The 1,091,029-nt window shown below is 39.6% G+C and overlaps 4 protein-coding genes, 1 long non-coding RNA gene, 1 other non-coding gene and 4 pseudogenes across 9 annotated transcripts; 5 read left to right on the top strand and 5 right to left on the bottom strand.

Moving 5' to 3' along the window:
* Positions 1–37,289: 37,289 nt before the first annotated feature.
* LOC128597699 (Y-box-binding protein 1-like) lies at positions 37,290–38,245 on the top strand (annotated as a pseudogene).
* A 63,580-nt stretch (positions 38,246–101,825) lies between these two features.
* LOC128574753 (uncharacterized) lies at positions 101,826–102,170 on the bottom strand. The gene is made up of 2 exons (XR_008376845.1): positions 102,094–102,170; positions 101,826–101,984 (listed from the first exon to the last, which is right to left on the bottom strand). It is a non-coding gene; the product is annotated as an uncharacterized LOC128574753 (long non-coding RNA).
* Positions 102,171–102,634: 464 nt separating this feature from the next.
* RFK (riboflavin kinase) lies at positions 102,635–110,668 on the top strand. Its single transcript, XM_053575564.1, has 4 exons — positions 102,635–103,058; positions 104,446–104,597; positions 107,987–108,089; positions 109,602–110,668. Exons 1-4 carry the CDS (start codon positions 102,956–102,958, stop codon positions 109,730–109,732), a joined length of 489 nt encoding a protein of 162 aa, XP_053431539.1. The 5' UTR covers positions 102,635–102,955; the 3' UTR covers positions 109,733–110,668.
* An 8,659-nt stretch (positions 110,669–119,327) lies between these two features.
* On the top strand, positions 119,328–125,690 carry LOC128597693 (lanosterol 14-alpha demethylase-like; annotated as a pseudogene).
* On the top strand, positions 120,682–121,024 carry LOC128574747 (UPF0729 protein C18orf32 homolog; annotated as a pseudogene).
* Positions 125,691–134,142: 8,452 nt separating the features above from the next.
* Positions 134,143–136,147, bottom strand: LOC128574728 (shootin-1-like; annotated as a pseudogene).
* Positions 136,148–176,118: 39,971 nt separating this feature from the next.
* On the bottom strand, positions 176,119–642,667 carry PCSK5 (proprotein convertase subtilisin/kexin type 5). 4 transcript variants are annotated; one of them, XM_053575543.1, is made up of 38 exons: positions 641,961–642,667; positions 603,223–603,327; positions 551,985–552,098; positions 512,926–513,069; positions 510,480–510,556; positions 475,197–475,285; positions 471,086–471,258; positions 450,993–451,205; positions 438,272–438,372; positions 414,383–414,486; positions 384,692–384,809; positions 382,525–382,713; positions 370,947–371,083; positions 366,252–366,395; positions 355,586–355,688; positions 354,647–354,840; positions 350,906–350,990; positions 346,969–347,066; positions 346,395–346,524; positions 345,324–345,439; positions 297,125–297,227; positions 291,376–291,512; positions 286,835–287,041; positions 285,559–285,627; positions 244,113–244,155; positions 240,737–240,873; positions 238,802–239,002; positions 234,250–234,330; positions 229,487–229,570; positions 227,053–227,248; positions 209,236–209,453; positions 207,623–207,859; positions 203,030–203,260; positions 200,022–200,199; positions 194,611–194,828; positions 185,966–186,066; positions 182,237–182,423; positions 176,119–180,115 (listed from the first exon to the last, which is right to left on the bottom strand). In XM_053575543.1, exons 1-38 carry the CDS (start codon positions 642,150–642,152, stop codon positions 179,709–179,711), a joined length of 5,661 nt encoding a protein of 1,886 aa, XP_053431518.1. In that variant the 5' UTR covers positions 642,153–642,667; the 3' UTR covers positions 176,119–179,708. The 4 variants fall into 4 exon arrangements, with proteins under 4 accessions (XP_053431518.1, XP_053431523.1, XP_053431526.1 ...); XM_053575548.1 differs by lacking the exon at positions 234,250–234,330 and having other exon boundaries at positions 641,961–642,661; XM_053575551.1 differs by lacking the exon at positions 238,802–239,002 and having other exon boundaries at positions 641,961–642,661.
* Positions 221,475–222,412, bottom strand: LOC128574717 (ubiquitin-conjugating enzyme E2 E3-like). The gene has a single exon (XM_053575554.1). It carries the CDS (start codon positions 222,307–222,309, stop codon positions 221,686–221,688), a length of 624 nt encoding a protein of 207 aa, XP_053431529.1. The 5' UTR covers positions 222,310–222,412; the 3' UTR covers positions 221,475–221,685.
* Positions 642,668–820,052: 177,385 nt separating the features above from the next.
* On the bottom strand, positions 820,053–820,155 carry LOC128580372 (small nucleolar RNA U13). Its single transcript, XR_008378665.1, has one exon. It is a non-coding gene; the product is annotated as a small nucleolar RNA U13 (small nucleolar RNA).
* A 15,674-nt stretch (positions 820,156–835,829) lies between these two features.
* LOC128563513 (26S proteasome regulatory subunit 7-like) lies at positions 835,830–837,234 on the top strand. Its single transcript, XM_053558862.1, has one exon. The coding sequence runs from the start codon at positions 835,830–835,832 to the stop codon at positions 836,880–836,882; it is 1,053 nt and encodes a 350-aa protein (XP_053414837.1). The 3' UTR covers positions 836,883–837,234.
* The last annotated feature ends 253,795 nt before the right edge of the window (positions 837,235–1,091,029 follow it).

Raw genomic sequence — 1,091,029 nt, 5'->3', positions numbered from 1 at the left:
AGCAAGTGCTGCTGCCAGGGAGAGGAGGCATTGCTTGGTAATACTGACAGGAAGAGCCTGCAGCTGTGATGGGGCAAGTCCCTCTTTCCTCCCCAGGCTTCCTGTCCTCAAGCACTCCCTGTCCACAAAACTTTACAGGATATGTGGTTTGCTGAGTCCTAGCCCCAGCTCACAGAGCAGAGGATGAAAATGATGCCCTTTAAGATGTACCTCAATACCCTGCACAACGGGCAAATGAATAACAAACACCAACTATCCCAATATTATAGACGTGGGGATGTGTCTGATCAACACAGCTGTCAAGTAGTGATTAATATGATAGAAAAACATATTTAAAATGTCATAATAGGCCATGCTAGGTGGCTCACACCTATAATTCTAGCATTCTGAGAGGCTGAGGGCAGAGGATCGCTTGAGCTCAGGAGTTCAAGACCAGCCTGAGCAAGAGCAAGATGCCATTGCTACTAAAATAGAAAAATTAGTCTGGTGTTGTGGCAGGCACCCGCAATCCCAGCTACATGGAGGCTGAGGCAGGAGGATCACTTGAACCCAGGAGTTTAAAATTGCTGTGAGGTAGGTTGATGCTAAGGCTGAATAACAGAATGAGACTCTGTGTTGAAAAAAAAAGTTACAATAAAACTGTAGTTATAAGCACACTTGAATAAGGGGACAATATTGAACTTGACTCATACTTTCTGCTCCTGGAAAACAAAGAAGGTTAAAGAGTGCTCCCCTCCTCTACTTTCTGGAAAATTACTTACTGCACAGAACCATCATTCCCCCAGATGACGTAGGTAAGCCTGGTGGTTAACTTCCTTGTTTACCTAGGACCAGGTCAGACACTGATTCTCCAAACTCCCATTCTCACCTCATAAATGATTAATTAAATTATTTACCCTTACTGACCAATCTGGACAGAATGCCTTACATGACCAAACTTTTTTTTTTTTTTTTTTTGAGACAGAGTCTCACTATGTCACCCTCAGCTGTAGCATCACAGCTCACAGCAACCTCAAACTCTTGGGCTCAAGCCAGTGGTTCTCAACCTTCCAAATGCTGTGACACTTTAATACAGTTCCTCATGTTCTGGTGACTCCCAACCATAAAATCATTTTTGTTGCTACTTCTTAACTGTAATTTTGCTACTGTTATGAATCGTAATCTAAATATCTGATATGCAGTATGTATTTTCATTGTTACAAAGGGGTCATGACCCACAGGTTGACAACCGCTGGCTTAAGCGATTCTCTTGCCTCAGCCTCCCAAGTAGCTGGAACTACAGGAGCCTGCCACAACACCTGGCTATTTTTTGTTGTAGTTGTCATTGCTGTTTAGCAGGCCTGGGCTGGATTCGAACCCACCAGCCTTGGTGTATGTGGCTGGTGCCGAAACCTCTGTACTACGGGCGCCGAACCTACATGAGCAAACTTTAGTCAGACTTTCCTCCTTCCCCCAGGCCTTGGACCTTTAATCTACTCTCAGGCTAAAAGTGGGAATATACCCCTTAACAACCTGTGTCAAGTAGCTCCTTCCAGCTGACCACAAAGAAAACCTCAATTGCTTATCATGCCTTCTGCTCAGCACACTCCCTGATACAGGTTCTTTGTTTATTATTCCCTGTAAAAGAAAATCTTTTCTGCTTCACCTTCCAAAAGCTTGCACAGCTTACATTTGAAGCATTCTCTTAGCACACCCGCCCTCCCCTACTGCTACTCTTTTTTCCTATTGCAATAATCCTTTTGAATAAAGTCTCTCCTTACCTAAATCCTGATTTGGTTTTTATTTGACTGTTTACTGGTGCTGTAACTCTGCTCCAGATTGGACCTTGCCTACAGACCTCCACCAGCCCTCCCCAGGGAAAGGTGCCATGTTTGACGACTTCAGGATCCTTTGGTGAGTTCAAATCTTGAATCAGAGCTCTGGACATCTTGCCTGTTGAGGAACAGTGAGGAGTTACCTTGATTCTTTTGGGCAAAGAGATACTTTGGCCTTCCTGTGATGCCTCTTCTGCTTTTTTTTTTGGCTCCCTAACTCAGGGATTGGATTAGGGAATTAATCAAGTAGGAGTTTTTCCTGGCTCCTTTAAAGTTTTTGTCTTTGGGTTATTTGTTAACCCCACAGGTAATTCAACTCCCACTCCAGCGGGGGTCCTCCACCCTCTTCTCCCATGGACAATATGACATGATGGCACAAAATCAGTGTGAAATCTTCAAATAGGACAAAATTAACTAATGGCAATTTAGAACTTCTAAGGCCTTTTTGGAAAACTTGGAATCACCCTGAATTGATACCCAGGATAACCAGAAAAAGTGAGGTCTAACAGAATAGAGGTCTTCTCAAGGAGGTCCCAAGGACATGTCTGTAAGGTCCTCCCCATGGTGACTCAGCCCTTAGGAATTTATAGAAACGTAACTTCCTGGGACCTGGAAACTAACACTTGCTTCCACTTCTGTAAAAGGGCAGCTCCTGGGCGGCGCCTGTGGCTCAGTCGGTAAGGCGCCCGCCCCATATACCGAGGGTGGCGGGTTCAAACCTGGCCCCAGCCAAACTGCAACCAAAAAATAGCCGGGCGTTGTGGCGGGCGCCTGTAGTCCCAGCTGCTTGGGAGGCTGAGGCAAGAGTATCCCTTAAGCCCAGGAGTTGGAGGTTGCTGTGAGCTGTGTGAGGCCAGGGCACTCTACCGAGGGCCATAAAGTGAGACTCTGTCTCTACAAAAAAAAAAAAAAAAAGAAGGGCAGCTCCTGTGGCTCAAGGAGTAGGGTACTGGTCCCGTATACCGGAGGTGGTGGGTTCAAACCCAGCCCTGGCAAAAAAAAGCCCACAGTTCTGTAAAAACCTGAGCCCGCTCCTCCAGCTTGATTCAAACTGACCAATGAGAAAGGTACCCATGGGCCAGAAATTTTGACTGGGAATTAAAAGGACAAGACTAAGCCAGTCAGGGAGCCTGGCCATTTTAGACTCTAGGCTGCTGTCGCTCCACCAGCTGGACTAAAGGCCTTCCTCTTTTATAAACGGTGTTTGGATGTTGGTTCTCTCCATTGGGCCTTGTCTTCCTGCAGCCCTGTGATCTGTTCTCCGTCACCCCTACCTCCTCCCTGCCTCTCTCCATCCCAACAGATACTTTGCTACCCACTCCAACTCATAGTCACTCAGGATTTGGCCCCCCTCTGTTCTGATCACCTCCTCTTCACTCCGTTGGTGAAGGTGGGATCCCTTGCACTAAATAGTATGAGATGGACATTTGACACCCAGTACTGGATAGATGAGATTTGCTCCAGTGTTTTAGTTACACACTCACAGCCTGGGAATCAACTAAGGATACTACATGTTATTCAGGGCCTGTGGGCACTGCACTGGGAACAGAACGGAACAGGAGGGGACTGTGGGAAGAATCCATCATAGTAGTGGCACAAGAGTGGGGTGATCCTTTGTTCCATGGGTAAAGGTGGTTGGGTCATCTAAAAAATTCTGTGGGCTGGCAGGGAGGTAAAGCTCCTGAGATTGAGAATGGAGTGGTGTGTAGCTGGTCCAGCTGAAGTGGGGAACCTTTTCCACTACATGGGGAGTGTATCTGGCAAGAACAGAGAAACTCAATGGTTAGGCCTTCGTGATCCTGTGAAGATAAAAGATGTCAAAACAGCACATGGAATTTCAGGACTTACAATACACCCTTCTCCTATCAGCGGTCTTGAGGGGCTCAGAGACCCCAACCACTACCATCTGAGGTTGAAAAAGGCAAATAGAATACAATCTGGATATTTTATCCACTTAGATAGGCTTTGGAGATAAACGACCTTTCCTTGGTCTCTCACCCAAAATTTAGACCACCACCTCCATGATATCATACATCAGAGCAAAGAAAATCTTGAGGTCTTCTCTACAAATATTGTGGAAATATAAGTCTCATACTGAGTAATTAGCCATCTGTCAGAGACACAAACTTGATTAAAATGTAAAAATGGGGAAAAAATGAGAGCTGCCTCTCTTATGTATGTGACTTTCATTCCAATGAGTTGGAATTTAAAAATTGAAGCTATAGGCTAGTGTGCTTGGGGGCTCACACCTGTAATCCTAGCACTCTGGGAGGCCAAGGCGGGTGGATTGCTTGAGCTCATGAGCTGGAGATCAGCCTGAGCAAGAGACCACCCCATCTCTAAAAATATAGCTGGGCATTGTGGTGGGCGCCTGTAGTCCCAGCTACTCGGGAGGCTAAGGCAAGAGAATCACTTGAGCCCAAGAGTATGAGGTCGCTGTGAGCTATGATGTCACAGCTCTCTACGGGGGCAAGAAAGTGAGACTCTGTCTCAAAAAAAAAACAAACAAAACAAAAAAAACAAAAACTGAAGCTATAAACACTCACTTGTGTCTGTCCCTATGGTTGTGTATGTATGTTTACATATCTATATGTGTCAATGTATGTTTGTATGTAATATTTTTCTACTTCCAGATGGTTACCAATTAGATAATATTTTCAAAGTATTCTTAGGGAAACTATCTCAGATGTTTTAAAAATTCAAGGTCACATAACTTAGGTAAATATTTGGCAAATGAGACTAGTCTAATATGGTTGGTTTAATAAAAATAGGTATCCACTGAGTTATCAGTACTAAGTATAATATAGCATACAGTTTTATTCTATTTGGTATGTTCTTCCTAAACTTATTCAGGTTTACTGATCAATAAACTAGTGTTATGTCTCCTACATGTTTAAGATTATAAAAATCTAAATTTGTGTTTATGTAAATTTATGTTTAACCAAACTAAATTACTATTCTGGCAAAATTTATTTCAATGATAATTATGTCTTAGAACATGTCAACTTGAAGATAGTTTCCAAGATTTTTTAGGGATCTTAAAACCTTAGTTTATAATCCCAGCATTTGGGAGGCTGAGGCAAGTGGATTGCCTGAGCTCACAAATTCAAGACCAGCCTGAGCAAGAGTGAGACTCCATCTCTAAAAAATAGCTGGGCATTGTGGCAGGCTCCTGTAGTCCCACCTACTTGGGAGGCTGAGGCAAAACGATCTCTTAAACCCAAGAGTTTGAGGTTGCTGTGAACTATGATGTCATGACACTCTACCCAGGGTGACCAAATGAGACTCTGTCTCGAAAACAAAAACAAAAAAACCCCTAGTTTATGCTAAGTTAATCAATGGATATTCATGTGTACTTACAATTTCGAAGTAAGACAGAATAGTGGAAGCATAATTTTAAGCTTATGTAAATTTACAATTTTTTCCTCTTATTTTGATGGTAAAGAGGATGAATATATTTTGACTTGTTAATGATACGTTCATTTTTGCCACATTGAAAAGCTGTACTATTAGTGTATAATTATAATCACGTTATGAGATACATGTATATTCTTAAGCTTGACTAATCTGGTACAATATGCTGGTGTATGACAGACAGTTCATAATTATCTACTTAATAGTCTTCTTTGTGAATATAATAATATAGTTTGCTAGAGCTACCATAACAAAATTCCACGGACTGGTGGCTGGGTGAATGGGTGGCTAAAACAGCAGAAAGTTATTTTCTCACGATTCTAGAGGCTGGAAGTACAAGATGTTAGCAGGGTTGATTTCTTCTGAGGCTTCCCTCCTAGCTTGTACATGCCAAAATTAACATTTCCTAGGCCTTTTACATTAAACATATCATATTTATAGTTATCTTTTTATTATTTATTTTATTATTTATTATGTATTTGTCTGTCTCCATGAATAGAGTGCCAGGGCCTCATAGCTCACAGAAACCTCAAACTCTTGCAAATCTTCTTACCTCAGCCTCCCTAGTAGCTGCGACTACAGGTGCTTGCTACAATGACCTAATAGTTGTTTTTTTTTTTTTTTTTTTTTTTTTTTTAAGTTAGTAGAGACAGGGTCTCCTCTTGCTGAGGCTGGTCTCAAACTTCTACACTCAGGTAATCCACCCACCTCAGCCTCACAGAGTGTTAGGATTACAAGTGTGAGCCACTGCACGCAGCTATATTTCTCTTTTTAATTATAGGCATCTCTCCTTTGAGATATTTGACCCTTGAACAATTGGTTTTGCTACCAGCTCATGGCAGACAGTTCAGCTGACTGCAGGAACAATGCTAATAGGGCTCCTCAGGAGACTATTTCTCAGTCCTGGACTCACCCTTTGCAGGAGGTTTACGATTGCCTCTCAGTTGTTCTGTGATGAAAAATATTCCTTTATCACAAACAAAAGGGGAGATCAACAATGTTGGGCTCAGCCAGAGCCTCTTGTTGCAGAAGAACAGCAATGGCTAAAGATGCTCCTCCTCCTTTCACAATGGTTCCCTTCCCCTTCTTGCAACAATCCTTTTGAATTAAGTCTCTCCTTACCTAAATCCAGATCTGTTTGACAAAGGCTACAAAATTCGCTTTTTAATAATTTTAAAAATTTAACACAATTGTGTTAAATGGAACACAAGGAGGAATATGAAAAAGAATTCCATACTACTTTGAAAATATGAAGATGGAGACAGCAAATTTAACAGCAAATGTACTGTTACAGGAAAAAAGAAAAGTATGACTCCTGAACATACACATTCCAGGTAGAGGAAAGCCTGAAATACGTTTTTAAAATGCGTACATATAAGTCATAATTTTTTAAAAAGAAACAAAAAAAGAAGTTAATTTTTTTTTTTTTTTTTTTGCTTTTGAGACAGAGTCTCACTTTGTCACCCTCGGTAGAGTGCTGTGGCATCACAGCTCACAGCAACCTCAAACTCCTGGGCTAAGCAATTCTTTTGCCTCCACCTCCCAAGTAGCTGGGACTACAGGAGCCCACCACAATGCCTGGCTATTTTTTGTTGCAGTTGTCATCATTGTTTAGCTGGGCCAGGTTCGAACCTGCCAGCCTTGGTGTATGTGGCTGGTGCTGTAACCACTGTGCTATGGGTGCTGAGCCAGAAAGAAGTTAATTTTATTTGAGAGCAGGCAACCTTTCTCAGCATGACAACACAATTAAAGTCTCACACACACTCAAAGCCTAATATATTTAACTTATTAAATTAAAATGTTAAATGTGTGTACACCAAAATATATCACAAAGTTAAATGTCAAACAATGAACTAGAAAATACATGCAATTGGATACAAGCAAAATTTTTTTTTTTTTTTTGAGACAGAGCCTCAAGCTGTCGCCCTGGGTAGAGTGCTATGACATCACAGCTCACAGCAACCTCCAACTCCTGGGTTCAAGCGATTCTCCTGCCTCTGCCTCCCAAGTAGCTGGGACTACAGGTGCCCGCCACAACGCCCAGCTATTTTTTTTGGTTGCAGCCGTCATTGTTGTTTGGTGGGCCTGGGCTGGATTTGAACCCACAAGCTCAGGTGTATGTGGCTGGCGCTTAGCCGCTTGAGCCACAGGCACCAAGCCAAAAGTTAATTTTTTTTTTTTTTTTTTTTGTAGACACAGAGTCTCACTTTATGGCCCTCGGTAGAGTGCCATGGCATCACACAGCTCACAGCAACCTCCAACTCCTGGGCTGAAGCGATTCTCTTGCCTCAGCCTCCCGAGTAGAAAAGTTAATTTTTAATAGCTTTTTACAAATCAATTTTTATTTATTTGTTTGTTTATTTATTTATTTATTTATTTGTGAGACAGGGTTTCACTTATACCCTCGGTAGGGTGCTGTGACATCATAGCTCACAGCAACTTCCAACTCTTGTATTCAAACGATCCTCTTACCTCAGCCTTCCAAGTAACTGGAAGTACAAGCACCTGCCACAATGCCCAGCTATTTTTTTTTTTGGAGACGGGGGGTCTCACGCTTGCTCAAGCTAGTCTGGAACCTGTGAGCTCAGACAATACACCCTCCTCGGCCTCCCAGAGTGCTAGGATTACAGGCATGAGCCACCATGCACAGCCCTACAAATCAATTTTTAACATATTAATATCTACCAGGGGGAAAATAGGCAAAGAGCATGATCAGATACTTTAGAAAAGAAGAAATGGGCCTAGCATGGTGGCTCATGCCTGTAATCCTAGCACTCTGGGAGATTGAGGCCAGTCACCTGTGCTCAGGAGTCTGGAGACCAGCCTGAGCAAGAGTGAGATCCTGTCTCTACTAAAAATAAAAAAACAGGCTCGGTGCCTGTGGCTCAAGCGGATAAGGTGCCAGCCACATACACCTGAGCTGGCGAGTTCAAATCCAGCCCGTGCCCGCCAAACAACAATGATGGCTGCAACCAAAAATAGCCGGGCGTTGTGGCAGGCGCCTGTAGTCCCAGCTACTTGGGAGGCAGAGGCAGGAGACTAGCTTGAGCCCAGGAGTTAGAGGTTGCTGTGAGCTGTGATGTCATAGCACTCTACCCAGGGTGACAGCTTGAGGCTCTGTCTTAAATAAATAAATAAATAAATAACAATAAAAAAACAAAACAAAACTAGCTGGGTGTTGTGCAGGTGTCTGTAGTCCCAGCTACTTGGGAGGCAGAGGCAGGGGGATTACTTGAGCCCATGTATTTGAGGTTGCTGTGAGCTGGGAGACCATGACACTCTACTAGGGCACAGAGTGAGACTCTTGGTCTTAAAAAAATAAAATAAAAAGCAATGCGGGCGGCGCCTGTGGCTCAGTGAGTAGGGCGCCGGTCCCATATGCCGGAGGTGGCAGGTTCAAACCCAGCCCCGGCCAAAAACCACAAAAAAAAAAAAAAAAAAAAAAAAAGAAAAAAAGCAATGCATATGAAAAGATGCTCAACTTCAATAAAAATCCAAGAAATGCAAAATAAAACTAGAAATCATTTTGAACCTTTCAGATGGGCAAAGTTGAAAAAGATCGCTAAACTTAGTACAGGTGAAAGTATAGGTAGGAATAAAGACTCCTTCCTGTACTGCTCTTGTTGGTATAAATAACTACAAACTTTACAGAAGGCAGTTAGACAATATGAACACTAAAGCAATTATTTATCTAGGAATTTATCCTACATAAAAAATTTGACAAATACACAAAGATTTCTGAATCAAAGCATTGAAAACAATGTAACATTGCTAAAAAGTAATATTCAGAAAAAGGTAAAATCATGACTCAGATATAAAACGCACATGGGTAAAGGCATTCGTTTTACTTCTATGATATGAAGGAATCAGGCAGATGTTATAACCATTTCAAAGAAACAATCAAAATAGCACAGATTTATTTGGAATAAAGGAATGTTGAGATGAATTACAAATGGAAACAGAGTTGGTGTTTCCAGAGGGCCAGGGTGGGGGGGGCAATTACACGCTATCAGTTACCTATAATTTTAAAAAGCAGCAAATATCTCAAAGACAACGAATAGTGTTAGAGTTTATAACTCCGAAGGGCATGCTTGAGACAATGCATAGTTTTTTACTTAAATACAATTTTTTTTTTTTTTTTTTGTAGAGACAGAGTCTCACTGTACCGCCCTCGGGTAGAGTGCCGTGGCCTCACACGGCTCACAGCAACCTCCAACTCTTGGGCTTACGCGATTCTCTTGCCTCAGCCTCCCGAGCAGCTGGGACTACAGGCGCCCGCCACAATGCCCGGCTATTAAATACAATTTTTTAACTTAAAAAAATTTTTTTTGTCACCCTCGGTAGAGTGCCATGGCGTATTCCTTTCTATATTCCTGTTCCTTCTGTTTTCCTTTCGGTCTAATAAAATCCTATCTTACCACTGATCTGTGGTCTATGGGTTCATTTTTCACATCCCAGAGACCAAGGACCTACTGAAGAAAGAAATTCTGGTAACACTAGGACTACAGGCATGAGCCATCGCACCCAGCTAAATACAATTTTTTTTTTTTTTTGTGGTTTTTGGCCGGGGCTGGGTTTGAACCCACCACCTCCGGCATATGGGACCTGCGCCCTACTCCTTGAGCCACAGGCGCCGCCCTAAATACAATTTTTTAAAACAAGATTCATTGATAGAAAAAAGGTTCAATTACGTTGTGCTAATGTCAGGTGTAAAAAAGATGATATGGGATATCACACTATATCATAGCAAGTAACAGTAACCCATCATTAGGTGAAAGAAAGCAAGAGAAATCACTCAGAAAAATGGATATGCAGTCATATCCAGGGATTTTTTTACATTTTACTTCTTAAATGTTTGAATAAAGAAAAACATACATATATGCTTTTTTTTTTTTTTTGGCAATTGTGATTTGTAGGGGAAGGAAAAAACTTTCTTATAACTCTTTAGGCTCACTAGCTGGGGCCTATGAATTAAACTGACAAAAAGTAGATTAACAGAAGAAAAAGTTTACTTGGTTTGCATATGGAGGCTTTGCAGAACAGAAGTGAAAACCCGGAGAAAAAGAGTGAAGAAGAGACTAGATAAAGGCAATGGGGGAGGTGGCCTTCTGTGGTGGGGCAAGTTGTGGGAAAATGACTAGGAAAGGAAGGTTTAGGGGAGGCTTGTTCAGCAAGGTTTCTCATGCAGATCAGGGTTGTTTACCTCTTCCTCCTGTGTGGAACAGGAAATCACCTTTACAAATGGAAATTTACATTATCGTTCAAAGGGCAGTTTATGCTGTGGTTTTCCATAGATTGAGGGCAAAGAGTTTTTATTGGGCCTGTTGTTTCTTAGTTCTCTGTAGCTCAAAATAATCCTTATGCCAAAGGGGCACATTTTGGGATGGCATCGTCTTTCCCTCTTCACATTGCCTCAAAAGATATTTCCATTTTGAAAACAATAATATAAACGAAATAAATAATCAACAATAAATTTAGCATTTCTATCCAAAAGAATAAAATTTACGGTACTCGTATACCCATCAGGATGTTTACCAGCAAAAATAAGTAAAAAGAAGTACTTGTCTGAATGGCTAAATAAATTGGAGCATAGTCATACAATATTAAACACACACACACACACACACACACACACACACACACACACACACACACACGCGCGCGCGCCTGAAACTGGGTACAACTTAGGCCTAGATAAAGATGCCAGACACAAAAGAATACATATCATTTGATTCCTACTTAAGTGTTTGAAATTCTAGAACAAGCCAATCTAATCTATAATGATGGAAACAAGGACAGTCGTTGCTTGGGCTGAGTGGGAGAGGGAATCTACTGTAGGGGGGTAATAGTAATGTGTTTTACCTTGACTGTGGTAATAATTGCTTGGGTGCATACATTTGTTAAAGCTCATTGAACTATACGTTTAAATTAAATCAGTCATAGTTTCCCGTAAACTATACACGAATAAAAAAAAAAAAATTTTTTAAATGTCTGTTAGTAATGACTAGAAGGGGTGAACAGAAAGGAGAGAGCTTATGTTGAGTAGGACCCAGAGTTTGCAATGTTAATAAATTCCCAGAGAGCAGAGCAACTGGGGGCTTCTGGAAGTGTGCCTGGACTCCAGTGGTTCCTAATGGAAGCCAGCTGGACAGGGATGGCTGGTACAGCCAGCCTCACTCTTTTGAGGGTGAAAGTGCATAGGAGAGGTTGTGAGAAATTTTCACAATTACAGAGCTCTGGCACAGCAAAAGAAGGGAATAGGGCTGAGGGACGGAGGTAAAACAAATTAACACTGGGTACTGACTCCAGGGAGGGTGGGCCGAGCCCACTAAACTCAGGTGGGCTCAGAGATTTTTTAAGCCAAGAAATAGTATACCCATTCTAAATGAACAAGAATGTTCCAGATACAAAAATTGTTTAATAAGCTGCCTCCATACTGACTTGCAAATGTTGTATTAAGTGTGGTACTGGTGCCCTCTGGTGGTAGCATGCAAAACCAAACTATGATGAAAATCAGTTCTAGTGTTTATATATATTAGATGTTAGAAGGCTATTCTAAAGACGCAATTTATCAATCCTTACCTAGCATATCTGTTCTTTACCTCGCTTTTTCTCATTTAACACATTTTGGAAATCGCCTCGATTCTGTTTATATAAAGCTTTGTGGTTCTTTTCAGTGTCTGTACAGTAGAAGGGATATACCATAATATTCAAATATCTCCCTAATGGGTATTGGGGTTGTTTCCAGTTGCTATTACAACAATACTGCAGTGAATATCTTCACACATACGGGAAATATATGCACAGAATAAATTGCCAGAGGTGATATTGCTTGGCCAGAATGCATGTGCACTTAAAAAGTTCTTTAGGTATAGCCCTCTGTGTGGTTTCCTTCTAGAGTAAAGGTGATTGGTAAAAGATATCATCAACACAGGCAACAGAAACCACTTCCTTAAACCTGCGTAAAAGATAGGAGAATTTAAACGCTAAAAAGACAACCGAGCTGGACTCCCAGCAGCCATCTCTGCCGGAAGGGCAAACTTCCTTGGGTGCTGTTGGCTGGGTCCCATCCACTGCTTCAGAAACTTGCCTTCTTGTGCACACTTCTCATGCTCTGGATACCCCAGAGTGTGCCTGACTAGTGGAGGGAACTGATAGTCATCCCAGCTCATTCCGGAATAATCACTGCAAGGGTGACTTGAAGGCCAGTTTTCCAAGGTAAATTTCCCAGATAGATGATCCCCTTAGGACTCCCAGGCCTTAGGCTTCGTGATGACTCTTCCTGTCTCCCACAGAGAAACTGCACACTCCCACCCATGCCTGTTATCCTCACACCCTCACCCACAGAGCAAAGCATCAGTTTTTATCTCTGCCAGGTCTCATCAGTAAAAACTGAAATTTTACATTTCTTCTCATGTAAGGTGCCACCTCTTTTCACATAACAGTGATAAGAAACACACACACACATGTTGGTATCCCCGGCATGGCCAGCCCTCCCACAGGACACTCGATCCTACTCCCTCTGTTAGAATTAGAGCATCACCCCAGGAATTCTTTCTTCTGCAGCAGCAATTTTTGTTCTCTCCACTGAATCTTCCCTATCAATATTCAAAAATGTTATTTCTCCTTTTTAAAAAACCCCTTTCTTGAACTCTTTCATCCTTAGCTGTTGCCCTAATCTTTCTTTCTTATTTTACAACAGAGCTTTCCTTTTCTGGAGAGGGCCAGAAAGTAAGTATTTTAAGCATTGAGAGTTTCATGGTCTATTACAGTTACTGAACATTGTCCCTCTAGTGTGACAGCAGCCATAGCCAACATGTAAAGGATGGGGGTGGCTGTAGTCTGTTGCAATTTACTGACCCTGCTTCCCAGAAAACTGACCTCCGGTTCGCCCTTGCTGTGATGAGTGAGGAAGGAAGTGCAGTAACAACCTGGTCCCTGTGCCTAGCAGGCTTATAGCTGGGGTCTGCAGAACAGCACAGGGGCTCAAGAGGACGTAAACCTCCTTGTGAGTATAGCAAAGAGAGTTTCTGGAAGAACTAGATTGGTTTTATCAAAAGAATTGTCTGTGCCTGCTGTCTCCAATTTCTGTTAAGACCTTTCTGATCAGGTGCCTGGTCTCATGCCTCTAGGGAAACTCTTCCTGTGCGGATCAGCCCCACAATCCCAAATCCAGCAGGCATTTATCTGATCACATCTTACTTGTCATCTTAGCAGCATTTCAGACAAACCGTCTGTCTTTAACCTTGAAATAATTTCCTCACTTATGCTCTAAATCCTTGTGAGTTCTCTCCTGTCACTCATTATAAGCCTGCTGGTTCCTCATCATCATCCAGACCTCTTAACTCTGCAGAACTTCATGATTCAGCCCTCAGATCTCTTCTTTTTTCTCTCTATAGCCATTCCCTGTGACTACATCCAGCTCCATGCTGTTAAATACATTTAACCTTGACATCTCCCTATTTTCTATTTCTATTTCTGGACCTGTCCTTGGAATGTCAGACTCATATTTCTAACTGCTTAGGTGACAGCTCCCCTTGAAGTTTAAATCAATATTTCAAAACAAGCATATCGAGGGGGAGGAGACAAGATGGCTGACTGAAGCCAGCTTTCCACAGAGGCTCCCGTCCAGAAGGAGAGTTAAAGGACAAAAGTTCAGCAAGTAACCTGGTGGATTTGAGCTGCAGTAAGAGAGAAGGTTGAAGAACGCATGTCAACCCCACTGAGGTGAGCTGTGACCACAAAGATACAAACAAAAGGTACAAAATCCATCACCAAGCAGACGGGAGTCCCTCTCCCCCATGAGAACGGCTCGGAGTGCCCCACAATCGGGCAGAGTTCAAAGGTCCTCCTTTGAACACTCCATGGGAGAGACCCTCTAAAAACTGGACCTACCTCCCCTACTAGGGTGCCACGGCACCCTTCTACCAGGCATAAAACTGTATATAGTCTCTACCTGGAATTCTGAGCTCCCAGCGCTCCTCTCCACTCACACTGAGGTCTGGAGGCCAGTCCCCCAGGAGTTCAGAGTCTTGGGTGATTTCTCGAGGGGTGTGGATGGTGCCTGGACTGCAGCTGGTTGGCGCCAGCTCCGGGGCATGGGAGTGAGGAGAGGATGGTTGGTGGAGAGGGGACTGCACCGAAGCAGTGGTTCCCTGAGGCACAGTGCGACAGCCGTCTTTTGGTGACAATACGGCCAGGCATAAAACTGTGTAAAACTGTGTGTGTTCTCTGCCCATAACCCTGGGCTCCCAGCGCTCCCCTCCACTCTTGCTCCAAGGTCTATAGGCCTGTCCCCCTGGAGTCCAGACTCTTGGGCAATTGCTCGAGGGGTGTAGACAGTGCCGGGGCTGTAGCTGGTTGGTGAAGACTCTGGGGCGTGGGAGCGGAGAGAGGACGGTTGGCCGGAAGGGAGCTGCACTGGAGTAGCAGTTCCCTGAGGCATAAAACAGCAGCCCTCTTTTGCTAGCAATACAGCTCACTACCGAATATTCTGAAGTCACACCCCCTGTCTCCCTGGGCAACCAGAGACTGTAAGTATAGGATTTGCCTGAGGCAACACCAACTTGCAAACTGGGGAAACTCCCAGGGCAGGGCTGACCCAGAGGTCCGCTTTACCAAACCTAAGACACACCTGGCCCTCAGGGGATCGTCAGCCTATAGACAATGCAAGAGCAAAGACAAGCTGATTTGGAACTCAATTCAGCTTCTCTTCTGCAGGGGAACTGCAAAGTTGTTCTGTTCTGTTCTGTCAGTAACATTAATCAGGGGCGAGACTGGACCTGAGTGAAAACCCCCCAACCTTCACCAAGTGCCTGAGGTTGTCAGGCCTCACCTCCTACTGCTAGAGAGAGGCAGAGCACAGCAGCCTGGCAGACTTCCTTGTGATTCAGACAGGTGCAAACTACTGGAATACCGGTTCACTACAGGCAACTGGGTCAGCCAACTGCAGGGCTATCAATGACTGGGTGTGACAGAGGTACAAGGTGGGGAAGGAGGCATCAACCTTCCCAGACTGATCTACTAGCTGGGTGGCTCTTCCTGACTCCACGCAGAACTGGAGCAAGCCACACCAGAGTAGTCACCAGACCCCTGTGATCCAGTTCCCAGAGACCTCTTAAACTCTCTCACCCGAGACAGGTGCAGACTGAGACAATTGATTTGGACCTTTTGAACTGAGCCAATTGCCTGAGGACAAATCAGGTGGTGCCCTGGGTGCACGGTGGTAGGAAGGTTTGATTTTCCTTTTCCAATTGTTTGCCTGTGGGGCACGGGGTGACTTAATTGCTGATATTTCTCCACGGCTGAGACTTCAATTCAGAGTATCTGTTTCACTAGAGTGAAACAGAAACCAGCTAAAAACAAGACAGAACCACTTAGCCTCACCATACCAGACAGGGCCCCAGTTTCTCAGGCCACAACACTGTATAGGCCCTTGACAAAGCCCCAGGGGAAAAAATCAAAGGGAGTAAAACGACCATGGGGCGGAATCAGTGGAAAAGCTCTGGTAACATGAATAACCAGAATAGATCACCCCACCCACCCAAGGAAAGATATGGCAGATGTATTTGAAGACTCTATTCATAAACAACTGGCTGAGATGACAGAAATCAAATTCAGAATTTGGATTGCAGACAAGATTAATAAAGTAGAATTAGGAATTCGAGCAGAAATTCAAAACTTGTCTCAAGAATTTACCGAATTTAAAGACAAAACCATGAAAGACTTAGACACGCTGAAGCAAGAATTTGCAGCCCTCAAAGATATGAAAGATACAGTCGAGATGGAGCAAGATGGTGGCTGAGTAACAGCTTCCTTGCATCTGGGCACCGTGAGTCTGGGGAGATAGAACTCCAGGCATCTCTGGCTGGTGGGATCTGCCTATCATCACCCCTGTGAGGATACAAGGAGTCAGCAAGAACTTCTGGACCCCAAGAGGACGACTAAAACAGTGGAAAAATGGCAAGTGGTCGTGTGTGTTCAATCTGTCTAAACCTGCCTGCAACTGTAAGTTCAGTAGCAGCGAGACTGCAAACCAGAAAGGCCTTACCTGTGAACTGTTTTGGTGGCTCTGGACTTGGCACTCAGTTGAACTGCCTCGGGGAGAGCCTGAGTGTGAGTGCGGAGAACTTTGGCTGTTGTCTAGGGCCCAAGTCTGAGCCGCTGAGCCAGACGGAGCTAATAGTGTTTGGCTTTGGGTCACAGGGAGCCATTGTGAGCAATCTGCCCCGGCAAGCTCTGCCCTCAGGGTCACAGAGCTAGAATCGGGTGGGAGCTGGTAACCCAGCGACCAAATAGCCTAAGGGTGGGGTCTGAGCTGCCTTGCAGCCCTAACCCTCACGGGCAGAGTGAGACCGGTTTTGGCACACTGGGTAAGTGGATAGCAACTTCAGCAGTGATTCCAGCGACAAGTACTTTCCTGGGAAAGCTTCAGCTCAGCAAGTTTACAAACTCAAAGTGCCAATTAAGTGGGCTGAAGAGAGATTTAGGGTGTCTACCTGCTGGAGTTTGAGAAATCAGCAGCCTCCAGTCATATCAGAACTGTGATTAACATCTCATACCCCAGAAGACCACGTGTTGCCCAGACAAAATTCAATAAAATATACATACTGCTTTGATTTTGGTTGTGTGTTTTTTTTTTTTTGGTTTGGTTGTTTATTTTGTTTATTTTGATGTTGTTGATGATGTTTTGTTTTTTAATTTCAACCTTTTCCATACAGATCCTTTTTCTTTCTCAATTTTTTTAGTTTAATTATAATTTCCCATTGCTGCATTTTTCAATAATTAGAACTTCATTTTTGCTAGTGTTTCTACCGCTATTATTTGGTTTTTCACCCAATTTTATCCCGTAAAGTTTTCTGTTTGCTTGTTCTGCTTTGATTTATAGCATTTTTGTCTTTCCTCTCTACTTGGTGGAGGTGGGGTACTGTGTCTGATCAGGTTAGCAAAGAGCTGCTGACCTCAAGGGAACCACCCAATTGGGCACCCCCAGAAGGTGAGGTTTTTTTAAGGTTGTGTCAAAGTACCCTACTGTACACCTATATTGTTCTGTCTCCATCTCTCTGTGCCTCTCTTCTTTTTGTCAATATTCCTTTTACCCACCCTCTCTCCTTTCTCTATTTTTCTTTTTTTTTTTCTTATCACTCGGTCCTCCTTTCTTTCATCCCTTTTTTCCTCTTCAACCTTCTCACCCTTCTGGTCCTGTAACCCTTAGTCCACAGGCACGAGAACTTAAAGAGCAAGAGGAAGTGAAACGAAAATTAGGGCAAGGAAACACATAAAAGAAATCACTCATGAGGAAGAATCAGCAGAAAACTCCAGGCAACATGAAGAACCAGTCCAGAACAACCCCGCCAAGGGACCATGAGGTAGCTACTGCAGAGGATTCCACCTATAAAGAAATGTTAGGAATGACAGAAAGGGAATTTAGAATACACATGTTGAAAACAATGAAAGAAATGATGGAAACAATGAAGGAAACTGCTAATAAAGTGGAAAATAAAAGGAATTCCAAAAACAGAATCAAATAAGAGATGAACAATATGAAGAATATAAAAAGGATATAGCAGAGCTGAAGGAATTGAAACAGTCAATTAGGGAACTTAAAGATGCAATGGAAAGTATCAGCAACAGGTTAGACCATGCAGAAGAAAGAATTTCAGAGGTAGAAGACAAAGTTCTTGAGATAACTCAGTCAAAGAGGCAGAAAAGAGGAGAGAGAAAACAGAACGTTCACTGTCAGAATTATGAGACTTTATGAAGCATTCCAACATATGAGTTATAGGAATTCCAGAAGGGGAAGAAGAATGCCCCAGAGGAATGGAAGCCATACTAGAGAATATTATAAAAGAAAATTTCCCAAATATTAACAAAGATTCTGACACACTGCTTTCAGAGGGATATCGGACCCCAGGTTGCCTCAAATCTAACCAAGCTTCTCCAAGACACATTGTGATGAACCTGTCCAAAGTCAAGACAAAAGAAAAGATTCTGCAAGCTGCCAGGAGTAAGCGCCAGTTAACCTACACAGGCAAATCCATCAGAGTGACCGCAGACTTCTCTAATGAAACTTTCCAAGCAAGAAGACAATGGACATCTACCTTTAATCTACTTAAATAGAACAATTTCCAGCCCAGAATTCAGTACCCTGCTAAGCTAAGCTTCAAAATTGACGAAGAAATCAAATCATTTATGGATATACAAACATTGAGGAAATTCGCCACAACAAGACCAGCTCTACAGGAAATACTTCAACCTGTTCTGCACACTGACCACCACAATGGATCAGCAGCAAAGTAAGAACTCAGAAATTAAAGGACAGAACCTAACCTCCACACTGATGCAAAAGATAAAACTAAGCAATGGACTCTCACCAAATAAGACGAATAGAATACTACCACACTTATCAATTATCTCAATAAATGTTAATGGCTTGAATTCCCCACTGAAGAGACATAGATTGGCTGACTGGATTAAAAAACACAAGCCATCCATTTGCTGTCTGCAAGAAACACACCTGGCTTCAAAAGACAAATTAAAGCTCCGAGTCAAGGGTTGGAAGACAATTTTTCAGGCAAATGGAAAGAAGAAAAGAGGAGTTGCAATCTTATTTTCAGATACATGTGGATTTAAAGCAACTAAAGTCAAAAAAGACAAAGATGGTCACTTTTTATTGGTCAAGGGAAAACTACAACAAGAAGACATTTCAATTCTAAATATTTATGCACCCAATTTAAATGCTCCCAGATTGTTGAAACAGACCTTACTTGGTCTGAGCAGTATGATATCTGATAATACCATAATGACAGGGGACTTTAACACTCCTCTTACAGAGCTGGACAGATCCTCTAAACAGAAATTAAACAAAGATATAAGAGATTTAAATGAGACCCTAGAATAACTATGCTTGATAGACGCATATAGAACACTCCACCCCAAAGATAAAAAATATACATTCTTCTCATCACCCCATGGAACATTCTCAAAAATTGATCATATCCTGGGACACAAAACAAATATCAACAGAATCAAAAGAATTGAAATTTTACCTTGTATCCTCTCAGACCATAAGGCACTAAAGGTGGAACTCAACTCTAACAAAAATGCTCGACCCCACCCAAAGGCATGGAAATTAAACAATCTTCTGTTGAATAACACATGGGTACAGGAAGAAATAAAACAGGAAATTATTAACTTCCTTGAGCATAACAACAATGAAGACACAAGCTACCAAAACCTGTGAGATACTGCAAAAGCAGTTCTGAGAGGAAAATTCATCACTTTAGATGCCTACATTCGAAAAACAGAAAGACAGTGCATCAACAATCTCACAAGAGATCTTATGGAATTGGAAAAAGAAGAACAATCTAAGCCTAAACTCAGTAGAAGAAAAGAATTATCCAAAATCAAATCAGAGATCAATGAAATTGAAAACAAAAGAATCATTCAGAAAATTAATGAAACAAGGAGTTGGTTTTTTGAAAAAATAAATAAAATAGATAAACAATTGGCTAGACTAACGAGGAATAGAAAAGTAAAATCTCTAGTAACCTCAATCAGAAACGATAAAGGGGAAATAACAACTCATCCCACAGAGATACAAGAGATCATCTCTGAATACTACCAGAAACTCTATGCCCAGAAATTTGACAATGTGAAAGAAATGGATCAATATTTGGAATCACACCCTCTCCCTAGACTCAGCCAGGAAGAAATAGAGCTCCTGAACAGACCAATTTCAAGCACTGAGATCAAAGAAACAACAAAAAATCTTCCAACCAAAAAATGCCCTGGTCCAGATGGCTTCACTCCAGAATTCTATCAAACCTTTAAGGAAGAGCTTATTCCTGTACTGCAGAAATTATTCCAAAAAATTGAGGAAGAAGGAATCTTCCCCAACACATTCTATGAAGCAAACATCACCCTGATACCAAAACCAGGAAAAGACCCAAACAAAAAGGAGAATTTCAGACTAATCTCACTCATGAACATAGACGCGAAAATTCTCAACAAAATCCTAGCCAATAGATTACAGCTTATCATCAAGAAAGTCATTCATCATGATCAAGTAGGCTTCATCCCAGGGATGCAAGGCTGGTTTAACATACGCAAGTCCATAAACGTTATCCACCATATTAACAGAGGCAAAAATAAAGATCACATGATCCTCTCAATAGATGCAGAAAAAGCATTTGATAAAATCCAGCATCCTTTTCTAATTAGAACACTGAAGAGTATAGGCATAGGCGGCACATTTCTAAAACTGATTGAAGCTATCTATGACAAATCCACAGCCAATATTTTACTGAATGGAGTAAAACTGAAAGCTTTTCCTCTTAGAACCGGAACCAGACAAGGTTGTCCTGTGTCACCTTTACTGTTCAACGTAGTGCTGGAAGTTCTAGCCAATACAATTAGGCAAGACAAGGAAATAAAGGGAATCCAAATGGGAGCAGAGGAAGTCAAACTCTTCCTCTTTGCTGACGACATGATCTTATACTTAGAGAACCCCAAAGACTCAACCACAAGACTCCTAGAAGTCATCAAAAAATACAGTAATGTTTCAGGATATAAAATCAATGTCCACAAGTCAGTAGCCTTTGTGTACAGCAATAACAGTCAAGATGAGAAGCTAATTAAGGACACAACTCCCTTCACCATAGTTTCAAAGAAAATGAAATACCTAGGAGTATACCTAACAAAGGAGGTGAAGGACCTCTATAAAGAAAACTATGAACTCCTCAGAAAGGAAATAGCAGAGGATATTAACAAATGGAAGAACATACCATGCTCATGGATGGGAAGAATCAACATTGTTAAAATGTCTATACTTCCCAAAGCAATCTACCTATTCAATGCCATTCCTATCAAAATACCAACATCGTACTTTCAAGATTTGGAAAAAATGATTCTGCATTTTGTATGGAACCGGAAAAAACCCCGTATAGCTAAAGCAGTTCTCTGTAACAAAAATAAAGCTGGGGGCATCAGCATACCAGATTTTAGTCTGTACTACAAAGCCATAGTGCTCAAGACAGCATGGTACCTCCAAAAACAGAGACATAGACACTTGGAATCGAATTGAAAACCAAGAAATGAAACTAACATTTTACAACCACCTAATCTTTGATAAACCAAACAAGAACATACCTTGGGGGAAAGACTCTCTATTCAATAAATGGTGTTGGGAGAACTGGATGTCTACATGTAAAAGACTGAAAGTGGACCCACACCTTTCCCCACTCACAAAAATTGATTCAAGATGGATAAAGGACTTAAATTTAAGGCATGAAACAATAAAAATCTTCCAAGAAAGCATAGGAAAAACACTGGAAGATATTGGCCTGGGGGAAGACTTCATGAAGAAGACTGCCATGGCAATTGCAACAACAACAAAAATAAACAAATGGGACTTCATTAAACTGAAAAGCTTCTGTACAGCTAAGGACACAATAACCAAAGCAAAGAGACAACCTACACAATGGGAAAGGATATTTGCATATTTTCAATCAGACAAAAGCTTGATAACTAGGATCTATAGAGAACTCAAATTAATCCACATGAAAAAAGCCAACAATCCCTTATATCAATGGGCAAGAGACATGAATAGAACTTTCTCTAAAGACAACAGACAAATGGCTAACAAACACATGAAAAGATGTTCATCATCTCTATATATTAGAGAAATGCAAATCAAAACAACTCTGAGATATCATCTAACCCCAGTGAGAATGGCCCACATCACAAAATCTCAAAACTGCAGATGCTGGCGTGGTTGTGGAGAGAAGGGAACACTTTTACACTGCTGCTGGGACTGCAAACTAGTACAACCTTTTTGGAAGGAAGTATGGAGAAACCTGAAAGCACTCAAGCTAGACCTCCCATTTGATCCTGCAATCCCATTACTGGGCATCTACCCAGAAGGAAAAAAATTCCTTTTATCATAAGGACACTTGTACTAGACTGTTTATTGCAGCTCAATTTACAATCGCCAAAATGTGGAAACAGCCTAAATGCCCACCAACCCAGGAATGGATTAACAAGCTGTGGTATATGTATACCATGGAATACTATTCAGCCATTAAAGAAATGGAGACTTTACATCCTTCGTATTAACCTGGATGGAAGTGGAAGACATTATTCTTAGTAAAGCATCACAAGAATGGAGAAGCATGAATCCTATGTACTCAATTTTGATATGAGGACAATTAATGACAATTAAGGTTACGGAGGGGGGAAGCAGAAAGAAGGATGGAGGGAGGGGGGTGGAATCTTGGTGTGTGTCACACTTTATAGGGGCATGACATGATTGCAAGAGTGACTTTACTTAACAATTGCCATCAGTGTAACCTGGCTTATTGTACCCTCAATGAATCCCCAACAATAAAAAAAAATAAAATAAAATATAAAAAAAGAAAAATACAGTCAAATCCCTCAGCAACAGAAGGGAACAAGCAGAAGAAAGGATTTCTGACATTGAAGATAAAGCCTTTGAAAGCTCCCAAACTCTCAAAGAGGAAGAGAAATGGAGAGCAAAAATGGATCATTCTCTCAGAGAGCTCTGGGATAATTTGAAGAAGTCAATATCCCAATCATTGGAGTTCCTGAAACAGATGAAGTGGCCTCACTGGGCACAGAGGCCCTTCTGCATGAAATTATGAAAGAGAATTTTCCAGACTTGCTTAGAGATTCTGAAATTCAGATAGCAGACAGCTTCAGAACCCCAGCACAACTCTACCCCAATAAGACATCCCCCAGGCATATCACAATTAACTTCACTAACGTTATTATGAAGGAGAAAATTCTCAAAGCTGCCAGGAGAAAGAAAACCATTACCTTCAAAGGGAAGACTATTAGAATGACTGAAGATCTCTCTGCTGAGACTTTTCAAGCCAGAAGAGAGTGGTTACCGACTTTTAATCTCCTAAAGCAAAATAACTTTCAACCCTGGATCTTTTATCCAGCTATACTGAGTTTCATTTATGATGGAGAAATTAAATACTTTAATGACATTCATATGTGGAAGAAATCTGCCATAACCAAACCAGCTCTTCAGGATATTCTCAGACCTATCCTCCATAATGACCAACCCCATCCTATACCACAAAAGTAAACTCACTCAGAAACTTCGGATCAAACTCCAATTTCCACACTGGCGAAAGGATTAAAAATGTCCACTGGACTTTTGAAAAACGCAACACCCAAAATTTCACCAGACTTATCAATATTCTCTATTAATGTGAACGGCTTAAACTGTCCTCTAAAGAGGCACAGGTTAGCTGACTGGATACAAAAACTCAGGCCAGATATTTGTTGCATACAAGAGTCACATCTTAACTTAAAAGACAAATATAGACTCAGGGTGAAAGGATGGTCATCTATATTTCAGGGAAATGGTAATCAGAAAAAAGCAGGTGTTGCAATTTTATTTGCAGATACAATAGGCTTTAAACCAACAAAAGTAAGGAAGGACAAGAATGGTCACTTCATATTTGTTAAGGCTAATACTCAATATGATGAGATCTCAATTATTAATATCTATGCACCCAACCAGAATGCACCTCAATTTATAAGAGAAACTCTAACAGACATGAGCAACTTGATTTCCTCCAGCTCCATAATAGTCGGAGATTTCAACACTCCTTTGGCAGTGTTGGATCGATCCTCCAACAAGAAGCTGAGCAAAGAAATCTTAGATTTAAACCTAAACAACCAACATGTGGATTTAGCAGACATCTACAGAACATTTCATCCCAACAAAACTGAATACACATACTTCTCATCAGCCCATAAAACTTAGTCCAAAATCGATCACATCTTAGGTCACAAGCCTAACCTCAGTAACTTAAAGGAATAGAAATTATTCCATGCATCGTCTCGGACCACCATGGAATAAAACTTGAGCTGAGTAACAACAGGAATCTGCATACTCATACAAAAACATGGAAGTTAAATAACCTTATGCTGAATGATATCTGGGTCAGAGATGAGATTAAGAAAGAAATTGCCAATTTTTTGGAACAAAACAACAATGAAGACACGAACTATCAGAACCTCTGGGACACCGCAAAGGCAGTTCTAAGAGGGAAATTTATAGCACTGCAAGCCTTCCTCAAGAGAACGGAAAGAGAGGAAGTTAACAACTTAATGGGACATCTCAAGCAACTGGAAAAGGAAGAACATTCCAACCTCAAACCCAGTAGAAGAAAAGAAATAACCAAAATTAGAGCAGAATTAAATGAAATTGAAAACAAAAGAATAATACAACAGATCAATAAATCAAAAAGCTGGTTTTTCGAAAAGGTCAATAAAATAGATAAACCTTTGGCCAACCTAATCAGGAAAAAAAGAGTAAAATCTCTAATCTCATCAATCAGAAACAACAAAGACGAAATAACAACAGACTCCTCAGAAATCCAAAAATTCCATAATGAATATCACAAGAAACTGTATTCTCAGAAATATGAAAATCTGAAGGAAATTGACCAATACTTGGAAGTACGTCACCTTCCAAGACTTAGACAGAATCAAGTGGAAATGTTGAACAGGCCCATATCAAGTTCGGAAATAGCATCAACCATACAAAACCTCCCTAAAAAGAAAAGCCCGGGACCAGATGGTTTCACGTCAGAATTCTACCAAACTTTTAAAGAGGAACTACTACCTATATTATTCAACCTGTTCCAAAAGGTAGAAAAAGAAGGAAGACTACCCAACACGTTCTATGAAGCAAACATCACCCTCATCCCCAAACCAGGAAAAGACCCAACAAAAAAAGAAAATTATAGACCGATATCACTAATGAATATAGATGCAAAAATATTCAACAAGATCCTAACAAACAGAATCCAGCAACACATCAAACAAATTATACATCATGACCAAGTCAGTTTTATCCCAGGGTCTCAGGGCTGGTTCAATATACGTAAATCTATAAATGTAATCCAGCACATAAACAAATTAAAAAACAAAGACCATATGATTCTCTCAATCGATGCAGAAAAAGCTTTTGATAATATCCAGCAGCCCTTCATGATCAGAAGACTTAAGAAAATCAGTGTTCTTAGGGACATTTCTTAAACTGATAGAGACCATCTACAGCAAACCCACAGCCAGTATCATATTGAATGGAGTTAAATTGGAATCATTTTCACTCAGATCAGGAACCAGACAAGGCTGCTCATTGTCTCCATTGCTTTTTAACATTGTAATGGAAGTTTTAGCCACCACAATTAGGGAAGAAAAGGTGATCAAGGGTATTCATATAGGGTCAGAAGAGATCAAATTTTCACTCTTCGCAGATGATAGGATTGTATATCTGGAAAACACTAGGGACTCTACTACAAAACTCTTAGAAGTGATCAAGGAATATAGCAATGTCTCAGGTTACAAAATCAACATTCATAAATCGGTAGCCTCAACCAACAATAGTCAAGTTTAAAAAACAGTTAAGGACTCTATCCCATTCACAGTAGTGCCAAAGAAGATGAAATATTTGGGAGTATACCCAACAAAAGACGTGAAAGATCTCTATAAAGAGAACTATGAAACTATAAGAAAAGAAATAGCTGAAAATGTTAACAATTGGAAAAACATACCATGCACATGGCTAGGAAGTATCAACATTGCTAAAATGTCCATACTACCCAAAGAAATATATAATTTCAATGCAATCCCTGTTAAAGCTCCACTGTCATACTTTAAAGATCTTGAAAAAACAATACTTAGTTTTATATGGAATCAGAAAAAACCTCGAATAGCCAAGACATTACTCAGAAATAAAAACAAAGCAGGAGGAATTACGCTACCAGACCTCAGACTATACTACAAATCGATAGTGATCAAAACAGCATGGTATTGGCACAAAAACAGGGAAGTAGATGTCTGGAACAGAGTAGAGAACCAAGAGATGAATCCAGCTACTTACTGTTATTTAATCTTTGACAAGCCAATTAAAAACATTCAGTGGGGAAAAGATTCCCTATTTAACAAATGGTGAGGGTGAACTGGCTGGCAACCTGCAGAAGACTGAAACTGGACCCACACCTTTCACCATTAACTAAGATAGATTCTCACTGGATTAAAGATTTAAACTTAAGACATGAAACTATAAAAATAGTAGAGGAGAGTGCAGGGAAAACCCTTGAAGAAATCAGTCTGGGTGAGTATTTTATGAGGAGGACCCCTTGGGCAATTGAAGCAGCTTCAAAAATACACTACTGGGACTTGATCAAACTAAAAAGCTTCTGCACAGCCAAGAACACAGTAAGTAAAGCAAGCAAACAGCCCTCAGAATGGGAGAAGATATTTGCAGGTTATGTCTCCGACAAAGGTTTAATAACCAGAATCCACGGAGAACTCAAATGCATTAGCAAGAAAAGAACAAGGGATCCCATCGCAGGCTGGGCAGGGGATTTGAAGAGAAACTTCTCTGAAGAAGACAGGCGCACAGCCTTCAGACATATGAAAAAATGCTCATCATCTTTAATCATCAGAGAAATGCAAATCAAAACTACTTTGAGATATCATCTAACTCCAGTGAGACTAGCCTGTATCACAAAATCCCAAGACCAGAGATGTTGGCACGGATGTGGAGAAAAGGGAACACTTTTGCACTGCTGGTGGGAATGCAAATTAATACATTCCTTTTGGAAAGAGATATGGAGAACACTTAGAGATCTAAAATAGATCTGCCATTCAATCCTGTAATCCCTCTACTGGGCATATACCCAGAAGACCAAAAATCACATCATAACAAAGATATTTGTATCAGAATGTTTATTGCAGCCCTATTCATAATTGCTAAGTCATGGAAAAAGCCCAAATGCCCATCGATCCACGAATGGATTAATAAATTGTGGTATAAAGGGCAGTGCCTGTGGCTCAAAGGGGTAGGGCACCAGCCCCATATGCCAAAGGTGGTGGGTTCAAACCCAGCCCCGGCCAAAAACTTCAGAAAAAAAAAAATTAATCGTGGTATATGTACACCATGAAATATTATGCAGCCTTAAAGAAAGATGGAGACTTTACCTCTTTCATGTTTACATGGATGGAGCTGGAACATATTCTTTTTAGTAAAGTATCTCAAGAATGGAAGAAAAAGTACCCTAAAAACCCCAACTAATTTAGGGTTTTCACATGAAAGCTATAACCCAGTTACAACCTAAGAAAAGGGGGAAGGGGGAAAGGGAGGGGAGGGCGGGGGGAGGTGGGTAGAGGGAAAGGGATTGGTGGGATTACACCAGCGGTGCATCTTACAAGGGTATACGTGAAACTTGGTAAATGTGGAATGTAAGTGTCTTGGCACAGTAACAGAGAATGCCAGGAAGGCTACGTTAACCAGTGTGATGAAAGTGTGTCAAACGGTCTGTGAATGATGCCCCATGATCATATCAATGTACACAGCGATTTAATATGTACACTGTGATTTAATAAAAACAAAAACAAAAACAAGCATATCACAACTTTTTTTTTTTTAGAGACAGGATATCTCTGTTGCCCAGGTTGAAGTGCAGTGGCAAAATCATAGCTTGCTGCAGCCTTGAACTTTTGGGCTCATGTGATTCTCCTACCTCAGGCTCCCAAGTAGCTAGGACTATAGGCATCTACCACCCACCAGAACTGGCAGAACTTTTTATTTTATTCTTTTGTAGAGATGGGGTCTTGCTCTGTTGCCCAAGCCTTCTGGCCTTAAGCTGTCCTCCCATCTTGACTTTGCAAAGTGCTGAGATTACAGGCATAAGCCACACCTGGCCGTTATTCACAACTTTATCCACCTAATTGCTCAGGTCAAAAATGTTTGGAGTCATCCCTGTCTTACCTCTCTCTCACACAGCACATACCCAACTTATCAACAAATGATACTTTTGGCTCTATTTTCAAAATATATCCAGATTGTGATTCCTTCCCCTCACCTCCATTGCTACCACCCTGGACCAAGGCACTGCTTTCTCTCACCAGATGTCTCCTTTGTCCTCCTGTCACATATAACCTACTGTCTACACAGCAACAACCTGATCATTTTTTTTTTTTTGTAGAGTCAGAGTCTCACTTTATGGCCCTCAGTAGAGTGCCGTGGCGTCACACAGCTCACAGCAACTTCCAACTCCTGGGCTTAAGCGATTCTCTTGCTTCAGCTTCCCGAGTAGCTGGGACTACAGGCGCCCACCACAACGCCCGGCTATTTGTTGGTTGCAGTTTTGGCTGGGGCCGGGTTTGAACCCGCCACCCTCGGTATATGGGGCCGGCGCCTTACCGACTGAGCCACAGGCACCACCCGCAACCTGATCATTTTAAAATGTAAGTCAGAACACATCAGTTCACTGCTGTTTCCCACCTCAAGAGAAATGCCAAGGATTTACAATGGTCTCTAAAAATCCAGACTTTATCTGCTCAGCAATCCCATGCACCCTCAGCTTCTGATACACAGGCCTCCTTTCTCTTGCTAAATACACCAGGCACACTCACGTCTCTGGGGTTTAGCATCTGTTGCCCCTCTTCCTGGAAGACACCTCCCCCAGGTCCAGGCCAAGTTCAAGTATAACTCGGCAGTATTACCTGCACTGTTTAACATGGCACCCCCACTTTCCAGCCCTTCTATCCCCCTCACTGCTTTATTCTTCCACAATAGCATTTACACCATCTAAAGTACCTAACATAATAATAGAGGCCAGCCAGCAAGGTGGTAATCCCTGTACTTTGGGAGGCCAAGATAGGAAGATTGCTTGAGCCCAGGAGTTTGAGACCAACTTGACAAAAACAGCAAGACTGTCTCAAAAAATAAATAAATAAAATAAATAAAATATTAAATACACGATAATACTGGGTGTTTTACTTAATTTTTAAAAATAATCTGCTCCTCCCACCCCCAATAAATAGAAAGTCTTTTGTGAGAGGAGAATTTGGGGATTTTTTCAATCTGCTTTTGTTCTTGATATGGCCCCAATATCTATAAAAGTGCTTGGCTCAATAATATGTGATAAACAAATAAGGGGATATATGTATGAATGAATGAGTATTTATATATTTCATGACCCTGTGTGACTTAAGAACCATTTTCACATTTCCTTTACTACCTCCAGTAATCAGGTAGAGGCACTCCATTAGTCTCCTATGTGGCTATAACAAACTGCCATAAATGTAACGGCTTTAAACGGCACACATTTATCATCTTACTGTTCTGTAGGTCAGAAGTTTGCAATGGGTGTCACTAAAATCAAAGTGTCAGCACGACTGTGTCACTTTCGGGAGGCTCTGGGGAAAAAAAATCCATTTCCTTGCCGTTTCCAGCTCCTAGAGGTCACCTGCACTCCTTGGCTGTGACCTCCTCCCTCCATCGTCAAAACCAGCAATGGTCAGTCAAGTCCGTCCCACATCAAATCACAGTGACCTCGGCTTCTGTCTTCACATCTCTTCTGAGCCAGAGCTGGTGACTGTACGACTTGCTGTGAAACAAGGGGAAACTATTTTCATGTTGATTCTTAATCACAAATGAGTATTTTCCACAGCTGTAAGTCAGATTTTATTTTTAAAACCAAAAACACATTATTAACTTAAAAAAATCGTGATCACTTCTTCCAGTTTCTCAGATACGAGAAATTCTTAGGACAGAATTGAATACATGATGATGTCATCCAAATTGCCTGTATTATCTGTTAAAAGCCTCTAAAGTTTTCTTGTTGTTGTTGTTTGTTTTGTTTTTTGGTGCCAGGAAACCTCAGAGGGTAATACTGAATTTACCAACCACTTCACAGGCCCTAAGGGGAGTAGTGACTGCTGGAAGGTGACATCTGAGACTTATCCTCTCTTTAACCGTTCATTTGTGGCCTGTCTTATATGAGTCACATTTTCTTTGTGTCTTAGTTTTCCAATCTGTTAAACAGCTAGTATAGTGGTATAGTGGTGAGGAGAAATGTCTCCCTTTCCGCAAAAGTTTGCTGAAAGATCAACTCACAATTAAGGCAAATTAATAAATGGAAGAGGTTTACTTACTCTGCCCACAGGGAGAATCACAAAATGATCACCCAATATCCCAGAGAGATCCAGACATTTTTACACACTCCTTTTGGGAGGGGATAAAGATTATAGGTAATTCTGTTTAGGGGCGATAAATAGTTGCTAGGAAGGATGAATGGACTGGGGGGAAGACTGACTTGTAACTATTATCTTTGCAAATGAAATGAGCTTTGAGAGATAGGTATTATATTTAAAATAATTTGGACCAGGTCTGGTTGCATTCATTTTTTTTGGCCGGGGCTGGGTTTGAACCTGCCACCTCCAGCATATGGGGCCTGCACCCTACTGCCTTGAGCCACAGGTGCTGCTTCTGGTTGTATTCTTGATTTTCTTTCATGCAATATAGTGAGATAACAGGGAAGAGAAGTCCATTGTTCTTTTGTCTTTCTTTCTTTTTCTTTTTCTTTTTTTGAGACAGAGTCTCAGTGTGCCTTGAGTAGAGTGCCATGGCCTCCTAGCTCATAGCAACCTCAAACTCTTGAGTTCGGGCAATCCCCTTGCCCCAGCCCCCCAAGTAGCTGGGACTACAGGTGCTCACTACAAGACCCTGCTAGTTTGTCTATTTTTAGTAGAAAAACCTTGCTCAGGCTAGTTTCGAATTCCTGAGCTCAAGGGATCCACCAGACTCAGAGTGTTAGGATTACAGGGGTGAACCACCACACCTCCCGGCTATTTTTTTGTTGCAGTTGTCATTGTTGTTTAGCTGGTCCTGGCCGGGTTCGAACCTGCCAGCCTCTGTGTATGTGGCTAGTGCCGTAACCACTGTGCTATGGGCGCTGAGCCCTAAAAATTCTTGATGTCTAGGTTTCACACTAGGGATTGTGATTTAGTTTGTGTGGATTGAGACCTAGGAATCGGCATTTATTTTATTTTATTTTATTTTTTTTTTTGAGACAGAGTCTTACTCTGTTACCCAGGCTAGAATGCTCTAGCATCAGCTCAACTCACAGTAACCTCAAACCCTTAGGATCAAGTGATCTTCCTGCCTCAGCCTCCCGAGTAGCTGGGACTACAGACACCCACCACAACGCCTGGCTTATTTTTCTATAGCAAGTGACAGGGTCTCTCTCTTGCTCAGGCTGGTCTTGATCTCCTGAGCTTAAAGTATCCATCTGCTTTAGTCTCCCAGAGTGCTAGTATTACAGGTGTGAGCCACCCTGCCTCGCCAGGAATCGGCATTTTTAAAAGCTTCCCAGATGATTCTAACGGGCCAGAAATTCTGAGACCAGGGAGCACTCCTAAGTAGCTCTAAACATTCCTCTGGGGATGTACCACTTCCTGGCAGTACCCAAGGAGTACCCTATAAGCACAGCCTTCACTCTCCCCTCTGGGCTTTGCTTCCAGCCACCAACAGGAAGGGGGCAGAACAGCTGGACATGGGATTCAAGGCACACACAGGGTAGGGAGGCAGTCAAGTTGGAACATCAATACAAAAGGAGCCCTGGGATTTGACTTGAGCAAATTGGAAACATGATAACACCATTAACTGGGGTTTCCTCCTCACCTACGTAGCAAATTTAAATCCAGGAAGTGAAAAGTGATATCCCCACATTCAGCATAGTCTTGAGGAAGTCTGGGAGCTGGGGTATCTTTTTGTTCACAAGGCAAAGTCTTCTGCCTTTATATAATTCCTTCAATTTCCTTGAAGATAGTATTGACTAGTAGATGGGGGTAAAAGCTTTCAAAATTTCTGTGGGGTGTGAACTGCATTGCTCTTAGGAGAAAATGTCAGAGATAAGTTTTGGAGTCAGGAGTAGGAAGAGTGAGGCTGAGCCAAGAAGAGAGATTTGGGCGATGAGACATCTCTAGACTTTTGTTTTTAAGTGAAATCCCGATATCATACTATACAAGCCTTCTCCTTTGGCTCCTTTCTAAAATCTTGAGTAAATTTTATCTTTCTCACTAATGCCTTGATGCTTGTGCAGGGAGAGTATTGTTTTTGAAACATTCGAAGAAGAGAACAATGAGAGTATGAGTCATTGTACTCAAGACTTACACAGCTTTTACAAACAGTTGGTTTACCCCCAAGCCTGCTAAGAAAACACCAATACTTAAAGACTGTTTACTTGAAAAATTACGTAGGAACTCACATGTCTCGGTTCTGCATTGGGCAGAAAAAATAAAACAAGAGTGGGAAGTTCTAGAGTTATAAGAAGATTCCCAGCACTGGTTCTCAAATTTCGGCACACATCAAAGTCACCAGGAGAGCAGATTAAAACCCAGATTGCTGACCCCGTCTCAGTTTCTGATTGAGTAGGTAAGGCAGGTGACTCAGTAGTGTCAGGCCACCTTTTGAGAACTGCTGGTTCACAGTGCTCTCACAGAAATCATTTCCTAGTCTTGTGTTTATCAGAATCTGTTCTTTGAAATGTTAACAGGTTTTATGAGAAAAAAAAGAATGTTATGGTTAAATGGGTAAGGAGTAAAGAAAACAGTGTATTAAAAGAGGATTCTTTGGCTTGGCACCTGTGGCTCAAGAGGCTAAGGCGCCAACCAATACACCTGAGCTGGCGGGTTTGAATCCAGCCCGGGCCTCCAAACAATGACGGCTGCAACCAAAAAATAGTCAGGCATTGTGACGGGTGCCTGTAGTCCCAGCTACTTGGGAGGCAGAGGCAGGACAATGGCTTGAGCCCAGGAGTTGGAGGTTGCTGTGAGCTGTGATGCCAAAGTACTCTACCCAGAGCAATAGCTTGAAGCTCTGTCTCAAAGAAAAAGAAAAAAAAATGAAGAGGATTCTTTTAGCATGAATCCTATGTACTCAATTTTGATATGAGGACAATCAATGACAATTAAGGACACAGTGGGGGTGGGGGAAGTAGAGAGCAGAGAGAGAAAGAAGGAGGGAGGGGTGGGGAAAGGAAGAGCAGAGAGGGAAGGAGGGAGGTGGGTGGGGCCTTGGTGTGTGCCACACCTTTTGGGGCAAGACACTATTGCAAGAGGGACTTTGCCTAACAAATACAATCATTGTAACTTGGTTTCTTATACCCTCAATTAATCCCCAACAAAAAAAAAAAAAAAAAACTTTTGAGAAATCAAAATTTATTGTTACCTCCCAACCAGATTCATCTACCCAGAGTTTATTCCCCGGGCAGCACCTGTGGCTTAGTGAGTAGGGCGCTGGCCCCTGCAAAACAAAAAAATAGCTGGATGTTGTGGCCGGCACCAGTAGTCCCAGCTACTTGGGAGGCTGAGGCAAGAGAATTGCCTAAGCCCAAGAACTGGAGGTTGCTATGAACTGTGACGTCACAGCACTCTACCAAGAGCAACATAGTGAGACTCTGTCTCTAAAAAAAAAAAAGAGTTTATTCCCAATAGCACTAAGTGGGGATATAGAAGGTATTTCTCAAATCCGCCTCCCAGAGAATTGGGGAGACAGTTTGATGGGCATAAGATTAGGCAATCAGGGCCTGCTAATTGGCTGCTTGCAGGGTGGAGCCATCAGTCCTTTGGTGGGCTGCTGTCTGGGTGGGCCAGCTGATCCACTGGAATGCAGTTCCTTGAGTGTGGGGGTCCAAGACCAGTTGAGTCAGTTTCGTGGTCTGGGTAGGTCCATGGCTGTACTGTAGGACTTGGAAGATACCTCAAAAACTACTCGTAGGTTCCAAACAGGTGATGTTCTATAAAGTTATGAATCTTTATAACTAACAACCATGCATGACCCTAGGGTAAAGAAGCAGAGGGAACAGTCATTATTATCAAGGAAATGAGCGGACAGTGGCTGTTTATGATCATTATTTTAGCTAAGTTCGCAGAGTTTTAGGGTGTTTAGCTCTTGCCTTGCCCCCTTTATCAATCTGTAAGAGCGATTTCATTACTGTCTACGCAGGCACTGCTTATTTACCTGGCTTTCCTATTCCAGGCCATGGTTTCCCAGAAAGAATGGAATGGCAAACAATTTTATTGCTTATTCCAGGGAATTCTTAAAAATCTAAAAGTCCAAATACTAGACTACTCAGTTTACCCAGATTAAAGTAAATATCACTTTTCTGGGAAAACAGACTACATAGATCATTTACACTTCTAGACTTCTTTGGAAACCCTGACCTCACTCTACTTCCACCAGTCCTAAACCATTATGTTACATATTTGTCCCATCCTAATCAAGCTCTGATTTAAAATTGCTGCCTTGGGTGGTGCCTGTGGCTCAGTGGGTAGGGTGCTGGCCCCATATACTAAGGGTGGAGGGTTCAAACCCGGCCCTGGCCAAATTGCAAAGAAATTGCAAGGCTGAGGCAAGAGAATTGCTTAAGCCCAGGAGTTGGAGGTTCATGCGTAAAGTGAGATTCTGTCTCTACAAAAAAGAAGATAAAATTGCTGCCTTAATCCAGATCCCCAAAATATCCTCATAAATATTGTGCCTTTGCTCTCACCCTTCTGAGAAGCCACTGAGATTGTTTTTTTTTTTTTTCTTTTCATCGAGATTGTTTATTTTATTGAGAGAGTCTTACTTTGTCCCCCTTGGTAACGTGCCGTGGTGTCATAGCTCACAGCAACTTCAAACTTCTGGGCTGAAGCGATACTCTTGCCTCAGTTTCTCAAGTAGCTGGGACTACAGGCACCTGCCACAATGCCTGGCTTTTTTTTTTTTTTTTTGGTTTAGCAGGCCTGGGCCAGGTTCAAACCCACCTGGGCCTGGAACATGTGGCCAGTGCCATAACCACTGAGCAACAGCCTGAGACTGTTATATTAACGATCTCCCTTACCTTAACTAGCACTAAACTAAGCCTGCATTATTCCAGGGTTATTTTGGCAGCATTTGAAAGGAGCCAGCATTTAACTACCCATTGCCTGATTTCCTACACTAGGTTAGGTTACTCTTCTAATTCCTGTCTTTAAGCCAAGGCCTTAAAAATAGCGGACATGTCTGAATTAAAATATAATACTAAGTCCCTGCCAACTGACCAAACACCTCTTGGCCAAAGGGACCTCGGAAAAACCTTAAACTAAGTTCCTAACCAGGAAGGGAAGGGAATCATTATATTCTTTCCCTTTTGGAGTTTAGACTCAACAATTGACCAATATTAATGGTAAAATAGAAATTATAAGACTGAGAAAATAGAGCCAGGCAAGGTGGCCCATGCCTATAATCCTAGCACTCTGGGAGGCTGAGGTGGGTAGATTGCTTGAGCTCAGGAGTTCGAGACCAGCCTGAGCCAGATGAGTGAGACACCATCTCTAAAAATAGCCAGGTATTGTGAAAATAGCCAGGTGTTGTGGGAGCCTATAATCCCAGCTACTTGGGAAGCTGAGACAAGAGGATCTCTGGAGCTTAAGAGTTTGAGGATACTGTGAGCCATGGCACTCTACCAAGGGTGATAAAATGAGACTTTGAATTAAAACAAAAAAAAAACTGAGAAAACAGATTCTTTGTGATAGTAAGATACTAAATTATTAATAAGACCAAAGGCAGGCTCGGCGCCTGTGTCTCAAGAGGCAAAGGTGCCAGCCACATACACCTGAGCTGGAGGGTTGGAATCCAGCCCGGCCCGCCAAACAATGACGGCTGCAACCAAAAAACAGCCGGACATTGTGGTGGGGCCTGTAGTCCCGACTACTTGGGAAGCGAAGGCAAGAGACTCTCTTGAGCCCAGGAGTTGGAGGTTGCTGTGAGCTGTGATGCCACAGCACTCTACCTAGGGCGACAGCTTGAGGCTCTGTCTCAAAAAAAAAAAAGAAAAAAAAAAGGAAAAGAAAAGAAAGCAAAGACCAAAGGCAATGCAGAGCATAGAATAAAGCACCTGAGAGTCATCAATTTGCTTGACAGATAATTTCAATTTGTATACTGCAGATTGTCTTTGATTAACAGACTTCCTTACTTATCTTGACTTAAAATATTCCAAGTCTTTAGACAAAGCTTCTCCCTCCCTCCCTCCATCCACCCATCCACACCCCCCATCCTTTCCTTTCTTTTTTCCTTTCCTTTTCCCTTCCCTTTCCCTCTCCTCCCTCCCCTTCCTGCCCTTCCTTTCCTTTCCTTGTCTCATTCTGTCACTCTGGGTAGACTGCGCCGGCATAATAACTCACAGCAACCTCAAAGTCTTTTTTTTTCTTTAAGAGACAGAGTCTCACTCTGTTGACCTCGGTAGAGTGCCGTAACATCACAGCTCACAGCAACCTTCAGCTCTTGGGCTTAGGGGATTCTCTTGCCTCAGCCTCCCGCCGGGACCACAGGTGCCCACCACAACACCTGGCTAAACCTCAGACTCTTGAGCTTGAGCAATTCTCTTGCCTCTGCCTGCCAAGTAGCTGGGACTACAGGCGCCCGCCACAACGCCCGGCTATTTTTCTGTTGCGTTTGGCCGGGGCGGGGTCCGAACCCACCACCCTCGGCATATGGGGCCAGCGCCCTACTCACTGAGCCACAGGCGCCGCCCTACTTATATGTATTTTTGAGACAGAGTCTTACTACGTTGCCCTCAGTTAGAGTGCCATGGCCTCACAGCTCACAGGAACCTCAAACTCTTGGGCTTAAGCGATTCTCTTGCCTCAGCCTCCTAAGTAGCTGGGATTACAGATGCTCACCACAATACCCGGCTATTTTTTTGTTGTAGTTGTCATTGTTGTTTAGTAGGTCCAGGCTGAGTTCGAACCGGCCAGTCCCAGTGTATGTGGCCGCCTCCCCAACCACTGAGCTACGGGGGCCAATCCTTTTTCTATTTTTTAGTAGAAATGCGGTCTCACTCTTGCTCAGGCTGGTATCTAACACCTGAGCTCAAGCAATCCACCCACCTCAGCCTCCCAGGATGCTAGGATTGCAGGCATGAGCCACTGTGCCTGGCAGGACAAAGCTTTATTTCTCTAGCTAATTACAAATCAAAAAATCTTTGAACCCACCTGTAACCTGTAAGTCCCTGCTTTGAGATGATCCACCTTTGCAGGCCGAACCAATGCGTGCCCTCCACAGACTGATTTATGATTTTACTTGCAATTCTTGTCTTCCTAAAATGTATAAAACCAAACTGGAGAGTTGGATGAGTAGTGGGAGGGGAGAGCAGACCCCAGAGAGCCCTGAGCAGCCCCACAGCCACTGCCAGCCTAGTTACTATGACACGTCCGGAGAAGCCGCAGCTGCGGGAGCTGCCCCCAGTCACTCTCGCCGCAACCCTGAGCAGCGAGGCCGAGACCCCGCAGCCGCCGCCATCGCCCCACCCGCACCCTCAGGGCGCAGACACCAAGCCCAGCACCACCCGCAGCGCTCCGGGAGCCGCGCCCGGTGGCCTCACGTGGGTGGCGCCTGCCAGCCGGGACAAGAAGGTCATTGCTAGGAGGATTTGGGGAACAGTAAAATGGTTCAATGTAAGAAATGGGTATGGTTTCATCAACAGGAATGACACCAGGAAGATGTATTTGCACACCAGACTGCCATTAAAGAAGGATGACCCCGGGAAGTCCCTCCGCAGTGTAGGAGATGGAGGGACTGTGGAGTCGGATGTTGAAGGAGAAAATGGAGTGGAGGCAGCAGATGTTACAGGCTCTGGTGGAATTCCAGTTCAAATATACAGCAGACTGTAACCATTATAGGCGCTAGGAACGTGGCAGGGGGCCGCCACACAATTACCGGCAGAATTATCAGAATAGTGAGAGCAGGGAAAAGAACGAGGGGTCAGAGAGTGCTCCTGAAGGCCCAACAAGGCTGGCCCTGTGGGCCTCGACCACCGTGTTCCAACCTCCTGTGCAGGGGGAAGTGACGGAGGTGCTGACAACCAGGGTGCAGGAGAACAAGGTAGACCAGTAAGACAGAACAGGTATGGGCTTATAGACCCCGATTCTGCAGGGGCCTTCCTCGCAGGACAGCCCAGAGAGAACGGTAGTGAAAGGAGAATAATCAAGATGAGAACCAAGGTCAGCAGCCGCCTCAAGGTCTACACCATGGCAACTTCAATTACTGACGCAGACGCCCAGAAAATCCTAAACCACAAGATGGCAGAGAGACAAAAGCGGCCGATCCACCAGCTGAGAATTCGCCTGCTCCTCAGGCTGAGCAGGGCAGGGCTGAATAAGTGCTGCTCCCCACCTCTGCCATCACACCTTAGTCACCCAACAGGAAGAAACGAACATGACATTCCAGCAATAAGAAACCAGCCAAAGAGCGGAGCTGAAGACCTTAAGTGCTTGCTTTCTGCCGGTTGGTCAGATAACTAGAACTATCTGCATTGCCTATGCAGCACCGGGTTTTTATTATTTTACCTAAAGATGTCTTTTTTGGTGATAACAAACGTGTTTTTTGGTGATAACAAATGTGTTTTTTTCTCAATACGTCTTTAAAGGTTTTTAAATTGTTTCGTATCTGGTCAAGTTGAGATTTTTTAAGAACTTCATTTTTAATTTGTAATAAAAGCTTACAACTTGATTTTTAAACAAAAAAAGCAAAACAAAACAAAAACAGCTGGAACCTGACTGCCTTGGGACTACTTGCCATGATCACTCAGATTGGCTCAAAATAAATCTCTTTAAATCACATTACAGAGTTTGGTGTTCTTTGTTTCTTTTGTTCGTTTGTTTTTCTGTTAACACATCCAACAAATATTATTTGAGTAAGTGAATAAAATTTTTAGTCTTTAATATAATATTGTGCATTGAAACTTTCCATGCAGGGGAAAGTTTGTGACTGCCCCAGTCTTTCCATCACTTGCAGAAAGAGTGTCCTCAGAAAACCTTTTACAGAACCCTGTCCTACTTTGTTTTTACATGTCTTGTTTAACAGGTATGGGACTTACTGGTTAGTACTCTACCATTGTTCTCACTAAAGAAGGTGATCCAGGGGCTGAATTTACGAATAAATATAAGACCCTCTGCTGTGTAAAAGTCTTTGTTATCGGCTACCCATGTCTCTCCCTAAATTCATATGTTGAAGCCCTAACCCCCAATGTGGATATATTTGGAGACAGAGCCTTTAAAATGGTAATTAAAGTTAAATGAGATCATAATGTTGGTGTCTTAATCCAATAGAATTAATGTCCTCATAAGAAAAGGAAAAAGGAGGTTGGGTGCCTATAGCTCAGGTGTTAGGGCAACAGCCACATATTCCAGAACTGGCAGGTTTGAATCCAGCCCAGGCCTGCCAAACAACAATGACAACTACAACCAAAAAATAGCCGGGTATTGTGGGGGTCGCCTCTAGTCCCAGTTACTTGGGAGGCTGAGGCAAGAGAATCACTTAAGTCCAAGAGTTTAAGGTTGCTGTGACTCCACAGCAGTCTACTTAGGGCAACATTCAAAAAAGAAGAAAAAAAAAAGGAAAAGGAAAGGAAAAAGGGACCAGAACATTCACTCCCCTTGAGAAAAGCCATGGGAGGACACAAGGAGATGGTGGCCATCTACAAACCAGAAAGAGAAGATTCACCAGAAATCGAGCCTGCTGACACGTTGCTCTCAGACGTCCAAAACAGAACTGTGAAGAAAAAGTTTCTGTTGTTTAAGCCACCCAATCCTTTGAAGGAGCTATGTAAATTTAACCCCAAAATATGACTCCTTGGTATAAAGAATATTTTTAATTAAAAGCCATTCATGATCAGGAAGCATTGAAGGAGACCTTTCCTCTATCTACATAAACCTGAGTAACCTGATTGAGAATCAAAAGGGGCTGCAGACTTGCTTATGTTACATGCTGATAGACTTGGCCCCAAGGTCCTTTGAAGCACAATCCTGTCTCTCAGGTTAATCTACAAATGAATCTGTTTCTACTCATCTTCACACCTCCTGAGCAACCACTTACTGTACCTATACTTTCCACATTCTCCCCACCTCACTTCCAAAATGCACCTATAAAGGTCTCTGACCATCACTGAGACTTGGGGTAATCATTTTTGTGGTTCATCCATGCACATGGTATTTGGAAATAAACCTTTCTCTTACTAATTTACCATAATTGTGAGTTGATCTTTCAGCAAACTAACCAAGGGAAAAGGGCAGGTTTAGCCGTGATCCCTACAGTTTCAAATAGTTGGCAGGATCTGCTCTGCTCAAAAGCTTCAGCAGGAAGATTGGAACCCTGACACCAGCCAGCACATGTTGAGATACTTTACTTAGGCTCCGCACCTGTGGCTCAAGCAGCTAAGGCACCAGCCACATCACACCTGAGCTGGTGGGTTCGAATCTAGCCTGGGCCCACCAAATAACAATGATGGCTGCAACCAAAAAATAGCCAGGCGTTGTGGCGGGCACCTGTAGTCCTAGCTACTTGGGAGGTGGAGGCAAGAGAATTGCTTGAGCCCAGGAGCTGGAGGTTGCTGTGAGCTGTGATGTCACAGCACTCTACTCTTGAGACTCTGTCTCTACAAAAACAAAACAAAACAAAAAAAAAACTTTACTTAGCAGTCAGACTCCCAGTTTTACTCTCTCTGGGGGCTCTGGTTGAGCAGACGGCAAAAAGATAATTGTCCTTTCCATATTTAAGATTGATGAGAGAAATGTTTTTGTTGGTGATTAGTCTTGTGAGCAACTCTAGCATTGGTATAATTTTTGGTACTTTGCAGTGTATGAATATTCATATTGTTTTATTCCATCTTCTCTCAGAAATAGATTCTAACTGCTGTCATTATTATTGCTTGTTTTTGTTTTGTCAGTTTTCTCTCTATGTCTTTTTGTCTAAAGAGGATTACCCTAGGGCAGAACTTGGGCCTAGCTCCCCATCAGCCCGGCCCTGCATACTATCCAGTTACACAGTTCTGGCTACTCCAGTGTCTTTTAAGACAAACTTTGCTGTGGGTCCCTGAAACAAGAACTGTCTGAGGTTTCCCTCACATCCTGTTTTATGTTTCTGAGCTTGACTTTGTGACTGAGTGGGAATTCTCTCCTCAGTCTCCATCATGTGGAGGGTGTGTTTGGTTGGGAGCATGTCAAGTGGCCAGTCTGGAAAGACCAGGAGTCTGGAACACGTAGGATTCTAAGCAGCAATGTTTGTACCAAATGTGTCTAGCTCCAAGGAGGGTGAGTTTTTGTCATTGTCTATTCTATCATAAGAATATTTCTGAGAGTGAATTTTTGGGGATCTTGAAAATGGCCTTTTTCTATGAAGAGGCATTGGGCCTTCTTTGTGCCCTCTCCTGGTTAACCCTGGAAAATTATCACCTGGACTTTATAAAGAGGCATTAGATTGCATCACTTTTGAAACAAATATACCATTGTGTTTAATGGCCAAAGATGGATCCTTTAAGTTAAAAGACTTCTAAATTTTCTTAAAACTTTTAGAGATCTCTTATTTGAAATAATTACATTATATTAATACAGATATTAAATTAAAGGAAAAACACATAATGTTATGGCTAACCCTAAAGATTCTCTCAACAAAATTAAAAAGCAAATAACTGATTTAAAACAAAGAAATCTTTTGAATACTGCCCTGTAAGAATAATGACAGGGCAGTTTATTTCATAGTCTAATGATTGAAATTCTATATTTTCATCCCAGCAACCCTCAGTTCAATTCTAGAGCAGAACCTGTTCTAGTTTGACATTTATAACTTATACTGTTCATCAGTTTTCTCCCTTCTGTGCACAATCTTTACTTTCCTATATTCTTTTTTTTTTTTTTTGTAGAGACAGAGTCTCACTGTACTGCCCTCGGGTAGAGTGCCGTGGCGTCACACGGCTCACAGCAACCTCTTAACTCTTGGGCTTACGCGATTCTCTTGCCTCAGCCTCCCGAGCAGCTGGGACTACAGGCACCCGCCACAACGCCTGGCTATATTTTGGTTGCAGTTTGGCTGGGGCTGGGTTTGAACCCGCCACCCTCGCCACCTACTCACTGAGCCACAGGCGCCGCCTAATTTCCTATATTCTATAGAGCTATATAAGACTTTAAAATATTTATGTATAAATGATCAACCGAAAATCTGAGACCTACAAAATTTGAACAAAATTTTAAGTTACATCTTGTTCATGACTAGTGATACCTTTCTTTTGTAGATCTTGTAGAAACTATTCTCCACCTCGTAAGATACTTCTTACATCTTTAATTACACAACAATCTTGATTAAAGCGTATGGGTTTTACTTACAAGATAAAAAGCTGAGCTATTTGTCCTCAGTAAAATTTGCTCTATTTGTCTTCACTCCTTTCTACTCTTTCTCCTTTATAGATCATGTAATTTTGGCCAATCAAAGATGGTCATCTTGCCAGGCGAGGTGGCTCATGGCTGTAATCCCAGCGTTTGGGAGGTGGAGGCAGGTGAATTGCCTGAGCTCATACGTTCAAGACCAGCCTGAGCAAGAGTAAGGCCTCGTCTCTACAAAAAGCCAGGGGTTGTGGCACGCACTTGTAGTCCCAGCTACTTGGGAGGCTGAAGCAAGAAAATCGCTTCAGCCCAGGAGTTTGAGGTTGCTGTGAGCTATGACACCACAACACTCTACCAAGGGTGACAAAGCGAGACTCTGTTTAAAAAAAAAGATGGTCAACTGTTCAAACTATATTTAAATAAGGCAAATACTGAGCTGTAACAAATCCAACTGTTTTTATATTTCACTTTTCTCTTTTCTGTCCATGCACCTTCTCAATATTAGAGTCTCTCTAAACCATTTCTAATTCAACTGACCAGTTTGTAGAATACTCTTTGCTCAATGAAACTCTGTTAAATTAATTTTTTTATCAAAATTAGATTCTGAACTAGAACAACCAAAGACTCCCAGAAACACAGAGAGCCCAAACACCAAGACTCCAAGTAAGGAAACCGACTGAATCTGTTCACTCTCTCACTGCAACTGAAGCCTTTGGGTAAGTTCTCTCTCAGTTTCCAAGATACCACGAATTTGTGATTTTTAACTCTGAGTTTTTTGAACAAAAAATTTAATCCTGTCTTAAATAGTAACAGAAACTAAAATAAAATAAAATTTAATAATTAAATTATCTTAAATTAGTTAAAAGCCTCAAATGTCTACATCAGGCAAAAACAAACAGTATTTAACTACACTTCAAAAGGTGCAAACTCCAGCTTTCAGGCATTTTAAAAAATTTCTATATTTCCTCCATTTGTTCCTTTTTATTATATGTTTAAGTAAAAAAAATTGTCTAAATTAATTAGGAAAATCTGAAAATTAAAGACAAAATTTATAATAAAAATAGAATTTTTAATTTCTAAAATAGTGAGTACTTTACTTTTTAACATATGTATTAGATTCCTAAAAACATATGTATTAGATTCCTAATAATAATCTAATACATATGTACAACAAATGCTTATAAAACAATGACATAAAAACATAAAAACAACAAATGCTTTTAACAATGACAAAATCTTATTAAAAGTTATTGCCAGCTAGTAATTACTTAAAACAACAAAATACGTAATTCAAAGATTAAGTCTGAATTTAAAAAAATAGTGATATTTAAAAGCCAGAGAATAAAAATTCTTTGTAAAAACTATTATATCTATATATCCATATCTATACATGTCATTTGTATATGATATTTTACTACCAAGTAATATTAAAAAGCTCTAATCAATTAACTTTAAATAATAATGCTCAAATCATATTTTATCAAGAAACTAAAAACTAACTCATCAATTTAATTCAAATAACTTTAAGAATATAATAATTAACTTCTACTCAACTTTCTTTTTAATTCTGTTACATTCTGATTCATAATTTCTCTTTATCAGATAAATTGCATATTAAGCTAAACAGACTCCCTGGTACCCTTTCCTTTTAACTTTTTGACTTGTATTTATTTCCCATCATATGGAGATATGTGCAAATGGGGGTGATTAAGAAAAAAGAAATATATATACATATATATATAGAGAGAGAGAGAGAGAGAGAGTTGGTATTGTCCTGGGATCTACACTATCTCTGACCAAATTATTTCCCAGTGCACTATTTGTAAATCTCATCAAATCTCTGGAGGAAATTGCCCCTCCAAAACACAAACGATCCATTTTTGACACTATGAATTGATTTTACCGATTTACGTTCAGATTTAAGCTTTTCTCATTGTCATTTGTTGTTAACAGATAGACTAAATGTTGTTTAACTAGATATACTATAAGAGTGGTTAAAAAATTAGTAACTAAGATTATCTCATGTTTTAATATTTCTTTATGGACTGAGTCAAATCAAGTATCCTATAAATCCTATAAATAGTATACTTATTTATACCCCATGTTATCCCCAATCTTCAGGGCAAGTAAAATATAAAAATCTAAAAATAAAAATGATTTTGAAACAGTCTGTCAAAATATTGGACTTAAATAGCCAGAAGCATTGCCTTTGGCCCTTATAAAATCTGGAATACTCCAATTAGAAGACATGGTATAACCCCTTTTGAAACCCCGTCTGTCATTCCATGACTACTGGCACCTATAAACCTATTTTGCTACTGAGTGAACACCATGGAGATTTAAATGAACAATTCTGTACAGTGACTAGCTACATAGAGATGATAACTATGTTTGAAGCATATTACAACCGACAGGGCTTGCCATCCTGTTTGACCAAGAGATCATATGTACATCAAGGTTCCTAGAAGAAGACATGTGCTGGCACCTTCCTGGAGACGTCTTCATAAAGTACTATTTACCAACCACCTATCCTGTCATGCAAATGAAAAAGACATCCTCCTGGATTCCTGTGAACCACGCCAAACTACACTGACAATTAGAGGATGACCCCTACAAGTTACCTGAAGGTAAGGATTTCCAGGGCTGGTTCCCAGGGCTCTGATGCAGATAACTTCATGAAATACGCAGCTTTTCCCAAGATCATGGATCAAGAAACCTCATTTAAATCTATATTCCTTGCTTTGGTAAAACCCTCAATAGTCGGTGGTGCCTGTGGCTCAGTGGGTAGGGCACTGGCACCATATTCGGAGGGTGGCAGGTTCAAACCCTGCTCCGGCCAAACTGTAACAAAAAAATAGCTGGGTGTTGTGGGGGGGCACCTGTAGTCCCAGCTACTTGGGAGGCTGAGGCAAGAGAATCGCTTAAGCCCAGAAGTTGGAGGTTGCTGTGAGCTGTGTGATGCCACGGCACTCTACTGAGGGCAATAAAATGAGACTCTATCTCTACAAAAATAAATAAATAAATAAAACCCTCAATAGTCACTTTTTCTTTTCTTTTGTAGAGACAGAGTCTTACTGTACCGCCCTCGGATAGAGTGCTGTGGCGTCACACTGCTCACAGCAACCTCTAACTCTTGGGCTTACGTGATTCTCTTGCCTCAGCCTCCCGAGCAGCTGGGACTACAGGCGCCCACCACAACGCCCGGCTATTTTTTTGTTGCAGTTCAGCCGGGGCTGGGTTTGAACCCGCCACCCTCGGCATATGGGGCCAGCACCCTACTCACTGAGCCACAGGCGCCGCCCCGCTACTTGGGAGGCTGAGGCAAGAGAATCGCCAAAGCCCAGGAGTTGGAGGTTGCTGTGAGCTCTGAGGCCACAGCACTCTACCAAGGGCAATAAAGTGAGACTCTGTCTTTTCTTTTTTTTTTTTTTTTAAAGAGAGACACTTTATTGCCCTCGGTAGAGTGCTGTGGCCTCAGAGCTCACAGCAACTTCCAACTCCTGGGCTTTGGCGATTCTTTTGCCTCAGCCTCCCAAGTAGCTGGGACTACAGGTGCCTGCCATAACACTTGGCTAATCAATAGTCACTTTTAAGCACTTCTTCCTTTAAGCACCTCCCCACTTTCAGAAATAACATATTGGAATCTGAGTGAAAATTGCCTCAATCTATCCCATTCTCCCTTTTATCTTCCACTATACCTCTTCTCTCAAACTATGCCTTCCTCTCACTAACCTTTACTGTTTTTCCAGCAGGTTAAGCGTACACCCGGCACCCCTTTGTACCAGTCTTTCAACCCCTGGCCACACTAACAAATCAGTCTGATTGCTGGTTATGCCAACACCTAAATCACTCAAAGGAACCTGAATTCATTTTTTTCTTTTTTTTTTTTTTTTTGAGACAGAGTCTCTCTTTGCTGCCCTTGATAGAGTACTGTGGTGTCATAGGTCACAGCAACCTCAAACTCTTAGGTTCAGCTTATTCTCTTGCCTCAGCCTTCCCAGTAGCTGGGACTACAATTGCCCACCACAATGCCCAGCTATTTTTAGAGATGGGGATCTCACTCTTGTTTGCTCAGGCTGGTCTCAAACCTGTGAGCTCAGGCAATCCACCCACCTCAGTCTCCCAGAGTGTTAGGATTACAGGTGTGAGCCACCGTGCCTGGCCCTGAATTCATTTTACTTCTGCCAATATGAGTGCCTGGTGAAACCAATCTGGAAAATGGACATCTGATAAAATGTGGCATCCACAGTCAGAGAAGAAGCAAGATACGGCTTAGACAACTGAACGTAGAAAAACTGTGGAAGCTCAAGAACTACCTTTTGCTCAGGGACACATGACAACTGGATATATGAAAGTGCCCGTGAGAAGACGAGAAGACACAGCAAACTCCAGGAGGAAAGGTCACAGGTTCTAATCTGATTCTGTCTATAAATAACACTGGTCTTTTTATCTTGTATGGTAATAAGGCGTACAAATAGTTCCCACCCAAAAGGTCAGGCTGCTATCTGACATCCTCTGTTACAAAGTACTCCACTTTAAATGCCAATCAAATTACAAACTTGGGCTCTTTTGTTCATAAGGCGGTACTTTATAAACATACAAAACATGACATTATAAGAAATCCCCTTGAATATTGTAATTCAAAGTTATTTTCAATGCTCAGATCCTTTCCCCAGTACTTAGAACTTACAAAATTGAAAGAGCAGTCATGAATCTCTCCATAGTAATAGAACAAGAGTTCAACATCACCATGCAGGCACTGGGAATGCTCCAAGCCGAGGTTAATAGCCTAACATCTGGGATGCTTTAACACTTCAAGGAGGAGCCTCTGCTGTTATTGGGGAAAAATAGTTTTTACATAAATCAATCAGAGCAAAAGGAGACCGACCTACATCTCTTAAAGGACAAGATAAATATTCTTCATCAAATTAATGAAGCAAAATCATTCTATTGGACTGACCTAGTCCCAGGAACGAGAGTTCAGCATCACCACCCAGGCATTGTTGAACTGGTTTAATGGAGTGTGGGGAAACATGATTAGATCTGTTCTTTTCTGCTTATTCATTCTTATCCTGATTTATGTTCTTATATCTCTTTTCAAGCATCTTACTAGATTACTAACCCACCTCAAACTTGAGTTCAATCAATCCACTTGCATCTGCCTCCTACCTGGGACTCCTGGCATATGCCACCTCATCTGGCTAGCTTTTCTTTCTTTTTTTTTTTTTCTTTCATTTTTGAGACAGAGTCTCACTATGTCACCCTTGGTAGAGTGCCATAGTGTCACAGCTCACAGCAACCTCGAACTCTTGGGCTTAAGCGATTCTCTTGCCTCAGCCTCCCAAGTAGCTGGGACTACAGGCGCCCGCCACAATGCCTGGCTATTTTTTTGTTGCATTTGTCATTGTTGTTTAGCAGGCCCTGGCCGGGTTCAAACGTGCCAACGCCAGGTGTATGTGGCTGGCGTCTTAACCACTGAGCTACGGGTGTTGAGCCCTTTTGGTGATTCTTTCATGTGAACCAACACCTCGGTTCCAGATCTTTTTTTATTGAATATTTTCAAAAAGTCCATTTCACTGTTGGTTTTAATTATGAGTTGGATGATTTCATTTTTACTGTTTTATAAGGTGGGGTAAATGAATCATTTTTGCCCTAAAACCAATATGAAACTTCTGACCTTTTCAGTTGGAATAGGGCATAAAAAGAGATTTAACTATCTATCATCCAGCTTTATATTACTCAGAGAACTCTGTGGACTAGAAAGACTATTTTATAGGTCCTGTCTAAGTTTGTTTTTTTTTTTTTTTTAGATAAAAAAGAGTTGGAGGGCGGCGCCTGTGGCTTAAAGTAGTAGGGTGCCAGCCCCTTATGCCGGAGGTGTCAGGTTCAAACCCAGCCCCAGCCAAAAACTGAAAAAAAAAAAAAAGAGTTTGACTACCCCAAGATCCAGCAACTGGGGCACAGAAGCCCATACCCTCAAATGGTGTTTATGCATACCAAACTAAAAATAGAGTCTCCCTGACTTCTCCCCACCCTCTCCCTCTCCTCTGCATAGATTCACTGAAGTTCCTTTATCTGCTTAAAGTTTTGAGGTAACAAAGCAAAAAATAATAACCTCTGGTTCCGTCCCTGAGTTTTCATTACTTGAATCCATATTGCAGTAAGGAAGACAAAAGTCTGTCAACAAACCTGGACAGACTTTTGTAACAAATTATTGTCTGTTCTGGAGAGGCCTCACAGATCTTGCTCCAGATCACTGCATTTTTTTTTTGAGATAGAGTCTCACTTTGTGGCTCTCAGTAGAGTGCTGTAGCGTCATACCTCACAGCAACCTTAAGCTCTCAGCCTCAAGCAATTCTTTTATTTATTTATTTTTTTTGTGGAGACAGAGTCTCATTTTACCGCCCTCGGGTAAAGTGCAGTGGCGTCACACAGCTCACAGCAACCTCCAGCTCTTGGGTTTCCGCGATTCTCCTGCCGAGCAGCTGGGACTACAGACGCCTGCCACAACGCCTGGTTATTTTTTGGTTGTAGTTCAGCCGGGGCTGGGTTTGAAACCACCACCCTGGGTATATGGGGCCGGTGCCCTACTCACTGAGCCACAGGAGCCACCCTCTTTTATTTATTTATTTATTTTTATTGTTAAATCATAGCTGTGTACATTAGTGCAATCAAGGGGTACAATGTGCTGGTTTCATATACAATCCGAAATATTCTCATCAAACTGTTCAACGTAGCCTTCATGGCATTTTCTTAGTTATTGTATGTAGGCATTTGTATTCTGCATTTAGCAGGTTGCACCTGTACCCATTCTAAGATGCACCCAAAATGTATACACTTGGCATTGTATTCTGGCATTTGCATTCAGATACAAATGTGGCCCCACCTATTCCCCTCCCTCCACCCTAACCTCCCCCCTCCCCTCCCCTCCCTTGGCCCTTTCCCCATATTCTTGTGCTATAGTTGGGTTATAGCCTTCATGTGAAAGCTTTTACCTCAGCCTCTCTAGTAGTTGGGACTAAAGGCGTTTGCCATAATGCCTGGGTATTTTATTTTGTTTTTAGCAAGCCTTGCCTGGGTTCCAACGCACCAAGCCCCAGGGCATGTGGCCAGCAGTTTAACCACTGAGCTACTGGTGCCGAACCATCCACTGTATATTCTTCAAGCTAATTAAGTAATCATTTATGATCCTTTAGCAAAATTCCTCTTCTCTCCATTTCTATAATCTGTTTTGTCAGGAACTAAGCCCCCGTTCTTTCTTCTTCTTTTTTTTTTTTTTGTAGAGACAGAGTCTCACTTTATGGCTCTCAGAGTGCTGTGGCCTCACACAGCTCACAGCAACCTCCAACTCCTGGGCTTAAGCGATTCTCTTGCCTCAGCCTCCCGAGTAGCTGGGACTACAGGCGCCCGCCACAACTCCCGGCTATTTTTTGGTTGCAGTTTGGCCAGGGCCGAGTTTGAACCCATCACCCTCGGTATATGGGGCTGATGCCTTACTGACTGAGCCACAGGCGCCGCCACCCCCCCCCCCCGTTCTTTCTATAACCTCAAGATGGTATATACAGCTTTTTCCTTTCTTAAAAAGTGTATACATTTTGGGTAGCACCTGTGGCTCAGTGGGTAGCGTTCCGGCCCCATATACCGAGAGTGGTGGGTTCAAACTCGGCCCCAGCCAAACTGCAACAAAAAAAAACAGCTGGGTGTTGTGGTGGGCACCTGTAGTCCCAGCTCCTTGGGAGGCTGAGGCAAGAGAATCGCCTAAGCCCAGGAGTTGGAGGTTGCTGTGAGCTGTGTGACACCACGGCATGAGGGTAATAAGTGATACTCTGTCTCTACAAAAAAAAAAAAAAAAACGTGTACACATTTTTGGCACCTTATGTATATAAAGAGCTCCAACAAATCAATAGGGAAAAAAGTCAAATAATCCAATTAAAGAATGGACAAAGGATCTGAATAGACATTTCTTAAAGAAGACATACAAATAGCCAATAGGCATATGAAAAAATGTTCAACATTATTAGTCATCAGAGAAATGTGAATCAAAACTACAACTAGCTATTATCTCACCCCAGTTAAAATGGCTTTTATCACAAAGGCAATAAGACACGAATGCTAGAGACGATCTGGAGAAAGGGAACCCTTTTGGTGTAAATTAGTGCAGCCACTATGGAGAACAGTATGGAGCTTACTCAAAAAACTAAAATTAGGGGTTGGCGCCCATACACAGTGGTCACCTCACCAGCCACATACACCCAGGCTAGAGGGTTCGAACCCAGCCTGTGCCAGCTAAAACAGCAATGACAACTGCAACAAAAAATAGCTGGGCGTTGTGGTGGGCGCTTATAGTCCCAGCTACTTGGGAAGCTGAGGCAAGAGAATCGCTTAAGCCCAAGAGTTTGAGGTTGCTGTGAGCTGTGATCCCATAGCACTCTATCAAGGGTGACATACTGAGACTCTGTCTCAAAAAAAAAAAAATAAAAGGGAGGCTCTTTGTGATCAAATTATAACACTGTTTTAACTAATTTGTGTGGTACATTTTCAGTGTAATATTGAGACATTTTGAATGTTTTTCCAATTGTATATTAAGGTAATAGAATCCAGTGGATTTTATTACTTTATTTTTTAAACAAAACAAAATTTGTTCTAAAAACTGCTGTGAATTCAGCTATCTATTGCATCAAGAAGGCCAATAGAACCTTTTATTTTTTTCCCATTGAAATTCTAAATCCCTCCTTTTTCTCTTAGGTTGGTATATAAACCCTTACCTCTGGCTATTTAACAGGCTACTCATTACTGAGTAGTAAATATATGTGTCAAGAAAACTTGTTGGGTGGCCCTGTGGCTCAAAGGAGTAAGGTGCCAGCCCCATATGCCAAAGGTGGTGGGGTCAAACCCAGCCCCGGTCAAAAACTGCAAAAAAAAAAAAAAAAAGGAAAAGAAAAAAAGAAAACTTGCCCTTTCTCTTGTTAATCTATTGTCAGCTAATCCTTAGACCCCCTAACCTATTGAAACTTAGTGGATAAAGAAAAAGTTTTCTTTCAACATTACACTAAGATAAATACTAAGGTGGATATGAAAAGACAAGGACACATTTTGTTGAATATTTGTTGCATTTCTTTATCTGCTGCAGAGATAGTGGTTTTCTTTCATATGCCTCATTTGCTATCACCAGTACAATTCTTGAATGATCATTTTGAAGAAGGAGCAGAAGTGGGATTACATTCTTTCGTTCATAGTTCTTTTTTTTTTTTTTTTTTTTTGTAGAGACACAGTCTCACTTTATGGCCCTTAGTAGAGTGCCGTGGCCTCACACAGCTCACAGCAACCTCCAACTCCTGGGCTTAAGCGATTCTCTTGCCTCAGCCTCCCAAGTAGGTGGGCACAACAGGCACCTGCCACAACGTCCTGGCTATTTTTTGTTGCAGTTGTCATTGTTGTTTTAACCGTCCTGGGCCAGGTTTGAATCCACCAGCCCCGTGCTTGTGGCTGGCACCCTACCCACTGAGCTAGGGGCCCAGCCCTCAACTCATTGTTTAGATGTAAGGCAGGTAAGTGACAAATTTGTGACTATGTGTGGTTCATCCCTTCTTAATTTCTAAGTATCACAAAAGACACTTTCTCATTCTCCTCGAAACTTAAAAGACAATAAAAAGAAAAGTTTACATTACAGTGCAAATAAATAGAGAGCAAGACCTGTAATAGTTAAAAACACAGAAGCTATTGCCTCAGCCCCTATGATTTATCTGGAAGCAAGAGATCAATCTGTCAGTGAAACTCAAAAAACACTAACTAACAATGGTTTGAGGGCAGAGCATACAAAATCACAATGGAATGTAAAACAGGAAATGTCAGGGAGTTTTTGTGTGTGTGACTGGGTGGAAGGAAGTGATACAGGATTCCCCCATTTAGGGCTGGACAAGGGAGCCCAGTTTCCCAGGCCTGGGCACTTTTACATAAGCTGGGCCAGGCCTCTTCTGAAGTAGAGGCCTGCCTTTCTGCCCCAGCTGGAGGGACTGCATTTCTTTATTTGTTAATATACTCATTAACATAGAAAAGGTGTCCCCCATCTACCAAGTCCTCACCAAATGTAATTCTCAAGACCTTATTCCTCTAGACAATGGATCCATGCAGGGATTTCCCACTTGGGTCTCCCCTCTGCCAGAGGTTCTGGTGCCTTTTCTTCTATTCCATTCCATCCAATAAATCCTATTTTATCACTGATCTCTGTGGTCCTGGGTTCATTCTTTGAATCTCTGAGACCAAGGACCTACTACAGAAAGAAATCCTGGCAACAGAAGGGATCCAAGAATTGTGTACCTGATTGTCAAAAATTTCTTTTATGAATTCTCCATGGGAAAGGTTTGTTTTACATGTGCTTTGACAGTGAATAGTGATTTTATTGATGTTTCATTAAAACAGAGACAGAGTCTCATGTTATATATAGTTAAATTGAAAACTGTACAAACTATCCTGCATCTTGTTTTTGTAGAAAAAGGAAAAATAGCTTCCCTCTACCTCTGTGTTCTTTGGCTGGCCTACTTTAATCAGTTCTATGAACAAACACAAAACAACATCCCTTATCTATGTTCTTCCTATAGTTTACTTAGGCTTTGGATTCTGAAGGAGCTAAGAAAATTTTGTTCCAAAATTTGACTTCTAGGTATAAAGAATATTTCCTTCCTTCCTTCCTTCCTTCCTTCCTTCCTTCCTTCCTTCCTTCCTTCCTTCCTTCCTTCCTTCCTTCCTTCCTTTTTATTGTTAAATCATGGCTGTGTACATTAGTGCAATCAAGGGGTACAATGTGCTGGTTTCATATACAGTATGATATATTCTCATCAAACTGTTCAACGTAGCCTTCATGGCATTTTCTTAGTTATTGTATGTAGACATTTGTATTCTGCATTTAGTAAGTTTTGCCTGTACTGATTCTAAGATGCACGATAGGTGTGGCCCCACCCATTCCCCTCCCTCCACTCTACCCTCCCCACTCCCTTCCCCTTCCTTGGCTCTTTCCTCATATTCTTGTGCTACAGTTGGGTTATAGCCTTCATGTGAAAGCTATAAATTACATGTGAAAGCTATAAATTTGCTTCATAGTAAGGCTGAGTACATTGGATACTTTTTCCCCATTCCTGAGATACTTTGCTAAGAAGAATATGTTCCACCTCCATCCATGTAAACATGAAAGAGGTAAAGTCTCCATCTTTCTTTAAGGCGGCATAATATTCCATGGTATACATGTACTACAATTTGCTAGTCCATTCGTGGGTCGATGGGCACTTGGGCTTCTTCCATGACTTAGCAATTATGAATTGGGGTGCAATAAACATTCTGGTACAGATGTCTTTGTTATATTGTGAATTTTGGTCTTCTGGGTATAAACCTAGTAGAGGAATTATATGGTTGAATGGCAGGTCTATTTTTAGGTCTCTAAGTATTCTCCAAACATCCTTCCGGAAGGAACGTATTAGTGTGCATTCCCATCAGCAGTGAGAAGTGTGCCCTTTCCTCCACATCCATGCCAACATCTCTGGTTTTGGGATTTTGTTATGTGGGCTACTCTTACTGGGGTCAGGTGATATCTCAAAGTAGTTTTGATTTGCATTTCTCTGATGATTAAGGACGATGAGCTTTTTCCCACGTGTTTGTAGATCGTGCGTCTGTTTTCTTTAGAGAAGTTTCTCTTCAAGTCCCTTGCCCACCCTGAGGTGGGATCACGTGTTTTTTTCTTGCTAATACGTTTGAGTTGTCTGTGGATTCTGGTTATTAAACCTTTATCAGAGGTATACCCTGCAAATATTTTCTCCCATTCTGAGGGCTGTCTGCTTGCTTTACTTACTATGTTCTTGGCTGTGCAGAAGCTTTTTAGTTTGATCAGGTCCCAGTAATGTATTTTTGATACTGCTTCAATTGCCTGGGGAGTCCTCCTCACAAAATATTCACCGAGGCCTATTACTTCAAGAGTTTTCCCTGCACTTTCTTTAAGTATTTTTATAGTTTCATGTCTTAAGTTTAAATCTTTAATCCAGTGAGAGTCTATCTTAGTTAATGGTGAAAAGTGTGGGTCCAGTTTCTGTCTTTTACAGATCGCCAGCCAGTTCACCCAGCACCATTTGTTAAATAGGGAATCTTTTCCCCACGGAATGTTTTTAATTGGCTTGTCAAAGATCAAATAATGGTAAGTAGCTGGATTCATCTCTTGGTTCTCTATTCTGTTCCAGACATCTACTTCTCTGTTTTTGTGCCAGTACCATGCTGTTTTGATCACTATAGATTTATAGTACAGTCTCAGGTGTGGTAGCATGATTCCTCCTGTTGTGTTTTTATTGCTGACTAATGTTTTGGCTATTCAAGGTTTTTTCTGATTCCATATAGAACAGATTATTATTTTTTCAAGATCTTTAAAATATGACAATGGAGCTTTAATAGGAATTACATTAAAATTATATATTGCTTTGGGTAGTATGGACATTTTAACAATGTTAATTCTTCCCAGCCATGAGCATGGTATGTTTTTCCATTTGTTAACATCTTCAGCTATTTCTTTTCTTAAGTTTCATAGTTCTGTTCGTAGAGATCTTTCACATCCTTTGTTAGGTATACTCCCAAATATTTCATATTCTTTGGCACTAGTGTGAAAGGAATAGAGTCCTTGACTGTTTTTTTTTGGCTTGGTTATTGTTGGTATATATAAAGGTTACAGATTTATGGGTGTTGATTTTGTAGTCTGAGACATTGCTGTATTTCTTGATCACTTCTAAAAGTTTTGTAGTAGAATCCCTAGTGTTTTGCAGATATGCAATCATATCATCTGCGAAGAGTGAAAGTTTGATATCTTCTGACCCTATGTGGATACCCTTGATCGCCTCTTCTTCCCTAATTACAATGGCTAAAACTTCCATTACAATGTTAAAGAGCAATGGAGACAATGGGCAACCTTGCCTGGTTCCTGATCTAAGTGGAAATGATTTCAATTTAACTCCATTCATTATGATATTGGCTGTGGGTTTGCTGTAGATGGCCTCTATTAGTTTAAGAAATGTCCCTTCTATACCAATTTTCATCTGTGTTCTGATCATGAAGGGATGCTGGATATTATCAAAAGTCGTGCTGGAGTTCTGAAACTGTCTGCTATCTGAATTTCAGAATCTCTTGGCATGTCTGGAAAGTTCTCATTCATAATCTTATGGAGAAGAGACTCTGTGCCTTGTGAAGCCACTTTGTCGCTTTTGAGGATCCCTATAAGAGGAATATTGGTTTTCTTCGAATTATCCCAGAGCTCTCTGAGAGAGTGATCTGTTTTTGCCCTCCATTTCTCTTCCTCTGTGAGAGTTTGGGAGCGTTGGAAAGCTTTGTCTTCGATGTCAGAAATCCTTTCTTCTGCTTGCTCCTTTCTGTTACTGAGGGATTCTACTGTGTTTTTCAGATCTTTGAGGGATGCAACTTCTTGTCTCAATGTGTCAAAATCTTGGGTCATTTGGTCTTTGAATTTGTTGAATTCTTGAGATATCTTTTGGGTTACTGCTTGGAATTCTAATTCAATCTTATTTGCTATTTAGATTCTGAATTTGATTTCTGACATCTCAGCTATTTGTTTGTGAATGGGATCTTGTGCTGTGTCTGCCCCATTGATCCTTGGGGAAGTTGATCTACTCTGATTATTCATATTGCCAGAGTTTTCTGTTGATTTTGCCTCATGATTGTTTTTCACCATTGCCTCTGTCCGTTCTCAGAGTTGGGGAGGTGTCTCTCTAAGATTAGACCCCAGCGGGATCACTCTATTATTGCTGGATCTTTGTAGGGAGTGACCGTGTGTAGTTCCTCTGGGATTGCTCCAGCTAGGGAGTTCTGGTTGTGGAAGCAGCTCTGGAGTGTGACATACCTGGACCCAGCAACAGGGCGGGGGTGGTGGTGCACACGGTTCTGGGAGTGTTTGGCACCCAGTGACTTTGACACAGAGAGCCCAAGGCTCCAGCAGTCTTTGGCCAGTAGAAGGGCTTTGTGCAGAGACATGGAGGGCTCCAGAGGGCACGCAGCTACCAGAGTCCCTGGCCAGACAAGTGGACCAGTGTTGAAGCATGGAGGAAGGATGCAGGGTTGCGCGGCTCCTGGAGTTCCTGGTCAGGGTGTGTGGAGGCCTGGCCGGCGCGAGTTGCTGGTCACGGGTCGGGGTTGCAGTGCAGCTCTTACCGAGGTCTGGATGGGTGCCGATAGCATTCGTGGCACAGTTCTTATGGAAGTCGGGGTGGGAGCCAATCACATTTGTGGCGCAGCTCTTATGGAGGTCCAGGCAGCATCAGGTCAATGTTTCCTTCATGTTTGTCAGCTCTCCAGAAGGCACATGCTATCTCGCAGTAGCCACAGGTCGTCACCACCACCTATATCCCCGCTGCCTCCACTGACAGAGAACGGGTATAAAGAATATTTTCAATTGAATCCCAACACTTTGGTAGGCCAAGGTGGGCAGATCAGCCTGAGTTGCAGTCTCACTGCAAAAAAAAAATAGCTGGGCCTTGTGGCGGGTGCCTATAGTCCCAGGTTCTCAGGAGGCTGAGGCAAGAGAATAGCTTGAGCCCTAGTGTTAGAGGTTGCTCTGAGTTATAATGTGAGGGCATTCTACGAGAGGTGACAAAGTGAGACTCTGTCTCAAAAAAAAAAAGAATATTTTGAATTAAAGGTCATTCTAAATCAGAAACCACTGGAAGGGGGTTTCCCTCTATCACCATAAAGGGACTGAAAAGATAAAAAGATCAAATGGGTAAGTGACTTCCTGTTATCTCAACATATTGGAGGTAAAAGATTGAGAATGCTAACAGACCTAGCCCAAATCATTTAAAATACAATACCTGTCTTTCAGGTTGATCTACAAGTCTATCTATTTCCCTCATCTATTCATCCACATTTTTCCCCCTGCTTTTTAAAATATCTGAATTTTGGCTTGGTGCCCATAGCTCAGTGGCTAAGATACCAGCCACATACACTGGGGCTGGCAGGTTTGAACCCAGACTGGGCCTGCTAAGCAACAATGACAACTACAAAAAAAAAAAAAAAAAAGCCGGGTGTTGAGGCAGGCACCTATAGTCCGAGCTACTTGGGAAGCTGAGGCAAGAGAATCACTTAAGCCAAAGAGTTGGAGGTTGCTGTGAACTGTGATGCCACAGTACTCTACCGAGGGCAACATAGTGAGACTGTTTCAAAAAAAAATAATAAAATATCTGAGTTTCATTGAAATATCAGGTAATCTTTCTTGTGATTACCCCCATATGCATGGTATTTAGAAATAAATTTCTCTTACTAAGCTATCTTGATTTTGAGTTGATCTTTCATGAAATTTTTTTGGGAAAAGGGCATGTTGTCCCTCATCCCTACAATTGCCAGTAAGGTTAAATGACTAGAACATCATATTGTTTCTGTTTAGCTTACCTTTTTTTTTTTTTTGGCTGGGGCTGGGTTTGAACCCGCCACCTCTAGTATATGGGGCCAGAGACAATCACTTGAGCCCAAGAGTCTGAGGTTGCTATGAGCTATGATGCCAAAGCCTGGCACTCTACTGAGGGTGACAAAGTGAGACTCTGTCTCAAAAAACAAACAAACAACAAAAAACTAGACACTTCTAAATAACACATATAACAAATAAGAAATGTGGTGCCTGTGGCTCAGTGAGTAGGGTGCCGGCCCCATATACCGAGGGTGATGGGTTCAAGCCCAGCCCCGGCCAAACTGCGACGGGCGTTGTGGCGGGCGCCTGTAGTCCCAGCTGCTCGGGAGGCTGAGGCGAGAGAATAGCGGAAGCCCAAGAGCTGGAGGTTGCTGTGAGCCGTGTGACGCCACGGCACTGTACCCTCGGGCGGTACAGTGAGACTCTGTCTCTACAAAAAAAAAAAAAAAAAAAAAAAATATATATATATATATATTTCAAAATAAATGAAAACACAGGCTCAGTGCCTGTAGCACAGTGGTTATGGCCCTGGCCACAGGCAACCGAGGCTGATGGGTTCAAACCCAAACTGGGCCAGCTAAACAACAATTACAACTGCAACAACAACAGCAAAAAATAGCCGGGCATTTTGGTGGGTGCCTGTAGTCCCAACTACTTGGGAGGCTGTGGCAAGAGATTTGCCTAGGCTGGATTTGAACCCGCCACCTCCAGTATATGGGGCCAGAGCCCTACTCCTTGAGCCACAGGTGCTGCCCTAGCTTACCTTTTTACCTTTTGAGTTTTCTCCCCAAAACAGCAGACTCTTCATAGGACAACAATACTGGGGCAAAGGAATTCTCATATATACCTGAGAGGAGTGCAACCATTTTAGAAAATCCAGTCAGAAACAAGCAATCCCCTCCCCAGATTCTTGAAGTGCCTCAAAGCCAGCAGAGTTCCTGGAAAAACCCAACCTATAATCCTGACCCTAAGAATATGCCCATAATCCTGACCCACACTAGAGAATGTTATGGAGTGAGCAATGACCACCAGACAGATAATTTCAAAACCCAGTGGGAGTCTTTATTGACAGGCGGGCTGGCTGACTCCCTGAACAAGGAGAGCAGAAGCTATTGTGTTTTTTTTGTTTGTTTGTTTTTATAGGGCTGGTCGATGCAAGCAAGCAAGCAGTTGGTTATCATAACCAACCTTCACAGCAGACTTTGCATTTGCGGTTAACAGATAAGCAAACAATTTTTCGCAATACAAGCTCAGTAAGTTCTTATCCCGTCTCCCCATTCTTTCCTCAGTCTCTCACCCCCGGTCTAAGGGGGTGGCCATCTCAAGAAGAGCCCTAGGCAGTGCTCTTGTTGCAGGAAGACAAGGCCCAGTGGAGAGAAAGAGCACCCACACACCATATTTAAATGAGGACGGGCTTTATTTCAGCCAGCAGAGTGAAGGCACAGAAGAATTAAAAATGGCCACACTCGGGGCGGTGCCTGTGGCTCAAGGAGTAGGGCACCAGTCCCATATGCCGGGGGTGGTGGGTTCAAACCCAGCCCTGGCCAAAAACCACAAAACAAAACAAACAAACAAAAAAGGCCACACTCCCTGACTGGCTCAGTCTTCTCCTTTTTATCCCCAGTCAAAAACTTCTGGTCAACAGATACCCTTCTCATTGGTCAGTTTGAATCAAGCTGGAGAAGCAGGCTCTGGCTTTTACAAAACCATAGGCTTTTACAGAAGTGGAAGCATCAGCCTCCAGATCCCAGGAAGTGAAGTTTTTACAAATTCCTAAGAGCTGAGTCACCATGGGGAGGACCTTGCTGGTGTATTCTTGGGGTCTCCTTGAGAAGACCTCTGCTTTCTTAGACCTTACTGTTTTTGAGTATCCTCTTTCAACTCTGGGCTCACTGCTGCATTTCAGCTATACTGACTGATAAGGCTAATTGTTAGGCCTAGGCTAAAGGGGAAAAATACCAGTTAAGTCCTGGCAAATTTCTAGGCCACAAGCCCTCAACAAATTATAGTAAGTCTGGTTCACTCCCATGACAAAGAAGAAACTACTCACTGACTTCTTGCTTGACTAACTCCCCTGAGAAAGGAACTGGGAAGTACCAACTGTCCCTGGACTTTTGAGAAATACCTAGTGGGAAAAGTACTGAAACAAAGATATATGACTAACTGCAAAATTCTGCTTCTGTACAAGGCTTGCTAACCTATCTGAATTCACCTCAGCAGCCTGCATGCCAACCAGGATGGAATTTTCCTCCTTAAAAAGTAGCTGGAAAATTCCAAAACACTTGGAGATTAAACAGCACACTTCAGGCTGGGCACGGTGGCTCATGCCTGTAATCCTAGCACTCTGGGAGGCCAATGTGGTGGATTGCTTGAGTTCACTGGTTTGAGACCAGCCTGAGCCAGAGTGAGCCCTCATCTCTAAAAATAGCCAGGTGTTGTGGCAGGCGGCTGTAGTCCCAGCTACTTGGGAGGCTAAGGCAAGACAATCACTTGAGCCCAAGAGTCTGAGGTTGCTATGAGCTACGATGCCAAAGCCTGGCACTCTACTGAGGGCGACAAAGTGAGACTCTGTCTCAAAAAACAAACAAACAAACAAACAACAAAAAACTAGACACTTCTAAATAACACATATAACAAATAAGAAATATCAAGAAATTTTTAAAAATATTTCAAAATAAACGAAAACACAGGCTCAGTGCCTGTAGCACAGTGGTTATGGCCCTGGCCACAGGCAACCGAGGCTGACGGGTTCAAACCCAAACGGGGCCAGCTAAACAACAATTACAACTGCAACAACAACAGCAAAAAATAGCCGGGCATTTTGGTGGGTGCCTGTAGTCCCAACTACTTGGGAGGCAGAGGCAAGAGAATTGCTTAAGCCCAAGAGTTTGAGGTTGCTGTCAGCTATGATGCTATAGCACTCTACTGAGAGTAACATAGTGACACTCTGTCTCAAAAAAATAAATAAATAAATGAAAATACAGCTCATCAAAATTTGTGAGATGTAGAAAACAGTGCCTAGAGAGAAATTTATAACATTCAGTGTAGATACTGAGCATATGATAGAAAAGACAAAAGACTAAAAACAATCATCTAAGCTTCTACCTTAGAAAACTAGAAGAGGAAGACAAAATTAAATCCAAAATAAGAAGAAAAGAAACAAAACTAGAGCAGAAATTAATGAAATTGAAAACAATCAATAGAGAAAATCAACAAAACCAGGAACTGATTCATTGATAAGATTAGTAAAATCAATTAATGTCCAGTCAGTCTAACTAAGAAAAAAGAGAGACACAAATTATTAATATTAGAAATGAAAGAAGGACCATCACTACAGAACCCATGGACATTAATGGATAAAAAAAGGAATATTACGGGCAGCTCCTGGGGCTCAGTGGGTGGGGTGCCAGCCCCATATACCAAGGGTGGCAGGTTCAAACCCAGCCCTGGCCAAACTGCAACAAAAAAATAGCCGGGCATTGTGGCAGGTGCCTGTGGTCCCAGCTACTTGGGAGGCTGTGGCAAGAGATTTGCCTAGGCCCAGTAGTTGGAGGTTGCTGTGAGGTGTGTGATGCCATGGCACTCTACCAAGGGCAATAAAGTAAGACTCTGTCTCTACCAAAAAAAAAAAAAAAAGGAATATTACAAAGATTTCTATGTCCATATATTCAATAATCTTGGCAAAATGAGCTAATTCCTTAAAAGTCATAATCTGCCAAAATTCAAAGAAGAAAATAATAGACAATCTGAATTAGCCTATATTTATAAAAGAAAGTGCATCAGTGATTGATAAACCTTCCAAACCAGAAAGCACCAAGGCCCAGATGGGTTCACTGGTGAATTCTACCAAACACTTAATACTGAAACCAAAGACATTAGAAGAAAAGAAAACTACAGAATAATATCTCTCATGAGCATAGATGTAAAAAATCCCCCAAATTTAGCAAACCAAATCCAACAATATAGAAAAAGAATCATTCCTGACAACTAAATGGGATTTTTTCCAGGTATATGTGTGAGTCTGGTTCAACATTTGAAAAGCAATTAATGTAATTCATTACTTCAACAGGGTAAAGAAGAAAATTCACATGATTATATCAATAGATGCAGAATAACCATTTGACAAAACCAAGAGCCATTCATGATCAAAAACTCTCAGCAAATCAGGAACAAAGAGGAGCTTCCTGGATTGGATAAAGAATATCCACAGTAACACACAGCTAGTAGAGAGAAAGATTTCCCATTAAGATTAGGAAACGAATCAAGGATGTTTCCTCTCACCACTTCTTTTCAACATTATACTGGAAGTCCTAGCTGATGTACCTTAGACAAGGAAAGGAAATAAAAGGTATACTTATTGAGAAGAAAGAAATAAAGCTGTCTTTGCAGATGACAAGTCGGTCTATGTATTATAGAAATCAAAAGAATCAACAAAAAAACCTTCTGGAAATAATAAACAAGTATGGAAAGGTTTCAGAATGTAAGATTAATATACAAAAGTCAATCACTTTTCTGTGCCAGCAATGAACAAATGGAATTAAAAATTAAAAAAACAAAATTATTAGTGGTTATGGCGCCAGCCACATACACTGAGGATGGTGGGTTCGAACCCGGCCACGACCAGTTAAACAATAAGGACAACTGCAACAAAAAAATAGCTCAGTGTTGTAGCAGGTGCCTATAGTCCCAGCTACTTGGGAGGCTGAGGCAAGAGAATCACTTGAGCTCAAGAGTTTGAGGTTGCTGTGAGCTGTGACGCCATAGCATTCTACCGAAGGTGACATAGTTAGACTGTGTTTCAAAAAAATAATTTATATTAACACCCCCAATATGAAATGTTTAGATATAAATCTAACAAAATATGTATAATATCTATATTTTAAAAACTATAAAACTCTGATGAAATAAATTTAAAAAACTAAATTAATGGAGAGATATTCCATGGTCATAGAGAGGAAGACTTGCTAAGATGTCAGTTCCTCCCAATGTGATCTATAGATTCAACATGGTGCCAATCAAATTCCCAGTGATTTATCTTGTATTACCAACAAACTGATTCTAAAGTTTATATGAAACCACAAAGGACTCAGAATAGTAATGAATGTCAGTCAGAGGCTGTACACTACCCGACTTCAGGACTTAGTACAAAGCCAGAGTCATATTGGTGAAATAACAGACAAATAGAACAATAAAACAGAATAGAGATCCAAGAAATAGACCCGTGTAAATATAATCAAATGATCTTTGACAAAGGAGCAAAGAAGAAAATTGAGGAGTCTTTTCAAGAAATGCCGCTGATCACGTCAGAATTCTACCAAACCTTTAAAGAGGAATTAGTACCTATATTACTCAACCTGTTCCAAAATGTAGAAAAAGAAGGAAGACTACCCAACACGTTCTATGAAGCAAATATCACCCTGATCCCCAAACCAGGAAAAGACCCAACAAGAAAAGAAAATTATAGACCAATATCACTAATGAATATAGATGCAAAAATATTCAACAAGATCCTAACAAACAGAATCCAGCAACACATCAAACAAATTATACATCATGACCAAGTTGGTTTTATCCCAGGGTCTCAAGGCTGGTTCAATATACGTAAATCTATAAATGTAATTCAGCACATAAACAAATTAAAAAACAAAGACCATATGATTCTCTCAATTGATGCAGAAAAAGCTTTTGATAATATCCAGCATCCCTTCATGATCAGAACACTCAAGAAAATTGGTCTAGAAGGGACTTTTCTTAAACTGATAGAGGCTATCTACAGCAAACCCACAGCCAATATCATATTGAATGGAGTTAAATTGGAATCATTTCCACTCAGATCAGGAACCAGACAAGGCTGCCCATTGTCTCCATTGCTTTTCAACATTGTAATGGAAGTTTTAGCCACCGCAATTAGGGAAGAAAAGGCGATCAAGGGTATCCATATAGGGTCAGAAGAGATCAAACTCTCGCTCTTCGCAGATGATATGATTGTGTATCTGGAAAACACTAGGGACTCTACTACAAAACTCCTAGAAGTGATCAAGGAATACAGCAGCGTCTCAGGTTACAAAATCAACATTCATAAATCGGTAGCCTTTATATACACCAACAACAGTCAAACTGAAAAAGCAGTTAAGGACTCTATCCCATTCACAGTAGTGCCAAAGAAGATGAAATATTTGGGAATTTACCTAACAAAAGACGTGAAAGATCTCTATAAAGAGAACTATGAAACTCTAAGAAAAGAAATAGCTGAAAATGTTAACAAATGGAAAAACATACCATGCTCATGGCTAGGAAGAATCAACATTATCAAAATGTCCATACTAGCCAAAGCAATATATAATTTCAACGCACTCCCTATTAAAGCTCCACTGTCATATTTTAAAGATCTTGAAAAAACATTACTTCGTTTTATATGGAATCAGAAAAAACCTCGAATAGCCAAGACATTACTCAGAAATAAAAACAAAACAGGAGGAATCACACTACCAGACCTCAGACTTTACTACAAATCGATAGTGATCAAAACAGCATGGTATTGGCACAAAAACAGAGAAGTAGATATCTGGAATAGAATAGAGAACCAAGAGATGAATCCAGCTACTTACCGCTATTTGATTTTTGACAAGCCAATTAAAAACATTCAGTGGGGAAAAGATTCCCTATTTAACAAATGGTGCTGGGTGAACTGGCTGGCAACCTGCAGAAGACTGAAATTGGACCCACACCTTTCACCATTAACTAAGATAGACTCTCATTGGATTAAAGATTTAAACTTAAGACATGAAACTATAAAAATACTAGAGGAGAATGCAGGGAAAACCCTTGAAGAAATTGGTCTGGGTGAGTATTTCATGAGGAGAACCCCCCGGGCAATTGAAGCAGCTTCAAAAATACACTACTGGGACTTGATCAAACTAAAAAGCTTCTGCACAGCTAAGAACACAGTAAGCAGAGCAAGCAGACAGCCCTCAGAATGGGAGAAGATATTTGCAGGGTATAACTCTGACAAAGGTTTAATAACCAGAATCCACAGAGAACTCAAACGCATCAGCAAGAAAAAAACAAGGGATCCCATCGCAGGCTGGGCAAGGGATTTGAAGAGAAACTTCTCTGAAGAAGACAGGCGCACGGCCTTCAGACATATGAAAAAATGCTCATCGTCTTTAATCATCAGAGAAATGCAAATGAAAACTACTTTGAGATATCATCTAACTCCAATGAGACTAGCCTATATCACAAAATCTCTAGACCAGAGATGTTGGCGTGGATGCGGAGAAAAGGGAACACTTCTGCACTGCTGGTGGGAATGCAAATTAATACATTCCTTTTGGAAAGATATATGGAGAACACTCAGAGATCTAAAAATAGATCTGCCATTCAATCCTGTAATTCCTCTGCTGGGCATATACCCAGAAGACCAAAAATCACAACATAACAAAGATATTTGTACCAGAATGTTTATTGCAGCCCAATTCATAATTGCTAAGTCATGGAAAAAGCCGAAGTGCCCATCGATCCACGAATGGATTAATAAATTGTGGTATATGTATACCATGGAATACTATGCAGCCTTAAAGAAAGATGGAGACTTTACCTCTTTCATGTTTACATGGATGGAGCTGGAACATATTCTTCTTAGTAAAGTATCCCAAGAATGGAAGAAAAAATACCCAATGTACACAGCCCTACTATGAAACTAATTTGGGACTCTCACATGAAAGCTATAACCCAGCTACAACTTAACAACAGGGGGAAGTGGGAAAGGGGGGGGTGGGTAGAGGGAGGGGAATCGGTGGGATCACACCTGTGGTGCATATTACAGGGGTATTTGCGAAACTTGGTAAATGTAGAATATAAATGTTTTGGCACAGTAACTGAGACAACGCCGGAAAGGCTATGTTAACCACTGTGATAAAAATGTGTCAAATGGTTTATGAAGTGAGTGTATGATGCCCCATAATCATATCATTGTATACAGTTATGATTTAATAAAAAAATTAAAAAAAAAAAAAAAAAAAGAAATGCCGCTGAAAAAATAAAAATAAAAAAAAGAATTTAGACACAGACCTTCCACTCTTTCTAAAAATCATCTCCAAATGAATAATAATAGATAACATTATTATAACATGTAAATACCATCTTAAAAATCTGAACTGCAAATGCAGTGCAGCATGGCATTATTGCTCTTTATATAACAGGACTCAGATGCTATAAAAAATTAACTCAGGCCTGGCACTGTGGCTTACAGTGTGAATTACTTGAGCTCAGGAGTTTGAGACCAACCTGAGCAGAGAGAGAGACCCTGTCTCTACTAAAAAATGGAAAGATTAGCTGGGTGTAGTGACATGTGCCTGTAGCACTAGCTACTTGGGAGGCTGAGGCGAGAGGGTCATTTGACCCCAAGAATATGAGGTTGCTGTGAGCTAGGATGCCAGGGCATTCTAGCCTGGGAGACAGAGAGAGACCCTGTCTCAATACTAAATAAATAAATAAATAAATAAACAAAATTTGGCTTAAATATGGTATATTTCTATTTTATGAATCTTACAGAGACATTAATAGACTTACATTTTAAGAATATTCACTAATTAAAAAAAAGAATATTCACCAATATGCAGTCACATGGGCAAACCAATATAGCTGCAATCCACTCAACATAATATAATTAACACATCTTTCAACCTATTGTAATATAGTCCTTTTAAGACACCAGCCTGGTTTGTATACCATGCCTTTGTTACCTTAACAATAGTGTACAGTAGCATCATGGATGCATACCAGCCAGATGGGCAACATTTAAGTAGCTCAGCCTCTTTTTAAAGTTTGCGTATTCCCACGGGCTCAGCCTCTTGACAAATTTAGTATTGTCATCTCTCCACAGGGAATAGCAAACTCACTCCTTCCACTTCTTTTTTTTTTTTTTTAATTTTTTTATTAAATCATAACTGTATACAATGATATGATTATGGGGCATCATACACTCACTTCATAAACCATTTGACACATTTTTATCACAGTGGTTAACATAGCCTTTCCGGCGTTATCTCAGTTACTGTGCCAAAACATTTACATTCCACTATCATTGGTCTGAGTCATAATTTTTGTCCCCATCAGCTGCATTAGAATCTGGCGTCTTTTACTTTTAGAAAGGAACCATTTTGTACTCTTGACTTTTACTCAGTATCTCCTGCCTTGACAAAGATGCCAGACTGAATTATGTTATATGTTCTACAACAGTGACTCTCAGTGCAAATTTAATGCTGACTTTACATTCTGCTCAATCATCTATAACAGACACCCCTTCCAGTGTACCCAAGTTCCCACTACTCCAGCATCAATTTTTTTTAAATTTACTCCAGCATCAATTAAATCTAAAGACATTGAAATAGAATGTTAGGCCTTGGTTTTGAAAAGACCAAAGCAGGAGCTTTTCAAATGATAAATTGGTGAAATCTGTCCCTTCAGCTCTACTGTATTTATTCTGTTGGGTAGATACAAGGTGAATTTGAACAGCCAGGTTCTATCCTCCTGAAAAGTTCGCCCTCTTCATGATGAAACCTACCTGAATGTTATTTTCAGTCTGTTCACTGATTGAAGGGTCAGCTTACTTTCCAGGCCAAACTTCTTGCCCCACTTATCACAAATCTACATGTGCCTGTGAGTAAAGGTTCATGTGCTTCCTCAGGTACCAGGGAGGGTTAAATACCCTTGGCACTTCTCTCAGGTCAGTCTTTTTCTCTTTACACACTTAGCTTTCTGGACTGGTGCTTTGGGCTCCTCTGTGACCAGGTTCTCATGCTTAGATGGCTCTACACCCTCCCTACCACCTCTTCTAGTTCTGGGAGTAGGAAGTGGTAGCTGCGGCAACAGGCAGCTGTCCTCCTTCTCCTTTGCATAACTCTGACTTTTTTCTTCTGCTTTTTATTCTATCCATAGTCACTGCTGTCATCTGTGTCCTCTTCCTCACTTTCTTCTCTTCTTCCTCACTGCTCGTCCAAAGAACAGAAGTCTCTTTGAACTGTGAAGAGACACCCTTTTCCCCTTTAGATACATTTAATGTTTGGTTATCAAGCTCACCTCTACTGTGATCTGCTCCCTTTTGTAAGGACTTCCTCCTCTTCTTCCTACTCTTCCGTGTCATCAGAATTCTCCCAGTCTTCTTTTTTTTTTTTGAGACAGACCCTCAAGCTGTCACCCTGGGTAGAGTGCTGTGGCATCACAGCTCACAGCAACCTCCAGTTCCCGGGCTCAAGTGATTCTCCTGCCTCCGACTCCCAAGTAGCTGGGACTACAGGCGCCCACCACAATGCCCTGCTATTTTTTGGTTGCAGCCGTCATTGTTGTTTGGCGTGCCTGGGCTGGATTCGATTCCAGCCTAGCTGGCGCCTTAGCTGCTTGAGCCACAGGCGCTGAGCCCTCCTAGTCTTCTTTAACAGCATGCACATTAGACAATGCTTTTGTCTCCCTGAAATACGGCTGTTCCTCTGTTTTATGGAGATTCAGTTTACTCATTGTGGTGTTCACTAACACAGAACAAGGATTTCCTGGTTCCTTTTTGTACCAGGAAAAGGTAGACAGGTCAAGTTCTTGGTTAGCACCATGATAAAATGTAGATTGCACCTGTGGCTGACTGTCTTCTTGTGCCATATCTGTACATGCTTAGCAATTTCCAACCAGCTCCCAAAAAGAGTTATCTGTGTGACTCATTGGTAAGTGGCCCGATTTATTACAAAGTTCAGACTGTTGGGTGCAGTGGCTCAAGCCTGTAATCCTAGCATTCTGGGAGGCCAAGGGTGGGTGGATTGCCTGAGCTAGGAGTTCAAGACCAGCCTGAGCAAGAGCAAGACCCATCTCTAAAACATAGCCGGGCATTGTGGCAGGCACCTATAGTCCCAGCTACTGGGGAGGCTAAGGCAAAAGAATTGCTTGAACCCGGAAGTTTGAGGTTGCTGTGAGCTGTGACACCATAGCACTCTACCTAGGGCGACAAAGTAAAATTCTGTCTCAAAAAAAAAAAAAAAAGAGTTCAGATTACAGAGAAATAGCTTTAAAACAAGGTAATTATTGTGACTCAAATCTTCTTTCATCTATAAAAAATTACTCAAATAAAAAAGTAAAATGACTTTTTAGATAAAATAATAAAGGCATAATCTATGAAATAATTGATAAACTGGCCTAATTAAAATTTAAAGCTTCTGATCTATAAAAACACTATCAAGAGAATAAGATAAGCCACATACTGGGGGAAAAATTTGTAATGTGCCATCAAGCCATGAAAACATAAAGGAAACTTAAATGTATTTTTCTAAGTAAAAGAAGGCAGTCTGAAAACTCTGTATCCATATGACATTCTGAGAAAAGCAAAACTATGGAGATAGTAAAAAGATCAGTGGCTTTCAAGAATTAGGGGAAAGAAGGATGAATAAACAAAGTGGAGGGACTTTGAGGATGGTGAAGGTACTTACTCTGTATAATGGTGAATGTATGTCAGTATAACTTTGCTAAAATCCACAGAATGGGCTGGGCAAGGTGGCTCATGCCTGTAATCCTAACACTTTGGGAGAACAAGGTAGGAGGATCCCTTGAGGTCAGGAGTCCATGGTTAACCTGGGCAACATGGTGAGACCCTGCCTCTCAAAATAAAGAAAAGTTAGCCAGGTATGTACCTGTAGTCCTGGCTGCTCTGGAGGCTAAAGCAGGAAGATCATTTGAGCCCAGGAGTTTGAGGTTGCAGTGAGCTATGACAATACCACTGCATTCCAGTTTCCCAACAGAGCAAGACTCTATTTTCAAAAAACAGGGAAAAAGAAAAGAAAGTTATAGAATGGGGCCAGGTCCTTGCCCTGTGGGCTGTCGTTTTCCAACCACTGAGACGAAGCTCCTGAGGGAGGGAGTGTGATTCAGTCACTCGGCCAGTATCCTAACATAGGAATCCAAGATGGCGACCAAGTAACAGCCTCCCTGCAACCGAGTGACAGCCTCCCTGCAACAGGGCACAGTGAGTCTGGGGAGATAAGACTCCAGGCATCTCTGGCTGGTGGGATCTGCCTATAATCATCCCTTTGAGGATACAGACAGTCAGCAAGGGACTTCTGGACCCCAAGAGGAGGACAAAAATAGTGGAAAACTGGCAAGTGGTTGCATGTGTCCGATCGACCTAATCCTGCCGGCAGCCGTAAATATAAGCAGCACTGAGACTACAAACTGGAAAGGCCTTACCTGTGAACTGTTTCAGTGTTTTTGGACTTGGTACTCAGTTGAACTGCCTTTGGGGAGAGCTTGAGCAGGAGTGCAGAAAACTTTGGCCATTGTCTAGGGCCCCAGACTGAGCCGCTGAGCCACATGGAGCTAATAGTGTTTGGCTATGGGCCGCAGGGAGCCACTGTGAGAGAACTGCCCCAGCAAACTCCACCCTCAGGGTGCCAGAGCAAGGATCAGGTGGGAGCTAGTAACCTGGTGACTGAGCAGCCTAAAGGTGGGGACTGAGCTGCCTTACAGCTTTAACCCTCAGGGGCAGACTGAGACCTGTTTTAACATACTGGAGCCGCAGGCTGTTGCCCTGGGTAGAGTGCCGTGGCATCACAGCTCACAGCAACCACAAACTCCTGGGCTTGGTGCTCCCTGGACCTCCATAAGAGCTGCACCACGACCCCTGACCCGTGACCCACACCCGCCAGGCCTCTGGCATGCCCTGACCAGGAACTCTGGGAGCTGCGCAACCCTGCATCCTCCCTCCTGTACCCTCCCTGCCTCCACACCAGCCCGCTCATCTGGCCAAGTACTCTGGTAGCTGCGTGCCCTCTGGAGCCCTCCCTGCCTCTGAGCAGAGCCCTTCTCCTGGCCAAAGACTGCTGTGCCAAAGTCACTGGGTGCCAGGCACTCCCAGAACCATGCGCACCACCACTCACCCTGTTGCTGGAACGGGGTGTGTCACACTCTGGAGCTGCTTCCACAACTAGAACTCCCTGGCTGGGGTAGCCCCAGAGGAGCTACATAGGGCCACTCCCTACAAAGATCAAGCAACAATAAAGTGATCCTGCTGGGGTCTACTTTTGGAGAGACACCTCCCCAACTCTGAGGATGGGCAGAGGCAACAGTGAAAAACAATCATGAGCCGAAATCAACAGAAAAACTCTGGCAATATGAATAGTCAGAGTAGAACAACTCTCCCAAGGATCAATGGGACAGACACAGCACAAGATCCCATGCACAAACAAATAGCTGAGATGTCAGAAATCGAATTCAGAATCTGGATAGCAAATAAGATCGAATTAGAATTCCAAGCAATAACCCAAAAGATATCTTAAGAATTCAACGAATTCAAAGACCAAAATTACCAAAGATTTTGACACATCGAGACAAGAAGTTGCAGCTCTCAAAGATCTGAGAAACACAATAGAATCCCTCAGTAACAGAATGGAGCAAGCAGAAGAAAGGATATCTGACATTGAAGACAAAGCTTTTGAACGCTCCCAAACTCTCACAGAGGAAGAGAAATGGAGGGCAAAAACAGATCACTCTCTCACAGAGCTCTGGAATAATTCGAAGAAAACCAATATTCGTCTTATAGGGATCCCCAAAGTGATGAAGTGGCTTCACAAGGCACAGAGTCTCTTCTCCATGAATTATGAATGAGAACTTTCAAGACATGCCAAGAGATTCTGAAATTCAGATAGCAGACAGTTTCAGAACTCCAGAACGACTCAACCCAAATAATACATCTCCCAAACACATCATAATCAACTTCACTAAAGTTAATATGAAGGAGAAAATTCTGAAAGCAGCCAGATGAAAGAAAACCATCACCTATAAGGGCAAAAATATTAGAATAACTGCATATCTCAATGGTGAAACCTTTCAAGATAGAAGAGGATGGTCATCGACTTTTAATCTCCTAAAACAAAATAACTTTCAACCCAGGATCCTGTACCCAGCTAAACTGAGTTTCATTTATGACAGAGAAATGAAATACTTCAATGACATTGACATGTCGAAGAAATTTGCCATAACTAAACCAGCTCTCCAGGATATTCTCAGTCCCATCCTCCATAAAGACCAGTGTAATCTTCCACCACAAAAGTAAACCCACCCAGAAAATTTTGATCAAATTCCAACTTCCACAGTCGCAAAAGGATTAAAAATGTCCATTGAACTCGTGAAAGGCTTATCAATATTCTCAATTAATGTGAATGGTTTAAATTGTCTTCTAAAGTGGCACAGGTTGGCTGAATGGATACAAAAACTCAAGCCAGATATCTGCTGCATATCTGTAAGATAATGTAAGATATCTGTAAGATAATGCATCTTACATTAAAAGACAAATATAGACTAAAGGTGAAGGAATGGTCATCTATACTCCAGGTACACGAAAAGCAGAAAAAAGCAAACGTTGCAATCCTATTCGCAGATGCAAAAGGCTTTAAACCAATCAAAATAAGGAAGGATAAGGATGGACACTTCATATTTGTTAAAGGTAATACTCAATATGATGAAATTTCTATTATTAATATTTATGCACCCAACCAGAATGCACCTCAATTTATAAGAGAAACTCTAACAGACATCAGCAACTTGATTTCCTCCAGTTCCATAATAGTTGGAGATTTTAACACACCTTTAGCAGTGCTGGATAGATCCTCCAAAAAGAAGCTAAGCAAAGAAATCATAGATTTAAATTTAACCAACCTATATCTGGACTTAACAGACATCTACAGAACATTTCATTGCAACAAAACTGAATACACATTCTTCTCATAAGCCCATGGAACATACTCCAAAATTGACCACATCCTAGGCAACAAAGCTAACCTCAGCAAATTAAAAAAAAATAGAAATTATTCCTTGCATCTTCTCAGACCATTATGGAATAAAAGTTGAACTCAATAACAACAAGAACCTGCATACCCATACAAAAACATGGAAGCTAAATAAACTTATGCTGAAGGATAGATGGGTTATAGATGAGATTAAGAAGGAAATCACCAAATTTTTGGAACAAAACAACAATGAAGACACGAATTACCAGAACCTCTGGGATACTGCAAAGGCAGTCCTAAGAGGGAAATTTATAGCACTGCAAGCCTTCCTCAAGAAAACGGAAAGAGAGGAAGTTAATAACTTAATGTGACATCTCAAGCAACTGGAGAAGGAAGAAAACTCCAACCCCAAATCCAGCAGAAGAAAAGAAATAACCAAAATCAGAGCAGAATTAAATGAAATTGAAAACAAAAGAATTATACAACAGATCAATAAATCCAAAAGTTGGTTTTTTGAAAAGATCAACAAAATAGATAAACCTTTTGCCAACCTAACCAGGAAAAAAAGAGTAAAATCTCTAATTTCATCAATCAGAAATGGTAACAATGAAATAACAACAGACCACTCAGAAATTCAAAAAATCCTTAACAAATACTACAAGAAACTCCACTTTTAGAAATGTGAAAATCTGAAAGAAATCGACCAATACCTGGAAGTATGCCACCTACCAAGACTTAGCCAGAATGAAGTGGAAATTTTGAACAGGCCTATATCAAGTTCTGAAATAGTATCAACTATACAAAATCTCCCTAAAAAGAAAAGCCCAGGACCAGATGGCTTTACGTCAGAATTCTACCAAACCTGTAAAGAAGAACTAGTACCTATATTACCTATATTACTAAACTTCTTTCAAAATATAGAAAAAGAAGGAATATTACCCAACACATTCAACGAAGCAAACATCACCTTGATCCCCAAACGAGGGAAAGACCCAACAAGAAAAGAAAATTATTCATTCAATATCACTAATGAATATAGATGCTAAAATACTCAATAAGATCCTAACAAATGGAATCCAACAACACATCAAAAACATTATACACCATGACCAAGTGGGATTTATCCCAGGGTCTCAAGACTGGTTCAATATATGTAAATCTATAAATGTAATTCAGCACATAAACAAACTAAAAAATAAAGACCATATGATTCTTTCAATTGATGCAGAAAAAGCTTTTAATAATATCCAGCATCCCTTCATGATCAGAACACTGAAGAAAATTGGTATAGAAGGGACATTTCTTAAACTGATAGAGACCATCTACGCAAACCCACAGCCAATATCCTATTGAATGGAGTTAAATTGAAATCATTTCCACTTAGATCAGGAACAAGGCAAGGTTGCCCATTGTCTCCATTGCTCTTTAACATTGTAAGGGAAGTTTTAGCCATTGCAGTTAGGGAAGAAAAGCCATTTAAGGGTATCCAGATAGGGTCAGAAGAGATCAAACTTTCCCTCTTCACAGATGATATGATCATATATCTGGAAAACACTAGGGATTCTACTACAAAACTTTTAGAAGTGATCAAGGAATACAGCAATGTCTCAGGCTACAAAATCAACACCCATAAATCTGTAGCCTTTATATATACCAACAATAACCAAGCCGAAAAAACAGTCAAGGACTCTATTCCTTTCACTGTAGTGCCAAAGAAGATAAAATAGAGTATATCTAACAACGGATGTGAAAGATCTCTACAAAGAGAACTATGAAACTTTAAGAAAAGAAATAGCTAAAGATGTTAACAAATGGAAAAACATACCATGTTCATGGCGGGGAATAATCAACATTGTTAAAATGTCTATACTACCCAAAGCAATATATAATTTTAATGCAATTCCTATTAAAGCTCCATTGTCATATTTTAAAGATCTTGAAAAAATAATAATTCATTCTATATGGAATCAGTAAAAAGCTTGAATAGCCAAAACATTACTCAGCAATAAAAACAGAGCAGGAGGAATCACGCTACCAGACTTGAGACTGTACTATAAATTGATAGTGATCAAAACAGCATGGTATTGGCACAAAAACAGAGAAGTAGATGTCTGGAACAGAATAGAGAACCAAGAGATGAATCTAGCTACTTAGTATTATTTGATATTTGACAAGCCAATTAAAAACATTCAGTGGGGAAAAGATTCCCTATTTAACAAATGGTGCTGGGTGAACTGGCTGGCAACCTATAGAAGATTGAAAGTGGACCCACACCTTTCACCATTAACTAAGATAGACTCTCACTGGGTAAAAGATTTAAACTTAAGACATGAAACTATAAAAATACTTGAAGAAAGTGCAGGGAAAACTCTTGAAGGAATCGGCCTGGGTGAATATTTATTGAAGAGGACTCCCCAGGCAATTGAAGCAGTATCAAAAATACACTACTGTGACCTGATCAAACTAAAATCTTCTGCACAGCCAAGAACATAGTAAGTAAAGCAAGCAGACAGCCCTCAGAATGGGAGAAAATATTTGCAGGTTATACCTCTGATAAAGTTCTAATAACCAGAATCCACAGAGAACTCAAATGTATTAGCAAGAAAAGAACACATGATCTTGGGGACCTCAGGGTGGGCAAGGGACTTGAAGAGAAACTTCTCTAAAGAAGACAGACGCACGATCTACAAACACATGAAAAAAAGCTCATCATCCTTAATCATCAGAGAAATGCAAATCAAAACTACTTTGAGATATCACCTAACTGCAGTAAGAGTAGCCCACATAACAAAATCCCAAAACCAGAGATGTTGGCATTGATGTGTTGAAAAGGGCACACTTCTCACTGCTGGTGGGAATGCACACTAATACATTCCTTCTGGAAGGATGTTTGGAGAATACTTAGAGACCTAAAAATAGACCTGCCATTCGGCCATATAATTCCTCCACTAGGTTTATACCCAGAAGACCAAAATTCACAATATAACAAAGACATCTGTACCAGAATGTTTATTGCACCCCAATTCATAATTGCTAAGTCATGGAAGAAGCCCAAGTGCCCATCGACCCACGAATGGACTAGCAAATTGTGGTACATGTATACCATGGAATATTATGCAGCCTTAAAGAAAGATGGAGACTTTACCTCTTTCATGTTTACGTGGATGGAGCTGGAACATATTCTTCTTAGCAAAGTATCTCAGGAATGAAAAAAAAGTATCCAATGTACTCAGCCCTACTATGAAGCTAAATTATAGCTTTCACATGAAGGCTATAACCCAACTATGGCACAAGACTATGAGGAAAGGGCCAAGGAAGAAGAAATGAGGGGGGAGGTTCAGGTGAAGGGAGGGTACTGTGTGGGGCCACACCTACGGTGCATCTTAGAATGGGTACAGTCGAAGCTTACTAAAGGCAGAATACAAATGCCTACATACAGTAACTAAGAAAATTCCATGAAGGCTACGTTGAACAGTTTGATGAGAATATTTCAGATTGTGTATGAAACCAGGACATTGTACCCCTTGATTGCCTAATGTACACAGCTATGATTTAACAATGAAAAAAAATTAAAAAATGAAGAAAAATGAAAGTTATAGAATGTACATAACCAAGAGTGAACATTTGTGTAGATGTAGACTTTCTGTGATTATATATGAATGCGGGCGTATCAATTGTAACATACTCTAGTGCTGAATGTAGAGAAGGCTTGGGTGGGGAAGGGAGTATATGGGAAGTCTCTTGTCAATTTTTCCATGAACCCAAAACTGCTAAGAAAAAAAAAAAAAAAAGAAGAAGAAGCGGGCGGCCCCTGTGGCTCAGTGGGTAGGGCGCCAGCCCCATATACAGAGGGTGGTGGGTTCAAACTCGGCCCTGGCCAAACTGCAACAAAAAATAGCCGGGTGTTGTGGTAGGCACCTGTGGTCCCAGCTACTAGGGAGGCTGAGGCAAGAGAATCACCTAAGCACAGGAGTTGGAGGTTGCCGTGAGCTGTGACACAACAGCACTCTACTGAGGGCAATAAAGTGAGACTCTGTCTCTATAAAAAAAATAAAAATCTGTTTAAGTCTATTTAAAGGGAAAAATATATCAGCCAAACAGAGCTCACTAGCTGGTTTGGTTATCTATTTTTTGCAGAACAAACTAGCCTAAAATTTAATGACTTAAAGTGTGTATTATTTCTAATAATTCTGTGGGTTACCTGGGGCATAGCTGAGATGTCCAGCTAGGTCCTCCCTCCATGTGTCTCTCTCTGGCAGGGGAGCTGGACTCATTGTGCCTAGCTTCTAAGAGCATTCCACGCATACCAAGTGGAAGCTGCAGATCTCTATAAGCTGACCTCTGAAGTTTCACAATATCACTTCTGCCAAATTCTTTGTCAAATTTCACGGCCACGCCAGTTTTATGGGGAGGAGAATGGAGAGGGAAAGAATTTGGGGGCATTTTTAATCTGCTACACTAACTTATATTCAACTGGTCATAACTTTCCCATCTTAGCCACTTCACGTACACTTTTATTTTTTTCTTTTCAAACTATAGATATAGTGGCCGGGGGCAGTGGCTCATGCCTGTAATCCTAGCACTCTGGGATGCCGAGGCAGGTGAATTGCTTGAGGTCACGGGTTTGAGACCAGTCTAATCAAAAAGTGAGACCCTGTCTCTACTAAAAATAGAAAAAAACCCCAAAGAACCAAACCAAAAAACTGAGTCTAGAGGCTCACTTAAGTCCAAGAGTTGGAGGTTACTGTGAGTTATGACACCATGGCACTCTACCTGGGGCGACAGCTTGAGAGTCTGTCTCAAGAAAAAAAAAAAAAAGGAAAAGAAAAGAGAAGAATATCAAACTATAGATATAATCTGTGCTGAAAACAACTCAGCAGATTAGAAAAGTTATTGGTGCAGCTGTATCATTTTATACATTGGACAGAAAAAATGGCAAGCCCTAACATTTCATATCTTCATTGTGAAAAAGGAGAAAGAAAACGCCAGCAATTTTGAAAATAAACTGAAATAATTAGGTAAATAGATGTTACAATAACATCTCTATTTTTGCCATGGAAAAGGTATCACAAATATGAGAAAACACATGACAGAAGGCTTTCACTGATGTTAAAAAATGGCTAATTTCCCAAATAGCAAATCTGCAAAAGATGAAGATTTTTCAATAGAGGTGAAAGTTCATCTCCAAAAATTGAGAAGTATTTAATATTTACTTATTATTGGGTGGTGCCTGTAGCTCAGAGGGTAGGGCACTGACCACAGACACCGAGGCTGGCGGGTTCAAACCTGGCCTGGGCCAGCTAAAACAACAAAGACAACTGCAAGAAAAAAATAGCCGGGTGTTGTGGCAGGCACCTGTAGTCCCAGCATCTTGGGAGGCTGAGGCGGGAGAATCTCTTGAGCCCAAGAATTTGAGGTTGCTGTGAGCTGTAACGCCACGGCACCCTTCCCAGGGCTTAAGACTCTGTCTCAAATGAATAAATAGATAAATAAATAAAATTTACTTATCATTGTGAAAAGATTCCAGTATCCTAAAAAAATGTATTTTATTTCTCTTCCCAGATTTTTTTTTTTTTATTTTTGAGGCAGAGTCTCACCCTGTTGCCTAGAATAGAGGACTGTGGTGTCAGCCTAGCTTACAGCAACTTCAAACTCCTGGGTTCAAGCGATCCTTCGGTCTCAGCCTCCCCAGTAGCTGAGACTGCAGGCACTCACCATGATGGCCGGCTGATTTTTCTATTTTCAGTAGAGATGGGGTCTTCCTCTTGCTCAGGCTGGTCCTCCTGCCTCAGCCTCCCAGAGTGCTAGGATTATAGATATGAGCCACTACGCCTGGCCTTTTCCCAGGAATTTTTAGCATATCTTTTTCTCTTATACCATCATTTTACCAAATATATAATTTAAAACTTTTTTTTTTGAGAGAGAAGAATTTCAAGCTGTTGCCCTGGGTAAAGTGCCATGGCTCTCTCATAGCTCACAGCAACCTCTAACTCTTAGGCTCAAGCAATCCTCTTGCCTCAGTTTTTCTATTTTAGTAGAGATGCTTTTGCTCAGGCTAGTCTGGAACTCTCGAGCTTAAGCCATCCACCTGCCTTGGCCTCTCAGTGTGCTAGGACTACAGGCGTGAGCACCTGGCCTTAAAACATTTTTTTAAATGAGAAAGACGTCTGAATTCTTCTGTATAATTCCTGTTCTCTTCTCCATCTTATTCTTCTTAATGAAACAAGTATTTAAAGGAAGTACCAAAAAACCATTAACTTTCCAAATCACAACAGTTTTTTTTTTTATCAAATACTTTTGTGACTGAGGAAGGAAGTAGAATACAATGGTCAGAACTCACCAAAGAACTGAATCCAAGCCCATGAAGCAGTAAGCAAACCAAATTTTTCTGCGTACAGAATTCTCCAGTGCCTGGCATAGTGGGCAACCTTATTTCCTGCTTTTGATTTTCCCTTTGCAGTTTTAATTTCAAATGTCAGTGAAGTGAAAAACAATGTGGTAATATGCCATCTTGTGGATGCATGAGGAATGAAATCTTGTAGTGAGTTTTTTGGGGGGATTTTTGTTTGTTTTTTGTGGTGAGAATTTAACATTGTATTTTTACAGGTTTTTTTCCCCTCTTAGACGAGCAATAATTGCTTAGTGCAAAAACAAAACAAAAAACTATACAGGAAATACCCAAAGAGCAGTGGTTACTTCAATACTTGTGTAATAGAAATAAAAACATTATAATCATCCAAAATTTGGAGTATACCCTATTGGTACAGCACCATGAAAGAGTGAATGAATAGGGTGGCGCCTGTGGCTCAAGGAGTAGGGCGCCGGTCCCATACGCCAGAGGTGGTGGGTTCAAACCTAGCCCCAGCCAAAATAAAAAAAAAAAAAAAGAAAGAGTGAATGAATAAATTTTCTTAAAAAATCTGATGTTTATGTAGCTGTGGGCTTCCAGGCCTGACCTGACATTAGGATCTAATCTTCTGGAGATATTATTAACATTTCACGTGAGTAAAAGATGATAAAATTTGGTTTGTATTCCACAGAGGTATAAAAATCATTTATTAGTATTACTGACAACCCTCCATTTCCATGAAGGAGGTGTTATTTGTTAAATAATCAGTTAAGCGAACATTTCACTATGATCTATTTCTTTTTTTTAGGCAGAATCACACTCTGTAGGGAAGAGTGCTGTGGGGTCATAGCTTACAGCAAATTCAGACTCCTGGGTCAAGCGATCTTCCTGCCTCAGTCTCTCCAGTAGCTAGGACTACAGGTGCCTGTCACAACATTTGACTACTTTTAGTAGACTGGGTCTCACTCTTGCTTAGGCTGGTCTCAAACTCCCAAGCACAAACAATCCACCCGCCTCAGCCTCCCAGAGTGCTGGGATTATAGCCATGAGCCACTGTGTCTGGCTTCACTATGTTCTACCTTGATGCTGCCTCCAGCAGTTGACCCAACTAGGACAAAAAGACAATTGTGGGCCCCATCTTGGTGCTGCCCTACCTTAATCTAAGCAACTAACTGCCTGGTGGGCTTAACAGCACAGGCATAATTGGATACATATATATATATATATATATATATATATTTAATTTTGCTTTCAATTGTCTTAGTTTGAAGTATTTTTTTATCATTTTCTTTTATTCTTTTATTTATTTAATTATTTTATTGAGACAGAGTCTCACTTTTTTTTTTTTATTTTTTATTTTTTTTTTTTTTTGTAGAGACAGAGTCTCACTTTATGGCCCTCGGTAGAGTGCCGTGGCCTCACACAGCTCACAGCAACCTCCAACTCCTGGGCTTAAGCGATTCTCTTGCCTCAGCCTCCCGAGTAGCTGGGACTACAGGCGCCCGCCACAACGCCCGGCTATTTTTTGGTTGCAGTTCGGCCGAGGCCGGGTTTGAACCCGCCACCCTCGGTATATGGGGCCGGCGCCTCACCGACTGAGCCACAGGCGCCGCCCCAGAGTCTCACTTTGTGGCCCTCAATAGAGTGTTGTGGCATCATAGCTCACAGCAACCTCCAAATCTTGGGCTTAAGTGATTCTCTTGCCTCAGCCTCCCAAGTAGCTGGGACTACAGGCGCCCACCACAACACCTGACATTTTGTTGTAGAGACAGGGGTCTCACTCTGTCTCAGTCTGGTCTCGAACCTCTGACTTCAGGGCAATCCACCCACCTCAGCCTCCCAGGGTGCTAGGATTACAGGCATGAGCCACCAGGCCCTGCTGGCATAATTGGATTTTGAAAGTGACTTAGAGCTAAAGTTAGGTTTTGTCTAATGGATCAGAAGTCAGTGAAAAAGAATGCTAAGTTAAGATAAGGGTCTGTTAATCAGAGACACACTACAGGTTGTATGCCCAGACTCAAGTGGTTTGTTGTGTATATTGAGGACCTGCAGGTTTGTCTTGAATAGGCTTAGGCCTGGTAATGAGTCATAAAGTACATCTCTAAGAAGGCAAGGGAACATGATGACACATGTCTGATCTCCTTTTTCATGGCTAGGTATCCCCCTTGGCCAAGAAGGGGTCCAGTCAGTCAGCAGCTTGAGGGAGCCTTAAGATTTTGTTTTAGTTCACATTAAGGAGGATGAGTGGATGAGAAAAACGGATTGACTTGTAAATGATTCTCTTTGCAAATTAAATTCATTCACCTGAGAGGTATTATACAGCAGAACCTCTGTAAGTTGACCACCCTGGGGACTGTAACAAATTGGTCAACATGTGAAGGTGGCCAACATAAGGAACTAGGCCTACCGTACTGATACATACACGTGGTGCACGTCCAGTCTACGAACATAAGCTCAACTTCAGGAGGCGGTCCAGCGTAGGGAGGTGGTCAACTATGGAGGTTCTACTGTGTTTAAAATGATTTGGGCTAGGTCTGGTTGCATTTTTTATCTTTCCTGCAATGTATTGAGATAACAGGGAAGTCAATTAGTCAATTGTTCTTTTTTTTTTTTTTTTTTTTTAGCTACTGATATTTTTAATACAGGAAAATAAATACACAATGGTTAAAATGGAAAACTCTTCACCCACATATCATCTAGATGCCTTGTGTTCCCCCATGGACCACACACAACCTAGGAAAGCTCTTCTGAGGCTTCCAGGCTCAGCTGGAGACTAATCCTGAGCAGAATACTTGATTTGAAGAGATGAAGAGCCTTCCATATTGGCAATCTCATCATTTTCTCATATATATATATATATATTTTTTTTTTTAGAGACAGAATCTCACTTTATCGCCTTTGGTAGAGTGCTGTGGCGTCACACAGCTCACAACAACCTCCAGCTCCTGGGCTTAGGTGATTCTCTTGCCTCAGCATCCTGAGTAGCTGGGACTACAGGCACCTGCCACAATGCCTAGCTATTTTTTTTTATTATTGTTAAATCATAGCTGTGTACATTAGTGCAATCGCCTGTACCCATTCTAAGATGCACCACAGATGTGGCCCCACCCATTAACCTCCCTCCTCCCTTCCCCTTCCTTGGCCCTTTCCCCATAGTCTTGTGCTATAGTTGGGTTATAGTCTTCATGTGAAAGCTATAATTTAGCTTCATAGTATGGCTGAGTACATTGGATACTTTTTCTTCCATTCCTGAGATACTTTGCTAAGAAGACTATGTTCCAGCTCCATCCATGTAAACATGAAAGAGGTAAAGTCTCCGTCTTTCTTTAAGGCTGCATAGTATTCCATGGTATACATGTACCACAATTTGCTAGTCCATTCGTGGGTCGATGGGCACTTGGGCTTCTTCCATGACTTAGCAATTATGAATTGGGGTGCAATAAACATTCTGGTACAGATGTCTTTGTTATATTGTGAATTTTGGTTTTCTGGGTATAAACCTAGTAAAGGAATTATAGGATCGAATGGCAGGTCTATTTTTAGGTCTCTAAGTATTCTCCAAACATCCTTCCAGAAGGAACATATTAGTGGGTATTCCCACCAGCAGTGTAGAAGTGTGCCCTTTCCTCCACATCCACGCCAACATTTCTGGTTTTGGGATTTTGTTATGTGGGCTACTCTTACTGGGGTTAGGTGATATCTCAGAGTAGTTTTGATTTGTATTTCTCTGATGATTAAGGATGATGAGCTTTTTTTCATGTGTTTGTAGATCTTGCGTCGGTATTCTTTAGAGTGCCTAGCTATTTTTTTGTTGCAGTTTGGCTGGGGCTGGGTTTGAACTCATCACCCTCGGTATACAGGGCTGGTGCCCTACCCACTGAGCCACAGACGCCACCCTTCTCATACTTGTTAGCAAGACAACATGAGGCAGAGATAGAGGAACCCTAGTGTTGGCACTGATTTGGAATATGGCTGAGACAGGGCTGGGGACAGTATCTTAAAGAGGTGGCTCCCTTGGCCAGGCACAGTGGCTCACATCTGTAATCCTAGCACTCTGGGAGGCTGAGGCAGGAGGATCACTTGCGCTCAGGAGTTCAAGACAAGTCTGAGCAAGACTCCTTCTCAACAAAAAATAGAAAGAAAAGAAATAAAACTGGGTGTGGTGGTGGGTGCCTGTAGTCCTAGCTACTTGCTAGGCTGAAGCAGGAGGATCATTTCCCAACCTCAGGAATTTGAGGTTTCTGTGAGCTAGGTGACACCATGGTACTTTAGCCTGGGCAACAGAGTGAGACCCTATCTCAAAAAAGAAAGAAAGAAAGAAAAGGTGACCCCCACCAAACCACATTGATTGAGGTGTGGGGAAAAACAGGGAGAAATTAGAGATCGTCAGGATAAAGGGAGGCACTGTCTACTTTACTATGTCTGCCCTCAGAGGCCTTCTCCAATGCTTGGAGGTTTCCCAGATGATCCTGGTCTCCCCAGAAGACCTTGGCCAGGGGTTATACCCTCTCCATGGCCTCATGGGAAACCCTGATGAAAGAACCTCATTTCCAAGGTGTCTTTGGATTCTGGGTAGCCCCACCTTGTTGGGAGATAGGTAGTCCTGAATGAGCCCTGGGAGTTACCCGGGGACTCTGGATGGTCAGCCCTGAGGTAGAAAGCCTGGTACTATGGTGTTCTAAGGTACATTTCTGTGGCAGGTACTAGAGGCTAAATGACCACTGCTGAGGACATTCAGGTAGATGAGGGAATGGAAATGTCCCTGCCTCAGAGGGCATGGACAGTCTAACCCATTCCTAGACTACTTCCTGGAATCTTGTGCCAGACTGGGCTCTGCCTGCAAGGGACCAGTGGGTAAATGGCTCACAGTGGCGTCTCCCTGGAGCAGGATGAGTGGCTAGCCCAGAGGGTTTCTGGCGATGTCCAGAAGAGGACATGGAGTTTAACAGCATCCCCCTTGGCCATCCACAGGACCTCCCAGATGGCACAATCCTCAGGTCAGGTGCCAAACAGCAACTCATCAGAGTTAGATGGAGCATGGCTGATCAGTCTGTATTTTTTCTTTTTCCTTGGTGTGAGGGTAGGGGTGCTGCCCCTGAAGAGGGAGGTCTCAGAGTTCCCCTTGGCCCCCAAAGCCTGTGACCCCACTGGCCACTCTTCTGGCTCTGTCAGGCTTCTCCAACCAAGGTGGGTTAAATTCTGGTGGGCCAGCCTGGATTCCTACATCTAGGTATGACACCCTGGCTTTGGCAGCCACCCTAGCAGCAGTGGAAAAGGTAGATGGTCTGGATTCCACTGAAGGCCAGCTCCATGGGGGTCTTCATGTTGCTTGTGGTCCTGGGTGACAGCATGTATCCTCGTGTAGAAAGCTTTACCATAATTGTCTCATTTAATCCTCTCAACAGCACAATGAAGTAGTTTTGTTTTAATCATTTTATGGATCATGAAATTGAAGCTTCAAAGACTGAAGTCACATGTGTAGGTCACATCTATAAATCTGCACATCTTGGCTTATGGGTGTGAAATACGACCTTAGGTACCACCTCCCTGTGCCTCTCTTCCCTCAGGTCTGCTTGGGGATGTGTTAGAGGTCCCTGTTAACCTGCAGTCTGGAATCCTGGTGGCCCAGGACCCACATTAGCCCAGGCCAAGGCACAACTGGGATTACCATGAGAGCCATGCCCTAGCTATGTGTCCAGTTGTGCTTTTTACAGCTTTATGCGGGCAGAAGGAAAGCCCCTTTCAATGTTTTTTTTTTGTTGTTGTTAAATCTTGAAGGACCTATAATTTAAAACACTCCTGGTGACTCATGCCTGTAATCCTAGCACTCTGGGAGGCCGAAGTGGGTGGACTGCGTGAGCTCACAGGTTCAAGACCAGCCTGAGCCAGGGCAAGACCTCATCTTTAAAAATAGCTGGGCATTGTGGCAGGTGCTTCTAGTCCCAGCTACTTGGGAGGCTGAGGCAAAAGAATTGCTTGAGCCCAAGAGCTTGAGGTTGCTGTGAGCTATGATGCCACAGCACTCTACCAAGGGTGACAAATGAGACTCTGTCTAAAAATAAATAAATAAAATAAAATACTCTTCATACCAATGAGTCATATTTGCGTTTGAAATCTTCTGAGCTCCTTCAACACACATTCCAAGGCTCCAGCTCAAGTCCCACCACTTGGGAAGGTGTTGTCTAGCACACCTGACTCACAGGACTCCCTTGTTCTCTTGCCCACTATAACATTGTCTCATGCTACGAGACCTGTTTATTCAAAGGCCCAGGAGTGAGTTAAAAGAACTGGAAAATTGGGTGGCGCCTGTGGCTCAAGGAGTAGGGCACTGGCCCCACATGCTGGAGGTGGTGGGTTCCAACCCAGCCTCAGCCAAAAATTGAAAAAAAAAAACCACAAACAAACAAACAAAACTGGAAAATTTTCTAGGATGCCCAGGTAGAGGGTGTGGAGGCAAGAGCCAGTGTGTGATAGGGAAGAATCTATAAACAATATTTTAGTTTATTTTTTGATTTATCTAAGAGACAGGGTCGAGTACTCCAGGTTGGAGTACAGTGGCACAGTCATAGTTCACTGCAGCCTTGAACTCCTGGTCTCCAGTTATCCTTCCACTTCAGCCTCCCAAACAGCTGTGTTTACAGATGTGAGCCTCTGTGTCGGGTCTGTTTAGATTGATCCTAGGATTGTGAGAAACATGGAAGGGTTTTGGTGTGCTTTGATCAAATTGGCCTTTTGAAACAGTGAAAAAATGATTGGGATTGACAAGGGTCAAATCTAAGGCTGGGAGAATATAAAGTCATCTACATCTATGCGGGTTAGTGGTAATGACTTAGGTTCACTTGGAGTATGGGAGAAACGTGGATTGAGAGAGACTTGGTCACAGTTTAATGTGGAATGGTGAACATAGATGTTACAATTTTTATATTCATTTTTAAAAAATGAATAGACTTTACTTTTTCAGGGCAGTTTTAGGTAGCAACTACTGTACAGTTCTATAGATTTTAATCATGCATCCATCATTACAGTGTACAGAATAGTTTCACTGCCCTAAAAATCTTTGGTGCTCTGTCTATTCATCCCTCCCCTCCACCATCCATCTCCCCAAACTCTGGCAAGCATCAAACTTTTTATCATCTCCATAGTTTTACCTTGTCCAGAATGTCATATCACTGCAATCATGTAGTATGCAGCTTTTTGTACTGGCTTCTTTCACCTATGAACATGCATGTAAGTTTCCTTCGTATTTTTTCATGTCTGGAGAACTTATTTCTTTTTAGCACTTCATACTGTTGTATTGTACGGATATATCACTGTTTATCCATTCACCTATTGAAGGACATTTTAGTTGCTTTATTCAGCTTTGGCAATTCTGAATAAAGCTTCTATAAACATTTGTGCACAGGTTTTTGTGTGAACATGTTTTTAACTTACTTGAGTAAATGCCAAGGAACCCAATTACTGGATCATAAAGTAAAAGTATTTAGTTTTACAAGCAATTGCCAAACTGCTTTCCAAAGGGGATGCACCATTTTACATGCCAACAAACAAAGAAGGAAGAGCCTGAAGGAGCTCTACATCCTCCTTGTTAGTATTTGATAGTTTTCAATAGTCTGGATTTTTTTTTTTTTAGACTGGATCTCACTCAGTTGCCCTGGGTAAAGTGTCATGGCATCATAGCTCATAGCAACCTCAAACTCTTGGGCTCAAGCAATCCCTTGAGGGGATTGCTCAGCCTCCAGAGGAGCTAGGACTGTTCCTGCCAGCACACCTGGCTAGTTTTCTATTTTTAGAGATGGGGTTTCACTCTTGCTCAGGCTGGTCTTGAACCTGTGAGCTCAGGACAGCCAATCCACCTTGGCCTCCCAGAGTGCTAGTATTACAGGGAGTCGGTCATTTTTCCTTCACATGTTCTCAGTTTTACTTTCTCTTTGTCTTTTTTTGAGACACAGTTTCATTCTGTTGCCTAGGCTAGAGTCATGGAGCATCAGTCTAGTTCCCAGCAACCTCAAGCTTCTGGGTTCAAGTGATCCTGCTGCCTCAGCCTTCTGGGTAACTGAGACTACAGGTGCCTGCCACTATACTCAGCTGATTTTTCTGTTTTTAGTAGAGATGGGGGCTTGCTCTTGCTCAGGCTGGTCTCAAACTCCTGAGCTCAATGGATCCTCCTGAATTCAGCCTCCCAGAGTGCTAGAATTACAGGTGTGAGCCACTGAAGCCTAGCCTTACTTTCTCTTCATTCTTAGTTGTAATCTTTCTTCCTACAAAGACAACTCCAGCTAGAAAACACACTTTTCCACACAGGCAGAGGAAGGGATGCCGCAAGTGCAATTCAGAGGGGGAAATAAAAGACATATTTTGAGATATGTCCTTGATTAAATGCATTAAGCTTAGAAAAGACACATCCCCTCTCACTTTCTCCCAACTCTGGATTTATATATGAAATGGTAACTGAGGATGCTAGGTAGTGGCACAGGGTTTCTCCCATTTCAGGATGGACAAGGACCCCAGTCAGTTTTCTAGGCCCAGCAAATAAGACTTTTTCTCTCCAAAATGCACTCTCTGAATTCAAGTAAGACAAGAGAAAAGCAATTTTTCCAGGATTTCATATAAGCAAGGACCCTTCTGGAGTCGATCTCCTGCTGCTTTTTCTGCTTCTGCAGAGCTGAAAGAACTGCATTCATTTGTTAATACCCTCATTCAAGTTGTTAATCAACATTGAAGTCAAGTCCTGGCCAAGTATAATTCCCAAAAGAGTGTAAAGGCCCTAGATGAAGACCCCACTTCTCCCCCTCACCAGAGGCTCTAGTGTGTTCCTTCCTTTCCTATTTTCTTTTTTCTTTCTTCTTCTTCTTTTTTTTTTAAGAGACAGAGTCTTACTTTGTCACCCTCCATAGAGTGCTGTGGCGTCACGGCTCACAGCAACCTCCAGCTCTTGGGCTTAGGCAATTCTCTTGCCTCAGCCTCCCAAGTAGCTGGGACTACAGGCACCCGCCACAACACCTGGCTATTTTTGTTATTGTTGTTGTTGCAGTTTGGACAGGGCCAGGTTCGAACCCACCACCTTCAGTATATGCGGCTGGCGCCCTACTCACTGAGCCACAGGCACCGCCCCCCTATTATTTTCTATATAATAAATTCTACCTTATTACTGAGCTCTACAGTCTGTGGGTTCATTCTTCAAATCTTTTGAGATGAAGGATATACTGCAAAAAGAAATTCCAGCAACAGTAGGATATTTTTGGAGTCAAATTGATACAGCACTCCACCACTCAGGGCTAGACAGGTGGCCCCCCATTCTCTTGGCCTAGGTGAGCTCAGAAGTCAGATCCCCATTTCCAGGCACAAGCAGATTGCCTTTTTCAGGACACACCCTCTGCGCTCTGAAAAGATCATCAACAAAGCAGCCTGTGATGGTTTTTTGAGTGGTTCTGAGAAAAGATGCCTGAAATGGTTGAGATCTAGGAGAACAGGTCTTCTCAAGGAGACCACAAGGATACATCTGCAGGGTCCTCTCGATGGTGACTCAGCTCTTGGGAATTTATAAACTTAACTTCCTGGAACTTGGAAATTTCCAAGTTCTGTGAAATACTGTAGTTCTGTAGGGGCTAGGAATAGCATCTCCCACTTGATTCAAACTGGCCAATGAGAAGGGTACCTATGGGGTGGAACTTTTTGACTGTCAATAAAAAGGAAAAGACCATGCTCGGGGAGCATGGCCATTTGGAATTCTTCTATGCCGTAAGCTCCTGGATGGTGAATAAAGCCCTTCCTCTTATAAATGTGGTGTTTGGGTGCTCTTTCTCTCCCTTGGGCCTTGTCTTCCTGCAACATTTTTTGGTTCTTTGACTGGGAAGTGAGATCAGCCTTGGAGAGAACATGCACCTGGTAGTTGCTGCCAATCCTCTGGACACCCACATGGGGCCCCCTGATCGGCCTGGGTGACAAGAACCACTGAGTGCACCAGGGAGGCAGTTTGGCCTCTCTGTGTGGATGCCTCGACTGGGCTGAGAAAGGACCTCATCGGTGGGTCTTCAAGGAGTCAAACATCAGGAAGAACTGGCATGCAGGAACAGGTACCTACACGGGGAGACATTTAAGGCAAGATATGATCGATCTGGGGATCCCACTACAGTTTTAGTGGAAGAAGAAGCCTAATCAACTCCTTGGGCATTAGATTGCCAGCAGGTCTGTTGAGAGGTGTGTGAGAGTGTGTGGATGTGGTGTGACTGAGAGAACTCTGAGGGTGGAGTTGGACCTCCCTTCACAGGGCCTAGGGGACTGTCAGTTTGCCTCCTATGGCTAAGTGGCAGCTCCAATCGGAAATTGAGGCTTCCCAGGTTAAGAAATGGGTTGGAATTATGTGCATGTGAGTGCTTGGAGAATGACTGAGATGGGTAATAAAAAGTGGGGTTTCACCCCCCCCCCCATTCATGGGGTGAAACGAATGTGTGAGTGTGTCCTTCTTCCCCACTCCAACTTTACCCCCTGGCTATTCTGAGAGAAACTGGAAGTTCCAGGTTTTCTGCTTTCTGTCTTTGGCATGGCCATATAGCCATGTGGATCTTGGGGGAAAATGAAAAAACATTAGAAAAGGATGTTGTTGTAGTTTTGTTACTGGAATTTCTTCAGTGAGTCTTTGGTCTCAGGAATTTGAGAATTGAGCCTGCAGGCCACAGATCAGTGATAAAATTGCATTTTGTTGGACTGAGGGGCATGCAGAGGGAGTGGAGAGTGCCAGAGCTATTGACAGAGGGGTCGTGCCTTGAAAAGTGTTGTGGTTCAGGCAGTCCAGTGAGCTCTGGATGGTCCTTGAAAATCTGGGGAAGAGAGTGTAAATCTTGTGCTGGATGAGGCTGTATCCATATAAGCAACAGGTCTCCAAGGCGAACAGCCTCTGGAAGGGGAGATGAGGCCCAGGTTGGAGGTTTCCTGCATAAGTCCTTTTTCTAGGGGTAATTGGCCCTAAGAGATATTTTGGCCAGGACTTTGTAGATGGAAAAATACCCTTACAAACTGAAGGAGTGTTCTAGCAAATGAATGAATGCAGCCCCCCACCTTGGACAAGATTATTAGGTCTTGGCTGCAGTTTTTGTCTGGGGAGAGGATTAGGGTATGTGCTCCTTACTCAGGGTGTAGCCATCCAAAAGGTTTCAGGGTCCTTTGTTCATGACCTTGCCGGGGCTCAGCGGGTTTGTACCTGGAGATGGGAGTCTGATATCTGAGCTCACCTAAGCCTGAAAAATGGGGGTTCCCTGTCCAGCCCTGAGTGGGAAAATCCTGTATCAATGTTATATCTCATAAGATGTCTCTCATTTGTAAAATGTTATAATTTGGTGGGGAAACTGAGTATTTGTCAAAGGATAAGATTCTTGCCTTTTAAACCTTCTAATTATCAGTTTAGCCAAGTGAATGGGTGACTTCATGGTAAACTCGGATCCTGTTTTGTGGAAAGTGAGTTTTTAAGGGTAAGAGAAATTAGACAAAAAGAAGAATGGCATTGTGTAAAGAAAGAATCTTGTGTGATAAATTTTGTCCTGAAACAGAATGGTTGTATAAGAAAGTGAAAGGCAGGGCAAAAGTTAAAGAAAGTTAAAAAAGTTTGTAGATTGTCTGTGCAGGTTAAATGAAGCTCATAAAAGAGAATTTGTGAAAGAATTTACATGTAATCCAGTTGACTATGTATTTCCTTTAAAATATTTTGGCATGTAATCTTATTTGAACCAATGTTTTAGGCCTTTGATATTTGACAAAACCTTCCAAAATCAAAACTCTAAATTTGGGGCTGGGTGCCTGTAGTGCAGTGATTATAGCGCCAGCCACATGCACCAAGGCTGGAGGGTTCGATCTTGGCCCAGGCCAACTAAACAACAAAAAACACAACTCTAAATTTGGTCTTAAAATATTAAGACTACTGAAAGTCATAGGAAAACAAATTAAACTTATTTGATTTATTAAAAATGTATAAGAAACATTGTCAAATATGAAATGATAATTAATTTTGTATGGGATATATATATATATATATATATATATATATATATATATATATGTATGTTCCAATATTATAAAGCATTGGTCTGTCCTAACATATATTATTGGTAATAATTTTAATTCATCTAAAAAAAAAGCATATTTTTATGTAACTGGCTGAGTCCAAAGTTTCTCCTAAAAAGAAAAAAAGAAAAGTATTAAAAAAGGCTGACAAATTCTCTCAAATTCAAATTCCTGATATCTTTGGAAATTAAATACCTTTGGAATAAAAGCAGATTTTTAAAATTTTCATTGGAAAGTTAACATGGCTATAAGTATTGCTAATCTAACTTCAAACAGAACAGAAATCAGTTACGTGGAACTGGGCTAGTTTATAATGGCTTTTTGTTTAAAATATTGTTGATTCTGTCTATACTCTGTTTTCCAGAAGTAAAGAAAACCATTTTCTGTCTTTTGAGCTATTTATAGCTTTTCAAGCAATGTACATACTTATGAGCAGAGTTTGAAACATGTATTTTTTTCTCTCTCTTTGATTTCTCTGGAATTTGAAAGCCATTTGTAAGTATTCTTAATTTCTGACAATACAGTTATTTGCATAAGTTCAATAAGAATCTGTTTTGTTCTATAGGACAAGATGAAGGCACTGATTGTTTTACCAAGGCTTTGGCTGGAATAGCATTTTCAGAGGTGTCCAGACTGCGTTAAGGAATACAGGTTGACTTTATAAAGCCAATAAAAAAAGCTCTTTGGAAAACTGGCCAGATACCCATCAGTAACATTTCCTGATCTGTGGTAAGTAACGAAGGTCAGTTGCTGATGGGTCTGGGAATCAAAATATGCTTGGGGACCTCAAGAGAAGAGGAATTTACCCAATGCATAGAGGTATCTAATGGCACAGATGCAACCTAGGTTCTGAAAGGCCTTCAAGAAAGTCCAGAGTGGCACCTGTGGCCCCATATACTGAGGGTGATGGGTTCAAACCCAGCCCCAGCCAGCTAAAACAGCAGTGGCAACCACAACAAAAATTGTCGGGCATTGTGGTGGGCACCTGTAGTCCCAGGTATGTGGGAAGCTGAGGCAAGAGCATCGCCCTAGCCCAAGAGCTAGAGGTTGCTGTGAGCTGTGATGCCACAGCACTCTACTGAGGGCAACAAGGTGACACTCTGTCCCCCCTCCAAAAAAAAAGTCCAGCCTGAGATTCCTTATAAAAGGTTTCAGCAAAGTCAATTTTAAAGAAAAGAGGAGCCTAGATGACTAATAATTAATTATTCTTACTGCACTTTATGCAAATCATCAGACCCAGTATACTGAACGTAAAGTTTATTTTGGGAACTAAGTTAATTCTGCTATAATTTGCCTTTAGTAAAAAAGAGAAATTGGAGAGAGAAAAATAATTCAAAGAAAAAAGAGGCTGTGGCCCACCTGTATTAAATACCAGCCTTGTCCGTACTGTCAACTCATAAAATGAGACACAATTGTTTTACTAAATTGATCTATTAAATGAGACTAAGAAACTGGTTAAGAAGTACAGAATTATATACAGTAGTTATGTTTACTCTAAAGCTTTAAGACTCAACAAAAGTCGCCTGTTAACTACACTGGAAAAATTTGTGCAGTATTAAATGTTATCTACTGTATCTATATAGATACTTCAGGAAAAATTAAAACCTAAAATGAGAATTTCCCAGTAAATAGTGTAACTGTAACACTTCGTCCTACTGTGCCTAATCTGTATACTCTGCTGAGTCTGCTGCCAACGGAAGCCAAGTGGCCCACTTGCCTGGACTTAAAAGATACCTTTTTCAGTATAAGGCTGGCTCCGGGAAGCCAGAGGCTGTTTGCTTTCCAGTGGGAGAGACCAGACATGGGAACTGTGATCAAGTACACATGGATCGGGTTGCCACAGGGGTTCAAAACACCACGATTTTTTGAGAAGTGCTGGCTTGTGACCTTCAGAAATTCCCAGCTAAGGAATTAGAATTTGTGCTGCTCCAATAAGGCGATGACCTCTTTTCAGGACACTCTACCCAGAAGGGCTGAGCCCGAGACACAGACTATCTTTTATGACATCTAGAGGTATGTGGCTATAAAGTGTCCAAATGGAAGGCCCAGATTTGCCAGTGGCAAGTACAGTGTCTAGGATTTACTATCCAGCAGGGGTAGAGGTATCTAGGTGCGAAATGGAGGCAGGTCATTAATTGCCTCCCCAACCCATGAGCTGAAAGCAGGTTTGGGAATTCTTAGGCCCAGTCGGCTTGTCGCCTTTGGATTTTCAACTTTCCATCTTGTTTGTCTTGGCTAAGCCCTTGTATGAGGCAACTAAAGGAGAGGAAGGAAAGCCCTTAGAATGGTGAGGAGAACAGGAACATGCCTTCTCCCAGCTAAAGATGAGGCTGATAAATGCACCTACACTGAGGCTACCAGACTTGGCCAAGCCCTTCACTCTATATCTCAGAGAGAGGAAAGATGTCTATAGGTATTTTAACCCAGCTGGTTGGGTCCTGGCCAAGGCCTGTAGCTTACCGCTCTAAGCAGTTGGATGGAGTGGCAAAAGGATGGCCACTATGCTTACGGGCTCTAGCTGCTACTGCTCTCCTTGTGCAAGAAGCTGATAAGCTGACTCTAGGGCAGGATCTCAGAGTGAAAGTACCCCACTCTATGGTCACTTAAATGGGCACTAAGGGACATGTTTGGCTCTCTAATGCAAGAACACTCTGAACCCAGCCACACTCCTTCCAGTCAGTGGAACAGAGACTGAGAATGACTGTACAGAAGTTATAGATAACATGTATTCTAGCAGACCTGATTTGTGTGACAAGCCTTGGACAGTTGCAAACTAGGACTTGCATGTAGACTGAAGCAGTTATATGATGGTGCAAGGTGAGTGGCAGGCTGGGTATACAGTGATTACCTTAACAGAGACTGTAAGAGGCTAAGCCCCTACCCCAAGGAACATTGCTTCAAACGGCTGAGTTAATTGCCTTGACTCGAGCATTGGAACTAAGTCAAGGGAAAAATGTAAATGTTTTTCTGATTCTCCAAGTACACAAGGCATTGTACAAGGAGAAGAGACTATTAAATTCTGGGAAAAAGAACAACACAAGTAGAAGATACTTCAGTTACTAGAGGCAGTATGGAAACCCCAGAAGGTGACAGTGATGCACTGTCGTGGACATCAAAGAAATGCTTCCACCATCACTAAAGGGAACATTAGGGTTGGTACTGAGGCAAAAAGGGCTGGATCTAAACCGGATCAGGTGTCACGAGTAGCTCCCCTCATCCTGTGGGAAGCCACCGTGGTGACAAGAATATTTTATTTATTTATTTATTTATTTTGTAGGGACAGAGTATCACTTTATCACCCTCAGTAGAGTGCCGTGGCGTCACACAGCTCACAGCAACCTCTAACTCTTAGGCTTAGGTGATTCTCTTGCCTCAGCCTCCCAAGTAGCTGGCACTACAGGCGCCCACCACAATGCCTAGCTATTTTTTGGTTGCAGTTTGGCCTGGGCCAGGTTTGAACCTACCACCTTTGGTATATGGGGCTGGCGCCCTACCTACTGAGTCACGGGCACCGCCCGTGACAAGAATATTTGATGAAGTTGCTGGGCCAGTACCTCTATATCTCCCACCTGGCAGCCCTGGCCCAAACTGTCAGTCTATAGTGTGTCACCTGCAGCCAGTTCAAAGCACACCAAGGACTGATGGTACCTCTAGGAATCCAGTCGTATGGAGCAATGCCCTTTGAGGACTTCCAGGTAGACTTTACTGAAATGCCCTGGTTTAGAGGGAACAAGTACTTGCTGGTGATGGTCTTTCAGACTTAATAGGTAAAAACCTTCCCCACCAGGAAAAAAGGACTCCTGAAGTAGTAAAGTATTGCCCAGAGAAATCATCCCATGGTTTAGACTGCCACTCTGGTTTAAATTTGGCAATGAGCCAGCCTTCATAACAGAACTAGTGCAAATAATAAGCTACAGCTTTGAATGACTTATAAGCCTCAAAGCGTAGACAGGGTAAAGTGCATGAACAAGACCATAAGAACAGAAATTGGTAAACTCTGCCAGGAAGCAAAGCTTAATTGGATACAGGCCTTGCCACTAATGTTGTTCAAAGAGGCCTCTGTCAATCCTCTGCAATTTAGCAGGAACTCCTAAAGGAACTGGGAAAGAAATTGAACTGAAAAGACAAAAACCCTAAAAAGAATAGCAAGAAAAATCTCCACTGGGGTAATTAACTGTATTCTGTGTAGTCTTTTGTGTCTGTACATCCTTTCTCTCTGGAGAATCAAGGGGACCAAGTCTAGTTTCAGAATCAGAACCCGGTCCCCCTAAAACCAAAGTAGAAAGGACTTCACACCATCATCCTGACCACATGCACAACAGCAAAGGTGAAAGAAATCCTCACCTGGAGTCATCACAGCTGACTGAATAAGGCTTCCCTGCCCCTTGGGAAATAAAGGTAACTTTTAAGACAGTCAACATGCCCTGCTCCAGCCATATACCGGGAGCTGGCTGGTCAACATATGGCTAAAGCCTGAGGAAACTCAAAAGACTTGTCTTAATTGGACTTTGGACTTTGAGAAAAGGAGGGGAAAAAAGTCACAGGGAAAAATAAAAACTCGTATGTATATTAGCCCACCACCACAGTACTCTTAAAGCTTGAGTAAAGAATCCAAGAAGAGTCACAGTCCCTAAAACCTCAGTGCTAAAAAGTAATTAATATCAGCACCTGCAGAAACAAGCTAATATTGAGAACACAATTTAAAATATATTGGAGTCTCAAAAGGGGGGAATGAGAAAGGATATCTGAAAAGGTTGAGATCTAGGAGAACAGGTCTTCTCAAGGAGACCACAAGGATACACCTGTGGGGTCCTCTCCATGGTGACTTAACTCTTGGGAATTTATAAACTTAACTTCCTGGAACTTGGAGATTTCCAAGTTCTGGGAAATCCCATAGTTCTGTAGGGGCTAGGAATAGCATCTCCCACCTGATTCAAACTGGCCATTGAGAAGGGTACCTATGGGGTGGAACTTTTTGACTGTCAATAAAAAGGAAAAGACCAAGCCAGTCAGAAAGCGTGACCATTTGGAATTCTATGCTGTAAGCTCCCAGCTAATGAATAAAGCCCTTCCTCTTATACACGTGATGTTTGGGTGCTCTTTCTCTCGGTTGGGTCTTCCTGCAACAGTTCCACCTTGGGTAGGAGCATACACCCTAATCCCTTCTCAGGGACAAAGACTATAAAATCCTCTAGACTTAAGACCCCTACATAAAAAGAGCCCACATGGAGACTACCAATTGAGTTATTCAGTTCTTTCCTGCTTCCAGAAACTCTGCTTTTTACTTTGGCATTCCTTTCTAACTTCTAATAAAAGTCCTATCTTACCACTGATCTGTGTCTGTGGGTTCATTCTTCGAATCCCTGAGACCAAGGACCTACTGAAGAGTGAAATTCCAGTATCAAAATGATTGGGAAAAATAATAAATCCTATAGCATACAGAATAACTACCTGAATTGTTCTAATGATCTAATGGTCATTCCAGAAAAAGACTTCCAAAATTTCTTTTTTTGAGACAGAGCCTCAAGCTGTCACCCTCGGTAGAGTGCTGTGGCATCACAGCTAACAGCAACCTCCAACTCCTGGGCTCAAGGGATTCTCCTGCCTCTGCCTCCCAAGTAGCTGGGACTACAGGTGCCTGCCACAATGCCTGGCTATTTTTTCGTTGCAGCCATCACTGTTGTCTGGCGGCCCTTGGCTGGATTAGAACCCACCAGCTCAGGTGTATGTGGCTGGTGCCTTAGCTGCCACAGGTGGCGAGCTGGCAAAATTTCTTTCAAGGCTCAACTAGGCACTGGTGTTGGTGCATAGCTTCCCAAGAGTTCTTCAAAGGTGACGGTAATGATATTCAGCAATGAGGTATTTACCAATTTTTCTAGGGCAAGTTTGTGAACACAATTGTCAGAACTCATATAAATAAATGACTTTAACTCTTTCTTTGGGTCTTTATTTATTTTTGCTTGTTTGGATCTTTTGTTTTGAAACAGGGTCTCACTCTGCCACCCAGGCTAGAGTGGCCTCATTATAGCTAACTTCTCAAACTACTGGGCTCAAGAGATTTTCCTGCCTCAGCCTCCTGAGCAGCTGGGAATACAGCCATGCACTATCATGCCTGGCTATTTTTCTTTCTTTTTCTTTGCAGAGACAGGATATTTCTACCCTGTTTCCCCGAAAAATAAGTGTCTTATTTTAAGGTGTGCTCCCAAAGATACGCTAGGTCTTATTTTCAGGGGACGCCTTAGCTTTCCTGTAAGTAGGTCTTATTTTCGGGGAAACAAGGTATGTTTCCCAGGCTGTTCTTCAACTCAAGCAATCCTACTGCCTCAACCTTCTTAAAGTGGTAGGATTACACAGCACCCGACTGGATCTTCATTTCTTTACGAGGGGTCCTGTGCCATGTACAACTTGTATTAAGTATATTTGCATGCTTTTCTGTTACTGATCTGTGTCATGTCAATTTAATTCTCAGGTCCCACCCAAAAGTTACTATTAGCCAATTTGTTGTTTTTATACATTATCTCATTTAATTCCCATGATACTATTAATCCCTTTATTATTTTATTATGTTATTATATTTTTCAGATAGTCTTACTCTGTTGCCCATGCTAGAGTGCCATGGCATTGATACAGAATTCCACCACTCAGGGCTAGACAGGGAGTCCCTCATTCTCTAGACCCAGGTGAGCTCAGAAGTCAGACCCCCTATTTCCAGGCACAAGCAGACTGCCTTTTTTGGGACACACCTTCTGGGCTCTGATAAGATCATGAACAAAGCAGCCTGTGATGCTTTTTTTTGGGTAGTTCCACCTTGGGTAGGAGCACACACCCTAATCCCTTCTCAGAGACAAAGACTGTAAAGGACCTGATAACCTCCCCCTAATGAAGGAGAAACTACATTCATTCGTTACCAACTGCCAGCCATGTGAATCCTCTAGACTTACAACCCCCTAGATAAGAGTCCATGTGGAGAGTTCTTCCCCCTTTCCAGAAGCTCTGGTGCTTTTCTGTATTCCTTTCTCACTTCATTTTTTTAAATTTATTTATTTTATTGTTAAATCATAGCTGTGTACATTAGTGCAATCGCCTGTACCCATTCTAAGATGCACCATAGATGTGGCCCCACCCATTACCCTCCCTCCACCAAAACCTCCCCCCTCCCTTCCCCTTCCTTGGCCCTTTCCCCATAGTCTTGTGCTATAGTTGGGTTATAGCCTTCATGTGAAAGCTATAATTTAGCTTCATAGTAGGGCTGAGTACATTGGATACTTTTTCTTCCATTCCTGAGATACTTTGCTAAGAAGACTATGTTCCAGCTCCATCCATGTAAACATGAAAGAGGTAAAGTCTCCATATTTCTTTAAGGCTGCATAATATTCCATGGTATACATGTACCACAATTTGCTAGTCCATTCGTGGGTCAATGGGCACTTGGGCTTCTTCCATGACTTAGCAGTTATGAATTGGGGCGCAATAAACATTCTGGTACAGATGTCTTTGTTACATTGTGACTTTTGGTCTTCTGGGTATAAACCTAGTAAAGGAATTATAGGATTGAATGGCAGGTCTATTTTTAGGTTTCTAAGTATTCTCCAAACATCCTTCCAGAAGGAACATATTAGTGTGCATTCCCACCAGCAATGTAGAAGTGTGCCCTTTCCTCCACATCCACGCCAACATTTCTGGTTTTGGGATTTTGTTATGTGGGCTACTCTTACTGGGGTTAGGTGATATCTTAGAGTAGTTTTGATTTGTATTTCTCTGATGATTAAGGATGATGAGCTTTTTTTCATGTGTTTGTAGATTTTGCGTCAGTCTTCTTTAGAGAAGTTTCTCTTCAAGTCCCTTGCCCACCCTGAGATGCGGTCATGTGTTCTTTTCTTGTTAATACGTTTGAGTTCTCTGTGGATTCTGGTTATTAAACCTTTATTGGAGGTATAACCTGCAAATATTTTCTCCCATTCTGAGGGCTGTCTGCTTGCTTTACTCACTATGTTCTTGGCTGTGCAGAAGCTTTTTAGTTTGATCAGGTCCCAGTAGTGTATTTTTGATACTGCTTCAATTGCCTGGGGAGTCCTCCTCATAAAATATTCACCCAGCCCAATTCCTTCAAGAATTTTCCCTGCACTTTCTTCAAGTATTTTTATAGTTTCGTATCTTAAGTTTAAATCTTTTATCCAGTGAGAGTCTATCTTAGTTAATGGTGAAAGGTGTGGGTCCAGTCTCACTTCTAATAAAAGTCCTATCTTACCACTCATCTGTAGTCTGTGGGTTCATTTTTTGAATCACTTAGACCAAGGACCTACTGAAGAGCGAAATTCCCGTATCAGCATCAGCCTAACACAGTAACCTCAAACTCTTGGAGTCAAGAGATCTTCCTGCCTGAGCCTCCCAAATAGCTGGGACTACAGGCACTGCCACAACATCTGGCTAATATCTCCATATTATTATTATTATTATTTTTCTTTTTGTAGAGACAGAGTCTCACTTTATCGCCTTTGTAGAGTGCTGTGGCATCGTGTAGCTCACAGCTACCTCCAACTCCTGGGCTTAGGCGATTCTCTTGCCTCAGCTTCCAGAGTAGCTGGGACTACAGGCTCCTGCCACAACGCCTATTTTTTTGTTGCAGTTTGGCGAGCGCGGGGTTTGAACCCACCACACTCGGTATATGGGGCCAGTATGCTACCACTGAGCCACAGGTGCCACCCAATATCTCCATATTATTGATAAGGAGATTGAGATTCAGGCCAAGTACTTTACCCAAGGTCACCCAGCTATCAAATGGCACAAGGCCTGTATTTAAACTTTGGTTTACCTAGCTCTAGTGATTGTCCTGTTAACTACTAAACTATATAAAAATGCCTTTTCTATGGAATCTAATCAATCTCCAGCCTTCAAAGCACTTTGTAAGGACTTCTATTGGAGTATTTAAAGTATGCCTTGTTATTAGGCTTACTAGACCAGTCTCCCTCTCTACAATGGGCATTTTGTCTTAGGTACCTATATTCCCCCAGAGCCTTGCACTGTGCTTGCCACATATTGAGCTTTAAATTTGTTCTTTCTTCTTATATTCATAGAGCATTTGCTATGGACTAGGCACAACACCAGTTTTAGGGAAATGCCCATAGCTCAGTGGTTAGGGCGCCAGCCACTCTACAATGGGCATTTTGTCTTAGGTACCTATATTCCCCCAGAGCCTTGCACTGTGCTTGCCACATATTGAGCTTCTAAATTTGTTCTTTCTTCTTATATTCATAGAGCATTTGCTATGGACTAGGCACAACACCAGTTTTAGGGAAATGCCCATAGCTCAGTGGTTAGGGCGCCAGCCACATGCACCAGGCCTGGTGGGTTCAAACCTGGCCAGGGCCGCTAAAACAACAATGACAACAATAAGGGCTGGGCATGGTGGCTCACACCTGTAATCCTAGCACTTGGGAGGCCAAGATGGGTGGATTTCCTGAGCTTACAGGTTAGAGACAACGACAACAACAACAATAAAATATAGCTGAGCGTTGTGGCAGGCGCCTGTCGTCCCCAGTACTTGGGAGGCTGAGGCAAGAGAATTGCTAAGCCCATGAGTTGGAGGTTGCTCTGAGCTGTGATGCCATAGCACTCTACTGAGGGCAACATAGTGACTCTGTCTCAAAAAATAAATAAATAAATAAACAATCAAAACAGTTTTGCCAACAAAGCCCCCTTCATACCAATACAGAAAGAACCTAATTTTAACATCAGCAGGCATTATCAGAGTTAAATACATGTCAAGGAAAGGCAAAGACTGCAAAGTCTGCACGAAATTTTGTACAAATTTATGAAGAAAAATAGATGAGGCCAGATGTGGTGGCTCAAACCTATAATACTAGTACTCTGGGAGGCTGAGGTCGGTGGACTGCTTGAGCTCAGGAGTTGGAGACCAGCCTGAACAGGAGCAAGACCTGGTTTCTAAAAATAGCTGGCCTGGCAGGCGCCTGTAATCCAGCTACTTGGGAAGCTGAGGCAAGAGAATCACTTGAGCCAAAGAGTTTGAGGTTGCTGTGCAGTACGATGCCGTAGCACTCTACCCCGGAAAACAAAGTGAGATTGTCTCAAAAATAAGATAAAATGAAATAAAAAGAAAAATAGAAGAGACAGTGTAAAGCAGAGGTTCTCAACCTGTGGGTTGTGACCCCTTTGGGGGTCAAACGATCGTTTCACAGGGGTGGCCTAAGACCATCCTGCATATCAGGTATTTACGTTACAATTCATAACAGTAGCAAAATTACAGTTATGAAGTACCAACGAAAATAATTTTATGGTTGGGGATCACCAGAACATGAGGAACTGTATTAAAGGGTTGCCGCATTAGGAAGGTTGAGAACCACTTGTGTAAAGTTATTTTTCTTTGAGAGGTAGCAGGATGCACCTTGTTATAACCTTGCATCATGCAAATCTTGCTAACAACCCTCAACCTCAAAATATTTCCTGAAGTTAAGTGTTTACCATTCTAACAATCAGAGGCCTCCATTTGCATTGCAGTAGAGGTAAAGCCTTTCATTAGATTTCTTACATTTCCAAGAAGACAACTGGGGAGGCAGGCAGACATCCACTTTCCACCTCAAAGAAAAGTTTGTCTTTGCAGATGGGGACCTGCTGCCCAGGAGCTTATCACATTCTAATATAACTTCAGTGGTTTGGGAGGAGGAGGGCCGCTTCCTGCCGGGAGGTTAGGAGTCTCTATAAGGACTTGATGTTTGGGCGGCATCTGTGGCTCAGTGGGTAGGGCGCCGGCCCCATATACCAAGCATGGTGGGTTCAAACCTCGCCCTGGCCAAACTACAACAAAAAAATAGCAGGCGTTGTGGCAGGCGCCTGTAGTCCCAGCTACTCAGGAGGCTGAGGCAAGAGAATCGCCTAAGCTCAAAAGCTGGAGGTTGCTGTGAGCTGTGATTACACAGCACTCTACCGAGGGTAGACAAAAAAAAAAAAAAAAGACATTACCTTTCAGCTGGAATTTTACAGCTTTAATAAATGCGTAAAGGCCAGAGGTGGTGGCTCACATCTGTATTTCCACTATTCTGAGTAGGAAATATAGGAAATGAGGCGGGAGATCACTTGAATGCAGGAGTTGGAGGTTTCTGGCTAGGCGGAGGCCACAGCACTCTAGCCTGGGGAACAGAGTGACACTTTGCCTCAAAAAAAAAAAAAAACAAAAACAAACAAACAAACAAAAAAAAGTGCCTCACCGAAGGGAATAATTGGCAATTGAAGATTTACCCAGAGGTTGCCAAGGAGCTACAGAACGTCTCGCTTCGGCATCATCAGAATCGATAGGAAAAGAATGGGGTGGCGCCTGCTCAGTGAGTAGGGCTCTGGCCCCATATACCGAGGGCGGCGGGTTCAAACTCAGCCCCGGCGAACTGCAACAAAAAAACAGCTGGGCGTTGTGGCGGGCGCCTGTAGTCCCACAGGGAGGCTGAGGCAAGAGAATCGCGGAGGCCCAAGAGCTGGAGGTTGCTGTGAGTCCTGTGACGTCATGGCATTCTACCGAGGGCGGTAAAGTGAGACTCTGTCTCTACAAAAAAAAAAAAAAAAGAGAAAAGGAGAATGGGAAAAAAGAAAACCTTGAGAACGACTCAGGAACGGTGCTTTCGCGGCTCTCAAGCTGAAAACCCTTTTTCACTACAATACTCACTACCTGGGGAGGAAAGGAAGACCGGACTTTAGGACAGCAGTCCGGACCGCAGCTGGGGGCGGAGCCACGGCAGGGCGGAGCTACGGAAGCCGAGCGGGCGCGGGCAGTTCGGCGGAGCAAGCGTGGGCGTAAGCCGCACACCCGGGGGCAGGTTTGGTTCCTCCGGCGCAATCGGGCGGTCCTCTGCGCATTCCCCGCCCACACCCACAAGTACTTCTGCTGTTGCCTCGGCTCGCCAGACGGAGACGCAACCTTTGAGTCCCTGTGTGGCTTCTGTTGGGTCAGCGGCGTGAAGGCCCCTCCGCGGCGTGTCATCGGCGCCTCCCGGGCCCTGGTGCGCCCGCCTGGCCGGCGGCGCTCACGCCGGAGTCTCCCGGCTGGTCAGGGGGTCCGGCCACCGCCTCAACGGCGGCTCCGCCGGACTCGCGGACCGGGCCGCAGCCCATGCCCCGGGCGGACGGCGTCATGAGGCACCTGCCGTATTTCTGCCGGGGCCAAGTGGTGCGGGGCTTCGGCCGGGGCTCCAAGCAGCTGGGCATCCCCACAGGTGAGAGCAGGGAGGCCGGTGTTCCCCTTGGTCGGGTCACGCGACGGGGGCTGAGTTGGTGGCCTCCGGTCTCGGGATCGGGTCTTGGAGTCTGTAAGCTGCCTCGCCGGGTGACGCCCGCTCCGCCGCCGCGACCCGCCTTCTTTGGGGCAGAGGACCTTAGGTCAGGTTGAGGGCACTCGAAGCTCAGGGAGGGCTGGAAATGAGGGATGGTGATGGCCAGAGGGCAGATGAGTCTCGACATCTTTCTTTGACGCTTCCCTGTCCAGCCGAGATACTGTCGGCCGAGCTCGGCTCGCCCATTAGAGAACGTAATGTGGGCCAGATTGGCTGAATTCTCTTCTCAAGCTCTTTTTTTCTTTTGAGAAAGAGTCTCACTTTGTTGCCCTGGGTAGAGTGCGTGGCGTCACAGCTCACAGCAACCTCCAGCTGCTGGGCTTAAGTGATTCTCTTGTCTCAGCCTTCCGAGTAGCTGGGACTACAGGAGCCCTCCACAACGCCCAGCTATTTTGTTGTTGTTGTTGCAGTTTGGCCGGGGCCGGGTTCGAACCCGCCACCCTCGGTATATGGGGCCGGCGCCCTCTCAAGATGACTCTTAAGGTGTTTTTTTTTTTTGTTTAATTTGTTATATGTAGTGTCCATATGACGACTCAAGTAGTTGAATGAGAGCCAGCTGCTTTTGTCTACATTAGTTTTAATGATCAAGACCTGTTTAATTAATCGTTACATGTCAGACTGACTCTTAGTCTTTCAGCTTGGGGCCCTAGGCTTGTGTATTTTAAAAGTCACAATCTTTTCATGTGATTTGGAACCTTCTTAGGAAAGAGCAGGTCTTAAAACGTTTATCTGTTCTTGTACCTGTTTTTCTTTCCCCTCCTACCCCAGAAGTGTTTTTCTGGAGAGCTTTATGCACTTGTACTTTATTCCTAACTTAGCCACACAAAGGGGAGAAAGAAATCTAAGCCAGAAAATGGAAGGCTAATTTTTTTTTTTTTTAGACAGAGCCTCACGTTATCACCCTGGGTAGTGCAGGGGTGTCACAGCTCACGGCAACCTCCAACTCCTGGGCTTAAGCGATTCTCTTCCCTCAGCCTCCCAAGTAGCTGAGACTACAGGCGCCCACCACAACTCAAGGCTATTTTTTGGTTGTAGTTGTCATTGTTGTTTGGCAGGCCTGGGCCGGATTCCAACCCACTAGCTCTGGCGTATGTGACTGGCACTTTAGCCGCTTGAGCTATAGGCGCCCAGCAGAAGGATAAAATTGATAATTATATGCAAGGCCCTAGGATTCTTGTGAATGTAATGGTTAGATTAACCTTACATATGATTATTACAAATATTTAATATGAAATTCCTAACACTCAAAATATTTACTTCTGTTATTTAGCAAACTTTCCTGAACAAGTAGTAGATAATCTCCCTGCTGATGTATCCACTGGCATTTACTATGGTTGGGCCAGTGTTGGAAGTGGAGATGTCCATAAGATGGTGGTGAGCATAGGCTGGAACCCATACTACAAGAATACAAAAAAGTCCATGGTAAGCATTGTGGTTTGCTCTGTAACTGACAATGGGATGAATGGTTTAGACTAATACATAGTATTAGATGTACATAGAATTCAAGAATGGTAATCACAACGTAATTTAAATATTAGGATTTTTGGCAGCATACTTGAAAGATTTAAAAATTATTATTTACTGTTTAAATAGAATATCTTTTTACTTTTGACCTACTTGTGTCTTTGGATCCAAAGTTAGGCTCTTATAGACAATGTGTAATTGGATTTTATGTGTAAAAATATATATATTTTTTGAGACAGACTCTCACTTTGTCCCCCTGGGTACAGTGCCCTGGTGTCATAGCTCACAGCAACCTCAAACTCTTGCACTCAAGTGATGTCTTGCCTCAGCCTCCCGAGTAGCTGAGACTACAGCCACCACACTTGGCTATTTTTATGAGATCTTGCTCTTGCTCAGGCTGGTCTCAAACTTCTGAGCTCAGGCAATCCACCCACTTTGACCTCCCAGAGTGCTAGGATTATAGGTGTAAGCCACCTTTACCTTGCCTGGCCTGTATTTTCTTTCTTTTCTTTTCTTTATATATATTTTTTGAGACAGAGCCTCACTATGTCGCCCTGGGTAGAGTGCCATGGCATCAGCTCATAGCAACTTCAAACTCTTGGGCTTAAGCAGGTCTCTTACCTCAGCCTCTCAAGTAGCTGGGACTACAGGCACCTGCCACCACGCCCAGCTATTTTTTTTTGTTGCAGTTGTCATTGTCGTTATAGCTGGCCTGGGCTGGGTTCGAACCTGCCACCCTTGGTGCATGTGGCTGGCGCTGTAACCACTGCTGCCGGTATCAAGCCTGAATTATCTTTTTAAATCCATTCTGCCAGTCTCTGCCTTTTGATGGGACCATTTAATCAATTTGCATTTAAAGGAGGATAAAGAGGCACTTCTGCTAGTTTGCTATTTGTTTTCTATGTGCCTTATAACTTCCTTGTCTCTCATTACCTTCATTACTGCCTTTTGTATTTAGTTGGTATTTTTGTAGTGTTAATTCCCTTCTCATTTCCTTTTGTGTCTCTTCTTTTCTTTTTCTTTTTGGATAAGTCTTACTGTGACGCCCTGGGTAGAGTGCAGTGGTGGTATGATAGCTCACAGCAACCTTGAACTCTTGGCTCAAGTGATCCTCTTAACTTAGCTTCTCCAGTAGCTAGGATTATAGGCATAATGCTCCAGCTAGTTTTATTTCTTTTTTTACCTATATTTAATAGAGATGGGGTCTTGCTTTTGGTCAGACTGGTCTTAAACTCTTTCTTTCTTTCTTTCTTTCTTTTTTTGAGACAGAATCTAACTTTGTTGCCCCCAGTAGAGTGCTGTGGTGTCATAGCTCACAGCAACCTCAAACTCTTGGGCTCAAGTGATTCTCCTGCCTCAGCCTCTTAAGTAGCTGAGACTATAGGCACCTACCACAATGCCTGGCTATTTTTAGAGACAGGATCTCACTCTAGCTCAAGCTGGTCTCGAACTCGTGTGCTTAGGTGATCCATCCACCTCAGCCTCCCAGAGTTGCTGGGATTACAGGCATGAGCCACTGTAATGTTCCGGCCTTGGTCTTGAACTCTTTTTTTTTTTTGGCTGGGGCTGGGTTTGAACCCGCCACCTCCGGCATATGGGGCCAGCGCCCTACTCCTTTGAGCCACAGGCGCCGCCTGCTCTTGACCTCTTTTCTTTTTTTCTTTTGTCTTTGAAACAGAGTCTCAAGCTATCACCCTGGGTAGAGTGCTGTGGCATCACAGCTCACAGCAACCTCAAACTCTTGGGCTTAAACGATTCTGTTGCCTCAGCCTCCCAAGTAGTTGGGACTAAAGGTGCCTACCACAACACCCAGGTATATTGTTTTTTGGATGTAGTTGTCATTGTTGTTTGGCAGGCCCAAGCTGGATTCGAACCTGCCAGCTCTGGTGTATGTGGCTAGTGCCCTAGCCACTGAACTACAGGCGCTGACCCTGGTCTTGAACTCTTGAGCTCAAGTAAGTAATCCAACCACCTTGGTCTCAGAGTGCTATCTTTATATATAGCATGAGCTACAGTGCCCGGCCCCTTTTGTGTATTTTCTACAGATATTTTCTTTGTGGCTACTGTGGGCAATAAAATCCTGAAATTTGAAGTCTGTTGAAGTTTATACCAACTTTACTAGCATATAGAACTCACAAATTCCTTTCTTTTTTTTAATTTTTTTGAGACAGTGTCTCACTTCATTGTCCTCAGTAGAGTGCTCTGGCATCATAGCTCACAGCAACCTCCAATTCTTGGGCTCAAGCTACCCTCTTGCCTCAGTCTCCCAAGTAGCTGGGACTATAGGCGCCTGCCACAACACCCAGCTATTTTTAGAGATGGGGTCTGGCTTTTGTTTAGGCTGGTCTTGAACTCATGAGCTCAGGCAGTTCACCTGCCTCGGCCTCCCAGAGTGCTGGGATTATAGACGTGAGCCACCATGTCCAGCCTCAGATTCCTTTTTTTAAAATTAATTACAAGGGCAGCAACTGTGGCTCAGTGGGTAGGACGCTGGCCCCATATACCCAGGGTGGCGGGTTTGAACCTGGCCCCTGCCAACCTGCAACAAAAACATAGCCGGGTGTTGTGGTGGGCACCTGTAGTCCCAGCTACTTGGGAGGCTGAGGTAAGAGAATCGCTTAAGCCCAGGAGTTGGAGGTTGCTGTGAGCTGTGACGCCAAGGCATTCCACCCAGGGTGATAGTGAGACTGTCTCAAAAAATAAATAAATAATAAAATAAATTACAACTATTTTTCTGTTGAATGAGGAAAGAAAAGAAGGGGAGGGAAGACTGTCTTATGACTAACTTATTTTTATTAGTTAATCAGGTAATAAAAGTATTACTGGGGCATCTTCTCCCTCCTGCTTTATTTTGCCATTCCATTTTTGCTTTACATGCCTTGTTCCCTTTTGTCACATCACTCACTCACTATTTGAAAGCTGCATGGCCTTCCTGCTCCCATAGCAGTTAGTCTTCAGCTCTGCCTAACTCTAAGAGGTTCCCATACTCAGTGTGTGTCAGAGATAGACAACCTGGATCCCGACCCACCTTAGAACTAATTGTTTAGGTAGTGAAATCTTTTATTTAATACTTGCTCACTCTTTGTCTTTACCCAATTTTTTTCCCCCTTGGTAAGACTCTTACTTCCTTTAATACATGTCAGGGTTTTTTTTTAATTAACAGCAAATCATTCCAGATTTGTGGTATAATATCTACTACCTCACTCAGTTATGTTTACATGTAAGGGTGTGTAGAAATACAAGCGTTGGGAGAATTAAGTTAGCCCAGCATAAACATGAAGATAATATTTCAAATTTCAGGTACTCTGTAATCTGATGGTAATCTTTTTAATGTTTCTTGGCTGTAGGAAACTCATATCATGCATACCTTTAAAGAGGACTTCTATGGGGAAATCCTCAATGTGGCTATTGTTGGCTACCTCAGACCAGAAAAGAACTTTGATTCTTTAGGTAAGTTCTCATTTTGGTTATCTTAAATATTACTGCTGCTAATCACAGCTCCTTACTTTTACTGCTACCACTGATGATAATGATGGCAGGAAAGATGATATTAGAGCATTAGGCACTGTTTTAATCATCTTACATGAATTTAATTCCTTTTATGCCCTATAATGACCATGTGAGGGATTATTTTGTATATTTTGCAGGTAAAGTTTCTTTTATTAAAGAATAGGGTGGTGCCTGTAGCTCAGTGGGCAGGGCGTTGGCCACATACGACTTCAACAACAACAAAAAATAGCTGGCACCCGTGGCTCAGTGGGTAGGGTGCGGCCCCGTATTTTGTGAGACTCTTGTCTTAACAACAACAACAACAACAAAAAGATAGCTGGGCATTGTGTGGGCACCTGTAGTCCAAGCTATTTGGGAGGCTGAGGTAAGAGAATCGCTTAAGCCCAAGAGTCTGAGGTTGCTGTGAGCTGTGACGCCATAGCACTCTACATAGGGCAACAGCTTGAGATTCTGTCTCAAAAAAAAAAAAAATACTGAATATTTGTTTCTTCCATTCGATAATTTACAATGTACACTTTTTTGCATGTAACTTTTTTTTTTTTTGTAGAGACAGTCTCACTTTATTGCCCTCGGTAGAGTGCCGTGGCCTCACACAGCTCACAGCAACCTCCAACTCCTGGGCTTCAGCGATTCTCTTGCCTCAGCCTCCCGAGTAGCTGGGACTACAGGCGCCCGCCACAACGCCCGGCTATTTTTTTGTTGCAGTTCAGCCGGGGCCGGGTTTGAACCCACCGCCCTCAGTATATGGGGCTGGCGCCTTACCAACTGAGCCACAGTTGAGACAGAGTCTCACTCTGTAGCCCTTGGTAGAATGGCGTGGTGTCATAGCTCCAACTCTTGGGCTTAAGCAATTCTCTTGCCTTGGCCTCCCTTGGGCTTAAGCAGTTCTGTTGTCTCAGCCTCCCAAGTAGCTGGGACTACATGTGCCCGCCACAATGCCTGGCTACTTTTGTTGCAGTTGCCACTGCTGTTTTATTTATTTATTTATTTTTTATTTTTACTTTTTGTAGAGACAGAGTCTCACTTTATCTCCCTTGGTAGAGTGTCATGGTGTCACACAGCTCACAACAACCTCCAACTCCGGGACTTAGAGGATTCTCTTGCCTCAGCCTCCTGAGTAGCTGGGACTACAGGCACCTGCCACAATGCCTGGCTATTTTTTTGTTGCAGTTTGAACCCTCTGTATGTGGGGCTGGCGCCCTACCCACTGACCCACAGGTGCCACCCTGCATGTAACTTTCTATAAAATGTTACAATATTAGGGACATCTTTTGTGTACCATTGACTTTTACTTAAGCTTGGGAGAATGGATGAAACAAACAATACTTGGACATCTACCCTATACCAGAAATACTGCCAGCCAGTGAGTTTTTAGGAGAGGTCGAACAAAGGAGTGGTAAGAAGTATGTTAGCAGTTTTTTATCACCTTTACCTGGTTTATTCTCTCTGCAGAGTCACTTATTTCAGCCATTCAAGGTGATATTGAAGAAGCTAAGAAACGACTAGATCTACCAGAACATTTGAAACTCAAAGAAGACAGTTTTTTCCGGGTTCCTAAAGGCAAAATTATGAATGGCCACTGATGAAATATCATCTTATTTATTCATTCACTGATTTCTAGTATTTCACTGTTTATAACTGTCATGTCTCATCTTAGTTATATTTTAAAAATCATTTTCCTTCCACTGTCATTAGTTTAAACAGTACAATTTAGTTACCATATTGTGCTTCACTTATTAAATTAAACCAATCGTGTCATAGCACTACAAAGATTCATTTAAAAATCAAGATTTTTTAATGTATTATGTTGATTAAAATGTACCACAAGAAAGGTATCAGGTGTCTTACGATGGAAATGTAGATGATACAAGTATGGATAAAAAGGCAAGTGACTAGTTTGAGATTAGAACTATAATTCGCATAGTAAAACGCCAGCATGTGTGTACTTGTATAGCATATGCAGCTAAGCAGAGAAAGATTATAAAAGTAAATACAATACATTAAACTTGCTGGACACAGTGGCTCATGCCTGTAATCCTGGCCCTGCGGAAGGCTGAGACAGGAGGATCATTTAGGCTCAGAAATTCAGAACCAACAGCCTGAGCAAAAAGAAGACCTTGTCTTTACTAAAAATAGAATAATTAGCCAGATACAATATCACGAACTTATAGTCCTAGCTACTAGGGAGGCTGAAGCAAGAGGATCACTTGAGCCTAGGATTTTGAGGTTGCTGTGAGCTATGATGATGCTATTGCACTTTGCCTGGGGTGAAAAGCAAGCCTCTGTCTTAAAAAATAAAATGTAAATAGATTAAACAAAAGTTTGATAGTTTATTGTAAACTTAAGGGAAAAATTCACATTTTTGGTATTTTATGCATTAATCTATTATTACAAATGTGAAATATCATTTTGGTTATTTCCTGTGAAGTTATCATTGTACCATGTTAATTGTTCTACAGAGCTGCCTCAATTCTAAGTGGTCCAGATTTCCTCTGCTTTTTTTTTTTTTTTTTGGTATATCAAGACAGTAAAATAGTGTTTTTGTTTTTTGTTTGTTTGTTTTTGTTTTTATCTATAGGTCTCATTTTTGTTGGATAACACTTTTTTTTTTTGGAGACAGATTTCATTATGTCGCCCTTGGTAGAGTGCCATGGCGTCACAATTGAGCCACAACACAGCAACCTCAAACTCTTGGGTTTAGGCGATTCTCTCGCCTCAGCCTCCCAAATAGCTGGGACTACAGGCGTCCACCACAATGCCTGGCTATTTTTTTTTGTTGTTGTTGGTGTTGCAGTTGTCATTGTTTTTTTAGCTGGCCCTGGCCAGGTTCGAACATGTGACTGGTGCTGTAACCACTGTGCTATGGGCACCAAGGCATGGATAACACTTTTTAAGAGTAGATATTTGTATGCCTCAGCATTTTTCTTGACTTTTGCTGATTTTTTCCTTTGAACAATTGTCAGCATCAATTTATTCCTTTTAGAATATCCTACTGTGCTGGAAACTAAGTGCATACCTGTAGTCCCAGTTGCTTGGAGGTTGGGGCAGGAGGATCTCTTGAGCCCAGGAATTTGAGGCCAGCTTGGGCAAAACTGACTCCCTCTTTAAAAAAGAATTAGTTTAAAATTTTTTTTTTTTTTTTTTTTTTTGTAGAGACAGTCTCATTTTGTCACCCTCGGTAGAGTGCCATGGCGTCACAGCTCATAGCAACCTCCAGCTCTGGGGGCTTAGGCGATTCTCTTGCCTCAGCCTCCTGAATAGCTGGGACTACAGGCACCCACCACAACATCTGGCTATTTTTGTTGTTGTTGCAGTTGAGCTGGGGCTGGGGCTGAGTTTGAACCCGCCGCCCTCCATATATGGGCCCGGTGCCCTACTCACTGAGCCACAGGGGTGCCCTAGTTTTTAAAATTAAAAGCCAGAATATCCTATTTAAAAGAGACTGCATCTGCCTATTCTATCCTGTACCTTCACTATGTCAATAGTGGTTATGTGAATGTATGTATTGCATCCTTAGACAAAAAAACAAGTCAGGCAAATCACTCATGCCTGTAATCCCAACTATTCAGGAGGTTGTGGCCTAAGGATCACTTGAGGACAGGAGTTTGAGATCAGCAATGTAGCAAGACCCATCTCTAAAAAAATTTTCAAAACCAACTAACTTCATCCTTAGGTTTCCTCAAGGTTTTTTGTGAACATTTAGCTGTTAGTTTATATGTACCAGTTTCTTAACACAAAATTCTCTTCCCCCTAGCAAAACTAACAGCTGATAAAACTGTAAAAATAGAAACTTATTTTAGATTCCAGGGCAAATCTCAACTGTCATAGTTGTGTATGCACGATGTAATTTAATGCTAGTCTGAAGGGTGCTTGTAGCTTGAGAGAAAGGTATGTATAGAGTTTTAGTTAAATAATATGGATTTTTATTCCTATTATGATTTTTGTCCACTTTAGTCTTTTTGTCTATATTGATAGTTAAAACCTTGGATATTTAGGAATTTTAAGATTACATATCACTTTGGCCCCCTCAGATAGCACATTGTATCATTGGTCACTTTAGCAATAGATAGTGGTGATGAGGGGGTTAAGGGTAGAAAGAAGTACATAGAAGGTAATTTTAAAGATACTTCATTATAAATAATTTTCCCTTCATCTACATAAATGAGTTAGATCCAATTTTATTTTATTTTTTGGGACAGTCTTTGTCACCCTTGTTAGAGTGCCAGGGCATTATAGCTCACAGCAACCTCCAACTCTTGGATTCAAGTGAGCCTCTTGCCTCAGCCTCCCATGTAGCTGGGACTACAGGTGCCCACCACAACACCCAGTTATTTTTAGAGATGGGGGGGTCTCAAATTCCTGAGCTCAAGCAATCCACTGGCCTTGGCCTCTCAGAGTGCTAGGATTATAGATGTGAGTCAGCACCGGGCCTTAGGTCTAATTTTAATTAAAATATAAAGGATAGAGAGAAACTTCTAAAGCTGTTGAAGAAGAGGAAAGCATATAAATTCAGTTTAGTTGTATTTTATTTTTTAGTGTATGAATTATGGTAAACGATAGTCTGTGGCTTTCATTTCTTTATAAAAATGCTTGAAACATAATTTTTACTATTAGAAATCCTATACTTGAAGGAAGCCTCAATTATCAATGGCTTTATGAAGCAACATTAAAAAAATGGAAAATGTAAAAATATTTGTTTTGTCTGATTAGTTTGCTGCTAATTATGTTCTCTTTCAGTGTATGAAAAAATTTTGCTATTTTATTATCCACCTTACATTTTCTGAAATAGCACTTGCTTTTGAGAATTGGATAGTGCGTTATTTAGGTGTTAATTAAGTGTGTCTACATTTTTCAAAGTTTTATGTTATTATAAGTTACAGTGGTACCATTCTGAATGTTTTCAGGCCTTTAAATAAATCCTAAATATTTTTTTCTTCCCTGTGTCAGCTTGAATCTTTTATGTTTCTAATTTGTTGGCTGATTGTTACTCTAAAATGAGTTAAGGGCCAACCACTGTGGCTGATGCCTGTAATCTTAGTACTTTGGGAGGAGGAGGTAGGAGGATGGCTTGAGGCCAGGAGTTCAAGATAAGCCTGAGCAATACAGTGAAATTTGGTGTCTTTACAAAAAAAAAAAGTTAGTCTGGGTGAGGTGGCCCACACCTGTAAACTTAGCACTCTGGGAGGCCAGTGCGGTTGGATTGCTTGAGCTCAGGAATTCAAGACCAGCCTGAGCAACAGCCAGGCCCCCGTCTCTACTAAAAATAGAAGAATTAACCAGGTTTTGTGGTAGGCACCTGTAGTCCAGCTACTTGGGAGGCTGAGGCAAGAGGATCACTTGAGCCCAAGAGTTTAAGGTTGCTGTGAGTTAAGTGCCTTGCCCTCAAGAACCCATTTTCTGTGCCTGCAGACAGGTTTATTTGGAGAGGATTCACAGGGCATCCGTACTCAAAAGTCTCGCGTTCTGAGAGTGAGGGTTCCATTGTATTTATTAGTTATAAGCAACAGAGCAGTATAAGTAAGGTCTGGGTTCTCCAAAACAAGAGTTCTATAACCTTCATGCCTTTTGCCACCAACCTCATAAGCCGTTACTTAGAACTCATGTACCTTTCTCTGTTGCATGCCAGTACTCTTCCCACGGCTCATGTCCAGAGCTCTCATCTTCCTTAACTATGGAGGCTTGCAAGCTTGCAGTTAGGGCTGACCATGTTGTGCAATTGTGATTTGGGAGACAGATGTAAGCTGACATTTGCCCTGAATTCGTGAGGGCAGTTTTGCTTTCCTGATAAAAGTGCTAGCCTTTTTCTGTTCTCTTACCTGGAAAATAATGTGAAGCTAACACAGTCAATCTAACTTTCAGAAATTTGGCTGAGAAGCAAATATATCTTGACTTGCAAGAGAGATGCCATCATAATCAGGTCTGTAGTCCCAGATGCTCAGGCGGATGAGATGGAAAGATTACTTGAGCCCAGGAGTTCCAGGGGAGCTTGGGCAACATAGTGAGGCACTGTTTCATCCTTTTTTTTTTTTTTTTTTCAAGAGACAGAGTCTCACTTTATCGCCCTCCGTAGAGTGCCGTGGTGTTACACAGCTTACAGCAACCTCCAACTCCTGGGCTTAGCCGATTCTCTTGCCTCAGCCTCCTGAGTAGCTGGGACTATAGGCACCTGCCACAATGCCTGGCTATTTTTTTGTTGCTGTTTGGCTGGGGCCGGGTTTGAACCCACCACCCTCGGTATATGGGCCCGGCGCCCTACTCATGAGCCACACGCGGTGCCCAGAGACACTGTCTCATCATTAACAAAAGATAGTGAAACAAACTGTAGAAAAAGCTCTATAAATATGACACAAAGGGATTATCAGACACAGAATTTAAAATGACTTTAATATGTGCAAAGAAATAGACTAAGGGAGGTGGCACACGCCTGTAATCCTAGAGTTCTGGGAGGCCAAGCCTGGTGGATCACTTGGGCTCAGGAGTTCTAGACCATCCTGAGCAAGAAACCGCATTTCTACTAAAAATAGAAAAACTAGCCAAGCATAGGGGAGGGTGCCTATAGGCCCAACTATTCTGCAGGCGGAGGCAAGAGAATCACTTGAGCCCAAGAGTTTGAGGTTGCTGTGAGCTATGATGCCACGGCACTCTGCCCAGGGCAACAGAGTGAGACTATCTCAAAAAAAATAAACTAAGACTGGGCGAGCTGGCAGGTTTGAATCCAGCCTGGGCCCCCCAAACAACAATGACGGCTGCAACCAAAAAATAGTCGGGCGTTGTGGCAGGCACCTGTGGTCCCAGCTATTTGGGAGGTGGAGGCAAGAGAATCGCTTGAGCCCAGGAGTTGGAGGTTGCTGTAAGCTGTGATGCCACAGCACTCTACCCTGGTTGACAGCTTGAGGCTCTGTCTCAAAAAATAAATAAACAAACAAATAAATAAATAAATAAGGCTGGCTGTGGTGGCTCACACCTGTAATTCTAGCAGTCTGGGAGACCCAAGGCGGGTGGACTGCTAAAATAGAGAAACTATGGCAAGAAGCTTGCTTGAGCCCAAGAGCTTGAGGTTGCTGTGAGCAACAACAACAACAAAAAGTATCAAAATGGTAAAATAACAGAGTTGTGTAAAAATTGGGCAGTTTTGAGAATTGTTCAAAATAGAATAGTGGCTTAAATAATGAAATGAAAAAAATGAATGGGTTATATACAGATTAGAGAGTCAGTGATCTGTGAGACTTAAGTCTGTGACTGTGTTGTCATTTATCTATTGTCTCCAAATTCACCATCTAATCTCTGTGATATAGCTGTGACTCTACATTTCTTTGATGGTTGCCTTACTTTAGTCAGGTCATAAAGGAAGTAAGCCCCGGCTTGTTTCACAGACAGTTCAGTAAGTCCTTGGACCTTCCCAGTGCTTCCTTTCCTGTGCCTTACTATACATACATACATACATATATATTTTTTTATTTTATTTTATTTTATTATTATTATTATTTTTTGAGACAGAGCCTCAAGCTGTTGCCCTGGGTAGAGTGCTGTGGCATCACAGCTCACAGCAACCTCCAACTCCTGGGCTCAAGCGATTCTCCTCCCTCAGCCTCCCAAGTAGCTGGGACTACAGGCACCCACCACAATGCCCGGCTATGGTTGCAGCTGGCATTGTTTGGTGGGCCTGGACTGGATTCGAATCCACCAGCTCAGGTGTATCTGGCTGGCGCCTTAGCCGCTTGAGCCATAGGAGCTGAGCCCTTTACTATATATTTGGAGTAAACATACCTGTTTTCAGAATTCCTACTTTGGTTCCATGACCATTACAAGGACCAAGTGAAGTCAGGATGGTAAACTACAGCAGTACTGCCTCTCTAAGGAAACTAGAAGTCACCATCAGAAACCCTGAAAGATTAACTAGTGTGATGATGCTACACAGGAGGCCGAGGGGGAGGACCACTTAAGTTTCAGCAAATTTCTAAGGATTGGCATAAAGAATGTATTGAACACAATACAAAAAGTAATCAGTAGATTGTATTTTGTATTTATTTTATTATTTTTTTGAGACAGAGTTTCACTTTGTCACCCTGGGTAGAGTGCTGTAGTGTCATAGCTCACAGCAACCTCAAACTCTTGGGCTTAAACGATCCTCTTGCCTCAGCCTTCTGAGTAGCTGGGACTACAGGCACCTGCCAGAACACCCAGCTATTTTTTGAGATGGGGTCTCACTCTTGCTCAGGCTGGTCTGGTCTCAAACCCGTGAACTCAAAGCAATCCACCCACCTCGGACACTCAAGTGCTGGGAGGCATGAGCCGCTGCACTTGGCTGAAATCTGTAAGGTTTAAAAATGCAAAAATGCCACAATGTTAAGCTGTTTTGAAATGAATGATAATGAGTATGTAATATATAAAAACTTGTGGGGTGCAGCTAACATGTAGAAGATTTATAGCTTTATGTGCACAAAACAGACAAGTAGATCAGTGAATCCTTCATCTCAAGAAGCTAGGAAAAGAACAGCAAAAGAAACCAGATTAAAATTAAAAAAAAATATTGATGGGTAAAACAAGGACTAGATCAAAACACACGAGACCAAATATAATAAACATGACAGGAAGTTAATTTTTTTCTATTTATTTATTTTTTGAGACAGAGCCTCAAGCTGTCACTCTGGGTAGAGTGCTGTGGCATCACAGCTCACAGCAACCTCCAACTCCTGGGCTCAAGTGATTCTCCTGCCTCAGCCTCCCAAGTAGCTGGGACTACAGGCGCCCGCCACAACGCCCACCTTTTTTTGGTTGCAGCTGTCATTTTTGTTTGGTGGGCCCGGGCTGGATTCGAACCTGCCAGCTCAGGTGTATGTGGCTGGCGCCTTAGCCACGTGAGCCACAGGCGCTGCGCCAGGAAGTTTATTTTATGCTTGAATACAAGCAGGCTGTAAAGAGATATCAACAGCGTCTGAAAAGGAGGGAGGCATTTCTATATATGGCAGGCTGAAGAGCAGCTGGCTTTACAGACAAGTCTTTCTTTTTTTTTTTCTGAAACAGAGTCTCACTATGTCACCTCAGGTAGAGTGCTGTGGCATCACAGCTCACAGCAACCTGGGACTACAGGCGCCCGCCACAACACCTGGCTATTTTTTGGTTGTGTTGTTGTTGGCAGGCCCGGGCTGGATTTGAACTCGCTAGCTGTGGCTGGTGCCCCATCCACTGAGCTACAGAGGCAGAGCCTATATACATGTACATGTATATATATATATATATACACACATACATGTATATATACACACATACATGTGTATATATATACACACACACACATTTAAAAGTACATTTTTTCTTTCTTTCTTTTTTTATTTTTGAGGCAGAATCTCACTCTGTCACCCTGGATAGAGTACCATAACATCGTAGCTCACACCAACTTCAAACTGCTGCCTCAGCCTCCAACGTAGCCATACTTTCCTGGCAATTTTTAGTAGAGATGGGGTCTTGCCCTTGCTCAGGTTGGTCTTGAACTCTTGAGCTCAAATGATCTACCCACCTGAGCCTCCCAGAGTGCTAGCATTACAGGCGAGAACCACTGCCTGGCCTATTTATTTATTTATTTTTTGAGATAGAGTCTCACTCTGCCCGAGGGCTAGAGTGAGAGGTGACAGCAACCTCATATTCATGGATTCAAGTGATCCTCCTGCCTCAGTATTCCAAGTATCTGGGGCTATAGGCACCTGCCGTAGTGCCTGGCTAATTTTTCTATTTTTGGTAGGATGGGGGGGGTCTCTCTCTTGCTTAGCCTGTTCTAAAACTCCTGATCTCAAGTGAGCCTCCCACCTCACCCTTTCAGAGTGCTAGAATTATAGGCCTGAGCCACTGCTCCTGGCAGGATGAACTTTTTTTTTTCTTTTTTTAGAGACAGAATCTCACTTTGTCACCCTCAGTAGAGTGCTGTGGTGTCACAACTCATAGCAACCTCCAGCTCTTGGGCTTAGGTGATTCTCTTTCCTCAGCCTCCCAAGTAGCTGGGACTACAGGTGCCCGCCAAGACGCCCGGTTATTTTTTGGCTGTAGTTGTCGTTGTTTGGCGGGCCTGGGCTGGATTTGAACCCGCCAGCTCTGGTGTATTCGGCTGGTGCCTTAGCTGCTTGAGCTACAGGCGCCAAGCCTATATTTGCAAATTTTATGCTCAGGATGTTTCTGTTTAATTTTCAGACATCTTATCAGGTAAATTTATCTTATCTCTAAATTTAATAAGCCCAACTATTAATATGAAAACATACACACACAGACACACACAGCATACACCCAAAGAAAATATACCATACCTAAACTATGAAGCATTTGCTCACTATCAATAATTACTTTAAATCCCATGTGTGGCTAGGTGCATCTGTATTGGATAATGCTATTGTAGAGGTGGATCTGTAATGTCTCAAAATGGGAAAGAGTAAGCTGTCCTTTTTTTTTGTTTGAGACAGAGTCTCACTTTGTCATCCTGGATAGAGTGCCATGGCATCATAGTTCATAGCAACCTCGAACTCCTGGGCTTAAGTGATCTCTTGCTTCAGCCTCCCAAGTAGCTGGAACTACAGATGCCCACCATGACACCCAGCTATTTTTAGAGGCCTGGCCTCGCTCTGGCTCAAGCTGGTCTGGAACCTGGGAGCTCAGGCCTTGGCCTCCCAAGTGCTGGGATTACAGGCATGAGCCACCACACCATCCCACCTACTATTTTTTATATTAACAGTTGGGCCAATTGCTTTAATTTGAGGTATTTTATTTGAAAATGTATTAAGCATATTACCTGAATATATAACTAGCCTACTGACAAAATCTTTATTCTTCTTTTATCTAAAGAAGAAAAGAGGCTGGGTGCTCACACCTGTAATCCTAGCAGTCTGGGAGGCTGAGACAGATGGATTGCTTGAGCTCCAGAGTTCAAGACCGGCCTGAGCAAGAGCCAGACCCAGTCTCTACTAGCCGGGCATTGTGGTGGTCACCTATAGTCCCAGCTACCCAAGATGCTGAGGCAAGAGGATTACTCAAGCCCAAGAGTTTGAGGTCGCTGTGAGCTATGATGACACCACAGTACTCTTAGCCTGGGCAACACAATGAGACTCTATTAAAAGAAGGAAGGAAAGAAGGGAGGGAGGGAGGGAGAGAAGGAGGAAGGAAGGGAGGGAGGAAGGAAGGAAAGAAAAATGCAATATGGGGGGAACTGGAGTGGGGTAAGGGTGGGGACTTGGTTTAGTAGGAGACCCTGGGGGCCTGGTTACCTCCAGACATCCATCTGCCCACTTCTCTTGCTCCATCGATTCCAAGGAACTGTGGCGACCTCAACCTACAATTGAGTGAAGTGGCAGTGGAGGCCAGAGGGTTTGCCTGGCTTACTGCAGGTTAGTGCTGGGACAAGCCACGCAGAAGGTGACTGGTGACACCTTTGTCCATGTTGCTGCTCACCTGCGTCTTCACCCTTAGCCCAGTCTACCTGCTCCAGCTCACCTCAGCTACTTAGTCCAGCTGCCAGCTGGGGCTAAAAGTCCACCATATATTTTCTGTCCAATTCCATTCCTTGCATGCCATAGCAGTTGGGAAAAGTTCAATTGAATTTCTAGAAAATGCATGTGACAAGTATGGACCTGTATTTAGTTTTACCATGGTAAGTGGGCAAGACATTTACTTACCTTTTGAGGAGTGATGCTGCTGACTGATTTTTTTTGTTTGTTTTGTTCTGTTTTTTATTTTTTTTGGTTGCAGTTTTTGGCCAGGGTTGGGTTTGAACCCACCACCTTTGGCACATGGGGCCAGCTCCCTACTCGTTGAGCCACAGGTGTCACCCATTGCTGACTGATTTTTAATAGTAAAACTCAAGACCTGAATGTAGATGCCTACCATTGTCTCACAATACCTATGTTTGGGAAGGAAGTTGCATATAATAGGCTTAATCCAGTTTTTGTAGAACAGAAGAAAACGTTAAAAAGTGACCTCGGCTAGGCGAGGTGGCATACACCTATAATCCTAGATTCTTGCACTCTGGGAGCTCAAGATAGGAGGATCCCTTGAGCTTTGGAGTCTGAGACCAGCCTTAGCAAGAGAGTCCCTTTCTCTACTAAAAAAAAAATACAAAAATCAGCTGGGCAATTTGGCAGGCACCCACTCGGGAGGCTGAGGCGGGAGGATCCTTTAGCCCAGGAGTTTGAGGTTGCTGTGAACTAGGCTGATGCTCTGGCACTCTAGCCTGGGATAGCAGAGTGACACCCAGTCTTTTTTTTTTTTTAAGTGGATTTTGGGCTCCGTGATCACCGTTGTTGTCTGACTCAACCTGTCCCTGCTCTTTCTGTCACTATGGATTTGATAGATGTGATATGCTGAACTGGGTTACCTAAAGAGTGGTGACTTTCCCCACAATACTTGCCCTATTTCGGATAGAGCCTTAGCCTTTCCCTTATTCCATTGTTGTCTTGGACTAAGTTGAGTAAAAGAAGATTCTTCAGCATCAGTTTTTATCCGTTTTGCTCTCACTTGTTGGCTTGGACAAGTTTAGGGGCTCAAGCCTGCTACAATGGGGTATATTCCTTCTATTGTTATTCCAGTTCTGCTCTGGGCCTACAAAAAATTCCTGGAGCCATGCATATACCCTCATTTCCCCTTTCGTTAGTCATATATGGCCTAGAAAAGCTATAGAAGAATCCAGTGATGGGTGGCACCTGTGGCTCAAAGGAGTAGGGCGCCAGTCCCATATGCCGGAGGCGGCAGGTTCAAACCCAGCCCCGGCCAAAAATCACACACACACAAAAAAAAAATTCAATGATAAAAATAAAGGCAAAGTACACTGTAAGGGTGGAGACATAAATGGATTACCAACAAGAGGACCAGCAGAAACCTCTGATAAAAAGAAAGACTAAAGTAATTTTCTCCAAAGGATTTCATCATTTTTAAAATGGACCTGATGATACAAAGCACTTTTTTTTTTTGCAGTTTTGGCCTGGGCCGGGTTTGAACCCACCACCTCCGGCATATGGGGCCAGTGCCTTATTCGTTTGAACCACAGGCACCGTCCCTAAAGCAACTTCTTTGTTATTGTCTCTGACCCTTTTCACTGAGACCAGAATTCTGGATAGACAGAATTAGGTATTTACCTGATACGAATCAGGGAAATACATGGTATTGATATTTGAAATGTAGTTAGTTATATTTAATGACCTCATTCCTGAGTTCCTTTTTCATTAATGTAGCATTCATTTATTTCTACTACTGCTGTTTTAATAATATGAATAAATACAAGATCTGTGCCAGTACATACTCAGTTACTAGCTAAGTACTTAAAAAGCTATGGTTTTGGGCGGCGCCTGTGGCTCAGTGAGTAGGGCGCCTGCCCCATATGCTGAGGGTGGCGGGTTCAAACCCAGCCCGGGCCAAACTGCAACAAAGAGTTGCAGCTGGGCATTGTGGCGGGCGCCTGTAGTCCCAGCTGCTCGGGAGGCTGAGGCAAGAGAATCGCGTAAGACCAAGAGTTAGAGGTTGCTGTGAGCCGTGTGACGCCCCGGCACTCTACCCGAGGGCAGTACAGTGAGACTCTGTCTCTACAAAAAAAAAAAAAAAGCTTTGTTTTTTCATTCACATGAATTTGACTGCTGTTTGCTCTCATTTCCCAGGGCTCTTCAAATTTGAGTGGAATACAGTGTACTGTGAAAGAGTTTAGTGAGGCTGTGCCATGAAATGAAGGGTAGGGTTTTTGAAGACGATGATGATATGCTCATAAAGATGTAATTACTGGCTCGGTGTCTGTGGCTCAAGAGGCTAAGGTGCCAGCCACATACACCTGAGCTGGCGGGTTCGAATCCAGCCCAGGCCGCCAAACAACAATGACAGTTGCAACCAAAAAAAAAGCTGGGCATTGTGGTGGGCGCCTGTAATCTCAGCTACTTGAAAAGCAGAGGCAGGAGAATCATTTGAGCCCAGGAGGTGGAGGTTGCTGTTAGCTGGAATGCCATGGCACTCTACCCAGGGTGACAGCTTGAGGCTTTGTCTCAAAAAAAAAAAAAATGTAATTACTGGTCAAGATGTTGGAGCAGCTTGTCTGTGAAACTAGTTATTATTGTTATTTTTTTAATTTAAATTTATTTATTTTTATTGTTAAATCATAGCTGTGAACATTAGTGCAATCAAGGGGTACAATGTGCTGGTTTCATATACAATCTGAAATATTCTCATCAAACTGTACAACGTAGCCTTCATGGCATTTTCTTAGTTACTGTATGTAGACATTTGTATTCTGCATTTAGTAAGTTTTGCCTGTACCCATTCTAGATGCACCGTAGGTGTGGCCCCACCCATTACCCTCCCTCTTCCCTAACATCCCCCCTCCCTTTCCCTTCCTTGACCCTTTCCCCATATTCTTTTGCTATAGTTGGGTTATAGCCTTTATGTGAAAGCTATAATTTAGCTTCATAGTAGAGCTGAGCACATTGGATACTTTTTCTTCCATTCCTGAGATACTTTGCTAAGAAGAATATGTTCCAGCTCCATCCACGTAAACATGAAAGAGGTAAAGTCTCCATCTTTCTTTAAGGCTGCATAATATTCCATGGTATACATGTACCACAATTTGCTAGTCCATTCGTGGGTCGATGGGCACTTGGGCTTCTTCCATGACTTAGCAATTATGAATTGGGGTGCAATAAACATTCTGGTACAGATGTCTTTGTTATATTGTGAATTTTGGTCTTCTGGGTATAAACCTAGTAAAGGAATTATAGGATTGAATGGCAGGTCTATTTTTAGGTCTCTAAGTATTCTCCAAACATCCTTCCAGAAGGAACATATTAGTGTGCATTCCCACCAGCAGTGTAGAAGTGTGCCCTTTTCTCCACATCCACGCCAACATCTCTGGTTTTGGGATTTTGTTATGTGGGCTACTCTTACTGGGGTCAGGTGATATCTCAAAGTAGTTTTGATTTGCATTTCTCTGATGATTAAGGATGAAGAGCTTTTTTCATGTGTTTGTAGATCATGCGTGTCTTCTTTAGAGAAGTTTCTCTTCAAGTCCCTTACCCACCCTGAGATGGGATCACGTGTTCTTTTCTTGCTAACACGTTTGAGTTCTCTGTGGATTCTGGTTATTAGACCTTTATCAGAGGTATAACCTGCAAGTATTTTCTCCCATTGTGCAGCTCCCGCAGTTTTTGGTCAGGGCATGCAGAAGCCCGGCGCGCACAGGTCGCAGGTCGGGGGTCGCGGTGCTGCTCTTATGCAGGTCTGGTGGAGCTAAGCCCAGTAGTTTGAGGTTGCTATGAGCTGTGACGCCATGGCACTCTACCCAGGGCAATAGCCCGAGGCTCCAGTGTGCCAAAACCAGTCTCACTCTGCCCCTGAGGGTTAAGGCTGTAAGGCAGCTCAGTCCCTGCCTTTAGGCTGCTCAGTCATTAGGTTACTAGGTCCCGCTGATCCTTGCTCTGGCACCCTGATGGTGGATCTTGCTGGGGCAGTTCTTTTACAATGACACCCTGTGGCCCGGCTCAGCAGCTCAGTCTGGGGCCCTAGACGATGCCCAAAGTTCTCCGCATTCCTGCTCAAGCTCTCCCCAAGGCAGTTCAACTGAGTGCCATGTCCAAAAACACGGAAACAGTTCACAGATAAGGCCTTTCCAGTTTGCAGTCTTACTGCAGCTTGTAGTTACCGTTGCCAGCGGGATTAGGTCAATCGAACACACGCAACCACTTCCAGTTTTCCACTGTTTTTGTTCTTCTCTTGGGGTCCAGAAGTCCCTTGCTGACTCCCTGTATCCTCAAAGGGATGATTATAGGCAGATCCCACCCGCCAGAGATGCCTGGAGTCTTATCTCCCCAGACTCACTGTGCCCAGTTGCAGGGAAGCTGTTACTCGGCCGCCATCTTGCTCCACCCTCGGTAGTTGTTATTATTTAATACTTTGAGAAGAGAAAACAGATAGGAAAATAGGGGAAACCTCTTTGAAAAATGAAACTTCTCTTACATAAATGTCTAAAATATCTTATAAAATCTACTCCTATTGCATTCTCTCTCTTCTTACAGATTGTTTAAACATAAAAGTTTTTTTAAAAAGTGGCCTTAACGGGCGGCGCCTGTGGCTCACTCGGTAAGGCGCCGGCCCCATATACAGAGGGTGGCGGGTTCAAACCCGGCCCCTGGCTGAACTGCAACCAAAAAAAAAAAAAGCTGGGCATTGTGGCAGGCGCCTGTAGTCCCAGCTACTTGGGAGGCTGAGGCAAGAGAATCGCTTAAGCCCAGGAGTTGGAGGTTGCTGTGAGCTGTGTGAGGCCACGGCACTCTACGGAGGGCTGTGAAGTGAGACTCTGTCTCTACAAAAAAAAAGAAAAGTGGCCTTAACATAGCCCATTTTAAATAGTATGTTTCTATAATTGAAAAAGCAACAGGAATAATTTCAAAGTTGAGGAGAAGGTGGGGAAAAATTTGTTCTAAGCTCATAATTTTAACAGCTAGCCATTGGGGGGTTTTTCTTTTAGATTTTATTTATTGAGACAGAGTCTCATTTTGTTGCCCTTGGTAGAGTGCCAAGGTGTCTTAGTTCACAGCAACCTCTAACTCTTGGGCTTAAGCAGTTCTCTTGCCTCCGCCTCCCGAGTAGCTGAGGTACAGACACCCGCCACAATGTCCGGCTATTTTTAGAAACAGGGTTTCACTTTGGCTCAGGCTGGTCTCAAACCTGTGAGCTCAGGCAGTGCACCCACTTTAGCCTCCCAGAGTGCTAGGATTATAGATGTGAGCCACTAGGCTCAAGAATATTTCTTTCTTTTTTTTTTTTTTTTTCTTCTTGGGGATTCATTGAGGGTACAATAAGCCAGTTACACTGACTCAAGAATATTTCTATAAGACAATCCGGAAATGGAAACAGCAGAAAAAGCTGTTGACATTCTGCAAACTTTACTAGATTCTACATCTTTTGTCAGATGATGAAGTAGTAGGGATACTCATTGGACTGCTGTTGGCAGGGCAGCATACGTCCTCAACTACTAATGCCTAGATGGGCTTGGGGTGGGGGCAGAGACAAAACACTGCAAGAAAAGTGTTATTTAGAACAGAAAATAATCTGTACAGAGAATCTGTCTCCCTTAGCTTACAGCCCGCTGAAGGGTATAAATTTACTTGATCTTTTTATAAAAGCAACATTGAAACTTAGACCTTCTATAATGACCATCATGATGAGAACAGCCAAAATTCCTCAGACTGTGGCGTTTTATAAAATTCCTCCAGGATATCAGGTGTATGTTTCTCTTCCCGTCAATCAAAGACTTAACTCATCATGGATAGAATGTCTAGACTTTAATCTCTATTGCTACTTAAGGCTAACTAAGCATCAGAAGAGAAGTTTGCCTATGTGCTATTTGGAGCTGGGCATCATCATTATATCGGGGAAATTTTTGCCTCTGTTCAAATTAAGATAATTTGGTCCACTGTGCTTCATTTATATGAATTTCATCTCCTCGATGGATATTTTCCTGCTGTGAATTATACAACTATGATCTACATCCCTAAAAACCCAGTTATCCATTACAAATCAAGATCACTGTGAAAAAGACTGCAAGGAATTAATATGTGATACATCATTGTAAGCAGCAAAAGCACTCAAAGAGAATGGAGTTTATAAAATAATTATGATACAGTGTACTGGGTTTTTGAGGGTATAATTCTAAAAGCCAGTTTAACTTAATGGTTTTAATATTTTATTAAGCGAATGGTTCTATTAAATGTAATAGCATTTGAAACATTTTCTAATGTCTACTTTCTAGTAGTTTTGATACTTACTACATACATAAGCTTTAAGGAATTTCATTAGTAAAAAATTTGTCTAGGGGCGTCCCAATAATTGGCACATCCTAAATAATAAAGTTTCTAGGTAGTAATTTTAAGAGTATAGACAGCTCTTAGCAAATAAGTTCAAAGTGTTCAAATTTTGGACTAGCTCTGCAAAATCTTAAAAAATTAAATAAGGCACTTGGAAGCCACACATTATTTACTAAGCTGGGCAACTGTGTGTTGCAGAACCAGAAACATATTTATCAGATAGGTAAATATGTAATATTAAGTAATTAAATCAAGAGTCATGAGCAGTCTTTAGTCTTAATAATTACATTATTTTCAGGAAATATTATCAAGGATGGTCCTAGATCTCTCAATTTCCTATAGACAGTGTTTTCAGTCAAAATGTCAAAAGATGGGCGGTGCCTGTGGCTCAGTGAGTAGGGCGCCAGCCCCATATGCCGAGGGTGGCAGGTGTGTGTGTGTGTGTGTGTGTGTATGGGAGGGTATAGTATAAATTTACATCTAAAGCTTTGAATAAAAGTTAATACTAATTGTTTTGGTATGGTGACAGTTAGCAGTGTAGCTATGTTTTGAAGAATATGTATCTTTTGACTTTTCTTTTTTTAGGGGGTACAAGTGTAACAATATTTTTTATTCCTTTAATAATATTTATTAATACAAATGTTTTTTATTATATTTATTTGATATAATTCTGAAGTCAGGGGTTTTAATGTCTTCCCCCCCCCCAAATAATGTATGTTGTACCAGATAGGTAGATTTTTATCCCTTATTCACCTTCCTCCCTCACCCTTTAGTTTTTGATGTCCATTACACCATTTTATCACTAATACGTGGTCATAAATTTTTAGCTCCCACTGTAAGTGAGAACATGTGGTGTTTGTTTTTCTTTCTTTTTTTTTTTTTTTAATTGTTGGGGATTCATTGAGGGTACAATAAATCAGATTACACTGATTGCATTTGTTAGGCAAGGTCTCTCTTACAATCGTGTCTTGCCCCCCAAAGGTGTGGCACACACCAAGGCCCCACCCCCAACCCTCCTTCCCTCTCTCTGATCTTTTGACATTTTTTTTTTTTTTTTTTTGTAGAGACAGAGTCTCACTGTACCGCCCTCGGGTAGAGTGCCGTGGCGTCACACGGCTCACAGCAACCTCTTAACTCCTGGGCTTACGCGATTCTCTTGCCTCAGCCTCCCAAGCAGCTGGGACTACAGGCACCCGCCACAACGCCCGGCTATTTTTTGGTTGCAGTTTGAACCCGCCACCCTCGGCATATGGGGCTGGCGCCCTACTCACTGAGCCACAGGCACCGCCCATCTTTTGACATTTTAACTGAAAACACTGTCTATAGGAAATTGAGAGATCTAGGACCATCCTTGATAATATTTCCTGAAAATAATGTAATTATTAAGACTAAAGACTGCTCATGACTCTTGATTTAATTACTTAATATTACATATTTACCTATCTGATAAATATGTTTCTGGTTCTGCAAGGTCACCTACAAAAATCCTTAGGGGATAATTTTATTTTTTCCTCTTTGGATCCAGGTTGTTCCCTGCTTCCTTTTCAGAATCTAATTAGGGATGTTTCTCTTATTAATTCTCTTGATTAAAATGATTAACAAACTTCTTTTTCTTGTTTGTTTTGTTTTTTGAGACAGAGTTTCACTATGTCACCCTCAGTAGGGTACTGTGGCGTCACAGTTCACAGCAACCTCAAACTCTTGGGCTTGAGCGATTCTCTTGCCTCAGCTTCCTGAGTAGCTGGGACTATAGGCACCCGCCACAACGGCTGGCTATTTTTTGGTTGCAGTTGTCATTGTTGTTTAGCAGGCCCAGGCCAGGCTCAAACCCGCCAGCTTTGGTGTATGTGACCGGTGTCCCACTCACTGAGCTATAGGCGCTAAGCTGAACAAACTTCTTTTTCTTTTTTTTTCAGACAGAGTCTCACTATGTTGCCCTCGGTAGAGTGCTATGGGGTCACAGTTCACAGCAACCTCCAGCTCTTGGGCTCAAGCGATCCTCTTGCCTCAACCTCCCAAGTAGCTGGGACTACAAGTGCCTGCCACAACGCCCAGCTATTTTTCTCTTGCAGTTGTCATTATTGCTTAGCTGGGCTAGGCTGGGTTTGAACCCACCAGCCTTGGTGTATGTGGTCGACGCTGTAACCACTGGGCTACGGGTACAGAGCCTAACAAAGTTCTTTTAAAACATAAAATGTGAGAGCAGGGGCTCAGTGCCTGAAGCACAGTGGTTACGGTACCGGCCACATACACCCAGGGTGGTGGGTTCAAACTTGGCCAGGGCCAGCTAAAAAACAACGACAACTGCAACAACAACAACAACAAAATAGCCGGGTGTTGTGGCCAGCACCTGTAGTCCCAGATACTTGGGAGGCTGAGGCAAGAGAATCGCTTAAGCCTAAGAGTTTGAGGTTGCTGTGACACCACAGCACTCTACCAAGGGTAACATAGTGAGACTCTGTCTCAAAAAAAAAAAAAAAGTGGGAGCAGGGAATTCTGGCTTTAAGGCGTATGAACAAAGGTCCCTGGGAACAGTATAACCGGTCACATTCTAAAGCCTGTGTTCAGGAATCAACCTACTTCAAATTATACGTGAAGGTCCAACTATATGACATATCTGTAATTTGACCACATAGTTTGTTTTTACTAGATGATGCCAAAATGTTCCCTTATTTATATTACAGTAGTCTTATTTATTTATTTATTTTTGTAGAGACAGAGTTTCACTTTATGGCCCTCGGTAGAGTGCCGTGGCCTCACACAGCTCACAGCAACCTCCAACTCCTCGACTTAAGCGATTCTCTTGCCTCAGCCTCCCGAGTAGCTGGGACTACAGGCGCCCGCCACAACGCCGGGCCATTTTTTGGTTGTAGTTCAGCCGGGGCCAGGTTTGAACCTGCCACCCTCGGTATATGGGGCTGGCGCCCTACCGAAAAGGCATGGTGTCACAGCTCACAGCAACCTCAAACTCTTGGGCTCAAGTGATTCTTTTGTCTCAGCCTCCCAAGTAGCTGGGACTGCAGGTACCCTTCACAATGCCTGGCTAGTTTTAGAAACGGGTTCTCTCTCTAGTTCAGACTGGTCTTGAACTCCTGAGCTCAGGCAGTCTACCTGCCTCAACTTCCCAGAGCTAGGATTACACGTCTGAGCCAAGATCCCTGGCCTTTTGCATTCTAATTGTAATGGAAAAATCTCTGCTGTTAGATAATTATTTTACATTAAAATTTTCTTTGAGAAAAAATGCAATCTATAGTATTTGTCTTGTTATTTTGATTTGCAGGAAGCTCTGGGCTAATATTGAGTCACAGTAGCTGTAATCTCCTAGAATTATGATTTTTCACAATCTTCTCCAAAGATCTCTGGGGTTCTGTGGTGGTTCCTTGTTGATAGGCAAGCATGATCACCTCTGCCCGCTTCCTCTCCTTAAGCAGCACCCTTTTTGTTGTTGTTGTTATTGCAATTTGGCTGGGGCTGCGTTTGAATCCGCCGCCCTTGGTATGTGGGGCCGGCACCCTACTCACTGAGCTACAGGTGCTACCCCAAGCAGCACCCTTTTAACTGTTTTGTAAATATCTATCTATCTATCTATCGGTTCCACAGAAGACTTTGTGGGATAAGAAAGGTTTCTATGCTAAGAAAAACTTGTTTGATTAGTTTATTTGCTTCCTCCTCCACAGTTTGCAGTCTCTGATTTTATATTCTCTATTTTCACAGCAACAGTTTCATTTTATACATTTAAAAGGTGGCACTCAAGCACTTCTGGAAGCAAGTTGATATCAATCCTAGAGGTGTCACTGCCTCCAGGGAATTGGGAGGATTCCCAGGGGATTCCTGCTCAGATCCAAGTAAACAAACTCCTGCTGCTGCTGACTACCAGTTGCCCGTGGAAATTTCAGGTTCATTTGAGTCCCTGCAGGTCTTTCCCAGCATTCAAAATATTCTCTAGGGTTACCTAGGGAGTTGTTTGGCTTATAGATTTGAGGTTACTTCAAATTAATTAATTAATTTATTTATTCATTTATAATTTCAAAAAGTTTATTTTGATTATGAATGGTACTGCATTTCTAGAGATAATGGTGATTGTGAAACACACCAACAGACATGACCAATAGGTAAACATGTAATGATCCTGGCCAAAGTGTATCTTGCTGGTTAAGTAGAAATATTTCTTTTTACAAATGTTTTGAGGACAATACTTAAAACTACACAAGAATTGAAAATATAATTTTAATGAAATTTACATGAAAACGGGGAATACCAATATTCTTCCTTTACCAAAGCTGGTAAAAAGTCTTTAAGCTTTCTTACAAATGGTGTCCTTATAATTTCCAACTATGAGAGAATGAAACATTTTTTTCTAGGATATATAAAATGATTGCAAATTGTGTTTCCTATATTACTTTATGTATCCGAGTCACTTGCAGATCCTGGTCTGCTGTCATCTGGCCCAGGACTTTCCTTGTCCCAGGCTTTCATAGATGCTTCCATCATGAAATCATCATGTAGAATAGTCCAGCCTGGACCCTCTTCTGATTTTTCTTTAGTCTGTTTGGCTTTTGAGCTCTTTCTAGTTGAACTCATCTCATTTGTAATTCCATCCACTCCTCTCAAACCACTGATGAAATTTTTCTTGGAAATAGCTGATTGTCAATTTAGCACTCTTTCTAATGGAGCTTCCAGCTTCTTTAATCTTTTTTTTTTTGGAGACGGAGTCTCATCATGTCGCCCTCAGTAGAGTGCCATGGGATCACAGCTCACAGCAAGCTCTAACTCTTAGGGTTAAGCGATACTCTTGCCTCAGCCTCCTGAGTAACTGGTACTACAGGTGTCCGTCACAGTGCCTGGCTATTTTTTGGTTGGAGTTGTCATTGTTGTTTAGCAGGCCCAGGCTGGAGTCGAACCCACCAGTCTCAGTGTATGAGGCTGGCGCCCTACTCGCTGAGCTATGGGCAATGAGCCACTATCCTCCAGGTTTTGATAATTGGTGTCTTCATTATCATTTTGTTCCAAAAATTTGATGATTTTCTTCTTTTTCATTTATTTATTTATTTTTGAGACAGAGTCTCACTATGCTGCCCTTGGTAGAGTGCTGTAGCATCACAGCTCACAGCAACCTCAAACTCTTGGGCTTTAGTGATTCTCTTGCCTCAGCCTCCCAAGTAGCTGGGACTACAGCTGTCTGCCACAATGCCCAGCTATTTTTTGTTGCAGTTGTCATGGTTGCTTAGCTGGGCCAGGCCGAGCTTGAACCTGCCACCTTCGGGGTATGTGGCTAGTGCCATAACCACTGTGCAACAGGCACCGCGACAGTAATTTCCTTCTTAATCTCATCTTTGACCCAGATATCATTCAGCCTAAGATTATTTAGTTTCCATTACTTTGTTTGAGTATGAAGATTCCTGTTGCTGTTGAGTTCAACTTTTATTCCATGGTGGTTTGAGAAGATACAAGGAATAGTTTCTATTCTTTTAAATTTGCTGAGGTTAGACTTGTATCCTAAGATATGATCAATTTTGGAGGATGATCAGTGGGCTGATGAGAAGAATGTATATTCAGTTTTATTAGTATGAAATGTTCTGTAGAGGTCTGTAAAGTCCATTTGTTCTAGGGTCAGGTTTTAGTCTAATATTTCTTTTTTTTTTTTTATTGTTGGGGATTCATTGAAGGTACAAGAACCCAGGTTACACTGTTTGTATTTGTTAGGTAAAGTCCCTCTTACAATCGTGTCTTGCCCCCCCAAGGTGTGGCGCACACCAAGACCCCTCCCCTCCCTCCTTCCCTCTCTCTGCTCTTCCTTTCCCCACCTCTCCCTCCTTCTTCCTCTCTCTGCTCTCCCCTTCTAAGTCTAATGTTTCTTTGTTTAGTTTCCTCTTGGAGGAGCTATCCAAAATGTCAAAGGGGTGTTCAAATCTCTAACTATTATAGTGTAGGAAGATATAAAGTTGTTCATATCCATTAGGGTTTGCCTTATAAATTGAGGAGCATTCTGGTAGGGTGCATAAATGTTAATTATCAAAATATCTTCCCTTTGGGTGTTTTTCTTGAAAAATATGTAGTGACCATGCTTATCTTTCTTTATCTTTGTTGGTTTAAGGCCAATTATATCTGCAACTAAAATTGAAACCCCTGCTTTTTTCTTATTTCCATTTGCCTGTATTATACTTGTCCACCCCGTCACACTGAGTCTATTTTTATCCTTTAAGGTAAGATGAGGTTCTTGTATACAGCAGATTTCTGGTCTGAGTTTGTATATCCAGTCAGTCAGCCTGTGCCTCTTTAGAGGACAATTTAAGCCACTCACATTAATTGAGGGAATTGATAAACCTGGCAGTGTTTTTTGGGTGTCATGTTTTTCGAATGTCCAGTGGACATTTTTTTTTTTAATGGGAAACTATAGGTGCTTTTTTAATAAGTGTGGTAAGGAGAGTTCAAATCACAGCATTACAGAACTGGTGTGAGTGAATCGATGTGGTCTGTAGCTAGTATATCATACAGCAGTATTATCCAGTTAAGAAAAAATACAGTTGAAAAACATACATTTTAATTCCCTATGAATCAACTGTAAAATCAACACTGGGAGAACATGGAAACAGTTAAGCCTAACAAATCTACAGAAAGATAATTACCTCCAAATTTAGGAAGTACTTTTACCTGCCTACAAACCTCTTCAAGCCTATGCTTAGCACACCTGCAAAAATACAATACAACTACTGCAATTATTACTATCATTTTCTTTTGCCCTTAGGTGAGAAACACTTGACAGCTACATGCTGAGCCATGCTAACAAAACTAAACCTTTCATTTTCTTTAATAGTAAAATTACCACTACTGAATCATTGTCATAAAAAGTGCATTGAAGTACATTACCACTTATTTTAAATAAACACCAATTTTGAAACAATCAACTTTGAAAAGCTGTATAAGTTTTTTTTTTTTTTTTTAATCTCTGATTACATTTCTATTTATTCACTGTGGTGGCCTGAAATATTGTATTTTTAGAGACTAACCACCACTTAATTTCTTTAAAAACACACACACACACACACACACACACACAAACCCGTGTAATATAGAACAGCAGTGAAGCAAGAAAAATGTGTGCTTGTCACTTATCTTCACTGTACATAAGAAGTGTGATAAAGGGCGGCGCCTGTGGCTCAGTCGGTAAGGCACCGGCCCCATATATGGAGGGTGGGCGGGTTCAAACCCGGCCCCGGCCAAACTGCAACCAAAAAATAGCCGGGCGTAGTGGCGGGCGCCTGTAGTCCCAGCTACTCGGGAGGCTGAGGCAGGAGGATCACTTAAGCCCAGGAGTTGGAGGTTGCTGTGAGCTGTTTGATGCCAAGGCACTCTACCGAGGGCCATAAAGTAGTGAGACTCTGTCTCTACAAAAAAAAAAAAAAAAGATGTGTGATAAAATATGGTACTTGTGCCTCATTAGTAAATAGGAAAACACAATTAACTCATGGCAGAGAGCACCTGGTTGACTAAGATATTACTGTTAAGTTCAAGGTTTGTACTTTCACCTCATTTCTGAATTCAGGCCACCAGAGCATCCCCGCTGAGGCCCTTGGGAGCTTTTGGACACAATCAATATCATGTACTTTTCATCCAATAGTTAACAATATGTGTAATTAATACCGACTATGGGACTGCTAGCGTGATGCCAACTCCTGAGTTTGAAGCTTATCTCAGTCTGCCCTAGAAAATAACTTATATGCCACAGTACTCAACAATTTCCTGCTACTGCAGTTTCACCATCAAAGAGGATCAGACTCAAAACAGAAGCTTTTTTAGGGCTTTTAAAATCATGTTGGGTTGGTCAGTTTTGTTTATCCAATTATTCACAAGCACCTCAAACTTTCAGCATTCCATTTAATGAGTGGTATGCACATTTCCTAAGAAGACAATTGATATCTGAATTTTTTATAACCTTCTAAAAGAAGCCATACTTAACATAGTAACTAGGAAAAAAATTTATCCCTATAAAGATCAAAAGCCCAGAACTACTCAGAATGTGTATTTTCCTAAACAGCTTATTTATGTTAATACTTATAAAAGTGACACCAGAAAAGAATCTGTATTCTGAATGCAGTGACCAGAACAGAATGTCTATAGCTGATACACCAAAACTTAATCACTTGCTATTGAAAAGGACTTCCAAACCAGAGGCTGACAGATCAGCAGCTGGAGCTGTCTGTCTCTTTAATTTTCTCAACACTGTCTTGTGTTCTGGTTCAACTTCACCTTTCTCCTCCTTGCATTGAGTTGGATCCTTTTCAGTGACCTGGTCTTTGGTTTGGGGTTCATGTGTGGAAACAGGATCTAAAACTACAACTGGTTGTTCAGCTCGTTTTTCACTGCCAACAGATTTTCTCCCGCATCCAATGCTATTGGGAGGCCGAAATGTAATCTTGGAACTTGTGCCTCCTTCCAATTTACAGGACCCTTCACCTGGCTCAGGTGTTGGGGGGGGGAGGAGATGGGCTGTTGAATTCTGTCTCCAGAGTTTTCTTGTTCAAGGCTGTTTTTGTTACACTGGATACAGAACCCAACACTGGCATGGATTTGGACTCTGGGGTGGCTAATATCCCGGTTGGACTACTGCTATCTGCTTCTGCTGTCAACTTTCTGCACCGCAAAATCCTTTCTAACTCAGTTTCACTGTTTTCAGGGTCAAGAGATTTTAAGCTTCTTGAACTAGTGGATTTGTTACGTGTCCCCAGTATTCCTTTTAGTTCATTCACTGTACTTTCACAGCCTTTTGAAAATTCTGGCGTTGGTCAGGCTGTCTGATTAACTGGTCTAAGATGAACTCCCTTTTTAATTCTATCCATCGTCTCTTCAACTGCTTGCCTCTTGAGATCCGTGACTTCCTCAGTTGTTTCTGGTTGAGCTGCTTTTTCTTTCTTAGCACCACTGCCACTGGGGTGGGATCGTTTCCAGATCATGGACATGAGGGATCGGATAGGACTGGGAGGTGGAGGGGGCAGCGGTGGCGGCGGAGGGGGAGGAGGCAGTGGAGGTACTGAATTCTCGGATTGGTTCACTCGTTTCTGGAGCTCATCGACTGAGTGCTTTAAATTTCTGGACTTCTCTTCAGAATTCTGGTATTTCAATTCCAATTCCTTTTTGTCTGCTTCTAGAAGTTCCAGCTGCTGTTTGAGGTTGTGTATCTCTTTATGGAGTGTTTCATTTTCTAGTTGCTCATTCAATTCTTTGACCTTTTGCTGATGCTGAATTCTCTCTTCTTCAAGGAGCTGGGTAAGTTTTGCATTTTCATTTAAAGCTTTCAAAAGCTGCTGGTCAGGGACAGAGCTCAGAAGGTGACTTTGTCTCTTTAGCTTGTTTTGTTCACTGAACATCTCTTGTGCAAACGACTCTGCTTTCTTTCGGAGGTCCTTCTCCAGCTGCAGGTTTTCTTGCGTCTCCTCCCACTCTTCTACAGCTAATATGAACACTCGATTGCATTTTTCTAAGACTTTTCTCTGTTCAAGAACTTCTGAATTTAAAACAGCATTTTCTTGTTTAACTTTATTTACTTCTTCAATTACTTCTACAAGTTTGCTCTTGAGATTTTCCAGTTCAATAGCTAATGTCTTCTTTTCCTCCTGAATGGATGCAATTTGATCTCGAAGTTCTTTGATTCGATTCTGACACTGTACGGAGACACAAGACTCGGTGGCACCTTCTGTGTCTGTAGTTGAATCGTCCTCATCAATGTTTATCTCCTCAGTTATTACATCTGGTCCCAACTTGGCCATCTATAACATGCTGATTCTTTTCAGTGTTTTATTTTCTTTATTTAGCTTTGTTGCCAAAGCTTCAGCACTTTCTCGACAAGTCTTCTCTATTTCAAGATGGTTCTGAATGCAATTAACTTCCTCTATAACCAAGTGAGAAATTTTCTGAAATTCCTCCAGTTTTTTAATAGCTTCATCTCATTCCTGCCTAATTTTGTCACACTTCTCCTTTGTTTTCTGGTTCTCTGCTCTAAGGTCTTCATATTCGCCAATTGCTTGCTCCTTCAAACTGGTGATGAGCAGCAGCTGCTTCTCCTCGTCCGAGCTGTTCATTTTGGCGGGTGGGGCCGGTAATAAAAGGAAAGGAGGGCGCGGTGAGGGGTACACGCGGGGAGGAGGAAGAAAAAAGCAAGATGCTGGTGGCGTGCTGCTCCACTACCCGGAAGTTTCAACATTTTTAATCCTTTTGCCACTGTGGAAGTTGGGTTTTGTTCAAATTTCTGAGTGAGTTTACTTTGGTGGTAGAGCATTGTGCTGGTCATTGTGGAGGATGCATCTGAGAATATCCTGGAGAGCTGGTTTAGTTATGGCAAATTTCTTCAACATGTGCATGGCATTAAAGTATTTGATTTCTCCATCACAAATGAAATTCTGTTTAACAGGATACAGGATCCTGGGCTGAAAATTGTTTTGTTTTAGGAGACTGAAGGTCAATGACCATCCTCTTTTGGCTTGAAACATTTCGGTGAGAGATCTGCAGTCATTCTGATATTTCTCCTTTTGTAGGTGAATGATCAATTTTTGCTCTCCATTTGTCTGCCTCTTTGAGCGTTTGGGAATGTTCAAAAGCTTTATCTTCAATTTCAGAGATCCTTTCTTTTGCCCGGTCAACTCTATTACTGAGCGATTCTACTGTATTTCGGAGGTCCTCGAATAACTTTTTCATTGCCTTGAGCTCTGCTATTTGTTTTCTGATCATGTTCATATCTTTGGTGACTTTGTCTTTGAATTCATTAATTTCTTTCTTTTTTTTTCTGACAGAGTGTCACTAATTCACCCTCAGTAGAGTGTTGTGGCGTCACAGCTCACAGCAACCTCAAACTCTTAGGCTTAAGCAATTCTCTTGCCTCAGCCTCGCAAGTAACTGGGACTACAGGCTCCTACCACAATGCCCAGCTATTTTTGGTTGCAGTTGTTATTGTTGGTTAGCAGGCCCAGGCCAAGCTCTAATCTGCCAGCCTTGGTGTATGTGGCTGGCACCATGCTCACTGAGTTACGGGCGCTGAGCCTGAATTCATTAATTTCTTGAGACAACTTTAGAACTACTCTTTGGATTTCAATTTCTAACTTTTCTTCTGTTCTATTGATCTTATTTGTCATCCATATTCTGAATTTGATTTCTGACATTTCAGCCATTTGTCGGCATCTTCAGGTGTATCTCCTTTGTCATTCCTTGGGGGGGTTAATCTACCCTGGTTATTCATGTTACCGGAATTCTTCTGTTGGTTCCGTACCATGTTTATTTTCCATTGTTTGGTTATTAGAACTGGTAGGGTGAAACTGAATTATGGTTCCCAGGTAGTAGAGATAATCAGCCCCTTACCAAAGTTCTAGGCTTTGTAATTATGGCTTATCCCTTACAACCTTATAAAGGCCCCTTTCTGAGTTTTGGTTGGAGACTCTGAGGATCTACTTGGTAAGATAGCCCAAGGTAGCTTCATTTTGATATCAGCCAACTTCTACCCTATCCTAAGAAGCCACGGTATTAGGTTAAATCTCAGCTGTGGAGAGATATAGACAGCTGCGGTGCCCTGCCCCCATGCTTTAGTTCTTTTCAACTACAGCACTTTGAAGGTCAACCTCAGAGTGTCCCAGGGTGGATAGCCCCAGGCACTAGTTCTAGTCAAATTGTCTCAGGAGTTACAAACCCTGTTCAACAGAGAGGAACCCAAGCATCTCCCACAGCACAATTGGAGCCTGGGGTCCATGCCCCTGCCCACCAGACTCAGTCCACACTGGTATCCATTTTTCTGCTTGCTGGCCCAGTTGGAGCTGGGGACAACACTCCCACCTGTCAGTCTCAGTCCACACCCAGCAAGCCTCTGCTGGCCAGTGCAGCTAAAGTCAGGGAACCATGCCCCCTGCCCGCAGGTCTCAGTTCACACCTGGAGGCTTTTCAGCTTTGCTGGAGTCAGGGGACCACGCTCTTGCCCTCGGGTCTTGGTCCACACCTGGCAAGCCTCTGCTTGCTGGCCCAGCTCAGCTGGGAAACTTGGCTGCCACAAGGCTAGGCTAATTTTGTTTGTTTAGCCAACAAACTCAGTCCACACCAGGCAACCACTCTCATGCTTGTGGGCACCCTCAGAGTCGAAGGTTCTGCACCCCTCCCTACAGAGGCAGCCAAGCCGAGAGTCAAGACCACCACTGGCCAGGCAATGTCATAACCAGGGGACTGCTCCTCCTCCCACAGAGTGTCCCTTTCTTCCCACCTCTCTTTCTTCCCCAGTAGTTATTGATTCTTTCCTAATGTTCAGCTGCCCACACTATGCCCAGATCTCTCAGGAAAAGAACAAACACTGTGCACTCTGCAGGGGGCAGAACTTCAGTCCACTATGCAAGGGGCGAAGAGTGGACTGGGAGTTTGGAATTATGGGGAAAAATATTTGTTCAATTTTATGCCTGGCGGGGTGGTGTCTAGATTCATAAGTGGGACCTCCCTGGAGAAAGAGATCCAGTGTTTAGTGGCTCTCTCAAGTGAGGTAAAATGAGAGGTCTTTTGTTCTCTGCTCACTTACAGAGAGCCAGCAGCGGGCCTCCCATTTGGGGGATGGGTCTCCTGTCCTCTAGTTGATAGGCTTTGTGCTTGTAATTTCTTTTTTCTTTTTTTTTTTTTTTTTTTTGAGACAGTTTCACTATGTTGCCCTTGGTAGAGTACCATGGCATCACAGCTCACAGCAACCTCAAACTCTTGGGCTTAAGTGATTTGCCTCAACCTCCTGAGTAGCTGGGACTACAGGTGCCCATCACAATGCCCAGTTATTTTTTTGTTGTGGTTGTCATTGTTATGGCTGGCCCCATGGGTTTGAACAGTGCCTGGCACTGTAACCACTGTACTACCAGCACGGAGCCTGTAATTCATTTTCTTGAATGCTCTTCCTTGGAGTCACTTCCTTGCTGAACTTCCTTCTTGGCTTAGCTCCCCACCTTTGGCTTCATAGAGTCTGATTCTGTTCAGTTTTTCTCCCTCTCGTCAGGAGCCTCTGCTGAGTGTTGCTACTAGTTGGCCATCTTCTGCGGCTATTTTTTTTGTTGTAGTTGTCATTGTTTAGTGGGCCTGGGCCGGGTGTGAACCCGCCAGCCCCGGTGTATGTGGCCAGCACTGTAACTACTGAACTATGGTCTCCAAGCCTACTTCAAATTTATTAAAGCTTCCTCATCTAGTACAGCATTTTTGTCAAATAAAGTTTTTAATTTATTTTCAAGTTTATCTACTGAAACCAACAAAAGCTAATACTTGGACTCTAAGATTCCCAGCATACTTCGATACCAGACATTTCCCCTGACTGGTGGTCTGACCAGCTGATTTGTTTCCATCCTATTTCCTATGGATTTTGTTTGAGTACATTTTTGAAATTTTAGAAGATGTAGAGCAATGTTAGCTTAGATTCTGTGTCATTTTTTTTTTTTTTTTTTGTAGAGACAGAGTCTCACTTTATCACCCTCAGTAGAGTGCCGTGGCCTCACACAGCTCATAGCAACCTCCAACTCCTGGGCCCAAGCAATTCTTCTACCTCAGCCTCCCGAGTAGCTGGGACCACAGGCGTCCGCCACAACGCCCGGCTATTTTTTGGTTGCAGTTTGGCCGGGGCCGGGTTTGAACCCGTCACCCTCAGCATACGGGGCCTGTGCCCTACCGACTGAGCCACAGGCGCCGCCCCATTTTTGAAAGTTTATATTCTTCCTTTTTGAACAATCATGCAAAGGGAAGGACAGTATGAAATATCTTTTTTACTGTGACAACTTTACATTGAGAATTATGTTCTTTGTAACATTTTAAAAATTAAACACAGATAACTAGATGCACATTAAACATTCAAGAGAAGAATGAGGTACCCATGTTTCACTGTAGAAGATTTAAGATCTTAGTGATTACATTCTCTACATTTCATCCACTGACCAGTGGTAAATTTCAGCCATTGTAGCAGCAAAAACTTCAATGTGCTTTTATTAATATAACTTCATTGCTCCTCACAATGTCTGAGACATCTAGAAAGATGTTAATGTTATGTGTCAAAAGAAGAGACTGCCAGGCATGGTGGCTCATGCCTGTAATCCTAACACTATTCAGAGGCTGAGGTGGGAGGATCACTTGAGCTCTGGAGTTGAAGACCAGGCCGAGCAAGAGCAAGACCCCATCTCTACTAAAAATAAAAAAATTAGGCTGGTGCAGTGGCTCATGCCTGTAATCCCAGCACTCAAGAGGCCAAGGTGGGTGGATTGCCTGAGCTCATAGGTTCGAGCCAGCCTGAGCAAGACAAGACTCCATCTGTAAAAAGTAGCTGTGCAGTGTGGTGGGTGCCTATAGTCCCTGCTACTTGGAAGACCGAGGCAAGTAGATTGCTTGAGCCCAGGAGTTTGAGGTTGCTGTGAGCTGTGACACCAGGGCACTCTACCAAGGGTGACCAAGTGAAATTCTTTCTGAAACAACAACAAATAAACAAACAAAATTAGCCTAGCCTTGTGACAGGTGTCTGTAGTCCTAGGTACTTGGGAGGCTGAGGCAAGAGGATCTTTCAGCCTTGGAGTTTGGGATTGTGAGCTGAGCTGATGCCCTGGCACTCTAGCCTAGGACAACAGAGTGAGACTCTGTCTCAAAATAAATAAATAAATAATTAAATAAATAAAAGAAGAAGAAACTGAAAATAAAAATTCAGACCAACTTAGACTGCATTGCTAGTAAATTTCTGAGCTCAGCAGCTCAGCATGGAACCCAAATCTTCAGCCTACTGCTGGAGGGAAATCTTGGCAGAATCAGGCTTAGCCGCCATGTTCATGTTCTGGAGTTGCGTACATCTGGTCTTGTCAAGAGATTGTGAAACCTGTTCTGCCCCTTACCACCTTCAATTTAGCAAGGTGTAGTGTTGAAGTAGGGAGGGAAGGAGAATTCCTTTGGAGATATCGTGTGCTCTGACTGTGTACCCGACAGGTATATCAACCAGAGAACTTGATTTGTGTCCTCCAAGTTGGGAGTTGAAACAAAAGAATTGTATGGAAATCTGTGGTTAGATCAACCTTAGACAACAGAGCAGAAAAAGAGAGAAGGGCATCTTCACTCTTAGTGTAGGGGGTTGAGCATGGGCAAAGGTGCAAACTTCCCACAGACTAGATTTGAAAGGACTCCATTCACAATAGCAGCCTCATAGGGATGAAGTGACTCAGAGAAGGTCAGGTCAAGGATTTCCAGAAGCCCAGTCTGCTATAGGATATATTAGGCACACTACAGACATTTGCAATTGAATTGCCCCAGGAAGGAAAATTCAGAAAGAGAATCCATGGCAAGCTCAGGATCAGCCAGGTAGGCTTTTTCAAGCTATGTCATGTGAAATTGAATTAGTGAACTGTGATAAGCTTAAAATAATAATAAATTAGTATATGATGGAAAACATATAGTCTGGATAAGTATTATCTCCTGAAATTTTTGCTTCTGTTTTATAAATAGGCACTGGTGTAAATTTTGTTTTTTATTGTGAATGCAGTTTTGAAAAATTTGAAAGTTTCTGTTTTAATGTGCTCTCCTTGTGCTTGGTTCTGGAGAGGTTAGGTAGCTGCACTATGGGATATTAGGAAAAAGGCCTCTGGTGCTAATTTGATTCTATTCAAGGGCAGGCAGGTTATTTTACTTCTTTGTGGCTTAGTGTCTTATCCATAAAACACAGATAGCAATTGTGCCTCCCTGTTCAGTCCTTAGGAAGATTAAAACAATTAAACAATTTGATCCATACAAAGTACTTATAATGGTACCTGAAAAACAGTACGTGCTAAGCAAATGCTAATTGTTATTTTTGTGGTGGCTGTTTCTTCTCATGGCCAAAGATAACATTGCAACTTTAAAGCCACAGCAAATTCTTCTCTAGATTATGTACAGAGTCCACTTTTGTTCAGTTCAAGACAATGATTTTTGTGAGCAAATATGATTTCTCCACCAATGTTTATGGAACAGCTACTGTGTGTGGGCACTCTGCAATGCATTTAGAGATACAGAGGGGAATAAGATAAAACCACTGACCTTGAGGAACGTACAGTATCCCAGAGAAATTTCAATGTATTTGATTTTATCTCCCATCACCCCCACGTGGTGCCTGGCACATTTTAGGTCTCTAGGAAATATGTATTGAGTGTATTTTGTTGGAAGGAATGAAGAACTCTCTTTACCGCAACTAGAACCAATAAATCAGGGAGCTTCTAATCCTTTCATCTGTTTTAGTACCTCTGAGAAATGGCGGAAAGAACAGCAGCATACGAGACTTTTCTATACACGTCAAAGGTTTCCAAAAGTCTACATTTGAGGAAAGATGAATTTGCTCTTGTGGATATCCTCTGGTGTCTTTTTCATGTTGTTTATTGAAAAAGGTTTCCAGAGAAAGAATGAGAAAGGAAACAGATGGCTCCAAATGACAGAAAAGAACCTTACAGATTTTTTGTTCTTTCTTTGCTGCTTGGAACAGCTGACAAGAAAGGAAAACAACCACAATGAAACAAAAAAAGCAGCCATGTGGTATGTTCTCCTGAATCACCCCTGTGGTCTCCGTCCTCCATCCCACATTCCCAACCCCTCATGTAAATGGAGCTGTGACGTCACAACCCAGTAAGGCGAGGCAGGGTGAGGGTGCTCAACCCCTCCTCCGCCCCTTGCTCTTCCATGGCAAAGAATTCCAAGCAGGTTATGGGTAAAATTGCTCAGTTGACAGGGAGGTTTTGTTTTTGTTTTATCTTAAATATACTTTCCTAGAATTGTTTTTGTTTTTTAGCACAGAGGGAGTGAAGACCAGAGGGAGTGCAAAGAAGAAAAAAGACTGACTTGGGACAATGTAAAGCCCTCACCACCCACTGCCTTGGAAGGAGTGTGGAGCTGCAGGTAGTGAGGCCCAGGGGTAGAATGCGTCTGTGTGTCTTCAAGAAAGTGAAGAACTGCCTGTAGCAAGGGCAATAGTACAAGTTTATGCTTCCATTATCGTGCATATTTATGAGTTTATATCACACAGCACAGCCCAGGTACTTTATCTCAAATGACTTGGCCAGCACCACAAAGAGCAAAAATGAAAACGAAGGTATCCTGGACTTGAAGACTAGCTCTCTCTCTCTCTTTTTTTTTTTTTTTTGTTTGTTTGTTTGGTTTTTGAGACAGGTCTCACTCTGTGACCCAGGCTAGAGTGTAGTGGTGACATTATAGCTCACTGTGACCTTGAACTCCTGAGCTCAGGCAATTCTCCTCAGCCTCTCTAGTAACTGGGACTATAGGTGCCCACCACCATGCCTGGATAATTTGTTCTATTTTCAGTAGAGATGAAGTCTCACTTTTGCTCAGGCTGGTCTCAAACTTCTGAGCTCAAGTAATCCTTTTGCCTGGGCCTCCCAGAATGCCAGGATTATGGGCCTAAGCAATTGTGCCTGGCAGTCAGCTCTCTTTTAATTAAGAATATGTAAGTAGCCGGGCGTTGTGGCGGGCGCCTGTAGTCCCAGCTATTTGGGAGGCTGAGGCAAGATAATCGCCTAAGCCCCTAAACTGGAGGTTGCTGTGAGCCGTGTGATGCCACGGCACTCTACCCGAGGGCGGTACAGTGAGACTCTGTCTCTACAAAAAAAAAAAAAAAAAAAAAAGAATATGTAAGAATATATTCGAAAAGAAATTCTTCCTTGATTATATCAAGCCATTTTCTCCAGCATTTTCTTTATATGCACATTTTATACATTTTTTTTCGAGACAGTCTCAGTCTTTCATCCTGGGTAGAATGCTGTGGCGTCATAGCTCACAGCAACCTCCAATTCTTAGGGTTCAAACAATCCTCTTGCCTCAGTTTTTCTATTTTTAGTAGAGATGGGGGTCTTGCTTTTGCTCAGGCAGGTACTGAACTCCTGAGCTTAAGTAATCCACTGACCTCAGCCTCCCAGAGTGCTAGGATTACAGGCATGAGCCACTCCACCCAGCTTCACATTTTATATATCTTAAAGAGTTCTCTTTCTTTCAAAACTACTACATTTGGTATCTAAATTTTTTGACCTACTTGGAAGTGATAGTAGCCACATTAGCTGATGAATTTTGCAAGCCTCTCAGTGGTCTGAACATACTGACAACAGGGTCAGTACTGTGGGTGTGCCATCTGGGCAAGAGACTGCACAAGTCCTCAGGCTTGGAAGGGCCCCATTCACTGCCTCTGCCATCTTGAAAATTCTTTTTTTTTTTCTTGTTTCGTAGTTTAAATTTTTCAAGCCAACCACTTGATGCTTGGAAATCTGCCCTTCCGAATTCCTGTGCGAATTTCTTTGCCACTTTTCGAATCATTGGCCCAGAGATCCAGGCATTAACTGCCCTCATTTGTTTGAACCAGCTTAATGTGACTTGATTAACTTCATCCAGGGAAGATTTTCTCTTTTTCCGCTGTGACCTATGAATTTACTGTCTTTACTGAATTTCTCTAAGTACTCATGTTTACATTTTTGGATGTTGCTAACTGTGGTCTTGCTAACACCAAAATGTTCTGCTGTCTTTCTCTGGCTGCTGCTTTCTAGAAAATGTAAAAGATCTACCTTTTCCTTCAATGTCAGCTCTTTGAGTTCTTTCCTTTGGGCCATTATGTCTCAATTAAATATAAAAATTTTCAGTCATTGAAGGATGTACCAGGCCTTCACATTGAAAAATCTTTCCCAACACATGATAAACAGTAGGACATTAGGCCTGATTTAACATACTGTAGTAATAGCACATGAAAAAAGAACTTATACTAAAGAAAAAATAATACAACTAATGAGCAAAGTTCACAGTTTCTACCTCTTGGTGTAGAGTGAACTGAACTGGTCAAGTTATAGAGGGTAAATTAATATTGTATGTTACACAGTCCAAGTACTCAAGATACTACTTACAGAGGTGGGCTTCCATTGAGTTCATGTGATACATGTCCAGTCTACGAACATTACATCAACTGAAGGAGATGGTCAATGTAGGGAGGTGGTCAACTACTGTATTTTCATATATGCAGCAGACTTATGGAAGAAAAGGAATGATCCACAGCAGCCCAACCATGTCCTACACGTTGAGCACCAAAAACTGGTTAGTCCCCATCCTCCTCCAGACGGCTGCCGCCTGATCTTCCAGCCTCTCCGTCTCTGCGGGGCCCGAGGCCACTGTCGCCCCCGCCAGCGCTCGGCGGCCCTGAGCCAAGCACTAAGCGCACAGCCCGGCCCGCGGCGGCCGGGGCGGAAGCATCGGGCAGCAGGGCAGCTCCCGGGCGCCGCCGACCGGGCTGGACCCGCGGTGGCCAGCTCCGGCTCAGGCGCCTCCTCTCGGCGGCGGGACGCCATTTGAAATTCTTTTTTTTTTTTGTGGTTTTGGCCGGGGCTAGGTTTGAACCTGCCACCTCTGGCATATGGGACTGGCGCCCTACTCCTTGAGCCACAGGAGCCGCCCCTGAAATTCTTAATAATTTTTACACTAGGTCCCACGAATTATGTAGCCTCTCTCAGCTGACCTGGTTAGTTTTTCTGAGGAACCCAATTCCAGATGTTTGGCCTGAGAATAGTATTTACTTTCTCTCAATTTCCATATAAGTGACATGATTGCCTAGGATGGGCAACAGGTGAACAAGGAGATAGTAACATTGGTATAATCACTTACAGTTAACAACAGACTTTCACATGCATTAGCTCCTTTCATCCTCATAAGCAAATGTCAGAAGGAAATCACCATTGGGGATGAAATTAATTTGACAGGCAAACAGCACATAGCTTCTTTAAAGTGAAAACCAACAGAGAAACAGGACAGGGAAGTTATCCAGATGTTACACAGCTGTGCTGCAAAGGAAGTTACAAAGACAATAAAGGACTCATATGGGGTTTGGCCAAAGGGATCATGGGGGATAAAAATTCCAATTCCAGGCCAAGGGTGAGAGACATTGTCCTTGGAGCATCCTGGAGCATCCTAGAGCATCAGTCACAGCTCATTCATGATCCCTCACAGCCCAGGGGTGCACATACACAAAGTCACGCTGAGAACTCCTTTGTCAAGGATTTTCGTCTTTGCCTAGTCTTGATTAGTAATTTGATTTGGGTTTTGTGTCCCTTTGTTTTAGCAATTGATCGATACCGTAAACACTGTTTAAGCCACCTTTACAAGCTTGTTGGCCTGAAACCTAGACTCTAGAATCCAGACCAAATACAACTCTTGACAACCTCAACACTCAGACTCTGGGCTTTACTTGTTTCCATCTTGTTGTCCAACCTTCTGATCTGATCACCTCCCATTTGCACAACTGCAATTCCAATCTGAAGCCTGCAGTCTAGGCCACTGCTGTTTCCAGCAAGGTGTTGGCTGGCTGGATTCCCCTGGAGAGGCACTGTGAATTGAAACTTTATGCACGACTCACAGACATTTGGGGGCAGAAAGAGGTGAAGAAGGATGCCTTTATGAGTTACAGATAGACTTGCTTTTCCAACTCTATTCTCAGTGCACTTTGCATATCCTCAGGCTTTTGCTACATATATTCAAAGTAGAAGTGACCTAGAGAAAGACTGGATCATTATTCACCTCCCTTTTCTAATGTTCTCAGTACACTCCTAAGATCACCTGTGGCATTATAGCCAAACTCTAACATTAGAGTTTTTCATGACTTGGGGAAATAGGAGAGGTTTGTTGTAGAAGCATAGTTACTCCTGGATGATCAAGATATGAATAGAATTTCTATTAAGAAAATATTTGGCTGGGGCCAGATCCATTGGCTCATACCTGTAATCCTAGGACTTTGGGAAATTGAGTCAGGAGAATTACTCGAGGCCAAGAGTTTGAGGCCAGACCAAGCAAGAAACATAGCAAAAAATTATAAAAATAAACTGGGCTTGGTGGGACACATTGTAGTTCTAATTATTTGGGACACTGAGGCAGAAAGATTACTTGAACCCGGCATTCAAGGTTGCAGTGAATGATGACCAGGACACTGCACTTACTCTAACCTTGGTAACAGAGTGAGACCTGTCTCAAAAATGAAGGAAGGAAAATAGGAAGGGAGGGAGGGAGAGAGAGAAGGAAAGGGAAAAAAGAAAGGAAAAAAAAAGAAAGAAACTAATTCTGCTGGGATAGAGCTATGGTTGCTTTTTATAGAGCGGAAAGCTATGGAGGAAATAAATAGATTTCAGTAAAGGTCAATCTCTTGGCCAATGTTTTTATTGAACTTATGGCCCCTTTTTTTTTTTTTTTTTTTGAGACAGAGCCTCAAGCTGTTGCCCTGGGTAGAGTGCCGTGGATCATAGCTCCATAGCTCACAGCAACCTCAAATTCCTGGGCTCAAGCGAGTCTCCTGTCTCCGCCTCCCAAGTAGCTGGGACTATAGACACCTGCCACAACGCCCAGCTATTTTTTGGTTGCAGCCGTCATTGTTGTTTGGCGGCCCGGGCTGGATTTGAACCCGCCAGCTCAGGTGCATGTGGCTGGTGCCTTAGCCGCTTGAGCCACAGGCGCCGAGCCGAACTTATGGCCCTTTAAACAAAACTTTTTTAGTTAGTAAAGAGTGAATTTTATTTTCTCTTGGACTGGGAGAAAATCACTGTGAAAGAGCAGTCTCTTGTTTTTCTGCTGAGAAATGAAGAAAATCCAGTTAATGATCTGGTGTTACTTAAAACCACTCATTAGAGTACATTTGCTTTTCAGAGGAAAAGGGAAGGTCTTATTAAAAAGAGATGAGTGGGTGTGTCTTTGGTTCCAGATTAAGTTTACAGAGAAAGTCAAATCTGCTTTTCTCTTCCTCTTATGATCTTGCTTTACAAATCCTGTCAAAATAATAGATTCATGGGAGAAAGACTATTAACAAGCTAACACTGCTGTTAAAAAGATAAGGGATGGGTGAAGGGAAGTTAACAATAATTGAACTGCTTCTGTATACCAGGCGTGTTGCATATATAATCTTATTTGTTCCTCAGGCAACCTGAGGAGGTCAGAAGGTCAAGTTTTCCACATCCAGCAGAAAGTTAGAGAAGTGTGATCTAATCAGCCAAAACAGATGTTCCTTTATCAGCTAAGATGGACTAAGGTTAAGGAAATAGAAGTTTCCTACAGGTCCAGGATTCAGGATCTGGCTAGCATGGCAAATTTCTAAATTCCTATGGCTGCAAGACAAAGCACACTCTTGTTAAACTCTAATAATAGGCGCTGTCAGGCTGAGAGAGACTACCTTGAAGAAAAAATAAGGTGTAAAAAAACAAAAGTCTTCTCACAGGAGCCCAAGGACACTTCTGGAAAGTTGTCCCCATGGTGACTCAGTTCTTAGGAATTGGTAGAAACTTACCTTACTGAGACCTTGAATCCTTGCTTCCACTTCTGTAAAAGCCTGAGCCTGCCTTCTTAAGCTCGATTCAAAATGGCCAATGAGAAGGGTACCCATGAACAGGGAACTCTTGGCTGGAGATAAAATGGAAAAGACAGAGCCAGTTGGGGGGCATGGCCACACTCTAGTGTGCTGTGGCTCCACCGGCTGAAATAAAGCCCTTTCTCTTTTAAGCACAGGTGTTCAGGTGTTTTTTTACTCCATTGGGCCTGGTCTTCCTGCAATAAGGCAAATTATCAGACCCCTGTGAACTCTGATTTACAACCCAGACTACTAAATTCTGCTTGCACAGAGGACAAGCTTTACAAACATTCTTTTCTGAAAAGCAGCTACAACCTCAACCCAGTTTCAGCCAGTTTATAGAGGCTGGTCATAACTATCCTTGTATCCTGTAGTCCGCCTTTTGAGTAAGGAGCCAAATTTTACCTCATTTTAATGCTAAAATCTCACCTGGCACAGATTGGGATTAAGATGATGAATCAGAGACACCAGCTGCCAGATTGTCTCAGAAAGAAGGAAAAGCTTTAGATGAAAAAGAAACAAAAACAAAAACAAAAACAAATGTAGATCGAGTGTAATTCTATGAGAAAAGTGCCAGAACCTACCAGAGATTCCACTGGAAGACGTTGCAGAGCAGAACACAAAAAAGCAGGACATGGGCAGAGGTCGATCTGCCCCCAACCCACCTCCCCCCCCAGGTTTGGGGTCCAGCGAGAAGGATAGGTGGAGTGGTTTACTTTTCTCTCCCCCACGGCTCTGGCAGTCATTGGGGTCCTGAACTGCTGGAGCTTCTACCCTCACAAGCCTCAAAGCTGGTGCTGCCAGTTAACCAGCGGCTTCTTGAGGACAAATCACCCGGCTGCCAGCAACCTCAGGCTCACTCCCCAACCCTGCAGACCCGAGCTGAGACAGCAGGCACCTTAATGCTTCTCCACCACCATACATGTTGAAGGAAAGTACTACCAAATCCAAAAAGGGGGGGGGCAGCCATGTAGCAGCACCTCTCGCCCCCTACCATAAGAATGTGACCTTTGTAACTGTTCCAGGAAATAGCCCCAAGCTGAAGCAGATAATCGGTAACCGGTTCTGAGAAAAGAGCTAAGCAAATGTTTAACTGCTGATCTTGTCTTAAGACAGATGAGTAATGAACCAGAGTTCTTCTTATCTGGAAAGCCCCTGCTATGTCTGCTACCCCTCCCTACTTTGTGGTTTTTGCCTCTATAAGCTTGTAAAACCTGCTGTTCGGGGCTTGACTCCTCTGCTCCTGAGAGAGTTATGAGTTAAGCCCCAGCATACTGGAATAAAATCCTCTTGCTGATTGCATCAAGTGCCGTCTCTTGCGGTTGATTGGGGTCGTCGTGGCTCAGGACAGAGTGGGGAGTCCTGCCCCAAGTCTTTCATTTGGGGGCTCTTCCAGGAGTTGACGACCACCCCTCACCTGCAGAGTCGACCTTGGAGGTAAGAAAGGGGTACCCCGAAAACTGTCTGGTCTGTGTTTTCAGTCCTTTGTTCTGGTCTGTGTTTTCAGTCCTTTGTTTGACTTTGAGTGCGCGCTTTCGATTTCACAGCCGTTCGGCACCTCGTGAGAGTGGCCGGACAGTGGTCGGTAGACGTGCCCAGAGGACCACAGGCTGAAATCCTGGGGGTGCCCCAGGAATAGAGGAGAACCAGGGACGCCTGGTTGTCTCCTGCTGTAAGGGCGCTGATCGAGTCCGGTTGTTCGATCAAAAATTACGGGAAACGCGCCCGTCTGATTCTGTTGTAGGCTTGTGAGGGACCAAGTGTGGTAGGTAGGTCCTTGTATCTGTAATATTTCTGTTATTCCTGTTATTTGTGTTTCTGACATATCTACTGACGATGGGACAGACTGTGATAACCCCTCTGAGTTTGACTCTAGATCATTGGACTGAAGTGAAGAGAAGAGGTCGTGACCTGTCAGTTGAGGTTAAAAAAGGCCCATGGCAGACTTTCTGCTCCTCGGAGTGGCCCACTTTTAACGTCGGCTGGCCCTCAGGAGAAACCTTTGACTTATCTCTTATTTTTGCTGTCAAAGAGATTGTTTTTCAGAGAGGACCGGGAGCCCATCCGGATCAACAACCTTACATTATAGTCTGGCAGGACCTGGTGCAGAATCTGCCCCCCTGGGTTCGGCCGTGGACTGCCACATCCAGGCCCCCATCTAATCCTCGGGTGTTCGCTGTCCAATCTTCCGGTTCCAGAAAAGGGGACGACAGCTCGGACCCCCCTAAGAAGATCTACCTGGAAATTCAGGCTGATCATCTTCTCCTCGACCCTCCACTGCCTCCTCCCCCATACCCTCCCGCCTTGGCTCCTGTCGGGGGGCAGGGAGGACCAGCATCGCCGGATCCGGCGATTGCCCCCTCTGCACCCCCGGGGGAACCTTCACTGGGGCCCGCACAAGGTACCAGGAGTCACCGGCGGGGAGGAATGTCTCCCGACACTACTGTTGCCCTGCCCCTGAGGGCATACGGCCCCCCGCCGGTGGCAACAGATGAGGGACCACCTCCTCTCCAGCCCCTCCAGTACTGGCCATTTTCTTCCGCAGACCTGTATAACTGGAAAACTAATCACCCCCCTTTTTTGGAAGACCCCCAACGCCTGACTGGGCTGGTAGAGTCCCTGATGTTCTCTCATCAGCCCACATGGGATGACTGCCAGCAGCTCATACAGACTCTCTTCACTACTGAAGAGAGGGAGAGGATTTTACTAGAAGCTAGGAAGAATGTACTCGGGGCGGACGGGCATCCTACCCAGCTCCCCAACATCATCGAGGCTGCCTTTCCCCTCTCCAGACCTGACTGGGACTTCAACAAGGCAGAAGGTAGGGAGCGACTGACAGTCTATTGCCAGGCTCTAGTGGCTGGCCTCCATGGGGCGGCAAGACGCCCCACTAATTTGGCTAAGGTAAGAGAAGTAATACAGGGGGCCACGGAACCCCCCTCAGTGTTTCTTGAGCATCTAATGGAAGTTTTTAGGCGCTACACCCCATTTGACCCTGCCTCTGAAGGACAGAGGGCTTCCGTGGCTATGACTTTCATAGGGCAGTCAGCTGTAGACATTAAAAGAAAGCTGCAGAGGATTGAAGGATTGCAGGACTATACCTTGCAGGATTTAGTTAAGGAAGCTGAGAAAGTATACCATAAAAGAGAAACTGAGGAAGAAAAAGAGCAGAGAAAGGAGAAAGAGAGAGAGGAAAGGGAAAATAAGAGAGACCGAAGACAGGAGAAAAACTTAACACGGATTTTGGCCGCAGTAGTAGGGGAGAAGAGCCAAGAACAGACCCAAGGTAGAACTAAGAAGTCAGGTAGCCTGGGCAACCGTGTCCCGTTAGATAAGGATCAATGTGCCTACTGTAAGGAGAAGGGGCACTGGGCCAGGGAATGTCCTAAAAAAAGGAAGAAAGAACTCTCCAAGAAAGTACTGGCCTTAGAGAAAGAAGAAGATTAGCGGGGATGGGGCTCGGAACCCCTCCCCGAGCCTAGGGTAATACTTAAGGTGGAGGGGAAGCCATTTGAGTTCCTAGTAGACACCAGAGCTCAACACTCAGTCCTACTCGAACCATCAGGACCCGTCTCCAAGAAAAAATCCTGAGTTGTAGGGGTCACAGGGTATCAGCAGTACTCATGGACTACCTAAAGATCAGTAGATCTGGGAGTGGGACGGGTAACCCACTCATTCTTAATTATCCCTGAGTGCCCAGCGCCCCTCCTCGGGAGAGATTTACTCACCAAAATGGGAGCCCAGATCACTTTCACTCCTGATGGCCCAGAGGTAACCCAGAATAAGAGAGTAACAGCCCTGACCATGCGTTTGGAGGATGAACATAGACTCTTTGAAAAGCAATGGGAGAAAGGGACTAGTCTCATACATGACTGGCTAGAAAAATATCCCGGGGCATGGGCTAAAACTGCTGGAATGGGACTGGCCGCAGAAAGGCCGCCTATAGTCATAGAACTCAAAGCTACTTCCACTCCTGTGGCAGTGCGCCAGTATCCTATGACTAGGGAAGCTCGGGAAGGTATTAGGCCTCACATTCAGCGTCTCCTACAGCTGGGCATACTAGTAAAGTGCCAGTCACCATGGAACACCCCCTTATTACCCATCAAGAAACCCAGCACAGGAGACTATCGCCCTGTGCAGGACTTGAGAGAAGTAAACAAGCAGACGCAAGACGTCCACCCCACCGTGCCTAACCCTTATAATCTGTTAAGCTCTCTCCCTCCGGACCATATCTGGTACACTGTCCTGGATTTGAAGGATGCCTTCTTCTGCCTCCGACTACACTCCTCTAGCCAGAACATCTTCGCATTTGAATGGAGAGACCCGGACTCTGGAACGACAGGGCAATTGACATGGACCCGACTTCCACAAGGGTTCAAGAACTCCCCAACCATCTTTGATGAAGCCCTCCAACAAGTCCTAGCTCACTTTCGCGCCAGCCACCCTCAGGTAACGCTCCTACAATATGTAGATGACTTACTACTAGCTGGAACGACAAAGGATGAGTGCCATCGGGGCACAGAACTGTTGCTGGAAGAACTAGCCCGCTTAGGATATCGAGCCTCCGCCAAGAAGGCCCAAATCTGCCAGAAAGAGGTAACGTACCTGGGTTACACCCTAAGAGGAGGGCAGAGATGGTTAACAGAAGCCAGGAAGCATACTGTGACTCAGATTCCAGTTCCCCGCTCGCCCCGCCCGTGCGAGAATTCTTAGGAACTGCGGGGTTCTGCCGCTTATGGATACCGGGGTTTGCTACTCTGGCAGCCCCCCTCTACCATTTGACCAAGGAAAGCACTCCCTTCGAGTGGAGTGCCAGCCAACAGCTGGCCTTTGACAACATTAAAAAGGCATTATTATCAGCCCCGGCCCTGGCTCTACCAGATGTAACAAAGCCCTTTGTCCTATACGTAGATGAGAAGAGAGGAGTGGCCCGAGGGGTGCTGACGCAGCCTTTAGGGCCATGGAAAAGACCGGTAGCATACCGCTCCAAGAAATTAGACCCCGTCGCTGGTGGTTGGCCAGCCTGTCTGAGGTCTGTGGCGGCAGTGGCGGTACTGGTAAAAGATGCAGACAAATTGACTATGGGGCAGAAGTTGACAGTCATTGCCCCCCATGCCTTAGAAAGCATCATCAGACAGCCCCCTGATCGGTGGCTGTCTAATGCCCGCATGACACATTACCAGAGTCTCCTATTAAATGGAAACAGAGTCCAGTTTGGCCCGCCTGTCATCCTCAACCCAGCTACCCTACTACCTGATACCTCTGTCCAGGAGGATGTATTACACACATGCCAAGAAGTACTAGCTGAGGAGACTGGAAGTCAGAGAGACCTCTGTGATCAGCCCCTGCCGGATGCCCAACTGACCTGGTTCACTGATGGGAGCAGCTCCATAATAAAAGGTAAAAGGGTGGCCAGGGTGGTGGTAGTGGATGATAAGCAGACCATCTGGGCAAGTAGTCTGCCTGAAGGGACGTCGGCCCAGAAGGCCGAGCTGGTCGCCTTGACCCAGGCCTTACGTTTGGCAGAAGGGAAAAGGTTAACATATACACCGATAGCAGGTATGCTTTTGCTACAGCCCATGTCCATGGGGCCATTTACAGACAGCGAGGACTGTTAACTTCAGCAGGAAAAGAAATTAAACACAAGGAAGAAATCCTAAGTCTACTGGAGGCTGTTCACCTCCCTAAGAGAGTGGCCATAATCCACTGCCCTGGACATCAGAAAGAGGGGTCCAGAGTTGCCGAGGGAAACCAAAGAGCCGACTGAGAAGCTAAGAGAGCGGCTCAAGGGCTCAACATCCTACCGCTATATGAAAACACTTTAAGGCCTAGCCTTAAAGAAATAGTACCCCCCCTTATCAAAAACTTTAAATATTCGGAACAGGATCTCGAGAGGATGATCCCCAGAGAGGATCCGAGAAACCCCGGAAGGGAAAAACATCCTCCCTGAGGAGCAGGCAATCACCTTTTTCAGACAACTTCATAAATTAACCCATTTGGGCCCCAAGCATCTAAGAACTATTGTTCAGTCAGGCCAACAGATGCAGGGGGATAGAAAATTTCTATTGTAAGCAATGGGGATGTGAAACGACTGGGCAGGCCTCCTGGCACCCCATCTCCTCTTGGGACTTAATAACCATAAAGAGAAGCAGTACCGGGACAGGGTCAAACCCCCTAAATATTTCCTTCATGGAGAGAAGGAAACAAGCCCGAGATTGGATAAAAGGAAGAACATGGGGATTCCGTTTCTATATGTCAGGGTGGGATAAAGGATTTACCTTCTTTATCAAATTAAAAATAGAAACCCCTGTCGCTGTCCAGATAGGACCCAACATCGTACTCTCAGGACAGCAGCCGCCATCCAGGCCGCCTATTTCCCCCCATATGCCCCAGACCCCAGGGAGCACCCCAGGGAGCACCCAATTAAATGGGGCCAGCACAGCCCCATCACCTGCGGAACTGTCTCCCCAGGTAACATCCCCGGAGACTCCAAGCACCTGGCAGAGACTCCTTAACTTAATACAGGGGGCTTTCAATGTCCTCAATACTTCCAACCCTAATCTTACTGAATCTTGCTGGTTGTGCCTAGCCTCAGGCCCGCCCTATTATGAAGGGATCGCCTTCTCAGGTATCTTCCAAAATACCACTTCCCATAATTCCTGTGACTGGGGATCCAAGATCACCCTTACAGCAGTCTCTGGACGAGGCACTTGCGTAGGCACGATCCCCGAAAATCGCCAGCATCTGTGTAATCAGACCATAAAAAGCCCGTCAACCACTACCAATTATTATCTAGTGCCCCCTAAAGGAGGATGGTGGGCTTGCAGCACCGGGCTAACCCCGTGCATTTCCTCATCAGTGTTTAACTCCACTACAGACTACTGTATCCTCGTACAGTTAATACCTAGAGTTATCTACCACGAGGAGAGTTCTTTCAAGGCAGAATTCGATCTCAGACCCCGTGGACAGAAGAGGGAACCAGTCTCTATTACTCTAGCTGTCCTGATGGGTATAGGGGTGGCAGCCAGAGTAGGAACAGGAACGGCTGCACTTGTCCAGACCCCACAGTATCTCGAAGAACTGCGAGCAGCCGTAGATGAGGACCTAAAAGCCGTAGAACAATCAATCACAAAACTAGAAGAGTCACTGTCCCCCTTATCTGAAGTAGTATTGCAGAATAGACGGACTCGATCTCCTGTTCCTAAAAGATGGAGGGTTATGCGCTGCACTGAGAGAAGAATGCTGTTTCTATATAGATCACTCTGGCATGGTAAAGGACTCCATGTCTAAACTCAGGGAGAGGCTGGAAAAAAGGCAACGAGACCAGGAGGCCCATCAAGGGTGGTTTGAAATTTGGTACAACCAGTCCCCTTGGTTCACCACTCTCGTTTCCAGTTTAATAGGTCCCCTTATTATATTGCTTCTAATTCTTACCTTTGGGCCCTGCATTTTCAACTGTATAGTCACCTTCGTCCAGGAGAGAGTGAGTACAAGTATTAATGATCAGGCAGCATTACCAGTCTCTCCGCCGGGACAATAGCCATGAGAATGAATACATAGAGCCAGAAGTTCCATGATTAGAACTTCCCAAAAAACAAATGGGGGAATGAAGGAAAGTACTACTAAATCCAAAAAGGGAGGGGGCAGCCATGTAGCAGCACCTCTCGCCCCCTACCATAAGAATGTGACCTTTGTAACTGTTCCAGGAAATAGCCCCAAGCTGAAGCAGATAATCGGTAACCGGTTCTGAGAAAAGAGCTAAGCAAATGTTTAACTGCTGATCTTGTCTTAAGACAGATGAGTAATGAACCAGAGTTCTTCTTATCTGGAAAGCCCCTGCTATGTCTGCTACCCCTCCCTACTTTGTGGTTTTTGCCTCTATAAGCTTGTAAAACCTGCTGTTCGGGGCTTGACTTCTCTGCTTATGAGTTAAGCCCCAGCATGCTGGAATAAAATCCTCTTGCTGATTGCATCAAGTGCCGTCTCTTGCGGTTGATTGGGGTCGTCGTCGCTCAGGACAGAGTGGGGGGTCCTGCCCCAAGTCTTTCAAAGTTTGTCCTCCCTTTGGGCTTCAGCCCTTTGGTATTCACTTCACTCATTCCCACACAAACATTTCCCAACTCTGGCTCAGACTATGGAAGCCACAAGGGGTTGGTGTGTCTCAGGGGATCTGTGTGACCCCAGAACCTAGACACTCTGGCTGGGCTGCCTTCTGGATAGAGGACAGAGATGACCAAAGTGCTAGCTTCCTCCCATTCAGACTTTTTCTCTCCTTCCTCTGCCCTACTGGTGGCTGTGAACAGACTGTTGGGCCAGGGATCCCAGAGCTGCTTTTTCTCTCTGTTGGTGTATCCTCCACAATGTGGCTTTCACGGAGAGTGGGACACATGAATTTTCTCTGGGGTTGCTGTAGCAAACTGATGGGTGCTCAGACTGAGCTCCCCGCCTGCAGGCCTTCCCTGGTGCCACTTGCCCAATGACTCCATCAGGGTGGGACATGCCCCCCCAGGAGGTAGAGGGACATCAAACCTGCTTAGGCACCCCATGGACAAGTCAGGATGAGTGCACTTCTCCCTGACAAGGTCAGGGATTAATTTTCGAGGACTAAGGGATGGGCCCAAGGCCAGGTCCTATACCCTTGAGCCTCAGTCACAAAGGGCTGAGATTTGTGATTAGGTGAGGACACTGGGTCCCCTCCCTGGTGGCTTTGTCTAGAAGTGGGGAGAAGACCTTTGACCTTGCCTCCTTTGCTGGAGCCTGAGGGCAGGTTCTGGCAACCCAGCCCCTCCCAGCTTCACTTCCTCACCTGCCTTTGCTGTGGCAGAGAACACGGAAGTTCCAGGGCTCTACTCATCACATGGGGTCATCAAGTACTTCTTCTGAGGAATTAGAGTTGGTCACATAACCCAAAACAAACGTTGCAGCTGTTTCTCCCAGCAAGCGCCACCCACTGACAGGAAGGTCAATTTACATGCCCTTTATATCAATCACCTACTGACTCAATCCTACAGGGTATAGTTGAGTCTCACCTAAAAGTACCTCATCCTGTCTCAGAGATTGAACTGGATATTTGAATTTTTCAAAAGAAAATTAAAAAATAAGAAACAAAAGCTCTCCAGATGAGAATAAATCAGTGAAAGATCTCCAGATACATGAAAAATTAGAGGGGAAGGACACCCCCAAAGAAAACAATAACTCTGTACCAATGTAAACCAATTGAAATAAGAATATTGAAATGACTGATGAAGAATTTTAAAAACAGAGCTTCATTGCAAGGATGCTCAATGAAATAAAAGAGAAAATAGAAACCCAACACAAAAAACTCATAACAACAAGGATGATATGAATAAAGAAATTGAATTTTTAGCCAGGCGCAGTAGATATATAATCCTAGCATTTTGTGAGGCCAAAGAGACCCTGTCTCTACTGAAAATAGAAAACTAGCAAGGCATTGTGGTAGATGCCTATAGTCCCAGCTTCTTGGGAGGCTAAGGCAAGAGAATTGCTCAAGTCCCAAGAGCTGGGTTTGCTGTGAGCTACCATGACATCATGGCACTCTACCCAAGGCACAATGTAATACTGTCGTCAAAAAAAAATAATAATAAATTTAATTAAATAAGAAATTAATTATTTTTTTCTTTTGAGACAGAGTCTCACTTTGTCGCCCTCAGTGGAGTGCTGTGGCGTCACAGCTCACAGCAACCTCCAACTCCTAGGCTCAAGCGATTCTCCTGCCTCTGCTTCCCAAGTAGCTGGGACTACAGGCGCCTGCCACAATACCTGGCTATTTTTTCGTTGCAGCCATCTTTGTTGTTTGGCAAGCCTGGGCTGGATTTGAACTTGCCAGCTCAGGTGTATGTGGCTGGTGCCTTAGCCGCTTGAGCCACAGGCGCCAAGCCAACATAAAAAAATTTATTCACGGAAATACAAAACATGGTGTTTAAGTCCAAAACAATGGTTTAAAAATGTTCTCTAGTACAAGTGGGCTCGACAGATATTTACCCCCAAACTACTAAATGTACATTCTTCTCATCAGCTCATGGAACATTCTCTAAGATTGATTACACAATCTTAGGGCACAAAGCATGTCTCAAAAACCTTTAAAAAATAAAAGTTATACCCTGTATCTTCTCAGACCACAGTGGAATAAAAATAGAAATCAATTGGGTGGTGCCTGTGGCTCAGTGAGTAGGGCGGCAGCCCCATATACAGAGGGTGGAGGGTTCAAACCTGGCCCCGGCCAAACTGCAACAAAAAAATAGTTGGGCATTGTGGCAGGCACCTGTAGTCCCAGCTACTCAGGAGGCTGAGGCAAGAGAATCGCTTAAGCCCAAGAGTTGGGCATTGCTGTGAGCTGTGATGCCCCGGCACTCTACTGACAGCAACAAAGTGAGACTCAGTTTCAAAAAAGAAAGAAAGAAAGAGAAATCAATTCAAACAGAAGCATTCCTCCCCACACAAAGTCATGGAAACTTTACAACCTGTTGCTGAATGACAGTTGGCCAAGGAGGAGGTAAAAATAGACATCAAAAAGTTTTTGAAGTAAATGATAATGGGGACACAAGTTATCAAAATCTGTGGGCTACTGTAAAAGCTATTCTGAGAGAAAAACTCAGCAGGAAAAGCCCACATCCAAAAGACAGATCACTATCAACAATCTAATGAATCATCTCAAAGAACCAGAAAAGGAAGAGCAAACCAATTCCAAACCCAGCAGAAGAAAACACAAAACCAAGGTCAGTGCAGAGGTAAATGGAATCAAGGACAAAAGAATTATACAGAAGATGAATGAATCAAAAAGTTGGTTCTTTGAAAAGATAATCCAAATTGGCAATCTCTTGCTAAATTAACCAGAAAAAGAAAAGAAAGGACTAAAATAAGTTTAATCAAATATGAAGAAAGAGTAATCAGAACTGGTATTATAAAAATACAAAACATCCTCTCTGAATACTATAAAAATCTCTATGCTCACAAACTTGAAAATATGGAGGAAAGAGAGAAATTCTTAGAAACACACAATCTCAGGCAGCGCCTGTGGCTCCGTGAGCAGGGCACCGGTCCCATGTACTGAGGGTGGTGGGTTCGAACAAAGCCCCAGCCAAACTGAGGCAAAAAAATAGCCAGTATTGTGGTGGGTGCCTGTAGATCCAGCTACTCAGGAGACTGAGGCAAGAGAATCGCCTAAGCCCAAGAGCTAGAGGTTGCTGTGAGCTGCGACATCACAGCACTCTACTGAGGACGACAAAGTGAGACTCTGTCTCTAAAAAAAAAAAAGAAAGAAAAAGAAACACACAATCTCCCTAGGCTCCTTAACAGATCAATATAAAGCACCAAAATTAAAGCAGTGATAAATAATCTTCCAACAAAAAACTCCTGGACTATATGGTTTGTTTCACAGCCAAAGTTTACCAAACCTATAAGGAAGAACTTGTAGCTATACCCCAGAATTTATTTCATAACATTGAGAAGAAATGAATCCTCCCTAACTTGTTCTATGAAGCCAATATCACCTTGATATTCAAATCCAGAAAAGGACACCTTAAGAAAAGAAAATTGCAAACCAATATCCCTTATGACTATAGAAGAAAAAAATTCTCAAGAAATTCTTAGCAAACTGAATTTAGCTGCACATTCTGTTTTTTTTTTGGCAGGGGCTGGGTTTGAACCTGCCACTTCAGGCATATGGGGCCAGCGCCCTACTCTTTGAGCCACAGGTGCTGCCCAAATTTAGCTGCACATTAAAAAAATAAGTCATCATGACCAAATGGGCTTCATTCCCAAGATGCATGATGGTTCCACATATGCAAATTTATAAATGTAATTCATCACATTAATAGAAGCAGAAACAAAGACCATATGATCCTCTTAACAGATGCAGAGAAAGTATTTGACAAAATTCAGCACGCTTTATGATAAGAACACTTAACAAAATAAGCATAAGTGGGACATATGTCAAAATTATAAAACCCATATATGATAAACCCACAGCTGACATACTGAATGGTGAAAAATTGAAAGCATTCCACTTAGAACTGGAATCAGTCAAGGTGGTCCACTATCACTGCTTCTATTCAGCATAGTGCTGGAAGTCCTAAACAGAGCAATTAGACAAAGGAAGGAAATCAAGGGTATTAGAATGGGGATAGAAGAGGTATTGTTCTTTGCTGATGATATGATCTTATACCTACAAAATGGGAAAGATTGAACTAAGAGAATTCTGGAATTGATAAATAATTTCAGCAAAGTCTCAGATTATAAAATCAATGTACACCAATCGGTAGCTTTTATATATGCCAACAACGGTCAAGCTTAGAATCAAATCAAACATGCAATACCTTTCACAGTAGCAACAAAGAAAATAAAATACCTAGAAATATACTTAACCAAGGAGGTAAAAGACCTCCACAGGGAGAACTATGAAACTTTGAGGAAAGAAATCACAGAGGATGTAAACAGGTGGAAAAAAATATCATGCCCATGGATCTGCAGAATCAGCATTGTTAAACTATCTATATTACCCAATGTGATTTACAGATTCAGTGTAATCCCCATTAAAACACCAATGTTATTTTTCAGGGATTAAAAAAATAGTTCTATGCTTTGTATAAAACCAGAAAAGACCCTGAATAGCAAAGCAACTTTATGTAATAAGAACAAAGTATGACTCTCATTCTATCAGACTACAAGGCTATAAAAACCTAAACAGCATGATACTAGCAAGAAAACTAGAAACATAGACCTGTGGATCAGAACAGACAACTCAGAAATGAAAGCATCCTCATATTCCCATGAGATCTTTGTCAAAGCAGAGAAAAAACATCCACTGGGGACATTATTTCCTACTGAATAAATGGTGTTGGGAAGACAGGATAGCCACAAGTAAAAGACTGAAAACAGGATCTTCACCTGTCTCATTCACAAAAATTAATTCATGATAGATAATTTAAGACTTAAATTTAAGGCACAAAACTATAAGAATTCTAGAAGAGGGCCAGGTGTGGTGGTTCACCCTGTAATCCTAGCACTTTGGGAGGCCAAGGCAGGTGGATTGCCTGAGCTCAGGAGTTCCAGACTAGCCTGAGCAGGAGCAAGACTCCATCTCTAAAAAATAATTGGGTGTTGTGGTGGGTGCCTATAGTTCCAGTTGCTTGGAAGGCTGAGACAAAAGGATCTCTTGAGCCTAAGAGTTTGAGGTTGCTGTGAGATATGATGCCGCAGCACTTTATCAAGTGCAACAAAGTGAGACTCTGTCTCAAGGAAAAAAAAAATAGCCTACAGAATGTGAGGAAATCTAATAAAGGGATGATAACAAGAATTTACAAAGCATGCAAACAAATCAGCAAGAAAAAAAAATCAATCAACCCCATTAAAAAGTGGGCAAAAGACATGAATAGAAACTTTTCAAATGAAGGTAGGCTAATGTCCAATAAACACATGAAAAAATGTTCAGCATCTCTAATTGTCAAGGAAATTCAAATCAAAACCCTAAGGAGATAACACTTTATTCTAAGGACAATGGCTTTTATTAAAAAGTCCTAAAACATCAGATGCTGGTGTGGAAGCAGAAGAGAAAGGAATACTTTTACACTATTAGTGGGACTGCAAAATAGTATAGCCTCTGGAAAGGAGTATGGAGATATCTCAAAGAAATTAAAGTAGACCTACCATTTGATCCATCAGTAATACTTGGTATTTACCCAAAGTAAAACAAGGTATTTTATCATAAAGATACTTGCACTTGATTGTTTATAGCAGTACAATTCACAATCACAAAGATGTGGAAAAAGCTCAAATGCCCATCAATACATGAGTGGATTAACAAAATGTGGTATTTGTATGCTATGGAGTACTACTCAGCCATGAAAAAGGTGATCTAGTATCTTTAGTATCGATCTAGATGGAGCTGGAGACCATTCTCCTAAATAAAGTCTCACAAGAATGGAAAACAAACACACATGTACTCAATACTAAATTGGAACTAGCCAATCGAAACTTATATACATATATGGAATAAATGCCCCCCAAGGCAAATCTATAGAGACAGAAAGTAGAGTAGAGGTTGCCTAGGGGTGGGGTTTTGGGGAGAAAACAATGAGTAACTGCTAATGGGTATGGGGTTTCTTTTTAGGTCAACGAAAATATTCTAAAATTAACTGTGGTGTTGGTTGCACAATTTAAAGAATGTACTAAATATCATTGAACTGTATATTGAAATGGGTGAATTGTATGGCATGTGAATTATATCTCGATAAACCCGTTCTTGTAAAAAATAAAATAAAATCCTAGTCCAAGGGGAATATGGGATGTATGATAGTGTATGCTTACTCATTGTTCATGTACTAGGCTCCTCTTGTAAATGTGTATACCTTCCCCTCTATTGTGTGAGACAGACCCTGTGAGGCATAAAACCCAACCTGTCTTTTCTCTCTTTGAAGAATAAGCACCTTTGGTCCATGCTGGAGACTGTCTCTTCCCAGTTCACAAACTGATATTGCCAATAAAGCTCTCTTCCTTACTATTTAGCCATCCTAGGAATCTTTTTGGGTGACAGAGTGTAGTAACTTGTTCAAGAAGGGTCAGAACCAGAATTCCATCTCAAGAATCTTTAACCCCCCAAGCTCATGATATTTCTGTTATGTTCATTATTGTAAAAATAAATACCAGTACAAATGGTGAATCTAATAATGGCATCACCCACTGAGATTTAAAAAAGAGAGGTACTTCATACTTAAGAATAGTTTATGAATGAACAGAATGAGGTACAATTATTGAAACTGAAGGGAAGACATTTTATCAAGCTGGCATTGGACCAATGTCTTTGTACATTGAATTTTCCCACTTAGTATCATTGGTGCCTGGAAAATTATCACAAGATGAGAGAAGTTCTGTGGAAAAAGAAAATAGGGTCCACCAAAGATATTACTTAGTCCTTCTGCCTGGCCTCTACTAGCTTCAAGGGGCCCAGGTTGGCCCAGAGACTATCTTTCATCATGTTTAGTTCAAATTGGTCTGTGATTTCAAGTTTTTGTGAAAAGTGCCTCTCATTGTATAGACTACTGGAAAGTTGAGTTAGAAACTTGCCTTCTAGTCACTGAGCTCTGAAGATCTTAAACACTTCTCTCAACATACTCCCTGCCCCCTCTCCAGCCAAAACATGTCTATGAATCTTTTTGCTTTTCCTAAAAGTCTTGTCTGTCTTTGTATTCTAATAGTTTAATTGTTTTTCCCCAAATTACTGCAATGGTTACATTCTTCCTCATGTTTTGGTTATTTGTACACATATTTGTTTTTCTACCTAATTACTAAGCTCTTTGGGGGAAGACAATATGTCTTCTTTATTTTTGCTTTTTACAGTTTAGCATGCATGATCCACATAGGTTTTTATTTCAAAAATATACTCAAAATGTACATAAATTTTTTTATCTTGGTTATTATTACATGTAACTATTATAGCACATTTTGTAAATCTTTATAAACTTACCTTTAAAGTGTTATAATGTTTTTTTTGTCCATAAAATAGCTGACTTGTAATCTACATTAGTTAACTGCTAACCAAGCCTTGTGCTGGATTAAATAAAAACTTAAGCTTTTCTCAAAGAATGCTAGTTTCAAAACAATGAATTACTCACTGGAGTTAGAAGAATGTTCACAGATAAGTTAATGAAGAATTCTGCAAATTAGTATTTGCTGACAGTCCAAAGACATTCTTTTGTGAATTCAGATCCTCTGCTTTCATTCCAATAATCCTGTGCTCTGGACAAAATAGTCACCGCAAGGCATAAGACAGTATTGCACGCACACAACTTGTTTCATAGTGTTTACATTTCACTAATGTTTTAGTTTTACTGTTCTTAAATGCATTTATTTCATAAATCTTTTCATCAAGGACCATAAACAAAGTTTATATCAACTTTTATGTTTGTATAAATTTAAATAGAAAGTCAACTTGAGTCAATGTAAAGTCAATATAAGTAGTCACAAGAATTCTTTTTTCCCTTCAGACAGGGTGCATATATAAAGGAACTTCAAAAAGTTTATAGAAAAATGGAATTAAGAGAGAAAAATGAAAAATATAAATATTTCTCAACATAAACTCTATTAAGTTCAAGACCCTTTGTAAGCAATATTAGCCATTTAGTCCATCCCTAAAGTACTGAGGGTCCTGGGAATTTAACCACATCAATGCAGTCTTATTTAGATTATTAACTGAAGGAAAATGAGAACCTTTAAAGATTTTTTTCAAGATTATGAAACAAGAAGTCAGAAGGAGTCAAATCAGGATTTTAAGATGGCTGTCTCATGCTTTCCCCCTCAAACTATTGCACACTTGCCCATTTGATTAGAGGAATCAGCAGGAGCATGGTCCTGAGAAGGATTATTCTCTCATGAAAATTTCCTATGTGTTTTTCTGCTAAAGCTTGTAGCTAACTGCTCAAAACACTCTCATAATAAGCAGATATTATTGTTCTTTAGCCCTCCAGAAAGTCAACAAACAAAATGCCTTGAGCATCCCAAGTAACCTTTGGTCTTGATTGGGCCTCTTTCGCTTTGACTGGACCAATTCCACTTCTTGGTAGCCATTGCTTTGTGCTTAGTCTTCAGGATTGTATTGTAAAGTTATATTCAATCTCTTGTTACATTTCCTTAAAGAAATGCTTCAGGATTTGTTTAAAACTTGTTTAAAACTGCTGTTGAAAATGCTGCTCTTAGGCTTGGTGACTGTATCTCAGCAGTTAGGGCACCGACCACAGGCACGGGTGCCAGGGGTTCGAACCCAGCTCAGGCCTGCTAAACAAAATAGCCAGGCATTGTGGTGGGTGTCTGTAATCCCAGCTACTAGGGAGGCTGAGGCAAGAGAAACACTTGAGCCCAAGAGTTTGAAGTTGCCGTAAGCTGTGATGCCATGGCACTCTACCGAGGGTGACATAGTGATACTCTGTCTCATTAAAAGAAAAGAAAAGACTGGGTACCCGTAGCATAGTGGTTATGGCACCAGCCACATACATTGAGGCTGGCAGGTTCAAACCCATCCTGGGCCAGCTAAACAACGACAACTGCAACAAAAAATAGTCGAGCATTGTGGTGGGCACCTGTAGTCCCAGCTACTTGGAAGTCTGAGGCAAGAGAATTGCTTAAGCCCAAGAATTTGAGGTTGCTGTGAGCCATGACGCCACAGGACTCTAACAAGGGTAACATAGTGAGACTCTGTCTCACACAAAAAAAGACCAGGCACAGTGCTCATGCCTGTAATCCTAGCACTCTGGGAGACTGAGGGGGGGAGGATTGGTTGATCTTAGAAGTTACTAACCTGAGCAAGAGTGAGACCCTGTCTCTATGAAAAATAGAAAAATTAGTAGGGCATGGTGGCTGTTGCTAGTAGTCTAAGCTATTCAGGAGGCTGAGGCAAGAGGGTAGCTCGAACCCAGGAATTTGAGGTTGCTATGAGCTAGGCTGATGCCATGGCACTCTATACAGGGCAATAGAGTGAGTTTCTGTGCCAAAATAAAAAATAAGGCTCGGTGTGGTGGTTCACGCCTATAATCCTAGCACTCTAGGAGAAGGTAGTGGATTTCTTGAGCTCACAAGTTCAAGAACAGCAAGAGCAAAAGCCAGACCCTGTCTCTACTAACTGAGGCAAGAGTATCACTTAAGCCCAAGAGTTGGAGGTTGCTGTGAGCTATGACGCCACAGAACTCTCTACCCAGGGTGACAGCTTGAGACTCAAAAAAAAAAAAAAATTAAAATTAAAAAAATAATAAAAAAATAAAATGCTACTCTTATGTGGAACTGATTTGAGTACCATGGTTTTAGTACCCAACAAATGGAAAGCTTGCTCAATTTTAATTTTTCAGTCAGAATTGTGTAAACTGAATCAGTTGAGATGTCTACAGTATTGGCTATTAATTGTAGATCCTTTTCAAAAACAAACTTTTTTCCCTCACGAACTCATGTCTGCGATGGTGGGTTTCACTTTCAACATCATCTCATTCATTTTTAAAGCAAGTTATCCATTTGGAAACTGGTGATTTCTCTGGGATGTTGTCTCCATAAACTTTTCATAAAGCATCAGTGATTTCACCATTCTGCTGCCCAAGCTTCACCATAAATTAATGTTTGTTCATGCTTCAATTTTATGTTGCTGTGACTGGGGCTCTTTTCAAACAGATGTCTTATCCTTCTTATTGTCTCAAATTAGATAGTTGTGGCTCAGCACCTATAGCTCAGTGGCTAGGATGCCAGCCATATACATGGGAGCTTGTGGGTTTGAATCCAGCCCAGGCCTGCCAAACAACCATGACAACTATAACCAAAAGATAGCTGGGCGTTGTGGCCGGCGCCTGTAGTCCCAGCTACTTGGGAGGCTGAGGCAAGAGAATCTCTTAAGTCAAAGACCTCAAAGTTGCTGTCAGCGGTGACACCATCGCACTCTATCCATGTTGGAAGATAATTATCTGAAACATGCAAAGAAGACCAAAAAAAATCGCTCTTCTGGAGCCTCACACCTGCTGCTAGCCATGCCAAGGGCTCCTCCATTATCTCTGCAGCAGAAAGCCAGAGACCCATCAGCGTGTTCCTGGATAAGTCTCAATTTGGATCTGGCCTCTCTGCTCTGCATTCTGAGGCACAGCCCCACAAGAAGCGCAATAGTGCCAGATTAAGCCAGAATGAGTGAAAAAAGGAAGAAAATGACAGAAAGTGACAGCAAAACCCACAAAGTCCATCCTGTAAAGTAGTTTTATTTTATTTATTTATTATTATTATTATTCTTATTATTTGAGACAGAGCCTCAAGCTGTCGCCCTGGGTAGAGTGCCATGGCATCATAGCTCACAGCAACCTCCAACTCCTGGGCTCAAGTGATTCTCCTGCCTCTGCCTCCCAGGTAGCTGGGACTACAGGCACCCGCCACAACGCCTGGCTATTCTTTGGTTGCAGCTGTCATTGTTGTTTGGTGGCCCGGGCTGGATTCGAACCCGCCAGCTCACTTGTATGTGGCTGGTGCCCTAGCTGCTTGAGCCACAGGCACCAAGCCAAGTAGTTTTAAATTATAAATAAAATGCACTTTTTTTTTTTTTTTGTATGTGAACGATTTGGTTCTGCTTATAGTATTTCCCACTGGGGAATCGGTGAATTCAAAGAGAACAAACATGTAAAAGACTCTTGATACACTTCACTAACTTGATTTGCAAGAATTTTATTTGCTGTAGGAGGCAGAATCCTAAAATAGCCCCTTGAGTTTTCCCACCCTAAACCCTAGGACTGAATATGATCTAATGTCATGCTTGTGACTATATTATAGCCAAAAGGAGATTATCCCTGTAGGCCTCATCTAATCAAAAGCAAAGAGTTTTCTCTAGCTGCTGGTGGAAAGAAAACAGAAAAGATTCAGTATGTGGAAAGAATTCAATGCACAATTGCTGGTTTTGAAAAAGCCATGCACACATACCTTGATTTTGCTCTGATGAGGCCCTAAACAGAGAATCCAGGGAAGCCCACCTGGTCTTCTGAACTATAAACCTTTGAGATAATAAATGAACATTGTTTTAAGCAGCTAAGTATGTGGCAGTTTGTTATGGGGCAGTGGTATAAGCATAATGGCCTATGCTGCTACTGAGTAACACGTGAAACTGTCCATGTCACTGCAGGTAACAATGGACAGAGCTCTGTCTGTGCCATCATTAGAACAGTCTTTGCTAAGACATCATTATTGATTACATTTGTTCTTCCTTGACTCCAGGTGGAGGTGAGCCAAAAAAAAAAAAAAAAATTGTTACCTTTTCATAGCACTGGAGTAGAGGAACCAATAGGGGGAAATATAAGGTGGCCATAAAGTTGGTGTGCAATTTAACTTTATGGCCACCCTGTATATAGGAAATTCTGGGTAAGAGATTTGATTTTGAGAGAAAGAAAATTAAATCACAGAGAGAACAGTTCTACCTCAAAGAGCAGTGTTGGAGCTGGCTTGTCCCAACTTTTTTTTTTTTTGTTGTTGTTGTTAAAAACAGAGTCTCACTATGTCGCCCTGGTGTCACAGCTCACAGCAACCTCAAAGTCTTGGGCTTAAGTGATTCTCTTGTCTCAGCTTCCCAAGTAGCTGGGATTATAGGTGCCTGCCACAATGCCTGGCTATTTTTGTTGCAGATGTCATTGTTGTTTAGCAGGCCTGGGCTGAGTTCTAAACCCACTGAGCTATGGGCACCACCAGGCTTGCTCTAACTTAAAAAAACATGTATTAAATTTTTAGGAATCTTACAAGTCAGTTATTAGATACAGTTATTGTAATTGGCTCCATAAACAAACACAAAATGAGACAACCCTCTGTATGTTTTTCTTGTAGTTTTCTTTTCTTTTCTTTCTTTCTTTTTTTTTTTTTTTTTTTGAGACAAAATGTTCTTGTTCTTAGAATTCCCTGGCCACTAGGGCTCAATGACCAGAAAGTTTAAGCTTTCTGTTTAGCTAATGCTTTTACCTTTGGAGTTGTTTCCATGAAACAGCAGACTCTTGGTAGGATAATGTTACCAAGACTCACCATCCATCACCAACCTGTGACTTCTGAATTAGATATCCTGTATGAGTTGCTTTCAATACAACCTAGCCCAATACACATATCCATCTTCCTGAGCCCCTTCTAAAAACCTTTCCCCTCAGTTGGTAGAGGAGATGGTTTGAGGCAGTTCTCCCATCTTCTAGGTGATATCATCTGTAATAAATTACTTTTCTTCCTTGTAATCCTTGAGGTCTCAGTTATTAGCTTTGTGTGTAGTGGAGCAATCAGACCTAAGTCAGAACCCCCTTGTCAGTTCAGACCTAAGTCAGAACCCCCTTGACATTATAATTTTAAATTAAGTTATAAAAATGTAACAGAGAAAGTGGACCAAAAAAGGAGTACAAATGTTTCTGTCTCTTTAACACCCTCTTACCTGTCCTGGCGTGGCAGCTGACACCTGTAATCCTAGCACTCTAGGCAGCAGGGCGGATGGATTTCTTGAGCTAAGAAGTTCAAGACCAGCCTCAATAAGAGTAAGACCCCATGTCCACTAATAGAAAACCCAGCTGGGCGTGACGGTGGGAACTTGTAGTCCCAGCTATTTGGGAGGCTGAGACAAAAGGATTACTTGAGCCTAAGAGTTAGAGGTTGCTGTGAGCTACGACACCAGGCACTCTACCTAGGGCTACAAAGTGAGACTCTGTCTCAACACTGCCCCCCCACCCCCAATCCTTTTACAGAGCTAAAATCTATATCCCTACCTCAGTCCAGTGGGTGAGAAGGGCCGGGGAGAGCCCTTTGTTATTTTCTATGGGAGATGGGATGAATCTGAGCAGAGGTCACAAGATTGTTTTAGTTAGGCAAAGGTGGAATTAATCAGATCATTCTTTTTGAAAGCTCAAAAGCAGGATAGCTGCTACTTTGATACTCCCAGCTGGTACCTGGAAGTCTGCCAGGTTCCTCATGAGTCAATAAATTAATGAACTTCCCCCCCTTCTCCTCAAAACACTTGTCCTCATTTTTCTTTTTCTTTTTTTTTTTTTGAGATAAGAGTCTCAAGCTGTCACCCTGGGTAGAGTGCCGTGGCATCACAGCTCACAGCAACCTCAAACTCTTGGGTTTAAGCTTTTCTCTTGCCTCAGCCTCTCAAATAGCTGGGACTACAGACACCTGCCACAATGCTCGGCTATTTTTTGGTTGTAGTTGTCATTGTTGTTTGATAGGCGTAGGCTGGATTGGAACACGCCAGCTCTAGTATATGTGGCTGGTGCCCTAGCCACTGAGCTACAGGCACTGAGCCATGTCCTCATTTTTCTGATGTGGCCTTGGGGACAAGTGCCTAACTTTATTTTTTTATTTTTATTTATTTATTTTTTTGTCGGGGCCGGGTTTGAACCCACCACCTCCGGTATATGGGGCCGGTGCCTTACTCACTGAGACACAGGCCCCACCCACAAGTGCTTAACTTTAGGTAATAAAAACTTTCGATTAAAGAAGTTATTAAAAACACAGGTTTTTGCTATGACATCGTTACTGATTACATTTTGCGTTCAAATTTTTTACATTTAACAAATGCCTCCTAAACTCATCATTCCCTAATTAGTTTACATTTTACTATTAACTGTGCTCTTGAAGTCACGTGCATGTAATTCATCTGTATGGCAGAAATAGTATATAATGCCATGCTGCTTTATACTTCTTCCCAACTCTGCATTAAGTGAAATCATGTTTGAAGTTTGAAATTGGCTATGGTGGGAGTATTTATACCATGGAGATAGGCAAATGCTTTTCTGAGTCAATGAGATGTCACGAAATTTTTCTGAGGCTTGGATTGAAGGTAGGGCCTTTCTCCTATTGGGCATGGACCCAAAAGAATATCAAGTCTGGCACTTGCCCATGTTGGGGGAGACCTCCAGTGAGAATGGAGCCAGGAAGGAGAGATGGAGATAAACCAGTCCCTGGTGTCCTGGTTCGTTCCTCTCCAGCAGTACTTGATCCCACACCAACTCTAGACTTTTTAATTCAGTGAGTCAATAAATTCCTTCTATATGTATGCCAGTTTGGGCTGAATTTTTGATCATTTATTTTAAAATCAGCCTTGAGGGATACAGCAGAATTTGTATCAGGCCCAGAATCACACTGCTAGTCACTAAAGAGGCTTCACTGTTAAGAATAACTTAGTCCCGACCTCAACCTTGTCCTGATCTTGTATAATTTATAATTCTCTCTTTTACAAACATATGTTTGCATTCCCACCAGCAGTGCAGAAGTGTTCCCTTTTCTCCACATCCAACATCTCTGGTCTTGGGATTTTGCGATATGGGCTAATCTTACTGGAGTTAGATGGTATCCCAAGGTAGTTTTGATTTGCATTTCTCTGATGATTAAGGATGACGAGCATTTTTTCATATGTCTGTAGGCCGTACGCCTGTCTTCTTCAGAGAAGTTTCTCTTCAAGTTCCTTGCCCAGCCTGAGATGGGATCACTTGTTCTTTTCTTGCTTATACGTTTGAGTTCTCTGTGGATTCTGGTTATTAAACCTTTGTCGGAGACATAACCTGCAAATATCTTCTCCCATTCTGAGGGCTGTCTGCTTGCTTTACTTACTGTGTTCTTGGCTGTGCAGAAGCTTTTTAGTTTGATCAGGTCCCAGTAGTGTATTTTTGAAGCTGCTTCAATTGCCCGGGGGGGTCCTCTTCATAAAATACTCGCCCAGACCGATTTTTTCAAGGGTTTTCCCTGCACTCTCTTCTAGTATTTTTATAGTCTCATGTCTTAAGTTTAAATCTTTAATCCAGTGAGAGTTTATCTTAGTTAATGGTGAAAGGTGTGGGTCCAGTTTCAGTCTTCCACAGGTTGCCAGCCAGTTCACCCGGCACAATTTGTTAAATAGGGAATCTTTTCCCCACTGAATATTTTTAATTGGCTGGTCAAAGATCAGATAACGGTAAGTAGCTGGATTCATCTCTTGGTTCTCTATTCTGTTCCAGACATCTACTTCTCTGTTTTTGTGCCAGTACCAGATGTTTGGAGAACACGTAGAGATCTAAAAATAGACCTGCCATTCAATCCTATAATTCCTCTACTAGGTATATACCCAGAAAACCAAAAATCACATTACAACAAAGATATTTACACCAGAATGTTTATTGCAGCCCAATTCACAATTGCTAAGTCATGGAAAAAGCCCAAGTGCCCATCGATCCACGAATGGATTAATAAATTGTGGTATATGTACACCATGGAATATTATGCAGCCTTAAAGAAAGATGGAGACTTTACCTTGTTCATGTTTACATGGATGGAGCTGGAACATATTCTTCTTAGTAAAGTATCTCAAGAATGGAAGAAAAAGTATCCAATGTACTCAGTCCTACTATGAAACTAATTTTTGGCTTTCATATGAAAGCTATAACCCAGTTATCACCTAATAATTTGGGGAATGGGGAGAGGGAGGGGAGGGAGGGGGGAGGTGAGCAGAGGGAGGGTGATTGGTGGGATTACACCTGCGGTGCATCTTACAAGGGTACAAGTGAAACTTAGTAAATGTAGAATATAACTGTTTTAACACAATAAGTAAATGCCAGGAAGGCTATATTAACCAGTGTGATGAAAATGTGTCAAACTGTTTATAAAACCATGTATGGTGCCCATGATCGCATTAATGTACACAGCTATGATTTAAAATTAATAAAAAAAACATATGTTTGCCTCATTTAATGAGCCTTATAATATTTGCCTAGAAAGCTAGGGTTGGTTTTTTTTTTTTTTTTTTTTTTTTTGCAGTTTTTGGCCAGGGCTGGGTTTGAACCCACCACCTCTGGCATATGGGGCCGGTGCCCTACTCTTTTGAGCCACAGGGGCCATCCAACTAAGGTTTGTTCTTAGTAAACACTTTTGTTAGAGAGACTGGCATTCTTGTCAGTCCACCTAGCAACCTTTCCCTCCTCTCCTTTTCTTTGATAATGAATAAACAAGAAGGCAAGTCACGATTGTTTTAAGGTGATTATAGTAATCTCTTTACTCTTTGCCAGATGGTTGCTTTCCAGCATTCCTTATAACTAAGTGTGGCCATGGGGCCTCGTTCTGACTTCTATTCTTAGCCCTGAAGGCACACATATGTATTCATTTTCATTTCTGTAATTAGTCAACAAATAATTTACCTGTGTTCCAAATATTGACCTGTATCTGGGCACAGGGCCACAGAGATAAACAAAACAGATTTGATCCCTGTCTTATCTTTCTTTATCTTTATTTTATTTTATTTTTTGTTTTGTTTTTGTTCTGGGCCCATTTTTAAGAACCATGTGAGGTAGATATCAGTGGCTTTAAAAGTGAAACTCCAAATACATTCTCCAATCTTAATATCATTTATTTATTCTCGGAGTGCTGAGCCAAATTATTTTATCTTGTTGGTAGGAAGTGAACAAGTTAGATTTAAAATCTGGCCAAGCATGCATTGTTAGAATTCTTATATTTCTTTTTGAAATGCTGTCAATTTATGCTTCCTACATATGGGTGTGAAATGAAGACTACTATGCATTTCAGTTGATGGCATCTAATCCTGGTTCTTCAGGTAGGTAATACGCTGAGCAGTTTGTTTTTTTCTGAATTCTAAAGGAGACTTTGGTAACTCTCAGCAGATCTTGGAAGATCTATTCCATTGTCAAAAGTATGTAGAGTAACTGAAACTCTTAAAAAAAAATTTTTTTTTTTTTTTTTTTGAGACACAGTCTCACTCTGTTGCTGTAGGATAGAGTGCTGTGGTGCCAGCCTAGCTCACAGCAATTTCCAATTTGTGGGCTCAAGTGATCCTCTTGCCTCAGCCTCCCAAGTAGTTGGGACGAGGCACCTGCCCCAACAACCAGCTAGTTTTTCTATTTTTAGTAGAGACAGAGTCTCGCTCTTTTTTGTTGTTGTTGAGACAGAGTTCTACCCCATGCTCTGAGCGCTGTAGCTCAATGCAACCTCAGACTCAGGCTGTGGGCATCCTGCTGTCTCAGCCTATGAAGCCTCTGGGATTACAGGCACTTGCCGCAGCACTCGGCAGGGTTTTTCAAGAGTCGGGTCTTACTCTCGCTCAGACAAGCCTCAAACCCCTGAGCTCACGTAATTCTCCCACCTCAGCCTCCCCTAGTGCTGGGATTACAGGTGTGAGCCACCACGCCGCCAGGCCAGAGTCTCACTCTTACTCAGGCTGGTCTCTAATTTGTGAGCTCAAGCAATCCACCCACCTTAGCCTCCCAGAGCTCTAGGAGTACAGGCATGAGCCACTACACCCAGCTGCTTAAAAAAAATTTTAAATAAATTTAAAATAAATCTCGGAAAGTCTTTATCATTAGTATTTCTAAGTCTTTTATCCTCATTTAGTGCCACTTCTGAATCCGCATTTAGAAATTCAAAATTCTTCAGATTCCTTTCCTTTTATAGGGTAGAACCTCTCATAAATACTTTTTTTAATGGATTGATATGTAGTTAATGTTCACAGTTACCTAATTTATGATTTTTCTTCAATGACCCCTAGCTCTACAGCTTTAGGTCTTAACTCTGTGCCTCTGAGTGAGGCTTTGCACTTGGGCAGCAGGCTCCCTGAACTGCCTCCTTGGCATAGCCTCCTGATGACCCAGTGCTACGGCAAATTCCAACATAGCTACAACTGATTCCAGAGTGGGGTTCAGGGATTACTGACAGAGTCCAGGTTTATGCCTTGCTTAATGGCCCCACGGAGGACCATAGACCAGAAAGTTCTATAATCAAATTCCAGTTTGACCATGTACAAACACTTTGACTTAGAGCAAGCTGAGTCTCATCACTAAGCATTCCTCCCTCGTTTGTAAAGAGGTATCAGGCTACCTAACGTAGAGCACTTGTGCTGTGAAGTGTGAAGTGCCTAAAATCGTATATGGCCCACAGAAGGCCTCAGAAATGGTGGTTATTATTTACAGCGCTTTTCCCTCCCTAATTAGATTGCAAGTTCTCTGAGGTCCAAGGTCCAACGGATCCCACTTGCTATTGTTTTCCCAGTAACTGGAACTGTGCCTGGTACATGGTAGATTCTTAAATACTTGGTGATTTATTAGTATAATTATTATCATGAAAGTCATGTCAATGACTTAGCAATTCCAGTGCTTTCTTGAAAGAATACCCTTGCCATTCTCTTTACTTTCTCAAAAAGAACACCCTGGTGTCACAGCTCACAGCAACCTTAAACTCCTGGGCCCAGGCAATCCTCCTGCCTCAGCCTCCTGAGTAGCTGGGACTACAGGCGCCTACCACAATGTCCAGCTAGTTTTTTTTCTATTTTCAGTAGAGATGAGGTCTTGCTTTTGCTCAGGCTGGTCTCAAGCTCCTGAGCTCAGGCAATCCACCTGCCTTGGCCTCCCAGAGGGTTAGGATTACAGGCATGAGCCACCCTGCCCTGCCCACAGATCATCTTTCTAATGAACAATCCCTTCATGTGCTAATTTGCGGTTATCTCATACATAATGGACACCTCCTTACCATCCACTCAGGACCAAACAGAAATGTACTGCATATGCAACAAGTGCCTATGTCACATCTCATTGTTTCATGTAAGTGAGTCTTATCTTCCTGAAATTCAATTCTGTCAGTGTTTCTTGATGGCTTAGCAGGTGCTGGGGCATTGTGCTGGGTTCTAGAAAGGAAACAGTAGCTGCCTCAAGGGGTATCCAGTTTTAGTTGATACAGACATTTAATAAGTCATTATATCACGAGGTGATGCAAGAAACCATATGCATAGAGTATCTAGGTAGCAAAGATATGAGAAAGTGATTAATCTTCTCCAGGAAAGTCAGGGAAGACCCCCCAGGAGATGTTGTAAGGAAACATGATTTTAAAGGGTAGTCAGAAATTTTCCAGCTGGTTAAGGTGGGAGAATAATATTCCAAGCAGAGTAAACACTATGCACTCAGGGACCTGAGATAGCAGATGTTATCCTGGACAGCCTAGAAGCCATTCAGTATTACTGGAGTATAATGAGGAAGCTGGGAAATAAGGTGTGGCCAGGAAATTGGGGCAATAAATCCAGAGAAAGAGGCAGTGGCCATATGTTGCAAAATTTTGAATGCCATAATCAGTGTAGGTGAGGGGGAGCCTGGAGTGAACAATCTGATAATCCTTTAAATGGGGATGAAAAGAAATTGAAATTTAGCAAAGGTTCAGGAGTAAGTAGCAATGGCCCAGATGAGAAAGACTGAGGGCCTGATGAGGCAGTGGTGATAAGGCTGATAGATCGAATTGATTTTTAGGAGAAAAAATTCATACTTGATAAGATTAGCGTACTCATTGGATGTAGACTGCTAAAAAGTAAAAAAAACACACTCTTTTATTGTTTCACATCTCTTACTTGGTAAAGCATAAATAATACACATAAAAATACCCAGAAATGTTTCTTTAATAATAAAACCTCCACACCATTATCTGGTCTTTTTTTAATTTTATTTTCAATTTTAAAATTACTTCCTAGGAACCAGAACCTTCCAAGCTTTTATTTAGTCCCTTGGTATATTTCCATTCTATATGGATTCTCTTAATATTTACAATTTATTTGCTAACAGAAGACCAAATGCAACTTTGTTTTCCAACCACATACTTATCTATTTAGATAGTTGTTACCATAGTATTCAAAAGCAGTCTGAGAGTAATGTGACATGACTAAAATCAAAGAAGAGAAGAGGTCAGATCTCACCAATACCCAGCACGAGCCTCCTTTTCATTGCAGGTCATATAGAGTAACAACAGTTTTTCTTAATATTCAAGGTCAACTCGACCTCATTCCACCTCTAACTGTGTATCATGAACACAGTTTTTTTTTTTTTCTCAGAAAACGATTTCCAGGCTACAGAAAGAAAGGTCAAATTCAGTCTGCTAGAGCTTTAGAATTATCAAGGAAGGTGAATAACACAATATAAAGAAAATTACTTGTGTCTGTAAGCTCACTATTTATAAGGGATCAGAAATTCTTCTATTGATATGATAGCTCTCTTACATATATTCTTATATATTTTTAAGAATTGAAAAGGAAACTCTCAGGGCTTCATATAGATTTTGAAGAGGTAATTTTAAACGATCAAGTTGGGTATGGTACCTTACACCTGCAATCCCAGCACTTTGGGAGGCTGAGGTGGGAGGATTGCTTGAGGCCAGGAGTTTGAGACCAGGTTGGACAACATAATGAGACCTTTTCAATAAAAAAATAAAAATGAAAATAAAAGGGCTCTCTCTGGGCAGCCAATTTGGACATAACTTCTAAAAAATATTTTAAATGATGAACATTTCTGATAATATAGCATATGTGTTTGGGATATACATGTTCTCTGAAGGACTTTTTCAAGACACAGTCAGCAAACGACAGCCTTTTGGCCAAATCTGGCCTGCCACCTGTTTTAATACTGCCAAGAGAGTGGTGCCTGTGGCTTAGTGGGCAGGGAGTCAGCCCCATATACCGAGGGTGGTAGGTTTGAACCCGGCCCTGGCCTGCTAAAACAGCAATGAGAATTGCAACAAAAAGTAGCCGGGCATTGTGGCGGGTGCCTGTAGTCCCAGCTACTCAGGAGTCTGAGGCAAGAGAATCGCGTAAGCCCAAGAGTTGGAGGTTGCTGTGAGCTGTGACGCCACAGCACTCTACCAAGGGTGACACAGTGAGACTCTGTCTCAAAAAAGAAAAAAATACTGCCATGACTAAGAATAGTCTTCATATTTTTAAGTGGTTGAAAAAAGATCAGAAGAATAAAATTTTACGATATGTGAAAATTATCTGAAATTCATATTTCAGTGTCCATAAATAAAGTTTTATTGGAACACAATTCACCCATGCATTAAGTACCAGCTGGCTTCATGCTACAAAAGCAGAGCTGAGGGAAGCAGGACAAGGGATGGCTGAAAACTTACCTAACAGGTACAATGAACACTGTTTGGGTGATGGTCACGCTTATACCTGTGACTCAAGCATTTCAAAAGCAATCCATGTAACCAGAAACATTTGCACCCTCCTAATATTTTGGAAAAACAAATTAAAAAGAAAGAAAGCAGATCTGGAGTAATTTTGACAGAGACCCTTGAGCCCACAAAGCTTAAAGTATTTCCTATCTGGCTCTTTCCACAGATGGACAATCCCAGTTTTAGGGAATTTTTTCTAAAGAAATACAAGCCTTCAGTAAACTGAAGAGTTCTTCATGGAGATTTCCTATGTCGGTGTTACAAGTATCGATATGATAGAATAAAATAATGGCATGACTTTGTTATATTATATTTAGGATGCTTATTTCCCCACCTTATGTCAGTGTAGCAAAGATAATAAGACTTGCAATAGGGTCATTTTGTTTAACTTTATTTAGTTTTAATTTATCTTATTTTTATTTTTTAGGGTTATTCTTTTTCCTTGAATATTGATTAGCTTTTCATGACCTTGGGCTAAGTTACTTAACCTCTTCTAAAGCCTCAGATATCCTACAAAAACAGGGTAATAATGATAACAACCTCATAGAGTGATGGTAAGTATTAAGTGGATAAGTGGGGTGAATTCTTAAAGGAATTATTTAGCTCAGTACCTGGTACACAGTAGTTGTGTAATGAATTTTATTATGATTATCACCATCACCACCTGAAAATATCACTTTTACTTGTTGGGGTTCCACTCCTAGCACTACCTATAACTTGGGCTTTAACAAGGTAAGATCCCACTTGCATAATTTTGCATATCAAGTTCTCCTCTTTCTGTATTACTAGCTGCAGAAAAACTGTCCCCAGGTGCATGAGTCCCATTGCACATTTAGCAGGGGAGTAGAAAAAGGGCAGTGTAGGAGATCTAAACTAAAATCACAGTGATAAGGAGTGTTGCAAGGCTGGTCGGCAGCCAGATTAAAGCTGATGAGCAGAACTTTGGGATTTTTTTCCCCCCTGTGGTAGTTTCCAACTTTTTCTATGAAAGATACACAGTTTTGTGATGAGCTGTTGATGAAAGCAAGCTATTCTGGTTAATTCACTAATGTTTTCTTTTAAAACAGAAAAGGTTTTGGTCATTTTATCCCATTTTATGTTAGGTTAAGGCTGCCATTTTTCTTTTAGTACTTGGTATCTTAGCTGATATTTCCTACCAGAGAAGCTCTTAGAAAACAAATCAGGAGGGTGCAATTCTTGGCAACTTGGTGGTTTATTTCTCACTGGGCTTGCTCTCTTACTTGTCTCCTGCCTGCGCTTGCTCTGCCCTGAGAATCTTGGTGACTTTGGATCAATGCAGAGGAACCAGAGCCCAGTGAACTCATGTTTCCTCAACTGTGATTCTGCTTGTCTTTTCTTTCCTCAACTCTAAATGGGTGCTGAGCAGCCTCAGAAGAGTTGGTCTCTTCTGCTCACCTAAGGTGCTCTGGAGTCACTTAAGAAGAACTCTCTTTTCTTGGCCCCTACACTACAAGGTAAATCTCTACCTAAAGACAACTAAAGGGGGAGGAAAAAGCCCCCCAAACCAAAAGCTCTCTCATACCCCCCTTATCCCTAAAATTCGTTAAAGAAAAATCAGAACACCAGAAGGCAGCAAATGCCGCCATGATGCAGTTTGGAAACAGAATCTCTATAGATTTATTGTGCCTTTTTTGTTTTTTTTTTTTGATCACAAAAAAAGTTCATACAAATCTTACTCATTTTTACTTCCTGCATTTTGAGTCTTGACATATTGTTTTGAGGAAAATGCCTCCAAATTTTATCCTTGCTCCTTAATTATGATTGAACAGGAGGTGTACGTTAAATCTAGCCAAAGAACAACAAAATATTTCTTACATATTCTGGTTGGACTCTTGGTTAAAAAGATAAATACTAACACTCACACCTCAGCCTGGTGTGTGATGCTCACAGACGTGCCCGTGAGTGCAATGGGAGTGGGACACCATCCATTTACTGAAACGAATAACTCTCGTCATCATATTCCAGCTCATCTTCCTCTTCATCATTCAGCAGCCCATACTTAAATTTCCGGTAGACGGTGCCATCTTGGCCCATGTAGACGATGTCATCCTCATCATCCTCATCGTAGTCCCGGTCCCTGTACTCGATCACCTGATCCTCTTCAAAGCTGGTGCTCTCTCGATAGCTGCTCTTATAGGAGGAATAAGACTTGTTGGGATCAGCCAGCTTTTCATAGCCAGACTTTTCTGCTGCCCGGGCTCTGCCCCGAGATTTTCTCCAGACCAGCACAGCTGCCCCAAGCAGAAGCACCAGCATGATGGAGGAGGTGATGAGCAGACCTGTCTTGGTGCGCTCAGCTGCAGGCCCAACCTCGCTTGTCTGAAGGATACATTCGTCTGTTGGAAGAGGGGAGAGAGAAGAAGTAGGAGTGAAGAATTGAAAGGGAAAGGGAAAATTGATTTCTGCTGTAAAGAACTTTACCTTTATTTTTTTTCAATCTGAAATGGTAGAATCACTGTCTCTGATGTTCTTAGAAGGCACACTACTTCACAAAATTGCAGTGTATACCCCACAATAGTCCTGGTCTGTGTGTAATGAAGCTAAACTTTTTTGGTCTGCTTTCCTGTTCCCTCTGAGGCTCTTGAGCCAACTGTGATGACTCTACAAAAATCCTAATACTCTTGATCACCTGATCCATCTTTACTGATGTACTGTCCCCTTCAAAGAAACAAGAGCTCAAAGGCTGACCCTGATTCTGCAGACCAACGTGGAGAATAAGTAAGGAGTGATGGCACCCTAGTAATTGAAACAAAATTTAAGATATAAAAGGAAGCTGTCTGAAGACGACCCAGGAAACATTACGAAACAAAGTAAAATGAAGTAAATAGTCACATCCTAAAAGTATGAATGTTTGTTTACATTTCAGTTCGTTGGTGTTTTATTGCTTCAACTTTCATCATTGTGTACTGTTCTGTGAACCTCATTTCAAGGTCACCGGACTTTAGCCCTTTTGAAATTGCACACAGTCTATTATATATATATATATGACAGTGTCTTACTCAGTCACCCTTGATACAGTGCTGTGGTATCACAGCTCACAGAAACCTTAAATTCCTGGGCTCAAGCGATTCTCTTGCCTCAGCCTCCCAAGTAACTATAGGACTACAGGAGCCCACCACAATGCCCAGCTATTTTTTGGTTGTAGTTGTCATTGTCTGGCAGGCCCAGGCTGGATTCGAACCCACCAGCTCTGGTGTATGTGGCTGGCGCCCTAGCTGCTGAGCTACAGGTGCTGCCATGGAGTTGTTTCAATTAGTAGGGTGCCATATGCAATTGCTCTTCACTTACTATTCTCCACATTGGTCTGCAGAGTCAGGCTCAGCCTTTGAGCTCTTGCTTCTTTGAAGGGGCACAGGATATCAGTAAAGAAGGATCAGGTGATCAAGAATATTAGGATTTTTACAGAGTCATTCCAGTTGGCTTAAGAGCCCCAGAGGGAGCAGGAAAGCAGACTAAATAGTTCTTAGTTGATACAGGATTTCAAAAACAAGGCATTGGTGTAGTAAGGGTTATTATCCTCAGGTGACACAGCATGGATATTAGACAGTCAGACACTGAAGGTGGACATATATGAAGAGCTGGGAAAACCAGCTGCTGATGGGGCAGGGAAATGAAAGAAGAAAATAATTAGTATGTGGAAAGATGATGTGCAAAACCAAATAGGAAAGGCTGAGCAAAAATGGAAAAGAAATGGCTGGCAGCAGTTATGGGTCTGGGATATTCTTTACCTGGGACAGATTCCCATAAATATGACATTTCTTTTTGTCAAGCCAGGGTACATCTAGACCCCAAGGAAGTGATCTTCTTCTGGCCTAGAGAGTGTGTTTTCAGAATTTATGTTTTCTTTTGACAAGGAATCTTCATTCTGGATCTATGTAAGTTTGTGGCTGATGAGAACAGAGTGCTCACCCACATGGATGGACTGGGACTTGGAAAAAGAGGTTTTGTTTCGTAGTCTCAAAGTTTCTAAAATGCTCTAAATCTCTACTGGGAAGCCTAGGTTTGAGCTTCCACAGATCGACTCTTCAAGATCACATTAGCATCAACATCCTTGATAGTTGATTCTTTTCCTTTTATTCTTAGGAGGAAAGAATAAAAAAAAAAACAAAATAAACTGACAAAGATACAATTCTAACTCCAATTGAGCTCTCATGTTGGACGCAACGGGAGGATCTAATTCCCATTGAGACTTTTGACATTAGTGTGAACTTGGGCATGGCAATCAAACCCTTTGAGCTTCAGTCTCCTCATCCGTAAAATGGGATTGATAATATCTACTCATGAATTGAGACAATGGACACGAAGTCTCAAGTACAGAAGGCACATACACACAGCAGGCACTCAGTAAAAGGTTGCTGTGTCGATATTCCTGAGCTTTCCATCCTCCTCTCCCGCTATTCCCATCAGCTTCCTGAGGACATGCCCTTTCTTTACAGGATGCTCCCCTTGCCCCTCACCCGTGGTGTCCTGGCAGTCACAGCACTCCTGGGCCTGGGTGGGACCGGAGGCGTTGCAGCAGTGTAGGCAGCGGCTGTCGTCCCAGTGCAGCCGCAGGTTGGCAGGGCAATTGGTGCAGTTCTTGATGCCAGATCCCTTGCATTCCACGCAGCTCTCATGGCATTTTTCACAGTGGAATTTCTCTCCCTGTTAAGAATAATCAGAGGTTCCCTTAGAGTACAGAGAGATTAACAAGGCACTGAAGTTCCCAGATGGGCATCCCATCTTATCTCCATCAGGAAGGAGGCGTGTAGGGAGCAGCAGAAAGATGGTGTGCTTTGGGCTCATCTCCACTGCACTGGGTAAAAGACAGAACTAGCTGGGTGGCACCTGTGGCTCAGTGGGTAGGGCGTTGGCCCCATATACTGAGGGTGGCAGGTTTGAACTCGTCCCAGGCCAAACTGCAACAAAAAATAGCCGGGCGTTGTGGTGGGCGCCTGTAGTCCCAGCTACTCGGGAGGCTGCAGCAAGAGAATGGCCTAAGCCCAAGAGCTGGAGGTTGCTGTGAGCTGTGACGCCATGGCTCTCTACCAAGGGCGACAAAGTGAGATGCTGTCTCTAAAAAAAAAAAAAGAATAAAAATACAGAACTAGCTGTTTGCCATTGGATGGGACCATGGCTGGACCCTGACCTCTGAGATCTGTTAGTACCCACAGTGGGAGAATAGGCTTCTAGAATAGTTTGGAATAGTAGTTTGGGTTGCAAACTGGCAGCTTATGTGCTGAAGGACAGCTCAGGTCAAAAACTAGTTTTGTCTGGCCCACACTACATTGATTTTCACACTTTAAACCATTTTGTATTCATTTCCCACACTTTAAAAGTGGGATATGTCACATGTAAATCAGTTCCTAATTTCTCTTTGAAAACCAGAAGACATGCCAACACTAGATTCATCACTCCCACGTGGCCACATCACAGGCAGAGCGGAGTGGTGTCCACCCCCTAGTTCTGCCCTCTTATTTGATACAATCCCCAGCACTTGCTGTTACATCACCCACATATCGGGATCAGTTTCCTTCAAGCTTGAGCTGCAGTTTTCTTTGATCCAATGCTCTTCTCTCAGTCATGTTACCTGCTTGGCCTCTGGTTAGTACTGGATTCCTGTGACTCAGCCCCAGAATAGGCTGTGACTGTGTAGCTAAAGCAATTGAATCTCATTGGGATGAGAGATGAGAAGAAAGTGGCTTCCTCCTGACCAGTTGCTCCTCCCCTGGTGCTGGACACATGGGTTAGGGAAGATACCCTCCTACTTTATTTCTGTAACTTTGGAAGTATAGTATAATAGAAAAGGAAGGGGAATGGAAATTGCCTTTGCTGAGTCCCTTGGTATGTTTCAGGTGCTGTTAAGGTGTTTTCTCAGCTGTTACTATCTCATTGAATCCTGCTTCTCAGCTATTATCTTATGCAATCCCCAGGTTCAGTCTCAGTTTTTTTACTGGTCCTGTAATCTCCCCACACCCAGACATAAGGACACAATCGTGTAACCTTGGTTTCTTCAAAGTGTAATGGGGGCTGTTGTCAGAATTTAAAAAGAGTTCATAGAGCCAGGCGCAGTGGCTCACGCCTGTAATCCTAGCACTCTGGGAGACAGAGGAAGGTGGATTGCTTGAGCTCAGGGTTCAAGAATAGCCTAAGAAGAGCAAGACTCCTTCTCAGGAAATAGCGGGGCGTGTGGTGGGCACCTGTAATTCCAGCTACTCAGAGGCTGAGACAAGAGGATCACTTGAGCCCAGGGTTGGAGATCACTGTGAGCAATGATGCCATGGCACTCTCCCAAGGGCAACATAGTGAGACTCTGTCTCAAAAACAATAAAAAACAAACAAAAAAAGTTCATATGTGAATATGCTGGTTTGTGTTAATTTCATCATGGAGAGATTTATTTTCTAAAGTTTGAGAACACAATCAAAAAATTAGTGGACTCATAAAATTTATGGCTTCAGCAGTAGATAAGCTAATACAAGAGGGGTAGGAGAATGAGGGAGTGGGGAGACGGGAGGGAGGGATGGTAGTCACAGTGTAGGGCACACCTCCTGGGTTTAGGGGCAGGACACAATTATAAGAGGAACTTCATCTAACAAATACAATCAGTGTAACCTAATTATTTTACCCTCAGTGAATCCCAAACAATACTAAAAAAAGCATCTATGGCTTCTAAGTAAGCAAATGAATCAGTCTAATCCCTCTCTCCCTCTTATCCTTCCTTCCTTCCCTCTTTCCCTCCCTTCCTCCTTTCCTCTCTTTCTCTCTTTCGTCTTTTGTCCTTCCCTTCCTTTCCCTTCACTTCACCTCCCCTCCCCTCCCCTCCCCTCCCCTCCCCTCCCCTCCCCTCTCCTCTCCTCTCCTCTCCTCTCCTCTCCTCTCCTCTTCTCTTCTCTTCTTTTCTTTTCTTTTCTTTTGTTGTTGTTGCCCTGGGTAGAGTGCTGTGGTATTATACCTCACAACAACCTCCAACTCTTGGGCTCAAGTGACCCGCTTGCCTCAGTTTTTCTATTTTAGTAGAGATGGGGTCCCATTTTTCCTCAGTTTCTTTCTTCCTTTTTTTTTTTTGCAGTTTTTGGCTGGGGCTGGGTTTGAACCTGCCACCTCCAGCAGATGGGGCCAGCACCCTACTCCTTTGAGCCACAGGCGCCACCTGTTTCTTTCTTTTTCTTCCTTTCCTTTCTCCTTCTTTCCTTCTTGCTTTGCTTTCACAGGGTCTCATTCTATCACTCAGCCTGGGGTGCAGTGACCTGATCATAGCTCACAGCAACTTCAAACTCCTGGGCTTGAGTGATCCTCCCATCTTCCTAAGTAGCTGGGATTACAGGCACGCACCACCGGGCCTGGATAACATTTTCTTTTTTCGTAGAGATGGGGTTTCTTGCTATGTTTTCTAGGCTGGTTACAAACCTCCTAGCCTTAAGTGATCCTCCCACCTCAGCCTCCTAAAGTGCTGGGGTTACACGTGTGAGGCACTATGCCCAGCCTGAATCCTTCTTAAGATGCTGTGAAGGGGTAGAGTAAATGAAAAATTAACATCAGCTGTTTCTACATTAGTCATATGTTTCTGTTTAGATGCAGAGGGATAAGAGAAGACAGTATTTCCTTTTCTCTTACTTTTTTCTCTTTTGAGAGTGAGTCTGACTCTGTTGCCCATGATAGAGAGCCCTGGCATCAGCCTACCTCACAGCAACCGCAAACCCCTGGGTTCAAGCGATCCTTCCGCATCCTGAGTAGCTGGGACCACAGGCGCCCACCACAAGGCCTGGCTCATTTTTCTATTTTTAGTAGAGATGGGGTCTCTCTCTTGTTAGGGCTAGTCTCAAACTCCTGAGCTCAAGCTTCCCAGAGTGCTGGGATTACAGGCATGAGCCACCATGCCCGGCTGGTAGTTTTATTTCTGACATAATATTCTAATGAAGACTGAAACTTCTGTAGTCATGAACAACAAAGGTAGGACCTCCTTATTCTGAGTCCCCCAGTACCTAACTTCTCCATTATTTATTTTAGATCTGCTAAGTCCTTTTGATTAAAATTAAGACTCCAGTTGTAAAACACCATTATTCCATGATGCAAGGGTGGAGGATTCTAAAACATTAAACACAAACTACAGGACTTTTTGACTGCCCAGAATGACACAGAGAAACATGTTCCTCTCTAGAGAGGGTAGAAGGCATAATACCACACCACACCCTGCCCCGCCCAGTACCTCTCCAACTCTGTATGACCCTGGGTAACAGTCCGAGACACAGATTCCTCCTATGAGGTGGTAATTCCACACACAGGACAAGCAACTCAATGCATCCTTTCCTGAGAAAGAGAAAAAAATGATTCAAAATTACAAGATTGACCTTCAATTTCAACCTCTGTCCTAGTTCCAGGACAGTTAGGAGCAAGGAATATGTCAAATAAACTGAAGCAGAAGGGTGAATTGGTTGAGGATATGGAAAGAGAAACATCCATGAGACAAAGTGAAGACCTGGAAATTATCCTATTAGTCCAATCTATGCAGACTCAGTCTGGAGATTAAGAATTTGGAGATGACAGATCTCTTATTACAGCAAGAGAAAGATTTTCAGAGGATGAGAAATCATTGAGAAAGTTTATGCAACCTTTATTTATCATTCTGATTATTGTTTAACTAGTGTGAAGGATAGTATCAGCTGATTTGGAGGTTTCCAGTATCCACTTGGAGAGCAAATCATAAATAGACAGTCTTTAATTGAGAAATAGCACTAGAGTTGGATGTTACAATGCCAGGGCTAAAAGGACTTGGCAGATTATTTTGTTTGGTAATTCTTAATTTGGGGGGTGGTGGTGGTGATAGGTTCCTTTGAAATTCCCTTGAAAGCTATAAGCGCTCTTCAGAAACTTGACATTCTATTTATTTATTGTTTTTTTAAATAAATAAAAACTAAGACCCAGATAGTCAACGTTGCCCATCCAAGGTTACAACATAGGTAATGGTTGAGTCGGAATTGAAATTCAGGTTTCCTGACTCACAGTCCAATGCTCCACAGACTCTCTGCCTTAACACATGAACCACCAAACAAAGGAGGTTTCAGCCTCCAGTCTGTGTCTCTGGGGGTGATATTCCTCTCTCCTAATCCAGATACCCTAAGAATGACTGACCCAAAGGTTTCCTTCTATGCAGATATCAACAGACAGCTTCTGAAAAGAGTTTGCAGACAGAAGACCTGAACTCTATCTAGTTCATTCTGTTAGGAAGGCCTTGGCATTTTTGCTGAGAATTTCAAATCAGTAGCATAAGAGAAATGGGCATAAAATTGTCTGGTGTTGCGAGTTGGAACTTGACATAGGTCTTCTGATCAGAACAACACTGTAAAGGGTGGTTAGTTGAATTTGAAATAGAACCATGGGCCTATCTTTCACATTCACACTGTAGCTAAATTGACTTCTCCTGGCTGAGCTGTGAGCCCCATCATTCATAAGGCTGTTTCTATGGAAAAATAAATTCTGAGCTCTGAACAATGCCTTAGGAAATAAACTTTTTTATCCCACTGCTTCTTAGGTTGGGGGCTGCCTGCAGTGATATAAATTCAAAACCACTTTATTTTTATATTAGTTCTGGCTTCATACAGAATTTCTTATATGTTCTGGAACATAATGGTAGTCTCTGATGGAAGGATCAATATTCTCCTTCTTCATTCTTTCCTTTTCCCATTCTACATTTTTCTAAAATACAGCTTAGATGTCTATGTCAATGTTCAAAATATAAGCTGTTTTTATTTATTTATTTTTTTGAGACAGAGCCTCAAGCTGTTACCCTGGGTAGAGTGCTGTGGCATCATAGCTCACAGCAACCTCCAACTCTCGGGCTTAAGCGATTCTCTTGCCTCAGCCTCCCAAGTAGCTGGGACTACAGGTGCCTGCCACAACGCCCAGATATTTTTTGGTTGTAGTTGTCATTGTTTGGCAGGCTCAGGCTGGATTTGAACCTGCCAGCTCTGGTGTATGTGGCTGGTGCCTTAAACGCTTGAGCTACAGGTGCTAAGTCTGTTTTTATTTTTTAATGAAGAGAAATTAGACACACGATCTCACTTATGTGTATAATCTAAACAATTGAACTCATATATGTAAGGACTAGCATGGTGGTCAGCAGAGGCTAGGAGAATGGGGAGAACTGAGAGTTTAGGTCACAAAATTCATACCTTAAATTTGATTATATTTTCTAGAAGAACAGTGACAATCTTGCTGAGGCCCAGATCCTGGGCAATCTCCAATGGAATTACCTGTCAGTTTTGGGTGACAAATGAGTGGCACCATTTACATGTCCTACCTTGATTTATTGAAAAACCTGCAGACTTTGGGTACCCAGAATCTTTTGCAAAAGGCAGTTTGTTAATTTCTAGAACGCTCTCTCTTATTTTAAAGTTAAACACCCTATATCTATCATTGCTTCTAAGGATCGTTAGGAACCTCAGGACAAAAAAGACAGGCATTTTTGCATTTCCTTACAATTCAGAACAGCTCACTGTCTGCCTTCCTGCAGACTAACCCCAAATGGGATGAATTCAACAAATGCAGAGCTACTACTCCTGGGGTTTCTTCCTGAGCCTCGTTCCACACAGAGAGAAGCAGCTTGGGAGAGTTAGGAGGCTTTAGTTATTCAGCCTGGATTTTATTTCAAACAATTTTATAAGGAGGTCAAATAAAAAGTTAAATAAAAAAAAAAAAAAGCCAAGGAATGAGCTAATGATGGAGGTTCCAGTTGCATATAAAGGTACACATTAGATCTGAGTGTGGCATGCTTCCCCACCCTGCCCCATCCCCAGTGCTTTTAAGTATTTTTCTTTTTATCATCCTCAAATGACTGAGCAGTAAAAAATGAATGAAATATATTCATTTAGCAATTTAGTTGCTAAATTCTCACTATATTTTTCCTGAATCTTCCAACCATCCTCGTATCTTACTATGACAGCTAATGTTTTAAGAAGGAAGCAAGTCACCCATTTTCCTACCCAGTTTATATCCCAAGAGAAAACCTATCCCCCAATTTTGTAAACCCTATGTTGCAAAACTGGACGATAGCACCAAGATTCATTAACCAACAAAGGAAACGTATAGTATGGTGAAGAAAGGATGGCAAGGGACGTGGACAGGAGACACCACCTGGGCAAGTTGTCAGGTTTAAGAGGAATACAGGACGATTCTTTTCCCCATGGGCATTAAAAAAAGACAAAAGGAAAAAGAAAAGAAAAAGAATTCAGGAGGAGGAGGCACAAATACTCAGGACAGCTTCAAGATTTACCAAACCCTCCCAGACATACAATCTTAGGGCTACAAGTTGATGAAATCTGGATACTGGGAATGTTCAAAACCATCATTCTTGGTTCACTATGGAAATATCAAACCCAGTTAAAGAAATGGATAGTTTTTCAAACTGTTCTTACAGCATCGCTCATCATTTCTCTAATCCCCACAAAATGTTGGTATTGTCCTTTTTTGATTGGCTGATGTTAAGAAACATTAACTTACCTAATGATGGTTGCCCGGTCTTAATTACAAACCAAGTGCCCCACGGCACAAAACAAGTGGGTTGGAAATAGGGAGTCAAATTTAGCAAGTCAAAATACAGAACTTTTTCTGGCAACCCTAGTTGGAATAATAAAAGTCCTACATATCCAGTAAGGGTGGTATCAGAGATACTTCCAGCTTTTCAAGAAAACCTTACAGAAAGCCAACATTTGCCATGATATGGCCAATGACAATATCAACTTCAGTCACTCCCACCCCGCCCTCAATTCAATGTTTTCTCATTTGTTACCTAATTCATATATATATATATATATATATTTTTTTTTTTTTTTAATTTGAGCCTTTTGTCAGCCTAGCTCACAACAACCTCAACCTCTTAGGTTCAAGTGGTCCTTCTGCTTCAGCCTCTCAAGTAGCTGGGACTTTAGGCACCTACCACAATGCCCAGCCAATTTTTCTATTTTTAGTTGAACTCCTGAGCTCAAGAGATGCTCCCACCTGGGCTTCTGGGATTATGGGTGTGACCCATCACCCCTGGCCTATTATCTTATTCTGATTAGCTGTTTTGAGCACAAACATATGTGTCTCTGGAATAAAAAAAGAGGATACATATTAATGATTACTTAATGGGGTTTGTTTGGGAGCCTAATTCTCTCATAGGGTGGAGTCAGTTGTGAACGGCAGACTAGTAACCAGGGTAGGGCAGAGTTTTCCTGGGGTTGCCTTCAGGATGACCTGAAAATGACACCAAGGGACAAAGAGAGTGACATTGGATGGGGCTCTGAGATGGCTCCTCTGCTCCCAGCTCTGCCTATAGGATTCTGCATAAGATCCCATGAGAAGAAGGTGGCCACTGCCAAAATACAGTTTGAAACCACTACTCTAGACTGTACTGTGCCTTCCAGCCCAGTGGCCACTAGCCACATGTGGCTACTGAGCACTTCAAATGTGACTAGTCCCACTTGGGTTGTGCTGCAAATGTAAAATAAACATTGGTAGTACAAAAATATGTAAAATAGCTCAATAATTTTTATGTTTATTATATGTTCAAATATTAACAAAATATACTACTAAAATTCATTATACCTTTTAATTTTTATTTATTTATTTATTTAGATTCTAATAATTTTATTCTGTTCACTGCCTTTCCCAAACACAACCTTAAACTGTTAGATATGTGCTTATTTTAATTTTTTAATTTTTTTAGATGGCCAGGCCAGGTTCGAAGCCGTCACCCTTGGTATATGGGGCTGGTGCCCTACCCACTAGGCGCTGCCCCCTTCTTATTTTTATTTAATCTATTTATTATTATTATTATTTTTGTAGAGATAGAGTCTCACTTTATTGCCCTCAGTAGAGTGCCATGGCATCACACAGCTCACAGCAACCTCCAACTCCTGGACTTAGAAAATTCTCTTGCCTCAGCCTCCCCAGTAGCTGGGACTACAGGTGCCCGCTGCAATGCCCACCTATTTTTTTGTTGTTGTTGCAATTTGGCTGGGGCTAGGTTTGAACCCGCCACCCTCGATATATGGGGCTGGCGCCCTACCCACTGAGCCATAGGCACTGTCCTCCTTTTTATTTTTTAATGTGACTACTAAGAAATTTTAAATTATATTTTATTGGACAGTGCTGATTAAGTAACAATTAAACAAATTAAATTAACATGGGCTGCAGGGACCATGACTGTCTTGTTCACGTTGTATGGACATTGTCTAGGCCACAAATAAGTGGATGTACACAGGGCATTCTGAGGGAGCAGAGGATGGAGGGGAAAGGAGAGGCTTTCCAAAGGAAATGCTGACTCTAATGGACCAGAAAGAAGTAGCCAGACAGAACAAATTGTAGAATGTATTCTGGAGAGAGGGAGAGAGGGCTCAGGTTTACTGTAACTAATTATGCCTGGATTAGAAAGGAGGTGGTGAGAGATAAGGCTGAGTAGGAGGGGAGTCCCTTTATGAAGAGCCTCAAATGCAAAGATTGTAAATTAAGATTCTATTCTAAAATCAATAGAGATTTGTCTTTTAGTAGAGGAGTGTCATCGTAATATTTGTTGTGTAAAAAGAGCAATCTGAGAGCATATGGAGGACTGATTAATTACAGAGTGGCTGATACTGGAGGTAAGGAGACCAGTTAGATAACGCATAAATAATTCAGGCAACAAATAGTAAGAGGGTAAAGTGAGGCAGTGACACTACAGCAGCAGTCCCCAACCTTTTTGGCAGCAGGGACTGGTTTCATGGAAGACAATTTTTTCCAAGGACCAGGGGCTTCCATGAACTGGAGGCTTGTGGGGAGAATTAGGTTCTCATAAGGAGCGTGGACAACCCAGATCCCTCACATGTGCAGTTTACCATAGGGTTTGTGCTCCTATGAGATCCACCCCTGATGTGGCAGGAGGCAGAGCTCAGGAGGTGATGCCAGCAATGATGAGCAGCTGTAAATATAGATGTAGCTTTATTCACTTCCTACTGTGTGGCCTGGTTCCTAACAGGCCACTGCCCAATATAGGTTGGCTGCCTGGGGGTTGGGGACATTTAGCACTAGAAGACCAAGGGAGGGGAAGTGGAATTAGGAGATATTTAAGGGATGGATTTGGCAGGACTTTGGGCCAGTTGAATGGGGGTGTTGAAATAGAGGGAGAAGCAGAAGGCAAGGTCCAGGTCATTGTCTTAGGCAACTGGAAGAGTGGTGGAGCCATTCTGCAAGACAGGAGCATCAGAAAATGTGGTTTGGGGATGTGTGAGGTATTTGGGGTGTCTGTTGAGCATCCACTTAGAGATATTCAGTCAGCAGTTGGATGTATGGAACTGAATTCAGGAAAACCATCCGGGAAAGAGAAAGTTGATTTGGGGCTAGTATAAATCATACAGAGTCAAAGAGGTAAAAATATAAGAGTAGGTAGGAGACACAGGGGACAGATCAAGAAACTCTAAATTAGTAGACCCTCCTTTTCATTTTAAGGACATTTATACTAGAATGTTTATTGTAGCTCAATTCACAATCGCCAAGATATAGAATCAATCCAAGTGCCCATCAACTCAAGAATGGATTAATAAACTGCGGTATATGTAGACCATGGAATACTATTCAGCCATTAAAAACATAGCGACTTTACCTCTTTTGTATTAACCTGGATGGAGTTAAAGAACATTCTTCTTAGCAAAGTATTACAAGAATGGAAAAGCAAGTATCCAATGTACTCAATACTAATATGAAACCAGTAGATGAACAACTACATGCCCACACCAGAGAGAAACACAATTAAATTCAAGTTGGGGGGAGGGGGAAGGAAAAGGGGGGAGAGAGGAGGAGGGAGATTGGTAAGCTCTCACCTAATGGGCACAACGTAAGGTCTTATGACGCACTTCCTGCATGAAGGGCTTAACTACAACCTGAACTTTAATAAATGCAAACAATATAACCTAATAATTTGTACCCTCATATTAATCTGAAAAAAAAAAAATCGACATTACATTGAATAGGAAGTCCAGAAAAAGAGATTGGAGGGAAGGGAGGAGAAGTAATATTTGATGATCTGATAGCTGAATATTTTCCAATTTGCAAAGACATTAGGATTTGTTTCCCATTCATTCATTCGTTCGTTCATGCAACAAACACTTTATAAGCACTTATTCTGTGTTACAGTCTGGACTAGGAACAAGGGATATGAACTGATGTAGTATAATCCTTTCCCTTGCTTGATGGGTGCACAGTGGGTGAGAGAGGTGGGTTTAATTGAAACATAATTTTAAATGTACTGTGATGAAACTGTATTACAGAATCAATAAATAGGAAAAACACTCCTGGGAAGACCGAGAAAGGCCTCAGAGAAGAGATGATATCCACGCTGGGTCTTTGAGAGTTTCCCAGAATGCTGTTCTTCAGGAAGAGGAAACAAACATTATGGTATATTTGGTGGCTGGAAAGTAGTTCTGGATAATTCTAAGTGGTTCTAGATTCTAGAATACATGGACGGAGAATCTTTAAGATGAAAGTCAAAGATTTTAATCATCTTTCAATAGGGTAAATATTTACTGTGAGTTTGCTAAGGGCAATAACCAAACGCATAGAATATGGCGCAGCAGCTGGGGTTGGCGGATTTGACCAGCCCAGGCCTGCCAAACAACAATGACAACTACAACCAAAAAATAGCCGTGTGTTGTGGCAAGCGCCTGTAGTCCCAGTTACTTGGGAGGCTGGGGCATGAGAATCACTTAAGCCCAAGACCCCGAGGTTGCTGTGAGCTGTGACGCCATGGCACTCTACTGAGGGCAACAAAAAGGAGACTCTGTCTCAAAAATAAATAAATAATAAAGCCCCCCAAATGCATAGAATAAAGAGATATGTCATATTTATAAATGTGATGATTCAGGATCATAAGGATGGATTCTCCTCCAAAATAAATTCACTGCAATGCCAATCAGTATCCAAAGGAATTTTTAAAAATGAAACTTGACTGGTTGTAAAATGTATACAAAAGAAGGACTAAAAATAACCATGATAATTTTGAAAAAACAGGAATGCTCCCTAGCAGCTATTCATATTTTTCTAGTAAGTTCTAACAATTAAAACATTATCAGAGTATTTCTTTTATAAATGTTGAGAAATCGTTTTGATCAACTTTTATGGTAAGATGTGGAGCAAACTGAGTGAATTTGAGTTTTAGGATGATCACTCTGGCATTAGAGTAAGGAATGATGGGGGTAGGGAGAGGCTGGGGACCAGAGCTGGGGTGACCTGCTGGTATGATAATAGATTCTGAAACTGGAAAATGAGGATAATGAGCATGGAGAAAGCTATCATTAGAAAAATATTTAGGAAAGAAGATAAACAGGCATTGAAGTTTAGCTTTGTTGGGTTGGGCAGGAGGAGAGGGAAAGGAAAGAGACAAGGTAACTCCCAGGTCTGACCCTGGGCCCAGAGCTGGGTGGCAGGCCCATCTCCAGTGATTTTGTCTGCAGACAACTAGGATCTGGAAAAAAGCAACAAAGCTTGGGAGAGATTGAGGCAGAAATGTGACGTTGTTGAAGTAATAACAATAAATGCATTTCCCTTGGCAGCTCCAACAGATGGAGAAGGGAAATGAACACATCCTGGGGGAGATGATGCCTACGTCTGGGCCTTGAAGGAGAGGGGATCCGATGGGGCAGCAGGGTGTAGGAGGGGCAGCCCAGGTCGGAGGGAGGACACAAAAGCTAAGAGTGAGCAGAGGCTGCTGGTGCTGGCGAGGACTGAAGATGAGGTTGGGAAGCAAGAGGAAGCACCAAAGGTGAGGAGAAGGGAGAAAGGGGCAAAGCCAAAAACTGTTTCATTTTTACCTTTATACATGCAAAGCAGTAGACGGACCCTCACCTTTGCACTTATCACAAGTTGGATGGCATCTCTCGCAGGTTTGCGTGTTTTGGTCTGCGTAGTAGTGATCTGGGCAGGTGCGATAACACTCTCTCTTGGAGTGGAGCAGGAAGAAATAGGTATCGCAAGACAGGCAGTCTGTGGGCTGCGGGCCCCGGCACGCCTTGCAGCTCCTATCACACCTCTCACACTGGCTGGTGGAGTTTTCTGCATAAGATCTGGAACCAAGGGGGAAAGCAATGATGTAATGCTGAGCTTTGCACCTAAATTGAGTGCGGTGGGAAAAATGTGGATAGTAAGACAGGGTTCATTTTCAAGCTGGATGACTTTAGCCTCTTTTCCATTGGGTTCATTACCAATAAATAATACCAGTGAATCTAATGATTCTCAGTATTCTTGTCTGTAAATTGGGGTATTACAATCCCTCCTCTGTTATTTGTGAAAATTAAATTGGACGACACGTGAAAAGATGTGGTGTTTATCTCACATAGTAGCAACTTGATAATGGTTAGTTACTATGGCCTTTTTTCCATATGCTTCTCCAAGTTCAATGGGATTAGGGAATAGAAGACATTTAAAATGTGCCTCTGAGTGAGTCCTATAATTTCTCAATTTGAAAAATAAGTGTTGATACAGATGCTGGTATGAATGCAGAGAAAAGGAAACACTTTTACACTGCTGGTGGGACTGCAAACTAATACAACCTTTTTGGAAGGAAGTATGAAGAACCCTCAAAGAACTCAAGCTAGACCTCCCATTTGATCCTGCAATCCCATTACTGGGCATCTACCCAGAAGGAAAATAAAAATCCTTTTATCATAAGGACATTTGCACAAGACTGTTTATTGCAGCTCAATTTACAATCGCCAAAATGTGGAAACAGCCTAAATGCCCACCAACCCAGGAATGGATTAACAAGCTGTGGTATATGTATACCATGGAATACTATTCAGCCATTAAAAAAAATGGAGACTTTACATCCTTCGTATTAACCTAGATGGAAGTGGAAGACATTATTCTTAGTAAAGCATCACAAGAATGGAGAAGGATGAATCCTATGTACTCAATTTTGATATGAGGACAATTAATGACAATGATAGAGGGTGGAAGAAGGGGAAAGCAGAGAGAGAAAGGAGAGGGGGTGGGGGAAAGGAAGAGAGAGAAGGAGGGGGGAGTGGGGTCTGGGTGTGTGACACACCTTTGGGGGGCAAGACACAATTGCAATCAGTGTAACCTGGTTTCTTATACCCTCAATGAATCCCCAACAATAATAAGAAAAAAAAGAAAAACAAGTGTCGAAATAGGAGGTGACATGAGTGATGTTGGTCTTTACAAAATCTGTGCAACTTTGAAAAGATTTTTGGAGATTAAATATGATAACTATAATCACTATTCATTAAGTTTCTGTTAATATGCCTGATGGTACCCCAGTGACTTTTTTTTTTAGGGACAGAATCTCACTTTATTGCTCTCAGTAGAGTGCCCTGGCTTCACAACTCACAGCAACCTTCAGCTCTTGGGCTTAGGCAATTCTCTTGCCTCAGCCTCCAGAGCAGCAGGAACTACAGGCGCCCGCCACAATGCCTAGCTGTGTTTTGCTGCAGTTTGGCCAGGGCGGGGTTTGAACCGGCCACCCTCGGTGTATGGGGCCAGTGCCCTACTCACTGAGCCAAAGGTGCCGCCCAATGACTATTCTTTTTTTTCCTTTTTTTTTTCTTTTTGAGACAGAGTCTCACTGTGTTGTCCTCGGTAGAGTTCTGTGGCATCACAGCTCACAGCATCCTCAGACTCTTGGGCTTAAGCGATTCTCTTGCCTTAGCCTCCCAAGTAGCTGAGACTACAGATGCCTGCCACAATGCCTAGCTATTTTTTTGTTGCAGTTGTCATTGTTGTTTAGCAGGCCCAGGCTGGGTTTGAACCCGCCAGCCTTGGTGTATGTGGCTGGTGCCCTAACCACTGAGCTACAGGTGCCGAGCCCCCCAGGGACTTCTTAAACATTATTTCACTTTACTGAACTTGCAAAAGAAAGACTAGAGCATGGCATTTAGGAGCTTGACCTTTGAAACAAGACCATGTGGTTTCAAATCCCAACCATATCACTTAACAAGCTGTGTGACCTTGGGCTGATCACTCAACGTCGCTGTGCCTCAGCGTAAAATGAGACTAATCGTAACACCTAAAATTAAACATGTGATTATTGAGAAAGTAGTGAGGATAGTGTTTGGCATATTACACATATTATATATTAGTGATAATTATACATTGTGTGATTAATCTTCATAGAAAACCTTATGATTTAGATATTATCCCTATTTTATAGAAGCAAAAACTGAGATTCAGAAAATTTAGACAATGTGCTTAAAGTCAAACGGGTAATGAAGTGGGACAATGTGATCTGAACTTAACCTGTTAAACACTACTATCATAAAACAGTGCATCAGTTAAAGGTAAACAAAGATCTTACTAATAAGGTAAAAGAGGAAAAAGAAATCATCCATAGGGGTGAACTATTTTTTTTGAGACAGAGTTGCACTTTTTTGCCCTTGGTCGAGTGCTGTGGTGTCACAGCTCACAGCAATCTCAAACTCTTTGGCTCAAATGATTCTTTTGCCTCAACAAGGCCCAGCTATTTTTTTTTTTAGAAACAGGGTGTAGCTCTTGCTCAGGTTGGTCTCAAACTCGTGACCTCAAGCAATCCACCTGCCTCAGCCTTCCAAGTGCTTAGATTATAGGCAAGGTGAACTTCTAAAGGTTATCTGACTCCCCCCACCCCGTGTCTCTGGACATCAGCATACTGATGCTATCCTAGGAACCTGAAGGTTCATCCTTGGTTTCTGTGCTGCAGAAGGAATGGCCCCAATAGGCATTTTTTTGTAATCTAACACCATGCCTAAGTAATGCTGAGCCTGTATCTATTTAGCACCCTGTCACTGATCTTTGTAGAGATGGGGGTCTCACTCTGGCTCGGGCTGGTCTCGAACTTATGAGCTCAGGGCAATCCACCCTCCTCGGCCTCTCAGAGTGCTAGGATTATAGGCATGAGCCACCTCACCCAGCAGTAACTTGGGTTTTACAGAACCTTCTCTCAGGCCAAACATCAGAATAACTACGTGTGTTGGAACAGGGTGCAAAGAATTGCACACTTGGTTTTTCAAGGCATACAAGGCTTCTGCTATGCATGTGGAGCATTGATTTTACAAAAGAAATAATTCTCCACTTATCCATCATTAATGCCCCATTTCTTCCTCATTAAAGAGATCACTGGCAAACAATGTCTTTCCAAAGCCTTTTATGGGTAACTTCACACACTGTGGAGCAATTGTCTTTTCAAGTCCATGGTCTGCATTCTGTTTAGGCCCTACGATTATCCCCTTTTATTGTGCTTTAGAGTATTTAATGACTTGATTTGAGGGAAGTGGGATCTAGACCTTCCCAGACACTTACCAGAGTGAAGCTGAAGCGCTAAACTAGCTAAACCAGGTAGCAGGTAGCCCCAGCCCCACACCTGTGTATCAGAGCCTTTTCTTCATTGATATTTGTGCCTGATGTTTTCCAGGAGCTGCTAGTGTGTGGCTCTGTGCTAAGTGTTAGGAGCATATGTTAAAAATAAGAGGTGTTTTTCCTCCAGAAGTTTACCATTTTCTTAGGAGGACATATAACAGAATAAGCTCCTAAAGATCAAAGTCTTTGCCTTACTCATCTTATTCATACATACAAGGTGCTTGCCATTAAACATGTGTTAAAGAAATGAGTGAATGAATGAGTTCAATAAAGATGGAAGACAATATACACCACTGAAATGAATGAAACAATATAGCAATACCCTATCCCTACAAAAATTTTTTTAAAATTATTCAAGCTTCCTGGTGAGCACCTGTAGTCCCAGCCTCTTAGGAGGCTGAGGCAGGAGGATCGCTTGGGCCTAAGAGTTTGAGGTTGCAATGAACTGTGATGATGCTACTGCACTCCAACCTAGGTGACAGAGACAGACTCTGTCTCTAAAATAAATAAATATATTTTTTATTTTTTTTAATTTTATTTTAGAATGTTATGGGGGTATAAATGTTTTGGTTATATACATTACTTTTGTACAGTTTGAGTCAAGATTATAATTGTGTCCTATCTCCCAGATAGTATGCATTGTACTCATTTATACATATATATTTATACATACATTTATATATATTTATACATATATATAATTTAATTCATATATATATGGAGACCGGGTACAGTGGCTCATGCCTGTAATCCTAGCACTTTGGGAGGCCAAGAGGGATGGATAGCTTGAGCTCAGGAGTTCAAGACTAGCCTGATCAAGAGCGAGACCCCATCTCTAGTAAAAAATAGAGAAACTAGCCAGGTATTGTGGCTGGTGCCTGTAGTCCCAGCTACTCAGGAGGCTGAGGCAAAAAGATCGCTTGAGCCCAAGAGTTTGAGATTGTTGTGAATAGCTTGCGGCAACCACAGTACTCTACCCATGGCAACAGAGATTCTATCTCAAAAAAAAAAAAAAAATTATATATATGATATATATATGTTATGACATAAACAGTAATTCCTATAGGACTGAGCAGAAGTGTCAAGTTTGGCAAAAGCATATGGAGAAGGTCTAAGGTTATAGTTCTTTATTCAGGTCTGGAATCTCCAGAGGCTCTCTGTGGCCTGGATTACTGACCGGGAAGGAAGAGGCCTTTCTCTTTCCTGGGGATACCCTGGAGGAAAAAAGGGATGGCGCACTCAAATCCTCTTCCAAATATGCTGGCAACCAGGCCTTCTAATAAACACTCTGTTTTTCCTAGCAGAAAAATAATAGAGTCCTTATCTATGAAATGCTTTTAGAAGGAGATACATCAAGTGTGTCTAGCTTGTTTATGATATCAAACCTCTTAATTTGTGGATTTATGGGGACATGACAAATTGGAGAATTAATAATATAAATGGAGAAGTTAACTGAAGTTGTTTCCTTTGTAAATCAATGTTCCACATGCCCTGCTCTCTTCATACAGGCAGGTGAGAACTGAAATTTTAAATATGAATTAGAACAAATCCTAAAGCCAAAGAAAAAAAAAAAAAAACCTCCGTTAATGGTCCTGGACATCTCTCGGGGAAGAAGGCTTTGCACCTGCCTTGCGATTGGGGGTATCCTTTGATTCCTCAGTGAGGACCGTCACCACCTGAGATCACGTGAGTCTGATCTGACGGTCTGGCCCTTTGTGTTATCTCATCGGTTCACTTTGCCTTCTCCTGTTTCTCCTCCTGATTGTGAATCGGCTCACCTTTGCTCCTTACTAGCACTGAGACTCAAATCTGGTTGTCTAAGTGGTCTGAGCCTTGGTTTCCTCATCTGCAAAATGGGTTTATGTGCGTGGCTGTGGACCCCTGGGGGGGAATGTGTGCTGAGCACTTACCCTTCTCTGCACTGCCGCAGGCACTCCCTCCCCAGCTGCAGCCAGCCTGGTCGGCAGGAGCGGCACTGCCCACTGTGTCTCCCTTCACACGTCCTGCAGGAACTGTGGCAGGGCGCGCAGCGGTGGCTGTCCTCATCCGCGTAGTAGCCCTCTGGGCAGTTCTCCACACAGGTCGTGTCTGTCATGGGAGGAAAAGAGTCTGTATGGACATTGGACATGACATCCACACCTCCTCTATGTCCTCCCCACTGTGTGCGTGGTGGGACGAGGGGTGTGCAGGAGTCTCCTGGGCTGCTGGATATGCCTGGGAACTAAGATGAATGTCATAAGGCCTTCAGGAATTCAAGAGGAACAGAAGTCACCGTGGTTGGTACAACAGAAACCACAGTCTGAGCCCCTGTTCAGCTGATGGAACTCTCGGGTTAATTAGGGGAACCCTCAAGCTTCTAAGGGGAAAACACCTCCCTCTGTATTACTTTCCCATAGCTGCTCTTAAGCTGGGGGCTTGAAACAACACAAACTTATTATCTTACTGTTCTGGGGCTCAGAAGTCTAGAATGGGTCCACAGGGCTCTATTCTTTCTAGAGGCCCTTTCCACCTACAAGAACCCACCTGCATTCCTTGGCTCATAGCCTCCTCCTTTGTTTTCAAAGGCAGCAGCACAGCATCTTCCCTCTGCCTCTGGTCACATCACCTTCCGCAGCTCACCTTGCCTCTCTTTTATCAGGCCCCCGTGATTACCTTTAGCCTACCTGGATAATCTAGGATAATCTGCCTGTGCAAAAATCCTTAATTAAAACACAACTGCCAAAGTCCCTTTTATTGTGCAAGGTAATATATCTGCAGGATCTAGGGATTGGGATACGACATCTCTAGGGGGAGCCTTTATTCAGCTACCACAACCTCCAAAAAGTTATCTAGTGTATAACTAGCCTGACCCCCGTGATGTGGGGTAGGGTGGGGTGAGCGTGAGAAGACCAGGCCTGAACGAATCCTGTACCTTGCCTTTGGGGGATGACAGCTCTGTGCCATGTCACACACCATGTCACTCACCAGAGCTGATGACTCAGTTCTAGCCTGTTTAAGGGAAGACCACTTAGCAGTGATGAGATGTCTTTGTCTTTGTATGAAGGCATCTGGGGCGACTACTGGTGGTGCTCTAGATTAGGGATAATTAGAAAAGGAAGTCCCAGCGTGTTGGGGATTTGGGGGTGGGGGAGAGAAAGGATGGGGTGGGGGAATTATATAGGAGATGTGGTTGGAGAAAATGTTTTCATGAAGCACCAGCTACTGGGAAGGAGTCACAGAGATTTGTAAAGGAAACATGGATGGATGGAGGAGACAGCTGTCTTCCAGGCTTTTCTACTGTGAAGTGATCAGGAGTGCCATGAGGTAGGCATCCCTGTGTCTTAGCAGGGGAATTCATTTCCCTGCTCAAAAAGAAAAGGAAAGACTTGCTGCACTTTCCACTTTGAGCATCTGGTGTCTCAGGCCTATTCTGCTGGTCAGGGAGCCAAGTGCTAACCCTTGTCATAGCCATCTCTTCCTTCTCCCTCCTACAGCTTCTTCTTTTAGTGGAGTTTCCTTTCATTTCACTTTCTTTCTCCCATTCTTATTTCAAGCCACATCATGGTATCCCTCAAAATTGCAGTGCATTGCCTCATATGAGCAAGAACCCTCAGTCCTGATCTGCTGGAAGAGGCCAACTTTGGATGCTAATTCAGGGGGAAATCTGATGAGGAGCATAACAGCTACATGAGCTGCATGTTATTTTTTTATTATTGTTTCAATACAGAGTCTCACTCTGTTGCCCAAGGAAGAGTGCTATGGCATCAGCCTAGTTCACAGCCACCTCAAAGTCCTGAGTTCAAGTGATCCTCCTGCCTCAGCACCTTCCACAACACCTGGCTAATTTTTGTATTTTTAGCAAAGATGGGATCTCACTCTTGCTCAGATTGGTCTTGTGCTCCTGAGCTCAAGTAATCCTCCTGCCTAGGCCTCCCAGAGTGCCAGGATTATGGTCCTGAGCCACGTGGTCTACATGTTCTTGAAGTGTGTCCCCACAGACTGCTTATTATTTTCAAGGGAATAAATAGTAATTATGCAGTGGATACACTGACTGAACATCTTGACCAGCTGGTCAACATTAACATCACTGATGAGAGGTGGGGGTGGGAGGTAGGTGGGTAGCATATGCCTCCAATTATGATTCTCAGAGGACCCAGCATCACCTGTGAAGAACCCTAGCTGAGAACGCATACTCTTATCAAATCATGGAGAAACTGCACACCAATCCAAAGGGGGGAATAGGGACTACATTCTAATCTAAAGTATTAATGCACTGGGTGCCTGGAATCTCAGCTACTCGGGAGGCTGAGGCAAGAGGAGTGCTTGAGCCCAAGAGGTTCCTGTGAGCTATGATGCCAGGGCACTCTACCCAGGGTGAAAGCGTGAGAATCTATCTCAAAAAAAAAAAAAAAAAAAAAAGCATTAAAGCTATAAAAGACAAAAATAGTTTCGGAAACATTGTAGATTAAAGGAGGCTAAAGGGATGTGGAAGCTGACTCTAGACTGAAACCTGTTGTAAAGGGGAACTGACAAAATGTGAAGGCGGATGGCACATTCAAGCAATGTATCGACATGGCCATGTACTGCCGTACTTGTGGGAAGTACGCCATGATTTGAGGATCTTGCCCTCAAATGGTTTAAAAAAAATATTGTGGGTTATTATGGGTTATGGTGGGCTATTTCTTTACATAAAGAAAGAAAGGGCAAACAAATGATAATGTAAATGAATCAAAGATTAGCAAGGTAATTCATTAGGGCATGGAAGTGTTGTTCTTTACTCTCACATGCTTACCTTTTCTGTAGGCTTAACAATTTCTCAAACAAACACAAAGCAAAAATTAAAAAGAAAATCCCCCATATCTACTAGACACTTGGCATGGTGCAAGGTGGTTTCCCAGAGGGAGGAAAAAGCACAGCGCTCCTCAGAGAAAGAACTCACTGAGAAGAAGGCTCTTCCTTGGACAACCGTGACACTGGTCTTCAGCGGGCCCTGTGCAGCTAAAGCACTGAGCGTGACAGGGCTTGCAGCGAGAAGCCTCCTCATCCCAGTACTCGGAGCGGCTGCACTCCTTCTTAGCCACGCACTCCCCGTGGCTGCTCAGCCTCAGGCCTTCCTGGCAAGCCGTGCAGGTCCTCGATGATGAGCAGGCAGAGCAGGCCTTGTGGCAATCTGTGGGTGTGGTGGGGGCAGGACACAGACAGTGAGAGAGGGATGACCCAGGTGCCCCTGTAGGGAACACCTTCCCCCAGAAAAGGTGTTCACATTCCTTCCACATTTCTTCTGGAGAGGTCTAGTGCTGTCTGACAAAGGTGTGGGCCATGAGTTAGGGATAGCCCCTGGGCTCCGGGATGTAGCATTCTTGTTGCAAAATGAGAAAAAATGGCTGTTTGCTTTGTCTGGAATACCCAGAGAGCACTTTCCTGCAGCAGACACCTCAGATATATCAGAAAGACTGACTATAACTACCCAAATGCAACAAAATAGTAACAAGCAATTCCGCAGCAGCTTGGTCCCATGGTCCATGCCAGAATGTCGCCTTTTCAGCTGTCATAGTGCCTATTGACTGCTGTGGTCCCCCACCACCTCCAGAATGCCCCCACTTCTCATTAACACTGCAATTGTTGCTATATATTATACATAATTGCCCATTGGTAAAAAAAAAAAAAAAGTCCTCTTTTGTATTATTTTTGAACACACAGTGTCAACAAGAGGGCCTGGCCTATTATAGGTGCTCAGTAAATATTTGCTAGACAAATGGAAAAACAACTCGCTCTCCCACCTCTGAGTTTTAGCAGTTGCCATTCTCTCTGCTTAGAATTCTCTTCTCCCAGGTATATGAGGCCAGACAAGTTTGTTTGTGAACTTATCCTAGAAATAGTGCCACAAACCTCATTGCTGAATATCTTCAAAGCACTCCCCGTGGTGTACCATCTGGTGACAGTAGTGCTGTTCAGCAATGAGGTACGTAGCACTTCTTTGAGGATGAGTTCATGCACTTACTTGTCTGACCTCGTACGCAGTGCATGGTTTGCTTCCTCCCTCTTTCAGTGATATCTTTCAGGACATCTCTCAAGACTCAGCTCCATCCTGCCCATCTCCGAGTTTCCCTTCCCTGTCTTATTTTTTCTCTTGACTTAATTGTCTTCAGAGTCTGTCTTCCCCCCAAAGCATGTGAGCTCCACAAAGGCAGGGATTCTGTCTGCACCATTCCCTGCTGTTGTGCAGGCCTGGAAGAACACACAGCGCAGAGCAGACCTGCAGTAAGCATTTCCTGGATGAACAGAGGTGTAGTATTCCTACTTTTCCTATTGCCATCTCATTTTAACTAGATCAGGAAATTGAGGCTGATAAGTCATTTAACTTAATATGACTCAGATGGTAAGGACAGAGTGGTAAGCTCTCTCAAGGTCTCTCCCTACAACACCCTCACACTTTCCACCAGTCCACAGGAAGGCTGGCAGAATCTGGTACCCGGAGAGACAGTGATGACCTACATTGCCAGAGATAAGGTACAAAAGACCTAACTAAATCTCAAGATTTGGGTGGGCATGGAGAGGCATCTGGAACAGAGCAGTTTCTAAGCTGGGTCTCCTCCGAGAAACACAGGCCTTTGGATCCATTCTGATCACTCCAAAGTATCCCGTAATTGATAGTACAAACATCTCTGAAAATCCCACACCTTTCTTGAGGCTCTGAAACCTGCAAAGCTGTCTTTATGGTAAATGACTTTGGTTATTGAACACCTGGGAAAGGCTGGAAGTGGAACCTCAGTGCCTACCCTTGTACTACCAAGACAAAGATGGCACTGAAGCCCTTGGCTGAGTCTTTAAACTTCTCCGTGAAGCTGACCCTTGGTTCCACAGCCTGCCTCACATGCTAAGTCCCACCTCCACCACAGCAGGCACAGCGGTCCAGCTTGAAGCCCATGTGCTTTGACAAGTCAGCAAATGGGACACTGATGCTAAATAGCACTTTATATAAATGGCCTCCATCCTGGAGCTCTGGAAAAGCCCCCTCCCCCAGAATGCTTCTGTCATGTGTTCTGCGAACACCTCTAGTCATAGACAATTTATTTTATTTTTCTTCTCTCGGATAAATAATAAGAGGCAAATAATTCACGTCCAGTTAAAATATACAAAGGTGTTCCTTTCTTGAACATGCAGTGAGTGAAGTGCTGAGTGGGAGATGGGATGAGGGCCTTGGAGCAGGAGAAGCAAAGATGAGGAGGCTGAAGGAGCGGAGCTTTGGATGGGGGCAGGCAATGAAGGGAAATGGGGGCACCAGGCAATTCCTCTGCAGCACAGTTTGCTTATGCTATAAACTTATAATCGTTTGACTTTTTCTTTTTTTTTGTAGAGACAGAGTCTCACTTTATTGCCTTTGGTAGAGTGTCATGGTGTCACAACTCACAGCAACCTCCAACTCATGGGCTTAGGTGATTGTCTTGCCTCAGCCTCCCGAGTAGCTGGGACTACAGGTGCCTGCCACAACGCCCAGCTATTTTTTTTTGTTGTTGTTGCAGTTTGGCCAGGGTCAGGTTCAAACCCGCCACCCTCGGCATAGATTTGACATTTTGAAAAAGATCTCCCATTTTGGATGACTTTTGAAGGATCATCTTCTCTGTTGTAAATCTTCATGCAATAATTCTTTTTCATTCTTTTTTTAAAAAATTTTTTGTAGTGGGCGGCGCCTGTGGCTCAGTGAGCAGGGCACCGGCCCCATATGCCGAGGGTGGCGGGTTCAAACCCAGCCCCGGCCAAACTGCAACAACAAAAAAATAGCCGGGCGTTGTGGCGGGCGCCTGTAGTCCCAGCTGCTCGGGAGGCTGAGGCAAGAGAATCGCGTAAGCCCAAGAGTTAGAGGTTGCTGTGAGCCATGTGACGCCACGGCACTCTACCCGAGGGCGGTACAGTGAGACTCTGTCTCTACAAAAAAAAAAAAAAAAAAAAAAAAAAAAAAAAATTTTTTTTGTAGAAACAGAGTCTAACTATGTTACCCAGGCTGGTCTCAAACTTCTGGCCTCAAGCAATCCTCACATGTTGGCCTCTCAAAGTGCCGGGATTATAGGTGTGAGTCCTCAACCTGAGAATTTATTTTGATCAGTAGTTTTTAGTCACTGATGTGAGGAGGTTTCTGAAACTGTCCTCACAGGGTTACCGAGAATTATACGCCAGGTTCTGGACAGAAATACGATGTTTTCCATCCTCCTCCACCAGTTATAATTAAACACTAATCAGACTGCACTTTGAGCCACCTCCTTTCAGCTGCTTACTAAGCCGTTTAGCACTAAATTCTGACCTTGTATCCCCATTGTTCCTATAGATAGGCTCTCTGATGTTAGAATCATAAGGCTTTTGTTTAAGAATTGCTTCAGATGTTTTTCAGAGCCTGAATTCCAACCAGTTTGAAGACCCCCACGGGAGAACCAAATCAGTGTAATCATGCACTCTTTCCATCTCCCCCTCCCATGACCTCACTCTGCACTCTTCCAACAATCTATAATCCCCACACCTTGGCCCACTACTCATCCTAACTGCTTAAAATCCCTTGTCTCAAACTCCTCAGGGAGGCAGATTTAAGATTCCCTTTGATCTCCTTGTTTGGCTGCCTCGTGATTGAACCTCTTTCTCTGCTGCAGTCCAGTGCACTGATACATTGACTTGCAGCACTTCACACAACAAACTGGGTATGGTTACACGTCCACATGATGTCTTACTAACAAAAGTCACATGATCAAAGCTTATGAGTGATTCTTTTTCATTTTTTTTTTGTTTTTTTTTTTTTGCAGCCTTAAAAACATTTTAATTCAGTGCCAATACATAAGCATCAGATTTCACATGAAAAAGCAGACTTACGATTTCTCTTTGAAAATCAGAAGCATTGGCCATGCTGCCTCTGCATTCTGCCAGGACAGAGCCTGCTAGGACCAATGTGTTTGTCTTTCTTGTATATGGGGTTGAGCTTGTGCCCACCCTGACTACTCATTTTTTCTATCTTCCTGAAATCAGTAGACCAGTGTTTCTCATCTTTGGTTATCTCATAGCACACTTCAACCTATAGATTCTTTTTCATTTTTGAGATTCTGTTGCCCCAGGTAGAGTGCCATGGTGTCATCATAGTTCAGAGTAACCTCAAATTCCTGGGGTCAAGCTATAGTCTCAGCTTCCCAAGTAGCTGGGACTATAAGTGTGCACCACCATGCCCAGCTAGTTTTTCTATTTTTAGTACAGATGGGGTCTCACTCTTGCTCAGGCTGGTCTTGAACTCCTGAACTCAAGTAATCCACCCCCCTTGGCCTCTTAGAGTGCTGGGATTACAGGTGCGAGCCACCACACCTGGCCTTATGAGTTATTCATTTAAAAAATTAATTAAAACCAATTTAAAAAATGTGTTGCCTCAAGTGGGACAATAAAAGGTGAGATGACAGCTCTGGGGCTGAAACTGCGCAATCTCCAAAACCTATTTTGTCTAAGCAGAAACACATCTCATTTGGTTCCCTGAGATGCCATGCTTGGCCATGAAAGTCTTTACCTCTGCAATTATTAGTATTTTCTTCATAGTAAGTTCCTAATGGACACTCGTCCAAACACAGCCCATTATAGAGGACCAAGGAAGCATCAGCACAGACATCACAGTCATCAGCTTCTGGGCCTCTGCATTCCAGACAGTCTTCATGACAGAGGACACAATGGCGTGAGTCCTTATAGAAGCCTTTGGGACAGGACTGATGGCACATGTCATTTTGCAGGAAGAACCCAGGCATGCATTCTGTGGGCAGGAGGAAGCAGCAAGTTATCGCCAGGGTATAGGAGAGAGGAATTCATTGCTTTTGCAGTGGGCTAGTCTGTCCTCCACCACTTTACTTCTTTTGATCTGAGGGTACACTTGTCCCATCCACACCCTGCTGGGGCATAGCATCAATTCTAACAAGTCCTCCCTGGAAAAGAGGAGGAGGCCACACATTGTGACCTAATTGGATGGTCCTGGATTTATGTGTTGCATTTGCCTTCCCTTTGAAGATGCAAAAAATTTCAGTGTTGTGGCAAGACAGGGATGGCTAAGACTCTGTCAGTATTGTTAGGAAAACCTAAACAGCATTAATAGATTTTTAAAATTGTATCGAGCATCTCATATTTCATTCAATATAAAAAGTACTTTAGGAATTGTTGGGTTAGTTAATTTTTCATGGATTGATAGGGAAGAACAATAAATAAATGGCTAATCAGTGTGAAGAATGCATTGAGTTTATTTTCTTATTTGAGAGAAATTGGGGGAATCCTGGAAAACACATTAGGTCACACCCAAAGAGTATCTTGGAAAGGAAAGTTAAATGAGTCTGTCTTTTTTATTTTTATTTATTTATTTATTTTTTTGAGACAGAGTCTCACTGTGTCATCCTGGGTAGAGTGCCGTGGAGTCACAGCTCACAGCAACCTCAAACTCTTAGGCTTAAGCAATTCTCTTGTCTCAGCCTCCCAAGTAGTTGGGACTATAGGCACCTGTCACAACACTCAGCTAATTTTGGGTTGTAGTTGTCATTGTTGTTTGGCAGGCCTGGGCTGGATTTGAACTCGCTAGCTCTGGTGTATGTGGCTGGCATCCTAGCCGCTGAGCTACAGGTGCCGAGCCAGAGTCTGTCTTATTTCAAAGAGGACAGTAGACAGATTTTCCTAGGAGATAATTCCTAGAGTCAGGGGTTGAAGGGAGACTGTTCACAGCCAGAGTGCTAATCTCAGTTTTACAGTTGTCTGAACTTTTTTTCCTTATTCTTTGTTAACAATTGAAATTTTCTAGCTCCTTCCTTTTTAGTTTTTAATATCTGTTTGTAAGATTTTGTGCTCAAAAAGATAGGCATTATGGACTTTCATTTGTATCTCTAGAATCTAGGATAATGCTTGGCACACCTTCTGTATGTGTACACGTGTGGAAGAGAGGATGCAAAAGGCTCCTGTTTGTCTTAGCTTGCGGAATCCATAATGAAAATTATCTATCTCACTCTTGATTTCCTCAGTGACCAGCATGGGGACAGATACATTTCAGGAAAGGGAGGGAGACGGGCTCCCACAGTCTCTCTGGACACCTCCCTCTGCTCCACCCAGCTGGCTCAGCAGAGCTGTGCTCCCCCTTGGGAGGCTCTCAAGTACCTTTGCATGTTTTCTCGTGGATGCATTCCTGACAGCTCTCTGGGCAATGCTTGCACACACCCTCCACAGCCACGTGCCCCTCAGGACAGGACTCCTGGCACAGTCCATGGTGCAGGACAAGGTCTCCTTCACAGGAATGGCAGTTGAAGGCATTTTCTTCACATGTTCTGCAAGTGGAACTGCAGCGTTCACACCTGCCATTCTCTGCATAGAAGCCACTGTAGAAGGAAGAGATGGCACAACTGGAGAGGGTGACGGGAGGGAAAAGATCCACACCCAGGGCAGAGGAGTTAGGCCTAAAAACTGAAGGGCAGCAAAAAGGGACATCAAAAAAAAAAAAAAAAAAACCAGAATGAAAAGGACAGGCATGATCCTTGTGAATTTGATTTGGTTGGAAACAACTCTTAACAAAATTTTTTTTTTTTAAAGGCTTTTGAAGAAATTTATTTGCACAGTAAAAAAAATGAAGAAATCAGAGCAGGAATAACAGATACCGAAGAACAAATGAAGGAATAATTTATATATAGGATCAAGCTGATGGAGCAATTAAAGAGGTCAAGCAATGGCAAATTCATCTGCTTTGGAAGAAGAAAAGGGAGTACTCAACTGGAGACAAAACAAATAGATTAGATGGTGCTGAAAGTGAGGTAGGAGGAATCCATGTGACTCTTGTAACACAGTGCCTAGAGCATTGTAAGCAATCAACATTGATAACTACTATTATTATTGCACATTGGGGTTATGTATTCATCTAGAGACAAAGAGAAAGAGGGAAAATACTTCAATTGATATTCTCACACTAACTAAATTTTCACCTCTATCAGTCACTCTTTATTTCAATTCTATCACTTTCCCCCCGAGATACAGTTCCTTATTTAATATGTTTATAAATTTAATCATTTTTGTTATCGATTCATTATACGTTCCATCCTAGATTTCATCTCCTATACCTTTAGAACAACCACTGACTAACCCTAATCCCAATTCGGACCAACCTATCCCTAATCCTAAACTTAATCCTATTGACAAGTGTTACTAACGCCACACACCTATTTTTATTTTCCTCATATTCAGAATCCTCCATTTCTAACTGCAATCTCATTCCTTATGCCTGTGTTGTCTAGTGAGTGCCCCTGGATACCGGCTTCACCAGCTTCCCACCCACCTGCAATACTCAGCTCACACACTATGTAAAAAGGGGACTCTTCCTTGGTTCCCAAGGTTCCTCCATCTGCTCCTATTCACCACAGGTCAGTAGTCCCCAACATTTTTGACACCAGGGACTGGTTTCAAGAAGACAGTTTTTCCAAGAACAGGGTCTGGGGATGCCGATGGGCAGTAGTGGGCAGGGTGACCACAGCCCTAAGGCATTTACCAGTTCTTTTCTCCTGTATCCTTACCCCTGGAATTTGGGTCTCGTGTTTTATGACTAGTCATGGTCTTGGGTCTCTGCAGCTCATGACTTTAGAAAGCTCCTTCATTTCTTTCATCCACTCTGGCTTTGTTTTCTGGGGCAATGGATGCTCACGTCCTTCGCTGAGCAGGACTTTTCTCACTGCATGTTGTCCAGAGCTCTTCTGAGCCCTACAATCCTAGTCCCCACCCCCACCCCAGTTTCCCAGCAGCCTCATATTTGCTTCCTGTCTTCTGAGGCTTCTCTCATGCTCTCTCAACCTCCACCTGGAGGTGGCGCCCTTGCACCAGTAAGGTCGGAAGGCACCAGCTCTGTCCTTTCCTGTTTGAGGCTAGGCTGCGCTCTCAGACAGATGAAATCTTTTTTTTTATTATTATTAAATCATAGTTGTGTACATTGATATGATCATGGGGCATCATTCACTAGCTTCACAGACTATTTGACACACTTTCATCACACTGGTTAACATAGCCTTCCTGGCATTCTCTCAGTTACTGTGCCAAGACACTTACATTCCACATTTACCAAGTTTCACATATACCCTTGTAAAATGCACCGCTGGTGTAATCCCACCAATCCCCTTCCCTCTAACCACCTCCCCCATCCTCATTTTCCCCCTTCCCCCTATTCTTAGGTTGTAACTGGGTTATAGCTTTCATGTAAAAACCCTAAATTAGTTTCATAGTAGGGCTGAGTACATTGGATACTTTTTCTTCCATTCTTGAGATACTTTACTAAGAAGAATATGTTCCAGCTCCATCCATGTAAACATGAAAGAGGTAAAGTCTCCATCTTTCTTTAAGGCTGCATAATATTCTATGGTGTACATATACCACAATTTATTAATGTATCCATGAATCGATGGGTACTTGGGCTTCTTCCATGACTTAGCAATTATGAATTGGGCTGCAATAAACATTCTGGTACAAATATCTTTGTTATAATGTGATTTTTGGTCTTCTGGGTATATACCTAGTAGAAGAATTATAGGATTAAATGGCAGATCTATTTTTTTTTTCTATTTTTAGATCTCTCAGTGTTCTCCAAACATCTTTCCAAAAGGAATGTATTAATTTGCATTCCCACCAGCAGTGTAGAAGTGTTCCCTTTTCTCCACATCCATGCCAACATCTCTGGTCTTGGGATTTTGTGATATGGGCTAATCTTACTAGAGTTAGATGGTATCTCAAGGTAGTTTTGATTTGCATTTCTCTGATGATTAAAGATGATGAGCATTTTTCATATGTCTGTAGGCTGTGCACCTGTCTTCTTCAGAGAAGTTTCTTCAAGTCCCTTGCCCAGCCTGCAAGCGGATCACTTGTTCTTTCCTTGCTTATATGTTTGAGTTCTCTGTGGATTCTGCTTATTAAATCTTTGTCAGAGACATAACCTGCAAATATCTTCTCCCATTCTGAGGGCTGTTTGCTTGCTTTACTTACTGTGTTCTTGGCTGTGCAGAAGCTTTTTAGTTTGATCAGGTCCCAGTAGTGTATTTTTGAAGCTGCTTCAATTACTGGGGGTGGGTGGTGGGGAGGGGTGTCCTCCTCATAAAATACTCGCCCAGACTGATTTGTTCAAGTGTTTTCCCTGCACTCTCTTCTAGTATTTTTATAATTTCATGTCTTAAGTTTAAATCTTTAATCCAGTGAGAGTCTATCTTAGTTAATGGTGAAAGGTGTGGGTCCAGTTTCAGTCTTCTACAGGTTGCCAGCCAGTTCACCCTCACCATTTGTAAAATAGGGAATCTTTTCCCCACTGGATGTTTTTAATTGGCTTGTCAAAGATCAAATAACGGTAAGTAGCTGGGTTCATCTCTTGGTTCTCTATTCTGTTCCAGACATCTATTTCTCTGTTTTTGTGCTAGTACCATGCTGTTTTGATCACTGTTGATTTATAGTATGGTCTGAGGTCTGGTAGCATGATTCCTCCTGCTTTGTTTTTATTTCTGAGTAATGTCTTGGCTATTCAAGATTTTTTCTGATTCCATATAAAACAAAGTATTATTTTTTCAAGATCTTTAAAGTATGACAGTGGAACTTTAATAGGGATTGCATTAAAATTGCATATTGCTTTGGGTAGTATGGACATTTTAACAATGTTGATTCTTCCCAGCCATGAGCATGGTATGTTTTTCCATTTGTTAACATTTTCAGCTATTTCTTTTCTTAGAGTTTCATAGTTCTCTTTATAGAGATCTTTCACGTTTTTTGTTAGATAAACTCCCAAATATTTCATCTTCTTTGGCACTACTGTGAATGGAATAGAGTCCTTAACTGTTTTTTCAGCTTGACCATTGTTGGTATATATAAAGGCTACTGATTTATGAATGTTGATTTTGTAACCTGAGACGCTGCTGAATTCCTTGATCACTTCTAAGAGTTTTGTAGTAGAGTCCCTGGTGTTTTCCAGATATACAATCATATCATCTGCGAAGAACAAAAGTTTGATCTCTTCTGACCCTATATGGATACCCTTGATAGCCTTTTCTTCCCTAATTGCACTGGCTAAAACTTCCATTACAATGTTAAAGAGCACTGGAGACAATGGACAGCCTTCTCTGGTTCCTGATCTGAGTGGAAATGATTTCAATTTAACTCCATTCAATATGATATTGGCTGTGGGTTTGCTGTAGATGGCCTCTATCAGTTTGAGAAATGTCCCTTCTATACCAATTTTAAGTGTTCTGATCATGAAGGGATGCTGGATATTATCAAAAGCTTTTTCTGCATCAATTGAGAGAATCATATGGTCTTTGTTTTTTAATTTGTTTATGTGCTGAATTATACTTATAGATTTACATATATTGAACCAGCCTTGAGACCCCGGGATAAAACCAACTTGGTCATGATGTATCATTTGTTTGATGTGTTGCTGGATTCTGTTTGTTAGGATCTTGTTGAATATTTTTACATGTATATTTGTTAGTGATATTGGTCTATAATTTTCTTTTCTTGTTGGGTATTTTCCTGGTTAGGGGATCAGGGTGATGTTTGCTTCATAGAATGTGTTGGGTAGTCTTCCTTCTTTTTCTACCTTTTGGAACAGGTTGAATAATATAGGTAGTAGTTCCTCTTTAAAGGTTTGGTAGAATTCTGATGTGAAACCATCTGGTCCCGGGCTTTTCTTTTTAGGGAGGTTTTGTATGGTTGATGCTATTTCAGAACTTGATGTTGGCCTGTTCAACATTTCCACTTGATTCTGGCTAAGTCTTGGAAGGTGACGTGCTTCCAAGTATTGGTCAATTTCCTTCAGATTTTCATATTTCTGAGAATAAAGTTTCTTGTAATATTCATTAAGGATTTTTTGAATTTCTGAGGAGTCTGTTGTTATTTCGTCTTTGTCGTTTCTGATTGATGAGATTAGGGATTTTACTCTTTTTTTCCTGGTTAGGTCCACCAAAGGTTCACCTGTTTTATTGACCTTTTCAAAAAACCAACTTCTTGATGTATTGATCTGTTGTATAATTCTTTTGTTTTCAATTTCATTTAATTCTGCTCTAATTTTGGTTATTTCTTTTCTTCTACTGGGTTTGGGTGTTGGGCCCTGCCATGTGCCTGAGGCCTAGTGCAACTTCCCGAGCTTGACTAGAAGTAGATCCATCAAGCTACTTCCGCACAGCAATGACTCAACAAGGCCCGGCCTGAAACTGCCTCTACCTAGATACAGCCAACGTGGTACCATGCCATTGGCCCAACCCTGTTTTACCACCCATCACACCATTTCATGTACCTCATCCCCCGCCTCCTTTCCCCACCCCTTCCCCGTGCCCTATATAAGCAGCTCCTTGACGCAATAAAGTTGAGATCCTGCTTTGACAGACTCCCGGCTCCGTGTGTTCCTGTTTGAGCCGCCGACACTCGCCATCCCGCTCAGCCCCTGGGACAGATCAGGCTGGCCCCGATCTTCCCTCAACTGTGACTGCTGGAGGACCCGGCAGATTGGTGCCCGTGTGAGGAACTCGGCTCCCCACACGAAGATCGCTGATGGGCCAATAGGTCTGTGGGTGAGTGTACCCCGTAAATTATGGGGAAGTCCAATTCCAAATTTGACCCTGCTTTGGAATCCCTTAAAATCTTACTCAAAAGCAGAGGACTAGACCTCTCGGATAGTCAGACCTTTCAAGCCTGGGAATGTTTACTTAAGGTCGCACCCTGGCTTCTGGAGAGCAACCTCTTTGACTGGGACACCTGGGATAGGGTTGAAAGATTAATCAGAAGAGCACATATAAAAAGGGGGGGAGATTCCCCTTCTTGGGATACTCCCTACTGTATCTGCCTTAAAGGGCTGTTCCCCAAGAAAGTGGAGGGAGCATTGACCCTGAGAGAAGCGGAGAATAAAAGTCCCAAAGCAGAACCGAGCCCAGATCAGAGCCCTGAGTCAGCAGACCTCATTGGCCCACTGAGTCAACCCAAACCTCTCTATCCTTCCCTCGACCCTTTTGGGAATCCTCCAACTAATCCTTTCCAGGCCCCCACTGCACCTCCTCCATATGGTGGAGAAAGCAGTACTGAGGGCGGAGCTACCAACCTTTTTCCGGCTAATATTAATCCGGGAGGTAATCGCCCCACGGCCGGGTACCCCTGGGAGGCTCAAGATCTCAAAGATCTAAAAAAGACAGTTTCTGAGGATGGACCTAACTCACCCTGGGCAGAAAGCATACTTGAAGGGCTAGTGCACCAAAGGTGTGTAGCCCGAGACTGGAAAGAACTAGCCAAAGCGGTACTCCCGGGCCCCACATTCCTTAAGTGGATGGCCTACTTCCAGGAGGAGTTCCGTGTTCGGGGAGAATGTAATCAGAGCGCCCAACCTCCCATCCCCATAACTTATGGCATTCTTTATGGTACGGCTGATCAATTTTCCACTGGCCTCCAGCAGGCAGCTATTCCTGCTCCTTACCAAGATCAGGTCAGAGCCAGTGGGCTAGCTGCATGGAAGAAATTAGACTAGGGCCCCACTGAATCCCCCATAGCGGGAATTGATCAGAAACACACAGAGGACCTCTCCACCTTTATAGACAGAGTCCAAAAAAGGCTACAGAGAAAGTTCCCTGCTGGAGTACGGGACCGATTTGTCCATTCTTTAGTCTGGGATGGCATGACCACTGATTATAAGCTCGCCTGCCCCGGGTTAAGAAACCAGGCGATGGAGAGGTGGATCATAGCTACTCGAGATGTTGGTTCCACGTCTCATCAAGCAAGGGTGATGGTTTTGGCACTTCAGGCAGACCCCCAGGAAGAACTCCAAACACTTATTAATGCCCTTCAATTAGCCCCTACTGCAGGCAAGCGGACATGTTTTGGGTGTGGTAAAAAGGGCCACTTCAAGGGCCACTTCAAAACCAAACGCCCCCCTGGCCTACCAGGGGGGAATGGCCCCAGCACCCCGTGCCCTCGCTGTAAAAAAGGCTTTCATTTGGTCCGCGATTGCAAATCCAAATTCAATCTCAAAGGTGAGCCTTTAAACTCCCTGTGGGGCTATCCCCAGCCCCATTAAAAAAGGGGAGCAGACCAGTACAAACTCATTGGACCATTCCCCTAATTGTGGGCATGAGACCAAAAATAACCCTTACAACTGGTGATAAATCCTTCAAATTCCTCATGGATACTGGGGCAGACCGCACAGTTACCAGGAAAGAGGAAGTACCCCTGTTAGGTGTGGGTGGCCGTTCTACCTCCTGGGAGACTGATGCTTGGCTCCCCTGGGTGGACCCTAGTGGAAACCATGGGGCGGTGTGCCCGCTTGTGGTCCTGGGCCTAACCGCCAATCTCCTGGGTCAAGACATTTTAGGTGAGGCGGAGGCATTTATCACCACTGACCATAACAACTCTCAGGATGATCACCCCCAAGATAAACTTGAAAAGCAATTTCAACAAAAACAGAGAAGGCAATACTATTATCCGGATAACCCATACCTCGAACCAATCAATCAAGAACACTCCCAGGTTCACCCCCAATTCTAAAGGCCACTGCTCATTCCCCAGTATTCCAAATTCGATGGACACCCGGGGACCCTGTATGGGTAGAGTAGTGGCCTCTCCCTTCAAATAAACTCCAAAATCTACATTTGTTAGTCAACCAACAGTGAGATCAAGGGCATTTAAGACCATCTACTAGCCCTTAGAACTCTCCAGTATTCATAATCAAGAAGCCCAATGGCTCTTGGAGACTCCTACAAGACCTCAGAAAAATAAATGACAGGATGATCCCTCTCAGAACCCCCCAGAGAGGTCTCCCCTGGATTCCCGCAATTCCCACAGCTTACCACCTCACAGTCATAGACATTAAAGATTGTTTTTTTTCTATTCCCCTCCATCCAAATGATATGGAAAGGTTTGCCTTTTCCATACCTTCAACCAACTTCCGAGGGTCAGATTTAAGATTTGAGTGGATGGTCCTACCCCCAAGGAATGGCTAATAGCCCCCCTATCTGTCAATATTATTTAACACACATCTTCACTTCATTACTAACGCGACCTAACATACTATTCTACATTTATGTGGATGATATAATCTTAGGAAGCCACAATTCAGATAACCTCCAAGAACTCACCACTGAATGCCTCACTATCCTCTGCCAGAATAATTTTCAAATAGCTCCTGAAAAGATACAAACCATCCCCCCATTTAAAATCTTGGGGTCCATCCTCTCCCTAGATACAGTTTCCCCTATTAAGCCCCAACTGGTCCTTCAAGAAACTTACAGTTTGCCCCAGCTGCAGAAATTACTCGGGGAAATTAATTGACTAAGACCTTGAATCCCTATCTCCACTGAGGAGATAATTCCCCTGTTTAATCTTCTAAAAGGCCTAGATTTAACCTCTCAAATAACATTACCACCTCATTGTCAACACATACTGACTAAAATTCAACAATCCATAAACCAAGCTTCTTTAAAAAGATTCAATCCCCACATACCCCTTATCCTCTACCTCTTTCCCAAAGAAACTTTATGTACCGCCCTCTTAGCCCAAAAGGGGGAGCCTATCCAGTGGATTCATCTCTTGGTGGGAGGAGTCCCTAGAGTCTATTCCATAAACAATCAGATTGCTGACTGCATATTTAAAAGAAGGGACATAGCAGTCAGATTGTTTGGCATTGAACCCCATTCCATCATCACCCCATATAAACTCTCAGATTTTTCCTGGCTTCAGAGAAATAACGACAGAATTGCACTGGCACTTGAAGGATTCTCAGGTCGAATTGATTGTCACTATGGTCCTTACAAATGGATGAACTCCTTTGCCAAACTAACTTGGAAACCATCACAACTTTTTTTCCTGCATCCTAATCCCACCTTCCTCACCGTCTTTACAGATGGAGGGTGCCTAGGAGCTTCCATTATTATTTATCCTCCCCTAGTGCAAGATCAAAAACCCACCCTCTTAAAATCCATCCTACATGAGCTTGAAGGAGCAGCTCAATTCAAAGAACTTTTTGCTGTTGTCATGGCCCTTAATTCCATACCTGAACCCTTTAACCTATTTTCAGATAGCCTTTATGTAGTCAACCTACTACCCAATTTAATAGTGGCTCATATTAAATTAGATTCCAATCCCATATCCCCATTAATGATCCAGGTTAGAACTCTACTCAAACAAAGAACCAATCCAATTTACTTACAACACCTTAGAGGACATCAAAACCTACACAGGATTTTTAGCTACAGGCAATAAATTAACAGATCAGCTAGCCTCCATGCCACAATGCAATACAGTAACAGAAGCAACATAATTTCACCAACTAACTCATATCAATTGGAGAGGGCTTAAACACAAGTATCCCCACATACCTGTTAAGGATCTGAAAAAAATCGTTCGTACTTGTCAGTCATGCCAGCCTTTCCTTCAAGTTCCCCCTCTGCAGACCTTGGGCACCAACCCCTGAGGCCTTCGACCCAATCATCTATGGCAAATAGATGTTACTCACTATGCCCCTTTTGGGAAACTTAAATACATTTTCGTGTCCATTGACACCTTCTCCTGTGCCTGTTGGGCGTCAGCACATGCTGGAGAAAAAAACTAAACATGCTATTAGCCATATGCTCCAATGTTTCGCTACACTTGGTCTACCTGATCAAATTAAAACTGACAATGGCCTTTGCTTTACAAGCAAATCCTTTACAAATTTCCTACAAACATGGAAAATTTCATACTCCACTGGCATACCACACAACCCCCAAGGTCAAGCTATCATTGAAAGATTCAATCAAACCCTTAAGGGTCAATTACAAAAACAAAAGAGGGAGTCTATACCCCCTCACGATCAATTGAAAAAGGCTCTATTCACATTAAATATCTTAAATTTTTCCAAAGAAGACCCACACTTATCTCCCTTTCAAAAGCATTGGTCTTCATCGGTGACCTATAGTTCCATCTGGGTCCGATGGCGAGATCCGCTTATGGGAGGGTGGAGAGGACCAGACCCACTCCTTACAGCAGGGAGAGGTTTCGGATGTGTTTTCCCTCAAAACAAGAAAAAACCCATTTGGGTTCCAGCAAGAGACCTTAAATACTTGCCCCAACAAGAAGGGGATAACCTTAATTTATCCAGGGGGTCTAACGCCCCTGAGAAGTGTCTTTCTACTTCCCCCCCCCAGAAAGAACCCCCAATGAGGAAGCAACTGCTTCCACTGCTGATGATGCTAATGATGTTCATCTCCCCCAGTGACGAGGGAATGGACGACCCCAATGCTATCCGGAGTCTCATAGCATCTAGGGAGGCATCTTTATATTTTTGCAGAAGAAGTGCTGCTTTTATGCCAACAGATCCGTTATCGTGCAAAACAAGATCAAAACACTCCAAGAAGATTCAGAAAAGAGAAGAAAAGAAATTTTAGAACGGGCCTACATGGTTTTTTTTTTTTTTTTTTGCCCTACCTTCTTCCCCTGATCCTTACTTACCCTTATGTTAGTTATCACCTTTGGACCCTATTAAAAAGGTTAGAGGCAATAATCTTAAATCAGGTCAAGGTCCAATATCACCAGCTCATTAAGCATGAATCTAACCATCCTCCATAGCACTGATGACGGGTAAGATCCCAAACCTGGAACAACCTAAGACAGGATATGGAGAGGCTGCACGGTGGATTACATTCATAGTACCCAAAGACGGGTAAAATCACTCTGCATTCAGTCAACCTAAAACAGGAACCAAACCGTTGACGTTTGTATCCCCATGACGGGTAAGACTGAAACTGCAAGAGCAGGCAACCTAAGACAGGGACTATGTTTTTCCGCCATACAAAAAACAAAAGGGGGAATTGTTTGACCCTGCCATGTGCCTGAGGCCTAGTGCAACTTCCTGAGTTTGACTAGAAGTAGATCCATCGAGCTACTTCTGCATGGCAATGACTCAGCAAGGCCCAGCCTGAAACTGCCTCTACCTAGATACAGCCAATGTGGTACCATGCCATTGGCCCAACCCTGTTTTACCACCCATCACACCATTTCATGTACCTCATCCCCCGCCTCCTTTCCCCACCCCTTCCCCGTGCCCTATATAAGCGGCTCCTTGACGCAATAAAGTTGAGATCCTGCTTCGACAGACTCCCGGCTCCGTGTGTTCCTGTTTGAGCCACCGACACTCGCCATCCCGCTCAGCCCCTGGGACGAGATCGGGCTGGCCCCGATCTTCCCTCAACTGCGACTGCCGGAGGACCCGGCATTTGGGGTTGGAATGTTCTTCCTTTTCCAGTTGCTTGAGATGTCCCATTAAGTTGTTAATTTCCTCTTTTTCCATTCTCTTGAGGAAGGCTTGCAGTGCTATAAATTTCCCTGTTAGGATTGCCTTTGTGGTATCCCAAGGTTCTGATAATTCATGTCTTCATTGTCATTTTGTTACAAAAATTTGGCAATTTCCTTCTTGATCTCATCTCTGACTCAGCTATCATTCAGCATAAGGTTATTTAACTTCCATGTTTTGTATGAGTATGCAGGTTCTTGTTACTGAGTTCAACATTTTTTCCATGGTGGTCTGAGAGGATGCAAGGAATAATTTCTATTCCTTTAAATTTACTGAGGTTAGACTTGTGACCTAAGATGTGATCAATTTCGGAGTATGTTCCGTGGGCTGATGAGAAGTATGTGTATTCAGTTTTGTTGGGATGAAATGTTCTGTACATGTCTGCTAAATCCAAATGCTGGATGGTTAGGTTTAAATCTAAAATTTCTTTGCTCAGCTTATTATTGGAGGATCTATCCAACACTGCCAAAGGAGTATTGAAGTCTCTGACAATTATGGAGCTGGAGGAAATCAAGTTGCTCAGGTCTGTTAGAGTTTCTCTTATAAATTGAGGTGCATTCTGGTTGGGTGCATAAATATTCATAATTGAAATCTCATCATATTGAGTATTACCCTTAACAAATATGAAGTGACCATTCTTATCCTTCCTTACTTTTTTTTTTTCTTCAGGAGCATGTTTATTATGTTTGAGATGATACATCAGGTGCTCTCTGAGCTACAAAGGGTAAAAGGAAATCCTCTCATTACAAACTGACAAAGGTCAAAGGTAAAACATTTTTCACAACAGCATGAACCACATATTCAGAAATAGATCTGGGTTTAATACAAATGACATAATTCCTAGTCATCTACAGCTACTTTTATAACTTCATACAGATAATGAATTAGGCTAAAATGCACTATAATATTTGGTAGACTTCAGGACCAGTATCCTTAGTACATCACAAAATACATTTTGATATCCCAAAGAAGCAAGACTTGCAAGTAGGTGTTTTATTTTTTTTTTATTTTATTTTATTTTTTTTTAATTTTTTTATTAAATCATAACTGTATACAATGATATGATTATGGGGCATCCAAGTAGGTGTTTTAAACATAACTAATCTACAGCTACAAAGTTCTACTCTTGATAGCATTTACCTTTTTGGGGAGTCTCCCAGGCTCCAAAGGATAAAAGCAGAGAGTAGAATCAGTATAACATATACACAGAAGTCCATATTGTAAAGGCTATAAAGATTTGCAGCACAGTGAGAAGATGCCTTCTGCTCTTTCACACTGCATACAAATAATATGAATTATGTTGCGTATCTCTTGGTCCACTGTCTGGCTATCCTGTCGTGTTCTGCTCTGTTGGTCAAATATTGAGTGGCTATGCTTCCAACCAGAGGATACGCAGGGTTGCAGTCTGTCAAAAGAGAACAAATAGATAGCAAAACCTTTGAAATAGTCAAAGCAGGACTCCAGTTGTCTTTAAGGATGTCCAGACAGATGACTCCCTGACTGTTGATGTTGCAGTGATAGATTCTGGCACGGAAAGTAACCTTTGGTGGCTTAAATGGATAATCCGACGAAAATGTGATATCCAGAAAAAACACACCACCTTCATATACAGAACCCGGTGGACCAAGAATAGTCGCTCTCCATTCATAAATGTTATCTCCTTTAGGCCCAGCATTGCAGTTAGGAGGAGGATCGAGAGTTATTTCAGCTAGCTCCTTCTGAATTCTTTTAGCACTAGTGGATAACTTGGCAGTGGTTTTGCTAGAGAGTTTGGTGTTTTTCTTCTGTTGGGTGGCAGAAGGCTTTCTTTCTTCTTGTTCTTCAGGCTCTGGAGCAGCTGGGTCTCGCTGGTCTGCATCTGAACTGCCACTGCTGGTGCTGGGGCTCTCATCATCGGACCTTTGCCTATCACTTGACATCTTGGTGAAGTTACCTCTTGGAAAACTCGGCTGCCCGCCCCGCCCGCTTGCACACCGCTACGGTGTGGGGGAGGGAGAGAGAAAAAAACCCTCCCTTAAGGAAATGGAGGCAGCTGGGGGGGGGAAGGGGAGGGTAAAAAAGAAGCCGAGGAAGCTCTGGCCGGGGAGTGTGGAACATTGAAAGTCGGAGGGGGTTGTGCAGTGCCGGGCTCCAGCTGGAGGGTGAAGCAGCCCAGTGCCTTCGGAAAAAAGGGGGGGTGGGAGCTCCTGGCGAGGTGGAGGGGATGCTGGAGACCCTCATGCGCTGTGGCCTCCCGCCGCCGCTGCCCGGCTCAGCTCCTCCCGGCCGCGCAGTCAGCAAGTTCCGATATCCTTCCTTACTTTTGTTGGTTTAAAGCCTATTGTGTCTGCAAATAGAATTGCAACACCTGCTTTTTTCTGGCTACCATTTGCCTGAAATATGGATGACCATCCTTTCACCCTGAGTCTATATTTATCTTTTAAAGTAAGATGTGAGTCTTGTATGCAGCAAATATCTGGCCTGAGTTTTTGTATCCAGTCAGCTAACCTGTGCCTCTTTAGAGGACAGTTTAAGCCGTTCACATTAATGAAGAATATTGATAAGTCTGGTAAAATTTTGGGTATCAAGTTTTTTGAAAGTCCAGTGGACATTTTTAATGCTTTTGCCACTGTGGAAGTTGGAGTTTGATATAAAGTTTCTGAGTGAGTTTACTTTTGTGGTAGAGGATTGGGCTGGTCATTATGCAGGATAGGTCTGAGAATATCCTGAAAAGCTGGTTTGGTTATGGCAAATTTCTTCAACATATGAATGTCATTAAAGTATTTAATTTCTCCATCATAAATGAAACTCAGTTTAGCTGGATACAGGATTTGGGGTTGAAAGTTATTTTGTTTTAGGAGATTAAAAGTCGATGACCATCCTCTTCTGGCTTGAAAAGTTTCAGCAGAGAGATCTGCAGTCATTCTAATATTCTTCCCTTTGTAGGTAATGAATTTCTTATGTCTGGCTGCTTTCAGAATTTTCTCTTTCATATTAACACTAGTGAAGTTAATTATGATATGCCTGGGGGATATCTTATTGGGATTGAGTCTTGCTGGGGTTCTGAAACTGTCTGCTATCTGAATTTCAGAATCTCTTGGCATTTCTGGAAAATTCTCTTTCATAATTTCCTGGAGAAGGGCCTCTGTGCCTTGTGAGGCCACTTCATCACTTTCAGGGATTCCAATGAGGTGGATATTAGCCATCTTCGAATTATCCTAGAGCTCTCTGAGAGAATGATCTGTGTTTGCTCTCCATTTCTCTTCCTCTTGGAGAGTTTGGGAGCATTCAAAACCTTTGTCTTCAATGTCAGAAATCCTTTCTTCTGCTTGTTCCACTCTGTTACTGAGGGATTCTACTGTATTTTTCAGATCTTTGAGGGCTGCAAATTCTTGCTTCAGTGCATCAAAATCTTTGGTGGTTTTGTCTTTAAATTCACTAAATTCTTGAGACAACTTTTGAATTTCTCCTTGAATTTCTAATTCTGACTTTTGAATTGCTCTTCGAATTTCTACTTCCAAATTTTCCTCCATTCTATTAATCTTGTTTGCAATCCAAATTCTGAATTCAATTTCTGACATCTCGGCCAGCTGTTTATGAATGGGATCTTCAGTTGCATCTGCCATATCTTTCCTTGGGGGGGTTGATCTATTCTGGTTATTCATGTTATCAGAGTTTTTCCACTGATTTTGCCCCATGATTATTTTACACCATTTGACTTTTCCCCTGGAGCTTTGTTGAGGACCCATACAGTGGTATAGCCTGACAAGCTGGGGACCTATTTGGTTTGGTGGGGCTAAGTGGTTCTGTCTTGTTTTCAGCTGGTCTCTGTTCGACCCTAGTGAAACAGTTACTCTGGGTTGAAGTCTCAGCTGTGGAGAAATACCAGCAATTAAGTCACCCCACCCCAAACAGGGAACAATTGGAAAAGGAAAATCAAACCTTCCTACAACCACACACCCAGGGCACCACTTGACTTGTCCTCAGGCAATTGGCTCAGTTCAAAAGGTCCAAATCAATTGTCTCAGTCAGCACCTGCCTCAGGTGTGAGAGTTTCAAACGTCTCTGGGAACTGGATTGCTGGGGTCTGGTGACAACTCAAATATGACTTGCTCTGGTGCTCTGTGAAGTCAGGATGACCCACCCAGCAAATAGAGTAGTCTCAGAAGGTTGATGCCTCCTTCCCCACCTTCCACCTCTGTCACACCCAGCCACTGATAGCCCCGCAGGGCTGTGACTCAGTTGCCTCCCGTGAGCAGATACTCCAGGGGTTTGCACCTGCCTGAATCACAAGGAAATCTGTATCTGCTCAGCCAGGCCAATGCTCTCTGCCTCTATCTAGCAGGGGGTGGTGAGGCCTGACAACCTCGAGCACTTGATAGAGGCTGGGTGGTGTTCACTCAGTTCCAGCCCCGCCCCTGATTGATATTACTGACAGAACAGAACAACTTTGTGGGAATTTGTTTCTGTCCCTGCTAAATTCCTCTGCAGAAGAGAAGCTGTTTTGAGTTCCCAGAACCTGTGCCTCAGGCCCTGTCTTTGCTCCTGCAGGTTTGCATTCGTAGCACGGTCAGCTCTAGCCTCCTGCCTTCCTTTGTCTATAGGCTGATGATCCCCTGAGGGCTGGGTGCATCTTAGGCTCAGTAAAGCAGTCCTCTGGGTCAGCCCTGCCCTGGGAATTTCCTGGATCTGTGCGTGCATTTTCTAGTCCCCGCGCTCCACCCAGGGCAGTACTGCCACAGGCAAACCCTTTACTCAAGGGGCCTGCATTTCAGTCCCAGATCTGTTCTGCAGTGGTTGCCACCTGAGAAGATGCCCAGCCTCCTCTGGTTGCCCAGGGAGATGGGGGTGTGGCTTTGGAATATCCGGGGGTGGGCTGTATTGTTGCCAAAAATGGCTGTTGCTCTGCACCTCAGGGCACTGCCGCTCCAGTGTGGTTTCCTCTCAGCTGACTGTCGTCTCCTCACTCCCATGCCGCAGAATCAGCACTGACCAGCTAGAGTCCAGGCCCTGTCCACACCCTTTGAGAAATCACCCAAGAATCTGGACTCCTGGGGGACAGGCCTCCAGACCTCAGAGTGAGAGTGGAGGGAGTACTGGGAGCTCAGAATTGCAGGTTGAAACACCAAACTCATTGAGACCAAATGAGCAAATAAACAGATAAAAAGGCTACCAGACACAGAAGCCTACAGATGCACAAACAATCAGAAACACATTGATATACAGGCAACAACAACAACAACAAAACAACTAATTGTTGTGCAACCTTAGCGGCTCTGTTCCAGACAGCACTCCTATCCGACCTCCCAACTCAGTACAGGAGTCCACACTTCACAAATCTTTCCACTCTGCTCCTGCGTTCTCCTGCAAAATGGCAACTGCAATCGGCTGTGGGGGAGGGTGCTGGCAGCGGCTGGGTCTCACTGCCACTGCAGCTGTGGTGCGTGGAAATCTTATACTCAGTTTTTGTGGTTCAGAGTCTCACTTTTGAATCTGGAAATTTTGAGTCCAGCCACCCGCCAGTTCGCAACGCAGCCTGAACTGCCAGTCCATACCAATATTCCCCACCAGGAACGGTCCGGCCTATTTACTCACTCCTGTTGTTCTGGGGGAAGGTGCCTGCCATTTCAGACAATTCAAAATCTATTATGTTGATTATTATTTAAAATAAAGGTTAACATGGTCTTTGCTTTGAATTTTTTACATATAAAACTGTGGTTTTGGAAATAGAAGAACAGAACAGTCTTGGAGAGGCTACTCTCCCTGTTCTTGGGAATCCTGGGCCTTCTGATAAATAACATTTAGTGGACTGATCCCTGTCTCTACATATTGGCTGACAGTGACAGGCGGCCAGACCCTCTTTGTCCGGTAACACCTGGATGCTGGTTCATTGCAGGTTACATTCCTGTTATAAATCTTATTGTCATTGTAGGATGGATCACACCCAAAAGGGTGATTTCTCAGAAATAGCAACAACCCTACCACCCCTAAGATGAGCTGAATATTATATGTACTTCAGACCCTGTCTCTTCTGTTTTTTTTTTTTTTTTGGTACACGAAGATGAGGGATTCCACAGTAATCAGATGACCTTACCTGTAATAGGAGAGCACATGTCTATAATTCTATAGCCTGCAGCATTCTTAGATAATAGTGGTAGCTTTCCCACTGCTCAAAAAATACAAAATATCTTGACTATTGCATATCTGCACAGTGGCTCAACCCAGATCTGGAGAAAAAATTGCTGAGTGCTCACCTAACTAAAGGAAGGCAAAATGCATCTTAATGCATTGTATTTGGAACATTTGGAGAATCCAAGAAAGAGTTGGGAAAGGGCAGTCATCATTAAGTAAATAAGTTATTAACAACCTCCTGTTAAATCTCAGCAGGCAAAGGTTAATAAGTAAATAATGACTGATTTTTGGTTAGGAGCTGATAACACTTGGTCATTGATATGAGGTGGAAAAAGAAGTAAAAATATATGTATAGAACAGTCACAAAGAAGAAGACATGTGGCCTTGGGCGGTTTGGCTGCTGCACCAACAGCAGTGTCAGTCAACAGAGAACACTGATGTGGGTGCTGTGACCATGGAGCAGAGGAATTTAGTGAATAGGATGGAATTGCCCCCCAGTTACCGCAGGAGAATGAGCACGAGCAGGAAGTAAAAGGAGGAAGGAAACTTACTTGGGACACTGAGAGTAGCACCTGCCTTCATGGAGGACGAGAGGGTGGCCCGGCTGATCCTGGCACTTCATGCAAAGAGAAGCTTCAGAGCAAGAGGCACAGTCCTCTGCACATTTCTCACAGCTCCCACTCCCTGTGGAATGCCATGTGCCTTGGGGACAGGAGGAAACACAGGCCTGGGCCAACAGATATGTACCTAGAATCCAAGAAAGGGACAGACAGAGAGCAGTCATCACGTGTTTGTCCAGGCAAAGACACCTGCAATGGCTTCTTAAACCTTGCCGAAACCCAAAGTCTCTGGGACACTTATTTCAGGTTTACCAAAATATTTATTAGTGATGTGAAATCCTCAAGCACGAGTTGATTCTCTAGAAAGGAAATTGACAACAGGAAGCTTTTGCCCTGTTTTACTTTCCTACTGATATTAGGTGAGAGTTGTTGTGAGGCTTCCCCTTCCCAGGTTGACCAGTCTTAATGACACCCCATCTTTGTCCTCGCGGTGACACCTTTAGGACAGCTGACCTTTAGGACACGAACAAAGCCTCAGCTCTTCACCCAACACCCACTTTAAAAACAGTCCATTTATTTATATATAATTGAAAAAGGCAGAAATCATTACTCAAAAAACCAATTTTAAAATCACCCTTGCGAGTGTATATTCATGGCAACTTGAATTTATGCTCTTAAAGTAATTTTTAAAAATAAATAAAATAATACTAATAATTAAAATAAAATTTAAAAAATATAATCATCTATAACCCCCAAATTCCAAGAAAACTCTTTCACTTTGGGAGTGTAAGTTTTTAAATTTCTATAATCATGGCTCATCTATTATCTTAAAGTCTTCTTTTGCATCAGATCCCACTATTAACACTGTACATTTTAAACAGGCTGCACAATGGTCACTTAAACATTCTTCTTCTTCTTTTAACAAATGAAACAGGCTCAGATAAACATTCTTTTTTTGTTGTTGTTCTTTTTTGAGACAGAGTCTCACTATGTCACCCTCAGTAGAGTGCTGTGGTGTCATAGCTCACAGCAACATCAAACTCTTGGACTTAAGCGATTCTCTTGCCTCAGCCTCCTGAGTAGCTGGGATGACAGGCGCCTGCCACAATGCCCGGCTGTTTTTTGGTTGCAGTTGTCGTCGTTTTGCTGGCTGGGGCTGGGTTCGAACCCACCAGCCTCGTTGCACGTGGCCCACGCCATAACCACTGTGCTATGGGTGCTGAGCCTATTTGTGGTGTTTTGTTTTTATAGATGAGGAAACACTTGGTAAATTATTGAACTGTTATCTTGTTGCCCTAGTTCCTCCTCCCTCCACCATCACACACAGTATTGGTTGCTGAAAAGGGATATAACGTACAGGCTTTTTCTCTTCTTATATTGTTTACCTTAAGTTCTCATTCTGCATAGAGCATTTTCAAAGAATGAGAGAAGGTTTATTTATTTAGTTAGTTTTTGAGACAGAGTCTCACTTTGCCACCCTCAGTAGAGTGCCGTGGCATCTTAGCTCACAGCAACCGCCAACTCTTGGGCTCAAATGGTTCTCTTGCCTCAGCATCCCACGTAGCTGGGATTACAGGTGCCCACCACAATACCTGACTATTTTTAGCGATGGGGGTCTAACTCTTGATCAGGCTGATCTCAAACCTGTGAGTCTCGGCCTCCCAGAGTGCTAGGTTTATAGGCGTGAGCCACTGTGCTGGGCCAGGCCAATTTTTCTGTTTGGTAAACATGGGGTCTCTCTCTTGCTCAGGCTTTTCTTAAATTCCTGAGCTCAAGCGATCCATCTACCTTGGCCTCCCAAGAGTGTTAGGATTACAGGCGTGAGTCACTGTGGTCACTGTGCCCAGCCCTAAGAGAACTTTTTAAAATGTCAGGTACCCATAGCAAATTCTGCAACCAAATCAATTGATAACTTACTTCATCATGCTTTTGGGTTAAGATTTTATTTTTTTAATCCTTTGAAAGCCAATTTTTTTTTTTTTTTTTTTTTTTTTTGGAGAGACAGAGTCTCACTTTATAGCCCTCGGTAGAGTGCCGTGGCATCACACAGCTCACAGCAACCTCCAACTCTTGGGCTTCAGTGATTCTCTTGCCTCAGCCTCCCGAGTAGCTGGGACTACAGGCACCTGCCACAACGCCTGGCTATTTTTTGGTTGCAGTTCAGCCAGGGCCGGGTTTGAACCCGCCACCCTCAGTATATGGAGCCGGCGCCTTACCAACTGAGCCACAGGGGCCACCCGAAAGCCAATATTTATTACTAGTCAATGTTTGGATCCCTGTGTGTCTCCAGAGTAGCCACTAAGGTGGGAACATGTGATGGAATTAGACCAAAGACCTACAAACCTCTGTACACCAGGACACCAACATACACGGTTTTAAATGAATTGGCCTGGCCCTTGCCACCCGCTGTACACTCCATACCAACCTTCTGGACAGGAAGTGCATAGAGTTGCAGATCCACTGCAGGTTTTACAAGAAGAATGACAAGACTGGTATCTTCCGAAAATGTCTGTATGGGAAAGAAAGAAGTCAGCCTTCTTTGAACAGGCACATGGTATTATAATATTACAAAAGATCTCATGAATAATCTAGTCTGTCTCTCCACCCAAAGGAGAATCCCTTTGATTTTACATTAGCTAATGGCACCCTCCCATTGCCATTCTGTAGACGTCATTTACATTTTTTTCTTACTCTTTCTTTGGCAATTGATTATCAAGACTTTCTTTGCAAACTTCCAGTGACAAGAACGTGGTATCTGTTTTTTTTTTTGGAGACAGAGTCTCAAGCTGTCTCCCTGGGTAGAATGCTGCAGTGTCACAGCTCACAGCAACCTCAAACTCTTGGCCTTAAGCGATTCTCTTGCCTCAGTTTCCCAAGTAGCTGGGACTACAGGCGCCTGCCACAACGCCTGGCTATTTTTTGGTTGTAGTTGTCATTGTTGTTTGATAGGCCCAGGCTGGATTCGAACCTGCCAGCCTCAGTGTATGTAGCCAGCCTCAGAGCTACAGGTGCCAAGCCAGGAATGTGGCATCTTATAAGATAACCTTAAATACTATGGGGATACTTGTTCATGTATTAAAAATGTGTGGGAGCGAATGTGTATTTGTGTGTATGCACTTGTGAATGTCAAAGGCAATGGCTTCTTTTCCTGAGATTCTTGGATGACCACTGCAACGGGATTGTCACAGAAGTTTTCCGTATGACTGTCCCTTTAAGGAGATAACTGAGAATTCACTGTTCCTCCTGTGGAGAAACATAGTTTCTTTTTTCCTTACTTTCCTTTTTTTCCTGTAGTTTGTTCTTTGAAAACCAGAGTTCATCCTTGGTCATTGTCTGGGACTCTGTGTTCTTCAGAGTAGCCACTGTGGTATGCAGCCTAAATTGATGTCATCTTAAATTGGTCTCAAATCATCATTAAGCATCAATAGATAGCCCCCTCATGAGTTTTGCTGGTCAGGATTGAAGCAGGCTGTCCCAGGTTGATATGCCATTAACCCACAAAACATTAGAAGTGGCCCCTTGCAGGGCCCAAGGGCAGGCTTCTCCAGGAAGCCACCAAAGCAACTCCATGTGACAATTTCAAAGACATACCGAATAATCTCAGAGATATCACTCCATCAATACATATGGAGATCTTGACTAAAGCTCAGAAATTGCTCAGCAATCAGCATAACTCACGCAGGGGAAAATGAGAAAAAGAAATTCTAGCTTAGAACATGCGCTTTGAATGACCCTGTCCCCCAGTCTGTTATTGGCATTGATCATTCCTCTCTACCGCCTGCCGCCCCTTCTCCCTTCCTGCCGTTCACTTTCCTTTTTGTCCCTGAGAGCCAGTCTGATGTAGATGGACTTTTTACTCACACTTGCCTCCAAATCCCAGCTGTGCCCTGTAAGGGCAGGGTAACCAAGGATACGGTGATTAAACTCTCAGAGTCCCACTTTCCACATTTTTAAACAAGAGAAAGTGATTCCTGCTTTATAGGATTGTCGTGAAGACTAAGTGAGATAATGTGCGTCTAGTAAAAAGGTCCTCCCTCTGCCTCCTGACTATCGGGTTCCACCCATTTCTGAGACTTGTTTCATTTCCCTCTCTGTGTCCTCTAGTTCAGACCTGTAGTTTACCTGGAGGCATTGCCGGATTTCTCTCTTTCTTTCTTTTTTTGAAACAGAGTCTCACTTTATTGCCCTCAACCTCCAGCTCTTGGGCTTAGGCGATTCTCATGCCTCAGCCTCTTGAGTAGCTGGGACTATAGGCGCCCACCACAATGCCTGGCTATTTTTTTGTTGCACTTTGGCTGGGGCTGGGTTTGAACCCGCCATCCTCCATATATAGGGCTGTCACCCTACCCACTGAACCACAGGCGCTGCCCAAACTGCTGGGTTTCTGTGACAGCTCTCATGGATAAAAACCTGCTGAGCCTTGCTACAGAGGATATGAGATTGAAACAGAGATGATAGGTAGAGACAGAGGCAGAGACAGAGATAGAGACAGAGGCAGAGACAAATATTACCTATGCTGCCTGAAATTACTGGTTTATGTCCTAGTGTGGAGAGAAAAGTGTGCCCCGTTTTCCCAGTGTACTAATTAAAGCTGATGATTGACTTGATGTGCTCTCCCTGGGAGACCTGTTAAGGACTCAATTTGGCCTTATACAGAGCTATTTTAACCAACACGATTGTCACAAAAGTGTTCAGTATGACTCCCAACATGCCCAGTTCTATCCCAGAAAGTTTTCTTTTTTTTTGAGACAGAGCCTCAAGCTGTCGCCCTGTACAGTGGTGTGGCATCACAGCTCACAGCAACCTCTAAATCCTGGGCTCAAACGATTCTCCTGCCTCCGCCTCCCAAGTAGCTGGGACTACAGGCGCCCGCCACAATGCCCGGATATTTTTTGGTTGCAGCTGTCATTGTTGTTTGGCAGGCCCAGGCTGGATTTGAACCCATCCGCTCAGGTGTACGTGGCTCGCGCCTTAGCCCCAGAAAGTTTTCTTAATCTGACAATATCATTTAACCCAAAAGAGAAGCCAGAAGAAACATGAGTGACAATTCTGATGCCAATATCAGTCAAGATTCTTACTGACAGCTAAGAGCAGTTATTCAAAGAATGACATGATAGTATTCATGAGACAGAGAGTACCTTGAAAAGGCTTGATGTTATGTGTCCAGGCTACAGGCTGATTTCATTTCAATTTTATAATTTACATACAAAGACATGATATTAATCTTTTCAAATTTATATAAGATTTAATGTATACATCTACACATACATATGTATTTATAGTTACAGATATCTCACATTCTGGCAATTTGCTATTTTACTGCATACGTTTGGTATAAAATTCTGCAATGTCCATGTTTTCCACCAGAGGGAGCGCTGTACAAGCAGTTAATTTTGCAATTAGGCCTGGGTTAGGGAAAACTCATCTCCAGCTAGAGTTCTTTACCATACAAGATTAGTGACTTCACTTCCCTGAGTAAATTTTGACCGTGATCATAGTTTCTCTTTATTTTTACCCCAGAAATTCTAGATTGGATAGGACCTCAACCAAAAAAAAAAAAGAAAGGAAAGGAAGAAAGCATTTCAATCAAGAAAGCATAGTGTCCATTCTTCAGAAATGACTTTAGCTAAAGCAAGAGGTTCATTTTTTCTGTTTATTTTTTATTAAGTAATACTCCCATCGTTCAATATGGAGAAAAGATATTTATTGGGAAGTCTCTCTTCCAATCCCTTCTCCATCCTTTTTAATACAAACTATCTCTATTCAAACCGTTTATTACCTGGCTTTTTTTTTTTTTTTTTTTTTGAGAAAGAGCCTCAAGCTGTTGCCGTGGGTAGAGTGCCATGGCATCACAGCTCACAGCAACCTTCAATTCCTGGGCTCAAGAGAGTCTCCTTCCTCTGCCTCCGAAGTAGCTGGGACTATAGGCGCCCACCACAACGCCCAGCTATTTTTTGGTTGCAGCCATCATTGTTGTTTGGCGGGCCTGGGCTGGATTCGAACCCGGCAGCTCAGGTGTATGTGGCTGGCGCCTTAGCACCTTAAGCCACAGGCGCCAAGCCCTTGCCTTTTTATTTCATTTTATTATTTTTTTTGAGACAGAGTCTCACTATGTCAGCCTTGGTAGACTGTCATGGTATTGCAGCTCACAGCAACCTCACAGAACCTTGAGCTGGGCTCAAGTGGTTCTCTTGCCTCAGCTTCCCAGGTAGCTGGGATTACAGGTGCCGGCCACAATGCCAGGCCATTTTTTGGTTCCGGTTGTCATAGTTGTTTGGCAGGCCTGGGCTGGGTTCGAACTTGCTAGCTCTGTTGTATGTGGCTGGCGCCCTAGCCGCTGAGCTACAGATGCTGAGCCCACCTTGCCTTTTTACATAAACGAACCAGCAATTATATTTTGGAGATCTTTTTTTATCAGTACATAAAGAACCTTCTTGTCCTTTTATTATGGCTCCATAGTATTCCATTGACTGGACATAATAGTAACTTCATTTCCATCATCTCCTACTGGTAACCACTTAAGTTTTCTCCAAGCTTTGCTATTTCTTTTCTTTTCTTTCTTTCTTTCTTTCTTTTTGAGACAGAGTCTCACTATGTTGCCCTGGGTAGAGTGATGTGGCATCACTGCTCACAGCAACCTCAAACTCTTGGGCTTAAGTGATTCTCTTGCCTCAACTACCTGAGTAGCTGGGACAACAGGCACCTGCCATAACACCCGGCTATTTTTTTGTTGCAGTTGTCATTGTTGTTTAGCTGGCCTGGGCCGGGTTTGAACCTGTCAGTTCAGTGCACATGGCTGGTGCCATAACCACTGTGCTATGGGCGCCAAGCCCAAGCTTTGCTATTTTAAATAATGCCACAGTGACTGGACTTGGGAAGGTAAGAAGTGATTCTTTTGCCTGTTAAAGATCTGCAGAGACAAAGGCTTTTTTGATAGCCTCCTGCACCATGACCACCTGGGATGTCAAGAAGGTCTTATACTTTACAGAAGTCTCCACTGCTGAACGTTTTCACAGTTTTCCCTCTGAGCACCCACTGGGAGGTTCTACTCACGGCCCCTCCTCTCTGCATTTCTCTCATCACTTCTGCACCCCAGTTGCTCCTGGCCTCCCAGCTTCTTGGGTTGGTTTCTACATAGCAGAGAAGTTCTCTGCTACTGTGATTGTCACTTCCCTATTTCCCTGTTACCTCTTTTGATTTGAACCTTCCACCTTCGTCGCTCCTGCAGCAGGCTCTTCAGTAAAGATGGGTTTGCAGTGGGCACAGCTTCTTTTTTATTAAAAAAAAATAAAGTTTTTTTTAATGAAAAAGGATATAGATGATAAACTTCACTTACAATCCCACCACCCAGAAATGTCTGCTGTGTATATTTTGCTACAAAGATTTTTCATCTTTATGAGTGAGTATAATTACATATATATATTTTGTATAGATGTGTGATCATTTACACGTTCTGCAGGCAAAATACTGACCTTGTACACTGCATTTAACATAATAAATCTTACAGGCATTTACTCATTTTTTTTTTTTTTTGAGAAAGAGTCTCACTATGTCACTTGGTAGAGTACCATGGCTTCACAGCTCACAACAACCTCAAACTTTTGGGCTTATGTGATTCTTTTGTCTCAGCTTCCCAAGTAGCTGGGACTACAGATGCCTGCCATGATGCCCAGCTATTTTTTGTTGTAGTTGTCATTGTTGTTTAGCTGGCCCAGGGTGGGTTCGAACCTGCCAGCCTCGGTGTATGTGGCTGGCGCCCTACCCTCTGAACTACAGGCGCCACTGCATTTATTCTTGTTAATAAATTCTTTGTAAATAATTTAATGTTTGCATAGTTATTTGTACAAACCATAATTCGCTTAATTTTTTTCTTTCTTTCTTTCTTTTTTTTTTTTTAACCTTATTCTCTTCCTTTTTTAATTATAAATAAAGCTGCTGTGAACATCTTCGTGAGTATACATTCTTGGCTAAGTCAGGACTCTGCCTCTGCGGCTATTTTTCCCAGACCTGTATTTCTCTATAAGCCCCCCAAATTGCTTTCATTCATGAGCTAGGGAATATTGCTTTAGAAGTAAACTAGTGTTTCAAGTGTTAAAGCTGGATCAGGTTAAAGGGTGAAAGAGTGGATTAACTTTTATTATGTTGTATGTGGGCCAGATACTTTATATGCTATTCTCCCACATTAATTCTCAAAATGATCCCGTGTGATGAAATTTCATGTTTTCATTTTATGGAGGAGGAAATCGAGACTCAGAGAGGATGAATACCTTGCTCAAGGTCACACAGCTAGTAAATAACAGCTGGGATTTGAATTCAGGTATGCCTAACTCTAAAGCCCACATCCGCTAGAGAGATTTTTTTGGTCATTGATTTGGCTTTTAAAGTAGTCTGATAGAGGCCAAACCGACGGTGTGCTGGTTTGAAACAGTTCTCTAGAAAAACAAATGACTTGATTTGTAGTATTTCTAATTTCCATGTCATAAATATTCCCACTTATAACCGACCGTAAACTGTCAATAGTTTAACAATCCCCCTAAAAAAGTTCCTGGATATCAGTGCAAGTTGATACAAGTGGCTCCTTTATAGTATTGGGCCAAACATTTCATTATTTGCTTACACAGGGACATGTGTTTTTGCACTCTGTGTTCTGGTTGGTTAGCTAAGTAAAAATGGTGCCCTTATTTCCAAATTAAGTGAAGCAGCTGTCTACATCTTCGAATTCCTTCTAAAAATCAGATTTCTGTGGCATCTTTGAAGTTTTCTAAAGTCCACTTCCTATTAGGCAACATATCTCCCCACTACTGAAGTTAATTTTTTTTTCATGTGCGAGTAGCTTGCAGTGTCTGTGACTGACTCTGGGATTCCTACCTTTCCCCAAGCATAGGAACTGAGATCAAAAGGCAGGCTAGTGACAAATTGCTAGGATGTGGTTAAAGACAAAAGTTCATTCACCACATCTGCGCTCTGCAGATTAGACTATCAGCAGAATATGTAATTAGAGCCTACTACAACATGGTTTTAATCAATGATGGAAGTAGGTGGGTCAGAGAAATGTGCAGGAATGACTCTGAGGACTTTCCAGCACTACCAAGGGGGAAACCACTTAAGAAACTTCAAATGATTTAACAGTAACAGAGGAAACGGTTTCCATCCTCAACAATGGCTTTAGGAAACCAGCTGAAGCCATCATCCTCTTTAAAAGCCCGTGGCCTGTTGGATCCAAACATTTCTACCAGCAGTGGCTTTGTGTAATGCTTGAGCCACTGCTAAAGCCATTTGTGGCCTGTTTGATATTGGTTTTATTCCTCCCTTTTAAGGACACGGGACTAAGTAATCATTCAAGACAGTACATCAGTAACTGACCCAGTGGGTCTGATCTATACATTTGTGCAGTGGCTAGAAGAACAGAGTTGGGTGCCATCTTCGGGGATCACTCAGTCTTGGCTGGCGGACTTGTCAGGCACAGTCTGATACAGAGAGGGAAACTCCATCCTCCATCCTCCACCCTTCTACCTCACCCAGGTAGAAGGTATTCCCTCTCTATTGGTAGTTGACAATGAACGATGGCTCTCTCGTGGCTGCCACTCTCATTCTGATTAATCACCTTGTAAAAAGAGGAGTTCAGAGAACTATTTCCAGGGTATTGTCCCAGCCCACACTGATATATTCTCATAAGGTTAGTTGTGGTGTTTGGGTACAAACCTTATTGTTTCTACTGGGGAGCATTGTGAGAAAATGCTCACAATGAATTGTAGTTTGTGTCATCTTACTTTTCCTACCTGTATCTGAATCTGTGTTTTAAAAAAAAAACCTAAACAGAACAAAAAATCCTTGTCGGCACCACCTTGGCAGTTACATTCTCTCATAAACACTCTGTAATTTGTCTGGGTTTCTTTCTAAATTGACCCAGAATGACTGCAATCTGCTTCCCATCATCTTGAAGGTGTGGCTAATTAGTGTTTGTTTTCTGGAAACCTCTACTCTCCTATTACACTTTCGACCCTGTTTCTTTTAAGGAAAAGAAGTTGGGAGAAAGATGTAGACATTGGCTCAAATACTCCCAGGGCTTTATGGAATGCGTCTCCCATTTACTATCCATTTCAGTGCTGGGGAAGCTGAGCCATGGCCTTACCTTGCTTAGTGAATAAATGTTTTTTCCTCTTTGCTAATGGTCTGCATGTCTTATTTCATAGATCAGAGAAATGGAAAAGTGCAGTTCTGTCATTGTATTTGATTGCTTTTGTACAGGCATGAGAAACATTCTCATCTGCTTCCACAATCCCTTATTAGTATGAAATCCCCCAAAGGACAAATTCCTTCCTCTTTCCAAAGCATTGCACAGCAATAGTAGAAAATACAGAGGGGTGGGGAGGGTGCTTCGACAAAGGGGAACAATCAAAGCCTGGTTTCTGCTTGCAAAATGCGTAGTCCAGTTGAAGGGACATGTAATCATCTGGGGAATCGAGCCCGCTCTGACACTTGGCTCCCTGGACCATCTCATCATCTGGACGCCAGATAAAATACAGATGTTCTCAGCTACAAACACAGCACCAGACCATTTTCCTCTTGGCTCGCCCTGTCTCTTAAATGCCTGAATGCCAGACAAACTTGCTCGCTATAATTCACGGAAGATATCCCAATCTGGACCGAATGATTTTCTTCCCAGCTATGCCTCTGAAATACATCCTGTGTTCTCCGTGGCCTTTGGCTGCCACGCTTGTGATAGTCTCCGAGCTTCCTTTAAGTCACTTGTGCAAAGTTGTCACTGTAGACAGCAGTCACAGACATCCTTGCTTTCACACCTAGCAAGAGCCTCGGCGCTGTCTCTCCCTCAGGCCCTCAGCAGACTCAGCCTCCGCAGCCCTTTCCGCTGCTGTGGCCTGTGCACTGAAGTGACCCTTTAACAAATGCTAGTCTCAAAATCAAATGGACAGCATTTTTTCTTGAGTGTCTCTTGTTTTCTTGAGTGTCTCTGTGTAGAATGTGAGTCAGAGTTTTCCAGTAGTTGGAAGGTTTTGTTTTGTAACCATCGCAGACATGGAGAGGTCACTGAAAGTTTGTAATTACCTTGCAAGGAAGCCCATAACTGAGGCTGAAATGTGAGGAGGCCAATTCTAAAGGCTCCTGAATTCTAAAGAGGAACGAAGCCCCGCGGGTCTTTCTTGCTAGATTCCCGGCTTCCCTGCTCTTTCTCTTTCTTGCTCCCTCAGAAGCCCCCCACTGTCCCCATCTGCAACTGGGCAGGGCAACTTTTAAAAGGCAAGCTTGCAAGTCAGCAAGTTCTAATAACTCATCCAGAAAGATCATCTGTTTTAGCAAAAATTCTTATACAGGAGCAGTTCTTCCCTGTCTAACTAGAAAAGCCTGCGCTATGGGAGAAGTTTCCTTTACCACAACAAAGAGATACGCGTACGTGACAGCAGCTATACTGAATACTTTCTGAAAATAGTCGCGGGGTCTTTTCCCTGTGCGTCTCTTCTTTACAGGCCTCCCTTCGTTCAGCCCCTGACCAATCAGAAATGGCCGCTCGGGCTCCCCCTGCTGGCCAGGCGCCCACCCCAGCTTCCTACCCTCTCCCACCCCTCGCATCGGAGAGACGCGAAACGCCTCAACTTGATTCTCCAAACTCTTGTTTCTTTGCACAGCCTTTCTCTCCTGGCTAACTCAGAAAATCAGGGTTGAAAAAGGAGGAGGGCAGCGTAGGCGTCCAGACCCCGCGCTCTCTTTGGGCGGCACGTACCATTCCAGAACCGGCCTTCCACGTGGGTCTGCGCGGGCCGCACGCACGTCCTGTTCCGCAGCTGCAGTCTGTCGGGGCAGCTGCTGCACTCGTCGTAGCCAAGGCCCGTACAGGTTTTGCAGGCTCGGTGGCAGGGCTCACATTCTCCCATTTCTTGGTCACCATAGAAGCCAGGGCCACATTTCCTCACACAGCTGCCACCTACGTGAGATCAAAGGCAGGAAGCATGGAGGTGGAATTCTGGTCAGCTGACCTTGGTGGCATGTGCAAAGCCAGGTTCTGTTTTTGGTGTCGTTTTTTGTTTAAATTTTTTTTTTTTGTAGAGACAGGGCCCTGGCCGGTGTCAGCTCCAGGCCTCGAGTGATGCTCTCATTTTGGCCTCACAAAGTACTAGGATTACAGGAATGAGCCACTGCACTCAACCAAGACCAAGTTCTAAAAAGGCTGAAGGAAGTTTTAAGAACATTTCTGTTTTTAGTCGTATTTATTTATCTATTTATTTTTGAGTCAGAGTCTAACTCTGTTGCCCTGGGTAGGGTGCCATTAAGTCAGAGCTTATAGCAACCTCAAACTCTTGGGCTCAGGCAATCTCCTTACCTCAGTCTCCTGAGTAGTTGAGACTCTTGCCACTGTGCCCGGTTATTTTTTTAGTAGAGACGGGGTCCTGCTCTTGCTCAGGCTGGTCTTGAATTCCTGAGCTGGAGCAATCCACCTGCCTCAGCCTTCCAGAATGCTAGGATTACAGGTGTGAGCCCCCACACCTGGCCAGTATGCATTCATTTTTAAAGAAACCAAGATAGCTTTAGCTTACCTCAACCCATGAATGTGTTTTAATAAATCCAACACATTATCTAAGTCGTTTTTCAAGGAAGAAATTAAGTTGGCCATCCACTTAAAGGGTTAAGAGCACTGAATAAAGAACTTTATGTCCTTGAGGCCTTGAAAAATGACAAATAAAATAAATCTCTGTATGGAGAACCCCTAAGGACCATAGTGGGCTGTCTGTCTCACTGTTTGTCCCATAAACATTTCAGAGAGCTGGGCTGTTAGTTCTTCAGCTGCAAACTCACAGTTTATTACTCTCCTAACTACCCATTTTCTTTTCTTTCTTTCTTTTTTTTCAGTTTTTGGCCAAGGCTGGGTTTGAACCTCTGATATATGAGGCCACGCCCTACTCCTTGAGCCACAGGTGCCACCCTCCTAACTACTCATTTTCATCACATGAATGAGTTGACAGAAACCTCAGACAAAGGATCTTGTTCAAGTCTTATGTTGCACAGGAACATATAACATGGATTAAGTCTCAAGAAAAAGGTCAGGGTTCTGCATACTCCAGGTGACTTCAATTCTAAAACATTTATTGTCACCTCCCTCCCTTGTTCTTCCTGCCTTCTTTATCCTGTTCACTCTTGCTTCCAGGAGCTTGGTGATATTGGAGAGTAATCAGTGAAATATGAACTATGCTTCAGTAATAAAAGCAGAAATAAGTGGTCCTGGCTATTGTTTATTTATTTATTTATTTTGAGACAGAGTGTCACTATGTTGCCCTTGGTAGAGTGCGATGGCATCACAGCTCACAGCAACCTCAAACGACTGGGCTCAAGCAATCCTCTTGCCTCAGCTTCCCAAGTAGCTGGGACTATAGGTGCCTGCCACAATGCCTGACTATTTTTTGTTGCAGTTGTCATTGTTGTTTATTAGGCTGGGACAGATTCAAACCCGCCAGTCTCGGTGTATGTGGCTGGTGTCATAACCGCTATGCTATAGGTGCCGAGTCTAATGTTTATTTTCAAACCAAATTTAAATTCCTCCTGGGACCAAAGGTACCAGAGCCTGAAGCCTCTGAACCCCATCATATGAACACTCCGATCTCGGGGACTGGGTGGAGGTCCTGAGTTTGCTTCTCGCTTTGCACAGCACCATTTTCCTGCTTACCTGAGAGGAAAAAGCCCTCTTCACACCAGTAACACCCATTCCGGTCACAGTTGCCACAGTTAGTGTCGCATGCTTTGCATTCCGATTGCTCACGGAAGGTCTTCTCGGGACAGGTTTTATAACAATGGTGTTCAAACCTAGAGAAAGAAGTTGTTGTTTCTTCCGTGAGATATGTTGTTGTATTTCTCTTAACCACGTAATTTTTAATCTCCTTATTTATATCTAGGCAGAGTTTTTTAATGGGCATAGATAATTGGATTTCAAGGGGGAAAACTTCCTCTAGGTCTCAACCACCTCCTTCCCGAACTCAGAAGACTTCATCAGGGAAACTGGGGCAGGGCTGGGGACGAGCAAAGGGGTGCTGATACTTGGAGCCATAGAAGGCTGATTATGTGTCAAGTAGTCACTTGTTTAACTCTTTTGCACAAATCCCATACAGTAGATATTACTTTTCTTTCTTTCTTTTTTCTTTTGTTTGTTTGTTTTTTTTGAGACAGAGTCTCACTCTGTCAACCTCAAACTCTTGGGCTTAAGCTATTCTCTTGACTCAGCCTCCCAAGTAGCTGGGACTACAGGTGCCTGACACAAAGCCCAGCTATTTTTTTAGAGATGGAGATTTGCTCCTGCTAAGGCTAGTCTTGAACTCCCTTGAACTCCTGAGCTCAAGTAATCCACCTGCCTTGGCCTCCCAGAGGATACTTACTTATCTTTAATTTCTAGGTAAGAGAACAGAAGCTCAAGCTTAAAATCATATGGCTAGTTAAAGGTGGGACTGGAATTTTAACCAAAATTTGTGTGAACAGATTGCTAGTGTGATTTGCCACATGGTAGCAGCTGGGGCTTATGCCTGAAACAGCTCAGTGTTGAGTCCAAGTAGTTTACCAAAATGTTTGCGGACAGATGATTAACGATAACAGGGAACTGCCTCAACTTTCATCATAAACATTTTTAAATATATTGCCTGCTGTTCTCATTATACAGCACAATGTGATAATTCAGACTCCACTGAATTACAGGCTCATCCAAAGGTGGAGTGGAATGAAATTGACCACTGGCCCTTCGATGAATTTCAAAGCATCAACAAGATGTCTGGGGAAATCTTTGCATTTCCGGCAGAACCACTTCTACTGTAGAGCAATTCATGAGCTGTGTTCAAAGTCACCAAATGCTCTAAGAGATTGTAAATGTGTGGTTCTTAAAACAATTACCACACGTTTTACCTTTAGTAATACTAGAATGTATTCTTTCAGTGTTTTTATTTCCAAAAGGAAACATACTCATTAGTGAGTCACAGGGACCTGAAGAGGTTGACAGGTTGGCTTCAAAGCTTAACAGAGGATGCGCTCAGGTTGCAAAGGAAGTAAGTGCAGGTGAGGTGTGTTCTGGTGTCAAACAGAATGAAGAACACAGCCAGGCAACAGTTAGGCTGGAAAGACGCAAAGTTGTTAGACGGATGAAGAGGAGAGTTCCTCATTCCCTTCTGCATAGTTGCTATTTTTAAATTTAGCTCTAAACTCTTCTTCCTTGGTTCTTCAAGGAAAGTTTTGTGCCCCCCACCATGTGACCTCACTGAGGAATGCTTGTATTTCTGCTTGGGGATCCTGTCACAGACCGTATGCTGGGTAAATGTCAACTATGAACATGCTGGAAATTACTTTGGTCATTAAATGTCCTCTGGTCTACCTTGTAATCAAACTGGGAGGATCTTTGTCATCCCACCTCCCCTGTTTATATGGAAGGATTTTTTTCTTTGTTTTTTCCCCTTTATTAAATTATAACTGTGTATATTGATGCATTTATGGGGTACAGTGTACTGATTTGATATTCAGTGTGAAATGCTTACATTGAACTGATTAACACATCCATCACCTCACTTACTTATTTGTGGTGGTAAGACAATGATGCTCTTTTCTTAATAGTTTTGAAATGTACCATTGCATTATGCACATTAGGTGAGGAATTTCTTTTTTTTAGAGACAAAGTCTCTCTGTGTCACCCAGGCTGGAGTGCAGTGGCATGATCACAGCTCACTGCAGCCTCAAATTCCTGGGCTCTAGTGATCCTCCTGCCTCAGCTAGGATTACAGGTGCAAACCATACACCCAGATAATTTTTAGTAGAGATGGGGGTCTCACTGTGTTGCCCAGGTTGGTCTAGAATTCCTGGCCTCAAGTGATCCTCCCTACTTGGCCTCTCAAAGCACTGGGATTACAGGCATGAGTCACCCTGGCAGACTCTAAATGTGACAATAATTGAAAGTAGTAGGTCAGGAGAGCAGTGATGTGAGACCCATTCAAGGCAGAGAATAAAAACCTAAAAACTTAAATCCAATAAAAAGTTGGATTAAAATTATAAAGCTAAGTAATGATTGGGGTAACTGATCACTTTTAATGAGCTTGTTGGGCTTCCCTCCACCTCTCATCCTCCTCACTGCTTTTACTGTCTGCTCACCTATGACCACAGTCAAGCCCCATGGAATTGGATGGAGGGGAAAAGAAAGGTGGTGGCAGGAAGAGGTGACTCACTAATGCTGAGATGCCCAGATTTAGATCTGCCACTAGCTTGTGGTACAATGTGAGCGGAGCCCAGCAGCTCTTTGAGCGTCAGTTTTCTCTTCTGGAGATTTGTATCAACTCTGTGTTACTGACAATCTCGCTGGAAAGATGAAAAGAAGAAATGGACGTGAGAGTTTGCCTATCACCAAACTCCTGAGTTCTTGGGATGGCAGGGAGGGCTTATGTTGCTTTTGCCTTATCAGGGGCTTTGCTTTCCTTTTCATCTCCCTTCTTTTCTTAGTTTTTCTTCTGGGATAGGCAACACTGTATGCTGGAAAGGAGGCACGAATGGGAAGGGGACATGACGGCAAAACACTCCATCTTTGACTCTGCAGATTTTTATTAGAGAATGTTGAGGGTGATGGGTACCTGTGTTTCCTTTACTCTGGTGGTTTGTGTCTCCTCACTGAGGAGATGATTAAGAGCTAATGTAGCACCTGGCTTCACCCTGCAGCATCTGACTCTGGTTACGGACAAGGTCTCCATGCAGCCATTTAAGAACAGCTTACTTGGGGTCAGGTATATTATTAAGGTCTGCCCATAAACAGTAAGATCTGAATTTTGGTAACTCATGGCAAGATTCCTAGACACCAGTGACAGGCTGGAGGACTTTCAGGATCAAGAAGGAGAAGACCTCCTTTGGAGGCAAGAAAACAGCTGGGCTCTTATTGCTAAATCCAAGAATTACTCATTAATAGCCTGACAGGACAGAGTTGCTTCAGTCTGCAGGGCCTTTTTGCTTTAATCACTGGATTGAAGATTAAGTCAGTAATGCTTAAACTGCAGAAAAGTTAGTGCCATGACCAAGAAGGCCAGACTTACATGTAATAGCCCACAGCACATGACGTACAGGTTCCTGGATCATCTGGAAAAAAAAAATATGATAATCAAAAATAATTATCACCAAGAGTTTGTCATTTGGAAGAATAGATTTTGGAAAAGTGGCTCAAGACAAACAATGCTTTGACATCATTTCATGAGATGTACTGTCCAGAAATGATGTTTAATCAGATTGCACCCTTTTTATTATAATTAGTAATGAGATGTACACTAGGATGAATCTTTATTAAAGGTAGTAAAAGAAGAGTTCCCGTAGATGCTTGGCCCTGACTGTTGGGGAGGAGCAGGCTTAAGCTACTGGGTCTTCAAGTTACAGATGGACAACCACCTACATTAACATCCTCCTGACCTCTGCTCAGGTGGTGGCATCAAGCACACCCACAGACAAGCGTTCAGAAGGGGCTGTGGGCTTCTGACCCTGAATTTCCATGAGTTACGCCAGCCCAAATACTTCTGATTACTGGGGCAGGAGGCGCCTTTGAAATCTGACCTATTATTTTTCCCAAGTATCCACTTCATGTTCTGTACTTCACAACCCTTTTTAAAGAAACCATCTTGTTCTCATTAAAAGTAATGATTCAACGGGTCCCTATTGGCTCAGAGAAGGATCCTTCCCTGCAGCTTCAGGGGACTTACAGAGGATTTGGAGAATCACCATCTTCAGTCTGTTTCTCTTGTCCTAACACTCCCCTGAAGAAGCAACTCTCAGATCTAATTATTAAGAGAATTCAGCGACTTCCTCTGGCCTGCAGTTCAACTCTTTCCTAAAGCATTTCTCTTGGTTCATGAAGATTTTATTTCATTTTTAACTTTACACAAAATAAACTGTATACTGTAAACTTTGTTTATAACTTTCCATTCCAATCTGTTGGGTGTCTCAAAAGTTGTCATACATAGGAGACAATGGCAAATTGTAGCTAAATGTGCCTTTATTTACAAAATGTTTACAAGATATTCTGTACACATTGGCCATGTCTTTTTACACACACATGAAGTCTTCTCTGTCACTCATGACAAACATGTTCCAAGATAGCTGTCTTCATGTGTATGGCAACTTTTGAGACACCCTTTATGTGGATTCTATTCTGGTTTTCTCAAAGACTCCATTTATGCGGATAGACACAGCTGCACCCAAATCTTTAGTCACACATTCATCTCAGGTCCTCCTAGGGATTTTGCAAGATGGCACTGCTATCTACTCCACAAAATGTTGCGCCAAAAGTTACAGTGGGAAAATTTCTAGCAGAATCTCTGCCAATGAAGCAGGGATCCTCAGAACTTTCTGGAAATAGCTGGTGATGGTACAGTGGACAGGGAACTGGCTGAGGAAATTGGGCTACTTGTCTGTAGTCTGAAGTTTAAACTCAGGCTTAACTGTCTTGTGAATGTGCACAAATGTCACTCTACTTTTTGGGTCCTGGTTTCTGCATGTGCAAAATGAGCTGGTTGGACAAGGCGGCTGTTCAGACTCCTTAGAAGTCAAAGATTCTGAAGCTGAGTCTAGCAGGTAGCTGGCCTGCCCTGGGGTCAATGTCAGCTTTGCCCATTCATTCTATCTGTTCTATGTCTGAATGTTCTCGTATACAGCAGAGTTGAATGTAACAGAGGCTGAAAATACTTCCTATCTGCCACCTCACAGAACAAGTGTCCCCACCCCTGGCTATAGCACTATCAGGTCATGACTTTGTCATGCTTATCTTTGGGAGGTCACACGATGTAAATGTAATTGTCTTAACAGCTGCTTCCAGAGTTCCTCTTAGGGTGAGAACTGTCTATATTTGGGAAAATGCCTTGTTAAGCTACTTGGGGTACAAGTTTAATTGGAAGAATTGACAGAGAGCCAAGACAAGCAAAGGGATAGAAAGGCCCTTTTGCAGGACACTGTGATTTACTCATGGGAGGGAAATGGTTTTCAATGTTTGGGTCAAGGTAGTTCGTGACAGATGACTAAAACAGGACAGTGAACTGAAGCCCAGACCAGGCTAATTAAGTAGAACCAGGAATCTGAACCTAGAGGTGCCCACGAGGAAGAAAAGCTCCCTGGAATTCTTAGAAATCTTGAAGAAGGCTTTTTGCTTCCACAAGCCATGAACTGAGGCTCTAAATCCATTTCAAGGGGTTGCAGAGGCCCCAGTGAACACTGTTTTTCCCCTGGGCTAGTTCATGGCTTATTGTAAGTCTGTTTTTGCATCTGTCCTCTTTTCAGTTCTTCTCTTAAATAACTTCCTACCAGTCAGCTTGCTTTGGGCAGCTTGACTTCCTCTGCCTGTCCCCGATGCAAATAAATTTGACTTTAACAGTTTTGCTAATTTGGCAAGGGCTGGGGAAATTCTAATCCTGTTCTCTAATGTTCTGGTCATCTCTCTCATCTAGGAACTTAATGAGCTTGCTCTCTGCTCCTTTAAGCAGGTCACCGATGAAAATATTAAGTAGAAATGTGCATACCAATGTAATCTTGAGTTTGGGGACTTTTCCAGCCCAATTGCACAGTGAATTTGGTACCTTTGCAACAGTTTGCATAAATGAATAATGCATAGATCAAGAACTGTGTCTTAAAACATCTTACGAATGCCCATTAGTTTTTCTCATTATTACCAGTTGTTCTAAAGAATGACAATTATTTTTTAAAAAAATTTCCACCCCAGAAGATCCACAAGTCAGACATAAGCTAAATGGATTTAGTTTGACCACTGAGAGGCTGCAGTTATGGGATTAAGGAAGAAGGTTATAACCCCAAACCTAGAAGTTGACTTTAAGTCAACTTGGCATTTAGGTGGTAAGAAGGGGTGTTTTAAGGAGAATGATGAAATTTCCTGGGGAATGTGTGTGTGTGTGTGTTTGCGTATGTGTGCATGCATGGTGAAGGGTGATAGGGAGGGGAGTCTAAACAAGCTACCATTGTTAACTGTCTTGGAAGGTGTTATCCAAAGTCGGATGCTTAAATAGCTTTGGCTATTTGATCTTGTCAAACTTTGGAGCTGAGAGAGCATATTTTTAAGGGAAGATGGGGCAAGTTCCGTCAGAATTCAGAGAGAGCCTCACTTTTGGAAAAAAGCCTTTAGAAACATTTGTTGGCTTCCAGCTGCTCACATCCCTGCTAAGGAGAAAGTGGGAGCAGATGCCTTGCCAAGAAAGGGAGACGGCCTTCCTTATTGAGAAAACTCATTTTTAGTGTCTCATTTTTACAGGGCTGGGGTGTGGTTGGGAAGGACTACATGTCCACTGTGTCTTGAGGGCTCTTCGTGGTCCTGGGTCACCTCAATATGTCCTCAGGATCATCTGCACTGGAACTCGTTACAAACTCACTGTCCCATGGATACGCACTCCTGCTGCCTCACGTGACTTCCGCCGTCAGCTTACATTCTTCACCATTTTACTTGGTTCTCACTCATACCTGTAGCCTTCACCACTGAACATGGACGGGTGAAGGGCCACAGGAGTAGCTAGGCACATATTATCTATAAAATATATTGGAAAGGGAATGTTTGAAACTTGAGATGGACTTGAATATTTTGGAAAGTCCAGAGAAGAAACATTTATTTTTATGGTTTGCATAAACTTTGTGTCCCATAATTAAGAATGTGTATAAGCTAAAATGCCTCTAATTTGCTTTTTCTAATTTTTTTGTTCTGTTTATTTTTTGTGAAGCAGAAGAAACACTGTCTTAAGGAAATGCCTTTTCCCATAGAATATCTCTATATGCCAGAGTTAGCTATGGATTAGATATGAAGTGTAGGGAGAATTGACTCTCTGCTAAACTGTGGGGAAAGCTGACTTCAAGGTACTCCTGTCCTCCCTTTGGCTATTTCCTTAAAGCTTTTCGGGTTTTTGTCCATACTGCATGCTAGCCAAGCCTTCCATAGCACTCCCTATTAAAACCTATCTGTCCTGGATCCCATTACTGCAAGGACCTAAGTTCCTAGGTTACTGCCTAAGATGATAGGCTAATGTTCATGGTAAATACACACCCTGGGGGACTCCCAGGCACCCACATCTCTCCTTCTCTTCTCAGGTATTCTAGATTCCTTAGGTTTCTTCCACTTTGACTCTCTTAGGCCACATCCATAGAATGTTACCCACTTCATTGTAATCTAGCATACCCTGGAGACTTGTTTTTCCTAGATAATTTCAATCTTTTGGCTCAGCTGCCTTCCTTGGTCCAATCATCTATATGCTATTCTCTACCAAATAGAGACTTGGGGCTGTATTCACTTTTCCAGGATTTAGCTTGGCTAATGTCTCCCATATTTAGGCAAAGTATTAGACCAAAGTCATGCTCCATTTTGCTGTTTCTAATCTTATTCTTCATCATGTATGTTTATTTTTCATTTGGGGAAGATAGAGGAAACTCTACATCTTAAGAGGGCTTTTACCATAGCATGTATGCTAGAATTAGCCATGGATTAGCTATTCACAGACTTCTAGTCTCAATCACTCTGCAAGTTCCATCAGCAACAGAAACCTAAACCAGTCAGCTCCATACTCTCTTAATTGATCACTCCATTGGCTTAAAAAAAACTAGCATGTACCCACAATGCATGTGTGTACAAATTATTGATTAGTTATTGTTATTTATTTCATACTATGCACAAATACCTGACATATATTAAAAAGACGTGTTAAAACAGAATGCTTAAGAGAATAACTTAAAAGTAAATGTGAATGTAAGTTCTATTTTCTTTTTCTTTTTTGCAGCCCAATGGCTTGTTTTACCTACCTCTGTTTGGAGACTGGTGACCCCGGGTACATATGACCAGATGCCACATCTGAGCTAATAAGTTTATATTTAACCTTGCAAAAACATGTTTTACATTTGGTTTCTTAAGGTTGTAACTGAAAGGAAGGACTCCCTGCATGTACACGAAAACCTCATATACACATGTGTGGAGCATGTAATGATCAAGTCAGGATATTTGGGGTCTCGTCCCCTTGAGTATTTATCCTTTCTATGTCTTGGCAACTATCTTCTAGCTATTTGGAAATATGCAATATATTGTTGTTAACTACAGTCTACTATCAAACATTAGAACTTATTATTATTTTATTTATTTATTTATTTTTTTGAGACAGAATCTCACATTGTTGTCCTTGGTAGAGTGCTGTGGCGTCATAGCTCACAGCAACCTCAAACTCTTGGGCTCAAGTGATCCTTTTGCCTCAGCCTCCCAAGTAGCTGGGACTATAGGTGCCTGTCACAACATCTGGCTATGTTTTAGAGACAGGGTCTCGCTCTTGCTTACACTGGTCTTGAACTCCTGAGCTTAGACAATTCACCTGCCTCAGCCTCCCAGAACGTGGATTACTGACAGAATCACTGACATTCTAATTATGATATCTTGTTCAGTAGGGAAATAGAAATAAAGATATGACCAGACATGGTGGGTCACAGGTTACCATACCAAATTTAATAATAATGAAGAAGTTTGAAATATTGTGAGAATTGTCAAAATGTAGCACGGAGACATGAAGTGAGCACACGCCGCAGGAAAAATTTCACCAATAGGTTTGCTCAGTGCAGGGTTGCCACAAACCTTCAATTGGAAAAAAGTGCAAGACCCGCAACACTCAACAGGGCAAAACATAGTAAAAGGGAGTATGTCTGTACGTTTATATGGGATGGGCTAGTAAACAGCCATTTAAAATTGTATTTCTCAAGAGTATTTTACAACATGGATATATTTTCATGACAGACTATCTGAAAGGATGATAATCCTTATCTGTCTGTAAAAGGGATGTATATATACTATATCCATATTTATATATATAGATATGGCTTTAGACAAAAAATGTTAAAATGTTAAGTAATAGTAAGCTCTGATTTTTTGGTTTAAATGTCCAATTTTATTTATGTACACATACGTATGTTTCTAAAGTTTTAAAATAAATGTGTGCTATGGAATTGATTAAAGCACATATGTGATTAAGACAAGAACATGCTCAGGTTCTGAGTTCCAGGCACCCTCTGGGTCACATGTTTGAAAACAGTACGCTCCCACAGCTCTCTCCCGCGGGAGTTTGCCACTTCGCTCTGTTCTTTATTTTATTTTATTTTTCTCCTTTCCTGCCCACTCCTATTTTCTCATCTTTCCATTTTGTCTCTCAGCACTTTGTAATTCTATACCCCCAGGACAAGAATGACGTCCTTTCTTGGGTGTGGTTAAAACAGTGACAGATGTTTGCATAAGCTCCTTGAAAAAGATTCCCTTTTAAAATAAATTGGTTTTTTTTTTTTTTCTGATATAATCCTGCAAAGGAGGCCAATGAATAGGAAATAGGGTTGTTCTTGGCTCTGCCTCTGACTTACTAACCAGAGTAGGGGCTGTCATTTGGGGCAAGCGGCATGCTTACACCATTCCCCAGGGGAGCACCTGCATCCATGGTGGAGCATCAGCAGAACATCCATCCACACTGAGAGGCCCTAATGCTACTTCTGAGGGGAGAGGCAGCATTATAAACAGCCGCTACTTGAATTGTTTTTAGAGATAATTACATAAATTGTCAAGAATACATATTCTCCCAGAGTAAATATGTGCTTCGTGATTGGACAAGACCTACAAATTTGCAGGAGAATCACTGACATTCTTCAATCCACCCAAGAATGATGAATTGGGTAACAGATTTATATGCCCAAGGAATGCAGCTAATTATTATCCCCAAATAGCACTGAAAAAATACATAATCAAATAGGGCTTGCACTTAGAATTCCCTCAAATAATGAACACTCAACTAGAAAATGGATCCTTTGACAGTTTTGCCAAAGCAGAAGATTTTTCTGGAATGTTCAATAGTGCCGGAATACAATATTGGTTAGAGGGTCTGTTGATGATTTTCAATCATTTTGTCTGCACCGTTGTCCAAGGATAATGAACAAATATTTGAATTGGCAGTAGTGCAAATGGTGCAGCTGACAATGGGGCAGAACCCCCTGGAGGGACACAGTAGTAGAAGAGACTGAAATAAATAATCGAAATCACTGTCTACAGATGCTGGCGAAAAGAGGGCTCAGTCCTCCACTGGACTCTAGTCTTCACCAAGTCTCAGATTCCAGCAACGGAATATTCTAACAGGCAAGCTGTTTGTGGACTTCACGCTTGTCCAAGCCCACCAGCAGGTGGAAGTTGTGAATTAATACGTGCAGCTGGTTCCTCACTACAGCTGTACGTTCATCCACACAGTCACTTGTTCTGGAGCTTTCATTTTAGAGAGGAAAACACAGTGGGGAAGGAAAATTAGTAAGTATTAGCATGCAAATAAAATATAAATCTTTCTTCAATGAATGCATAACAGACACCAAAGTTCAAGCTTTGTGAAATCAGGTTGTTCTGTTCTGTTTTGTTTGCCTGTATCTCCAGTACCAAAGAGCATTGTCTGAGTGTACACAGCAGATGCTCCAGAAATATGCATGTGAAGAAGAAAAACACATAAGTAAGTGTATAAATTCAGATAAAGATACAGAGAGCGATGAGACTGAGGTACAGAAAAGAGGCCCTAATTTAGAAAGGCTAATTATGGAGAGTATCTTCCAAGAATTGGCATTTGAGTAGAAATCTGAATTATAACAAGGAGCTAGCCACATGAAGTTCTCAAGGTAGGGTGTTCCAGACAGAGGCCTGGGAAACCTTGACCTATTCAAGGAACACCAAGAAGGCCAACAGGGCTGGAGGAGAAGGAGAGAAAGAGAGAGAGCCAGGGGATGAGGCCAGGGTCAAGGGCATTTTATCTGGCAACTCTAACTATAATAAGGCAGGACCAGATCAAATAGGTTCTTACAGGCCAGGGTGAGATGTTTGCATTCTAATGTAAGAGTAATGGAGAGCCACAAGAATCTTTGTTTTAAAAAGACCTGATGTGGTCTGATTTACCTAAGAAGATCATTGTGGGTGCTGTGGGGGAAATGGCTTACTTAACTGCAGAAACAGTTGCATCTATTAAGTCTTGCTAAGTAAGAATTCCAAGCAACATACTTGAGAAACAGGTTTTTTTTTTTTTTTTTTTTTTTTTTTGAGACAGAGTCTAACTCTGTTGACTAAACTAGAGTGTCATGGTGTCAGCCTAGGTCATGGCAACCTCAAAAACTCCTGGGTTCAAGTTATTCCTCTTGCCTCAGCCTCCTGAGTAGCTGGGACTACAGGCACCCATAACAAAGCCTGGCTATTTTTATTTATTTATTCATTTTTTAAGTAGAGATGGGGTCTCACTCTTGCCCAGGCTGGTCTTGAACCCCTGAGCTCAAGCAATCCTCTCACCTCAGCCTTCCAGGGTGCTAGGATTATAGGTGTGCACCACAATGCCTGGCTGAGATATAGTTTTTATTTTTTATTTTTTTTAGAGACCGAGTCTCACTCTGTTGCCCTCAGTAGAGTGCTGTGGCGTCACAGCTCATAGCAATCTCCAGCTCTTGGGCTTAGGAGATTCTCTTGCCTTAGCCTCCCGAGTAGCTGGGACTACAGGCACCGGCTACAATGCCCTGCTGTTTTTTTGTTTTGCAGTTTGGCAGGCCTGGGTTGGAACCCGCCACCCTCAATATATGGGGCCAGCGCCCTACTCACTGAGCCACAGGTGCCGCCCTGAGATGCACTTTTAAAAGGAGGAATTGATTAGGGATAAACTAAGACTTAAGTAATAAAAAATTCATATTTGAGAGAAACGAAAGATTTAAAATCAAGAAGATTAAATGACAAGAAGTATGTGTGTATGTGGGTGGTGGTGGTGGTAAAGATGTGGGATAGTTCCCTGGCCCAGCGTGAGCAGCTGAATGGCTGGGAGAAGTGGAGAACTCAGCAGGGAAGTAGACACAGGAGTCACAGACACATACTTAACTGATCAGGTACTACAGTTTGTACACTGCTTTGGCTACTATGAGAACTATATGCGGATGATAAAGGCAATCCCTATCCCCAAGGAATTTGCAATCTGGTGAGGGGAGAGTAATAAACAAAGGTAATCAGAGAGAAACCACAGTGTGGCAAATGATGGAATAGAAAAACAAACCTCTCATCTAGTATATCACAGAAGTATTTGTCCTGACTGATAGAAACCAAGTTTTCATTTTCCCTCTTCTCTCCTCCCACTGAATTGGGCTTTTATCTCTGTCTCTTAATGAAAAAATTCAGGGCATTCTTATTATGGTTAGAGTTGCCAGATAAAATGCAGAACTGAAATGGGAACCTGAGAACTAAAGTTTTAGTATAAGGATGAATGAAAAATAAACTTCTCAGGAGAACGAGACAAGAAGAAATCATCTTGGTCTTAGTCCCGGCACAGGGTAGTATAAAACAAAATAACAACAAAAAACTCCTCTGAGAATTGGCAACCCTATGCTGGAACTCATATTGGTGTATAGTCAGATTCCGTGTTACTTGTATGTTCTAGAACATCTCAAAGGGAAAATTCCACCTAAAGTAGTCGCAGGTAGGTAGTGTCCCAAAGCAATCAATAGAAGCAAATACAAATTCTCTCTAGAGAAATGTAATCTTAACTCAGACCTCAAAGTATTCTCATAGGTAAATTTTTAAGGAAAATGATCACAGTTTAAAACATAAACAGTTAAAACATGGAGAAACTAATCACTGTGAGAGAAAAGTCGAAAGAAAAAACAGACAGCAGAATCAGACTTATAGAGACTGCAGATCTTGAAATTATTTGGCACAGAATATAAAATAACAAATATTCAATGTTTTTAAAGCAATAGAAGAGCATTTTGAAAATATAAAAATAAAAAAGCAGTTTGGAGAAGAAATCAAATATAACTTCTATAAGTGAAAGACATGAAAATTAGAATCTAAATCCAAGGGATAGAGGCTGGGTAAGTGGCTCACGTCTGAAATTCTTGCTTTCTGGAAGGCCGAGATGGGCCAATGGCTTGAACTCAGGAGTTCAAAACCAGCCTGCACAAGAGTGAGACCCTGTCTCCACTAAAAAAATAGAAAAATTAGCTGGGTGTTGTGGTGGGAACCTATGGTCCCAGCTACTTGGGAAACTGAGGTATAAGGATCACTTGAGCCCATGAGTTTGAGGTTGCTGTGAACTATGATGATGCCATGGCACTCTACCCAAAAAGTAAAATTCAATGGATAGATTGAATAGTGAATTAAGCATAGTAGAAAGAGAACTAGTAAACTCAAAGATAAATACAAAGAGAAGATATAAACTTTAGCCCACAGAGACAGAAAAGATGGAAACAGGAAGGAGTTTTTAAGAGACAGGGAGGTTAAAATGAGAAGAGCTAACAGATGCCAAAGTTCTAAAAGGAGATGATTGAGAGAAAAGGAAAGAGGCAATGTTCAATAATAATAGAATGAGAATTTTCCAAAATTGGTAAAAGACACCACTCTTAATTCCAAAAAGCAGCACAAAGATATATACTCTCATTCTTACAGTAAATCTATAAGAAGATGCATCACAGTGAGACTGCCGAACAATCAAGAAGAAAAGCAACTGTCAGCCTGTGGAGAGGGATAAAGAGACATAATAAATGAGAAGAAAAACCTTAAGTAAAGGGCTTGAAAATTTGGTGGATGAAAGAGCATCTAGACACTAAAACAGTGGCAGAAAGTTCTTTGAAATTTTGAAGAAAGATCTGTAATCATAGAGTTTAAGAGCCAAATAGTAATTCAGGCTCATGGCCCATCTCAACCATTACAAGTACATGAAGCATTTTTGTTTGTTTTGAGTCCTCTACTACTTATGACAGAATGGGTCTTTTTTCTTTTCTTTTTTTTCTTTCTTTCTTTTTTTTTTTTTTTTTGCATTTTTTGGCTGGGGCTGGGTTTGAACCCACCACCTCCAGCACATGGGGCCTGTGCCCTACTCCATTGAGCCACAGGCACTGCCTTCTTCTTCTTCTTTTTCTTTTTTTTAAATCTTCGAGCTTACAACAAAGTTTGTAGAGTTACTGCAGCTATTCTTTGGTTGGGACAGAGTGAATTGTTAATGATCTGTCCTAGTTAGAAAATAGATCTCATATCTTATGGAATTGGAAAAAGAAGAACAATCTAAGCCTAAACTCAGTAGAAGAAAAGAAATATCCAAAATCAAATCAGAGATCAATGAAATTGAAAACAAAAGAATCATTCAGAAAATTAATGAAACAAGGAGTTGGTTTTTTGAAAAAATAAATAAAATAGATAAACCATTGGCCAGACTAACTAAATAGAAAAGTAAAATCTCTAGTAACCTCAATCAGAAACGATAAAGGGGAAATAACAACTGATCCCACAGAGATACAAGAGATCATCTCTGAATACTACCAGAAACTCTATGACCACACATTTGACAATGTGAAGGAAATGGATCAATATTTGGAATCACACCCTCTCCCTAGACTTAGCCAGGAAGAAATAGACCTCCTGAACAGACCAATTTCAAGCACTGAGATCAAAGAAACAATAAAAAGGCTTCCAACTAAAAAATGCCCTGGTCCAGATGGCTTCACTCCAGAATTCTATCAAACCTTCAAGGAAGAGCTTATTCCTGTACTGCAGAAATTATTCCAAAAAACTGAGGAAGAAGGAATCTTCCCCAACACATTCTATGAAGCAAACATCACCCTGATACCAAAACCAGGAAAAGACCCAAACAAAAAGGAGAATTTCAGACCAATCTCACTCATGAACATACATGCAAAAATTCTCAACAAAATCCTAGCCAATAGATTACAGCTTATCATCAAAAAAGTCATTCATCATGATCAAGTAGGCTTCATCCCAGGGATGCAAGGCTGGTTTAACATACGAAAGTCTATAAACGTTATCCACCATATTAACAGAGGCAAAAATAAAGATCACATGATCCTCTCAATAGATGCAGAAAAAGCATTTGATAAAATCCAGCATCCTTTTCTAATTAGAACACTGAAGAGTATAGGCATAGGTGGCACATTTCTAAAACTGATTGAAGCTATCTATGACAAACCCACAGCCAATATTTTACTGAATGGAGTAAAACTGAAAGCTTTTCCTCTTAGAACTGGAACCAGACAAGGTTGTCCTCTGTCACCTTTACTATTCAACATAGTGCTGGAAGTTCTAGCCAATACAATTAGGCAAGACAAGGAAATAAAGGGAATCCAAATGGGAGCAGAGGAGGTCAAACTCTCCCTCTTTGCTGACGACATGATCTTATACTTAGAGAACCCCAAAGACTCAACCACAAGACTCGTAGAAGTCATCAAAAAAATACAGTAATGTTTCAGGATATAAAATCAATGTCCACAAGTCAGTAGCCTTTGTGTACACCAATAACAGTCAAGATGAGAAGCTAATTAAGGACACAACTCCCTTCACCATAGTCTCAAAGAAAATGAAATACCTAGGAATATACCTAACGAAGGAAGTGAAGGACCTCTATAAAGAAAACTATGAAATCCTCAGAAAGGAAATAGCAGAGGATATTAACAAATGGAAGAACATACCATGCTCACGGATGGGAAGAATCAACATTGTTAAAATGTCCATACTTCCCAAAGCAATCTACCTATTCAATGCCATTCCTATCAAAATACCAACATCGTACTTTCAAGATTTGGAAAAAATGATTCTGCGTTTTGTATGGAACCGGAAAAAACCCCGTATAGCTAAGGCAGTTCTCTGTAATAAAAATAAAGCTGGGGGCATCAGCATACCAGATTTTAGTCTGTACTACAAAGCCATAGTGCTCAAGACAGCATGGTACTGGCACAAAAACAGAGACATAGACACTTGGAATTGAATGGAAAACCAAGAAATGAAACTAACATTTTACAACCACCTAATCTTTGAGAAACCAAACAAGAACATACCTTGGGGGAAAGACTCCCTATTCAATAAATGGTGTTGGGAGAACTGGATGTCTACATGTAAAAGACTGAAACTGGACCCAAACCTTTCCCCACTCACAAAAATTGATTCAAGATGGATAAAGGACTTAAACTTAAGGCATGAAACAATAAAAATCCTCCAAGAAAGCATAGGAAAAACACTGGAAGATATTGGCCTGGGGAAAGACTTCATGAAGAAGACTGCCATGGCAATTGCAACAACAACAAAAATAAACAAATGGGACTTCATTAAACTGAAAAGCTTCTGTACAGCTAAGGAGACAATAACCAAAGCAAAGAGACAACCTACACAATGGGAAAGGACATTTGCATATTTTCAATCAGACAAAAGCTTGATAACTAGGATCTATAGAGAACTCAAATTAATCCACATGAAAACAGCCAACAATCCCTTATATCAATGGGCAAGAGACATGAATAGAACTTTCTCTAAAGACGACAGATGAATGGCTAACAAACACATGAAAAAATGTTCATCATCTCTATATATTAGAGAAATGCAAATCAAAACAACCCTGAGATATCATCTAACCCCAGTGAGAATGGCCCACGTCACAAAATCTCAAAACTGCAGATGCTGGCGTGGGTGTGGAGAGAAGGGAACACTTTTACACTGCTGGTGGGACTGCAAACTAGTACAACCTTTCTGGAAGGAAGTATGGAGAAACCTCAAAGCACTCAAGCTAGACCTCCCATTTGATCCTGCAATCCCATTACTGGGCATCTACCCAGAAGGAAAGAAATCCTTTTATCATAAGGACACTTGTACTAGACTGTTTATTGTAGCTCAATTTACAATCGCCAAAATGTGGAAACAGCCTAAATGCCCACCAACCCAGGAATGGATTAACAAGCTGTGGTATATGTATACCATGGAATACTATTCAGCCATTAAAAAAAATGGAGACTTTACATGCTTCGTATTAACCTGGATGGACGTGGAAGACATTATTCTTAGTAAAGCATCACAAGAATGGAGAAGCATGAATCCTATGTACTCAATTTTGATATGAGGACAATTAATGACAATTATGGTTATGGGGGGGGGAACAGAAAGAGGGAAGGAGGGAGGTGGGTGGGGCCTTGGTGTGTGTCACACTTTATGGGGGCAAGACATGATTGCAAGAGGGACTTTACCTAACAATTGCAATCAGTGTAACCTGGCTTATTGTACCCTCAATGAATCCCCAACGATAAAAAAAAAAAAAGAAAAGAAAATAGATCTCACTTATCTCTGCTCAGTGCCCACTGTTATGCTCAGTGCTCATTCCTTCTACAAATCTGAGTCCTACTAGATGCTATGGCTAGAAAGGTGACCAATTCCTAGTACAATATTTAGCTCAAGGTTCGGAGGGAATGACGCAAGTAAAAAGATATTGCTGTGTGATCAGTGTAACTAACAAGATTCTGAACAATTGTCTGAGAAGATAATAGAGTGATAACTAACCCTGGGGGTGTGTGTGTATGTGTGTGGCAGGTGCCATCAGAGAATGGTTTATGAGGAAGCGAAGGGTTAGGTGGGACCTGAAAGGTGAATTAGAGGGAGAGGAACAGGGAGAAGGTAGAAAAGTAAAGAAAAGCATTCCATGTGGAAATGCCTGAAGGCAGCGACGCTGAATCTACAGAGACAATTCCTTCAGTGAAGGTGCTCAGTAGATCCCCCTTGAAGAAACCATACAGTGAGCGCCAAGACCTTGACAGAGTATAGTATAACTGCCCTCCCTTTAAAAACATACAGGTTTAAAATAAAAGGATGAGGGATGTTCCAAGTGGATTGTGAAGAGTTTGGGTTAGCTGCAGAGAAGAGTAGATGCTTGGGCTTGAAGAAGCCAGGGAGACGGGGGTGGGAAAGGCTGGAGAGCCCAGTGCCTGAAGATCAGGGGTCTGGGAGGAGCTGTTATGCTGTGCTTGGGAGTGCAGAATTTATCCATGGTCGCAGGAAAACACTTTAGAATTGTAGGCAGTTGTCATGATCAGAGTTAAATTTTAGAAGGGACACCATTATTACAGTGCAGTATTACAGTGCAGGGAATGGATTTGTGACAGTGGGAGAATGGGAACAAGACTAGATTTTACGGGGACCAGTTGAAAGATCACTGCAAGTGTCCAGGGAACTATGTCAGTGGCCTGACCTAGTGTAGCAGTTGAGATGGGCAGAAGAAAAGAAGAGTGAAAGATGTTTAGGAAGTAGAATGACTTGATGGCTACTGGGCATTGAATTATGTCCTCAAAGCGAGGTGTTTAAATATTAATACCCAGTACCCGTGAATGTGACCATACTGTATATACTTGGAAATAGGGTCTTTGCAGATGTAATGAAGGTAAGATGAGGTTGTCCTGGATGAGGGTGGGCCCCAAACTAAATCCAGCGACTCATTTCCATCTACATGAAGACACAGACACACAGACACAGGACTAAGAAGGCCATGAGACCACAGAGCCAGAGACTAGTTCTGCAACTGGAAACCGAAGAATGCCAAGGATTCCAGCAACCACCAGGAGCTAGGAAGACATGAGGAAGAAGTCTCCCTCCGAGCTTCCAGAAGGACCCAACCCTGATGACACCTTGATTTTAGCCTTCCAGCTTCCAGAACCATGACAGAATAAATTTCTGTTGTTTTAAGCCACTGATTTTGTGGTACTTTAATGCAGTAGCCCTAAGAAAATGAATAATGCAACTTACTAGTGTTTAGAGGACATCATTTCCCCCCCATATTCCTTCCTTGATCTTTAAAATATTGGAAAGAGAGCTGCTAGTCCTTCTTTCCAATTCACCTACTACTTTTTAGTGGATAAAGGAGTGCTTTATCATATGTGATTGGTGAGTTTGGGAGAAGCAGCTCATCACATCCAGCTGAGTGAGACGGGGAGTTCAAGGCAGAGGAGAGAAGCATTGAGAAGCTCACGGTTTATAGAGACAATTCCTAGTTTCCATTTTAGCTTTATAAGAAATAAAGCTGATACTTTGATTATTTCTTTTTGCTCTTGCTCTTTTTATTTTTTTGAGACAGACCCTCAAGCTGTCACCCTGGGTAGAGTGCTGTGGCATCACAGTTCACAGCAACCCAAATTCCTGGGCTCAAGCGATTCTCCTGCCTCTGCCTCCCAAGTAGCTGGGACCACAGGCACCTGTCACAATGCCTGGCTATTTTTTTGGTTGCAGTTGTCATTGTTGTTTGGTGGGCCCAGGCTGGATTCGAACCCGCCAGCTCAGGTGTCTGTAGCTGGTGCCTTAGCTGCTTGAGCCACAGGTGCTGAGCCAACTTTGATTATTTTTTTGGATCATCTCTCCTTCCCTTCAGAATTCATTTGGTTCTGAACTGTGGAGAGATGTATGATTATTATCTCTTGATTTTTAACAAAGCCCAGGGAATGGGAGTTCCCTGGGGGGATATGGTGGAAATTGATAGCACATAGGAGTTGCTTAATATGCTTGCTGAATTTAAGGTAGTCTGATGTTCTTATTTTAAGGTTGAGTAAACTGAGCCCCAAGAAACCTCAGTTGCTTGTCCAAAGTCACACAAAACAAATGCATATTTGGGAACTTCTGTTCCTATGAATTCCTAGTGATTTCTTTCTGTCCTCTCTGCACTGCCTCTATTTAAGATTACATATCCTTGGCTCAGTGCCTGTGGCTCAAGCAACTAAGGCACCACATACACCTGAGCTGAAGGGTTCGAATCCAGCCTGGGCTTGCCAAACAACAATGATGGCCGCAACCAAAAAATAGCAGGGCATTGTGGTAGGCGCCTGTAGTCCCAGCTACTTGGGAAGCAGAGGCAGGAGAATCGCTTGAGCCCAGGAGTTGGAGGTTGCTGTGAGCTGTGATGCCATGGTACTCTACCCAGGGCGACAGCTTGAGGTTCTGTCTCAAAAAAAAAAAAAAAAAAAGATTATATATCCTTGCTTAATAAAAATATTCGCACACCCACTTTATTTTTTAAAATTATTATTATTATTTTTTTAGAGACAGAGTCTCACTTTGTCGCCCTTGTTAGAGTGTCATGGTGTCACAGCTCAAAGCAACCTCCAGCTCTTGGGCTTAGGCAATTCTCTTGCCATAGCCTCCCAAGTAGCTGGGACCACAGGCACCCGCCACAATACCCAGCTATTTTTTGTTGCAGTTTGGCCGGGGCCGGGTTTGAATCCGCCACTCTGTATATGGGGCTGGCGCCCTACTCACTGAGCCACAGGCATCGCCCAAATATTTGGGGTTTTTTTTTTTTTTGGCCAACGCTGGGCTTGAACCCACCACCCCCAGTATATGGGGCTGGCGCCCTACTCCTTGAGCCACGGGCGCTGCCCAATACACACCCACTTTAAAAGACCATATTCTTTAGGCTTAGTATGCTATTCAAGACCATTGACCCTTCCACTGGTTAGCAAAAGCCCACATCACATCTTCAGTTAAAGAATGTCTATCCAAGCCACAGCCCTTGGGACACTTTGGCTAGGATTTGTGCCAACAGTTTATCCAAATCATTCAGTTAAGAATGCTCCATCCCCTACATCAGGGGTCCCCAGGATATTTAATCATTGCAATTTTAATTTCAAGACCTCGCTCTGAATATCAAATCTATCCAGGGTACTGTGCCAAACTTGAACTGCCTGGAGCAAAACAGAACACTCCTTTAGTCTCTGAAATAGTGTCCAGTGTGGTAGGAGCCAGTCCGGGGAAGCCAAAGAGACTGGGTGTGCAGTCCTACCCAAATCATATTTTTTATTACTTCTCCATTCAGAAAGATAAGGGAAGGTTACCAAAAGCATAACCTTACATTTCCTCGCTGTTAGCTGCATTTCACATTCTCAGCATCCAGGGAAACTCTCCATTTAAATATATTGTTGGAAAAAAAGGAAAACCAAGACAACATACATTTATCTCTCTTGCTGTTTAAACAGAAATAAAACTGCTGAAAAACAGAACTTATTCTTCAACAGACATATTTTCTGGTCATTACTTTTTGCCCAAATTGCTAGTTTGTGGGAATAAACTAGGACTTGTGTAAACAAGTCCTGTTATCTGGAAAAAAAAAAAAAAATCTAAGAGCTATCTCGCAAGATTTGCTTTAAAAGAAAAAGAGAGAGTTGCTCATATTTTTAAAAAGAAATACTGAAAGACTCTCCCTATTCATCATCAGGCGTATTTTAAAGAAGTGATGTTTTCTTTTGTGTATATTCAAGTCACTATGGCAACCGGATCACTTTCTATTCATAAATTAGGAGGCGCCAGCCAGAGAATCTATCCTTTCCCCCCCTCCCCAGGTTTGGAGCTCTTGCCTCATGCTTTACCTCTTTTAAAGCTTCACAGATTTTGGAAATAGTTTTCTTCAAAACTGTTTCTCTTGATCTGAGAGTTTTGCTGTGCTCGGTGTATTATTTATTGCTACACATTTTCTCCTCTGTGTTATTTGACGGCTTCTGTAGAATACTAGTACGTTTTGATTGCTCCTTTCTCTGTACTTCTGTACTTTTATTGCTTACAGCTCTGGGAGGTTTTGCTAAGCCTCCAGAGTTGTTTGGTAAATTATACAGAAACTCTTTACTTGGTCTTCCTTATGTATACCACTGGCTGGAAATGCTGTGTAGTTAAAAACAGAGTTTTGTTTCCTTTAATGTTCTTTGAAAACTTCTCCTCCTTTTCAAAAGTCAGCAATCCTCTTTCAATTTTCATCAGTAACACTTGGATCTGCTGAAACTGGGAGGAGTGATCAGCACATTCTTTATCATTTGGTAGCCTGTGGGCCTCGGTGATCATCTTTTCTGGAGTAAGTACACTGACTCCGAGCATTTGGTTTGGACGTCAATTGTTGGATGGCTCTGAACATTGTACAAAATCAGAGGAAGAGATATTGGAGAGTGCCAGGAGTCCAGAAGTGGCAACTGGGACCTGGTTTGCAGAAATGATTTGTTTGGCCTGTATAGACAGTGTTCAAACTATATTTAAAGAAATTAAAATGATTCTCATAAAACTTGGGTTACTTCATGTTTTGCGCTCAGGGCTAGCTTGCAAGTGTTTTCTCTAGATGGGGATACCCCTGTGGGACTCTGTACTCACTTGGCCCTGCAGGTGGCTCTTGACCACCGTACCTACCTGGCACCTGCAGACGTTAGAATCTAGAGCTCTTGATCTTGTTTGGCTTCTATCCCCTTCCCAAGTTTTACAGATAAAGAAACTGAGACCTAGAAATTTTTAGGGACTTGACCAAAACCAAACAGAGATTTTGAGACCACCAAGAACTGAGAACCTGAATTTGAGAACCAAATCCAATTTTATCAACCATCATCCCAGTGCTTCTCTTCCCTTGAAGATCAAAACTATATCTTCTAACATCTCTTTAGCTTCCAGATGAGGGACACACTAGGTAATCAGGAAATCTGTTTTAAACTGACTATCACTGAAAACTATTCAAATCCGTGCAGCTGACCCCCAGGCAATAAGACAGCACCTCTGTCACTGTGGGCCTTTAAAAAAACATACTGTATAATTTTGAATAAGAAGGGAATTATGATTCAGGTATAGAGAGACACGTCACCCGGCGATAAGCAACTCTGTGTGTGTATGTGTGAGGTAGCATGGGGCCAGAGAAGGGGAATGACCCTTTCAGCACATTCTTTTCCTAAACTGGCAACTTTTCAAGATTTTTCAATTAGCAATGTGTTCATCTGAGCACTATGAGCACAAAGCCGATTTATCTGGAGAAGGTAGTGAAAGATCAGAAACACAGTTGAACCTTCATGGTTGATCACCTCCCCACAGGGACCACCTCCTTAAGGTTGGCCTAATTTTGATAGACTGGATGTGGACCACACGTACATATCAGCACAGTAGACCTAGTTCCTTATGTTGACCATCTCCATATGTGAATCACCTTTGGGTGGTCAACTTATAGAAGGTCTACTGTATTTTTATGTTATTTGCTCCCCCACCTGTGTTAGTACAGTTTCAGGAAGGCAAGCTCACAAGCATGTGAGTGGTGTGTGTGTGTACACACTCACAAGCACATATGTGGGTTTGATAAAGGTGGACAATGCATTACTGAACAGAAAAAGGCAATGCTCCCCAGGTTTGGAGAGCCGTTTCTCCTTATACCCACTCCCAAAGAGAACAAAAATTAGTAAATAAATCTTGGTCGCTTTGATGCCACGGTAAATAAAAAGAAAAAATTGGCCACAAACAAGGACTCAGGCTGTGGTAATACTTAATCTAAATGATTCATGGGGAAATAAACCCATTATAATAATAAAAATAAGAGCTCAGCACTTGCCAATTGGGCAGGCCACCACTGAGATATTATGTCTTGCTGTGCCGAGAGATGCTCTACTATCATGCCCACAATGGCCTTAATGCAGGCTTTGTGAAAACAGAGAAAAGATTCCAGAGAACAGCCAAATATCCATTCTCTACAAAGCCAAGCTCTTCTTCCTAATGAACCTCATGTGACCATTCTAAGAGCATTCCAGTGGCACTTAGGTCTCAAGACAAGAGGGATTTCACAGTATGACTGAATCTACACAATAACACATAAAGCAGAATTCAGGCTAACAATTATCTGCTGAATTTGGGGAAGAGCTTTGCTCCACAGTGAAATACCATTAAATTGGCCGCTTATCTGCTATATGATTCTTTTGGATAATTGCTGGCTATCTCTCCCTTTCATTGCAGTTTTACAGGCCTGATTGTTTTGTGAAAGCTCTTCTATTTTCCTTCTTTATGGCATGAGCACACCCCAGAACCAGTTTGCAGGGTTCACTTAAAATAAGAGCTCCGTTTTATAAGGCTGGCCACTTGGCAGTCTGCTCGGATGCCTCTCTCAGACTCCACAAAGACTCTTTCTCCACATCTATTGTTCTTCCCGGCCTTTCACAGCCCCCCGGGGCCTTCATTCATATTGGCAGGTGATAAGCTATTTTCAAGTCTTGTAATGGTAGTAATTTAGCATTTTTCCTTATTAGCACCTCTGAATGGGGAAGGTGCAGCGGAAGCTACTAACTGGTCTATGCCCTTTTTTTTTCTGGGTTCAGTGCTTTTGTGCTCCAGATGAGCTGTGTTGTTGTCCAAAGGGATTCGATGAAAGAACACCTACCCATCTTTCTAATGGTCACAAATTACTTGGATGATAACGCTCAGCCTTTCTTTGCTTTAAGAGAAGCCACTGGCCTCTAGGAGAGCCATTGTTAGGTTCATTCCTGGAGCTTGAGACACTATTGAATGAGAGATGCCCGTGTGGCTGGCTAAGTGCGTGAGTGTTCATTCTTGGTGATGAGGCAATTTTCCAAAGTGTCGATCCATTTTAGAAATCTCCAGTGTTTCTAAGAAGCTTGGCACCGATGGAAGAAGGACACACTTGAACACAGAAGGCACATATATTTTGGAGTGTGCTTGAAAGGGAACGGGATTCAGTTTCCATAAAAACACCACTATGAACACCAATGTTCTTTATCAACGCTATGAAAATGAAAAGGCTTATTCTGCAGTGGGAATTAAGTAGGCACATATTTAGAAATGTTTGGCGACACCTGTGATTTACCCAAACCACCATGATATCTAGGCCTATTATTGCCAATTATGTCTATGTGTAGTAAGTACATGTAATTATTTTTACAATGGATAATTAACTACATTCATCTAACAGTTTTGCTGACAGCTTTGTCACCTTTTTGAGGCACTATATCTATTTAGCCTATTAGGTGAATATTTCTAAGCACTGTGCTAGCAATACTGTGTCTAAGAACTAAAACTAATGGATTACTTGAAAATTGTACTGTCTTTGACCAGGGCTTCCATTTAATGCATCTAAGAAGTTTAAAGAATTTTCTGTCTTTATACTAGTTTCAAAAAGTATGCATTCTAAAAGTCCAAAAGATAGGCAGGCATGATAAGATAGGTGTCAGATGGAATTATAAATCAGGAGGAAAACATGTAGTTTAAATGGGCATCAAGAACCAACCAGTCTTTCTCTTCACAGGATTGTAAACTAGGCTATTTTTTAAAAACTTTAAAAAAAAAACTTGAAAATTACAGAAAAGTTACAAGATTAAAACATTTACAGTTTACTCAGATTTACCTATTATTAATATTTTGCTGTATTTGCTTTATAATTTGCTCACTTGCTCTTACTTTCTGTGAACCTATATGTATGTGTGTGTGTGTATATATATATATATATATATATACCCCATTTTCTCGAAAATAAGACATCCTCCAAAAATAAGACCTACTTACAGGAAAGATAAGACGTCCCCTGAAAATAAGACCTAGCGCATCTTTGGGAGCATACCTTAAAATAAGACACTGTCTTATTTTCGGGGAAACAGGGTATATATATATATATATATATATATATATGTAATATATGCATTGTATTTTTTTCCTGAACCCTATGAAAGTATGATGCATACTTGTAGTCTTTTACCCCTAAACATTTCAGTGAGAATTTCCAAAGAACAAGTACCTTCTCTTATAAAACCACAAGTGAGTCATAACTTCAGAAAATTTCAACTTCCGGCAATTTCATGTTAATAAATACATTTATTTACTCTACTGTCCATATTTCATTTCTTTTCAGTTGACCCAATAATGTTCCATAGGGATCTGTTCTAGGATCACGTATTGTATTTAGTCATTTGTCTCTATAGTTTCCTCTGATCTGGAACACTTTCCTGACACTTCCTTGACTTGGGTGACACTGATGTTTTTTAAAAGGGAACAGTCTACTTTTTAATGGCATGTTTCTCGTCTAGGATTTGCCTGATATTTCCTAGGAGGTTAAGTGTCCTCAGCCAAAACGCTGTGTGGGTCGTGCCCTTCGTAAAATCTCATCTCAGGAAGCAGCCAGCGTCTCTCTGTTCCTCTTTAGAACTGTTAATCTGTGCTCTTGGTTTCGCCTCTCCAAAAATTTCTTCTCACTTCAATCCTGGATCCTGAAGGTGGTTCAGACAATTAGGAAGCAGCTCAGGAGAGGCAGGAAGTAGAATTTCAAAATTCAGAGTTGAGCAGTAAGGTAGGAAGAGGTTTTCAAGATAATAAAACAATATTCATAAATACACCATTTATAAGAAATACATTTATTGAGCCCTTCCCATGTGCCAAGCACTTCATTAGACAGTTTAAGTGCTGTATTAGTTTTCTATTGCTGCTATCACACATTACCACACATTTAGCAGCTTAAAATATAAAAATGTATTATTTTACAGTTCTGTTGGCTGTAAATCTGGGTGAAAATCAAAGTGGCAACAGGGCTAGGTTCCTTTCTGGAGGTTCTGGGAGAGTCTGATGCAATCTTTGCTCATCTGAATTGTGGCAGAACTCAGTTCCTTGCAGTTGTAGGCCTGAGATAACTCTTTCTTTTCTGGCTACCAGCTGAGGGCTGTCCCCAGCTTTGAGAGGCCTCCTGCACTCCTTGGCTTGGTGGGGACGGTGGGGGGACTACCTCCTGGCAGCTTCAAGGCTAGCAATGATGGTCTCTCTTCTTTTGTCTCATCTCTCGCTCTCTGACTGCAGCTGGAAACAATCTATCCTGAGGTAAAAGCTATGTTGATTGGTTTGATCTAACCATGTCAGATTGTATAAAAAAAAAATCAGCACATTGTACCCCACATATGCATAAATGTATTCATTATCTATGTGTATTTGACTTAAAAAGAAAAAAAAAAAAGACTTGTGTGCTTAGACTCGGTCCACTTGGATAATGCAGGATAATCTCCCTATCTCAGGAACCTTTAACTTTAGTCACATCTTCAAAGTTCCTTTTGCCATGTTAAGCTAGGTTCTGGGGATTAGGGCATGAGCATTTGGGGGTGAAGGCATTACTCTGCTTACCACAGATGGCTCATTTCATTTAATATCCCTGCACATGCTGTGAGGTAGGTCCTGACATATTCCCCCATTTATACCAGGAGACTCAGCTTGATGAATTTCTTTCTTTCTTTCTTTCTTTTTTTTTAGAGACAGAGTCTCACTTTATCACCCTTGGTAGAGTGCTGTGGTGTCACAGCTTACAGCAACCTCCAACTCCTGGGCTTGGGGGATTCTCTTGCTTCAGCCTCCTGAGTAGCTGGGACTATAGGCGCCTGCCACAACGCCCGGCTATTTTTTTGTTACAGTTTGGTCGGGGCCAGGTTTGAACCTGCCACCCTTGGTATATGGGACAGGTGCCCTACCCACTGAGCCACAGGTGCCTCCCGATTGATGAATTTCTTATAAGCATACAACTGGCCCCTGAAAGCTGGGCCAGGATTACCTTCCAGCCACAGGATTTATCTAACCCTTCATTAAAACTAAAATGTAAAGGTTAAATTTAACATTTTACTTCACAAATCAAAAACTCAAAAATATGAAAGCAATGTTATGGGAGAGAGAAAGGGTATCACAGAAGGGAGGAGGCAGACCACTGCTCTGACCTCGCCCCCCTCCTCCCAGATGAGAACATGAGGTCTGGAGACCAGTGCAAAACACCTTCCCTGGGGTGAGTTAGGAGCCTGTCTCTTCAGGGTCCTTTCCAATCATTCACCACAGATTTATTTGTTAGCACACTTCCATGCATTTGTTCAAACAATCTGGATTGAACACTTACCTGTGGTAAGCATGGTTCAAGGTACTGATGACACAACGGAAAATAGAACAGATTAAGCCTCTGCCTGCCTAGATGTTACATTTTAAGTGAGGAAAGAGATATAGCACACTAATTTTAAGTCAACATAATATTAAAATGTCAGATAACTATATATGGTCTGCTAGAATTAAAATGGAGCAATCGGTGTATGTGTAGACAGAGAGAGAGAGAGAGGCTAAATTGGGTCCATCTAAAAAGAGATGCAATAACAGGAAAGATCCAGCCATATGAATTCTTGGGAAGAACACTCCAGGTAGAGGGAAGAGTTTGTGCAGTGCCCTGGAGTAAGAATAGGCTGGAAGCAAATCAAGACCAGGACCTTCCAGAGTAGCTGGACAGTAAGGGCAAGTGAGAGAAGGGACGGAGACGATGCACTAGAGATGTCTCAGAGACCAAAGTTAATAAAGCTCTTTTGATTAAAGCACACAGATGTCAGTTGTCAAGCAATGTCTACCAGTCCTAGCTTAAGCCAGATATAGAATTCTCTAGCAAAGGATCACTGGCTTCTTGGCAGAGCAAAAGCATAATGTCCTATCAGATGAGGTGTTCATTAATTGGGCAGGGCTCTGATGCTTTTCCAGTTACTTGCTAAGTTCCCAGGTGGTCCATCCCATTAATGCACATTTGGCATTTAATGTGACAGTTGGACAATGGCTTTGGGTAACTGTCATTAGCCATGTGTACCATGGTAAAGTTAAGCTGTTACCGACTTCATGGTTCTGATTTGCATTTCAGTATTCGAGGGGGGTAATTATCATACTCAATCCCAAGAAATAATTGACATTTTATCTTTAAAATCTCAGTAGGTCAAACTTCCCATTTGTAAAACTTTCCAGTTGCTCCTTTGCCGAGCACATAAAACGAATTTACTTCTCAACTGAGACCTCGTATGCCAAATTTTTACAGCCTTAAATATAGTATTTTATCACTGCTATAAATGGTTCTTGACTCACCTCCCACAGACCCTTGAGTGCTGAAGGCAAGAGGCCTGCCTAATTCACTTGTTTCAATTTGTGTAAGATTTGTAAGTTGAAGCCAGGTCATTTGGATGATATTTCAAATGTACAGGCTGCATTTCTGTTAAACACAATAAATCTGCAATTTTACAATTGGCTTGGGCAGCTAGCATGATTGCACACTGCTCTCCAATAAGCACCCCTTCAAAACAACTTCCTTTTTCTTTCAAGACTCACCTCTGAACCTGGCTCAAGGGCTCAATGTCATCATTCAAATGTTGGGGTTACGGTAATCGGGAATCTATAATTTTAGGTTGATTTATTTTTCTAGAGGAACATCCAGTTTTCTAGCAATTATTTGAGGGCATAAAATTCCATCTTGATGACAAATCAAGCTGTGAGCTCTTCCTGGTCCAAATCAGAGACTGGAGAGATTGGGGATCTTTTCTACTCCACCATTTGCATCTCCAGATTATACTTGTCATCTCTCTGTAGGCAATACCACATGTGTTCTTGGATTTGTTCTTGCCCTGATGATCTGATTGAGTGGGGATTTCTCTCCGAGTGCTCTTGGGGGCTTCCTGTCCATTGAGGCTGAGAGGTAGACATTTCTGGGATACCTGCCTGGTTCACGTAAAACATTTTTCACTTGTTTCATCTAATGGCGGATAGTTTATAGCTAGTTAGAACACACCATCTTTATGGACAAGATATGGAAAAAAAAAAAGTAAAGTTGGCTGTTGCAGATGGCGATAGGCACAGCTGGGAAGAAGAAAGTTTTGATATTCCCAGTTCATCATCAGCGAGAACATGACAAGGTATTTGGAAATGTCAGCACGGACACCCCTTGCCTTTGAACTTTGGGCATTTGGCCAGTGGGTGATAAGGAGGCATAGCCCTGCCCGGATCCCGTCTCCAGCCTGCTGTACTGTTGAGTGTGGGTCTGCAGTCTGCTCCTAATGCCCTGGGCTGGCTCATTGTGCTAGAAGCTGAGCTGAAGGCTGTTGGGAGAGCTATAGCCAAGGTTTCCCTGGTGGGGGTTGCAGGGAGACTTTGTGGAAAGAATGAGTCTGGACTCCTACCAAATGACCCTCCTGTTGTCTTTTGGAAAGCAGGAAGTTCAGGCTTCAGAGGCTCAGAGGCAATTTACTGACACTCTTCACTGGCCCAGCTCTCGGTGGGAGGCCGCCTATTGAGCAGCTGGGTATCGCTGTGCAGACGCTCCCGCCTCAGCCACCCTCAGCTTCTCTCCATGCTGGCAGCTGCTCTGTGACTTAAATCAGTTTTTTTCTCCTCAACTGGTAGAACTTGAAGCTCTTGCTACCATCTGGTAGAGGAGTATGAAATGGCAGTCTGGCTGTGGCATAGGGAGATGGAGAGTGGGCAGGGGAGAGGAGGACAGCTAGCAACAGGCACAGATATTTACTGAGTGCCTACCCATGACAGGCACCACGCTAGGTGCTGGGACACAGTGGTGCCCAGGTTAGACACGTGGACTGGGATACACCAACGAGCTCCTCAATGATGGCAGATAAGATGTGAAGGAAAAAGGGTTGAAATGAGAAGAAAACAAATTAAACTTTATTTGGGTGTTAATAACAGAGCCTCTTGGTTCTTCTCTCTTCAAGAGTTCAAGGTATGATCGTCTTTCTAGGTCTCACTGTAATCTCTAGAGCCCTATTAGGAAACACAAGGAAGGCAACTACGTCATGTTTTCCTTGATAATACAGGATAGAATGATTAAAAGAAAAAGTTCATGGGACTTCCCTACAATTTTCACTGTGGCAGGGGAGGATGAAGATGAGATGATTTTCGATTTCATTTCTACAGTTCTGTTAAACCAGATAAAACCTAACCATCTGAAGTTCTGGTCATTACCGCTGGGCTCATTATTATTTTTGCTCATGTTTGATAGACAGATATGAACTGGAGTCTTGGTTGCCTAAGGATTTCAGGAACACCAAGGCTATTTCACAAAAGGGAAGTAATTTGACAATGGTTTCCCAGCTTTTTATTCTTAAACATGTGAAAGCATTCCTGTGGGTTTCTAGATTCTCCTGCCAAGGTGATCCCTCTACCCCAACTGGCCCCCGTCTCCAGTCACTGGAAGTTTATTTTACTTTATTTTTTTTTTTTAGAGACAGAGTCTTAACTTTGTTGCCCTCAGTAGAGTGCCATGGCATCACAGCTCATAGCGACCTTCAGCTCTTGGGCTTAGGTGATTCTCTTACTCAGCCTCCCGAGTAGCTGGGACTACAGGCGCCCGCCACAACACCTGGCTATTTTTTTGTTGCAGTTTGGCCGGGGCTGGGTTCAAACCTGCCACCCTCGGCATATGGGGCGGGCACCCTACCCACTGAGCCACAGGTGCCGCCCAATCACTGGAAGTTTAAAGTCCCAGACGCCACACTGCTTTGGGGACTGGCAGTCTTCTGAATTTACTGACACTCTTGTGTCAGTGTGTGTTGGGCTCAACCACAGTCTGTGCTTTTGTTTAACAAGGTTTGTTTTGGAAGCACTTGGCTCAGTTCTCCTGCAAGCATACGTGATCCAGACAGACTTGGCGCTCACAGCTCAACTTCACAGGTCAGTTACACAAGTAGGAAGAACTTTGACTATACCCAGCTCAGGGGGAAAAGAGCGTAATAAGACCAAGAGCCAGTATGATGAGCTAATTGCTCCAGAATTGAACTTAGGATACCTCTGCAGAGTGCGAGCTTGAACGTAGCGAGGGAAACGTCAGGAGACACAACTAGGGAACAGAGAATGCAACCAAGAATAAAGCGAGTACAGCAGCTCGCCCTTTCCACAATCTTCATCGACATGCTTGATTCTAGGAAAGTAGTATATGACTGCAGGCTGCTCTGGGAAAAAGAGAAAATATTTGGATGGGCCATAGGTTTGGAGCTAGATAGTCCTAAGTTTTAGTTTGGCCCTAAGACTTACTAGCTATGTATCATAATTTTGGGCGAATGACATAAACTCCTTGGGCATTGGTTTTCTCATTTGAACAGAGAGGGTTACATTGAGAATTGAGAGATTATGTTTGTAAAGTGCCTAGCTGAGCAATTTAGTATGGAATGAACAATGAATTATAATTAATAGAATGTATCGAGGTTGCTGTGAGCTGTGTGAGGCCACGGCACTCTACTGAGGGCCATAAAGTGAGACTCTGTCTCTACCAAAAAAAAAAAGAAATCTTAAATAGAATGTATCTGTTTCTGTTGCAGCTTCCATCCTCAACAGAGTGTTTTAAATATAATGTTGAAGTTACCCACTTATATTGCTATCCTGATCAGTGGTTTTCAACTCTGAAGGCACATTAGAATCAGAGAATTTTTAAGATGTATTGATGCCAGCAGGGCACGATGGCTCATGCCTGTAATCCTACCACTCTGGGAGGCCGAGGTGGGTGGGTAGCTTGAGCTCACGGGTTCAAGACCAGCCTGAGCACATATTGAGACCCCATCTCTACTAAAAATAGAAAAAACCGAGGCAAGAGGATTGCTTGAGCCCAAATTGGAGGTTGCTATGAGCTGTGATGCCACGGTACTCTACCCAGGACAACAGCTTGAGACTCTGTCTCAAAAAAAAAAAAGAAGTATTGATGCCTATACCTCACTCCAGACCAATTAAATCAGGAATATTGGGAGTAGGATGCATTTTATTTATTTATCTATTTATTTATTCATTTTATTTTATTTTGAGACAGAGTCTCAAGCTGTCACCCTGGGTAGAGTGCTGTAGCATCACAGCTCACAGCAACCTCAAACTCTTGGGCTTAAGCAGAGTTTAATTCTCTTAAGAGAATTCTCTTGCCTCAGCCTCCCAAGTAGCTGGGACTATAGGTAACTGCCACCAAGCCTGCCTATTTTTTTGGTTGTAGTTGTCATTGCTGTTTGGCAGGCCCAGGTGTGGCTGGCAACCTAGCTGCTGAGCTCAGGTGCCGAGCCAGGGAGTGGCTACATTTTACATCTCAGGTGATTCAAAGGTGCACTGAGAGCTAAGAACCACTGGCCTGTCTCATTTATATGCGAGCCCCTCGAGGGCAAATAGTAAGTTTTATTCATATTTATAACCTCTTACCTAGCTTGACATAGATGCTGAGTAAACATTTCTCAAAGCCAACTCAAAAACTAAGAGAAAGTTATCTAAATCCCCAAGACTTGTTTAAGAGACAGCAGCCCATTGTTGTTCTCATAGTGGGGAATTGGAAGACTGGGGAAAGAAGAGTCAAAGTCCTTTTAGCTGACAGCCCACCGTCAACTACATGTTACCATCACTGGTCCTCTTTTTCTTTCTTTCTTTTTTTTTTTTGTAGAGACAGAGTCTCACTGTACCGCCCTCGGGTAGAGTGCCGTGGCGTCACATGGCTCACAGCAACCTCTAACTCTTGGGCTTACGCGATTCTCTTGCCTCAGCCTCCCGAGCAGCTGGGACTACAGGTGCCCGCCACAACGCCCGGCTATTTTTTTTTTGTTGTTGCAGTTTGGCCGGGGCTGGGTTTGAACCTGCCACCCTCGGCATAGGGGGCCGGCACCCTACTCACTGAGCCACAGGCGCCTCCCACTGGTCCTCTTTTTCACTCATCAGTTGTCAGAGATCAAACAAGTGAGATAGCAGGATACTTGGGAAATCCATCTATTTTTTAAAACATTAGTGACTTCGTCAAAAGAATTTTTTTTGAGAGAAGGAAAAAATTATACATAGCGGTTGGGTGCAGTGGCTCATGCCTATAGTCCCAGCACTTTGGGAGGCCGAGGTGGGAGGATCGTTTTAAGGCCAGGAGTTTTAAAACAGCCTTGGCAAAACAGCAAGACCCTATCTCTACCCCCTCCCCAAAAATTAATTAGGTGAGTATGGTAGCATGCATTTGTAGTCACAGCTATTCAGGAGACTGAGCTAGGAGGATCACTTGAGCCCACAAGTTGGAGGTTGCAGTGAGCAATGATAGTGCCACTGCACTCTACTGGGATGACAGAGCAAGACCTTGTCACATTAAAAAAAAAAAGGTGAGACACTACCAATGTAAGATAATAGACAAGTTCACAGAAGGGAGAAATCATTTAGCAAAGCTGAAAGGGCACATACTTTGTAACTATTTAATGTACAAATGTAATATATTCATAATAGTTCTAGTCATTACCACGGTGAGATTGTTACCATTTTTTGTTTTTTACAATTATTAGTTTCTCCCTCTTTTTCAGACACTTGGTAAAACTATACCTCTCCACTCTGAACATGATCACATGACTTATTCTGGCCAAAAACATATGAATAGGAGGTACAAGTGCCATATCCCAGTGAAACCTGTCAGAGCCAGCATGTGCTTTGCCTCTGCCGTAAAAGACGATTCCTACACGGAGAACCCTGAGAAGCAGAGCTCTCAGTGATTATGTAGCCAGAGAGAGAAGTAATCCCACGAGGTTTGAAGCCATTGAGAATTGGAGGTTGTCTGTTATAGCAACAACAGAGCTTCGAAGCCAACTACTTCCTCTGTAAAGATAGATTCAACAAAGTTATGCAAAGATTGCTCAGAAATGGCATTTCTGATCTACTCTCTCACATCCCATATGCCTGAAACTGGTCAAATTTCAATGATCCTCTAATCTTCAGTTTCCCTATCTGTACAAATAAATCGTTGGATTGTGGATGTGAAAACACATCCTCTACATTAAGTGTTTAGCAGGATGCATAGTGAATGGAGATGCTTGATAAATATTAGGTTATTTCGCCCTATTATTTGTGGAAGAAACTGAAGAAATGTCGGGAAAATAAAAAGCATGCAGTACAAAAAGTGTGCACTTGTGAACTGAATTAATGAAGAAAGCCAGGAGAGTTGGGGACAATGAAACTGCCTTAACAACAGCAAATTCTTCCAACTTTGTGTCCTCTTTTTAAAAAAATTTGCATCTCCTTAACCTCCAATATGAAATGTGGTATCATTTAGATAAGAAGGACGCAGGGAGGTCCTGATGAGTAAAAAATACCATCAGTTTAAGATATTTCTTAAGACATCACTATTTAATAGCACTTGCTCATTTCTCTTTTCTTCAGCAAATTCATAATAGTGCAATTCATGGGTGGAGCCTGTGGCTCAAGGAGTAGGGCCCCGGCCCCATATGCCGGAGGTGGTGAGTTCAAGCCCAGCCTCAGCCAAAAACTGCAAAAAAAAAAATAGTGCAATTCATATTCTAATCCTTTCCTTGGAAGCTGGCTCAGTATTTGGCCTTTTAAAGAAAAGAGGCCTCCTTAATGTCTTTCTTCCATCCATCCAGGGAGGTGCTAATTGGTAGCCACCCGGGTCACTGCATGATGGTTGACTAGACTGGGGGGGATGTAGTACGTCCCTGAAAGAAAGGTTCTTTATGAGTGCTGAGTTCCAGTTTTGAAATCTGCAACTTCCTCCCAACTTGAAGGAGACAGCATGCTAGTATAATTTTTTTTTTCTGTGATGCCTTTGGTTTGGAAGGTACCAACACTGTCTGACCAACCTGTTCTCATTCCCCTGAAATTATATGGAAAGGGCCCAATGGGAGATCTGGGTAGAAGTGAAACAGTAACCTATAACTACAGTATTTGATTTGAAAACCCTTCATATCTGCTCCATTAAAAAACGAAAGGGTGGAATTCACGTCTCAAATGTCTCTAATACTTTTTCTTTTATACACGAGGGTCTCTCTCCTTACAGAAAGATAGAGTAGCAAGAGTAAATGAGGTGAGTTTGCTAATTTCTGGATCATGAAGTTTGAATTTAATGCTGGTTAGCATGGAGGAAAGAGGGGTGTCTCCTGCCAATTACACTCTTAAAATAGAACCCACTTTCTCAGAGAGCAAAAGAATGCCTTGTGGAGGTGATGAAACCCAAGGGAGGTAAAGTGTGTGTGTGTGTGTGGGGGTGGGGGGCTGGGGCTGAGAATGTGCTCACTCCTCAATAGGTCTTGCTGCTGTGGGGCTACCGTCTATCTGCTTTCTCCCATCTCAGAACCTTCCAGATGTAGGCCCTGAAGGCTGACTTCTCTGGGTGAACAGAGGCCCCAAGTCAATTTTGCATGACTGTGATGAACAGTTGTACTGTTTGGTGAATTCAGCTTTGTTACTGGGCATAAAGCAGTGGCCAGCTGAGTGCAATGGCTACAATGTGTGCAACTATAAGGCAGAATGTAAGGCTTTCTTTTATCTTTTTTATTATTGAAAAAAGCATAACATTCTGCTCTAGAAGCCGAAGGGAAGACCACTAGGTAGTATGGTGAGAGTGTAGCAAAATGCATGCATTTTGGTCTTGGGCTCCCTAGGTTTGGTTTATTGAAACATAATTTCCAGAGTGTGACATTTGCCCTCTTATGTGTATAGTTCTATGAATTTTGACAAATGCATACAGTTACATAATCTCCCCAACCATCAAAATATAGGACAATTCCAACACCCCAAGTACTTCCCTCATGCCCTTCCTCTTGATGACAATGTGATTATTGTTAGCTAAACATCTAAATCATTTAGATTTCCTTAGTTTTTATCTAGGGTCTTTTTTTCTAGTTCAGGATCCCATCTGAGGTCCCATGTTATGCTTACTCATCATGTCTCCTTAGGCGCCTCTTGGCTGTGACAGTTTTTCACACTTTACTTGTTTGATGAATTTGACAGTTGGAGGAATACTAATCAGACATCTTATAAACTATTCCTCTATTGGGATTTGTCTAATATTTTTATCATGATTAGACTGGAGTCATGGGGTCATGGTTTTTAGATGGAAAGACCACAGAGGGAAAGTGCCCTTCTCATACTTTATAGCAAGGATACAGACAGCAAATGTGATTTATTACTGTTGATGCCCACCTCGATCACCTGGACAAGGTAGTGTTTGTCAGGCTTCTCCACTGTAAAGCCCTTCTCCCCTCACTCTTCCTATGCTGTGCTCTTGGGAGAAAGTCATTACACACCACCCAGGCTTAAGGAGCAGACAGTAATGCTCCCTTTTCTCAAGAGAGGGGTATTTAAATAAGTTTTTAAATACCATGAAAGATTTACCTCCTGTTCCCTATTTATTTATTTGAGCACTTATTTAAGTCTGCATGAACTTATGGATATTTATTTTATACTTTACAATATAACCTAATATTATTTTAGTTATAGCTCAAATTGTTTCAGCTTTAGCCATTGGGAACTCATTCAATAGGCTCTTGTGCCCCTTTGTTTCTTTGACATACCCCCATCATTGCTGAGTTTCTTTCTTTAAACACTTTCCTTATTTCTTCTTCCCTGTTTTTTTTAGTTACAGGGTCTCACTCTGTGGCCCACGTTGGAATGAAGTGGCGTGATCAAAACTCACTGTAGCCTTACACTCCTGAGCTCAAGTCATCCTCTGGCCTTGACCTCCTGAAGTGTTGGGATTATTGGCATGAGTCACAATGTGTGATCCATGAAGTATTTTTTAAAAATTCATTTTAAAATAAATTTTCAAATTTATGGAAGGGTCGAGATTGTAGTACAATAAACAACTTTGTATGATTTACCTGGATCCTTTTCTTCTGAACCATTTGAGAAGAAGAAATGTGTACATATTTCAAAAAATTATGTGTACATCATAGATATGTACATTTTCACTCACCAATTAAAAATAAATTTAAAAGCTACATTGTGTACTTTAAGTATATGGAATTTTTTTTTTTTTTTTGAGATAGAGTCTCATTCTGTTGCCCTAGAGAGTGCTGTGGCATCATAACTCACAACAACCTCAAACTCTTGGGTTAAAGTTATCCTTTTGCTTCAGCCTCCCAAGTAGCTGGGACTACAGGCACCTGTTACAATGTAGAGCTATTTTTTAGAGATGGGGTTTCACTCTTGCTCAGGCTGGTCTTGAACTCCTGAACTCAAGCAATCCACCTGCCTCAGTCTCCCAGAGTGCTAGGATTATAGACATGAGCCACTGCGCCCAGCTGTATATATAATTTTTATTTGTCAATTATACCATGATAAAGCTGGGGGGGGGGGAAGGAAAAAATCCAAATAAACATCCAAATACCCCTCAAATAAGTATTTAAGTATTTTCTTGGTTGTTTTATCTCTTTATTCTTTTATTTAATTCTCTTATTTTCACCCCCCTCTCCCCCCCCCGCAAAATTGAATTTTCTTTAAGGGTGCAGGGCAGCTGTTTTATAGAAAGTCCACATTATGGATTTATCTTGTGATTATCTTCAAGCTAAGTTAGGTTTTCTCAACCTTAGTATTATTACCGTTTTGAACCAGGTGACTCTTTGTTGTGAGGGGCCAGCCCCTGCATTGCAGAATGTGTGGCAGCATCCTTGACCTCTACCTGCTAGATGCAAGTAAAAACCGCCCAGTAATGACAATCAAAAATGTTTCAAAACATTGACAAATGTCCCATGGGGGCATAATTGCTTTCAGTTAAAAATCACTGATCTAGACACTTCAGTCAAGGATACTAGGTCACATTACGTACTTGTTAAAGCATCAAAACAGGGGCCAAATAAATTCAGGTCGCCTGGAACTAATAACAGTGATTCTAAGTGTAATAACTTGTTTAGGTTGATAATCAGCAAATCTCTCCATTGTAATTAACTGTTAATTGTGGTGGCACTTTGAGTCTGTGCAATTATCCTGTCCCCCAACAATTTTCCACCTAATGAGTTTAACCTCCACTGATGCTTTTATGATTCTCCCTTGAGGCAATATACTAGGGGACACAAAATGATACACTTCTAACTCTTCCCTTTACATAGGTGCCAGCTGAAATTTTTCTGAAAATAAGAGGTTTTCCTTTTCTTCTACTTCCCTCCCTCTTACATTTCCTTCTTTAAAGATCACCATTGATGCACAGATTCTCATTAAGTTCTTTAAATGCTCAGATTGTCCCGAATTTGACTAGTGGAAGCCTATTCACACTAGTTGTTGTGTCACTTGTTATGAACATACAAAAACTTACCTGATTCAAATCAAAACTATGTAAAAAAAGACTTACATAGTAGAGAAGTCTTACTCACTTTCCCTGTACCCCTTGCTCTGCTTGCTCTACAGGTAACTGTTTTTATTAGCTCCTTGTTATCTTGCTTTTGTTCGTTTCTTTTTGCAAAAATAAGTTAAAAATGTAGATGCACACATCCACATTTTACTTCACCATTTTTCTACCCCAAAAGGAGAAAACTGATTATACTTTTTGCACCTTGCCTTCTACCTAACAGTGTTTCATGAAATCGCTATCAGTTCTCATACATCTTTTTGCTCTTTTAAAGGCTACAAAGTACTCCCTTGTGTGCAGTGCCTTAATTATTCTACCAGCCTTTTATGAACAGGCATTTTGATTGTTTCCAATAGTTTGCTGCCAGAAATAATAGCACAATGAATAGCCCTGTGAATGTGCTATATTGAATTTGTGAATGTGGTAAATTCAGGGTAAATTCCTGGAAGTGTTGTGGGGTCCAAGGGCAAACACACATGTAGCTGTGTCATACGTCCTGCCCAATTTCCTTCAGCAGTTGTCACACCATTCTGTGTCCCCAGTAGCAGGAAATAAGTGTGTTTGCTTTTCTGCATCTTTGCATGTAGAGCTTATAAGCTTTTGAATTTTTGCCAATCCGATAGGTGAGAAATAACATCTCATGGTAGTTTTAATTTGTGTTTCCCATATAATGAACCAGCAACTTTGCTTATGTATTAAGGCCATTTGTTTCATGTGATTTTTAAAAATCCAACTCTTTCCTCATTATTTCCTGGTTATCACCTTAGATCAGGCTGCTTTTACTTTATGTCTGGATTTCTGTAATCATCTTCTAGGTGGTTTCTTTCCTACCATCCCTCTCCCTTCTAATTACCCTGAATACAGTCAACACATTCATAGTAATCAAATTCATCTTAAAACACCTCTTCGAAACACTGTCTCTCCCCCACTCTTGCTAAAGAAACTTCAATTACGCCTTGTTAGCCACAGACTACTTTTAAACTCATGAGTCTGGAATTTAAGATTTGGTTTTCAACACTTGTCCAAATTTCTCTTTGCTATTCCCTTATAATTTACTTATTTCTTCCACAGAGTTTGTACACTCTTTGTCCTAAATCTGTGGCAGAAATTCTTCCCTCCAGCTTTTTCCTCCTGCCATTTTCCAGGTTGAAAGATCCTTCACAGGGCCATGCTTCCCTCTTCTCTGCCTACGTTCCCTGGAGATTCTCCAGCTCATCTCCAGTCCCATTTTCGTGGAAGTCTTTCTCAACCACTTCAGTGTCCAGAGGGTTTCCCCTTTTCTAAAATTCTGTTGGTGCATATATTTGTTTCCTTATTTGGTACTTCACGTATATGACCTTTTAATGTTTTTCTTTTTCTTTCTTTCGTTTTTTTTTTTGCAATTTTTTAAATTTTAAAAATTTGTGGGTTTTTTTTTTTTTTTTTTGTAGAGACAGAGTCTCACTTTATCACACCCGGTAGAGTGCCATGGCGTCACACAGCTCACAGCAACCTCCAACTCCTGGGCTGAGGTGATTGTCTCGCCTCTGCCTCCAGAGGAATTGGGACTATAAGTGCCCGCCACAATCCCTGGCTATTTTTTTTATTGCAGGGCTGGGTTTGAACCCACCACCCTTGGTATATGGGGCTGGTCCCCTACCCACTGAGCCATAGGCGCCGCCCAAAAATTTGTGTGTTTTTTTCCCCAAGAGTCAGAATAGTCATTTCGGTAGGCAAATGTTAATGTGTTTTCATTACCATTTTCTGAGTTAAGATACAGGCACATTAACCACGACTTTTACTGAAGAGACAAGGAAGTAAAGCAATTTTATGCAATTTGATTAAAATTAATCAACTTGATGGTGATGTAGGTGTGGACTCCAAATCCTGAATTATATTAATAGTTAAAGTATTGTATCTATTACTACATTCCCTGAAATAAAACAAAAAAGGGTGCCTCAAAACAATACTCTCTTTACTGCTCCCTTTAATTAGGGAAGAGATACAATTTAGAACACATAGATTTACCTTGATTAAAATTTCCAATTGAAATATTGGTTAGGAAGACAAAAAAAAAATCTAACACATAAATACTCAAGGAGCAAAATGGTATTATACAAAATGTATGTATTTGTTTACAGCCTGATTAAAAAAAAAGAGAAAAATCTAACCCTAATAATGAAAACAGCCTTGTTTCATTCCAGAGTATCAAATTCAATATCTTCCTCCAGACAAAACAATCACGTATGGTCATGTGTTTAATTTTCTGTCCCTTTTTGGTAATCATTGCTCGGAATGACAAACAGCTAGATCCACCTAGGAACTGGAAGAGATGCCAGTCAATCTGGAAGTTGAGATTTTTCTTATTCGGTGTAAAAGATATCTATTAATCAATTGCACACTAAATATATGGAAAGGAATACAAAACTCAGGAAAAAATCCCAAATTGCCAAAAAAATAATTATTACATAATTTAGATAAAATGTCTTGAAAAGACTGATTTCATTTTTCTCTACGTCCCCTAGAGATTGTGTAGACCTGGTCCGAAGATGAATCTGTACTATTAAAATGGAATAAAGCTAAGTCCGCTCTAAAGGATGGTATCCCTTTGCACAAGAAGAGCCTCAGAGAAATCTACAATAAATTATTCACATCTTTTAAAGTTTATAATCATCTTATTAAAATTATAAAATGTATTAAACCATGTCCTGTTCAAATCTGCCTTATAGTTCTAACTTTTCATGAAAAATCACTTATTTTTATATTACATGATTGATTTTCTCTTCTTTCTGGCCCATAGGCAAAGTTTAATTGGAGAAAGCATCAGAACTAAGTCCCTGGGTATCCTGAGCCATGTATCTTTGCTTTGAATTTAGGTGATTCTCAAATTCAACTCAACAAACATTTATACTTTAATTGTGCATTTATTATATCCTTGGCACACTGAGAGTTCTTGTGGGATCAGAGCATGTAAGTTACAGAGCCTGTGCTTAAGTAGTTTAGTGTCTAAGCAGAAAGGTATGTACACACCACATTTTCCACTAGTCACCTGTAAAAACTATTAACATTGGTCTATAAATAGAGGGAAACAAAAAGGGGAAAAATTTATTCTATTGGAAAGATCAATAAAGGGTTCAGAGATAAGATGATCATTAAATTCAGTCAAGTCAATCCAGAATACAGAAGCCCCAATACATACAGATTTTATAAATTAAGAGAGATTTTAGAATTTTAAAAGAGAAATTAGCAGCATTTAAAATATGCCTGTCACCCATTCCAGAGAGCCCCCTTTGTACCTGTCTCTACTGTGGCAGATTATCTCATCAAAGGCGCCATTGCAGATGTGTCACTTATAACAAAGAAGGCTGTACATCTGGGTCTGAGCCATAGCGCCCTTGGATGCCCAGTGCCTGGACACACACTTGGCACACAGTACACACAGTCCTTAGAGGAGCTAATGCACTGAATATTTTGATAGTACTTTGTAATGTGAATCAAACTTTCTAATTTATCTCTGTTTGCAAGTGGTGGATTCTTTGGGATTTTGAGTACCCTGGTGGCCGGCGTATGCCATATGATTCATTTTCCAGTGGCTTCCCCTTGGTCTCATCTTTGGCTGGGTCAAGGTGAGGTGGGGACAGATCCGTAGCGATCATGGTTGTCTTGTCATCATTTCCACCCCAATGTTAAGACCCTCACTCATCCTGAATGAGTTCATACACATTCACACATTCCTTTCAAGATGTCTTGAAGATATGGAAGGGACGCCTTCTCTAGGCTTAACTTGTGGGGTGGACTTGTCCCAATGCCATCACTGAGCAGAGCCAATAGGGCTCAGGTTTAAGATCTCAGGTTTAGGGTCACACACATCCGTGCACAAGCAGATGCACACACGTGTACACACACACCCCCTGCCATGATGTGGAAAGACATCAGCATGGGCACACAACATAAAGCCACCTATTACAAATGGCACACGAACTTTATGGGCACCCTGTATTAACAGCAAAAGGAGACCACAGAAGTTACCTAGGATGTGAGACCTAATGGAAAAACCATAGTCTGAAATGGGCAAAAAGGGAAATCGAGATATCTGTAGGTAATCATGATCACGGAGCCAAAAAGAAATAAAAACGATAGTCCAAACATTAATCATTACTCTCTGCAAAAATCATCTCCTATCACTTCACAAAGACACAAAGAATCTGCCTTTATTTGTTACTTTAGTAACTTTTATTACTTTTGTCTAGGTTTATTCTTTGCTTCTCAGGTAATCAATATTTTACCATTAAATCTCTGATTCTAAATGTTACCTTCTTCTAAAGTATTCGTTAACGTTATTATTATATTTTATTGTCTAGCAATATATGCACAATTTTATCATGGAATATAATAGGGGAATATAATATAAGTTTCTAGACACTGTATTTTGTAGTTACATGTATTATAAAAAACACATCTTTTTCATTTAAGGCAAAAAGAGGCATACTAACCACTAAATAAATTATAATTCTTTGTAATACTTAAGAATTTATTTCAAAAAATAAATTTTAAGAGAGAAGATTTGGAATGACCCTAACATAAAGAAATGATAAATGTTTGAGACGATGGCTACCCCAGTTATCCTAATTCAATCATTACATGCTGTATGCATATATCAAAAATCACATGTCCCCCATTAATATGTACAACTTTTAAGTATGAATAAAATAGAATTAATAAAATCCAATAAGTAAGGCCAATGAAAGTCTACTTTATTCTGGCACAATATAACCTCTCACAACTCTGTGCGTGATCTACAGAACGACAACATCAGGCAACTCGTTAGGAAGGACAGTTCTCCAGCCCAACAGCAACTGGTGGGTCAGAATCTGCATTATAACAAATTCCTCATATGATCTGTGTGCACAGTGAAGTTTTAGAAACACTAGTCAATCACAGCATTCATAGAAGCTCCACGAAGAGCAACTATTCCATGAACCTTTACTTATTCTGAGTTTCCTTTCAAAGATTCCACATGCTAATTATTTTCTATATTTTGCCTAAACTTATGTTAAGATACAATCCCAGAATTTGATGACCTCCCTGTTTTTCATTTTATAGCCAATCTGATGGTGCTGTGTGTTACAAATTGAGTGGAGCCTATCACCGGCTCCACTCGCGAGAACTAGGCATGTGAGAGGGGGAATAATGGAGGAACTGATCTGAATTAAAGAATGATATAAAGGGCTCGGCGCCTGTTGCACAGTGGTTATGGTGCCAGCCACATACACTGAGGCTGGTGGGTTCGAGCCCAGCCAGGGCCAGCTAAACAACAATGACAACTACAACCAAAAAAAAAAAAAAAAGCCGGGCATTGTGACAGGCGCCTGTAGACCCGGCTACTTGGGAGGCTGAGGCAAGAGATTCGCCTAAGCCCAAGAGTTTCAGGTTGCTGTGAGCTATGACACCATAGGCCATAGTATTCTACTGAGGGCAACAAGTGAGACTCTGTCTCAAAAACAAAAAACAAACAAACAAAAACAAAGGAATGATATAGAGGACTCAAAGTGCTTTCATTGTGTGATGAGGATTTAAACTCCACTGTCCCCACTATGCTTTACTCTCTAAGGACTGTCTTAGGCTCTAAGCAACAGGGTCACTTTTATAAAGGAAATTCCCTGATCTCTATACCCACCAGCTTTTGTGTTTTAATCAGGCATTTCTTGGCTTGAGTTTATTCATTGTTCAAGTTCAAAATTTGTCACCTTGAAAAGCTAAGAAGAAGCTGAGTCCCCTGGTCCTTTGAAACGTGGTCATTGTTAGATATCCCCTGCCGACTAGATAACAACCAGAGGGAAGGGTGCCACCATCTCCTTTCCTAAACTCGAGCTGAAGAAAGACAAGAGAGTTTTCTGTTGCCTCAAAAGCAAGCGCCTTGTTACCATGACCTTCTTTGTATTGGAGCAAGCCTCCTTAATGGATTTGATGGAGACACTGATTCTGACAGCAATGAAAACAGTCCCTGCTGAAGCAGTAACAGGCTGAGAAAGTGCGGGGAAGGACACGGCTACTTGAACTCTTTAAGTAACCAAGGAAGAGGACATACCTGAGCTGCACCCCAGACATCCCTCTTCACAAGGCACACATCCTTCATAGTCCGGGTCTTGGACTTCACCTACACAATATGAGGAGTGAAAAATAGAAATCATTTCTACTCTAATGAGTAGAGACACATTAATTGCTATAAAAATACGTTGGTGTGTAGCTTATTTTAAAATAAACCTCAGAGCAATTATGAAGCCTAAAACCATCCTTGAGCATATGCGTGGCTTCCACATTTTTATCTCTTTCTATTAATTTAATAGATTGTATCAGTTTACTTGGGGACAAACAGAGCCAAATTGAACTCTATGCCAATTCTGAAGTCAAGGTGGTAGATTTTATTTATTAAAAAATCTGGGAAAATGCTTCTGGGAAAATGGGATTGAGTGTGTACATGGATGGGTTCTCTCTCTCTTTTTATCTGTCCTACTAAATATTTTTTAAAAAAGTTTTAAATCTTTTATCACATTGCTAAATATCAAGGAGAGACAGAAATGAATAATATCTTTCTTTCCTTTTTTCTTTTTTTTTGTTTGGCGGGCCCCGGCCCAGTTCGAACCCACCAGCCCCAGTGCACAGGCCGGTGCCCTAACCCCTGAGCTACGGGAATGTGTTGTAATAATTCTAAAAAGGTCCTGGAACTCTTTTCTGCACCAGTAAGGCATAATTCTGATTCAGAGCAGAGCGACAGTCTGTGGCTTTATTACACAGAAGAGAGCCATAATTGTGTATTGTTTTTAAAGTTCCCTCTTCCAATATGAGATAAGAAACTGGGCAATAACAGTAACACATATGAGTCACAAAGACTACAGTATTTTCAAGTAGTTTTGGGCAGGCTGATTCTTTCTTGCTTCTCACAACAACTCTATTTTGGAACTAGGCTCTCCTTTCACAAATGAAGACACTAGGCGGGGGCAGTGTCTTTTGTTTTGCCCAGGGTCCTATATCTAGTAACTGGGAAGAAGAAAAGTGTTGGTCAGAACTTTAGATTTCTAATCTAATTTTTCCACAATCTCCGCTTCCCTAATTCAAGACGACATCTATCTGATTAACTGCACTCCTGTGACCTTGGATAGGGTCTAGGGAAGCCTTGAGAAAGGATGTGTGGGGAAAGAGAGGGGGGCAGGTACTACTGTCCCCACTTGACATACAGAGTCACGCAAAGTCATCCCAAGCACTGACACTAAAGCCACAGAGGCAATTCCATTCTCCAGAACATGCAGGATATAACCCCTCCTCCCACCTCCGGGGGCTGGGCAGGGGCCCCAGAGCAGGATCACCTTGTCCACACTCTAACTTCTGGCAGGTGTGGTTGGTGGACACAACGAAGTAGCCAGCCCTGCATCTCACGCAGACATGTGGGCTGGGGCAAAGCTCACAGTTGTCCGGGCAGGGCAGGCAGCTGTGCCCCTTGGCAAGGTAGTGACCTGCTGGGCAGCTCTCTCGACACTCTCCCTGGTACAGGAAGTACTCTCGGCCACGCTTGTCTGAACAGTGAGAGGGCCAACAAAAAGAGAGAAAATGTGCAATATTAGCCTTGAAGCTAGTAAATTGTAAACCATTGTATTGAAAAAAGATATGAGTGAGTACTTTTGCTCTTGGGGGAACAGGAATATAAGAATGGATATAATGAAAAGTATAATATCTATATGTTTGTAGTTGAAGACTTTTCCTTGCAGGGAATGATTTTCTAATTTTTTATATATTTGAATGAACAGCAACTACTATCTGGGATAACATTGCAAAACCACAAGCCATGCTCTGTGAATAACTACAATTCAAAATGTCTTTAACTTTCCCCAGGGCTCCTTTTGGTATCTGTGAAAGCTCTCAGACTTGGGGGCTATGGAGATCCCATGATAATAAACAGATGCTTAATGATACACACATTTTATGAAAGTGCAGTCTTTTAAAATGATTTTGAGTTATCAAAATCATAGCCTTGTATCACCACCTAAGTTCAGCCCATTCCCAGCGGGGCAGCCTTGCTGAAGCCCTAGACCAAGCACCCCTCTTTGACTCCTTTACATGCCTTCCTGAGGGTTCCTTCACTTACAAACAAACAACTCTGAGGTTAATATAGGTGCAGCTAGAGTACTTCCGCTCTCCTAGAGTTTTTATGGAGGGTGTACTCCAGATAGCCTTCTTCTCTAAATCAGATTTCCTGCATGTTGCTGCCTCAGAAGAGCAGCTGATCTGTGTTACCCAGAACCAGCAAACTCTAGTGTTCACTTGTCATGCGATCTACCACATGAAAGTCCAAAACCAATCTCCCAGATGCAAGGCTGCAGCATTTGTGGATAAAGACAGAACTAACCCCATGTTGCAAGTGCAGAAACTGAGAGTCAATTTCACGTTTGATTAAATCACAGGAAACTGTTGATATTTGACTATTTTTTAGCCTGTAAATATGGTCCTTTCATATGGCTTACTGTAATATGTGTATTTGTTGAATGATTGAGTAAATGAATTCATATTTGGCAATATTCATTTTTCCTCCTATATCCCATAGGGTCAGCAATCATAAAATAAAAATGAATGATGACGGGCTCAGATATCAGAGGAAATGTTCTTTAATCCCATTTTTATTGTTTAGACAATAAAACTTTATTATATGAACTTCTTTGGGTATCATAATTTAAGGTTAAAGGTCAGAGATTTGAGGGGTCTAAGTTTTTTAAATACATGAACCATGCACAGCGAGTTTGCATACATGCCTTGACCATGGGCAGCTTTTTTGGTCCCCACACATTTGGTCCAGGATTATGTCAAGATCTGGTCATATAACTAATAGCCTGAGTACTATGCCAAGTCAATTAGTTATAGACAATCATTTGGATAGCCCAGAGACTTGAATACCATGCATAAATCTTTGGCTGTTTTCCCAGGGTCTCCACTTTTAAATTACTACAATAGTTATGTAGGAGAAAGTGGTTCTAGTAGTAGAAGAGTAGATATTTTTGTTAGACCCCCAAATCTTTCATGGAATAACATGAGACAGGAGTGCAAATTCTAGGAGCTCTGAAAGAGATTCATCCTGGCTTTTGTTTATTCTGAAGAGTAATTAACTATGACCAGAGCATTTCTTGGCATCTGATTTTGTTAGAAGAGAAGGTGGACCTGCATGAAGGCATTGGATGTCTGCAGCAGGAAAGGGAGCCTGAGGGTTGAAGGCCCAAAGGGAAAAGGACTGCTAGAAAGAATGAAAGAAAGGCTGAGGGACTCTGAAAATAAACTTGATGAAGGTTACTTCAACGTCTTGAATGGTAGCTGTTGTGTTATAGGTCAAATTTAGCTTTAGGTTCAGTTTGGTACAGGATAAATCTGGAAGAGAATTTCCAACATAGCTGAGGGTTCACATTTCCAAAAGGATTCATACCTAAACTGCAATGAAGTTAAAATTAAAATAGGGGCACAATCTCTACAAACGGGTGGTAAAGGCTTATGAGGGTACATGGGACTTTCCAGCTGAAGGATCATTGGCCTCTTTTTAAAGCTTCCATTTATGAGTAGGGAACTTCTTTAGTTAAATCATCCATCTTCTTTAGCATTGTCTCAGAAAGGTCTGACTATTGCTGTGCTAATATTTCTTGAAGTAGGGATGTGCTGCTTTTGGTAGGCAGAGCTAAAATAGGGCTTGCTAAACTATACCCTTTCCAAGAAGCCTTCTCTGCTCACTAGAGCTGGAAATGATGCCTCTTCTCTGACTCATGGTAGGATTTCTACCATTCATTTGGTCTTTATCAAATATATATTTTTTGTTTTGTAATACACGAGAACAAACATCTTTATTTGATTATAAATTCCTTGAAGGTGATGATCATGCTATTTATTACATTTTCCATGGCACTCAATGTGTTAGTAACTTATATAGGGGAAAGGGAGGGAAACAATAAATGTTTAAGTTAATGGGTTAAACAAAGTCTTTCAAATAGAAAATAGAGAAGAAATGGCAGAACATTTATGTGTAGATTGGTCCATACAAGAGTAGATTGGTCTATTCTTCGAAGCTGTAGGATGCTTCGAAGAGTAGATGTGTGTGTGGCATCTAAACTTCTTTCTAATTTTGTGCTATGTATAGAGACATAAAAGTGTTTTTATAATTGACATCCACTTGTCTTTTTCTTCTTTTCTTACAATAAGGAGAAGCTTAAAGAGGTGAAATGACTAGTTTAGTGTCTTCTAGTTTGTGACAAAGTTGGGATTAGAAGCCAAGTTTTCTGAATCTTGGCCTTGATGTTCTTTCATTCAGTTATTTGTTGGGCAACTTCAATAAGCCAGATTTAGTACTAGTACTCAAATACACCAGAAAATGGGGTAGAAGCCATTCACTACTCCTACAAGGCACAGAGTGTAATGAGCAAGATAAATATCAAATGTTGTGAGGCTTGTGAAGGGGGGAAGCCCAGGGACCCAAGAATGAGCATGTGAAGGTGACTTGACCTAGACAAGGAGGTTAGGGAGCTGTCACTGAGGAAATGACATTGAAATCAAGATGGAAAGGGAAGACATCAGCCAGACAATGAGTGTAAACATCTCAAGTGAAGTCTTTGGGGCTGAAAAAAACTCAAATGCCCAGAGGAGTAAGCAGCTACAAATAATTACCATAATGAAGATCAACAGAAATGAAAATAAGAATAGTTAATATTTATTGAGTGCTTACTATATGTCCAGCCCTGTTTCTAAATGCTTTACTGTTCTATCTCATTTCATCTCATTCAATTTTCATAATAACTCTAAAAGAGGTAACCATTATCACCATCTCATACATGAGGAAGAAAGCAAAATGAGGCATCTAGAGATAAAATACGACATAGGTGTATGCTGTTTATACATGAGACACTAAGCAGTGATTTTAATGTATGCAAAGAAATGTGTATCTCACTGCTTGATACTCTCAATTTGTTCTTTATTTTTCTTGGCTTTATTGTACGCAAGAATAAAGATAAATAATGCTCTTCTTCTAGAAAAATGATGTAAGTGTGATGATGGTAATTGAGAGCCTTGGAATAAGCCTGGGAATGGTGTGGACTATGGAGAAAGGAAGAGCAACGTTTTTGGGACTCCAGCCAATGATTTGGTAAATGCATGCCCCGTACTGGCAAATCTTCTGAGTTTTTAAGAGAAACAAGAAATCCAAGTTTTTATTTGAAATTTCCCAATTTTGAAATTTGGTTCAAATAAAAAGTATTATGTAGGCCAATTATGAATCTAGCCCACATGAGTTTAAAGTGGGGGACAGACATATAAGCTGAGGCTGGAGAAGAGTCACAGAAGGACCTTTGAGACCACAGAATACAATCCAGTGACAGCAGAGAACTTGCAGAGGAGGAAAAGCTGAACACGGAAGTTCTCCTTTGTAATCATTTGAAATGATGATCTCGTTCCTGTAGGCTCTGACAATTCTAAATGGCAAAGCCCAGCTCCAAGAAGACCTTGACACAGCCTCTAATATGATACTTCTCTCAGAGATGTTATATGTCTTTCTGAATTCCCTAGCTTTTCACTTTATCTCAACAAATTTGGCTTCACTGTCTATCTCTGTCTGACTCATGTTTCTATGCCTTTCTTTCTCCTTCTCTGGGAAGATCTCACTTCACTTCTCTCTCTCATCTTTTTAAGGGCAATGAGTCCGTGTCTACAATGAGCAAGGTTTTCATGTCCTGACAAGAAGCAGGAACTTCAAGATTGCGCTTTCTCTCTACTGAACAGCTGTCTAATCTCAACCTTCAACCCCAGAGACAAGGCCAGTGAGGCAAGAGTGTCCAGCAGGAGAAGAACAGGTTTGTGGTCAGGACGCATGAGGAGCAGCAGACCTCACCTGAGCCACAGGAGGTGCAGTTGGCAGGCCCACTTCCTTGGCAGCTCTGGCAGGTATGGTGGCATGGATGGCACTGGTTCTGAAATTCATATTTCCATAAAGGACAGTTCAAAACACAGCGGCCATCGTCAAAAATCCTAGAGGAAAAGCAGAGTTTTAGAATTGATCAGTGACTTTCCCAAATGGTCCTAAGGATCAGAACATGTGATATTCGTGTTTCACCCCACTTATTTGACTTCATTGTTCCAAAGACAAGGGGACGCCTGGGACTGATCACCTTAGAACATGTGAACTTTTAGTCCTATACCAATCCTTGGCTCAAGTTTTGGAGTCAACACCAGGCATGCCAGAAACAGGAAGGGAAAGCAGTAGGATTCTGGTTCCAAACAAGCTAATTCGTGCCCACAGGGATTGAACCCAAATTGTAGACCCCAGCAAAATCTAGCCAACACTCAGATGGGGGTCTGTAAACTTTGCATGCAATAAAAGAGCCTCTGATTCCAGAAACTTTGGAAAAATATTTTTCCTTTATCTGTCAGCATGCTCACACTTTGCAAGGGAAATGGGAGCTCCAAGGCTCTTGAAGGGTAGAACAAAGCACGATTCTGTAGCTTAGGTGCTACTTATAAACTTGGCCTGTGCACACTGCAAGTAATCAATGAACTCTGATTTTGAGGGCCGTTTTTTTGAAAGCATTTCCTGATTTATGGGTACTGCAGTCTCTATTTTCTGACTATACTTGTGAATACCTACAATGGCATTGGTTTTTTATATATGTGCACAGTACATATCATAATGTCATGGTTAATATTTTATAGTTTTCCTTCATTTTTCTCTTTGCAAAGTAATCACAAGAGCAAATGTGATTAAGTTGTTTCCACGATTTCTGCTCAGAAAAATACAAAATGTTTAGCAAATGCAGGAGTCGGGGCTGGGTGGCTCATGCCTGTAGTAGATATATGCACTCTAGAAGGCCAAGGCAGGAGGATCACTTAAGGTCAGAAGTTCAAGACCAGCCTGAGCAAAGCGAGACCCTATTTCTACTAAAAATCGAAAAATTAGCCAGTTGTGGTGGCACCGGTAGTCCCAGCTACTTCAGAGGCTGAGGCAGGTGGATCACTTGAACCCAGGAGTTTTGAGGTTGCTGTGAGCTAGGCTGACACCACAGTACTCTAACCTGAAGCAACAGAGTAAGTCTCTGTCTAGACAAGAAACAAAAAGCAATAACAAAAACAAATTCAGGAGTTAGAGGTTGGGCATGGTGGCTCATGCCTATAATCCTAGCACTCTGGGAGGCCAAGGCTGGTAGATAGCTTGAGTTCATGAGTTAGATACCAGCATGAGGAAGAATGAGACCCCCATCTCTAAAAAATAGCTGGGAATTGTGGCAGGAGCCTATGATGGTAATCTGGGAGCCCCCATGCCTGGCCACATCTTTATTTCTATTTATCTACTGATTCAAAAATTCTAGGTGAACAAGATATCATAATTAGAATCAAATGTAGAAGGAAGAAGCTCTGGGGCTGGGCGTGGTGGCTCATTCCTGTAATCCACACTCCGGGAGGCCAAGGCAGGTAGATTGCCTAAGATCAGGAGTTCGAGACTAGCATGAGCAAGAGCGAGACCCCATCTCTAAAAAATAGCCTGACATTGTGGGGAGCACCTATAGTCCCAGCTACTTAGGAGGCTGAGGCAAGAGGATCACTTGAACCCAAGAGCTTGAGGTTGCTGTGAGTATGATACTACAGTACTCTATAGGGGAAAGAAAGTGAGATTCAGTCTCAAAAAAAAAAACAAATTTAGGGCTTGATGCCAGTAGCTCAGCAGGTAGGGCACCAGCCACATACGCCAGAGCTGTTGGGTTCGAATCCAGCCCAGGCCTGCCAAACAACAATGATAACTATAACCAAAAAATAGCTGGGCATTGTAGCTGGGCATTACCTATAGTCCCAGCTACTTGGGAGGCTGAGGCAAGCGAATCACTTAAGCCCAAGAGTTTGAGGTTGCTGTGAGCTGTGATGCCACGGCACTCTACCAAGAGTGTCATAGTGAGAGTCTGTCTCAAAACAACCAACCAACCAAACAAACAAAAACAATTCACAAGTCAGATAGGTAATGTGAACAGATGATGAGGGCTCCACCCTTCAAAGTTTCTATAGTAGATCTTTAAAGAAGGGAGCTGAAAATTTGCATTTCTGACAAATTCCCAGATGATGCTAATGTGGTTGGTTTGGAGAGCACTCTTTGAGCCTTGCTGCTCAGTGACAGGCTGGATTACTTTGGAATTTGCTAAATGATTCCTAAGTAGTATAGGTGAGCTCCCTTAGAACAGGAGTTATTGCATTAGTTGTGCAGTTTAACTGTGTATCTGGCACAAGCTCGTACGGGCATAATGCTGCATCCAGGCCTAGGAGAGCTGAGCGGGCCTGCAAGGAAAGGGAAGGACTTCCTTCTCTCTCTAATTCCTCTCTCTACTCAGGCCAGACACCACACAAAAGGCAGGCTGGATGTAGGTCAGAAGCTACTTGTTCCTTGGTTTGTTTAAACTGCACTTTTGCAGAGCTAGAGTCAACTCTTAAATGGAGGGTGGGCCATTTCAATCCCAGGACTAGAGGAAACTGGGGCCAGAGGAAGGCATCTTGAATAGTATGCCACTTGTAGCCTTCCATCTCCTTCATTCCGACACCCTGAAGGTCTGTGTTTTTTGCATAGTTGGGAAACAGAACAGATTCAAACCAACAACATGTGACAGAAGGCCACCTCACTCAGTAGTATACTCAGCCCCACCAATTCTGGTCACCAAACCCAGCACCACTGGTGTGAACAGTTGTTTTGGCCACTACAGAGTGTGGAGTCCAGATCTAAACAAACACTCACGCACATCTGGCTAGCCACGTCAAAACAGATCCCCTGCACTGTGACATAGAATGAGGTGCCTGTTCTCCCAGCCCAGAACTTTAGTGGATGGCACTAGTGCCAATGGGGAATTTCCTAGGCCCACCCAGGCTCTGGTTTCAGAGCTATATTTTTAAGGAAATAATTTGGATGTGGCTGGGTTGTTTTTTTTTTTTTTTTTTAATATTCCTGTAAGAAAAACTCCCATAAGAACGTTTGAGGAATTTAATCAAGGTGACTACTCAATGTTCTGCTAAAAAGGAGAATGCGGCAAGTTTATTCTAGGGTTCATTTTCTTGCTAAATCCAGGTGAGAAAGGGATGTAAAGTACATCGTCAGCTTGTCCTTAGGAAGAGATGACAGATTGATTTTTGGGGAAATCATTTCTTGGGAGAGGTGATCTAATTCTCTCAACGGGAACCATTAAAAATCATCCAGAAACAGAGGAGGAAGTAGACAGTACAACACGTCGATGTTTATGTAGGAAAACAGCTGCCTTTCTGATTTGATTTTAAGAAAGTTTCAAGCACATAATTGCTCTTTAAACCACCTGGTCCTCCTAAGGATAGCTTAGGCGACATACCCAATTTTTAGAAGAGCATGATTATTTTGAAAGATAGAATGATAGGGAAGATAACTTAAATGAAGGCTCTGAAGTACATCACTTGCCAACACTCTCCATCCCCCTCAAGAAAAATTGCTAAGAAACTTGAAGAAAAGCCCCATTTCAAATGGCCATAGTTTTCAATAGACATCAACACTTTTCCCTGGTGGAGGAGAATAGAGACTTTGCTCCATGACAGCAGAAAAGGAGGCTGATGATTATTTTCTTGAAAGCCAACTCAAGGACCATCAGTCATTCAACTCATGGATTCCTGAGACACCCAGGAAAGCTCATTTCTACAGGGGAAGAGCTTCTCTCCCAACTCATGCCTGCTCTTGACCTTTTCACAGGTAGTGAAGCCTTCCAGCTCCAACACAGCTGATAGCAGAGAAATGGCCAAGTTCCAAAGAGCAGGGCAGAGAAGATCTTAATGTTGGCATTGAATATTCCAGAAGGTCCTAGGAGTTGGGTGTGTATGTGACAAAGAGGGAGAGAGAGAGAGAGAGAGAGAGAGATAGATATGAACTGTAGTGGAAGAAATGGCAAGTGAGAGTTAGCTGGTCTTCTATGCTAATTGTTGGCTTAGGCTAATTAAAACCACCACAAGGACACTTAATATAATTTCTTGGTGATTTAGTGTTCTGATAGGATGAAATCTGGTAAAAAAAAAAAAAAAAAAGTTTTTTTTTTCCTTGAAATTTGTTGAAACAGATCAAACAAAACACTTGATGGTGGGTCACAACAGAGATCATTTTAAGTGCTTTTAACTGGTTCTTCAGGGCTGGGGTGAGAAATTAGCTTGGTCAACAAGGACCCCAGCATAGCAGGACTTTACATGTAAAACACACCTGCAGAGGGAGCTTTGTCAATTGTCTTTAAGAAGCTAAACTCAAGGGTTTATAAAAGTATAGAGGAATCATGGTAGCTGCCTTATGGAGCAAAGGCTAAATTGTCCCCCTTATTCAAAAGATATTCAAACATGCAATGAGAATTAACTGTCGATGTGGTGGGAAGTTAGAGAAGAAACAGGACCTCATTTTGGGAATGTCATGTGTACCTTACAGTGTTCCCTGAAGCTGTTGTCAAGCAAATTCAGTATTTAGAGGGATGGATATCTTAAAGAGACCCTGGAAAAGGGTTCTCACGGTTAGCATTGAAAATTTTTAAGATTATTCTTTTGTGTCTTCTTTTTTCCTTCCTCCTTCTTTCTTTTCTTTTTTTTTCCCCTTCTTTCCTTTCTTCCTTCCTCATTCTGAGAGCCAAACCTACAAAACTGATTACACACTTTACCAAGTTCTATAAAACACAGTTACTGAATTATTATGTGTTGGTCACTGGCGAATAAAGGGACAAATAAACCGCAGCCCCTGCTCACAAGGGTATTACAGTCCTAAGGAAGAATTAGGATAAAATGACCATCATGCAAAGCAAAGGGAATGTCCAGACTAGAGATGGGAAGTGCGTGCTGCTGGGGCAGGCTGTTGGTCACGGTCAGAGGAGAGACCCTGCTTCGTGCACCTTTATCAGGGGGCAGTGATGGGGCCATTCATTCAAACACTCAGCAGCCAACTGATCCTAAGTGCTAGGATCACAGGAGCATTGACTAAAAGTACAACCAATTTCCCCTTCTTTCATCAGAAATTCTCAGAAATGCTCATCTTACACACATACTTGGTATTCCCTGATTCACCAGGTTACCAAACATGGATTGCGCACCTGCTAGTATCTTAGCATTGTGGCTGGTACTAGAGATATAAAGATGAGTATCTCAGGGGCTTACAGTCTAAGGAAGAAATAGATTTGTAAATGAATGTCTTCACAGCACTCTTACAGAAGCTTATATAGAGCATGAGGGTCAGAAAAAGGAAAAGCATCTTCTCCTGGGAAGATGTCAGCAATGCCTTCACAGAACAATTCACTCTACAAATGACTCTAGAAATGAGCAGGTATTTGACCAGCAGAAGGAAGTGCTGGTTGACGGATGGTTGTGAAGAAGGGATGAGATTCCCATAAAGTGGCATCATATTAACTAATGAGTAAATCTTTCAGTGTCTAGAGAACTGGTCCTTGCAGTCGGCACTACCCTCATGGAGAGAGGATGAGACGGAGGTGTGGTCTGTGGCCAGACCAAGGAAAATACCTGTACCACAGATTGGAGTGTGGTTCTTTTTTCTGTAGCCCCTTGGGGTGGTGAGCACCTCTTCCTTCTCTCTCCCTCTTCCCACTAGGAGGCTCTGAGTGGCCACTCACCTTGCCACGGGGCAGCCCGTGCAGTCTTCCTGGGTTGGCCCCCGGCAATGGGCACACGAGGCGTCACAGGTCTGGCAATGGCCGTGCTGGTCAATGAATTCTCCTGGGGAACAAAATCTAGTTGTTTACTTCATTTCTACATGGTGAGGCTGCCTATGCTGTCAGTCTGAGAGCAGTCAGAGTTCTCTGCGGCCGCCTGAAGGCAATGCAGACAGCATGGCGAGCGGAGGGCCTGAATGGCTTCGGCTGCCAGTCCTAAATCTTGACCTTATCCTAACAACTGCTCCTCTCCCAGGGGCCCCAGAAGTTGGAACCTTAAAAAGTTATGAGGCAATGACATAATTCTGAATCTAGTCAACATGTGTTACACATTTTCTAAGTAGAGGAGGCCAAGGGGGGCTTCCTGCTGAACATCTTTCCTGAGCTCCTACTGATTTTCCTGTTAAAAGCCAAGGCCTGCTGCCCACAGAGACCTCAGTTATAGACTTGGTTCAAATCAAGCAATGAATAGGACCCACCCAGATCTTGTCTTACCACCCCATAAGGCCGGGGGCAGGGGGAGGGATTGTGGTTGCTGGTCAGGAATGGGACTTGAGTCTTGGCTGACATGTGGCAGATGTGAGCTATGTCTCACCCTGAAAAAGTAACATTAGAGAGACAGCCAGAGAATTCTCCTTTAACTGGAAAGTTTATCTTTCCCAAGTAAAAACACTAATGAGGCCTTGCCACAGAAGTGCGTCCAGACTCACGAATTTCTTGTGAACATTTTAAGAAATGACTTATATGGCAAAGAGGGGAGAGAGAGGCCAGCCTCCATGAAGGTGATCATTCAAGTATGGGCTCCCATTCATTGACCCCCACCTTCCTACCTACACCACATTCAGCCTCCCTGCCATTATCTTTTTAAAACTCCACAGACGTCTTCAGTCAGATCCAAAGAGCCCCCTTTTCTAGTTTGAAACCTGATCATGCTCAGAAAATAATACTTTCAGATTTTGGCAAAGTTACAACCTTCCCTGGACCCACCTCCCCAACCTTAACAGTCCCATGAGTGTGTCTGAACATCTTGAATCTGAGATCCAGATGGTGTGGTGATGTAGCAGGACCTACCCAGAGTTTAATCAAGTTGTCTCACTGGAACTCTAAGATTTACTGTCTGATTTATTGTAGGTGATTGAACAAAGCTATGGAAACCTTGATCTGACTGGTCAGGGATGGAGGGAAACCCATCCTCTGGCCTTTCCCCATTGCTTTACTGAATTGACGTAGTTTGTATGTGCATAGACCTTACATATATACTCATGTGTGTCCCACTTGCTAGCACTAAACCACAAAGATGAAAATGATGAGACTATCAGAGTTTGCTCTCACATAGCAGACTAAGCCTTTCATGTCATGTTCTGTTAGTTTTGTTAACTGAAAGGGAAAGTGGTGCCAGTATCTAAGAACAGCATACTCATACACCCTACAATCTGTCTACAATCTAGTCTTCTCAATGTTACTAAGGTATACCTTGGAATGGGAATCTTTTAGTACAGTTCTTAGCTCAGGAATGAGTTGGAGACATCCCAGGAGAGCTGGTCCTAAAGAGGGCCCAACAAGCAGGAACAAAGAATGCAGGTAAGCCAGTAGTTCACTGCACAAGACTCCAGCCTGCCTAAGTGATCACATGGAGGCTGAAATCCAGGACATGTTTGTCTCATTATGACAATGATGATCCCTGTGGGGAGCATCATTCATGAACTCAGATGAAGGTGTTGAATAGATAGGTGGCATTCTTGGTAAGTATCAGTCCCAAGACAGAAGAAATCTGGGAGTTCTGTCTAGCAGGGATGACAATTTCAAGTTGAGATTATCTCGCTTTTAGGAGGCATCATATTTATGCAGCCTTTAGTTTATTCAGGCGCCCCACTCCTTGTTTATTAACCTTGCTGTAAGTGCTTCCACTTTTGTCATAGGAGGCACAACCAACTGAGAAGTGTGATTACCAGGGCAAGCACCAGCAAAATTAAGAGCAGAGGATCTAGGGCAAATGTGGTAGGAAGAAGTAGATCTTGCTTGCAGAGGCCAGTGCCAACAATTTGTATTTACAGAGTTGGATGAAATGTATATATCTTTCAAAAATATATACATTGAATGGAAAAAGCATGAAGGAGAGTCATAAAAGCTTCAAAATCCAAAGAAAGTATATTCTAGAGAAATGTGGGCTCATTGAGAGCATGGTGTATCCATTCATTCATTACATGGATTAAAAAAAAATCTACATACATGCCATGTAGTAGGAGAGATTCAGAGATATACAAAGGATAAAATTTTAAATTAAAAATATCTTGCTCTGCTAAGCTGAATGCTACTTAGATGGTTCTGAGAGTTATACCATAGTCACACGCAAATTCTTTTTAATTACAGATGATGATGCATTGCTAGGTTAGGAAAGAGCTATCAGGATATAAGTGTGAAACTTTTAAATTCTCCCCTATATCTCTTGCTTGCATTCTCATTGGCTTCTATATGGCATTAATACCTTGGCTTTGAGTTTCCTTGATCTGCTCCACCATAATGGCCTCTATTGGCACCCACAAAGTGACACCTTAGATATAATGAACACCAGGGATTTCCCCATTTCTAAGATTTCTTTTTTCTGAGATGGGGTCCTGCTCTGTCACCCAAGTTGGAGTACAGTGGCATCACTATAGCTCAGCGAAACCTCCAGAGTAGCTAGGACCACAGATGCACGCTGACATATCTGGTTCATTTTTCCTTTGTTTTTAGAGGCAGAGTCTCACTATGTTGCCCAGTATGGCCTCAAACTCCTGGGCTCAAGCAATCTTCCCACCTCAACTCTCAAAGTACTGGGCCAGGTTCCAAGATTTCAAATATGCCTTTCAAACACACCTCTTTATGCCCTACTGTGAGTCTGTATCACCATTACATGGCCATCTTTTCATTCACTTCTTTCTATATCTACTTTGTATCCCCACTTGGGCTGGGCCAACCATTCCAAAGCCCAAGATCTACCCCTATTCTTTCTCAGAGGAGACACCACCTCTTAATTTGCTGATGAGATATATGAGTTCCCTTGGCTTCCTTTTTTTCAATGTCAAAATTCCCTTCCATCTTCTCTTGACCAGTCACTTATTTTCTGTCTCTAAAGAAGGTATATCAGTATGTCTTTCTTTCCATTGTCAACTCTTTGTTTAATGTTATTAATTTTCTTTCCTCAGAATATTTCTTCATCCAGTTTCTCCGTCTTAAATATCTTCCAAACATCTCCCATCATTGCCTGATCTCCAAAAGTTCTCCCCTAAAATCAAGCCTTTTCCCTCCCTGATAAGTTAAGTGACTCTTAAAACTTGTTTTTCTCTCTGACCATCTGGGAACAAAACAGAGAAAACTTCATGACCTTGAAGCTTATGTAAGAGAGTCAGCACAGGACAGCTAAACTGCATGTCTCCCAACTCTGCACATCTCTTGCACTTGAGAGCAAGCTCTGGCTTTAGAACAGAAGAGAATAGAAGGAGGTCCCCTATTCCCATATTTATGTAGATGTCTAAGTAGTTATATAAACAACTGTCCCCGGCCCTACAGGCACAAGTTTTCCACTGCACATTTTGAACTGAAGAAGCCAGATCCCAAGGACACAGGGATGCTTCTGGGGGTGGGGGGTGGGGGGGAGTGGGGTGGGGTGGGAGGGGGCAGAAGGTTGTTGGAGCAGCAAATGCTTGTCATCTGTCTTCATTGCACAACAAAGCTGAATGTTTATGGCAGGCCTTATATATAAAAGCTTTAGAAAAAGTCACTTTTAGCAGAGACTTCAGAGGCCCATATTTTGTTCTCCACCTCATCCAATAAACTCTTCTTTCTGGCACCTTATCCATTATTATGATGTCCAAATTATCTTTCTCCTATGATCAAAAATTTTCTATTTCCCTTTCAGTTCCTTTCTAATCCTATAATCACTCAAAGTACATTGAGGAAATAGAGTCACATGGAGAAGGATACCTCAAAAGTTGAAGGAATGAATATTTGTAAATCTTATTTACAAATAAGTGGCTTAGTGTGCTTGTTCCATCTCTTGATAATATTGCAGAATGTTATCGATGAGTCTAGGTTATAAATAAAATTTATGAAGTCATCCCAAATAGGAAAACATGTCACATTATCCAAAGTTACAAAATATGATTTAAACATAATAATAATTTTAGGCTAATAATAATAGACCTACATGGCCAGAAGGGCCTCTTTTCTCCTGAAGAAATATGTTTCTTTTATACCTCTTAGTATTTATTTATTTTGGGGACAGAGTCTCACTGTGTTGCCCCAGATAGGGTGCCGGAGTGTCGTGGTATCGTAGCTCAGAGCAAACACTTGCCTTAGCCTCCTGAGTAGTTAGGACTACTGGCACTCACCACCATGCCCGGCTAGTAGGGACTGGGTCTCATTCTTGCTCAGGGTGGTCTGGAACTCCTCAGCTCAAGCAATTCACTGGCCTCCACCTCCCAGAGTACTAGGATTCCAGGTGTGAGCCACCATGCCCCACCATAGTGGTCTTTATTAATTAGAGCCTAATTTATTGTAGAATTCAAATAAGTAAATATGTACACTAAACAAATTAATAAACAGATAAGTAGGTAGGTTATGACATGAGTCTGCTTTTTAAAATTTCAATAGATTTGGTGGTACAAATATTTTTGTAACATGGATTGTTAACAAAATTTTATAATGTAATGCTGAAGTCAAGGCTTTAGTTGTACCCATCACCAGAACAGTGTACGTTGTACCAAATAGGTAGATGTTTACCCTTCACTCCTCCTTCGACTCTTCCTCTTTCTTAGAGTGATATGAGTTCAAAACAACTTTTTAACAAGGTGATTAAAAAGAGAGGGTGGAAGGAACACCAGAAGAGATTCAGCTGCTTGGTTTTTGATCTGGTTATTTCAGTGAACAACCCTGGAGTATTAAATTATCTGTAGACCTCTGCCTTATTCATGGGCCTTATCACTCAGATGCCAAGAATCATCAAGTGTGACTTCACTGAATGACCCTAAAATCATTCAGTGCTAATCAAATAATACTATCTCTTTGCAGGGATGCCAAAACACAGTTTCCAACTTAAGCTATCACTATGTGAATACAATATTTATATAAAAAAATACATTTATTTCTTTCCACCAGCTACAATAAACACAGCGACACTTTCAACTAAATGCACGCTAATGAAATAAGTCCGTTTTTAAAGCCTCATTAAGCATGAAGTTTTATAGCCAGGCTCAAAATGTGAGGCCATCAGCTGAGACTACAACATCTTTACTTGAAATTCTGCACAATCATTCAGCCTTAAAAAGGAAGGGAATTCTGACAAGTGCTACATTCAACATGGATGAACCGTGAAGATCTTATGCTAAGTCAAAGAAGGCAGTCACCAAAGGACAAGTATGGTATGATTCCACTTACACAGATATGGAAGAATGGTGGGTTCCAGGGACTGGGGGAAGGGGAAATGGGGAGTCATTGCTTAAAGTTTCAGTGGGGAAGGATGAAACAGCTCTGAGTAGGGCTGGTGATGATGGTTGCACAGCAGTGTGAGAATGATCATAATGCCATAGAGTTGCACACTTAAGATTCTTTGAATGATCAATTTTATGTTACATATATGGGTTGGCCATAAAGTTCGGGTGCAATTTAAAATAGTGTGGTATTTAAAATTGCATATGACCTTTACGGCCACCTTGTATTTTGCCACAATTAATAAAAGAGTCTACACAATTGAGTGTGTTCCTTAGCAGGCCAATGCTTAATTTTAGCCAAAAAGGTCAGGATTGTCTGCCTATTGGGGAAGGGTGCAAAGAGCATGAAGTGTTCTAGGGAGCCAGTCTGTTGAAGTGAGGCTTGGGAGACCTCTTGTGATAATGGAAATCAATGAACTTGTGGACAGAATTTGTGATGAGGAAGACAGATGTCAGATGGAAATCTCTGTCTTCTTCCTTTCCTTAGGATCCACTAAAGGCAGAATGAACATTAGGCAGTGAGAAAGAGAGCCCTATGTCCACAGCTGGGAGGTGTCTGGAGGACACTACTTCTCTCTCCTGTCCTCTCAGGGACAACTTGCCTCAGCTTCCCAAGTGGCTGGGACTACAGCCCGCAACACCTGGCTAATTTTACTATTTTTAGTAGCAATAAAGTCTTGCTCTTGCTCAGGCTGGTCTCAAACTCCTGAGCTCCAACAATCCACTGCCTTGGCCTCCCGGAGTCTAGGATGACCGGTGTCAGCTTCCGAGCCCCTGCCTGCACAAGCTCTTTTTGATTGGCAAGCTCATCCTTCCTGGTCCCACTGGTTTTTCACTCATAGGCCTTGGCATTGATGTTTACAGTTTGTGCACAAGCTGTTGAATGCTACTCTGGCAGCCCATGGGTTGGCACTCCCTCAGAAAGGATGGATCATAAATTGTGGATCTAACATACATGCAAATATTTCATTTCCTTCAGCTTACATGTTGTTCAAAGGGCAGAATTAAAAGTCGATCTTTCTAGTTTCCACTGCTGTCTGGCCCCTGTCTGCAGTCAGGTGGTTAAAAAAAAATATCCAAATTGAAATCTTGGCCAAAAAACCTGAAAATAGTGGTGATGTAGTAATCACACAAGCTCCTATTCATGGATACCTACCACATTACAAGAGCTTTTCTATATAACATTTAATCCACACACAACCTCCTTTATAAACAAGCAACTGAGGCTCAGGGAGATTAAAACATCCTGCAAAAATTACATCAGCAAGGCAAATGGTAGAGTGGGGCCGTGACCCAGGTGTGTCTGTGACTGAGCTCATACTTTTTCAATATTTTCTGGTATAGATTCTATATCCCCTTTGAGCATTCCAAGCAGTTTTGCTATCTTTAAAAAGAAAGAAGTGAGTATGTGCATCATCTAAACCACTTGGTGAGGTAAGGGTATCAAAAAGGAATTTACTGGGGAAACAAATGAACTTTGAGCAGGCATGTTCTATAAAGTGATTTACTCAGTGATGAAATATGCCCTCCAAATTTTTGTTTTTTGATAAAAAGGTCACCATTCATTAAAAGGAAATTCCATGTATAATGTAAACTGAGAATTTGCAAGTCGTTTTTCTGCCCGGTAGGCTATAAGCTCCTAAGAGGAATTATATTTTTTGAATGAATAAAATGAATGGGTTGGGGCTTTGGACAGGGATTTTCTATACTGCTCCATTCTGTCACAAAACAAGTGAACTAGCCTCTTACAAATAGTTTATAACCAGAATTATGTTAACAGCTCTCTGACCCTCAATTTATATGACAATCTAGTACACTTGGATTGGTTCTTAAATGTCTTTTCCTCAATCAAGAGATTTTTGCCTTGCTGTCATGTTAGGGAAAAGTCACTCTAAATCCTAGATGAGAAAAGCCTGGGACAAGATGGCTTCATGTCAGAATTCTACCAAATCTTTAAAGAGGAACTAGTACCTATATTACTCAACCTGTTCCAAAATGTAGAAAAAGAAGGAAGACTACCCAACACATTCTATGAAGCAAACATCACCCTTCTCCCCAAACCAGGAAAAGACCCAATAAGAAAAGAAAATTATAGACCAGTATCACTAATGAATATAGATGCAAAAATATTCAACAAGATCCTAACAAACTGAATCCAGCAACACATCAAACAAATTATACATCCTGACCAAGTCGGTTTTACCCCAGGGTCTCAAGGCTGGTTCAATATAGGTAAATTTATAAGTATAATTCAGTACGTAAACAAATTAAAAAACATAAATCTATAAGTATAATTCAGCACGTAAACAAATTAAAAAGCAAAGACCATATGATTCTCTCAAATGATGCAGAAAAAGCTTTTGATAATATCCAGCATCCCTTCATGATCAGAACATTTAGGAAAATTGGTATAGAAGGGACATTTCTCAAACTGATAGAGGCCGTCTACAGCAAACCCACAGCCAATATTGTATTGAATGGAGTTAAACTGAAATCATTTCCACTCAGATCAGGAACCAGACAAGGCTGCCCATTGTCTCCATTGCTCCTTAACATTGTAATGGAAGTTTTAGCCAGTGCAATTAGGGAAGAAAAGGCTATCAAGGGTATCCATATAGGGTCAGAAGAGATCAAACTTTCATTCTTCGCAGATAATATGATTGTATATCTGGAAAACACCAGGGATTCTACGACAAAACTCTTAGAAGTGATCAAGGAATACAGCAGCGTCTCAGGTTACAAAATCAACATCCATAAATTGGTAGCCTTTATATATACCAACAATAGTCAAGCTGAGAAAACAGTTAAGGACTCTATTCCATTCACAGTAGTGCCAAAGAAGATGAAATATTTGGGAGTTTATCTAACAAAAAACGTGAAAGATCTCTATAAAGAGAACTATGAAACTCTAAGAAAAGAAATAGCTGAAAATGTTAACAAATGGGAAAACATACCATGCTCATGACTGGGAAGAATCAACATTGTTAAAATGTCCATACTACCCAAAGCAATATACAATTTTAATGCAATCCCTATTAAAGCTCCACTGTTATACTTTAAAGATCTTGAAAAAACAATACTTTGTTTGATATGGAATCAGAAAAAACCTCGAATAGCCAAGACATTACTCAGAAATAAAAACAAAGCAGGAAGAATCACGCTACCAGACCTCAGACTATGCTATAAATTGATAGTGATCAAAACAGCATGGTACTGGCACAAAAACAGAGAATTAGATGTCTGGAACAGAATGGAGAACCAAGAGATGAATCCAGTTACTTACTGTTATTTGATCTTTGAGAAGCCAATTAAAAACATTAGTGGGGAAAATGTTCCCTATTTAACAAATGGTGCTGGGTGAACTGGCTGGCAACCTGTAGAAGACTGAAACTGGACCCACCTCCTTTCACCATTAACTAAGACAGACTCTCACTGGATTTAAACTTAAACTTAAGACATGAAACTATAAAAATACTAGAAGAGAGTGCAGGGAAAACCCTTGAAGAAATCAGTCTGGGCGAGTATTTTATGAGGAGGACCCCCCGGGCAATTGAAGCAGCTTCAAAAATACACTACTGGGACCTGATCAAACTAAAAAGCTTCTGCACAGCCAAGAACACAGTAAGTAAAGCAAGCAAACAGCCCTCAAAATGGGAGAAGATATTTGCAGGTTATGTTTCCGACAAAGTTTTAATAGCCAGAATCCACAGAGAACTCAAACGTATAAGCAAGAAAAGAACAAGTGATCCCATCGCAGGCTGGGCAAGAGACTTGAAGAGAAAGTTCTTTGAAGACAGGCGCATGGCCTACAGACATATGAAAAAATGCTCATCATCCTTAATCATCAGAGAAATGCAAATCAAAACTACTTTGAGATATCATCTAACTCTAGTAAGATTAGCCCATATCACAAAATCCCAAGACCGGAGACGTTGGCATGCATGTGGAGAAAAGGGAACACGTCTACACTGCTGGTGGGAATGCAAATTAATACATTCCTTTTGGAAAGATGTTTGGAGAACACTTAGAGATCTAAAAATAGATTTGCCCTTCAATCCTATAATTCCTCTACTAGGTATATACCCAGAAGACCAAAAATCACATCATAACAAAGATATTTGTACCAGAATGTTTATTGCAGCCCAATTCATAATTGCTAAGTCATGGAAAAAGCCCAAGTGCCCATCTATCCCCGAATGGATTAATAAATTGTAGTATATGTACACCATGGAATATTATGCAGCCTTAAAGAAAGATGGAGACTTTACCTCTTTCATGTTTACATGGATGGAGCTGGAACATCTTCTTCTTAGTAAAGTATCTCAAGAATGGAAGAAAAAGTATCCAATGTACTCAGTCCTACTATGAAACTAATTTAGGGCTTTCACATGAAAGCTATAACCCAGTTATAATCTAAGAATAGGGGGAAGGGGGAAAGAGAGGGGAAAGAGGGGGGGAGGGTGATCAGTGGGATTACACCTGCGGTGCATCTTACAAGGGTATATGTGAAACTTAGTAAATGTAGAATGTAAATTTCTTAACACAACAACTAAGAAAATGCCAGGAAGGCTATGTTAACCAATGTGATGAAAATGTGTCAAATGGTCTATAAAACCAGTGTATGGTGCCCCATGATCACATTAATGTACATAGCTGTGATTTAATTAAAAAAAAAAAAAAGAATGGAAGAAAAAGTATCCAATGTACTCAGCCCTACTGTGAAACTAATTTACGGTTTTCATATGAAATCTATAACCCAGTTATAAACTAAGAATAGGGGGAAGGGGGAGAGGGAGGAGAGGGAGGGTGTAGGTTGGGTAGAGGGAGGGTTTTGGGATTACACCTGTGGTGTATCTTACAAGGGTACATGTGAAACTTAGTAAATGTAGAATATAAATGTCTTAACACAATAACTAAGAAAATGCCAGGAAGGCTATGGTCACCAGTGTGATGAAAATTTGTCAAACGGTCTATAAAACCAGTGTATGGTGCCTCATGATCGCATTAATGTACACAACTATGATTTAACAATAAAATAAATAAATAAATAAATCCTAGATGAATATGCTAGAATTAAAAAGTCACAGAAAGAAAGATACCATATGACCTCACTTATATGTGGAATCTAAAAAAAAGTGACAATAATTTATTATGTTTTTTTCAAAATAAATGAAGAGTGGATTTGGAATGTTTACAACACAAAAAAATGGCAAATGTTTGAGGTTTTTGCATGTCTCAATTACCCTGATTTGATCATTGTACATTGTGTGATTGTGCCTGAAGATCACATTTACTCCATAAAAATGTATAATTGCATATCCATAAAATTTTACAACCCCCCCCCAAAACAAAAAAAACAAAGCACCCTTGAGCTAATGGAATTAGAGAGTAGAATGGTAGAGGCTACAAAATTTCAGTTAGACAGGAAGAATAAATTCAAGAGCTCTATCGTACAGCATGGTAACTATAGTTAATAATAATGTATTGTATACTGAAAAATCCCTAAGAGATTAGACGCTAAGTGTTTTCACCACAAAAAAATATGTGTGGTAATATATATGGTAATTAGCTCAATCTAACCATTCCACAATGTATGCATATTTCAAAGTACCGTGTTGTACAACTTAAATATACACAATTTTTATATGTCAATTAACAAAAAAAGGGGGGCACTGAACAGCTGGTTGCAGGGTCAGACACAAGGGAGGAAAAAGGCCTGCATGTGATTATTGTGTGCAATTAAACAAAATAAATTTACAAAGCCTCTCACTGAACTTGTCAATGAGGAAAATCATAAAAATGCTCTTGAAAGCAGAGTATGGTAGCCATAAATCCATTTATAGCCCATCTTATGTGCATAAAATTTCTGGACCCTTTCTTTCTTTACTGGGCTACCTTTGCTGAGTGAGCCTAGAATGTCCACAGGTCTGCTAGTGTGCACAATCTCTTTGCTTATCAGAGTTACTATTTTATCCCCAAATGTCCCCTCTCTCTTCGACTCTAAGGGCCTGCTCTCATGGGGGGAAAGGTACCCAGTTCCCAATGAGGGGATACCTGAGGGGTTTTTTGTTGTTGTTGTTGTTTGTTTTATTTTTGAGACTGGATTTCGCTTTGTTGCCCTTGGTAGTGTGCCCTGGTATCATAGCTTACAGCAACCTCAAACTCTGGGGCTCAAGCAATCAATCCTCTTGCCTCAGCCTCCCTAGTAGCTGGGACTACAAGTGCCAACCACAAATGCCTGGGTCCTTTTTTCGCTCTTGCTCAGGCTGGTCTCAAACTCCTCAGCTCCAGTGATCCACCCACCTTGGCCTCCCAGAGTGCTAGGATTACAGGCATGAGCCACTGCGCCTGGCCTGGGATACCTGAGTTTTAATACATAATGACAGAAATGAACTACCATTATTTGAAAGACTAACTCATTTACCTTTGGAAAGCATCTCCACCTACCCGGCACAGGTCACCCTTAGAAACGGACAGACTTGGAAGTGCTGAGGCCCAGGAGGAAGGGGTGAACTTCACCTTAAATACCTATAAACCTATGAGTGAGCACAGCGCTGTCAGGTCTTAAAAGAGGTGTCATTACCTTTCTCCTTGAATTGATGAAAATGGCAGGTGAAATTTTCAGGAGCATGGCCCTCATACATCTGAGCTAAACAAAGAGGGCAAGCATGCAGGTGGTTAAAGCTTAAAAGGATCAAAATGTTCCCTGCCACTGTGTTTAGTTCTGAAACTCAGGCACGTGGGTGAGACCCGTAACATGCACTTTTCCTTCCTGCAGAGTCCCAATCAGCTTCTCTCCCTTATAACTTGCCCTTGAACCTCTTTAAAATTCCTCAGCCTGCACTTCCACTGGCCTGTGGGAAGGAACTTCCTGAAATCACTGTCTTTCTCTTCCTCTGTATCAGCACCCAGAAAATGCTGACTCATCCTTCCTCACCCACGCTTAGTTTAGGCTCTCCTATGTTCTGTCTTTTGTGCGCAAACATTTCAGCTAAACTTCTAATTAAGAGCAAAGAGAAGCCCCTGGGAAGAGGAGGCGTTGCGTTCCAAGGCCTAGGCTGCAGCTGTGCTGTAGCTAGTCCCGATGATCACCTCCAATTTAGTCTTCCATCAGGTCCTCATTAACACATCTATCTGAGAGATCTGCTGGTTTGTCTGGGGACAGGTGTGTAAGGATCATGGCACCCAGAACGTGTCAGCCCCTTGGCAACTGAGGAAGGGTTGGATCAGTCAGGCTGCCCAGTGCTTTCCTGGGAGTGACCAAATTGTGCTTTTCCAAAAGCCTAAGTGTGGAAATAAGGAAGGGAGTCCAAGTTAGCTCAGTGCCTACTGAACGTCAGTATAGCAAGAGGCACTGTGTTGGGTAAAGGTGTACATTTTGGAGTCATCCAAACCCATGTCCTGGGTTTCATTTTTGGCACCCTTCCATCTCCAGCTGTATGGAATTAACCAAATAACATATTTCCCGGACATTCCTCTTCTGTAAAATGTAGATAATAGTCTCTCTCTCATGGGATGTAGTGGGGATCCAATGAGAAAGCACCAGCACAATGGATGGCAGAAAGTTAATTATCATTATCGTGTACTTTAATCATGCTATCTCATTAAACCTCCAATTATAACATACGGTAGATGTGGGGATCAGGTGCATCTGACCAAATAAAGTATGAAAGCAGTGGAATGTTAGCTCTGTGAACATCATTGAAACTCTGGTTGCACTAGTTCCCAAATTGTGCTTTTCCTATGGCCCCCGAGGGTGCTTGAAGAATGTCTTGGCTGCATATGTGGGTGGCAATGAGGCAACTAGAATTAATGACCCTGTGGACTGAGAACAATGACCTTGCAACCTACACAAGTTATTTTATATTATTAGCATCCCCTTGGAGACAGCCTCCCTGTACCCGCGCTAAACCAGCTTTTCTTGAATTTTGCTGTGGAAAATTCCAAAGCCATGGCTATGCCCTTCTCAGGCTGCTGAGGTCAAAGTCTGTCAGAAATGTATGAATCTCTGTCAGAGGGGGCTTCTTCCTAGCAGAATTTCACCAAGTGAGGTTCAGAACCTGTAATTCTTGACTGGTCATGGCTTTTAGACTATAGCTGCTTCTCTGTTGAATGAGCTCTCCTCTTCCCACTCAGAGTCAAGCCTTCCCTCGAGAGGCAGAAGACAGGTGAAGCGCCTGTGTCTGGAGCGAGACATCCTAGGTGTGAATCCCAGCTCTGCCTCGGCTAGCTTAGTGGACAAGTTATATAATCTCTCTGAGCCTCAGTCAGCTTATCTGTAAAATGGAAATAGCCACAGCTGTGCCTTAAAATAGTCAGATGGATTAAATTTGTTAACACATGCCCGGTGCTTTGGAAGGTGCTAACGTAGTACTAAGTTCTCCACAACAGTGAGCTCTTACTGCTCCAATTAGCACCACCAGGTCCCTTGAACAAGCTATACCAGAGAGTGAAAAGACCGGTGGAAACACTCAAAGCTCCACTCACATTTTATTGCCTGGTAGCGTTGAATAACTTACTTCACCTCTCTTCAGCTTCCTAAAATAAGATCAATATCTCCAAACTCCGCAGTTCCCTGTTTGTTTTTTGCTTGCTATCAGGTAATGTTCCTTCTGTGGTTGATTTAGAAATGCATGGTAAGTATAAATAAAATATCTCCAAAGATTTCCTTCCTCCACAACACTTCAGGGACCACTTAAGACAGTGGATTCCAATTTCATTAACCATTTTATTAACTTTTAGCAACTCAACAAGCATGTTTCAGTTTGACTCCAAAATTCTGTTCAGGAAAATGGGAGCTCCTACCCCAAATCCACAAATTCTAGAATTATTAACTTGATAAAAAATTCTGGGTACCCCAAGCCAATACTTCACAGGAAGGCAGGCCAGCTCTTTCTCTTACTGTCCCATGTTCTGCCTCTTGTTGCTTTATGGAGAAAGCTCTTAGGAATAATAAAACATTGTTTGTGACTTTAAGTGAGCTTCACCCAGCTCTTCACACAGTGGTCAGGAAGTGGGTGTGTGCTAATTTGTACAACCTCAATAGAAACCCAAGGCATTGTTTCTTAGATGTTAATAATATCAGGAGAGGATACTTGACTCATCAAAACATTTCAGAACAGTACAGCCCAAGCGCTCTTGCCACTTTCTACCTTGATGTCTCCTTTAGATTCTGTTAGGCATCCCCCACCCCCTATGTCCTGCTGAGCCTGGTTCCATTGGTGACATTGTAGCCCTTGCATCCCTCCACCATGAGGACCTGCACACTGCCTTCCCAGCCTAGTCGTGCAGAGAAGTCCTGTAGAAACCTGTAGAGAAGAGAGGAGAAGCTTGCAAAAACACCTGACTTTACCAGAAACTGAACACTCTCGGGCAGGCGTCCTCAAACTGCAACCCGCGGGCCACGTGAAGCAGTGAGAATTGTATTTGTTCCCATTTCGTTTTTTACTTCAAAATAAGATATGTGCAGTGTGCACAGGAATTTGTTCATAGTTTATTTTTTTTTTTAAACTATAGTCCAGCCCTCCAACGGTCTGAGGGACAGTGAATTGGCCCCCTGTTAAAAAGTTTGAGGACGCCTGCTCTAGGGCTAGCAGCCTACATGAACTTCTCTAGAACAATTCAGGTCTTCTGGCAGAAGAGCTGCTTTGAAGTGCATTTAAACTCTCCTCCCTAGGGTCTGACTCCACTCTCAGTTATTACCAAGCCCACCCCAAGCAGGCCCTCAGTGTTTGCTCTGGAGGCCACTGTACCTTCCTGAACTAGCTACCAGTTATATTGCTGGTCCCTTGGGGGGCTGCTTCAGTGTCATTTCTAGGGAACAGGAAACCAGGTCAATAGGTTCCCTTTTAGGGGTCCTAAGCTTTATAGCCCAGTCCATGGGTTAGGTCTGCAGCCTTCAGGGGAGTCAGAGCCCAGCTCCGGGACTCAGGAAACCTTCCGCTCCCTGGAAATTCAGTTCCAGCCATCCTCTCAGGCAGGGCTGGTGACTCAGGCCCTCCTCCTCCTCCCAAACTCCCTCTAGCTGCTATCTGACCTGCTTTGACTCCTTTTTGCTTTCAAGGCTGCTCTTGATATTTATCTTAACCAGATTTTACACAGTGTGATGTGCCTGGGGCCCCAAATCTTCCTGGACAGGGCCAATTCCTCTCTCTCTCTCTGCTGTTCACAGTTTGCCAAAATGGGCAGGGATGGGCTGTGGAAAAGCCGCCCATGGGCTCAGGGCACTTGCATAATTGCTTCTGCAATTATCTTGTGTAATTTAGGTTGTAATTTTCTAAAGATGAATTTGTAGGAGGCCAACATTTTCTATGGAATAAAAACAACTGGCTTACTACGGTAGCATCAGTGATAAACTTGCAAAACAGCTAAAGGAGCAGTGATGGCAGAAAGATGTAGTTGTGGTGTTTGGGGATTATAAATCCAGGCCTTGGGTCACAGGTAAGGGGTCTTTTTCTAGAAAAAAGCTTTCTTGATGTTTTTACATTTAATTCTTGAGTGCTCTTCTGGAGGTCAGCATTGCTCATCTGACAGATGAAGAAATTGAGGCTTAGGAAATTTTACCAATCTGTCCAAAGTCATTGAATTTGTAATAATAAGGATAGCTAACAGTTATTTGGAGATTAGCACATGCTAGGAATTGCCCTGAGTGCCCTACATGTATTAGCTCACTTAGTCCTTACAATAGGAACCCTGTTGGAGGAGGGTACTATGTACTGCTGTTTTTTATCAACCTAATTTTTTTTTTTTTTTTGTTTAAAAAGATGAGGCAATGAGACATTAGTGACCTATAAGGTCACTCAGCTGTTGACAGAGCTGCGAGTTAAACTAAAGAGGTCAGACCTCAAACTCTTCTCTAACCAGGGTGTTGCTACACCTCTTTCCCAGAAAATACTGCAGATAGGATTTTATCTTCAAATGTCATTCTCCACCCAATATGCTAGATATTCAAATAATTGGTGGGCTGCATGCACATGTGTGTGTGTCTGTGAGTGTGTGTGTGGGGGTGGGTGGGTGTGTATGAGTAAACCTGGGGATAAAGTCAAAATATGCATTCCTAGGCTCTCCATCACATAACCCGTAACTATCTGCTTGCCTACCATTCTCTGGGGGCACGATGGAAGAAGGCTTAGGGTCTCCCCTTGGTGGGACACACACAATCAGCTCGCATAAAATACCAAGAACACGAGCCAGTGTAGAATCAAGTGTTCAACACGTAAGGGTTTCCAAGAGCAGCTGGTTCTAATTACACTTCTCCCTGAAGACAGGGACTTTTCTTGTTTATTTTTGGGTCCCCATGGCCCTGCTGCATGAGTGGTAGATTGTTTCCTAGGCTTGTTTTGTGTTCTTTAGGAGGAATTCATTAAAATTTTGTGTTTGTTGAACTAAGATAAGATTGGCTTGGGCCTGAAAGGATGGATGTAGTTAGGTGGGAAAAAGGGAAAGTGGAGAACATTTAAGGAGAGAGAACCAAGGAAAGCAACAAATCAACGGCTAGAATAAGTATGATGTCTCTGGAAGCAGGCGCAGGATGGCGTTGGCTGGGTTTGGGGAAAATAAATGCCTTTGGACAGAAGGTGCAGACAGGGAATAAAATATCAGACAGAAGTGTATCAAATGGGTGTGGTTGGCCAGAAGAGGTAAAGTCTATGATAGGCACAGTTCTGGGGGAAGACTACCCTGGTCAAGGGAGACGAGATGAAATGGTAGACCAAGTTCAAGAAGTCAACTAGGAGATGGCTGCAGTAAGGCAGGTGTAAAGGGATTGAACTACAGCAAACCAAATGGTGAAAATAGTTTCTGGGTAGCCCCCAGAAAACAGTTCTCGGATCTCAAGGCTGGAAGGGTCTCAGAGCTCATCTACTTTTCCCTTCCCCTGAGGACTGGATGAATTCCTTTGATGATTTTCTAGGTCAGTGACTGCCCAGGGTTTGAAAGAGAAGGAGAACTCTTCACATCCTCCTCCATTTTTGGAAAATTCTGACTACTAGAAGTGTTGTTGTAATAGGCCAAAACTGGCCTCCTAGGGAATTTCATATGCTGATCACTTCAAAAGAAGCAGCAGCTGCTCTCAGGGAAAATATGGTATTTGTGGGAATAGTGAAAAGAGTCAGAAAGCCCGAGTTCAAGGCTCAGACGGGTAACTCTGAGCAAGTCAGGGAAACTCTGTGAGCCTTCATCACCTCTGTAGAAACGGGGATGACACGTGTCCTGCCTCGTTCTCTGGTCCATTTGGAGGACCCAGTGATATGCTTTGTGACAATGTAACCCATAACTGGAAACTTCAGGATGCCACATAAAGGAGGGGCAGATATCAATGCACCATGGGAAGGAATATTGAACAGGCTAGTGGCAGCCCAAGCCAGAGCCACATCCCAGCTCTGCTGCTTCCTGTGTGATTTTTTTTGATTAGCTATTTAACATCTCTCACCCTCATTCCCATAGCTGCAAAATAGGGTATATATAGCCCTAATCATGTTGTACTCATGACTAAATTTGATAAAGTATTTTAAAGCATATAGCACAGAGTTTGCCTGGAATATAATAAATGATGGATAAATACTATTGTGATCGACAAATGATTACGGTGTGCATATGGGAGATGAGTGGAGAGAGCAGTCAATTCAATGGACTTGGACTTGGGTGAGTGAAGAAGTGACAGTAGCACTGCCAGGGCCGGAGGGCGTAAGGGAAGCTGGTCGGGGCCATCAGGCAGATGTTTTGAAACCACACAACTCTTGGCATAGCTCTGTGCGTTCCTCCACATGCCACAGGCAGTATTTTAACAGTGGCTGTATTTTGGGCCTGCTCAATTTGGATGGCTGTGTTCTCTCTCTGACACAAACACGTAATAAGAGTTGATGGAGTAAAATACAGTGCAGACGTTCACAGCCCATTCTGCCCAGAACCGTGCCATAAACAAGTGGGAACTCAATTCATTGTGCCAGATAGAGTGTCATGTTTAGGTGCCCAGATGGTGAAAGAAAGGTCATCACCTACGCATTCCTGAGGAGGGGCCGTCCTGTCCTTGGACAGCAGAACTGTTTGGCATAAGAGCTGTGCTCTGAAGACACTCAGCATATAACCCGCACGGAAGGAAGGTGAGTTGTTACAAAGGACTCTCATCACAGCAGTTTCAGTGGCTTGGATTTTGTGACCATTCAGAAAGATGGGCAGCTGCTTTTCAATCAGTTACCAAGTCTCAGGTGAAAGATGGGCCGATATTAGTAGGTAAAAGGCACAGTGCTAGGAGAGAAAATTTACACAGGGGCTGCATTGGGGAGCATCTGAGGAGTGCGTTTAAGGTAAGAGCATGAGTTTGATATCTTTTGTGGTCAGGAGTGAGAGAAAGAGGTTGAAGTTTGCAAAGCCTCCCAAGAAAGGTTCTTTGATTGACTGTCATACAAACTGATCTTCATCATAGCAGATGGAGAAGCTGATAATCAGAGTTTATAGAGCTTGCCCCAAATCACACGATTCATCTCGTTCCCGCTCCATACTCAGCTAGGCAAAGGGAGAAAAATAATCATTTCGGGAAGATGTAAAGAGAAATATGGCAAAGCATTAGCCAGGTATAAGAGAGGCTATGTCATCTCTAGGCTGGCAAAGGGCTAGATACTAGGAGGATGTTGCTAGTGACATCTAACTCACTCATCCCACATGGCAAATTTCTAGTTTTGTATCCTGGGATTTCTTCTGCTTCGCTGGCCTCATTATCTTCTATAGAGTGGTGATTCCTAACAGTTCTCAGTCCAGATCTTTCTCTTGAGTTCAATATCAATGCTACATCCACTGGATTCTCCACTGGGTGCTTTACCATGTTCAACAAGACCTGTATCTTCTTGCCCAGTCCAGACACCCCTCCTGGACCGCCTATCTAGGTGAGTGGCCCAGCATCTCATCAGGGAGGCCAGCGGAGGGCAGTCATCTTATGCCTCTCCTCACATCTGATCCCTTATGACTTCCATCAATTCTATCTCTGAGACATGTCTCTGTTCCAGCTGCTCATCCCCCTCTCTAGCACCACCACATGATGTTTAATCCAATCATTCCTCTCCCACCTGGGGACTTATCTTGCTAATTGGTCTCGTGGGCTCGCTATCTGCCCTTCTTCTCCTCACCCTACAGCCAGAATGGTCTTTCTCAAACTCAGTTTTTTTTTTTTTTTGAGACAGAATCTGACTCTCTCACCCTGGGTAGAGTGCAGTGGTGCCATCGTAGTTCATAGCAACCTCAAAATCCTGGGCTCAAGTAACCCTCTTGCCTCAGCCTCCCAAGTAGCTGGGTTTACAGGCATGTATCATGGCGACTGGTTATTTTTTCTATTTTCAGTGGAGACAGGTACTCACAATTGCTCAGGCTAGTCTCAAACTCCTGAGTTCAAGAGATGCTCTTGCTTCAGGCTCCCTGACTGCTAGGATTACAAGTGCAAGCCATTGCACCTGGCCTCAAATTCAAATTTATCTGACCACTCTCTTACCTAAAATCATCCAGGGCTGCTCCCTCAATACAGAATAAAGCTCTAAGGAAGGATACATAAGGACCTTCAAAATCTCACCTTTGCTGCAAATTCTAGCCTTATCCCCTGCTGTGCTCCTTAAAAACTGTAGCGGGCCCTTTTGGTGCCCTGAATACATCCCTTGGACTCACGGTGTGCAAAAACCAATGTCCAGGGAGAGCATCTGCTTGTACCAGCCTGGGGCTTTTTCCAGCCTGGGAAGGCTGCTGTAACAGGCACACAGAATTAGGGAATGGAGCCCCAGGAGTTGTCCTCAACCAACAGCAGGGATTTAGTATATGAATAATGCAGCTCTATCGTCCCACCAGGGAAACAGCTCTGAAGCCTGTGTTATGCACTGTTGTCCAGAGTTTCCCCTTGGCACAGAACTGCAGTTCCCCCTGGTACCCTCCAGTAGCTAGTGTGATAACATAAGCCTTCCTTCCTTCTTTCATTGGCTGCCTTCCTTTCCCTATCTCACTCTCCTGCTCCACTGGCAATTTCTTTCATCTCCTCCCCATCCCCAAATCATCTTGCACTTGAATCTCTGTCTCCAGGTCAGCTTTTGGGAAGACCAGAAAAGACATATCCGCTTACTCTGTACTTTCCAAGATACTTCCAAGTCCGCAAGCCCAGGGTGCCTTCTCCTACTTAGAATATCTACATGGTTTGTGCCTACCCCTTCTCCCGGTGACCTTCTACTCAAAGTAGCCTCCTCTGTGAAGTATTCCTTGATTCTTTCCTAGGACATCACTATGCAGCTGCATTGATTTTTTACTGTGCTCTGTAGTAGTTGGTACATATTTTAATTTATTCAACATATCAATAGGTGAGTCTGCATATATGTGTCTTCCCATGGGACTAGTTGCTTAATTTTAAAGTCATGAATAATTTCCTGTGATGGAGACAACTACTTGTGAACATGATAAAATGATCTGAACATTTTGGTAAATAAATGAGTTCATTAGGATGTAGGGATGCAAAAAACAGTTACCTGACAGCTGAAAGTTTCATGTAAAGGCATTTGTTAATTCATTCAACATATAGATATGGAGCTTCTACTGCATGGCAGGCACTATTCCAGGTCTGTGGGGTACAAAATAGCAGCAGGCAAAACACAGATCTCTTCCCTGGTAGAGCTAACATTGTTACATTATTACAGGAGATATATAGTAAACCATAAACACAACAGCCTACTAAATTTTAGTATGGTTAGAAGCAACTAAATATACCAGCCAAAAAGTTGAACAGGGCAAGCAGATCAGAGAGCGCTGGTAAGGGGTCATGATGGGAATGCAGGTTGCAATAGGATATAATAGGATCCAGAAATCACAGCAGTAGAACCCAAGAAGAGGGCATGGTATTACACTGGAGTTGTTCTGAAAGTTAGTTGACAAGGTTAATTACCAACATACAGTACAGTAATTTTGCTTCCAGTAGGCTAGACATTTGTGGCTTCAGAGCACACCAGCCCTATTCTATCCAGGCTTGAAATACCGTTAGTTAAAAATGACTGCTTTCCTAGACATGTGTTCCCCAGGCAGATTGCCTGCTGTGAATCCAGTTCTTAATGTAAAATGTCTTTCCAGCACAGAAGTTCACTGCCAATTTACTGAAGTTCATGGAGAGAATGATATCAGTTGACAAAAGTGCAGTAGAGAGGGGTGCTAAGTTTCAGGAAGAAAAGTAGAGGGATGAAACAGTTCAGGGACTACACATCCAGGAAAGCAAACAATTTCAGCTAAATTCACATGTGTATCATGCTTACCATCAAATCATTTTTCAGCAAAACCACCCAGGCTGGAAAAAAATATTGCATGAGCAATCAAAATCATTGTGCTCTTCCCAGTGCACTAGCAGTTTATATATTGAATTTGCCTTTTGAACATTCTTGTATAAAAAGAACTGCAAAGATTAGGGTGTTAAGTCGGATCTGGGGCACAAGAATATTTTTAAGAGCAAATGATTTAAAAATGGGATTAATAGAGATTCTAAGGGAGATGATGGCTCACTGTAACAGGAGGCTCTAAAAATAAAATTCTGAACGTGTAAATCACGCAGGTCTCAATGACAAAGCCAGGCAAGAGGCACTTAAAGAAACCAGCTCGCTTCACAGAGAACTTTCTGTGAATTTGGTATTTAAATATTTATAAGGAGAACAGGGCTTTCAGGGTTTCCTGCCAGGAGCCCTGGATCCCTGCAGGGGCTGGGATATTGAGAAGGGCTTCTTTACACTTTCCAGTGGCTCCTAGAACAATTCGATCCAGACTTCTTTGCATGGCACTCAGGGCCATGACAATCAGACCCCTGTTGGCATTGTTAGTCACCTCTCTCAGCTGTGTCCCAGCCCTTGGCACCTGCTGTGGTTTGAATGCCCCCTCCCCCCACAACTCACACAGGAATTTAATTGTGACAGTATTAAGAGGTGGGCCTTTTAGGAAGTGATTAAGTCATGGGGTCTCTGCCTTATGAACAGATTGATGCCATTATTGCAGGAATGGGTTAGGTATTGTAGGAGTGGGCTCTCCCATTTCTCTTTCATGAACACACACATCGTCACTGTGATATCTCCTGGCAGGTTATGATGCAGCAAGAAGCCCCTCACCAGACCAGTCTTGGACTTCTCAGACTCTAGAACTATGAACCAAACAAACTTCTATTGTTCATAAATCACCTGGTCTGTGGCATTCTGTCACAGCATCAGAAAATGGACTAAGCCAGCACCCAAGGCTCCAACAGGGAGACCTTCTTATCCCCTGTCCCTTTCCAGCCTTCTGTCTCCAGCTCAATCCTTCCTCCTACCTCCTGGCCAGGGGACTGACAACCTGCTCCTTTATACTTCCTGAGAGTCTTGGTACGGTATTTCTTTTCATAACACATGTTAATGCATCTGGGGTTTCTCTCCTCCATCTGTCTTTATTATAGTATATAGTCTGTAAAGGAAGGAAGTATGTTCTATCTCTCATCATATGTTATTCTGTGTGTACAGCACTTAGCACATAGTAAGTGCTTAATAAAAGTTAGGGGAAGGAGGGAGGGACTGAGGGGAAGAGTGAAGGGGATGTTCCCACCTAATGGGCACAATGTAAGGGTATATGGCACACCTCCTGGGGGATGGCACAACTACAACAGGGACCTTACCCAACAAATGCAGACATCGTCTGTACCCTCATAATAATTTGAAAAACAAAGATAGGAGAGTAAATAGAGTTAATGCATTAATGTAAGATAGACACGAGCATACAGCAGGAAGCATGTAACAATCCAGTGATGTTTCTGCAGTGAACTGGTGTGTGCCATGCAGCACCTTCCCATGAGGATATATTATTATTTGTATTTCACTGATGAAAAAATCGTTGTTCAGAGAGTTAGATGCCATATCCAAGCGTGATAGGGTGAATAATGATCCCCCAAAGGCATCCAGGTCCTCATCCCTGGAATCTGCAAATATTACTTTATATGGCAAAAGGAATTTTTGCAGATACGATTAAGTTAAAGAGCTGGCGATAGAGACAACCTTTTGGTTGGGGGGGGCGGGCGGCGCAATGTAAACATAAATGTTCTTATAAAAGGGAAATAGAAGGAAATTTTACTGCATGAGAAAGTGATGTAAAGATCTCAGCTGAGTGAGAGCTTTAGAGGTTCTATCACTGATTCTGAAGATGAGGAGAGCACCAGGAGCCAAGGAATGCAAGGAAGGCAGTTCTAGAGGCTGGGAAGACAGGAAACGCCCCTCTGGAAGGGTGGTCTTATTGAAACCTTCAGTTTGACCAGTGAGACCCATTGCCAACTACCAACCTATAGAATTGTAGGAGAATAAATATGTATTGTTTTAAAGTGTCAAATTAAAGTCCTCTGTTAGAGCAGCCATGGAAACCTAATGCAGCAAGATTACAAATGCAAGCCAGTGTGAGAGTCAACATTGTTTTAACTCTGAGTTCTGCTGTTATTATCTGTGTGGGTTTGGATGAATTAATCTCCTGGTCTCAGGACAAAAGCTATGTGGGACACCCTTCTTACAGAAGTGTAGGCAATAGACTTGTTTTCTCTCGGTGACATGGTGGAGGAGTCATCCTGACACTCATCTGAGCACTGTCCATGGAGACAAGACACCTCTAGAGAAAGACACCCGGAGACCGAATTGGCTGAGTCTTGCCCACCTCCCAAATGTTCCTACAGCCGCCCTGCCAGGGAGAGTGGAACTTGCAGCCGGGGAGAGGGCGCTGTCTTCCAGGAGAGGAGGTGCCTCACATGTGCCCAGATGCATCATCTGGTTTAATCCTCAGCTTCAGAGCTGTCATTACTTGCTCTCTATAGGTGAGGAAAGTGAGAATTATAGATATTAAATAATTTATCCAAGGTTATATGACAAGTGGCTGAGCTGGGACTTGAACCCAGGTCTCTCTAGTCTGTGTACCTGACATCAGTGTCAGTGGTTCTCAAAGTGGGACCAGCAGCATTGACATCAACTGGGAGTTTATTAGAAACACAAAATTCTCAGGTTCTAATTTGGACCTACTGAGTCAGAAGTTCCAAGTTGGGGGTGGCAGAGAGGACTCTGTGTTTGCACAGGCTGTCCTGGTGATTCCATTGCCCGCTCAAATTTGAGAGCCACTGCTTCTGTAGGTCTTCTTAGAGTCTTTTGGAAGGACATTCTTCATCTCAGCCCCGGCTCAGGCTGCTTGTTGCTCTGAGACCTTGTTTAGCGCCAGCCATAGAAAGTGGTCAGTGCATATTGCAAAGATAATCCCAGATTTACCATCCAGAAGGGTAAGTGTTGTGATAGAAGGCTCAGAGAGAGGAGGAGGAGGGATCCAGCACAGAGTCAGAAATTCTGCTGACAGCCTGGACAGTGAGTTGGATATGAAACACTTAGTAAGATAAGGATAAACAACATCTTTATTCCATTTTAGAGTTGTCTGGTAATTAGCCTGAGACAACATAAGGAGACTGATGTCTCTGTTGACAACCACCAGATTAAGCTACAGTTTTAAGGCACCTGCCTGTCTCTGGACCTCTCAGTGCTGGATATGGTGTCCATATTTTTAGAGCTTATGGGACAGGGAGATGAAACATTAGTGATTGGAAGCCCAACATATCACAGCATAGAGCAGGGCCTGCATTAGGTTTCAGGCCCTCATGTTCTGCTGGCCTCACAAAGGATTTGCCAGCTTGGACATTCCTAGATGATATATCTATTAATCAGTTTCTTTTCTGGCATAGACATCAGAAGTTGAATTGCCCTAGTCCACACCCGAGGGGCCCTCTCTGGTCTGCGAATGTCTCCCCACACCCTCGCGCCCCACTCTGTGGGAACAGCATAGGCGGTTCTTCATTCTCCTGCTCTGGATCATCATGTTTTACTCCCACAGCAGGAGGTGGTGGGTTGATTAAGGATAAAGGACAACAAGAGCCAACCTATTAGTGGGATAGTTGCAAACTAATGCTTATATATTTTGGTGGAGAGAAATCTGAAGATAAATGTTTCTAGGTAGCAGTCATAAAGAAATAATAGGTATGGAGAGGGGAGAGTGTGGAAAGATGATTTTCCATCTCTTGGTTTTTATATAACCCCTAAGACTGGCAGTGTAGTTAAAATGACACCTTTACTGAACCAGCTTCTGCTTCCTTCTGTGCTTGGCTACTTCCAACAAGATTCTCAACATGCCCACAAAGGTTGCATCCACTCAGCTGTTAGCCATCCAGTAAGTTGATATTTTTGATCTGATATAGTTTAGTCTTCACTCTCCTTCTCCCCAAGTAGGAGTCAAACCAACAGAAGCACCGACATTGAGGCGGGCATGGGTGGCTCACGCCTGTGATCCCAGTGCTCTGGGAGGAAAAGGTGGGAGGATCACTTACAGCCAGGAGTTCCAGACCAGCCTGAGCAAAGCGAGATCCCTTCTCTACTAAAAATAGAAAAGTTAGCTGGGCATTGAGGTGGCTGCTTATAATCCCAGGTATTCTGGACAGGAAGATCACTTGAAACCAAGAGTTTGAGATTGCAGTCAGCTACGCTGAGGCCGTGGCATTCTGGCCCTGTTGACAGAGTGAGACTCTGTCTTAAAAAAAAAAAAAAAAAAAGACACACCAACAACCTACTTGTCCAGCCTCTTCAAATGACACAGTATTTTCATTCATTTATTCAAAAACTACTGAGGCAATATTTGTGCCGGTAACTACTAAATATGGGGGATACAATGATGAGAAATAGTAAATGAAATTCTTGCCCTCCTGCTTACAGTCTAGAGCAGGCATCCTCAAACTTTTTAAACAGGGGGCCAGTTCACTGTCCCTCAGACCATTGGAGGGCCAGACTATAGTTTAAAAACAAAACTATGAACAAATTCCTATGCATACCTTATTTTGAAGTAAAAAAACAAAACGGGAGCAAATACAATCACACCTCCTCATGTGGCCTGCGGGCTGCAGTTTGAGCACCTCTGGTCTAGAGTGAGAAATAGCCATCAGTCAAGGAATCACAAAAGCAAATGTGAACTTGGGACTCCACAGGCTGAGGGAGGAGCTAACCAGGCACCATGTCTGTGGAGGGGCCAGTGAGATGAGGCTTAGCTAATGTGAGGGGCTGAAGGAAGGCCAGGGGGCTGGAAGAGATGGAGGGAAGGGAAAGAGAAAGAGAGAGGAGACACAACTGAAATTGAGATAAGGGGGTGTCAGGCGTCACAGAACTTGTTAATGGGTCCTATATTTTACTCTCAAAGCATCAGGTTTCAGCAGGGCACTGTTGTGCTTAAATTTGCATTTTGAAAACTGTCATTTTGGCTTCTTTGAAAAGCAGGAACCAAAGAGGAGGCTGGAGATGACCCAACCTAGTGTGATAGTGGTGGGGAAAGAGGGAAGAGAACATATTCAAAAAATATTCAAGAGGTGAATCATAAATTAATTAGATGGGGTGATGGATTGGGTGTAAGTAGAGAGGAAGGAAAAAGAATAACTCCCAAATTTCAGGTTTAGGTAATAATCATGAACACATATTTGCCTAATACATGGAGACACTGTTTTAAGTGCTTCCTAGGCATTACATCCTCTAATCATCATAATTTTCTAGCAGAAAGGTAAGATTGTTTTCATTCAAATGGGGAAGCAGAGGCACAGAGAGGTTTAGTGTATTTTTTAGGATCACACAGCCAGGAAGTGACAGAGACAGGATTTGAACCCAAGTATCCTCCTTCCAGGTTCTGTGATGATAACTGTGACATTGAGCATCCCTTGGAAATGATCATCTGAGGATCTGGCAAAAGCACACATTCTGATTGAGTAGTTCTAGCCTTATTGTACTAGTTTTCCATTGCAGCATCTCAAGTTATCACAAACTTTGTGACTTCAAAAAATACCCATTTAGTAACTCACAGTTTCTATAGCAGTCTGGGCATGGTGCAACTCAACTAGTTCTCTGCTCTAGGTTTTATGAGGTTGAAATCAAGGTGTTGGCAGCTGCATTCTTTCCGGAGGCTTTGGGCATGAATCCGTTCCAAATTCCTCAGCTGTGGGTCAAATCCTTTTCTCACTCCTCGAATCCCTCTGACCTCCCCTCTGCCTCAGGCCCCTCCAGCCTTCCTCTTCCACCACATCTCTTGAGTCCTTGGGCTCACTGGGTAATTCAAGCTGATGTCTCTCTTTTAAGGTCAGTTGATAATAACACTTATCCCTTCACAGGGACTTTGCAGAAAAGTCCAGGGAATGGAAACCTTGGCAGGGTGCAGGCATGTTTAGATTTCTGCTGCCACACTAACCAATGCCCAGCTGCTGCTACTCCACACTTTGAGTGACAAAGTCCCAAGGCATCAGCTTTACTGAGTTTGTGCCAGTGGATTTGCATGTGTTTTAGGATGAGAGATGGGAATTCCATGAAGTCTCCTGCTATTTTCCCTTTACATTGCCTAGAAGGACTGGAAGGGCTCTCAGGGATGACAGTGAAGAAGGGGAAACTGAGGCAGAGATACATAGAGGGCTGTACAGAAGTCACCCAGAACCGAGACTAGAACTTAATTGTCCTAGTACCTGGGTTAGGGGTATTTCTTCTCTGATGTTTACTCAATTATTTACTTAACTATAGACTCATTGATTTTTTTCATTTATAAATCACAGAGTTATCAAGTACCTACTCTATGAGACATTTTACTAGGTTCATGAAATGTAAGGTTATTTACAAACTTTGTAGTTGAGCATTATAAATACTCCAGTAAGTAACAAGATATTTATCATAGAATTGATAGAACTGTAGAAGCTTCCATGAAAGCTTATAGTTAAGGGTCAGAAAATGAAGACATGATATTTAAACTGAGGTCCAGATAATTTTAGCCAGGTGTAGATGAATAGGGTGGGAGAGTATTCAAGTAGGGGGAATGGCATGTGGGAATGTTTTAGGGTGCAGGGCAGAATAGAAGAATCAGGAAGAATCGGTAAGACTGGAAAATACTCAGTGAGGGAGAGAATAGCATGAGTTTAGACAGGTGGGGTGGGTCAGGTTGACCATGGCCTTCTAGGTCGTGGAAGGAATTTCAACTTTATTTAAGGAAATGGGAAGCCACAGTAGGGTAGAGTCTCATGCTGAGCTTTGATTTTTTTACAAAAAGCTCCTTCTGGCTGCTGAGATGAATGAATGGGGAAGAAGGTGAAGACACAAGGCTGTGGACACATGGGGACATTCAGTGAGGCTGACTGGGAGGTGTCCCAACAGTGCAGCTGAGGAGTAGCTTGAGTAGGGGTGCTGTGGACTAGGAAGGGGGTGGTAGCAGTGAAGAATGGAAAATGTCTCTCAGACAGATTTTGGAAATGTGATTGTCTTGACCTGGTGATTGGTGAGATGTGGGATGGGAATAAGGGAGATGTCCAGGTGACTTCGAGGTTCTGCTATGTTTGTAGCTTTTCTCATAACACAAATCAATTAAATGTCACATACCTACTTATAAAAATAACTTATATCTCCTTGGTAAGTTAGCTTGTATTATATTATTGTCATTATGATTCAGATGGCAAGAAATACTGTTTAATAATCACCTAAGGAATTGATGTTTTAGCTGATTTATTAAAGGAACTTACAGAATGTGTATTATGTGGTAACTTTCGGCATTCTAATATTTACTCTAATGTTCGCAATATTTTTATTTTATTTTTTCCTTATTTCAACTAGAGTTAAAGACTGCAAATAATGACTTCTCAGTAAAGAAAAAAGGAGGCATCATATCCTCCTTTCTTTTAAATAACGTCCACTGTCTATTGGCCATAGGTCTATACTGATTTTACCCAATGGGCACTAATTCTCATAATGATATTGACTCCCGCCTTGTTCTTGAATTCTCACCCCCCTCTTTTCTCCCCTCTCCTCACTTGTTCATTGCCTTAGCACCCCCTTGTATTAGCTCATCTACTGCATTCATATTAGAATTGAGTACATTGGATTCTTACTTATCCATTCTTGTGATGCTAAGAAGAACGTGTTCCATCTTCATCCAGGTTAATACAAAAGATGTCAAGTCTCCATATTTTTTAGTGGTTGAATAGTATTTCATGGTATACATACACCAAGTTTGTTAATCAATTCCTGCATTGGTGCACATTTAGGCCATTTCCACGTTTTGGAGATTGTAAATTGAGTTATGATAAACAGTCCAGTGTAAATGTCCTTGTGATAAAAGGATTAGTTTTTTCTTCCTGGTAGATGCCTAATAATGGGATTGCAGGATCAAATGGGGGTTCTAATTTGAGTTCTTGGAGGATTCTCCATACTTACTTTCAAATAGGCTGTATTAGTTTGCAGTCCTACCATCAGTGTAAAAGTGTTCCCTTCTCTCCACATCCACTCCAGCATCTGCAGCTTTGAGACTTTGTGATCTGGGCCATTCTCACTGGGGTTAGGTGATAGCTCAGGGTAGTTTTCATTTGCATTTCTCTGATGATTAGGACTATGAGCATTTTTTCATATGGTTTTTAGCCATTCATCTGTCTTCTTTAGAGAAGGTTCTATTTATGTCTCTTGCCCAGTGATATATGGGATTGTTGGGGTGTTTTTTGTTGTTGATTAATTCGAATTCTCTATGAATCCTAGTTATCAAGCTTTTGTCCAGTTTATAATATGCAAATATCTTTTCCCCTTCTGAAGGTTGTTGTTTCCTTAGTTGTACAGAAGCTTGTCAGTTTTATCAAGTCCCATTTGTTTATTTTTGTTGTTGCAATTGCCACAGAAGTCTTCTTCATAAAATCTTTCCCCAGGCTTCAAGTGTTTTCTCTACACTTTCTTCAAGGATTTTATTGTTTTGTGCCTTAGATTTAAATCTTTTATCCATTTTGAATCAATGTTTGAAAGTGGCGAGAGGTGTGAGTCCAGTTTCAGTCTTTTGCAGGTGGTTATCCAGTTCTCCCAGCCCCATCTACTGAATAGGGATTCTTTTCCCCAGTATATGTTCTTCACCTAGGGTATGGTTCATCAAAGATCAGGTCACTATAAGATGTTAGTTTCATTTGAAGTTTTTCTATTCAGTTCCAAACGTCATTGTCTCTATTTTTGTGCCAGCATCATGCTGTTTTGATCACTATGGCCTTGTAATATAGCTGAAAGTTTGGTAGGGTGGTACCCCTAGCTTTGTTTTTACTACTTGGCTATATGGGGTTTCTTCTGGTTCTATACAAAATGAAGAATTATTTTTTCCATATCTTGGAAGTATGATGATGATATTATAATGGAATGTTCTTCCATTTGTTAATATCTTCTACTATTTCTTTTCATAGGGTTTCATAATTTTCTTTGTAGAGGTCCTTCACCTCTTTTGTTATGTATATTCCTAGGTATTTCTTTCTTTTTTTTTTTTTAAAGCTACAGTGAAGGGAATTATGTCTTTCATTAGCTTCTCATCTTTGCTGTTTTTGGCATATACAAAGGCTACTGATTTGTGGAAATTGATTTTATATGCTGATACATTGCTCTATTTTTTATGACTTCTAGGAGTCTTGTGGTTGAGTTTTTGGGGTTCTCCAAGTATAAGATCATAGCGTCAACAAAGAGCAAGAGTTTGACCTCTTCTGCACCCAATTGGATACCCTTTATTTCCTTCCCTCGCCTGATTGTATTGGCTAGAACTTCCAGCACTGTGTTGAATAGTAGTGGTGATAGAGGACAACCTTGTCTGGTTCCAGGTCTAAGTGATAAAGCTTTCAGTTTTACTACATTCAGTATAATATTAGCTGTGGGTTTGTTGTAGATGGCTTCAGTCAGATTAAGAAATGTGCCACCTATGCCTATACTCTTCAGTGTTCTAATTAGAAAAGGATGCTGGATTTTATCAAATGCTTTTGCTGCATTTTGAGCAGATCATATGGTCTTTGTTTTTGCTTCCGTTGATATGGTGAATTACATTTATGGACTTGTGTATGTTAAACCAGCCTTCATTCCTAGGATGAAACCTACTTAATCATGATGAATGATTTTTTATTGTGTAGCTGTAATTTATTGGCTAGGATTTTGCTGAGAATTTTGGCTTTTATATTCATTAGTGAAATTGGTCTGAAATTGTCCTTTCTAGTTGGGTTGTTTCCTGGTTTTGGTATCAAGGTAATGTTTCCTTCATAGAATGTGTTGGGGAAGCTTGCTTCCTTCTCATTTTTTGGGGGGGAATAATTTCTGCAGTATGGGAATAAGGTCTTCTTTGAAGGTTTGATAGAATACTGGACCAAGTATAGTCCAAGATAGAATACTGGACCAAGGCATTTTTTTGTTGTTTTTGGAAGATTTCTTATTATTTCTTTAATCTCAGTTCTTGAAATTGGTCTGTTCAAGAGATCTATTTCTTCTTGACTAAGTGTAGGGAGAGGGTGTGATTCCAGGTATTGGTTCATTTTCTCCACATTGTCAAATTTCTGGGCATAGGGTTTCTTATAGTACTCAGAGATGATCTCTGTGTCTCTATGGCTTCTGTTGTTTTTTTCCTTTTATTGTTTCTGATTGAGGTTATGAGAGATTTTACTTTTCTATTTTTGGTTAATCTGGCCAAAGATTTATTGATTTTATTTACTTTTTCAAAAAAACAACTTTTTGTTTCATTAATTTTCTTTCTTCCTTCCTTTCCTTTTTTTTGGGGGGGGGGCAGAGTGTCACTTTTTGCCATGTGTAGAGAGCCATGGCATCATAGCTCACAGCAACCTCAGACTCTTGGGTTCAAGCAATTCTCTTGCCTCAGCATCCCAAGGAGCTGGGACTACGAGCTCCTACCATAACACTCGGGTATTTTTAAAAACAGAGTCTTCCTCTAGCTGAGGCTTGTCTTAACTTGTGAGCTCAGATGATTTCCCTGCCTCAGCCTCCTAGAGTGCTGAGATTATAAGCATGAGTCACCATGCCTGGGCTGTTTCATTAATTTTCTGAATGATTCTTTTGTTTTCAGTTTCTTTTTTTTTTTTTTTTAATACGTATTTTTATTTATTTATTTATTTTCTTTTTTTTTATTAAATCATAACTGTATACATTGATATGATCATGGGGCATCATACACTCGCTTCATAGACCATTTGACATATTTTCATCACAATGGTTAACATTGTTTTCAGTTTCACTAATCTTTGGTTTAATTTTGGATATTTCTTTTCTTCTGCTGGGTTTGGGATTAAATTGTTCTTCTTTTTTCCAATTCCATAAGATGATTCATGAGTTTGTTGATGTGCTCTCTGTTTTTCGAATGTAGGCATCTAATGCAATAAATTTCCCTCTTAAGACTGCTTTTGCTGTATCCCATAAGTTTTGCTACCTTGTGTCTTCATTGTTGTTATGTTTGAGGAATTTAATGATTTCCTCTTTTATCTCTTCCTGAACCCAACTATCATTAAGCACAAGGTTGTTTAATTTCTAAGTCTTTGGTGGGGATGAATGTTTGTATTGGAGTTGAGATCCACCTTCATTGCCTGTGGTTTAAGAAGATACAAGGTATAATTTCTATTCTTTTAATTTTGGTGAGGTTTGATTTGTATCCTAGGATGTGATAGAGTTTAGAGTTCGTACCATGGGCTGATGAGAAAAATGTATATTCCTTAGCTTTGGGATAGTGTGTTCTGTATATGTCTATTGCATTTAAATCTTTTGTATCTTTGTTTAGTTTCTATTTAGAGGATCTGTCTAGTTATTTCAGAAGTGTTAAAATCCCCAACTATTATGGTGTTATGGGATATCATATTGCTCAGATCCATAAAAGTCTGTTTCATAAATCTGGGAGCACTTAAGTTGGGTGCATAAATATTTAAAATTGAAATGTCTTCTTGTTGTATTGTTCCTTTGACTAGTACAACATGTCTACCTTTGTCTTTCTTAACTTTAGTTGCTTTAAATCCACTTGTACCTGAAAATAAGATTGCAACCCTTCCTTTCTTCTGATTTCCATTTGTTTGGAATACTATTTTCCATCCCTTAACCCTGCATCTTGATTTGTCCTTCAAGGCTAGGTGTGTCTCCTGGAGACAGCATATGAATGGCTTGTGCTTTTTTTTTAATCCAATCAGCTAGCTTATGCCTCTTCAGTGGGGTATTCAATACATTGACATTTAGTGATAGAATTAATAAGTGTGGTGGAGTTCTATTCATCTTATTTTGTGAAAGTCCATTGTGTAGTTTTATCCTTTGCACCATTGTGGAAGCTAAGTTTTGACCGTTAGCTTCTGGGTGTTTACTTTGCTGGTGGTCCATTGTGGTGATCAGTGCTTAGAACAGACCTAAGTATTTCCTGTAGAGCTGGTCTTGTTGTGCCAAATTTCTTCAGTGCTTGTATATCCACAAAAGATTTGATTTCTCCATCAATGTTTTTTTTTTTTTTTAACTAAATCATAGCTATGTACATTAATGCAATCATGGGGTTCTCTATCAATTTTGAAGCTTAGTTTAGCAGGATACAGAATTGTGGGTTGAAAATTGTTTTGTTTAAGAATGTTGAAGGTGGATGACCATGCTCTACTGGCTTGGAAGGTTTCAATTGAAAAGTCTGCTGTCATCCTAATGGCTCTGCCTCTTTAGGTCAGTCAGTACTTACTCCTGGCTGTTTGGAGAATTTTTTCTTTCATCTTGACTTTGGACAGATTCATTACAATGTGTCTTGGAGAGGCTCTGTTTGAGGTGAGATGACCTGGGGTTCAATATCCATCTGAAAGGAGTGTGTTGGGGTCTTTAGTAAAACTTGGGAAGTTTTCATTTATGATAGTCTCCAGAAGGACTTCCATTCCTTTGAGATAATCTTCTTCCCTTTCAGGAATCCCTATTATTTGTATGTTTGAACAATTCGTGGAGTCTTGTAGTTCTCTAAGTGCCTGTTCTGCTTTCTCTGTCTTCTTTTCTGCCTCTATAACTACATGGGTTAACTTCCAAACTTTATCCTGTAGCACTGAGGCTCTTTCTTCTCCATGATCTAACCCAGTTGTTCTCAATCTTCCTAATGCCAGGACCCTTTAATACAGTTCCTCATGTTGTGGTGACCCCCAACCATAAAATTATTTCTGTTGCTACTTCATAACTGTAATTTTGCTACTATTATGAATTGTAATGTAAATATCTGATATGCAGGAAGTATTTTCATTGTTACAAAGGGGTCACGACCCATGGGTTAAGAACTGCTGATCTAACCTATTTTTGAAACTTTCTACTGCATCTTTCCATTCCCTGATTGTCTCCTTCACTTCCTTAAGCTCTGCCACATATCCTTTTTATATTCTACATATCTCTTGTCTGATTTTTGGTTCTGTCTTTCATGTTCTTATCCATTCCTTTTGTTGTATTTATCATCCATATTTTAAATTCCCTTTCTGTTGAGTCCATTAATTCTTTATAGGTGGAGTCTTCTGTAGTGGCTGTCTCATGGTCCCTTGGGGGAGTTCCTTTGTTTTGGTTTTTCACATTGTCTGAATTTTTCTGTTGATTTCTCTTCATATGTTCTTTCTTTTTGTTCACATCCTTGTCCTCCTTTTTACTTCTCACTGCCTCCTTTGCTTCAGACAGAAGTCTTTTCTTTTGATGACAGTATGTTGCAATATGTCACCGGGACACCAGATGGCTCTGTGGTTTTTTTTAGGAGACAGAGAGCACAGCCAATAACCTTTATGGCTCTTATGCTTTCAGTGATTGTTTCTTCAGCATTCAGACCCTGCCACATTGGGATTTTAAAGCTCACAAGAACGCTTCAGGGGCAGGTCTCATAGTGGCCCCTGACTCTAGTTCCTGTGGGGTGTGGGAGTCCCTCATCCTGTCCCAAGAGTGGAGTTCTGATCCCTAAAGCTGTGCTTTAGGCCCCTGCTAAGATCTTCTCATGACCTTCCTACAGTGGTAGCCCCCTAGCCAGCAAGACCCTCTCAGTATGGCTGCCTCACCAGCCACCAAACCTCTGGCAAATCCACTCCACTGGTACTCAAATCTGGTTGCTGTATACTGCTTGAGTCTGCCCACTCTTCCAAGTTTTCCACTCAATGCACAGCTTCCCCCAATAATTGAAAACTCTAGAAAGCTTTCTTTGCATTCCTGTCCTCTGTGGGGAGCAGCTAGTCCCAGCTGGTCACAATCACTTGCCTAATTCATCAGATTACCACTGCTCCAGATTATACGGTATATCTAGCTCACCATTTCCTTGCTGTGCTCCCTGAACTATGACTCTGGGTAAGATCCCTGCACCAGATATGGCTGGGTTCTCCCTTTTTCCCCAGTCATCCTAGGAGAGCTCAGGTGAATGATCCTTCTGGTCCACCATGTTGCTCTGGTCCCTAGGGTTACTTTTCTTTATCAGCTTATTACAAAGGATACAGATGAAGAGACCTTGAACTCCTGGCCTCAATCCTTCCTCCTGCTTCAACCTCTTGAAGTGCTAGGACCAGCGGGTGTGAGCCACTGCACCTGGCTGACTCCTAACTTGTTCACACAAAGAATTATGTGGCCACAGTGTGTGGGTGGATCCTGGGTGGATGTTGCTCTATTGATAACAGAAAACATGCACCTGGGACCTGAGAACAACATATAAACCTGATTATATACTCCATGGTCACAACCTGATGCTAGTTTTGACAGGATAGTTATAGCTTTCCCTCTTATATTTCCCCTTCTTGATGCACTGCTGTCAGAATAAATCAATCCCACAATTCCTATCCACCAGAGTACCATGCACATTTAGTTCAACTGCTTTCTCTTTGTAGAAAGGGGATAAAACCAGGCTATTAGAAGTATTGAATGAATTAGCCAACAGAAAGCACTGAGCTTAGGATATAGGAAGTTATGCTCCACATATGGGAGTTATTATTATTGTTATCATTGTTAGGGAAGGGAGGTACTAGCATTTCACTTTCTTGCCTTTTACTCTTCCCCTGTGATGACAGTTTAGAGGTCAAGGGAGCATTCTCTTCGAAGGAAAAGAAAGAAGGCCTGTGGACCCAGATTCAGTCTTAAAAAACAGACTGCGAAATGCTCTGACCATGGCCATCCCAGTGAACAGAAGCTGTGAGCTCATCTGATAGCAGAGCTCAGTTTAGCACCCTGTCTTTTTATTTTGCCAGCTTAGTGTAGTCATCAATCCCCTGGACTGAAGCACAGGCAACCTCCTCAGCATTCTGTCTGAATGAATCCTTCCTAAATATGTTGGCAGCAGGCCAAGAGTTGACCTCCTCGGGCAAGTCAATTAGCCTCTCTGAAAGAGGTTGATGACTCTGATGACAAGAAGGTGGAGGAAGGAAAACAGTCCAGTAAAGAGTTCTTTGCAAGTTGGGCCCATGGGTCTCCACCTCCTTGGCTCAGCTGCCTACTCCCTGCCTCGGGCTCTTGCCTCCTCTGTCCACAAAACTTTCACCTGGCTTTGTGCCTTTCTACAGGTTCTCTCTCTTTCTCAAGACTCATTCTTAGATATCCTAGCCTTATTTGATTTATACTTTTTTGCTTAACCTTTAAGACTCAGGTGAAATATCCCTTTTCTCTGTTGTCTTTTTTTTTTGAGGTTTTTGGCCAGGGCTGGGTTTGAACCCACCACCTCTGGCATATGGGGCCAGCACCCTACTCCTTTGAGCCACAGGCGCCACCCTCTGATGTCTTTTTATTCATTCATCCACAAATATGTATTAAGCAAGATCCTGAGCGGGACATATAAGACACAGCTGTGAACAAGATAGAAAAGCCCCAGCTCTCAGGGAACTGGCTGACAATATGCGAGTCACTGAGCCACACACAGAATCTCACGTTGTGGCAAGTGCTACGGAAAGACACAAAAAGGTGGGCAGGTGTGGGGTGGGTGGCAGACAGAGCTGCTCTGGAGGAAACGTTATTTTTGAGCTAAGACCTGTGGGAGGAGAAGAAGCCAGCCATATGAACGGCCGGTCTCTTGAGGCATAAACAAGCTGATTTTGTCTAAAGGACAAAAAGAAATTTGGTATGACTAGAAGATGGGAGGGATGGGAAAAGGTAGCTTGAGGTGAATAAAGAAAGATCTCAGGTAAGGAGTTCAGATTTATTATTATTATCATTATTATTTAGAGATGGGTCTCGCTATATAGCCCAGGCTGGTCTTGAACTCCTGGCCTCAAGCAACTTTCCCTGACATCCCTCCTGTAAGCAATTGTCCCTTCTCACCCTCCTGTAGCTGGGATTACAGATGTGAGCTACCATCAGGACATTTTTTGTGAGTAAATAGATAGAATATAATTTCATAGCTGTAATGATACTATGCTGTGTAGAGAATAAACTGGGATAGGGAGAGAAAAAAGAGAAAAGTGGAGACATGAACGAGAATGCAGGTGTCAGCCTGGAGGCTCATGCAATGGTCCAGGATGGTGAGACTGTCGTTTTGGTGTACACAGGTTTACAATTATGGAGTGGGCACAAGTAGATCTTTAGAGATATATTTTGTGAACAAAGTTGATGGGAGTTTGCCGATAAATTGCTTAGATTGGATTTGGGGGAGGAGAAAAGGGGAACTTTGAGCAAAGGAGTGGAGCAACTATAAGGCCATTTACTGTGATAGGAGAGATGTGGTAATAAAGATGGCCAGGGCTCTGGTGTCTGAAGTCTATTTTGGGCATGTGCATTTTAAGAGGCCTACGAGATGTCTCAAGGGAAATGTCATGTAGTTAATTGAATCTGCAGGTGTGAATCTTGAGGGAAGAGACCAGGAATATATACATCTTAAAAGATATCAGCATATAGATGGCATTTAAAACCATAGGATTGAATTAGATCTCCCTGGAGAGAAAGTGGAAGGCAAAGAGCAGAAGACAGGACCTAGGAAGATATCAAACATTGTTGCCTCCATATGGGGCTCCACCCCTGACCCTAGTGACCTCCTGACCACTCCTTGCTTGGAGCAAATAGTGAATGTCTCCCTTCTTTGCAGAGCTGTATTAAGATCCCCACAAATCCTAGATTCTCCAACCTCTGCAGGTCCCACATCATATTGAACATTAAAATTCACCTTCGTCCTACATTAAATTTAATTACAGTCATGTGCTGCATAACATTTTGGACAATTATGAACTGCATAAACAATGGCAATCCCATAAGATCATAATACCATTGCTCTCTACCTTGTTTTTTCTGTTTACGTGCACATTTACCCTTGTGTCACAATTGCCAGTAGAATCCAGGATGGTAACATGTTGTATAGCTTTGTGGCCCGGGAGGCTATCCCATGTAGGTGAGGGTGTGTGGTGGGCTACACCACCTGGGTTTGGGAAATGCACTCTCTGATGTCCTCACAATGGTAGAATTGCCTAGCAGTACATCCTGACATGTCCCTGCTGTTAAGTCAAAGACAGAACTGTGTACAAGTGAGTTGCAATTGACTAGCTTGAAACATTGTGTTTTGCAGGTAATTAACATATGATTTGATTTTGAGCTTTGCAGTTTTATTTGTACCTTTTAGAACCAACTCTATTTCTAATGTTTTACGCTATTTCAGGATGCCCTTGGAGAGCTCATAGTGACTAAGCAAAGGATAAGGGCAAAGGATCTCAGCTTACTTGGCAAAGCTTGCTGCCCTGGACTCCCAACAATATTTTATACCTCTTTTAAGGCACTTATATAGCTTCTTATGATAACCATGTGTTTTTATGTCCATTTTTCACATTAGACTATAGACTTGAAGATGAAGAGGGCAAGAAAAACCCCAGAACTTGGTATATGGCAAGGACTTAATGTATACTCATGAATGTGATTCATTTGAGCTCATGATAAAAAGCCATGCCCAGGGACACAGTGTATTTTCTATCTTCACTTGGGAAAAGGCTCTTACCCCTGCCTCATAGCATGAGTGATGTGGCCTCTTCTCTGGCACTCTTACAGAGGAGGCAGTGCAGTGCAGAAGCTTGAAGCTGTGGGTTTGTCTCAGCCACACCCCTCTGAATTTTGCATCAGAAAGTTAATCTCTATAGATGTGATTTTTGCATGGGCCAAATTAAATAAGGCCACTTTAGTAAAACTCAGTGAACCTTAAAACACAGTATTCTTAAAATAATGTATTCATTTCTAAAATTAAAAAAATATATATCTAAAGTTCTTATAACTCAGGCCTTAGGGAATATTTCTGGACTTCTCAAGGAAGTGGGATGCAAAGTATCTTCTGATGTCTGACACCTGGCTGTGAGAAAAACCACAATTACATCCAAATGATGGCTGATTATAGAGGAGAACTTATAAGAAAATCCTTCAGTAATAACACAAACTATTCTTCCAAGTCCCTTAGAGGTGGAGCTTGAGAATGATGTGCTGGTTGTTGTAAATCATATTCTGGCTTGCTGAGACTTAGTGACACTACATAATTGCATTCTTCTTGTTCAAAAACTAAATCTGGGCCTGGTCTTCACCTCTTGAGATGAAGAGGTGACATGATTATATGAATCACAGCCTGATTTCTAGGTGCCAAGTAGCTCCAATAAGCCACAGTAAAATTATGTCCACCTTGGCTATGCCAAGGCTCTGAAATATTCTGAGAATTCCAGCTTTTATGGGTTTGCAAGAAAAATAACATTTGGAAATGGATTTTGACCAGAGAAGAGAAGCAAGTCTATGCTTTCTGTCCTATACACATAGTGAGTTTAGGGCCAAGGGCCCCACTTGGGGTGGGTGAAGTTGAGCTGTAGCTGTGGTGTTTGCTCCCCATCTACTATTTTGTGCTGAAGGATGGAAGGAAGGATGCCAAATTGGCTGGGGCATGGTTTAAACTTGCCTCTAATGTGCTCTTTCCATTCACCATGCTGTTGTCTGCCATCGCTCTCCTTGGGCAAGGCTGAATGATAATATGGACGCTGTTAAGAATACATGTCTAACCTGGCTTATTGTACCCTCAATGAATCCCCAACAATAAAAAAAAGATAATAATAAAATTGCAGCAAAAAAAAAAAAGAATACATGTCTAAGCCACGTGTTGTGGTAGCACCTGTAGTCCCAGCTACTCAGGAGGCTAACACAAGACAATCACTTGAGCCCAGGAGTTTGAGGTTACTGTCAGCTAGACTGATGCCAGTGCACTCCAGCTTGGGCAGGAGAGTGTGACTCTATCTTTAAAAAAAAAAAAAAGAATGCATGTCTATTTAGCTGCATGACATTCTTTATATGTGAGGGGACACAATGCTGTGTATTTTCACACTCAGATGTGCCCAAAGTATTGGTTCCTTGGGCTTAGCCACTTTATTTTAGTAGTTATTAAAATAATCACTTCTCTTTCTCTACCAAGTACTGGTTTGTATGTTCCTTAAAGTGAAGAGTAGATTGTTGAATGGGAAATAATGAATCTGACAAAAAAGATTAGTAGTGTGATAAGAAGCCTCTGATTACTGGGGTCAAAAGTGAATGTGATGGCTCACACCTGTTATCCCAGCACTCTGAGAAGCCAAAGCAGGTGGAATACTTGACCTAAAGAGTTTGAGACCAGCTTGAGCAAGAAGGAGAACCCCATCTCTACTAAAAATAGAAAAAAACAAAAAAACAGCCAGGCCTTGTGGCAGGCTACTTGGGAGGCTGAGGCATGAGAATTGCTTGAACTGAAGAGTTTGAGGTTGCTGTGAGCCATGAAGATGCCACAGCACTCTACTCAGGGAAAAAGAAAATTCTTTTCTGCAGATAGATAGATACAGATAAATAGCAAGGTCTTCCATGGATGTGTGTGCACGTCTTTCTTATACGAAGTGTAAAACGGTAGATCCATCAAATGCTGAATCACTGTCCTATGTAGCAATGAACTAATTCAGATCAAAACCACTAAAACATCTTGCTTCCCTGAACTTCTCCTACGCAGCATGTTCACTGGTATGTTCCTTCTGCTCTTTTCCTACCTGCCTAGGTACGCCTTGGTCACGCTTCAAGGACCAGTTCTAGTTTTATTCGCTCTAGGAAACGTGCCCCAACTGGTTCAATTAAAAGGAAGCTCTGCCTGTTCTAAAATTAACAACTCATTTGTCCCGCTCATTTGAGATTTAGGATTCACTGCTTACTGTTTCTACTGTTAAATTTTATTATTATGAGTCTGGGTATATAATCCCAATCAATTTATTTCAAGTCTACGTGGCTCTTCTGAGAATCAGCAGAGGATATATTTACGTCGGCATGTACATACACATAGTCTACATTCTCACATGGGTACCACATAGTAAATGGTCAATAAAACAAATTTTCCTTCATCCCCACAATGCAACTTCATGACAGTAGAGGCTCTCCCTTTAATACTTTTTTGTATCCCCAGGTCTTTAAAACTAGTTGGAACTCAACTTGTTTGCTGCTTTGGCTGATTTCTCATTTCTTTCCCCAAAAGGCAGGATATTAAACTTCTAGAGACTGCATCTCAATCAAGAAAATCTATACTTTGCCAGTGTTTTTAGCTAACTGGTCTCACCCTGTGGTATGCATTGGAGGTTTACTTGAAATAAAATCAGCTTTTAGGCATCCTTCGACTTAATGTGAGATGTCAGGACATTAAACAAAGTCATCTTCTCCTTTAATGGTTTTCCCACTGGCCACCTTCTTGCCCCCAGCCCATGGCTCCCATACCTATGCACACACACAGGTAGGTGTGCAGAACTCCACAAAACAGGCCCAGAGGACCCTGCACTGTGGACCAGCATCTATACACTCTGCTAACAACCACACCAACCTTGTATAGATTTTTTTCACAGACGGCTTTCCTACAGTGAGATTGAACCTACATTCATGCCCAAATCTAACCTTTCCTTCCTTACACTGTTGTTTCTTTCTTCCTTCTTTTCAATTCCCACCTCTGTTCACCCTTTCTTTTCCAACTTTGTTTAAATGCTCCATTCATATCTACCCTTCCTTCATATTCAGCCTCTATGTGGAAACAGAGAAGTTTCTCATGACCTCACCCTTTCAGAGATGTTTGTACATGGGTATGAACAGATCAAATAAACAGGAACTTAGGTTAATTTAATAGAAAAAATAAAATATGGAATAACATTGATTTTGGCCAGTATCAATTACAACCATTCTACTATATTTTACAAAAAAACAACTGAACATTTTACACATGTACAGTATTTTTCAGTAAAAGTGGATTTGGATTTAACAATGGGTCACTAATTTGAAATAAAAAGACAAAAGAAAACAGAAGATAGGACTTTTGTCTCTAGAAGATTAGAGCATTTGTTAAGTCTCCAAATTTTGTACTATCTATTACATATATCTCATTATGAATATATATATTTATACATAATATATAACATTAACTTAAACTTTGAAAGCATTATGTTCTAGTTAATAATGTTATATAGATAAATGAGGCAGTAACACACTAGTAGTTAAACCAGTATTTCCACGATGTGCACCTGCAGGGTAGTGGGAAAAGGAACGCAAACTAGTAGACCCCGATGAATTTGCTGTCATGTTGGTGGTTACTTGTCTACGAATACTGGCATTATTTTTATCTTTCCTATTATAGTGACCTTGTGCTTGACTTTGCTTTAGGCTTGTGTGCTTACATTTGTCCATTTAAAGACTCTGTCTTTAAATATAAAACTGTACACCAGACCCAGGCTTAACTTTCATTCTTTATGTCAGAAGGGCCCACAGTGTTATAAAAAGAAAAATTATTTAGCAAAATCAGTTGCTTCCTTAGGTACGAAACATTGTGTGACTCAGTATCACTGCAATGTTATTAAAAGGGTCATTGGACTATTTAATTACTATTCGCCTTGGATTGTAAGTTACCTTTGATGTCTGGGGGTATTTTCAAGGCAGGCTTTTTACTACTGCTTGGATGGGGACCTTCGTATCCACTTCCCTTGTCCTTCCCAGGATAGTCTGTATGGATACCATTCCTCTTCTGAGCTATGAAGCCAGTGGCATCTTGGAAGTGTGGCGCTCAGAAGCATAAAGCCTATAAGATGACCGGTCACTCCCAAAGCAAATAAGGTCACCAATGGAGCTTTGATATGAAAAATGAAGACATCTACTAACTGTCTATCCTCCCCTGGACAGAGAAACTGTAAAAAGATCTATAAGGTTACATCATTTCTGACTACTGATCCAAAACAGTTTTCTCATAATTCAGTCTCCTAGTTTCAATGAAATGCTTAGGGAGTCATAGAAAACCAGTGAAAATATTTCTAAAACAAACAAACAAAAATAGATGATTTCAAGGACATTCAGGTGGACAGGTGTGTAACAGCATGGCACAGTTATAGAGGGACAGAGGAGTGGGAAAATAAGAGAATCAGGAGGGTACAATCATGCCACCCATATTTAATGTCCAGTTTCATTTTCTTAAAATGACAAGATGAAAATACTTCTAATAAAGCACCATTGAAAAAAGTTGCCTGGCCAACATGGGCACGAGCTTAAATATTATTTAAATAAATTCCATTTCTTAAAAAATACAGGACCTCTTAGAAACTGTTGACTCCAGGAAGAAATTTTCTGTATCATACCCAAAATGTTTCCCACCATGAACAATGGAATTTCTGATGTTCTTTTAAAAAAAAAAATGCTATGGGGATAATGGCTAGATAGCACCAAGAGATTGTGCAGGGTCTACAAATTTAACATTCTGGATTTTAGGGAAGCTGGATCAGTCTCAGCTCTTTCATGAATCTCGGCATTCTGCCCATGTGTCCATCATCAATTTGACTATACAGAGCAATCCCATTTGATGAACTGCATGTAAAATAACCCAATCTACAATGAAAAAGCCAGTAGCAGCAAGTCTATCTGATGAAACCAGTGGAGCAGACTTATCAAGTGAGTAAAATGCAAAACCCAGTGCTTAACGCATTTAGTAAATTCTATGTGGAGAGTATCAATGTCTCACTGTGGAATACTAAAACAAATGACACTGAACATGACTCTGCAGGATGTTCCTAATGCCCTGAGGTCCACTTTCTTGTCATTTCCCCCCATGATGGACTCCAGCATGAAAAATGACTGATGTAAGAGCTTTCTGTTTCATTTTGATCTATGTATGCTCTTGTGATGTTTTGGGAAGGTATTTTTAGGCGTCTCAAAGGGGAAATAAGCAAGTAGAATGCAAAAGGAAAAAAAAAAGTGGACCTTCAAAACCAGGGCAGGAAATCAAATCATTACTTTAACGTCAAATTTTGGCATCAAATGCTTTGGTCATACAATACTGTCTCTGTGGTTCTGGCTGTTTAGCACTAAACACCCAGTTATAAAAGGTAGGCTTGTTGTAGGTTTATTATTTTTTTTCCATTTAAGTTCTGACAAAACAGTTCTCCATCTCCCTGCACAAACTTGAGAGAGAAAGAAAGAGGGAAAAAGAAAGCAAGAAAGAGAGAGGTGGCTTGCTTTTTTTTTTTTTTTTGTTTGTTTTTTTTCTTTTTAATAATATGGAATAATCTATAAGTCTACAGGAACAAAGAAATCTAAGATGGCTGCTCAGCCTTGGAATGTACATGTTTTGCAGCAAAGTTGTTGAAGAACCTTCCGTTGGCACAGATTGTTCTTTTTCACAAGCATACAGAAGCCTCCTTCGGCCCAGGACTCTTCCGTTGCTTTTCCGGGAAGTCAGCAAGAGAGAGGGGGAGTTGAAGACGAGAGCGGCATGACGTGCACACATGGGAGAAGGTTGTGATTGGCCAGAGAGGCAGATTGGGGGGGTTGGAAGAGATCATTCAGGAGCAGTCAACAAGGAGGAAATTTGGTCCACCCACAGTGATTTCAGTCAACAGCATTGTTTTTCAAGGAGAGATATTGTAGTCCAATGGTAAATGTGATTGGTATCCATTTGTGAAAGGGGGGAAAAAAGATTAGAAAAAGAATAAATTAGAAATCAATAACATAAGCTAGAAATTTTTCTTCTTAGAATTAACCTAGAGCAGAAGAGTATACACTCATTTTTCTATATTTCATTGAATCCAAGACATAGGATTTAAGATGCACCATTATTTTAAGTAACAGAAAGAAAAAAAAAGTTTCTTATTAAACAGTGACTCAATATTCTCTTATCGATTAGAATTTTAATTTTATACTTATTAGAAGTATTTATGTGGTATGTAACATTCTGTTTCATTTCTGTGTTTAGGCAAGAACCCTTCCTTTGGATATTAAACACAAGTTTAATTTTCTGAAGGTGTTTTGAACTGTAATTAAATTTAACACAAAGAGTAGCAACTGTGTGCTTAACTCAGTAAAACAGATATCTCTGTGCCCAACTCTCCTACTTGGGGGAGACTGCTGGGTTAAAGGAACTGTAAACTATCATGAATTAGAAGATGCATCTGATTTAATGCTTTAAAATTATATATATATTAAAAGTATGTCTTAGAATCATGGAAATATGGCGGTTGGAAGAGCAGACATAGCATGTCTTGGAATGCAGTCGCCATGTAATTTGAAAAGCCTGGTGAGCCATCAAGGATCTCATTCTTTGACCTGGAAATGGATTCATGACAAAAATATGGTTCTTCATTTTCCCTTTTTTTTTTTTGCAGTTTTTGGTGGGGGCTGGGTTTGAACCCACCACAGGTGCTGCCCCTTCATGTTCCCATTTTATCAAAGTGCCATTTAACTGGTCCCATGCTCACCATGGTTTAGGGAAAACAGTTAAAGCATCATGAATCTTGAAATGTCTAGTACCAAGGGCTATTGGTAAAAATTTCAAATTACAGTGGATTTCCTGTGTTGATCATTAAAAACCTTCCTCAGTTTTCTGGTTACTAACAAAGAGTTCTGGTCATACTCAGATGGAAGGGTACCAGGATTTTAAGTAAAGGTAAATAGGCACTTGCTGGTAACTAGAGCATGATACTAACATGGTCCCTTGGCCTCCCCACCCTGGGCCTCTCGCCCCAGTGTAGTGGTGCAATCAACATCAGCCCTGGCAAGAAGCCCTGGAAACACAGACCCTGAGTGGGTCAGGCTTATCTCGCCAGGCCAATGATACATCAGAAAAGCCAGGAAGATGCACAGTCACCTGTGATGCTCCAAGGAAATGAGACCACAAATGATGTCTATCAGTGCCATCATGTGCCCAGCTCTTTCTGATGCCTTTTGGAGATTCCTAATAGGCAATTGTGGGATAACCATTTAAGGTCAGTAGTATTATCATCTTAATTTTTTTATTTTACAAATGGGAGACATGAATCCCAAGCTACTCAAGGCCTGGAGCCCAGATATGAACTATAGCATTCTGACTTCCAAGTTCATGTTCTCTCAACCACAGTACAGCTCTGCCTTTTGTGACATTTTCACAAGAAAAAATATTCCAGAGAAGGGAAAGAGTAAACCCAGGGCAATGATAATGTCCTTGACTGTTCCAAATGTATACCTTTCCCCCTTTTTCTGTTTTTATAATGATCCAAAGAAGTTTTGAACAAAAGAGTTCATAACAATTTCTGCATAAAAGTCAGGCACACATTTAGGGCTCCCTTTAGTGAAAATTATATTGAGAGTCAAAGTTCACAAAATGTTGGGAGCTGGAATAATTTAAATTCATTCATTTCACAGATGGAGAAACTGAGGCTAGAGATGTGAGGGAACTTAGAACTTGCCCAACTGTCAGGGAGAATGCTACAGCGTGATGGCTCTCAAACTTGCCTGCATGTTAGAAACACCATTTCTAAGAGAAGGTCAAGAGAGGCTAAAATACATGCTTAGGATTGACCCAGGCAAATCTAGTCAAAACTCCTGGGAAAGGCATGAGATCCCCATATCTTGGTTGTGAAGCACGGGAACAAAGAAAATAAAAAAGACCAACATTTCTAAGTATTAAGTTCTATACTTGGGTCTATCTATCATTTCCTAGATTCATGCCTTGAATTTTCCCTTTTGTAAGATTGGAATACTAATTCCTAGGCTGACAAGTTTAATGGAAGATTCAGATGTCATTTGATTACTATTTAAATATAAAATTATAAACATCTCAAAGAATAAGAGAGTGGTAAAACCCTATAGCATCTTCACATAATTTAGTTTTATGCTATCATTAAAAATAAAGCTTCCTAACAAAAAACATAGCATAATGTTTATGACTAATGCTTAGTGCAAGAGGCAGGGTACAAAACTCTATATACATGGTTTTAAAAACATGGCAAAGAGTATATAAGGCAAAAGACTGGAAAGAAATATATCAACAAATAACTAGAAATGGCTGCATACTGTATTACTCCAACTATATAACCTTCTGGAAAAGGCAAATCTCTGGAAATAGTAGAAAAAAATCAGTGGTTGTCAGGGATGTGGGAGTGAGGGATGTGTAGGTAAAGTAAAAAGGATTTTTAGGGCAGTGAAACTCTTCTGTCTGATAATATAATGGTATACATGTCATTATACACTTGTTCACACCCACAGAATGTACATCACCAAAAGTGGACCCTAATGTAAACTGCGGACTTTGGGTGATAATGATGTGTCAAGGTGGGTTCATCAGTTATAAAAATTTACCACTATGGTGTCAGACTGACAGTTGAGGAGGCTGTGTATGCATGTGGGTAAAAAGTATATGGGTGATCTCTGGACTTTCTATTTAAAAATTCTCTAAAAAATAAAGTTTATTAATTAAACAAAATTAACTGGAGCCATCTTGGCCAGTGGGACTTTTGGTTATTTATTTCTTCTTGCAATTCAAACCAATAGCAAACCAACAAACACACCCATTAAAGGCACAGGTTGTTTAATGTGTGCTATCTGATACATGCTTGTTTTCTTTTAAGTGAGAAAATATTAGGCCTTCAAGTAGAAAGATCACACTTTGTACAGATCGAAATGAACTATTGTACTCACCATCCTTGCAGATGGCTCCCATTTGACACATTCCTAAGTCTAAGAGATACCCACTGGGGCAGCTTGTACAGTTCTTGAACCCTGGGCCATTGCACGTCAAACAACTGATATCACATCTGTAGAAAAATGTGCAATTTTTATCCAACACACATCATGTACAGGAGAAGGTATGCTGACTTTCAATCTCTTAATGCCTTTTTTTTTTGAGACAGTGTCTCATTCTGGTGCCCTAAGTAGAGTGCCCTGGCATCATAGCTCACAGCAACCTCAAGCTCTTGGGATCAAGAGATCCTCTTGCCTCAGTTTTTCTATTTTTTTTTTTTAGTAGAGTTGGTCTTGAACTAGAGAAATTTCTATTTCTCAAGTTGGTCTTGAGTTCAAGAAATTTCTATTTATCTATCTAGCACTATAAGATAGTATCTAATGAATTGTCAGAACACATGGTAAACTTAATTCACCCTTGTCTCAATCTTTTTAAAAATCTTTCTTACAGTAACATCTAGGTTTGCTAACCTTAAAGAAAACCTAGCAGGTAGACACGGTGGTTTTTCTTTTTCTGAGGACAGAGTCTCACTTGGTCATCCTTGGTAGAGTGCCATGGCATCTTAGCTCACAGCAACCTCAAACACTTGGGTTCAAGTGATCCTCTTGCCTCAGCCTCCAAAGTAGCTGTGACTACAGGTGCCCACCACAATGCCCGGCTATTTTTTTAGAGACAGGGTCTTGCTGTGGCTCAGGCTGGTCTTGAACCTGCGAGCTCAGGCAATCTACCTGCCTTGGCCACCCAAGTGCTGGGATTACAGGTGTGAGCCACTATGACACTGATTTTTGAAGGGGATGTAGGATGTACTTGAAACAAATATTACTTCTGAGCTTTATGAAGGTGCTCCTGAGGCAAAAGAATAAAAATATGAAAGATAAGATGAGTTAAAGCTGTGGGGCAGTGTCCATAGGCAATTTTTTAAACCTAATGTTATCATTAAAAATTCTAAGTTTTTAAATACTTACGAATGTGCTCATATAAAGAGCCCAGGTCCTAAATGCTAGGGCTGGAAGGGCAGTTTCACTTACTTTTTACAGGATTTGTATCCATTTTCTGAAGAGTGGTCAAAGTAATAGTTGATACTACAGCTCTGCACACATCTCCCATCCTCCATGAAGTAACCCTCTGTACAGTTAATGCACCCATCAGCTCCTGCCCCTTAAAAGGAAGATAAAAGCAGGAAACAGAAATAGAACCTCAGTGGTGGTTGCCTAATGGGCTTCATTTTTAACAGCTTGTGAAAATGACATTAATCTGCAACTTTTTAAATGAGTAATAATTTAAAATTTAACATTTGTGTTTTTTCTTCATTTCCTTAGACCCCCCTCAACCCCCCATGTAAATGGAACCTATCTGCCAAAAATATCTATCCTCCTTGGAAAGAAGAGACAATATCACTGGGTTATTTAAGTTTCTCAACAAGGACAGAATGCTGATGATTGACTTTCAGTGAAAAAACACCTGTGATTACCAAAAGAGAAACATGTTTCTTTAGAATTTACTTGAAAAGTGTCATGTGCATTGCATGAGTGATGGCTAAAACCAGACAGTCAGCACTAAAACCAGAACCAGGAGAAGGAACGAAAGAACCGGGGAAGGTACCAGCACAAGTGGCGCAGAAGCGGTGGCATGGCTGGCAGTCCTGGCCATTGAAGTACTGCCCGTCTTCACAGGAGACAGAACATCGGGATCCCTGCAGGCTAGGAGAAACATAAACAGAGCTTTAAACAGACTGTTGCAATCAAGGCAAAGCAGTAAAGACTCCCCAAACTCCATATGTAACAAATATAGCTCCCTGCACAGACCAGTGGATTTGGCAGAGCTTCAAAGCAGGGGAAACAACAGCCCTTGTACCCTCTTTTTTTGCCCTCCTGATACCTATAATGGTTCTCTGTGCCTATAATGATGTCTGTAGCATGAACACATGCTGTTAAGCTTTGGGGACATTTGCCTTAATTTGTTAAACTGATAGACACGTTCCCGTGTTGCCCAACATTTTATAATGCAGAAGTTTTGTAAGGTGTGTGATTGATAAAACAATCACATTCCCTAACATCTGCCTACCAATTCCCCAATATACAGACTTACTATATAATAAATCTACAAGTTGTTTTACAATAATAAATGCAGTAGGAACACATAATAAAATAAATTATGATTGAATAAAAGTATACAAACTACTCCTGCCCAACCCCCAGCCCAAACTCCTTAGAGTAGCCATTTTGTTTTTAAGTGCTACTGATTTTAGCTTTATACTGATTCCCATAAAAACAAAACTTGAATATATTTTTGCCTGTATTGATTTGTTCATTTAAAATACTCTAATGTTAAATTTAACAGAATTATCTATACTGTTGCTTCTCCAAATTCAACTTTTCATCGTTATACTATTACTTAGTGTTTTTAAGACTTATCTGCAACATGTTAAATAATTTATTCAAATTTCTATTTCTCTATCCAGCACTGAGTCAGTATCTAATGAACTGTCAGAACATCAAATGAGGAATGCATGTTTTTCTCTCCCTCCTAATTTCTGTCATCTATGACATTTTCATAGTCTATAGATTGATCTTAAAATTGAAAACAAGTACATAAAATTTATAGTATTTAATACAAAATATTACTCATTAAATAACTAATGCCACTGGAAACATAATAGAGAGGAAACATAAATCGATGTCACCAAATCGATGACATTAGAAGATGCATATCTAAGCAACAAGGTCAAGTAGTTTCTATTTTCTTAAACTCTTGGTATTGTTCCAATTTGCATCTTATTTGACTGCTTTAAATACGGATCATACTAATTTTAGAAATTACGATTTCCTTCTCACTATTGCACTTGACTAGTCTTAAAAAATGAAAATAAAAAAATTAACATTTATTTTTCCTTACGTTCATTAAAGAGGTTTGGGAAGTACAAGAAGAAAGATGAAAAAAGAATCTCCAATAGTCCCTCTGTTAATATTTTAATCTGTTTCCTTCCTGGATTTTATGCATAGACATTTTCCCCTGTTTGTTTTTAGCCACGATTTAAAAATGTACAAGTCTCTTGAGGCAAAATAAAGGGCCTCAAGAGAGCTGAGGGCAGCTTAAAAGAAAGACCATCTCTTCCCTTTCTGTAGCTCTAGAAAAAAAGACGTTGCCTCAAATGGATCCTTTGGTGGGAGGAAATAAGGACCACCGAAACACTTATCCGAGTTTTTAAAAAGCTGCCTAGTTTTTCTAATGCAGGATGACACTTCTCTGTGAGGTTGGCATCTATTCAGCAGGAGACAGAGCTTGCACTGTGTCGGCAGGAATGAGCTGTGGGGGACAAGTAACAGGCAGCCGTCCGGGCCTCCAAAACTTCCTGCTGCTTCCAAGCACAGACGCTCAGAGGCTAACATACCTGTAGCTGCCACCGCTTCCATTCTTTCTGTGACAAACTGGCCAGGTGAGACGTGTGCTGTCCAACATGCTTGGGTATAGGGGGCTACTGAGTCCTTGAAAGGTAGCTAGTGTGGCCAAGGAATGGGATTTTAAGTTGTATTTAATTTTAATGAAGTCTAAATGTGACAAGCTGGTGCTTGATTCCATTATTGGTGAAATTTTGAGTAAGTCTAGAATAACCTGGCTATGCAAAACTTTCTTTTTCAGCTAGATTTCATAAAGCTAAATAGAGATCAAGCATTTCTCATAAAATTTTTTTGTCTGAACTGAGATGCCCTTTAAAGGCAAAATACATATCAGATTTTGAAGATTTGATCAAACAAGAAAACGAACATATATCTTTAAAACTTTTTTATATTGTTGAAGTGATAATTTTAGATATATTAGGTAAAATAAAAGATTTCATTAAAATCAATTTCTCATGTATCATTTTCTTTCTTTCTTTCTTTTTCTTTTTTTGAGATAGAGTCTCACTATGTCATCCTTGGTAGAGGGCTATGGTGTCACAGATCACAGCAACCTCAAACTCTTGGGCTTAAGTGATTCTCTTGCCTCAGCCTCCCAAGCAGCTGGGACTACAGGCGCCTGCCACAACACCCAGCTATTTTTTTGTTGTTTTTTTTTTTTAATTGCAGTTGTCATTGTTGTTTAGCTGGCCCGGGCTGGGTTTGAACCCGCCAGCCTTGGTGCATGTGGCCAATGCTGTAACCACTGCGATACGGGTGCTGAGCCCATTTTATTTCTTTTAATATGGCTACAGGCACATTTAAAATAATGTATGTGGCTCTCACGTTTCTACTGGTGTGCAGTGGTTTAACTCACTCTATGAAATGTCTCCTAAAAAATAAGGTAATTTAAATAATCCTTCATTTCTCATGGACCAATTTTGTGACAGATGCTGGAATAAATACTTTGCAAATGGTATCATAGTTAAGCCGTATCATAATCCAGCAATGTAGTGGTTTTATCACCATTTTCTACATAAGCAAATGGAGACTCAGAGCAGTTAAGTGACTTGTCCAGGATCACACAGCTAGTAACAGTGGAGGAGGATTTGAACTCACATCTACCTTCCTTCTTTTTATTATACTACTCTGCTTCTTCTCTAAGAAGAATCAGGAAGCTAAAAAGACTGTTAATTACCAAGACTTAAGTCTTGAGATGAAAATTGCTAAGGAATGAATATGTAAAGTACTTATAAAGGAAAAGAGAAATAATGCCATAGATAATCAAAAATCTAAATGAAGAGGATGTTCCCAAACTGATTACTATGAAGAATTACCTGCCTAGAAACTGCCTAGACTCTGCCTATTTTGCCTCTGATCAAGGGTAAAAATAAAGGCATAAGCAATACTTAAAAGGGGTCTAGGGCAACAGAATTCTAACTCTATAGAGTACAGAGGGTGTCCATAAAGTTCATGTGCAATTTAATTTAGAATTTATGAACACCCTGGTATACAGGCAGGGTGCAACTTCTCACTCAACATCAAATGGTGTGACCTTCTCTGATATAAGGCTACTTAGTCCATCTGAGCTGCACGCATTGTTCTCTTACAGAGTTTACCAACTCTCACAGCTTTAGCAATGAGCATGTCATCCACTCAAGGAGAACATCTCCTGGTGTCAGATCTATGTGCAAACCATAACATAATGCAAACAAGCCTGAGGTACTTAAGATAAGAGAATGATTGGGTATGTGGAGAGAAATAATAAAGATAAGGGAATAATTTTCGACCATCCAAGGAACGAATCAAAGGATTAAACATAATTCATTGGCATCACCTGCATAGTAATCCTTGTCTGGCACAATGCAGGTCAAACAGCACAGAGAATGCCTCTCAAATGGTCATTTTTATTGACTTGTATCTGAGCCATCTTCTCTAAAGAGAATTTATTTGGTTTATAACCCTTCTTTAGCCGAGGTGGCATCCAATTTTTCACATAGAATGGTAGATAATGCAAATAGCAACCAAGTGTTAGAATGAGAGTCAAACCAAGGATAGATGGATGAGAGCTATTTACTTTTTTTAATCCTTTTTTTCCCCTGTTATTTACTTGGAGAAGCTCCTTGGGCTATGTTACTTGATGAAATCCTTCACTCTCTTACCTTAACCCATCCCTACATTCTGTACAGTTATGGAATTCAGTACATGTCTTGCAGTTTTCACTGCATTTCCGGCAAAGATTTTTCTCTGTTTAAAAAAAAAAAAAAGAAAGTTATAAATCAGTAGGTCACCTGGATTCCATAGAAGCCTATGGAGATGTTTTAACATTTGTTAACGTATGCCATTCAGCAGTTCCCAACTATTTGGGCCCCAGGGTCCAGTTTCATGGAACATAATTTTTCCATGGACGGGGATGGGAGGATTAGATTCTTATAAGGAGTACATAACCGAGATCCCTCGCACATGCAGTTTATAGTAGGGTTTGTGCTCCTGGGAGAGCTAGTGCCTTGCTGATGTAACTAAGGCAGTGATCCCAGGGACGGGAAGGGACTGTAAATACCGACGAACCTTCCTAGGCTTAACCTGCCTCTCATGCTCACCTTCTGCTGTACAGCCCAGTCAGCACTTAGAGGGTTGGAGACCAGGGTGCTATAGGACCCATGGCATTGAGCAGAAAACTGCAGCAAAAGCCCCAGAATCACCATTTGTTATCACTTCTCAGCAAACCAAATACAGGCAGGAACTATAACACTGGGAAACACCTTAGACTTCCCTGCCATCTTGCAGATGAGAGAACTATAGCCCAGTTAATTCTCAGTTGAACAGTTTATAGGCTTTCCTCCTCTTCTTCCTATTCTCTCTCCCAAGAATAGTTTCCTGACTTTCAATAAAGAAAGTGCCACTCATGAAGGTGGGAACACCTCTGTGTATGAATTGAAAAGCAATGCTTGAGGCTAATGAACAGGGCAGTCGGTGCCTATGCCTATAGCTTTGGGGACTATTCTGACAAGCTGTGCTAGGACAGGAGATCTACATGGAAGACTAAGACTTATTTTGTGCATCATTAAATTAGTGTCTTGCACTTTATAGCTGCTGTGGAATTGATATAAATGCCATGCTGTTATATTTCAGATAATATCTATATTCTGGAGAATAGAAATGTTATCAGTTTGAACAAATATACTGTCAAGACTGGCTTTCCTATTCAATATCAGGTCCATATTGTTTAAAAAATATGACAAATTCATGGTTGCTCTATAGTAGAAAATAATGATTTGACATATATATATTTATATAAAACAAATATATATTTTTATGTGTATATATATATATATATATACACACACATGTATAAAACATATATTCTTTAGAGATGAGGCCTCACTATGTTGCCCAAGGTGGATTCATACTCCTGGTCTTGAGAGATCCTCCCACCTCAGCCTCCCAAGTAGCTGGGAAGACAGGCATAATTTGGTAAATTAAGGATGGTCTTTTACCTTAGACAAAATTTTCTTGTAGACTTGGTACCTGCTCTTACATGAAAGTGGATTCCACCCACATCTATGTGTACCACCAGATGAAGCTTTGTTCATGGGCCTCTCTTTGTCTATTTGCTTTTCAGCATTCGTGTTCTTCAGCATTCTACAGAGAACACTGCTCTAATGGAGCTCTAAGAAACCTGCTTGATCTCAGCATGCAATATGAAGTCCTTCACAGTCTGAGGGCTGTTATCGGCTGATCTCTGTCACTGGGTCCTTGAGGATACAAAACATGGCATAGAATCTGAATTCAAACGACCTAGATTTGTATTCTGCTTTTAGCACCTTTGGTGGGCAAGTCCAGGGTCTCCGTAATCGTGCTTGTTTTGTGGAGACACTCACCTTTCAGTCTGTCTTGAGAAGTTAATGGAATTATTCAAGGAACAATATAAACTATTAAACATTGTCATTATTACCAATCATGATCATTTCTGATCACTATATTGTATATAAATAGACTCATTAGAAACTATAAAAAAAGGCAATTACATTAAAGGAGAGAGATACACAGACCACTTGTATCAATACTACCTGGTAGCTGAAGGTAATAGCTTTTCTTATCTACCTCTCAGACTCTGGAAACAGAACTAATTGACTCTCTCAAGTTATCTTGATCCTGTCTCTCATACAATATTCTAGAACCAAATTTCAAGGCTTAGCTGTTTTTTTTTTTGAGACAGAGTTTTACTCTGTCTTCCTGGGTAGAGTGTCTTGGTGTAGCCAAACCATAGCCCCACAGCAACCTCAAACTATTAAGCTCAAGTGATCCTCTTGTCTCAGCCTCTCAAGTACCTGAAACTACAGGCACCTACCACAATGGTTGGATAATTTTTCTATTTTTAGTAAAGACAGGATCTTGCTTTTGTGAGACCCTGTCCTTTGAATCTGGAGAAAATTTAACTTCTTAAGAAGCAAGAGTAGCCACTTCAGACTTTTGTCTGATTTTTCTTTTTAAATAAGTCTTGTTCCTTTAAACTAGAGTTTTCTTTTTCTTAGATTATACAAAACCATGAAATATCAGTGTTATCATCTACCATGGTGTGACTTTCCTGTTAAGACAAATTATGCAGAACTCAGAAATAAAGTAAAAATTATTTGAAGTCTTTTGCAGAACCACACAGGAGCACTGTCTAATAGGTCTGCCCAAAGGGTGATGTGTCTTTGTCTGTTTGTTAATGACAGCTTATTAGGCCCAAGCTCTATGAAGTTCTGTGTCGATGCAGGATGCAGAGGTTTTGATAAAGTTGCAAATGACCTCTGTCCCTTAGAAAAAACACCCGCCAAATTTCCATTTGTATTGCCATGTGAAAAACTGTTCAATTTTGTCTCTAACTCAGCAAAAGGATTTCATTTTGCCTTTCCTGGTGGACTACTGTACCTAATCATTTTTAAATACATTTATCATCTTACATGTTCTCTTATTAATGGGCTAAATAAATCTTTGATGCATGCTAACTGTACATTTACAAAAAAAGACATTTTTTAAACTTTTTAAAGAGTATGTTTTGATACCATACAGGCCTGGTGCCTATTTGGTAAGTGTGAAGAGAGAAGCCTAGCTGCTGTTTTTTTTTTTTTTTTTTGGCCGGGGCTGGGTTTGAACCCACCACCTCCAGCATATGGGATCGGTGCCCTACTCCTTGAGCCACAGGTGCTGCCCTTTTTTTTTTCTGGCTGCTGTTTTCTGCAAGTCACCTTACAAGGCTGGCCCTAGGCTGGCATCTGGGAACTTGGATTTGGGGAGGGTTCCCATCACCCTGATAAGAGTGACTCATATTGTCTAAGACCATTTATACAAACAATACAGTTGTACAGATTCCTTCTAGGAATCTGAAATTTTGGTTTCTGCCAGGCCTGACCAGCCCCCAGTAACAGCCACAGGATGGGGGGAGGGGGCTGCATCTCTAATGAGGTTCTCTCCCCAGGTCCCTCAACATGAGGTTGCATGTTATCACAAATTGTTCCTAGGGGAAATAGACATGTGACTCCCCTGGGAGGGGATCCTGGGAAGCTTAGGTCTGATTTCCTCTGCACTTCGTCCCATACGCCTTTTCCCTTTGCTGATTTTACTTCATATGTTTTGCTGTAATAAATCATAGTTGTGAGGAGACCAGGATGAGTACTGTGAGTATTCCTAGCAAGTCATTGACTATGGATGTAGCTTGAGGGGTCCCTGACAAAGTCAGTTACGGGCATTTTTACATAAAGCTTCTAAACTGTTCTCTTGACATAAATTGGCTAGATTCTGTTTGATGTGAAGCAAAGCCCAGATTTCACAAAGGAGGACTATCCCTCCCAAGGTCACGTGCATGAAACCCCCCTCCCCTTTCCTCTCTAAAACCCAAATATTTGAAGTCAACTCACTGGTGTCCTGATATGACCCATCAGGGCAGTGAGTAACACAGCTGTTGGTTTCTTCATTCAGGAAGTATCCATATTTACAGGACAGGCACTGGTCGCCATGGCTCCCAAAGCAGGACTCACAGTTGGGGAAACACTTCCTGCATCGCTTCTTGTCCGCATGGTAGTGGCCAGGAGGGCAGCTGGAGACACAGATCCTGCGTTGTGGAAGAAGAAGAAGGAAGGCAGCATCACTGGTGACATAGTCCTCAGCATTCTCCTGGAGGTGCTAAGCAAACAGTTGAACTCAGCCTCCAACCTCAGTTTCAAACCAAGATGCCAACACTGCATCCAGAAGGCCAAATCGTGCCTGCTAAAGCTTCCCCCAGCGTGGGCACTGTAGCAATGCTGATACTTGACGTCAGGTCCACCAAGGAAGGCATCTCGTGTCACAAACTATCTCCTAGTTTGCATCTGGCTCTTTCAAAGGGATGATGCTGAGAAACCAAGTCTTAAGAGGAAGGCTGTGGTGGTGAATCACCACAACGAAGACAAGTGTGTGAAATAATGTGTATGTTAAATAGCCTGATTTAGTCATTCTAAAATATATGTGTGTGTGTGCAATTTTTACTTGCCAACTGAAACAAAAAAAAGAAAAAGGAAGGTTCAGAGGGGCATGTTGATTAGCTGGGCCTTCCTCATCATCCCCTCCCACATGTGAGAGAAGACACTTGGAGTTTCATAACAGGCATGCACATACTACATTTTGTAACTCAGTAGAATTTCCATTATTTTGAATTACACAGGGAGGCAAGAGACAAGTGCAGTGGCCTCTTTTCTGTGCTTAGGTAGGAGGACACTGGAAGATGTGGGCTGTGTGAGCACGCTCTGTCCACTGGCCCTATGGGGACTCCTGGGATGGCAGAGATGTGCTCTGGGGATCTGACATGGCCTGTCTCTTACCTGGTGTTGTTTTTCAGCTTGTAGTAGTAGTGCAAACAGTCATTGCAGTGGTTTGGTCCTGGCCCATCACAGCCAACCTCGCTGCACTCAGGGTCACAGGGACCTTTCCAAAAGAGATTAGAACAACACGTGGAAAAAATGATTATACAGCAGGTCAGCTTTACCTTGAATTTAATATAAAAGAAGATTTTTTTCCTTATGCAGAGAGAGCTTCTTTAAGATGGAGGAATAACGGTCAACGTGGCTGTAAATCCAGAGATGAACTGTTGACATTTTTGACTTTTGACTCATAGGCAACCTTAACTAAGTCTCAAGAATGTAAATCGTAGTCGTGGCCTTGTCTTCAAAGCACACGTGGCTGACTTGTGGGAGATAACAGGTATTTCAGAATGCAAACAATCTGTAGCAACTGGAAAAAACCAACTGCAATTAAATACGCATTAACAATAAAAATGTTGTATTCATAGAAAAATGAAAAGTTGTTGACAAAAAAGAAAAAAAGGTTATTATTCAATTCCTGGACCAGATTGCCTGTCTCCTCCATGGTCATTAAAGCCATTGGATGCCTCTGAAGTACTGTAGCCAGCAAGAAATATCCTTATGGCATCTGGCACAAGCTTATCAGCAACTAGTCTTGGATCACAGTGCAAGTACTTCAGGCACAGATAATAGATTTAAAACTGCATCCTTCCCAAGGGCCAATGGGCAACTCAACAAAAGAAAACAACACATACATTTAAAAAATTTGAGTAAGCACCCTGCTAAGCTAAGCTTCAAAATTGACGGAGAAATCAAATCATTTACGGATATACAAACTTTGAGGAAATTCGCCACAAGACCAGCTCTACAGGAAATACTTCAACCTGTTCTGCACACTGACCACCACAATGGATCAGCAGCAAAGTAAGAAATCAGAAATTAAAGGACAGAACCTAACTTCCACACTGATGCAAAAGATAAAACTAAGCAATGGACTCTCACCAAATAAGACGAATAGAATACTACCACACTTATCAATTATCTCAATAAATGGCTTGAATGGCTTGAATTCCCCACTGAAGAGACATAGATTGGCTGACTGGATTAAAAAACACAAGCCATCCATCTGCTGTCTGCAAGAAACACACCTGGCTTCAAAAGACAAATTAAAGCTCCGAGTCAAGGGTTGGAAGACAATTTTTCAGGCAAATGGAATTCAGAAGAAAAGAGGAGTTGCAATCTTATTTTCAGATACATGTGGATTCAAAGCAACTAAAGTCAAAAAAGACAAAGATGGTCACTTTATATTGGTCAAGGGAAAAATACAACAAGAAGACATTTCAATTCTAAATATTTATACACCCAATTTAAATGCTCCCAGATTCTTGAAGCAGACCTTACTCAGTCTGAGCAAAATGATATCTGATAATACCATTATAACAGGGGACTTTAACACACCTCTTACAGAGCTGGACAGATCCTCTAAACAGAAATTAAACAAAGATATAAGAGATTTAAATGAGACCCTAGAACAACTATGCTTGATAGACGCATATAGAACACTCCACCCCAAAGATAAAGAATATACATTCTTCTCATCACCCCATGGAACATTCTCCAAAATTGATCATATCCTGGGACACAAAACAAATATCAACAGAATCAAAAGAATTGAAATTTTACCTTGTATCTTTTCAGACCATAAGGCACTAAAGGTGGAACTCAACTCTAACAAAAATGCTCGACCCCACCCAAAGGCATGGAAATTAAACAATCTTCTGTTGAATAACAGATGGGTGCAGGAAGAAATAAAACAGGAAATCATTAACTTCCTTGAGCATAACAACAATGAAGACACAAGCTACCAAAACCTGTGGGATACTGCAAAAGCAGTTTTGAGAGGAAAATTCATCGCTTTAGATGCCTACATTCGAAAAACAGAAAGGGAGCACATCAACAATCTCACAAGAGATCTTATAGAATTGGAAAAAGAAGAACAATCTAAGCCTAAACTCAGTAGAAGAAAAGAAATATCCAAAATCAAATCAGAGATCAATGAAATTGAAAACAAAAGAATCATTCAGAAAATTAATGAAACAAGGAGTTGGTTTTTTGAAAAAATAAATAAAATAGATAAACCATTGGCCAGAGTAACGAGGAATAGAAAAGTAAAATCTCTAGTAACCTCAATCAGAAACGATAAAGGGGAAATAACAACTGATCCCACAGAGATACAAGAGATCATCTCTGAATACTACCAGAAACTCTATGCCCAGAAATTTGACAATGTGAAAGAAATGGATCAATATTTGGAATCACACCCTCTCCCTAGACTCAGCCAGGAAGAAATAGAGCTCCTGAACAGACCAATTTCAAGCACTGAGATCAAAGAAACAATAAAAAATCTTCCAACCAAAAAATGCCCTGGTCCAGATGGCTTCAATCCAGAATTCTATCAAACCTTCAAGGAAAAGCTTATTCCTGTACTGCAGAAATTATTCCAAAAAATTGAGGAAGAAGGAATCTTCCCCAACACATTCTATGAAGCAAACATCACCCTGATACCAAAACCAGGAAAAGACCCAAACAAAAAGGAGAATTTCAGACCAATCTCACTCATGAACATACATTCAAAAATTCTCAACAAAATCCTAGCCAATAGATTACAGCTTATCATCAAAAAAGTCATTCATCATGATCAAGTAGGCTTCATCCCAGGGATGCAAGGCTGGTTTAACATATGCAAGTCCATAAACGTTATCCACCATATTAACAGAGGCAAAAATAAAGATCACATGATCCTCTCAATAGATGCAGAAAAAGCATTTGATAAAATCCAGCATCCTTTTCTAATTAGAACACTGAAGAGTATAGGCATAGGTGGCACATTTCTAAAACTGATTGAAGCTATCTATGACAAACCCACAGCCAATATTTTACTGAATGGAGTAAAACTGAAAGCTTTTCCTCTTAGAACTGGAACCAGACAAGGTTGTCCTCTGTCACCTTTACTATTCAACATAGTGCTGGAAGTTCTAGCCAATACAATTAGGCAAGACAAGGAAATAAAGGGAATCCAAATGGGAGCAGAGCAGGTCAAACTCTCCCTCTTTGCTGATGACATGATCTTATACTTAGAGAACCCCAAAGACTCAACCACAAGACTCCTAGAAGTCATCAAAAAATACAGTAATGTTTCAGGATATAAAATCAATGTCCACAAGTCAGTAGCCTTTGTATACACCAATAACAGTCAAGATGAGAAGCTAATTAAGGACACAACTCCCTTCACCATAGTTTCAAAGAAAATGAAATACCTAGGAATATACCTAACGAAGGAGGTGAAGGACCTCTATAAAGAAAACTATGAAATCCTTAGAAACGAAATAGCAGAGGATATTAACAAATGGAAGAACATACCATGCTCATGGATGGGAAGAATCAACATTGTTAAAATGTCTATACTTCCCAAAGCAATCTACCTATTCAATGCCATTCCTATCAAAGTACCTACATCGTACTTTCAAGATTTGGAAAAAATGATTCTGCGTTTTGTATGGAACCGGAAAAAACCCCGTATAGCTAAGGCAGTTCTCTGTAACAAAAATAAAGCTGGGGGCATCAGCATACCAGATTTTAGTCTGTACTACAAAGCCATAGTGGTCAAGAGAGCATGGTACTGGCACAAAAACAGAGACATAGATACTTGGAATCGAATTGAACACCAAGAAATGAAACTAACATCTTACAACCACCTAATCTTCGATAAACCAAACAAGAACTTACCTTGGGGGAAAGACTCCCTATTCAATAAATGGTGTTGGGAGAACTGGATGTCTACATGTAAAAGACTGAAACTGGACCCACACCTTTCCCCACTCACAAAAATTGATTCAAGATGGATAAAGGACTTAAATTTAAGGCATGAAACAATAAAAATCCTCAAAGAAAGCATAGGGAAAACACTGGAAGATATTGGCCTGGGGGAAGACTTCATGAAGAAGACTGCCATGGCAATTGCAACAACAACAAAAATAAACAAATGGGACTTCATTAAACTGAAAAGCTTCTGTACAGCTAAGGAGACAATAACCAAAGCAAAGAGACAATCTACACAATGGGAAAGGATATTTGCATATTTTCAATCAGACAAAAGCTTGATAACTAGGATCTATAGAGAACTCAAATTAATCCACATGAAAAAAGCCAACAATCCCTTATATCAATGGGCAAGAGACATGAATAGAACTTTCTCTAAAGATGACAGACCAATGGCTAACAAACACATGAAAAAATGTTCATCATCTCTATATATTAGAGAAATGCAAATCAAAACAACCCTGAGATATCATCTAACCCCAGTGAGAATGGCCCACATCACAAAATCTCAAAACTGCAGATGCTGGCATGGATGTGGAGAGAAGGGAACACTTTTACACTGCTGGTGGGACTGCAAACTAGTACAACCTTTCTGGAAGGAAGTATGGAGAAACCTCAAAGCACTCAAGCTAGACCTCCCATTCGATCCTGCAATCCCATTACTGGGCATCTACCCAGAAGGAAAAAAATCCTTTTATCATAAGGACACTTGTACTAGACTGTTTATTGCAGCTCAATTTACAATCGCCAAAATGTGGAAACAGCCTAAATGCCCACCAACCCAGGAATGGATTAACAAGCTGTGGTATATGTATACCATGGAATACTATTCAGCCATTAAAAAAAATGGAGACTTTACATCCTTCGTATTAACCTGGATGGACGTGGAAGACATTATTCTTTGTAAAGCATCACAAGAATGGACAAGCATGAATCCTATGTACTCAATTTTGATATGAGGACAATTAATGACATTTAAGGTTATGGCGGGGAGCAGAAAGAGGGATGGAGGGAGGGGGGTGGGGCCTTAGTGTGTGTCACACTTTATGGGGGCAAGACATGATTGCAAGAGAGACTTTACCTAACAATTGCAATCAGTGTAACTGGCTTATTGTACCCTCAATGATTCCCCAACAATAAAAAAAAAAAAAAAATTTGAGTAAGTGTAAAGAATTCTAGACCTGGAATAAAGGCTTCCTCTCTCTTGCTATACATTCTTTATACAAGATGAGAGAATTCATGGTAAGCAAAAAAGCAAAAAAGCAAATAAATGGAGTTATTTTGTGATTGATGCAAAGATGTCTAATGGCATGGGCTACTTATAGAAGTTTCTAGTTCTTTTTTTCCTTCTTCTCCATATTTTGGGACATTTGGACTCCTAATCTTCAAAATCTTTCCCATATGATTTAATTATATGAAATTGCATGAAATGTGCAAACAGTAAGTCAAGGATATCAGGAATATTTTGTGTCCTACTTATTTTATTCAAAAGGACTTACTGATGAATTTTAGTTTCCTCCAGTCATTACGGGACTATGTTTTATAATTAACCAAATCCTAGAAACATACACTGGATAGAACTGGGTAGGATGACTTAGAGAATAATTTGAGATTTTTAAAATACTTTTACTTTACTGATGAAAAAACTGAGTTTTCAAGTGTTACAGGGCGTGGTCGATACAGTCATTAAACATCACCAAATATGTCTGAGTATGTATAAAATACCAGGGCCGGGAAGAAACTTCATGTGGAAATTGGCATAAGCGTATCAACATCTAGTCTTAGATTACAAAGCTGGCATTTCAGGCACATGTATCACATGGCCAGGCGAATTGGGATCAACATAGGTCCTGACACCTGTATAATGGTTTCGTGCTTGGAGGTAGCAAATCATGTTATAGAGATGATTTCTTGTTCTGAATGGAAATATGTCATTTCAAAATGCTGCAGACTTGATATATACTTCTGATTAACTGTAAGAGACATTTGAAAACATAGTTCATTTCATTTTCTCCAAAGCTTTAAACAGATCTCTGCATTAAATTCCAGAGCTAGCACAACTTGGGACATTTTAGCTGTCTACCATTGTACACCAGGGGAGTGGTATCTCTGCTGCATGAGGGTTGAAGTTCAGCCAGCTGTGGTCTCATAGTCCCTGGGATTCAATGAAACAATACAGGGATCTGGTTGTGATAATGCTGTCTGTGCCTCTAATCAGGCTGCCTTCTAAATGAAGGTGAGGATTACAGCTCCAAAGAAGAGTCATGGGTGGCCCTAAATATTCACCAGATGATTTTTAGATGTAAAAAAAAAAAAAGATTACCAAACATTTATTCTTGACATTTGCCCAAAGCATTCTGTATGGCACAGTTCACATGCTAGGTCTCCTATAACCTTAAACTGTTCCAGATGCAGTTTAGTTTAGTGTTGCAGATTGCAATAATGAGATAATTGTCTTTGTTCTCCCACAAGTGTCAATGCCAACGTTTTAGAGATGTAATCAGAAAACTACAAAGAGGTATAGATATTCAAACTCTTAACATCACCAAAATTTGAATAGGAAATATTACCAGAATTTGAATAAGGTAAAGAGTAATATTATGCTCCATTTGTGTTTTTGGATATGCTTTCTCCTACTGGAGGAGACAAAATGGTTTGGTAGTTATAACGTAAATACTAATGTTAGCAGTCCAAAGCAAAACAATACAAAATCTAACACAATCTACCTCTGGTTAGTTCAATTGGTCTTAATTATCCAGGCATGTTTTTAACTTTGGGATACTACCTATTTAGAATAAAAGAAACTATATGCATGTTTAAGATAATTAATACAGGTGACTAATGAAGTATTTTTATTTTTAGTATCTAAAGAAAAATCTCAGAACTGCAGGAACATTTCCTTTATTTCTTTTTTTTTTTTCTTTTGGAGACAGAGTCTCACTTTGTTGCCCTTGGTAGAGTGCCGTGGCATCACAGCTCACAGCAACCTCAACATCTTGGGCTCAGGAGATTCTCTTGCCTCAGCCTCCCAAGAGACAAGGTCTTGCTTTGGCTCAGGCTGGTCTTGAACCTGTGAGTTCAGGAAATCCACCCACCTTGGCCTCCCAAGTGCTAGGATTACAGGTGTGAGCCACTGTGCCTGGCTGGAATATTACTTTTCTTTTCTTTCTTTCTTTTTTTTTTTTTACATTAATGTACATAGCTATGATTTACTTAAAGAAAAAAAAAAGAATTGGTATAGAGGGAGGGGAAGATGGGTGGAGGGAGGGTAGTTGGTGGGACTACACCTAGGGTGCATCTTACAAGGGTACACATGAAACCTACTAGGTGTAGAATATAAATGTCTTAACACAATAACTAAGAAAATGCCGTGAAGACTGTTAACAAGTTTGATGAAAACATTTCAAATTGTATATAAAACCAGCATATTGTACCCCATGATTACATTAATGCACACAGCTATGATTCAATAAAAAACAAATTGGTATAGATGGAGGGGAGGATGGGTGGAGGGAGGGTACTTGGTGGGACCATACCTATGGCGCATCTTACAAGGGTACATGTGAAATTTACTAGGTATAGAATATAAATGTCTTAACACAATAACTAAGAAAATGCCAAATTTACTAGGTGTAGAATATAAATGTCTTAACGCAATAACTAAGAAAATGCCAAATTTACTAGGTGTAGAATATAAATGTCTTAACACAATAACTAACAAAATGCCATGAAGGCTATGTTAACCAGTTTGATGAAAATATTTCAAATTGTATACAAAAGCAGTACATTGTATCCCATAATTGTATCAATGTACACAGCTATGATTTAAAAAAAAAATTGGTATACGCTTGGCGCCTACAGCTCAGTGGCTAGGGCGCCAGCCATATACATCAGAGCTGGTGGGTTCGAATCCAGCCCAGGGCTGCCAATGACAACTACAACCAAAAAATAGCCGGGCCTTGTGGCAGACGCCTATAGTCCCAGCTACTTGGGAAGCTGAGGCAAGAGAATCACTTAAGCTCAAGAGTTTGAGGTGGCTATGAGCTATGATGCCAGACGCACTCTATCCAAGGCAACAGCTTGAGACTGTCTCAAAACATAAATAAAAAGAACTGGTATAGAATAGCTTTATGCAGATGTTTAAAGAAGAATGTGGCTTACACCTGTAATCCTAGCACTCTGGGAGGCCAGAGGTGGGAGGATTGCCTGAGCTTTTAAGACCAGCCTGAGCAAGTGACCTCATCTCTACTAAAAATAGAAAAAAACTAGCCAGGTGTCATGGCAGGAGACTATAGTCCCAGCTACTGGGGTGAGCCCAGGAATTTGAGGTTGTTGTGAGCTAGGCTAACACCACATCACCCTAGCCTGGGTCAATGGGCAACAGAGACTCTGTCTCCAAAGACAAAACAAAACAATAAAAAAACCACTTTAAATTTAATTGTAATAAACTGAAAAAGTGAAACTTTATATTAATCATGTCAAGAACTTGGTAGCTAGGGGCATTTCTATCATTGCAAAAAGTTCTACAGGACAGTGTTGTGTTTGGTCTTCTGGGGGAGGTGCAACTCAGTACTTCAAACACAAGGTCTCACATATTTATTACTGCACCAGCTTATTAGGGAATAGCCCATAAATGAAGAGAAAACTCATTTTCCCAATGAAGTGTGGCAAATGTCCAACTGATGACATTTTCAGCTTGATATGGTAAGATGATGATAGTGACCGTGGTACAGCGTAAGTGCATGCTGTCTCACGCGCAATTTCTTATAGACCCAGCATGGTTCTTCTCCAGTGTCTCCTCTTCGAGTTGTACCTGAATTTATTACCAGTTTTCATTGGAATCCACAGGGGAATGGGACGATTTTGTTTTTGTTTCTTGGCCAATAACTGCTTGATTCTGAAAGTCTTATGAGAGGACATGGCGACAAAGGAGACCGCTCACACTCACCACAATAGAGAAGAGCGAGAGAAAAGCTGGAGTATTACTTATCTAAAGGTACATTATAAACAGTTCAACTTTAGCAGAAGCATTGTACGCTATGTGTTATATATCATACCTCAAAAGGGCTGGATGAATACTGCTAGAAAGGCTAACCGATGCATGAAGACAGTAATCAGAATTATAATGAGAACTTTTATAAAGAAAAAGTTTGCAGTTTAGTACCTAAAACATCCTAGAAAATAAACTCTAAAACATAGAAATTAATGATTTAAGCAAAGTAGACAATACGTGGACATATATATTGATACAAATGCAACAACCAATAGATTTCCCATACACTAGCACATACTAGTTAGAAAGTATGGAATATTTTCTATCACAAGAGCAGCAAGATCCAAAATACGATACGTAGGTTTAACACTAACAAAACGAAAACTACGTAAAATTAAAAGATTTCAGTAAAAGGAGACAGTCTATGTTTTAGATGTAAGGCTTATATATTGTAAAAACAATTCTTCCCATGACATTGCATATAAATCCAAATTTAATTCCAATGGGATTTTTAAAGAGGGACTTAAAAAATCATTCTAAAATTCATCTGGAAGAATAATACGACAATAATTGCTATGAAAATGGGAAGCAGATGTCCTACAGATATTAAAATACACCATGAAATGAAAATAAGTAAAACAGTGTGGGTGGTATTGGTTTGAGAATTATAGACTGATAAATCAGAAAAGGTAGCACCTAAAGAAACCCTGGTATAAGAACTTACTATACTGTCATAAAGGAAGCATCCTAAGCTAATAAAAAAGAAAAGAGAGTTGCTCAGCCAACAATGTTAGCCTGTTTGGAAAATAATTAAAGACAGAGTTTCAATTCACACTATATATCATAAACCGAAATAAGTTCCACATGAATTAATGGCCAAATGAAAAAATAAGAGATTGCCAAAAAAGAATGCAAATATTTAACGGATTTTAAAGGATAAAATTTCTGCCAAAAAAAAAAAAATCACAAATGTTATATCTGAAACTATAAACCCTACTCTCTAATAGTTTTTTTCTATCAAAACAATACAAAACAAAAATTACACTTGGGAAGCAAGTAATAACTGAGAATGTTTTCAGCAAATAGGAGACAATGTGAAAAACAATAACATACAAAGAGTTTTCACACATAGATAAGAGACTTACTGCCATCTTGAATAGAAAAATGGGTGAAAGACAGTTGTATTTAATCTAGAAAACTACAGAGGAAAAACATTTACATTTACTAGCAATCAAAGCTATAAAAACTTTAAAATGTACATTTCTTTCTTTTTTTTAACTTTTCTTTTTCCTTTCTGGTCAATGCTGACAGAAACAAGTATAATCAACATTCCCAGGCTGGTCACGGCACAGACTGGTACGACTTGTCTGGATAACAGTGTGACTAAATTATCTCCACGCCCCCAAACTGATTATCCTCTTTGATGTAGTAAATCTCAAAACAGAACTCTATTCTACAGAAATAATGAAAGATACAGATACAGACCGATAAATGCTGATGTTTGTCCAAACTCTGTACCTTTAAAATAGTATAAGACTGTAAGAAAACTGTGCATCTCAGATTATGGGTTAAATAAATTATTTTATAAACACAGTATGGACTATTAGCTTCGCAAAAATTAGTTTTCTGGTTATAACTCATGGGTATTTGAGTAGATGAATATACCAAGGAACAGAAACACAAGTATTTGGAGGGATTAAAAAGTAAGATGGAAGAAAATGTATCAGAACACAGATAGTATATTATAACCCCATAGGTGATGAAGACACATGAGCTTCCTTTCTGGAGCCTGTGTCTCACTGGAAGCCACCTCACCTGCATAATCCTCTGTACCATAGTCATCTGTGGGGTCTTCAACTCGGCTGTAGCGGAAACGTTCTACTTTAGGAAACTCGTTGGTTGGTGAATATGGCTGGACGGAGGTGCCGTAGAGGACCAAAGACCATTCTTTCAATTTACCTTGAGAAATAATAATAAAACCACAGCATGACTAAATATGCATTCTTTAGCTTTGTGGCTGAGACTCTGTTTTCAGTAAAGATATTTAAAGTCATTCTCACTCAAGAAAAAGCAATCAAAGAACTGTGGGAAGCAGATTGACATGGAGCACTGTGTCAGACACAGGACTAAAAATGCATATTTTCTACCATTTGTGGAATTAACTAATAATTCACATACCACATATTTACTGAACACCTACTATAGGATAGGCCCTAATTTAACCATCAGCATTTATGTAGGAATACTAGAAAACAAATACACCTTAGATTGTTGGGTGAAAGGCTGAATTTCAAATTATGAATATTTAAGAGAAGCCCAGAATCTTATATAAGGCTTTGTTTTTCTAGGTATAAAAGTCTTATTTGACCTTTTAACATTTTTTGGCATTATCTGACTTGTTAATAATAGAAAAAAAAAAAAAACCTCTTTGTTTCACTTAGTTTCTGAGCCAGTCATTCAATATTAAGAATGTGTCACTACTTATGCTATCCTATAGACCTCTGCCACCCAATATGATAGCCACTAGACACGTTTGATTATTTCAATTTAAATGAACTAAAACTAATAATAATTTAAAAATTAAGTTCCTTAGTGACACAGCAAGCATATTTCAAGTGCTTAGTAGCCATGTGTAGCCAGTGGTCACTATACCGGATGGCACTGCAGAATGTTCTATTGGACAATGTTGCAAAACAGCATTCCCTGGTCAAGGATGCCTTGAGACCTGAGACAAGTGTTTCACCTCCTGTGAGTTTGGCTCACTCACAAGGAACACTTTGCTTTAGTTTAGTTCTCATTTATTCATTTATTTCTCAGCTTCATAAAATTAAAGTGTTCAAAGCAAAAAGTTGAACAATAAAATAAAAAGAAAATGTGCCTCCAGGCCATTAAGCTTGATAAGCTTCACAATCAAAAGGAATCAACCGTAAGTAGAAGGGATGAAGAGAAAACCATTACAAACGTGGACATGCACTGGTACAAGGCAGGTCCCTCTCAGTGTCCCTCCCACCCAGGCTTAACACACAGTATCCAGGCAAGGTCAGGGGTGAGGGTCTGGGGCTAGCTCAGAGAGGGATGAACCTCATCTGTTAACATCTACAATCACCATAAAATTGATGTTTGACAACAGGATATGCTAAGCATAGGCCTATATGCTTTGTAAGTTTTATTCCATTAAATGTGCACCACAACCCTGAGGTAGGCACCAATATGACTAGTACACAGATGAAACAGAGGCATAGAAGCTGGTAACTCCCCAAAGGCAGGGAAAGGACAAACTAGGAGTGAAACTTACTCTGAATCCAAGTCTTGTGTTCTTAAATCATTATACAATACCATCTCTGGTTCACTTCTAGTTTAGGAGCCTGACATTTAAAAATTAATTTATTTTGTGATACCTTAATTTTTTTTCCTGACATCTGTATAGGGCCAGTAAAATTGATTCATATATGGTTTGCCCTCTGCCTGCTTTTCTTTGGACTCGTTTGTTAATGACCATTCTTTTTACGGTTGGAGGGTCATTCAGGCTCAGAATCCTAAGTGCCATGCATTAAGTAGTGGCAAGAAGTAAATGACCGGCAGAAATGGATGAGCTGTCTGATTGCCTCTAGGTAGCAATGCAAAAGAAAACCCACTTTCCTCAAGGCATTTCTCAAGTATACAAATGGAGCACAATACAAGGACATTGCAGGTAGTCTCACCCATCAGTCACCCTAACACCTGGTTCGTTTTACTAAGATCATTTTGGATCTAAAATTTTGCCGTAATAAGTGCTTTGGAGAGGGCTGTCTCAAAATTTATTATTTCCCTTTGTGCCATTTCTAAAGTATATGAAGAGCCCACTGGCGATACCCTTATCAGGCAATTTATCTCGTTCTATTTCACTTATTATGCAATTTTATTTCCTTAAAACCTCTGCCATGATTCAAATAAAATACTGCCATATTTGGGCCACCATTTTTTTCTCCTCTACCATTCTTTTTTCCATTTGTTAACTTGTACAGAAGATTTTTGTAACTGATTGTGAAATATGCTGTTAAGAAATAGCTGTGTGAATACAGAATGAAAAAAAATCCATCCTATTTGCTAAGACATAAAAACAATCTGCCTACATAGGTTTAATGTGAAAAAAACCAAAACAATAATACCCCTTCCAAACATTCTCAAATATGTATTGTAATAAGAAACAAATGGGAAGAAACAACAAGCAAATCTAAACTCAGGGTGGAGCCAGGAACTTCTATTTTGGAGGATGATTCTATCATTTAATTGGTGAGAAAAATACTACACATTCAGCTGGATTTCTATTGGCCTAGTAAAGAAATCCTTTATTAGTCAGAGATTGTGAAATCTACCACAGAACTGTATGTTGCAGAAAAAGTGATAGAACACATGAATGCGCGCGTGCACACAACAACTGATATACAGGCAACTGAAAGTCTCTTATCAAAGGTGTGATTAATGCTGAAATGAATGAAAAGATACACAAAGTTGGTATGTTTCTTAAAGCCTCTTGACTTCAGGCCTAGTGGCATGAGGGTAGGTCTCTTCTGGAATGAAAGAATTATCTCTAAAATGATTGGCAGTAACTAAGATTAAATTGAACATTTAAATAGTATAAAGAGAATCCAGTGTTATAGATAACTCTGGATTATCTGAGCTACTGCAGAGAGCTCTTAACCCAGATAATCACAGTAAACTCTGCAGAGACTCTGAATAACTTGAAGGCAAAGGGATTTCCACTCAGCCCCGACCCTTGTACGCAATGCCTGTGTAACAAGTACTATGCCCAAGGAGCAGCCTGCTCTTGTTATGGTGACTAGAATTTCTGGTGCCTGGTGTAGAGTTGAGTCAATTTTACTAAGTTTAAAAATTTTGTAACTGTCTAAAATTCTTAATAGATAATCCACCCTTTATATTTGAAAGTTGTGCTCCATGGTATATAATTGCCACACGTTGACAGTGTTTATTTCTCTGGGGTCTCTTGAAATCTATGAGCCCTGAAGTGAGACCTGCTGATGGGTCAACTGGCAGCTGCCCTTTGACCAGGTCAGCACGGCCCTGTCACCATGCTGTCAGTGCCCCTACATGCCATCACCCCATGTATCTTCATGGCAGGGACAATATGCATGCCCTAAAAAGAGGAGGCAAGGAGAGAGCAAGGTCTCAGGAGCTGAGTAGAAGAAGCGGAAGCATCTAGAAACCATAGTCTGTAATCTGCGTGTCTTCTCTGTCAATTCTGCATTGTTGATAAACATTTGATTTTTGCATGAAGCCCTGGCAACCATCATACTCAAGCTGTATGCTGGGGGTGAACTGGGCACAGCCAATCTTCAACAAAACCTTAACTCTAATGTACTGTGACCTGGCCACCGTTTTGGTTTTGACCTCACTGACTGTGGGACTACTTACTGTGAGGACATAGATGAACAACATTACAGAATCAGGGAAAAGGGATAACCAGAATGTACTTTCTGGATTAGCGGGCAAAAGTCCAGTACATCCCTGTGTTCTGCTCTCTGTCTCCTTCACCCCGTGCAGGCAACTGTTACTGAATGATACACCCTCTGATAACTGCAGAATGCCTAAGTTAATTTACTCTATTATCAGTCAAGGGTTAGAACTGATGTGAGTCCTAAAAGTCCCCTCCAGTCTGGTTCTTCTGCAGAAGGACTGACTAGAACACTGATGAAGAGGACTTTATCTAAGGCCTAAAATATGTCCATGGACAGGTAGGAAGCGAGGTAGTTATTAGATACCATTTATTGCTGACTAAGCACTATTTAGGACTCTGTCATGGGCAATACAATCTCTGACCTCATGTTGCCTCATACTTTCCCCTATTTTATATCCCAAACAAGCTTTGTACTTTAGCATGAAGAGGGAAATAGGCTGTGTGCAGCAGCAGAGTCTGAGACCACCTGAAAAGACTTTTGTTAACATCGTAATTTCCATGTTTTACATATCAGAAGGTTTTCTTTTTTCTTGGCTCTTGGGTTCACGCAAGGCAGAATACCATCATTCATTTTCTTTGGTGGTACCCAGATTAGCTGGCATTGGCCAACCTTGATGTCTTACCTGAACTACAAATTAAATTTAGGGAAAACTAAAAAAAAAAGACAATTAAGGAAGCCTGTTTTCTATTGTGAAAAAATGACATGAAATTTAACACATCACAGGTGGACAAGGCTGCCTTATTTATAGACAAAGAAGGCACAGGAAGCTGATTAGAGATGTGTGATCATGTATTGTGAGACATCAATCAAAAGCTGTCACGTTTTGTTCTATACTTGTGCCTAAATATTTATTTTTTATTTCTTATCCTTAAATTATTACCTTTCAACTGGTAATCTTAAGAACTGGAAATATGCAGATAATTTGAAGCACACACAAAATGAATCACATGAAAAAGAAAACACTGATAAATGAGTGTGAAACACTCTCTGGACAAAATATATCCCATCATTTCCTTGTACATAGGCACCTGATTTAAAGATAGGGAGTTCTTACCTGGAGTCTTAAAGTTCCTCAGTTGAGAGGGGGTATCATATACTTCAAGGATCCAGTCACCAGCGGCTCGTTCTCCCCAGCAATGAATGGTCATAAACTCCCAGTTTTTAAATCCTTCCATGGAATGATCAAATAGCCTGAAAGAGAACCATGAAACCTTGCTTTGTACATTTTTTTTTCTTTTGAGACAGAGTCTCACTTTGTTGCCTTGTGTAGAGTGCCATGGTGTTTTTGTAGCTCACAACCTCAAACTCTTGGCCTTGAGCAATCCTCTTCCCTCAGTCTCCCAAGTGGTTGGGCAAGTGGCTAATTTTTCTATTTTTTAGTAGAGACAGTGTCTTGCTCTTGCTCAGGCTGGTCTCAATTACCTGAGCTTGAGCAACCCACCCACCTTGGTTTCCCAGAGTGCTAGGATTACAGGCATGAGCTACGGCACCTGGCCAGATTTATATGTAATCTAAAATCCAGTGAGGTCAAGACACTTTCTACATCCATCAGCATGTTTAACTGGACGCTGGAGCTTGTCCTTATTCTGGATGTCACCAGTTAGCAGATCTGTGCATATATCTTTGTTCTGCCGCAAGGAAACAGGACTGGGGCTGGCTATGGAATAGGAGATATGGACAGGATAACCCCCTGGGGATCATGGAAACGAAAATCAGACTCTACCCACAAGATGGGCAGTAGAATACTGAAGATGTGGAGCCACTAGAACTCTCCTGTACTGCTCATGGGAATGCAAAATGGTCCAGGTGTTCTGGAAAACAGTTTGACAATTCGTGTGACAACACACACCACAAAACTAAACAATCCCTTTCCTTAAGAAAGGTATTTTTTACTCAAGAGAACTAAACACCTATGTTTTCACAAAGAACTCTATATGAATGTTCTATAAAATCTATAAACACACCTTTTTCCTTGCCATTCTTCCTAAGCAATATAGTATAACAAAGACTTATACAACATTTACATTGTATTAGATATTATAAGTAATCTAAAGATGATTTAAAGTATAAGGAAAGATGTGCATAGGCTATGTGAAAATGTTATGCCTTTTATATAAGGGACTTGAGCATTCTGGGATTCTGGTATCCTTGGGAGGTCCTTAAACCAAATCCCTATAGTTAGGAATGATTGTATATCAATGCAATGACCTACTACCCAGTAATAACTACTAACATACAGCAATGTGAATGAATTTCAAAAACATTATGCTAAATTTAAGCAGCCAGACAAAAAAAACTACACTGTATGATTCCACTTATATTACATGTCAGAAAAGGCAAAACTATAAGTAAAGAAACAGATTGATGCTTACCAAAGGCTGGAAGGGGGAAAGAAAGACAACTGGGACAAGTTTTGAAGGTGATAGAACTGTTTTGTACTGTTAGAGTAATAGTGTATAGCTAAACAGCTACACAGATTTGTTCAAATTCATTATTTATGGACAAAAGTAAATTATATTGCAGGAAAATTATGCCTCAGTAAAAAGACTCTGCTCACTCATCTTACCCATTTCAGGAAGTCATGCCTAGAATCCCAGCCTGGACTGTTCTTCCTCACTTCCAGTGGTTTCCTGAGCTCCTTATTCCCTATCTGAAATCTCTTTCTACTTAAAATAGCCAGAATAATTCTGTTTCCTGTGAGGGAATCCTGAAGGATACAAAATATCAAGAAAAATAAATTGTACTCTTATCCAATGTAAAGAGATGCTAATGGATTATACATAGTTAGCATATTAAGACGTAGGCCTATAATATAGATTTAACTACCTCCCCACCAAAAAATCCAAAAGATACAGGAAACATTTCTGTAAGGATGGAACCAACATGGTAGAAAGTGAAAGGTAAGGCAAGAGATTGTTTTAAGTACTTTTCTTTATCAGGTATATCTATTATTTTATTGAAAAAAATAATAAAATATGAATAAGCAACTGAGAGTGAGAGGGACAAACAGAGAGGAAAATATCTCTAACATTGTCTTAGGAGCAACCACGTCCGGTTACTCGGATACTTCTCTCCTTCAGTAAAGATAAACACAATGGTCATAGGAGCCAGAGATTGATGGTTGTTTAGAACATGCAATCAACCAACTCTCCTTGCTTTTTTTTCATGTTCACCAACTACATTGGTGACAATTTGACCTTTTTTGTAGATCTTCCCATTGAGAGAAAATGCGTCTAAGAACAAAAATAACCAGTTTAATCTCCTTATAATTTATTATAATAGAACCCTGGTTTCCTTTTTTAAATTATTACTATATAAGACCTTTTATTAACAGTTGCTTGCATTTTGGTGACTTTTTTTTGAAAAAAATCAAGTTGCAAATGTTTATTACAAATTAAAAAGAAAGTTCTTACAAATCTCAACTTGACCCGAGATGAACCAATTTAAAAACCTTTAAAGGTGCATTGAGAAAAACCAGGCATTAAAAAAAACCCCACATTTGTTACTACCAAAAAAGACATCTTTAGGTAAAAATAATAAACGCTGTGCATGCTGCATAGGTAATGCAGATAGTTCTAGGTATCTGGTCAGAGGGTAAAAAGCCAGCACTTGAGGCCTTCAGCTCCAGTTTTTTGTTCATTTCTTAGTACACTAGACTCTCATACTTATGTCTTCTCGTGGGATGACCAACCTAGGTGATGGTGCAGGTGGTGGGCAGCATTTACTCAGCCCCGCCTGCTCAGCCTCCCATGGAGGAATTCTCAGCTAGTGGATCACCTGCTTTTGTCTCTTTGCCATCTTGTGGTTTAAGGTTTTCTGGGCGTCTGCGTTGGTAACTAAGGTTGTAACAGTACTGATGTTGAGGCAGCTGCTGACGTTGGGTCTTGTCTCCTTTTCTCTTTTCCTCTTCACTGCTGTCCTCTCTGGGCTGTCTGTGGTGAGGAGGGCCCCTATAGAATTGTGGTCTGTGATGCCGATACATATTCTGTCCTACTGAGCTACCTCGTTCTCCTGCACCCTGGCTATCAGCACCTTCATCACTTTTCTCTGCAGGGAGGGTTGCAATCCTGTAGCCCATAAAGCCTCTGCATGCAGTAAGGAACCTTCACCTGTGGTAGGGCCCACTTTCTAGAGCCTGGCCTTCAGGAGCACTCTCAGACCCCTCGTTCTTTTCCTGGCTCTCATTATTCTGGTAATTCTGTTGGTAAGTGCGTGGAGGCCCCCTGCGGCCTATAATGTTTACAGTCTGCCGCATATTTACTGCCTTGAACTGGGATTCCACCAGGGCCTGCAACATCCACTGCCTCGCACCCTTTTCTGCTTCAACAACATCAAACCCCACAGTCTCTCCATCTCCTACATTGAGGAGGTCCTTCCCAGGCTCACTCTTTACGGCAGTCTGGTGTTCAAATACACTTGGAGTCATTCCTGTTGATGAAACCATATCCGTTTCTTACATTGAACTGTTTTATTGTTCACAAAACCTTCCTTGAGATGACCTTCTTGTCTCAGCCACCGGGCACCACAATGTGAGGCAGCTGGGGTCACTGCTTCCTGAGCCACTGCCAGGCTTGGTGTACAGTGCTGAGGGTGGGCATGGCAGCTGCTGGATCTTGGCATGGGGTTGAGGTGATGGTAATTGGGACCCTCTGTGGCAGCTGTGGCTCCTCCTGATGTGTGAGGGTAACAGGCCAGCAGCGGTAGTGGGGCTGCTCTGGGCTCTCTGGAGCCTACTCTCTACTCCTGCTTCCAATCAGACTCCTGATTTCTGAAAATTATATATCTATCAATGTGTTTGAAACTCTTTGTAAAATGCCAGCTGGATTCACAAGGGTCGAGAGGCACAATTTTGGACTGTACTAGGTAAATGGTCGACACTTAACAGGAAAATCACCTGCTATGTGTTCCTGAGCTTTGAAAGACAGAAGAAATGAAAATTGTTTTATTTATTTTTTTTTTTTTGTAGAGACAGAGTCTCACTTTATCACCTTTGGTAGAGTGCCGTGGCATCACACAGCTCGCAGCAACCTCCAGCTCTTGGGCTTAGGCGATTCTCTTGCCTCCAATGATACATGGAGGCAGCGGCACAAATTATGTATCCACTTATTAAAATGGCCTCCCGAGTAGCTGGGACTATCGGCACCCGCCACAATGCCTGGCTATTTTTTTGGTTGCAGTTTGGGTTTGAACCCACCACCCTTGGTATATGGGGCCAGCGCCCTACCCACTGAGCCACAGGTGCAGCCCCAAAGGAAATGAAGATTATTAAGCCTCATTCTCAAAGTATCTCATGGTCAAAAAATTCAGGAAAGGTTGAATTAAAGTCAAATAAATAACCTTTACTTGAGGACATCTCAGCTCTTTAGAATACCCATGTATGCAAATGTTAATCTCTGTGATGATATAAATGGGAGACAGTGATTTAAAACTTTACCTGGACATGAAGCCTGCTTTACCTCTCTTTCTCTTTTTTAAGAACATCTGTATGCTATCTATAAAGGTTAACTCTTTGAATAGAGGAGTGTGGAACTTCAGTGAAGACCCCTTTGGAGCTGGTGGCTTTCTCCCACAATGGCAGAGATGAAAATGTGGCTTTTTACATGAACGTTTTCCCACTGTAATTGATCCTCAATAAAGTAAGGATGCTTTACTTCATGGAGATCCTATAATATACTATACAACCACAAGGGAGATCTTCAAGGAGATCCTATAATATACTATACAACCAACAATAGGATGTTTCACAAGTTTATGGTTTAAAACTGGACTTGGGCAAGGAAGAAAACTGCTGTGTCATTTTATGATTGACTTACAACCATCAAGCCCTTCACTTAACACCCAGAAAGTGTGTACACTGGGCAAAAAGGCAATAAAGAGATAAGAAAAGAGGATCTTTTTCAAATTTCCCTTCCTAAAACCGATATTGTTAAATGAAATATGTTGATACAGAAATGAATGGAGGTGGAAAACCAGTTCAGAACCACTTTCTTCCTTAAGTTCTACACCTCTAACTTAAGCTCTCGCTCACTGAGGCCATTGTGCCACTTGAGGGCACTGAAGCAATAACTTGTCACGTAATACCTCTCCAAGAGTGCTGAACTTAAAAGCATTTCCCAAACAGTTTAGACGGAACATTTGGCTCGTTGCCTCACATCCAAAAACTACAAAGGAGACTTGAGGCTGCCATCACATGAGGGGCAGTCTTGTTTCCACAACCTCAGCCAACTTTTAATTACTCATGGGTCAAGGATCTGACTGCTGGATTAGCAGACCCTTCCCTTCTACCCTTTCCTGTCCACCTTTGAAAATCATTCCATTGCTGCCAATCACTTTTCAAATCACATGTGGAACAAACATTAAATATAAACTGGGTACCAAGAAAAAAATATCTGCAAGTCAGAATTCAAATAAGTGATTCAAAGCCTGAATATAAATGGGTTCTGTCTATGTGGCTAAACAGTTTCCCACCCCCAGTCTCTTCACTGTACTCAGAGCTGGAATGTTCATTAATTTCATGTGACTACAAAAATTGAGGAGAGGAAAGAAAACGTAGCCAAACACGATCATTACCTTTTGCTGAAAGAGTTGATAGGGTAAAGAAACAGACACGAATAGCTGCTGCTGCCTCAACTAACTGGGCAATTCACATTTCTAGTTCCATCCTGTCCTTTATAAGCACAGATAATTAAAAGATAGAAGATAATTAATGATAGAAGATGTATCATTCTATATTTTATTTCTGATTCAATACTTCAATTATTTTCTATTTTTGGCATTGTAACATTTAAAAAAACTACATCTGCATACAACAAGAAGTAATTTGGCTTGTAGATTAGCTTTGTGTTAAAAAAAACATACTTGCTCAAGATAATTAAGTGTCAAACCATGGACACCTGCTATGGAGATTCTAATTGTTGGGTATCTTCTGATCAGTTAAAAAGTTTAATGCCTAGTGTGAATGTCTGTCCTGTGCCAACCGTGAAGAAAATCAGACACATGCCAACATGATTAGTGTGGGTACAATGTCAATAAAATAGAGCCAGTGTGCTAAAAGCTGGAGCAGATTAACTCCGTGCCTGTATCCACTTCTCCTGATGCAGTGAAATTCTGTCCTGTCAAAGTTGACTTCATAATCATGTGCTCAATGAAATGATATATGTAGGAAGTGGCACAAATCATGCATCCACTTATTAAAATGGTGCCCCACAGCCCTATCCCTGGGAGCAGTTTTCAGATGAATTACTTTGGACGAAGCCTGGTAGAAAAGACTGCCCATCAAGAGCAGTGCATCCTTTTGAGGAATTAACTCAGGAAATAACTCATATAATTACTGTAAGCTTTCCATCCACTCTCCACTTAAAAAGTCTAGCCAATGTACCAAGGGTACAAGATTCTTCTATGATGTTATGGCAACTACATAATAAGACATTTTATAAATACTGGCAGCTGCCTGTTATTATTCAATTATTTCTAAGTTGCAAATGATCTGAATTTCAGAATCATCTACAACTACTCATTCTTGTGTTCACAGAATTAGACATTAGACCAATATTCTTAGAGTTTCCTTTTTTCTGTCACTTTAATTTTAATTTTTTTTTTTTAGTGTGCCATGTGATACTACAAATAACTACGTAGAATGTCTGAAGAATTCATTTCACTCAATTGTAATCGAGTTTTGGTTTTCTTTAGATGTTTAATTTTTATATGTTTTAAATAATTTGCTGCTCATGGAGAGTAGTTAAAAACATACTATTTGTGGGCAGCACCTGTAGCTCAGTGGGCCGGCCCTATACACTGATAGTGGCGGGTTTGAACCCAGCCCCGGCCAAACTGCAACAATAACAAAAAAATAGCCGGGCATTGTGGCGGGTGCCTGTAGTCCCAGCTACTCGGGAGGCTGAGACAAGGGAATCACCTAGGCCCAGGAGTGGGAGGTTGCTGTGAGCTGTGATGCCACAGCACTCTACCGTGGGCGATAAAGTGAAACTCTGTCTCTACAAAAAAAAAAAAAAATACTATTTGGTTTGTCTCTTTTTCCTAAATCTAAACTGCTTCCCTTAATAAAGAGAATGAGAAAAGCACTAGTTCTAGATGTTTATAATATCTAAAATGATAAGGTTTCTTTAAAAAACCTTCAACATGAATACGATTATCAACTCGCTCCCAAATGCATTCCTTCTTGTGGTATATATATGACACAAGTACTTAATCTTCCCGAAGATTAATTCCATGTCATAGGAGATGAATTTTATCAAAGTATCTGTTTTATATTACAAACTCCTTTGTAAGTTACTTACACAGCATCCAGCAGCATACTGCTCACAGTCTTTTCATGATATGAAAACAACAAGAATGTGTATGAAAAAGTTGGACAACGTTTCAAATCCATGCTATTTAAACTGTGATCTGTCTCAGGCAGCTTCAGTACCACTGGGAACTTATTAGAAATCCAAATGCTTGGACTTCACTCCAGACCTACAGAATCAGAACCTTTGGGACAGATGCCCAGAGTCATTTACCAGGTGCTGTGAGGGGCATTATGTAAATGAGAGCCACTGAGTATTAAGTGCTTACTAAGCTAGGAGCTGCTGTAAGTAATGGCTATGTGTTATCTTACTTGATATGTGTACCAACCTTGTGAGGCGGACGCTATTCTATCTATTTTATAAAGAAAATCACTTTTCCAAATTCAAACACAGAAATTAGTGAAGTCAAGACAAACTCAGCTCTCACCCCAAAGGCTGGGCCTTCTTTCGAATGGAGAGGGTTTGCATGAGACCTTACTACAATGTAAAATTTCCACTGCAAAAGTATAATTTTAACCATAAGCCAAAGATGCATTTTAAATGCCATGACACTTTACAAATGTCAATAGTTGTCACTGGACATTTGGGTAGAGCAGTAACAAAAAAAAATTGAAGAATAAACACTATATTTTAAACATAATTATAGAACCCTCTAGATTTTGCAGGCTTGAAAGTATACCTTCTGTCTAGTTAAAACCATAATTAGAAGCAGAAGTATTCATCTGTAATCAAATTTAGAAAGAGAGGCAAAGTTTCAGTTTTCAGTCAGAGGCCAAAATTTGGAACAGAGGGCAATACATTTAAACTAAATCTAAAACTCAATGAGTTGGGGGCAGGGGAGATTTAGGGGAGAAAAAAGAAGACAGCTTTGCATCTCCTAACAAATGCAGTTGAAAGAAGACTCTGATGGGATCAGTTTTGTTTGAAAAATTTTGACACAAGTTGAGTTTGAATGTGTCACATATACGCATGCTTACATCTAAAAGCTGCTATCACCTGACATTTCCAAAGGATCCAGGTCCACCTAGCTTCTCCCCTCACACCCGACCTGCACGCATTCTCCATAGAAGTAAAGCATTTGCTCTGAATATTCACTTCAGCTTTTTGTTAGGTAGGGTTTCCAGTCCAAGAGGAGGACAGAGAGGGTGGAAGGGCAGGGGAAGAACAAAGGGATGTCCAGTCCAGGACTGCTCTGCCGACAGCCCACGGTGCCCACCCACTGAATCATCAGTGGGGCTGGCCCGGGAAGCTGGCATGCTAGGCTAATGGGGCATGGAGCTCAGGCTGGACGGGAGTTCTGAATGCTGCTGAGGGCCTTCCAGCGCAGCACCTGCAGCTGCTTGGGTAAACTGTTCTTCCTCCAGCAGCTGTTCTCCATGGGAGCTCGGGTGAGTGCCCGGCAGCCAGGACAGGGAGCCACTGGGGGGCTCCTGACGGCCCACACGGACTACACGAACATCTTCGACACTTTGCAGACAAGAGACTCTCAAGGAATTACTATGGTGAGGGGATAAATAATTCTGAAGAAATTCTTCATGGAATGTCTAGGAAAATAAGGACTTCTGGAAAGCCAAGGACGAACAGTGACAAGTCTCTAGGAAGCATGTTTTGTCCACACTGAAATGAACATTCACGGGTGAGAAGGTGGCTCTCCTCCCTGCATCACATGGGGCGATGCCAGTGAGCCTTCAGATTCTAGGTCTGAGCTGGCCCTGGGCACCCTTCCTTGTCCCCACAGCCAATGTGCAGTCTGTGAGAGCTCACTGAGGAGCAGAAGGGCTGCTTCGAAGGCCTGGGGGGGTGGGGGGCTTTCCATGGCGCTGCCAGGCTAGTAAGCATGTAGCATTAGAAATTCTACCTCTGCGAGAAAAGAGTCATATTTCCCGGGGGACTGGAACAGATGAAACGGGGACGACTCTGCCACAAGTCCACATCTTCATTTCTAAATACCTCCGCTAGGAAAACTTTGTCTTAAACTTTTCGGAATTCCTTAAAAAAAAAAAACAAATAAAAAAAACTATGTTCTTTGCCTTACATGGTCCTCCTGAGACATCTTGCCTTCCTTTATAAAAAGGTAAGAGTCCAGGAGGGGAACTATTTATTGTTCTTAAGAATCATCTCTGGCACACAAATTGCTTCTAAAACCTGACCTATTTACCTTTTCCTCAAGGAAACGTACTGCGCCCGTGCAGACCACGGGAAGGACAGCAGGGGCCGAGCAGGCCTCTGCCTCTTGCTCTCAGCTCTCCACCCCCGAGTGGACTTTGAGATTTGAGACAGGGCCCTGGGGAAAGGACATGAAAACTCACTGCCACTGTTTCAGGGAGAGAGGTTCTGAGTAGAGGTTTTCGCTCATGCAATGAAAGCTTTAGAGTATGTCAGATGAAGACTGCCAATAGAAACTGACTTTCTTAGCTGAGTTGGTCGGAGGGATATTACTGGTGTCCAGCAACAAAAATGGGGAGTGGGCAGGGAGGAGGCCCTGGAAGGTGGCCATTCATGGTTTGGGGACCAGGTAGAGCTGTTTCACATTTATTTTAGCCATATTTGGGGGGAGCTGTGGATAAATGAATTCATAACATCCTTTAATCTCTCAGTGCTTCCAGCCCCCTCCAATCTCCAATTTCTTGACCTCTTTTTGGGTTTAGTTATTTCTAGGACTAAGATGAAGGATCTACAAAAGAGTAGCAATTTAACAAAGTGCTTCAGGCCAAGGAAATAACATCTGGGAGCAAACCTTATGCCCCAGAGGTCTTGATGGGCAAGACTGAGGCACACTTGTGAGCACTGGTCACCAGCATCTGAACTGTCTGCCTCTTTTCTCTGACATGAGTCACGCAGCACCCTCCCGTTCAGCACTTTGCAAAGAGCAAAGCAGATGTCAGCTGTTGGAGAACGCACGCGAGCCTGCAGCCAGCAGCCCACCAATGCCTGTGATGGAATCCATAGTTCCTCTGCTACAAGTTTCCTGACTGACGTCATTTCAGGGGAAGCCAAAAATAAATAGCGAAATATGCAGGAAGAGCCCCGACAGGCTAAGGAGGCGGGGTTTTCCAGGCAAACAGCAAGAGCAGAGGGATTGTTTTTCTACGAGGGAGGGACCTGGGGAATAAGATCCATGCATATGTGAAGCAAAACTTTGCACTCCCCAGTAGTTCACTAGGATACTCTTCCAAGTTAAACCCAGAGAAATAATGGTAAAGAAAAAGGAAAAGAAGAAGAAGAAAAAAAAGCAAGAAATAAAAGCCTTCACCCAATTTCAGAAACAAGAGTCGGAGAGACCCCAATTAATCACATAATTGAGCATCTGAAAGTTTTGCTTGCTGGGAAGAAGCTTCAGGCAAGTATCTGCAATTACCTGGCAGGCTGAAGCTGAGACTTCTTTATCTGTGGTGGGAGGAGGGCAGGGGAGGGCCCCCTGATGCAGAGGGAGCTTACATTCTTTGCACCTGTATACACTTACTCCGGCAAAGCTGCACTTCATGTTTAATAAGTCCTGGATGCCCATGCATTAATGGAGGATGTTAGGTTTGAAAGAGGAACACAGCAGGTGTAAGCACAATGAAACGCACTTGAAGAGCTCAGGTCCTGGACGCGCCGTCACTGTTGCCTGTAAATGCTATTACTCTTTCTCCTTTTCTCACTGTCCTGTGGTAGGGGACGTTTGAATATTTTTAAAAGCAAGTGGTAAGTTCAGTGTCACTTTTGGTTGCGCAGGCTTGCATCAGCCAGTGTTTCAATGCCCATGTCTGTAAATAAAGTTTTATTGGGGCACAGTGGTGCTGATTCATTTACATCATCTGTGGCAACTTTCATACTCTAAACAGCAGAGCTGGGTAGTTAGCGTACCCATCAGTTGGCCCACAAAATTCAAGATATTTACAATCTGGGTCTGTATAGAAAAAAATCGCCAGTAATTGCTTTTAAAAAATAGAAGTTCCTTTAACTTCTGAAAGTAGTACTTGGGCAAGAGAATTCATTTAACTTGTAGCAAATAACAGCAGAAACAGGGGCGGTGGGGGGGCGGATGAGGGTTGGATCTTGGAGCTCTTAGAAGTTAGTGCTCTGCAATTCTCTTTTAGCATAAAGAACAAATGGCCATCAACTTTTCTTTAGTCATCCTTTAACTATTAATTGCTATACTTTTCCATGCCTATGAATTCCAGGCAGCTTCATATTTTCTATCCTAAGCAATGAGATTGACATTTAAGCTCCCATCAGTTAGTTCCCAGGGCAGAAGTAAGGAGCAGCTGCTCCTTTCTACCCCAAAGAACAGCTGAATATCAATGTGACCCCTACCCTCTTGGGCAGAAGCCGTAACTGTACCTGTTGGCCAAAAGCTGGGATCTGGTTCCCGAGGGTGAGGTCAGGTAGATGGCCAGGTCTCCCCTCCTGGGGTGGGTGATAGTAATGCGCACAACGACATGCTCCAGGTAGTTGACATGGCGGTTGGGGTTGTCAGAGCAGCCCGAGGCTTTGTAGATGGAGCGCACTGCACTGTTGGGGCGAATCGTCCTGCAACAGAAAGGGAGTTTGAGCAAACTTCATGGTGGAGGTCAGCTGTGTGACCCTGGAGGCTTGGAATGAATACACAGTGTCAGGCAAGCAGCTGGCCACCAGATACTAACAAAAACACTACCACCCAAATGACTAGGTCATTTCGAAGGGATTAATGATGAGACAGTGGGAAAGATGTGAAAGGAAAAACCGAATGAAAGTTATTTTGTCTGTATATAGTACTGGACATCAAACTTGAGTGTGTGCTGCTATGGCTTTCTCAAAACACAGACGGCTGGGCCCCAGGCACGGAGTGTCTGATTGGGTAAGTCCCAACAATTTGCATTTCTAAAAGCCTCCCAGGAAATAAAGATGTTTCTGATCTATGGAATATACTTTGAGCACCTCTGGATTGTGGAGTAGTGGGGCTTGAGAATTCACATGCCCTTGGTTCAAATCCCTGTCTACCCAATTCCTTGCTCTATAAGGCACTCACATATTCTTCCCTCTTGCTTACAAGCCTCTCTAACTTCCTCCACTGCCACTGTTTCCCTTGAACATGAGGTCCAGCCACAGTCTCATCAGTTCAAGTTCTGGGATCATTCAAGTTTCCCACCTTGGGGATTTTGTACACACAGTTCTGCCTGATGTCTTCTTCCTTCAAAATCAAAGGCTAAGCTGCACAAGGCCAGGGAACAGTTTTTAGTGCCCTTTTTATTCCTAATATCTAACTCTGTGCTTGATACCCAGTAAGTACAAGAAAAATAGTTGCTGAGTTGGTGAATGTATTTGTGAATGAATAATTGAGTAATTCCTTTGGTCCCATTTCCTCAATTGTCAAATGGGAATAATATCCAAGATGTTATCAAGTTTTAAGAACAAAATACACATGGAAGTTTCTAGCACTTGGTTTGGCCCACAATAAGTGCTCAATAAATATAGGTTAATTTTCCACTCTTTTTTTTTTTTTTCTCTTTCATTCTTTGCCACAAAAAAGTAGAATGGAAAAGAAAAGTAAAACAAACAAACAAACACCCCCCCCCTCCAAAGTTTAGTTCATTTATTTCTGTTTGCTAACATGTTTCCTCAGGAATTATAATGACTTTAGTTTCATCACTAACCCAAGTTCAAAAACATTTTTCAGGGAGAAAAGTTTCTGAAAAGAACAAGAGGGAAATATCAATAAAATCACTAAGATGTAATCCTATTGCTGGGATTTAGTATTTAAACTTCACACAATTGTTTAGTGAACCCTGTCAGTATAGCCTCTGAGTCTGTACTACTGGGGAACAGGCCCTAAAAATCTTTGAGTGAACTGCAATCTCAGTTACTGTACATTTCGCACCATTCTTTGGGTAACTGCCTGGAATATAGTTGGTTCAGTGTTTTGAAGTACAGTGATTTCTGGAGAATACTTGCACTCTCAAGCAAAAACTGATGGAACAGACAACTTCAGAAAGCCTATGTGTAAGCATATCCCCAAGTCCCTTTTTAAGAGATGCTTTTCCTTTCTTATCTCTCTCTTTTTTTTTGAGATAGAATCTCACTTTGTTGCCCTAGGTAGAGTACCATGGCATCATAGCTCACAGCAACCTCAAACTCTTGGGCTCGAGTGATTCTCTTGCCTCAGTCTCCCAAGTAGCTGGGACTACAGTTGCCCACTCTAACATTTGACTATTTTTATAGAGATGGGATCTTGCTCTGCTCAGGCTGGTCTCAAACTCATGAGCTCAAGCAGTCCACCTCCCAGGGTGCAAGGATTATAGGCATGAACCACCGCACCTGGCTGAGATGCTTTTCTTTTAAGGATCCTTGGGTTCTAGTAGGATTTAAAAACTTAGAATTCTAGACATTCTATGACATTGTCATAGTTACGTTAGAAAGAAACTACAGAAGCTTTTAACTTCCATGTGCAACAAGGGGCTTTCTGGAGCACTTGTGCGGCCTCCCTGTCTTTGGAGGCGTTCTCACGCAGTCCGCTGGCAGGAAGTATTACTTGATTTGTCGGTCTGTGCTCTCCACACACACGTGCTGCCGGGGAACAGTGGTCCACTTCTCTGCTTCCATCACCATGGCCTCTGCGTCCATCAGTCCAAATCCATAGAGGTGGCTCACTGTGAAAGGCAAGAGGCTGGTCAACTTCAGTGTGGTTAGGCACAACCTATGCTACATATGTCATTCAGCAGAGACCCCAGACCCATCCCCATAGATATGAGCTATCTTACCAGGAATGATTTGAAAAACTATTATGACAAGAGAAAAAGATGAATATATTTCTCATGTATTATATATTATTACCAGTAGCATGATTGCCATTTATAATTGTTACTGCATTTAAATCCAACAATCTTAAGATGTTAGTGCTATTATAATCATCACCCATGGATGAGGATAGAACTGAGAAACAGGGAGAAACTTGGCTATGACTGACTAACAAGTCACATAATTTTGCTGGATTCTACCACACATAATTTTGCTCCAGGACCCCACTGTTAATCACTTGCATTCAAAAGTGATGACATCATTGCTTTTGTAAGATCAAATTATTCATAGCTCTAAAGAGAAGTGACAATGTATACCAATTCTCATAGTACAAAGAGAACTTACATGCAAGAAATATCAATTTTATGATACATTTAGTAATTAGGTTGAATACCTCAGAAGACATAAATTATTACCTTTCTTCCAGCATATAAAAAATTTATTGAACTTTGTGTATGAAATATTTGGATGCCTCTAGAATTTCATGCCAGCTTCTTGTCTTCAAAACTTTTAGTTCTCAATTAGCATACCTATTGATCTAAAGCTGAATTTGACATAACTGTCTCTGAAATTTCAGTTACCTATAGGAATACTTTAATGAGGGTTTAGGAAGATCTACCTGTGCAGTTCTTTCTGAAAATACTTTAAAATTCTAGTTGGATACTTAAAATCTCACTTTGCATTGAACTGTCTCTTATTACTTTAGATTCAACATGAAATCATACTTGTACCAGTTTTTGTCTAAAACATTTTTCATTATCACATTAATTACTTTATGCAAAATTTCTATAGTCGCTCGTGCTTATGGATTATTTAAAAAGGCCAACTTGAAACTCACAACGTTTTAGGACAGAGTCCCATTCGACCTGCAAAACCACCTCCTCACTACTGAAACTTCTGCTTTAGGAAGGCCACTCGTAACGTCTCCAGTCAGACTTGGTTCTTTCTGCCTCAATGCCTGTGTCCTTGCCAAGCCCTTGGCCTCATTTCTCCTCTCTGCAGAGTCAACCCCTACTCGTGTAAGTTTCTGAAGGCCTGGCTAGCCTATCATTTCCTACTATTTTCTGACCAATAAAAAAGTCAAAAGATATTTACTAAAATTCAGCCATTCGTGACCAGTGAACTTTTCTTCTTCCTTCTCTGATAACTAATTTGTCAATCCACCTGCAGTTCTGTCCAACCATCCACCTCCCCATCATTTCTTGGGTGCCTCCAATGTGTCAGGTGGTGTACTAGGTACTGAATTTTTTTTATCTGTGTCATCAATTGCATTGCTAATTAACTCTGTCAGCATGTATCTTTTTACTTTAGCTGTATCATATAAACTGATGACAGGCACTGGGTCTTATATTTCTTTACATATTCCATGAGATTTAGTAGCATCTTAAGCACAGGAAAGGACAAAACAAATTATAGCATATACCAAAGGAAAACTGTACTAGGATTAAAAAGTGCTGCTTTATTGGCTGGGCGCCTGTGGCTCAAGCGGCTAAGGCACCAGCCACATATACCTGAGCTGGTGGGTTCGAATCCAGCCCAGGCCTGTCAAACAACAATAATGGCTGCAACCAAAAAAAGTGCTGCTTTATTTATGCAATTTGGTTAACCACACAATTCTCAGCAAACAAAAATTAACCCAACATTTACTTGTTTTAGGATATGAACCTAATCCATCACAATTAGTAAGTTCAATAGGTATTATTAAATATTATATGTCCCATATGAGACAACCAATTTAAACAACCATACAAATGTAAGGACCCAAAGACATACTAAATAACAACAATAATAAAAACCTATGGGGTAAGGATATATATATGTGTATTTATAAGGGTATATATACATGTACTTCCACAATTTTCATTAGTAACTTTTTTCCTGCTTAAAAAAAATGCATGTTCTTTGTAAAAAATCTTATCCAAAAAAGAATAAAGAAAACAAAAGTAATCAAAAACTTCATCACAAATTGGTAACTACTATGAACTATTCTGAATATTTAGTTTTAGTTACCTAATATAATAAGGGATGATTAAAAAGAGACAGAGGGATCCACATGATGCAGACGGAATGTCAAGTTTAGGCTTAAAGAAGCCAAATTGTGCAGACCGTTTGTTGAAGTTCATGTAAATCATATGTTCTCATCCAACATCTAACCACAGACTACACCATTTTATCATGAGCACTCCAAGGCAATTTTTTTTCCTGGAGAAATTGAATTGTTACCAAATTATGCCAATATTACCTCTGATCGGGTTTTAAACTAGCACAATTTACCATTTTCTCTGTTTTGGGTAATGGGAGTATAGGTCTGATTGGTGCATGAGAGGTAAAGAATGGGAGTGGAGAGGTGGGGTGAACAAATGTCTGGAGCAGCAATTACAGTACCAGGACAGCCTCTGTTGTAGCCCTTCTTGGCTCAGCGGCTCTCACTCCCGCACTTCTCCCCACTCCTGTGCCCCAGTAACTGTCCACCCAACAACCATTAGGACGTAAACCATAAACTAACACAGTATCATCACATGCAACAAACACTTCATACCTGCTCAAAAACCACTTGAGTCAATAGAAAAGCACCTTGAGTCTTTATGCCGGCCACAAATTTGTTTCCTTTTTTAATTCAATTCCCACCCTCCAGAGACAAGGTCTGTTCATGAAACACTCCAAAGACATGTTCAGCAAAGAGACTGACCAGCTAGCTAAACTGTAATCTGTCAGGTCAAAAGAAAAAAATTTATACTAATAAACAAAGGAATAGATTACACCAATGCAGGTTACTGAGTCAGTAACAAAGATTTTTAGTATTTTAAAATACTAGAGATCTGTATTTGTCCACAGTTGTGATACAGTCTAAGAAAACATGAAATACATTTCTTTATTTTCCTCCCCCAACCCTCCTGTTGGGCTGGCAATATATAAATTTCATATAGTATGGGCAGTTATTTTGCTTTTTTTTTGGTAAATATTAAGAATATTTATACAACAAATGCGTTGGCCAGATAAATTCCCTTAAACTGTGTTGTCCATAGGAGAAATCTGCATTAAGTGGTTTGGAAACACTAATAACTTTTAATGTAACACAAAATTTTCACACTCTGAAATGACCTGAAAATACAGAAACGCTGATCTTTTTGGTGACCACGGGAGTCAAGTCTGTCTTGCTCATCCTTCTGCTACCATGATGGGTCACAGTGCTCAGTGGAGGATGCTCTCCAGGGGCGCAGAGCACCTGGCTCAGAGGAGGGCTTTCATAAATATTTGTTAAATGAAAGACTTTTTGCCTAGTGGCATAAGTTTTACTAAAGATTTATAAAGGGAAATAAGAGGTGTGTTCTTTTTATTACTAACTTCTATAAAGTCATCTTCAACACTTGCAATTTATTCATGTATAGAGCCAATATTCACATTTTATAAATTTACAGTTATAGGATTACAGGTGAGAGCCACTGTGGATTGCCTGAGCTCACAAGTTCAAGACCAGCCTGAGCAAGAGCAAGACTCTGTCTCTAAAAAATAGCTGAACATTATGCCGGGTGCCTGTAGTCCCAGTTACCTGGGAGGCTGAGACAAGAGGATCATTAAAGCCCAAGAGTTTGAGGTTACTGTGAGCTATGACACCATGGACTCTACCAAGGGTGACTCTGTCTCAAAGAAACAAAACAGGCACCTGTGCCTCAAAGGAGTAGGGTGCTGGCCCCATATACCGGAGATGGCGGGTTCAAACCCAGCCCTGGCCAGAAACTGCAAAAAAAAAAAAACAACCCAAAGCAAATTTATAACTATAGCAATTATACCACACAAGCAACTGGCTGTGATCGTGGCCACACCACAGCTAAAGTAGCCTTATGTATACACATTTCTCATCCCAAGGTCAGAGCAAAACCTGGGCCTGAAAATAATTTTATGATTATCAGGTAGAAGCCACTCTGTACAAGCACTGTGTAAAATGCAAAATTCTACAAAATCAGAATACCGTTAACACTGGAGTGAACAAGAATCCCGACCAGTTCAAATATAATTTTTCATTCCTAAAAGTGGGGTAGCAAACATTCAATTTAGTTTTAAACTTCATTAAAATTCAAAAATCAAACACTAAAAAGATATTGCGGGAACAAGGCGTGTATATAGATAATTAAAGATCTTGAAGCCAAGTTACTGAAGTAGATTTCAGAAAGTAAATTTATTTTTTAGTAGAGTGAGGTAAGATAAGCTCTGTTTCAATAAAGAGGATTTGAAAAACTTGCATAACATTATATTTGTTCTTTTAGGCTTCAGGGCTATTTACATTTTCTTATGTATGAGATAGCAGTCAAGACCTTATAATCAGGCTCATTTATGCAGATAAGCTCAGGGAAGTGGTTTCATCTTGCACCAGATGTACAACTAGTTTTTATTCAAAGTTATCCAAAAGCTTCCCTGCTTGGAATAGTAAGATGGACAACAGAACTCAGAAAAATAGATAATAATCTCTGGCAGGTATGTTTTCCTTTTCTGATGAGATCAGAGGAGCAGCGAGAAGATAATCGTTAGGCACACAAGTGCCTAGTCGAAGGGTTTGAAAGCAGATTCAGTTAACTTAAGCAACAGCTTTATCTAAGACAGCGGTTCTCAACCTGTGGGTCGCGACCCACAGGAACTGTATTAAAGGCCCGCAGCATTAGGAAGGTTGAGAACCAATGGACTAGGAGGCCTAAAAAAACTCAATCCTAAAGATAAGCTAGAAAATTCTGCAGGAAAAACCAAAGTTTCTGAACATAAGAAGCTATAAGCCAGGAAACCAGGGTTATGTTTATTTCTTTTAAGGTGGACTATCTTTATTGGAACCAAGTATTTTAAATCCTTTTATTTTCAAATTACATTAAATGGACATTTCATGGTGACTCTACAAGGAATATTAGTAAAGCACTCCATGTATAATAGAGGAGTTGATTGGTTAAAAAGGTTTTGAGCTTCCTGAGATGGAGAAGGACCTTTTTGGGATCAGCTGTCAGATGTACCCTCCAGGGCAAAACAAGGCAAACAAAAAACTATAAAAATTCTCTAGGGAGCCAATGAGAAACATAAAAGTCTTGCTTATAACTGAAAAAAAAAAAAAAAAGGCAACTTAGTGATAGCTACCCATTACTGAGTATTTAATAAAAAAGTCTAGCCATTATCTCCATGAAGGAAATCATTCCTTATGATCAGGGTGACTAAATGTTCACGTTTGCTCAGGACTGTCCTAATTTTAGTATGAAAATGCTTATGTCCTGAGAATCTCCCCATTCCTGGGCAACTAGGAGATCAGTCCCACTCTGTGGAACCGACATAGTAATGTGATACTACTATGGAGTAGCACAGACTTCTCACAACTTTTAATATCAATAATCTTACAACCTAGGGGAGACAAGGCATCCTGCACTTATATTTGTTTTTGTTAAGATGCACATAGTCATCAAAATAGGAAACATTGTTGAATACATTAAGTTCAATTGCTTGATTATTCCCAAGTGTCCGTTTAGGAGTACTTCACCAATAACTGGTTCAATGAATTTTTAAATCATTTATTCAGCTGTAAAGCACTTGCTCTGTACTCAACACCATCCTAAACAGCGAAGGCCCAAAAGAAACAAAATAATGTGTGTTCTCAGTCAAGCAAGGAGTGAGACAAGAATAACTTTACAATTTAACTGAGAACCAATTAAAAGCACCAAACAGCACCACTACTGCAACTATAAAAGGACTTCAAGAGAAAAAGAAATTAGGCAAAAGGATAATGGATGTGAAGGAACCCAAGAGATCCAGGTGTGTATTAAGCACTTGATCAGTTACCCAAGGTTTGGAGTGAGTCAGGTCACCCCAGGGGGAATCAGTCCGCATCTGCACTGCCCGTTGCTGCATGCGCAGGACTTGGGCAGGTGGAGAAGCAGGTAGCATTTTTGGGGGGTTAAATAATCAAGTCTTTGTATAGTTCACTGAAGCACCGAGGAAACAGCATCCCTAGCTGTTTGGAGTGGAAAGCAGGCATGAGAGGAGTGGTAAATAGGAAATAGGAGATGAGACCAGACTGCCGGAGAACTGAAAGCTGACTATGATTGCTGAGTGTCGTCTGCCATCAGTCCAGTTGTTGCTATTCTCATCTACCTATAACTAAACCACCAGAATAAAAAGTGGTTACCTAAGTTCCTGTTTTGGGCAGGGGTGGGGGGTTGAGTATGGGGTAGGATGGTGGTGGGGGTAGGCTGCTTGATCGGTGGGCTGGGTAGAAACTCCAAATCAGAGATCAAAGAGCCGTCTGCAGCTGTTGGAGTCCCAGCACCTTTGGATCCTTTGATCCTCAATGTGCCAAACCACCTGCTCTGAAATAACTGCTCCCACCAGGGACCCTGTGCCTCCTGCGCCTATTAATCAAACTAGGCCAAATGTGCAGGACGGGAGGAGGGCGTGCCACTGAGAGGGTCTGGGACACTTTTCCAAGTCACCAGGTCCCACACGCTTAATGGAAACGCTTAAGTATTGCCCTTCTAAGGTAAAAAGAAACAGCTATGTATGAAAATACACAACATAAGCTTCCTAAGTTTGAAAAAAGTGCGAAGTGATGCTTTTTGGTCTCACATGGGCAGTTCCACACCTGAACATTTTGTACAGATGAAAGTCTCAATGCTCATAAAATCACCTGTTTCTTCCCTTTCTTCCTTACTCCCTTTTCCCGATATCTCTTCACTGCATACCCTTTTAGATTTCAGTGTGAAAAGGAACACATACTTCTTAGGGAGAGAATCAGAGCTACAGCAGCAATGCTTCTGCCTCATAGTGCAAAGCACAGACTCCCTTGGGGTAGGGAAACGGAGCAACTGGCACCTGCATTCCATGGCCTGGTTTGTTTTCATTTTTCCCTTGCTCTTCCTAAAATCTCAGGCTCTAGTATCAACTCCAGCCAGACCCAAGCATGCCAGCATCCCTAGAGCTACTGAGGACTTGCATGTGGAAAGTTTCCAGACACTCAGCTGTCTCCTGGGTCTGTACTTCAAAGCTCCTCCGGGGATGGGTTTGGTCAGCAGCTGTGCTTTGTTAGACTCATCATCAGAGTGATGAAGTAATAAGAGTTTAGGGAAATACTGCTGAGATCCTCTATCTTCAAGTACCACATGCTTCATTATACCAACATGTGTATTTATATACACATCAGTTTATTACACATTTATTATAATATTTTTATTACAGTAAATATAAAAATATTTACTACTATTTAATTTGCAGAGTTATGACAAGAAAGAGATAGGTCTGCCTTCTCTCAAGGGCCTAAATTTATGTTAAGGGGAAAAAACTGTCAAATGATTTTCTTTTTTTTTCTGGCTAGTCTTATTTGTTTCTAACATGGTTATCAAAAGCAAGTAATTGGGGTTTAAAGTAATTGACTAGGATTTCTTGAACAGAGGTAGGAAAATTATTTTACCAGCTTGGGGAGGGAGACCCAGCCATGGAGCTCAGGGCATATCCAGATCCCATTTTTGCTTGTTTTTAGGAAACTAAAGATTGTCTAGACAGAGATTAGAACAAGATAAAACATGTACTATGAGGGCCTCTGGCTAAAGGCTAACTGAAGATCAGAATGGCCATATGTCAGCTTCCCACATGAGATTTTCTTGGTGTAATAAAACTTGAGCAAACAATTAACAGAGTGGGATCTTGAAGGTTAGCCAGCCGTCAAAATTCTTCCTTACATATTATTTTCAGAGAATTCTTCATTTAATTTTCTTTATGTTTGCTTTTTCTTTACATTCTCATCAAAGAAAGGAATAGGAGATCAAGTTGCTATTTATGTCAAGGGAGTGCACGTCCACTCAGGGGTTAACAGTAATTACAAAGATTTGATTATTTTATCCAGCTACACATCCACTAGCTCACCTGATATGGAGCCTTCACCCACTGTGAGAAGTGGAGAAAAAAATACTCCTCGCAAATGGTAATGTCATCATCTTACTGGGAAGAAAAGGTCCAGCTTAACCTTCTCAGTTTCAAGCACTTCACAAACGTTCTTTTTCATTATATAAAACTCAAATAACTTTGAAGCTTAATGGACAATAACAGAAAAATCTTTGTAAAATTTCAGAAAAGCTATTAATGAGAATGGGATATTCTCTTAAAAGAAAGAACACTTGAGATGGCCCTTAAATCTCTGAGTAAGATCGGGATTCACGGAGGGAAAGTAATGAGACCAGGATATTTGGTACAGTGGCTTCCTCAAGAAAGCTCTGTGGGCCTGAAAGGCACGGCTGGGTTTAATCTGGACACAAGTAGCTAAGGAAAGTCAAGGACATGACATGATTTAATCAATGTTCTGGAAAGATTGATCGGGCACTGGTTACACAGGATATCAAAGGGCAGCAAGATTGAGGCAGAGCACTAGTTACTACAGCGGTGCTGGCCCGGGTGATCCTAAGCCAGGTTATGGGAAGGGCGAATGAAATAAGAGACCAGGTGAGAAAGGAGCAATGGAATTTTCCACCTCACACAAGGCAGAAGACCCAGGAGACAGAGGAGTGAAGGGTGAACAGGGTGACCAGCAGAAGGGTGTCCCTTGACTACAAAGGTCCCTTTATGGGAGAAGCTGTTTTGCAAAAGATGACTGATGGATTCTGTTTTAGAAGTTCTGAATTTTAAATGACATAGTGAGAGCCTTGTGTAGAGACTCTAAATTGGTAGTGGATGAAGACCATGTTGAAATGTAGAACTGAAAGGAAGGCAGGGGCATGAAAGAAGAGCAGGGGAACTAAGAGGATGTGAGAGGAAGGGAGGGAGGGGGAGAGAGAGAGGAGAGAGAGAGAGAGAACGAGAGAGGGAGAAACACTTGTAAGCCACAGAAAACACCTATGGGTAAAAAAAGGGGGAAAGGACTCAGTAAAGATCTACAGAAGAACAGGGACTTTATCTTTGTATTACCAAGGGAAGGAAAAAGAGATCTGGACCAGGTAGGTCAAGAACATAAATCCCTGGAGGAAAAGAGGCCTCCGACCCAAGCTGCAGATGGGTCAAAGTCACAGAGCAATTTCACTTCACAGGTGGAAGTGGAAATAAGACTGCAGGGAGGTAAAGAAGGACTGGGTAGTAAGGAAACCCAGGAAGCTAATTCACTCTACTTGTTGGGAACTTCCAGTTGTGAAAAGAAGCACAGAACTAAGACAGGAGGATCATGGAAACACCCCTCCCCTGCCCCGAGAAGGATGATACTTCTTAGTCTGAAAACAGAGGTTCATGGTCTAACTGACAGGTGGGAGAGTGAATGGAGGTGGGAGCAAACAGTTCAGCAAGTGATAAGAGATGAGATGTTTGGGGAGCACTTTTCACAAATTCCTTGCTTAAACTGCAGGGAAAAAACATGACTGGAGAGGCTACTCTTTCATTTCTTCTAGGGATGGTGCTTCCTTAGCACCATTGAAATGGTGAGAAGTTACTCATTCCATACAGTGGGTGACTTAGGTCAGTGGCTCTCAGACTAACACGTGCACCTGTTAAACCACTCATGACTTGTTAAAGCACAGACTGCTCAGTCCCAGTGATTCAGCAGTTTTAAAGTTCTCAGGTGCTGCTCACATTGCTGGTCCAGCCACCACCCATTTGAGAACCACTTACTTAGGGTATTAGAGCTGGTATGTCTCCTGGAAAAGTTGGGTTAATTAGGCTAACATCTCCAACATGCAGGCATGATTCTCAAATACCCACTCCCTCATGCCAGGAGCACAAGAGATGAGAATTGGCTACACAGTATATAATCTTTTTATATGGATTATCCCAAATATTTTTGCTTCTTTTATAAAAACATTTTAAGAAGATCAAGTTCTTGCAAGTAACCTATAGACGCATTATCTCTTACACTTCAAGCATAGGTTGGTCTAGCTCTGTCCTTCTTTGGATGCACACTACTTGTGGCATTAAGTTCTATTCATTGCTAGGCCAGAATCAGGGTTTGATTGAGTCATGATTAAAAAAGAAATCATACTCAGTGTACAGAGGTGAAAACAGGAAATGCACTGACATGTCTATTTCCTATTGCCTCTACAATTGAAGTGCATTTAATGTGCTAACCAGGCTTCTCAAAATAACGTGCCTAGAAGAAATTTTATATGGAGGTAAGCATGATTAATACCTTACATATGTATTTTATTACAAACTAGCTGATAAATCTTCACAACAATCCTATTAGCAAGATAAGTATTATTTACTTTTTACTTATCTATTTTTTTACTATTTTTACTATTTTTTTTACTATTTTTACTATTTTTTTCTATTATTTACTTTTTACTTATCTATTTACTTTTTCTTTACTAAAGAAATTAAGTCTCATGAACATGAAAAGAACTCCTGAAAAGTCATGGGGACTTGAACTAAGTCTTCAGAATCCCTTTCTGTTATATATTTCTCCATTGCTATTGTTGTCTAGGAGATACACGGTATTTTTTTTTTCAACTGAGGTACCCAAATCAATTACAATCCTCAGAATAACCTTGAAAAGTAACAAAGGGGAAAACATTGGTGGAAGTCATCTACATAATTCCCTTTGCCTTTTGCAAATCAACTGCATAAAAATGGAACTCTTCTGCAAAACTTCTGCAGAATGAATTAAAACATCATGTGTAGAAGAAAAAATATGTTGGGCATAGATGGAAAGTTTAACATCTGGCCCATAATTCTTTCCCCCATTCTTGGTGAGAAATGACCTTCTCCAGTCATTTCTATCAGGGATTTTCCCTGAGTGTGAAGATACTCACATGGGATACTTTATTTTTATATTCATGCCTAGGCCTTTTTTTTTTTTTTTTTAATTACAGCTAACCAACCATGCATAGTTGGAAGAATGATAACGACTACCAAGGAGCAACTTCCCATTTGTTAACTTCTGACAGGCATCACAATACCCACAATGCATTTCCTTCTGGCTCCTTCAAGAATGACTCTGGAAATTTCAGGGTGTACCATGTCCTCTGATATAATACCATAAAATGAAGTCTGTTGAAATTATCACTGGTATTTGTGATAGAAGTTTAATTGCTTTGAAATGCCAACGGCTAACAAGATGTAAACATGTGCAGTAAAGGCTGAATGGAGATTCCAAAGGAAAAAAAAGTCTGGATATACTTATTTTCCAGAAGATGTATCCAGATGGATTCTGCAAAGCAACTGCCTGCCTGTTGTCTCACTGTACCCTGCGACATGCAATGGCCTTAGGAAATCATGCATAGAACCAGGGTGAATTTTCAGGATTTTTTTTTTTAATCTTTGTTGGATTATATTATAGACACTGGCACCAATGTAAAGATATCTGTGGATAACAAAAGAGGATAGGAAAGGCTAAGCCATCTTTACTAAAATTGCATTTTAAAAAGATGTAATCTTTTTTTTTTTTTTTTTTGAGACAGAGTCTTAATATGTTGCTCCAGGTTAGAGTGCCATGACCTCAGCCTAGCTCCCAGAAACCTCAAACTCCTAAGTTCAAGTGATTCTCCTGCCTCAGTCTCCTGAGTAGCTGGGACTACAGGCTCCCACCACAACGCGTAACTAATTTTCTATTTTTAGTAGGGACAGAGTGTCCCTCTGGCTCAGGCTGGTCTCAAACTCCTGAGCTCAAACCATCCTCCTACATCAGCCTCCGAGAGTGCTGGGATTACAGGTGTAAACCACCATGTGCTCGGCCAAAAAGAAGATGTAATCATAAGGCCCCTTTCTCTTGTTCATCTGGGCCATTTTTCTGATCCTAAACCAGGTTTCACCCTGCCCACTTATTACCGTATCATTGTGGTCATAGCAAGTTAAAGCCCCACTGTTTTGATGGGGCTCATAAAGCTGGTGCTGCAATCTATGCTAGGAACATTTGAGGCCAGAGTCCAAACTGATATGCATGGATGATATTAATGTCAATAAAAGAGTTTCCCCTATTTACCTCAGGCACAGTTTCCCCTTTCACATTTAAAGCTCCATTGCTCGGTAAAAAAGATGCTTTGCAGGGAGTACCTTCAGAAGACAGGTCGACTGCAATCATGAAAGACTTCAAATAAAGCCTTTCACCACTGCTCAGGGCTCATTTACTCTACATGTGCCAAGACTCACAAGGACTCTTCACCACAGATATAAATTTTCTTCTGTTGGGCCCCAAATGAAACAATTACATGTTTGAATTCATTAAGCTTCAAATTATGATTTTTGGTCACAAAAAGGATGAATGTCAAAAAGGTTGTGAAAAGAGTCATAAATTTGAGCTTAGCACTCACGCTCACTGAATAATTCTGAGATTTTACTTCAAACTTTGTCTGGAGAGCTGGTGATAAAGCTAGTGATGACATTGTCACAGATACTATAAAATTCTATTTGACTCTGGTGACACTGAGTTAATTTGCTACTGGAGAAATAGGGTCTGTGAATGTTAAGATAGAAGCAATGGTTGAAGGTTAAAATAACAGACCCATCTCTGGTGGGTATCTTTTAAAAGATGCCTGTGACTTTGCCCACTTTGGCAGAAGTCACAGCAGAATTCCATGCAACAGGGTTGTGGGACATGTCAGTTAGAGAAGTGTACCTCTTTCCTTAAGGTAAGACATCATCTCACTCCAGGGGAGTGGATGTCAGGCTGGATTTCAGTCCCTATCCACTCAACCCTTTAGTCTGGCTCCCTTGTGCAGTTAACAACCTGTGTGACCAACTATGGCAGTCCTGTCAAACAATCATAGATATTTCTTATATTTTTTAGCTATTTTCTTTGAGTTTTTTTTTTTTTTTTTGTAATATGGAGCAAATATTCAGTGGGAGATTTTAGGCTTCCAAGATGCACAAAATTAAACTTTGGAACAAAGCTGGACAAATACCTTCTGCCTCAGCTCTGAAGATAATTCTGAGGGTAAAACATGAAAGAAGTAAATGATTTCCAGACAAAACCACCCCACATAGTATTTTAAGAATGCATATACATTGTGACCTCTGATGGGTTCAGAAAAGCAATATAGCTTTCTAAGACCATTGACAGTTCTAAATTAGCTCCATGGCCACAAAACGAGTATTAATGTAAAGCTTCAGAAGGAGAAAAGGTCATTTTTTCGCTCTAAATACTTCTGTCATTCTGCCTGTATAACATTCTTATAGCAACTCAAGGTGTTAGCTACAATTATGCTACTTGCCTTCTTTAAATCTGTGCAAAGTCACATGGCAAACATAAAAACTATAACTGTTTGTTAAAAAAAAATTCAAATATCAGAAGTGGATTTCTGAAGGTCATGGTAACAATAATAACCAGTGAGAAGACTCTGGTTGGATGAAATGTGTAAAGGCTTCTCCAGCACAATTTCTGACCTGACATTTTTCAAGAAGCACCCTGTCACCATACCCTTTGTCCTGAGTTTATTAAAGAGCCATTTCAAAAGGCATTTCTTTCTCTCTTTTAAAAAAAAGGGGAATGTAGGAAAGATGATTGTATATCCCAACTCTATAACTTTCCTCATTTGCAAAGAAGCCAAGAGATGATAAAAAAACTTCGCTAAATGTCACAGTTTTTAAGGTCACGAGTATACAAGTGCATATGAAGATAATACAAAATGATCTCTGCAAGCGAACTTTCATCCATTTCAACCGATCAATTTGTTATAGACATGTCATTTTGTAAGACATAATGTAGGAACAATGGATTCACATTATCAGTGTAAGAACAATGCTCTTTGTGACATCAGACTAGCAACTAAAATCAACTTGCTTGAAAGTCAAATGCTGTTTATCCGGCTCACTTCCTCACATCACTGAGTGGCTCCAAAATGTTTTTCAAATCAAATGAGAACTTCTAAGATTCAAGCAGCTTTGCTCTCAGTTTCTTTTAGATCAAATTCCTCCTCACACCACACCTGCCCTTTTTGCACGCTGGGTGCCCTCTCTTCTCTCCTTCCCTGAGTCACTGACTTCACCACAGCTATCTTCTCCAAATAGAATTCCCAGTCCTCTGGGAAACACAAACAAACAAAAGAATCTATCTGTTTAAACTAACAATTCAAGAAACTACAGTATTTCAGATAAGCTTTGGTTCTCAAACTTTTGGTAAGCCTAAAATTCTAAAACTTCTACACTCTTCTCTTTTTTTGAGCCTTTGATTTAGAATGTGCCTTTATAGGATCTAATGCATTAATCATAATCTCATGACATTAATATAGTTCATCATTAGCAGATTATGCTTTAACACTTTTGAGTGAATCTGTTTTCTAAAACCCAAGTAATCCTATAAAAGACACAAATAAGGAGGTTAATCATTTATCCAGAATCAACTCAAATTGCTGACAAAAGGAACTAAAAACAATAATCCACATTAGAGAAAATTCTAGAAACATGAGGATAGGAGTGTTACAAGAGATATGTACTATAAGATAGTGAGTCTAACATTTGAAAGTGATGGTGGAGTAAATTTCATTTCTAAGCTACACACACCATTTTAATGGAATAGCTCTATATACATCTATATCCATATTTATAAATAGTATATGCTCAATTTTATTATATACAAATCTGAACTGAATATAAGTGAATATGCTTATGAGAATGTATGGCATACAGATAAATAATTTTACCTGAGTGGATGCTATGAGAGAAGAATGGTACTAAATTCTTCATATACTGTTTCCCTCCTTCCTCCCTTCCCCCAGCTCTGATGGCCTCCTTGCTTTCCTTTGAACAAATCTCACCCACGCTATTCACCTTGTCTAGAAAGCTCTGCATCTGCTTAGTCATTTGGATCGCTGCTCTCTTACTCCTCAGGGTCTCTCTTCCAATTAGAGAGTGCTTTTCTAATACTTTAAGAATTATAATTTTTCCATATAAAGACTTGTATGTGAGCACTTATAGTAGTTTTATTCATAATAACCCCAAATTAGAAAGAGTAAATTCATCCATGGAAAAGTGAATGCGTGTACAAATTGTGCTATATTCATATCGTGGGATAATACATGACAAAGAAAAAGAATGAACATCTGCCATACTTACTGACATAGATGAACCTCAAAAATATTATATGGAGGAGGTGGAGACAAGATGGCGGACTGAAGCCAGCTTTCAACAAAGGCTCCCGTCCAGAAGGAGAGTTAAGGGACAGGAATTTAGTAAGTATCCTGGTGGACTTGAGCCTCACCAAGAGAGAAGGCTGAAGAACGCACATCAACACCGCTGAGGCAAGTTGTGATCACAAGGACGCAAACAAAAGGTACAAAATCCACCACCAAGCGGACGGGAGTCCCCCTCCCCCATGAGACCGGCTCTGTAGCCCCACAATTGAACAAGTGGGCAGAAATTAAAGCCCCTCCCACTACACTCCACGGGAGAGACCTTCTAAAAACTGGACCTACCTCCCCTACTGGGGTGCCGTGGCGTTCTCCTGCCGGACATAGGGCTGAATAAAACTTTGGGAATCCTTTGCCGGCAACCCTGAATCCCCGGCGCTCCCCTCCCGCCCACTGAGGTCTGGAGGCCTGTCCCCCAGGACTTCGGATCCTTGGGTGATTTCTCAAGGGGAGTGGACAGTCCCCGAGTTGCGTCTGGTCAGCATTGACTCTGAGGCGCGCCGAGTGAGGAGAGGGCACCGGGCTGAGGGGGAGTCACGCCTCGCGGCACTTCCCTGCGGTGCAGTGCACCAACCCTCCCCGGGCATACGGGGCCCAAGACTGAATCAGACTCTGGCCTCCCCGCTGAGAGCTGAGAACCCCTACTCTCACTCGGGGTCTGAGGGCCTATCCCCCAGGAGTTCGGCTCCTTGGGTGATTTCTCGAGGGGAGTGCACAGTGCCTGAGCTGCGTCAGGTCAGCGCTGACTCTGGGATACGTGAGCGAGGAGAGGGCACTCCGCTGAGGGGAAATCAAGCCTTGGCGGCACTTCCCTGCGGTGCAGTGCAGGAGCCCTCCCCGGACCGTAGTATTGCGTGAAACTGAATGAAACTCTAGCTTCCCCCCGCCCCACTCCCAATCCGGGTCTGGGCGCCCATCCCCCAAGAGTTCTGATTCTTGGGGGATCTCTTAAGGGGTGTGGACCCAGCACGGACTGTGGCCGCTCAGTGCTGACTCTGGGGCGCGGGACAGAGGAGAGAAGGGTCGCCTGAGTGCCCACACCAGAGCGGCAGTTCCCTGGAGGTAGATCAACAGCCGTTTTTTCTTTAACGGCAGAACGCTCACTTCTGGATATTCTGAGGCCACACCCCCTGTCTCCCTGGGCAACCAGAGGAGGCCACCTGTGTCACGACTCACAAACCCAGAAGCCTCCAGGGCGGGGCCGACCCAGAGAGGTGTTCAGACGCAATTCTCCAGCAGCAAAGACGTTTGAACTCAAAACAGCCCGTCTCCTGTAGGCGACGACAGGAACAGAGACAGAACCTCACAAAGTTGTCTGTTCTGTTCTGTTCTGTTAGCAGCATCCATCAGGGACGGGGCTAAGCCTGAGTGAACACCTCCTTCCCATCACCTGCATCAAACACTCAAAGATGTCAGGCCCCATCTCCTCCTGCTAGATAGCGGCAGTCTGCGGGGGCCTGGCAGACTTCCTCGCGATTCAGGCAGGTGCAAACCCCTGGAGTGTCTGTTCACTGCAGGCAACTGGGTTAGCCATCTGCAGAGATACCAGTGACTGGGTCCGACGGAGGGGCAAAGTGGGGAAGGAGACGTTAACCTTCCCAGACTGCTCTGTTTGCGGGGTGGCTCCTCCTGACTCCACGCTGCACTGGAGTGAGCTGTCTCAGAGGAGTCACCAGGCCCCTGTGATCCAGTTCCCAGAGACCTCTTGAACCCTTCCACCTGAGACAAGTGCCGATTGAGACAGTTGATTCGGACCTTTTGAACTGGGCTAATAGACTGAGGACTTTTCAGGTGGTGCCCTGGGTGTGCGATTGTAGGAAGGTTTGATTCTCCTTTTCCAACTGGGGCCAGAGGTGGGCAGGCGGGGTGACTTAATTGCTGATTTTTCCACACAGCTGAGACTTCAAGCCAGAGTAGAAGTTGCAATAGGATAGAACAGAAACCAGCTGAAAACAAGACAGAACCACTTTGCTCCACCACACCAGACAGGGCCCCAGTTTCTCAGGCCACAACACTGTATGGGCCCTCGATAAAACCCCAGGGGAAAAACCAAAGGGAGTAAACCATGGGGCGGAATCAGCGGAAAAACTCTGGTAACATGAATAACCAGAATAGATCAACCCCCCCAAGAAAAGATACGGCAGATGTGATTGAAGATCCCATTCATAAACAACTGGCTGAGATGTCAGAAGTCGAATTCAGAATTTGGTTTGCAGACAAGATTAATAAAATGGAATTAGGAATTCGTGGAGAAATTCAAAAACTGTCTCAAGAATTTAACGAATTTAAAGACAAAACCACCAAAGACTTAGACACATTGAAACAAGAACTTACAGCCCTCAAAGATATGAAAAATACAGTAGAATCCCTCAGTAACAGAATGGAGCAAGCAGAAGAAAGGATTTCTGACATTGAAGATAAAGTCTTCGAACGCTCCCAATCTCTCAAAGAGGAAGAGAAATGGAGAGCAAAAACGGATCACTCACTCAGAGAGCTCTCAGATAATTCGAAAAAACATAACATAAGGGTTATAGGAATTTCGGAGGCTGATGACGTGGCAGCCAAGGGCACAGAGGCCCTTCTACATGAAATTATGAAAGAAAATTTTCCAGACATGCCTAGAGAATCTGAAATTCAGATAGCAGACAGCTTCAGAACCCCAGCACGATTCAACCCCAAAAAGCCATCTCCCAGACATATCATAATTAGCTTCACTAAAGTTAACATGAAAGAGAAGATTCTCAAAGCAGCCCGGCGAAAGAAAACTATAACGTACAAAGGTAAGAATATTAGAATAACTGCAGATCTCTCTGCTGAAACTTTTCAAGCAAGAAGAGGCTGGTCATCAACTTTTAATCTCCTAAAGCAAAAAAACTTTCAACCCAGGATCTTGTATCCAGCTAAACTGAGTTTCATCTATGATGGAGAAATTAAATACTTCAATGACATTCATATGTTGAAAAAATTTGCCATAAGTAAACCAGCTCTTCAGGATGTTCTCAGACCTATCCTCCACAATGACCAACCCAATCCTATACCACAAAAGTAAACTCACTCAGAAACTTCGGATCAAACTCCAACTTCCACACTGGCGAAAGGATTAAAAATGTCCATTGGACCTTTGAAAAACTCGATACCCAAAATTCCACCAGACTTATCCTTACTCTCCATCAATGTGAATGGCTTAAACTGTCCTCTAAAGAGGCATAGGTTAGCTGACTGGATACAAAAACTTAAGCCAGATATTTGTTGCATACAAGAGTCACATCTCAACTTAAAAGACAAATACAGACTCAGGGTGAAAGGATGGTCATCCATATTTCAGGCAAATGGTAATCAGAAAAAAGCAGGTGTTGCAATTTTATTTGCAGATACAGTAGGCTTTAAACCATCAAAAGTAAGGAAGGACAAGAATGGTCACTTCATATTTGTTAAGGGTAATACTCAATATGACGAGATCTCAATTATTAATATCTATGCACCCAACCAGAATGCACCTCAATTTATAAGAGAAACTCTAACAGACATGAGTAACTTGATTTCCTCCAGCTCCATAATCGTTGGAGATTTCAACACTCCCTTGGCAGTGTTGGATCGATCCTCCAGAAAGAAGCTGAGCAAAGAAATCTTAGATTTAAACCTAACCATCCAATATTTAGATTTAGCAGACATCTACAGAACATTTCATCCCAACAAAACTGAATACACATACTTCTCATCAGCCCACGGAACTTACTCCAAAATTGATCACATTTTAGGTCACAAGTCTAACCTCAGTAAATTTAAAGGAATAGAAATTATTCCGTGCATCTTCTCGGACCATCATGGAATAAAACTTGAATTGAGTAACAACAGGAATCTGCATACCCATACAAAAACATGGAAGTTAAATAACCTTATGCTGAATGATAGCTGGGTCAGAGATGAGATTAAGAAAGAAATCACCAATTTTTTGGAACAAAATGACAATGAAGACACAAGCTATCAGAACCTCTGGGACACCGCAAAGGCAGTTCTAAGAGGGAAATTTATAGCACTGCAAGCCTTCCTCAAGAGAACGGAAAGAGAGGAAGTTAACAACTTAATGGGACATCTCACGCAACTGGAAAAGGAAGAACATTCCAACCCCAAACCCAGTAGAAGAAAAGAAATAACCAAAATTAGAGCAGAATTAAATGAAATTGAAAACAAAAGAATAATACAACAGATCAATAAATCAAAAAGCTGGTTTTTTGAAAAGGTCAATAAAATAGATAAACCTCTGGCCAACCTAATCAGGAAAAAAAGAGTAAAATCTCTAATATCATCAATCAGAAACAACAAAGACGAAATAACCACAGACTCATCAGAAATCCAAAAAATCCTTAATGAATATTACAAGAAACTTTATTCTCAGAAATATGAAAATCTGAAGGAAATAGACCGATACTTGGAAGCACGCCACCTTCCAAGACTTAACCAGAATCAAGTGGAAATGTTGAACAGACCCATATCAAGTTCAGAAATAGCATCAACTATACAAAACCTCCCTAAAAAGAAAAGCCCGGGACCAGATGGTTTCACGTCAGAATTCTACCAAACCTTTAAAGAGGAATTAGTACCTATATTACTCAACCTGTTCCAAAATGTAGAAAAAGAAGGAAGACTACCCAACACGTTCTATGAAGCAAATATCACCCTGATCCCCAAACCAGGAAAAGACCCAACAAGAAAAGAAAATTATAGACCAATATCACTAATGAATATAGATGCAAAAATATTCAACAAGATCCTAACAAACAGAATCCAGCAACACATCAAACAAATTATACATCATGACCAAGTTGGTTTTATCCCAGGGTCTCAAGGCTGGTTCAATATACGTAAATCTATAAATGTAATTCAGCACATAAACAAATTAAAAAACAAAGACCATATGATTCTCTCAATTGATGCAGAAAAAGCTTTTGATAATATCCAGCATCCCTTCATGATCAGAACACTCAAGAAAATTGGTCTAGAAGGGACTTTTCTTAACCTGATAGAGGCTATCTACAGCAAACCCACAGCCAATATCATATTGAATGGAGTTAAATTGGAATCATTTCCACTCAGATCAGGAACCAGACAAGGCTGCCCATTGTCTCCATTGCTTTTCAACATTGTAATGGAAGTTTTAGCCACCGCAATTAGGGAAGAAAAGGCGATCAAGGGTATCCATATAGGGTCAGAAGAGATCAAACTCTCGCTCTTCGCAGATGATATGATTGTGTATCTGGAAAACACTAGGGACTCTACTACAAAACTCCTAGAAGTGATCAAGGAATACAGCAGCGTCTCAGGTTACAAAATCAACATTCATAAATCGGTAGCCTTTATATACACCAACAACAGTCAAATTGAAAAAGCAGTTAAGGACTCTATCCCATTCACAGTAGTGCCAAAGAAGATGAAATATTTGGGAATTTACCTAACAAAAGACGTGAAAGATCTCTATAAAGAGAACTATGAAACTCTAAGAAAAGAAATAGCTGAAAATGTTAACAAATGGAAAAACATACCATGCTCATGGCTAGGAAGAATCAACATTATCAAAATGTCCATACTACCCAAAGCAATATATACTTTCAACGCACTCCCTATTAAAGCTCCACTGTCATATTTTAAAGATCTTGAAAAAACATTACTTCGTTTTATATGGAATCAGAAAAAACCTCGAATAGCCAAGACATTACTCAGAAATAAAAACAAAACAGGAGGAATCACACTACCAGACCTCAGACTTTACTACAAATCGATAGTGATCAAAACAGCATGGTATTGGCACAAAAACAGAGAAGTAGATATCTGGAATAGAATAGAGAACCAAGAGATGAATCCAGCTACTTACCGCTATTTGATTTTTGACAAGCCAATTAAAAACATTCAGTGGGGAAAAGATTCCCTATTTAACAAATGGTGCTGGGTGAACTGGCTGGCAACCTGCAGAAGACTGAAATTAGACCCACACCTTTCACCATTAACTAAGATAGACTCTCATTGGATTAAAGATTTAAACTTAAGACATGAAACTATAAAAATACTAGAGGAGAATGCAGGGAAAACCCTTGAAGAAATTGGTCTGGGTGAGTATTTCATGAGGAGAACCCCCCGGGCAATTGAAGCAGCTTCAAAAATACACTACTGGGACTTGATCAAACTAAAAAGCTTCTGCACAGCTAAGAACACAGTAAGCAGAGCAAGCAGACAGCCCTCAGAATGGGAGAAGATATTTGCAGGGTATAACTCTGACAAAGGTTTAATAACCAGAATCCACAGAGAACTCAAACGCATCAGCAAGAAAAAAACAAGGGATCCCATCGCAGGCTGGGCAAGGGATTTGAAGAGAAACTTCTCTGAAGAAGACAGGCGCACGGCCTTCAGACATATGAAAAAATGCTCATCATCTTTAATCATCAGAGAAATGCAAATCAAAACTACTTTGAGATATCATCTAACTCCAATGAGACTAGCCTATATCACAAAATCTCAAGACCAGAGATGTTGGCGTGGATGCGGAGAAAAGGGAACACTTCTGCACTGCTGGTGGGAATGCAAATTAATACATTCCTTTTGGAGGGATATATGGAGAACACTCAGAGATCTAAAAATAGATCTGCCATTCAATCCTGTAATTCCTCTGCTGGGCATATACCCAGAAGACCAAAAATCACAACATAACAAAGATATTTGTACCAGAATGTTTATTGCAGCCCAATTCATAATTGCTAAGTCATGGAAAAAGCCGAAGTGCCCATCGATCCACGAATGGATTAATAAATTGTGGTATATGTATACCATGGAATACTATGCAGCCTTAAAGAAAGATGGAGACTTTACCTCTTTCATGTTTACATGGATGGAGCTGGAACATATTCTTCTTAGTAAAGTATCCCAAGAATGGAAGAAAAAATATCCAATGTACACAGCCCTACTATGAAACTAATTTGGGACTCTCACATGAAAGCTATAACCCAGCTACAACTTAACAATAGGGGGAAGTGGGAAAGGGGGGGGTGGGTAGAGGGAGGGGAATCGGTGGGATCACACCTGTGGTGCATATTACAGGGGTATTTGCGAAACTTGGTAAATGTAGAATATAAATGTTTTGGCACAGTAACTGAGATAACGCCGGAAAGGCTATGTTAACCACTGGGATAAAAATGTGTCAAATGGTTTATGAAGTGAGTGTATGATGCCCCATAATCATATCATTGTATACACTTATGATTTAATAAAAAAATTAAAAAAAAAAAAAAAAAAAAAAAAAAAATATTATATGGAGAGAAAGGAGAGTTGAGAACTCAGTGAATTTTTTATTTTAAATAAATTCAAAACCTTAAATAGAAAAATAATTGCTGAATTTTAAAATATTCTCTGTAAGACTATGTATAGATAGGGTTGTGTGTGTGTGTTTGTGTATTCTGATAAGACTGTCTTGGCTTACTCCTTTTGGTGTATCCTATTTTGGATTCAGAACTCAATTATGAGCAATTCAAAGAAATCTATCTCTTTACTTTATAGTCAGAACACACTTTTGGACTTGAAATCAATGTTGGCCCTTGTTGATCACCCTCTATAAGCATTGGCTTAGTTAGGGCTAGATGACTTTTATCTTTGCCTAAAATATCAATTGTAACTACAAAATAATCAAGATTTGCTATTATTGAAGATAGCAAACTCATGCTTAAAAATACTTGAGGAAAGTCCAGCCTCATTAGAATTAGTGATTTGAATTGGTGATTACAAAAAAAGAGCCACCTACTTCTCTTAAATGTAGAAGCTTTCACATATTGTTAAAAAATCATATTTTATACTCATAGCTTATATATATATATAATATATATATATATAAATTCCTAAAGAGTTGATAGGATGACAGGCTATGATCAGTTCAGATTTCTAACATTTAGTTCCTATGCTGAAGCAACTAATTAGAACTTGAAAGATTTAGTATGTTGAATTAAAATGACCTTTAAACTAATTTGCAAAACAGAATTTAAATGTAGTTGTTTTCTTATTGATATGAAATTAAAGGATAAAATCTTTGATAACATATTAGTGATAATTTTATTATAAAGCCCTTAATATATTTTCTCTAGCCCATTAAAGTCATTAATTTTCAAACCCCAAATATTCTAACTCACAATACAGTTCCCTATATTTATCCTAATATCAGGAGGTAGAAAGTTTCAACATATAAAAGTAGACTTTTAAGACTCTTTTTGTGTTTAGTATTTTCCATTTTCAAAGCACGTTTCATTCAACTCAGCCTTCTAAGTTTAAGTTTTAGTTAGCCATGTTCTACAAAAACCAAGGTAGAAAAAAAACCTTAATTGGCTTTCTCAAAGGCCACAGAAAATATCACTGACAGACTTTCTACTTGAATTTCAAGATTCATAAGATTGTGGGAAAACCACAAAACCACTCCAAACATAACTCTCTTCATTAACTCATTATACTTGGCATAGAGATAATAGGCAAATAGCACAACCATCATTTTCATTCTATTTTGAGGATGGATTTTAAGTGTGAAACCACATGCACTTAAAGCTGGAAAACTAAAACAAAGCCCCCAAGATTCTATGAAATCTAATACCATCATTTAGTCAAAGACCAGCATGGAGAAAACATCACTCTTCATTTGTAGAAAATATTTTGAAACCTCACATATTTAGTAGGCATGAACTGAACATTCTCATGGTACACGTGGGCGTGTTGGACATGAAATTCTAGATGAAGTAATAATTAAGCAGGGCTTGCTTTCAGGGATTCTATATTCACATATAGGTTTAGGTAAATTATCCACCAGGCAAATGAATCAAGGTAAAATTCCTAAATTATATGTGATTCACATCTTTTTTGTAAGAGCTAGAAGATAAGCTCATATATTCAGTGGTCAATAAATGCCAAAATGAAAGGTTTTAAGTCAATGAATATGAAATAAATATGAGTTCACAGAGCACAATGGTAGAAAACATGGAATCATGAGAAAAAAATCAGGTGGCATTTCCAATGAACAAAATTGTACTAGGTCGAATCAAATGTATTTACCTCCCTCTGTCTTTTCAAGTCATAAGTGCTTTATTTCTGCAAATGGGATCAAGACTGGAGTCAAGCGTCTGATTATAATACCACCTCCAACACTGACCAGATGAATAGCATTTCATTTTAACCTTTCTTAAAAACATGACGTGCAGATTACCACTTAGGGTGCATTATATAGCTTTAGTCATAAGCTACCAACAGTGTATCAGCATACTAGGTGACAAAGATAGCTTGCTTTGTACAGTGAAATAAAATAAAATGAAACTTTACCCTTTCCAAACAGTAACACATCATCAATCACTTTATATACTCAAAAAACCATTTGAAAACCTTTCGTTTTGATTGAACACACAGCATGCTTAATGGTTTAACCACTTCTAATTCTTTTTAATAAGTGTTACAAACTGAAAGCAAGACAGGTAGGTATTAAAAATATATTGGAACATCTTAAAATCGCCAGCCCTACCAGTGTAAATAAAATGATGGCAATTAAAGATAATAAAGGTTATTAAAAGTTAAGGCCTTGGAGGCTAAGAAGTCATGTTAGACTGTCAATTGTTTTCCCCATGGTGGGTAATCAGTTAGAAATTAAGAAAAAAAAATCTAGTAGTTTAGTTGTGGTCAAAGACAGAGTCAGTGGGGATGGGGGAAGTTTCAGCAACATGCTGGTAGAAAACAAGAGACTTACATAGTCTGGGAGGGCAGTGAAATGGAAGGCGTGGTAACCTCGCTCACTTAGTTGTCATTTTTTGATTTTCAATGACATTTTTTTCATTCTTTCGCCTAGTAAAGATGACAGAAGGTCCTAATTTATTATCTGATGTCTATTCCTGTTCCTAGATTTAAGAGCGTTTAACTGTATACAGTCATATAATCCAAAAACAAACACTTTGAAAAAAAAAATGAAAGCACTGATGTTGCATGCATTGAATTATACATCTAGCTACATACTCAAACCAGGGAGAAGGATTCAGGGTAAAGACTCAGCCTGCACAGCCTGTACTGTGTTTAGGAGGGGGCAGTGAGAGGGATGGCAGATTTGCAGTTTCCTCAGATTAAAGTAGTAAAAAGGAGGTAATCACAAGAAAGAGCTAACTTCTTGAAATGATATGAATTAAAGTGGCTCCATGGGTCCACGCATCCTGTATGCACAAATGGAGCTGGTGAAAATACATGTCAGACATCACAATAGCCCGTCTCTGTATTAGATGCCTTCTGCTGCTGAGATTAACCAGGATTTTAGATGATGAGAGATGGACCATTGACACTTCTATCTCACATGACCCGGCAGGTTGTTGGGGCTTGACTAAGGCAGTATAAATTCCTGTCTCTGTGTGTAAATTCCTATTTCTGTAATAAACTACAGCAGATTAAATTAGGCAATACCATGGTATCCCTGACATTTTCCTCCCACTCCCACTTTCTAGGTACAATTCAACATGTGTTGGGCTGGTGTGATGAAATTACTTAGGAAAAATCTACAAATCAATAAATGAAGAGACAATGTAAATTAAATTCCATGAAGAAAACCACCTAGATGGCAAAAGCCTTCACTTTTATAGCTGATTCATACATATGAAGGAACAAGAAGGAAGATTAAAAGGAATAGAAAACAAATGAACAAACAAAAACCTAAAAAGACTTTCATAAGCAGAAAGGAAATGGATTAAGGGAAAAAAAGAAATACTGAAAAAAGAAAAAAAAACAACAAATAGCTTAATGCCAGTCACTTCTTGGCATTGCCAATGTTGGTCAATAGCAAAATACTAGGATTTGGATTTCAGTTCTCTAGTGGCAGAATATCACATCTGTTTGTTTGCTCTTATTCTCACGCACAATCTCAAGTAGGTTCTTTTATAAGTACGTGATATTTATTCCATTTATTAAAGAAAAATCTCTATGGAGGAGGTTTAACATCAACAGGTGTCATATGAAATTTAGCTAGGATTATTTATAAGCTAAACAGGGCAAAACAACGTTCAGTTTCTATACGTATGTATTCATGGGACTAGGTTGATTTTGAAAAACTAGTTGGTTGTAAGTCATTTCAATTATACCATAAGAGATTATTATTATTATTATTATTCTTTAAGCAGCAGTAGGACAGAATATTCTTAGTTTAATTACGACTGCTAAACAGCAAGTAAGGTACCACTAGCATGTTGGTGAGTGGCTTCCATTTTGGGGGATTCCCTCTCTGTGAGCTAATCTCACTACAGCACTGTTTATGGAGTGTTTCTGCAAGAAGAGCACAGGAAGAGGGGAATAAAGTTCTCTGTACCTAGGTTATCAGGGAGCAAGTTCCGGATAACCCTTCTCTCAGGGGAACACAGAGATGAGTCATCTGAGACCTACATTTCTTCATTTTTCACCCCCCTGCCTGATTGGGAACCTGTCTGAGCAAAAGCTGCTACAGGAAAAGGAGCCCCTTCCTGACTTCAGTCCATAACACCCGGGGTGAGTGTGGATCCAGTGTGCCTGAAGGACAGCCCACACCAGTCTAGGGCAGACATCACCTAGCTCTGCTGCCCGCCCAGGGTGAGTACCACGGAGGAGGTGGAGGTGATATCAGGAGGTGATGTAAAACGGACTTGGCAGTGTTTAAGGACAGACTATTAGCTTTTCTGAAAGTTATCCGTGGTGACAAAGACTATCGAGTCTGTTGATGTTTAATCACCAAAACTGAATCGGTTGCCATACCAAGTAGCTTCAGCTTTACTTGACGAGAAAGAAATTCTGACAGGGATACTGCTGTCCCCATTACCAAGAGATGGGGCAACTTGTGAAACTGCTCTTCCATTACAAAAAAAAAAAAAACACTCTTCAAAAATTAAATCACTAGACACTAGGACACAAAAGCAAGCCCAGGGAAGCAGGTGTTTTAGGACTCATTTCACGCTTTTATCTCACTCAGTATTAGGACTGAGCAGGCTGGAAGAAGGGTGTGTTCTCCAGGCCACACGCTTCTGTTGGCGGGGACTTCCCTTTTCTCCAGTCTAGGGAGAAACATGAGGCCATGGATTCTTGTGAGGCAAGGCCGGCAACAGCCGGCTGACCTCATTTAAAGGACGAGCCCTTCTTGAGTTCTTGCTGCATGAACATTTTCCAAGCATTAGCTCCTTTTTTTTGTTCTCTCAGTTCTTATTTCACAAAGAGTCATACTATTTTCCTACAGTCCTACTGACCTGCATTCTCCATCTCCCCAAAGTACGTTGCTTCTGCTAGCCTCTGCCATACTCACTTTTATTTGTGGGACACTAGGGAGGGCATGGTAATGTTTAGAACAGGGAAGAAAATAACTCTTTTTTTTCTAAAAAAATCATCTTATTATGATCCTGTTTGGAAGAAATATGGGGCTTGCCATCAACAAAATTACAAAACAATCCCACTGGGAGCCCAGCTCTCTCAGAGTAATTCATCTATGAAAAAGCGAGCTTTAATTGTTACTCTTGGCAGCCATCGAAGAGAAGAGTGAAATATTATACTAAATATTGCCACGTGCAATAGTAAAATACTCTTTCCTCCTTGCCAGAAGCAGTGTACAGCCCCCTTCAGATTCAGGTTTGGGTCTGGTGATTTAGTCTAAAGCCTCTGTTTCCCCTTCTCCAAAACCAACAGAGCTTTTCAAAAGGGCTGTATTTATATTAGAACCATTTGCTCTTTTTTTAAGTTGCCAAAAAGGACTAAGTAAAACTAAGACGTTTATTTGGGTTAAAGTTGATTCCTCAGCTTCATGGAGGTTAATGTACTCAGTCTGTGATCCTTCTACTAAGAACTTCATTCCAGCTTTGAACCAGCTAAGGTTACGTGCAGGCCCCTTCTTTCCTCGTAGCCTCATGGATTTTTATACCACCGGCTGGGAGCACGGGGAAGCTAATCAAAAGGAAAAATACACATGGCAAATTACATCCTGGATTTTCTGGAACAACTAAAATTTCAAATAATTTTGATGTCACCTGTACCATTGCAATTCTGGGATCACATGTCTTAATTTGGGCTTTTGAGAACAGGATCCCAACAGGGTATTTATAACTCTTTAGTTTAAAAGCTCATTGCAAACTGCTGCATCTTCAGCTCACATGAACGGAAAGGTGTTTGATAATACTCCAAAGCTGGGGGATATTCTCTTTCCAGAAATGGAGTGAAGCCTTAAAGTGAAGATGTTAAGTGCCAGTTACCTGGAATATTTGTAGGTTTTGGCTTAGTATAAGTCTATAATAAGGTATCTGCAGATAATTCTTAAAATATATATTCTGACATGAATATTTGTATACACTGGGCATAGTAGGATATATCAAGGTCCTGTGTAAAACAGGATGTAAAGATAACATAACTTAGCTTCCCAAATGTTCAAATGGATGTTATTGGGGCCCTTAAAAGTTAAATGACCTGCCCAGGGTAATTTGGCATGTTACTGATGGTCTCAGGACTAGAACCTCAATTTTTAAATAGAACCCTTCCCTTCCCCCCCTCCCCGGTGATATATAATGATACTAAGATTATTTGGGAATAAATTTAAGTTCATAGATCTGTAAAAAGTAATCTTGGTTATAACTTGAGTGAATATATTAAATTTTAGGATACATGATTTATATAACTATTTTCTTTTTATATAACATATGTTATTTATAACAACAAATGACATGGCTACTATTAATAATAAGATAGTCTGAGCGAAGCTTAACCTGTATAGCCAGGGGAAAAATATGCAGTACTTGTTACATAATGTGCACAACTACAGAACGACTGGACATTAGGAAGCTTTGTAGGAACTTGCAATTTATATAAAGTAACATTTCTTTGAAGTATGCCTGGTTTTCTGTTTGTGGAAGTTCTGAAACAAACAAAATAAAATTTATAGAACGCTTGGCCTAGTAACTAACAGTACTATACTAAAGTGAACAATATTATATATATATAATCTCGGTTTTTATGTAAGTGGAAGTAATCATTATAGAAGGCAAGGAATTTTAAAATACATCATTATAAATACCACTCAGATAATCAATGACAGCAAATAGTAAACTAATCAGGAGTCCCATAGGTCGTCTATACTTGGGAGTTGGTTTATCTTTTAAAAAAACTGACCTATGATGTGGGAAGCCAAGGAAATCTGTCTTATGTGTGTAGTTTTAATTAAAAAAAAATCAATCTGCCTTTTATTTACGAAAAGATCAAGCTTCTTCGTGTGTCAGCATAAAATTTCAAGTTTCGTTTGAGGGGTTCTATTTCCTGCTCTCCATTTAAAATGGGGGAAAAATAAAAATATTTTGCCTGTGACAGAATATGAAAGAAGTTCTCACCCTTAAAACCAGCAGCATTGGTTTTCCAGTCATTAGCGTTCAAATGTCCCGCACGGGAAGTCCTGACAATAACATGCTGTACGTCTCTCCAGGTCAGAAACGGACTGGGGAAAGACAAGGTAAGAATCATTGTACCAAAAAAAAAAAAAGATGGGGGAAGCAGAGAGTCACAAGCAAATTAAAAAAGCAAAATCAAAATGGCAAAGTACTAAAAACAAAGGGTCAGAGATTTGGGTTTGGGATAACCAAATGCCAAATGTCGCTCTTGTTCTCAACATGGAGAAGTGACATTAGTCTGTGGGAGGCAGAAAACATACCCGGAAAGTGAAGAAGTGATAAAGTTGTGGTCAGTGCAACTTAGTTTTTAAAAGGGTGAGCGTTTCCGGTTTCCTCAACAAAATGGCTGCCCACTACGGTGCTCATCATCCTTTGTGTAAAAACTTGCACCATCATCAGGAAATTACAGTCAGCTAAAGTCAACATGGAAGGCCCTTTGCTCAACTGTATAGGTATGCAATTGCTTTGCAATTTACCAAAGAACTTAGCAATGTTTAACCTTCTGCACATATATGTGTATGTAAGACATGGAAAAATCTCAAATGAAACTGAGTCTCCACTTTTGGCATTCTTTAAGGAAGATAATATGGTATAGAACTCCAAGCTGGGCTCCAAGGCACAGACACCTATGGGAGTATCCTTAATCCTTAATAAGTAGTTGTTATCTTGTTATGAGATACTTCGTTTTTATGGCTCTTAGCAGTGAAAAGCACAAAGAAACTATTGAACAGCAGGTACTTTCATTGGAGAATTGCAATGCTAAACCTAAACAAAAAGAAAACAAATCCAAGCACAAGTACACAGACTTTTATTACCTTTTAACAAATCTGCAGATATGAGAAGGCATTCAACTAAGTCCATGTTTGTAATTCTAATTAGGATACTTATTTACAAGTTCAATTTTGAATCTTGAGGTGTGACGATCTCTTAACATATCTAAGAAATGTGGCAATTTTCATGCAGCTTGTGCAGCCATTTTCTTTATTTCTTGTCTACCATCTTTCTTTGGAAGGAATACTTTGGAAGGGTCAGAACATTTAAAGTACAGGAGAATATTACTCCTTACCTGCCTTGATGTATGACCCTTGATGTATGACAGGGTTCGGTGTAATCTCTGGGCACCCTCTTTTGCACATGTCTGAATGCTGAGATCTTTTAGTCACAGGGAGAACTTATCCTAATTTTAGCTGAGTTTTAATGATGGAGCATGTATATTACTTTACTTCATATTACATCTCTTTCCATCATATTCATCATATCCATGTTTTTAAGGGTGGCATGGTGCCCTCCTAGTAAGAGGGGGCCCAGAGATCAGATTCTGGCTCTGTCATTTTCTATCTATGTGAAATTAACCTCTCAAAGTCTCAGTTTCCCTGCTTAGAACGTGGATGCTAATGCAGTAGAACCTCCATCGTTGATCACCTCCCTACAACAACCACTTCTTAAGTTGACCTAATTTTCATAGACTGGACATGCACCACATGCACATATCAGGACAGTAGGACTAGTTCCTTAGGTTGACCACCTCCACGTGTTGACCAATTTATTACAGTCCCTTGGGTGGTGAACTTACAGAGGTTCTACTGAATCTTTTTTATATCATTGTATTGGTTGAATCAGTTAAAATAATGCCAAGTATTTAACCTAGTGCCTGGCACATAAGAAGTGGTAGATGCAACACTATTTTGCTAAATTGCCAACTGCAGCTCTTATTTAGTGACTTGAAAAGGAAGGAAACAGGGAAAGAAAAGTACTCGTGAGCTCTCATGCATTTCTGTTATGCCCTCAGATTAAAAATACAAAGACAGTGAGCAAGCACTGCCACTGTTAAAAGTTTTCAAAGGGGGTAAGACTGGATCTAGATTATAATATTTTGCACAGTTGTATTAACAAACTTATAGTAAGGAAATTAAAACCCAATTATATGAACTTTTAAAATATGAGAACTATGGAAACAATTATTTTGTTTTGTTTGGATGCAGCACTTGTTAAGAACCAATCGTAGAACCTGATAAGGCAAGAAACTCTTAAGAAGGGAGGGAGGTTGTCTGCTAGATGCCAGGAGACAGGGAAGCTTTGTTTTTAAAACAAATACCTCTGTTGACTTAATTCCTGATCAGTCAGTAGATTCAATCCATTACTGCCAGAGAATATAAAAAAATGCATCCAAGGGTTCTGCCTAAGATGGGATGTCCTAGTTATGAGAGTCAAGGGCAAAAGCAATAGCAAGAAAGCTCAGTCAGGAAAGACATTCCAGCCACTTATTTATGGTAGAGCAGAATCCTCTCAAATGAATATACACATTTTTCTTTTTTCAGGAGTAAACAAAATGACACCAAAAAGTATACTCAGATTTGATGAAGCTATCTAAAGCAACTTAGTAATTTAAAAATAGCATTGAACACGCAGTTAAAACTTTTATGTTTTACATCTTACCCTTCAGTAGGACAAAAGAGAAAAGAAGTTTCCCATGTTACCTATCACCAGGGCAGAACTCCTACAGAAATACCCAATCTAGGGTCCTGACCATTGGGAAACAGATGTTTTCTGTAGTGAGACTTAACACCAGGGAAAATGTAATAGTAATCATAATAAAGCAATAATAGAACAGGGAACAGTTACACTTATCTTGTACCTTAAGCAGCTGAATTCTGGCAGATTCAGGAAGCCTCCTGCATTCAACTCAGCCTGAAGAAGTAAGAGTTACTTGTGCTCATGCTGAGTTGCAAAAATGAGTTCTTCTTGGAGAGCTTGTAATTAGACAGAAAAAATTAGCTTCAGGAAATTGGAACTACACGTGGCAAAGGAGGTGTTTGGATGATTCTACTCTGACATTTGAAATCTAATTTGAGACTTTCTTGAATTTCACCAAAATAAAGTGTGAAAGCCAATATGGGAGAGAGCAATGGATTTGGAATTGGTGATATTTCTACCTACGGGGAAGTAGCTAATGAGCTTAGGAATTAGACATAAGTTAATTTGGGTAGACATTATGGTTTAGTAACTGCTAGTATGCAGAGAGGACTCTTGTCTATGGGCAAGTCTGATCTGCATCTTACTTCTTATTTGTATTTATGCTCACAAGGATGATGCGGAAGGAAGCCTAAGTCAAGCTATGAAAGACTGGGCAAACCACATACACAGGAAAAGCAGAAGGCAGGCAGGGAGCCCTTTACAGGGAATTCCCTAGTCTACAACAGTAACGTCGGACTCCTAAAACTTACCCCTCTCTGCTAAATACCTTGGACACACCCTACACTGGCCTGTGAAAACCTAGACCCTCTAGGGTCTGACAGACAGGCTGGGCATAAAGAGCTTTGGAGCAAGCCACAAGTGAAAGGCTAAAAGTTTAACCCACCTAGAGAAAAAGAGCAGTATCTCACAATCCCAAGCCTGATGACCACCACGCCTAACAACCCACAGGTAGTCATACCTCTCAAATTTCTTCCTGGAATTATTATCAATTATCCTAAACAACAATATGTGTGAAAAGATTAACATTTATAAATGGCTGCAAGATCTGGGTAGCTATCTGTGACCTTTCAAAACAATGAAATGAAGGTGACTTTCTGGGGAGTTCTTTATATATCATCTTTCCCAGTTCAGAAGTTTTACATCTTTTACTGACCTTGTAATCATAACCAACACTTACTGAGCTCTTGGCTGGGCCAGGTACTCTATGCTTTATATGTATTAGTGCTATGTAATGTAGGTAATATTCTTATTCCCATTTCATGGATAACAAAATTGAGGCTTTGAGTTACACACAGCAACTGAAATACATAGGCAGTAAGTGGTAGAGCTAGATAGAATTCAAACCCACTGAACTTGGCTCCAGAACTTTGCTACCAATCATTACGTAACAATGTTTGCAGATGAATTTGCACAGGTGAGAAGAAACACACACACACTGATTTGTCAGGTAGTTCGTTGAGAACTGGATCGAAAAGCTAAGTATGGCATGTCATGAAATCGTGGTCGCCCAACCTTTTATATCTATTCTTGCAATGCAGTTGGCTTTTTGTTTACTATAATATTCAGAAAACTCTTGAGCCTTAATTTAATTGGTAGATTCTATAGGCCTAACTTTCATACATTCTATCAAAGGTAAACAGAAAAATGCCACGGCACGAAAATATTATTTTTATAACATAATATTTTACATGTATACTAAATCTCCTAACATTGCTACATTATTTTATACCATTATTGTTATGAATTTGTCATCTTGCCTGCTGTGGTCACAGTCTGATGTGGTTCACAGCCTGGTTAGGTAACTTTTTTTCACTCAGCGAACCTTCCCCCAAACATTTCTAGTTTTCAGCAGCATAAACAGGATAATTAACGGCACCATCCCTACCTGGTGTCTGTATTACATTTTTGCTCAGAGAAGTTCAAAGTATTTCATGGGCCCAGCGCTAGGTTTTGAAGAAGTAGGCCATATCCCAAGAGTGACATTTCCATGTAATGCTTCTTTTTGGGTTTCTAAGTGCAACTGCTAGCACTTAAACTAAGAAAGAAAAAAAAATCCCCAGATAATTTCCGCAGATGTGTGAATGTTTGAAATGAATCTGTAGGTTGTGGTCCTTAAAAAAAAGGAATCCATTTGAAATCTTAGGTGACTAATTTTTCACCTGCACTTATTAATGAGAAAAAATAACTACTCTTTTCCTTAATCCTGCCCACCCCCAAACAGGTCCATCATTGTAATTTAGGGGCAACTGACAAAAGAGAAAACTGATAAATTTTATTACAGGAAGAGAATTTATCAATAAGAGGAACAATAGCAACTCTAGATAATTAAGCTGTTTCCTAACAGGGAAATCTTGAAATAAAAGCGACTTGAAATAAAAGCGACAAAACCACAAGGTATTATGTGCACCAGATCAGTGGGAAAGCTTTATGACCAATCTACAATCACCTAAAAATCAAACTTACTAAATATCCAGGAACAATCCAAGACAAAACAAGTCCCCGTTCATGTTTCTTAAGATAACAAAAAATAGAAATGGGAAGCAGTAACCAGGAAATTAATCGTTGTACCAATGCTAAGAGAAACCCGCAATTATGGGAAAAGATTCATTGCAAGCTGGAGCAACAAAGATGAGGCAGAAGGTGTTTAAAGTCTGCTACGATTGCTAAAAACATTACTTTGATTGCAGCCAGGTGCATGAAAATGACGATTCAAGAACAAAATACCAACTAGCCAACAAAGCAAACCAATATTCTATTGTCGGGTAATGAAGAGCCTGAAAGGGCCATCAGATCACCAGTTTCATCTTGATGAGGAGTATCTGGTACTGGGGCTGCATTTTGCTCTATGTTCTACATTAATTCTACATTAATTCAAAAGTTCCAGGCCTAAAATTGGGTTGTAACATCAGCACACACAGTTAATGATACCTCACGATTTAGAAATGTGAGTTGTCTTGGTATTACCTGGACACTCACTTGTGAGTCATCCACGCCTAAACCAAAGAGGGAAAGAGGAAATCTGGTTTAGGACCATGCAAGTCAAATTTTTATTTTATTCTCTTGTAAAATCATTCTCTGATTCCCTAGATTTTTAGTCTAACCCAAATGTAAAGAAATTTGGTCTCTAAATATACTTGAGAAAAGATAGCCCCTAATTTGCAATGAAAAATTTTGTCATTTACATTGAAGTGCCTCCTTTTCTTCATGAATCCTGTCTTTATTTTTAATTTTTTGTTTGTTTTTGTTTTTATTAAATCATAATTGTGTATATTGATGTATGTATGGGGTATAGTGTCCTGATTTGACATACAATGTGAAATGCTTACATCCATCACCTCGCTTACTTATTTGTTGTGGTAAGTCAATTATACTCTTTTCTTAATAGTTCTGAAATGTACCATTGCATTAGGTGAGGTCCCCCCAAGTACCCTCTGTCTTCCCCCTCTCCCTCCCCTCCCTCCTCTTCCCATCTACTTTCTGGACTATGGGTATGTTTTACCATTCGTATGAATGTGTGGGTAGTAAAGTATCTCAAGAATGGGAAAAAAGTATCCAATGGAGTCAATACTACTATGAAATCAGTATGAATCTTGGCTTATTATGGCACATACTTGTTATAACTAAAAAATCAAAATTACATTTTCTGCACCCCATAGAAACCAATGATACTTTGTTTGCAAGCTCAATAATCATTTCTTGAAATACTTTGCTACATAAACTCTTACATAAAACTTGAGGAAGGGTGAGACAGAAGTATGCTAACTTGAGATCACAGGTATTGAAATCAAGTCACAATTATAAAGCTTTCTCTGATCAGCTGAAATTGACCCAGGGAATCTGATACCAGAGTCTTATCTCCTACACACTCCCTCTCCATTTTCTTGTACTGGAGGATGGACCATGATGCAAAGAATCAGCTTAACAATGCTTGTAGAGACTGGTTATCAATCCTCTACTTTGACAGAGAGGGTAGGGATGTTCTCCCCCTCCACCCTCTCTGCTCAGCAATTCATTTCAAATGGATCTTTGCCAGAATCTCAAAATTGGACTGGAAGTTTTGCCCCTCAGCCCACCCTTCAATGGCAGATTTGAGTAGAAAAACACCTGGACACTAAGCACTAAGTAAGGACAGCATCACACTTTTTTCTGAAGCCAGAGTTTCTTATTGAGAAAAAATAATATTTTTTAAAAAATGCAAAGGAAGAAAGGAAAAAGAAAAGAAGGTAAAAGAAACACAAGAGGAGAGTATAAAGAAAAAGAAGCGGCAAGAAAGAAAAAGAAGAATGTAGGGAAGAAAACGCTAATATGGTGGAGCTTATGGAAAACAGCATAGAAAAGGAATCTTCTGCAGTCAAGCTTAGAGTCAGTGGGAAAGACTATACTCCTAGTATAAAGTGGGGTCAGCAAAAACAAAGTTTGCATTGGAAGGAGTAAATTCACAGGGATGTGGATATGGTGGAAGATGCAGTTGATGTGGAAAGAGGTGAAAAGGAAAGACAAGATGATGGATTTGGAAGACAGGAAACAGAAATCCAGTTCCAGAAGGCTGCACAAGCTTTGTCTTCCTCTAAGGTTGTTACTCACCAGATGCTCCAGTGGGGGCTTTAAGCACATTCCATCACCTAACTACACAAAACAACCCCATGAGATAGACAACGTTATTATTCCCCTTTTACCAATGTTAAGGCTTAGAAATTAAGGCTTATAAAGGTTAAGTATCTTTCCCAAAGTCACGTAAGTATAACTAGCAAGAAGCAGAATAGGAATTTGAAGACAGGCCTCTCATACCCCAGAGCCCACGCTCTGAAGCTTTGTGGTCACCCTCACCAGTGATCAAAGTCGTAGTAGACTACAAATGTCCAAGGCAAGTTAAAAAGACTCAGTATGTTTCAGAAAGTGTCAATAGAAAGAATTTCATCCCTTAGACTAATTGTAATATATATGTTTTCTTCATTATAAATATAAATGAAAAAATAACAGAGATTTAAACAAACAAAAAAAAACTAAACAAAACAGAGTTTCTGGCTTACGATATTGCAAAACTAATTTTAGAAACAATGAAAGACACAGTTAAAGCTACTGAGAGGAAGAAATGAACCCCAGAACTTTATTCTAAGCTTATTGTACTTCATGAGTGAATGGAGAAGACATATATTTGTAGGATTGAGAAAATAACACTAACCTGCCTGTCTACAAACACAGATTCTGAAAACCAAAATAAAATAAGTAAATAATTTAAAGATTTATTTTAGCTTATGAATAAGTAAGTCAAAATTAAAAACCAGAGAATGTATAGTTACTATTAGAAAAGACTTAATGATGACTCTAAAATAAATAGAACAGAGAGTTAAGTCTTAATACGTGTAACTGTTTTAAAAGAAGTCTTTTGAAAATAAAATAAAAATGGGTGGCGCCTATGGCTCAGTGAGTAGGGCGCCAGCCCCATATGCTGAGGGTGGCGGGTTCGGACCCAGCCCCAGCCAAACTGCAACAGAAAAATAGCCGAGCATTGTGGCGGGCACCTGTAGTCCCAGCTACTCGGGAGGCTGAGGCAGGAGAATCGCGTAAGCCCAAGAGTTAGAGGTTGCTGTGAGCTGTGTGAGGCCATGGCACTCTACCTGAGGGCGGTACAGTGAGACTGTCTCTACAAAAATAAAAATAAAATAAAATAAAATAAAAATAATGGTAAGAAATAAATTATCTAGAGCACTCTGTTGCATGAGTCCAGATTATGGTATTAAAGATGGGGAAATAAGCAGATGAAAGAAACACAGTAAAAGTAAGCCAAGTTTACATAGCAAGAAGTCAAAGGCGGTATCTACCCTGTTACAAGATATGCTTAGTTTAAAATATTAGCTTTCTTTACAACCACCTAAAATATAAGAAAACTAAAGATTAAAGAATAGCAATAGATTTTTCGAAAACACACACAAATATATGAATGGCAAAACATACCACAAATCAGGATGCAAACAATGTCACATTTTAGATAAAAATCATTTAAATGAACAAAGAAGTTGAATTTACTTAAAAGACAAGGTGCTACCTAAAATAAATCTAACAGCATGACAAAATGGGTGAATCAAAGACTTTAGGAAAAAAGAAGTAATAATAGTGTTTGGATAATTTAACACATTTATTTCAGGAGAAAGAATATAGAGAATTTGTTTACATAATAGAGATAATTAAATAATATCAAAATATGTCCTACAAAGAGTCCTATTTTGAAGACTTTATAGATCAACTAAGAGTTTTTAAAGAAAAGTTGAAAATATATAAGGCCAAAAGGAAATCTCAACAATTGCCCTAAGGATAAACAATACCTCACAAACCACCAGTGTTGTCAATTATCTAATATTATTTATTACCTGACCACAATACTGCAGGGAAATAAAGGTTCAATAATAAATCTCAATAGCGACAAAGTATTAAACTCTAAAATGTACTTTTCTCTCGGGATCTGGAATTTGTTTGTTCTTTTTAAATAATTAAAAAAAATACTTTTCTCAATTATCATTCTATCAAAGCGGAAGCCAAAACATCATTAGAAAATAATGACAATCAACAAAAAAGTGTGCTCAGAAGTAAACACACATTTAAAACGATTTTTATTAATGTAAAAGGTGAGATAAATGAATCTAGATCAACCGATAAGGTGCATAAAAGCACAAAGAGCAATCCTAATGAAAACAGGAAAGAAATTAACAAAATTAAAACAGGATAATGAAAAAAAAAATTACTGATTAGGAAATCCAAGAAGTAGCTCTTTAGAAAACATTACTTAAAAAACACTTAATCAAGAAAAGAAAAAGAAAACATTAATGAAATAAATTCTAAATATTAAGGCAGTCATACAAACCAATATAAAAGGTATTTGTAGTATTAGAAAATGCTTTATATAATAATTGGCTAATAACTTTGAAAACTTTATTAAGTGGACACGTTTCTGGAGAAGATCACTGAAAAAATTAAAATTGAAATAACTTATCAAAGCCTTTACCTTTAAGAAAGGCTTTGAGGCTAGATGGTTTCTTTTAAACTTAAAAGACCACCAATACCTCAGGTCTCCAAAAAAAAAAAAAAAAACAAAAAACAGACAAAATGCAAAATTCCACAGTGGGTTTTGTGTATTTGACATCACTTGCTACCCCAAACTTGCAGAGACAAAGGCCAGTTCCAACGTCAAACCAACCTGGGTTAAAAGCCCAACTCTCTATTTACTAACTGTGGTACCTTACAGGTGACGATGAAATAAAATAAACTACAAAGTACATTTTCAAATAGGGGTCTCCAACCAGGAACTGGTTTCATGGAAGACAATTTTTCCAGAGTCCAGAGTCAGGGGTTGGGGGTGGTTTTGATATAAGTCTGCAAGCAATTGATTTATTATGGTCTTGGTGCAGTCAAACCTCTCTGCTAGTGATAATCTGTATTTGCAGCCACTCAACATTACCACTCAGCTCCACTTCAGATCATCAGGCATTAGCTTCTCCTAAGGAGTGCACAATCTAGATCCCTCACAGGTGCAGTTTACAGTAGGGTTCCCAGTCCTATGAGAATCTAATGCTGCTGATGATCAGATAGCTAGTGGAGCTCAGGCAGTGTATGTGAGCCATGGGAAACAGCTGTAAATACAAAAGAAGTTTCACTTGCTCACTCCCACTCAGCAGACTGCTCACCTCCTACAGTCCAGTTCCTAATAGCCCACAGACTGAGAGTTGATGATTGTAGCTTTAAAAAAAGCCATTTACCTGTTATAAGTGCACAATTAATGTCAGCTAGCTGCTTCAAGACATAAAACATTAAAAAAAAAAAAAACATTAAAAAACAGAGAAAATCAGGACCTAGACATGAAAGCTTACTTTCATTCTTGATACTTAACATTGTTTGGCTAGTCAGCCAGTGTGATAGAAATGAGTGGGTGACTACAAAAGTTTGAGACAGACTGTGTTATGGTCCATTAGTTCACTCCTAGGAATCACAGTCGACAACATCCTTTCTAATTCACCAGTGCAAGAGTCAACTTGTTCAGCTTATTGCTGTGGCGGGGAGGGCTTCTTTTGTTCCCATCCATGCAGATTCTAGGTTTCTGGAGTTTTGTGATCTCACAACTTTCATAATGAGCTATTTATAATAATACTGCAATTTTATCAGCGTCTATATTTTCAGTTTTTTCCAGGTATCTAAGTTCATTAATCCTAACAACAGTCCTGTGATTCTGTGTTATTCACCTAAATTTCAGATGAAGAAAATGAAACTCAACAAGGTTGAGAAATACAATTTTCACTTGCTCTGCCCCTAAATGATAGGGGCAGAATTGTAATTCAAGTCAGCTTGATTCTCAAACCTGAACTAGAGACAGGAAAAACACACAGAGCAATATCTTTGTTATAGATAAGCAACATCCAGTTAAAGTAATAGGAAATCAAACAAATATTCGCTATTCAAAAACTAAGTCTAAACCAAAAAGTATGCAACAAAAGGCAAGCCCAAAGCTTTATTATGCCAATATAAAGAAGATCTGAATAATTTAGAGACAAACTTTCTTGAATGGCCAAACCAACTGTTGTAAAGAAGCCAAGATTTATACAATTGTTATAAACTGTTACTGGAAAAAACAAAACAAACAACAAAAAAAAAACTGTTACTGGGATTGCTTTTAGAACATAAAAGACTGGTTCTAAATTTTATCTAGAAAAAAGAACAGGTAAAAATGTTTATGAAAATGTTAAAATGAGAAATTATTCTGTAATGGCTAAAGACTTGACAGAGTAATAGAACAGAAAACACTAAAAGAGATCTTTATAAATGCAACAACTTCAAAGAATGCAAAACAAGTTGTTTTGGGAGGAGACAGATTACTTAACAGATGACATCAGGCAAATGGCATCCCTATAAAAATTCAATTAAGATCTTCGCATTTGACAACAAAATGAATTCTAGTTGGTCAAACATTGACAATGAAAAATAAAACAAGAAAACTCTAGATGACAATGTAAGTTGTTAATTAACAGATTATTATTATTATTTTTTTTTTTTGCAGTTTTTTTTTGGCCAGGGCTGGGCTAGAACCCGACACCTCCGGCATATGAGGTCAGTGATATGACAGGACTTTCTAACCTGAGAGATCTTAATCTGGGGTCCATGAATAACAATGAAGTATAAACCAATTCTTGGCCTGCTACATGTGAATCTGAGATTATTTTAGGGTAAAGCACACACAGTGTTCATCAAGTCAGCACACATAAGATTCTCCAGGAGGTACCAAAAGGTCAGGTCTGACTACTAAACTGAAGAATTCACAAAAGACCCACATGTTTGACCAAATAATAATTCAAAAATAAATATAAAATATAAAGTATCTATTTTAAAACAACATGAAGAAAAGTTGAAAGCACATGAAAACGTGATAAAATATTTTCAATGACTATGGCCAACAGTAATGCATTGAGTATATATAGGTAAGAAAAATAATTAGCAACATGAAAGAGTATTAGGTAATTTCTAGAGGATTCTATACCACCTTTTTGAGTGACTTTGACTTTCTTTTGAAATTCAATTTGAATGTTATAATAGTTAATACAGTTCAGACATTTCTCAACACCCAATTTCCAACAACTGAATGGAGAAAGCACCCACAGAAACCTGAAATCTTTCCTCTACTACTGCTTGATTGCAGGTTAGAAAAAAACATTACTTGGTTTAAAAGATTGATAAAAAAACTAATGGGGGGAACAAACTGAACGACAAGATCTGAAGGGAAAGCAACATGCAGATTAAAGACAAAGCATACAATAAATATTTTTTTACAAAAATAAGCTGTATGTATTAACATTTAAAATGAGCATCACAGTATTAGGAGTTAGTACATTTTTCAAGCTTAAACATCTGCTTAAAGTGGACTGCGTAGGGACACTTTTGAGTTGCGTGTATCTGCATGATTTATATATATATATTTATATTTTTACAAAAAGTTTGTATTATTTTGATGATAATCTAATTTTTAAAAAGTGATTCTATCGCTAATAAATAATATTGGTGGTCAGAGCTGCTCTTCCTAGAATCTGTCAGAATTAAATAAGTTTATCTGCTTCTAAGATGTTAGCAGCAAAAAAAATCAGTGGAATATTTGCAAGTACTATTCTGATGAAAGAGGTTTTGGACAGTTTGGATTTCAAAGACTGGCATACAGGTTTTCAGGATGGGAATCAATGTGAAATTGGTCACTTTTAATTTTGCTAAATAAAGGATATCCTCATTTTATACAAGCAAAAGAAATTTTACGTGGTACACCAAAATAGTCTATCATTTCAAACAAGTCACTTTAGAAAAACTAAAAAAGTACCCTTATTTAAAAAATAGTCTACATTACATTATTATCGTTACTCCCCTTTGCCTGGTGATACTTGAGCACTGTCACTAAATAGCATTTCTACAGACCAGATGGTCTCTGGGCAACCTTCCAATGTTATGCTTCTGCAGACAATCTGACAACCATTATTTTACATTCCAGGTATGGGATCCCAAGTAATTGAGAGTTTTAGCACAATGAAGATACAAAAATTGAATATATCTGCTATGAAAAAGGAGGCTGTTAGATGTCAGCTCCGAGGGCACCTAAATTCAGAGCAGCGTCTAAGAATTCAACATGAATAGCCTGATCACTCCCACCTCACACTCTCTCCGAGAAGTACTCCACAACATTCTTTCAAGCCCTTTGTAAAGATTTTCAACAGGAAAATAGGAGAACATGTCTCCCTATCTTAAACTTTATTCAAATGCTCTTCTTTTGTCCCAGCATTCCCTGGTAGTATACTGAATTGATCAGATAAACCAAAGTGCCCATTGAAGACAGAAAAGATTCTGACTGTATTCTTACTGCCTAGAAGAACAATTTTCATCTTTGAAGAAATGCCAGTTTTCAACCTGTTTTCAATCATAGACGGCCATGTTTCTAAAGTTGTGGTAGAAATATTGAAAAAAAAATTATTGGCCAGGCATGGTGGCTCATGCCTATAATCCAGGTACTTTGGAAGGCTGAGCCAGGAGGATTGGTTGAGGTCAGGAGTTCAATATCAGCCTGAGCAAAAGCGAGACTCCATCTCTACAAAAAATAGAAAAATAGGGCGGCGCCTGTGGCTCAGTTGGTAGGGCGCCTGCCCCATATGCCGAGGGTGACGGGTTCGGACCCGGCCCCGGCCAAACAGCAACCAAAAAAAAAATGGCCGGGCGTTGTGGCGGGCGCCTGTAGTCCCAGCTACTCAGGAGGCTGAGGCAAAAAGAATCGCTTAAGCCCAGGAGTTGGAGGTTGCTGTGAGCTATGTGAGGCCACGGCACTCTACCGAGGGCCATAAAGTGAGACCCTGTCTCTACAAAAAAAAAAAAGAAAAGAAAAATAGTCAGGCAACATGGTGGGTGGCTGTAGTCTCAACTGATGCAGAAGGACTGCTTGAGCCCAGGAGTTTGAGCTTGAGGTGAGCTATGATGACACCACTGCACTCTAGCTGGGGCTACAGACCGAGACTGTGTCCCCAAGTAAGTAAATAAATTAATTAATTAAATTAAGTAAAGGATTAGTCAGGCTTTCCTCCTTATCATTTGGCCTCCTATTCTAAGGCTTGGTCATGATGGCAAGCACTAGTGGATAAAAAAGGTGAAATGTAGTTAATGTTGCCAGAAAGCAGTAAAAACAAAACCAAGTGTAAGCTGGATCCCTTTTATGATGCCAGTGGCAACAGAAATGCTCTCAATCATTGATGGCCTTGCCTTAACCTTTCCTTATTTGCCATTATTTATCCTCCCCCCGCCCCTTTACCCCATCATCCCCCTCTATCACAATACAGTGCTTCTATTTTTTTTTCCTTCATGTCAGGCATAATTGTCTTTAATCTGTGCCTCACTTAACTGCAATGTAGGCTCCACTGGAGCCAAGTACAAGGCCTCACATATATTTGTGTTCAACCTATTCACCATTCTGGGCAGCTCTGCAAGGACCATGCACGTCCTGGTCACGGATGTATTCTAGCTCTTAGTACAGTGCCAGGCACAACTCAACACATATTTCTTGAATGAATCAGTCAACATTTAGAGTTAAAACTAAACTTATTGGCACTATACCTCACTAACTACAGACATCAATCCACACTTTTGAATACCTATAGAGAGACCCACCTTCCTTCCTTCCTTCCTTTCCTCCCTCCCTCCCTCCCTCCCTTCAACATATATTTGATGGCCTACAATGTCCCAAACACTGTTCTTGGTGCTGGTGCTACTGTAGTGTACTGACTATCAAGACATTTTACAGTCTAGAAGGGCTTCTCATTGTGATCTATGGACCACTTACAATCAAATCACCTGAATTATTTTGAGGACTTAAAAATCTGCATTTTAAAATAAGATCCTATAATTGAGTCACGTGCACACTAAAGCTGAAAAAGAATCTTTAAAGTATAGCTCAAATCCCTTTTGTTCTGTGAAGCTTTCCTAAATCATCTCTGTTCCAACTTTAAGCTCTTTTCTCCAAACTCATGGCCTTTATAGTTCATAGCACCCACCTGTAACTAACCAGGTCTTTTTATAGCTCTTAAAAGAGAAAGACGATGTATGGATTTTGGTGTCAACTTCTGGACCTATCACTTACTACCTGTGTGAATTTCTAAGCCTCAGCTTCCACATCTGAAGAATGGTGATGATGCCTACCTAAAAGCATTGTCTGAGGATTAAATGAGATTGTCAATGTAAGTGCTCAGCTTGGTATCTAACATACAGCCAGCATTCAAGGAAGGCTGATTGCTATTTCCTTCCCATGATTTTATCTTTTAATTTTATCATTTAGCACTATGCAACATCTCTACACTTAGTAGGGGCCAATGGCAAGAAGAATCTTTTGTTTCATATACAGGATGTCACAGGCTGGTGTTCTATGATCTTTTTTGATTGAGGATGATGCTACCAGGCTTTGCAGACTACTTTGGGTATATGCACGAACATAAACTTTTACTTCGCCTTAGTCACACATATGGTGGTTGGTTACTCAGTAAGATGCAGGATCATCATGAATAGAGAAATGCAAACTTAATCCAAGACGGTAAGAAATAATGCAATCTTATAAACAGACGGTATCTTTCTTACGTGTTGCACGTTCTATTCCAGATATCCCAGCTTATTTCAATGTGAATGTGTTGTTTGGAGCTTTCAAAACCCCAAATGCCATAAATGACTTCATGTCAGGATGAATAAATCTTGTATGTTAGTGAAATGACATGCTTTTCAACCTGTGGTTTATAGTTCCCTTATTTCCTTTTTTCTCATACTGATGGCAAAATGCATTATGATTAAAATTTTTTAGAAAGAGAAAATAAAGAATGGTGGAATCAGGCAAAAACCAAAACTAGATTCTCATGTCATAAGGAAAAATTATGCTTTTCTGAGCAAATGACACAAAAAATCCTACCTTATATATAACAAAAATGTCCCGCAAGCAAAAAATTACAGATGAAGACAATGTAGGACCGGCAAGATCGATTAAAAACTCAGACCAAGAAACCTTGACAAATCAACAGACAAATTTTAACTGAGTTTCAATATAGAGTTTAGGAATATAATCTGGGAATCTTTGCATATGAAGATGGCAGTATCTGATGAAGCCATCACGGAGTCATTAGGCAATGATTCTTTTAACCTGCTTTGACTAAGTGACTTAGTAGCAGGCTATGATGTAAAATTAAAGGATCCCGAAAAAAATGTCAACTTATTTTCTTAGCAAGAAAAATTATATTTGATAGTGTTTTGGGTGTTACCATAGGTACTATCAAGAACAAAAATTTCCTGGCAATGAGTAAAATCCACAAACAAACCCTCCAGAGACTAAATTTAAATACCAAATTGCACATATTTCTTGTAAACTCACTAATACATTAGATTTTCCAAGCAATCTTATCAGGTAACTGCACAAAGGTTAATTTGCTATTAATAGCCTATTTAAATTAAAGGACACAGAAGCAGCCGAGTAATTTAAAATGTAAATAAATCCATTTTCTTTCACTTTTGAAAAATGTAAACCGTCTCAGTCATTTACGGCAATCGTGATCTCACCCATAGGCTTTTTCCAAGGATTGACTAATTAACTGATGGGAAGGCTGGGGTACCAAAGTGCAGTCTGGAAATGCAGCAGAAATTTGCTATAGGTCTTGCTGCAAGACCTGTAGGCCCAGGGATCTTCTTTTTCCATTAGGTTTTTATATTCCTTCTAAATCCCAGAATCCCACGGGAAGAATAAAGGGTATCTATTTCTACAGATGGTATCATAATCCACTCAAGTTTAGCAAAAATCTAGCCCTCGGCCTTGAATTTTTTCCTTTTTCCCAAGGTACATATTTAATTCATTGTCTATTGGGTGTACATGTAAAATAGACATCTGATCTACTACCCCACTATCACCTTGACTACCCCAATCTCTCCTGTTACTGCACTACCTGCCACAAAGGTTTACCTGCTTTGCTCCCACACAAACTAGATTATTTATAACCTGAGACACTTCTAATGTTTGACACTTGAAAATGCTATCTGAGCAGCTATAGAAGGAAAAAGTCTGGCGATTCCAACAGGATTGACGACTATTCTTCTTAAGACAACAATCTTCATTGTTATAGTAATAACAATGTTTTTCATGAATAATACATTTTTTAAAATATGGCTAAACAAAAAGAGGCAGGTAATAATTCCCTGCAAACTTCTCTGTCCTTTCAGGCTCTCATCAGTTCATCTATCCCACGCGTTTCTTATCTTCCCCATCCAGGGAAGAAGATGGAACACGCTAGCTACATCTCAAGAATACTTGGTCAATCAGGCTGTCGACAGGGCTTTTCTAGTCAGAATGGACACCTCTGGAAGCTGTACTGTTTGAAGCCATTAGTTAAGGTACAAAGTTAAGTCCAGAAAAAAATTGGCTTCTATTTAATTTGAACTTGAGAAGTGCTAGAGGACAGAGTGTATTGTCTGTGTGTACGTAGACATAACAAAGCTATTTTCATGCACAGTCCTGGCAGAAGGCCCGTGGTAACTGCTGTGTGGGTCTGGTTACAATTATTTCACTATAGGGAATAGTCCGGGACAGTACATCCCTTCTCTGTCCGCTCAGCCTCAAGTCTGAATGTGTGCTGTTTTTACCTCACAAACCTTTTTCTGCCCTCCTTCATGATTTCCTTTAAGTTCTCCTTACTTTCTTTATGCTGTATACCCAAACCATTCATGCCAAAAATCTTGGTGAAATTCTAAGCCCGAACTACAACATTATAATATGCAAGAAACTCTAATAATTAGTATGTAAAAGGAGGGGTGTGTGGGATTCCCGCTTCCTTACCCTGGTAATTGTATGGACCCTGGGCACTTGTGCCTGTAGGGCTCACTGTGCATCTGCTTTCTAACTTCTAATCGAAATAAATGATACTCCCTTCAGAGGAAAGTGTTAGTATGTACTCTGCAATTTTACCTCAGTAACCAAATACATTCGTGTTCCCTACCCACTGCAACATCTAGAGATGAATATGGCCCTTGGGAATATATTTAATGGAACATTTTAAACTGAAATGTGTTCTTAATTAAAAACAAAAAAACAAAGACAATAAGACTAGTTTACCGGACATCAGTACTAAGATGATAACCCCAATATATAGAAATGTTTATGTCTAAAAAATCTTTCTTATGTGGCTTCCCTTGATCAGACTCAGTTCTGGAAATCTGAAGCCCCCCTCCCCAGTGAGTTCCTTTAACTCAGTGGTAGCTTGTCCAACACTCCAGACTTCTTTCTCAACCATCCCACATATTTAAATCTCACTGTAACTGTATTGCAAATATTTCCGTCCTGTCCCTACATTTTTCCGGCATTAAAAACACACTCAGGTGAGATAGATTATAATGAAAGGGGAAGCAAAGACTTAAGAGTGGTTGATTAATCAGAAATGCATACAATTTACATAGATGGACTTTTTAGATGTAAAAGAAATGCAGATGGTCAGTTTAATTTCCTGAGAAATGAATTTTTCAGGATGGTTTTGTGAAATCAACAGCATATGGTGTGGATCATTTCTTGGCTCCATTCTTCTTAAACTTTTCACATTTCTACCTTTCCACATCTCACAGATCCCTCCCACCAAAGATAAAAGGTAGAGGGACTTCCCTTGAAAGCCAAGAGAGGGAATAACATCATGTCTTTATGTTAGCCAGGTGAAGTCCAGTTCTAGAGAATAAGTCAATAGGATGAGAGATGGTTTGAGGCAGGGTGGGGAGTAGAAGGCACTAACCAATAACAACTAAAGGACCTGAAAGGTAAAAATAATTAATGTATAAAATCAATCCACTCTGTTAATTTCCTTAGGACTCAGTACAAAAAGTAAGGTTGAACTAGATGACTTAATTTAATATTTGTTAAAAATTGACCTTGTTAAATACATTATGGTTAGGTGTTATAGAGTATATGTGTCCAAAGTTCTGTGGAACCATCATTCTCATTTGAATCACCAAAGCTTGCCATTTCTACTTTCAGGCAAGTCCTGAACACTCCACACTCTTTCCCCTGATGCTAGTCCATTGTCTTTCTTATATAATTTGTGTATGTCTGTTAGTTATCACTTCCTTCCCTAGTGAGATTGTAATCCCTCCGAAAGCAAGTGATATATTTTATAAATATTTGAATTATGCCCTAACTCAGTGCCTAAATTGCACTCTAATTTTTTTTGTAGTGTTCAATGTATCTTGAGGTACATATAAATGAAAATTATATAATACAATCCTTATTCTCGAGGAATTTAAGCCTTTTTTGGAAAATATTTTATATATATGTCTGTAGTAAAATAATGATTGTCTAAATCATCTAGCTCTGTATTACATATATTCTATGTTCTATATGGATCTCTATGGTATATTGTACAAACCAGTAGTAATGGAATAGTTGTAAAAGGAGCTGACAGGTAATACGGAGAAAGCCGATGAGCCCACCTAAAACGTGTGAATATGTGTCTATGTATGTATATTACAGTGCACTAGAGATAGTTCATATTTAATATACACCAGATAGAGTTCTACTATAGAGGAACAATTGCCATTTCAAATTGTTTATTTTCTAAATTTGAATATAGATACATTGGATTTTCTCCAAGTAAGGCACTCCATTAGACTCTGAGATATGAAATCTGAGAAAAAGGGTTTCGGGTCACTTAAACCAAGGATTTGTGGGAGATTCATTACATCAATAATTTTAGACGTTCCATCCTGACTCAGTTACTTTTATTTACCACTTACTATAGAGTAACATTTCTTGATTGTTAAACAAATATTCTTCAGTCTTCCAATAAAAGACCCTTTCCACTCCAAGGCTAAAAGGTTTCTTTGGTGAAATTAAATTTTGAATTTCTCAAATTAATGTTGATATTTTAATATATGAAATGCCCCCACTAAAATAGCTTCTCTTGGCTAATAATTACAGACTCAGGTCAGGAAAACTTTCAGTAAAACAGTTTATTATTCTGAGCCCTCTGTACTTTTATGAAAGTTAGTTATTTCAACTTTATTTTATAAATCATTCTAAATGAAACATCATTTGATAGCAAACTTTTCTTTTTGTTCTTCTTTCCCACTGATCTAGAGTACTAACAGTACACACTAGCATTTTGATACAAACTGACATCTTACTTTTGTAAGAACATCTTACTTTTGTATGTTACTAACCTAAATTAGTACAGTCATGTTTTATTGTTTTCTTCATTTAAGAAACCTGCCTCCTAGCACACTGATTTTATTTGAACTTTTTGAGTTATGCTATATATAAGACATCATTTTAAGCAGCAGTGACTCAAATGATAATTAATTACCTAATATTCACTGATTACATGTTCTCTATTGGTTTAGCTAAAAACCCAGCAAGTTACTTCCCAAATTCTAAAAAAAAAAAAAAATCAAAATATTAAAAGCTTCTGAACCAATAAATATGTGCTGAGGGTACTCCAACATAGAAAGAGTTTTTCCTCCCTTTCCTTTAAGATAACAGTATTTTTTCTTATTCCAACAGTGTTCATGATTTTTAGATTCATCTCTGAGAACAGGAAGTAAATCAATGAATTTACTAGATAGGTAAGGTTAGTTCCACAGAACCGCAACCTGGTAAGAATGGTAATGAGACTGTCCTCGGCAGCTATAGAGCTTAACGCAATCCCATCCAAAGGGGCTTAAACCCCAGTAAAGAAGGCAGATTTTCAGAGGAACTGAGAATTTGCCCAGTCTTGGGAGCACAACATTTTATTCAATGTCCGGGGGTATCAGAGTGAGGTTTGTTGCAACACGTGTTCTTACGATCCTATAGGAAAAGGAAGGCCTGGGAGTCCTATTAGTAGTCACAGCAAACTTCTTTCACGATCAAACTTTTGTTAAGTTTGGATAAGATATCTGGACTCTTGAAGCTTATATATTTCTAGGTTTCATACTTGCTTTCTTTTCCCTTTGTTTCCTGAGAAGATTTTCAAATAGCAGGGAGGCCAGTGGTAGAAGAAGCTTCCACTGTAGGAGCCACAGTCCTACTATTTCTGGCGAGTGCCTGGGGGACATAGGAAGCAGGCTGGGAAGCTTAGGATGTGGGTGATTTCTCTGATGCTCCTCTGACTGAGTAAATACTGTACTGTAGTGATATTCAGAGAAACAATGCATTTCTCCTTACAGTGCAGGGATAGCTGGGTAGCAGTTACATGGAGACTGGAAGATCCTGCCGGCAGCTTTTCACCTGAAGGCTCTGCCCTCCAGTTACTCAGTGAACCCTGGCGAGGGCAGGCTGTGCATGTCTGCAGAGCCCCGAGTCATAATTCTGCCCACCATGGCTTTCTCTCCTCAGCTCTTACAAGGAAGTATCTTATAGATCTGGCTATTTAAGTCATGATAGTAATGGCTAAGTCTGAAAATACCAAGGTTCATATACTATTGGGAAGAAATAACATAAGAGGAGACGGCACAGGAAATGGGTGAGGCACAGCTGCAAGGGTCCAGCTTAGCTTTAGAGCACCTGCTCCTTGGTCACTGTTACATTCGCTCTTCTCTACAATTTCTTAATTTTAGAGATGTGTCGCCTGTGTTAGAGGCCCACTGCTTGCAGAGGCTAGTTTCACATCAATCCCTGACCCACTCTAGTACTCAGACCTCTTTCCCATAATTTTCAGCTTCACTTACAGGCAAAGACTGGCCTATAGAATAAACTAGTGGAGTGACAAGGAAAGGTTTATTCTTCCTCATTTTATCAGCTAGTTTACCATCCATTTTGGCCCCATGATTGAACTGAGCTGCTAACATCTTAAATTAGAGTAGATTCTCCAGGTAGCCTGGATTTTTGAGAACTTCTTTCCACCCATCACAGCTTCCGCAAAAAGAATTCTTTAAAAAACGTTCAACATGCAAAAGAAAACAAAACAGTTGCAATCTTTCAAATGTTCCCCAGGACCCAAGTGACCTTATCTACAGAGTGAGCTGTTTGAGAAATAAAGTAAGGATTTCACGTTTCAGGTTATTTAAATGATTTATAGAATTGCTGTTGAAGATAATAGTGTTACAGTAAGATATCAAAGGACTGAGTATTCTCTAAATCTGTGCAGCAACAGTCACAGCATCAGATAGCCAAGTTTCAGTATGAAGTCACAGCCTTTTTGTTGGGGTGAGGAATTTCTGATTTTTTTTCCTTCAATATTTTGTAGACAGAAAAATATTCCAGAGAAACACACTAGAATTTCAGAATAAAAAGAATGTATTTTTCAAAAATTCTATATTTAGTGTCCACTAAATTAAAAACACACTTGAGACTTCTGCCAAAGCACTCCTAGTGAAAAGTTGTTAAGTGAGAAGTTAATAGAACAAGTGCCAATTCCTTGCTAAACCTCACATGTTCACACCTTAAAAGATATACTATGTTGAAATGACTTCAAATTTAACCTTATCAAAAGAAAGAAATTCCAATGTCCAAGGGGGCTTCGATATCTCTCAATGTCAAGGCTTAGACAAGAGGACATCCAAAGATACGCTACCATGAGTTATCACTGTTTCAATACAAGGCTTTATATGACTTAGCAATTTAACCAAATCCACATTATATCAAGACCCAACTGCCCTAACCCATGTTCTCTGCTTTGCAGAGGGGCAGTTATCAATGCCCAGAAGCCACCTGTGTCCTGAGAATGACTTAACACCTTTCTCACTATAATACCTGAGTCTCTGTTGTCCCTGCTCCTGTCACCTGTGACTATGGCTCTACTGCAGAGGGCAACTAGATGAAGGAGACTTTCCCTCCCTCCCTAGGGTAGGGTGCAAGGTTATTTTTGGAAAAACACTTATGTTATTATTTCAGTTCTTGTTTCTTAGGATCCTCCTTCAGGGAGAGCCTCATAGAATAGGCCCTTGGTCTCATTTCTAAAATCCTTGGACCAGATGTGCTTGGAATTCAAGATTTTTTCAGAGATGGCGTTCATCACATATATTACACAAAACTTTCAGTGGAGTCTGAGCCAGCATTTCATAATCAAATACATAAATATTTCTGTAGTGAAATGTAGAAATTTTCACAATAAATGGAATAAATAAAGACAGTATATAGCCTCAGATGAGCTCAGGGAAAACTTCGCTATCAAATGAATTTGAGTGGTAAATTTGCAAAAGAACATTCAGTTTTCTGGGCATTTTGGATTTGGAAACTAAAGGACAAGAGATTTTAGATCTGTATTAGGTTTTCAGAAAGTTAAGACAAATTAATCTATTTTATCTTAGCGAGAAAAGAGAAGGTGATCTATTTTACAAATAGCCCACAAGGGTTTTTTGAAGTGATCTTTGAGACATAAAATTTTACAAGATTTGAGATAAGTGGGTTGTCCTTGTTCCTGCTTCCTGGCATATGACCTTGACGTATTCTGTTCCAAAGCCACTTGTGACAGGGCTATCTTGCTGGATTCTGACTTGTCTCCCTGAGCTGCAGAGAAAGGGACAAGAAGTGGGCAGACCTAACTTCTCTGCAATGCTCAGGAACATTCTCAGACTGGAATAAAAACTTCAACAAGGCACAAAAACTGGAGCCAACTGGCATGCTCCATTATGACTCCATAATAAAGTAATTACACACTTTGATTTTTTTTAAGCATATAAAACAACAAAAAAGTCTTCTTCTTAATATGGGGGAATTTTTTTTTTTTAAAGCCCAAACCTTTGAAGTTTTAAAGGTAGGATGGGGAACATTATATTCTAGGTTATCATGCTAGGGACTATTTACAAGGAAAGGAGTAAATTTTCCCTGAGGTCAAGGGTTGTCACCAGTGAAGATATATAGAGATCAAGGCTTACTTGGCTTCCAGGGCCAGCGCAATGATGCCCGCCGCCATGGGGGCTGAGGCTGATGTCCCGGTGTGGTTGTCCGTGCAACGCTGCCTCAGATCCGTAGTGATCTAAATAGAAGACAGAAGTGAGAAATTTAGATCTCTGGGGTCAGCACGAGTCACATGCAAGTAGAAAGCAATTTGCTTACAGAAGTTGCAGTGGAGGGTGCTGAAATATTTGTTTTGAATTCCTTGTTTCTACATTCCTATAACCACATCACTTCCAGAGAACTGCCTGGGTAGATAAACTACAAAAAGTTTAGAAATTGAATTCTACTTCTGTTAAAACCAGAGTCAGGACCAAGGTGAGCCCATGGCTTGAAACATAAAAGTCATGCAAATACCTCCTTAAATTTTGCACTGTAGCTACCCTTCTTGCCTCACCTTAGAACCAATCCTGGTTAAAACTCCGACATTTTATTTTATTTTTTTCATTTCTTTATTAAGTCTTTTGTACATAGATCATAAATACATTTATGCCCATTTCAGTGTGTCAATTATTTGTACAATTGGAGTGCTTACATCATACTAATCAGCATAGCTTTCATCTCATTTACCCAATTATAGCATTAGGACATTTGTGTTCTACACATGATAGAACCAACTTAAAACTCCGACATTTTAAAATAATCAAACCTGTTGAATCCATATCCAGTCACCGAGCCAGGCAGGGGCAGCACCAGGAATAAAAGTTCCTAGTTCCTGCTCTCCCACAACTGTTATCTTGAGAGTGCCACAGATTTCAAGCCAAAAGCACACTTTGCCATAGGAGGAACTTTTGCCTGTGGGCCTGTTTCTAGAATTCATAGAAATATTGCACGATGAACCAAGACATCCTCAAAGATGAAACACGGGTACTAAAAATAAGGCTGAAGCCAGGGTGCTTGATATGCAATTACAGCACAAAGTGTATGCTGGTACATTATAGAAGATTAGCTATTGTTCCATTTTTATTTTTTAATCAAAATGTGAGAACGACATCATTTTTATCCTCTTGGCTTAACTCCAGTTCACTTCAGCTGTGGCTGAATAACATTACCATCTACCAAGGGCAATGTCTCTCAATTTTTGTTTCATTATTGTCACAAAGGAAAAAAAAAAAAAGACCAAATTTAAATTCTTCTTTGCAGGAGAAATTAAATACTATGGAATATGACTCTGGAAATCACTGTGATATCTCTAAGATTTTTTAAATCCTCCCTCCCTGACAACAATCCATTTTTGTTACCTCACAGCGACTACCACTTCCATTGAGAACGCAGGAAGTTATGAGATGAGTTAGTGGGCTCGTTATCCTTTCTAGAAGACATTAGAAAAACTTTCTTTTTTTTTTTTTTTTTTTTTGCAGTTTCTGGCCAGGGCTGGGTTTGAACCCACCACCTCCGGCATATGGGGCCAGTGACCTACCCCTTTGAGTCACAGGTGCCACCCTAGAAAAACTTTCTTTGGCCTCAAGAATATATCAAACAACATATAATGTTATTATATATTACAGATAAGGAAACTGATGTGAATCATCAGCAGAAAGGTGAAGAGAGATCTGCCTGGTGGAAAACAAAGTCCTGTCCTTCCCACTTCAAGAAGAATGTGATGGGCCAGACGCAGTAACCCCGAGCACTCTGGAAGGTTGAGGTGGGTGGATTGCCTAAGCTCGCAGGTTGGAAATGAGGCTGAACAAGAACAAGAACCCGTCTCTAAAAACAGCCCGGCATTGTGAGGGGCACCCGTAGTTCCTGCTACTCTTGAAGCAAGAGAATCGCTTGAACCCAAGAGTTTGAGGTTACTGTGAGCTATGATGCCACAGCACTCTATTGAGGGCAACAAAATGAGACTCTGCCTCTTACATACCCACATACACACAAAGAAGAGTGTGACGATTAGTTGAATTTGGTTTGATCTTCACAGGAAGAAAGTGCTGCATAACTCGGGGGTGGGGGGCGGCGCTCACTTAGAAGTTTTTTCTATATCCCATGAGGATGTCTGAGCAGATTCTTTTATAGATCTAGAAGACTCGATCTATAAAAGAACCAAGACTTCCTCAAAGATTAAACAAGAATCCTAAAAATAAGGTCGATGCCAGAGCGCTCGACATGCAATTACAGCATTACGTGTATGCTGGTATATTACAGAACTGGTGGTCCCCCATGAACCTGGCCCATTTAGTTTCACAGGGGACCATCAGTTCTTTTCTTTTGTTTCTCTAATGTTTGCGGATTATGTGTGACGGGTAGGTAAGGGTGCTGACCCAACAGAAGTGGGAGTATGAACAAAAATATACAGAACCACACAATACGGTGCTGTGGGAAGGGGTTGATCCTGAACTGTTTTCCTGACTAAACGGCTGATGTGCAAAAACTGACAGAGCGTGTTTGACAAGCAAGAGAAATTGTTTCTTGGTTCCCAGATTTTGCCAGACATCTACTGAACTTCCGCATCTGATGCTTGCAGGATATTTGGGTCAAAGGAGTCTATCTTACTTCTACAATAAGAAAGTGTCTGGATTTTAAATTGTTGACATCTAAAAGGTACCTTTTATTGTTTTAAAAACATATAAGTTTACCATCAAATAATTTCATGTGCATAGTATAGTTTCACATACATATAGTATATTAACATATTGTCATATACGCATTGTCACACAATATTACTAGACATTTCTCATCTTGTGGGACTGAAACTCTATACTTCCTTAACAACAATTCTGTATTATCCCTTCTCTCCTAGCAACCACTCTTCCACTTTCTGTTTCCACGTATAGTGTATGATTACTCTCGGTATCTTATAGAAGTGGAATTCAGACAGTATTTTTCTTTTTATAAGGGGATCATTTCACTTAGCATAATGTCCTCATGATTTATCCATATTGTAGCCTATGACTGAACTGCCTTCCTTTTTAAGGCTAAATAATATTCCATCATGCAACATTTTCTTTATCTGTTCATCTGCCGATGGAAGTTGTTCCTGCAGCTTGGCTATTGTGCATAATACTACAAATGTGTATGGGTGTGCTACACTCTCGTTGAGGATCCATTTTTAATTCTTGCAAATATATGGCCAGAAGTGGGACTGCTGGGTCATTTAAAAAATGGTAGTTCTGCTTCATTTGAAATTGTGAGTGAATGTGCAGCCTTATTTCCCAAAGCCCTCGCCCCTAAGCCAATGCACTCGCACACCCAAGGCAGGTTGTTTCCACGTCTCCAGATCCGCTGCTATTGAGAGATGACCGTGCCTGCATTCCTCCCATTGTACCTCATCCCCTGGTCACATTCTTTCCTCCAAGTTTTATATTTTTCAATGACTTGTGCCTGGATTCAAGATTTTTCATGATGTTTTCGCTCTTGGCTCTCCTTGCTTATTCTTCAGCTGCGCCAGACAGATTCAGTGCACAGAAACGAATCCAGGATAAACACTCCAAGTGTGTGTAGCATTTTTGAGTGTAAGAAATAATCACCTCCAGCCCAACCTCACATGTGAACAATCCAAATTTTATGATGTGGGGCTTGCACCAGCAATGCATTCTATCCATGTCTAGTCACCAGGTATATACACATAGAATATACGCTTAAATCAAGAGCTACATAGTACTTTTGTACATAAACATCCATGAAGTGTTAAACGCCATTAGTATAGGCAAGCTTGTGGAATCCCAAATCATCATTGTGCTGTATTTTTTTTCAAGCACTTTAACTAAGTGAAACTTGAGAGTAGTGAGCAGGGACGGACAGGAGTGGGAGAGGAAGGTGATGGAAACGGGGAAGATTAAAAGGAAGGGGGAGAAAAGAAACAAAAACATCCCCGCTCCTCTCTCTTCCTGCTCAGTGGAAATTCCAGCTGGATTATTTCAAGAGGAAGTTACTGTCAGTGGTGGTGATATTTAGGTGTAAATTACTAGAAACATCTAAGGCAGGGTTTTCATCATTAACAGAAGCCACAGTATCAGGGAATTTTTATGTCTATCTTGAGAAAGAAAAGGCAAAGACCACCAAGGAGCATGCCATCTTGAAGAAAAATGATGTTCTGAAAACTGGAACCACATGAGGTAACCCCATTAATCACAATGCATGCATACAGGATCTGACAGTATAATTTGAAGGGAAGTCGCATTCAACGGTTGGTCCACAACATGGGGCAGACCGTACTGAGATTCTATATGCGAAGGCAGAAATATAAAGCGCATTAACTTTGGATTCCATTTTTTCAAAAAGGCTCAGAATTTGGTCTCAATCCTGATGGTGCGTCTTGCATGCTCCAAATTCCCACAATTTACTACCCAAATCAGAAACAGAATTTTTCTCCAAAGAACTTCTTGGATTGCTCAAGAAAATATCATTTGTGCCCATCAGAGTGATGGAAACTGGAAAGGACACCAGGCCCTGAGCCAGATCAAAGCTGTCCTGATCAGCAAATCAGATTTTCAGCCTCTCTAAGGATCAGTAGCAGATGGTTTTTTGGACTCCACAACATCAGAGATATCATCTTTCTCTGGTGAGAAGTGGCGGGTATTGTTCAGGTCTCGTCAGGCTCTTCTGAGAAGAATCATCACTTTTTCTCATCCTAAGCTCTTAATTCCTAATATTTCACATTTCATTATTTGAGCTTATTAGTCCTTTGATTTTAGCCCGTCGATACAATTCTCCAGGGAATCTCAGTTCAGGCTGACTTTGGCCTTAAGTGACAAGCCTTTCTAGCAATTCCACAGTTAAGAGTTTTTCTCTCTCTGATATCTTACAATCTGCTTTATTTTGAAGGTACCATATTGTCTTGTATTTGCTAAAAGAGCAACTGAATAGATATTTTTAAATCATGAAATGATTCTACTGTCTGTTTCTGGTGTTGATTTTGATTTGGACTAGAAATGTGCCAAGAAAGCTGTTTCAGACACAGCTAGGAGGGAGAAGGGCAGAAACCAAATCTTAACTGTGTCAACGAATAAAATAGAAGAAACTGATTTATTAAGCACAGTAAAATAAAAAAGGAAGCTGAGAACCAATGAATGCTTTTTGTGTCCATGGAAGTCACAAAGACTGGCATAAAATTCAATCACGACAAGTCCACACCAAGTCCACTCCTGTGTTGGTCAGAGAATCTGCCAATGTGGAATACAAATGTAAGACTTTTCTTACAAACGTGAGGTCACCACAACTAAAGAAGGAGCCCATTTTATGTCATTTTTGTGTCTCCATAATGTTCAGCTCGGTTCCATGCACCAACAGAGGCACAATATTCATTTGCTAAATTGAATCGCTAAAATTGAGTTCTTTGATATTTACTTTACACACTCCCACTCATCAAAAAACACTTCAAGATCACTTCTTTTTTGACTATCTAAACAAAATTCACATAAATTTATACTCATTTTTATGTGTGTATGTGTACAATCCCGTGGTTAAAGAGTAGCTATTATAGCAACTACTATTGGTTGAGTACCCCTTTTCCAAAATGCTTGGGACTCATGTTTCAGATTTCGGACTTTTTCTGATTTTGAAATATAGGCATTACACTGGTTCAACATTTCTAATGCAAAAATCCAAAATCTTAAACACTCTAAAATCTGAAGCTTTTTGGGTGCCAAAATGACACTCAAAGGAAATGCTTACTGGAATATTTTGGATTTTCAGATTAGGAATGTTTAATTTGTCACCAGTTACCACCAGCATCACTGCTTCTCCTAAAATTGCCACCATGCGCAACTCACAGTGAGTGAGGCAATGTACAAGAGGAGTGTATGTGTGTGTATAGCATGAAATATAAACCCACGAGAACTCTGCAAGTATGATATCGTATTATTTATTAGCTAAGGAAATGGAGGCTCAGAGGGGCTAAGTAACTTGCTCAAAGGCACACAGCTACTCAAGTGCTGCTAAGTGGTGAAGATATCAAATCCTGAAATAGCAGCTAAAGAAAAAGCTGAGTTCCAGAGCGTAGTCATCCCGAGGGCAAAGACAACAGCCCCAGACCACTGGCAACAGCAATGGCAAAACCTGCCTTGGGGTCCAGCCCAAGCCAGCAGGCAGGTATGGTGATTCTCCTTCAGGCCACAATTAAAATCAAAACTTTGCAGGAAGAACATTTCTTCTTCACTTTGTAACCATCTCAAAAGAGTATGTACCAAACTTCCAACTAAACTAAACACATCTGGATTTGCTAGTCTTTTACTCATGAAAAATGACGACATTTTCTAAATCAACAGGAGAGATGACAGAGAGTAATCCAGGGCAAACAAAAAGCAACGGCATTTGAAACATGACGTGGGCATTGGGAGGGAGAGAGGGTAAGGAGCAGGATATTTCTGCAAAAGAAAAGGTAGAGCTGCTTAGGAGCACTAGAAACAATAAGATAATTCCTCTGCATGGAATCCATCGTTCAGGCTAACCCTGAGATACCCCTGACTGTAGGTTTGTTTTGAACACATATAAATAAAATGAAATCTGAAGAGGGTTCGACAGAACATACATTCTCCAAACTTTGGCTCACAGACCCCTTCCCAGGAGTAATACGATGGACTCTGTATCCCAATCACTAAGATAAATTACTATGGGGGGAAAAGTCAAGGGCTGATCAAGTCCCAAAGGAAAGAGATAATTTCATGATGGGAGTCACTGGGGTGAGAAGGGGGCTTTATCTACAAAACAGAACTTGGGAGAAATTTTGGGAGGTGGTGAGTGGTTAAAGATGGGATATGTTAGGCTCTTTAACACAGAGAAAGTTTACACGAACAGCTTTATCACAAAGCAGGATTCCTGCTGGCATTTTTCTATGCTAAATATCCCGTCAAATATCGTTTGACTTTCACCAACCTGCCAAGAAGGAGTTTCTCCAACAGAAATAGAGCCCCTCCCTGTCCTCCTGCGGCCAGCTACATAACACACGGGGCCTCCAACCCTCCAAATACCTGATTGTTATTTATGTACAAATATTTATTGAGCTCAGGCTCTGGAAAGGAACAAAACAATGTCTTCATTCTCAAGTACATTTCATCGTAGCGTGAAACAGAGCCAGTAAATAAGAAACTGTATACTGTCGTGTTAAGCAGCTGTAAACACACTAGGAAAAAAACAAAACAAAACAAAAAACAGGTAAAAGAAGTAGAGAGTGGAGGAGGGGAACAACCCTTTTTAGCGAAGATGAGGAAGGAGGTTAAATTTTAGAATAGACACAAATGAAATAACATCTGGTAATGTGTAGAACAGCGTCCTGCTTTGAATATCACATGAAACACCAGACATTGGGAGCTTAGGGCTCTAACTCTGCTGCCACAGGAACTAGCATCTCGCTTTGTTTTTTTTTTGATTTTTCTTTTCTTTTTTTTTTTTTATTGTTGGGGATTCATTGAGGGTACAATAAGCCAGGTTACACTGATTGCAATTGTTAGGTAAAGTCCCTCTTGCAATCATGTCTTGCCCCCATAAAGTGTGACACACACCAAGGCCCCACCCCCCTCCCTCCGTCCCTCTTTCTGCTTCCCCCCCCATAACCTTAATTGTCATTAATTGTCCTCATATCAAAATTGAGTACATAGGATTCATGCTTCTCCATTCTTGTGATGCTTTACTAAGAATAATGTCTTCTACTTCCATCCAGGTTAATACGAAGGATGTAAAGTCTCCATTTTTTTTAATGGCTGAATAGTATTCCATGGTATACATATACCACAGCTTGTTAATCCATTCCTGGGTTGGTGGGCATTTAGGCTGTTTCCACATTTTGGCGATTGTAAATTGAGCTGCAATAAACAGTCTAGTACAAGTGTCCTTATGATAAAAGGATTTTTTTCCTTCTGGGTAGATGCCCAGTAATGGGATTGCAGGATCAAATGGGAGGTCTAGCTTGAGTGCTTTGAGGTTTCTCCATACTTCCTTCCAGAAAGGTTGTGCAGTCCCACCAGCAGTGTAAAAGTGTTCCCTTCTCTCCACATCCATGCCAGCTTTTGTTTTTTTTTCAAGAATTTCGATTGGGGTATGAGAAGAGGTTAAGGTAGGAAATTCAAAAGAAGTAAACCAAGTAGGGAGAAACAATAGAAACCTGTATATTCTAGATGCTTTTTTATCACTGTGAGAAGAGCACGCAACAGGTAAGGAAAGTGCCATTCTTTCACGTAGCTGCATCCCGGAGGTCCCTGGACAGTGTCAGGGCAGGACAGCACACCTGGTACAAGATGGGCCTGGATGCTCATCAGAACTTGATTGGATACAGGTTCTACCACTTACTAGCTGAGTGTCTCTTTATTTTCCCATTTTCATTTGTTTTAGTTGAGATAAAATAATATGTATGTAAGTTACCATTGTTACCATTTTAAGTGTACAGTTCAGTAGTAATAAGCACAGGTAGATTCCTTTCTCCCTCAGCTCCCATTTCTCCATCTGCTTCCTGGCTTCTAGTTAGCTATATCTGTTTTAGCCTTTCAAGCCTCATCTGTAGAGGGGGCACAATGATCCCCCTGCACAGGGTTTTATGAATACGAGATGATGCATGACATGTGCATAGTGCAGTGCCAGGCACATATTAGAAGGGCAAAAATGTGACACTTATAACATGTTAACATAACCATAAATATATTACATGTGAGATGTGTAATAAGATGCAAACAATTATGTTAATGAAAGCATTATTTTATAACAGGGCTTTAAAATAACTAGTTATTTTAAATGGCTTCTATTCAGCTGATAAAACAGCATCTTACAGTAATCTTGGTACTTAAAGTGCTTTGTTTGCTGTAATAAGATACAAAGCCATTGCTGATCCAAATCTGTTAAAGCATGAACCTAACGCTGGGGTCCACAACTATGACTGTGGTAAAGGCAGGGAACCAAGGGACAGGGACTTCCCTGTGTTTGGAAACCCAGGGCAAAATCCTCCTGCTTGCGAACCACCAGGAGGTATTTTGTTCAGGAAAAGTAAAATTTATGTAACAAATGTGTTTTTCGAGAAGCAGAGAGGAGTTCTTTCCTCTCTCCTCAGATTCCCAGCAACTGCCTCAGTTCAAACCACAGAGGTGCTCTATGAATAAAGAATGACAACCGTGCCCTTCTGGAGTGGCTGCAAATGACAAAAGGAAATAAATGGCTCAGGGAAGGAAGCCCAGCACAAAAGGAGACACTGCCATTCCTGTAACACTCAATCACAGATGCCACTAGCAGGATGCAGCCATCACGGAGGGACTCCAGGCTTCTGGGTTCAAAGCCTGGTGAAGGAAAGGTCCCAGGCGTGACAGGGGATTATTCGTCATTCTGACATCTCCAAGGAAAAGGGGTCAGCTGGACCATAAAAGGCTGATGTTGCCGAGTCTACTCATGTTCAGACTGTTAACATGTATGTTCACCATCACAGTGGGCTTCCTTTATGGGGTGGGTGGAATAGATCACAGTTTTTGATAGGTGGGAAAAATGGAGGTGCGAGAAGCACCTCGGTTAACAGAAGCTGGAGAAACTTCCCAGAATGCAGAGAGGTACACAGACAGGTAACAGTGGTCTTGGCCACTTGGGAGCTGTGTGTACATGCCAGGCACCACATAGGGATGTTGCACTCAGTACTTGACTATCTTCATGGAAATCCTGAGGTCAGAGCTGGAATCATCTCCATTTCCCAGGTGAGGGAGTCAAGACTCCGTGAAGCTTTAGCCACTAGGCAGCCTGTCTAAAGCTAGGGACAAACTGCTTCCAAATTTCCTCTTTGATTGGGGTAATTTGGGGATTCACACAAGATAAGCAAGAGAAAAAGTGTTAGTAAATTGCTGCTATGAAAACAGGAGACAGGTAAATGAAAGGTAGGAATAAGTAAAAGTTTATATATCTTATCTGAAGCAGTAACTAGAAAAAAGTAAAGTGTATGACCCATGAAAGGAGATTAACATACAGTCATGGTGTCCATATTCCCTCAGAAGCTCGGCTAGGAATTGTCTACTTGTGGGAGAATCCTAGATGACTCCCCTGTCCCTTGCCATGGAAGTCACAGCAGCTGCCAGACGATCATAGCAAATAGTGACGAAGGGCACACGAATATTAAGTCTGGGGGTAAATCTTGCAGTAGTGATTCAGAGGTCTCTCTATCCACACTGTGTTCTCCTACCAGGGACCCAGGCAATCCTTCTTTCTTTGATATTTTGCCCAGAAGACTATAGGCTTCTCTTGGAGAAGAAGGCATTTACAAAACTTAACAATACTCTCCCAACACCAATTGTCCCATAGGGAATGACAGGACTGATTAAATGGACGTAATTACTTTGAAGCAATGAATAAGTCTGACTTAAGATGACTTCAGGCTCTAGAGGTGAAAGAAGAGCACTCTTATTCCAGAGAGTTTTCATCAGGAATTTCATAATGCAGAACTAATGAATGTCACTCAGAAGTAGTTGACCTTGACCATGAGGTAGAAGACATAAAGTCTTCCTACTTAAAATCAAAGGGATTTTTCTAGCTTATAACAGTTATATAATGAAGGCAAAATTTCCTGGGGCCATCACATTGCAATTAAGAAAGCCAGAAACACCAAAATTTGATCATCTCTGCATTGTATCCTTTTAGATGTTACTTTGTGTTTCTGAATTATACTTGTTGATGAATGATGGAGGTACTGACAAATGGACTCCTATGTGCACATAATAAACCCAGCCATTATGAAAAAAATCAGTGAAAGATGGGGAAATATATACCAGTAGGTGATATTAACTTAATTAAATCTATAAAATGTTTAAAGAAAGTAGTAAGAAGTGGCTGAGAAATCAACATGGCAATCATATAATAGCCCAGAATCAAGCAGAACCGAGTGGATATGGATTAAGAATCACATGAAGGAGACACTGTCCTATCTCCTACATTTTCCCTGCTGTGACAAAGGCAGATATAGCACCACTAGAGTGACCCCAACCTGCATGGATCTGCAAGATCTGAAAACAAGGCTAAATTCTAAAAAGTGTCAGGAACACAGTTTAGTTGCACTTCAGAAAGACAAATTCTGAGACGGTTACAGAACCATGATGAGGAAAAGAGCCACCTGTAAAGGTATTCAAAGTTTATTATCAGCCTGCTCTATGCTGTTACTGAGGGATTTTATAGATGTTGGCATGGATGTGGAGAAAAGGGAACACTTCTGCACTGCTGGTGGGACTGCAAGCTAGTACGTTCCTTTTGGAAAGAAGTTTGGAGAACACTCAGGGATCTAAATGTAGACTTGCCATTTGATCCTGCAATTCCTCTACTAGGTGTATATCCAAAAGACCAAAAACCACTTGGCAACAAAGATATTTGCACCAGATTGTTCACTGCAGCTCAATTCATAACTGCCAAGTCTTGGAAGAAGCCCAAGTGTCCATTGACCCATTAATGGATTAATAAATTATGGTATATGTATACCATGGAATACTATGCAGCATTAAAAAAGATGGAGACTTTTCCTCTTTTATGTTTACATGGATGGAGCTGGAAAATATTCTTCTTAGTAAAGCATCTCAAGAATGAAAAAAAAATATCCAATGTACTCAGTACCTCTATAAAACCAATTTATAATCACTCACACTTTCATATGAGAGATGAATCACAACTATAGCCCAGGATGAAGGATGGAAGGGGAGGAAGATAGGAAAGGAGGGGGTGGTTCAATAGAGGGAGCGTTAATGGTGGGACTACACCTATGGAGCATATTGTAAGGGTACAAGTCAAATCTATCAAGTATTGAACACAAATGTCTTAACACTGTGATTAAGTAAATGAGGTGAAAGCTATGTTAATTAGTAGGATGTAAGCACTCTAATTTGTACAAATAATCAACACATTGAATCCCATGAAGGCATAAATGTATTCATAATCTATGTATATGACTTAATAAAAAAAAATAACTTGTTACTAAAAAAAAAAAAGTTTATTATCAGCGGTACAGTGCTGGGCACCCCCAAAGTCAGAGCTTACTTAAGCCTCCAGGGGGCAGGCACTCTGCAAATAAGCACTTTTTATTGACTTCCTCATTACCTTTCTAATAACTCCATGGACTACATATTATTAAATGTTCCCTTTTTATAAATAAGGATATTGAGACAGCAAGATCAAGTAATTTATCCAGAGTTACCCAGCTACTACACAGCTCAAGACTGAAAGAAACTCAATGCAGGCCAGGCCTGCAACTGGAGCTCTTAGCCAATTGGCTTTATGCTTAGAGAGCAGGACATACTGGTCAATAGGGGATCCCTAACAACTGGTATGTTTCTCCATCTGGAAAACTTTTGTGCATATTAGAAAATCACCTTTTGTACCAGTTTATCTCATGTTAAGTAAAGTCTCAATGGATTCTGAGTTTTTTCACATATTTTTCTTTTTCACACTGAATTGGCTATACTTAGAAACCAAAACATGAAGCTAAGGTTAAAGGTCAATGTGAAGATAGAGTGACAGGACATTGGGCTCATTGAGTCAGGCTTAGATTACAGTTTTTTCGCTGCCACTAACTCACCATGTAAATGTGGGCTAATCATGTGTTCCCTGGAAAATTAAAAATTAATTGTGTCTAAGGCTAAATGCAAGGTGATGACTGGACAAGCATTTTCAATGAATTAGTAACATTTACAAGTACTTGTATCATCAGCTAAACTGACTTTCTATTTTTGCATATTACTTGTGCATATGTATTTATGGTTCTCCATTTGGATTTCAAACTGAATGATAAATAGATAAGATCATGACAGAGAGGCAAATACCACGTACAATTTTCTTATCGTAAGATTCTCCACTGCTGTAGGTTGTGGCCAGTGTGGATGAACACTCTTCCAGGTACCAAGGTTTCTTTCCGCTTTCTGCTGTGCTGCTGATGGAGATGGTGTAGATGCTGTTGGTGTAGCCGTCACAGGAGCAGTGGTCTTTGCTCCGCCCACCATTTCCGGATGCCCAGACAAACACAGAGCCGAGGCCTCTCCGCCCCTGTTCACAGAGAGAGAAAGATCAATGATGATGGGAAAAGACAAGGACCACAGCTTTAGATGAAGAGGAGAACAGAATCACATGGCAAAATCAAAAGTCTGCAGAGGGTATGTGATGCTATTTTAATAAGCTGGGCTTAAGCTGATTTGGGGTGGTAAAAGAAGTTGCTTTTATAAACTAAAACAGTCATGCAAGTGACACGAGCACCAAGGATGATAATAATAATGGCCGATATCTATGGATTGAGCATAATTTTATTTTATTTTTTTGAGCATAATTTTAAATGCTATACATGAAATAGATTGAATTCTTCCTATGACCCTGTGAGATTGGTGCCATTTTTGTCCTCGTTATGCAGGTGAGAAATTGAGGTACAGAATGTAGCGATGTTGTGCATCTAAGATACACAACATTGTCAGTGAGAAGGAGAAGCAGGTACTGACTATGTTCTTCCTTCTGAAACCTATGTTACCTCTGCATGGTGTGGACATTTATTACTCCTTAATTATACAAAATTAAACAAGCTTCTTGTTTGCAAAACCTCCAAGAGGCTTTCATAAGTTAGTGATCACTCCAAAATTCTAAGAACAGGATTGAGGCTAATGTAATTTCCACACATATTTGATCATAGATACTTTCTTCACCCAAACCCAGTAACACTATTGGTTACAATGCTAGGAGATGGAGTCACATTCCTTTTTTTTTTTTGGTTTTTTTGTTTTTTTTTGGCCAGGGCTGGGTTTGAACCCGCCACCTCTGGCATATGGGACCGGCGCCCTACTCCTTGAGCCACAGGCGCCGCCCAGGAGTCACATTCTTTATGCCAAAATTTGGTAGCTAAAAATAAAATAATTAAAAGACTATGGTCTAAAATAGTTAAGGGATAGAAGCAAAGTAGAACACAGACATATGAAGTAAAGTGTCTGGTTCTCTGAGTTGAGGCCTTCAGGAGAAAGCAGAAAAATAAGCCAAAGGGAAGAGTCTTTCTTAGTTACAGCTGAATCCCTAAGAAATTTCACCATTTTGAAGCTAGCGGGCACACTAGGGTACAACCAGGCCAAATACAACATTTTTAATTAGGAAGCAAAGACCTAAGTCATCGAGTTGGTGATGGCTGATTCTCTTCTTCCCTTCAGGCTCTACCTTTCTGGTCACAGGTGGAAGGAAAAGTGTTTGGGACGTTTTCTTAGAATTTCTGGTGCAAGAGACAACAAAGAATCCAGAGTTTCCATGATAAACCTTCCCTGACCTTGAATCTTCAAAGAATAGAATATTTATGACATGATTTGCATGGACCTGAATGCAAATTTCTTTTTGTCCTTGAACTTGGAAAAATGCAGTATGATTACACAGGAATGGGAAAAATCCATGGAGAGAGAGGGCCATGAATTTCCGGTTGCCGTGGCTGTAGATAGCTGGGCCAGATTTACCACCCCCCAGTTTCCCATCAGAATATTCATGAAACAACAAAGGATACAAAAATCACCAAGCCATCATAAACTAAGAATCTTGTTTAATACTCTGTCAGTCTCTAGGAGGAATTACGCCTCACTGTGGTGTGAGTGATCAGACTGAGAAGCCCTGGTGCTGACTCCTACATAGAGCCCAGAGACAGAATGATAGAGAAGGAAGGATGTTCCCATCTCTCGTCAATGGGCCTGGGCTGACAGGACAACAGAGCACATGAGATGGCACACCCACCTGGTTAAACAGCACTGTAACAGATGATAAAGAATCACGAAGCAGGGAAAAGGCACAAAAGCTACAATCACGTGTGTAGAGTCATTCCCAAGTTCTGAGATACACCAAAATCAAGAAACATAAAATCCTTACGGACAGAAACAAAGGAAGCCACCCCCACCCCCAGCAACACCCATAAGCTGAGCAAGTTGAAACCCCATGGGTGAATCAGAAAGGATGCTGTCGTTGCTTGGAAGAGAAATAATGGACCGTACCACAATGTATCTCAAAACTTTCCCAGTGACCTATATATCTATGTAAAATTATGACTGTGTGACTATGTATAAAATTCAATTAAAAGATCTTTTAAAAATACTTTAACTTTAAAGAGTATTTAATAGAATATTCAGGAAGTATATTTGTGTTCATGATGTAGTTACAAATGGTAGGCAGAATGTGAAATAAATACATCATACAGTATGATCTCAGTTTAGGAAAAACGTGTGTACACACACACAAAAAAAGCTTTTTTTTTTCTTTTTTTTTGAGACAGATGCTGTGGCGTCATAGCTCACAGCAACCTCAGACTCTTGGGCTTGAGCAGTCCTCTTGCCTCAGCCTTCCAATAGCTGGGACTATAGGCAGCTGCCACTACACCTGACCAGTTTTTCTATTTTTAGTAGAGACAGGGTCTTGCTCTTGCTCAAGCTGATCTCAATCTCCTCAACACAAGCAATCCACCCACCTTGGCCTCCCACAGTGCTAGGATTACAGGCTTGAGCCACTGTGACGGGCAGAAAGAACTTTTATTTTCTTTTTTATATCAACCTTCTATGACCATGTACTACTTATAAAAGTAGAAACACACACATTAATCCCTCTATTACGAGGAAAAATACAAGGCCAGTTCTTAAGAGATAATTTTTTTATGTCAGGATCAAAAGAGGTTTTACCCATCGAAGGTCCACTGTGTACTAAAAACAACAAAGCAAACATTATTCTGCACAATCCGAGCCAGGATTAACATCCTCTCACAGATGAGCAAACTGGGTCTCAGAGATGCTCACTCATTCCAGAGCTAGACCGAAATCTCTAGGTGCCAAAGCCTGAGCTATTAACCTTTGGGCAAGAAGAGGGCTAGTGGTTATTTATTTATTTTTTCAGCCAAATCTCCTGTGCCTTCATTGAAACTTGGTATAAGGATCTAAAAGCAGACCAGCCCCCAAGGCCTTTCTAGATTTGGTAATAGAATTAGAGCTGATCAAGAAAGGATGAGTCCTGAGTGTCCTCATGGGGTGGGCTTTATGTTATGACCCCAAATTCGCCTGGAAATTACAAACAGAGAGGGGCTCCCCCTAAGAAGTATGAAGACAAGTCATTCTTTTCCACCAACACCCACAGGTGACACCACTAGGAGGACGATGACACTGCCCAGGGATCCTCTGGGGATCCACTGTGTTGGGAGAGCCATGGGTTAAGAGAATAGCAGGTGTTGCTACTCCCCAAAGATGTCCCTTCAAGACAAAGGCAACGTCTTAAACAGATGATTCGAGGGAATTATTTTACTGAGCATGATGAAGAGAAACCCCAAAGGACAGTGTGGGGTCAATAACTACTCTCGGGCTTGAAGTGGCACGGGGAGACGGGAATTACTGGAGCTGAGACAGATGGGCAAACAGGAAAACACAACTTAGGCAAGGGATACCTTAATCACGGCCATGCAGGGAGGGTGGCAGGTGCACATGAACTGAGCCCCCAATTCCTCCCTCCAACAATCCTATTTCTTGCCAGTGGACCCCACTGGTGAAACCCCACCAGAAGCCAGTGGACATGGGAAACACAGGGCATAGAGATCAGTGTCCCTGCATACAGAGCTCAAAGAGAGAGGATCTTAAATAGGAGACATTCAGAACAGTCCTTAGAGGATGCTAAGGACTGAGTTGTGTTCCCCCCCAATTCACAGACTGAAGCCCTAAAAGCCCATGTGACCGTGTTTGGAGACAGGGTTTTTAAGGAGGTAATTAAGGTTAGATGAAGCTATGATCCAATAGGACTGGTGTCCACAGGAAAAGCGGACGGGACGAGCGCTCTCTTTCCTGTGTGTGGGCACAGAGGGAGTCCACAGGAGGACTCAGTAAGGTGGCGACTGCACGCTGGGCAGAGGTTTCACCAGGATCCAGCTCTGCTGGCATCCTGTTCTAAAATTTCCAGCCTCCCAGCCTCTAGAACTTCAAGAAAATAAATTGGGTTGTTTAAGCTATCCAGCCAGTGGCAGTTTGTTATGACAGCCCCAGCCACCTAATACGGGGAGACAGGAGGGGCTTAGCACAGCCTGCCCGCCATGGGAGTCTGTGTGCTCTGCCACAGAGTGCATGGAGGCTGCCATCACTCCATCCGAGAGGCAGACTGACCTTTCTGCTTGTGTGTATGGTTCATGATTAACGTTCCAGGAATAAACAGACTGAATTTGTGGGCTGAAAGTGCCATACAGACAGCTGCTAAAGATCTATGGGGTTAATCTGAAACAATTAGCAATTCAAAGATTTATTTACAACAGATGCATAGGAGGTTTTCATTACTGTGAAACATCCAGAAACCAAAACATATGCGGGGGGAAAATATGGACATTTCTCCAGAATACAAAGAAATTGAAGAATTAAATGTTAATGAGAGTGGGGTGCAGGCAGTTGAGAAGCTGGGCAGGGTACTAAAAAGAGAAAAGACTCTTGAGGCAAACATTTGTAGGAAAAGTAGGAAATAATGACATTTTTTTAGCTTGGTGAATATCATGACTGTCATTGGTTATTTAAATATGACTTTGTATGGCAAAAATGTCCCTTCAGCTTGAGTGCTAAGTTAAAAGTCAGTAAATTTAAGGAAAAATATATTCCAAAATCCAGCCAGGATCCATTCGACTAAAGTGTAAATACTCTTGGTGCACCCACATGTGTACGTGTTTTCTCCTCATGTACGCTCTACAAAGATCAATTTATATTATCCCGCAAGCATTAGGATAAAAGGGTAGAAAGCAAGTCGACTTGCTTGTGGCTCAGGAGGTTAGAAAGGGCCACTTTATGCTGGATTACCAATTAAATCAACCCCTCCCACCCATCCCCCGCCCTACCCCCCACCCCCCGAGCTAGCCTTCCAGAGCTGTAGAGTATGATGAAATGGAATTTCTTTCTTTAAAGTGGTGTGATTATTTTTTAGCCAGGGCAGTTAGGTTTTATTTGGTATTTTAGCATGACATTGTTCTACATTTCTTAGAAAGTATTCTTAAAGGGCCACGAATAAATCAGAAGTTTCTCGTGCTATCAGAAGGAAGAAAGATAATAACATATATTAATATATGCCTAGAAACTGTGCTAGACACTTTGGTTTATCAGTTAATTTAGAGCAACATCAGCAAGATGGGTAGTGTTACATGGATTTTTACAGATTAGAAAACTGAGAAATATTAAGTAATATGTCCAGTATAATAGGAATAGACATGGTGGAGACAAGAGGGAGAAACCTCAGATCTGATCAGAGCACACGAATCTCTGTATGTTGGAGATTGTGCAGAGAAGCACAATAAAACTACAGTAAAGCCTCCGTAAGTTGACCACCCAAGGGACTGTACCAAACTGGCCGACACAAGGAGGTGGTCAACACAACAACTAGACCTGCTGTACTGACACATACATGTGGTGCACGTCTGGTCTATGAAAATTAGGTCACGTTAAGGAGGTGGTCAATGTAGGCAGGGATCAACTCTGGAGGTCCTACTACTAAGGAACTTTCATTTATTGGTAATATTTTCTAAGTACACCCTCAATACCCAACTTAGCAAAGCTCCTTGCCATTCCTCTCCTAATCTCTCACTGAGAAGAGCACAGTCCTATCTGCAACCTCTTCCATATACCAGAATGACTCCATATTCCATGGATAAAAGGGCTTCTAGGGGAAAAGGGAACTGACTGGGGAGAGACAAAGATTCCTACCCATAATGACTCAGTAGCTGAGATAATGAAGAGTGAACTCTTCCTCTGCTCAAGGACATTCTGACAAGTGTTTCCAAAATAAATCTTATTTCTTCACAGAGCAGGATTCATTGAAAAAACAAAAAACAGATCCAGTGTAGAAATACGACGTAAAGGCAAAAAGAAAGCACAACACCCCCCAAACAAAAACAAAACAATACAAAAGAACCTTGAAAAATAATTGCTTTTTAATTATTGTTTTTTGTGACACAAACCATTTGTTTCAAAATGCTAAAAATGTACTGCTTCTTTAAGCAGTTTTTTGTTGTTGTTGCTGTTGTTGCAGTTTTGCTGGGGCCGGGTTTGAACCCACAACCCTCAGTATATGGGGCCGGTGCCCCACTCATTGAGCCACAGGCACTGCCCTTCTTTAAGCAATTTTAATAACTTTTGATTCATTATTATCAACAATATAAATGATTCACATAAACCATAAAGGTGACCTGAAAAGCAAAGGGAATAGAAATATAGTTGATAATTGAAAACTAATCAGGAGCAGATGGCCACACCATTGCCAGGGCCTTGGAGACTTAGACTGGTGCAGCTTGTTGGGAGAAAGCTTTGTCTGCACACAGAAAATGTAGACATAGTATAGATGCAACACGGCATCTTTGGGATGAGCTTACTAAAGCCTGAGACTTGTTTCGTTAGTCATTTCATTTGAGTAAGATGTGGCTGAGGGGAGGGAAATTAATTACACAAAACTGAATTAGACTCAGGGAATAAAGTGTGCCAATCCCTGCAAAAATCTCCAAGGACTCAAATGAGACAGACATGAGATGTTTTGTCTAATGTAAAGAGTATACAGGTTTGGCAGGATTCTGTTTCTGCTTTCAGAATATTTCACTGGTGTGCTCTCAGAATAACTAAGATAAATGGAGGAACTACTTTCTGTATTTTGAAACCAAGCTGTCATTAATTATGGTTTATTGACTTGGTGACTCGAGTGTAGCAAACAGTTCAGTCGTTCCACTTGTTTCCAAACATAAATTCTTGGATTGAATGTGTTTACCAATGGAAATCAACAGCTCCCCAAAGATGATTGCAACAGCTCACCAACAATCAAATGAGTGTCCTCCATCAACTCCTGCTGGCCAGGGCCTCCCTCAGCCCCATTCCTGCTCCTACTACTGGTCTTAATCTTTACCCATCTGCTTCAGACTATCAGCTGCCAGAGCTGCCCATGCAGGCCTAAGTTAGAAGAACAGTCTAACCCTCCACCAACTGACTTCCAAAAAATACTCTAGGGACAGTCTTCTCCATTCTCATCCTGGTAAAGGACGATTGACGAGAAAGATGGAAAATACCAATGCAGTTAATTTCTACTTCTCCAGGGGAAGATGGAGCAAAGAACGTTTTTATGAATAGTTACCTACTTCTCTTCATTTCTGCCTTCCTAGCATTTCTCATGTGACATGACTTCATCACCGCCACTCCCTCCCTATCTCAATCTCATCCATCTTCTCAGCTCCATGCTGGGTACCCTGTATTCTAATTTCCTATGTACACAATAAGCCACTAGGCCAAGTATATGAATTGATTTTTTTATGTTCCTTTTACTTTTTAATAACACACTGGAAATATTAGATGCAGTTATTAGCAACTATTAATTTTACCATTCACAAATGAAAATCGATTTTACATGCTTCCTGAGCACACCAGATGCAGTTGACTTTGCTTTTAAAAGAACAGAGAGCCCAATAATAATTATGGGGATAGCTGCTGGTGACAACTGCTATGAGCATTTTGGTAAAATGACAAAATTTGAAATGCCATTTATAACCTACCTTAGGGTCTCTTCACAATATTGCTCATGGTCTAGTCCATGAAGGGACAGCACATTGCATTCAATCTAGAGAGCCTAACGGTGACTTCAGGTCAGTTTTCTAAACCCCTGGAGATGGCGAGTAAAGTAGTAAAGGCTAGTACAAAGAGTAATTAATCACAGCTGCAAATACACAACTCCCCTATATTCAGGTTCCTGATAATTAGCTAATTTTATGTGTATCGTGTGAATAGAAAGAAAAAAATCAAGCTATTTATTCATCATTACCTGCTAGAATATAAATTCAGTAGAACATCAACTCTCTACAGGCTTAACAGAATCAATCTCATTATCAGAGATGCCCTTTCTTCAGGAAGGTTGACACTGAGGGCTCACACACTTAACAGAGTTTCTTAATTCATCACAAAAGTGCACAAGTGTGACCCTTGGCTCCTAACAACAGTTATCATAACACTGTAGAGTTCTTTTTTCCTTTGTTTATCTTTAAAATACAACCAGACAAAAATCAGTATTTTATGGACAGAAGAATATCTACGAAGAAATAAAAACTAAGTGTTTACTAATAGAAAAAACATGTTTTTAAGCCAAAAATTTTATTTCAATTAACCTTTAGCTGTTCTTTATATTCAGGAACTTCAAATAATAAAAATTTGGAGGTGAATTATGTATTAGGGACAGTATGTAAAGCTGGACGCATCAGAAGTTCATTAGGTTAAATGTTAAATTTTCTCCACAAGGAAACTAAGGAAATGAAATGAAAGTAGCAGAGCTGATTAGAGGCAGGGCTGGGACTGACACACATCCAGTCTCACTTTGTCCGATGCTCCCTCCACTGACTGGTAGTGACACTGGGTGTTCCTAAAAATACTGAACGATATGGTTTAGGAAAACACATTTAATGATGGTGGATTAGAGAAAATTTAAAAACCCAATAACAACCTCCCCTTCTGCCTTATTTCATTTGCCAAATCAACAATTCCCAAATAATTGTCTGCTTTTCACAGTCTATTGATGGTCCATTCATATTGTTCAATCCCTGGTCTTCTCTCAGACCTCATCTGACTCACAGAAGCCTGAGGTTGTTATTTACTTATGGCCATTCCCACAGTCTTCCTTGCTTTGAGCCCCACACAGGTTGTTTTCCCACAGTGTGAGAATGGCTAACGCTAGCTGAAGGAAGGAGGGGCATGCAGGCTAGGTTCAATTCTTCATTGCAAGCAGCTGAAAAAGTAAACGTGCATCTCATAGGCTCTCTGAAAGAATCACAATCCCCAATGCACAGCACCACACAGCTGTTCTAGGTGCATCCACCATCCCAGCATTCTCAGTTTTTGGAAAAGAAAAGGCATTCTAACACCTGCCAAAAGTTTCTAGATCTTGGGTCGTCCCAGAGCAAAGGCAAAATCATGCTCAGACTTTTAGAACAGCCAGGTTTATGAAACTGAGATGGATACTTCCAGTATTAACATTAATTAACAATGTGGAAAGTCTCAGAAGTATGCATCACCTTGAAATGTACACTGAAGGGGTAAAATGTGCAGGATTCTTTTCACAGAGAATAAAAGCATTTATTATCAACAGGGGTATGAAAGGAATTCACTGTAAATGTTTGGAAAGGCACTTGGAAAGGAGGACAGAGGGATATTCCAGCAATAATGAAAAGCTCATACTCTTCTCAAGTCAGCTCCAGAATACAAAACTCCTCCCTGCGAACTGGTTCCAACAGCAGCTCAAGCCCCTCTCTCAAGCCCAGCGTGGGGCTTGAATGGAGTCATGCATTTCTACTGCTTGCAGCAGGAACCTTGACCTTACATGCAGTAGCTCCTGACTTTTCTGAAACAGAGAAAATCAGCCCTCTCCATTTTTACCCATAAACACAATCTGGTCTTAAATGAAAATAAATTCTACGTGAGAAAAAATTAAATCTGGCATTAGTCTCATAATATTTACAAGCCTCTGTGTTGACTATTCCAGGGTCCTTAGAGATGCACCCAGCGTGGGCCTTCCATTAAGGAGAAGCCCAAATGCGGGGCTGCCCATGTGTGATCTCATTCAGCCTTCACAATGGCCACACAAAGCAAGTTTTATCACAGCCTTTTCTCAGGGAAATAGCAGCTCTGGTAACTTGTCTCAGGCCAAATAGCCAGAGAGTAACCAAACTGAGCAAGGCTGGTAATCTCTACCCCATCCTGGGGCTCATCCAAGAGAACGGACAGTATAGCGAAGTTCAGGATGTGCCAAATCAGTCGCCTGGATAGTACATTCTCTGGAAATTCAGAGAAAAGAGAGATCTTTGTCCCAGCGTTCGCTTTCATGAACACAATTCAGCTACTGTTGACTGAAAGCTGAGTGTGCACGGATGGGCCTGCATGACTCACTCGACAGGAGCAGATGTCACACAGAGCTTGGTGGCAGAGAGCACCACAGTCGTGTTTCTTGCTGGCTAGGCTCTCTAACTCTGGCAAGTCTTAGTTCACAAATCAATAAAGTGGGGGAGCCTGTGAGGAGCACCCCAATGCCTAATTCAATCGGCTGTCAGAGTTAGGATTATAACAGTGTCCACAACTTGAACATTAGGTTTGATTGTATTTATCAAACATGAAATGAGGAAGGTAGGCTCAAGTTCAGTGAGAAAAAATCTGCTGTACAAGTCATATGTACTTTTTAAAAAAAAATTATTATTATTGTTTGGGATTCACTGAGGGTACAAAGAAGAATCATTACACTGATTGCATTTGTTAGATAAAGTCCCTCGTATAGCTGTGTCCTGCCCCTAAGAGGTGTGGCATACATCATGACCCCCGTCGTCCTCCCTCTTCCTCTCCCCCTACTTGCTCACTTTCAAATCATTGGACATTATCAACCAGGCTCAACTGATCCTTGTTGATTACATATATAGTGGCCTTTCTTTTCCAATTACTGTCACATTATCTTGAAGGAAATTGATTTGTCTGTTCTCCCTCTCAGCTGTCTTTCAAATCTATGGTTAGAATCACAGCAACTCAGGACTGGTATGAACCTTTTCTTGATCCCATTCAACCCCTATATGATTTTGACTCTTCCCTTAGCAGGGACCACCCAGCCTATGCTAGAACACTCCTATGAGAAGAAATCACTTACTCCCTGGGTCCCCCAGTAGTCACTATAAAGACAGCAAAACAAACCCAAAGAAAAAGAGAGATTGTTAATTGATATCTGGTTAACCCCAGGGTAGAAGAGTCTAACAGATTTAGATTGGGATCTGCAAAAGTTAAACTATGCATAGAGTCAGGAAGGAATCTCTAAGCTAAAACTGAAAGCAAGGTGACAATACATCTTTGAAAGTTGCACCTACACAAGGCTAGAATAGATTTCTGCTCCTCCCCACAAAAATGCTCCAAAATTCACATTAATATAGTAATGTCAATTTGATACTTAGGTTTCAGAAAATTTTGTGACAATTATATAATGTGAATCCAAATATGTTTTTAACAAATATACACTTTTTTATTTTCCAAAGATATTATACCAGGTACACTTAGCAAGTCACTTCTTAGCTTTGTTAATGTTCTAACAAAGAACATTAAAATACACAGAGTTTTACCAGGATATAATTAAATCTGGAGGGAGGATTTTTAAAGTAAACCCTAGTTACAGTCAATTTTCATTAAGTGGAACCAATTTTTAAATAAGCTCCCTTTTCTATCTTTACTTAAGCATATATCATTCCAAAGTTTTACAACATTTGCCAACTAATTTAACAGCAATCTGTCATTTATTAAAATGCAAACTGGTACCAATCCTGTTACAGCTGGATGCTTATCCGATAAAAAGCATATCCCTCTTGGGTGGTATTTGCTAATTTTGTTATGATTATTATTACTGCTTTTATTATATAAGTTCATTATACCTCTTCACTCCCCTCCTGGTAAACATATGTCTTTCATTTAGGGGTGGAGGACGTGTGTGTACATGTGTGTATATATAAGAGCAACGTATGAGTGTAAAGGAACCTTGTGCTTTCAGAAACTACTTCAAATATCCAGTTTCAAAATCTGGTGAAATAAAAAGGCAATTGAGGAGGAGAAGGGAAAACAGTAATCAGAGTCTTCGTAAGAGACCGAACAGTCAGACATATGCCAATAAATGTCCATCAACTGTCTTGGTTTCCATCTGGACTCCTGAATACAATAGCATGAGAATGGGCTAATGGCCACTGTTCCAGCAGAGGGACTGAGGGCCAATGATGTTGATTTCGTTGATTCTTCTTGCCTATCCTTGATAGTGACTCTGTTCTGTTGTAAATTTACGCTTTAATTGGTATTTCAAAAGCTGAAGAAACAAACGAACAAAAAAACCCCACCTAAACTTGAAAGTGCACTGGTAGATAAAATGACAAAGCAAATTTCATGAGCTGTACCCCTAAAATATCTATAAGGAACCGCATAATTTCTCCAGAAGAAAGAGACTATGGAAAATGCCAAACCAGTGCTTGGTACATAGTGGGTACTTAAGAAACATTTCTTGAGTAAGATAATCAGGGAAGTACTGATAACCTTAATAAAGGCCTTTCTGATTACTGGCAAGATTCCATTTCAAGTTTTTTATTGTTTTTCTAAAGAATGTGATTAAGCACACTGTCAAGAACTTGTGAAATGCTGTCCATGCGTTAGACACCTGCTGATGAATGTCAATTGTACCAGCTCTTATTAAAGTTTAATAGTCCAAATGGGGCAAAGATGACTCCAAGGCAACTAGACTGCACTACAGTAAATGTTGTTATTGTGTGCTGCCGATTCTGCCTCAGCTTAGCAGATTCTGTAAACTGAAGGGACTTTGGGAGTTTGCTTGCATTTTACTTAGAACATTTATTCATCATTATACAGTGAGTTTCCCCAAGACAAGGGCTGAGTGTTATTCATCCTTCCCACCACTTAGCAAAGTGCCTGGAATATCACAACCACCCAGTGAGTATCCTCTGCATGCAATCAGGAATAAATGAATGAATGAATAACAAACCTGTCAAAGAAAACTTTAGGCTCTTAGCTTCTTATTTTGACAACAAACCTGGGGTCAGCTATATTGAAAACATTGCCAACTGACTCACTTATTTTATAAAATCATTTTCCTATTTGGGATTTACTGAGAAGATAAGCCAAGCATGTCCCCTGAGGGAACTCTTTGCCAGCCACACCAAGGAGCCAGGCCAAAGGCTCCCCATGGTAAATAGAACCATGTCAGTTTGTATGAGACAAATCTTTAAATTGTCTTTTCCTAAGATGGCATGTCGAATTTCAATTGTGAGATCCCTGAAAAAATTGTTTGTTCTGCTAAGAAGCCTGAAATGCTTTTGGTCAGGCAGGGGGAGTAGTGAGTGAAGAGTTTTAAAAAGAAAAAAAATGGCAAGATTTGCACATAAAAATACTTCTTTGACTGCAGGGCTCGTGCAGAATTGAAAGTTGAAGCTTAAGCTGGAAAGTTTTGGAAATATGCTATTAGAGCGGACATCTGTATGACAGACGTCTGTTCTAATTGTGAGGAAAAGAGGGCAGACTCTGTGGACTTCTAGGAAATATACAGGCAAGACTTATTAGATGACTGTGATAAGGAAAGGAAAAAAAATCACAGGTTTTAGAAAGGGAGACTGGGTGAATGGTGGTGTCCTCAATAAGAAAAGTAAGACATAAATACTGGTAAAAATTGACTTAACCACTAAAATTCAAACATTCTGACTCCAAAGGTCTAATGAGTTTAGAAGAATTTTCATAAAATACTTCCAGATTTTAAAATAAAATAAAATTTAAAAGCAACTCGAAAGTTGATAAAAACAAAAGCTTTTATGTGACTAAAGCTGAGAACCTTGGTAAGTTAAATGCAGGACTTCTCGGAGCCTTCACTGTGCTTTAAAAATCTTTAAAATGTTTCTGAAGTGTCTATGACAACAAATCCCCCCATCTCCAACCTCTTTTGTTTAGTACTTCACTAAATTAGTGACTGACGGAAAGTGCTTTAGAAAATATTCTCTTAGATATTTTCTACCACTTCTAAAAGCCATTTCCTAATAATAATCTCAAGATTATATAATTACCTTCCATAAAATCATTTAGCAAATATGAAATTGATTAAACCCAGAGATTTGGAACAATCAAGACTTTTATGTATTTAACATGATTAATCAGTATTTTGTTTTTATTAACTGTGCCCGTTTTCAGTGGTGATAATGATTAAGATTCATAACACAATTAGAGACTTTACATTGTTTCAGGAACTCTACTGAATATTTTACAGGCATTAATCATATAATCCTCATGACACTCCTATAAAGTAATCACTAGCATTTAGCTCCATTTTATAGAGAAACCAACTAATCATCAGAAAGGCTAATTAACTTGAACAATGTTTTAAAAAAGTATAAGAACTCACATTTTTCAACCAGAGAGCCTAACTCCAGAATCTGGGCACTTTAACCACCATTCTATAAAATGTATGTTTATAACTCATTTCTAGAATGCTAAGCAAAAACAATGCAAGTATGCAGCAAGGTGCCATGCAAGTCATTCATTCATTCATTCACTCATTCGTTCATTCATTCATTCATTCATTCATTCATTCACTCATTCATTCTTCACTAAATACCTGCTGAGTACCAGATACTGTTTTTGATACTTGGGGAACAGCAGAACAAACAGTTCAACTCTGGGTGTTTATGGAGGAGATGCCAATAAAATAAGTAGATAGAATGAAAAAAGGAGGGCTAATATTGCAAAGAAGGAGTTCTAGAAGGTTGGAGTGTGCTTGTGTTATACTGTGCAAAGGAAGAAACGGGCAGGACTCCCTGTGAGGACAAGTTAGATGAGAGCTCAGCAACATTTTGCACAGGAAGGTCTCTGTGACCTTGATGAAGCAGCTTCAATGGGTTGCTGAGGTGGAGTCCGGAAGCAGTGGCTTCAAGAGATAATTGGCAAAAAAAATAAAGAAATAAATAAGAGCTGATAGAGGGCAAGGATGAATAATGGTTTCATAGAATTTCATTCTAACGGGAAAAAGAAAAATGAGGCAGTATTAGAAAGAGATAAAACAAGAGAGTGTCTCCTCTCATTCTTTAAGATAGCAGGATTAACAGTATGAATACATGTTGATGGAAAGAATAGAGTTGAGAGAGAAATTTTGATATTAAAAGAAAAAAGAATGGCTTGAGATAGGTCTTTGATGGGATAAGAAGGGGTGAGGTCTGGTGAACAAGTGGAGAAGCAAGAGAGAAAGAATTAATTACAACAGCAACAGGGGAAAAATTAGAATATGTGGCCACAGAAAAAGGGGGAAGGTTAAATGTACTAAGTAAAATAGAAATGATATGAAACAGAATCCACTAGGTTTCATTGAGGCCCATGTTCTGACTTCCTTAGCTGTGTTAACTTTCTCTTTTTCCTCTCTATAAAACTGGGGTGAACACTACCTGTCTCATGACACTATTATGAAGATGAAAAATTATTATCTATGTGAGGGCGTAAGAGCGACTATAGTATAACAGGCCAAAATGTTCAATGTTGTTCATGCTGCTGTGATTATTATTATTACTAATTGTAGTCAGCTCACATTATATAATTCTAATTCTTGCATTTAATTTTATGCCTCCTTAGCATCCAATAAAATGCATTCCTTAGGAGAAAGAGCAAGTTGTCAACTGTGACATGGTTTGTTTAACATAGTTTCTCTAATGCAATTTTGGCACATTAATTCTAACGGGGCTGTAAATTGAATCAATTCTGATTTTGTTAAAGTCTTTGAAAACAGTGTTACATTTTATTGAGCCAAATGCTTATCTTATAGTAAGCAAATAAGGGAGTATTTGGAAATTCAATATTTGCTACATTTTTTGATTAGCAAGCAGAAGGAATGGGTGCAATCAATACTTGGACTCCCTGAACAAAATCTATTTATTTCTGCTGTGAAAATCTTGCTTCGTATTTGTACTTCTCTCTGCTGCTGCTTGATCTCTTTGGAGGTCTTGATGCTGCTGCCACCTTGGTCCAAGTTGCCCCTGGGCCCCTTCTATCTTCCACACTTGCCTGCTCATCCCTTACCCCACATACAGCCCACTGATACATTCCAGTGATCTGTTTAAACTTCCAGTGGCTTCCTGTCACAGAATAAAATGCAAATACCCTCCATCATTTAGAAAACCATTCTGGCTGGCCCCTGCCTGCCCTTCCAACCCATCTCTTGCTCTCTCTGTTGCCACTGTTTCCAATGCCCAAGCTAGTATTCTGTTCTGAGAATATACCAAAATATTTCCCACTTGGCGTTCCTTCTGCATAGAACATTACACACACACACACACGGTTTTACATTCCTGGCTTGTTATCATTTATGTCTCTGTTGAGATATCACCTCCTGGCAGCGGACCATCAGTTTAACTTCATTCATTACTTTTGCCCTCTGCTGAAACAGTCTTTTTCTTTGTTTGTTTGTTTTTTGAGTCACAGTCTCATTTTGTTGCCCTTGGTAAAGTGCCACGGCATTATAGCTCACAGCAACCTCAAACTCTTTGGCTCAAGTGATCCTCTTGCCTCAGTTTTTCATTTTTAGTAGAGACAAGGTCTCACTCTTGCTCAGGGTGGTCTCGAACTTATGAGCTCGAGCAATCCACCCTCCTTGGCCTCCCAGAGTGCTAGGGTTACAGAAATGGGCCACCATGCCCAGCCTGCTGACCTAAACTTGAATATTTCTTGGCTTATTGTCTTCTGAGACTTGTTGCTAGAATACAGAGAATTTTACGTATTACATAAAAAAAACTTCAATGTCTTTTCCTCCTCTTTATCTACAGTGTATAGAAAGTAAGGGCTCACTAAACTTAATAGGATAGATCAATAAATTCAAATTCCTACACTTGTTACATAGAATTTCATTAGCTGACTGAAGGAAATTATCTCATCAGTCATTTTTTTATTCCTTAAATCATTTATTCCTAATAAATCATGTATTTCTTTATTGTACTCTGTAATCTAACTCTGTATAAAGTTTTTATCTGATTATTTTCTATATATTTAATAATATGTATTATATAAAAATATAAATCAGAATAATCTCAAAGATTATCAAATTTACTCTCTCACTGGATACCTGGTAACACAGCAAGTAGTAAAAGGTTTTGTTTTCCTGGAAAAGATTACCTAATATGCTGCTTAAAAATATTAAATTATGTATTCATAGGTACTTAGAAAAACATCCTTTGGGAAAATATAAACTAAATTCAGAACTACAAACACAGATAACTGGAATGAATTTATATATCCAGAGGTTATCTCACTGAAATTGAAGACAAGCTTTTAGGGGCAAATGAAATTGAAAGCATGTACAGACATAGAAAGAACAAAATAAATGACACTACAGAGCTCAGAACGTCTGTGTTGACTTGAACCATACGATATTTAATCTATCCCAACAGGTAGCTCCATGGAATCGTCTAGAATTCTGAAGTTTGGAAATGGTATCGGAAAGAAGGTTGAGGGGCTAAGGACATATATAAACAGTTCTTTGGAAGGACATGATCTTTTCTCTGAAAGAAATAAAGTGTATTTATTACATTTCAGGTATAATGTTAATTACTTTACATGCATTTTTTACGTCTCATTTCATCTCTGTGAGTACTACCATCACCCTACCATAGATGGGAAAATGGAACCAGGGAGGTACCTAGATTATGTACGCTCACAGGACACAGCCCTAGACCAACCCGAAAGCCTATATATATTAAACACTTGAAAAGGTTATCCCATTGCCCTTATCACATGAAAAAGGGCCACCACTGTTTTTCCATATTTAGATGTACAATTCTAGGAGCCAGGAAATAATTTATTCTTTTTAGAAATAATTTCTTTTGTTACTAACTCAACTCTAAATGGTTTGTTTCAAAACTGAACTCCTTTTTTTTCCCCACAGGCTAAAACCCTAAAAGATTTTCAATGGACTATTAAAAAAACTCTATACTCCAAATGTTTTGAAACTAATAGATCAAATGAGTTCTGTCTTATGGGTTGCCCTGGAGGGAAACTCATGGCAGACTATTTGGTGAATACAGAAATGTACAGGGGTTTATGTTCCCCCTTTATCACGTTTATGTCCGTAAGAATATGGAAAGATGGGCAGCACCTGTGGCTCAAGGAGTAGGGTACTGGCCCCTTATACCAGGGGTGGTGGGTTCAAGCCCAGCCCTGGCCAAAAATTGCAGGAAAAAAAAGAATATGGAAAGATGTGTTCTATACTCTTAACAATGATTACCTAGTTGGGTGAAGAAATCTACTATTAATTTCATTTTTATACATTTTTGTGTATGATCTGTTATAAACAGCATAGCTTACTTTTGTAATTAATAATGTTACAGAATAAATTTTTTCCAAATGACTTATTTCTAAATATAATCTCCCTATATGTTTAAGTAGTTCCCCCAGATTGTTGTGTTCTAATCTCAATTCTTTTTTACTCTTCTTTCAACCAAAGCACCACATTTTTTTCTTTGTTTTACACACTAAGCTTCTGGTTAAGTTTTCCATTGAACAAAAGATTCCCCCAGCAAAAATAAATTTGAAAATCATTTTTTCATGTCTCATCTGATTCAGTGATGTGCCTGTTAGTCTGTTGGTCAAATCAGCTGTGGATCTGAGGCTTTAGGCATGTACATGCACAGTAATGAAGCCATGTGCATTATCAGAATATTTTCATATTAATGAGAAGTTCCAGATTGCTCTTTATTCTAACAGCCATATACACACAATTTGAAGATTAAATATGAATTTACTGACTTACTTAATTTGAATGCCTGTTCTATTGATAGCATAGAGAGAGAAAATAGTAATTTACAGTCTACTGTCTACAGTCTGGTATAAAATCACCAGATTACATAGTGTACATTCATTTGGTGTTAAGGTACCTTGAAAGGAAACTTCTAGGCAACGAGTTAAGCATCATCCTATGGCTTAGATGGGCTCTAATGTAGCTGAAAATTGACAGAGTTAGAAAAGTGAATGTCTTAATCAAACCTGAATTCTCATTTAGTTAGAAAGTGTCCGCTAAACAAGTATGTAATTTTCCCTCCAGTCTATTTCAGAATAACCAGGAGATGGCTTAGAATAGATCATTCTTCTATTAAAACCCTAACACCAATCCCACAAAGATATAGGAGAGTCATCATTGTTCTCACTCCAGCTGCAATGTTACATCAATCAACCAAATGTATTCTACTGTTTCAAATCTGGGCTGAATTTATATAAAAAAAACCTGTGGTCAGCATCATTTGAAGTAAGTAAAATTTGACCCAATAAACTTTTATTGAGTACTCACTAGAATTCAATGCACTGACGAGGTTTTGCAGAGTCCATAAAGATGTGTAGAGCACAGGTGCAGCCCTCTAAGACTTACAATTTAATGAGAAAGATATACCCAGAACTAACTCTGTTATAAGGCACCACATGCTTGACTCTATGGAATACCAGTAAGGATATAAAGCGTAAATAGAGACTGACTACAGTTAATTCTATTTGAGCAGGGAGAAGGCTTCTTGGGAAGAAGTAAACTTTTAGCTGAGGCTTAAAGGTCAAACAGAATTTGGTCAATAATGTGAGGGCTTGGGGTGGGGCATGGTACTATGGTGGAAGGAAAGCAGTGTGTGCTGGACGAGGTTAGGGTGAGATAAATGATGGCCTTCAATGAACATGACTGAAGGTATGCTCTAAATTACCCAAAGTCCATTGACAAGAAAGAGAAATGTATTGCTTTGGAGGAGGTCTCCTCCTTTTTATGACTATAAAAAATTAACACTTTGGTTTTTTATTCAGCTTAATTAAGACAGGATTTCTTAAGATTTGTAACTTGAAACAGACATTTGATTACACCAGGTTACACAATTAGTTTTGGGGGGAGAGTGGTCAGTGTTATTTTTAGTGCAATCAAGGAAGATAATGATGGATTAAGCTATCTGGTTAGAGAGATTGGGAGCCAGTATAAAAATACTGTCCTGGGACAGACCTAAGACTAGGGAGGCACTATACAAGGGAGGGGCCCAGAAGAACACCACCTGGAGAGAACAGATTATCTCCACTAAATCTCCAAGTTCTAAGAATTTACTTCTTTGAATGCAAGATTAACATACTAATGAATACATTTCCTTTGAATTAATCATCTCAGTACATAGTACACCTTCTCTTTAGAAGAAGCTGTCTAGCTCTTAGCTCGTTGGCAGAAGAGAAGTAACTCATGATTGCAAATGTCAACACTTCTTCCCATTAGCCTTGTGGCTGGCTCAGCCTAAGAGTTTCATCCATTCCTCTAGATTAAAGGACTGGAATCCCACAGATTCTTACACTAAGAATCATTACCCATCAACACAGTAGAGCCCAAGTGCTACTGAAACTTACCATTCTAACACCGTTTTCAAAGGCTTGCCGCGTGAGAGGAGCTGGTCCATCCACAGTTTTGCCATCATCATCTGGGCCCCAGCTGGCGCTGTATATGTGCACATGCTGGGGGTTGAAGCTCACTGATTTCGCTTCAACCATGTCTGTGACATCTCCATCCAGCATTCGTACTCCTGCAAAGCAGAAAGGAGAAAATAGCTCTTTATAAAGGCTTTACCACCTGATGCCCAAATAACCCAGCTGCAGGATTTCAAGGGGAGAGAATACTTTTGTCTGTTTGTTTTTGGAGACTAAATCTCACTCTGTTGTCTTGGCTAGAGTGCCATGGCCTCAGCCTAGCTCACAGCAACCTCAAACTCCTGGGTGTAAGGAATCCTCCTGCCTCGGCTTCTCTATTAGCTGGGATTTCAGATGCTCAATGCAACACCCAGTCAATTTTTCTATTTTTGGTAGTGATAGGGTCTCAGTTTTGCCCAGGCTGATCTCAAACTCCTGAGCGCAAGAGATCCTCCTGCCTTGGCCTCTCAGAATGCTAGGATCACTGGCAGAGAATACATTTTAAATCAATACATAAGTAAGCATATTTTCCCCAGTAAAAAAATAATGTATACTTGTGGACATTCTCTTAGGGAGAAAGGAAATTACATGGTTACAAAAAAAACAAAAATAAAACTTCCTTAAAAATCTTTTTTTATCTATTATTTTCTTTTTCCAAGGTTTCAGACCCTATAGTAGCCTCCACAAATTCCCTTCTTCTCATCTCTCTCTGAGCGAGTACTTGACAAAAAGACCCCTAAGCAACCCATCTTTCTTAAATTTATTTTCATTGAATAATTTGTGTTCATAATTGTTATAAAACATTCTAACATCTTATAACACTTGGAAAGCCTCCGAGTTGGGTTGGTCTCATTTCCGCGGTATTTAATATTATCCACTAATCTGTAAGATGGATGTGAAGTTAATATATTTCTTTTTAGCTAAGTTATTTGTAAGTCAAATAATAAATGAGCATGCTCTCTGTACATGTAACTCTTCAAATCATTCCCAAAGGCTTTCAGCAATGTTTAGGCATTAATCTTCATTTACGTATATTCCTATCAGAAAGATAGAAATTTATTACTAACCTTATTTTAGAAAAACAGAAACTCAGATATTTAGGAATAAATTATATGTCAAATGCCAGGTTTTCTTTTTTTACTTTCATTTTGGAGACTTGCAAAACAACAACAAAAAACATCTAATTGTTAAGTAAGCATACTGTTCTTTCAGCTTAAACTAAATACCACCAATGAAACACTGTATTATTTTAAAATTATATCATTATAGGCCAAATTTAATCCTTAGGAAAATCTTGTTATCCAGTAGGATTACAAGATTTTATTGGTTATCAATAAATGGAGATTAAATAATAAAACATCAAATCAGATAGCTTTAGGTACTATGAGGATTGAGGTGGTAATACTGGTTTACACCAAAAACCTTCTTGAAGAAACTGTCTTCTTTGTGCTTTAAAAAATGTTTAACCTTTAACTATAAAACTTCAAATAAAAATAGAAAGAATGAGCAAAAAATACCTACACAACCAGTACTCAACAACTGTTAACATTTTGCTACATTTTCTTAATCTAAAAATATAAACATTAGGTTGAACCATTTTAAATTCCATAACAGATATGACACTTCATCCTTTACTTTGTTTTTTACAAAAAATACGCATAAATCCTTACTATCACCTAGCACCCCAGTTAACACTGTATTTCTTCCAAGTATCTCTAAAGACATTGCATTTGGTTGTTATGATTCTTGACTGGCTTTTCCTCTAGGTTTTTTGAATTTTAAAGGATATGTATTTTAACAGGTGATATGAAGAATGAAGGCTGTGAACAAGTCCCATTAAAAATTATGGAATGGAAATTGCCCTTAGAAAATGTGTCAGTGGTTTGTTTTATGGGAGTAGAAGACCCAGCATAATATTTTGCACATACTGGGTCCTGAGTTTATTTTAATTTAATATGAATATTTAAAATTCATCTGCATGTACTTCAAACAAAGAAGAATGAACAAGCAAACTGAAATTAAAAATAAAAAAAAGAATTTATCTTGATCTCATGTGGGATCCAGCCATATATTTTCTCTAAGTGTCTAATACCAATTATTAAATGGTCCATTTCTCCCAAAAAAAAAAAAATTCATCTGCATGTTTTTTAGCAAAGAAAGATGAACAACCACATCTTCTTATTTTCTATTTAAAAGCATTCAATGAAATTATTTCATCAGTACAATGAGGTCTGCAATAATCACCATAATTGCCCAAAATAATCTTACCTGTGTGTCCAAATCCCAACAGGAGACTAAGACACTATACCTGAATTTGGTTTCTGTGTCATGCAACTTATATGAATCCCATGAAAAAAATGCTTGCCAAATCATATGGAGAGGGTACTACTAATTTTCTGAACAAAAATTCACACACAGAAATTTGATTTTGTCATGTTTAATGATAAAAGTCTGCTTCTTCGTCATCATTTAACTCCAAGCCTTCATGTCTTGGGTCTGGGGGTTAAACTTATAATTAAGAATGTTCTTGTTTTAAAACATTTTTGAGTCATTGCCATTCTTTTTTTTTTTTTTTTAACTAAGGTACTGTTAACTTAGGCCAGAGGTTTTCCTGTGAGTTCACAAGTTCATTCCTTCATTGCTTCAAGGTCAGTAAGAACACTGCGTTTGTGTTGAGTGTAACTATGAGGATCTGGGCTGTGTGTCTACATATATGAGAGGCAGCAGGAGGGCTCAGTGGGCAGCCACTGATTGGATTCTCTGGGGAAGAGCAAGGGCCTCCTGCGCCCTCATCATTCTTCAGGGAATTTCAGCTTCATCTCCTTTCCTCAGCTTCTCCATGTGCAATCCCTTTGACACATAGGTTCTCCCTGAGGGCGGCTAATTACTGGTCTTTCCACTCAGAGATTTCAGGGAGAAATAAAGAGAACGAAGAGGTCAAGTGTACTGTCCACTGACACTCAAAGTAGTTTCAGAAAACCTTTTCTAAGCTCTGTTATAAGCATATTATATACTCTAAATATTTCATGATACAGGACCTCTATATTTATACCCTTATCCTAGAAAAACTGTCATTTTTGTTTTTAGTTCCAACTCCCTGCTTACCACTTGGAAACAAATAGTGCTTTGGAGACAAAGGAGGTCAGCCTGGTTCCAGGAGCTTCATTCATCTTACGACATCTTTTAGAAGCCTAGGGAACACTGTCAGGCTAGGCATAACAACAGTCACAAGGCTCTATAAAATCCATTACAATGTTTTCTTCTCATTTGTGCGTGATTGTGGAACCAGGCTGTTACTTATGAAGATGATTACAAATGGGAAAGTTAGAGCATGCTTTCACAAATGCTTGGGTGTACACTGCTTTGGCCGAGTGCTTACAGTAAGCATATACATAGTGAGTTTGTGCGTGTGTGTGCATCTGTATAGATGTAATCTGAATCATTCATGAACACAATGTCATTACATTATGAGACCATGAACAAGAAGGTTTCACCATTTCCCACTTTGATTACAATTAAAAAGAACTATTTGTAAAGCCTAAGCAAAAGAAATACAAGCATTTTCTGCTTTCAGAAAATTTCAAAATTCTTCTTTCCACAGAGATATGGCCCGATGTTTATAGCATTAGTTTTTTTTTTGTTTTTTTTGGCCGGGGCTGGGTTTGAACCCACCACCTCTGCATATGGCATATGGGACCGCAGCCCTATAGCATTAGTTCTTTCTGACCCAGACACTGATTGTATAGTTTTGTTACAAATGTCAATGCCCATCTTCACTACTGGATAACATTTTTTCAAGCTTGTTTAAAAGAAAGTACTTGCAACACTTTGGGGGTACTGCTTTGAAAGTCTTTTTCAAAGATAACGATATATATCAGAAATCTTTAACTGTATTTCAACACATGTTAATATGGGCATTTTGCTAGGTGAACCTACCTGTTCAATAGGTGAACACTACTATGGCAAGATGGGCCTCATCGTTATTTTTCATTTTAAAAGGGTTCCAAGAGCCAGTTAGCGCTTTTCTATACCCACGTAAGTCTGTTTTCCATACCTCCGATCTTGGCGTTGAAAGCAATTCCGACCGTGCAGTGAGAGTTGTTTGCAGCGGCTGCCACTTCTCCAGCACAGCGGGTCCCATGCCTGCAGCAGAATACACACACTTTCTAAAGCAAGACACTCCATTCTCACAGACGCAAGGTGTCATTGCCACCACTCAGGCTTCAAAGTGGTGAAGAAGGGACCCAGCTGTGGCATTTCTGAAACTTCCTTTCCATGCAGCACTTTGCCTGTCCATGGCAAACTTTCAGCACTTGATTTTATTGTTTAATACATTCTGAATATGTTTATTCGTGAAATCTTGCTTTCTCAATCAGAAAGTCTCCTGATGGTGTGCCTTGTATCCTCCAAACCTCTATTGACCATATGGGGGTCATCAGCCACATGTGGCTTCTCATGGACTTGAAAGGTGGCTGGTGCAACCTCACTTTAATTTTAAATTTTATTGAATTGTAATTAAAAATAAAATTAAAAAAACAGCCAGGTGACTTTTGTATAGATTGCAGTCCCAGCTATGCGGGAGGCTAGGCAGGAGGATCACTAGAGCCTAGGAGTCTGAGGTTGCAGTGAGCTATGATGATGCCATTTACTCTACTCAGGGAGATAGAGTGAGACTCTGTCTCAACGCAAAACAAAACAAAACAAAGAAAAAGGTAAAATATCTTAATAATTATTTTATATCATTAGATGCTGAGATATTTTATTTAATAAAATATATCAACATTTACATGCATATCACAAATTTGTTTTTATCTTTTTGTTGTTTTATTTAAAATGTGAATACTAGAAAATTAAAAATAATTTTAAAGAATTCTCTATTATTTCTTGCCACAGTAACTTTGTTCCTTGATCAGAAAAACTTTTTAGCTGAAAGGATTTCTAAGGATGGTAAAGAAGTTTCAAGTATAAAGTACCATTTTCTTAGAGATGGTGGCCTAAAGCAGTCTGTTGGGAAGTATTCTATGGTATGCTGGAGCCCAGAGAGAGAATACTACGACGGATGACTAATGTCTGCCATGGCTGCAGAAGAGGGATGTGACAATTATTACCATGCATTTATCATTGCTAATGAAGTTCAATGCCCAACCTCCCCTCCATTTTAGGGCTGAGGCATTTAGAAGGACCCAAGATGTGAAGGGACCTGTCAAAAGTAGCACAGTTAGCAAAATGGTAACTAAAACTTAAATTCCCACAAATTACATTTCAGTGCTTCTTATTTTACAGTAAGTTGGCTCAGACCACACTTGTCATGAGGTATTTCTGTCCTCTTTGCAACTACAAACAAGTTTCTACTTACAACTGATAGGTACACATGCACGTTTACATCAAAGACACATTATATATACTGCTTTTTTAAAACTTAGCAATGTTATGCATATATTTCTATATAAATATTAATCTATGTATTTTAAGCATTACTAACATATTGCATAATTAAATGGCATGTACAGAAATATGTGTGTGGTGCGTATATGTGTGTGTGTGTGTGTGTGTATGTCTGTGTGGACACACACTTACAAACTCTTTAATAAGACTTCTATCCCTGGAAATTTACCCAGTTGTTCACTAATGTTAACAAAGATATTAAGAACAACCTTGGGAATACATCATTTTATACCTCGGGACAAACTCCTAGCAGTAGAATTACTGGATCAAAGAGTATGGAATATATTGTCAAATTGTTAACAACACATAAAAGTAATACAACCAAACCTCATACTGCAAGACTGAAAATATTACCACATAATACCACTTATAAAATACTGGTGAGAGAAGTTGAAGAGGAAAAAAAAAGTGGAAAGAAATCCCATGCTCATGGAGTAGAAGGGTTAATAATAATGTTCAGACTACCCAAAGTAACCTATAGATTTAATGCAATCTCTATCAAAACATCAATGACATTCTTCACAGAAATAGAAAAAAAAAAAACTTAAAATCTGTATGGAAATACAAAAGATCCCAATTAGAGCAATCCTGAGCAAAAAGAACAAAAGTGGAAGCCTCATCCTACCAGACTTTAAAATATACTACAAAGCTATAATAAACAAAACAGCATGGTACTGGCTTAAAAACAAAGACCAGTGGAGTAGAATAGAGAATGTAGAAATCAATCCACACATACATGTACAGCCAACTCATTTTTGACAAAGGTGACTGGGGACAAACAGTCTTTTCAATAAATACTGCTGGGAAAACTAGATATCTATATGTAAAAGAATGAAACTAGACTTCTATGTCTTGCCATATATAAAATCAAGTCAAAATGGACTAAAGACTTAAATAATGTAAGAACTGACACTATGAAACTACTAGAAGAAAACATTTGGAAATGCTTTAGGACATTGGTCTGGGCAAAGATATTTTGGGTAAGACCTCAAAAGTATAAGCAACAAAACCAAAAATAGACAAATGAGATTGCAAGCTAAAAGGTTTCTGCACAGCAAAAAGGGATTAATAACAAGAATATATTAGGAACTCAATGCATTATAAAAATGAAATGATTCAATTTAAAAGTGGGCAAATGATCTGAATAGACATTTCTCAAAAGAAGACATACAAATGACCAAAAAGTACATCGTGAAAATCTGTTCAACATCACTAATCATCAAGGAAATGCAAATCAAAACCACAAAGAGATATTATCTCACCCCAGTTAAAATGGCTATCATCAAAAAGACCAAAAATAATAAATGGACAAGGACATGGAGACAAGGGAATGCTAGTATACTGTTGGTAGGGATGTAATAAATTAGCACAGCCACTCCATAGAACTCCAATAGAAAACATTATGTAGTTTCTCCCCAAAACTACAAATAGAAAAACCATATGACCCAGCAATCCTACTAACAAATATATACCCAAAAGAGAGGAAATCAGTACATCAAGGAATTATCTGTACTCCCATGGTTACTGCAGTACAATAGCCAAGATATGGAAGCGAACTAAGTGTCCATCAACAGAATAATGGATAAAGAAAATGTGGTATAGACCTGGGCATCGTGGCTCACACCTGTAATCTCAGCATTTTGGTAGGCTGAGTCAGGAAGATCACTTTAGGTTAGGAGTTCCAGATCATCCTGGGCAATAGTACCACTCAGTTTCTATGAAAAATAGAAAAATTAGGCAAGCATAGTGGTACATGCTTGTAGCACACTTGCCTAATTTTTTAATTTTTACTTTGTATTTTGCAGAAATAGGATCTTGGTATGTTGCTAAGGTTTGTCCCAAACTCCTGGCCTTGAGCAATCCGCCCAGTGAGCTACCATACCCAGCCAAAATGCTGAATTTTTAAAGGAATACCTTTTAGAAGCTTCAAGCTCAACTACTAATTTTCCCCTGAACCTAGTAATTAATAGCTATAGTTCTTTATTAAACTGTTTCTGAACATTAATTCATGGTGTAAATTATTTTTATTCAAATATCTAATTCACTTAATGAGAATACTGTTCATATATTTCATTGTATCTATTATTAATTAATGCCAAGTGCTATTGGACGACAGGGTATTTTTAAATTCAGCTCTGGTTTATTTTTTGCCCTATGGGTTACTTTAAAGTATGTTTTGATATTTTCAAATGTATGTAGGTATTATAATTAATTGTCATTTGATAGCAATTAAGAACTTGATTACCTTATGATAGGAAATATAATTTCTATAAATTAGTTCTTTGAATTTTGTGAGATTCTTTGCTTCTCAGCCTTTTGGCTAAGATCAAGTGAATTTTATAAGACTTAATAGTCAAATTCATGGTCAGTGTTAATAAATATTCCATGTACTTAAAAATGATGTATATCTTCCAATTGTTCTTTACATGTCCATTGTACCAAGCTTGTTTATTACAGTGTCAATTTGTTAATGTGATTTGTAATTCTATCAATCTTGTTTTACTTAGAATAAACTTATTAATCTTCCTAGTGAAACAAAACATTTATGAATATTTATCAATACTACAACTCTAAAAGTGAAAAGAAATAAGTATATCTAGTTAACATTTAATTTATATATTATTTATTCTTTTTACTTTCAAACATTCCATGTTCGTATTAGTTATGAGTCATACCAATAGAATATGATATTATTTTTCTCTAAAGCTAGACTATCTGTAACTAGGATTCTAAGTCCATTTACTGTAACTGTATTTACTGATACATTTATGTTTATTTCTAAAATTATTTCCCTATATCAGGTTGGTTATTATAATTCTATTATTTAGTGGTAATCCTAGGTATCTAAGAAAACAAACATACCTCACAAAGTCATCAATACCCTTTTCCTCTTCTTTTAAATAAGACAGAATTTAGAATTTTTTAACTCTGATTACCTATCTACACATATCTCTCAGTCCCCTGTCTGAGCTTCCTATGATTATAAAGATATTTTGTATTTTTTGACCCTAGAAACTACCCATTACTGTTACTACCTTATTTGTTTATTTATTTTTTATTTTTTAAGGCAGAGTCTCAATCTGTGCCTTGGGTAGAATGCCTTGGCGTCATAGCTCACAGCTATCTCAAACTCTTGGGCTCAAGCAATCCCTTTGCCTCAGCCTCCCAAGTAGCTGGGACAACTGTGTCCACCACAACGCCCAGCTACTTTTTCTATTTTTAGTAGAGATGAGGTCTCACTCTTTCTCAGGTTGGTCTCCAACTCCTGAGCTCAGGCAATCCACCTGCCTCGGCCTCCCAGAGTGCTAGGACTATAGGCGTGAGCCACTGTGCCTAGCCTACTATTATTTCTTTAAATAATCCATGTTTGTATAGATTTACAAATAAAGTTGACCCTTAAACAACACAGGTTTGAACTGCTTGGATCTACTTGCATGTATGTAGATTTTCTTCCACCTCTGCCACCCCTGATACAGTAAGACCAACCTCTTTTCTTTTTTTCTCCTCCTCCTCAGTCTCGTCATTGTGCAACAGATGACAATGTAGACATTTATTTATGATGACCCACCTCCACACAGGGAACAGCAAAGGAACATTTTCTTCCTTATGATTTTCTTACCAACAATTTCTTTTCTGTGTCTTTATTCTAAGAATACAGTATATAATACATGTAACATATAAAATATGTATTAATCAACTGTTTACGTCATTGGTAAGGCTTCCAGTCAACCGTAGGGTATTAGTTGTTAAGTTTGGAGGGAGACAAAAGTTATACAGAGTTTCCAACTGTGTGAGAGGACAGTGTGCCTAACTCCCAATTGTGTAAGGGTCAACTGTATCTTCTTTGCCCTCCTTTCTGTAGCTCAGACTTCCCTCTGGGATCCCTGGTTTGCTTCTGAACAACATTCTGTACATGTACTTTCCAGCGAGAATTTTGGTAGTCAAAAGTCTTTTGGTAGCCTCAGAAAATGACTTTATTTTACTGGTATTGAAAAATCATTTCACTGGGTATAGAAATCTAGACTAACACTCCTTCCAAGATGTCATTCTACTGACTTCTGGCTCTCATTGTTTCTGGTAGGAAATCAGCCATATGTGCAATCTATTTTTCTCCTTTTCATATCTTCTCTTTAACTAATCTATTTTGCAGGCTCATTAAGATGTATGTATGGATTTTTTAAAAGCTTTTTTGGAATTCTTTGTTTTTTTTTTTTTTGATTCTTTTTTTTATTGTTAAATCATAGCTGTGTACGTTAGTGCAATCAAGGGGTACAATGTGCTGGTTTCACATATAATCTGAAATATTCTCATCAAATGGTTCAATGTAGCCTTCATGGCATTTTCTTAGTTATTGTATGTAGACATTTGTATTCTGCCTTTACCTGCAGTTTAAAGTCTAATTCCTTGGAATTCTTATCTATTATCTCTGAAAGCTGCCTTTTCACTATTCTCTGGTCCTTCTCTTCAAAACCCCTGGGAAGCTGGACAGGAGCTCTGGCTAACGCCTGTAATCCGAGCACTCTGGGAGGCCGAGGCCCATGGATTGCTTGATCTCAGCAGTTCGAGACCAGCCTGAGCAAGAGCAAGACCCCGTCTCTACTAAAAATGGAAAAACTAGCTGGGTGTGGTGGTGCAGGTCTGCAGTCCCAGCTCCTTGGGAGGATGAGGCAAGAGGATTTCTTGACTCCAAGAGTTTGAGGTTGGTGTGAGCTAGGACACCACAGCACTCTACCCCAGGTGATGAAATGAGACTCCTGTCTCAAAAAAAAAAAAAAAAAGAATCCCTGTGAACCATATCAGACCTTCTCATACTACCTTAATGGCTAATCTTTCTTTTGAGCATCTTATGGCCTTATCTCTCTGGGCTGCATTCTGCATAACTTGTTCAGTTTCATATTTTACTTATCCTCCAACTTCAGTCATGATTAATCTGCTATTTAATTCATTCCCTGTGTCATTCCCGTCTTCCTTCCTTCCTTCCTCTTTTCCTCCCTCCCTCCCTCCCTTTCTTTTGTTTTTGATTAAAGAGATAAGAGTCTTGCTATGTTGCCCAGGTTGGACTTGTATAGGCTCAAGCAATCCTTCTACCTCAACTTCCCAAGTAGCTGGGATGACAGGTACCAACACATCTGCCTTATATATTTCATCTTTTGAAGGGAAAGACGAAATCTGCCTAGTTAATTTTGATAGTCTTTTTTTCCTCAGGATACTTTTTTTTTTGGGGGGGGGGACAGTCGCAAGCTGTCACCCTGGGTAGACTGCCATGGCTTCATAGCTCACAGCAACCTCAAACTCTTGGGCATAAGCAATTCTCTTGCCTCAGCCTCCCAAGTGGCCGGGACTACAGGCACCTGCCATAATGCACAGCTATTTTTTGTTTGCAATTGCCATTGTTGCTTAGCAGGCCTGGTCTGGTTTTGAACCCGCCACCCTAGGTGTATATGGCTGGTACCCTGCCAACTGAGCTATGGGTGCCACATAGAAATTATACTGTATCTAACAGTTCCAAAATATGTGAATCTAATTCCATTATTGAGTTTGCTGCTCTCTTGTTTACACGTTAATGCCGCCCTCATGTAGTTGATGGATTTTTCATGTGGGAGAGTCATGTTGCATGGGTTTTTATCATGCAGTTGATAAATTTTCTCAACTCAAATTACCTGAGTTCAACCCTTACTCTATTACTGATGCATATGCATTATATATAAATGCCCATGCAACGTGACTCTCCTACATGGAAAATTTATCAACTACATGAGGAAGCTCATTGTTCCAAAAACATTTAATTATGTTTGCTTCTGACACATATCTGGAGGTATATCAAAATATTTGGAGGACCTCTTCAACAAAATTTAAAATTTGAATTATACAAGTAACATGAATCCCAGTTGTAAATTCCATGAATGCTGTTAGTAATTCTTACAGGGTAGTTATTTATCCTCTTGTCCTGTCTATCACACAAGCTAAGAAAGTCAAATATGTCCTCTATTTATGTGTAGTTTTTTTCCCCCTTTCATATAATTAGAGTACTGAACATGGTATCTCAAGGGTTCTGTTTCATGCCGAATCCTCTCTCATCCCACTGGACGACCGACTTTTGTCTTGCTATCCATGGCTTGTTAAAATATAGCTCTAGGCTGGCTGGGATTGATTGCTCATTTCAGAAATGCATGTGCCCACCTAATCTTACATATTTAAACTTTCTCAAAGAAATTCTCTAAGTGTCCTGCCAGCTAAACCATGCACTAAGAAAAAGTCCCTCAATACTTTCCCTGGAGTTTTAAATGTACTATACTAGGAGCTATATAACTGAATATTTATTCCACTACATTATATTAAAAATGGAAGAACTAACTAGGTTCTGTATTCCTAAAATATAACAAAGCCCTGAACAGATAACATGCCTCATTAATACATGGTAAATACTTCTGAGGGAATAACAGAATGGCTACTTCCTTATACAAAGGATTCTTGTAAATATTTCTATACAATTGCTCATTTTTGGGAGACAGTGAAATTACCTAAGCTCAACCCTCACTCTATTGCTGATGCATATCTATTATATATCCATTAAATAACATATTGCAGCTTACTGTAATGAAGGGACCAAATGGTTAGCTCAACTGTATTTAAATAGCCCACTCACTTCAGATGACAATAATCATTACTCCAAGGAAAGTACTGGTCATCTGTTGTATTTTCATATCTTAGCTGGACTTAGTAGTTTGAAATGAATTCGAAACAGATCCTAGAACCACAGACATTATCGTGACCCGTTTGAAGTTCAAGTGTGTGAACAAGATTCAATTATGATCAGCAAGAAGCGTGTTCATAATGTCAGTTAAATATAAAAGTCACAAAAACAAAAGTCTGCATTTGAGATGTATTTTTGTTCAGAGACTGCAAAGTATGAGCATTTGGAACATTTTTAGTATAGGGAGAATACTTTAGTAGATTTTAGTCCAGAAAATAATATACTCATTATATTACATTCTATCCCACATGCATCTAAGTATGAACTTCACTAGATAATTCTCATGTAGTAAATACTCAATGGAAAATTAGGGGTCTCTTATGCTTTCTTGTATATGCTCACAATGTTATAAAGACACATATTACATACGTAGTTTCTGAAACTTCCATAAGGTAATTCAATTATGTAAATTATAATGGATTTATAGACCAATGACTTAAAAGAAATTGGATGCATTCTAAAATAAAATTGATGTAGATGAGTGAAGAGTTAAAAAAGATTTTATATTACATTACTTTTTGGATTCTCTTAAAGATACTGTCATGGCTGTTAAATCCCTAGTAAGTGTGAAACATTTTATTACATAATTTTTAGCTCAATAAATCAGTTCTTGAAGAGCATCGTGACTTAAAAACATGACTTAAAGTCTTTGTCCTATTGATTTTTCTTAACAAGTTTTATCATCTATTCCATTACCTGTTCCCAAAAATAAACCATTGTCATTAACAGGTTACGGAAATTTACCTGGACTTTATTAAAATGACAGTTGTTCAGACAAAAGGTTTCCTGTTAATTAACCGCTGTATATCGTGAACAACTACATACAAGTTAGGTGGGGTGAGTGTGGGACATGAATTCCTGGGGTGTCTTGTACCTTGCTGAGTGGTAAGACACGGCCTTCACTCCTTGCTTTACGCTTGTCACAGCACTCTGGGAACTTTTTTCTTCCATAGAAGCTAAGAGGGGGGTGGAAGCATTAACTTATTTGAGCTTTCCCTGCAGATCTGAAGACCGATGCAAGTACACTCAGCAATGAATCAGAGACTTCAGGACACACATGGAGGTCTCCTTTCAGCCTTGCCACTGCTTTGCTTGAATGTCAAAATTATACCCGTTAAACCTGATTTTTGAATCACAAAAAAAGTTACACCAGTAGGGAATCAAGCACTGGCAAGTAGAAGAAAGATGACGTCCACTTCATTCCTTTCTCAGAACAAACATCTTCAGGCATCGGTGGATTCTGTCCATTCTCACCATTGCTACTTTCCCTTCCAACCTCTCACGTTGCTTGTTCTTTCTTGCAGTTTTTGCTTCGCTATGAATCTGAGCAAAAACTATTTAGTAGTTTAACTCCTCAAAATTGAAGTTATTGAGTACTGATATCATGCATGACAATTCTCAAAATATTTTAAACTTATTTGATTCTCACACTAACCCCATGCAGTAGGCAAAATAGATTTTCATTCTCATATAAGAAAATGTGATCATTCAGATGGAGATTGGAAGGTATAAAATGGAACAAGGCAAGGACTGGACAGGGGGTCTCCTGGGTCCTTATATGATGAGCTTCCACTGTTCCAGCGAGACTCATTGGGGTCCACATTCCTAAAGCTTTGAATGATTGCCAAGATCTCGTGACTTCTTCACCGGATACCCTACTTTTTGCCTATTATTGATGCTGTGTGCACTAAATAAGGTGACATTATTTCTTTATTAGTACTGATAATAGGATATTTGATAGTATATTTCATAGAATCTTCATGATGCATTATTCAATTTGTGTTAGAAGGAGGAAATAATGCAAATCTTAAAAATAAAAGCTTAAGATGAATAAAATAGCTGAAAATGGATTGTCACCCTGTCTTCAATGAAAAGCTTATCAAAGCTCAAGAAACATATTAAGGAAAGAAAAATTAAATTAAAATGTTTAAGAGGCAAAAAAAAAAGAAAAAAAAAACCACAACCATAGTCTATTTTGTGGCGATTAGTTTTGCAAGTCAATTATACTAACAGGTTCTGAAATAACTGAAATTACTCTAAGTCTATAAGGTCTCAAAAACATTATATTTTTTTATGATAGTGGAGACAGACAGGAAAACTTGTTCAAAATAAAAATAGATACATAAAATATTATAAGATTAGGTTCAGAGACACTTTGGTAGCCTAATACTGAAAAAAATCTTAAGCATAAACTTTCAAATTAGGACAGTTTTTATACTCAGCAATAAACATCGTGAATCCTCCTTTTGGTCTTCAGGAATAAGTGTTCATAATTTTCTGGCCATTATTTCTCCCTCTGAACAGGAGCCTCTGCCGAAAGCTGGCTTCAGTCGGCCATCTTCCCTCCCCTTCCAGATGTTCATGATTTTAAGAAATTAATAAAAGTTAGCATTTGTCAACTGCTCCAACATCTGACAGATACCATGTTGTAGGCAAAGAATGAAAATAAATGAAAAGTATGCGTAATGGCAGTATGCAATAATAGGTTGCTACTCTTAATTAACATCAGCTATGTCAAATGTAAATGACAGCAAGATTAGAAAATGAAAAAGAATATTTCCTTTGGAGGGTTAAAAGCATTGTCATTCTGAAAGGGCTGATAACTATATTCTACAGAAAACTCAAATTAAGCAACAAGAAAAAAGCAAACAACCCCATTTATAAATGGGCAAGAGACTTGAACAGAAACTTCTCTGAAGATGACAGATGAATGGCCAACAAATACATGAAAAAATGATCACAGTCCCTAATTATCAGAGAAATGCAAATCAAAACCTTTCTGAGATACCACCTAACTCCAGTGAGATGAGCCTACATCATAAAGTCCCAAATCTGCAGGTGCTGGAGTGGATGTGGAGAGAAGGGAACACTTTGGCACTTCTGGTGGGAATGCAAACTAATACAACTTCTATGGAAAGAAACATGGAGAATTCTCAAAGAAGTAAAAGTGGACCTTCCATTTGATCTTGCAATCCCATTACTAGGTATTGACCCAGAAAAAAAATTCATTTTACCACAAGGGCATTTGCACTGGAATGTTTATTGCATCTCTATTCACACTGTCAAAATGTAGAAGCAACCTAAGTGCCCATCAACCCATGAATGGATTAGCAACTGTGGTATATGTATACCATGGAGTACTCCTCAGCCATAAGAAAAGATGGAGACTTTACATCTTTTGTGTTTAGCTGGATGGAGCTAAAACACATTCTTCTTAGTAAAGTATCACAAGAATAGAAAAAAAATTATCCAGTGTACTCAATACTAGTATGAAATTAATATAGAAACAACTACATGCTCCCATGAAAGAAAAACATATGTACAGTCTAGCAAGGGGGAGAAGGGGGGAGGAGGGGGAAAGGGCAGGAGGGAGGGTGCTTGGCGGGATCTCACCTAACATGCACAGTGTGAGGGTGTTCAGCACGCTCCCTGGGTGAAAGGCTAAACTATAACTTAAACTTTACCTTAGAAATGAAAGCAATGTAACCTAAACATTTGTACCTTCATATGAATCTAAAATAAAAAATAAAGTATTGTCGGTCTGACATACACACACACGAATGCAGGTAAAAACTGGTGAAATCTGAATACAACATGAAGATTATATTAGTGCCAGTGTCTTGGTTTTCACATTGTACTATAATCCCCTACATTTTTACCATTGGGGGAAAGTCAGTGGCGGGGACCACTATACTATTTTTGTAATTTCCAGTGAGTTTATAATGATTTCCCCTCCAAAAAAAAATTTTACAAATCATAGTAGGCCTGAAGCATTGCTAGTTATTTATAACATCAGTTGTAATTCAAGAAGCATATTTCAGGTAGAACACAAATAACATTGGCAGTGATATAATGCCAAAATAAATAAAACTCAAGTGGTCAATAAACTGCTTTCAATGTGTTTCCTCACCTCCGCCATTTTGCCTCTTCCTTGTCCTCCCCAGTCTAGACCTCTGATCTCTGTTTTTCTCCTTCTACCTGCCCAGCCTAAGAGAATAGCTTATTATCCACGGTTAACTGAAAGAACATAACAAATTATGCTAGCACATGTCTAAATAAATGAATACGTAGCTTGACTTTTCAGAAAACCCAGTTCTTCCCCTTGCTTCATTTGCTCTCTCAAATATAATGTTGTAAGAAATGAGGAAGAACAGGAAAAACCCAAGGCGGGCACGTACCACGTCTTTATGTCCTAACCAAGTCAGGAACCACCTCCTCATTCATCTAACTTTCTTCCCATCTGAATCTTAGGGATCAGCAAAAACAAGGCAAGAAGGTAGAAATATACTAATCATGATGATAGACCAGGACCCCTTTTCCTGGCTCCCTGGTTCATACTCCAAATTTACCTGTCATGCTTTCTGACTCATATTTTTACAAGATTAGTTTTTTTTGTGCAGTCTTTGAGGTTGTATCTATGAGAAAAGATTGCCCTTGCCTTCTGCCTGTATCCCCTAGTGATTCCATGATGTTATTTCTTCTGCACTATGTCTTTAGAACCCTAACATCTTGCTCCTCAAATTTTCTTTCGTACCGTAATATTTATATCCACTACTTTTTACCCCATGTAGTTGGAACTTTGCAAACAGCTTGATCTCATTTTTCACTACAAATGGAGGACTGAGAAATTGTCTCCTCTACCCCTTTGACTACAAAATAGAAATTGGTCATTCTTGCTGATTTGTTTTAGGCCTGTTCTCAGTGGGCTGGGAGTTAAGTGCTTCCTCTTAAAAATTCACAAATGTGGATCTGGAGGATCCAACTCTTCCCTGGAACTGGAGGGGTCAGTGGTTGCCCTTCTTTTCCACTGAACAACTATCTGCTCTACTATCTACAATCTCAGAAAATAGAAATATCACTCATTCTTTTTAAGTAAGCAATGAACTCTGTCAGCAATGCTGTTTTTATTTTCTTGAAAATTACCAAAGTACCTCCCTAGAAATATTTTATTTAACAATATTAATCTTTCTCTCTTTCCCTCTCTCCTTTCTTCCTACCTTTCTCCAATCCAGATAATTCACATACTATGTCCTAGGTATTTTTGAAGCATGGAGCATATAGCGTTGAATAATCCAAGGCTATGGGCCTCACAATATTTGTAGGGAAGATTCTGAGTAAAGGGTTAACAAAACCTTTTCTCCTTAACTGTGGAGAAATTACTTTGGTTTAATTTTCTAGTTTCGTTCTCCTTGATATCTGATTAAGGTAGGATGTCAGTTACCAAGCCACACTGCTTATGGTAAAAATGAACCCCAGTTGGTGACTTACTATGAACTGGGAGATCTGTGACCAGGACTACAAATATCTGTTGTGAAGTCTTAGTACAGTGCTTCCAAGATTAGTTTTTAGAAATGGAGTGTGGCCTTCCTTGCATGGCCCAGGAAGCTACATTACAGGCTATTGCAAGAAATATTGTTCTTATGAGCACTGGGCTTCTAAGGCAAAGGGACTCTCACTCTCAACCATATGGCTCATTCTTCATAACTGAGGTGGCACTTGGGAGGCAGTGTTAGCACAGAGGAGAAACAGAACATAGTTCTGGGACTGCTTGAGATCACACTTGCTGAAGAAATACAGCTGATACTGCGCTCTCCTAGAAAAATAGAAGAATTACTTCTGGTGGCCTAGTGAGTTCTATGAACTTGACTGACTAACTGAATCCTGAAACCACTGACAGGGGTGTTACAAGACTTATGCAAATAATTACCAGCTACTGTCCTACATGCTAATCAAGGCTTTTGTACAAGGTATTATGAGAATTTCTGTGCCAGTCATTCTGATTTGGGGTTGGTGCCTACAAAAATGTTTGGTATGCAATCTCAACAACTTCCTCCTCCTCCTTACACTTGAATTGATTTTTCTATAATTTTACATCATCATAATTAAAGGAAAATTTCATAATTAGAACTCAGTAAAGCATGAAATATAAAGTGTTCACAGAGTATGTATGCTAAGAGATTGGGAAAGATCTATAAAGATAATGAAAGAAATAATGACATGCATCAAATTATAATTTTGACTTTTATAATCCATTTCTTTCCATGTATATTTCTACTCTCCAAATATACAATGGAAACCACCTCATATAACTATTTCTGAAGTAGCAAAGCAAGAGACTAGGATGCTAGATCATCCCCTGAATAGACAGAATTTTAACTTTACCTATATTCCTATATATAGGTAAACTTCAATTTCATGATTATTATTCTTATGACCTACTTAATTATACCTAATGAGATTATTCCCCTGACCTGATTCATAATTAATTTACTTTTTTGAATCATTCATGCAACAACTATTGATTACCAATCATGTGCTAAAGAATGTATTAGAATTGATTGCCAATCATGTGCTAAAGAATGTTATTAAGAATTTAATAGTGGGAAAAAATAAACATATACGATATACTTTTGATAAATTCTATTGGCCAAGAAATCCTGAATAAGAGAAAAATAATTCCAAGTCTATGTTCATTTAACAGTAAAAGTGTTCAATGGATCAGTTTCTGTTTGCTTTTGTTAAAATATTCAAATTAAGATACCATTCACTATAGATTGTAAAAAATATGCTAAAAAATGATGTTTTGCTCAAAATCTGTTGATGACTGACTGATGAGAAAAAGTGATATTATAAATGTTTGGCTTCTCTCTGCTCAAGACTGCATCCAGATCATGAGCAAACCATCACAACACTTTTGAGGATGTGCAAAGGTCGAAAATAGGTGACTATTACATACCCCTATTTGTCTGAAACACAAGTAAACAGAGGCCAGGGAATTCTGAGACAAGGGCTCTCTTAGTGTCACCACATTCTTTGTACAATACACTTCAGGGTGTAAGGAGGTGCACAGTGCTTGGTCCTAGGGTCACTTTGCGCTCTGAAGTACAGATAACAAGCCCCCAAAACACTTTATGTTCACTGAGCCACCACATCAGCATTTCAACTTAGCTACACCAAGTAGCAACCACTAGCCCTTCTATTTATTGGATAGATGTTTCTGGTTCTCTTCACAGAGTCCATCAGAGCCATTTCTTCACATAGTGGGAGGTTATAAACATTGTGGAAGCTATAGATCAACAATTAAGGAATGCCGCCTTTGAAAACATGAAATTTATTACAATTTCTATCAATTCAACATTTTAGCATATACATCATATTTTATTTAGAGGTAATTTATGCGATGGGTTTTTATTATGATAGTGTTTGTATGAGTTTTTGAATAGGAATTGGCAAATATTATTGCAATGGGCCATGTAGTAAATATGTTAGGCTTTACAGGAACACATACAGTCTCTAACACACACATATATATTTTTTTAACCCTCTGAAAACACAAAACCATTCTCAGAGAGTCACTGGGCATATTTGACCCACAGTCTATAGTCTTCCTGCCTCTGATTTCTGGGCATAAAGGATAAGTATGGTCACAGTCATCCCACAGTCTTGGAACCCCAAACCATATGCCTCTACCTTTGCTATTACTCCTTACTACTTTTGGATATTGATACTGAATGCTGTTTTATGTAAATTAATCAGCCCAATAAATATAATTTGTTACATCCACTGAAAGGAGAATTTCCATCTCAAAGAGAAAAACACAATTTGTAATTCAGACATTAAATCAATGAAGGTAGTAAGGATCTCTCATATTTTATTCACCAGGTAGTTTCACCTAGGTTCTCCTATTTAATTTTATTTGATCTCTCTAATGCTCTTTTATCCCTACTTTATAGGTAGGGAAACTGAGATTCTTATGGGTTAAGTGGCTTTGCCGAGGTAATACAGCCATAGTACTTTGAAAGAACCTAAAGCCATATCTCCCAACACCAAGTCATCGAGTTTCCACAATACTTAAAGCTCAATATAGCTCAATATATTTCAGGATGAAGCACACACACACATACACACACTCACACTCACACTCTTCAGTACCAGAACAAAATAATGATGATTTGAGACTTTTTCCTGAGGCTGATACTCAGAAGTTGTACCTTTGAAGCTATTTGGATCACTGCCCATAGTAATCTATGATTATAAATTTCCTAAGTTATAATGAAAAAAAATTCAAGAATGATATTACCACTAATAAAATTAGTGCTGACTTGAGCACCACCTCCTTTTCCGTGCCAAGACTTTATATCTCTGTGCAAACACAAAATGCAAACAAACAATACAAAGCCAATCAGGCAAATCAATTGACTAATGAACCTTCAAAAGACACAGGATTTCATACAATGAAAGAAATAATATTTGTGAACAGCTTTAATCCTACCAAAAGCTGCGTTGAGAGGGGGTTCAGAAGTGTGAGATCAGTAAGAATGGAAAAGAGGAAATCAAGAAGGATGGCAGCGTGGCAGTGGCTTTAAATGAGAATGATTTGTCAATAAAATGATTCCAAATGGCCCTTGGAAAAACCGATAAAGATTTTTATAAACTGCGTCTGTTTATGACCCTACTAAAATTCAAATTTGATAATATTACAGAAAAACTACAACTTTAAACATGATTCATTTTTGCTTGATGTAAGAATGACTATAGCTGCATGCTCTGTTAGATAATAAACTACATGTATTTTCATACTTTTAGCTTTATTGTTCTAAATAAAGCACAATTTGCAACACTTATAACAAGATTCTAGCATCAATTTAAATAGATTCCTTTGTTACGTTTTCTCCCCCTACACCCATTTATGCCATTAGTGAATTCAGGAAGGCTGTGGACTAAGTAAGAGAGTAAGAAATTTGCTCTCCTCTCTTGAGATGGCAGAAATGCTGACCCACTGCCATGTCCAGGATAGGTTGCTACCTCGACCTCCAGTGTATATATACTCCAAGCAAGTCCCTTTCCATATAGCAAATGCCTCTTTCTCAAGTCACTGGAAGGCGGGAATTGTTTACACCAAAATAGTTATCAAAGTGATACTCCCCGATGGATACAATGTGATAATGGAAAATGTCAGGCCCTGAACTACACACTCAGCATCAGTAAGAACTCCCTTGAAGTACTCACGCAGTTTCCTAAATCTACAAATACAGATCTTATTTCCTTAGTTGACACACTACTTCCCCTGGTGGGGTGTGAGATCACACTTAAAGACACAGGGGCAGTTGATGGCTGGAAACCATTATGTCTGCTTTTCTTCATTGAAGTTACACAGTGGAACATGGAGAAACTCCTCTTTGTCTCTCAAGAGGAGAACTATGTTCACAGAACTGTGCTGGGTGATACTTAAGAACTCATTCCCTCTTAATCCGGTGTCTGAACATAAAATTTAAAAGAAAACATTTTGTCTTAATGTCACTGAAGTTTTATTTGCACATTCAGACTGATTCAACCTACTTGGAGTCATAAAACAAGACAAAAGAAAACAATTGTATTAATGCTTAACCATTTTATGGTAAAGCGTTTATTTATAGTGTTCTTCATTCTCCTTCCTATGGAAGAGTTTCAGAAAATGTAGCAGTTATAAACAACAATCTCAGAAATGAAAACTCCTTATGGAAAATTAATTAACATTCTCTCAGAAGTGAGAAGTGAGAATTTCTCCAGCTTCCCCTACTCTTCCCCCGACACACACATATATACACTTCCTTTATCAACAGATTATTTTTTCCCTCAAATCACAGATTATTGAGATCACCCAAATCGTCACCTTTCAACATCTAGACCACCTCAATGCCCACCAAAGGGAGTGATAGCTGATAGGAAGACCATCCCAGGCCAGTTAAATAGCAGTGAGGTGAGGAACTTTGTGAAGGATGGAAAAGAGATTTAAATTGATTAGTCAGGAGAGACCCTGCTGGACCTTGTATGTGTCCGATAATCTTCTGTCAATAGCTCAGACAATCATAAATCTGTGTCCTTCTCAATGGGAGAAAAGTGAAATGACTTGGCAAATCTTTTCTTTTCCTCCTCCTCTGCCACTTTAAAATGGAAGAATTCTGGATCCTCACTGTTAACCAAATGGCATTTACAGCTCTCAGTTGGCATGGGGCAGTTGAGAATCTAAAAGGAGGAATGCTTATTCCATTTCCATTTCCATGGAAACCAATCACCAACTGGTAAAAACAAGGTAGATCAAATTTTTTGAATAAGAATGTTGAAATAATCAGTTTCAAAACTTTTCTCTTGCGTCAGGATGGAGAGCACAGCCTAATCTCAGGAACACACAGAGACGTCAGTGTCGATAAACAATTCACAAGTCTTCTACATAATCACAACTATTATGGTATTCTCATGAGTTTTTCTGAACATGCTGTGAAAAACAAATTGCTATAAATCCAATAAATTATATAATAAAATGTGAAGATTTCAAACCCAAGAACTCCTTTCAAAATTTATGATCGTGTTCATCATCTACATCCTCTTAGCAAATGCATGGAAAAGTAAAGTGGTAATTTCCAGAGAAGGGGTAGACGGTCATCAGGATTTTGGAAGAGATTTGGAGGGACTATTACATTTTTTTTAAACTCCAGTATGAACATCAGACTTTACAAAGACCAATTATTACAAAGCAAAGATGATCTTCATAGCTCTTAGATCTATTCAGCCTCTTTAAAAAGACCTGAATACCTCTCTGCCCTCACTTAAAAACAAAACAATTATCACTCCCATTGTTTGCCTATTTAAAATACAAATATTCTAAAGTGGGTAGAAATAATTTCCTTCAAAGAAGTAACAGGATGAAAAATGTCAATAATTAATTTAACTTGGAACTCTGTTACTGAACTTTGCAAAGATATGGAAACCCAAGGGCCCACCAACCCATGATGGACAAACCATAGCATATGTATATCATGGAATACTATTCAGCCATAAAAAGGTGAAGACTTTGGATCTTTTGTATTTACCTGGATGGATTTGGAGAACGTTCTCCTAAGTAAAGTGCTCAAGAATGGAAGAGCAAGCATCCCATATACTCAGTACTAAGTTGAAACTAGTAGATCAACAACTATGGGCCCACGTGAGAAAAAAACATAACTAAATTCAAGAAGAGGGTAGGGAGTTCAGTAAGCTCCCCCCTAACAGGGGCAGAAGGGGTACGTGGCACACCTCCTGGGGGAAGGACTCAACTGCAACTAAAACTTTGTATTATATTAACCCTCATATTAACCTGAAGTAAAAAACCAAACAAAACCCTCTAAGTTAGCTCTAATACTCCAAATTATTTCACAGACTTGAACATTCAGAATGCATTATCTATAAGGCTCACAGCCAAGTGCAAGTAGCTATTGGTTTTAACTATTTTACACAAAGGAAATAACTAAGCCTCCCAGTGGCAACAAGCTGCCCAAAGGTGTTCCTACAACCTTTCAGCTTCTTTCCTGATAACCAAACTTTCACCATTGTCCTACTCAGACACAATTCCCTGTTTCTACCGTATAATCCCAATTCAAAACTACTACCACTCATTTCCATCTCATTAATTCTAAACTCCTCATTTTAGTGAAAGATAACCCCATCTACCAGAAGTATGTACAACTCAATTATGATTCTTATTTCTAATTTTTTATTATCTCAAGTTGCTAAAGTAACAGTTAAATTCTAAAGATGTGAAGTTGTTCCTGAAGTTGGTCTAATAATATCTAATTTGTTTCCTCTTTTGTCTTACGTTATTTAAGAGGTTTAACCTTAATTTTTAACATCAACATTTATATTTATTAACATTGCTAGTTGATAAGAAAATAATAATAAGAAAGTTAATATAAGATATAAGAGGCTCAGCACCTGTAGCACAGAGGTTACAGTGCCAGCCACATGCACCAAGGCTAGTGGGTTTGAACCCAGCCTAGGCCAGCTAAATAACAATGACAACTGCAACAAAAACATAGCTGGGCATAGTGGCAAGTGCCTATAGTCCCAGCTACTGGGGAGGCTGAAGTGAGAGAATTGCTTAAGCCTAAGAGTTTGAGGTTGCTGTGAGCTGTGATGCCACAGCACTCTACCGAGGGCAACATAGTGAAATTCTGTTTAAAAAATAAATAAATGAATAAAACAAATAACATAAAGATACAAGAATTAGCCAAAGCACTCTTTTTCATTTTTATAAAATTGTCCTAATTATATTACCATTTATTTAAGGGTGTGTGTGTGTGATGAAACAGAGACAGACAGACAGATGGTGAGAGAAAGAGAGATTTGGGCCATAATTCAAATATCTCAAAGAATTATTTAAAAAGTTTTACTAATAAGTAATTATATGTGTATGACTGGCTCATTTTCACCTTTTCATTATAAAATTACTCAGGGAAAACATTTTTTTAAAGCTTATAACACTGATTTATCTCCTTCAAGTAAGGCTAGCACATAGCATCTGAAAGGGGGGAAAAAAACCCTCTAAATCAAAGGTTAATTAGTTCATAATTTCCTTTCAGATGTTTAAGAATAAGAATAAGTCAATGTTAATGAACACAGCCCCAGGTAACTTGCAATATTTTTTTTCCATAACAATTGCAGTCTTTTTTCCAGAGTCTAAATGGAAGCTTGTCTTTTAATATCTGGAAATACCCTGAAAATGCTTTTCTTTTCTCTCTTTTTTTTTGAGACAGGGTCTCACATTTTGTTGCCCAGGCTGGTGCCCCATAGCCTGATCATAGTTCACAGTAGCCTCGAGCTCCTGGGCTCAAATGATCCTCCTGTCTCAGTGTCCTGAAGTGCTGGGTGTGAGCCACCACACCCAGCCAAAATGCATTTTTATAACCACCTTTATTCCTATCAAGTTGCTGATTTCTTTGCAATAGAAAAACTCATGAGATTGTTTACTTTACACTCTTCATCTCACTAGTGCTCTGTTTCAACCCACCTGAAGCTGTCACCACTGTCTCTTCGAAGAGAAAACACTTCACAGATAGCGATTATAGTCTGTTACAATGCACATTCATCACCAACTCCTCAAGGATCACTACTACACAACTGCAGAAGTACTTTACATGAGAGTTTGTATATGTATTGGTGTGGGGTGAGTGTAGGAGGAGAGCTTCTTAACTCCAGCTGAGGGAAACCATTTGCAATGAACACTAAGTCCACGGGAAAGTTACATCCTGTTGCTGAAACTTACAGAGTAATTTAAGACAAATCGAAATAAACAAAAAAAGGCAAGGAGGGTGCTTTTACACACTAACTCAGAATACTTGGATAGGAACAAATTAAAGTTATTTCAAACTTATTTCTGCCACTGGTTCAGATTCTTCACCCATACAACTTAAATATTTTGGATTTTATGATCTTTCTTTTTTCACTTGTTTGCTCAAAAACTGAAAATGGGGCAATGGTCCTGCCCCAGACGAGAGATGTAGCAATACTTAGCCTCCATCCAGGTCAAATTAGTATTATCACAGTGCCCATCATGATAATACCGTATATTTTAGAATCTCCAAATGTGCTAGGATAACAAAATAATCACTTATTGAATGCTGACTATTCACCAGTCTCCAGCACGAATGAAGCATACTATTTTTTGACAACTGTAAAAATAGTTGGTTAAAACTAGAGTGTAGTATAGGAAGGAGGTAGTGAGGCTAAAAAGATAGGGAATATAATAAAAATTCTTTGTGTATATCTAAATAATTTCGACTTGGTCATAAGGGGTTTCAAGGTAGAGGAAAAACAAATTCAGATTTGGGTTTTAGATAAAAGCAGAAACTCTAAGAAATTTCTGGCTTTTCTCTTTTACAAAAAAGAAAAGAACTAAAATGACTAAACAAGAAGATGCCTTTCATTCCAAAGCTCAGAAGGAGTTCCTTAATACCGAGACACTGTCAATCACTAAACACACTGTCTCAATAATGAAGGTTCCCTTCAATCAGTCATTTTCTAAGCCTTGAGGTGAAATGCTACCTGCAAAAGTCTTCTCTCAATTTAACCTACAGCAGTAAATGATCTAAACCCTTTCCCCACGGCTTGTAGCATTGGTTTGCAATTGCTTGTTTTATTTTGTTTTGTGTAAAAAGAACTTTTCATATCAAATATAATTCTAAGAGGAATTCCATTATGTAAAAAAATTTTAAAATAGACTTCTCAGAAGGAGAGTGGTTTTGCTGAGGAAGAAGGAGCTACACCCACTTTACACAGCCTTCAAAACTATAGTTGGACAGCCTAGGAAATCTACCAACAGACTTTAGGGTTCCATGAAACTTTTGGAAAACCAGTGGTCGCCAAATCACATCTTGCCTAATGGTTTAGCTGCACTGAATGAGTTAAGTGATGGGTCAAGGCTTAATTTCTACATACTTTAAGTACACCCAAGGGACTGTAACAAACTGGTCAATGTACTAGGCCTACTGTACTGAGACATACCTGTGGTACACATCTGGTCTATGAAAATTAGGTCAACTTAAGGAGGTGGTCAGTGCAGGGTGGTGGTCAACCATGAAGGTTCTATGGTATATTGTTAGTTGATTTTCCGAAAGCGTAACCAAAACATAGTACTATGTTCCTACGAGGTATTCAAAAAGTCTTCCCTGAATGAAACAATATGCCATTCAATAAGCTCTCCATTCCCCTAAAATACAGTTTTTCCATGAATTAAACTTTGTCAATACTTACAAACAGTAAATATTTTTAAAAAGCATCTAATATCCAGCTACAAATTATAGTGTACTCGGTAATACAAAGAGTGTGAGTTTGGAGGCCAGATTCACTTTGATACACCATGTGACTCTGCCTCCAATTTTACTTTATTCCTCCGAAAAGAGAGGACACTGACAATGACATTTAATTTCCAGGTTCTTTGCTATAACTGAGTTAAGCAGAAAAGTAGTTTATTAGAAGAACAGTGGGCAGCTCAGAATTGCTAGAAGCACTGATTAACCAAGGTAGAGGCTAAAGATCAAGGAATATATGGCTGATCCACAAGGAAAGAGCTGCTGAGAGAGAGAGGGAACACTGCATGAGTGAGAGCTTGCCCAGCCTCCTATACTATAAGGGCAGGTAGTATTGATTTTTTTCATTCTTGATCACATGGCCTGTGTTCTCAACTAGAGCAAGGGAGGCTGATCAATGTCTGGCATTTTCAGCTACCATACTAGAGAGCAGCCTTTGCCCTCCACCAATACTCATAAGACAGAAAATTTCTCATACAGTCCAGGCATGGTGGCTCACGCCTGTAATCCTAGCACTCTGGTACTCTGAGAGGTTGGAGGCAGGTGGATAGCTTGAGCCCAAGAGTTCGAGACCAGCCTGAGCAAGAGCAAGACTCATCTCTACTAAAAACAGAAAAACTAGCTGGGTGTGGTGGTGGGCACCTGTAATCCTGTCTACTCGGGAGGCTGAGGCAAGACCCAAGAGTTTGAAGTTGCTGTGAGCTATGATGATGCCGTGGCCCTCTACTCAGGGTGACAGAGTGAGACTGCCTCAAAAAAAGGAGAGAGAAAATTAACTCCTCACAGATAAATAAGAACTCAAATACTAAGAAACCAAAACAACAATCTACTCCACCTATCTGACAGGAAGTTTTACAAATCATATGAGAATACATGTAAAATATTCTGTGAACTGTAGACTTCTAGATAAATTATTATTCCTTAAAGGTGGCATCACCTTGTTTGAGAAGGTGGGATCCAGGATGGCTGGGAAGGACGAATGCTACTCGACAGAACCTGAAACCTGCTCTTTTTTTCTCATTCTGTCATGAAAACCACATACTGACCCTGCTGAACTCTATTTAGACTTTGCTGAGTTTATAGCCAAAGGCAAAAACAGCTGAAATTTCTTCTGGGGGACAGTTATTCTTTGCTTTCCATTCAAATCATATACCAAGCTTCTCAAAGCTATAGGACTGCTCACAGGCAAACCAAAAAGGCAGCTCATGCATATTGAGTTTTTTTAAATTATTGTAACGACATAATAACTTTTCAAGTACAAACATGAAGCATTTGCCCATGCATCAGGGTAGGCATGCTTTTATAGGGGATTGCTCAACACATTCCCTGGTTTATAAAAGAATTATTCAATTTTATTAAACAACGTATCTAACACTTACTTGGGTCTCCTTCCTCCCCCATACATATTTTCCTGGTATCCTACAAATATATGTCTTGGAAATCAATGAGTCTATAGAGCATCCATGCAGATTTCAGAAACTTATAAATCTTTTAAGGAAAACATTGTGTAAATTTAAGATACGGGCACCATCCTTAAAAAAGTACTTTCTTTTTTTTTTTTTTTTTTATAGAGACAGAGTCTCACTGTACCGCCCTCGGGTAGAGTGCCAGGGCGTCACACGGCTCACAGCAACCTCTAACTCTTGGGCTTACGCGATTCTCCTGCCTCAGCCTCCCAAGCAGCTGGGACCACAGGCGCCCGCCACAACGCTCGGCTATTTTTTTGTTGCAGTTTGGCCGGGGCTGGGTTTGAACCCGCCACCCTCGGCATATGGGGCCAGCCGCCCTACTCACTGAGCCACAGGCGCCGCCCAAAAAAGTACTTTCTTAATGTAACATCTCCCTAACCGAAGACAAGGACGAAAACCAAAGATATGAAGAAGTGACCAGTATTTTGTTTCAACAAGGACATATTAAACATGAGTTAGAATCCCTTAAAATTGAAATAAGTCTTATAGTGGGGATACTAACAGAAGCTCATAAACACAATGAGGAAATTGGATGAAAATAAATGGAATCAACTGATATAAAATCAGTACCTATGAATACAAAATATGAAAGAAGGAACATACATATAATTTGCAATGACTTACCTGAATACCTCCTCCATACTTGCATTTGGACAACAGAGATTTCAACAAATATGAACACGCCTACAAATACACCAGTGAAATTGGTGTTGTTTCTTTTCCTACTTGTTGTGGGATGTGGTTCCAGCATTACAAGGCCTCTTCCTGCAGAGGGCTGAGCAAGTTAATATAAAATCAGCTTAAAGAGCTGGGTGCTCAGGCCTGTAATCCCAGTGCTTTGGGAGGCTAAGCAGAGAGGTTCCCCAGAGATCAGGAGTTCAAAATCAGCCTGGGAAACGCAAACTTTGTCTTTACAAAAAAAATAAGAAAAAACAGCCAGGCACAGCAGTGTGACCCTATAGTCCCACTTTTGGGGAGCCCGAGGAGGAAGGATCCCTTGAGCCCAGGCATTTGAGTCTGATTGTGCCACTGCACTCTAGCCGGGGTGATAGAGAAGAGGGATCCTGTCGCAAAAAAATAAAAAAATAATAATAAAATCACCCTATGGAAGAATTAAGCCACAGCTACTGTGGCATCTCTGTTACGGGGAAAACTTCGGTTACCATGAAGGGCCCTCGACTGTGCCATGAATGGTGTCCTTCAAAGTGTGGGTGATAAGCCAATGGCATGGTGGTTAGTGGAGCTGCATCTGAGTTCGTTTCTCACTTTGGACACTACTTTTGTCTCTTTTCGACTTAAAATACAACAAAGTCAAGTCCCCTGATTCTTTTGATCTCTTCAAACTCCAGTTCCCCTGAGATTCTCCACTGTCCAAACTGCCTGATTACTCCTTAAGTGACAAGTGGGCAAGTAAGAGACAGAAAATAATACAAAGGTATTTTTGTTTCCAATATAGCAATCAACTACTTCCCCCTCCTTTGGAAAGCGTGAAAGGGACTTGTCAGTCCTTTAGAAAGAAAAAAGTGGGCGGTGCCTGTGGCTCAGTCGGTAAGGCGCCGGCCCCATATACCGAGGGTGGCGGGTTCAAGTCCGGCCCCGGCCAAACTGCAACCAAAAAATAGCCGGGCGTTGTGGCGGGCGCCTGTAGTCCCAGCTACTCGGGAGGCTGAGGCAAGAGAATCCCTTAAGCCCAGGAGTTGGAGGTTGCTATGAGCTGTGTGAGGCCACGGCACTCTACTGAGGGCCATAAAGTGAGACTCTGTCTCTACAAAAATAAATAAATAAATAAAAAATAGAAAGAAAAAAGTAATAAAATAAATTTTATGAAATTGTCTGACATCCAATAAAATCAACAACCCAGGTCACAAAACTGCTGATCAATGGGAATTCAAATCCAATCACCTCGTATAAACTATAATGAACTGGGGCCAGACTGTGGCATCCAGCCAGACAAATGTGTGCTTCTTTCTCTGTGGGATGACAACAGAATACTCAAGCATGTGGGAAGATCAGGGTATCAGGAAGGTGGAAAAGGAAAGGGCTATCAGATAACCTGATACATGGAGGGCTAGAGGGATGGAGAGAAAAGAAGAGTCTATATTTGGTAACTGGAACAGGCAAGGGGTGGGGAGATAATCCTAGGAGAATGAAAGGCAAGAATCCCGACCAAGAACAAAAAGGTCATACAACATTTTTAACAATCAGCTAATCTCAGCCCGGGATGGGATGTGGCCACAAGGTATTGTATCTGCAATTCATGCAAATTCAAATGCACTTACTAGCATATGTAAATAATATGCAATTATTTGGTGTGTGGATATCTAAAAATAGGAAGACGACGATGTAAACTCTCCTAATAAAGGTCAGTCTTTTCTAAAATTCATGAGATGGCAGTTTGCAATGACAACGGAGAAAGAGGGAATTCAGGAGAATCTACAGGAAAATCACAAGTAGTCTACTGCTCTTCTCAATTCCTTGGAGCTATTGTAGGTGTTTTATACACAAAAGGACTCGCCATAATTTCCCAAAGTAGGATTCAACCTCAAGATCCTATCCTCTTCTTAGGGTCAGAGGAGGTTTTTGATTCCCATGGGCTCTTTTTAGGCTCCTATGAAGAGTCTTTCTTTCACAGCCACATTTCCAGAGCACAAAGGTTGTCACTTAAATGCAAAAACATGGAAAAAGTGTCTCTTGCTTTGCATGATTCCAACCTCACAGAGTGTGCATCTCCAAGTAGAGAAATGGGAAAACTAACCACCTTCCCCCTGAGAATCCAACTAAAACTTTATCTTTTACTTATCACCTCTAATAATAATATTAATAACATCTTTATCTGTGGCACTTTAGTTTCCAAAACACTTTTGTTACATTATGACTAGCTGGTACCCGTTAATGTTTAATTTAATAAAAAAGCTCTAGTAGAAATGCTTGAAAATGGAGAGATTTAAGCTCCAGCTTCCCCATGACAATCTCCAAGGCTCTCAAAGCTGGAGCCTTCCCTTTCCTATGTTTCGGTGTTTTTTGTCTCTCCATAAAGCTTTCCTTGTCTTACTTATGTCTGGTATTGAGTCTCTGAAAGTGATGGTAGTGGACTCCTTGCTCCGAATAAATAGTTTCTGGGCTTTTTGGGTGCCTTTCATTTACTTACACAGAACAAATACCACTGTGGAGTCAGATTTATATAATCATCTGTTGTAATAAATAATTTTTGTTATTTGTTTAGAGTCACGTGGACATACAGCATTAGTAATCTCTGCAAAGCAAGCCCCTCTCCATGGACAGAGCCCGGAGTACAGTTTGGTAAGGCCAGGTTACCAAGTGTTAACTGAGTGTACCGCTGCAGCTCTCTGGAGATTACAGAGCCTGTGCTCAATGCAGGAGTTAATTTCTCATCTACTTGACCACAGATTAATTTAGCTCCACAGGTAAGTGGATGGTGCGGGAACAAAAGAACTCCAATTCTGACTCTGCCATTCAGTGACTTTAGGCACATGGTTTAACTTCTCTAGACTTTCTCTCTCTCAGCATGGGTTTTTGTGAACACTAAATAAGGCAACATGCAGATGTGCTAATCTGATGAGCAGTGGCTTACATTGCATTCAAATACAGTCAAATAGCAACCCCACAGATATATGGATTTTTTGTGGGGGGTGGTTGATTTTTTATTTTAAACAGGAACATGGTGATACTGGTGTGGTAAGGAAGGTTCTAGAAGGATGCTTCTTGGAGGTCACAGATGCAGTAAATAAAAAGGCTGGGGCTGGTACCCAGGTTTCCCCTAAAAGCAGAACAGTATTTTACCATATAATCTTGTCTTCTTGGAGACCTATTTTATGATAACCAATCAAATACTTATTATGTCCTAATCGAAAGGACATATTTCCTGACTTTACACCTTTCTTTTAATACCCTACAGACCCATTGTTATCCACATTTTATTAAAGATTATAGTTAAAATACATAACTACCACTAATATTAAACATATGCACACACTGGAGTGCTTATCCTAGGTGTACTGAAACAAGAAGCTTCTACTGCAATTAAATGAGTTACTACGACATAAAAATGATAACCTCTTTCAGCTCATAAAAACAAAATTCTAACTCGGAAGGCATATGATATAGATAGTAGGGTAATAAATATCTACATAATATCTGTAAATCTGAGTTTAATTATTTATTCATCATGCTTTTTCTCTGATAACGTATAGAGAGTGAAATAAATAAACGGGACTCTTTTTCTCCTTGTTCAGCATCAAACGTGAGTGTCCACTGGCTGATAGATTTGAAGGTTCTTGGATGCCTTTTTAAACACTTGGTAATAACACAAAAAATAACACCGTTATGGGTGGTGCCTGTGGCTCAAAGGACTAGGGCGCTGGCCCCATATGCCGAAGGTGGCGGGTTCAAACCCAGCCCCGGCCAGAAACTACAAATAAAATAAAATAAAATAACACCATTACCATTGACATCTCAAGGTATTCAGCCTCTAAATTTCATATATTTCTAGACAGAAGAGAGTAAGAAAAAAATATAAGGACCCAACAGGAGGCTAGAGGAGAAGATTAAAAGAGAAAGATAAATAAATAAACCTGTCTGGAAAACCTACTCAAATGCTTAATCCATTATTTAAAAAGGATACTTATCTTTTTCCCTTACTGCAATTTCCATCTGCGTTAGAGGCCCCAGGAATTCTTGAGTTTGTTTTTTGAATAAGAAATTTAAATTCAAAAAAATCATCAATTATTCATGTCAATAATACACTGGGTTAGCATAAATTATACCCAAATCTCATTTTAACCTATAACATCAATCAGACCCTCTATCAAAACTGTTACTGGGAGCCAAGATACAAAGTTCTCAAATCCCGAAGAAAAACACACTAAAATTGGCAAAGGGAAAAACAAAAATGTCTAGAAGTTGCATTTTCACGATTATGAGTCTTGGAATAATTAGTGTATTGTTTAATAAAGATGAATGGTTAGCATTTTCTATATTCATTCAGCTTTCCTTAAAGAATAAACAGCCATTTGGATAATTCCCACAAAGTCAGTTATTTTTATTCTCAGAGGTATCCGGACATTTGTCCTTTTACTCTACCTAAGATACTGTACCTAAGGTATGACAAACATACCTGTGTCAGCCAAGGAGCCTATCAGGAAACACTGAACTCTTTTATAACAGGTAACATACAACAAAATTATTCAAGGGACTCTTAGAAGAAGCAGGCAGAATTGGGAGAAAACAACAGGGAATAGTGTAGTATTCTGGCCTAGAGATACTCGGAAACTCTTGGAGACTTGGGGAGGATGTGGTTACTGATTATCTAGAAAGGACACCTGTTAGGAGGTCACTCTTATGGCCAGCTGAAAGGAGTTATGATCTTTAGAAATGTAACTAACATCTGAAGATCACAGCAAGAAGGGAGCAGAGAATAAACACCCTGTCACTCTCTTGAATCCTTCTGACCTTCTACCTGAAGCTTCCCTGGCCAAACCAATTGGGAAGCCAGAGGGCAAGGTGGACCATTTATGTAGTCCCTAAAGGTCAGCTCTCTAGGGTTCTCTCTGACTTCTCATAGAGCAAGGCAGAAGGTTTAAAAAAATCCACACAAAGGCCCACAGTATGTATCAGCATTTAATAGGTCATCTATTTCAATTGGGTACATTTTGCTCATTCATCTCAACCAGTCAAAGTCAGCACTCTTGTATTTATTCTGATTAAGACAAAATGAACATTTGATAGCCAACACTACACTGAAAATCAACTTCGCTGTATCCATTTTTCTTCTTTTTTTTTTTTAGAGACAGAGTCTCACTTTGTCGCCCTTGGTATAGTGCTGTGGCATCACAGCTCACAGCAACCTCCAGCTCTTGGGCTTAAGCGATTCTCTTGTCTCAGCCTCCCAAGTATCTGGGACTACAGGCTCCTGCCACAACACCCAGCAATTTTTTGGTTGTAGTTGTCATTGTTGTTTGGTGGGCCTGGGCTGGATTCAAACCTGCCACACTCGGTATATGGGGCTGGCACCCTACCCACTGAGCCACAGGCGCCGCCCCAATGCTTGCAGTATCCATTCTTGCCTTTCTATTCCTACCTTGGTAAATTTGACCCCAACTACAATAGGAAAAGAAAGAAATAATATGGATGAAAGAAATGATAGTTCATAGGTACTGGGAAAAATGATAGGAGGGGTATCCAGCTCAGTTCAGGGAGGGTGAGATTAGGCATTGCCCAGAAAGTGACATGTATCGGAGATAGAGGAGGGACTCTCTGAGTGCAGACAGTGAAAAGGTGAACAGCTGGGACATGTCAGAAAATTCCACAAGTCCTGTAGGGCTGATGAGTGAAGTAGGAGGAGGAGGAGTTGGCCGCACAAAGCAGAACAGACTTCATAATGAGGGAGGGGCTGGGTTAGAGAGAATTTTGTATTTTTCACATATGTCAAGACATTAAAGGACTTTAATGGTCTTATTTTGATTCAAAAATAACACTCAGGCAGCAGGATGGGGGGGAGACCAGAGACAAGGAACCCATTTAGAAGATTCTTACAAAAATGTAGTTGAGAGATGGGGAATAAACTAACATAATGGCTAGTGTGGGTGGCTGGGGGAAATGTGTGTAAGGCTTTGAGGGCTATTAAAGAGGAGATATTAAATGATAAGAACTGCCAGGACATGAAGACTAGTGGTTATTGAGACAAAATGGAAGGGAAGGCTGCCTTCTGATGTGAAGGAAGCCTATGCCTATTGTACTGCAACTTTTCATGTGGAAGCCACTTCCCAGAACCTACAAGAACCTAACTAAGATGTTACTTAGTTCAGTGTATTGTACCACGAACGCACCTGCATGGAAATGAATTTGTTGCATATTCTTTCATGAACATAGAATCCATGGCTGATAGTAAGATCTGAGTGTTTGTGTCCCTCCAAAATTCATGTGCTGAAATCTAACTTCCAAGATGTTGGTATAAAAGGGTAGGACTTTGGGTGGTAAAAAGGTCATGAAGGTGGATCCCTCGTGAATGGGATTAATGCGCTCATAAAAGAGGACTGAGTGAGCTTGTATGCCCCTTCTACCACATGAAGAAACAGAAAGAAGGATGCCATCTATGAGGAAAGAGTCCTCATCACACAACAAATCTGCCAGTGCCTTGATCTTGGACTTCCCGGCCTCCAGAATGAGTGTTAAATTTTGATTATTTATAAATTATCCAGTCTAAGGTATTTTGTTACAGTAGCCTGAACTAAGGTAACTATATATGAAAAGTATCAGCTATTTTTCACAATTGCTTTTTTTGTATACATTAAGCCTCTGGTAATGCACATTTGTAGTCAACATGACACCAATTCATTTGATAATCATGGATCACGCAACAACTATGTAGTAGTATACTGTAGATGCTATTTTGTAAAAGTATTAGAGAAAAAATATAGAAAATATTTAGAAAAACAAATCAACCTCTGATAAAGATCCTAATTTTCTTTGGTAAATTTGTCTGATCTACTGATCTATAGGATAACTTTATCTTAATATATTTGGCTAAATCCTTGGTGTGAAGAAAAAAAGGTGGGTTTTTTGCTTCCATTGAGTTAATATATTTCCCTTAGAACCAGAAAATGCTGAATATATCCCACTGCTTTGCTTTGGAACACTATGTCCCACCAACAGCCCTCATCTACACAAATGAGAAAGATTCTTGGTTTGGTTTCTGCCACACGGCAAGATTCTTAAAGCCAGAATTAAGGTGTAAAAGGAGACTAAAGGATCTGCAGATGTGTACTTCCATCCGCCCTGGTTAAATTTTCCTCGAAAGAAAGATAAGAAACAAAATGAAAAATCCATTTGTTTTAGACAATGAACAATAGACAATAGACAACCCCTTTAACCCAGGGGTTCATTTATTTTGGAAAGAAATTAGATTCTGGGCTCATATACCACATGTTCAGAATACAATGCCGGGGTCTCATCTACAAAACGTTGCTATGACTTTTCAGCAGAGAACATTTCATGGGAAGCAACCTAGGGAAGGGATGTGCTAAGTCAGACATCAATAATTCATTTATCAGAAATAGGAGTAGCGATATTAAATGCCAGCAGACTGTTTCATTTGTAGGGAGGTACTTTCTATTTTAAGTCTAGAATAATGCAGTTGGCTTCATTTGGAAGCTAATAGGAATGGAGGCAAAGCTGAATCAAAGGACAGGTTTTTATGGTCCCCTCTAATAATGCTATTACTTTTGCTTCAGTTATTTATGTCTGACACACCACCATTTGGGAACTGGGAAAAGTGACAAGAAAGGGATTTTTATAACTTTGGTACTTCAGAGGTGATTTTCTTCCTTTCTAAACTTTGGCACTAGGAATGTAATCATGCAAGTCTAAGAGAGGTGATTTGCATAAAGTTTGGAGGGTACATTCTCTGTGAGTACTAAAAACCTTCCTGGAGTTAGTTACTTACTAAGTTATTTTCCAATTCAATGCATTAGTAATCCATAACACAGGTGGATATAAAGTTCACGAGTTAACTATTTTAAATCACACATGAACTTTATGTTCACCCCGTGTATTATTTCATCATTGTATCCCACAAGCATTTAGTACAGAACCATTCCCATTGCAGAGACTCAATGAATACTTTGTTAAGTGAATGAACAAACACAGCCAAGTATGAAATCATTCCAAATATGCTCTGAAGCCTACTGGTCTGATTGTGCAATGAGGAGGCATTGGCATATGCCTCAATTTCTTTATTCTGACAAGGATTAGAAATTTTTCTCCTCCACTATCTTATATCAAATTCAAAAACTCATGCTCCATCCAAGGAGATGAGAAAATGAAATTAAGAAAAAGCAGACTTATGATAGACTAAATGAGTCATAGTTCCCAGCCCCCAAAGAAGCAAAAAACCTAGAGAAATAAACAGACTTTCAAGTCTTAACTTAGATTTGAAATGTTCACATGCATACATATTTTGAGATAATTATAACTTTTTAACTGATTATTTATCAAGAATTGGCTATATGAACAGAACACATAATTATGAGTACAATAATAACAGCTTTAATTATCTAGCACCTAAAATACAGTCAGCTTGGTATTTTACACATCTTATTGCTAATCCTTAGGAAAGTAGTATTGTGCCCATTTTAGAGATTAAAAAAAGGACCAATGCCCAAAGTAGTTAGACCCAAAGACCATAAAGCTAATCAAAGAAAACCCAGGACTGAAAGTCAACTCTTCTAAACTATAAATCCATTCATTTCCTAATGCTATGTGACTTCCATCAGAATAGAATTACCTACCTATGGATTCGTTCTTAAAGACAGACCCACCTATCATATCTACCCCTACAGTCTAATAAGCAGAGACGATATTTTAATTCTAAATGCTTAAATACATGCTCTTGGTCAGCCAAGAAAAAAAATCAGGCAAAACTACTGAACGGGGGGTAACGGTATGTCTATAACCCAGGGCACTCTGACTTCTATCAAACAGAGGTGGGAGTGCCGGGTTCTACCCAGGAAAATGCCATAGTTCACCTTCAAGACTGCAAACCTGAGCATACATCTAGAAATGAACAATGTCTATGTCCTCCAACAATCAAACCCCCAGAGTACTCAATGAACCATGGCCAGTGCTTAGAGGGGTCAAAACAGGACACACCAGAATACCCCAGAAGGAGCATGACCACAGTGATTCTTCTTGAACAAAGGTCTTTGGAAACAGCCAAGTTTAAAAGGAATCCTCACAAAGAATTTAGTTTTAAAAGGGTGGTTTAAAGAAAGCATCAAAGCCAATACTCAAATAATTGTCTTTCCATGTAGACATTATAATCTAGACAACAGCAACGAGGTCTCAAAGAAAACCACGCAGTTTAAGTTAGGTCCTTTTCTTTTTTTGTTTGGAAGTTCTGGGGAATTCTACCTATAGTGATTTATTTTGTTAATGCTTTTCATCACTGAATCTGATCTAGAATATGAGCTTGGTTGTTAATACTAATGAATAGCATATTTCTATAGTGACTTTGTTAAGCCTTCTTTGTAGATGATAAAAGGAAAACACGCATGTGCAGTCAACAGTTTTCTAGGTCATATGGTTTCACCTAAATGTAGTGACTTCCTTAATCAAATAATAGTAGTTGAGAAATTTTTCCCTAAAGAGAAAAACAGACTGGAAATAGCACTTAATAAATGGGCTGAATAGTTCTCTTCTCAGCTTCTGTGATCCCAACTTAAAACACGTAAATAAAATTTCAAATGAAAGTAACTAAATCACAGCGTTCTCCTGGGGAGCTTTGCAGTAGAAGGGGAAAAAGTTAACTAATGTGATATAGAGACTAGAAATATCGACTACTCTTTTAAGGAATCTGGGTCACTGTAAGCATGAAAAACTATTCCCCCATTCCCACTTAGTTGCTAAGGAATGTTAAAATAGTCCATGTTATCAGATGGATGTGTGTTTTCATTTTTGTTCACTAAAACTACAGTAACTGCAAAGGGTAATTGTGGTTAAATAGGTTTCTGTGCCTCCTGACTGGGGGGTGGGTATAACAAAATAATGTGTTTTGCAAATGACAATAATTTTTCTAGGTATTTCTGGTAGTATTAGTGGAAAGCACAATCACTACAGAACAGAGAAGGGCAAAGAATAAGTAAAATAAGAAATCCCCCGGCAGTAACCTCAAATGTAGTATTCAATTTGATTGGTTGAACTTAACAGAATAAAATAACTCTTTTAGGAGAAGCTTTGTTTTGCCTTTTCCTTTAACACCCCTATCTCCCTTTAGCCACAGACCAATTATCACAGGATGAGCAATATCCCCTACTTCTAGCCTCAAACCTGAAAACTTGGAAGCTTTTCCCTAGGGCGTTCTGTGCAACCCTTCACACTATGTGGACCATCCCTTTTTCTTACTCAAAAGCTTCAATAGAAAGATGTTTATTTATCTTGGAACAAATTAGGGATAATTTGTTACGAAGGATTTTGAAGAAAATACTTCCCTCAGTATGAGCAGAAAACAAAGCTCCTTGCCAGCCACACGCCAGCCACCCTCACTTGGGCCTTACTTGTTCTCATTGCTTGCATCATAACGAGGCATTGGGTCCAAGTCATTCCCATTCACGTCGCAACTTGCTAGAGCATCCTATGGCCACAGGGGAGAGAGCAAGAGAAAGAAAACGGGCATTCGTTAATTAGCCATTGACCCACAGGCTCATGCATTTTTAAACACATTTCTGCAAGAAAGTAATTAGGTTAACTAATACGCTCACGGTTCGGTGGTGTCAGGATGCCTTAGGGAGGGACTGCTTGTTGGGTAATAATTAGTGCGGTATTTCTCCCCTTAAGGTGAAGAAGTATTCCACATAGATCAACAAAGTCCCAGTCCATTCTTGCCAGAACTTTTTCCTCTCATACTTACGATGACTCAGTACATGAAATGATTTCTTGAACTTGCAACTTCCTTATCATAATATACATATTTTACAAGACAAGCATCACTCATGTATCGCTGGCAAGCCAATTAAAAATCAATATTAGATATTTATTAGGTGAGGTATCTTGGGACCTCCATTAGGCAATGCTTGCCTGGTCTCAGATATTGTGTCTATTATAAAAGAGCCTGAATTCAGGATCTTTTACTAATACCCATGCCTCTTGGACCAACCAAAATGGTAACCAAGGTTTTCCCATGCTGAAGTTTCAAAATAAAGAAACTATCTTCAGAACCATAGGTGGATTTGTCTGTTTGCTTTTTGAAATGATTGCAAAAAATCTCCAAAAAGAAAAAAAAATTACTGGGATGTTATGATCATTCAAGTTTATATATTTGTAGACAGCCTAACTGAAGATGCTTTGAATTTTCTCAGGGTTTATGATTATTCTTAATTTCAATGTTAAGAAAAGTAAATATTGTCTTGTTTTTCTGCCTTTCTCAAAGGCTCTTGTTTCTGAAAATAATTTCTTTTCTTTTTTTATTAAGTCATAAATATATAAATCATGTATACATTAATGTATTTATGGGGTACAATGTGCTGATTTTATATACAATTTGGAATGCTTACATCAAACTGGTTAATATAGCCTTCATCTCACTTACTTAATTATTGTGTTAAGACATTTATACTCTACACTTAGTAGATCTGACACGTATCCTTGCAATATGCACCATAGGTGAAACGGTGAAAATAATTTCTGATACATACAGCCTGACATGTTTGGGAGAATTAAGCAAAATACACATTATATATGAAGGTGGGAAGTTCCCGCTTACTCTGTACAGAGGGGGCTCTGCAGGCCTCCTTAGTGGCCATCAGAGCATGAAGGTGTCAGATAGTGTAAATAGTGTCCAGTGTAACTTACTCATTTTTCTTACACCGAAACAGAGACCCCAAACAGGTTAATTTCTGACCTGTTTTGGCACAGAAGAAACCAAGACTGTAACTCAGACCTTTCAGCCCACTGAGCCTCGGGTTCTATTCCCCATTGGCTCCAACATAAGGAAAACTGAGAGGGCACCAGTAAATTATGCGGGAAATTCTGCTGAATTTCTTTTTCTTCCAAAGGGGAGAAAATGATAAAGGGAAAGATGGCAATCACTGTTACATGAAGCTGTTTGTATTTAATCCAATCCATTTGTGTGCAGCGGCAAGCAACAGCACTCACTGAGAAACCTCTCTGCAAGTGACAAGAAAGACATCTCACCGGGGATAAAGCAGCCGCAGTTCCTGTTTTTATATCTGACCCTGGATAATTCACTTCAGTCTACAGGCTTCAGTTTTCTTCTCTTACCAAATAAGAAGACTAAACTGAAGTTCCCTTTTAGCTTCAAAACTCTACGCTGTGAAGAGCCAAGTTTACCTGAGTGCACTTGGACGCAGCTACTCAACTGTTTCGCTCATCTAAGAACTAAATGAATTTGGAGTCCCTTCTGAAGAAAGGGAATTGACTTGATAACCACACACTACTGGGAAGCCGGTCATTACTGCCCTTTATAAAGAAAGAAGAGGCTGAGAGGGAAGGAGATGAGAAGAGTAACTTGAGAAAAGTTCTCAGTGCTTTTTTCTTTGTAAAAGAAATAAAAAGTGTTGCCTGACTGGTTGGATGAACTGTTGAGATAAGCAGATGTTGTTGGTGGCAGATGGTGTCAGCGGTGGGGTTCTGCTACCTTATTGCTTTCTTTTGGTGGGTCAGAGTATCAAAGGCATTTGAAAGTTGAAAGTGTTATCTTATGCTTTCTGTATTCCAAGAGCTTATCTTGTACAAGAAAGGAGCAAAACACAGAGACTACAGGATGTAGCTGCATTTTTTTTAGTAGCTATCCACCTTATTGATAATCTTTTTTTTTGTCTTTGCAGTTTTTGGCTGGGGCTGGGTTTGAACCTGCCACCTCCAGCATATGGGGCCGGCGCCCTACTCCTTTGAGCCACAGGCACCACCCCCTTATTGATAATCTTAACATGACTTCCTCTGCTTCCCAGGAGGAAAGACATTCTGAGCACAACCAACACTCACATAGTTCTGCATCAGATCCGGATGGGTTCTTTCGATGCCATCGTCCAAGATGGTGACCACAATGTTCTTTCCCGTGTAGCCTCTTTTCCAGGCTCCTTCGATATTCATGTCTGATTGGCAGGGATGCGTATTGTCACTGCAGTGCTAAAGGAACAAGAAGACATCACAAGATTTCTCAATAGTGAGAAGAGGGGAAAATTACCTATTTCTTAAAATAATACATGAAATTAATAACAAGTAGTGGACTGCCCAGTAAAGTAGAAGCATGGATTTCATGACAATAGGAAGGAAAGATGTACAGAGCAAGGGAAGTAGCAATCTCTGCCACCAGCTCTGACCTGTTCTGACACCACACATCCCTTGGAAAGTATACCACAACAGCAGAATAATGGACAAATCATTTCATTGTTAGCATGTATTAATGACACACAAACAGGCATCTGAAAAAAAAAAGAATTATTAAAAAAAAAAAGAGAGAGAATATTTCACTTATCGGGTGGCACCCATAGCTCAGTGGATAGGGCACCGGCCACATACACCCACACTGGTGGGTTTGAACCCAGCCCAGGCCAGCTAAACAACAACAACTGCAACAAAAAATAGCTGGGCATTATGATGGGCACCTGTAGTCCCAGGTACTTGGGAGGTCAAGGCAAGAGAATCTCTGAAGCTCAAGAGTTTGAGGTTGCTGTGAGCTGTGACGCTAGCGCAGTCTACTGAGGGTGACATAGTGACACTGTCTCAAAACAAACAACAACAAAAAAGACTATTTCATTTATCCAAAGTGGGTAACTGAAAAACATATACATTATAATTTCTTAACTAGGCAACTAGAAGCCAATTCACCTACAAATGGAACTAACTCAGGAAGCTTTTGTTCATTCAGCTGGACTTGTGCAACTATGAGGAACCTACAAAGAAAATATAACCTGCAAGAAAATATAACATATTCTCCAAATTTCTTTCACTAAACTAACAGTGGCTATTGTACCGTCATTTGTAGGCAGTAGACAAACTCACTCAGCGCTACTTTCAGAAGGGAAAGGGGGGGATGGTGCAAAGTCCAGAAGGGTAACCCACACAGGAACATGTGAGTGAGGGCTTCAAAGGCAGGCTGTAAAACAGAATTCTAGCTCATTATGGGTAGTATATTCATTGTGCATTGCCAACAGCAAACATACTGAAAAATGGATTAAGCCAGCAGCTTTTCCTGATATAATTTACTAGCATTTGTCCAACCCACACAACTGTTCCTTTAATGTCCATCTCTTTGAAATATCCCTGAGTGATGTTGTTTTCTAGGTTCTTAGGACTCATTAGAGGAACAAATGAAAGAGACATGCTGCTACCTAACCCCACAGACACACCAGCCACCCCAGTGTCTCCCCATTCTCTACTCTCTCTCCTCCTGCTTTGCTAACACAGTTCATCCCCTCGGGAGTAGGAGAGAGTGTCCAGCTTTAGGTGCTCTAAGTAGAATGGAGATCCCACTCCACTGATTCACTGAACACATCCTTTACCGAGCATCTGCTATGTGCTGAAGTCTGGCAGTAAGCAAGGCCAGTGAGGTCCCTGTGCGTCCCTATGGGGAAACAGAAAATTAAGGAACAAATAAACATGACCCTTCAGAATGCTCCCTTGTGTTTACAGTTTTGTTTTTTTTTTAATTTTTTGAGTCAGAGTCTCACTCCGTCACCCTGGTTAGAGTGCCATGGCATCATCATTGCTCACAGTAAAGCTCAGTCTCTTGGACACAATCAAGAGAGCCTCCTGCTTTAGCCCCCTGAGTAGCTGGGAGTACAGGTGCCTGCCATGGCACCCAGATAATTTTTCTATTTTTCGTAGAGACCAGGTCTCAGACTGGTCTCGAACTCCTGAGCTTAGGAATCCACCCACCTCAGCCCCCCAGAGTGTTAGGCTGAGCCTGGCTGCTCCTTGTGTTTTAAAGGAGTTAAAAAGAATGATATCATGGTGCATGCTGATGGGCCCGGGTTCCCTAGGGTAGGTGAACTGGTCAGAAGAAAGACTTCAGTCTCTGAAAAAGTGAAATGTGAGCTGGGACATAACTGAGGAGAAAGAGCGGGTCTGCCCAAGAGCCTAGGACCAAGTGTCCTTGGGAGGGACAAAGCAAATGCAAAGAATCTAAGGTGGAAAAGAGATTAGCACATCAGAGAAAGAGAAAGCAGATGGGTATGGCTAAAGCTTAGTGAGGGAGGGATGGAATGGCACAGGAGGCATCAGATTAGAAGAGGAGGCAAGGTCAGATCATTCATAGCTCTGTGGGCCACAGCTGGGCTGGCATTCCAAATGCATCCTACACAGAAGCTCCTTTCTTTCCAAACCTTATCCCTCGAAATCAGAGGCTAATTAGTAACAGATACCTCTAATGCCTCCTGATATGCATTTCTTAATTAATTTATTCCTCATATAAGATTTCTTTTTGTTAAATGTTATAAATAAATTCAAGCAGTTTTAAGGATTCATTCTAAGAAAGGGTAAACCCATGTTTTCACAATGCACAATACAATTTCATAAAGAACAGGGGCTTACCCCTTTTCATGAACATTTCCATCTTTTTCCCACTTTCTTGACTTCTCCCAGCACTTGAAGCCCTGCCCACATATTCTTTGCTGATCCAAATCCACGATCCCTGCTTCCTCCAGGTTTTAGGGCACAGCCCTGGACCTTGTGGACAGGGCTTTCTTCAGCCTACTCATTTTTTCCCCTTTCCCTGAACTCAGAAACACAAACACACACACATATACTCTCTTCTACACAATTCAACCCCTACCCAGTGAGTTCTGCTGAGCTATTGTTGACTATTGAACCACTTCTATCCCCTGAACATAAGCCCCTATCATAACATTCATTAAACTAAATCTAACCTAGGATTTCAGAAATCTTAGCCACAAATGAGGCGCATATCCTCCAATTTATTTCTACAATGCTTCCTGCTCTGACTTCTGCAACACTCAGACCAGTGAATGCCTGGTTCACAGAGATAATAATGAAAAAAATAGTATAGATTTCCAAAATGCCTACATTTTTCAGAAGTCTCATTTGACCAAAGATCTGGGCTTCTCCTCATCAAATATTTTAATTTAACACAAAGCAACTTTGACAGGTTTTTATTTCATTTTCTTTTCAAAACCTGCCGTGGCCACCTGCGGTATCGATTGTGACATGAAGTAATGTTAATGTGGCCAAGAGGTGGGCCGGAGGAAGGAAACACGCAGGAAATGGGTAACCCACAAATGGGATAACCGTCCTGGAGTAGAGGGATGCTGCCTGAAATTGTAATTATGAAAATTGAAGAAAACCAGCTGTCTATGGAAAACATATGTGTTAAAAGCGAAGCAGCTAGGTTTCTTCATTCCACCTCTGCTTCTGCTGAATCTGACTTTGCCATTAAACCTTCTTGTACCATCATTTTTCTTTATATCCGCCACCATCGTAGGAGGTGAAGGACAGGAAATATTCACTTGATGCTTTCATCTGGATGAATAATGATGAAAGCCTGGTGTGTCCCTTGCAAATGAGTGATAAGGTCAGAGGCCACTTCAATCAGAACCCTAAATTCTGAATGTGAACCTTAGATGTTTTTAATCCATTTCAAATGTTCCAGACTGCTGGACATGTTTCTAATGTAGTTGTTTCCTGTACCCAAGGTAGCCAGAGCATCCAAACAACGGAAAATACTGAAGACACTCAACCTTGACCAAGGATGAAAGTAAGTTCATTATTTCCTTAACTGTCTGATTGAAGTAATCTTTAAACAAGGCTTTATTTACTTTCCAGAATTCTATGTTACAGCAGCACCTAAAGGCAAAGGGGTCAGGGAGCAACCATGACGCCTTCATATGTGGTCACCCACGATGAAAAGATGTCGCCAGAACTGGAACTAAAGACAAGTCACTGGAATTGCGTTACCACACAGGCAGCCCACAGTTAGGTGTTCACAAAAGGGGCCAAGCAGAACCTTCCAGCATATTTGAAGCTCTTGAAAACTACATACACAATATAGACATGAAAGATATTTACAGTAAATGTATATACCCTCAGTTCTGAATAATACACTTCATTCCTACACATAGATGATTAAGTATTTAAAAACAACACTGGACACACAAAACAGAAAATATCCTGTGGAAACAATGGTTACCATCAAGGTCTCCCACTTTCTTATTCATAAAAGCTTTTATTCGTTTTAAGAATGAAAGTTTAAAGAGAATGCTCCTGTGGGTTCAAAATATGGCCTATTCCATAACAGGGTGATGAGCTATTCTGCTTCTAAGCCACTGAGTGTGTCCATATTTTTGTGTTCATAAACCTATCACAGTGCTTGCTCAGTGACAGAATGCTTTATACCCAGAACACCTTTGTTATGTCTTCACTATCATTTTTTTCAGGCTTGGCAGGGGCAGTGGAGATCAATGTTGTTCTTAAACTTCTCTACATTCTAAGGGTCTCAAATGAACTACCATTTTATATGCTGTCAATAACACTGAAACTACTGTAGAACCACCCAAGGGACTGTAACACACTGGTCAACAGAGGGAGATGGTCAACATAAGGAACTAGACCCACTTCACTGATACGTACATGTGGTGCGTGTCTGGTCAATGAAAATCAGCTCAACTACGGAGGTGGTCAATGTAGGGAGATGGTCAACTATGGAGGCTCTACTGAGTGTTGTTCATTATTATTGATACAGTGGCTCATAACACTTCATCTCTAACTACACAATGTTATTAAAAAAAAACAGAATTAACTATGCAAAAATGAGTTTTAGAGACAGATGAAATACATCTACTCAACTAAGTATAGATATACTTGCAATTCTTCATAAAATCTGGACCTTAGGAGTTGTTAGAAATTGAAAAAAAATAGAACTGGTATTTCCTTAAGTGAAAACATACCACAGCCAACCATTGTACTGAATACCTTATGTGAAATAGCGACATTTCAGACTTAGAACAACCATTTTTGAGAGGTACTTTTATAATTTGCTTTTAACAAAAATGAGGCTGAATCAGACTCAATAACCATTCACAGTTCAAATAGCTGGTCAATAGCAGAATCAGAATTCAAACCCAAGCACTCTGACACCAGAACAAAGTCTAGGAAACCCTTGAGTTAAAAACTAAAACAGAAAGGGCTTAGAGGAGGGTCAAGCACAAGGAAATTCAGGTAAGGGTAGATAAGGGGTAGATAAGAGTGGATACTTGGAGAACAGTTCCAGTAAAGAAACTCAAATAACAGAAATCACACTGCCCTTAGCACTGTGATTAGTACCTTCAAGGGATAAGGTAAAATATAGCTCAGACTGTAAAGATCTAATTTTTCCTTATTCCATTGACTTTCAATAACAGGGAGCTCACTTCTTTATTAAATAGGCAATGATGCACTGGTAAACGGGTTCTTAAAAAACATAGTCCCTATTTGTAGGGTTTACCAAATTCCATGAGCAAATATTTGTATCGTGGCCAATTTTAAACTACCACGATCACAAAATTCCTGATTGTGCAATGATAAGCTTCCACTAACTGTGAGAAGGCAGATCATGTCAGGATGCCTTAGGGAGGGTCCGCTTGTTGGGTAATAATCAGGCAGATAATAATTCCATTACGATTTCAGCAGGCCATTGGAAACAGCCCACCATTCGTGGCTCCATTTCTGAAGAAGTCATGGGAGCCAATGGGTCTGATGTCTGCTTCTCAGTACTTGGAAACTAACCTAAGCTTAATTTCTCTCCTTTGCAGTTTCAGACAATAATTTCATTCCCTCGTGCATTTATTTAGAGAAGACTTTCTTTACCTTTCTTTCTCAAGGCTACTTTAAAAAAACTAGACTTTGGACCTTTGTGAGGAAGGCCATAAGCTGATTTCAAATTCTTCTTGGGGTATGTTAAGTACAGATTCTGTGCCTCCAAAACTGAAAGTGCCTTTATAGATTCTTGAAAACTTAAATGAAGCTAGATTAAGTCCTAAAATGTATTTACTACTGTATGCGTCAATTTGGTTGACTTCAAAACTTGGTTATCACACACACACACAATGCCCTGGCCAAAACAGATCCACTGTCCAATTATTCAGAGGATGGTTACTCAATATGTAAATTATCCATAAATTCCATAAAAGCCTGTTTTGTTTTAACATCACCAATCTCAGCACAGTAGCAAAAGATGCAGCAAGACAAATCAGTCAGGAGAGAGTCTGAACTCCATCTCCTCTACTTTCCAGTTGTATGATTTTGTCAAGTCACCTAAATTCTTAAAGCCTTATCTGTAGTTTAAACACTGAGAATTGCTGTGAAGACTAAAGAAGATTAAGTAGGTAACATCCAGCTGGGCTGCTGTTGTTATAATCATGTTGTTTTTGATGATACCACACTAATAGGAAGTATCAGTGCTCCTAATAGTTTGGGGAAGAACACTTTAATTTTTAAAAAGGAGAGATTAGTTTACAATAATCAGATGACACTTTTCCTCATTATCTGGAGAGGAGGGTGAGGCAAACTTGAAAGGCAATTATAAAGACAGCTGTGATGACCTAAATATTTTATATTTGGGGCCTTGGGCCTAGGCTGGGAGAGTTAGACTGGGGGATGAGCTATACAAAGAGAAAAAAAAAATACCGTTCCAGTGGGTTTTGGTCAAATGTTTTGGTCTCCTATTAATATCCTATTTTATTCCACACCTTCATGCCGATATTCCAACTCTGCTAGAACCATGGTTCCTATATATATATATATATATATTTTTTTTTTTTTTTTTTGTAGAGACAGAGTCTCACTTTACTGCTCTTAGTAGAGTGCCGTGGCTTCACACGGCTCACAGCAACCTCCAGCTCTTGGGCTTATGTGATTCTCTTGCCTCAGCCTCCCGAGCAGCTGGGACTACAGGCGCCCGCCACAACGCCCAGCTATTTTTTGGTTGCAGTTCGGCCGGGGCTGGGTTTGAACCCGCCACCCTCGGTATATGGGGCCGGCGCCCTACTCACTGAGCCACGGGCGCCGCCCCATGGTTCCTATTTACTGTAACTTAGTTCCGACACTAAGTTATTTCTCAGCTACAAACTTTTATAGGAGCCTCACAAAACGCCAAAGAAATCTCAGAAAGTAGTAGATAAGAAGGGATGAGGCACAAGACATGCCTATAGAGAGGAAAACAGAATAATTCCGTCCCCAAATTCTACCCATAACGTAGGATTAAGAAATCAAAGCAGGCAGGCAAGTATACCCGGGCGGTCCTTGGTCTTTGTAAAATGGATAACATTCTTCATTTGTACATTTTTGTGATCTTCTTTGAAACTTTCCAAACCTAACCCGTCACCAATTAGAAACTTTTAGCCTGGAGAATACTTAGACTGTTAAGAATACTTAACAAAACAAAAACCAATAAACCAATGAATGCATCTTCTGTCTTCCTTAAGGAGTCTTTCCATGTCTCATTTTAGTGCTTGGAGAATTGGTAGTACCAGCGGTGGTGCTAACAGGTAACCAGCATCTCTAAAATTTAGTGAGCATTTCTGTGGCACTGAAAAAAAGCTGACCTTTAATATGTACAGCCCTTTGCACCTGTCAGAACTCACACCAATTTCAAACATTTCAGGTCCAAAAACTGAGTCACGTTTACAAACCTAGATCTGAAACCAGACTCTTCATCTCCATTGTCATGGAGGGCAAGTGGGGATTAAGAGGATGTGGCTCCATTTTGGTAAAGGTATTAAAAAAAAAAAAATCAGAGACTGGAGCCAGGTGTGGTGGCTCATGCCTGTAATCCTAGGGGTCTGGGAGGCCCAGGTAGGTGATTGCTTAAGCTCAGGAGTTCCAGCCCAGCCTGAGCAAGAGGGAGACCCCGTCTCTACTAAAAATAGAAAAATTAACTGGACAATGTGGCACATGCCTGTAGTCCTAGCTACTTGCGAGGCAAGAGTATTGCTTAAGCCTAAGAGTTTGAGATTGCTGTGAGCTATAATGATGCCACAGCACTCTACCTAGGGTGGAAGAGTGATACTCTGTCTCAAAAAAAAAAAAAAAAAAAAATGGGAGACCGAAGTGTTAAAGGAACTCACAAAAATTCAGTACAGTTGGAGAATGTAGGTTGCCAAAGGTTGAGGTGAGAGATGAGAAAAATAGAAAGTGATGAGGCTGAAGAGGTGACTGGGGGTTGGTAGTACAGCAGAAGCTTACTAACACACAAGGTCATCAGCCTGAGGGAAGTCAGCCAAACCACCAGGGCAGGAGGAAAATCAGCGTATGGAGTTGAAGCAGCTTGTGTAAAGAGAGCTGGCTGTAAAATTGGGAAGAAAGGGCAGAGGAAACATTAAATATGTTGGATACATGATTCTAAGCAAATTTTAAGAACCCTGGACATTCAGGCAAACATGGCTATCATAGCAACTCTGTTCACCCATCCAACTCTCTTCATGTCAGTATATTTTATCTTTATATATCTTATCTTTCCAGTGAAATTACAAGCTAATTGTGATGATGGAACTTACATTATTATTATTCCATATACCATCTTTTTAGTGTTTATAATAAAAACACTCAATAATTTATGAGTTGATACTCACTTAGGAGGTGTGATATTAATTTTATGTGTCAGCTTGACTGGGTTAAGGGCTTCCCCAAAAGCTGGTAAATATTATTTCAGGATATGTCTGTGAAGATGTTTCCAGAAGAGGTTAGCATTTGACTAGAGAGACACAGTTAAAAAAGATTGCTATCACTAATGCGCAGGCATTACCTTGTCTGTTGAGGGCTTGTAAAGAAGAACATTTAGAGGAAGAGTGACGTTGCTATCTGCTTGAGAGCTGGGATCTATCTTCTCTTGCCCTTAGACACTGGTGCTATAGGTTTTTCGGCCTTTAGACGCAGACTGAGATGTAACACTGTTGGCTCTCCTGGCTCTCAGGCCTTTGGGGCTTGTATGGAACCACACTACCAGCTTTCCTGGGCTTCCAGCTTGCAGACAGCAGATCATGGGACTTCTCAGACTCTAAATCTTGTGAACTAATCCATCATAATAAATCTCTTTTCAAATATATTTCTCTTTCTATATATCCTATTGCTACTGTATCTTTGGAGAACTCTGATGAATAAACAGAAAGAGAATATCAAGAGAGAAAGCAGAAGTAAGTTCTAAAATAAAAGGTGGAAGAGGATAACTGATATCATCAAGACACATAATACAGGGAATAAAAAAGGTACAAACAGGATCTAGAAATCTTCATCTTCTGCACATTGATTCATAATAGGACAATGAATTATTCAACTTTGTCAATGAAAAGGTCTAAGAAAGAACATAGGAAATGTGCAGGAACGGAAGCCTTCATAGGGAACACATGAGGAGAGAGGACATTCATTTGCAGGTGCTTGTCATCCCTAATGTGCTACTTACAACATTCTATCCTCCTGACAGGAGAAGTCAGAAGAGGTATAGCATAGTGACAGGTGAGTTATTATGCCCTCATAGGCCTGGTAGGAAATCTCTCCTGTCGGGGAAGAAGCTCAGGGGTGCAGGAGTCTGTTTCCTTTGGAACAAGACAGGACATGCAGAAAGTGAACGTTTCTCAACTCTTCTCTGGTTTTTGGTATCAGGCTCATTTGAATATTGTCTTCCCTTTTAAGGTAATTTGGCAATTCTTCCATAAGTTGAGAACTCAGCTTTTGCCAAATGACTTTCCTCCTGGTGGACTGTGAGTCAAAACCCAAATATTTCTTAATATACTACTCTCTTCCCCAAATTGTGCAATTAGTAAATTATTAAATTGTGTTTGCTTGTGGATAATTTTAATTAAAATGTTTTCTTTACGTGTTCATAAGCCAAGAAACTATTTCTATGTTAGAGCCTATAAAAATTAATTTTAGAAGCAACTGAGCTGCATTATTTAATGATTATGAGAACAATAGCAGGAAGCAGCCCTCATTTTCTAAAAAACAATTTTTTGGTTTATAATGTTTGCAAAACTCTGCATGAAACTCTACTTTCTCAGTTCCCTCCATGCACAAATTGCTGAGAAAGCTCTGCCTCTTGTTCACCGAGGTCTTAGGAAATGATGTTACTACAATGGAATACATTCTCCTTTCTTTAAACTGACTAGAATGCAGTATGGTTTGGATAAGAACAACCAACGTGCTTCAGTTCCCACCACTTTCACTTCTTCAAAGTCACAAAAATATAATTTGACAAAAAAAGATGGGAAATAATTTTTCTAATATTGAAAACAGTTTAGGTCGAGGTGAGGGAATTTGATTATCATTTGAAAATACTAGAATACAATTTTATTATGTCATCTTTCTTCATTTATGTTACTTCATAAATGACAATATATTTATGAAATGTAACAGCAGGGGCAGCTATTTTTTAGGTGAGAAAATTTTCCATGTTTCAATTGAACAAATAATGAAGCACAGGGATATAGCTTCATACCACCCTTCTATACTTTTGTTCATACTGCAATCAGGTTTTCACAACATAATCATTATCTCTTAAATAGATGGATGCACAACAGACAGATAAATATACAAATAATTAATAAAATAATACATGCAGGTTTGCCCTCCAAGCCCTATCCTATTTCAATTTCTCATAATTTTTTATTGAAGGCTTCACCTTTCCCCTGGACTTTGCAGAACTTCTGAACAGTGAAAGCCACTTCAACTTCCTTGCATCAACCCCTCAAACTCCCATAGAGAGAGAATCTTAAGGGATATGGAATCAAAGACAAGTCACAAAGGTGGCACATGTATAAAAAGAAGTGGACACAGAGGGATAAAAGAGGAGGAGAGGATCAAACACACCTGACGGCCTTGGGCCCTTTCAGCCTTGGAACCACTGAACTATCCTGATAGGACCCAAGCTCAACTTGTTTCATCTCAACATGCGGAGCAGTACAGTGTTGAAGTAAGACACTAGGTAGATACCTTCAAGTAGCAGTCCCCAGTCTTTTTGGCACCAGAACCAGTTTCATGGAAGATAATTCTTCCAAGGATGGAGGGGGTAGGGGGTAGGGATGGAGGATCCGACAGCAGTTGGAGCCCAGGCAGTGATATGAGCACAGCTCACCCCTTGTTGTGCGTCCCAGTTCCTAACAGGCCACAGACCTGTACCAGTAAGTGGCTAGAGGTTGGGGACTGGGGGTTGGGGACCGCAGCCTTAAAGGACAGAAAAATTTATTGGTTTGTTGTAATAATATACAAAAATAAAAAGGATGGGTGGTGCCTGTGGCTCAATGAAGTAGGGTGCCAGCCCCATATGCTGGAGGTGGCAGGTTCGAAACCCAGTTCTGGCCAAAAAAAAAAAAAAAAAAAAAAAAGGATGTGGACTTCAAATAGGTCTTTTTTGACCTTTTTTTCTTTCTAGGTCTGTGAGATTACTGACCGAACTTTCTGAAGGTTCTAGGTTCTGCAGGGTTTTTCAATGCCCTCTAATAACTTATTACCCCAATACACTAATTTCTATAAGAAATCTATACTAAGTGTGATACAGAAATTCTGAAAAAAAGGGAATAACGTTATCAGTATGCCAACATTCTTATTCTGACAATTGAGCAATTGTACCAGAAGAGGGAGGGTAGTGAAGACCCACACAAACCACACCACGTCACAGACCAAATCTGGATTCAGTTTTGCTTTCTTGCCAATACACTAGCTCACTTTGATGCCCACAAGTCTTTTCTTTTCCTTAGAAATATGAATTCCTCAAGTATTACTACTTTGTATCTTTTTATGTAATCAAAGCTCAGTCTAGAGTACATAACGGCTTCAAATAAAAGCATGCGGCTTACAAAGAGAAACAAAATCCTTACTGACACGAGCTGAAGTTTACATTGTCAGATTTTTGTTCTTCCTATCTTGTACAAACCAGCTACCCCAAAACTTAATGGCTGGAAACAACGACTAATTATTAACCACGGACAGTTCCATGGGCTTGTGAGTATCAGTAACATGATTCTCAGTTGGGTTTTTTATAAAGTTGCTGTCAGATGTCTACTAGTATGAGAGGCTTTGGAAAGTCTGTTTCACTAATGTGGAAGATAATATGGCTTTTGCAATCACATGAACTTAAAAAATTTTCAACCTGATGTGTAGGATTTAGTTATTAACATGTATTTGTCCCCATTGACCTATCTGCAAGTCCTTCTGAGGAATGCACATCTATTGTATAATTGTTTTATCCTGTAATATAAAGGAATGGCAGCTGCATTACAGTTACTCTCCATCGCTAAGGTGCCAAACATTTATTCCGACAATTGAGCAATCGTACCAGAAAAGGGAGAGTAGTGAAGACCCTTGTGTGTGTCTATTTTTAAAATTTCCAAGCAACATTTATTAAACGTCTTCTACATACTGAGTCTACATCAGGGACTGAGGAAACATATGATTGGACCTTCACAAAATTTAAATTCAAATCGGGGAAGATGGATGATAAATAAGGAGACAAAGTAGCATAATTAGAGATCATGGTAAGAGTAATAAAGGAAATAAAAAAGAGACCCTGCATAGCACATTATTAAATTTATGCCCTGAGTTCTTCATGATTTTTCAGTTATTGAGCTGTCATTTATTCAACGAACACCCAAACTTCATTTTGAAAAGAGGCTCTTAGAAGTACTGGGCAACAAACCCCAGCCGCGGAAGAGCAAGTCCAAGCAAAATTGATGTTCCAGACCTATTGCCATTTAAAATTAAAAAAAAAAAATGTATTTTCACATTTCAAATAAAAATTTAAAAACAAAAAATTTTCTATGACAAAACCTATAGCAATAAAGAGTGTGATATGCTATTACTATGACATAATTACAGAAAAATAAATTTACTTATAGGTCAAAGCAAAAAATAATTTCACCTCTGATAATCAGCAAAATCAATTCAGATAGCTACTGAAAAGATTGCTTTAATATTATTCCTTCTAGAGTGAGTAAAAATAATTGTCTGAATCTGGCTGGCATCATTGCTTTCATTATCTGCTTGAAGATATAAGCTGGTATAAAATCTACAAAGGAAAATGAAATATTTTACATAGGCAGGCCAGCAATATGTCTAGGGCCAAGTAGTACAGGCTTCAGAAAAAGATGAAGGATTCCATAATGCATTTGATGAGCCACTCAGTAAAGGAATCTACAGAGAAGATTGCCTCTTTGACCTGGTAAAGATTCTCTCCAGACCCTGAGCAAGAAAACAGACATTTTTATCATACACTAGTAAGTGTAATTGCAAACATTTTTCTTATTAATAAAAATGTCAAATCTTTTTTTTTTTTTTTTTTTGTAGAGACAGAGTCTCACTGTACCGCCCATAGGTAGAGTGCCGTGGCGGCACACGGCTCACAGCAACCTCTAACTCTTGGGCTTACGCGATTCTCTTGCCTCAGCCTCCCAAGCAGCTGGGACTACAGGCGCCCGCCACCCTTGGCATATGGGGCCGGCGACCTACTCACTGAGCCACAGGCGCCGCCCAAAAATGTCAAATCTCCTATAAATGAAGATGTGCCACTATGCTTGGAGAATGAGTTTTCTGGAATTATCACTTTTCTTTAGCATAAGAAATGCTATTGGATGCTGGTAAAGTAAGGTGCTTGGTTAGATTCTTAAAAAGATTTAAAAAGAATCTTAAAAAGATTTTTTAAGAATCTAACCAAGCACCTTACTTTACCAGCATCCAATAGCATTTCTTATGCTAAAGAAAAGTGATAATTCCAGAAAACTCATTCTCCAAGCATAGTGGCACATCTTCATTTATAGGAAAGGATCTTGAACTTTCTTGACAGCAACTCTGAACTCTTCCAAAAACATGTTCAGGGTAAACTAGAATTCTGCTCCTGTAACCTGAGTAACATTTTTCCCCCATTCACTAGTAAAAAGAATAATGTTAGGACAATTAAATTCAATACTAGTTTTCATAGTCATACTCACCAGTCTCAGATACATATTTCAGGACACAGTTTTCCAAAGATGTTGTCTTTTCTACCTATCTAATTAGTAAGTTCTTCCTGAGTAACTAATATAAATAATTCACAGGCAACTGTGGTCCAAAACACCTTCATGTCTGACAGGGGTGTGTTTTCATTGTTGATTTAGAATAGGGCTTTCCAAAGCAGAAAAACTGAAGACCTTGAAAAAAATGTTGAATTAGAGTTGCAGAGATCCAAAGGGCTGTTCAGTGAACATTAACCCACAAATGTAGCCCTTTTCACTTTATTCTGCAACACTTCACCTTTCAGCAGAAGGGAAGAAGGAACACAGTGAACAATAAAGTGATAGATCATAGCACCCCAAAGACTGTAACTACAACAGAAATGAAATAGATCCTATTTTAAATGGATGGGTTTAACTACAAATTCCTAAAGTTGCTTTCTTGTGAGAAGTTTATTCTACATGTTAGTCTAGAACATTTTCAGCTATAAGGAAAAGAAAAATTAACTAATCGTAGTCAGAAAAGGCAATAGTTATGATTCAACAGATCTGCAAATAGATGATTTCTAGTTCATGACATCACTGAGGAACCAGACTCTTTCCACCTTCTCAGCCACCATGCTCAGCCTGTGGCTCTTTGTCTCCTGGTTGCAAGCTAACTGCCACAGCCCCTCACCTGATATCCCTCACCAGTATTTCAAGCAGAAAGGAAGAAGAAGTCACATAAGGCTTCCCCCTTATAAGATGAAGTCCCTCTGTAACAGCCCCATCAGTACTTACTGCTTGGCTAACAGTGGGGACTGATGCACCTTTTTCTGTCCTGGTGAGGAGCATATGAGTCCCATGACTGGCTTTGGGATTTCATGATTTACCCCTAAGGTTAAGGAAGAGTTTACCTTCCCTGAGATTAAGTGATCAACACAGCTACATAAACAGAAAGTCAGGGTTATTAAGCAGAAAATAATGAGGTATAGTTACAGAGGAGAAAACAGATAAGGTCTAGAACAGGGTTTCTCATTAGCTTTTGTGAAATCATTCCATGTATCTAGCTAACTAGCTTTCAGTACACTTACCTAGCTCTGTTAAGAGCTGTCTTTCATTCATTTGTATATATAATTCACATTGTAATAAAGTTTCAGGTAGCTGGATTTCTATGGGTTATTTGAAAAATCAAACACGAAGAACACCATTATTAGGTAGAATATCAGTTCATATAATGGGAAAGATAAATAGTTTAGTCCAACTTGAAGTGAGATTGAATACATTTGTCTTAGTGTATCTTCACATTGCATTTGGACATAACATGTAATGATCACCACGTTTGCTACTAAATTAAATTAGTATATTTAATTTAACAAATACTGTCTGTTCACCACCATCCCACTCATCATACGAGGTATCAAATGGAACGTGAGGAAGAGTCACAAACATCTTTTTTCCTAAAGTAGAGTTGCTAGATAAAACACAGGATGTGCAGTTAAATTTGAATTTCAGAGGAACAACAAAATCATTTTCAGTATAAGTATATTCCATATATTGGGATATTCACACTGAAAAGTTATTCATTATTTACCTGAAATTCACATTAAACCAGGTATGCTCTATTTTCATTTGCTAAATCTGGCAGGCCTTAATACTGCTAGTCCAAGAGTAGGTAACTTTGCAACATAATGACAACCTGACAATCTGTCCTATTCCTCCACCTTTAAACAGAGGTATTAATATTTCTTAAGAAAGAATTAGGATGGCTAGAGTAAAAGGGCAAAGAGCAAGAAATACTCTGTCTTCCATTTTCTTCATCTTCAGAACAGGCTCTGGAGATCTAATCCTGCTTTCGATAGGATAATAAAAGCCACTTAAATGTTAATCTTTCCAAGCACCCTTAAAAAAACACATACAGTTCAAACAAAGAGAAACTATAAAAATATTTCTAACAAGTGTCTACATCATAACTCCTCCATCACAGGATAAATGGACAGCATGATCCTCAAATTCCACATAAGCAGGAGAAAAATACTTAAATCCAGCAGACCAAGTTGAGACCCCCATGGAGCAGAAAGTCAAGCGGAGACTGAGGAGAAAATAAAGAGGGAGCCAGTGATAGTGAGACAGAGATAAAAATAGCCTCATTCAGAGGAAGCACCTCCTCAGTGGGAAAATGCTGAGAACAGCCCTGAGATTTGAGCTCAGACTGCAATGGAACAGAGATGGCAGTTACGGGAAGGCACAAGTTCTGGAGGTGAGGGAGTAACTAGAAAGGGCCGCCCCATGGAAGACTTGATGGAGGCAATAAGAAAGAGATAAGAAAACACCAGGGATTCTACTACAAAACTCTTAGAAATGATCAAGGAATACAGCAGCATCTCAGGTTACAAAATCAATATTCATAAATCAGTAGCCTTTATATATACCAACAATAGTCAAGTTGAAAAAACAGTTAAGGACTCTATCCCATTCACAGTAGTGCCAAAGAAGATGAAATATTTGGGAATTTATCTAACAAAGGACGTGAAAGATCTCTATAAAGAGAACTATGAAACTCTAAGAAAAGAAATAGCTGAGAATATTAACAAATGGAAAAACATACCATGCTCATGGCTGGGAAGAATCAACATTGTTAAAATGTCTATACTACCCAAAGCAATATATAATGTCAATGCAATCCCTATTAAAGCTCCACTGTTATACTTTAAAGATCTTGAAAAAACAATACTTTGTTTTATATGGAATCAGAAAAAACCTCGAATAGCCAAGACATTACTCAGAAATAAAAACAAAGCAGGAGGAATCACGCTACCAGACCTCAGACTATACTACAAATCGATAGTGATCAAAATAGCATGGTATTGGCACAAAAACAGAGAAGTAGATGTCTGGAACAGAATAGAGAACCAAGAGATGAACCCAGCTACTTACCATTATTTAATCTTTGACAAGCCAATTAAAAATATTCAGTGGGGAAAAGATTCCCTATTTAACAAATGGTGCTGGGTGAACTGGCTGGCAACCTGTAGAAGACTGAAACTGGACCCACACCTTTCACCATTAACTAAGATAGACTCTCACTGGATCAAAGATTTAAACTTAAGACATGAAACTATAAAGATACTAGAGGAGAGTGCAGGGAAAACCCTTGAAGAAATCAGTCTGGGCGAGTATTTTATGAGGAGGACCCCCCCCCCGCCCCAGGCAATTGAAGCAGCTTCAAAAATACACTACTGGGACTTGATCAAACTAAAAAGCTTCTGCACAGCCAAGAACACAGTAAGTAAAGCAAGCAGACAGCCCTCAGAATGGGAGAAGATATTTGCAGGTTATGTCTCTGACAAAGGTTTAATAACCAGAATCCACAGAGAACTCAAACGCATTAGCAAGAATAGAACAAGGGATCCCATCGCAGGCTGGGCAAGGGATTTGAAGAGAAACTTCTCTGAAGAAGACAGGCGCGTGACCTTCAGACATATGAAAAAATGCTCATGATCTTTAATCATCAGAGAAATGCAAATCAAAACTACTTTGAGATACCATCTAAATCCAGTGAGACTAGCCTATATCACAAAATCCCAAGACCAGAGATGTTGGCACGGATGTGGAGAGAAGGGAACACTTTTGCACTGCTGGTGCGAATGCAAATTAATACATTCCTTTTGGAAAGAGATATGGAGAACATTTAGAGATCTAAAAATAGATCTGCCATTCAATCCTGTAATCCCTCTACTGGGCATATACCCAGAAGACCAAAAATCACATCATAACAAAGATATTTGTACCAGAATGTTTATTGCAGCCCAATTCATAATTGTTAAGTCATAGAAGAAGCCCAAGTGCCCATCGATCCACGAATGGATTAATAAATTGTGGTTATGTACACCATGGAATATTATGCAGCCTTATAGAAAGATGGAGACTTTACCTCTTTCATGTTTACATGGATGGAGCTGGAACATATTCTTCTTAGTAAAGTATCTCAAGAATGGAAGAAAAAGTACCCAATGTACTCAGCCCTACTATGAAACTAATTTAGGGTTTTCACATGAACGCTATAACCCAGTTACAACCTAAGAATAGGGGGAAGGGGGAAAGGGAGGGGAGGGAGGGGGGAGGTAGGGTAGAGGGAAGGGGATTGGTGGGATTACACCAGCGGTGCATCTTACAAGGGTATATGTGAAACTTGGTAAACGGTCTGTGAAGCTAGTGAATGATGCCCCATGAATATATCAATGTACACAGCTATGATTTAATAAAAATAAAAATAAATAAAAAAAGAAAGAGATAAGAAGTAGAATTCCTACAAAAGAAAAAGGGGAATCACAAAATTGGAACACTATCTACCCTCTTCCTTCACTCCCTCCACAAACACTAACCCTAACAACTGTATCTTAACTGCAACAAAACATTAAAGCTCTCTTTTACTCTGGGATCTAATAAGTCATCCAAACTTTCACCTCTTTCTACACACAGCTGCTAGTCATGACCTAAGAAAAGAAAACGTTTCAAAATGAACAGAGACCAGTAGACAAATGTTCTTATAATTCAGTGTTCCTGTAAGTACAAAATACAAAAAGAGAATCAAAATACTGTAGCTGAAGAAAATTCTGCTCAAAATTCTGCAACAGAACCAAAATGCAACACCGTATTTGAACCTCAATGAAATATGTTAAAATAGAAACTGAAGTTATGAAAATAGAGCTCAAATTAAAAATTAAAAAAAAATATATAGACAGGAAAAAAAGCAGAAAAATGTAACATCAGAATTGACTAATTCTGGAAATAAAGTGAAGACTAAATTATATTGGAGATAAAAACTAAATTACAAGGTATCTAGGAGAGAACTGAGTGAACTGAAAATCTAATCAAGAACACCGAAGAAAGGCATAAATATAAGGAAAGAGAGCCAAAAGCAAATAACATAGAGCTTAAAAGAAAAGTATCCACTTTCTTTTAGAGAAAGTAACTAATAAAGAAAATGGGCAAGAAGATTCAATGTGTTTGCTGGGCTCCCATAAGTCAGTGGTTAGGGCATTGGCCACATGCTCTGGGGCTGGCGGGTTTGAACCCAGCCGGGGCCTAATAAACAAACAGACAAAAATAGCCGGGTGTTGTGACAGGTGCCTGTAGTCCCACCTACTAGGGAGGCTGAATCAAGAGAATTGCTTGAGTCCAAGAGTTTGAGGTTGCTGTGAGCTATGACACTATAGCACTCTACTGAGAGTGATGAAGTGAGACTCTGTCTCAATAAAAAAAGAAAAAAAAAGAATTAATGTGCTTGTACCTGTTCTAATTTCTAACAGTATACTTTGAGGAAAAAAGTTCCTAGTGCCTCCAGACCATAACAAACAAAAAGATAAGATAAAAAAAAAAATCAACCACACTATCCTCCAAGTTTCAAGGGTATAAAAAACATTTTATGTAATTAAGAACTCAGGATGTACACTTATAAGTCCCATCTGGGTAATCTAAGAGAGGATGTGCTTCATCCAACCGAGACATGACTGGCAAAACATTGATGGGGAGCAGGAAATATGTGTAATTATAAATTTAAGATTAAAGCAAAGGTGGGAACTGTGGTGAAATAAGAAAATTTGTTAAAGTGTTCTGCCAAAGTAGAAAGAATGAACTTAAAATAGAAGGAGAAAAACAATAGAAATGTTAAAATATTAATAGAAGCAAATGAATTTTTTCCGTAGATAGGAGTCAAAGGTTATCATTTAAAGCTGGCAAAGCAAATACAGAAGCCTAAGTGAAGAAAAAGAACTAAGGGTATATAAAAATTATTTGTAGTAATCACTAAAATAATAATATAAAATTTCCACGACCCCTCCCCCCAATAAAACTATTAAAATAGCAAGGAATAGATCACATAGTAAGACAAACAAAACATATACTCTCTACCAGAAATCTAAAAAAGATAATATGACAGTAGAGATTAAATTTATTAGTCATATCTATAAATGTCAATGAGCTTAAAAGTTTCTGTTAAATGTAAAACACATTAAAATTATCTCGCAAAACAAAATCTCATTCCTAAAATAGACTAACTCAAATTTCCAAGAACAACGGCTTGGGACAAAGCAGTTGTGATTCTGATATCAAATAAAATACTTAGAGAGACCATTTGTCACCCATAGATGACAAAAAACTGACAGTAAACACAGCCAGGTCAGCGGGAGATAGTGCTCTCAAATATGGTTTGTGGGAATCTCAACTATTCTAACCCCTGTAGGGGGGGATTTGGTAATATCTAATAAAACTATTTTATATGTGCTTCTACCTTTTGACTAAACCATTCTACTGCTAGGCACCACTTACCCTGAAGATATATCCCCAATAACAACAAAAATCTGAGCACAAGGTTATTCAGTTTGGAGTCATTTGTAAAAGCAAAATATTGAAAACAACCTAAATACCTAATAATCAGTAACTAGTTAAATAAATTATGGTAACTACCACAATGCGGTTGTGAAAAAAGAATAAAAATTTCTATGAACTGATATAGGGTGATTTTCAGGAATAGATTAAGCAATAAACGCAAAATGGAAAAAATGCATATATAGTATTCTATATATTTTACCTTTTTTGGATGAATTATTTTATTTTTTTATGTGTGTGTGATTTATTTTTTTAAATTTTTTTTATTGTTAAATCATAGCTGTGTACATTAGTGCAATCAAGGGGTACAATGTGCTGGTTTCATATACAATCTGAAATATTCTCATCAAACTGTTCAACGTAGCCTTCATGGCATTTTCTTAGTTATTGTATGTAGACATTTGTACTCTACATTTAATAGGTTTTGCCTGTACCCATTCTAAGATGCACCGTAGGTGTGGCCCCACCTATATATTTTACTTTGAACCATATGTTTTACATATTCCAACAGAAAATTAATTAAATTAATCAAATTAAAGATAGGGGAGAGAGTTATAAAATTCAATAGACGAGAAACGAATTAACCTAACTGTATACAAAATTAATAATATAATCACAGAGAAAAAAGAATTCATTCAAGCAACTTTTGAACCAAGTAGTCTTACTATATTGCCTCAGTGGAGGACAAAAGGACAAAAGGAAATCTTAAATTTTATTTAAATAGGATGGTTATTAGTAGTGGTATTAGTGTAATAATCCCATCCCTATTTTGTATGTATAGTGGTAAATTTACATAGAACAAGCAAATGAATTTTTAGTTTTTACTTCTCTTATAATTTAGTCTCCAATTTATTTCCAGAGTTAGTCAATTTTGGTTTCACAATTTTCTGTTTTTTTTCTGTCTATATATGTTTTTAAAATTTTAATTTGAGCTATGTTTTCCTATTTCAGACTCTGTTTCAGCATACTTCATTTAGGTCCAGGGACTGTGTTACACTTTGGTTCTACTGCAGAATTTTGAGCAAATGTGGTTAAGAACCATGATTCTCACTGTGGGAAGAAGGGAGAAAACTTTGAAATGGGTCAGAAAAAGGAAGAACCTGTGGCACTAGACGGCAGCTGGAGGTACCACCCTGAACTCCAGACATGTCTGCTGGGACAGATGCTTTGCTCCATCACTGAAAAAGGACATAGCAGCAATGACATCCCTGTCACCAATATCTTCATTTTTAAACAAAAGAAACCACCTATTGGAGAAATGGCTATTTCTAGGTCTAGGGAGAGAAAATGAAAAAGTGAACATTTTCTTGTGCTTATAAAGGAAGAAGTGCTAAGAAACTACTAGGGATATCTCAAAAGGACACAGGAGCCAACTTGAAAGGTCTTCCACTCACCAAACTTGGGACAATTTAAGAACTAAAAAGGAACAAGAATGGAGAAGCATGAATCCTATGTACTCAATTTTGATATGAGGACAATTAATGACAATTATGGTCATGGTGGGGGTGAGGGAAGGGGAGAGCAGAGAGAGAAAGAAGGAGGGATGGGTGGGGAAAGGAAGAGCAGAGAGAGGGAAGGGGGGGGTCTTGGTGTGTGCCACACCTTTTGGGGGCAAGACACGATTGCAAGAGGGACTTTGCCTAACAAATGCAATCAGTATAATCTGGTTTATTGTACCCTCAATGAATCCCCAACAATAAAAAAAATGTTGGTACTACCCCCCCAAAAAAAAAGAACTAAAAGGAGAGTCAGTAATGTCTATAAATGAACCATTACAGTTGAAAAGAACCCAAGAGGTCCTAATATTAATAATACTTTTTTTAAAAAGGAGAGTAAAAAGGGATTACAGAATTAAAAACTCGACTTCTTGTAACCACTACTTAATGATTGATTTAGGCTGGAATCATCAATACATGCTAAAATCTTCAAACAACTTTAGCAACGAATAGGATAAGCACACACCTCAAAGTATCACCCCTCACATATCTTACTCATTATGAAGACAACATGTGCCTTTCCAATAGAGGAATCTAGAAGGTATCACCTCACTCAACCAAGTGAACAAATTCAACATCATCAAAAAAATGGGACTGCTGACATTATACCACTTGATGTGAATCACTGACAAGGCACAATCTTACCTGGGGAGTTTTTGTGCCAAAAATGTTTAACCTCTCATTTAGTCCTGAAGAAACCATCAAACAAATTCAAAAGTGAGATTTATTCCACAAACCACAAACCTAGCATCATCAACATGAAAGGCCACTCCCTACCCTTCCCCCTCAACTTCGCCATCCCCTCAAGAAAGAGAGGTCACCTCCCTCTAGACTAAGGGAGCTAAAGGAAGGGAACAAATAATGACTGTGTGACTCTGAGTTCTGGATCAAAAGTCATATAGACCTATATAAAAAAAATCATTGTGACAATTAGGGAAATGTGAACATGGACAGTAACTTTAATAAAATCACCATCAATTTTCTTAGAAGTGAGGATGGTACTTTGGTGATATAGAAGCATATTATTCTTAGATGGATCCTGACATATTTAGAAGAGCATTTTCACCAGGTCTGCAACTTATTTTCAGAGGGGAAAAAAGGGTGTGGGGGCAGTGAATAAAAAGGGAGAGAAAATGCTAACTTTTGGTAAATCCAGATGAATGGAAATTATGTGTTGATTATACTATTCTTTCAACCTGCCTTTAGATTTCAAATCTATCAAAACAAAGTATTTGGGGAAAATCTATCATAGGCATATGTTTTAAAAAATTGTCTAAAGATTAGACCCCAAAGGGTACAGAGCACAGAGCTCGGGCCATGATGATCCCTATGAGATGACCTCAGAGAGGCAGGTGCTTCCAGCACCAGCGAGGTAGTCACAACAGAAGCTGAGCAGGGGCCTACACACCGCCCACCATCCTTCTTTTGACCAACACGGAGCTCGCCCTTGCTGAGCAGCAGGCCAGCTATCTCTTCTTGAAAACTGTCTGGTGAGCACTTTTCATCAACAGCTACCTTCACTCTGTCAATTGAACACAGAGGATATACACACCCCTCAGATACCTTATTAATCAAAATGAAAGTGTACCTTTACCATCAAGAAATCTAGTAGATATCACCTCAACCAGCCAAGTGAACACAATTTTAACATCAAAATCTGGGACTTATTTTCAGAGGGAAAATAAGGATGCCCATCCCTGTCCCCACATTTCTATTGGGGTGGGATGACCTTCTTTCATGAGATGTCCTCATGTCCCTCTGTGGACTCCTGCTGCCTCTTTCATAGTACTTCCCTTCTAAATCTCTTTGTCCCAAAGGTATCCAACAAGGTAATCACGGCTCAGTGCTCAGAAAACAATAACAGAATACAGAAACAGTGGAGGAGAGGTGAAGAAGAAAGTGTGTTCCCCCAGAATTTGTCTCAGCATACCAAGGCAAAGGCTCACTCTCTCTTTCTATTAGATTCAAACTAGGAACTACACAGAGCTGGCTTGCAACCACGAGCAGAAAGCTTGTTTGAGAATAAATGCAGCAAATGGAGAGATAAGAGTGACGCGGAACGGCAGAAAGAGCTGAGCTCCTGGAGACTGCTTTACATCCTGGATCACATGGGGGGCACCAGGCAGGAGTTACAGAAACACATACATCCCTCTCTCTTCCATTTTTTGACCCCTCCCCCCAACTTGAATTTTCTCATGATTAACAATTTAATCTCCACTGAAACTACATGTCGTGCAAAATGTATCCTCTGGAAAAATAGGCTAACTATTTTGGGGAAACAAATATTGCCTATTTACAGCCATCTCTTGTCAATTCACAAAGCATATAGATCATGATGTCTGGCCAGGTGCAGTGGCTCACGCCTGTAATCCTGGCACTCTGCGAGCCTGAGGCAGGTGGATTGCTGGAGTTTGCCAGTTTGAGACCAACCTGAACCAGAGAGAGACTCTCCTCTCTTAAAAAAAAAAAAATAGCCAGGTGTTGTGGCAGGTGCCTATAGTCCCCAGCTACTCAGGGGGCTGAGGCAAGATCATTTGAGCCCGAGAGTTTACAGTTGCTGTGAACTATGATGCCACAGCACTCTACCAAGGGTGACAAAGTGAGACTTTATCTCAAAAAAAAAGTGTTTTGTTTTTTTTTAAAGAATCCTTAGTAGCTACATTCTACGGCAAGCAGTTTTTGCAATAATTGTGTGAAAATCGTTCATTTGATTGCAAAGAAATCTGTTCTATGATCATCACTTAATTTCAATATCTAGTATGTGTTTATATGACACATTAGGAATTGAGGCTCATGTAATGAAGTCAAAGACTAACAATATCAAAATACTTAACTAACCTGCAGGGGTCTCAGGGTATTCTGTGCATGCCTGCATTACACTGTTAGATATTACATAAAGGTAGCAATTTCCCAGCTTGACTATGACCCGCTAGTGAGCAGAGTACATAACCCTTTCATATTGGTTATCCCTGCCACACAGGGGCTCAGTAAATGTTGAATGAGTAAAATCATTACCAATTAATTTTTTTCGTGGGAATTACATTTCTTGTTTCTTTCCTTCATTTTCCCTTCTGTTACACATTAAATTAATGCCTTTATTGAGCTATCTATAGTAACTCCTGGTTCTTGAGTCCTGGGAGGACAGAACAAATTCAATGCTCATTAGTGTGTACAACTAGTTTAAATGATTTGTTCACTGCACATTCCCTTTCACTTGTCCAGAATGAGTCGGGTTGGATCATTAAGGATCTCTTTAATCTTTCATTTTCTGGGACAAAATTCTACAATTAGAAACATTTCCAGTCCTGCTTTCCCTCATCTTTCAAACTAATAAAGAATGGCAAGTTTAACACACTCTTTTCTAAAATAGGCACATTAGGGGAAATAATTACACGCTATTGTGCCTTGACCTAGTGGAGCTAATGTCACCCCTTCAAGATAGAATATTTATTTCCAGGGCATAAGGTTTCTGGAACAGATGGTTTTGCTACCTTCCACCTACTATTGCCTGCGTATGTTATAGGAACACATATCTTTGTAATATTTTCTAACCTTCCAGTTATAACATAGAAAACATAAACTAAAACATGTTAACTGTAAAAAAAAAAGCTTATGTTAGCAGAGTAGACTTAAAATCATGTAAGAGGTAACAGATAGTTTTTGAAAGACTCAGGATGGTTGGTCTTAAGAAGATTCTGAGATGCATGAGAGCCATTTCAAAATGTTTGTAGAAAAAGAAATATTCTAAGCAATTTAGAACAAATAATCTGACCTTGTGACACATGTAGGATATATTTTTAAGGACAAAAAAGAGCCATATAAAATTTAAATTATCAGTAGCTATCACAACGCCCACAGTCATGCTGATAGAATGCCTTACACAGTATAAGACAAAAGCAAAGCATAATGGTGTTGGTGACACTGGGAACAGCTTTTTCAGCATAGGGAAAAGATACAGATGTAAAACTGATAAGGACAAATCTTAAGAGTCATAGAATTGATTTTATATTGAAAATATCTGTATAAACTCATGGGATATTTTATATATATAAAAGTGCATATGCCCAACTCTGTTCACCGAAAAGTTCTAAAGACAAACCCAATAGCAATGAGAATCTCAGCACTCATGTTGTGGTCCGTATATACCCATTAGAAAAAAAAAAGAAGAAGAAGAAGAAGAAGGAATAGGGAGGGTTTGGGAGAAATGGTTGATTCCAGGCCTGGAACAGGAAATGTACAAGGTAAGTATGAAAGAGTTTGTCATTCAAGAAAAAAAAACAAAAATAATGAGATCTCATCAAAAAGACCTAGGCTGGGCATGGTGGCTCAGGCCTCCAATCCTGGCACTTTGAGAGGTAGAAGAGGTTCACTTGATACCGGCAGTTTGAGACTAGCCTAAGCAACATAACAAGACCCTATTTCTACAAAAATAAAAATCAGGAAAAGAAATTACCCACATGTGGCGGCATGCACCTATAGTCCTAGCTACTCAGGAGGCTGAGGCAGGACAATCACTTGAGTCCAGAATAGCAAGGCTGCAGTGAACTATGATGCAATGAGCCACTGCATTACAGCCTGGTGACAGAGAGACTTAGAGCTTCTATGTCTTAAAAAAAAAAATTAAAAATTAGAAAAGAACCTAGAAGTCACTTTGAATGGTTTTTTTCTTACTAGCCAAAGATGGGACAACTAAGCTAGAATAAGGTTTATAACTTCAATGAAATAAAATGCATGAAATATGTTGAAGTCCATAAATTTATAACGAAACGAGGAAAAAATTTCATTGATCCCATTTGATGAATGCTAGAGAATTAACCCCTAATAAATAAAATGAAATCATTATTAATCTTGCCTTTCCTGCCTTTGCAGTAGGAACTGTATCCCTTTATACCAAAAAATAAATGAGAAGTTTCACTTTATACAAGTATTCTATGCCAGTAAATGAAGAGGAAATCACAGAAAGAGAATATCTCTATTTGGCAAACCATAATGCTTAATTGACCTAGGCATTGGCAGCTGCTAACATCACAAAGAAAGACAGGCAGGCCTCCAGATGGAAGTACACGCCATCAAGTGGGAAGTAATCTTCCCTCATTCTCTCAAACATAAAACTAAACTTGAACCTGCAGCTCTTACTACCTACCAGTTCACTGATAATATTACACAGCTAGAACTAGCTAAATTGACCCCCATGAGAATGCAGCCAGCAAAATAAAGATCACATGAAGCTTGAAATATCCTAGTTTCTTCAAGCAAAAATTTTCAAAGGGAAAAAAAAAATGGAGAGGAATCTGTAGAATAAAGGACATTTAAAAGATAGAATTAACCACAATGCATGAACCTTACTTGGAGCCTCACTCAAATTACCAAAAAAAAAAAAATTTTCAAAGCAGTAGGGGAAATTTGAAAAATGGAGATTTGATAATATAAAGAAATTATGTTTTTGCATGTGATAATGATATTCTGGTTTCATTATTAAAAAATGGTTATCTTAAAGAGATACATCTTAGACTGTTCAGTGATGAAATGCATTGTGCTATTTACTTTAAGATAATCAGATTGGAGGGGGCAATAACTGAAAGGTTATTGTCCTTGAGCTGATAATTATGGACATTGGAAATGGTTGTTCACCATATATTAGTCTCTGGATTTTTGCTTTAGATTTTCTAAAAATGTCCAGTAATGTTTGCAGTGTAAGCACATGAAATAGAGATGTGATGCCAACCTGGAATTCAGACCCAGCCACATAAGTTTCTGATAAAGTACAAGGACTTGTGTTTTGAACAGAATTACTTATTATAGAAAGAGCCATCTGAGTGGAGGATATTTCTAGTGACTGAAACCGTATGAGCCAACAGCTTAAACTGAGTTCCATCTCAGGCCCATTCTAATTGGGTGGTCTATGAGCTGTTCTTCAGTATCTGCCTCTTCAAGACAACCTGACTCAGAGTAAGTGCTAATTGCAAAAACATGCACAGCATCTGTTTCTGTGTGCTTATGCAGTGTGCATGGATGTGACGTGGATGGGCATAGAACACAGAGCACAGGCACAGAAGGGCAATGAGAACGAGCACAGACAACATTTCAGCCAACAGGAATGAGCTAAAGAAAAAAAAGTGGACCTGCTACGCTGTATGCTGCTGAGAGGTCTGCTAAATTTCTTTTAGTTTGTTAAAAAATAAAATGATTTCCCTATCATTAGGTAACTAACTCAAACACCAAGTTTTTAAGGCACTAATTTAACTAAGTTTCAGGAAATCAGGCAAAGAGATCATTAGGAGACCTCAACTCTATGCCACCTCAGCATAATTTCTTTGGTTTTGCTTCAGACATGATAATTTTGTATGTCTGGATCAGAATTCTATACCAGTAGGCTTTTTACAAGGGTCAAATTCAACACACCAGGAAATTAAAAAAGAAAGAAAACAAAAGCTATGTTTCTTCCAAGTGGTCTTTTTAAGAGTATCCTGCAAATCTTGTACAAATATTTGAACAGACACAACCCAAACTGACTTCTTTCTTAGCAGAAAAGAAGGAATTAGGTCTCTTACAAGGTACTCCCTCTTTTTAATCCAGGAAAGAATAATCAGTGAACGCATTTGTCACCTTGACCACATCATCTACCATTACAACATAACATCCCTGCATTCTGAACCTGTTTGCTCCCGATCTATGCATTAAGTAATCAAATCCTTCTTCAGAAATTAATTGTTTTCTTCTGCTCGTCTGGCTATAATTTGACTTGCTCTGGGTGAAGTAGCTCTTTTCAGCTTGAATCATCTAGCCTGGAATCACACTAGCCTGGAATCACATCCCTAGGCTGAGGCAGTCTACAGAGAATTTTCTTATACAAGAAAAACTGTGAAAATCATACTGATGTGCATGTGCGTTCTATTTGAAGGTCAATACCTTCTCTTCCCCAGCCAATTTAGGCTTTTCTTCCTGCTTTTTCTCATCGTCCCATGATTACTAAGTACCATTCCTTTTACTCCATTAATTTCCTGGACAAGTTCATTGCCAACAAAAATTAAGGAAATGAAGTATTCCAGATGCCTGTCTCAAATAATTTTAGACTTCGATTTCTTAGCACAGGGCATTTGAAGGCACCATCACCTTTCAGAAATGCCCAAACTCAGTTCTGTGATTTTGAAAAATGATGAAATCTAAATGAGCAACTCTCTCTTCACTCTATATCAACAGATGTTTATTGAGCACTTGCTAAAAGAACTCCACTTATTGGCAGAGATATAGGCTACAGTAAGCAAAAATATGTGCCTCAATCACTAGAGCAAGCCCAATACTGAGTGAAAAGTCAGTTAGAAATGAGGAATTCAGAAAGCTGTTTGATAAAAGAACTTGAATCAACATGTTCGAGAAGGCAACCACAGATTAAGTGAGTTCAAGGGTCAATTCTATCTGCTCTCCCACAAAAAATGAGTTACTGATTAAAGAAAAATCTTAGCTAAAATCTTGATAAGAACAACTTTGCTTCTGTTAATAGACCCACTCAGCATGACAGAGCAGGACCCAAAGGGCCAGACTACTCACACATTTTTTTACTCTTTGAAAGCAAAGCTGAAAAGATAAATTACCAGTATGAAATAAGTTATACCTTCCTCAAGGAAATTCATAAAAAGTTGTAACAATTTGCACTGGCAGAAACAGATGTTATCAAAATGATTTCTCCAAGTGGATCATTAATTATTGGCCTCTTTGGGGACTATGTCAACTAGTTACTTTTGGGTTAACTAAACATTCATAACATAGCCACTTCCGTCACAGTCATCATGTGGGACAATGCAACCACAATTATAATTATCATAAGTTAATTAGCAAGTACCAATTAAGGTTCTGCTATGTACCCTCAATGGACCGGCATCAAATGATTAGGCAAAATGTTTAAATTACCCAAACCCCTACCCATAAAATATTCCCCTTCAAGCTTCTTTGAAGAAGGCAACATGGCCCCATCTCATTTACTATTTTATCCCCCCTCAGGAACATTATAGGTGCTTTGAAAAAAATAAATTTTTGCCAAATATAAAGGAATGAAAGAACAAATGAATAAAGCTATTAATAAAAGTCTGCCTCCTAAGAATTTTGATTCAGTTGGGATTTCCTAGGCTGTAGAACAACTATGGACCACACCAGAGATACAAGTTTGGCTTTTCTTGGAATTATCAATTACAAGTTTGTGTTAATTTAATGCTTCAGTGAATATACAGTCTTTACAGAAGAGGTGCTATTATTTTGGCTCAGTCACTCATGTGTCTGGCCCCCTAAATACCCTTGGGCCAGTATTTGAGAATCTCCCAGTTAATCTTCTCAAGAAAGCAATGGAGATTTTCAAAATGCTATTGTAGGAGTAGATCTTCACAAATAACAGAAAATTGTTATTACTATCTAGGATGAAAGAAATAATGAGTGAAGAAACACATGGTAGAAAAATATTATGAAAATATTTGACTTTTTACACAGGGAAATCACCATGATTGGGAAGAGAGCAATATGGAGAAGGGCTGCAGGTGTGTGTGAGTGCAGGTGCACGGGTCTTGCAGAGGGCTGCTCACGTTTCCAGCTATCAGCACATGGGACTTCTATCAAGCCCACAGATCTCAGTGAAAGAAATAGCCTATGTAACCAGAAGCAGCACAGGACAGCTAAAAGTTCACCAGACACAAGAACCAAATAATAAGGACACCTCAGGAACACAACTGAATATTCAAGATACAAAAAAATTACTCCCAGATAAAATCACAAAGATATATGGGATCTTCTAAAACACGCTAAAAAAATTTAAAATAGTCATTTCTTCTTTACTAATAGTTTCCTAAAATTAAATATAAACAAAAATAGAGGATGTGAATGTAAGTGTCTTAGCACAGTAACTGAGAGAATGCCAGTAGGCTATGTTAACCAGTGTGATGAAAGTCTGTCAAACGATCTGTGAAGCTAGTGAATGATGCCCCATGATCATATCAATGTACACAGCTATGATTTAATAATAAAAAAATAGAGGATGTTATAAACATTAGAACAAATGATCTTTTAATTATTCATGCTTCATTGATCCATTCATTCACTCAAGGAATATCTATGGGGCCTATTATACAGAGAGTGCCAAAAGTATGTATATAGCAAATATGTTAAGAGAAAAAACTATCCTATTCATGACTTCCAAGTGGGAATACTAGCATTCATTTACTTAAAGCCATCTTTTGAGCAAACATCATACTACCCATTGCTACTGTAATTTGATTTAACTCAGAAAAGGTAACATCACTTAAAACATGTATACATTTTTTGGCACCCCCAGGATATCAGGAAGAGGTGAAGACACTGAGGATTCCATGATGATTTTCATGGTTTCTGTCTCCATGGAATTTATCTAATGGGAAGGGTAGTCATCACATGATCACACGTAGAGTTAGAAAATTAAAATTGTGTTAAGTATAGAAAAAGGAATGTGCATGATGACATAGCAAATGCAATGAGGGACCTAGCTATTCAAAGAAGTCTGAGAAGAAGCTTGTGTCAATCTCAAGAGAACATCAGAATGAATCAGGCATGGAGCAGCACCCAGGCAGAGGGACAGCATGTGAAAAAATGTCTGTAGGGGGAATCAACTTGGTGTGTCATAAGAAGAAAAATGCAGTTTGCAGGCTGAAAGCAGAAAGTATTGCGAGATGTTTTGAGAGATGCACAGGGGCCAGCCACGTGCAGCCATAAAGGCAGTGCTATGGATTTTGGTCTTCGTTCTTAAAATACAATATTGTTTGCATAAATTGTCTTCCAGAAGTATTAAGAAAAGGAAAGTGACTAAATGGGGAGGTGCTTGGTTGGTTAATTTGGAGGTTCAGTAATCACCCTGGTTAATAGATGGAGAACAGACTGGAAGAGTTCAAATGGAGAAACTGGGAGGCAAGTACGTAGCTACTGCAATAGTCTACTTGAGAGATAATGGTGGCTCAGACTATAGCGATAGTGGTGGGGAAAGAGAGATGAAAACTGGTGAATTGGCTTTAAATGTAGAGTCAAATATGACATGCAGATTTCCATCCATGCAGTAAGAAGAGAACCAATGAGATGAGCAGATCTGGGGGGTAAGATCAACAAAGCAAGCCTGTGAGACTGGTATCCTTTGGAAGTCCAGCTTGCAAGGTTGGCCTTGACTGGCATCTGGAAACTTGGATTTTGAGAGCATGCCTACCATCCCCTGTTAAGAATAGCCCACTGTCTCTAAACTGTTTACGCAAACTATATGAAGTATGCTGAACACCTGCTTTCCTTCTGTAAGTGTTGGATTTTGGTAAGCAGTAGACACAGTTATGCAACCACCTCCCAATAATAACCGGGGGCACTGAGTCTCTGAGGAGCTCCCTGGGAGACAACATTTCTCCTATGGTGGCCATTCATTACTGGAGGGAAAAAATGCTTTGTAGGTGAGTCCACTGAGAGAAGTCTCGGAAGCTTGAGCTTGGTTTCTTGTTGCCCCCTGTACTTTCTGTTTTAGCTGATGTTGCTTTGTATCCTTTTGCTGAAACAAATCACAGCCATTAGTATGACTACATGGTGAGTCATGTGAGTCCTAGTGATTCACCAAACTTACGGGTGGTCTTCGCGACCCCCAATACAGGGCACATCCTGAGTACAGGGCAGTCAGGAGCTCCTGAGGGGCTCTTGACTGAAGATCAGACATGGGCCCACTGAAGGTGTGTGATCTCCGTAGACTCTATCATCTGCACAGCTTTCCACGTGGAACTAAAAGTTAAAGCAGGAATCATCTTAAGAAAGTATCTAATCCAGATTCCTCGTTTTCTCAGATCACTAATGTTGTAAGAGACAAAATCCCTTTCTAGAGGTCATAGAGCTAGTTAGTGGCAAATACAAGGACACTAAAACTGTGTCTCGACTCCCAGCAGTTCCAATCAGTGCCTCACTTACGGGCCTAGCTGGAATATGTCCTTTTGCAGAGAGCCTCCTGCTTGTGTCAGAATGTGCCACATGGTTGCAGATTTCTACCATGTTGCATTTGCAATTAAAACAGCTAAATGGGGTGTCTTAAAAAGGAGGATTTCCAAGCTGCCAGGACAATAATGCCACAAACCCTACCAGATTTTATGAGTCAAATGACAGTATAAATCATTAGAAAAATGTGTGCCAACCACAGAGACAGCAAGGCCTCAAACTCTTGGAGTACTGAACATCATCCAGTTGGCTGAGAGAAAAACCATGTGGCTTAAAGTCATTTTTACAATTACTATCCTAGCGAGTTCAGAGTTTTTGGCAGATATGTTCCACATGCATAACCGAACTCAGCTAATTTTTACTTTGCTGATCGACAAATACATTTTTTTTCCTTTCAGAAAAACCACCCAAAGAGCTTTCATGAATTCCGAGGTAGTACATCAAAAACTGAGCCCATTTGTTACAGTCTGGCTTTACATAATGCATATTAAATAGGCCACCCAATATTCATCACAAAAAGTTCTACTGTGTCAACTAAGACGATGAGTCAAGAGTACCAGGCGTACTAACTACTAGGGTCTGAGGGTCAAATACCAAAATTTCCAAGTCCTTTTTTACTTTTTTCTTTTAAATTGAGCTTTCTTTCCTCCCATATTGCAAAAAATAGCTATATAAATATATATGCACAAGCTTTTTAAAGTTCTTTACTATAGTTTTCTCCAAAATCATTATTAGTTCTTAAGTTACTCTTGAAATACTGTACAATTTCCCTAAGCAATGAAATATTTACATAACCAAAGGAATCAAAAAGGTTTTTATTAAGCTCACATTTTCATCCAAGTTACATTTCCAGGTTGTCTTTTTGAGACACTGTTCATCAATAGCCCAACTCCTAAATTCCATGTATGAATGTTTTTTCTGATTATTTCAGAAAATGTAATCTACTATAAACTGAATAACCCCTGAATAACAAAGAGAAGCATCCCAGCAAAAAGGGAGAACTCCCACAAAGTACTTCAAATTCAGCTCCAGGGATGACTCTGGAGGATGAAGGGATACCCCTACAACAGGGATCAGAAGGGACTTTAATTTGAAGATAATGTTCTATTCTTTAGTTTGGAGTACGTGGACAGGCATTTGTGGTGTTCATTAAACTTTCTGCATGTCTTAAATATTTAATAATAATTTTAAAACATTTAATTCCTGGACTTTGCTCAGTTGGCAGTCCCAGATCCTTAAGGAAAAGTCTTGTTTCACCTTGCTATCTGTAGAGTCAAACTGAATTTTCTTTAGTAGTGTAAAAATGGTCTGTCATAACAGCTAGGTCCTTTAAAATCAATTCTACAATACTACCCCAAGTTCCCAAAGTCTTGGCCAAATCATCGCAACCTTTCCCATCAGATACCCTTTGTCTCAGGAGCAGCTTAAAAGAATATATAAGCCAAGGGTATTTTCAATTAGTATAGATAAAGTGAAAATATCTTCTCTTACTAAAGCTGCCAGCTTTCCAAAGAGAAAATGTATCAGTAAGAAAAAGGCATAAGACCAAGAAAAAGTTAAATTGGCTTACTATGCTTTAAAATGCCCCAGAAGTTTAAAAGCCCTTCTTTCCCCACCCAATAATCAGGAGCCAGAAGCAGGTTGTGCTCACATAAACTTGGGTTTACATATTGTGCGGTAGGGCAGTGGGTTCTAAAAGGGGTTCTGGGACCCCAGCATCCAGCACCAATGGGGAACTTGAAACGTGAAAACCTCAAGACTCTGGGGGATGGGAGGGCAGGCAGCAATCAGTTTTAAGGTGATTTTACTGCCTGCTCCTTCAAGAATCGCAGATGTAGAAAGAAGTTAGAAGAAGTGATGGTATATGAACACCAAGATCTGCCCCCAGTAAATGGCGTGACTATGGGCAAGTTACTCAACTTTCCCACGCTTTAATTTCCTTCTCATCTATAGAATGAGGATGATAATACTGTAGCCCCTAACTCACTGGAACACTGGCAGTAAAATGAGACGTAACGAAAGCGTAGCAAAGTGCTTGACGCACTCCCCACTATGGAGATGATCCCAGATTTGCTTCTATTCCAAACAGCTCATCCATTTTTTCAGTTAAAATTAATTGAACATTGACTTCATAATGTAAATTATAATCACCCAGGAAGTTCTGATGAAATCCCACTACCTGGTCCCCTCTCCATACCAGAACATAGACTCTCTGATAGTGGGGCTCACACTTGGACAGGGTAACACTCTCCAGGAGCTTCTAATGGAAGAAGCAAATCCACAAACAAAAATTACAGCCCAAACCCAAGCAGCAGGTATACACATGATCCCAGGGAAACTTGTAAGGAGGAGTAGCTTGCTCCGCAAGCTTTCTTTGGTGCTTATATATTCCCTCCTGCTTTGCCGACCCTCTTAGGAAGCACCAATCATGTTTTTCTAAACTCTTAGTGCTTGGGAATGTGTCTGCAAAGAAGAGGTACAGGTGAAGTTTGTCCAGGCAACAAAAAGTGACTTGCACTTCTAGGACTGGACCCTCCAACTCCTGGAAACGTGACACAGTTGATCAGGACAGAGCAGTAATTGTAAGGCCATCATCTCTATAACAAACTCTTATAAATGCACATTTCCCTGAGTGTATTTGCCCAAGCCTCAAGGCTAGATATAATGGTTTCACACACCCATTTCCAGGGGAGGTGTGACATGGGAAAAGCCTTTAAATTAATTAAAAGAGACACTCAGGCACACTTCATGCTATTCTTTAATCTCCATTCTCCTGTGATAAATATTGAATGACAGAAGCCGGCCCAGACTAACAAGCTGAAGGTGGGACCCCATGGTGGTCAGAAACACAGCTGCAGGGTGCAGGGTTCAGGAAAGAGAAGGAAATCACACCTTGCCTTGGCTGGGTCAGTAATGTGCCACCAAGCAGTGCTCCAAAGAATGCCCACTGGACATGAGCTCTCATCCTTCTTTGACTAATATCACCAACAGATAAAAAGGAACTAGCAAGTTTGCAATTAAGAAGTCAGAGGATAGTAACAACAATTACGATATACTGAGGGTTTTATAGTGTCAGGTGTTGTACTAAAGGCTTCTCATGAAAAATTTCATTTGACTGTGGTCGCCAGCCTCCACAATGGCCCCGTGATCCTCCCCTCCTAACAAACATGCCCTTTCCTAGCCCCCTTTTACTCTGAATCAGTATTGACCCATGTGAACAAGAGAAAATGATAGTAGGAACTGAACTGTCCGAGGTTACTAAGGCAGTAGTGACTCTGAGGTTAGATCATAAAAGACATCGCCATGGCCAACAGGAGACCTTGGATCACCTGCCTGTGTGAAGCCAGTACCATGTCAGCAGACACACAAGCAGCCCTGTAGTGAGGCCCATGTGGAGAGGGACCAATGTGCTGGCCCTGTGACGGGGCTGCTTTGTCTGAAGCCCCAGACATCACAGATAGAGAAAATCCATCATCGCTGAGCCCTGTTTTAATTACTGACCTACAGAACCCATGTAGTTTCAAAAACTAAGTTCTGTTGTTTTGTTAGGCAGCATGTGTGACTCATACATAATAACTGGAGCTTTTATGCTACAGTTGGGGAAAGTTTAACTGATTCCATCTTAGACTAGGGGAAATAAATAATAGAGGTTGAATCCAAGTTGCAGATTTGAGGGTCCCACCTCCCACTCTGTCCTAATAGTCCTATAGATAAACATAAGGTGTGTGACCTGTTTTCTACCCCAATGGCACTTTCATCGTCTAGTGGGACATGCACGGAAAATTTGGCTCTTTCCTATGAGGAGAAATGAATGGCCAGGAGGGTCTATCTCATCCTGGCCTTACAAACCAGGAAAGAAGAGGCAGTTTGCTCCATCTGATCTTCTAATCCCATCACATTCTAATCAATGTTTTTTATCAGTGCAAACAGAGCTCCTTCCCTTCTACCAATACCTCCTCCAATGCCTTTTACTTGCGCTTCATTCTTTCTTGGTCTCAGGGCTAATAAGCTGCTTTGCTGTTCCCTCAGGTGACTCGTACGTAAAAGATTTTTGAAGTCCCATCTCTCCTTGAACTTCGCTTTATGGCTGCTCCCCTTTTCTCTTAAACACAAGAAATCTTTCTGTGTAAAATTCTGTTTGGGCTCCAAAATATTTATCTCCATAATCTTTCACTTCTGGGTAAGACCAAGCAAAGGGAAACTGGGAGAAATACCAGCCACATTCACTCATCTCCAAAGAAACACAGATTCCTAGCACTGTAACGTGCTGGGTCAGGTTCTCAGGGGGGACATAGAGAGAGAGGATGAAGATACAGAGCTGGTCCTCAAGTGACCCTCCCCAGTCTAACAGAGGAGAAGAAACAAACAACACTGATAACTAGAATACAGAGATGCTGTAAGCAGCAGGGGTGCAGGACTGGGGGAAGGAAGAGGATGGCAAAGGAGGTTGCAGGGGAGGCCCCTAAGAGCAGTGAGGGATGGGAGAATCCTAACCTAAGAGGTTGGGAAGGGCAGGAAGAGCTCTCCAGGCAGAAGGAATCTGAGGCAAGCTTGAATTCCTGTCCTTCCTTCAGTCTGGAGACATTATGTAGAGAAGCAGGAATCAGAGTATGAAAAATAAAATAGTATAGTGGAAAATACGCTGGCAATGTCTAGAGATAAAAATTTTCAAAAAAGAGAAAAGTAAAGGGCATTTTACACATTGTAAAGCAAATTGGTGACATGTGGATTCTATGACTAAGATTCCTAATTCACTTCTCAGTGATCATGAACCAAGAAACCCTGAGGCCCGCAACGTAGATTTTCAACAGAGGCAATGTCAAGTGAACTGGTAGATTACTCTTTCCAACATGTGAAGTAAGTTTTCCTCACCAAAAAAACTTTTGACTGAACACTGAACTACCAATTCATAATTGCTAAGTCATGGAAGAAGCCCAAGTGCCCATCGATCCACGAATGGATTAATAAATTGTGGTATATGTACACCATGGAATATTATGTAGCCTTAAAGAAAGGTGGAGACTTTACCTCTTTCATGTTTACATGGATGGAGCTGGAACATATTCTTCTTAGTAAAGTATCTCAAGAATGGAAGAAAAAGTACCCAATGTACTCAGCCCTACTATGAAACTAATTTAGGGTTTTCACATGAAACCTATAACCCAGTTACAACCTAAGAACAGGGGGAAGGGGGAAAGGGAGGGGAGGGAGGGAGGAGGTGGGTAGAGGGAAGGAGTTGGTGGGATTACACCAGTGGTGCATCTTACAAGGGTATATGTGAAACTTGGTAAACGGTCTGTGAAACTAGTGAATGATGCCCCATGATTATATCAATGTACATAGCTATGATTTAATAAAAAAGAAAAAAAAAGATAAAAATAAATATGAATGAAAAGAAATATTAAGATCAGGGAAAGCATCCGTAAGAACAAAAATCAAGCTTTGGAGGAGGAGAGAAGATGAAACTCAAATACACAAGTTTTAAGGTCTTCTACTCTTGCTCAAGTTCAGCTCAAGTTCTACACCAAGCTTCCCGTCAAAGTGCACAAGAAGACAAGGCCATTTGCAGAGTTGTTATCAAAACAGAAGAGGAAGCACATTGGACTGTCAAGAAAATTTGCTGCCTTAGGCTAGCAAAGTCTTAACCTGGGTTTTCAAACTGGACTGCTTCCCTGCCCTTTAAGGCTCCCTCTCCTTCCAGCCACACCTTTGTGTCAGTTGTATTGTCCACCTCACTTCCCAGCATGCAACTATCAATCAAAATCCCACCCAAATTTCAAAGCACAGCAGAAATAGTTTGGCACCAATGAAAATGTTTTCCCCCTCACTGGAAAAAAAAAAAAAAAAACTATTACATGAAATGAGAGGGCATACGTTAAATGGTATAAGCCAAGAGTCTATTACTTACCAGCTGAGTCACTGCAATGATTTCCAAGAACCAGTGTCCATTAATAAGACTGGTTTCAAGGTAGAGCAAACATAATTATTGACAGGTTTAAGGGTGTCTACAACTTTGTATATTTTCCTATGCTTTGGCCCAAACTTAACAAGCTACTGTATGAAGGAAGGTCTTAAACAGAATTTCTGTGAATCAAGGAGAAAGAGAAGCGCTCTCTTCTCTTTGTCCTTATTAGAACAAGAGATACAAGATCAAAAAGATTCAGAGGCATCATAGACCCTTAACCAATTTCAAATGGTGGGTCCTGAAACAAGCAAAAATCCTTGGTCATTATTTCTACATCCTCCCAGTCCAACAAATATTTCCCATACAATGCAAAAGTGGGTGACAAGGCCCCGAGCTTACCATATACCACATGCTTGGCCACTTGGGGTCATTGAAGTAGGTAGATTGAGCACGACTGAGGTCATAATCCCTCTTTGTCCGTTTTTTCACCACTTGCTGTTGTATCCACTCCACCTGCCAAGAAGGAAGGCATTTGGTGAGTATTTAAGTTCCATCAGGGTTAATGCACCATAGAGTATTTCCCATCTTGAGTCACAGGCTTCACTGTGGCAACTAAAATCTCTGAGTCCAGGAGCTCAAAGATTCCCTAGAACCCCAGGTTTTTGCTTTTAATTTTTCATGCAAGCAGGTATTTTAGTTTTGTTATAGACTCATCATTGATAATTTATATCTTTCAACAACAAGCTAAACTTTTGGCTTTCTCAGAAAGCATATTTTATTCACAATGTTTATTTTTAAGATAATTTTGCACCCTTTCCTTATATTAAGGGTATAAACTTTTTCTATAAAGGTCCAGATGATAAATATTTTAAGTTTTACAGTTCACACGGTCTCTAATGAAATTCTTCATTCTATCATTGCAAACACCATAGACAATATATAAATGAATGGGCGTGACTGTGCTCTAATAAAACTTTCAACAGGCAACAGGCTGGATTTGACCCATGGGCCACACATTATTACTCCTGACTTCCAAGCTATGCATCAGTTTGTTTAAACGGCCTGGCATCATATGCTCCAGGTTCACAGATTTTAAAAAATCTCTGTAACACAGTGTGATGGAAAATCACTATTTGGAGACTCAGAAAAGCAAAAACCCTAGTCCTCTTCCTGATACAAAACTGGAGAAGCCACTTGATTACATAGCTACAGGCTCCGCCTGAGCTCTAAAATTCGAACATGTTACATTCAAGTCTTAATATTCAGTTATAACTTTTTTCTTAAACAAAATTACCAGGAATCTTGAGTTTAATACAGTATCCTTGACCTACTAGGAAAGATACGTATGGCAACATTTTCTTTTGAAAGGGGACCATTATGGGTGGCGCCTGTGACTCAGTGGGTAGGGCGCCAGCCCCATATACTTAGGGTGGCGTGTTCAAACCCGGCCCCGGCCAAATTGCAACAAAAAAATAGCTGGGCATTGTGGTAGGCACCTGTAGTCCCAGCTACTTGGGAGGCTGAAGTAAAAGAATCGCCTAAGCTTAGGAGTTGGAGGTTGCTGTGAGCTGTGTGATGCTACAGCACTCTACCAAGAGTGATAATGTGAGATTCTGTGGACAAAAAGAAAAAAAAAAAGTACCATATGGCAGCACAAAAATAAGCATGTTCAAGTTTTCAGGGAGCATCTCAAATACAACATCACCCCTGGTGGCATTCTTCAATTGGTTGCTAAATGCACCTTTGTTTGATCCCCCTGCTGACAGCTCACTTAGTCACAATGCTCTTAAATGTTTTGTTCTGCCATTTATCCCTACTGTCCACAAAGGAATTTAAAAAATGAGTTGGGAGGAGGAAGACTTCGTAGTTCACTGCTGTCATTCCACATCCACCCAGTCAGTAAAGATTTGAAAACTTCTCTTGCCTACTCAATTAAAAGATTACTAGAGAAGGGCTCCTAAGCTATGCTCCTCAATCAAAGGGAAGGAGCAAGTGTGGGCATGTGTGTACGTTTTTTATTTCCAGAAAACTTGTTAACCTCTTTCAAACACTCCGGAATGTGTTTCACTTAATTTTCTCGTTCAACAAGCATTAAGTGCCAGGCACAGTGCTGAGACTATAAAGACGAATTAAGAACTGTCTTTACCTTTAAAAGGCTTAATATTTTGCCAGCGAAATTTAGCAAGTATTCCACAATTCACTTCTTCAAACCACAGTGATTTCCATGAGACACAGGCTCTATCACATTTAATTGACAATTACTTAGACTATTCATGATGATTTTGACTACAAACTTGTATGTACAATCCTTATCTTAAATTACTATCTATAAGTCTTATCCTCAAAAGGTTGAATTAGTAATACTTTTATGCTTGGTAAAGGAAGGATGCAGATCTTTTTAGATATAACTCTTTTTAAAACTAATCCTATATTAGCAGTGATCTTTCCTAACCAAGCCTTCATAAATTCCAAACTGCTAACCTGTATGTGAGCGCAAATCGGAGTGTCAAATCTCCTCCACTGCGGACTCAATCAAGAGACTTCTAGAGATCAGGACAGTCTCTACTGGGGTGGGAGTAGATACCTGTTTCTACAATGATACTGTAAGGATGTAGTTCTTCTTACACACACATTCAAAGAGATATATGGGGTAAGTACATGAGAAAACCAAGTGACAGCCACTTTCCTGGATGAACTACAGGTACGAAAATAGAATAAAATGTCTTACCAAACATTACCTCTTCTGTAATTTTACCAAACAAAAATGCTTAATTACAGGGCTTGGTGGTGAGAAGGTGGCACCACAGCAACTTGGCCTCCAGATTTGACTACAAGACACTCTGATCACAGGCCTGCAATACTCAAGTAAAGGTCAGTGGGGTTTTTTTTAGTGTCAAATACCATGTATTTTACCTTGGTGCTCTATAGGTGTAAGTATATAGCCATATATTTTTTAGAAAGCAGGAAAAGCACCTCTTGAATTGCAAGGTTTCTATGACTGGAAAGACCATATTTATATTTTTAAACTATTATCCATATGTCTATCCTTGAGCTCTTTAAAGAAAAAGTTAGAGGTAATGTATTATACAGATTTTATTTCTTGCCAAGAAGTCCAATGCAAAGAAAAGACACTGAAAAAATTCATTTTCATAAAGCTATGGTCAGCCCAGGAGAAAAGAATAACTATGTACCTTCCCTCACTGGTTTAACTTCTGAAAGTTCTATTTCCTATACATTAAGGAACTACAGTTAGCCTGTAAAAACTACAAGACCTTTGACTCATCAGTCTATTCTCCAACACACACATGCTACATGTTTTAAGGACACTGCCTCCCTCTACTCACAGCACTCTCCTCCCCACGACTGTGGGCCAAATGAACAATGAACATTTGCTTCTTAAAAAACTTCATCTAAAGATGCCCTTTTAAAAATCAGATCCAAAACATATTAGTTGACAGGGAAGCCTGCCCTCATAATCTCACCTGAACTTATATTTCATCCATTTAGAATTTACCAGTTTTGGATACTATACATGAAGAAGGCAACAGGAAGAAAAAAGAAACTATCATATGAATATATATTATATAAGTTATTACATAAATAAAAATGGGAAACAAATTACACAGTTACTTTCAAAATGTACCTTGCAGTGACAGGGAATCAGCCCTTTAGATATTAAGAAAAAATAATGTTAATGATTAAAACATATACTGGTGGCACATAATCAATGGAACAGAACAGAAAGTCAAGAAATTGACCTGAAATATATAAGAATGCAGCCACTGTATGATAATGGTGTTATCCTAAATTCACAAGGAAAAACAAATTACTTAATAAATGGTGCTGGAACAACCACCAAATGGAAAAGGAAATAAAAAGAAAACAATAGCTAAGGCCATTCTCAAATCATACAACAGAATCAATTTCAAATGAATCGAATATTCAAACATAAAAGTAAAGAAGTAAAACCAAAAAATTATCTTAGGAAATAAGGAAGATTTTTCAAAATAATCTTAGCATAGAAGGTGATTTTAAAAAAATTGATGAATTTAACTATATAAAAATGAATGTAACTTTGAGACAGCAAAAAGAAAATCAAAATCAAGGTGAAAGACAAAATGGGGAATGTTCATAACTCCAACCATGAACAAAAGACACTCTCCATAATAGATAAAGGGTTTCTGTAATCAACAGATCACCAATAATCACCAAAACCTTTGGAAAGGTAAGTCTAGTTTCTTACACATGTAAAAATAGACCTAGCCCCTGGCCTCATGCATATTAAGACAGAAGTAAATTAAAACTACAAAGAGAACCCCCTTTTCACCTTTCAGACATAAACAATCTAAAGATTGATAACATACTGTAGAGCGTGAGAAAACAGTCACTCTCAAATCACGAGGAGAATGTAATTGTGTCCAACTCTGTGGAGGATAATTGGACAATACCTTTAAAAAATGACAAAAGAAATAATTCTACTTTTAGTTGTTTATCCTACGTATTTATTTATACGTGTGAATACACAAGTTTATTTACTCAAGTACTGCAAGTAAGAACTAAAAGTTTTGTAAACGATCTAAATATATATCGATTGGGATTAAGTAAATAAAAATGACATAGGAGTACATAGGGATATGGTACAATGTGACCCTAAAAGAGTGAATGGGACTTGTCCTCCTCATGATATAGTTTAAAATGAAAAATAAAAAGGAAGGTACAGTTTATAGAGCAGACTATAATATTTGCACCTCTCCGAAGTGACTACACACAAACAAACCTGATAAGACTGGTTCTTTCTGAGGGGAAAACAAGGTAACTGGGATATAGGGACAGGAGGGACAACTTTGGCTGCAGCCTTTTCATGCTTAGTCACAGGAATATGTTACCTACACAAAGAAAGGTTTTTTAGGCTATGTTCTAACATGACTTAAAAATTGAGAAAAGGTGGGTAAGGTAACAAAAAGAAGTAGCTGGAATTGGGGGAGCTTGGTTATTATCTTAGCTTTGTTATCCATTCACCTATGCCATCTTGCGAAAATCTTTGAGGTCCTCTTTTTATCTGAAAGTTGACTAACTACACACTCTAGTATTTTCTAGCTTTGGGATTTTTCTCTACATAGTCTGATTCTCTGGTCTGACTGGGAATAAAACATTTGTCAAAAACAGCAGAGAGGTGAAGTCGATGTTTAGGTGATAAATGATCTTGAGTGATCCTGTGAAGATGCAAGATTAATATTGGAAAAGGAATGCAGTTATTATATTACACATCTCATGATTTAAATGAAACCGTTCCCAGGAAATAAAATGTCTGGGATTGAATATTAGATTTTTTATATCTTATTTTGTATCATATTCTCTATCTTTTTTTGACAAAATTGAGGAAAAGAACATGAAAATATTTCCCCTCTCTGTTTCATTCTCTGACTTTGAAAACAAAATAGAGTGGCTTTGATTTTAAAAAAAAAATAAATAGGAGTTAAGTGCATAATGAACATATACTTTTTGCTGTGGAAGAAAAGGACTGATACATTTTCGTACGGACATGCTGTTCTAAGCCCTAAAATCCAAAAGTAACTTAACCCAGAAATTTTCTAAAATGCTCTTCAAAAAATCAGAGGTAACCCTTAAAAAAAAAAAAAATCAGAGACTCCAGTAAATTAGAATCTAGTAAATTGTTAGAGAAGGGTATTCTATTCTTTAAAATTTGCTCCATCTAAAAACTTATAACTAATGAGTAATTAAATATTGACATTGCGATTTTGTCACTCTTTTTAAGAAAAATGATAACCATGATTGTTTAAATTCTGTTTATTTAAGATAACTAATTGTGAAAAAAATAAAGCACTACTTTTTACTTTATGGGGAATTTTTACTTATTTGCTTGAATCTTGTTTAATGACTACAAACACCAGAGGCTTATAATAGAGAATACATCTGGTCAGGAATATCAAATCCTATAATTTTTGAAGGATCATTTAAGGGAAGTTGTGAAATAAACACTGCCTGATAATTAGAATAGTATTATAGAAGGCAATATAGACCAAGCTGAAAAATTTGACCCTGCCATAAAATTTTATATTTTGATAAAGTGATAGAAACATGCTATCACTATAATCTTGCTATATTTCATTTAATAGAAAAACTCAGCACTATCATTCTAACTATATTACTCATTTCCAGAGAATTAACATCATATTTCTCTCCTTGAATTGTTCCACTATGATGTATGCAGTTCCAAAAATTCTATTTCCTAATTTGTTGCCTGTTTTTTCTCTCCCTTCTTCTGATTAGATTAAGTGTGACCGTGAAAAATAAATGGTTACATTCAATTAAAACAGTAAAATTTCTTCCCAACATTGCAGGCCCTTTTGTTGATCTTTGTTCACTCTAAGAATATTTATAGAGTGGCTTCTATGTGACAGGCAGTGACTGCAAGCTATAGAACGTCAGTGATCAAAACCGCCAACTTTCTGCCCTCAGCCAGTTTCCATTCTAGAGGGAATCAGACCAGAAAACACATAAATAAATAAAAGATCATATAATAAACTTCCATGGTGTTAAATGATGCAAAAAGTGAATACCATAAGGAGGTAGAAAAAGATAATGGAGGAAGAGGCTATTTTACTGTAGGTAAAATATGATATTTTTATAGAATCCTGAATAATACAGAACAAGAAGCATAAATATTTGAAGTAGATATAATACGCAATGTGACCAGTGAATGCCGAAACCCTGTAGAACTGTGAGCCTATATATTCCGCCTACAGTTCATCTATGGGGTACAGATGCCTGACAATCCCTTGGGCCCACCCTATATTGTGTTTCGCCCCCCGTGGAAAGACAAAGAGACTCACACAGGTCATGGGAGCAACTCCTAATTGACATTGCTGGTCAACCAATTCTGGGCTCCCGAGTGTGTAAGAATATGATCTACAAGGAGGACAACTCCTCCAACTTCTCAGTTGAGGGGAACAAACTTGACTAAAAGAGGGATCAAGTGAAACCCTCTAGAGCCTCTTGCCGAGACCTAGGGGTGGCACCCCAGTGATGTAAGCTAGTATGAACTGGTTGATTAAGAGGGCTTTGATACATGTTCTGTCTTATTCAGTAAAAATCACGGATGCAATCAATGCTATCATCTAAATAGCAGAGACATTATAAAATGATCTCTTTCTTTCAGGACAGAAAGGGTCATAAGTATGAAACAGTTAAACAAAGGTATAAAATGCAACTTAGTTAGCAGCAGATGCAGAATCAGGAGACATGGTTACTTAATCCTTTGATCTTAGACCTTACCACCTCTGCAACTCTGTGAAAAAAAGGGTATAATGCGCATAGTTAGATGAATCTTGCAAAACAATTTAACATTAAATTAGGTTTTATAAAAGCAAAGTGGTTATTTCTGGAGCTGTGTCTAAAAATATCCTGTGTGTGCTCTTTACACATGCCACAGCAGCAGGATGCCCTCTGTCCCCAGAGGGTGGGGCTGTCCAGACGGGCAGTGCAGAAGAACAAAGTGGGAGACATGGCTCAAGATCTTGGGAGAGCACTAACTCATCACTGGCTGGGCCACTTTGGGCAAATCACACAAATTCTTGGTATTCTCTATTCTCATTTGGAAAATGGCATTACTTATCAAGAGGATTAATTTATAACATGCTATACAAATGGAGGATCCTGCTACAATTAGTGCTTTGGTTTTTTTTTTTTGTTGTTTTGTTTTTTTGTAGAGACAGAGTCTCACTTTATGGCCCTCAGTAGAGTGCCGTGGCCTCACACAGCTCACAGCAGCCTCCAACTCCTGGGCTTAAGCGATTCTCTTGCCTCAGCCTCCCGAGCAGCTGGGACTACAGGCGCCCGCCACAACGCCCGGCTTTTTTTTGGTTGCAGTTTGGCCGGGGCGGGGTTTGAACCCACCACCCTCGGTATATGGGGCTGGTGCCTTACCGACTGAGCCACAGGCGCCGCCCTAGTGCTTTGTTTTTAATTGTATACTTCCTCCACTGGCTTTGGGGGGAAACTAGAAAAAAATGCCAAATAATCATTAAAAACAAAACTTAGGAGACATTTCTTTAATCTTTAAACATTAAACATTTTTAAACCTTTGGGTTTTAGTGTTTTATTACTTAATAATCTTTAATGAACGACATTAGTATTATAATATAATAACAAGTAGTTAATAAAATATTTTCTATTTTAAAACATTTAGAACTTTGCCAATCCTAGCTACTAGTAATAACCCCAAAAGAATAGATGTTTTCACAACGCGTGAGGATAATATGTTGTTGTGCTTCCGTGTATCCTTCCAGGAAAGATAATCTCAAAAGACTTCAGGTTCATTTTCCCATTGTTGTTGACTCCCGAAACTTTCTTAAAATTCCTTGAAGGCAAGACATTTAGTTGCTCCTCTATTTGTAGTCATTCCAAGAGTGATTTCCAGTGGGTGAAAATAATTTAATTTTAATTTTAATTCCCTTAATAATGAAGGGAAGGGAAGGGGAGACCAAAAAAAGCGTGTGGGTGTACACACACATACACCCAGCACATGGAATAGGATTGGGATGTTTTTTTAAAAACTGGTGAGGTAAACTCATGAAATATCTGTTGAAAGACAAGATTACATCCAAAGACTGTTCTCTTTTCTAACTTGCATTTCAGGTCCTTATATCTTAAATCTTAGGACAATTAATTTAAGCAATGACCAGAAATTTGAAAACAATTCTGGTTGCCCAAGTATTAAAAGGAAATGAAATTTTGAAGAACCTAAAATTAATTCTACTGTCTCAGTGCCACCTGGGGTTAAATTCACACGTTTGATTAAATGCAATCTTAACATAGGGAGTGAATTGGGACAATACATAATTCCCTCCAGCTTCCCTCTAGGATCGAGATTATCACTACATTAAAAATACAGTGATTTGACTTCATCTAACATTTATTTGTCTTTTGAATAATCACCCTCTAAACAATTTGAAAGCCAAGGCAACATAATTAATAAAACCCATCCAACATTTAACGTAAATATGTTATATTTCATGATGCTCTTAGTATAGTTGAAGTTTTAGCTATCTGCAAGAATGACGATTGTACCTCACAACAAAATGTTAATCACTTAATGGATTTTTGTTCTATGACCAATCCCACAAGTCTGTGCATAAATCATTCAATATATTCCCAAATCTGTATTTGCAAAAATTGGATGTCCTTGAGTTGTGTATCAAGTGAATACAAAGAGGAGAATTATTTTGTTCAGAGTAATCACTCAATTTAGCTGAGATTAGTATTTAAAAAAGCAAATGGAAAGGGCAGTCTTTGTCCTTATTTCCATAAGCAAAGGACAGGGGGTGTGATCTGCTAAATATGAAAAAGTATGTCAGCATCTTGCTTTTCAGTGTAACACACCACTTAATTCCACGGCTCATGAGCAATGATCATGAAAGTTATATTCCCATGGAGAGAAGCCTTCTTCCCTAGTGACTAATTCAGCTCCATTACACATATTACCATCTTCTCCCATTTAAGTATAAATGGCAATTTATACTTTTTGTTTCTCAATTTCCATGGACCCTACTGCTATGATTTTGATCACAGTGGGAAAACTGAGGTAGTGTGGGGGACATAGTTTGAGCATGTAAATGCAGAATACCAGAATTTTTAATTTCATCTATTTGTCCTCCCCCTTAATGAGAAGCATTCTCAAAACTCCAATAGATTCAGTTTCTTTGTTTGTTTGTTTTTGTTGTTTAGACAAACTCTGTCTCACTTTGTCACAGTGTGCGTCACAGCTCACAGCAACCTCCAGCTCTTAGGCTTAGGCGATTCTCTTGCCTCAGCCTCTTGAGTAGCTGGGACCATAGGTGACGGCCACATGCCCGGCTATTTTTTGTTGCAGTTTGGCCAGGGCTGGGTTTAAACCCACCACCCTCAGTATGTGGGGCTGGTGCCCTACCACTGAGCCACAGGCACTGCCCTTGATTCAGTTTTTTAATCTTTGCAGCATCTTTAATTCTGTTCATTGTCAGGGTTTAAAATCTTGGAAATCAAGGAACTATCAATTGTTACATTGGCAAGCTCTAGCTTTCTGAACCAAATTGGGTTGGGCAAACATCAGTCTTTTCTTCCTGCTGTTATGAATATGGATGGATTCTGTACAAGTGTTCCCTTGAGGTTAATCTACATTTTTAAACTCCAAAATGAGTTCAAAACTCATAAATAAGTAGTATAAAGTTATTGGTGAGGGGCAGTCTGGATGAAGACCCCCCCATGACAGACACCCTAGCAGCAGAGAGAAACTAGAAAGGTGGGCCTTGGGCGAAGGTTTCTGACTTAGGTTTTCATTATATTTCTCTTTTTCCTGAACTCTACCCTTACACTTGGCAAGGGAGGGCAGAGTGTTTTGCAACCCTGAACACTGGAATTGTGGCAGCTCTTAAACACCATCATCACCCTCTGAAATATTTAGCAAACAGCTACTTTGGTCAGGGTGGGGGGAAAGCATGCCTTTCAGCCTCAGGGAAAAATACTGTCCAAAATCCCTGAGCTACCAGGAAAGGGATAGGCATTTTCTCCCCTAAATCCAGTTGCCTGAGGCAAACCAAATGTTTTCTCAATTTGAGTGCTATTCCCTCACCTCAGAAACCACTGTGGGGGTTTCCAGCAAGGTGGTAGCTAACAAAACTTGCAGGTCATAGGATACAAAAATCTGGAAGCAGACCTGATGAATGAATGAGGTTCCAGCTGGAACTCCCAGCAGCCCCAAGCCAGCCCTACGGGAAAGGCGAGCAGTGCCCCAGCTTCCAGCTTCCTGGCAATCTCTGTGTGTGTCGCAGACAGGAGTGCCAAGTTACTTCCCTGGGCCTCCCTGTCCCTGAACACATAATCCACACCCACCACGGTCAATTATAGGAGCCCTGGGGCTGAGGATCTGAGAAGCAGAAAGAAAACACATTTTCATCACTGTCGTCAAACCTGACACATTCTCAGTTTGAAGACCCTGAAGCAACATATCTCCCCCATCAAGCTTCCCTCTTTCAGGCTGTGTGTTTCAGATAGCTCACCCTAGAGTCTGCAGGGTCAACCTTCATAGAAATGAGATGTGTCTTCTGCATGGGGGCAGGGTCCGGCCCCAGGTCTCTCTCTCCTTCCCTTTCCCCCTTCCTCAAAGAGTTCTGCTCGGGCACCTTTGGGCCGTCAGCTCTGGAGTGAACACAGGCCTCACACACAACCCTGGCCAGGCCTTGGCAACCTAAGGGGCTGGCAAAATTCTAGCTCAGTGGTACACGCCGGCAGAACCAGCAAGACTGAGGCAGTTGCATCGTTTGAGCACATGAGTTTGAGGCCAGCCTGGGCAACATAGTGACATCTCTGTCTCTTAAAAAAAAAGAAAGAAAGAAAAATTCCAACACCTGCCAAGAATTACTCTTTAAAGACTTCCTTCAGTATAATATTAGCAGCTCAGAATCAAAATGAGGGGGAAGCACAGGATGATTATACTCTGGCTAGCTAGATTCCGTCCAGATCCAGGGGCTCGAGAAGGTCAAGGCGGGTCTCTGAGTTTCTCTAGTCCCCTCGGCAGCCATGCTTGTGACTTCCCCAGAGTAGACGTCCCTGAAGGATTTACAGAATGAGTGACTGTATTCATAGCTCTTCCATTAAAAGAAAAATGAGGCCAGTTGTTCTCCAGATCCCAACACACAAGAGAAAGCAGAAAAGCAAGTGTTCTCAGTCATTAGAAAGAAGGAGAAAATAACCCTATGTCATTTGCAATCAGGAGTCTCTGGATTTAAGTTCATGGCAGATCAATGACATTTCTATCACAGAGCCTCAGTATCACTGATGTAGTTAGTGGTGGCTGACTTTCGGGTACAGCTGAAGAAATACAACTATTTGATTTTTTCTCATGTTTGTGCAAAATAAAATCTTTCTACCTATTGTTTCCTTACCACCACCAAACTGTGCTACGAAGGAATTATTATTATTATTATTTGCCAGCAGAGAGACTGAGGCAGAGTGGGGTTAAGTGACTTGATATGGTCACACAATATTAAGGGATCTGAGACAAGAGCCCTGATAATGTAAATCTATATTTCTTTTCACAGAGCACAGGCACTCCCTTCTAAAATATCCTCTCAGCTATGGAGGGGGCTCAGGGACCACATCTTTTTTTTTTTTTTTCCATGTGTCTTCATCAAGCATTTCTATGCCTGGAGATTAGTGAAAGTTTTATAGGGCAAAGGTGAGGAAAACAGGATAAGAAAACAGGACAGAAAATGGTATGACATTGGCGCTCTTATCATCCACACAAAGAATTTGGGGGAGTCCTCAGTTACTCAACTGAAAGCATTTTTTAATGGGTTAAGAGACTTATTTAGTCTGCAAATAACAAGAGAATGGCCTGATGAGTAGAGAATAAAAACCTAAAATAGGCAAAAGAATTCTTAGGCACAGCCTTGGCAGTGAAGACAGAAATCCTTTTTCCCTCAAGGGCACCTTCTGACTTGTAATTTAAGAGCACATAAAGGTAAAAGTCTGAAAATTTCCCAAATTTAAAAAAGAAAAAAAAAAAAAAAACTCTTGTAACTAAAATCCTTAGGTACCTAGCTGCTCTGAATCAGATTGCATTAGCAAGTTGAGGCCAAGGAAGACATATGATGGTGACTGATTAAGAGTTTGCTTTCTGAGGTCCAAGGAATTTGTGTTAGAGAATTTTTGCTCACCCAGTGTAAAGCAGAGTGACCTCAGGCAAGTTAACTTCTATACGCAAAATGGGCAAGATAACTGAATCTAAAGAGTAAACGAGCTGATTCACATTAACTACTTTGCACAGTCCTGGCACAGGAATAGCCACCGTGCAACCATGGTGATGTATTGGTGTGCCAAGCTATGCCCACCAAAGAGTGCACTTCTTTTATTAGCCCAAGAGTTGCAAGCTTGATTTTAGCCTCAATTGACTAGTCTGACACTGAAGTTAGAAGTTTTATAAAGCACTAGAAATCAGGAGACATATACTATGCAGCCCTATTACTTTTCTGATTTCAGTTTCCCTAGGTACAAGCTTAAGTGGTTAAGCCAGGTCAGTGATTTGATCCCAGAGGTCCAGAGAGGTTCCTCCAAGATCCAGGCTGGGGTGAAGATAAGCAGTAAGGCCACTGAATATTCTGGGCCCCCTCTTTTCTACTTTCCAAAGTAGGCCATGTCTTGAATGTGTTCTGCTTAAAACTAGAAAAGACAGTCACAAAGGTTCTGAGATCCCATGTAGTTAGTGCAATTCTATTGAGTCTCTGAAATTTTTTAGACCTACTGTCTTTCTAGCACTAGGATAAGCAGCATTGACTTCCGTTTTTAACAAAATTTTCAGCTATTTTTTCCTCTGGAGTAATTAGTAGTAGCCTTAGGGTGACAACTGGAAGCAAGCCAATTGATGTTGATGCCAGAGTCCTGTGGGGGGCAGGCCACCCATGTGTCCCTGTTGAAGTGGACTTCCAGCCCTTCTTGTAGAGGAAGTGAACACAAATATCTTTGTCAAAGTCGTCTTTAAGAAACCAAGTAGGTAATGTACATAACGATGTTTATGATGATACAATTAAGTTTACAATAAGCAAGGTCATAAAACATTCTACAAACCTTATCAAATGGTCCCTACCATTGATCATGGAGAAATAATAAGTTTCTATGTGATGGATCAAATCTGACCATTTTCAGCACTTCCGCACCCACAACTTAGGTCCCTATTTTCTCATATGCAGCTCACTGAAATAGCTAACCATCTCCTGGCTGGAATTCTATAAAGTTTGCCCTCACATATTTTACCTTGCAAGGTCTTGCCAAAGGACCTCGGTAGGTAAATTCTTTTATCCTAACACCTAGAGTGCCTTTCCTCCTTGGGTTCTTTCAGAGCACCCCAAGCTCATCTCTACCACAAACACTATTAAAAGCATTTTAACTGTTTGTCAGGCTTCTTCAGGAAGCATATACCCCTGGGGAAAAAAACCTATATTTTTCATATTTGTATCCTTGATATTTGGCAGATTACTTGGCTGATAACAGATAAGCGATAATGTTTGCTAAATGAATTAATTTATCTGTTAATGCATGAACAATGTAACAGGACTCTGATAGACTCCAGCTGGCATTTAGGGCCTTGCATCAACTGACCTATTTCCTCAGACTGACCTCTCAACACTTGTTTGATGTAGTTGTTCCTTGCTAAACTTTCAAATCAATTTGATTCAGTGTTTATTTCTCGAGCATCTATTAGGTGCCAGGCACTGGTGTTGTATCAGCGAATCCAGAAGCAGCCACTGCTTTCCTGGATCACAGAAGACAATTTAGTTAATTGTCAGTGATTAATTAAAAAACTGGTCCCTGCCCTAAAGATGCCCAAAGCCCAGGAAGGGAGTCATTATAATAACAAAGGGCATGTCTTAGCATGAGAGGATTCCCTTTGGTCAATTTTTGCTCTAAAATGTTCTATCAGGCAACCTTTTGAAAGCTTCAGCATGCTCCAGCCACTACACTGTATGTGTAAAATGGGTCACAATACAGAAAGTAGGAATCCTAATCCTGTTTGTGGGAGCTACACATTCTAAGCACATCATAGCTCCTTCAGGGTTTGGATAGAACATGTTACCTTGTATTTGCAGTAAGACTCATTAGAAAAATGGATTACCTCCTTCCCCTTAGAGATTCTTTTTATATTCTAAGGCTATCTGTGACCCAGACCAAGAAGAACAAAAGCCATGTAGTGGTAGAACTAGTTTTTCTTTATGGTAAAGATGTAATTTACAGTGGTGAATTGTTTCGACAATTCATGTTATGGTAAAAATGGGATGGGCAAACCTAGATAGTTCAAGATTTGATTCTAGGAAGCAACACAAACTATGTGACCCTCTCTGCCCAAGTGATTGAACTTATCCAATTACTTGTTACCTCATTTGTTGTGAGCCAAAGCACAGGGCATATAAAGGGGTAGAAAATAGCTCTTTTTCCAATCCCATCGCCACTCTTGCTGCAAAATTGTCAGCAATATACCAGGGGTGCTAAAAAAGGTACACACATTTTAAGAGATGTTATCTATGTATTCCTTTTTGAAGTTGAATTATGGTGGCAAAGTGTAGGGTGACATTTGCTGGAAAGATGGCATCAATCAAATGAATACCAGCACAACCCTGAGATAGGCAAGATAGTTAAAGAAAACAGCAGAATCACCGTGGTCACTGGAGGAGCACAAGACCATTTTGAAGTGGTATTTGAAATTCAAGAACACTGTGGAAGTTCCACAACAATGGAGACATGAGTGTAGGGGTCGCAAAGGATGTAGCTATGGTACTCTGGGAAGATATCAAAACAGCAGGGACACTTGGTCAAGGCTCCCCAAGCAGTAGTTCACCGTAATCGCAAGTGTCTGGATGCCGATGATAATCACTTTAAGCACCTCTTATAATTGCAGAGGTCAAAAGTGACTTGTATTTCTCTTTTGTTATCAGCATCCATTGAGAGTTACAATTCTAATAAAGTTTTTTTCCTTTCTTAAAATGTGTATACATATTTTTGGCACCCTCGGTATTTAATGACAGGGAAAGGAGACACACTTGGAGTTAAAATATGAATAGGTTTAACCACAATTATTTGAATTTTACTGAAATCTGTAAAACTACTAAAAAGATGTTTACCTCTATGGCAAGACAAGAACACATTACCAGAAGGGTGGGATGGGAAGCTGCTCTCTTTCTAGGCAATGAGCCCAATAAATAATCTATTTTTAAGTAGATCTTTACAAAAAAATCATTATCGAGGAGAAACACGGCAGGTGAAAAGCATGACATCAGTTTTTACTTTGGAGCTCCTACACATTTTTGAGAATATGATTAAATTACCAGAGGTTTTGTTTCACATTCACCCCTGTAAGAAATCTCTCATAGGCATTTCAGCTGGTTCCTGCCCATAGACAATGTGTGGAGATTGATTTCTGTAAGAACTTCTAGAAAGATTGTTCCTTTATCTGACATGTCCCCAGAGTGAAGAAAAAAGTACCCTTCCCAGCCCTGGGAAGTCTGATATGTACCCAAAGTGTTAGCCCGGGGGTGACTCATAGATGCACTGACTGATATACGGGCTGAGGACCAGCAGAACTCAACACAGCATATCAGGGCAATACACCGTGGGCTGGGACCAGATCCTTGTTTCCATACTTATTCACCTTACAATACTTTCCTCCACTCTTTGCTATCTGTCTCTAGTATAGCTCACATGCTGCTTAGTTTGATCTGTGTTCCTAGTTTCAAACCACATCACTGCTAGTAATCTGTAACCTTCAGGTGGAAGTTCAAGATATTGTTCTTCCCAAGAATTCACTCTTATTTAGTAATCTGGGACTGAAAAAGCAAATAGCTGTCTTTCTGCACTCATTACTCTTTGCCTTATTAACCTAAAAAAGAGGGAAATAGATTTACCAAAAAGTCACCAGTAAGGATGTATGGTGTTTAATTTTATGTTGCAACTTGAATAAATCACAGGGTGCCCAGATTAAATATTATCTTTGGGTATAACTATGAGGGTGTTTATGGATGAAATTAGCATTTGAATCAGTGTACTCAGTAAAACAGATTGCTCTCTTCAACATGGGTAGGCATCATTCAATCCATTGATGCCCTGAATGAAACAAAAAAATGGGGAATTCATCACCTTCTCACACTCCTGCAAGGGTCAGCACCTTGGTCTTTTGACCTTGGGCTGGGATTTACACCAGTGGCTTTCCTGGATTTCCAACTTGCAGGGGGTGGATGATGAGACTTCTCAACTTCCATAATCAAGTGAGCCAATCCCTCATAATCAATCTCTCTCCATATATATACAAACACACGTATGTATACAGGATACCAATGGGAGATAGAACCAGTACATCTCCTATCAGTGCTTTTTCCACAGCACTCTAATACATCAAGTAATAAAGGCCTATAGTATACTTCACCTGGCCATTTCTCATGTTCTGCCAAAATCTTTGCCTTTTGAGCAGGATCTTAGAGATTCTCTAGTTCTGTGGTTCCACAATGCCCAAGCCACAAACTCCATGGTCAGAACTGAGCCGCAAAGCAGGAAGTGAGCAGTGGTCAAGCCCGCGGAGCTTCATCTGTATGTATAGCCGCTCCCCTTCATTCACATCACTGTCTGAGCTCTGCCTCCTGTCAGATCAAGGGTGGCATTACATTCTCACAGAAGCACGAACCCTGCTGCAAACTGCACATGTGAGGGACCCAGGTTGCATGCTCTTGATGAGAATCTAATGCCTGCCCCACCACTCCCTGGTGTGTGGAAAGACTGTCTTCCATGAAACCCGTCCCTGCTGCCAAAAAGGTTGGGCACTGATGCTCTGGTTCAAACCCTTCATTTTATAAATCAGGAACTTGAATCCAAGTGGGATTACTATTTACTGTGATAGGAAAGGTCTATTCCCTCTCAGACCTGCCTCTGGGCCACTGTTCCACCACTCTTTCAGTCTAAGACTTGATGCTTGGCCTCTACAGGCGAGTGAGCCAATGTAGATTAATGACCATCATGTGGGCAAGAGGAGAGAAGGTGCTATTTAAAATAATCTTTTTTTATTTTATGTTATCTTTTTTTTTTTAACTTTTTTTTTTTTTTTTTTTTGTAGAGACAGAGTCTCACTGTACCGCCCTCGGGTAGAGTGCCGTGGTGTCACACAGCTCACAGCGACCTCTAACTCTTGGGCTTACGCGATTCTCTTGCCTCAGCCTCCCGAGCAGCTGGGACTACAGGCATGCGCCACAATGCCCGGCTATTTTTCTGTTGCAGTTTGGCCGGGGCTGGGTCCGAACCCGCTACCCTCGGCATATGGGGCCGGCGCCCTACTCACTGAGCCACAGGCGCCACCCCTATGTTATCGTTTTTTTTATTGTTTGGGATTCATTGAGTGCACAAACAATTAGGTTACACTGATTGCATTTGTTAAGTAAAGTCCTTCTTATAATTGTGTTCTGCACCCAAGAGGTGTGACATACGCCCACCATGATCCCCCCCATCCCCTCCCCTCCTCCCCTCTCCCTGCTCCCTCATTCCCCTACCTCACCTCTTGTTGTTTAAAATAATCTTTTGCTATAAACATTCCAGTGCAAATGTCCTTATGGTTAAATGCTTTCTTTTTCTTCTGGGTAGATACCTAGTAATGGGATTGGAGGATCAAATGGAAGATCTATCTTTAGCTCTTTGAGGATTCTCCATATTTATTTTCAAAAGGACTGTATTAGTTTGCAATTCCATCAACAGAATAAAAGTGTTCCCTTTTCTCTGCACCAATGCCAATATCTGCAGCTTTGATACTTTTTGACGTGGCTATTCTCACTGGGGTTAGGTAATATCTCAAGGTGTTTTTGATTTGCATACCTCTGATGATGAGCATTTTTTTCATGTGTTTGTTGGCCGTTCATCTGTCTTCTTGGGAGAAGATTCTGTTCATATCTCTTGCCCAATGAAAAATGGAGTTGTTTGCTCTTTTCTTGTTGATTAGTTTGAGTTCTCTGTACAATCTGATTGTTAGCACTTTGTCATATTTGTACCATGTGAATATCTTTTCCCATTCTGAAAGTTATCTGTTTGCTTTAGTTGTTGTGTTCTTAGCTATGCAGAAGCTTTTTAAACTTCATCAGGTCCTATTTATTTATTTTTGGTGTTGCTGCAATAGCCAATTGGGGTCTCCTTCATCTTTCCCCAAGCCACTATCATCAAGAGTTTTTCCCACACTTTCTTCTAGAGTTTGTATCATTTCATGTCATACATTTAAATCTTTTATCTAGAGTGAGTGAATGTAAGTGGTGAGAGATGTGGGTCCAGTTTCAATCTTTCACATGTGACTAACCAGTTCTTCTAGCATCATTTATTAAATAATCACAAAGATGTAGAAACAAACCAAGTGCCCATCAACCCATGAACGGATTAACAAACTTTGGTATATGTATACCATGGAATACTATTCAGCCATAAAGAAAGATGGAGACTTTACAGCTTTTGTATTTATTTACCTGGAAGAATGTGGAGAACATCCTTCTAAGTATCACAGGAATAAAAAAGCAAGCATCCAATATACTCATTATTAATATGAAACTAGTAAATGAACAACTACATGCCCACTTGAGAGAAACAACACATTTAAATTAAAGAATAGTAAAGGGAGGAGGGAAAAAGGGAAAGGGTGTGGTAAGCTCTTGCCTATTAAGTAAAATGTAGGGGATAAGACATACTTCCTGGGTGAAGGGCTCAACTGAAACTTGTACTTTACTTAAAAAATGCAAACAATGTAACATAATTGTATGTAATCTGAAATTAAAAAAAATAAATAATAAATAATTAAATAAATTAAATAATACTTCTGGCTTCCTAAAATGCAACAATGAACTATCGATTTAGAATATGGGCCTACAAGGAAATAGCCTTGTTACACATTCACAGTAGATACACAGTGAGCACTTATTTAACACATGAGGTTGAAATGAACCATGCATTAATAATGGCATTCATCAAACTGAAATTCTACTGCTATTAGTCATGCATTGGCATTTATGGGCTTTATTCCCTCAGCCATACATAAACATGCACACACCCAGTAACCATCAGGTATCCAGGACAAACATTTCAGGTGCAAAGCACAGACTCTGGACTTAGTGAAGACAGGCAGAGTTTGGTGGGGTCATGCCAGCTGTCCCATAACTCATTGCATCATTAGCATGTTTTATTCAACTGTGTCATAATCACAAGTTTTATCTCACTGCTTTTATCTTGGGGCATGTTTAAATGTTTGAGAACATCGAGATATTTTCATGAAAAGGGTACCAGAACCACTTTCAAAGTTCCCAAGTAGCTGGGACTCCCAGTGCAGGCAGGCCTGGCTAATTTTTCTATATTTTGTAGAGATGCAGTCTTGCTGTTTCTCAGGTAGGTCTTGAACTTCTGACCTCAAGTGATCCTCCTGCTTCAGCCTTCCAAAGTGCTAGGATTACAGGTGTGAACCACCATACCAGGTTATACATACAATAATTGAATTAGTCTTTAACCAAAAATAAAAATGAACTCAAACAAATGCTCTTACAATACTGTTAGCCCTCGCCTGGCACTAAGTTTACGCTTCTTTAAATTGGCTAAGAACCACAAGAGAACTAAATGTCAAGATGTTCTATGTGGCAGACATTGTCAACAAAATGATTCAGGTGAAGATGCCTCTATAATCCTTTCTCTTCCAAGTTTCTTATTTTAAACATAAAATATCCTTAGATTTCCACCATAGATTGTGTAGAGTTGGAAATGTGAGAATAATTTTAGAGAAAAGCTGTGATTTTCATGTTATTTTCCCCCAGAGTGCTATTAGTAGAGCCATCTCTCTTGTGTCGGGTAAAGTATCCCTAAATGTAAACCTGTGAGCCATCACCCAATCTGATCTTATAACCTTGTTTCTATATGATAAGGAAAGGAAAGAAGGAATAACAAAAATAATGCCAATAATAATAATAGCTATAATTTATCGAGCACTTCAATTCTCATAATAGTCCCAAGATGCCGGTTGGCATCACATAAATTACATCATATGGGTAAGGAAACTGGGACTCAGAAAAGTTTAGTTCTTTGCCCATATTCCCATAGCACGTAATTGGCAACACAGAATTCAGACAAGATCTGACTCCAGAACCCATGCAGTTATCCATTACCCACAGTTTCTCATGAAGCAGGAAGGACTAGTTCTGAGCATGTGGAGAAGACCATTCAGGACTCCATGAACAGTGATTACTTTTGTTGGCCCCCTGTTAACTTATGACAGCCACCTGCGATGGTGCAATATCTTTTCAGATCCCCTGATGTAGCCACTTTCTACAGATGGGCCAAATTATGTGTGCCCATCACAAATGCTGGTTCATGATCCACTTGCAATCTCTGCTGAGACCTCCATGGGCAGATGATAGGGAGTGTCTATCCCAGTGCACTCTGTCCCCTTTCAAGGTTTGGCAGCACAGTGGAGGCAAGCTCACACCCACCACCACAACTCAAAAACCTATGATACGTTTCATGGCGAATACCCAGTTCTCACATGTTTTGATTCCAATGGAAGAGCCACTCTGCTAAATCCTACTCTTCAGCATCCAGCCAGTTCTAGGATGGATATTCCCACAGATTCTCACCCCATGTGTGCTGACTGCCTGGCCCCTGGCCCAGTGGGATTCATACCTGCCAAGATGCCAGGCCTGTTCTCAAGCCAAGCGCTTTCTCTACATCCCTGAGCTGCCCCATCATTTCTCTTGAGCCAGTAGCTGAAGTCTTTTGAAATAAGCTAAAGGAAGCATAGCATACCCACCCTTCATCGCCCAAATCTAAGGCCTCCTCTTCTGAGAAACCGTCCACACTCCTCCCGGCTGCCTCTCATCCTTCAAGGGCTCAACAGCACTCCAAGAGGTCTTCCCTGACCAAACTCTCTAGACACAGCCTCTCTGCCCAGTGACTTGAGCATCCATCCTGCACAAGTGCTTCCTAGTACTTATCACAATCTGAATTCATGCTGATTATTTTTGTTCATCTGTTCATTTTCCAACCCCTATCAGGAACCCCGTCCCCCACCAGGCAGTGATCTCACAGCCCCCATGCCTAGTGTCCATGGTGAGCATGGCACTGGGACACTGCAGATAAATCAAAACCAGAATCAGGGCTGTCCAACAAAAAGGGAATGCAAGACACATGTGTCATTTTAATTGTGTTAGTGGCCACATTAAAGAAGCAAAAAGAAAGAGGTGAGATAATTTTTAATAATATGCTTTGAGTTATTATATTATTTTATCTGGTAAGAAATGTAAAAATTACTCATGAGATATATAAAAAGGGGGCAGTTCTCTTTTTTGGTATTAAGTCTTCAAAATCAGGTGTGTATTTTCAACTTACATCAAACGTCTCAATTTGGATGCCCACATTTCACTAGAAATACTTGATTTGCATTTAGATTCCATAAAAGTGATAGTTGAAATAGTAGATACCCATACACAAACTGTATCAAACACACTTAAACATTTTCTAATCACTGAGTCAGGTGTCAGTTTTAAATACACATCTGAAGTTAGTAAGCCTAATTAAGTAAAATTAAAAATCTGCTTCCTCAGATGTACCAGCCACATGCCACGCACACAGTGGCCGCATGTGGCTAGGAGCTGCCATATTGGAGAGTCCAACTGGAATGACTAAATGAGGGTGAAGAAGATTGAGGAAATAATATACAGTAGACTTAACATCTTAGAATAAATTTTAAACTATTAATTATTTGGTCAACCAAGTGTCAGGGAGATGTTACTTAGATCAATTAATTGAAAGGCCTTAAATTTCCTGAGTTTAAGTCACTTTTGCAGCAAGGCAGTGCAATCTTGTGTCACTTCTGTGTCGGGGTACACCAGCCCCATGACCTGTGCCACAGGGAGGAAAGGCCACATAAGAGGTACCAGATGCAGCGAGACCTGGCCTTCAGGCTCAGCTCAGTCACAGGACTCACTGCAGGAGCAACAGTAACTGGTAGAACCAGAGATGAGACTAAGCCACACACCTCTTTTGTTTCATTAGCAAGAGGCCTTCATTATTCCAGGCAGATGTTGCCCGATACCAGTCCTTTGCAATTTACCACTTTCTGCTCTTCATCCTAATTGACCATATATGTTATTTCAGTTTCCTTTATAGGACAGTCAACAGCTCGGTTGGTGAAAGGCGCTTTCTTCACCACTGTACAAAGCGACCAGATGTCCCCATTTGACCAGGGCGACTGTAGTTCAAGTCTGTTGTCCTGCTGTTATCTGCACCCCTTTTCATTCTTAAAATTCTGGAAGACTATAATTTGCAGTGAAACTTCTCTGGAACTGCACTGCTGCCAGGCACTCTGGAAACAGCTGTTGAATGTTAATGAGTGGAGCATGGCGGGGCTTGGAGTCCAGCCGCTCCTCATCTCTAGCCTTCTCTTCCATGAACATAAACTTACGGAATAATAAACAAACACAACCCTGTGATATAGAAAAAGTGCAAACTGGCCTTTCTACCAAGGTTTAATTTGCAATCTCTGGCCTTTTAAATTTCCTTTTACTCTTGTGTATTCTTACATCAGTACCTTTTCTCCATGATCACGTTCCTCTGTTTTCCTTGAATATTAAAATTAGTTTTTTCTCTGATAGTTTCTCTTTATTTTGTTGTCTCCTCCCACCCCAAGTTCCTTTCAAGGATTAACTGTCCAGGGAGCTTCAGATTTCTCACTCCTTCGGACATCTGCACTATTGAGCTGTCCCGACCTCCAGTTGTTTCAAACTAATCCTATTCCTTCCCAGCTATTCATTTCCTTTTCAGTTCTCTAGCTTGTAAGGTGACAATTGCTCTGATTGACTCTTCTGACCTATGATTTAAGAAATGGAGGTAGAAGAAGAAAGAGTTTTCTGCTTTGTTTTGATTTTGTAGTTGAAAAGAAGACACTAAATCCCCTCTCTGTTATTTCCTCAATCTGCTTCACTTGCCACTTCCTTACCTCACGTGCAGTTAGTTGCACATCTGTCTCCCTCACAGACCGAGGGTAGCATTACGTGCTTGGCTGCTGGCATTAGGTACACAAGTCTGAATTCCGAGTCCTCCACAAACTAGCTGTGTGTGCAAAATCAAGGACTGTGCCCTTCGCAGAATAGAGATTACAATGCCTCCCTCAGAGGGGTTTCAGACATTGAAATAGGACCACCACAGACCCAGAGAGTACTCAACAGCAGTTATGGCCCTTACTGTGTGGCCTTAACCACACTGCACTCATTTGCCCTGCACTTAGCTCAGCACTGTGCCCAGCACAGGGTGAGTGCCCAGTAAATGGTCTTTCAAGCTGCAGGTTGATTGTGGCAAATGAGATCAAAGGAAGTTCATGCCCATAAAGATCCTTAAGTTTCATCTGGTGAATATCACAGTTTGTGCCATAGCCACAGGGTCAGCCTAAAGCCCAGCCTTGATTGAAATGTGTACAACTGCTAGACATGGACACTAAACAAGAAATCCACCTGGGGCGGTGCCTGTGGCTCAAAGGAGTAGGACATTAGCCCCATATACCAGAGGTGGTGTGTTCAAACCCGGCCCTTGTCAAAAACTGCAAAAAAAAAAAAAAAAAAAAAATTTCCAAGAAATTCACCTGTTTTAGTTAGTACAAGTCCTTCTCCAACATGGGGTGGGGGGCATGATATTCTACACTTTCACATATACATGGCACATATTCACATACCTATTCATCTAACCATGCCAGATGAAGTCCAAACTTGTCAGCGTGGAAGAAACACCCATTCAGACAGGGTTCCTGGGGTACCTACCTTCCTGGACTGTCCCTCTCTGTCTCACTTGCTCCAATACACATGTTAGCACCAGCAAAAGTACAGTGTGGCCTCATCAGTGTTATTCTCTGTCACATGTCTGAAGCTTTACCACTCTTCTTTCTTAGAATGTCCTTGTACCTCTTCCATTTTTTCATCTACTAGCAAAGTTCTACTCCTTAGGGTAGGATCATGGGTCTTACCCCATCTGGAAAGATATTCCAAATTCTTCAAACAATTATGTGTTTCCTTTCCTCAATGTTCCCTCCATGTGATGTGCATACTTCCTTCAGAAATCTAACCTCAGTGTGCCAGAACTGTCAGCTTTCACATCTATCTGCCTCCCAAGATTACCAGTCCTTGTTAGAACCCAAAGTAGATGCATAGTATGGATGGAATGAATGCACTGCTTTCAAGTTTACAATGTGCTTTGGGGATAAATTAACCTCTGTAACCTTCACACTACTCCAAGTTATTACCATTATCATTTCCATTTTATATAGAAGGAAACTTTTGCTCATCAGGCTAAACATTTGCCCAAATGTTTACTATCAATGAAAAACAGCAACAGAGTTAGTTCTTCTGACTCCAAATCAATAGCCCAGAGTCCTTTATGGAGAAACGGTCAGTGTACTATCTCACCTAATCTCCCAAACAACACTGCAAGACATAAGAAACTGAGGCACAGACCATGGCAAGCTCGTGAATCTTACACTGGTAGCAGCCTGGGTCCTGAACACAGGTTTTGACTGATACTCATGCCCCTCCTCCAAACCATGCTGCCTCCAAGCCACTCAATCCACGGATACTCATGGACACTCAGAAAACAGAAATTCCTCTGTTGTTTACAGTCAGGTTGGGTAAATCCCTGTTACGTATACAAAAGTAAAAAATGTCATAAAAACCTGCTTCATTCTCCTGCCCTGAACTCTACTCCATTTCAACTGGGGAGAAGCTAAAAGAGGTCAGGTCCCAAACACCGTGGAGTGTGGATTAGGTTAAAGGCTGAGTTTATTCTAGGCCTGCTTCAGGTGTTTGTCCTCACTGGCATCATTTAAAACTAAGTAGGTTTAGACCTTAAATATAATAAGTGTGAAGATGTTAACTTTTTTCATAATCTTTCCACATTTACAAAGCAGTTTTAAATCTCATTTGAGCTTCACAACATCCTGGTTAGATGCATAGGGTATATATTGTTCCTAATGAATGAGTGTGCACAGCGTGGGAACAATCTGAGATCTGACACTCTGGGCTTGAAAAATCACTGTTCTTTCCTCTGTTTCATAAACAATCATTCTCAGGTAACACCGGAAGATCTACGTGCCCACTCCTGGATCCTTGGTGGGACATTATATGAGAACAGACCCTCTGAAAACAGAACCACCTAAAAGAAAACAGGATGCCGTACAACCGCTGGAAAGAAGCTGCTCTCTTTATCTACCTGATTGTTCTATTAGGAAGCTATACTACTGTTAGACTGAAACATTTTCATTTTCCCTTCTTACCTTATAGGAAATGTTAATACTGCAAAGTATTCCAAAAGAATATTTCAAATTTAAAAAAATGAGACTTATAAAAATCAGATTAGAAAACAAAAAAACAAAATACAGAGGTTAGACTCCTTAAGGCATATATTAACAAGCCAGCTATTAGATATACTTAGAAGAAAGCCAGATTCCACTGTAGTCACCATTTCATCCTTCCACAGAGAGGCAGGATTGTGTTTCTCAACAGATAGTAGCCAAAATCCTAAAATACTGCTTTTGTCAGAAGATAGGAAGAGGAAGGATTATTTTTTTCCTAGCGACAATTTCTGATTCTTCGGTACACCCACAAGTCATCAAGTGTAGGAAATTTAAGCTAGAGTCACTAATTCGCTATTTATTGTAACAACAGTGCCTGGTGTTTATACAGCACATTCCGTTCTGTGATCTCCAAGAATGTTACGATCCTTTCCACTAAAACAGATGGAGAAACTAAGGCACGCGAGACCACCCACATAGTCACCCTGAGGTGCCAAGAGCAGAAGCCATTTTACTTATCACTTGGCCTGAATCCTTCTGCCACAACTGAGTCGAGGGGAGATTCAGTTTAATAACAAGGTGGGTCTCATTTAGCGCAGAAGCTCATCTCCTGACAAACACAGGCAGACAGCAAATCCCATGACACCAGCACTCTTAAATTGGACTTACAACCTGAAAAACAGGCCCATTGGGTGCGGACATAGGCAGTCAGCCCTCTGTGTAGGATGCCAGGGGCTCAGTGAAGTCCTTCTATGGATTTTCTAACCCTGGGCCTAAGATGTCATTCTTAATATTTATCCACTAAGCTTCGATTTCTGCCAAATTACAAATCCTCTGGGGAGAAATGATACTTTAAGCTAGTATTGATCTTTCATAACTTGTGAATTAAGCCTTTGGGAGTCAGCCTGAGAAGTGCTAAGAAAGAAAACAGGAAGATAATCAGAACAAAAAGAGGCAGAAATAAAGGAAAAAAGACTTCGATGAGAGACAGACCACGGAGAAAAAAACCGGACCTATTCTGTAATCTTGCTCAACTCAAGTTTCAAGACATTTTATCTTCCTTTCTAATTAAAGTGCAGGCAGTATTGCCTTTTTAGCTAAACATTCCAATATTTTGATGTAGTTTGTGTCTTAAATTAATCATAACTCTTACTATAAATCGCTTAGATTGCACAGAGGGTAATTTTGAATCACTCTATTTTTGCCCATGAATCTAGGATTATTTCAAAGAAAAATTTGAATGATATTAATACGTTTTCAAATGTGTGATGGGTGTTGAAAAATCTACCTAGAGGTTGCCATGGGAGATTCTCTGGGAAGTGACCAACGGCATGCAAGGGCTTTGAAACATAATTAATCAAGATTGCTTGTCTAGTTCAGTAGTTTACCTGCCCTGTGGCCCTGGGAAGGTTTCTTAACCTCCTAGTACCTCCTGAATTATCTGCAAAATGAGGATAATAACACCTACTCACTCTACGGGTTATTAAAAGGATTAAACTAGATAATATAGTGATGAGCTTAGTAAAGCTGAGACAGGTATGTGCTCATGCTCAGAATTACAAAGTATGTCGAGGCCAGAATTCAAACATACGCTAACCAAGAGGTAACAAACAGACTTGATGGTATTGCTATTAAAGATTGTATTTAGGATACAAAATGTGTTTGCCAAAAGGCAGCAGCCAGCGTGAATGACTCAAGAGTTGGAGGCAATACAGAACATATAGTGGTTAGAAGAATACAGCCTAGAAGCTTTAGCTATCTGTTAACTATTCTTTGAGCAAATTACTTAGGTTTGTTTTCCATCTGCACAATAGGTAATCAACTAATAACACCTACCTCTTAGGGTTGTCAAGAACACGAAGTGATTTGAGTTAATACATGTATTCTCAACTGGGATGATGTCTTACCTTGGAGGGCAGAAAAAATCTTAAGACCTGAGAATGGTTTATGGCCTTCTACAGCTCAATTCTCCCTGACAAAAACTTATTTCTTGCTATTTAATTTCTCTCATTATAGAGAAATAAAATTCAATTCAAATTCAAATTAACTCAATTTAAATTAAACTTAAATTCAATTTAATCTTTCTACTTAATAATGGGGGAAAAAGACTGAGTTAGTATATATAAAGCACGTATACCAGGGCCTACCACACCATGCGCATCCAAGTATTTATCGTAATGACTTGACTTCCTATTTTCAGTAATAATAGTATCCTGGCTCCAATTAAGGATGTTATAATTGAATTAATTGGAGACTGCAGTTTAAAACTAAAGTTGAAATGTTTTAAGTCATTTAAAATTACTTAAATCATTAAAAATGACAATAATGCATGTGTGTTGGTGAGAGGGGATTTTACAGAGTAGGAGAAGGGAGGCTGCTTTTTCAACCATGCCCGAGAATTCCAGCTTAAGTAATGTTCATCTTTCTTAATTACTACCTTTCTCCCTGCTACTTGATACCTTTGTCAAAAAGAAGAAAAACAAATGCAGCCAATAGCGCAGTGTAGTGAAAAGAGCAAGCATTTGGTCTAAGCTACCAGTGTCCTAGAAAGAAGGGCACCTTCCCCCCAAATTTGTCAAAGCATCCAATGAAAGGATGTTTATGAATACACAGCACTGTGCCCAACGTACCATAGGTCCTTGATAAATACCAGTTTTCCCTTGGAATTATGTATGCAGTTTGAGTTACTGTGAGTCATAGAGGTTTTCTTTTTTTTTTTTATTGTTGGGGATTCATTGAGGGTACAATAAGCCAGGTTACACTGATTGCAATTGTTAGGTAAAGTCCCTCTTGCAATCATGTCTCGCCCCCATAAAGGAGTCATAGAGGTTTTCATTAGGATGTAGTCAATACTTAGGTGGAACCTAAAACATTTCTAAATCATTTTTAAATGAAGATGTCTATTTAAGAAAAAAAAAAAAAGGAAGATTGTTTCATGGTTCAGACAGAATGTGCAAACAGCATTTCAGAGATGTACGGGGAACCATATAAAAAACATTTTAGTGTGCTTTCTCACAATTTTTCTTCCTTTCTGGCGAGCAGTGCACAGGCCTGGTCTCCTGGTGAGAAGGCCCTTAGAGCAAAAGAGCAGAGCAGATTTTCAGGCCACGCTCCCAGGGTGCTGGTTTGGTTTCTCTGTTGGAAGCTGCTCTGTGTGTAGCTCCCTTCAATTCTCCTGAGGACTCAATCAGCTCCATCCATGTAGCCACACTCCCGCTTCACTCTCGTTAATAATGAGGTTCCTAAGAGCCAAGCATTTTAAATCTAACAAATTACCATCGTAACTGCTGCAATTAGGAGTAAATTTGTTCTTGAAAGATGCCAAGGTTCTGTAAGTCAGTAGATTTTGTCACAGAGCTAGCCTTACAGTTAAGGAGAAAGTATGACAGTGCTTTTTTGCAAGGCACTCCAGCAGTTTCCTCTAACACCAGGAGGGGAAGGGAGACATTCCAGGATGCACATCCCCTCCCACCATGGATCTTTGTCAACCGGCTTGTGTGCTTGTCAATTCATTAGCACCACAAGGGTTTACAAACACAAAGACAGATTATTGATGTGATTTGAGTATTAGTCATGAGCCCAATCTGAACAATAGCGTACCTATAAACTAAAACACTTCCCTGATGACACTCTCTGAAACAAAGCACAAACTCTACACATTGGAGGAAAAAAGGCCTGTTTCTACAAAAGAAATGACTGGCATGTTTGCAAAATTACTCGGTTTTCTATACTTCTATGTACTGTTTAGCCACACAAGTACCAGCTATTAACCTAATTCAGATGGCTTACAGTATCCTTTTATTTCTATTTAAAGTTTATCAGTTTAACACCTTCCAGTGTCAATGCTAAATGCAAAGGTTTCTATGAGAATTTTTTCATCTTGATTCTTAGCTCCAAGTCCAAATTATTGCCTTAAGAAATAAAGAGGGAAGGAAGCTTATCTCACAGGACTTCACTGAGGCTGGTAAGTAAAATGCCACCTCTACTGTTAACTCTTATAGTGACAAAACAACACACTCACCTTGTTTATAAATGTGCACACATAGACACACACGCACACATACACACAGGGATGTACATAAAGAAAACCACCAAATTCTTTCTGCTCTTACAGAGCACACAAGAAACAAGAAGAGACAAGCACGGTTCTTCCCAGTAGGCACCTGGCAGCAGCTTCTCACCTTCGGCACCAGATCCCTAGCCAAAACAAAACCATAATCTCACAGCGAAATTTATCCCCTCATCACTCTTTCAGCTAACTAAACCCTGCATCAACCTGACTTACTGTTAAGCAACCTGACCTGGTGTAACCACGGCCACATAGCAACACAATGAAATATTTATTGGTGGTTGCTACTGCTGCTTGGGGCCCTCCCTTCCCTCCAATTCTTTTCCCCCCAATCTTACTTATTTTACTTCCTAACCCTCAAATCTTTACCTTTGGTGCTTAGAGTACAGGAATAATTATACATATTGGCTTTTGAAATGAAAATGGAAAATTAAAACAGTTTCCCCCCCAGAAAAGTAAAATGCTCCAGGCCCACATGAAATCACCCATGAGACAGACATATTAGACTACAAAATTCTAGCAACTAGTGATATATTTTTTTTCAGGTTCCCAAAGTCAAAATACAAAAAGTGATGTAATACATAGTAGTGAACGTGGTATTACAAGCTGCATATTTCACAGGCGTGAAAGAGTGGAACATTTGCCTCCAAATCATATAATTTGTGTCCCTACTAATGGTGCATTTGCTTTGTATCTGGTAATACCAAAAGAGGGATAGTGCAAAATCACCTCATAGCAGACTTAAAAACAAATGCCATTCACTTTTTGACAGCCTTATTCACAATCACCAATAACTGGAAAACAATCCTAATATCCTTCAACTGGTGAATGGGTAAACAAGCTGTGGTATATCCATATAACATTATACTACTCAGCAATAAAAAAAGGAACAAACTTTGAGAAACACTACATCAGGGAGGAAATCTCAAATGGATTATGCTGAGTTATAGAATCCAGACTCACAAGACTACATACTGTATTATTCCATTCATATGCCATTCTAGGGAAAGTACATCGATAGGGACAGAAAACAGATCAATGGGTGCAAGAGTCTGGGGGTAGGGAAAGGAATTGACCATAAAGAATCCCCAGAGAATTTTGGTTGAGGGTGGGGAGGACTGTTCTCTACCTTGACTGTGATGGGGGTTACACAACTGTACATATTTGTTAAAATCCAAGGGAAGAGTACACTAAACAAAGTAATCTTACTGTATGCAAATTAGATCTATAAAATTTTTAAAAATATGCCATTTAAAATTAATTTATTGTGAAAAAATAAAATCAGGGATTGCCTCTACATGGACACAGATGACTGGGAAGGGGCTTGAGGCAAACTTGAGGGGTGAAGTACGCTTAAAGTATGTACGTTTTATATCAAGAAAAGGAATAAAATAAACAAATATTGAATGGTAGTTAATGACATGCACGCTGCTGACTTAGGAGGAAGTGGACTGGCATTTGCAATTTACTTTGAAATGCATCAAACAATTACATACATTAATGGATGGAGGGAGATGTATAGATATGAGATAATGGAAGTAGGATGCTAATGGAAGAATTTGGGTGACAAATATACAGTGGTGCTCACTTTAAAGTTTTTCAAAACTTTGTTGTATGTTCAAAAATTGTTGAAGGTTGGGAGAAATTGGTTCCAAAGAATTAAAAGATTGGTTTCAGAACTCCCTGCAGATACCCAAATCCTCAGATGTTCAAGTCCCTTATATAAAATAGTATTTGCTTATAACCAGCACACTTTAAACATCTCTAGACTACTTATAATACCTAATGCAAATGCTATGTAAATAGTTGTTATATTGCATTTTTAAAATTGTACTGTTAATTTTTATTGTGTTTCTTTTTTTTCAATATTTTCCATCCATGGTTGATTCCACAGGACTCTGTAGATGGAGAGCCAAGTGTATACACATAATGGAAAGGAGTCAGTCTAAAGGATTTAATAAAAACTTACACCATTAACTCTTTAAAAAATGTAAGGCATCATTTGTCCTATAACTACCCTGTTCTAGTCATATAACATGTTCAGATTCAAAGCTTATAAATTACATCACAAGTGCAGAACAATGCCTCTTTATAGGGTTTGCTCAACTACAAATTTGAATTAGACAAATGAGGCTGAACATGGGCTCTACTTAACCACTGATTTTAAGAGAAAACTGACTCTTTCCAAATGCCTTCATAATTCTCTGCCACTGTAGTAACTCACAATGCAGATGCTGGAACTGGTCCACTGGGGAACACTGTCCCTAATTTTTATTCCCAATGATCTAATCCCAATGTTCCCCAAAGTCTGAGCTGGAGTGTCACGAAATTTGAAAAGGCCAACTTTATATCCTGATGATTCATCTTTTTTTTTTTTTTTTTTTTTATTGTTGGGGATTCATTGAGGGTACAATAAGCCAGTTACACTGATTGCAATTGTTAGGTAAAGTCCCTCTTGCAATCATGTCTTGCCCCCATAAAGTGTGACACACACTAAGGCCCCACCCCCCTCCCTCCATCCCTCTTTCTGCTTCCCCCCCCATAACCTTAATTGTCATTAATTGTCCTCATATCAAGATTGAGTACATAGGATTCATGCTTCTCCATTCTTGTGATGCTTTACTAAGAATAATGTCTTCCACTTCCACATCTTTTTATCTTCAGTTAGGTCTGCACATGAAGCCTTTACTCTCTAGGGATAATTCAGCAATCTCAGATTCAATGCCAGGCTGGACTCTCAACCCAGTTTCCATCAGTTAACACTTAACTGTTCGTGAGGACCTACACCTATGCAGCTGGAACTTTTTCATGTGAAGGACAGGGCTACAACAACACTGTTCATCAAACTCCCCAAATCTACAAATCTTCAAATAGTTGTTTTGTCTGTAATCTGACAGACAATCTGAAAGACGACAGCTGATCAGAAGGTTGATAAATAGATCTTTCATTTAAAATGCCCTTGTGGCAGCTCCTAGGTCAGCTGTAGCAGTCCCTCACACCAATAAACACACACACATACACCTACCTGTTTACTATAAAGGTTTGGGTGTACAGGACAGTTTGTGGAATGTCTCACAAGGTGGTAAATGAGTTTGTCTTTTTACAGAACAAGGAAACAGTCATCACGGGTGGGGGCTTTAACTTGCTGGATTACAAATACTATTATAAAGTTGGAAATTGATCTAAGGGTCCCAACATAAATATATGGTAAAATAAATGATGGTTGCTCTATGCATGTTGCTTTATAATAATGAGGGTTTTTAAGGAATTCTGCCTGACTTGGAGAATACGTGAAATCTCTTGACTGACTGTTGTCATGTGAAGCTGGGATGCCGGTGAGCCCTTACCCTTTAGCTGTGTCTCAATACTTATGCCAAAGTTTCAATATTGGAATTCCTCATTTTAATCTCAGAATGATTTAGTATAAATTAGAGTTGTCAGGCTTACCAAATAATAATAATACAGGATAGTGAGTTAAACTTACATTTCAGATAAATAATAAATAGCTCTTTTAGCATAAGCATGTCCCATGTCATATTTGGGACATCATACTAAAAATTTGTTATTTTATTTGGCTGCTCTAAGTATAAATAAAAACTTGGGATGTACTAATGAAAAATATTTATAAAAACATACTAATCAGTGCCTTCAAAATTGGTTTTTTCCTTTTAGCCTTGAGCCTGGACTTTAGGTTTCAAAAAATAGTAGGCCCTCTGAGGGCAGGGACTAGGTTTGCTCTTTTTAGTTTTATCTCTGATATCTAGCTCAGCGTAGTGTACACAATAAGCTCTCAAAACTATCCATGGAGAAAGCAATTAAATAATAACTGACTGAACTCTGTGTATCTCTCTCGTGCAAACTCATTCCTGGGAGACATCAGTTCTCCTAATGTTAAGGAATGACCCCATCCATCCCCTGAGAAGTTTCCATCTTCTTTTCTCTCTGTGCACAAATGAGTTGAAGGAAGATCTAAGGAGTAAGTGTGAAAAACATATCCATATCCTAAAGAACATTACTGGAACATTCCATGGAAAGCCAAACTTGCCCTTGAGCCAGGGCCTAGCAAATCTGTCCTCTAAGGACATAAGGACACAGCCTTCTTTCTCCCAGCTTACTAAGCTAGTGTCTTGTATCCTTGTCTTTTGAATTTTCTTTTTGAATGACAGCTGTATAAAAGCTTTATTGGCTTTGTCAATGGATTAAAACCTAAATAGTCACTAGTAATTTTCATTAACTGGGTCCACCCTTATTTCTACCCAACTTTATTTTTGGCCTCTTCTATTTTCTATCCTGGTCCTCCCATCACCACCCTTCTAATAAATTTCTAGTACCTAATTTTCATAGTCAAGTACCTCAAAATTTGTTCTATTGTTGTTATTTTAGAAGGTATACTTGTCGATATACAGAGGTGGTCAACATAAGGAACTAGGCCTACGGTACTGATATGTACATATGGTATATGTCTGGGCTCTGAAAATTAGGAAAACTTAAGAAGGTGGTCAACTACAGAGGTTCTACTGTACTCTACATATTGAGGAGAAAGGTAGAAGGAGGAAGTTTGAAAAAAACTAGTAACAGACTCAGCACCTATAGCTCAACTGGCTAGCGCACCAGCCACATACACAGGAGCTGGCGGGTTTGAATCCAGCCTGGGCCTGCTAAACAACAATGACAACTACACACCCCGCCCCGCCCCCCCCCCCAAAAAAAATAACCAGGCACTGTGGTCAGAGCCTATAGTCCCAGGTACTTGGGAGGCTGAGGCAAGAGAATCGCTTAAGCCCAAGAGTTTGAGGTTGCTGTGAGCTGTGACTCCAAGGTACTCTACCCAGGGTGAAAGCTTGAGACTCTGTCTCAAAAAAAAAAAGAACTAGAACAGAGAATATAAAAAAGGCATATCTGATGGCAATGTGGGCCAATAGTAAAATCACAAATGACACTGACACAAGATACTAATTAATGGATCAGAATAAACATTAGAAAATAGCTCATCTGCTCCACGATTTTACAAGTGAAATAAACCTAATGAAGAGTGACATGGAAATAGCCACTCTGAGCTAGTTGTAAAGCTGAAACCAGAATCCAAATATCCTAAATCCAGTCACTGAATGCTTCTTTCATTTTATAACAGTGTTTCCTCAACAGGCTGCTCCAATGTCTACACTTAAAATAAGACAGTACTGTGTATCCATAAAATGATGTAAGTTCTAGGGGAATTAAGTAAAAATGAAGCTCCTAGCTTTATTTTTGCCTCTATTGCTTGTCTTCCTTTAAAAAATTAATTTAGAAAAGCATTTATTCTTCCCACCCGTGCTAGACCATGGGTGGGAGACCAGCAGTCCCATGTGGCCCCCTGTGGCCTTTGAGGTCCTGAAGTGTGGCCTTTGATTAAATCCAAATTATACAGAACAAATCCTTTTATTTTTATTAATACATTTTTGTTCATCTCTTATATTTTCTATTTTTAAAATGAACATATTTAAAATACCAAAGAATAAAATAAGTTACAACGAAATAATACTCCCAGATTGAGCAACACAATTAGAACAATAGTAAACAGAAGGGCTAAATTGACAGCTGCTATGCTCATGATTTAGTTCTAACTTCTCCCGCCTGACTGGGGCCACTACCACACCAGCACATCAGTCTGTTATTAGCTTCTGACAACAGTGCACTGTGTCTCTGAAGTGGAATTTGTGAATAGTTACACAGCTTGACAGTATGTTTTAATTCTTTCTGCTTAATAGCCCATCATGTCAAAAAAGACCGAGAGACAGCTAAAGGGAGAAAACAGATTTTTAATGAGGACTGGGAATTGCAATATTAACTTATTTCTGCTAAAGGTAAGATGATTTGCTTGCTTTATGATACTACAATATCAACATTAAAAAAATTCAATGCTCATGGCCAGGCCGTGCTCTGGGACCTCAACGAAGGCAGACAGCTTTACACATCAGATGGTGGGGACATCATCAATGCCCTGAGCTTCAGCCCCAACTACCGCTGGCTCTGTGCTGCCAGGGGCCCTGGCACCAAGATTTGGGACTTAGAGGGCAATTAGATCATTGTAGATGAGCTGAAGCAAGACGTTATCAGTACCAGCAGCAAGGCAGAGCCACCCCATTGCACCTCTCCGGCCTGGTCTGCTGATGGTCGGACTCTGTTTACAACCTGGTGTGAGTGTGGCAGGTGACCATCAGCACCTGCTAGAAATTATGGCAGAAATAAAAAACTGGTTTGTCTGACTTTACAAAAAAATTCAATGCTCTTCAGCAGTATAACATTTATAAGGACCAAAAATATTTTAATTGGAGGGAGAGGCATGAAAGTTTGTATTGCAGAAATTAAAAGATAAAAAGCAAAAGCAGGCCAGGTGCGGTGGCTCACACCTGTAATCCTTGCACTTTGGGAAGCTGAGGCAGGTGGATCACTTGAGCTCAAGAGTTTCAGACTAGCCTGAACGAGAGTGAGACCCACCTCTACTAAAAACAGAAAAAGTACTAGCTGGGCATTGTGGAGGGCACCTGTAGTCCCAGCTACTTGGGAAGCTGAGACCTGAGTATCACTCGAGCCTGAGAGTTTGAGGTTGCCGTGAGCTGTGACACCATGGCACTCTACTCAGGGTGACAGAGTGAGACTGTCTCAAAAAAAAAGCAAAAGCAGGGATAATACTTTCCAGCACCAATAAGACATGGAAATAATGCCACTGCAGTAATTTATAAGTAGCTTACATACTCGAAATGGAAAGGGAAGCCATTCAGTGATGTAGAAATTGTAAAAGAAAGCATTGTCGAACTTACAGGATGCTTAGACCCCAATAACATTTCAAAGTACAACTGCCTCTTTCAAGGGGAAGCATGACTAATTTTCATCATGAATTAGCCTTCAACTTAACAGAACAACCTCATTCAATACTTCAAAAGGAAAATGCATATGACTTAATCACTTTGGATGAAGCAACTGATAATACTGACTAGGTACAAGTTTTATACATCATTCGGGTCATAAGAGATTTTCTTTTCACCACGTAAGATTTTCTTAGCTATAAAGTGTTACTCACTTTGGACACTCTTGGGAACAGAACAGGGAGAATAGATATTTTCAACCACTTTCCAGATAAATGTCGTGAAGTCGGACAGAATTTGGTGAATGTATATACAGATGGTGCACCTTCCATGACAGGAAAACGTGAAGGGTTATTACACAGATTTCAAAAAAAAGTTTTTTGTTTAATGTGAAAGTTTATATAGCAGAAATTAAAAGATAAAAAGCAAAAGCAGGCCAGATGAAGTGGCTGGGAAACATATCCCAATACTCTTATTTCTTTTCTTTGTTCTTCTTCTTCTTCTTTTTTTTTTTTTTTTTGATTGGTCGAGCACTCCTCTTGACTCAGTTTTTCTATTTTTAGTAGAGCTAGAGTCTTGCTTTTTTGCTCAGGCTGATCTTAAATTTGTGAGCTCAAGCTATCTACCCACCTCGGCCTCCCAAAGTGCTAGGATCGCACCCAGACTCTTATTTTTTTCATCATATCTTACATCAACAAAATCTCTATTAAAACTACTATTTTAGGTGACACTTTGCAACAAGTTATAAGTACTGTTAACCATATTTGTGTAAATGCAACACAGTATTGTTTCCTAACATGCTAAAGTTGAAGGATGAGATATTCAGTACGGATTTGTCATATCATTCAAAAGCGCAACGGCTATCCCAGGGACAAACGTTAGTCAAAATTTTATCTGTGCAAGAACACATAGTTAAATATTACAAAGAACAGAATCAGCAATGTGAATTATTGAATGCAGCATTAGGAATGCAGCATTTCTGTGTGATATGTCAAATCAGATGATTTGAATATTTCTTTGCAAAGTAAAACTAAGTCTATGCCTGATATGTGGCAAAAAGTCAAAGCATTTAAAAAAACAAACAAACAGCTATCTTTTCTCAAAACCCTTCTTCTTCAAAAAGAAATTTTGGATGAACATTTTCTCCAGTTTGCAAAAATCATTAATGGTGAACAGGATGATATATGTAAATCATTTGAAGAATATACAGCCCTATTAATTGGAGAATACAATGAAAGTTGTACTGCCTTTGAGAATCATGACATCACACCCAAATTAGCACATCAGCCTCACCTAGTTGATATCACCAAAACACTTAAAGAACTACGGATGAAAGTGACTGAGCTCTCAGCAGATGACATTTTAAAGTCATTGTTTAATGCTAAGGAAGTTCCAAATGAAATACGGAAAAAAGGTAGTATAATACTACAGCCAAAAGCAACATGCCAAAAAAAATGCTTTTTTGCTTTTCAATCTCTTATTGCTGTGAACCTACATTCTCCTCCCTAACCCAAATGAAGACACCTGTAAGGTCACGAATACTGATACTGGTCTAGAGGATCAACTGAGACCATGGACCACCATGCTGCAATCAAGGATTCAAATGCTTTCTGACAAAAAGCAGAAGTAATAAAGTCATTGAAAGATTAATTTTAAAATTAACATTTTTTTATTTTTTGAAATCATTAAGTACATAATAGTTAGATTTTTATAAAATAATGTACATTTTATGTGTATTTAATTGAAGTTTCTTGAATGGGGCCTTATTTGATTATTTCTAAATTAATGTGGCCTTCCAGCATGAAAAGTTCCCTATTTCTATGCTCAATATTGTTTCAGGTTATTCACAGTTAACAAGAGGCTAGGGCTTCTGCTCTCATTGAGTTACATCCTGGAAATAGAAAACCATCAACAACCAAAAAAGGAAACAACATAGTTTTGAATTCAGACAGGTATCAAAGAGGAAATTAACATGTCAGAGCTGAAGAGGAGCTGGACAGATAAGATTAAGCTCTACTTTAGCCCTGCCTTAGCAAAAGCAAGACCCTGTCTCTACTAAAAATAGAAAAAACTAAGGCAAGAGGATTACTTAAGCCCAAGACTTGGAGGTTGCTGTGAGCTATGATGCTATGGCACTCTACCCAGGGCAACAGTTTGAGACTCTTTCTCAAAAAAAAAAAAAAAAAATCTATTTTAGTAAGGTTCATTAGGAAAGGAAATGTCGAAGGAAGTGACATTTACTTTGACACAACGAAGAATGAGAGGACATCCAACATGCAAAGACCAAAGAAAGCACATTCTAGAGAAAGGGAACAAGGGAAAGAGTGTGTCTGAGAGACAGAAAGATGTGGCTGAGAGTGATGATCAAAAGGGACCAGCTCAGGGAGGTAAACGGAGGCTAGATCATGTTGGCCCTCAAAGATCACTAAGAGAAAGTTAGATTTTTAGTCAAGGTCAATGGAAGGTCACTAAAATATCTTTTTATAACTTTGAAACTTACTTTTTGTGGACACTGATTGTCAAAGAACAACAGGTGGAAATCGATGCAATTGCTGTGAGTAGATGGTAGTGGGATTGACTAGGACAGTGGCAGTGCAGGAGAAGAAAGTCCATGGATTTACAGCTTCAAGATAAATTTTAGCTGGATGTGGTGGTTCACAGATGTAACCCCAGCTACTCAAGTGGCTGAGACAGGAAGATTGCATGAGGCCAGGAGACTGAGACCAGCCTGAGCAACACAGCAAGACTCTATCTCTAAAAAAAAAAAATTTTTTTTTTAAATCAGCCGAGAGGGTATAGTGGCCTGAGTCTATAGTCCCGGCTGCTGGGGAAGGCTGAGGCAGGACAATTGCTTGCAGGATTTACAGGCTACAGTGAACTATGATCATGCCACTGCACTCCAGCCAAGGTTAGAGAGTCAGATCTTGTCTCAATCAACCAAAAAAGGGAAGGAAACAAGCCAAGTTTTTCAAGAAAGAACACATGATCGATCATGATGTAAAGTAAAAGTTAGAGGCAAATGAGAACAGAAAGGCATCCACTGGCTTTGAAATATTAAAGCATGGTTGGTGTCAACAAAAGCAATTTCAGCAAAAGCCATTTCATTATCATTTTAAAAAGCTAGACAGTGTGGAAAGGTTAGGGGTTACTTTTGTGTGTTTGTGTATCTTTCCAAACTCACGCTGCGTATAATTACACTTACAAACACACAGGTGTTTTGTTCCTACCTCTTCATATATCATTCTTTTTAACTTTACATATTATTTTGGAGATCTTTCCAAATGCACAATGTATAGATGTATATTATTTTAATGGCAACTTACTATTTCGTTATAAAAATTTAACTTGCCCTTTTGATCCTTCTCACATGGACAACTGATGATACCTTGTACTTCTCTAAGTCTGTGCATGAAAAATGATGAGTCTCCATTTGTGGGGGAATTGATAGAGCTTACCCTACAAGGATAGAAGTGGAAACTAACATCCAAAGGTTTTTTTCTGCTGCATCATATGGCCTTCTTTTGTATTGTAAGAAGTTTGACATATGGGAGAACTCAGCACAGAAACAGAATTTGCAAGCACTTAATTAACCAATAAGGGCTTTCCAATGTTTGAATTGGATTTCTTATTTACTTTTTCATTCATTAATATAAATACATGAATCAGGATGATTTCTCTTCAAAGTCAGACAACTAAATTGGCTTTGGGATCTTTTGTTATTGTTGCCGCTGAATTTTGTCTCTTTGTTTGCTGTTTCCAATTATTTTTTAGGTTTGCCTACTTATTTTATGCTAACTTGCTCGAGAGTTTCAACAGAAACTGTGGGTTCAAAACTCACTGAATTTACACATTCAACACCTACTTTTTAAGAATCTGATACTTTAGAAATATAACATCAACTAAGAAAATAACAAAGAGTTTACAGTTAGCATCTTTCCTTCAAGTGGCTAAAGAGATTATGCAAAATCCATAACCTGCCTCCCCTCATCATACCCTCTTCCAATTTTTTGGTCCATCACTTCTATCTAGCGTTCGTTCTCTTCTTTGACTTCACTGTTTCCTCGAGCAAGTCTGTTCAGAGTTTCTTCCAGGGCAGTCAGGCGTCTGTGGACAACTGAGGAAAACAGAAGAGAACCAGAATGGGCCCTCCACCTCCTGCCCCCACCACTGACAGCCTTTGGTTCACAGCATGAAAGAACTGAACCGTTATGTTTATGCCAAAATATATGTCTGCACAAGGGTCAGACCAGAAGAAAATCATGAAAGTGCTGAGACCCATCTTTTGTGCCTTCCTCTCCTCCCAACACACCCAGCCTGAGAGGTCTACAAAGTGGGATGCCCATCAGAGGTGCTTTCTTTGGCTCACACAAATACTTTAAAATTTTTGAACTTGTTGCCAACATTTAAAATTGGGAAATGGTACGTCAAAGTTGAGACTTGCAAGTTCTTTTGAATTGGCAATACTGAGCCAGCTCACCAACCTGGGCGCTACTGGCTGCAGCTCAGTGGCGGCTGTGCCTCCCACTCAGCCAGGGAGCTACACTTTGTGACTTTGCATCTGGCCCATGTCACTCATTCTCGGTACCTGCACTTGCAGTATAGGCATGTGCATGTATGACCTTCAAAGTGAAGCACTGCTAAGTGTTCTCTAACCAGGATATGGCAGCCTTACCAAAGTAGCTGAGAAATGTACATGTGTGTTTTTCATTTACTCCTATCTACAAGGGATTTGGGATTTGACCTAAACTTTCTCATTAGATATCCCAGTGACATATAACCTGTGCCTTTGGTCCCAGAGTGTCCAAATACCTCAGAGACTTGGAAACAAGGGAGAAAGGACCGGAGGTGGAGAGACGCTGGAAGCAGCGCCCAAATCCCTCCTCAGCTCTCTCCCACACTCCTCCCCCATCGTGTCCCCACAAGTGTACAACCTGTGGTGGAAATGCTTCTCCTTGGGAATAGACCTGCTCTAATGGGATTTTCAAAGACTCAGAAATACTATTAAATACCACAGACAGGAATATGCTACAAAGGTCTAGTTTCACAGCTGGTGAAAATTTGAATGAAGGTCGCCTGGAACAAGAAAGCTCCGAAATCCCCTCCTGACTACTACATTTGCGTCCTCTCTGCTCACCATCCCATCCAAGCCCCCACTGCTTCCAGAAGGATGCACAGCATTCTCAAGATGTGCAGTGACCACTTTCATTCACTTGGTGAGACGAGGAGAAGCGAATGGGAAATGACCAAGGTCAGGACACATTCTAAGCAATGGCACAAAGCCATAGGCACCTGCCCGAGAGGACGCAGACACTCTCACTGGGCAGAAACAGGAGGACAAAGCTACAGACCTCAACACACCTGGCATCACCCTACACTGGATGAGCACAAAGCCAGGAGCATTATGCTACACTTACAAAACTGTACTTCACAAAGAAGGTCACACCATTAAGTCATTACCACATTTGAAACTGAAGAGCAGAACATGTTAACCTGCCAGAGGAAACACACAGGGGCACCAGGTGGAAGGAGGGCAGGCTGGGAGAGAGGTGGGGCAGCAGCAGCCCGAGCGGGAAGCAAGTGAACTCCAGCTGAAACTGACTTGGAAGCTGCACCCGACCAAATGGAACATTACTTGTGAAAAGGCATGGCCGCAGCTTACGCATGTGAGTCAGTCCAGATTGACCTCAGACACTTCTGAGTCCTTTCTTTCTTTTTTTTTTGTTTTTGTTTTTGAGACAGAATCCCACTCTGTCACCTATGTAGATTGTCATGGTATCATCGTAGCTCAAACTCTTGGACTCAAGCAATCCTCCTGCCTCAGCCTCCTGAGTAGCTGGGACTACAGGTGCCAGCCACAACACCTAGCTACTTTCTCTATGTTTAGTACAGACAGGCTCTTGCTCTTGCTTAGGTTGGTCTCAAACTCCGGAACTCAAGAGATCCACTTGCCTCAGCCTCCCAGAGTACTAGGATTATAGGCATGAGCCACCATGCCTGACTCTGAGTCCTTACTTCTAATGAAATAAGGTTTCTTTACCTCCACAGTTCCCCTAGAAGATTAGCTGTTGTAAACAGCTTATAGTCAGTTTCCAAGTTAAGAAAAGAGATAGCTAATGTGCTAGTTGCCTTTATAGACCAACTGCAGAACAATTAGCAGTAAAGATGAAATATTATTCAGATTATAAAGCAACTACATAGAGAAATAGGATTTGCCTGATAAAGAGTAGACATGAGTAACTTTTCCATCACATACGATGAAGTGCTCCTATATTCCACTTTCTCATCACACCAATTTTACTCTTGCAGCAAAAAGAGATGACACTCCAGACGCCTGAAAATCAAATCCTGGGCACAACAGGCACCGAGCTGAATCAGTACGAAACTTGAATTTGTCTTTCACAGGTCTGATTTCATCTGATCCTGCTAACTACCTACTTCATTCCTTCCCTCCTGTCCTTTTCCTACACCCTGTATTACTGTATGATGCTTGAATGCTCTGCTTTAAATTCTTTTCAGAAGAAATGGCTTATGGATAAATGTAACAAATGGCTGATATCTCTAGGAGCTACAGCCTTGAACTTAATTCTGGCCACATTTATAAAGGGACAATTGCTTCTGCAAGAAAATAAGCAAAGGGCTTCAAATATTTCAAGAGCTATTATGTAGAAGTTGTATATAACTCTGGAAGGCAAAAGTAGACTCAATGGGTAGAAGTTATAGGCAAGCGGATTATGTAAGTACCAAGCTAAATCTCTTCAAATATAGAAGTGTTTGCCTTCTCCAGTAGTGAACTCCTATCACTGGACACTTTCAATGGGTCCAACAAAATTCCATTTAGGGGTGTGACGGATGGTATGAAGCACGAGAGAGCAAAGTGAAAAGACTAAATCAACTTTAATTCTAAGGTGTCTGTGATTCTGCAATACATAATATTAATGAATAGTTTTTTCATAAATGATAAACACATCCATGTGATGAGACAGACTGGAGATGAACTCAGGAGGAGACAAGATGGGACCGGTGCCCATCTTGCCCCAGGGCAGGTGGTGACTCTTCCCTAGATTTTTATCAAAATAGACTTCTAATAGATTTGAAGATAGAAAAAGGACTGGGAAAGATAAAAAACTGATAGGCCTGAACCTTCAAGATAAAATCCACTGGGAAAAAGGGGACACTATTCTTACATGATTTATGCATGAGTAGGGCATGGGTGTTAAAATGGCAGGTTGTACTTTTTCATTTTTAAAAACTCAAATGTGTCCTACTCTACTCTGTTTCCCCCAAAATAAGACAGTGTCTTATTTTAAGGTGTGCTCCCAAAGACGCGCTAGGTCTTATTTTCAGGGGACGTCTTATCTTTCCAGTAAGTAGGTCTTATTTTTGGAGGATGTCTTATTTTCGGGGAAACAGGGTAGTAGGGAATTTACCATTTTAGTTTTCTGTTTCTGGGTAGGGAAAAAGAGAAGGAAAGAATGATCTTTTCTGCATGACCCCGTCTTGGCCCCTGCCCTTTGTCTGCATGGGCCACTTAAGGGCATATAAATGTTCTCCTGCAGATAACACCAGTGTGACCATGACATCCGTGGATGGCAAACATTTATAAACAAATTAATAAAAGATTTTGAGAAAGTAAGCTCAGACTACCATTTCTGAAATTGAGCTTAGGTCTCTTGGAGGAAGGTTAGTCAGTCAAAAAGAAGGATATAAACAAGAAGAATGGAGGACTTCCTGGCCAGACTGCAATGAAATGTACCAGCACTTTCTGCAAAACTGTGTTATTACTCTACTAGCGCTGATATAGGTCTGTGAACCCCAGTCATTTAAAAAGTTAATCATAACATAATGTTAACATGGAGAGTCAAGGCTATTCTTGTTCTTCAGGCTCATGTGTTCCAACTAACCTTGGTATTTTCTTAGCACCAAAGGGATCACTCTTCCAATGTGGTTACTTTTGTATTTCCTTCTTTGGAACCCTCTAAATAAAAACAGAAGTGGTGGGAGGAGCCTTGTGATTTACTATGCAAGTAAAAGCCAAGATCTTTTTCATAGTTTTTTTTTTTTCTCTGTACTTCATGCATGTTTTCCCTTTTCAAGAAAGTGGTGATCAAAAATAATTTTAAGATTGCATCACCAGTGTTTTTCATGAAGGCATTTCACACGGGCCAAGCTCACACATGTGCCTCCATTCTGGCACACATATCATCCACCTGCACACAGCCAAGGTCAAAGAAAAGGAGAGCTGCCTCAGAAAGCAAGTAACACCAACTTGCCTAGTTCTCTCAATGAAGGTAGCTTGGAGTGAAAAATACAAAATGAGCTCACAGAAATTTAAATAATCTCTTAAGTATCTCCCCACAAAGCACTTATTAACTATGACAGGAAAATGCAGCAATGCCTTGTCCATCATGCTTGAATTTATGCCCTTGGCAGATACGACTTTACAGATGGCAGGTCTGTGGCAACCCTGCATCCAGCAAGCCTGTCAGTGCCATGTGCCCACCAGCACGTGCTCGCTTGGTGTCTCTGTGTCACTCTTTGTAATTCTCACAATGTTTCAAACTTTTTCATTATTACTCTATCTGTTATGGTCATCTGTGATCAGTGATCTTCGATGTACTATTGTAATTATTTTGGGAGCCCCACAAATCACACCCATATAAGACAGAGAACGTGACCAATAAATATTGTGTGTGGTCTGACTGTTCCAACAACCGGCTGTTTCCTTGTCTCTTCCTCTCCTCAGGCCCCTCTACTTCCCTGAGACATAATGATATTGAAATTAGGCCAGTAATAACCCTGTGATAACCTCTAAGTGTTCGAGGGAAAGGAAGAATCACACGTCTCTCACTTTAAATCAAAAGTTAGAAATAATTAAGCTTGTGAGGAAGGCATGTTGAAAGCCAAGATAGGCTGAAAGTTGGACATCTTATGCCAAAAATATTTAACCAATCTGTGAATGCAAAGGGAAAGTTCTTTAGGAAATTGAAAGTGCTACTCCAGTGAACACATGAACGGTAAGAAGAAGCAGTTTTATTGCTAATACGAAGGTTTTAGTGATCCAGGTAGATCAAACCAGCCACAACACACCCTTAAGCCAAAGGCCTACTCTAGAGCAAGCCCCCAACTCTCTTCAATGCTATAAAAGCTGACTAAGGTGAGGAAGCTGCAGGACAAAAGTTTGAAAATAGCAGAAATTGTTCATGAAGTGTAAGGGAAGCCATCCCCATAATATAAAAACGCAAGTTGAAGAACGTGCTGATACAGAAGTTGCAGCAGGTTAGCCTCCTGATCTAGCTGAGATCACTGATGGAGGAGGGTGCACCAAACAGATTTTCAGTGTAGATGAAACAACCTTCTGCTGGAAGAAGATGCCAGCTAGGACTTTTACAGCTGGAGAGGAGAAGGCAAGGCCTGGCTTCAAAGAGTAAAAAGACCCTTTAGTCCCTTAGGGACTAAAGCAGCAGTGGTTCTCAACCTTCCTAATGCCACAACCCTTTAATACCGTTCCTCATGTTCTGATGACCTCCAACAATAAAATTATTTTCGTTGCTACTTCATAACTGTAATTTTGCTACTGTTATGAATTGTAATGTAAATATCTGATAGGCAGGATGTATTTTCATTGTTTATAAAGGGGTCGCGACCCACAGGTTGAGAACTGCTGGACTAAAGCATCTGGGACTTCAAGTTGAAGCCCATACTAATTTACCATTCTCAAAGTCCAAGAATTACTCTAAATCTACTCTGCCTGGACTCTATAAATAAAATAACAAAGCCTGGATGATAGCACATCTGTTTATACCGTAGTTTACAGATTAAGCCCACTATGGAGACCTAAAGCTCAAAAAAAAAAAAAAATTCCTTTCAAAATACTACTGCTTATTGACAATGTACCTCGTCGCCCAAGAGCTCTGATGGAAAAGTATAAGGAGATTAATGTTTTCATGCTTGCTAACAACTAACACAACATCATTCTACAGCCCAAGGATCAAGGAGTAATTTTGACTTTCAAGTCGTATTATTAAGAAATGCATTTGGTAAGGCTATAGCTGCAATAGATAGTGATTCTTCTGATGGATCTGGGCAAAGTAAATAGAAAACCTTCAGGAAAAGAATCACTGTTCTATTATAGAAACCATTAAGAAAACTTGTGACTGATGGGAGAAGGTCAAAATCGCAACATTAACAGGAATTTGGAAGCAGTTGATTTCAACTTTTGAGAATGACTCTGAGGGGTTCAAGATTTCAGTGGGGGAGGTAACTAAAGATGTGCTGGAAATAGCAAGAGAACTAGAATCAGAAGTAGAGCCTGAAGATGTGACTAAATTGCTGCAATATTATGATAACACTTGAACAGATTAGGAGGTGCTTCTCATGGAAAAATAGTTTCTTGAGTTGGAACATACTCCTGATAAAGACGCTGTGAAAATTGTTGAAATAACAACAAAGGATTTAGAATATTACATTAACTTAGGGAACAAAGCAGTGGCAGGGTTTGAATTGACTCCAATTTTAAAAGTGTTACCTACTGTGGGTAAAATGCTATTAAATAGTACCACATGCTACTGAGAAATACTTCATGAAAAATGAGTCGATTAAAGTGGCAAACCTTTATTGTTGTTATATTTTAAGAAATTGCCATGCCCCCCAACTTTCAGCAACCACACCCTGGTCGGTCAGCAACCACCAACCTTGAGGCAAGATCCTCCCTCTGCAAAAAAGATTATCACTCGCTGAAGATTCAGATGATCTACTAGCATTTTTTTATCAATGAAGTATTTTTTAATTTTTATGAGTACATTATTTTTTAGACAATGCTATTTACATGCTTAATAAACTACCGTATAGTGTAAACATAACTTTTATATACATTGAAAAACCAAAAAGAAAGTGTGACTCTCTTTATTATGATATTAACTGTATTGGGGTGGTCTAGACTTGAACCTGCAAATCTCCACTGAAGTATTTGTAAAGTAGAGAAACCTGGCAGGCACTGCCTCAACTAGGTGATCCAAGTTCACACCATCAGTAATGAATAAGCAGTATCGCGTGCCTTCCCCTCTAACGCCCTGTGATGAACACACCATTTCTCTGGCATTTTTGCCAAAAATATTCTTGCCAAACCTGAATCTAGTCATGAAGAAGGATATAAACCAAACTTGAGAAATACTCTGCAAAATGACTGGCCTGTACTCTTCAAAAAATTTGTAGCTCATAAAAGAGAAGAGACAGGGAGGCGCCTGTGGCTTAAAGGAGTAGGGCACTGGCGGCCTCATATACCGGAGCTGGAAGGTTCAAACCTGGCCCCAGCCAAAAACTGCAAAAAAAAAAAAAAAAGAGAGAGAGAAGAGATAAAAGAAAGCTGAATAGGACAGAGTAAAGAGGACTTCGGAAACACAGTATCTAAATGTGATGTTGGCCTCAAAAAGAAATAACAGAGAAATCTGGATTAAGTCTGCAGATCAGACAATAATATTGAAGCAATACTAATATCTAGATTTATGCTATTTTACTTATGGTTATGAATCTATTTTTAATCAACACACAGTGAAGAATTTAGAGCTGAAGGAGCATTATGTTGGTTGCTTGCTCCAAATGTTCAGAAAAACTTAGATGCAAACATGTCTATGCATACACATACGTGTGTGTGTGTGTAAAGACCAGAGAGAGACAGAGGATGAACAAGGATAATTTGTAACATATTAAACATTTAATATTATCCTTGTTCATCCACTGTCTCTCTCTGGTGTTTACACACACACACACGTATTAATTGTAAAATAATATGTTACATCTTATTATGTAATATGCTATTATATATAATAAATATATTTAATTACATATGTAATGTTACACATATAATTACATATAATAAATGTAACATTAATTAATATTTGGGGAATCTGGGAAGAGTATAAAGACATTTTTGCAACTTCTCTGTAAATGAAAAATTAAAAAATAAAAAAAATAAGAATAGAAAAGAAAAAACAACCTAGGTACGTTTAAGCTTTTTGAGAAGGAAGCAGGAAAAGAAGAAAGACTTTAGCAGACTCCCAAGTCCTTTGCCCTCCAGCTCCAACTGTGAGAAACAATTGCAGTGTCCCAGGATCCCCTGAAAGCTGCTGTGGGTGACCCATTAGAACACTGCTTTTTATCCAAACCCCAGGGCCTAACACAGGGCCTGGCAGAAGACAGGGGCTCAAGAAATGGCCAATGAATGAGGCAAGTACAAGAGATATCTGAAAGAAACTGTGCGCAAACTCTAGTGTGTGGTGCTCACTCTGGCAGAGCTGGTCGAACTGCAGTTCTCCTGTATAGACGCTGGGTGGGAATGACATTAGAAAGCTCTGGAATGTGTAATCCCACCAATCACCCTCCCTCTGCCCATAAATGTCTTAACACAATAACTAAGAAAATGCCAGGAAGGCTATGTTAACCAGTGTGATGAAAATGTAATGTGTCAAACGGTCTATAAAACCAGTGTATGGTGCTCCATGATTGCATTAATGTACACAGCTATGATTTAATAAATAAATAAATAAATAAGAGAGGCGAGGCAGAAGAGAGGGAGCACGTGAGCACCTGCTGTGTGAACAAGCTCTGCTAGGCACCTGTATATATCCCGTAAGTTAGATTTTATCAGATCTGTTTTTTAGATCAGGGGTTGGAGGCTCAGGGACATTGAGTAACTTGGCTAACTCATTGACTAGTGAGTGACAGAGCTGTTAGTAGCTCCTTACCATTCATGTTCTAGCCACTGTTAACACTATATTTATGCTTCATGTAATGAAGATCTTAGTGAAGAAGAGAAGAGTATTTTGCTTCTATTCAGCTTTTAAATTTTGTTTATTGTTCATAGCAGGAACTACAACTTTTGCCCATAACTATACCCAGAACCCCCATTTCTGTTCTTTGACATCTTATTCTAATTGAAATCAGAGGTCATTCCCCCCCCCACCCCGTATCTATTAACTTAAGTTTCATTTACAACATTGCCCTATTAGAACTGTGGAGATTATTAACTTGGATTTTCAAATCACATTTCTTGCAACTCTGCTCAAGGCAACCTTACTTTATCAGTGGAACAATCATGTATTTTTCCGCGAATGGTCATAAACATTGAAGAGTTAGTTCATAGCTAATTCAAAAGAATAAAGGATAGTGTATCCTTTGGGGAAAAAAAAAAAAAAAAAAAGCTCTGGAATGGAATAGGGATCCTCTGATTCCATTTGCTGAGGAGGAGGGGAATGGAGCATGTACCCTTGGGATGGCCTGAAATGGCCCTCTCCTCTGAAGTGAGTGTGTATTCTAGGTATAGAGTGTCCCAGCATCCAAGGCCTCTGTTGGATCAAGAATAAGCCACCATGCCCCAAGATAACAAAAATGATAGAAACAGCTCCATATCCAGTAAATCCTTCATCATAAAAACGATACCTCATTACATTCTTCTATTACTTCCCAAACCAACTAATGCTATTTTTATACAATTCACATTGACTTTGCACATGAGGTCTAAACAATTGTTCAACAGACTTTGCTTTGAAAATACAGATTATTCAGGAATGGCCCAACAGACAGCTTTTCCAGAAAAATTTAATTTTGAACAGAGACAAAAGTGAAAAAAAAGGCAATTCATGGACCACTGAAGTGTATGTATTAGGAAATGTTCCTATAACCCACAGAAAATTGGGACCTAGAAGAAATATCCTTGTTTTAACTACTAAGGTACAATTTCACAATCATGAACACTGTGTCATAATATTGCAGAAAATATTAAACAAGGTAAACCACAGTGCATAACAAAGGGCAAGACTCCAAATTGCAAACCTCATTTGCATATTAATTCAAATAGGGCCTTTTTGCTTTATAAATAGGAATACAATTTTCGAGGAATCTCTAGCTGAGATTGTTACGCTCACTGGTTGGACTTGTTTACCAATTTATCTGAAAATGAGTTTTGATGGCAAACCCAAATCATAATGGGGAATAAAAAGCACAATGCCCAGTCAATCCGTAATATACAGTGAGTCTGTGGAGGAACCAGGGCAAGTTGATACAGTTACCCTCTCTTCTTTACCTGACACTCCAAGAAGCCATTTAGTTCTCTGTCAGAAGTCTGTGCCCTCCTCCAACTAAATTAGTAAGGACAGATACTTACTTTGACCTCAGAGTCATAATTGTCTCTATTAGTTTTCTCCTAAAACCCATCAGCTTCCCAAATCCCATTTCAAAGCTGCCCCCACATCCCCATAACAGGGGAAGCTAGGCATATCATACTTCCTTCCAGGCTCTGCCCGGGGCATGTTATCTGTACAACCCAAAAGGACTTGATGCAAGAAAGATGCCTGATGAGGCCCCAAGCGCAGGAGCCAGCTTCTCCCCTTTCTCTGCTCAGTGTAGCAGACCTGGTCTAATCCTTGGGCTGCTAGAGATGTGGGTCTATCAGTGCTGGGTAAAATCTGGAGACTTCATGGTAACTTGGCCTGATTTAAGGGTTCTAGAAGAACCCCCACCTTCTGTGAGGTTCACAGACCCTCAGATCTACATGCAAATGGATGGGAAGTATGGTATTCTTACCACTTTCCCACCTATGTCCTCTAGTGTCTCCACTAGAACCCCATCTATGGATACCCCTGCACTGCTGTACAACTGGGGTGATATTAGCACATCAGTAAAAAAAATCAAGCCATTGCCTATTTTCGTCTAAAGAGGAAACGCATTCACTGGACCAAAAGATACTATTACAGCTCTAGAAATTTAAGCTTTCATGCTCGTCATCAGCTCCTACTGTGTTACCACCAATGAAAAATGCAAAAGCTTGGTTCCCACCCAATGGGTTCTTCTTACCTTCGGTTCCATTGAAATGAAACTGTGGGTTCCTCTACTGGAGAGAACTGACCTTTTAATGGTCCTGCTATGGTAGAAGTGGTAGTAGTCCTTCAGGGCCCCTATCTGCAAAGGCAGAGTGGGAGGGAAAGAAAAAAAGGAAAGGCATTAAGGTATGAAATGGTCTTCTGTTTTCCTGTTTTTCATTAAAACAAGAACACAAAACCAAAAAGGTCCATAAATTATGCAGTTGCTGGCTGGGCTTAAATGTTACCTGAACCTTGGAGATCACTTTTCAAAAGAAGGACTGGTGCTATGAAATGGAGTGTCCTTGAGGCAGTGACTACAGAACTCAAGATTATAATGGGGTAGCTTAACCTCTCCATATCTCCCTTTTAATGTTTAATTTATATGCAGCATTTTAAGTAATTCTATATCAATCTATATCCAAATGTGAGAAAGAGGGTGGGAAAATCAAATAGCTATCTAGTTATAAAAACACACTGCATTTTGTTTGCTCCAAGAAATGTACAATGAAAGACCTTGTTAGATTATTTATATGGTTAATTTAAAACGTCTTCAGCAGTTGATCATTCACAAAGACAACACCACTTAGTTTGTGTCCTGACTTCTGCAGACAGTACAAATACATAGTTCATATTCATTTATTACAAAAACTACAAATGAAATGGCAATTTATAAAAAAAATCACACATCCTACCTACCAGCGAAGCTTCCAGTGTAAAAGTACTTCAATACACTTTATCTTACCCATTTTCTAACGTTTCCTATTTCTCATTTACACACCCCTTTCCTTAGTTAAAAAGTCTGTTTAGGAGGGCTTTGAAAGTGAATCCCTGTCCACAATGGGAAAACAAGCTAACAAAATCCCAAACAACCATATTTTCTTAGGCAATTAGAAGATGTAGATTGCAGAATGGAAAATGAACCATACAAAAAAACAGGAGAGCGTGGTTGTAATTTCAAAGGACACTCCCAGAGCTCATAGCATGTACTTACAAAGCCTCTGTTGACTTTTCTATTAAATTGGACTTGGGACTAGTTAATTTCTAAGACTACTGAGGGGCTCAAATTCCGTTCTTTGACATCGACACTTTACTTCCTTTGGGAAAATACATGAAGTGGCAAAGTCTCCAAAACAGTTAAGGGCTCAGCTCACCATCTGGATATTTTCCAATAGGGATAATTCAAAAATTGGGCTTTCCTAATTTAAAGAAAGAAAGAAAGAAAGAAAAAATTCATTAGCCCCAACTAATTTTTTTCAGACAAAAGGTTTATTTTTCATTCTCTCCTTTTTATCACATTCTCAACCATCAACCCACTCAATTTCTATGCCAATTAGAAATTATCTCCTCATGGACTTTATGCTGTCACTGAATGTCTTATCATTACAGTTTGAAAGAAAGTTTAAAGTCTGACATTTGTGATTCGAGTGGAAACTTTCCTGACCTACATGAAGAGATCTCGGACTTTGAGAAGAAGTGGGGAACATGGGCGGGGAGCTCCCTGAAGAAACCTCTCACCACGTGATCCTGGACTTTGAAGCAGAAGCGATCAATGAGGAAGAGGGTACAGGTGTCAGCCCCAGCCTCCCAGGCTGTTTCAAGGAGAGATTTACAGAAGAGTTTTAAGATTCCAGAGGACTAAGGGTAGAATTCAGGAGTCGCTGCGTAATCCTTTCCAACAAAATCTTAAAATCCTGAAAAGCTTAGGATTTTCTTCTCATGTAACTTTTGTCAAGAGTATTCCTTGGTAAATATAGTAGTTCTTGTGGAAAGGAACACAGACTCTCTGAGGAAGAACTTCACAGAAACACTAACACCCACCATTGCCTCTGGTCTTCACACAACCATTTGCACCACCACCCCCCTCCCAAATCTGTGTTCTACACAGTAGCTTGAACGATGCTTACCAAATGCAAATCTTTCAGTTTTATGTCACACTGCTACCTAAAATCCTCCAGTGGCTTCCCTTTGCTCTTAAAATAAATACTATTGGTTAACATTTAAGACTATTAATGTTTCACACTACAGTTTTGAAAAGTACATCGTAATAATAATATCATATTAAACATTTACACTATGCCAGGAACCATTCTATAAGCTTTACCTAACCGGTGGGCTAAAAACATTATCCTCCTCTAACCCACAGGAACTCCACGACCTGCCCAGAAACCTTCTCTAGCCTCACCTCAAATCACACTCACCCTCATTGTCTGGGCTCTGGCTCCTTCAGTTCCCTGACTGTGTCAATACACTCCCTGTTCCTTCCACCTGCAGCACCCTCCCTACCTCCACCTGCACTCCTCTTCCTCGTCCCTTGTCTCATCTCAAGTAGTAAGTCTTGCTATGGAAAATCTCCAAATGAGGTCAACTTCATTCATTATATCATCTCACATAATCAGAATATGTACCTGCAGTTACACCTGGTTTAATATCTGGGTCCCCAACTGTACGTTCCACTGAAGTAGGAACACATCCATTTTGTTCACTGTTTTATGTCCCCTCTCCTGCAACGTGGCTTGACACAGAATAGGGTCTCAGAAAAGACTGCTGAATGAATGTTCTAAAAATCAGAATCCTTGAATTACTAAAATCACATACAAGTAGTTCAAAATTTCTAATTAAGAATATCAGAGAACTATCGAATTAAGGCTAATTGCAGCAAAAATAGTTTAATTCTATTTTAATTACCAACTCTGCAAAGGTTATGGTTCTGGAAGTTGTGGGTTAAAACATCTCTACACTTTTCTTGTTTGTTTGTTTCAGTTGCAAGTTAACAGACACAGGGTAGTAAGCATTAGTTCCATTATTCTGTCTAATCCAAACAAAATAACCTCCTAGGATTTTGTATACACACACACTTAAAAGTATGTTCATGTGTCTCATCTATTAATATGCATGTGCCTTATTGGCAAGGATTATGTCTTTTATATTCTTTCAACAGCACCAAGCCTGCTGTGGGCATTTAATAAACATTAAGAAGAAAAATGTCACAACATATTGGAAGTTATTCAAAAGAAAGACAGTGTGAGGAAACAGAGTAGTAATGTTTTCTATAAGCAGGCATTCCATCTAGCTTCTCTAGGGTAATATAAAACAAAAGATGACTGTGTTTATGTTATGCAATAGCAACAAGGGTTAAAACAAGGAACAATATACAACTAACATAGAGACATCTTATAAATAAATCAGGAACAACGGGAGCATATGAAGTATAAAATCAATAGCAAATATTTCAAAGCCCAGCTTTTTCTTTAACACTACATAAAGGAAAGAGAATTATTTCCTTCCTCTTGGCCCTCACAAGCGCCTCTTCTGTGCAATCACACAAAAAACACTCTTCCCTGCCTAGCAACTTAACTCTGTGTACAACACTAAGTCAATGGATTTGTTCTTTTGTTCTTTATTCTGTCAAGTTTTTGTGCTTTTTCTTACTTACTGGTAACCACTCGTCCTTGCACCTAGATTATCCTACCACTATCCTTTCTCAAATCAAAGTTTGTTCTTAGGAAAGACTTTGTAGAGTATTTTATACTAAGGTGTAAATGACTGGTAAGGTGTAATGTTTCAATTCTTCTTCAGATAATGACATTTGATCAGAAAACTAAAATTTATGCTATATAAGAGCCTATTGTGCTTGTAATTTCAAAAATCCACCACTGGAGTTTTCTGTTGATTTTTTTTTTCCTAGCAGCAGAAGGGAACCTTCCCAGTGTCCTTAGATTCTCATATCACAAGTGAGCTACTGACTTGAGCAGAGGGTTGGGATCCACATTTTATAATGGCTTTGCTCTAATGGGGAGCTGTGTGGCCTTTCAGAATTCATGCACCACTAACAGTTTCACCTGAGCTTGCAGCTAAAACCCTCCCCAGTCTAATAACTCCCTGCGTAGAGTCTGTAGTTTCCTTTTCCATATACTTCCCTAGGGTGACCATTCTACAGAGGGTTTGGCCAAGACTGAGTTACTTCCTGGGACACAGGATTTTTCAGCACTGAATTTGAGACAGTCCCAGGCAAACTAGGACAGTTGGTTACCTACATTTAGAGCACCAAGGTCACTAATGCTACAGTCATTTTGATGAACCTGTCAGTTTTCTCAGGCTGCTTATCTGCCATGTGTTTCTTCTGCCCTCTTCAATTTATAGATTTCTGCAAATTCTGTACTTTTTTTTTTTTGGAGAGACAGAGTCTCACTTTATCACCCTTGGTAGAGTGCCGTGGCATCACACAGCTCATAGCAAGCTCCAGCTCCTGGGCTTAGGCGATTCTCTTGCCTCAGCCTCCCAAGTAGCTGGGACTACAGGTGCCTGCCCCAACGCCTGGCTATGTTTTTTTGTTGCAGTTCGGCCAGGGCCAGATTTGAACCCGCCACCCTTGGTATATGGGGCCAGCGCCCCACTTGCTGAGCCACATTTTTAGTTACTTACTTACATTATTCAAAAATATTAGCCAAAAGAAATGGGCAAAAATACAAAAGGACATGTCACAAAAAAAGAGATATAAATAGCCAGTAAGCATGTGAAAAGATGCTCAACTGCAATGCAAATTAAAATCATTAATAGCAAGGCGGTGCCTGTGACTCAGTGAGTAAGGTGCAGGCCCCATAGACCAAGGGTGGCAGATTCGAACCTGGCCCTGGCCAAACTGCAACAAAAAATGAAATAAAATAGTAAAATCATAATAGCAATGTACACATGCTAGAATGGCTAAAATTAACAAGACTGACAATACCAGTTTTTAATGAGATTCAAAAGCATCAGAACTCTCATACTTTGCTATGGTTCAACGTCTTTGGAAAACTGTTTGGCAATTTCTGATGAAACTTAACATCCTCCTCATGATCTAGAGACATTTCATTTCCAGGTATTTACTTAAAAGAAATGAAAACCTTATTTCCAAACAAAACTCATAGGCAAATGTTTGTAGGATTTTCATAATCATAGCCCCAAGCTGAAAAACAATGCCAATGTCCATCAATAGATGAATGGACAAATAGCTTATATCTATATAACAGAATGCTACCCAGCAATAAAAAGCAATGAAAAGGAACAGGCTATTGATATATAAAGCAACGTGGATAAACTGCAAAATATCCTGCTGACACAAAAAAGTGCATATTACAGGATTCCATTAATAAGAAATTCTAGGACAAATAAACCTAATCCATAGTGGCAGTCAACAGATCAGGGATAGCCTGAGTGTGGACTAGGAAATGATGGGAGAGGCCTGGAGCGCCCTGTGGGGTATGTTCTGCAGCTTCCATCAGTGCACAGGTGTGTGCTGGAACTGGCTCCTCTTCCTAGGCTTGCAAATTCCAACCACATCTTTTCCCAGTACCATATTCAATAACATCAGATGGATGACTCGACTTCAACAACGGTAGAAGTATCTACATCACCAAAAAATTGGCAAAGGCCACAAATCAGGGCTTTCTTTTCTCCCTAAAAAGTCTGTTGTTAAGTATTTATCAGCATACCATGGGATAAATATTAATACTTATGTCAGCACTCATCCAACTTCATACAGAAATGGCTGCCTTTGGAATATGCAGAATTATATCTCAACAATCAGTGATTTTAAAAAAGTTACAAATAATTCCCCTTTTCTGACTTCTGATTATCTCTCTGTAACTACAGAATAGTTGGAGATTGAGAAATGGAAGAACCCAGTTACCTGGAGCTGAAGTCTGCCCTCCAGCTCACACCTCCCTCTACCTGCTCAGGTGAGATGAGGAAGAACCAAGTCACCAACCTTTTTCCAATGCCCATAACTGAACAGTCAGAAGCTTCCACTAAACTCACTTCCAATTTAAACAGAAAGTTAGGGAGGCAGCACTTGGATATGCTATTTTCCCTTCATTAAAATGTAAAATGAGACACTTCCTTAGAGCTTCCCTAAACATGAGAATGTTTTAAAATAATTTTAACTATTTGCCTTCTGTGCTCCAGACTCCATAACATTCAAAGGAGACTCACAGAGAAGAGGCCATGATTGCTTTCCTCCGCCACCGACAGTACCACACTTGTTTTTCTCTGACTGACATGTCCCCCCCAAAAGCACTGCAACTCACTTCCTCACTTGGGGTTGGACAACCTATGGCCTTGGGGCCACATTGGCCTTCTGGATTCTTGAGTGCAACCTTGTGACTGAAATCAAATTTTACAAAACAAATCCTTTAAATGGAGCGATTTATTCTGCGAAGTTTAAACTCAGTGAAGAGGCTGCACTTGGGAATCTGGAGGGCCACATGTGGCCTTGAAGCTGCAGGTTACCCACCCCTTTCTCTTATCGCCACCTAATATCATATATATTCTATTTGTCCCATTTATTGTTTGTCTTCCCTCGCTAGATTGGTAGCTTCACGTGGGCAGAGATGTTTGTTTTATTCACTGTTGGATTAGCCTTATCTCCTGTAAACAGTGCAAGGCACATCCAATAATGTGCTGAATGAAGGAATGAATGGATCAGTGGCTCCTGCCCTTGCAGAACTCAAAACAACAGTGTGTGTTCTCTCTACACCTTAGAGAAAGTTTCTTGTTCATCCTTTCACAGCCCTTTTTATGTAGACCATTAACATACAATGCAGTCATGCTTTATACTTAATAACTGGTGAATGAACAAATGAAACACCACATATATCTGAAATTCATAATTTGTCATCAACAACCACTAACCAAAGTCTGTCTTTATATTTCTTATTCCCTTCTCTCATCCCATCAGAGTTAATGACTTCTTGAAATCATTTAACAAGATGATTTATAACAAGGCTACTGAATTAATTTAAAAATACTCAATCAGAAGGCAGAAATGCAGAGATCTGATCAACTGCTAATATTTATAGAGTTCATCGTAGCCTCCAACAGGTATCATTATCCCTGTTTTTACATACAAGAAAGCAGAATCTCAATAAGTTTAAGAACCTGCCTAGGTTTACACAAAGTATGAGACTAAGGTCAATGACAGGCAGTCTAATGCCAGTAACTATGCTCTTAACTACTGTACAAGATGTAAAAAATAAAAAAGTTTCTAAGGATGAACTTAAAATGATATCTATCCAGAGATCTCAATTATTGTCCAGAAAACTATCTTTCAAAGAATTGTATAAAGAGAAGATACATTCTAGGGATATTTCTATCTAATTTGAACAGATGCAAAAAGAAAGTGTTGCCATGTATCTCCAAGAGTAGGAGAGAGCTCATTCCTCTATTCTGTGGGAGCAAGAAATCTGGTCTCCCTACCTATCTCTACCTCTGACTGCAGGAAACTTAAGATACACCTGCACTGTAAGGCGCAAGGGGTATTTTAAGTTAAACAAGCATAATACCCTGGTATTAAGATTCGCAGATGCTATTGCCAAAGGACCATGGAATGCCACACAATGATACAAAAAAGTTTCAAGTCAATTACTGACAGAATCTTTGTGATTTTTTCCTAAATTCCTTCAGGTTCAGGCTCAACATTTGTGCTCTTCAGAGAATGCCAGTAGAAGGCATGAATTCAAACCAAAATCACTATAACAGTTTTTTTTTAACATCTGGATGCTCAAGGAAAGATAATCACTATGATTTCAGATATATAATCTCTTAAGAAATGTAGGTACGTGGTAGGCTGATTAACTGCTCCCCCCAAAATGTCTACATCCTAATCCCCAGAACCTGTAAATATGTTACCTTGTATATAGCAAAAGGGACTTAATCAGATGTGATTAAGTTAAAGATCTTGAGATGGGGAGATTATCCTGGATTACCTGGGGGGCTTAATATCATCACAAGAGTCCTCAGAAAGAAAGAGGAGGCAGCAAAGTTAGAGAAGGAGACTGCAGAAGCAGAGATCAGAGAATGATTTGAAAATGCTATGCTCCTAGCTCTGAAGATGGTGGGAAGGGCCCGAATCCCAGGGATACAGACAGCCTCCAGAAGCTGGGAAAGGCACAGAAATGGCATTTCCTCCAGAATCTCCAGAAGGAACACAGTCCTGTTGGCACCTACATTTTAGTTGGGACTTATGGTCACCAAAACTGTCAGGTAATAAAGCCACTAAATTTGTAGTAATTTGATAACAGGACACTAATGCAAGGTAGAAATAGTACCTCCAACTATTAGTATTCGGAGCCTCTTTTATTCTTCATAATTTTCAGAACTTTCTGAGTATTGTTATCACTTTCCAAATAGCTATACCACTATAATAATAGTGTTTAATATTGGCCAGGTACTCCACTGAACATTTGATTAGCATGACATCAAATGATCCTCAAACAAAGTCCAAAATATAGCCATTTGCCTAGAAAAACATAACTAGTGAATGTCTTGCCTATGCAAAGCCACTGTGTAATTAACACTAATGAATTAAAGCTCCCACTTAGTGCAAGCTGTCCTCCATCCTATCTCATCTTCCCAATAACCCTGCAAAAGGAGGGAGAATTATAATTTTATGGCAAGGAAACTGAGTCTAAACTCTAGACAGGTTAAATAGCATGACCAATGGAGGAAGTATCCAAGCTAGTATGTGAAACCAGGTCAGTCTGACTCTAAAACTCTAAGCCTTTTCTGGTCACAGTGCTTGGATTTTATTTAAAATTTATTCAAAGGATTTGTAGAGCCACGTGATTTTCTGCTCAGGTTCAAGTGCCATCTCTACCCCATCTCACATTCTTACCCTCACCAATATGTGCCTTGTTATTTTATTCTAAAGCAGACTACAGAGAATCTAAATTCTCATTTTTCATCTTAAAAAACAGGTAATGAAAAATATCTTGGTTTTGAACTCCGAGCATAAAGAACAGATACAACAATTTCACCAAGGAAAGATAAGACAGCAAATAGAATAAGCACCAGATTTTCCCAGGTTCAAGTAAACCTGGTCTGTTCCGCTATGATCTGTTCCACTATTCACAAAGGACATACGATTTACCTGAAAGCAAATCACAGAATCTCAGAGTTGGAAAAGACCTGATGAAGATTTTAGCCTATCTTTCCCTATTAGATGCAGAAATCCATTCTTATAACTGGAATTTTCTAAGGCAGCCCATTCGTTAGAAGTTAGCCTGAATCCAGTTACTATTCCTTGTTCAAGACTATGTCATCCGTCTTCTGCAACCCAAGAGTGTCATCCCTCATCCATATGCCAAATAGTCAACATGTCCCTACTGGATCTTGCTTGTTCCTGGCTTAACATCCAAGTTTCTCCATGTTTTCCTCATGTAACAAGCCTTCTCAGGTTGCTTCCCCTGGACAAACCATCTGTAACATCTCTCCAATAGACTTTTAGGCCAGGAAAAAAACACGTCTCAACCCCAGGTATAGGGGAGATAGGATAGAGTCCATGATAACCAGGGCTTCTCTTGGCAATGTACTTCTAATAAAGTAACTTAAAATTGGTACATTTTTAGCAGACAGCACTAAATAATCTTCAGTACACTTCTTAACCTGGTTCTCCTCCATTCTGTATTCTAATTTCTAATAGAGATTTACATTTTTGTTGAATGTTGAATTTCATTTTCTATTATCTACTTGATGCATTTATAGCCCATCTAGACATTCACGTATTTACCATGTACTATGTGCCAAAAAGTGACCCCCAGACATTGCAGACAGAGTGAACCAGACGAAGTCCCTACTGACATGAAGATAACGTCCTGACTTGAGTCTGCCAACTCCACTGTGTCAACTGCAAGTTTCAAATTTATGTCTTCTCTACTGAATCAGAATATTTTTCCCAAGAGTATGCAAATAAATTTTCATATTGATGTACTACTGATAGGGATTGGGTTCAACACCAAACTTAAAATATGTTTGTAACAGTTATTTAAGTATGACCTAGAAATGACATTAGGCCTTTATTTTCTTTAATTTATTTTTGTCCAAAATGAACAATTATATCCTTAATCCTTGTACTATATTCCTCAGATAAGAGCATTTATTACTGTTATTGATAGTCAGCTATTTCCTCTAAAAATTTTCTAAGAACGCATCTGTAAGTAATTTTTGGAGAAACTAAAAGAAATTATTGTTTAGTATTTAAGCTATTCCACCTGCTTGTAAGACACACACAACAAATGAAAACAAGAGCCCAGGAAAGGCTGAGAGAGAGTACACATAAGCTACACTGAGATCTGTTCTCCTTTCATTACTGATCATCTTAGCAACTTGAAGCATTTCCACATACATTAAAAAAAAAAAAAAAAACAGAAAATAGTACACATTTTCATATATGAAAAACACTGCTAGAATTACACCCTAGAATTATACATTTTCTCATTAGGTCCAGTGATTCTCAACCTTGGCTACACATTAAAATTACATGAGGCACTTAAAAATTATTAATGCTAGGACTCCCCCCAACACCTACCCCAGCGACTCTGACATAAGGGTATAAGTCAGTGATTTTTTAGCTGGTGTGCCATGACAATTTTTAAAGATCATTAACTAAATTATTTTCAAAAGAAGTTCAAAGTACAATAAGTATATTCTTTTTTGTTATTTTTTTTTATTAAATCATAAAGAGGTACATCATGTATACATTAATGCAATTATAGGGTACGATGTGCTGATTTCATATACAATTTGGAATACTTACATCATACTGGTTAATATATCCCTCACATCATTTACTTCATTATTGTGTTAAGACATTTATACTCCATACTAATAGATCCAACGTGTACCCTTGCAATATGCACCATAGGTGTGATCCCACCATTCAACCTCCTCCATCTAACCTCCCCCCTCCCCTTCCATCTCTTCCCTCCTCCTTCATCCTGGGCCATAGTTGTGATCTATTCTTCATATGAAAGTGTGAGTGATTGTAAATTGGTTTCATAATAATACTGAGTACATTGGATACTTCCCCCCCATTCTTGAGATACTTTACTAAGTAGGATATGTTCTAGCTCCATCCACATAAACATAAAAGAAGTAAAGTCTCCATCTTTTTAAGGCTGCATAATATTCCCTGGTATACATATACCACAATTTATTAATCCATTCATGGGTCGATGGGCACTTGGGCTTCTTCCATGACTTGCCTATTATGAATTGAGCTGCAATGAATAATCCAGTACAAATGTCTTTGTTATAAAGTGATTTTTGGTCTTTTGGATATACTCCTAGTAGAGGAATTGCAGGATCGAATGGCAGGTCTACTTTTAGATCCCTGAGTATTCTCCATATTTCTTTCCAAAAGGGATGTATTAGCTTGCATTCCCACCAGCAGTGCAGAAGTGTTCCCTTTTCTCTACATCCATGCCAACATCTATAGTTTGAGGATTTTGTTATGTGAGCCACTTTTACTGGAGTTAGATAATATCTCAAAGTGTTTTTTTCTCTGATGATTAAAGATGATGAGCATTTTTCATGTGTCTGTAGACCATGCACCCGTCTTCTTCAGACAAGCATCTGTTCAAGTCTCTTGCCCACAATGAAATGGGATTACTTGTTCTTTCTTATTAATAAGTTTGAGTTCTCTGTGGATTCTGATTATCAAACATTTGTCAGAAACATAACCTGCCAATATCCTCTCCCATTCTGAGGGCTGTCTGCTTGCTTTGTTTACTGTGTTCTTGGCTGTGCAGAAGCTTTTTAGTTTGATCAGATCCCAGTAATGTATTCTTGGTATTGCTTCAATTGCCTATTCTTTTTATTTACTCTTTTTTTTGAGGAACATAATTTAAGTGTGCTGAGGAAATTTAACTATAGGCTCAAGTGTGCCAATGAAAATGTTGAATAACACTGGTCTCAGGTAAGGCCAGGGCATCAGCATTTTCTTTTTAAAAACTTTCTGGGTGATTCTAATATGTAGCCAACATGAAGAACCATTATTCTAATCCATCCATCTCATTCTGTAGAAATAGAACCATTTACCTTGAATTCTGTGATCTCCATTCAAATATTCCCATTTACTTAACTAAAATAAGCTTACATGGGAAAAAGCTGTAATTAATTTGACTTTAAAATTAATGTAAGCAGAATTTTTTGTTCTTTTATTTCTTCCTTTAATGATTTCAAAAGCCCTCTCCCCTCAAAAAAATTTAGGAAAACATATTTAGTATAACCAGATCCAAAATTTCCAGTGTTTTATCATGTTAGTAAACAGACGCTATTTTGAGCTCTACAGCATTTTAAATAATCTATTTTATTCTTAAAGGGGAAGATTCAGAGTATAGAAGCTGTGAGGATTAAAAATACGTGACAGAGACAAAGGCTATCAGGAGCTGAAAGTCTCAGCTTAAGACTCAGGGCATTTGATGGCCTTTGTCACCCTCAGTTTAACCCATTAACTGCCATGTGAGTTGTATTTAATGTAGGCTATTTTTGAGCTTGGGGCCTCATGAAGATAATATAACTCACATGTCCCTTGACCTATCTTGACCTAATAAAACACTGTAGCTCCAAGGAAAATTTTTTTTCTAGTGTGGCAGTCAATGTATTAAAAACCCTATTAGGAGGAGAAGCTCCCCGCCTATCTTAGCTAATGACTATTCAGTAATGCCTTGTTAATTTATCCTCATCTTGGTCTTTCTGGGTAATAGCAGATTACTTGCCTGGTATTGACCACAAAACTGGGTCCAGAGCAGGGGAACAGCAGTAGCTTCTGTGGATAATGGGAGAGCAAAAGTGGGTGAGTCAGATGTGAAGTTCTACAACCAGGCAAAGGGAAGGATGAGTTCTATTTTTATGGCTCCCGAAGCTTAGCCAGTAAGGGACACTATTGGCATGTGATATTATTAAGATGTCACAGATACACATCTATTAGAACAGATTAAAAAAATTTTTTAAATAGCAATATCAAACGATGGTGAGCATGTGGGGTAGGTAGAACACTCATACCTTGTTGATGGGAATACAGTGAACCCTCTCCCTACATTGACTACCTCCTTAAATTGACCTAATTTTCCTACACTGGACATGTGCCATATGTATGTATCAGCACAGCAGGCCTACTTCCTTATGTTGACCACTTCTGTATGTTGACAATTTGTTGCTTGGGTGGTCAACCTACAGAGGTTCTACTGTACTTGGAAAATAGTTTGGTAGTTTCTTACAAAATAAAATACTCACTTATTATAAGACCCAGAAGTCCTATTCCTAAGTATTTTCCCTCACAAATTAAAAAATGATATTCACTCAAAAACTTGAATATAAATGTTATAGGGGTATTAGTCATAATCACCAAACACCGGAAATTCAGGCCCTACAATTGGTGAACAGAGAAACAAACTGGTACATCCATACAATGGAATACTGCTAATCAATAAAAAGGAACAAATTACTGATTGAGTAATCAGGGATGAATCTCAAATGCACTGTAACAAGGGAAAGAAAGCAGACACATAGGTCACATACTGTTGTATTCCATTTTATATGACATTCTGGAAGAGGCAAGATAGGTCAGAAAACAGACTGGCAGTTGCCAAGGGTGGAAGGGTGGGAAATGGGTCAAGGGCTACTTACAAAACAGCACTAGGAAACTTTTTTTTCTTTTGAGACAGAGTCTCACTTTGTCACCTTCAGTAGAGTGCTGTGGCATCACAGCTCACAGTAACCTCCAACTACTAAGCTTAGGCAATTCTCTTGCCTCAGTCTCCCGAGTAGCTGGGACTACAGGCACCCGCCACAACGCACAGCTATTTTTTTTTGTTGCAGTTTGGCCAGGGCCGGGTTTGAACCTCGATATGGGCCAGCACCCTACCCACTGGGCCACAGGCACCGCCCAGCACTAGGAAATGTTTTGAGGCAATGGAATTTTTCTGCACCCTTATTCTGGTGGTGGTCATATAATTATATGCCTTTATCAAAACTTACAGAACTATACAGTGAATTTTATTGTATGTAAATGACACCTCAATAAATCTGATTTTAAAACAAAAGGCCATAAGAAAAATCCCAGTCACCAAGGGAGCTAGTTGGAAAGGTAATGCAAATGGAAAAGCAAAATGTTAAAAAGTTGTTTAGATTAAAATATATTATCAAGCTGGCATTATTCAATTGAAGAACTTCGTGATGCCATGGCAACCACATCAACATTTGGAATTACACATTGCAAACAGCAACCTTGAAAATCATTTACAATATGTAAAGCTTTCCTTTTATAAAATAAATGAAATACAGTATTTCCACATTTCATGGTAAAGTACTGCTTTCCAATAACATGACCATTTTAGTCACACATAAAAATACAAATGGTTATGCTACATGATCGAGTCATTTGGAACTATCGTAAACTCTGAAAAAAAAATGGGTGGTAATTTTGAAACAAAGATGAGAAGTCATAAATGGCTCAGAGTCTCCTAAGTGCTATTAGCTACACACCTAACATAACTATCTGGAAATAAGTACAAATCCATAAATCAGTGATTCTCAAAATACAGCCCTGACACCAGAAGCATGGGACCAGCAACACTGGCACAGCCTACGAGCTTGGCAGAAATGAGCCCCACCCCGACCTGAATTAGAATCTAGTCCTTGCCCCACTCACAGCCAACTTAGTTCAATGGGTGATGAAGTGGCTACCAAGAGGGATGGATGAAGCAATGTTCAAAAAAGGATGCAAACCTATCATTTTGGCAAAAGTTCAGTTCACTTCACAACTATGCGAAGTTTCAAAGCTAAAAATCCACAGGTGATGTGCATACTGACAATTGCAATGGTATCTCCTCACCATTAGGTCCTACCATATTCTACTTTGTAGGGCTAAAGCTCTTCTGAGCTGCTTCTTCCCATATAGAAGGGCCAATAATGATTTCTAATTTTTCAATCCATCTCTCAAATCATAAAGATTAGAACCTACTTTCCTTCCTCTTTTCAAGTAAAATATGTAGGTATCTCAACAGATATCTTCATAGAAAAAAGTTATTTTTATCAAGCTCCATTGAGGGTTCATCAACACAGGAAAGATAAATAAAATAGTCCCAAATATCACCATAATTTATCTGTAGATATCCTCAATTTATAAAACAAGGCCTTATTTATATTAAATCATCAGTCTCTTCTCTTGAGGTCCTTCTTCATATTTTTGCTTTTGTGTTTGAACAGTCTTGCTTTGTCTCCCAGGCAACAGTACAGTGATGTCATCACAGCTCACTGCAACTTCAGACTCCTGTGCTCCAGTGATGCTCCTGCCCCAGTCTCCTGAGTGCTGGAACTACGGGTGCACACCACCACACATAGCTAAATATTTAATTTTTTGTAGAAACTGGGTTCCATTCTTGCTTATGCTGGTCTTGAAAGCCAGGCTCCAAGGGATCCTCCCTCTTAGGCCTCCCAAAGTGCTAGGATTACAGGTGTGAATCACCACCTCCAGCCATGAGGTCCCGCTTCATTGATACTATTCATCCATGATAACCAGTAAACACTATCTGCCCAATAAATTTCTGATTCTGCATAAATGGACTACCTACTTTCTGAATCATCTATATAGAAGCAGACATTGAATCTGATGGTACCTCCCACTTGGCACATGGTTCTTCAACAAATGTATTCTCAAAGCAACAAAATTTGTACATTAGCTTAAGTAAAATATTACCATGATAGATGTATTGCCCCTCACCCTCCACCCTTCTGCTCCTAGAACACCTTAAAAACAGTGCCAAATGTTTTGGATTAGCTGTATGTTTCAGCAACATTTGTGATTAGCCACTTTAAGAATTTCATAATTTTATAAATAGGATAAGTAAGTCATCAGGTCTAGGACACATGTTTCTGTTTTATTATCTTATCCTATGTAACAGCAATATTAACCACTTATATTCACCTGCTTTTCCCATGTCGAAAGTTCTTCCCATATATTGTTTTATATAAAATACCCCTTTCTACTGGCCAGGCATGGGGGCTAACATGTGTAATCCCAGTACTCTGGGAGGCCAAGGTGGGCAGATTGCCTGAGCTCAGGAGTTTAAGACCAGCCTGAGCCAGAGCGAGACCTTGTCTCTAAAAAATAGGTGGGCGTTGTGGCAGGCACCTGTAGTCCCAGCTACTTGGGAGACTGAGGCAAGAGAATCACTTGAGCCCAAGAGTTTGAGGTTGCTGTGAGCTATGACGCCACAGCACTCAACCTCACGGCAACTGAGAATCTGTCTCAAAAAAAAATACCTCTTTCTAAAACTTGTTGATTCCTTTTTATTAACTCCTATGACAAGGTCAAAAACTTCTTTATTTGCCCCATGAGAGGCTTCCAGTTCTGGCTCCCATTCACCTTTCCAATATCATCCCAACATCCCCCCGTCACCCCCGATGCCCCTTGCTCACTACACTCCCGCCCCATTGGCATTTCCCTCTCTCACCTCCTTTTGTACCTACTGTCCCATCTGCCTGGAATTTCCTTTTTTTAAAAAAAAAAAAAAGTCTCATTGTCTAATTCATTCTTGTTTTCTTTGGATCTTAACTCAAATATCACCTCTTGAGAAGTCAAAATATCTTCTTCAACCTCCCTGCTAATTTGCCTTCCCCAGTTTCCCTCTACCTTCGTAATTTGTTTATTTCCTTACTGACTTTAAAATGCTGCAAATATTGCCAGCACCTGCCACGGTGTTTTCCTTCCTCCTCCTTTCCTTCCTCTTTTAGAAGTTGTTGCCCAATAAAATGAATACGTGAGTGAAAGAGTACTGTGAAATATGTGTAAGATCATCATCTGCATTTCCAAGTAACAAAACTAAGGTCCAGCTAACCCTGTGACTTACCCAAATTTACCCTAGTTATCAAGTGAGAGAAACAAGATTTTTCTGACATCAAGCCCAGTGATATTTTCATAATACCTTATTAAACCTAAATAGGGGAAATTATATCATAATTTCTCCTTGGAGCCATATTTTCAATTATTATTAAATCTTCAACCCCGATCTGATTAACTTTAAGATTAATATCTTTATCTCTACAATTCCTGAGCCTGGCTCAAGTGCCAAGCTTTGAATTTTCTTTTTCTTAACATAAAAAGTTCACCAACCTTTATCTCAGCAGCTGGCTTGGTATAATATATGTCAGATAAACCCCCAAAAGAGAGTTTAAATAACCATTATGCCTACCAAGTAAATGTTTGTATCCATAAAATAGAAAGTTGGAAGTGATGTTTAAGAAAATGTACTTTACCCACTATATTGAGTTTTAAGTATCTCTCTTCCATCATTCCTAAGTACTTAGTATTGACGTAAAAGATAAACCCAATACAGCGTTTTACCAAAAGAATAACTGCAATCTTTACACATTTTTGCAGTAACTAAAGACATACACTGATCTGGACAGTACCTCATCTCTGGATAAAAGAAAACAAAGTGCATTTAATATATATTAAGCTTCTAGTTGACACTTCCAGAAGACTATAAAGTAATCCATGAATTATTTTAATATTCCAAACACTGCATATTCCTGATTGCTACATTTTCATTGTTTGAATAGATGCAGGTAATTTAGTGGAAGAACAGGACTTCCCAAGTTTTCCTCTCTCTTTTCTATCTAACATACCAAAATTCTGTAGCTGACTTTTGAAATAGGTTGAAAGCCCCAAGAAACTAAAGTGATAAAGACCCAGGGTGGAGAATGGTTCTCAGCCACAAGCACACACTCTCATTTCAAATGCATCATGTTAATTTCAGTTCTCACAGTGACCGCATTAGATATGCTGATATGTCTCTAGATTCTGGTTTTAGTTACTGCCTACCTTTCATAGACCTATAAACAGAACTTATACTGCTCAATGTGATGGAGGCAGTAATTTACCCCTTGTCACACAGCTTCACAAACCAAATCACCTAATACAGTCAGGATCAGCCAAAGAAAGCCAAATGTAGCTTGCCAGCCTTGGCACTGAAGTGATAGATAAAGGCACCCCCCTCCACCCCCTTTGGCCACAGTGATTTACGATGAAGAAGTGATTACTATGGCCACCTCCCCCAAATGAGCCTTCTGACTCTCCCTAGGAAAGACTTCTCTGGTTCCAAAGAACAGACCAAGATGATCAATCATTTACATTATTACTAAACAGTCATCATGGTGGAACTATAAACCACTCCTTAGACCTTTTGTTGTACTAAAATCAGTAAAAAAAACAAAACTATCATTTTTCTTATCAAGGCAATTTAATGAAAGGGGTGTAAAAAGTGATATTTTCATAAAATTAGGGGGAAAATATTGCCTCCAGAATTGAGATATTTGCTCATGTGCCACATACCAATACTTGCAAACTCCCTTGACCAATTTTCCACCACACAAATGTCTCCTAGAGAAATAGGGGCCCAGATAAACATAAATAGTATTAGCAGGAATTATTGAAGAAATATATACAAATATATATCCTACAGAGGATCATGAGTAGGAAAGTTTATCTACATTATTAATAGGGCTACTCTCGAAAGTCACTTGCACAATCAGAGCTTGAAGATGCTGAAACTCGGGTCTGCTAAATATCTGAACTCAGTTCAGAGCTCTATCCATACCTCTTTGGGGGCCTCAGTTTCTTCATTTTATAATGAGGAGTCTAGGTGACATTGTTGTCCCAACACTTTAAAAAACCGAATGGGATCTAACCACCTAAGACGCATTTTTATTTTAGGAAAGAAATATTAGGGTTCTTCCAAAGCCATGGACTGTTAGAAGTGGCATTTCTTTCAAGATAAATAAATTACCATTTATTAAAACACACACACACACACACACACACACTTTCTTCCCAATAGTAAGTAATAAAACCAATTCAATATGGGGGCAAAAGTCAGTTCCTTAATAGAATGCTGGACCCAGCAAGATTCGAGCAATAAATTTTATGGAACTTCGTCATACTCTCACATCTCAGAGCCCTTTATGATAACACTCAAGTAAATCCATCTAGTTGAGTTAATAATTAGTTTAAATCTGTTACAAGTTAATGATGCTCAGCCAAGTCATTCTGGGTACATGATGATACAGCAAATTTGTGATACAATTTGTAGATAATATTTTGCACCACCTTTCATTTTTCCTGATTTCCTATTCCGATTAGGACACTAAAAGTCATTTTAAAAAAAATGGAAGCCTCAAATAAAACCTATACACATATAAGCCAAGTTAAGGGGGGTGGGAGGGAAGCATTCTTCTAAGGAATCACATAGGGTTTCGCAAGAACCTCTCAAAGGTCGAGATTTTGAGGTTCCTGGTGTATTACAAAATAAAGAAATGCCAAAATATGTAGCTTATTTATTTAAATGTTTACATGTAACCTTTAAATAAAACTATGCTACTCTCTAGATAGTTCTGGAATGTACAATGTATAAGGTCTGACACTTAAGTTTATGAACACATCCTCAAAAAAGTGCTGCTCACCTCATTGCTAAAAATCACTCTCCTCACCTTTGATGTACTCCTCTCGGGAACCATGCACTGATGCCAGCACTTCTTCTACTCCCCAAAGCAATTTTTGGAACTCTTTTTTTCTGGAATGACCATCAGAGCTATTGGAGTATTACCCTTGAAGTCTGAATGTCATCAAAATGTCTTTCTTTCAATATTTCCTTTATCTCTGGTTAAAGACAAAAGTCACCGGGTGCTGGGTCAGGTGAATAGGGAAGGTGTTCCAGTACAATTTTTCCCTGGCTAAAAACTCTCTCACAGACAGTGCTGTGTAAGTGGGTGTACTGCTGCCATTCAAGAACCACATCTTCCTCATGCCAGGATTTTAAGATTTTCCTAACTGTTTCTGTATCAATGTTTACTTGGTCTGACACGCTTCTTGCAGCCAGCAAAGATACAATTTGATGGATTTTTGCATGTTTTTGTCAGTTCTGCTCATTACTGGCTGCACTGACTTTTCTTTATCAGTGACGTTTTCTCTCCCTTCAGAAAAATGTTTAATCCATTTGTTCACTGCCATTTTCTTCACAGCATTATCCCCATAAATTTGGACTAACATGTCCCTAACAAGAAATTTAATGTTTGCTCATTGCTCTAATTCAAGTTCTCAACATTCTTGTGACAGCACCCAACAACACACAAGAACAATGAACACCACTCAACAAGACACCACCACAAGTCCACACAAACACCAGTTGTGAGACACTGATATGCCGAGGTTATGAAACCTTACAGGGCTGTTTGTACAGTGCTGCCAGCATAAGTGCACAGTGGCAAGTTCACGAATTTAATTGTCACTCCTCGTATGTAGTATATCAGCGCCTAGTGTCTTAGTGAGATGTGGTAATGAGACATGAAATGAGAGTTTTTAAACGGACATTGTTTTTCATTCCAGCCAGGACACAAAACTGTATCTGTAAGCTCAGTGGACAATAGCTCATAAATATGCAACTTGGAGCCAATGATCTTCCAGCCCATATTTTCAGTATTTCATCCCCTGGGTCTTCTGAAGTTTACTTCGAAATTTGTTAAGTGGACAGGCCTCTCAATACCAACTACACAGAAAAGCACAAATAATCTGACACTTAACATAAACAAATACTTAGATACTTATCTCTGTAGCTATGCAAAGATCATCCTTTACAAAAAATGCAAATGGACTGTAATTAGGCAAAATCCGACTATCAAAGCATCAAATGCAATAGGGTTGAAAATAAGCTAATGATTCATATGCCTTGATGGTAATGAAAAGGCGGAAGACAGAGACTGGAGTGGAAGAAAAGTGAATTCCTCCAGGGAAGAGAAGATCTGAGCTTTGTGAGAACAGCCAGCATCCCAGGTGTTGAGAAAGAATGAGTGCAGCAGGCACAGTTCTCAATCCTAGCTACAGATTTAAGACCCACCCAAGCCCAATAAATCAGGCGCTCTGATGTCGCGTGTAAAGGTTCCCAGATGTGTGAAATGTATAGCCAGGATCGAGAGCCACACGAGTCAAGAGAGTTAAGAATCAGAGAAAAAAAAAAAGGTTAAGTAAGAACAACTCCAATAATCAGGCACTGGGGGACTGCAAGGATCCAGAGCTGGTTCATTATGGAATGGGAGTGGGGTGGAGACGTGTGCAGGCCCTTTTGTTGTTTACCAGATGACTAGAAGAAAATAGCTCTCTGCAGAAGAAAGGACATTCAGATGGTTGAAGTCACAGCAAGCTGAGCTCAGACAATGGTTTTTCTCCATATTAGAATGCATGATGTAACCATCTCTTATACCAGCAATCCCCAACCTTCTGACACTGGCAACTGGTTTCATGGAAGACAATTTTTCCATGGAGAGAGGTAGAGGTATATTAGATTCTCAAAAGGAGTATGCAACCTATATCCCTCAGATGCACAGTTTATAGCAAGGTTCACACTCTTATGATAATCTAATGCCACTTATGATGTGAAAAGAAGCAGAGCTCAGGGGGTGATTCAAGCCAGGTGTAGCTGTAAATACAGATAGAATTCCTCTCACTCCCCACTCGGCTCACCTCCAACTGCATGGTCCAGTTCCTAACAGGCTGAAGACCAACATGAGTTCACAACTCGTTGAGGGGTTGGGGTCCACAGCCTTATATTATATGTATGGATTTAAACATTTGCAGCTTTATACTATATGTATGGATTTAAACATTTAAACATTTGCAACTTACCACCATCTTAGCTCCAAGCACTGTGGCTCACACCTGTAATCCCAGCACTTGGGAGGCCAAGGCGTGTGGATTGCCTGACCTCACAGGTTTGAGACCAGCCTGAGCCAGAGTGGGACCCCATCTCTAAAAACAGCTGGGCATTATGGTGGATGCCTGTTGTCCCAGCTACTTGGGAGGCTAAGGCAAGGGGATGGCTTAAGCACAGGAGTTTGAGGTTGCTGTAAGCTGTGACGTCACAGCACTCTACCAAGGGTGACAAAGTTTAGACTCCCTCTCAAGGAAAAATTAAAATAAACATTCTCAACTATTACCTCCTTTTATCATGTAGCAGAAGAGGTCACACCTCTGCTCAAAGCCGTCAAATGGCCTTCCTCACTCAGAGAAAATCCGAAGACCTTACTGCACATGGTCTGCAAAGCCTACAGTCTTGCTCCTCAGAGTACTGTCCTGGGACCAGCAGCAGCGCTGGAGTACCACAAGAGAGCTGGTTAGAAACACTGACTCTCCAGCTCCACCTCAGAGCTACTAAGTAAAATGTGCACCTTCACAGATCCCTAGGTGTACCACCACTGGGATCTATCCCAGGTCTCCAACCCACACCCGGTACCTCGCCAGCCCATCTTCTACCAACTCTTGCTCACTCAGCACCACTGGTCTTCTTGCTGTTCTCCAACATACCATGCTCTCTCCTGTCCAGGGCCTTTGCACTAGCTGTTGTCTCTATAAGAATGTGCTTCCTCCACATATCTATAATATAAAACTCATTTTTCCCCTCACCTCCTTTAGATTTTTGCTCATGCTACCTTCTCCTTGAAAACTTCTTTAGCCATCCTGTTGACAAATGAAAAGAATTCCCTTTGCTGTTCTCTACCAATAGCAATTACCATCTTCTGACATATTTTTTGTTTCTTAGTCACATGTGTATTAGCAATCTCTCTGTGGCAGACTGCAAAATATGACTACAAATTCTTTGTATTTATTTCTATCAAGAGATAAAATATACAGGGTGGACATAAAGTTTGTGTGCAATTTAAAATAGTTTAACATAGTAAATTGCACACAAACTTTATGTGCACCCTGCATATCTCTACCTCTTTAAGCTGGGCTTGGTCATGCGACTTGCTTTGACCTATGGGATATTAAGACACAAGCAGAAATTTTAAAAAGGATCTGCACATGGGCACTTCCTCTCTCTCATTACAGGGATACCTCCCTGTCATCAGAAGAAGCCTAAGACACGTGGCAGGTGTCCCACTGCCCCCCATCACCCAAGCTAGCAGCCAGCACCAACCACCAGCTATGTGAGTGAAGCCATTCTAGACCAGTCAGCTCAGATGACCCAGCAGTGGTCTGAAGAACCTACCAGTCAACTCATAGCTTCGGAAGTCATAATGATTTGGGTGTCACACAGAGTTCTGGGTGATTTATTTTGAAGCAAGCTGATATCTTTTTCCTATAACTATATAAGTCCCGAGAAAATAGGGATTTTGTGCACTGAAGCATCTTCCAGGTGTGGGTATTCTAAAATATTTGCAATATTGAAGGACAGAAAAGGAAGTCACACATGAAAGAAATGAATAAACTCCAGAGATGGGCCTCCACAGCTGAGGGACAAGAAGTGGGAGAAAGATGTTCTGGGCTCATTATAACCCTTGCCTTTTATTTTAGGCTAGACACAATAAAACTTTGACTACTTTAGCAAACTTTGAATATTTTAGCAAAAAGAAAAAAAAAACCCTACAAAACTACATGTTCACAGTGTATCACATTTATTCGAAATAGCTCTTGTTTCATGATGCTTAACTTGCCTCATTTTGCACAACCATGTGACCTTTAGAATACTTTTTTACATTATGCAGCATTGACTCTGTTTTAAGTTGTTCTGGTTTTTAACAGATCGCAAAATCGGCGAACCAAATCACTGCATGTTGCTACAATTCTGTCTTGCCAAAGAAGAAAAATCTGTTGCTTTGGATTCCTTTCAACAGTTGGATATTCAGGCCATCACATTTTAAATCTCAGATGTTCCCCACTGTGTCCACATCACATAAATCAGCGAGTGCACAGATACCCCCATGTTTGTGAAGCCAGTTCTGTAACAGCTAATACGTAACATCCTTTGGAATGAAGAGGCAAATTTAAGCCAGCAGTGGGTGTCATAATTCTAGAAGTACAATGTGGCCCTCAGAGAAGGCACAAGCAGATCCCATTGCCAAGGAGAAAGGTCTCCATTAAGCAATTTTTTGAAATACAAAATTAATATGTTCTTTTCATTAGATGAAAAAAAAATAAAACATGACCTGCAATGCACCATTTTCTGTATTCCTGGAAAAAGGAAAGACATCCTGAATTTTCTAAAGAGGCTTACCTGTCATGAATAGGCCTATCTGAACTCATAGAATAAGTCTGATAGAAAGAACTGACAAGGCCAATACATAATGTGATGACAAAGAAGCAACTTGGAGCAGTTAAGCTATAGGATCTCCAAATTTTCTTTCAGGAACTCCAAACAACAGAATCACGTACATACATTTGCAAATACCTACTATCTGGCTTCTGATTTCCTTTGGTTTTGGACACACATAATTACCAATGAAATAATCAGCAAAATGCATACTGGAAATCTCTAAGGTTTCCCTATTAAATTGCAGGGTTCTTACCAAGAGTATTACATATTCCTTTCTTTTCCATCACATATCTTAGTTTATAGTGTGTTCAAGGCAAAGGAGAAAACTATTGAGCCTGGACTTTTGTATCAGTCAGTATAGGCAAGGTTCCAGGGTGGTAACAAATGACCCCACAAATCTCGCTGACTTGGAACAACAAAGGTTTATTTCTAGCTCTTGTTATTACGCCCATTGTGCAGTGGCTAGGAGTGATGCTCACTATACCCTGGATATGCTCACTATATCCAGACTAATGAGACACTCACCACCTGGGGCTTTGCCAATCACCAGGCAGACACGGTTCACCACAAATCACTTGCTGACTATTAATGATGGAATATGTGTCTCACATTTCACTGACCAATAGAAGTCAGTTTGTTACACCTAACACCATATATAGGGAAATTAAATCTTATCACACAGCCAGAAAGAGAACCAGAGATATGCAGTGGAATGTACTAATGACTGCCGCAGCCTCTATTTACTCCCTGCTTTCTTTTCCATACAGCTGTTTATCTATTTCAGAATATGTGTCTGAGGGCATTTCAACTGCAGAGCACTCTTTTAGGTGCCATCTGGGATACAAAGATGAATCAGACAGAAATCCTATCTTTAAGAGGATGACTATCTAACAGAGCAGATAAACTACATGACAGATGGATGGATGGATAGATAAGTTCTAGCTATTCTATACATATAGAAATTGCATTGGAAAAGAAAATGTCAAATGCCAATAAAAAGAAGCATCTGAGGTTTGATGAATTTAAACAAAGGAATTTCCTTTGAGGAAGTGACATCTGAGAAGGGCTGCACAGAGCAATTAAGACGTGGACATGTGGATGGATGTCCAGGCAGTGAGAATGACCTGAATAGAGGCAGAAAAGCAGGATATGAGAGTTTAGGTGCAGAGACTGGCAAAATGGTTAGGCTGAATGGTGTTTAGAACATTAAAGGAGGAGAAGGAGGAAAAGAAGAGGAGGGAGTAAAGTCTTTGTGACCAGAGGAAAGGAAGAGACAGTGAAGACAGGGTAAGACTTGTGCAGCAATCCAAACAGCGTGACAAAGGCCTTAGCCACAGTATGTCCATTACTGTTGAGAGGAAAGAACAGTTCTAGTGTCAAACCATATATCCCAGGAGAAAACTCAACTTTTCCATGACTCTCTTATCTAACCCAGAAGATATAACTCCCCTTTCCATCCATCTGCCCAGCTTGAGACCTGGTTATTTGAGGCTTGGATCTGATAAGGGTAAAAGGTCAAATGGGGAGAACTATCCCTACCGGGAGATTGGCTTCTGGCCATGTCACCCAACCAAGAGAACTGTTCCATCATTAAAGGAACTCCCAATAAATATTCGTTCTATTTGTCTGGAGTTTGTTTCCTATCTCCAAGGATGTTTCAGAAGCCACTCTTTAAGGATGGAGCTGCAGGGTTTAATTTATGACTATTTGTTCTGGAGTCTGTAATCCCTCCTGTACTCCAGATTTAACTTCAGTGTGTGACCTTTCACAATGGCCAATCAGGATAGGCCCTGGCATGAGCCTCTGACCATCACAACCGTGTACTGCTTATTTTATACAAAGCTTTAGAACCCTTCAAGTGCACTCAACCTGCTTATATCTGCTACTCCAACTACTTCTACACAGTGAAATCTGCCTGTGTTCTGAAACCATTTCTTAGTCCTAACTGGACCCTTCAAGGTGGAAGGGTGGGGGTTTCTGGGGTTTTCTTCTCTTTGCTCCAACTGACAAAACACTTCCATCATACCCCCCAGGGAGATCACAGCCAGTGGGGTCCTTGGGGTGCACTGGGATCCAGAGAGAAGAAATCCTTCTCCTAGGATGACTTGAGACTTGGCTCTTGGAGTAGATGTTGTCACACTGCTTACTCTGACTCTCACACCAAGAATGCTTGTGGAAGCAGAAAGAATGACCCTGCTGGTGATGCCAAGGTCTGAAACACTAAAAGATAAGGGTGAGGCTATTTCCCAGGAAGCCTGGACTTCAGAATCCACAGACAAATCACTCATCAACCTTGGATTACTGCTTTTTAACCCCCCCCTTTTAGAATATACAAGCACTGTCAGCTTTCTTCATTGACCAAGTAATAGAATTTTTTTATAATTTTCTTCATTGTTCAGATTTGTTTCACATGTTATGTACATTGCATGTCTACGAAAGACCTTAGGATTCAACTGATACTTAATGATTACTTATATACAACAAAACATCATGCCACATGCTACAGACTAATAATTACATCCCCCCTAGTAGGGGTGGGGGGCTGAGAGGTGGGAGGACTTAACTCTAAATTTCTTAAGAGAGTTCGAGTCTAACAACTATGGGAGTCAATGAAGTGAAACATCAGAGCAATTTTACCTTTGCCTATATTCTACCTATGCCCACAGGGTAGGGCTTAGAGATGACACTGAGGTATGCCTTCGAGAACAGACAGAATTTCCAGGAGAGCAACAAGTCAGGTATATTCCAGGTAGAAAGACTGGCACAGAAACAGCACTGAGCATATCTAGAGAACAACGGGAAGGTCAGTCTGACTTTATTAAGTAAGGGATAGAGTAAGAGAGATGATGGAAAAAGCACTTCAGGACAAACATGTACAGACCTTTAAAAGCCAAGAGGAGGAGTCCATTTTAATGCACTGGGCAAATGGGAGCTACTGGTGGCTTTTGAACAGGTAAATAACATCACCAAAATTAAGCTTTCAGTTCATCCTCTCCAACCATAACCTTGAGTGCTTCTTCCTTGTTAAGTAGCCTCCACTTACACAGGCTGGCCTACTCTTCATCTGGGGCCTTTGCAGGAGTGACCCCTGCATGGACCTCACCCCATCCCAAACCACTATGTGGTTTGGCACCTTCTTAACGTTAAGGAATCTGCACCAAGAGGCCTCCCTGACCAAATAAAGTTCTCTCACCCTTGGTCAGTCTGCTAACATTGTGCTTTCAACAACACTCATCATAATTGGAAATTATTTTATTCATTTCATTAGTGGCTATGGCTTGTCTCCTCCCATTGATGACATAAGCACCCCATGAGCAGAGATGCCATAGCCTTACGCCTGTAAGAATGGCTGACAAACAACAGCTACTTGATAGCTATTTTTAATAGCTTTATTAGGATATGATTCACACACCATGCAATTATCCACTTAAAGTCCACTATTTGGGCCAGACATGGTGGCAAAGGCCTCTAATCCTAGCACTTTGGGAACCCAAGGTGGGAGCATTGCTTGAGGTCAGGAGTTCATCACCAGTCTGCATAAGAGCAAGACCCCTTCTCTACTAAAAATAGAAAAATTAGCCAAGCATTGTGGTGCACTTCTATAGTCCCAGCTACTCAGGAGGCAGGAGGTGGGAGGAATGCTCAAACCCAGGACTATGATGACACCACGGTACTGTACCCAGGGCAACAGAAGGAGACCCTGTCTCAAAACAAAAAAAAGAAAGAAAGAAAGAAAATTCTACCATTAAATAATTTTCAGTATATTCGCAGAATTACACAAACTACCACAATCAATTTTAGACCATTTTCACCACCCCTAAAGGAAATTACACACCTATTAGCAGTTATTCCCTATTCCCTACTCTCTGTCTCTATAGATTTGCCAATTCTGTACAATTCATGTAAACAGAAAGATACACAAATGTTAAGAAGGCGCCAAACCCCCATATGTGGAGGTTCATCCATATTGTAGCATTTCATTCAGAATTTCATCCATTTTTATAATGGAATAATATTCCATCATATGGATATACAATTATTTTATTTATCCATTCATCTGTTGATAGACGGTTGTTGTTTTTTTCTACTTCTTGGCTATTATGAACAATGCTATCGTGAACATCTGTCAACAAATTTTTATGTAGATGAATGTTTTCATTTCCCTTGGGTATACATTTAGTTGTAAAATTGCTTGGGTCATATGGTAGCTCTACGTTTAACCTTTTGAGGAACTGCCAGACAGTTTCCCAAAGGGGCCACACAAATTTACATTTCCATCAACAGTGTATGAAGGTTCCAATCAACTTCTCCACATCTTCATCAGTGCTTGTAATTATCTCTCTCTTTTTTCATTTTTCTTAAGAGACAGAGTCTTAACTCTATTACCCAGGCTGGAATACAGTGATGCGATTATAGCTTACTGAAGGCTTGAACTCCTGGGTTCCAGTAATCCTCCTACCTCAATCTTCTGAATAGCCGGGACTACAGGAAAATGCCACCACACCAGCTAAGTTCTTTTTTTTTAATTTTTGTAGAGATAGGGTCTTGCTATATTACCTAGCTAATCTTAAACTCCTGGCCTTAAGCTATCTTCCTGCCTTGGCCTCCCACAGTGCTGGGATAGCAGGCATGAGCCACTGCACCTGGCTGAGAGTTCTTTTTTTATATATTTTAGATATAAGCCCTCCATTAGATATAATTTGTAATTATTGTTTCCCATCCTGTGGGTTGCCTTTTCATTTCTTGATGTTTCCTTCAATAAATATCTTGTAAATAAATCAATGAATATGACAAAGAAAACTTCTTAGCAGCTCATAAATATTTGACAGATTAGTGGCAAGGCAGGACCTAGAAGGGTGACTAAAGTCACCTGTTTTAGGATTTGCATTTCTTTCACTGGCTCCCAAGCATGGTGTCTGACCAGCCCAGAAGCAATGACATCATCCTAGATGAGTGAAAGAATGCAGCCTTTGGTAAACAAATTTGTGAGGATTAACCAAATAGAAACATATCCTAGAGTTAAAAACTATAAAGAAAAAAGGTTTTGCTGGAAGCTAGCCTGTAATAAATCCTAAGTGGCCTACAATTTAGTTTTCTCTTGAGAAACTCTGAAATTGATGAATGGGGTTCCCCACATGCACACACAAACATATTAGTTAAGCACAACAAGAATAGGCACAAGATGAGTCAGCAGTATCCTTCTAAATGCATAGTTATGGATATTTTCTTACAAAATTAAAGGCCCTGGGATTTTCCCCGTCCCTGCATGGTATTCAGACTACCCAGCTTTATTTTGGTTGAGAAACTTCCACCAGAAAAACAAGGTACAAGCCTGGGAACACTGATATGGAGAGATCTGGTATATTTTTACAGCTGTAAGAGCTTCTCAGTATAGAAAAACACCAGACCTTAAGTACTCATTACAGAAATATCAGCCCTTAAGTACTAATTTTATATATATGTGCGCACACACACACATATAGTTTGTCATACTTGGAAAGACAAGGAAAGACTTGCTCTTAATAAATCTTAAACTAGGTTCAATGCTACCAGCATTATGGTATCCAAAATGTAATTTTCCTTGGATAGAATTAACCTCTTTGATAATGTACAGAAGATTAAAATAGAAACTTAAATATTTATTTTGTGATGCGATCCCTCAATTAACAATTACATAAAGAGGTACAAAAGATTAATATTATATAGAACAATCTAAAACTGTTACATATTAGAAAGCATTATCTATAAATAATTTTAAAGACTAATATTTTAAAATACATCCAAAACTGAGGCAGTCCAGTTTTGGCTAAGCACACATAAAAGGCCTGTTTAGAATATAGCTTTGTTGTGCTACGTATGCCTATAAAGGGCAGCATACTCAACATGTGAATAAATTATAGCTGTAATTACCTATTATAATGCAAAGGCAGAAGGCAGACTATGTGATAACCTAGCATGTCACATCCTTAAAATCATTCTTAAATATCATGTCTGGTTTTACATTCATTCTCTGTTTCCACCATTCCCTCTATATTCGGTGCTCAACAAAATCTTCAGTTTTTAAATCAAATATGGGAAGGCACATTTGGGAGTTGAAAGCAGTCACCCATATGTCTGTCTTTATCCCTTAAGTTGATACAGGACCTGCAGTGCAAATAATAGCACACCGATGTGTAAAGCAGAGATAATGCCTGCATTTATCCATGGAGAATTGAAATATGGGGTAAACTTCATGTTTATCTGACCAGTGGATACACCAGTGCAAATTACTTGGCATCCTCCTCTCATCCACACCATATCCCTCCCAGTAGTCCCATTTCAGTTTCTTGACTCTTTCCAAACCACTAGCCTTCTCCTATTCTCTATCTGGTCAACCCACATACATCTTCACTCCTTAATGACTTTAGCATTAAGCAGAACTCTGGAAGCTTACCCAAAAAAGTACCCTCAAGGATGGCTCTCACTTTTACACTTCTATCACTCTTTTCACACTAACTACCCATTTTTATTTGAATTTAAAGCCTCTACACTAGCTATTCCTCAGTACCACCTGTCCCATTTTGGCCTCAGCATAACACTCACAGCCTGTACACTTCAGTCAACCACTTCAGAGACGGCATCCGGTACACAAGAACTGTTTATCCTCTAGTTCCCCAGAGTCCCTCTTTTCACCCTCTTTCCTACCCAGTAAATTCTAACTCCCTGTTTTGTCCTGCTCTAATGTCAGGTTCATTTGTCCTGTGAGAAAGGCACAAAAGAACACAGACCGGTTCATTTTTTTCACTCATTCATTTCAACACTACTTACTACTGAGCAATGACTAAGTATAAGCACCAATAACCTCACTGCTATTTGACAATTTTTTTATATCATAGATTGTTGATTATTACCAGCATTTTCTAAAAATGCTCCAAAATACTGGAGCATCTGGACCTCAATTTCACCCAGTTCCCCCCACCTCTCTGCAGGAGGACTTCTTCTCTTAAGTGACTAATGAGATCAAGGCCACTCTCCAGACATGCTCATTTCCTTCCCTCCCCAATGTGAACTCTCTGCCTCTCCACACATCTTTCATTCCTTTTTAGTGTCACAGGCACCACTGTTCCTCTTCCTTTCCAAACCTATTCTGTATTCCTCTCTGCCTAAGGCCTTTATACCTCCTGTCTTACAAGCCCAGTGTGCTTCTCCTGTGCCACGCACTATCGTGGTGCTAGGGACACAACCACAAGTGAGGCAGTATCCCAGCTCTCTAGCTCACAAGCTAGCAGGTCAGATGGGTAATTACACACACACACTCTCTCTCTCTCACACACACACACACAGATACTCATACAATTAGGATGACCATAACAGTTCTCTTTCAAATTCAGACGTGTTTGAGAGTGAAAGGGGATATAAAAAATAATTAATGGGCTCAACTGATTTACTGCAAGGTTAATAACATTTTTTAAACAAGAGATAGTAACTGACATTTATTATGTAGTATGTGCCAGGTAGTATTCTAACTACTGTTAACTAATCTTTACAACCATCTTATGAGGGAATTGCTCTTATCACATCCCTTTTACACATGAAGAAACAGGTGCAGAGAGCTTAAGATGCTTGCCTAGGGCTCCCCAAGTGGGAAGCAGCAGCGCTAGGATTCAAACCCTTTTAAGTCTACACCGATGATCCTACATGGACAAGGAGTTGAAGAAAGGGAATGTAGCGGGTAGGTAGCAGAAGCAGTGCAATGAAAACTTTTGTGTTGACTTTCTCTTCTGCACCACAGCCCAACTTTCATTCCATTATTCAACCAAGCTAAGAGCACTGGAGACCTCCTTAACCTATTCCACACTCCACTGGATTTACGTGTTGAAGAATTCAGAATTCTCCGGGTCTGGAAAATACAATGGGGCACATACTAGCTCTTCAACACAGCTTCTTATCCTACATGATGATGTTGAAAAACTCCTTAGCCTAGGCATTCAGGATGTATATCATCTGGTTTGTAGTGAGATATTTCCTTTTCCCTTATCTTTTTCCTCTGATTCTAGTGACAGCATCCCATTTTCCATTGGGGGACTGTCCCTCCTCAGCTGGTGGACTGCCATCAAAAGTCAACATCTCTCTTACTTTAAGGGTGGACATGTGACCCAAATGAACCCACTGAATTACTGCTAACCCTCTAGACAAAGTGACTGACCCAATGTGGGGATATGACCCCACTCAATGATCAGGACCAATTGGTACAAGTCAATACTGGGTATTAGAGGTACCAAGAATTTTATGAACTTTGCTGCTTTGTGAGAATGAAGCTAATATAGGAAAATGGAGAAAGAGCTGACATTAACATTGCCTCTGGCTTTTAGCTAGACAGGTTCACACATACTTTTTTCTGAAACTCTGGGGTTTGGATGTGTTTCAGAATTCAGAATTCTTCAGGTGAGGAAGTACAACAGGGCCCACACTGAAGCTTATTATATACGCTTCTAACTGGATCAAGGACAACATCCCCATTAATCAAACTCATTAATATTTCTGCAACAAAAGAAATGAATGCCCTAATTAACGTTAGCTTTACATGGGATAGGTTTTTCCATAAAGAAAGTGCAGGTCAGGGAAGGTTTGGTTACAAAAAAGTTTTCAGACCTGCACAGGAAGGCATATGGATCTGTTGAGACCAACCAACGGCCTGTTTCCTTACCTGCTTGTTACTTTCATTTAAACGGTAAGCTTTTCAACACTTGCACCTGAAAGCATTCCACCTATATTCTCCCTGAGACTATCTGTATGTCCATTTTATTTCCCACTGTTCTTATATATACATTTTGATTTTCAAATAAAAAAAAAAAATCTTGCAAACTCCACACTGTATCCAATCTTATAATCCAAGATTGTCTAACTAGGAGATGAGGAGCATTTACTAGGTTGATTTTCTTGTCAGTTGCTCGAGCCGCGGACCTGTCTTCAAGGCTGTTAGGGAAAAGTTGTAGCTATTACATCCTCTTAGGGGGGAATCAAACACTGACTCCTCTCCCCTTCAGCCCCACTTATACTCCCCTTGAGGGGCAATCACAAGAATCTGGAAAATCACAAATTGCTCCACTACAGAAACCGACACACTAACCGGAGTATCTTTTTTTTTTTTTTTTTTTTTTAGAGCAATCTTTTTGTGTTCTTGGTAGGCTTATAGAGCAGGTAATGCCCCCAGGCTTTGTTTTAGTTATACTACATACATGCAGACTGATTTCACAGCAACCCTGTGAGGCAGATAGAGCAGGTATTACTGTCCCTTATTTGAACACTGAGGAACTATCGCTTCTCGACCTTTTGGCTAAGATCAAGTGAACACTGAGGAACTGAGGGTCAGGTTGGTTAATAAGAAGAGAGACCTGAGCGTTTCACTCACACCTAATTCCTAGTCATGTTTTCCTCCTGATTTCACTTGACTCCAAACATTTACTCCAACTGAAGAGTTTATTGTCACTGATTGTTCCTCCTGGGTTACCCTTAGATGTGGAGAGGTATAATCTGTTCAAACGAGTGAGAACACCACCTAAGTAACTTCAGTCTAAACTATATGTCAATTTTATTTTGATAAAAATTAACTGATTGTGTGTATTTAAATCTTCCAGCATGCCAAAATGTCTATAAGCATTTATTTTTACCAAAGTCAGCTGGCTTCCTTGTCATTGAATCTGACCTGAATTAACTGAATAATAAAATCCCAAGGCAGAACAATGCCTGAAGATACTTCAGCTTTGGGGAAAACCCAGACATTGCTTCGCATAACTTGAACGGACAACACGAATACCCCTCCCTGCCCAGGGGATATTTCTGGGTCAGGACTCCCTTTCTCAGCCAAAGAGTCAGACATTGCTGAAAATTTTCCCAGCATACTACCCTGTTTCTCTGGCTGACCTTTAGGGTGAGGACCTCTGGATGTAAGCCCACGAAAAATAGTGATAAGGCAAATTCTGCTGCCTTTGGGCTCACAAAAATGCAGTTTTTCATTTCACACAGTCCCCCCAAATTCCCAAATGACCACATACAAGCCACTCCTTGTCGATGAGGTTAATGCAACAGACCCACTATCATCAGGCCGCGCACTCTGAATTGCTTTTTCCATGAAAGGTTCCTCTACTATCCCTCTATTTACCTCATTATAAGAAATATGCATGTGAAGAGTGGCTAGCAAAGGTCAGGGTTGAGGTTCCTGGGCAAGAAGAGATGCCCTATGCAAAGCCATCTACATCACACAGGGATCAATGTGGAGACTGCAGCATCAATGTACTCTTCTGTTTACAAAATACCTAAGAATTTATGAGGGGAGTGGCACAGTCCACTCCCTTAGAAACTGACTAGCAGTGTCCCCTATTTTCAATGCCCCCAGAAGCACCCAGAAGCACCCCATCAGCCCCCACTGCAAATCAACATTTCAAGCACCCCAATTACTCACAGGTCAAAATTAACCAGCAAGGTGGGATGCCTACAGGACATCTCTGAATAGGGTTTTTCTTCTAAAACATCTCTTCCAACCTACTTGAAAAATGCTTCCTCTAACTTTACTCATACAAACTACATTCAGAATTAGGCAAGTTATATTTTCAACTATGATTTAACATCATTCTTTAGATATTTTTCTTCCCTTTCTTCCATCTCCTATTTTATACCCCACAATTTTTTTTTTATTGTTGGGGATTCAATGAGGTATACCCTACAATTTTTAATGGAATATAACAAGAATCAATGAGGGAAGAGGACACTTGCAATGGGAAATCAGCCATAATTGTCTAGAATCCAACATAAAACTATTTTTAAAGTATGTTAAATTGTTACTTGAAATGGACAATCACTTTTCCTGTCTACAAGCTATGATTTAGTTCTTCGAACTCAGCCATCAAAAATTTATTTTTCCTCATCTTCACATTTTGCATCTTCCATTTTAAAAATGTCTTCCTTTCTCCTTCTCCAAAAGTTTGGATCTCATTTATTTCAACCTTTCTCCTCAGATTCAGATTCAACAAACCTTTCACTGCAAGCCTAACTATGTGCTGAGCAATGCATAGCTAACTCACTCTGTTATCTAGAGATTTATCATTTTACAGATGAAGGAACAGGGACTCCATTAAGTTCAGTGACTTTCCTGCTTTCATAGCCTCAAAAAGTGGCCTCTCCAGAGTTTCTAAGTCCACATACTATCCATGGGGGTTCCAGGTGAAATATTGCCCTGAGTGTGGCTTGCATTTGGTTTTATCCTTCTAGATTCTTGTTCAAGGTAAGTTCTATAATTTGGGGAGAGGGTTTTGCTACTGGTATTCTCAAGCTTGAAATCAAAGATTGTAAGTAACTCACAGAAGGATAAATACAGCTATTGTACATTGCATGCAATCTGTTCACCATGGGTCCTTCTCCCTGGATTCAAATAACCAGATTTTAATTTTTTTTTTGTAAATTTACTGCAAATGAAGGCCCGCAATTAGAAATATGTCGGGTATTATTCATTAGCACTATTTCAATTCTCTAACCAACAGATTGTTAGCTCAAAGGGTCAAAGCACATGATGAGTGAGGGAGGAAAGGCCTTTTCTTCCATCCTGGGGCAGCACCTTCTATGCTTAGCCAGCCCAGTAGGTGCTGGTCAGAATAGATACTAAGAGAGCTTGTAGTTACTTGCTTGCAGGAGAGGAAAGGCAGGGCATTCTATAATTAACTCTTATCACCAAGAAAAATATTATACATGGTGACATGACAACTACTAACAACAATGGTGGATAGGCGTCACTTCAGAATTTCAAGGCATAACCATTCACAAAATATAAATACCTTGTGAAAATCCACCAAAACATAATGTTATCTCTATAACCAAAGGCAAGGAAACCCTCCTTTGTGTTCCCTTCCAGAAGTCAAGCACGTCCTTTTGGTTGGTTTGCTTCCTTTTTGTGTTATTCTGAACATTCTATTTTTTTATGAACTGAAGAGGCATGCCTATTATTTTCCATAAAAATCTCCAGTCCAGAAATTTTATCTCTGGTGGCTTTCAAAGGTTAAGACGTTACACAAAATATTATATTGATATTCTGAGCAAATGGTCCAAACTGTACTTTTAACAGAGGTAAAAATGCACTGCCTTACTCACCTAGTATAACATACCAAAAATATCAACAACACTACCAAGACAGTAAGTGACTTCAAAATAATGAGTCCAACTTGCCACACATATGATGAGACAGACCTCCAAACCCAAATGGGTAAAAACAGGAGAACATTCCAGAGACATTTACAAATTAGGTACTGCCCTCCACTGATCCACAGCTGGTTTACTGAAGGAAAGAAAGAATAACAAAAGGATGTCTAAAGTGTTAAAAGGTCAGAGCAGTAAAGAATGAATAAGAAATACATTTGGCTTTTACAGTGCAAAGATATTGCACGTGTGAACTCAATTTACTACCCCCAAAGACTTAGCAAAGGCTTAAGTTCCTTTGATCTCTAGAGGAAATGCTTTACACTGTAGAATAGGTGATCTTTTTACACTGGTTCAAGGGGTCCTCTATAAGCACTAAATTTCCTCACTGGCATTGTAAAAACCACAATAAACAGTACTTGGTATTATCTGTACGTAAACTTTCTTAGTACTACTTTTTAAATGAAAAGCCTTGAACCTTCATTATAAGGCCCTTTGTAAAAAGTCAGGCAGAGGTTGCAGGCCACTGTCATGTTTGCTTGTTCTAAAGTGGGTTTGGTGATAATTTCTCCTCTCTCACTATGTCAGATTCTGCAGTGTCTAAGTTCTATTCGGTTACTTTGGAAAGATGCAGGTGTTTCTTCCTTTGCAAGTCACGAAGTTTCTTACAAATTCAGTTTTGCTTGAGCTAACTATCTGTGAAGGAAGAACAGGTATTTGCTTCTAGTCTATCATAAAGCAGAATTCAGAGAAATTGGGATTTTACTTGCTTCCTCCCCACCTCTCACAAGGAAGGGAAGGACTCCCTGAAAGGCTAGATTCATGGGGAAGTGAACCTAAACAAGAAAGTCCTAGGTGTGAATCGTGGCCTTGCCACGCTTTAAGTGGGTGACCCTGTGGGTGTCAACTTCTCAAGAGTCTTAGTTTCCTCATCTGCTGTATGTGAATTAATATTCACCAAACGAGGTTCATATGCCTGGCATATGGGAGACTCTCAGTGTTAGCTGAACCTGAGAAGTCAGTCAGTCTCTGGAAGATGAATGTGACTCTCCCAGTGCCAGTCTTCCCAGTTACATCCTAGGGTGTACACATAGCGCCCAAAAAGTTCATATAAAAAGCCATGGACTCAATGTTTTCTTCCAGGGAAAAAGAAGCCAATAGATCCTAACAAGCATTAGAATGGAGCTCTTCTGCCAAAGACCGGCACTCGGGCAACAAAACCTGGCTGGGCTTCCCTTACTTCCTTGGAGGCAGATACAAACCGTGCCCCTTGCCCCAGTAGCAGTCCTCCGCAGGACGGGCTCGTCTGGATTATGTACTCCCTCTGGACAGGCAAAGAGCAAGACCTCGCACTCCGCTCCTCTGAACCTTCCGATGCTCTCGAACTCTGTCTCCTCTCCCGATACTGCGTTCTCTAGGCAGCAGGGGACAGGGTGGGGGAGCCCCGCGTTCCTGGGTGTGGAGCCCAGTGGCCTCAGAAACCGTCTGGGCGCTCTACTCCTCCTCCAACAGCTGGCACCTTCTCTCCTGTCCTTCTGGCAACGCACTCGGGGTGCGTACACCCTGAGCTGTCCCCAAAGCGCGCTTCTGGAAGGGTGCCATCCAGCACCCTCGCCTCCCAACCCGGCGGAGTCTCCCCTGAGGCCGGCCAGGGCTCCTCCTCAGGCCAGCCCCAGAGAAGCTTGCCCGAGCGGGTCACTTTCTGGGACCCACTTACACAGCCCTCTCCACCCCCATTTTTCCCGGGCGTGCGGGGAACAGAACGAGGAACCCAAGACCACGTAGCCCGGAGTACCTTTAATCCTCTTGCTCTTCCAGTCATCCCCATAACATCGCCTCAATTTACTGGCTTTTCCCTCCAGCAGCTCTGCCTAAAGCCACTGAGCAGAACCCCACGAAAACCTCGCGTCCCCGCTGCCCGCCCAACTTTTACCCACTGCTCAGACTCCCCATTTTCCGGACCAGAACCCACTCAGTGGGTTTCAGAAGTTTCCCACCTCCCATCCCCAACCCCTTCCCAGGAGCCCCCACAAGGATATGGCTCAAGGATCAGGCTCAAGGCGAGGAGGCCGGGAGGTCTCCCCCAAATTTGCGCTCACCCGGGTCCCGCCCCCTCTCCCCTCCACTTCTTTTCTCCTCCCCTTGAGCTCCAGACCCAGCGCTCCAGCGTCTCCAGCGCCAGCAGTTCTCTTGCCCAAGAGGAGGAAACTTCTTTCTGGGCTAAATTCAGGTTCAAGCAGAAAAGGGCTTCTTCCTTCCCCGCCGGTACAAGGGCGCGCTCACCCCGTAACCCCCGAAAGACCTCATTTCTCCTCCTCCCCATACCCACCCTCTGGGCCGTTTTCTCGGGTTACTAGTGCTAATTAGAATTTCCAGGTCAAAAGGTCCAGTCGTATCTGAAAGCACCACGGGGGCAGTCCGGATTTTCCCGGAGACCCTACCAGTCCCGCGTGGCTTGCAAGAGACAAGTAAACAAAACACGAGCCCCGGCAACTTTGGGCGTGTGTGTATGTCTGTGTGAGAGAGCGAGCGAAAGATAGATCATCGCCCAAGAGTTAAGGCAACAGCTGCTACAGCACATCTGGAAGAGGGGGAGGGGGCCGACGCGGAGGGGGTCAGAAGCCCCCAGCAGTCTCAGGGCCCGGCCCAGCCCGTCGTTTGTTACCTGTCCTATGTTGATGAATCCGTACTTGCTGGCTATGCGGTCGGCCTCCGGAAAACCGCCGGCGATTTTGACTGCCCAGTGGTTGGTATAGACGCGCGTCCGGCACACTGGAAGCAGGCAGCCCCCGAGCAGCGCCAGCACGCACAGCAGGTCCAGGCGTCCCGGGCAGCAGCAGCGGCTCCCCCAGCCCATGGTCCCGGCGCCTCGCTGCTCCCCGGCTCGCTGGCTGGCTCCGCGCACTAAGCGGCGCGCACAACTAACTTCTCTGGCCTGGGCTGCCCGGGCGCGCAGCCCCGGGCCGTCGCGGCTCGCAGCCCCAGGCGGTCGTCAGGAGGCGGCTAGCCCGGGCAGGGAGCAGAGCAGCGAGTCTCGCGCCGGCTCCTAGACCATTCCTGGGGCTGCGGGGACTGCTGCTCCCCGCTCCACGGCCCGATGGGCGGTCGGCGATGCTCCCTGGCTAGGGCGCAGGAGGCGGCTGAGTGGGGCGGGCGCCCTCCGCAGTTGGGTCTCGTCCGGCTCGGCTCCCGGACTCGCCGACTAGCTCTCGCTCCTCCCAGGGCCCCCGAGCGCGGCGGAGATGGCCGGCGAGGGAGGTACAGGCAAAGGCCGGGCGCCCCCTCTGCTGGCCCGGACTCCCAAGCGCTCGCTTGCTCCTTCCCTGAGCTGCCTCTGGCTCTGAGCAGCGCGCGGAGATTCTGAGTGGCAATGGCAGCAGCGCCTGCTCTGCATAAATGACTCCCCCCGCCCCCCTTCACACCCCTCCTTCCCCACATCTCCCTCCTCCTTTCCCTCCTCCGCCCTCCCGAAAGCGGCCGGAGCCAGGCGCCAACCAGGTCCTAGCGCCCCCGGGTTCTCTCAGCTGTAACCTCCAGGGTCCCGGGCAGCAAAGGCGAATCTCTGGAAAAGGCTGAGAGCAGAGCTCCGAGATCTTGGTGTTACCTCCTTTTCTCCCCTCCCTGCTGAATGTGTATGAATTTACCTCCACTTCCCAAAAGATTACAGAGATTTACATGCCGGTGTGAGTTAAGCGCCCTGAAGATTCATTCATCCTCGCTCTAAACGTCTTTAAACAACTAAGCATTTGAGACAGGAGGTCACTCGCGTGTCAATTGCAGAACAAATAACCCGAGATTTTCACTTCGTTAATTCTTCATGCTTTTCAGTAACTGTTTATTTTACACATTCTGCTCCCGGGAGAAGCTACCACACAGGACGGTCTGTCGCATGGACTGTTACAAAGCCAGTCACCGCAGCCCCGAAGCCAAGTCTGTTGCCTGGTGACTTTCGAAATCGGCGCATCCAATACTAGGCAATGCCTCGCCTCAGGAGAGTAAAATTCCAGCTATGGAACTGAGGAAAGATGTTTCTGTGAACATTCGGCATGCAAGTGAATGGAGACGTTGGGCCAAGGGAACAGCTTCATTCATTTGTTGGATTGCGTCTGATGAGGGCTTCTTTCTCTCCATCACGGGGAAAGTTTTCCAACTTTTCTGAGCACGGCTCTGTAACAGTGAAAGACTATGATATTAAAAGGACCACAAAGGAAGTTCTAATGAAATAGGTGGCCGATTCACTTTCATTTCTGTGTCATGCTCTGTGACTGCAGAAGGCAGGAGGGAGCTCAGATTAACCTTCTTCTGGCTTCTCCTTCACAAACTCCCCGCCTTTGGTGGGGGTGGGAGGAATAGGACGGGGTGACTTATGGTGAAAAGAAAAATTACCCTTTAGGAAATAATTCATCTGGCCTTAAAACTATTTGCTGTAGCTCCAACTGCCCCCCCTTTTGTCACCTCCTTCCATTCTGTTCCTTATCTTTCTTCCTGAGTGCTAGTTAAATGTGTTTGAGGTTAATTAGCCCATCACACCTACAGCTTTGGGTAATGATTCTTTTATCAGCAACATACTTGCAAACTTAAAATTCCACTAGCACCTTTGAGCGTAACATTTTATGAAATTTTACATATTATATAAATTTGCTATACTATTTAATCTTGAAAACAACTCCACAAAAATAACATTATCCCTATTTTACTGATAGATACATAGAAGATGAGACGAACTAAACTATTTGCAGAAGAGCATGTATTTTATTCATTTATTTATTTGACTGGCTCAATACATCTTTTATGAGCACCCAGCATGTGCCATGCATTGTTCTGGATGCTGGAGAAAAAAGGAGGGAGGAGACAGGGGAGACATGGAAGATTAGTGAAATTCAGACTCTCTAAATACTCTACAATAAAGGCGGTTTGTTATTATAATTATAAAGTGGAAAAGCATAAGCTCTCTGTTCAGAGTTTAGAGTTTGGGTACAGTCCCACTATTGGCCAGTACCTTTGGACACTTCATCCTTCCCCACACATGGAGACTAGAAGGTTCACGATCTGTTACATCACTGTTAACCACTGCCCTGACTGTCTGCATCCATGCATAGGGACATCAGATTATCCCTGTAAAAGCTGATGTGTTTCAGATGGGATGAGAATAGTTCAAACAAGATTCAAATCTCAACACACTCATAAGGGACAGTCTCCCTTCCTTTCAGAACTGTGGACTTTTGCTGTCAAATGGGAGCAAGAGCCTGGCCCACTAGGATCGACAGGAGAGTGACCACTGCACCGGGTAGGAGTCAAGTTTAAAGCATGCTCTATGGTTTTCTCTCTGAGACTCAAGGAGTGCTATTGTTTAGGACTACAAAGGCAGCACAAAATGCTTCTCTTTCAAACCCCTGTTGCCTCTGGGCTGCAAATTATGAATGAAATGAGGAGGAATCACTCCATCTGGTCTCCTGAGGCCTGCAAGTTATTTTCTTGGGGATGGCAAAATTGATTATTAATATTTTTTTCTACATGGTGTCTTTCTCTTTTTCTTTCCACTAATACTCTTGCTTTCTGCAAGCATGCCCTGGTTGGTGCACACAAACATAACAATCATTGCTTTGAACATGAGAGAGAATTGGAAAATGAGGTAGGAAGTGGGTAAACCACTTTTCTGCTTTGTAAACCAATCCTGGGCCAACATTTAGCTTACTCAAAGGGCATATTCTTTCATTCAGATTCATATGTATTTAAAAGGAAAAAACTTAGCTCCATTCTTTAAAAGAAAGATTTGGAACTCTCATTCATCTGTTAAATCAAATGTATGAATATAGATTCATTCCTCTTGTTGTTCATAGCTTTGGCAGTTATTGTCCAGTTGCATCATAAGTACTTTCTCAAAAGGTATGGTTCCTAAACCTAAATGATATTAAAGTCTCTCTCTTCCATTGATGAATAGGCACACTCTGCTTCCTGCTTAGGGATTTACCTTAATGAACTCATTAACTATTTGCTTCCTTGGGTAGAGCCCTGTTTGCCAAAAATGAAGCTTCCAAATGAAGATCAGTAGCTACAGCAAAGAACTTGCCCTTAGCTATGACAGCTATGACAGTCGGTCATATTACAAATGCCTCAGTAGCCAAAGAAAGGAAGAACTGATAGAATAGTAGTGGTTAGTGCAAAATCATCACTAACTTTGGAAAAGAACTTGAAATCTGAGCCTTGCACAGATTTTTTATTATTTTTTATGCAAAGAATAGCATCCCAAGATTTTACCCTCAATTCTTCTTCTGTAATGTGCTGTGTGAAAGGTGACCTGGCAGTTTTAAGTTTTACTCTGCCATATACTTAGCAATATATTACTTGATAATGAAGCCTCACTAGTGTTTGGCATCTCTGACAAGGTCACTTATAGTTCTAAAAGAAAATTTTACTGAACTGCAATGAACATAAATCTAAGAAGTTTGGTAAAAGAAGTAAGCAAGAACGCCATAAAGGCACATGTTGAAACTCTGCAGATTGAATTATTCTGGGAAGACTTGGCTGATGAGACATCTCATTTCTTCCTCTTCAACATCCATCACTTGCAATTAACCTTCAAGATCTCCTCTAACCTGAGATTCTGTTAAGCAATGGTAAATTGGTAAAGGGCAGGTTGAAGTTGACCAAGGGGCAAAAGTTCCACTGGACATTTCACTGCCCATGAGAAGAACTACCAACTCCTTTGGTTTTCCAATGTGTGCAATTCAGAACTGGAATGAAAATGCATCAAATTTAAAAATTAATCTATAAATATAAAATATTATTAAGTATTATTATTATTATAAACTATTGACTGACCCTTGAACACTGCATGTGTTCTACTTACAGAAAATACCACATATTTTCTTCAATAAATATATTGGGAGATTTTTGGAAATCTGCAACAATTCAAAATAACTCTCAGACAATTCTTATAGCCTAAAAATTAAGAAAAAGATATGTCATGAATGCATAAAATATATGCAGATATTAGTCTATTTTATTATTTATTACCCTAAAGTATACCCAAATTTATTATGAAAAATTAAAATTTATCAAACTCTGAGACAGCTGGTTAGCCACATGTAGAAGACTGAAATAGGCCCCATACCTCTCACCACTGATAAAAAGTAACTCTTGCTAGATAAAAGACTTAAATTTAAGACATGAAACAATAAAAATTCTAGAAGAAAAGGTGGGGAAAACTCTTGACAAAATTGGCCTGGGAAAAGACATTATGAAGATGACCCCTTGGCAAATGTAGCAATACCAAAAATAAATAAATGGGTCATGATCAAGCTAAAAAGCTTCTGCACAGCTAAAGGTACCACAACTAAAGCAAACAGACAGCCTTCAGAATGGGGGGAAGATGTTTGCATGCTATAAATCTGACAAAGGGCTGATAGCTAGAATGTACAGAGAAATCAAATTAATCAACAGTAAAAGAGCAAACTGGTGGCGCCTGTAGCTCAAGTAGCTAAGGCGCCAGCCACATACAGAGCTGGTGGGTTCAAATCCAGCCCAGGCCTGCCAAACAATGACAACTACAGCCAAAAAAATAGCTGGGTGTTGTGGCGGGTGCCTGTAGTCCCAACTATTCAGGAGGCCAAGGCAGGAGAATCGCTTAAGCCCAGGAGTTGGAGGTTGCTGTGAGCTGTGACGCCATGGCACTCTACCCAGGGCTATAGCTTGAGGCTGTGTCTAAAAAAAAAAAAAAAAAAAAAAAAAGCCAGCAACCCCATTTCTTTGTGGGGAAGAGACATGAACAGAAACTTCTCTGAAGAAGACAGACAAATGGCCAATAAACACATGAAAATATGCTCCTCATCCCTAATTATCAGAGAAATATGAATCAAAACTATGCTAAGACATCACTTAACTCCACAGAGATTAGCCAACATCACAAAGTCTCAAACCTGCAGATGCTGGTGTGGATGTAGAGGGAAGGGAACACTTTTTTTACATTGCTGGTAGGATTCCAAACTAAGAGAACTTCTATGGAAAGAAGTATGGAGAGTGCTCAAATAACTAAAAGTGGACCTTCCATTTAATCCTGCAATACCATTACTAGGTATCTACCCAGAAGAAAAAAAAATTACCACAAGGACATTTGCACTACAATGTTTATTGCAGCCCAATTCACAATTGTCAAGACATAGAATCAACCCAATTGCCCATTAGCCCATGAATGGATGAGCAAACTGTGGCCTATGTATACCATGGAGTACTGTTCAGACATAAGATGTAAGCACTCCAATTTGTACAAATAATCAACACACTGAAAATGGCATAAATGTATTTATGATCTGTGTACAAAAGACTTAATAAAAAAATAAATAAAAAATAAAATTAATTCTACTGAAAAAAAAAAGAAAAGATGGAGACTTTATATCTTTTGTGTTTACCTGGATGGAGTTGAAACACATTCTTCTTAGTAAAGTTTCACAAGAATGGGGGAGGGGGAGAATCCAGTGTACTCAATACTAATATGAAACCAATATAGAAACAATTAAACACCATTGTGAAAGAAAAACACAAATATAGTCTAGCAAGGGGGAGGAGAGACGAAAAGGGAGGGGAAGGGGGGAGGGGAGGGTGATTGGTAAGATCTCGCCCAATGACCACAATGTGAGGGTGTTCAGCATGTCCCTGAGTGAAGGGCTCAACCACAACTTTGAACTTTACCTTAGAAATGAAAAGAATGTAACCTAAATATTTGTACCCTCATATCCTTCTGATATAAAAAAAAATTATCAAAACTTAAGGCACAGAAATGCTTACAGATCATACCTGGCACCATCGATAGTCAAGAGAAATGTAAATAAAGATGTAATATTAAATCATAACTGCATCAAACTAACTGTAATACACATTGTACTACTCTAATAATCTCATAGCTGCCTCCTGTTGCTGTTGCAGTAAGCTCGAGTGTTGCAAGTATATACTTAAAATGCTGCATGATAGTCTCACCAGTACATTGTGTATTGTAGTGAAAAGTGATCTCTCATGGTTCTTCCATATTTTTCACCATGCTCTGTGCAATACTGTAAAGCCTGAGTAGCACCACGGGACCCACATGAAGCACCACTAGTAATGCTAGGAATGCTGTCAAGTAGAGGAGTTATGACATTACAAGAAAAAGTTGAATTGCTTGGTACATACTATAGATTGAGGTCTGCAGTTGCTCTTGCCTGCCATTTCAAGATAAATGAATTCATCATAAGGACCACTGTAAAAAAAGAAAACTAAGTTTGTAAAGCCGTCACTGCTACTACACCAGCAGTTATGAAAAACTTGCACTTTTTGTGGAATACATTTTTATTTTGTTTTGAAAATGCAATTTTTATGTGAGTGCAGGATTGCTATATGAAAGACATACCTATAGTCTCTAATACGACTAGAAAAAGAGTGAAGCCATTATGTGACTACTTAAAGCAAAAGGAAGCTAAAAAATTCAAAGCTCAAGAATTTAATGCCAGCAAAGGATGGTTTGATAATTTCAGAAAGAGGATATGGCTTTAAAAATATCAAGAATGCAGGAGGAGGAGCTTCTGCTGTACATTGTATAATATATACAACATACAAAATATGTATTAACCAACTATTTATGTTATCACTAAGGCTTCCAGTCAACAGTAGACTATTAATAGTTAAATTTTAGAGGAGTCAGAAGTCATACATATTCATATTTTTGACTATGCAAGGGTTGGGGGGGGGTCAGTGCCCATAACCTTATATTGCTCAAAAGTTAACTGTGTAATAGTAACTACCATTTATTAAGCACTAGTTACATGCCAGGCACTGGGCCAAACACATTCATGTCTTAACCTCATTCATAGAATATCAGAGCTGAAAGATACTAAAGATATCATATAATTTAACTTCTTAAGAGATAAAAATATTAAGCCCAATAGAAAATCAATTTGGAGGACCGCAATTCTATCAGGGAAAAAATAAGTTAACAAATAGATGGCTAATGTAAATAAAACAAAGGAAAAGCTGCCTGGACCAAAGATAACATTGTACTATGAACCAAGGATTCACATTAATCTAATTTGCATATGTGGGTTAATACAATAAATTCAGTGAGGAAAATGGAAATTTGACTTAACGTTTCAAGGTCTTTGAATGTTTAACCTCCACCTCTTAAACGTATGATCCATGATACATATGAGTTTGGGACCGAGTTAATTCAGTGTTTGATATTACATTTATAGCATTGCCTAATATTTATATAATGGGACACATTAATAAATGACAAGCATTCATTAAAAACTTGTATTTTTGTAAAATGCCTTATTTCGTACTGAAAATGCAGTGTTTATGTGGGAGTAGGATTACTATAAGAAAGGTATAGAATCTAATCTGACTAGAAAAAGGACTACTTAAAGCAAGAGGAAGCTAAAGAATTCCAATTTCAAGATGTGTTAGCTCTTTCTTTGACCTGTTTGAAATTGACCTAGATTAGCACAGCTGACCTTCTTCTATGGTCATTTACATCCTACAATGACAAACTGGCTCCCAGAAAATTTTCCACTTGGAGCTGAAGTGTAAAGATTATAGGTAATTGCCTTTGGTTGTATATGAAGGAAGTGACACCAACTGTCTGTCACCTCTAGCTTCAACCCCTGGTCCCAGAGCAGTGAGCGTCCCTTTCAGGATAGGTGTGGTAAATGAAAATGTGATGCTCTCTACCCCACATGGGACTCTAATTCAGAAAAAAAGCAGATAGGGAAAGGGTAGGAGAAATCAAAGGAATAGGCCTGGGTCTTGGAGTTTCATCTGCCAAAAAGATTGGGTCCTATTGCCCATGGCAGAAGCCCTCTCCCGGGAATCAAGACTTGTTCTTTTTGTAGTGACTCTGAACCCTTTTTTACAAAACATTTTATTGGCTCTTTTATTTATTTATTTATTTATTTATTTATTTATTTGAGACAGAGTCTCATTCTGTCACCCAGGGTATAGCTCACAGCAACCTCAAACTCTTGGCTCAAGAGATCTTCTTGCCTTAGCTTCCCAAGTAGCTGGGACTGCAGGCATGTGCCACCATGCCTGGCTAGTTTTTCTATTTTTAGTAAAGACAGGCTCTTACTCTTGCTCAGGCTGGTCTCAAACTCCAAAACTCAAGTAATCCATCTACCTCAGCCCCCCCAGAGTCCTAGGATTATAGGGATAAGCCACCACACCTGGCTGGCTCTTGTATTCTTATGATCCCCTCAAAGAATCAGAGGTTTACTAACTACTAACTAAACACTTGCTCTTGCCTGAGAATACGGCATTTAAAGAGCTGTAGTAATTAAAACATTGAGTCCAGCATGTAGGTCTAATTCATTGATTCTAAATGAGACATTCTGAATCAAAGCATATTCAGTATGACTTTTTACTTATTAATCTGAAACAAGATAAATTATGACAAAATTCTTTCACAAATACCCTGTGTGAGTACATCCTTTATATTTTTTACACTCCATCATTTCTAAGATGTAGTTACTACACAGCCATTACAGGTATTATTTAAGCATCTCTCTACCAATCTTCCCTACTCACACTTCAGATTTTAGTAATACAGATGTTTCTCAATTTATGATGAGATTACATCCTGATAAACACATTGTAAATCAAAAACACTATAAATCAAAAATGCATTTAATACACCTACCCCGCCAAACATTGTAGCTTAGCCTTGCCTCCCTTAAACATGCTCAGAACACTCACATTAGTCTACAGTTGAGCAAAGTCCTCTAACTCAAAGCCTATTTTATAGTACAGTGTGGAACATCTCATGTAATGTATTGCTTATTGTATATTACAAGGAAATTGCAATGGTTTGGCACCATGGTAAAGTTGAAAAATGGTAAGTCAAACCACTGTAAGTCAGTAATGGTCAATATATGAAAAAAGACCTTTTTGGATGCCCTTTACCCTCAGATTTTGGTAAAAGTGCTTATCACTAAGATACTTCAGAGCTAAATTTCATTGCTATAGTTGCCTGGAAATGAAGGAGTTCACTTTAAACTTGTGCCAATGAAGGGCAACTATCCTTTCCTATTATGTATCTAGAATGGCAACAAAGTTCTGTTCTCAAAAAGGTTAACTTACACTTAGAGATAACTCATTAATAGAATTTCATTTTTCTAAAGACTAAATACTATTCATCAGAAAGCTTCTGAGGGCTTTCAAATTTTTTAAAATGTAATATTTCCCTGGCTCTGTGTTTACAAGGTCCTTGTGATGACTCAATAACAAATACTGCATAAAGAAAAAACAGACCCCAATTTGAACTCTGGCAAATGCTACCATTTAAGTTCTATGACTGAGTTAGTTTCCCCAGAAGTTCAACAGCTGAGAGTCTACTAAATCACTGGAGACCCTAAGGCAGGCTTCTTTTAAATTTTCTCCAAATACGAACAGTGAAAACCTATTTTGCAGGTGTGCTAAATAAGAGTATACCACAAATGGACTGTACGAATGCTAAATATTGCCTTCTGTGTGAAGACAAGACCAAACTGTACATCCTAGTTTGGGTTTGGGTGAGGAAAACATCTTTCTCTAGTACTGATGTTTATTTGTTTAAACATAATTAGGAAATTTTCTTGAAATCTGGCAGCATATTGAATTGTCCAAGTGAGCATAGATTGAATCCCATGTGGGCAAGGAAGCAATATATTCAGCATCATTTATCATTTCTTATTCTTATCTTCGTTATGTATTTTTTGTGTGCCCGTACAGATACAAGTTGGCAAATTCATAATGTATTTGCATGTTGACATTTTGTCAGCAAAATGAAAAATGAAAAGAATTTTGTAGTAAATGTCAGCAATGCAAAACTTAATGACATTCTGTACAACTGGGCTAAGCAGTATTAGAGAAAAGTATTTTAAAGAATGGTGAATGTTGAAACTCCTAGGTTCAGGGTTGCTGGATGCTGGGTGGAAAATACAAGTTGTACTTACAGGCAAAAAGCTGACCACATAAAGGTCAATGAATACCCAAGCCCACAGCATTGGCTAACTGAAAGAACTGGATCCACAAGGTATTGATTTTGTATTTAATGTCCTGGACACTTTAGAGAACACCTTTTCTGTGAAAGTGCCTATGGAGGGAGCTCCGGATTTAGCAGATTGATTCTCATGATTTGAGAGATGTGAGGTTCCAAAAGTGGTTCAGTTATGTATGGAAACTAATGACTCTGAAGAAAATTATCTAATCAATATTCTATTATCCAATAGCCCTTCTACTTGCACTGGGCCTAGAATGGAACAATTTCTCCCGTGTTAGCTACCCGCTCTGTGTCTTTTCCAGGCAGGACAGGCCTTTTCCTTTCTACAAATTCAAAGGCAAATTCCCTGAAAACATCTGGATGAAAGAAAAAGAGGAAATTGATGAATCTGTATACTAAGGGGAAGGTTAACCTTGTCACATTGATTGGATAAATAATGACCAGCAGTGATCTTGATGGCTAATATTGGTAGAACACTGATACAGCATTTATACAGACTTCACAAAGTACTTTCAGGTTATTATTATGTTTAAATCTTATAGCAACACAACAAATAAGTGAAGATCCTGTCATATGTCATTATTGTAACACTGTCCTGGCTATCAATATTGCTTTACAGATAGGGGTAGTGGATAGTGAAATGATTTGTCCAGCTGCACAGAGGTAGTTAGTGCTGGGGCTTGAACTGGAACTTAACTTTTCTGAATCTTGTATTTGCGCTACTGTCACCATCCTATAGTTACAGCAAAGTCTCTGCAAAGATAATCGGCTACACATCTGTACTTCTGTCCCATCCCTGTACATATGCAAGTCATTTGTTGGGGAAAATTCTTCCATTGTCTGTTGAGAAGAAGGCACTTCAGAATTCAAAGCTGAGGCCCTTCCTTTGGGGCTTCCTACTGCCGTCCAGCAGCAGTTACTTCTCACCTCCCCGCTGCCTCTCTCTTCATCTCAAAGTCCCATCATTTTCCTGCTCAGTCCCCCGATGATTATCCACATCAACACTAGCCAGAAGTTTCTGGGACTAAAGTGCCTAGATGTATGATTCATTGTGTCTAAAATGCTTTTCTCCTATCCTGACTGAATTCAGAAGTTTTCTTTTCACTTGCTAATTATCCAGGTCCCACAAACTGTGGGTGTGATTAATTGCACTATGTTCATTGTGGTGAAATTCAACTAGCTTTATGAGAAACAATTGCAAAGTCTGTTGGAATTTATTACAATAGACATTTACATAAAGGATCCTCCTAAGATTCCCTGAACATGTTTATTTTATAAGCAGTTCCTATTATCAGAATTATTCTTACATGATGGCCAGAGGTGCAGTTTTAAAATTAGATCCTCCTCACCACACACACACACACACACATCCCCAGCGTAAGTAATTATGAGTAGAACTTTGAGAATGACAAAAAAAGATTCATGTAGAAGTAAATGGATGGATTCAGGTGGCAGGTGCCACAAGTAAAATTTATCGTGGGTGAAGCAGCTTTAACCAGATCTCTTTCTTTTCTTTATGGCAAATTTAATTTTTTCACCCCACATTGTCCTGTTTTCCTTCTAACATTGCTCATGTTCCAAGTTTCTAGCCATTTCTTTCTTTCTTTCTTTTTCTTTTTTTTTTTTGAGACAGTCTCACTCTGTGCTCTTGGTAGAGTACCATGGCATCAAGGCTCAAGCAACCTCACAGCAACCTCAAGCTCTTAGACTTAAGCGATCCTCTTGCTTCAGCCTCCCTCATAGCTGGGACTACAGGTGTCCACCACATTTGGTTAATTTTTCTATGGAGTCTTGCTCTTGTTCAGTCTGGTCTCCAACTCTTGAGCTCAAACGATCCACCTGCCCCAGCCTCCCAAAGTGCTAGGATTACAGGCGTGAGCCACTGTGCCTGGCTTTTCTATCGTCTATTCTTCACATCCTGTCTTTCACCACTTTGCTCTTCACTGGAATAAATAATATAAAAATATTTAGAATAGTTTGAAAAGGGAATAACATAGTAAAATTTCCTTCCACTGCTGCAACTATTTCTTTGTTTACAGACTTTTCCTAACATTGGCGTACAAATAGCTATATCTCTATTAAGTTGTAAGCTTGCCACATATACACTTTTATATTATCCATTTTTCATGTAGTATGTACTATAAACATGTCTTTACAGTGTTTGTAGTTATCATTTTAATGACCACACTACATTGGGCTGTTGTGTCATAACTTACTAAACTCTACTTAAAACATTTAAATTATTTCCAATTTTTTATTGTTGTAAATAATACTATCGAGACTATCTTCATGAATAAAGGCTGTGCTTGTTTTAGATTTTTCCCTTAGGATGAATTCACAACCTTCAGATCTCTAAAGTTTCAAAAATTAGAAAGTGGTTTGCTGCCTCAAACACTAGAGACTACATAGGTAATTTAAACAAGTGAAGTGCGCCCATAAATATGGTGAACTGAGTCAAGTCTCAGCTTCGACGATATTTCCCAAATCTACTGCCCTGGCTACCTCTGTCTCCATCTATCCACCAGTCCATATGTCCATATATCTGTCCGTGAGCCAGGCAATTGGCACTATGATCAATAGATCAATTACTTATGCTGGAGATGTGTGTGTGTGTGTGTGTGTGTGTGGTGAGGAGGATCTAATTTTAAATGTAATTCACATTTCTTAAACTGTTATGCTATTTGGTGAAATGCTTGAATTATTATGTTATTAGTTATGCATCTAATAGCCACATTTTGGTCAGTGATGTCTACATATACCACTGTGTATCCTGTAAGATTATGCTACCATATTTTTACTGTACCTTTTCTATATTTAGACATATTTAGCTACACAGAGACTTACCATTAGATTCCAGGTGACTATAGTGTTCAGCACAATAGCATGCTGTTCAGGTTTATAGCCTAGGAACAATAGGCTATACTATATAGCCTAGGTTTGCCTAAGTACACTCTATGATGCTTATACAAACACAAAATGGACCAACGAGGCACCTCGGAACTTATCCCCATCATTAAAAAACACACAACCGTATTTAATTTGCATAATTGGCTATGCCAAGTGTTGACATCAAGAGAGAGAAATAAGGGGTAAAGTTGCTGCTGGAGTGGTCTAGGCCACTTCATGGAGAAAATAGAGTGTACAATAAATTTTGAAGAATGGGCTGGGAGAATGGGTTTGAATAGAGTGAACATATCTCCTAATTCTAATATTTGGTACACTTCTCAGTGCCCTTTGTTAGGAATCTTGATATTTTAGATGTTTTATGCCTTTAATCTGTTAAAAGAAACAGGTTAAATTTGATAGAATTTAATTGAGCAAAGAACGATTCACAATTGGACAGCTCCCAGAGCCAGAAGAAGTTCAGGGGGACTCCAGGGCTGCCACATTCATAGTTTGTGGACAGAAAAGGGAAAATGACTTACAGAAAATGGAAGTGCGATACCAAAACAGCTGATTGGTTAAAGCTTGGAGTTAGACTTAACAAGAACAGGGTTTACACAGTTAGCTGCCTGGGATTGGCCAACACTTAGCTGTTGGGATTGGGTGAGACTTGACTACTTGTTACTAGAGTAGGCTACCGTCTCTTTATGCATCCAGTTAGGTTACAGGTCTCTATGTATGAAGAAACAGAGGCGGCTTTAGGCTAAACTTATTTTAACAAACCCTAATATTCTCCAACTCTCTATGTTGAAGTGTGTCTGACAGCACATGTAGTGAGAATAAGATGGAGGCAGCCAGGCTAGGGCTGAGATGACACAGCTGGTCTGTCATTTTAGGTCCTGCAGGACCTACACCTCCTGTGTCCCATTCTTATTGTTTTGTACATTTAGCTCCTACCTTAAAGATGCCCTTCTTAAGTAGTTTAGGAAGATTGATTAGGAAATTAACTTTTGAATTGGAAATGTTGTAATAGGTTTCTGAGTTGTGCTGATTATTATTTAAAATAAGGTTCATGTGGGCTTTGCTTTGAATTTTTATGTATAAAACTGTGGTTTCAGAAATAGAAGAACAGAACAGTTTCGGAGAGGCTACTCTCACTGTTCTCCTGAATTGCTAGCCTTCTAACAAAGTTTCGTGGACCTATCCCCGTCTCTGTCTCCGCATATTGGCTGACAATGACAGGCAGTTGAACCCTCTTGTCTAGTAACATATCCAGCCCTCTTCAACCAGTGAGAATCTTTATAACTTCGTGTATGAGCGTATGCTTAAAAATCAACTCTGAGCAAAGTGTGACGGTCTGGGCTTCTTATTAGGTTAGGGGAAAGTCAAAAAGGAAGAAGGAAATGCTCTGTTCCCTGAGACATTTAAATTCTATTCAAAACAATCTCCTGGTCTTCAATATATGAAGAAAACCAGGTTTGGGCAGGAACATGGTATTGCTATAAACCTTCCTTATAAAAATCTTTGTCAGAGACCCACTCTGCCAACAGGTATGGTATTCTAAAATGCAGCTTCAGGCTCCAGTAACCAGAGAACAGGAGCAAGTTTCCAATAAATTCAAGCATTCAAGTAATGATTTTATAAAGTAATTTAAAACCATTTGGAGCACTGTAATCTAATCGGTAATACCAAAGGCTTTAGTCTAACGAGAAAGTCAACAAAGATAACCAATTTCCTCTCTAACAAAGAATGGCGGTTTCTCCCATCCTTTCTGGTCTCACTCAAGGAGTTGTCTCTTTACATAGGAGATGCATTTAAAGGTTTCAGAGTCTTTTCTCTAAAAATGTTAATTTCTTTTCTTTCCCTCTTCCCCTTTTCCTACTTAAATAAAGCCTTTGAGACTTCTTACCTGCACCTGTAATTATTTAATTTCTTCACTGCATTATTTAAAGTAAAAGACAGTTTTGAGCCTGAAGTGTGCATGAAGCAAGTGTGTCTCCATGCAAAATTGAAGAAAACTGCGAGCACTTCACAGCAGGGGGTGATTTAGTACAGGCTATTTTGCAAACTCTATTCCTGTTTTATCTTACTGGAGCCCCTGCAAATATGGACTAAATGACTGTTTAACTATGTCAGATAAATATCAGTGAAGAAAAGACATTTGGAAGCTTGAAGAAAGGCAATATATGTGGAGGAATACAACTTCTTGTTAAATGCATTTAGAAATGGGTCAAAGTAAAAACAAGACTAGAAATGCTTACCACAGCATTTGAATGCAGAAATTTCTTTGGGTCTTTCTACCAGCATAAAAATAAAATGGAACAGCAGCAGAAAGGGAATACAAGTGCAATTTGTAAAAATGAGTGATTCTCTTTCACTCGTGACAACTTCTTCAACAAGAATTGTAATTACTTCAAAGGTAGAGATATATGTACTTAAAAATAAAAAACTCTATGCTCTCACTTAACAGGCACAATGTAAGGGTGCCTGGCACACCTGAGTGAACACAGCTACAACGTAGACTCTAATGAAGGCAAACAATGTAACCTAATTGTCTGTACCCTTATATTAACCTGAAATTTTTTAAAAAATGGGGAAAAAGTGCTTTTTTTCTGATTGAATTAGTGTAAGTTTATTGTAGAAAACAGTAATGTGAGTAAAAACATATTATTATCTCCCCAAATACTTTTAACCTTTAATCACTATCTTGGCACATTTCTTTAATTCTCTCTCTGTCTGTATTAATTATATAAATTATATATACATATATACACACACACACAAATATATACACACACATATATAAACAAAAATATATAACTAAAATATAAAATATACATATCCTTATGCATACATACATACATATGTAAAACATATATGTACATTACACATAAACACTCATCATTTTTATCGAATTTTAACATTTTAGTTATGTTCACCTATATATATATTCAAACATGCTGTATATTTTTCTTTCTTTCTTTTTTGAGACAGAGTCTCATTTTGTTACCCTCGGTAGAGTGCTGTGGCATCACAGCTCACAGCAACATCCAGCTTTTGGGCTTAGGCGATTCTTTTGCCGCAGCCTCTCAAGTAGCTGGGACTATAGGCGCCCACCACAACGCCCAGCTATTTTTTGTTGCAGTTTTGCCAGGGCGGGGTTCAAACCCGCCACCCTCAGTATATGAGGCTGGCGCCCTACTCACTGAGCCACAGGCGCCGCCCTCTGTATTTATTTTCAAATGTGTCTTTTCATGACTGTAAAATGTCTTATCATATGAATGTACTGTACATATATTCATGCACATTCTATATAAATATACACACAGTCATCCATCACTTAACATCAGCTATGTTCTGAGAACTGCATCCTTAGGTCGTGCGAATATTGAGTGTACTTTTACAAACATAGGTGATGTTGCCCACTATACACCCGCTAAGGCTATATATGGTAGAGTCTCTTGCTCCCAGACTACAAGCCTGTACAGCATGTTATTGTGCTGAATACTGCAGGCAATCATAAGCGTATGCAAACACATGCAAACATTGAAAAGGTAATGCATTGAGCTACAGTGTCACCGAAGCTACCCCTAGACAATAGGAATTTTTCAGCTCCATTTTAATCTCATGGGACCCCTGTTGTGTATGTGTTCTATTGTGGGCTGAAACGCCATATAACCATTATTCTATTGTTAACACTATAAGTGGCTTCCAGCTTGGTGGGCATATTACAGATAATGCTTAGAGGCATACCTTTTGGTCATAAGATAGCAGAATTAAATTATTTTCACAGAGCAAGCTTCACAAAGTCCCATAATGACTCAGTAAGTTCTCTAAAATTCCCTGTACGACTTCTGAGATAATCTGAATCTACATGCAAGTCATATTAATGTTAAAAAACATTGCATAGTGTTATCATGAGTCCTGAAATAACACTACCTAAGTTCTAATTCCTGATTTACTGCTCATTGTGTGATCTTGGATAAATTCCTTAAATTTCTTCTGTCTGTATCTTTATTTGTAAGATGAGTATAATTCTAGAATCTACTTCACAAATCTATTGTGAAGATATAAAAAAATATGAAAAGGGATTTAGCATGTTACTTTATATAGCAATTTTGTAATAAAACTAGCAATAGATTATTTTTTGCCAATATCTTAGCCTATTGTACATCAAAATACCTCTGAATACCATCAAGTGGGAAGTGTTATTTTACTTTCTCCCTGCAGATATTTTAAAGATTTTAAAATCAGATCACATGTCAAAAAAGAACAATTCAATATTCAAATAATCTATTGAATTGATTGTGGTCATGTGCTACCTCTATCATTTATGTCGTTTTTAATGTTACAACATAAATACTCAAGCCAATAGATCATTGCACAATACTAATGAATTCTGAGACAATGGAACTGTGTCACCCTCTGTAGACCATGCCTCTTGATTTGCCCAGCTTTATACACATATATCCTTTCCTTCTGGTATCTACTAAGAATTTTCCTAGGGGGCTGTCAATCCGAGACACAGAGTTTGTTCAGGCTCTCCAAAGGTGTTTTAGATGAGCAGATCTGCTCTGTCTTGGTGACTGGATTTATTTTGGAAGTTCTTTCTGGAATCTGGGTGGCTGACTGTGGCCAAGCATCAGAGTGATATTAAATGGCCTCTTAGAAAAGTTAACGGGTTAGAGCAAATTTAACACATGGGCATATGCGCATTTAACCAACTGTAGAAGTTCGGAGTTTCCCCGCTTTATTCTCATTGCCTAAAACTTACATTAACCCCAAAATTCAGCTCTAGATATCTGCTCTGGCAAAAAGTATTTCCCAAAGCTTATGCCTCCCTTATCCACAACAGTCACAAACTGCACTGTAGCCAAATTCTATGCTTTTCTTGTCAACTTCCTCCTTCATTTACCTACAGACACATACACACACACACAGAGTCACACACATACACCAAAATAAAACTTTCAAAGACAAATACCATGTCCAATTCTACTGACGTCCTAAACAACATGCATGTGTTTGGTACTCAACATCTGCCTGTTGAATGACTAATTCTGTAGTCTGCTATTTCTGGTATAGATGGATGGTTCCTATCACTTCAATTCCAGGAGACAGGCTTATAAATTAGTAATATTGACAAGGATTATAAAGCATGACTCTTCTGAAGTACTTATGAATAAAATGATATATTTAAGATATACCTCAAGATAATCCAGTTTCTTTGTGCAGAGAGTAGCAGAAATTGCAGGTATCCATGAAAAAAAAAAATCGACCATATATTGATACTTATTGAAGTTAGGTAATAAATATGTGTTTTGTGATTGTGTGTGTATACTTGAAATTTTTCATAATACAAAGAATGCACACACACACAATCACAAAACAGAAAAGCACAAGCTAAGAACACCGACTTTGTATAGTATCGTAGAGAAGGGTGTACATGCATAGATCTTTTATTTTTACAGCACGTTTGTTATGTTTGGGGGGATATGATTTGAAACAGGCTCCATGTATACTTAGTTGTGCTACGAAAGGCCAACTACTGGTGTACTTCAGCCAAAACTGGTGGGATTACAAGAGCTAGGTGGATAAAAGTCTTCTTTATACAAGGACCCAAAGGCAGACATTGAACCAAAAATAGAAGAAAGAGAAACAAACTATGGGCTTCAGAAAGAAAAAGAAACAAACTATGAGCTTCAAATGTTTAAAATCTAGCCAATAAAACTCATCTGCACAGCCCTGGGAGATGGCAGCGTGACTGAGGTGGTAGTATATATGTTTACGTTGGCTGTTTCAGTCCCTTAGCACACCTTAGACAAGCCTAATTAATCCCTTTGGAGCAGCGGTGGCTAGAATTCACAGCTGACAGTCTTGTCCTATGCCAGCCGAATATAGTCCTAAGATACTATGTCTACACGTGAAGGGGCATTATTGCCTTCAGATTTAAAAATGTCTGCTTCAATAGGCCCAGAGTTCTCAATGCTGGCTGCACTTTTTTATTTTCTTTTTTTTTTTTTTTGAGACAGTCTCACTTTGTCAGCCTTGGCAGAGTGCCATGGCGTCATAGCTCATACCAACCTTAAACTCTTGGGCTCAAGCAATTCTCTTGCCTCAGCCTCCCAAGTAGCTGGAACTACTATAGTCACCCGCCAAAATGCCGGCTATTTTTAGGGACCAAGTCTCCATCTTGCTCAGGCTGGTCCTGAACTCCTGAGCTCAGGCAATTCATCTGCCTCAGCCTCCCAGAGTGGTAGGATTACAGGCATGAGCCACTTCGCCTGGCCTGGGTGCACATTAAAATCAGTCAGAAAGCAGAACTGTGTATAGACATTTTTCAAAGTTGCCTCCAATGATGCTACTTTGCTAAACAAATACCCTAAGACAGCAGCTTCAACCACAGAAAGATGTCATGAATATTGAGAAATGAGAGGGTAGATTTTGGAATGGATGACTGTGGTGGACACTGTGGTGTGCTGGCCACATACTCCCCCTCTATTCTTTTAAGACCACATTCCCTCAGTTTCCTTTCCAAACCCATAGGCTACTTTGCACCTGAATCCCTTCTGAGAATTGCCACAACCCCAGAAAGCTGCTTTATCCAGGGGCAGTCCACATCCAGTGACTGCACAGGTAAAAAGGCCCAGCCTCCTTGCCTCAATTTGGAACACCTGTGAAGGGACAGCCCTGCTTCAGAGCTCCCCCTGGGATCAGCTAAACATCTTTTGCCACTGCATCACGGGTCAGTTCTCCCTCTGACTTCTTGGAAGGGTCTCTACATTCCAGTCCTTTCCAGCTTGCTTAGAAGCAAGGTTTTCCATAGTGCTCCCAGTAAACCAGCTGCCTGGAAATTTTCTATCTCAGGGGTTGTTTTCCAGATAACCTCACCTAAGATAATCGCAGAAGCTTTGGTGAGCTACTGCTTACCCAGCTGCATTTCTCAAGTGGGAATCAGAAGCTCCAGTAGTTGCTTTGCTAAGAAAGATTATTTACATATTCAACTTGAACTAGACTTAGAGAAGCTCTCCTCAAAATCTCGTCATTTCTGCTAGTGGTAAAAGTTGGAAACTCGAGGCTACAACCCCTGAGTAAGTAATGCATCCAAAACATTGAGAGATGTTTGTCCCCATATTGCAAATCACTTGAAGTGATTTTAAACAATTATGATTGTTAATCTTCTCAGATGTAGCCAGAATCATTGTGTGATATGTGGGTATTTTTTGACAGATCAACTTCTCCCTCCAGTGAGTATCCTGTCAGGCTCCCCGATGTTGCTTGGTTCTTTTTCCTGCCTCACTTCCTCAATTTTCTTTGCCAATGCAGGAGATGACCTAACATGGGCATCTACCAGAAGGCTTGTTGGGAGCAGAAAAATAATATACCTACTGTGCTTTGAACTTCTTTCAAAAATAATTTAAGTAATGAGTTTTAAAAATTTTTGAGGCACCCCTAAGATCTTTTCATGGCATACCAATTGAAAATCACTGCTCTAGAGAGACCTATTATAGTTTTGCCCTTATGGGAAACTGGATCACCAGTGTGTTCTTCTGCATCTCTCAGTGCTGAGTTGAAGGCGCCGCCCTTTGTCACAACAAGCCAATGAAGGCAACTTGGACAGGAAGTAGCATCCAAGGTGGGCTGTTCCTAAAGACACGAAGAGAGCTCTGGTCTTATGGGTGTCACATGTAAGGGATGTAGCTTACAGCCCAGCTCTGAGAAAAGACTAATTACCTCACAGAGAAAGCTCACCAACTAGCAGCTTTCACATGGAAGACAATGTTGCTCAGACAGAGAATGGCATTTTTTTTAATTTAATTTTTTATTAAAGTGTAACTGCATGCATTTATGGGGTACAGTGTGATGATTTGATATACAGTGTGGAATGCTTAAATCAAACTGATTAACATAACCATCAACTCACTTAACATTTTTTTGTGGTAAGACATTTGTAATTTACTCTTAGTTATTTTGAATTGTACCCTCGTGTTGTGCACATTAGGCGAGATTCCATCAAATGCCCTCCTCCGTTCTCCCTCCAATCGTCTCCCTTTCTCCTCCTCTCCTGCTTGACTATATTTGTGTTTTATCATTCATATGAATGTGTAAGTGTTTCAGGGGTCCTCAAACTGCGGCCCACAGGCCACATGAGGCGATGTGATTGTATTTGTTCCCGTTTTGTTTTTTTACTTCAAAATAAGTTATGTGCAGTGTGCATAGGAATTTGTTCATAGCTTTTGTTTTGTTTTGTTTTTAACTATAGTTCGGCCCTCCAACGGTCTGAGGGACAATGAATTGGCTCCCTGTTTAAAAAGTTCGAGGATGCCTGAACTTTAAATATTGGTTTCATAATAATATTGAGTACATTGATTACTTTTTTCCTATTCTTGAGATACTTTACTAAAGAAGGATATGTTTCAACTCCATCCATGTAAACATAAAAGATATAAAGTCCCCATCTTTTTAAATGGCAGAATAGTATTCCAAGGTATACACATACCAGAATTTATTGATCCATTAGTGGATTGATGGGCATTTGGGCAATTATAAATTGGGCAGCAATAAACATTCTGGTGCAAATGTCTTTGCTGTAAAATGATTTTTGTTGTTCTGGGTTAATCTGTAGTAATGGAATTGTGGGATCACATGGAAAGTCAACTTTTAATTCCTTAAGGATTCTCCATCCTTCTTTTCATAAAGGTTGTATTAGTTTATAATCCCACCAGTAGTGTAGAAGTGTTCCCTTCTTGCCACATCCATACCAACATCTGCAGTTTTGAAACATTGTGATGTGGGCTATTCTTACTGGGGTTAGGTGATGTCTCAAAGTCATTTTGATTTGCATTTCTCTGATGATTAAAGACGATGAGCATTTTTTCATGTATTTGTTGGCCACAGAGAGTGACATCTTCCCTAGCTCTGTTCAGAGGAAGCCTTAGACAGGGGGAAATCATACCAATAAGGTCATTCCATTTTGGGAACCAGAGGTAAGCCACTGACTGGGAGATAGAAGCCTGGGACACTAGGTCTTGCTCAGTCACCAGCCAGATATAAACACTGGTTAAATTACTTGTCCTCTCTGGGTTTCACTTACTTCATCTGTAAAGTGAGGGGGTTTCTACAATCTCACACAGTTCTTAGCATCTAAAAACTCAGATACCCTAGAATTGGCTGCAAAAACTGCTCTTGCCACAAGAGGGAGGTCTCTTTCTGAAATCATAGAAAGTCTACACAGTGTTAAAGAGAAAGATTGAGGCAAACAGTTTAGGTTTGAGCACCCGGAACTAAATGGTCTTTCATAAGCAATTAAGACAGATTAAAGCATTTATTACATTTTTTAAACTTACGGTAAATTGTGACTAATTATTTGCTTGACCAAGAGAGGAGACTATTGAGAAAGGCCAATAGAGCAGATAACAAATAACTCAGACAGAGAGTCTATAAATATACCAAAGAAGGAGGATCCTACCTCTCCTCCTCGCTTCGTTAAGAATTCTACATCTGTTCGCTGCTTCTCTTCTTTTCAAGCTGTCAAATCCTGGGGGTGTCGTGGTCTTGTGGCAGAGTTTTCTATGTCTAAAAATAAATATGGGACTCAAGGTGTGTCTAACTGACAACAAATAATTCCTACAGAGAATAAACCGGTACGTAAGATGGTGAGAGGCACTGTTTATAGGATTACCAACATCTGCATGGAAAGGGAAATAGTCCATCAAGATTCAGCATACTGCCAGATGCTTTTCGGATACTGTACCTTAATCATGTACAGTCAACACTGAGCTGAGGAACTAAGATTTTCCTCCATTTGTTCTGGATCACCCAGACCTCTCCTACTGTGACTGCTACCACCTTTGTTCTTTCTCTCTCTTTCTATGTTATTAAAGGGAGTTCTCCAGGCTAAGGGTGGTTGGCTTGCCTCCAACAGGTAGACGACAGAAAATGGGATGCCAAATGGGATGTAGGGATGGGAGAAGAAGAAATACTGGCCAATTTTTGATGGGCAAAATAGCAGTGGGATTCAAATGGCATCTCTCCTCCCTGCCCCTGACTACAGAGTGTTCCTCAGACAATTGTACCATTGAAGACCTGAAAGGCACTCTCAAGGCCATCTTGTCCAATATTTCCCAAAGTGGAGAGTCTTCCCTTCCTAGACTGGATATTCTGTTAGCTTATGTGTGGACATAAAAGTGACCCTTACTCACAAAGGGAGAAGACAATCTTTCTAATTACTTATAATCCCTCCTAATGGCCTCAGGAAGATGTCTCATTCTTATTCTGCAATGTCTCTAAATACCCTGTACAGTTGTCAGTTTCCCTTTTTTGACCAAAAAAGAGCAGTCCTCAAAAAATCAAAGCTTTCCCTGGGCAACACTACCTAGCTAGGGCATTACAGTAATACATGATTTGTTGTATTGATTTTCATGCACTATTTATAACAATGATATTGGCTTTTCCATTCATAGTAACATCAAATTTGCTTTTTAAGTAAAAAAGGAAACTGAAGTAAAGAAAAATGTTATGTAAGTAAAGTACAGGTGATGCACAGAGAAGTAAAAAAAATGTGCAATGGCATCGGTGGGTAGAGTGACTGATGGTTAAGACACAGTTCTGTCTTCCAACTCCATAGTAAGTTCTCCCTCATGTTGTGTATCTGGTCCTATAATGGGATCGATCACTCATGAGTTGCTTTAGTCAAGCTGACACAGAAAAACAGATATGGCCTGCTTTTCTTTCAACTAGTCAAGGTTTTACTTCCTTACATTTATTAAATAACTCATATTGTTCCTTAGAGACAAACAGGGAAAAGGAGGAAAATTTTTTTTGTGCCAAACAATACAGTTCTATGTTAAATCCCATTGCGGCTCATGGGCAAAATCCCATGGCTGCCAATGCCATTTCAAAGAGGTTCTCTATTTCCGTATCCCTGTAACTTAGAGTTAATAGTACTTGGTTTGCCTAATTACAACAAATTCTTTCCAATAATAAGCCTCACAACTAGTGCTTTCTCTGGCTCTTGGCCAGTTACTCAATAAAGCAAGGACCTAACTGTTATTTCCTGCAGTCAGAAAATCATTTTTCTATTACCTTGGATATTTCTTATAACTTTATTTATATGTTTATCGTCACTCAGTGCAGTCAGACTCCTTGAATTATGTGAGCTCCAGGAAGGCAGGGGTCTCATCTATTTTGTGCACTGCTGTATTTTCAATGCTTGGAATAGTGTCTGCTCTTCAATAAACATTTGTTGATTAGTAGACAGATTAATTAATTGCACTGGTGGGAATAAGTCTTGATTTGGGGCAATTGCTTGTATATGTAAAGCCAACTGGAACATCTGTTCTGTGTAGGTGCACATCGCAGAAGCAGCTTTCATCTTAAAGAGGAAGATAAAGAGCATACTAGGGATGGAAATTATGCTCAGCCTGGGAAATCACAGATGTTTGAAAATGCCAGAGGTTATCTGCTCTCTGTTGAATGGTGGAATCATCCCAGGTGGAAAAATGCCTAAAATAATTGCCCAAGGTCATCAAGAAAGAAGAATGTTTGACAACTCATTGTACATTGCGGACAGGTAGGTATTTTTCTAGGGAAATCATGCATGGTTCTCAAGTCTTCCCGAGATGATTGTGAGTTTCGGTTTTGTTTTAACTAAATATTCAATTGATATAATGTACAGTTTGGGTATTATATCACCAACTAAAAGAGTTCACTTTGGTGGCAAATACAAAATCAAAAGGAACATTCGGATTACAGATAGAATTGTTGCTTTAGAAGAAACTAGTGCCTTGAGTCTTACCTGCAGCGACAACCCTTGGTTTTCTTAACAGATATTTATGTGGCAGAAAGAACTGGTGCTACAGTGTGTACTTCCTACCCTCAAGGATTGTAATGGCAGGCCCTGGGGAAGACAGCAAACGAGCCAGTGGGTATAATTCATATGAGTCATGAGCCCTGCAAGAGAAGGAAGTGCTTGTTGCTAGTGGAGCAGGTAGGAGGAACAGTAGGAACCCAGTCTTTGTGGGAGATGGAGGTAAGTGGGTTAGGGAGCACTTGTGAGAAGAGGTTACTAACCTAAATTTATAAGTCCTTACAGGAGTTAGCCAAGTAAAGATTAGCAAAGTGTTCTGTCTAGAGGGAAGCACATACTCCTATTATATGTACTATGCAGGTCCCATCATTTTTCCACACGCAGCAATGACTTCTAATTTGCCTTGCTTTCTGTTTCTCTCTCTCTACGGTCTCCCTGTATCTTTACATAAGCATGAGAAGGTGGCCACAAACTCCGTAACCATAAGAGAATGTCGCCTGACTTGCTGGTTCCAGACTAAGCGGGCCATAGAGCCTCCTCCTCCTTCATTTCAATAAAACCATCCGTAAATCAAAACCAAAGTTTGGCCAGGACCCAGGGGTAGCCCTTGGGCTGGGCATCTGGGTAGTAAATGGAAAGCCCGCAAACGCTCCACCTCACTGGGCAATGTCAAAGTCAATGCTGCTGTCTGTGACTTGCACAGCAGCAATGTTCAGTTTTCAGAGTGCACATATTTTAAAACCTGGTTCTTGTCCTCAGATCATGAGAGTAAAGCCTTTTTTTTTTATTGTTGAATCATTGCTGTGTACATTAGTGCCATCAAGGGGTACAATGTGCTGGTTTCTTATACAATCTGAAATATTCTCATCAAACTGTTCAACATAGCCTTCATGGCATTTTCTTTCTTTCTTTCTTTTTTAATCATAGACTGTCTTTGAACAACAACAAAAAAAATTCACAAATGTCTTTGGCTGGCAAGGAGGCAGAGGGGAAGAGTGAATGACAATGACCAAAAGGCCTTCTGAATTTTCCTAAGATACTGTCAGAAGATCTTTTATAGGCTAAAACAGGACATCTGATTTAATTCTTTGAAAGCTTGCTGAGTTTTAAATAATTTATAAGGAAATTAAATGCTACATCAAGTTGTTATTTTCTTTAGATTTATTTGTTTAGTGGCTCATACAGGTCTTGAACCCATGACAAGGTTTATTTTAAAAAATCCTTTTTATATTGAAATTAAGACTCACAACAAATTGCAAAAATGGTTACAAAGCGTCCTTGAATATATTCACTCAGCTTCCCTCAAGGACATTTGCATGACCATAATACATCACTAAAATCAATTTTCCTTAGATTTTAATGTTAACTATGTATAATAGAAATTTTTAAAATTATATATTTGTGCTTTTTTAAAATTTATGATCTCCGCAATGAAATTGTTTTATTCCAAGTACTGAGCCAGGCCCTAGTGATTGTAAGTTAAATGAAATATAGTTCATTCCCTTAAGGTACTCATAATCCAGTGAGGGGAATTGACAAGGATAGTGTGAAAAGTCCTAGAACACAGAAATATGTATATTTACAGTTTAGAGGAGAGGCATCTCTATTGGATTGTTTGCCCAGGAAAACTTCTCAAAGATAAACTTGTTTGAAATTGTAAGGGATAAATAATCTTTAATCACCCCACAAGGGATCAGAGAATATTCGAGGCAGAGAAATTGCATGTGCTAAGTCCCATCAATATAAAATAGCAAGTTTCATTGAGAGACAGAAACTAAATCAATTCAGATGGAACAAAGAGCATGTATGTGCTCTGGGCAGGTGGAAGTAGGGAAGGGAAGAAAGGGACAGCAGAAAACTCTGGAAAGGAGGAGTCTTAGTCAGAGTTCTCTCCAGAGAAACAGAGCTCATAGGTCATACATAGAAAGAAACTTGAGAGGGGATTTGTCATGGAAATTGGCTCATGCAATTAAAGGGTCTGTGAAGTCTCACAATACACTGTCTGCATGCAGGGGAACCAGGGAACGTGGTGGTTTAGCTCAGTTCAAGTCCAAAGACCTGCATGTTAGTCTGTTTGCTTTCCTATAAAGGAATACTTGAAGTTGGAAAATTAATGAAAGAGGTTTATTTGGTAATATGGTTTGGATGTTTGTCTCCTCCAGACCTCATGTGGGAGAAAGGGTTGAGGGGAGAGGTATTTGGGTTACTGGGGTGGATCCTTCGTGAATGGCTTGGTGCCCTCCTCATGATAATGAGTGAGGACCTGAGGCAAATGTGTTGGTCTGTTTGCATTGCTATAAAAGAATATCTGAGGCTGGGTCATTCATAAAGAAAAGAGGTTTATTTGGCTCATGGTTCTGCAGGCTGCCTAAGAAGTATGGTGTTAGTGTTAACTTCTGGTGAGGATTCTAGGAGTGTCCAATCAAGGTGAAAGGTGAAAGGGGCCAAGCATTCAAAAGGAGAAAGAAGGAACAAGAGAGAGAGGAGAGGCTCACGTTCTTTGAAACAAACCAGCTCTCATGTGAGCTAACAGAGCAAGAACTCACTCCTTACATCCAGGATGACAACAAAGACATCCACAGAGCTATGGCCCATGACCTAAACACCACCTGCTCAGTCCCACCTCTAACATTGGAGATCTGATTTCAACATGAAATTTGGAGAGGACAAACATCCAAACTGCATCAGCCTGGGGACCAGAGGAGCACAGGGTATAACTCTCAGACTGAGGCTGTTGGTTTAAGTTCAAGAGTCCAGGCTGAGAACCTGGAGTTCTGATGTCCAAGATCAAGAGAAGAATGATGGCCCAGCTCCAAAAGAGAGGGTGAATTCTCTCCTCTGCCTTTTTGTACCATCTAGACCCTCAACACATCGGATGTTATCCCCCTGCCTTGGGTGAGAGGGGATCTTACTCACTCACTGGTTCAAATATAATCTCTTCTGAAACACCATCATAGACATGCCCAGAAATAATTGCTTTATAGCTACCTCAGCATCATTTAGCCTGGTCAAGTTGACAACTAAAACTAAATTCATTATCCCTTTCAATGAGGAGTGGAGTGGGAAGATCAGGAAAGGCCCTGCTTGCTACACTAGTACCTTTGAAAATTAACCTAAAATTTAAGGTGAGCCATCAATGGGCTTCGAAAAGAAAAGTAATATTATATTTTTATTGTAGAATGATTGCTCTGACAAGATTGTAGAGGATGCATTGGGAAAGAAATCTAAAGACAGGGAAATGAGAGTTGGGAGTCCTGCTTGTATACCAGGGCAGAAAAAAGAAGGGAGGAGAAGGATGAGGTCAGAGGCGGAGGGACAAAGAGGAGGCAGAATCAACAGAATTCAGTGCCATGGTGGCATTAATGGAGTCAGAAAAGGAAGAAAGGGAGAATGGAGAGGAAATCAAGTTGAACATCTTAAACTGAAGTAGAGATACCCAGTTGGCAGTTATCTTTAAGGCTGATGTTAGTGATAAAAATATTGCTCATTTAAAAAAACAAAAAGAAGTTAATTGATGACTTCATACCGAACCTCAGAGTCAAAGCATTCTATGATAGACATACTTTTATCTGACAGTGTGAATGTTACTTTTTTTGCATTTTTATTATTATTGCTCAATATTTCGTTGCAGCAATCGTCTGATTTCTTTTCTGAATGTATTTATCTTCGTTCGTTCTTTACAAGGTTTTTGTTTCTAGTCTTATCTTAAACATTGTTATTGTTATTAAATTTTAAGCCTTTTTAATTTTGTGAAGGCACAAAGTGGAAACCAAATAAACACATGTATATGTATAAAGAAAATTAAAAAAATATTGTTCATTTATTAAAGTTTGTACCTTTAAGTACCCAATGTCTCCTACAAACTGGTTTGAGGTGAGATAATCAAGCTAAACTGAGGTCCCATCTTTCAATCCAATTTGTTTGATGATGGTATCTAGTCGGTAATTATACATCTAGGAGTGATGTTAGTTGAAATAGTATAACTCATTACAGTGTACACATTTACTTGTGAAGGACTGCAAACTGGTTTGAGGAGAGATAGTGAAGCAGAACTGAGTCCCGTCTTTCCATTCCATCTGTTCCTTCCATGATAATAGTATCTTCCGCCAAAACAACAAAGTGGGGGTTCGAACCTGGCCCCAGTCAAACTGCGATAAAGAAAATAGCCAGGCATTGTGGCGGGCGCCTGTAGTCCCAGCTACTCGGGAGGCTGAGGCAAGAGAATCTCCTAAGCCCAAGAGCTGGAGGTTGCTGTGAGCTGTGACGCCATAGCACTCTACAGAGGGCAACAAAGCGAGACTCTGTCTCTTTAAAACAACAACAACAGCAATGTGGCAGCAAAAGCCTTTGCTCGCTCCAGAGTATGCATAGTTGGTGTCCATTATTTCCTGAATGAATACATGACTGTTCTCTTGGTTTCCTATGCTTTTGAAAGTTCTTCCTACCTTAATCTCTTCCCCTTTGTTGGCTGACTTTCCATCTATATAAACCCTACACCCATTTATTTTCTCTTCTTTCCTATTCTTGGAGGTTTGACAGAAGCCACTTAAGGCGATGTGAAATCCATTTAAATGACTTGATAGATTCTTATTTCACAGAAGTCAGAATATCAGCACATTCTCAGGCACCAACATGCTTATAGAGAGAAGAGGGAGATAATGTCACCCGGAGAAGAAGCTGCCCTGGCTAACCCACAGATGCTGTGGATTATCACACCAGAAACCAGAAACTTCACTTTTCTGGGCTCCGTTTTCTCACCCATGGAATGGGAATACAATACTCCTTTTTGTTCAACATTTCCAGCTTTATGAAGTTACTGAGAATCAATAGTAACTTTAAGCAGAGGCTCCAAGAGTAACAGGGTATGTAGTAATTTTTTTCTTTTTCTTTCTTTTTTTTTCTTTTTTTGAAGCTTTTGGCCGGGACAGGGTTTGAACCTGCCACTTCTGGTATATGGGGCCAGCTCCGGTATATGGGGCCAGCTCCCTACTCCTTTGAGCCACAGGTGCCACTCAGTAAGTAGTAATTTTTAAAAAGTACACTCTGAAAGAAGAGTCAATAAAGTTTTCAACTGAATTTTGGTAAGGATTTTGGAAAAGAAAACTCCTATGTTGTTATTAAATAATAAGCAAACAGGAAAAAAAAACTCTTGGCAATATATACAACACATTCATTTACTCTTGTTTACTAAACAAACACAGGGCAGCTGGTGATACGACACCATAATAAAGAGCTTGCTTTTCTGGAGCTTAAGTTCTGAGCATGCAAGGACTTGCAGAGACATCCTTGTTTTGGCAGGGTGCTAAGCACGGTCATTATAGTCATCCCCATGTTTGCACCACACCCACAACTTCCAAATCACTTTCCTGCTTCTTGTTTCCTGTGTGCATCACATCATGGGAAAGACAGATATTTTGTAGAAAGGAAGATGTACTAGAGAGAAGGCAAGGTTAGATGCAGGCAGGTGGTTGGTGGTCAGGCAAAAGGTTTTGGCAACAGAAACACTAGAGCTCCCAGAAGCATGTGATAAAGAGATGAAGAAGTCTTTATCACTTGTGGGTTGACAAGTTGATTACATTTCAAGTAAAACCCAGCCAACAATCAAGCAATTATTTTCAGTGATTTTACTTAAATTGTTAAGAAGGATATGTTTACAGCAAAAGGTGTCACATGCATAAGGAATAGGTAAGGGGAGGACCCTTTGGGGTGGAGGGATGTGAAGGTCAAACTTGGTCTCCTCTTGTGAACCTGGAGGAACATCTTGAAGCAAAGCCTCTGGAGTGGGGAAGGGCCCAAAAAGACCCAGTGACGGTCTTCAAGCTCTGTATTCCCAGGTTCCCTCACAAGTCTGGGAAGCCCCTGTAGGAGGGTTGCAACTTTTCTTCCAGAAACTTTTAGATTTGGATGAGCCTGTATTTTTCAACACCTGCTTCTTCAGCTCCTAATTGCTAATACCTGAAAGGGTAGATGAATATTTATTGACCAGCTCAAAAATGAATGATTTTGATGATACAAAAATTATTTTACTTTAAAATTCATCCCTACACTACCTACGTTACTCCTGTGCTGCATATATTACTTCTGCGTTTATTTGTAATATTTCTGTCAATAGAAAAGTGCTTCACTAGAGCACATGCTCTTTGTTAACAAAAAGATACTCCTTTATATTTTGGAAAACAAATAGAGCTTGGTGAGTGCAGAAGTCTCTTGTTACTGACAAATTATATGTGCTCAACTGCTCATTGAGGTAAATAATGCAACTCCTACAATCTGCAGCTACTAGAGCCTTGCAGACCCATCTTACTCAAGTGGTTTAAAGGTAAAGTAAGGATCTATTGAAATTAAAGGTGACATCATTTCCTTCTTTCTTAAGAGACAGGGTCTCATTTAGTCACCTAGTGTGGTGACCTCCCAATCATAGCTCACTGCAGCCTCTAACTCCTAGGCTAAAGCAATCCTCCTACTTCAGCCTCTGGAGTAGTTGGACCTACAGTTATGTGCCACCATGTCTGCCTAATTGTTAAATTTTCTATAAAGATGGGATCTCCTTCTATTACCTAGGCTGATCTTGAACTCCTGCCCTCAAGTGGTCTTCCCACCTCAGCCTTCCAAAGTGCTGAGATAACAGGCATGAGCCACCAGCTTCTGACCCAAAGGCCTGTCTGAAGTCTAGAACCAGATGTGTTATGACACTGGTATACTAAACTTTCTTAAAATGTAATAAATACACTTATCAAACACATTCAATTTGATTCAGATAGTTTTGAGTCCTTGTACATGGAGTCTTGTTGGAAAAGTTGGCTTTGTTTGGGATGTTGCTGGGGACCTTTTCCTGAGGCCTTTTGCCCAATGGGAAGTTCTGAGCCCTAACCCACCTTTGCCTTTCTTTGGATCATGTGATATTAGACGAGTGCCTCCCGAGGTAGCTGTTGTCACTTACCTTGCACTTACAAAATAAAGTTTATGTTTACTGTTGCTTATGGTTTGTGTTGATTAAGTTAATAAAAGATAAACAGAGAAGAAATTAAATTGTAAATAAGATCCCTGTAGGAAAAAGTAAAAGCAGTATCCGAGGTTTGCTTTTTGTCTCTTTAATACATAGCAGTATAAAAAAGTCTCTTTTGACACATATCTGGACTCATTTTTGTTGCAAATATAATTATGGCTATAGTACTGTCCTTCCAGACACCTCTCAGAGAAATGACAATGTATTTTACATAATGTTACAGTAGCTGAAACCAGAGTTTAGCAAAAGGATTTTTTCAGGGCACTGAGGCCCATGGTTGAATGAATGGGTAGTGGAGCTGCTGATTTTCTGAAATTGGCCCTTCCCTTCCGGATGGCAAGTTTCAGGGTGGTTGTTTTCTGGGACAGACTTATTCATGTGATGAAAGGGTGAGGTCATGGGGAAGCCTCCACCCTTCCTACACTTATAATGCTGAGACCTTTTATACCAGCCAAAATCTGGCCAGGGTGGAGTCCACTAACCACACTTGAACCAGGAGGCCTGTCTTGAGAAAGTTGACTATCGTGTGCAGAAAGTTGAAGGCAGTATATGGAATCCTGGCTCAGATAAGAAAAATTACAAAGATATAGATGAAATTAATTAGAAATGAATTAGATTTAGGTGAATATAAGCTCACCCAAATCTAGCCAAGTGCATAACCAATGGAAAAAAACTTAAAAATTCTATGAACCAATACCCAACAATGGAGAAAATTAGATTGTTTTAAAGAAGTTAAGGATTAAATGCAATAATCATAAGATTTACCTGATATAGAACTCCCCCATTTTGGTTCAAATTATATAAGCAAGTTTCCCCCCCACAAATGTAATTTCCAAATACTGCTTTTTATATCCCTAGGGACAAAAATAAATTTAAGGTTAGTATTTCTTTCTGCTCCTATTTAGAATTAATAATTCCTGTTGTAGCCTTAATAGATACAATGGTTCTTGGCATGTAGCAAGGGATCAATATATGTTTTTGAATGAATAAATGCGACTTACTTGAAAGTTGACTCCTTTTTGGGGCTAGACATTTGAGGGCCATCAGGATGAATTCACTAACCTCTTATTCCAAAATGAAGCTATAGGTTTATAGAAGAAATAAAATACCTGTATAAATAAATTTGTAGGATACAAAGTAGAAAGTGTCATAATAACTTAGCCTCATGCTTGTATTAACATCCATTATATATTATAGACTTTTATATGATTTATTTATTGCTACAATCTCATGAAAATGATAAGAATTATCATTTACATTTTTTTTTTTTTTTTTTTGGCCGGGGCTGGGTTTGAACCTGCCACCTCCGGCATATGGGGCCAGCGCCATCATCTACATTTTTATAGTGAGAAAATCAAGGCCTATGTAGGCCAGGCATTTGCCCTGCAGTTGCAAGAGCTACACAAACATAGAAACAGGATTTGAATTAGTTTTGTCATTTGTCAAAGATACTATGCTACCTTTTAAAAGCTTCTTTGGAGTAAAGGAATATATAATAATAATGATAATATTATTATAATTGCCAATACTTACAGTACTTATAGCTTACCTATGTCAACTTGTTAGAACTGCATAATAGCCCAAATCAGTAGATACTATTATTACCCCTATTTTACAGACAGGAACAAAAATGAACCAAAATACCTTTATGAAGGTGAAGCATTTGAACTAAACTTTAAAAAGTAAGTAGGATTTGAGTATTTGGAAGGAAATAAGTGTCAAGAACTAGGAAGAGTCTGAGATTACACATATGTGAATGCTAACAAGTTCATCTAGTCCTGTTTCAAGAATGCTGGTAGAAGACTTAAGACTCCTGGAACAAAGAACAGTTTGTTATTCACGGCAAAAGCAGTAGCTATGGTATCAATGTTTTAAAATGCTCATTCCCTAAGTCCTAATTTCCAAATGTCAATTTAAAGAAGACCAGATAATACCTAAACATGTATGTAAGTTGTGTTAGAATAGAGAAACCCTGAGTTTAGGGAACCCACTTCTTTTATAATGGGCAGGTGGTAACTTTGCTCTTAAGGGAGACATAAACTCTATTTTCCAAGACTACCTGCTATACACATACCTTTTAAAAGATAGTTCAGTAGTCTGGGTATGTTGGCTCATGCCTGTAATTCCAAGACTTTGGGAGGCCAAGGTGGGAGAATTGCTTTAGTCTAGGAGTTCAAGCCTGCAGTGAACTATAATAGTGCCACAGTATACCAACTTGGGTGGCAAAGGAAAACTATAAAAAAAAAAAACAAAAACACAAATCCGTGTAGAGCAAAAAGTAGTCAGTGCTGATGCTTATGCAGAAGCATGAGAAACCTATGGAGAAATGTGTTCCTGTAATAAGTTGGGGTTAAATAATTACCAGGGGAAACACCAAGATGACTAAAGGGCAGAAGAAAAAAAAATATGGCGTCTCTATGGCAAGTAGCAGGCAGTTGAGTGTGTAGGGGAAAACATTTAAGAAGAGAAGTTGTCAAAAAATATTTGAGGGCAGACAAAGATGGTCTTTCAGCACTTGGAAGAAAAAAATTTTAGAATTTTTTTCTAAAATTCTAAAAATTCTAACTTTTTTTTTCTTTTGCACTCATCTTACTGCTAGTAATGCCAGAAGACTCACCCTTTTATTGAGAGGTCCAGGCTCCAGTTCACTGAACAAGAAATCCTTCTCTTTGGAAATAATTCTTTTTTTTATTATTTATTTTTTTATTGTTAAATCATAGCTGCGTACATTTGTGCAATCAAGGGGTACAATGTGCTGGTTTCATATACAATCTGAAATATTCTCGTCAAACTGTTCAACTTAGCCTTCATGGCATTTTCTTAGTTATTGTATGTAGACATTTGTATTCTGCATTTAGTAGATTTCACCTGTACCCATTCTAAGATGCACCGTAGGTGTGGCCCCACCTATTATCCTTCCTCTACCCTTACTTCCCCACTCCCTTCCCCTCCTTTGGCCCTTTCCCCATATTCTTGTGCTATAGTTGTGTTATAGCCTTCATATGAAAGCTATAAATTAGCTTCATAGTAGGGCTGAGTACATTGGATACTTTTTCTTCCATTCTTGAGATACTTTGCTAAGAAGAATATGTTCCAGTTCCATCCATGTAAGCATGAAAGAGGTAAAGTCTCCATCTTTCTTTAAGGCTGCATAATATTCTATAGTTGATGCTATTTCAGAACTTGATATAGGCCTGTTCAACATTTCCACTTTGTTCTGGCTAAGTCTTGGTAGGTGGCGCACTTCCAAGTATTGGTCAATTTCTTTCAGATTTTCATATTTCTGAGAGTAAAGTTTCTTATAATATTCGTTAAGTATTTTTTTTGAATTTCTGAGGGGTCTGTTGTTATTTCATCTTTACCATTTCTGATTGATGAAATTAGAGATTTTACTCTTTTGTTCCTGGTTAGGTTGGCCAAAGGTTTATCTATTTTATTGACCTTTTCAAAAAACCAACTTTTGGATTTATTGATCTGTTGTGTAATTCTTTTGTTTTCAATTTCATCTAATTCTGCTCTAATTTTGGTTATTTCTTTTTTTCTGCTGGGTTTGGGATTATTCTTCCTTCTGCAGTTGCTTGAGATGTCCCATTAAGTTATTAACTTCCTCTCTTTCTGTTTTCTTGAGGAAGGCTTGCAGTGCTATAAATTTCCCTCTTAGGACTGCCTTTGCAGTATCCCAGGAGGTTCTGGTAATTCGTGTCTTGATTGTTGTTTTGTTCCACAAATTTGGTGATTTCCTTCTTAATCTCGTCTATAACCCATCTATCCTTCAGCATAAGGTTATTTAGCTTCCATGTTCTTGTATGGGTATGCAGATTCCTGTTGTTATTGACTTCAACTTTTATTCCATGATGGTCTGAGAAAATGCAAGGAATAATTTCTATTTTTTTAAATTTGCTGAGGTTAGATTTGTGGCCCAGGATGTGGTTGATTTTGGAGTATGTTCTGTGGGCTAATGAGAAGAATGTGTATTCAGTTTTGTTGGGATGAAATGTTCTGTAGATGTCTCTTATGTCCAGATGTTGAATGGTTAGGTTTAAATCTAAAATTTCTTTGCTTAGCTTCTTTTTGGAGGATCTATCCAGGACTGCTAAAGGGGTGTTAAAATCTCCAACTACTATGGAAGTGGTGGAAATCGAGTTGCTCATGCATGCTAGAGTTTCTCTTATAAATTGAGGTGCGTTGTGGTTGGGTGCATAAGTATTAATAATTGATATCTCATCATATTGAGTATTACCTTTAACAAATATGAAGTGTCCATCCTTATCCTTCCTTATTTTGGTTGGTTTAAAGCCTATTGCATCTGCAAATAGTATTGCAATGCCTGCTTTTTTCTGCTTTCCATTTGCTTGGAGTATAGATGACCATCCCTTCACCTTGAGTCTATATTTGTCTTTTAATGTAAGATGAGATTCTTGTATGCAGCAGATATCTGGCTTGAGTTTTTGTATCCAGTCAGCCAACCTGTGCCTCTTTAGAGGACAATTTAAACCATTCACATTAATTGAGAATATTGATAAGCCTTTCGAGAGTCTGGTGAACATTTTTAATCCTTTTGCTACTGTGGAAGTTGGAATTTGATCAAAATTTTCCGGGTTGGTTTACTTTTGTGGTGGAGGATTATGCTGGTCTTTATGGAGGATAGGTCTGAGAATATTCTGGAGAGCTGGTTTAGTTGTGGCAAATTTCTTCAACATGTGAATGTCATTAAAGTATTTAATTTCTCAACACAAATGAAATTCAGTTTAGCTGGGTATAGGATCCTGGGTTGAAAGTTATTTTGTTTTAGGAGCTAAAATTTGATGACTATCCTCTTCTAGCTTGAAAAGTTTAAGTAGAGAGATCTGCAGTTAGTCTAATATTCTTCTCCTTCTAAGTAATGTTTTTCTTTTGTCTGGTTGCTTTCAGAATTTTCTCCTTCATATTAACTTCAGTGAAATTGATTATGAGGTGTCTGGGGGATGTCTTATTCTGGTTGAGTCATGCTGGAGTTCTGAAACTATCACCTATCTGAAATTCAGAATTTCTTGGCATGTATGGAAAGTTCTCTTTCATAATCTCATGGAGAAGAGACTCTGTGCCTTGTGAAGCCACTTCATTGCTTTTGGGGATCCCTATAAGACAAATATTGATTTTCTTCAAATTATTCCAAGCTGTCTGAGAGAGTGATCTGTTTTTGTTGTCCATTTCTCTTCCTCTTTGAGCATTTGGGAGCATTCAAAAGCTTTGTCTTCATTGTTGGAAATCCTTTCTTCTGCTTGCTCCATTCTGTTACTGAGGGATTCTACTGTGTTTCTCAGATCTTTGAGGGATGCAACTTCTTGTCTCAATGTGTCAAAATCTTTGGTCATTTGGTCTTCGAATTTGTTGAATTCTTGAGACATTTTTTGGGTTACTGCTTAGAACTCTAATTCGATCTTATTTGCTATCCAGATTCTAAATTTTATTTCTGACATCTCAGCTATTTGTTTGTGCATGGGATCTTGTGCTGTGTCTGCCCCATTGTTCCTTGGGGGAGTTGATCTACTGTGATTATTCATATTGCCAGAGTTTTTCCTTTGAAAAATCTCATGACTGTTTTTCATCATTGCCTCTGGCTGTCCTCAGAGTTGGGGTGGTGTCTCTCCAAGATTAGACCCTGGGGGGATCACTCTATTGTTGCTGGATCTTTGTAGGGAGTGACCCTGTGTAGCTCTTCTGGGGAAGTGAATTCAGGGAGTTCTGGTTGTGGAAGCAGCTCTGGAGTGTGACACCCCCAGATCCAGCAACAGGGCAGGGGGTAGTGTACATGGTTCTGGGAGTGCCTGGCACCCAGTGACTTTGGCACAGAAGGCCCAAGGCTCCAGCAGTCTCTGGCCAGGAGAAGGGCTCCATGCATTGTCAGGGAGGGCTCCAGAGGTCACGTGGCTACCAGAATCCCTGGCCAGACGAGTGGGCGGTGCAGAGGCAGGAAGGGTACAGGAGGGAGGACACGGGATTGCGCGTCTCCGGAGTTCCTGGTCAGGTCGTGGGGAGGCCCAGAGGGTGGGATAGTGGTCTTAGCACAGCTCTTACCAGGGGCGGGCAGGCACAGCTCTTATGGAGGGGAGGCACTGATCTTGGGTCCTGGCATAGCTCTTCTGGAGGTCTGGGAGGTTCCTGATTACCGGGATCCAGGAGGGTGCCGATCACGGTTCTGGGAGCAGCTCTTTTGGAGGTGGGAGGGTGCTGATCATAGGTTGGGGTGCAGCTCTTCAGGAGGTCTGGGAGGGTGCTGATTGCAGGTTGCAGGGCAGCTCTTCCAGACAAAATAATTCTTTCTTTAGAAAAAAATATTGTTTCCTCCTTTGAGATAGGAAAAAGCTTCATAGGGTTTAGACTATCTTCCTCTTGATCAAAGACGATATTCCAATCATGGCTACCTTCCATTCGATTAGAGTGTGATTGTGAAAAATTGAAATGAGTTTTAGTGGATTCTGAACCCATATTGCTTCTCTTCCTGGATATGGAAGTCCATAGCAATAAAATTTAATTCTCAATTAACTCTAGAAAAGCTTGATCTCCATTATACAGATGAGGAAAGTGGCCTAGAGAGTTTCAATGAGCTGTGTAATGTTATAAAATCAAATAGCCCCAGTCCAAAACCAACTTCTGGCTTCAAAACCCATTTTTTTTCAACATCACAGGTGGCCTGCAAGTACCTATTGGCAATATCTCCCACATATTGAATACTCATCAAGAACTTTACAAAAATTCGTTTTTAAAACTTCTCAACAACAAAGGGAAGTATTTTATACTACGAAAGTATTTTACACATTTACAGGTACGAAAATGTGACTCAGTGAAGTTAGATGACTTACAAAAGAGCACAGTTAGTAGAATGGCCTGAATTCAAATCCAGGTGACTCTTATTCTAATGCCAATATTTTTGTTCTGTTTCTCTGCAGTGCATTCTTGGGGTAAGTAAATTACTCACTAGTCAATAATGTAATTAGAATGCCTTATAAAATATGGTGCTTCAAGCTTTTGGAAACCATGGAAATTTCCTAAGATAGGAAAAATATCCACAGAATATTAATCAGGCCATTAATGCTTTAATATACATAAAGGCAAATGACGTCAAAATCAAATTTATGTTGGTTTGTGTCTGAAATTTTATGATAAAGGGAGCCCAGTATGAGCTGTAATCATGTGGAAGAAATATTGAATTGGAGTTTGAGCTGTAGGCTATGAGAGTTCCAGGAAAATGTCTTGTTCCCAAGTTTCATCTGTTCCAACTAAAGTTATGTTTTCTACCCAAAGGTGGCAGCACAGGTATAATTGCTTTTTGGTGCACTTTTGATTACATTTAATGTAGTGGAGTCTTTGCGAGCTTTAGGGAAACTTAAAAGATCATTTAGGGCAGCCACATCATTTTGAGGCTTGGAAAACTGAGGCCAAGAAAGATTCTGTGACCTGCCCAGTATCTTGCACCTTTTTAAGAACCGCAGCCCCACCTGTGTGGAGCGTAGCTCTGCTCAACTGTAACAAGGCACAGCTGAGATGTGAAGATGAGCACGTTAACAGACAAGGGGAAAGGAAGGAAAAAAATAAAGACATTGGTTTCAGGGAAAAAATACTTGATGTAAACTTGAAGCCTTGAAGCACACTATAACTTCCCAGAAACTTTAAAGGCCTAACTCTAGTTGCAAAGCATTTCTCATGTTCTAGGGAACAGTCTGGAATCCCATGCTATATACAACATCAGATCTATTACAGCCAGATAGATCGAGTCAGCAACACCTGGGAGCTTGTTAGAAATGTTAACCTTTTAGCCCTCTTTTCTCCAGAATTGTTGAATCAGCGTCTGCATTTTATAAGATTCTAAGGAGATTAATCAGCGTATTAAAACTGGAGAAACACTGGTCTAGCGTCTGTATTCTGGGCTAGGCATGGACCTCAAGGTGTGGTCACTGGACTAATGGCTTGGTATCAGTTGGGATCTTGCTAGGAATGCAAATTGTTGGGCTCTACCCCAGGTCAACCAACCATATCAGAAACTCTGAGTGGGGGCCAGCAAGCTGTTTATTCTAGGCCCTCCAAGTGATTCTAGTGCTGTATAAAGTTTGGTCTAAAAACTTTCCTGATTCGTTTGCCCTCAGAAGATCTCTATCTCTGGTGACTTAACTGCCACATTTGCTTTGAATTGTTTTCTGTCTCAGATTTCATCTCCCCCCTTCCTCCTTTCTGCCTGATAGGATGGTCTACAGCAGACCTACTCAAATTTTGTTTGGCTTCTATCTGCTAAATTAAATACAAGTGTGTGTGTGTGTGTGTGTGTGTGTGTGTGTGTGTGTGTGTGTGTGTGTGAATATACCTAATAAGCAACCAATTTCTCAGTAAGGAGCCATTGGCTAGTTATGGAGAAGACAATGACTAAAATGTGATCATTCAAATTTTCAGAATTCACCAAGGAGGAGTTTGTGCTAAGATTAATCATCAGTTAGTTCTGTCCCCAGTCCTATTACGCATGCAGAGATGGATACATGGAAGCTTTTATACAGTCTATGCTTCAGGAGGTGTGAAGAGACCAGAAGTCACACACCTTCTGCAATAAAATATTGCATTTGGGTGCATGTACAGAAGCACGTGAAAGAATATATGAACAACTGTTCTCCAATAGGAAAATATTGAAACTGAGAGGTTACTAAGGGAAACAAAGACCTTCTCAACTTCATTCATTTTGCAAATATTTTCGGAGCACAGCGGGAGTGGTTCCATACAATGGGGTCCACTAAGATTTAAATGAAGTAAACAATAGTACCTTCAGCATGGAAATTTTGTAAACAGAACATTTCAAATCTCAGCGTTGGAGACCTTCACATACCAACCAACTTAATGGTAAAGAAGAAATAACAGTGTGAGGCAAAGTTGGTTTTTGTTTGTTTGTTGCTCAGTATCTGAGTGTTATGAAAAGATTCAATCAGATGTCAAATTTTAAAATAGTATTTTGATAGTGCTCAGACTAGTCTCACAACGCGTCACTTGAATTCATTGTATTTCATTTGTGAAATGGAGATATGCAGCTGTGGATGGAATCAAATGTAAAAGAACTTTGTAAATATGTTACGTATACTTATATTTAACACATACCAAGAAAACTCACTATTATTATAAAATTAGCACTAAATTCTATTACTTTCTATACCTGGGAATTTTCAAAACTTCTTTGTCTTTTCCATTTATCAACTAAGAGGTGCTGTGGTTTTGTAGTTTGAATGAGCAGTGGTCAGTGAGCTCTTTCTGAAAAGTACCAGGTAGTAGACATTTTTTGGCTTTGGAGGCCATATGGTTGCAATGACTCAACTCTGTAATTAAGGCCAGAAAGCAGCTATCGATACTACATAAGCAAATAGGCATGATGGTGTTTCTGTAAAACGTTTTTTATAAAAACAGGCAGCAGGCGAGTTGACCCTATAGTTTGTCCACTTCTGACCGAGAGTATCCGTTTTAGTTCCTAATCCCCTGATAAGCCTCTGCAGTACTTGGAAGTCCAGTAATGAATGAAAAAATGAGAGGACAAGTAGAGATGTTTTCCTTTTCTATCCTTTCCTTCTCTCTTCTCCCTCCGTCTTTCCCTCTCTTCTCTTTTGACAGAATCTCACTCTGTTGCCCCAGGCTAGAGCCCTGTAGGCTCAGCACTGGCTCACAGAAACCTCAAACTCCTGGGTTCGAGTGGTTCTCCAGCCTCACAGCCTCCCAAGTAGGGGAGACTATAGGAGCCCACCACAATGCCCAGCTAATATTTCTATTCTTATTAGGGACAGGGTCTTGCTTTTGCTCAGACTCGTCTTGAACTCCAGAGCTCAAGGTATCTTCCTGGCTCAGTCTCCCAGAATGTTGGAATTACAGGTGTGAACCACTGTGCCCAGTCAAGATTATTTCTTCATGCGGTGTTTAGGAAGAAGGAAGGAAAGTTTTTAGTCCAGGCATTCTTGAGAATTCTGTTTAAATTAGCAAATTATTGCCTGTCTATTCTGAATCAAGCACTATGCTGAGCTGTGAGGGTATAATGTTAAATAAGGCAGCCTTTACCATCGTGGTCTCTGTAGGCTAGATGATAGTTGAGACACTATTGCTGAGAATACTTGATTGGGCTGAGAAAGGGCATAGGTTTGGACATGAAGCTATGACAACAGAATACAGCTATGTTTCACATAATGACAGTTCATTCAGTTATACCACAGTAGACCTGTACAATTAAAATGAAACAAAAATTCTTATGGCCTAGTGACATCATAGCTGTCTTGATGTCACAGTACAATGTGATACTCCAGTGTTTATTGTGACATTGGTGTAAATAAACTTATTGCACTTCCAGCTCTATACAAGTCTAGCACCTGCAATTATGTACAGTACATAATGCTTGATAATAAACAACTGTTACTGGTTTATGTATTTATTATACTTGTTATTATTTAGAGTGTAGTCTGTCTGCCTTTAAAAAAAAGTAACTGTAAGACCGGTTCAGGCAGGCTTTTCAGGAGGTTTTTCAGAACGCATTACTCTCATAGGAAATGATAGCTTCATGAGGGTTGTTATCCCTGAAGACCTTCCAGTGGGGCAAGATGTGAATAGTGATATTGATGATCCTGACCCTCTGTAGTTTAGGGTCATATTTTGTGTCTTTGTTTTAACAAAAAAGTTCAAAAAGTAAAAAAAAAAAAATTAAAAATTAAAAAAGCTAATAGAATAAGGATATACAGAAAAAATGTACAGATACACAATGTGTTTGTATTTTAAGCTAATGTCACTACAAAAGAGTCAAAAAGTTAAAAATGTCAATAAGGTAAAAAGGTTATGATAACCTAAGGTTAATTTATTATTGAAGAAAGAAATCTTTTAATATATTTACTGTAGCATAAGGTACAGTGCTCATGAAGTCTACAGTAGTGTAAAGTAGTGTTCTTGACCTTCATAGTCACTTACCACTCCCTGACTCACACAGAGGAACTTCTCATCCTAAAGGTTCCATTTATGGTAAATACCCCATACGTGTATACATTTTTTTGTCTTTTTTACTGTATTTTTTTTTACTGTATCTTTTCTATTTTGAGCTACACAAGTACTTACTATGGGTTACAATTGCCTACAGGTGTTTAGCCCAGGAGCACTGCTATACCATATGGCCTACCCTGTTTCCCCCAAAATAAGACATCCTCCGAAAATAAGACCTACTTACAGGAAAGATAAGATGTCCCCTGAAAATAAGACCCAGCGCATCTTTGGGAGCACACCTTAAAATAAGACACTGTCTTATTTTCGGGGAAACAGGGTAGGTATGTAGTAGGTGATACCATCTAGGGATCTGTAGGTCCACTCTTATGTTTACATGATGATGAAATCACCTAAGCATGCATTTCTCAGAATGCCTCCCCATCCTTAAGCCACACATGATTATAGATCAGTTTTGAGCACTTACTGTATATTTTGAACTATGCTGGTCATAATAGAAAGAGACATGGTCTTCCCACCCCCAAAACTTATTTCTACTGGGATTGATAAAACCATGCAGAACAAATGTTAAAGACAAGGCATAAGGACCGAATCGATGTGGGACTTGATTGCTGTTACTACAGGGAAGGCTTCATGGAGGAGGAAGGGACAGAGCTGGAGAATCTGAAAAAGACTCAGCTAGACCCTCTTAGAAAAGTTGGTGGTTTTAGGGGGAGAAGGGATCCTGGAGCAGCTATTCTCCATTGAGGAGCTGAGTTTTGGTTAAACAAGTAGAGAGAAATCAGGTATCTCCTCTTTTATCTCCCACCAATTCTCAGAAAGAAAGATATAACAACATTACCTTCTACCCTCAAAATTTGGAATTTGAGAAACATTGTCTACTTTCTTATTAGGTTGTTTCTCTGGCAGAAAGAGAACCCCCTTCTGATCATTTTGCGTCTCAGCAAAAAACTCACTTCCCATGGTTTAATTGCCAGATTTCTTACAGCTTAAAGCCAAAGTCACTGAAAGAGTATTCGAGGCCACTCTACTTAGTGGAAGAAAAACAATATCCTTTCTTAAGATACTCATGATGTTGTTGGAAACAATAAGGTTAGAATTAGAATCTTGCAATACTACAGAATCTAGAATAGTAGATCTATAGCTCACACTATGTTGTCCTACCTCATCAAAATTCAACTCAATGGTAAATGTGACTTATGTATCAAATTCATTTCCTAAAACCCAAACTAAGAAATATAACTGTAGAAATATTTCATTTTTTATTTAGAAACAAAAAAAAATGTTTGTTTGTATTTCTAAACACTTGGTATAAAGTCACAAGGAAAAGAATTATAAGGCATGTTTTAGAGAAATAATATTAATGGTTCATGATAAGGGACACTATCTGCCGCTCATTATATAGGACTTTATGTTAATTAGATTATTAAGCCTTACGTTATCTTTGTGAACTCTGTAATATTATTTGTGCTATTTTACAAGTGATAAAACTGAAGCTGCAAAGGCTTACCTAATTTTCCCAGGTCTGCAAATGGTAAATCCTCCCCTCACCAAAGCTTACACTACAGTGTAAGACTGCCTTGGGTGTAATCCAGGGAAGCTATGAGAAAGAACTTCCAAAGAGAGAATTTTTAAAGTTGGTAGGGAGAAACAGGACCTGCCTGTTTCTCAGTCCACAAACTGGAGGTCCATTAACTGTCATGGTTAAATGAGAAAATGCTGTCACAGGGTCATACAATATTTCCATGCACAGAGCCCAAGTCTCCTGATCCCATTTTCTGGACTTTCTGAGACTCTCTAGACCATCTTGAACCATCTGTTCCATCTGCAAGATGCTAAAAGATTTGGGAGGGTGTTAGTGACTGGCTGTGCCTGCTGGGCCATTCACTCCTCATTTACCAAACTTTGTCTAATGTGATTTAGAGGAGGAAGAGGGACAAGTTACCAAGTCCTGCTTAAACACTTTTTAATTTCTACTTCTTTTCAAAACTTCCTTCGTTCCTACATTGGAGATATATAGCATTGTTCTTCTAAAAGAATAAAGCCAGTATTTGTTTATTGTGTTTTAGAGGAGAGTCACAAGTGTGCATAATTAAACACAAGAAGATAAAGTGCTTTGTCCAAAGGCAAAAAAATGCCTTCTTGGAAGCTGTAAATACTGTGTTCCATAATAGCTCTTGTTCTTCGCGGTTTTTGACCCTTGGATTTCAGCATATCACATGCTGCTTGGGAATGCAAAGCTGCTGTTGTGGAGTCACAGGCAGGATGCACTGCAATTTTTCAGTGATAGTTCATGAAGCTTCCTGAGTCATTTACGGGGTCTCCGTGTGTGTGTGTTTGTGTGTGTGCATGATCAAATTCTTAAGCAGGGAAAAAATGAACATAATTGCACATCTCTTCAAACATCCAGACACCTCCTGCATTTCACACCTCTTGTCCCACTCAGTATTTATGGTATCACTCTATGTGGGCACTGTGATCCAAGATAAGTCGCCTAGAGACACCTAATCTGGGTTTGAACCCTGGTTCGAACCCAAGCTTTTGGCTCCAGCACTGTGCTCATTTTTCCTGTTTCCTCTTTTCTCACTGCAGCAGATAAGAACCTATAATAGTTGGTGACAGAGTTTGGGGATAAAAATAACACCTTTCAAAAATTTTTAATTTTACCCTATATTCCCCCCAAAAAAGCATTTCAATGAGTTACAAAGTTCTATAGAGAATAACACAGTTAGAAACAATCACAGTGACAGCAAGTGGGAAATGAGGTTAACATTAATTTTTAACACATTTGCAGAATGCTTCAGAATTTGTGGTGTGGTTTACCCAGGCAATCCCATTCATTCTCCTTTAGCAGACTTGTAAGTGGTGGAGCACAGGTGACATAGTTCTGCCTAAATTCACGAAGCTCAGTCTGAGCCCATCTATCTCTCGCCCATCCCAGGCTTTCTGGCCTCTTGTGAAATGCTTTTCCTACAACATTAGGATGTTTATTATCCAGAAATCGTCCAACCTAAGCTGACCACAGTGATTTTAGAAAGTAAAGGAATATGGCTTGCCATTGGATTGTACTGTTCCCATTCACTGATGAGTTGACTGAACAGAGTGACTTGTTCTGTCCTTGTTAGTAAAGAAATACCAGCACTAGAGTTCAGGACATCCAAATCCTCCCATAGCCACCACTACACAGTGCTATTAGTAAATTGTTAGGTTCTTAAATCTTTTCACTTATTTATGAGAGAGGCAGGAATAAGAAGGAAGAAATGGACTTGCCCATCTTAGTTTTTCTGAATTGAATCTTTACTACAATAGGGTAGGTTTCATGCATTGCTTTTTATTATGTATATTCCAGCGATGACCTTCTATTTCCTTTCTCAGCATATTCAAAACATCGGTCTCCTGAATGATCTTTTCCCAGGGAGACTTAAATTCTGTCATACTTTTGACTACACATTAGATAAGATACTTTCTGGCGAGGAGACTTACATTAACAAAAATTTATACAAGCAATTTAGAATCATCTTCACTGTAAAAAATAAATTCAACACAGTTGAAAAGGGAAGCCATGATGTTATCTCTCTCCCTGCCTGATCCCATTTCTCTTTTTAGAGGGCGTCTATCGTGACAGCTTGATTTGCTTCTCTTAAAGACTTTTTTTTCCTGTGTATTGTGGGAGTAGTTTTTTCAAAAATCTTATGAAACCATGGTTATAGCTTGACATGTCATGGCACTTATTGGAGTTTTGACAACACCCAAGCTATCTACATTGTCAAAAAGACACAGTGATGGTATTGCTAGCAGGTGATCATCAAATAATTTTTTAAAAATTAGCAGAAAGAGGGACGGAGGGAGGGGGGTGGGGCCTTTGTGTGTGTCACACTTTATGGGGGCAAGACCTGATTGCAAGAGGGACTTTACCTAACAATTGCAATCAGTGTAACCTGGCTTACTGTACCCTCAATGAATCCCCAACAATAAAAAAAAAAAAAAAGAGTTAAAAAAAATTTTTTTTTTTTTTGAGACAGTCCCATTCTATCACCCCAGGTAGACTGCTGTATTATCAGTCTAGCTCACAGCAACCTCAAACTTCTGGGCTCAGGTGATCCTCTTGTCTCAGCCTCCTGTGTAGCTAGGGCTACATGTGTGTGCTACTGTGCCTGGCTAGGTTTTCTATTTTTAGTAGAGATGAGGTCTTACTTTTGCTCAGGCTGGTCTCAAATTTGTGAGCTCAAGCAGTTTTCTTGCCTTGGCCTGCCAGAGCGCTAGGATTACAGACATGAGCCATCATGCCAGGCCTAATAACTTTAAACTTTAATCTCTTTCCCAGATCAGACTGCCTCCAACAAACTTTTATTTCATTTATATGTCACAGATATCTATCTTATAAGTCCTGTAATGATCTTGAGATTAGAAGAATCTTATTACTTTTTTAGAGTTAGAGTTTACTCTGCTTGAGCTCACTGTAGCCTCAAACTGTTGGGCTCAGAATCCTCCTGCCTTGGCCTCCTGAGTAGGTGGGACTAAAGGCCTATGTCACCAAGCATGGATAAATTTTTTATTTTTTGTAGAGATAGGGTTTTATTATGCTGCTCACGCTGGTCTCAGACTCCTGGCCTCAAGCAGTGCTCCTGTTTTAGCCTCCCCAAATGTGAAGATGATGGGATGAAGTCGCCATGCCAGGCCTAAACCGTTATTTTAATGTCAACATGTAGGATATATCACAATTTTTGTGAATCTGCTTTTGGAGATCTTAATTTATTAGTAAACCATGAACCTCAAGAAATGAACATAACCTCTGCAAAGCATTAGTTTAGAAAGCAGTGTGTGGCTCTGGTCCTATTGGCACTGCTACAAATTAGCTACATGATCTGAGCCCATCACATAGAGAATCTTTTCTGGTCTTGTCTTTAAAAGGAGGAGGTTGATGCATGAAGTCCTCATCTGATTCAGGATGATGGCTGGGACGTGTCAAGGCTGAGCTTCCCTCCAATCCCCTTAGACGTCTGCAGCCTACCCCCCTCTTCCTCTGTTGGCAGTTGAAGTACATCTGAAGGATACCAGGATGTAACTCAGCAGTGGGTACGGGAAGGCAAGCAGGGGGCAAAATCTCCAACCTTAACAGCAAAAACAGTCTTCTCACCTCTGTGTTCTGTGTGCCATCTTATACATCTCTTAATGGTTCAAAAATACTTTACAAGTCTTTGCAGCTTCATGATCTAAGATGAGCCTTTGGGGCTTAGTTTCTTCATCTAAAAAAGAGAGGGTTATTCTCATTTAAGAACTTCTAAATCACACCCCTCCCTTTGGTATGAAGCAAGTATGTATTGCCCACCCATTATGTTCAGATCTGTGCACATACTTGATACGCATTCGATCTCAGGCTTCTTTTCTAATCAGCTGCTAAAGTTATGCCTTGAATCAATGTTATTTTTTTCTCATACATGTATGAATGTCTAAAGCATCTCAGATGGCATGACATTTCTCAACTCGCAAAATTATCCAATTCATTAAAACAATTTGTGCCTTTTTATTAACAGAAAGCCATTTCGCCTGCAAATAAGGATAACTGGATGCATTGCACAAGGGAAAGAAAGATAGCTTTTGTCACTTGGCCTTGCTGTTGAAAAAATTAAACCAATAGTACATGAGGAAATTAAATTACTCCCAGAAAAATATCATTTTCTCTGAAAACTGTTCACTAATTCCAAATTCTGTCAAATCACCACTTTTTCAAATGCATATAAAGAAATGGACAACAATTCTAATACCAAATGGGAAGTTAGAAATTTTGCATAGCACTAATAAAATAGGTGACATGTTTGTGGTGATATTCATTAGGCAGGCTAAATAATAGACCCCAGAGATGTTCAGGACCTAATCCTTAGAATCTTAAACATTGCCTAATATGGCAAAAGGGATTTTGCAGATGTGTTTAAGATAGAGATCTTGTGATGAGGACATTATCCTGGATGATCCCAAGCCAAGGAATGATGAGTAAAGCTAAGAAAAGCCGGCAGACTCTAGAAGCTGGAAAGGTCAGGGAACGAGTTCTCCCTAGGAGGATCCAGAGGGAAACAAGTTTTAATTTAGCCCATAAAACTAATTTCAGTCTTCTGATCTGTAAGAGAATAAATTAGTGTTGCTTTAAGCTGCTTAATTTGGGATAATTTGTTATAGCTGAAATATAATAGTAAACTAATCACATTAACTTTTAGGCTTGATGTTTAATTAATAGCTTGATTTCAGGAGAAGGGGTGTCAAGTATCTTTAGGGCTAGAAGCAGCCATTTGGTTGAACATCGTTAGAACACCTTTAGTTGATATGCTTTGTAATGGCAATCTATTTCTGATACAGTGCAGAAGGAGATGCTGGGGATGGTCACCAACTCTTGGGAACAAGAATAATAGGGGATGGAAATGTGAATGCATCTTAACTCAGGCTACCATGACAAAATGCCATAGACTGGGTGGCTTACACAACAGAAACTTATTTTTTTCACGGTTCTGGCCAATGCAGGTCCCTGGAAGGAGTCTCTTCCTGGCATACAGCAGCCACCGTCTTATCTTGCTATGTGGTCCTGTGACTTCTTTGTCACACGTGAATTCTTCCAATTCATTAAAACAATTGAGAGAGATAGAGAGAGGGGGAGAGATAGAGAAAGATTGAGAGAGGGCCGGCTCATGGATGTTGCTTCTTATTTAGGCAGTAATCCCCTCATGAGAGCCTTTCCCTCATGATTGCATGTAATCCTAATTATCTCCCAAAGGACTTATCTTAAATACTGTCTTATTGGATGATAATGGCTGCAGCATAAGAATTGGGGGCCAGGCATAAACATTTAGTCCATAACACTCTCCTCAAGTAACGTGGTGGTGTGAGCCTTTCAAAGGGCTATTCCTTTTCCCTGAAACTGGCAATCAGATCCTATATTTCATGACCGGCCACTAACCGCCTGTGAATTCTAATTTCTGAGAACTTCAAGATGTGTGCCCAGCTCTCATTCTTCAGGATACTCACCATTTCAGAAGAACCTGCACTTAATACTCCCTCTCTTCCCCTAGTCCAAGATCAATATAAAAGAAAGTGTGTGGGAAAACAGGAAGTCATCTTATAGGGAAGATAGATTTGTATATGGTGGCTATATTTTTGTCTTCTCCTCCTATATATATATGAATATATAATATATGTATACATGGATATACACACACATGATATAGATTATTGTGTAATAATGCCTTGAATTGGTAAAGGATTTTTAAATTTCTTTTATGTTTTTAGAGACAATATCTTACTCTGTTTCCCAGGCTAGACTACAATTGTGTCATCATAACTCACTGCAACCTTTAACTTCTGTGCTCAAGTTTTCCTCCCTTCTTAGCCTCCTAAGTAACTGAGACTATAAGCATGTGCCACCACACCTGGCTAATTTTTCTCTTATCCACAGTGACAGTGTCAAGTGGTTTCAAATCCCTGTCCTCAAATGATCCTCCTGCCTTGGCCTCCCAAAGTGTTAAATTTATAGGCATGAACCATAGCACCTGGCCGGAGTTTTGTTAGGTTCATCACAATTATTAACTCATTTGATTCTCATAACAGATTGGTTTGATTGTGTGCATTTTTCAGATTAAGGAACTGAGATCACTGCATAGGAGCAAGGGGCCATGTTTGTTTAGTTTTTTCTTCAAGGATATGATCCCTTAGCTTGAGGTTGCACTGTCTAATATGGTGGCCACTAGCCTCTGTGATTATTTAAATTTAAGTTAAAGGTCATTAACACTAAACAAAAAGTTCAGTTTTTCAGCTGTAATAGTCACATTTCAAATGCTCTGTTGTCACATGTGGATGGACTGACTGCCATTTCAGTCAGTGTAGACAAACAGAGAATCTCTGTCATGGTAGAAAGCACTGTGGGACAGCTCAGGCCGTGAAGTTCAAGAAAATGCTTCCTGTCCTGATCATCAAAAAATGAACTTCCTTTCTGCTTTTTGAAAGTCTGAACTTCTTCCTGCCAACCCCATTTCTGCACTTTCTGTATGAGAAAAAAGCTGGACAGCCATAGCACTCTGTCTGATTCAAGGGTGGATTGAGATATTTGCTGCTATCAGGTAACATTGCGGATGAATTTTTCACTGCCAGTGTCACCACTAGTAAGCAGAAGAAGCTTGGAGCAGTAGAACCAGCCCTGTGTGGAGGATAATGAAATTGAATTTGAGATTTATAGGATTCGTTGAAACATCACCAAGGTGCTAACTTACTCGGTGACAATGTAGACAATGGGAATGTTCTCTAAACAGTTGTCTGATTGAGTCTTGGAATTAAACTAGTCTTCCAAGATAGTAGGTGCAATTAAGAGTGATTTTCAAACTCTGCTTCCCCTTCATTCTTTGGGTCAGGTTTTCAAAGGAATTGGGATTGAGGCTAATAAATGTTTGTTTCAAATGGCAATTACTACTTTAGCCAAATGGTATTCAGGAACATAGGGCTTTAGGAAAAAGAAGAGTGTGCAATAAGCAACTTCATTTCTTCAATAAGTATTTATTAAGCCAACTATGAGCCAGATATTGTGCTAATTGGTAGGAAGATAAAAAGAAGCATAAGATGTAAAAGAAGCATAAAAAGAAATCCCTTTCCTTATGGTCCTTAAAGGCAATTAGGGAGATTAAAATAATTGGTCATGATAATAGTATCTATTTGTGGAGCACTATTCTACTCCACAAACTATGCTAAACACTTCCTTTAGATTATTGCATTCAAGGCTCCTCAGAATCCTAGGAGGTAACTAACCTGGAACCTGTCAAAGCAGAGATTAAGGATTATAGGGTTTAAGGAGATGGTGAGACTCCCAGCCTCTCCTTTGTCTAAAGGTGGAGACAGCAGGCCACAGGAACAGGTTTCCTTATTCAGAAGAAAGCCACTTACATGGCTATCCACCTTAATAAATGACAGTATTAAGAGCTATCTTTTGATTTGACTAATACTGCCATTCCTGTAGGTCCTTGGTATGCAAAGCTGGTCCCAAGAGAGGTGGTCCAATTTTCATAAGAAGTCCAAGGTTCTTCTTAGGGGAAAAGAACAAATATTAGCCTCTGCCCCCATATCTTCTTCCTTTATTTTCTCTCTGATATTTAGAATTATGGAGGTTAATGGGATAGACTGGTGGGGTCCCAGCCAAGACCTTCTGGCTTGTGCGCTAGGCCAGAGAAAAGTATCTGTGTATGTTTGGGTAGGGTGAAAGAGAAAAGTTTCAACATTGTGTACAGTTGTTAATGGAAATGTCAGGGTCACAATAGCCTTGCTTTGCTGCCCAGAGTCTCAGTTCCCTGGAGCAGGGAAAAGCAGGTGAATGCAAAGCTTTATTTCATGTAAATGCACATTCACAGATATATATGCATATGTATATACTGAATAATAAGTGCATAGAATCTCTGTGATAATTCAACACCAGAGCAATCTGTAGACTTGATTGAACCTGGTATTTTCCAGAGTTATTTAATGAGGCACAAAGAGGGAAATACCATACACAATATTTGTTCTGAACATCTTGTGAATCAGTTTTCCATGGAGAATTTGAGAAATGCTCTAGAGTTCTGTCCTATCCAAGGCTTTGCCCCCCTCAGCCCCCGATACATATGTATTAGTTTAAATATGAAACAAATATAGTAGGAGGGCTAGTAATATTTTGTGCATCTCAGAATGAAGATATATAATGACTTCAGCAGGATGGGTAGAACTGTAACTACCAACTTATACGCTGAAATTTGAAGGAGGGTAAATTATGAATAAAACCAAATCAGATAGGCTCAGCGCCTGTACCACAGTGTCTCTGTAGGCTGGTGGGTTCGAACCCGGCCTGGGCCAGCTAAACAACAACGACAACTGCAACAAAAAAATAGCTAGGCATTGTGGCAGGTGCCTATAGTCCCAGCTACTTGGGAGGCTGAGACAAGAGAATCGCTTAATCTCAAGAGTTTGACCCACAGCACTCTACCCAGGGCAACATAGACTGTATATATATATATATATATATAAAAAATCAGATATACAAATAGTGAGTCTCAGAGATCTGTTTCAACAGCAGTATGTGTGAAGGTGGCCATGGAATTTTCAATGTTAAAAAGTTTAATATAAATATAAAACTGTGCCACGACTGCCAAAAAAAATCATGCAAACTTTGAAGAAGCAGCTTCAAAAGAAGCTGGAGGAATTGCCACCTGCAGAGCATGGGCTGCAGGAGCCCCACTGGGCTGTTGGACTCCTCTGTTGGGGGAAGATTTTATGAGGGAAGTTGAAAACTGGAAGTAATTCCACATACCATTCATTCTGCATCGTTTGCAGTCAAGTTGGTAAGATGGAACCATTTTTCTTGAATCTCCTTCATTGTATGGTTCTGAGTAAGCTGGCAAAGAGAGGCTCTTTCTGGAGGTTTGAGTGGTGGAAATCAGGAGCAGCCATTGCTCTCGGAAGGCGGGGGTGGGTAGACGCAGGATAACCCTAGTGAGAGCAGTGTCCTTGTTCTCTACTTCACAGCAGCTCTTCTTCCTGACTGGGGACCAGTGGTGGCTGATCCTCCCCAGATGCCAGGACACTGACCGACCACTTTGCACAGGTATTTCCACTGACTCCTCTTTGGGATTCCCCCTTTCAGCAAGTGGATGGTTCTTGCCTCTGAAATTGAGCTGGTGACACCTCTAATTTCCCAAATGCTCGTTTCAGATCTTCACCTCCCCAGTTTCTCCCGTACTTATGTAATTCCTATATTAATGTCTTCATTCCAATAACTCATACTTGCTTCCCCAGTTGAGCCCTGGCTGATTTGGTCATGTAACAATAGTCATAACAAACACTACTGAGTGCTTAGATAGTATCACTGTTGTGTTTCTGAGGAGTGCTTATGCGTTGCCAGGCACCATTCTAAGATACTTGCCTGTATTAACTTATTTATTCCTCATGGCCTTATGAGATAAATACTATTATTATTTTCATTTTACAAATGAGGAAATGGAAGCAAAGAGAGGTTGTGAAATTTGCCACAGTTTCTCAAATAACACAGCACCAAGACTTAACCATGAGTTCTGGTTCTGGAGTGTCTTCTCTTAACCCTTTTGGGGATGAGGTCAATCAGAGCAATAGGAGGAATCATGTCAGAAAATGCATGACTGAAAAGTAATGAGGATTTCTAGTCTGAAAAGTAATCGTGGTAAAGATTTTCACATATCTTAGGGAGCATGACAAGGAAGAGAGTGTAAACTTATTGATTCCTTTTCTCTTGGGAAAAACTAAAACTATTTGGTAAAAATTGAGAAGATAAGTTTCAGTACTTTAAAAACACTCTAGGGGTGGGAACTTGGTGTGTGCCACACCTTCTGGGGGCAAGACATGATTGCAAGAGTGACTTTACCTAACAAATGCAATCAGTGTAACCTGGCTTATTGTACCCTCAATGAATCCCCAACAATAAAAATAATAATAATAAAAAGATAAATTGCATACCACTGCAAACAAACAAACAAACAAACAAAAAAACCCAAAAAAACCCCACTCTAATTGTTGGAACTGTTCTGAAATGAAATGCCTGTCCATGCTAATATAGTTCAACCAGAGGTGGAATAATCCTTTGTCAGAAGGATGGTCTGTGACGCTGAGTTCCAGTATGAACTAACTGTTCTTTCATTCACATAAGAAACACTTTCCAAGTACTGGACATTACACTTACATTGGACTCAGGAAAACACAGCTGGTTCTGGGTAATGTTTATGGTGTAGTGAGTATAGAGAGATATAATACAGTGTTATATAGAGATATAACACTGTCATATCACACACACACACAAAAGAGATAATACAACCTGCTATAAATACTCTGCAGGAAAAATAGAGCATATAAAAGAGAACACAACATGTCAGCAGCTTCAGGAAGACTTCTGCGATAAAATTACATTTGGTCCGAATCTGCTGGATAAATGAGAGGTTTCTGTATGAACTGGTGGAGAGATGATGGTATCAGGCAAAGGAAGAATCTGTTCAAAGGCTCCCCGAAAGGAAAAAAAAGGTGGCATTTTAAAGGCCAGAAGGTTAAAGTGCAAAGTGTTTGGGAGAAAGGGCAATAATTAATATAGAGCTAGGCAAGTACAAGAGGCAGACCATGTAGAATTGAGTGGGTTGAATTTTCAGTGTTCACTTAAGGGGCCATGGGAGGATTTTAATGAGGAAGTTGACATTAGAATCACTATAGATTGCAAGTATCAATGGGGAGATGGGATAAGAGTGGAAGAACAGAAGTGAAAAGAGTTACATATATTAATATTTAATTAACTAATCTATTAACTAACAAAAACTACTATGTTAACAGTTCAGCTGAAAGGCGAGAGTAATCTAGGCTTGAATATAGTTGGAGAGAAGACAATTTTTTTTTTTTTTTTTGTAGAGACAAAGTCTCACTTTATTGCCCTTGGTAGAGTGCTGTGCCATCACAGCTCACAGCAACCTCCAGCTCCTGGGCTTAGGCGATTCTCTTGCCTCGGCCTCCCCAGTAGCTGGGACCACAGGCGCCCAGCTATTTTTTGTTGCAGTTTGGCTGGGACCGGGTTTGAACCCACCACCCTCAGTATGTGGGGTCGGCACCCTACTCACTTAGCCACAGGTGCCGCCCAGAGAGGATGATTTTTTAAAGGTAAACATAAAACTAAAGAATCTTGGGAAGTAATGGAAAAGGAATGGCAAGGATGACTCCCAACGTTCTGACTAGTGCCACTGGTTACGTGGGCCTAATATGCACTGAGAGACGCACCGAGGAAGAGGACCGAGTTTGGTGGATGAAGGAGAAAGGAAACCATGAAACATTTGGCAAGAGTTTCTGTGAACTGCCAGGTAGGCAAATGGCTAGTTGGATTGCAGCTAGGGAGAGGTGTGGACCTGAGATAAAATCATAGAAGCTATTTGCATGTAAATGGATTTGGAAGCTAGAGAAGTAGAGGAGAGGGTTTAGAGAAAGGGCACAGTGTAAGAACAGAGATGAGCAAAGGGAAACTGTGATGTTATAAAGGTTTCCCCTGGAGGATGTGTGGGCAAAGGAGCCTAAGAAGGAGTGATTGGAATGGTAGGAGGACAATCAGAATAGAGTGGAGTCTTGGAAGTCAAGACTAGAGAAATATTTTCAAACATTTAAGAGGAAAGGGTGTGACGTCAAGCATATTAAGGAACTTCTGGCTCTGAAATTCTGTATTTTAGAAGATAATAGTACAGACTTTTCTACTGTATGTTTCTATTCTAAACATCCCTCAGGACAATCAATGTAGATAGCTCTTTCTAAAGCTTGACATTTGTATCATGTTTCCACAAATGTTATTATCTTGGCCATCACATGTATGAGGAACAGTGACGAATTTATCTGTCAGTTGTTTTCAGATAAGGAAATTGAAATTTAGGACATTGAGTGTTTTACCTAAGGTTATGTTAAGTGGAAGGGATATTCTGATTTCTTGGCCAATATATTTCCATTCTCTTACTATGTTTCTTTATATATAGTCTAATATTAGATTTCAACCAGTCATTCTTTAAAGTATGAGAAATTCTAAATGATTAATATCATATCAATAAACTTGACTGTATGTATTTCTAAAGCTCACACCTTAACCAATCTTAAAGTTGTACAAGAGTGTGGCTTGAAATAAATTTGAAAAAAGATTATTATGTAAGATCAAGAAATTTACCCAGCTGTAAAATGACTACTTTTATTTATTATTATCTAAGATCAAGAAATTTACCTAGCTGTAAAATAACTACTTTTTTTCTTAAACAATCATTGCTAATCAATCCAGTACTCTCATTCTCTTAATTTATTACCATGGGAACACATACAAGATGGTTAGCTGTACAACCAAATCTACAGTTGATACAGGGTGAGCTCCCCATTGATAAGGATTGTAACTGATGTAACCAACTGAAATTTTGGTATGGCACTAACTTGGTAACTAATTTTGCAAACATTATGGGTCAATGAAAATGTAGGACAAAGTTTTCTTCTAGAAAAAAAAAAGATGCTTGCTAACATTGGCAATGAAAATGAAGGCAACACATGTAAAAGTCAATAGTGGTTTAAAAAACAATTCTCTTGACTTTAGCCATGATCCATTAAAGGCACTGCAAGAAACTGCTTAGAAAAGTATTGAGGATAACGATTTAGTCAAGAGAGTAAGTTACCACTTAAATGCTGTGCACATTGTCTTAGAAGCCAACTCAGTTCATTAAAACAAAACAAAATAAAACATAAATGAAAAAGTTGCATACTTTATTTCAGAAATTAAAGCTTAAATGAAGTTGTCAAATTTTACCTGTGTTCAATATTGTAGAGCAATTATCTAATACTATAAAATACTGTCTTTTTTAAATCTCACAGCTGATGTCTTGAAATTTATTTTTCATCGCTTTTCCCTTGGTCTATGAAATAATCAAATGATTCCCCTCCTTTCTTAGCTCTGAATATGAAAGTCTCTCCCTCTTTCTGCCCCTCCCAACTCCAACACACACGGCTCCTTGAAACATCCCTCCTCCCCAGAGGTGACCTACCACCTCACCCATATCAGTGGTTACTATTCTAGAAGTATACAAAAAAGTATATTTTATTTTATAAGTATATAAAAGCATTTGTATTTTATAAAATGGCTTTAGTCAATATTTACTCTTCCACAACTTACTTTTTCCAAATTTATCATATTGATCAATTTTTACATTCCCTATTTCATAAAGAATTTATGCAAAAAAAATTTTTTTTTATACAGTCTCACCCTGTTTCCCCAGGCTAGAGTGCCATGGAGTCAGCCCAGCTCACAGCATCATCAACCTCCTGGGCTTAAGTGATTGCCCTCACTCTTGCTCAGGTTGGTTTGGAACTACTGAGCTCAAGCAATCCACCTGCCTTGGCCTCCCAGAGTGCCAGGATTACAGGCATGAGCTACTGGGCCTACGGAAAATTTTGTTAAAAGCTTCTGAAAACACTTGCACATGAATGAACTCAATATAACTCTTATGTCATGCTTATGACCTCTGAGAACTTTTATAAGCACAGCAATAGCCACAGAGTCCAAAGTTGATGTAAAGCAGGAGTCAGCAAACTTTTTCATGAAGGACCAGATAATAAATACTGTAGGGATATATAGTCTCAGTTACAACTACTTAACTTTGCTATTGTAATACTAATACACTCATTGATAATACATAAATGAATGGATGTGGTTGTCCTTCAATAAAACTTTATTTGTAAAAGCAAACATGGCCCAGATTGGCCCATAGGCCATGGTTTGCAAACTCAAATATAAATTGTTGTTTTTTCTATTATGGCAGTCCAAGATGCTGGAGACACACCTCTTTCTGGTCTCTCTCCTCTTCCTTTTCCCTACATCCCCCTCCTTTGTTTTATTACCAGAGGCCCATTTATCTAGGAGGGTAGTTTCAGATCTAGAGGTTTTGTTTGTAGCTACAAAAGTCTTTCAGATTTTTCTTGGTGAATCATTTACAAGACAAACAATCTTCTTGCTAATATTGATTGTTTCTCCAAGCCTCACTTCCTTAAAATATTTACCATTTGGCTCCTCATAGAAAATGTTTTTTAAACACCGTTTTACAGGTATGTTTGGAGTAAGAACTGTTCTATGGCCGCAAAGGAATGTCCCTGAGCTACTCCTTTATAATGGTACTTCCCCACCCCCACCACATCCCTGTCCCTTGGCAACCACGAATCTATTTTTGCAACTATTGTTTATAGCCTTTTTTTTCATTTTCATGTCTGCATCTTTTACCATGAGAACCTGGCACACAAGCATTTAATAACTATTTGCTGAATCAATGAATGGAAATGATGTTAATTGTTCTTTTGAAAAGGAACATTTTACAAATGGGATATTTTGTACTCATTAGCAAAGTTCTGATTGGTTGAAAATTGTGGCAAGTTTACAAAATAACTAAAGTCACTTATACTAATATTTAAAAAAATAATGATTCTGAGAGTATAAACGAAGTGCACAGAAGAGTGAGTATGATATGGTTAAGACGGGGCAATGACCCCTTGGAGGGTTGTGAATTGTGTTCCACAGGAAGTGTCCTGGGACTTCACAATGGGAGGTTTTTCAGCTTTCACTCGAATCAGGAAGTGAACATGACCAAAGGAGTTGAAAAGGTCCCACCCTTCACTGCTCCACAACAGAGACTACTGGAGGCTGTTGTTGAGGCCTGATACTAGATCAAGTCTGAAAGCCACACTTGTTCACTGTAATTCTAGGGTCAAACCTTCAAGAAATCCTTTCAATAGTGATTTCTTAGAGGATGATTTGGATAAGTTAATAAATGAGGAGTACCCTGTAGATCACGTTCCATACAAACAGCAAAAGCTGCACAGAGAACCATTAGCTGAACCTAAATATTGCAAGAGTAAAGTGGACTAGGCCAGTGGCCCTCAACTTGGGCCACATCAAGATTTTTGTAAGGGTTGTGTAGGCATAGATTTAGATACTCCATTTTAGACCAGACATGGTGGCTCATATCTGTAATCCCAGCACTTTCTCAGGCCCTGGAAGGAAGATCACTTGAGTCCAGGACTCAGAGACCACCCTAGTCAGCATGGTGATACTCCATTTCTGCAAAAAAATAAAATAAAATTAGCTAGATTAGGTAGTATATGCCTGCAGTCATAGCTACTCAGAAAGCTGAGACAGGAGGATTGCCTGAGCCCAGGAGTTCTAGGTTATGTGAGCGATGAACATGCCACTGCACTCTAGCCTAAGCAACAAAGCAAGATCTCATCTTTAAAAAAAAAAAAAAGATATTCAATTTTAGGCCTTCAACTTCCATATATATTCCTAAAATTACAGTAACTAATATTTGAGTCTGAGTTCACAATAGCTCTTCTCCCACTTGACAAAACAAAGGCATTTCTTCACATTCACCCCCAAATCCTTTATGGTATATATAAATTTTAAGAGTGCCAAATAAAAAAAGAGGCTCCATTAATGATCATTCAAGTCACCATAACCTATATATGATAGGTAAGACGTCCTGTCATATACATTGCTGTTAAAGGTGAAGCCTGTTCTTGGACAATTTGTATTTTCATTTTCATTGGTATATATGAAATTCAGACACATGATAGACTAAGGCAGTAATAGTGGTGATAAATTTCTTCAATCCTGCAACTCTAAAGACTGAGTAGCTCTGAGGGAGTTACTTATAATAGGAAGTGGTGAAAAATATAGAACCCTGAGATAACCTTAAAAATATACTAAAATACAGGCCAGGCACAGTTGCTCACATCTGTATTCCCAGGTCTCTAGGAGGCTGAGGCGGGTGGATTGCTTGAGCTCAGGAGTTGGAGACCAGCCTGAGCAAGACCCAGACTCTACTAAAAAAAAGAAAAACTAGCTGGGCATCATGGGTTCCTGTAGTCCTAGCTACTCTGGAGAAGGCAAAAGGATCCCTTGAGCCCAAGAGTTTGAGGTTGTTGTGAGCTATGATGATACCATGGCACTCTACCCAGGGCTACAAAGTGAGACTGCCTCAAAAAACAAACAAACAAACAAAAAATATATATATAAGGCAGTGCCTGTGGCTCAAAGGAGTAGGGCGCCGGCCCCATATACCGGAGGTGGTGGGTTCAAAACCGGCCCCAGCCAAAAACTGCAAAAAAAAAAAAAATAAATAATAATAATATATATATATATACACACACACATATATATGTATATATAAATACAAGTCCATTTTCAGCTATTCTCTATACTTATCCTATGCGTCTTCTAACAGCCAAAGCCAGATAGATTACTGTAATTGATTCTTTTAATTATAATGGAACCACAACTGTGAAGCATATTGCAAGGGTACAAAGTCAAATCTGTCAAGTATAGAACATAAATGTCTTAACACAATAATCAAGTAAATAAGGTGAAAGCTATGTTGATTGGTTTTATGTAACCACGTCAGATTGTATAAAAAAATCAACACATTGTACTCCACATATGCATAAACGTATTCATGGTCTATGTGTATATGACTTAATACAAAATAAATAAAAAAGAAGTAAAATATTTTTGCTCTAAATAATGAGTTCATGGAAAAAAATAATAATGGAAATACTGCTCAGTACTACCAACATCTTTAAGATACAATGAGTTAAAACATTAATGTGACTTTTTTCAAGATGTAAGCTGTATTAATAGTAATAGCTATTTTATCAAAATGTATTTTGAAATGTTTATTTCAAACACAGTAAATTTTTATTTTATTGTATTCCATAAAATATTTAGCATTTCCATTTCCTATTAACAAAAAAATACAACTATGCTAGCCAGTTATCTAATTAATTTTTAGCAGCATATGCCCTTTCATCAAGTACAGAAATAAAGTTTGATTGTAATGCCTAATGAACAAATGGAGCTATTTCTGATCTTTAAAATTTGATTCTCATTTAATTACTCCTAAAACCCATGCATTAGAATATATTTACTAAATTCTATGCCTTTTTATTATACCTCCTAATTTGCAAATAACGATTTTATCAACATGTATGTCATATTCTCACTAGGTAGAAAATAAGGAATAGGATATGGATTTATTATCTTCAAAGCTTATTATGAAATAGGTGTATAAATTACATTAATTATTATATACAATAATATAATTATATACCATTTTAATTCATATTTATTATTATATACAATAATTTAATCCCGAATAATTTTTGTAATATATTTTATAAGATGTGGCCTATCACCTTTTTCTGTGAATTTTACAAAACATAGTTCCTGAAGTGAATAAAAGTATGTTTATTGCAATCGAAAAATAGAATCAGACTTTTTCTGATAGAAAATAGATCTTATATGACTGTTGGGTAAAAATGAGACTCGGCCTTCCTAACTAAATTATATGGCAGAGAATTCTCATAACCCAAGTAGGCTAAATTTGTAGCTGCAGGGTTTTGATGAATGTATATGTGAAACTTGTGATTAAATTAAAGTATTTCATCAAAAAAATTCCAATTGCAAAGGTATATTAAATTTAACAATATTTTAATTTTTCTCAATTCCTTCTGAAGTTAAAAAAGATGGCTTTAAATTGCAGAGTAACAAGTACAATTAATAATAATTCTCTAAATTTGCATAAATACTATATTTTCTGAAAATAGAAAGTGACTCAAATAAGTCATATTTTTTTTTTGCAACTCAAAAATATTTTGGTGGTTTCTAATATTTTACATCCATAAAATCTAAAAAGGATTCAGTGGATTGTCAGGTGACATATTATTAAGAAAAATAACCCTTTGATGATAGACTATTGTTTGAATTTTGGGTTATAACCAAATAAAAGTTTAAAGAATCAAGTGATACTGCTTTTTGAAAGAATAATTTCTATCCCATGTGCTTATTTACATGAACATAGTTTTTCAGTGTTTACATTTATAGAGGCAAAAAAATGGAAATGGAATTAATGCTGACCCTGTTTTCAATTGGCAGCAAGCCATTTTCACTGACAGATGCATGCACTAATTTAGAAAAAAATCCAATTTATCTCCTCAGAGAGCACTTGTACTAAAATTTTACTCCTTATTTTTCAGTTACTTACCAAAGTTTGTAATATATAAATGTTCATATCAAGTGTTTACAACTCATTACAATGACATCTCATTCCAGAAGCAATTTGATCATATTAAGACTTATGGTCACAAGAAATGAAAGCAATTAAAAACTTTAATGTACATCTTTTATTACATAGCTTTCTGATAGGATGATTAATGAAAGACTTCCAACATTATATTTATATGAAATTATGTGTAGAAAGTAGAATGAAAGTTTGAACAACTCAAACAAGATATAAAAGAATGATTGCAATTTCTGAATGTTAAAATAAACCTTATCCTTTTTAAAAGGATGATTGAGGAGCAGCCACTGTCAGAGATCCTTCCAGAAGCAAAGAAAAATGGGAGGGGGGATGACATCATAGGTCTGAAAATTGTTCATTTTGCCCATCCCTTCCATTAATAGTATGGTTAAGCGTAGACTCCAGGTTGGAGTTCATTATTCCTCAGTATTTCTAAGGTGTTTGTCTATTATCTCCTAGTTTCCAGTTAAAAGTCTGGAAAGATTGTTAAAAGTCTCAAAGACATTTTGATTCCTGATTTTTGGCATCTGATCTACAGTTTACCTCTTTGAAAGCATGACCTATAGTTTACTTCTTTCTTCTTACTTATTTTAATGTGACTACTAAAACATTTAAAAGTACGTATGTGACTTGTGTTATATTTCTAACGGGTGGTTCTGTGTTAGACCCTTTCCTTAGATGTCTGGTAATTTTTTTTGTGTGTGTTTGTGTGTGTGTGTGTGATGAACTTATTGAGCTGTAATATATCATGAAATAAACCCTTTAAAGGGTAAAATTCAGTAGCTTTTATTATAGAGTATATTCAGAGCGTTGTACAATTATCATCACTATCAAATATTTCATCATCCTAGAAAGAAACTCTGTACCCATTAGTAGTCACTTCCCACCCCACCTACCTGTAGTCCTTGGAAATCACTAATCTACTTTCTGTTTCTATGTATTTATCCATTCCAGACATTTCATATAAATGTAATGTGTGTCCTTTTATGAAGGACTTCTCTCACTCTGCAGAATGTTTTCAAGGTTCATCTATGCAGTGGCGTCTATCAGCACGTCCTTCCTTTTTATAGTAGAATAGTATTCCAGTGTATGGACATACCATATTTTATTTACCTATTCATTACTTGGTAGACACTTGAGTTGTTTCCATTTTCTGTCTATTGTGAATAATGCCACTGTCAATATTCATGTACAAGTTTCTGTGAGAACACATTTTCATTACTCTTGGGCATAGACCTAGGAAAGCTTATATTTTCAGAACAAGGTGCTAAGGAGCAGGCTGCACTTTGTGAACATGGTTGTGAAGCCTATGACTAGAGAAGCACTGTATCATTCTCCTCAGGTTTTTTTTTTGGCGGGGGGAGGGTGGACAGACTTCACAGAAAACTTCTCTAGCATTACACAAGGCCCAGTCTGTCTGACAGTGCTCTGGAAATTAGCTGAGAAAAGAGGCCTGGGCTTTACAACACACAGTGTGTCCATATTCATCTATTCCTCCCATTTCTGTATTTTACCTTCTCCTTTAAATGCCTACAGTTCCCCTGTTCAAAATTTTTGTTTGGTATTTGCTCATCAGGGGGAGAGTAGGAAAGGGGCAATACTTGATTAACCAGGGCAGGGAAAGGAACAGGGCTCTTCTCTGACTTTTGACATCATTGTCACACCCAGTTTCAGAAATACTTGTGGCAGAGAGTCCCTGAGCCCTTGGTTGCTTCTGCAGAATATATCAATTTTCCTTTTTGGCTTCCCCAGTACCAACTTAAGATTCAGCTTTCTCCACTTTGCGTAATCTGCTCCAGATCCTATAGTTTTCTCACTACTGTCTCCTCTCCCATTCTTTTTTGGTTTTGTGGGCGTGTGCCCTAAAAATATCTTTTGTGCATTTTGGAGGCCTTTTGGAGAGAGTGAAATTAAATGCATATATTCAATTTTTACCTCAAAGACCCTGTTCCATGCATTTCTCATGTATCATTTCAAAGGCTTAAGGGAGAGTCCTCTAACCTTTTCTCAAATTGGCAAACCAATCATCCTTCAAGACTTCTGCATCTTATTGAGGGATCTGTAAAATGGAAGATATAATTACCTGGGCCTATTTGACTGACTCACCTATTAGATTGGGAGCTCCTTGAAAGCAGGAACTGAGTTTCCTTTTTCTTTTTATGTTTCTCCTGGTGCCTAGCACAGAGCTTGGTCCAAGTGAGTCCATGGTATGTGTTTGTTGACTATAGTGAGTATGTAAAGGTCTGACGGTGGTGGTTTGGGGAGACGAGAGCTTTGAAAGAAGAAGCACGTGCCTAGATGGCTCACTTTCCACACATACATTGTACATCCCACATTTCGGGTTGGCTTATAAAAAAGCTTTTCTATTTAAGAACTTTCAGCTTTTGTATTTTCTGAAGGCAAATGAGGAGTGACAGCCAGAGCAACATAATATCTCCTTTGTCTACCAACAGCAGATGGTGACAGTGGTCACATGCATGGTATCCCTTTGGACTTACAAACAAGCAGAGTTAGAAAGCTGAGGATGTCCCCTGGTTTAGGAACTTCCAGAACCTAACCTGTTTTTGAGCTCTGTGGTTTCTGTAAAATATGAGTTCCCAGAACTCTCCATCTTCCTTGGTGTCATGGTTAGAGGAAATGCCTGTAAAATAACTCTGTGCCTTTTCTTCTTGCTGTCTACAGTTGTGCTATTTCCTGACACCATTTCCCCTTAGCTCTTTGGGCTGGTTCACTGGAGATTCGCTGTCAACTAGGAGTCGGCTCAGTTGGTAGAAGCTGCCTGGCCTGCAGACCCTCCCTTGCTGTGGACTCTGCCATTGCTATTTAGCTTATCTTGTTGCTTTTGCTATCTGTGAATTTCCTTGCCTTCTATGATGTATCCGACCTTCTATGATGAGCCGACCATGTGACCTGGCATTGGGCATGAGCACTGCTCTGCCCCTGAGTCAGATTTTCTCACAGCTTTCCTAGATTTTGACTGCTGGCTCTTCTGCTTCCCACTTGATTTAGCTTCTAGTCCAGGTGTTTTTTCCAATATTCTTCCCGGTCTGGTAGAGTGAGCACTGAGTCCCCTTTCAGTCCAGCCTGACTTTCAGCCCTGCACTCACCCACAGTCAGCCTCCTCTCTCCTGCTATCAAACCCGTGTCTTGTCCTCTGTTCAAAAATTCACAAAGAGGAGTAATGCTGCGGCACTTCCCAGGGGCACGAGTGAATGCTTGCATATTCCTTGAGTTGGAGTGGAAACATAGACAGGTATGCCGGAAGCATTGGAGAACGGAGATGGGGGCCAGACTACAGGCTGTACTGGAGCAGCAATGGGGTGTGAGATGATGTTGTATTTGAACTACCCTCATCCAGCATCCAAGGGCTGCCTAAGTGTGTAGGGCAAGAGAAATACAAAATCGAAACACCCCAAAACACCGGAACTTCAACGCTAGGGTGCTCATGTGACTGTACTGAGAGACTTCCCTCCTTTTTATAAACAGTGGGATATGAGGTAGTAAGTATCTTTCCCCATCAGCTGGATATGTGAGCAGCAGAGGTCAAAAGCAGATCAAGGACAATACATGGGCAGACTGACAGAGTTTTGGCAGTACAGAAGACACTGCAGGTGACATTTGGTGATGGAGATTCACAGCCAGGCAGTTACAGAGTCCCAGGTGGCAAGAGCAGTGGGGGTAGATAGTTCAAGGCAACTGGAAGTGAAGGTAGAGCCTGTGCTCCTGGTACATAGCCTGAGGAGAGTGCCAGGAAGCTCTCCAAGCCAAATGATCAGGAAATAAATCAGACGAGTGGCAAGCGCTAAGCAGGAACATATGGACAGTACAAATATGAGCAATAGGAAAATTACATAGGAAATTACAGCCGCCCCTTGTGGGACTCTTAAATGAATACAATAAAGGGGGTGGGGAGGTGGCCTGAGGGCTTGCCCCTTGGGAAGTAGGTTATATTCCAGGGGAGCCCAGGGATAAACCAGTACTGTAGTCTTAACCTACGATTCATATGCTATTAAGAGTGAGGTTTATACATACATTATCTGGGAAATAACATTACAGAGTGCCAAATGCTTTAAGAGAAATTTCATATTTATGACTCATTGTGGAGCCTCTAATCACTTGCTGACTGACTTTCCTATTTAAAACAAATACAATTGTACACAGCCATTTCCTTCCAATGTAAAAAGAAAACACATACACATACCCACGCACAGAAATGCCTCATTACAAAGACTGGAGGGTAACAGGGTAGAAAGGGAAGAGTGTTCGAAAATTGAAAATGATAATTATGATTTCCTCCCAAGTGGCCCACATTTTTGAATGTGTAGTCTATTTGCAGCGCTGTTTTCATCTTCATTGTTCTGGGAATAGGGTCCCTTTGGCAAATTAAGTTATTGAAAAAGATAATAGTCTTGCATTTATATCGCAACTTATTTGTAGGGATTCAGAATACTTGTCCGTGGTTGTTGAGCTGCCTTCATTTCCTATAGGAATGAGTTTTCCAAGTTGTCTGTCTGGGGAGCACAGAATCCCAATGTTTTGTTGAGCAGTTGAGTCCAAAACAACTAGACCATTTGGATAGTCAACACAGCCCATAGATATTTGCTGTCAATGAAACTTAGAGTTGGGAGGGGGCAATGGGGGTTACCATACACAAATTGGAGAGAGAGAGAGCTAGTTCAGACTCTCAGCAAGAAAGAGTAAAGATGTCACCAAAAGCAATAAGCAAAGGAAGAAGTAAGAGGGAAATCAGATCTAAGGGGTCAACTTCAAGATGAGGAAGAGCAGATACTGGGTGCAGTACAGGATTGGGTTTGCAGAGCAGAGGTGGAATGGGGATGCTGGTGGTATTGACTAAGTCTCCTTCATTTACCAGATGCCTCACTTTGAGTGAGTTATTTCATTTCTCTATCACAGCTTCCTAAAATTTTAAAATGAGGATGATAATAATGCCCCTTCAAAGAGATTTTATAAAGATTAAATGAATTAATTTTTTGTAGGGGTCTTATTATTATTTGAAAGTGGCCTGTAATTAGTTACTCAAAGAAGAAAAATTAAGAGGACCAAGCCTTGAGTTTTAAAAAAGAAACCATAATCCATTTTTACCAGACTTATGTCTTATTTACCTCTGCATCTCTCTGTCCAACAGAGTGCCCGAGATGCTGTAGCTGCTCAGGAAATACTTCATGAATGGCTTGATGCCATATCTTATCCTGGAACCTGGGACAGACACTTGCCGGATGTAGCACATTCTGGCAGGTTCTTTAAGATGTTGGGTCTTAGGCAGCAGGTGGCTCATCCTGGAGTGAAGCTCTGCGTTTGCATCAGTGGCCACTATGGAGTGGCATCTTAGTGAGTGGGACTTGCTCTCAGTCATCAGTGACTTTCCTGTCACAGTGGGCTCACCATGTGACCATCAGTTTAGGGAGGTCTTACTGAAGTTACTTGTAAAATAATTATACAAACTATAATAATATACTAGTATATTGTTATTAACGACTTAACACTTTCTAGTCATTTTGAATCTATGCTTTATTAAATATATTAATAGTTTGTGTTTCCATGGTAACTGTCAAAATATTAGCTATCCTCTTACCTTATCTGAGCATAACTAATTGATCATTCAATATCAACCATAATGTACTGAGGGCCCCCAGTAACATAAGGTTATGCAAAACTAAGATTTGGGGCTTTCTGCCTCTAATTCTTGGCATCATGCTTAGCACTTAATAAGGCACTGAAAAATGCTCGTGGAAAAGAACTGATTGGATTTAAGGAACTCAGGTACTGCTCAGGAAACAGTGTTGAAAAGTGTTCAGTCATTCAATACATATTTATTGAGTTCCTAGTAGGTGTCAGGCACTCTCCTAGGACCTGGGGACTAAGGAAGGAATAAAACAAAAGCTGTTTCTGTGGACATTACATGTCATGAATGATTAAAATATAAACAAGATAATTTTAAATAATAATAAATACTATGATTAAAAATACAATAAGGTACTAGGAGAGATATGAAATTGGGCAGTCATTACTGAAGATACTGTTAGGGATCATTTTTAGGCTGAGACTTGAAATGATCAGGATGTTTCAGATAGGCACAGATCTAACATGGGAATAATCTCGCTCTCCTAGAAAAATACAGAGAAGTCTGCTGTCAAGTGTGTGTGTGGGGGTGGAGGACAGGAGGTCAGAGGGAACAGGCCCCATTCTATGAGGCCCTTTGTAAGTGGTTTGGATTTTCTATTTCATGTGTAAAGAGGAGATGGGTTTGTGTAGAGAAGTGATATGGCCTATTTAGACCAATCTAGGTGTTCAGGAGAGGATGTACTCCAGTGGGGCAATTCTCAGAATCACAGAGACTAGCCAGGAGGTGAGTGCAGTGGTCCACGTGTGACAAATAATGGCTTGGGCTCAGATGGTAGCAGCGGGCGTGGAACAAAGTGGATGTGCTAAAGAGATGTTTTGCTGTTAAAGCCAATAAGACTTGGTGGATTGAATATTAAGGGTGAGAGAAAGGGAGGAAAAAGAATGTCTCCTGAGTTTGGCTTAAGCAATTAGATGGTTTGTGGTGCCATTTACTGAATTGGAGAAAACCTGTCTCCAAACAGGTTCAGGAGGGTTAGAAATCAATAATTCTCTTTTGGGCATATTAAGTTCAAAATGTAATACTGTTTTTGTAGTTTTCAATTTTGATCTCAGTGAGCTACATGGCAATTCACTGGAGAAGGCTTATCTATTAAATTTTTAGTGAAAAAAGTGATTATCGGAGAAACCAAAAGAAATGACTTAGATCTCAAAGAGGACAGGTAGGAGTCTGCAAGGACAATCTCCGTTCTGATGAGCCCTGTGGCTCCCACAGAGGAGGCTAAAACACAAATCCCAGAATTCTCTCTAGCTCACTGTGGCTCTCTCAAAATCATTCTATTCAGGAAAGAAAAAAAAAAACCACAGAAACACACAAAATGTGCTTATACCATATTGAACATTCTTTTCCTGGAATAATCAATCAAAGTTGCATTCATTTCCCATGTTCTCTGTATATGGAAATGAGAATTCTCAGGTAATGTGAACAATGCCTATCTGCATCAGCACATAGGGCACCCTGAGCCTTAATAACACTTCTTGATGTTAGTTTGGTAATGGTTCCCACAGACTTTGCCAAATGGGGAAAATTTCTTAATCTTTGTATAAATATTTTTTTTCCAAATGTTCCCCCCCCTGCATCTCATATGGATTTTTTTTCCCCTGGGAGGTTATAGTCAGACTCAAAGCTCTCAAGTTTTCCAAAATTGAAATATCAATTTCTGCAAAGTTGCCTACTGGGCCGATATGCCCAGTAGAGAAATAGTGTTTTAAAAGTTATTGAAGGGTAAATAATTCACATTTATCCTCTTAAACCTGGCAATTTTTCAAATGTCATAGTTTAAATTTATTTCAGAATTACTTCATTTCTTAAGATAGTAAGCAATTTAACATACAGATGCTTGCTCCTGGGCAATTTGAATGCTCCATAATGATTTTATTAATAAATATATTAAGATGAACAAAGAATACGGCAGGAATATGACTTTAAACACAGGAATATGACTTTAAATATGACTTTAAATGTGGTCTAAATTTTTGTATTCCCTCCAAATTTAAATACTGAAATTTAATCACCAATGTAATAATATCGGGAGATGGGGCTTTGGGAGGTATTGAGATCGTGAGGTTGGAGCTCTTGTGAAAGGGGTAAGCATCCTAATAAAAGAGGTCCCTTCTACCATGTAAGGAAGGGCAAGAAGGTGTCATCTGTGAGAAAGTGCACCCTCACCAGGTGTAGCAGCTACTGGCACCTTTGCCTTGTTCTCTCTGGCTGCCAGATCTGTGAGAAATAAACTTCTGTTTTTATTAATCTGTTTCCCAGTTTAGGGTATTTGTTACAGCAGCCTGAGTAGACTAAGACAGTGATCCAATCCCAGCTCTTTTCCAATTCCTTGCAAGAACAGAGAGTGGTGAGGGAGAATTATGCGGGGGAGGTTCTCTTATTTTCTTATTTCTTTATTTCTTATTTATTTATTTATTTTTTTTTGTAGAGACAGAGTCTCACTTTATGGCCCTGGGTAGAGTGCCGTGGCCTCACACAGCTCACAGCAACCTCCAACTCCTGGGCTTAAGCGATTCTCTTGCCTCAGCCTCCCGAGTAGCTGGGACTACAGGTGCCCGCCACAACGCCCGGCTATTTTTTGGTTGCAGTTTAGCCGGGGCTGGGTTTGAACCCGCCACCCTCGGTATATGGGGCCAGCGCCTTACCGACAGACTGAAGGCGGTCCAGTGAAGCTTTCACAGATCCATGTCTCTAGAGTTTGTTCTTTTGTTGCTTTCACAAAGATCATAATAACTGTAGCAGCGAATTTCCCCCTACTTTCTTCTCCCACTTTAATTCAGATCTTCTATTTTCTTCAACTCTGTTGTTTCTTTTCTGCTTAGTGTGGACTCTATGCCCAGTGAATTCTGTTCAGCAGCAGGCAGCCTACTCTCCTTGTTGGCTAAGCTTCTCAGCATCTGTCGTGATTCTGGATTCATCTCTTTTCAGAACTGTGGAAATACTGGTGGCTTTCCCACTGCTTTCCCCCTGCAGATGTTACCGCACATGCCATGCAGCTGCCTTCAATTGGTTTGATGACTTCTAGGAACATTTTGGTACTAAATTTTGTTGGGTACATTTGCTGCTGTCATTGTCACCCCTTAAAAAAATAAATTCACCTGCAGAGTTCTGAAATTAAAGAATTCACTATTAAATTCACAGAATAGGAGCATCTTCTAATGCTATCTTTCCTTATCTCTGCCACCAGCCAAGCCTCTCTATGATACCCTGCTGCCCACGTTTTGCTACATTCTAAAGAGAATATACTAATACTCCATTTAAAAGGATGCTTTGGAAACCGAATACTTAACATAGACCCCACATAGTTTCACTCTATTCAGGGCTACATTTTTTTTTCTTACAGTTTATGTCAGCTCAAATAAGAAGTCAGTTGGAAATTTTCAGTTTATAATTAGTTTTTAACAGTCTTTGCTGGAACACAACTATAGTCGTGCAGAGCATAATAACATTTTGGTAAACAATGGACTGCAGGTACAATGGCAGTCTCATAAGGTTATAATGGAGCTGAAAAATTTCTACTGCCTAATGATTTGTGCTAAAATTGTCTACAGTCTTCAGTAAGGTAACTATTGTACTGTGCATGTTTGTAGTCTGGGAGCAATAGGCTATGCCTTATAGCTTAGGTGCATATGTGTATTCGAATATAAGATCTAGGTTTGTGTATGTACTGTTCACTCTAGGATGTTGGCATGACAATGAAATTGCCTAAATATATGTTTCTCAGAGTGCATCCCTCTTATTAAGTAACACACAACTATATTTAATTATGTAATTGATAGAATTTCCTCTTTTTATTTCCATTGTGTGAACACAGACAACTGATTGAATTGCTTCTTACAATGTAATATACTATCAGTTCCCTCCAGTATATCAAGTACTGAAAAAACATACAAGTAATGTTGGGAAACAGACGTGGACCAGTCATAATAATAGTCATGGTAACAATAATAATAAGATTATTTAACAGTGACAATATGTACTAAGTACTCAGCACTTCTCTTGTGCCAAACCAAAGCAGAGAGAATTTTAAGATTGCCTTAAGATTCTGAAGGATTTTTTTCTTTGGTGGAGACAGGGTCTTCTTATGTTTCCCAGGCTAGAGTCGAACTCTTGGTCTCACAAGATTCTTTCACCTCGGCCTCTGAAAGTGCTGGGATTACAGGCTTATTAAAACTCTCTATGGACAGCTCATTCTCTAGCCTTTGGCTTTACTTTTATAGTCAACTTGCTATTTTCCCCAACTATTATCATTGCTTTAGGCAGATGCACTATTAAAGAATTGCCACCTATTACTATTTTTTTCTTTAAAAAAACCTTATTGTCCAACTGGCAGAGCTCTGATTCAGGTCAAATAAAAATAAGCTGTGAAGGTTAGGTTTGCCAGGAAACTGTCAGACAGGTTAAACGATGACGCTTCTTTGGAAACAGGGTTTTGAAGGAGTTTCGACCTTTTTCTGTTATCTCTAGTGGCTTCTAGGCTGCCAGGTTTCACCAGGATTGTGGGACTGTTGGTTTTTAAGGTCCCCTATGAAATATGCAAGGGAGACTGAAAATAGGACAAATTAAAATGCCACAAAATTTGTAGTTTATGTTGATATTTGGTTATTTTTCTTGAATAAACTCTTACCAAATTATTGAAACTCTATGGTGAAATTGATTTTGATGACTCCCTCCCCCCCAACCCCTCTCAGAATTTGCTTTACTTTTATGGAGGAGAGGATTGTCAGAGGATCTTTCTTATCCATTCCTACTGGCATCACTTCAGTACTTTCTGTTTGACAGATTTTGTCCATGACTCAATTTAAAATATAATTAGAACACTGGACCATAATTGCTATCTGGTACAGTGAGGTAATTGGAGGGTTGAGTTTGGGACAGAATAGAAATGCTGCATCCCCAAGGGCCAGAGTCTCAGAGGTACCTCCGAGACCATGGAGAGATACACAATAAAGAAGTCCATGGCTTCTGGGGGTATAAACCTAGGTGAAGGAAAGTATTATCAAATGCTCATTTAAAATAAAACAAACACAAAACAACAATGCACAGAACATATTTCTGTTAGCAGAAATTAGGCTCATCTAATCTTTGCAAAAATGTACAAAATATATAATGGCTTTTTAAAAATAACTTTTATGAGAGAAACTTGAAAACATACAGAAAAGTTATGAGAACATTATAATAAATCCCAATTCACTTTTACCCTATTTTAATAATTATCAACCTCTATCTTCCCTTCAAACTACTTTTTTCTTCTTAATTATTATAAAAAAAATCCCAGATATCACATCCATACATAAATTTTTTTCCCCCATTTGAGAACAGGGTCTCACTCTGTTAACCGGGTTAGAGTGCAGTGACATTATCATGGCTCACTGCAATGTCAAACTCCTGGGTTCAAGCAATCTTCTCATCACAGCTTCCTGAGTAGCTGAGAGTACAGACAAGTGCCACCGTGCCCAGTTAATTTTTGTATTTTTTGTGAGACAGTCTCTGTATGTTGCCCAGGTTGGTCTTCAACTCCTGGCCTTAAGTGATCCATCTGCCTCAATCTCCCAATGTTTTGAGTTAACAGGCAAGAGTCACTATATTAGGCCCAGACATCACATTTTTTTTATATCTAAATAGGAAGAACATTTAAAAAGGTTCTCAAAATGAGTACATTAAAACAGACACACACAACAATCATTTTATTATTTCTCCTAAAAAGTACCAATAATTCTTACACCATGGCTTCTGAAAAATATTTGAATGGATGCCAGGCAGAAGAAGGGTAAATATAAGATAATAGATGCTTGAAATAAGTAAATTTTAGCACAATATGAAACAGTCATAGTTGTCCCAACATGGAATAGACTGCCCTAGGAGGTAAGGAAGTCTCTGACCCAGTTGTTTTTAAAGAAAAACAACAGGAATGTATTAATTTGCATTCCCACCAGCAGTGCAGAAGTGTTCCCTTTTCTCCGCAACCACGCCAACATCTCTGGTCTTGAGATTTTGTGATATAGGCTAGTCTCACTGGAGTTAGATGATATCTCAAGGTAGTTTTGATTTGCATTTCTCTGATGATTAAAGATGATGAGCATTTTTTCATATGTATGAAGGCCGTGCGCCTGTCTTCTTCAGAGATGTTTCTCTTCAAATCCCTTGCCCAGCCTGCGATGGGATCCCTTGTTTTTTTCTTGCTGATGCATTGAGTTCTCTGTGGATTCTGGTTATTAAACCTTTGTCAGAGATATACCCTGCAAATATCTTCTCCCATTCTGAGGGCTGTTTGCTTGCTTTGCTTACTGTGTTCTTAGCTGTGCAGAAGCTTTTTATGGAGAACACTCAGAGATCTAAAAATAGATCTGCCATTCAATCCTGTAATTCCTCTGCTGAGCATATACCCAGAAGACCAAAAATCACAACATAACAAAGATATTTGTACCAGAATGTTTATTGCAGCCCAATTCATAATAGCTAAGTCATCGAAAAAGCCCAAGTGCCCATCGATCCACGAATGGATTAATAAATTGTGGTATATGTATACCATGGAATACTATGCAGCCTTAAAGAAAGATGGAGACTTTACCTCTTTCATGTTTACATGGATGGAGCTGGAACATATTCTTCTTAGTAAAGTATCTCAAGAATGGAAGAAAAAGTACCCAATGTACTCAGCCCTACTATGAAACTAATTTGGGGCTCTCACATGAAAGCTATAACCCAGTTACAACTTAACAATAGGGGGAAGTGGGAAAGGGGGGGGTGGGTAGAGGGAGGGGGATCAGTGGGATCACACCTGTGGTGCATCTTACAGGGGTATTTGCAAAACTTGGTAGATGTAGAATGTAAAGGTTTTGGCACAGTAACTGAGATAACGCCGGAAAGGCTATGTTAACCACTGTGATAAAAATGTGTCAAATGTTCTATGAAGCGAGTGTATGATGCCCCATGATCATATCAATGTATACAGTTATGATTTAATAAAAAAAAAAAGAAAAGAAAAACAATAGTACAAGACCAGAGGTATGTTAGAGGGTTTCCAACAACAGAGGAATGGCTGTACTAGATGATTATATTTTTCTTTAATAAAATACTAAACTTTTTTATTATTAAATATTTTTAAATAGCTACAAAAGTAGACAGGATAGTAATACACCTCTATACATCTATTATTTAGTCTTTGCCACATTAGCTTTATAAATACATTTTTTTCTTTTTTTCTTTCTCTTTGGCAAAGTATTCAAGGCAAATCTTAGACATGCAATTTGCAAATCTCAAAGATCATGTAATTTTATCCTAATATATTTCAATCTATATATGTAAAATGGTTAGTTTTTTTACATACTGTCATGGTCCCATCCTTGGGGCAGGGTCTGCTAAGACTTGTGGACCTGGCAGCGACTGACTGAAGAAACATAAAGTTAGAAATTATGGCAAAGAAAGAGACATGAGACACAGAATAGAAGTAAAGGTGGGAATTCAGGGGTCCATTGCCCATTTGTGGGATTCTGGCAATGGCCCACAGTGTTTGCTTCAGTCTGCTTTTATTGAAGTCATTTGCGCAGAGGGTAAGACGAGGGAGGGAACAAAGACACCAGAAGTTTCTCTGAGTGAGCGTATCAGCTCCTATTGTTATTATTTAAGGGTTTGACTAGCCTTGAGAAATAGGAAGTCTAAGCCTTGTACTGGGAGAGCCTCCTGCTTGAGATTACAGGCACAGATTTCTAGGGAGGTGTTAAACTCCACTAGTTTCCTGTGGAGTAAAAGCCACTGTTGTTAATCTCCTCTGAGGAATTGGTGGAAGGGAGGAATTTTCTTCCCATACCACCACAGAGGATCTTCCTCTGTGATAAGGGATATAAGTTCTTCTGCCCATATCTCAGGGCTCAACCTACTCCCTTGATCTCTGCCCCAGGCAAATGGAAATCTCCACAATGGGTATCTGCTTTGCCTGTTTACTAGGCAGGAGACAACCCAGTTAATGTATCTTTCTAGGTCTTTGCCATATTCTCTTCTATGGCCATTTTTTATCAGAGTGCTCACAGACCCAGCAGGGGTGTTTGTAAGCTGTATCCGCAATAGGCTAGAATTTTTAAAAGGCAGGAGGCATGTTAGCAATGGCTAGCTTAAATTTAAAGTAGCTGACTTTTCTTTTTCTGACTCACTCACCTTACTTTTTAATTTTTCTCTTTTTCTGGAGGTGCTTTCCCTTGCCATGAATGGGTCTTCGGTCCCCATTCTTCCTGGAACATATGTGATTTTTAAAAGCTACTTTATTGGGGAGACTGGGAGTCCATCATAGGTGCTGTAGAAAATGAGAAGTTACAAGGAAAGTGAAGAGCCAATCCGTTTTGAGTGAGTTCAGGATAAAAATATGAGGGGGTGAGGAGGGCTGATGAAATTAAAAAATTACAAAAAATATATAACGGTCTAAACAAATGTGGTTGAGGTTTATATTCACCATAAGGTCAGCACATCAAGATGGAAAATGCCTTCAAGCTTTTCAACTCCTTTGCATATTCTCAAAGTATTATCTCAAAAGAATTACCCATATTTTATTATACTTTAAACCCACTTCAGCTTAGCTATAAATTTTAATGCTTCACAAATAAATAGTACAAAGTTCCAGATAAAATTTTATCTTTGTTAATATTTAGTGTTGAGCTCAAATTTCCACTTACTGTAGAAAGAATTTTATAAAAACACTGTTTTTGGCCATTGAAAAAGAGATCCAGGAGACTCACAGACTCAAGTTGTGTTTTTCTGATGATCATGGCTCTGGCCTCTTTCAAGTCACCTGTCTGTTCACAAAGGCCTCCATCAGGCTGGGCCAGTGTTGATCTTGGGAACTTCTGATTTTGGGGGGATCAAAGGACTTGAATTTTTTGCAGAGAATAGGCTACAAAAATTATTGCTGCTATTAATAAGGAAAATATATTTTTTCTAATGTTTGTGAGGCTGTTACCTACCTTCTCTGAAAACAGCCCCCTAATTCCCCACAGAAGTGGAGCTCACGTGTAATGTCACAATTCTGTCCTCAAAACTATGTCCATACATTGATCATGTTTATTAGATCACTTGAGGATATCTAACCTGAGCTGAGCAGTAGGGTGTCACTCCCAGTAGTTTGGAGCTGGGATTCAGAGGTAACCCATTAATTTCTGCTTGTGGACATGACCGAGTGAATGTAGCTGAGAGAGCTAGGTCTGTCACTTGCCCCATGCAAGGAGAAGGTGAAAAACTGGTCAGTGAAGAGAGAACAGAAAAGACACACCATGCCATGGATGCAGAGAAGAGAAACAGAGAGAAAAATGGGCTGGTTCCTGTTGATTTCCATTTCTGGCTGCAGTTACTTGATTGGTTTGGTTTCTCCTGGATTCTACCAGAGAAGTCAGTAACTTTCCAGTAAAGGCATTTTTTTTCCTCAAGTAAACTTGAGTTGCTATCAATTACTTGTACAAAAGGAATCTTCACTAAGACAGTTTGTCTATACTTTAGAGGAAGATGGAATAACTCCAAGTGCCATGTATAGAGCATGAACAATCAGATTCAAATGGTTTTTATTTCACCAGCAAAACCACTAATCTTTTCTTATTTGTGTGTTGTCAATAAAAGCACTTACATCCATTCCTCTGAGATGAGATTCTCAACATTGTCAGTAAAGTCAGTGGGAAGTGGGAGGTTGATCCAACCTGCTTTGCTCTATGATGATGTGAAATGATATCAACTCAAAATGACATCCCAAACAGGGTCTTACTGAATTAGACCTTAGTCTTTTTAAGATAAAAGGATCTTATTAAGGTGCCAAGTCTGATAAAGCAAGATGAAACTTGGTGACAGAATGATGAACAGATCTCTTTACATGTGAATTGGTAGTCATTTTTTCTCATGTAAAGACAGACTTTTTATCTTTCTGTTTGTTTACATGAGAGCATTTTATCCCAAGGGATGAACACTGAGAATTCAAACCAAACCTACAATTCTGAAGCTCACAAGAGCTAGCAGGGACAAAACTGATTATGTTCCAGGGAGCAGTGTTTTCTCCTTTATTTCAGTATTAATAAGTTAGTATTACTTTATAGTTTTCATTTTTTTAATTTAGTTCTTTATTAAATCATGACTGTATACATTTATGGGGTACAATGTGATGATTTGATCTACAATGTGGAATGGTTAAATCAAACTGATTAACATAACCATCAACTCATTTATTTTTTGTGGTAAGACATTTATAATTTACTCTTAGTTGTTTTGAAATGTACCCTTGCATTGAGCACAATAGGCAAGATTCGACCAAATGTCCTCCCTCCTCCTTCCGCTCACCCTCCTCCCTCCCCTCCCCTTTCTCTCCTCTTTCCCCTTTTTTGCTGGACTATATTTGTGTTTTATCATTCATATGAATGTGTAAGTGATTATATATTGGTTTCATAATAGCATTGAGTACATTGGATACGTTTTCCCCCCATTCTTGGGGTACTTTACTAAGATAAATATGTTCCAACTCCATCTCAGGTAAATATAAAAGATGTAAAGTCTCCATATTTTTTATGGCTGAATAGTATTTCATGGTATGCATATCCCATCATTTGTTAATCCATTCATGGGTTGATAGGTATTTGGGCTGCTTCCACATTTTGTAAGAAGAACCCCCCCTGGCAATTGAAGCTACACCAAAAATACATTACTGGGACTTGATCAAGCTAAAAAGCTTCTGCACAGCTAAGGGTACTATAGGTAAAGCAAACAGACAGCCTTTGGAATGGGAGAAGATTTTGGCAGGTTATGATTCTGACAAAGGTCTGATGACTAGAATCTACAGAGAACTCAAATTAATCAATAAGAAAAGAACAAACAACTCCATTTCTTTGTGGGCAAGAGACCTGAACAGAAACTTCTCTGAAGATGACAGGCCAACAAACACATGAAAAGATGAAAAAATGCTCATCGTCTTTAATCATCAAGAAATGCAAATCAAAGCCACTTAGAGATATCACCTAACTCCAGTAAGATTAGCCCACATCCCAAAATCCCAAAATTACAAATGTTGACATGGATGTGGAGAGAAGGAAACACTTCTACACTACTGGTTGGATTGCAAACTAAAGACAGCCTTTTTGGAAAGAAGTATGGAGAATTCTCCAGGAACTAACAGTTGACCTACTGTTTGACCCTGTAATTGCATTACTTTATAGTTTTTAAATTGCTTCTCTATTCTTTGAGAGTGAAAATTTTTATTAAAACAGTAGTCTATTTAAAAAGTTGCTGGTTGCAGAAATAGATCATCTTTCAGGAAATCCTAAGGGAAGTTCGATTCTACCTGGTTTTTGCAAGTTCTCTTTCCAAGGAGATGCTCAATTCCTTCTTTCACCAAAGCAGAGCACTTTCTTTACCCATGCTAGAACGTGGTTGTTTGCTTCTTATTTAGTTATATAGTAGCTGACATCTGTTGAACACTAGTTATCTTCAGATATTGTTATGTCTTATAGGCATCATCCCATTTAACTCTCATGATTGGTAGAATTGTTTTCTTAAAATTATTATTTCCTTTCAATATGAGAGTATATACAATTAGGTTACATTGCTTGCATTTTTTTTTAATTCTATTTATTTTTTTATTAAATCATAGCTGTATACATTAGTATGATCATGGGGCACCATACACTTGGTTCATAGACCGTTTGACATATTTTGTAAGGTAAATTCTAAGGTGTAGTTGTGTCCCTCACCCAGTAAGTGTTCGTATGCCCTCACACTGTTCCCACTGGGAAGGAACTCACCAATGCAGCTCTTTTTCCTTCTTTCCTTTTCCCTCCCCTTTTCTTGCATTTGAGTTTTTTTCTCATCTGACCACATTATTGTTAATTTACAAGTTTCAAATTAGTATCCAGTACATGATGCTTGTTATTCCTTTCTTGTGATATTTTACTTAAGAGGGTGTTCTCCAAATCCATTAAAATTGTAACAAAGAATACAAAATCTCCAATCAAAATATCAATTATATTTTTCAAAGAAATAGAAAAACTAATCTTAAAATTGATATGGGCATGAAATTACCAGAATAGAAAGCCATCCTGAGCAAAAAGAAACAAAACTGGAAAAATTTCATCTCCTTTTTAATTGCTGAATAGCATTCCATTGTATACATATACCACAGTTTATTAATCCATTCATGTGTTGAAGGGCACTTGGGTTGTTTCCACATCTTTGCGATTGTAATTGGGCTGTAAACATTCAAGTATGTTTGCCCTTATGATAAAATGACTTCTTTTTTTTCTTTACCTAGTAATGGGATTGCAGAATCAAATGGAAGGTCTATTTTTAGTTCTTTGTGGACTCTCCATACTTCTTTCCATAAAGGCTATACTAATTTTTAGTCCAATGAACAGTGCAGGAGTGTTCCCTTCTCTCTGCATCCACTCCAGCATCTGTTGTTTGGGGACCTTGTGGTATGCACCATTCTCACTAGGATTAGGTGATACCTCAAAGTGGTTTTGATTGGCATTTCTCCAATAATTGGAGATGATGAATATTTTTTCATGAGTTTTTTGAGGATTCATCTGTCCTCATTACAAAAGATTCTGTTTATGTCTCTTGCTTGGATTTTAATAGTGTCGTTTGGTGGTTTTTTGTTTGTGTGTTTGCTTGAGTTATTAGTAGATTGATTATTAGCCCTTCATTAGATTCATAGCATGTAAACATCCTCTCAAGAGATTATAAACTCTGAAATGAGATTACCAGTGAGAAAAATGAAACACAGAGATCTTATGTAATCCGCCAAAAAATCCCTCAGTGATATAGCTGAGCTTTGGACCCAGGCTTTTGGCTTCCTAAGTATTTGTTTAGAATCACTATGCTCAGATGCAATGCAATCCCCATTAAAATATCAGTGATATTTTTCACAGAAATTAAAAAAAACTAATTTTAAAATTGACATAGAAGCATTAAAGTCTGAGAATAGAAAGCCCTTTTCAACAAAAACAATAAAATTGGGGAAATTTCATTACTTAATTCTAATTATACTACAGATCTGTAGTAACCCAAACAACATGGTATGGGTATAAAAAACAGACACGTAGTGGCACAAAATAGAGAGCTCACAAATAAATCTACTCATCTATACTGAACTCATTTTTCACAAAGTTGTCAAGAATATATCTCAAGGAAAGAATAGTTTCTTCAATAAATGAAGAAGCATAAAACTAGACCCTTGTCTCTCATAATATGAAAGTTAAATTGAAATGGATTAAAGACTTAACTGTAAGACCTGAAACTATGAAATTGCTGAAAAAAAACATTGAGGAAATGTTTCAGGACATTAGCCTGGGTGATGGTTTCAAGAGTAATATATGCCCAAAGCACTGGCAACCCATGCAAAATTGGACATACGAGATCACATAAAGCTAAAAAGTTTATGCACAGCAAAAAGCAATCAACAAAGTGGAGAGACAATCCACAGAATGAGAGAAGATCTTTGCAAATTGCGTATGTGACACGAGATTACTAACTAAAATATAAAAAGACCTCAAAGAACTCAATAGGAAAAAACAATCCAATTTTAAAAATGGGCAAAAGATCTGAGTAGTTATTTCTCAAAGGAAAACATACAAATGGCCAACAGGTAAATGAGAAAATGCTCAATGCTATTAGGCATCAGAGAAATGCAAATCAAAACTATAATTAGATGTCATCTTACCCCAGTTAATATGACTTTTATCAAAAAGGCAATATGAATGTTGATGAGGATGTGGAGGGAGGGAAACCCTCTTACACTGTTGGTGGCAATTTAAATTAGTGCAATGGCTATGGAGAATGCTATGGAAGTTCCTCAAAAAACTAAAAGTAAAACTACTGTATGACCTTACAGTCCCATTCCCAGTTGTATATTCCAAAAGTAAGGACATTGGTGTACTAAAAAGATATTTTCTCTCCCATGTTATTGCCACACAATTTACAATAGCAGAGATTTGAAGATGGACTATTATTCAGTCAGTAAAAAGAATGAAATTCTGCCATTTGCAGCATATGGATAGAATTGGAGAACATTATGTTAAGTGAAATTAGTTAAGCACAAAAAGGCAAATTTCATGTTTTCATGCATGGGAGATAAATAGTAAAACAACTGATTTCATGGAGACAGATGAGTAGAATGATGATTACCAGAGGCTGGGAAAGGTAGCATGCAGCCGGAGATAAAGTGGGGATAGTTAATAGGTGCAAAAATAAAGTTAGATAGAATGATCAATATTTGATAGCACAACAATATAACTACAGTAAACAGTAAGTTAGGATATACTTTAAAATAACTAAAAGGATGAAGTTGGAATGTTCCTAACAGAAAGAAATGATACATTTTGGAGAAGATGGGTACTTGAATTGCCCTGATTGTTTAATACACGGTGTATGTCTGTGTCAAAACATCACATGTATCTTATAAATACATACAACTATTATGTACCTCTAATGATTAAACATAAAAAAATTAAAGTAGTAGGCTGGGTGAGGTGGTTCATATCTGTAATCCTAGCACTCTGGAAGGCCACAGCAGGTGGATTACCAGAGTTCCAGACCAGCATGAATAAGAGCAAGACCCCACTTCTACTAGAAATAGAAAAATTATCCAGGTATTGTGGTGAGCACCTGCAGTCCCAGCTACTTGGGAGGCTGAGGCAAGAGGATGGCCTGAGCCCAAGAGTTTAAGGATGCTGTGAGCTATGATAAAGCATGGCATTTTACCCAGGGCAACAGATTGAAACTCTGTTTCAAAAATAAAAAATAAAATAAAATAAAATAAAAATAATGGCTATGCTATGGGGAAATTTCCACGTAAAGCATGTTGTTTGCTTTACACACTTTGTCTTTCTGATGTTAAAAAAAATCTCAACAAGGTGGATAATTTATCCAATTTACAGATGAAGGAAAATGGAAGACCAGCAATTAAACTCTTCATCACAGGTTTTCAGTAATGTGACTTTACTAAGTCCTAATGTTGTTTGTGTGTGTGAGTGCTTACTCTGCCTGAGACAAATTGAGATTCCTGAATCCCTGTGTTTAGTTTTCACCCAAGTTTGGAAATTACCAACTGTTATTTTCTCAAATAAACTTTTCTGCCTCCTCCTCTTCTGGGACTCAAAATATGAGTGTGTATTAGGCTGCCTAATGTTCTACAGGCCACAGAGCCTCTATTTACTTCTTTTTAATCTTAAAGCTTAGAGTTCTGGATACACATAAAACTTAAGTTATATATAAAAAGCAGATCTGGGGCAAAGGGGAAAATTTTATCATCACAAAAATATTAGGCAATGCTCAATAATGCCAATCCCTTTACCTTTAAAGCTACTTGGAGGGATTTTCAATTTAGAAAAATTCAATCCACATATACTTCTTTCTCTTACCTATTTTATAGAATTGAAGATTCATTTGTAAATATACATGTACCATAATGTTTTCAGATGTGCAGATATTTATTTACTTCCTCCTGTAATTCAGTTGTACTGATTAATAAACAATCACTTATTTGGTACCTGCTGTGTGCAAGATACAGCTTTGACTATGAGAGAGAGGAGAGAAGTACTATACTAAAGGATGAGAGGCAGTCCCAGCACTCAAGTTGCTCATGACAGGGATACCAAGAAATGGCATATACATGCACGAAGCTAGCTAACAACCACGCTGCTACTGTCCTATTATGATGTTCAAGTTGTTCTCTCCGAGACTACCTCTTTATCCCTCATGACCACAGGGAGTTATGGAGTTTAACCTAGATTAAGTGTAGATTTCCAGAGTTGGGACTTCATCTTGAAAACTCAGGAGAGTTGAGTGGTTAATAACTTAATTAACTAATCATATAACTTGGGTGTGACAGAGGGGAGAAAAACCAAGGAGTTTGAAGTGGAAGGGGCTGCAGGAAATATCCTGAGCAGCCATTTGGACGTCAGAAACAAACAAACGGCAATTTTCTGCAAAGCAGATGCACTAACACTAGCACTCATCAAATGTCTCTAAATTTATTTTAAGAAGACTACGTGTGAGTATGATCAGATTGCTTAACTTCGCTGTGTCCAGTTTCCTCAGGTAACATATGGACAATAAGGTGTTCCTACTTTACAAGTTGTTCTAAGAAGCTAATGAGGTAATATGTGTGAGCAGTGCCTGGTACATAGTGAGTGGGTGGTCAGTGTTGTCATAGTTTTGTTTCTATCACCACTCTTTGTACATTAAAAGGTTTTATGGAAGAGGAATATCACATATAAAGTTTTCCTACTAAGTCCATTGTGTTATGTGTTGAAGATATTTTAAAAATTAATTAACTATTAACATATTATAGTTGCTTCTCATTATTTACAGTAATTATGCTCTACAAAGTTGTTATCAGCACCAAATTAGCCAATCCTGAAATCTGCTCCTAGAGGAAATACAATGATTGACATTGAACCAATGTGATTAGGTTCCTGTGAGCCTCTGGTCACATTTTTGTTAACCGTTCAACATATAGCCTTTGTTTATATGTATTTCTGTTTAAAGATACCTGATTTTGGCTGGGCAAGAAGTGTCATGCCTATAATCCTAACACTTTAGGAGCTTGAGGTGGAAGGATTGCTTGAGGCCAGGAGACAGCATCTCTACCAAAAAGAGAAAAATAAGCCAGGCACGCTGACATGTTTCTGTGGTTTCAGCCACCAGGGAGGCCAAAACAAGAGGATTGCTTGAACCAAAGAGTTTGAGGTTACAATGAGTTATCATGATGCCATTGGGATCAAGCTTGGGTAAAAGAATGCAAGACTCTGTCTTAAAAAAAAAAAGAAGATAAAATAAAGACACCTTATTTAATATATAGTGCTGATTCATTAACATGATTTATATAATATAGGCATTCATTCATGAGTTTTAGTGCAATTAGTTTGTATGTATTATATGTTATATTTTTGTATACCAATGTATTACATGTTATGTATTATCAATATATATATAAGCCAATAGCACTATAACTCATGCCTATAGGGAGTCGATCTAACACCTATATTTTCCCTATTTAGCATGTCAGAGCCTTAGTGCCTTTAGGAATATTAGACAGAACACTTGCATTGTGTTTTAAATGGCTAAATCACCAACAAAAAGCACAAATAGAAAAATGAGGCACTTTCTATACCTGGAAAAGAACACTTTTGCAAATATGAAAGCTGAAACAAGAAGGCAGAGCATTGGACCTCAGCTGGGAACATGCACATTGGGTAACAAATTTTTTACCACTCTGTGCATGTCTGTAAGTGATCACAAAAGTGCCCTGAATATTGGGCACTTTGTATTTAGTAATACATTTTATTGAGTAATCAAATATGAAATCTGCAAAAAACAGGGACTTACTGCAATTGATTAAATATTTCTGCTTAGATAAATGGTTTATAAGTTGGAGGGAGAGTGGACGAAGATTATAAAAGTATAAGTGTAAGCATTAACCTGATAAGGTAAATGTATTTCCAATTTTAGGTTAAGATTTCCTCAAAATGCATTTAAATGTATTGAATGGGCTAGGCAGGGTCTCAGACTATATAATCTTGACACTTTGGGAGGCTGAGATGGGAGGTTTGTTTGAGGCCAGGAGTACAAGACCAGACTAAGGAAGAAGAAGATCCCATCTCTACAAAAGATAGAAAAATTAGTTGGGTGTGGAGGCATATGCCTATAGTCCAGACCCCAGGGAGGCTGAGGCACGAGTGATAGCACATGTAGTAAGAATAAGATGGAGTCAGGCTAAGGCCAACATGACACAGCTGGTCATGTCTGTTTAGTGCCTAAGTGACCTTCACCTCCAGGCTCCCATTCTCATTGTTTTATAAATTTAGCTCCCACCCTAAAGATGCCTATCTTGAGTAGCTTAGGAGAATTGATTCAGGAAATCAGCTTTTGAAGTGGAAATGTTGTAATAGGTCACTGAGTTAGGCTGATTATTATTTAAAATAAGGATTAATATGGTCTTTGCTTTAAATTTTTATGTATAAAACTGATTTTTGGAATAAAAGAACAGAACATGGAGAGGCTGCTCTCATTGTTCTTCAGAATCACTGGCCTTCTGAGAAATAAAATTTGGTGGACCTATCCCTGGCTCTGCCTATAGCTGAGAGTGACAACCAGCCAGATACTCTTCACCTGATAACAAGAAGATTGCTTGAAGCTAGGAGTTTGAGGTTGCAATGAGCTATGATGATGCCACTACATTCTAGCCCAGGCAACAGAACTCAGGACTGTCTCAAAAAAATACAAAAAGCCTTAGCCGGGCGTTGTGGCGGGCGCCTGTAGTCCCAGCTGCTTGGGAGGCTGAGGCAAGAGAATCGCGTAAGCCCAAGAGTTAGAGGTTGCTGTGAGCCGTGTGACGCCACGGCACTCTACCCGAGGGCAGTATAATGAGACTCTGTCTCTACAAAAAAAAAAAAAAAGCTTGACACCCGTAGCTCAGTGGTTAGGGCACTAGCCACATACACCAGGGCTGGCAGGTTCAAACCCAAGCTGGACCTACTAAACAACAATGACAACTACAGAAAAAAAAAATAGCCAGGCGTTGTGGTGGGCACCTGTAGTCCCAGATAGTTGGGAGACTGAGGAAAGAGGATTGCTTGAGCCCAAGAGTTTGAGGTTGCTGTGAGCTGTGATGCCATAGCACTCTACCAAGGGCAACATAGTGAGACACTGCCCCAAAACAAACAATCAAACAAAAAATATTGCTTGATGCTCAAGTTGTTCCTGCATTGCAGAAACCTCAAAGTCCTTAATATGGACTAACTTACCTTGTGAATTTCTTCAAAATACAGTATTTCCTAAATTTCACTATCAGACTCTAGAAATGCTAAAGGGTTTTTGACAAAATCACCTGAAATTTTTCAAAGTTTATTTATTTCAATAGATTTAGGTTATGATGTGATTTTTGCTCTTCTGGGTTATATGCCCAGTAGACGGATTACAGGATTGAATGGCAGATCTATTTTTAGATCTCTAAGTGTTCTCTATATCTCTTTCCAAAAGGACCAGAATGTTTATTGCAGCCCTATTCATAATTGCTAAGTCATGGAAAAAGCCCAAGTGCCCATCGATCCACGAATGGATTAATAAATTGTGGTATATGTACACCATGGAATATTATGCAGCCTTAAAGAAAGATGGAGACTTTACCTCTTTCGTGTTTACATGGATGGAGCTGGAACATATTCTTCTTAGTAAAGTATCTCAAGAATGGAAGAAAAAGTACCCAATGTACTCAGCCCTACTATAAAGCTAATTTAGGGCTTTCACATGAAAGCTATAAACCACTTATAACCTAAGAATAGGGGGAAAGGGGAAACGGAGGGGAGGGAGGGGGGAGGGGAATAGAGGGAAGGGATTGGTGGGATTATACCAGCGGTGCATCTTACAAGGGTATATATGAAACTTGGTAAATGTGGAATGTAAGTGTCTTGGCACAGTAACTGAGAGAAGGCCAGGAAGGCTATGTTAACCAGTGTGATGAAAGTGTGTCAAACGCTCTGTGAAGCTAGTGAATGATGCCCCATGATCATATCAATGTACACAGCTATGATTTAATAAAAAAAAAAATAAAATAAAATATTAATTGATAAAAAAATAAATAAATAAACAAACTTCAATTACACTAATATTGACAGCATACTCCATATATCAAAGTACTATATTTGGAATGCTATTAATGTTTCTTGCCTTTTTAGTTTTTCAATGTATGTATAAGGAGTTAATATTTCGGAATGAGGTACTCCTATGTTTAATTTTAGCTGGATGACATTGAGTAAATTACTTAATCTTCTCAGTTCTTAGTATTTTCCTATGTAAAATAGGGATAAGCATGACTATCAGTGCCGTAAGTTTAATTAGATTTATTAAGGCACAATGTTGTTTAATTTTTTAATGTAAAGAAAGTAAATTTAAAAGTTATTTATATCAACTTTTTAGATAATTACAGAATGAATAAACAGCCACTGTTTTAAAATAACGAAATCATCAAACCTTTTGGATTTAAGAGTGGCAATAAATAAAATCTTTAGTTTGTAAAAAAAAAAAAATAGAGTTAGGAGGTACAAATTGTTTTTTTATTACCTGGATGAATTGTATAGTGGTGAAGTCAGAGCTTTTAGTCCTAGTGCTCAGAAATTTTCTATTTCAATGGAAGAGGCATTTGCATTATAAAATTTGTCACTAAAATAGCAAAGTGACCGTTCTCCAGAATGCTTCTCGGTATCAGTGGGTTGATTAAGCCAATTTCCAGATCTTAGATTTATTGTCTGTTCTCCCCCCTTCTGTGTTATAATCAATGAAGTTAAATCTCTGTGGGTGCTAAGCTTGCTGGGGGCTTTACCACAAGAAAAATATGCTAACAGAAAAATTGTATTCTTCTTGCTTTTCACATTTGTTCATTTTTAACTTATTAAGCAATTACAACAATTTATATCAAGAGGTAGAATACACGTATCTCCACTTAAAACTTTTGCTAGCAGAGAAAAGATTGTGGGAGTGATGGTTGAAGATTGACAATTAAGCCACAGCTCTCCAGGCATCACCATTTCCTTGGAAATGGAAGATGTTTTCACTCATTCGCAGCTTACTCCTCCCCAGTCCACTTTGAGACAGATTTCAGGACTATTAGTTAAGACTTTGTTAAAAGCATTCACGTGTTTTGTAGAGGGGAATACCATGGATAATTTCCTTCTGAAGTGTTTTTTTCTATCTTAAGATTTTGAACTATGAAGCCTGTTGTGAATATTGATTTTTTTATTGTCTTTTTTAGAACCAGGAAATTGGGATGGCTGGACCAGGGCTTCAAAGAATGACTCAAAGCTCGGAGGATCTGTTAAGAATCAAGCTGAGAGAGATAACTCAGGCCAGGATGCTGGAAGCAAGTGTCCAAGAACCACTGGTTAAACTCATATTCTCTTTCCTCTATATCCTGTCTCAGACATCTTGGTCAATATACTAAGTCTCATTGTGCCTTACTTTCTCACTAGAAACATAGGGATTTAAATAGATCCACTTCTATCAGTGAGGATTTGGGGTTAACAGCCTGTAACAAAACATGAGTTCAATGGCTTGTCCAAATGTTTATTTTTCTAGGGTTTAAAAAAAAGTTGTGATTAAGCATTCCAGGGATAAAGCAATGGCTTCAAGAGACGATCAATGTTTCAGACTTTTTCTATAGTTTTGTACTACTATCCTTAATATATAGAACAAGTATGTACCTTGTAGTCTCAAGGTCTCAAGATGGCTTCTGCACCTACAGATAGTTATATTCTAGAGAAAATGAAGGGAAACGGGAAAGAGGTAAAGTATAAAAATTCCTTCTCTTTGGAAAGTTCTGCCTTATTGTTTGATAATGCAAGCGCTTTTCAGAACTTCTGCCTCTCATGGAACAGAACTTTATCACATGACCATGAAAGGAAGGCTGGGAATTTCACTAATTTAGCAACTAACCACATTGCACCCACACAAAATCAGTCTTGTTTATGTGGATATTGGCTAAGCAAACAGCAGTATCTGACACACTTGTAATGATGTTGCATGGATCAAGTGAGTTAGCACTGGTAAAGAACTAAGAAACACGTTGAAATTTAAGAAGTATCCAATGATTAGTAATGAGTGTTTATAACACGCTTAGAAAGAAGCAGAGACTTTATATAGATGTCTTTGAAAAGAAGAAAAATATATTCTCCACTTATCTGTACATACTACCTCAACTTCTTGGCTCTCTACCAAGTGGAAATTATCCCCTTAATATGCCCTTGTCTCCTGATTTTTAAATAGTTGAAGACTTCTCATTTTATGAAATGGTGACTTTGGTCCAAAGCTGTTTTGGACGATGATAATTACTGCTGTTTCTGCCTGGTGTGCTCTTTCAATCTGTGGAATGCATCATTTAGGGGAAAACATGGGACAGATGCAAACACTATGGCCCTGGTACAGCCAAACACCTAGATGCCACAAGATGGCATTTCTCAACATGAGAGCAGGCTTGATTGCCAAATACGAGCTGGGACTTACAAAGTACCGCACACAAAAACTACTAAGCTCTTTCCATGAATATTTTGGTATAAGGCACTAGTATCTCAGACACCAGTGCGAAATATATTACATTCTTGAAATAGCAAAAACTTTGGTGGTTGCCAATACGTGTGATTTCCTTTGGAGTAGTATTCCTTCTTAGATGTCTTAAAGAATTTGCCTACTAAAATAAAAGTGCTTCTATAGGATTTCCTTCTCTCTTTCTTTGTCCCTTTCTGCACCAAAAATTTATTAAGTGCCTGCTGTGAACTCAATAATAGCATCTATACTGGGTTTAGTAAGTCATAATTCACTAATTAGCTCAGTCCACGAATACCAGTGTGTTTCCTATGTGGCGGTTCACTTTGTGAAATGACCAGGATGCAACAGTGTGCAAAATAAAAGAACAGGATAAGGGATGAACCCTGAGTTCTCCATGGGAGAGAGATAAGTAAACACAGGACTTATAATACGCCAAGATAAGTGATATGAATGAACAGATGCCAAGGTCAACTGAAGGTTGGCTTTGGCTTAAACTAAGAGGACTTGGCAGTGCTATCTCCCTTTACAAGAGGGGAATGTTTAACTGGAATGATGCTTCAAAGTAATAGGGAAATTGGAAAATCCTTTCCCTCATTTAAATTTATTTGATAGAATGTACAAAAAATAGTGCATTTAGGGTTATATACATTTTTGAGATGCTTTGAAGCTGTGAAGGTATGAGCTATAATAATTTGCCTTCAAGTTATTCATAAAAATCTTGGTTTTCCTTTCAATTTTTGCCCTAAGAAAAACATAACTTTTAGTGGAGAAAAAAAGATATCTTATGTATGTATTATTTGTTGCCTGAGGGATGTTCCAATTTTGTCTTGTCTTACGAAAATAAATGAGATTTCAAAAGTATTCATCAGGGAGATAGTAGAATAACTATTGGGGAAGTAATGGTTGTGTTTTGAGAAAGAAGTCTGTAACTTGGGAAAATCATAGAATTTTCAGGTTGGAAGGGGCCTTGAACTACCTGGCATGGAATGTGTAATGATGAAAAATTCAACTGAGATTCAACAGAATCCAGTATTCTGTACATTTCTTTATGTTCTATTTTCAAGGTCGAGGGCACTGATGGGAATGCTGATAAAGCCAAATGAGATCATCTCCTATCTCTGACTGCGTTTCTCAAACCTCACTTTCTAGCAAAGGGATAGAAAGACATAGTAAATAAACTGTACCCAGAATTTAAAACGTTAGCATGAATTTAAGAAAATTCTTCAGATTTAGCTTTTAGTATGTGAAATATATAAAAATGTATAAACTAAAAGAGCTAACTATGTATTCATATAAATGCATATGTTAGTAGGAATTATGTACATGTAACATTAAAAAATATACTATCTTATGTGTATAAAAGACTGTATAATGCAAATTATCTAAAGAGTACACTGCATACCGTGGTTCATGCAGAATTACTACGACAGCCTCAATTTTTGCATTTTCTATTTTTTTCAGTATGAATTTGCAACTTAAATGCTACATTATTATGGGTTTCAGCTTTATTTTTTTCTATGTTGCTCTAAAAGAAAAGTCACACACCAGTGGTCCTGTTAAATCCTCACTTAATGAAGTGAACCTCTTGAGCACATCACACTTGTTCAAGAATCAAACATCTGAGTGGGTACCCTTGCAGTTAGGGAAACAAAGAGAGAGAATTTTGTCAGAATAGAGTTTGCAGAGCATTTATGACACGTGTACATGTGTAATCTACAATGTACTAAATTCTCTTACTACAGATTTTTTTCTTCTAAGTTACTCATTGGTAGGAAAAACAAGAAAAAGAGGACATGACTTGACTCTTAGGACAAACCCACAGAAATTTTATTTCTACATTGTTCAAAAAATATGAGCAGAGGGGAATGTCTTTATGATGTTGTTGCTTGGCTTAACCATATCCTACATTAAGCTTCATGGAACAATCATTTTTTCCAAGGACTGATTCACTCTATGTTTTTATTTGAATCTATAACATTTAGCTGTCTTTTCATGGGGCTCAAGGGTAACACCTTAAAGTCTACGAACTATATTTGCTTGTCCTTTTTGTCTCTTTGTTATTAGAGCTCATCATTTCCGGTTCTTCTGTGTACCATTTTGAAAATTAGCCAATACTAATTTAGTACTATAAGATATTTAATAGAATCTTTAGATGTGGTCTGTAATCTCAGGCATCAAACCATCTTAGAGTGGAATAACTCTGTTATGGTCATTCACTCCTACTAGAAGTTGATGTAGTGTGTTCTGTAACATGCAGTGTGTTATATAATGCTTAATACAAATAAAATGAAAAAGAAAATATAGGTGAATTAAGTTTGTATGCATATTCACATGCAATCATTTATTTAACCAATATTTATTGGCGGCAAACTCTCTGCCAGGCACTATGCACATACAAACATATGCATGACAAACTGGATATACGGCACATCTACCTTGACTATACAAATGTGGGAGGAGCTGGGGAAGCAAAGGTTTATAAAGGGGCAGCTTTATGACACTATTTAGACATATTAAAATACCCTTTCATGTTCTGGCTTCCCAGTTTTTGAAGCACTTGGTCTTGTGTCATCTCAGTTAATTGGAATATAACTTAAATATATATTTTTAAGTTAATCTATTTGGTGTAGTTTATTTTCAGGGCTCTTTAATACCTGGGAATGTCTTTTTGTCACTTTCCTATAAGAATGGTATTTTCTATTATAAAATTATTGGGTTATAGCATTTCTCCTAGAATTCCAAAAGTTGTTCCATTATTTTCTGTTAATGTTACAGAATAGGGATTTCTGGTAAATTGAATATTATTTCTTTGGTAGACATTCTTTTTTTTTTTTTTTTGCCTGAATACCAGGGAGGTATTTTGTCTTTATCTTTGCACCTCAGAACATTTTTACAGTCTGTATCTAGAAAAAGTCTCTTAATTAGTTTTGCTTGGAGGGAGCTTGTTCAATACATAGCTCTTCCCTCAACATAGGAAAAAAATTCATCCTGCTATTACATTTATTCTGGGCTCTAACTCTTCATTTTCTACATGTAAAGTCTTTCACATCCACTCTATGTAAAGTCTTTCATATATTCTTATTTCCATTTCTTTGAAGAAAAGTGTTAAAGTTTTGCTTCTATAGGATCAGGCCTCATCTTTACTGAATCAATCATGTATTTTTATTCTTACATTCTTTTAAAGATTTTTAAATGTAATATGTGGCACACAAAATAATATATTTAATAAGCATGTACATTTTTGATCATAATAAAGTGAATACTCATAACTTAATATCCATCTTCAGGGCTGAACATGCCAATACTCTGAAAGTGAGTTCATCACCAACTCTATGCTTTGTACTTTTTTTTTTTTTTTAAGACAAAGTCTCACTTTGTCATCCTCGAGAGAGTGCCATGGCATCATAGCTCACAGCAACCACAAACTCTTGGGCTTAAGCAATTCTCTTGTCTCAGCCTCCCAAGGAGCTGGGACTACAGGTGCCTGTCACAATGCCCAGTTAGTTTTTGGTTGTAGTTGTCATTGTTGTTTGGCAGGCCCTGGCTGGGTATGAACCTGCCAGCTCTTGTATATATGGCTGGTGCCCTAGCGGCTGACCTACAGGTGCCAAGCCTATGCTCTGTACTTTTTTAAATCAGGAAATATACAATTGTGAACTTTGTGCTTAACATTCCCCTGGGGTTTTTTTTTTTTAAAATAAACTTTTTATTTCATAATAATTTTAGAGATAGTACTAGAGAGTTACCACACAGTCCTTGCTATTTTACTTTATATGCTATAATTTAGATTCTTTCTCTGTTCTTCAAAATTGAATCTATTTCATTTTTACCTAGTCTTTTTTTGTTTTGTTTTGTTTTGGCCTACAGTGGAGTCCATATCTGCTCTCATTTGACAGAGACTGCTAGACAGTTTATTTAAATTTTCACATGTGTCCTTTGGCAATTTTTCAAGTATGTTTTTCTTTTGAGTTCCTCTGGTGATTTTTTTCCTTTTATTCAGGCAGAACTTTTTAATAGGCCTTGTATTAGTTTTGTAGGGCTGTTGTAACAAAGTAAACCAACTGGGAGGCTAAAAACTGCAGAAACTGACAGTTGTGGAGGCTGGAAATCCAAGGTCAAGGTGGATGTAGGAACTGGACACCCTCCTTCTGAAGCCTTTAGCAAAGGATACTGCTTGTCTCTTCCAGCTTCCCATAGCTCACATGTCCCTGGAGGTGAGGGGACACTGGAGAAATTTCTTGATCTGGATACTAGTACCTGAGGTAAGCTCACTTTGTGGAGAATTGACTGAGCCTCCCACTTATAATCTGTGTGTATTACAAAAAAGTACAATTAAGTAAAAAAAGAAAACTGATAATTTTTCTCAGAGCCAGGCAGAATTTTCAGGGTACTAGGCAGAGAATTAGAGACAGAAGAAGAAGAAGGGGTCCTGACTTGAGGTCCCAGATTTTAAGAGTTTGAGGTTGCAGAGCCTAAAGAACAGATAGGCGAGATAGATGATATTTAAAGAAGTGTCAGTTCTTATAAAATTCTCTGAGGGCAGCGCCTGTGGCTCAAGGAGTAGGGCACCGGTCCCATATGCCAGAGGTGGCGGGTTCAAACCTAGCCCTGGCCAAAAACCAAAAAAAAAAAAATTCTCTGAGAAAACATACAAATAAATAAATCGGTTGATAGACAGATGGATCCCTAGATAAAGTAGAGAGGTATGGTCTGAATGCAGGGACTGAGGTCAGTTAAGCCAAGAAGTATCAAGAACAATGCTGGCCATTTCGGTAGCCATTAGCCAAATGTGAAGCTATTCACCACTTGAAATGTGGCCAGTCCAAATGGAGATGTACTGTACAGCAGATTTCAAAGACATGTAATATGTGCATAGAACAAAAAAGGAATTTTTATTGTTTTATATTGTTTTATGTGTTGAAATGATAACCTTTAGAATTGTGTGTTGAAATGATAACCTTTGGATATATGTTGGGTAAATTAAATATGTAATGAAAATAAATTCCACTTGTTTCTTTTTAGTTTTAAAAATACTATGACAATCAAAATGACAATTGAAATGACATTGTATAATTAGCAGTTGTGACTTGCATTCTGTTTTTAAAAGACGGCACTTATTTAGACCGTGGTAAATCTGGTAAGTAGTGGATGGGTCTATAAGCTATTGTTTACTTGCTTTTCTGGCTAGAATAGGACTTGGACATGGCCTAATCAGGGTTAGCCCCACGGAGGGAAGAGTAAAGAGACTGGGGTTGGTAGCAAACAAGAGAACTATTATTTCTGAGTTTTTACTTCCACTGGAAGCCTAATATTCAAAACAGTTAGCTAAAAACTAAGGCATCACTGCTCACCTAATGGTTACATAATTTCTTAACAGAATCAGTATAGAGAATATGATAAGCAGCTTTTTGGGAGAAAGTGGCATGACAAAGTGGGCAGAGAACTGGCACTGGAGTCAGACCTTTCTGAATTCCAGTGGAGGGTCTGCTACCTAAGTGCTAGGTGGCCTCAGCCCAACGCTGTAATTTCTCTGGCTTCTATTTTCCACAGCTACACAGTGTATTAATGTCTACCCTGTAGGCTAGGTGTTAGGTTTGAAATGATACAGAGAGCTTAGAGCACACAATGGCTGTCAAAATATGCTAGTGCTATTATTCTTGAGTTCTTTACAAAGTGTAAAGAAAACATAGTACACATTTTCTGGGCTTTGGTCAGAAAAACTCTAAAAGTTTTGTTGTTATTGTTGTTTTATAGATTCTTCAGACACTTCAGAAACATTGTGAGCCATTCTAAATCTTTGGTTTCCCTGGCAAGTAATGAAGATAAGCTCACACACCCGGAAAGCCAGGCCACAGGGCCTCTTCTCTTTCTCTCTGTGTACATTTCACTTCAAGGAATGAGTGCCTGGATCACAAAGAATTACTCTTCATTCAAACACTCAGAGATGTCAACTTGTGCCTTCTCGTCTCAGATGTAGGCAGCCGACCCCATCAATCAATCACTCTCATAGCCACCCATCCACATGTCATTGCGATATCAGAGATCTGTTTTGACAGGCTCACTGCAGGGTACACGTAATCAATGGAGATGCCACACTTAACCGTGATTGATGCCAATCTTTTGTCAATTAAACCTGCCAGACCCCTCCATCATTTGGAGGCAATGTTTTTCTGAGTGCTAAATAGTTTCTCTGAATTATCACAGCCACTTTATAGACTGACTTGCCGTGATGTCTTTTGTGCAGTCGCATTCACGAGGGTTTTGCCTAGTATGTTCCTTTCCTTTTCCACCTCTGAGGCTTCTTTCTGTATTTCTATTACTCTTCATTCATCACAGCAGAATATTTTTTTGAAAAATAAAAAATATATTATAATCAGTTTAGTTGGGCAGATGTCTGAAGTCCATTTCCAAACCTTCATTTGGCTGCCAGCATGACCGTGAAAATGTAACTGTTTCCATGCCTTCATGTTTCTCTTCAATAAGATTTTTAGAAATTTGAGATTTCAGACAGATTCAACTCAGGCGTCTTTCTCCGTTTATCATCTGGCATTTGGTGTTGGCTGTTAAATGCCTTCCAAATTTGGACTTGGTGACATGGTCTCAATTCCTCCCTTTCCTATTTCCACATCTCTGCCCCACCTTTGTACCTAGAAGTATAACTGTCATGAAATTACAGGTGATGACAAATTCAGATGGCCCCCCAACCTCCTCTGTTACTCAAAGAGACCTGTAACCAAAAGCTAGAGAAATGCAAAATAGAACACTTACTTCATCCTCTTTCCGAAAAATGAATAGCACTTTTATACCATGATATCCAAAGGGACATAGAAAAAGAGAGATGGCTAAATTCAAATCAATAGGACATATTCTATACGCTAAAAGGTGGTTAACTTCACTTTCCACTCAAGACCAGCCATTGTGCCGAATACACTCTGCCCTCCTTGAAATGAAAAATACCCTAAATGATTGCTTCTTATAAATTTCCCATTAATGACCTTTATTCCTCTTGTATATCCTTCTGCAAATATCAGTGACTAAAATAATTAAGACACAAAACCTCATAAAAATATGAACATACCAATTTAGAGTTATTTTAAGGAATAAGGAAATTACCAAGGAGAGTGTAATGTAACCTTATTCTTTTCTTTTAATATATTTATCTGTAGAAGTACATCCCAAGTCCAAGATCATCCGAAAAAACTGCTCTACTAGTTTTAGCTATCAATTTTTTCCATAATTTCTTGCTTTCAAATGAGCTAAACTCTCAAATTATATCTTAACTTGTACTCTTAAGTAAACCATATTACTTTCTCATGAAGTGGAAATCTATAGTGGGGGGAAAACTTTTTCCATGAAGGGCTGGACTGTAATTATTTTAGACTTTTCAGGGTGAGAGACAATGTCCTTAACACTTGGAGAAAGTGTTCTCATCAAAAGCCTTTAAAAAATAGCTTCATTCAGATATAATTCACATGCTACACAATTCACCCACTTAAAGTAGGATATTCAATGGTTGTTCTAAAATCATTGTGGTAATGTTTACACAGAGCTATGCAAACATTTCTATCACCCCAGAAATAACTCTGTGGCTAATAGCGGTCACACTCAGCTTTCACCCAAACCCCAGCCCTAGACCGCTGGTAACCTACATTTCCAGGTATTCACCTATCTCATGAAATCATACAGTGTGTAGTCTTTATAGCTGGCTTCTTTCACTTGACATAATATATTCAAGCTTTCTCTATGTTCTTACATGTCCCTTTTTATTGTCAAGTAATATTTCCTTGTATAAATACCCACATTTAACTTATCCATTTGTCAGGTGATGAACATTGGGGTTATTTCCACTTTTTGGCTGTTATAAATAACACTGCTGTTAACATTTATGTTGAGGTTTCTTGTGGACACGTGTTCTCAGTTATCTTGTGCATATACCTACGAGTAGAACTGGTAGGCTCTATGGTTACTCTCTGTTTAAATTTGGATGAATGGTCAGACTGTTTTTCAAAGTGGCTGTACCATTTTACATTTATATGAGCAGTGTATAAAAGTTCCACTTTCTTTACATCCTTACTAACACTTGTTATTATTTGTCTTCGTCATTATAGGCATACCAGGTATGAGGTGATATCTTATTGTGGTTTGATTTACATTTCACTGAAGAAAGATACCAATCTTCTTTTCACGTGCTATATATCTCCTTTGGAAAAATGTGTTTGAATCCTTTTACAATTTAAATTGGGTTATACATCTTTTTGTTATTAAGTTGTTAGAGTTCTTTACATTTTTTAATATAATTCCATTATCAGATATATGATTTGCAAATATTTTCTCCCATTCTGTGTATTATCTTCTTATTCACTCTTTCTATAAAGTACAAAAGTTTTAATTTTAGTGAAGTCTAATTCATCAACCTTTTTCTTTTATTGCCACTTTTTAACGATACTTTAGGTATCGTGTGTAAGAAAGTGTTGTCTAATTCAGGGTCACAAAAATAATGGCTATGTTTTTCTTGGAGCATTTTATAGTTTTCTCCTACACTGGGGTGTAGTTAATTTTTGTGTTTGGTGTGAGGTTAGCATCCAACTATATCCTTTTGCATGTGGATATACAATTGTTCCAGTATCATTTGTTGAGAAGACTATTCCTTCCCTTTTGAATTGTTTTGGCTGCCTTATCAAAATCAATTGACCATATCTTGTGGATGCATATAGGCTTATCTTTAAACTTTCAATGTTTTTTTTTTTTTGAGACAAAGTCTCACTGTGTCACTCTTGGTAGAGTGCTGTGCCATCACAGCTCACAGCAACCTCAAACTCTTGGGCTTAAGCATTTCTCTTGCCTCAGCCTCCCAAGTAGCTGGGACTACAGTAAACTTCCAATTCTTATTACCCTGATCTGCATGTTTATCCTTATGCTGATACCACATAGACTTGGTTAATGTAGCTTTGTGTTAAGTTTTGAATCTAGACATGTGAGTCCTCCAACTTCGTTCTTTTAAGATTGTTTTGGCTAATATGGGTTCCTTGAATTTCCATATAAATTTTAAAATTAGCATGCTAATTTCTGCAAAAATCTAGCTGGAATTCTTTTTTTTTTTTTTTTTTTTATTGTTGGGGATTCATTGAGGGTACAATAAGCCAGTTACACTGATTGCAATTGTTAGGTAAAGTCCCTCTTGCAATCATGTCTTGCCCCCATAGAGACTGCATTGAATCTTTAGCTCAGTCTGGGGAGTAGTTTCATCCTAGCAATGTTAAGTATTCTGATTTATGAAATGGAACATCTTTCCATTTATTTAGGTCTCCTTTAATTTCTTACAACTTATAACACATGTAACTTTTGCACTTTTTGGCTTAAATTATTTCTTAGTATTTGACTTAGTATTTCTTAGTATTTTGATGTTTTGTAAATAGAATTGCTTATTTTATTAATTAAAGTTAGGTCTATTTATTTTAGTGTTTAGAAATACAATTAAAAATAGCCACAATATGGAATCAATCTAAGTGTCCATCAGTGGATAAATGAATAAATAAAATATGAAATATGCAGTCTGTATATATGTGGCATGTGTGTATGTGTGTGTATATGTGTACAAATATATTGGAATACACACAAATATGTATACACACACACATTAGAATACCATTCAGCCTTAGAAAAGAAGAAAATCTTGTTATTTACAAAAACTTGAATTAACAGTATATACAATTTTTACTTGGCAGTTAAAAATAAAAAATAAATCTAAAAAATTAAAATTTTATACATTGATTTTGTGTTCTATGACCTGACTGGACTCATTTAATAATTTTAATACTGTTAGCAGATTTTAGGATTTTATATATACAATATCATATCATCTGTGGACATATTCTCACTTCTTGCTTTCTAATCTGGATGACTTCTATTTATTTCTCTTGTCTAATTGGCCTGCCTAAAATATCCAGTACAAAGTTCAATAGAAGTGGTCAGGGTGGACATCCCTGTCTTGTTTCTAATACTATGGAAATTGGTTTTGGTTTTCCACCATAAATATGATGTTAGCTGCCTTTTATCAGGTTGAGGAAGATACTTTTCTGTGTTTATTGGCATGACAATGTGGGGTTTTGTTTTTTATATGTTACATTGATTTTCATATATTCAATCATCTTTGCATTTGGGGATAAATCATAGAACCAACTTTTGGCTTCATTTATTTTCTCTCTTGTTTTTTTATCTTTAATTTTTGCTTTATTGTTTATTATCTCTTTCATTCTGCTTGTTTTAGTTTAGTCTTCTGGCTTTCTCCAGTGTTATAAGGTGTAAGTTTATGTTATCAATTTAGGATCTTTTTTCTTTATTAACATAGATGCTCATTACATGACTTACAATGACTTTTCATATTGATAAACCTGTTGTAATTTGAAAATATCATAAGGGAAAAATATATTGCATACCTTGATAAACCCATCATAAAGTTAAAAATTTGTGAAATTGAACTATCATAAGTCAGGAATCAACTTACAGGCATTTATAGCTAAAAATTTTCCCCTGAGTACTGCTTTAGTTGCATCTTATACATTGTAATATATTTTGTCTTTATGTGCCTTAAAGTATTTCCTAATTACCTTTGTTGGTTTTTCTTTGCTCATTCATCTTTTTAGAGTGTGTTAATTTCCACATATTGGCAAACCTACCAAATTTATTTCTGTTAGTGATACCTAATTTCTCTCTATTGTGATGAGAGAACATTTCATATGATTTCAATGCTTTTAAATTTACTGAGGCTTATTGTATGACTACTTTGCAGAATATTCCATGTGCACTGGAGAGAAATGTATAGTCTTCTGTTGTTGTGTGGAGTGTTTTATAGATGTCTGGCATGTCTAATTGGGTATGGATTTATTCAAGTCTTCGATTTTCTTGTTGGTCTTCTGCCTAGTTGTTCTATCCATTACTGAAAGTGAAGTATTAGAATCTCTAACTGTGTTATTGAATTATCTTTTTCTCACTTCAATTATGTCATATTTGCCTCATGTATTTCAGGACTCTGTTGTTAAATATAGTAACATATATATTATAAATATGTAGTATTTATAGTATTATAGTATTATTATTATAGTGTAGTATTTATAATATATATTTAAATATATTTATATATTTTATATATTAATTATATCTATATATATTATAAATATGTATTTATAATAGTCAAATATTCTTGATGGATTACCCTTTTATTATTATATTTTTAGGCATCACTAATTGTCAGCTGATTAGTTTATTATTTTTGGCAATGACTTTGCAATACATTTTTTCCATGCTCTGGTTCAATTAAATTCAGGGCCCTTTGTAGGGGCAGATTTTGAGAACAGACTCTGAGGTTTGTTTTAATCCCAGGAGGGCTTTTTTTAAGCTATCATTTTCCATGGTTCTCTCTGGTAAACTAGCAGTTTTGTGATTCAGCTTGTTGCTCGCATAGAGCTAGCAGCTTCCTATTAATTGCAACACCACCCAAATCTCCATTGTTTTTGAGAGTGCCTTTAGGCTTGAACTTTCCCACACTTTATTTCAAATAAAATCAACTTCTTTGGGGAGAGCTTCAGAGCTCTCTGTTCTTACCCATTACTTTTTCCCTTGCACAGACTAAGAGCTACTGCTCCACAGTTGGGAGCAGGAATAATACTCCTGCTTTACAAACAGGGCCCTGGACAGCAATCTTAGCTTCAGGTACTTCTGCTTGTCTCTTGTGGCCCAGAACCCCTGCCATGTGGGTGAGGTGGTCTACTGTTCCTAGGACAGAGGCTCTACCTTAGGAGTGAGGCCTGTCTGGAGAAATTGAGCCCTCTCATCTTTGCCATACTTGCCAACAATTTAGCCTCTGCAACTTGAGGCTAAAGGATATGAGAAGTGGCCCATGCCTCCTGGTGAGATATTGTGTCCCTGGATGATGGGGGGAGAGGTAACTTTTTCTTCCTAGCCATACCTACCTGGAGTGAATTTTCCTTCCAAGCTAAACTGGGGGGATGGAAGCAGGGAGTGGGCTATGGTTTAGGTGCCACAAACTCTTGCTCTTTTTTACCAAAATCTAAACATTTCTTCATTTTGTTGTAGACCATTAAGATAATTTACAGCAGCTTTTAAAAGCATTTTTTTTTGTTTTGTATTGCTTTGTCTTAATAATTTCTACTGGGGTATGGTTCTTTTTCTTGGGAACAGGCCCTTGGAGCTCTTCAGGCCACCATTCCAGACATGGAACCCTTTAATAGCCTTTCTAAATTTTACATTTAAAAATGGAGAAACTACTCTTAGTTCACAGGCCATACAAAAACATATGATAGGCTAGATTGGACCTATGGGTGATAGTTTGCTGAGCCCTGTTCTATAGTAATGATGCTGATGTCCAATGTTATTTATGGTATCTGTTTCAAAATGACATAGTTATACTTTACATTTGGGATTTTAAATATTTTTCCTCCTATAGGGTGAAGGGTTTAATTCACCCGGTGTTACTCTCATCTTGATACCTAGGGTTACATAACTCTGGCCTCACTGGCTGTACTAGATGCTTGAGTAGGAGGAAGATGAGGATAAAAATACTTCCTTCCATGACTGTTCTGCAAGGCTGCTATTCCTTTTCTGATAATTATTATTGCTAATCTAGCTCATTATCTATAAACTCTGCAAGGATTGGTAATTTCTTCAATACGCTCTAGTCATTGAGGATTAATTCACAAATAGTTCCCTTAGGGATTAATAGTCTCCTAAAAATGTCAGTGTCCAGTTGGGGGATTTATATTTTGTCTTGATGTTGCCCCTGTACTTTCCATGCTGTGGCAGCGTCCAGCAATCAGCAGCGTCCAGCAATCTGCAGCCTCCAGGCTCATCAATCCTCTGTAACCTCAATTCTGGAAAGCATGAAAAAAGGAAGGGAAGATTTATCTTTTATATTCTCCAGGAATATAACTTTGGGAGGAGATACTATTGCTTCCTCATATTCTGTGTGTACCTTTGTCCCACAGCCCACCAGAGCTCTTCCACTGCCTGGGAGAGGTCTCCAGGCTCAGTTGCAGGGGTGACATACCATTGTGGAATAAGATGCCAATGCCCCATTCCTGAAGTAACTGTAAAACTCCAAAATCAGTTATCTTGGAGGATCCCCCTTATCTTCAAGGATAGGAATGGAGTGAGGAGCAGTTTTGAGTATTCTCTTATATCCCAGGGAGGAAAAAGAAGACATTCTATTTTTTCCCAGAGGTTTACCTCCCAGCCTTTTTACTTATTGGTGAGTTCATTAGCTTTTGGGAGTGCTCATTCTGCCAAAACACAATCTTAATCCACATTTATTTAAAAAAGAAATCCTAATGGAAGTGCTATCTAGAGATTAAGCTTTACCATTAAGAATAGAAATTTGATATTTTAATAAAATTACTTAGACTCCTTGCATTTTTGTTTTTTCTTTTTCTTTTCACCACCAAAAATTTACAGAAATGGAGTTTTCAGAGAGGACTATTTGTTCCAAAGAGCAAATCCAAGTTCCCAACTTCTCATAATACTTGAAAATTTGAGATTATGGTTTATTCCATTAATGTTCCAAAACTCTAATTCACTTTTCTAATTCAAGTTCAAAATGTCCTTCTTCTTAGCAAATTCTGTAAGGAATAAGATTTCTACATGTAAGAACATTGAGTCCTAAGATACTGGCAGTGGATTGCTTTCCACAACCAACCCTTGGAGTCAGAGCCTTCCACTGGTACCCTCAACAGAAGTAATATTCCTTCCAGTTAGATCCTTCTAACTTTCTCAATCTTCAGACTTATGGGAAGTGGCTACCATAGAAGACTCAAATCAGGCTTACATAGAGAAATAGTATTTGCATGAAATATTTTTCTAACCATAACATCAGCTCTTAAAAAATAACTTAAATTCCAAAGACTAAGAGATTTTAATTAAATTTGTCTAGGCAAGTAGGTTTTTTTACAAAAACTGTTCAGCCCAGCATCTCTTTCTGAGTTTAGCAGCCCTGAACTGCCTAGTTCTCTAGGGATCTCCATGCCTGAGTTAGCTTCCCAAGGTGACTTGCCAACTCACCAAGTAAAACTCTGGCCTGGGGGAAGACAGCCCTGTTAGTCCAAGTCTACAAAATCACACACCTTTTCTTCTAAAATTCTTGATCTCAGAGGCGGAGCATGATGGCGGATGGGACAGACATGTAGCCCACCTGTCCCAAGTCATCAGGTGAGAGGAAAGGGGGTCTGGACCTTTTCCCCGCGTGGATTGTTGGTGTGGACAGACAGCTGGAGATGCACAGCGAATTGGCAGATTGCTGTATATAAGGTGTAATTTAAAACCACGAACTCTGTTGTAGAGATTTTCCCTGCTTGGCCATGCTGGCTGGCAGGCCCCTCCCTCATGGAGGACAGCAACTTGCAATTCCTGGCAAAACCCAATTGATGAAAATTTATTCCTGAGCTGAGTTCAGCAACCCAAAAGGGGTCCCACCCAGAGCCACAAGGGGCTAGGCTACCTAATGGAAAATTGAAGGGAAGGGATCCCGCCAGGGATCCCTTTTAAATTGTCTGAAATGGCAGACACCTTCCCCCAGAACAACAGGAGTGATTAAATAGACTAGACCATTCCTGGTGGGGAATATTGGTGTAGGCTGGCAGTTCCAGCTGTGTGGTGAACTGGCAGGTGGCTGGACTCAAAAGTCCAAATTCAAAAGTGAGACTCTGAACTACAAACTTTGAGGATAAGATCTCTGTGCGCTGCAGCCGCGGGAGCAGGCAGCAGCTAAAGCCTGCGGCAGCCAGCACCCTCCCCCAAGCCAATTGCAGTTGCCAGTTTACAGGAGAACGTGGGAGCAGAGTGGAAAGATTTGTGAAGTGTGGACTCCTGCACCAAGTTGGGAGGTCGGATGGAGTGCTGTCTGGAACAAAGCAACTGAGGTTAGACAATAATTAGGTAATAAACTTATACAAAAACTCCAAAATGGTGATGGCGATCAGCCAAGTAGGGTGATTACCATGGTAACAGTGTAAACTGTGAACCAGGTATAAGTCTTGGACCCACTCACAGTGCCACCTGGTGTCCAGAAAGTATATTGCATTATACATATATCCTTATGAAAGGTGATTCCTACGTCATACATATAGATGTATATTTCTACATAAATACAAGAATAATATTTTTGTGCCTTTTTTTCTTTTCCTTATCACTTTCTTGGAGGAGCTATTGTTAATTTTTTATTATTATTATTTATATATATACATATTTTATTTTTATTTTTTCCATTTTTAATTTTTTCTTTCTTCTTTAACTTTTTTATGAACAACACTTTGTTTCTTTTCTTTCTTTCTTTCTTTTTTTTTCTCCATTTTCCCTTCTCTCTTCCTCTTCTTCCCTTCTTATGGTTTCTGAGAGTGCTTACATCAGATTTTTAGAGGATTTTTTATTTGTTCATTTTGTTTGTTTCTTACTTTTTTCCCCATTATCTTACGATTATCATTATTTTTATTGTAGTTTTTTGTTGTTGTTGTCTGTATATCTATGTGTTTCTGATTGTTTGTGCATCTTTGGGCTTGTGTGTCTGGTAGCCTTTCTATCTGTCTATTTGCTCGTTTGGCCTCAATGAGTTTGGCGTATTGCTAAATCCTTGGGTTGACTATTTTCCCTAACTCCAAATTTCAAATTCAATAAGAACAAGCAGGAGGCTAGAGCTGACAGCTAACCGTGCTGTGAATACAAACCTGCAGGAGTAAAGCAGGGCCTGAGGCACAGTTTCTGGGAACTCAAAAGAGCTTCTCTTCTGTAGCGGAATTTAGCAGGGACAGAAACAAATTCCCACAAAGTTGTTCTGTTCTGTCAGTAATATCAATCAGAGGTGGGGCTAGAACTGAATGAACACCACACACCATTCATCAAGTGCCTGAGGTTGTCAGGCCTCACTTCTCCCTGCTGGATAGAGACAGAGAGCAGTGGTCTGGCTGAGCACACATAGATTTCTTTGTGATTCAGGCAGGTGCAAACCCCTGGAGTATCTGCTCACTGGAGGGAACTGGGTCACAGGCCTGCGGGGTTATGGGTGACTGGGTGTGACAGAGGTGCAAGGTGGGGAAGGAGCCATCAACCTTCTCAGACTAATCTATTTGCTGGGTTGGTCCTCCTGACTTCACGGAGCACCGGAACAAGTCATGTTGAGTTGTCAACAGACACCTGCAATCCAGTTGCCAGAGACATTTTAAGCTCTCCCACCTGAGACAGGTACTGAGTGAGATAATTCATTTGGACCTTTTGAACTGAGCCAATCACCCGAGGACTATTCAAGTGGTGCCCTGGGTGTGTGGTTGTAGGAAGGTTTGATTTTCCTTTTCCAATTGTTGCCTGTGGGGGGCAGGGTGACTTAATTGCTGATATTTCTCCACAGCGAAGAGTTCAACCCAGAGTAACTGTTTCACTAGGGTTGGACAGAGACCAACTGAAAACAAGACAGAACCACTTAGCCCCACCACACAAAACAGGTCCCCAGTTTCTCAGGCCATAGCACTGTACGGATCCTCGACAAAGCTCCAGGGGAAAAGTCAAATGGTATAAAATAATCATGGGGAATAATCAGCAGAAATACTCTGGTAACATGAATAACAAGAATAGATCACCCCCCCCCCACCTAAGAAAAGATATGGCAGATGTAACTGAAGATCCCATTCATAAACAGCTGGCCGAGATGTCAGAAATTGAATTCAGAATTTGTGTTGCAAACAAGATTAATAGAATGGAGGAAAATTTGGAATTAGAAATTCGAAGAACAATTCAAAAGTCAGAATTAGAAATTCGAGGAGAAATTCAAAAGATGTCTCAAGAATTTAACGAATTTAAAGACAAAACTACCAAAGATTTTGATGCACTGAAGCAAGAATTTGGAGCCCTCAAAGATTTGAAAACTACAGTAGAATCCCTCAGTAACAGAGTGGACAAGCAGAAGAAAGGATCTCTGACACTGAAGACAAAGCTTTTGAACGCTCCCAAACTGTCAAAGAGGAAAAGAAATGGAGAACAAAAATGGATCATTCTCTCAGAGAGCTCTGGGATAATTCAAAGAAGTCTAATATCTGCCTCATTGGAATCCCTGAAACTGATGAAGTGGACTCGCAAGGCACAGAGGCCCTTCTCCATGAAATTATGAAAGAGAATCTTCCAGACATGACATGATATTCTGAAATTCAGATAGCAGACAGTTTCAGAACCCCAGCACAACTCAATCCAAATAAGACATCCCCCAGGCATATCTAATTAACTTCACTAAAGTTAATGAGAAGGAAAAATTCTGAGAGCAGTCAGATGTAAGAAATCCATTGCTTACAAAGGGAAGAATAAAAGAATGATTGCAGGTCTCTCTGCTGAAACTTTTCAAGCCAGAAGAGGGTGGTCATCAACTTTTAATCTCCTAAAACAAAATAACTTTCACCCCAGATACTGTATCCAACTAAACTGATTTTCATTTATGATGGAGAAATTAAATACTTTAATGACATTCATATGTTGATGAAATTTGCCATAACCAAACCAGCTCTTCAGGATATTCTCAGACCTATCCTCCATAATGACCACCACAATCCTCTACCACAAAAGTAAACTCACTCAGAAACTTTTGATCAAACTCCAACTTCCACAATGGCTAAAGGATTAAAAATGTCCACTGGACTTTGGAAAAACTCAATACCCAAAATTTTACCAGACTTATCAATATTCTCCATTAATGTGAGTGGCTCAAACTGTCCTCTAAAGAGGCACAGGTTAGCTGACTGGATACAAAAACTCAGGCCAGATATTTGCTGCAGACAAGAGTCCCATTTTACCTTAAAAGATAAATATGGATGCAGGGTGAAAGGATGGTGATCCATATTTCAGGCACATGGTTATCAGAAAAAAGCAGGTGTTACAATTCTATTTGCAGACATAATAGGCTTTAAACCAACAAAAGTAAGGAAGGATAAGAATGGTCACTTCATATTTGTTAAGGGTAATACTCATATGATGAGATTTCAATTATGAATGTTTATGCACCCAACCAGAATGTGCCTCAATTTATAAGAGAAACTCTAACAGACATGAGCAACTTGATTTCCTCAAGCTCCATAATAGTCAGAGATTTCAACACTCCTTTGGCAGTATTGGATAGATTGTCCAATAAGAAGCTGAGCAAAGAAATTTTAGAATTAAACCTAACCATCCAACATTTGGATTTAGCAGACATCTACAGAACATTTCATCCCAACAAAACTGAATACACATACTTCTCATCAGCTCACGGAATATACTCCAAAATCTATCACATTTTAGGTCACAAGTCTAACCTCAGTAAATTTAAAGGAATAGAAATTATTCCTTGCATCTTTTTGGACCACCATGGAATAAAAGTTGAACTCAGTAACAACAGAAATCTGCATACTCATACAAAAGCATGGAAGTTAACTTTATGTTGAATGATAGCTGGCTCAGAGGTGAGATTAAGAAGGAAATGCCAAATTTCTTGAACAAAACGACAATGAAGACACAAATTATCAGAATCTCTGGGATACTGCAAAGGCAGTCCTAAGAGGGAAATTTATAGCACTGCAAGCCTTCCTCAAGACAACAGAAAGAGAGGAAGTTAACAACTTAATGGGACATCTCAAACAACTGGAAAAGGAAGAACATTCCAATACCAAATCCAGTAGAAGAAAAGAAATAACCAAAATTAGAGCAGAATTAAATGAAATTGAAAACAAAAGAATTATACAACAGATCAATAAATCAAAAAATTGGTTTTTGAAAAGGTCAATAAAATAGATAAACCTCTGGGTAACCTAATCAGGAAAAAGGTAAAATTTCTGATTTCATCAATCAGAAATGACAAAGACAAAATAACAACAGACTCCTCAGAAATTCAAAAAATCCTTAATGAATATTACAAGAAACTTTACTCTCAGAAATATGAAAATCTGAAGGAAATTGACCAATACTTGGAAGCACTTCACCTTCCAAGACTTAGACAGAATCAAGTGGAAATGTTGAACAGGCCCATATCAAGCTCGGAAATAGCATCAACCATACAAAACCTCCCTAAAAAGAAAAGCCCAGGACCAGATGGCTTCATGTCAGAATTCTACCAAACCTTTAAAGAGGAATTAGTAAAGAGGAATATTACTCAACCTGTTCCAAAATGTAGAAAAAGAAGGAAGACTACAAAACACGTTTTATGAAGCAAACATCATGATCCCCAAACAAGGAAAAGACCCAACAAAAAAAGAAAATTATAGACAAATATCACTAATGAATATAGATGCAAAAATATTCAACAAGATCCTAACAAACAGAATCCAGCAACACATCAAAGAAATTATACATCCTGACCAAGTCGGTTTTATCCCAGGGTCTCAAGGCTGGTTTAATATACGTAAATCTATAAGTATAATTCAGCACATAAACAAATTAAAAAACAAAGACCATTTGATTCTCTCAATTGATGCAGAAAACGCTTTTGATAATATCCAGCATCCCTTCATGATCAGAACACTTAAGAAAATTGGTGTAGAAGGGACATATCTTAAACTGATAGAGGCCATCTACAGCCAATATCGTATTGAATGGAGTTAAATTGAATTCATTTCCACTCAGATTAGGAACCAGACAAGGCTGCCCATTGTTTCTACTGCTCTTTAACATTGTAATGGAAGTTTTAGCTATCACAATTAGGGAAGAAAAGGCGATCAAGGGAATCCTTATATGGTCAGAATAGATCAAACTTTCGCTCTTCGCAGATGATATGATTGTATATCTGGAAAACACCAGGGATTCTACTACAAAATTCTTAGAAGTGATCAAGGAATATAGCAGCATCTCAGGTTACAAAATCAATATTCATAAATTGGTAGCCTCTATATATACCAACAATAGTCAAGCTGAAAAAACAGTTAAGGACCCTATTCCATTCACAGTAGTGCCAAAGAAGATGAAATATTTCGGAGTTTATCTAACAAAGGACATGAAAGATCTCTATAAAGAGAACTATGAAACTCTAAGAAAAGAAATAGCTGAAAATGTTAACAAATGGAAAAACATACCATGCTCATGGCTGGGAAGAATCAACATTGTTAAAATGTCCATACTACCCAAAGCAATATACAATTTTAACACAATTCCTATTAAAGCTCCACTGTCATACTTTAAAGATCTTGAAAAAATAATACTTCGTTTTACACGGAATCAGAAAAAGCCTCGAATAACCAAAACATTACTCAGAAATAAAAACAAAGCAGGAGGAATTACGCTACCAGACTTGAGATTGTACTATAAATCGATAGTGATCAAAACAGCATGGTACAGGCACAAAAACAGAGAAATAGATGTCTGGAACAGAAAAGAGAACCAAGAGATGAATCCAGCTACTTACTGTTATTTGATCTTTGACAAGCCAATTAAAAACATTCAGTGGGGAAAAGATTCCCTATTTAACAAATGGTGCTGGGTGAACTGGCTGGCAACCTGTAGAAGACTGAAACTGGACCCACACCTTTAAACTTAAGACATGAAACTATAAAAATACTAGAAGAGAGTGCAGGGAAAACTCTTGAAGCAATCAGTCTGGGTGAATATTTCATGAGGAGGACCCCCCTGGGCAATTGAAGCAGCTTCAAAAACACACTACTGGGACCTGATCAACCTAAAAAGTTTCTGCACAGCCAAGAAGACAGTAAGTAAAGCAAGAAGACAGCCCTCAGAATGGGAGAAGATATTTGCAGGTTATATCTCTGACAAATGTTTAATAACCAGAATCCTCAGAGAACTCAAACATATAAGCAAGAAAAGAACAAGTGATCCCATCGCAGGCTGGGCAAAGAACTTGAAGAGAAACATCTTTGAAGAAGACAGGCGCATGGCCTACAGACATATGAAAAAGTGCTCAACATCTTTAATCATCATAGAAATGCAAATCAAAACTACCTTGAGATACCATCTAACTCCAGTAAGATTAGCCCAAATCACAAAGTCCCAAGACCAGAGATGTTGGCATGGATGTGGAGAAAAGGGATCACTTCTACACTCCTGATGGAAATGCAAATTAATACATTCCTTTTGGAAAGATGTTTGGAGAACACTTAGAGATCTAAAAATAGATCTGCCATTTAATCCTATAATTCCTCTACTATGTATATACCCAGAAGATCAAAAATCACATTATAACAAAGATAGTTGTACTGGAATGTTTATTTCAGCCTAATTCATGCTTGCTAAGTCATGTAAAAAGCCCAAGTGCCCATTAATCCATGAACGGATTAATAAATTGTGGTATATGTACACCATGGAATATTATGCAGCCTTAAAGAAAGATGGAGACTTTACCTCTTTCATGTTTACATGGATGGAGCTGGAACATATTCTTCTTAGTAAAGTATCTCAAGAATGGAAGAAAAAGTATCCAATGTACTCAGCCCTACTATGAAACTAATCTATGGCATTCTTATAACCTACGAATATGGGGAATGGGGTGAGGCAGGGGAGGGGGGAGTATGGGCGGAGGGAGGGTGATTGGTGGGATTAAACCTGTGGTGCATCTTACAAGGGTACATGTGAAACTTAGTAAATGTAGAATATAATTGTCTTATCGCAATAACTAAGAAAATGCCAGGAAGGCTAAGTTAACCAGTGTGATGAAAATGTGTCAAACTGTTTATAAAACGAGTGTATGGTGCCCCATGATTGCATTAATGTACACAGCTATGATTTAATAATAAAAAAATTAAAAAGAAATTCTTGATCTCCAGGGACTACCTTGTAAATGGAAAAGCTAATTTACTATAAAACATTTAATAAAGTAAGGAAAACAAAGAAAATCCCCTTTAATCACATTGCATGCTTAAGATGCTTTTCTTGGTGAGAATTGTTAAATTTAAACCATAGGCAAAGATGTTTGAAAAAATTTATTCACAAAAACAATAAGATTTATCCATTTCTTTTAGGAAACATCTACTAAATGTCCACTCTTCACCAGGTACTGGACAAGGCACTAGAGATACTTAAGGAAAGAGATTTGCTCTCCGACTGCCGACACTGCACACTCTCAAGGAGGAAACACCTATGAAGCATCTGCTAGGCTCAGACACAGTAAAACAAGTACCAAAGAAAGGCACAAGCAAAATACTATGGACATCAAAAATAGTATTAAATAAATTATAATAAGAATAATGATAAAGTAGGGATAATATGATAGCTACATTTTAAAATAGTGCACTCAGCTAAGTGATCCATATGCATTGCAACATAGAGTTTTCACAATAATCCTATGCAGCAGACACTACTATCATCCCCATTTCACAAATGGAGGCATCACAGAGAAAAAATCATTTAAGCTGCAACCTGAGAAGACAAGTGGGATTTAGCAGATAGAGAAGGACGAGGGGAGAGAAGCAAGGAAGTCTAGGCCAAGGAAACAGCACAAGATGTAAAGAGTTCTAAGAAAAATTAAAAGGGCAATTATGTTGAGAATGGAAGAAAAGTAGCATTAAAAACAATGCCCAGTATTTAAGACATTTGGAATGGTGTTACCTCCATAGCAGACTCCCAATACACTCCATGCTGCAGGTGAACAGAGTGAATGGCGTTCTCAGCTCTAGCACACACTACTCTACTGGGCAGTATGAATTGATATTTACCTTTTGATCATGATGAAGGCACTTTTATTATTATTTGTTTTGATCCTTTAACCTGTTTGATGCTTCCTTTTCTTTCCTCATCTCTAAGCAGAAAGGAAGTGCCATCACAACTGAATGACAGGCTGGCACACCAAACAAAAGCTTGAAATGTGAAACAGGCAAAAAAAGAACTATCTTGTCAGCACATCACCAAGATTGAATAAAAGTTGGATAAAGTGATAAGTAGAAAATTCAGAGGTTAAATGAAAGACATAAAACATCAGCTCTGGTGATAGGAGAAGCAAATGAACCTTTTTTGAACACCTGCTTTGTGCCTGCCCTATGCCTTCATCCTCTCACTCAACTCTGCCAACATGGCACTAACGTTTCTATTCTACAGAAAAGAAAACTGATACGTATGGGCCTAAAATACTTGTTTGAAATCACTGCAGTTAACAATGGCAGAATTCAAGTTTCAAAACCCTATCTGACTCCAGATCTTAAACTTATGTTCTTGCCATTATGATCCATTGTCTCCATTTGAGCATCATATAGCAGAGTCTTTATACCTTATATGTATTATATATTGAATAATGTGAATATTCATGATTTCATATATTACTTACTGAAAACAGTGAATATGCATTGAACCAATTAAGTTTCATGATCCCATAGCAAGTATTCATGCAAAAGAACTTGAGAAAAAGTAATGAGTAAAACAGAGGTAGAAGACTGGCTCTATTTACTATGCATTGGTGCATTAAATGAAAATTACGAAAAAAAAATTGTAAGCACTACTCAAATCAGTAAATACTTTTAGTATTTTAAAAGGTTGTCTTCAAGTTAAAATGGTTCAGCTTTCAAAAAAGTAGAAAAGTTTGGATGAACTTGGGGACTACACCACATCAGAGCCGAGACATACCCAAGGTTCTGACTGTGTACAGGCCTGCCTCTGAGCAGCTTCTACTCTCCCTGCCCTTGTAAGTATCAGTCTTCCTGCAGATTCTAGTGGTAAATAAAATCGTTATCTTCAGGACAGAGAAAACTGAGACGTCATCTGAATAGAAGCTTTTCCCCAAGCGTGAATTGTTGCCACTGCTTGATTAAAAATTTCACTCAAATGCATTTAGTATTAACCCTTATAACTGAAAAAGGGCTAACAGTGCAATGACATTGATTAAACCATACAAATAAAAATGATAGATTTGTGACCTTCACCTGATTACAACCGTGCCTGTGTATGACTGTGTAAATTTGAAAACAGTAGTATATATTTATTTTTGTATTGGATTTGGTCAACATTCCTATAGAAAAGCTAGTGTAGGAAATAGAACCAGCATTTTATGACATGAAAACTTAAGGCCTAGAGATGTTAAGCAATTTTTCTTTAATCTCAGAGTTAGAGAAGATTTAGTGAGGGCTAGACTTTGTGTCTCTGTGACTTCTAGTCTAATGTTCCTTTCACTGCTCTAGCATCTCATGAGATAAATAAAATCACCACATCTATCTCGAAGACTCTGTAAGCAATAGAGAAGAATGTGACCTGAGATTGATTTCTTAAGAAGTGACAAAAGATTCTTTGATAAACAATATTGGGGTAGTCTGTCCAGTTGGTATATATCTCATCTGAGAACAATATATTACAGAATAGTTTTTTTCAAAATTCAAGTTGATATTAATTGCAGTTAAGATTTAATGTTACCAAAGGTAGTTTGAGTAGCCGAATCAAAAGATGAATGACTTTTGTTCTTGATTCCATAGTAAATAATAGAATATGGTACATCCATATTGCTTATGAAGAATGCTTTTTTTTTTTATTTTTTATTTTTTTATTTTTTATTTTTTGTAGAGACAGAGTCTCACTTTATGGCCCTCGGCAGAGTGCCGTGGCCTCACACAGCTCACAGCAACCTCCAACTCCTGGGCTTAAGCGATTCTCTTGCCTCAGCCTCCCGAGTAGCTGGGACTACAGGCACCCGCCACAACGCCCGGCTATTTTTTGGTTGCAGTTTGGCCGGGGCCGGGTTTGAACTCGCCACCCTCGGTATATGGGGCCGGCGCCTTACCGACTGAGCCACAGGCGCCGCCCAAGATGCTTTTTAAACAGCATAATGTGGTCACAACTACAGTAACTGGAGAAATAAATCTAGGAAAAAAATATTGTTTGAGGTGAATGGACTAACAATTCCCCTTATTTATAGTGATTATACTTATAGTTAAAAATACATGGTTATTTTTAATTTGACCCCAAATGAGACAGACACAGTTCCTCTAGGAAGAAACCTCTTGGATTTTGAAATCTAAGGGAAAATCCAGATATTGAACAAATAATTCTAAGTGTCATGAGTATAATAAAGGAAAATCATAACAAAAATAAAAATAACAAACACCAAGCAAGAGAAAATATGAGAAAGAGCTAGAGGTTTACCCTTAGAAAGTCTAGAGCTTTATACTTAGAAAGGCACTTTTCATAACCAGTACCTCTTGGTTTGCTTCCATTGTTGACTGCCTAAGTATTCATTTAGTAATGATGGTAATAAAGGAGTCATGAGTTGTAGATAATGGTTTTCTACAATTTATTCATTAATTGAGCAAATGTTTGTTGATTGCTTGCCATGTACTAAGAATAGGTAATGTAAACTCAGGCACCTCTCTTCCAAAGTTTATAATCTAATGGGAATTACAGTAAAGTACAGTGATAACTGAAAGTAGAGGGTGTTGAGTACCCCAGAAGGGAATCCACTCTAATCTGGGGGCCAGATTTCAAGTACCATCTAAGTAGAGAACCAAAGATGACCATGACGTGCTCAAGTGAAGAGAAAGGGAAAAAGTGCTCCAAGTAGAGGAGATATTTGTATAGAGAGATTTTCCCGGAAATAAAATAGAGCCTAGATTGCTCTGAAAAAAAACTCAGTAGAGTTGAATGGCTGGTTATAAGGGGATAGTGGAATGAGATGAGGCTCAAGAGATAAGCAGTACCAGATCATTAGGATTCTAGACATTTAAGGGCTTTAAGCAGTAAAGATATGATCCAATTTATATTTGAGACACACTACCCCAAAAAGGTATATCACCATATGAGGAGTGTGTTGAAGAAGGAAATGTCTAGAGGCAGAAAATTTAATTAGGAAGCTTTTTTTCATAGTGCAAATGAGATAGGGACTAGAAAAGTAGAAGAGGATGGAGAGAAGTAGATATATTTAATAGAAATGATAGGACTTGGTGGGTGATTGAGTGCTGGAGTAAGACAGAAGGAACCTGTAAGGATAATCTTCAACTTTCTAGTTTGAATAATTGAAGCAAAGCATGTTCCGTTTCCAATTTCCTGAGAGGGGAAAACAGAAGAAAGCATGCTGTGAGAGATTGATGGGGATTTTGAGCATTTTGTGGTATATCTAAATAGAATGGTGAGAAGGCAGTTTTATGCATGTGTCTAAATCTATGGGCTGGAGCTATACATTTAAAAGGAACCACCAGAGTTTTATGTTATAGCTAAAGATATAAGGTTCACCTTCTCTATAACTGTCGAAGATGCTGTAGTAGCAGCATAGTTTTTAAATCTCTCTGACTTCCCCTGTGAAAATAGAGACTGAGATAAAAGTCTGTAATCTTTTGAAGTAGATGCTTCTACAATAAAACTAGGTGGCAAAGTCTTTCTATGAATGTAGAAATATGATCCAGTAGAGAAAAACTAATGACTGGTAAAAGACCTGCATAGAATGAGCATCTGTGCAGCAGGGGAGCAGAGGGAAGCAATAGGGAATTTGAAACTGGAACTCAAAGGAAAACTCTAAGGGATTGCCACTAAAACTGAAATTTTACAATGATAATGAGCAAACATAGTTACTTTTATTCCGGGGTTTATAATCTAATGTGAGTTACAGAGAAGTGAAATAATAACTATAGCATAGTATGATGGTCAAAGTATAACACTACAACTTAGGCAAATACAAGGAGTTTGAAGGAAGGTTTGGTGGGGCTAAGACAACCTAGGTACTGTGAACTCTCAAATCTAACTGCCTAATTCTGTCTCCAGAACAAAGATCCACCTGAGCTGAAATTTTGGGGAATGAAATTCACATTGAGAAGCACATTTTCAATAGAGGCAAGGGGAAAGATAAAATTCAGGTAAAAATTAGGAGAGAAGGAGAGCCAGCATATTTCAGAAAGAAAAGCTCTGTATTTTTGAAAACTATACAAAAACAATGATGGAGAACTTTGAGAATGTGAATTTTAAGGAAGCTCTCCTGATCAGGAAAACTCATTTCACATAAAAATAACCAAGGGAATTTGTCAAAGTCAAATCTCTATAAAATTATCATATACAAAGAGAAAAGAAGGATCTGAAGAACATCTAATAGAGAATAAAAGAACTTCAGAAAGACACATCACTAACACAGATCAAAACTATAGATGCAGTGCCATCGTTCTATTAGTGCTATTCACACACATGCACACACACTTTCTCATATATACACACACATAAACAGGGAGCAGAATAGGAGATCACATATAAATATATTCTTATTTTTTAAACACTTTCAGTAATTACAAGATAGATATTATTATCATAATAAGACTGTTCTTTGTGGATTATAGGCATTAGCCACTGTGTCTTGCCCATGTTCTTTGTGTAAATAAATCAAATTATAGGGTATTTAAATTTTATCATCCCAAATAACCTGAAAAACCCAAAGTTATAGTGTTAAAGAAAGGAGATACGAAGGATGTTAAGTAAAATCTCTGCTGTCTTGAATTTGAATTGGAAATATTAAAATGAACTCAAGAAATAATCCTGTCTCTGTCTTCCCAAAACGTCTAGAAACAATGATTAATTCCATAACCATGAACATTCCTAAAGCCCAGATCCTGGACTTTAAATATCATTTCCCACTGAAAGAAGTTAGGACTCCTAGAACAAAAGAAGGATTCCAGATCTGGTGTAGGAAATGTACAAGATGCCCCTGAGTATCTCGTATAGCAGGAGAGCAAGTAATCTATTAAAGACTATCACTATCGTGGTCATAACAAAAGAATTCCATCAGCAAAACACCAGCTAACACCCATAAGACTAATAACTGCAGTAGATTGAAACACATCAATATATTTGAACCATGATATAAAAATAGACACATAGACAAATAGAACAGAGTAGAGAATTCAGAATAAATTCACATCTTTATAGCCTACTAATTTTTCAATAAAGGAGTCAAGACATACACTGGGAAGGACACACTCTTCAATAAACAGTGCTGGGAAAATTGGATATTCATATTAGGAAGAAAAAACTGGACCCTGATCTCTTCCCATATGCAAAAATCAACCCAAAGTGGATTAAAGACTTAAGCATAAGATCTAGAGCTATAAAGCTAGTAGAAAAACAAATAAAGAAAATACTTCAAGACATGGATCTAGGCAAATATTTCATGTCTGAGACTTTAAAAGCACAGATAATGATAACAAAAATGGACAAATGGGACTATATTAAACTAAAATACTACTATACAGGAAAGAACATAGTGAAGAGATAACCTGTTGGATAAGAAAAAGTATTTGAAAACTATTTATCCAACAAAGGACTAATATCCAAAATAGATGAGTAACTCAAACAACTGAACAATAAAAAACAAATTATCCCACTTAAAAGGGTGCAAAAGATACAAATAGACATTTCTCAAAAGAAAACATGCAGATGACCAACAGGTACATGAAAAAATACTCAACATCACTAATAATCAAGGAAATGCAAATCAAATCCACAATGAGCTATCATCTTACCCAGTTAAAATGGCTGTTATTAAAAAGACAAAAAAATGAGCTGCTGATGAGGATGTGGAGAAAAGGGAACTGTTGTACGCTCTTAGTGGGAAGTAAATTAATCTAATTACTATAAAAAACATTATGGAAGTTCCTCCAAAAACTAAAAATAGATCTTCCAAAGGATCCAACAATCCCACTACTGGATATTTATGGAAGGAAGGAAAGAAGGAAGGAAGGAAGGAAGGAAGGGGGAAGGAAGGAAGGAAAGAAGGCAGACAGGCAGAAAGGAAAAAAAATCTCTATATCAAAGGAATACCTGCACTCACTTGTTTATGGAAGGTTTACTAAGAATTTTACTAAGAATAGTAAAGGTATAGAATCAACTTATCAACAAACAAATGGCTAAAGAAAATATGGTATGCATCCACAATGGAATTGTATTCACCCATAAAAAAGAAAGAATCGTGTCATTTGTAGCAACATGGGTAGAATCTGAGGTCATTATGTTAAGTGAAATAAGACAGCACAGAAAGACATAGCTCATATTCTCTATGGAAACCAAAGAAGATTGTGATGCCAAGGCACTGTACCGAGGGTGACTAGCAATCCTGGTAATAAATCCCATTACGGAAACCAAAGAAGTTGACTTCATGGCGACAGAGAATAGGATAAAAGACACCAAAGACTGGGAAGAGTGTGTGGATGGAAAGGGGTATAAAAAATAGTTAGTAGGAACAAACTAATACAGTTAGAGGAAATATGTTTCAATATTTGATAGTAAAGTACAGTGACTAAAGTTGGCAAAAAGGTTTATATATTTCAAAGCACCTAGAAGAGAGGGCTTGAAATGACACATAGAAATGATAAATACTAAAGGTACCCTTACCCCAATTATCCTGACTTGATCATTACACACTCTATACATGCAAAAAACACTCGCATATACGCCATAAACAAGCAAAATATTTTGTGTCAATCACAGATAAAAATAATAACAAATAAATATATATTTAAACCCTGAGTTCGTAATGATACTTTAAAAAGTTAATTGTTCATTTTTGGAGGATGCTAGGAAGCTCACCTATTATTTAAAACTTGTGCTGTGGTTTGGATATGGTATGTTTGTTCCCAGCAAAGCTTATGTTGAAATTTGATGGCTGATGGGGCAGTGTTGGGAAGTTGGGCCTGGTGGAAGGAGCTCAGTCAGGGGAGCGGACCCTCATGAATAGCTGCTGTTCTTCCAGTAGTGAGTGGGTTCTTACTCTCGAGAGATTGGATTAGTTCTCATGGGAAGGTATTAGTTAGTTCCCATGACAGTGGACTGCCATAAAGCCAGTTCATCCCTCAGCTCTTCTTTCTTTATACCCTTTATTGTCTCCACGACATTATAACACAGTGAAACCTTCACCAGAAACCAGGGACATGCCCTTGAGCTTCCCAGCCTGCAGAACTGTGAGCTAAATAAATATCTTTCCTTTATAAATTATCCAGTCTCAAGTATTCTTTTATAGCAACACAAAATAGAATGCAAGGAAAGGGGAAAAAAAAGAAATACTACTGATCACTATCACATATCAAGTAATTTCTAAGGTAGGGACTAAGGAAAGATGAAGTAATTCAAGGGCGATGATAAGGTCATGCCCCATTCATAAGTTTGTCTATAAATCTTTTTATTTTAAAAGACATTTTAGGGAGGTGCCTATGGCTCAAAGGAGTAGGGCACTGGCCCCGTATACTGGAGGTGGTGGGTTCAAACCCAGCCCCAGCCCAAAACTGCAAATAATAATAATAATAATAAATAAAATAAAAGACATTTTAGTTGATTTACAAAAATGCACACAACACAGTAAATGCTACATATATAAGTTAGAGCAAAGTGGAAATAATAGCAAGAAAAATGAGATGAAATTGGGCTTGAATTTAATATGGAAAATATAAGTCATAAAGCCCTATATGCTGTTGAACATGGAAAACAACTTTATTGTGAGCTTCTGAGTGGCCAATATAATCAAGAAGAAAAAACAAACACTATCAGTTTCAAATTTATGGTATCCATGAGACATTAAAAAAAAAAAAACTCCAAAGCTATTTTCATTAAAATCTAAAGGAAATTGATTCTATGTTTTCCATGGTATGATATAGTGAAACATTGCTAAGAACATTTTTAACAGAATGTGAGGATACCCTCTCGACCTAGGATTATGTATGACAAAATCCATAACACAACTAATTTCCAGAGAAAAAATGCTATGGTCCATGCATGCACATCATGATGGCCAGGCCAAAATCAAAATATTGATTTTATAAAATGTAGCAGAGGAAAGTAACTGCATCTTTTTCATGAGGACATCAACAGGTCTGTTTCTTTCCATCTGAATCACTATATAAAAGCTCCCTGAGATGTGCAGAAGCACGTGGTTATACATGGGTCACTGGGAAAGTTTTGAGATATACAGAAATCAAGAAACAATAAAATCCCTGTGGGAGAAAACAAATGAAGCCCTCCCCACTGATAAGCCCAGCAAGTTGAAACTTTCCTGGGTGAATCAGGAAGGGCACTGCTGATTATATCTCTTGGAAGTGAAATAATGGACCATAACACCATCTGTCTCAAAACTTTTGTAGTGACCCACATATTTCTATCCAATAGAAGTAAATAACCCCAAGAGGATAGATAATTAGTTAACTATAAGTGATAAGCACCTTCTAAAACCATGTAATTTAGTTGTAAATTTATATAATTTAATATAGATTTATTTAGACAAATTCTCACTCTGTTGTGCCAGGCTCGAGTGTTGGGGCATCATAGCTCAAACTCCTGGGCTCAAGTTATCTTCCTAAGTATCTGTAACTACAGGCCGGCACCCCCATGCCAAGATAATTTATCTATTTTTAGGAGGGGGTCTCTCTCCTGCTCAGGCTGGACTTAAACTCCTAAGCTCAAGCAATTTGCCTGCCTTGGCCTCCCAGAGTGCTAGGATTACAAGTGTGAGCCACCATGCCTGGCCAATTTCATTTTTAACAATAGCTGTGTTCAACAACTGACAATTTAACAATTGGCTTTTTTGTGTCTGTATCAGCTGGCTTCTGTACAAAACTGTAACATTAATGATTCCCTTTACTGGTTCTCCTCCCTTCCTCACCTCACTTTCCCCTGTTCTCACCATGCTACCTGACATCACCTCTCAGCCACTTGTACGTAAATCTTTGCTTCCAGGTCTACTTTTGTGTGAACCCAAACTAGGCAGAAACCAAACAAAAACATTAGCATTACCAGAATTTTTAGATTTCTCTTTATGACCACTAACTGGGATGCAGTTGTTAATATGGTTGGTATGTTTGTCCTCTCCAAATCACCTGTTGAAATTTGATCCTGAGTAATGGAGGTGGGACCTGGTGGGAGGTGTTTGGGTCATGGGGGCAGATATATTATGAAAAGCTTAGTTTCTCACTTTGTTAGTTCACAGGAGATTTGGTTGTTTAAGGAGCTTGGCACCATCTCTTCCCTCTCTTACTCCTTTCACCATGACACACCTGCTCCCCCTTCAACTTCTGCCTTGATTGGAAGCTCCCTGAAGCCCTCACCAGAAGCAGATGCTAGAAAGATACTTCTGGTACAGCCTGAAGAACAGTGAGCCAATTACATCTCAATTCTTTATAAATTACCTAGCCTTGGGTATTTCCTTTATAGCAATGCACAACAAACTGTGGTGCCTGTAAGAAATTATAGTAGTAGTGAGCATTTATTAAGAACTTACTCTGAGCCAAACTCCTTGTGGATTTGGTCAAGAGATAAATCACATGAGATAAGAGCTTTCATTACCCTTATTTTACAGATGAGAAAACAGATGTAAGGTCATCAAGCCATGTGTCCAAAGTCATAAAAATTAGCAAGTGGCAAAGCAGATGTATGTGCAGATAAGTTTATTGCAGATTTGTGTTTTAGGCACAAATTAAGAAACTCAAAGAATCTGGTTAGAACTTGGAATTGGAAGGCAAACTCATTTTCTTGGCATTGGGTGACTGAGTTGCCAAGTCTGCAGAGCAGGGAAGTGTACTGGTGTCAGGAGGGCCATTCTGGCCCTCTCAGGGTTGGAAGTAACACCTTTCCCAGGGAGTCTGTGTTTAATGTATAAATAAATAATCTAAATGTAAATTTCAGTCCCACAGTGCCCTCCTCCTTTTTCCACACTGGGATATAAAAAGCATCTACAGACATATGTTCCTACCGGATTTTTCATTGTGGTACCCTCTCCACAAAGACACTCAGAAAAATCAACAACAGCCCATGGTTTCTTTCTAAGCTTACTCTTCTGTTTCCTCATTTTTACATAGGACAGAAACGTTCCATGGGCGGCTAAAGGTGGTGCCAGAAGAAAGAGGAAGCTTTGTTCTTTGGCTGTTGAGGTTGCATATAAATGAAGGACTGGACTCCAAAAAGGAGTTCAGGGCTCTACACATCATCATGTCCACTTCCACTGTGCCACAGCGGGGACAGTGATAGGCTGCTTTTAATGAGTGTCCTTAAGTGTGCTTACTCCCACACCACTTCCTGGATCTTGGGTTATTGCCACTGTAATTAATATTAATTATAATGCTATGGGGCTGTAAATACCAATTTCAGTTTGCAACTTAAATGAAAGCAAAATGATAAAACCATGCACATTAAAGCAATCAGAAGGATTTTTAATTTGGTAAAGGAGTACATTTTCACTTTATTGAAGTTCCAGATCTCTAGGGCAATTGCTACTACTGCAGGATATAAACCAGCAAATGAATAAATAAAACCCAAGATTATTTTCTTTTCTCCTTGGAAATATCTATTAAGAGATTGAGGTCCTAAGTTACATAATAGATCCTTTGGGGGGAGTTTTGGTGTGTTTGTTTTTTGGTGAATTCAATATCCAAACCTGAGCAATATTACAATCTGAATACAGAAATGTTTGTGCCAGCAGGAAGGAGCCCCAAGGTAGGGTTTCTGAATGCCTCAAAGACATGCCTGCAGCTTGCTGCTCTCAGCTAGTCTTTGAATATTAACTCTTAAAGCCTAGGAAGAGTTTCCCAGATAACTAAATGACCTTTGTCTATCGGAGATGCAAAGTGTTAATAATTGAACTGAACTGACCTGAATTGAATACTAAGTCTCAGAGTAGCAAGTAAAGAAGATAATTATATTCTAATATTTTCCAAAGATTAATGTATAATTCCACAGCTTTTTTCGTCGTGGACTCAAATAACCTTAAAAAAGTATGGCAATGTACTCAGCTCTACTATGAAGCTAAATTATAGCTTTCACATGAAGACTATAACCCAACTATAGCACAAGACTATGGGGCAAGGGCCAAGGAAGGGGAAGGGAGGGGGGAGGTTTTGGTGGAGGGAAGGCAATGGGTGGGGCCACATCTATGGTGCATCTTAGAATGGGTACAGACGAAACTTACTCAATGCAGAATACAAATGCCTACATACAGTAACTAAGAAAATGCCATGAAGGCTACGTTGAACAGTTTGATGAGAATATTTCAGATTGTATATGAAACCCACACATTGTACCCCTTGATTGCACTAATGTACACAGCTATGACTTAACAATAAAAATAAATAAATTAAAAAAAATTAAAAGAAAAAAATATGGCAATTACAATTCTCCCCTTCATAAAGGTACCTACATTCCCTAGAAGAAAACGGATATTTTTCTATTTCTGTTCTGATCTATAGTGCACTGTATGAAGAAAAAAAAAAAAAAAGAAAAAGAATGTATGTGCCTATATTTATGGGTTTTAAAATTTTTAATTCATTAATTTACACATTATTGTTTCTTTATCATTGTCTCTGCTTAGACATGCTCAATCAAAGAAGAGATTTCATTGCATTTGGCCAGTCCCAGGACTAGGTAAGATTAGTAAAATAACCAGGGTACAGGATTTGGGGAGGCCCTCACTCATGGCATCATGAACTTACTTGATCGAGCCATAGGGAAGCCAGAACCTTCAACATAGGCTAACTTCCTAAAGTTAAGGTCAGTTAAACCTGAGAATGGAGGCCTTAGTTCTGGCTTGTGACTGATAGAACGTTGTACTGCACTTCATTCATTCATCCATTAATTCATTTGACAAATATTTATTGAGGAGCTGAGAAATACAGTAGTTTCATTTTATCCACAGTTTTGTTTTCTGTGGCTTCAGTTACCTATGGTCAGTAGCTGGTCCAAAATTAGATAAGTATAGTTCAATAAAATATTTTGAGAGAGAGAAAACAGAAAGAGCAAGAAACAATATTTCTATGACTTTTATTGTAGCATATTGTTATAATTATTCTATTTTATTATGATAGTAATGTTGTCGATCTCTTACTGTGCCTAATTTATAAATTAAACATTTTCATAGGTATTAGATATAGTATAAGATAAAATACAGTATATACAGTATAGGATTTGGTACTAGCCATGGTTTTAGGTATCTACTGGGGGTCATAAAAGGTATCTGCTGTGGATAAGAGGGCCTTACTATCACTATTCTAGGTGTTAAATGAACAAAAGAAACAATTTCTACCCCTCACATTCTCCTAACAGAATATAAATAATAAATAACAAACAGAACAAGTAAAACATGATATGGTATGTCAGAATGGTGACGGGATAAGGGGAATGAAGAGGGCCAGAGGGAGTTAGATTTTAGCAGAGTTGTGAGGATTTATGAGCATCAATGGGCACCTATGAGAAAACATTTGAGTAAAGACTGGAGGGAAATGTGAATGAGCTTAGCAGATATTTGGTGGAAAAGCATCATAGTCTTTTAGGCAAAGGGAATAGCCAATGCAAAGCTCCTGAGGCAGGAATGGGCCTTATAGATTTAAAAAGAAATGAAGAGGACAGGTGGCTAAGCAGAGTGAGTACAAGACCATGGGGTTAAGGATGTAGTCAGAGAGATAAGGGAGCCAGGTAGGACTTGCTGGCACTGCAAGTGATGCAGAATTCCCTGTTCAGGGCTGGACAGGTAAGGTACTCTGCTCCATTTTCTCAATCAGTTTATGAGCTCAGAAATCAGTCTCATCACAGGCCCCATCTCTAGGTAAAAACAGGTTCTCTGCAGGCTGCATTCTCTGGACAAATGCACTCATGAAAGAAGCCTTTCAGAACCAGTATTTCATCTGGGCTGCCTCTCTCAGAGGCTTCTCCTGGAGCAGAGAAGCATGTCTCAGGCAGGACCATATTCCTCTACACTATGGCAGTTTTAAAATTACCTTCTGCCCAGCCTCTAGTGCCAAATGGTTATGACATATTCCAGGCACACATTCCATCTCTCCACAAACCCTGGCCCACAAGATAGAAAAATCAATATATAAACCCATAGACAGAAAATGAAAATAGGCTGCCCACATGGGCTCCCCCTCTCTACTGCTGGAGATTCTCTTCTATTTCTTTATCTATCAGTAAAATCTGTCCTTTCGCTTACTTGTGAAGTCCAAGGAGTCATTCCTCAGATCTTCCAGACCAAGGGTCTGGCAGAGAGAAATTCCAGTTACACAAGGACTATGGCTCGAACTCTGAAAGAAATAGGGGTTCATTATAAGATTTTGAGCCGATTCAGGTTAGCAGGACCATTCTGGTTGCTTTGTTGATAATGGATTATAGGAAAGGTAAAAGTGAAATTGGGAGGACCAGTGAGGAGGCAATAGTGATATTCTAAACCAAAGATAAAGATGGTAGCTTAAACCATCTCTTGATGTTGGTGTGTTCCAGGGATCCTGGAAGTGGTTGAAATTTCAATATATGTTAAAGGTAGAGCTATCAGAACTTCCTAATACATTGGATATAGGGTGAGATAGAGGAGAGTCCACAGTAACTCTAAGGTCCGAGCAACTAGGAGGAAAGAGTTTTCAGTTATTAAGAGGGGTGGAGAGATTTTATGAGTGAAGATGTATATTCTGGTTTTGGTTAAATCTGAGATGTGTATAAGACATCTAATGGAAGATCTTGAGAAGGTGGTTGAATTGATGAGTCAGGGATAAGTCCAGGTTAAACAAAAATGTTTTAGAATCATCAGCTTAGGGAGGTTAAGGTATATCTAAAACCATGAAACTGATGAGATCACCAAAAGGGTAGAATAGAAAAGGGCAGAGATGAGAAGAGATACAAGATGGAACCCTGGAGCACACCAACATCCAGAGATGGGGAAGAAGAACCAGCAAAGGAGTCTGAAAGCAGAAGCCAGAGCGGTATAAGAAAAACCAAGAGAAGGTGTCCACAGGAGCCAAGTAAAACAAGAGGTTCCAGGAGTGGTGGTCACATGTCATGTGTTGCTACTAGTCAGGTGTGATGAAGGCAGAAAGTGCACTAGTGGGTTAAATACTGAGGAAACGATCAATGACTTTTGGTAAGAGCAATATGAGTGGAGTTGAGCAAGGGAGTAGGATTAAGAAAAAAGTACAAGAGCTGGAAACAGTTAATAATAGACACATTTTTCAAGGAGTTTTGGTATAAAGAAAAGTTAGAGAAGTAGCATGTTGCCTTCTAGGGGAAATCAGGGTCAAAAAAGCATTTTTGAAATAATATTGAAGAAATAAGAGGTAAAAAAATAATAGCATGTGTCTATGCTGATGGGAACTGGCTCTTGCCAATCTGATTACTCAGCTATGCTACTTTCATATTAATATCCTATTTTACCAGAAATATCTTTATATATATAGAAAATAGTCAAATGTTTTCTATAAATGAATTCAGGATTATTTTAATAGTAAAAGAAACTGGTGGATGTTGAAATGCAGATTAAGCAGTTAAAAATCAGCTCCCTAGGTGGGGAAAGTTGGTTGGATATAGGTCAACAAGCAGAGAGTTTTAAAGAGAGTTGAGGAGATAAAGACATAAGCCAATAAAACAATAATTATATGTTAATGATAAGTAATGAATTCTCATGTTGGAAACTCTCATGGCCTAGTCACTGTAGGGACTATGTTATAAAGGTTCCTAATTTAGTTATTGCTTTGAAACTGGAAAATATTTTTGTTAATATTTAAAACCCCCCACATGGTTTTCAAAGGAAAATTTTAAAATTTAAGTGGTGTCTCTGGAATCAAACAAACAATAGGCATGGACTCGTGCCTACCACAATTGCATGAAAGATATTCTGTATTAGTACACTCTGCTAAATAGAATTTCTAATCTTACCAGGGTGGTGAGAAGTTCAATCTCAGTCATTTCTAGGGATCCCAATTCCTTCAGGATTAGGCTAAATTCGTAGGGGTAGAGTTTACATGGTTCAGATCTTTCAGGGAGACCCTTTTAGCTTTTGACCTGTGGTGATCATTGTGAATTGCCTATGAAGACTAGTCAACGCTATCAGTCCTTTGAAGATGGGTACTCAAAAGCTTCTTTGAAGAGTCCAGAAGCCCACATGACTGGCATCTCTTCCTACTTAAATGCATTAAGCTGCTTGCTTTCCTCAGATTAGGCCTCCACTCTAGGCAGAGAAATAGCAGGGTAGAGGGATTAGATGTGGGTTCCTAAAAAACATCCTTTTCTACTCTTGGACAATTTCTCCCTCCCCAGGGTAGACAGTTGCTGCTTTTCCTCCAGCTAACATTTTTCCCCATCCTCCTTTGTATCAGTCAGCTTAGAAAGCTATGCTGTACTAACAAACACCTTAAGACTCTCAGTGGGCCTACAACTAAAGATTTGTTTCTTGCCCGTGTTTCATGTCAGTTGCAGATTGGAATGGCTCTAATTCATGTCTTCTTCATTAGCAGAGAAAGCTTGCTGGAGCTTCCCCTACCTGTCCTTAAGAACAGTGGCACAACCATGAAACAACCATCAAGTTTTTGTTTGATGCATACATCACTTTTACTCACAATCTATTGTCCAAAATGCCACAACACCAAGCTGGATGTTGATAGGAGGTAGGGAAATACATTATTCAGTGCAAAAGGCATTGGAGAATTGGGAAAAATAACACAACCTACTACTATACTTCCCCCGAGGGGACATTTTAGAGAAACAAAATATCAAATTTCTTTCTTGGAGGTGGAGAAATAACAATGAGAAAATAAAGCCAGTTAACATTTACTTTCTTATAAACTCAATTTGCTGTGTAAGCAAGCACTTTAACGTTTCATAGATGCTAGAGGAAATTTGGAAGAGTGGGATCTAACAATTCTATAATATTCTAACAAAAGAATCTAGCAATTCTATAATAACAATTCTATAATCAGGCTTTAATCAAGCACTTAGTGTATATTAACTTGACTAAACCTTAAAATGATTCTATGAGGTAGATACTGGTTTTACTCACTCCCCTTTATAGACAGAGGAATTCAGACATGGAGATAAAGTCACTTGCTAAGGAAACACAACTAATAAATAGTGGGTGCAAGATTGGGATCCCAGGTGTTTAGCTTTAGGATCTGAGCTCTTCACTACTGCCCTGCCATATTATTGAAGATTAAACCCCCTTAGACAGTACTGATGGGATCCTAATAAGAGAATCAGTGGGAATTTTCTGGAACCTATATCCTTCTATAGGTGCCTGAAAAAAAAATAGTTTTTTTCTCTGTTTCCTTTGAAACTTAAAGTTTGTTGTGCCATTTTTGGATTTAAGCCCAATTAGTGGAATAAAGTACTCATGTTAGTGGTCTTTAGGTAGAGAGGTTACAGATATAATCATCTACCATCAGGAATCAATTAGCTTTCCAGATGCTCAGCTGTGACTCTTCATTCATTTATAGGGATTCCTGAGCCCTCAATCCAGGACCTGACATGTCTTACTGTGGGCCAGGAATTACCCCCATGTTGTTAAGGCCTTACATCCAGATCCCACAGCGAAATCTCTGTCCACTATCCACTCTTCCTTCTGTCCTTCTCTTCCCTACACTTGATCTGAGCACTAGCGTTTGTGAAAGCAACAATCCCAGCATACATCACTGTTCAGATTCTACCTCCCTCTGTCACCTTTGATACTGACCTGGGGAGGGTACATTTTCCAGGATGAAATGCCTAAGTGACACATCTGTGCTTTCCCCCTTACTTCACATATATGCAAACATACAAATTCCAACACGAACACACAAGGACATGTACATACACACGCAGGCAGGCACACACATTCCTCCTGATCTTTGGTTTCTAGATATTTTACTTTCTGAATGTTAAGTACCAAGTTGTTGGGACAAAGTGCCAGGGAGGACACCCTGGAGCCACCACAACATAGAGGGATGGGTGCCAAGTCTGTATTTCCCGTTTCTTTCTTTTTTATGTAAGGATTTTTACATTGGGACACTTAATTAAAATTGGCCACTTATTACTTCTTTAGAAAATACCTAGTGTAAATGTAAAATGGTAAAAATGGGCTTTCTTTATTCCTCTTGTACCACAAGTCAAGATACATTGTTCACAGAGAGCATCAGGGCCCATTATTGAACGCTGCATGTTCTAACATTAGGAAATGCAATATTCTCTAGTTATAAGTATCCTAAAACAAAGGATTTCTTTTTTAAGTTTTAGGTTTTCCAAAGGTAAAATGAGAGACCATTAGCTCTCTGCTGAGATAAAATATATTTCCTGACTTGTGTATAGTTTTTTTTTCTTGGATATAAATAAATTCCTTTAATCCGTCATAAAATGTAAGTACTCCTGAAACTACTACTGTAGACCAATATCTTAGACCTTCATTCTTAAAACTCTGTTTATTTCAGATTACCAGAATCTTTTGAATTGCTAGTTGACTTCTTGGGCTGAATTCTCAGGACCACCAGTAAAGAATGGAGGAATGAGATAAGAAAGGGGAAAACATCAAGAAAATATGCATTAGAGAGCAGGTTTCCACTGTGGGCCCTTGGGGTTTGATCTTACTGTGACACTCTGAGAGATACTAAAGAAGCTTTCTGCCCCACATTGATCTCATTTGTTATTCATCAATGTTTAAGGACTGCTTCCAAGGGCCTTACAGCCCTAGCACTTCAGTCTTCTCACCTATGGGCCAAGGAAAAGCTCTTAGCTGCTTACAGCTATAGGCATGTACTGGAATTTTGAGCTTTGAAGGAATTTAAAAGGATCCCTGCAGTATCTGCTGTAATTGGTGCAAGGCTATGAACAGACAGCTCATTAAGTGATGTTGGGATACATGAAAACAATTCGTAGGCTACTTCATTGTTCATCTTTTCACATCCTTTTATGTCTTAATATACATAGTGAATCTCTAAGAGGAAGTTGTGGGGTACACAATATATGCTCTACTATACTACTTTACTTTAAAACTATTTTTACATATACTATCTACCACACATCTTAGTTTATCAGCTTTCTAGATGTATCATGATCTAAATGAATTATCTTATTTTTAATAACTTCTATATTATCTAGTTCTGGAATATGAGTTTAATTATGAGTGTAACATATAATTAAAAATGAAAACATAATTAAACACAAATATTTGGATATTGAAATTCTCATTTCTAGAAATTAGAATATCTAGAAGTAAATGATAATGAAAACATTGCATATGAGTAGTCATGGCATATAGCAATCCTTAGAGGAAAATTTATAGCACATATGCATATATGTATGTGTATATATGAAAGCAGCCTGAAGATTGAAAATTAATAAGCTAACAACTTGAGAAAAATAAGTTGGAAAAAGAATAAAAATGATCTTTTTCTCTTCCTTGTTTTGTACATGAATGGTGAAGTATTCACATACTATAAAAGCTGATGAGACACCTCTGATGTTTAGTCTCCTAGCTGCTGCCTGCCTGGCCCTTGCCGTGGGGCCATGGTCCTTCTGAAAGCGTGCCACATCATTCCCTAATGCTAATGCTTGCTTAATCTTTGTTTTGCCTTTTCTTTTTGTTACCTCATGCCTTCGGAATCTCTTTTCTAAAGAGAAAATAGTAGTACTTTTTGAAAATACCAACCAAGACTCTTTGTCTTCAAACTGGCAAGTCTAGCCCATTGGTATTTATTGTGATTAATGGTATATTTGCAATTATTTCTACTATTTAGCCTTGCATTTTCTTTGAATAATGTTTTTTTTCTTAAATTTCTTTAGTGTTTTCTGTTGGTTTACATTTCTTCTCTTCCATTTCCACCTGACTCATTTAGAAAGTTATACAACCCATGACTATTTCTGAATCAGGCAGATTATCTGGTGTACATGTGGTTTAACTGGGGGAAACTCTAACTAGACTGTACTCACAAGGCTTGACCATGCAAAAACCTCTTCTGATTTATCTATCCTAAGATGGCAACCACAGAGGTGAGTGTCCTTCAATTCTATATGGATGGATGTAGAAAACAATGAAAGCATACAAATTTCAACAGCAAAAGTTTGTGAAGAAATGAAAGTATGAAGCTAATATTTGGAAACAATGAGAGTAATATCCACTGAGAGGCTTTGCTTAACAAATGCAAACAATGTAACGTAATTCCTTGTACTCTCAATTAACCTGAAAAAATAAAAACACCCTCAAGACTATAAAAAAGAAGGAAAAGCATCAGAAATGATAAATATGATAAAAAGCAACAGAAAGTTAAAAAATAAAAAATATCTGCTGATTAGTTGTTATTTTGAGTGAACATATGACTTTTGCTTATATTTCTGAGAGTTTCATTTATTGCCTCATACAAAAATTTTAATTGATTTGATACTGGCATGGAAAAGAGAGTTTGTATAGACTTTGGCTTCCCCATAAATGTCCTTAAAATGGTGTAAATCTGTAGTTATCTAAATTCCTTGAGATTTGTCTGCTTCTACCTGAAAATACATGTCTTTTATCTATTCTGGAAATTTATGCAATCGTTGAATATTGAATATTATGTTGAATCACCAATGCCCCTTCTCTGCGTTCTCCCCTTCTGACCTCCTATTAGATTATGGTAGACCTCCTCACCACATCCTCCATGGTGTTCACAATCACTTTCATTTTTTCTAACTGTTCAGATCTCTTATGCACTGTCTGGAAATTTTTGCAAATCTCTCTTCCATTGTACCAGTTCTTTCTTCAGCTGGGTCGAATCTTCTAAGTAGCTAGAATATTGAAGCATCATTTAAACCAACTATATTTTTCATTCCAAAAATTTTTAGTTTGATTTTCCTTCACACCTGGTCATTATTATTATTATTTTTGAAGTCTTACTATTTCTCAGTGGTTTTTTTCTCTCTGTCAACATTTCAGACGTGTATATATATGTACTATTATTGTTTAAATATTCTAAATTCTTGGTGGTATTAATCCTGTTGTTTGTAGTGCCTGATGATGCTAACTCATGATAAATTGTTTACACTGAGAATTAATTTTCTACAAGACTGAATTTTCACTTTCACATAAGAATCCCTCATCTTTGCTGGTGGCTATATCTAGTGTGTGCTTGTGTATGTGTGTGTGTGTGTCTGTATGTGTGTTTGCGTCATTTTCTGTTAAGTGCCTCAGGGATATTACACTAAAAATAAACCCATCTAGCTCTTCAAGTACTTGTTCCACGAGAGTTTTTGAATTTGGTTCACCAAGTTGCCAGAATTGGAAATAAAGTTAAACTACTGTTTTTGAATTTTTCAGTTCAACTCTCTTAGTCTCAATAAATTTGTATTTCATGACAGGCATTGCTTGAAGCCATTCTGTAGACACTTTAACTCTTTAACTTGCCCACTAAAAACAGCACTTGGTCACAGCATTGTGGTTGGGAAAAAAAAAAGCTCTGGAGTTTGATGATCTCAAGTTGGAATCCCTTTTTTTTATTTACAGGCTTGGTGATTTGTGTCAGATTAAGTAGTTTTCCTGATCCTTGGCTTCTTCATGAAGACAGATAAGGAAAGAAAAAAATAAGAAAAGGAAAAAGAAAAACAGAAAGAGGAAAAAGAAGAAAAAGGAAAGGAAGGAAAGGGAAGGGAAAGAGGAGGGGAAGGGAAAGGAAAAGACACACCTGACTGACTTATATATAATATGTATTTAAAGCACCTGGCTTAATGCACATAGTATGAATTCAGGAATGTTAGCTCTTAAACACATAGATCATGTATACATTAATGCATTTATGGGGTACAAGGTGCTCATTTCATAGAGAATTAGGAACGCTTACATCACACTGGTTAATATATGCCTCATCTCATTTACTTAATTTTTGTGTTAAGACATTTATACTCTATACTAATAGATCTGACATGTACCCTTGCATTGTGTTTATGATTTAATAACTAAAAAAAATTTTTTTAAAGTAGCCAGAAAAGAGAAAAAAAGAATGTTAGCCCTTTTCTCCTGAACAGAGACAACTTTACAAGCCATCTTAAGCAGCTCTAAAGCACATTTGTTGCATTCTGAGCTAGAATCTAAGAGAGTCTATTCCAAGTCAATTAAATGCAGCTAAAATTGATAAAAAATACCTGTATTCTATATCACATTGCTATGGGCTGAATGTGATACCCTAATTCCTAGCACTCAATGTGATGGTATTTGGACATGGGGAGGCAATTAGATCCTAAGGATGGAACCCTCATGATGGGATCAGTGCCCTTTTAAGAAGAGACACTAGAGAGCTTGTTTCTCTTCTCTCTGCTCTTCTCCATGTGAGGACACAGCAAGAAGCTGGAAACCAAGAAGCAGGCTCTCACCAGACCATGGATCTTCACCCTGGCCTTCCCAGCCTCTGGGACTATGAAAGATGTTTGTTACTTAAGCTACTCAGTCTATGTGTTATACCCCTTACTATAACACAGTAATGTGTTATAACAGCTGGAACTGACTCATACATATATATTTTGCTAAGTTCCAACTCAAGCTTTTCCAGCAACAAACTGGCAAATGATGTCACCTCCTGTGGCCAGTTTCCTTAGAATAAAGACAGTGTTTCAGTTCTCTTCTAACTCTTAAACAGTATATGATTATATGCATTGTCAGAAAAATGTAATATTCACATTTTATTTATGAGGGTCAAAGCTCTTTCATAAATGGAATCAGATAAAAATCCATGTCTTTCATCTTTGGTAGGTCCCAAAGACTCTGCCTTGGATAAAATTTGTGATGAGAACGTAGAGAACAGACTTGGGAGCAAGTTTGCAATTGAGTGATTGCAGGCTGTCCGGTGCAGTCTGACAATGACATTTCAAAAATCAATTCCGTGATTCCCATCCATCTTTTATCTCCGGGGAAGTGTACTTCTTGTCAGTTGTAGCATTTCAAGTCGATATTCCCCAGATTTTTATAAAAAAGAATAAGATACATTGGAATTGTCATGATTAAGAGAGCTTGGATCAACTGGCACCTCACTCTAATAGGAGTTAATTCAAAATAGACATCCATCACCTTTATCACTTTACTCCAGAGAATTGCAAAGCTACAAAATATGCTGGCAAAATCCTTACTGAAAGAAACAACTGTTCAGAAGCTATTGAATTATTTGATAATGTTTATGTGAGGAACACATAAATATAACTCTACTTTTTTCCAATATCCCCTGGACTGAAATGTGTATTATTTGATTTTAATGTAGCAAACCTAATTTATAGGCTTCTGACAAGAAGACAAACCTCCCACAGGCAGAATTGTCTTTGGTTTCTTTGAAACATTTGTGTTATTTTTACACTTGTATGTCTGCACAGAAGAATAATATTTGTTCCCATTCCATTCCCAGGAAAAACTTAATTTTTTAAAGCCTTTTGGGGAGAAAGTAATAATAATACAGGTAATCAAAACATGTAACAAGGTTCAATTTCACTATCATTCCCTAAGATTGCTCCCAATCTAATATGTACCAAAAGGGACTAATTTGGTGGGTAAACTCAGCAACTGTGGTGTGTATTAAAAACATCAAGATGACATTAGTTTGTAAATAACTCCTGAACCTTAATAAAATCATATCTAATAACAGAACATAGAATGTATGGCTTCTTAGAAGAGTATAATTTTGTCTATCTAGATTAAAATATTTCTCCAGTTAGTTGTCAGGGAGAATTAATTTATGAGTGTTATATAAAAAAAGGTTGAAATAGCTCCTTAGGGAAGACTATTTTGTGGATATGTAACTGGAGCTGAACAATTCAAGGCCTTTGCTGGTGCATCAGATTTATAATAAAAGGCAAGTGACAGTCTTTTAGTTCACAGTATTTCTCAAGTTTGATTGGAACCATATTTCTGCATAAGATTCTTTTAACTTTGCTAGGACTTTTGTTCCTTTCCAGATTAGGGCTACACAGAAATTTTATTTTGTGTGTGAGTCTTCTTTGCTGTATTTAGCAGGGACTAAAGTTAGCAGACATAAATTCCTAGCAAGCTACATAAGTGAAACAGGACAGGTCTATCATCAACGTTGGGGCTGCATAGCCCCATTCCTGAGTTCTGTCCACCTAAGAATGATAGCATATGAAGACATTGAGTCAGTGTGTGTGTGTGTGTGTGTGTGTGTGTGTGTGTGTGTGTGTGTGTGTGTGTGTTGAGGGTGGTAAGGAGAAGACAGAAGTGTTTTAAATAGATGTAAGGACAAATGCAAGAGTCTGGAATCAAGGAAATTCATGCTGTGCTTGAAAAATTGACAATTTTTAACCAAACTAGAGTAAGACAAAATACAAGTTGGTAAAAGAATAGAGCAAAGCTGGGAAGATGGAAATTTACACCAGAACTCTCGAAATGCAAGAAAAATCCTTAAAAAATATTTCTAAATTCTAAATAATGGCTTCATTTTTGTCTGCTAAGGATTGAGAGATATTTACACTTAATTTCAATTTTGCGATTCTTTTCTCTTCTTTTCACTTGAATTCTGGAGTGTCCAAATTCCAGGAAAGCTGATGAGGTGTCTGTGCTGCATTGTTCTGGCTGCTGCTCCATGCTCTTTGTCCTCCCTCCACTCTCTGTCTGAAGGCCCGCAGCAGCTCCTGTCCATGATGAACGCTGCATAGACAGGCACATTCTCCACGCATCCCTGGCTGGGGGACTCAGGGACCAGCTTTCCAGAACACATGTGCATCTGAGGTTCTGCCATTCCTGATGGCCTTGGATATAAACAAAGTCCTGGTCCCTGCCACCCATGAAATCCACAACTCATCTCTGCCTTTTAAAGGTGAACAATAAGATGAACATTCATGAGGTTCACCACCTGGATAAACCAATGGAAAACTTACCATCTCCTGTGCGTTCCTCCTCAATGCATCTTCCTCCCTGCCCCTGACATGAACATTACCTTGAATTTTTTGTTGATCATTCTCACTTTTTAAAAAAATGATTGTATTGGGGTTCTTCAGAGTAACAAGTAACAGAACCAATAGGAGATATATATATATATATATATATATATAGTATGTATTTTATATATATGCACACATATTCATATTATATACATGCATATACATGTATATAAAGATTTATTATAAGGAATGGACTCACTAAGCAATCCTAATTTGCAAGGTGAGTCAACAAGCTAGACACATAAAATGCCCATGACAGTCAAAACTGAAGGCCTGCAGGTTTGAGATCCAGGAAGAGCTGATGTTTCAGATAGAGTCCAAAGTCAGAAAAAAATTCGATGTCCCAGTTTGAAAGCCATCAGACCTGAAGATTTCTCTCTTCCTTAGTCTATTCAAGCCTTCAATTATTCCACTTATATCATGGAAGGCAATCTGCTATATTCAGCCTAGTGATTTAAATATTTTTAAATTTTAAAATTTTGGGGCCGTGTGCAAATGTTTTTGATTACATGGACTGCTTTTGTAATGCTTGAATTAGGGATGTAAGTGTGTTCATCATCCAAATAGTGTACCCATTAGGTGGGTTTTTTGCCTAGCCCCTCTTGCCCCTTCCCCTGATTGATTTCCACTGACTTTTACTTTCCTGTGCACATGTGTGCTCATCAGTTAATTCCAATTTAATAGGAGTACATGTGGTGTTTGTTTTACCATTATTTATATACTTCACTTAGGATAATGGTCTCCAGTTTCATCCAAATTGTTGCAAAAGGTTATTCATCTTTTTCAAAACACCTCACAGAAACATCCAGAATAACATTTGCCAACTATGTGGGCACCTCATGGCCCAGTCAAGTTGATACATAAAAGTAATCATTCACTCTATGGATAGATCACATGTAGATGTATAATTAAATGCTAAATTTTTTACTTTTGTCTGATTTAAAACTTTTATAAGTGGAATAACCCTGCATCCACTTTTCTATGATTTTCTGTCAATGTGATGCTTGTAGCATACTTATTTCTTATAGTCTGTAGAAATATTCATATAGTTTATTTCTTCTGCTTTTCCCTCTGTTCTGTATTTCGCTGTCTCATCAACTATCATGAATTTATCCATTCTGTCTTGATGGATATTTGGATTGTTTACATTTTTTTGTAAGACTAAGAATAGCTTCTATAAATGTTTTGATACAAGTCTTCTGTTGCTTTTTTGGTTGTGTTATTCAAATCTATTATAATATATTTCTGTTACTACCTCTATTAAGATATACACCAGGGGGTGGCACCTGTGGCTCAAGGAATAGGGCACCGGCCCCATATACTGGAGGTGGTGTGTTCAAACCTGGCCCTGGGAAAAAAAAACCTGCAACAACAACAACAAAAGATATACATCAAAGCCCCATTGCAAAGGCCCAAGAGATCTGTGGCTTATACAAGGTAGAAGTTATTTCTTTCCCCAAATAATCAAAGCATCAGCATTCCTGGGCTGCTACTTTGTGTATCTATTCAAAGTATGAATGCACACTTCTTACCAGACATCACTCAGCATTCTTCCCTGAGGACGATAATCTGCCCCTGAAACCCCATGCAAGAGTGTGGCTTCACTGGGTGAAACCTTGTTCACTCTATCAGCCCTGGCCTTAGGATCCAGCAGCTGGCCAATGAAGACTATTTATATGCCCCCTCTCATCCTCCTACTATATAGTGGTGGAGGACAAGTAAGATAACAACAATAGAAACTCCTCATTAAGAAGAGGGAATGTAGGTAAACTCCAGCAGTTACTCCTCCATAGGAAAATTTAAATGCTGGAAGGTATTATTTTATGTTTCTGGGAGAAAATCCTTTGTCTTTTGGCTTTCCCATTAGAAGGTGCTTTTCTGTCACATGTCCTGGGGCCACATGGAAATAGCTATTGGAAAGTGCATGCTCCTTGGGGAGGCAGAAATGTCATATGCAATTTCTGCCTGATTCCACAAAGGAGTAGAAAAGCACAGATGTTTTTGTGACTAAGCATGTAGGTTCTTCAGCAAAATTCCCTTAGGTTTCTCAGACTGCTTGCTTCTGGTCAGTCCCATGTCAGGCTGACCACAGCCAAAGATCCTATATAAAACAGAGCTGTTCAAGCAGTGTGTGTGGGGCATATTTGCTAGCCACAAATGGTTTCCCAAAATATCCAAGATATGGTCCCCCTTATCCCCTGTTTGGAATGGCTGGAGAATGCAGGCTGATCACCACTGGCCCTGAGAAGCTTCATTCATGTACATCTATGGCTACACAAATATTAAAAGTACATGATGTGGACAAGGTTGGAAAGCTCTAATCAAAGCAGAGTTTTCTAATTCTGGACTTTTACCAGTGATCTCCATGTTTTACCAAACGCACTGTGCTTCAACCTATGGGCAACTACCTTGAAGTCATTCAAAATCAAGGGATTAAGAGGGAAGGCTGTGTCAGCAAGTGGATAACCTGCCAAAGTGTCTCAGGAGATAGATTTACAAAGTGATTTGCAGCAGGCCCCCATTCCAGCCTGCTGTGCTTGCATTCTCAGAGTTTATAGCACATTCTGAGAGAATGTCACGGAGATTCTGTTCATTCGGTTCTACTTCCAGGTTCTAAATACATATTCATTATGCTATTGATGTTGTACATAGATCACTATGAAGGTTTTGAGACAGACTGTGTTATGGTTCCTTATTTCATGTCCAAGAAACAGTCAACAGCATCCCTTTTGATTCACCCATGCAAGTTACAACTTGCTTGGCTTATTGGTGTTGTTGGGAGGGTTTTATTTGTTTCCATCCACACAGGTTTTTTGTTTCTTGATCACTGTGCATATCAAAATTTTTGTAATGACTCACATATCAAGAATTCAAAATTAATAGTGGCTAAACCAGACAAGGGTTTATTTACTTCTCACATAGCGGTTTTCATCTGAGCCATTCAAGGAGTTCCTAGGGTCTGAAGCCCATATTCCTTCTATTTTGTTGCTCTTCCCCTCCATGGAAGGACACACGCCTCTATCTCATGGTCCAGCTCTGGCTCCTACTTTCACTTCTCCATTCCAGCCAGCCACAGTGAAGACAGGAGGAACCTGGATAGCCCACCTTTTCCTTTTAAAGGTGATCCAGAAGGTGTACTTAACATTTTTGCACTTTTTTCTTTAGCAAAATCTTGGTGACATGACTATAGCTGGGTAACAAAGAAATTGAGAGATATGGTATATATTCTGAATAGCCAAATATCAATTAAAAAAAAAATAATCCAAGATATCAGGAGTAAAGTAGCTGTCCCTGCCTCCATCTTTATGATTTCTCTTTGCTTGCTGTAGCCATGACTAAGCATGTTATTAAAAATCTTCTACTATGCTGGTGGATTTGTTCCTCCTTTTTAGCTTATTTCAAAGCAATTACACCTTTTGCTTGCTGTAGCCATGACTAAGCATGTTATTAAAAATCTTCTACTATTGTGGTGGATTTTTTTGCTTTCTCCCTCAGTTCTGTTAAGTTTTGCTTTATATACAGGGTGGCCATAAAGTTCTTGTGCAATTTTGTGATCACCCTACACTTCTAAACTATAGTATTAGATGTATACAAAGTTCAAAGTTTTATACCTTCATGGTGAAATTAATCACTTATTAACATGCTGTGGTATTTTTCTCTCTTATAATATTTTTGTGTTGAATTCTATTTTGTGTAATATTTATGCATTTACTCTACCCCATTTGCTTGTGGTCAGTGTTTGCCTGATGCATCTTTTTCTATTGTTTTACTTTCAATCATTTTAAGTTATTTTATATATTTTCAATTATTTAGTTACCTAAAATTTTTTTTTTTTTCAGACAGAGTCTCACTCTGTCACCAGGGTAGAGTGCTACAGCATCACCACAGCTCAAAGCAACTTCAAACTCTTGGGAAGTTCTTATATGTCCAATACAAACAAGACATAGGGGAATTTTTTATTTATCTTCAGTCGAATTACTAGTACTCTATTATGGTAATTTATGCATCTAGTACTTCATGAACATAAGGGTTCTTTCAATTTTTTTGGTATTAAGATAGAGCTGTAATTTTTAGGGACATGCTGGTCTCAATCAATAGTTTTTAGGGGAGATGCCTAGAAATAGGATTGATAAGTAAGATAAATGCAATTCTTTTCTAGATATTCTCCTTCGCTCGGGTTGAAGTATTTTGTAATAGCAATATCTGAGAACCGCAGCATACCAGCAGTGGAGAAAAAGGCACTCTGGTATTTTTGCCAATTCAGTGGCTGCAGTATATTATCTCAATGTACTTTTATTATGACCAAAGTTTATCATCTTGCCATATGCAAGAGCCATTTGCATTTATTTTTTCTGTGAAGTGTCAACAATACTTTAAATTACATTTTTGGCCTGAGGATCTTTGGTCTTCACATTTTAATCCAAACCCTGATATTAGATGATTGAAGGCTGCAGTAATGAATTCCCAGAGGAAATTTCTCTTTTTTTCTGCTGCACCCAGAGACAAGAGTAAAACTGAACATTCTGTGGGATGGAGTCATGCTGGTTTGCCCCTTTAAGGTGTCACTTTTTAGAGTCCAGCTCTCTGTAGAGTTTCCTACCCTGATCTTTCCTCCTTAAGCTCTAGGCTGATTTCCTGTCACCCTCTATGTTGAAAACCAGCCTCTAGCATCCTAGGGATGCAGCACTTCATGCCCCTTTGCACTTATTTCAAAGCAATTACACTTTGTAAGATATCTAGCCTATAATTTTTTCCTCTGACTTTGTTGGGTGCTCACTATGGTTTAAAAGTGTTTGAGAAACAATTTTATCCAGCATTTTCAAGTCTTCAGAAGCAGAAGAATCTTTTTAGCACAGGTATTCTATATTTTGCAAGAAGCAAAAGTCTTCAGAAGTGTATTCTTACAAATATATAAATGAATATTTGATTATTATATTTTACCTTTGAAATATGCTTAAATTCATGAGGACAGGAGCAACAGCTTCTTTGCTCACCACTGTATTCCCAGGGCCTAACACAGGAACCTGAGGAGTGAATGTTCCACAATCGTTTTTCAATGAATGCAAATTAATGTGAATGATACAAGACCACAGAAATAAATGGGGCTGTGAAGATACTACAGGTGGTGTCAAGAAGTAAGTTCAAACTCTAGGGACACAATGCTATTATCCTGGGACAGATCCACAGGTGATGGGAAGTTTTGTGTTGGTGCTTGGATTTGAGGCTACACCAAAGTTTAGCTGATGTGGTAATGGAGAAGTAGCATGGATCAACTGAAAAAGTGAATTAGCCCTAGTCAGTGACTACAACTACAATACCAAGGTTATTCTCATTTCCCATTTTTTTAAGAACTAGAGGTAATGTAACAAGGGAGAATCTAAACTGGGCATTGTTAAGGGACAAAAGAAGATGATATTGAAAGAACCACCTCATGGGTAGCTGAACGACAGGACTATAAAATCTGTCCTGCTTCATGCCAAGATGGAACCATAGGACATTTTTTACACGCTCTCCCCACCCCATCTCTGACCCTTAAAGAAGGGTCAGAAATAACCAGAAATGTGTGAAAAAAGTGTTCCAGACCTTGGATAACAAAGAGAGAAAGACAGTGGTCTCTGGCACAGAAGAAATGAATGAAGTGAGACCTACCTCTGTCCCAGCCTACAGCTTGGAGAGTGTTTCCAGTCCACAGTGCAGGACAGGGAAATCCAGGCACAGCCTAGTGGTCTCCTTGAGCTGAGGAGTGGAGTTGAAAGTTTTGAAGGCTGAGACATGAGACATCCAGAGTTTGCAGCCTAGAGAATCAGAAAGGAGAGAGAGAGACAGAGATCTAGAAAACTGTAGAGATATACTTGCTAACCAGCTCATGCATGCAAAAAATTCACCCAAGGCCAGGGAAAGAACCACCTAAAGGAGCAGGGAGAGCAATCCCTGGAACTCACACGGGGATGGGATTCCCATTCGCCAGACTAGGCAAGCCTAGTAACAAATAGGGCACTAGACAGAGTATTCAGGAAGCTGCTGGAACAAAATCAGCCCTAGGATAAAGGCTCCCACCTTACAAAGATCCCACCTTACAAAGCTTAAGATAAGCCTGAAAAAAAATCCAAGAATTTCCAGGTAACTTCTCTGGATCCTAGAACAAAGTTCATGGATACCTTCTAAATCCTTCAGAATAAAAGGCTATACAACATCCAGCCAGGTAAAATTCAAAATTCATTTGGTATCTAATACAAAGTTATCAGACATGCAAAGAGGCAGGCAATTTTGACCCATGATGCTCAGAAAAATCATCAACTCATCAAAACTGACTCAGAAGTCACAGGGATGACAGAATTAGCACCAAGTACATTAAAATAATTCTTATAACTAGAAACTAGGTATGTTTAAGAAGTGAGAGGAATACATGAGCATGTTAAAAAGAGACACAGAGTGGGTGGCGCCTGTGGCTCAGTAAGCAGGGCGCCGGCCCCATATACCGAGGGTGGCGGGTTCAAACCCGGCCCCGGCCAAACTGCAACCAAAAAATAGCCGGGCGCTGTGGTGGGCACCTGTAGTCCCAGCTACTCGGGAGGCTGAGGCAGGAGAATCGCCTAAGCCCAGGAGTTGGAGGTTGCTGTGAGCTGTGTGACGCCACGGCACTCTACCGAGGGCAATAAAGTGAAACTCTGTCTCTACAAAAAAAAAAAAAGACACAGAGTATATGAAAAAGACCTGAATTGAACTTAATTGAACTTACAGGTACGAAAGACACAATGCCTGAGTTGAAACATGCATGGGATAGTATTAAAAGGATACTAGAGATTACAGAAGAAAATATCAGTGAATTTAAAGATACAGCCACAGAAACTATCCAAAAGGAAACGCAGACAGGAAAATGTCTGAAAACCAATGAACATCAGTTGTGGGAAAATTAAATGTGCTTAATACGTGTATAATTTTGAAGGGTGTATTTTTGAATCTTGATTTTGGTTGTGATTACATGACCGTGTTTCAACATCACAGAATGGTACACTAAAAATAAGGTTGATTTTCCTCCATATAAATTATAATTTAATAATAATTAATAATAATTTTGTAATTAATATTTAATTATAATTTAATAATAATTTTAAAATCTAGGGGAAAAGTGACCAGTAGCAAGCAGTTGAATCAAGACAAATTTCTGGCAAAATACTCTTGCTCTTGATACATTCTTCTCCATGTTCAATATTCTATGCTTGAATGTGGGCACAGAACAGAGTGGAGTGCAAAGACCAGGTTCCCTATCTCGACTCTGCCCTTATTAGTGATGGGCACTTAAAAACATTAATGAACTCTTTTAGACTCAGTTGATTCATCTTGAAAATGGAGGTAATGTTGATTCATGTATCTCTGCATGGAATAATTCTTACTGGGTGCTCACAGACTTCTGGGTACTGTGGGCAAAGAGACATGATGGCTGCCTTCAAGGCATTTGCTCACAGAATCACAGGATAAATCAGGGAAATGAAAGCATTCAGAGATCATCTGGTTCAGCATAAAGCAATGGAAGTCCTAGCAGTGAAAATGACTCTCTCAAGGTTTTCGAGTTCATTAGTGTTATAGCTGTGAGTACAACTCAATCTCCTGCCTAAAGTGCAGACCTATTGATGCTAATATGATTGAAAATAGAAAGCTCCCCCCACCAGCAAAGGATATTTTCTTCTTAAGCTTGAGACAGAATTTTTTCATCAGTAGATATTTGCAAAATCCAGACTTTATTAATTAGTGCTATTATTATTTTACCTGTATTGTGCTCTGTGCTTTTAAATAATTTCAATTAGTTGCCTACATTTTAAAAGGCAGGAATTTTACATAAAATGTGAGTTTTTTTTTTATTTTAAGAATTTTAAGTCAAGTGTGGTGGCTCATGCTTATAATCCTAGCACTTTGAGAGTGTACTTCGAGGCCGGAGGATTGCTTGAGACAAGGGTTTCAAACCCAGCCAGGGCAACATAACAAGACCTCGTATCTAAAAAACAAATTTAAAACTTAGCTGGGTGTGGTGGTATGCACTTGTAGTCCCAGCTGCTTGGAAGGCTGAAGAAGGAAGAGTGCTTGAGCTCAGTAGTTGGAGCCTGCAGTGAGCTATGATGATGTCACTGCACTCTAGCCTGGGTATCAGAGTGAGCCCTTTTCTCAAAAAAATAAAAAAGAATTTTAATATCTGTCTATACTGGTGCTGACACTGACATTCCATTGGAGTAACAATTAAATAGTGGCCTCTCTAATCAACAGGGACCCAGGCTTTCCAGGGGCCACAGTCCTCACCCAGACTACCTCTTTTATTTATGTTACTTGTGTAGCCTCTAGAAGACATTACACTTTGCAGTCCCTGCCTGAAACTCACATGTATAAGGTTACTCTTTGATGACTGGTTTCAGTTACTATCCAGCCAAGATTATTTTGGGAATCACTGTCTTCCCAGTGGATAGGCAAGGCAGCCATCAACACAAAATATTGACAGTACTGGCCTCAAGCCAGGCTGCAGTGATGCTCCTGGGTCAAGGAACCTCAAGGCAACAGCTGGACTTCAGCTACATTCACAGATAGAGGAAGTGGATCAATATCTATCAATAAACACTAAGGGCATTGCTCTTCTATTTTGATTTGTAGATTGATTTTAAAAACTTTTATTTATTTGTATATTTCAATTATGAAGCCCATAGAGCAAGAAATAATTTCCTTTGCCCTTTGCTGCCTTTTTGGGGGGGGGGGGGCTTTGCCTTGACGTTCAATCTAATTCCATAAATCTGCATTATGAGGCAGCACAGAATCCTAGAAAGAAAAGTAAGTCACAAAAACTCCCAAGAACTGGGCTCTTCCATCATTAGGACCACTGAAGTGTTTAAAGCATTGCCTAACAACTCTGCCTACGTATCTGAAGTGTTTTATAAAAGAATAAGCTGAATTGTGCCTTAGAGTTGTTGTTCCCTGTCTAGAAATTTTAACTAAGGGAGATTTTAACTCTGTTACTGCAACAAGTTAAGCTGCTGCAGCACCATGACCAAGGACGCATCCACAGCTCATAGGGTGGATACCTCTCTGGGAAGATAGAGCTGAAGTGTCAGAGGAAGCTGAATGCCTAATGCTGAATTTTGACCATAGAATCCAGTGGAGCAGAGTGCAAACCTCCCATATCTACATGTGTTTCTGAACATGGAGTTGCAGCCTCAGCCTCGAGTGGTACCTATGGGTAAAGAAGAAATGAAGGGCTTATTGCGGCATTAAGTTCTGTGCTGAGTACCATAAGGTTGCCTAAAATTCACAGTTACCTGGAATCTTGGATTGCAATCCTTATTTGGAAATAGGATCTATGCAGATGAATTAGTTGAGATCATTCTGGATTCCTGCTGACTGTCAGTCTAATTATTGGTGTCCTTAGGAGATGCACAGACAGCAGAAGGTCATGGAGAGACAAAGGCAGAAATTGGAGTGATGCAGCTACAAGCCAAGGAACTAGAATTGCTGGCAATCCCCAGAAGCTAGGCAGAGGCCAAGAGGGTTCTTTCTTCCCTAAAGCCTTCAGAGGGAGCAGGGCCTTGCTGACATCTTGATTTTGGGCTTCTGGTCTCCAGAGCCAGGAAAGGATCAATTTCCAGTGTTTTAAGTCAGCCAATTTCTTTTCTTTCTTTTTTTTTTTTTTTTTTGTAGAGACAGTTTTACCTTTTTGCCCTCACCTTTGAGTACTGTTACATCAGAGCTCACAGCAACCTCCAGCTCTTGGGCTTAGGCAATTCTCTTGCCTCAGCCACCAGTAGCTGGGACTACAGGCACCCGCCACAATGATTGGCTTTTGTTGTTGTTGTTGTTGTTGCAGTTGGTTAAGGGCTGGGTTTGAACCTGCCACCCTTAGTATACAGCCCGTGCCCTACCCACTAAGCCACAGGTGCCACCCTAAGTCAGCCAATTTGTGGCAACTTATTATGGAAGCTTAGGAAGGCTAAGGAGGGACCTGTGGCAAGACTGAGGACACGAGAATGAAAGACTTTTACCCCTTAGGAATCTAACATAAAGTGTAATGCAGGGTGGCTGGGGCTGCAACCGAGCTCAGGGTGATGGAAGGCCCTTAGAGCGTGTAGGTTCATATCAGAGAGAATGAGATGAGATCAAGAAAGATCTGGCACCATTCATTAAGACTGAAATATATAGCAATACTCAAAAACCTCAATTTTAAGACCAATTAGAGGTGTCTGAGATAATGCCTTTCTTTTCATCATCACAGTCCACAAGTGTAAGTAGGCTATTCCAGCCCTTATAGTCTGTAAGTCCATAGAAACTCACCTTAAAATTCCAGCCCTTATTGTTTATAAATCCAAAACAAATACCTCATTTTAAAAAGCCTCCCCCCCTCGGCCATGGCTCAGTGACTGGGGCGCCGGTCACATGCACCGAAGCTGGCAGGTTCGAGCCCGGCCAGGGCCTGCCAAACAAGGACAACTGCAACCAAAAAATAGCCGGGTGTTGTGGCGGGCACCTGTAGTCCCAGCTACTTGGGAGGCAGAGGCAAGAGAATCGCTTAAGTCCAAGTGTTGGAGGTTGCTGTGAGCTGTGATGTCATAGCATTCTACTGAGGGCGACATAGTGACACTGTCTCAAAAAAAAAAAAAAAAAAAAAGCAACACCCCCAGGTTGAGCAGGGTAGGAAGAAGGAGGGAGTTTGGAAGGGGGAAAGAAAGGCAGTGAGAGAGGAGAGACACAGAGCCAGGGAACACAAACACCGGGTTCACGTGGTTTAGGCGCAGAGGGTAAGTGTGGCCAAAAGAACATGGTCCAGATAGCCAAAAGCAACTGAAACTTGAGTTCTTTATGTGCCTCTCTTGAACACCATAAAAGGATTCGCAATTTCCTGCACTATTTTGTTTATTTCTTTCCCTGCTCTGAACACTGCGGTCTCCAACATTACAGTTGGTGTCTCCAACCGGACCCCACAGATTGCTCCGCCTCTTCCACTTACGCGCTGTTTCCAGTCTGCTCTCTTCTCTTTTCCCTCCAAATTCTCCACCATGACAGCCTAATGGTCAGTCTGGCAAAGAGAGACCTTCCTGGGGTAGGGCTGGAGGGGTATACGGAGGGATGGAGGTGGAGGGCGCTGCAGGGAAGCGGACCGACCCAGCGGGTCAGCTCATCATCCTTTTCACTGAGCAGCTGAGGCGGATGGATGGCCTGCCCACCCTGTCTCTAAAACACAGCCGGGCGTTGTGGCGGGCGCCTGTAGGCACAGCTACTCCGGAGGCTGAGGCTAGAGAATGGCTTGAGCCCAAGAGTTTGAGGTTGCTGTGAGCTATGGTGCCATGGCACTCTACCGAGAGTGACAAAGTGAGGCTCTTTCTCAAAAATAAATAAATAAATAAATAAATAAATAAATAAATAATAATAACAATAATGAGTGAGCATAGACACACCTTACAATGATGACATTACAGTCTAATACAAAGGATCTTGCTCTGTAGTTTTATCTCTTGCTGTGTCCCTTCCTGGCTTTGGTATCAAGATTAGACTGGTTTTGTAAAATGAGTTGGGGAGGGTTCCCTCCTCAATATTATGAAATAATTTCTGTAGTTCTCCGTTATAGGTCTGGTAGTATTCAGCTGTAAACCCTCTGGGGCTTCTTTTTCTTGGAAGATTTTTTTTTTTTTTTTTTTTTTTTTACTGCTTCATTCTCCCTGCTCCTGGTTGGTCTGTAGGGGAGTTCTGTTTCTTCCTGACTGAGCCTTAGGAGTCTGTGTTTCCAGGGATTTTTCCATTTCTTTATTATTATTATTATTATTATTAAATCATAGCTGTGTACATTAATGTGATCATGGGGCACCATACACTGGTTTTATAGATCGTTTGACACATTTTAATCATAATGGTTAACATACCCTTTCTGGCATTTTCTTAGTTATTGTGTTAAGACATTTATATTCTAATTTACTAAGTTTCACATGTACCCTTGTAAGATGCACTGTAGGTGTAATCCCACCAATCACCCTCCCTCTGCCCATCTTCCCCCCTGCTTCCCCTCCCTCCCCCCTTCCCCATATTCTTAGGTTATAACTGGGTTATAGCATTCATGTGAAAGCCATAAATTAGTTTCGTAGTAGGGCTGAGTACATTGGATACTTTTTCTTCCATTCTTGAGATACTTTACTAAGAAGAATATGTTCCAGCTCCATCCATGTAAACATGAAAGAGGTAAAATCTCCATCTTTCTTTAAGGCTGCATAATATTCCATGGTGTACATACACCACAATTTATTAATCCATTCGTGGATCGATGGGCACTTGGGCTTTTTCCATGACTTAGCAATTATGAATTGGGCTGCAATAAACATCCTGGTACAACTATCTTTGTTATAATGTGATTTTTGGTCTTCTGGGTATATACCTGGTAGAGGAATTATATAGGCTTGAACGGTAGATCTATTTCCTCTATGTTTTCAGGTTTATGTGTGTAGAGATTTCTGTAGTATTAACAGACGATGTTTTGTATCTCTTTGATCTCCTTTTCACATCTGATTGAGCTCATTTTTGTCCTTTCTATTCCTGGTTAATCTAGCAAAAGGTCTATCAATTTTGTTTATCTTTTCAAAGAAGCAACTTTGTGTTTCGCTGACCTTTTGTATATTTTGTTGTTTTCCATTTCATTCTGTTCTGCTTTGACATTTGTTATTTGTTTTCATCTATTACCTTTGGCCTTGGTTTCCTCTTCCTTTTCTAGTTACTTGAGATGTGGTATTAGGTTGTTAATTTGGTGGGACTGCAAATTAATATAACCCTAATGGAAAACAGTATGGAGAGTTCTCAAAGACCTAAAAATAGACCGACCATTTGATCCAGGTATCTTACTACTGGCTGTCTCCCAAAGGAAAAGAAGTAATTTTATCAAAAATACACCTGCACTCAAATGTTTAGTGTAGCACAAGTGTAAAGATCTGTAACAAACCCAAGTGTTTATGAACTCATGAGTGGTTTAACAAAATGTAGTATATGTACACCATGGAATATTCTATACCATAATGATGAATTAATGTTTTTTTGCACTAATTTGGAAGGAACTAAAAACCATTATCCTAAGTCAAGTACGTCAAGAATGAAAAATCAAACACCCCATGTACTCTCTAATAAATTGGAACTAATCAATGGGCACGCGAGTGCACAGAAGGGAGTAAAAGTCATTGGAAATAAAGCAGGAGGGAGGGGAGAGGAAAGAAAAGGAAAACCCACCTGACAGGTCCAATGATCACTCAGAACCAGAATCATAGATCCTCCAATGGGTGGAGTAAGGGAGCAACAGCCAGAGAAAGGACGCTGAGAGCATTGCCTTAAATTTTGCACCCAAGTGACTTATTTGCCTCACTGTGCAAAGCTCTCTCTCTAGCTCCTCATCTTTTCATAACTAGCATTAGTGAAAGTGCCCTACTGTCACTGGCTTCAAGGTACTGCCCTCATCCTATACACTCCGAATTATTATTTAATTCTGCTGAAATTACTCAAATGGGGTATACCATCTGTTTTCTTCTGCTATTCTAAATTGATATGCATATTTCAAATACTCAGTAAATAATCTTCAGTATTATTATGGTAGGACAGCAGACCTCTATCTCTAAATGCCTTGTTTGAACAGTGCTGTTTGAATAATCAAGTATTCCAATCAGTTTTAAATAGTGCTATTTGAATTCATAAATGTCTTCAGCAACTGATTTGATCAAGTGAGAGCATCTACAGCTGACCTTCATGGTGAAAAACATGCTTGCATTGCTTCTAAGTTGTACCTTGAAGAATCCATATCCTATTTTAGGAGAGGCAAACAAAAAGTCAATGGAACACAGCATCATTTCAGCAAATTAAGGATTTTTTTTTTTTATCTCAACAAGAAGAATATAAATTTCTGTCCTAACCATAGATGAATGCTTTTAAAAGCAACCTGCATTTGACTGGGGAAAGAAAAGAAAAAAATTAACATTCACCATTGGATCCATTTTCCATTTCTTGTTCTGGTTAGTAAACAGTTTGTGTAATGTCTTCCAGGGATGATTGATTTTAATTTTATAAATAAAGTTTGACCTTTGTTTATGTGATTCCTTGTGAAGCTTTCCTTTTTTTAAATTTATTTTTATGTATTTATTAATTATTTATTTTCATATCTTTATAGCTTTATTTTTATTTATTTATTTTTATTAAATCATAGCTGTGTACATTAATGCAATCATGGGGCACCATACACTGGTTTTATAGACTGTTTGACACATTTTAATCACACTGGTTAACATAGCCTTCCTGGCATTTTCTTAGTTACTGTGTTAAGACATTTACATTCTACATTTATTAAGTTTCACAAGTACCTTTGTAAGAAGCACTGCAGGTGTAATCCCACCAATCATCCTCCCTCTGCTCACCTCCCCCCCCCCTTCCGCCTATTCTTGGGTTATAACTGGGTTATAGGTTTCATGTGAAATCCATAGATTAGTTTCATAGTAGGGCTGAGTACATTGGATACTTTTTCTTCCATTCTTGAGATACTTTACTAAGAAGAATATGTTCCAGCTCCATCCATGTAAACATGAAAGAGGTAGAGTCTCCATCTTTCTTTAAGGCTGCATAATATTCCATGGTGTACATATACCACAATTTATTAATCCATTCGTGGATTGATGGGGGGCACTTGGGCTTTTTCCATGACTTCGCAATTATGAATTGGGCTGGAATAAACATTCTGGTACAAATATCTTTGTTATGATATGACTTTTCATCTTCTGAGTATATGCCTAGTAGAGGAATTATAGGATTGAATGGCAGGTCTATTTTTAGATCTCTGAGTGTTCTCCAAGCATCTTTCCAAAAGGAATGTATTAATTGCATTCCCACCAGCAGTGTAGAAGTGATTCCTTTTCTCCACATCCACGCCAACATCTCTGGTCTTGGAATTTTGTGATATAGGCTAATCTTATTGGAGTTAGATGATATCTCAAAGAGGTTTTGATTTGCATTTCTCTGATGATTAAAGATGATGAGCAGTTTTTCATATGTCTGTAGGCCGCGTGCCTGTCTTCTTCAGAGAAGTTTCTCTTCAAGTCCCTGGCCCACCCTGTGATGGGATCACTTGTTCTTTTCTTGCTGATATGTTTGAGTTCTCTGTGGATTCTGGCTATTAAACCTTTGTCAGAGACATAACCTGCAAATATCTTCTCCCATTCTGAGGGCTGTTTGCTTGCTTTACTTACTATGTTCTTGGCTGTGCAGAAGATTTTTAGTTTGATAAGGTCCCAGTAGTGTATTTTTGAAGATGCTTCAATTGCCCAGGGGGTCGTCCTCATAAAATATTCACCCAGACTGATTTCTTCAAGGGTTTTCCCTGCACTCTCTTCTAGCATTTTTATAGTTTCATGTCTTACGTTTAAATATTTAATCCAGTGAGAGTCTATCTTAGTTAATGGCGAAAGGTGTGGGTCCAGTTTAAGTCTTCTAAAGGTTGCCAGCCAGTTCACCCAGCACGATTTGTTAAATAGGGAATCTTTTCCCCACTGAATGTTTTTAATTGGCTTGTCAAAGATCAAATAACAGTAAGTAGCTGGATTCATCTCTTGGTTCTCTATTCTGTTCCAGACATCTACTTCTCTGTTTATGTGCCAGTACTATGTTGTTTTGATCACTATCAATTTGTAGTAAAGTCTGAGGTCTGGTAGCGTGATTCCTCCTACTTTGTTTTTATTTCTGAGTAATGTCTTGGCTATTCAAGGTTTTTTTCTGATTCCATAAAAAGGAAGTATCATTTTTTCAAGATCTTTAAAGTATGACAGTGGAGCTTTAATAGGGATTGCATTAAAATTGTATATTGCTTTGGGTAGTATGGACATTTTAATAATGTTGATTCTTCCCAGCCATGAGCATGGTATATTTTTCTATTTGTTAACATTTTCAGCTATTTCTTTTCTTAGAGTTTCATTGTTCTCTTTATAGAGTTCTTTCATGTCCTTTGTTAAACTCCCAAATATTTCATCTTCTTTGGCACTACTGTGAATGGAATAGGGTCCTTAACTGTTTTTTCAGCTTGACTATTGTTGGTATATATAAAGGCTACTGATTTATGAATGTTGATTTGGTAATCTGAGATGCTGCTGTATTCCTTGATCACTTCTAAGAGTCTTCCAGTAGAATCTCTGTTTTTTTTTCCAGATATACTATCATATCATCTGTGAAGAGCAAAAGTTTGATCTCTTTTGACCCTATATGGATACCCTTGATCACCTTTTCTTCCCTATTTGCAGTGGCCAAAACTTCCATTACAATGTCAAAGAGCAGTGGAGACAATGGGCAGCCTTGTCTGGTTCCTGATCTAAGTAGAAATGATTTCAATTTAACTCCATTCAATACGATATTGGCTGTAGGTTTGCTGTAGATCGCCTCAATCAGTTTAAGAAATGTCCCTTCTATACCGATTTTCTTAAGTGTTTTGATCATGAAGGGATACTGGATATTATCAAAAACTTTTTCTGCATCAATTGAGAGAATCACATGTTCTTTGTTTTTTAATTTGTTTATGTGCTGAATTATACTTATAGATTTACGTATATTGAACCAGCCTTGAGACCCTGGGATAAAACCGACTTGGTCATGATGTATAATTTGTTTGATGTGTTGCTGGATTCTGTTTATTAGGATCTTGTTGAATATTTTTGCATCTATATTCATTAGTGATATTGGTCTATAATTTTATTTTCTTGTTGGGTCTTTTCCTGATTTGGGGATCAGGATGATGTTTGATTCATAGAACGTGTTGGGTAATTTTCCTTCTTTTTCTACATTTTGGAACAGGTTGAGTAATGTAAGTACTAATTCCTCTTTAAAGGTTTGGTAGAATTCTGACGTGAAGCCTTCTGGTCCCAGGCTTTTCTTTTTAGGGATGTTTTGTATGGTTGATGCTATTTCAGAACTTGATATTTGCCTGTTCGACATTTCCATTTGATTCTGGCTAAGTCTTGGAAGGTGACGTGCTTCCAAGTATTGCTCAATTTCCTTCAGATTTTCATATTTCTGAGAATAAAGTTTCTTGTAATATTCATTAAGGATTTTTTGAATTTCTGAGGAGTCTGTTATTATTTTGTCTTTGTCGTTTCTGATTGATGAGATTAGAGATTTTACTCTTTTTTTCCTGGTTAGGTTGGCCAAAGGTTTATCTATTTTATTGAACTTTTCAAAAAAACCAACTTGTTGATTTATTGATCTGTTGTATAATTTTTTTGTTTTCAATTTCATTCAATTCTGCTCTAATTATGGTTATTTCTTTTCTTCTACTGGGTTTTGGGTTGGAATGGTCTTCCTTTTCCAGTTATTGAGATGTCCCATTAAGTTGTTAACTTCCTCTCTTTCTGTTGTCTTGAGGAAGGCTTGCAGTGCTATAAATTTCCCTCTTAGGACTGCCTTTGAGGTATCTCAGAGGTTCTGATAGTTCGTGTCTTCATTGTCATTTTGTTTCAAAAAATTGGTGATTTCTTTCTTAATCTCATCTCTGACCCAGCTATCATTCAGCATAAGGTTATTTAACTTCCATGTTTTTGTATGAGTAAGCAGATTCTTGTTTTACTGAGCTCGACTTTTATTCCATGGTGGTCTGAGAAGATGCATGGAATCCTTTCTATTCCTTTAAATTTACTGAGGTTAGACTTGTGACCTAAGATGTAATCCATTTTGGAGTATGTTCTGTGGGCTGATGAGAAGTATGTGTGTTCTGTTTTGTTGGGATTAAATGTTCTGTAGATGTCTGCTAAATCCAAATGTTGGATAGTTAGGTTTAAATCTAAAATTTCTTTGCTCAGCTTCTTATTGGAGGATGGATCCAACACTGCCAAAGGAGTGTTGAAATCTTTGACTATTATGGAGCTGGAGGAAATCAATTTGCTCATGTCTGTTAGAGTTTCTCTTATAAATTGAGGAGCATTCTGGTTGGGTGCATAGATATTAATAATTGAAATCTCATCATATTGAGTATTACCCTTAACAAATATGAAGTGACCATTCTTATCCTTCTTTAATTTTTTTTGGTTTAAAGCATATTGTATCTGCAAATAAAATTGCAACACCTGCTCTTTTCTGATTACCATTTGCCTGAAATATGGATGACCATCCTTTCACCCTGAGTCTTTATTTGTCTTTTAATGTAAGATGTGACTCTTGTATGCAACAAATATCTGGCCTGAGTTTTTGTATCTAGTCAGCTAACCGGTGCCTCTTTAGAGGACAGTTTAAGCCATTTACATTAATGGAGAATATTGATAAGTCTGGTAAAATTTTGGGTATCAAGCTTTTCGAAAGTCCAGTGGACATTTTTAATCCTTTTGCCACTGTGGAAGTTGGAGTTTGATCAAAAGTTTCTGACTGAGTTTACTTTTTTGGTAGAGGATTGGGCTGGTCATTATGGAGGATAGATCTGAGAATATCCTGAAGAGCTGGTTTGGTTATGGCAAATTTCTTCAATATATGAATGTCATTAAAGTGTTTAATTTCTCCATCATAAATGAAACTCAGTTTAGCTGGATACAGGGTCTGGGGTTGAAAGTTATTTTGCTTTAGGAGATTAAAAGTCAATGACCACCCTCTTCTGGCTTGAAAAGTTTCAGCAGAGAGATCTGCAGTCATTCTAATATTCTTCCCTTTGTAGGTAATTGATTTCTTACATCTGGCTGCTTTGAGAAATTTCTCCTTCATATTAACTTTAGTGAAATTAATTATGATATGCCTGGGGGATGTCTTATTTGGATGAGTTGTGCTGGGGTTCTGAAACTGTCTGCTATCTGAATTTCAGAATCTCTTGGCATGTCTGGAAAATTCTCTTTCATACTTTTATGGAGATGGGCCTGTGTACCTTGTGAGGCCACTTCATCAGTTTCAGGGATTCCAGTGAGGCGGATATTAACCTTCTTCAAATTATCCCAGAGCTCTCTGAGAGAATGATCCGTTTTTGCTCTCCATTTCTCTTCCTCTTTGAGAGTTTGGGAGCATTCAAAGGCTTTGTCTTCAATGTCAGAAATCCTTTCTTCTGCTTGCTCCACTCTGTTACTGAGGGATTCTACTGTATTTTTCAGATCCTTGAGTGTTGTAAATCTTGCTTCAGTGAATCAAAATCTTTGGTGGTTTTGTCCTTAAATTTGTTAAATTCTTAAGACAACTTTTGAATTTCTCCTCAAATTTCTAATTCCAACTTTTGAATTGCTGATAAAATTTCTAATTCCAACTTTTGAATTGCTGATAAAGTTTCTAATGCCAATTTTTCCTCCATTTTATTAATCTTGTTTGCAATCCAAGTTCTGAATTGGATTTCTGGCATCACGGCCAGCTGTTTATGAATGGGATCTTCAGTTACATCTGCCTTATCTTTCCTTTAAGATAACTGGATACCTGTTTGGTGGGGTGAGGCTAAGTGGTTCTGTCTTGTTTGTAGCTGGTTTCTGTTTGACCCTAGTGAAACAGTTCCTCTGGGTTTAAGTCTCAGCTGTGGATAAATACCAGCAATTAAGTCACCTACCCCCAACAGGCAACAATTTGAAAAGGAAAATCAAACCTTCCTACAGCCACACACCCAGGGCACCACCTGAATAGTCTTCAGGCAATTGGCTCAGTTCAAAAGGTCCAAATTTATTGTCTTAGTTGACACCTATCTCGGGTTGGAGAGTTTAAAAGTCTCTGGCAACTGGATCACAGGTGTCTGTTGACTACTCTGATATGGCTTGCTCCAGTGCTGCGTGGAGACAGGAGGAGTCATCCAGCAAATAGATCAGTCTGGGAAGGTTGATGCCTCCTTCCCCACCTTGCACCTCTGTCACACCCAGTCACTGATAGCCCTGCAGTTGGCTGACCCAGTTGCCTATAGGGAACAGATACTGCAGGGGTTTGCACCAGCCTGAATCACAAGGAAATCTATTTCTGCTCAGCAAGGCCACACGCTCTGCCTCTGTCTAGCAGGAGGAGGTGAGGCCTGACAACCTCAGCCGCTTGATGGAGGCTGGGGGGTGTTCACTCAGTTCCAGCCCCACCTGTGATTGACGTTACTGATGGAACAGAACAACTTTGCGGGGATTTGTTTCTGTCCCTGCTAAGTTCCCCTGCAGAAGAGAAGCTGTTTTGAGTTCCCAGAGCCTGCGCCTCAGGCCCTGCCTTCACTCCTGTAGGTTTGTATTCAGTTACTTGTCAGTTCTAGCCTGCTGCCTTCCTTTGTCTATAGGCTGACAATCCCCTGAGGGCTGGGTGCATCTTAGGCTCAATAAAGAGGTCTTCTGGGTCAGCCCCACCCTGAGAACTTCCTGGGCCTGCGAGTGTGTTTCTAGTCCCTGCGCTCCACCCAGGTCAGTACTGCCTCAGGCAAACCCTTTACTCACGGGGCTTGCGTTTCTGTCCCAGATCTGTTCTGTGGTGGTTGCCACCTGAGTAGATGCCCGGCCTCCTCTGGTTGCCTAGGGAGACAGCAGGTGTGGCTTCAGAATATCTGACAGTGAGCCGTATTGTTGCTAAAAGACGGCTGTTGCTCTGCACCTCAGGGCACTGCTGCTTCGGTGTGGTTCCCTCTCAGCCAACCGTCCTCTTCTCACTCCCATGCTCCAGAGTCAGCACTGAACAGCTGCAGTTTAGGCACTGTCCACACCCCTCGAGAAATCACCCAAGATTCTGGACTCCTGGGGGACAGGCCTCCAGACGTCAGAGTGAGAATGGAGGGGAGTTCTGGGAGCTCAGAGTTGCAGGTAGAGAATATGTACAGTTTTATACAGTTTTATGCCTGGCAGGAGAACGCCGTGGCATCCTAGTAGGGGAGGTAGGTCCAGTTTTTAGAGGGTCTTTCCCGTGGAGTGTAGTGGGAGGACCTTTGAACTTTGCTCGCTTGTTTGTGGGGCATTCTGAGCCTTTTTCATGGGGGAGGGGACTCCCGTCCACTTGGTGATTGATTTTGTACCTTCTGTTTGTATCCTTGGGGTCACAGCTCAACTCAGCAGGGTTGATGTGCGTTCTTCAACCTTCTCTCTTGGTGCAGCTCAAATCCACCCTGTGAAGCTTTCTTTATGGAGAAACAGAACTGTTAAGTAAGTTTATGTTCCCTGAATGAGACATCACTCCAAATATAAAATAAGATTAAACTTGACATGCTTTTCCCCCAAATTGGTTTGTTCTTGCTTTCATACATATGCAAAAATTTTATTGTGGGAGTTACACACAACCCTCAATTCAGCAAGTTCTGTGATGTGATGATTGGAATAAAGTCATGGAAAACTTTTTGCTTTCAGTCTTAAATATACTGTATTGCAAACAATTTAGAGGAGTCAGATTAGTTATATGCATTTTTGCTCTTGCTGTATTAAAAAAATTCTTTAACAAATCTCTCCTATTATTCTCTGTTCTATTTTTTTTACTTCTATTAAATATACTTTTGTTGTTGCTATTGTTAAGAATATAAAATTAAACCTAGATAAGAGGAGTCAGTTTTAGTGTTCTATAGCACTCTAGGATGACCATGACCATAACTAACAATAATGTATTATATGTATAGTTTCAAATATCTAGAAGAAGGCTATTGAATGTTCCTGACACAAAGAATATGATAAATGTCTGAGATGAGGGATATGCTAATTACCCTGATCTGATCACTATCCATCTATGTATCACAGCATCACGGTGTACCCCGTAGATATGTATAATTTTTGTGTGTCAATTTTAAAGATTAAAAAAAAATTTAAATAATGAATTCACTATAAACTGAAGTAGTACAAAGATTTACATTGCCTGTAAGTTGGCCTTGAAGAATCTACATCCTGACTAATAAAGAGACATGGAAACTCAGTTGGAATTTACATTATTCGTTCAATGAACTGAAAAAGAGCAGTCTATTTTGGTGACCACTGATCATGATCACAGTCCCAGGTGAGCCTTCCCATCCTTGGAGGTAAACATAGGTTGGGGATGAAGCCCAGATCAATTCACCAAGGCTATCACTTTCTTTTGCATCTTCTCCTTAATAATCCCCTTAATAACTGACTTCTTAAGCTTGCTATGGTTGGCTCTACCAGTAATAGAATTGGTTAGTTAATTTTGATCAGAAATAGATCTGATCCAAATATATCCAAGTAGGAGGAATAGAGACTGTCTTGCAAATTGCAAAACATCACAAATCAGACTGCAAGCTACCCAGGGTGGGCTAAATTGCTGAGTACTGGCAACTACTGTCAGGGGAAACTCTCCCCCCATGGGAGGAGAGAGTTGACCTGGCACGAGAGATGGTGAACGAGGGCATGGCGACAGGATGTCCTGTGTTCCTATATCATCGGTGACACAATCTCCAGCCCTTGTCAGTTATGACAAGCAATAATTCTCCTTTTGGCCTAAGCTGTTTGAGTTGCTTTTCTGTAATTTCCAACTGGTGGGATCCTGACTAATACAAAGACATGAGACCTCAATAAGAATTTAGACTTATTCAGTTATAGAGCTGTCTCAGGTATGCCTGAGGTGTGTCTGCTTATCTCAGGAACACCATTGGTGCAGTGGGGTTCAATTTCAGGGATAGTCTTCAGAAAGCTTATTTTCTTGGATGCAATAGTGAAATAGCTTCCAAAAATTTGAAATAAGTATTTTCCTTTGGGACCTAATATATAAAATCAAAACATAGTGGGTCAGTAATGAGAGAAAGTATACCTTCAGTGTTGAACTAGAGTTAGCCCAGTTTTAAAGGGAAAACAGATAGAAGAAGAGGTAGGAATGGAAGGCAGGAGGTAGAGAAGTACATCCTAACCTGTAATGTGCACCTGAATCTCTGAAGATCTTAAAATGCACAACAGGATTCATTAGACCCATTCATACAGCCCGAGATGCTGTATTTCTAACAAGCTTCCAGATGCCATGCACGCTTGCTGGTCCCCGGCCCATGCTTTGAATAGCAAGGTGTTCAGTGTGCTAAGGAAATGAAAATGGCCTTAAAGGAAGACTAATGATGATGACAATAATGATACCTAATGGATGCTGTTATCATCTGAAGAATGCATACTTCAAAAGGGTAAGGCAGGAAGTGGGCAGAAATGAAATACAGACAGAAGACAGTCAGAGAGAGAGGGGAAAAAAGCTACTAATGCAGTGTTCGAAAAAGCAGCCGCTAATGCAGTGTTCAAAAAAGCAGTCTCTTAGCAAGAAACCCAGTTTCCAGCTAATCCCTGTTGTGAATATGGATGCACTGGCCTCTCAATTTCCAATAAAAATAAACTTTTGTAACCTACAGTTAACTGCCATACTCATGAAGCAACCATTTGAATTTTATTTACCTCTTTGATAGGAAGAAAATAGGTTCCAAAGTTAAAATGAATGATCTGCTCCTCATGAAAGTTATGTGATTCACTGTAGATTATTATTAAACTGTCTCTATGGTTTGTCAATTGCAGCCTCTTGTGAATTTAGCTTAGGTGACTCAGTTTCTCCAAGACCAATCACATTTGAAGCACTGAGCTGGAGTTTATGGCACTATAAAAGTAAGGATGTTTAAACCACACAGTTTCAATGCTGTCAATTAGGGTCTATCAGCAGCCACCAAGCACTCACCCACCTCCCTCACCCACAGCTGACATGCCCGGTACTGTCTTTGCAACTTACTGTGTCCTATAAGTTGGTGAATTAGGACACTGCTTTTTAATTTATTAACTGATGTCATTTTATGATTTTGTTTGTTTTTAAGATTTTCTAATCCACTACATCCTGATATTGAAAATAGCCTTTCCCCTCCCTTCCCCATTCTCTTTTGATCATCTCAGGGGAGATTCAGAATTGTGAATAATTGTGCTTTATTCACAATTTGCTTTCCTCCACGATTTCAGGATATTTTATCATTTGCTGTTTTATTGTGTCTCATCCTTCAATAATTCTTTTTATTCCTCCTTTTCTATTCTTGACAAAAACAAGAATGTTGTTCAAACAAATTTTTATATAATTGGTTGAGTGTGGCATTTAGAAAGAGGTTAGTAAAATTCACCCTTTCCATTTATAAACCTCATATCAGCATGTCACACATAATTACTAACCGTTAGAAATGGATATGTTCACTATGTGAAAAGCAGATATACTTGGCTAATGGTCGTCACTACATTCTCGCTTTTGTGGCCACTGTAATGCTATTCTTTTAAACTAAGCTGCTTTGTGGCATCTTGTCAAATGATTCATTGAGAACACAAAAGGGAAGTGGGATGTCTTTTAAATCACTCTTTTGTTAGTCTACAATTTAATCTTCTGCGCAGTTTCAACCACCAGGCCAAATTTGTTTAGATGCTGGTGATATTTCCCTCTATTAATTTATGAAAATAAGAGGAGCAAAAATTGGGGAGATGAATGGAGGGAACATAATGGTTTGTTATAGAATATTCCAGGAGAAAATAAGAAAAGACCAATCATTTATATTCACCTGTGTAGATTTGCTTAGATGTGGTACAGCAGTTTAATTCAGATCTGCCATCAGATGAAAATGTAACTCAGTTCTCATCAAACATACACCAGGGAGGTGTTTGTTGTTTACTTTTCTCCTTTCCAAACATTGAGAAGCTAAACATGAGTTCTCAATTTAAGTTTTCTCTGTCTCTTGTAAATCAAGCCAAACAGTAAAAAAAGTTTCAGACACCTGACTTTTTATCAATGAACAAAGTTGTGGGCTGCATATTAAATATACCATTCTACCCTATTCTGCATCCGTTTTTTCATTTCGTTCTTCTCTTTTGAGTTAATACGAGAGTACATACAATTAGGTTAATTATTTGTGTTTCATTGTGTCTCATCCTTCAATTATTCTTTTTATTCCTCCTTTTCTATTCTCGACAAAAACAAGAATGTTGTTCAAACAAATTTAGGTAAAGATTTTAGGTAAGGTAAAATCTAAAGTCTGAGTTGTAGTTGAATCCTTCATCCAGGAAGTGTGCCATATACCCCTATTGTACTCAATAGCCCTTTAAAGATGAGATTTATATACTACTTTGTGGCAGTCTTAATTTGACAGATGTTACTTGTTAAAACTAACTATCTACTAACCATATCTTTTAAAAAGACACAGAAAACTGTTTTATTAAATGGTTAAATATGTTCCCTATACCTTTTGATGATCTTGTTAGATCAAACCTTCTTCAAGGAAGGTCATTGGAGAGCTATTTTTGTAGCTGAATTACCATTGCAACAGCATATACAGTTGTCAAGTACTAAGACCAGTGACCCAAAGCAGAAGGCTTTAAAAACTCCTATTCTCATTCCTCATAGATGACAAAGTTCAGAAATCAAATCCTCTACCTACAAAGCATGAAGTTTCTTCTTTCACGCTTCCTGCCTGAATCTTCCTTCGTTTAGTAGAAGGTTAACCTTTCAGGTCCCAAATATTAACATGTATGAATAGCATCAGTAGAAAAAAGAGAAAGCATTTTATGAGGAGGACCCCCCGGGCAATTGAAGCAGCTTCAAAAATACACTACTGGGACTTGATTAAAATAAAAAGCTTCTGCACAGCCAAGAACACAGTAAGTAAAGCAAGCAAACAGCCCTCAAAATGGGAGAAGATATTTGCAGGTTATGTCTCCGACAAAGATTTAATAACCAGAATTCACAGAGAACTCAAACGCATTAGCAAGAATAGAACAAGGGATCCCATCGCAGGCTGGGCAAGGGATTTGAAGAGAAACTTCTCTGAAGAAGACAGGCACGTGGACTTCAGACATATGAAAAAATGCTCATCATCTTTAATCATCAGAGAAATGCAAATCAAAACTACTTTGCCATATCATCTAACTCCAGTGAGACTATATCACAAAATCCCAAGACCAGAGATGTTGATGCGGATGTGGAGAAAAGGGAACACTTTTGAACTGCTGGTGGGAATGCAAATTAATACATTCCTTTTGGAAAGAGATATGGAGAACACTTAGAGATCTAAAAATAGATCTGCCATTCAATCCTGTAATCCCTCTACTGGGCATATACCCAGAAGACCAAAAATCACATCATAACAAAGATATTTGTACCAGAATGTTTATTGCAGCCCAATTCATAATTGCTAAGTCATGGAAAAAGCCCAAGTGCCCATCAATCCATGAATGGATTAATAAATTGTGGTATATGTACACCATTGAATATTATGCAGCCTTAAAGAAAGATGGAGACTTTACCTCTTTAATGTTTACATGGATGGAGCTGGAACATATTCTTCTTAGTAAAGTACCTCAAGAATGGAAGAAAAAGTACCCAATGTACTCAGCCCTACTATGAAACTAATTTAGGGTTCTCACATGAAAGCTATAACCCAGTTACAACCTAAGAATAGGGGGAAGGGGGAAAGGGAGGGGAGGGAGGGGGGAGGTGAGTAGAGGGAAGGGGATTGGTGGGATTACACCAGCAGTGCATCTTACAAGGGTATATGTGAAACTTGGTAAATGGTCTGTGAAGGTAATGAATGATGCCCCATGATTATATCAATGTACACAGCTATGATTTAATAAAAAAAAATAAATAAATAAAAAATAAAAAAAAGAAAAAAGAAAAAGCATGAGCCAGACTACATTTAAATGATCTGAGAAGAACTGGACCAATAAATAGAACACATGCACTAGCGCAGAGGGCAGAAAACTCACAAGATATGGGAGGAATCCTACCTTCTATACACATCACACCACATGTAAAGCCTGTCTGAATAAAGATGATGGATGGCGTTAGGAACACCAAACTCACTGCCGCACTGGAAAAGCAGCTCTGCTGACCAGAGGCCAGATGAACTGAGGTCTCTTTCAAGTATACCAAAGGCTATTCTCCATTTAGTTGGGAATGGTTTCTTTTGTCTTTTTCCCCGCCATTAAAAATAAAGACACTGATTGAGTCATAGGCAGAAGCCTTTAGTCATGAATGGCTAGTACCCACATGGTTTTAACTACAGCACAACAGTAAACAGTCACTATTAGAAGATGCCAGTTTCTTTAAAGACAACAGTTAGATAAATGTGCCATGACAGTTCAGCATCAGGAAGCAATTGACGTTGTGGAGATTGATAATTGCCCTTCTGAATTCACTCTGAGCTTCTTCCTTGGTGATGATGAGAGGCCTGATGTTTAGCAGTCGAAGAGTCAGTTGGGTCTTGACTTCTAATCTCTAATTTTTTTTTACATCTTTTTCCTACCCTTCATTTTCAGTCTATATGGATCTTGCACAGGTGAAATGATTTTCTTGCAGGTAATACATAGTTGGGTCTTATTATTTTATCCATTCAGCCAGTGTGTATCTTATACGTGAGGAATTGAATCCACTTACATTCAGGACTTATTCTTGTCATTGGTTAATTGGTTTTTGGTTGTTCTGAATATCCTTTGTCCCTTACTTCCTCTCTCATTGTTTATCTTTGCAATTTAGTGGCTTTCTGTAATGGTAACACTAGATTCTGGTGGAAGCAGGTCAAAGTGGGCCAATCCTTGGGCCTCCAGGAGGCTTGCCTGGGTGCCAGCAGTTGGATGAGCAGACAAGTAAGTCTTTGCAGCCCTGGGCAGCATGATTGGTGTTGGACATGGCAATAGTGGCAACAGGGCCAACCTTCAAGCACTGAAGTACCTACCATGTGCAGGCAATGGCAGTGATAGTAGCAGGTTGGTTTGGCCAGTCCTGCATCCCCTACATGGTGTGTGCAGGACCTGGGTGCTGGCAATAGAGGCAATAACAGGCTGGGTGGGCCTTTTTCTTTCAGAAGGCTTGCATGGGTGCCGGTGGTGGAAGGTGGGGCAGATCACCCCCAGGCCTTTAGGGAGAAGGGTTCTAACAGTATCATAGAGGAGAAGGAAGTAAAGGCTGGCTATGCACAGGCCCCACAATGACAAGCCTCTCAGTAAATTACTGCCATCTTGGAGACACGGTGACTGCCTCCCCTATAAATTCATTCACGGTGCTTCCATAAAGTTTTTTCTTTGAAGTTTAAAGAATATAGATGAGAAGGGAAGGGCCTAGAGTAGAGTTTTTATAGGAAAATATGATATTAAACTTGAAAATCTACATTCAGGCCATTTTTATCAAAACACAGAAAGTCCTACTCATTATACTCACCCAATCTTTTCCACTAATAGATAGCAGGCAGTTGGCCATGGGGGCACTTGAAGAGATTCAGGTGGTTTTATTTTTATTTCAGTGCAGAAGAGGAAAAGATCCAACCTGTTTTCAGCAGACAGGCTGCACTTGAAAAGCCCTGGGGATCAGTTTTCCTGGGTTGGTGGCATTTGTTACTTTTCACACTGACAGAGGCCTTCAGCTGCTCACAGCTTTGCCATTGATGAGGATTAAATGGTACCTTGCTTCTGTTTGGTACAGTTGAAAATCAAGATTATTTACCAAAATTAAATGCAGTTCCCCAAATTTTTCTGTCTGAAAGAATACAATGCTGGCTACTGCTCTATTGAAAAATCTGAACATCTAAGAGGTTCTTGCTTCTATTTCTCTCCCCTTTCTTATTTTTTCAAGAAATATCCCAGGCACATTCTCTTTGGGTATTCTCTCCCCTCCCTCTTACCTTCTTTTTTGTTGTAGAGAGAATAAATCAACAATATGGAAAATTAGATGTACTGCTACCTCCAGTGGTAGAGTTTGGTTTGAAATCTACAGATTCCATTTTTACTCCAGGTTCTGCCACTTACTAGCTCTGTGACTTTGTACCTGGGCTTTGCAGTACTTTACCAAGACTCACGAGGGTCACGGGTCACCTTCGCTGCTGCATTTCATGTCAATGCCACTCTGAAAAGGTCATGCGTGGCAAGTCACGTCTCTCCCTTGCTTTTCCAGGAGCTGTATTGAGTAATAGTGTCATTTGGGAGAGGGCAAAGGAAATAACAATGGATAGAGAAATTGTATACTCCTCAAACTGATACCTAAAAGTAGGCAGGATTCATAACTGCCTACCTGATGCAGTCAGGGGTCATCAGAGGGCTTCCGAGTGTCTCCTTCAATGTCCTCCTCTCTAGAGAGCAGAGTGACTAAAATAAGATCCTTCACTGAGATGGAAATTCATTACCTGACAAAGGGCTAACACACTGCTAGGATTTGTTTGTTGGGTAGCTGGCATCAGAGATGATGATTTTGAGGAAATAGAACATAGGACATGTAAGTTTTGTCAGTGAACAGAAGTTGGTCAACCAAGGAACAGCATGTGAGCAGTAAATGTTTGTAGAAAGGTGGAAAGACAAAAGCCTGTAGGAAAATCTTGCAGAAGACAAACTACTTCCATGAAGAAGAGAAAGTACTTCCATTTCACAAATTACTACTATATAACCACAATGTCCTAATGTCCCATTTAAAGACTTCCCACCATCACTTTAACTCAATAGGCTTTGAAGTTAAAAGAGGCAACTTTTATTTACTGCTTCCCTCCTATGTTCCTCACTACCTGCTGCGTCTGCTAATAATTTCCTGGTTTGTCTCTCTACCCTGGGGCTAGAGTAAGAACATTAAAGCTCCATACATGAAGGGGAGAATAAGGGACAGATAATCAAAAGTCCCCATAGCCAAAGAGAACCAGACATCCAAGAGCACAGGTATTTGGGTGGAGAACATTGTAGGTGCTGGGGAAATAAACATTCAGACTGTAATAGTGAAATACCCATGTTTGAGTCAAACAAACCTGGAATTAACAATTTTGAAATTGAATGAGCCCTCCAAGTCACTGAGGCTTAAAATCTCATCACCTTCTTTCATTCCCGACAGCTGGCAAATTGTAAAAATATCCACCTTTGGTATCTCTCTTTGTAGGAAAGTTCTTTCTTATGCTTCCACCATATAAAAATATATAGTGTGATGCACACAATTAAAATTTTATACCCAATTTAAAATCCAAAAATAAACTACAGTATCTCAGAAGGTCACTTGTGGCAAGGTGCAAAAACCCAAACTCCAGGGCTTACTAAAAAAAGACCCTCATTTTATCTTGCTATGCTGATGTCCAGGAGTATTATTAAGGTTTATATTTGGAAACTTAAATCTAGAATGTGGAAACAGTAAAGCTCTGCTTTCTCCAAACTACATTATCAGCCAAAATATTATCTCTTTATTCAACACTATTTCTCTCAAGCAAAACTAAAAATGTATAGGTAACAAGAAGAAATACCGTTAGTCTCATGTTTGAATAAATTCTGCTCTAGATGATACTTTGCAATGAATTTATGCTTAATAAATGCATGTCTTATAGATTCTGGACAAATACCTAATATAAATAGAATTAAATGCATCATCTTATTGAAGGACTTCTCAACAATTATTAATCAAAAAACACATGTGAAACTTACTAAATGTAGAATATAAATGGTCTTAACACAATAATTAAGAAAATGCCATGAAGGCTATGTTAACCACTTTGATGAAAATATTTCAAATTGTATATAAAACCAGCACATTGTACCCCATGATTGCATTAATGTGCACAGGTATGATTTAATAAAAAATAATAATAATTCCTTTAAGTTTCCCAGGCATTGTATTATATGGCTGTCCATTTTTAGAAAGTTTCAGCATGTACATTCTTTTCAAAACCAATAGTTGTTAATTCCTCATACTATTAACAGCTATCAGTATCAAACAGACATAGGAACTTCGGTGGGCACTCCTATTTTACACATGAGAAAGAACAATAGTAAGACGAAAGAGCCAGCTAAGTTGGCTCTTGGCTTCTCCTGTGAAGAAGACCATGTGGTCCTGTACAGGTTACACTCCACTGCCTCATTAGGGAGAAATGGATTAAATCGAGGCAGGTAAGTTTCCAGAATCTAATGAGGCACAGTGGCCACTTTGGCCACTTTAGGCAAGCCCTGCTTTCCCTACATCTGCCCACAGAGAGGACTTAATAACCACAAGAGCGATGAAAAGACTGAACCAGGGGAAAAAACGCAAATCCACACCCGGATAGTGAGATAGCTGCATATCTTCCCGTAGTCAAATCTGGAGAAAGGGCTCTAACAGACCTTCAGATCTGGAGCAGCCTGGGAAAATTTCCATCCAGTTTCTATGGAATTTTCCATAGAAACCTGAGAGCACAGGTTCACACTTTGCCCCTGTTACTAACCTGCCTGGTGTTTGTCTTGAAGTGTACAATTTCCCACAGTTCAGCGACTAAATAACCTTTACTCTCTTGACCCCAGAGGTCAATCTTGAGATCAGCAGCTAGTCCTTGCTCAGGCTTGTCTCTTTTTACATCTGGCTTTTCTGGAATTTCTGTCACCTGGATTCTCCAAGTCATGAGAAGGACATCAGTGAATACCAATATCACCAGTGCTACTGGGGACAGTCCCAGTTACCAGCAATCAATTTTGAGTTTTAGTACCACTAATCATGATTAAAGGAGTAGGCACTGCATTTGAAAGAAATTATTAACAGTATAAAATTAATAGCACCAAAAGATGATCAAAAAATTGAGCTTCAGTCATGAATATTATAAAAGAAACCTCATTGTGTTTTTATAATATGTAGGTAAACATAAATACTTAGAAAATCAACTGGAATAATATGTAACTCTGGTGTAGACTTCTAATTCCTGCTCACTAGGACGTTTGCCCAGGGCGACTGCTTGAAACGTTTCTGCCCTGGTCCAGTCTGGACACACCTTCTTTTTCTCTTTCCCCAGCTCCCCAACTCTCCCCTCCTTCTTTCCCGTCTTCTCTCCCTCCTTCCTGCCTTCCCCTCACCCTTTCTCTTTCCTTCCTTTCTCTCTCCCTTCTTTTCTTTTCTTCCTTCCTCTGTGTTATTTCTACTCTTCTTTCTCTCTCTCCTCCTCTTCCAACTCCCGTCCACATCTTTTCTATCTCTTCCCTAAACAAAGAATATACAAATTAAACAGAAAGTTTTCCTTTTTTTAAGGAAATAACACTAATACTAATCAATGTTGGTGTATATATTAAAGCATTAGTTATGAAAAAGGCTCTTCCAATCATTTAGAAAAGGGTATTTGAAGAAAAGAAACTTTTAATTCTGTTTTAAAGGTTTGGAAGGTAATCAGCTTGTTTAAAAACACTTTTATTTTTGTCAAGTATGCTTACCATATTCAGATGGAAGAGAATCTCTATTTTGACTGTAAAATGTCTTTTGATTACAGATGATCCATTTTGGTATGGGGAACAGAAACCAAAGAATGAAATTAAGGACTTTAGTACTAGAGATCTAGAATGTTTCCAGAAAAAAATCTGGCCAACATTAAATCCATTTTTGTAAAAAAAATTTCTTTTGTTCTTTATAGAGAATTAAACATCATACTTACTACAACAGCCACCAATATCATAACTCATCTGAAGAATTACTGAGAACAAGATACTCTCCTGACAAGCCTGGAAATCTCTTGTGGCTTGGAAGGGAAGCCCTTTACTGGATGTACAGCATGTGAATATTTTCTCCTATTCTGCAGGTTGTCTGTTCACTCTATTGTTTGTTTCCTTGGTTGTACAGAAGCTTTTTAATTTAATCAGACCCCACTTGTTAATTTTTCTTGTTGCTATGATTGCCTTTGGGGTCTTTTCTACAAATTCTTTGCCTAGGCTGATGTCTATAAGATTTTTTCCAACATTTTCTTCTATAATTCCTATAGTTTTTTGCTTTAGGTTTAGATCTGTTATCCATCATGAATTAATTTTTGTGAGTGGTGAGAGGTCTGGATCCTGTTACATGTGGTTATCCAATTTTCCCAGCACCATTTATTAAACAGGGATTCTTCTCCCCAGCGTAAGGTTTTGTCTGCTTTGTTAAAGATCAGATGACAATATGAGGATTGTTTTATACTTGGGTTTTCTTTTCTGATCCTTTGGTCTGTGTGTCTGTTCACATGCCAGCACCATGCTGTTTAGGTTACTATAGCCTTGTAGTATAGCTTGGTAAAGTGATGCCTTCCAAGTTTTCTTTTTTACTTAAGGTTGTTTTGTCTATTTGGGCTCTTCTGGTTCCATATGAAGTGTAGGATAATATATTCTGGATCTGCAAAAAATGACATTGGTATTTTAATGGAGATTGAATATGTGAATCACTTTGGGTAGTATAGACATTTTAACAATGTTGATTTTGCTGATCTACCATCATGGGATTTATTTTTCAAACAGCCTCATAAAAAGGTAGGCAAAAGGTATGAACAGAAGTTTTTCAAAAGAAGGTAGACTGATGGCCAATCAACATATGGAAAAAATGCTCAGTGTCTCTAATCAGGGAAATGCAAATCAAAACCACAATGAGGTATCACTTAACTCTAGTGAAAATGGCTTTTATGGGGAAAAAAAAAACCTTCAACAGCAAATGCTCTTGTGGATGCAGAAAGGAACACTTATACACTGTTGGTAGGACTGCAAACCTCTATGGAAAGAACTAAAACTAGACTCACCATTTCTTCTAGCAACCTTACCACTGGCTATTTATCCAAAGGAAAAAAGTATCAAAGGACACATGCACTTGAATGTTTATTGCAGCACAATTTACAATCACAGTAATGGGGAATCAACCCAAATGCCCATTTATTCATAAGTAGATTAATAAAATGAGTTATAGGTATATCAGGAGTACTACTCAACCACAAAATATGGGAAACTACTACCTTTCATAATAACCTGGATGGAACTGGAGACCATTCTTCTAAGTGAAGTGCCACAAGAATGGAAAAACACCACCACATTACTTGCTATTAAAATAGAACTAATCGAACAACATCCATGTGCATATTTGGTAGTAAAACTCAATGGAAAGCAAGCATGTGGAAGGGGGCAAAAAGAGAGGGGTAATTTCAGAGCTAATGGGTATAATGCACACTATCTCAGTGAGGGGCATGCTTATAACTTTGACTCAAGTGGTACAAAAGCAATTCATACAACCAAAACATTTGGACCCCTATAATATTCTGAAAATATGTATATATAAAAAAAGCTTGCTTGTGTTAGAGTCACCCCCTTTCTCCTGTGCTTTGCTAAAAGTAAAATGGTTCATGTGTTCATCTCTCCATGAAGGTGCTTATCCTTCTTTGAAGACAATTTACTGGTTGCCTTGCAATCTCACCTCTATGATGGGTTCAATAAATAGTATGATTTTTATCTGAGTTTTTCTCATTGTTATGTTAAAAGAGATGTCCTTTGTAGCATTTTACATTTCAAGTAGATGCAAAATTGGGTTTAAAGATAAGAAATAAATCTACTATGAACATTTGTGATCAAGTCTGTGTTTGGATATATGTTTTGTTATCTCTTGGGTAAAGAAATGGAATGGTTGGCTTGTTTGGAGAGTGCATGTTTTACTTTTTAAGGAACTGCCATCTTGTTTTCCAAAGAAGCTATATTTTACATTCTCAAGAGTAGTATATGAGAATTCCGTTTGTTCACAACCTCATTCATACTTTCTGTTATCAACCTTTTATATTTTACTATTCCATGGGTAGGTAAATAGTAATGTCTCATTGTGGTTTGGACTTCCATTTCCCTGATGACTAATGATACTGTACATCTTTTCATGTGATTATTGGCCATTCTTATATCTTTTTTAATTAAATGTCTGTTTAAACATTTTGTCCATATTTTTATTAAACCATTTTTATTCCTAACAGGTTGAAGAATTCTTTACACAGTCTACCTACATACAAGCTCTTAGTCAAATATAAGTGTGGCAAATTTTTGCTCCATTTTTTTGACTTGCCTTTTTATTTTTTTAGTGATGTTTCAAAGAGCAAAAGTCTTTAAGTTTGTTGAAGTCTATTTTTTCAATTTTTTCTGTTGTGATCATGTTGTTTTTGTCCTACGTAAGAAATATTTGCCTCCCTGAAAGTCACAAATATTTTCTTTCATTTAATTTTTTAGATGTTTAATACTTTCAGCTTTTACTTTTGGGTCTATGTTTTACTTCAAGTTAATTATTGTATGTAGTGTAAGGTAAGGTAAGAGGTGATGTTCATTTTCCCCATATAGATAGTCAAAGTATTTCAACACTATCTGTGATAAAGACTATCTCTTCCTCCATTGAATTTCTTTGGCATCTCTTTCAAAAATTAAGTACAAAAATGTGCATTTCATTCTCTGTACTCCATGTTTTCTTTCATTGACCTGTATGTTTATCTTTTTGCCAAAATCAAACTGTTTTAACTTCTATAGATTTAAAATAAATCTTATTGTCAGTTGGCCATTCCAAATAATTTACATTTCCATATAGACTTTAGAAGCCTTTGCCAATATTTCTAAAAAATTCATTGAGATAGTGTGTTTCTCTTTTCCAGAGAAATAGAACAATAGAATATCAAGGGTTCCAATTTTGTTACAATAGGATATACGTAGATATATAAGAGGAAATTTATTATAAGAATTAATCCACATAATTCTAAGAGCTGAGAAGTTCCCATGATATGCTGTCTGAAAACTGGAGAACCAGAAAAGCCCATGTTATAAATCAATCTGAGGCTCAAGGCCTATGAACACAGAGGATGGGGAATGTGGAGAATGAAAGCCCTGTGTAAATCCTGAGTCCAAAGGACTGAGAATCAGCAACCCCCATGTCCAAGGAAGGAAGAGCTCAAAAAGAGAGAGAAAAAAATTGCCCCCCCTTTTTTGTTGTTGTAGGTGGGCCCTCAATGGATTAGATGATGTCCACTCACATTGGTGAGGGCAGGATTCCGCCTTCCTCAGCTGACAGATTCAAATGCTAATCTCTTCCAGAAACACCCTCACACACATCTCCAGAATGCTGGTTTACCAGCTACCTGGCATCCCTTAACCCAATCAACTTGACACATAAAATTAACCATCCAGTGTCAGTTGAGATTGTGGTGAAATTATAGATCAATTTAGAGGACTTCAACATTATTAAATCTTCTAATCCAGAAAGAAACATGTTTGTTTGTTTTTTACTTCAGTTTTATTTAATTTTATTTAGAAATACTTAGTGATTTTCAGTGTAAAAGGCTTATATTTACTATCAAATGTTTTATGTTTTTCTAAACTATTGTGAATAAAGGTTTTTAAAATTTTAATTTTTCATTTTTTGCTGCTAATATATAAAAAATTTGATGTCTGCATATTAACCTTATATCCTATAATTTTTACTTAATTCACTTATTAATTCTGCCTATTAACTTTGTAGCATATAACCTTGATAAAGTTATTAGTCCTCACTGTTAGACCTAGTAATTATTTCATATATTCATTTGTATTTTCTATATAAACAATCGTGCCCTCTCCAAATCGTTTCACTTCTTTCCTCTGATCTTCATACCTTATTTGTTTATTGCAATGATTAGGAACTGTAGCACAATGCTGAATACAAATTATGGCAATAGAGATCCTTGCCCTGTTCTCAATTTTAGCAGAAAAGAATTCAGATACTCTACATAAAACATTCTACATAAAATGATAGTAGTTATAGGGTTTTGGGTAAATGTTCATTATCAGATTGAGAAATGCTCTAATATTCCTAGTTTGCTGAGAGTATTTATCATGAATAGATATTGCATTTTGACAAATGCTTTTTCTGCATTTATTAAAATGATCGTATGTTTTTTACATTTACTCTGTTACCATGGTGAATTAAATTAACTGAGTTTTGCTTGTTAAATCATCCTTGTATTCCTGAGATAAATCTTACCAAGTTATGACGTGTTTTTCTTTTATGTACTGTGAAAATGGTAAGTATATATTTGCTAATATTTTAAGGGTTTTTTTGTGTACTGATCTTCTATTATTATTATTATTATTATCATCATCCTCAGATTTTGGTGTTAGGGTTTTGTTTTTCTCAAAAGTAAGCTGTGACAAATTTCTTACTCTTCTACTTTCTGATTTTTTTTATAAAATTGGTATTAATTTTTCTTGAATATCTTCTAGAATTTTAAAGTGAAACTATATAGGCTGGGGATTTCTTCACTGGAAGATTCAATTGAGTGAACATGTAGAGGGCTATTCAGATATTCTGCTTCATCTTGGGTTAATTTTGTAAGTTGCATTTTTCAAGAAATTATGTTTTATTTTTTCTAAGTTCTCAAATGTATTGGCACCAAGTGTTTTATAATAGTCTATTTATTAAAACAAAATCTTTAGTTTCCAGAATGATATGAATTCTTTCATTCCAGCTAGGGGTTTATCAATTTCATAAATTTTTTTCCAAAAATAAACTTTTGACTTTGGTAAATAATCCTTTTTGATTAACTAAAAAATTATCAGACTTTATTTGTTAGAGCAGTTTTAGGTACCCAGCAAAATTTAACAGGAAGTATAGAAATTTTCTATATATCCCTCACCACAGACATATAGTCTGCTCTCCCCAGATCATCAGTATCCCCCACAGAATAGTACATTTATTATAATTGATGTATACTTGATGTTGATGTACACTACATTGACACTTCATTATCACCCAAAAGTCTGTATAGTTTATATTAATTCATTCCATGTATTTGGACAAATGTGTAGTGACATGTGTACTCCATCACAGCATCATACAATCATAATTTTATTGCCTTAAAAATTCTTTGGGGTCCACCTATTCATTTATCTCTCCACTGTAACCTCTTGCAACCACTGATTTTTTATTGTCTTCATATTTTTGCCTTTTTCAGACTGTTAAATGGTTGAAATTGAATAGAATGTAGCTTATTAAGCCTGACACTTAATAACATGTATTTAATACACTTAATAATGTGTATTCCTCCATGTTTTTTCATAACTTGATACCTCATTTACTTTTAGCTCTATATACTATTCTATTGTCCACATGTACCACAGTTTTTTAAATCCATTCACCTGCTGATAGATATCTTGGTTTTCCAAGTTTTAGCTATTATACATAAAGATACCATAAAAACATCTATGTGCAAACTTTTGTATAGACATAAGTTTCTAGTTCCTTCTGGGACATAACATGGAACATGATTGCTATACCAGATAGTTAAGTGTTTAATTTTGCAAGAAACTGTCAAACTGTCTTCCAAAGTGGCTATGCAGTTTTACATTCCAATCAGCAATGAATGAGTGTTCTTCTTTCCACATCCTCACTAGCATTTGGTATTGTCCATGTTCTGGATTTTGGTCATTGTGATGTGTATACAGTGGTATCTCAGCATTGTTTTATTTCATACTTCCCTGATGACATATGTTGTAGAACATTTTTTATATATTTTTTTATATCTATGTATGTTTTTTAGTGAGCTGCCTATTAAGGTCCATGGCCTATTTTTTATATTGAGTTGTTTCTTGTTATTGAGTCTTAAAAGCTTTTTTGTATATTGTAGATAACAGTTATTTATCAGATGTGTCTTTTGAAAATATTTTTTCCAGTCCATGGTTTGTCTTTCCATTCTTTTGTTGTGTCTTTGAAGAGTAGAGGTTTTTTAATTTTAATAAAGTACAATTTATCAGTTCTTTCTTTCATAAATAACACCTTTGATGTAATATTTTCATTGCCAAACCCAAGGTGATCTAGATTTTCCACTGTGCTATCTTCTAGAGGAGTTTTATGTTTCATATGTAGGTCTGATATCCAATTGAGTTGTTTTTTGTGAAAGGTGTAAGGTCCATGTCTAGATTATTTTGGAATGTGCATGTCCAGTTATTCCAGCACAACTTACTGAAAATATTGTTTTTTCTCCATTATTTTGACTCTGCTCCTTTGTCAAAAGATCAGTTGAATATATTAGTTTCTGTGCTGTCTTTTTTGTTCCATTAACCTCTTTGTCTTTTCTTTTGCCAATTCCACACTCTCTTGATTCCTAAAGCTTTACTTACTACTATTTATCAATAGGTATTAGATTTTTGAAAAATGCTTTTTTTGCATCTATTGATATGATTATGTGAATTGTCTTCTTTATCCAATTAATGTGATCAATTGCATTAAGTGATTTTAAATATTGAACCAGTCTTGTATACTAGGGATAAATACCACCTCGTCATGGTGTATAATTTTTTAATTTTTTTTTCCTTTTGAATTAATATAAGGGCACAATATGATTAGGTTACATTGTTTGCATTTGTTAGGTAATGTCCAAGTTGTAGTTGAGTCCTTCGCCCTGAAGGTGTGCCATATACCCCTCCATTAGGTGGGAGCTTACTGAGCATCTTCTTCTCCTTCCTCCTCCCCCTTTCTTAAATTTAATGTCATTTTCTCTCATGTCTTCATCTACAGTTTCAAATTAGTATTGAGTGTACATGGGGTTCTTTCTTTCGCATTTCTGAGATATTTTACTAAGGAGAATATTCTTTAATTCCATCCAAGTAAGTACAAAAGATGTGATGTCTCCATGTTTTTTATGGCTAAATAGTATTCCATAGTATGCATCTATCACAGTATATCCATTCATGGGTTCATGGGCACTTGGGTTGTTTCCACATCTTTGTGATTAGGAATTGAGCTGTGATACATTCAAGTGCAAATGTCCTTATAATAAAATGATTTTTTCCTCTTCTGGGTAGATGCCTAGTAATGGAGTTGCAGGATCAAATAGAAGATCTACATGTAGCTCTTTGAGGATTCTCCATGCTTCTTTCCAAACAAGCTATACTACTTTGCAGTCCAACAAACAGCATATAAGTTTTTAAATACTTTTTAAAATTCTATTTGCTAATTTTGTTGAGGTTTTTTGCATCCAGGTTAGTAAGAGATATTTGTAGTTTTCTATTAAGGTCTTGTCTTTGTTTTATTTGAATAATACTGGCCTCATTTAATAAATTGGGGAAAATTTCCCCTTCTTTTGTGTTCTGAAAGAGATTATGATAGCTGGTATAATTTCTTCTTTAAATGTTAGATATAGTTGACCAGTGAACCCATCTGGGTCTGAGGTGCTTCCTGTTTTGAAACACTCTTAATTATTCATTCAATTTCTTTAATAGCTATAGGTCTATTCAGGTAATCTATTTATTCCAATGTGAGTTTTGCCAGATTGTGTCTATCAAGCAATTGGTCCGTTTCATCTAGGTTATCAGATTTGTGCACATACAGTTTTTCATAATACTCCTTTATTTTCCTTTCAATGTACATAGAATCTGTAGTGAAAGCCTCTTTTATTTCTGATATTGGTAATCTCCATATTCTCTCTTTTTTTCTTAATTAACCTAGCTAGAACTTATTCATTTTACTTTTTTTAAAAAACAGATTTTGGTTTTGTTGGTTGTTTCTATTAATTTTCTACTTTTAAATTTATTAATTTATGTTCTAATTTTTAGCATTTCTTTTCTTCTGTCTACTTTGAATTTAATTTGCTCTTCTTTTTCTAGTTTCCTAAGGTAGAAACTGAGATTACTAATTTCTTATACTTCATCCTTTCTAATTTATAAATTCTATGCTATAAATTTTTCTCTAAGCATTATTTTCACTGCCTCCCACAAGTTTTCATAAGTTGTGTTTTCATTTTTATATCACTTAAAATATTTAAAATTTTCTCTTGATATTTCTTCTTTGACCAATGCGTTATTTAGAAATGAATTATTTAATCTCCAAATATTTGGGGGCTTTCCAGGTTTTTGTTGTTGTTGTTTTTAATTTTTTCTATTGTGGTAAGAGAGTAGACATTGTATGATTTCTATTCTTTTAAATTTGTTAAAATGCAATTGATGGCCCAGAAGGAGCTCTATTTTGCTGAATGTTCCATGTAAGTTTGAGAAGAATGTATAATCTGTTGCTGTGGGATGAAGTAGTCTACAGATGTCAGGCACATTCAATTGTTAAATTCAATAATGTTTTTACTTATTTTTTACCTGCTGGATCTATCCAGTTCTGACAAAGGTTTGTTGAAGTCTTTAAAGATGATGGATTCATTTATTTCTCCTTGCAGTTCTATCAATTTTTTTTTTTTTCTTAGAGACAGAGTCTCACACTTTGTTGCCCTCGGTAGAGTGCTGTTACATCACAGCTCACAGCAACCTCCAGCTCTTGGGCATAGGCAATTCTCTTGCCTCAGCCTCCAGAGTAGCTGGGACTATAAGGGCCCATCAGTTCTATAAATTTTTGCTCCATGTATTTTACAATCTGTTCCTGGGTGCATAATGCATACACGTTAAGAATTGTTATGACCTCTTACAGAATTAACTCCCTTATTATTATGCAATGCACCTCTTTATTCCTGATAACTTTACTTGCTCTAAAGCCTGCTCTGCCTTCAATTGATATAGCTACTCTCACTTTCTTTTTATTAGTGTTAACATGGTATATTTTGCTCATACCTTTTATTTTCTTTCCAGATTAAACAAGTAATATGCCAATGTCACAACAAAATTTAAGAGAGGCACATCCCACACATAAGCATGAAAACCCAATCAAATATTTGTGAGCCACAAAAGGATTAAACCTTTCACTCTTAATATGTATGTGTCTTTATATTACATAAAGTAAGTTTCTTGTGGCCAGTTTACAGGTGGGTCTTGTTTCTGATTGACTTTGATGTTCTCTGCCTTTTGATCGCTGTATTTAGACCATTGATGTTCAAAATGATTCTTGAAATAGAAAAATATCTACCACTTGTTTTTACTGTTTTCTATCTGTTGCCTTTGTCCTTTGTCTCTGTTTTTGTCTTCCATTCTTTTTTATATTTTGTGATTTTAATAAAGCATTTTATATGATTTCATTTTTCCTCCTTTTATAACATGTCAGTTGATTCTTTTTTCCACCTTTTTAATGTCTACCTTAGAGTTTGCAATATACATTTATAACAAATATAAGTACACTTTAAACTAACACTATACCACTTCACAGGTAGGATACACACTTACAATAACAAAATAGTTGTAATTTCTCCCTCCTATCACCTGTATCATTGCTATCTTTTCACTTATATATAACCATATATAATTATAAGATATATCCAGAGATATGTAGTCAAAGACATTGTTTATCTTATTGTTTTGAATAAAGTGTTATTCATTGAATCAATTAGGAATTTAAAAAGCTTTCATGTTATCTTTACTTGGTCATTCTTTGATGTTCTTTTTTTCTTTATGATTATCCAAGTTTCTAATCTATATAATTTTTCTTCTCTTTAAAGAACTTCTTTTAACATTTCTTTCAAGGCAGGTCTACTAGAAATAAATTTCTTCTATTTTTCTTTGTCTAAGAAAGTATTTTTCCTTCTTTTTGAAGGATAACTTCATGAAGTGTAGATTCCTTTTTTTTTTTTTTTTGCAGTTTTGGCTGGGGCTGGGTTTGAACCCACCATCTCTGGCATATGGGGTCAGCACCCTACTCCTTTGAGCCATCGGCGCCAACCATGAAGTACAGATTCTGAGATAGTGCTTTCTTTCTCTCAATTCTTTAAATATTTCACTGCACTCTTTTCTTGCTTGCATAATTTCTGATGGTAAGTTGATTACAATTCTTTTTTTTTTTTTTTTTGGCCGGGGCTGGGTTTGAACCCACCACCTCCAGCATATGGGACCGGCGCCCTACTCCTTGAGCCACAGGCGCCGCCCGGATACAATTCTTATCTTTGCTCCTCTATAGGTAAAGTATTTTCCCCTGTCTGGATTCTATCATAATGTTTTCTTTATCTCTGATTTTCTGTGGTTTAGTGTCTGATGTTGATTTGAGAGAAAGTTTATGTCATTATTGTTTCAAATACTTCTTCCATTCCTTTCTCCCTTTTATCTTCATCTGGTATTTTCATTACATGTACATTATTCCTTTTGTAGTTGTCCCGAAGTTCATGGATATTCTGTTCTGTTTTTCTCTATCTTTTTTTCTCCTTGATGTTCAGTTTTAGAAGTTTCTTTTAAGATATCCGCAAGCTCAGGGATTCTTTCCTCAGCCATGTCCAGGCTATTAATAAACCTATTAAAGGCATTCTTCATTGCTATTACAGTGTTTTTTGCTCTAGCATTTTTTTCATTATTTCTTAAAAATCTCTCTGTTCATATTACAAGATGACACAAATAAGTGAAAACCTATCCCACATTAATGGATTGTAGAATTAATGTTGTTAAAATGTTTATACCACCAAAGCAATACACAGATTTAACATAATCCCTATCAAAATACCAATGGCAAGCTTCACAAAAGTAGGAAAAACAATCTAAAAATAACATGGAACTGTAACAGATCTTGAATAGCCAAAACAATTCTGACAAATAAAAACAAACTGGGGGGGCATCACACTTCCTTTTTTAAAATTGCATAACAGCTCTGCTGGAGGTGCTGTCTGGCTGGCCTCAGGCACTTGCCTTCTGTGCTGATCGTCCTCAGCTCCAGACCTCCTTGTTGGCTCATGGAGTCCCCTACTGCTTCACTGTGCCCCCGCAGTGATGTTTCTGGTACCACCTGGAGCCGTAAGAGCTGCACTGCCACCATCATTGGCTCCCGCTCGGACCTCTGTAAGAGTTGCAATGCCACCTCAATAGGCTCCCTCCCAGATCTCCATAAGAGCTGTGCCTCTACCAGATCGGCACCCACCCAGACCTCGGTAAGAGCTGCGCAGCAACCCTTGACCCACAACCCGCGCCCGCCTGGCCTCTGCAAGAACTGACAAAGAGGTACCTGAGCCACACAACCTCGCTGCCTCTCTCCTGTACCCTACCTGCCTCCACACCAGCCCGCTCATCTGGCCAGGGACTCTGGTAGCCGCATGCCCTCTGTAGCCCTTCTCCAGGCAAGAGACTGCTAGAGTCTTAGGCTCTTTGTGCCAAAGTCACTGGGTGCCAGGCACTCCCAGAACCGTGTGCACCACCCCCCTCCCTGTTGCTGGATCGGGTGTGTCACACTCCAGAGCTGCTCCCACAACCAGAACTCCCTGGCTGGGGCAGCCCCAGAGGAAATACACAGGGTGGCTCTCTACAAAGATCCAGCAACACTAGAGTGATCCCGCTGGGGTCTAACCTTGGCAAGACACCTCCCCAACTCTGAGGACGGCCAGAGGCAATGGGTGAAAAACAATCATGAAGCAAAATCAACAGAAAAACTCTAGCAATATGAATAATCAGAGTAGATCAACTCCCTCAAGGATCAATGGGGCAGACACAGCACAAGATCCATGCACAAACAAACAGGTGAGATGTCAGAAACTGAATTCAGAATCTGGATAGCAAATAAGATCGAATTTGAACTCCAATCAGTAACCCAAAAGATATCTCAAGAATTCAACGAATTCAAAGAGCAAATGACCAAAGATTTTGACACATTGAGAAAAGAAGTTGCACCGCAGGTGTAATCCCATTAATTCCCCTCCTTCCCCCTCCCTCCCCCCTCCCTCCCCTCCATTTCCCCTTTCTCCCTATTCTTAGGTTTTGACTGGGTTATAGCTTTCATGTGAAGGTCCTACATTAGTTTCATAATAAGGGTGAGTATGTGAATCCTAGTAATGTAGAATGTAAAGGTCTTAGCAAAATAACTAAGAAAATGCTACAAAAGCTATGTTAACTAATGTGATGAAAATGTGTCAAACGATCTATGAACCAAGTGTATGGTGCCCCATGATCATACTAATGTACACAGCTATGGTTTAATAAAAATAAAAAAATAATAATAATAATAAAAAAGAATTATTTTGCAGAGCTTAACAAAAATAATGAGGATTAATAAAATTTTAAGTGAAAGACATTCACCTTTCCAAGGTAACAAGGAAGCTCAGCTTTCTTCAAAGTTCTATATTTGGTCCATTTTTTACATAAACAGTTGATAAAACATCAAAATAAAAAAATAAATGTGCAGTTTAAGAAGAAGCTGTAATACCTGGGAAATGTATATAAAATGAAATTGTAAATAAACTTGATATTAAACATGAAAAAAAAAAGAAAAGAAGTTGCATCCCTCAAAGATCTGAAAAACACAGTAGAGTCCCTCAGTAACAGAATGGGGCAAGCTGAAGAAAGGATTTCTGACATTGAAGACAAAGCTTTTGAATGCTCCCAAACTCTCAAAGAAGAAAAGAAATGGAGGGCAAAAACAGATCACTCTCTCAGAGAGCTCTGGGATAATTCGAAGAAAATCAATATTCGTCTTATAGGGATCCCTGAAAGCGAAGAAGTGGCTTCACAAGGCACAGAGTCTCCTCTCCATAAGATTCTGAAGGAGAACGAAGTGGAAATGTTGAACAGGCCCATATCAAGTTCTGAAATAGCATCAACTATACAAAATCTCCCTAAAAAGAAAAGCACAGGACCAGATGGCTTTACGTCAGAATTCTACCAAACCTTTAAAGAAGAACTAGTACCTATACTATTAAACCTTTTCCAAAATATAGAAAACAAAGGAATATTACCCAACACATTCTACGAAGCAAACATCACCTTGATCCCCAAACCAGAGAAAGACCCAACAAGAAAAGAAAATTATAGACCAATATCACTAATGAATATTGATGCTAAAATACTCAATAAGATCCTAACAAACAGAATCCAACAACACATCAAAAAAATTATACACCATGACCAAGTGGGATTTATCCCAGGGTCTCAGGCTGATTCAATATACGTAAATCTATAAATGTAATTCAACACATAAAACAAACTAAAAAGTATAGATCATATGATTCTCTCAATTGATGCAGAAAAAGCTTTTGATAATATCCAGCATCCCTTCATGATCAGAACATTTAAGAAAATTGGTATAGAAGGGACATTTCTTAAACTAATAGAGGCCATCTACAACAAATCCACAGCCAATATCATACTGAATGGAGTTAAATTGAAATCATCTCCACTTACATCAGGAACCAGGCAAGGTTGCCCATTGTCTCCATTGCTCTTTAACATTGTAATAGAAGTTTTAACCATTGCAATTAGGGAAGAAAAGGCGATCAAGGGTATCCACACAGGGTCAGAAGAGATCAAACTTTCACTTTTCACAGATGATATGATCATATATCTGGAAAACACTAGGGATTCTACTACAAAACTTTTAGAAGTTATCAAGGAATACAGCAATGTCTCAGGCTACAAAATCAACACCCATAAATCTATAGCTTTTATATATACCAACAATAACCATGCTGAGAAAACAGTCAAGAACTCTATTCCTTTCACAGTAGTGCCAAAGAAGATGAAATATTTGGGAGTATACCTAACAAAGAATGTGAAAGATATCTACAAATAGAACTATTAAACTTTAAGAAAAAAAATAGCTGAAGATGTTAACAAATAGAAAAACACACCATGCTCATGGCTGGGAAGAATCAACATTGTTACAATGTCTATACTACCCAAAGCAATATATAATTTTAATGCAATTCCTATTAAAGCTCCATTGTCATATTTTAAATATCTTGAAAAAAATAATACTTCGTTTTATATGGAATCGGAAAAAACTCAAATAGCCAAAACATTACTCAGAAATAAAAACAAAGCAGGAGAAATCATGCCACCAGACCTGAGACTGTACTATAAATCAATAGTGATCAAAACAGCATGGTACAGGCACAAAAACAGAGAAGTAGATGTCTGGAACAGAATAGAGAACCAAGAGATGAATCCAGCTACTTACCATTATTTGATCTTTGGCAAGCCAATTAAAAACATTCAGTGGGGAAAAGATTCCCTATTTAACAAATGGTGCTGATTGGCTGGCGATCTGTAAAAGACTGAAACTGGACCCACACCTTTCACCATTAACTAAGATAGATTCTCACTGGACAAAACATTTAAACTTAAGACATGAAACTATAAAAATACTTTAAGAAACTGCAGAGAGGGTGGCGCCTGTGGCTCAGTGAGTAGGGCGCCAGCCCCATATACCGAGGGTGGCGGGTTCAAACCCAGCCCCAGCTGAACTGCAACCAAAAAATAGCTGGGCGTTGTGGTGGGCTAGTCCCAGCTGCTTGGGAGGCTGAGGCAGGAGAATTGCAAAAGCCGAAGAGCCGGAGGTGGCTGTAAGTCCTGTGACATCAGGGCACTCTACCAAGGGCGGTACAGTGAGACTCTGTCTCTACAAAAAAAAAAGAAAGAAAGAAACTGCAGAGAAAACTCTTGAAAGAATCATCCTGGGTGAATGGATATTTTATAAGGAGGACTCCCTAGGCAATTGAAGCAGTATCAAGAAAAAGCTTCCCTTGATCAAACTAAAAAGCTTCTGCACAGCCAAGAACATAGTAATTTAAGCAAGAAGACAGCCCTCAGAATGGGAGAAAATATTTGCAGGTTATACCTCTGATAAAGATCTAATAACTAGAATCCACAGAGAACTCAAACGTATTAGCAAGAAAAGAACAAGTGACTCTATCTCAGGGTGGGCAAGGGACTTGAAGAGAAACTTCTCTAAAGAAGACAGACACACGATCTACAAACACATGAGAAAAAGCTCATCATCCTTAATCATCAGAGAAATGCAAATCAAAACTACTTTGAGATATCACCTAACCCCAGTAAGAGTAGCCCACATAACAAAATCCCAAAACCAGAGATGTTGGCGTGGATGTGGAGGAAAGGCCACATTTCTACACTGTTGATGGGAATGCACACTAATACGTTCCTTCTGGAAGGATGTTTGGAGAATACTTAGAGACCTAAAAATAGACCTGCCATTCGATCCTAGAATTCCTTTACTAGGTTTATACCCAGAAGACCAAAATTCACAATATAACAAAGACATCTGTACCAGAATGTTTATTGCAGCCCAATTCACAATTACTAAGTCATGGAAGAAGTCCAAGTGCCCATCGACCCATGAATGGACTAGCAAATTGTGGTACATATATACAATGGAATATTATGCAGCCTTAAAGAAAGATGGAGACTTTACCTCTTTCATGTTTACATGGATGGAGCTGGAACATATTCTTCTTAGCAAAGTATCTGAGGAATGGAAGAAAAAGTATCCAATGTACTCAGCCCTACTATGAAAGTAATTTATAGCTTTCACATGAAGACTATACCCAACTATAGCACAAGAATAAGGGGAAAGGGCCAAGGAAGGGGAAGTGGGGGGAGGTTATGGTGGAGGGAGGGTAATAGGTGTGGCCACACCTACGGTGCATCTTAGAATGGGTACAGGTGAAACTTACTAAATGCAGAATACAAATGTATTCTGCTACGTTGAAGGCTACATTGAACAGTTTGAGGAGAATATTTCAGATTGTATATGAAACCAGTACATTGTACCCCTTGATTGCACTAATGTACACAGCTATGATTTAACAATAAATAAAATAAAATTGCATAATAAGGTTATATTAATCAAATAATATGATAATGGCACAACGATGAACATGTGGACCATTGGAACAAAGTAGTGAGTACAGAAATAATTCTAAATATATATTGTAAACTAATTTCTGACAAGGTCACTAAGAGGACAAAATGGAGAAAAGATAGTTTTTTAAATAAATGGTGCTGGAAAACCTGGATTTTCACAAGCAAAAGGATGAAACAAAGCAATTGTCTTTTACCACATGCAAAATTAATTGAACATGGATAAAAGACGTAAATATAAGACCAAAAACTATAATACTACTAGAAGAAAGTATAGGAGAAAAGTTCTTGGACATTGGCATTGGATTTAACGATTATATGTATATCACATCAAAACTCAGGCCATAAAAACAAAAATAAATAGAGCTACATTAAATTAAAATGTTTCTGAACTGCAAAACAAGCAACAAAAAAAAATTAAATAGAAGGCTACAGATTAGGAAAAAATATTTATTATTTGAAAACCTTATATATGATAAAGGATTGATGGTCAAAATTTATAAAGAACTCATACTACTCATTAATGAAAAAGCAATAATTTAAAAATTGGCAAAAAAAAAACCCTGAATAGATATTTTTCCAAAGAAGATATGAAAATAGTCAATAGGTATGATAAAAGGTGCCTACCATCATAAATAACCAGGGAAAGGCAAATTAAAACCACTGCAGCATACCACCTCATACTACTAAGGATGGCTATCAAAAAGTCAAAAGATAACAAATGTTGGTGAGTGTTGGAGAAAAGGCATCATTTGTATACTGTTGGTGGGAATAGAGATTGATGTAGTCATTATGAAAAACAATATGGAGGTTTCTAAAGAAGTTAAAAATAGAGCTACCATAAGACCTAACACTCCCTCTTCTGGGTATATACCTAAAGAAAATTAAATTACTACTTCATAAAGATATTTGCACTTCTATATTTAATGAAGCATTATTCAGAATAACCAAGATATGGAAACAACCAAAGTGTTTGTTGATGAACAAATGGAAAAAAATAAACTGTGGTGCATACATACAATGGACCATTATTCAGCAGTAAAAAAGAATACAGTCTTGCTATTTACTACAACATGAATGAGCCCAGAGGACACAATCCCAAGTGAAGAAAGCCAGACACAGAGAGAAAAATATTGCCTAATTTCACTTATATGTGTAATAAAAAAAATTTCAAACATACACAACTAGAAAAATAGTGGTTTCCAGGATTAAGGAAGAAGAGGAAATAGGGAGATATAGGTCAGAAATATAATACTGCAGACATATAGAATAAAACATCTAGAGATCTAATGTCAAACGTGAGGACTATCAGTAATGAAACTGTACTGTACATGAGATTTATACTAAATGAGTGGATTTTGGCTGCTTTTGCCACAAACCCAAAAAAAGTGGTAATTATGTAAGTTGACAGATACACTGTTAATTATACTTCATTATACTAACCTTTTTGCTTTCTGTATGTATCCCATAACATCATGGTGTATTACTTAAGTACACATAATAAAATTACTTTTAAAAAAAATCTCAGTCGATAATTCCAACTTCCTGCCATGTGTGAGTCTGATTCTAATGCTTACTGTATCTCTTCAAACTGTGTTTTAGTTTGCATCATAATTTTCTTTTTCTCGATAACCAGATAGTATGCCCTGGGTAAAAGGAGCTGCTCAAATAGAACGTTAGTAATGTGGTGGCAAGTGTGGGATGAGGGGAGTAAGGTCTACAGTCCTGCGAGTAGGTGCCAGTTTTCTAGTTAGCCTGTCCCTCTGCACTGTGAATTTCCTAGGTGCTTCTTAATCCCCAGCCCCTATTAGTTGAGAGAGGATGGCTAAAGGTATCTGGAGATGAGTACTTTCCTTCTCCCTTATAGAGGGCTGATTGGGGGGTGGGGAGGCTGGAATTGGGTATATGACTTCCTAAATTATTAAGTTCTGATAAAAGCCTAGCAGGTTAGGCTCTGGTTAAATACTTTCTTCCGAAGGCAGACTTTGTTAAGAACAGGATGTTCTGGCATATTTCAAAATCCTTCTTTATCTTTTCTCCCCATGGAAACATGAGAAGATTTTTCTCTGTTTACTCCAAGAAGTAAAACTTACAAAAATGTGCCCCACCCCGTGACAGGTCTTTATGGAGTATTTCTATCTCAGACATGTCCACGCCGAGCCTCCAGAAATTAGTCAATTACAATTCAGGCTTTCTTACCTCAAAACTGGTTCCCACAGAGGTTTCTGCTTTGCTAAATTGTGATTCTCTGTGTCCACCTGTCTGTCTCTCTGATTCAGGGGTTGACCAAAGATCAGCTTGTTCTGTTACTTCACTTCTGTTGCATATCTAAGAAGAATTGTTGACTTTTTTTCAGTTTTTTCAGCTTTTTACTTGTTAGGATGGAATGGATAAAGCTCTTATACATTGAACTGGAAACTGGAAGTCCCACATCGTTGATTTCTGTCCTTATCTTTATCATTACCTTCCTTCTACTAGTTTATCTTTTTCTGACTTCGTTATGTAGTAGCTTAGGTAATTATAATGGATATTTCTTATTTTCTAATATAAGCATTTACAGTGATAAACTTCTCTTTAAGCATTGCGTTAGCTGCATCCCATACATTTTGATATGTTTTATTTTTATTATAATTAAGTCATTTGTTTCATATCATTTGTAGTGTTGAAGTCTCCTACCATGGTAACAGAATTGTCACTTATTGTTTCATATATTTTAAAGTTTTGTTACTAAATGCATATATATATATGTATATATATGATTGCTTTGTCTGATTGAAAAATAGACAATCATTATGAAATGTTCTATTTATATTTGGCCATCTCCTTTGTGTTGAAATTTTTTAAATCTGTTATTATTGTAGCCATTCAAGCATTCTTATACTTACTGTTTCTATTGTATTTCTATTTCCTTATACTTTTTGTTTCTATAGTGGTGTCTTTATATTATTAATATTTGTGTTTTATATACAATATATTTTTGGACTTTGCCCTCATTTTTAAACCCATGCTGATAATCTCTGTCATAGAATTACATGGAATATTCAATGCATTTACATTTAATGTAATAACTGATATGGTTTTATTGAGGTTTACTATTTTATTTTTTATTGTTTTCTTCCTCTATATTTTTTTTGTCTATGTTCCCCTTACCCTGTTTTTGTTTAAATTATCTAAATAGTTTTTAGAGTTCCATTTTAACTTATTATTGACTATGTAACTATATGCATGTTTTAAGTGGTTGCTCCACAGATCAGGTGCATCCTTAGCTTTCACAATTTACATAAAGGTAATACTGTACTACTTCACAAAAAAAAATTAAAATCTTAAAATCATATAATTATATTTACTTCTGTTAAAACCAATAGGTTAGTTGATTAAATATATACACACACATATAAAACATATGTATGTTGATATTAATATAAATACATTTAAAACCATGAGAATGTTTCAATATTTTAAGTAGTCTTACATATTTTTAAAAATTTCAATAGAAAAATAATGTTTACCAAAATATTTACCATCTGATGTTCTTTAGTCCTTTCCAAAGATCTCAGTTTCCTCCTGATTTTGTTTTCCTCTACCTAAAGAAATTCTTTTGACTAATGTACACAGCTATGGTTTAATAAAAATAAATAAAAAGAAAAAAAACATTTCTTGTATTGAATGAAGTTCTGTTGTCAAGAAAATCATTTAGATTTTTTTAATTTGAAAGTATCTTTATTTTACTTTCATTATCAAAAATTATTTTTGTTGGATATTGAGTTCTAGATTGGCATGTTTTGTTTTGTTTCTTTTTATCACTTTAAAGATGTCATTCTACTAATTCCTGACTTTCGTATTTTTCTAATGAAGGTCTGAGTTCATTAAAATTGTTGTTCTCTCTTTGTAAGTCATTTTTTTCTTTGTTTTCAAGATTTACTTTTTACCTTTGTTTTAAAAATCAGTTTACTATGATGTGGCTAGGCATGGTTTTCATTACTTGTACTCTACCTAGGCATTGTTGAACTTCTTAAAAATTTTTAAATTTATATCTTTAGAAATATTTAAAAATTTTTGGCCAATTTCTAATAATCCATGCTTAATTTCACTGATTTTTTTCCTCTGTTATCTCCATTCTGCCTATTAATTTCTTTCTTTAGGTAAAATTTCATATATTCAATGATTTCAGTTCTAGTACTTCCATTTGGTCCTTTTTCATATTTGTCTTCTGAGAATTTTTGTCTTGTATATATTATGAGAAATTTACCTTTGTCCCATTGGACGTAACTGTAATATCTCTCTTAAAGTCCCTTCTATTAAATTGAACATTTTGGGTTTCCTGCTGTTTGTATCTGGATATTATCTTTTATGGTTAATATTTCCAAAGGTGAAGGGGATGTATTGTTGTTGAATCATTTTGGATCATTTCTTTGAATTATTTTTAGTGAGGAGAGTGGGTTGTACTCAAAAACTCAGCCTAATCTGTAATGAGAAGCAGCTCAAATTTCAGTTTAATTCATTTAACTTAAGCTGCAAGCTCTTTTGAGTCATCTTGAGCAAGAGTAGTTCATGGGTCAGCCTGACACTTGTCAGACTGTCCTCTGTACCCAGCGTTCTGGCTTTCTGGGACACAGAAGATTGGCTGTGAAGGATTTGAACATCTGTGAATTTTGGTAGCTATCTGCAGGGGTCCTGGAACCAATTCCTTGTGAATGCTTGGAGATGTATATAATCCTTAGGGCTCCCTGTTTTGGTTGCCCTTTTTACAGAGATTGATTCCTTGCCTTCCAACATGTGGATGCCCTGGCTCTATATTCTAGTTCTTTAGGCTAGAAAGAAAGGTTTTTCTCCCAGTGATTTTGCTGTCCTGTTCCATGTCAGAGCTACACCCCGCCCTCAGGTTAATTCTGTAAAAACAGAAAATAATTCACCAGTACCTTTTTCCAAGTTTTTACTCCTCTCCAAAGTCTGATAGATTTTGTCTATTTTTCAGAGCCTCCAGGTAGATTTTTTTCTTAGTAATATTGTTCAAGTTTATGAATGTCCATCTGCAGGAGTGTTGTTCTTTTAGGACTGGGAGATGAAACCCCTGAGTTTTTCTTTTAAAATTCCTAAATACTTCCTAGAAATAGATTGTAAATGTGTGATAGAGAAGGAAGGAAGATGATTTATGTCATAACCATTATCAATAATGTGTGACTGTCTAAGAATGTAGTAAAAACTGTCAAGATCAAGGAGGAAATAATAGTGCTTTTCAAAGGGTGTCCAATGAGTAGCCTTGCTGATGCCATTTGGTTTTTCTGCCCTAGACGTATGATTGCTTCTAGAATAACATTAATTGCTTTCAGGGGGGCAGGGGAGATGTAGCAGATGTTGTTGGCATCCTATTCAAATTCCAAAAGTCAATATATGCATTTCTTTATCTATTCTGCCCACAAGCACAACAGACTGGAAGAGATGATTTATTAATGCTTCCTGGGAGCATCATTCAAATATAATGGCCTCCAGAGTGGACAAACACTGCGGCTTGCTCCCTGGGCAAGTTAACTCTGAGCCATCTGCTCTATAACTTCTCTCAACCCACCAGTTGTAAGGTACTGTTTTTTTTTGTTTCTGAGCAAAACTTTTGTAAAATATAATAAAAATCCATTTGTATATCATGTCAATTTCAACTTGCTATAATGTTTAAAAATTCTTGATCTAAATTTCCCTGAATTTATTTCACCGTTAACTGGTAAAATAGTTCAAAATCTAATACCAGCTACAATTGCTTACTGTAGTAATGGGCTTCATAAACAGTACCCTTTATTGGCTTTATTTCCTTCCCTGTCTCTTTTTTTCACTTCTCTACTGGTGTTTTCTAAGATCACCTCCCACATAAATGACTTGCTTGCCTCTGGTCTGCTTCTAGGAGAGTCTAGCCTGAGACATGAGAAAAACCAGCTAAAGTATCAACTATAACACAAATAGGCATCGTTAGTGCTGAGTCAATAAACAAATTAAAATGTTCTCTTTTACTCAATGAAAAAGAAACTCATAAACTTTAGATGTTAAACCGCTGACTAGACTCTCTTAAATGTGAAGAAATAAACCAAAACAAATGTGACTCAGACCCATAATTTCATCCCAAAATGGGAAAAAAATCTAATCTCAGAATCCTGATTATATGCTACTACCATCCATCTGGTGCAAGGATGCCATTTTCTTTGTGAGTCATGTGATTTGATGATTTCTTTCATAATATCACTGTAGGCCATCAAAACAATAACTATTTTTTCCTTTAGCTTAAATACTGGTTTATAAGTGAACATGAAATGTTTCTACATCAGATAAATAAACACTGCATCTTCCTTTTTGTCCTAAAATGCCCTTTCTTGTTCTGATGCTTGACTAGGATCCTTCAGTTTAAAAGTCAATGAGCCTAAAAAACAGACTGCAAAAATATTATCGACTTTAGGCTGGGATTTTTAAAGAAAGAGTGCCTAAGAGGAGTTATTGACTTGGAGGAAATTTTTTAGTTATGATATGTATTATGTAGAGAAACTCACCATGATTTTGACCCCATGTACTGGAAAGTATGTGACTTTTGAGGCTTAATTGTGACTCCTATAGGTTGAATTCTGATTTTGTGAGTTACTAAGTATGTGATGTGTAAGTTTCTGTAATGGGTTTAGTGATCTTATCTATCTTTTAGTTCTGTTGAAATTTAAACGAGACAATGATATACTGTAGATCTTCCACGAGTTGAAAAACTAGTCAACATACAGAGGTGGTCACCATAGGGAAGTAGGCCTACTGTACTGATATGTCCATGTGGTAAATGTCTAGTCTATGAAAATTAGGTCAATTTAAGAAGATGGTCAATAGAGGGAGGTGGTCAACTATGGAGGTTCTATTGTATTTGAAATTATCTGGATCATCTGAAGAGATAAAGAAATAAAAAATTATGTCAATGTAGAGTTTTACAGAAAGTCTCCAAGTAACAAACATCTGATTTACGTACAACTGCTTTTGCAGAGACTACTATAGTAAGTCTTGAGTTACAACTTGCACTTATAAGTTATTACAGATAATAATAGGTAAAGGTACCTGTTCCAAGTTACCTACAAATTCAACTTAAAAACAAACCTACAGAACTTATCTCACTTGTAAATGGGAACTGCCTATGTTCTAACTTTAGTAGTTGGGAAGAAGTCTATGACATAAAAGGTATAGCATTATTTTGGGAGTAAAGAATCATATTCCAGTAAAGGTGAGAATGATCTGGGGCTAGTTTTGTACATCACTGTTCTACCAGATAGAATTTGCCCGTCTACCTTCTCCCTTCTTTCTCAAACAAAAGGGATCTGCTTACATGGAGTACAATGCATTAAATAGAAACCTCTCTGGCTTTTTTTATTATACTCTGTGGAGTAGAAATAAATCTGAAAAGAAAAAAAAAGAACAGAAAGAAAAAATCAAAATAATGTCTGCTGCATATAAGGCTACAAGGACACTCAATGTAACCACATCATAAATCACCAAAGAGAAGTGCCAGGGAAGATCTATGTCTCTAGGGCAGCTTGTCTCGTTAAATATATCTAATGCCACCATTATAGCCAGTCTTAACTTCCCTTTTTCCTTTGTTCAGTGGTAATTGTGCTTCTGCTGGACCATTCATCTCTCACAAAGTTGTCTCCTGACTAGGAGATGTGTACAACTGGCTCTAAGTTATGGGTTCTCCACCTGGGAAACCCTACGTTTCAGTTCAGTAGTGTTCAAAATTAAAGTGAAGAACAACCAAAATCCCAGGAGAAAAGCTGGAAAAGCTGGTTAAATGAAATAATGGATATTGATGAAAGTATATTCACTTCTGCTGTGTTTCTTTGATAAAGAATAAAGAATGAAAGTATGAATATTGGAGAATATGTATAAAAACATGACAATAGTGATTGTAGCATATCACAGTCCTTCCACGATCATAAGTAGGTTGCAATGAAAGCTTCACAGTGTCATTTGAAGCCAATGAATGAAAATGATCAAAAATATTTCCAATTTTACCAGCTAAAATCAGCATCACTAAAACCAATATACAACCTGCAAAATTCCTCAGGGTTTGACATAGCCATTAGGACTCACAGTCATGAAGCTGCCCTGAAACTTTAAAAGATTTAGTCCTTCTCAAGTTTGTAGCAAAATCTCCCAGTGGAGATCTATTTATGCACAAAAAGATTAATAGATTAGCTCAGAATTTGAGGGGGAAAACTGAACAAATGCAAAGGCCCAGCCCAAAGAAAAACTATGAGTAAAAATAAAACAACTAGTATTTGCATTTTGATTTTCTGTTATGCACTATTTATGGATCCTTTAGGAATAAAACACACAAAGATGTATTCCAATAACTTGAGAGATTTGATTTAACCCTACAGAAGTGAAAGAAAATTTAAAAGCAGAGCACAAGAATCTTGACAAGAGGATTAGGTAAGCACCCAGCATAGCTGGCTAGAAGCTGCAGGTATGTACATAAAATAAATGTCTTTCTCCATGAGGTGTAAGTCAAACTTTTTTCCTGATTTGTAGCTACAAAAGCAAGATGGATTTTCTTATTCTCATTCACAGAAATATATGACACAAAGATAAAACCCAACTTTTTAGGGACTAGAACACATGCTGTTTAACCAGCATCCACTTTTGTCTACCAAAAGACAGGTGACATCAGCAGAAAGCAAAACAATACTCTTTGGATTCTCCACATTCAACTTCCCTTTAACTCATATGAATTCTTGGTTATTTAAGTGGTTCCATTCAAATATTTTTCTGTCTAGCTGAGTCTATTTAAATTTATAAATTAGAATCACTAAGAAGCTGAGACACTTGCATCTCCCAAAATGCTGGATTACCTCTGTGCCGATCAGTGGAAAACCAAAGAGGATGAGAAGGACGACAAACACATCCGAGCTCTGGATGAGGGGGATATTGCCTTGCTGAAAACTTATGGTCAGAGCACTTACTCTAGGCAGATCAAGCAGGTTGAGGATGATATTCAGCAACTTCTCAAGAAAATCAATGAGCTCACTGGCATTAAAGAGTCTGACACTGGCCTGGCCCCACCAGCACTCTGGGATTTGGCCACAGATAAGCAAATGCTCCAGAGTGAACAGCCTTTACAGGTTGCAAGGTGTACAAAGATAACCAACGCTGATTCAGAGGATCCAAAATACATTATCAACATGAAGCAGTTTGCCAAGTTTGTGGTGGACCTCAGTGATCAGGTAGCACCTACTGACATTGAAGAAGGGATGAGAGTTGGCGCGGACAGAAATAAATACCAAATTCACATTCCACTGCCACCTAAGATCGACCCAACAGTAACCATGATGCAGGTGGAAGAAAAGCCTGATGTCACATACAGTGATGTTGTTGGCTGTAAGGAACAAATTGAGAAATTGCAAGAAGTAGTTGAAACCCCACTACTTCATCCAGAGAGATTTGTTAACCTTGGTATTGAGCCTCCCAAGGGTGTGCTATTCTTTGGTCCATCAGGCACAGGCAAGACACTCGGTGCTCGAGCAGTTGCTAATAGGACTGATGCTTGCTTCATTCATGTTATTGGATCCGAACTTGTACAGAAATATGTTGGTGAGGGGGCTCGAATGGTTCGTGAGCTCTTTGAAATGGCCAGAACAAAAAAAGCCTGCCTTATCTTCTTTGACGAAATTGATGCTATTGGAGGGGCTAGATTTGATGATGGTGCTGGAGATGACAATGAAGTGCAGAGAACAATGTTGGAATTAATCAATCAGCTGGATGGGTTTGATCCTCCAGGCAATATTAAAGTGTTAATGGCAACTAACAGACCCGACACTTTGGATCCAGCACTGATGAGGCCAGGGAGGTTGGACAGAAAGATTGAATTTAGCTTACCTGATCTAGAGGGCTAGACTCACATCTTTAAGATTCATGCTCGTTCAATGAGTGTTGAAAGAGATATCAGGTTTGAATTGTTAGCACGGCTGTGTCCAAATAGCACTGGTGCTGAGATTAGGAGCGTCTGCACAGAAGCTGGTATGTTTGCAATCAGAGCCCGGTGAAAAATTGCTACTAAGAAGGATTTCTTAGAAGCTGTAAATAAGGTCATTAAGTCTTATGCCAGATTCAGTGCTACTCCTAGCTACATGACATACAACTGAGCCCTGAGGACCTTCAAAGGAAAACACTTCTTTTAATTGGAATCTTAACCTTATATAGACTTGTTAATAACCAATTGACAAAACAAAAAATGGCTTCAAAATTAAAAAAAATTATAAATTAGCCATCTCAAGTTAGTACTGGTGCACCTAAGCATGACCCTGTGTGTTTTACTGCTTTTTCTCAGCCTCCTCCCTTGACTGCCATGCCCAGCCTGGTACTTGGAAGGCCAGTGAGAATCCTTTCTGTCCTTTGAGGCTAAAAACAGAGCTTGTTAATAGTAGTTTGCAGTAAGACACTCTCAGGCTATCCTGGAACATTGGGGAACCAAATTCAACAAACAAAAAAGCTAGAAAGCTGTGCTTGGGTTGCAGACCTAAAAGCTAGCCCTTCAGCTTTGCACATCATTAAAAACTCTTCAATGCTTTCAATCACACGAATTCACTTCCAGCAACAAGTTTGAATTTGCTTTCTGATGCTCACAATGCAGCAGGTTCCAACTCCATATAGAATCTTTTAACAAGCTAGATTTTGGAGGCATATCTCAGATATAATGACATTTACACAGGGGTAAGACTTTAGAGAGGTTTGATTCATGCAATTAGGAAGCAAAGCTCATATCTGAGTCATCCACTTTTTAACTCATTGTCCACAGCCATTTCTAGAGCCTCTGTTCAATTTTCCACTTAGATCTGCGCAGGAGTTGATGCTTTTGCATAATGGACCTATATTTTCACTTCCAACAGGAATTACCTAGTAATAGTCAGAGGAACATAAAGCCATAACCCCATAGACCTTTTCTCCAGTTCTTTTGGTCACATACTGCTCTATAATTTTGGAATCTGTTCATGTGCAGCATATTTGGCCAAGACAGGTGGTTTTATGACAGAATTCCCGAGAGGTTGAAAAACATTTGATCCCGCCTTTAAACATTGCTCTCCTTATATTTAGTCACAAAGTTTGGCAGGACCCTCTTTTCCAAGTGTTAAAAAAAAAGGGGGTGGGTACAGTGAAAAGCAAACCAACATAAAACAACAACAACAACAAAACAGACACAAAAACAAAAACCAAGACAAGAGAGCATAAGCTAGATATGGTCTCAGACAATTAACGGTTAGAGAAAGACTGAGAACTCTAGGACTAGTTAGGAAAGACTTCTGAGAAAAGATAAGGCTAGAAGTTGGAGAGCCCCCAAAAGTGTACAGGATGCAGTGAGGGCTTTTCAGTTGTTGATGTGATGCAGAGAAAGAGTGGGGTCCTGGTGGTCACCATTCAGCCATTCTCTGCTCTTCCGCTGAAGCATCATTAAATGAGATAGCACTTATAGCACTGAAAACAGTGCCTGACACAGAGAAAGTGCTCAGAAAGATTGGTTACTATTACTCATCTCTTCAGCCCATTGTTTTCAACCTTTTTGATCTCATGGCACACTTGAACCTGTGGTTAAACTTCCATAGCCCACTTACATTATGTTGATTTAAAAAAGAGTAAAAACAAAAATATACTTACTGTGTTTTGGACATCTTTAAAAAATAATTTATTTAATGATCTTTAAAAATATTCATGGCACTTCTAAGATCCTCTCAGGGCACATAGTATTCTGCAGCACATCAGTTGAAAATCACTGCTGTAGCCTGACCTCCGGAAATTTTCATGTTACCATTTATCCACATACTTGTGAATCTCACTGGTGTGAGATTATGGAGTTGGCTAGATCTGAGTCCAAATTCTGGCTAAGCCATGTAGTGGCTGTCATTTTAAACAAATTGCTTAATCTCCCTAAATTTTAAGTTCTTAATCTGTAAAATGAAGATGATAATAGTAATGGGATAGTGTTGTTGGTATGAGGAATAGAAGAGTTGATATGTAAATGTTAGTCAGTGTTATAGAAATGTTAGCAGAAGTTATCAGACCAGGGATGAGTGAGACCTAAACAGAAGCCCTGTGTCAGACTGACAGGGTCAGAGACAGCAGTGAATGATGACCTTCACAATTTATGATGAGACCAATGAAGAGTGAGCCTCAGATATCCAGCCAAAGAGTCTGGATTTGGAGATAAAGAGTAAATGAGATTCACAACTATGTGGATAATATGGTAACATAAATGTTTTTGGAAGTCAGTCTTGGTTTGTCCTTCAGCCCCTCTACTCTGTAGCCTTCAATGCATCTTTTTCTGCCTTTGTTGGCAAGAATCCAGTTGAATCTCCTGTATTTTATTGACAGTGTGTGTATGTCTCAAGGCCCATTTCTATTTCTTTTCTTTGTGCATGTGGGTGTTGTTGATTTCCTAAACTCACCCTCTAAAGCGATACAGTTGATCTGTTGATTTTTTGAAAAAATTTGTACCATATGTTGAGGTACAAATTCTACAAAGTATATATGAAAACTCCACAAAGGCAAAACATGCATCAGAATTCATATGGTACATGTTGGGAAAACCAGATGATTTCCAACTTCCCAGACTCTGGAATAATTAAAAATTGATAATATAGTTTAGGGAATAGGAAAAAAATGTGTCTGAACTGAGAAACATTCTGGGCTTTTGATTCTACTGTACTATTTTTTATAGAAAGGTCATAAAGTGCTAAAAATAGAGGTTTGTTCCTGGATATGTGACAGACCCTTCCTAACTGACAAGATGGGTCATAATTTCAATGAACACTGTGGCACAAGACTGTCGAGAGCCTAAGTGACTCATACTAGATAAAATTAATTTCATGTTTAAAAAACCACACCTGCTTATTCCAAACACTTCACATTTAAAGCCATACTGAGAAAATTAGAGAGCAACACACAGTAACTTAAAGGGTGGAGGAACAGTGATTGAGAAAGCAGGGGCAGAAACACCTTGGGGATTCAGAGCTACAAAAGTGAAAACTATCAATGGAAACCCACGTTGTCATAGAAACCTGATACAATTGAGGGGCCAAAAAAGCCGTTGCTTAGCTGTAGCACACAAAGGTGCAGGTGTTATTCAGAATAATTGGGATTGTCTGGGCAGATGACTCTCCAATAACCTGGTGATGAGTTAGTGATAAGTCTAAAGATTATGAAGAAGCAGAGATCTGAGTAATGAAAGTTAAAGACATGAAAATCAAAGTGGTCTCAACTTGGAAAACAAAATAAATCCTTTGGCACATGTGGTCATGAATAGGAAAGACATAGGTGAAAAAAGAACAATTATGAGTAGTTGTATGTTCTGATACAATGAAGGATGACATATAAGTTGTGTAGAAAAGAGGGAAAAATAGTAAAATCAGTAGAGAACGTGCTCTCATTATAATATTAATTACACTATAGTGTATTGTTAATGTATTTATCTCCCCAATGGATTATAAGTTTTTTTTATTAATTTCAGTAGATTTAGGGGGTATAACTTTTTTTGTTACATGGATATATTGTACAGTGGTGACATCAGGGATTTTAGTGTGTCTGTCACTCAAGTAGTGTACATTGTACCCAGCAGGTAGTTTCTGATCTATCTCTCCCTTCTATTCTCCACCCTTGAGAGTCTATGAGCTTCTTTCGAAAGGAGCTGGCCGTGTTTATTGTCACAATCCCTGGGCCCAGCTTGAGGCACCCAACCAATGTTTGGTGAATAATAATAATTGCTTCTATTTACTAAAAAATAGATAGTGGCATCATCTCTGTTGCAAGTGTATAGCTTATTCCACTCAATCTGTATCAATATTTTGTAGGACAGGCTATCTGAATCTCAGAAAGGTTCAAGAACTTGTCAGTGGTCATACAGCAAGGAGGAGCCAAATGGAGATTCCAAACTAGCTTTTTTGGCCTCAAAGCCCATATTCTTTACACTGTGCTCCAGTGACTAAATGAAATAGAAGTTACTTAAAAGTGAACTGGGCAAGCTAAGCTCATAAGTATAGTATTTATCATGAGCATTAGCCTTAGAATTGAAAGGGAAACTGAAGATCCCATAGAATCCTTTATTCACGGATGAGAAAACTAAAGTTCAGGGAGGTCAGGCAGTTTGGTGTCTAAAGTTTCCAGTTCTGCTTCCTAAGACTTTCTACCTCAGTCAGGCTCAGACAGATTCTTTCTGTGAAGGACTAGAAATCAAGGGCATCTGAGTGAAAAGAAAAAAGAGAGCACAATATGGAAATCTGTGCCAACACAAGACCATTTGTTACTTCTAGGAATCTGTCTTCTCTGGGTGACAGTGTGCTTGGGTGCTGTTTTTGCTTACTTTAATATGCTTGAAAAACCAAAGCTTATCTTTTTCTATTAAACTCTCTGATTTCCTCCTGCTCATTTAAATAGAATTTCTCCATAATTAAGTGGCAAAAATGTATTTTCCTGAATAAAAAAGAAGCAAAAGGACTTTTAACACTCTAAAGCGATCCACTTGATTCTCCCACAAAGGAAGCATGATGCTTTTTTTTCCTGTTGCTAGAGATTTAGAGCTTCTTCTAAAAAATCGACCATTCCCCAGGACTCTCCTATTTAATGAGGGTTCATGAAGTTCGCATTTATAACCTGATGCCGGGGAAAGGCACTGATGCAGCTTACAGGTCCTATCTTAGCCTCTGACTGCAACTGGTTTTCCACTGACTCTTACACATGCCTCAGCTAGAAAAAAACCTATTCATAGAAGTCTCCTCATGAGGAATAAAAGGTCTTTAAGAATAAAGTCTTTCTTGTAGGCTTACATATACCAAAAGCTAATGGATTAATTGGGGTTCCCTAATCCTGGGCTCTGTGGCTCCTCTCAGTCCTTTGAATTGCCTGCAGCTGAATCAGCAGAACCTACTAATTGCCAGAGTACTTACTGGGGCTTTTGTGCTGAAGGACAGGACTCTCTTTTCTGCAGGTCTACTATCCTCTTTCCCTTCACCTGGGAGGCTCTCCCAGGAGCTCTAGAGTCAGCTTCTAGTGGCAGAACCAGGGAAGACTCAAGAATTTTTCTCAAAATAATGTCACTACAGCTAAATGGAACTGACCTAATTGAGCTCTTTGGGGATGGATATGCCCCAAATTCTGGTGAGACAGTTTGAAAAATTGGTAAATTCCAACCATTCCTAAAAAATGATCTTTCTACCTTGAATTTCATAGCACACAACACTCAATGAAATGCAGTAAAGTCTCATTATAAAACATCTTACCACAGAAAGGTTTATGCCAGAGACAAGGCCACACAAGACAATAGCTGAAGTATCTGGAGGACAGTGATTTGGGATGGATGGAAGCAAAGAGCAAAATGCTAAACAGTGCTCAAAGTCATACTGCAGACTCCAGCAATTACTGAGCATCCGCTGTTTCCAGGTACTGGGCTCTGTTTCTGGCCTAGTGGTAGTATAACAAAACTTGGTTTCACCCCTGCTTTTCATTTCAAATGCAATTTTGATAATGCATACACTACAGGTCTTATGTAACTTAGAAAGTCAGTAACACAAACCCCTGGTATAACTAGCCCAATCATGAAAACCTGCTTGTCTCTCCACCTAACAATTCTATTTCATAGTTTTTTCAAGTGATATTGGTGACTTTGGATATTTAAAAAGAATTTCTGGAGTCTCAAAAAATAATTTCTTTCTTAGTTTATGAGTTTTACAGACACACCGTGTAGATATTGTGGATTCAGTTTCAGGACACTGTAATAATGTGAATATCACGATAAAGCAAGTCACATGATCTTTTTTGGTTTCCCAGTTCATATAAAAGTTACTCTTAAACTATAATGTAATGTATTAAATGTGCAATAGCATTCTGTCAAAAAAAGTACATATATCAATTTAAAAATACAGTATTACTAAAAAATGCTAATGATCATCTGAGTTTTTAGCAAGTTGTAATGTTTTTGCTAGTAGAGGGTCTTGCCTCACTATTTATTGTTGCTGACTGATCAGGGTGGTAGTCGCTCAAGGTTAGGATGGCTGTGTCGATTTCTGAAAATTAGAAAAACAATAAAATTTGCTACATTTGTGGGTGCTTTCCTTTCACAAAAAAAAATTCTCTATCATACGTGATGCTTTTTGATAATGTTCTGTCCATGGTAAAATTCCCTTCATTGTACCTTTCAGGTAAAGTTTTGCCCAACCTCCCCTTCTCTTCCCCTACTTGATTTCCACTGAGTTTTACTTCCCTCTGTGCACACATGTACTCATTAGGTAGTTCCCATTTAAGAGGGAGGCATGTGATATTTGTTTTTCTATTCTTTAAATACTTCACTTAGGATAATGGTCTCCAGTTCCATCCAAATCATTGCAAAAGGCATTAAGTCATCCTCCATCATGGCTGAGTAGTATTCCATGGTATGCAATTCACAGCATCTTCACCAGGAGCAGATTTCATCTCAATAAACCATGTCCTTTGCTCACCCATAAGAAGCAGCTCCTCATCGCTTCAAGTTTTATTTTGATATTGCAGCAATTCAGTGGTATCTTCAGGCTCTACTTCTGCTTTTAGTACTGTTGCTATTTCCACCATGTCTGAAGTGACTTTCTCCATTGAAGTCTTAAACCCCTCAAAGTCATCCATAAAGGGTAGAATCAACTTCTTTCAAACCCAACTTCTTTCAAACTCCTGTTAAGTTGCAATTTTGACCTCCTCCCATGAACCACAGATGCTCTCAATGGCATCTAGAATGATGTAGAGGTTTTCACTGGACTTTGTACAACTTTATCAGAGGACTCTATGGCAGCTATGAAATAGGAAATGTTATTTCTTAAATAATAAGGCTGGAAAATTGAAATTCCCTCTTGATCCATGGGCGGCAGAATGGATATGTGAGCAGGCATGAAAGCAACATTAATCTCCTTTTTATCTCCATCAGAGCTCTTGGTGACCAGGTGCATTGTCAATGAGCAGGAATATTTTGAAAAGCATCTTTTTTTCTGAGCAGTTGGTCTCAACAGTGGGCTCAAAATATTCAGTAAACCATGCCAAATACAGATGTGCTGTCACCCAGGCTTTATTGCTCAATTTACAGAGCATAGGCAGAGTAAATTCAACATAAACCTTAAGGATGCCAGGATTTTCAGAATTGTAAATGAGCATTGGCTTCAACTTAAAGTCACCAGCTTCATTAGCCTTATCTCTCAAGTTTGAAGTCAGACACTGAGTTCTCTTCCCTAGCTAGGAAAGTCCTAGTTGGCTGCTTCTTCTAATAGAAGGGTATTTCATCTACGCTGAAATTTCTGTTTTTTAGTGTGGCCACCTTTACCAATGATCTTTGCTAGATCTTCTTGATAACTTTCTATAGCTTCTACATCAGCACTTGCTGCTTTGCTCTGCACTTTTATATTATGGAGGTGGCTTCTTTCTTTAAACTTCATGAACCAACCACTGATAGCTTCAAACTTTTCTTCTACAGCTTCTTCACCTCTCTCAGCCTTGGTAGAATTGAAGAGAGTTAGGGCTTTACTCTGGATTAGGCTCTGGCTTAAAGGAATATTGTGGCTTGTTTGATCTTCTATCCAGACCACTAAAATTTTCTCCATATCAGCAATAAGTCTGTTTCACTTTGTTATCATTCATTGTGTTCACTGGAGTACCACTTATAATTTCCTTTGAATTTTCAAGCATTTTTCCTTTGAATTCACAATTTGGCTGTTTGGCACAAGAGGCCTAGCTTTTCACCCATTTCTGCTTTTAACATACTTTCCTTACTAACCTTAATCATTTCCAGCTTTTTGATTTAAAATGAGAGACATGTGACTCTTACTTCCACTTGAACACTTAAAGGCTACTGTTATTACTTGGTCTTATTTCAATATTGTCATGTCTCAGGGAATAGAAGGGCCCAAGGAGAGGCAGAAGTATGAGGTAAAGTTGGTCAGTGGAGCATTCGGAAGACAGATAACATTTATTTAAGCTCACTGTCTTATATGGGTGTGGCTCATGGCACTCCCCCCCCACATTACAATAGCAGTTATCATAGATCATTGATCACAGATCACCATAACAGATATAATAACATAATCATGAAGTTTGGAATGTTGTGAGATTTACCAGAATGTGAAGATGCAAAGTGAACACACGCTCTTAGAAAAGGAGCACCAATAGTATTGCTCAATGTGGGGTTGTCACAAACCTTCAATTTGTTAAAAACACGTCAATCTGTGACGTGCAATAAAGCAAAGCACAGTGAAACAAGGTGTGCCTGTACATTCACAAACACACACACACCCACACACAGAGACACACAGAAAGAGTTGAGTGTTTCTGTACATTGCAGAGAAGCAAAAAAAAATTTTTTTAACATAATAATTTGTTTAAGGGTTCAGATCTGTAGTTAATGAAGAGGATGTCAAAATGGGGCAAGTTTTTTTTTTCTTTTTATCTTCCTCATTTTTTAAGAGAAAGAAAGATTATGCAGACCTCAAGAGGAAAGCTCTTTGTTGCAGAGTCTCTTCCCTGCCTCTGTACAGGTTCGGTTTTGGCTTCAGTATATCTCCAACCCTGCATATGACAAACAGAGCTTGAGTAATTAAATAATTACTGTGTCTGCAAGCTCCGCAGACAAAAGGCAAAATGCTAGGCATCAACAGACACCCAATCAGAATAAAAGCTGCTTTCACTGAAATTATAAGGTACAGCCTGTTTCTTGTCATCCTGTTCCAGCTGAAAGAAGAGGCTTTAGCTAATCTCAACGAGAAGGCAAAATGAGTGACATTTGTGATATCCTGGCCTAGACAGAGAATCTTGAGGACAAGTTAGAAAGCCACTTCACTGAGGAATTAAAGATCCTCTGAAGAGAAACCGTTAATGTTCCTTCTCTTTCTGACACACATGTTCTCTTTTTGAGAGTTCATTTCAATGCTAGTGCTGCTGTCACTATTTTTATTTGCCAAGAAAGCTGCATGAGTTAAAAGTCATGTTGGACTGTGGTTAAAGGTCTGTCTTATTTCATGTTTTTCTTCACTTGATTCATGTTGTATATAGTGTCTTCTCTTGAAAACGGTGTAAGTGATGAACATTCCAAGAAAATTATTAGTAATGCTTGTTCTTTTAAATGAATATAACTTTAAAAGTTTAGAGTAGCATTCGTTACATGTGGTAGTTGAACTGTTGGTATTAGAGTCATCTAGGGATTATTATTTTTATAACAGCTTTATTGAGATATAATCTACATATCATACATTTCATTTGTGTCCAATTCAATGATCATTAGTATTTTCACAGTTATACAACCAGCAACACAAATTTTTTTGTGGGGGGGGAGACAAGAGTCTCAAGCTGTTGCCCTGGGTAGAGTGCCTTGACATCACAGCTCAGAACAACCTCCAACTCTTGGGCTTAAGTGATTCTCTTGCTTCAGCTTCCCAAGTAGCTGGGACTACAGGCACCTGCCACAAAACCTGGCTATTTTTTGGTTGTAGTTGTCATTGTTGTTTGGCAGGCCCAGGCTGGATTTGAACCGTCCAGCTCTGATGTATGTAGCTATCACCTAGCCACTTAGCTACAGGCGCCAAGCCCAGCAGCGACACAATTTTAGAACATTTTATCATCCTCAAAAGAAATCCATCTATCCATTAGGGGTCACATTGCATTTCCTCTTACCTCCTTGGCTTTGAGCAACAACTCATGTACTTCCTGTCCCTATGAGTTTATTTGCGGGGACATTTTATATAAATGAAATGATAAAATATGGGGTCTTTCGCTACTGGGTTCTTCCACTTAGCATATTGTTTTCCAGACTTATCTATATTGTAGCATGTAGTTTCTTTTTATTACTGAATAATATTCCATTGTATGGCTAGACCACATTGTGTTTTGCCCACTTATCAGTTGATTGTTTTTAGTTTTGAGCTATCATGAATAATGCTGCTATGAATATTTATGTACAAGTTTTTTTCATTTTTCTTTGGTAACTCTTGTTTAACTCTTTGAGGAATTTCCAGGTTCTTTCCACTATGGATATACCATTCTATATTTCCATCAGCAGTGCATGAGGATTCTAATTCCTCTACATCCTCACCAAAACTTCTTATTACCTTTTTTAATAAAACCAACCTAGTGGGTCTAAAGTGATATCCCATTATGGTTTTGTTTGCATTTCCCCCATGGTTGAGATTATTGTTAACATGAATAATCCAAACCTTGAATTAGAATATATAGAGTAGCACTTGATTGAGACTCATAGTCTGACAATTTAGTTCATGAACTTATCCCAGGTAAAGTGCTGCATACCTCATTGCTAAATATCACTATGGTCATCCTCAAAGAACTCCCCTTGGGAAGCTATGTGCCAGTGCCACAACCTACTCCACCCTAACAAGGAATTATGAAATTCTTTTTCTGGAATGGCCATCAGGGCCATCATCATGTTGCTCTTGATGTCCTAAATGTCATCAAAATGTCTTCCTTTCAATATTTCCTTCATCTTTGGGTGAAGCAAAAATTCACTAGGGGCCAGATCAGGTGAGTTGGGAGGGTGTTCCATTACAGTTATTTTCTTACTATCTAACAAGTCCCTCATGGTGCTGTGTGAGCTGGTACATTGTCATGATGTAAGAGCCATGAGTCACGATTTTGAGTTAAGATTTTTCTTACTGTTTCTCCATTGAAGTTTATTTTATCTGCTATACTTCCATAGTCAGCTGATAATTTTGATGCATAATTTGACATATTTTTGCAAAGTTTTCATCAGTTCTGCTTGTTACTAACCACCCTGACCTCTCTTCATTAGTGACACTTTCCCTTCCCTTAGAAAAGTGTTTAATCCATCTGTACACCACTGTTTTCTTCATGCTTATCCCCATAAACTTGGACTAACATGCTCCTGATTTCACCTCTACTCATGCCAAGTTTAACAAAAATTTAATGTTCATTGTTCTAATTCAAGCTCTGACATTCTTGTGACAGTACACAAAAACAAGCAACAGCAATAATGAACACCACTCACCAAGACATCACCACACATCAACATGAACACAACTGAGACAATAATATACCAGGGTTATGAAATCTTACTGAGTTGTTTATATAGTGCTGCCAATAGAAGCACATAGTGGCAAGTTTGCAAACTTAATTATGTGTCAGTCATTCTTGCATAACAAATATTTATTACCCCTCATAGTTCATATGGCTCACATATTTGGGAGCGGTTCAATTGAGTGTTTCCATTTTGCTATTTCTAAGTTCAATTAGATATTAGCCAAAGCTGCAGAAATTGAAGACTGGAAGTAGATTAGATGCAGGGTCTGCTTCATGGGTATGTAATTTATGCAGTTACACAGGGCATCATGCTCAGAAGGATCCTGCATGTGGCTTAATACTCTTCTGTTGCTGTCTTGGAAATATTTTTGTGCATGTATGTCTTGGAAATTTTAATAACTTATTGTTTTTGTACTTGTGCTTCTAAAATAAATTTCAAAGGGACAAGGGAGCATGTGTGATCTGTGTGTCTGCTGTTCCTTGCTGGCCTTTCTGCATGTAGTGATTGTAACACCCCATGCATATGTAATTCTAGTGGATCCATGTGGATCCATGTGTGTGGGAGATCAGGGAGACTTCACATAAATGCAAGGTTAAGCATGTTTATGACTGAGTAAATGCAGGTGTTGACAAGCCAATGAGGCAATGTTTGCTATGAACACAAATAGGACAGCAGTGTTCTAAGAAACATAAATGACCAAGGAAATCTATCATATCTTCTCTTAATTCACTTTATTTTCCTATTTCAGCTAAACACTTATGGTCACTGAGTACAGTGACTCACACATGTAATCCTAGCACTCTTGTGGGCCAAAGTGGGAAGATCACTTGAGCTCAGGCATTCAAGGCCAGCCTGAGCAAAAGGAAGACATCATTTCTACTAAAAATAGAAAAATGAGTTGGGCATTGTGGCAGGTGCCTATACTATAGTCACAGCTCCTGGGGAGGCTGAGGCAAGAGGATGGCTTGAGCCTGGGAGTTTGAGGTTGCTGTGAGCTAGGCTGATGCCATGGCACTCTAGAATGGACAACAGAGTGAAGTTCTGTATCAGACAATAAGTAAATAAATAAATACACACTTATGCTTAAAATGACTAGAAGGAAAGGATAAGATAGGAAACCCCTAGTTGTTTTTTTTTTTTTCCTTTTAAGCCTTTCCCTGTTCATCAGTAAGCTGACAGTATAGACTATTGGTTGAATGTGTGCTAATCAAGAAATTAATTTCAAATTAATTTCAGATTAATATGAAGTTACAAAAATTAGGTTACAACGTTTGCATTTGTTAAGTAAAGTCCCCGTTGTAGTTGTGCTCTACACCCAGAAGGTGTGCCCTGCTGAGTTAGTTTTATGCAGCATTTCCAGTGTTCTAGCAAGAGTGAAAGTTGGTGGTGCCCATAGCTCAGTGAGTAGGGTGCCAGCCACATACACCAAGGCTGGCGGGCTCGAACCTGACCCAGGCCATCTAAAACAACAATGACAACTGCCACAAAAAAATAGCTGGGTGTTGTGGCAGGTGCCTGTACTTCCAGCTACTTGGGAGACTGAGGCAAGAGAATAGCTTATGGCCAAGAGTTTGAGATTGTTGTGAGCTGTGACACCATAGCACTCCACCCAGAGGGACAGCTGGAGACTCTGTCTCAAAAAAAAAAAAAAAAAAAAAGAATGAAAATCATATGCATGTAAAAGCTTTGAAATACAAATTGTTGAATATTTGTATTTTCACATTTGAGTTAAATGCTCTCATATTTGCATTTAAAATGGATATTGTGCAATATCATGATGAACAGTAAATTTTCTGCCAGTAATTTAAAATTTTAATTATTCTTTACTTAGAAAGACATTAAGTATGGAGTAAAAAACAACCCACTAGAAGAATTCTAAGTAAGTAGAATTCTAAGTTGTTCCTCTTTTTATTTCCCTTCCCCTTGAAAATGGCCCAAATCCATGAATTGCTTCTAACCAATAGAATATGGTAAACATGATGGACTGTCATCTTCATGACTAGGCATATATATATTATATTTATAGCATAACATATGTGTGTATATACACAAATGAATGTGTATACATTAAGTCCTGTTATCATGCAGTAGACATACTTCCCTACTGGTTTTGAAGAAGCAAGATGTTACGATGGAAGAAACCTGAAACAATTGCATGACGTCAGCACACCAAGAGCTATCAGAACTCCATCTACAACTTGTGATGCTGTCCTTATCATGAGCCAGCTCATCAGGTGCTCCACTTTCAAAATGTTATTTTGGGGGGTGCTTTGCTAGAATTGTTTATGGTGCCCACCATCTTAGATTGGTTTCCTGGGTATCAGACCCTGAGATGATGGTTTTCCTGAAGATTTACTTATGAGTTCTCTTGGTTAACAACCCCTGTAGATAGCAAGGGAATTAGAATTGAATGGAAGAAAAAATTGAAAAGTAATGCAGTTCCAAAAGTAGCCCTACCATGGGAAGCCCTGGTGCTGGGATGGACTTTTTCTATTGTCCTAAATTGACAGAAGGGCCCAGACCTTTTTATTCCTGCTCAGACCAATCACCAGACAATCACTGTTCCTGGAGTGTGGATCTAACCTCAAAGGATTTCAGAGTAGGTATTCTTGTTAGAAAAGCATATCAGTAGTTCTGTTAAGTACACAAACAAACCCTTCTAAAAATGCCTTCAGGATACTCCCATAAAAGAAAAACATCAGTCTTTAATCAAGTTCTAATGAAGACAAAAAAAATGTTGCATCTACCTCACACATGTATAATGAGCAGAGAATTTGGCATGAATAGCATGAAAGTTACCAGTGTCAGTTTTTGAGGATAAATTACCAATGCCATTAATTCATAAAGAGAGATTTATGTTTGACTTAACTGTAACTTTAGAATTAGAGATTTTCTTTTCACTAAGAAATATACCTAAAAAAGTAAACATATTGCACACCTTTATAGGGCTTAATGAGAGAAACAACATTAACCTATTTTGGAAGTCATTATATGCTTCCAAAATTCATATTCAGTTCCATAAAAGAATAAAGCAGTAATCTTTTCTTCAACAGGCAATATAAAGAAAAAATATTCATTTATATTACTCTGTAAGTAGTGGAGTGTGGGGAGATGGTTCAAAAACAGAAAAGAAGTGATAGTACGATATCCATCAATATGTGTTCAATAATTTATGGTAGATTAGTAAAATAAATGCATGACTTGTGTTAGTCATTTATAATTAAGCTCAGGAAGGCTGAAGAGATACAAGCAGATTGAATAACCTGTTTCAAAGAAGAATAAGATGAAAAGGAGAGAAAGAAGAGAATTAGTCCATAATGGACAAATTTTAGTTGAGTTGGGTATGCAGCATATTTTGGCAAGCAAATTACATCAATTCTTTCTCCCACAAATTTTATTGTATTGGGAGATTTTTAATAGGGAAAGATCCCTGCCTCAATTTTTTTGTGCTGCTATAACAGAATATCTCACACTGAGTAACTTATAAACAATAGAAGTTTACAATATAAGTTCTAGAGCAAGGGTCCTCAGACTTTTTAAACAAGGGGCCAGTTCACTGTCCCTCAGACCATTGGAGGGCCGGACTATAGTTAAAAAAAAAACTATGAACAAATTCCTATGCACACTGTACATATCTTATTTTGAAGTAAAAAAACAAAACGGGAACAAATACAATCACACCACCACATGTGGCCCGAGGGCCGTAGTTTGAGGACCCCTGTTAGAGGGTAAGATGTTCAAAATGTAGACACTTGTTGCTGAAGGCCAGTCTTCCACCATTCTTTCAGCTCTCAGAATGTTGCTTTGTTGCCGGAAGGAAAAGACGGTATTTCTTGGCAGCCTATTTTAGATTTTTACTTAAGAAGAAATTTGCCTTAAAATGTTGATAAATTTGTTGAGAGTAAGTGAGCTCCCATGGGGCATGGCTGTTGGCTTGCATCCAATCTTTGGAAGAAGATAATGCAACCGCTTTGCCTCAGACATAAAGAATGCATTTGGCCTTGGGAATGAAGGAGGGAATGATAAAGACAGTAAGTTACCAAAGCTGTATAGTGAACACTGGGCCCTTCCCTTTGGAATATCTAGTAAGGCTACTAAACCTACAGATGTTTAAAGATGAATCTTTTTGTGTGTGAAATGCATTGAAAGGTTTCAATTTTGAGTTTGAATTGATGTGAGGGGAAAGAGAGATGGTGCAAGTGGGTGCAGGCAACAGGGATAGAGGGGAATGTGAAGAATTAAAAATTTTAGGACCAAGTAAAATCATGGGGGAAAAATTTGGGATTGTCTCTGGCCTTGGGATGGGGGCAGGGTTGAGCTGGAGTCAACTTTGAGATCTCCAAGGGCCATATAAACCTTAATTTATACTTGGATTTTACTTATAAATTGTGCACACTGGACATAATATGAGGTCTGACAATTAAGTTTGTGAACTCATCCTAGAAAAAGTCTTACATACCCCGTTGCTGAGGTCTCAATGGTCACCTTGAAGTACTCCTCTTGGGAAGCTATGTACCAATGCCAGCACCTAGTCAATCCTTAAAAGCAATTTTGGAACTCATTTTCTGCAATAGCCATCAGAGCTGTCATGGTATTACCCTTGATGTACTGAATGTCAACAAAATTTCTTCTTTTCAATATTCCGTTGTCTTTGGGTAAAGAAAAAGTCATTGGAGGCTGTATCAGGTGAATAGGGAGGGTATTCCAATATGGTTACTTGTTTACTGACTAAAAATTTCCTCACAGGCAGTGCCATGTGGGTTGGTACATTGTCATGATGCAAGAGCCACACCTTTCTCGTGCCAATATGTTGATTTAAATTTTTTTAACTGTTTTTCTCTCAGTGTTTACTTGGTCTGGTATGCTTCTCACTGTCAGTGGATGATTTTGACACACAATTCAACACATATTTGCAATGTTTTCATCAGTTCTGCTGGTTACTGGCCACCTTGACTATCTTCATCTGTGACATTTTCTCTCCCCTTAGAAAAATGTTTAATCCATCTGTGCACTGTCATTTTCTTTATGGCATTATCCCCGTAAACTTGGACTAACATGTCCCTGATTTTACATCCATTCTTGCCAAGTTTAATAAGAATTTAATGTTTGTTTCTTGCTCTAATTCAAGCTCTGACATTCTTATCATGGCACACAAAAACACCCACCAACAATAATGAACACCACTCAGCAAGACACTGCCACACGTTGACATGAATACAACAGTGAGACGCTGATATACCAAGGTTATGGAATCTTACCCAGTTTATTATACAGTGCTGCCAAAGTAAGCGCAGAGTGGCAAGTTCCTGAGCTTACCTGTCAGACCTTATACATATTTTAAATTTAATTATGCATGTGCTGTGACCTGCAGTCTCATATACCCAACTATTAGCTCATTATGACCTTTAGATCCAGACTCATCTGTCCAAATGTATACTCATGCCTTCAATTTGGTTGCCTAACAGGTATCTGAAATTAAGCATACCTAAAACCAAATTCTTCATTTCTCACATGCTCCTATTCCATCCATCCTACCAAACTCAGGTTTTCTACTCAAAAGTCACCTGACCAAAGGGATCTTCTGTTTCGTGACCATGGTCCTCTTAGTCATAGATCTTAGTTCCACGTTAAGATGGACCTGACACTCTTCACAATGACTTCTCAGTATCTGAATACTTTATTTCCTCTTCAGTGACTTGATTTGGACATCCAGTAGAATTTTGCCCCATGAAAGGCTCATGAGTGATGTATGTCCAAACTTTCATATGTGAGAATGGATTTGGGTTTAAATTTGAATGGCCACTTTGGTTGAACCACATTTTCTTTCATTTTCTGCACTCTGATAATAAATTCAAGAAGTCTAAAGACAACTTGATATTTTCTCTTTTTTGCTTCAGAAATCTTCTTCATTTTCCCCCTTTTAATAGGCTTTCTTTTTTTTAGAGCAGTTTTAGGTTCACAGCAAAATTGAATGGAAAGCAGAGTTCCCACATAGTCCCCTTCCCCTCATCTCTAAGCATAACTTCCGTCAACATCTTGTAGCAGAATGGCACATTTGTTACACTCAGGGATGTTCATTGACACATTGTTATCCTCTGAAATTCATAGTTCCACTGTTATCACCCAAAGTCAAAAATCAAGGGTGCACCTTGCTGTTACCCATTTTAACACAGTGGCACGTATCCACCATTATAACATCATACAGAGTCACTTTTCTGCCCTAAAAATCCTTCTTTCTCTGCCTATTCTTCCCTCCTTTGCTCCTAATCTCTGGAAACTATTTATCTGTTTACTGTCTCCAGAATTCTGTTTTTTCCAGAATGGCACATAGTTGGAATCATATGATATGTAACCTTTCAGACTGGCTTCTTTCACTTACATGGATTTAAGGTTTCTCCAAGCCTTTTCATAAGTTAGTAGTTCGCTTCTTTTTAACACTGAATAGTCTCTTTTTTCATTTTTAAAATTGAAAAAGTCAGAAGTATCTGAAGGGTCTTATTCTACTATGAATAGGTTTTTTCTTATTGGAAGGTAAGACCTTTAAATGTAGCTATTGTTTAATATTTGATACATGGAAACGTAGTAATGAAATAAACTCCTTTAATATTTCCACCTTACTAAAGATCAGAATTTTGGGGATCATTGTTTCTAAAAAATATTCTTCTCTGCTATCCCAGTCTTTTGTCTATATCACAGAAAAATAAACACTATCTTGAAATTTATTATTCTTTGTTTTGTACAAAGAGTTTGATCATGTATTTATAAATGTATCTCTAAACTATATATTGTTTAGTTTTGCTTGTTTTTGTAGTTTATAAAAATGGATTCATAATACAAGTACTCTTCTGGAACTTGTGGGGTTTTTTCCCTACTCACAATTGTTTTAAGATTCATCCCTCTTGTTACACTATAAATGTGACCTATTTCCATTCTCCAGTAGACAGGCACTTGGATTATATCACATCTCCTATTTTAACATATTGACAGCCACGCTAGAAAAAAAATTTTTTTCCTTGGAGCCTCAGTGTTTTATTAGGTCAAGATAGGTCAAGAGACATGTGAGTTATATCTGTTTCACAAGGCCCAGGGCTCAAAACTACTGTAAATTAAATGCTATTCACACGGCGGTTAATGTGATAAATGGGGCTTCTACGAGCATTCTTTTATTTAGGTATTGGTACACACGTGCAAGAGTTTCTCTACAGGATACACCGGGGATTGAAAATGCCATGTTGCAATTCATGTGAACATTTATCTCTCCAAGTAATGCCAAAGTCTTTACAGAGTTCTTACTATTTTACTTTTCTGCCAAAAGTATATAAAGTATACGTTTATCCACATTCTTGGTATTTCCGACTTCATACTTTTTGCCAGTTTAGTAGTTGGTAAATAGCACATTTCTGCAGTCTTAGTTTGCATTTTCCTGGTTAATAATAAGCCTGGACACCCTCTCAGACATTTGTTGGTCAATCATGTTCCCGCTTCTAGGAAGTATCTTCTTGCATAGTTTACCCATTTCTCTATTTAGTTGTTTTTCTTAAAAAAAAAAAAAAAATGTAGATCTTTTGATATGTTGATTATATTGGTAACAAATATTTTCTCACTTTTCTTTTTCACTCACTTTATTGTAATGTTTGAAGGGCATAAAGTTCTTGAATTTAAAACAGGCAAATTTATCAATCTTTTCATTTATGTTTAGTCTTTCTGCTCTGGTTTCAATATTTATGTCTCCCCCACTCCCCAATTCATATGTTGAAATCCTCATCTCTGGGGTGATGGTATTAGGAGGTGGGGCCTTTGAGAGGTGATTAGGTCATAAAAGTATAGCTCTCAAGAAAGGGAGTAGTACCCTTATAAAAGAGACCTAGAGAGACTACTCACCCATTCCACCATAAGGACACAGAAAAAAAGATCACCTATGAACCAGAATGTAAGCCCTTCCCAGATATATACCGTGATCTTGGACTTCCCAGTCTCCAAAAAAGTAAGAAATAAATGTGCGTTGTTTATAAGCTACCCAGTTTTGATATTTTCTTATGGCAAACTAAATGAACTAAGATACCATCTTTGTTTAAGAATTTTCCTTTCGGGCGGCACCTGTGGTTCAAAGGAGTAAGGTGCCGGCCCCATATGCCGGAGGTGGCGGGTTCAAACCCAGCCCTGGCCAAAAACTGCAAAAAAAAAAAAGAATTTTCTTTTCCTTATACCTAAATCAAAAAGGTTTTCTCATTCTGTGCTTATAGCTCAGCAGCTAGGGTGCCAGCCACATACACTAGAGCTGGCAGGTTTGAATCCAGCTCAGGCCTGCCAAACAACAATGACAACTACAACCAAAAATTAACCGGTGTTGTGGCGGGCATCTGTAGTCCCAGCTACTTGGGAGGTCGAGGCAAGAGAATCACTTAAGCCCAAGAGTTTGAGGTTGCTGTGAGTTGTGATGCTACGGCACTCTACCCAGGGCCACATAGTGAAACTCTGCCTCAAAAAAAAAAAGAAAAAAGAAAGAAAAAGGTTTTCTCTTATATTTTCTTCTAAATATTTTAAAATTTTGCCTTTTATATATGAGGACCTAATCTATCTGGAAATGATCTTACATATGTCATAGGTAGGAACCCAATTTTATTGTCTCAGCAACATTTGTTAAATAGTATCTTTGTAATCCATCAACTATCAGTAAATATGTGCTTGGCTATCCTGGGTTTTCACTTCTGTCTGTGACACAGGCTACACCAATATCACACTACCATCATTAGTAAAGTTTTATAGTAAGTACTGATGTGGGATGGGGTAAATTTCCCTATCTGCATGTCTATTATGGCCTTTTTGTTCATTGCTATACATTTTAGGAACAACTTTTCAAGTGTCTAAAAATTTGATTTCTTTTTTTATTAGAATTGCATTGAATTTATAGATCATATTACAAACAATTAAAATCTTTTTGATACTTGCCTTTCTATCTGTGAATCTAATAAATTTCACAGGTTAAGTTTTCTCATAAAATTTTATAATTTCTCTAAACAGATTCCATACGATTTTTATTTGATTTTATTTCTAAAGATCTTAAGTTTCTATTTTAAGTGCCATATATTTTTTAAAGTAACGAAGTTTTGCTGGTATTTAAAAATACAGTTAATAGTTATATAGTGATCTTATATATACTAATTTTGCTTGTTTATTCTAATAAATAATGTAAATCATCAAAATAAAAATAGTGAGCATTTTATTACTTTCTTCCTAATCTTTATGCCTTTAACTTTTTTTTTCATCCTATCGAACTGAGACAGGCCTTTGGTTAAATGTTAAATATACATAGTTAATAGTGAGCACCTTATTTTATTGGTATTAATTTTAAAGGGAGTAGTTCCAATATTTCTCCATTAATAGTACAGTTTGCTGTAAGTATTTTTTAGCTACTGTTTCTCAGAGTAAAAATATTTTCTTCTGTTCCTAGATTGCAAGTTATTTTTAAGCTGAATAGGTGTTGCATTTTATCACATGATTTTCGGCTTTTGTTGAGCTGGTATATGGCTTTTCTTCTTTAATTAATTAATGTGGTGAATTACATTTATAATTTTGTTAAGGTTACTACTTTTGGCATGCCTGAGATAAACTCAGTTGTACGTATAATGTTCTAGATTCTTTATAGTCTGTTTAGTTTGGATTGATATTTTGTTGAGGATTTTTATATCTATATTCATGAAGCAAGTACTAAGGTTATAAAAATGTGCCAGGTTATGTTTTATGATTAGTCTATATTGCTAGTTGGCTATAATATTTTCATAGTGATAAATATTTACCAGCCATTTGACATATTTTTGATATTGATAAAGTATTGATTAGAGTTGACAGGGTGTCTTACTCTATTAGAAAAACACTATTTTAATACTACAGTTTGGAAGCTAAGGACAAATCTTCTCTGAGTACGGAGTCTAGCACAGACACACTAATCACAGTAAGTCCATGTTCCACATAACATGTGTACAGCCGGTAGACAATAAAAACACGTCCAGAGAAGTAGATGTCTGGAACAGAATAGAGAACCAAGAGATGAATCCAGCTACTTACCATTATTTGATCTTTGACAAGCCAATTAAAAACATTCAGTGGGGAAAAGATTCCCTATTTAACAAATGGTGCTGGGTAAACTGGCTGGCGATATGTAAAAGACTGAAACTGGACCCACACCTTTCACCATTAACTAAGATAGATTCTCACTGGATAAAAGATTTAAACTTAAGACATGAAACTATAAAAATACTTGAAGAAAGTGCAGGGAAAACTCTTGAAGGAATCAGCCTGCGTGAATATTTTATGAGGAGGACTCCCTAGGCAATTGAAGCAGTATCAAAAATATATTACTGGAACCTGATCAAACTAAAAAGCTTCTGCCCAGCCAAGAACATAGTGAGTAAAGCAAGCAGACAGCCTTCAGAATGGGAGAAAATATTTGCAGGTTATACCCCCGATAAAGTTTAATAACCAGAATCCACAGAGAACTCAAACGTATTAGCAAGAAAAGAACAAGTGATCCCATCTCAGGGTGGGCAAGGGACTTGAAGAGAAACTTCTCTAAAGAAGACAGACACAATGTAGAATGTAAATGTTTTGGCACAGTAACTGAGATAATGCAGGAAAGGCTATGTTAACCACTGTGATAAAAATGTGTCAAATGGTTTATGAAGTGAGTGTATGATGCCCCATAATCATATCATTGTATACAGTTATGATTTAATAAAAAAAAAAAAAGAAGACAGACACACGATCTACAAACACATGAAAAAAAGCTCATCATCCTTAATCATCAGAGAAATGCAAATCAAAACTACTTTGAGATATCACCTAATCCCAGTAAGAGTAGCCCACATAACAAAATCCCAAAACTAGAGATGTTGGCGTGGATGTAGAGGAAAGGGCACACTTCTACACTGCTGGTGGGAATGCCCACTAATATGTTTCTTCTGGAAGGATGTTTGGAGAATACTTAGGGACCTAAAAATAGACCTGCCATTCAATCCTATAATTCCTTTACTAGGTTTATACCCAGAAGATCAAAAATCACAATATAACAAAGACATCTGTACCAGAATGTTTATTGCAGCCCAATTCATAATTGCTAAGTCATGGAAGAAGACCAAGTGCCCATAGACCCATGAATGGACTAGCAAATTGTGGTACATGTATACCATGGAATATTATGCAGCCTTAAAGAAAGATGGAGACTTTACCTCTTTCATGTTTACATGGATGGAGCTGGAACATATTCTTCTTAGCAAAGTATCTGAGGAATGGAAGAAAAAGTATCCAATGTACTCAGCCCTACTATGAAGCTAATTTATAGCTTTCACATGAAGGCTATAACCCAACTATAGCACAAGACTATGCGGAAAGGGCCAAGGAAGGGGAAGGGAGTGGGGAGGTTATGGTGGAGGGAGGGCAATGGGTGGGGCCACATCTACGGTGCATCTTAGAATGGGTCCAGGAGAAACTTACTAAATGCAGAATACAAATGTCTACATACAATAACTAAGAAAATGCCATGAAGGCTACGTTGAACAGTTTGATGAGAATATTTCAGATTGTATATGAAACCAGCATATGAAACTAGCACATTGCAAACCTTGATTGCACTAATGTACACAGCTATGATTTAACAATAAAAATAAAAAAAACACGTCCAAAGCAGGATAGTATTTCAAAGGTTCAAAAATAGCACAGTGAGAATTATTTGGGGGGATGGGATGTCCGTGTTCCTAGAGTAGGATTTCCTGATTATAAATAGAATATTCTGTCTCTCCAAGAATACATTTCACTAATAGTCCCAATTGCTACAGTGGAAATTCAAAGGGACAAGAGAATTGATGGTTCCCCCAATTCAGTGTGTCACTTGTTACAAAAACAATTATTCTCACTGTCCTCCTCATGCTCCTTACTTTTCACCTTTATATTTATTTTTCAAACTGATTTTATATATGAACTCCAAAAGGAATCATCTCTTTTTAAATCCTTAATTATAGTGCCTCCTACGATAATGGTTCTTTTTCATTTTTCTTTGATTTAGTCATCATTTCAGTACTTACTATTACTGCTCTGTCATCACTTCTAAAAATTTGCCGTGACATTCCTTTATACCTTGCTTTCCTACACTAAAATATGTGTCAAAATCAGTATTAAAAAATGATAAACTAACTTCAAAATGGATAATTAAAAAAACGAAGAAAAACAGGTAATGTCAAAAAATAAACACACATCTTCAGACTGCATGTTCATATGGTGTGAGGACTCAGATTTTTTATTTTACAACAATGACCCAGAAATTAAGAAATAGCAAGACACATCAAAAGAACAAATGGGCTGTGAAATTTTATTTCTTCCAAAAGAAGAGAATTTCTCACATTATTGTCCTCCCAATATATTATTTTTATCCTTCAGCCTCTATGAGAATTATAGGAGCTAACAAGTGAATTGCTTTTGCCAGGATAAAAATAGAAGGGGAGCCATACAGCAGGCGCATGTCCTAGGCTGTTACTTTGATGAAATGGCCTAAACCTGGAGATATAACTGAACATAGAACAAGATGACAGTCATTTAAATTCTAGTAGGGAAACAAAGGCTAAGAAACAAAAGGGAAAATCTTCAAGGGAGATGTGAGATGTCATGTAAGAATCGATTTTGTTCTTTTCTGGGGTAGATCTTATGAAGGGATGTGGCACTTTGCAGTGCTGGTCCTGACACAGAGTCATAGTTAACGTTATTTTCAAGTCTTATATATGTGATTCACTGTGTGGCAACTCCAGTCCTGAATGCCAATAATCCACATTTCGGTCCCTGGTATGTTCCAGTTGTCATTTATCCAACACAACTCAGTTGTCCCTGACTCTAGGAAAGGACAGTGATGGATATTTCAGGAAGATAAAGTTGCAGGTAAAAACAAACAAACAAACAAAAAAACAGTTTTAAATTTTGAAATATTGATGGTGGTTTTTACACTTTAAAGAATCAGTGAGGTGGTTTGTACACTTTAAAGAATCAGTGAATGTTAATGTTACTTCTTTTGCTTTCTGCCCCTCTAAAATAGCTTTGGGACATTAATAAACCCTCACAGATAACCCATGACAACACAGCCTAGGAGAGGACTTTCAAAGAAATCCACACATTCAAATTAATATCAGCCTTCTAACTCCACAACAGGGAGGCCATAGCATTTTAAATGGGACTTTATTGGTTTGTTTTGTGCTCTATACTATTCTCCTGGATTTTAATAAAGTATATAATTGATAAAATGGTGAAAAGCCTTTACCTAGAAAGACTATTGAGACGTTCACCTTTATATTTCTTATTGGTAATACACATATATTCACCTAAGTCCTTCACTAATATTTTAGTGGCTGCCCCTGAGGACATATTAGAAAGATCCATTATGAAACATTCAGGTACATTACTGACACCATGGCCCTAGGAAAGCCATTCTCCTCCAATTACTGATGCCAGTCCTAGGCAAATGGGAGTGTGAGGAAAAAAGACCAAATTAACTGAGCTAAAATCTGAAGCAACTAAATTATCCCAGAATATACTTGGATTATTTTGTTCCATAATCAGACAGAATAAAGTTTAAAATAGAGGTTAGGTTGAGTTATAGAAAAATAAAGAATATTATTTTCTTGCCCACATGCGAGTAACTGGCCAGAAAAATGAACACTTACTATGTTTCCTTTGGTTAGTTATCTCTTTTTTTTTTTTTTTTTTTTTGTGGTTTTTCTATTTTTGGCCAGGGCTGGGTTTGAACCCACCACCTCTGGCATATGGGACCGGCACCCTACTCCTTGAGCCACAGGTGCCACCCTGGTTAGTTATCTCTTAATGCATAACAAATTATTCTCCCCACAAGTGGCAGGTGAAAACAATTATAAACATCTATTTCAAACAGTTTCTGTGGCTCACGAATTCCAGAGTGGCTTAGCTAGGTGGCTCTGGATGGAAGTGGGGAGGGGTCCCTCATAAAGCTGCTGTAAATATGAGAACTAGGACATCAGTCCTTACAAAAATTAGCTGGGGTTGGAAGATCTGATTCCAGGATGGCTCACTCCATCATTGGCAAGTTGGAAAGAAGCCTCAGTTTCTCACCATGTGTATCTTTGCGTAAAGCTTCCAGAGTCTCCTTGTGACTCAGTAGCTGCCTTCCTCCCAAGCAAATAATTCAAGAGAGCACAAGGTGAAAGCCACCTGGCATTTTTTTTTTTTAATCTAGCCTCAGAAGTCACACACCAGCAACACCATGATATCCTATAGGTTCCAATAGGTGAACCCCATGTAATGAGGAAGTGACTGACCCTCACTGGGGTAGACCCCAGACAGCTGTGCCTACCACAATGTGCAAATGAGAACTGCATATTCTGTAGGAGGCATTTCAGAAGTAACTATAAACATGCAAATGATATTTCAAAGTCTATACTTTCAGACCAGCATACCCAGACAGTCTGAGAATGTGGTGCTGTATTATTTTCTTGTTGGCACAACATTACCTGATAAAAATAACAGGTTTTTCCATGGTACCTTGCTCCTTTTTTCCACTCCAAAGTGTAGTGAAAATGTCATTTTATCAGCCCTCACATAATGCTGAAGCACAGGTCCCTTTACTAAGAGTCATACAGCGTATTAGGGAGGAACAAGGCTTCCCCTGAAGTTATTGCATGCACAAGAAGCATTTTGTCTACATTTTGTTGTTACTGCAAACAAGAGCCAATAAAATAAGAGGAATGGAAATGAATGTCTCAGTAAAAGGGAGAACTGCATAGTTGCATCTGGTTGGCAGTATTGTAAAATACAGCCTTCCTTTCTAAAGCAAAGTAAGTGATGAAAGGAACATAGAGAAACAGAAATAAAACAAAGATATGTCTCCAGCAGGGCCTTCTAACTCAATCCCTTTCACAAATGAGGAAATGAAGGCCTAGTAAATGGAACTGACTTGTCCCAAGCCACATTCAGGTGTGGGGCTCTTTTTTTTTTTTTTAGATTAATTTTGAATTTATACAACATCAAAGAGGTCAAAAGTACAAAGTTAAGTAGAATCAGACTTTTGTTATCACCTACGTAAATAACAAAAAACAATTTCTTGGTAGACGGCAATGCCTCTCAATTTCTTGGAAACATTATACAACGTCCAGCAACTTTGCTTTTGAAGGAGACTCAAATCGCTGGAGGAATCCTTTCTTTCTAACCTGAAAATTTCAACTGGAGGCAAGGCATTGGGTTAAATTAAAGAAACATTTTGGCATTTTTAAAAGACGTTGCTACAGAGCACAAGACTTCTGTTCCTTTTTGTTTTTTCAAAAATGCTTTCATAAAAATAAAAGAAACTTCTTTAATGTAGGAAGCACTAATCATAGAAAATAATTTCCCATGGTGCTGAAAATTCTAATCAGATGAAACTATTATTGTGTAGCCGAATGTCTCTTCGGTTGGCGTTTTCTGTTTAGGAATTGTTTTCCAAAGGGCAGGGTGACTCACAGCTTCCCTTTCACTCTGCACCGGCTGTGCCTCTTTAGTGTGCAAAACTTCCTTAGCATCCTAATTTTATTTTCATGCCACATTACCCTAGAAAATATTCTTCCAAATAAACAATTGCTGTCAAAAGGCGGAAGATATACTGTTTATCTTGGACTCCAGTGAATGAAAATAACTCATCACCATCTATGGTGGGGTTTAGATGTATCGTTGCTTCATATGGAAACTGAATTAGCACATGCTAAAAGGCAACTCTTCATTTCTAGGACAAGGTAAAAGAGGTCCTTGGACTAATTGATGAGAAAATGTGAAAATGAATGAGCTCTGCAGATAAACAAATACAGTCATGATACACGGGTGCCTGAACTTCTTTATATAATCCAAAGTTTACTGAGTACCTACCATTGATTGAGTAGGTCCTATTGATCGTGAATGGCACTGTTAGTAAGGCTTCAAGGTTGAGATGTTGTTTTCAGGCTCAAATTCTATTACTTATTTTTTGTCTCTTCCAGGTTTTATGGTAAATACATTAAACACAAAAGTAAATAGGGCCCAATAACTTTGAAAATCCCCATCCATCAGGACTTTTCTCGCAAAGGCTTTGTAGCCCGGCTAAGGCTGAGAGGCTTAAATAAGGTCTTAGACTGTCTCTCTTCCACCCCATTGGAAAACCAGTTCAAGACACAGCCTGCAGGGCCAGTGACGAGGAAACAAGAAAGAAGTTTTTTAAAAATCATATAGCTATCCCCATTGCCTACTGTTTAGCTGTCTAGGCTATCTAGCCCCTGCTAGCCTGGTCTGTTAACTGATAGGAGGCTGTCATGTGAAATGAAGGAGGGCAGCAGAGAGGGGTAAGCTTCCCTCCATGCGGGGCCAGAGCGCTGGGGCAGCCTGCCTCTGTGAAGTCGGAGAAGAGCCCTGCCCAGGTGGTCCTACTGCTTGAGAATAGAAAGCCCTAGGGAAGAACACAGGAGGTAAAAGTGTGTGCAGGTTGCCCGGCATCAGATACAGGGAAAAACACTGGGTCCTGGCACTTGTCTATGCACAATGCAGTTACCCAGTGAAAATTAGACTCAGATTGAAAAAAAAATTTTTTTTTTTTTCTCTCTAGTAAGGAAGTAGCAGCTGGGGCCCATGAATTTTTCTTCCTATATTCCTCTGACTGGTGAAAGGAGACTTGGGCAAAATTCTATTTTCCCTCTGGGCAAAGGCTAGTATGTCCAGAGAAGCAGAAGTCTCCTGTTTTATCAGATGTCAGTGTGTCTCTTAAGGAGTTTGGAGTCAGGAAGCTGGGGCTCAAGCCCCATTACTAATTAGCTGGATAAAATTAAGCAGTTACCTATCATTTGGGAATCTCAGTTCCCTTAGGAAAATATGAGCATCACTTTTCATTAGCTATCAGAACTAAGTGTGTTCTCCCTATAGGTTTAGCTTAGTTCAAAGAATTCTCTGGACCAATCCTGAGACACCTGTGAGTCCCTTAGAGGTCTCCCATCTCCTGGAGGAAGAGAAGGCAAGCAAAGGCCAGGGCTTAGTACTCATTTGCAATGCTAAGTCTGCATGCCCAGGACAAGCTGTTGACTCCATTTCTCTCTAAGTCCTCTTGAGTTTTCCCAGGATTGGTTTCTACCCTGACCCTTTAAGTTCATTCCAGCTTCCCCAGGCTGGAACCTCTATGGAACCCCTATGACTAAGGTGTGACTCCTCCCCTGGCTCTGGGGAAGGACCTGTTTTTCCCTTGCAGTTGTTGACTGGATTTCACTGCAAAGATAATGCTGCTGGCTGGCTAGTCATAACAGTGCGTCTGCCAGGAAATGCTATCATCATCCCTTGAGTATCAGCCCCGAGGTCACACGCCCCTGGTTTAGTGCCATGTGCACTGTGGCTTAGCATTTTTTGAGGCCATTGCATACTTGGGTTAGGCTGGTGACTCTGGCCCACATGTCTTCAGCTTCCTCTCTGATTTCCACTGCTTTGCTGTTGGAGTTAGAGCATGCTCCTCTTTAAGGGTATAGTTCTCCAAGCTTGACTAGTCTACAAAAGTGAGGGGCCTGACTATGCTTTGTGAATAACACAACAGTACCCCTCAGGGGGAGGGTGATGAGTCCAACAAGGCAATGCTGTCTCCAGCTGACTACAGTGTGGTTAATAGACGTGTCTGGTTTGCTTTTAAAGAGGGCAAGCTCTTTCCTCCACCAAAAATGTCCTTGCTGAGATCTCAGCAGCCAAGTCCTAGCCTTCACTCTATTCACTCCACCCAAGCAAAGATACTTTCTTTGTATCAAGTACCTATGACTTGTCTCTACCGTTTCACTGATGATACCACATTGTAACTACTGACTTTAGGTCTTTTTCTTGATTTTGTTGCAATTTCACAAAGGTCATGACCTATATTCACTATCTTTGTTCTATGCCTGGGGCATAGGGTCCTTCAAAAAGTGTGCTGTATATCTGGGTACATAGCTGGATGAATAAATGAACAAATGAATCCTACAGTTGGATTGGGGGATCATGGCATATCAGTGCACAAGATCAGTACACTTCCCTCTCAAACTGTCACAGTAACATGGGAGGCGTTTGTCAAATCCCAATCTGTAAGGCATGGCGTCTGCTTTAAGACATAGATTTTTCTCTCTCTGTTTTACATCTCTGAAATGTGGAGGCATCTCCCAATCCCTGTCAGTCAGGTAGCAGTCAGGATGTGGTTGCCCTGGTGTGTGCGTGTGGCCAAAGTAGTGAGGTGGATGGATGTAAGTGGTTTGCTCAGAATTCCTGGAAAGGATAGTCAGAGCACTTTCTAAAGAAATGCCACATCATTCACTCATGGTGTCACCGAGGACAACCTCATGTGGAAAAATCACGACATCTGATGCTTTTAGTCAAAAAGTTTTCTGAAGAGTGAGTTTCTGAATGTAAAGAAGTTTTAGAAATAGCTTACCCAATTTAATTTAATCATGTTTTCCTTTTTTTAGGAATGCACAAGACTGGTATATTATAAAAATCTATGCCTAAATAAGTCCAAAATAGCTCTTTCAATAAGTAGAAAAAAATTCTTAAGTGAGAGAAGGATGTTATGTAAATTGAACCAACAGCGCTTTTTCCTTCTTAGAAATCTATAAAATAATGGTGGCTCTTATAGTCAATGACATTATATCTCATGAAATATAAGGTACTTGCTGTAACGTTAGTACTTTTTCCCTCTTTGGGGAAACAAATAGAAACAGTAAATCATAACTGCTATCTCCTCTACTGAAGTAAAGGCTCAGTGAGATCTACATGTGCCTTTCTCAGAAAGATGAATTTCACACTATTGCAATAAACAAAATGCTTGATGCTTGCAAATTGCCAGGGAGAGGGTCTTTGTCCAAACTGAGGCTTTGCTATTGTTTAACAATGCTGCTGAAGAAAAGAGAAGGACTTGCCCGAGCCTCATTAAAAACAGTCTATTTTCAGCAGCCCAGCCCATCACTTCTATCTACCTTGATATATGCCCCACTCTCCGCTCCATAAGAGAAAACCAAAAGGGACAGAAGGCTTTGTCCTCAATCACCAACTTTGAGGCAGACATGAGGTTGTTACTGAGAAAGAAGGAAATAGTCCACATCTGATCAAAAATAAAAGGAAAATAACAGTAACAGAGGAAAGCATCTTATACTCAGAGAGCTAAAGGATGAAAGGGAAGGTGGAAACACTTTGATGAGTCACTAGGTCTCTGATAAATCTTTTCATGTCCTGGACTTGGTGCCTTACTGCTTAGTTTAAAGAACAAAAATGAGGCCTCCGCCAAAGTGAAGCAAACCCTGATATTTTTGCAAGAGCCAAAAACACACATGAAGGTGCCCATACTAGGAATGCCATCCCTACCTTTTCTTTTCTTTTTCTTTCTTTCTTTCTTTCTTTTTTTTTATTGTTGGGGATTCATTGAGAGTACAAGAAACCAGGTTACACTGATTGCATTTGTTAGGTAAAGTCCCTCTTACAATTGTGTCTTGCCCCCAAAATGCCCCAGATTGCATTTGTTAGGTAAAGTCCCTCTTACAATTGTGTCTTGGTTGTGTGGCACACACCAAGGTCCCACCCCCCTCCCTCCTTCTTTCTCTCTCTGCTCTCCCTTCCCCCAACCTCCACGTGTCACCCTTCCCTCTCCTCAACCCATTCCATGACTTTCAGATTCTTCTCCCCAACCCCTGATCCACTCCAGCACAGGCAATCAGTACTGGGAGGGGACAGACCCTATCCTTTGCTCACATTACACAGATGGTACATTTGACAGCACTGGCTCCTGGATGTGTCACAGCACATAGCCCAGTCCCTGTTGATCCAAACAGAGGAAAGATGTGACCAGAAAAATAAATAAAAGGCTGCTTCCCATACGGAGGTCCCCAGCATGCAATTACAGCAAGGGTGGTAATTCCCAGCAGTATCATTTAAGCTCTTGCTTTTTCAAACTCCCGTGGAGATTATAAAAATGCTGATTTACACCTTTCTTGGAGAGCTGTCTTCTGGAAACACACACCCTACTCCACCCGATGACACTCAATAAAAAACTGTTGTCCAAAAGGGTTACCAGTTCATTTCTAAATTCCACATTTGATCCAAGAAGAAAAATAATATTTGTTGTTTGGGGAGTCCAAAAACAGAGCAAGAAAGAGAAAAGAAAAGATTTGATATTCCAGGAGTACTGAGTCCCAAAGCTTGAAAATCCTCTCTGGCAGGGCTTTTCAACATTTGAAGCCTCTGTAGCGTTTGTGGCTTTTGCTCAGATCCCCAGCTAGGCTCTATAATTGTGTAAACATGCAACTTTGTTGTAAAGAGAAGCAGCTACAGGTGCTACTTAAAAAACTTTTTAATTACTGTATCTCTTTTCTTAAAACATGTGAGGTTCCACATCAGGAGCTTGGACATCACTCTGGGCAGGTTCCACATGGCGTGGCAGCTGTTGTGAGCAAAGGGGAGGGCGTGTGGAGGCCGTGAGGTAGCGTCTCGTCTGAAGGAAATGAAATACTGTGTGCAGAGGGCTTGTTAAAATCTTCGTGCTTGAAAAATCTGTAGTAAAGGCAATTCTTGGGAATCAGACAGTTTCCCCTTCTCCTGGTCATGTTAACTTTATAGTTGGAAAGGTGAATGCAATTTTGACATTTGTACGGACTGAAGAGGGGAAAAAAAGATAGTGAAGCATGAAGCCAATTTTTTTTTTTTTTTTTTGCAGAGACAGAGTCTCACTTTACCGCTAGAGTGCCATGACATCACAGGACTCACAGCAACCTCCAGCTCCTGGGCCTCTGCGATTCTCCTGCCTCAGCCTCCCGAGCATCTGGGACTACAGGCACCCACCACAACGCCCGGCTATTTTTTTGTTGCAGTTCGCAGGGGCTGGGTTTGAACCTGCCACCCTCGGTATATGGGGCCGGTGCCCTACTCACTGAGCTACAGGTGCCACCATGAAGCCAATTTTTATTGGAAAAACACAGCCCAGAACAATGCTTCTCAAGGCAGCGCTTTGCCAGCGACTATGAACTAAACTTCTTTTCTGGGAGCCTCACATATCATATTGTTACAGCTACAATGAATAAAAACACAGAGTAGCTTGGTGCCCCATGGTTCTTAAGTGAAACAATTCAGGAACAGAAAGACAAATGCTGAATGTTCTCACTTGTAAGTGGAAGCTAAATAACGAGGACACACAATCGTGGAGCATGGAATGATGGACAATTGGAGACCTGGAAGGGTGGGAGGGTGGAGGGGGGTGGGGGAAGAGAAATTGCTGAATGGGTACAATGTACATGATTCAGGGGATAGATACCCTAAAAGCCCATATTTCACCCTTAAGCAATATCCATATAACAAACTTGCACTTGTACCCCTTACATTTATACAAATAAGATAAACTAAAATAAACAGGTTTTAACTAACCTGATGAGATGAATTTTACTAGGTTTGACCAGATGTTTTGTTAAAGTATTAGCATGTTATGAAAGGACGTCATAAGTTAAAAATGATATTTAAGACACACAAAATGACTATAAAAAATATTACCAAAATTATCTCAGGACATTAGAACTACAAAAGTTAACACAAGTGTAACTTTAAAAAACTTAGGATTTGGCGGCACCTGTGGCTCAGTGAGTAGGGCGCCAGCCCCATATGCCGAGGGTGGCGGGTTCAAACCCAGCCCCGGCCAAACTGCAACAACAAAAAAAATAGCTGGGTGCTGTGGCGGGCGCCTGTAGTCCCAGCTACTCGGGAGGCTGAGGCAAGAGAATCGCATAAGCCCGGGAGCTGGAGGTTGCTGTGAGCTGTGTGACGCCACGGCACTCTACCAAGGGCCATAAAGTGAGACTCTGTCTCTACAAAAAGACTGTCTTATTTTGTCACCCTCGGTAGAGTGCTGTGGTGTCATAGCTCACAGCAATCTCAAACTCTTGGGCTCAAGCCATTCTCTGGCCTCGGCCTCCCAAGTAACTGGGAAAACAGGCACCCACCACAACACCCAGCCTGCTCTGGATGGTCTGGTCTTGATCCTATGAGCTCAGGCAATCCACCAGCCTCAGCATCCCAGAGTGCTAGGATTACAGGCATAAGCCACCGCGTCCAGTCACCCAGGATTTTTTTAATTATAAAAATAAATTTCATGCTTAAAATTTTTGAATAAGTAATTCATGTATATGGCACAAAATTCAAAAGGTGCAAATAGGGTATACTGAAATGTATCTCTCTCCACTCCCCTTCTAAGAGGCAATTCTTGTTTCCCTTTCTTACAGATCCTTCAAAAATTCTATAGCATGTTTTAGCATACCCACATAAACTTTTCCTTTGATCTTACATGGGCCTTTTTTTCACTCAAAAAAGTTTAACGAAAAATGTAATGAATTTGGTAAAATGGATAATTTTCCCACTAACCTGACCAAGATGGATTTTACTAGGTTCAACCAGATATTTTTTAAAGTATTATCACGTTATTAAAAGACTTTACAACTTAAAAATGATTTTTCTTAATGTACAATGCATTCGTGGGATCCACTCCAGATGAATGCCAGTGTGAGAATTCCTTTTGCTCCTCCTGTTCGTCCTGGGAGCATACCTTCCACCAGGGAAAGTTTTACCCCTCTTCATTAGAATCTTTGCACATTCCCAATAATGTCTATTGTTTCTGCCCTTCTTTAACATTTTTTAGAGTAATTTTTCAAGATTACTCCAGGTGATTACTCAAGATTATTTCAAGATTGAGGGGACAAAAATCATTTTTAAAATGGTCCAGTAGAAATCAAATCACTTACCTCTGGTCACCACTGGCGGAACATTGTCAAGAATGAGAGAAATGGCATTACAACGTAAAAGAGCCCTTGGTGAGATGTAAGTGGGTATTAATCTATGTATTAAAAATTTATTTGTAGCTGGATCTCAACTAAGTCTTCAAATCTCCCTAGTTCCCTGTTTATTCTTTCTGTAACATGAAAGGAAATCACAATTAGAGATTTCCTAGTTAAGCTTTCTGTTTCTCTCCTGACACTTTCCACGGTTTTAGCCATGTGCAACCAGCCCTTCATGTCTCAAATTGACCTATGCAACATGCTTTCTTCCCTGAAGTTAATTACAAAGGTGAGCATGGTCAGACTGATATTTGCTAGATATTGTCTCATTTCTTGACAGATATTTCAGTGACTCAGATAAATGGTTGCAAATGATGTCAATTCATCTTTGTTTCACTTAGGTGTGTAGAACCTTTCAGCATTAGCGTCTCTGTAGTTCATTCTCACACTGAATGTGAAGTGGACCCTACTTCTTGTGCAGAGTCAAGTACTTTGCACATTCTCAGTTTCTGGGTCCTACCACTGCATTCGCTGGAAATGAAGAGCTCAGAGAAGGCATTGACTTTTGTTCAAACTTGCCTCAACAACCAAACTGCAGTCCTGATGACTGAACTGAGCTGAGCTACCTGTGAGGACCTAAGGCAAGAAAGGCCAGTGGGTTGCAAGGATTAGGACTGAGAGATACATAGACAATTCTTTGTAGATTCCTCCCCTCCGGAAATGGAGTTTCACTATGTTGACCAGAGTGAAATTGAACTCCTGGACTCAATGATCCTCCTGCCTTGACGTCCCATGTAGAAGGGATGTGCCCACGGCACCCAGCTGCTTCCCAGGATTTTAACCAAGGTCAAGCGCTATTAACCTGGCCTTATGAAGAAGTACCGTAGATGAAGATATAGACATTAAGTGCATGCAGCGTATAGTTTGCTCTTGCCTTACTGTTGTAACTTTGAATATGTGCTTCACTCAACAAATTTGTATTAAGGTCAAATTTTATCCTACGTGTTGTTCTAGATGCCTGAGATATAACAGTAAAGAAACCCCACCACCGCTACCACCCAAAATAAATAAATTTAAAACAACTCTGCCCTCAAGGAGCTCTCATTCCAAACACTATGTTCTTTTCCACCAGCCTAAGTCAGTATACTAGCTAACTCCTTTCCATTGATGTGAGAATACTGGTGCTTACTTTTCTAACTTTTACAGCTGTACTTTATTTTGTACAGCATCAGGATTTTTAATTTTTACATTCTGTTTGTGGGGTAAAAGGTCTTCCATGCTTTGTTTAAATCAGTTGATTCCAAAAATCCAAAATCCATAAACAGATTTCCATTCCCTTACCTATGTAAATGCTGACAACCACAGAGCCAAGTAACAAGCTAGAAGGATATTTCCTTCTCTTAAAGATCTTGTGGCTTGACTCCTGAGCCAATTAAAGGAAAATAGTCACATTCCAGACACCAGGGTCAATGAACTCTCTATTCTTGTGCCTAATAAATGAAATGCTTAAAACTGTAACATGCTACTGACAAAGATTCTCTCCGTGGCCCAACTCTATCCTGGCTCCTCTGAGCCATGTCTCAACTATGTCTCCACCTTGGCCTATGAAGACTTGAATAAAAGACCAGCACAGATTCTAACAGCTCAAGGTCACATCCCCAGGATGACTTTATCCCACCTTCAAAGTGCTTGCTTGAGAAAACTTGAGGCTGCCTAAAGTATGTGCATCTGCTGCCTGTTCCTGCCAACACCTGAAGATGGGGCCCTAGTCCTTGTGGGGAGGGCAGGCGCTTAACTTTAAGCAGTGCTAGCCAGCAAACACACATGGGTTTCACATGGACTAACCTCACACACCAATTTCCCGCCTTTTGTAATTTTTCTCTTTCCTAACTCTACTGGAGCCCCACTTGCTCCTCTTCCTTATCCCTACACCTTCGGTCTCCCTTTAAAATGCCTTCTCGGCACTGTGCAAGTGATGGTGAGGCTCAGCTTCCCTCCTGTCAGTACCTACTGAATACAATCTATTTTCACCACAGTAACAAATGTCCGTCAAAAGGAGAATGAATAAACCAATCATGCTAGAATGATACAGTAGAATACTATTAAGCAATAGAAAAGAATGAACTGCTGCTTCATCCAACAACTTAGATGAAACTAAAACTATTATAGTGAATTAACGAAAAGTTTTTTACAAAACTTTTTTGTAAAAAAAGTATATAATGGCTGTCTGGAAAGTATCCAGTCACACGCTTTGCTATCACACAACGTTAACATACAGCCTTTGTATACTATGTGATTAAATTTATTTAAGGTTCAGAAATAAGAAAAAACAATCTACAGTGACAGAAGTCAGAATGGTGATTATCTCGGTGTGTGGGGACGCAGGGGCATTGCCTGGGAATCAGAGGGAGGGAAATTTCTGGAATAATGGGAACAGTCTGTATCTTGATCTGGGCGGTGGTGACGCAGATACATATTCATCAGGCTGTGTGCACACTAAAGGTTTGTTCATCTCACCACATGTACCATACCTCAATTTTTTTTTTAAAGAAAAATTCTAGCAATTATGAATTGGGCTGCAATAATCATTCTGTTACAAACATCTTTGTTAAACTGTGATTTTTGGTCTTCTGGATATATACCTAGTAGAGGAATTGTAGGATTGAATGGCAGATCTATTTTTAGTTCTCTAAGTGTTCTCCAAACATCTTTCCAAAAGGAACATATTAGTTTGCATTCCCACCAGCAGTGTAGAAGTGTTCCCTTTTCTGCACATCCCTGTCAACATCTCTGATCTTGGGATTTTGTGGTATGGGCTAATCTTACTGGAGTTAGATGATATCTCAAAGTACTTTTGATTTGCATTTCTCTGATGATTAAGGATGATGAGTATTTTTTCATGTCTGTAGGCCGTGTGCCTGTTTTCTTCAGAGAAGTTTCTCTTCAAGTCCCTTGCCCAGCCTGAGATGAGATCACTTGTTCTTTTCTTGCGATTACATTTGAGTTCTCTGTGGATTCTGGTTATTAAATCTTTGTCGGAGACATAACCTGCAAATATCTTCTCCCATTCTGAGGGCTGTTTGCTTGCTTTACTTACTGTGTTCTTGGCTGCGCAGAAGCTTTTTAGTTTGATCAGATTCCAGTAGTGTATTTTTGACACTGTTTCAATTGCCCGGGGAGTCCTCAATTCATAATTGCTAAGTCATGGAAGAAGCCCAAGTGCCCATTGACCCACGAATGGATCAATAAATTGTGGTATATGTACACCATGGAATATTATGCAGCCTTAAAGAAAGATGGAGACTTTACCTCTTTCATGTTTACATGGATGGAGCTGGAACATATTCTTCTTAGCAAAGTATCTCAAGAATGGAAGAAAAAGTATCCAGTGTACTCAGCCCTACTATGAAACTAATGAAACTAATTTTCAATTATAGCCCAAGAATATGGGGAAAGGGAAGAGGGAGGAGAGAGAAGGGAGAGGACGGGTGGAGGGATGGTAATTGGTGGGACCACACCTACGGTGCATCTTACAAGGGTACATGTGAAATTTACTAAATGTAGAATATAAATGTCTTAACACAATAACTAAGGCTATGTTAACCAGTTTGATGAAAATATTTCAAATTGTATATAAAACCAGCACATTGTACCCCACGATTGCATTAATGTACACAGCTATGATTTAATAAAAAAAAGAATAAAAATATTTTCTAATTTGAAAATCATCTTCCTTCAGTGCTTTGAAAACTTTTCTTCCTTGTCTTCTAACATCCACTGGTAATGAAAAGAAATCTTTTGCCAATCGAGTCTTACTCTTTAAGGCCACTGGTTTATTTTTTCCAGAGGCTTAAGAAATTTTCTTTAAATTTCTTCTGAAATTTCACAAAGGTGGCTCTAGACAAAAATCTTTCTTTATTCATCTTATTTACCCCTCAGTATGCATTTTAATTTGGAATATTTGTATTGGTTTCTTTGGGACAAAACATGTTTTTAGATTGGTTTTTTCCAAAAGAATTTTAACTTGTTATGTATTGAAATGTGCCCCACAAAAGATGTTAAAGTTCTAACCTCTAGCACCTGTTAATATGACCTTATTTGGAAATAGGGTCTTTGCATATCACCAGGGTAAGATGGGTTATTAGGGTGTGCTTTTAATCCTTTTTAAAAGGGCAAATTCAGACACAGAGACAGACATGCACACAGAGAAAATGCCACATGGAGATGAAGGTGGAGATGGGGGGATGCTTCTACAAGTCAAGGAGCACAGAAGATTGCTAACAAACTGGCAGAAGACAGGAGATAGGTGAGGAACAGATGCACCCTCACAGCATCAGAAGGAAACGACCCTGGTGACAGCCTGATCTCAGACTTTCAGCCCCCAGAGCTGTGAGACAACAAAGTTCTATTGTTTAAACCACTTAGATTTTACTGATATTTTACTATACCAGCCCTAGTAAACAAATACACCCTTCTTTTATTATTAAGACCTTTTGTTTTGGGACCCTCAGTAGACAAAAGATGAATTTTTTGAATTAAGCCTTGATGTTCTATGTCTCTTTTATTTTTATCCTCCCTTCCCATTTTTCTCTCTGTTTTATAGATTCCCTCTGCTTTTATAGCAATTATAATTAATTTCTAGTCACTCTTACTTGTTCTGTGTTCCTATTTCACTCATTTGATACTATTTTACGGATATAACATCTCTCCAATCTCTTTGAAGTTACTAGAGGATTTCCTTAAAAGTCCTCTTCTAGTTTCTGAATTATGTCTATTTTCTCTGATAATTGTGGTCCTTCTCTTTCATACTGCTTATTTTCCTCATGTGTTTGATCCCCCTTGGAAGATTCATGTTAGTGATGATGTGCTTTCTCCTATGTTTGATAAGAAGTTTTTTGTCCTCAGTAGACCTCTCTTTGCTGGGGAGTCTACCTGGAAGATCTGCCTGGGAGGTGGGGCATTTTGAAAGAACAACTTTATGGCCACGGGTTATGGAGCTGCCTGACAGGTGTAATGGTGGCATCCAAATGCCAGAAAAAGGAATGCCTGCAAAAGACTTTAAAAGAGTGAATGGTATTCCCTGGTTTATTGACTATCCTGGATCCTGGAGTGATGGTGAGGCTGCCTGCAGCTGTGCCAGGCTCATGGGGCAAATGGGGATCACAGGCACTGTCCTTCAGAAGGTGCACCCCTCTCTAACCTCTTCTGCTCACTCCTTTTCTTTTATCCCTTCTCTTTCTACATTCTTGTGATTCCCACCCCTAGCATCTTAGCCAGGCAGGGCCCCAGGGTACACTCTTCCTGTGGCTTTTCCACTGTTTTCATCCGTCTACATACCTCAACCACATCCCACCTTCCAGAAATGTCTTGTAGTCTTTCATCTACTATGTCCCACTCCCTATTCTCTTTTCACTCTTTCATAATATTTTAGCACTTTTTGCATTCTTCTTAGGAAAGCATCACAAGAATGGAGAAGCAAGAACCCAATGGAGTCAATTCTGATAGGAGGACAATTGATGTTAGTACATGGTGGGGGAGGGGTGTGGGGGAGAGAAGAAAGGGAGAGAGGGAGGGGAGTGTGGGGCCACGGTGTGTAACACACCTCTTGGGGGCAGGACACTATTATTAGAGGAACTTTACCCAGCAAATGCAAACAGTGTAAGCTGGCTCTTTGTACCCACAATGATTCCCCAACAATAAAAATTTAAAAAATAATAATAATATTTTAGCATTTTTAATATATCTTGTAGAGGAAGGGAAGTGATCTTGCATGGCCAATCCAACTTGAACCAGAACAAACATTGTTCCTTTTCTTTGTTTTTTTTAAAAGTAAATTAATCTCTTTAGAAAATACTGATAAGATATTAAATACAGTAAGATTAAGGACATAACAAACAGAACTCATTAAGGTATCGACTGTCCCTTTATTGTAGATGATTCCCAATCTATACTCTCACCATCTGTCCATCTTTCTGCAGGCCTGCTGGGCATTTCCCAGTCTTTGTGCCCTTCTTTCCTCACACACCCAACCCAAACACTTTCTGTTGCCTGAGTCCCCAAGAAGGGCCCTCCATGACTGACAGCCCTTCTCCAATCTTTCTGTAGGTTCTCGCCACACAGACTGAGCAACTGTTTTTGTTTTTTTTTAATAGTCAATGAGTTCTCAAATCCCCTCAGTTCTTCCTTTTTATTTTATTTTATGTTTATGTGTGTTTTATTTAGCTCAGCCTACGCCTGAAAAATAAGGATAACTAAATGTATGTTGACTGCCTCCCTGCCAGGAGAAGGGCAAAGAAATCACCTCTTTACGTTATCTTTTCCCTTTACGCATACCTTAGCTGAGCAGGAAAATCATGCTGATTAAAAATTGAAAGAAAAGAAAATGTATATGTCACAGGGAAGAATTTAAACACATCTTTTTTTTTTTTTTTTTTTTTTTTTGCACTTTTTGGCCAGGGCTGGGTTTGAACCCACCACCTCTGGCATATGGGGCTGGCACCCTACTCCTTTGAGCCACAGGCACTGCCCTTAAACACATCTTTTTAAGGGTTGAATGCAAAATGCATATATTCTTAGAGCTAAAATTATTTGCAAGTCCAGTAGATCAATTCCAATCTCCCCTGCTCTGCAGCCATTCTGCTAAAGTTCCAACCTCATCTCATCTCTTTCCTTTCTTTATGTACATTTGGCACACTAATGCATACGGTATCAGAATCATCACAGTAGATAAAGACGGGATATTCCGCTACCTGACTTATATGTGGGTAGAAATCATCTAGACACTCCCCCAAATGCCATTGCACCTGTGTGGTTTTAGTGTTGATGCGATGTTTGCAATATCTGCTATAACTAGAAAATAAAATTGCTATCAGGCTGAACTATTGATAAACCTAGTCCTGGAATTTAAGTTCATTTTCTGCCCTAGGTCATATTCATATCTCCACTGATACATGATTGTGTAAGCCTTTATTAGGATACACTACTCAACTTGCTATTATGTTGCTACCTGTGTGCCTCTCAGGTAGAGAGGAGCAGAAAGCAGGGAGTGGGCAGTGTTGGGAGGAGGGGGGTATTTATACTCAGTGAAGTTTTGATGTTAAACAGAAACGCAATCACAGATGGTATCTGATTACAGTTGGATTAATGCCAACAACTCACAGGTAGATGCCACAGGAAAAAATAAATGTGATGTCCATAAGAACTTCACTCTCAAACCTCAATGCCCTTGAGTGACTCAAAGGACTTCAGGATTACGTCCTGTTTCCCTGTTGCTGATATATATATATATGCAATTCATTTTAAGAAACCCCATCAAACCAAAATTTGAAGGTATTAAATAGGTACATTAACCAGAACACTTTCCGTAACAGAAGAAGCCTCCATTCCACAAAATGATTCTACAAAATATCACATTTTCCTATGAATTTAAAATTTATTTACACAATTAATTTTTCATGCAGCTTCCCATTCCTTCAAACGCTCATAAATGTTTATTGATGACTGCCATGTCATGTTTACAAAAACACACCAATTTATGTAGAACAAGACTAATAGATAAATCAGGACAAACTAAGGTCCTGGTTTAACACCACGTCCTTTTGTTTTCACCTGCAAAGATGACAGTGATTCAATTTTTGCTGGGGGCTGCTGATTGGCAACTGATGCCTAGGTTTATTGATCAAATCTGGGATTGCATTCTGATGGGCTGTGATTCTCCACCTTTAAAATGTCTTCACAAATCCCTGACAACCCAGTGACAATCAGGGATATCTAAACAACCCGTTGTTTGTCCACTGTACACCAGTGTAATGAAATCAGCTGTTTTCTGTTGTAACATGAGGGACTTAAGCAAAATATCACCAATTTGGAAGGTATTAGATTTCTCAGACAGTAAAAAGGAAGGTCATTTCCTACAGAAAAAGAAACCCTGAGTCTGAGATGCACTATCAGATTCATAAGTCATGTCTAAGTGATAATTTCTGTGGAAGGAAAACAGACCTGTGACTATGGGAGGGGAAAATTAACTTTAATTCATTTAGACTCTTCCTCCCTGATGCACACAGGGGTAGAGAACCAGACTCAGGACCAGATCACCCAGGTAGGAATGTGGGTCTGCCCCACAGAAGTGGGGTGTGCATTAACTTGCTGTGCCTCAGTTTCTTTATTTAGAAAGTAGAGGTGAAAATAGTACCATCGTTATATGGTCATTTTAGGATTAAATGAGTTAACATAAAGTGCTTAGGACAGTGTCTGGCAAAGCATAAGCATAACTCAGGTACCTGAGTGCTACTGTTCCTATGATACCAGCTGCTCTATGCCAGGTGCCTTATATTAATGAGCACCGTCAATCCCTCCAGGTGGATAATGGATATTATTATCTCTACTTTCTCTGATGTGAAATGGATTGCAGAGGAGATAAGTAGTTTTTCCAAGTCTACATAGTCAGAAAGTGGTTGAACTAGATTTCATACTCAAACCTTTCTAATTCCAAGCCTTCTCTCATTCCAAGCAGCGAGCTAGCTAGCTGGCTGGTTTTATTACTTCTCAACTAGTTGTCCTAGTGTTCTATGAGAGAGAGGGTCTTGGCCAGACTTGGACAGCCACTCCAGAGATGCCCCATCTGCTCCTGTTTCTCTGACTAGTGCTGTCACCCAGAGCAGTAGCAGCTCTGCAGGGCAGCCAGAGACAGATGGGATGATCAGAGGGCCCCAGTCCCAACAACTTTTCTTTTCCTGTTATCAGACAGGCTTCCCGTGGTGATTTCTAATCAGGGTGTGTGATTTGCTTTCTCTTCCCCTTTCAAAACATTTTAATTTTTTCATAGAATATTTAATATTTCATTATATCTTGTGGATGAAAGGAGAAAAGCTTGCTCTGAAAAATGCAAAACTCCTCTCTCCACAGAAGAAATCCATCCTGGAGTAGTGTTCACAGCCAGTGCTGCCAACTTCAAAAATAAATGGTTCTGATCTCTTCGGAAACCAGATTTTCATATTTGTTCTCTGAAGAGTGGAGGGTATATTTTTAATAAAGCTCTAGTTGTGATAAATGGCTAGCTCAAAAATAGCAGGCAGAGGCTCAGCCAGTGCAGTGGCCCAGGAGCCATCTGGGTGAGTAATTTGCCTATATAAACAAGAGCATGAGGAAGTCTTTGTAAGGCTCAGCTCATTTTAGCTGGGTGACTTCATTTCCCATTATCTGGTCTGATCTCACTGAAGGTGATTTGCATGCAATTCAGACTTGTCGACTCTGGCACAAACCTACCTAATCTAACCCCAAATCTAAATCAGAAAAGCAGATATTCCTCTTCTCCATGATATTACAGTATTTTTAAGGCATAGTGTCAACATAGCTCGCACATATTTGTTTGTGACTAGGCTTAGGGCCTAGAAAACTTTCTGATTTAATTTCTTAGACAGAATGACTGAATGTAGATTATTTTTTATGACAAATAGAGGTATATATGCTTTATCATCAAAGACGATCTCTTGCTGCAATAAACAAGGCTGCTAAATGTTATCTAGAACAAGGAAGAGCTAGGAGAAGTTAAGTCAGCGACATAGGAACATGTCAAATGTCTTCATGTTACCTTGCTGAGCTCCTCATACATTCAGTTCAGCTCTCCACTGTAGGTGATGGGGCAAGTGGTCTAAGGAAGAGTCCTTATGTAAGTACTAATCATAGACCTAACAGATGCTGGCGCCTCCTGAACCACGGTGAAATCCTCTGGGGTACCCCCTTCATGTGGAGGAGTGGAAGCATCTCCATAGACTGAGAACTGATTAAGGAAAGGGGCTGTGTGACCAAGCTGTAGAAAGCCTGCTCACTGGTGCCCTGTGGGCAGGTGGGCACGGGAGAGGTGTGAGAGGGTGTTTTCTCCCTTTTATAGGCACTGCTGAGGGGATGCTGAGCTCTTTCCCAGTGAGAGGACCTGAGGTCCAGAAGAATATGGAGCAGGGGTCATAGTTCACTCCTCTGTGATCCCCCCACCTCAACACATGACTTGGTGGGAACTCTTGAGTGTGCTTTGGGGACCACACTCCCACTGAAGTGTAAAATGTGGAAGATCCTTCTCGATTTCTAGCTTTAAAGGAGGAGGACATGCTAGGTGTTTTCTTTGGGCTTTCTAGATCTACTCTCCCGTTTTCCCCTCTGCTCCATGTCCTGGGGGTTCAATTTTTTTCAGTTGTATCAATGGGCTCCCTTGCCTCTGGCTTCCTGTTGGGGTTGGTCAATGGGCAACAACAGCAGGAGATAAGGGAGAACAGAAGGTAAGTGAGACTGAGGCACTGATTCCCCAAGCCCTACCCCAGGGGGTCACTGCAGGATGGCTACATACTTTACCCCACAGCACAGCTTCTGTCTGGCCCATCTTGTAGGGATAGGGTCTGACTTAGAGTGGACACTTTCTGACTCTTCTGCTGTGACCAGAGAGGAGGAAGCACACATGACCACCGGTGGATGGAGTTGTGTGTAGGAGTGTCAGGAAATTTGAGAAGTCTGGAATGCTAGCATTCTTTCACTGCAGCAGGGAGAGAAGCAGATGCACTCCTGAAAGTTGGGGAAAGCAGGTAATGGAGAGAAGGGCTGGAGGGATATGGGAAACAGGGGAGAGAGTTGATTCAGGCAGTGTCTAAATTGAAGGCATCTTTGAAGACTGCATGAAATTAGAGAACGTGAATTTGTATGGTGTCAAGCTTCCTGTGTAGAACTCAGAGCCCTGTGAGTGGGAGATTTGTAAAATTACGAGTTTTCCAGGTAGAGGAGATAGGGGAAAAAAGAACACTGAAGAATTGAAGACTTCAGCAAGAGAAAGATTAAAGAAATTTGCACTGGGACCATGATGGGACAGAAAAGAATATGGAAAATAAAATAGATAAACCATTGGCCAGACTAACTAGAAATAGAAAAGTAAAATCTCTAATAACCTCAATCAGAAACGATAAAGGGGAAATAACAAGTGATCCCACAGAGATACAAGAGATCATCTCTGAATACTACCAGAAACTCTATGCCCAGAAATTTGACAATGTGAAGGAAATGGATCAATATTTGGAATCACACCCTCTCCCTAGACTTAGCCAGGAAGAAATAGACCTCCTGAACAGACCAATTTCAAGCACTGAGATCAAAGAAACAATAAAAAAGCTTCCAACGAAGAAATGCCCTGGTCCAGATGGCTTCACTCCAGAATTCTATCAAACCTTCAAGGAAGAGCTTATTCCTGTACTGCAGAAATTATTCCAAAAAACTGAGGAAGAAGGAATCTTCCCCAACACATTCTATGAAGCAAACATCACCCTGATACCAAAACCAGGAAAAGACCCAAACAAAAAGGAGAATTTCAGACCAATCTCACTCATGAACATAGACGCAACAATTCTCAACAAAATCCTAGCCAATACATTACAGCTTATCATCAAAAAAGTCATTCATCATGATCAAGTAGGCTTCATCCCAGGGATGCAAGGCTGGTTTAACATACGCAAGTCTATAAACGTTATCCACCATATTAACAGAGGCAAAAATAAAGATCACATGATCCTCTCAATAGATGCAGAAAAAGCATTTGATAAAATCCAGCATCCTTTTCTAATTAGAACTCTGAAGAGTATAGGCATAGGTGGCACATTTCTAAAACTGATTGAAGCTATCTATGACAAACCCACAGCCAATATTTTACTGAATGGAGTAAAACTGAAAGCTTTTCCTCTTAGAACTGGAACCAGACAAGGTTGTCCTCTGTCACCTTTACTATTCAACGTAGTGCTGGAAGTTCTAGCCAATACAATTAGGCAAGACAAGGAAATAAAGGGAATCCAAATGGGAGCAGAGGAGGTCAAACTCTCCCTCTTTGCTGACGACATGATCTTATACTTAGAGAACCCCAAAGACTCAACCACAAGACTCCTAGAAGTCATCAAAAAATACAGTAATGTTTCAGGATATAAAATCAATGTCCACAAGTCAGTAGCCTTTGTGTACACCAATAACAGTCAAGATGAGAAGCTAATTAAAGACACAACTCCCTTCACCATAGTTTCAAAGAAAATGAAATACCTAGGAATATACCTAACAAAGGAGGTGAAGGACCTCTATAAAGAAAACTATGAACTCCTCAGAAAGGAAATAGCAGAGGATATTAACAAATGGAAGAACATACCATGCTCATGGATGGGAAGAATCAACATTGTTAAAATGTCTATACTTCCCAAAGCTATCTACCTATTCAATGCCATTCCTATCAAAGTACCTACATCGTACTTTCAAGATTTGGAAAAAATGATTCTGCGTTTTGTATGGAACCGGAAAAAACCCCGTATAGCTAAGGCAGTTCTTAGTAACAAAAATAAAGCTGGGGGCATCAGCATACCAGATTTTAGTCTGTACTACAAAGCCATAGTGGTCAAGACAGCATGGTACTGGCACAAAAACAGAGACATAGACACTTGGAATCGAATTGAACACCAAGAAATGAAACTAACATCTTACAACCATCTAATCTTTGATAAACCAAACAAGAATTTACCTTGGGGGAAAGACTCCCTATTCAATAAATGGTGTTGGGAGAACTGGATGTCTACATGTAAAAGACTGAAACTGGACCCACACCTTTCCCCACTCACAAAAATTGATTCAAGATGGATAAAGGACTTAAATTTAAGGCATGAAACAATAAAAATCCTCAAAGAAAGCATAGGAAAAACACTGGAAGATATTGGCCTGGGGGAAGACTTCATGAAGAAGACTGCCATGGCAATTGCAACAACAACAAAAATAAACAAATGGGACTTCATTAAACTGAAAAGCTTCTGTACAGCTAAGGACACAATAACCAAAGCAAAGAGACAACCTACACAATGGGAAAGGATATTTGCATATTTTCAATCAGACAAAAGCTTGATAACCAGGATCTATAGAGAACTCAAATTAATGCACATGAAAAAAGCCAACAATCCCTTATATCAATGGGCAAGAGACATGAATAGAACTTTCTCTAAAGATGACAGACGAATGGCTAACAAACATATGAAAAAATGTTCATCATCTCTATATATTAGAGAAATGCAAATCAAAACCACCCTGAGATATCATCTAACCCCAGTGAGAATGGCCCACATCACAAAATCTCAAAACTGCAGATGCTGGCGTGGATGTGGAGAGAAGGGAACACTTTTACACTGCTGGTGGGACTGCAAACTAGTGCAACCTTTCTGGAAGGAAGTATGGAGAAACCTCAAAGCACTCAAGCTAGACCTCCCATTCGATCCTGCAATCCCATTACTGGGCATCTACCCAGAAGGAAAAAAATCCTTTTATCATAAGGACACTTGTACTAGACTGTTTATGGCAGCTCAATTTACCATTGCCAAAATGTGGAAACAGCCTAAATGCCCACCAACCCAGGAATGGATTAACAAGCTGTGGTATATGTATACCATGGAATACTATTCAGCCATTAAAAAAATGGAGACTTTACATCCTTCGTATTAACCTGGATGGAAGTGGAAGACATTATTCTTAGTAAAGCATCACAAAAATGGAGAAGCATGAATCCTATGTACTCAATCTTGATATGAGGACAATTAATGACAATTAAGTTTATGGGGGGGGGGAGCAGAAAGAGGGATGGAGGGAGGAGGGTGGGGCCTTAGTGTGTGTCACACTTTATGGGGGCAAGACATGATTGCAAGAGGGTCTTTACCTAACAATTGCAATCAGTGTAACTGGCTTATTGTACCCTCAATGAATCCCCAACAATAAAAAAAAAAAGAAAAGAAAAGAATATGGAGATGGCAGTTGAAGGAAGGAGGGAGCAGAGATCACAAATGGACTGAGGAACAGCTGTGGTGAGAATCACACATGGAGAGAATGGGAAGATTATATGCTGGGACCAGGAAACACCAGGTTTGAATGGAGAGAAGTAGTCCCCAGTGATGCCAAGTTCTAGGATATGATCATGGAAATGGGGCAGAAGTTATTACAGTTCAAAAGGTAAAAATGGAGTGATTTTCATCCAGAATGATAGCGGATTAGAGATGCCTACATCTTCAGTAGCTTTGAACAAATGAGTAGGTAGTTGATGACAATGAGGGTAGATGATATTAACTTCAAAGGAACTTGTTTTTGTGCACAGGAGGGTGGAGTAAGGAACTAAAAGCAATACCAGGTAGCAAGAGGATGCCCACTCTAGCTCCTGACTCTAAGGCATGTGGAGAACGGTCAGCAGCTTCTCAACAAAGCTGTCAGAGAAGCAGTCCTCTAGGGAGGGCCAGATTTCAGCATAGGCAGAGATGAAAGAAATATTTAATGATGAGGTCAAAGAAAGAGAAAAAACCATCTGTCATGGATCAGAGGCCAATGGAAGGGATTAGGATAAAGAGATTAGGGAGAAGTTGGGCTGAAAGAGAGAATATCTATCTTAGCCAGTGGCCTTTGCAGAGGTGTGAGGCGTGATGGGCTAGCTTAGCCTCCTGTGTTCCAAATACACTAATGCAGGAGTATCCTGGTGCTGGGAGAGGGCTGGGGAGGAGGAAACGTGCTCCATTCTCTCCAGGAGAAGTTAACTCCTGGGCTGCAGGATTCACTGGCCTTAGAGGAATTCCTAGTTCAGTGAGCAGGCAGGGATGGAGATTAATTAATCTCTCAAAACTTCACCACACATGGTTCTCAGATGTTTTGGTCATAGAACACTTTATACACTTAAAAATGATTAAGACCCCCCCCCCCAAGAGCTTTTGTTTATATGGAATATATGTATCTATGTGTATTTATCGTATTAGAAATTAAAATTGAGAACATTTTAAAATATTAATTTATTATGTTATTTTAAAAAACAATAATATAATAAATCCATTTAAGTAATAAAAATTTAAATTTACTTGTTGAAAAAATATTTGTTTCAGTGGGAAACTATGCTTTGATTAGAAGACAACCCTTCTGCGTTATCAAATTCCAGTCTTTCTTTTCTTTGGGCTACTTAATGACTCTGTAAATTGTAAATGGCTATTAGACACACATGTTCTGCCCTTTTCTGATAAAAACTAGATAGGAAAAACCTCTTTGCCTCCATTTACAATTCATTTTAACCTACCTTTACTGCATATAAATATGAGTTTACCTTTTTTTTTTTAACTGTTTGTAGTATCTCATTGATTAACGAGTAGAATAAGGTCTTTAACCTGTGCTTACTTTTACATCTTTATGAGACATAATTTTAAAATTTTATTTAAAAAATTATGTTTTAACACATTTTATTTTCTAAAACAAAACCTTTATGAAGAGAGTGGAATTGCATTGTAGTTTCCCAAATCTTTATCATGTCTGGCATAAGAGAGGACAGCTGGTTCCCCACACCTGCTTCTGTAGTCAGTTTGCCATAGATATGTTGTTTTCATTGAAGTATATGGAGGAAATCTGGCCTCATGAAAATATATAACCAGAAAATGGAAGAGTATTTTCACATAATTGTGGATATTCTTCCTTTTTTAGTATTATTACTTTCAGGGTCTGTTTCTATTGCATAGGACCCAGTACAGTAGCCAGATCATAGCTCATAGCAATCTCAAACTCCTGGGCTCAAGTGATTCTCCCACTTCAGCTTCTCAAGCAGCTGTGACTACAGGCACATGCCAACACACCTGCCTAATAATTTTTTTATGTTTTATAGACACAGGGTCTTGCTATGTTTCCCAGGCTGGTCTTGAACTTCTGGCCTTAAGCAATTGTCCTGTCTCGGCCTCCCAAAGTGCTGGGATAGATATTCTTCTTCAATATTGCATCAGAATTTGCCTTTTTTTTTTTTTTTAAGGTTAGTTACAATGTTGAATCTGAAACCATTTTGATGAAATTTTCATACTCGGTTAAGTTAAAATTCACTGGACTATATTTCCCTTGAAAGGATCTTTTACATCATCCTCTAACATCATGCATTGGTCATTTGGAAAATATTGGTTTACTGAGCTATGCAGATCTTTCAAATGATAACACATTTCATTGTATAATATTAAAAAAACATTGTCAATATTACCACCACTGTCATTTTTAAAAGCTTTAAATATTAGAAAGCTATAAAATGTATAGTTGGACATTTTCTAAAATTCTAATTTTCACTTGAAAGAGTGAATTTTATCATTGGCCACAAAAATAGTTATTTTTCTTGAAGTGACAGGCTCACTCATTTATATTTAGGAAACATTTGCCAAATACTTAATTTTAAATTAACTATTTTTTGTTCATCAGTCATTCTTTAGAGTAAAAATCACATTTCATAAAAACTGGCTAGTTCAAGTTACAACTCAAACAATTTCACAACGTCTTTTCTCAGCTTGCAATATGCAGCAGAGTTACTCTGTATGTGCTTCTCCACATGGACTATTAAAAAGAATTAATGCCTAAGACTTGAGATTTAAAATTAATGATTTTTTACTGTTTCACAAGGACATTCTCAAGTGAAACTGGCATTTTCTTTTACTGTGAGTAGGTGGCAATGAAGAATCCAACGACTACTAGTTCAGGGCTACTGCATTCATTTGTTATGAAGTGCCAGGAAGTTTTAGCCCGTATTTCTTTTGCATTATCACTGCAAATTTCACGTGTTCAGTGGAAAGGCAAATAATCTTGGGCTCCTGGCTTCAAGTAATCTTGCCACCTTGGTCTTCCAAAGCCCTAGGATTACAGGTGTGAGCCACTGCATCTGGCAGATGTATTAACATTATTATGAAAGTAGTTTTGCCTTTGTGGATCCATTAAGAGGGTCTCAGGGCCCCCCAAGGATCCACAAAATAAACTTTGAAAACCATGGCCTTACCAGAAATCTCTTGCTTTACTAGAGGAACTTACACTTCTAAAGCAACTTCTCTGATGAAATCTGAGCTACTTCCATCTCTCTTCTCTGCAGCTAAGCATAAAGCAAGTTAGCAATGAAAGTTTCTTTGAAAAGTTCACCAGAGTTGAGCCCAAAAGATAGAGTGATCAACTTCTCCTGAGGAATTAGGAAAGCTTTGAAGAAAATAACATTAAAGTTTTTGTTTTTTTTTTGAGACTGAGTCCTCCTCTTTTGCCCTGGGTAGAGTGCCATGGTGTCACAGCTCACAGCAACCTCAAACTTCTGGGCTTGAGCAGTCCTCTTGCCTCAGCTTCCTGAGTAGCTGGGATGACAGGTGTACTCCACTATATTCGGCTAGTTTTCTATTTTTAGTAGAGACAGGGGTTTAGTCTTGGTCATCTCAAATGCTTGAGTCCAAGCCATACACCTGCCTTAGCTTCCCAGAGTGCTAGGATTATAAGTGTGAGCCACTGTGTATGGCCTAACGAGGGTTTTGTCTTAGGAACATTACAATTAGAGAAAAGGAGTTTGACAGGTGAAACTGGCAAAAAACAGCTTGTGGGTAGAAGGAACACAATACATTCATGAGACTTTTGCCAGGTAGAGTTGATTTGCCAGATGAAGAGGCCCATGATACTGTTTGTTAGACAATGAACCTTGTACCTGAGACATACATTTAGGTCAGAGAGAAATTTGAAAGCCATCAATATATGCATTGTTTAATTATGTTAGGTGAAATAAGCCAAGTACTGAAAGACAAACCTCACAGGTTCTCACTCTTTGTGAGAGTTAAATATTAAAAGCAGTTGATCTCATTGAGACAGAGTAGAATGACAGTTAGCAGTGGCGGGGAAGGGTTTTTGGGAGAGGGGATAGAGGAGGGTGGTTAATGTGTGCAAAAATAGAGCTAGATAGTTAGATAAAATGAACAATATTTGATAGCACTACAAAATGACTATAATTAACAATAATTCAGGGTATATGTTAAAGTAACTTAAAAAATGGAATTGGAATGTTCCTAAGACAAAGAAATGATACAGGTTTAAGTGATAGATAACCCAATTACCCTGATTTGATTAATCCACCTTGTATGCCTGTGTCAAAAATCACACGTACCCTGTAAAGATACATAACTATTACAAACCTATAATACTTAACTATTAAACAATTTTTAAAAAGATAATCAAAATATTCATTGTTTAGAGGGTTGGAATCATGAAGTGGATGTAATGCCACAGGAAGTGTGTAACGAAAGGGGGGTGGTGCCTGTGGCTCAGTGACTAGGTCGCCTACCCCATATACTGAGGGTGGCGGGTTCGAACCCAACCCCGGACAAACTGCAACAAAAAATAGCCAGGCATTGTGGCGGGGACCTGTAGTCCCAGCTACTTGGGAGGCTGAGGCAAGAGAATCACCTAAGCCCAGGAGCTGGAGGTTGCTATGAGCTGTCATGCCACAGTACTCTACAAAGGGTGACAAAGTGAGACTCTGTCTCTTACAAAAAAAAAAAAGAAGAAAGAAAGAAAGGAAGGAAGGAAGGAAGGAAGGAAGACAGGAAGGAAGGAAGGAAGGAAGGAAGGAAGGAAGGAAGGAAGGAAGGAAGGAAGGAAGGAAGGAAGGAAGGAAGAAAGAAAGAAAGAAAAAGAAAGGGATGATGGGGATATAGGACAAAGATGGAAATCTTTTTAAAGTCTCCTCTTTAAAGGTGGTCAGAGGAAAAGACCCTAGCAAGGAGATCTGAAAAAGAACACTTAGAAACTGTGTTTGTGATTTAGGAGCAAGTAGAATACTGGAATCAAGGGAACAAAGAGCTTAATGAAGAAAAAAGTGTCACAAAGTGTCAAGAACTTCAGGGAAATCAATATTGAAAACTGCCCTTTAGAGTTGGTAATGATGAGATGATTGGTGGCCTTTGCTTGGGCAGTTTAATGTAAGCGGTGAGGTCAAAAACCACATTATATGAAGTGAAGAGTATGTTCAAGGACAATAAAAGGGGAGAGTATTGTTAATGACCCCTAAAGAAACTTGGCTATAAAGAGAAGGTGAGAGTAGAAGAACAACAGTTTTAGAGAAGGTTTTCTTTTTTATATAATGTAGGAGATACGTTGTATTTGTAACCTAGAGGGCAGGATCTGCAGATAAAGAGACAGTGAAGTAAAAGAAAAGAGGAAAATACAGTGAATGGGTCCTAGGGGAAGGGAGAAGATAATCACCAAAGAATAATAGTAATAAAAGATTAGATTTGTTTAGAGAAGTGATACTTCTTCTCTGAGACAAGATGGAAATAGATGATTAAATTCACCTCTACAGAGCAATTTTTGCACTTTTCTTCACCTCTATTATCTTTGTAAAATAGAAAGCAAGTTGTGCTTTGAGAGTGAAGTTAATAGAACAAGGGGAGAATCCTATCCTGGATGACCCAGCAAATAAAACCTAAGACAAAATGCTTATTTTTGGTGGGCAGGAAGGAATGCAATACAATCCCAAAGACTAGGAGAGAGGACAAGGGGAGTGAGACAGAGGAGGAAGAAGGACCGGAGGGAGAGGGCACATTACTGAGATGGTTGCTGCTTGGGATCCAGTGTAAATGATTTTGTGATATCAGGGGTCCATTTGCAGAAGCCCATGGGAAATATTGCAGGGCAGTCTGCAGAGGGAGTGAGAATAAGAAAGGAAGAATTTTTTCTATAGCACTTATCTCCATCTGTCAAAGTTTGTTCCAGGGAGGGTCAACTTCCTTGCCCTACTAGTTCGCTAATATCTTAGTGCCTCAAATGTGGGTTCCCAGGGAAGCTCCTGGGTGGGAGGTGAACTCCTGTGCCCATGTGAAGATGAAAGGTAAAACAAAGAGCAGATGGTTGCAGTAGGGGCCAGGACAAAGCTGAGGGACCATGACAAGAAGTGAAGCAAAGAGGTTCTGGCATGATGTGTTAAAAGAATCAGCAACAAGACGTTAACTTGAAAATAACAGTGAAGATTTAAAAAGTCTACTGTTCATTTTAAGAGTGAGTAAAATTTTTGAGCAGCAATAAAACACATTGGATTCCGTAAATACATACTGGCAATAATTTGCAAGGTTATATTATTTTTTCCAGCAATATCCATTGTTTTCAACAAAAGGAAGATATAATTTTATACTACAGGGTTTAGATGAGAGATTTCTTGGACAAAATTAAATCTAGGATAAAATTAAAATTAGATTGCAGATGAGAAACCATAACATTTGGAATAGGTAAAGTAGAAATTCCAGGGTAGGCCAATAAAGTCAGAGAAAGGGACTGGAAGTCTCAACATATGTGAAATCTTATTTGGAGGGATTATAAGGATAAAAATGAAAAGTTATGAAATGGAGGCCATAGAATAGCACGTTGGAATTTACAATTTTGGAAAGAAACATTCTGGTGAAATGACAGGAACGATTCTTAAGTTATGGGAATAAATTCACAAAAAAGAAGCCATTAACTTCCATTTGACTTTGTGTCAAGGATATTGGATGTATAGACCCCATGGAAGTCTCTCAGGGTGATGGTAAGAAGTGAGGAAAGGAAGTGAAGAAAGATGCCAAAGTTATCAGTGAATGTAGGAAGGTGAACTAGAGGTTGGTAGACCCAGGGACAAGAAGTACTAAGAGGGGACATTCACTAATTCTACTGTTTAGCAGCATTGAGTATCAACAGTATGCTGGACACCACATCAGTTGCTGGGATGCAAAGATAAGTAGGTGAGTCCTCATGACCCAACGGGAGACAAACAGGAAAACCAACATTACGACACAATAAGGTATGCACTTTAGTAAAGTTATGTAGACCATGTTTAGGACATCGTAGTAGCCGGTCCTGAAGCTGTCTTGAAAATTGGTTGAGAGTTTTTCGGATGAAGAAGGAAGGAAAGGGAGTTCAAAGCAGAGAGAGGAGGAATATAGTTGATGCCACAGAAAAACAGATTTGGCAGAGAGACCAAGAATTATTGATTAGCGTGATTCTTTTGACAGCTTTAAAAACATATGTATCATGTGTTGAATGTTGTTTAGAAATTTGTTGGAGTTTATTTTTATTGCAATATGTCAAATTTACATATGAATATAGAATTTAATTATAAAAGTAATTCACATCTTCAGTCTGTTTATTTTCTTGGCATTCACCTCCTTTCCCCCTCCCCACCCCCACCGCAGCTCCCAGGAGCTCTGAGAAGCACAGAAGTAGTTAGTACAGGATTATCCAGCTGGCCTCAAATCCCAGAAGGTGTAATAGGACACCACAGGTCTCTTCAGGGTAAGGATTGAAGACTCTGGTGCAAGATCAGTAATTTATGGATGGCTACTGTAGAGTACTGATGACTAGTAAAAGGAAGTCATAAATGAAAATCAAATAATTATTTTTAGAATTGTCTGCCTGCTTTAAAGGATATATAGTCTGGTCATTTCCCCTTTTTTTTGTTTTTACTACTGTTGGAGGAAGATTAACTCATTTTATTTTTATGGTGTTGGTTGCACTTTCAAGTTTTAGAGAAGCAACAAAAAAGGGAAATGGCCTCATAAACTATCATTTAGCCCTTTAAAATGGTCCTGTGAATAAGTGATCAAATGGTGAGGGCCCTGAGGACTTTTCCCTGCCTATAAATGGTCACTAGCTGATATGCTTCCGATGTAACTCTCTCATATTCAGTAGTAGAGCAAATAAGAGAGGCAGCACCAGATGGGTGATCAAGTTCAACAGGCTTGGGTTAAAGTCATGAATTAGTTACTGGCTACAGAACTGAGCTAGCAACTGGCTACAGGCAGATTTTTGTCTTCCCAGAAATTATTTCCTGGTCTGCATAATTAGACCCACCTCCAAGGAGTAGACCTGGTTCCCCAAGATAGGTCAGCAGGGGGGCCTTCACAGAGCTTTAACACCTGGGGAGCACTCCCTGGGGCTGTAACTGGTCCTGTTGGGCCTGCCCCCTGACCTGATTTGCCTGATCTTGGATCCTGGATCCTCTTGCTTAGCTGCCACATTACCTGCCTGGATCCCTCCTTCCCCTCCATCCAAGAGGCCTTCATAGCCTTCATCAGATTCTCAGTAGGATATGTGATCCAGAAAAGTTGAGGGGGGTGGGGAGCCCATAATGCTTACTCTTCAAGGCCAACACAAATGGGTCCAATGCAAAAGTGATGGGGGAGGCAGGTGAGAAAGAAACGTTTTCATCCAGTCTTTGTCTTGAGGTCAAATTAATGAGTTCAAGTTCTCAATTATGAGAAGTTGGAAGAGTCTTGTTCATTACATTTCACCATGTGTGAAAGGAAGCGTACTATTTTCAAGAATGTTGTAGAGTTATTTTGTGAATAATTATCTCACTAACATTTCTGTATTTAAGGAAAACCCTGACAATAATTTTATGCAATCCAGATGAAAATCCAAAGGATATTCACACATCGGTTTTCATATATTGTTCAAGTGAATCCAAAATAGAGTGTTTAAAGGGCATGATCCCTACTGTGTTTCCTCAGGGACCCAATCTCTCAGAGAGGTAAAGAAAAATTAAATGATTCAAGGAAATATCTCCAGGGATATAAGTTCCAAAGATTTCTCAGTTATACTTCACTTCAGATAAGGCACTTACATTCTTTGTACTTCGGTTTCCTCATCTCTGAAATAAAAAGCTGGGACCAGAACAGTACCTTTCAAAATATAGTTATGAAACTCTCTGCACAGAATCATATAGAATTTCTATTTAAATTTGTGAAATTCCTAGATGAATCTAAAAACATCATACTAAGGGATAAAAGTCGAATACTAACTGCTGGTGGGACTGAAAACTAATACAACCTTTTTGGAAAGAAGTATGGAGAGTTCTCAAAGAACTCAAATTAGACCTCCCATTTGATCCTGCAATCCCATTAATAGGCATCTACCCAGAAGGAAAAAAAAGGTCCTTTTGTCATAATGACATTTGCACTAGCCTGTTTATTGCAGCTCAATTTACAGTCGCCAAAATGTGGAAACAACCTGAATACCCACAAACCCAGGAATGGATTAACAAGCTGTGGTATATGTATATCATGAAATACTATTCAGCCTTTAAAAGAGATGAAGTCTTTAAATATACGTATTACCTGAATGGAGTCAGAACACCTTCCTCTTAGTAAAGCATCACAAGAATGGAGACGAATCCAATGTAGTCAATTCTAATATGAATCCAGTAGATGATCTACTACAAGGTGTGGGGTAGAGGAATGATGGCACAGGGAGAGGGGAGGAAAGAGAGGGATGGGAGTTATTGTGTATGGCACACCTCTTGGAGGTGGGACACAATTATAGGAGAGACAGTACAAATGCAATCAGTGTAACATAATTATTTGTATCCTCAATGCACACCAAACAATAAAAAAAAAAAAGTGAAATACTGCCAGATTACATTCATGTGAAATTCCAGAAAAAGAAAAATTTACAGAAACAGAAAGCCAATGAGGGATTGCTTTGGGAACTATAGATGAGGGCCCGTAAAGGAGATGGATTGCCAAGGGGAAGAGCTTTGTAGAGTGATGCAACTACTTTTCATCTCAATTGTGGCAGAGGTTACATGGCTGTATACAATTACCAAATTTGGCCAAGCTGTGCATCTCGGGTGAGTAAAATTTGCTATATTTAAGTAACAACTCATCTCAAAATTTTCAAATTCCTGGGCCTTATCGGAATGTGAATTTTTAACGAGCTCCCTCAGTAGATGTTTTATTCACTTAAGTTCACTACTGAATTTAATAATTTATTCGCGTCTCACAAATTTAGGATTCCATAAAACTCCAATTTGGGTGACAGTGGCAAAGTGCTTTTCGATGTCAAAGATAGATGACTTGGGATATTTTTAGCTGTTACTCAGACTATGAAATATATGGAAGACTAAGAATTCTACAAGTTCAAGACAAAAAACATTTTTTTTGAAGTTTGGCAAGCTGTTATTAAGGAGACAGATTTAGAAGAAAGATTTAGTGCGTGGGTTGGGAGGACCTCTAGGCCAGTCCTATTACCTGGCTCATGCCTGGGCAGAGTCTCTTTGCCACTGGCCAGGTCTGCTCACTCTTGAAATTCAGAAGAATGCAAGTTTGGAGAGCAAAATGAGTCAAAACAGATGCTACTATTTTTTTGCTATGCCTACCAACATGGTTCTCATTCCTCTGAGTCTGAATTTTAAATAATTTTAGTAAGCAAATGAATCCTTTTCCAAATCTCCCAGGCCTATCATATTGTTAGAGAAACACAGCACAACGGCCTGCCTAAAGCCCTTTGGAGCATCGCTAATCACCCTCTGAAGAGCTGAGCACAGAAAGGGCTGGAATCTAGCTCTTCTGCCACTCCTGTGGATTATGACATCACCCGAGTTAATTGATTGCATTCCTGTCTACCTTTCCATTGGGGACCATGAATTATTCAGAATATTTTTGTTTGTTAATCCAAAACAAAAAGCACTCACCCTCTGGAGCAGCGCCCTGGTGTCTGAGATCACGTTATTGATGGCTAACTGCTGTCAATTACTGGGGAGGGACCATGAGCTGCCAGCTGTTGCCTGGATACGGCCTCAAAGTAGGCAGAGAAGACCATGAGAAGCTCCAAAAACCAAAGAAGATTTCAACACTTGGAGTATAATAAGTGAACGATTCCTCAATAAATAAATACTATAGAAAAAAAGAATCACACACTGAGGTCAAAATGGTTAGCCAGGCTCAAATATAGAAACAGATCCCAGGCTGCTCCAGTCAGTAGAGAAAAATTGGCTCCTGGTTTCACTATCTCCCGCCTTCTTTTGCTAACTGCTTGCTTTTGTTCTTCTTTCCTCCCTGTCTCCTTGCCTCCTCTTTTCTTCCCTCTCTTTTTAGATTCAACATTTAAACACCTTTTAGATGGGTTCAAGAAGAGACTGGAGAAATACAATGAATACGAAAGACACAAAGACACGAACACGATTCCTTTGGAGGAGAGTATAATCCGGCAGGAGAGTCATATGGATAAACAATGACAATTAGCCATCATACAGACTATGAAATATATGGAATATGAAGAACTCTACAAGTTAAAGAAAAACATTTTTTTTTGACGTTTGGTAAACCTCTATTAAGGAGATGGATCTAGCATGTGGGTTGGGAGGACTAAGCACAGAGGAGCAAGCTCCTCGCTCTCCCCAAGGAAGTTTTCTGACTTTACTATAGTCTCATGTAGGAGATATCTTTGCCTCCCAAGGGACAGTTGGAAAATTCTAGAGATGTGTGATAAAAGGACAAAGCAGCAGGAGCAGAAACAGCCTTCAGAAGGTGATAACGGGTCTGAAAAGAGAGAGAAGGAAGAAGGGTGGAGTAGGCTGAGCCCCGAATGCAGTGTAGTTCTGGGAAAGTCTCGGGCAGGCTGAGGAGGAATCCTGAGCAGAGATCATCCGTTACAGAGTCAGGCAGGAAGGACCCATCTCTATGCTCCCCACCATGCTCAGTCATTGGCTGAGAGCTGCCTGTGGAGGCCATGGCCTTGGCAGGAGTGGCCTGGTGTATCCAGAAGTGTGGCTGCTGAAGCCGTCAACTGACAACATTTCTTTCAGCAGGCTCTCCCCAGGCAGGAGTTTGGTCCGTGCCACTCCATGGCCACAACAAATAGGCTATGACTTCTGTCTACGCTGCTGAGCAAGAATTATTAAAGGTCACCATCTTGTAAAAAGCTGCACTGTGCACCTGTACTGACTGAGGAGAGATTGGGCAACGTCTGCAAATCTTCCTCTGAAAGACTTTTTGTTTATATGATTTTTTTGTTGTGTGTCTATACAATAAAACAAACACTTATCCTCTTGTGTTGTGAATTAGGTAAAGAAAAGTTATGATTATCTGCCACTCTGAGGCCACAACTTCTGTCACTGGAGTGTTGATGAAAAGGATCAGAGCATGTGCGCATATACACACACACTCACACAGTCACATTTTCCTATAAAGATTACTTATTACCTCCACAGGGCATTGGGTACAGTTAGCTGAACTATCTTTCTGTGTATAGCCTGTCAACAAAGGGATCAGCTTTTACTCTAGGATTCAAGATCTTTCCGATGTTTCAAGAATCTTCTCTTGGTAGATAATGGAAAGCAATATGGAAACTATCTGATATTTTGTGTCATTTTATTTGGAAGACTCCAAGGTAGTGAAACTCCATGACTCATTCCATCTCTCTCGGCATCTTGATTTTGGCAGGTCTAAGATATCACATGGGGAGCCATCTGCCTTTTGTGCTTGTCTTTTAAGAAGAAAACATGGTTCCCCTATTATGTCGCTGATTGCACTGGAGCCTAGTGGGTTCCTCAGGAGATGGTGTAAACATGCTCAAAACAGAAACCTGTGGGCCCTGCAGCCAGCCAGACCATGCTGTCCACGGAATTAGTGCAATCTTCCCTTGGTTACAAAGAAGATCCCTTCTAGCCAACAGCTGGTGTGAGAGCAGGTTCACTGTTGGACAATCAGAAGTCTCTCCAGTGTTGTGAAGTTAAGAATAAGTTGTGGAATAATACGCAGTCCTGGGTGGAATTTCTTAAAACCCAAGTGCCAAGAGTAACTACTCTGAAATAGAAGAGAGAAGGTAAAATAAAAAAACGATACTGTGTTTAGCTTACTTCTCATCTTCTTGTGTATGTGTGTGTCTGAATATGTGTGTGTGAGTGTGACATTTTGAGGAAAGTAAGTCTAATATTAAACCTCATACTGAAAATGCTCTAGTTGACACCCAGCTTTAAGAAATTAGAAAAGAACAGAACACATTTTTCCAGCAAGCTCATGGCATTTATAAAATCCCATCACATTAATTCATGAAATCCCCATATCGAATGACCCCATATCAGGCATTGTCCTTTGGGGAACATCACGCAGGAGGTAGTTTACAGGAAGAATCCTAAGTTTCCAGCTCTCATATATCAGTCATTGCCAGAGAGCAGAGGAAGTGGGGGCTTCTTATTATTTTTCCAGAGGATTTGACATATTTATTTTATCTGGAAATGATTTTCAGGGGAAAGACAAGCTAGTGCAGTATGCCTCATCAATGTCAGAAGAGTTATCATACACAAACACTCAATAATGACTTTTAAAAGTGATTATGAACTAGCTCATTTCTCAATGCACCACGCACCACAGTAATAATCCAAATTGCCTGTGACTTATGAGTATATTTGGCAACAACCACTAGTTCCCACTGTAGTGTGAAATTAACACCACAGACTGTAGCTGTGGCATTTATTGAGCACAAGGGAGCTGATTATAGCCTCATAAATTCAAAGGCAACCTATGCTATTACTTAATTAGAATCAGTATCTATGCATAAATTACAGTAGCAATAGCTAGTACTGTTATAGTTAAAGATTTGTCAGCTTCCTTATTATATAACAACCTCTTATTTTTCCACATAAACCTATAATTTAGGGAGGTTATAAGTTGTCTGTAAAAATTATTCAGAGGGGAAAATTGGCACATGGTATCTTGGAGGCCTGTAGTGTTTTGTTTCTAAGTAAACTTTTAAAATATTACTCTGTGCTGTAGCTTTTTTTTTTTCTTAAGAATAATACCACTAAATCCCTAATCCACCCTAGTAATAAATTGTTTTGGCTATTACAGTACAAAACTTCATTTTAAAACAAGTGTTGTTCTGGCACTTTTTCTTCCAGGGTCCTTTTTATTTTTTAAATTATGATAAACCAAACTTTACACATACACATACAGACACACACACACACACACGCGCGCCTTTAATGAATGTTAGGCCATTATCCTCTGAATTTATTTTTATTATTTGCTAATATGTATCATAGTTTCACATAGTTGAAATCAATATGCACATTTTCTTCTTTGGGGTCCAGGTTTTTTTTTATTTTTTGGCCTAACATTTTCTTGTATGCACATGAGACTCATTGACATAGCCCACATACGGCTCAGAATTCTATTAGTCTTCTAAAATACTCCTGAAAGATAAAATCGTCTGAGTCAAATGATACCTTTGCATGATACAAATATATATTCCAGACAAAAAAGTAATTTTTAGCCACAGGAAGAGCCAAATTTGATAAATCATCAGGGAAATAGTTGATCAAGAATATGGAACAGGTCCATGAAATAAAATGAATCCATTAATTTTTGGCGCTATCCTGTTTTTAAATATCATTTGGCTAAATTAATAATTTTTCAACTGGATGTTTTTCTACTGTGCGGATGCTACCTAATTCATTTACAGAGTTAGAGCCACATTGTTTACAAAATGAGAAATTGCATATAAAGAGGCACTATAGCTTGCTTTCTGTTTTTAATTATAGTAAATAATCTTTTTATTTGAGAGATGGATATAGTTTAACCTTTAGCAGTACAATATTTTTTAAAATAACATTTTCAGATTTATCTCTGTACAATTGTTTTAAAACATATCAGGCTGATAATTTGAAATATAGTATATACTATTGCTAATATTAAATTATTATCATTACTGTTACTATTATCACTCCAAAAAGTGCCTTTCCACCCTGCCTTTCCTTGTTTGTCATTGGGGTTTGGGTCTCTTAATAGTAGGAACATGAAATATGAAAATATTTTTTCTTCATACCCAGAAATAATCATTATTTATTTTGGGCAAGTGAAAAAGTAAAAGCTGGCTCAGCGCCTGTAGCTCAGCCGCTAGGATGCCAGCCACATACACCGGAGCTAGCGGAGGTTCAAATCCAGCCTGAGCCAACTACAACCAAAAAATTGCTAGACGTTGTGGCAGGTACCTGTAGTCCCAGCTACTTGGGAGGATGAGGCTAAAGAATTGCTTAAGCCCAGGAGTTTGAGGTTGCTGTGAGCTGTGATGTCACAGCACTCTACCTAGGGTGACATAGTGAGACTCTGTCTCAAAAAATGAAAAAAACAATGTAAACAGCTATTGTCAAGCCTGAACATGACTGTCACCAAGCATGAATTATACAAGCATTTTTTGAAAATAAATTTTACAAGCAGATTTTAATGAAGAAACTCAACTGTTAACATCACACATCACACTCCATATGTTTTGCTATACCAAGTGTCTACCTGACCCCCAAACTTGAAGCCAGGCTGAGCCACCCACAGATCATACAAGTGACAATCAGCAGGAATGGGCTTTTGGACTTTGTATCACTACATACTGATGTTTGAACTCATGAATTTGGCTGCTTGGATGACAGAATTGGGTTTTGCTCTGTTAATCCCATCAAATACTTATAATAAGCTGTTATAATAGTGAGTGGGGAAACTATTGCCAGACAATGGCAGCTGTAACATGTGTACGAGTATAGAAATGCAAAGAAATTACTGTAGACAAGCTCAATTTATCCAGAGGGAGGGCATACTATGGAATTCTGCCTGTGTGGAATAATTTCTGGGCTTCCAATATGAGCCTGCAAGCTAAAAAGAAGGCAAAGAGCATTCTCATTTTAGTTTGTGGTACAAGTCATCAGTTGAGACACTAAAGGACACTACAATTAAAAGCAACATTGAGAGGGGTATATGTTAAGAAGTTCAGACCATCTTAGTCTTGGAAGAAAAAAATCTGAAGATGGTTAAATATTATCCAACTCCCCAGTCAATAAAGTAATTTATGGGTATGTCATTTATAGTAGTGTTTATTGTGGGAGTGTGTGGGAAGTATGCCAGTATAAACCCACACCCACATCATTTCCTGATTTTTACTCTCTCTTCCTCCAAGTCCTCTGGTGGTGCTGGGATGGGTGTGAAGATAAAAATGGTGGAATCCATAGAGAGGATCACAGAACTGAGCACAGTGCGGGCAGGAGTGGAGAAAGGAGTTTAAGGAGGTGCAGGGGAGAGAAGAATGCAAGATTGGGACGAGATTCCTTACCGAGTAAGACTTTAGAGAGAGACAGAAAAAAAAGAACATTCTCTAGGGAGATTGGTTGTGTGATGTGCTATTGAACCTCAAGGGACTGCCAGGAAAAACTGGCCTTCCCTTAATAGCTGGTTTTGAGTCATATTTGTGTTTCTTCTGGGAAGAATAGCAAGCCGAGGTGGGCCCTGAGAACTGCATAAAGGTTTCTATATTAAGATGAATGGACTGGGGATCCTTTGCTTTGTGTATACTTCAGCAGGAAAGCACATTAATGAAGAGTATGAGAGCACATCATTTTGAAGGCAAGAGTCAATTCTGGAGCTTTGGTAGAATTGTCAAATTTAGCAAATAAAAGTATAGAATGCCCAGCTACATTTAAATTTCAGATAAACAACATTCTTTTTAGTATAAGTATGTCCCATGCACTCTTAGGCATTTATATGCTAAAAATCATTTTTTTTTGTTTATCTGAAATTCAAATTTAGCTGCGTATCCTATATTCTTATTTAATTCAATGATCATACTGCTGGCTGGAGTCAAAGATAGGCAAGGGGTAAAGGATGTCTCATTATCATTATCTTCTCTGTGAAATCAGAATTTAATTCTTACAGTTACCAGTTTGCTCTCTGGTTTTTAAAAATGAGAATTTTTTTTGGTAAGGAATATTAATATTTGTTTGCTAAGAACTAGATGTCCATTAAGAGATATAGCACTTTAATATGAAATGATGAAGGCCTGAATGCATATAATACAGGAGAATAAAAATCTACTTCTTCAGAAGGTAATTTAATGTAATTTATCACCAAGAGCCGTACAAGCTCCAAATGACTTGCTAATTTATATAAAGTGGAAATTCTATGCTGTGCCTTTGTGAATTTGCCTGACTATATATCTGCATTTATTGAATTTCCAGATCCGAATTACACTAGAAGAATTGGTTGTCATGTCAACTTTCATGGGCTGTACTGAGAAACTTTATTTTATTTTTTGTTATTCTATTCAAAAAGCCCAACAAATATCACTGAAGAAATGAAGATACAGGGATATATTTTATATGTTTTCTACATGGAGTGACATTAACCAAAAACAAGCAGACACAATTCGTTGGGTACCTTATTACCAAAGATGTGACATAATAGAAAATATGCTATTAGAAGATATTGCCCTTACGGTTCTGGTTCAAAAATTGTACTGAATTCATATTGGTTAAGTGACCACAAAGTGTACTTGGCTGTGTTAAATGGGCTGTGAGTGTTTTTCAGATGAGTAACTATTTCTAGGAGCACCTGGTCTTCACTATTTCTGCATACCTGAAACATTTTTCTCATAAAGCTTTAACTCCAACCAACACTAATATTTTTAAATGGATGTAATGCTCACTGTAAGTTAGAGATAAAGCTTTTTGCCTTCAACAAGGAAATGCCACCTACATGTGCCATTGCCAGAAATGGCAGGTTAATTTTCACTGTCAAACAGGCCAAATACCACTATCTTTTACTAAGCCTATCTCCATTTGTTTTAAATGTCTCCATTCCCTAAAAAAAAAAAAAATCTGACAGTCAAGGTACGTGTGTGCTTATGGCAGGGGTAAAAGAGCAAAGATGATGATGGTTAATGATAATGAGGTGAGGGTGGAGGTGGGGAGGACGATGATATAGATAGCAGACACTGATTGTTTGAGTCTTCCTAGCATCCCTTTCCAATCTTTCTTTGAGTAGCTGTACCTCCTTTTCTTTGGTAACTACTGTCTCTCTCCATATGGTCTTAATGGATGTATCAATTACAGCACAACACACTCATACACAGGCACCTACACACATCTTAGAGATTAGCTCAGTAGTGGTCAAGTTTATCAAACCAGACCAACCCAAGGTTTAGAAACATATGCCTTTGTGAATTTGTCTTCAAAGACACTGAGAGATAGTCATAGACAGTCAGATAAAAAGATGTTTTCTTCCCTCTGAAGTAACTAAACTAGGATTAGGAAGACCTAAAGCTGTCTCTGGTCCTGTCCTGTCTCCCACATAATAACTCATCTGCAACAGGAATCATAAAGTCAATAGGCCTTTGGGAAGCAGAGATAACAGACACTGTCAGGTTCCTGTAGTTTCTAAGACAGTTCTTTATCTCAACACTCAACTTGGCCCCCATTAAATTCCTCTTCCTCTTAAACAAGTGTAAGAATGAATGAATATAGCTACTCTTTATCAAGAGTTAATTTAGTGCTATAAATTCATATATTTATATAAATTATATACATGTAGAGGCAGGACTTTGTATAGATACTAACACTCTTTAGATGACAAGTGGCAGAATACTACTGCAACTACTGTTCTCAAAATTCATAATGTATGGTACAAATCATGAAAAATATGTGGATTCTTTTTCAACTGCTTATTCAAAATATACTCATGAAAGGAAAATGCCTTTCACCAAATTCTGAGAGAAGATAGTGATTGAATGGTTAGACTTGGGTCATTCACCCACATCAAACCAACACTGTGGCCTGTGGGGGATGAAGTATACTGGGCTCGAGGGTAATGTGACCACACCTACTGTCAAACACTGCCAAATAAAAATAGGAAAAGGAAAGGAGAAGTTCCCTAAAGACACACTAAGTAGTCTAAGAGAATATTTGGGTCACCACAACAGTATTATTTAAATTAGTCCTCTTAGAAGGTTAAAAAGACACACAGCCCTACTATGAAACCAATTTATGGCTTTCATATGAAAGCTATAACCCAGAGTTATAACCTAAGAATATGGGGAAGGAGGAGAGGGAGGAGAAGGAGAGGGGAGAATGGGTAGAGGGAGGGTGATTGGTGGGATTACACCTGCAGTGCATCTTACAAGGGTACATGTGAAACTTAGTAAATGTAGAATATAATTGTCTTAATACAATAACTAAGAAAATGCCAGGAAGGCTATGTTAACCAGTGTGATTAAATGTGTCAAACTCTTTATAAAACCAGTGTATGGTGCCCCATGGTCGCATTAATGTACACAGCTATGATTTAATATTAATAAAAAAAAAAGAAAACAAGAAAAGTCTATAAACGTTCAGTCATTTGTTCAAGTAACTCAGATTGTGAAGAGAAGCTAGATTTTCAAATCCTGGTTTGTTTGATTCCCAAGCTCCCTTTCTCTTCTGCCATGATTCTGTCTGGGAAGGCAACTACTGGGAATATAGTTAGCAAGAACCTCATGGTATCTGGTGGTTGCAGCAGAGAATCTAGAACATGGCTGCATGAGGGTATAGAGTGAACACTTGGGAAGAATCTGCCTATCAGATTAGAAACTAACCAGTTCTGGTTCAAGAAAGTGACTAAAGTCCCTACATGAAAAGAAGGAGTTTAAAAATGATGCCTATTCGGGCTGCTATATAACCAGGTACCATAGACTGGGTGACTTACAATGAAAGAAATGTATTTCTTTCTGGAGACTGAGAAGTCTAAGATCAAGGGACTGGCAGATTTGGGATCTGATGAAATTTCTGGTTCGTAAGTGGCACCTTCTCAATTATGCCTTCACATGGCAGAAAGGGCAAGGATCTCTCTGGGGTCCCTTTTAGAAGGGCACTAATCCTATTTGTGAGAACCATATTTATGATCTAATCCATTCTCAAAGATCTCATTCCAAATACCACCACATTAATAAATAGGTTTCAACATTAAATTTGGGGGAGACAAAACATCCAGACCACAGCAAATAGATACAGTAAGCTCCATGGAGCTTGCCCCATGAATGGAGAATAGACCCAAGGCTCGATCATCAGACAAATAGTTAAATACCAAATTGGTGACATAACTGGGTAATGCAAAAGGAACAGGGTGAATATGAGCAGCCCCTAAAGAATTTACTCAGATAGCAAGTTACAAGCCTACTGCTTCCTAAGATCATCTGAAAAGGTTATCTCCTTTCCAGTTAGTTCTTAGGAGGCTCTAAGCATTCTATTCCTAGGAGAGTCAGCAGCAATTATTGAGAGGTGATTATGAATAATTACCATTGATTATGATAATATGTAAGATATTGAGCCCAGGCCCTGCAAATCAGAATGTTAAAGTTTTAGTTGTTGGAGGCAAACCAATGGGGCACAGAGGAGGGGTAGGTGGGAGCAAGGCCTGTTTACTAATTAGCAGGGTGTACTTCAATGTTTTAACAACCAGTAAAACCACAGTGGGTGTCTGCCTGATGAACAGAAGCTTTGGATCCCCCCCCCCACTTTCCTCATGAGAGCCAGGAGCCAACATCCACTTTTCTCTCAAGCCCCCACTTCCTGACACCAGGCCTCCTGGGCGTCTGGTCTTGTAGTAGACCAGAGAGAAAGAGCTGGTATGCAGACACATAACCTTCAAATGTGGCCAAAGCAGGTTCTCAATGTTTCCTAGATGTGAAGGCATTTCTCTGATGTTTGTTCTCATTAATCTTTTTTTTTTTTTGCTTTTTTTCTCTTTTGCTCCTAGAGGCTATCTTCATATTTCACTAGAGGCTGAAGTTGAACAAAAAGCTCATACCAGATGCTCATGCATATCTCTGCATGTATACTTGAAAGGAAATTCTTTCAAAGGAAGAAGTCCCTGCCAGGCCAAGCTGTGGGAGGAGCAAATGAAGACTGAAAGGCTGAAATGAAGGACAGAAGCAAAGATAGGGACCAAGAGTCAGAAGAGTCAGAAGGAGAGTTGAAACAGAGTTGAGATGCAGGTGTGCCTGTCACAGTCAGGCACAAAAGAATCAGGTCATACCCAAATGGACTAGTAAAACCAGTAATTTAGAGAATCTGGGAATTACAGAGAAAGCAGAATCCAAGATGCAGGAGAATTTGTAGAAATCAGACCTGTAGGTCATCGATGGAAGCAAAGAGGCAGAGACATTGCACCAGAATCAAGATATTTTCTGAGTTGAGAAGCAGACGACCTGGTACATCTGCCCTCAAAGTACTCAAATTCTTTACGTTTGAATAGGTTCGCTCCCACAGAAAGATGGATGAGGCTGAGTTGGATTAAGTTAGACTAGATTAGATTGGACCAGCCTGAATTGAATTGACCTCCAGTGGCTGAATCTAGTCTAGCCAAGGACACAGGCAGTTCCCGATAACCACAACTAGAGAGTTAGAGAAGAAAAATCACATAACTTTCCACACTCTGAGAACAGGTTGGAAGGGGAAAAAGAAAACATTTGATTTCTTAATCACAAGATCTGGCCCCAGGCATCTTGTGTTTAATGTCTGAAAAGAGTATCTGGTCTGCCAACTTTCTGTTTTGCACAACTGCCCAAATGGGTTACAGCTGTTCAGTTTAAAAGCTTCTGATTCTAAACCAACTTCATATCTTGGTCTTGTGATTTGAGAGACATAGGAACCTTTATGTTCTTTTCTGGAGGAATCTCATATTCTCTCTTTCAAAAGTTAATTCTTATCAGTGAGCCAATGTTGTACATTTCCCAAAATTCAGTCTATGATGACAAGTAAGTCATGATGGAACTGTGCAGGGCTTTCACTTCTAGTACTTGGAAACACATTCACTCCAGGACCTCAGAGCACACCAATGCAAGGACAATCCAATGGTATGTCCAGTAATATGTTGGTATTAACCAGAAAAACAGTGGAAAAGACCTTTCTAATTTATAAAGGTTATTTTTACATAAAAATTAATTGCTTCTTCTTTCCTATACAGAGAAGTCTTTTGAGATTTCCTGACAAGTCTTATGAACCTGAGATAACTATACACTGACCATCTACTCCAGGAGTCCTCAAACTGCGCCCCGTGGGCCACATGAAGTGGTGTGAATTGTTATTTGTTCCCATTTTGTTTTTTACTTCAAAATAAGATATGTGCAGTGTGCATAGGAATTTGTTCATAGTTATTTTTTTTTTAAACTATAGTCTGGCACTCCAATGGTCTGAGGGACAGTGAATTGGCCCCCTGTTTAAAAGGTTTGAGGACACCTGATCTACTCTATGAATGATGTTAGAATTCATCTGGATATGAGACATGAAGTTTTATGGGTTACATGCAAACCAGTATAGCAGAAAGGAAGAGGACTTCGTAAGACCAGTTCCAGAGCCAGTGACTGAAGGGCTTCTATAGAGGTTATCTGGAGTGGGATGTAGGAGAAATTCTGCTCAGTAAAACATTTAAAAGACTTTCCATCCATTTCAGTAGCCTAAGGGACAAATGAAGTTTTTTGAAAAGGCATAGGAACCTCAGATATATGAAAAACCCAGCTGAGTATCATTATCATACATACAGAAAAGCCAGTACCAGCAGAAGCAACTGAGTAGCATCATCCTCCAGAGTTCTGCATAAGAATTATGAATGCCAGCCAGTTTTTGAAAGGGAACTGGCATAGGGTGGCCAACTGCCTCTCAGCCACTCTGTTGGATTTATAGTGTGTTTTATAGAATCTGAATTAGCAGCAGAAACCAAGAGAGAAAACCATGAGAAGGCAGGAACAGGGTCTTAGGATTACCAATGGTCAACCTAAAAAATAAAAAGTAGGGCGGGGCCTGTGGCTCAAAGGGTAGGGCGCTGGCCCCATATGCCACAGGTGGCAGATTCAAACCAAGCCCCTGCCAAAAACTGCAAAATAATAATAATAATAACTAATAAATAAATATAAAAAGTAAACAAGATCATCATACTAAAATTTTCCAGAATCTGGTTGGCAGCAAAGGATACTGGATTCTAGGTAGGATCCTGGCAACAACTGGATCCCACTAGGAAAGTCGTGTCTATTCCTAATTAGGACCAAGATTGAAACTAACCCTTCAGATCTTAGCTATCTTGGCATCACTTCTGACCCACTAGAGAAATCAGTGATAACGAAATAGGGCAGGTGCTGCTCCTTGGCTCATTCCAAGTACTGCAATTTACACTGACATCAAGCAAGAAACAAATATTAAGCAAGTCATGGATGCCAGTAATCTAATAGTGTGTGCCTCCTAATTCAGTGTTTTTCAAAATTTAATGTGCATAGGAACCATCTGGAAAGTTCTTCAAATTGCAGATTCTAACTCAGCAGGTCCGAAGAAGCACTTGTGGTTAAATATTTCTAACAGGTTTTCAGGTGATACTGTTGCTGCTGGCCCCTGGACCACACTGTAAGTAGCAAGGGTCAAGAGCTGTGGCTCTTAACCACACTGGCTGCACATTAGCTTTGAACAATGCTGACATTGGGGCCCATTTCTGTAGACCGGGCGTCCTCAAACTGCGGCCCGCGGGCCACAAGAAGCAGTGTGAATTGTATTTGTTCCCGTTTTGTTTTTTTACTACAAAATAAGATATGTGCAGTGTGCATAGGAATTTATTCATAGTTTGTTTTTTTTTTTTAAACTATAGTCCGGCCCTCCAATAGTCTGAGGGACAGTGAATTGGCCCCCTGATTAAAAAGTTTGAGGACACCTGCTGTAGACTCTGATAAATTGGTCTAGATTGGGCTTTTGTTTTCCACAGTCTAAAAGCTTCCCCAAATGATTCCATTTAGGAATCCGTTTAAGGGCACTTCCATTGGCTCTCTGATGGATTTTAAGACAATGTTTCTCTTTATTTATTTATTTTTTATTTTTTAATTCTGTGATCAAGTTCTCTACTGATAGTTCTGGAACTTGTAAGCATTAAGAATTTTAGGCACTCTGGGTATTTCTTCAATCATAAAATCTGAGTAATAAATCTTGCTTAATTTTCCATGTTGTAATTTGATCTGGAAGTGATAATATTGTGTATCCCAGAGACTTATTTGTTTCTTTTAACTTGTATTTTTTACTTACTACAAATAAGACTTTTCAAAATATTTTTTTACAATAATAGGTGGATTGGAAGTGTATGTATTCGCTCTGTTTTGAAAAGCATTTCTTGTTCAGCCATCTTCTTGAGACCTTCTCTGTTATGTTCATCTGCCTGAGTTGCTTGGATTGTGCCCTAATGATGTGTTTGTTCTCTCATTATCCTCACAGGCTGGAGCCAAACCCAATAGCACATTCTTAGGAAGTTGATGCCTTGTTTAATTCCACATATTTCTCTTCTTAGAGAGAGGAGGCAAACAAGGACAACTATCACTTACACGATGTGTGGAACACACAGATAATCCAGCACTCTATTGGGAAGACCATTTGTGTGAAGAAGATCCAGTAACTATCTTGCCACTTACATCATCCATTCTCTTAAATCTTGCTCTTTCCATCCTCCCTGTCTCCCGCACTCCCATTTCACCCCTACTCTCTAGCATCCCAGAACAGAAGGTTTGCATCAATGAAAAGGTTGGCTTGTGAGCACTTTGCTTCTCTACTAAGCTGATCCCTCCTCCCCCTCCCACTTATTATTATTCTGTAGCATTCCAAAGGCTATTTCATCTCAGGCACTAAGCCTACCATGGGGGTGAGCTGCCACCAAAGGGATCCTGGTTATGTCCTTGGGGTGTGAACAACCGGGTTTCTGCTAAGGAGAGATGAGTCACATGTGTGTATGTTTTGTTTCACAAGTTTTTTTAAAAAATTAAAATTTAATACAAAGATTGTTTCTGAAAAGACTTGATAGCAGTGATTTTTGGATTGAAAATCGTTACTCATTAGAGGGTGGTGAAATAAGTTTGGTATTTCTTAATCAGCATTGTTTTTAATAAATAAGAAAAATGGAGAAGTCAAGAAATCAGAATATTCCACATTGTCAGAGTATTATCTTTAAAAAATTCAACTCTTGGCTCATGCCTGTAATACTAGCATTCCGGGAGGCTGAGATAGGTGGATTACGTGGGCTTCAGAGTTTGAGACCAACTTGAGTAAGAGTGAGGCCACATCTCTACTAGAAATAGAAGAAGAAGAAAAAAAAAAACTAGCTGGGCATTGTGGCTGGTGCCTATAGTCCCAGCTACTTGGGAAGCTGAGAAAAGAGGACTGCTCAAACCCAAGAGTTTGAGGTTACTGTGAGCTATGATGATGCCTCAGCATTCTACTAAGGGCAACAGAGTGAGACTCCGTTTCAAAAAAAAAAAAAAATCAAACTTTTGTTTCACTTACATAGATATAAATTATCTAATTGTTTTACTCTTAGCTGTGTTTAGAAAGACTGACAGCCATTATCTTAAAGCAATCATCAGCCCACCTTTACTTAAAATCATCCAAAAATGTTTACAACTCAGTGATAAATAATTGATTTTAAGATGTTCATCTAAAAAGTCAGCCTACTATTTGGGAACTAAAAGGAAATCCGCATTCATGTTTTTTTCTTGCGACCTCCTCTCAGAGATTAATCCTCAAGCTTTCATTTCTACTCAGATTGGAACATTGGGTGTTTTTTTTTTTTTTAATCATAACTGTATACATTGATATGATCATGGGGCATCATACACTCGCTTCATAGACCATTTGACACATTTTCATCACAATGGTTAACATAGCCTTCCTGGCATTATCTCAGTTACTGTGCCAAAACATTTACATTCTACATTTACCAAGTTTCGCAAATACCCCTGTAAGATGCACCACAGGTATGATCCCACTGATCCCCCTCCCTTTACCCACCACCCCCGCCCTCCACCCCCTTTCCCACTTCCCCCTATTGTTAGGTTGTAACTGGGTTATAGCTTTCATGTGAGAGCCCCAAATTAGTTTCATAGCAGGGGCTGAGTACATTGGGTACTTTTTCTTCCATTCTTGAGATTCTTTACTAAGAAGAATATGTCCCATCTCCATCCATGTAAACATGAAAGAGGTAAAGTCTCCATCTTACTTTAAAGGCTGCATACTATTCCATGGTGTACATATACCATAATTTATTAATCCATTCGTGGATCGATGGGCACTTGGGCTTTTTCCATGACTTAGCAATTATGAATTGGGCTGCAATAAACATTCTGGTACAAATATCTTGTTATGTTGTGATTTTTGATCTTCTGGGTATATGCTCAGCAGAGGAATTACAGGATTGAATGGCAGATCTATTTTTAGATCTCTGAGTGTTCTCTGTATATCTTTCCAAAAGGAATGTATTAATTTGCATTCCCACCAGCAGTGCAGAAGTGTTCCCTTTTCTCCACATCCACGCCAGCATCTCTGGTCTTGACATTTTGTGATATAGGCTAGTCTCACTGGAGTTAGATGATATCTCAAAGTAGTTTTGATTTGCATTTCTCTGATGATTAAAGATGATGAGCATTTTTTCATATGTCTGAAGGCCGTGTGCCTGTCTTCTTCAGAGAAGTTTCTCTTCAAATCCCTTGCCCAGCCTGCGATGGGATCCCTTGTTTTCTTCTTGCTGATGCATTTGAGTTCTCTGTTGATTCTGGTTATTAAACCTTTGTCTGAGACATAACCTGCAAATATATTCTCCCATTCTGAGGGCTGTTTGCTTGCTTTACTTACTGTGTCCTTGGCTGTGCAGAAGCTTTTTAGTTTGATCAAGTCCCAGTAGTGTATTTTTGAAGCTGCTTCAATTGCCCGGGGAATCCTCCTCATAAAATACTCGCCCAGACCAATTTTTTCAAGGGTTTTCCCTCCACTCTCCTCTAGTATTTTCATAGTTTCATGTCTTATGTTTAAATCTTTAATCCAATGAGGGTCTATCTTAGTTAATGGTGAAAGGTGTGGGTCCAATTTCAGTCTTCTGCAGCTTGCCAGCCAGTTCACCCAGCACCATTTGTTAAATAGGGAATCTTTTCCCCACTGAATGTTTTAAATTGGCTTGTCAAAAATCAAATAGCAGTAAGTAGCTGGATTCATCTCTTGGTTCTCTATTCTGTTCCAGATATCTACTTCTCTGTTTTTGTGCCAATACCATGCTGTTTTGATCACTATCGATTTGTAGTAAAGTCTGAGGTCTGGTAGTGTGATTCCTCCTGTTTTGTTTTTATTCCTGAGTAATGTCTTGGCTATTCGAGGTTTTTTTCTGATTCCATATAAAATGAAGTATTGTTTTTTCAAGATCTTTAAAATATGACAGTGGAGCTTTAATAGGGAGTGCGTTGAAATTATATATTGCTTTGGGTAGTATGGACATTTTCATAGTGTTGATTCTTCCCAGCCATGAGCATGGTATGTTTTTCCATTTGTTAACATTTTCAGCTATTTCTTTTCTTAGAGTTTCATAGTTCTCTTTATAGAGATCTTTCACGTCTTTTGTTAGGTAAATTCCCAAATATTTCATCTTTTTTGGCACTACTGTGAATGGGATAGAGTCCTTAACTTCTTTTCCAACTTGACTGTTGTTGGTGTATATAAAGGCTACCGATTTATGGATGTTGATTTTGTAACCTGAGACGCTGCTGTATTCCTTGATCACTTCTAGGAGTTTTGTAGTAGAGTCCCTAGTGTTTTCCAGATACACAATCATATCATCTGCGAAGAGCGAGAGTTTGATCTCTACTGACCCTATATGGATACCCTTGATCGCCTTTTCTTCCATAATTGCAGTGGCTAAAACTTCCATTACAATATTGAAAAGCAATGGAGACAATGGGCAGCCTTGTCTGGTTCCTGATCTGAGTGGAAATGATTCCAATTTAACTCCATTCAATATGACATTGGCTGTGGGTTTGCTGTAGATGGCCTCTATAGTTTAAGAAAAGTCCCTTCTAGACCAATTTTTTTGAGTGTTCTGATCATGAAGGGATGCTGCAAATTATCAAAAGCTTTTTCTACATCAATTGAGAGAATCATATGGTCTTTGTTTTTTAATTTGTTTATGTGCTGAATGACATCTATAGATTGACGTATATTGAACCAGCCTTGACACCCCGGGATAAAACCAACTTGGTCATGATGTATAATTTGTTTGATGTGTTGCTGGACTCTGTTTGTTGGGACCTTGTTGAATATTTTTGCATCTATATTCATTAGTGATATTGGTCTATAATTTTCTTTTCTTGTTGGGTCTTTTCCTGGTTTGGGGATCAGGGTGATGTTTGCTTCATAGAACGTGTTGGGTAGTCTTCCTTCTTTTTCTACCTTTTGGAACAGGTTGAAAATATAGGTACTAATTCCTCTTTAAAGGTTTGGTAGGATTCTGACGTGAAACCATCTGGTCCCGGGCTTTTCTTTTTAGGGAGGTTTTGTATAGTCGATGCTATTTCTGAACTTGATATGGGTCTGTTCAACATTTCCACTTGATTCTGGCTAAGTCTTGGAAGGTGACGTGCTTCCAAGTATTGGTCAATTTCCTTCAGATTTTCATATTTCTGAGAATAAAGTTTCTTGTAATATTCATTAAGGATTTTTTGAATTTCTGAGAAGTCTGTTGTTATTTCGTCTTTGTTCTTTCTGATTGATGATATTAGAGATTTTACTCTTTTTTTTCTGATTAGGTTGGCCAGAGGTTTATCTATTTTATTGAGCTTTTCAAAAAAACAGCTTTTTGATTTATTGATCTGTTGTATTATTCTTTTGTTTTCAATTTCATTTAATTCTGCTCTAATTTTGGTTATTTCTTTTCTTCTACTGGGTTGGAGTTGGAATGTTCTTCCTTTTCCAGTTGCTTGAGATGTTCCATTAAGTTGTTAACTTCCTCTCTTTCCGTTCTCTTGAGGAAGGCTTGCAGTGCTATAAATTTCCCTCTTAGAACTGCCTTTGCAGTGTCCCAGAGGTTCTGATAGTTTGTGTCTTCATTGTCCTTTTGTTCCAAAAGATTGGCGATTTCTTTCTTAATATCATCTCTGACCCAGCTATCATTCAGCATAAGGTTATTTAACTTCCATGTTTTTGTATGAGTATGCAGATTCCTATTGTTACTCAATTCAAGTTTTATTCCATGATGGTCCGAGAAGATGCAAGGAATAATTTCTATTCCTTTAAATTTACTGAGGTTAGACTTGTGACCTAAAATGTGGTCAATTTTGGAGTAAGTTCCATGGGCTGATGAGAAGTATGTGTATTCAGTTTTGATGGGATGAAATGTTCTATAGATGTCTGCTAAATCTAAGTATTGGATGGTTAGGTTTAAATCTAAGATTTCTTTGCTCAGCTTCTTGCTGGAGGATCGATCCAACACTGCCAAAGGAGTGTTGAAATCTCCGACGATTCTGGAGTTGGAGGAAATCAAGTTACTCATGTCTGTTAGAGTTTCTCTTATAAATTGAGGTGCATTCTGGTTGGGTGCATAGATATTAATAATTGAGATCTCATCATATTGAGTATTACCCTTAACAAATATGAAGTGACCATTCTTGTCCTTCCTTACTTTTGATGGTTTAAAGCCTACTGTATCTGCAAATAAAATTGCAACACCTGCTTTTTTCTGATTACGATTTGCCTGAAATATGGATGACCATCCTTTCACCCTGAGTCTGTATTTGTCTTTTAAGTTAAGATGTGACTCTTGTATGCAACAAATATCTGGCTTGAGTTTTTGTATCCAGTCAGCTAACCTATGCCTCTTTAGAGGACAGTTTAAGCCATTCACATTAATGGAGAGTATTGATAAGTCTGGTGGAATTTTGGGTATCAAGTTTTTCAAAGGTCCAGTGGACATTTTTAATCCTTTCGCCAGTGTGGAAGTTGGAGTTTGATCCAAAGTTTCTGAGTAAGTTTACTTTTGTGGTATAGGATTGGGTTGGTCATTGTGGAGGATAGGTCTGAGAATATCCTGAAGAGCTGGTTTACTATGGCAAATTTTTTCAACATATGAATGTCATTGAAGTATTTAATTTTTCCATCATAAATGAAACTCATTTTAGCTGGATACAAGATCCTGGGTTGAATGTTATTTTGCTTTAGGAGATTAAAAGTTGATGACCACCCTCTTATGGCTTGAAAAGTTTCAGCAGAGAGATCTGCAGTTATTCTAATATTCTTTCCTTTGTACGAAACAGTTTTCTTTCACTGGGCTGCTTTGAGAATCTTCTCTTTCATATTACTTTAGTGAAGCTAATTATGATATGCCTGGGGGATGACTTATTGGGGTTGCATCGTGCTGGCGTTCCGAAGCTGTCTGCTATCTGAATTTCAGATTCTCTAGGCATGTCTGGAAAATTTTCTTTCATAATTTCATGCAGAAGGGCCTCTGTGCCCTTCGAGGCCACTTCATCATTCTCTGAAATCCCAATTATTCTTATATTGCTTTTCTTGAAATTATCCGAGTGTTCTCTGAGTGAGTGATCCATTTTTGCTCTCCATTTCTCTTCCTCTTTGAGAGATTGGGAGCATTCGAAGACTTTATCTTCAATGTCAGAAATCCTTTCTTCTGCTTGCTCCATTCTGTTGCTGAGGGATTCTACTGTATTTTTCATATCTTTGAGGGCTGTAAATTCTTGCTTTGGTGTGTCTAAGTCTTTGGTGGTTTTGTCTTTAAATTCGTTAAATTCTTGAGACAACTTTTGAATTTCTCCTCGAATTCCTAATTCCATTTTATTAATCTTGTCTGCAATCCAAATTCTGAATCCGATTTCTGACATCTCAGCCAGTTGTTTATGAATGGGATCTTCAATCACATCTGCCATATCTTTTCTTGGGGGGGGTGATCTATTCTGGTTATTCATGTTACCAGAGTTTTTCTGCTGATTCCGCCCCATGGTTATTTTACTCCCTTTGATTTTTCCACTGGGGCTTTATCGAGGGCCCGTACAGTGTTGTGGCCTGAGAAACTAGGGCCCTGTCTTGTGTTGTGGGGCGAAGTGGTTCTGTCTTGTTTTCAGTTGGTTTCTGTTTGATCCTATTGTAACATTTACTCTGGCTTGAAGTCTCAGCTGTGTGGAAAAACCAGCAATTAAGTCACCCCGCCCGCCCACCTCTGGCACCAATTTGAAAAGGAAAAGGAAAATCAAACCATCCTACAACCGCAACCCAGGGCACCACCTGAAAAGTCCTCAGTCTGTTAGTTCAGTTCAAAAGGTCCAAATCGATTGTCTCAATCGGCACCTGTCTCAGGTGGGAGAGTTCAAGAGGTCTCTGGGAACTGGATCACAGGGGTCTGGTGAATCCTCTGATATGGCTTACTCCAGTGCTGTGTGGAGTCAGGAGGAACCACCCAGCAAATAGATCAGTCTGGGAAGGTTGATGTCTCCTTCCCCACTTTGCCCCTCCATCGTACCCAGTCACTGGTATCTCTGCAGATGGCTAACCCAGTTGCCTGTAGTGAACAGATACTCCAGGGGTTTGCACCTGCCTGAATTGCAAGGAAGTCTGCCAGGCCCCTGCAGTCTGCCGCTATCTAGCAGAAGGAGATGGGGCCTGACATCTTGAGTGCTTGATGCAGGAAGTGGGAGGGAGGTGTTCACTCAGGCTTAGCCCCATCCCTGATTGATGTTGCTAACAGAACAGAACAGAACAGATAACTTTGCGGGGTTCTGTCTCTCTTTCTTCTAAAATCGCCTGCAGAAGACGGGCTGTTCTGAGTTCAAACGTCTTTGCTACTGGAGGTTTGTGTCCGATTACCTCTCTGAGTCGGCCCTGCCCTGGAAGCTTCCCGGGTTTGTGAGCAGTGTCAGGCAAATCCTTTGCTCACTGGTGGCCTCCTCTGGTTGCCCAGGGAGACAGGGGGTGTGGCTTCAGAATATCCATAAGTGAGCCGTTTTGCTGTTAAAGAAAAAATGGCTGTTGATTTGCCTCCAAGAACTGCCGCTCTGGTGTGGGCACCCAGCCGACCCTTTTCTCCTCTGTCTCGCGCCTCAGAGTCAGCACTGAGCGGCCGCAGTTTATGCTCTGTCCACACCCCTCGAGAGCTCTCCCAAGAATGCGGACTCCTGGGGGGCAGACCCCCAGACCCCCGAGTGAGAGTGAGGGAAAGCTAGAGTTTCATTCAGTTTTATGCCTGGCCGTATTGTTGCCTGGGGAGGGCTGCTGCACCGCACGGCAGGGAAGTGCTGCCAAGGCGTGACTCTCCCTCAACCAAGTGCCCTCTCCTCACTCACGTGTCTCAGAGTCAGCGCTGACCAGTTGTGGTTCGGGCACTGTGCACTCCCCTTGAGAAATCACCCAAGGATCCGAACTCCTGAGGGACAGGCCCCCAGACCCCACGTGAGAGTGGGGGGGAGTGCTGGGAGCTCATCAGGGAATCTAGAGTTTTATTCAGTTTTATGCCTGGCTTATTGTTGCCCAGGGAGGGCTGCTGTATCGCACTGCAGGGAAGTGCCACCAAGGCTTGACTCCCCCTCAGCAGAGTGCCCTCTCCTCACTCCCGTGTCTCAGAGTCAGCGCTGACCAGTTGTGGCTCGGGCACTGTGCACTCCCCTCGAGAAATCACCCAAGGATCTGAACTCCTGAAGGACAGGCCCCCAGACCCCGAGTGAGAGTGGGGGGAAGCTAGAGTTTCATTCAGTTTTATGCTTGGCCGTATTGATGCACGGGGAGGGCTGCTGCACCGCACTGCAGGGAAGTGCCGCCGAGGTGTGACTCCCCCTTAGCCAGGTGCCCTCTCCTCACTCGCGTGCCTCAGAGTCAGGGCTGACCAGTTGAAGCTCAGGACTGTCCACTCCCCTTGAGAAATCACCCAAGAATCCGAACTCCTGGGGAAAAGGCCTCCAGACCTCAGTGAGTGGGAGGGGAGTTGGGGATTCAGGGTTGCTGGCAAAGGATTTTTAAAGTTTTATACAGTTTTATGCCTGGCAGGAGAACGCCATGGCACCCTAGTAGGGGAGGTAGGTCCAGTTTTTAGAAGGTCTCTCCCTGGAGTGTAGTGGGAGGGCCTTTAATTTCTTCCCGTTTGTTTAATTGTGGGGCTCTTGAGCCGGTCTCATGGGGGAGGGGGACTCCCGTCCGCTTGGTGGTGGATTTTGTACCTTTTATTTGCATCCTTGTGATCACAGCTTGCCTCAGCGGTGTTGATGTGCGTTCTTCAACCTTCTCTCTTGGTGCAGCTCAAATTCACCAGGGTACTTACTAAATTTCTGTCCCTTAACTCTCCTTCTGGACAGGAGCCTCTGTTGAAAGCTGGCTTCAGTCCACCATCTTGTCTCTCCCCTCTGGAACATTGGGTTTTATTTGGTTCTCTTGTGTCCAGTCTCTCCTTGCCTATTGAGTTTCCTAATAGAGCTTTCTCTCTTCTGCAATTTATTTATTTTTTGCCCCAATCACATTGTGTCTCTCTTTAAAGATTTTTGAAATTGTTGTTTCCCTTATAGGAGAAAGGAATGTCAGTAGCAAAATCAAAGGCTGGAAAAAGGAAACAGAGATCCTATAGTTTAGCAAGGTCTTGGACTGCTGTTACCTCTGGGAGGTCACAAACACTTCCAAGGGGTTATGGTGGTTAGAAGGGGATCACTTTGGATCTTCAGCCTTCACATGTTTTCTTTCTCAAAATCAATTGCACTGAGAAAATGCTACACAGTCAAGCTATCCTTTCACAACTGCCCTCTTCTTCTTTGCAAAAGATTACATAAATCCCACTTCATCTTAATACAGGGCACTCCCACAAAGTATAAAAACCCACAAGACACTCAAAAAAGTTAAAACACTGGTATGTGTGGGAGTTGGGAAAGAGGATGACATTAATGACTGGGTAACAAACAACAAATTCATGTGCGTATTAGGAAGTTTTCTCACCATACTTTCAAAACAAATGGAAAAAGAGCAAAATTGTTTTGTCAGATTCTATATCATTACAAAAAAATTTTCAAAATATATTACGTAATTTTTCACAAGTAGTTGAAAAACAGTTCCCCAAACTGATATTATTATAACAAAACTCTATTTGCTTTTCTTTTCTTTTTTTTTTTTGTAGAGACAGAGTCTCACTGTACCACCCTTGGGTAGAGGGCCATGGCGTCACATGGCTCACAGCAACCTCTTACTCTTGGGCTTACACGATTCTCTTGCCTCAGCCTCCCAAGCAGCGGGGACTACGGGCGCCCGCCACAACGCCCGGCTACTTTTTGTTGCAGATTGGCCAGGGCTCGGTTGGAACCCGCCACCCTTGGCATATGGGGCCAGCGCCCTACTCACTGAGCCACAGGCGCCGCCCAACAGAACTCTATTTTCATTCTCATCTATTTAACAGCTAAACCATGACAGATTATAAAAATTTTCAAACTATAGTAGAAAAGAATCTGAGCCTTATCTCATACTGAGATAAGACTTACTAATTGATAGTAATGTTAATTTGTCAAAATTAAAAAACTGTATCTCATTAAAAAATTCATTTTCAGAGGAGGCGGAGCAAGATGGCCGCCGAGTAACAGCTTCCTTGCATCTGGGCACATGTAAGTCTGGGGAGATAGAACTCCAGGCATCTCTGGCTGGTGGGATCTGCCTATCATCACTCCTAGGAGGATACAGGGAGTCAGCGAGAGACTTCTGGACCCCAAGACGAGGACTAAAACACTGGAAAACTGGCAAGTGGTCGCGTGTGTTCAATCCGTCTAAACCCACCCACAACTTCCACAGGCACAAGAACTTAAAGAGCAAGAGGAAGAGAAAGGAAAATTAGGGCAAGGAAACAGATAAAAGAAATCACTCATGAGGAAGAATCAGCAGAAAACTCCAGGCAACATCAAGAACCAGTCTAGAACAACCCCACCAAGGGACCATGAGGTAGCTACTGCAGATGATTCCACCTGAAAAGAAATGTTAGGAATGACAGAAAGGGAATTTAGAATACACATGTTGAAAACAATGAAAGAAATGATGGAAACAATGAAGGAAACTGCTAATAAAGTGGAAAATAACTAAAAGGAAATCCAAAAACAGAATCAAATAAGAGATGAATGATATGAAGAATATAAAAAGGATATAGCAGAGCTGAAGGAATGAAACAGTCAATTAGGGAACTTAAAGATGCAATGGAAAGTATCAGCAACAGGTTAGACCATGCAGAAGAAAGAATTTCAGAGGTAGAAGACAAAGTTCTTGAGATAACTCAGACAGTAAAAGAGGCAGAAAAGAAGAGAGAGAAAGCAGAACGTTCCCTGTCAGAATTATGGGACTTTATGAAGCGTTCCAACATACGAGTAATAGGAATTCCAGAAGGGGAAGAAGAATGCCCCCAGAGGAATGGAAGCCATACTAGAGAATATTATAAAAGAAAATTTCCCAAACATCACCAAAGATTCTGACACACTGCTTTCAGAGGGCTATCGGACCCCAGGTTGCCTCAACTCTAACCGAGCTTCTCCAAGACACATTGTGATGAACCTCTCCAAAGTCAAGACAAAAGAAAAGATTCTGCAAGCTGCCAGGAGTAAGCACCAGTTGACCTACAGGGGCAAATGCATCAGAGTGACCACAGACTTCTCTAATGAAACTTTCCAAGCAAGAAGACAATGGTCATCTACCTTTAATCTACTAAACAGAACAATTTTCAGCCCAGAATTCGGTACCCTGCTAAGCTAAGCTTCAAAATTGATGGAGAAATCAAATCATTTACGGATATACAAACATTGAGGAAATTCGCCACAACAAGACCAGCTCTACAGGAAATACTTCAACCTGTTCTGCACACTGACCACCACAATGGATCAGCAGCAAAGTAAGAACTCAGAAATCAAAGGACAGAACCTAACCTCCACACTGATGCAAAAGATAAAACTAAGCAATGGACTCTCACAAAATAAGATGAATAGAATACTACCACACGTATCAATTATCTCAATAAATGTTAATGGCTTGAATTCCCCACTGAAGAGACATAGATTGACTGACTGGATTAAAAAACACAAGCCATCCATTTGCTGTCTGCAAGAAACACACCTGGCTTCAAAAGACAAATTAAGGCTCCGAGTCAAGGGTTGGAAGACAATTTTTCAGACAAATGGAATTCAGAAGAAAAGAGGAGTTGCAATCTTATTTTCAGATACATGTGGATTTAAAGCAACTAAAGTCAAAAAAGACAAAGATGGTCACTTTATATTGGTCAAGGGAAAACTACAACAAGAAGACATTTCAATTCTAAATATTTATGCACCCAATTTAAATGCTCCCAGATTTTTGAAGCAGACCTTACTCAGTCTGAGCAATATGATATCTGATAATACCATAATAACAGGGGACTTTAACACTCCAATACAGAGCTGGACAGATCCTCTAAACAGAAATTAAACAAAGATATAAGAGATTTAAATGAGACTCTAGAAGAACTATGCTTGATAGACGCAAATAGAACACTCCACCCCAAAGATAAAGAATATACATTCTTCTCATCACCTCATGGAACATTCTCCAAAATTGATCATATCCTGGGACACAAAACAAGTATCAACAGAATCAAAAGAATTGAAATTTTACCTTGTATCTTTTCAGACCATAAGGCACTAAAGGTGGAACTCAACTCTAACAAAAATGCTCAACCCCACCCAAAGGCATGGAAATTAAACAATCTTCTGTTGAATAACAGATGGGTGAAGGAAGAAATAAAACAGGAAATCACTAACTTCCTTGAGCATAACAACAATGAAGACACAAGCTACCAAAACCTGTGGCATACTGCAAAAGCAGTTTTGAGAGGAAAATTCATCGCTTTAGATGCCTACACTCGAAAAACAGAAAGAGAGCACATCAACAATCTCACAGGAGATCTTATGGAATTGGGAAAAGAAGAACAATCTAAGCCTAAACTCAGTAGAGGAAAAGAAACATCCAAAATCAAATCAGACATCAATGAAATTGAAAACAAAAGAATCATTCAGAAAATTAATGAAACAAGGAGTTGGTTTTTTGAAAAAATAAATAAAATAGATAAACCATTGGCCAGACTAGTAAAGATTTTACTAGTAAAATCTCTAGTAACCTCAATCAGAAATGATAAAGGGGAAATAACAACTGATCCCACAGAGATACAAGAGATCATCTCTAAATACTACCAGAAACTCTATGCCCAGAAATTTGACACTGTGAAGGAAATGGATCAATATTTGGAATCACACCCTCTCCCTAGACTTAGCCAGGAAGAAGTAGACCTCCTGAACAGACCAATTTCAAGCACTGAGATCAAAGAAACAATAAAAAAGCTTCCAACCAAAAAATGCCCTGGTCCAGATGGCTTCACTCCAGAATTCTATCAAACCTTCAAGGAAGAGCTTATTCCTGTACTGCAGAAATTATTCCAAAAAACTGAAGAAGAAGGAATCTTCCCCCACACATTCTATGAAGCAAACATCACCCTGATATCAAAACCAGGAAAAGACCCAAACAAAAAGGAGAATTTCAGACCAATCTCACTCATGAATATAGATGCAAAAATCCTCAACAAAATCCTAGCCAATAGATTACAGCTTATCATCAAAAAAGTCATTCATCATGATCAAGTAGGCTTCATCCCAGGGATGCAAGGCTAGTTTAACATACGCAAGTCCATAAACGTTATCCACCATATTAACAGAGGCAAAAATAAAGATCATATGATCCTCTCAATAGATGCAGAAAAAGCATTTGATAAAATCCAGCATCCTTTTCTAATTAGAACACTGAAGAAATAGGCATAGGAGGCACATTTCTAAAACTGATTGAAGCTATCTATGGCAAACCCACAGCCAATATTTTACTGAATGGAGTAAAACTGAAAGCTTTTCCTCTTAGAACTGGAACCAGACAAGGTTGTCCTCTGTCACCTTTACTATTCAACATAGTGCTGGAAGTTCTAGCAAATACAATTAGGCAAGACAAGGAAATAAAGGGAATCTAAATTGGAGCAGAGGAGGTCAAACTCTCCCTCTTTGCTGACGACATGATCTTATACTTAGAGAACCCCAAAGACTCAACCACAAGACTCCTAGAAGTCATCAAAAAATACAGTAATGTTTCAGGATATAAAATCAAGGTCCACAAGTCAGTAGCCTTTGTATACACCAATAACAGTCAAGATGAGAAGCTAATTAAGGACACAACTCCCTTCACCATAGTCTCAAAGAAAATGAAATACCTAGGAATATACCTAACAAAGGAGGTGAAGGACCTCTATAAAGAAAACTATGAAATCCTCAGAAAGGAAATAGCAGAGGATATTAACAAATGGAAGAACATACCATGCTCATGGATGGGAAGAATCAACATTGTTAAAATGTCTATACTTCCCAAAGCAATCTACCTATTCAATGCCATTCCTATCAAAGTACCTACATTGTACTTTCAAGATTTGGAAAAAATGATTCTGCATTTTGTATGGAACTGGAAAAAAAACCCGTATAGCTAAGGCAGTTCTTAGTAATAAAAATAAAGCTGGGGGCATCAGCATACCAGATTTTAGTCCATACTACAAAGCCATAGTGCTCAAGACAGCAAGGTACTGGCACAAAAACAGAGACATAGACACTTGGAATCGAATTGAAAACCAAGAAATGAAACTAACATCTTACAACCACCTAATCTTTGATAAACCAAACAAGAACTTACCTTGGGGGAAAGACTCCCTATTGAATAAATGGTGTTGGGAGAACTGGATGTCTACATGTAAAAGACTGAAACTGGACCCACACCTTTCCCCACTCACAAAAATTGATTCAAGATGGATAAAGGACTTAAATTTAAGGCATGAAACAATAAAAATCCTCAAAGAAAGCATAGGAAAAACACTGGAAGATATTGGCCTGGGGGAAGACTTCATGAAGAAGACTGCCATGGCAATTGCAACAACAACAAAAATAAACAAATGGGACTTCATTAAACTGAAAAGCTTCTGTACAGCTAAGGAGACAATAACCAAAGCAAAGAGACAACCTACACAGTGGGAAAGGATATTTGCATATTTTCAATCAGACAAAAGCTTGATAACTAGGATCTATAGAGAACTCAAATTAATCCACATGATAAAGGCCAACAATTCCATATATCAATGGGCAAGAGACATGAATGGAACTTTCTCTAAAATGGCAGACGAATGGCTAACAAACACATGAAAAAATGTTCATCATCTCTATATATTAGAGAAATGCAAATCAAAACAACTCTGAGATATCATCTAACCCCAGTGAGAATGGCCCACATCACAAAATCTCAAAACTGCAGATGCTGGCGTGGATGTGGAGAGAAGGGAACACTTTGACACTGCTGGTGGGACTGCAAACTAGTACAACCTTTCTGGAAGGAAATATGGAGAAACCTCAAAGCACTCAAGCTAGACCTCCCATTTGATCCTGTAATTCCATTACTGGGCATCTACCCAGAAGGAAAGAAATCCTTTTATCATAAGGACACTTGTACTAGACTGTTTATTGCAGCTCAATTTACAATCGCCAAAATGTGGAAACTGCCTAAATTGCCACCAACCCAGGAATGGATTAACAAGCTGTGGTATATGTACACCATGGAATACTATTCAGCCATTAAAAAAAATGGAGACTTTACATCCTTCGTATTAACCTGGATGGAAGTGGAAGTCATTATTCTTAGTAAAGCATCACAAGAATGGAGAAGCATGAATCCTATGTACTCAATCTTGATATGAGGACAATTAATGACAATTAAGGTTATGGGGGGGGAAGCAGAAAGAGGGATGGAGGGAGGAGGGTGGGGCCTTAGTGTGTGTCACACTTCATGGGGGCAAGACTTGATTGCAAGAGGGACTTTACCTAACAATTACAATCAGTGTAACTGGCTTTTTGTACCCTCAATGAATCCCCAACAATAAAAAAAAAAAAATTCATTTTCAGAAAAAAATTCATTTTCAGTAAAATATTACTTTTATATTTAATACTTTTTACAATTTATAATATTTGGAACAAATCTCTGCTACTAATCATTATAATAACAAAAAATCAAAATTTTATCAGTATTTCAATTTGCTTTTATTCATTATTTTTGCATAAAATTAATCAATAAAGGCAATTAATTAAAAACTTTCCAATCTAAATAATATCTCATTGAGATAAAATTCAGAGGGAGAAATGTAATAAAAATACACTACTAAAGGAGAGCTTGCTTGTGTATTTTTTTAATAGATAATAATGATGGAAATAAATTCATAAGGTACTTAGATTATATTAGATATATTTTTTAAAGTATTATAACAATTTAATTTTACTGGTCAATATTGATATCCTTTGTAGTTATTTAATCTTTTGACAAAAATACCAGTTACTTAAAATATTTTACAAAATACTTTTTCAAAATAGGTTTTCAAATTTTTTAAGCAAGTATACACACAAAAAATACATAAGATCACAGATCTAACCCTCTCGTGGCCTATTATCAGGAATCTGTGACAGCATTCCAAAATGAGTATTTATTTCTTCTACAAAATCCTTTTAATGAACCTTATTTTTTTATAATTTTCCTAGGAGCAAAGTATATGCTGCATGCAGCCTTTCAACCCAGGTTCGTTTGAGCAGTTATGCTTAGTACAGTTGGAGTAGTAACTACCAAAATTGCAGCATAGAATCAGTTCTACACATCAACTTCATAACTTACTGTGTAAGTTAACAGCAAGGGATTATTAATAGGATGGAACATTTCGTATCGTAATACTTTAATAATTCTTGATAACTAGGCACTTGATAACTATAGTTTGGGGACTATACCACCAATTGGTAAATGAAATAAAAAATATGGAAAAAAAATTAAAAAAATAAAAAATAAATAATATAACAAAAAAATTGAAATTAGAATTTGTTCTCTTCTTTAAGATCTTGTACTGACCACATATGAGGTTGACAATTAAGTTCACGAACTCATCCTAGAAAAAGTGCTATATATACCTCATTGTTAAATATCACTACGGTCACCTTCAAAGTACTCCCCTTCAGAAGCTATGTATTGATGCCAGTGCCTAGTTCACCTTGCAAAGCAATTGTGGAACTCTTTTTCTCTAGTAGCCATCAGAGCTCTTAGCCCTAATGCCCTGAACATTATCAAAATGTCTATCTTTCAATATTTCCTATATTATCTTTATCTTTGGTTGAAGAAAAAAGTCACTGGGGGCCAGATCAGGATGTTACAATACAGTTACTTGTTAATTGGCTAAAACCTCCCTCACAGAAAGTATCATATGAGCTGGTACCTTGTCATCATATAAGAGCCATGAGTTGCCAGCCAAGATTTTCAGATAAGATATTCCTGTTTTTCCTTCAATGTTTACTTGGTCTACTATGCTTGCTTGTCACTATCAGCTGATGATTTTGATGCACAATTTGACAAATTTTTGAAATATTTTCCTCAGTTCTGCTTGTTAACCTCTCTTCATCAGTGATGCTTTCTCTCCCCTCAGAAAAACATTGAATCCATTTGTACATTGCTGTTTTCTTCATGGCATTATCCCTACAAACTTGGACTAACCTGTTCCTGCTTTCCCTTCCACTCTTGCCAAATTTAACAAGAAATTTATGAATGTATGTTGAACTCTAATTCAAGTTCCAACATTCTAGTGATGGAGCACAAAAACACCCAACAATCAGTAATGAATGTTACTCAGCAAGACACCGCCACGTGTGAATGTGAACACAACTGTGAAACACTGATACACCAAGGTAATGACACCTTACCAAGCTATTTGTACAGTGCTGCCAACATAAAGCATGGTGGCCAGTTCACGAACTTAATTGCCAGACTTCATATATTTATTGCCATCTCTCACAGATCCCTTAAGATGGTGGCAAAAAAAGACATAAAGATATAATGAAGAAAATGAGTGTGGGAGACACCAGCAAACAAGAGTTTTCAAAACTTTCTAAAGAAACAAAACTAATGGAAACAAAGACAACTACAGTTTTAAAGACTATTTCAAGGTGGGAACCAGGTACAACCCTAAAGAGGCTGTGGATTTAAGAGTGAAAAGTGGCACTAAAAAGGGGAATTACATTGAAAAACTGAACTGCTATCCCAAAGCTTTTTTCCACATGAAAATAAATAAAAGAATATTTCTTTTCTTTTTTCTTTTTCTTTTTTTTTTTTTTTTTTGTGGAGATAGTGTCACTTTCTCGCCCTCGGTAGAGTGCCGTGGTGTCTCACAGCTCACAGCAACCTCCAACTCCTGGGCTTAGTGATTCTCTTGCTTCAGCCTCCGGAGTAGCTGGGACTACAGGCACCTGCCACAATGCCCAGCTATTTTTTTTTGTTGTTGCAGTTTGGCCAGGGCTGGGTTTGAACTCACCACCCTCAGTATATGGGGCCGGCACCCTATCCACTGAGCCACAGGCACCACCCAAAGAATGCTTCTTTAAGAGAGAAACCAATCAACATTGTCTAGTTTTTATCTTTTAATCTTAGAATTATCTCTTCTCACTGGAGGTCAATTCTGATGATTTACCTTGGTTTAACTTTAGTTAACAAATGGACATTTCACCCTTTAAGATTTCCACATATGCCATATGATCTTACTGTTCTAAATAACAATGTAATAGAAGGTCTGAGCAGTTTATGGGTGGTGTCTGTTAACTAGGAGGTTTTGCCTTAGGTCAAGAAGATAAGGAGTCAGCAATTACACTTAGACACCCCTGATTTTAGAAGAAGGATATCTTTTCTGTTGGGTCTTAATAGCCATGTTTGGGAGGTAAATTATATTTTTGTTCTGCCTTCTAAGAACATAAAACCAAAATATAAAAAGATAGAAAAGTGGGAGAGAAAAGGAAAAAATAACAAGGATTTATCCAGGAGATTCATCATATATCCAATGTAAGTTCTAGAAAGACAGAATAGAGAAAATAGATGGAAAATTTTCAAAGAAACAGAAGACACTTTTTTAGACATAAAGAGAAACACAGATCTCTGTAATGAATGTGGCTTTTAAGCACCCAATGAAATGGGTAAAAATGGCCCCATAGACACAAAAGACCAAAGATAAACAGAAGATCCTAAACAATTTCTGGTCATGTACAAAATGATGATGATCATGATGATAATAATAATGGCTTCCATGTTTCATCAACAACTGAATGCTAGAAAACTAAGCAATGTTATCAAAGTCCTGAGAAGACGATAGTCAGCCTATTTATCAATCCTGTGTGAAAGAAGAAAGATATTTAGAGAGTTCTACCCTCTGGTACAATTTCTAGAAAGTAATCTAGAGATGTACCCTAGGAAAATTAGGGAGTAAACCAAGACATATTAAAACAGGGCATGCAGGAAAATGATGACTCTAATACAGCAAAGAAGAGTAGGAAGTCCTAGGATGACAACTTTGCAACGGAAATGGAGCATAGCCTCAGGGGGAGAAGTTAATAGATTTCAAGCATCTCTTAACTTTTCTCATATCATGGCACAAATAAAAAAATGGTAGCATTTGTCTAGCACACTAGACTAAAGCTGCATGACTTTGAAAGGTGACCTGTGTATACACCCTCTGAGCCTTAGGTGCCTCTGGCTGACCTCAAGGATAAGTTGTCCAGAACTTGACTGATGTGGCACCTGTTCATGGCATCAGTGGTTGAGAAGCTCTGAACTACACAATGTGATTGAATATCAGAATAACTTAATGTGATTAAGATAACTAGTGATTTATTTTAAAAAGAGACAAGAAAATCCAACCAAATTTCTGACAGGAACAATTTCTTTGGGTGATATTGATTCATGGAAGGAAAAAAAATGTGATATGGGCACACGATTTAACTCTGCAGCAGAAAATATTTACATAATCATGATATATTATGATTTACTGATTTCACCTTTTAGAATAAAGGGTACAGCAAGAGGAAAAGGTGTAAAATATTCTTAATATTGACAATATTAAAAGAAAGATATAGATAATGGGAGTTGGGTAATAAAAAGAGAATGAGAATACGCATGTGGAGGGAGGACTCATGACTTCATTTTATGAATTTGGGAGCCAAGAGATAAAGTCTGTAAAGTAAAAACCTTCCTACAGATTTCTGCCATCTGCCTTCAGCTACTGAGTTCAAAGGGAAATGGAATATTAAGTCCTTAACTCTTGCTATCCTTGATTGAGGGAGAAACAGTATGAAAAAGAGAAGCACCACCTCCAAGGCACCAAACTAAAAAATGACATTGGAGAACTCCCTGGAAAAAAAAAAAAAAGTAGATTTCACATTTCTATTGCCAAGTTGGTATTAGGTATTCACTAAATGCTAAATGAAGGAAGAAGGAAGGAGAGGGGAAGAGATTACAATTCATTAAGAAAAGGGACAGGTTTTAAAATCCTGTTTGCAGTTTTATGGAGTACTATGTAAGTAGGAGAGAGGAAGAGGAGAGGGGAATGATATAAATCAGCTAAATTCTCATGTCCTCATGACTCATGGCAGCAAGTCAATGGACAACATCTAAACATGGTATTTTAAGAAACAGCTCCATAAGCATATAGTTTAGATACATGGGAGTAATCACCAGATGGAGTAAAAATGGAAAAAGTTTACTACTGTGCCCCCAGTTCCTAGGACAGTAGAAGGCTGATTGTATATGTTCAAAAAAATCTTCCTTGCTGAAAGATTGAATTTTCTGAATGATGTAAATCATTAAAAGCCTACAGCAGTTCCATTTGCCCCTCGTTTTTTACTAACAGAATTCAGGTTTATAATCCTCAGGAGAAGTGATTCTGTCTCCAAACAAAATCCTGATTAGTTTACTAAATTATGGCAATCCTACACTTCTAACCAATGATTGCATTAGAGGACATTCGATGGGGACATGAAGGGAGGATTCTTAGTTTCCTCTTCTTTCTCTCAAAATTTGCATATCTGAATTTGGTGTCTGAACTATCCAATAGGATGCTAGACTGAGGAAAAAAAAACCAACACCCATCGAATGGCAGAACATGAAAAGAACCTGAGTGCTTGATGCCATCACTGAGTTCTCAAACAACCCTACCTCAACATATTTTGTATATGAGATAATAAATTTTCCTTTTTGTACCAACTAGTTGAGCTGGGAGCTTCTGTTGTTTTTTCTTAAAACATAACAACAGACGAAAGGTCCTTCTGGATTTTTTGATATCAATAAACATGTTCTTATGTTAATATTTATGAAAGTGAGAAATCAAATAAAGCTGTACATAATATTATCTGATTAAAATAGAGGACTGATTTTAAAAATATCTATTGAAATTGTTGTGTCCTCCAAATTTTGGTGGCCAGGTTTCAAGCTCCAGTCTGATAACCTCAGAAAATTCACCATCATAAACTCTAGTTGAAAGGGGACATCTCTTCCCAGTAGCAAAAAGGAAAAAGTAGAGAATAAATGGTTATATTTATCTATTTAGTTTCCTTATCATGATATTTATTTTTTCAACACAATGTTAAGCAAAGTCAGGAGTGGAAAGGAAATGTAAGAAAATGAATGCAAGATACGAAGCAAAATAGTCTCTCAAAGATTAAAAAGAAAATAAATTGCAGATGTAAGAGAAAATTTCACTGAGAGCCCTGTCTTAGTCTGTTTAGCGTTGCTATAAAGTAATACCTAAGGCTGGGTAGTTAATAAAGATAAGAGGTACATTTAGCTCATAGTTCTTCTGGTTGGCTGATTGGGCATATGGTGACAACCTCAGGTTGATTCCACTTATAGTAGATGGCAAAGGAGAGTCCACATATGCAAAGATCACATGGCAAGAGGGAGAGTGGGAAGGTGCCAGGCTCTTTTTAACAACCAGCTCTAGTGGGAACTAATTCACTAATTCACCAGCTCTAGTGGGAAGAATTCACTCATTGCCACAAGGATGGTACTAAGCCATTTGTGAGGGATCCTTCTCCATGACCAAACTCTTCCCATTAGGCCACACCTCTAACACTGGGGATCAAAGTTCACCATGATGTTTGGGGGCACAACTATCCAAACTATAGCAAGCTCAAAAGCTGAGAGAAACAGAAGAGTGCTGGACACTTCTAGGCTGTACTAAAATGTTGCTAAATGACCTAGTAATCAATCTTCACATTCCAAAGTCTATACAACAAAGACTAACAATGAAAGGAGGAGGATTATTTAGAAGAGAACTTAGGGGAAACAGAGTTTTGTATGACTTTTTGCATTGCCTTCTATAGACAGTAGAAAGTAGATAGGTCCCCAAGAGATCCAATAGAGAAAGCCTAAAATAATATGTAGAACTACAGGCTGGCCATGGTGGCTCATGTCTATAATCCTAGTACTCTTTCAGAGGCCAAGGCAGATGCATCGCTTGAGCTCAGAAGTTCAAGAACAGCCTGAGCAAGACTAAGATTCCAACTCTTCTAACAATAGAAAATATTAGCCGAGTATTGTGGTGGGTTCCTGTAGTCCAAGTTACTCCTGTAACAGAGGCGGGGGGATTGTTTGAACCCAGAAGTTTAAGGTTGCAGTGTGTTATGATGACACCACTGCACTGTAGCCTGGATGATAGAGTGAGACTTTATCTTGGAAAAATTAGAAAAACTGAACTATGGGTGCTTGTTCCTGCTTTCAGCTACTCAAGATGAGAGGGGCAAGAATCTTGTAGAATCATCCTGAAATTCATTGAGTTAATAAACTAAAAATATGTGCTGTTTATTGTAAGACACAAGTAGTCACCAGAGAAGGGAGTCAGAATATTATTTTAGAATATTCTTTTAAAAAAAATTTTTATTGACAGTGTCTTGTTATGTTGCCAAGGGTGGTCTCAAATTCCTGGGATCAAGCAATCAGTATATACTTCCAGGTTTGGAAGGACTGATTTCCAATTGTATATACTTTGAACTAAATGTGAACCTGTTTTATCCAATTTAAAATTATTTATATTAAGTTACACAGTTAATTAGTATTCAGTACTGTGTTTTTTACTTAACTTTAAAAGCTGGTTAGTAGCTTAGAAGGCTGGATTAAATTAATAGTGATTTAGGTTTATAGTAACTTAATTTTTAAATATCCTTAAATTCTTATGGAATATTCCCCCCCAGCTAGAGATTCCTTTGGAAGAGGATACAGAAAGAGGTTTTACTAAGTGATAGACCTATTATAAGAATAATAAAACCCACAGTAATCCATACTGCTTTCTTCTCCACCAAGGTACAAAAGTCATCTTGTGGTTAGAAACCATCTCTATAAGCTTTGACCATATATCTGAGTAGGAGAAAACCTTCTACTTAGACTTTGTATTTTATAAACCTTAAATATCATTTCTGAGCTCCCATTTTGTTCATTTGGTCCTGCTGTTTCTCAACCATAGCCTATAAATTTGTGATCATCTCTTATAGGCAAAAAAATAAAATAAATCCTCCTTATAATTAGATGCACTTATATGTAAATAGATTGAAGTGATATCCATCAATGAAACAGATTTCCAGCAATACTCTGAGAATCATTTTACTACACCAATGTTGGGGAGGTATGTAAAAGAGTGTGTGTATGTATGTTTACATAAATGTATACACACACAAATTTATGTATTAATATATGCATATATGTGTGTGTGTATGTGCACACTGTATTTGTAGCTCATCTTTTCTCCATTTAAGGTGAAGTAAGCCGCAGATCTCTCATTATTTTAATCCTGATTGAGTCTTCATACCCACTCAAACATGAAAACTCTATGCTTTATGTTCCATATATCTGTCACTGAGAGTTATAACCACAAGGCACCAAAACTTCCTCTGCTTCTTTCTAGCATGTCCATAAATATAGGTTATCCAAAAAATATGAATTGTAAAAAACAAAAGTAAATTTTATAACATTGATTTGTTATGAAAGTATATCTTATCTGGATATTTTGTTAATATCATTATTAGCACTCTTACATAAACCAATATTTTATTTATAGTTTCAGGATCCCAGGTTTGAATCACCTGAGATTACTTTCACAGTGCAGAGTCCAGGAGGGGGCAGAGCAAGATGTCAGATTAGAGACAGCTCCTTGCTGGCTACTTCTGGTGAGACAGGGGAAAGTGGACGTCAGTGACCTTTGGCTGGGGGGAATCTGCACAGAAACATCACTTTAGGGGCACAGTGAAGCACCAGGAGACTTCAGGAGCCAAAAAGAAGGTCTGGTGCTGAGGCCAACTGATGTGGAAGGCACATACTTGGTACAGGCAGAGATCTGCCAGTCAGATCTGCTTGGTACAGGCAGAGATTTTCCAGCTCTCCTGGGAAGAACTGGAGATGAGCAAGGGCTGTCCTGCAATATTTTGATTTTGGATTGGGTTGCAAAGCAAAGGAGGTAGTGAGAAGGGAAAAGTATGGAAAAGAAGTGAATAAGAAGAAAACACACATGAAGAGATACCAATAGAAAAATTCTGGCAACATGAAAAACCATAATAGTGAATACTGCCACCCCCATCGCCCCTGCCCTGCCACCAAGGATCATGAAGTAGCTACTACAGAAGATTCCACCTATACAGAATTAGTTGAAATGACAGAAATGGAATTTAAAATATGAATGGCAAGAATAATAAAGAGAATTAACAAGAAAGTAGAAAAATAGAACCAAAAAATGGACAAAGGACATGAAGAATATAGAAAGGATATGGTGTAGCTTAAGTACCTAAAGGAATCAATCAGGGAATTTGAGAATGCAGTAGAAAGTATCAATAACAGCTTAGACCATGGAGAAGAAATAATCTTAGAGCTAGAAGATAAAATTCTTGAGCTAACGCAGGTAGTTAAGGAGGCAGAAAAGAAGAGATAGAAAGCAGAACATTCACTCAGAGAATTATGGGATTTCATAAAGCATTCAAACTCAGGAAGTATAGGTATTCCTGAAAGGGAAGAAGAACATCTCAAAGGAATGGAAGCCCTACTGGATGATACCATAAATAAAAACTTCATAAGTATCACTAAAGTTTCTAAAACACTCCTTTTAGAGGGATATCAAACTCCAGGTGATCTCAACACAAACAGAACATCTCTAAGGTATATTGTAATGAACCTGTTCACAAAACAGAAAATTCTGTGAGCAGCCAGTAATAAGTGCCAATTGACCTACAGGGGCAGAGCTATAGGCTAAAAGCCTATAGGCTCTGTGACCAAGCTGGCTGAGAAAAGCAGTTTAGATTTCTCGCTGACCATGGTTTCATTGCAGGCCTGGCTGCCTCGGTATGTGGCTGTTAAGTCTGGGGGCTTTGGAGCAGAAAACTCCTCTCCCAGAGATACAGCCCAGAGGCTGATGCATGCAAGTCATGTAATCAATAAGCTGAACGGCCTCCGGACCATGGTAAAACAAGATACTAAGTTTCTGCCCTTCAGGTCGCTATGGGTTTCCAGAGATTTCAAGGAACAATCTACTCTCTCTTTATTGTGGTCTTGTGATTTATCGGCTCACAAGCAAAGCAGTTGACATATGACTCATGTGATAGTTATTTCGGAGTTAGAAAAATGTATATCAATTGATCAGTAGATTGGCAAGCACCAAGAAAAGCTTAATCAAGTTTTATAACGTGTTATGTAAAGTACTGTATGATTATAGATCAACACTGTGTACGTGACTACCTGGCTATTTAAGCTGGCTGAAAATAAAGAATGTCACTATTTGCTAACATGAGCTTATAGCCATTTCTTGCTTTCATACCATTTCAGGGGCTGGCTTACACGTGCGACACCAGCCCCACGATCCCTCGCACAAAACAGAGCCACCAGGGTGACAGCAGAATTCTCAGCTGAAACTTTCCAAGCCAAAAGAGAATGGTCATATACTTTTAAATTTCTTTCTTTTTTTTTTTTTTTTTTTTATTGTTGGGGATTCATTGAGGGTACAATAAGCCAGGTTACACTGATTGCAATTAATAGGTAAAGACCCTCCTGCAATCATGTCTTGCCCCCATGAAGTGTGACACACACCAAGGCCCCACCCCCCTCCCTCCGTCCCTCTATCTGCTTCCCGCCCATAACCTTAATTGTCATTAATTGTCCTCATATCAAGATTGAGTACATAGGATTCATGCTTCTCCATTCTTGTGATGCTTTACTAAGAATAATGTCTTCCACTTCCATCCAGGTTAATATGAAGGATGAAAAGTCTCCATTTTTTTTTAATGGCTGAATAGTATTCCATGCTATACATATACCACAGCTTGTTAATCAATTCCTGGGTTGGTGGGCATTTAGGCAGTTTCCACATTTTGGCGATTGTAAATTGAGCTGCAATAAACAGTCTAGTACAAGTGTCCTTATGATAAAAGGATTTCTTTCCTTCTGGGTAGATGCCCAGTAATGGGATTGCAGGATCAAATGGGAGGTCTAGCTTGAGTGCTTTGAGGTTTCTCCATACTTCCTTCCAAAAAGGTTGTAATAGTTTGCAGTCCCACCAGCAGTGTAAAAATGTTCCCTTCTCTCCACATAAACGCCAGCATCTGCAGTTTTGAGATTTTGAGATGTGGGCCATTCTCACTGGGGTTAGATGATATCTCAGGGTTGTTTTGATTTGCATTTCTCTAATATATAGAGATGATGAACATTTTTTCGTGTGTTTGTTAGCCATTCATCTGTCATCTTTAGAGAAAGTTCTATTCATGTCTCTTGCCCATTAATATATGGGATTGTTGGCTTTTTTCATGTGGATTAATTTGAATTCTCTATAGATCCTAGTTATCAAGCTTTTGTCTGATTGAAAGTATGCAAATATCCCCTCCCATTGTGTAGGTTGTCTCTTTGCTTTGGTTGTTGTCTCCTTAGCTGTACAGAAGCTTTTCAGTTTAATGAAGTCCCATTTGTTTATTATTGTTGTTGCAATTGCCATGGCAGTCTTCTTCATGAAGTCTTTCCCCAGGCCAATATCTTCCAGTGTTTTTCCTATGCTTTCTTGGAGGATTTTTATTGTTTCATGCCTTAAATTTAAGTCCTTTATCCATCTTGAATCAATTTTTGTGAGTGGGGAAAGGTGTGGGTCCAGTTTCAGTCTTTTACATGTAGACATCCAGTTCTCCCAACACCATATATTGAATAGGGAGTCTGTCCCCCAAGGTACGTTCTTGTTTGGTTTATCGAAGATTAGGTGGTTGTAAGATGTTAGTTTCATTTCTTGGTTTTCAATTCTATTCCAAGTGTCTATGTCTCTATTTTTGTGCCAGTACCATGCTGTCTTGAGCACTATGGCTTTGTAGTACAGACTAAAATCTGGTATGCTGATGCCCCCAGCTTTATTTTTGTTACTAAGAACTGCCTTAGCTATATGGGGTTTTTTCCAGTTCCATACAAAACGCAGAATCATTTTTTCCAAATCTTGAAAGTACGATGTTGGTATTTTGATAGGAATGGCATTGAATAGGTAGATTGCTTTGGGAAGTATAGACATTTTAACAATGTTGATTCTTCCCATCCATGAGCATGGTATGTTCTTCCATTTGTTAATATCCTCTGCTATTTCCTTTCTGAGGATTTCATAGTTTTCTTTATAGAGGTCCTTCACCTCCTTCGTTAGGTATGTTCCTAGGTATTTCATTTTCTTTGAGACTATGGTGAAGGGAGTTGTGTCCTTAATTAGCCTCTCATCTTGACTGTTATTGGTGTATACAAAGGCTACTGACTTGTGGACCTTGATTTTATATCCTGAAACATTACTGTATTTTTTGATGACTTCTAGGAGTCTTGTGGTTGAGTCTTTGGGGTTCTCTAAGTATAAGATCATGTCGTCAGCAAAGAGGGAGAGTTTGACCTCCTCTACTCCCATTTGGATTCCCTTTATTTCCTTGTCTTGCCTAATTGTATTGGCTAGAACTTCCAGCACTACGTTGAATAGTAAAGGTGACAGAGGACAACCTTGTCTGGTTCCAGTTCTAAGAGGAAAAGCTTTCAGCTTTACTCCATTCAGTAAAATATTGGCTGTGGGTTTGTCATAGATAGCTTCAATCAGTTTTAGAAATGTACCACCAAGCATATACTCTTCAGTGTTCTAATTAGAAAAGGATGCTGGATTTTATCAAATGCTTTTTCTGCATCTATTGAGAGGATCATGTGATCTTTATTTTTGCCTCTGTTAATATGGTGGATAACATTTATGGACTTGCGTATGTTAAACCAGCCTTGCATCCCTGGGATGAAGCCTACTTGATGATGCTGAAAGACTTTTTTGATGATAAGCTGTAATCTATTGGCTAGGATTTTGTTGAGGATTTTTGCATCTATATTCATGAGTGAGATTGGTCTGAAATTCTCCTTTTTGTTTGGGTCTTTTCCTGGTATTGATATCAGGGTGATATTTCCTTCATAGAATGTGTTGGGGAAGATTCCTTCTTCCTCAACTTTTTGGAATAATTTCTGCAGTACAGGAATAAGCTCTTCCTTGAAGGTTTGATAGAATTCTGGTGTGAAGCCATCTGGACCAGGGCATTTTTTGGTTGGAAGATTTTTTATTGTTTCTTTGATCTCGGTGCTTGAATTTGGTCTTTTCAGGAGCTCTATTTCTTCCCAGCTAAGTCTAGGGAGAGGGTGTGATTACGAATATTGATCCATTTCCTTCACATTGTCAAATTTCTGGGCATAGAGTTTCTGGTAGTATTCAGAGATGATCTCTTGTATCTCTGTGGAATCAGTTGTTATTTCCCCTTTATCATTTCGGATTGAGGTTACAAGAGATTTTACTTTTCTATTCCTCATTAGTCTGGCCAATGGTTTATCTGTTTTATTTATTTTTTTAAAATACCAACTCCTTGTTTTATTAATTTTCTGAATGATTCTTTTGTTTTCAATTTCATTGATCTCTGATTTGATTTTGCATATTTCTATTCTTCTACTGAGTTTAGGCTTAGATTGTTCTTCTTTTTCCAATTCCATAAGATCTCTTGTGAGATTGTTGATGTGTTCACTTTCTGTTTTTCAAATGTAGGCATCTAAAGCGATGAATTTTCCTCTCAAAACTGCTTTTGCAGTGTCCCACAGGTTTTGGTAGCTTGTGTCTTCATTGTTGTTATGCTCAAGGAAGTTAATGATTTCCTGTTTTATTTCTTCCTGCACCCATCTGTTATTCAACAGAAGATTGTTTAATTTCCATGTCTTTGGGTGGGGTTGAGCATTTTTGTTAGAGTTGAGTTCCACCTTTAGTGCCTTATGGTCTGAGAAGATACAAGGTAAAATTTCAATTCTTTTGATTCTGTTGATACTTGTTTTGTGTCCCAGGATATGATCAATTTTGGAGAATGTTCCATGGGGTGATGAGAAGAATGTATATTCTTTATCTTTGGGGTGGAGTGTTCTATATGCATCTCCAAGCACAGTTGTTCTAGGGTCTCATTTAAATCTCTTATATCTTTGTTTAATTTCTGTTTAGAGGATCTGTCCATCTCTGTAAGAGAGTGCTAAAGTCCCCTGTCATTATGGTATTATCAGATATCATATTGCTCAGACTGAGTAAGGTCCGTTTCAAGAATCTGGGAGCATTCAAATTGGGTGCATAGATATTTAGAATTGAAATGTCTTCTTGTTGTATTTTTCCCTTGACCAATATAAAGTGACCATCTTTGTCTTTTTTGACTTTAGTTGTTTATATCCCCATGTATCTGAAAATAAGATTGCCACTCCTCTTTGCTTCTGAATTCCATTTGCCTGAAAAATTGTCTTCCAACCCTTGACTCGGAGCTTTAATTTGTCTTTTGAAGCCAGGTGTGTTTCTTGCAGACAGCAAATGGATGGCTTGTGTTTTTTAATCCAGTCAGCCAATCTATGTCTCTTCAGTGGGGAATTCAAGCCATTAACATTTATTGAGATAATTGATAAGTGTGGTAGTATTCTATTCATCTTATTTGGTGAAAGTCCATTGCTTAGTTTTATCTTTTGCATCAGTGTGGAGGTTAGGTTCTGTCCTTTAATTTCTGAGTACTTAGTTTGATGCTGATCCATTGTTGTGGTCAGTGTGCAGAATAGGTTGAAGTATTTCCTGTAGAGCTGGTCTTGTTGTGGCGAATTTCCTCAATGTTTGTATATCCGTAAATGATTTGATTTCTCCGTCAATTTTTAAGCTTAGCTTAGCAGGGTACAGAATTCTGGGCTGGAAATTGTTCTGTTTAAGTAGATTAAAGATAGATGACCATTATCTTCTTGCTTGGAAAGTTTCATTAGAGAAGTCTGCGGTCACTCTGATGCATTTGCCCCTGTAGGTCAACTGGCACTTACTCCTGGCAGCTTGCAGAATCTTTTCTTTTGTCGTGACTTTGGACAGGTTCATCAGAATGTGTCTTGGAGAAGCTCGGTTAGAGTTGAGGTGACCTGGGGTCCGATAGCCCTCTGAAAGCAGTGTGTCAGAATCTTTGGTGATATTTGGGAAATTTTCTTTTATAATATTCTCTAGTATGGCTTCCATTCCTCTGGGGCACTCTTCTTCCCCTTCTGGAATTCTTATAACTCGTATGTTGGAACGCTTCATAAAGTCCCACAATTCTGACAGTGAACGTTCTGCTTTCTCTCTCTTCTTTTCTGTCTCTTTTACTATCTGAGTTATCTCAAGAACTTTGTCTTCTACCTCTGAAATTCTTTCTTCTGCATGGTCTAACCTGTTGCTGATACTTTCCATTGCATCTTTAAGTTCCCTAATTGACTGTTTCATTCCTTCAGCTCTGCTATATCCTTTTTATATTCTTCATATCGTTCATCTCTTATTTGATTCTGTTTTTGGATTTCCTTTTGGTTATGTTCCACTTTATTAGCAATTTCCTTCATTGTTTCCATCATTTCTTTCATTGTTTTCAACATGTGTATTCTAAATTCCCTTTCTGTCATTCCTAACATTTCTGTATAGGTGGAATCCTCTGCAGTAGCTACCTCATGGTCCCTTGGCGGGGTTGTTCTGGACTGGTTCTTCATGTTGCCTGGAGTTTTCTGCTGATTCTTCCTCATGAGTGATTTCTTTTATCTGTTTCCTTGCCCTAATTTTCCTTTCACTTCCTCTTGCTCTTTAAGTTCTTGTTCTTGTGGCCTAGGGGTTACAGGACCAGAGGGGTGAGATGGTTGAAGAGCAAAAAAAAGGATGAACGAAAGGAGGACCGAGTGATAAAAAAAAAAAGAAAAATAGAGAAAGGAGAGGGGGTGGGTAAAAGGAATATTGACAAAAAGAAGAGAGGCACTGAAAGAGGGAGACAGAGCAATATAGGTGTATAGTAGGTTACTTTGACACCCTACCTCCTGGGTGTGCCCAGTTGGGTGGTTCCCTTGAGGTCAGCAGCTCTTTGCTAACCTGATCAGACACAGTACCCCACCTCTACCCAGTAGAGAGGAAAGACAAAAATGCCATAAATCAAAGCAAAACAAGCAAACAGAAAACTTTACGGGAGAAAATTGGGTGAAAAACCAAATAATAGCAGTAGAAACACTAGCAAAAATGAAGTTCTAATTATTGAAAAAGGCAGCAATGGGAAATTATAATTAAACTAGAAAAATTGAGAAAAAGAAGGATCTGTATGGAAAGGGTTGAAATTAAAAAACAAAACAACATCAACAACATCAAGATAAACAAAAAAAAGACAACCAAACCAGAAAAAAAAAAAAAAAAACCCACAACCAAAAACAAAGCAGTATGTTTATGTTATTGAATATTGTCTGGGCAACACGTGGTGTCTGGGGTATGAGATGTTAATCATAGTTCTGATACAACTGGAGGGTGCTGATTTCTCAAACCGCAGCAGGCAGACACCCTAAGTCTCTCTTCAGCCCACTTAAAGGGCACTTTGAACTTGTTCACTTGCTGAGCAGAAGCTTTCCCAGGAAGGTGCTTGTCTGCTGGAATCACTGCTGAAGTGGCTATCCACTTACCCAGTGTGCCAAAACTGGTCTCACTCTGCCCCTGAGGGTTAGGGCTGCAAGGCGGCTCAGACCCCGCCCTTATGCTACTTGGTCGCTGGGTTACCAGCTCCCACCCGATTCTAGCTCTGCAACCCTGAGGGCGGAGCTTGCCAGGGCAGATCGCTCACAATGGCTCCCTGTGACCCAACGCCAAACACCATTAGCTCCGTCTGGCTCAGCGGCTCAGACTGGGGCCCTAGACAACGGCCAAAGTTCTCCACACTCCCGCTCAGGCTCTCCCCAAGGCAGTTCAACTGAGTGCCAAGTCCAAAGACACCAAAATAGTTCACAGGTAAGGCCTTTCTGGTTTGCAGTCTCGCTGCTACTGAACTTACAGTTGTGGGCGGGTTTCGACTGATTGAACACACGCGACCACTTGCCGGTTTTACACTGTTTTAGTCCTCCTCTTGGGGTCCAGAAGTCTCTCGCTGACTCCCTGTATCCGCGCAGGGGTGATGATAGGCATATCCCACCAGCCAGAGATGCCTGGAGTTCTATCTCCCCAGACTCACGGTGCCCAGATGCAAGAAAGCTGTTACTCGGCTGCCATCTTGCTCCGCCTCCCTTTCCTTTTACTTTTAAATTTCTTAAACAAAACAATCTTCAGCCCCATCTTCTGTATCATTCTAAACTAAGCTTTAAAACCAATGAAGAAGTCAAATCTTTTACTCATATGCAAACACTGAGGAAATTTGCCACAAGACCAGCTCTACAGGAAATACTTAGACCTCTTCTACATACTGACTACCACAATGGACCACCAGCATAGTGAACATCCACAGACTAAAGGACAAAACCTAGCTTCCATAAGGACACAAAGTATAAAACTAAGCAACAGACCTTCACAAAATAAGATGAGTAGAACTCCACCACACTTATCAATTTTCTCAATAAATGTTAGTGGCTTGAATTCCCCACTGAAAAGGCACAAGTTGGCCAATTCAATAAAAAAACACAAACTATCCATGTGCTATCTCCAGGAAATATACCTAACCTTGAATGATAAAATAAGACTAAAGGTAAAGGGTTAGAGAATAATATTTCGGGCAATTGGAAAACAGAATATAAAGGAGTTGCAATCTTATTTTCAGATACAAATGGATTTAAAGCAACTAAAGTTAAAAAAGGCAAAGATGGTCACTTCAAACTGGCCAAGGAAACAATAAATCAAGAGAACATTTCAATTCTAAATATTTATGCACCCAACTTAGAGGCTCTCAGATTTATGTAATCTTGATTGGTCTGAACAATATGATATCCTATAACCTCACAATAGCTGGGGACTTTAACATTCCTCTGGTTGAACCAAACAGATCATCTAAACAGAAACTAAATAAAGATACAAGGGAATTAAATGCAACCCTAGAACAAATAGGCTTAATAGACATATACCAAACTGACCATCCCAAAGCTAAAGAATATACATTCTTCTTGTCAGCCCTTGAAACATACTCCAAAGTGGATTATATCCTAGGTCACAAATCAAAGCTGAAAAAAATAAAGAAAATTGAAATTATACATTGTATGTTCTCAGGCTACAAGGCAATATAGGTGGAATTCAACTCTAACAAAAATTTTTATCTTCACACAAAGGCATGAAAATTAAACAACCTTATGCTGAATGACAGTTGAGTCAAGGAGGAGATAAAGGAGGGAATTGTTAAATTCCTCAAACATAACAACAATGAAACTTCAAGTTACCAAAATACATGAAATACTGCAAAAGCTGTCCTAAGAGGAAAATTTATACCATTAGATGCCTACATTCAAAAAACAGAAAGGAAGCACATCAACAATCTAATGAATCATCTTAAGAAAATGAAAAATGAAGAGCAAGCCAATCCCAAACCCAGAAGAATAAAAGAAATAACCAAAATTAAATCAGAAATAAATGCATTTGAAAACAAAAGAATTATTCAGAAAATCACTGAAACAAAAAGTTTATTCTTTGAGAAGATAAATATAATCAACAAACCTTTGGCCAGATTAACTAGAAACAGAAAAGTAAAATCTCTAATAACTTAAAGGGAGAAATAACAACAGATATCACTGAGACACAAGAGATTTTCTCTGACTACTACAAGAAATTTTATGCCCAGCAATTTGACAATGTGGAGAAAATAAACCAATACTTGGAATCACATTATCTTCTTATACTTAACGAGGAAGAAATAGATCTCTCGAACAGACCAATATCAAGCACTGAGATTGAAGAAACAATAAAAAATCTTCCAAAACAAATATGTCTGAAACAGAATGCTTCACACCAGAATTCTATCAAACCTTCAAAGATGAGTTCATAGCTAGGCTGCAGAATCTATTCCAAAACATTGAGAAAGAAGGAAGCAAACATCACCCTGATACCAAAACCAGGAAAGGCCCCAACTAAAAAGAATTACAGACAAATTTCTCTAATGATATCAATGCAAAAATACTCAATAAAATCTTAGCCAATAGATTATAGCTACACATTAAAAAATTATACATCATCATCAAGTAGGCTTCATCCCAGGGATGCAAGGCTGGCTTAATATATACAAATCCATAAATGTAATTCACCATATTAATATAATCAAAAATAAAGACCATATGATCCTTTCAATAGATGAAGAAAAAGCATTTGATAAAACCCAGCATCCTTTTCTAACAAGAACACTTAAGAATATAGGTATAGATGGCACATTTCTTACTGATTGAAGGCATCTAAGACAAACTCACACCTAACATCATATGAATGGAGTAATACTGAAAGCTGTTCCACTTAGAACTGGAACCAGATAAGGATGTCTTCTTTCACCACTACTATTCACCACTTCTATAGTGCTAGAAGTTCTAGCCAATGCAATCAGGCAAGAGAAGGTAATAAAGGACATTCAAATGGGTGCAGAGGAGGTTAAACTCTTGCTCTTTGCCAATGATCTTATACTTAGAAAACCCCAGAGGGTCAACCACAAGACTCCTGGAAGTGATCAAGATATATTGTAACATCTCAGAGTATAAAATCAGTAGCTTTTGCATACATTAATAACAGCCAAGTTGAGAAGCTAATCAATGATACAATTCCCTTCACAGTAGCTTCATAGAAAATGAAATACCTAGGAATATGCCTAACAAAAGAAGTGAAGGCCCTCTACAAAGAGAATTATGGAATGCTAAGAAAAGAAATAGCAGAAGATATCAATGAATGGAAGAATATATCATGCTCTTGGCTGGAAGAATTAATGTTGTTAAAATATCTATACTACCCAAAGCAATCTACAGATTCAATGCAATCTCCATTAAAATAGCACCACCATACTTTAAAGAACTGGGAAAAAATAGTTCTTTGTTTTGTATGGAACCAGAAAAAAAAATGTAGCTAAAGCAATTATTTGTAATAAAAACAATGCTGGCGGCATCACTCTACCAGACTTTAGGTTATATTACAAGTCCAAAGTGATCCAAAGAGCAAAAAAATATTGGTATTGGTACAAAAGTAGAGACATAAACATATGAAACTGAATAGAAAACCAAGAGACACCAATCTCTTATAGCCATCCAACCTTTGATAAACCAAACAAAAGCACATACCAGGGAAAGAACCCCTATTCAATAAATGGTGCTGGGAGAATTGAATTGGATAATCCCATGTAAAGATTGAAGTTGAACCTGTACCTTTCACCACTTACAGAAATTGACTCAAGATGAATAAAAGATTTAAATCTAAGACATGAAACAATAAATATCCTAGAAAAAAGTATGGGAAAAACTCTTGAGGCTGCCATCCTGGGGAAAGATTTTATGAAAAAGATTTTAGCAGCAATCACAATAATAACAAAAATAAACTAATGCCACTTAATTAAACTGAAAAGCTTTTGCACAGCTAAAGACACAGCAATTAAAGCAAATAGACAATCTTTGGAATGGAAAAATATATTTGCATATAACAAATCTGAAAAAGGCTTGATAACTAGGGATCTACAGAGAACTCAAGTTAATCAACAAAAAAAGTGAGCAAACAATCCCATCTATCACTGGGCAAGAGACATGAACAGAACCTTCTTCAAGGAAGACAGACAAATAGATGTCTATAACAAACATGAAAAATTGCTCATTGTCCCTAATCATCTGAGAAATGATAATCAAAACCACTCAAGGTATCACTTAACCCAAGTGAGAATAGCCCACATCATAAAGTCCCAAAGTTGCAGATGTTGGCACGGGTGTGGAGAGAGAAGGACACTTTACAGTGTCGGTGCTACTGCAAACTAATACAGCCTCTCTGGAAAGAAGTATGGAGAGTCTCAAAGAACTCAGATTAGACCTCCCATTTTACCTCACAATCCCACTGCTAGGCATCTACTCAGAAGAAGAAAAAATCATTTTACCATAAAGACATTTGCTCTAGAATGTTTGTTGCAGCTAAATTTACAATCACCAAGATGTGGAAACAACCTAAATGCCCATCAACTCAGGAACGAATTAACAACCTGTGGTAGGGAGTATTATTCAGCAGTAAGAAAAAATGGTGACTTTGCATCTTTTGTATTAACCTGGATGAGTTGAAACAAATTCTTCTTAATAAGTTATCACAAGGATGGAAAAGCAAGTATCCAATGTACTCAATTTTATTTTGAAGTCAATAGACGATCTAATACCCACATAGAGGAAAAACTTAATTCCATTCAAGTTGGGGGAGGAGGAAAAAGGGGAGAGAGGAGGAGGGGATGGGTGTGCTCCCAATTAAAAGGCCACAATGTTAGGGTATGTGGCACACCTTCTAGATGTGGGACACAACTACAAGAGGGATTCTATCTAACAAATTCAAAAATCATGACCTGTTTGTTTGTACCCTCACAATAAATAACTTTAAATTAAAAAAAAGGTGCAGAGTCCAGGATCAAACCACCACCCAAGTGATTTAGACTCTAGGGCATGGGGACGATAAAGTTTAATGAAATTTCCCCGTTGGCCCTTACACTCAGGACAGTTTGAAAGCCATCTTTTGGAAATTAAGATAAAGTATCCTCATTCCAATTAAAAAAAATTAATTTGCAGTATTTTTTAAAAATACTTTAAGTACCTAAATGAACTCAATATTAGATAAACCAAGGCAATTCAACCAATTGCCCCCACAGAATTATTTCTGTAGAATTTATTAGTGACCTATCTTTATTAACATATTCAGTGGAGAGTGAATAATAAATTGAAATAATTCCATCTCTCTCTTTATCCCTACCTGCAACATACCCAGATTCCATTATTTTCACTATTAGAGATTTTAGTTCTGATGCATCCAAAAAAAAATTCTTCAATTTTGATTTTGCGTTCCCTTACACAAATCTTGTATTTAAAAAATTATTTCAAAGTAAGAGATGAAAGGTTGCATTGTAAGTTAGAACTCAAGTGCATTAAAGGGCATTATTTTTCCTCTGGATACTTCTGTTCAAATGACCTTGTCACTTGTCTGCTCAGTTTCCCCAGGGTGGTGCCTTCCTTCTGTCTTCCAACCCTCTGTATCTGAGCAAGTGAAGCTATGAGCATTTTGACCTTTCCTCTGGTTTGGCTTCTACTGGCATTCTTCTTGCCTGCATCACCCACTTCATTTTTAATTTGCAAGAAACTTATTCTACTTACATACATTAGATTTCATCCAGTTTCTGGAAATCCACTTTCTATACTCATAAGTGTTTCTTTTTCAAGACTTTTCAGCCTCATTTATTCTCTCTCTGAGCCTGAGCAAAGTTGAATCAACTATTGAGGGAGAATTTGAAGTTGCTTCAGAGAGCTGTAAGTTTTGCCTCTGCTGTGCTTTTTAGAGAGGGGCCATTCAAGTGTTCAATCTTTTTATTTAGGCAGTTGCCACACAAAGGAAATGTTGAGTAATTAGCTTTAGAAATTTGCTTATCAAGGTGGTGCCTGTGGCTCAGTGAGTAGGGCACCAGCCCCATATACGGAGGATGGCAGGTTTGAACCCAGCCCTGGCCAAACAGCAACAAAAATATAGCCAGGCATTGTGGCGGGCACCTGGAGTCCCAGCTACTCAGGAGGCTGAGGCAAAAGAATGGCCTAAGCCCAAGAGCTGGAGGTTGCTGTGAGCTGTGATGCTACAGTACTCTACTGAGGGTGACAAAGTGAGACTCTGTCTCTAAAAAAAAAATTAAATAAATAAAAATAAAAAAGAAATTTGCTTATCAGAACCTAGAAAGCCTCAACAGCCATCAATATCATCTAAAACAACTCACCCTCCCCCCATAGATCAGTGTGTGTGTGCATGCAAATGTGCATGTGCGTGTGTACAGAGAAGGACTATGACCATGAGAGAAAAAGAACATCTACTTTGTGCAAAGCACAGTGATGAGGAAGTTGATGATAACTGTAAAAAAAAAACCTGTGTTTTCCAAGGGGTTGGCAGGGTAAGGCTGGAGGCAGATACCATACACTCACACTAAGAAACACTGAGAGGGATCTGGAGGAAGAGGCTCAGGTACAACTGCTAGTGGCTTGACAACACCTGCATGGAAGCCTGGGAAGAGCCAAGTGTTTACGGTCAAATGAACTTGATTTCAAATCCCAATTCAGCTCTTGTGTGATGTCAGCCAAGGGTTAACATTTGCTGAGCCTCAAGTTCCAAGTCTCTAGAGCATGGTAGCACTTAACTCCTAGGTTGCAATAAAGAGAAGAGATAAAGTAGGTAATCTGCGTAGTACATGGTAGGACCTTAAAAAATGAGAGCTATTATTATGGAAATAACCAGCAGCTCAAAGTTTGCAAATTGAGCTCTCTGTAACTGCACCTGGAATACAAAATCAACAGTCCCTGAACCCAGAGGCCAACTGATTTTTATTCCAAGAGGTTGACTCCAAATCAGAATGTGGTTTTTAGGACTGGGTCCATTTTCAATTTCATTTAAGCCCTACGGGCCATGTTACAAGCTCTGAGGTCAGCAAAGCGTATGAAAACAAAGGGCTAACTAAAACTCCTATACTTTAAAATCAGCTGATGTAATTATATCAAAGAAACACCAGAATAATTTTCCCTGTTCAGAAAGGTTTCCTTAAAAAACTGAAAATAGAAATACCATAGGATCCAACAGTCTCACTACTGGGTATCTAGTCAAAGTAATTGAAATCAGTATGCTGAAGAGCTGTCTGCATGCCCCTGTTCATTGCAGCATTCTTTACAATAGCCAAGATACAGAAAACACCCCAAGTGTTCATGAAGGGATTAGTGAATTTTTTAAAATGTGGTATATAAATACAATGAAATATTATTTAGCATTGTAAATTCTGTCCTCTAAAACAACATGAATGAACCTGGAGGACTGTATGTTAAGTGAAATAAGCCAGGTGCAGAAGGAAAAGTACTGCATGATCTCACTTATGTGTAGACTCTAAAATAGTCGACCTCAGAGAGAGTAGAGAATAGAATGGTGGTCAGCAGGGGCTGCGGAGGAGGGGAGTGGACACGGAAAGGGGAAGTGTTAGTCAATGGGTACAAAGTGATAGCTAAACAAGAATAAGTTCTGGAGTGCTATTGCACAGTAGGTGACCATAGTTAATAATAATGTAATATGTATTTTTCAAAATAGCTAAGAGGATTTTAAATGTTTTCATTACAAAAAAGTGATACATATTTGAGGTGCTAGATATGCTAATTAGCCAGACTTTACCATTGCACAGTGCACATATACATGTATTGAAATAACATACTATATCCCATAAATACATATAATTATTATTTGTCCATCGAAATAAAACTCTAAATAAGAGCGGTTTTGACATCTATTGCACGTTTTAAAAGGTTAGATCCGGTATGTGCTGCTATAAATGAATATCCATGACATACTGATGCGTGAAAAATTATAACGAACACCTGAAGTTTTTTGTTTCACAAATCCATTCCCTCAACTTCTGGTAATAAAATATCTTCTTTCTGTTAATGAAGCTTCCCTGGCCAAGAGGCAAGCTCAAGGCCAAAGCTAGGAAAGCTGACACTTTCCTAGGAGTTCAAAAGCCGCTAAATGTAAGCATGAAGGGGCGGAGCCTATGTAGCCATGACAGGGCCCTGAGGAAGATCCATGTGTTCCTGTTACTATAAACCCCAGAAGTGCTCTGATTTCTGTCCTTTAAAAATCTTGGGAGGCTGAGGCAAGACAATTGCTTGAGCCTAAGAGTTTAAGGTTGCTGTGAGATGTAATGCCCCAGCACTATACCAAGGGCAACATAGTGAGACTCTGTCCCAAAAACAAACAAACAAAAAAAAAAAACCAACAAAAAAATCTTACCTTGTGAGACCAGCTGGAGCAAGAGGGAGAGGTGGGTGCTGTGGGTGGTGTCAGTTACTTGAGAGGCTGAGGCAAGAGGATTGGTTGAGCTCCAGAATTTGAGGTTGCTGTGAGCTTTGAGGATGCTGCAAGCCAAGATTCCATGACACTCTACCCAGGGTAACAAAATGAGATTCTGCCTCAAAAAAAAAAAAAGAAAGAAAGAAAGAAAGAAATCTTAACCTTGTTCTGCAATCATTGCTTCAGTTCTTCCCTAAGGGAAGAAACACTCATTAGTACATCAATGGGCCTTCTTTTGTGTCCTCTACAGAGATCTTTTAAAATATTTTCTAATAAATTATTTTTCCATATAAGTTACCCAGAGTATACTTTTGTTCCTTCCAAAGAACCCTAAAGCATAGTGATAAAGTAACGTGCCAAACCAACGTATAATCTCCACATACTGGTTTATGATTTCCTAAAAGTTCACAGAAACCTCAAATTCTGGGGCTCAAGCAATATGTATTCTCAAATATACATATGTATATTCTCATATGCATATTTTTAATTTATTGACTTTGTGAATGTTTGCACTAAAATTTTCTTACAATATGCATTATTTTTGTAAATAAAAGGCACTAATACATTAAAAAGAGATTTACATGGCCAGGAGTGTCCTCTGAGATGGACTTAAACTTCATTTGAATCCTCTTTGCAAAATAGGAGCAGTTTTTACTTGGTTTTGGTGGCATTTATAGCAAATTGTCATAAGGCCCTGAGAAAAGTGGGCCTTAGTACCACCGAAGGGGGAGGACTTGTGGGAAGTTCAAGGGTATGAGCACCACACAACCTAGGTAAGATCAGTTTGAACTCTTTCCACATCTGCAGTACATGGACATCCCAAACTCTCCTTGTGAGTCCTGCAAATTTTCCACAAAGCTAATGTTTCACTTTCCAAGTAATCTTAATCTCTGGGGTTCATGCTGCCTCTGTCCTACCTCATATAATTCCAATGTCAAATGTATTTATTTCTTTCCTCAGTTTCAGGGTGGGGAAAAGGGTGGAATTACACTAAATATGACTTTGGAATTTGTCAATCTTTACTTGGATGGGTGGAGGTGGTTGCGCAGATGGGTCATGTCCCCTTGAATCTTCTATCTTGCTGTTTCCCCTTGTATCTTCCTCCTCCCTGCCAGATTGCCCTCCAGAATTCCAAATGCTTCATTTTCTCTTTAGAAAAATAATTTTTCTCTCTTTGTAATGTCTTTATTCCAACCAGCATTGAGTCCCACAGGCTTTGTCAAGTAGACCAAAGTAGATTTTTATGGTATTTTTCCAAACAAAGACAATTCTCTTGCTAAGAGTAAGTTTTCTCACTTGTTAGGCATAATTTATTTTTCTCCACCTCTCACATCACATGTAATGCAGAACAGGGAAATGAGTTTTGTGAAGAAAAAATATACAATGTTTATAGGGACTAAGCAAGAGGAGGAGACCTTGGGATTTTAGGAACAGAAAAAAAATCTCTCAGAGAATTGCCTCAGTCAGAGAACTTCCAAGACTGTATAACCCAGTAAATACTTCACGGATTCAGCAAGTATTTATCAGATGTTTACTATGTGTCCAGAGACAATCAGCTACATGGTAAAGAATTTTTAAAGATAAATAGGGCTTGATTTGAGGAGCAAAATGTCTGTAAGGTGAGACAGATAAAAAACTGATAGGTGTAAGACAGTACTACCATGGAGGACTACATAAACTTAAGGGATTTGTACACAGAAGCTCACACCTGTCTCAAATATTTGGGCCCTAGGCAAGAGTACAAATGAGGGACCACATATCATGTCTAAATATTTAAAATACATAAATCAAGCTAACAGACGTAAAGTAGGTAATGTTATTCTCCTACCTTAACAAATACAACTTAATAAAACCTGGAAAGCCAGGTCTGAGTTTAGAATTCTTTGATCCTCAGAGTTGTGATAGACTTTGGCAGGGCAGAGGCAGTTGGTTTGTGGCCCTAGCCTGAGGCCCTGGGAACCTTCTCTTCTTTTACTGGCCCCCACTACTTTCCGTACTTTCATGCCTGTGGACACCCAGGCATGTATACAAATCCCAACTACAGCCTCCACAAACTGCCACCCCTTGTTCAACACTCAGCCTAGGACGTACCCACCAGTGGTACCATCTTGTCCTTGGGAGAAAAGAAAAAGACAACAGACCCAACCAGGCTCTGAAGGTAGGGTCAAGACAATCCTAGGTATCAGAGTATCATCTAGAAGGGGGTGCATCTCTGGATGGGCCCACCCAGGTGGCTACAGGGACTTCTCAGCCTACAGTATGAGGCACAGTCAGACAAGAGCACAACTACAGTCACCCTCTTACTTGGATCCAAAAGCAGTATTTCTTAAGCTAGTTCATCATATTTTTCTTGAAATGTATCTTCCTAAAATGCATGCAGCATTCTAGCTTCAGATGCAACATTTTGCACAAGGGTAGGATAAGTATGTTTAGTTTTCAGTCCCTGCCTGATGGATCCTTAAATAAATGTTACTTCTGGATTTGAGAAGCATTGCAATTCTGTTTTCTGATGGCTATTTAGGATAATAAGCTACCACCAGGGAAGGAAGAAATTCTTCTTTTTGGCCTCAAATCCCAAGGTAGAGTTGAAAGCGTAATGGGGCCATCTTCAAGACAAAGGACCATATGTTTTTAAGCACTGATATTTTCCTATCACTGGCTGTTTTATTGACTATCATCTGCAAGCCAGGCTTGTCCTAGATTGCTTTTCATCATGGTCACAAGGAAATAACACAGTTCAGGTTGAGCCAAAGCAAAGTGACTCATTTAGTATAAGTATACTATACTCTCCTGCCCAGCTTGTCTCACCTCAATTACCAGGTGTGCTTGGCTTTCTTTTTATTTTTCAATGTTATTTCTTTTTCTTCCCTCTCAGTGTCTTGTCTACGGATCTCCCAGTTTCTCAATATCTCCATCAGTCTCTGGCCACTCTGCATGTCTGTGAGCTCCCCAGTCTGATATTTTACTGTCCTGACCCCTGAGTTGCTTGTAGGTTGTGACAACCTAAGTTGGTCTCAGCATTTTACCTGAGATAGAACAAGGACCCCTCTTAGGAGCCTGCTGCCCCCACTCCTCCAAGCATAAAAATAAAGGAAAACCTCTGAATCCTTTCACGGTAAATTCCAGGCACCTCGCTAGCCTTAAAAAGTAAATGAGGGACCTGATAAGCAAGAAAGTAGTAAAAAGTCTCCCAAAAAAGTCAGAATCACCAGGTGCTTGGGTTCCCTATGGAAACTAAAAGATAACATTTTAAAATATGTTGTTGAGCTTTTTCCAGAAAGCCCTATCAGACGGAAAATGCTGACTATAATCAGCTGTCATGCAGACCTCAGACGAGGGGGAACTGAGGATGGCACTCTGACCACCTTTCCCTGTTCTAAATTTCTTCCTGAGGAGCCTGGAGAGGGTCATACCCACAGGCCACACTTTAACATTCCTTTCCACTAACCCCAAATTTTTAGAAAAGGCCTTGCTTCCTTAAACAACTGGTAATCAAAACATTTTCTGAATCCACCTGTGACCTGCAAGCTCGGGCTTCAAGATCCCATCTTTGTGTGCCAAACCAATGTCTAATCTCCACATACTGGCTTATGATTTTGCCTACAATTTATGCTTTCCTGAAATGTACTCCTTTCTTCAAAAACCCTTGTTTGTAAGCCATTGGGGAGTTCCATTCTTTAGTATTAGCAACTCATTCTCCTTCCTTGGCACAGTGCAATAAATGTCCTTTCCACAGCAAATCTCAGTGTTAATGCCCGGCCTTACTGCATTGGGTGAGCAGACCCAGTTTGGCAACATACCTAGCTTTCTGACCCAAAGTCACCCTCACGTTGACTACTGGAATGAAAGCAAAAAAATATGTCACACATTCAAGCAAAATCCCCTTCTTCCTTCTCACATTCTCTTAAATCATAGCAGTAGGGATGAAAGGATTATCTCTCTCACTTATTCGGCCATCTTTTTTCCAGTAACTTTTCCTTCACTCAAACCCAGGAAATCCAGCTGCACTCAATAATATTACAGACATCAATCGTATGAAAAACTGCTCTGTCTTCAAATCATACCTGCAAGCAAACAATCTGTCAACCACAAGAACATTGTCTCTCTACTGATCACTTCCAACAATTTTCAGTTTGCTTCATCAGAACCTCCGGCCTATTGTTTCTCCCATGCTAAGCAATCTCTCAGCCTGTTCCCTTCTTCACTTCCTTCTTTATCCAATTTACATGCCATAATCCTTCATTTCAAGATCACTTTTTTCTTTATGCCTCTGTATTTTGTCACATCTAACCTGGGATCAATCTGCTATTGAGCTTTCTCTCTGATAAAACTTAAACCTCTGATAATTGCTGGAGAAAAACACAGCACAGCAAACTGTTACCTTTATAAATCCAGAATCACGAAACTCAAGCAAACTCTCAGCTCTGCCCATCAATCCTACTAATTTTCCTAACAAACGGGCTCTCTCACTTCTCCCTTTTCTTCATAAACTCTAATGATGCCTGCTCAACATGTCCCTATTATGCACAGTCAAGCATTTTTCTTCCTGTATTTGCAGAGAAAAAAAAATGAAGCTATATGTATGAGAAAGAATCCCCTCAATTTTTAGGTGCTGGTTCTATAAACTCTATTGTTCTCAGAATAAAGACCAATGCACTTAGCACAGCCTGCCATCACCCTACAATCCACAACCTTTATGCTTCAGCCACAAAGACCTTCTTTCAGTTCCTCTAGAGCCTAGTCTGAAACATCTATGCTGATAAGAATCATCTGAGTATTTAATAAATTAACATTTCTGAGCATACTAGAAAATACTTTAATAGGAAGGGCCCCTAAGGTTGTATTCTTTGCAAGAGCCTCAGGTCATTCTTACTGTCAGGAAAAAAAAGAAACTCACACGATGATCCCTCCTTCCACAGGGCTGCTCACATGCTACTTGGAAACCTCTTCTTTGCTTTCTCCTCTTCCCCTGCTTCCTGACACACCAGATTCACTCTTACCTATCTTCCAGCTTTCTACTCAAGCATCTCATGAGCAGAAGAGCTTTCATGAACAACCACCACCAAGCTTAGAGAGGTCCCTTTGTCATAGAGAAAAGCACACTCCATCCCTTTCTGGCACTCACCTGGTTAAATGTTATGTACTCCATGTTTGATTATTTGGTCATCATCTCTCTCTCTCTCTCTCTACCACATCTGTTATACTTCAACATTACTTCCTCAATGTCTAGGCAGTGGCTAGTACATAACAGAACCTCAATAGTAATTAATACTTGAGTGAATTAATTTGAATGAGTTAATGAATAAGTTGGCTCTTAAAATTGACAAGTGATACTGGTGAGGAACAAATCATAACCCCAGGAGAGAGTTATCCAGCCTCTACTTGGATATTTTTGGCATTGGCCAATTTGTTCCACTATTGGACAGTGATAGAAAATGTACTTTTGTGTTAAATTCAAACTTGCCCCTTTGTATTTTCCCTCCAATGCTTACCAGTCATCTCTGCTGCCTCTTAATAATATTCCTTCCAATATTTGAATACTTTGAAAATGTGTCTCCTATTTTTTTTTCTCCAATGTGAACAACCACAGTTGCTTCCACAGTTCCTTATTTGAGAGAGTTCTCAGACTCAGTCATCCCCTCCCTAGCTTGAGCACTCCCTAATGAACACAGAAACAAGATAGAAACAACAGAGCCACAAAGCTCTTGGGCCTTCAGAATAGTAGCTTTAAGTCATTACTTTGAGAAGATGAGGCTGTTTCCTTCCCTCTATCGTTACAGTTTAAATTACAAAGTTATTGAACCACCAAACTGCAATATATTTAAGAAGGATGGTACCTACAAGGCAATGAATCCACAGAACACATGGGATTTATTACAAGTAATTTTATTGAAGCAATTTGTTGACAAATGCTCAAGAAAGCATACAGAGTGATCAGTAATAATGAAACATTATGGAGAAGATCATTTCTCCTGTGTAGGAGAGAAACAGAGACAAATTTTTTAAGCAAAGGTAGGTTTTCTGTAACTTTTCATGGTAATTTTTATATGTCATCTCTAGAGAAATTTCAGATGTTTCAAATCTAAACCTACATCAAAGCTAAGGATTATAAAAATAGCAAAGGGGTTCTATTTATCTCCATTCAGTAATCCTAGCCAGCAGCTGAAAAGAATTGAAGTTAAAATCCTATTACTCTCTCATAGCCCCCACCCTGAGGCCACAATGTCAAGTTGATATAATTACTTCTGGGATGAAAGAAGAGCCTGTCACATTGACCAACTGTTTATTTCCAGTGCTCAGGAAAAGGGGAAATCTGGGTCTCTCAAACTGAGTGAATTACATATCCTCCCTCTAAAGAACTGGAAACCTTTCCAAGGGTCATAGGTTGCCCTAAAAACCAGAGGAGGAGGGCATGTCACTACTTGGCTTTATGCCCAGGAGGACAAGAACCATTTAGGAAAGCATTGAGTACTACTCTACACAGTGGAGTTGTTTAACACAGTGTCACTACCAACTTGTTGTAAAATAGGGCAATAAATAGCAGCCTACAATTTGGACATAGCCAAATTGCTCATTGAGTTAGCATTTCTATATACCAACAATAGTCAAGACGAGAGTCAAATTAAAGACTCAATACCATTCACAACAGCTTTCTTTCTTTTCACAAAGAAAACCAAATACTTAGTAACACATTTAGGCCAGGAGATAAAAAATCTCTGTAAGAAAAAATATGAAACTCTTAATAAAGAAATCACAGAGGATACAAACAAATGGAAAAACATATAGCATGCTCATGGATAGGTAGAATCAACATTGTTAAAAGGTGAACATACAACCCAAATTAATTTACAAATTCAATGTAATCACCATCAAATTACAAATGTCATACTTCACAGATCTAGAAAATAATTCTATGCTTTGTTTGGAAAAGAGCCCCAGTAGCCAAAGCAATCTTAAGCAGAAAGAACATATCCGGAAGCATCACATTACCAGACTTCAAACTATACTACAAGGCTATAGCAAACAAAACAGCATGGTTTTGGTATAAAAATAGAGACATAAGCCAATGGAACAGAACAAAGAACAAAGATAATAATATAAAACACTCCGCCTACAACCAACTGATCTTCAACAAAGAGACAATAATATACACTGGGAAAAATACGCCCTATTGAATAAATCATGCTGGGAAAATTGCATACCTAAGGAAACTTGTGCATACCTAAGGAAACAATGAACAAAGCAAACAGACAACTTACAGAATGAAGAAAATATTCCCAAGCTACACACCCAATAAAAGGGCTAATATCCAGAATTTACAAAGAACTCAAGCAAATTGTCAAGAAAAAAAACAACCCTATTAAAAAGTGGGACAAAGACATCAACAGAAGCTTCTCAAAAGAAGATAGACAAATGACCAATAAACATATGAAAAAATACTCAACATCACTAATCATCAGGGAAATGCAAATTAAAACTACAAGGAGATATCACTGTACCCCAGTTTGAATTACTTTAATTAAACATCCAAAAACAATACTAGCATGAATGCAGAGCAACTTATACACTGTTGGTGGGACTGCAAATTAGTACAACACTGTGATAAACAGTATGGAGGTTCCTCAAAGAACTAAAAGTAGATCTGCTATTTGACCTAGCAATCCCACTAGTGGGTATCTACCCAAAGGAAGACTTTACATCAAAAAGACATCTATACTTGAATGTTTATTGCAGCACAATTCACAATTTCAAAGATGTGGAAACAACACAAGTACCCATCAATTCATGAGTGAATTAATAAAATGTGGTATTGTATACCATGGAATACTACTCAGTCATAGAAAGATAAATTAATAACTTTTGCAATAGTCTAGATCAGTCGTTCTCAACCTTCCTAATGTTGCGATGTATTTTCATTGTTAGAAAGGGATCACGACCCACAGGTTGAGAACCATTGGTCTAGATGGAACTGGAGATCATTTTGTTCATTGATTTCCAGAAATATATATATTTTTTTGCTTCTTTCTGTTAGTTTTTGACTTTCTCTTCAGTTCCATTCATCTTATTTTCCATCCATATTCTGAATTTTATTTCTATTATTTTGGCGATTTCCTTGTGGATGGAGTCCATTACTGTAGCTCCACTGCATTCCTTTGCTGATGTCAAACTATTTTGTTTTTGTCATGTTGCCCAGGTTCTTTTGCTGGTTTCTTGTCATCTGGCTTCTCTACTCTCATCTCTGGGTTATTAGGATCCCAGGGCACCTGTTCTCCTTTGCTAGGGACTCTCTTGATGCATGTCCAAGAGTGATGAAGCTGAGTGAAGCGTTAGGCCTTAGGGAAGTTCTACTGGGCCAGTGGTAGTTGGGAGGACTCAGTGGTGGTGTCTTCCAGTCCAAGCACAATTCTGGAGTATCAGTGGTGAGGTTGTAGGCCAAGATACAGAGGCAGAGTCTCAGACCCAGCTGTAGTGAAAACTTCAGAGATGGCTCTGGGGATTTGGGGAAAGAGTCATCCATAAGGGAAGCTACTCCAGCAGCATGAGGACTAGTGATGCCCAGTTTCATGGAAGGGGGTTTGTCTCAGTGTCCTAGGGTCTGTGTAGGCTGTCTGAAATTGCTGGTCATCCACAATTCTCCCCCAACACCTAGGACCCCCTGAGGCAGTAGCCCCAGGCTTCCCAAGTGGTTCCTGTGGTGTCTAGGGCTCCTCCTCTATTTGGTTTACATGCTGGGGAAGAGGCTTGCTCAGTCCCCAATCACAGGGCATGACACCCTTCCCTGGCCTGGCAGGGGTGATGCAAAGGCTATTTTGGGAAGACTGGATGGATTCTGAGTAGATGGTGTCAATTGCAGAAACATGGGATTGGCAGGCACCAGATCTCTACTGAACCTGTTAGAATGTCTCTGCACAGACTCTGAACAGAGACATTCCTCCATGAATAACCCAGAAGTCTGTAATAGAAGATGTAGATCCCTCATAGATCAAGTTGCCTATAATTTAGATTCTCTTCTAAGAAGCAGTGTCCATTTAGGTAGCTTCTATATTGTTGTCTTCACCTCTTTCCAACACTGTGAATTATAGTGGGACCCCAGCTTAATCTCTGAGATGGTGGGTGATGCTGGTGATTAAAACTCAGCCCTGTTTGATCAAGTTGATAGATGCTGTAATGAGCTATAGAGTTGTTCTCCCTGTCAGTGTTTGATGCTTGTAGGAAAGAGCCAACTGCAGAGATGTTCTTTTTTGTCTCTAATAAGCCTACTCTAATACGGACTTGAATACTCTACACATTTGGAAGGATCCTGTGTCTCCCAGGGGGTTGCTTGTCCTCCACCACAGCAGAGATGAGTGGAAGAGTGAGGTTGAGTATAGTTAGCTTGGGCAAGCCTGGAAGGCGTTTTAAGCCTAATTAGTGCTCAAAGGTTGTTTTCCCATCTACAGGGAGCTACTGGGAGGAAGATTGAGGCAGGCTTTCCAAACCAGATGATTACTCATGAGGAAAGGGTCATGATTCCCTCACTTGCTTTTGGGAGTGATTTCTGCCCTTCTGGTGTTACCCCTGCCTACCAATGTCTGGTTGCCAACAGGCAGCCCAATGCATAGTATTTGGTTGCTATGGCACCACAGGCTGGGATCTTCCCCATCACTCTCCTAGTCTGAGAGTGTGGCTTTGAGCCTCAGCAAAGGTCCAAGGTCATTTTGCTGGCTGCTAGGGAAAGCTGCTAGAAAGAGAGGCAAGGCAGGCTCTCCAAACCAGGAAAGCTGCTTGTGAGGAAGGGGCCACAATTCCCTAACTGGCTATAGGGAATGAGCTCTGTCCCTCTTTTTTATCTTGCATTATGGTGTCCAGTTGCAAATGGGTGCCTAAACATCCTGCACATTTTGCCCAACAGAGGACCCACCTTAGTCCAACAGCACCTGCTTTCCTGTGGGGGGATGCGCACTGTCCCAGATTGTCTAGTGTTGAACCCTCATAGTATTTTCCTGTCAGTTCCGTCCACATGGACTGCCTCTCCTCTTGAGTCCAGCTCCCAAATCTCCTTGCCGTATCCCTCTACAACCCACCTGAGTCCTGGGGACACAGGATCTGGTCTGCTTGTCTGAGCCACTGGCATTCATCTCTGGGAAATTCCAGCAGGCAGAAAGCTTCCCAGTCAGGCATCCCAGGTTCACGTGCAGGTCATCAAGGGGAAAGGCGTGGGCTCCACTCTCTCTCTGTGGAAAACTCTGACTGGAGGATACACCAGCTGGGGAGAGGAGGCTGTTCACCAAATTCTTGGCTTAAACTGCTCTCCTGTTTGCAGTGGGTGGAGGAGGGGGAGGGAGAGGGAAAGATAAGTATCTGAACAAAAGAAAACCAGCTAGCTGGCCTCTCAGGTGACTCTTCTTGGAGGAGATCATGCAAGTTCTCCCCACATTTCCATAATTGCTGCAGTGTTTGGGCTCATAGGGCTGGAAAATCTTCTAGGTAAGTTGGTAGCTCAGTGATCAGCAAAGGAGTGTGGGGAGGAGAAAGTGTTCCCCCCATGACCCCTTCATTGGGTTCTGAACCTCTCTGGGCTTAATCCTCAACAATATCTTTTTTCCTCTTCCTTCTCTGCTTTGCAGTTTTCCACCATGAGGTCCCTGGGAGTCTCTGGTACTTATCCTCTGACCTATACCTGAGCTGTGTCCTTTCTCCTCTCCCCTTTATCTTAAACTATCCAATTTCTCTAGTCAGCCATCTTGCTTTGATGAGAATGACAAATTTAAAAAATGGAGTAAGCCCACATTGATGTATCTATTAAGAACAAAGAGATATATTAAAATACAAATAGCTCTTGCACATTAAAATTAATTAGCATGGATTATGAGAAACAATCCAATAGAGAAATAGGCAAAATTTTGAGAGTTTAATTGGAAATAACTATTTTGGAGGGAAGTTTGACTGTATCTATCAAGATGTCTGAGTCCTTGCTCTTGATTAGATCAGATTAAATACTTTTGGCAAGGATACTACTTGAGATATTGTATAACTCCAAGTGCATCCCACTGGGAGACATGTAACTTTAATATGTCCCACTCTTGGTATTGCCAAGTTTTATTACTTGGTTGGTAACTTCCAAATCTCTTCCTGTAACTGTACAGGGAGAGATTTACTTTTACTAGAGATAAGTAATCTTCAGGATAATACTTTGAGAACATGTGAATTTCTGTTCTCAACAAAATTTTCCCCAGTGATTTTAGGAACCATTGAAGTTCCTTGCCTGATTCCATTAGTTTACATTGGGGATTAGAAAATAACCATTTTCTAATTCTACCATTTCTTCCAGATTTATTAGCTGGTATTTTTCTGTAGAAAAGAGCTTTTATTCACCTCTGTCACTTTCGTCTCCACATGAATTGTTTATTTATATTTTAATCACTATTGATTCCTAGCTTTTCCTTTTAATCCAGCATGTTGTCAATAGGGACCCCTTTAAGCCAACTTCCCTGTCCTTTGCAAATGTCTCTGTTTGTCAACAAGCAATTCCTTGATTCTAGCATAAAATGCTCCAAACAACTCACCTTGTCTTTTTCCTTCCCCAAATATGCAATCTGCCATTTTTCTTTTTCTTTTTTTTATTAAATCACAGCTGTGTACATTGATATGATCATGGGGCATCATACACTAGCTTCATATACTGTTTGACACATTTTCATCACACTGGTCAACACAGCATTCCTGGCACTCTCCCAGTTATTGTGCCAAGACATCTACATTCCACATCTACTAAGTTTCACATATACCCTTGTAAGATGCACTGCAGGTGTATTCCCACCAATCCCCCTCCCTCCACCCACCACTCCCTCTCTCCCCTCCCTTTCTGCCTTCCCCTTATTCTTAGGTTGTAACTGGGTTATAGCTTTCATGTGAAAGCACTATATTAGTTTCATAATAGGGCTAAGTACATTGGGTACATTTTCTTCCATTCTTGAGATACTTTACTAAGAAGAATATGTTCCAGCTCCATCCATGTAAACATGAAAGAGGTAAAGTCTCCTTCTTTCTTTAAGACTGCATAATATTCCATGGTATACATATACCACAATTTATTAATCCATTCATGGATCGATGGGCACTTGGGCTTTTTCCATGACTTAGCAATTGTGAATAGGACTGCAATGAACATTGTGGTACAAATATCTTCATTATGATGTGATTTTTGATCTTCTGGGTAGATGCCCAGTAGAGGAATTACAGGATTGAATGAAAGATCTATTTTTAGATCTCTAAGTGTTCTCCATATCTCTTTCCAAAAGGAATGTATTAATTTGCATTCCCACCAGCAGTGCAAAAGTGTTCCCTTTTCTCCACATCCGCGCCAACATCTCTGGTCTTGGGATTTTGTGATATAGGCCATTCTCACCAGAGTTAGATGATATCTCAAAGTAGTTTTGATTTGCATTTCTCTGATGATTAAAGATGATGAGCATTTTTTCATATGTCTGAAGGCCGCATGCCTGTCTTCTTCAGAGAAGTTTCTCTTCAAATCCCTTACCCAGCCTGCGATGGGATCCCTTGTTCTTTTCTTGCTAATGTGTTTGAGTTCTCTGTGGATTCTGGTTATTAAACCCTTGTTGAAGACATAACCTGCAAATAACTTCTCCCATTCTGAGGGCTGTTTGCTTGCTTTACTTACTGTGTTCTTGGCTGTGCAGAAGTTTTTAGTTTGATCAAGTCCCAGTAGTGTATTTTTGAAGCTGCTTCAATTGCCCAGGGATCCTCCTCATAAAATGCTCACCCAGACTGATTTCTTCAAGGGTTTTCCCTGCACTCTTCTCTAGTATTTTTATAGTTTCACATCTTAAGTTTAAATCTTTAATCCAGTGAGAGACTATCTTAAAAAATGGTGAAAGGTGTGGGTCCAATTTCAGTCTTCTGCAGGTTGCCAGCCAGTTCACCCAGCACCATTTGTTAAATAGGGAATCTTTTCCCCACTGAATGTTTTTAATTGCCTTGTCAAAGATTAAATAACAGTAAGTAGCTGGATTCATCTCTTGGTTCTCTATTCTGTTCCAGACATCTAGTTCTCTGTTTTTGTGCCAATACCATGCTGTTTTGATCACTATCGATTTGTAGTATAGTCTGAGGTCTGGTAGCATGATTCCACCAGCTTTGTTTTTATTTCTGAGTATTGTCTTGGCTATTTGAGTTTCTTTCTGATTCCATATAAAACCAAGTAATGTTTTTTCCAGTTCTTTAAAGTATGACAGTGGAGCTTTAATAGGGATTGCGTTGAAATTATATATTGCTTTGGGTAGTATGGACATTTTAACAATGTTGATTCTTCCCAACCATGAGCATGGTATGTTTTTCCATTTGTTAACATTTTCAGCTATTTCTTTTCTTAGAGTTTCATAGAGATCTTTCACGTCCTTTGTTAGATACATTCCCAAATATTTCATCTTCTTTAGCACTACTATAAATGGGATAGAGTCCTTAACTGTTTTTTCAACTTGACTATTGTTGGTGTATATAAAGGCTACTGATTTATGAATGTTGATTTTGTAACCTGAGACACTGCTGTAATCCTTGATCACTTCTAAGAGTTTTGTAGTAGAGTCCCTAGTGTTTTCCAGATATACAATCATATCATCTGCGAAGAGCAAAGTTTGATCTCTTCTGACGCTACATGGATACCCTTGATCGCCTTTTCTTCCCTAATTGTGGTGGCTAAAACTTCCATTACAATGTTAAAAAGCAATGGAGACAATGGGCAGCCTTGACTGGTTCCTGATCTGAGTGGAAATGATTCCAATTTAACTCATTCGATATGATATTGGCTGTGGGTTTGCTGTAGACGGCCTCTATCAGTTTAAGAAATGTCCCTTCTATACCAATTTTCTTAGGTGTTCTGATCATGAAGGGATGCTGGATACTATCAAAAGCATTTTCTGCGTTGATTGAGAGAATCATATGGTCTTTGTTTTTTAATTTGTTTATATGCTGAATTACATTTATAGATTTACATATATTGAACCAGCCTTGAGACCCTGGGATAAAACCAACTTGGTCATGATGTATAATTTGTTTGATGTGTTTCTGGATTCTGTTTGTTAGGATCTTGTTGAATATTTTTGCATCTATATTCATTAATGATATTGGTCTATAATTTTCTTTTCTTGTTGGGTCTTTTCCTGGTTTGGGGATCAGGGTGATGTTTGCTTCATAGAACGTGTTGGGTAGTTTTCCTTCTTTTTCTACCTTTTGGAACAGGTTGAGTAATATAGGTACTAATTCCTCTTTAAAGTTTTGGTAGAATTCTGACGTGAAACCATCTGGTCCTGGGCTTTTCTTTTTGGGAAGGTTTTGTATGGTTGATGTTATTTCCGAACTTGATACGGGCCTGTTCAACATTTCCATTTGATTCTGGTTAAGTCTTGGAAGGTGACGTGCTTCCAAGTATCGGTCAATTTCCTTCAGATTTTCATATTTCTGAGAGTAAAGTTTCTTGCAATATTCATTAAGGATTTTTTGGATTTCTGAGGAGTCTGTTGTTATTTCGTCTTTGTCATTTCTGATTGATGAGATTAGAGATTTTACTCTTTTTTGCTTGATTTGGTTGGCCAAAGGTTTGTCTATTTTGTTGACCTTTTCAAAAAACCAACATTTTGATTTATTAATCTGTTGTATTATTCTTTTTTTTTATTAAATCATAGTTGTGTACATTGATATGATCATGGGGCATCATTCACTAGCTTCACAGTGTTGTATTATTCTTTTGTTTTCAAATTCATTTAATTCTGCTCTAATTTTGGTTATTTATTTTCTTCTACTGGGTTTGGGGTTGGAATGTTCTTCCTTTTCCAGTTGCTTGAGATGTCCCAGTAAGTTGTTAACTTCCTCTCTTTCTGTTCTCTTGAGGAAGGCTTGCAGTGCTATAAATTTCCCTCTTAGGACTGCCTTTGTGGTGTCCCAGAGGTTCTGATAGTTCATGTCTTCATTGTTGTTTTGTTCCAAAAAATTGGCAATTTCTTTCTTAATGTCATCTCTGACCCAGCTATCATTCAGCATAAGGTTATTTAACCTCCATGTTTTGTATGAGTATGCAGATTCCTGTTGTTACTCAGCTTAAGTTTTATTCCATGGTGGTCTGAGAAGTTGCAAGGAATAATTTCTATTCCTTTAAATTTACTGAGGTTAGACTTGTGTCCTAAGATGTGATTGATTTTGGAGTAAGTTCCATGGGCTGATGAGAAGTATGTATATTCAGTTTTGTTGGGATGAAATGTTCTGTAGATGTCTGCTAAATCCAAAAGCTGGATGGTCAGGTTTAAATCTAAAATTTCTTTGCTCAGCTTCTTGTTGGAGGATGGATCCAACACTGCCAAATCTTTGACTATTATGGAGCTGGGGGAAATCAAGTTGCTCATGTCTGTTAGAGTTTCTGTCATAAATTGAAGTGCATTCTGATTGGGTGCATAGATATTAATAATTGAAATCTCATCATATTGAGTATTACCTTTAATAAATATGAAGTGACCACTCTTGTCTTTCCTTACTTTTGTTGGTTTAAAGCCTATTGTATCTGCAAATAAAATTGTGACACCTGCTTTTTTCTGATTACCATTTGCCTGAAATATGGATGACCATCCTTTCACCCTGAGTCTGTATTTGTCTTTTAAGTTAAGATGTGACTCTTGTATGCAACAAATATCTGGCCTGAGTTTTTGTATCCAGTCAGCTAACCTATGCCTCTTTAGCGGACAGTTTAAGCCATTCACATTAATAGAGATTATTGATAAGTCTGGCGAAATTTTGGGTGTCGAGTTTTTCAAAAGTCCAGTGAACATTTTTAATCTTTTCGCCAGGGTGGAAGTTGGAATTTGATCTGAAGTTTCTGAGTAAGTTTACTTTTGTGGTATAGGATTGTTTTGGTCATTATGGTGGATACATCTGAGAATATCCTGAAGAGCTGGTTTAGTTGTGGCAAATTTCTTCAACATATGAATGTCATTAAAGTATTTAATTTCTCCATCATAAATGAAACTCAGTTTAGCTGGAAACAAGATCTGGGATTGAAAGTTATTTTGCTTTAGGAGGTTAAAAGTCTATGACCACCCTCTTCTGGCTTGAAAAGTTTCAGCAGAGAGATCTGCAGTCATTCTAATATTCTTCCCTTTGTACATAATGACTTTCTTTCGCCTAGCAGCTTTGAGAATCTTCTCCTTCATATTAATTTTAGTGAAGTTAAGTATGATATGCCTGGGGGATGTCTTATTGGGGTTGAGTCGTTCTGGGGTTCTGAAGCTGTCTGCTATCTGAATTTCAGAATCTCTAGGCATGTCTGGATAATTCTCTTTCGTAATTTCATGCAGAAGGACCTCTGTGACCAGTGAGGCAACCTTATCATTTTCAGGAATTCCGATTATTCGGATATTGACCTTCTTCGAATTATCCTAGAGCTCTCTGAGAGAATGATCTGTTTTTGCTCTCCATTTCTCTTCCTCTTTGAGAGTTTGGGAGCGTTCAAAGGCTTTGTCTTCAATGTCAGAGATCCTTTCTTCTGCTTGCTCCACTCTATTACTGAGGGATTCTACTGTATTTTTCATATCTTTGAGGAATGCAAATTCTTGCTTCAGTGTTTCTAAGTCCTTGGTGGTTTTGTCTTTAAATTCATTAAATTCTTGAGACAACTTTTCAGTTTCTACTCGAATTCCTAATTCCATTTTGTTAATCTTGTTTGCCATCCAAATTCTGAATACGATTTCTGACATCTCAGCCAGTTGTTTGTGAATGGGATCTTCAATTACATCTGCCATATCTTTCCTTGGGGTTGGGGGTTGATCTATTCTGGTTATTCATGTTACCAGAGGTTTTCCACTGATTCCACCCCATAATTGTTTTACTCTCTTTGATTTTTCCCATGGAGCTTTGTCGAGGACCTGTACAGTGCTATGGCCTGAGAAACTGGGGCCCTGTTTGGTGTGGTGGGGCTAAGTGGTTCTGTCCTGTTTTCAGCTTGTTTCTGTTCAACCCTAATGAAACAGTTACTCTGGGTTGAAGTCTCACCTGTGGAGAAATACCAGCAATTACGTCACCCTGCCCACCAGGCAACAATTTGAAAAGGAAAATCAAACCTTGCTACAACCACACACCCAGGGCACCACCTGGATAGTCCTCAGGCTAATGGCTCAGTTCAAAAGGTCTAAATCAATTGTCTCAGTCAGTACCTGTCTCAGGTGGGAGATTTTAAGAGGTCTCTGGGAAATGGATCACAGGGGTCTGGTGACTAATATGGCTTGCTCCAGTGTTGCGTGGAGCCAGGAGGAGCCACCAGCAAATAGATCAGTCTGGGAAGGCTGATGCCTCCTTCCACACATTGCAGCTTAGTCACACCCAGTTGCTGCTAGCCCCGCAGGGCTGTGACCCAGTCAGTTGTCTGCAGTGAGCAGATACTCCAGAGGTTTGCACCTGCCTAAATCACAGGGAAGTCTATATCTGCTCATCCAGGCTGCTGCTCTCTACCTCTATCCAGCAGGGGGTGGTGAGGCCTGTCAACCTCGGGCACTTGATGGAGGCTGGGGGTGTTCACTCAGTTCTAGCCCCACCTTAGTTTATGTTACTGGCTGAACGGAACAACTCTGTGGGAGTTTGTTTCTGACCCTGCTAAATTCCTCTGGAGAGGAGAGGCTGATTTGAGTTCCCAGAACCTGTGCCTCAGGCCCTGTTTTTACTCCTGCAGGTTTATATTCACAGCACGATTAGTTGTCAGGTGTAGCCTCTTGGCCTCCTTTGTCTATTGGCTGACAATCCCCTCAGAGCAGGTGTGTCTTAGGCTCAGTAAAGTGGTCCTCTGTATCAGGCCCACTCTGGGAGTTTCCTGGCTCTGCAGGTGCGTTTTCTAGTCCCCATGTTCCACCCAGGCCAGTACCGCCTCAGGCAAACCCTTTACTCACAGGGCCTGTGTTTCAGACCCAGGTCTGTTCCATGGTGGTTGCCATCTGAGAAAATGCCCGGCCTCATCTGGTTGCCCAGGGAGACAGGTGGAGTAGCTACTGGATATCTGGGGGTGGGCCTTGTTATTGCTAAAGATGGCTGCTACTCTGCACCTGGGGCACCACCACTCTGGCGTGATTCCCTCTTAGCCGACCATTGTCTCCTCACTCCTGTGCTGCAGAATCAGCACTGTCCAGCTGCAGTTCAGGTCCTGTCTGCACCTCTCGAGAAATCACCCAAGAATCTGGACTCCTGGAGGGCAGGCCTGCAGACCTCAAAGTGAGAGTGGAGAGGAGTGCTGGGAGCTCAGAGTTACAGGTCATAACACCATGCTCATTGAGAGCAAATGAGCAAATAGACAGATACAAAGGCTACCAGACACACGAACCCATAGATACAGAAACAGACGGAGACAATAGACATACAGACAACACCCACGACAACAGCAACATAAAAACAACTGCAATAAAAATAGTGACAATCATAAAATAATTGATAAAAATAAAAAAAAAACAGAAAAAAGTGGTGTTTATAGAAAAGTTAAAAGAGAAGAAAGGAGAAATTAAAATTAGAAAAAATAGAAATAAAAAATGTATCTATATAAAAAGTAATAATAAAAAATTAGCAAAAGCTCCTCCAAGAAAATGGTGAGGAAAAAACAGAACAAAACAAAAAAAAAGGCATCAACTACAAAAATATTATTCTTGTATGTAGAAATATACATATATATATGTGTATGGGGTAAGGATCAACTTTTGTAGGAATATATTCATACTGCAATATACTTTCTGGACACCGGGTGGCGCTGTGAGTGGTTCCCAGGCTCATACCTGATTCACAGTTTATACTGTTACCATGGTAACCACCTTCCATGGCCGATGGCCATTTTGGAGTTTCTATAAAATTTTGTCACCTAAGTATTTTGTAACCTTGGCTGTTCTACTCCAGGCAGCACTCACCACCGACCTTCCCACTCAGTGCAGGATTCCACTCTTCTTAAATCTTTCCATTCTGCTCCCAGGTTCTCCTGCAAACTGGTGACTGCATTAGGCTGTGGGGAAGGGTGTGGCTGGGTTCCCGCAGTTGCTGGCGTGTCCGCTGCTGAAGCGGCTGTAGCTGGTTCCCACGGCTGGAGTGCTCAGGGACCTTATTCTGAGTTTTATGATTCAGAGTTTCCCTTTTGGATCCGGACCCTCCTGTTTGCCACACAGCCTGACCCTCCAACCCCCTCCAACATTCTCCCCCAGGAATGCTCCGGCTCCTGGTCTGGGGGAAGGGGCTGCCCTTTTGTGTAGTTCGAAATGTCTGTTTCCTGGGTGGGATCCCTTCCCTTCAATTGTCCAACAGGTTGCCCAGCTCTTTTTGAGTGGCTCTCCTTTCGGATGCCTCCCTCAGTTCAGGAATAAATATTCATCAATTGGATTTTGTCAGCATTTGCAAGCTGCTGTCCTCCGTAAGGGAGGGGCCTGCTGGTCAGCACGGCCAAGCAGGGAAGAATCTCTACAACAGAGTCTGTGATTTTAAATTACCCCTCATATACAGCAATCCGCCAGTTCACTGAGCGTCTCAGGCTGTCTGTCCACACCAATAATCCACACACAGGGAAGGTCCAGACCACCTTTCCTCTCACCTGATGGCTTGGGAGAGGTGGGCTACACGTCCATCCTGTCCGCCATCATGCTCCACCTCCCAATCTGCCATTTTTCCAAGAATCTCGAGTTCCTTTAGTGAGGAAATGTTAATGAGCAGAAGGATGTTTATTCCTACTAGAATGTCATTGCTTACAGAACCCTTCAGAGAGAGGAAATGTATGTGTGTGTGCATGTGTGTATATAGTAAACTATGACTCCATAATGCTATTGATTGTTTCAATGCAAACCAGAAAGTTCCTCTTTATATTCTCTCATTCTGCATTTCTATCAACATTTTCCACTATGAAAATTTTGCCTCTCAACAATACCAGTATATTTACTCATTTGCTCTTTTTTACCACATAAAAAAAATTATGCATTTATTTATTTAGTATCAGTACCACCATCAACAACAAATCCATCAAGGAAAGCCTAAGATTTCCTTGAAATTTTTTGTCCTTACTTATTCTCCTGAGGAAACAGAGTATTGTGTCCAAAAATTACTTGACCTAATTCTTATGACAATGTAAATATGTTATCAATTTGGCATATAGTTATGTTTCTCTGCCCCATTCATATTTATTTCTAGGGCTTACTTCTTTAATCTTTATTTATTTATAAAATTTTAAATATTTAAATAATTTAGAGGCCAAAAAGCTAAATAAAAAGTTACTCTCAGAAAGATCTCAGTTTTTTCTCAATTCCATCACTCCTACTTTCACCCATCTCCTACCTATAATAATCATTTTCATTTATACATCTTGTGTAACTTCTTGCAAAAAGAAATTAATATATGTGCATATATATATCCTTATTTCTTCTTGTTCTTTTTTTTAAAGAAAAATCCAATTTAGCATACTATATATAGTCTTATCTAGCCCTTTTCACTTAATCAATGTATTCTGTAAATTACTCTTCATCAGTTCATAGAATATTCCTCATTCTTTTAAAAAACTGCATAGTACTACACTGTGTGACTGTTTCATAGTTTATTCAGTTAGTGAATAAATACAAGTGGGCATTCTTATTTCCAATATTTTGTTTATTGGACCACAGTGATGAATCTTGTGCCCATGCTTTGGTATTGTTTTTCATGTTCTGGAATGCATCTTCTGGGTAAAATTCCCAGAGAAGAAGTGCCTTTGTAAAAGGCAAGTGCAGTGAAGTTGTATTAGGTATTCCTGCCCCTCCAATCTATACCCACAACTCTGCAGAGAGATGTTCCAAACATGAATCAGATGAAGTGACTGCTTGTACCCCACCATTACCACCAAGAAGCCTCTAGTAGGTTTTGATTGAACTCAAAATAGCCAAACCCTTAAGGCTCTTATATATCTGTCTTTTGAATATTTTTCCCATGGTCATCTCATCCCACTCTTATAGCTATACTGATTTTTTTTTATTCAAATGCATTTTAGGCTTTTTTCTTCTACTCTGCATGACTGTTCTTCTTAAATTCGGAAGATTCAACTTAAACGTCTTTTTTATAAGGAAGTTTTTTGTAAGAGCCTTAAAAAGGACTAAACTCCCAGCTTATTATTCTCTCATTTTAATGTTTATTTTATTAATAATACTTACTGTTTGTTGCCTGCTTTTTGACTTTTTTTTCTGCCTTCCTCCACTCCAGGAATATTTTCTGACATATCCTCAGACCTATTGTATTGTCCAGCAAATGGTAGGCATTCAATATATACTTTCTGAGAAAATGATTAAGTAGCCAGCTGGGTGTTCTTCTCAATGACAGCAGAGACATTTCTGTGTTGTCCCTCTGTGCGCCCATTGCCTGACATAGAACTTAATAAATACATTGAATTAATTGACTCGTATCTTAAAGCAAGGAAACTGAGGCTTAAAGAGTTAAAGCAACTGTCCCCCCAATCAGCCAACAGAGAGGCATACTCAGGATTTATATCCTAATGTTTGACAACTCCAATTCTTGAAATACTAACTCTGGAGGGACTTTAGAGATTATCTAATCTAACAGCCAGACTTTTTAGATGTGGAAATGAAGCTTAAGATGGTAAGTGACACACTCAACTCATCTATTTTGATCTATTATACATTGCAGGGCCAGCTCTGCAACTTGCTAGGTTGGTAAACTTAGTTAAATTACCTTCTCTGTGCTTCAGATTCTTTATCTGTGAATGGAATTGAGAAGTCTTGATGGCATGATTTAAGCATTCCTGGATTCAAGCACTCCTTCCAGCTTAGAACTTTTATGGCTCTTCCTGAGTTTTCTCTCCCTTCACCATTTCTTTTTCATTTTGAGAGAAAAAATTAACTTACTTTACATATGCTTTGTTCTTTACTCCAATGAAACTATAGAAAAACAAAAAGTAAAAAACAAAAAAATTCTAAAGTTTCCCAATTTTTACGTACTTTAGGAAGCATAAGACTCCTTTAGAGATCCCTAAAGGAAAGACAAAAGTTATATGTCCAGGTCCTAGCTATTGCTAGAAAAAGTATGTGTATAATAGTAATTCAGAAGAAATATCATTATCAATTCCTGTAATGAGGCAATAAATTGGAAAAGAAAAGGGTAAAATAATGTTCATAGCAATAACTGAATATAAAATTCCTTGGTGTATATGCAGGAAAATGAATAGCACACATTTCTGTGATTTTCATTTTATTTTAACTGCTGTGGAAGAGTGACTGATATTGCATGAAGACAAACCAAGAATATTTATACTCCAAATGTCAAATCCCATTTGCACTCAAAATGACATCACCTTGTACAGCTCTACCAACTTAACCTGCATGGAAAAGAAAAGTTAAAGGCAGAATATGAGGAGACCTGGAGTGTTAAATCCAGTCTCTTTTCTCTGCAGCCTTGATCAAACACCCTGATTTGCTGCAACCATTCCAAGATGGAAGTGTTTTGAATTCTAAAATAGCTTAGCACCAAATGTGTCATAATTAATTTGAAACTATATTTAGAATGATGAAATTTGCCATGGAATCTAAAATGTGCCTTAAATGTCAGTCTTATTTTTAATTAATATGCTGATCCACCTTTGCAATAATCAAGTTTTATAGTCTCCCAGTGCTGGGTAACTTGGACGCTGTTTTAGGTTGTGTGTGTGTGTGTGTGTGTGTGTTCTAACCTCACAATTATGATAATGTAGTTCTCTCACAGATCCTTCCTTCTCCCACAGATTGTCAAAGGAAATATGATTTTATCCCAGTGGCACATTTTGTCTATAAAACCAAATGATACAAAATGAAGTGTCTTGTCATACTGTCCACAAGTTCACAAAGTCATACCTACCATTCTTAAGATCGGATATGTATATTTGATGTAACATGACAATGACAGTTATTATGCTCTAGTTGACTTGTTTTCTTTTTTACTCAAATTCCAGAGAAATGGAAATAGAAGCCCTAGATTTAAAAGAAGTATATCTTTTATTTTTAAAAATGTATGTGGAGTTTTAAAATATTGATCAAATATATAATGTGTCATTCATCTTATACTCTTTTTAGGTCTGATCTGTTTTCCATTGAATTTTTGAATATTGATATTAAATAGTTGATAGAAAAAAATTTTAAATAATCATGCAGAACCCCAAATTTTAAGAATCCCATCACCTTCTCAAATTGCACTGTGTGAGCAGAAAGCTGATCTGAGGATATTGACTTTCCTTTCCTTACAGACTCATTTGGTAAGAAAGAGACATCAATTCCCTGGAAGCTCACACATATGGGCTAACTGAGCTAGTGTCTTAGGACTTCTTTTGCCATTGCAAATAGTAACATAATCAGTTGCGGCTCAAGTAAGGTTGCCATATAAAACAAGAAAAAGAAAAGGACAAAACTGAGAGTGGTTAGGAACTTTTTGAGCAACTTGACATGGTAATTTTATGTTTGTTTCATCTAATAAAAACTTAGGGTGATATTTTTTATATGTTTGTTTGTTTCATTTTACTAGTAATTTATTTTTATGGTATATTTTTATAATATTCTACCACTGGAAATTTGAAAACTGACCCTTCCTCAGTGATGGTTGGAAAAATCACTGGGATACATCCATTTCTTAGCTTACTTGTTACAAAAAACCATATCACTATAAGTAGATATTACAAACAAATCCAGAAAGCTGTTAGTATTAATATATATGGAAAGCAGTTGATGTATTTTGTTAGGTCAATGATAATCACTTGATTCTTGCTCAATTGGCCTGAAATGAATCATGCAAACTTTGGCCTTAAGTTCTGAGGTGTGATGGCATTGCCAACAACAGAAACTTTAAATAATCATTTTATAAGAATTTGCAAGATTACAATGTTTGCATTTGTTACCTTACAAATTATTATGTCCCGCCCGCAAGAGGTGTGCCATACACTCTAACATTGTGCCCTTTAAGTGGGAGCACACCCCTCCCACTTGCTCCTCCCCTTTTGGAAGGAAATTTGGAGAATCCTCAAAGAACTCAAATTAGACTTCCCATTTTATCCTGGAATCCCATTACTGGACAAATACCCAGAAGAAAAAAAAATCCTTTTATCATAAGAACATTTGCACTAGACTGTTTATTGCAGCTCAGTTTACAGTCACCAAGATGTGGAAACAACCTAAATGCCCACCAACCCAGGAATGAATTAACAAGCTGTGGTATATGTAAACCATGGAATACTATTCAGCCATAAAAAGATGGAAACTTTATATCCTTTGTATTAATCTGGATGGAGTTGAAACACATTTTTCTTAGTAAAGTGTCACCAGAATGGAGAAGCAAGAATCCAATGTACTCAATTCTAATATGAAGCCAGTAGATTATTTAATACATTCCCACATAAAAAAACAATCTTCCTTTAAAAAGCGTAGTGTTTAAAAGCAAACTAAGGATTGTATACTTACGCATTTATTTAGTGAAGCAATATTCAAAGTGTACATGTATCTTACCTGTGCCAAGAGTACGTCAGGTGGACAAACCTCACTGTCATGGTGCCTGCAATCTTGGGGAGGGGATAAGTACTAAGCACACTACATAACTAAGTATAAGATTAAAGTTGTGATTAACATAATGCAAGAAAAGAAAATGGTGCTATGAAATTTTAAAGCAAAAAAATCTGATCTACTTTCAGGGGTTGGAGCAGACTTCCCTAGAGGATGCCTTGCTTTGCTGACATCTAAGGATGACCAGGAGGGAAACAGTGAAGAATCCTAGAAACCACAAGGGGGTGTTGGTCTAGGTCTAGCTGTTTGTCACACAAAAAGTCAGTTATTGAGACAATGAGGATTGCCAGGGATGAGAGATTCTTTTTTAACACAGAAGATGTCTGTTGGGAGAACAGGGAATCAGCCTCAAATTTGGCTCTCTGACTAACATGCATTGGGTGAGGTAGTGATGTAATTAACAACAGGCTAAGTGTTGTAGGGAATGATGAGTCAGGAAGTCTGCCCAGGGGCCTTCAGAATCTTAGCCTCTTACGGAAATTCCGCCTTTTCTGGAAAACAACTCAGAAAGGTCAAGTAGATAGTTAAGAGTTTCAGGGTTCTGGACATCGTGCTCTTCTGGCCTAAGAATCTAAAACATGAGAGGAAGGGGGTTATAGAGGTCATCGAAATTTATTCATCAATCCAGTTACAGTCACAGGCAGAGTGGTCAGTCAGAGGAAAACTAATTTACTTGTTCCTGCTGTCATAAGCCTGTTTTATTTTGTGTATGTGTTTACATCTTAACAGAAAATGTTGGCCTCCCATAACTACAGAGGATGCCAAAAACATGTGCATATTTTAAGAAAGGAAAAAAAATTGTATTAAATTTGTAACAGTCAAGTCGTGTTTGATTTCTCAAATTATAAGAGGTGTTCAGTATGACTTATATTCACCTTTTGTTATCAGTATATATTGAATACAATTTTAATACAGTTTTTTTTTTCTTTCTTAACTGTATATACATTTTATACATTTTTGGTGCCCACAGTACATTTAATCATTGAAATCTTACTTTTACACTCTACAAATATTCTGCAGTAAAATTCCCCTAAACTTTTCTGATATTTTTCCTTTCAAAGCCCCTGTCAGCCCTAAAACTCTCCTACCTCTGGCAATGCTTTCTAAGCAAGCAGAGATGTGACCAAGGTTAGTGCTGGAACCTGCAGCTTCTCAGAGTCATGCTCTCCAGACTCTTTTGCCCCAGCTTTCAGTCATTGCAGCTCAAATCTCTTCCAATTACATTTGTAACACACCATCAATTTTAGGTTGGCAGTTCCCATCTCCCCAGCTTTTGAGCCATATGGCCTTGGTGGGCTCATCCCTCAATACTGTGGTAGACCATATGACCCAGACTTGGCTGGCCAAAGCAATGCACTTCCCTGATCTGCTGTGATGGGCTTGTACGAGAACCAACGAAACAGATGAATTGTTTTTCAGTATAGTATAAAAATGAATGAGAGATCGAAAGAAACAATTTTTTCAATTATATTGTTATAATGTTCAATTTGGACTTTTGTGATGCCAGATGTATCCCTGGACTTTTTCATTAAATGAGACAATAAATATTCCCCTTGTTTTCTTGGTGAGTTTTTTGTATTAGGTTTTCTTTCATTTGCAAACCAGAGTCTGAAATTCTCAATCTCTCTCTCTCTCTCTCTCTCTCTCTCTCTCTATATATATATATATATATATATATATATATGTGTGTGTGTGTGTGTGTATGTGTGTATATACATATACACACACGTATACACACACATATATATACACTTGTTTTTCTCCTCCATCAGTCATCTATGTACATTGAGCCCAAGCTGTGTACAAAACACTGACCAGACTCCAAAAGTATCCAACAGAAAGCACAATAATCACACTTTAAGAGCAGTGAGATGTCAATTCCCAGCCAAAGTCTACCAAGCATACACATGCTATTGAACAAGTTAGGGGGATTATTAACAAAGGAGAAGACAGACCATGGTGTGATGTCTTAGTAAAAGCATGTTAGAACAGCCTTATGGTGACTTGGGAAACCAAAGCAGCAGGGGTCTCTCTGGATTGAAGTCTGTCAGAAAGCAGTAAGAATCCTACGATTGGCCATCTCAATACTCTCTTCTTCTTTTTTTTTTTTTTTTATTAAATCATAGCTGTGTACATCAGTGCAATCATGGGGCACCATACACTGGTTTTATAGACCGTTTGACACATTTTCATCACACTGGTTAACATAGCCTTCCTGGCATTTTCTTAGTTATTGTGGTAAGACATTTATATTCTACATTTACTAAGTTTCACATGTACCCTGCGGTGTAAGATGCACCGCAGTCAATAACTCTCTTCTATAGAAAGTGCAGGCTAGAGAGGAGATAAAGCTATAATGGGGAAACAACCAGCGGTCACTCATATTAGCCAAGAAAAGGGAATGTTTGGTATTTCATGGGCTGTACAGGAATCTTTTTTCTCAGTGCTTGGACAAAATTATGAAGCAGTCCTGAGTTTTCTTATTTTATCATGGGCTGAGAGTGATCTTGGCTAACGTTGGTATTCCGTGAGACATCCAACAGGAAAACAACATGGCCTACCTTTGAGGGCCAATCTAGCTTCTAACACGATGCCTGCCTGTAAGCATCAGACTACCATGTTTTGCCAGGTATAATGCTCACTTTTTGCCCAAATTTTTGAGGGAAAAATAAGGATGCACATTACATGTAGGCAGTATAGCTTGGGAGCAGGGACCCCCAGTGGGCTTCCCAGGGCCACTCCTGACTGTGCCAGCTGGGCTCACAGGGTTCCAGTCTGGGAGGATTGGGGATCTGGTGACAGCAGGCTAGAACAGCCTCCACCCAGAACTGTGCTCAGGAGAAGGGGTGGTGGTGGAGCTGTCAAGGAGAGCCACAGTCACCTTGGGACAAGAGCTGAGGCCTGAGGCCCAGTTGCACAGAAGCCCGTCTACACCCATGCAGTCCACAGTGACCCACCTGACTGCTCACAGGCCAAGCAGCCTTAGAAGCTCCATCCCCACCAGCCACACATGTGGCCATCTCAGCCATGGCCTCAGCATGGTGGAGAGGGAAGGACTCCAGGAGAGAAGAAAGGAGAAGCCTTTACAGTGCAGGCAGCTGTGGAAGGGGAGTGTAGTCTGCACATTTACTGAGGGTGGATCAGCCCTCTCCAGATGTGTCTTTCCTGGCCAAGAGCTGACTGCTTTCTTGAAGGGTGTTTTCTCGAAAGTTTGGGCAAAAAACTTGTGGGTGCACATTATACATGGGAGCACATTATGTATGGCAAAATGCAGTAGTTCCTGGATGTCAAGGCTTCTTTTTCTTTCTCTGAGGCTAAAAGATACAGAACACATTGAAAGGGTCCAGATCCTTTCAGGTTGAATTTGGCACTGCTAGTCCCAGCAGCCATTTCAAGGTTAGGCAGGGTACAAAAGCTGCCTTCTTCATTTTGTTTGAAGGGGGATAAGAAGGTTTTTGTAGAATTCCATCATTTTTCTACACCTGAATAATGATGTGAGAAATCCCTTTAACAAAGATCAAAGTCTCTCACTTTGTAATGAAAGAAATGTCATAAAATCCAAATTCTCTTAAGAAAGGCAGCACATTATCTGACTCCCGACTCTCCCAATAAAGAAATGGTGTACCACAAGACAGCATTCTGGTCCTTACTTTAGAAGGGAGTATGAAGAAATTGTACTCCTTTACTTACACGGCATTCATGGAGGAATCCCAAACTCTTCTCTCTCACAGAGGGGGTGACCATAGTCCCCCAAGGACTTTTTGTTTTTCTCTCCCATCTTACCACAGAAGGGCCCACCAGGAGGTAAAAGACAAAGAGAAAGGTAAATTCTGGATTCAGATTAGCTTACCTGGAAACCAGGAGAGTGAGCTCCTGGCTCGAGGAAGTAGTTCTGAATCTGGCAAGCCCAATGCCTTCCCTGCCACACTGCAGAGGTGGCGGGAGAGGTGGCATCAGGCTTGCCAAACCCAGAATCCGTCTCCCACACAGTTTAAGGGTCTGTACAGCTACTCATGTGCATGTGACAAACTTACCTCTTTTATTTCCACAAGGCACTCCCACCTCTTTCCCACCCATTGATATCAGAATTTCACTCTTCAGTAGGTCCTTGGTCTCCAGAATTCAAAGAATGAACCCACAGACCACAGATCAGTGGTAAGATAGGACTTTTATTAGAAGTTAGAAAGGAATACAGAAGAAGCAAAAAGCACCAGAGCTTCTGGAAGGGGGAAAGAACTTTAACTGGGGAGTCTCTATGTGGGCTCTTTTATCTAGGGGTATTAGGTCTTGAGAATTACATTTGGCCAGGACTTGGCAATAGAAACACGTTTTCAACATGAGTGTTATTGACAAAGGAATGAATGCAGTCCCTCCAGCTCAGGGGTGTTCCCTCCATGAACTTGCCCAAACCTAGGAAAACTGGGGTCCCCTGTCTAGTCTTGAATGGGGGGACCCTTGTATCACCACCACATCATCATGCTATGATAATTTCTCTTCTGAATAGTCCTTTGCCCTACACAATAATATCAGGCCAGATATTATCAGGCCAGGGAACGGTATTAGAATAATTTGATTTCTATTGGAAAGTTCTACCCTCTCCTGCCCTCTCACCCTTTTCTTCTGCTCCTGAGACATGTTGGCTCTTCTTAGCCACATTTCTTCCTGCTTGCTAGGAAAGACTAGAGGTGGAAGACACAAGTGTGATTTGTTTCCTTGCTTTGATCTTTCTTTCTAATTAGCCTCCTCAACCTGGTATGTATATAATTCTTTCTGCTATTTATTCACCCAACAACAAACATATATTGAAACTCTACTACCAGCTAGGCACTTGGTCAATGGGACTGACATTAGCTAGAAATGGGATAGAAATTAGTTTCTCTTAAGAGAAACTAATAAAGAGAATAAAAGGGAACATGAGAGCCCTAGACATGAAAGAGAGGGTGGGGTAGAGGGGTCACCCAGAGGGAAACAAAAGGCATAGAAAGGAGGGCTTCATCTGTCATCACTTTGCCAATCATGTGAGGTCCTGCTGGGGTACTCAGGCTCAGCACTTCGGATGCTCCACTGTGAGGCAATGAATACAAAGCTTTAAGGCAGTGATTTTCAATGCATGTGCGATGGGACTCTGGTATGCCGTGAGAGGACCTTAGGTGCCACAAAAAATTTTAAAGATTATTAATTAAATTATTTTTGGAAGAAGTTCAAAGCACAGTAAGTATATTCTTTTTTTTTTTTTGACCTTTTTTTATCAACATAATTTAAGAGTGCTGTAGAAGTTTAACTATAGGTTCAAGTGTGCCATGAGATAAAAAAAAAAGAAAAGAAAAGGTTGAAAAACACTGCTTTGAGGGAAAAGATTAACATTTGACCCTTCAAAGACTCTGTTCCACCCATTTTCTTGATGACCTGGAGAATTTTAACATTCTCATGTGAGAGTACAAGACAGTTAACATGCTACTGTGGAAACACTAGAAAAATGTAGCTCTGAAATAGTGTGGTCTAAGAAATCACTGAGGTTTGGAATGAGAAATGTTTGTTGTAGGATAAGAATAGGTATGCTAATCTCATGCAATTTTATCCTTTGGGTTTCTCCGGCATTTATAAGTGAAGTGATCTTATTTTCAATAACCTTAATAAAATTTGAGTTTGAGAGAAGCGTAAAAAAATCCATATTTCATCCCAGGTCAATGTTCTGCTCTGTCTATTCTAATTTTTAAGGCTATGTGAAAAGAGTTTCAAAAAATAAAACAAAGCAAGTCTCAGCTGATGCTGAAAACTGATGTGCACTGGTGTAGGTATTTTGAAGCCCCTGTACTTCCAACATGAGTGAGATTTTTGTGGCTTGCAGGTTAGAAAAGGGTCATAATAAAAATGATTTGTCATCCTCAACATAGTGCTATATTTAGAAACAAGAAGATGAAATTTATGTTATAAACTTCTGGGGACCTAATTGGTATGTTACCATATGTGTGTTTTCTTTAGTTGTGTATTCTTTATTTTTGCAGAAACTTATAGCATTTTTAAGTATCCGAGACAGAAACCACAGAGAACTACAGTAAGCAATATCCAGCTATGCAAATCAGTTTCAACCTGCCTTTTACATACATCTGCCACATTTTAGTCTGCCCATGTTTCTGCTGTTCATCTGCCTTTGAGGAAATCTCCCCCTGGTATCGTACACAATGTCCACAGGTATTATAAATATCTTTCCATATATCTCCACTGAGAGATAAAGTATGAGGTCAATTCAAAGTCAACCTTAAATTTTTAAGGCAGGCAAGTATATCATTTGCATACAGATCAGCAATCTGTCCTTTACTTAGGGAAAGATTTACAGATATATTAAAATCAGGCTTAATCTATAAAACAAACAAGCACAAAGCTAAAGCTAAGGAGAGAGAGGGTGAGAGTGAGGGAGAGAGAGAAATATTACATTGTAATTGCTTGGAATGTTTGACAAAAGAGAAGAAATTCCTTTTGTAAATTGCTTTTGGTTAAGACTACAAAAGCCGCAATATGAACTAAATTGGGACCTGTGATCTAGGAGTGCTTATGAGTGTCCTGAGGCCTGCAGCATCACTTATTCATTATTTAAGTTACTACCATAAAATGTAGCCTTCGGGTACTGATTGGTTGAGAGGTAGGGAGGAGGGGCAGTTTGTGATTATTTAGATAAAACCTACTTTTCAATTATCTCTGGATTAATTCATTGCGTGCTTCCAATTTGCTTTGATTAAACACAATTTATCTGTAAAGGTGGTCTTCTTAAAGTCATTTATCTTCCTCTGCCCATCCTGAGAAAATAAAAAACACAGTATGGTAAAAGCCAGGTCAGAGGAATGAGACACTCTTATGAATTAATTACCAAGGTGGCGTTTGGCCTGGTTGGCAGGAAATCAGGGAGGGTCAGGGACCGGAAGAATAAAAGATCAGAGGAGAATGAGGTGGAGACAGACTGTGCCTAGTCAAGTGAGCCCACGGGAGGGCAAATACACGGACATTTGGGGCCAGGTAAGGCCCTGACAAAAACCAGTCCTGGCTTTTATTCTCCCAGGGATTTTCTCCACCTTCATCCTCACCACCTGTGGGCCACTTCCCTGTAGAAACTGACCCTTTTAGTCTTCTCTTTATTTAAGCCCATTCCACAGCGAGAACCAGCTCCTCACACTTTCTGAGATGTCAGTGATAAATTACAGTTTAGAAGCATAATATTAGTCTTTTCACAACTACAAAAAAGATGCAAAACAAAATGTGTTCTTACAAAATGTTACAAAAGTATTTACAATTTCAAAAAACACAAATTATATAAGGGCAAAATTATTTAAAAATACTAAGAGGAAAAATAAAGAGCTCTGAGAGTTTGGTTTCATGTAGAGCCGGAGCTTTTCTAACACCCCCAAAACCTCAAACCTGCGCTGGAAGCCTGGTCTCCTTGTTCTCCACTTATTCACACACGAGCAAAGAAGTTTGAAACTCTGGGGGAAAAAGGGTGCAGAACCTCCTGGGCTGTCTACACGGTTATGTGAATTTTGGATCCCTATAATATGAACAGTATTGTTAAATAAAATTTACAGGAGATCATTGGTTTGGACCACATTGCTACAACAAACTCAACAGACCAAATCAAAACAGAATCGGTTGTGCTAAAGTTCCACACTACCCCAAGCTAAAACTAAGTGTTTATCTGACCAGAGAAATTAGGAGCCAAAACTCCAAACAGGCCAGTTTTAGCTGGCATAAGGAAGTTCTCTCTGCTTTAACCTTCAACTTTAAAATGACAAATCCACTTTTTGTTTCATCTATAAAGCCATCCTCCCTCTGCTCCACAAATCAGAATATTCATTCTATTTTATACAATAAGGTATTGCCCCAGTCTAGATCTTTACATTTGTTGTAATTTTGTCTTTTGACAGTACATACATCATTTTCCAAACCAACTGTCCTCAGACCTCTTTCTGACCACTCTTTCTCTTACCCTTTTCTCTCTGGCCATATCGACTCAACCAGAAGGCAAATAAATACAGTATCATGCCTCTAATTGCTGAAGACTCCTTCTTGATCACCATGTCACCTGCTATCTACTCCTACCTCTTTTCCATCCTCTATCCCCACACCCTAATCATTTCAGCTGCCTCATTCTAACTATTTTAAGACTTGACTCAGGCACTATCTCTTTCAGAAATCTTCCTTGACTTCTCAAAGCTTCCACCCTCTATTAGTTTCTTCTGGCTAATGTTGTTAGTTACTACCAATTAGGTGGCTTATAATAACAAAAATTTATTTACTGTCAGTTCTGGAACCCAGTGTCTGAAATGAAGGTCTAGGTAGAGCCACATGCCCCGTGAAGGATCAAAGGGAGAAGTCTTCCTTGCCTCGTGCTGCATCTGGCTTTCTTTGGCTTTGAGAAACTGGAACTATAATCTCTACCTGTCTTCACAGGCTTTCTGCTCTGCATCTGTGTCTTCTCTTTTGTCTGTTGTAAGAGCACAGTCATCGAGGCCAGGCGCAGTGGCTCGTGCCTATAATCCCTGCACTCTGGGAAGCTGAGGCGGGAGGATCCCTTGAGCTCAGGAGTTCAAGACCAGCCTGAGCAAGAGCAAGACCCTGTCTCTGCTAAAAATGGAAAAGTTCAGGCAGGCACTATGGTGGGTACCTATAGTCCTAGCTACATAAGAGGCTGAGGCAGGAAGATCACTCGAACCCAGGAGTTTGAGGTTGCTGTGAGCTAGGCTGATGCTGACACCATGACACTCTAGGCTCTAACTTGCACAACAATGATTCTGTCCCAAAAACAAACAAAAGAAAAACAGCCATTAGATTTAAGATCTATCCTAATGTCAGAATAATCTCACCTCAAGATGCTTACATTGGCAAAACAGTCCCCCCCCCAATATAGTCACATTCATATGCCCTGGGTAGACATATATTTAGGGGTCCACCATGCACTTGCTGCATACTCTCAGGCTTAGCTCAAGATGCCTTTATCTCCCAACCCCTCCCAGAACCTTTGGCATGTCTTTGTCACAGCATTTATGCCACTGTGTTACAGTAGCTGTGCTATGACATCCTGGTAGGCAGCATCAGTGCCTTTTTACCTTTGAATTCCCATCACCTCACCCATAGTGGGGTTTCCATAAATGTCTTAGTGAACAAATGAATGATCTTTCCTGAAAGCATTATCCTGCATACTGTAAAGGCTGCTGCTGGGTATTCAACTTCCTTTCTGTCCATAGCTGGTATATGCTTAGTCAATGACTGATAAGCCACAGTTGTTCTCTGACAGATACACAAGGACTGAGTCATAAAATTGTCATGTGATGGAAAATATTTGCTCTTCATTGCTTTGGTAATGTATCATTTCTGTTAATGTACAGAAAGAGCAGAGGAATGCCTTGAATTGTGCATTGTTATACAAAGAACCACTTACTACACTGTTCACCTGTTATGATTATCATCTACCAATGGCCTGGGAATCACAGAATGTTGGAACATTTGGAGGTCATCTTGTTTTGGGAGGACTAGAGTTTTGCCTATGACTCTGGCCTCAACATAGCAGCTTCCAACAGGTTATTATTTCCATCCAGAGTGAGGAAACATTGATATTTACTAAAACTGTTTTTTGACATCTAGGAACTGATAGCAGATTTGTGGTGAACAGAAATGAAACAGAAATCACTTTCATGTGAAAGCCATAAATTAGTTTCATAGTAGGGCTGAGTACATTGGATACTGGGAGGGAGGGTGATTGGTGGGATCACACCTGTGGTCCATCTTACAAAGGTACATGTGAAACTTAGTAAATGTAGAATATAAATGTCTTAACACAATAACTAAGAAAATGCCAGGAAGGCTATGTTAACCAGTGTGATGAAAATGTGTCAAATGGTCTATAAAACCAGTGTATGGTGCCCCATGATTGTATTAATGTACACAGCTATGATTTAATAATAAAAAAAAGAAAGAAAGAAAACCAATCACTTTAGTGCCTTGAAGTCTGTAGAAAGTCCCGTGTGTGTGGTGTGGTTTCTCCTCCTTGGAATCCACGTTATCCAGAAGTTCCAAAACTGTCAAGAATGGAGCCTCCGAGGCACCTGATACAATTCAAACCCCTTAGCATGGTTTACAAGGATCTTATTTTCATTATCTTTTCAGCTTCATTTCTCTTCTTCCCCAGAACATGCTTCAGCCACACTGGACTAAAGTTAGTTCCTAACGTATGACGTTCTCTTTCTCCTCTGGGTCTCTGAACATGAGGTGCATTCTTCTGATCCCATCATCTCCTGCCTCCTCTCTTCCCTCCACGCTGCTGGGGTGTCAACTGGCGGATTCTTCCTTTGAGAAGCAGCCTAGATGTCAGCTCCTCTACAAAGCCTGCCTTGAACTCTTAAGGACAGGCCTTTCCTGAATGTGCTCTTTAAGCTCTTTTATCCACGATACTCAAACACTATATTGCAGTTGGCCTTCTTGTTGATCTGTCTTTTCCATCAGATTGTGAGCAATCTGACAGTCTTGCCACATTTTGCTCACCTTTTCATCCCTAGAGCTAACATATTCCACTGGTACATAGAGAACACTCAGCACAGACTCGTGGAATGAATGAAGGAAGGAAGGAAGCCTCTTCTGGAACTAGCAGTGTGCCTGCTTGTCCTCCTTGCACAGTGACCAATCCAGTCCTCGAGCAGGTCTCCTCCCTTCTGCCCTGTGAGTTTGGGCTCAGCTGCCAAGTGATGGATCTGTGTCAGAGAAGCCCCCAGCAACACCCAGAAGAATACTCATGCTCATCTGCTTCTGTTTGCTTCTAGCCATGAGGAAAGATGATCTATTTTCTGACTTTGATGCTTGTTGCATTTTAATGAAAATAAAAATACCATTTCCTTTTCTCACATTAACACTGAGAGGAGGCTTCCGGACAGGCACGGTTGCCAAACTTTCTTTCCTTCTTTATTTTCCCTCCCATACCCTGTTTAGATTTCATTGTTTATTGCATCAGAATAAATCACAGGGGCCTGCACCAAAGCTTAGCAGCTGTTAGTATTTCTTGTTTTTTTCCTCTTGACAGGGTAGATTTTCTGAAAAAGTGCTCTCACGTGGAAAAGGCTGCTTCAAGACAGAGTCTAAATGCCTGCAGATCACGGCTATGCCATCTAAATGAGAGCCCTCCATTTGTTTATTACACAAGAATTGTGGAATAAATGAATGAGTGGTGTCTTCCAGAACTACCCTGAGTGGCATTGGTTTATTTGGTCCCCTAGTAATTAGCAATTTGGCCTATACTACTTTCTGGAGGAGGGAGAGTAAGATATCTACTAATCCTTCTTGATGATCTTTCACTTCTAAGACCTAAAATTTAATCACCTTTTTTTTTAATTCATGAGGACTAGGTAGTATCCATGGATTGTATCCATTTGTTTCATAATCAGACAAGTTTTTTATTCTCTGAGCAATAAGTTAAATTAGTATTTATTTTTCAAAGTAGATAGAATCTTCCTCCCTTCAGACACTACTTGTAAACTCTAAAACAAAGTTTATCTCTTCAGTTATTCTAACAGATATTCAGTTATGCTCTTATTCTAAGAAAGGAAAAGGGGGCAAATCGGGATTTTAGATATAGGCAGTCCCCAAGTTATAAACATCTGACTTATGTACAACTTGCACCTATGAACAGGGGCTGTTACAGTAAATCTTTGAGTTACAAACATCTGACTGATGTATGACTCTCACTTCCAAACAGAGGCTATTACAGGTAATAGGCAAATGTACCTGTTTCAACTTACATACAAATACAACTTAAAAACAAACCAACAGAATCTATCTTGTTTGTAACCTGGGAACTACCTATGTATTCTTTTCAGGTTCATATCCTGACGGATAATTCCCTAGGGAACAAAGCTTCCATTGATAGCTATTGTAAAGAGTTGTCAGATGATTTTTTTCATATTAATAGGAGATTTTTGTTTTAAATGTGAACTTAAAAATGAAATGTTTTGGTGTGAGAGAGAATGACTACAAAGGTAACAGCTGTCTTTACAGGTGTCTCTGGCTAGCTGCCCAAAGAGAAACACATTCCACAGGGCCAGAGCTTCACTTCAATTTACGGTCCTACTGGTCTGGAAGGCATAATAGATTTCCTACTTGCTACTGGATCTGTGAGAGCTAGACAGTCTTAATTTAAATCTAGACTTTCCTGAAACACATTCCAATAGACTAGCTCCTGTGATTCCAAGTGAAATGAATGTAGAAGTTGTACAGAAATGTTTTGTGAGGGACTATGATAATTAAACATCTAAAGAAAATGCCACGCAACCTACTGTTTCCTGTAGTATGTGAAAGAACCACACATTTGTCTTTGTGTAAATAGTTTGGGCACTGCTCTCACTTTTAGGGGTCTTTATTAAGCATCTATAACTGGAATAAATAGAACCTGCATCTGCAAAGAAGTGTTTTCAAATCTTTAGCATTTACTCATCTCAGGATGGGGAAGTCTAGAGCACTTAGTTTTACTTTGAATTCTTCACTAAATTCTTACCAGTTGACCACTTTGAATGCAGGACTTGCTTTTGCCATACACAGGTGGTCCAATCCCTCAAGTAGGTTTTCTGGGGCAAAGATAAGATCACTTTAGTTGGCTGTTACCAGAGCTCTTAGTGCTCTCCCACTGTCATTACTCTAATGATGCTAATCATCATATCACTAGGGGCAATTCCTTTGGACACAAGAGGAAGATGTTACAATGGAAAGATAGCCTCACAGGCAGGGTTCTTTAGAAAATAATATTGGCTATTTTCACAGATTAGGTATAAATTTGTATCTATATAAGGAATTTATAGCTAGCTAGCTGAAGGAACACTTATTTATTCAAGAGATTATCTACCATATTGACCACATTATTCTCAACAGAGGGAGACAAGAATTTCAACATCTGTCATGGGTACAGGGAAATTCATCTTTTCAATATAGAATGCTGAACTCTCTACACTGGAACCATGTTTTTTCTTATGGGAACTGGCAATCCTTAACTCAAAAAAGAAAGCTGTTAACAACCTCTTAGTCACAGCTCACCAGGAGCCAGACCAAAATCAGCTTTATTTCACTGCCATCTTCCACTAGGTACATTCCCACTTAAGACTAAAGTTGATCTCACTTTGGCTGTGCTTAAAAAATTTCAGCCTCATAGATTTAACCAGTCCATCACAAACTGGCAGGAAGCAACTCTCAGAAGATTGCCCAAAAAATAATAAAGAAGTTACTTGCAAGAAGCCTTAATACATCTGTTGTTGACAAGCCACATGGATATAGCTACAGATATCAAAATTCTGCTATATCACCCATTATCAGGGGTTTCTGTATGTCAGCCACTTAGAAGTTGCTGCAAATACAGATATGCTTCCTGCCCTCAACAAGTTGATAGACCAATAGAGAATACAGACCAGTAAACAAATAATTCTAGTAAAGTATGACAAACGTTGTAACAGAAGCCATTTCCATTGGTACCCATAGGAAAGAAACTTAAGGATGATATTTATTACAGGCTGAAACTCTCCAAACTACAAATATTACGAGCAACAAGCACATCGAAAGCTTTGCTACTCAAAGTGTGACACATTGGTAGGCAGAAAGCCTCACTTAGTGACTCAGAGTCTGCATTTAAACAAGATTCCCCAAAGTTCCATATGCCCATTGCTTTTGAAAACCACTGCTCTAGAACATTCCTCCAATTTCAGGGCCCTTCAGAATCACCTGAAAGGCTCATTCAAGCACCACCTGCCAATTCCAGTGTTGCTCAATTTAGTAAATCTGGGTGGGATTCTAAAATTTGCATGCTCCAAAAGTTCCCAGGTGATGTTTAAGCTGCTAGTTTGGGGAATATGTCTAAAAACCACAGGGGCAGCTCATTCTTAGGAACCTGACTCCAGGGAAAGAAGGGAGTATGGGACAACTACCCATGAATTGGCTCAAAAATGTCCCATTGAGGCAATTAGGAATATTACTCTGTGACGTTGATATCTTGCAATCAGGTACATACCTGCTCATTAGTGGATAAAGCTTCTATCCCATGTGTCCTCCTCAAATTATAAAATGTGCAAAGGAAAGGACAGTGTTTTTAGCTCTCTAATTTATTCCAGGTTCCTAGAATAGAGTAGGTGCTTGATGATATTACGTTATCTTTTCCTATAGAGACTGTTCACCCTTATCTATGTAAGGAGTTAATTCATATGAAAGTTGTCCACCACCACATTGTCTAATGGCAGATTCCTATGGTCTGTGTTCATAGAGAGAAACTAGGAAGGGAGCTTTTCCCTCATCTGCCATAGATAAAGGTCGTGCCTTTTGAAGTTTAAGGCACCCTGTGTTAACTTCTGTGATGCTGAAATTTTCATGAAAGATACAAATCATGAATCTTTGAATATATCATTACCCCATTGAGTACCACTTCACTGATACTACTGATGTTGATTTTTTTTTCTCCATTTAAGTTGCCTTGTCCAATGCACAAAATCTTCAGAGAGCAGAAAGCTAGGAGAGAAGGCTTCTACCAGACATTCTGAACATATCTGCTTTGATTATTATTCAAAAAGAATTAACCAGTCATATACAATGCATATATGGCATATAAAGTAATAGTTTTTACATATTCATTTATTTTATAAGTTTAAAAGTGAAAATAAAAACAAGAAAGCAATATTCTCACCATATAAAGCAAACCTGTTTCTCTAAGCATTCTATGCATTACTACGTGCTTTATTTTGTTGAAAAGGGGCAGTTTTTTTTTTCTTCTCAAAATATTTCAGTGTCCTCAGTCTTGGTATTAGTCTTTAAAAGCTTAAGTAGTGAGGGAGCTGTGGATAAGTGTGAGCACTTATTTATTCAAAATAACTGGAAAGAAAGCAACAAACTTTTGTCACACACCTTACAAAGTCTTCAGCATCACCATCTTTGAAGGAGGTGACGTTGTTTTGGCCAACATCTTGAGGGTGGGAGGGAAGAAAAAGTAAAATTGTTTTAGCTACAACTCAGAACACGTGACTGCTGACTCCATTCCTCCAATATTAGCAAGAAAATATGCCTTACAAATGAGGGGGGACTGCACATATTACATTCAGCTTGGTCATTACAAATGTACAGACTCTCAGTCCTATACCTAATATAATGGCGGCAATAGGCATGTTCTAGCTATATGGGGATACATGGCTAGACACCTTGACTCACGCCTATAATCCTAGCACTCTGGGAGGCCAAGGCAGGAGGATTGCTTGAGGCCAGTTCACAACCAGCCTGAGCAAGAGCAAGACCATCATTTCTACAAAAAATTGGAAAATTAGCTGGGCACTGTGGTGGTGCCTATAGGAGGCTGAGGTAGGAGAATCACTTGAGCCAGGAGTTTGAAGTTGGAGTGAGCTATGATGATGTCATTGCACTCTTTCTGAGGTGACAGAACATGATCCTATCTCAAAAAAGAAAAGATAAAAATATATGAGAATATATGCATACATACACTTATACATTATCATTTAAGCAATAGGAACTTTTGTGCAAAGAAAAGTTCAAAAACAACCTTTCTCTCTTTTTTCTTTTTCTTAAAGGAAAATAGCTGAGCAGAAGAGAAAGTTTTTATATTATCCATAATTACCTGACTTGCTCCCTTCATTTTGCTTGGGCAAAGCAAGCTATGTAAGACTCAAGGATGAAAATAGCCCTTAAAGGTTTAATTAGTATTATGTTGTCAGAAGTTGCCGCTAGTATTAAATGTTACTGTAATTTTCTTCTTCCACAGACATTTTCTTTTCTACCAAACCTAATTGCTGTGATAAGTTTTCTTTAATGACACACCTTTGTCCTTCACCTTACTCTATGATGTGTAGAAAAGAAGGAAATTCATTGAAAACAGGTGAGAAATTGTACACTGAACTTTGGTAATATATCAAATTACTGTCATTTCAATTCTCCCATGACCTTTGTGGTATATTTTATCCAACGAATAACGAACGAAAACATCTTAGAGACATTTTCTGAACTTCTTGTCCCATATATATAGAAATTTTATGATGATGCTATTATGGGACTGGAGAAGGAGGGAAAGGCCAAAAGAGAACTAATTTCTAGGAAATCTCCTTATAATGCTTCCATTTGGCAATTTAGCAAATAAGTCTCTTTATTCAGATATAAAAAGAATCAGGATTATGGCAAATTCTGTCCTCTGGGTAGACTATTACAAGGAGCTTTCCCAGTATACTCTTTTTGCACAGCTTATGGACTTAAGCCAGCATAGAGCTGAGAAAATTCAAATCTTTCCTGAACCCTTTGTCTTCAGAACTTTTCCTGAGAGTTACACATTTTCAATAACTAGAGTAATAACTATTTGGCTATCTGTCTCCAGCTATGCAAAACAATGGCTAAATTTTGCCCATGGGCCAGATGTAGTGACTCACACCTGTAATCCTAGCAGTTTAAGAGGTCAAGGCAGGAGGATCCCTTGAGCCTAGGAGTTCAGAGATCAGCCTGAGAAACATAACAAGGCCCCATCTCTACAACAAAATGTATAGTATATAGAGGAACCTCAGTCAGTTGACTACTCAAGGGACTGGAACGAAGTGGTCAACTATGGAGGTTGGAGGTTCTCCTGGGTTTGCCTATAGTCCCAGCTACGTGGGAGGCTGAAGCAGGAGGATTGCTTGAGCCCAGGAGTTTGAGGTTGCAGTCAGCAGTGATGATGTCACTACACTCTAGCCCAGGTAACAGAGTGAGATCCTGTCTCAAAACAAACAAACAAAAGATCCAAACACTTGCCCATAAACTGAGTTTGCAGCCTTTCTCTGCCTCCTACTGGCCAAATGTGAGCGAAAAGAGACACTAAAAAGATTTTAAGGATTAAGAGTTGCTTGCAGAAAGAGGGATGGAGGGAAGAGGGTGGGGCCTTAGTGTGTGTCACACTTTATGGGGGCAAGACATGATTGCAAGAGGGACTTTACCTAACAATTGCAATCAGTGTAACTGGCTTATTGTACCCTCAATGAATCCCCAACAATAAAAAAAATAAATAAATAAATAAATAAAAAAAAAAAAGAGTTGCTTGCAGAGGAATAGACTGAAGTTTGTAAGAGTTGACCCTGGATCTACACTCTGCTTCAAAGCAGCAAGTGACATGTGAAATTTTGAGAAGGATGTGCTGTGACCCTCTATTTCAAACTTGGTCTATCATCTTAGATGGCTTCTAATTCTCAGGAATGCTGTGATGCTATAACAACAAGGGCAAGGAACTATAAATCTTAAACCCCTCTGCTCTTTACTTCCTGGCTACTCTGGTGCATTATTGAGGGATACTTTCTTTACCTCTACAAGGAAATCAACATTACCTACCCTAACTAGGTAGTTGTGGAGTTCAAAACTCTTTAAGGATGTGAACCTGCTATCGATGATACTCTCAGTATACTGAAGTGAACTTTTGGAATGCGTAGATTTGCAAAGATTTCCTTATTGCTCAGAGCCTTTCCTCAGAGAAAATAAAAGTAGATAAAGGGCGGCGCCTGTGGCTCAGTCGGTAAGGTGCCGGCCCCATATACCAAGGGTGGTGGGTTCAAACCCAGCCCCGGCCAAACTGCAACCAAAAAATAGCCGGGCGTTGTGGCGGGCGCCTGTAGTCCCAGCTACTTGGGAGGCTGAGGTAAGAGAATCGCTTAAGCCCAGGAGTTGGAGGTTGCTGTGAGCTGTGTGAGGCCACGGCACTCTACCGAGGGCCATAAAGTGAGACTCTGTCTCTACAAAAAAAAAAAAAAAGTAGATAAAAAATGCATTGTGTTCAGTAGCAATAAAGCAGGTCTTCAATAAAATTGCCTTTTATTTCTCTGAAAGCTATTCTGGGCTAACTCTAGTCCAAAAAACACTACACTAAAACAACCTACAAACATAAGAATTCATGTAGGAAGGAAAAAAAAATCAACTCTGGACCCTGGCATACATATTACTGTTCAAATGTAAAAAACATTTCAAGTAGTGATTTATGGCACACAGGGTTTTCAAAGTGCAGATTTCCAAGAACTCTCCCTGGATCTTACACTTCTTTATTCATTAATTACCAAGAATATGGCAATGCATAGCACAGTAACTATTCTAGAGATGTCTTTATTTGATGTGTGAAGAAGGAAAATCGTCATGGATATATTTCATCTGTCCATTTCCTCTCATGTAATGCAGTCCCTGAATGGCTCTTGCAATGTCCAGTGGTGTCCCTTTGCATTTTATTTATGCCCTATAAAGAATGGAGTTCAGGTAGTTTTATGTGTGTGTTGAGTAAAATGACAAAGTTATCAGCTTTCTACAGTAATTTTCATATTCTAAGGAATATATATCAAGGCATTTTATCTTTGTAAATTATAGTGCCAAGCGCTCCCCATGTGGCATTCCCGTTGTAGTGGGCCTGTTTATAAAGCCTAAGCTGTTTGTGTTTGCCAAGGGGAGACGATGAATAAATTATTAGAGCTGTATAGAAAAATCGCCACTCTAAGCAAAAAATAGCCTATGTGTGGGACAATCTTAAAGGGCGAAGTATTTTTCATTTTGGCCTTTAATGGCATAAGAAAAAAAATCAATGTAGATTTTTTTTCATGAAGGAAAGTGTAGATTTTCGCTTTGGTGTCATTTGGAGTTGTGTTTGCATCTTTTCTTATTAGATTGAGTAAAGGATAATGAATTTGTAGTTTCACCTTTGTACCATGTTCTTATCCACCTCCTTAATTCCTTTAAAGAGATGATGTTACTCAATGTACATTGAAATCTTGGCAATGAAAACATAGTTGAGGTGTGTAGGGGGCACTGGGCTAAGGTTACCCAGGTCAGAGCATAATGCATCACTTTCTAATGGCAACAGAAAGTCAAGAAAATGGTTTTCTATTTGTAACCTAATCAGAAACCTGAGCAGAGGGCAACTAAACCTAATGGCTGCACATTTCTTCCAGATCAAACTCAGTACTTGCAAGACCAAGCTTAGGAGTTTAGGTGTGGGGCTGGGGACTGGGGGAAAGCGTGGATCATAAAAGCTGGAAGATTCATTTATTTATTGTCTTATGAATTTTTTTTCATTTCTAAAAAGAACTTCATTTCATCTTAGTAACAAAATAAAAATAAATTCTTGCTCAGCTAGCAGTGTCTTCTGCTAAATTAAATCAATTATTTCAAAATAGTTAATTGCTGTTGCTGATGAGATTGTGGGGAAAATGGAATGCTCCTTCACTGCCATTGCAGCAGCAATTGGAACAGACATACATGGTTTCTACCCATTTCTAGAAATTTATCTTATGGAAATAATTCAAATTGAGGCATAAAACTATAAGCATTCAAATATTTATCACTGTATTACCTATGAGGGTAGAATTTAAATAAACTCATGAATCCAATAATAGGAGAACAGTTATATCAATCTGGTGGGTTAACTGCATGGAATATTTTAAAGTCATTAAAAACAATTATAAATAGCATGTAATAGCATAGAAAACGTTTATGATGCACTATTAATTTAAAAAGCAGAATATAAAGTTACTATGATGCGATAATTACAACAACATAAAATACATATGTTCAAAGGCTAATGGGGGAAACAAAGAAGTGAACAAAAAGCATCTGGGGATGGTAGGATTAAGTTAGTGCCTTTAAAAATAAATTTGGGGGGGTTGGGAGGAGATTTGAGTCAGCTAAATGAAGCTTGAATGAAATAAATTGTACTTAGCTTAAAGAAATATGCTGTCTCTCTAATCTTTTAAATTTCCAGCTGCTGCAGCTAGAAACCTGCATTTAACCAGACTCTAGTCATTTAACCTGTGGGGGGTCTCTATTTTCCATCTAAAATGGAGAAGAAAACCATGCCTATCTCATATACTTGCTATGAGGATTAATAATTTTATAAGAGTCCGGTTCTTAGTACCTGCTTAATATTAAGTTAGCTATAATTACAATTTTCATAGCGCTTGAGTTGGGGGTGGGGGGCATTAGGATTAAAATTATTGTAAAAATCTGCTTAATTTAATTTTAAGTTACAAACCTCCTTAATTTAGAGTGGTGGGATGCAGTAGGAAGTGAAGGGTAATTAAATGGAAGTGTCATTTGTAAAATGTCAGCAGTTTCCTCCACATTTGTAAATCAAAAATAATGTTGATGAACCAAAATAGTTAAGAAAACTTTTTGCAAGCCTAATTTAACCAAAAGCATGATCTATGACAAGATAAACAAAAACGGAAATCTCTTTATACTCCATCTGGGAGATGCTGAATAAAATTACAGATGCAAATTATGCTCAGAGCCCGAGAATGCACCAATCCATTCTAGTTTGTCTTTTTGCCCTGCCTCTCTCTCCTCAAATCACTATCATGGCGGGGCTTTCCTGCTGACATTGATTAACCTCATCTGAAAACGTAGGGCTCTGTTGATAGACACAGATTCACACCGGACATTGTGGTCAAAGCAACTGGATGGTGTTGATGCAGAATTGAGTGTTGGGGTGACTCTTTCTCAGCAGTTCATAACCCGATGTTTTCTGGGAGTCCCCACCACCAGATGGGTGGCTTATTTCTATCTGAATTTGTAGGACACAATGTTTAAGTCTGCAGATGACTGGGATACATAGTATCATTCATCCCCCTGTCTCCAAAGAGTGAGCTTCAGACAATTAGCCTTCTCTTTTCTCGTGACAGAATAAGACACTACATTCTCCTAGATCATTTCACTGATTTGTTTAACAGCTATCTTAAGTGAACAAGGGATGTGTGTGTGTGTGAAACAGAGAGAGAGAGGGTGACATTAAGAAATACAAGCAATTACATATATCTGTACACCACTTTTTGCCTCTCAAAATGGTAAAACTCTAAAAAGTTTGATGACACACTCTGTTGGCAAGGCTGTCAGGAAGTAGAACTTATATATTTCTGGGTGAATGTAATTGGTACAACGCACATGGAGGGCATTTTGGCAATAACCATAAAAATTACAAATGCATATACCCTTTCAGTCAGCAATTTCATTTATGGGGATTTATTCTGCAAGGAAACGTGTACCCTTGTGAAATGATGTACATCCAAGCTTATCTACAGTGGCATTCCTCATAGCAGAAACACAGGGGAAAACAAACAAATGTCTGTCACCGCTGTATAGTGGTGAAAAAGATTGAGGACACTCTATTAAAACAATGAGGAAAGATTTCTAATATCTCTTATCAAGTAGAAAAAGCAGCACGTAAAGCCATACACGTAATATGACACCCTTTGTATAAAAGGCAGAGAGAATAACAAAATATATTTGAATTTGCTTACTTTAATGTTAGGGAGTCTGGAAAATACTTAAGTACCTAATAAAGAATTGTTACTTGGGTGGCAGAGGCTCGGGAGGAACTGAATAGATGAAGAACAGGGTGGGTAGAAGACCAATGTAACTGGATGGGGTGTTTAAAATAATTTTTAATTTGTTTATTCAGAAAATAAACTATATATTTGGAACCAGAACTTATTTTTAAGCAATGTAAGATTCTAAAGAAGATTATCTTAAGTCACTATTCATTTGTTGTCCCGGATCACTTTTATGAGTTGAAGGAGTCACTCCTTCCCCGAGTTTGCAGAGTCCTTATTAAGCATTTGTTGTGTCTTGCACTGTGATCAGTACGTGATATAACAAGGAAATAATAGATATTCCCTTACGGGCCCCAAACCGCCCTCAGACTCTGGATCCTACTACCGTGACCCTGTCTCCCAGCTGACCCATGCTCTGTCAGGAGCATCTCCCACCTACTTCAACGCGTGCCATGCGTCCCTCTGACCTCTGTACTGTCAGGGCACCCCCACCCGCTCCACCTCGGACAGACGCCACTTTACCTCTAACTCACAGCGCCGGATTCCAGTGGCACTGCCCCGGGTCCGGTAGTACTCCTGTAACAAAAGCCCTGGGGAATCAGCCCCTCTGCTCCTGCAGACACAGGCACTGACCGCTGGCCTGCAGGTTGCAGACCCCCCAGACTCAGAGTCTTACAGGACCAGTCCCACCCGCTTCTCCTGCTTCGCGCTCCTCCTGTAAGAGCTCCTTTCCACCCACCCACCACCGAAGGACCCGCAAGCAGACCCGTGAAAGCTGCCAGACTCCTCCTCTGTGACGCCCAGGGGCACTTGGGGACAGGAATCATGCGGGGGGGGGACATTTCTGGACGTAGGAGGGCAACACATAAAGTGGGTCATTCCCCAAACTCCTGAGCTCAGACTACCAAGAGAAGACTAGGAACACCTGAGAGCCACTTGTTGACAAGCAGAACTCCACTGTCATCCAAACCTTCAGGAGTAACAAAGACAAATGGGAGCAGCAGCCCAGGGGTTGGCAGCCTCGTGTCCCACAGTGACCGGCGTCACTGTCACCACGCTCACCAGGGTGGAGCCAGCTCCTCGGGTGCCCTTCATCTGGGCATGAGACTGGGTGGGGACCGTATCGTCCCTGCCAGGGTCCCCTCTGTCCTAGGGAAGGACCGCTTATACCCCTCTGTCCTAAAGCAGGCTGAGGGATCCCCACCCATGCCTTCCCAAGTCTGGAGCCTTCCCCACCCACAGCCACGCCACAGCCCTGCCAGTTCCCACCCCACATCTGGCCCAAGTGTAGCCCCAGGCCCAGCTCAGCCCTCCCCTCTCTTCTCCAAGTCAGGTTAGGGTCTTTGGAGTCCCCAGTGCAATCTGTCAGTCTGACTGAATTGAGCACCTGAATAATTATCACTGCAAAAGAAGCTGCAAAATTTGTGACATTTACTCCTCAGGATTCCTCCAGTGTTCCTGCTTCCCACCTTCCCTATGACTGCCCTGCCTCCCACGATGCTCCTCAGTCTCTCTCTCCCTGGTCATTTCACTCCCAGCAGTGCTAAGGAAGCCATTCCAGCAGCACCTTCTAAAGCAGGCGTCCTCAAATTGAGGCCCGTGGGCTACATGAAGTGGTGTGAATTGTATTTGTTCCCATTTTGTTTTTTACTTCAAAATAAGATATGTGCAGTGTGCATAGGAATTTGTTCATAGTTGTTTTTTTTTTTAAACTATAGTCGGGCCCTCCAACAGTCTGAGGGACAGTGAATTGGCCCCCTGTTTAAAAAGTTTGAGGACGCCTGTTCTAAACAGACAGGTCCAGCACTGGTAGGGCCTGGCCTGCAGAAGCTGAGAATACAGAGAGTCACTTTGGTTATGCTGAATTACCAGGGACAACTCACCAGGACACCTGGAGAATGCCCTCCGTGGTGGGGGAGAAGCAGCTGATCCATGAGGGTAGGTCTCAGGGGTGAACCTTGTCCGTGGCTTGCTGCCTGCTCTACCTTGGCTTTCAGTGAGTTTTGCCTGGAATCTCAACCTGCCACCTTTATCTTTAAGGATGTGTGTTTTTATCCTCAGCCAGAGAGTCCTCCTCTAACCCTTCTTGAAAAGAACATTTTCTCAAAGAAATGTTTCCATCCAGTTTAAACAACTCTACTAATTCTCCCAGGAGAATGCTGTGCTGAGGATACCTCTGTTTTTTATAATCAATGAGATTTAGCCATCTCAATTATTAATACATTTCTTTCTTCTAACAGGAGAGTGGTTCTTTAGTCTGTGTTGACTTGGGTTGAGGTTTGGGTTATTCCTGAAGCTTGGCCTTTCAGAAGGAAAGAATCTGCTTCAGCCCTAACTGAGTGCCTGCTCTGGTTTCCCAAGGGAAGCAGGTACCCAGAGGGAGGTTGAGAGGAGCTTTTGCATATCCATGACCACGGGTTCCTTAATTTCTACTTACTAACATGAACTTTGAGAACTTTCCTTTACAAATTCCAACAGCTCTGGATGAAGTCTGAGTCATAATAACGCTCTTGTTTTTTTCTTGCAGCCACACAGATAGGTTTACATTTCTTTAGGAAGACCAAGGGAGAGCTTGTGGTAGCCAACTTGCCTTTCTCCTAAACACCAGTGTTTTAGCTTGGGCAACTATAACAAATTGCCATAGACTATGTGGCCTAAATAATAAAAATTTGTTTCTCATGGTTATGGAGCCTGGGAAGTCCAAGATCAAGTTGCTGGCCAATGCACTTTCCCGTGAGACCCTCTCCTGGTATACAGACTGATGCCTTCTTGTTCTTTCTTCACACAGAGAAAAGATGGAGCATGTCTCTTCTTAGACGGATCATGTCTCTTCTTATAAAGGCACTAATCCCATTCACGAAAGCTCTGCCCTCATGACCAAATTACTTCCCAAAGGCCTCACCCACTAGCACTATCACATTGAGGATTAGGGCTTCAACAGATGAATTTGGTAGAAACACAAATACTCAATCCATAGCAATAATGGCCTATTCTTAGGATGGTGCTGGTTGTCAGGCCCTTAAGGAGGCTTGGCTGTTCTTCAGAATGGAATGGAGTTTAGGTCGAAATTCATAAGAGGTTATGGTTTCTCTCTGTAGGTATTTCTGAGCTACTTTAACCTGCTTTATATTTGTCACAGGATAATTAGTAAGCTATTAATTGTTGTCCCTACTCACTGCAGAGGGGAATCCATATGAATGAAAAACTATTCTCCTTTCAGCTTCTAAAAAGTTCTGTGTTCCTGTTCTTGAGGCATGTTTTTGGCTTTCATTTCTTTGGAGTCTAAAGAAATTGTTAGGCACTTCTTACACAACCCTATCCATACTGTCTGACAGGAGAGGAATTGGCAGGTGTTCTTAGAGGATGTGTGGTGAAGGTTTTTTGGGCCAATGGAGGTGATGATTCCCCAGTGTAGCAGGGGCCTCAGGGACTCAAGGAGGGAGGCCACAAGTCTTCTGATGGGGTAAGCAGATGTTTTGCTGGATTAAGTGAGTTGTACAGCAATATAATTTCAATGCCCAAATGACATGTACTCAGAGTAACTGCTCCATTTCTTGGGCAGCAGGTACATGCATCTAGTAGACTTCTCAGAGGTTCTAGAGGTACAAAGTACTCTGCTTTTGAAGGGGCCCTGAGACCAGCCTCTCTTTGCTAGCACTTCCCAGGGGTGTTACTACATTAAGTCAAAGGATGGACAAAGACAAGAACAAAGACAAACCTCCCCAATGCTAGATGCCATTTGAAGGGAAGCTTGAGGTTCTAATAGGTATCTCTCTGGGACAAAATTGCCTATTAGGCACATTGCTGTTGGAAAGATCAAACTCATTCAGTTTAGGATTTCAAGATTGTTTGATTCCTCATTATTCTTTTCATAAACATTTTTGAAGTAGCTATGGAGTGCCAGGCCCTGCTCTTTGGTGTTGGGGTCGTGGTCTACTACATAAAGTTTGGGACTTAGTATAAAATGAAAATATGGAGACCATTATTCAAAAGATAATTTAAAAAGTGTTATAAATGGTACTAAAATATAAAACTTTTTATTTCTTGTGTGGTCTCAACTTCTGGTGTCTTTAATGTCATTTAATGTTCTAAGAAATATTAAATTTTAAGTTTTAGTGTAAATTTCCCCATTCATCTTTATATTTTGCAATTCCAGCTTTAAATCCAAACACAAGATCATTTAACTCATATGTGAAATCACCAAAATCACACAATTTGTATTCCATAGCTTATACATGCATATGGATTTCTTTCTTACCAGAACAGGGGAAATGCTTCACAAAATTAGCTCAAATGTTTTTATTTTACTTCTTGATTTGGTTGCATTCTATAAATTGCATTTTCAGCTTACAAATGGGGATGGAAGGACTAACTCTTTTTCCTTCTGTGTCATCATTTTCAGCACAAGTAGGGGCTAATACAAGAAGGATATAGGGTTTATATTTGTTTTCTATGGCTGCTATAGTAAATTACCCCAAACTTCTTGGCTTTAAAATAACACAGATTATTATCTTATAGTTCTAGAGATCAGAAGTGTGGAACAGGCCTCAATTAGCCAAACTCAGGGTCAGCCTGTCTGCACTGTCAGCAGGTCTGCATTCCTTCTGCAGTCTCTAGAGAAGAATCCATTCCCTTTCCTTTTCCAGGTTTTAAAGGCTGCTCTCATTCCTTGGGTCATGGCTACTTCCTCCATCTTCAAAGTCAGCCAAGGTCAGGCCAAGTTCTGCTCAGGCTACCATGTATCCATTTCTTTCTCCTCTGTGTCATTCATATGGACCACCATGAATGAGTATAGTCAGATAAACCAAGATAATCTTCCCTCCTCAAGCTGATTAACACCTTTAATTTTATCTGTAACCTTAATTCCCCTTTACCACATAACCGCACATATTCAAGTTTCTAGGTATTAGAACATGGGTGTCTTTGGTAAAAGGAAGTCATCGTTCTGCTTTCCACAGGATACCTTGTTGCTTTCTTGTATCTCAGAATGGCATTGACTTCTTTATATGTTCAAAGCAAGTTATTGTTCCAATGGACAGCACTGAGTGGCCTTTTGAGTCTGTCAGTGTCCCCACACACTCAGTAATAGATGCAATACGCTTACTTTGTATTCACTTTTAGGCTCACTGAGCTTTCATGCTTGGTGGTTCTGCCAGAATTCCATACTCATAAGGCATTGTAGGCGCTGTGTGAGAACGAGGTAGCTGGAACTCCATACTGCATGCATCTCCTCCACTCAAGGGCATGTTCCAATGTCCCAGAAGACTCCACTCACAAAACACACCTTCAAAGATTAAATGCTTAAGAAACACAGGAAAATGATGGCAAACTATAAGCCAAGTACAAGGCCCCAGGAGCCTGCACAGGTCAGTCCTCCCTGTAACCAGCCCTGCCCTCATTACTTCTAGCAGCATTACTAGCAAACCCAAAGAAACTTTCAAAAAATTGATTTAAAAAAAAGGAAGACACTATGTTAACAGAAAAAACAGAATTATGACTTTCCACATATTTCTGAATTATCTATTTTCACTCACCAACAAAACATGCACAAATCCTTTCATACTAGTTGCCCATCTTTACCATGATCTACTCAAATATGCCAACTATGATTAAAGAGGAGAAAGAAATGGTTTGGGTAGTACCATACAGAGTCTTGTTTCAAGCACAGTTGGGAAAAGTTGTTAGTTGGTCAAGAAAAAAAAACTTTTTTTAAACTGGAAATTATTTTTAAAATATATAAATACCCTACATTTTATTTTGCCCTTAAAGTATGTAAGTCTACATTCATTGGCCATCTTTTGATACACGGCTATGGTTTTTCTTTTGTGTAAAAAACTCTGATTGGAGTTCCAAATCTTTCCTGTATAAATGATACCTATGGTGCATAATCAACAATCTCAAGTTCCAGTTTTTTCAAAGTGGTGAAAGACATTTTTTAAAAGATGCTTTTGAGGGTAGGTGTGGTGGTTCACAGCTGAAATCCTAGCACTCTGGGAAGCCAAGGAGGGAGGCTTGCTTGAGCTCAAGAGTTTGAGACCACCTGAGCAAGCATGAGACCCTGTCTTTACTAAAAATAGAAAAACTAGCCAGGTGTAGTGGTGTACAACTATTGTCCCTACTACTCTGGAGGCTGAGGTAAAAGGATTGCTGAAGCCCAAGGAAGTCTGAGGTTGCTGTGAGCTATGATGCCAAAGCTCTACTGAGGGCTACAGAGTGAGACTCTATCACAAAAAAATAAAATAAAATAAAAAAGATGCTTATGGACAGTCACATATAATACTGGTGTACTCTGAGTTTAAAACTCTTCTAGTTTTAGAGACCTCTTTCCAAACTTTTATAGTTATTATCCACACATAATTCAACAGAATAGTTCTATTTTGTGAATGGCCGTTAGGGACTCTATGCAAAGCATTCAATTGTGTTTTCAAAGCAAAAACAACTTTTTGAAATTTACACTTCATTGATTTATTTACTATTTAATTAAATCCCTAATTACGTAAGTACAACTGGCATAAATATTTAATCAAATTATATAATTTGCTGAGCAGAATTGCCATATAAAGTGTAAAAACCAAGTGAACTAACTTTGCCAAGCACAGCACTTCCGTGGTGGGTGGGAGCAGGTCTCTGCAGGCTCAAAGATTAGCCAGATGGTCTTGACCACTCAGCATTGAGCAGATACCATGTCTTACCCAGAGAATACCTAAGACCAATATATCTTACACAGAGAATGAAGGGCATCATTTGATTGGACATGTGGCTCAAGGGAAATCAATTTCAAAGTAATTCCATTTCAAAGGAATGCCCTCAAGAGATTCCACTTTTTAGTCTCTTTATACAAAATTTAAGGGAACTAAAGAAGCTGCCCATTTATTCATTTTTTTTTTCAGATGTCATTTTCTCTGTAAGGCTTCTTCCTCTCCCCTCCCCCCTGTGGAATTAGTCCCTCCCTCAGCTCTGTCCTCCTATACATTGTGACGCAGCATTGATCACATAGTACTGGATGATATGTCCTTTCTGTCTCACTCCCTGCTTAGAAGATGCTCCATAAATATTCCTGGACATGTCTGGTCTCGAAACATCTACTTGTGCTCTGAGATTCTCTTTTCTTAGTTATATAACTTTACTTTTTTGGATAATTCGAATACATTACCTGTCATTCTTTGAATCGAATCTTTATTCTCTTGCTAAATAAAAGAGTAGAAGCTATCAATATATGTATACGAGGTCCTTCAAAACTTCATTTCACTATAATGTTAACGAAAATAAAAATCCATTCCTGGCTAGGGCCACTGTCTGTGTGAAGTCTGCACGTCCTCCCCATGTCTGCCTGGAGTGCTCCAGGTGCTCCAGTCTCCTCCCACGTGCCTAAGATGTGCAGGGCAGGTGAATTAACATGTCTGCAAGGTCCCAGGGTGAGTGGTGGGGGGGTGTAAGTGCACTTTGGGATGGTGCACAGTGTGTGTCCTGCCAGAGTGTGTCCTGCCTTGTGTCCTGAGCTGGATGGGCGCTGGACACCTGAAACCCTGACCAAAAATAAACAAGTTGGAAAATAAATGGATGAATGAATACAAATTATTGTCAAATAAAAATTCATCAAGTATCATATAAATGCACAACAACAAACCACGTGGTATGAAGGTGCCCCATGAGTCCACCACATTCGTCAGCATATGCTTTTGAAGGTGATCCTGATGATTTTCACTTTGCAAGCATATATTTCTTAATTGAGTCCACCAGTGCTACAACCACCATTACCCACTGATTCACCAAAATTGGCTAAATAGTTATCGTACCTGTTTTATTAATCTTTCTTAAATATACATATGGTTCACATTTCTTTCAATGTCTAACATTAGAAGTGTCTGGGGTTTCTATTTAGAAGTTTGGTAATGTTTTTGTGACCACAAATGTACTATAAGAACTTAACTCTTGTTTTTATCAATTAGCTGGTAAAATTAGTTTTCTTATGTACCATTTCCCTTCAAGTCACAGTTTCCAGGAACCTATCAATGACATTGAGAACTTACTGTACAGTGGTTAGAGTAGTGCCTGGCACCTGGGAAATTCTTTATCTTTTCACCTATACGTTAACTTTAATCTTAAATATCTTTTTGAATATATTCTTACTTCTAATCAACTTTTTCCTATCTTTAAAGATTGATCTGTAAGCATAAATTTAATTATTAACTTGCTGTTACCCTAAGCACTTAACATTTACTATTGTAAGTTATTATTATAGTAACCATGGCAAAGAGTTTGAGTATGACTTATCGTTTCAATGATTACTTCTACATTTTGATGAGAAAAGTAGCAAAGGTATTATCATCAGTTGGAAAAATTGATGGAAAGTGGCATATTCAGCTTACTCCAAAGGATAATGAATCAAAGAAGCAGTAGGAATAAGAATTCCAAGTGATCTTTTCACTCTTAGGCTCTGATTTCCACAGGACTAAATCTTTCCTTTATATAAGTACAGGAAACCGGCATATGAACCCTTTTATTTCAGTACCCATGTTATGAGAAGAGCTAACAAATTGTAATTTGAGCTGTGTCTAGAAGTATTCATCTCACTAATTGCAAGACTGATTTATATCACTCCATAACATTACGCTGTGGACGCACTTTTTGCATTTCAGAGAATTAATGGCTCAGGTATGCTTTATTCTTCAACACTAGTTAAACCCTGAACCAACCTCCAACCTGTGTTTGCACCTTACCCGGCCCAATTCTTAACTCTCTCCAATTTGATTTACACAGTCATCTTGACTATACTTCAGTTTCTCCAACCTGGAAATGCATCACCAATAACACCTTATTAGTTCTTTTCTAAATTGATCTAGTTAATGATAAAAAACCAGCCACTACAAATTTTGTGAGTCTGTAAGCTTCATGACCATCATAGTCTGTAAGCTTCATGACCATGACAGGTCTAGGTGAAATGACTGTAGAGGCTATAAACACAATTTCTGTCCTTTCTGGTAGAATCCAGAACTCCTGAAGTTTGTTTGGCTTGTTTCTTAGGTTGGTTTTGTTTTCCAGAGTCATTATTACCTGCAAGGACTTCTGGGTGGAGCTATGAAAGGAAATAAATTATTTATATTTGCAGATGACAGAATAATATACCTAGAAAATCCTAATCAATGATAAATCAATTTAAATGATAAAAGCAAGATCTAAAATTAACGTGAAAAATCAATAGTATAGAGACATACAAATAATATTTAAATAGGAGAACTAGTTGAAGAAAAACTCAATTTATAATAGCAACAAAATGAACTTTAAAAATCTTAGAAATAAACTGAACAAATAAATATTCAAAATCTATATAAAGAAAACCAAGAGACACTCCTCTCTGAACCTTGTTCTATTTTGGATAGCTCAAGATATCAATTTTTTCTGAGTTAAAATACTAGCAAGCTTTCTTTTAAGTGCTAAACAACTTGATAATTAAGTCCATATTGAATAATAAAAATGCAAGAATATAACTAGGAAAATTTTGAAAAAGAAGAGCTATGGAAATGGCCTAGCCCTACCAGATATTTAAAAATTATAAAGCCATGGTAATTGAAACAGTATAATGGTACATGGGGAAAAAATCAGATCAATGGAACAGACAAGAAAGTCTAAAAGTAGGACCAACATTGTGTGGAAATCAAGAGTTTGATGTGTTTGATCATAGTGACATTTCCTAACACTGTAGCAAAGATAGACTAAAAATGATGTTAAGGCAATTGGATAACCATTTGAAAATGATACAATTAAGTCCATTCCTCACAGCACATGCAATAGAATAAAATAGGTCAAAGATCAAAAAGTAAAAAAAAAATACTGTGTAACTAATTCAAGAAAATGTAAGTGAATTCCTCTATAATTTTCGTGTAAGAAAAGGCTTTCTAACTGTAATTCAAAATGCATATGCAATAAAATGTAGACAAATTTAACTACATAATTTTCTTACTATATGGCAAAAAATAAAACTACTACAAACAAAGTCAAAAGGAAAATGACAAATTTAGAAAAAATACTTGAAACATAAATCCTAAGGAGATAATACCCCTAAAATGCAAATATTAAAGGAAAAGAAACAAAAAAAAAATGTAAATATGAACAAAGTTCAGACACTAGAAATGGCTTTTAAACATATGAAAAGATAGTTTCATTCATAATAGAGACATATATATTCAAGCTATACTCAGGGAGCATCTCTCACCCAAGAGATTGGCAAAAATTAAAAATATTGACATTGTATTCTATTGGAAAGACTATGGATAACCAAAAACCTTGATACATTTATTGTTGGTAAAAATGAAAACTGGTACTTTTACTACAGCAACAATTTCACAATATCTATAAAAAGCATGCACATTTATCTTTTGATCCAGCATTGTTATTTCTTGGATTTTACTCTGAAGATATGCTTAAAACAATGTGAAAATATACATGAACATGGTTATTTGTTGCATCATTATTTATAATTGCAAAATATTGGAAAGTAGCTAAAATTCTCAAATATGAGATGTGTTAACTGTGGATAGTACACCTAGTGATATACTATATGGCTATAAAAAAGAATGAGAAAAATCTTTACAAATCGATACTGTTTTCCAACTGGGGAAAAAATTTAAAAGAAGAAGAAGTATAAATTTGCCCAAATTTTGCAGAAAGCAGAACAAGAAGCTTAAACAAAAATAAATGAAATTGGCTACCTACAGGAATGGTGTTATGAGTTGAATTGTGTTTTCCCAAAATTTATATGTTGAAGTCCCCATTCTAAAATGTAAAAATTATTTAATTAAACTCACAGTGTTAGAGAAACACAAAAACTAAAACTGGATACCAACAATCCCAAATGAACCTCTCTGCAATTTAAATGAATAACATAAGTATACCAAAAGGAAGAAAAAATAGCTAATTAAAGTACTAATTGAACTTAATAAGAGGACTGTGTACCTACTGTGTATGGAGAAAGAAAACATTGCAAATAAGTCTTGAACTCTCTTAGGTAGGTTTGTTTCCTTGGGGTAATGTTGGTGTAGAAATTCTGAAATTTACTTATGTGTAATTGTGGATTTGAGCAAATGAGCAAACGATTCAATAAGTACTAATGATATTGGACGTGTCCAGTCATCACTGAAGGAGAAAAAGGCTGCAAAATGGCAGGGAAGAAGGCAAGGCAGGGCCCCGTGGGGTGGGGCTGAAGTTGTAGGTATCCCTGTGAAGCTGCATCTTTATCTACATCTGTCTAATCCATGTCTTCTGATTCTGTCTGCTGAAAGACCTAGAGTCACTGAGTCGCTAAACACCTCAGTATTCATAAGCCTATTTAGTGCCCACATATTAGTTCCTTACAGCCGTTTTCTATTACAGGGAACCGGGACTTCTTGGAGAAATGACAAATTTCAGAACTAAAGTTGGAAAGTAACACAACAGGCCTGAAACATCTTCCTGTGCCAATAAGTAAGAAAGTACTAAAAAAAAATAATAATAAATTATTGGGCATGTCAAAAAGACACAAGGCAGCACTTTTCAAAACTGTCAGGTTTATAAAAAGCAGGAAACGTCTCACCAGAAGAGGCTAAAGAGACATGAGAGCTCAATGTAGGGTGGTATCCTTGATGGGAATGTGGGAAAGGAAAAGAAAATTAGGAAAATAGTAAAATTTGAATAAAGTGTAGCATTTAGTTAATAATAAAGTACCAATGTTGGTTCCTTAGTTGTTATAAATGAGCCATAGTAATGTAAGATGTTAATAAGGAAAAATGGGTCTGGGATCTGAAGGAATTCTCTGTGTTACCTTTGCAACTTTTCTGTAAAATTGTTTGAAAATGGAAAGTGTTTTTAAAAAGTCATTTCAAAAACACAAAAAACAGAAACAGAGCTGGCTTGAAGAGACTCCCGCTCATTAAATCTAGAAAAATTAAATGGTAATGGATTATAACCCAAGGAATAAAAGTATGAATCCACGTGTTAGTACCAATAATAAATTAACATTATTAGTGGTAAAAGGCTCATACTTTTGGTAGAATGCCCACTGGTAGGTGGAGAGGGGTATAACTTCAAAACTCACTATCTGTAACCCTCAGAGTTATGAGTGGTTCAGGCAAGAATCCTCAATGGTGCTAAATCCATTAGGGTTGGTGTTCCATGAAGACCATGATATTTTCATGGTCTTAATTGTCTCTGCAGAGATTGCTTATCATTTGCAAGTGTGGAAAAATGTTAATTTGCAATGTAAAAAGCATGAAATATCTTGGTTCGGTGATCAAAATTAGCATCTCTGATGAAGGGAAAATGAACATACTATACATTCAGGTATGATTCCCTGATTAGGACACCTGAACTTTCATGGTACAGACAGTCCCCAAGTTACAAACATCTGACTTATGTATAACTCACACTTATGAATGGAGGGTATTACAGGTAATAGGTAAATGTACCTGTTCCAACTTACATACAAATTCAACTTAAGAACAAAACTATGGAACTTGTTGTTGTTTATAAACTAGGGACTGACTGTACTCAAACCAGAGATACAGACTTAAATTTAATCAAGAGGAAAGATATACAACCAAACAAACAGAAAAATACAAACTGAGGGACATTCTATAAAATATTTGGCCAAGGTTAAAGAATTGTTCCTGATAAAGGAGATGAGAGAGACTGGGCCATTGAGCACAGTGCTAGATCCTGGGCTGAAAGAACAAGGTTTACTGGAACAATTGATAAAAATGAGAATCTGGACTGTGGATTAGATAGAAATATTGTATCAGTGTCAGATTTCCTGAATACGGTAACTATACCATGGATATGTTGTTTCTATAATAACCTTTTTTTTAGGAAAAAGACATTGAAGAACTATTAAAGGTTAAAAGAGTATTAGATATGCAACCCACTTTCACATCATGTGGAAAAAAATAATATGAGAGAGCAAAAGAGAGAAAAAATTACAAAGTAAATTTCTCATGTTACGTGAACCTGGACAAACGGATTTTGGGAGTCCTATCTATCATTCTCATAACTTTTCTTTAGGTTTGAAATAACTTTGTTTTAAAGTGCAAAGGTAAAGAATATTTTTTAAAAGATGTGTATAAATGTACCTAGCACAAAGTAAGAATTCAACAAATGGGGTTTTTGTTTCCTGTCTGATTAATGTAATTAATTGAGAGTTACTGCAAAACATGACTGTCTTGAAGAAAAGAACCGTCAAAATTTTCTACCTTGAGAAGGTAAGGTAAACAAACACTTGATATCCCAGTTTCTCCCCAAAGAGCGGAATATAAATATTTGAGGATTTGGAGCATAAACTGTGCTTATATTGGCCTCTTTACCTAGTAGCTACCAGTTTAAAAATATCTGGATGGAGATGTAACAAGGAAGCTTGTGGTTTCTTAAATAAATGAACTGAAAAAAATGGATTACTAAAAAAATGCATGGATTGATGGGTCAATGGAACTAAATATTGTTTTAGATGTATGTATGACATTAATCCAAAATAATGCTCAGTCTACATTAGTACTCAGCTTCCCTTTCATATGCTGAGAAATATCAATAAGATACTGTCACTAAATGCATTAAAGACACTTCCTTTCCCTCCAGAAATCTGGGGGAGTTTTATGATATTATTCCCTTTAAGTATACCAATTTGTTTGAACTCGGATTAGAAGATATAACGCAAATCCATTTCCGTTTGGCAAGTGGAATGGGATTTGCAAAGTTGACCAGAGAAAAATCTCAGCTAAGACAAAAGTTTACAACTGAGTTGATATTAGTCATATATTCTGGATGTGTGAGTCTTTAATAATCCCTCCAAACCAAATTATTCTTCCAGAACATCCTTAAGTGAAAATCAGCTAATCACTTGTTGCTTTTCTTTTTTTGTTCCTGTACAAGTAAATGGGACTCCTTCATAGCTAATACATTACAACTATTAAATCCATGATTGATAAAATGCACAAAGTCTTGATTGTTTTCCCCATGAATATTAACTGGTAATTCCACTGATATGAAGGATCTAAAGTAGTCAAATTCATAGAAACAGAAAGTGAAACCATGGTGTCCAGGAATTAGGGAAAGGGGAAAATGAGGTTTTAGTTTTCAATAGGTATAGAATGTCAGTTTCGCAAGATGAAAAAGTTCTAGAGACCTGTTGCACAACAGCATTAATGTATTTAAAGTATGGACATATATATTTAAAAATGATTAAGGTAACATTGGGTGTAGTGGTTCAAACCTGTAATCCTAGCACTCTGGGAGGCAGAGGCAGGAGGATCCCTTGACATCAGGAGTTTGAAACCAGCTTGAGAAAAATGAGACCCTGTCTCCACTAAAAATAGAAAAAATTAGCCAGCTGCTGTGGTGAACGCCTGTAATTCCCTCTACCCAGGAGGCTGAGGCAGGAGAATTGCTTAATTCCAGGCGTTTGAGGTTGCTGAGAGGTAGGCTGAAGCCATGGCATTATAGCTTGGGTGACAGAGGAAAACTCTGTCTCCAAAAAAGAAAAAAAAAAGTGTTAAGATAGTAAATTTTATACCATGTGCATTTTACCACATTTCAATTTTTTCTTTTTTTTCCTTTTTTTTTTTTTATGTTTGTTTGTTTGTGTCTGGAAATTTCTGCTTATCAAGGTAAGCTGGGCCTAGTCTTGCCAAGATATTTCTCTACCACTTCTCGAAAGTTTGTAATCACTTTGGGTTCTGCTTTATTTAGTCTCCTCAACATAATGAAGCATCTTTCAACTTCTTCATTCCCAGAAGGCAGGTAGATTAGTTGAGTTCCTAGGACCTATTTTTTGATTCCACTTAAACTGCCATACTCCTACACACTCTTTTATTCCTTTTGCATCATCCTCTTTTTAACCGTGCACTTACTTTACCTCTTTCATGTTTACATGGATGGAGCTGGAACATATTCTTCTTAGCAAAGTATCTCAAGAATGGAAGAAAAAGTATCCAATGTACTCAGCCCTACTATGAAACTAATTTACAGCTTTCATATGAAAGCTATAACCCAGTTATAGCCTAAGAATATGGGGAAAGGAGGAGGGGAGAGGTGGGGGCAGGATGGGTGGAGAGAGGGAGGATAACTGGTGGGACCACACCTATGGTGCATCTTATAAGGGTACATGTGAAATTTACTAAATGCAGAATATAAATGTCTTAACACAATAACTAAGAAAATGGCAGGAAGGCTATGTTAACCAGTGTGATGAAAATATTTCAAATTGTATATAAAACCAGTGCATTAATGCAATCATGATTGCATTAATGTACACAGCTATGATTTAATAAGGAAAAAAGACAGTATAACAGAGACTACCTTGGTGTTTCCTTCTTCTCTTAGACATGTGTGTGTTAGACAGATTAATGGCCCTCTTGAAGATTTCCATGTTCTAATCCCTGAAACCTATGAATACGTTAGCTTACATCGCAAAAGGGAATTAAGATTTAAGATGAAAAAAAAAAAGAGATTGAAGATGAAATTAAAGTTGTTAATTAGTTGAATTTAAAGTAGGGTCATGGAGTACTACTCAGCCATAAAAAATGGTGCTCTAATATCTTTTTAACAAACTGGAAGGAACTATAGACCATTCTTCTAAGTGAAGTACCACAAGAATGGAAAAACAAACACCAAATGTACTAGGTACTAAATTGGAACTACCCCATTTTCCCGAAAATAAGACATCCTCCGAAAATAAGACCTACTTACAGGAAAGATAAGACATCACCTGAAAATAAGACCTAGCGCATCTTTGGGAGCACACTGTCTTATTTTCGGGGAAACAGGGTAGTTCATGTACATATGGAAGTAAAACTCAACAGAAATCAAGTAGATGGTACGAGTAGGAGGAGTTGGGTTAATTCATACCAAATTTGTACAAATTTGTATAATGCACGAATTCTGGATGAAGGATACACATATAATTTTGACTTAATGTACAAAACCAAATTATGTAACCAAAATGATGTATATACCCCCAAAATATTCTGAATAAAATAAAACTGAAAAAAAGTGCACTTACCTTCCATGCAATTATATGATAGATATTTTTATATTTTTTAACCATATATAAAATAACGTTATACCACTCACTTGCTATGCTGTTCAAGTGAATTAAAGCTCTGACACTGATAGCTATTACGTTTAAGGCCTATCCTACCAGATGACACTGTTCCCATTGTATTCTAGAAAATTGTGTTCCTTGGAATTATTTAACTCAGTTTTTTCCTGGATTTAGCAGAAATAGTTATATTTTTGTAACAAGACAGGTAGCTATAACACTTTCTTAAACTGAAGAAAAACTGGTGAAATTGAGGTTTTGAGATCAGAAAGGATTATACTCCATTGCATAGAACTGAAAGTAGGAGGTAATGATGGGTTAGAGGCATACAGGTTTATTTTTCTCTTAAATAAAAGAAACCTCAAAATAGGTAGTGCAGGACTATCATCAAGGATCAAAGCTACACTTATCTTTCTGCTCTATTGTCCTCAGCACTGGTATCTACCTTAAAGTTTACCTCATGTTCCAAGATAGCTATTGAAACACCAGCTATCATGACTGCATTCTAGGCAACTAACAGGGAGAAAAGGGTAAGAGCGGAAACTCATGAAACATTTTTGGCTTATATTTCATTGGTCCAGGAGAGGAAATATCATTGTTGTTGTTTTCCCCAGCTAGGCACATTACCCAGAAAGAAGGGGAAAATAGATCTTAGGTAAATAATTAACTGTCTCTGCTCAGTTAGAACTGGTAAATTGATGGCTGAGTAGTAGTCTATGGTGTACATATACCACATTTTCTTAATCCACTCATATATTGATTCCACATCTTTGTGAATGTAAATTGTGCTGCAGTAAACATTCAAGTGTATGTGTCTTTTTGATAAAATGACTTTTTTCCTCCTTGGGGCAAATACCCATAGCAGTATTGCTATATTAAATGGTAGATCTACTTTTAGTTTTTTGAGGTATCTCCACATGACTTTCCATAGAGGTTGTACTAGTTTGCAGTATCACAAACATATATATATATATATATATATATATATATATATATAGCACCATATACGTATATGAGCTTTTTTCTCTCTGCATCCATGTCAGCATCTTGTAGTTTTGAGATTTTTTGATAAAACCCATTCTCCCTGGAGTTAAGTGATGCCTCGCTGAGGTTTTGATTTGCATTTCCCTGATGGTTAGAAATGCTGAGTATTTTTTCATATATTTTTGGCACAAAAATAGAGACATAGACTCCTGGAGTCTACTAGAAAACCATGAGATGAAACTAAAATCTTATAGCCACCTGACCTTTGATAAACCAAACAAAAACACTCACTGGAGGAAAGAATCCCTATTCAGTAAATGGTGCTGGGAGAACTGTATAACCACATATGAAAGACTTAAACTGGATCCACACATTTCTCCACTCACTAAAATTAATTCAAGATGGATAAAATATCTAAATCTAAGGCATGAATCAATAAAAAACCTTGAAGAAAATGTGGGGAAAACACTTGAAGGTATCAGCATGGGGAAAGACTTTAGGAAGAAGACTCCAATGGCAATTGCAACAACAATAAAAATAAACAAATGGGACTTAATTAAACTGAATATCTTCTGTACAGCTAAGGAGATAACAACCAAAGCAAATAGACAACTACCAGAATGGAAAAAGATATTTGCATATTATGAATCAGACAAAAGCTTGATAACTAGATTCTGTAGAAACTCAAATAAAGCAACAAAAATAATCCCTTATGTCAATGGGCAAGTGAGATGAATAGAACCTCTCTAAAGAAAACAGATTAATGGCTAGCAAACATATTAAAACATGCTCATTATCCCTAATCATCAGAGAAATGCAAATCAAAACCACCCTGAGATATCACCTAACCCCAGCGAGAATGGCTCATATCACAAAGACTCAAAGCTGCAGATGTTGGCATGGATGTGAAGAGAAAGGAACACTTTTACACTTCTGGTGGGACTGCAAACTAATACAATCCTTTTGGAAGGAAGTATGACAAATCCTCAAAGAACTCAAACTAGACCTCCCATTTGGTCCTGCAATCCCATTACTGGGCATCTAACCCAGAAGAAAAAATCAATTTTTCATAAGAACATTTGCACTAGACTGTTTATTGCAGCTCAATTTACAATTGCCAAATTGTGGAAACAACCTAAAGGCCCACCAAATCCAGGAATAGATTAACAAGGTGTGGTATATGTTTTATATATATACCATGAAATACTATTCTGCCACTAAAAAGGATGGTGACTTTACATCCTTTGTATTAATTTAGATGGAGTTGAAATACATTCTACTTAGTAAAACATCACAAGAATGGAGAAGCAAGAATCCAATGTACTCAATTCTAATATGAGGACAATTGCTACTAGTACATAGTGGGAGGAGGGGAAAGGGGGAGCGGAGAGAAAGAGAGGGAGAGAGTGGCATGTGGGGCCACCATGTGTGACACACCTCTTGCTGACAGGACACTATTATTAGGACTTTACCCAGAAAATGCAAGCAGTGCAACTTGTCTCTTTGTACCCTCAATGATTCCCCAACAATAATAATACTAAAAAACCTACATAAAAGCTATTCATGTAACAAAAACATTTGCACACCTATAATATTCTGAAATTAGAAAATAAGTTAAAATAAAAATAAAGATATGGTAAATTTAGCTGAATAAATGACAAAATGAATTTACTATGATAGACTCATAGAACTGATTCTTAGAGGTGGAAATACAAGTCTTATTGACTCACTAGATAAAATTTAAGTAAAGTATGATATAGTCTCTGAATTACATATAAATACTTTCACAATTACAGTCAATTATAAAATTGCATACTAAGAAAACTTTCAAAGCTAAATTATCAAAACTGAGCCAAAGTGAACGTTTCTTTAGATCTCTACACCAGAGTCCCTTAATGAGAATATTAAAATAATTTAAAATGATCAAAGAGAACAACATTTTGTTTCTTTTCTGTTTTGCAAAAGAAGAAAAAAATGGTTGTTTGTTTTAAATCTATGAGCACTTTTACATAATTGTCATGCTACAGAGGTCAGTGATACATTTGTCTGAAAGTCTAAAACCACCCTCTTACAGGAGAGAAAACTCAAATAATGTCCCTTCTCAAAGTAAGCAAAGAAATAAGCAAATACCTTGGAACTTTCTCATCTGAAAGAGAGTCATCATTCAAAATAAACCCAGAAATCTGCACATTTTCTTCTAATGATCTGGTGTCTATTTTAAAGTTTTTTGCAACTCTCTAATTATAGAAATGGAGCTTGACACAGAGAAAGAAGGCAGGGCACCCTCTGGGTAGAGAGTTTATGAGCTTTGTGTGATTTTTTTTGCTTTAGGAAGAATATTGCCCAACTTGATCAATGCCACATCAGAACTAGCTTGGAACGATTTTTCATTGTTTCCAATAAAGATTGGGTACCATTGAGGCCACTGGCATAAACAAGTTAAAGCAAATCAATTAACCTAATCAGTCCTCATTTCTGCATCTTAAAAATGATGAAGAGGGGTTACATACATCATCTCTAGGTTCCCTTTCAGAATGATGTGTAGTAATTGTATAATCCCTTATGCTAACCCTAAGATTTCAGTCCTACACCTAGAAAATTTAGAATTTATTATTTAAAAATCTTAATTTCTTTTATTTCAATTAAAATATAGCTTATCAAAATTCCCCATTATCATCAACACATGTATGTATGCACAATGTGTGTGTATACATAAAATAAATGAATACGCATTTATCTTCAAAATATATGGGAAATAGAAAAGATCTACCAATCAAAACTAAAGTGGATTTTGAGTTAATTTATGTGACTTCCCTGCTTGCTTCTCTGAAATCTAAACCTCTCATATGGGAAGGAGTTAGGGAAGGAAATGAACATTTATTAAAAGACTACTAAGAATCAGGCCATTTATAGCAACTTTTGTTATAAATCATCATAGTCTAAAAGGCTCCAGGAGTCATAAAGCTTATTAGTTATGCCTCAAACAAAACAAATATACTTTTTAAAGCAGCTTTTAAACACCACTTGGCTATTACCAACCTCCTGCACACTCTGCTCCAGTTAACATTCCCTCATAACGTTTACTCTTGGTCTAAAGAACTCAGTAGACAGCTATTCTCAGAGTTTTATGAATATCAAGTACTAGGAAACAGATTTCACTCTGCTATGTGATACCAACTTGACTTGTCTGAAGAGGTATAAGTGTACTCTGACATATGTGTTCTTTATAAATTGTAAATTGTTATATTCCAAATGTTCTTTGCCCATTTCCACTGAATTACAAATTTATAAGCACAGGTGTTTCGACCAAGCAGGTTTGTAGTAAAGTGTGCTGCCTTATTACTATGGCCCAAAGCTCTTTGACCAAAAATCTTTGATACTTGGGATAAGTAGTAAATTAATCTGAGAGGTTTCAATTTTGAACCAAATCAGTGTTTCATTTCTCGCTTGCTGGATTTTTCAAACTGTTTACTCTTGAAAGGAAATCTATGTGCATTGAACCATTCAATCCATTTCGGTCGGATATGTGATATTTTCTTTCTAACAAAAGTGCCTGTAAATCCCAAGGCAGCCTCATGCAGCTTTTTCTTTAATGTAAATTACCCCTGTGGACTGCTACTTAAAGTGTTCAGCCAATAGATAAATTTCTTATATCCCCTCCAGTCCTTCTGAGGGTAATTTCTACAATCTAGCAGAACTGGGTAGCTGTAATCAGATTTCTATGTTCATAACAAAACAAAAGATATAAGCAAGCTGATTTACACTGAAAACCATGAAACTCCTAGGGAATTATGGGCAGCTGAGCGGATGGCCCTGAGGGAAACAGTTGTTGGCATTAAGTTGCACATTTTTTTTTTGTATCTATGAATTTCTGTTAGTGATGGTAGAGGAACAAGGAGGAAAAATTCATAGAGTAAATATTATGTTGCTATGTAACTAACAATTGCAGATCAGAAGAAGAAATGAAAGATGCCAATGAGTCCAATAAGATATAATTATATAAATATTTATTTGAATCTTGAAGGAAAGTGCAAAAACAGCACACAGAATCATCATAGGTCCATATAATTCTGCAGTAAGTGAACACCAGCTATCTGCAATGTCAAGGGACCCTTCTACCCTGTCAATGTCTCAGAAGTACAGAATGTCCCAAGGTTGCCATACATACATAGGGAAAATGGTAAGTTGTAGCTAAATGTACCCATATTGACAAAATATTCATTACAAAATGTACAAAACAGTTACCTATGTGTTGATGTATAAATATAAAAAATATGAAGCATAATATAATATAAAGCATAATAAGACTTTGTTGATTTTCCTGTGTATGGCGACCTTTGGGACTGTAGTTAGGAGAGTGCACCCATAATAAAAACTGAGAATGTTTAGAAATGTTCTCAGCTCGTCATTGTCAATAATAATGTCATTTCTGCCTTAGGAAATACTGTAATTCTTTTCTAACGTCCATGGACCTCTTCTCAGAAATCTCCTTTCTATAACAATCCCTTAATAACATTAATGAGCGCAAAGTAAAAGGAATAAATAAAAAACCAAATGTGAGTTAGGCATTTTGTTAGTAATTTTTATTTGTAGATCATGTAGCCTACAAACAGCTCTTTAAAGTTAAAAAGTAATATTCTCTCCCTCAATAAAAATAAGGGTGAAAAAGCAACAGCTTTTGAACATGACTAATTAGGGCCGCATGCTGTCCCCCAGTTCCAGGTAACTTTCCTTGCTAACTCATAGCATTAATCTGAAGTGCTCAACTAGGGGCAGTTGATATATCTATTTTTGGCTCTGAGGAAATTTGTGAATATACCTCAAAGAGTTCAGGATCAAAAAAAGCAAAAAGTAAAAGGTGTAGTAGAATAGGATCTGGTAAGAGAAACAGAAGACAGTGTTATGGATTGAAAAGTGTCCCCTTTAATTCATGTGTTTAAGTCCTAACCCCCAGAACCTCAGAAAGTGACAGCAAATGCTCTACAAAATGCAGTCAAATGCTCTACAAAGCAGCTATATCCCTCACAGCGTGAGGCAACTGTACAAGTCCTTTAAGGAAGTAATTAAGATTAAATGGGATCATAAGGGTAGAGCCCTAATCCAGTGGGACTGGTTTGTGTATAAGAAGGGAGACACCAAGGCATGTGTGTGCACAGAGAAAAGATCATTTGAGGGCACAGCGAGAGGGCACCAACTGCAGGCCCAGGAGACAGAGCTCTGGAGAAGCCAACCCTGCCAAAAGCTTAACTTTGGACTTCCAAACTCTAAGACTGTTATAAAATAAATTTCTGTCATTTAAGCTACCCAGTCTGTGGCATTTTGTTATGGCAGCCCAAACAGACTTATACACATGGCAAAAAATGATGAACTGGGAGAGATTAAAAAAAAAAAAAACTGCGAGAGGTGGAGCAAGATGGAGGCCAAGTAACAGCTTCCTTGCATCTGGACACCGTGAGTCTGGGGAGATAGGACTCCGGGCATCTCTGCTGGTGGGATCTGCCTATCATCACCCCTGTGAGGATACAGGGAGTCAGCGAGAGACTTCTGGACCCCAACAGGAGGACTAAAACAGTGGAAAAACGGCAAGTTGTCGTGTGTGTTCAATCCGTCAAAACCAGCCCGCAACTGTAAGTTCAGTGGCAGCCAGACTGCAAACCAGAAAGGCCTTACCTGTAAACTGTTTTGGTGTCTTTGGACTTGGCACTCAGTTGAAATGCCTTGGGGAGAGCCTGAGCGGGAGTGCAGAGAATTTGGCCATTGTCTAGGGCCCCAGTCTGAGCCGCTGAGCCAGACGGAGCTAATACTGTTTGGCTGTGGGTCACAGGGAGCCATTGTGAGCGATCTGCCCTGGCAAGCTCTGCTCTCAGGGTCGCAGAGCAAGAATCGGGTGGGAGCTGGTAACCCAGCGACCAAGTAGCCTAAGGGTGGGGTCTGAGCCGCCTTGCAGCCCTAACCCTCAGTGACAGAGTGAGACTGGTTTTGCCACACTGCGTAAGTGGATAGCCACTTCAGCAGTAATTCCAGTGACAAGCACTTTCCTGGGAAATCTTCTGCTCAACAAGTTTACAAGTTCAAACTGCCTTTTAAGTCAGCTGAAGAGAGATTTAGGGTGTCTACCTGCTGGGGTTTGAGAAATTAGCAGCCTCAAGTCGTATCAGAACTTTGATTAACATCTCACACCCCAGAAAACAACGTGTTGCCCAGACAATATTCAATAACATATACATACTGCTTTGTTTTTGGTTGTGTTTTTTTTTATTTTGATGTTGTTGATGTTGTTTTGTTTTTTAATTTCAACCTTTTCCATACAGATCCTTTTTCTTTCTCAACTTTTCTAATTTAATTATAATTTCCCATTGCTGCCTTTTTCAACAACTAGAACTTCATTTTTGCTAGTGTTTCTACCAATATTATTTGGTTTTCCACCCAATTTTATCCCGTAAAGTTTTCTGTTTGCTTGTTTTGGTTTGATTTATAGCATTTTTGTCTTTCCTCTCTACTTGATGAAGGTGGGGTACTGTGTCTGATCATGTTAGCAAAGAGCTGCTGACCTCAAGGGAATCACCCAACTGGGCACCCCCAGAAGGTGGGTTTTTTTTAAGGTTGTGTCAAAGTACCCTACTGTACACCTATATTGCTCTGTTTCCCTCTTTCTGTGCCTCTCTTCTTTTTGTAAATATTCCTTTTACCCACCCCCTCTCCTTTCTCTATTTTTCTTTTTTTTTTCTTATCACTTGGACCTCGTTTCCTTCATCCCTTTTTTGCTCTTCATCCTTCTTACCCTTCTGGTCCTGTAACCCTTAGTCCACAGGCACGAGAACTTAAAGAGCAAGAGGAAGTGAAAGGAAAATTAGGGCAAGGAAACAGAAAAAAGAAATCACTCATGAGGAAGAATCAGCAGAAAACTCCAGGCGACATGAAGAACCAGTCCAAAACAACCCCGCCAAGGGACCATGAGGTAGCTACTGCAGATGATTCCTCCTATAAAGAAATGTTAGGAATGACAGAAAGGGAATTTAGAATACACATTGAAAACAATGAAAGATTATGAAGTGAGTGTATGATGCCCCATAATCATATCATTGTCTACAGTTATGATTTAATAAAAAAAAAATAAAAATAATAAAAAAAAAGAAAACAATGAAAGAAATGATGGAAACAATGAAGGCAACTGCTAATAAAGTGGAAAATAAACAAAAGAAAATCCAAAAACAGAATCAAATAAGAGATGAACGATATGAAGAATATAAAAAGGATATACCAGAGCTGAAGGAACTAAAACAGTCAATTAGGGAACTTAAAGATGCAATGGAAAGTATCAGCAACAGGTTAGACCATGCAGAAGAAAGAATTTCAGAGGTAGAAGACAAAGTTCTTGAGATAACTCAGATAGTAAAAGAGGCAGAAAAGAAGAGAGAGAAAGCAGACGTTCACTGTCAGAATTATGGGACTTTATGAAGTGTTCTAACATACGAGTTATAGGAATCCCAGAGGGGGAAGAAGAATGCCCCAGAGGAATGGAAGCCATACTAGAGAATATTATAAAAGAAAATTTCCCAAATATCACCTAAAATTCGGACACACTGCTTTCAGAGGGATATCGGACCCCAGGTCGCCTCAACTCTAACCGAGCTTCTCCAAGACACATTGTGATGAACCTGTCCAAAGTCAAGACAAAAGAAAAGATTCTGCAAGCTGCCAGGAGTAAGCGCCAGTTGACCTACAGGGGCAAATCCATCAGAGTGACCGCAGACTTCTCTAATGAAACTTTCCAAGAAAGAAGACAATGGTCGTCTACCTTTAATCTACTTAAACAGAACAATTTCCACCCCAGAATTCTGTACCCTGCTAAGCTAAGCATCAAAATTGATGGAGAAATCAAATCATTTATGGATAGACAAACATTGAGGAAATTCGTCACAAGCAGACCAGCTCTACAGGAAATGCTTCAACCTGTTCTGCACGCTGACCACCACAATGGATCAGCAGCAAAGTAAGAACTCAAAAATTAAAGGACAGAACCTAACCTCCACACTGATGCAAAAGATAAAACTAAGCAATGGACTCTCACCAAATAAGACGAATAGAATACTACCACACTTATCAATTATCTCAATAAATGTTAATGGCTTGAATTCCCCACTGAAGAGACATAGGTTGGCTTACTGGATTAAAAAACACAAGCCATCCATTTGCTGTCTGCAAGAAACACAACTGGCTTCAAAAGACAAATTAAAGCTCCGAGTCAAGGGTTGGAAGACAATTTTTCAGGCAAATGGAATTCAGAAGAAAAGAGGAGTTGCAATCTTATTTTCAGATACATGTGGATTTAAAGCAACTAAAGTCAAAAAAGACAAAGATGGTCACATTATATTGGTCAAGGGAAAAATAAAACAAGAAGACATTTCAATTCTAAATATTTATGCACCCTATTTAAATGCTCCCAGATTCTTGAAACAGACCTTACTCAGTCTGAGCAATATGATATCTGATAATACCATTATAACAGGGGACCTTAACACTCCTCTTACAGAGCTGGACAGATCCTCTAAACAGAAATTAAACAAAGATACAAGAGATTTAAATGAGACCCTAGAACAACTGTGCTTGATAGACGCATATAGAACACTCCACCCCAAAGATAAAGAATATACATTCTTCTCATCACCCCATGGAACATTCTCCAAAATTGATCATATCCTGGGACACAAAACAAATATCAACAGACTCAAAAGAATTCAAATTTTACCTTCTATCTTCTCAGATCATAAGGCACTAAAGGTGGAACTCAACTCTAACAAAAATGCTTAACCCCACCCAAAGGCATGGAAATTAAACAATTTTCTGTTGAATAACAGATGGGTGAAGGAAGAAATAAAACAGGAAATCATTAACTTCCTTGAGCATAACAACAATGAAGACACAAGCTACCAAAACCTGTGGGATACTGCAAAAGCAGTTTTGAGAGGAAAATTCATCGCTTTAGATGCCTACATTTGAAAAACAGAAAGAGAGCACATCAACAATCTCACAAGAGATCTTATGGAATTGGAAAAAGAAGAACAATCTAAGCCTAAACTCAGTAGAAGAAAAGAAATATGCAAAATCAAATCAGAAATCAATGAAATTGAAAACAAAAGAATCATTCAGAAAATTAATGAAACAAGGAGTTGGTTTTTTGAAAAAAATTAATAAAATAGATAAACCATTGGCCAGAATAATGAGAAATAGAAAAGTAAAATCTCTAGTAACCTCAATCAGAAATGATAAAGGGGAAATAACAACTGATCCCACAGAGATACAAGAGATCACCTCTGAATACTACCAGAAACTCTATGCCCAGAAATTTGACAATGTGAAGGAAATGGATAAATATTTGGAATCACACCCTCTCCCTAGACTCAGCCAGGAAGAAATAGACCTCCTGAACAGACCAATTTCAAGCACTGAGATCAAAGAAACAATAAAAAATCTTCCAACCAAAAAATGCCCTGGTCCAGATGGCTTCACTCCAGAATTCTATCAAACCTTCAAGGAAGAGCTTATTCCTGTACTGCAGAAATTATTCCAAAAAACTGAGGAAGAAGGAATCTTCCCCAACACATTCTATGAAGCAAACATCACCCTGATACCAAAACCAGGAAAAGACCCAAACAAAAAGGAGAATTTCAGACCAATCTCACTCATGAATATAGAGGCAAAAATTCTCAACAAAATCCTAGCCAATAGATTACAACTTATCATCAAAAAAGTCATTCATCATGATCAAGTAGGCTTCATCCCAGGGATGCAAGGCTGGTCTAACATACGCAAGTCCATAAACGTTATCCACCATATTAACAGAGGCAAAAATAAAGATCACATTGATCCTCTCAATAGATGCAGAAAAAGCATTTGATAAAATCCAGCATCCTTTTCTAATTAGAACACTGAAGAGTATAGGCATAGGTGGCACATTTCTAAAACTGATTGAAGCTATGTATGACAAACCCACAGCCAATATTTTACTGAATGGAGTAAAACTGAAAGCTTTTCCTCTTAGAACTGGAACCAGACAAGGTTGTCCTCTGTCACCTTTACTATTCAACGTAGTGCTGGAAGTTCTAGCCAATACAATTAGGCAAGACAAGGAAATAAAGGGAATCCAAATGGGAGCAGAGGAGGTCAAACTCTCCCTCTTTGCTGACGACATGATCTTATACTTAGAGAACCCCAAAGACTCAACCACAAGACTCCTAGAAGTCATCAAAAAATACAGTAATGTTTCAGGATATAAAATCAATGTCCACAAGTCAGTAGCCTTTGTATACACCAATAACAGTCAAGATGAGAAGCTAATTAAGGACACAACTCCCTTCGCCATAGTTTCAAAGAAAAGGAAATACCTAGGAATATACCTAATGAAGGAGGTGAAGGACCTCAATAAAGAAAAGTGTGAGGTTAAAGCTGAGGCGGAGCATGATGGTGGACAGGACGGACATGTAGCCCACCTCTCCCAAGCCACCAGGTGAGAGGATAGGCGGTCTGAACCTTCCCTGTGTGTGCATTATTGGAATGGACAGACAGCTGGAGATGCCCAGCGAACTGGTGGTTTGCTATATTTGAGGGGTAATTTAAAATCAGACTCTTTTGTAGAGATTCTTACCTGCTCGGCCATGCCGGCCAGCAGGCCCCTCCCCTACGGAGGTCAGCAGCTTGTAAATGCTGACAAAATCCAATTGACAAATAATTAATCCTGAACTGAGGGAGGCATCCGAAAGGAGAGCCACTCAAAACCACGGGGAGCTGGGCAAACTGTTGGACAATTGAAGAGAAGGGATCCTGCCCGGCAAACAGACATTTTGAACTACCCAAAAGGGTGGGCACCTTTCCCCCAGGTGTTAGAGGGGGCTGGCGGTTCAGGCTGCACGGTGAACTGGCGGGAGCCCATCCAAAAGGGAAACTCTGAACCATAAAACTCAGAATATGTCTCCCAAGGGCTCCAACCACGGGAACTGGCTTGAAGCCTAGGACCCGGCTTTGACTTCTGGAGCTGTGAAGCTACTGAAGCCACGGACTGGCTTTGGCTGCTGAAGCTGCGGGAACCAGCTACAGGAGATAGAGCCGCAAGCCCGCCAACTACCATGCGAATTCAACACCGCTCCCCTTATGGCCAATTGCAGTCACCAGTTTGCAGGGGAACCTGGGAACAGAGTGGAGGGACTTAGGAAGCGTGGACACCTGCACTGAGTGGGAAGGTCAGTCGCAAGTGCTGTCTGGAAAAGAACAGCCGAGGTTGCACAATTCTTAGGTGACAAACTTTTACGGAAACTCCAAAATGGCGATCGGCCATGGAAGGTGGTTACCATGGTAGCAGTATAAACTGTAAATCAGGTATAAGTCTCGGAACAACTCACAGTGCCACCTGGTGTCCAGAAAGTATATTGCAGTATGAATATATTCCTATGAAAGTTGATCCCTACAGCAGACATATAGATATTTATAGGTATATTTCTACACACAAGAATATTTTTGTAGTTGGTGTCATTTTTTTTGTTTTGTTTTGTTTTGTTTTGTTTTTCGTGGGTTTTTTTGTTGTTGTTGTTTTGTTTTTGTCTGTTTTTTCCTCACCATTTTCTTAGAGGAGATTTCAATAATTTTTTATCATTACTTTTTATATAGATATATTTTTTATTTCTATGTCTTCTAATTTTAATTTCTTCTTTCTTCTCATTTAACATTCCTTCTAACACCACTTTTCTCTCTTTTTTTTCCTTTCTTTCAATTATTTTACGATTATCACAATTTTTATTGCAGTTGTTCTTATATTGCTGTTGTCGTGGCTGTTGCCTGTATGTCTATGTGTTTCCGTCTGTCTCTGTATCTATGGGCCCATGTGCCTGGTAACCTTTGTATCTGTGTATTTGTTCATTTGGTCTCAATGAGCTTGGTGTTACAACCTGCAACTCTGAGCTCCTAACACTCCCCTCCACTCTCACTCCGTGATCTGGAGACCTGCCCCCCCAGGAGTCCAGATTCTTGGGTGAACTCTCGAGAGGTGTAGACAGGACCTGGACTACAGCTGGCCAGTGCTGACTCTGTATCAAAGGAGCGAGAAGACGGCGGTCAGCTGAGAGGGAATTACACTGGAGCGGTGGTGCCCCGAGGTGCAGAGCAACAGCCGTCTTCAGCAATAACAAGCTCCACTCCCAGATAGCCCATAGCCTCTCCTCCTGTCTTTCTGGGCAACCAGATGTGGCCGAGCATCTTCTCAGATGGCAACCACCATGGAACAGACATGGGACTGAAACACAGGCCCCGTGAGTAAAGGGTTTTCCTGAGATGGTACTGACCTGGGTGGAACACGGGGACTAGAAAACACATCCACAGAGCTGGGAAACTCCCAGGGTGGGGCTGATCCAGAGGACCGCTCTACTGAGCCTAAGACGCACCTGGCCCTTAGGGGATCACCAGCCTAAGACAAAGGAGGCCAAGAGGCTACAGCCAACAACTGATCGTGCTGCGAATACAAACCCGCAGGACTAAAGACAGGGCCTGAGGCACAGGGTCTGGGAACTCAAATCAGCCTCTCCTCTGCAGAGGAATCTGGCAAGGTCAGAAACAAACTTCCACAGGGTTGTTCCCTTCACCCAGTAACATAAACTAAGGGTGGGGCTGGAACTGAATGAACACCTCCAGCCACCATCAAGTGCCCGAAGTTGACAGGCCACACCACCCCCTGCTGGATAAAGACAGAGAATAGCGGCCTAGTCGAGCAGACACAGACTACCCTGTGACTTAGGCAGGTGCAAACCCCTGGAGTATCTGCTTACTGTAGACAACTGACTGGGTCACAGCCCTGTGGGGCTAGCAGTGACTGGGTGTGACAGAGCTGCAAGGTGGGGAAGGAGGCATCAATCTTCCCAGACTTATCTATTTACTGGTGGCTCTTCCTGACTCCACGCAGCACTGGAGCAAGCTATTTTAGAGCAGTCACCAGACCCCTGTGATCTAGTTCCTAGGGACCTCTTGAACTCGCCCATCCGAGGCAGCTGCTGACTGAGACAATTGACTTGGACCTTTTGAACTGAGTCACTCACTTGGGGACTATCCAGGTGGTTCCCTGGATGTGTGGTTGTAGGAAGGTTTGATTTTCCTTTTCCATTTGTTGCCTGTGGTGGGTGGGGTCACTTAATTGCTGGTATTTTCCACAGCTGAGACTTCAACCCAGAGTAACTGTTTCACTAGGGTCACATAGAAACTAGCTGAAAACAAGACAGAACCACTTAGCCCCTCTACACCAAACAGGGCCCCAGTTTCTCAGGCCACAGCACTGTTCGGGTCCTCGACAAAACACCAGAGGAAAATCAAACGGAATAAAACAATCATGGAGCAGAATCAGGGGAAAAACTCTGGTAACATGAATAACCAGAATAGATCAACCCCCCCAAGGAAAGATATGGCAGATGTAATTGAAGATCCCATTCACAAACAACTGGCTGAGATGTCAGAAATAGAATTCAGAATTTGGATGGCAAACAAGATTAACAAAATGGAATTAGGAATTCGTGGAGAAATTCAAAAGCTGTCTCAAGAATTTAATGAATTTAAAGATAAAACCACCAAAGACTTAGACACACTGAAACAAGAATTTGCAACCCTCAAAGATATGAAAAATACAGTAGAATCCCTTAGCAACAGAATGGACCAAGCGGAAGAAAGGATCTCCGACATCAAAGATAAAGCCTTTGAATGCTCCCAAACTCTCAAAGAGGAAGAGAAATGGAGAGCAAAAATGGATCACTCACTCAGAGAGCTCTGGGATAACTTGAAGAAGGCAAATATCCAACTCATAGGAATTCCTGAAACAGATGAAGTGGCCTCACTGGGCACAGAGGCCCTTCTGCATGAAATTATGAAAGAGAATTTTCCAGACATGCCTAGAGAACCTGAAATTCACATAGCAGATAGCTTCAGAACCCCAGCATGACTCAACCCCAATAATACATACCCCAGGCATATCATAATTAACTTCACTAAACTTAATATGAAGGAGAAAATTCTCAAAGTGGCCAGGCGAAAGAAATCTATTACCTTCAAAGGGAAGAACATTAGAATGACTGCAGATTTCTCTGCTGAAACTGTTCAAGCCAGAAGAGGGTGGTCATCAACATTTAATCTCCTCAAGCAAAATAACTTTCAACCCCGGATCTTGTACCCAGCTAAACTGAGTTTCATTTATGATGGAGAAATTAAATACTTTAATGACATACATATGCTAAGGAAATTTCCCATAACCAAACCAACTCTTCATGATATTCTCAGACCTATCCGCCATAATAACCAACCCAATCCTCTACTACAAAAGTAAACTCACTCAGAACCTTCTGATCAAACTCCAACTTCCACAATGGCAAAAAGATTAAAAATGCCCACTGGACTTTCAAAAAACTCAATACCCCAAATTTTACCAAACTTATCAATACTCTCCATTAATGTGAATGGCTTAAACTGCCCTCTAAAGAGACATAGCTGACTGGATACAAAAACTCAGGCCAGACATTTGTTGCATACAAGAGTCACATCTTAACTTAAAAGACAAATACAGACTCAGGGTGAAAAGATAGTCATCCATATTTCAGGCAAATGGTAACCAGAAAAAAGCAGGAGTTGTAATTTTATTTGCAGATACAATAGGCTTTAAACCAACAAAAGTAAGGAAGGACAAGAATGGTCACTTCATATTTCTTAAGGGTAAGACTCAATATGATGAGATTTCAATTATTAATATCTATTCACCCAACCAGAATGCACCTCAATTTATAAGTGAAACTCTAACAGACATGAGCAACTTGATTTCCTCCAACTCTATAATAGTTGGAGATTTTAACACTCCTTTGGCAGTGATGGATCGATCCTCCAACAAAAAGCTGAGTAAAGAAATTCTAGATTTAAATCTAACCATACAGCATTTAGATTTAGCAGACATCTACAGAACATTTCATCCCAACAAAACTGAATACACATACTTCTCATCAGCCCATGGAACTTACTCCAAAATCGATCACATCTTAGGTCACAAGTCTAACCTCAGTAAATTTAAAAGAATAGAAATTATTCCATGCATCTTCTCTAACCATCATGGTATAAAACTTGAGATGAGTAACAACAGGAATCTGCATACACATACAGAAACATGGAAGTTAAATAACCTTATGTTGAATGATAGCTGGGTCAGAGATGAGATCAAGAAGGAAATTGCCAAATTTCTAGAACAAAACGACAATGAAGACATGAACTATCAGAACATCTGGGACACCACAAAGGCAGTTCTAAGAGGGAAATTTATAGCACTGCAAGCCTTCCTCAGGAGAACGGAAAGAGAGGAAGTAAGCAACTTATGGGACATCTCAAGTGACTGGAAATGGAAGAACACTCCAACCCCAAATCCAGTAGAAGAAAAGAAATAACCAAAATCAGAGCAGAACTAAATGAAATTGAAAACAAAAGAATAATACAACAGATCAATAAATCAAAAAGCTGGTTTTTTGAAAAGGTCAACAAAACAGAAAAACCTTTGGCCAACCTAATCAGGAAAAAAAGAGTAAAATCTCTAATCTCATCAATCAGAAATAACAAAGACGAAATAACAACAGACTCGTCAGAAATCCAAAAAATCCTTAATGAATATTACAAGAAACTTTACTCTCAGAAATATGAAAATCTGAAGGAAATTGACTGTCACTTGGAAGCACGTCACCTTCAAAGACTTATCCAGAATCAAGTGGAAATGTTGAACAGGCCCATATCAAGTTTGGAAAAAACATCAACCATACAAAATCTCCCCAAACAGAAAAGCCTGGGACCAGATGGTTTTACGTCAGAATTCTACCAAACCTTTAAAGAGGAATTAGTACCTATATTACTCAACCTGTTCCAAAAGGTAGAAAAAGAAGGAAGACTACCCAACGCATTCTATGAAGCAAACATCACCCTGATTCCCAAACCAGGAAAAGACCCAACAAGAAAAGAAAATTATAGACCAATATCACTAATGCAAAATATTCAACAAGATTCTAACAAACAGAATAAAAGCAACATATCAAACAAATCACACATCATGACCCAGTCGGTTTTATCCGAGGGTCTCAAGGCTGGTTCAATATATGTAAATCTATAAATGTAATTCAACACATAAACAAATTAAATAACAAAGATCATATGATCCTCTCAATCGATGCAGAAAAAGCTTTTGATAACATCCAACATCCCTTCGTGATCAGAACACTTAAGAAAATTGGTATAGAAGGGACATTTCTTAAACTGATAGAGATCATCTACAGCAAACCCACAGCCAATATCATAATGAACGGAGGTAAATTGGAATCATTTCCACTCAGATCAGGAACCAGAGAAGGCTGCCCATTGTCTCCATTGCTCTTTAACATTGTAATGGAAGTTTTAGCTACCGCAATTAGGGAAGAAAAGGCAATCAAGAGTATCCACATAGGGTCAGAAGAGATCAAACTTTTCCTCTTCGCAGATGATATGATTGTATATCTGGAAAATACTAGGGACTCTACTACAAAACTCTTAGAAGTGATCAGGGAATACAGCAGTGTCTCAGGTTACAAAATCAACATTCATAAATCAGTAGCCTTTATATATACCAAAAATAGTCAAGTTGAAAAAACAATTAAGGACTCTATCCCATTTACAGTAGTGCCAAAGAAAATGAAATACTTGGGAGTTTATCTAACAAAGGACATGAAAGATCTCTATAATGAAAACTATGAAACTAAGAAAAGAGATAGCTGAGAATGTTAACAAATGGAAAAATATACCATGCTCATGGTTGGGAAGAATCAACATTGTTAAAATGTCCATACTACCCAAAGCGATATATAATTTCAACACAATCCCCATTAAAGCTCCACTGTCATACTTTAAAGATATTGGAAAAACAATACTTCATTTTATATAGAATCAGAAAAAACCTCGAACAGCCAAGACATTACTCAGAAATAAAAACAAAGCAGGAGGAATCACGCTACCAGACCTCAGACTATACTACAAATCGATAGTGATCAAAACAGCATGGTATTGGCACAAAAACAGAGAAGTAGATGTCTGCAACAGAATAGAGAACCAAGAGATGAATCCAGCTAATTACAGTTATTTAATATACGACAAGCCAATTAAAAACATTCAGTGGGGAAAAGATTCCCTATTTAACAAATGGTGCTGGGTGAACTGGCTGGCAACCAGCAGAAGACTGAAACTGGACCCACACCTCTCACCATTAACGAAGATAGACTCTCACTGGATTAAAGATTTAAACCTAAGACATGAAACTATAAAAATACTAGAAGAGAGTGCAGGGAAAACCCTTGAAGAAATTGGGTTGGGCGAGTTTTTTATGAGAAGGACCCCCCCAGGCCATTGACGCTGCTTCAAAAATACACTATTGGGACTTGATCAAACTAAAAAGCTTCTGCACAGCCAATAACACAGTAAGTAAAGCAAACAAACAGCCCTCAGAATGGGAGAAGATATTTGCAGGTTATGTCTCCGACAAAGGTTTAATAACCAGAATCCACAGAGAACTCAAACGCATTGGCAAGAAAAGAACAAGGGATCCCATTGCAGGCTGGGCAAGGGACTTGAAGAGAAACTTCTCTGAAGAAGACAGGTGCACAGCCTTCAGACATATGAAAAAATGCTCATCATCTTTAATCATCAGAGAAATGCAAATCAAAACTACTTTGAGATATCATCTAACTCCAGTGAGACTAGCCTATATCACAAAATCCCAAGACCAGAGATGTTGGTGTGGATGTGGAGAAAAGGAATCACTTCTACACTGCTGGTGGGAATGCAAATTAATACATTCCTTTTGGAAAGAGATATGGAGAACACTTAGAGATCTAAAAATAGATCTGCCATTCAATCCTGTAATCCCTCTACTGGGCATATACCCAGAAGACCAAAAATCACACCATAACAAAGATATTTGTATCAGAATATTTATTGCAGCCCTATTCATAATTGCTAAGTCATGGAAAAAGCCCAAGTGCCCATCAATCCATGAAAGGATTAATAAATTGTGGTATATGTACACCATGGAATATTATGCAGCCTTAAAGAAAGATGGAGACTTTACCTCTTTCATGTTTACATGGATGGAGCTGGAACATATTCTTCTTAGTAAAGTGTCTCAAGAATGGAAGAAAAAGTACCCAATGTTCTCACCCTTATTATCAAACTAATGTAGGACCTTCACATGAAAGCTATAACCCAGTTACAACCTAAGAATAGGGAGAAGGGGGAAAGGGAGGGGAGGGAGGGGGGCGGTAGGTGGAGGAAGGGGGATTAATGGGATTACACCTGTGGTGCATCTTACAAGGGTATATATGAATCTTAGTAAATGTGGAATGTAAAGGTCTTAGCAAAATAACTAAGAAAGTGCTATGAAAGCTATATTAACTGCTGTGATGAAAATGTGTCAAACGATCTATGAACCAAGTGCATGGTGCCCCATGATCATACTAATGTACACAGCTATGATTTAATAAAAATAATTAAAAAAATATGTTAAAGCTGAAAAAGAAAAAAAAAAGAAAACTATGAAATCCTCAGAAAGGAAATAGCAGAGGATATTAACAAATGGAAGAACATACCATGCTCATGGATGGGAAGAATCAACATTGTTAAAATGTCTATACTTCCCAAAGCAATCTACCTATTCAATGCCATTCCTATCAAAATACCAACATTGTACTTTCAAGATTTGGAAAAAATGATTCTGCGTTTTGTATGGAACCGGAAAAAGACCCGTATAGCCAAGGCAGTTCTTAGTAATAAAAATAAAGCTGGGGGCATCAGCATCCCAGATTTTAGTCTGTACTACAAAGCCATAGTGCTCAAGACAGCATGGTACTGGCACAAAAACAGAGACATAGACACTTGGAATCGAATTGAAAACCAAGAAATGAAACTAACATTTTACAACCACCTAATCTTCGATAAACCAAACAAGAACATACCTTGGGGGAAAGACTCCTTATTCAATAAATGGTGTTGGGAGAACTAGATGTCTACATGTAAAAGACTGAAACTGGACCCACACCTTTCCCCACTCACAAAAAGTGATTCAAGATGGATAAAGGACTTAAATTTAAGGCATGAAACAATAAAAATCCTCCAAGGAAGCATAGGAAAAACACTGGAAGATATTGGCCTGGGGAAAGACTTCATGAAGAAGACTGCCATGGCAATTGCAACAACAGCAAAAATAAACAAATGGGACTTCCTTAAACTGAAAAGCTTCTGTACAGCTAAGGAGACAACAACCAAAGCAAAGAGACAACCTACACAATGGGAAAGGATATTTGCATATTTTCAATCAGACAAAAGCTTGATAACTAGGATCTATAGAGAACTCAAATTAATCCACATGAAAAAAGCCAACAATCCCTTATATCAATGGGCAAGAAACATGAATAGAACCTTCTCTAAAGATGACAGACGAATGGCTAACAAACACATGAAAAAATGTTCATCATCTCTATATTTTAGAGAAATGCAAATCAAAACAACCCTGAGATATCATCTAACCCCAGTGAGTATGGCCCACATCACAAAATCTCAAAACTGCAGATGCTGGCGTGGATGTGGAGAGAAGGGAACACTTTTACACTGCTGGTGGGACTGCAAACTAGTACAACCTTTCTGGAAGGAAGTATGGAGAAACCTCAAAGCACTCAAGCTAGACCTCCCATTTGATCCTGCAATCCCATTACTTGGCATCTACCCAGAAGGAAAAACATCCTTTTATCATAAGGACACTTGTACTAGACTGTTTATTGCAGCTCAATTTACAATCGCCAAAATGTGGAAACAGCCTAAATGCCCACCAACCCAGGAATGGATTAACAAGCTGTGGTATATGTATACCATGGAATACTATTCAGCCATTAAACAAGATGGAGACTTTACATCCTTTGTATTAACCTGGATGGAAGTGGAAGACATTATTCTTAGTAAAGCATCCCAAGAATGGAGAAGCATGAATCCTATGTACTCAATTTTGATATGAGGACAATTAATGACAATTAAGGTTATGGTGGGGAAGCAGGAAGAGGGATGGAGTGAGGGGGGTGGGGTCTTGGTGTGTGTCACACTTTATGGGGGCAAGACATGATTGCAAGAGGGACTTTACCTAACAATTGCAATCAGTGTAATCTGGCTTATTGTACCCTCAATGAATCCCCAACAATAAAATAAAAAAAAAAAAAAAGTGCTTCTCCATTCTTGTGATGCTTTACTAAGAATAATGTCTTCCACTTCCATCCAGGTTAATACGAAGGATGTAGAGTCTCCATTTCTTTTAATAGCTGAATAGTACTCGATTTTGATATGAGGACAATTAATGACAAAGTCATGGCGGGGGAAGGAAAAGCAGAGAGAGGGAAGGAGGGAGAGGGGCGGGGCCTTGCTGTGTGCCACACCTTCTGGGGGCAAGACATGATTGCAAGAGGGACTTTACCTAACAAATGCAATCAGTGTAACCTGCCTTATCATACCCTCAATGAATCCCCAACAATAAATAAATAAATAAATAAAATAAATAAAAATGAGCATTGTAAATCTTCAAAAAAAAAAGTGTCCTGAACATGCTACAGTAAACAAGAATAGATGTAAATTTGATCCTTCCAAAGCAGGATCTTGACCCTGCTCAGAAGAACATGGTTTCTCATAGGAGACTGATCAGAAAGCCTAGGGATCAGAAGGCTTTCCTTGGTCCTGTGCCATGACTGAAAAAAGCAGATAACTTCCTACTCCTAAACACATTCTGCGTGGCAAGGACAGAATGTTCCAGTCAAGACAAATCTATTTCCTTGTCTTTTTCCTCTGATGAAAATCCCTGCTGCGATCTGTTAAATCGTGGCACTTGGTACTGGTAGAAATGGCCTGAAACTTGTCAATTCATTTCTTTAAATCACTGAACACCTATTGGGAAGTAATAGAATCTGACAAATTGATGGACTCTAATAAAGCTCCACTCTGAAAATAAAACTGATTTAATTATCAGTCAAGATTAAGATGAGATATGTTCAAGTTATTCTACAGGCTTTTAGCAGAATGTCAGCATTCATCCTCTCAGAAAGAAATTACCTAGTTGAATTATAATAATTATTTTAATTGTAATATTCTTATATATACATTTTCTATGTGATGGGCCCATGTCAGAGTTACCCTTTCCCTCTCCTTCCAAAGCCCAAGTAGTACGTTGTTCAGTATCAGTAGTCCTTTAATTTAAGTTTGTGAAGAGAGAGGGTCAGTCTATCAATCAACCACATTTAATGAGAACATTTTGGGGGCAGTACACACTCCTGAACTTCCCTTATTTCCAGCCAAAGTGAGCTCTTGGCTGCTCTGGGATCATGTGTTTAACAAGCATGGCTATAAAGGTGGACTCATATATATACCCATTACTGCACCACTTAATTTCACATTGACTTGTTCCTCCCCCACTTCCATTTCTTTACGAAAGTTTGTCCAAGTGTTCCCTTTTATTTCCTTTACTTTGAATGTGTGGGTACATATTTCCATTTGAGGTGTTATATCATCAGATTATCTGGAAGTTTTTGACAATATGTGAATTTCTATAGCCAGAGCTCCTGTAGATGGATGTTTGGATTGCGCACTGCAAAATTGTGGGGATATTCTTCACAAAGGGATTACAGAGAGGTCCATATGACTCTTACATAAGGCAGCCAACTTAAGGCTGCTATTGGCTAACAGCAGCCAATGTTAGCTGCTATTTCATGTTTTAACTGATCAACTTTTGGGATTGGTTTATACGATGTTTAAGGGGATATACTGATCTCAATTCAAAAAATGGTTTACTTGGTTCTTCAAGAATGAATCAGTCTATTTGTCAAATTATTTTTTTATTTCCCACAATTATAATAACTTTTCATTCTGTTTCCAGCTTTTATATACACATTGATAAAGTAAAAGCTCAAATAGTACCAAAAAAAGTAGAAATTTTCCTGAAATGGTAGCATTTGATTAATTTCTCGCTTTGGATGTATTGTCCAGTTCTGTACCAACAGGATCAATATTCTCTGCATAGTCTTCCTTATATTTCTCACTGTTCATAAAATCATTAAATAAAATGGTAGCAATGAGATGTGGCATTTTGGGGGGTGTCTTGAAAATGGGGTCATTTTATATAGACTTCCTTTACTTTTCTTACATTAATGATACATTGTGAATATCCCTGTAAGTTGGCTGTTAAAAATCTATGTCATTCCTTTTAGTGGTTGCCAACTTTTTCCCTGTATAGATTACATTTTATTTAAGGATACTTATTTTTCTTCCTATTTTTTTTTTTGACCACTGCAAACCACGAAACATTAAATAACTTACACATATATTTTTACATCCCAAGATTGGTGTTATTGAATATGCACGTTTTTTTTAAATTTCAGTAGGTATTATTATGGATCCAATTCCCAAGCTTTTTAATATCTGGACTCTCTACTCTGCTTCAGTAATTTATTTCCCTGCGTCTATGCCATTGCTATAGTGTTTTGATCACAAAAATTTATACTGTGTAGGAATGTTTGATATTTAATCAAATATTTGAATATTTAATAAAGCAATATTACCTCACCATTTTTTCATACTTTTCTTGGACATGCTGACATACTTAATCACCCAAATGATTTTCAAGGTCCTGTTATCTAATTCCAGCAAACTACAAATCAATAAGTATTCAAATTAAATTGTATTTAACTATTTTATGGCAGCTTTAACTTTGAGTTATTAAACCATATCATGAAAGAATATAGACTTTGCTGTTTCCATGCTTCAATAAGATTTTATAGCTTTCTACATTTGGATATTATGTATCATTTATTGCATTTTTATCTAAGTATTATATAGTTTTTGACAAATTTCTTACACTTATATATAGCATATGTTTTCAATAAAGCTGCATCACTATCATTATGAACTTTCAAAATTTTTCAATTTCACACACAAGTAAAATTTTCCCCCACAGCAAGATTGCTAACTATTCTGGTTATTAGTTACTATATAAGAAATTATCCCAAAAGGTAGTGTTTTAAAATAAAACTATTTTATTTTACTTCATACTGCTATGGGTCAGAAATTCAGGAAGGGCTCAGTTTGCCAATTCTTTTGTTGACATGATATCAACTAGTGTCAAGCAGTGGTGTTCACCTGAAAACCAGACTGACATGCAAGACCCATGAAGGTTTCACTCATAAACTTGCCCCCTTGCCAAGAGTGGTTAGGAAGGCTCGGCTCTAGAGGGTATTCCCTATCCCTGCCTCCTCAGAGCCTCTCCACATGATCTATCCAGCAGGATAGCTGACATTTGATGTGACATTCCAGGCCTTCAAGATAGCAGGATAGAACTTGCCTGTCCTTCTAGAAAACTAGGCCAAAAACTGGCATAGCTTCATATGCTGCTGGTCAAGCATTTGCAGGCCAGCCAAGATTCTCAGGGAAGGTGAATAACACATACTTCTCAATGCCAAGAGTGTCAAAGGATATCTGACCATCTTTGATTCACCACATTAACTTTTTATTTTACCAAATAAATTTAAATTAAAGGCAAAAAATTAACACCCATGTATTATTATCATTTCCTAAAAGAAAAAATACTTTTTTTAATTTTACTTTTTATTTTTTTTTAATTTTATTTTACTTTTTAAATTTAGAGTATTGTGGTACAAACATTTCCACATAAATTGCTTTTGTACAGTTTGAGTCAAAGTTATAAGTGTGCCCATTAAGAGAATATATTTTAATACATATACACACAAAAGAAAAAAGAACTAGATTCAGAAAAAATAATACTTCAAGTTGAAGAGTTAAATTTAGAAAAACAGATGATATTATTCCTATTATTTACATGCTTCCTGGGTTGGTAAAATCTACCCTGTTGGAAGAATAACTGGAAGAACAGAGTAATCTAGTGAGGTGAATAAGATACGTTTAGATATTAGATTTCAAATTTAATTCTTTGATCCTTGTCTCAAATTTCTCCTGCTATCCTGAAACTGATAAAGCCCTTTCTAACCCAAATAGAAATGAAACAGAAATTAAGGTAGCCAATGCAGCCCTCTTCTGTAGTGAGTGCCTCTGTAGTTCTTCTGATAATGTCCAATACCACTTGGTAGCTTACTGTAAAACAAGAATTTAGCACAGGAAGAACTCTATTTTTAGATTTGTCTTAATGATAGTGACTAGAAGAAGATATTTATAGTGTCCATAACTATCACCTCCCATTTTTACATACTGAACACAACTGCTAGGCCAACACAACTGCTAGGCCAACACAAATCCAATTTTACAGAAATCAAAGTCAAATCACTGAGCATCGCTAGGTTAGGTAATGTCATTATGGGTGTGGTTAGACGGACATATGCTGAAATCTCTAAAAGTGTGGATAACACAATTCTATCACTAAAGCACCATTTGGGGAAACAGATAAATATATTTTTTAAAAATCTTACAAAAGATCCAACAAAGAAAGAGAATTATAGACCAATATCATTAATGAATATCGATGCAAAAATATTCAATAAGATCTTAGCAAACAGAATTCAACAACACATCAAAAAAATTATACACCATGATCAAGTTGGTTTTATTCCAGGGTTACAGGGTTGGTTCAAAATATGCAAATATATAAATATAATACATCACATCAATAAAATAAAAAACAAAGACCATATGATTCTCTCAATTGACCCAGAAAAAGCCTTTGATAATATCCAGCATCCTTTCATGATCAGAATTCTTAAGAAAATAGACATAGAAGGGACATTTCTTAAACTAATAGAGGCCATCTATAGCAAACCCACAGCCAATATCATATTGAATGGTGTAAAACTGAAAACATCTCCACTCAGATCAGGAATGAGTCAAGGATGCCCACTGTCTCCACTGCTATTCAACATAGTAATGGAAGTCTTAGCCATTGCAATCAGGCAAAAGAAGGTATCAAAGGTATCCAAATAGGGTTAGAGGAGATCAAACTCTCACTCTTCACAAATGATATAATCCTATACCTGGAAAAATCTCAGGGACTCAACTTCAAAACTCTTAAAAGTGGTCAAGGAATACAGTAGATTAAGATACAAAATCAATACTTACAAGTCAGTAGCTTTTATATATGCCAACAATAGTCAAGCTGAAAAAACAATCAAAGACTATTCCTTTTACAATAGTGCCAAAGATGAAATATCTGGGAAATTACCTAACAAAGGACATGAAAGATCTCTATAAAGAGAACTATGAAACTCTGAGAAAAGAAATAGCTGAAGATGTTAACAAATGGAAAAACATACCATGCTCATGGCTGGGAAGAATCAACATTGTTAAAATGTCCATACTACCCAAAGCAAACTACAGATTTAAGCAATCCCTATTAAAGCACCATTGTCATACTTTAAAGAACTTGAAAAAATAGTACTTCATTTTATATGGAATCAGAAAAAAACCTTGAATGGCCAAGACATTACTCAGAAATAAGAACAATCAGGAGGTATCATGTTACCAGATTTCAGGCTATACTATAAATCGATAGTGATCAAAACCTCATGGTACTGGCAAAAAATCAGAGATAGATTTATGGAACAGAATAGAGAACCAAGAGATGAACCCAGCTACTTATTGTCATTTGATCTTCAACAAGCCTATCAAAAATATTCCTATGTAACAATGGTGCTGGGTGAATTGGCTGGTGACCTATAGAAGACTGAAACTGGACCCCCACCTTTCACCTTTAACAAAAATTGACTCTCACTGGATAAAAGATTTAAACTTAAGACATGAAACTATAAATACTAGAAGAGAGTGTGGGGAAAACCCTTGAAGAAATTGGCCTGGGTGAATATTTAATGAGGAGGACCCCCAAGGCAATTGAAGCAACACCAAAAATCCATTACTGGGATCTGATCAAAGTAAAAAGCTTTTGCACAGCCAGAGCACAGTAAGTAAAGCAGTCAGACAACCTTGGAGAAGGTTTTTGCAGGTTATACTTCTGACCAAGGTCTGATAACTAGAATCTATAGAGAACTCAAACTAATCAATAAGAAAAGAACAAATAACCCCATTTCTATGTGGGCAAGAGACTTGAACAGAAACTTCTCTGATGAAGACAGGCACACAGCCTAAAAAAACATGAAAAAATGCTCATCATCCTTAATCATCAGAGAAATTCAAATCAAAACTACTTTGAGATATCATGTAACTCCAGTAAGTAACTCTAACCCACATTACAAAAACCCCAAACTACAGATGTTGGCGTGGATGCAGAGAGAAGGGAACACTTCTACACTGCTGGTGGGAATGAAAGCTAATACAACTTTTTGGAAAGAAGTTTGAAGAGCATTCAAGGAACTAAAAGTAGACCTACTGTTCGATCTTGCCATTTCTCTGCTATGTATATACCTAGATGATCAAAAATTATTTTACAACAAATACATTTGCACCAGAATGTTTATTGCAGCCCAATTAATAATAGCCAAGACATGGAAACAGCCCAAGTGCCTATTGACCCATGAATGAACAAATTGCGGTATATGTGTACACCATGGAATACTATGCAGTCATAAAAAGATGGAGACTTCACATCTTTTATGTTTACCTGGATGGAGCTGGAACATATTCTTCTTAGTAAAGTATCTCAATAAAGGAAAAAACATATCCAATGTACTAAATATTACTATGAAATCAATAATAATCACCTACACACTCATGAATGGCAAAACATAACTATCGTCCAGAAAGTAGAAGGGAAGAGGAGAGAGGGGGGAGGGAAGAGGGGCTATGGGAGGATGGAGGGCATTTGGGGGGACCTCACCTAATGTGCATGAGGCAATGGTACATTTCAAAACTATTAGGAAACGAGTATAATTGTGATGGATGTGTTAGTTCCGTATAAGCATTTCACGTTTTATATTGAAGCAGTACCTTGAACCCTATAAATGCATCAATGTACAAAGTTATGATTTAATAAAAAATAATAATAAATAAATAAATAAATGACATAAAAAATCTTACAAGGGACATTTGGGTAAGATCTTCAGCTCCTCTGTTGATTGCAAGTAAGCCACTAGTAAAAGGCAACCCAATTTAGATTGGCTTGTATAGAAAAAATAAGTTATTTGGTTTGCCTAGCTGATAATTTGAGAGATAGATGGGTATATCAGTTGCGGTGCATTGAGCTACATAAAATGAAATCCCTGACTTCATTGACTTAAGGAAAATGTATTGCATTATCTAATCCAAAATCTTGAAATAGCCTATCTTTAGGGTTGGTTAATTCAGTAGGTAAATTCCATCATTGAAAATAGTGTTTCCTTTTGTCTTTCTACCATGTCTTTCTCATCATGTCAACCTTCTTAAGAATCTTCATTTGTGGTTCCAAAATGGAAAGCACAATATCTAGTAGTCACATGCAATTACAACAAGGTCCAAACAGTGAAGGAGATTTCAGCCAATCCTATGCTCCTAGGAGGAGTAAAGAAACATCTAACCAGAACTCCCCAGCAAGCCTTTCCTTCCTTCTCATGGACAGCAGTGGTAAACATGACCACCAGTAAATCAATAATTTAGCAAGGGGAATGGGAAACCAAGTTAGGCTCTGAATATTCAGGATTTATTCCTGAGCTGTAGCTAACATTTATTTTCTTTAAGGTGTGGACATCTAAGTAAACTGGCATTATTTTAGCAAGAAAGAGAGGTGAAAATTGATGCTTAATGGGCTGTCAATGCTATCAGTTTCTTTGTGACTTTCTGACCCACTTTCCAAACTGTAGGCTGTTTTCTTTTTCCTTTTTAAAATTTCAGAATGTTACAGGGGTGCACATGTTTGGATTACATAATTTGCTTTTGTACACTTCAGGTCAGAGTTATAAATGTGACTTTCACCTAGAATGCACTGTACCCATTAGGTATTAGTTAACCCAACCTCTCCACACACTCCCACCTACTTGGTTCCCACTGAGTTTTACTTCCATGTGTTGTAAGTTTATTTTCTAAGGTTTTCCTTGTGTTCCTTGGTGCCAAATCTCTTAGGACTATAAGCTTCCTCATCCTTGTCCAATGATAAGAAAAACTCTCTCCCTGTCTTTTGGAAAAATTATTTATTCATTCAACAAGTATGTATTGAGCTTAATACACCCTAGGTATTGTTCTGAGGAAACAGAGGACAACAAAGAAAACAAAGTCCCATCCCTTATATAACCCAAAATCTTACATTATTACAAGAAAAAATAGAAAGTTAAAAATAAATATGCCAGTAGAAGAGCAAGATGGCAGCTGAGTAACAGCTTCTTTGCATCTGGTTACCGTGAGTCTGGAGAGATAGGACTCCAGGCATCTCTGGATGGTGAGATCTGCCTATAATCATCCCTGTGAGGATAAAGGGACTCAGCGAGGGTCCTCCTCTGGACCCCAAGAGGAGGACAAAAACAGTGGAAAACCAGCAAGTGGTCATGTGTGTTCAATTGGTCTAAACCCGCCAGCAACTGTAAGTACAGTAGCAGCAAGACTGCAAACCGGAAAGGCCTTACCTGTGAACTATTTTGGTGTCTTTGGACTTGGCACTCAGTTGAACTGCCTTGGGGAGAGCTTGAGCAGGAGTGCAGAAAACTTTGGCCATTCTCTAGGGCCCCAGTCTGAGCCGCTGAGCCAGATGGAGCTAATAGTGCTTGGCTGTGGGCCACAGGGAGCCATTGGGAGAGAACTGCCCCAGCAAGCTCTGCCCTCAGGGTTGCAGAGCAAGAATCTGGCAGGAGCTGGTAACCTAGTGACTGAGTAGCCTAAGGGCGGGGACTGAGCCACCTTATAACCTTAACCCTCAGGGGCAGAGTGAGACCGGTTTTGGCACACTGGGTAAAAGGATAGCCACTTCAGCAGTGATTCCAGCAAGAAGTTTAAAGTGTCTTTTAAGATGGCTAAAGAGAGATTTAGGGTGTCTACCAGGTGGGGTTTGAGAACTCAGCGGCCTCTGGTCATATCAGCACTGTGATTAACATCTCATACCCCAGAAGAATACGTGTACCCAAAAAATATTCAACAACATATGTATACTGCTTTGTTTTGGGTTGTGTTTTTGTTTTTTTGTTTTTTGGGGGTTTTTTTGTTTATTTTGACATTGTTGATGTTGTTTTGTTTATTAATTTCAACTTTTCTGTACAGATTTTTTTTTCTTTCTCAATCTCTCTAGTTTAATTACAATTTCCCATTGCTACCTTTTTCAATAACTAGGACTTCATTTTTGCCAGTGTTTCTACCCCTATTATTTGGTTTTTTCACCCAATTTTATCCCGTAAAGTTTTCTGTTTGCTTGTTTTGGTTTGGTTTCTAGCATTTTTGTCTTTCCTCTCTACTTGGTGGAGGTGGGGTACTGTGCCTGATCAGGTTAGCAAAGAGCTGCTGACCTCAAAGGAACCACCCAACAGGGCATCCCCAGAAGGTGGTTTTCTTTAAGGTTGTGTCAAAGTACCGTACTGTACCCCTATATTGCTCTGTCTCCCTCTTTCTGCGCATCTCTTCTTTTTGTTAATAGTCCTTTTACCCATCCCCACTCCTTTCTCTATTTTCTTTTCGCTCATTCATCCTTTCTTTCATCTGTTCTTGCTCTTCAACCTTCCCATCATTCTGTTCCTATACCAAAAGGACTCATCGAAACCTTAGTCCACAGGCACGGGAACTTAAAGAGCAAGAGGAAGTGAAAGGAAAATTAGGACAAGGAAACAGATAAAAGAAATCACTCATGAGGAAGAATCAGCAGAAAACTCCAGGCAAGATAAAGAACCAGTCCAGAACAACCCCACCAAGGGACCACAAGGGAGCTACTGCAGAGGATTCCACCTATAAAGAAATGTTAGGAATGACAGAAAGGGAATTCAGAATACACATGATGAAAACAATGAAAGAAATGATGGAAACAATGAAGGAAACTGTAATAAAGTGGAAAATAACCAAAAGGAAATCCAAAAACAGAATCAAATAAGAGATGAACAATATGAAGAATATAGAAAGGATATAGCAGAGCTGAAGGAACTGAAACGGTCAATTAGGGAACTTAAAGATGCAATGGAAAGTATCAGCAACAGGTTAGACCATGCAGAAGAAAGAATTTCAGAAGTAGAAGACAAAGTTCTTGAGATAACTCAGATAGTAAAAGAGGCAGAAAAGAAGAGAGAGAAAGCATAAAATTCACTGTCAGAATTATGGGACTTTATGAAACGTTCCAACATACGAGTAATAGGAATCCCAGAAGGGGAAGAAGAATGCCCCAGAGGAATGGAAGCCATACTAGAGAATATTATAAAAGAAAATTTCCCAAATATCACCAATGATTCTGACACACTGCTTTCAGAGGGATATCAGACTCCAGGTCACCTCAACTCTAACTGAGCTTCTCCAAGACACATTGTGATGAACCTGTCCAAAGTCAAGACAAAAGAAAAGATTCTGCAAGCTCCCAGGAGTAAGCGCCAGTTGACCTACAGGGGCAAATCCATCAGAGTGACCGCAGACTTCTCTAATGAAACTTTCCAAGAAAGAAGACAATGGCCATCTACCTTTAATCTACTTAAACAGAACAATTTCCAGCCCAGAATTCTGTACCCTGCTAAGCTAAGTTTTAAAATTGATGGAGAAATCAAATCATTTACGGATATACAAACATTGAGGAAATTCGCCACAACCAGAGCAGCTCTACAGGAAATACTTCAACCTGTTCTACACACTGACCATCACAATGGATCAGCAGCAAAGTAAGAACTCAGAAATTAAAGGACAGAACCTAACCTCCACACTGATGCAACAGATAAAACTAAGCAAAATAGACTCTCACCAAATAAGACGAATAGAATACTACCACACTTATCAATTATCTCAATAAATGTTAACGGATTGAATTCTCCACTGAGGAGACATAGATTGGCTGACTGGATTAAAAAACACAAGCCATCTATTTGCTGTCTGCAAGAAACACACCTGGCTTCAAAAGACAAATTAAAACTCCGAGTCAAGGGTTGGAAGATGATTTTTCAGGCAAATGGAATTCGGAAGAAAAGAGGAGTTGCAATATGATTTTCAGATACATGTGGATTTAAAGCAACTAAAGTCAAAAAAGACAAAGATGGTCACTTTATATTGGTCAAGGGAAAAATACAACAAGAAGACGTTTCAATTCTAAATATTTATGCTGCCAATTTAAATGCTCCCAGATTCTTGAAACACACCTTACTCAGTCTGAGCAATATGATATCTGATAATACCATTATAACAGGGGACTTTAACACTCCTCTTACAGAGCTGGACCGATCCTCTAAACAGAAATTAAACAAAGATACAAGAGATTTAAATGAGACCCTAGAACAACTGTGCTTGATAGACGCATATAGAACACTCCACCCCAAAGATAAAGAATATACATTCTTCTCATCACCCCATGGAACATTCTCCAAAATTGATCATATCCTGGGACACAAAACAAATATCAACAGAATCAAAAGAATTCAAATTTTACCTTGTATCTTCTCAACCATAAGGCACTAAAGGTGGAACTCAACTCTAACAAAAATGCTCGACACCACACAAAGGCATGGAAATTAGACAATCTTCTGTTGAATAACAGATGGGTGAAGGAAGAAATAAAGCAGGAAATCATTAACTTCCTTGAGCATAACAACAATGAAGACACAAGCTACCAAAACCTGTGGGATACTGCAAAAGCAGTTTTGAGAGGAAAATTCATCGCTTTAGATGCCTACATTCGAAAAACAGAAAGAGAGTGCATCAACAATCTCACAAGCGATCTTATGGCTTTGGAAAAAGAACAATCTAAGCCTAAACTCAGTAGAAGAAAAGAACTATCCAAAATCAAATCAGAGATCAATGAAATTGAAAACAAAAGAATCATTCAGAAAATTAATGAAACAAGGAGTTGGTTTTTTGAAAAAATAAATAAAATAGATAAACCATTGGCCAGAATAATGAGGAATAGAAAAGTAAAATCTCTAGTAACCTCAATCAGAAATGATAAAGGGGAAATAACAACTGATCCCACAGAGATACAAGAGATCACCTCTGAATACTACCAGAAACTCTATGCCCAGAAATTTGACAATGTGAAGGAAATGGATAAATATTTGGAATCACACCCTCTCCTTAGACTCAGCCAGGAAGAAATAGAGCTCCTGAAAAGACGAATTTCAAGCACTGAGAGTAAAGAAACAATAAAAAAGCTTCCAACCAAAAAATGCCCTGGTCCAGATGCCTTCACTCCAGAATTCTATCAAACCTTCAAGGAATAGCTTATTCCTGTACTGCAGAAATTATTCCAAAAAATTGAGGAAGAAGGAATCTTCCCCAACACATTCTATGAAGCAAACATCACCCTGATACCAAAACCAGGAAAAGACTCAAACAAAAAGGAGAATTTCAGACCAATCTCACTCATGAATGTAGATGCAAAAATCCTCAATAAAATCCTAGCCAATACATTACAGCTTACCATCAAGAAAGTCATTCATCATGATCAAGTAGGCTTTATCCCAGGGATGCAAGGCTGGTTTAACATACGCAAGTCCATAAACGTTATCCACCATATTAACAGAGGCAAAAATAAAGATCATATGATGCTCTCAATAGATGCAGAAAAAGCATTTGATAAAATCCAGCATCCTTTTCTAATTAGAGCACTGAAGAGTATAGGCATAGGTGGCACATTTCTAAAACTTATTGAAGCTATCTATGACAAAACCAGAGCTAATATTTTACTGAATGGAGTAAAACTGAAAACTTTTCCTCTTAGAACTGGAACCAGACAAGGTTGTCCTCTGTCACCTTTACTATTCAACGTAGTGCTGGAAGTTCTAGCCAATACAATTAGGCAAGACAAGGAAATAAAGGGAATCCAAATGGGAGCAGAGGAGGTCAAACTCTCCCTCTTTGCTGACGACATGATCTTATACTTAGAGAACCCCAAAGACTCAACCACAAGACTCCTAGAAGTCATCAAAAAATACAGTAATGTTTCAGGATATAAAATCAATGTCCATAAGTCAGTAGCCTTTGTATACACCAATAACAGTCAAGATGAGAAGCTAATTAAGGACACAACTCCCTTCACCATGGTTTCAAAGAAAATGAAATACCTAGGAATATACATAACGAAGGAGGTGAAGGACCTCTATAAAGAAAATTGTGAAATCCTCAGAAAGGAAACAGCAGAGGATATTAACAAATGGAAGAGGGCGGCGCCTGTGGCTCAGTCGGTAAGGCGCCGGCCCCATAAACCGAGGGTGGCGGGTTCAAACCCGGCCCCGGCCAAACTGCAACCAAAAAATAGCCGGGCGTTGTGGCGGGCGCCTGTAGTCCCAGCTACTCGGGAGGCTGAGGCAAGAGAATCGCTTAAGCCCAGGAGTTGGAGGTTGCTGTGAGCTGTGCGAGGCCACGGCACTCTACCGAGGGCCATAAAGTGAGACTCTGTCTCTACAAAAAAAAAAAAAAAAAAAAAACAAATGGAAGAACATACCATACACATGGATGGGAAGAATCAACATTGTTAAAATGTCTATACTTCCCAAAGCAATCTACCTATTCAATGCCATTCCTATCAAAATACCAACATCGTACTTTCAAGATTTGGAAAAAATGATTCTGTGTTTTGTAGAGAACCGGAAATAAAAACCGTATAGCTAAGGCAGTTCTTAGTAATAAAAATAAAGCTGGGGGCATCAGCATACCAGATTTTAGTCCGTACTACAAAGCCATAGTGCTCAAGACAGCATGGTACTGGCACAAAAACAGAGACATAGACACTTGGAATTGAATAGAAACCAAGAAATGAAACTAACATCTTACAACCACCTGATCTTCGGTAAACCGAACAAGAACATATCTTGAGGGAAAGACTCCCTATTCAATCAATGGTGTTGGGAGAACTGGATGTCTACATGTAAAAGACTGAAACTGGACCCACACCTTTCCCCACTCACAAAAATTGATTCAAGATGGATAAAGGACTTAAATTTAAGGCATGAAACAATAAAAATTCTCAAAGAAAGCATAGGAAAAACCCTGGAAGATATTGGCCTGGGGAAAGACTTCATGAAGAAGACTGCCATGGCAATTGCAACAACAACAAAAATAAACAAATGGGACTTCATTAAAATGAAAAGCTTCTGTACAATCAAGGAGACAACAACCAAAGCAAAGAGACAACCTATACAATGGGAAAGAATATTTGCATATTTTGAATCAGACAAAAGCTTGATAACTAGGATCTATAGAGAACTCAAATTAATTCACATGAAAAAAGCCAACAATCCCATATATCAATGGGCAAGAGATATGAGTAGAACCTTCTCTAAAGAAGACAGACAAATGGCTAACAAACATATGAAAAAATGCTCATCATCCCTATATATTAGAGAAATGCAAATCAAAACAACCCTGAGATATCATCTAACCCCAGTGAGAATGGCCCACTTCACAAAATCTCAAAACTGCAGATGCTGGCGTGGATGTGGAGAGAAGGGAACACTTTTACACTGCTGGTGGGACTGCAATCTAGTATAACCTTTCTGGAAGGAAGTATGGAGAAAACTCAAAGCACTCAAGCTAGACCTCCCATTTGATCCTGCAATCCCATTACTGGGCATCTACCCAGAAGGAAAAAAATCCTTTTATCATAAGGACACTTGTACTAGACTGTTTATTGCAGCTCAATTTACAATCGCCAAAATGTGGAAACAGCCTAAATGCCCACCAATCCAGGAATGGATTAACAAGCTGTGGTATATGTATACCATGGAATACTATTAAGCTATTTAAAAAAATAGAGACTTTACATCCTTTGTATTAACCTGGATGGAAGTGGAAGACATTATTCTTAGTAAAGCATCACAAGAATGGAGAAGCATAAATCCTATGTACTCAATTTTGATAGGAGGACAATTAATGACAATTAAGGTTATGGGGGGGGAAGAGGGACGGAGGGAGGGGGTGGGGCCTTGGTGTGTGCCACACTTTCTGGAGGCAAGACATGATTTAAGAAGGACTTTACCTAACAATTGCAATCAGTGTAACCTGGCTTTTATACCCTCAATGAATCCTCAACAATTTAAAAAAAAAAAAGAAGATAAAGCAATGTGGAACCTAAAGTAGATATATTTAATTTATCTTAAGACATTTCTTCTGTAATATCTGCTAACAAATTTATAAGGAACAAAGACACCCTACATCTACTTTCAAATGAAGTAAAATGTATATATAATCAGCAAAAAATTTTTTAAAAATATGTCAAAAACCTATCCATCACCTCCAAAAGTTTCCCTCTACTCTCCTTATTATTTATGTGTTTATCTATTTATTTATTTACTTTTTGTGGTAAAAATGCTTAAAATCAAAATTTTAAGTATACAATACAGTATCATTAACTACAGACATTATGCTGTATAGTAGATCTCCAGAACTTAGGCACTCTTTGCATCTTTGATAAATACCTTCCCATTTCTCCCTTCCCTCCCTTCCCCTGGCAACCACCATGCTCCTCTCTACTTCTCATAGAACAGAATGATTGAAAGAGATTATGAAAGGGTTAGACTAATTGGTAAAGACAAAGTCTGGATGGGAGTAGGTATCGCATTTAGAGAAAAAGAAAAAGGGAAATAAAGAATTGAGAGTCCAGGAAATAAAACAGATTATCTATGTAGTTTCTGAATTTGCTAGTAATTGACTGGGCATAAAGTTGTAGAGTGATAGTGAACCTTCTGCCAACATGTTCATATCTTCAAGGAATGAAGGGGAATAAATGACTTTAAGAATGAATCTTTCCACCAATTGCTGTGGCTCACACCTGCAATCCTAGCACCGTGGAAAGCCAGGCAAGTGGATTGCCTGAGCTCAGGAGTTCAAGACCAAGCTGTGCAAAAAGCAAGATCCATAGCTACTAAAAATAGAAAACCTAGCTGGGCATTGTGGGTGCTTGTAGTCCCAGCTACTTGGGACCCTGAAGCAAGGGAATCACCTGAGCCCAAGAGTTTAAGCTTGTTGGGATCTAGGACTCCACAGCAACAGGTGCTTTCCCCAGGGCACAGAATGAGGCTCTATCTCAAAAAAGAAAAATAAATAAATAATCTTTCCAAGCATTAATTATTGACCAAATCTGTGGGGAGCAGGCTGTGGCAGAGTCAAGTAGCCCATTCATACTTTCTTTGTTATTAGCAAGCACACAGTTTTTCCTCTTTAAAGTTGATCTCTACCCCATGTGTTAAGATTTATGCCCCCTTGTTATAAATAAAGCTGTTTTCATGGTTCAGTGGCTGGCTGTACTCATCAGCTGCATCAGCCCTCCCAACACCATCCTATCTCACATCTCCTGTCTTTTTTTTTTTTTTTTTTTTTTTTTTTTTGCCTCTCCCCATCTTTCTGGCTTCATTTCTCAATTTTCCACCATTTCCACTCAGGTCAACTCTCCCTCCTTGTGCCGGGTCACAAGAGGTCTCTCTCTCATGCCAGTATGCCACATGTGGCACCCACACAGTGTACTTGAGTGCAAAATAGTGAGTTCAAGCAGGTGAGGGCATCATTGTTCCCCATTATTCTCCCTCTGGTTCAAACAGTGACCAGCATATGGGAGAGTGGAACTAAGCAGGTGAGGAAAGCCCCTGTGAGCTCAATTTCCCACTAATTCTACTCAGGTCAACTCACCCTTTTCACACCGGGTAGTGAGAGGTCCTCTCTCATGCTGGTACACAACGTGTAAAAGGGACTTGAGTACAGAAAAATAAGTTCAAGCAGGTGAGGGAATTTTTGTCGCCACCATTCCCCCTCTGGTTCAAACAGGGACCAGGGTATGACACAGTAGAACTAAGCAGGTGAGGAACGTCCCGGTGAGAAGAGCCTCTCCCCATCTTTCTGGCTTCATTTCTCGATTTTCCACCATTTCCACTCAGGTCAACTCTCCCTCATTGCACCAAGTTGTGAGAGGTCCCTTTCTAATGCTGGTACACAACACAAATTTGGTGTCATGCTTTTTCTAAACTAATCATTGTAGTAAAAACTGATGAGCTCCACAATTGGCTTAATCTAACTATGACTTCTTATAGGTGGAAAGCCTATAAATAAGCCTTTAAATGGTTCCATTTTGTGAAGGCAAGTTTGAAGTCTTTTGTGAGTTAAAAAGGGGGAAAAAACCCTGGATAGAACTCCATATGTGGTTAAAGGCCTGGTCGTGTAGAAGTGATTAAAGGCTTGATTTCATGGAGGCAGGCCTACAGGCAGATACCTGTATATCTCAGAAATTTCCAAACTACTCCCTAAAGATGAATGGCTGCCTCCAGATGGCCTGTTAAAGGTTAAGCATTCAAACAGCTTATTCCCCCAACCTTGTTTTGTGGTTTTGTTTTTGATTACTTAGCATAAGAATAACTTTAGATAATGTTAGTGAAGTGGTTATGGTTAATCCGTGGACCCGTAGGCACCAGGCAGTGAGAGGCCTGGGGCTAAGGTTTAAGTCGTCTGTTCATTGATTAATTGTGTGCACATGTAGTATTGCCTATATAAGCTCTGGTGGAAGTTGCTGCATGCCATGAGAGAGCTCCAGCCTTCCTTATTCGCCATACAATTTCACTGCAGGTCTTAATCTTGTGGCACTGCACCATGCAACTTTTGCACAACACTTAAAAATAGGATTGAAAAATAGCATGGTGAATAAAAGGAGAGGAACATTTCTCCAAAGGAAATTCAAAGTACTATTATTACCATAAAAAAGAGGAAATGTTTGGGTAATTTCTATCTGTTTTCCACAGAGGTTCTACTCTTTTAGACTTCCACCAAGAGCGAACAAGAGATCCAGTCTCTCCACATCCTTGCCAATGCCTATTTTCTGGGTTCTTTTTGTTTGTTATAACAACAATCCTAAAAGATATGAGGTGATATCTCATTGTGGTTTTGATGATTAGTGATATTGAGTATCTTTTCATACACCTCTTATCCATTTGTCTTTTTTGGAGAAATGTTTATTCAAGTTCTTTGTCAATTTTTAAATCAGGTTATTTGGTTCTTTTGTTATTGAGTTGTAATAGTTCTTTATGTATATTGGATATTATCCCCATCAGATATATGGCAGAATGCACATATTTTCTGTTGGTTACTTTTTCATCCTGTTGGTTATTTTCTTTGCTACATAAAAGCTTTTTAGTTTGATAAACAACTACCACATGACTCAACAATCCCACTTCTGAACATTTCTATGAAAAAAATTAAAAGCAAAATGTTAGTGAGATATTTCTAATTCATGTTAACTGCAGCATTATTCACAATAGCCAAGAAGTAGAAACAATATAAATGTCCATTGACCGATGAATGGATTAAGGAAATGTATATAGGTCTGACAATTAAGTTTGCTAACTTGCAAATGAGCTTATGTTAGCAGCACTGTACAAACAACTTGGTAAATTTTTATAACCTTGGTGTATCAGTGTCTCACAGTTGTCTTTGTGTCAATGTGTGGCAGTGTCTTGCTGAGTGACATTATTGTTGTTATGTCTTTTTGTGTTCCTTTACAAGAATGTCAGAGCTCAAATTAGAACAATTAACAAACATTTATAAATTTTGTGTTAAACTTGGCAGGAGTGAAAGTGAAATCAGAGACACGTTAGTCCAAGTCTATTGAGATAGTATCATGAAGAAAACGGTAGTATGCAGATAGATTAAATGTTTTTCTGAGGGGAGAGAAAGTGTCACTAATGAAGAGAGGTCAGGGTGGCCAATAATGAGCAAAACAAAAGCATCGCAAAAATTCATCAAATTGTACTTCAAAATCTTTGGCAACTGTGCAAAGCATAGCAGACCAAGTAAACATCAATAGAGAAATAGGAAAATCTTCACTGAAAATCTTGGCCAAAAACTCATGGCTCTTGCATAACAGCAATGCATCCACTCACCCACACTGTGAAGAATTGTTAAACCAGTAAACAAATAACTGTATTGGAACACCCTCCCTACTCACCCGATCTGGTCCCCAGTGACACTTTTTTTACCCAAAGACTAAGGAAATATTGAAAGGAAGACATTTTGATGACATTTAGGACATCAAGGGTAATTCAATTACCCTTTTATAGCCAGTCCAAGAAAAAGGGGTTTGGATGACCATAGTGTTATTCAGCAATGAAGTATGTGGCACTTTTTCTAGGAGAAGTTTGTGAACTTAATTGTCAGATTTTATATAATGGAATACTATGCAGCTTTTTTTAAAAAAAAAGAAAATCTTGTCATATGCTTTAACATGGATGGACCCCAGGGCATTATGTTGAATGAAATAATTCAGTTACGGAAGTACAAATGCTACATGAGTCCATCTGCATGAGATATCTAAAGTACCCAAAAGTCATAGAAAAAGAAATCAGAAAGGTAGCTCCCAACATCTAAAGGGAGAGGTCAAAGGTAGTTGCTGCTCAAAAGATACAAAGTTTCAGTCATTATAGATGAGGAAGTTCTAGAAATCTGCTGTATATTGTACATACAGTTAACAATACTGTACACTTAAAAATTGTAGAGGGTAGATCTCCCATTATGTGTTTTTTTATCCAAATAACAAAAAAGAAAGGAAATGGATTCTGGGTAGCAACCAATAGGCATTTACACTTGCTAGTACAAATATTGAAGGTACTAAGGCTTGTTTTATTCAAGTTGGGTTTTCTATCTAGTTAGATAAGGTTTATGTACAACGATATGTCATAAACAAAAGCTCTCGAAATAAAACCAATGGTTAACCTATCATAATATTCCCTACTTTGAGGAACTTGACCAGATAAGATGTAAAACATTTTTTCTTTGCTTTAATTTTAGAATTTAGCCAATCTTAGCATTACTAGGTTCCAATGGCATGAAATATTTTTTTCCACCCCTTTACCTTGAATATATGCAGCTCATTACAAGTTATATGTTTCTTAAAGACATTTGAATGTGGATTTTAATAATCCATTCTATCTATCCATATCTTTAGGTGGATCATTTTGACTATTTACATTCAACTTTGATATTGATAATAGAAATACTGTTCCAATCATCATGTTGTTTGTTACCTAGTCACCTTATATTCTCCCTTTCGTTAGTTTTATTGAGTTGTGAGTTTTTACTTTCTAGTGTTTTTACATTGGTGAGTAGAAACCATTCTTTTTGTTGTTTAAAGTACTTTTGAACATATCTGTAGGCCAGGTCTAGGGGTGAGAGACTCCCTTAGTGTTTGCTTGTCTGGGAAAGATTTTATTTCTTCATTTTTGAAACTTAATTTTGTATACATAAAATTCTTAGCTACAGTTACTTTGTTTAAGAAGACTAAACATGAGATCCTATACCTTCTGACCTGTAAGGTTTCTATTGAGAAGTCCGCTTTTACTGTGATGTATTTTCCTTTGTAAGTTACTGGATGCTTTTGTCTCATAGCTTATAGGATTTTCTCCTTCACTTTGACTTGTGCCAGACTGACTATGTGCCTGGATGACATCCTGTTCACAGTCAATAGAACCTGCATACTATTCTGGTTATTCTCTATAGAGAAGACACCTGCTTCCTTTGTCTAGTCATCCATTTTGGTTTTGAGATTACCTAACATTAGATTTAAGATGGACTGAACATAACATTAATTGCTTGCCTTCGCTACCTTACCCAATACTTGCAAATACACAGTTATTTTAAGTAGTCACCAAATAAAATAAAACTACAAGCCATATGGATTGATCTTCATTTCTAGCTGATAAAAATACGATTCTTACCTCTCAAACTACTTAGGCTGTTTTCAGAAAATGATAGCAATGGAGGCTGCTTTTCTGCCAGTTTTTAGAAGGATGTTGTCTGTTTCACAAAGAGTATCTGTGCAAGAAGCCTACAGATCATCTGCCCTACTAATTATTTTGAGGTTTCCCAGTGTTGACATATTTTGAGCATGACATTTACACCTTCAAAAATAAATGGCCAATTTGGAAGTACCTCCGTGATAACCAGCTGTAAATAATAATAACAGTAATAATTTCTGAAGACATTTTAAATTGAAAGTCTCAGGCATTTTTTTCTAGAAATTTTACTTTGTTTTTCCTCCAAATAGCATGCTTTCTCACTTTCACATGTTCTATTTCTGACCACTATCTGATATTCAACATCATTTAGAAGTCTGCTCCGATGCGAGCACACTACCATGACTAGATATAGATAATATCTGCTCCTGAGCTGCAATGTGACCTTACAAGAGATTTAACTTCCAGGTTTTAGTACCTGGATCCCCAGCCAAAGAATGATAATAATACTCAGCCAGGTGCCTGTAGTCCCACCTACTAGAGAGGCCAAGGCACAAGAATAGCATGAGCCCAGGAGTCCTAGTCCAGCCTGAGAAACATAGTGAGACCCCCCACACACACTCTAAGAAAACAAAAATTAATCATTTTTTCAAAAAAAAGAAAGAAATGGTAATAATGCCTACCAACAGCTTGCAGTTAAGGCAATGGCTTTGTGTCATTTAAAAGTAGATTCCAATATCAACTCTGCCATCTACTGGCTTTGTGACCTTAGGCAAGGTACTTAACCTCTCTGAATCTCAAGTTTCTCAAATGTAACTGTGAGGTCTAAGAGCTAAGGAGATAATACATAAGGTCTCCAACTCAGCACCTGGCACTCAACAAGAATCAGTTCCTTAGAAAGCACTTAGTACTGGCTTATGTGTACTACTACAAAACTACAACAAAGGATTACTGAGAGTTTTCAGCCTCCTGCTTTTATAAAAATATTCATTGAGGGAGCTTGGGTTACTTACGATCATATCTGTCCTACCCTAGAAAAGGCAGAACCAGGGTATATGAAAAACATTATTATTTCTGGTTTTACAACTTCTAAGCTATCTCCAGAGGTCAGACTCACTGTGTATCAAAATGGCTATGTGTATCTGTCAGATACATAAGGCCTTGTGCTGAGATGGGAAGATGGATGCATTAGCTCCTGATTTCAAAGAACCTGGAAAGCCTAAATCAGCCTTACCACACACAGACTGCCTGACAGCAACACAATATGGCCATTATCAGGCATGTAAACCTCATCAGCCCAGAAAGCACATGTTCGCTCTAAGCTCACTAACTTCTGGACCTGCTCAATCAAAACTGCTAAATGTACTTGGCTTTAGTGGCTCCCAGATGAAATCCTTCCAGCTGTGAATCTTTAGAATTTCAGGCTAATTCCTTATACTTAGCAGAATCATTAGGAAGGCATACTTGAAAGGGGAAGAAAGAGCTAGCATTAGAAGCATCAGATGCAGCTCAAGAAGAATTTGAGTTGATTCTATCTCCTATTTTTATCCTTGACCCAGTCTAAGTTATAAGTATATTTGAAGAAACATTTGTAGGATATGTTTTCTGCCCCCATCACATTCCATAACAGTCCTTTAATGCCTACATAAAAGTCACAATAGCCACTAAACTACTCCAGATCTTTCCAAATGAATGTCACCTTTTCCTTTTCTGAACTTGCCTTTAAGTCAGATGTATTTTTCCTTGCAGATGAGAGATGGGGTACAGTGAACAAGAGCCACCATGTAGAAGCCCAACAGTTCTGAGTTCAAATTCTGCCTCTACCCCCTACTAGCTGTGGGACTTAAGCTTGTTGAGCTGTAATTCCATATGCAATTAGAATTATTATAAGCATTAAATAAAATCATGTATTTAAAAGACTTAGCAGATTGCCTGGCCCATAGTGAGTGCTCAAAAATTGTGTTGATTGTATTATCAAGTATTGTTATTGTCCTTTTCATTGTTATCTCTCCTCCTTTATCAAAAACTCACAGAGTAAGGATAACATTTCATATTGCATTTCTTCCCTTGGAGGATTTGGCTCCAAGTACCAGTCAGAAAGTGATGAACAAATTTAAATTGAATATTTATAACCATGTGCTTTAGTCAGAATGCTTTTGATTGTAACTGATGGAGGCCATAAGGAAATAAGCTTAGGCAAATGGGAAAGTTGTAAGGACAGTACTAAGTATATCTTATATAAATAATTGAAAAATATATGAACAACCACAACTTGGAAAAGGCAGAAATGTGCCAGAGCTTCTGGACTAGGTGGAGCCAAGGGCTGGAATGTGACAAGGATCCCCCTGACTCTCATTTCTGCCTCTCAGTGACCACTTTAGTTTCTTTCAACAAAAATAGGCTTTCTTCACAAGGGAGGGAAAGTAGCCACCAAGGGAATCTGCATTTTACACTTTGTGGTTTCCATATCTAGAGAGGAATTCACTCTTTCTCTCTTCCTTTCACAACAAATCCCAAGGGAGGATTCTGATAGGCTGAGCTCTGGCCACGTGCCGACTTACAGTCCAATTACTTGCAGTCAGAGTGTGACAACAGAGTGGCTCCCGAGTTATGTATGTGGTTGGATCTGAGGAAGAAACAGTTCTCAAGAGAGGGGAATTCTGTTCCTGCGGGAAGGAGGGTAAAGACAGAAAATCCAACCTAGTCGTGCACTAAACTATGAGCATTGAGTGCCACAAAGTTCTCAAACAAAAGTTGTTTCTAATAGACTCTAATTATTTTAATGCTTAAAATAATTTTCTAAAACTGTTTTTCTGAATAATTAATACATACACAGTATTTTGGAGGAGTGGAATGTTGTTAAAGATCCATCATTAATTCATCCCCCAAAAGACAGGGACACACAATATTAATACTCATTAAAAACAGTTTATGCCCAAACTTGTAAGATAAATCAAATAAGTCAACTGAAATGGATCAGTTGACTAGAACAATAAGCCCACGTATGGCTGATCCACATAATCTTACTACTCAAAATTTTTAAATGTTCTAAGGTTTTCATCCTGGTGAACACTGAAAAGTGATAAGATTTTTCTTTTCCTTATTTTTTCAGAGTATATTGACCTAAATCTAGACATCTACTGTAAGTTTCAACAATAGAAAATTGGTGGCACCTGTGGCTCAATGGAGGAGGGCGCCAGCCCCATATGCTGGAGGTGGCAGGTTCAAACCCAGCCCTGGCCAAAAAAAAAAAAAAAAAATAGAAAATTAAAGGGATTTTATTTTTTCATAATAATGAAAATAGTATAGTTTTCACCCCACCCAAAATAAACATATCAAATAAACCATTCTGTAGATTAAGCAATAGTATTCATGATCTTTCGATAAGCAACTTGGATTTCATTACAAAATTAGACATTTCTAATACAACATTTTGAAAACAGAACTAAGCAAAACCAACCCTTATCTAGAAAGCAGCGGAAGCAGAGGACCCCTGTAGTCATTGTGACTGAGTGGCATTCTATCCAACAACTATCTGGCACCTGAAGTTCGGATTTTCCCCCATTTGCAGGCCAGTGGCAATTCAGCTTGCCTGGTGTATCAGAGTCTTGGCAAGAAAAAATTGGCACTCTTAATTTGGGATATGTGATGAGAATTTAATAAAGGGAATAGTTTCTATTTATGAGCAGGGAACAGGGAGGCTGCCAAGAAGAGGGCAGTAAGCCAGGGCTAGTGACAACAAGGCACTATCCCTTCTGTGTGCTTGAAGGGGTGAGGGAAGATTGTGTTTACTGGAACCAGAGACAGATAAGGCTGCATGGAGGGGACTCCCAAGAAAGCTACAGCCTCTCGTGAGCCACCCAGCTGGGAGACACCAGAAACAACACTGCACCTCACTCTCTTCCTGCACCAGAGGCCAGGGGGCAAGGCAGGTCAGCTGCCCAGGGCCCAGAGCCAGGCAGAGAAGAGTGGACATTGAACCCAGCACACCAGGGAATGGTCCCCATATACACATGGCACTCTGACTAGCTCGCATCAACACCAGTTCTTATGAGTCATGCTGGCCACACTGCAAGAAATTTATAAGAAAATCGAAATCTCAGGTAACATAATGTCCTACAAGTGATAGGAGAGATCTAGGAGCACTGTCTGCTTTAGTCTGTAGATTTATTGAGTGCTATTTTTCTCCCTAGGAGGTCTGAGATATTCTAGGAGCGTCATTAGTACATCAGTCAGGGTGTTAGGAAGCTGGCACTTCTGACAGAGCTCCAGGACAATGGCTTTTACAGCTTCAGGCCAAAATCTTATCAAGTCCACATGGCTATCCCAGTGTTATAAGGCAAGTAAACTACACAGCTTCCAGGAATCAGTTCCTAACCCCTGCTCCTGTGGTGTGTGGTGTTGACAGAATTATGGCCTTTTTGTTCAGGATTTCTGAAAGTCCCCACAAGGGAACCAACAGAAATTATAAATCGGGGAGCACAGATGGGCTGCCTTATGAGTCCCTGTGCCTCCCTATATGGATTCCAGAGTGCCTTTTTGGAATATGAAATTGAAGCAGCAAGTGTGTCCAACATAAATTTTCCATCTCATGGGGAAGCATTTAAACTGTTGTTGTGAAACTAACACGAGTAGTACCAAACTATAACTTGCCTTAACCATGACTATTTGCTTCATTTTGTAAGAATCAAGAAGTCAGTTTTGTTACCCTCCCATCAATCAGCCTTCTTCTCACCTGAATTTACACTAAATGTAAAATATCAAAATATTCATTTCCAAATGAACCTTAAGGATAACTCAGTAACACAGTCAGTTCACCATTGTGGTCTCAATTAGGATAAAACCCTTTTTTCAAAAAGAAAAACAAGTACACGCACATTTCTGAACATGCACTACAAAGCATGCATGTTAGATTTTTTGGTCTTCACAGTGATCATGTGAAGTAGTAGCCCGGTGACAACTAATCCTTGTTTTAAGATGGGATTAGTTGACACTTAGTATCATGGAGTTTTCAAGTGCCAATTCTTGACTTAGAACACAGATGTTTAAATCTCATGATGCTTCCTCTGTACTATGCTGCTTTTTTAAATGACATAAAATTATAGTCATACCAACACGTCATCTCCTTGGAACAGTAATGTCACCAACGCCAACTCATACATAAACAAATTATTTCATAAAATTTCTGTCTTCATCATGTAGACTTTGGATAGTATCACCAAAATAAAACAAAACTCCTTTATACCACCTGAATGTTTTGCCTCTACCAGACTGAACATTCTAATAATTTAGAACAGCTTGTCAGGCATCTATAACTGTTAATCTCATGTGGAGAATACATGTGAATGACATAGTGAACTTCTTTTTATTCTTCACTTTTATCATAGAATGACTTTGTAAAAGAGAAGTTCTATCTAATCCATGATGTCAGCATTGCTTTTTTTTAACACAGTCAAAACTTCCAACCCTTGATAACCATAACCAAAAATCCTAGAGAAACTTTAGGGTTTGCTCAGAATTTGAATATTATTTCCATGAGCATTACTGGATAAGACAATATGTATGGTATTACCCACGCAAATTCTGCAAACAAGCAGTCCTTTCAGTAAAAATGAATCAAAGTAGTTTTACCATGGTTTTCTTGTCTGGTCAACATACCATTTTGCATTAACTTTGGAGGAAAAAAAATATATATATATGTATATAATGATTTATTCTTTATCTCTCTATTTTAAAAGCCATTATCATCAGGAAAATATAATGGATTGGCAAGAGAATGTATGTTTCAATAATAGCATAACTTAAAATGAATAGTAATAGCCAAAAATGTGCAAAGCAAAAAATGTGTATGCAAAGCATAAATTTAGTAGAGGTAGATTTATCTTTCTTTTCTTATTCCTTACAAATTTATCAGACACTAAGCAATGCTGAGTTAGTAAATGTGTGATTTATGTTGTACATGGTTCAAAATGAAAAAAATGTGGTCTTATAGTCTTTCCTTGATGATGAGGGGTCACCAGGGGAATTGGCTTTTCTGTTACATGATTCTGTTTCAACCACGACATATTCGTAATGCTGTAAGATTGCATGACTTTGGCACATGAGCTCTAAGAATCGTTGATTCGGTTTTCCTCTGTGAGGGAAACCTGACAGCCCATGTTCATAACCTTCTCCTTTCTCCATGTTGAATAGGCCTTCCCTGTTTTTCCTTCCAGCAGCCTTTTTGGTCTTGTGCTTTGTGGAGGTGAAATGTCCCTACATGTTGGTATTAATTAACCTAATTAATACCAATAATTTCCTATTTAAATTGGTAACCTCATTATGTAGTCTTAGTGCATTTTTCTCTCCTGGGTTTTTTCCATTCACGTTTGCACCCTTTCATATTTTGTTTCCCATCTTGATATTTTTGGAAAAGCTCCAATCAGTTTCTAACTTCTGCTTGCCAAATAGGTCTATCTTTTCTACTTGGAAGGAAAGAGTATGAGGAAAAAAGTCCAATATGAAATGGCATCTGAAAGAATAAACAGGAGCCACTCATCAAGGTAATAGAAGATGCCAGAATTTTGATCCCTGAAAGTCCACTCACATTTACAGGCAGGCAGGATACCACACCTTCCCATCCTACTTCTGCCAGAACCAGTTTACGTTTGGTTGCTATTTACTGCTTTATAAAGCTTAGCACATTCAGAAAGTGTTTGTGAAAATAGGTCACTTCACTGTCGTCTGAAAATGGGCCCTTTATCATTCTCTTTCTGCTGCTGCTTCCCACCCACGAAACCCAGTGTTCCATTTTCCAATAAGTGGCTCCACTGTCCATCCAGCCAGAATTCTGAAAAGCTCATCCTTGCCCTTTCCTACCTCACTACCCATCACCATCCAGTCACCAAGCCATAGGCATGCTACCTGTTGAATATCTTTTTGTAAGTCTCATTCTCACCACCACCATGCTTACAATCCTTCAACAGCCTTTTAACCCTTCCCCCAGTGTCACCTGCCATTTAAAATTTAGAAAAGAAGAAGAAAACAAGGAAGAAGGATTTGTACTTACTTCAGGAATTTAACAAACTCATTATGAATCGGTGGTGTGAGTAGTGGTCCAGGAGATAAAGAAATCCTATCTAGAAGGAAGGTAGCATAAAAGTAAATCAAGAAACCTAAATCTAATGTTGAGAAGGAAGAAAGACTTCCTGAAAAGTCAATCTAGACTCAAAGTTTGACTGCAGAGTACATTACAAAGAAAGAAAATGGAATGGATGGATCATCTAACACCTATAACCACGTGGAAAAATTTGAGGAAGAGCTAGTGATAGATTTTTTTTTTAAGAAAAGAGCAAAATGAAGCCATTGTTAATACCAGGAAGAGCAACATCATGCAAAAAAGTAAATGCAGCTATATAACATTGTTAGGTCTCAGTTGTAAACAATAGTAAATACTTCATGATGTAAACTCTGAATAATATTTCTATATCAGTGGGATGTTGGGGAGAAATTATGGGTAAATGGGCATTTATCTACCTTAATTAGAAAGCAATAGATAAGACCTGAAATTTAAAAAAAAATTATATTCTAAATTTGGCACTTAAGAATATGAAGGTAAATTTGAAACATGAAACTAAAAATAACTTTAAATATTGGCCTCCAAAGGATTGTGGCTAGGAGTGATAAGAAACAAGACTTCAGGGCGGCACCTGTGGCTCAGTGAGTAGGGCACCGGCCCCATATGCCGAGGGTGGCGGGTTCAAACCTAGCCCCAGCCAAACTGCAACAAAAAATAGCCAGGTGTAGTGGCGGGCGCCTGTAGTCCCAGCTGCTCAGGAGGGTGAGGCAAGAGAATCGCATAAGCCCAAGAGTTAGAGGTTGCTGTGAGCCATGTGACGCCACGGCACTACCCGAGGGCAGTATAGTGAGACTCTGTCTCTACAAAAAAAAAAAAAAGAAAAGAAAAAAGAAACAAGACTTCAGATTTTCATTCAATTTTGTAGTACAATTTGACTTTTAGAAATTATGGCCACATACTATTTTTAATTAAATAAAAATATTTAAAATGATAGGAATGGCAAAATATTAACTGATAAAATATTAACAAAAGAAAGCAATGTTAATATGCAGTAAAATAGAGTTTTATGCAAAATTATTACTGAAAAAATGAAAGTTTTATTCAATGATAAAAAGAACAACTTACCAGGAATTTATTACAATTCCAGACTTACATGCTCCTAACAACATTTATTCAGAAATGTAGAGAGTGAAAGTTGACCAGATTACATGCAGAGAGAAAAAAAAAAATTCATAATCAATTTGGAAGAGAAAAAGGCAGACAAATGCGTACACTTGGTTTATGACCCAGCAATTTCATTCCCAATTATTTACCCATTAGAAATGTTTTGTACATGATTAGCCATCACATACTTATTAATATTAGCCAAGAACTAGAAAAAAAGTCTATGTCCATCCATCAACAGGTTAGTAAATTAACAAACTCTGTAATAATCATTTTTTTAATTAAATCATAGCTGTGTACATTAATGCGATCATGGGGCACCATACACTGGTTTTATATAACATTTGACATATTTTCATCACACTGGTTAACATAGCCTTCCTGGCATTTTCTTAGTTCTTGTGCTAAGACATTTATATTCTACATTTACTAAGTTTCACATGTACCCTTGTAAGATGCACCGTAGGTGTAATCCCACCAATCACCCTCCCTCTCCCTATCTTCTCCTCTCCCTCCCCTCCCTCTCCCCCTTCCCCCCTATTCTTAGGCTATAAATGGGTTATAGCTTTCAGATGAAAGCCATAGATTAGTTTCATAGTATGGCTGAGTACATTGGATACTTTTTCTTCCATTATTGAGATACTTTACTAAGAAGAATATGTTCTAACTCCATCCATGTAAACATGAAAGAGGTAAAGTCTCCATCTTTCTTTAAGGCTGCATAATATTCCATGGTGTACATATACCACAATTTATTAATCCATTCATGGATTGATGGGTACTTGGGCTTTTTCCATGACTTAGCAATTATGAATTGGGCTGCAATAAACATTATGGTACAAATATCTTCCTTATGATGTGATTTTTGGTCTTCTGGGTATATACCTAGTAAAGGAATTACAGGATTGAATGGCAGATCTATTTTTAAATCTCTAAGTGTTCTCCAAACATCTTTCCAAAAGGAATGTATTAATTTGCATTCCCACCAGCAGTGTAGAAGTGTTCCCTTTTCTCCACATCCAAGCCAACATCTCTGGTCTTGGGATTTTGTGATATGGGTTAATCTTACTGAAATTAGATGATATCTCAAAGTAGTTTTGATTTGCATTTCTCCGATGATTAAGGATGATGAGCATTTTTTCATATGTCTGTAGGCCGTGCACCTGTCTTCTTCAGAGAAGTTTCTCTTCAAGTCCCTTGCCCAGCCTGAAATGAGATCACTTGTGTAATAATCATTAATGGAGAGCTACTGAGCAATAAAAAGGAGAGAACTACTCAGTCCTTTATGTTAATAAACTAAAAACCTCATTCTGAGTAAAAATTCCTAACACAAAATACCTCATACCACAATTCATCATTAAGATTATGTAATAAACAAAACCAATCTATAGTAACAGCATTCAGGGGTCCTCAAACTTTTTAAACAGGGGGCCAGTTCATTGTCCCTCAGACCATTGGAGGGCCGGACTATAGTTTAAAAAAAAACCTATGAACAAATTCCTATGCACACTGCACATATCTTATTTTGAAGTAAAAAAACAAAATGGGAACAAATACAATCACACTGCCTCATGTGACCCACGGGCCGCAGTTTGAGGACCCCTGAATTATGGTTCAATACAGTTGGTCTTTTAAAGTTTTAAGGGAAGCACCTGGGATCTTCCCAAGGGTCTTCAGCCTAGGGCATGGGGACCTGGGGCACATTTATTGGTAGTAGAGACTATAACTTTAATAGAGCCAGGCTAATTTTAGAAATGTAATGAAAAAGGTAAACATTCCAATAGAAAGGCAAGAATACTTTCCTCTGGTGGTGGGTGGCAACAAGAGAGTGGCAATGTCATAAAATTTACCACAGTGGTCCTCCCAATAGGAGAAGCAGCATGAGCCAGTCAAGGTCACCAAGAAGGGCATGTTTTTTGACCAACATCAACAATAAAATTTAATTAGTTTCTGAGGATGTTGCTGGAGGCTTTACCAGATTACTTATATTGCATTGCCAATCATTAATATTATATAAACCTTCAATATTCTCTCTCCCATCCTAAAGCTGATGTGTTCTGGTGAAAACGAAATGTGTATATATATATATGTATATATATGTGTGTGTGTGTGTGTATGTTATGGTGTTGCAACAGGATTTGGAAAAACACTTATAAATAAGACTGTAGAGGCTTAAGTGATCTTAACCGGAGGTCCTCATTTTTAAAAAAGTAAAATTAGTCATTGTGACCATATGGTGACTCATAGTCACCATTAGTCAAGGTGATTTCTCAAGTCTCTTTTAATTTTATCTTATAAGGCATCATCCCTTCTTTTAAAGACTATGGGAAAGAATGAAATTCACACTTATAAAAATAAATAAAACATCAGTACTTACATAGAAAACTCAAGAAAATAAAACTTTTATAAAATAATATTATTAATATTATTAAACAAAATAATATGATAAGACAGTTCAATAAAGTGTATGGAAACAAGATAATTATACAAATATAGACATTTGGCATGATTTCCACATACTAGCAATAGCCAGGTAATAACTAAAAAGTAATAAGAATTTAAAAAGTTTACATTTAAAATAAGAGAGGAAAAGCATCAGTTAAGCAGGAACAATTATAGCAAAACATTTATAATTTACAAACTTTCCCAAGCACTATAAAGTCAATAAAAAGAGAGTTACAAAATGTTCCTAGATGTAAAGTCTGAATTACCTTGGTCTTCCATCTCCCTTTAGCTATCATTGCTCTTTTCTCTTTTTCCCTTCAGACTCAAAACTTCCAGAGTTGTCAACACTGACTATTCTCCCTTCCTATTTACTCTCCAATTGACTGCAGTCTGTCTTGTATACTCTTCAGGTCTCCAAAACTGTTCTCCATAAGATCACTAACAATATACTTGTTGCTAATACCAATGACAACTTTTAGGTCATTATCTTTCCTGATATCTTAAGAGCATTAGAAAATGTCACATCAGTCCTCTTTTCTAAAACACCATCTTCCCTCCACTTCCAAAATACCACATTCTCTTATTTCTCTGCCTACCTTCTAGCTGCTTGCTCTCTCTCATGTTGTGGCTCCCATTCTCTGCTTGTACATTAGATACTGGTGTTTCTTAAATTCTCTGTTATGTTCATTCAGCAGATCTTGTGTGAGAGGTTGCATCCGCTCTTATAGCTTTACCTACCTTTTAAATACTGAGGACACACATGTATATCTTTTTTTTTTTTTTTTGAGACAAAGTCTCACTATGTCACCCTCAGTAGAGTACCATGGCATCACAGCTCATAGCAACCTCAGACTCCTGGGCACAAATGATCCTCTTGCCTCAGCCTCCCAAGTAGTTGGGACTAGAGGCAACTGCCACAATGCCCAGCTATTTTTCAAAATGTGGATCTCACTTTTGCTCAGGCTGATCTTAGACTCCTGAGTTCAAGTAATCCACCTGACTTGGCCTCCCAGAGTGCTAGGATTACAGACATAAGCCACCATGCCCAGTAGATGTGTATATCTTTGGCTCATCTCATTTTCATCCAGACTTCAAACTAGCACAGCCAATTGTCTATTGGATATCCAGCTTTGGGTGTATCACACCCATCTCAAAACTATACACAGATAATAATTAGCATCTTCCCACCTCATTGTCATCTTTCCTGTATTCCTTTTCATGGAGCGGAAGCAACATTTACCCAATTGCCATGTGGTGTCATCTTTGATTCCTTACTTTCTTTTATTTTACATATCCAATCAAGAATTTCTGTTAATTTTATATCCCATATATCTCCCAGATATACCACATTTGTCAAATATGTCCATATTTCTCTGTTCCTGATGCTGCTACCATACCTTAAGCCAGCATCATTTTTTCTTCTGATTTATTAGAATTGATTCCCTGCCCGCAATTTTTGCCTCCAATCCAACTGACCCTCCATATTATAAGCCCACAGATTTTTCTTGACTATGGATCTAGTTAAATCTCTTACTTAAACCCTTTCATGATTATTTTTGGTACCCAGGATAAATTACACACACTTTAATGTGAATGTATCAACTCTCTGTTCACTCTTTGATTTTCCAGATGCAGCTCCATCTACCTTCAACATTCTTCTCCCTCAGCCATTTTCCTGTGCATTCTAAACTTCAGCACTAAACTTAGATGTCATTTGTCTATTCAGCCTCATTCACCCAGGCATGGGGTAGACTCTTACCATATGCTCCCCAATAGCTTGTGCCTCTCATCTCATTGCTCATGTCTCATTGGGTTGTACATATCAATTATTCTCCTGTTTCCTGCACTAGAAACCATGAATGTGAGGGCAGGAATATATCCATCTGTTACATTGCTGCATCTCTATGTCAAGCACAGTTTTTAAATATGGCAGGTATTCAATAATTACAGAGTAAAATGAAGTAATTCATTTTATAGCTATAATAATAAAGGCAGTAATATTGGTACAAAAATAGACAAATCAATAAAACAGAACAAAAGCCCAAAGCAGATCCATAGCAGATCATAGAGAATCTAGATTTTAATTTGATTAACTAGGATGTAATTTGATTAAATAGAATTTAATCAAAGCATCACTGTAAACAAGTGAAGGAAAGTGAAACTTTCTTAGTTACTATTTTTGTTGGTTTGTTTTTTGAGACAGAGTCTCAATCTGTTGTCCTGGGTAGAGTGCCACGGCATTATCATGGCTCACAGTAAATTCAGTCTCTTGGGCACAAGTGATCCTCTTGCCTCAGCCTCCTGAGTACTTGGGACTACAGGCATCCACCACAACACCCAACTAATCTTAGTTACTATTGCTCACCTGTTGAGGTTAAGGTGGAGAAAGATTTTATAAAGTTAAATCTTATAAAAAATGTCAGAGAAATTTACTTGACTCCATAATCATTTTCATGGCTATTAATCACAAATATCCTGAGTCAAATTAAAAGGCAAATGAAAAACCAGAAACAAACAAACAAAAAAATGTGGTCACAAAATATGATATTCAAAGAATTAAAATACTTTTTCTATAATTTTCTCATATTTTAAAGAAAACGTGATGATTCCAGATAAATAGACAAAGGACATAAAGAGACATAAAAAAAGAAAAAAAAGAAATACAAAATAATAATGATCAAAAATGCATTCAACTTTCATTGTAATCAAAGAAATACAAATTTTAAAATGAGACAACTTTTTTAACTTTTGCATTAGTAAATATTTTTAATGACAAAAGTTCTAGTCATGCAAGGAAGTAATGAGACATAACTAGGCAAATGAAAATTGATAGACCTTTCCATTAAATAATTTGCAGCACGTATCAAGAGTCCTTAAATTTCCTAAGAATCTAAAATTATTTTACCTTTAATCAAGCCTAAGGAAGTAAAGTAATTATGTGTACATATTTTTTCCCTGTTCGGGAAAAATTATGTCCACATAATCAGTCACACTGTTATTTATAATCAGGTAAAATCAGAGAAAAATTAAATATTAAACAATAAGAAACTGGTTAAGTGAATTCTAGCATATCCACAAAATAGAGTGTAGTGTTTTGTAGCCATAGAAAGGTAAATAGATAGATAGATGATAGATGCAAAAATTGCATTTTAACATTATAAAATTAAATATACACAAATATACACACAGAGAAGCTAAAAGGAAATAAGTATTTTTAATACAGTTCTCTCTAGGTTAAGAGATTATGAAAGACTGTTATTTTCTTCTTTATATGTTTTGGTATTTCTGCATTTTCTAGAGTAGTATTACTTTTATAATCCAGCAAAACCAAAATAACAAAAAATTGACTGTAACGGGCTCTGATAATGCTAACTTGCCTGTATAGGAAGCTTCAGGATTGATGAACCCAAGTGCTAATTTTTGCATTAAGAAGTCCTTTGGAGACCATGTCTTGCACTGGTCTTGACTCAGCAGGGACTCAAGATTGCTGCAGAGGCATTGTTAGAGTGCTTTCAAAGAGGCTCCAAGCAGCCTGGGCCAGGAAACGCGGATACACAGATGAGCCAGTGGACTTAGGGAACACAAGCTTACTATCTTCTACAGAGATTCTAGAAGATCAAGGCAAGAAGTGAAATGGGTTTGAGAAGAAGCCCCTGGGCAGTCATGTTACATACCTGTTTCAAAGTAAAAATATGGTATTCCAAAGGCTATTAAAATAAGAATACTGATAGGAAAAAATCCTGCTGAAGAGGGGGGAGTTCAAGAGTTTACAAGGAAAGAAGACAGAGAGAGGACCAAAAAGACCTCCATGTGTTAGAGAAAGTTGAGGCAATCAATGGCTCCATACACCAACATGTGACATTGGCATTAAACACAGCCTTAAAGCACGAGACAGTGGATTTGTTAGAACTAAGTTCACCATGAGTTACAGGATCCCCAATACAACAATGATTTAAATAATTTAGAAGTTTGTTTTCCTCTACAGTACGAGTCAAGAGGGAGGCAGTCCAGTGCTGAGTTAGCTTTCCACAGTATCGTGGATTCAGCTTCCTTCTCCCTTATTATGTCACTGTTCAGTAACTCCATTCTCCAGGCCCCCCAGGCTCTGGGACAGCTCCTCCACTCCAGCTGCAGCCATCTGGGCTCCACACTCCTCAGCAGTGCAGGAGGGAAGGAGCAAGGGATGGTGAAAGAGATTTCCAGTTGCTGCTACTGATGCTTCTGCTTATATTTCATTGGTCAGAACTTAGATGCAGGAAAAACTGGGAAAGTTAGTGTTTATTCTGGATAAACATGTGTCCAGCTCAGATGTATCCACATCTTCTAATACTATAGAAGATGAGGAAGAGGATACTGGAAGATAAATAAAGTTTTGCCAAAGAAGGATTACAATAAATGAAGCAAGAGGGGAAAATTTCAAGAAAAGGGAACACTTTGTGCAAAGCCCAAGAGGGGTGAAGAAAACCATGTGTTCAGGAAATTGTGAATATCATTCACCACCTGGGAACTGCCAGATTCAGCCATCCATAGGCTTTCTGCTTCGCATGAAGTGCATATTTGTCTCCTGGGAGGTGGTGAGGAGTCAATGATCCCATGACTTATATTATGTTTCCAGTCTCCTTACTTTCTGAACTTCACATAATTCACGTTATTGAACATCTTCAATGTATGTTGGTGGTTTGTTTTTTAAATCACTTATGACTCCAAGTTTGTTCTCATCTCCAGAGAACTATTAAAATGACTCAAACATCTATAAGAATGCAACTTTTAGACTGATGGGTATGCCTTGCCCTGGGTTTAAAAATAAGTGTAAGTTTGCCACTGTTAGCTATCTATACCAGGAGAGATCTAAGCCAACCCACCTTGCCCAAATTGGCAGATTTTGTTCTCTTTCTACAACACTGCATTTGGGAACACAAATAAAACAGGCAGATGACATCCAAAGGTGAGACAATGGGAGAGTCGTTACAGCATGCCAGATCATGATGTCACACAGAGACAGAAAAAAATGGCACTTTGTGTGAAATGTGATTGCTTCACTTCCAGTAAACTTGACTTGAAACAGCGAAAATCTTTCTCTTACCCCTGTCCCTAAACCCTGATTCCAGAAAATAAACATGACGACATCTGGACCTTGGATGGGCCTCAAATATTTTGGACAAATGCCTTTATATTTTGCTGCACTTGAATGTCATGAGTAAAATGTGGCCAGGGAAGAGGTGGGTATCCACAGTCAAGTGTGCTTGCCATGAAGTGCAGCATCAAGGAATATTTGTGTTCTTTGAAGAAGAGACTTGGTGGTAGAACCACATATGCCCCTGAAAAAACTACCAGATAGGCTGCATAATAGCTGTCTTTCGCAGTACTCATTGTACGCCTCCTGGAACCAAAGCTACCTCTGGAGAAAACCTTTGGCAGAGAAGGATATGGCTGAACAGCTGGAATTGGTTACCTGATGCATAAAATTGGCCCTAGTATTGTTCAGACAACAGACATCTTTATGCCCCCAATTAAGGAGGTATAATCTATGGGGAATATAATTACACTTTTCACTGTTGTACTCTGGCATTTTCTTATAGCACATGAGCTTGCTGCATTATAACTTTGCTCTGGAAACAGCTGACTTGGCTCAAACAGCTTGAACACAAATGAAACCTCTGCATACCCCTTTACAGGCTTCCTATATGAACACCAAATCATGGGATCAAACTCTCAACAGCCCTAGAACTTCCTAGGGACAAAGTGTCTGTTACAATGCTCCTTAACTTTCCTTTATTATTATGATGCAGAGGAAATTAAGAACAACATGTTCTTTTGAACAACTTTAGCAGATATGGCCTTCAGTCACTGATGCACTAGCTGCAACATTTTTGCCATATCCACACCCCCAAGGTATGTGTTTAATAGGCAAAAGCAGTAAGGAGAACAGTGCAGTAGAACAATCTCAAACCATTTAAGATTTTTTTAAATAAACAAATATGTAAAGTTTATGCCATGATTTAAATACAATTGCACTCCACCTAAGTTTTCCCTGTGGGATTATAACATTGAAGAACACAGATGCTAGCAGGAATTAGTTTGGGCCAGCAGGTACGTGATTTAAGAAGCATACATTGTCCATCTGCATGCAGGCAAGGCTACTGATTCATAATTTGTAGTAGGAGGAGCCTGGTTTGGATCAGATGACTGATTAAGATAGGTAGTACATGCTTCCTCTATGGAGAGGAGCCAGAACAGAAAGCAGATTGTCACATTTCAAACAGATGATGTAGGAGAGGACAGTAGGATTCACCAGGGAAGCAACTGGAAGCACCAAAAGTGGGTAAAGATAGAAGAGTTCAGAGCACCTTGCTCAGCCAGGGCTGGCTTAACAGCAGGGAGAAGCTACTGGATGCAGGGAAACAGTAAGAGAGAAGCCCCCAGGGCTCTGCTAGCTTAGAGATTTTATAATCTGGAGAACCCCCTGACCCATGCAGGTCTTGGTCCTCATATTGGTTGTCAGAGACATTGTTTCAGAAGGGGAACTCGAATGGAATCCCACATGCATCTGAGCCTAGAGCTGCTTGAGCAAGGAGCCATTCTGAGAGCCTAGATACACAGGAACTATGGGCTCACCTGTGGCCACTGTGCAGTTTCGAGGAAGAAGAAAGGAGCACAGGAGTTCCCATACATCCCTGAGAAGAACTCCACCACCCTGATGTGGGCTGTATTTATGACTAAGACCTGAGCAGACAGCATTACCCACAGTTGCACATCCACACAGCCTGCCTAGGTGAGGCCCCAGCCTTCCTAGTCACAGATTTAAGGCACCATTTTGTGAGTTAGACACTGGGCAGAGTCCCACCTTTGGCTGGGTTTGGGCTTGATGCAGCTGGGGATGGGCTGGGAAACCAGGCTTTCCAGAACACATCCGAGATGGTGTTCAGCAACAGTAGGCAGGAGAGCTGAGGAACCAAGCCTCAGGCAAATAATTCTCCTTATAGTTTCCTACCAACATAGCCTGCCTGAGAAGGGCCCGCCCTCACTGGCCACAGGCCAAGGGTGCTGTCTTGAGAGTCCAAAGACAGGCAGCACCCCCACTCTTGGGGTGCACCTGGGCTGACAAAACACTCCCCACCAGAAGGAAAAGGGAGCCCAAGCTTTCTTACATACACCTAGGAAAATTCCCATCACCCTATAGTACTATGTACTATATGAAGACTGAGACAAATGATTGGGACTCTCCTCAGCATCCTGCCACAGTTTGCATGGAAGCAGCCCCACCCTCTCTGGTCACAGGCCCCCAGTGCCATTTCAGGAGTCTGAAGCTGGGTGGCCTGGAAAAGGACATGGAGATAGGGACCTGTCCTCCTCCAACCACCCAATGAGGCAGACATAGCCACCTCTGCTCCCAACCATGAACTTCTGGTTTGGGCAAGCTGCAGGAAAACCAGTTCTAGGCTAGTAGGTGGGGGAGACACACCCAATAGTACTTTGCTCACTGCACTCAGGTTCTGCTCAAGGGTAAGGCTCATTTCTCTCTTTTCATGGCTAGGCAGTGTTTTTGCAGCTGTCCCAACCCAGGAATCTCAGCCCCTGGGTCTGTATGTCATTGAATCTATAGCCAACACTCCTCAGCCCCACAGCAGCCTGGGGGGACTAATGGGTCCTGGGGAACAGTGAGCTTAAGGGAGGGCCACTTCCAGCTGAGAAGAGAGTGCAGTGAATAGGACAGAGGGTGCTGAACTCCCCACTGTTTCTGGCCTTCTCCTCCCTTGAGGGAGGGTGAGGATAGAACTCTGTCTTTTCAGGAAAGAGCCTACCCCCTTGGGGAGCTCCCTAGCACAACCATACCTACCCAGACAGAGCATTTAAGCCAAAGCCCTCAGACTGTCTGGTAGCCCTACACAAAAGGGGTTGAGCTGTCACCCCCCACTTCTGCTGTAGCTGGATCTGCAGCTGGGTCAGGATGACAGCTGGCAATGTACATGCATTTGTGCTCCAGAAGGACAGAGACTGCTATTATTGCTGAAAGAGGGAGGTGTGAATGAACCACATGTGCATCATACAGCTGCCTCTGCTAATCTCATCAAGAGGGGCCCGTCCCATTGCAGGCTCACAATGCATCTCCTGCCTGAGCATTATTCTGGAGCATAAGATCACCCCACCCCTCATATTACAGCCAACACCTGAACTCAGGGAGGCTTGAGGGCAAGTTTGCCAATTCAGTGTCACTTCTCTCCCCACAGGGCTCAAACATCCCGTCCAGGAACCTGGGAACTGGTGCTAACTTAGTCCACCACCTCTCGCCCCTGAACACTTTCCCTGGGGTCTAAGGTCCAAATGACCCAAATTTCCAGCAACACTGGAATGGATACCTACCTGCATGAGTCAAAAAGCTGTGTACCTTCCCTTCTCTACACTAGCAGCAGAGTTCCTGGCAGAGGACAATAGGTGGACTACAAAGCTGTCTGTTTTGAACTGAAGGAAGACATTCCAGTTGAGAAGGAACCAAAATAAGAACTCTGGCAATATGAAAAAACAGGCTCTCTTGACATCCCTAAAGGATCATACTAATTATCTATCAATGGACTCTAACCAAAAGGAAATGTTTAAAATCTCAGATATGGAACTTGAAATAGAGTTTGCAAGTAAGCCCAATGAGATCAATTTGAAATTCAAAAATCAACACAAAGAAACCAAATAATAATAATAATTCAGTACATGAATGGAAAATTCACTAAAGATATAGATAATTTAAAAAATAACAAAACTTCTGGAAATAAATGTTATTTAGGGAATTTCAAACTGCAGTGGAATATCTTAACAACAGATTGGACCCAGAAGAAGAACTTCAGAGCCTAAAGACAAGGCTTTCAAAGCAACCAGGTCAGTCAAAAATAAAGAAAAAATAATCAAGAGAAATGAAGAAAATTCCTAAGAAATATGAAATTATGTAAAATTCCTAAACATAAGGATCACAAATATCCCTGAGGGAGAAAAAAAATGGTAAACTAATTTGAGGAATAATGGACACCAATTTCCCCAATCTTGCTAGAGATTTAAACACCCAAATGAATGGAAGTAAATAAACTGCCAGAAGATTCAAGGCAAACAGGATATCACTGAGTCACATGTGAGGGCAGACAATTAACTTCACAAATATCACTATGAGCACCTTAAAGGTACTCTCTTTGGGAAGAGTGATTTGTAGTCAGAGGACCCTGGTTTGGATCAGATGACTGACTAAGACAGGTAGTACATGCCTCCTCTACAGAGAGGAGTCAGAATAGAAAGCAGATTGCTGAATATCACTACGAGCACCTTCAAGGTACTCTCCTTGGGAAGCTATTCTTAATGCCAGCACCTAGTCCACACTTCACTGCAATTTCTGAACTCTTTTTCTGGAGTGGCCATCACAGCTGTCACTGTAAGAGATCAGACAATTAAGTTTATGAACTCATCCTAGAAAAGGTGCTACATACCTAATGTCTGAATATCACTGCATTCATCAAATGGCCAAGGGGAGTACTTTTAAGGTGACCATAGTGATATTCAGCCCTCAGGTACATAGTTTTTCTAGGATGCAGTTTTTCTAGGATGAGTTCATGAACTTAATTATCAGACCTTGAAGTCATCAACTTGGCCAAAGGCCAAGTGAAAGAGAAAAATCCTATAAACTGGGAGACAAAAGCCTCAAGTAACTTACAAAGGAAAACCCATTGGGCAAACAGCAGACTTTTTAGGAAATACCTTACAAGTCAGAAGGGATGGGGTCCCATTTTCACTCTGTGTAAACAGAATAATTGTAGCCAACAATTTTGTAACCTGCAAAATTAGGTTTAATAAATGAAGGAGAAATAAAATCTTTCCAACACAAGCAAATACTAAGGGAATATGTTATCCCTAAGACCTGCTCTATAAGAAATGCTCAAAAGTGAGTGGCGCCTGTGGCTCAAGAAGTAGGGTGCTGGCCCCATATACCAGAGGTGGCATGTTCAAAACCGGCCCTGACCAAAAACTTTAAAAAAAAAAAAAAAAAAGAAAGAAAGAAATGCTCAGAAGTACTCTAAACACCAGAAAGAATATTTCCACTTATCAGTGTAAAAAAACTGAGAAATAAAAACTTAGAGCCCTATAAAACAGGGACAAACAGGAGGGGAAAAAGGCAGCTAAGTAACAATGAACATGATTGCTGGAACAGTATTTCACTTATCAATATTAAGATTGAATGTAAATGGTTGAAATGTTCCAACTAAAAAAATACAGATTGACAGAATGGATAAAATAAATAATGCAAACCCATTCAACTTGTCAAGATCTGCATAGATTCAAAGTAAAGGTATGAGAAAAACAGCCCACACAACTAAAAATAAAAAGCAAGCAGGAGTAGCCACTCTTATATCAGATAACACAGATTTAAAAAATCAGCAAAAAGTAAAAAAAGACAATGATTATCATTATTATCTAAAGAGACAATAATTGATCCCTACAAAGGGATCAATTCAGTAAGAAGATATAACAATCCTAAATATATATCCACCTAATACTAGAACTTCCAGATTCATGAAATAAACACTACCAGGCCTAAGAAATGAAATCAGCAATATAATAATAGTGGGGGACTTCCACACTACACAGACAGAATTAAATCATATTGGTAGAAAATCAACAAAGAAACATTGGACTTAAATGAGACACTAAAACAAATGGTTCTGGCAGATATGCAAACTGTAGAAAATATATTCTTCTTATTAGTACACAGAACATTAGACTGACTGTATAATAGGCCACAAAACAAAACTCAGAAAATTATAAAAAATTGAAATCATACCATGTATTTTCTCAGATTATAGTGAAATCAATTCAAAGAAGAACTCTCAAAACTATACAATTACATGAAAACTAAACAACCTGCTGCTGAATGATCTGTCGGTCAATGACAAAATCAAGATGGAAATCAAAAAAAGGTTTTGAATTGAATGGCAATTGTAACACAAGCTACCAAAATGTCTGAGACACAGAAAAAGTGGGGCTAAGAGAGAAGTTAATAGAACTAAATGCCTATATAAAAAGATGGAAAGATCACAAATTAGCATTCGAATACTCATGCCTCAGGGAATTAGACTAACAAGAACAAGTCAAACCCAAAGCTAGCAGAAGACAAGAAATAGCAAAGATTAGAACAGAACTAAATGAAATTGAAATTGAAAAAACAACGCAAAGGATCAACATAACAAAAAGTTCTTTTAAAAGAGAAACAAAATCGACAAACCAGAAGCTAGCTTAACCAAGAAGAGATTCAAGTAAATTGAATTAGAAATGAAAAAGGAGATATTAGAACTGATACCACAAAAATACAAAAGATCATCTGAGACTGACACAAACACTTCTATGCACACAAACTACAGAGGAAATGAATACATTTTTGGAAACATGACTTTGCAAGCATGAATCAGTATGAAGTAGAATTCCTGAACAGACCAATAACAAGTAGTGAGATAGAATCAATAATGAAGTCTCTGTTGCACGATGAATACTGCATTGGACTTCTAAATACATAAGAAATATCTCCAAATATCTGAATACCAAACATATTCATAGTTGAATTCCGCCAAAAAGAATTGTTACCCATTCTACTAAAACTGTTCCATAATATAGAGAAGGAGGGACTCCTTCCTAACTCATCTTCTGAAGCCAATATTGCCCTAATATCAAAGGCAATGAAGGGCACAACCAAAAAAGGTAATTAAAGACCTCATGAACATACATGCAAAAAATCCTCAGTAAAACACTGGCAAACAGAATCCAATAGCACATCAAAAAACGAATTCATCATAATCAAGTGGATTATATCACAGGAATGCAAGGATGGTTCAAATATGCAAATCAATAAATGTAATTCACCACAAAACAGGATTTAAAAAAAATGATCATTTCAACAAATACAGAAAAAAAAACTCAATAAAATCCAGCACCACCTTGTAACAAAAAGCTTTAATAAACTAGTAAACTACTCATAGAAGGAACGTAACTCAAAATAATAAAAGCCATACTTGACAAACCCCCAGGCAACATCATTCTGAATAGGGTAAAGTTGAAAGAATTCCAGCTAAGAATTGGAACAAGATAAGGATGCCCTCTTTTATCACTTGTATTCAACATAGTACTTGGAAGTCCTAGCCGGAGCAGTCAGGCAAAAAAAAGAAATAAAAGGTGGATGCCAAAATTAGAAAAGAAGTCCATTTGTCCCTATTTGCTGACAATATGATTTTATACCTAGAAGACCCTAAACACCCCTCCAAAAGACTCCAAGAATTGATTCAGTAAAGTCAACATACACAATTGGGAGCATTTCTGCACGCTAATAGTAACCAAGCTGAGAATCAAATCAAGAACTCAATCCAATTTACAAAAGCTTTAAAAAGATAAAATCTTGGAATATATTAAGCAAAGAGGTGAAAGACCTCTACAAACAGAACTGCAAAGCACTGATAAATGAAATTGTACATGACACAAACAAATGAAAAACATCCCATGTTTGTGGTTTAGAAGTATCAATATTACTAAAATGTTCATATTGTCCACAGTAACCTTTAGATTTATTGCAATTCCTATCAATACATTAATGTCATTTTTCACAGAATTAGAAAAAAATAAAACTGATATGGAACTAAAAAGAACATGAACAAGCAAGTCAATCTAAGCAAAAAGAACAAATCTAGAGGCACTACATTAGATGACTTCAAATTGTATTACCAGGAAATAACAACCCAAAGAGCCTGGTACTGGCATAAAAGTGAACACATAGACCAATGGAACACCATAGACAACCCAGGCAGAAAAAGCCAAATACCTATAATCAAGTGATCTTTGACAAATTAAGCAAAATCTCACACTGGGGAAAAAATACCAAATCCAATAAATGGTGCTAGGATAATTGGATAGCCTCATGCAGAAGAATGAAACTGGATCCATATAAAGATTAATTTAAGATGGATTAAAGACTTAAATGTAAAACCTGAAACCATAAAAATTCTAAAAGAAAACCTAGGAAAAACTATCCTCAACACTAAGATCCCCAAAAGCAAATATAACAAAAATGAAAATAAATAAACGGGTTTAATTAAACTCAAAAGCTTCTTTACAGGTATAATCAATAGAGTAAACAGAAAACATACAGAACAGGAGAAAATATTCACAAGCTATACATCTCACAAAGGCCTAACATCCAGAATCTATAAAGAATTCTAACGGAGGGGAAACAACAAATACCATAAAAACATGGGCAAAAGACATGAACAGATTATTTTCAAAAGAAGAGAAACAAAGGGCCAAAAAACATATGAAAAAATGTTTGACATCACTAATCATCAGGGAAATGCATATCAAAACCACCTGAGATACCACCTTATCCTTATTAGAATAGCCATTAATAAAAAGTTAAAAAAAAACAGATGCAGGCATGGACACAGAAAAAAAAAAAATGTGTGCTTAAACACTGGTGAGACTGTAAGTTCATACAACCTCTATGGAAAAATGGAAAAAAGTATGGAGATTCCTCAAAGAACTAAAAGTAGATCTACCATCTTGATCCAAAGGGAAAAAAATCATTTTATAAAAACCACAACTGCTCTTGAATATTTATCACAGCACAATTCACAATTGCAAAGATATAGAACCTACTTAAGTGCCCACCAACTGAAGACTGAATAAAGAAGATGCAGTATATGTATACCAGGGAATACTATTCAGTCATTAAAAAAAATGAAATAATGTCTTTTGCAGGAACTGGAGTCATCATTATAAGTGCAGTAGCCCAGGAACAAAGCACCAAGCACCACTTGTCACTTACAAGTGGGAGCTAAGCGATGGATGTGCTTGGTCATACAGAGAGACTCAATAGCCACAGGAGACTCAAAACAGGGAGGTTGGGAGGGAGCTGCAGGATGAAAAATTACCTACTGGGTCACTATTCAGATAATTGGCATATTAAAAGCCTAGATTTCTCCACTATACAATTCAACCACATAATGAAAAACTATTTGTACCCCTAAATCTATTTAAATTTTTAAAAGGACCCTGGTTTGAATTAGGATTTGCCCAGTAATTCTATAAATATTGTCAAACTTTAGCCGGGCGTTGTGGCAGGCGCCTGTAGTCCCAGCTGCTCGGGAGGCTGAGGCAAGAGAATTAAGTAAGCCCAAGAGTTAGAGGTTGCTGTGAGCCGTATGACGCCATGGCACTCTACCCGAGGGCAGTACAGTGAGACTCTGTCTCTACAAAAAAAAAAAAAGAAAAAAATATTGTCAAACTTCTCAATCTTTTCGAGCTTTAGCTTCCTGGTCTATATAAAATGAAGGCACAAATAATAATAATAATAATAACCAACATTATTATTATCATATTATGCTCTCAAACATTCTTTGGAATTAGTAGAATTTTGGAACTTTGGGGAGATGTCCAGCAAGTGAATTAATCATGTGTGCTTTCAGGCAGTTGGAGTCTTCCTCCCATGGATGGTATGGAGTCTGTCCTATACATACCACTTGTTTTCACCTCTATTGCCTAGGGGCAAAACCTCCTGTACTCCACAAGGGATTAGCTGAGAACTGTGACATCATCTGGGGCAGGTGACCAGCTCTTTCTCTGTTCCCCAGAATAATTTAAATCCTAACCTTGGCCACCTCCACCAAAGAGCTGAGTCAACCAGCCTAGATAACAGTTAAGCTTATATATTCAACCCTCTGGAAAAATACCCATTTGAGGCTAAATATACAAAGTTCATAGAAATTGGTATCTAAGTTGTTCAATAAAAGTTTGTGTCCCGTCCAAACCTAGCAAGGGTGGGAGGAAGCCAAATGCTGTATCAGATTAACTGCTTATGGCTTGAGAACAGTTTTCATCAGTGGCTGCAATTTGTGGACTGGGTTTCATGGACCTCAGCAAATCAGACTATTGGCACCTTTCGGTTAACCCTATCTTAGCTTTCCAGAGAGAAAGCTATTAGGAAAAACCATTTTATCCTTTCGTTAGTTTGATTCATGCTCCCGGCTCCTCTAAATCATTAGGGGATAAAAATGCTCATTAACACTATTCCCTTCTCATACATCTCCTCTTTTGTGTAAATAAGAGTCTGTTCCTTTTTCTGTTCAGAGGAAAAAGTAGGGGAAAAGACAACACAAATAGCAAAAGAAAAAAATGTGGAGGTAAAAGTCGCATGATTAGACCTCATTAAATTATTCAAGCTTTATTTTTGGAGCAAAATGTCCCACAACATTTTGTTTCTACTTACAGGCAATAGGAGAGAGACGTGTTATAAACAGTTGCTCTGTCTTCCAAGCAGCAGCTTCAAAGTTTTGCTATATCCAGGACTCCCAGATAAATAATTAATAGGAAATTAAAAAAGCATGACTAATATACTACCATTTCTATTATTAAAAGCTCTATAAAATCCACACTGATATAGAACCATATTAGACATACTATGAGCCTAATATATCCTCATAAATACCAATATGAAACTATTGACCATCATTATCTTCATAGAAAATCTGGGTCGCTAAAAAACAAGGTATGCCTTTTTGTACATGTTATCTGGTCAATAAAAAAGTACACTTTTTAATTAAAAAAAGGCTTTGCCTAACCACAAATAGAATGTAACTGTAATGAAACCAATATACTTATCTGAGTACTGCTTGAAAGGGAGATGTGTTTGAGATATGTTAAGAACTAGAATCAAACTGACACTTTCTCCTTTAGTATTTGCAAGTATTGAAAAATGAAGTTTTCCTAATATTTTCACCTGTGATTCAATAGCATTGACAGCTGTCCTTGCCCTCCCTAACATCTATACCTTTTGACAAACTCTAATATTACAGAAAAGGCATTGAACTTGGGAGTTATGCTTTCCAGTCTTGAGTGCTCATTATTTTCTAAATCTCTCTAATCTTTCTAATGTTAATGATTCTCATTTGGATATGGCTCAAGAATTGAATTGGGATCAAATAAAATAATGCATGTGAAGATACTTAGAAAACAGGCATACTTCAGAGATGCTGTGGGTTCAGTCCAGACACTGCAAAAAAGAAAATATTACCATAAAGCCAGCCACGCAAATTGGTTGGTTTTCCAGTGCATATCAAAATTGTGTTTTGACTATGCTGTAGTCCAGTAAGTGTGCAACAAGATTATGTCTAAAAAAGATACCATATCTTAATTTAAAAACACTGCTGAAAATGCTGACACAGAGACAAGAAGTTAGCACATGCTTCTAGAAAAAAATGGTGCTCCTAGACTGGCTCAACACAGGTTGCCACAATCTTCAATTTGTGAAAAAAAAAAAAAACACAGTATCTGTGAAGCACAATAAAGTGAAATTCAATAAAATGAGACATGCTTGTATAGAGATTAAAGAAATTCTTATCTCTAGAATGTCTTAGAGTAAGTATTTCAAACAGTTCATGCGAAAAATATATATATTTTCCTCTTCAGTGTTTTGTTTTTTACCTCATACCTTGAAATCAGTGTTCTGGGAGTAGGCTGAGAATGAAGAGAAGCCAGAGATGAGAAAAGGTTGTCCAAATGCCATGGTGAGCCCTCTCAGAGAGTGGAAGGGGCGGACACACTACATATCCCGATTATGATCCTGTACAGATAGAACAGGTGAGCAAGAAGGGAGATGACTCCTGGAGTTTGGGTAACCCAGGACTGTCCCTAAACCTGATAGGGAAAGCAAGCAGGTAGTGAGTGGTCCAGCCAAACAGATGAGGGGCCCGGGTGGCCACTCCACCTCTGGACAGGAGGATAGGTCCCTCCTGGCCAACTCTGTTAGCACAGCAGTGGAAAACCCCTGACTTAGAAGACTTATCATCTTATCAAATATATCACACTTTGAGAATCACTACTCTGTGAGAGGCTTTGTCTCTGTGACACTATGACATTCAGTTAACCATCTTAGACAATGAAAACAACCCGGATGACATGTTACGATTCATGAAATATAGAGATATTTCACTGAAAAGAAAGAAGATATTTATGGTCTTATAAGAACTAAAACCTCTAAGTGAAAACACTTATTTTATAGAAAAAGATCTCAGGTCCTTTAATTAATGAGTATGTTTTCCAGAGGAGTATTAAGTAAGCAGTATTTTCCTAACACCTGACTATGGGTTTTCCCTAACCATCCCCTCCTTCTCTCATTTTTTTTTTTTTACATAATATCTATTAGCAGTTCTATTTTCAAAACTTTGAACTAAGAATATTGAGCAAAGCCAGCAGAGACTGCCTTAGGCTCCACTGCTCTGAATCCCCAGTGGTGTATTCAATAAATGGTGGAGACATAGATGAATAATTTAACCAAGCCAAAATTATGCTTTTCTATGACTATTCTCTTACAGAGTGTCATTTTCAAGACCTCTCTCAAAACACTATACAAATATAGATCTATTTTTCATAATCACCTTTAAGCAATACTTATGCAAACACCCCTCCCCCAATAGTCTTTTCTTCCAAAGATGAATGCACACGGAGAGTGTCCTGCATGATTCTTTATGCCCATGCTAAGAAATATATCTCAAGAGCAAGTTAACCCAGCAAATGCTCCACTGGGATCTTTAGACCTCATTATTTCTCAGCATAATTAAACCTTTATTAGATTAAATTTCACTTTTTCTAGACCTCTCAATAAATTTAGTATCCAGCCAACTTTTAATGTGACATTAGATAAGATCCAAGAAGAAATTTGAAGAAAAATACCCTTTACCAATGCATTCAAAATTCTCAATTTTATAGAAACGTCTCCCTAGACATATGCTATCTGCATTACATGGAATGACTTTTAAAGTGCTTTTTTCCAAATAAGAAAAGGAAAGAATCAATAGAATTAGCACAAAAGGGGCTCTAGCTGGTGAGGAAGTGAAAGGTAAAAATGGAAAGACTTAAAATAAAGAGGATGTGGTTTTTGACAGCCCAGATATATTGGCCCAAATGATGAAGCCAAGCAAAATGGAGAAAAACTCAGCTGTGAAATTACAACACTCTCTTTATGATGCTGGGGAGGGGATAACAGGGGGAGAGGAAGTACGGTGGTCTAAAGGCTGTCCTCGCTGATTTGTCAACTGCTCAACTACAGCCTGTCCATACCCTCCCCAGCCCTCCTCTCCTCCAAATGGACAGCAACCTATTCCCCATATTATTTCTGTTATACTTTGGCCTGAGAGTTTTAGTATTTGAAGAAACAACTTAAAGTGTACCCAGAATTAATGAACATAAAAAGGCTGGCGGCTACTGGATGCTCAAAGCAAATTCTGGTTTCAACCTGCTAGGGCATTACAAGGAAAATGGCATTCCAGCTCTGTTCTCAAGAAAGAGTACTTTTCATTGTACATAAGTGTGGAAATAAAAGCTTTCATTGTATCACCAAATATGTTTTCTTAAACAGCAAAGTTTAATTGGCCCAAAACTTTACCGACAACTTTTAAATAAGAGAATAAAAATCAACAGCAGTCTTCACATATTGTGTAGCATAGTCAAATCTCCATCTTTCATTTATCACTAGCTAAGTCCAAGATTACCCAAATCTACCAAAGGTGATGCCAATACAATCAGTTCTAAAGCCAAAATATTTAGTCTAACAAGGACTAAATACCTGTGTGTGTGTGTGTATGTGTGTGTGTGCGCGTGTGTGTGTGAGAGACAGTGTAAACAATTAGTTTTGTCTTCCTTTTCTCCTATAAATAGAGAGATGGTGGGAAAATAGGTTTCCAGAGTGTTCTGTGATTATGCCTGCCATTGTATTATCGTGTTGCCTTGAAATCTGCATTCTGTCCATATCACAGACTTCTTGAGAGAAAGGATTACATTTTGATATCCCCCTGTGTCCCCCCAGTATATAGCACAATGCCCATGCAAGGCATGTGATAGGAACTTGGAAAGTATCTGTTGAGCTGACTCAAATTGACCTGAATTTGTTCTTGCAACAGGAAAAAATAGACTGCCAGTAATGTACACTCCTTATAGAAGGAGGTTGCTCCCTGCCTAACACAGGGTAAGTGATACAAAATCACAGCTTGATGTGTTTAATGGAACAACTGGTGACTTCCAAATTGTAGGGCACGTTGAGATTTAGGAATCCACCCAATTAAGGTCAGTTGCTGAGGGCCCTCTCACAGAAAAAAGAGTAGTCACTCTCATATTCCACTGCCCTACACAAACTCAGATCACCCTCACCAACTCCTGATGGTGCTAGGATTTTCTCTAGAAATAAATTTTATAAAAGACCTTGGAACAACATGAGCTCCCCCTTCAACCAGTGGAACTGAACTTGCTGAGCTAAAGCTCATGTTCACATCTGTTCCAAGAGTTTGCTAAATGAACTCACACACTGGTGAGTTAAAAATGAGAGCAGCTATGCTTGCAAAATATTTAGTTCCCTTTGGAAGAGAGAAGCTCCTTTTTAAGGGCTAGAATTTTACACATAGATTTTTATATAGTTTGGTACAATTCATAAATGTTCCAGACAGGAGGATGTTTATCCAGTATCATAGTCTGTCCTTTTAAACATAAATACACCTTTTACCGTTTATTGCAACACTTCTAAAACTCAAGAAATGAACCGATTCCCTGTAAAGAAAAAACACCTTTTTCCTTGATCCACTGTGCTAACTTCACTTTATTTTAATGTCATTCAAATCTGTATGACCTTAAACATATAGATATCAAAGTCCATATGCTTATAATTCCTGAACAACTAAAAAGTTTTATGCTAAATACAAACAAAACCACAAGCCAATGCATTTTTAATTAGTAATCTTAATTTAGTGAGATGGATGGTGGTATGTTGCTTACAATTCATTACTGTTTGCAGTCTAAACCTGGCATCCATACCTATGGTATGACTCCTTTCAGGTTCTGCTGGCTTAAAAGAGTAGATGCCATTTGATGACTCACTTCTCTCTATTGGATTACTGCAAAACTCTCATTTATAAAATGTGCATCATTTACATATTAAATCTCCTCTATTATTTTCTTATTATCGCCAGATAATTAAAGTAGTCCTATTTGGCACAAAAGATACTGGAAACAGAGACACAAACACAAACAAGGACACTAAATTCATCCACACGATCTATAGACCTGTCAGGATTTCTTTTAGTTGCAAATATAAGCAAACCTAACACAAACTAGGTCATAACTAAAAGAATCCTGAGCAAACATTCCCCATCGGCTCTGACTGGGTAACACGAGGCCAGTGGCATGGGACACACTGCCTGCCATCAGAGCCAACGCTAGGAGCCATGGGGGTGGGTTTAACCTCACCCAAGCTATGTGCCTGAGAAAACAGAAAGAAGTGGTTTCTAAAGGAAGTCAGTACTACTGTTATCATGATTAACGGGACTGGATCTGCCAGACAATCAGCAATAAATGTCCACTACCTACTTTAATTATTCTAATTAATATTAAAATATAAACAAAAATTAAAATTATTATGCAAAACTTTCAAACCCTACAAAAATGGTTCTGGCATTCCTCAGACTCCAATATGAAAAGCATTGATTTAGAGGGGCATAAGCTAAACAAAAGATGAAAAACAAGCTTTTTCATCTTCAAAAGGTCACAAGAATGGGGAGGGTCCAGAGAAACAGATGGAATCTAAACAACAAAATGCCCATGTTCATCCAGGAGCTTGCAGGAAGAAGCCAATGTTACCTTTTAGATACGTTGATCTTGAAATTTACATACACTAAAAAACACTTCCATTTCTCTCTTACCACCTGAAACTGATTTTTACCAGATTTAGAGCTCTTGTTGGAATGGTTGACTTGAACTACGGGCTACATGGCATTGACAAAACCCACCTGGGGAGGCTCTGGGCGGCAGTAGTCTACCAGAGAAAGGGGAATGGAGGTCACATAACTGCCAATCACAAGAGAGATGTCATGGGTAAAACAAAAACAAAACCAAAGCAGCAGTTTCAAATAAGAGCCTTAAATCAAAAGTGAAATAGCAGATTCTTTATGTAACAGGTGGTGATTTGTCCTAAGCTGCTTCTCTAACAGGTAACATCACAAAACTTCAGGGACAACAGTGGTTTATTTATCTGATGGGGGTCAATGTCTCTCTTAGGAACACAAGGGAAGCCAACTGGACCATAACATAAGATAATTTGGCCTCAGTGAGGGCATTCATGATTTTTCCCCAGATGGCTGAGTTGCCCTAGCAGATGTTCACTTCAGGAGGGAGGTGAGATAAAAGAGCTGTTTTCTTTCATCTTTGTCTCTTCAAACTGATGCTCACTCTCAGTCTCCTGAAGGTTGATCTCATGATGAACCAAAGGTTATTTAGCAGACTTTAATTATTAATACACTAGCATAGTCTTCACCGAAAGGGAAAACATAGGACTTTGCTTCTTACACAGGAGCCTGTCGTGTTTCCATCCTTTGGAATCCAGGCAACAGTGTTCCTGGACCACTCCAAATGGAAATGTACTTTTTAAAAGGTTCTTCTCCTTCTGCGCTTACAACTTTCAACAACATCCATTGCTAGCCAGGAGTATCAGTACCAATCAGGATTCTTTTCCTGGTTTGGTCATAACTCCCTGGTTGACCTGGAACAAGTCACTTAGTGTTTTGGTGGTTTAATTCCTCTGAATATAAAAGACACTGAGCTCTTTAGTGTCTACTGCATTCACTAGGCTGGTGGGAGAATAAACAAAGGACCTCTTGGAAAAGAAGATTTTGTAAAAAAAATTAATAGCAACAAACAAACATGGGGCTCTATTCAGTTATGCAGGTGTTTAATTCCTAGCTTCCTATTCTGTTACTAGAACTGTTACTGAATCCCTAGTTTTGTCCTATGTCAAAGCACATATAAATTCAAGTTCACATGAATATGTCTGGCAAAAGTGCCCAAAACTTCATATTGACACACATTTCCTACAATAAGTCTCTTAGAAATGCATTTGTATGCACAGCAAATTAGAGGGAAATGAACTCTATCTCTATTATTACAACTACTGTTGAAATGTTATTATTTTATTGCTAGACCTTAATTAAATTTCTGTTATAGTACTTAAAAACCATGAATGCCCAGGCAGACTGAATATATCAGACCATTAAGTCATTTTGCTTTTACTCATAGGATTCTGTCTTGAGGCATAAAGGAAAACAATATTATAATGTAATTACTACTCTTAGTAGCAGTGAGTAATACCAACTCATCACACGAGCACCAGAAATTGACAACATTTTGTTATCCTCTGTGGCTGCAGGCTATTTTTTCTTTCCCCACCTAAGATGAAAATCCAATGTTTTTCATAATGGGGGTGATGTGGCTTGAGAAATATCTGTTTATAATTCCCACTAAGGAATGAGCAGAGTCTGCTACACACAAACAAGCTGTTTTGCCTTAGAGGAAAACACGTTCTATGTTGCATTAACTCAGTTCTGAAGCTAAATATCACAGCCATATCATCAATTTACAGCCCACATAGGGAGCATGGTCATCAGCTGGTCCTACTGTTCCTTCCACGCCAAAGATCTCCAAGTGAGTTTCCAAATGGCCAAGTGAAAGGTGTTGTTGATTCCATCTCACAAAGAAGGTGACTAAAATAGAATAATAAGGTGGCTTATATCTTGCCCAGAGACTTGCAACTTATAGTTAAAGAAGGAGATTCTATAAAACTAAAGTCTAATTATAAAATTAAATAGCCAGTAAAAGCATTAGCTGTGGTCTTATTTAGGGAGTGAGGCTCTCCTCCCATTAAGCCTGGCCTCCAAGGAAACTGTGAGGTGAAAACTGTTCAGACCTAGGGCTCTTCCACTCACCCCATACTTTGTGGCCAATTTTTTTCTCACTACTCCCCAGTATCACAGTGGCCCCTGATGAGCTCACTCTCCTTTAGCTGCCCTAGCAGCTGATGAATTATGAACCATTTATTCAGTTGTACACTTGTAAAAGCTATACAAGGCTGTGTTCTAGTCACTATGCCAGACTCTCAGGGTTCAAAGGCCAATGCAACAATATCCTACCCTTAAAAACTCGGAGTCTTATATAGTATCTAACAAGGTATATCTTGCCAAAGGAAGTGGGGTTTAAATTTGAGATGCTGATTAGAGAAAAGGACACAGTAGGTAGCACAGAAAAATAGCAAGGGCATTTAAGAAGGTAGTAAGTAATGCTAGGGACAAGCTTTGTCAGGGCCTATCCCTAATTGTTCATTACTCCCATTATTTGCCAAACCTCCAAAGCAACTCAAAGAACCTAAGAGCTTGCCACTCAGATTTTGCCTCCATAATCCTCTTCAATCATTCAACATTATGTGGCACCCACTCCTAAGTGGCACTGTTATTCAACTCTGAGGATGCTTTCTTTAGATATTGTAACTTTTTATAAGGTCTTCATAGGAATGTTGTTCAGTGTGATCAGATGGCTAAGCTGAAAGAAATACACTGAAAAAAGTTACAATATCTAAAGAAAGCAACAGAATTGAGCAGTTTGGCTAAATGTGGTTTTTCTAGGCTTTGATTAGGTTTGGCTATACAAACAGTCTGATTGACATGGTTAACTTCAATGCATCCTCAGAGTTGAATAACATGCACTTAATCCACTGTCACACTCTCATTCCAACGTCAACACGGTGAGTCTCCTCAGTCCTTGTTTCTTTATTTACTTTTTTCGAAACCACTTCTTTCATGGAGGGAAAGGATTGGAGGGTGGTTTTTGGTGTTTTCTTTCTACAAGGAGGTGGTGAGCAAAGCAAAAAGAGTAGTAGATTTGACAGTGAGTTGAATGAAATTAATGGCTGAGAACAGGGGTGTGTGTGTGTGTGTGTGTGTCTTGGCCCCACAATGGATATATAAAAATATAAAGAAAATAAATATTTAAGACTCTAGAAGGCTAATTATAAGCAATGGATTTCTTAAGGAACAGTTTTTAAATTTGGGGAAAGATGAGTGTATTTCTGAAAAATTGTAGCAATTCCAGCAATTCTGCCTCATTTTGCCCTGAGCATATTTGTTCACTGTAATACTGGTCCCAACTATGTGGTGAGAGCTGTCAACTTGGATGACTTTATATAGAGCCCCAAATTCCATAGCTGCCAAATTCAACTGAAGAACAAAGTTGTATCTACATAACCAGGTAGAGTCTGGTTAGTGTCTATGTTAGGTTGGTGTCTATGTTAGGAGAGGCAGGATCCACTGTTCAAAGAGCTATCTTAACCAATCGGTGAACTGGAACAATCCAATAAGACTAGACAGAACCCTAATAGAGCCAAAGAAATAGGTTAATTTCCATCAATCTGAAACAGAAAAAAAGTGGGGAGAGACAAGATGGCGGACTGGAGCCAGCTTTCAACAGAGGCTCCTGTCCAGAAGGAGAGTTAAGGGACAGGAATTTAGTAAGTATCCTGGTGGATTGGAGCCGAACCAAGAGAGAAGGTTGAAGAACGCAATCAACACCGCTGAGGCAAGCTGTGATCACAAGGATGCAAACAAAAGGTACAAAATCCACCACCAAGTGGACAGGAGTCCCCCTCCCCCATGAGACCGGCTCAAGAGCCCCACAATTAAACAAACGGGCAGAAATTAAAGGCCCTCCCACTACACTCCATGGGAGAGACCTTCTAAAAACTGGACCTACCTCCCCTACTAGGGTGCCATGGCGTTCTCCTGCCAGGCATAAAACTGTATAAAACTTTAAAAATCCTTTGCCGGCAACCCTGAATCCTCAACACTCCCATCCCGCTCACTGAGGTCTGGAAGCCTGTCCCCCAGGAGTTTGGATTCTTGGGTGATTTCTCAAGGGGAGTGGACAGTCCCCAAGCTGCAACTGGTCAGTGGTGACTCTGAGGCACGCAAGTGAGGAGAGGGCACCCGGCTAAGGGGGAGTCACGCCTCTGCGGCACTTCCCAGTGGTGCAGTGCAGCAGCCCTCCCCGTGCATCAATATGGCTGAGCATAAAACTGAATGAAACTCTAGCTTCCCCCAACTCTCACTCGGGGTCTGGGGGCTGTCCCTCAGGAGTTTGGATCCTTGGGTGATTTCTCTAGGGAAGTGCACAGTGCCTGAGCTGCAACTGCTCAGCGCTGACTCTGAGACACGCGAGTGAGGAGAGGGCACTCTGATGAGGGGGAGTCAAGCCTTGGCGGCACTTCCCTGTGGTACAGTACAGCAGCCCTCCCCGGCAACAATAAGCCAGGCATAAAACTGAATAAAACTCTAGCTTCCCTGCTGAGCTCCCAGCACTCCACCCCACTCTCACGTGGGGTGTGGGGGCCTGTCCCTCAGGAGTTCGGATCCTTAGGTGATTTCTCTAGGGGAGTGCACAGTGCCCGAGCTGCAACTGGTCAGCGCTGACTCTGAGACATGCAAGTGAGGAGAGGGCACTTGGCTGAGGGAGAGTCATGCCTTGGCGGCACTTCCCTGTGGTGCAGTGCAGCAGCCCTCCCCGGGCAACAATACAGCCAGGCATAAAACTGAATGAAACTCTAGCTTCCCCCCACTCCCACTCGGGGGTCTGGGGGCCTGCCCCCCAGGAGTCCGGATTCTTGGGAGAGCTCTCGAGGGGTGTGGACAGAGCATAAACTGCGGCCGCTCAGTGCTGACTCTGGGGCGCGAGACAGAGGAGAAAAGGATCGGCTGGGTGCCCACACCAGAGCGGCAGTTCCTGGAGGCAAATCAACAGCCATTTATTCTTTAACACCAAAACGGCTCACTTCTGGATATTCTGAAGCCACACCCCCTGTCTCCCTGGGCAACCAGAAGAGGCCACCAGTGAGCAAAGGATTTGCCTGACACTGCTCACAAACCCAGGAAGCTTCCAGGGCAGGGCCGACTCAGAGAGGTAATTGGACACAAACCTCCAGCAGCAAAGACGTTTGAACACAGAATAGACCATCATCTATAGGTGCTTTTAGCAGAAACAGAGACAGAACCCCACAAAGTTGTCTGTTCTGTTCTGTTCTATTAGCAACATCAATCAGGGACAGGGCTAAGCCTGAGTGAACACCTCCCTCCCACCACCTGCATCAAGCACTCAAAGATGTCAGGCCCCATCTCCTCCTGCTAGATAGCGGCAGACGGCAGGGGCCTGGCAGACTTCCTTGCAATTCAGGCAGATGCAAACCCCTGGAGTATCTGTTCACTACAGGCAACTGGGTTAGCCATCTGCAGAGATACCAGTGACTGGGTCCAATGGAGGGGCAAAGTGGGGAAGGAGACATCAAACTTCTCAGACTGATCTATTTGCTAGGTGGCTCCTCCTGACTCCACGCAGCACTGGAGTAAGCCATATCAGAGGAGTCACCAGACCCCTGTGATCCTGTTCCCAGAGACCTTTTGAACTCTCCCACCCGAGACAGGTGCCGATTGAGACAATCAATTTGGACATTTTGAACTGAACAAATAGACTGAGGACTTTTCAGGCGGTGCCCTGGGTATGTGGTTGTAGGAAGGTTTGATTTTCCTTTTCCAACTGGTGCCAGAGGTGGGTGGGCGGGGTGACTTAATTGCTGGGTTTTCCACACAGCTGAGACTTCAAGCCAGAGTAAACGTTACAATAGGATCGAACAGAAACCAGCTGAAAGCAAGACAGAACCACTTAGCCCCACCACACAAGACAGGGCCCTAGTTTCTCAGGCCACAACACTGTACAGGCCCTCGATAAAGCCCCAGGGGAAAAATTAAAGGGAGTAAAATAACCATGGGGTGGAATCAGCGGAAAAACTCTGGTAACATGAATACCCAGAATAGATCAACCCCCCCAAGAAAAGAAACGGCAGATGTGATTGAAGATCCCATTCATAAACAACTGGCTGAGATGTCAGAAATCGAATTCAGAATTTGCATTGCAAACAAGATTAACAAAATGGAATTAGGAATTCGAGGAGAAGTTCAAAAGTTGTCTCAAGAATTTAATGAATTTAAAGACAAAACCACCAAAGACTTAGACACACTGAAGCAAGAATTTACAGCCCTCAAAGATACAAAAAATACAGTAGAATCCCTCAGCAACAGAATGGAGCAAGCAGAAGAAAGGATTTCTGACATTGAAGATAAAGTCTTAACGCTCCCAATCTCTCAAAGAGGAAGAGAAATGGAGAGCAAAAACGGATCACTCACTCAGAGAATGCTCAGATAATTCAAAGAAAAGCAATATACGAATAATTGGGATTTTGGAGAATGATGAAGTGGCCTCAAAGGGCACAGAGGCCCTTCTGCATGAAATTATGAAACAAAATTTTCCAGACATGCCTAGAGAATCTGAAATTCAGATAGCAGACAGCTTCAGAACCCCAGCACGATTCAACCCCAATAAGTCATCCCCCAGGCATATCATAATTAGCTTCACTAAAGTTAACATGAAAGAGAAGATTCTCAAAGCAGCCCAGCAAAAGAAAACTATTTCGTACAAAGGAAAGAATATTAGAATAACTGCAGATCTCTCTGCTGAAACTTTTCAAGCCATAAGAGGCTGGTCATCAACTTTTAATCTCCTAAAGCAAAATAACTTTCAACCCAGGATCTTGTATCCAGCTAAAATGAGTTTCATTTATGATGGAGAAATTAAATACTTCAATGACATTCATATGTTGAAAAAATTTGCCATAAGTAAACCAGCTCTTCAGGATATTCTCAGACTTATCCTCCACAATGACCAACCCAATCCTATACCACAAAAGTAAACTCACTCAGAAACTTTGGATCAAACTCCAACTTCCACATGGGCAAAAGGATTAAAAATGTCCACTGGACCTTTGAAAAACTCGATACCCCAAATTCCACCAGACTTATCAATATTCTCCATTAATGTGAACGGCTTAAACTGCCCTCTAAAGAGGCATAGGTTAGCTGACTGGATACAAAAACTCAAGCCAGATATTTGTTCCATACAACAGTCACATCTTAACTTAAAAGACAAATACAGACTCAGGGTGAAAGGATGGTCATCCATATTTCAGGCAAATGGTAATCAGAAAAAAGGAGGTGTTGCAATTTTATTTGCAGATACAGTAGGCTTTAAATCATCAAAAGTAAGGAAGGACAAGAATGGTCACTTCATATTTGTTAAGGGTAATACTCAATATGATGAGATCCCAATTATTAACATCTATGCACCCAACCAGAATGCACTACAATTTGTAAGAGAAACTCTAACAGACATGAGTAACTTGATTTCCTCCAGCTCCATAATCGTCGGAGATTTCAACACTCCTTTGGCAGTGTTGGATCGATCCTCCAGCAAGAAGCTGAGCAAAGAAATCTTAGATTTAAACCTCACAATCCAATATTTAGATTTAGCAAACATCTACGGAACATTTCATCCCAACAAAACTGAATACACATA

The sequence above is a fragment of the Nycticebus coucang genome, chromosome 2 (assembly GCF_027406575.1).
Source record: "Nycticebus coucang isolate mNycCou1 chromosome 2, mNycCou1.pri, whole genome shotgun sequence".
Classification (NCBI taxonomy): Eukaryota; Metazoa; Chordata; class Mammalia; order Primates; family Lorisidae; genus Nycticebus; species Nycticebus coucang.
The sequence above is the reverse complement of the archived record's forward strand: the minus strand, read 5'-3'. Positions and strand labels throughout refer to the sequence as shown.

Excerpts from the sequence above, each read along its gene's own strand:
- LOC128574717 (XM_053575554.1), bottom strand. The coding sequence starts at position 222,309 with ATGTCAAGTGATAGGCAAAGGTCCGATGATGAGAGCCCCAGCACCAGC.
- RFK (XM_053575564.1), top strand. The coding sequence starts at position 102,956 with ATGCCCCGGGCGGACGGCGTCATGAGGCACCTGCCGTATTTCTGCCGG. Across the intron at positions 103,059-104,445 it reads GCAGCTGGGCATCCCCACAG|CAAACTTTCCTGAACAAGTA; the intron begins GTGAGAGCAGGG and ends TCTGTTATTTAG. Across the intron at positions 104,598-107,986 it reads AGAATACAAAAAAGTCCATG|GAAACTCATATCATGCATAC; the intron begins GTAAGCATTGTG and ends TCTTGGCTGTAG.
- PCSK5 (XM_053575543.1), bottom strand. The coding sequence starts at position 642,152 with ATGGGCTGGGGGAGCCGCTGCTGCTGCCCGGGACGCCTGGACCTGCTG. Across the intron at positions 471,259-475,196 it reads TTTCAACGCCAAGATCGGAG|GAGTACGAATGCTGGATGGA; the intron begins GTATGGAAAACA and ends TCTGCTTTGCAG. Across the intron at positions 240,874-244,112 it reads TGTGCTGTGGGCTATTACAT|GTTTGAACACCATTGTTATA; the intron begins GTAAGTCTGGCC and ends TTCTTTCTCTAG.
- LOC128563513 (XM_053558862.1), top strand. The coding sequence starts at position 835,830 with ATGCTGGATTACCTCTGTGCCGATCAGTGGAAAACCAAAGAGGATGAG.